The 1,153,433-nt window shown below is 33.8% G+C and overlaps 2 protein-coding genes, 2 long non-coding RNA genes and 4 pseudogenes across 11 annotated transcripts; 4 read left to right on the top strand and 4 right to left on the bottom strand.

Annotated features, from left to right (window-relative positions):
* Positions 1-129,899: 129,899 nt before the first annotated feature.
* Positions 129,900-171,447, bottom strand: LOC101721980 (citrate synthase, mitochondrial pseudogene; annotated as a pseudogene).
* A 15,409-nt stretch (positions 171,448-186,856) lies between these two features.
* On the bottom strand, positions 186,857-187,711 carry LOC101721634 (protein FAM133B pseudogene; annotated as a pseudogene).
* A 98,429-nt stretch (positions 187,712-286,140) lies between these two features.
* Positions 286,141-286,238, top strand: LOC147825323 (U6 spliceosomal RNA; annotated as a pseudogene).
* A 93,065-nt stretch (positions 286,239-379,303) lies between these two features.
* LOC147825322 (U2 spliceosomal RNA) lies at positions 379,304-379,371 on the top strand (annotated as a pseudogene).
* A 138,538-nt stretch (positions 379,372-517,909) lies between these two features.
* Positions 517,910-573,256, top strand: Bche (butyrylcholinesterase). Of its 3 annotated transcripts, XM_021253856.2 has the most exons (5): positions 517,910-518,043; positions 523,549-525,073; positions 562,400-562,566; positions 566,993-567,123; positions 570,173-573,256. In XM_021253856.2, exons 2-4 carry the CDS (start codon positions 523,557-523,559, stop codon positions 567,088-567,090), a joined length of 1,782 nt encoding a protein of 593 aa, XP_021109515.1. In that variant the 5' UTR covers positions 517,910-518,043; positions 523,549-523,556; the 3' UTR covers positions 567,091-567,123; positions 570,173-573,256. The 3 variants fall into 3 exon arrangements, with proteins under 3 accessions (XP_021109515.1, XP_004834604.1, XP_087042591.1); XM_004834547.3 differs by lacking the exon at positions 566,993-567,123; XM_087186465.1 differs by lacking the exons at positions 562,400-562,566; positions 566,993-567,123; positions 570,173-573,256 and adding an exon at positions 526,933-527,825.
* On the bottom strand, positions 518,042-1,119,758 carry LOC106009238 (uncharacterized). 4 transcript variants are annotated; one of them, XR_015440937.1, is made up of 7 exons: positions 1,119,502-1,119,758; positions 941,386-941,508; positions 940,859-940,923; positions 936,079-936,107; positions 806,886-807,118; positions 542,724-542,844; positions 518,042-518,176 (listed from the first exon to the last, which is right to left on the bottom strand). It is a non-coding gene; the product is annotated as an uncharacterized LOC106009238 (long non-coding RNA). The 4 variants fall into 4 exon arrangements; XR_015440936.1 differs by lacking the exon at positions 518,042-518,176 and adding an exon at positions 957,970-958,129 and having other exon boundaries at positions 539,057-542,844; XR_015440938.1 differs by lacking the exons at positions 518,042-518,176; positions 1,119,502-1,119,758 and adding an exon at positions 1,107,097-1,108,323 and having other exon boundaries at positions 539,055-542,844.
* LOC147825321 (uncharacterized) lies at positions 849,876-864,977 on the bottom strand. Its single transcript, XR_015440939.1, has 3 exons — positions 864,638-864,977; positions 864,023-864,113; positions 849,876-850,531 (listed from the first exon to the last, which is right to left on the bottom strand). It is a non-coding gene; the product is annotated as an uncharacterized LOC147825321 (long non-coding RNA).
* An 11,141-nt stretch (positions 1,119,759-1,130,899) lies between the features above and the next one.
* On the top strand, positions 1,130,900-1,146,780 carry Slitrk3 (SLIT and NTRK like family member 3). Of its 3 annotated transcripts, none has more exons than XM_004834546.4 (2): positions 1,130,900-1,131,190; positions 1,136,773-1,146,780. In XM_004834546.4, exon 2 carries the CDS (start codon positions 1,136,791-1,136,793, stop codon positions 1,139,731-1,139,733), a length of 2,943 nt encoding a protein of 980 aa, XP_004834603.2. In that variant the 5' UTR covers positions 1,130,900-1,131,190; positions 1,136,773-1,136,790; the 3' UTR covers positions 1,139,734-1,146,780. The 3 variants fall into 3 exon arrangements, with proteins under 3 accessions (XP_004834603.2, XP_004834602.2, XP_021109499.2); XM_004834545.4 differs by lacking the exon at positions 1,130,900-1,131,190 and adding an exon at positions 1,131,244-1,132,116; XM_021253840.2 differs by lacking the exon at positions 1,130,900-1,131,190 and adding an exon at positions 1,134,478-1,135,151.
* Positions 1,146,781-1,153,433: the final 6,653 nt, after the last annotated feature.

Here is a 1,153,433-nt window from a genome sequence, read left to right as displayed (position 1 = left end):
TTGTGTAATAGAAAGAAAAGCTCTAAAGGATCAGGGGAAGTGGGAGGGGCAGGAGAAAGAAAAAAGGGGAAAAGAAAAAATATGAGAAGAAAAATGGAAACAAAATTTTTGCAAATAGGGAAGAGTGGAGGGGGTGAAGGGAGGGCAAGGGAAGGGAAAAAAACAAGAACCAAGATACTCATGTAATGGTGCAAGATCCCAATGATGAACGTAACTGCATTTTATACCTAAAATGTACCAATAAACTTAATAGGAAAAAAATTATCTGGGGTGCCTCCTTATATAAGATAAATACATTTACATACTACACTATTTCCTTTTATCAAACTTCACAGAAATGCTTAATGTAAACATAAGTAAAATAGCCTACATTTTGATATGTTAATTTAACATTTTCTTTAATTTTACTGCAGATTTATTAGTTGTATACATTATTCAGTTTTCAGTCAATGATATTCAATTCTTTCTGTTTATTAGGAACTGCAGATATGAATTTCATTGTAATATCTATAAATTTTCTGTGGAAAATGTAGAGAGTGAAATGTCCCATAAATAAAACAATTAGCCAATGATGGTTTTAATTAGTTCCTTTTAGAGTGCTGTTATGGTTTATATATAGATTTTCCCCTCAAAACCTCATACACTCACAGGTAGAGCTTTTGGGAGGTGGCTGGATCATACGTGTGTGATAGTCATCACTAGATTTGTCCACTTCTGGGTTTGGTTTATAGCTGGGTGTGATGTTGGAAGGTGAAGCCAGGTGGGAAGAAGTGGATCAATGTGATTGTACCCTGGAGGATATGCACCAGTATCCCTCCTTTTCCCTTAAACCCGGTTTGCATGCCATAAACCGTTTCTCTTCTGCTATGTCACTCTGCCATGCTGCCCTGCCTTAGAACCACCTGACCATGGATAAAAACTTCTACAAATTGTGAGCCAAAATAAACTCTACTCCTTTAATTTGTATGAGTGTATGTGTGTGTGTGTGTGTGTGTGTCTGCTGTTTTGTCACAGCAACAAGAAAGTAACTAAGAAAACTCCAAACATAGTTTGTGTTTTGTTGTTTTGCACAAGTTAATGACAAACATTGTTAGCAATCATAAAATTAGTAATATGTGCACATTAATTAGTACCTTTAGGGTGCATCTGAATGGCTCTGACAAGCCTTGTGTAGGTGGTGAAATTGTGTCTAAACTGCCCTGTTTTTCTTGAGTGCACCTACTCCATGAGCCTTTTGGGCATTTCTAGTTCATTTCTTTGAATATAGAGTTCAGATAGTGCATTGCTATAAAGCAATATATATTTTTACATGTGCTTTCAGCAGTTACCCAAACAATGCATAAATATTATGTAGAAGTTTTATCCTGAATGAAATATATTGAGTATGTTTCTCTATAAAATCTATTTGACTTAAAGTCCTATTGAATGTATTGGTGTTCCTGCCTAAGTAGAATATAAAATTTCAGGAAAATCAATCATATTATTTATTTATCTATCTATTTATTTATTTATTTGATTATATTGGTACATTCTAGGTATACAATATAATGACATTCATAATTGGAAATTTTCACCTTTAGATAATCTCTCTTGGTTCTTATTTTCTCCCCATTCCCCTGCCCTCCCTTCAACCCCTCCATCCCTTCCTATTTACAGACTTTGTTTCCATTTTCTCATATTAATTCCATTCTTTTCTTTCCTTTCCCCTACCCTTCCCACTTACCCTTCCCCTTTGCCCCTCTTCTTCCTATTTTACATTACTTATTATAAGTTTTAGTCCTTATTAACACTTTCAGTTTCTCACACTAGACAAACTATTCAGTTTTTACACATGTGTGTCCTATTAATTTCACTTAAGATTATCGCCCCAATATGCATCCATTTAGCTATAAAGATCTCCAGTTTCTCATTTTTGATGGCTGAGTAGTACTCTATTTTATTTTAAAAAAAAACACATTTTCTTCTCCAGTTGATGAGGAATTGGTCTGTTTCCAAGTTTTATCTATTACAAATTGTGCTTTTATGAGCATGGGTGTACATGTATCACTGTGGTATGATTCTTTTAATTCTTTGGGGAAGATACCAAGCATGGGAATAGCTAGATCAAATGGGACTTCAAATTCTAGTTCTTTGAGTTATCTGCTTACTGATTTTCACAGTAGTTGCACAGTCTACACTCCCACGAACAGTGGAGCAGGGTTCCTCTTTCTCCATAACCCCTCCAGCATTTGTTATTGATTGATTTCATGATATCAGCCATTCTTTCTGCAGTGACTTGGAATCTCAGCATTGTTTTCATTTGCATCTCTCCAGTGACCAGTGATGTTAAACATTTTTTCATATGTTTATTTCCTATTTCTATTTCTTTGTCTGAGAAATGTCTGTTCATTTCAGATGCCCATTTTTGTATTGGGTCTTTAAATATGTGAGGTCTGATATTTTTTCGTTCTTTATAGATTCTAGATAGTAGAACTATGTCTGAGGAACAGGAGGTGAAAAATTTTTCCCACATTGTGGGTTGTCTCTTCACACTGCTGGTGGTTTCTCTTGCTGTGCAGAAGCTTTTTAATAAGAAGAGATCTCACTTGTTGATTGTTTGTGCTAGTTCATGGGCAACTGAGGTTTTGTTCATAAAATCTTTTCCTACACCAATGTCTTCACGAGTTCTACCTAACCTCTGTTCCAGCCAATTCAACGTTTCTGTTTTAATGTTTAGATCTTTAATCCATTTTGATGTTAGTTCAATGCATGGTGAGAGATATAGGTCTAGTTTTAATTTTTGACAAGTTGAAACCCAATTTTTCCAGCACCATTTATTAAAGAGGGTATCTTTCCTCCAGTGAGGGTGTTTGGGTCCTTTGTTGAATATGAGGTGGCTGAGTTTGTCTGCAGTTGTTTCTGCATTCTTCTAATCTGTTCCACTGGTCCTTGGGTCTATTTCTTTGCCACTATCATGCTGTTTTTGTCACAGTGGCTTTGTAGCATAATTTCAACTTAGGAGTTGTGATACCCCTTTTGATATCTCTATTGCTGAGAAATATTTCTGCTATTCTATGTCTCTTCTTGTTCCAAATGAATTTTTGGATTATTTTCTCAAGGTCTGTGAAGCAGCTGGGATTTCAATTGGGATTGCACTGAATCTATATAGCAGTTTTGGAAGTATGGACATTTTCACTATGTTGATTCTTCCTACCCAGGAGCAAGGGATGTCTTTCCATTTTCTGATATCATCTTCAATCTCTCTTTTCAGAGTGCTATAGTTTTCAGAGAAGAGGTTTTTGATTTCTTTTGTTAGTTTGATTCATAGGTATTTCAGTTGTTTCGATGCTATTGTGAAAGGAATTTTTTGGCCTATTTCTCTCTCAGTGAGTCTTTTGTTCGTGTAGCAGAAAGCTATTGATTTTTGTGTGTTGACCTTTTATCCAGCTCCTTTCCTGAATTTGATTGTTAAGTCTGGAAGACTTTTGGTGGAGTTCTTAGGGTATTCGATATAGAGTAGCATGTCATCTTCAAATAATGACAATTTGACTTCTTCATTTCCTATCTGTATTCCTTTTATTTCTTTCTCTTGTCTAACTGCCTTGTCTAATGTTTCCAAAACTATGTTGAACAGGAGTGTTGATAGTGGACATCCTTGTCTTGTTCCTGATTTTAGTGTTAAGGATTTCAGTTTCTGACCATTTAGTATGATATTGGCTGTTGGTTTTTCATAGATGGCTTTTATCAGATTGAGTTTGAGACTATGTATTCCAAATTTTTGTAGGGTTTCTATCATAAATGCATGTTGGATTTTGTTAAATGCTTTTTTTCCATCTATTGAGATGATCATATGATTTTTGTCATTGCCTTTATTGACATAGTGTATGGCATTTAATGATTTGCATATGTGGAAACATCCCTTTAATCCTAGGATGAATCCCACTTGAGCAGGGTGTATGATCTTCTTGATGATCTTCTGCATTGTATTTGCCAGCATCTTATTTAGGATATTTGCTTCTATGTTCATTAGTGAGATTGGCCTATAGCTCTTTTTTCGGTAGGGTCTTTCTCTGCTTTGGGGATCAAGATGATGCTTGCTTGCAGGAATGAATTTGGGCGTATTGCTTCCCTTTCAATTTCACTGAAGAGTTTAAACAGTAGTGGTAGTAGTTCCTCTCTAATTGTCTTGTAGAATTCAGCAGTGATCCCATCAGGACCTGGGATTTTCTTAGTTGGTAAGTTTTTGATTATATTTTCAATTTCCTTGATTGACAATGCATTGTTTAGAATTTTTAGGTTTTCTTCATTCAACTTTGGTAATCCATAAGTATCTAGGAACCTGTGCATTTAGTCTGTATTTTCAATTTTATTAGTATATAGATTCTCAAAGTAGGTATTGATGATCTTCTAGATTTCTACTCGCTCTGTTGTAATTTCATCCTTTTCATTCCTAATTGAATGGGTTTGGTCCTTTTGTTTCCTTTTTCTGATAAGGGTGCCTAAGAGTTTGCCAATTTCATTTATTCTTTCAGAGAACCAACTCTTTACCTCATTGATTTTTTTATCATTCTCTTAGTCTCCATTGCATTGATTTGTGCTCTCATCTTTATAATTTCCTCCCTTGTATAACCTTTGGGTTTGTCCTACTCTTCTTTTCCTAGAAGCTTGAGGTTCAGCATCAGTTTGTTTAATTGGGCTTTCTCTGTTTTTCTAATATGGTTATTCACTGATATGAATTTCCCTCATAAGACTGCTTTCATTGTGACACATAGATGCTGATAGGTTGTATTGTCATTGTCATTTAATTGTAGGAACTGATTTCTTCTTTAATTTCCTGTGTGACACATTTTTTATTCAAAAGTGTGTTGTTCAATTTCCATGTATTTATGAAATTCTTGAGGTTTCTTTTGCTATTGATCTCCAATTTCATCACACTATGGTTTGATAATATACAGAGGATAACTTCAGTTCCTTTGCAATTCCTTAAACATGTTCTATCAGCAAGTATGTAGTCTATTTTGGAGAACGACCCATGTGCAGATGAAAAGAATGTGTATTCTGATTAGGTGGGTGGAACACTCTGTAATTGTCTGTTAGTTCATTTCTTCAAGAGTTTGACCGAGTTCTAGTTCTAGTTCTGCTTTTGCTTTTGTTTTGTCTAGTTGATCTATTTGTGACAGTGTTTTATTAAGGTCCCCCACTACTATTTTATTAGTGCTTATATTATTTTTCATGTCTGTTTGTATTTTTTTATATAGTTGGGTGCACTAGTGTTTGGTGCATATATGTTTATGATTGTCATCTCTTCCTCTTGAATTGTTCCCTTAAAAGGAGTGTGCAGTGTCCTTCTTTGTCTCTCTTAATCAGTGCTTGTTTGAAATCCACTTGATCTGCAAAGAGGATAGCTACTCCTGCTTTTTTCGGGTTCCTGTCACATGTAGTATTGTTTTCCACCCTTTAACTTTCAGGCTATGAGTCTTTTGGAATTAAATGTGTTTCTTGTATGAATCATATTGATGGGTATTGCTTCTTGACCCATTCTGTCAGTCCATTTCTTTTGATTTGTGAATTGAGAGCATTAACATTGATGCTTATAACTGGTACATAATAACTTATCATTGCTATGACTTTTTCTTTTTGGTGGATTCTCCCCCTTTGCATCTAATTTCTTGCTGTGCCCCCTGGATTCATTGTGCTTGGCTTCCTGGGGTTTTGATCCTTATTGTATTTTCCTAGGATATTGTCTAAAATTTTGTGGAGTGCTTGTTTCATATTCATGAAGTTTCTAAAGTGCTCTTTGACATGAAAGTATTTTATTTCTCCATTGATTTTGAAAGATAGTTTTTCAGGGTACATCAATCTGGATTGGGGTTTGTTTTGCTTTAGGGCTTGAAATATTTCACTCCAGGCTCTTCTTGCTTTGAGTGTTTGTGTTGAGAAGTCTGCTGTGATTCTGATGGGCTTTCCTTTGTATGTGATTTGTTTCTTTCCTCTGATTGTTGAATTTTGTTCTTCTGTTGGGATTCTGGAATCTTAACTATTATAAATTTAAGTTTAGATATTTTTTGGTCATGGCTGGTTGGAGTCCTATATGTCTCATTTATCTGTGTGTCAAATTCTTTTCCCCTCCTTGAGAAGTTTTCTGCCATTTTTTCTGTGAACTGTTTTTTAATGTCTTTTGCACTCTTTCCTGTTTCTTCATTGACTCTGATCAGTCTTATGTAATTCTTTGCATCATCTAGCAGCTGCTGGCTTGATTTCTCATGGTCCCTTACTATTTTTAAGAAATTTTTCTTTTTCTAGTCACTAATTGCAATCTTATCTTCTATATCTGAAATTCTGTCCTCTCATTGGATCATTCTGCTGTGCAAACGTTCAATGGAGTTTTTAATCTCCTGGAAATCTGTTTGCATCTGCTTTATGGATTCCATTTGTTTCCTATGTTGGGATTGCATCATGTTCCTCAGCTCCTCTGTTTTTTAATCTGTGTCTTCTCTAGATTTATTAATCATGTCTTGCACTATGGGCACAATCTCTGTTGTTATGTGAGAAATTATTTCTGATTTCATTTTTTCCAGATACTCTTTTGTTTCCAGTTCAGGGAGTCCAGGTTATTTAGTATCAGATTGTTTCATTTCGTTTCCCTTTGGGGTTGCTTTAGGTGATCTGGAAGTCTGGTTTTGAGATTTGTTTACTTGTTTTCTCATTTCAATGGATGGCAGGGCTGTCCATGAAGCTCACTTCCTCTCCCCTGGGGGCAGTGGTATGGTGGTCTGGAAGGTTCACCTCCTCTGCCAATCAATCATATCTTTTAAATATTACATTACTATTTTAGTGGAGTTTCTTGTTGTTGAGACACAATACCCATATCTTCAAGAGGAAATCATTTTATGTAGTTTGCACTTTTCCAGGATTCAGTATATGGTCAGCTGGCTCCAATTTGAAATATGGCAGAAGGATGTAGTGAAACAAAGTTACTTGAGTTTCTGGTGTCCAAAAGCAGAGTAAGGGAGAAGTAACAGGAGCTGTCTTGTAAGCATCTACAGTACCCAAAGTCATACTTCCATGACCCATCCAGATATACCAGGTAGTATGTTTTACTAATTTTATTATCCTCTTACCTTATGTACTTAATACAAGAAATTGCCAAATCAAAATTAATGGTTACAATGGAGACTTTGTCAACTTCACCCTCAAACACATGTCCTTAATCATAATTAATCTCCAAATAAATAGTAAGTTTATGATTCTACCTAACATAATACAACTAACCTGCTTACAACTAGAAAATTAATAATCCCCCCCCAAAGTTTCAACAGTTTCAGTATTTTTTTATATGTCCAAGTTTAACTCTATTCTGAGATTTAAGGGAAGCTCTCAGAGGTGAAATTCTGCAAAAATCAAAACCAAGAAAGAAAACCCTGAAGTATAATGGCACAGGTTAAATATTCTCATTCCAAAAGGAGAAATAAGGAGATAGAAAAGAATCAGCGTAAAGACCAAAATCTAGCAGGACATATATTAAATCTGTTGTAAGCCCATGTCCAGCATCCAGGACATATGTTGATGAGATGTAAGTTCCATAGGTCCTAGGTGGCCTTACACGTATGGCCTTGTGGGTTGCAGTCCAGATAGCCTCTCCACTTGTGGTCTGCTGCTTTCCTTGGTAGACATTCCACATCCCTGGCATCTCCAACTTCCTGGGTTCTCTACTGTACCTTTGGCCTCATTTCTACAACTTCATATATTTTCCTCTTAGGTGTTTCTTGCCTTGTCTCCCAAGCCTTGCCTTGAAATCCGAGTGGAACTCTCTCTGACCCTACAACTGCTGCATTTTGCATATCAGTAAGAGCAGCATCTCACCGATGATGTTAAGGTCTGCTGTCACAGAAGCAGTAACCAAACACCCTTGAACCAGGACTGCAGGGGTCATTGAGAGCTTGGATGTCTGAGTATAGTAATAATTCCAGAGAATCAATAATGTAGGAGGCCTTTCTTCAGCAGGGGTCCCTTCAAATGAAAGCTTTATTCTTTTACACCTTTGACTGTATTTTTTAGGATGCCCTAATCTCTTCAGCCAATCTACTAAGTGTTTTCTAATCCAGTTAGGTTGACAAATTTGGGTCAATGATCCCAGTTATCAAGTAAAATCTTGTGAAAACATTGAAAAGAGTAATGCCCTGGTTTTCATCTTTCATCTACAGAAAGCAGCACAGTTCATATTTTGCTTACATATTCTAATATGTTTGATGAACATATTAGTGACCTTGACACATTTATCAACCTTTCTGTCATTCTTTCCCTTAGAGTTTAAACCCATATCATATTCATGGCATCAATTTTGTTTGGTTTCATTCTTTAACTGAAAGTTTGTAGCTCTTTTAATTTTTTTTACATTTTTCCTTAAATTGTAATTCTTAATTTTATAGACATTGAATTTATCATATCATTAGCAACTTGGAGGTAAAAATATTCTTTATTTATTTACTTACATTTTAAGAGGCTAGTATAAAGAAAGTGATCCATTTAGTATTTTTGATCTTTCACTGTAAGTTTTTGTTGGGTTAGGGAAGTTTTTCATTATTCTTTCACTCCTTAGTTTTCAAAAATATTTGCTCATTAGTTATAGTGTGTGAGCTACTACTTTTGACTTTTGCTGTGCATTTATGTATACAGAAGGAGAAGAAGATTACTTTTGTCTTTTGAGTTAGTATTCTGGAAGTTGTAGCAGAAAAACAGGCAAACATGGTGGGATGATTAATTTTGTAGGTCAATTTGAATCAAGTAAGGAGATGGTAATTGAATCAAGTAAGCAGAGAAATGGTAACACATTATTTTTGTTTATGTCTAGATTCTTCTAAAAGAGTTTCTTATTTGAGTGAGTAGATTGAAAAGAGAATATTTTCTTTACAAATGTGGCTAGGTATCATCCAATTCATTGCTCAGCAGAATAGAAGAAAAATATGAGGAAGGATGAACTTATTTTTGAGCTAGGATATCCAACTTCTGCCCTGGAACTTAGGTAGTCCTGGTTATTAAGCCATCAGACTCAGACTGAGACTTTTACTCTTGGCTTTCTGGTGCTCCAGCCTTTGGATTTGGAGTAATACCATATTAATGTCTTTTAGGAACTTCCAGTTAGCATATTGCAGATTTTGAGGATTTTTTCTGGAGAACCCTAATAGGCATGGTCAATAATTAAATTACACTGTATGTCAAGGAAGTAAGTGCTACTAAAATACTAGAGCAAAAAAAAGGAGAAAACTGAAGTACTAATTAAAGCAATTGGGGTGTTTGAATAATCCTTGAAGGAAATGAAGAATTCACCCAGGTAGAGGAAATAGTTCTTTAACTTATTTGAAATCTAGATGTACATATCTGATAAGATAAACAGAAACATTTAGAAATTAATGAACCTAGAATTTTGATAATTTACCTAACTATGAAAATTTGGTGTTTTATTTTATGGTAATTGTTCACCCTTCACTGTTATCAGCAGTAAATCCAATTTGTTAAATGGTTAGAGTAGTTAGGTGATTCTTTGCTGAAAGGCATTGACAATGCAAAGCACTAATGAGTTCCAAGCTGAGTGCAACTCATTGTGAAATTCATAAAAAAAATCTGAGTATATAGTGAAGTCAATTTGAAAGTAATCCTGCCAACAAAATTGTGCAATGTAGGCACCAAGGATTTGATTAGCTTTCAAAAATAAAGACATGCATATGATATTTCCATGGTAATGTGTTTTCCAGTATTCCACATTGCACATAGTAGCCATAGTTCTAATATATTATTCAATATCTACTTGCTGGAAAGTTATGAACACACATTAGACAAAATTTAAGAACTTTCATTAGCAAACACTGAATTGAAGAGTAATATATATATATATATATGAAATACAAATAAATGAATCTTGAATCAAATCTTGATATGTCATCACAAAATAAATATATCTGTGTAATTATTGGCTATTCAAAACATAAAATATTGGCTACACTCCAGAAACTTTTTTAAGGTACCAAATCCATTATAACTTTATAAATAATCCATTCTATTTTGAATTATGCCATTCAAATACAATTAAAATATATATTAGTTTCATTTGTTTTGGCCTTTTTTATAAGTGAAATCAAGAATTGTGTTGTCTTTGATTTCTGGCTTTTTCATCCTCTGTAATATCAATGAGTTCTATCCATGTTCATAGATGTAGTAGTGGCTTGTTGATTTTACTGTTGTATGATATGCTGTTATATGTATAATTTTATTCATGTATATTAATAGTATAAATTTATATGAATTCTACTTTTGATGAAGTGGTTTATTTCCAATTTAGAATAATTACTAATACTTTCCTGCACATTCATATACGTGTTTTTAATGCACATAAATGTATTGATGCTGCATGCAACATCCATAGAATCACTTAATCTAGTGATAAGGACATATTCTGCTGGATTATTAATGAAAATTTTTGAAGTGTATTTTTTGCCACTTTTCACCTACTATTGAAAATGTATATGATGTTACTTATTTTTAAATAATGCCTTTCTTTTTTAATCTTTTTAAAATATCTGTCTTTTAAACTTTAGTCATTCAAGAAAGTATGTAATAAAATCTCATTGTGAATTTGAAACAATTTCTAGTTGATTAGAAATCATTATTTAATTACATATGTTAATTAGAATTTTGCTATTCCCTTTTGTAAAGTATCTCATCAAGTATTTTCCCTTGTTAGGTTGCTTGTCTCTTTTTCTCTGATTAATTAGTAAGAGCTTTTTATATAATATCTTTGAGGCTATAAAGAGTCATGTATTCTGCAGTTGTCAAGTACTGTATTCCATCTAAATCAATTAGGTAAATTTTGTTATATGATTTAAATCTCATATCATTTCTGATTTTTCTCTCTGTTGGAGAAAGACGCATTTTAATTTAATTACTTTAATTATGAATAAAACTCTCTTTTTGATATATATAATCATGTAAATATAAATATTATTTTCTTATTGGATCCTTTATAGTGATTTATATATTTATCCTTAATCTTAAAGGATATTTTTCATTGTGCATTGATAATACATGGATTGAAAGATATTTGTATTCCATATTTTATAGATACCATCCCAATGTCATTTGTCTCTGTGCTGAGAAGTTGTCAGAATTATTACAACCTCTTTCAATACAACTTCTCTTTTTGTTGTTACTTTTCACATTTCTTTCCCTTTGATGGGTTTATTTTCCTTTGCATTTATTGTGTTTTTATATGTACTTCAATATGAATTTTTTGGAATAATTATACTTTCTGAATATTAATTTGTCTTTATGCTGAATCTGACTATTTTTATCACATCTACTAAATAATATCAGTTACTATAATTTTCAGTTTTAAGATCCTTTTAATGTATTTTTTATAAATTATTACTCTTTAAGAAATAGTTCTACACTTTCTTCTGCTATGTGCATATTAATCATAGTCCATTAAAGGTCATTCTAAGAATACTAATATTTGGATTACTGTTATCGAGTTCAACCATTGTCTACTCTTTGTTTTGCCTCATAGATTTCATGACATGTCTGATAATTATGTTACATTGTGATATTTTTATTAAAAATATAGGCTAATTTCCTACATAGAATTCTTTTGCTTGTTACATGCAAATTATTTGAACAGCTGACATTGGTGCATTTAGGTGTTGATATAATTTGAGGCCACATCTGGTTGTTTTTGGTGTTTTATTTGGGGAGTTTCTTTATTTTTGTTTTGTTTTGATTACTGGTACATTTTCAATTTTTCATAATCATTGAACTTGGGCATTCTGTGTCCTTAAATAAAAGTCAGAAAATTTTCAGTTTTATTCTTTTCTGACAGACTCTGAACTCCTGTTGTTGATTTCTTAATAGCCACCACTGGCCAAAATAACAAAAGAGGTTTCTTTAACACCTACTTTGAGCTTAGGTTTTCAGCCTGTAATCACCCTGCAAATGAATATTAAAAATCAGTAAATAAGTTATGGTAGAATTAAGCATATACTAATTGAATTACTTACCTGAAATTTCCTTTGTGGGAGAATCTTAAATTAATGTTTATGCAGCCTTGTTCTTGACATTTGTCAGTAAATAGTCTGTGGAGAAAAATGAACAAGAAATAGAAGATCTACCGCATTTAATTGGTTGTCATCTGCAATTTTCCACCATCAAAAATTAAGTACCCTGATTTATCTCTGATATATTCAAAATTTATTTCTGTTTCTTATGGATATTCTATATTTAATAGCAAAAAGAATGATTACTTTGATGTCAAACATCAGCTATGGGTGAATGTGATCCCTTTACATGATTTGAACACAGCCACCTTCTGCATGTACATGGTCTTAAGGTGAACATTAAAAACAGAATATTTTCACTCTAAAATATTCTGAGTATGTCATTTAACCCATAGGCTGTCAATCTTGTTCTTATAACTGATCTAGATTTTGTATCATCAAATTCACAACAGAAACAGAGGAGGAAATACATATTTTTACATTGTAGACTTATCTCCTTTAGTAGAGTGAAGGTTATAGAATCCTAAGAAGTTTAAATTCAGATATTTTTAAAATATTGCTTCACAGTTTAAATTCAAGAAAGAAAAGAATACAGAAATCAACCAGAGAGAGGGAAGGAGGGAGGGGGGAGAGAGAGAGAGATATTAAAGAAAATTATAAGGCTAGGTAATGTTTTTAGTAAAGCATATTAATTAGAGAAGAGATTCTTTTGAAGACAAAAGATGTTGAATGCTAAAATGTTTTTTTTCTAAAGCATAATACTTAAGCTATTTTATAACGGAAAATAAAATAAGGTAAAAGTAAAAGTGCAAGTATATTCCAGAGTGTCTAAGAAGACATAGAAGGGTTTTTAACATTTCAGTTTTTATATTTTTATTTTTATTACCTTTTCACAGATCAAGCGATCACATTCCTCATGTGGAGTTGGTCCATGTACATAAAACATCTTAACTTTTTCATCCCCTCCCTGACCCATCCATTTCGTCGGCCCCTTTCCTTTTGCAAAAGATCTATCTCCCTAGAAGGCTTAAGAAGGATGAATATCATGAAAGTATATCTGTATGTGGTCATATAGGTTATAATTTTTAAAAGTATAAATTATTTTCCAAAAAATAAACCTTGATACACTAATATAATGTTAAAACCTAGTCTCTGTGTTTAAAGCAACACATTTTTCTTGAATTATTGATAGACTCACAGTAAATTTTATAAGAACTGGCCTGGAAAACATTTTATTAAGATAATTTCTTGGGTTTCCTGCTTTCTTTATTTGTTTTTTTGGCTACAGTGGAAAAACTAAGTGTTAAAATATTTAAGTTTTTTATAAATATGTTCTTGTTTTAAAGACTTTTGAATGATCATTATATAACTCCAGTGAAATCTCCTTATAATATTGATTAATTATTAATTTAAGTAACATATATATTATTGATCTAAGTGTTCTAAATATTTTGCAAATTTACAAAAGTCTGATATTCTTTCCGTAATATTGATAGTCGTGTTTTCTTAAAATATTGTGTGATATAAAAAGTCTAAATATTTTATCAATCGCTGAACTCTCATTCGAATTTTAGTGACAGCTATTGTATTATTGTTATCCACAGGTTTGAGTTTTCTCTACAGTATTTACAATTATGTTCATTAAAGATTCTAACAAGTATTTTTAAATGAAATTTTCTGATAAAATTTTATCTTTGACTATCTCATAAAAATTGTTATGACTAAAAAATTATGTTTCTTCATTAAAAACTATTATGCAAACTGGATATGTTTTGTCCTTGTTTGTCTTGTTTTATATTTTCCTTTTTCAAACATTGTTCTTATTGCCTGATAAAATTTTGCAGTATATTTCCTAATAAAACATTCTGGTACAGTGTTTTCTATCAAAAAGTTGAAAATAAATTCAAAAACTGAATACAGGTAAATTTAAACTGAGGCAAACTCCTAAACTTCTTTGGTATTCAAGTGCGGAGAAAAAGTCTGACAATAACTCACAGGCAACAGCCATTCCCTTTCTAATGTGCTATCAGAGCAGACAACGAACAAGTGCAGATCCATCATGGCAACAAGAGACAATGGAAATCCAACTACATCATCGTGAATCAGTAATGTTTTCAGAAAAAAAAATCTTAAACAAAATGGGGTATTCAAAGCCTGGGGTTGTAGCTCAGTGTCAGAGCATCTGCTCAACACACCTTTAATTTGATCTCCAGCACCACAAATAGAAAGTATGTGGAGAAAAAAAACAGTAAAATTGTGAGGGTCAAAATGTGGTTGATTGTGTATCTAAAAAGTACCAAAAATTTGTAAGCCTGGGAGGTTATGAAGGAAGATATACATGACTATCTGATAGTAACTTTCACAAAGGACTACCAGAACCACAAACTTGCACAAAAGGCACAACAACCCTAATCAAAACGTAATTCTATAAGGAAATTCAACCAACAACTCTCAGTTAAAAGGCTGATACCATTTATAATGGCCAAAGATTATTGTTTGAAAATATCTAATATAATCCTCCTCATTTCTCTTTAAAAAGTTTCCCTTGTTACAATCTCTATGGATATATCCATAATTTTTTATGACTGAATATTCATGTTTCAGTGATCTGCTATTTCCACTTCAATGTCATTCCCAAATAAATATCATTATTTTGAAGAATCTTCTGTGACTGATTGTTCATTTCAGGTAAAATTATTTGCAAAAGAAATAGTTATCATTAAGAATAATGCATAAGAAACCACTCTTCATAATCTCTTGAATTTACTTATTTTTTTCATTGTTGTTATAGTTGACACAAGCAAATCTATATTCTGACAATTTTCATATTTTTTCACAATTTATTATTCATTACAGTATCAAAATAAACATATTTTAGAGAAATATTCTATGAAACATCAATCTCCTTACTCTCAAAGTGCAGTAGATTACTTCAGAAAATATCTGTCCAATATCTAGGCTTAAATGGTTTATAGATGCACCTTAGAAAAGATAAACACCATTCACTCTTTACAGAAACAAATTTAAATTTTCATTATTCTAGAAAGAACTCTGTTTTTGTACAAAGTAACAGAAAGAAAAAATAAAAAATAATGTTCTCTTTAAAGTTTCAATATAATACTTTTATGATTTATACCTTTAAAATGGGTATGTGGGAAATGTGCTTAGTATCCTTTTGTGCATATGTGTGTGTGTTAATGGGGAATTGAATGTAGGGCCATTGCACTAAGCTATAACCCTATCCCTTTTCTTTATATTATTTACATTTTTGAGACAGAGTCTCGCTAAGTCAGTAATTTGCCCAGGCTGGACTGGAATTTGCAGTCTTTCTGCTTCAGCCTGCCAGAGTGCTGAGATTTCAGGGTACCCCACGATACCTGAGTGTTCAATTTTTTTATTTTTTAAATTCATTAATTATTAAAAATATTTACATCCTTCTGTGTTTTCAATTTTTCTGTTACTCTGATAATTTTGCTCATAATTTTTTACTTTCCTCAAATTTAGATAAGTTGTAAGTTGCGACTAATATACTTCTCCCTGTTAACATACTCAGTAAGCCAATTAACTATTGTGAGAAATTTTCTTAACTATAATTTGCCTCCCAATGATTGTAGTCACTTACTGTTCAAAATGAATTATATATAGCTATGCAAACTCTAACTTTTAGAAACATATGAACATACTTTTCTGTATGAAAATGAAAAACTACAAAGAATAGATACACTTAGCACTTCATGACCAAATAAATTCCTTGCACATGTTTTCAGAGACACTGAAGAATCTTTAGCTACTGATTAACAAAATGATTTCATTAGTCAGTGATTTGATTTTAGTTTTCTCATAATTTGCTATTTATTTAGGAGATTTACTTAATGACTCTTTTCTCAAGATGAAAGTTCCATAGGAATTCATAATTATTTTATTCACCTTTATATATTAACAGATTATCCTCAATCTAACAAAGTATATTATAAATAGGGACTAATACATTTGTTAAGCTTGTAAAATATATTTATACCAATCATCCATTTTTGCCATGTACAACTCGGCTCACTTTTTCTTGACAGCCTATATAATATACGATTTATTCTTTTTTTTTTTTTTGGTACCAGGGATCGAACTCGGGTCCTTGAGCTTGCACAGCAAGCGGCAAAACCACTGAGCTAAATCCCCGGCCCCAGCGATTTATTCTTAAAGAGTTCTATATAATATTGTTTTACATGCTATGATACTTTCAAATATGTGAGGCATATTCTGTATTCTTTAAAGTAATCATAATTATGCAAATATACTAAAATACTGGTTAATGATATTTTTAACTTCATGTAACAATGAAGAAATGAAGCTAAGAAATATTAAGAACTTATCAAAGGATATATCAAAATTATTTAAGATATTTACACATAACCTGAGAAATTTTATTCCAACTACTGCTCTAAATTGCCATGCATTTAATGATTCTTGAAATCGAAATGAATGTTTAAGACATCACATTAACTAAAGAAGGCTTCTTTGCAAAATTCAGCCTTTATACCATGACTATATGACTTTTAATCTGAAGGAAAATTTTCAAATCATATTTTTCACATTTTGAGAACATTTTCTGAAGAGAAACAAGAAGTGGAAGAGGAAAAAACATCATCCAAAATCTGAAATGTCCCTGAAAATCAAATGTACTTATTGTTAAATTCGCAAACAATTTTTGCCAAAAATCTCATATAATCAGATAGCTCACTAACTTTTAAATAATTTAATGAAAATATTCAAAATTTTGATGGCATCAGAATCCAAATATCATTTTGCCTTGAACCTTAGGTCTTCTGAGAAGTAAAACCCAATCCACAAGAGTGGGGTCTATAAGTCAATTACAAACTGATTTTAATTAGAAAATCGGATTAAATTTGTATTTTTCCGAATACATTTGTTAGGTTTCCTGTTAGAATTACAAATATCACATTGATGGACACAAATTATAAATAAATATATGTAAATTTAGGCACTTTTGCTAAAATTACCTTCAATAGAATCATGTCATAATGGAATAATTTTGGAAGTGATTGTAGGAATTGAATATTTGGTAACAAATTTATAAAATATTAACATCATGCTCTCAACTATTATTTTGAGATGTTTAGAGCAGTACCTAAATACCAGGTGTAAAATCCTACCAAGTCATATTGTATTTTGAAACTGTTAATAACTGTCAGGATATATTAAGACATTATTTCCTCACTGGTTTTTCATTTTGTTTTGTTTGCACACAGGCCATACTCATGTTTGTTAAGTCAAATTCACCAACAGGAATTCTTTTCAAATCAAATTTATGAAGCAATTTCTAAGAACTAAATTCTACTATTGTGATTTCCATTTATTTTATTCAAATCATATTCTTCAGTTACATCATTTCTATGACTTTTCTTTCTTTCTTTTTTTCCCCCCCTTTGGCTAATGGATGGCAAAATGCAACACAACTGCTCAGAAATTATACACAGTTAGCTCTCAAGTGCCTATAGCTAATCACGTGTTTACTCTGGCTCCATGGTTTTCATTCAGGCTTACACAGATTTCTGCTCATACTTAGAATGAGAGCAATAAAATAGTTCTTGAAAGCAGTGAAATTCCCGACAACTCACTGAGGACATTCATCTAGCAGTGGCTTTTGAAAGTTCTCCTTTCCTCTATCATCTGTCTTGAAATGGGTGTCAGTGTAGCTACTGCTTTCATTCATTCACCTATGATTATCCCTCTCTTTGTGAGTTCAGTGTGAGCAGCTTTTCTTCCAGGGCAGGGGGCACTGTAAAAGGTTGCAGAACAAGTGAAAGACAGGAACTTAATGTAGCATTTTTAAATGTGTTTGTGTGTGTGTGTGTGTGTGTGTGTGTGTGTTTAATTTATATTACAGGTATCTTATTTAAAACAATTCTACAATTATTTGAAAAATGTGTCATTTCATCACATCTTATTTTTTTATCATGACATATTGAAATTTTAAAAAATAATTAAAATATATTGATTTGTCCATTTTTATTAATAAACTGTTCCATAACTTAATTCTGTTCTAGAATCTAAAAAAAAGGATCGTTAGAAATTTTTACATCTGTAACTATACAGATATGCTATATCAGAATCAACATATGCTATTATTTCTCAGTAACAAAATAATATGCAGTTGAAATAAATATACAAATAAAATTACTTCTTAGGTATTCAATGTTACTTCACCCTATTGAAAAAACTCACAATTCCTTATACAGAAATATTATCACTAGTTTTTTGCAAAATATTTTCATTGTATGAGAATTTTATGACCATCAAATGAACAGAATTTTTAAATGTCACTGTGAATATCAAAATAAGAAGGAAATATGATACAGTGACCAATACAAGACTTTAAAATATATAATAATTTTATTAGAATAGATACAGGAGTAAAAATAATGAGTAAAATTTGATAATGATCAAAATCAATTTGCTGTAGAATTCAGAATTTAGTGGATATGTTATAAAATGAACACCTTATTTTAAATGTAAATTTTAGAAAATGTGAGATACTAGGTGCTTCTTAAGATTTAAAACTTCAAACAAAAGTCAAGAAATCAAATAACCTAAGAACAAATCAAAGTACTTGAAAAGCAGTTTTGGGGAGAAATGAGAAAAAAATTTTAAAGATCTTCATATTAAGCCCCAAACTTATGATCTTTCTCCTAAACATAATTGTCAATTCATGTCCATCCCCATTTTTAGAACATTACTTTGGTTTCAAATTATCTCATTTGCCAGTTGATTATCAGCATCCTTAATAGGTACAACCTTTTCATCCTTGCCATAGTAAATTTTGCATATATCCCATGGTGATATGCATATTTTTTTCTTTTTTGCAACACTCTCTTTTCCAGAAGTTATCATGTGTGATTACTCTGATACATACCTGTGTTTTAACGGAGAAAATAAATTAATTCAACTGAGTAGTAAATCCTATGACTTCACATTTGTCTTCATTCTTACACACTCTAGAGGCCTTGGGAGGGTTCCATGGAAAAACTGGATTTTTATGGAATATAATTTGAAAATCATTCTTCATACTGATTTATAATCTGGTCAGCAAGAACTATACAAAGATTTTTAAAATTTGACTTCAACAATATATTCTGTTTATCTTTGCCACTGCACCACTTGATCCTATATCATAGCGTGCACATACTATTTTATTTTACAAAATATGCTGCAGTTTGGGCTTCTCTCAGACACCATATGTCCTTTTCCTCTGGCTGAAAATTCACTTTCACCCTTGTCCTTTTATCCAACATTTCTTTTGATATTTAATACAAATATTTAAATATATAATGGGTTTCCATGATATAGAGAGGTGATATACATATAGATAGATGATATAGAGATAGATTTACAGATATAGATATAAATAGATATAGATGAATTAAATACACTTTATTTTTACTTCTATCACATTTTTGCATTTACCATGCTCTTTTCATTCATCATTATCTTTCCTCCTATTCTTGGTCTCCAAAAACAGTTATGTTCTAATTACCCTTATGTCTTTAACAAGTAGCAAATTTCTAGATATTCACCTAAATCCTGTAATAATCATACAAATGTTGGTCTTTAAAGCAGAATGATATGATTTAAGACATTTTCTTCTGTTAATTTATGTAATCTTAAATAGGCTATAAAATTATTGATTTATCCAACAAAAATAAAACACAATTGACAACTTAATCTAACTCAAGCACTCTGCTTAACCTTTTATATGTACAACCACACAAAAATCTGGCCCATAACTATATTAGGTTAAATTAGTAACTATGAAGAAATCTAAAGCACATGTGGATACCTTAATTACCCAAGGACACATGGTTTTAACTTTATGTTATTGGTATTTAAGCACACCTTGCCACAAAACTCAACCTTCTTTCATCAATACTGCCTGCTCTGTTAGAATGCTGAATTAAACTTAGTTTATACACCACTTAATTCAACAACAGTTCAACACAAAATTACCAAAATACATTCACAATTATTTCAAAGATTTATTGATTTTATTCCTGTTTACATCCTATTCTAGCCAGTTTTTATCAGAAATATTAATTTTAATAAGTCTAAGAGCATTCATATGACATTGTTTCAATGTCTTGATGATGTCAGTGACAGTATCTTCCTTATTCCCTTTAAAGCATTTTTTTTCATTCCTGGTTACAAAATAATTTTCTAACTCTAGACATTAGGTCAGGGCTGCATTCAAATGAAAGAGAAAGGAGCAGTGATAGTTGTCTACTTCTTTTATCAGAAAATATATTTTCCACAGTCCTTATTAGACTCCTGATTTTTTCTTATTGACCAAAACTGGGTCACACACACATCAGTAGATCTGAGTTGAAGTAGGTTTTCTTTAACATCAACTTGTGTTTTCTATATTGTCAGTTCATGCCTTCATTATTCTGTTTTCCAAATGTACCATCCTTTTAAGTTCTTGAAACCTCCAAATGGCAAAGTTGTTCCTTAAAGTGCACTCCTGTAATACCACTGGTAATTTAAATGAGATTTTCAACTTGTCTCTGAAGATTACTTTCCATAATAGACTCTGCTTTTGCTTAGTTTCTTGCAGAGAAGAATTAACAAATATGTATATAAATAACTTGATCTTAAGATGTGATAACACAATTCTAAACATAGAGGAAAGAACTGTAAATTAAAAATATATTTTTATCATATGGCAAAGGTAACTATTCAATAAAGGTATGTATTATTTATGGTCATAAATTTGCCTTCAATATCATATTCAGAGATTCTTACTTCATGTATATACAACCTGTCATGATTTTATTTAATTTTCAAGGATGCACTATCATAGACAGAATATTGGGAAAGATTAATTAGATAAAAACAGAATTGACACATTAGCTAGAACATTGTTAATAAGTAGATGGAAAAAGAAAATAGATTCAACAATTATAGAAGTTCAAAAATGTGCATGCCAAGTTTACTGTTTTGTACTGCAAACACACAAGTGCACAAACACATTCCAGCAAAGCAGAGAAATGACAGCCATTGAATATGTTAATTTCACATTTAAAGCACTTTCCAAAAATCATATAAATATTTGACATGTTGGAAAAATTTTAACAGAAAGAGTAAATAGTAATTTGGGGCTGTAGAGGTTAACAGTCTCTAATTCAGTCCAGGGACACCACTCAGTGATAGGGAGGTGCTTAAGATGTGCAAGGTCCTAGGTTTGAGTCCCCAACCAGAAAATGAAATTCCACTATCTAAAAAGTTTTCCTTATTAAATGTGATTTTCTCTGATCATAGATCACTATGAGACTATTTTGGCTAACTTGGAATATTTCAAATACACTCAAATTAAAAAATGATGCCTAATTCCTCATTTGCTATCACTAAATAATGAATAAGACTGATATGGTAAATTGATGTCAGTTCTAAAGAGCATGCATCATTTACTTGGTAATGTAGTGGATACTGTATTTAAATTTTCTTGAAAGTAATGTATATGTTATCAAGAAAATAGTGTTCTGATATTTTAATGTGAAATATTAAATAAAGCCTATTAATTTTAATGTTAATTATTATAGTGATTTAATTAAATTTATAGTGGTGCATCATTAGAATTTAAATATGCTTATTATTAAAATAGTATTAACTTTTTTGAAATATGTTACTTTTCTTAAAAACAATGTGATTTATATAAATAAGAATATAATGGATCTATTTCAACTTCTGTGTTGTCAGAAATTTTAATTTTTATAATAGCATTGATTATTAACACTTTTGAATCATCAAAGAGAAAAAATGTCCCTGATATTCTTTTCTATATCATTACAAGAATATATTTATTTGTTACCTAAGAAGAATCTCAAATAATAAATGCTTTGTTTATGCCTGAAAAGGTCATAATGAAAACATGACATCTACCACAAAAATGGCTCTCATTTTCCCAGTAAGACATATTGTTTTTATTTTACTTTTATTATACTTTTTTAGAAAAACCTGGCTAACTGTATGCTTGCAATCTATTACTTTTACATTTAAATATCAAAGAAAAAAGTAAATAAGGCTGCCATTCTGAAACATGATAAAATATTTTAAGGATATATTTCCCTAATAATTTAGAATATCCAAAAGTCCAGGTCTTTTTAAGAACCAAATTAGAATATTGATATGATAGACTGTGTCATTATAGTTTTCTCTATTTAACAAGAGACTGAGTCATAGAGATGATATTTCTATTCTACTTAATATCTGAAAACATTATATCAGTTCCTGGGGTGGTGGGAATGTATAACTTGTTCTTATTTTCTTTTCAGCAAGATTCCTAAAACCACAATGGCAATGCTAACGTAAAAATTTAAAAAATAAGGGGCTAGGGATTTAGCTCAATAGCGCTGCTTCTGCCTCCCAAGAGCGAGGTCCAGAGATAAATCCCCGGTACCACAAAACAAAACAACAACAAAAAACAACAAATTTTTCTGCCTCACAAGCAAAAGGACTCGAGTTCGATTCCTGGTACAAAAAAAAAAAAAAAAAAAAAATATATAAAACATTCTCTATGGTTTGAAGTTGATATTGCCAATGAATTATTAACTGTCCTATATTTTCTTTATCTTCAAGAATAATCACATATTCATAAATCAATGTAATTTTAATCTCACCAAATATATTTTATTTTGAAGTATATATTTGTAAAATTTTAGAAAAATTCAAAACCCTGAAATAGCTAACCATTTCAATATCCTCATTCAAATCAAATAAAATAATGCAAAATTGATAAGGCATCTTTAATTATTGGACTGTTCTAGATTTGTCTATCCCCCCAAGAATAAGTAGAAGTTGTCTTCATTGGTTCATAATTTTTGAGCAAAATTTTATTATGAAACCATTTCAAATATCAGGCATAAAACCATATGCTTAGAAATTTATTTTGATCATGCATTGTTTTCATTTATTCACTTATGCAATACAAATTTTAGAAATTCCATGATGAAGTGACAGAAATTCTAGAGTTTTCGATGATGAACAAGAAAGGTGTAATTTTTGTCCTCACTTAGTTTTAACTTACTAACCCTACTAAAAATCAAATCGATTACTCTAGGCATTGCTTATTGCTCTTAGAAAGCATACTATTTTTCTAGATGTGTAAAACTTTTCTGGAAGTAACTTCCCTAGGATTCTCAGTGGCCTAAGTGAAATCTAAGTTTAGTGAAAAAGAATTGATTATAGACCTGGGAGTATATCTCAGTGAATAAGTGCTTGTTTTCCAAAGACAAAGCCATGGAATTAATTCCCAGAAGCAAAAATTAATTAAATATATCCAAATCTTAAAATAAATGAAATATTATGAAACCAATACCAAAGTTCTTTATGAACGTAATTATGAAAGCATGTAGCCAAGTTAAAGGAATGAGAAAAAGATGGTAAAGAATAATAACATGGTTTTGGAAGCACTGAAAGGCTGAATAGGATGTCAACCTACCACATGGTCCCCAAACTGGAAAGAATTCAGTACCTTTATCAGAGTCCAAGTAATTCTGCATCACTACCAAAAGAAGGGGTTCATAGAAGGTAAAGAAATCACAGTTTTCATTCCAGATTTAAATAATTTTTGAGGAAATAGTAGCAGAATGAAAAGGAAATAAAAGAGATATTTGTACTAAGAGATTTCCAAGGATATAGTAATAGAGAAAATTTCAACTTCCTCTGTAGTTTTAGAAATTTGAAGATTGAGGAAAACTAGTGTTAAAAGATACACAAAGACTGATGACACTCAAAAGTTTATATACCGTGAGTAGTAAGTCATAGCTGTTTGTCATCCCAAGACATTTCCAGAAACAGCATCTTATCACTAGCCATTTCTCAATCTTTCAGTGAAAAATTATTATACATTTCCAACCTATGAGAGAATAGTGGCATTCCTATGTCTTATGCAACCTGAGAATCTTTGTGATTCTTCTGTAATAAGTAGAAAATCTTTTACTCTACTTGAAAGTAGACATTCTCCCTGTTTAAACATAACCTTTACTTTTATAAAACTTTTATAAAATAAAATGTTACTATTATAAAACCCAAAGTGAAAAATTATTATTTTTCTTTTTTGGTCTGACTCTCTCCCACACATCTTTATGATTCAATTCATGAACATTAATGTGGATTTTTGCTTTCTTCCAAAACTTTCAATAGTTTCATTTTTACATCCATACTTTTCCCCTTCCTATATTTAATGTTTAAGAGTGATGCTTTAATCTCTGCAAGTATTATGTACAAAAACAAAGAATAAATAACATAGAGAAGAAAATAAAGATGATAGGAAACAGACTTGGTGGAGACAGAAAGGAGAGATCTAAGAGTTGGAAAATGAAAGGGAAGGGTGAAGAAAGGAAAATATAAAAGATCAAAATTATATATAAATATGATAGCCTACAGTTAGTGTATTCATTATGTGTCACAAACATATATTAATAAAAAATTTAAAAGAACTAAAAAAATCTAAGCTTTGGGAATGAGAAAATGCTGATTGTGAGGCTTTTTAACATCATGCTGGAAAATGTCATAATAATCATGTGTAATGGCCATGCCTTTCTTTGTGGAATTTAATGCTAGGATAATTATGGAATTGACTGAGATTCTGCCATTTTGCAACCTTATATAGTATAGGTAAATGTTTCTGTGAGCTTTAAAGTATAACAGTTTTTTTTTCTTCTGCATACCAAAAAGGACTTCAATGATTATATTCTAAGTGACCTGCTGGATATTAACTAGTTGATATATAACCTAGTCATAATTGTATCTTAACATTTCCTGTGGTTGTGTGTGTATCTGCTGTTTACATTCATTTTGGACCATATCTTGTCAATTTGCATTTTAATTATTTCCATTTCTTGGGTATTTTAATACTACTGAAACTAAAATAGGAATGTAGGTGTCTCCTTGGCACTCTAAATTCACTTCCTTTGAGACTTTATGGAGGAGTGAGATTGCTGTATCATATATTAGTTCTATTTCTTTATTTAAGAAAATAATGGGGATTTAGCTCAGTGGTTCAACCGCCTGCCTCGCAAGCTCAAGGCCCTAAGTTCGATCCCTGAAACTAAAAAGAAAAGAAAAGAATGAATTTTATATTTATATATGATATAAATGATATCATGGAATACTATTTAGCCATTAAAAATAATGAAGCCTTGTCGTTTGCAGCAACATAGAAGGAACTAGAGATCATTTTATATATATATATATACATATATATATACATATATAGATACATATATAGATACATATATATACATATATAGATACATATATATATGTATGTATCTTTGTTTCCAATTCCTCTTCTAACTCTTCATTAAACTCATTATTAAAATGAACTCATACGACCTTTCAAAGCATTGAATTAATAAAACTTGTGATTCACAAATTAAAATTCTTTTCTTGACCTCTGAATTTGTTTTCTAGGTATTTTCTTTGCTTATAACATCGTACAAAATCTTAAATATCACATGATATCCTTTATATGAAAAATATATATTTATAAAGTACAAAATAAAAGACAATAAGAAATGAGAGAGAGAGAAAGAAAGAGAAAGACAGAATTGTAATCCAGTGTGGACAATGTATCTAAAAGTGTACCTTGGTTTAGTACAATTGTCTTATGTTTTATGTGCTCTTATACATCCATTAATAAAATTTTGTTTTGTTTTGTTTTTTTGGTACCGGGGATTGAACTCGGGACCTTGTGCTTGCAAGGCAGGCACCAGAACCACTGAGCTAAATCCTAAAATATATATGTAATTTTAAAAGTATACACAATAATACATATTAACATAAGGAAAAAAGAATGTACTGAATGTTAGTAGAAGAAGCACTCTAGGATGTGGACAGGCAAGGTAAGCTTCCTGCCAGAGGGGATATTTTGACTAAAATTTAGGGAATACTCCAAGGGAGTAAGTACATCTTTAAAAAGTTGGAATTATCAAGAATTGCTATTTTTTGAATACTATCTGTTCACATGTGCCACATTTCTTCAACATTTTCATAACCAAATTTAATCTTTATAACAACCTGACGAAGTCAAAATGATTATTTTTATTTCAAAGAAAGAAAAAAAAATAAGTCTTAATGATTAGATAACTTTGCAAGACATCCCCACATATAAATGATGGCTCTAAGAATTGAACTAAGATTGACTCTGGTGATAACGCTCATTAGGATTCAGTTCAGTTTTAATACTTAAACATTAACTCAATCATCTTTTATTTCCTAACCATTGATCCATCTATTCTAAAGAAATGAAGTCAAATAAGATGAAGTCAAAAAAGATAGACTCATTGACTGAAGGGAGCTAATTAGCATGGCTCATTTTATCACTATTTTGTACCTTACCCTCATTTTAAACAGCCAAAGAACCCAATTGAATTTTATTTTTAAAAGTAGTTTATTTGGTTTTCAAAATACAAAATAAATGTACTGAATGCACTGAAAAAGATTATTAATATATATGCTTAAATATTATTTTGTGCAATTTTAATAATCATAATCTCATATTCATTAATTTCTATGTTTCATTTAAAGCATTTTATTATTTCCTCTCCTTTATTCTAAAATCCTTGGGAGATCCCATGGTATTTAGAGCCTTTATCCTTGGTACATGAATGAACATGAGAAAACATTGGTCCTGGTAATTTTAAGGTGATCTTATCATTTCTGTCAGTGACTATTTGGTTGTTTTACAGCATTTTTAAAACCCCGTGTAGATAACTATTATTTTGCTTGTCTCATGACTTCCGTACTTGATTTCCCCATTTCAAGTAGTAATATATGTCACTTGAAAGTTTTGAACTCAATTTCTTGTTTTTGTATGATTCTATATACATTTGTAGGCAAGTATTGTAGACATGGTTTGCCTTAAGGAACTGTTATAAAAAAATTTCTACCAGTGGACAATGCCAACTCTGAATATTGTGAATGCAATATATATTTGTTTTCTCCAAGGAGAAGCACATGCATTCTTTTTCTGTAATCATATTGTAGAGACATAGGTCAATATAAATTACAAAGAACCATTGGAAAATGACAAACTTCTAGCATTGCATTGAATTCTCATTCATTTTATTCTTGATGTAGACTTTCTTTCTTTTTATTTATTTATTTTCTTCATTTTATTATTAAGATTGCCTCATTATGTTCCTTAATTCAGGAAGAGTGATATTCATGTTTTTATTGCACTGTGAGCTATAGCTGTTCTTCCTTAGAGGCCCTTCATAAGCAGCTGAACTCAGAATCCAATTAAAGCAATGTTTTCAAGGATACTTTAATGATACAGCTTTGGAAACCACAGAAAATGCCTCATATTTCCTTCTTCACTTCTTTTTTTTTCTTTTAATACTGGAGAATTAAATCAGTGAGGGCCTTTGCACTGAGCTACATCTAGAACCCTTTATTTTTTCATTTTTGTGATAGGATCTCACTAAGTTGCCTAGCTGTAGCTGGAACTTGTGATCCTCCTGCCTCAGCATCCTAGAGTTCTAGGTTTACAAGCATGCACCACCACGCCCAGTTTGACAATATTTTCATTTCAGGCCACTTCATTACCAATGCCCACCTCCACTTATGAACAAATCTCAAAATAATGACACATCTATACACTAGAAAATTTTTCCAGACCCTCGATAGACACATTCTTTTCTACCTTCATTCTTCCTTTCCAATAAACCAGAATTTAAATAGCACAATCTCCATATAGATTTTGAAATATAAGAATTATCCTTGAAGATATTTTGGTTTGGAGTAACTACTCTGAGCATGGGATTGAACCTGAATGCATCTAAGATTATAACCAATATATAAGTCATTTCTACTCAGAGTATTCAAGATACTAGGCATGTGGCTGGATGGTTGAACTCCTGCTTTGCATGTGCAAGGCCCTGGGTTCAATTCCAAGCACTGCAGAAACAATAATAAGAATCATTAAATTATTTAGACCATGTAAATAGCATGTTTTCACATTTCCTTCATATTTTTGTATTTTTTTTACTGAGTTATTTAGTTAGAAATAGTTACAAATGTTCAGTTACTGCTGTACTAAGAAGTTAAGACATCATAGGAAATGAAATGACAATCTTTTCTACCCTAGTTCTTACGGTTTAGTAAATCTGAATTCACATTTTTAAAGTCTTCAAATCAATCTGATAAGCGAATTTCAGGCAAGTGAAATATTATTATTTGAAGTTTTGAAAGTTTTGAAAAACATGTTTTCATGTAATTGTATTTGATTTAAAATGTCTAAAACTTTTTGAGTTTATGTCAAACAAAAACAGAAGCATTTCAGAATCTTTTTTATTTTGCCTTTCTGTTAACTTTCTATAGTAATCACCATGGTAATTTTTTTTTTTTTTTTGTACCGGGGACCGAACTAGGCCCCTGGCTCTAAAATCACCATGGTTTTGTCAGGTTTCTGAAAGCTTTGGTTACTTCAATTAGATGACCACGTTCACAAGAATAAATTACCTCTTCGTTAAAATGGCTTGATAGTGGCCTTTTGTATAAAGATAACTACAAAGACCTTTTACTATTAGTGCTAGTGGATAAGGATGGCAAGTACAGCTTCGAAACAGAGATTTAATATCCGAATCTCATACAAGACATGAGTTTTAGCACTTTCCAACTCTATTATTTTCCACTGGCCAACATAGCTTTCTCAGTTTACTTGGCTTCCTCCTTGTAACAGACATGTATTTTAGTTTCAGTTCAATGTCAAAATTACAGTGGGAATGAATATAACTGCTGAATGAGTCTAATTTCCAATGCAGCTTTATTTAGAGATAAGACTTTTAAAAGATAATAAAATGGAGTACTACTCATCCATAAAGAACGAAAAACTACAGTCATTTATAGCTAAATGGATGCATATTGATGGCATACTCTTAAGTGAAATAAATAGGACACACGTGTAAATAACAAATAGTTTCACTAGTGTGAGAAACTGATAGTGTAAAAAAGGTTTAAAATGATTAAAATGGATAACTGATAATTTGAAATAGGAAAAACGGTCCAAAGATGAATGAGTGAAGGGAGGGGAAGGGGAAAGGAAAAGAGAGAAAGGAAAAACTATAAGAAAAGAAAAAAAATGGAAATGAAATCTATGTAAATAGGGAAGGGCAGAGGAGGTGAAGCGTGCACAGGTAATGGGGGGAAAAAAATGAAAGCCAAGATATATCATGTACAGGTACAAACACCCAATGATAAATGTAAACAAATTGTATAACTAAAGTGTACCTATAAAAGAACTAAAAAAAAAAAAAGACATGAAGACATATGGCAATAAAAACCAAAATAAAATAAAAGAAAGTAACTATTATGACATTTGTGAGTTAAAATGATAATATAATTGATTAAAAACTGATAGTACTTTTCTGGTGAGTGATGAATGCACAATGAGTTACATTATTACTATTTTCTGAAGTGGTAAATTTTATTGTGTATCACTTTTATCTCCATTAAAAATGTTAAAATATATACCCACACACACAAAAAAGATAATTAAAGATTAAATGAGTTCATAAGGGTTTGGCCCTAATGCAACAAAACTGGCATTTATATTACAAAAGGAAGAACTACTTGGGTTATGAGCACAAGAAGGGAAAAGCATATGAGGACGTACCAAGAAGATGACATGCTAGCCTATGAGCCAGGACTTAGGAGAAAGCAAACTTGCCCGCAATATGATCCTGAACTTCCAGTGTCTAGAGAGCTGAGAAAATAAAGTTTAGTCCCTTAAGCCACTCAGTCTATGGCATTTTATGGGGCCGACTGAGCACACTCCCACACTAATTTATTGTTGACATCTAGGTCTTGGCTCCGCTCTTCTGATATAAGCATGACACAGTGGTGTTCTTCTGGCTTTGACATTATTTGACACTTTGACTTGTTCTTTAGTCCTCTTTAACACCATCACTTTCAAAACATCCAGCAGGATTATGGGAGGAGGTCCCAGGAGCATGTACTGCTTGAGACCTAAATGCCAGACATTAGCTTTCAGTCAGAAATTCACCCAGACATTTACTGAAAGACATCATCTACAAATAGACATTGAGACATTTTAGAGACACTGTCTTAAACTTTGCATTAGGTCTAATCTTTGGGTAAGCATCTCAATTTATTGTCAGTAATGACATCAGTTCTCACTGTAAAATAACTGCCAAAACCTGTATTTATTTACAAGCTTATTTGTACTAAGTATAGATGATATTTTTCAATGATATTACTCTTGAACCTTTGACTTTTGTTGTTTATAAGGCAAGAATGTTTTCAAAAATTAATTTTTGAGTTATCTGTATAGTTAAATTTGGGTTCTTACAAGTATTCTGATAGGTAAATACTCAGATATTAAAATTTAGGTAGATATTTTGATGTAACCCCCCCAAATTGCTACATTAATAGATTTTAAATTATTGAAAAGCTAATTAATGTAATGTATTGGAGATTATTAAAATTAGTCATTTTGTCCCCAGTTTTACATACATCTATATTCCATATAAAGGTTACAATGACAAAAATCATAAATATCATAATATCAAGAAGAAGGCTATTTCCATGCATATAATAGAAATTTTAAACATCAGTGGTATGATTATGAAGCAGAGTGAGCATTAGCATACCAGTAAAGAGACAATGAATAATACCCTTTGAAGTCTATCAGCCTTTTTCACATTATCTGTACATCTATCCTGGAGTTATTGGTACTACACTACAATGTATTTGATAATCATTTTACTTTTATATTGTCACATTTTTTCATAAAAGATAAGCCAAATATTATGTTTTAAATGGTTTTTGCAGAGATTATTAGACTGCTTTTGACCATTAAGGTTAAATAAAGTAGATACCAAATCCCCAGACATCATTCATGGTAAATTTTAAACTGTTAATATTTGGTGATCCTTTATAATTTTTAAAAATTATATACTTATATAATAGCTATACCTATGTGTTCATTTATGCATATAGTGATGGTCTAAATCAAAATAACTTTTGTGTCCTAAATGATGTGGTAGTGAAAATAATAAAAATTTTTAAAAATTATAACAGAATGAAAGGGATACTATATATTTTTTATTTTTCAGTTTCAAACTATTTTATAAAATGAAAAAATATGACAAATAGGAGGATTTTTACTTATTTACTTAGAGTAAAAAAAAAAAAAAAAAAGAAAGAATATAAGAGGGCTCCCTTGAGACAAGCGTTCAGGCTGGAGCTGCCCTGCAGGTGTGCTCGGAGGTGGGCATCAGACTCCCAGGTGGCTATTTTAGCCTCCACAATCTGCAATGCTGTGCCCTGTTTCCTGGCAAGCAGTCAAGTCAATCACAAGTTTCAGCATTTCTTTACAGGAACATGGCCTGATCAAGAAAAGAGAAAATAAGGAAAATCCTACATCAGAGACACAAGGACTGCTGCTTTTATATAAAGGATACTTGTGATTGAGAAAAAAAAATCCTAGTTTTTAGGAACAACTGGATATTGCTGCTAGAAACAAAAAAGTAGTCAGGCTTATCAAATTCATTGCAGCAATTCACTATCACCAATTAAAGAAGGCTATTTGCCACTACAAAGATATGAGAAAGTGTAAAACTTTTAGAAACAGAGTGTCAGAAAATTTCACATGCCATTATCTGAGTTAAAATAGTTTGGGTATAAATGACCCATCTGTTGGCTACAAACTTTCATGTACTCAGGTTCAATCCCATGATCAGAGTAGTCATTCTAAAACAAAACAGCTTCAGTATATTTTCCATGTGTAGGAGAAAAGAAGTGAGATGTGCCAAGGCAATCTATATACTAAAAAGTTTAGCTAACACTCGGAATTATTTCAAATAATTATATTAATGATAAAAAGTGAGTTAAGTTCAGCAAAAGACTTTTCATATATACAGTTTGGTATTAAAATTTTAAGTGTTAATGAAGAAGGGGGCTAACAAGAGACTGGCAAAATGAACCATGACCCCTCAACACTGGCTTTGCTTGGGCTTAAGACCCATTTTCTAAGGTGTGGGTGTAATTTTCCTAACATAAAAAGAGGCTCAGGTAGTAATTTAAACAGTTTCAGTAATATGTGATGTGTATTAGAAAATGTTGAGGACTATTAGGGGCCTGTGGGATTATGAGATTTCTCAGAGTAACACTGACCTATAAGAGGAGATGGGTGTGGGAATGTTCTGGCAAAGAGACAGGCAAAGAGCTGAGCCAAAGAGGGAGTGCCAATGACAGTGAAGAGCAAATGACCAAGTCCAGGGCTCCAGAGGCAACAAAGGCCTCATTAGATTGGTAGGATTTTCTTGCCCAAAAGGAAGATAAAGAACGTATTTGCTCTATTTATACTGATTATTTTAGCAATGTAGTCATTTGGGGGGATTATAAAAACCTTAGACACACAGAGTCCCTATGGCAGTGTATTCAGGTCCCCTCCCAATTTCATTTGCTTGGGGGCTGTTTCCTTTCACTGTACAATAAATAATGCTTTTTATTTTCACTCTGTAATAAAATACTTTTGTTCAGTCCTCTTTGAACTCTCTACCTTGTAATTCTTTTTGGGTCAAGAGAAAAATCCTCCAGCCAGATGGTAACATTACTGGTCCAAGTAGGACAGAGTAAGCATCAATATGCAGTTTAAGAGACAATGAGTAATGTTCTCTGAAGTTTGTTGGAACTTTTCACATCCTATAAATCTATCATGCTTTTATTTGTAGTACACTAGGATGTGTTTGATAGTCACCATTCATTGGGCATTAATTCTCAGTTAGGATGTGAGAGGCAGTGATTGCGCTATTTAGACAGGGGAGCCAGGCAAGATGTCATGGTCAGGAAGGCAGAATTTGCCCTCCGCACTGGCCCTTTCTCAGTGGCACTTAGGTCACCACTCATGATCTTCTCTGTCTCATTTAACCTTGGCATGCTTTCCTTCTACACGTTGTATATGTGTTGTGGTGTTGGTAGTACGCTCTCTGAAACACTCCACCAATGCTTTTGTGGATGGAAGGAATCATGCATCAATGTCCAACTCGACAGCTCTCTTAGTTTGAGATTTATGAGTTCTTGGATCTACAACTGGGACAACAAACATCATATTGAAGTACTGTTGTCCAGTACTCCAAAAAATTAAGTAAATAATTCATTTATAAAAGACAGTCATTATGATATGTCCAAAAATCTTTTGAAGTTATCTTGATGCAATTAAGAAATAGGATAGTGTATCTGAAGGTAAAATGAGTCATATTGTATATATCTTATGTATCAAGTAAGCTCTTCTAGTAATAAACTATAGAGATATTAATTAAATGAGACATTGAAAAGTAAAACTTTAAATTAAAGTAATATTTTAACCAATCTACGTATAAATTCATCTTCCAACAGTGTTGGTGCCCAAGGATGACTTTGGTTTCCAATGAATTCAATTTTATTTCTTTCTGAAGTTGTTTAGTGCTACATCAAACAAACAAACAAAAAAATAAAAGAGATGAAAATTGTCTTTCCAAAAATCAAACTTGTGTATAGAAAATAAAATGAGCACCCAGGGTCCAAATTCCATAAAGCAGAAAAACTAATATAATAATCAAAATGTAAATTTAGTAGTACAAATGGTTTCAGTGGACACAAGTCACTGAATGACCAGAGCAGAAATGCCCAGAAAGTTTATAATATGCACACAAGAAATGAAGAAGAATACAATATGCTTCTGTTTTGAAGCCAACCAATTGGAATATGATATGACAGGGCATAGACTAGAAATGTACCAGTGATTTATCACTGAGCATTCCCTACTGACAGGTAGATTAAACAAACAACATGTCACAGATTGGAGTTGACCATTGAGAAAGGAAATCTGCTAACTGAATTTGAAATTAATGTTATCAGCTTGAGGCTTCCAGAGAATTGAAATTTAACTAAATGACAAATGGAGAGGCCTCTGCTGGTGAGGAATGAGATAACCATGCATTAAAATAAAGAAGGAAGTTGAATAAAGGAGGAGCCAAGGGTAATTAATGAAAAACATCAGCTTCTAGTTGTACATCTTCCCCGCAAAGCAGACAGCTTAAAAACACCAGCCACTGTCTCAAAATAAAACATAAGTCTCCCATCTTATTCATAGGCAATGACATTTTAAAATTCTTATTGAAATCTTTTATAAATACATACCAAAGAATGATACTTTACTATTTTTAGAAATAATATTTAAATTTTAAGTGAAAAATAATTCTTTTAAATATTGACCATTACAAAGGAAAAAAATCCAGATCTTTTAAAAAAGAATAATTATTAGTAGGTTCCTGATTTTTTTCCTATATCAGGCTAGTTAATTTGTGTGGGTGAATTATTGAAGGCATAACCAAAATCTAAAGCAAAATGAAGAAAGAAATGTTTGAAGAAACTGCTACAGTTCCCTCATAATGCTGACATTGTCACTTAAATTTAAAATATGAATTTATGAAAGACAATAAATCATGGTGGTCTTTATTTCCTGAAATGATAATTATAAAACATATTTAGTAAGATTAAGAAAATTAAACAGCTTAAGAAACTATAAAAATGTCTACAATCTGCTTATAAAACTAGTAGTAAACACAACTGGAGCATCATCAGTGAAAAATCTAAACCTCATGATTACTATTCTTATTTGAATATCTACAAATTAATTTTATGCTTCTGTATCAACTCTTGTAAGGATTGATAACTGCATTTTAAAATTACCTAAAAATATTGAAAAGCTATGGGTTTATACCAAGAAATGCAAAGTCAGAGTATCTGAATGCTTAAGAATTTACAACATGCTCTTTTATGAAGTTTTTCTTATAATAAATCAAGAATACTTTTGTTTTAAAAAGACATTGTGAAATATAGAAACTTTGTCAATCCTCTAATTAGTGAGGTTGTGTTTTCTGATTGTGTAATATATGTGATTGTATAATATAATATTGTATTAATATATGTGGCATTTTATTGTGAAACAGTTACTGCAGAAGGGATCATCAAGGTCAAAAAAGAAATATAGTTCTAGTAGAAGAGGTAAAGTAACTATGTAATTGTAGAATCATAATATTTATTTTTAATTGAAATAAATAGAAATGTCTGATAGTTCTAAAATTGGAGATCATAATAAAACATAATTATTTTTCAGAGTGTCTCAATGTAAAACTTGATGTTCTATTCATTGATACTACAAAGAGGACTTGGGAATTTAACTTAATATTCCAGCAAAGAATTGCTGGAATATTAACACCATTCACCAGAAAGAAAAAAAAAATCTTCTGTATAGTGTGGTACCATCATCTTTCAACAATAATGCTTAGGAAAAAATTAAGCAGTGAAAGGAAGAACTAGAGACCGAATAACACCTCAAACATCAACACAAGTTACAAGGTGAGAAGGAGACTAAGCTTGTTTTCTGTTGCTGATAGCACAATTCTTCAGAATGAGTAATTTTAAAGGAAAAGAGAATTTATTTTCTGCTTACAGTTCCAATCCACGTTTGAGGGTCAGTGTTTGATAATGGCCTCTTTACTGATAGAGTCTCAATATAGCACAAACATCACAGGACAAAGACAAACGCTTATAAAAGATCTCACAAACCTGGCTTATATAGCAAACTAACTGCCCAGATAACCTATTAATTAAATACATGGATTCATCCATTCACCAGGACAGGATTCTAATCACTGCTTAAATGTCCCACCTGGTTCCACTTCTTAATATTTCATAATAATTATTATAATTCAAATTTCAATTAGGAGTAGATACTACATTCAAACTGTAGCAGGTATTACAGCCAAGAAGAAAAAAGAAGACACAGAAAAAAAATATTCATATTAAGATCATTGACTCTATAGAAGAAAGAAAAGCAAAACATATTTACATATTTTCCCTAATCTTTGGAACAAATAGACTCCCAAACTTAGACCGATCAGTAATCCCATAGAGTAATATTCATTAGCAGAATTTAACAAATATTAAACAACCTAGTATTTTCTTTGGGGGCAAACTTTCGGGAAATTGGAGTTTTTCTTGTTTTTACTACTTCAAAACATACCAGCATTGGGGCTGGGGATTTAGCTCAGTGGTTTCGCCACCTGCTGCGCAAGCACAAGGACCCGAGTTCGATCCCCGGTACAAAAAAAACAAAAAAAAACCCACCAGGATTAAGAAAGCTACATGAAAGTTAACATAAAAATACTCTGAAGAGTTCCAAGTATTGTGCAAAGCAAAGGTACTTTTATTGAAGTGAACTCGGTGTCGCCACTCCAAAAGGCCCAGTGGCTTTTCCAGTGATTCCTTCTCTGAACAGACCAAACCTATTGAGCCTTATGCTGATGGAGCCAAAAGTCAGCATTATGCTCAAGATAATTTTCCATGTAGCAGGTTGGCTTCCAACTAAATAGGAAAATAACTATAATGAAGTAAGCACTTCTTCAAGCATATTTTACAACTGCACAGCAGTTTGAAATATTTTCCACTGCTCCATATTTGTCCCTTGGGCTTCAACTTTTAAAAAAGCAAAAAAAAGGAAAGAAAATCAGCTTTATTTAAGTGTAGTACTTTCTGTCATCAGTGGTGGGTATTAGACTGCTTTCTTTATATAAGTACCAATGAGAATCTTATGGTGTTTTTACAAAAGTATTTTTTTTTCATGGCAACACTTAATTCCTCATTCAAGCTGAGGATATAATTTAAAATTCTGGCTACAACGTCTATAATCTACAAAGTTCCAGAAGTTGACAAAGTAAAACTAAGTGATAAAAATCATTATAGGATGTTTTCAGTTTTGCTTTTTAGTTACTTTAGCAGATGCAATATTGACTTCTTTTCACAGTAAATTAGATATGCAATTACTAGAAGTAAGAAATAGATTTACATTATGTAAAAATGGTCTGCATAAGATTAATTATAAGCAGAGTACTAAAAAGCACCAACATTGAAATAGCTGTCACCATGGGAACATTCAGCTCCAAATGATTACATTAGCCTTTTGGCCAGATGATAACTACTTTCCAGTCATCAAATTAGTAAAATGAAGGAATCAAGAGTTATGATTATTCTGAAAACAAGAAGATTGATATCAGGATTTCATATCTGAATGATTCATAATTTGATTTCCTTTACCTGTTATGAATTATTATTTCCCCACTTTATTCAAATGTATTTATATAAAATTGTCATACAACAAAATGAAGAGTTTACCCAGTTTCCTGCAACCAGGCTTCATTTTTGCTAGCAGTCAAGGTTTAGACTAGTTCTATTTGGTCCAACTGAGACTAAATGAATACTTTTCTTCTGATCCATTCCACCTTTCTTATATTTCTAATTCTTTGGCCTTTTGAAAAATATTTTCTATATGTGAAACTGGAGACAATTTAAAGATTTTCATCTCCTTTTCTACTTTTCTAAATGTCGCTATCTTCAAGTCTTAATCATGACTCTTACATTCAATGTGATATCTTTAGCAAGCACACCACCTAATAAAAATATTGTCCTGTGAATTGTTACATTATATAAGAATAATAAGTATTGGGCCAGGGATTTAGCTCAGCAGTTCTACCACCTTCCTCATAAGCACAAGGTCCCGAGTTCAATCCCCAGTACCAAAATAAAAAGAATAATAAATGTTGTAATTAAAGAAATATGTTGTTATTGAATAAGTAATTCCATTGTTCTAACAGAGTTTAGGTGATATAAAGTAAGCTTACTTTTATATATTTTCACCTTTACTTTTATTCTCTACCAAAGTTTTATTGATTGTTATAGTAATAAAATTTTGAACTATCATAAAGGAATACAGTGATACATCTGTTCACGAACTCAATTCTCTCCACAATTCCAGTCCCAACTACAACTGGATAAGAACCGAATCAAATTTCCCCATAAGGTCAACATTGAACCTAATTATTGAATTTGATTCAGTTCTCATCCAACTCAGTTTGTGACCAGAATCATGGAAAGAATCAAATTCATGAACCAAGGTACCATGGTATTGCCAAATCATTGAAATTTAGAATATAATTACTTTTCAATTATGTTTTCAGAATGTAGAAAATTCTGTTTTTATTCAGTATTATTGTGTGCTTACCATGCAGCATGTGTGATAGAGACTGTTGTGGGCTGTGGATAAATGAGTAAACAAAACAGTCAAAATAATCTAAATCTTACATAATGGAGATGTAAGTGAACAAACACATAAGTAGACCATCTAGTCGATGAGATGATGAAAAGTATGAGAAAAATCAAGGGAGCGAGAAGAAAGAGGATGTTGGGTTAAGGCGTGTGAATTTCACTATCAAAAGTTGTCGGACCAAGCCTCATTTAACATTTGATCAAGTACCTAAAGGAGAGGAGACAGTGAAACATGATGGCGTCTGGAAAATCAATGTTCTGGAAAATGAGAAGCACAAGTGTTAATATCCTGAGGGAGGAATATTCTTGCTGTGGTTACTATAGGCCTACAAATATAGGTACAGACTATATAAGAAATGTGGAAATGGAAGGTAAGAATAAGCTAACAGTAAGGGAGACAGTCATCATATAAAATGACTTGGATGACTTTGGAAAGATTTTGACTTTTATTCTGAAGAACATGTGGAGTCACTAATCATTTTTGAGAACAGAAGTAATATGATTTGATTTAAGGTACCTGTGTGTAAGTCTAAGTTGAATATCCACTAATCTATATGTATATAGATGTATACATTTATATATGTGTGTATATTAAATAATTACACATGTAAATGGATTTAATTTTATTTGCTGTATAGTTTTGTAAATTTTTTTCTTTTGGTACCAGGGATCGAACTTGTGTCCTTGTGCTTGCGAGGCAGGCAGCAGAACCACTGAGCTAAATCCCCGGCCCTATTTTTGTAAATTTCAAAAGTTACAAAGTCTTATGATTGCTATCCTAAGACTTAAGGTGTTTAACAGATGATTATTCTGGCTGCTCTTCTTAAAAAAGAAACAAGAAAAAAAAGATAACCCAGTAAAAGATGATAATGGTTGGACAAAAGGAGAAACAATAGAGATATTGAGTAGTGGACAGATTCTAGTAGTTAGATGATGGTAACAATTTCCTGTATAATAAATGTGAAAAGAGAAAAATCAAAAGGAATAGGAGAAACTTTTGGACAAGCAAAGATGAGGGCAAGCCTTCAGTTTATTAACCCTGGGAGTCTGGAAAAAGCAGGTTAGTGGTATGCACTGAGAGTTCTACTTAGGGAATGGAACTTTAAAACTTGTTTTATGAATAGGACCTATAGTACAATTTTTAAAAATTGACTATATGTGCCCATAGATAAGAAGAGAGGTTCAGGCTAAAAAGTTATGAGAGTTACAGTTATATAGTTACATAGTAAACATTGGACAAAGATAGACCACGAAACAAATCCATGACCATTCCAAGCCCTAAACTTTAGGCTTGAGAATATTTAAAAATTAGATAAATAACGCATAACCAGTAAAATAGATTTACTCAAAAAAGATCCACCAGTACAGTTATACAAAATCAAGACCGCAAAATGAGGGAGTAAATTTTGTCAAATGGTAAGGACGGGTCAAATATTTACATTGATGCAATTAATTTCCTGTGAAATGCTAAGTAATTCTTCATAAAAGTCTCATAGAAAATGGTATAGGAGATAACGAGAGAAGAGAAATTAAAAGTCCAAATTATATATATTAAAAAAAATAACCCTTTCAAGCAATTTTGCTCTAAAGAAGAGTGGAGAAGAAATACAGATTTCAGGGTCATTTGTAGGACAAGAGATTTTTACAAATTGTCAGCATGATATGGCCTTACTTTAATCAATCTTTTTAGAACAGAAGGTGCAGTGAATGTCTAAAGATAAGTTTGAGGGTTGTGTTAGCCTTCTGTTGCCATATCAAAGTATCTGATGTGAATAATATATAGGAGGAAAGGTTTATTTTGGCTCATAATTTCAGAGGTTTCAATCCATGGTTGACCAGTTCCATTACTGTTAAGGCTGGGGTGAGTCAAAAACATCTTATTTCTTGAGGAGCATGGTTGAGGAAAGCTGCTAACCTCATAGTAGCCAGGAAGTAGAGAGGGCGAGAGAGCCAGAAAGGAAGGGGCCTGGGGCAATTTTTAGTATATATGCTACCAAAACAAGCATATTTTATTTTATTTTATTTTACTATTATTAATTTTTGAGACAGGGTCTCACTATATGCTTCAGGCTGACCTTGACATCACTATGTAGGACAAGCTGGCCTCAAATTTGGGATCTTTCTGCCTCCACCTCCCAAGGGCTAGATTTACAGGCCTGTGCCTGCTGAGGAGAAATAAATATAGTCCCCATAGTAACCCATGAGCTATTTGTCTCAATTAGATCCAAACTGTTAAGTTTCCTTCACTTTTCAATAATTCCATCAAATTATATATTCATGACTGTATTAATTCTCTGATGAAGTTAGACCCCATATGATCCAATAACTTTCCAAAAACTCCACCTCTGAAAATATATTTGTGGAGAAATTTTAGATATAAACCATATGAAGGAAAGAGCTCATAATTTTGAGTTTCATAGCATGTGGAGAATGGGCTATAAAAATTAGATCCAAATGGGAAATAAACCCCCAAAAGATAGATTAAAAGTTTGGTGGGGAGAGGGCAACATGGAGGATTACTGAGCAATCCTGAAAATAATACATTTTGAAATTCTTACATTTAGCAAAATTTAATCTTCAAATTTATATATCTGTTTCTCAGTTTTTTAATTGCCTTCCCCAAAAATAATAAACATGATTTATTAACAATGCTACAAAATGCTTTGGTACATTGAGCTGAATTGTGTGGGTAGAGAGGCGCTAAGAGATAGCAATTTTGCAAAAACAAAACCTGCCTTACTGCAAATTTTTCAAGTAATTGCTTATGACTGTTATGTCTTGCATTGATTCTAACTTGTTCATCATCTACATGTTTTAGGTTCATATTTTATACAGATCAGTTGAGCAGCAAGAGTTGGCATTACTAGGCAAATAAGGGGATGAGATCTAGGATTATCCAAAGGATGGGATAATACCTGAGAGTCTAGGTATTAGGGTATGGAGATGGCATACATACTTAGTGAGAGGCCTGTGGAGAATGAATGTGTGAAATTAGTAATAAGTTAACTCAAGAAGATATAAAGAAGTAAGTTTCACAGCCCAGTCATGGGTCACCAGAACACTACATGTGTAGTAAATCACCAGTAATATCTTGCAAGAATTTTGAGGTAAGGTACAGTTGAACAACAAACAGGATCAACTGATGAAAGACCAAGCCTTTTACAGAATACATCACTGATGAACAAAGCCTCTAAGTATTATCTCATCTCACACTAACTCTTCTGAAAATAATGTCTCCATTTCTTACTTCCTGACTTCTGACTTTCTGCTTAACATTCCATTTGCAGGACAATTTCTTTTGACTTTTAGGTTTTTACTATTTCTAGTCAAATAAAAAACATTTTTTTCAAATTTTCCAAATTAAATACCATATCAGTTAAAATGGCAGCTAGAGTTCTAGTTTCAAAACTTAATAAGAATTTGAGAGTAAACACAATATCAATCGATTCTGAAAAACATGAGATAGAATTTCCTCTCCTGTACTTCAAATCAACAGTAGTAGAAACAGTTCTGCATGCTTGACAAATAAGCAGGGCAGGAAAAACATCCAGAAATACATTTCAATATATGTGGCAGCTAATGCTAAAAGTGACGTTTCAATGAGGAGGGAAATGATTAGTTATTTGAAGATAAACTAAAGCTACCTTCTGCTTGCTCCTGCATCAAAATATGTACTTGAAAGATCAAAATTTTAAAATAAACATGTAAGTGTACATTATACAAAAGAAAATGTAGATATATACTGTATGTCCTAATGACTGAAGGCAATGTCTTTGTTAGCCAAGAATGATAAATTTTATTTCACAAAATGTAATTTTTATGATGAAAATGAATACATTTGACCAACAATATTTTTAAAAATCAGATCAAGGAACTAAATTTGAATAGTTTTATTGTAATAGATAAGTAATGCCTAAGCAAATCACTCTCTGACTAGAGACTGTCATACCTTTCTGTGAATTAGAACAAAGCTCTACTTCCTTTAGCAGCAATGGTGCCCTTCACACCAGAGCACACAGCTTGGGAAGCTGTGCAGTGGCTTTCAGCTCTCAGTTGTCCCCTTATCCCCGGCATCGCTGAACAGTGAATAATCATCATAGCCCTGAAGATGATGCTCAAGCTTTTTCATAAGCAAACAATGGACACTGAAACAAGAAGATATTTCTGAGCTATATTTCTCAAGACCAAGATGTTTGACAACCCTAAATATTAGGAATATTGAGAAGAGACAGACATTATTAGGTGAATAGATAGGTTGGTTGGTACAATTGAAGAGAATTGTGGTAACAATTCAAAAATCAAAATTAAGATGTATCAAAAACCTCCTATTATTTGATTCAGTTAGTTATTCCATCTTTATACATTTTCTGCAGATAGAAACCCAAGTGTTTGCAAATGAATACCGGGCAATGCAGGTTATTGCAGTACTATTCTGAAAAGCAAAATTTGAAACAAGCTATACCTCACAAGAGCCACTAGTTAAATAAATTATTTTCTACCAGTTCAGTTGAGTTCTATCGACAGGATGTATATACACACACAAATCTCTAACTTTGCACTTAATTTAATATTATTATTTCTAAAAAGTTCCCCAAGTCCTTTTTGTATTTCATTGTTGAATAAACATAACGAGCACTAAATTTGTGTAATGTAAAATCTTTGTATTCTTATTTACATTACAAAGCAATACCTCATAGTGTTATAATAGTAGAAAATAATTTAAAACCTGCTGTGGGAAGAATATGCTTTATAGTTCTAATTTTGATTTGGGAAAGCAGTATTTCAATTGTATTTCCTAATTACAAAGTCATGGTATTCTGTGATTTACATATTGCATTTCTATTGTATATTTTCAGTTTTGAGGATTAAATAGGGGCCTTGTACCTGCTAAGGAAGTCTTCTACCACTGAGAAATCCCCCAGCCCTGCACTATATTTCCATTTAGCACCTTTCTTTCTATTTCTCTGTACAAATTCTCCAAATCTAAAATTAATCCAGTAACATAACATTTCAAAATATTGAAACACTTTCTTTTCAACTGGCTATTAAAATCAGTTCTCATTTGTGGAGAAACATACATGCTGTCTACTCATTTTGATCGCATGCCAGTATTATACTCTTCCCAAAATGGCATATATGTAACCTGTATGAGGATTCTCTCTGCCTCACTGCATCCATTTGCATCCATTGCTAGAGTCCCCGTGTCCCTCCGCTGGATCCCTGTTTCATAAAACCATCCTTCTTTCAGTCTTACTCTTGCAATCCCTTCTCCAGTCTTCTAGGCCGACTTTCAAAAAATGTAATATCATTGTGTTACCCTCAACGAAAATACCTTCACCAAATGCTTAGAGCTTTCAAAATAATTCTAAAAGTCTGTTGCACTGAACTCTTGTGATCAGGAGCTGACTCTATCTCCAATATAACCATTTCTTTCTTAACTCATGTGGATCTTCCCGGTTTCCTGAACAACTGCATCTGAGGCTGGTCCTTATTCTTGGCAGAAGAGCTTTCTTCTGGGCTTGGTCAGTGCTGCTCCCTTAGCCTGGATACTAATTTGTTCTCCTTATATTGTCAGCTATCTACATTCCATAGTAATCATTACTCGTCTTTTTACATTCACCTCCATGTCACTTTTGAGACCAGCACACACCAGTCTGAGTGAAACACACTCCCATGTTTTCTCTGAGCTCCATGTTCAAATTCTATAAGGGAGCATGTATTATGTATACAGTTGTCTTTCCTGTTCTCAGGAACAGGAGCTCTTTTAATTCATGTTCTAGATACTTGTTCATGTATAACCTGTAGCATGCACACAATAAACACATGTTAAATTAATTTACAATTCCTTGACAAACAGTTCACATCCATTGCACGTGTGTACATTGTGTTTAACTGCTATGTGCTTTTCTTTTATTTCATCCCATAATATACTAAACACATGTCATAAGGGCCCAGTTTTTGCTGATTTTTACATGTTGATATCCTTAAAATTCTCTGAATTCTTTTGGGAAATCTGTTCTTTTGTTGTAACACTCTGGATTTCTCCTCGTCTTCTTCATTTTTCTCATGATTATTATTTTATTAAAATAGTATATAAAATCATCTGTTAGGGATATGAGGAATTCTATCTCAGTAAAAGTGTCTAGAGTTGGTTTGTATTAATTTACATGGATATTATTTAAGTAAAAGTCTCTGAAAAATGATCTTTTAAAAAAATCAGCTATTTCTCATATTTTGCATTGAGGAAATATCTAGCAAACATAGTATGGTATATCTTTCTGGATGCTGCAATTCTGTTTGGAAAGTGGTGAATATAAATATGGTACAAGAAAAATAGAAAGATAAGTCATCATAGAAGGCCTGCTCTCATAGAGCAAAAGACATGATTTGGACTATACACATAAGTCCTGTTAAACAGGAAAGAATGAACACATTCATATAAATTTGGGAAGAGTGGGTAGAAGAAAACAAACAAGATAAATTTGAATAGGACATGATAAGGTGGCAACAAAAAATAGAAAACATCTAGAACTCTTTTCTGTTAGAATAATATTTGTGTGATTTGCATATGCTTTGTGTCTAAGTGTCAAAACAGATTTTGTTACATGTATCAATTTACATCATGTAGGATTATCAACCCTCAGAGATACTTCAAAGAACAATGAATACATTTTAGTTTCTTGTACAGTTAGCAACAGCCATGAATTTTGAGATTGTTTTCATAAACACTATAAGAAATTTTATCTGTCAATCATTATAATATTAATATTTGTTACTACTTATAAAATTTATTTTCTTTAGTTTCTAAACTGACAGTATTTTAATGATGTTTTCTATTGTGTTATATAATGAGCATCGCGATTATATGAGCTGAAAGCACAAATTCCAAAGCTATGGGACACTAGGTAAATACATTGTTTTTCTCAATTCACAAATTTTGTTCTCAACACAGACATAAATATTTTCTGTAAATAAATTTTAAACACAGATATGTAAATTTTATGTGTAAATTTGTAAACATAGATATGGAAGCAGACATGTGCATAAATTACTCTACATGCTATAGTAGGTTATCTTTCATTAGGTTCACTTTCAAGCAAAAGGAAATAAATAATATGAACAAAAACTATGATACATTTTAATAAATGTATTTGATGATTAGATGTTCAATTGATTTAGGAATTGATTTCAGGGGTTCCCTTCCCCATGAATACCAAAATCTATATATATTCTGGTCCTTTAAATATCCTAGTTTTTCTGCTGATGTGTTAGAAAACAATAAGAGAAAAAATCTGTATATGTTCAGTATACATGACTTGTTTTCAAATGTTTTTGATCCACATGTGGTTGGATACCTTGATTCAGGACTTACAGATACAAAGGGCTGATGGCCTTATCTTTGTACAAGTCTGAAAATTTACTAAATCAGGTGTTGTAACCATCACAACAATTTTATATAACATTATAAGATTTTTTACAGGCAATGTTTAAATATACAGGGAAGTGTGTGAAAGATAATGTGAAAATTTGATAAATTAAAAAGAAAATGCTTCTCACAGAATATTCCATACTTAACATTTAGAGTAATAGCTTGAGTCTGGTATTTTAAATAAAAACAATTAACATTTGTGAATCCCTAGAAGCACAATATTTTTAAAGCTACTTGAATATTCCCAAATGTTTTCTAAAATAAATTAGAGATTATTCCAAATATATTGAACTAATAGTTTAGAATAAGATGCTAATTATGTTTAACTCTATGTTCAAACTAATGAAGCTAATTTACCATAATACAATGACTGAATGTTTCAGTGATTTTTTTTCACTTAAGTTTTCAAGATATTCTTTTTTATTATTAATTATTACAAATCTGAATGTGCCACAGCTCCCAGCACAGAGGAGGCTTCCAGGTCAATGTGCCACAGCTCCCAGGGCAGAGGAGGCTTCCAGGTTGGTGTGGCACAGCTGCCAGCACAGGGGAGGCTTCAAGGTCAACGTGCCAGAGCTCCCAGTGCAGAGTAGGAGGCTTCCAGGACAACCTGCTACTGCTGCCAACACAGAGGAGGTGAGCTGTACCAGTGCCAGCAGCAAACGCCCCCCCCCTTTGAAATGAGAAGACACTTAAACAAGTCTCAGAAACAGACTTCCAGATCACCTACAGCAACCCCAAAGAGAAATGAGATGGAACAATCTGATACTCAACCACCTGGACTCCCTGAACTAACAACTAAAGAGGATCTGGAAAAAATGAAATCAGAAATAATTTCTCACATAACAGCTGAGATTGTGTCCATAGTGCAAGACATGATTCATAAATCTAGAGAGGACACAGATAAAAAATAGGGGAGCTGAGGAGCATGATGGAATCCCAACATGGGAAACAAATGGAATCCATAAAACAGATCCAAACAGATTTCCAGGAGATTAAAAGCTCCATTGAAAGTCTACACAGCATAATGAGCCAATGTGAGCACAGAATTTCAGATATAGAAGATAAGATTGCAATTAGTGACTAGGAAAAGAAAAATTTCTTTAAAATAACAAGGGACCACAAGAAATCAATGCATCAGCTGCTAGACAATGCAAAGAAGAATAACATAAGACTGATTAGAGGCAATGAAGAAACAGGAGACAGTGCAGATGACATAAAAAAAAACTGTTTACAGAACTGATGGCAGAAACCTTCCAAGGAGAGGAAAAGAAATTGACATACAGATAAGTGAGGCATATAGGATTCCAAATAGCCTTGATAAAAAAAAGTACACATAGGCATATAATATTTAGGATTCCAGAAACACAACAGAAGAACAAAGTTCTAAAAGCAGTTAGAGAAAAGAAACAAATCACCTACAAAGGAAAGCCCATCAGAATCACGGCAGACTTCTCAACACAAAAACTCAAGGCAAGAAGAGCTTGGAGTGATGTATTTCAAGCCCTAAAGGAAAACAACCTCCAATCCAGATTGATGTACCCTCCAAAACTATCTTTCAAAATTGATGGTGAAATAAGATACTTTCATTAGAAAGAGCACCTTAGGAATTTCATGAATAGCAAACAAGCATTACAAAAATTTTTAGACAAAATCCTAGGAAAAGACAACAAGGATCCGAACCCCAGGAAGCCCCACAGAATGAATCCACTGGGCATGACAAGAAATTAAATGCAAAGGGGGAGAATCCAACAAAAAGAAAAAGTCATGAAAATGACAATTCAATACATATCAGTCATAAGAGTCAATGTTATTGGTCTCAACTCATCAATCAAAAAAAAATAGACTGGCAGAATGGGTCTAGAAGCAAGATTCAACAATATGCTGCATACAAGAAACACACTTAATTCAAAAAGAAACTCATAGACTGAAAGTTGAAGGGTGGAAAACAATATTCCATGTGACAGGAACCCCCCAAAAAGCAGTAGTAGCTATCCTCTTTGGAGACCAAGTGGATTTCAAACCGACACTGATTAAGAGAGACAAAGAAGGACACTACATCCTTGTAAAGAGAATAATCCAAGAGGAAGAGATGACAATCGTAAATATCTATGCACCAAACAGTAATGTGCCCAACTGTATAAAACAAATACAAATGGACATGAAAAGACATACAAGCACTAATGCAATAGTAGTGGGGAACCTCGATACCCTATTGTCACAAATAGATAAATCAACTAGACAAAAAACAAGAATGAAATACTAGAACTCAAACTCTTGAACAAATGAACTTATCAGATGTCTACAGAGTGTTCCATGCCACAAAATCAGATTCTTTTCAGATGTAGACGGGTTGTTCTCCAAAATATATCACATACTCACTCATAGAACATATTTAGGTAAGTACAGAGGAATTGAAGTTATCCCCTTTATATTATCAAACCATAGTGTGATGAAATTGGAGATCAATAGCAAAAGAAACCACAAAAATTTCATAAACACACAGAAATTCAACAACACACTTCTGAATAACCAGTGAGTCACAGAGGAAATTAAAGAAGAAATCAGAGGGTTCCATCAATTAAATGACAATGACAATACAACATATTGGAATCTATGGGACACAATGAAAGCAGTCTTATGAGGGAAATTCATAGCAGTGAATACTCATATTAGGAAAACAGAGCAAGCCTAATTAAACAACCTGATGCTGAACCTCAAGCTTCTAGAAAAAGAAGAACAGGACAAACCCAAAGCCCATAGAAAGGAGGAAATCATAAAAATAAGGGCAGAAATCAATGCAATGGAGACTACCAGAACGATACAAAAAAATCAATGAAGCCAAGAGTTGGTTCTTCAAAAGAATCAACAAAATTAACAAAGCCTTAGTCAACCTTAACAGAAAAAGGAAAGAAAAGGCCCAAATGTATGCAATTAGGAATGAAACGGATGAATTTGCAATGGACCCAGCAGAAATCCAGAGGATAATCAATGCCTACTTTGAGAACCTATATACCAATAAGATGGAAAACACAGAAGAAATGGACAGATTCCTAGATAGGTATTAATTACCAAAGTTGAACATAGAAGACCTAAAAATTCTAAATGACCCAATATCAATCAATGAAATTGAAAATGTAATTTAAAACTTACCAACTAAGAAAAGCCCGGGTCCTAATGGCTTCACTGTTGAATTCTACAAGACATTTAGAGAGGAACTACTGCCACTACTGTTTAAACTCTTCAATGAAATTGAAAGGGAAGCAATACTCCCAAATTCATTCCTGGAAGCAAACATCACCTCGATCCCCAAAGCAAAGAAAGACCCAACCAAAAAAAGAGAACTATAGACCAATCCCACTAATGAACATAGATGCAAAAATCCTTAATAAGATACTGACAAATAGAATGCAGAAGATCATCAAGAAAATCATATACCCCTGAGCAAGTGGGATTCATCCCAGGGATGCAGGGATGGTTCAACATATGCAAATACATCAATGTAATACACTATATCGATAGAGCCAAGGACAAAAATCATCTGCTCATCTCAATAGATGCAGAAAAAGAATTTCACAAATTTCAACATGCATTTATGATAAAAACCCTAAAAAATTTTGGAATAGATAGTCTCAAACTCAATCTGATAAAAGCCATCTATGAAAATCTAACAGCGAATATCATACTAAATGGTCAAAAACTGAAATCCTTCACACTAAAATCAGGAACAAGACAAGGATATCCACTATCACCACTCCTGTTCAATATAGTTTGGGAAACATTAGCCATGGCAATTAGAAAAGCGAAAGAAATAAAAGGAAAAAAAATGGGAAATGAAGAAATCAAATTGTCATTTGCAAATGACATGATACTCTATACTGAAGACCTCAAGAACACCACAGACGTCTTCTAGACTTAACCAAATTCAGAAGAGTAGCCGAATACAAAGTCAACACAAAAAAAACAATAGCTTTCCTCTACACGAAAAACAGACTCACTGAGAAAGAACTAGGACAAAGAATTCCCTTCACAATAGCATCCAAAAAACTGAAGTACCTAGGAATCAACCTAACAAAAGAAATCAAAGACCTCTTCTCTGAAAACTATGGCACTCTGAAAAGACAGATTGAAGACGATATCAGAAAATGGAAAGATATCCCTTGCTCCTGGGTAGGAAGAATCAACATAGTGAAAATGGCCATACTTCCAAAACTGCTATATAGATTCAAAGCAATCCCAATTGAAATCCCAGCAGCATACTTCATGGACCTTGAGAAACCTATCCAAAAATTCACTGGGAACAAAAAGACGCCCAGAATAGCAAAAGCAACTCTAGGTAATAGAGACATGGCAGGGGTATTACAACCCCCAACTTGAAACTATACTACAGAGCTACTGTGATAAAAACAGCATGGTACTGGCAAAGAAACAGACCTGAGGACCAGTGGAACAGATGAGAAGATGCAGAAACAACTCCAGACACGCTCAGCCACCTCATCTTTGACAAAAGAGCCAAACACCCTTACTGGAGGAAACATATCCTCTTTAATAAGTGGTGCTGGAGAAACTGAGTTTCAACTGGCCAAAGACTAAAATTAGACCTATATCTCTCACCATGCACTAAACTAAAATCAAAATGGATTAAATATCTAAATATTAAAACAGAAACGCTGAACCAGTTGGAACAGAAGTTAGGTAGAACTGTTGAAGACATTGGTGTAGGAAAAGATTTTATGAACAAAACCTCAGTTTCCTGTGAAGTAGCACAAACAATCAACAAGTGGGGTCTCTTCTTACTAAAAAGTTTCTGCACAGCAAGAGAAACCACAAGCAGTTTGAAGAGACAACACACAATGTGGGAAAAAATTTTCACCAGCAGTCCCTCAGACAAAGGTCTACTATCTCGAATCTATAAAGAACTTAAAAAAAAATCGACCCTCTCAAATTTAAAGACCCAATCCAAAAATGGGCATCTGAAATGAACAGAAATTTCCCACACAAAGAAGTAGAAATGGCAAATAAACATATGAAAAAATGTTCAACATCACTGGTCATTAGAAAGATGCAAATGAAAAAAATTCTAAGATTCCACCTCACTGCAGAAAAAATGGCTGCTATCAGGAAATCAATCAATAAAAATGTTGGCCGGGCTGTGGGGAAAGAGGAACACTGCTCCACTGCTGGTGGGAGTGTAGACTGGTACAACTACTGTGGAAATCAGTAAGGAGATTCCTCAAAGAACTGGGGCTGGAAATCCCATTTGGCACAGCTATTCCCCTGCTGAGTATCTTCCCCAAAGAATTAAAAGAATCATACCACAGTGATATATGTGCACCCATGTTCATAACAGCACAGTTTGTAATAGCTAAAACTTGGAAACAGCTCAAATGCTTATCAACTAGAGACTGGATAAAGAAGATATGGTTTTTTAATAAAATGGAGTACTACTCAACCATAAAAATGAGAAATTAGAGACATTTATTACTAAATGGATGCACATCAAGGAGATACTCTTAAGTGAAATAAATAGGACACACATGTGTAAATACAGAATAGTTTCTTTAGTATGAGAAACTAAATGTATAAATTAGGACTAAAAGTTATAATAGATAATGTGAAATAGGAAGAAAAGGGGCAAAGGGGAAGAAGTAGTCAAAAGCAAAGAAAGGAATGGAAGTAATATGAGAAAATGGAAAAAAGGAAACAAAGTCTCTGTAAAGAGGGAGGGATGGAGGGGTTGAAGGGAGGTCAGGGGAAGGGGGAAAAATTATTATAAAATCTAACCAAATTAAATTATAATTGGTTAATGGAGTATTAACTTAGGGTCATTTCCAGGAGTGTATAAAATCAAAACCAATAATATAATAGATATAATTTAATTGCTTATAAAAATACACTTTGGCATTCAATTTTCCTCAGAAATTATGTGCATATATATAGTTGGGAAATTAAAAAGGAGAAAAAGTATTTTTTGCTCTAAAAAATTGCTTTTTTGTTTTTATTTAACTTTTAGTAAAAAATTCACTGTATGAGTCAGTGACTTAAGTAGGTTACCATTCAAAAATTTTGAAAATTTTCTGGAGTTCTACTTATTCAGATAATGATCTTTAGTAAATGATACAAATCAACTCATAACTTGAAATAATAAAAAACGTCTTTCTAAAGTCATTGATAGGTGTCAATCAGGAGCTGATATTTTGTATAAGTACATTGATTTTAGAACCCTGCTTATTTATGCGTTTTAAGCAAATAGACTTAGTGGGAAAAATGAAGCGAAAATTCGAAGTCACAGAGATGGAACCATTTTAAAGATTAGAGGTATGTCAATGATGTACAAAGTTTGATAGGAAATGACAGCGAATGTTTCAATTTTTTAAAACGTATTATAGAAGAAACATCCCCATCAAGGCTCATCAAGGCACTCCAACCCACTTTGAGTATATTTATCCCATCATTCTTGCCACTCTCTGAAGCAGTTTTGAAAATCCTATTTCGTCTTTAGTTCCAGTGTGTGGCTGCCTCTATGTCCTTAATCTATCCAAAATATTCTCCTCCATGGTAATTTTTTAATTTGGATAAGAGCCAGAGGTCCCTTGGTGCCAAATCTGGTGAATAAGGTGAATGAGGACACACCATAATGTTTTTACAAGCCTGCTTTTCTATTGGAAGGCACTCAGAAGCACCATTTGTGTGTGTTTTATCACAATTCATGAAGACATTCACAAAAGGAGACTTACAGAACTGCTTCAGAACAATGCAAGAATGAAAAGGTAAGTGTATTTGAAGCAAGGAGAAATATTTCGAAGCAGATCAATAGTGATATGTCTTAATGTAATATTTTTGTAGTAAACATTTGATGTATATGTCTTGAGCACCCCAGTACAGCCAATTCAGATGTTAAGTACTTCTATACATTATAGCACCCTTTGATTTTAGGTGTGTGTGACCTTTTTTCTAATATTTTTAAAAATAGAGGCCAAAGTAATTAGTTGTTTTCCAGATATACTATTCTAAAAACAAAGTGAAGATGGAGAACTCCTGTGCAATGAAGTGATAAATCAGTTAATTTGAAGTGGGCAGAATGTCATTAGCATTGTTTTTATTTAATAGTAGAGAAGAGAGGGCTTCTGAAATTGATGACTGTGTAATGACCAAAGATAACTGAGTTAATACTGAATATTACATGAATTACAAATCAATGAAACCTCTAGTCAAACCTCAGAATTTATATTTCTAAATATACTATGAAATAATTTAAAATTTAAATTATATAGTGTTTTTGTCTGGGTTTTTCAGGGAAACTGAATATCATATGTGGGTATCCATAGTTTTATAATTACTGTAAATGATTGGCTCTAGTAAACATGAATAACAAGACTCCTCAAGATCAGCAGTTGGCAAGCAGGACACCAAGATGATCTTTTGCTATAGTTTTAATCCAAGTGCCCAAGAAGGAGATCTAATATGGTATAAGTTCCAGTCTACAAATCTAAAGGCCTGAGGAGATTCATGTTCCAGATTCAATCAAATCAGACAGAAAAAAAGGATTATTTTTGCTCAGTCTTTTACACTGTCCAAGTCTTCATTAGATTGTTTAAGGTCCAGTTGTATATAGAAGGGTAATTTGTGTTAATGAATCTACTGATTCAAGTGTTATTCAGAAACTCTGTTTGACATATCCTATTATTTCTGTTATTGGAGATAATGGTTCATTCAATATATTGGCAACCTGGGACTTTACCAAGTTGATACATAAAATTAACAACCAGATAGGATATAGAATTTTTATACCATTTCATGTTTTATACACTGCATATACTCACGTTTCTGAGCACACTTTGACTATGATATTTTAAGATGATATTGTACATAGATATTTTTCTTATCTTCAAAATTTTAATGGTTGTGTATCTAACTGGCAAAAATACTTTCATATGGTTCAACACTGTAACATCTTTAATGTGGTGCAAATATTTTTCATTTGATTTAACATTATAGGATGCATATATGTACAAATATATATATAATCTAATGAAAGGCATAGAAAACAGAGGAAAAGGAGCTCTTTGATATTAATTTTCAGACATTGTATTTTGAAAGCTTTCTTATCATGCTAATTATTCTAAAGTTGGAAAATATTTTTTTCTGTAGAAAAAATAATATACAAGGTAGTTGGTTTCATAACAATTACACAAAACACATGTCATGCGTGTGACAGCTGAACAGAAATACTATTACCACCAAGGATCTAGCTGTCATTCATTTCTTTTTCTATGGAAAAGGCATGTGGAATCTTGTGTTTCATTTCACAATTTCTAGTTAGGAAGTTACCCCTTGTCTACAAAGTAGAGATTCCTTTAACACTGAAAACTACATTATCTTTTTTTCTGAGTTGTTACTTTCTATATTGATTGAATGGGGAAAAAATAGATGGAATCTGAGCCATCAAGCAAATAGAGGATTTCCTGAAATTGTTTTTGGTTACTGCCTTTTGGGATATAAGTAGATGAATACCTCTGTTTTTATTGACATATTCTGTTCTAAGTAAACAAATGTGAGAACTTTGTATTCAAGACCAACTGCTGACTTGATAAATTTTATTTCCTAGGATAATTACATTTTACCTCATGAACCAAGAGAAAGTCATTGATTCACTGAAAAGTACAGCTACACTTCTAATAAGTAGGTATTAGAAAATCATAAGAAAGTGATAAAACAAAAACTTGCTTCCACAGTGCCCTACTTCTAGTGATTGTAAAAAATAAGGAAATCCATAAGTTGCTTTAAATATGTTTTCATACTCTACTAGTGTTCATGTATATAGATCAGGTGATGCTTTGAGATTTCTTTTGTTTTGTTTTGTTTTGATTTTGTCTTGCTTTTTCACCACAGTTTTATACCTCTAACTCATTTTCAGTATTATTTTGAGACATAGTCTCCCTAAATTTGTCAAGATGGCTTGAACTTTTGATCTTCTTACCATAACATCCTAAGTAGCTGAGACTACAAATATGTGTCACCACATCTTGCTAAAATTTGTTCTTGACTTCCCAATTGAACTGGTGAATTGTTGGGAACATCTGTTAACATGCATACCTTTCCTTAGTTTTACATTTTCTACCAGATGCATTATTCTTACCCAAAAAATGCTTAAAATCCCATGACTATTTTTTGGTTGGAATATAGGAAGTTCCATGCTTGTTGTGGCCCTAATGTACCTACTATTTGATTTTTTTTTTTTTTTTGTATAGGGGATTGAATTCAGGATCTTGCACTTGCAAGGCAGACAGTGGCACCACTGAGCTAAATCCCCAGCCCTTTGAATTTTGATACTAATTGTATTTTCAACCTATGTAAATGTTTTTAAAAAACTGCTATTACAAATATTCATCATGTAACTTAATATCATAAACTGATAATATTATTTTATTATTTTCCCTAGAAGAGTCAACCAGAGACAAAAACATGGGAATCTATGCTCTGATAGAACGGATTCACAGCAGAGGGCTCTGGAACTAGCAAGATGTAGGGAAATAACAGTTTCCTTAGAAGAGTGATTGTGAGCTTTCTAAAGACTGAGTGGCCAAGCTGCATCCCAAAGCCCACTTATTTAGACTAAAGTGCCAACACTGCAATTAAACCTGAATACTGAGGCTTTGGTTTAGAAAAAAAACTCCTGCATTATCATCTTTTGTCTTAAAGAAAAACATAATAACAGAGCTTTCAGTGACACAAACAGCTTTTCATTGAAAGGTAAATGTTTGCATTTGGTGTGCTTTGGCACAATTACTGTGATCTCTGTTGTTGTGTGCATGCTAATAATATGTCAAACCTTAGTTCATACTTGCTAGTTTGAGACCAACACATGCAGCACTCAGGTCATCTGTTAATCGGTTTCTTGTATCAGATTTGCTATAATTCAAAGCTAAAAACAGTTGCTCACAAGCATAAGATGATCCAAGCAAAGTAAGAAAAGCAATCCCAAGTGTTCTCCTTGACTTAAAATTACTTGGCAGAGAATTTCATACCTCAACAATTTCATTTTCAGAACCACCAACTGTGCTATCCTTTGTCATCCCTTCACACTATCTTTTCAAGTATTGCACACAGGGCATAGAATTTATTTTTTGAAATAGAGTTTTCTTGAAATTCCAATAGCTCAGTTTCCAGATTTGCAAACTCTAACCAGTATAAGCAAGAGAGATCAAGTTCAACAAATTTGGCTTTATCTGGAGAAGTAAGAAAAAACAGGGTTGTCTCCATCTTATGAAACTGTAAAAATCTGTTACTACAAATCTCCTTTATAGCTGCCACACTACTGTAAGATTCCTTGTAGATTTCCTGATGGCTTCCTGGAAATGTAGAATTTTCTAAAAGTATTTTTAGATTCAGAAAATAATTCAGCTACCCACTTTCAAAAACCTGCAGTTTTGTCTCAAATGTTTTGAGTTCACAAAACATTCTTTCTGCTGTTTTCCCTACACCTTGTATTTTTTTGTTCAGTACATTGAAGTGTGGCATTGTTAAGCCAGGCTGTGGATATTCCTGTCCTTTTTCATTCATAAATAGCTTAATTTCATTCAAGCACCTACAAATCTGTCTAGGACTTGTCCTCTGCCCAGCCACTGAATATTATTGTACATAAGTAACATATTATTCTGGGCCTGACCCTCATCAAGAAATTCTTGAAACTGTCAAAAATTAAAAGCATGAACCATGATGTAATTCCCCATTTTTGTGACATCTTTGAGAATATTGTTTAAATTTTTGCTGCTTTCTCTGGCACAAAGAGTTTCTTGATGTATAATACAATGAAACAATGTGTGGATGTTTTACTTCTTTAACAACGAACTGTGTGAAAGGAGATCTTGCCCTCACCATGCAAGGTTCCCCATCACTCATAATTGAAACCACTTTTTCTGGTCTTATGTCTTGTGACAAAAAAAGCCTCCATCACAGCATTATAGATTCTATCCCTTCTGTTTTTGCAAGAAACGACACCAGTTTCACCAGCTCTTCTCTCATGATTTCAACAACAGCCTAAGGCAAAATTACTGCTAGCCTTGCATAATTATTTATATTTGTGTTTTCATCCATGCACATGGAATAACTAGCTGCCTTAATCAGAGGCAAATTGCTGACTAACATCATTTGCCATGTGCAGGACTCCATCTTTAATGATATTTCTGCTAAGTGATATCTCATTGATGTGTTGTATAAATTTATCCTTGTTTGGGAAATCATGAAAAAGGGAATTACTCTCTGATGACGACCATTTTGATAAAATCCCATCAGCAAGGGGCTTAACATGTTTTGCTATGCACAGTGAAATTTGAAAGCTATCATCTTCAGATGATTTTAGAAAGATAGTTGGAAAAACTAAGATATTGGGTATGGTATTTCCTCAATTTTCCTTCCAGAAACTCTTTCAGTTTCATCAAGTTCAGCACTCTTGTGGTTGGTGTCATACTGCCATCTAACACTTGATGTGTGACACACAACATTTTCACTGCACAGAATCCATGATGTTTTCCCATTGCATTCAATCACTCCAAATGACTCTGTGGAAGTTGCTTGGAATGATCCTTCACTATTTGTTTTCAGGTGTTCAAGACTTGGAATCTAGAAAAGAAAAATTAAGAAAATAATGAAGTACCCAATACAAATATATTCCAAAAATATATACCAAATATATACCAAAAATAGCTAACACTGTTAGTTAACATTAAACAATTGAATATTCCCTGAATCAATAATCTATAGCAGTGATTCTCAGTTGAGGTTCCTCTTAAATTTGCTGACCACCAGCACAAGGGGTCAATGTTCCATTGACTACTAGCTTTTCACCTGGTCTGAAAAGGGAATCTGAGTGCATTACCTACTTTGGGAGGCTTCTGCTAAAATCACAGACAGTCTAAGGAAATATATAGTGTTTTCATAAATTCTTCACAAACAACTAAATATGATGCTGCAGATTCAAACATCACAAGGGGACAGCACAACATTGAAAGAATCTCTGTCTCTTAATTGAACATCACTTTGCTAAATCTTTGATCATTAAATTGCAATTTTCATAAGAAAACTAAAAGCTAAAATCTTGTGGCAATTAAAATGAATGTATTAAAAAAGCATTTAGATTTGGAAAATAATTCAAATATTTGTTTTGTCTAAGCTAATATAAATAAACATATTGGCAGTACAGTGTCTGACGAAAGCTTGGATGCAAAAGCTGGGATGAATAACTGCTAATAAGTTGTGGCTCATGATATTATCCTGCCACTGCTACTCCTTTCTGAGCACACAAATGGCCCCTGTGTGCACTGTTAACCAATACTCTGCTGATGGGGTGATGGTGGGGCTACTTGGCTTGTGTGCTGACAGGAGGGCTTCTGCATGTCCACTGTGGCACACATTCCAGAGGTTCACTACCACTGCCTTAGAATCTGTGAGGTTTAAGAAATAAGAGAACCTGGGACACTTAGGGCTGTGATGGTGTAAACATTCCAAGTCCGGTAATGAGTAATAACTTCATTTCACTGAGTAAAATGGGGTAGAATACCAAATATATATTAAGACAGCACCTGTTGTAAAACTTACCTATAAATGGTTTATTATCAAGTAATTCTAGGTTCATACATAGTTATCACTATTTTTATTCTGATGATAGTTGTCATGAGTTGCATGCTTGTTAGTGATTGAATTATCACAGCTAATTGTAAAGGAAGCAGTTACATGTGTAACAGTAAATTCAAGCTATTCTTTCATTCTATCTTTCCCTTTAAAACATGGAATACATATATCCTCAGAGATATAGTATTTGTATAAATACATAATTTATCATTATAATATGTACACTTATATAATGCATTATATGTATCACATTATATATGGACACACTCTATACCAGTTGTGGTGAACTTGTGGTACACGTGCTGCAAAGCCCATGCGAAGCCCTCTCTGTTGGCACAGGAGCCAAGTCACCCAGCATCACCCCAGCATTGGGGAATTGGATAGCAGTGTACATAGGGGCAGTGTTGGCACTTTGTGTAAATAAGTGAACTTGGGGTTGCAGTTTGGGCAGTTGATCTCTAAAAGGCTCACCATCACTGCTCTACACACACACACACACACACACACACACACACACACAATTCTCTTATGGGCATAACTTTGACTTTGTTCTCCAAAAAGTATTGCATAGTATTTAGAGGTATGTTTTTCTGGTACTGGTGATTGAATCTGGGGATTCTTGTATGCTAGGCAAGCCTTCTAATGCTGAGCTACATCCTCAACCCATTTTATTATTTTTATTTTGAGAAAGCATTACTAAGTTGCACAGGGTGGCTCCAAACTTCCAATTCTCTTGCCTGAGTCTCCCAAATATCAGAGATTAAAGGTACGCACCACTCCACTAAGCTACAGACATTTTTGATTGTCACAAACTGGTGAGGAGGTGATCCTGGCATCTAATACTAGAAAGTAAGGATGCTGCTAAACATTCTGTGACACATAGGGTAGGCTTCTACACAAAGAATTACCTTGTTTAAACTATCAGTCATGAGGCTCACAGCCAATTAATCTAATGAATGTGTACCATAAAAGAGTAAAAATGTTTTTTAAGCATTTAAAACATATTCATGTAAGTTTTTGGCAAATCTGTTCAAATTATTGCTCTATAATTAACTGCTTAGCCAGCTGATTAAAGAAAATAGAAATCTGCAACTTTTCTGATGATTTTATTACATAAAAGTAATGATAATTATATTTCCCTGAATAAATTGAAATGAAGCTTGGAAGATTATTTCAAATCTAAGATGTATACTCATTAGGATGAACTTTGCTTTATTCTAATTAAGGAAATTAAGCTGTACCACTTAAAATACATGACTATGAAGTGTGAAGCAAATTCAAATATTTATTCTGCTACATTTTACTGTGAACTGCTTGAAGAGAATAGTTTGGGTATCATGTAAAACTTATTTTAAGAGCTGTGTATTTATAACATTAATGATTCATTGATTAGAGAACATAGTGGTGGAGATAGTTAATTATAATAGTGCAAAATATACCTGTGGTTATTTAGGGATACTTCAATAAAAGGATTTATATTTGTGATTATATCCATAAAAACAAGACACAAATTATCTAAAATATCAGAATTTTTTTCTATGGCTTTTTTTCACCATCTCATATGTAAGTAAAAAAAAATCCCAAAGCAGATGTGTGATTATCTTAAAAATAACAATAAGTTGCCATGAACTTACTGGATATCACTTGTAAATCATCGCTTGCAAATACCCAGATAAGGAACACAGAGAAGATAAACAGTCCTAATACCAAGAGAGCTAAGTGAGTTGGGAAGTGAAATGTGTGGTGAAGAAGTCCTGTACCAAACTCCAGCTGTACATTTTCTCAGAAGCATGTTTTAGTTTAGATTCTCACAAAAGTAGACTCAAAGACAGACTTAGGTAAAGTTCTATAGCATACCTTAAAAGAATGGGCAAGTTGTCATGAGGAGAGAATAAAAGATCATAAGGAATGCATTAAAAAATATGTTACTGAGGCAAGAATTTGGGGGTCATTTTTCCTGAAGACTCTGAAAAACTATATCAATCATGCTTTAATTTTTTTCACCTCAAAAGAAAGGAAGTTTGAACTATTTATCCAACCAAAGGCTTTCCTCTTCTCCAGGCTGCCCTTCCTGACATGTCAGGCAAGAAAAGCTTCTCAGGCACAGAAAGAGAGAGGTATCCTTGGGCAGGGAATGTGGAAGAATTTGATATGTGCTTCAAAGTAACTAATTTATTATTTCCATCTAAAAAGTCAGAAACTGAGGCTCCATCTGTGAGGAAAATCAAGCTCAGAGGTAACTAATTCATCCTCAAATCATGTAAGTTTACAAAAAGCCATACACAAGTCTGAAATACAGATATCCAGGCTACAGTCTATACCCATGATTCTTTATGTGTCTGCACTGTGAAGTACACTGAAGAGTGTACACTAGAAAGTGTAGTACACTAAATAATGTACAAGATGGAAATATCTCTATATCAGGAAAATATTGGGCCCCAGTGTAGTGTAAAATCAAAAAGATATTAATTTAAGGAATTGGCTAAGAATGGTGAGAATAAAGGTCATATTTGATTCAAGGATAGTAGTCCAAATATGCATAGTACTTACAAATACATGTGAAGGACTAGTTATCCAAACTTTTAAGTGTTTGTTCTTTGAAATCTGCTGAGGTGAAGAGAAGATCTGGGGAACAAGATAATTCTGCAAAGCTAAGTTACTTGCTGTAAATACTCATGATATCAATTTCCCTTTCATTCCATAAAATATCCAACACTCATAACTTAGAGGAGAGGAGAATGGTTTCAGAGTATGAAGTCTACAGTTGGCTGCTCCAAGTCAGGAATGGGACGTGGAAAGGAAGAAAGAAGGCAAATTGTGCAACCCGTGGTGGTGAGAAAGAAGAGAGTGAAGGGAAGAGCCTGGGACTAGAATATACTCTTCCAGGTGATACCCTCAATAACTCACTTCTGCTCTGACCAGGACCCACCTTCTAGAAGAACAATGAGCTATTAAGTCATTGGTCATCCACCTTCGAATAGGTAAGTCCTTTGGTGTGCATTTTAGGTTCAAAGCATAACTCTACTTGACTGCAAAAAAATAAAGCAAAACACCACAAATCAGGGCCTTTCTACCTTTTGACTCACAAGAAACTAATACAACTTTTTTATGGAAGAGAAGAAAGTAAGAGAAAGATAACACTAGAAGCATAAAAGTCAGGGCCTATCCCTGAGGTTTGCACATACTGGGCCTAGGAAGCCTATACTGACACTAGGATAAATCCAGTGCCTTCATTAACAATTACACAAAGAAGCAATAATGTAATAAGCACATAACAAGAAATGAAGGACGAGGACAGTAGAATTCTTGAAGAAATGCACTAAAGCTTTGGAAACTCATTATAGCCCTTCTTTTAGAAATTTGGATTAAATTTGGCATAGCAGATTCGTGTAAAGTCAACAGAGCCAGCATGTGCTAGACAGTAAACTCAGAGGTTTCCCCTTTAAAATTTGTACACTTCTCTGACCATTGAGTGGTCAGTTTTAGAAATATTTCCTGCCTCCTGACACAATAAATAAGTAGACTATTACTTTGTCAGAGGTACTTTCTACAGGACATTCAACTGCAATGTATAAGGACCATATATGGCTGGGTTAAGTTATGGTTGGGGTGAGAAAATGATTTATGTATACTCTATTCGATTCCTCCTCAATCTTCTCTCAATTAACTTCAGGAAATTCATGATAAATCTTTATAAATGATTTGTATCTTGAGTGTTTCACACAATGATTGCCACTGTTTTCCACTGGCCTTGTTTTCTTGTGCCTTTTGAATGTATCACTCAAGCTGAATGTTTTGTTAACTGAGCTGTATCTCTAAGATATTCTTCACATTTCAAATATCCATTTTATATTCTTTCAACCAGACTCTAGCACTTGCCTTTATTTATATAACACAGGTAACCTAACATTGTGGGAAGCTTTATTTATTCCATTATCAATCAACAATAACTATGTCAGGATTCCATTACCCTGTGACCTTAAAAAGAATGTGCTAGCCAACTAAATAATTCACTAAAAGTTTTTTTAAATATCGTTAACATCTTCCTCAAACACATACATTTTATGTAAGTACTTCTGTACATTAAGTCAAAGGGTCGAATAATTTTAATTTTAAATGACACACAAATGGGTCTATAATAAAATATGTTTAGCTCTGACGTGCTTTGTAACAACTTTTCCAAATATTAGATATTATAAGCAGCCCTGGTTGACTTTGTCTTGAGTGGTCATCAAAAGCTGTCCCACTCTTTTTCCAGTGGAAAATTGAATTTCTATGTTGCAGCAACTCTGTGATGAATGAGTCAGAAAACCTCTGGGAACTTGGACAACTGAAGGGGAATTGAGTTTTCTTTTTAACTAATTTAATTAACCACATTTCTAAATCTTATGAGCTATTGTCCAATGAGCCAGTACAAAAAGTGATATCAAAAGAGCAGTATGTTCAAGGCAAATTTAAAAATCTTTCAATTGCTAATGTACATATGTAACTAAAATATGTGTACTATTATTCTTATTTTAATTGCTAGCATTGATCATTTGAGAGAGAAGTCATTTTTGACAAAACCAGTTTTTCAGACACTAAAATAACTTACATTGAAGAATGCAACCTTTTCAAATTTATTTTTAATTGTCAACATAGCATACTACATTATTTAAGACCTCAAACATAATTAAATGTCAGAAAATGTCATGTGAGTTTTTCTCCTGTAACAATTTGTTAATTATTCTACTAGGACACTTTAAAAGTTTTCAGTTATCATATTCTTTGCTTCAGTATCTTCAAATTTGAAAAGAATGAGCACTAAATAAACTTCTACTGTTTCTTTAGGGCCTTTATTTTCTGGTCACTGGAGGATAGACAAACCACTTCAGGAAGATCAAGCACTTTTAAATGGAACCAGTATATTAGGAGTACCCTAAACTTTCTGTGCAAGCTCTACTAGATAACAATTGGAAATGAATCAGTTGAAGTGAAATACGTGTGTGTATACACATATCTATATACATCTAAAAGACATCTGTTGGGGATGATGAGAATTTTAGTTTGAGTTTCTGTGGAACACCACTTCTGCTTATATTAAAGTCCCGGGCACCTGAGGACACTTAAGGACACAATTCCACTCTCAGGAACATGTGTATAACGGGCCACAGTTATCTAAGAATGACTTAACGTACTTAACCATGCATGCATAGCATCAACAAGGTCATGCAGCAGGTGTTTAGTCTCACCATGGCTCTGATAAGACATTATAACTCCTGTCAACTAAAGACCACTAACCTTTTAGTAGCTGTGTTAGCTATGCAGCTGTAACTGCTGTTTTTGCTGAAAGAATAAAGACAAGCTGCTCTTGAGGTCTGAAGTTGCAGCTCCAACTCTCATGCTCTGATACTTCCCCCATGCTGACGATTGTCTCCACATGTGTTCTTATTAGGGGATTAACTCACTGAGGACTATATGGACTAAATGGACCCTTCTCCTGGTGCCTCCTGGGGAAGCTCAGCCTTGACCTCTCATTTTATTGTTTCATTTTTGTCGATAACATTTAAATCAGCCCTCAGTGATGCCAGAGTTTGCAATGTTTTTTTATATACAATCACAGTATGCCAGGAAAAGGCACTTATGGAACTTGTATTCCTTTAATAGTGACAGATTTGATATAAGAAATATAGGATGGACTTGTTGCTTTGTGATACCTTTAATGTTTCCAGGTGATTCTAACCCACTTCCAGAGATGAGATCAATTCCCGTAGTGGTTTACAATTATTTGATGCACTGTTTACTCTAAAAGCATAAGAAAGGCATAAAATCAGCTTAGATTTATTTATTTATTTATTTATTTATTTATTTATTTTTACAATCTTTGGCTATCAGCCTTCAGCTACTCTAACACCTTCATTATACCTTAACACCCATAATCTCGCCAAGATATTTAATTATTTCATGTTTAATATATTCTTTATAAGCATGCTTATCAGAAGCCAACAAGAAACAAAAATTATTATTTCTCAGTTTTGATTTACTTGCCTCTGCTTTGTGAGATTTTGTATGTTTCTTCAGCCAGTTCTTTCACTGTAAAGCTTTAACAATAAAGTGAGGCAAAGGAAGCTAATAAACCATAACAGAGAGGCTTCTTGTCTTGGTTCAAGGGACATTTGTCCTGACTCCTTCACCTCAGTTGTCAGGAACATGAGTCAGCTCTGGCCTGCCCTTTCTATTAGTTTTCTAACACATGCAGCAGGCTGCTCCTTTATGCTAGCTGGAGCCCTCATTTTCTGGTGAATTTTATGGCCATCCATACATTGCATGTTCAATCTTTCCAAAAAGAGATTGTCATTCTGGGTTTGGGATGGAGAATAAAAAGTGGTCCTTTACCAAATTAATTTGGGTATTCTCTCTCAGTTGGAGAATTAGTAGTTCCATTTGGGCTTACTTCTTTATACTTTTTAGTTCTTTTTTTCCTCTGTTAGTCATTGTATTAGTTAACAATTCTATGTATTTCCTTTGTTCAACTGGTCAGTGTGATTTCTGTCCTGATGAGCTTCTGCTTAATGACCTCTTTATTTTGCCTACTATTTTCCTTCCCTTCCTATGTTCCTTCAACAAGATACATTTGAAAATTGATCCCAGACTCAAATATCCCCTATGATAGCATAGGATCCTGTATAGGAAAGTGGGACAATTCAAGATAATGATTAGCAGAAGGGAATAGAGAGAGTAAAATGCAGTTCTACCCAAGAAGTTAGTTACACTTGTGTTCATTTTATTCATGTTTTTAATCCTCATTTATTGTCATGATTTATGCACACATCTGCTCCCTAATTATTTGTGTAACTTCTAAACAATATGACCATGTCTTCATCTTTGTTTCTCAAAAGTCAAACATAAAGACCTAAAACATGATATACATCTATTAAATAGTTTGCAAGAAGAAAAGTATGAAAAAGCATACACTAAAGAACAACGAGTTCCTTATGTGAGCCATTTTTATCAGAGGGACATCAAAGTCAAAATTTTGTAATTTATTGTAAGAAATATTCTGAGACCCTTTGAAAAATTCAAATCCTTATTTAAGAAGTTGCTCTTCTACTATGAAAAAATTAAATGGAAATGAGTAGACTGTCATTTCTATTTATAAATTCATTTATTTTTCTCAGAAACAGGAAATGATTACTGTACATTCAGTGCATCCGATTTATAATATGTATGTATATATAGTATTTTCTGGCCCCAAATATGTAGTCCAATCTATTCTTTTTCTTCATCAAATACATCCAGTAAATTTAAATTAAACTTTTAATATGAACTTTTGATTGGTAGCTATTAATATGCCAAAGCTCTTATCAGTCAACTTGAATGCAATAAAAAACAGAAAGATCCAGTTACTTTGATTAAACTGGTTGGCAGAAGTTTTCCACCAGTAGGAATCAGTAGAGACAAAACTGAGTCATAATTCCCTTCTCCATGGCCTCTGTCCCTGTCACCTTTGAAAATTTTGTATTCTTAATCTATATAGAGGCACCCTGGCAAATTTCAAAGAATAGAATTGTCCACATCAATGTTATTGACACTACAATTACTCAGCTTCTGCCCTAAAAGAAGAAAAAATAACACAGAGGAGATGTAATATTTCCGCATGACTCTAAGAGTCTCAGGAAGCCTTAGAAAGTTATCTATTCTGCTCTCCTAATTATTAGGGAGCTATAAACACCACTGAAGATACTCTATTTTATAAAAGGATGATATTATATAGTGTAAAAGAGTGAGAAAAGAAATGACTGACAAAATGTTCTTTTGAAGTTTTAGATCAAAGAGCAAGTAAAAGGTTGACCTGCTTATTTTTTCATTATATCTGAATATATTGATCTCTTTGGGCTCAGAAATCAGATTAAGGAACTTTAAAAACATTCAATATCCAGAACACTACATTATCAAAAATCTTCAAGACATTAGCTATTCTTATATATTATATATTATATATAAGTAATATATTTATATATCATAATTATATATTATTATATAATAATATATTATCATTGTACATTATATATTATATATTTATATATTATTATATATCACCTATTCATATAATTTATTATATATTTATATATGTATTCTTATATATACTAGCTATTCTTTTAATAATAATTTTCAAAAGCACAATTTAACATACATCATAATAAGAATAAAGCATGAGAAAAAACTTAAGAAATGGCTTGTAATTGTCACATAACTTTAGATGAAAATTCAAGTTCTCAAATCTTTTGGAGTCTGTGATTGGATTTGAATTCACTCACAGAAATGCATTTATTTATAGAAAATCCTGATTAGTACTTCTCAAGGATTAGACTCTTTTAAACAGATTTCTAACCAGAAGATTTAGGAATTTTATAGTTTTACACTTCAGGTCACCCTGATTCTGTGAAGTCCTAAAAGTGTGATTTCTCATTAAAACTTCATCTTTGAGGTCAAAAGAACTATAACATTGTGTCTTACTGCTCGTTGGACATTTTATGGTTACAGCTATTCTGAGTTGCAAAAATGCTAGAAAAAAAATGTAAGCAAAAGGTTTATTTTCCTTTCTATTTCTGTGAACCATATTTTACTCTATATCTTTTCTCATCTAATTAACTCTGCATAATTTAGTTCTATTTTAGATTAGACAAATATTTTGGTCAATTTTGCATAGTTTTGAGGCACTAAAAATACATATTCCTGAACATAATTTACCATTAAGCTTTATGTTCAGACAGTACTGAATTAGCTCTGTAGAAGACGTGAGAAGAATGCAAAGTGATTTATTAAAATGACAAAAATATTCAGAATTATTCAAACTGCTTTTAATTAAGATAGGTCTAAAATTTAGGAACTATTATGTTTTAATAAACAAGTAACACAAATGTATAATATTTCTTGTTCTGCTAGCAATTCCCAAAAGGAAAAGGTGAAATTTAGGCATTCCTATAATATATTATCTCACTTAAGCATTTATTAAGTCAGTTAAGAGGAGAAAATCTGTATCAACCTGTTGCCAACTGTAAACAAAATCACCTCTACTTTTTTCCTCCCCTCACTCTCCCCATGGAAACAATAATGAGCTTGCTGTAGTAAGTGAAATAATAACTTGTGAAATATGTCTACATGCCAAGTGCTTAGGCCTGAGAAAATATGGTCATTATATGATGGGGGGAGTGTTGAGGCTGTTCATTTGCACATTGCTAATCATCTGGGTTTTTTTAAAAAAGAGATTATCCTGGATTATCCAGGTGAATCTGATGCTCCCTACAAAGGTGTTTAAAAGTACCAGAGAGCTGAAGATTAGAATCAGAGGGAGATGTCTATGAATAAATGATTAAAGATGAACATGGCTGGTTTTGAAGGTAGAAAAAAATGGACATGGACTAAAGAATGTGGATGAACTATAGAAGGTAGAGACCAATGTAAGTGGGCCTCCCATAGATCCTGCAGAAAGGAATACAACTTTCTCAATACCTTTACCTTAGCTAGTTGAAACCCATCTTGAAGTTCTAAATGGATCAAGAAAAAAACATTAAAAAAGAAATTCTATTTTATGTCATTAAGTCTGTAGTAGTTTTTCTTCAGAAGCAGCAGAAAGCTAATGCATTTTCCAAAATGAAGATGCCTGCTAGTTTCACCTCTCCATGATTGTAATTAATCCAGTGCCCAGCACATGGGACCAATGCTGTTATTATTTTTACTGCTTTCTGTAATTATAATTCTTTCTGCCAATACATATTTATTCAAAACTTGCATTGCTATTCAAAGAAGTCTGTTAAACTTTGGGAAAAGTCAAGTAGTCATACGGTCTACTGCCAGTAGAGATCAGTGTATGTAGGGTACCAAGAAAATAGAAATTCAAACCAGCACCACCTAGCATTTTGATATAGAAAGATTTTTAAAATGATATTCTAACAAACTTCTTAATTAGACTATCATGTTTAATATTAAATATATCCAACAAAGCTTACATAGAATAGCTACTCTAATGGGCAAGCATTAATTTTTCTTTCTGTATTAGTTTCTTGGGACTACTGCACCAAAACACCAGGAACTGCAGGGTTTAAACAACAAAAACTAATTTTCTCACCATTTTGGCAGCTAGAAGACTAGAATCTATATATTTTCAAATGAATATTATGGAAGTTAATCTATTCTTCTCATTTTATTTTCAGTGGTTTGCTGGCAAATATTAACATTCCTTAACTTGGCTTGCAATGGCACCATCTCAGTCTCTGAATTCTTCTTCACATGGCATTTCCCCTGTGTGTATGTATCAGTGTCCAAATATCCCTTTTTAATAAGGCCAGTCATATGACATTCTAACTATGGCTTCTTAAATAATTACAGCTGCAATGGCCCTATCCAATAAAATCACACTCTGAAGTACACAAAGACTTTAATATAAGAAATGTAGGATGAAAAATCTTAACATATAGCTCATTTTCGAAACCCATATGACCTAGGTCAGTGATAACAAGCCTTTTAGAGGTTCTCAGGCACATATGGTGAAAGACCCACTGAGGTCCCTAGAGTATGGTTGCATTTTTTTCTACATATTAATCCTGTTGTCCAATAATGTCTCCAGTTTCAACATAGGATGTTTGGGTGCAGGTTTTCAGAGGTATAAAGACAGAAGAAATAGCTTCTCATGGACATTTCTATCCACTCTATTTTGTGAGCACATTATAGTTGTCAAAAGTAATAGCTGCTCAGATTTCCCTGAGAATCTTGGATGTCCTAGTGCTTCAGTAAAGTGCTTCTTGTTGACTTTTTTCACATCCTCTTACACTTCCTTCACAACCTCTTCCCACATCCTCCGCAGTTTTTCTGACTGAACCCTGACTGATACACCTATTAAAGTGATTGCTCATTCATTAGACATGTTAAATTTTAGCTCTCACTCTATTACTTACTTGTTCTTAATGCTTGAGTTATTTTTCTTATTCTTTCTAATGTTCAGAAATATATTTGACAGATCAAATTTGTTTTGGGTTACACTGGAATTTTATTTACTATTAATTATAGGCCTATATTCACCCATCATGAGAGCGCCTAATACCTTAAGTATTCTTCTTTTCTGTATATATAGTTTCAAAGGAAACTAAATGTCAATAATATGGAATATTTATTTTATATATAAATTTCTCTAGAGTATCTACAATCTGGCATAGAGAAAAATCTCCATAATATTTGTAGAATGAACAAACTAGATGAATTATATTTTGCTAATATAAAGTTGTTCATTGAGGTATATTATGTACATTTTTATATACACCTCTCCATTTCTAGAAATAGCTAGATTTTTTTTCTGGGTAAAACTCCATCTCATCTTTTCAAACAAGTGATTTTAATAAGACCTGATATAGTCTACACTTCTGTCATAATTTTCTTATCAAAACTTGGTTTTGTGACCCAACTGGACCTCTCTTAAGTGACAGATTTGTATCAACATATTTAACTGGAAAAAAATAGCTAAATCTCTATCTTCTAGATATTATACTTTTTAATCAAAGAGAATATTTAAGTGACAGGTACCTAAAACTTAAAGGTTTTGAGCTTCCAGAGCCTCTATCCATCAAAGCTTTCAGGTTTAGTCCTAAAATATGGTGTTTAGATTTAAAAAATTATAACAGTAAAAGATACATTGCATTAAATCCCCTCAAAATAATATCCCTTGCTTCAAACATACTTATTCCATCATTCTTTTCTCTTTCTGAATGAATTCTGTAAGTTCTCTTTTGTGTCCTTAGTTGCAGGGTAGTGGCTATCTCCATGTCCTGAATCAAGGCAGAACATTTAACTTTTATAATCAGCTTGTCTTTTGGGAAAAGCATAAGTTTCATGGTAGCAGAACGAATGAACAGGGTGGATAAAGACACACGGTATTGTTTTTATTTGACAGAAATTTCTTTACCAGTTTGGATGTGTGACATAGAGGCTAGTTCTGATGCGAAATGAAACTGCTCATTTCTCAAGCCGTTTCCTGTGGATGTTGTTTCTTAGGCTTATAATCTCTTATAATATTCAGAGTTCATGATAACACTCATCATAGGGAATTTACACCTGTACAGGATATATATCAGTCTGTATATCTAAAAGATGCCAAAAAAAGTTTTGCTTCAAAAAAAGAAAATAAAAGAAAAACTGTCTAAAAATTCACTAGAGAGGAAACAAATATAGCTAGGAAAAGTGAAAAAAATATTCCTGAGTACAAGCTCAACTCCTACAATTCCATCAAGATCAAAAAACACAATCAACATCACTTTGATGTTGAATTTTGATAGACACATCTTTTTTTTTTCCACAAGAGAACTGCATGATTTCAGTAAAAACTCAAACCTTGACCCAAGGATCATAACTGTAGACCCAAGTTTATCTTTAATGATAACATTTCTGAAAAATCTGGAATTGGATTGTCCAATTCCAATGAAATTTTTAAAATCACATGCTAATAAGTTGTTTGTGATGTGTGATTTATGACATACTTTAAAATACACCTTCTCTCAACCATAGCTTACAATCAATTGATTCACCAAACAAGTTGAAACTTGTCACACACTATTACCAAGATTTTCTGTGCTACTACTCCTAGTGATGATCCCTACTTTTCTGTTGGATGGCTCACAGCAGCAGAATTCACTGTATTTGGGATGTTTCCCTGTAATATTTTTCCTTGTTCTGCCTTCCTTAATTTCAGTGCAGTTTCTATTCCTTGGAAATTAGGATAATATGGATTGCCAGATTACGTTACAATAAAAAAGGGTCACATGATTTTATTGGTATGACCTAGGCCAAATTCTCTCCAGAGAAGTTTCATTCAGATGGTAAATATAGTTTTTAGAATATTTCAGGTATTTCTCTGTGTGATCTTAATATGTTGACTCTCCTGTCACTCTGATAGCTGAAGTGACAGAATAAAGAGCTGATCTATCCTCTTAAAATACTAGCATTAAAGTGGCAGATATTACTTCTGCCTTATAGCAAATTTGTCAGATGGCTATCAAACAAAAAACAGACTCAAAATAGTAGATAAGCAAATGGAAAAATGTGTGAGCCCTTCTGTCTCTTCTTCATTATTATGTGAACTTTATTCTCATGCAAATATAGTTCATTATGACTTCCATATACTATTACATTACTCCAAGCTTCAACAATATAAGAGAAATATAGCCTCATGTCTCCCTTGTTTGAATTTTTATATAGAATTTGGTGGCTATCAACAGATTTTATGAGTCAAACACTATCATAAATAAAATCAAGGGTTATTATCTTATTTATACTAGTATATCTGGCATCTTATGAGATATTTTAAATTTAGAAAATGTTAATATTATTCGGATAGTTGTATTGCAATTAAAAAAATAACTATTTTCTTTAAAAACTTCAATGCATTGTTAACATAATATATTTTGAAAAAATATTATTTTATCTTACATTAAAGCTTATGTTAAGCTTAAACATTTTATCATGTAAATAGTATTACTGTTAAAAGGCAAATTTTGAGTAATATGATTATATACAGTCATTGAGTGTTAAGTTATTGAATGACAGAAATTTGAGTATGTACCTTTAGAAAGTGAAGATACATTATCCCAAAGTAGAAGAAATAAAACTATAGTTCCATAAAGATATCATTCTCTGAGGACCTATTCTTCCTCCTAAATCCCTAGTGCATACAAACTGCAAAGGTGGTCATTAAATTCTATTTTAGGGCTGGAGATTTAGCTCAGTGGTGCCACCGCCTGCCTTGCAAGGGCAAGGTCCTGAGTTCAATCTCTGGTACCAAAAAAAAAAAAAATGCTGTTACATTTCTCTATAAAAATAATTTATTACTTATTTAGCCATAACCTTTATTTGAATTGAAAAGAAATAAATGTTTGTTAGACTATGTATGTATGTATTTCCACATTTGTATTGTTAAAATATTTTAAAACTAATTGACCAGAATCTTCATGCTTCTTCATGCTGTGAAAAGATTCTTCATGTTCCATAAACTTTAAATCTTAAATCTCATCAGTGAGTTGAAACACCTAATTTTCACATCTTTATAAACAGCGGCTGATCATTTACGTATTTACTCACCAAATATTATTTCTCTTTCATTACTAATTTACAATCTGATCAGAAAACTTACCACATCATATCATTTTATCATATTCATTAAATGTATTATATGCATATTTTATACAAATAAAATATGAATAAATCCAAACATGACTTTTAAACCTAAAACTTTGATCAAATAGTACCTATAGACTCAGATAAGCAGTTAATCCAAGGGAAATGATACTCTTTGATTGTTTTTATTTAAAGATCAAAAGGCAAAGAATATTTAAGGCAAACATCATTTGTTTCATCTGAGATATAATGATTAAGTAACTAATACATTCCAGTACATTGGCTGTTAGGTCATAGTGAATATGAGGGGAAAAGTAATGGCATTTCAGAGTCTCCTGCTTCCAGCATCCTCAGGCATGATAATATTGACTCATTTACATTTAAGATAATCCAACAGAAAGTTCAATTTAATATGCTGCCTTTGATATTCTGTCACTGCAACTCAGTGAGTTTATCCTTAATTTTCATATTTGAATTAATCTCTCTTACTGTATCCAGATAACCTGCTATCATTGAAACTTGTCTGCTTAAATGAGATAAGCTGGAGAGAACTGATCTTCCACCTTTCAAATGTGTAAACCTTTCAGTGTCTCATGAATTCCCAGAACTAGAAGAGATATCAAGTTCTTCTGAACCTCCATGAGTAGTATGAGTGTTTTTCTGATCTGTGAGACTTGTCTACAAGTAACACAGCACAAATCATACTGTTCAAATTCATTCTTCAAAGCCTTAAAATTCCAGCTGAATAAAAGTACAAAGGGGGGAAAGACAGATGCTTTGTTCACAAAGTCATCGGTATCTGAAATGGTTTTCATCAGCACCCTTATCCTAAGATCTCCTTTAGGCAGGAAGAGAATCCAGAGCTTCATATCAGAGCTACAAAGCAGAATCTGATGTGTATTTATGGTTCTAATTTGCACAGATCACTTGGTGCTCTAACACCATGCTCTTGATCGCAGCATAAATCACACTTTAATTTTTTCCTGTGCAGTTCATCAATAGATTTAATATCAAAAATAATTCAGGACTGACACTATCGGTTTATATGTAAGTTTAACAAGAATTGGGAGGCCTCATGATGTATTAGTTGCCTTGTCAACAGAGGCATAAAGATTCATGCTTCTTAACCTATGTTTTCATCACAAACTCAGTGCCATAAATAATACAAGTAGCTAATCATGCCCAAAGAAGATATATAGCGTCATGAAAATCAGTTATTTCTACTGCTTAAGCTTTTAAAAATTCATCCAATATAAAGTAATCCAGTGAAATAACTAATAAAGGGTCTGTGCTGACTCAAAACCCAAAAGCAGTGTTTATTTTAAAATTTTATTAGTCCTATGGTGTATTATTTCTTAAATAGTAACAGCCTTTTTAATAGAATAATTTAGCCCAATTTATGTTACAATTTACATGTAGTATTGATTGTTGAAAGTTAAAATGATTTCAAAGGTAGTAATTAGTAACACCTTTTCTTTTTCCATATACGGGAGTTAATAAAAACTTTCAATAAAGAACAAAATGAAATAAAAGCTAATTCAAGCTTAAGAAATAGACTGAAAATTCTGAAGATAAGAGAGCTGAGAACATTTTCTTTGAAATTAGTTTCTAGCATCATCTTAACAAGTACCCACAAACTAGATGTCTTAAAAAACAAATTTATTATTTCACAGTTCTGAAGGCTACAAGTTTGACATCATGCTATCTAGTATTGTTGGTTCTTTTTTATTACAATGCTACCTTCCTTCAGCCTCAAGCATTCCTTGGCTTGTACATAGAGTTATCCCTGTGTCTTAACACTGTCCTTTGTAAATATCTGTCTTTGTGTTCAAATTTCCCCGTTTTGAAAATAAGAACACCAGTCATACTGGTTCAGGATTTACTCTAATGACTTTCTCTTAATTTGATTACCTCTGTAAAGACTCTAATTCTAATAAGGTTACATTATGAGGTCTTCACGATTAGAACTCAAAACTGTCTTTTCTGGTAAGGGTACAAGTCAATCCATAGGAAACTCCTAATAGACCAAAATATCCTTGAAATATTACTTTTGGAAAGAAAGTACTGTATGATTTTGGGCTGAGAGAGAATGCGAGAAAGCAATTATGGAAATAAATGGTTATGTTTCACAACAACAGAATGTACTTTTCTCTAAATTTGATTTCAAAATTTCATTTAATAATTATTATCTATGTGAGGATTTGGAGATCATATCAGTCACTAATTTTGAGAGTTCATTATTATTTAATTTGGGGTATTAATTTTGGGAGTTAGAGCTAGACTAGAGCTTGTACTCTGGACCTACCATATTCTAATCATGCACTCTGCACTCTAACTTTGAACTAAACCCTAACACCCTAACTTTTACATAATGTATATCTTAACTTGAAAATAGTTTTTTAAGAAGTAGGAAGGAAGGACCTTTGCTTCCTATTTCACATTTATCTATTATACATTTTGATTCTCATTTACACTTTCAGCTTCTCACACCAGAGAAGTCATTGGGTAATTACACATGTGTGTCCTATTTATTTCACTTAAGAGTATCACCTCAATGTACATCCATTTAGCTATAAATGATTCTAGTTTCTCATTCTTTATGGCTGAGTAGTACTCCATTTAAAAAAACACACCTTATTTGTCAAGTTTCCAGTTGATGGGCAATTGGGCTGTTTCCAAGTTTTAGCTATTGCAAACTGCTGTTATAAACATGAGTGCACATATATCACTGTGGTATGATTCTTCTAATTCTTTTGGGAAGATACCCAGCGGAGGAATAGTTGGATCAAATGGGACCTCTCATCCTAGTTTTCTGAGGTATTTCCATATTCATCACCAAAGGTCTAAAGGGGAAGAGGAAGTGGGAGGAGTAGGGGAAAGGAAAAAAAGGAAAGGAAAAAAATATGAGAAAAGGAATAAATGGAAACAAAGTCTTTGTAAATACGGATGGGTTGAGGGGTTGAAGGGAGGACAGGTAAATGGGGAAAAATAAGAACCAAGATATATCATGTAAAGATAAAAATTCCCAATTGTGAATGTCATCATATTGTATACATAAAATGTACCAATAAACTTAATAAAAAAAAAAAGAAGTAAGAAGGAGTGGAGAGAGAAACCATGTAAATCGGCCACCCTAGGCTAGTTTTTGCTGCAGACTCTATCAACTCCAAAAATTCAGTGGACCAAAGCAACATAGTTCATAAATTGTCCATGTTAATATATATAAAGTGAGTTAAATAGAATCCATTTCCACTTCACTCACTTGAGTATTCAGATTGACAGAAGCTCCCACTCATTTTTGTCTTCACCAAGAAATCATGAATCATGGGAAAATATTGAAGACAATAGTGTTCCTGTTCTATATTTTCATTTCAAAGATCACACAGTTGTTGTCACGTTTCTTTGGTCAAATAAAGTTACATACCTATGCCAAACAAGGGGGAATAGAAATGCAATCTATCCTTGTTCCTAGGAAAAGTTGATGTCTATATTCCTGTGAGGAGTAAAACTATCTACGGTATCATTTCAATGGAAATTTGACTTTTGTGGTAATATATGTATCTTTTTAATGTATTAGAAAAGTGACCAAAAATCTCATTTAGTAACAGTGTTTTCTTATAAACAATATACTAGTATACAAATTTTATGGTTTGCATCCTCCTAGACCCTCATGTATTCAGAAGAGGGCAGTAATGGGACCATGGGGTGCTATGCTTATCTGGTTCTTGGTTGAGTTTGCTTTTTGACATGGGACCTGGTCAGTCAGAGAGGCATCCCTGGTCATATGGTATGGGCTGAAAGGATGTATCACCCTTCTGCCTGTGTTTAATTCTTGGAATATTCCATTAACTATATATTTCTCAATAAACTTGGTGGTGAATATATAATTAGTAGTAGTGATATTACTAGCCATGTGAAACCAACAAATATAAATCAATTAAAGAAGAATTACCACAAACTTCAAAATTAATAACAATTTAAAGGAGAATGTTCTGAAAGTTAATTCTTAATATGTGTAGTTTCTGTAATCATATTGACACATAACTCTGTGGTACTTGACTTTCCACCTAAAATGAAGATTACTGAGTATAATTTAATAATTTTCGATTCCTGTGCCTTTATAGAAAATAAAGTCATAACTGTGAAATTTTGGCTCTATTATCAAAAGAACTTGGCAAACACTTATGAGGAGAGAAGCATTTGCTTAAAATAAAATTTGTCAAACAAATTTTTACAGCTACAGAGACATATGTTTTACTCTTAAAGTTCAGTTTCTGAAAAGTGAAAGTGTAAAACTGTTCTGTTTACCCTAACTTACTGAATCACCATTTCTGCATCTGCTGTCCTATAAGTGAATTAAATAACCACAAGCTGATCCCATTTCATAATTGAGTTTCTCTCTTTATTGACTATGTAGGAAAACACTGAAGACTTTAAAACACAGATGTGTTTATTTTACTGAAAGGTCCTTCTTCCTTGGGTCCCTTTTACAAGAAAGTACTATTTTTAATTTTCAGAATAACATAAAATAAAGCTAATTTGTATTATTTACATATATCTTCATTGATCCATCAGATCTTCACTGTCTAATATTGTAGCCCTGTAACAACATGTGATTTGAGCATGAGAAATATGAGTAATCCAGGTTCAAAGGTAATGTAACTATGAAATCATGCTAGATTTCAATTTATTACATGTTAATATTTTATTATACACATAGTACACAATTAAAATGAATTTTACTAGATGTTTTACTTTTTAGTATTACCACCAAGAAGTTTAAAATTAATTATATCTTGTATAATATTTCTATTGAATAATAATGCATTAGACTATAATGTCTTAAAAGGTAGAGTCTAATGTCTCAATCATGTTTATAATCCTTATATCTATCAGTGTAAACCTTTAATTAATATAAACACATTCCATAAATGACACATAGAAAGTAATGTCTATATTTAGTGCAATGAAATGAGAATTCATTTCCATGGCTTTGCTGAAACATGGTGATACAAAATTAAATTAGAATTTTGATTCTTAAAAAATCTTTTGAGGTTTATGAAGTGGCAAAACAAGAGAATAAAATATGCACAGTAGGAAGCTTGGCATGGTGGTACATGCCTGTAATTCCAACCATCTGGGAGCCTAAGGCAGAAGGATTCAAAATTGGAGCCCAGCTTGAGAAGTTTAGCAACTTTGAGACCTTGTCTCAAAATATAATTAAAAAGGAACTGAGGATGCCATTTAGTGTGAAGGCTCTGGGTTCAACCCTCAGTACGAAAGAAAGAAAGAAAGAAAGAGAGAGAGAGAGAGAGAGAGAGAGAGAGAAAGAAAGAAAGAAAGAAAGAAAGAAGAAAGAGAGAAAGAAAGAGAGAAAGGAAAGCAATAAAATACATACTATATATGTACTTGTCATAAAATTAAGTCATATTCATAACATAAATAGATTCTGAAAAATATTAACACTGAATTAAACACTTCTCATCATCTTCCTAACATCCTGGTGTATTTAAACAGCATACCATAAAATATGGTAGCTTTCTAGTTCTCTTATTATCTAGTTGATAATACAAATCATCTCCAATCCAAATTACGGCCTCAGCAAGGGTTCTAAATTTTATAGCCAGTGGGGTATCTCTAAAATCTGCATCCACTCACTTGAAGCTGACTTCAAATCAAGAAGCAAAGAAGAAAATAAGACTCCCCATTGTGTGTTTCCCCACCTTGCTTGGCTTCAGCTCCTGCATTCCATTCCTGGGAATGGATCCCAGAGGCCCCAAGGAGTATCTGTAGACAACACAATAAGTTGAACCATATTGGATAAAGTCAGTATGCTATTAGCTTGCTTATTGCCTGCAGAAATTGCAAGTTTTACTGATTTACATTTTAATTTGGGCTCTCTTGGTCCCAAAGCACACACACAGTTTCTGTCAAGAATTCTAATGCTGCAAAGAGATATTGCTAAAAGCTGAAGATCACAAGAGACAAAAATGGTTAAAAACTATGGTGCTGCTGATTATTATTTATGTATTCCTTGAGGGAGACTTGATGGAGCTAATATAATGCATAAATGGGGTCTTTTATTTTGTATCTGTACATAGGAATTTTACAAAAGAACTAGGTGCAATCCTATATTTTATGGCAGTAATCTTCAAGACAAATCAATGATATACACATTGTTATCTCTATTTTAGAGATAATAACACTGAGTAATAATCATGTTTTGATAAACCCTCTCTTTAATCTAAAACTCACCTATCCTCTCACATCTCTTTTTCTTTCAACAAGAGTGGCCACATCCCTCCAGGATAAGATGGTAATCATCTTCAAAATGTAAAGGGATGTATTTAACAGGTAACCATTTCTGAAATCCTGCTCTTGGTTTAGCCCATTTTCCAACTAGAGAAAACAGAATTGGCCTACAGTCACATTCAGGGAACATCAACTGATGCTCACACTTTGGCTGAATGATTTCTCACTGGGGCATTGAACACCATCCCAAAGTTCACTGTAACATTGTTGCACTTTCCATTTAATGCTTACTAAACCCAAGTGTAGCTGTCTAGCTTCTGTGATTTAGTGACAGATCAATTTTAACTGATTAGATTGGTTAATTACTATGTTAACCAAAACATAACAAATTCATCAATCAAAATTTCTTTAAAACACAATATTTAATAAAATACAAGTATTGCATATTAAATTAAATGAAACATGGTTGATTTAATAACTAATTCATTAATACTGAACAAATAAAGCTCATCACTGGATCATTGCTGGCAATGGTACTGGACAAACTACTGAATATTACAGCAGACAGATATATGCTTAAAGCTGTGCTCAAATGTTACAACACAATTCTAGATGACTGTATTAGTTACTTTTCTCTCGTTGTTGAAACAAAATACCTGACACCAAAGTTAGATGGGAAGGGGTTTATTTGGCTTACAGTTCGTAGAGGTTTCAGTCCATAATTGGCTGGCTCCAAGGCTGGGATGGCAAATCAGCATCACAGAGGAGAAACAACATGGAGCATAAAATGTACAAAAGGTAACAAGAAACCTTCACTGAATCTTCCTGCCTCTTTTATCCCATCCAGATTACTGGGATTAGGGCAGTGCCAAACTAATCACTCACATGCAGTGGTTTAGTAATCACATCCTCTTAACCCCAGCATCCCACGTGCCAGATTCAACTACCTCTGAAAAAGAAAGTCCCACCTCATCTGCATAAGGCTTTGGGGGGACATCTGTACACAAACCATAACAGTAACCTTCAATTCTTATTGCAACAGACACATATATGTTTACTTTGAACTAAAAATATTATTTTCTTCCTTTTGCATACTGTTTTCTGCTATTAAACTTTTGTGCCACTGTTATGATATGAAGCAACTTATTCGATATCTGATTATCAATTGTATTCCTTCTAAAATAGTGATAATAATAACCTATATGATGATTTGATAATTAATATAACAATGGAAATAAAAACTGCAGAACTTTGTGAATAATTTGTAGTTACACACTAAGTATATTTAGTTATACACTAGTATCAATTGCCATGCTTCTTTATTCTTACAATTCACAATTATTTCCATTCCTTCTTCAATTTAAACATAGGAATACACATGTGTGTTCAGAAGTATAGGTCCTTATCACAACAAGATATCCAAACAACCACATAAACAAAATATCTATGTATCTTTTTTGGGGGGATTGCTAATGATTGAACCCAATATCTCATGCGTGCTAGGAAGCCACCCATTTCTGATTCCCTAAAAGAAATATTTTAATGTACATATATGCTAGAAAAGGGGAATTCCTCAAAATATGAAGATCTTAATATATTTACATACAATAAGGTGTAATATTTACTTAAGCCAGAATAAAACATTATGTCCCTATCTCCAAATTGCATTAAAGTAAAATAGTCAACCCTTATATAGTTTAGGTTTCTACATGGACAAATGGTTAAAATTCTGAGGATGTTCAATTCAATTAATTTTTTTATCAAATTGATTTAATTTGAGGATAAAATAAAATGCAAATAATATGTTCAGCATACTATCTTGGACATAGTAGTAATATAGAATAATATAGGCATAGTAATATAGAATAATACAGGCATAATAATACTAGTCATGATTACAGTTAGCACAATATAATCATAGGAATGTATAAAGAGCAAAGCAACTCAGTATGAGATAAACAGTATTACGTATTTGTCTCATGGAAGCAGTCACATAACAAAGTAAAGATAAGTGGAATGGTGCTTTGCTGGACTATTTACAATTCATAATTGAGTCCATTGAACTATATGGGCTATAAACTAGAGGCTAGGACCAAATTTTATTGTATCTAATACCCATATATATTTTTTAAATTTTGAAGCATAATCACTACTCTCCACATCCAAGTCTTCAAATGTATACTATAGTCCCTTATTATAGCTAATTAAATTAAATGAGAGCATATTTAATTATATTTCTAATGCCTGAGAATAATTGAGGAGATTGTAATGCTCCCCTGTTTTTTAGTGTCAATAATATTGTCTTTGTTTTAGAATGTTTGCTACCAAACTAATAGTGAAATATACAATTTACTTGAAGAAGGAATTCTCAGAATGGCATTTAAGTTTCCTTGTAGAGGAAAGAAATCCCGTAGTTCATTAACACACCAAAAAGAGCATATCATCAGCTTCTGAGTGAATAACTCTAATAATATTAAATAATTCCCTGGCTTGTAATTCAGTAGAAGCACATGAAGCTATAATTTACATTTTAAAATCCCAAACAGCCACCTACTTATAAATAAAAGTGTCACATATACCAGTGTCATGGTTAATAAACAGCAAAGCCAGAGGTTCCCTACTGTGTTAGTATGATTAGAAGGCTCAGCATCCTGACATCTTGTTTCAAAATCAGTCCTTTACATTCATTCTTTTCTTAAGAAACTTAACATACAATGTGTAAAAATAGTTCTCACTTTCCACATGTTGCTCTGCATCAATATATCTATAGATATAAAGGTTAGGCATTATTATTAGACTGATTGATTTCTAGAAGCCAGAATATTTCTTGTGGTACATAGAAATACTTAAAACAATGATGAGAAATGTTCTATAATTTAAGGCCAAATGTACAGAATTTCTACATTGTTGGTCCTCATCTAAAAAACCATTAAACTCAATGGGAATTATGTTTCAATGTGATATTTATAAAAACATGCAATTTTTTTTACATTCTTCTAGTTTTCAAGAAACTGAACAATTCATTTTATTTCTAGAAATTCTGGAAAGTAACATGGAACAATATGGAAATAATACTAGGAAACTTGGCCCCATGATTAAGTATCACATTCTAATGTCTTTATAGTATACCAAGAGATCTAGCATTTTAACAACTGAGTTACTTTTAAAGAATTATTTTATTATTGTATTTTTCTGTTGCTACAGCAAAATACCTGACACTCTATACTTTATAAAAAAACTTTTAAATTCATAGTTTTTTAATATTAGAGAGATGACAGCCTTATATAGACAGATTCAAAGTGATGCAACGGTGCAGAACAGATCACATGGCAAGATAATCAGAGGTATTTAAGGAGCCAGGCTCACACTTTGTAACAACCCACTCTGACAGGAAGTAACCTTCCATTAGTCTCTGGCTCTTACGTATCTCACCACTTTTCAAGTTCATTAGACACACTGAAACCATATCCAATTACAGAACTCTCACAGAAACTAGAAACATTTTTCACAGACCCCTCTATTTATGTGACTCAATAAAAAGATAACACAATTAAATTTGTTTCCCATTTTCTTTCACTAGACCACTTCTTTGATGATTGACTATGATTATTCTTTGATTGGTTCTGGTCAAAATCATCTTTGCCCTGTGACAGAGTCATATTCTAGAAATTATATGCATGTGCTATAGCTTTCTAGATGTCACCTCAAAGCCCCATGCAGACACAGGTGGAGATTTTAGAGGTGGCTGGATCTAGGATGTGTGATGCTGGAATTAAGGATGTGAGGTTGGGATTGATTCTCTGTTTGATTCTAGGATTAAAGGTGTGAGTACTAGAGCCTGCATAAAATATAAGGAACAATAAGAAGACTATTGTTGTCATTGCTTTTCAATCTTCCTTGCTACTGCTTCACTACTTTGCCACTTTGCTGCCTTCTGCTCACCATGAACTATTTCTCCTCTCTGCTATGATGCCCTGCTTTAGACTCAGCCAACTAAAAACTGAAACCTCTACAAACTGCAAGCTAAAATAAAACTTTCCTCCTTTAACTTTGGGTGTTGAATATTTTGTCTCAGCAATGAGAAAGGAAACTAAAGACAGTGTTTAAAGAAAAACATAATCTACTCCCTCATGAGGATATTGTGAAGATAATTTCCCTCAGGAAGAATGTCAAAACAGATTACTCATTTAAAACAAAATAGATCTTTTTATATACTACTGACAATTTCTGAAATATTTTTAAGTCCTTGATGGTTCTACTGGAGGATATGGATCCATACCAATTTATTATATAATTTGTTCATATATATATAATACCAGCAACTGCAAACTGTTAAATGTATATTGGTAAATATTAATGGCTTTATTATCTTGTACACACAAAGAAAAAGGCTGGTAATATTGTGACTTACAGAAGTTCCTGATATACATCAATGATCATATCAGTACTATGAAAATGAGCATTATTCCAATTCAGAGTTATTTGGGGAAAATATGGAACTTTTTTTTTTTTTTTTTTGGGTACCAAGGATAGAACTCGGGTCCTTGAGCTTGCACAGCAGGCAGTGAAACCACTGAGTTAAATCCCCGGCTTTTGGAGGAAATATGAATCTCATAGTTTTCCACTTTCTTATCATTTCCCTTCTTTATGAGCAACTAGAGTTATAGCAATGATTCACAAATTTCTAATCCAGTTTTACAAACTATTAAAAAATTAAATTGAAGATAATTTAAATTGCTTATTTAGGGAAAAGAGGCATTCACATTTCATTTCTCACAATGTTTTCAGGTCTTTTAAGTAAATTTATTCCTTGAGTTATTTAATTATATATTTTAAAAATGAGAGTTACTGACATAATTATAGGAAGAAATTAAGATTATTCCTACTATTGCATCTAAAGTTTAGTAAAGGACAATGCCAATCTTTAATATCAATAAAAATGTTTTAAGTACAAAGAATATACAGATAAAAATGTCACAATTGAGTAGAAACTTTATTTTTTGTAATATTTAATATTATAATATTTAATATTATATTTAATATTCATATTTAATATAATATTATAATATTTAATATTGTAATATTTAAAATTTATATTTTATAAAAATGATGTGAGATAAATGTTATTGTCACTTTTTTCCTCAACACTGACTTACGGAAATTATCTTAACCTGATATTTCTCCAAAATGATTGGTTTTCAGTAGTTTTTTTTTTAAGAGTGAGTGAGCTTCGGTGGAGATTTAACTCCATTGTAGAGCATTTACCTGCCATGCACAAAGCCTTGGTTTTTCTCCTCAGCAACACACACACAAAGCTATCATTTCACACATTTCATATGGAGTAATGTGGGATGAACTGGTGTGTATTTTGGATACTTGTTCACTAAGTCTCCTGCATCTCATTATTTAGATGCTCCACACCTTCAGTTTGTACTTAAAAAGAAATATTGAAAGTACAGTGGGGGACATGTGCCCTTAATTTTGTCATATATATTCTTCATATAAAGATGAGGGACCAATATGTAGGCATGTTGTATATAGACTTGTTATAATTCATCGTGTGGTTAATCTGATGGTTATCAAATGCTAGGAGGTGGGCATAGGAAATGAGGAATACTTGTTCAGAGTATCTGTATATAGAGCCTCATGACCATGATATAGCTCATAAAGTTATTTTTCATCATGGAAATATTTGGGATCATGTGTACTTTGACAAATATTTCTGGGTGATTTTAAAGAGTAGCCCAACAAAATTTTTCATTGAGAACCACTGCCTTGATTATGAATTTTATAAGAAGACAGTTATTTTAAAAATCTATTAAAAGACTCAGCAGATGTTACCAGAGGCCTCGTTAAAATATAATCCCTTCATTTTAGGAAAATTGTGTGTCTGGCTACTTCCTGAGTTGCATACTATCTTTTATAGCTATATCATAAACACTTGCAAATATGACATAAGTACAGATATTTTAGGTGTGGGTTTTTGGAAAAAAAACTTTTATTTTCTTAATAAACATCTATTGATGTGGAGCATATTTATACTATTGTTCCTTTTTTATCCAATCTCTACATAAAGATCAAATGATCAGTGGTAAAACAGCCAAATTGTGACAAACTGTATAACAAAGAGAGATAGACTGAAAGAACTATCAAACCAGCACTTACACTTCCTCTTTCGCCTTGGTTTTGTTTTGTTTTTGTTTTTGGTACCCAGGATCTAACTCGGGACCTTGCACTTGCGAGGCAGGCAGAGGAACCACTGAGCTAAATCCCCGGCCCTTATCCTGGTTTTTAAGTAAGGAAAATAATTCTTTGATTTAAGACCTTATATGTCTCTGTTACTTGCATTGAAATATGTTTTTAAATAACACAGCAGTAAAAAAAAATCCTTGAAAGATCAAATAATTTTTGCTTATTTCAAAATATGGGCCAAAGACACCAGTCCTCTTATATTTCTCAATATCTTATTTTTAAATATACGTTTCTTATGCTGGCTGTTTTTATTTGTTTTTTTCCCCACATATAACTTCTTTTGATGTTTTTCTTCATGTAACAACTCTACAAAATTTTTTCTTGGGGGCAAACAAACGCATGTTGCTATTTGGGTCATGTCTGCAGCTGTATCATTAACATGAAAGTGGCCAATTAAACTAAAAAAAAAAATCCTAGATTTCTGAAGCTTTGTGTTATATTGAGCATGGAATGTGATTATTCATGTTTCTATATGATCATATGGAATTCTGAAATCACATAGTTCAGATAATTTTTGGTAGAGGAGGAAGTAGGCCAAGTAACGGCTTTACAAACATATATACATCCTACTACATATCTAGGACTTTTGAATGTATTATTTAAATGCTAAGGGAACTTTGCAAATGCAATTTGTTAAGGATTTTGAATTAGGAAGTTTGGATTATCCAAGTTGATCCAATGAAAGTGAGAAGAGATGAGATTAACATGATACAACGAGGAGGGAACCAAGAAATGCCATGCTGTCAAGGTTTTAGAAGCTGAGAAAGCAAAGAACTATTTTAGTGTGGAGCCTCCAGAAAACACAGCCCCTGCCAATACCGTGATTTAACACTTTGAGACTCATTTATTAGATATTATAATAAATTTGTGGCTTAGACCATTAATATTGTTTCAGAATCAATGCGAAATAAATAAGGGGAAAACCCAATGCAGGAAAATATGTTTTATCTGTATTTATTTGACCAATAATACTCTACATTTTTCTGTAGATATGATTTTTTAAAATACTTGTGAATAAAAAATATTTTGAACTTTAGTATTCTTCAGGTCCTTATTCATATGCCATTTAAACATTCAAATAAAACTTGTTTAAAAATATATTATCTCCCAAATGCAAGTCATTGAAATAAGTATTATATTTGAAAAATAGGAGAGTAAACTTTTCCAAGTTAAATTTTATTTTATTCTTTTATGTGTAAGTTTACCAGTTTCTTGTTTAAATTTGTAGAAATGTCAACCCTACAATATTAAAACATATGTGACAATATTTTAAGATTTTGTTGAATATTGACTATTTCCCTTTGATGGAAAGCATGGATAAGAGCAAGTAAAAGGCCTTGTTTTGGTGAATAATAAGAATCAACTTTGTGCATACAGGATTCTCAAAGCACATGGTTATGACTTTTCCAAAAAAACTGAAGTCTTTCTGAAGCTACCTGATCAGTATTGTTTTACTTCTGAGTGAAGGAAAAGAAAAATTATAAGATAATCCTCAGACAGTGCAAATGAGATCTAGTTGCTTTGTCTTAGTTTCTATGATCAAGCTGTTAGGGAAAGCTGTGAAGGATGATTGTGCCAGGCCCTTCTGCCCAGTTCCTATCCTTGAAACACTTCTATTTGAACAGCAGAATGGACATCTAGGCACCAATGGCAACTCAATGAAGAGTAGAATCAACCACTACACATAAATATGATTAAAATATACAAGGAACAAGAAAAGTATGTAGTAATAAAATGACTGAAGTTATTCAGAAAATAGTGCACAAGAATGTAATTTTGGTGAGATTTCAATGAAAATAAAGGCATTAAATGTATCAGAATATTAATGGGTTACTCTGTGTTAAAGCGAACTAAGGAACTCATGAATAAGGACAGAGAAAAAACAAAAATATTAATCAAAAATTATATTTGAGAATTTTATTATCTACTTTTGAAAAACTAAGATGTTAAGCTGTTTATTTGTTTCTTCTTTTTAATATCACCTCAGTATTTTTGGGAAATGTGGATATTTCAGACATAGATTAATGGTAAAGATTAAATATTCTGGAGCTAGATTGATGGGGTTTGTGTCTTATTTTTTTCCCTAAGTAACTGTACATCCAGTAATAATAATTTAATATCTCTGTGGTTCAGTTTTTTCATTTATTATAGAAAATTCTAATAGAGTTCATCACATAGGATTCTTATGAAGACTAGTATTATGTGTTATATTTAATATTATTAGTATTATTAGTGTTATGAAGTTAATATTTTAAAAATATTTAGAAATTTACTGACATGGAGTACTATATATATTTCTCAGATATTGTGTAGAATTTCTTTAAGAGTTCTAGTGAAAAAATTAGCTGACATTTTTATCTTAATATCATGTTTCTAAAGTTTTTATTAATCTTTGCTCCAAATTATATTTCACTCTACAATGACAAAATAAGAACCAGTAAGTATATATTACCCTAATCAAATTCTATATATCAGTCATAATAAGCATTTCTTAAAATTCTAACCATTAAAGCTTGATAAGGCAAGCTCTAATATCTTTTATTGAAGCAGCTATGTATAATATACTGTAATTAAATCAAAAGTCAATTAAAATTATAGATCTTTTCACTTTTAATAAGAAAAAAAATGCAAGTTTATGCTGTAGTGTCAACCATGTTTCTTCTCAGAATAAGCTGCAATTAATGATGTTATTTTAAAAAGCAAAGAACCAATAGCTATATAATGAAGTAGCCAGTGATCAATACCATCTTAGAATTTTGCTATTTTTGGTTAAAGTTTGGGTTCATTAACTAGAATGTGCTCATACATTTTGCTTTTACAAAGAATGACAGGTGGGAGGCCCAAATTGTTTCATTTGCATCATAGCTTGAGATGCTGAAATGAGAAGAGACATTTGGAATAAGCTTAATGCCACGACCCCTTTCAGGGTGCAATTTATGAGTCTATGACTGCATGTGCAAATAATATTGAACCAGCTGAAACACTGCCTAGAAAATTATGCCTTCCCCAGAATATGAGAAGCATTGGAAAAAAACCTAGATATCCTACTTCTTTATCTAGTTTATGCCTGAAAGGAATTTTGATCATACATAAAATGTAAGTGAAGTATAGTCAAATTTTAAAAAGCAATATGTTTGAAATGTTTTCTCAAGAACATTATTATCTCACAGTATATGTTTTACAGGGAAAGATTACAAATACATATAATAGAATAAATAAGCAAATTTCAGAAGAGTATGCAGGAATTGTTCATTTATTTTTTAAAAAGATGCATTTATATTCAAATTCTGGTTTTTGAATAGGAAAAATAAATTGAATTTGAAATTTGGTAAATCTATTAAGGGGGACTGATAAATATACAATTTAATTTTCATCTGGTCATGGGTTGATGTTATATGGTCAAAGATCAAACAGTAATTTTGACATGTTTATTTTTTTAAATTTTGAAAAATATTTAGTTAGCATATGTTTATGGTACATTTTCTAAACTTTTTTCCCTTTTCCAACCACCACCTTCCACCTTTCTTCTGATCTGCTTTTCAGTCTCCAAAAGACTGTCTTCCTATTTCCTACCATCTATCTCTCCATATTTTACTTTTAGTTATTTGTATTTTGGTCTCTTATACATTTCTGTGTCTGACATTTCATTTAACATCATGGTCTCAAGAGCTGTCCACATGAATCTTGCATGACATGAATTCATGGAAAGATAACGTAGAAGAACTCCTATCTTTAGGCACATACAAGGACTTCCTGAACCAAACTCTGATTGCACAAGAAGCAATATAAATTTTGATTTTTTGAACTATAAAGCAAATTCAAACTTTATTATATAGACATGTTTTAAAAATTGCATAATTCATACTCTTATGTATATTACAAATATTATACTTAGTATATAAAATAGTGAACTTTCACCTCTGGAAAAACAAAAATATTTCCCTATTCCTCCTGCTAAATACTACTCTTGGACGTTACAGAGAAAGCAACAGCTAGACAAGAGGCAAAAATTTTAAATAATGATCACAATTCCATGATCCACAGAGACACATCCAGAAATGTGCTCCACCAATCCCATTGTCTGTTGTGAAATTGACACTCCTTCCTAACAACCACAATTATCTCTCCTTCACTACATTCCCGTAAGTTTCTCGCACCATGTGTTTGGTGACATAGTCACTTTTGATCATGTGGATGAAGTTACCATTTTGAGTATATTTTTTGAGAACTTGTTCAAAGAAGTAAAAAAACCCTACATATGTATTAATATATCTAGAAAGTGTCACTTTCACCATTACTCTAAAATATTTTAATATTTCTCCTATAATAAAGATGTTAAATATCACTCCAAATGATGTAAGTAGAGCTTTAAATAAATAATGATAAATTATCTTTCTTTATATTCCCACCCTAAAAAGCATGCAACACAATTTTCTCACTCCCCTTTGATGTGAGATTTTACCATCATTAAAAAAACCTAAAAATTAGAATTTCGATAGAATTGAACACAAAGATTGAAAAATTATCTGATGTTTTTTCTTTCATCAGGAGATTTTAATAGGAAAAAAGGAAATCTGTTTCATCTCTCCATTACTGAAAATTCCTTAAACAATTTGATATATTTTGTGACATCATGCTATTACTATAATTCTGGCACTCGGCACAAATTAATTGTTTAAAATTTTAAAAAGTAGCATTTGAAGTAGAATAACTTCTTCAATGTATCCTTCTCAATCTTGTTCAACTTTTCACTTCTTGCTAAATACAAGAAATTACTCCTGTGATATACAATCAGCATAACAAATACTAGATGACTATGAGGAACTTTTTACATACATGAATTACTCTAGGATGTCTGAGTGCCATTTCTATGATATTTACTCATTCAAGTTAAATCAAATTTGACTCTAGGTCTCCACTTGGAAAGATGACTGAAAAATCCAATTTGTGTGTATCTTTATTGGTGTTTTTCATCTGCTGCTTTAGTTTATTCTAGTCTCCTAGGGCACATACTTTAAAAGTAAAATTTAGATGCAAAATGAGGAGGAAACTACTGTTGGTCCGTAAACATTAGCCATGTTTGACTAAGAACATACAGGCCTAGGAACATACAAACCTTTCCATGAAATTAACTGTTACTGAGCTTCTCTTATTCATTACACAGAACAAGTTTATTGGCCTCTATTATTGGCTCCTATAACACATTAAAAGTTATTTTAAAATTAATTTAATGGGGTTTTATATTAATGATCATTACAATGTTTTTTAAATCTTTTCTCTCTGTAGTTACATGCCAATGCTAAAGATAACTCTCCTGAAACTTTGCCATGGCATCATTCTTCAATTCACAACTCTTCTGACAAGAGATACTGCCAAGAGGAAAATTATTGTTAAAATTAAAGTGGTTATTATTTTCTTTGCCTATTGATAGAGGTCTAATTTTGTTATGTTTCCACATGCTTGGTATATGGGGGCAGTGTGAGAAAATAAGGTGTGAAATTCAGGGCATTAACAAAACATGAGTTGCTCATTTGTTTTTCAAAATCAATTGGTCATCTGTGTTTAGGTTTTCTTATTTGGGAAAATAATCTACTGCTGCATTTTCCATTTTTCATTAGCACAACACCAAAGTAATATTAAAGTGATCCTACGAGGATAATGGAACCATCTTCTCTTGTCATTTAATGGATTGTGTGTGAAATTTGCTCAATGTTGCCCTTGACTTTCCACACTAATTATGCTAGCTTCACAGTGATGAGATGGAGATAAAACAGCAACTAATGCCACTTTTTCAAGTTGAACAAAATTCGTTCTAAAAAAAAAATGACATCAAAGAGATTTGCCAAGGAATCATTTATAGGCTGTCCTTTCTCTTCTTGAACCAATATATCAAACATATACATTCATATGTATATACTTACATAATTGAAAAACACATGCCTTAAAATGTATTTACTCTTTCTCTTGAAAATTATTCACTTTATTTATTCTCTTTGTTGTCCATTTACCTCTTGCAGTAAGATATATGAAGTCTTGGGAGCCTACATTACTTACTCTTATTGACTTCCTTATATTACTAAGGTCTTCTATTTCTACATTGCTTAGAAATTGAGGGAAACTTGAACATAATGAGTATTTCCTTGGAGGTTCGGACTCCCTTGAATGTGATTGTCTATATAGCAACATATATTCTAGATAACAAGGAACCTTAGCCAATAAAGATACAAGGTATTTGAAAATAATCAGTCTTGTGCAGGCAGCTTTATTGGATGTTTACATTTTACTCATTTTAAAATGTGATAATCCATTTTCTATCTCCACCACACTAGGGAAATTCTGTTTCTAAGGGTATACATGACTTCACAAAACCAAGCTAAATACACCTTGTATACCACTGCCTTCAACATAATGTCCCTGACAATGTCACCACCTCCCTGAATGTCTTGGTTGCCTCTCCAGTCAATTGTGATATTTTACTTACTTATTAACTTTTCTATCACAAAAATATTCTGTCCTCACTCTCCGCTTTTCTAATAGACCTTAAAACTGTTATGTCAATCTCATGACTTCAAGTCCTTCTATGCTCTCATTACTCTCAATTTAATTACATATCCCTTTACTAGTTATTTACTAGCCACTACTTTTGCATTCTGCTTTTAATATAAGCTCCTCGTTATTTTTTCTCTTCATTGTCCCTGATTCTCTTTCTTTTCTTCTTTATTTTAAAATCTTAATTTTGATCAATTCACACTTCCATGATTGTTTTTATTTAATGTTTTATGCCTTGTATAAATAATCCTCTATGATTTTCTTTGCCTGGCTCACATCCAACTATGCTATTCCTTACCACACTGCATACATATACTCTGTTCTTTTTGAGATAAGGTCTCATTACGCAGCTCAGACTGGCCTCAAACTCTTAATCCTCTTGCCTCAGCCTTCACAGTACCAGAAATAGAGCCATGAGCCACCACACTCAACCTCCTATATGTATATTCTTAAGTTCCACTAACTCTATATTATGGAATATTCCCTAAACTGTAAGATTAAGTCTTCTATTTTCCCCTTCATTTGTTTATTCATTTATTCAAAATATATTTTAATGAATATACTTAATTGAACATCTTAAATGTTGCTGGGTATGTAACAGTGATAAAACAATGCAAATATTTGCTTTCAAAAACACTCATTGTAAGTATAGGCATGGTACACAAAAAATAAAGCTATTTTTTGTTGGATTTTATAAAATAGAAAACCTAAAGCATGGAAAGGGGAGATGGACTAGTTATGTATGGGTTACACCTTATCAGCATGATGAGGATAAGACTCACTGAAAAATAGATCCGAATAATGGCATATGAGGTGCAGGATAGGTCATGTGTTTATGTATGTAAGGAAATTTTCAGGCAGATGTAATAGTAGTACCTTCACTGTGTGTAATGTAAGGTCAGGTCTAGTGTCTCCAAGTAAAATCATTGGGTCATATGTGGCTGAATGAGTGGAAGCAGGAAGAGTAGCAATAAAATCAGATATGTAGTTACCTTGAACTGCACTTTGACAGGGAGGTAGAGTATTGCTATAGCTCCAAGATTTGCTCTGAATGGTAAGAGGAGCTGTTCAAAAACTATTACATAATCAAAATAACATACTAACAAATTCTCACTGATTACTTTTGTTTAAAATAAATTGAAATGCTATAATGAACTAAAAAGATATTTTAAAAGACTACTTCAATAATTAATAAGTTGGAATTAAGATAATATTGTTAAAGAACAAGAGAAGTGATCAGTTGCTGAGTATATTTTATGACTTCTACTCCCTACTTGCTTAAATATTCCTATCTCCTAAAACCCTCTAAATATTAATACTTTGAGTTGATATTCCAGAAATGTATTCTTTATTGTGGTATTTCTAATATTTTTCACACAGCACTCAACACCTATACTTCCTTTATATTCAATGGAGTATGTGGACTCTCATGTGACTCTTTTACTTGCCTCATGTTAAACGTTCTGTAGATATTATCAACTTTCCTAGTACTGCATATAATTGAAATATTCTTTCTCAATGAGCCCAAAAGGATTAAGATGATGAAATAATTCAAATTATGGTTCAATGTAGATACAGTGATTAACTATAAATATCATCTGAAACATATTATATTTGAAGTCAGTTCTTAAATTTCTTTGTCTTAAGAAGCTTTTATATTTAAAAATCACTGGAGACACTACAGATATTTCATTTATGAGCATTATGCTGGTGGTGTTCTGGGAAATAAGGCATTTTTTTAAACTCTTAAATTGTAACTTTATAATTTGTACAAAGTATACCTTATCATCATCTTAGATTTCAAGCTACTGATATATACTCCCTTGGAAACTGTGTTGGTATTAAGTTGCACCTCAGATGTATCAATACAAGTCAACTCCAGTCCTGATCAATATCTGTTGATATTCATACATTAAGAATGAAAATTACTTTCTTTACTGAACAAGAGAAGTTGTTAAGCAGGAAGAGAATCGTCTCTTCCTACACAAGTATAGTTATTTTTATATTTTAGTTTGGAATGTGTGAAGAAAATTTCCAGCTATCTTTGTATTTACACAGAGTGAACATTTTCAAAAACACTCAACTAATCTCAGCTGTGTTTCACTGTTTCTAATCTCATTGCTTGTCTTGGAGGAAGAGCTGAATCATATTGGAAAATTGTGTTTTTATTTATATGCATTTTTCAGAGGTTTGAATACTAAGTACCCCATTTGTTTTGAAGTTCTAGTTTAATGATAAGCATATTTTAAAATTTTGAGCCAACATTTTCCTCTTTTTTCAGATTCATCACATGTAAAGAATTGGCATTGTAGTGTTACCTAGAAAAGGAATTGTGAGCCTGGAATACTTCTCTGCATGGAGTCATCTACCCCAGATTCTTTTTCTTTTTTTTAAGTTGAAACTATTATAAATGAGCAGTGCTGTTAAATAAGTAATATGCAATACATCTACAGTAGAGTTACTGTATTTTGTTAGTCTAGGACCATCAAAATAAATATTATGCTTAGTTATCCACAAAAAAGAAGAAAAATTACTATTCATTAAAATTAATCAATATGTTGCATGTTAGTAAAATTAATATAATTTTTCATATATTAAATTCTTAAAATTAATTTTTAAATGATACATTAAAGCAAAAATTGCACAAATTAATGAACTACTATGTTGTCAGGAGAAATTCTACATAACTTTTGGGAAAAATCATTTCACAATTAAAATTACGATTAGGCCTAGTTTTCCTGCCTGCAGGCCAGCTATGGATTGTGGAGAAATAACTCCGTTTTCACCTCCAGTCACAGCTAAGACCTCAATGGTCCCAAAATGCTGTGATGCTCCAAGGCAGAATTAAATCAGCTGAAGGATATTCATCTGCACAAATTCCTAATTGTTCTAGGATTATCACCTCCACTTTCTTAGTCATCTGTTACTCCTGGTGTATCCAATAAAAGTGTGGCAAGCTTGGGAGTCTTTCCTCTTTGCTGTCTAGAGCAGCACTAATCAGGCCCAAAGCTCAGCTTCTTGTCTAAGTTTCATTTCTGTCTATATATTAATTAATTCACCTTTTGTTGTTGTGGCTCACAGGAGACTAGCACTCACTGCAGGCGTACTAGTAACTGTTCCCTACATCATGTGTTATTAAATAATTTAGACAAGCTGTGTATAATGAGGCATGCCTATAATCCCACTACTGGGGAGGCTGAGGCAGGAGGATTGCTGTGAGTTCAAGGCTAGCCTAGGTTACATGGTGAGTTCTAAGCCAGTTTGAACTACATAGCAAACTATATGTCTCAAAATAATAATAATAACAATAATAATAATAATTTAGATAAAAACATGCTTTGTTTAGTTTTCAAATCTTTTTTCATTACTTTTTGGTAAAAAAATTTAATTTTTCAAAAGATACTTTGCAAAGAGTAGAATTATTTTACTTGTTTACAAATCTATTAATGTCTTTCTTAATAAAATATAGTTCCATCTTCATCTTCTTTATTCATCCTGTACAGTATATTTCACTGTTGACATATATGAAGAAAATCTAGTCTTGCTTGGATATGTAATTAAAAATAGCAGTATTTTAATTATTATTAAATAAGAATTGATTTTCTTCTTTGACTATTTGGCAAAGCTCATCAATATCTAGATTCTTAAAACTATTTACACCATGAATTATGAAATATTATCTGAACTTTTTAAAGAAATTTTCCTTAAAATCTACTAATCAAATCTATCTGCATTTGGAATGACTCATTTAATATATTTTTTAACACTAACCACTGGATATTTTGAAATTACTATTTACTGGATTGGATATACAAATATTTCAAATATTGACATATTTTATTATATAATTACAAAATACAAAATGCTGATGAATAGTGAAAAAACAAAAATCATCTAAATATGAAATAAATCACTTTGACATGAAAATTTTTGATAAAATTTTGAAATCATACAATAGTAGAACATTCTTTTGGCAAACACAGGGCATTTTTAATCAAAGATTTTATGTTACATGAGCTGTCTTTCAAGTGTTAAGAAGTGGTATGTATAACCAATTCTCTTAGATGAATGTAATTATTATAATCAAAGACATATGCCAAAAATGTACTGGGTTAAACAAAAGTTTTAAATATTTACAAGTTATGGAATAGTTTAATTATTTGCTTCTTTTTGAAATCCATAATAATATAAATGTTATCCAATAAGAAGATGAGGGAAAATTAAAAATAGACTTATAGTAAAAATTTTAAATATTTAATTGGCTATGCAAGACTAGTACTATAGTGGAGGTTGGGGATACACCAACAGATGAGTGTTACATTTTCTAATAAAATAAAATAGTATAAGTTAAAATGGAAAACAAAATTGAAGATGTTTCCTTCAGGCTCATGGATGCTAGCTAACATAGTACATAATAAATAATATAAAACAAAACAGTTGCTCAAAGTCAGATTTAGAAGATAATGGTGCCAGAAAGCCAATGTTATTTAATTCTTTTGCTTTTTTAATGCTATTTCTGCACAACTTCTGGTAAAATCATAGAAAAAAATGTCAATAATTAACATTTGGAAAGTATCAATACTCATCACTAATTTGATAAGCAACAAGAGGAAAAAACCTTCATAAGTTACTTTGAGCCAAAATAGAACCAATAAGGGTCAGAGCTGGTATAATATTTCTATTCATTTGTATTTATAATCCATTTGACCACAGGATGTAGAAATCTTACTAGACTTCAGAGAAATGTCAGCTCTGTTTTCTGACAGCTGCCTTGTACTGTAAATAGAAGCATAATATGACACTTTTATTCTACAATGATATTATATTTTAACTCATTAATGGGCAACAATTTTAAGAAAAGTAGTACATGTACTAAATACTGTATATAGTGCCACTTTAAATCTGCATATCTGAATCTGATAAGAGATATAGGAAAGTCTACAAAAAATTTTGATTTGAATATTCCTGGGATAAGATAAGTACATACTGTGAGTGCTTCAAAATAAATGGCCCTTTGGGTTTGTCTTGGCCTTCTTTTTCTAGGAGCTTAAGCTTCACCAATAGGCTGTTTATTTGAGCTTACTCTATTTTCCTAATATGGGTATTTACTGCTATGAATTTCCCTTGTAGAACTGCTTTTATTGTGTCCCATAGATTCCTCTATGTTGTACTGGCATTATCATTTAATTGTAGAAACTGAATAATTTCTTCTTTAATTTCCTCTGTGACCTATGGGTTGTTCAGGAGGGTGTTATTCAATTTCCATGTGTTTGTGCAGTTCTTGAAGCTTCCTATGCTATTGATCTCCAGTTCAATTGCTCTATGCTCTGAAAATATACAGCAGATAACTTCAATTTCTTTGCATTTACTTAAACACGTCCTATGAGCTAGCATGTGACCTATTTTGAGAATGACCTGTGTGCAGCTGAAAAGAACATATATTCTGATTTTGTGGGGTGGAACACTCTGTAGAAAAACTGAAAGTGTAAATAAGGTTCAAATGTTGTGATTTATAATATGAAATAGGAAGAAAGGTCTAAAGGAGTAGGGGAAGTAGGAAGGGTAGGGGAGAGGAAAGAAGGGAAAAGAAAAAAATATGAGAAAAGGAAAAAATGGAAACAAAGTCTCTGTAAATAGGGAAGGGTAGAGGGGGTGAAGGGAGAGCATGGAAATGGGGAAAAAATAAGAACCAAGATACTCATGTAAAGGTACAAGATCCCAACGATGAATGTAACTGTATTATATACCTAAAATGTACCAATAAACTTAAAGAAAAAAATAAATGGCACTTGCTTTTAAGAGGAGTATAATCACAGAATTTCTCCTCACAGCTGAAGATGTGCCAGAAGTAGACAGTGTGGGATGACAGTTCTTCATAATTATTATTTTAAATGTATGTTTGTTATCTATGAGTGGATAGAGATGGTATTTAGAATTTATAGGGAAAAGTATTCACCATACTCTTAGATATCACATAGAAAACAATTAAGACATCTTTAATCAATGGCGAGGTAATAAAAGCCATACAAAAACGACAAACACAGAAGGCAAAAAAAAATTGTTTTACCAAAAAAGTAGAACATACCCAAGATACTGAAGGACTTAAAATATTTTAGTGAACTATGTAAGAACAGTACTTGGCAAAAGAATTCTATATCTTTTTCTCAGTCTGTCCAAAGTAACTCTGTGAGTGTCTAGTTAAGTTTTAACTATAGCTTATTGTTTTCCTAGTAACTCAATTTCTTTTTTCTGAACAAATAATGTATTTAGTCTCTTGCTGTTTGATTTATTCTACTAGTTATATTTGGACCAATCAAATAGTACTTTAATTGAGTTAAGCATATAGGACATTTCAATATCTCATAGGTCAATTCCCCACAAGAGTTTTTCTTTTAAAATTTTCTTTAGTTATCATGAGCCATTTATTGCTCTAGGTGATATCAGAATAATTTTACAACATTCCAATTTTTCATCAGAGTTTTAAATGAAATGAATGTAAATTTATGTGCAGTTTCTTAGGAGATTAACATCTTTACAATATTATATCATCATATTCATGAACACAGTATTTCATCCATTTCTTAACGGATCCTCTTATGTGGTTGACGACACTCAAAAGAGTGTTATGGAGAACAGAAAAATGTTTATATCTACATGACTTAACCTGTACAAAATTCTAGAGGGAAATAATCTTTAAATCCAATTTTCATGATGTTTGATACAAATATTTATTTATTTAATAGATCTAACTAGAATTGTATTTACTATAATTAATAATTGGATTGTATTCACTTTATTATTTCATTTTTTAAATATTTGATAGTATTTATAAAAACTCATTTTGGTACATTTTGTATTAAGACACTTGTCAGAAACATTAGCTTACATGAAGTACCATTGAGAAGTGCTATATGACATGATTATGGGTATTGAACTGACTTAGATAAAAATCTTCTCCATGTATTTTTCTGTGAGACCTGGGGCAAATGAATTAACTTTTGGGACATAATGAGAGAAACAGCTTAAAGCTCAGAGTGGCTGCCACTTAACAGTCAAGAATGTCTGATAGTAACTTACCTTTCCATTTAGATTAGATTAGATGTAGTATCTCTTGTCAAGAGGTTATTTGGGTGAGATTCTGAGAAAAAAAAAGGAATACTGTCCGTTCATTTTACATTTCCTTATTAGTAAGATATTCTTACATTCATTGATAAACTTTTGTTAGTTTATTATTTTTATGGTTCTGGCAATCAAGTTGTCTTATTCTTTTACCATGCTGCTGGCTTAAATGTACCAAGATTTTGGTGAGAATTTTGTGTGTTCTTCTTGTTAGATTTTGTTAGCAATTTATTCTTCCTTCACATAATATGTTTGAGATATTTAGAACAATGGAATACACACTTTAAAGTTTAAAATATTCAGGCATTTTCTAAGTTATATGAAACACTCATAGGTAGGTACATATGTCTTTGGTACTGTTCTGTTTATAGAAATATATTTTAATATTTATAATTTTTATACACTTATGTAGATTCCTTAACTCTAGTAATTTTAATACCTGATGTCTATCTATCATGAAGTCTGAATTTGATAATGGGATACTCTTCCTATTGAATCTACATTGTCTCCTTTTTCTTATTCATATATTCACTTCTTGCTTAGTGATTATTGTGCTTTTCATCATTATTAGCTGTCATGTTACTTCAGTGTACTTTGTACACCTGCTTTGCTTTGATGTTGGGCATGGACACATTATTAGTCTTGACCAGTCAGATACAAGCGAAATTGATCTGTGGGTTCCAAGAAGAGATAGTGCATAATTTGCTCCCTTTACTCCTACTGCAGTGGTTTGTTGGCATTATTTCAAATAGTCTGAAATGAAATATTTCTGTCACTCTGAGTCCTTGTGGGAAAACACTATTGAAAATCAGCAATATACAAATATATATAAAATATATTTTAATGTAAGAAATAAATTCTGACTTATGATTATTTAACATCAATAGAAAATTGAGACAAACTACAACAAAAAGTGGCAGCCCCATTCCCATAGTCCTAGGCATTGGCTTCCTAAGTACTTCTGAAAATGTACACTTTCATTTTGAGATATTCATTCATATATGAATCTTACCTTTGAAAAATCAGATTATCAAGAGATCGATATGTTCTGTCATGAAAATTTTAAAGTTATTAATGCCAATATATTATGTGATTGCATTAGAAGCATATTTAATATATATAGTTTCCAATCTTGACATATCAAGTTTACCTTAAGGGATATTTGAAGTGAATCTAAATATATAATATGCATTTGGGTTTCATAAAGATTTGAAGAGCAGTCATTCCAAAAGAGAAAGAAAGATTTTTTTTGTGGCACGAACTAGAAAGAAAGATTTTACCAAAAGAATTCTAATAATTGGATAATTTTTAAGAAAACAATAATTTGACTCATAGATAAATAAGTAGAAATCATTAGTATAATTTGTAAATATATAATGTTAAATGTAATAGATGAATGTACTAAAAGCCAGATATCATAGATAAATATTTATTTGAGTCAATGAAGCAAAAGATCTTGCTGAGCATAAGTACTTGGAAAGAAGTATAAATGAAATTTTATACATATGTATAGTTGTATACTAAAAGATCTGATAGTCCTCAAATAACACAAATGGAATACAGAGATGAAGTATTATAGTATATGTATCTTACTGAGAATTAATTTCTAAAAAATCAATTATATAAATTTTTTAAAGATTAACAAGAGGATAAATGAATTTTTGGACATTTAGAAGTTCCTTGTGACACCCAGAGGGTCAATGTCTGCTCTAGTTGACTTGGGAGGCAGAAGACTGCTGACACTGAGGAGCTGAAATGTCTTGAAGATGGGACATTTTGCCAACTTGAGCAGAGATGGACTTTACAGGAAAAAACAAAGAATTTTCCTAGGGGACAATCAGTTTAAGGTTCTTTATCAGCCAAATTGTAACCATGCCTTGCTTGCCTGTCTTGCTACTTAAGGAAAATATCTGCACTCAGCAGAACTCTATGCATTTGTTGTTCCTCAATAAATCTGGGGATTTGAGTTATTTTCATGCTTCACTGCATTCTGGTGAAGTCCTCTGGCCTCCCAACAAAGATATTCTCTGTTTCTTGTATCTTCATTCATGTCTCTAATAGAGTTTGCTGGCGTGAACCTGGCAGATATAGAACAAGAATAGAAAATATGAAAATTATAAGTATGATCAAAGAGAAAAGTGAATGTTTCTGCTGAATGCTGTCCAGTGGAAAGGCAAAGATCTTCAATATGATAAACAGCATGCCAGTCTTTAGTACCCATGTTTACGAGTTTCAACTATGGAACTATTCAAATCATTTTAACAAAAGATTTGTACATGAGGCAAGTGAGTGCAAAATTTGTTCCATACATTTTAACTGTTGAATAACAACATTTGTCAATTTCAACAGTGTTTTAAGACCACACTGCTTCAGACCTAATTTTTTAAAAAACATGTCATCACGAGTGATGAAACTGGTCTGTGATTGCTGTCCTGAGGCCAAATTTCAGACTTCTAAATAGGAATGACCCAGTTTTCCTAATGTGAAAAAGTATGTTAATCAAGATTCAATATCAAGGTGATGTTTGTTGCATTTGTTGACCATAATGAAATTATGCAAGCTTAGTTTGTACCGTGGAACACTACTATGAACTATGATATTAGAGCATAAAGAAATGATGAGCATAAAAAGCAGACTGAGAAATGGACAAATGGTTGCATCCTCCCTCCTGATATTGCTCTGTGTCAAACATCACTTCTGGTAAGGCATTTTTTATTAAAAAATTACAGTGTATCCTCATTCACTTTATTCATGGGTTATGACACATCGCTGTGATTTCTGGCTCTTCCCCAAAGTCAGAATGACCATGAAAGATAAACATTTCGAATGGATTCTGGATAGCCAGGCAGCTTTGACAAAACAACTAAAGAAGGAAAAGAACTTCCAGAACTGCTTGAGAAACTTGCAAGAACAAGCAGATAGTTGTGGTCAAAGCCAGGGTTAGTATTTTGAATCAATGTGACTTTTACTGTAAGATTTTTTTAAAAATCTAAAAATTCACCACAGTTTTTGATAATAATGGATAACACATCATCTAACATTGCTAATAGAAATGAAGAGTGAATTTTTATAATGAATAATTTTAACTATAAATTCAATGGAACACTGTTATGATTTAGTATCTCAAAAGTCTCATGTGTTCAGAGTTGAGGCTTCCTAAGGTAATTGGATTCATAGCTGGATATGATTGGATCCATAGCTGAATATGCTATTTGTAGGTGGGGATTGGTTGAGGGAGGTGGGTCACTGGAGATGACCTGGAAGAAAGTATTCCTGTCCGTGAAACTTTCTCTCTCTCTCTCTTTCTGTCTCTCACCTTACAGACTGTCATGAGGTGAATAGCTTTCTTCCAAATTTCTACCATTCCATATCTGCCTTGCAACCAGACATCTATGGATAGAATCCTAACACTACCAAAGTGTTCGACATATTTACTGCGTTCATTCACTCAGTTACAATTCTTAGGATTCTATTGTTAGTAAACAATTTGAGGTGTTTTCAAATTATAGTAATTATAATATTAAGTTGTCTAAGATGTTGATTTACATGTAATATATTCTAAGTTATTATTATTCTAAATACATATTACTAGCAGGAAAATTTTAGTTTAAGGTATAAAATCAAGTTTTAAATTTAAAGTTAATCTTTGTTGACAGACTCAGAGTTTGCTAAATCATAACATGGAACTGTTAAGAGAACATATGGGTGGCTATAGTATTTCATTGTCTGTGTTACATAAATGTTACTGAGGTGGATGTTGTAGATCCAGAAAGGAAAGCAATAGAAAATATGTGGCTAGTCACTAGTCTTTGTACAATCACAGCTTTAACATTCTCCAGTCAAGGACAATATTACTTCAGTAGAATCCCTAGAAATATAAAATGATGTGCATTCACATCAGCTATCTATACCAAGATGATCACTTGAAGTTTCCTCTTTTCAAAGAAACATCTGTGAGAACATTCAAATATTTTAAGAGAGATAAAAGCTGAGAAAGGTATCAATAGAATTATAGATCAGTGACCAGGGATGGTGAATAGACAAAGGATGGCTGTGAGTCAGGCACTCCTTACTTACTGGTATATGGAATCCATGTAGCTTTAATGTATTTATTATCCTTGGGAAGATAAAAAATGGTATATGGAAATCTGATAATGAATTAGATTAGACATGAAATCTCTTAGAAAACACAAAACTGACCAAAAATGTACAACTGACTAATTTTTACTTTTACTATCAGGGAAAATTTGAAATGTAAGATAGACTGTAAAGAAATAAAAATATATACACTGCCACCAATGTGTTCCAGAAAGTTGAAAAAAAGACACAATCTATTTAGAAAAAATACTGCTTTGGGATGACTTAAATTGCTGTTGTTTAAAGTTTTTCCTTTATTTCCCAAGCTTAACGATCTTTGTTTTCCCAAATGAAGTAGTCTTGTCATACTTGTGTAGTATGTGGAGTGCTCCATAATGTGCCCTTGTAGTTCTTGATTTAAAACTCAGGGAATGGTGCTACCTAATGGACTATATTATGCATCTAAAAATGAAAACAGAGTGTATGCTAAGGATTCCTTAATAAAAAATCCAAATACTTATTCCTTGAGAGTTCTCAAGGTTAACAGAATAAACAAATATATAGACAAGAAAGGTGGAGGCATGAACAATATAAATGTGTACATCTAATGATAGTGATATTATTTTTGGCTTAAGAATCATAAAATCCCCCCACCATAGTATTCTCAGATAATTTAAGACAAAGGATCACAGATAATGCTTATTTTCTTTTATGTTTGTTTTGTGTTATCAAATGACCTAAATTGAATGTGTTAATTTTCCAAACCCTAAATTGAATAATAAAAATTAATTTACAATATTCTGTAGCAGGTTAATTACCTCATCATTTTACTTGTTTTGATCACAAAAGTTCTTGATCAACAATTTCAAAATAAAGAATGCTCAAGAAACAAATAACTTTAATTTTTTTAGTGACATATAAACAAATGCTTATTTCTTACTCAATGTGCCCACACACATCAGCCTCATTGTGTGAAAATGAATCTTTATTCTGATATATAATCTTTATGTGGGTTCATTCAAGATCATTTTAAGTCAGAGAAAAATACATGAGAAATCATGCAATGTCTTTAAAGTGTCTGGCTAGGAGTGACATATGACATTATAACTTGCACCTAATTAGCATGGCCAACTAAACTATAAAGTCTCCAGAGGAGGGACATATAATATGGCATCAGAGAGCATTGCAACAAGAAGAAAAATTGAATATTTAGTCAAAAGTAATGAAACTATCAGAAACAAATATTTTAATTTGGTGTAAGTATACCCACTTCATATTTAAGAAATTCCAAATTCCATATATATATATATATATATATATATACATATACACATACACACATACATATATATATATATACATACACACATACATATATATATATATATATTTATTTGTGCAATTGTATATTGGCCTACTAGTTTCTGGTTAATGGTCTCAATACAAGGGATGATCAAAGTATATGGTGAATGTTTACACTTATAAAACATTCATTAATGTAAAATACATATTATCATTACTCCCCCTCAAAATACTGTCCCTCACTTTGAGCACACTTAATGCATCATTCCTGTCACTTTCTGGAGCAGTTTTCGAAGTCTGCTTTCATGAATGTCTGTCCAAAGTATGACCAAAACTATATCTTAAAAAAACGTATACCATCACCTCATTGGATATGTTAATATTATATGCAGCTGTACTTGTACTTCCAAATTTACTGCCCCGGACCCTAGCCTGGGTCAGAGAACAAAACTATTACCCAGTGTTTTGTTAAGGGTTGATATGTCACAGATTGTCCAAATAATGCCATTTGATCACTAGCCACATTGATTTATGTCAAGCAAAATCTAACACTTAAGAAGTTTCTATTATGCCCAATTTTACACATGTGAAAACACTTACCAAATGAAAAACAGAACAAAACTCTCTTCTGCAGTATTCAGTTAGTTTTCGGCTAAAAGTGAATAGGGAAGGATGTGGGACCACTGCTACCTTTTCACCATGTTACCATGCCAGTGGATTAGATCAAAAAGATGAGAAAGAATGAGACTTAGAAAGGATGAGACTTAATGACATTTTGAGGTACAAATGAGAATCTATGACTACAATTTGCCAGTCACTTTCCTCACCCCTAGGACAAAATACCTGATACCCACAAGTTAAAGGAAGAGAGGTTTATTTGGGCTCACAGTTACAGTCCACAGTCAACTAGCCGCAGGATATAAAAGGCATGGCAGAGGAGTGAGGCAGAGGAAATCCTGTTCACTTCACGCCAGCCAGGAAGCAGAGAGCAAAGGGAGGTGCCAGGGCTAGAGATGTACTCTTCCAGGTCATGCATCTGGAGCCCTGCCTCTTCTGACCCAACCTCACCTGCTAACAGCAAATCATGATACCAGTCCCACAATCATCATCCGAACACTTGAGGCTTTGAGGATGAGATGTGCACCGGAACAGATGGGAAGGATGAAAGCAGAAAGAAAAAAATCAAGGGCCAGAACCCATTTGCAGAATATTAAACCTGCGGAATTGCACAATCTATGAAATAAATGTTCTCTTCTTTCAGTAGTGAGTTAGTTGTGAGTTTTCTGGCTCTCTGCAAACAAAAGTCCCAGTTGATTACAATACTGTTTAGAGTAACACATATGCTTTCTTGGTTAGGTTTGAATGTTTATACAGATGCTAACTTGCCATAATTCCCAGGCTAGGATCTTTTTCATCTTGGCAAAGCTACAGCAGAGCCAGCCCCAGTGAAAGGAAACAAAACAATTTGTTAATGTTGATCTTGGAAGTAAGGCAAAATAAATGGGATTCCAATGCCACAAAAAAGTTCAATATCAATGTAATAGGACGCTAGAAGTTGAGAGTAGTAAGGTATTGAAATAGGTATTGTTTGAAAACTAATAGGAAATGATTTTCCAGGATGTTCTCAAGATGAAATTCTTTGGCTCTAGGAATCACAAAGAATTCAGGCAGAAATAAGTAAGTTTTCAATGAAAATTTTGTTAATATGTACTTATACTTTAATTACTACAGTATCACTTTTTTTCATAGAAAGTGGTAATGAAGACTGATGACCTCATGTCTAGACTTAAGCTTTTAACTTTGCTTTTGTTCACAGAGTTCTAATGTGTTGCAAAAAGCAATCAATCATACCCCAAAAGCTGCCTGGACAATTACCTCTGAGACTTTCTGAAATTTGAAGATATTTTTATAAGCATATTACTTCTATAAAATCATTTCATCAAGGCATAGATCTGGTTTTTGGTTGTCTCCCTTATATTTAATAATCTATAGAAAACTATTGAGAAAGTAAGCTTTTAACTTCAAAGATTTTTCAAATCTCAATCTTTAAACATATTTTCTAAAAACCTTCCGGGTATATTTTCATATCCTTTATAAAAATCCAAATCTGGAAAAAAAGATGTTAAACCAGAATCAATATAAAAAGAGTAAGCAACATTTTACTAATATAAAAAGATGTGTTATCCAGAAATTATTTTCTGTTAATCAGTGGTGAAATATTTTTGACTATTCAGTTTAACATAATTTAAAGTGGATTATGTTATCCATGTGGCAAAAAACCAGTCAAAGCAAAATGGAACAAATATTCATTTTAAAATTAACCTATAATATAGTAAAAGAATTGCTCTTTTTAACAAGGAAAATTAGAAAACTATCTGAACTCAGAATTCTAAATAAATATAATAAATGTCTGCCTATTTCCTATTCATGGTGGAATGTTGAATATAAGGTTTCATCAAGTGATACAAAGCACACTTTCTTTTTCTGATGGCCTGGGGCAAATGAAAAGGTGAGAAGATGAAATGAAAAAGAAATAACATTTTCATTATTCAAGATTAAGAATTGTTAATCTTATTAATATTAAGGAAAATGATTAAGGATAACCCAAAATATTTAATTTTAAAAATCAGACAGTCTGTTTTCTGAGACACCAGAGAAACTAAATTATACAGATGGTCACGTGGCTGTGTTATATGTAAGATCATGTGTAGACATTTCAGAGTTCCTAATGAAAAAATTAGATGATGAAACTCAGGAGTTCCCTGGTATTAAAAATTTACTTAATGCTGACTTTCATCATTAAAAGTAAAGTTGGTGAAATAATTATATTGTACCAGGAATTAAAGCTAAGTATTATTTGTATAGTTTCAAAATGTCAGCTATAATTAGGCTGCTAAATCATAAACTCAAAATTGGCTTCAGATATTTGATAAAAGAAATTTCATAAATTTTTATATTCAACATAGTCAATTTTCACTTTACTACAACAATCACCAAAATCCATTTATTCTTCAATTCAATTTGAATTTATTACTCAATTATGTTAACTGGGAAGTTTTAAAGATATAATTCTCAAATTAAGTACATCTTATTTTTAACTGATGAACTAAAATGTAAGTAGTTTTCTCTAATACAGGGCAACTAAAATGTAAACAGTTGTTCTAATACAGGGCATCTCTTATATCATGTAAGCCACTATTTTTTTTAATCTACAAGAGGGAATCATAGAAAGGAAATATACATAGCTCAAATATGAAATGAGCTCCAGTTTATTTCATTAACTTATGGGAAATTTATTTTACTATTTTTACTGTACTGTAATGTTTAAGTTGTATCCTACTTATTATCAACTAGTCCAGAAACAATCACCATACAGATCAAAGGTAAGATGAATGTTAAATATTTTTATCTTATTTTCACAAATTTTATCTTTATATATCACTGGAATCAACTGAATTCATAGAACATGGAGAATTATCATAGTGTAGCTAAGAATATTTTGTAATCTTGTTATTTGGTTGGGAGGCATAACAAGTTTATGTGGATCCATTTTTATTCATTCTTTGCTCATTAAATGCTTTATAATTTTCAGGAAAGTTACTTTATATTTCTCCATGGAACCAAGCTTTCTTACTGGCATGACAGCAAGAGCAGTTCAAGTATCAATTCAGACCATTTGAAGAGTAGTCAAGTGTACCAACAGAAAAATCAAATATGTGCGACATAACAGGAAGAGATTTGTCTAAATTCCACTTCCCAAAGGGAGATAACTACAACCCTTCAAGGATTAAAAGTAATAAACAATTAATTAAGCTTTCATGAAGTTATATCAATTATGATAGAATAATCACTATTATCTATAAAAATAGCTAGCAACATTTTAAAAAGAAATTTTAGGTCTCTAAACTTATCACTTTAAGATAAATTGCAAGTACAATTTCAATATTCTTTAAACATCAACAAAATTAGCAAATGATTACAACTGACACTTGTAACAAGTACCCGTTACGGTTGATGTATGAGATAATTACAATGCTTTGCTAGAAAATCAAATTAATCCTAGATTTGTTATTTTCTAAAATCTATTTTATACAAATTAGACACTGAATATTCCATTTATTATAACAAGAGAACTTTACAAGTTTTACTGACAGACTCAATACAAAACTGTCAGCTCATGAAAAGTAATTGTTTCTGACACCTAGTGAAAAAGTATTTTATTTTCTAAAACTGAATGATTTCACATAAAAAATGTAACAAAATCCACGATTTTTACAACAAACTGAGTTTAATAATATGAAGATAGATGTTTTGAAAAAGAACTTAAGATAGTAAGTAAATACAACATTTGAAAATACATTTAACAAAAATTGCAAATCTGATTTATTTAGTTTAATTTTTCCTGAAATTATTTAGGCCAACACCGACTTTGTTATTGTTTTTTTTCTGTTTATCTAAACATTTTGTGATTTTTTTCATTTATCTTTTACTGTAATCCAGTGTGTAGATTATTCAAGAATATATAAGATTATAAAACTTATGCTAGGTAAAATGTCTTAAAGAATTTGAGTCCAAAATAAGTCAATCATTGGGTCCAAACAAGATTGAAAACTATGCAACTATGTTTTTTATGAAATGAATTGAGTCAAACTTTTTCTCAGCATGTAACTGATATTGGCTTTACTGAGGTCATATCTTAAGGATAGTATCAAAAATACACACAAAAATTTAGATACATGAAAATTTATCTGTAAACAATTTAAGTTTCAACTTCTCAGCTGCCTTAATCTTTCCTGAAATAGTTTAAAAAGTAATTTTAATGTGTTTAAATTGAAAAAAATCATAGAATTTTTATTTTTCTGCATCATAGTATTTAAACTATTCAACATATTTGTGTGTACTTAATACATATATTTATAATACTGTCCTCCCTTATTTTCATTTAAAATTTTATTGACTCTGTCATGGTAACAAATCTCCCATTCACTGACCTCTTCTCTACTTCTCACTTTTCCTACCACAGAGTTGAAATATTATTACTTCATACTTCTATTTAACATTTTAAAGTTTATTATAGTTTTGATTCTTATATTTAAGGTAACCATTATTTTCTCCCAAATTTTTTCTGTGAATGATGAAAATTTTAATTCCTTCATTTCCATTCTTCTTTGCCCCTCCTTCTGTGTTTCACATGCTCTTTTCTTGTTGTTGTACTTATTAAGATTGATATAATTTCTTTCAAATTCTGGAATCAGGACAAAGGATATTTTAAAAATTCATTTAGAATTTGACTCTAAGTATTGAAATTAGTCAGTGTTGTAACTTTGTTAAATCAGTGAATATATTTTCACTGTCTAAATAAGTAATATAATACAAATATATTTAGTTGGATGGCTATACTTTGAAGATACTAGAATTTGTCATTCTTTACTAATTCTGAAAGTCAATTACACATTTATATGTTTCTATTTCAGAATGGGAACAATTACACAAAATTTCAATCCTATTGCTTAACTTAAATTTTTCTTCATTTGTCTTCTAAAACTGGAGTCAGATATTGTTGGATCCTATGTCTTGTTCTCATGTGTTATACTGTTTTGTTTCCTAGAAAGATTCCTCAGTAAGATTTTTGAAAGAAAGTAAAAAAGTAAAATTTTCAATTATCGAAGACCTAAAATATCTTAATATTACAGCCATACTTTGCTTTCTTTATTGAAATGCTCAGCATTTTCCTTCCCTTAATTTCTGAGAGCATTTATTGCTTCCTGTCTTTTTCCCTGATTGCTGCAGAAAAAGGTTGATCAGTGGGTACAATAGAAGAGTTGGATAGGATGAATAAGTAGCACTGGTGTTCTATAATAAAAAATGAACATAGTTAAAAATAATGCACTGCATTTCTCAAAATATTTAGAGAAGTTTTCATCCTCTCACATTTTAAAAATGTTAATGGTTTAGATATGCAAATTACCTTGAATTGATCATTACCCAGTGTGTATATGAATCAAAACATTACAGTGTACATCATAACTATATACAAATATTATTTGTAAAACAAAAATCAAAGTACTTTAAAAATGTGAAGTGATAGGACCACAGATTTTGCTCAGTTGCAAAGTGCCTGCCCCACAAGCTTAAGGTCCTGAGTTCGATCCCCTGTACCCCCCAAAAAAAAATTGTTTTGAAGTGACAACCAGAGATTTGTTGGCATTTGTATTGTAGTTTTCCTATAATCTTCAAATAATTTATATTTTCTTAGGAATGATTTATTCTGCCATCGTTTTCCTTTTTCCCTTCATTTTGTACTTTCCTTTTGTATTTTCTGATTCTTGATTATCTTGTCATAACTATAAATAAATCTCAGACACCTAATTACATTAATTGATTTTTTTGTAAATTGAAAAACTAAATATTAGGCTTGAAGATGATATATATAAAAATTGAGAGATCTGAGCTCTGGATAACTAATTCCCAAATTATTCACACAATTCAGAGATTCAATTTCATTTTACTAGAAATAAAATTCAAAATATTGCTGTACATTTATCTCATGATGCTAGTGTGTGTGTGTTCATGAGAGAGGGTTCCTATCACACATTTGTAATTGAGATTTCTGGATTATCTCTCACTTCCACAATCTGGAAGACTTACAGTTCATGAGTATCTAGGCTCCTTTGGGTTCTGGATAGCAAATTTTCTCCTTTTTACACTGATTTTGAATCCTCACATGTAATAAGAGTTTACCCATCATAATATTTTACGTGGCTTTCATCTTAAAAATAATTTTGAAATATTTAACTCATTAACTAACACTTTCTCTTTGTTCTGTTCTTGAAGTTTTTTCAATGTTTTATCAAACTGCCATTATTATAAGGGCATTTTTGCAAGGCAATGTGGCTGATCACATGTTATATTCATCATTCCAAATAAGGAATATCATAAGGTCATTGTAGTATATTTATAATTTTAACATACTACTACTGTTGAGCTAATTTCCTAGCTTTCCAACTGTTTTATTAGTTGATTAAATCTGCTTCATTCATTCACATTTTTGATTTATTAAATACCTAATAGAAGTCCTCTGCTCCAAGTATACACTTTATATTCATTCATATTGTATGTATAGAGTCCATCAATTTTGCTTCACTGTTTTCCACAGTGTCTTTCACATGAATGCTCATTCATCTCCTTTAAGCTTTCTCTGCAGTCTTGAATTACCAATCTTTGATTTGAAATGTACCTTTAAATGTACTGAATTGGTGAGTGGCAGAGTTAATCTCTCACAGAAAGGTAAAAAACAATTAAATATAAATGAAGGTGATATAAATTAGTAAACAAATTACTGAAACTTCTTCATTAGTACATGCAGATATTGTGATGATAAAAATTTCATTGCTCTATGGTCAGTGAGAAGACATCAGGAGATAACAGCAGTTGTAATAAGACTTCTGGTTTGTGTAGATATCATTGCGTAGTGTTTTGATATTTACTCATTTGAAAGTACATAATCTTCTAATGATATATAGTTTTAAAAGGCAGATGTTTTTACCACAAGATTTTATTAACAACTTCAAGTAACGTTAAATGCTAATATAAGCAAGACAGAAACCACACATTAGTACAGTACACTACCTGCTAATATAAAACATCCATAAGGAAATTTACATCTTGTGTTTTTATATGAAGTGCACATAGGTAGGGATATATCCCATCTAGTGGAAATACTGACAGACTATTCATTTTGTAAACATGTGTCGGGCTACATTTTTGTTACTAATGATGCATTGTCAAGAAAAATCATTTTCCATGTACCAAGGATAAAAAAAATTGCACAAATAATTTCAGAATGATTGATTACTTCATATGAGAACAACAAGGTGAAATTAAACATGACAGCAACCACAATGAAGCATTAATCCAAAGTTAAGTCATATTTAAAGAATTATTAAGAATTTATTATATAGCCAAATTATATATAAGTAGCATTACAGTATAGTGAGAATGGAATAGCATTCATATTTTGTTTTAGCTTTAGATACTATTTCCTTACACCTTCATTTGTGATATGAAGCTATTAACATCCTAGACATTTTTCCTAATTCTATTTCTCATTTCTACCTTACAAGTTTAGTCACTGTAAGGTTATTTTCATGTTAATTTTTTTTGCTATTCTGGAGACTGAACCTACAGGTTTCCCACTGAGCTAACATCCCTAGCCCTTCATATTTTTTTTATTGACAAAGGATTTCATTAATGGACTAAATTGCCCAGGCTGGCCTTGAACTAGTGATCTTTCTGCCTCAGCCTCCCAGAGTGCTGAGATTACAGGGATGCATCCTGTCACATTGATAATATTAACAATTTATGCATTTAGTTTTTAGGGCTGGTTCTTCTATAAAACCAAAGGTAACTGAGAATGATTTTTGATTCACTAGTTGCATGTAGACATTCACAAATATTTAGACTTTGGTCACATTAGGTACCTGAATCTGATCAGATAGGCTCAAATACTACATATTAGTCAGGAGAGAACAAACATGAAAAAAGGAAAGTTTGAGCATGGCAAAGCAGAGATTACCTAAAATGTACCAATAAAAGAATTAAAAAATCAATCAATAAATACTTGATGGGTGCATATGGTATCCTTGTCACCAGGAGTCCTTTAAAAGTGGTTAGAACCTTTGTTAGGAATGTGTGTATTATCTAGCTTTGTGTCATTACCTCTGTATGTATATAGAAGTTCATAATCTTTGCTACTTTCATCTTTTAATAAACATGCTTTCATAGACATAAATAACTCTTTTAAGTATCTTTCATTAACTTGTCACTAAATGCTTGTATAAGTAATAATTAAATTCTAAATTTTCCCATATAGAGTAATGAAAATGAAAACAATTATGTTATTATTACTAGCCAAATGTTGCTGTAGCCCCACTTTCATTATCTTGTCTTTAATCAGAAGAAGTTCCATGTAATAGGAAATAGATCTTTTCAGATTATGTCAATTATGCAGAATAATACCACATTTTAATTCTTTCATTTGATCATATTTCTTTCACCCAGTTTTCTTTTCTTCTTTCTGGCTTCTCATCTCACTTAAAATTTTTAATACTTTTTTTCATTGTAGATAGAATGTATGCTTTGGTCATTCACTCAAATTAATCTATATCATCAACTTTTTGAGGCACAAAATCCCTATTGTCACCAATATATTCTTTCTTTTGGACCTTTTTTACTTTTTTCTCCAATCTGGATTTGAGGTTACAAAGACCTTTTTAAAAAAATTGCTTATACTTGACATTGTATTTCCTACACTACTATCCGGAATTAGACTACTGATTTTCAGATGTGATATTTACATTTTTCACAGTTGCTTTTTCCATTTGCACATTTATTTAGAAAGGGAGAGTAAGCATAATCCTTTATGAATCTTCAAATACGCATATGTGTGCCTGTGTATATACTTATGTTTATGTGCTGGGGATTTACCTCAGTGGTTCCGTAGCCTGCCACACAAGTGCAAGGACCCGAGTTCGATCCCTGGTACCAAAAATAAATAAATAAAATAAAAATATACATATGTTTATGTATGTATGTGCTTTGAATGTTTGAAAACAAGATAGTAAATGTATAATTTCACAAATTATATAGTACATTGGCATCCAACGAAATTCTCACTTACAATGCTGAAAGAAAAAGAGAATAAGGAAAACAAATCTTATTGGTAATAAACTGAATAGATGAGGCACATTACATGATGAGTGTGTTCCAACTTCATTTACAGTCCAATTATTAAAATCTAGTTGTTCAGTTAGGGTTGAATAGGGTCTCTGTGAATGTAAAGTTGTAATGAGGTTTGAGGCATAATTTTCTACTAGGGATTTTCATATGAGATCGCTGGATCAAGACCATGGGTATTCCAGACCACAAGCATGGTTCCTCTCCTACATTGAGAAGGTCCGGGCTTGGCGGGTGAGTTTTTGGAGAAGAGCTGAAAGGGTACCTAGAGAATAACCCTGTTGCCACCTAAGCACTTGGTCTTTAGAGAAGCAGCTAACAGGAAACAGCCTTCTAAGAAACTAAGCTCTGTGTCTGTCATTTGTTGTGTCTATGCAAGCGTCCAAGTACAAGAATATTTTTGAAGTTTTAAAGTACAAAAGTCCAAGACAATAATTTACATATGTGATCTGACAAGGTGTGCTCTAATTGCCTGACAAAGGTTTACACTTCATGTTCTTTCTACAGGAAAATATATGTCACTCACATAGTCAGTGTTGGGAATCATTTCAAAGCACATAATGATACTTTATATGTATATATGTGTTTCATCTCACATTTCAGATATAATTTAAGTTTTCGAGTTATAGATGAAAATTATTTATCTGTGAGAAGACTGATACCAATCTGATTCTGGTTCTTTTGTAGCATATCCCCCTTTTATTTTGGTTAATTTTATTTCTGAATTTAAAAACTTTTAGAATGTGTATTCTATCTTTGGTGTTCTGCAATACCATTACATTTGTTAATTCATCTTATCCAATGGATCGTTGAAATTTTAAAACTTCTTCCTATATTTCATTATAAGTTCTCACTTTCATGTTATCTATTCTGTTTTTCTTTGCAAAGCCATTAGGTAAGTGCCTCTATGACACTTACTTTCCTCTTGTATTTGGTTGTTTTCCATATTCTAGACTTGAAGTCAATCTCCTAACAACTGTAGTTAATGCTATATATTACAAAAGGACATTCAGTATTTGCAGCAAATAATTCTTGTTCTACTTTGCTTATTCTTTCTTCAGACTATCCTTATTTAGTTAATGAGATTTATGCATTTCTTTTGTATATTATTTTCTCAGTAACTTAACTTTTCATTTTGTCTTCAATGATGTCAATATCTTTTCTGCATCTGTTGTTGCTCTTGGGACATTTATACTTAAATTTTAAATAAACTTTTTCAAATAGAATCAATCAGGAGTTTCACTTGTTTTATAGGCTGGATCCATCCCCTAATAGGTAGCTAGCTGTAAATTTACTAACCGATTGTATAGTATTTTCATTACCAGGTTTCACTTTAGCGTTTGGGGGTAGATGACCAAGGAACAAACTGAAGTCCTTCACAATATAACAGCAGGGAGAGCTTTACTCTGTCATTGTCAGACTGAACTCCATGTAACCTTGAGAGTCTGTTCAGTTGCATGAGAAACTTTTGCTGATAGATCAAAAGGAGGACTGCAGGGTTGAGGAAAGGGTGTGCTAAAGTAAACATGAAATAATTATCACCTTTCAATTAATCACACCATCTGCTGTCTCACTTCTCATCTTTTCTCTCTGCATACCCTCTCTATAAAGTTCTCCCAGATCGCTGTGAAGAGATCTTCTGAAAAGACTGCTTTTGTTTCTCTTCTCTTCCTTGTACTTTAGAAAGCAGTTGGTTGAATCCACTTGAGGATTCAAATTTGTTGTTTATGTTTCTAAAATTTGTTTTAAATGCTTTTCATACACTAATAGTATTGTAAATTTATGTGCTTATGTATTATTCAATTATTTATATGATGTTTTAAGAGAAGGTACATAAAATATTCAATTTAAAATTTTGAATTGGAATAATGTATAGAAAATAAAACTGTCAAAATAATTTTTTATCCTCCTCCTCATCCCATGAAGCAAAGATTTCTTGATATACTTGGCTCCATTTAACATTGAAATATTCTCAGTCTTGTGCCTTTAAAAAGTCTTTTTTTTTAACTCATGTGCCTTCAACAAAGATTCATTTGTTGATTGTCTAGACTGTACTGTTCTTTTGTATTACTGCTAATATTAATATCTTAACCTAATACCAAACTATTTATTGGAAAAATTCCAGGATATAGAGCCATTCTTCTAAACTCCATTCTATCTACAGTAAGAAAGGATATGACTGGAAGTAATTAAAAGGATGATGTAGTGGTTCATTCTAGTTTGAATTTAGTAAGAATAGAAGAAATAGATGGTTTCAAAATATACGTATATATAAAATTAAAAGGACCATGGATTAATAAATCATATAGATTAATTTTTCCAGTTTTTAAATTAAGTGATTATAGCAATTTTTTAATTAGTTACAGATTAGGATTAGTAAAATTCAGAAAGACACTAGAAAATCAGTTTTCATCTTTTGGAGTTTGAATTCCTGCAGTTTGAACATCTGTGAAGATGAGTATGTAGATGGTTGAATATGTGTATTGAGAATGGAAAATTTGTGGATACTATTTGAAGTAAGGATAGGAATAAGTCATCTTTGTATAAAACTTTGAAGTAAAAGAAAGTACAGACCAAGACAGGAGAGACATTTATAAATTCTACAATTTAATAGTTTATATAAACTATGAAAAGACAAAAGATGAAATTAAGTTGGAGAATAAGGAGAAGAAAAGGAAAATATAAAATATCAATTATTCAGGGATCTACATACAGAAGAAATCTTATGTAAAAATGAAAATTAGGTACTGACCACAAAGAAAAAATGTGATGTAAGGACTTAACAATTCATTTTCCAAACTATATTCTCAGCTTTGAAATAGGTCTTGGGGCTGAAATGGAATAAGTCTATGACTTCAGAAACTTTAAATTATAGGGTTAATAAACATGATCATTGCACAATTGAATAAAATTAAATACCCAAAATGAGCAAATACAATATGCTATGAGAGTATTGGCATAATTTGGGGATCATATGGTGTCTTGGGGAAAAATAATGGTAAAACTGTGATTCAGGGTTTATCAATGAATGCCACATTATCAAATATGTATAGTTTTATAATTCCATAGAATAGTGAATTAAAAAAAAGAAGAAAGCCACTTATAAGTAAGAACTGTGTAAAGAAACTAGTGTGTTTCTCTTCTGGTTTTCAAAAGGAGAAAGGAAAATTTAGCACATTTCCCCAAATGTCTCCAAAATCCACAGTCACAGCTGAATTTTCATAGATGTGCTGAAATGAAACACAGGAGGAGAAGTATGGAACCTGTCTTCATAAAGCTAGTACTAGAATATATGCACTTCTGCACTTCACCATGATTATCAGTTCCATCACAATCTTGAGCTTTTGAGTAGTATTTGAAATTATTTGTGGATCTAATATTAAAGATTTGATAACCAGATTTAAATCATATAGTTTGGTTCAATAGATAAAATTTGAAAACCTGACAGTGAATAAAAAACTGACTGCATTTGAATTTTTAAATACTAATATCAATGAAAATTTTATTCTTACAAAAACAGAGTACTAAAGTAACTCAGAAAGGGAAGCAAAAATGAAATAAATTAATCATCTTAACTAGATAATTTTCTTCATAACAGTTCTTAACATTAAGCACCTAACCTATATAGTTTTTAAAAGATTTCTGTAGTTTCCCTGACCTTTTAGTAGACAAAGTTTTCAGGGAAAATATCATCTCAGTAAGTTCCTAAAAGTCAAAAGGAAATCTGCGGCCTATTTTTGAGAGTGGAAAAGGCCAAAACACTTAAAATTTTGCAACATTGTACTTTTTTCACACTATAAAATTACCTTAAATGGCAATTTCAGAAAAAATACATTAAATTTGTTAATATTAGACAAGTTGTTTTGTTTTTAAATCTTAAATAACTGCTTTTACGTTAGTGTGTTAGAGGATGAGGAAAATAATTCATTCCGGGGCCACCTAATATGTTCAGCATTAACTATCACACACATAAACACACTATACACATGGAAATTGTCAACTTTGGGAAGTAATTTCATATCTTGTTGCTTTTTCATGACAACTAGATAACTAAATTTTTCGATTGAATTTGTGTGTGTGTGTGAGTGTGTGTGTGTATTCAGGCTGGCCTCAGATTCTTGGATTTAAGCAATTCTCTTGCCTCATCCTTCTTAGTAGCTTGAACTTTGTTCCCCTGTTTCTTGCATTAATGGAAAATTTTAAGAAAAATTTCATAAAGTTGGAGATATATTTCATATTTTGCATTAAGAAAGTAAAAATTCTGAATTTTATTGAGAAATGAATAAATTTTCTTTGAAATACATAAGTATTTTAAAAGTAAGAAATCTCACTGATTAGAACTTAAAATCATTTCCACCCAAGACTGGGATTTAATAAAATGCCAGAGGGATTACTGTAAAGGAGTGGAGAGAGAAAAGAATTTGTGATTTCAGATATTTCTTACCACTTTATCTTTAAAAATGGTTTATTTTTGTTGACATTATATTGAATCCTGAGGATTTTTAATCAAAAACAAACATCAAAGAAATTCAGTAGAAAAAGCAAATACATACACAAAATAAATATGTAAATTACATATATGTATATATATATACATATATGTATATATATACACACACACATATATGTATATATTCTAAACCTAGTCCAACTTTGTCACTACATAAAAACAAAAAATAAAGCAAATAGAAAGATTTAAAGACTAGGAGACTGGAGCAGTATCTGAGACCAATCTGAATCTCAGTGGTGATTTAAGTTCTCTTCTCATCTCTCTATATATTGTACTTTCTTTTTCAAGGACTGAGGTGATAGATAATATTGATTATTCCCAAACCAAGCTGTAAAGAGTTAACCCCACAATTGGCTTGTTTATAGAAGTGACTTTGGCTGAAGCCTACTTGCCAAAGTCAGAGTAACTCGCACCAATGTTCTGCTCCCACAACTAAAACTTTCTGATCAGAAGAACAATGCTGCAATTACAGCTATATATTTTGTCTATTCTGTTTCTAATTTGAGAAAGCTTTGTCTTGTCCTTTATGAGTCTTGTTTACATTAATTTCCAGGAAAACTGTACATTGCTTGCCTTTACCCCAATTGATAGCCAATAAAAGTCAATGCCTAGGACTGGGCAGCACCTTTGTCGATTGCACCAGCATTGTTTGTCCTGGAACCCCATTTATGTCTCTTAGTTCTGTTTCTAAGCGTATTTATTTCTCAGGCTTGCATCGTATACTCAGCAGGGTACTGGACCCTAACTGCAGGGGTCTCCAGTAGAGATGCTGCATGTTTAAAACTATGGAAGAAACAACAGGGAAAAAGAAAGAGATGTAAGGAAAAAACACGACCTAGATTGGCTAAAGGGCTGAATAAGCATTGCTTGCAAAAGGGAAATAATGAGTATCTGAGTATTTGCATGTCGATAAAAATAGATGTCTTTCATGGGAAATCTAACTATATAGAGGCTATCTTGCATCTAAGTAGCATATAGAAAATGGCCCAGAAATTGACATAAAAGTCATTCAAAACAGAAGACGCAGTGTTTATAAACTTTATCCACTGAAAAACTAGAACTATTACTTGGAAACAAAGTATAGTAAATACATGGCTTAGTATTTAATTTTGTAAATAGATTAGTTTAAAAATTATGATAACTACTATGACTGTTATATGATGATACAGTAAATGTTTAAATAAAAACATTTATTAGAGTAGAAGACCCATTATTATTAAAACATCTCAAAACATTCTCTCTTATTTTAAACATATTTATCCCATTGTTCTTGCTACTTTCTAAAGCAGTTCTGGAAATGCCCTTTCATTTCTTAATAAAAAAAAAACATTGTTTTTAATTTTATACAGAACAACCTGAAGTCTGCATAATGACTTGACAGTTACCCAGGGGTTTACATTGTGTCCATCTCAACAGCATGATTCTGGGGCTTGGGGATCCACAGAAATGCAGGCAGGAGCAATAAGGGAAGAAGGGGGCACAACAGGAGTGTATCTCAATCCTTTCTCAAAGAAAAGGTAGTAGAGCATTCTGAGTCACTGAAAATCTGTGCAAATGGGGCTTCTAAAATATACACTGTACTGTGAGCTCTTGGGGAAGGGGCAGGAAAAAGACACTGATATATAAGGGAACATTTTCTATGGCAGGGGATGAAAAGAGAGACTTACTACAATGAATGTCCCCAGCCCAAGTACCTGACATTCAATGCAGACCATATTTAATCTTGAATCATCTCTGCTCTACAGGAAATGCTTGTACCTCTGAGACCAGACCATGAAGGGGCTGGACATTCCTGAGCCCCTGTTCAATGCCCCATAGCATATTAACAGTAAAAAGGTCAGATGGTAGTGGCTTGAGTTCTGCAGAAGTAAAAAGCTTAGTTCACATTAAGTGCTGTTAAATCCCAGTGACGGGGAAAGACCACAGATCAAACAGACCTACTGAAAGAGTCCTTTAGTTGGGACAAAGAGGGGATGGTCCAGGGTATCCTCAGCTTGAGGCAGAACAGGTACAACAAGTCTGGAAAGAGGTATTAAAGTAGTGGGTAACAGAACACTTCCAGACCTTAATTTTAATGGGATAACTTTATAAAGAAAATCAAATGAAACAGTAGGTGCCAATCACAACAAATGCCATGCCTTCATGGTCAGCTGATAGCATAAAAAGAAAAACTGGCCAAGGATTTAGCTCAGCCGGGGATTTAGCTCAGTGGTTTGGGGCTGTTATGCCAAGTGGGTCAGGAAATCACCAAACACCAGGACAAAGACAGAGTTAAAACTAAAAGGAGTTTATTCAAGCGCATGGACTCCACCCTCTAGGAGGAGTGAAGCCCAGAAACAGGGGACAGCACAGCGGGTAACTCAAACAAAGAAGTTCAGGGAGAGGCCAATATGTCCTTCAGCCAGCTGCAAAATATCTTTCACAACCCAGTTCTTTTTCAACCCACCTATCTTGTCAAGATAGGACATTCTGTAGCTACAGGGTTCAGCAGTTACAGGGAGGCACGAGGCAGCATCTGTTCCCTGGGAGTGATAAAGCATGTTTATAGAAGCAGAGAGAGTGACTATCTTGTGGGGAATTCCAGCACTCTGTAAGGGTAGGGGTATGAGGGGAGTTCATTCACAGGCCAAGATGGCGTTTCTTAGGTTCACTTTGGTCTCACATTCCCCACTGGTTTTTGTACAAAATCAAACCTTTGATTTATCTCTGTCATTTTTTTCTCAGGCAAGGGTTTATATACTTGATTCAGCAACATAATAGTCAAATTTAGTAATCTATGAACTGCTGAGAGCATTCCATACAGTAAGGTAGGCATTGTATGCCACAACATGATAATAACAAACATATGATTACAATTATGACTACAAGAAAAAGCTGTTTTAACCATTGCATATTAGGCAACCATTGAGGTAACTTTTGAAACAAATCCCATCCTAATTTTTCATTATGTATTTTCTCTATCAATTCTTCTACTTGTTTTATTTTTGTCCTGAATCCCTGGGCTATTGTCAGTCATATTAAAACAACACAATTTCTTTTATTTTTTCACATCCTTGATGATGGAACAGGAGCAAGTAATCTATTGCTGCCCTGTTGTCTAGTATAGCCCATTGAAGTTCTTGTAACTCCTGATTAATTAATGCCAAGGCAGATGAGGTAGCATTTAGACCTTTGACCACCTTGCATGCTAATTTTTGTACCACCTTTTCTGCATGAATTCCTATGGTGGCCTGAGCAAGCACAGATATTGTCATAGGTATCACTTGAGCATCTGTCAAGAGACCTACACCATCATCACATCCTGGTTCAGTATAGGGTGACCAAGGTTTAATTCTTTTGGGCACTATCAAATCAGTTCAATCTGGCAATATTATGGCCAAGTGACTTAGGCAGCACCGAGTCTCAGACAAGTAGGCAGGGATATAATTAAACGTTACTCCTTCACATGTGTAAAACCATCCTGATGGTAAAGGCACATGACCATCACTGTATATTATCTTTTGTTCCTCATAACAGGTCATTTTTTCTAATCTTTTCAGTCTTAGACATATGGTATTACAATTTTTATATATAGAACATTGTGTATTGTTTAACATAATCATCTGAGGTGTATATAACTTAATAGCAATTTTTGGTTTAGAATAAGAGGGGGATCCCCCAATTGTAACTATCTTTATATGTAAGATTTTTTCCTGGGATGTCTTTAAACAGAGTATAAGGTTGTATCTGACTCAAGGGAGTGCACACTGGGGTGAGACAACTCCCTAATACATAATGTAAATTTATATCTACATTTAAACAGAACTCAGACAAATTCAGTGATTGTGCCAGCTGAATCCAAACATCACCAGTATGGTCCAATTGTTTTGGGGGTAATATTGCCAATGTTCCAGAAAATAGTAACAAGAAGGGGATGTATTTCCAACTCGTCCCAGTCTTAACTTTTTGTCTCCTGGTTGACTGATGACCCTCCATTTGTCCTCCAGGGTGTCCTCAGGAGCCGCTTTGATGTGGCAGTGATGTATCACGGTGTTTTTCCCATGACCTTTATGGCAGATGGCATCGTCAAAATCACCTGGAAAAGTCCCTCCCAATGTGGCTCCAGAGCCTTAGATGAATGTCTCTTTACCAGCACCAGATCTCCAGGCTGAAATTTTTCTGTTGTTGTTATTAAATTCTTTATTGGTACATTTTAGATATACAACACAATTACATTTCTCATTGGGAATTGTACCTTTACAGAATGCATCTTGGTTCTTATTTTTTACCCATTCCTAGCCCTCCCTTCACCCCCTCCACCCTTCCCTATTTACAAAGACTTTATTTCCATTTTTTCCATTTCTCATCATTTTTCCTTTCCTTTCTTTCCTTTCCCCTGCCCCTCCCACTACCCCTACCCCTTTGGACCTTTTCTTCCTATTTTACATTATCAATTATTCATTCTAATCATTGGTACATTTTAGGTATACAATATAATGACATTCATCATTGGAAATTTGCACCTTCACATAATCTCTCTTGGTTCTTATTTTTCACCATTGCCCAGCCCTCCCTTCAACCCCTCCATTCCTCCTCATTTACAAAGATTTTGTTCCTATTTTTCCATTTTCTCATATTAATTCCATTCCCTTCTATCCTTTCCCCTAGCCCTCTCACTTCCTTCCCCTTTGCCCTTTTTCTTCCTATTTCACATTACCTATCATACACTGAGTCCTTATTTACACTTTCAGTTTCTCACACCAGAGAAACTATTTGGTATTTATACATGTGTGTCCTATTTATTTCATTTAAGAGTATTGCCTCAATGTGCATCCACTTAGCTATAAATGTCTCTAATTTCTCATTTTTTATGGCTGAGTAGTACTCCATTTTATCTGAAAAGAACAGACATTTCTCAGACAAAGAAGTAGAAAGAGCCAATAAATTACATGAAAAAATGTTCACCATCACCGGTCATTCGAGAGATGCAAATGAAAACAACGCTGAAATTCCACCTCACTCCAGAAAGAATGGCTGCTATCATGAAATCAACCAATAACAAATGCTGGCGGGGCTTTGGGGAAAGAGGAACCCTGCTCCACTGCTGGTGGGAGTGTAGACTGGTGCAACCACTGTGGAAATCAGTATGGAGATACCTCAAAGAACTAAGACTGGAAGTCCCATTTGACCTCACTCTTCCCCTGCTGGGGATCTTCCCCAAAGAATTAAAAGAATCATACCACAGTGATAAATGTGCACCCATGTTCATAGCAGCACAGTTTGTGATAGCTAAAACTTGGAAACAGCCCAAATGCCCATCAACTGGAGTCTGGATAAAGAAAATATGGTTTGTTTATAAAATGGAATACTACTCCAGGCTGAAATTTATGGGGGGGTGACATCATGTTGAGGGGCCAGCCTGGCCTCCCAAACTTGATTCCACAGTTCCTGTTGGTTTACCTGGAGGACTTTTAAAGAATTTAACAAAAAATGGTTCTCACATTCTGATACCTTTTCCAAATTTACCCTTGGCAGTAAGGGAGGTGGTCTCCTGAACATGATTTCATAAGGAGTTAGCTTTTCTATATAAGGAGTGTACCTGGCCCGCAAGAGGGCCAGTGGGAGGAGGTCTGGCCAGCTTCTTCCAGTTTCTAAAACAAACTTAGTTGATGTTTCTTTTAAGGTTCGATCATCCTTTCCACTTGCCCTGAACTTTGTGGCCAATAGGTACAATGAAGTTTCCAATCAATGTTAAGGGCCTTGACCACCAATTGAGATAACTTAGCCATGAAGGCCGGGCCATTGTTGGACCCCAGAGTATGAGGAAGTCCAAATCAGGGGATGAGGTCCTGTAGCAACTTTTACTGACTATTATAGCTGTCTCTCCTTTAGTAGGGAAGGCTTCTACCCATCCATAGTAAGTATCTACACAAACCAACAGGTACCTATAACTGCAGCTCGGCTTGACTTCAGTAAAATCCAATTCCCAAAATTCCCCAGGATTCTAACCTTGGTGTTGGGTTCCCTTGCCTCCAGGTGTCATCTTGGCATTTACCTGGGTGCATGTCTAGCACCGAGTGCATACATCCCGGACCATGGTGGCCAGCTTAGGAGTTAAGAACCTGGAACTTATCAATTGTCTGAGTTTCTTTTCTCCTAGGGGAGTAAAGTGATGTATTTGTTGAATTAACTGTTGGCCAAGAGCCTGAGGCAAGCAGACTCAGCCATCAGGATGACTCCACCATCCATTTTTAACTTTTATAGCTCCCACCCAGGCATTTTGTTCTGCTTCCTCTGATGAATAACGTGGCTTAGTGGGCAGCTCAGAAAAACCTTTAAGGAGCAGGGTGGGGGCCATTCCCACTGGTTTTCTGGCAACCAGTTTAGCAGCTAGATCAGCCTTTTGGTTTCCTATGGCCTTCAGTGTGTCGGGACTCTGGTGTCCCTTGCAAAGTATTATAGCCACTGATTTAGGCTTCCATACAGCTTCTAGTAAAGCTAGGATCTCATGTTTATTTCTGATGTCCTTTCTTCCTGACGTGAGTAGGCCCCATTGTTTATATAATCTCTCCATGAATACCTACAGTTGCAAAGGCATACCGACTGTCCGTATGGCTATTAACAACTTTTGCCTCACTCAGGTTTAAGGCTTGAGTGGGGGCTACCAACTCTGCTCATTGGGCTGAAGTTCCATAGCCCAGGGCAGTGGCCCATCTTTTTACTCTCTGGCCATCTACCACTGCCACCCCCACATATCTGACTCCTTGTTAGATGAACCTGCTCCCATCCATGAAGAATGTCTCCTTAGGGTCCTCCAGGAGCATGTCCTGCAAATCAGGCCTGGTCATGGTTATGTCCTCGAGGGTCTCCTGGCAGTCATGTAGTGGAGTCCTTGGGTCTGAAGCTGGCAGCAGGGTTGCATGGTTTAGGGTGGTGGCTTCTGTGAACTTGATCCAGGGCTGGTCAATCAGGAGTGACTGATATTGAGTCAGTCTAGTGTTTGATATCCAATGTGGGAGCCTCCTCGTAGCATGGAGGAGACTGCATGTGGCGCACTGATCATGAGCCCCTGACCCAAGCTTAATTTGTCTGCTTCCTTTATGAGGAGAGCTGTCACCATGATGGCTCTGAGACAGGGTGGCCAGCCAGTGGCCACAGGATCAGTCTTTTGGATAAATAAGCCATGGGCCTCTTCCAGGGTCCTAAAGTTTGAGTAAGGACACCTTTTGCCACTCCATCTTTCTCAGCCACAAACAATTGGAAAGGCTTTCTGATGTCTGGGGTGGCCAAAGATGGTGCCCGAACAAGGGCTTGTTTTAAGGTCTCAAAGCCCTCTGTTCAGTCTCTGTCCATACTAATGGTGTGTTCCTTCCAGCTGTGGCTGCATATAAGGTCTTTGCAATCTCTGCAAACCCTGTAATCCAGAGTTGGCAGTAGCCAGCAGTTCCCAGGCACTCACGCACCTGTCTTTTTGTGGTGGGTATTGGGATCTGTAATTTAGCTTATTTCCATCTCTGGGACAATTGTTGAGTGTCCCAATCAATTTTGTACCCAAGACAGGTGACCTGGGAGGCACAGATCTGGGTCTTTTTGGCTGACACTCGATATCCCAGTTTCTGTAACAGTCTCAACAAGTCTTTAGTAGCTGCCACACAGGTGTCCTGATCATCAGCCACTACTAGGAGGTCATCTACATACTGGAGAAGGGTCATCTCAGGATGAGACACTCTGAATGGAGCCAGGTCCTTATTTAGAGCCTCATCAAACAGGGTTGGAGCATTTTTGAACCCTTGCAGCAGTCTTGTCCAGGTCAGTTGTCCCGAGTACCCTCCTTCAGGGTCCACCCATTGGAAAGCAAAAAGGGGCTGACTCACCTTGGCCCATGGCAGACTGAAAAAGACATCTTTGAAGTCCAGCACAGTGTAGACTTGTTCTTGCAGGGGCAGGAGGCTTAGCAGGGTATAGGGATTTGGAACAGTGGGGTGTACAGTCTCAGTTCTTTTGTTTACCTCTCAGAGGTCTTGGACAGGCCTGTAGTTGGAAGTACCAGGCTTTTGGACAGGCAGGAGTGGAGTGTTCCAAGGCGATTGGCATGGCTTTAAGATTCCAGCATCTAAGAGTCAGTTGATGTGTGTCCGAATCTTTTCTTTTGCCTCTTTCATGATGGGATACTGTTGGATATAAATGGGCTGAGCATTGGACTTTAGACTGACCACTATAGGAACTAGATGGCTTGCTAACCCAGGGGGGTTAGTTTTGGCCCACACAAGTGGAAACTCGATTTGTAGACCACCAATCAGCCCAGCTGACTTGTTCTCTGGCTCCAAGAGCATCAGGTATTCAGAAGCCAATGGGCAAGTCACCATAACTTTGACAGTCCCCTGTGGGATCCCTAGTTTTAGGTCTGCCTTTTCCTCTGTAAAGGTAATTGTTGCACCCAATTTTCTTAGCAGGTCCCTACCAAGCAAGGGGTATGGACACTCTGGAATCACCAGAAAGGAATGGGTCACTTGCCTGTGACCCAAATCTACCATTCATGCAGTTGTCCATTTATAAACCTGAGTGGCCTTGCTGGTAGCCCCCTGTACCAAAGTCTCTCATGTTGTCAATTTTCCCAAAGGTTTAGTCAGTACCAAATGGGCTGCCCCGGTATCTATCAGGAAGTTGGTTGGTGTGCCCCTGATTTTTAATTTTACCATGGGCTCATGGGGGCTCAATTTGAATGAGCCCTGACTTTCTAATTCCATATCTTCAAAGGTCAGAACCTCTTGTGTCTTTTTCTGGTTTTGTCCATCTTTTTCCTTTTTGAGGGGGCACTCATTTTTCCAATGTCCAGTCTGTTTGCCATAGGCACATTGGTCCCTTCCAAGCTTAGGCCACAGGAGTCTCTCTGGCTTAGTTCTTACAGTCTATTTACTTGTCTCATAGTTTTTGAGAGCAGCAATAGTAACTTTTCCTAGCCACTTGGCAACTGCCTCTTCCGGGGAGTCCCGGTTGTCAAAAACCTTTTGTGCTATACTCAGGAGCTCAGACCTGTTCTTTCTCTCAAATCCTTCCAATCTCTGAAGTTTCTTTCTAATATCTGGGGCCAACTAAGACACAAAAGCCAGATTTAATGTGGTTGTGTTTTCTGGAGCATCAGGATTAATAGGTGTATAGACCCAATACGCCTCTAGAAGGCACTCCAGGAAAGCCACAGGGGACTCCATTTTATCCTGTTTTACCTCACTCACCTTGGTCAAATGAGTTGGCTTCCTAGCTGCTTGGCAGAGTCCCTGTAACTGGCCAGGTCTCTCCTACCTGCATCAGTGTTGGGGTCCCAGTCCGGTCAGTGGGTTGGCACCTCAGTCTCTTCTCACTGCAGATAAGCCAGAGTGCTGGGACTGAGGACTGAGTTTTGTCCCAGAGCCACCTTAATGGCCTCTTGAAAAATCCAGTCCCACTTCTCCCTAGTGAAGATGGTGTGGAGCAGCTGCTGGCAGTCATTCCAAGTAGTCTGATGAGTATGGAAAACAGATTCTAAGAGGTGAATCAAGGCCTGGGGTTTTTCTGAAAAAGGAGGAACTTGATTTTTCCAATTATAAAGGTCACTGGTAGTAAAGGGAACGTACACGAATCCACCACATGGCTCGAACTGTTTTAGAGGAAGGACTGTGGACATTACCTGACTAGTTGTCCTTTGTGACTCATAAGCTTGTCTTGATCAGGTAAGAAGGGGAGACAGGGGGTCAGATGGTGCAGTTGGGGCAGAGGGATTAGTGGGGGTAGAATCAGAAGGGGAGTCAAGGTCTTCTTCAGGTTCTTCATCCTGGGCCTGATATGGGGGCGGACAAGGTTGGAAGTCATCTTCATCCTGAGGAGCCTGGAAAACCTTACATTTTAAAAGAGGCTTAGTAACAAACACATCCACCACCTCTCAGGAACTCTGCCAGCAGAGGAAATGACAACAGACCTTATTTTCACTAAACCTAGATGACTGAGCAACTTTTGAACAGACAAGAAAGGAGGGGAGGTCTTCTACTAGGTCCATCCAGACATCAATATAAAGGAACTGATCAGGGTGACGGGGCCCTCCCTTTCCTGTGACCAGATTCCAAACCTTTCGGATAGTCTGAATGCTAAAACTTCCCACATGACCATCCCACCCCAAACGACAGCCACTCTAATTGACACAGGGTCTGGAGTTTTCTTTTTGAGAACTTGATGACGAATTCATTTGCTTTCTGTGGGGTATAAATTTGAGAGAAGTGTTGTAAAACACATTTAAGGGGCGTGGAGGGTGTGAGGGGGTAGATTGTCTGGCTCCCATGGCTCGCTGCAGAACAAAACTGAAAGCAAAAGGCACACAGAGCAAGCTGACAGACAACAAACAACAGATACACAGGTATTTAGACAGACTATAGCCTTCTCTACCAAAGGGATAAACTGACCGACCGGGGGACTTCTCGCCATCACGGTGAAGTCTTGGGCATGGGAATTAGCACAGAATCTGACTTCCCTTTCGCCCTCTGTAGGATCCACTGACTGAGAATCATGAAATTCTTACCTGACCTCCAGAGGTTTTCCAGATAAACTCCCCTCAGGAAGGCTGGAACTACCAAAATCCTCCGCTTGAGGCCCAAGCTCCCAGGGCTCTGATCAAATGGTCAGGGTGGCCTCCCCAGGCCTATCTCAAGCTGCAGTGGCCCAAGACAGGGGCCGTCCGCCAGACAGAAGTCACCGAGTGATGGTGATCTCTCTGGGGCCTCCAAAAATGTTATGCCAAGTGAGCCAAGAAATCACCAAACACTAGGACAAAGACAGAGTTAAAACTAAAAGGAGTTTATTCATACACGTGGACTCCACCCTCTAGGAGGATTAAAGCCCAGAAACAGGAGACAGCACAGCTTTTATAGATAACTCAAACAAACAAGTTCAGGGAGAGGCCAATACATCCTTTAGCCAGCTGCGAAATATCTTTCAAAACCCAGTTCTTTTTCAACTCACCTATCTTGTCAAGATAGGACATTCTGTGGCTACAGGGTTCAGTAGTTACAGGGAGGCACCAGGCACCATCTGTTCCTGGGGAGTGATAAAGCATATTTACAGAAGCAGAGTGAGTGGCTATCTTGTGGGGAATCCCAGCACTCTGTAGGGGTAGGGGTAGGAAGGGAGTTCATTCACAGGCCAAGATGGCATTTCTTAGGTTCACTTTGGTCTCACAGGCACCTGCCTTGCAAGCGCAAGGTCCTGAGTTGGATCCCTGGTACCAAAAAACCCCCCAAAAAACAAAAAAAAACAAAAGAAAAACAAAAAAAGAAAAACTGCCAAAGTATGCCCAGCTACCCAACAGGTTTTACTAGGAGGTGTCCATGTGCATTGGAGAGGGCTAGGTAGAGCTGATAATCTCAAATGATTTCCATGGAAACAGCAGGGGTAAGGTCCTGGTTTCCTGGCCTAGAGGGCTGGGCAGAGTAGAAGCAAAAGCTCCAGAATGACTGTAGATTATCTATAATCTGCTTAACCCAGAGAAAGAGGAGCCAGATTCTTACTCCAGAGATGGTGGGGCCCAAACCTAACCCACATCACATCCATTAGTCCTGGTCATCTTACAGCTGATGGGCAACTCATCCCAGGCAGGGGAAGGGAGCTGGTTAGGAAGAAGGGACCACTTTTTTTCTGTTAAAGTCTTAATTTATATTTTAACTTCAAACTTATTTTCAGTCCCTCAGATGCAATTTAATCTTGAGACTTTAAAGGCCCCCTGAAACAAAAGTATACTATTTTTTGTTGTTATTAAGCTTCCTTATCTTCTGGTAGTCAGTTTCCCCCCAGTCTCCAAGTTTTACCCTGACTTAGAGTCCACAAACTTCATCAGACCATCTGTGCTCATGGATTTAGGCCTTGGTAGAGGGAAGCCTAAGGCTTGGCTCCAGATGAACTGTGCTAGCCTGCCCAGTGCCCATGACACTACAAACAGAACTTGTAATAATTCATCTCTGTCATGCCGTATTACTGGAGCAGCACCCCACTGTGAGGATCTATGTTGGGCCAAGGATTCTTGGCCTTGCCCTGCTCTAGGAGAATATTGGGCACAATCTCATACAGCTGAGCAACCACCTTAAACATAGGGTCATTGGGTAGGTATTTCAGAGCAAACTCTCACTGACAAGAATATAGTGGATCAGATCAGTCTTCCTTAGTACTGCGTGGCCATAGCCTGGGACAACCCATCCTGAGTTGAGTGTGTTCCAGATGTAGTCTCATAATTTCTCATCTGACACATCTTTTCCAACTTCCTTTTGTAGTTGTGTTAGCCAGACAAGTACTTCCTGATTTACTAGTCCATGTAAAGGCCCTGCCAGCCCATTCATGGCTTCTGCAAATGACAGGTAAGGGTCTGAAAGGGCACTGCCCACCAAGCGGCTTGTATGGGCACTTACATTGCCACCGTTATGGTCACTGTGGATAGTGAGGTATAAGTGCATGAGTTCTGTGAACTGAGCATCAGTATAGCCTAACAGGTTGGTGGAATTGTGGGACCAGTTCAGCTTATAGTCAATGGCCCCAATACTACTGCCCTCACAGTAAAGATTCCGGTAGATCTTTGCTGCAATACAAGGTAGCTTTGCAATCAGACCATACAGTCTTCATAAATCAACTCCCAATACTTGGTTCAGTTGATACCCTCTGCATATGCCCGGGCAAAGTTACTTTCACTGTTGAGGGCTGTAATAGTTGCACTTAGCTGAGACATAGGGTGTAGATTGGTACGAAAGTTGTCCAGCATGGTGACTACATGAGAAGGTGGAACTGCTCTCTTTGGCCACTCTTTTGAGAGCCAAGATACCTGTTCTTCTGTTGAGATCTTTCCAGTTACCAGCAGCCAGAATAAACCTTCAGGCAGGGGTTCTTCCACACCCTTAGCCTTGGGCAGCAGTTTCTGGCATTCAGGGATACTATGGCCTCTGAAGCGGATGCCCTCATTAGGATCAAGAACTGAAGTTTCATATACAAGTCCCTTCATGCCTCTCATGCCACCATACATCATGTCCACAGTGATTTGGACCACCACAGTCTTACCATGTTGCTGTCTGAAGGCCTTAATTCTGGCCTGTTCCTTAGGTATCAGGTTGGCCAATATGTCTTTCAAATTCATGGAAGAAGCACTGACATGCCAGGAAGCAAGAACAAGACAGGATTAATTCTTGGCAGCTTCTTTCTCCTGGGCGACACATCTTCTCCCACTACCTTAGACACATGGGGTGATGGTAGGGTTGGGCCTTCCCACGCCCCAGGCTGCAGGGAGATGAAGGTAACTTTCACCTCACCCCGCCCTTTAATTTCTTTGTGAAGTGTGATAAAAAATATGGAGAATAATGCTGTCAAATGCAATCCAAAGGTTCATCAAAACATCATAATGTGTCCTCATCCACATTATGCACTGTGACTAGCACCATAAGACATATGGCTTTTCCCCAAATGCAAGGCCAAATGTTTTAAATTAATTCAAGACAACAAGGCAACCATGACAGAACAACTAAAGACACTCATAAAAGAGGACTTTTCAAAGTGCTTCAAAAGTGGAAAAAAAGATGGCATAAATGTGTTTGAAACTAGAAGAAATATTGAGGGAGGTTAATATTAAAGCATCTTTTACTGTAACAAATGTTATATGTACCAATTCACTGTTTTTCATCACACTACATTTATAGTAATTATGTGGCATTCAGCATGCTGGATGCTAAAATATTACATTTGTTAAAAATTATATTTTAAGAGCTAAATAGTAAGGAAGTACATTTGTATAATAAATAAACCTTCAGAGTTTCAATCAAGATGATGGAGTGGTGAGCAGCCTAGAAACAGGATCTCCAAGATTTGGTGTCCAGACACTGGAATATACCAGTGTGTGAAGGAGACAAAAGAGGGAAGTAGGTCCTTGGGACCCAGAAAAGATCTGAAGAAAGAATTGAAGCCCACAAGGAGAGCAAAGAGAGAGACTTCAATGTAGAATGAGGAAGTGGCAACTGGCACTTTTTCCTTGAGAACTGACTCATTCAGTGGGAGGGGTACCACGAACCTGCAGACTTATAGTGACTACTAGTGACCCCAGAGGCCTTCACAGAGAAATATATCATCGGGATGAAGCAGTGGACTCAGTGGACTACATTGGCTGATGAGTTATTCAGGTTCAGATGTCCTCCAGGAGAAGGCTGCTCGCCATCTTACAGAGGACTCAACTGAGTTTGGAGCTCAAAACAACTACTAGCTCTATCTAGTGGCTCCCAGTGTCAGGATGTGGCTGTGAGTTCAAGTTGGCAGGAGGCCAAGGAGCTGAGTTCAAACTGGCAGGAGATACAGAGTGTTACAGATGGAACACATCAGGTTCCATCCTTACAACTCAAAACCAGCTTGAACTTCAGTAAAACTAAAGGGTGCAGGCTTGTTGGGATTATCTACTACCCTGCTGTAAAGCTACAGCTGGCCTGTTGGGACTAATCAACATGGATCTGGACTCTTAACACTTTGTCTACTAATGACAGCAGATACATACCTTAAAGTGAACTTTTTTTCTTGTTTTTTTTCCTTGTTCTTGCTATTATATGAGTGTGAAAATAGTTTTTACTTTTTGGTTGTCATTGTTCAATTCTGTTCTTATTTTTATTTCTTCCTTCTCTTTCCCTCCTCTTTTCTTCACCAGTTTATTAAAGTTTGCACAACCTTTTTCCAGCCTTGGAAATTTCTTCTTCTTCTTTTATTTCTCTATTTTTCCTCCTAACCTCTTTTAAATTTTCTCTCTTGAAGGTAAAATTGTCTTATTCAGCAGTTATTTACTGTATACAATTTTCTGGTTTGTTTTAGAATTTGTTGTATAAGCATAAATCCAGCTTATATGGTTAAAAGTGACAAATTAATAGCTACCATGGTTTGTCATTAGCTAGGCTGTTGCCACTTTTATAGATTATTGTACTTCTTTAGCCAAGGTGATATAATTGTTTTAATCATGTTTTCTTCCCAGTATGCCAAGACTGAGATCACCTAAGGATCATAAACAATTCTGTAGGTCAGTTCCAAAGGACTAGGAGCTAGGCCAAGTAGGCAGCAACTTCTCTTCCCCAATAAATTGAAGGGTTAGGTTCTTGCAAAAGACAAAAAAACAAACAACAACAACAACAAAACCAAACAGCTATATCTGAAAGGTATCTCTAAGAAGTAGTCATTTCCTAAGGGTTTTAAATATTAGCAACAAAGCTATTTGCCATAAGCAATATAAAAGCATCAACACGGGGATTAAATTTTTTAAAAATAGAAAATGAGAAGTCACTTAAGCAAAATGCAACTCCAGGCTTTCAGCTCACCAAAGGCAAACGTAGGGTACAATGAGGTAGAACAAATTGAAAATCCTTCACCTGAACTCTCTCAAGTGATAACACCAGAAGGAACAAAGCATATTAATGAGGTTCTAGAAAACAATCAAACCAGAAATAATTTCTCTTATAACTACAGAAATGGTGACCACAGTGAAAGACAAGCTTAGTGACTCTAGAGCAGATAGAGATAAAAAATAGAGGAGGTTAGGAAAATGATGGAAGCCATGAATGCCCAATATAAAAATGAAATGAAACAAATTCAAACAGATACCCAGGAGATTAAAAACTCCATTGAAAGTATACACAGCAGAATGATCCAATGTGAGGACAGAATATCAGAGATAGAACACAGGATTATGGTCAGTGATCAGGAAAAGAAATATTTCTTAAAAAGAGCAAAAGACCATGAAAAATCAATCCAATAACTGCTTGATGATGCAAATAAGAATAACATAAAATTTAACAGAATCAATGAAAAAGCAGAAGGTATTACAAAAGACATAAAAACTTGTCCACAGAAGTCATGACAGAAAACCTCTGAGGCAAAAAAAATAATTTTACATACAGACAAGTAAGGCATATAAAACTTCAATTAGCCATGATCAAAAGAAGTCTACACCAAAGGATATAATAGTCAAAATTTCAGAAATTCAACAAATGAATAGAATATTAGAAACTCTTAGAGAAATGATCACCTATAAAGGAAAACTCATCAGAATCACAAAAACTTGTCAACACAAACCCTCAGGTCAAGGAGAACTTGGAGTGCAGTATTTCTTGTCCTGAAATAAAAGAAGTTCCAATCCAGGTTGATGTATTCTGCAAAATTATCTTTCAAAATCAATGGAGAAATAAGACGTTTCCATGACAAAGAACAACTGAAGAAATTCATGACCACCAAACCAGCTCTACAAAGTGCTCTGAAGGATATTTTAGAAATAATGAAGACCACAGTTCCAAGAACACCAACAGAAAGAAACCATCAGGAAAGAAAATGAATTAAATAGAGGACAAAAAGGGAACCAATAATAGAAAAATAACAAGACAAGGAAATGTCAATACATATATATCAGAGATAATCCTCAATATTAATGGTCTCAATCTACTAATCAAAAGAAAAGGATTAGCAAAGTGGATCAAGAATCAAGATCCAACAATATGCTTGCATACAAGAAACACATTTAATTCAAAAAGTAATTTATAAATTGAAAGTCAAAGGATAGAAAATAATATTCCATGTGACAGGAACCCAGAAAAAAGCAGGGGTACCTACTCCATTTTCAGACAAAGTAGATTTCAAGCCAAGATTGACTAAGAGTGACAAAGAGGGTCAGTACATGCTTGTAGAGGGAGCAATCCAAGAGAAAGAGATAATAATAAGAAATATATATGCACCAAATACTTGTGCACCCAACTCTATAAAACAAATATTAACAGACATGAAAAATCAAATAAGCATTAATATGATTGTAATGGGAGACCTCAGTGCTCCACTGTAACAAATAGATCAACTAGACAAAAAGTCAACAATGAAATATGAGAACTGCACCAAACTTTTGAACAAGTGGGCTTAGTAGATGTCTACAGTATTCCACTCCACAACACCAGAATACATAGTATTCTCAGCTGCACAAGGGATGTTCTACAAAATAAAACAAAATGCTAGCTCATAGAATATGCTTCAGTAAATGCAAAGGGATTGAATTTATTGTATGCATATTACAGACCAAAGTGCATTGAAATTGGAAATAAGTGGCAAAAGAAACTTCAAGAACTTCATAAACACATGGAAATTAAATAACACTCTTCTAAACAAACAATGGGCCAGAGGTGAAATTATAGAAGAAATTAGTTTCTACAATTAAACAATAATGTCAATATAACATATCAACTCATGGGACTCAAAGAAAACAGTTCTACAGGGGAAATTTAAATTAATAAACTCTCATCAAAAAAATAGAGCAAGCTCAAATAAACAACTTAATGTTGAACATTTTTAGCAAAAGAAGAACAAGGACCAGAGATTTAGCTCAGTGGTTCTGCCCCCTGCCTTGCATGCACAAGGTCCTGCAAGAAAGAAAGAAAGAAATGAAAGAAAGAAAGAAAGAAAGAGAGAGAGAGAAAGAACAGCAAGTCAAACACAAAGCTCATATGAGGGAGGAAAATATTAAGAACAGAGCAGAAATTAATGCAATGAAGACTAAGAAAACAATACAAAATATCAATGAATTGAAGAGTTGGTTCTTTGAAATATTAAATGAAATTGACAAACCTTTAGCCAACCTTACCAGAAAAAAAGGGAAAGAAATGACTCAAATCTATACACTTAGCAATGAAAATGGTGAAATCACAACAGATCCTGCAGAAATCCAGAGGATCATCAATACCTACTTCAATGACCTATATTCTAATAAGATAGAAATCACAGAAGACATGGACAGATTTCTAGATACATATGATTTGCCAATGCTGAATCAAGAAGATATAAAAAATCTAAATAAGCCAATATCAGACAATGAAATTAAAGATGTAATCAAATACCTATCCAGAAAGACAAGCCTAGGTCCTGACAAATTCACTGGTGAATTCTACAAGAGATTTAGAGAAGACCTTATGATGCTACTTCTCAAACTCTTTAATGAACTTAAAAGGGAAATAACATTCCCAAATTCATTCCTGGAAGCAAGCATTACCCTGAGACCAAAACCAGAAAAGGACCCAACCAATAAAGAAAAGTACAGGGCAATTTCCCTAATGAATATAAACAAAGTATGCACAATAAGTTACTGGCAAACAGAATGTAGCAAATCATTAAGAAGATTATACAGTACGTTCAAGTAGGATTCATCCCAGCGATGCAGGATTGTTTCAACCTACACAAATCCATAAATATATTACTCCATAGTTAATACTGAATAGTTTTTCTAGTGTGAGAAACTGAAAGTGTAAATAAAGATTAAAATGATTAAAACAGATAATTGGTAATTTGAAATAGGAAAAGGCCCAAAGCTGTAGGGGTGGTGGGAGGGGAAGGGGAAAGGGAAGAAGGGAAAGGAAAAATTATGAGAAAAGAAAAAAAAACAGAAATGAAATCTATGTAAATAGGGAAGGGTGGAGGGGGTGAAGTGTGCACAGGTAATGGGGAAAAAAATAAGAACTAAGATATATCATGTACAGGTACAAGCACCCAATGATAAATGTAAACATATTGTATACCTAAAATGTACCAATAAAAGAATTTTAAAAAAGTACTCCATATTTAAAAAGCCAAGAACAGAAATCACATGATCATCTCAATAGATGCAGACAAAGTTCAACACCAATTTATGACAAAAACTCTGCAGAACATGGCAATAAATGGCCCTTTATCTCAATCTCATAAAAGCAATCTATGACAAACCAACAGTCAACATCATACTAAATGGACAAAAAATGAAACTTTCTCTCTAAAATCAGGAAAATTATTAAGGATGTCACTACTCTTATTAATATAGTTCTGGAAACATTAGCTAGAGGAATTAGACAAAAGAAAGGAATAAAAGGAATAAGGATAGGGAAAGAAGAAGTTAAACTATCATTATTTACAAGTGACATAATACTCTACATAGAAGGCCCAAAAACTCATCAAAAGACTTAAATTTAACAACCAAAGTCAGTAGCATATTTCAATACAAAGTCAACACACAAAAAACAATAGCATTCCTGTACACAAATAACAAACTCACTGAGAGAAAAATTAGGGAAATAACACCTTTCACAATAGCTTCCAAAAAAATGAAATACCTTGGAATCAATCTAAGGAAGGAAATAAAAGACTTTTACATTGAAAATTATAGTATTATGAAAATGGAAAGCCAAGAGGATATCAGAAAATGGAAAGCTATCCCTTTTTATTTGGTAGGAAGAACCAATATAGTGAAAGTGGTCTTAATTGTGAAATTGTTAAGCAGATTGAATACAATCCTGATCAAAATACCAATAGTATATCTCATAGAATTAGAGAAAACAATACTAAAATTCACTTGGAACCAGAAGATACATAGAAAATCAAAAACAATTCTGGGCAACAAAAGCATGGCCAGAGGCATCATAATCCCTGACTCTAAATTATACTACAAAACTATTGTGATAAAATAGCAAAATATTGGCAAAAAAAAAAAAAATAGCCCTGAGGATCAATGGAACAGATTACAAGATGTGGAAGCAACTTTAAACCTACTCACCTTCTTTCACAAATGAGCCCAACATTTTCACTGGAAGAAGGATAGCCTCTTTAATAAATGGTGCTGGAATAACTGGATTATCAATTATGCTGAAGATTAAAACTAGACTCAGAACATCTCCATGCACTAAATTAAAATCAAAATGGATCAAAAATCTAAATACTAAAAGAGAAACATGCTGGAAGATAAAAATAATTAGAATTCTTTTAAAATTAATTCTATTGGTACATTTTAGTTATACAATATAATGACATTCATCATTGGAAATTTGTGCCTTTAGGTAATGTATCTTGGTCATTATTTTTTTCCCATTCCCCTGTCCTCCTTCAACCCCTCCATTCCTCCCTATTTACAAAAGCTTTGTTTCTATTTTTTCATTTTCTCATATTCATTCCATTCCCTTCTTTCTTTTCCCCTACACCTCCCCCACTTTCCCTTTGCTCCTTTTCTTCATATTTTAAATTATCTATTGTACATTTTGATCCTTATTAATGGTTTCAGTTTCTTACACCAGAGAAATTATTCAGTACTTTCCTATGTGTGTCCTATTTATTTCACCTAAGAGTATAGCCTCAATGTGCATCCATATAGCAATAAATGTCTCTAATTTCTCATTTTTTATGGTTAAGTAGTGCTCCATTTTATACCAAACCACATTTTCTTTATCCAGTCTCCAGTTGACGGGCATTTGGGCTGTTATTAAGTTTTAGCTATTACAAACTTTGCAGCTATGAACATGGGTGCATATATATCACTGTGGTATGATTCTTTTAATTCTTTGGGGAAGACATCCAACAGGGAAATAGCTGGGTCAAATGGCACTTCCAGTCCTAGTTCTTTGAGGTATCTCCATACTGATTCCCACAGTGGTTACACCAGTCTACACTCCTAGCAGCAGTGGAGAAGAGTTCCTTTTTCCCCACAGCCCTGCCAGAATTTGTTATTGGTTGATTTCATGAGAGTAGCCATTATTTCTGGGGTGAGGTGAAATCTCAACCTTGTTTTCATTTGCATCTCTCAAAGGAGCCGTGATGTTGAACATTTTTTCATATGTTTATTTGTTCTTTGTACTTGTTTGTCTGAGAAATGTCTGTTCATTTCAGATGCCTATTTTTGGATTGGGTCTTTAAATTTGGGAAGTCTGGTTTTTTAAATTCTTTATAGATTCTAGATAGTAGAATGTCTGAGGAACAGCAGGTGAAAAATTTTTCCCACATTGTGGGTTGTCTCTTCACACTGTTGGTGGTTTTTCTTGCTGTGCAGAAGCTTTTTAGTAAGAAGAGATCCCACTTGTTGATTTTTTGGGGCTAGTTCATGTGGGATTGAGGTTTTTTTCATAAAATCTTTTCCTACACCAATGTCTTCAAGTGTTCTACCTAGTCTCTCTTCCAGCTGCTTTAGTGTTTTCATTTTAATATTTACATCTTTAATCCATTTTGATTTTAGTTTAGTGCATGGTGAGAGATAGTCATCTAGTTTTAATCTTTGGTAAGTTGAAACTCAATTTTTCCAGCACCACTTATTAAAGAGGCTATCTTTCCTCCAGTGAGGGTGTTTAACACCTTTGTCAAAGATGAGGTGGCTGAGAGTGTCTGGAGTTGTTTCTGCATCTTCTAGTCTGTTCCACTGGTCCTCAGGTCTGTTTCTTTGCCAGTACCATGCTGTTTTTATAACAGTAGCTTTGTAGGATAATTTCAAGTCGGGGGTTGTGATATCCTCTACCATGTCTTTGCTGCCTAGAATTGCTTTTGCTATTCTAGGTCTCTTCTTGTTCCAAATGAATTTTTGGATTGTTTTCTCACGGTCCATGAAGTATGCTGCTGGAATTTCAATTGGGATTGAATTGAATCTATATAGAAGTCTTGGAATTATGGCCTTTTTCACTATGTTGGTTCTTACTACCCAGGAGCAGGGGATGTCTTTCCATTTTCTGATATCATCTTCCATCTCTCTTTTCAGAGTGCTATAGTTTTCAGAGTAGAGGTCTTTGATTTCTTTCATTAGGTTGATTCCAAGGTATTTCATTTTTTGGATGCTATTGTGAAAGGACTTTTTTGGCCTATTTCTCTCTCAGGGAGTCTGTTGTTTGTGCACAGGAAAGTTATTGATTTTTGTGTGTTGACCTCATATCCAGCTACTTTAATGAATTTGGTTATTATGTCTAGAAGACTTTTGGTGGAGTTCTTGGGGTCTTCTATATACAATATCATGTCTGCAAATAGTGACAATTGAACTTCTTGGTTTCCTATCTTTATTCCTTTTATCAGAATTCTTGAATACACTGATGTAGCCAAAGACTTTATGAACAATACCTGGATCACATAGGAAATATCCCCAAAAATCAACAACTGGGATCTCATCTTATTAAAAAGCTTTTGCACAGCAAAAGAAACATACAACAAAATGAAGAGACAACCCACAGTGTAGGAAAAGTTTTTTTCCAGGTGTTTCTCAGACAAAAGAGTAGTATCTAGAATATATAAAAAACTAAAAAAAATCAGACCAACCCAATGTAAAGACTCAATTCAAAAATGAGCATCTGAAATGAATAGACACTTTTCAGAAGAAGATGAACAAATGGAAAATAAATGTATGAAAAAAATGTTCAACATCACTGATCATTCAAGAAATGCAAATTAAAACAATGCTGACATTCGACCTCACTCTATAAAAATGTCTGTTATAAAAAATATCAACCAATAATAAATGCTAGTGGCACTGTTCCTTTTTCCTAAAAGGAACCCTTCTTCACTGTTGTTGGTGGGGTGTAGACTAGTACAACAACTGTAGAAATCAGTGTGGAGAGTCCTCAAAACTGAAGGTTCCATTTGACCCACTTATTCTCCTTCTTAGTATCTTATTTAAAGAATTAACAGCATCACACCCAGTGATATATACACATCCATCTTTATAGAAGCACAGTTTGGAATAGCTAAATCTTGGAAGCAACCCAAATGTTTATTAACTGATGAATGGATAAAGAAGATGTAGAGATTTTTTGTACACTGGAGTACTAATTTGCCATAGAGCATGATAAGCTTGAGACATTTCTAACTAAATGGATGCACCTTGAGACCATATTCTTATGTGAGATAAATTGGACACACATGTTCAAATATTGCACTGTTTCTCTGGTGTGAGAAACCAAAGTGCAAATAAGGCCCAAAGTGTACAAAAATGTTGGAAAATGGGAAGAAAATGTCCAAATGAGATGAGAAACATGGGAGAAAGGAGAGGTAAGGAACAAAGGGACAAGAAAAAAAAGAATAGAAGGAAAAAATGGGAACAAAGCCTTTGTAAATAAAGAGGGGAAGAGGGGCTGAAGATAGGGGAGGGGAATGGGAAAAAAGGAAAAAGCAAGATGTATCATGTGAAGGTACAAATTCCCTATGTTAAATCCTATCATTACATATGTCTAAAATGTACCAATAAACTAAAAAAAGAAAATAAAAAAGAAAGTAGACTATAGCTTATTCTACTAAATACATGAACTTTGCATTTACTATACATTTATGAAAAGGATAATTATTTAAGAAATCTGTACATAATAGTCAATCATGATTATACACATACATATTTCCTATGAGAAAAACACAAGTGTTATTCACCTCATATTATAAGTATCATAGACACACAATTTATCTTAACTGCTTTAGTTGGTAATTTAAGAATCACTAAAGCTGGACATTGAGACATATGCTTGTAATCCTAGCACTTGGAAGGCTGAAACAGGAAGATCACCATGAGTGCCAGGCCAGACTGGCCTACATAGTGAGTTCAAGGCCATCCTGAAAGACATGGCAAGATCCTTTCAAAATAAAACCCAAGTAAATAAATAAATAAATGGCAAAAACAGTAAAATATGTTATCAAAGGGAACATCTACAGAAGTTAAACAACAAAAACTTTATTTGTAGTCACAGAAAAATGCAATTACATGTCAAAAAAAGAAAGATAAATACTGAGTGGAAAATGTTATGTGTGATTCTGCACTGACAATTAAAATCAATTTTAAAAGGTGCAAAAACAAAAAAAATCCCATTTACATTTTAAAGAATATTGACATGGTAAGTATATTACAAAGTAAATGTTAAGAAAATAGTGCAACAATAATTTCCATATATCCCCTATAAGTTAGTCATGTGTATTCATAATAAAATTTCCTGAATCTTAAAAATGGATTTAGAATATAGAGGAAAAATTAAGACCTTTAAGTTAAGCTTACCTCTACCCTTTACCTCAATGTACTTTTGAAGTCTTATGCCATGAAGTATGCACTACTCTATTTATATCTTAATTTCACAATGTTTTAATAAGTATTAGTTTCTGTACTAGTCAGCTTCTTCATCACTGAGGGAAGTCAAAGAAGGAGAGGTTTATTTGACTCAGTTTTCAGTGGGATCAGTCCAAAGTCATAGACTTCAAAACAGAAACAGCATGGAGAAAGGGCCTGGTGGAGGACAGCTGCTCACCTCAAGGCAGCCAGAAAGCAGAGAGAGAAGAAAGGATGCTGGACAAGGACACACCCTTTCAGGCCACTCCCTGAGGGATCTTTCAATCCTAACCAGGCCCCTTCTCACAATGTGAGATTTTTGGAGAATGTTTTAGATCTAAACCGTAACAGTTTCCCAAATTGAATGTAAAATTCACAGCCTTATTGCCATAACTGACATGTACATGCTGTGTCTTTTCAGGTATAATTCATTACGTATGACAAAGAAAAATGCCCTGGGATGTAAGATGAAAGAAGGCATTTATTGGGACACAAAACTGTGCTCTGAGAATGAAAATCTGTGATGTGATTTCTACTGTTATCATTAGTTTTGGGTTTTGGGGGGCTATTTTCTTTTTCCTGTAGTTTGCTCTGAATTTGAGATAGAGATACACAGAAACTCAGGGCTGGGAGATGGTATAGAGAAGCTTCTCTCTTTCCCATACTTTCTGACATTAAAATTCAAAATTTCAATTTGGAGTAAATTTCAAACTTCAGCAGTCACATACTGAAAGAAAATTTCAAACGGAACACTTCATGAACATATATATGTGATAAAGTGAGAGTGACCATAGCTATTGGAATTGTATAAGAGTTCTCAATCAAATTCTTACAAAATGCTTGAAACAAGAAAGCAATAATTTATGAACTGAATCTGCTAATAATCTGTAGCTTCAAAGGCTTTAAAACATTTTTAAAAGGAAAGTCAAGGAAGATCATAGCAAGCAATTTAATAGATTGAGTTCATATGATTGTTTTTTATGTTTTACTATGTATACACATTTTCTGTGAAAACTGGGTTTCTTCAGTTCTTATCCTTCTTGACAAGTACTGGAGATTTAGAAATGGCACTGTTTCCTGCACCTTGAGGGCACCTACCTAACAGCTGTATCCTCCAAGTTTCCAAAATGTTTCTTTCTACAAAAGAAAATAAGCATTTGATTGATTCTTCAGCACCAACTGTGTGGCATTCTGCACTCATAATTACACAAGAAGTTGTGGAGCAACTTTGCTATATAATGTTCACCCACTTGTCTGAATCCAAGGAGGCAGAATAGCTCTGCACACAACATGTAGGCAGTGAGGGACAAGAGAAGCCAAGCACTCATTGTAAGCTGGTCTCAAGGCTCAGAAAGCTGCTTGGGGTAGGTGCAGTCCCAGCTGCACTCGCACATGCTGCAAATGCTCTGCAGATGAGAGGCCCCAGACAGCAGCCCACCTTGGGGTATTATTTCTCAGGGACAGGGGGACATGTTACCAAAGGCATTGGGGACATTCTGTTCAGGGGATGTTGGAATAGATTGGGACAGAATCAGGCCCATTCTATCCAACTTCACTACATCTTGAGAATTTATATTTTCATCATATTCTACAGCTATTCTTGAGAAGCACAAGCAAGAACAAAAGAGAAATTAATTGCATCAAAACTGGTCACCAATTGTCTTGCAAAAGTAGGTAAAAAAATATGAGAAGATGGCTTAAAGGGAAGAACGCCTGTATGGTAAATAAATCTCTTCCTTTTATATTGGTGCCATTCTTTGTAAATAAACTGATGTTAAGAAACCAGTAGCTTTCTTTCTTAAAAATGGTATTCCCAAAGCGTGTGATTTTGACAACATATTTAAAGCAATTAAAGTTGTGGCAGCTACTTAAATGTAAAAAAATATTTTTCAAAAGAAAGGCATTTGCTTTATATACTATATCTGTTAATCTTATATGAACAATCAGAAATAGCATCTTCTAGAAATATATTTATTATGTTATGACATATACTTACTGTATTTTGATAAAGAAGAATTTCAAGCTATTAATAAAAATAAAAATGCAATTATAGCTATTTTATGTGACATTTCTATGAGAACCCAACATTTACTGGTCAAGTAAATGTATAAAATACTAAGTAAAAAAAACTATTGTGTTGAAACATACAAGTAAATGTTATGAAGTAAATATGTTTTATTAGATATTGTTTTGGAAAATTTATATCTTTGAAGTGAGAATTTTTTAAAATTTAATAATAAATATGTAAAGATTTACAAAGCACGTAAGTGAGTTCTTAGAAGGCAAAGAAACATGGATGTTTTATTTGAATAATATCCTTATTTTAAGGAACTGCCTCTATAATTAGCATTGTAGATTTTGATAGAGACAAAAGAGTAGCAAACTGTTTGACAGGATCAGGATGTTTAATCCCCTGATCAAAGGGAATGCTACATTAAGAGGAGGAAGTGCTTCACAATTCTTCACTTTGAAAGTAGCCTATGTATAATTTCTTGGATTACTGAAATTATTTCATGTCAAAGAAATGTACCCGAAAATGTATATCAGAATGTACTATTTGCTATGCATGGTGAGCAACCATGTTTCCTACTATTTCTATATTCCACTTCACCTTAAGGAGATAATTACAAATTCCAAATGAAAAATTACTTTATCAAATAATTAAAGGTATCTATAAATAACTTACATAATTAAGTTTTATTTTTATACTTTTTAGTTTTTTTACTTTTCACTTCTTTTACTCTAAAGTTATTTAATTCATTCACTTTTAATGCAATTAAATTACTATATTATTAAAATTGATGTAGTTAATTTCACTTATTCATCGATAATTCTGTCTTTGGACAGAACTGGTAAATGCATAAAAAGGGCAACTCTCAAAAATGTAATTTAGAAAACATTTTTTCCAATATATTTAAATTAATCAATTTTGTTATGGGTTAATCTATTTTTCAATTAGTTTTTGTTTGACTTTATTTTGCAGCACAGTTTCCAAATAGCTAATTATATCCTGTTGTACCACTAAATTGGTCAAATAGCCAGAATGTCAAATTAAATTTGGAAATTCAAAAGAATTGTACATTGACAATTATTTTACAATTACATTTATCTTATGGAAGAATTACTTTTTGGTTATAGAAATGTTTTCTTTATGAATTTAAAGTTAAGCCTTAGTAGCAATATCAAAAGTTAAACATATCATGATTTGGATTAGTTACATGGTTCATATAGAGAAGATCAGGAAGTATAATAAAGGTGAGAGAGCACATAAAAAGTCCATGTAATATATAGAATATTGGAAAACATAAAGGAAATGAGGAATGAAAATTTATATTGCTGTAGGAGCAAGACGAAGTAGTTTTTCGGATCATGGGTAAATAACATTTAGTTTTAATTAGTTCTGCTGAAATGCACATTCTCTCTGTTTATAAAACTCTTAAAAGTCCTGTTTCTTACATATCCCTTGTAAGTTTTCTATTACCATGAGCACTTGGTGAAAATAGAGAAAACATGTAAATGTAGTAAAAGAAAAACTGCATAAGATAAAGAGAATGTCTTAAGAATTTGCTAGGGTCTTGCACTGAATCCTTGAGTGTTAAATACAAAATGATCATGGGATTTTTTTCTTGAAAATTGCAGAAATTGTGGAGTCACTTTGAGTATCTCACATTCAATAAAATGTTTAAATTAAATTTAAATACCAGAGTACCAAGATAATATTTGGCTCACAATATTTTGTTGATATTGTTGTCTCTTTGGGGTAAATTTTATAAATAAAATGTCTTACAGTAACCTACATTTAAACTATAAACTATTTTATAATAACCTACTTTAAAAGATTATTCTTAATACTTTTCAGGTATGAAAATTGTATTACTCATGACTCTCCAGCCGTCTTTTGGAAATAGGGCCAAAACAAAAAATTTTTAATCTTTTTCTTGAATTATTATTTATTTAGTGTCACTTTAGGCTGATGATTTCAAGCAGAACTCTAATGACAGAAGGAAGAAATATTTGTGAAAATTTTGATTCAAAAGTCTGGTCAAATTTCATGGGCAAATTGGGAATTGGTACTTATAGAAATGAGAATAGCTACTGAGATGTATTCTCAAAGACTCATTTCATCTCTGAGAATTTTTTTTAGCCTGTTTTATTCCTAGACCTGTATTTTTATAAATTCTTTTTTGTCAGAGCTTCAAAAAGTCTTGCAGAATGCTAATTCATACTAACAAAACTCAGAAAAGACTGAAATACACAGACTATACATTGTGTTTTATATTTTTTAAGTTGAATAAAAGAGTCATAGTTACCTAAGAAATAAGCAACTAGCTTTCAGTATGCTTTAGGTCATTCTCTAAGTATATTACTTAAATGAAAAATGAAATGATGAAAGGTTCCCTTGGAGAGAAAGGATTTAGAATAAAAGTATTCATCACTTAATTATACAATAGTGCTCCATTATCTTCAGTTTTGCTTTTCATGGATGGTTCCATCTATGAGAGGTCAACCATATTGTGAAAATATAGTTATGCCAGTTAAGTAGATTATCAGAGCTGCTCAAGAGATGAGTAGAACAGATTTCTGGGTGTGTCTGTGTGGATCCTGAAGGCATGACCTTGGATACTATATATGGCCCATTGGCTTCTTCCTCTCTAATGCTGTTCCCCTCCTTTTGCTCCAACCCACCATGAATTATACACGTTTCCTTCCCCACCCACTTCTGGCATGATATTTCTACCTCTGAGCCAGTAAACTATAGACTGAATCCCCTGAAATTGTGAGCTAAACTAAACCTCTGCTCACTCAATTTTTGTGTGTCTGTTATCCTATCTCAATAACAGCAATAATAGAAAGGATGACTAATACAATATACATTACCAAAAGATATTTGAAAGAGACCACATTCACATAAATTCTATTATGGTATATTGTAATCCCCCTATTTTATTCTTATTGTTAATTTCTAATTAAACATATTATATAAATTAAACTTTAACTAGATATGTATGCAGAGGACAAATCAGTATGTGTAGAGTTTTGTAGTTATTTGTCTTTTCAGGCACTACATCTTGGAACCCATTTCCTAGGGATAAAAGAAACTAATGTATGTGGCACTGATAAATAACAGTAGTATGTATCATATTTAAAATAGAAGTAAATGTAATCTTCAGATCTTTGTAGTAATTCTTTGTTCCCTAGAAATGATTGGGAAAATAATTTTTTTCACTAGGACTCCTTTTACTACATTGTTTCTTAGAAGCAGGATGATATATTCAAATAGGTTTATGAGAAACTTCACAAAGAATTAATGGAGAAGAGAAGGAGAAGAGGAAGGAGAAAAAGGAAAAAGAAGAGGAGAAAGATAAAGCAAGGCTTCTTACAAGTTCTCTTTTGTAATGCTTGTAGGTGACAGATGAATAGAATAGACTCACAACAATATAGTACAGATGAATTATAGTACTGTAGTGCCAAAGTAGTACATACTGCCAGAAAAAAGACAGGAGTTCATCCTCTGGTCTCCCTTAATTCTAATTGTACTTTGGAAGCATCATATATTCCCAAAGCCCCACAGAATTAAGAAGGTGAAGCTGAGATCCAACCCTATGAAGAACACCTCTCTAATGGGAGGGATGTGTCTTAATCCATTTGGCTGCTGCAACAAAAGCAGCAGAGCAAAAATGACTTATAAACAAAGGAAATGTATTTCTTCTTGCTTGGAAGACCATAATTAATGTGCCAGAAATTCAGTGTCTTGCATGGTGGAAGGGATGATAAAGCTCTCCAGAATCTAATTTATGATGTCACTAGTTCCATTCACAAGAACTGCACCCTCATAATCTTATAACCTCTCAAAGTCCCCACCTTTAAATGCAGCCACTTTTTGGTATAAATTTCAGTGTTTGAGTTTGGTTAGAGGCATATAAACAGTCTTTATCAGAGAGTAATAGATTTCAGATGCTTTTTGGGGAGAAGAGCCTTCTCTCAGACTCCACAGAGAACCTGGTTGAGAGGCAAAATATCTACAACATCTACAGAGAAAAAATAAAGCAACGTGAGACAAACAATAATCCCTGCACAACACAAATAAGCGGACTATTAGTTCAGCACTTGAAATTTCAATGATCGATGTCAATAAGCCATGCAAAAATCTGAGAGAGGCATGGATGTGGAAGGCAAAGGACAAAGACAAAGTGGTAGAACTTTCTGTATGGAAACCAGGGACCCTAGCTTCTTATACTGCTATCTTATGTATTCCCTGAGTCAGCCAAAGGCCTGTTTGGTAAATGAGAAAATTCCAAGAAAAATAAACTTTTACCCAAAGGAGTATCTTAAAGAGGCTATTTAAATTAGAAAATATGGACATATCACTCTGTTTCATCTGTGGATGAAGCCCTAATTTGTAAGAGGCAATGTACTTTTAGAAATGTTATATTTTTTTAAAAAGTGCTCTAAAATTGGGGGAAAGATTAAGACCTATGAAAATGCTGTGCATTAATATACTTGAAATATGTTTTCCATCCTCTACCCTACTGTGGAGAGTATTATCATGTCACTTTTGGAGTAACTAGTAGTTTTAAGCCAAATTTAAAGGGAACATTTCAAGATAGGAACAATAAGCGAGAGACATTATCTGAGCAGGAAGTTATTACCAATTCAAACAACCTGATTTAAGAATCATTTTCATAGTTCTTTCCTTTTTTTCCTCATTTTTATTTTCTGAAATGCCCTACTTCTACTTCATATGTGTTTGTAGGCATAGTGAAATTCTATTATCACAATTTGTTCTAACGGCATGGAAAAATGGCTCTGTCAACACTGATGAGGGTTAGGATATGTTCCGTAAGTGCACTTTAATTAACACCAAAGTATTTCTAAGATAGCTTTTTGGTTTTATGATATAATTATTAATATGAGGATAGAATTGAAATGTGTGTCTAGGAGCAATTAATTGCTTCGTTATGAAGCTTTTCCTTTGAGATATGAATAAATACAATGGGAGAGTTTTCTGAGTTTATGCTTTTGTAGTGCTAAGATTATCTGCAATTAATTCTTATTTTCCTTGACTATATTTCTCTTCTTTATATTTGAAAATTACTGATGCATTTTACTTTAATATTTGTAATAGTAAGAACTATATTTGATGCTCTGAGGGCTTTTAATTTTGTTTGCTCATTTTGAGGACCTTTTCACTTTTTTTGCAAGTAGTTGGAGATGTAAGATTCCTCCTCCACTATGTTATGAAATACCTTTTCATCTAGAGTTACATTTATTTCTTGATTCATATATATTCAAATTAATTTGAAATGAATCAGTTCTAAGGTTTATCTACATTTAAACTGGTGACTTCATGTGTGAGTTTTAAAGTTCACTGAGCAAAAACATTTTAGATAATTATGGGAGGTATGGAAAGTGGGTTTTTTTTTTTCTTTTTCTTTTTTTGGTACCAGGATCGAACTCAGGTCCTTGTGCTTGTGATGCAGGCAGCAGAAACACTGAGCTAAATCCCTGGCCCAGTTTTATTTTGTTTTGGAGGAAGAATGGTTGTAACATTTATTTTATTCAGTAACTGGAAACAAAGGAGCCTAAGACTAGCTAGTAAGCATAAGACTTCCTTATACATAAGATCTATAAGACTACAGAAATGTGAAATTTCTTAAAATATTCTGAGTGACATAACTGTGTATTTAATTTCAGGTTAAGGCTTAACTCTATTTTACGTATAAAGAGAAAAGTATTTGCCCAATTTCAGCAGTAGAAAGATACATGTGCTGAGGGAATATTCTTCATTCTGTTCTGAACAGTGGTTATCTGAAATTCTACCAAGATTTCTTTATTGAACTTGCTAAACAGAATGTCTATATTCTTGTGCAACTCTTGTTATTGTGCATTCATTCCTGGACCTTTATATATGATGATAGACATTATTTTATTGTAAAGGGCCTTCCTTTGAGGCATTAGGTTGATTAATATACTTTCCATTTAGACATGAAGTTAATGAGTCATTTCTCTAATAATGCTCCGTTAGAAATGAACCATAAACTTAATAGTACAGAATCATCTGCATTAATTACTTGCTTTTGTCAACTTACTGGTTAATCAAGATTTGGATGAGTTTGGTCTAAAGTTAAAATCAGGTCTGTTTTATGCATCTCCCATCTTCATTGGACCAGAGAACTTCCAAGGCATGTTCTTTTGCTTTGAAGGCAAAAATAAAATATACATAATCTACACGAATGAACACAGTTGATCAAAGCAAGTCACATGCCTTGCCAAAAATAAAAATATGAAGAATCACACTCCACTCTTCATGAAACCAAAGCAAGTTATATGAATAAGTCCAATATTAATAATGTGGGGAAGTAAATGTGTTCTATGGATGTGTGATGAAGGGACAGTATGAATATTTGCTGGAAAGCAATCTAAACATAATGGGCACTTTACTCACTAAATTTGAATGTTAAATTGAATCATAATATTTACAATTTTCATTAAAGAGAGTAGGATACTTTAAAAATACTTAACATTGGGGGTACACATAGACTATTCAAGGTAGATCATACCTGAAGCCATAACATAAATCTTAAAATTGGAAAAAATTGAAACTATATCACACATGTTCTGTAACCACATAGGAGGCAGAACCAAGTCTCCTTAAAGATGTCCACATCTAATCCACAACACCTGTTAATATACTGCTTCCCAAGGCAAAGGGGGCTTTGCAGATGTAATGAAGTTAATTATTTGGAGATGAGAAGGTTATTCTGGATCATGTGAGTAGGGCCAATATTTTCAAAAAGATCACTGCAAGAGAAGAAAAGGAGTGATGGTATCCGAGAAGAAGTGATTATAGAATCAGTGCCAAAGTCACATTTGTGCTGTAAGAAAGACAGACACAACTAAGTGACCTCAAGGAGCATCTAGGCTGGGAATGCTATAGAAATAAATTTTCCTCAACAACTTTCACAAGGTACAGAGTTCTACCTACAACTTGAGTTTTAACTCAATGAAAGTCACTTTCTACTTCTGAACTCTAAAATGATAGGATAATAAATTTGTGATTTTTATGTGTCTAAGTTAATGTAGCTTATTAGAGCACCAATAGGATATAAATGCACACATTAGCCTATTTTGAGATTTGTGTAAAAGAATATTAACCAAAATAAATGAGATATTGGCCAAAGGAGAAAGAAGTAGATCATTGAACGAGAATAGAGTCCAGGATTAGATACAAAACTATTTGACTTTTTGAGATAAGTGGTAAACAAACTTATTGAATGGAAGAAGCTTTTGAATAAATGCTAGAGGAATAATTTATCTTCAGAAGCAAAAGAAGACTGGGAAAAAACAAACCTAGAACTAACTTGCCTTAAGTGAAAATTAATTTAAGAAATACGTTGCAGACCTAATTATAAAACAAAACTAAGGAAGTACATAAAACTTTTTGGAGAAAATATAGGAAGAAGTTTCATGAAATGGATTAGACAGAAAATTTATATACATATACCAAAAACACAGTGAATAATAGAAAAATTTACAAATTAACAGTCATAAAAGTTAAAAAGTTTGTGAAGTGAAATACTGTGTCAAAAGCAAAAAGAAGACAAGTTGTAGACAGAGAAAATATTTAAAATTTCATATCTAATAAATAACATATAAATATTACATAAAGAACTCTGAAAACTCTGCATTAAGGGAATGAACAACCCATTTATAAAATAGACAGTAGACTGAACACACTCTTCACCAAAGAGGAATGGACAATGAAAAAGAAAAAAGAAAAATAAAATTTAGCATGATTAACACAGAAATGTGAATGTTAGCTTTCAGAGCAAATGTAAACTACCAGATGCAATTACATACCTATCAGAATGACTAAAACAGCACAAAAGAAGGCAAGCCAAAACCTTTCAGTATCAAGTGTGACTAAAGATATGGAGCTACTGCAAATTTAATACATTTAATGTTGGAAAACAAAGTGATACAGCCACTCTGAAGAGTTTGAAAGTTTCTTGCAAAGTTAAATAAATTCTAAATATTTTATCAAGGATTATATTGATTTATTTATTCAAAAGAAAAGAATTGCATTTGTACAAAGACTTTGCACAAATGTTTATAACAATCTATCCACAACAGAAACTAAAAATGATCCATTCTTCAATATGTGAAGAGATTAACAAACACTGGTATGTAATTGAATATTGCACAGAAAATAAAGGAAGAAATTCTTTTTTTTTTTTGGTACGGGGATCGAACTCAGGATCTTGTGCTTGCGAGGCAGGCAGCAGAATCACTGAGCTAAATCCCCAGCCCTGGAAGAAATTCTTGATATTCAGTACTTGAGATGAATTGACAAGGATATAAGAATAAAGGAAGCAGGTATCAAAAATTATATAGTGCAATATTATAAATATATTTTGACCTTTTTAAGAGATAAACTTTCAGTAGTGGACAATAGATTAGTGGCTGCAGAGGCTAAGTTAGTGGATACATGGCACTCACAGGTAAATAGGAGGGAAATTTGAAGAGATGATGGAAACTTTTGTTGTAGTGATTACACAAGTTTATATTTGTGTTAAAAGCTAGAATTTGTTACTACCAGTCTCTAAAATGGCTCCTCCAGACAGTCACAATTTCATGTATTCCTCTCTTTCTTGAATGAAAGATGGCCTAGTGAATTGATTAAACTACCACTTTTATGATTAGACTATGTAAAATTGAGATTGGTCTTAATAGCCTACTGTTTTGCTGAATCTTGATGGAAGTTACCATGCTTATGAAGCTTATGTTGCAAGAAAATAGGAGAGGACTCTGGCCAGTAGCTAGGTAGAAACTGAGGCCCTTAGTGTAATAGACTTAGAAACTGAAATTCAGCCTGGGCCAGGGATTTAGCTCAGTGTTGCCATGCCTGCCTGGAAAGAACAAGGTCCTGTGTTTGATCCCTGGTACTGGAAAAAAAAAATTCAGCCAAGAGTAATACAAGCTTCAAAGTGAATCTTGGTTTCAGGTAAAGTTTAGCACTAACCTACCCATTTATGTCAGCCTTATGAGAACCTGAAAAAAATGTTGCACTGAAGTATTTTTATAACCTTCAGAAACTGAGAAAAAGGCTATGAAGTCATGAAGTTTATGGCCATTTGGTACACAGTAAAAGAAAACTAATAAAGAACTGGTCATGAAAAGAAAAACATCTTTAAAAATTTAAAAAATACCTATCTTTATTCCTTTTATTTCTTTCTCTTGTCTAATTGCTGTGGCTAATGTTTCCAAAACTATATTGAACAAGAGTGGTGATAGTGGACATCCTTGTCTTGTTCCTGATTTTAGTGTGAAGGATTTCAGTTTTTGGCCATTTAGTATGATATTGGCGGTTGGTTTTTCATAGATGGCTTCTATCAGTTTGAGGTAGAGACCATCTATTCCAATTTTTTGTAGGGTTTTTATCATAAATGCATGTTGGATTTTGTCAAATGCTTTTTCTGCATCTATGGAGATAATCATATGGTTTTTGTCCTTGGCTTTATTGATATCGTGCATTACATTAATTGATTTTCATATATTGAACCATCCCTGCATCCCTGGGATGAATTCCACTTGGTCAGGGTGTATGATCTTCTTGATGATCTTCTGCATTCTGTTTGCCAGTATCTTATTAAGGATTTTTGCATCTATGTTCATTAGTGAGATTGGCCTATAGTTCTCTTTTTCATTTGGGTCTTCCTCTGCTTTGGGGATCAAGGTGATGCCTGCTTCGAGGAATGAATTTGGGAGTATTGCTTCCCTTTCAATTTCATTGAAGAGTTTAAACAGTAGTGGCAGCAGTTCCTCTCTAAATGTCTTGTAGAATTCAGCAGTGAAGCCATCAGGGCCCAGGCTTTTCTTAGGTGATAAGTTTTTCGTTACATTTTCAATTTCATTGGTTGATATTGGGTTGTTCAGAATTTTTAGGTCTTCTTCGTTCAACTTTGGTAATTCATATGTATGTAGGAATCTGTCCATTTCTTCTGTGTTGTCCACCTTATTGGCGTATAGGTTCTGGAAGTAGGTATTGATGATCATTTGGATTTCTGCTGGTCTGTTGTAATTTCACCCTTTTCATTCCTAATTGCATGGGAGGGGCAGGGGAAAGGAAAGAAGGGAAAGGAAAAAATGATGAGAAATGGAAACAATGGAAATAAAGTCTTTGTAAACAGGGAAGGGTGGAGGGCGTGAAGGGAGGGCTAAGAATGGGGAAAAAATAAGAACCAAGATGCATTATATAAAAGTACAATTCCCAATGAGAAATGTAATTGTGTTGTATACCTACAATGTACCAATAAAAGAATTTAATACAAAAATAAATTTAAAAAATAAGTTATGGCATGTTTTCATGGGATTTTTAAAACATTTTTATTATATTTCTATATATACATATATATTACATATGTCTAATCATTTCAACTATTTTATGTGTAAAATTCTATGGTATAGTTGTACCACAATGTCATTTTTATAATTCTTCTTCAAAACTTTTCATCACTTCCAACAGAAACTCTGTAGTAATTAATTCATCTTTTCTTCTCCTAATCCCTTTGCAATCTGTAATCTACTTGTGTGTGCATAAATTTGCTTATTTTAGATATTTCATGTAAGCAAAATCATACAATGATTTTGTTTTTATTTATTTTATTTAACATAATGCTTTAAAATTCATCCATATTGCATCCTGTCTCAGAATTTCTTTTCTTTTCTTTTTGCTTTTTTTTGAAAACTTTCAATATTTTAGTTTTTTTTTTTTAGTTCTTTTATTGGTACATTTTAGGTATACAATTCATTTACATTTATCATTGGGTGTTTGCACCTGTACATGATATATCTTGGTTCTTATTTTTTCTCCCATTACCAGTGCACCCTTCACCCCCTCCACCCTTCCCTATTTACATAGATTTCATTTCCATTGTTTTTCTTTTCTCATAGATTTTCCTTTCCCTCTTTTCCTTTCCCCTTCCCCTCCCTTCACTCCTTCATCTTTGAACCATTTTGCCTATTTCAAATTATCAATTATTCATTTTAATCATTTTAACCCTTGTTTACACTATCAGTTTCTCACACTAGTGAAACTATTTGGTATTTACACATGTGTGTCCTATTTATTTCACTTAAGAGTATGCCCTTGGTATACATCCATTTAGCTATAAATGATTCTAGTTTTTCATTCTTTATGGCTGAGTAGTATTCCATTTATAAAAAAAAACATATTTTCTTAATTCAGTTTCCAATTGATGGCCACTTGGGCTGCTTCCAAGCATTAGCTATTACAAACTATGCTGCTATGAACATGGGTGCACATATATCACTGTGGTATGATTCTTTTAACTCTTTTGGGAAGATACCCAGCAGGGGAATAGCTGGGTCAAATGGGACTTCTAGTCCTAGTTCTTTGAGGTATCTCCATACTGACTTCCACAGTGGTTGCACCAGTCTGCACTCCCACCAGCAATGGAGAAGGGTTCCTTTCTCCCCACAACCCCGACAGCTTTTGTTATTTGTTGATTTCTTGATAGCACCCATTCTTTCTGGGGTGAAGTGGAATCTCAGTGTTGTTTTCATCAATGACAAGTGATGTTGAACATTTTTCATATATTTGTTTGCTGCTTTTACTTCCTTGTCTGAGAAATGTCTGTTCATTTCAGATGCCACTTTTTGATTTGGGTCTTTGAAATTGGGGGGGGTCTGATTTTTTTCATTTCTTTACATATTCTAGATAGTAGTCCTTTGTCTGAGGTCCAGCTGCTAAATTTTTTTTCCCATATTGTAGGTTGTCTGTTAGCTCTGTTGGTGGTTTCTTTTGCAGTGCAGAAGTTTTTTAATAAGATGAGATCCCAGTTGTTGATTCTTTCTGCTAGTTCCCATGCTGCTGAGGTTTTGTTCATGAAGTCTTTTCCTATGCCAGTGTCTTCAAGAGTTCTACCTAACATCTTCCAGCAAGTTTAGTGTTCCTGTCTTAATATTTAGATCTTTAATCCACTTCAATCTTAGTTTAGTTCATAGTGATAGGTATGGGTCTACTTTCAACCTTTGGCAGGTTGAAATCCAGTTTTTCCAACACCATTTATTAAATAGGCTATCTTTCCTCCAATGATGGTGGTTGGCTCCTTTTTCAAAGATGAGGTGGCTGAGCATGTCTGGAGTTGTTTCTACATCTTCTAATCTATTCCACTGATCCTCAGGTCTGTTCCTTTTGCCAGTACCATGCTGATTTTATCATAGTAGCTTTGTAGTATAGTTTCAAATTGGGGACTGTGATACTCCCAGCCATGTCTCTGTTGCTTAGAATTGCTTTAGCTATTCTAGGTCTCTTATGGTTCCAAATGAATTTTTGGATTGTTTTCTCTAGCTCTGTGAAGTATATTGTTGGAATTTCAATTGGGATTGCATTGAATCTATATAGTAGTTTTGGAAGTATGGCCATTTTCACTATATTGGTTCTTCCTACCCAGGAGCAAGGGATGTCTTTCCATTTTCTTGTATCCTCTTTGATCTATTTTTTCAGAGTGCTGTAGTTTTCAGTGTAGAGGTCTTTTGCTTCCTTTGTTAGATTGATTCCTATATATTTCATTTTTTTGGATGCTATTGTAAAATTAATTGTTTCCCTAATTTCTCTCTCAGTGAGTCTGTTATTTTGTACAAGAAGGCTATTGTTTTCTGAGTGTTGACCTTGTATCCAGCTACTCTACTGAATCTGTCAATTACATCTAGAAGTCTTTTGGAGGAGCTTTTTGGGTCTTCTATGTATAGTATCATTTCATCAGCAAATAATGACAGTTTAACTTCTTTTCCTATCTTTATTCCTTTTATTTCTTTCTCTTTTCTAATTGTTGTGGGTAATGTTTCCAGAACTATACTGAACAGGAGTGGTGATAGTGGGCATCCTTGTCTTGTTCCTGATTTTGGCATGAAAGTTTTCCGTTTTTGACCATTTAGTATGATGTTGGCTGTTGTTTTTTCATAGACAGCCTTAATCAGGTTAAGATAAAGACCTTCTATTCCAATTTTCTGTAGGATTTTTATCATGAATGGGTGCTGGATTTTGTCAAATGCTTTTTCTGCATCTGTTGAGATGATCATATGGTTTTTGTCCTTGACCCTGTTAATATAGTGTATTACATTTATTGATTTATGAATGTTGAACCAACCTTGCTTCCCTGGGATAAATCCAACTTGGTCCAGGGTGTATGATTTTCTTGATGACCCTCTGAATTCTGATTGCCAGTATCTTGTTGACGATTTTTGCATCTATATTCATTAGGGAGATTGGCCTGTAGTTCTCTTTTTGGATTGGGTCTTTCCTTGGTTTTAGAATCAAAGTAACACTTGCTTCCAGGAAAGAATTTGGAAGCCTTGCTTCCCTTTCAATTTCCTTGATGAGTTTAAAGAGTAATGGTGATAGGTCTTCTTTAAATGTCTTGTAAAATTCAGCAGTGAAGCCATCTGGACCTGGGCTTTTCTTTGTTGTTAAATATTTTATTACATTTTCAATTTCACTCATTGCAATTAGGGTGTTTAGAATTTCTATATCTTCTTCATTTAACTTTGGCAATTCGTATGTATCTAGGAATCTGCCCATTTCTTCTGTGTTTTCCATGTTATTGGAGTAGAGGTGCTCGAAGTAGATATTGATGATCCTCTGGATTTCTGTTGGATCTGTTGTGACTTCACCTTTTGCATTCTTAATTGCATGTATTTGTGCCTTTTCTTTCCTTTTTTTGATAAGGTTGGTTAAAGGTTTATTGATTTTATTTATTCTTTCATAAAAACAACTCTTTGATTCATTGATTTTTTGTATTGTTCTCTTTGTCTCCATTGCATTGATTTCTGCCCTAATCTTTATAATTTCCTCTTTTGTATGAGCTTTGGATTCGTTATGCTCTTCTTTTTCTAGGAGCTTGAGGTTCTGCATTAGGTTATTTATCTGAGTTTTCTCTGTTTTCCTAATATGGTCATTCACTGCTATGAATTTCCCAAGTAGAACTGCTTTCATTCTGTCCCATAGATTCCTGTATGTTGTACTGGCATTTTCATTTACTTATAGAAGCTGTTTAATTTCTTCTTTAATTACTTCTGTGACCCACTGTTTTTTCAGGAGGGTGTTATTCAATTTCCAGGTGTTTGTGGAAGTTTTGCAGTTTCTCAGGTTATTGATCTCCAATTTTATTGCACTATGGTCTGATAATATACAGGGGGTAACTTCTATTATTTTACATTTACTTAGATATGTCCTATGAGCTAGCATGTGGTCTATTCTGGAGAATGACCCATGTGGAGCCAAAAAGAATGTGTATTCTGATTTTGTGGGGTGGAACACTCTGTAAACATCTATTAAGTCCATTTGTTCAATAGCTTGGTTCAGTTCTAGAACGTCCTTGTTGACTTTTTGTCTAGATGATCTGTCTATTTGTGATAATGGGGTATTGAGGTCCCCCACTACAATTGTGTTAGTGTTTATTTGGTTTTTCATGTCTATTAATATTTGTTTTGTATAATTGGGGGCATTTGTATTTGGTGCATATATATTTAAGATTGTCATCTCTTACTCTTGGATTGTTCCCTTCACTAGGATGTAGTGACCATCTTTTTCTCTCTTAATTAGTTTTGGTTTGAAATCTACTTTGTCTGCAAATAAAATTGCTACCCCTGCTTTCTTCTAGGTTCCTGTGGTGTGCAGAACTGTTTTCCATCCTTTTACTTTTAGTCTATTAGTTTCTTTTTGAGTTAGGTGTGTTTCATGTATACAGCATATTGTTGCATTTTCCTTTTTAATCCATTCTGCCAGTCTATTTCTTTTGATTAGTGAATTGAGGCCTTTAACATTGAGAGTTATAATTGATAGATATCGATTTATCCTTGTCATGATATTTTACTTTTGTTGGCTCTTTTATTTCTTATTTTTCCCCCTTTCCCTTTAGTGTCTTACCTTGCCTGGTGGCTTCCCTCTGTTGGGCCTCATGGAGTGTGACATTCATTGCTTTTTTCTAGGATATTGCTTAGAATTGCTTGTAGTGCTGGTTTGGTTTTCATGAAATTTCTCAGGTGTTCTTTGTCATCCAATTATCTAATTTCCCCCATCGATTTTGAAAGATAATTTTGCAGGATACAACAGTCTAGGTTGAAAGTTATTTTCTTTTAGGGCTTGAAATACTTCACTCCAGGATCTCCTTGATTTGAGGGTTTGTGTTGAGAAGTCTGCTGTTAATGTGATGGACTTTCCTTTGAAGGTAATTTGTTTCTTTTCTCTAACTTCTTGTAGGATTTTGTTTTTCTGTTGGGTTTCTGGGATCTTGACTATTATATATCTAGATGCAGATTTGTTTTGATCATGGCTAGTTGGAGTTCTATATGCCTCACTTCTCTGTATGTCCAATTCTCCTCCTCTGGGAAGTTTTCCACTAATACTTCTGTGAACAGTTTTTTATGTCAGTTGTGCTTTCTCCTGTTTTCTCATGGACTCTTATCAGGCTTATGTTATTCTTCTTTGCATCATCTAGCAGTTGTTGGATTGATTTTTTGTGGTCCCTTACTATTTTTAAGAAATCTCTATTTTCATGGTCTCTAACTGTGATCCTGTCTTCTATATCTGATATTCTATCTTCAGATTCCCTTAATCTGCTGTGGATACTTTCAGTGGAGTTTTTGATCTCCTGATTATCTGTTTGAATCTGTTTCATGGATTCCATTTCTTTTTTATGTTGGGCGATCATGGTTTCCATTTCTTTCTTACACTGGGTATTCATGGCTTCCAGCATGTTTCTGAGCTCATCTATTGTTTTATCTGTTTCTGTTCTAGATCCTCTAATCATGTCTTTCACTCTGCTCACCATCTCTGTGGATATCTGGGAGATTATTTCTGCTTTGAATTTTTATAGAGCCTCATTCATCAGATTTGTTACTTCCTGTGTTATCAGTTCAGGTGGTTGGTTATGTGACTTTTCCATCTCATTTCCCCCAAGATTTACCCTTGGTAGGGTGGAAGTCTGAGTTTGTGCCTTGCTTAAATGTCTTCTCATTTTTGTTTTTGGTACTGTCCTTGGTTTAACTCCTGGGTTGATAGTTTGAAATTGCTTATTGTAGGTATCTTTGTTGCTTGTAATTAGAACCCTTATGGAATGATTGCTACTCAGAAGTATCTTCCAGATATAGCTGGTCTTTAAGTTTTGAATCTCTAATGACTCTAAGGCTATCTCATTTTCCTCATACTAGGAAGGTTCATTGACTAGATCAATACCAACACCTTAGCCCAAGTGATACAATCAGCAACAGTATTGCATAAAGTACATCTTTGAAAATGACATTTTGTTTTAGTTATTAATCTATCACTTTTAGCTGTGTGAATTAAATCAAGATCAAGGACCAACCCAACATATAGTGAATAAACTCTTCAATATAACAACTTTACCCTTTGGGATGTGGAGTTAGAAAAGGTTGGGGATGGAGGGATAGATGGAAAGAAGGATATGGGAAGGTTAACAGTGTGGTCAGAGGACACAGGTGAGATGGAAAAAGAATAATAGCAAAATAAAGAAGAACTCCTAATGAGGACCAAAACAGGGACAAAAAGGGAAAATGAACAATGTGGGAGAGCAAGAGAGTGAGTGTAAGAGAGAGAGAAAGGAAAGAGAAAAGAAAGAAGAAAAGAAAAGAAAAAAAGGAGAGAAAAATAAATATTTACAAAGAGTAGGGAAAAAATTAAAGATAAGAGAAGCAAAAGAAAAGAAAAGAGAAAAAAACCCAAATAATAAAACTAATTTGGGGAATAAAAAATAACCGTGAAGATGAAGGGCCTCTTTCAGGGTATGTCTCTCCTGTCACAATAGACAACGTGGGTTGCAGTGTGCAGATATAAGTCAATGAGTCTCAGCAAGCTAGTCACAGACCCATGAGATTCAGGCAGATTTCTGACTGCAAGTCCCAAGTTGAGCTCCCTGTCCTCCTGTAGGGTTGAACTCTGCAGAGTTGTATTGCAGGTTCCAGCTGCCCTTCCCCTGAAGATAGTCCTGATCCTGATGGGAGGTGAAGATGATTCCAACTTACCCAGTACAGTGGTCTTGTGGTCCGGTGTCCTCTGCGTCTTTGTAGTGTGGAACCAGGCGGCTGTACAGAGGAGGGGGGGGTCCAGTGGATTGCTGCAGGGGTGCGGGCTGATTCGACACATTCCGCGTGACTCGCGACATTGCCAAGGCATCCTCAGACCTGCCTGTCTGCAACATTTTATTTTTGATTCCAGCTGTTTACAGAAATAGTTGCGAGTATACAAATGTTCCAATAGAAACAAAATATCTTTTTAATATTTAACAAGTTACCACAGATAGCTAAAAACATAGATGCAAATGAAATTCCTCCAGAGAACAAACTCAAAATATTTGGTGTCAGTGCTCTGAAATCCCAACTATGAAAGCCATATACACAAAAATGTAATCTTTATACCACTGCAGGACAATAGAAGAAGGCAGTTCAGTGATCAGTGTGCTCAAAAAAAGAAAAGTAATAAAAATTAAAATGGCGGAAAGATAGCTAAACCACTTGAGAGCAGATTAATGAAATATTCATAACATACTTACTAAAAGATTAAGTAAAATATATGAATGAAACTGAGTAAAAAGTTGTCAAAAAAGTAGCAACTACTTGGAGATTATCATTCATTAGAGCAAAAGAAATGAGCAAGTTTTTTTGAATCAACCTTTTACTAGTTCGGTCATGATCACTTCAATGAAGGACAGTTCTTGTTGTTGTTTTTGTTATTTGTTTTGAGACAGGGTCTCTCTATGTAGTTTAGGCTGCCTTGAACTCACTATGTAGCCCAGGCTGGGCTCAAACTTATAAGAGCCTCCTGCCTCAACCTCCCAGTGCTGGGATTACAGGCATCATCCACCACACTTGGCAAGAACAGTTGTTTATTGGACACAGAAGTCTGATTCCAATCCCATTCTCACACATTGGAGACCTTTTAAGTGTGTGTGTGTGTGTGTGTGTGTGTGTGTGTATGCTGTCCTGAGGTGCACTAGCTAAAATAATAACAAGCAAGCAGTCTCTACAAACCAGGCAAATTATTTATAGGGGTGGGGGGAACAAATGAATGAGAGTGAGAAAGTAGCGGTAACAGGGTTAAACAAGAAAATTTTAAAGGAGGTTATTACAAATTGGGACTGAGAACAATCAGGGTAAATTTTTTTGGGTAGAGGAATACACAGTATTATGCAGTAAAGTAGGGAAAGGGAATAAGAAAGTAGGAATGTAACTAGAGCATCTCTCAATAGTTAACCTATGAATACACTAGTGCCAAAGCTTGTAGAATAAGCCACTTAAACTTCCACTTCTAGTTATTAAAGAAGGATAGCAGTGTTGATTTTTAGAAAATGATTATGCACTCACTTTTAATCTGAAAAGTGAATTTTTTCTTTCATGAGTTAATTAATTGGTAATTTGTAAATAGTGGAAGTTTAGAATACTTATGGAAGTACTGATTTAGACAAGGAAATAAAAATGAATAAATCTATTTATCTTGTGGCTAGTTTACATTTACCATGATGCTAATAACTGAGAAGGGAAAAATGCCCAAATTGTACAATGAATTATCTTGTTTAATATTTATTTTAGTAAATAACTCTTATCTGAACCATAAACTCAAAGATACTTATATCTGTACTGTAACATTCTTGTATGAAGCAAGCTACATTTGAAGAAGTTTTATCTATTCAAAGAAGAAATTGCATAAGGTGCTGAGTTAGGCTCTGATGCACACTAAAGTTTGAGAACTACTGATATAAAATATATCCAGTGAGAGCGAGAAAGTTTCTTTTCCTACTCATGGAGATAAGATTATACACTGTCATTTATGTAAAAAGTTTATACATTGTCCTTTGTGTAAATTCAGTTTAATCGGTTATCTGTAATAATTTATTGGCAATACTAATTTATTATCAGTACTGCCTAAGAAATAGATGTATTTTACATACACATACAGTTAATCTGATTATTGATAATTCGGTTAACTTTGTTTGGCTTTTCCTACCACTTATTAAAAGTTTACATTAAATGACTAATTTAAATATATACATACAATGTTCAGTCTTTCTGTTACCACATTTAAGTAGCTAAGATAATTGATGGGTGTTAACTTCTCTTGTTTATCCATAATATGGGTACATCGTAGGCAGTGTAATACAGGCTTCTTTTTCCTTTCCTCTTACTTTACTAACAGACCACAATTTTGTTGTGTCTAGGTCAACTCTCAGAACAAAATTATCATTCCTTATAATTATATTTATATTCAAGATAGGATTTCTTTTCTTTTTATAGTGAAATACATTAATATTCCATTGTTTATGTGCACAAAATTTTGTTTATCTACTTATCTATTAATTGATATTTAGTTTTTTTCTACTTTTTGAAAATTTTGAATAGTGCTGCAGTGAATGTTTACATCAAATATTTGGTTGAGCCTGTTCATTATTGTTTTGTTATATAATCTTGGTAATCACAGAATCAAATGGTAATCCTATTTAGCTGTTTTGAACTGTCAAACTGCTTTCTAAAGTCCCTGCAGTGTTTTTTATTTCCACTAGCAATGCACAAAGATTCTGATTTCTCCACATCTTTGCCAACACTTTTTTAATATATCTTTTTATGATCATTCTGATACATATATTATAATATCTCATTATGGTTTTGATTTAAACTTCCCAAATTACTGATGTTCTTGGGCAACTTTTCATGTGCACATTGTCCTTCTGTATATTATCTTCCTTTTTAAAACATTTTTCTTTAAAAAAAATTTAATTCATTGTTTATTGGTACATTTTAGGTATACAATATGATGACATTCATCACTGGGATCTTGTATCTTTAGATGATGTATCTTGGCTCTTATTTTTCCCCATTCCCTTGCCTTCCTATCACCCCCTCCACCCTTTCCTATTTACAAAGACTTTCTTTCCGTTTTTTCCTTTTCTCATAATTTTTCCTTTCTCTTCTTTCCTTTTCCCTACCCCTACCACACCCCCTTCCCCTAAGAAATGCTTATTTAATCTGTTGTCCATTCTTTATTGAAATGTTTGTCTTTTGGTTGCTAAGATATAATATTTTTAATATATTCTATACATTAAACTCCTATAAGATGTATGATTTGTAAATATTTCCTCATTCTGTAGATTTTCTTTTCCTTTATTGCCTTCTGATATCTAAAATATTTTAAATTTGATCTAGTTTAATTTATATTTTTGTTTGTCATAATTTTGTTTTATATCACAATTTTGTTTATTTCATTGTGAAATCTAGTATCACAAAGATATATCTTCATGTTTTTACCAATGAGTGGAATATTTTATCTTGTATATTTAGTCATTGATCCAATTAGATTTAAATCATATTAGTTTTGGGGGGAAGAGGTAGACTTTCTTTCTTTTCCCTCAATATCACCAGTTTTCCTATCATCATGTGTTGAAAGAAAAAATGTTATTTTCCTGTTTAATTAATTAGGTCCATGTTAAATATCAATTGGACAGAGATATATTGGTTCATTTGTGGACCATCAATTTGATTCAATCATTTTACATGTCTATGCTTACCTCAATAGCACATCATTTCTATTACTGTAAATGTGAGTTGTGAAATCTGGAAGTGTGACTCTCAAAATTTTCTTATTTTTTGACAGTTCAATTGGATGTTTTAGGCCATTGGAAATTCCATATAAATTTGAGAATCCAGTTCTGGAAAAGATTTTATAAAGACTTGGTTAACTTTGTAAGTCTACTCTTGTATTATTGACATCTTAATCTTGTCTGTTCTTCCTATCTTTGAACATGATATGTCTTTCTGTATATTAGATATTTTCTTATTTCTTGCAACAATGCTTGAAATTTTCAGTGAGCAAATATTTCACCTTTTATTTTCTTAGAAATAAAATAGCTTTTTAAATTTCCGATGTATTATTTGTTCCCAGTGTCTAGAAACATCTAATATTTGAGTATTCATCTTGTATCCTTCAGATTTGTTCAATTCTTGTATTAGTTATGATAGCGTTTATATGTATTCTTCAAGTTTTGCTTCATATAGGATTATGTCATATATATAGAACTGTCCTACTATAGAGCTATCACTTTTTTTTTTTGTATTGGAGATTGAACTTGAGCCCTTTCACTTGCAAGGCAAGTGGCGGCACCACTGAGTTAAATCTCCAGCCCTGCTGTCTATCACTTTTATCCTACCAATGTTTGCTTTACATATTTGGAGTTCTGTATGTTGGTTTATATGTCTTTCCTGTGAATTCAGCTTTTCAATATCATGTAATATTACTTATTTCTTCAGAAATTTTTACTTAAAGTGTTTTGTCTGTTACCAGAGTGACCACTCAGCTCTCATTTCACTACTGTTTGTATTATCTTTTTCTATTCCTTCAGTTTCAACGTATGTTTGTCTCTATATCTAAATAATCTTTTGGTTGAAAGCTTAAATTAGCCTTTATGAGCAAATAATTTTGAAAATCTTTTTATTTGGATGAAAAATTAAAACCACTTGTTTTTAAACTAATTGTTGATGAGAAAGAACACTTGTCTCTCATTTTATTCTTTGCTGTATATATGTGTGGTCTTTCATTTCTTCCTTTGCTACCCATTTAGATTCTTTTATAATGAACAACTTGATTCCCCTTTAATTTTCCTTCTTTATCATTACCATAGGATTTATGTTGGCATCCTAAATTATGATAATGAAATTTGATCTGATACAAACTTAACTACAATCACATGAAATCACAGTTTTATCTGCCTATCTACTTATTGTCACAAATCATCTCATTACATATTTGTTGTCCAAATATCATACTCTTAAGTTTAATTTTGGAACTCTGTTTTAAATCATGAAGGAAATTATAACGCAATTGGAAAACCAAATTGCAAAATATATATTAGCTTTTATATTTATGACTTTACTTCCTAATGTCCTTTAATTTCAATATGAAAGATACTTTTCCTATTTCCTTTATGACAAATCTCACCGTAGTGAAATCCTTAAGCTTCTGCTTATCTTGGAATGTCAATAATTTCTCCTTAATCTATAATGGATATTATTTCTAGAAAGAGAATAATTATATAATTTTTCTTTTTATTGCTTCCATTTTAAACTCCATAGCATTCTCTTTTCCATGATTTCTGATGAGAAATTGACTATTAATATTATTATGTTTTGAGTTGCTTCTGTTCTTCGGCTTTCAAGATGTTGTTTTTGTCTACTACTTTGATTGCAGATTTGGGTCTGTTTGAGTTTATTGTATCAGAAGTCTATTGTTCTTACATTTGTAGTGTCATATCTTGCATCAAACCTGGGAAATTGGAGACTTACTATATCATCAAATATTTATCCTTTCCTTTTATCTTTCTGTTTCCCATTTGGGACTCCAATAATGTATATATTGATGTGCTTGATGAATTTCATAGACCAGTTTGACTTTGGTCTTCCTCATTTTTTCTTTTGCTTTTCTTTTACCCCTATAACTCTAACATTTCCATTGCTCTCTATTCACCTTGGCTATTTCTTTCATCTGCTTTTTCAAATCTGCTGCTAAATATTTCAGCTGAAGTTTTTATTTTATTTATTAAACTTTTCTTCTCCAGGTTTGCTTATAAATTATGTCTATATATTGATATGTTTGTTTTGCTCATATATAATTTTCCTTAAATCTTTGACTTTTGTTTCTTTGGTTCTTTGAGCATACTTCAGATAATTGTTTTAGAGTCTTTGTCACAAGTATATAATGTCTGGGCTTTCTAATTAACAAAAAATTGGTAAAAAACATCTATTTTATGTGAATAAGCCATAATTCATTGATTCTCTACATGATTTATGATTGTTGTTGTTGTAGTTATTGAAAAATGGACATGTTTGAATATGATACTATAATAAGATTGGAAAGCAGATCTCCCTATCCCAAGCATTAGATTTTTTTTTTATTATTGGGAGGTTGTAGAAGCTCATTGATGTAGTGATTATTACAAACTATTTTTTCAAAGACTGAATTCCTTAAGTTGTAGTCACTGAAATGTTTGACTTTTGTTTATGCTGTTATTTTGCAGATATTTCTCTACTGAAAGATGGTAAAATATTTCAAAGCTAATGACAAAAATACAGAATAAATAAAGGAGGATTAAAACAACAATGAAGATTTCTCTCTCATTTTATATTATCTCTTTTCTGGGATACTCCTTTGATACTTAAAGAGTAGTAATGAGAATAGAAAATTAAGCCAAAGCAAAACTTTATGGAATTCACTACTCTTCTGACCATTCATCTTGTTCTGGTCAGGAGGGTGGGTGAAGGGATGGAATTGCAGATTTTTCCAAGATTCTCCCCATTCTTTTCTTTGTAGGTTTTGGGGTGGTTAATGTCTATCTTTATCCTACTCCTTTGCCCTCAGCTTAGTGATCCCTTCTGTTGTGAGTTCTAAGTTGGGCAAAACAAAATTAAACACCTTGAATCAGGTTGTTGAGTAACTTTCAAGCAAATATTTATAGAATACACAATGACTTGTACATACCTGCTAATTCCAGAATAAGAGATAAGAATTCTAGGTGAGAAACATGTTCTGTAAAATTTTCAAGGCTGCTATCATTGCTATAATTTTTTAATGATTTTCCAAAGTTCAGAGATACTTTGTTCTGAAATTTCCTGCTACTCATTTATTTTTGATATTTCTGTGAATTAAAATATTTTAGATTTCCCTAATACATCATTTTTCTCTAATGTTACTCTATGCCTAAAATTACAATGTTTTGACACACAAAATGCCTGAGGGTGAATAATTTATAAGGAAAAGAGCTTTATTTAGCTTACAGTTTGGAAGTGCCACAGAACTAGCATCAGTTTCTAGTGAGGGCCTCATAGTAGAGAACATCATATAATAGAAAGATACATGAAAAATAAAACAGAGTTTCCATGATGAGAGAGGTATCAAAAGGGAGAGTTAAGGAAACCAAACTCAGCATTTTTGGGTATTTAACACAGTCCCCTGGGACCTATTCCTTTCTAGAGATCTAACCTAATCTCTCAACATTGCCATCCATTTATGCAGAACTCAAATATCTCATAAAGTCCTCATCATCAGAATACCATTACATTGGGAAATTAAGTTTCAATATGAATTTTTATGGAGACAAACAGCATGTGTCAAACCAGAGCACTCCACAACATGTTCTTTTATAATTTTTAAGGACAAAACTGTAATCTTATACAGCATGATTAATTTACAAGATAACATTTTTATATTTTTGTGACTGCAAAGAGAGACTAACAAGGTATGATCTTTAATACAACAATAAAATATTACTTTTTCATGCATACCTGCCAATTCTCTCCACCTTTCTTTCATGTAGTGACATACAATGACTTTTACACCATTTGCACAAAGTAGCAAATTAAAGTTCATAAAAATATATAAAAGTTTATTATATCTGCACCTATAGCTACTAAATTATTTGTCCTTATGTTTAAGTATGCAATAATAGACAAATATACACCTATTCTTTTTAAGATAAGAACTTTGAGTGGTTTTCTGATAAATATAAAAGATTATTTTTAATACATAATTTTTAAATTTCTGGTAAGACTAAGTATATTAACATCAACTATATATATATTAAGAAAATATTCTTCAAAGGATGATGATTTTTTTAAATTTAATGTGAATATTTTTATGTATCTAGTCTATTGAAAATAAGTTTCATTTTTAATTCTATTTTTGAACCAAACAAAAATAAAAGCAATATGTTAAGTTCTTTTATTGAAAATCAGTTGGATCTTTACTGCTAAAAGTATTAAAAGGGCAGGTGTAGTATTATGATCTCAATAGGAAAAATAAAAATAGATCCTAAGCCTTTGTGACAGATGTCAAGCATGCTGACAACTGTTAAAAGAAAAATCATTTTGCTGATCCTGTGAGAGGAGACAGCTTGTAATATGAAAGATGTATCTCTTTATCTGTTTTTGGCAGATCATTTCCACTGAATAGGACAGGAAAGGTACTTCAGATGGAGAAAAGGACTCCAGAGATTTTCATCTTTTCAACCACACAAAAGGTATAATGAAAAATCAGAAAGTAAAGAAATATAAAAAATAAAGACAAGGGCGGGGAATTTAGGTAGTAGTTCCACTGCCTGACTCGCAAGCGCAACGTCCTGAGTTCGATCCCCAATACTAAAAAAAAAAAAGGACAAAATCCCCCTCATATGTATTTTTGTATGGTTTTAAGTCCAAATATTAGCATAAATTATATCTGGTTTAAAACTCCTTACAATTATCTAGTGGTAAACAAACCATCAAATGTTGAATGGTATATAAATAAATACTTAGTGAACACTTATTAAAGTAGTATATTAACAATAATCCACCAATGTTAGTTTATAACTATAGCTTACCTTAGTTTATCTCATCATCTGAAATGTTACTCTTCATTGGTGAGATTATTAAATTATAAATAGATGTTTTGATTAATTTTAATCAAGCAAATACTATTGTGTATGCTCATGAGTAAAATTTTAAAACATTACCATGAGAATAAATTTGATAATATATTCTAATTTTAATATGGGACTCTTTTCTCATATTTATATATTTTCCCCACTTACACAAATATTTATATCCTAACAAGAACAGTATATAATAAAATACCAGATAGTTGTTTCTCTATTATAATATTTTAAGATATAAGAATACATCTTAACAATTTTTCATAGTAATACTCAGCCACACAATCTTGCATAGTATCCCACAGTGTATTTCAATTACAGCTTATTTTCATTTCATACATGTTTTGAAATGTGTTTCTTTTTTATTATTATTACTAATAGTATCATGGAAACTCAAAGTCTGTCTTAACATCCCATAACTATAAAATTTATGTATTTTCAGAAAACTAATTAGAACATCAATAAATCATGTTCATTTCTAGTTTTCTTTCTGATATTTTCTTTTAAATAAGCTCTCTAATTCAAGAAATACCTACCAATTATGTCTTGAATACTTTTTGGTAATTTCTCCTTTTCAGTGTATTTTCTTTTCTATACAGAATTATATCATATATTTCATTTAGGCTTAATTTAAGATTTTCATCTGATCTGAAGCTGAACCATTCCCTTCATAACATGGTCCCCTATCCACAAATAACCTTTATCTAAATGTGAAAATCTTGGCTTCTCAAATATCAGACAAATATTAATCCAAAATCATCATTATAATGCTGAAATAATTTTGCTGGATAACTTTTCATAAGTTTTACTTGTACATAAAACCAGAACTTTTATAAATGAGTACAAATCAAACCACCTCCAGTAGCTAGAGCTCTCTCACCAAGACCATCTACTCACATTTTTAAAATGGTCACATAATAATTGAACATGTTTGTGGAATACAATGTTATATTTAGAAGCATGAAAACAATATGAAATGCTCAAATCAAAGTAATTAGCATATCTATCACCTAAAACATTTACACTTCTTTTCCATAAGCATTAGATCTAATTTCCAGAATGGCATGATGGGAAGAACATAAAGGAGCATGTATCAGTCAGTATTTACTAGAGAAACTGATAGAACACAAGATATAAATTAGCTTACAATAGCTACCCACAGGGTCAGGTGAGGAGGAGTCCAGAGGGTCTCTCCGCACATTCTAGAGACCAAAGGATTCAGTCAAAGTTCTGGAGTTCACTGTAGTGTCCTGTGGGGGTCTGTATCAGGAGACCAATGGATCTGCCCTGGAAGGCAAAGACTGGAGCTCCTCCAAAGGAACAGAAGAGACTATGACCTTCCTCATTTTCCTTTTAAAACAAACAGTCAGGCTAGGAGCAGCCCTAGGTGAATCCCCCACACCCTAAGGTGTGGAATTGCTGAGCCAATTTGACTAAGCTTCTCTTAGCCAAATTTCTCAAATTGAAACAATCGCTCAACCATCACAATCGATGCCTTGTCAACTTGGCAACCAGATACATTTCTTTAAACCAGTCTCTTGATACAAAGATGAGTTCACAGTTATGACTAACATGTCACAACTATCCTGCATACAAACAGAATCACACTAATTCCCTCCACAGGATGGAATGCAATTTTTTTTGCTTACTTCTAACATTTTATAACTTGAAACTTATAATGGGTTTAATAATCCTTAAGAACCAATATTAGAAGAGAAATAGTACAATTACAGTCCTCGTTTTTGTAGGTGATCACAGAGTCATAGCTGATATTTAGAACTACCTTCTACTACCCATTCTGTATTTTCTTGGTCTTCTGAAAGCACCTCAGCAGGTCTTGGTTCTTTCCTTGGTGGAATCACCCATACCTTCATTCCTGAAAGTTCTGGACCATTTATCATTTTTTTCTGGATTAGGTTGTTGTAGTTTTCCATTGACTTTAATAACAGGGCATGGTAATACTAAGAGGTGCCCTAAGGAATCTCCTGTACTTCAAGTATATTCTTCCTTTCCTCCATTGTGGAGTAAAAGTTCAATTTCACCTTGATAGTCTGGGTCAATCACCTCTGACAATACTGCGACTCCCTTTTTAGCTTGTTTCCTCAGAGGCACAAGGAGACCAAAATGACCAGGGGGAAGTCTTAGCTTCCAGTTCAATGGTATCATTGTTGTACTTCCTGGTACAAACCTTCCCTCTTCTGGAACTAAGACTTCTAAGCCAGCATAACATAAGGTCATGGGAAGAGGAAGCAAAAATTTTGCTAGTGAATCACTGGGGGTATTGGTAAGTGCCACCATTCCCATTTCCATGCCTTGATTCCTGGACCTGTGAATCCTGCCTATGGGAGACACAGTACCATATAGTGGATGCTGGTTCAAAGCATATACAGCCTTTTGAAAACCTTGCCCCAGGCCTGCAATGTATCGCCACCTAACTGGTGTTGTAACTGTGTCTTCAAAAGACCATTCCACTTCTCTATCAATCCAGCAGCTTCTGGATGGTGAGGAACATGGTAAGACCAGTGAATTCCATGAGCATGAGCCAATTTCCTCACTTCTTCAGCCATACAATATGTTCCTTGGTCTGAACCAATGCTATGTGGAATTCCATGATGGCTGATAAGGCATTCTGTGAGTCCATGGATGGTAGTTTTGGCAGAAGCATTATGTGCATGGAAGGCAAATCCATAGACAGAATATGTGTCTATGCCAGTTAGGATATAGCACAGTCCCTTACATGATGGAAATGGTCCAGTATAATCAACCTGCCACCAGGTCATAGGTTGATCACCCCGGGGAGTGGTGCCATATTGAGAACTCAGTGTTGGTCTCTGCTGCTGGCATATTGGTCATTCAGCAGTGGCTGTATCCAGATCAGCCTTGGTAAGTGGGACTCCGTGTTGCTGAGTCCACGCATAACCTCCATCCCAGCCACTATCACCACTCTGTTCATAGGCCCATTGGGCAATGACAGGGGTGGCTAAAGAAGGAAGTTGGTCACTTTCCACAGAATGAATCATCTTATCCACTTGATTGTTAAAGTCTTCTTCTGCTGAGATCACCTTTTGGTGAGCATTCTCATGGTAAACAAAATTTTTTACATCCTTTGCCCATATGGAGAGGTCTACCCAAAATATCCTTGTCACTAATTTTCCAGTTATGTTCCTTCCAAGTTCCTGCCCATCCAGCCAGACCATTGTCTACAGCCCATGAACCAGTGTACGGTCACACATCTGGCCATTTCTACTTCCAGGCAAAATGTATGACCAGGTGCACTGCCCAAAGTTCTCCCCACTGTGATGACTTCCCTTCACCACTGTCCTCAGGGATATCCCAGAAAGGGGCTGTAATGCTGCAGCTGTCCACTTGTGAGTACTGCCTGCATAATGTGCAGAGCCATCTGTAAACCAGGCCCCAGCCTTCTCTTCCTCTGACAGCTTATCATATGGTACACGCCATGAGGCCATAGGTGCATGATGGGAAACAGAAGGTAATATAGCAGGTGTAGAAGACATAGGCATCTGGGCAACTTCCTCATGTAATTTACTTGTACCCTCTGGCCCTGTTCTGGCACGATCATGTATATACTATTTCCAGTTAATGATGGACTGTTGCTGTGCACATTCAACCTTATGACTTGGTGGATCAAATAATACCCAGGTCATGATAGGAAACTCAGTTTGGATAGTGACCTGGTGTCCCATGGTCAAGCATTCAGTTTCCACTAGGGCCTAGTAGCAAGCCAAGAATTGTTTTTCAAAGAGAGAATAGTTGTCTGCAGATGATGGTAAGGCCTTGCACCAAACTCCTAATGGCCTCCACTGTGATTCACCTATGGGGGCCCACCAGAGACTCCAAACAGCATCTCTACCTGCCACTGACACTTCAAGTATTATTGGATCTGCTGAATCATATGGTCCCAGTGGAAGAGCAGCCTGAACACCAGCCTAGACCTGTTGTAAAACTTTTTCTTGTTCTGGGCCCCACTCAAAATGAGGGGCTTTCCAAGTCACTCAGTAAATGGGACAAAGTAAGATACTTAAATGAAGAATATGTTGCCTCCAAAATCTAACTAGCCCCACTAGGCATTGTACCTCTTTTTTTGGTTGTAGGAAGAGCCAGATGCAACAGCTTATCTTTCACCTTAGAAGAGATATCTCTACATGCTCAAACACCACTGTACTCCTAGAAATTTCACTGAGATACAAAGGCCTTGGATTTTTGTGGGATTTATTTTCCATCCTCTCTCTCTCAAATGTTTTACTAACAAATCCAGAGTAGTTACTACCACTTGCTCACTTGGTCCAATCAGCATAACGTCATCAATGCAGTGGACCAGAATGATACCTTGTAATAGAGAAAGGTGATCAAGATCCCTATGAAGTAGGGGCCAGGGATTTAGCTCAGTGGTTCTGGTGCCTTCTTTGAAAGCATAAGGACCCGAGTTCATCCCCTGGTACCAAAAAGGAAAAAAAAAAAAAAAAAAGATCCCTATGAAGTAAGTTGTGACACAGGGCTGGAGAGTTAATATAACCCTGAGGTAGGACAATGAAGGTGTATTGCTGGCCTTGTTAGCTAAAGGCAAATTGTTTCTGATGGTCCTCATGGATAGGTATGGAGAAGAAGGCATTTGCCAAATCAATAGCTCCATACCAAGCACCAGGAGATGTGTTAATTTGCTCAAGCAAGGAAACCACATCTTGTACCGCAGCTGCAATCAGTGTCACCACTTGATTTAGTTTACAATAATCTACTGTCATTCCCCAAGACCTGTCTGTGTTTAGCACAGGCCAAATGAGAGAATTAAATAGAGATGTGGTGGGGACCATCACCCCCACATTCTTCAAGTCCTTGATGGTGGCACTAATCTCTGCAATCCCTCCAGGAATGTGATACTACTTTTGGCTTACTATTTTACCAGGCAAAAGCAACTCTAATGGCTTCTGTTTTGCCTTCCCAAACATAATGGCCCTCACACTACAGGTTAGAGAACCAATGTGAGGATTCTGCCAAGTACTGAGTATATCTCTCAATTCTGCATTCTGAAACAGGGGAAATGATTACAGGATGGATTCGAGGACCTATCAGACCTACTATGAGTCAAACTTTTGCTAAACCGTGCTGATTACCTGACCTCCATAGGCCCCTACTCTTACTGGAGGGCTACAATGATATTTTGGATCCACTGGAATCAGTGCTAGTTCAGAACCAGTATCCAGTAGTCCTCAAAATGTTTGATCATTTCCCTTCACTCAATGTACAGTCACTCAAGCAAAAGGCCTTATTAGGTCCCTTTAGGGAAGGATAGGAGAGAGATTGACTATATGAATTTTTGGTGCATCAGGGTCCTTCCCCAAGCAGATCTGGCCTCGCTATCATTCAAGGGGTTCTGGATCCATAAACTGTCTCAAATCTTGGAATTGGGTGAGGGGTCAAGATTCCCTGTTACCATGATTTGAAGTAGGTTTCCATTCTTTTGCCCTTAGATTTTTTTGATTATATAAATCTGGTAAATATTTTGTAGGTTTCCCATCTATTTCACTTCTGGGAACACCATGGCTGATCAGCCAACACCATAGGTCTATACCTGTCAGATTATTCTGCTCATTTTTCTGCTTCTGCTTTCCAGTATAGTAAGTATGTGCATTCTACCTTTGGTGATTAAGAGTTGCCACTTGGGCTCTGCCACTCCAGGATCCAATCAAGCCTATTGCCCTTAAATTTCCTAACTGAGTAACTGTGGTCCCCACTATAAGATCAGGCATTCAGAGAAGAGCAATAACAGGGCTCTTCAGGGATGCTGGTGCACCCCTCATGAATCTGTTCCTTAAGGTGTTAGTGAAGGGTAGATTTTCTGAGTCATCCCAGTGTAGAGGATTAGTTTTAATATGGCAGATCCACTCTAGCTTTCCCAATTCCCTGAGCCTCTAGATCCCTTCATCAATAGTAAACCATGGAATATTGGGCATCTCTAACTCATTCACAGTGACCCATGTTTTGTTCCACACTTATGCCAACCAGACAAATAAACGATTAACACCTTTCTTTACTCCATGAGCTGCAACATTAAATTCAGAATCTCTGCTTAATGGACCCATATCAACAAACTCAGCCTTATCCAGGTGTATATTTTAGCCACTATTATCCCATACCCAGAAGTTCCATTCCTTCACTTGCTCATCAGGCTTCTCCTTATAAGAGTTAGAAAACTCAAGAAGTTCTTTGGGAGAATAGTTAACCTCCTCATGGGTCATACTGTGTACCTCACCCTTAGGAGCCTTCTGTGATTTGAGACTGGTTATGGGCCTAGAGGCAAAAGTGGGTGGTGAGGGGGTTCCTGAGCAGTGTTAGAGTAATCATACTTGGTCAACAGAAGATTATTTTTCTCAGATTTACTAGGAGGAGCCAACACCCATGAGGGGGGGAATGCCTCTGCCACTTCAGGTGAAGAAAGCTCTTCTGGGAAAATAATCTCACTACCATCTAGAAACTCAACATCCTCAGTTTCATCAGGATCCTCCCAAACATCTCCATCCCAGTTTATGGGATCCCACTCTTTTCTAATCAGTCCCCTCACTTTTGCTTCAGATAACGTTTGAGGCTAGGCAATAAGGTTACATTGTAGTTCACCCATTCTAATTATAAGGGCCTGTGTTTGGATTTCTGAAATTTCAGCCCTGTTAGTAAAAGAGAGGAGATTTTTCTTCAAGATACACTAAGAAGCTTTTAAATTTATTATGTGTGTCTGGAGCTTATGTGTTTCTTATGTGAATCTTTGAGCTTATTTTCCTGTGCTACTTTTTCCATAGATGCTAAGACCAACCAGTCAGCATCATTATGTTTCCCACTCTTCCAAAAATATTCACAATGTTCATATATGGTGTTGCTAAATTCCTGACATTTCACAACTGGTTTATTAGGATAATCAAATGGATCAACCTTGTATATTACTTGAAACACTTCACAGCAAGGATATCAGTATTCCCCACAGGAGTTGAAGGAGAGACCATGGTGGCCTTAAGTCTCATTAAATTGGAGAGCTGACTCCAGCAACCCCTAAAGCCATTCAAGAATTCCATTTTTACAATTTTGTTTCTATAGAGCCATTCCCAGAACCAAACTCTGTATCAGCCAGTATTTACTAGAGAAACTGATAGAACACGATATATATATGAATTTACAAGAGTAGCTTCCAATAGCTACCCACAGGGTCAGATGAGGAGTCCAGAGCGTCTGTCCGTACACTGGAGACCTAAGGATTCAGTCAAAGTTCTAGAGCTCACTGCAGTGTCCTGTGGGGTTCTGTATCAGGAGACCGATGGATCTTCACTGAAAGGCAAAGACTGGAGCTCCTCCAGAGGAACTGAAGAGACCATGACTTTCCTCATTTCGCTTTTATAATAGTCAGGCGAGGAGCAGCCCTAGGGTGAATCTCTCACTCCTTAAGGTGTGGAATTGCTGAGCCGATTTGGGATTTGGCTTAGCCAAACTTCTCAAGTTGACACAATCACTCAACCATCACAGAGCTCTTGGTAGACATCACATAAAATAAATAAGATAACTGATGTATTTTGGACAGCTCAAACTCATCAGGACTTTGGAAAAACTATAGTTATTAAATATTCTTATAAAATTTCAGAAAAAGTTAATATTTAATTTCACTACCATGAATGTCAGGGAGTATTTTAAACATCACTCTTTTTTTTAACCAATGTAAATCCACTATTTCCTGTCTAAATTCCAGTGAGCACTTAGGAAGGCCACTTTGAACTGTAATCACACTATATTTAAAAAATTATGAATTCTCCCATCCCAGTATCATTTAATACAAACCTTTATTCTTTCAAGAAACATGAATTCCCTATGTTACACTTTAAACTTTCAGAATCATATGTGTGCAGCAAAGTAAACATCATAAAATATTTCAAGAGAAGATAGCCTTTGTGAGTCGCACACTGCCATTCTAAAATTCAACTATCATGTTTGCTTTTAGCTACAGTGCCATTATGTTTTAACTTATTAAAAGTGAAATAGAAACTCCCAATACACAGTTGCTCCTCTCACCTACAAGCCCAGAAAATGATGACAAGAAAAAAACAAGTACTGTAAGAAATTGCACTAAAAAGGATATATTAAAAAGTTGGGTTTAAAAACCAATTACTACATAAATGTTAATGTTCTTCCCATTTTGTGGAAGATTCAAATACTTATTTGATCTTTGACAATGGCAATATTTATCAACACATTTTTAAAACACCAGAGGAATACACATACTTATTGGATAAGAATCACCTCATACTTGATTTTTATATGTTTTATTCTATCCTTTTTTGAGGAAAATTTACTTTACTAATGCACTTGAATCTTCAGTATTGCTGTGTCTTCCTAATTTATAAAACACCAAACTAAACTCTTTAAATTACAGCCAAAGTTTATGGACTGAATTGTGTCCTCCTCAAATTCATACATTGAACTTTTAATGTCTACTACCTCATAATATTATTACATTTGGAGCCGGAGATGTAGCTCAGCAATGCTGCACCTGTCTGGCAAGTACAAGGTCCTGAGTTTGATCCCCATAACAGAGAAAAAAAGGAAAGCATTACTACATTTGGAAGTAAACCTTTAAAAATAGATTAATTTCAAATGAAGACATCAGGGTGAACCCAAATTCAATCTAATGGGTGACATTATAGAAAAATTATATTAGGACATAAAGGAATAACCATGTAAAATACAAGATAAACACAGCCACCTGGTTGCCAGGAGTGGTGGCACACACATGTAATCCCAGTATTTAGAAGGCTGAGGCAGGAGAATTGCAATGAGTTTGAGGTCAGCTGGGCTACATAGTGAGTTCAAGGCCAGCCTGAACAACAAAGAAAGACCCTGTCTCAAAAAACAAAACAAAACAAAAAAGAGAACCACCTGGTCAAAAAAGAGTACTCAGAATGAACTAACCCTGTCAACACCTTGATATTAGTATCCTAGTCTTCAGGATCCAAAGAAAATATATTTCTGTTGTATAACCCAGTCAAATTGTAATATTTTTCATGCCAGTCCTATCCATCAAATATAGGATACAATTTAAAAATTTTGATCAAAATGAAGCATTCTACAGAGGGAACAGAATACATAGGGTGAAATAATATCATATACTAAAAGGATTTTTTAAAATGTCTTAGTTCTATGATAGTCAAAGAATTTTATCAAATATTATAATTAACAGGTACAAAACTAACAAGGATGTGACTTAATATTGGAATAGAAAAATAAAAGGTAATTAAATGCCTATAGTGAGGTTCTTAATTATATGGCTCAGACTCAGATATAGGTCATTCATATTATAGACTCAATAAGTGATACTTAAATAATGAACATGAAGATAATATGAAATTTAAGCATAATTAATAATGATAATAATCTGAATATGGTGGGATAAATTTCATACTATGTTCTTTTCTAGAGACCCTTTTTATTTTCAAATTTTAACTCTTAAAATTACTCCTTATTAAAAATTATACAGTTCTTATTTTCAGTAAAATTCTCACCATATTGACTATGAAATGTCTCAGTACATAAATAGAATGGAATGTATTAAAATAGAATTTAAACATTTTCCCATCATGGTAAATTATTGCATGTGAACACACATATTCCCTCTCCTCTCCATTTTCTGTGGGTTACTTTTGAACAATATACTAGTCATATGTATGGAATCATTCACATGAGAATATAGACACTTTGTAAATTTTTACCTTGGAAAAAACACAAACCTATAATACAAACTTCTTTTGACATCATTGTCCTTCCACATGTATTTTATTAATGCCTACAAAGATATTTCCATATGCAGAGCTTCTATTTATTTGGTTCCAACTGCATGTCACACCTATTACAATCCAGGTTTTGTTCCTACCAATACAGTATGTCATTTTTGTATTGCCTGTCCACTGTGAGCAGACATATCTATTCCTCAAACACACAGTTTTTCAGCATTCACAGCATGCAACACACATTATGGGAATGGGGGGGTGCAGCAGTGAGCTAAACAGACTAAACCTATATTCCCACAAAGAAAGAGGGGAAGTGCAGGTTGAATTATAACAACACACCTTTGTGGTAATCAATCCAATCCAATGATGGAAGGGAATCAGTTCTTGGAGAAAAACATTAAAATAATGACCTAGTCTCTGCTTAAAGTCCCCAACATGGCTCAGCACAGTTACATTTGGGCCAAGCCATAACATGAGTTTTGGTTGAGACAAGTCAGTAGTTACCTTTTTATTGTTACTAATACAAATTAGATAGCAGGAAAAATGAGAGCTATCAAACTTGCAACTGATCATATATTCTGTAGATGCCTTACATAGGAATCATTTGGAAGTGTGAGAGAAATGGATAATACCAGGCCCTATACAAAATTTCCAGGATCAAAACATGTGTATTTTTCAAACTTCCTCAATTGGTTTAAATAAACATTAAAGTTTAATAAGCACTAAATAGCAGAAAACATCTGCTTGGAAAATATATAATACATGTCAAATATGTTGAGCATCACTATTTAACAATTATTTTAATCTAATTACCTCAGTGGTATCTTTCCTTAATATTATTTCTATTGTTGGCATTAAATTCATCTGTTAGTAAACATATCACTTAGCTACAAAAATCATAAAATCAGAAGCATAGATGTATATTCATTGCCATTCCATCCACAGCTCAACACCATCACTACTATTTCTCTGATTATCTTAAATATTCACTAATGTATAGGGTGCTTTCTACCTTCAACCAGTGGAGAAGGGAAAAGGAACGCGCAGAAGCAGGGTTTCGTTTTAATGAGAGAGTGGAAGATTCCCCCGAAGCCTTGTCATCCCCAACATATCTTCTTATTTATAAGCTACAAGTGAGTAATTTGGTGGCGATGAGTTGGAAGGGAGAATAGAAAAGCAGTTATACAGCTCTCCAGGCAATATAGAGGAAAGTAATAGGAGAAGATGATTAGAAGTGTCTTTGGAGCAAAAAAACTAGCTGTGGCTGCTATAGTAGCACAGATAGGCTTTTAAACTTTCAATCAGTAATTATAGTAATTACAACCTCCAAAACTACCAACAAGGTTTTCAATATCTCCATGCTCTTTAGGAATCATTGTAATTTTTCTCTTAAAGAATCTCAGAAAATACTGAATGTCTCCTATATGCATCCAATGCTTTAGACTACTTCTGGAAGCTAAATCACATGGTATGGACACAAATAACTTGCAAACTGTATGTTCTTGATGTTTAAAGTAAAAAAGCAGGGAATGTAATCTTGGTAGAAAACCTTATCTTGCTGTTTCTGAAAAAGTATGCTCATATGTTTTGAATTGTTTATGAAATGATTCACATGACAAGAAGGACTGATAGGTGTTGCCAGCTGACAGCTAGAAAGAAGCTGAGACCCTGAGTCTGACAGAATGCCGGGCCAATGCTTGGATCCTACTCCTGCAGGAGAGCCAGGTGCACCACACCTGGAAGCCTGGAATATTGAAACAGTGAGGTCCCAAGTGTCTGCTGGTTCAAGTTGTATGCTTACACTCATTTTTCCTGTGACAACTGATAACACAGTCTGAGTTTTGAAGTATATTTTGACATATTTCATTTTGTATAATACCTGCTGAGAGTCTTAATCAAAAATAATTTGTCCATTATTTTAAAAGTAGAACAGCCCTGACTCCAAAATATCTCCACCAGAGCTCACACTGTCTTTTCTGGACAGAGTATTAATCTCCAGAAATGTTGGCTTTGGGAATGAACTCTGAGTGTTTTTGTGTTGGACACGTGAAAAAACCTTTTCTCCAAACAAAAGCTGTCATAGGAACTTTGTTTAGAAATGCATCATTCTAGTGGAATTCACTTAAATTTAAACCTAAAAATAATGGAGATTTTAAGGTGGGGAATATATGCCTGGTAGTTAAATTAGTAAGTTAAAAAGTAAATGTCGTGGGCCGGGGTTTAGCTCAGTGGTTCCGGCGCCTGCCTCACAAGCGCAAGGTCCCAAGTTCAATCCCAGGTACCAAAACCAAAACAAAACAAAACAAAAAAGTAAATGCCGATCATGATACATAGACAAAGGGTAAGTGAGCATTTGGTAGCTTCTCTCCATCTCCATAGTTGCTTTACCAAATTGCGATTAAAAGAAGATTATTCTATTATTGCCTTCAGTTGGCAAATCATTAAAATGAACTTGTCAGTTTTATTTTTATCCTCACTAGGGACAAGTTCATGTTTCTGTGTAAGCATTCATACCATCCAAATTACAAATATTGCTCTTAATTTCTAAGTCACTTGGTTGTGTAAGTCCTTACTACTATCACTATTTACATTTATCTAACAAGAAGAATAAAGGAAATATTTTTAAAGCAAAGAACTTTTATTGCCCTACTCAAGTATAAGCCATAAAAATGGTGAAAATAAAAGTCAAGAAAATTAATGCTGAAGTTGCTATAAGTATCTTTTTTAAAGGGAGTTATTTCCAGAAAACAGAAAGAAATTATCATTCTTGTTTATGGGGCATAATTTAAGGAACAGAATAGTTCTAGTTTTCCATGATTTCATTATTTTGTTCAAATCATGGTATTCAAGGAAGTCATTATGCCTTTTCACGCTAAATATCAATAAAATACATTATTAAACCATAAGTAAATCTGGATGATTAACCAGTTTGTATCATGTCTTATATGTGAAGTTAATTACTTACCAAAGCTTGAAATAATAATCCTTCTTTTAGTAGTATCTATATATACAATGTTACACTAAACATTTCTCATTAACAACATTCAATAATCTCAGAAATTCTTAGCTTGAACTTCAGTATTGAAGTTTTTCAGAGAGAAATAATCATGGCTATCATATTCAGGACTATTTCTAAACTAAGAATGTGAGTGCTCACAGACCAATAGGACACCAATGCTAAATTAGCACTTGCAAACAAAAACTTTATTGCACAAAGTATTAAATTGGTACTTCAGTTAATGATTTCTACTTTCTAGTTTCTCAAGAGAGCTTGCATATTTATGTACCATTATAAAGGAAACATTTAACAGGTTTACTCATGAATTTTGATATTCAAATATCTTTTGAACAAGTAAACAGTGTACTAAGGGAATAAATTAGGAGAGATTTGCACTATAAGCAGCAGTTCAGGGGAAATTGTCAATAGACAACAAAAAAGCAATAATAAAACTACTGAATTTCAGTTTGTAGGTTTATTTATTATAAACCAGTATTGTCAAATGTAAGCAGTATCAATGATAAAATACTCTTCCCACAAAATGTGGACAACTTCTAATTCCTTGCCTTGGTAAATCACTGAAGAAGTCATTAAGTTTGTGTCCTTGAAGAGCTCATTTATACAGTGTCATTTGTTTCACATTACTAATGAAAAGTGAGTAATACTCAGTAAGGAACAAATGTCCACAAACCAATATCACTAAACACTTTAATTTAGGAAAGACTACTATTGGGCAAACAAAAATGTGATAACCATGAGTTGAATTACCAATAAGTAGGCTCTTTGTAATGTATTTATTTCATATTTAAAAAGAAAGAAAAATTACATTATGGTATTACCCTAAGCACCAATATACTTATATTTAGCCATGTTATGTAACATATGAACTCTAATAGTGGAGAATACAGTAATACTTCAGTTCCCAAACACTTCTGATTGCCAACAATTTGGTTCAGGAACAGAAGCATTGAAGAAAATTTTGCTTCTATTGAACTCCAGATGGGGTGATGAACACAAATGAGGTCATCTTCCCCAAAATTGTGAAGGGAATTAAATTCATGAACCAAGATGCCGCTGTATTATTATAATGCACAAAATATACCCAATCTACTTGTTTTACGTCTTTTAAATTATTATTATTTTACTATTGGTGGTCAGTGCGTATTTTTTAACTTTGAAAATATTTGATTAAAAGTAACATAGTATTATGATAAAAGGAGAAAGTATGGATAAAGAAAATTCACAAAATATCTCACAGCACATTAATGCTCTTTTTTAACAATGCGAATATACACCTTTCAGATGTAATGTACTTAGACATATGTTGCAAAATATTGAAAGTATGGATATTATTTTATAAGCTGTGTTTTCAAACAAGTAACTACAGTGGTACCTTGGTCCAGGAATGTAATTTGTTCCAAGACCCTGGGGAAGATGCGGAGCTAGTGTTCATGGGTGTAAGGTGGCTATGGTTGTGTTCCTCACTGGATGCAGATTTTGAGAACAGAAGAAAATTTTGCCAACTGCTTCTGTTTAGGAACTGAATTGTTTGCAAACAGAAGTGTTTGTGAACAGAGGAATTACTGTATATGTAGTATTATTCGTCAGAGAACATTATTTTATAATTACATTGAATTGCTTCATGTTATTTTGTTATAAATGTGAACTTTTTATATGATACTCATGTTATTAAAATACTATGAACATAAATGTTTCTACATATTTGTAGAATATTTTGTTACACTCATTTGTATTCATTTTAGTCAAAATTACTTGTAATCAGATTTTCAAAACAAAGGATATGAATTCATCCATTTTTTATATCTTTCATAATCACCTTATATCAACATTGAATTTTTAAGGGCTTTGCTGGAAACTGTAAAAATGGAATTGAAGGAAAAAAATGAATTCATTAATTTTTGTAAAATAAGCAACAAAATGAAATTAATAATTATCTTAGAGATTGCACTGTGAGGTTAATAAAGTGATTACATTTGATATTGTTAAATTTTTCTTTCTAAAATAGGTGTACCTCAACCTATCTTACTTTATAGGAAATTCTAAGTAAACATAGTTGTCAAAATTGAGTCAAACATATAATTTCATTATAGAGAGGAAATCATTTAATAAGCAACATTTAAAAATTATGCAGGTGTTTGTAATAAAATATAAAAATAGTATAAAGTACATGTGTATATTTATGGAAAGATATGTGGTAATATTTTTTTTTATTTCTCTTTAAAATTAATTTTATTAACACACTTTTGATATACATGAAGATCACATTCATCATGGGAATTTGCAACTGTACATAATATATCTTGATTCTTTTTTGTTTTTGATTCCCCTCCTCTCCATTCAACCCTTCTTTCCCTCCTTATTTACAAAAGCTTTGTTTTCATTTTTTTCCTTCTAGTCTTTTATTTCTCTCCCTTCTTTCCCCTTCCCCCTCCCTCTTCCTTGTTCCCCTTTCCATTTTGAAAAAAATGTTCAAATGTTGATTGCTTTAGTATACACAATATAAATTTTAGTATGTTTAAAGCACTGTGTATTATAATCTACAAAAGTAAGATTCACCATACACTACTAACTTCTTATGGTGGCTCAGGGTATGCATATTTTAAGGCCAGTATATAAAATGCTATCAGAAGACTGTCCTGGGTGAGTATTTTAAATAATAATTTTTTGACAAACGTATCAATGGGATGGATTTTACTGCTGCATTAGCTGCAGGCCTTCTTTCTCCTCCTGGTGGAGAGTCTTCAGGAAACTTCCATGCCCTTGAGAATTTCTTTTTAAGGTAATGTACTACTGATAAGGCAGTAACACATTTTTTTCCCCTAGAGGAATGATGATAGTTATCCACTTAGAATAGTAATATTTTTATTTCTTCAATTTTAGTTGGATGAATAAAATCATATTAAATTCTGATAGCAAAAGGAACGGAGACATAATGGAGGTGCAAGAGAAACTTTAGATCATGAAGATATGTCTTTTCATGACAATTGTTTTTTTTTAACTCAGAAAAGTCAATTTATTGACCTTCAAACCTAACAAAAGTAAGAGCTCTGAGTAACTGGTTTTCAAAATCATGACCTCATAACCACTGTGATGTTCACTGAGATAAAAATATGCAATATTTCACAAATTTTCTTGTTTTCCTTATCTAGGGACCATGATAGTTTTCTTTTTTTCTTAAGTAAAATAGCAATTTATTCAGCTTCCTGTCATGCCAAAATGTTCTGTGGATATACCACTATAATTAGCAAACCCTCTGTAACAGGCAAAATTGTACATCAAATTATATTTCATATTACCTGATTATATAAAAATGTAAAATGAAAATCAATTCCTTTTAACATTCCTAATAATTCAGTAAGAAATATGAGGCACAAAATCTTAGTAAAATATGACACAAGAAGAACAGTAATACGATTCTTACTTAAATTTCACTTGTCATAATTTGATACAAATACAAAGATAACAAACTTTTAAAACATTGTATTTACTAAGAGTCTGGCAATAACTTCATCTAACAAGATACAGCATACCGGGCCTTGCCACTCAACTTGTTTTTAAGTCTCAGCTTCAATATGAAGCTGTTTAAAAACAAAAAAATCAAAACCTCCTTTTTACATGCTAAATGTCTTCGCAAGAGTGCCATTAAACATAATGAACTTGAGATAGTAAGAGTAAAGAGTTAACAAAAGCTAGACATGGCAGCATAAACAACATTCATACAAAAAAAAATAAACTATCATTAGTTACATAAAATTTTCCTGACTGGTTAAAACTCAACAGTATAAAACATGCACTTTAGAATATTTAGCTATTAAGTTCAAAAAGTACCAGTGTCTATATGAAACAATTCCTCTCCAAAGCCAAAGTATAGTAAAAAATTAATTGAAATTATATTAACATATTCTAAAGCTAAGAAGCATTCAGTTGTTATTGATGTGGAGTTAAACCCAGAGCTTTGGGGGCTTTCTCATGTGGCAAAGGGCTGTTTCTCTGCTTCACTCAGAGCAGCATATGACAAAGTCCACAGATGTCATTAAGCTCAGTAAAGGGCAAGACTGCTGGTACCCAGCTCTGACCTCCCCAGTAAGCATGGTTACTGTGTCCACGAAAGTAGGATATGTGAGGATCAAAGGCACATTATTCTGCTAGCTAAAGAGATAGCAAAGGACCCCTCCCTCCACCCAAAAAGCTCCTTCCCAAGATAAATAAAAGTGTACTGGGGGAAAAATTACACCTATCTACAGAGTAAGGAATTCAAAATAATAATGTAATCCCTACTTAAAAAAAATTTAACTAGAGTCATCTGGCCATTTCTGATTACATCTTAAAGATGTATCCAGATTCAATTTCTGTTGATTTACCACTAGATATTTCTAGTCAAAAATATTAGCTTTATCCCCAAATATCTTAACGACTAGTACAACTGCAGTGTATTATTTCCCGAGGTTATCACACACTGGAGGGGGAAAAGTAGATGGTCAAGCAGCAAGCAACAATTATGGCCTTTTCACATAGCAGCATCTGAGTGGCTATTGAATAGTCCAAGAACAATTCTAAAAACAAGAAAATTCATGCATTTTAGTAAATACATCATAATTTTCACAGTTGAAATTTCCTTTGACATTGTACTTTCTTCATAAGGGAATCCTGGTTTTTGTTAATGTTATGATGAGTCAGGACTTGAATTAGCAGCCTTCTTTCTCTTCTTCTTACTGTGTTTCTTATGCTTCTTTTTCTTTTTTGTTTTTTTCTGTTGCTTTTTCTCATTCTTCACTGCTTTTCTTCTTTTTTGCTTGTACGTCTTCAATGTAATCTGATTTGGATAAGGACTCAGATGATAAAGGATGTCTTCAGGATATGTTTTTCTTTTTTACTAAGTCCTTTAATGTCCTTTTCTATCTCAGTTGCATCCTTTGACTTCCTTTTCTTTTTTAAACTATCCTTACTGTCTGATTCAGTTTCTGACATGGAGCTTTTAGAAGATTTATGTGAACAGTTTTTCTTTTTATTTCTCCTTTTTGCTTGCTTCTTTTTCTCATCTTCAGAGTCTGAAGAACTGCTGGAAGAATCAGAGCTTGATGAAGAAGAAGATGAATACCTACCAGATTTCTTCTTTTCTTTCTTCTTTTTCTGTTTTTTTAATGAGCTCTCATTTCCACTTAATAATTTCTCCCTGTGGTTTTCTAGTTCTTTCTTCCAATTCTCATTCATTTTTTCTTCAAATTCAGGCAAAGCTTTAGCACCTTTCTTTTTCTCTTCTAGTTGCTCTTTCACTTCTTCCCAGATAGGCCCGGGTCAATTCACATAATCCTGGATTATTGGCCCTGAAGACTGGATTGTACCCTTTGATCTCGCCATTGCTATTGGATTCATGTAGGCCTCCTGATTGTCCCACTTCCCCATCATGCCGGACCAAGCTCAGAGTATTCTGTGAGCAAGAGAGCAGGCCGGAGAAACAGCCGAGGCAGGCCCACCGCAGGTCCTTCTGTCCCAGGACCATGAGAGTTTTCACTGAATTATTTCAATTTTAGTATATGAGCTGCTGAATGAAGCACTCTTCAAAAAATGTTTTAAAGAGAGAAGTACTATCAATGTAGTAAATAAGCATAATATAATTATAAAATCAACTCAAAATTAACTGGTTAATTTCCCTTTTATTAACGTCCATGTAATCCTTTATTTTTTTAAATTTAAATTTTGGTTAGACCTGAAGACCTCTGAAAGAGTCATCTTTGCAGGACTCTAATTCAGAAACAGAACTACTAAGTATCTATCCAGAGCCAGAAAGAGGGTGAATAAAATAAGAATTTCTGGGAAGGCAAATCAACTCATGTATTTTATGAATGTTGAGAAGTAGATTAAAGGAGGCATGCCAAGTAACTTTCAATTGACTCATGACTTTGCTCAACACTTTCAAGGGGACCTCCCTTCTTTCCCTGTTCCTGACTATACCTCTGACATCATGGATTACTTTTCTGCTCCCAACATTCTGGTATGTTTTTTCCATGTATGTTTTCCAATATCTTTATTGTGTATATGGAATTCAGTTATTCATCTTCCCCACATAAAGAATAGCCTTTTATCATTTTTATAAGTTGTCTCCTAACAAAAGTCTTAAATTTCTAAAATGTTATCCCTTTGTATCCAATATATACATCAGTCAAACTATCTAGGTCACAGTTTTTCAACCTTGGCTCTATCAGAAATTTTGGAACAAACAAATTTGCTTTTGAAAAAAAAAGTTCTATGCATTGAAAAATAGCTGGCAGCTTCCCCGTCTGTCACTTACCAGCTTGCTAGTAGATCCCACCAAGTTTTGGCAATTAAATGAACCCTGACTTTGGCAAAAGGCACCAGATTATCCATAGCACCCCTGGTTTATAATCACTGATTTAGACCTACTTGTCTACTGAATTTATTTGCTTAAAAGCTAATCATCCCCCCTTTAAAGTACCCCTTCTTTAAAAGCAAACCTCACCATGCCTGACTCATCTCTTTATCATCAAACCTATTTCATGATCAGATTCCTAGAACCAGTTGAGGCAAATATTCTCTAGGTATTACATTAACATAAGATGATATTGTCCTTAAATGGTGTTGGATATTGAAAGCTCACAGTTAAATTTCTCCTGAGGAATTGTGGTGACCAAGGATAGCTGCCTCCCCCAAGGTCAGCAACTTACTCAGCACCCCCTTTTGTAGGATAGAAAGCTGTGCTGGAGTTATGTGACCCTCTCATGTCGTGTAGGAGAGGTCATCCCAGTTTCTCATGTCTGGCGTTATTAGCTTACATCCGTCACAAGGGCATCACAGTTCACTGTCTTCCTCCACAAGAATCTCTCCTCTTCAATCCTCAAGGCTATGTTTTTCAAGTGCAGCCCTCATAGAACCTGTTCAGGGCATCTGTGGGGGAACCCACCTCTATGAAAAGAAAGATGAAAGAAACATTTGCCTATCTGAGCACCCAAAAATAAATATTAGAAAATGCTCCTCTAATTCTTGTATTCATAAAGATAGAAGACCCTTCTTAAAAACACAGTTTTGAAACTGAATGTAAGGTATTGAAATTTTCAATTTAGGGATGAAAATATCGGTGATTGTACTACAATTTTTGTAGGCACACAGTAAGTTAAAGTTGTTAATTGCTTAAGAACAATTATGTTTACTATATATATATATATTTTTTTCTTCTTTTTGGTACTAGGTATTGAACTCTGGATCTTGTGCTTGCGAGTCAGGCCCTGGAACCACTGAGCTAAATCCCTGGCCCTCAACGTTTACTATATTATTTATAGTACATGTATACTGTTGAGTTTTAACCAGTCAGGAAAATTTTTTCATGTGTACATATACTGAGTTCCCTTCTCATGAATATCACCACTACTCACAAGAACATCCAATCAGAAGGAATAAGCAGATAAAGGAGAAAACATATTTTCATTTAGAAACTGAAGTTACATAAATAAGTATATATTGTTTGGGTTGTTGATTACTTATGTAGGAAAGGAAAAAAGCCACATGTAAATATATTTAGGCCTTTTGGAAAGAGATGATTTCTAAGAGCTCCTCTCTTGTACAGAGAGCTCTACTTTTACTTACTCTGATTTTGATTGTCTAAAACTACTCCCACCCTTACATCTCATCATATGCCCCCAAATACACAGATACACACACAAATATACACTGAAGAGACGTATTTGCTGATGGGTGTGATCATTATCCATGACATTTCCATCAATGGAAGAAAATTCCTAATAGAGCAAAATTCTCTGTTCTCTGCAAGCATGTATAGATTTCTTCCATATTCTTTTTCTCCCCCCCCATACCCCCTTCTGTCTCACACATGTATCCTATTTAATTTGCTTTCTCATTCACTCTCCCTTTCTCCTCTCCTCTCACACAAACACCTTAATCCCTTCCACTCACTCCTTCTGGCCAGCACTCTCACTGCACATCTTTAAATACTTACTTTGCACACTTCCCTTTCTTGCTCATACCTCCTTCTTTCTCTGTTACACATCCTCTCCTATACGCTAAAGCTCATGTATCTCTCTCTTTCTTTTACTCTCTTGTCTTATCTGTCTACTCTGGTTGAATATTTCTGATAACCTCTGCTTTTCTCACTTCTACCCTTTTCTTCTTAGATCTGTTGACCCATCTTCTTTATGCTCGCACACACTGTGACTCACCATAATTGCTTACTCTCAGGCTTCTCTTTTTCCTTCTCTTGCTCTCTTTCACCCACTCCATTTCCAGTCAATAGGAAGAACACACACATACATATTGGAGCCCAAGAACCAGTTGCCTTCTCTCCTGAGGGTGAAGTATGTTTTGGTTTTCCAGCACGCTGGTGAAGACACAGGTCATGCTTTGGGGAAAAAAAGGTTTCTCTTAGGGATGGACCACTATCAATTTTACACAGTCTTCTGCAGAACATAAAAACACTGTCAAGTTAATAATATCAACAAAGTGATATTATTTGTTCCAATGTGCCTTTTTAAAAGTGTGTAAGTCTCTTGGGACCTAAAGTAAATATATCTTTATATTATGTCTATGTCCTCATCTATAAGATTATTTAATAAATGTTTACTTAATAAATGTTAAATAAATATATTACACAGATCAATCTAAATAAATATATTGAAGAAATATAAAAAATTCTTATATGTACAATTACTGCTCAGTCTTTTACATATGTTTTCCCAGGAAAATTAAAACAAAACACTTAAATTCCTATCATTTATTTCTATGATTATTACACACAATTTAAAACAGAAATTTTTCTGAGTTTTTTTGAGACAAGATCTCCCTTTGTAGTTCAGAGTGCCCTTGAACTCACTGTGAACCCCAGGCTAGACTCAAAGTTTCAGTGATCCTCCTGCCTCAGCCTCCTGAGTGCTGGGGTTATAGGCATGTGCCATCACGCCTGGCCATTTTTCTGTTTTACAACAACAAAAAAGCTTCAAAGTCACAATGCTGGGTTTTGTAGAAAGAGAAGAATAATTATCTAGGTATATATCTATGAAATTTCAATGAAAAAGCAGAAACTTAATAGAAGAGAAAGACATATGGAGCAAAAACTATAAAACATCCTTTCCTTAAGGAAAAAGGAAAATAATTTAATTTGGATATTTTATGGACTCATTTTTGCTTATTATAAAATATTGGCTGGTGCCAAAATATGCCTGTGCTCCTGATAGGCAATTGTTTCCACAGATGTACAAAATCACAATATATCATTTTCTAAAGTTAAGCTATATTTCTTGCTCTATGGCAATGATAAAAAATGTTCTTTTAGTAAGTTGTCTGTTTATCACAAATGTTTCATGAAAATATTTATTTAATTCATTGTACTTAAAAACAAAGACATAAGGAAACTTTACAGATGGTTAATCAGAGGGACAAAAGCCAAATAAATTTGACAGTGGACAGTGACAGCAATACACACGCTGTCACAGTCAATAGGAACTATTCTTTTATGGTAATTTTTATTTTCCTTCCATTATGCATATGCAGCAATTTAAGTTGATTTTCTCAGAAGTTTTAAACAGTAAATAACAAGCTTTTAAAATAGGAAAAATATATTTATTTTATTCTATTTGTTTCATAATCCAATATGGGGAATCTTTCACACAGTAAGTTTTTCATTGATTCTTGGTCATAATTTTCAATCATCTTAGTCAACATATTTCAGAAAAATAGAACTTGATAATGAATGACTACTGGACCAATTGATTGACCTTTAATCAATAGCATAACTATGCATTCATTTCCATTCATTTTGGTTCTTTCCCATATTCTGAGGTTTAATAGGAGAACAAAAAATTAAAGTGGAATGAAGTAGACTTTATATTTTAGAGTTGACAATCTACACAATTAGTTATTTACTGTTATATTTCATGAATAAAGAAGGAATTTGAAGGTATTCAGTAAAATCTCTTCTTTACTACATTTTTTCTCTATGACCTTTTGTCATAAAAATTGATTAAGATGACTAATATGAAATCATCATAAATATATTTATTTGTGTCTAGTAAAATTGTTTGTGTTGAGTAAAGAAAAATGAAAGATGTTTCAAATTTTAAAAACTCATTTTATCAAGATTCATAACTTATGATAGCTATAAAATGAAAATTTTATAATTGATCAAGGTAGTAGTTTTATAGCAGCAGTTCTAGAATTTTTTGTGAGATTCCAAAACTTCTCACAAATTCAACTAGCAATTGCTACTGATTTTGCATATAAATTTGGAAGATTTGGACATATATAATAGTTATTATGTTGGATTTTAATAATGATAACAGAGACATGTCTGAATAAGTTCTTGAGTACGTATCTAAACACAGGCATATTTGCAAATATTGGGCTCTGTCTTAACCAGTGCATAACAAAATGTAAAAGAACTCTTTCTTTCTCTCCACCCTTGTGATTGAAAAATTCTGAGAATAAAAATGATACAGAGCTGGAATAACAAAAATGAAATTTTTGTTTAAAAAATAATCTGACGTATAATACCAGAAAGAGCTCTGCATATCAACATATATACACAACTTTTAAAATACTGAAACTGTTTCTTTTTGATAACTCTAATTAGTCTAGTAAAGGATGCCGTGCTCAGACCACTTTCCAGTTAGCTGACAGCTTATTATTTATCTACCTCTCACAGCTCCAAATTTACTCTTCCCAAGTTTTTATGCCTTTGTCTCATTTTATTAATCCTATTTTTGCCTTTGTTGAATGAAATTATGTATGTATGTTCTCCATTTCTCCAGGTACACGGTTAATATCAGTTGGTCTGTGTCAACTCTGATCTTATCTCTAGCAATATCCTAACATCACGATGCCAACCTTGGCAAATTCTTGACAAAATGAATGAAGTAATATTTAATTAGAGCTGCATTAAAAGCTGAGACAGATCAAAAGACCAGCTGAGGCAGCTTGTCGATTTTCTTCATAGAAAATATCCACATTGGTGAATTTTACTTGTATCCGTTATGTGTCTAGGATTTTCTGCTATTGAGCATGGTCCAGCAATGTAGCCTGATGATGAAAAGTGTGTGACTAGAGAGGTCTCAGAGTCTCCTCCTTGTATGGTGGCTCCCCTGAGACCTATGTCTTTTATGTTTTCTGACAATTAGATGGCCAAGAACATCGTGTGTAATTAAGAATGCAATCTTGAACCTCTCTGATACTTATCCATGCTTTGTTTCTCTCCCCAAATGACTTTTACCTTTATTAAAACCTTATAAGAGGGCCGGGGATTTAGCTCAGTGGTTTCACCACCTACTGCGTAAGCGCAAGGACTCGAGTTCGATCTCCGGTACCAAAAAAACCCCCAACCTTACAAGAGTGTACCTTTTGGGATCTTTTGAGTCATATCAGTTGATTGCCTCTGTAGTAGTTACCTACAATACTTAAGTAAAATTTGCAGGATCATTGTTATATTTGAGTCATTCTTATTTTAAAAACAACTCATTTTTCTGAGTTATATTGCTGTTCACAATTTTTCCATGATAAATCCCTCACATCCATCTGAAGTCAAAACTTATTAAAGGATAATTTTCTATTCTGCAGAGTCTGTTAGCATATATAGTGATCTTCATCTCTGAATCAGGAAATTTCAAGAAAAGATTGAAAGATTTCAAGGGGCCTAATTGCTAAATAAAAAGAGAGATGAGGTTTACAAGCTCGGCTGCAGAGCATCTAACAACACCACCTAAATCTTCATCACAAGTGGTTTAACATTTCAATTTAATGTAAACCTTATCACGAGCTCAGTAAATTTCTCTTCTTTGTGCCTTACAAAATTTTGAAAGAAAATGATAAATACACAGTTGGATGGCAATTGTACAGACCAACTGTCCCATAATCAAAATTTTTTCCCAATTAGGTGTGACCTTGGCTGAGGTAACATGAAACTGCCAAAGCAACTGCTGTCCTGTCAGAGGCATGACTGAGGCTATGCTAATTTACAGTGGCCCTCTGCATTTCCCAGGCACAGACTTTTACTAGAAGATACATTTGTTTTATAAATCTGTTATAAATCTGTGACACCACAAAAAAACCTTTTGGAAATAAAAAATTATGATCTTAAGAAAGACACACATTAAACTGTTGGTGATAGAAAACTCTAGCTTAGGGCCATCTGCACAAGACACTTTTTTTTTTTTTTATGGAGAAAGACATGCTTTTCATGAAAAAGCAAAACTGAGAGAAAACAATGATTTGTCCCTATGGATAGCTGTTAGACTCTTATAAATCCTGAATGTTTCTAGCACCTCTTCCAGGGCCTATGTGACACTGTTATATTTCAGGGATCTAGCAAGTTTTTTCAGTGTCATTATTGAGTACTGAATAGGCATGAGAGGTCTTAACATTCTTGTTGGTCTCTGTTAAGAAGTGCAAAACCAGGACTAGCTGATCTAAGAGAGCTTACTTTGAAACTTTCTTTACAGTGTGTAGAAAAACATGTCATGAGCTGAAATAGCACAATAAAATCATTTTAATTCAATTATTGCAATATTACATTTTTGTGCCAGTGAATCACTCTGAACAATCCACTGACAAATCAAACAAGGTCAATTTGAGATGCAATGTGGAACTCAGAAATTTGCAGGAAAAACAGTAACAGAAGAGCATAGTTAATTTTGTCTGGTAGAATTCAATGTCAAAACATTACAAAAAATTTATACATTTAGGAAAAATCTTTCATCAATAGGTATCTTGCTCTAAAATATGAAAGTCAAAACATCCCAATGTCCCTTAAGGTTGCTATTACAGTAAATAAGTTACTGGTATACCAAAGAAACACTCCTTTTAGGTTCCAAAAAAAGACAAGCATTTCTTTTCAAAATTTATGAATTTAGATTAGTATGCTGTAATTCTCTGTTTTCCCATGAAATAATTTTCCAACATGACAGCTAGACAACTAGAGTTGCTAGTTTCACAGTATGTTTTGTTTTAAATTCAGTGTCTGACATCTGAAAGAAATATTCTATCCGATTGTTTTTCTACAATTGTCATTCAAACTTTATAATTTCACAAGTAATTGATGAAAGCTCAGCTTATTCTAAAATTGTGAATTTGTCATTAGCATAATCTTATTTTTTCTATTGCTTATCTTTCCCAGATGTGGATATAGGAAGTCTTTAATATTTTTAATTTGAGTATCAAAATTCTATTATTTGCCTGTATGATCTATACTTAGTTTTTGTTATTGTTCTCTTACACCCCAAGCAGTTCATTTCTACAAATACTTTAACCATGAAATCTCATAATGTTTAGAGTCATTAGCCACTCCAGATCCCAACTGAAGTATCTAAATTTTAATCTATTTAGGATATTAGTAATCATGTCATATCAATTACTTAATAGACCTCAGTCCTGGTTATCTTATTTCTTACGTAACTGGACAATTTTTGATATATTGAACATGTCTTGAATAAATCAATAATAAACCCATTTAAAGTAATTTCTTGACTAAAATATCATTCTCTTAATACCACCAAAACTTTCTTTGGCTATTATAATTTTTAGAAAATTTATACCATTAAATGCTCAGAGATTTCTATTGTTCTTTTAAATTCCAGAAAAATATCTAATTTTTTAAGCTTTATAGATAACTATTGTGATACATTTTCTGCCCCTTTAGAGCTCATTGTTAATAAAAGTGGACAACTACAGTTAATGCTAATAATAAAATAATATTTATAATTTAATTAATATTTATTTTAAAACACACAAAACAGTATTTTATTTTAAAGAAAATACTACTGAACATGTACAATTATGATATTTGGAAGTCATAGAGTTGCCAATTCAGTAGAGATTTGTTTGATATTTAAGAACCCTGCACTGTACCTATATTTTAATTCATAAGGTACATTATTTGAAATCTATTTCATGTCTGAATCTTTTTAAACAGTCTAAAAGAAATGAAAACTTTCAAACAGAAGTTTACCAATTACTCTTCACTATAAATGTCTAGACTAATGACTAGCAGATAGCTTATACTTAATTAATAAATGAATGAAAGAACAGTATAATTGCTTCTAGTACTCCCAGAGAAAGAATTGAGTGCTCCATTCCTGGGATTTCATTTCAAAAGATCTCGGAGTTCTCAAAAGAGAACATTCATGGAAGCTTTGAATCTAATATCAAAATATAAATATCTTGTTATTCATTCCATGATATGAAATTGTAAATTAATATATAAAATAGAAGGCATACTTATAGACAATTTCAGACCACAAAGTCCTTAAAATTATTACTAAGGATACGAATTATTCTAACACAAAACTAGAAGATTAGAAAAACTGTTTAAAAATTATGCTTTGTAATGTAAAGTTGAGTTCTTAGCTGCTTATTGCCACTAACACTTTTTAAAGAAAAAAGCAAAAGACAGTTTCAAAACTATATACATCTCAATTTGTGAAATTTCCTTCTATTCAAATAATTTTTCCTGAAACTTCAAATCTTCAAATGAAATTTCTCCCTGTGCTCAGCTGTGAAGAAATTTACACGATGGCATTATACAGCTGTGAAATTGCACCCACGAGACCTGGTTTGGCACTTTACACAAGCAAAACTACTACTGGCTCTAGGGACAGTTGTCATTTTTAGCATTTGTCATAAGAGAAGAGTAAGAATTATTTCATTTGGAAAAATTTTCTTAGAAATTATTTTATAGACACAGAAGAATCATTTAAGGTTTTAAAATATATTAAAATCAAAGCTACAGAGTAAAGTTTTTGAAATTTTAATTGCAAATATACAAAAAATATAAAATATACTTTATTTTTTATTTTGCTATACAGCAAAAATAAAAAATTAATCCCCTATAAGATGATCCAATATCTAAAATGTAAGAGAGACTATATAAAGAATCAAATAACAACAAAAGGACAGATAGAAAGCCAGTTTAAAGAATCTAAAATGAGCCATGGAAACATACACAGATGATCACATTTAAATACATTCAGGAGGAAGGGTGAAAACAAGTGAGATCTCCATTGCAAAAACTTTAAAGAGCTTTTAATAGTAATTCTGCCATTTCATATCCAAAATTTCTTCAAATTTGTAATTAATTTTTACAGTCAGAAGTCTGGCTCAATAAGTGTTTTAGTCTATTTTCTCATTGTCGGGACACAATATCCAACACCTGCAACTACAAAGAGAGGAAAAGTTTATGTTGTCTTACAGTTTCTAGAGGTTTTAGTCCACAGTTGGCTGGTTGTAAGGAAGGGTGGCATTGCAGAGGGGAATGGCAGAGGAAAAGCTGCTTACCTCATGGCAATGAGGAAGAAGAGAGCATGAAGGGAAGAGCCAGGAGGGGATACTGTTCAACATCACATCCGCAGTGACCCCCCGCCTTCTGAACAGACTCTATCTCCTAAAGGTAAGCCTGTTATCTTGTATGTCACCTCCATAATCCAATTATCTTTCAAAAGCTTCACCTATGGGCACATGATGCATTGGGGGACATTAAAGTATAAACTATAACATTCATCACCTGTCCCCCAAAGTCTCATGTACATCTCTTTATCAAAATGAATTTAGTCCAACATTAATAGTTCCTAAAGTCTTAACAGTTTCAGCATTGCTGAAAAGTTCAAGTCCAAAAATTCTTCTGAAACTTAAAGCCAACTCTTAAGTGTCATCTCCTGTAAAAATTAAAACAACTTAAACAGTGCTGAAATACAGTGGCGCAAGTGAAAATTCCCATAGCATGGGAATAGGATGAAGGAAACCAAAGGGATGAAAGCAAGACTGAAACCCAGCAGGGAAAACACTGAATCCTGTACTCTCTATGTCCAGCACTGGGGCAAGATGTGGCCAGATATAAGCTTTAAATGGCTTGGGGGTTTCCCCTATGGCCAGCAGGTTCCAGGGCAGAAAGGCATGCCACATGAGGTATGGGGGAGGAAAAGCTGGTCAATTTAGAGTGTCTGGGAAACAGAGAGTATGAAGGGAAGACCCAAGAAAGGAGATAAATGCTTTTAATTCACACTCCCAGTGACCCATTTCTTATTACCAGAATCCACCTAACAAGTCAGCCATAAGTTGCCAAAATCCAAATCCCTTCCAAAAGCTGTGCCAATGAACACATGAGGCTCTTGGTGGGGAACATTTCAATATAGATCATAACAGTAGGTTAACTGCTGACAACTGGAGAAAGATTACATGATAAAGATATCCTTAGGTAAACTCTTAATTGTGATAAATCCGGTAAACTTTTATGAAACTACAGTGTGGTGACAATGTATTAAAATCACAATGGACTGAGAGAAATTCTCTTATCAAATTCAGAAGTGTCGATATTTTTCTTCCTATTTCCTTTTTGTCCCCAAATGATACTGAGCATATCTTATTCTAAAGATTCTAAAAAGTATTCTAGAACATCTTCCCAGAATGAAGATGTACTGGCCCAGTTGGATTCCCCTTCTTTTTATGTTGTGAGGCAATGATGGAAGTATTGATGTCCTTCTTACTCTTAGCCAGCACCCCATTCAGTCAGATTTCTGGTCAAAATTCTCCACCCACAATCCTTTAGCCAGCAGGTAGACTTAGCAATCCATCCTTCCAATGAAGTAGGCAAAAATTACCTGTATCAATTAATAGAAACAACTTTTTATAATTTTAATTTGGACACAAATCCAATAACTGTCAGACATTTGAATAGAATTAGAAAAAAATCAAGATTAAAAACAAACTGTATTGTAATCCACATTCCCTCCCTTGTCAATTACCTCTTTAATGATTAAATTGACCTTGTACATTCTCAAGTTCAATCTCTCTAATCCTGACCTTTATCTAAATTCTTATGTGCACAGCAAATTTGCTTTTGGAAGTGTCTCCTCTCTCTAATAAAACATTACTTTTTTTCCTCAGTTGCATTAGTCCTTAATACAAATGTGCTAATTATGTGTCACTGCAAACAAAACAAAAACCTCCCTTGACTTTTTATCTATCTTTCATGCAAATGCTAAACTCCAATTTAGAACCATACTCCTTGAGATGTTTGCTTGCTTTCTCTTTTTGGGACACCCACTCCAATCAGCCTTTGCTAAAGGTCAGCAATTAGCTCCACATTTCCAGACCCAGAAGTTAATTTGAACGTGGAGACTGAGAACAGTATAGCTAGGTGGCAGAAAATGAACATGTTTCCCCTGACAGCCCTCATGATTTCTGGGAAAGGAGCCTCATTCTTTACACTCAAACTTAATGTATTTACTATTCAATGAACAGAAATGTATGTGTATTTGAATAGATTTTCTATGATTACAAAGATGCCGTCTACAAAAATGTCACAGCATTCTCTTGAAAAAGCCTCTGATTGATATTCTGAAAAAGAATATGATTATTTTGGAGAAGCATAAATTTTCATACTGCAAAGAAGAGAATCAGAAAAAATAATACTTGAATGACATCAGTAAAGACAGTAAGTAATGGATGAAGTAATCAAAGTCTAAGTGAACAAAAGTATTTAATTTATAAAAGACCTGGTTTAATGTACTGTATTCAGTAAAAGGAAGCTGCATGAAATTACAACAAAAGTGGTAACATTTAATATCAGCAAAACGGGGCACTCATCCAGAAAAAGCAGAAGAATAATACCGACACATGGAATTGAAGCCATGTGTCATTCAAGTTCAATGATATTAACTATTTATGGGCTCTGTATGTACATGCTTAACAATAACTCTGAGATTTGATCAAATATAGATATATTGCAGTTTCTATTTAAAGTGACTTCTGTTCTCTTTTTATTAAAAAAGTGATATACTGACTTTTGTTTTTCTCATTTCAGTTTAATCTTGCTTTCAGTCGTATGTGTATTTACTTTTATGAATATTATGGATATATGACCAATATAAAGATACTATGAACTTCATAACAACTCTTTATTGTTTTTGTTTGGTTGATTTTATAAGGCTGAATATTGCTTGGCAATGCTCATTCAAGTGGGAGATGATCTTTGCCTAACTTATGGAAAATAATAATAGCAAGTATTTTTCTAATATTCTATGTATTTGCACGTGTAGCATTTGGTTGTTCTATTTAGAGGACACAATTCTTTCATTATAAGAATCATTAGAAGAAAGATATCTACAGTCTCTTCACTCAGGTCCAAATATCAGCTATTCCCTGTACCACATTTTTGGTTTCATAATACTTCATTTCATATTTAGTTGGTTGGCATGTTCTTGTTACAGTGGCAATTGTGCCCCCACAACACCAGAAGTTTCCTTCATCATTCTAATAGTCCATTTTTATTATTGTCTTATGTTTCTTCCAGTGACTTTTAAATAAGTTATCTAGTTAACGTTTTAATGAAATAGAATTTTTTCTTGTACCTTCTTTATAATCCAAGATGTCTTTTTTCTTTCCATTTGTGGTATTTTCTACTATAAAACTTAGTAATCTTGCTAGATATGTGAAGACATTATAACTCTTTTTTTTTTTTGTACCAAGGATCGAACTCAGGACCTTGTGCTTGCAAGGCAGGCAGTGGAACCACTGAACTAAATCTCCGGCCCTAACATTATAACTCTTGATAATCTGGCCTGCTTTACAAGAATTCAGATCATTTTAAATTTCAGCAACTATGAACACCAAGGAGGCAGAAGACAAAAGAAAACTCCAGATGACTACATTGTTTCTAGCAAATGAGAGTATTAGTCATAGCACAACAACCAAAGTATAGCTTTCAAGGCAATATTAAAAATTATTGTCAGCTATCTAAAACACAGTACCAAATAGGCCAAATATTTGCATTTCTACTGAAACTAGTAGTCATGGAAGGGTTTCTTTTGCTGTCTTACTTTTTCCTCTTCCCATGTACTCATTACCTTGTTTTTCAAAAATATATCTGTTATATTTTAAACATTTACTGCTTTATTAACAAGTATCTTCTGTTTGTGTATGGACTTATACCTTTATTAGAAATACCAATTTTTACTTTGGAGTTTATATTATTATTTCAGGTTAGTTTCTAGTGTAATATTTAGCAAAATTAAAATATCAATGTATTCATTTTTCCTTCAGAATACCAAATATCTCCCTTGAATAATCACAACTTTGAGAAGAGTTGAGTCAAACTAGAGATAGTGCTGAAATTTATATCTTAACCCTTTACAACTAAAGCCCTAATCATCTGAAGGTATAGTTGCTGTTACATACTAGTTGGTTAGGACAGAGAAATCCATTTTTTCTGTATGATCTTTTGGCCATTTCTTAATTCTTCATTGTTTGGTTTTAATGATACACATGAGTTCAGCAGTCATGGGTAGAGAATAGCAGAAAGCAGCAGCTAATACTCTTTAGAGCCATGGTTTTGGGCTTATCATAATATACAAGCAGAGATATTAGCAGAGAGTCAAGGAAATTTAAAATGAATAGTGAAGGTAATGAAAGAAAAGGTCAAACATTAATGGTGGCCTCAAGATGAGCTTTCATTACAGATACTCGGGTTTGTAGAACTCATTCATTTTTCTATTAAGTTTATTGGTACAATTTAGGTATACAGTATGATGATATTCATCATTGGGAATTTGTACCTTTACATGATGTATCTTGGTTCTTATTTTTTCCCCATTCCTCTGCCCTCCCTTCAACCCCTCCCCCCTCCCTATTTACAAAGACTTTGTTTCTGTTTTTGCCTTTTTTCATATTTATTCCTTTCCCTTCTTTCCTTTCTCCCACCCCTCCCACTTCCCCTTCCCCTTCCCCTTTGGATGTTTTCTTCCTATTTCACATTATCTATTATATGTTTTGATCCTTATTTACACTTTCAGTTTCTCACACCAGAGAAGCTATTCAGTATTTACACATGTGTGTCCCATTTATTCCACTTAAGAGTGTCACCTCAATGTGCATTCATGTAGCTATAAATGTCTTCAGTTTCTCATTCTTTATGGTTGAGTAGTACTCCATTTTATAAAAAAAATCACATCTCCTTTATCCAGATGATGGGTAATTGGGCTGTTTCCAAATTTCATCTATTACAAACTGTGCTGCTACAAACATGGGCATGCATGTATTGCTGTGGTATGATTCTTTTAATTCCTTTGGGAAGATACCCATCAGGGAAATAGTTGGATCAAATGGGTCCTCTAAATTCTAGTTTTTTAAGTATCTCCATACTGAGTTCCACAGTGGTTGCAACAGTCTACACTCCCACCAACAGTGGAGAAGGGCTCCTTTTTCCCCACACCCTGCCAGCATTTATTATTAGTTGATTTCTTGATAGCAGCCATTCTTTCTGGGGTGAGGTGGGATCTCAGCGTTGTTTTCATTTGAGTCTCTCAAATGACCCATGATGCTGAAGATTTTTTCTTATGTTTATTTGCTGTTTCTACTTCTTTGTCTGAGAAATGTCTGTTCATTTCAGATGCCTAATTTTGGATTGGGTCTTTGAATTTGCTAGGTCTGATTTTTTAAGTTCTTCTATTTATTCTAGATAGTAGACCTTTGTCTGAAGAACAGCTGGTAAATATTTTTTCTCATGTTGTGGGTTGTCTCTTCATTCTGTTCGTGGTTTCACTTGCTGTGCATTAGCTTTTTAATAAGAGATCCAACTTGTTGATACTTTGTGCTAGTTCCCAGGCAACTGAGGTTTTGTTCATGAACTCTTTTCCTACTCCAATGTCTTCAACAGTTCTACCTGGCCTCTCTTCACCCCGGTTTAGTGTTTCTGTTTTAATATTTAAATCTTTGAACCATTTTGATTTTAGTTTAGTGCATGGTGAGACATATAGGGCTAGTTTTACTCTTTGGCAACTTGAAACCCAATTTTTCCAGCACCATTTATTAAAGAACCTATCTTTCCTCCAGTGAGAGTGTTGTGTCCTTTGTTGTCTCCTGAATGTGTCTGGAGTTGTTTCTGCATCTTCTAATTGGTTCCACTGATCCTCCCATCTGTGTTTTTGGGAATACCATGTTGTTTTTGTCACAGTAGCTTTGTAGTATTGTTTCAAGTTGGGGATTGTGATACCCCCTACCCTGTCTTTGTTTGCTTTTGCTATTCTAGATCTGTTCTTGTTCCAAATGAATATTTTTGGATTGTTTTCTTAAGCTCTGTGAAATATGTTGTTGGAATTTCAATTGGGATTCCATTGAATCTATATAGCAGTTCTGGAAGTATGGCCATTTTCACTATATTTGTTCTTCTACCTAGGGGCAAGGGATATCATTCCATTTTCTGATATCTTCTTCAGTCTTTTTTCAGAGTGCTGCAGTTTTCAACATAGAGGTCTTTGATTTCTTTTGTTAGGTTGATTCCTAGGTATTTCATTTATATGCAAATCAAAAAATTTAATACACTATCTTAACAGAGCCAAGGACAAAAACCATATGATCAGCTCAATAGATCCAGAAAAAATGTTTAACAAAATCAACACCCATTCATGATAAAGAACCTACAGAAAATTGGAATAGATTTTCCTTATGTCAACCTGATAAAAGCCATCTATGAAAAACCAACAGTCAACATCATACTAAATTGTCAAAAACTGAAATCCTTCATGCTAAAACCAGGAATAAGACAAGGATGTCTACTATCACCACTCCTGTTCAATATAGTTCTGGAAACATTACCCAAGGCAATTAGACAAGAGAAAGAAATAAAAGGAATAAACACAGGACATGAAGAAGTTAACTCGTCATTATGTGCAAATGAAATGATACTTTATATACAAGACCCCAAGGATTCCATCAAAAGTTTTTTAGACTTAATAAGCAAATTTAATAGAGTAGCTGGATGGATACAAGGTCAGCACACAAAAATCAATAGCCTCCTGTATATGAACAACATACTCATTGAGAGAGGATGTAGAGAAACAACTCCTTTGTACAACTAATTATGTCTTCTGAATTTCTCCCCGAAAAAAAAAAACGATCATCAAGAAATCAATTACTGCTTTCAGAACATTTTGTTTTGAAAATGTCCAGGCACTGAAGAGGTATCATTGATATTGTGATACATTCTGAGATCTCCCTTAGTAATTATCCAGAATTATTTCCCCTGATAGTACAGCTTCTAGGCTCATTGCCCTAAGCTGTTACACCACTTTTGGAATTTTCCTCAGTTGAAGAGGAATATTTCACTTTTAGGTGTATTACCTTCCTGGAGGAAGCCTATATTCAATGACTGCTTGATAGGCACAGTCAATAGGGAAAATTATCCTGTTAGACTAAATACAATTTTTCTGAGTTTATTTTAATGCATTAGAAATCTACAAGGATAAAATAAGAGTCTGAAATACAACTTATCTCTCCTCTCAGGTTATCTGTAATTTTATATAAGCTCTTCATAAAAATTAACCTGAGAATATTGAGTATAAATATCCAATGTATTGATAAATATTATTTTTAAAATATAAGTAAATTTAACCCTGTAGCTACTAGGGAGAATTCCTTCCTTCTTTCACAAGATTATTCTTCTATAACCTGCTTTAAAAGAAACACTGGACTAGAAATCAGTCTTTTACAGCTATCTTTTCTTTAATTAGTGTAATAATTAATGTAATAATTAGTGGAATTAGCATTCAATAAAAATGTACATTTATTTTATGTAGGATTATTTTACATTGAGGAAACTAAAGATTCATGTTTAAGTCTTACATCCTTATAGTCATCAATGAAGTGTGTTAGAAAGAAAGGCGGTGAAAGTCATCAGTCCAGGAAGTTGAGCAATCGCAGTGCAGGGAGAGCAAAGCATGACCTCACAATGAAGTCATCTGTCAGCTGATGAGAAGAAGATATCTGGCCTTGGCTCTCCTAGGTTAAAATGTACAAAGAAATGTTTTCTTCAAGATGTAGTAAACCTCATCAGCAGATGAAAGATAATAATTACAGATGATTGAATGTAATCCAAATTAACAAGTCAATCTATATATGATACTTCATTATTTAAACAAGTGTTATATTTTGAATAATTTCTTAAGGAGAAAAAGGATCATTTTCAATGAATTATTTTAAACAATCTTTTTTTTTTTGTACCAGGGATCGAACTCAGGACCTTGTGCTTGCAAGGGAGGTGGCAGACCACTGAGCCCCTAAATACTCTTCTTTTTAACAAAAATGCAGTACAGTACATCCTCAACCTAAAAATTTAAATATAGGAAGAATAGCTAAAGTTAAGAATAGCTCAATAAAGTAAGTATTATTTATGTCCATAAAGATGCGATTTTTTGGACTATAGTCAAGCAAAAACAATTTGAATAAAATACATTGATTTTTATACAATTTTTGTCACAGTATAATTTCATTTTACAGTAGTATGAAATAGATGTTCATATATTCCTGTGAAAATTTGTCTTTTCCTACAAAAAGAACTCATATTTAGCTATATTCCATGTTTGCAAAATTCATTAGTTTATTTAAAATTCTGTAGTCTATATAATAAAAGAGCCAAAGAAGCCTTCTAAAATGAAGAGGTATAAAAATGAAGGCAGCAGAGGATTTTGGCAAGAAATACAATATTGGATTCTAGAGCTGCGATAGCCATAATCACAGGCTATTAGAGGTGCAATGGCCCTTGGAGATAGTCTTGTACAAAGCACTCATTGTTTCTTTTAAGCCTAAAGAGTGATTTTCAAGGTTGCACAATTACTAAGTGAAAGAAGAAAACCAAAATTCTTATCTTTGCTTTCCAATCCTATCCTCTTGTCTGAAATAATTTAAAGCTCAAATTGTTCCAAGAAGTTTGTAGAAACTTCTATGAAATTTCTATGTACCTCTATCACATGAGAAGTACATGTTTCAATGCATTTTCTGTTTCAATATAACATTCCATGTGCTTTGCACTAGAAATGTAGATGGTACCCACCCACCTATTCCAAGGGCCAAGGGTAAGGTGTTTACCTTTAGCTTCATAGACATGTATTTTTGTTACTAGGCTTCTAAAGCACTGTTCTGATAATACTATCAGTACCCCTCATCTGGGCAATGCTTTTTCTCCGGAATATCATGACAATGATGCTGGAGAATTTTTTCTTAGGTATATTTCCCTGGTTTATTGAACCTTCACAAAATTGATCAAAGAGAATATTAAGGCTACTTATAAAGTCATTTACTTTATTGGAATTTTACTATAATTCTATTTATGAGATTTAAGCTTTTATCTTTTCTATTTGTAAAAATGAAACTATTAAAAATTTTTTTTTCATAATTTATGTTCCCTTGGATAGTACTTCAAATTAATTAAAACTCCTTTACTGTACAAATTTTAAGCTGACATTATATGAAAATATGTAAGAAATCCTTTATCAGATTACTCCAACCATCATGCAAAGACATAACAGCAGGGAGCTAGAAATATATAAATTAAAAGAATATTCCAATCATCATACCTTTTATTAAAGAATTAAAGAATATGTAGTATATAACTTCATTCAAAGAACCCTTAAAAGACATTTGTTTATAAATTTTGAGGGTTTATTCATATACCTAGTAATTTGATGCATTTAATAAATTATAAAATATATTTCTATGTAAGAACACTAATACATTTAGTTTTAAAAAGACTTAAAGATTAACAGTACCTATTATCAGCATATGCAGAATTTATGAAAGATTTCTTGTTATTCTCAAATATCCATTTACTTAATCCTTTTTTTTTTTTTTTTTTTTTTTTTTAGAATGACATAGTGCCTTTGAGTTGGTAATAACACCTCCCAAACTCTATATAGCTCCCTTTGGCCATGTAGTTATATTTGAGTTAAAAGAACTGAACAAAAAGACATGGGGGGGCACCCCATTGATTATGGCTGAAGCAGGCTGTGAGCAGTGCAGGCTGTAAAGAGTTAACCCCACACTTGGCTTGTTTTAAGAAGTGAGTCTGACTGAAGTTTATGTGACTCATAGGGGCATTGCGGATGGCACACAGGCCAATATCAGCCTCCCCATACACAGCCAACAGCCATGGCAGAGACCAGAAAAATGGCCTGTGAGGCTATGGGGCTTAATATGATAACACAAAGCTGAGTTCAGAGTGACTGGAATCCAAATTTTGTTCCCAAAATCGAAATCTTCTTAACTAGAGGGATGAGGTTATTTCCTAACCACAACCTATATTTTGTCTGTTCTGTTCCTAATTCAAGAATGCTTTGTCTCTTCCTTTACAAGCCTTGCTTGCATCAACAACATACCCATAGTAGCCCATTTACTCTGACCTAACTATGACGTCACCAATAAATACCAACAGTCTTGGCTGGCCAGAGTCTTTGCCGCTTAGTGCTGGCTCTCCTGGTTCCCTGTTTCTATCTCTTTAACTCTATCTCTTTAATCCTGTTTCTAAGTCTTTCTTTTGGCCTTGCCGACTAGCATCTAGCAGGAGATATGGACCACTGCAGGGTTTTCTGATAGATATGCAGCTTCAGAGTCATGTGCTTAGAAACTAAGTTGCCTCTACTTTCTCCTTCCAGATTTTGCTCTCAACAAAAGGGAGAAGATACCATAGTAAAAATCTTTTTGCACAGATTACAAAATACCTTAAGGCTGACAGATGTTCCTGTGATCAAAGCCCAGTAGGGATTAAAAGGGAAGTAGATTTTAACAGTTCTAAATTTTTTTCCAGCAAGGAATGAATCTTTACTTTTATATTTCAAGAATGTGAAGATTCTCACATTTAATTTTAGTCAAAGACAAATATTATAAATTCATATGTGTTTTATTTAAGTGGGATGTATGATTATCATTTTCAAAATGAGTGGGGGAACAAGAAAGGACTGAAACCACAGATTTGTTTACAGTATTTGGGTTTTGTCATGGATCTGTGAGCAATTCTAGTGGAAAAGGCAGGTCCACCCCACTGTCTAGAAAAAATATCTAAATGCTTGGAAAGTGATCCAAAACTTGAAATTAGAGGTGTTGTGGGAATATTGATTTATGGGGTATCTTAGTTCAAGAACTAGGCAAATGTCCTCATCGGGATCTATTTTCCAGCCTATGGAATGCAAATAGACTTACTGCTTCAAAAGACAAAGGTTCAAAAATAATCATTCAGTTGGGATCATTCAACCAAACACAGTGGAAAATATTTTGCAGTTTTCCCCATCTCACCTGTGGGAATATTGCTTCTAAGAGATAATGATGTTGTCCCAGGGAGAACTTCAAACAAAAATCTGCTAGCACTTATTTTTAGAAGGAAAGGGAATGATTTATAAGTTTCTTTTTAGTTGTGAGTCATGTCATGAATCACTGTGTATTCCAGATCTGTTCTGCTTTCCTTTGTGCCTCTCTCTTCCATAATCATTCACACAGACAGTAGCTTTAGTAGATGCGATTCCATAACTCTACCTTAAAATGTTGTTAAACCTGTTTTTTTAAACTTGACATGCCAGATTATCTGGACAGAATCTATTAGAATTATCTAGACAGAATCAGTGATTTTCTACATTTTAAATTACAATGAATTATTAATATTTGAAAAAATTTAGACTGATTTTAAATGTACTAAAGAACATTTGTCAAAAATAAATGTAACAGAAAAGAACAGATATACTGTAAAAAAGAGATAGAGTAAGAGTGGGTTTTTCATAATAAAGTCACTGTACTACTAGGTTCTATTTAAAATTGAGCAAGATAATGTACCCAGAAGACATGGTAAAATACAATTGTGAATGCTTAAATTTAAAAAATTAGAATATAAAGCAGATGACTATTAATCCCCCTCAAAATATTCCCACCTGTTTCAAACACACTTATTCTGTTGTTCTTGACTTTTTCTGAAGCAGTTCTGAAAGTCTTCTTTCATGAGTGTCTTTAGATTTGTTGTTCTGGCTGCCTTGGTATCCTGAATTGATTCAAAAGTTGACTTCTCTTGGTCATTTTGACTTTTTGGAAGAGCCAGAAACTGCATGTTGCCAGATACAATGAATAAAGTTGTTGAGGACATATTGTGCTGTTATAATCAACCTGCTGTACCATTGGATGGCACCTGGCAACTGTATCCACTATATTTTTATTATACCACATAAAGACACTCACTAAAGAAGACTTTGAGAACTGCTTCAGAAAGTAGCAAGAATGATGAAATAAGTGTACTACAAGTTCTTGGGGAGTGTTCTGAGGGGGATTAATGGTAATTTTTCTGTTACTGTAATGATTTTTAAATATAAACATTTACTGTATATTTTGATCACCCCTTGCATATCTTTTGTTTTTGAAATTTAGATGGTACCAAGACAGTGTGTTTGATAAAAGTAATGTAAATTTCAAAAGAGTATACTATAAAATTTACCTGTGATCTATTGTCCACTAGTTGTCTGTCATTCTCTGCTTTGGACTGTTTGGAGTTCGGCAAAGTAGGTCAGAGTATCTTTCCAACTCTCCCCACTCCACAACATACATTTTTCAGTGTTTTAATCATCCCCCATTTGTTCATGTCTTTTCATAAGAAACTTCCATGATGATTAGTGGTAAGACTATTCTTTGGGTTTGGTCTTTGGAAACTTGGTAATATTGACTTCTCATACTATTAATTCTTGGATGCCTTAAATTTGTCAAATTACTTTTAGTCATCCCTTATGAAATACATTTAACTGACACTTCTCAATATGTCCCGTGTTTTCTGTTAGGAGCCTGGTTGATACAATAAATGGTAGAAATATTCTACCAATTCAGAACCACAGAGATCCTCAAGGGGGATACCAGGTTTGAGAGTGAACTCTACAGTAGAAACTCTAAAGGTATACTGAAATTCTTCTTTCTTGTTGAAACTACACAGAGAGGGAATGTTGGTCATGTAGCAAGTGTGTCTTCAGTTATACAATCTCTGAGCTGGCCCTATTTTCTGCTTCCTAGACAATTAAAAAACTGCTATGGTTTTCTAAGTAGAATGAGGTTTAATGGAATTACAGTAACAAAATCTTTGTCTGAATATGTCTTCTGTGAGACTGTGAAAATAAAATATATTTTTTCTAAGTTTCAAAATATATAGTGGTGTTATATTTATGTATATTTATATTTATCTTCATGTTTATCTATATGTTAGATATCTTCATATTTATCTATATCCATATATCTATATCTCTCTATATATAATATGTGTATGAGAGAGAGCTCACTAATGTAGATAAGGCTAATTTTATGCATAGAACTAGGTGGAAATGACTCCTATCCTTCAAGCTAATAACCAGAAGCAATACAGCATACCTGAGAAAAAGGAAATGTCAGTATAACCATTAAAAACCTGAACAATGCTCAGTTGATAAACCTTATCACATCCTTAATTTACATACGCAAGTACTGCAAATATAAGATAGATCTCAGAGAGTAACTATGGATTATCAATTTCTTTAGGTAGCAAGACTATTGACAGCTATGATTCCAGATGTACTGTCATAAATATCACAATTGATACATTATCTATTTTAGCACTATTGAATTATCAGACTTTTAATTTAATTCAAGAAACATATTCTCCATGTATCAGTTTAGGTAATTGGTCTTGATTATAAGGAGAAAATGAAGGCCCATATGACTATATTTAGAACTCAGGGAATCATGTAAATTGCTTCTGTTGATTTTTGTCCCAGTACAGCATATCAAGGGAAAAGTCCCAAAATACCAAAGACTGACTGGAAATGAGAAGAAATGGATGATGGTAAAAGGACTCCACAATTATCAACTTATACTTCAAGGAAAAGTAGAGAAATTGGGATTGCACCAGTAATTATTAATATCTCTACTTTTTTCTGTTTATTTACATGAAATCCAGTTGTTGTTGTACTCTTAAATCAGCAAGATAAGAAACACTACTAGGATTGCTATATTTCAACTGTGTCATTAACTTGATTTTTTCCCCCTCCATCCCAACATAAACAGTGCTCTCTAAATCCATCTGCCATTATTCTTTCACCTGCTGCATTTCCTGGGAAGTTTCTTTCAAAAACCCTTTTTCTATCTAACGTCTGGTGGGTTTGACTAAAAAAAAGTACAAGGATGAGATTAGATTAGAAGGAGAAGGAAGGTGAAAGTAGTAACATCTCCCCCACTTCATCCCTCTCAGTGTGGGCACTCCCTTAGCAAACTCTGCTCCTCTTGCCATGGTCATGTATTCTATTGGAAAGACCTTTATCCAGTGCTGCAGATATTACTAGACCTTGTTAGAATTTAGGCTGAGGTGACAATGGCAAAAGAACTTGGACAATTCTGATGTTACAGCATCTCAGTATTCTCTATTGATTCCCTTAAATTTGACTACAGCAGGTGATCCTTGACTGCCACATCCTGACTGACATAACATGGTTTACCTGAATGGAAAACAGGATTTCATGAATTATAGTGTTCAAAGAGTCCTTTAGAAGGATCAGACAAAGAAACATATATGTGGTTGTGCAGAGATGGTATTATATTTTTGAGAACGGATCTCATTAATTTGCCTAGGACCGCATCACTTGCAATTCTTGTACTTCAGCCAAGTGGCTAGGGACTTAGAGGCATATACCAATGCATCTGATGGGAGATGGTATTTTTTAAAGATACTGTAAACACGTGAAATGATTTCTGTTCTCAAAATGTAAGAAAGGTAAATGTAAGAAAATACATTTTATAAAAATATATTTCCAATAAATTTTGTCAATAGCATCGCTGATATAATTCCAATTACTCCGATGAGACAATTTTAAATTGAAAAATTAAAAAACCTAATTTCAAGGAAGTTTAAAGGCCAATGCTTCATACAAAAATTCTAATTTTATCATTTACTACTAACCCAATTACTTTAAAAATACTTCTTAAACTTTTTGTAACCATCTCAGAAAATAAAAAAGAAAACTTCTTATAATACTCAGTACAAATGTACAAGAACCTCACAATCTGGAAAATAAAATAGAAATGAGATTTTATCCATCACCATCAAATTCAGTTTCTTCATTTTTATATTCACAAATAACATCATTTTAGTCTTGTAAGCAATGTATAATTTGATAATTTCTTTTTCTGTACAGAATACAGAGAATAATTATTCTGAAATTTGTGTGTACTCATTACTTAATGAAGCTAGGTTAAAAGGCCTGTCTCTGTAAACTTCCCCTTAAAAATCTGATTTAAATAATCCAAAAATCTGCTTTTAAAATCTGCTTTTACTTCAGTCAGCAAATGTATTACTGCTGTTAACTAATCACTAGCATACAATATTACAACTGTCTAAACAAAATTTAAGAGTAGGTAAGAAATAGATAAATAATATGCAAGAAGGGAAACACATGATACATCCAGTATACTTATTATGAAAGTTGTAGGTTTCTTCTCCTGATTGACATGCTAGATAAATATGTAAGCACGACTGTATTTACATACCATAGTGCAGTTGATTCCCTTGGTGTACACAATGTGTTATATGAAAAAGTACAATTTTCTAAAGATTTCCTAAAGCAATGCCAACACATAATCATTTTCTAAAATTATTTCCTTTAATTTTCTGTAGATTAGTGTTAACATTTTATTAAAATGTAACGGTGTTTCCTATAAAATCAAGTTATGAAAAAGCAACAACACTATCATTCTTTTTATAATATGCTCCCTTCACTGTTTAACACACACATATATATATATTTTATATATATATTTATTCCTGCTTGGTATAAAAATATGCTTATTAATCACCTGCATATATAAATAAAATAATTTAAAAATTAAGTATGTGGTTCCCACAGCCAAGCAACACTAAAAAATAACAAGACAATTTTTTAATGTATGGGACATAGAAAAATCAATATTTATTAATTTACCTTTTCTTTCCAAGTTTATAGGAATAGTATATGTTAGTTATAGGTATAAACAAATTCATGTAATTGAATTAATTCAGTAGGAATAAAAAAGAAAGTTCTTACAGACAAACAACAAAATGCACAGTAATATTACTCTGGAAATTTCTGTATACTTCTAAAATTATTTATTCTTTTGTTTTTGTCAGACTGCTCAGAATTTTTTCATCACTTTAATACATTTTGTGCACTCATAGGCAACCAGAAAAGGATAATCACTTCAAAATGTTTTATCAAATAATCACGTAATTTTTGAGATGGAATATGAAACAGATAAGAATTTACTGCTTAAACTGGATAAGCCAAAAAAAAGTGTGATTATTACCACCTCTTAACCCAAAGACAATATCAAGGAAACAGGGAATGATGATTTAGTGGGGTAAAATATGAAAATAATTGTCAAGAAGCAGACTCTAACTTAATTTGGAAAAACCAGTAAAAAAGACAACTAGAATATATCCTTAAGTTTGTCATAAGTTGTATGATCTAAACAGAAAGTAAATGAGAAATACAGAACACTTCAAAGCATGACACTATTGTAAATCACTACAAAAAGGAAGCATACGTTGCTTTCTCCTCCTTCTTTTACTCCTTATCTCAGCTAAATCTTATCTCACCTAATGTAGACTGTTCATGAGTAACAGGGACAATAAAACCACATTGTAATTGCAAATTATTTATATATCACATCTCTATGACCAACTTTTCTGCAATAGTGTCCTCAATTATATATTATTTCTATATGTTTTTATATATTATTTCTCATAATTCTGTGGGTCAATAACTCATTCATTGCTTAGCCAAGTACTTTGCCTTCACATGATTTATTCGGGGACTGCACATGAGGCTACATAAACCTGGAATTTGACCTGAGCAAGGTATCCAAAAAGCCTTCATTTATGTGACTGGTAATTGATGTTGGTTATGAAGTTTTTTTTCTCCTCTATAGTTTGTCCTCTTTTAGTCCTATATACTACTGCTCAAATGGTAGCTATCAGATCTCCTTGAAGGTAAGCTAAAACAGGTACACTGTAAAACGTACATTTTATTTTGTTTTGTTTTTTGGTACCTAGGATTGACCTCGGGACCTTGCGCTTGTGCGGCAGGCGCCGGAACCACTGAGCTAAATCCCCAGCCCCCAAAATGTGCATTTTATCTATCTATCTATCTATCTATCTATCTATCTATCTATCTATCTATCTATCTATTTATTTATTTATTTGGTACTAGGGATCGAACTCGGGACCTTGCACTTGCAAAGTAGGTGCCAGAGCCACTGAGCTAAATCCTTGGCTGTAAAATGTATATTTTAATGGTCAGATAAAGTTCAATCCAGATACAAAAAATAGCAAGAACAATTCTAGTTATTGAATGAAAATACAGCATATAAGGACCAGAAAAGTATTTGACAGCTCTCTTTGGAGAATACCAACTATATTATATTTGAAAGAGCTTGTTGTACACTTTTTATAAATTTTTCTGCACATATGAAATTATACAAATCTATTTTTTTAATTTGTCCACAATTGTGCAAACTCAAAGTTGGCCTATCAAATAATTGGAAATTGTCAATTGACTATTGTTATATGAAGAGTCAATGTTGGCTGGAAAAGCCAAATCATGTAAATTAATTTTGATCTAGTTTGCTGTTTAAATGAATCAGCATTTCTGCAATGATTTTAGCAAATATTTTTTCTGTGTTTTAATATTTCTTAGTATAGTTTGAAATTATTTTTTCACACAATGAAAAGTTTATTTACATAAAAGCATACCAGCTGAGTGCTTCAAATGCTGAAAAAAATTCAAGAGTTAGACTATGAAGCCCTTGATAATACACTATTAACAAAGCCAAACATCACCACTATTTTTAAAAATATCTTATTTTAATTGAATAAAAGCTTCAGTACATTCTAAAAATACTAATCTGCAATAGGTAAGGATTCATAAACTATGGGTATTCCTTTTTTCAACTACCTACAAAAACTACATTTATTCTTGTGGTCAATTTTACTTAAATAAACTGGAGATGTTCCTATCCTACAACTGAATATAACCAAAGGAAAACTTATGTCTTTAATCAGTTCAGCTAGTGATGACTACAAGGACATATCATTTTCAAATTTCCTAAGGTTTGCTCATTATATAAGATAAGTGAGCTGAACAACAAAAAAAATAGAAATCTATTTAAAAATGTAAAACTTCAGGAATAAATACTGGAGTAGGTCTATAATAACTAAGTTCCTCTTCTGGGTAAATTTAGCAGCAATCCAGAAACCCATATGCAATAAAAGACAGAATCAAGTGGCCAAGCAAAAGTTTTGTTTTCAGTTGTTATATTAAGATTAAACTAAAAATAACATTTCACTTTTGGAGAACAACTAAAGATAGAAGCCCTGTACAAGAGAAAATATGATCTAAAAGAATTCTCTGTTATATTTATTACTGCAAATATCAAGAGGCATAAAATTAAACTATGAAATCAACTTTCCATGAAACCAAAATAAAAGAGGAAGTAACATGCTTTCTTTTCGTCTGTTACATACAAATCAATCTACCAGTTTTCTATATGAAGAAATCTCTTGTACAACCATTTGATCAGCATACCTGACAAAGACTTTATAATCAAAAATATCAACTCATGCTATGCTAAGGAGACTAGACTTGACCTTGACTGTGATGAGAAGCCAAAGAAAACTTTCAAAGAAAAAAATGACAAATTCAAAAAGTAATGAGTAGCAGTGTGAAAAAATAAAAGTAATGAAAGTATATTCTGAATAAGTATCCATCATAAAATTTAAGGAGAAACAAGAAGAAATGCACCAAGGCAGTAAAGAGGAGATGGAAAAGAAGTAATGACATTGGGAAAGATTTGTATTGTACAATAAAAATATTTTAATAATATGTAAAATTAAATAAGGGGAGTAGAGGAGTCAAGCCTGTTAGATTTGCATGAAGATATTACTTATCAAGTTTCAAAATACAGGAGAAAGGGCTAAGGGTGAAATGAATCACCTTTTAGAAAAAATGTGTACATTGGAAAAGGAATTCTTATTGATAATCTACTTACCCATTAAAATTTAATACTTTTCTAAATAAAATCACTTCAAAATATAATATTATGATCATTATAATTTATTTGAATGTTGGTGGGTAAAATATATTTATATAATCAAACTTATTAAATGACATATTATATATTTTCACTCATTTACATCACCACCATCACATAATTAGCATGATTTCAAATGATTGTAATAAATAAAAAAGACCTATTTTCTAATTTGTTTCTACAAATCTGAAAAAGTAAATCACTAATATTAACTTATTTCTGCTTGTAATCATTGGTGTTTTGAGACAAGATATAGGTATGTAGTCCAGGCTTGGCTTGAACTCACAATCCTTCTGCCTCAGCTTCCAAGTACTGGGAATATAGGAATGCACTAACAAACAGATGTATTTCTAAACATAATAGGAATCCAATTTCCTCTATACTTGGAACTTCTATAGAAAAATAAATGTACTTAACTCTTTTGTCTTCTATTACATACAGTATAACCTTATTGAACTTGTTTTAAATAAAATAAATTTGTCAGTTTATAAAATGTTAAGAAAAATAATCATTGGTAGGAAAAAGAAAAGTATATACACAGTGTAATAGGAAACAGTAAGATGAATATGGGAAATAAATTAAATTTGCCAAAATGAAAGTGAGGAAAAACTAAAATTTTCTAATAATAGTCTAAAATAGTTTTAGAAATTTTAAAGTGTCTTAAATCAAAGACATATATAAAATATTGTCTAATATTTAATGATCTCAAAAATTTTATTACTCCAGTGATATTCTTGTCATAAAGTGGATGAAAATTAATTATATTTTCCCTTATATATATTTTATACTTTCAACAAGAAAATGTAATATAATGGAAGTCTTCAAGAAAAGAGATAGAATTCACATAAAGTTATAGTACATAAAAAGCAAAATTCTGTAAATTAGACATTCTTTTAAACTTCATTGTCCCATTCCAATAAATTCAATATCTAAATAAAGAAACAATGTTATTTATGAATTACAGTTGGCTTTTAAAGTCTCTGCAAAATGAGTTCCATGACAGGTGGAAAATTTCCAATAAATTTTAGCTGACTATTAACATCAGCTCAATGGTGAAAATTAAAGAAATGACAAATATTTCTAAAATCCTAGATTAAATAATTGTGCCAAGATTCTTTGTTTTCACAATATCGAGAAAGCATCAGTGTTAATTTCTAAGAATTACAAGGGCAGATATTAGATAACTGGGCAACTCACTACACAAGACTACCAAATTGCAATTAAATATGAATATATCAGTTATTTGCTTTTTTACTAATAAGAAATTGATTATAAAAATTACTTTAAGTAGATTGAAAGAGAAAAATTTGACTAATCAAAATACTCAAACTCATGAGTTACTTGTGTTTCAATTGATGCCTCCGACCTTAGTATCTGTTTCTGCTGCATTATTCTTCCCATACATGTTCCTCTTCAAGAAGTCTATTCGATAGTCTACAGGAGACTAATCTCTTCAAATAATCTTTTGCAGGTAACAGCTGCTCTGGCAATCCAAACATCTGTGAAAAGCATGAACAATTGTATTCAAGGTGTGGTAGTGAGAATTTACAGCCATGTTCTAGAGAATTACCACTTGCATCTTTAGGTGTCACAAGATCCTTATATTTGCTAATATCTTGTCATCACCAAACACTTTTTAAATTATTTGATCTCATTTATAAGATGTTCTACACTATGAATTCCTCTGAATTACAAGAGTTTAAAAATTATCTTATTTAAAATTATAAAGAGAAGACTTTTGTGAATTTTCTAATATTCCTTTGTCTATAAGATAGAATGTCTAAATATTACAATCAATGAGCTATTTTTTTAATGGAAAATCCTGAAGAGGAGTTTGACTCATGATATAAATACATACACAATAACTTTTTGTCCCGCTTATACTTCCAATAATTCACGTTTCATAGAAAATGTTAGACTGTAGGAACTTCTTTCATATCTTTGCACCACGCACTCACTTTCTCTTCATATAGGATTGAAAGCCTTATGCAAAAATTAACATGTCTTCCCATTTAATTTTAGTTTTTAATAATTCGAACTAAATTTAACACGTTTTGTTAATTTTAATATTTCTATTGTTTGATATTTCAAAGTCCAAAAAAAGAACACCCTTATTAACAATTTTCATTGATTTGCTGTTCTCTGAATCAAAATGCTAGCTCTTGTACTGGTCAGGCATTTACATTATATACGTGTTGTACTATATTAGTAATGATCACAAATGAGTATTATATAACATGACTTCCAAAGGCGTAAGATCACTTTGGGAAGTAGAAAGTCACATTTTGGTTCAGGTACAGTTCTCTAGGATCCTTTGCTATTGGCTCAGTTAAAGTGCATTTCAATAAAAAAAATTAATATTATATGTTTCAGATCAATTTCCAGTTGAGCATTCTATTCTGTTCTTTGTGTCAAAAGACATGAAGATGCATTTTGGATAATTAAAGATATATAGAAACCCAGTCGTGATTTGAGTGCCTCAGATTGATATTCCAGGAAAACTCACCTTTAGTTCCTGTCACTGAACATTTTTATTCAGTCAAGTTTTAGCATGGTGTAAAACAAAATTCATGTACGCTGAAAGAGGGAATGTGAGAGGGAGAAAGGAATTGGCAAGAAGCGCAACAAGAGATGAGCAATAAAGTTCTCAATAGAAGGACAGCTTGTGTATGAAAGGATAAAGAGCTTTGCCAACCTAAAAAGGAGTCTTGGTTCAGTACATATAAAATTAAGTTTACAAACATCCTCATTGGTCAGCAAAAAGTTGCACTTTGTTTATATCTCTTTTACTAATAGTGAATCTTACTGAGTTTGCAGTTTATCACTCAGTAACTAAGATTCAGTGTGTTCTGGAGGGAGCTGAGAACAAACATGAGGTGAGAAACACACAGAATTGCAGTGTTTGATAACAAAGGAGCAGTTTACAAAACAGAATAACTCAACAGTAAGCACAATTTAAGCTACTCCTATTTGTGTGCAGTCAGAATCTTCTGTTAGGGAAAGGATTCATAAACACATGAATCCAGTTTCAAATATCAAAAATTTAAATGAATTTGGGCTTTAGTTAGTGATTTAAGGTACATTTACTAATCTTTACCTGTGAAATTTATTTTTATATGAAATAAGGTAATTACTGTTGAAAATTGTAAAATTAATGAGCTATTTCCATGATTGAACACCTATAATCAGAGAACGGATCTTTAACTTTTTGTAAGAAGTACCACCATTCCCAGATTACAGATTGAGCTATACTTTTTATTAGCTAATTATCACAGAACAACATTCAGACGCTTCTGTTGATAAGCCCTTTTGCATTTTAAAAATAAAAACTCAAATTTAGCTCCTATTTTAGGCATTGTCATTACATCTTTCCAGTTATTATATCATTATCCCGCATCATTCACCAAAGAACTTAATTCTCCATGTTAAATGGAGTGATGCATTAAAATGACAAGTCTTACTCTCTACAAAAATTTTAAAAGACGTGCAGCTATATTTGGCTGAGGAAACTGTCAGAGACTCAGAATTTTTCTCCAGCTGCAATAAAGTTGTAGCCATTTCTTTCAAGCCTATCATGTATTAAAAAGAAAAGCATTTCAATTAATTCAATTACCAGGAGAAGAAGATGAAATTATAATTGCTTGAACAGGATGAAAAATGACCTTTAAAAATTCCAAAATCAAATATTCCCTCTAAGATAAGAATATTCTAATACTGTCATATGTAGAGAAAGCTTAGATCCAATTATAAGCCAAAATATTAAATGTCATAAGCATAAGAATTGGTATGCCCTAGTCCCAGTGGCAATAATATATTCAGAATTAGAAAAAAACCTATGCCATCTTTGTATTTAGAAATCAAAAATTAATCAATTTCTATATCCCTTTATAGCTTGAGTGTCATTATTCCCCTCATTCCATAGGTATATACTAAGCCCTTTCATCTGTATGTATAATCTTTTTCAAGCATGAATATTTTTAAATTCTAAATTAGATGCAAGTTTTTCTATCTATGTGTTTAAAACCAATTTAGAGACATGTGTCCTTTATTTAATGTCGGTATATCAGAATGCAGAGTAGAAGTTAGGGAACAAGAAATTAATATCACCCAAAAGAGTTGGGAAAAAAAACAGCAGGCAAAAAGCTTTCACTAGAAGTTGATGGCTAAGTGTGTAAATTTATAGAAAGAATAAAAGGCTACCATTTCAGGACAGGCAACAGGAAAAGTTAGAGTGAGCTAACTCATTAGAGTGAGCATCATATATCAAAGTAAAATGATGATTATTGCTTTTATATAGTAAGGATTATGTGCTAACTGATATTGAGAAATGAGGTAAAAAATGAAGTCTTTGGACACAAGTATAATACATAAATCCAATATTTTCTATGAAACCATAAAACATATTGAAAAAATACATTTTATATACGTACATTGTATATATATGTATATACATTTCATTTGTTAAACACTGTAAATGTTTTCAGTGTCCAATATGATTAAATAAAAAATAGTGAGATAATGTACCAAGAGCAGAAGCTCCAATTTAGTTGATTAAATTTTAACTATCTTCTAGAATTTTAAACTCAGTGGTTGTTTTCTTTATTGTTATTGTTAAGGAGCCATCAGCATGCCTTTATCTGACTTGATTTTTGAGAGTCAGTTTTTGTTGTTGTGGTTGTTGTATCCGGTATTTCAAATATGTTGATTATTTTCAATAGAAAATGAAATATCATGGTACATAAATTTGAATAGAATGATGAAACTTAGACCAAGGAAGCACTGAGATTAATTTCTAGAAATAATGTATTCTTTCATGCAAAGATGAACAGGAGAAAATAATCTCATTATATTTACAACCTTAAAAGTTACCAGAGTTTGGAGAATAGAGAAAATGGGGAGATTTTGGTGAAAGGATATAAATATTTGATTAAAAAATGTATTAGTTCTGTAGATCAAATTTATAACTAGGTGGCTATAATTAATAACAGATAATAAATACTAAACGTGCTAAGAGATTAGCTCTTTGTTTATTTTATTTTTTGTATTTTATTTTAGTACATAATTGTTTCCAATATGTAGGTGTAAGAGGCAAAAGAGATGTGTAACAAAGAGAATAAGAGACTTATGTTTTTGTTGTGACTCTATGTTGATCCTCAAGCTTCAGCCATGTGTTGACTGGTTAGTTTCTGAAGTGACCAGAGCAGGGCTGCCATTTCCTTGGGCTTCAGCCATGAATAGACTAGTCAGCTTCCAGGGTAACTAGAGAAAGGCTGTCATTTCCAGTGATGGTCCTATCTTGTCACCAGATCAGCTGATTCAGTTGATATGAATCCTACTGGTTGGTCTACCTATCTTGGGCTGCTGGTTTCAGATGACAGTGGTGGACTCAAGGTACAGTTCCGGCAATTTTAGCAGCAGTGAGAGGTGGACAAAATTACAGTATAAGACCTATCCTCTATGGGCCCCAGAGTTTTTGGATTTTATTTCTTAACCCAGACAAAGTCCCCAGGCTTGAAGGGGTGTATCAGGTCTGTTAAACTTATGGGCACTCTCTATTGTACCAAGTTATGGATGTCTTGCATGGCTATCTTTAAGCCTATATCTTCTTTCTTAAGATCAATTTACATAGTTCACAAAATTATCCTAAATTTGGCTTATAATTGGGATTGGCTGGCCAAATACAATTTTATAAGGGGAATACACATTTTGTTTAGTGGGGGTGCACCGGACTCAGAGGAGGACCATGGGCAGGACTTGGTCCCATCTCAAGTGGGTCTCTTGGAAATATTTTATTCACGGTCTGAATATCTGGTTAATGTACTCCACCTTTTTTGAGATATCTGGCTAGTAGGCCTTGTGAAGCTTCCATTTTATCTTTAACATCTGTGTGCGTTCCTAAACTATCTTGGCTATGAATGCTGGTCTGTCTGACCCTTAAGTCAAAGGCAATCCAAATCTTGGGATGAAGTCTCTTAACAGTGCCTTGATCACCTCTTGTGACTTTGCTATTTGGGTGGGGAAAACCTCAGTCTATCCTGAAAAGTTGCAGATGAGCACCATCATATGTTGGTAGGCTCCCATCCAATGTAGTTCAGTGAAGTCCACAACCAAGTTTGTGCAAGAGGTAGTAACCATTTACTGAATATCCAAGAGCTGAATGGGCTCTTGTCTCAGGTTATTTTGACCATAGGTTGAGTATTGTTCACAAACAGCTTGGATGATGGCAGTGAGCTATAGCACATAGAAATGATAGCCCAGCAACATTTCTAGTGCTGTTTTCCCCCATGTGAGACCCTGGATGGAACTGTTTTATAAACCTGGGGACATCAATTCAGGGACAGCCAGTATCCCATCAGATAATTTCCATCATCCTTCCTTGATATAATTACCATATTCTTGAGCAAACCAGGCTTTTTAAATTTGAAAAATAATGTATGGTCTGCTGGAGAGGAGGTTCTGGGATGACAGACGTGGATAGGGTTCATCTTTCAGGTTGTAGGGTCATCATAGCAGCCCATTTTGCTTCCCTGTTTTCCCTTTTTTTTTCTAGATTTCCATGTTCCAGTCTTCTGGTGCCCCCTGTAGTGTATAACAGCCACTTTCCTTGGGGCCCCTACAGCACCTAAGATTTTTATTTTATTTTACTTTATTATTTTCTGCATTCAAGAGCAATGTTTCCATATATATAGCCCATGTACATGTAATGTTGCAAAGACTTATTTGGAATGAGCATAGATATTGGCTTTTTGCCTCTTTGATAGCAAAAGAGCCCTTGTCAAGGCTATTAGTTCTGCCTTCCAAGCTGAGGTTCCAATAGGCAGAGGCCAATATCATCACTCCATATCTTGGTTACTGGACCTCTTTCAGCACAAAACTACTTTCACTATGAAATATTCAGTATCTGGATCTCCAAGATGGCAATCTGTGAGATTTCCCTGGCTTGAGAATAGTTTGTCCATGATTTCCACACAGTCCTGAAGGGGGTTTCCAGTTCAACTGGGAACAAGTAGTTGAATTAAGAGTATTCACTGTCTGTAGAGTTATGATGGGATTTTTATGTAGAAGCCCTTGATACTGAGTCATCCTTGGATTTGATAACCAATAGTGTCCTCTCTGGTCTATTAAATTATACTTGAGTGCAGTACTCACATGGTCAGTTGTTGTACCATGGATAACTTTTCAGATTCCTGCATCAGCAGGGCAGTGGCAGGAAGTGTCCTGAAGCATGGAGGCCATCCCAGGGCCACAGAGTTTGACAATTTTGAAAAGTATTCCACAGGACAATACCAGTATCCCACGACCTGGGTTAAGACTCCTGTGGCCATTCCCTTTCATTCATGGACTTAGAGAAAGATACCTTTGATTATAAGTGGCTTTCCTAAGCCTGGGGCTTGAGTCAAGGCTTTTTTGATTTGTTTAATTACTCTCTACTGGTCAGCTTCCTTTATATAGGGGCTTAAGTGAAAATGAGATCCAGATACAGCAGAATCCCATTGTCTTCTTATTTAAATTCTCTTATTTGGTGCTTGGTGGTTGGAGTTGGAAGGGCACAGATAGCTTCTTTCTACTCTACGCTTAGTTGGCGTTTTCCTTGAGCCACTACAAAGCCCAAATATCTGACCTCTTCTTGGCAAATTTGCGCCTTTTTCTTGGATACCTTACAACTAGCTATCCAAAACAAATGAAGGAGGTCTTTAGTTCCTTGATACCAGTCCTCTCAGGTTGGGACTTCTAAAAGGAGGTCATCTACATATTGCAGCAGGGTACAATTGTCCCCTGGTGTGACAAAAGCTTTAAAGTCAGTGGTCAGCAACTCTTCAACCATTGAAGAGTTTTTGAACCCTTGAGGAAGCCTAGTCCAGGTTACCTGTTCTTTTATGACCAAGTTAGGATTCTCCCATTGAAATGTAAAAATGGGCTGATAGACTGGTGTGAAGTGTAAACAGAAAAAAGCATCTTTTAAATCTAAGCAAGTAAAACAGGAAGCACTTGCTGAAATGAGTCCCATCATAATGTCAAGATTGATGTTCTAAAAGCTGCTTTAAACATCCTTGAATGTCTTGTATGGCTTTCTGGGGGAAGGGGTTTTGGCAGACTCAAACTGGAATTGTCCCTGGCTTTAGTTCCACAATCACCAGTATTTGATTTATAGTCAGCCCAAGTGGATTATCTTCAGCCTATACCCCGGGAATCTTATGTGTCAGCCCCCATAGTTCATTTGTTCCTGATTGTGGTAGCTTATCTAAATACAGTCTCCATTTCTCAGCCTGTGGGACAGTAAGGGTCAATACTGTGTCTGTATTCAGGTCTCTAGGTGAGTCAAATTTAAAGTCATCTTTTTCTGTGGCCCAAAGGCAATTTGGGCCTATACCTTGTGCAGTAAGTCTCTTCCCAGAAGGGGAACTGGGCAGTTTTGAAGACATAGAAACTCATGTTGGACCTCTTTTTCCCTATGACCAACTCTTCAACCAGAAGAATGGCTTCTTTTCTGAGACTGTAGTGGCTCTATCAATAGTCACATGATTTTTGTATAACAGCCCAATGGGCTTTATTACTGCCAAGTGTTCAGCTCCACTATCTACCAGAAAGTCCATCAATTGGCTCCCTACTCTCATTGTGACCACAGGCTCCTGGGGGCCCAAGGAAATGAAACTCAGTCTTTCCTAGTTCTTGTAACCTTAAGTTCCTGTCAGTCCAATGATGCCAGCATCTGATTCCTCCTGGGAGTGATAGTCTTTTGTAGGTGGCCTCCAACTTTTGGAATTTTTATCATCTCTGTCATCATTTTCTGGACACTCATTTTTCCAGTGCCCATACTTTTTACATTAGACACATTGATCATAAGCTAGCTTTTGTCAACTAGCAGATCCCAGCTCAGTTTGGCTCCTATTTTGCCCATATTCATGCCCCACCTCTTAGTGATCTCTCTCTTTTTTCCCATGAACATTGCTGCCAGCAGATCTGCTTTCTTATTGAGCCTTTTGTTGGCCTCCCCCTTTGCTTCTCAGTCATGGTTAATGTACACTTTGGTAGCCATCTCTAAAAGCTGGGTTGCATTCATAATGCAAACTCTCCTAAATTCTATAGTTTATGGTGATGTCTCCCTAAGGATCTCTCGCAAATGCTGCATTTACAATGTGCTGGTTTTCAGCAGTCTTGGGGTTAAAAGATATGTAGAGTTGGAACACTTTATTGAGCCTCTCATAAAATGGGTTATGACTTTGATTGGTTCCCTAGAATCTTTCTGAGATCTTTTCCATATTAATTGCTCTCTTTCTGCCTTCCTTTAGACCTTCCAAGAGGGGCTCTTGGTACCTCTGCAATAGTTGCAACTGATCTGCATTATTTGGATCCCAATGTGGATCTGTCTCATGAAAATAGTTTGGGGAATATGCTTGCATATTCATCACACCTCCATGGGCATTGTTTTCTAACCAGCAAAGGGCTGCTTAGGTTATTCTCTGGAACTGTTCAGTGTTAAACATCATCAGGAGATGCTGTTCACAATCTGGCCAGGTTGGATTATGTGTCTGAAAGATGAATTGCATCAAATCTATAAAGGCCTGGGGCTTCTCTATGTAGGAGAGAGTATGATATTTCCAATTGAGGTCAGTGAATGAGAAGGGGTAGTAGAGAGATCTGTTGTCCCCCTTGGATTTGTTCATCTATATTATAATAAAGGGGTGCCCTAGTTTCTCAGAGGGGCATTTGCAAGGCCCTTGTAGAACCTGATCGGAGATGACTCTTCTGCTCATTTAGGCCTTCCTCATTTTTCCCCTGGGGCAATGGCTCTGATTTTTTCTTGAGGGTGGAGGTGATGCCTGGGAATCCAGTTTCTGTTGTGCTGGCAAGGGGGAGGTCACTTGACTATAGGAGGGCTAATTCCTCTCCAAGCTGAAGTTTCACCAAGTGGCACCAGATGTCTCAGGACTCCCATAGCTTGGGGCCTTCCTGAGCCTGCAGGCAAAGGAGACAGCAGTTCTGTTGTATCTAGTCCCTTTGTGGTGGTCAAAAATGTTGTGGCATTTTAAGAGACAGGAGAGGTGAGTGGGAAACAGGAGGATTCTATTTTAGGTGAACACTAACTCAGTGAACTGTCAAAAGGCTGAGCCTGGAACAAAAAAAGTTTCAATTTTTATACATTTGGCCTCTATGCTCATGGAAGCTATAGAGGGAGGCTAACTTCCCCTGTCCTACCATCAGCACCCTCAATATGCCCTGGCCCATACCCATGGGGGATCATAATGGGAATTATTTGTTTTATGGGAGACTTTCTTCCTTTGTGGCTATAATAAGGGACTCTTTGCTCCCCTCACTAACTCAAGGCAGCAATGGTGTAAGCCCATTTCCCTTCAGCCCCAGTGAGTGCCTAAGAGTGAATGGAGATTATGCCTTCCAGGGCAGCCTCCTCTTGTCAAAATAAATTTTGAGAACTTTTCCATGAACAATGGAAAGACCTTTGGAAAGTATCCTGCATTGATTGAGATATGAAAATGGCTTTTCCTTGAGAAATAGAAAACTTTTTTTTTTCCCTTAAATTCTTTTTTTAGGTGTAAAATACATTTACATTTATCATTGGGTGCTTGTACCGGTATAGGATTTATCTTGGTTCTTACTTTTTCCCCCATTACCTGTGCACCCTTCACCCACCCCACCCCTCCCTATTTACATAGACTTTGTTTCCTTTTTTTTTTCTCATAATTTTTCCTTTCCTTTCTTTCCTTTTCCCTTCCCCTCCCCCCACCTCTACCCCTTTGGACTTTTTCCTATTTCAAATTATCAATTATTCATTGTAATCATTTTAATCCTTAATAGCACTTTCAATTTCTCATACTAGGGAAATTATTCAGTATTTACACGTGTGTGTCCTATTTATTTCACTTAAGAGTATGGCCTCAATATGCATCCATTTAGCTATAAATGTCTCTAGTTTCTTGTTCTTTATGGCTGAGTAGTACTCCATTTTATTGAAAAAAATCACATCTCCTTTAACCAGTTGATGGGCAATTGTGCTGTTTCCAAATTTTAGCTATTACAAACTGTGCTGCTATAAACATGACTGCACATATTTTGCTGTGGTATGATTCTTTTAATTCTTTTGGAAAGATCACGAGCAGGGGAATAGCTGGGTCAAATGGGACCTCTAGTCCTAGTTCTTTGAGGTATCTCCATACTGATTTCCACAGTGGTTGTGCCAGTCTGCACTCCCACCAACAATGGAGGAGGGATCCTTTCTCCCCACAGCCCTACCAGCACTTGTTATGGGATGATTTGAAACAGAAGACCTGTACACAGAAAACTACAGCACTCTGAAAAAGAAGATTGAGGAGGACATAGGAAACTATTTTAAGAAGCATGCTTAGCAGGTGAAGTGGCTCAGGAGGCAAAGATTAACAATTCTTATGTCAAAATCTATGTCCCCTGTACATTACAATACATTTTGACTCTGGTAAAGAAATCTTTCCTCTATGTTAGAAAAGTCTCTCTTCTTTGTCTGCATATCTTTTTAGCCCAAACCTAATAAAATGTAAGAAGCCTTTCTTTCTAAGGGAGGAGGACCTACAAATATCCTCCTAGGATTCAACTGGGCACCAGTAGCAATGGGGACTAGGAAGGCCCAGGAGATGGCCCATAATAGCAAAATCAGCCTTTCAAAATATGTTACATTGGTCCTGAGTTTATAAAATAAAATTGAAAAATAACATTTTATGAGACAAACATTGAGCTTTTTGTAAACCTTAAAGATGTACCTGGTGTTTTTAAACTCTCTCTTACATTCTTTTGGGGAGATAAAGGGAAAGACAAAAGAAAAAATTAGGTTCTTGAGGTCAGGCTGTGTGAGCTGCCCACTATATCCTGAAGTGACACTGCCTGTTTAACCCAACACATGGCACCAGAATGTCCTGCCTTTTGTGTTGACTAGCCTAGGCATCCTTGTCATTCTTACAGAGGTCTATTGCTTATATCCAGAACAAGCATCCTTGTTCCTGGCTCACAGCTATTTTAATCTTTATTAACAGATTAGGAGGCAGGAAGAAGAATTGTGCACAACATCTGGACTTTTATTAAAAAAAAAAATTGACCCTGAAGATTTTTTGACCTAGGACTTATGTAAGGAGGACATACAGGGTTTAAAAGGTCTGGAGATGTCACTTAGCAACTACCGTAAGTTACGTACCATTAGACATTCATGTAACAATTGCAAAAGGTTTTACCACCACGAAGAACTTCACTTAGGAAGTCACTAGCATGATAAGATTTTTTTTTTAGTTTTGTACGTTTGAAGGCCAGTACACTTGGGAAACACAAATACATTTAATACACTGTGAAGTTAGCAATAATTAGAATTATTGATATGCACAGAAATTTTTGCCTATATCTATTAGGTTTTAATACTTAAGGCAGAATTTAGATTTTTTTAACAGATTTATAGAGTGTAACCACCCTGACAAGAGCTAATCTTTAGAGATTTAATACATTTTGGAAATGGTGCTGTTCACCACAAACAGTATCTCATCTAAACAATAACAAAATGTTTTTTAAAAGTCCATAGATGAAGATCAAGTATTAAATGGGAGGACCAAATTGAGTGAGATGTTAAATTTTGCTCATTTCTTATGTTTAAGAACTAGATGTATATTGCATAAAAGAGGACTCCCATTAGTTAGTTTGTATGTATTAAACTTACGCAGTTTTAACTTTATAAACTTAACTTTAATGCTTAGACTTATATCTTGTGTGCATATATATACATGTATATGAATAATACTTATTTATTTTACCAATCATAACTGATTACTGAAAACATTTTGTAAGTCAATATTTTATTTAATTGTTTAATTTTAGTAATAAAAATTGAACATTGTAAAACACAAGAAAATAGGTACAACATAGAACACTTGTTTTAAAATTTACTTTTGTAAATTTAACCCAAAGCATCTCTTAATAAGAAAACTTTATTGAATTTATATATAGAAAGCTTAACTTTTCAATTTAATCAAGTATATTATAATAATTTATTCAATAAATATTGGAATGTGGCCCAATAAGACTTTGAACAAAACTGGACAAGTCACCCGTGAGTGGAGAGATGGGCCAAGTTTTGGCCCAGGCAGTTGCTTTTTCACCCGCAAAGCAGAATCTTGTCCAGCAGTGGCTCCAAGCCCCACTTGGTTTTCATAACAGTTTTTCTAGATGACTCCTGAGAACTACTAGATCATAACAGTTAACACATTATTTTTGACCAGTGAAAAACTAGTTATTGTGTACAGATAACAACAGGCATTATACTTATAAAACCAATTTTTGATATCATTTTGATTAGCTGACAACCTGGGTAGAAACATGAGATTATGTTTACTTTTACCAATTCATATAAGTTAGCCCACTGTTAAGCTATGAGAACCAAAAAATAAATATCATGAGTGTTTTAATTCTAATCCAACCTAAGTAGAATATATATTTGAAAACTGACATATGGAAATATATGCATTAGTTTAAATAATATATAACTTTTATACTCTCAAATTTAGAGCTTTTATTTGTAAGTCTCATGTGAGTTTGAAGTTTCTTAACCCTCATCCTGTTACCTTTTGAAGCAGACTTTCCAAAAATCTAGACAACCTTTGGGCGGGGGGGGGGGGGGGGCAAAGAGCCAGAAAAAAAAAAAGAAAAGAAAATTGGTATGAGCTCACAAAGTTTTAACAAAGCAGCTTTATGTACCTTAATCAGTTTAAACAAATGAACAAGAAACACAGAAACACAAACAATTACTTTTACATCGGAGTGTACTCTTAGCGGTATTGGTCAATTTGAGCAATAGCTATAATAATCTATTGTAGATTCATTATAAATTGACTAGTCAAAACAATTTTGTGGGGGATGACCAATTAATGCAGAGATTTCTTGTAAAAAGCTAAACCTAGTAAGGACAAAGAGAGAAAAACTTCTTCACATTGTGAAAGCAAAGACTGATAGTTTGTCTTAATCTTGAAATGTCCTTACAGGCTTCTCAGAGCCCTCTGTGGTTTTGATAGCCACAGCTGATAGCCAGGACTGTTCAGCCCAGATTTAGGTGTGGAAAGAGACTAGATGAGAATTTTTGGAGCTAAGTATGTATTTCAAAGAGTGGGGGAGTCAAAGGTCTATCAAGGTTTCACTCTACCCTGGTGCAGATGTCTACCCATGATAGTATTTTTTTCATTTGGTGCCCTAAGGAACTGCTTAAGTTTGACCCCATCCAGTGCCAGCAACAGCAGAATGAAGGTGTCTTAGGAAGTGACCAGCACCATCTGTGCCCCTTTCCTTTCAATCCTGTGACCCTTGGGCTCGTGCTTTGCTAACTATCTTTCTCTTTTTTACTTTTCACCTATACAAAGAACAAATGTAACTTGCTCCTCTGACGGCTGATCTCCTGTGTTAAAGTCAAACAGTTATTGGAAGCTACCTCAGCCCAACCTCCTGGAGAGAGAGGTGTTGCTACCATTAAGCTTTTGTTTAAAGAGGTAGACAGAGATCTGAAAGAGGTGGTCAAGTGGGCCAAAGAGTTCCAAAGCTAAAACCCAGTGAGTTGAAATGGAAAAACCTAGATGTTCTCTCTTAACTTAGACCTAGCAAAACTTTCTAGAGGATCACTGTGCACACCTGTTCTAGGCCCCGTAAATGTACAAATACATGTCTGAAGAGGGGCTCTATCATACTAACAGAGAGAAAAGTTCAAACCTGTAGCTCAGCTCTTAGTAGAGATTTAATAGAGAGCTCTAACAGTGTCCTCTCAGGTCGTTCTGGGACAGAGAATACCAGGAGATCACTGAGAGAGTTTTATCTCTCACCTCACAGAGGAATTCATATGGGGATGATAGATAAGTGGAAATTTCTTTTCTGGTCACCCAGTCAGTCTGTCAGGACCCAGCTGCCACTAAGGAGCCTTTGGGTGCCCACAATCGCTCTGGCTATGGCCCTTCACTTGTCCTCTCAGCTCTCACTACTTCCACACAACCAGAGCTCTGTCTCTGGAAAGGAATCCATCTGTCTAGCCAACATTCTCACTGGTTTCAGTGGGGGATTAAGCAGAAGACCCTGGGAAATATGTCCTCTGCTTTAACAAAAGCAGCTGCTCTAAGTGTGTTTAACTAGTGGGGAGAGTAACCACTGTTTCTTGTAGTTTTTTTAAGGGCTAGATAAAGATTGTGTGTGAATATGTTTCATAATTCCACCACATTTACCTCTCTGTAGAGAAGATGATGCTCTCTGTTGGGTGATATAAACAGTTCTCTCTAGGTTTTGGGTCCTTATTTTGGAACTACAAAAGTTGAAGTCAACAAAACAGCAAGCAGCAAAAGGTGGGGAATGGCCAAATATGTGTTTATTAGAAAGAATAAAAGAAAAGCGCTCTCAGCTTTTGGGGGAGTAAAAACTGTAGATGTTTAGGTCCATTGACTTTTGATACTGTTTTTGGGACCTGTATGCATAACAAAATGTAGGGATTCTCCTGGTTGCAGGTAGACCTTGAGGTCCAGGAAGCAAGCTGCTTAGTTTTCATTTCACTGCTTCCAAAATCTCTCTCATTTGTTTAGGGACCTGTTTTTTGTCCCTTGTTTTCCATTAGGCCCTGATGGTCAATTTGCTTATGTTAATTTGGGGGGCTCTTTGGGATATTAACTCACTTAAGCCCTGACTCTTAGCTTACTTTAGATTAACCACTCATGACCCTTGCCCGATCTGACTAACTTCCCCTATCTTCTGCCTTCATTACTATCAATTCAGGGCATTTGCTCAAAGTTATCCATGCTCTAACCACTCTAACCAGGCTACTACCACTAACCAAGATGAATGCCTGCTGTAAACTTGGGATGCCTATTTTAGCAAATTTACTCAACAATTAATCATCCACTGGGGAAAAAAATTTGCACCTTAGACTGATAAACCTCACTCCAGTTCTGGCTCATATACTTATAAACCTGCTAATTTTGGGCAAATTTTGTAATCCTTTTGTGCTTCATCCATAAAATTTGGGGAAAAAATGGCCCTTAATTTTAAAAAATGTTGTATAATTTAATGAGATGATGCATCATTTACTTAGTGAAACCTCATTTTTCCCAGAATCCATTTTTCCTTTTCTCAGAGTTCCCAGTTGGATATTTGAGAATCATTTCCTGGAAAAACCTAAGTCATGTATTTTGTGTTTTTAAAGATATTTTTAAATTGTTTTAGACATGTTTAGAGTCTTACATTCATGTAGTACATGTACAGAAAATGAGACAGGAAGTAAAAAAAATAAAACATGTGATTTGAAGGTAATTCACTAACCTTAGGAAGAATGGTGAGCTCTTCAGTTCATGACGACTTGTATACCTCATTTTCCTGGACATGTTACAGGTGAGTATATTATCTCTGATCTAATTTGATGAATTTTGGGATTCCTGATATGAATGTTGGGGAAAACATATTGTATATTTCATTTTAGATAAATGAAAAAAATCTAGACCATAGTATAACTGATGGTATTTCTATAATTACATACAAAGCCAGTGTTAGGATGAAATTTGCACTGTTGACAACAGGAAAACAGAAAGAAACTCACCTTCATTAAACTTTTAGCAACTGGATCTTTAAACAATTTAGCTATCTTGACTTTTCAGCCCGTGGTTTTATCCTCACTTGAGTCTTGCTCTCTGATTCTTGCCACATAAATAGTCAAAACTAGTAAAGTAGTTTATCTCTCTGGTGAGATTTTTTTGAGTCATTGAAGACAAGGAACTTGTTTACTATAAAGTCCTCACTGACCATAAAGTAGTTAATACATAAGAGGAATGCAACTGTATGAAAATTTATTACCAAGATGAGAAACTACATGTAGTTCCGCTAACTGCATATTCTATAAAATAATTATCTTTATACTCAACAATGATGGTAGCCTAGACTGGTGGTCCGCATCTGTAATTTCAGCACTCTGGGAGACTGAGACAGGAGTATCTATAGTTAGAACCTCACCCAGAAATTTAGCGATTTATAAAGACCTAATCTCAAAATTTAAAAGAAGAAGAAGGGCTGGGGATTTAGCTCAGTGGTTCTGGCACCTGCCTCGCAAACGCAAGCACAAGGTCCTGAGTTCAATTCCAGGTGCAATAATAATAATAATAATAAAATTTAAAAAGTTAAAAAATTAAAAAAGAAGAAAGGGAGGAAGTGGTTGGGGATGTAGCTGGCCTTAATCTCTAGTACCACACTCACACAAAAGTACAATTAAAAAAATAGTTTGGTTTGAAAATGCACTGTGGAAAATTTTGTATTACAAAATGCAAAAGGTATTTGGTCAAATTATTAAATATGGCATTAAGTGATATAATCTCTCTGTGTTGAAAGATTAAATTTTCCACATTGGTCAACTTCATAATAGTTTATATGTCTTCAATATTGTCTTTGAATTTAATTCATGCAGCTCTACATATGGAAGATTAAATGTAGTCCAAAATAAAGCAATTAGTTTGCTCATATGCATAGTACTAGTAGTATTGTCTTCCCTAATACCATTCCTCTTTCCATCATGCAATGTAGGAATTCTCATTTATCAAAATTTATTTTATCCTGGCTCTGTGTTATGCATTAAATTAGGATGTGCTGATATATGTATATGAACAGTGAAAGATGCTACCCTTTAAGGGCTTGGTATTATAGGATTCACTTAAAAACAAAATTTTATAAAGTTATTTTACAGTTTACACTTACTTTATTTTTTTATTTTTTTTGGTACCAGGAATCAAACTTGGGTCCTTGCATTTGTGGAGCAGGCGGTGAAACCACTGAGCTAAATCCCTGGCCCAACACTTGTGATTAACCTGTATATGATCTGAAATTAAAATTTATATTTTTTCTGAAGTCTAAGCTATCATTACCATTTTATGTTTTGAACAAGTATGTATAACATATATAGAATAACCAGAGAAAGATCCAATAAAATATAGTATCAGTTAGTTTGACTTTGGTGATTAATTCTTGAGTAAGAATATCCAGGAGGGGGAGCAAAATTATGAAATATAATTTTCATAGATCTCTAAGGCATAACATTGTTTCATAAAACTGATCTGAGCTCTTGACCACAAAGATGTTTAGATCAGAGGAATGCAATTATTTTTTAAAAATTACTTCCATAATTCTGAAGACTATTGAGGTGAAACATTTCAATTTAAAAAATTTCTCATTTTCAAAGCTTCATAACCATATGGGAGGCCGAGGATTGCAGCTTAGTGGTACAGTGCTTACCCAGCTTATGTTAAGTCCTGGGTTCCTTCCCCACCATCTCAAAACTACAACAAAAATTCATATATGAATCACAAAAAGAAATATTTTCCTGAAAATAAATTTTTTGAAACACTCATATCATTGTTATTATTTTCTTTAAATCATTATTATTATTGCAGCAATTACTTCTATTGGCTATATGCACTCTTCATATTATCCTTAGCTTGCTGAAGATTCCCTTAAGTATGCTTCTGTTTTCTTTGCCTCAGAATCAACTAGAAATATGTTAAAACAAGGGCGAATATATTCCTGGCCAAGGGCTGGTTTTGGTACAGTCTATGAGCTAAAAATGATTCTTACATGTTGGAAATTAAATTCAAATATTCAAGTATGGTGCATGTGGAAATAATATGATATTCAAACTCAGAATCTATGGTAAAATTTCATTGTATCACAACTAACTGAAGAATTTTGTATTTTTATTACTATTCTTTGCACTAAAATATACTAATTGGATAATTACAAAAATTCACCTTTACAATCTAAAATATTTTTAATCTGAGACTGTCTAAAGAAAGTTATCAAAGTTTGTTTATATCATATGTTATGCTTGAGGAGTAAAACTTACCCTACATAAATTGAGGTCTTTCATCTGACAGATGAGGATTCTTCTAATTGTCCAGAGCAAAAAATACCTAATTCCGTTCTTACAGTTCCCTTTAAAATCCAAACTAATAGTCATGTATTTAATGCCATGATAAAGCAAATTAACAAAGCCACCATAAAAGCCTATTTGCAGGTTCCTCAATAACTAAAAATCAAGTTACCTTATAATGCACCTCTACCTCTCCACTATATATTTCTGATGGACTCAACATACTATAAGGATACCTGCATACCCCTCTTCACAGTGGGACTATTCAAGGTAGCCAAGTTAGAGCATCAACCTAGATACTCATTAGCAAATAAAGCAATAAAGAAAATGTGGTGGTTTATACACACAATAGAGTATTATACAGACATAAAGAAGAATGAAATCATGTCATCTTCAGGAAAGTGGATGGAACTCGAGATCTTTACATTAAGTGAAGTAGCCTCGGAAAGAGAAGTGTTATGATTTAAGTCTGGGTAATCCCCTAAAGCTTCATGTGTTTGGGCAGTGATTGGATCATGGGAGCACTATATATTGAATGTGCTAATTGTGCAGTTAGGTGGTGGACCTGGTGGGAAGTAGGTATGAGGGTGGCATCTGGGTTTATCTCCCTCCCCAGCCCATTCCTTTTTTTTCTCTTCTTCCTGGCCACCAATATATGAACAGCTTTTCTCTACTCAGGCCTTTTTACAATGCCATTTCTACCTTATAGCCAGCTGACCAAGCACTATAACCTGATCCAAAATAAACCTCTTCTCCTTTAACCTACGGGTGTCAGCTATTGTGTAACAATGAAGAGAAAGTGATTAACAAATTTTAGTACCAGACAAAGTGGGGCCATTGCTGTGACTATACCTTACCATATGGTCTAGGAGTCTTGGGAACCATTTTGCATGAGGGTTTTGAAAAGCTTTTGCTATGCCAATTAGAGAAGCACACACATGCTGTGAATTGAACTTGGTGGGTGATTCTAGGTGAAACTCAAAAAACCTTAATGATGATATAAATGCAGAAGGTGAAGGCCAGACTTGGAGGCTTCACTTGGAACAAGGACTCCATTGACAGTTGGATTTGAAACAATGTGTGTTTTGCTGCAGCAGAAAATTTGTTTGGCACAAATCTCTAGAAAAGGTAGAAACTATTTTTGTGTTGATAGTGCAACTCTTGTTTTCTTTGTAATGGCATCTCATATGCATAAATAAGAGTTATATGTATGTAATAATTTGTTCAAAGGGTTTGAAACTAGAGAAAGAAGCAAATGATTTGTTAACTTTTCGACATTCCCTAATTTTTACTTGTTTTTACATATTTATTGAACTTAGTATAATGTGGTTTTGGATCTTAAAATTTAAAAATATAATCTAATTACTTTTATGAAATATTCCTTTAATAATGACAGTTGAACACATCCTTTAACTATTTTACGTATATTTTTCATATTTTATTACCATAAATAACTTTGTACTACACTTTTTTCACATAAACTCGAATCTTGTAATTAGATTTTATAGTTTTAGAAAGTTACATGGGTTTCAAAGTACTATGAAAACTCTTGCTTTTTAAATTTAATCTTTTCAACAGATTATAAACATGCTTAAATTCATATGGGGAAATAATTTTAAAATCATTTTGCATGTTTCCTGTCAAGCTTATTTGCAATTTAGCAAATAAATGTGAAAAATATAAATTTATCTGAGTTTGCACTATTTCCTCCAATTTACTCCTTGAAAGAAAGATACATTAAGAAGCCTATTTGTTTTATATATATGATATTATTTCCAAACTGACTTCCAAAAATGTTGAAGCAATCTAATATCTCATAAGGTGTGAAGGGGATATCTTGTTTTATAACACTTTTTCTTTTAATATCAAGGGTTGTTTACTACATGCTTGTTTATAGATGAAAGCATAGTGATTATTTTAATTCATAGTTTTATTGTAACAACTGATTTTTTGTTCTGTACCCAAGTGAAATAGGCAAGATCACATTCTTGCTGTACAGTTTTTTAGAATTAAAGAAAATAATTTGTATAGAACATTGGTCACAATTCCTGGGACAAGATAGGTGTTCAATAAATGTGAATCACCTTTTGCTTTCTTTAAAAAAATTCAGTACAAAACTTTGTGCACTTACATCACACGTGAAGATATCTATGAACAAAAAAATGCTCCTAATAATTGTGCTTGTCAAAATATGAATCAACTTTGCCTAATTTTATCTAACATAATATATTTTCCCATGTAAACTTCCTTGTACACTTAAAATCATTTTAATGAAGTTATATTTGCATTATGTCTTTTAAAGGTTGAATTTCTAAGAATAGAAAATATTTTTAATGGAAATATCTACTATTGATATTTCATTTATTTGTCAATACCAACCTAAAAGATACATGCAATATTTAAATGTCTTGTAGGTAGCCTTAAGAAAGAATGAAGTTTACAGTAATAGCCTACATTTGTAAAGTAGAAGAGTGCAGCAAATTTTATTGGTTTTTTTAAATCTTGTAGCTAATTTATGAAAGAAAAGAGTTCCTAACAAAATAACACATTTATATGCTTGGGAAGAGCCTCATTTCTTGTTAAGTTCTTTTAAAACATAGATTTTTCCTTGAACAATTCTACAGTTGCTCTGAAAATAGTTTGATATTTTCCTACATAAGTTGTTAATTGGGTAATTTGATTAGTAAATTAGTTTAGAAATAAAAATCCTATTATACTTATACTTTTCAGGCACAATGATTGACTAATTTCTTGAATGACTATTGTTTATTTCTTGCCTCACTGGATGTCAGTGATATCTCCTTTTTAGAGACTTTATTGAAAATTTCTAATTTTATTCTTTTTCTACCAGGATAGTTTAGGATAAATTAATTTAGCAGGCTTTGATTCCAGAAGGAGGAACTCTTTGAACACAAATTTCAAAATAGGGAAAATACCCTATTTTTTAATGAAACAACAAATATTAATCCTGATAAAAAGTTCTTAATATATGAGATTCACTTAAGCTTGGAATGCATTTATATGGATCTATATTAGCATCCTAAAATAATGTGCAATGCTAGTGGTCTTCCAAAAGTTTTTGGATAATTTCATTCGTAGTCACCCATTTTGTTTTTCTTATTGTCTTTAATGGCCTAATAAGTCAATATCTTGTGTGAAAGAAAACATGAAAACTTTACAGAAGTCACAAAACCCAGATCACCATGCCAAAATTATTCTGTTATATTGAAATTAAAGCAATATAGAGAGACCTCATGGCCTTCTTTCAATTCCAGTATGATTATCTCTCCTGGGCCCTAAAGGAACACAGAAAGTTTCTCATAAGATTGAAATATGTCTTTTAGAGTCATCCCCATAACAATGTAAACACCCTTTCAGGCATTTCTATCCAAAGTTATATTTATGATCCACCAGTTATGTACTGTTAATACATCAGCCCCAAATATTATCTTTGAATTATTAGGGCTAGATGTCTGCAAACAATGTTTTCTAAACTTCTTTCTTAGCTTTTCCTAGAAGGAATTAATGTGTTTGGAAGATGAGGCTATCAAATAATGAGTATGTGAAAAATTTTCTTTCCCTCTTTTTGCTTCTTGGTAGCATCTCTGCAAAGGGCTGCTTCTATATTACTCCTGCCATGGGCTTCCTCTGTGGCTTCAGCACCATCCAAAGAACACTCTGAGTAGTTTAGTATGAAGGACATTCCAGACTCTGGCATCACCTCTTCATTTTGTTTAACCCAATACAAGCTGCTGTTTACAATTACGTATCTCTATAAATAAGTCTTTATTTTTTGCTACTGTAATCCCATTCTATGTTCCTTTTGTAATTCTACCAATTTAACATATATATTACCATTTCTTACATTCATTTCTCTTTGTTTAAAGCATAATTATGTTTTTTTGTCTTTCTGACTATACCTGTTCTGATAGACCAAGAGCTATCTTGGTATCCTTGATGAAGTTCTTGACTATTTGAACATCTCTAGATACTTCACAATATCTTGCCACTATCAATTGTGTGTACCTCAAAATAGCCATTTTGAGATTATTGTTATGAACTGTTATGATTAACTTTACATTTCTCTTATGTAGGCTATTGTGACCAGTTGTTGGGTCAAACCTTTGTTGAATGGTGCTCTTATAACAATAGCAGATTCTGTTATTATTGGTAATCAGTTGACCTTTGTACTCTGTTGGTGGGAGGTCATTGCCAAAATTGCATTGATTTTGTTGATTTTACTCACCCAGTTATCTCCCACTGTTTAGACATGACACAGAGCAGGTTCAATGAGTACTTGATAAATTTATAAATGAAGGAATAGAAAGTTAACTAAATAACTAATGATAGAGCAGTGATGAAGGATATTCTCAGTAAAGGATAGAAAAGAAATTGGCATCTTTGAAGGTAAAATGGCTAATGAGTCTGGAAAACAGTAACTGAGGATCACAGTGATATGAGAAGTCCCTGGAGAATGGGCCAAGAATCAGGTATATGAAGATCCTTGAAACTGGACTAGATATACTAGATTTCATCTGAAGTAGAGGGGGAAATGATTGATTGGTTTTGAGTTTAGGAATGTTAAAGAGTATATTAAAATCTACTTTAGGTTCTAATATATTCTTTCCAACTTCTAGGTGGAAGCAAGATGTAAAGTGAGATACTACAGAATGAAAAAAGCATTGGCTTCTACTAGAGTTGATTAATTTCTGAATGCACATTTGCATGCATGCATGCGCAGGAACATACAAGTAAACAAGAAAAGAACTTGTTCTGTGAATGATGAAACCTGAATTGTTGCATTTATTAGCCATATAACCTTGCACAAGTAAATTAAACCCATCCATGAAAGGAAATACAAGAATTAGATGAACTATAAGGTCTCTTCTAGTTCTACTTTTGGAGACAATTTAATTTTTGAAGAAAGTATTATTGAGTCGAAATTTTAAAAGGTCAATCAAGCAAAGTTCTCCAGGAAAATCTACCACTAGCAGAAAGATTTTCATGGTAATGAAGAATAAAAGTCTGTTTTCAGAACATTATAAGCAGTCTAAGCATTAACACATGTAGTGGTTTTCTAATTTACAGTGTGTAGAAAAGATATTTGGAAACATGAAAGTTTAATCATAAGACTATGTGTATGGAATTTTTATAAAAGTTATCATGAGTAAATTTTATATGAAGGGATCAAAATTATTTTCAAAGAAAGAGAATATAGCATTTCACAAAAAAATATGAAATGAGCTCAGAATATAATGATATAAGACAGAATAAATTGTATTACTAATGGATACTAATTGTACAGATTAAAGGGGTTCACTGTGATATTTTCATACATGGGTATATAGTGCCTCATGAGGTCCAGTCACCCTTCTTCTACACACATATCCCTCTCCTTCCCACCTTTTCCAGTCCCAAGTAATCCTTCTTCTACCTTTTCATTTTCTTCCTTCAGGACCCATATAAAAGAGCGAATATGTACTGTCTTTCTATGTATAGCTTATTTCACTTCAATATACACAACAATTTTTAAGGGAAGAATAACATCATATTGTTCTATTGTACTTTATGCAATTAACAACAAAAATTTAACATTTGTTCATTAGTAGGGAATAACCTGCAGATTTTTTGAAACATCATTGATTGATATCTGACTTTTAACCCATTTGCTGCCAAACAGCTTTAATTAAAAGATGCTTCCTATATTTTTTTAAATTTTGAGACAGCATCTTGCTACACTATTAAATAACAAAAATGGGGTTCAAAATTGTGATCCCCAGCTTCAGGCTTCCATAGTGCTGGGATTATGGGGATATGTGCCCAGATGGATTTATGAATTTTCAATATTCTCTTAGGAATTTTGAAACACAATGCATTGTTATTTTTGACAGCTATCATTTTGTTAAATCAGTCACTAGTCTTATTCCTCCTGTCTCCCTGAAACTTTATACTATTTGATCCGCATCTCCTCTTTCCCTTTTCCCTAGCTTCTGTACCATCTACCCCATAAATATATACAATTATTATTTGTCATAAAGAAAAATTAAAAGGATTAAGGTATGTTGCAATTACACATCTACAGTCTTAATTTAAAATTTCATAGAAAATATTAATATTAGATACACCTGATAGAGTTCTTAAAAAATAATAATCACAGTTGAATGAAAATTTTTTGCTTGTAACTTCAATATCAAGAAAGACAAAAACAGCCCCTGACATCAGAGAATTTGCCTGATAATCCTAGATAGTACATGGATTTTCCTGTTAAACATAAGCAATTTTGCAGAACTCCACAACATTATTTTCAGAAGGATAAGTTTGACCATGATGAAGAAAGATTTCTATATAATCTTGTCTGAACAGAAACACAAGAACATATATAAAACATAAATATCAACAAACTGGCCAATATTGATGTCTCCTGCTTCTTTCATATAACAAATTTAGCTCTTTTTACTCTTGGTTAATATTTGGAACTATCTTTGGTTCCTGACAATTTATAATACTTAGCATACTCTCATTTCCAGGAATGCTATGGAAATTACCTAATATGAGGACAAGTCCCATAACAATTCTCCTTACTGACAGACAATATGGTTTTCCATGAAGTACAGCTTCCCTATTTTCAACAAGGCAATGAATTGAATTTTATCTGACTCTGGATTTGTCCCTGGAGATTCTAGTACATTTAAGTTAAAGACTTTACATTCACAGAACCACATGAATAACCGCAGGCACTTCTTGTCTTCCCAGCTGAGTTGGTAAACTTACACTGAAATAAACATCAGTTTTGGATTAGTTTTGTTTATTTGCTGAATATAATTCTTATGAAACTGTTTGATTCTCTGAACTTCAATATTTATAAGTTACTTTTTTTTCTAATCTTTCTACATCTGTTCCCATGGTTCATTTACTTGTTTGTTTTCTTGATTATTTTGTTATTCTTTTATTTGCTTTTTAATTTATAAAGAGAGAAGGTAAGAACACAGGTTCGTATTTGATTAACATCCCTGAACCAAACTTAGGGTTAGGGAGTCTATAAATTATCAGATCAGCATCTTTAGAAAATTTTATCTTTTGTTCACCATTTGAAACACTTAAAGGGAGTACCTTCTTAATTTATTTATTTTTTGTATCCCTGAACACTTTATGTAGTGTTTTCTAATTAGAAACAGAATGAATGTTGATTGATGTTTGTTCTAGTTCCAGAGAAACAAGTTAATGCAAGCATCATCCTTACAGACCATTACATTTCCTGTGTTGCCTTTTAATTAAACAAAAACTGTTTTACTTCCATCACAATCAGCTTCTCTCTTTTATGTTTCTCACTCTCACGTTAAATTGTGTGCTCATTTCTCATACTGATCATATAGAATAATTTTAAATTGCAGAGGTTAATTGGTAGAATTCCCCAGCCATTTTCCTTTTTCTTTTAATTTTAATTGTAATTTTAATTTATTGGAGCTAGATCTCATTAATTACCCAGGTGGGACTTGAACTAGTTATCCTCATGCTCCAGCCTGAGTGCTGAGATTACAGGGATGCATTACAACTACATGCCAGATAATAATTGGTACATTTTCTTTTTCCTCTTTTCCTTTTCCTCCCTCTCTCCCTTCTTCATCTTCCTCTTCTTCCTCTTCCTCCTCTTCCTCTTCCTACTTCTTTTTTTTTTTTAATGAAACAAAGTATCTCAGTTGCTAAATTGCCCAGGCTGGGCTCAAATTTCAAATTGGCATTCTTTCTCAGAGTATTAGCTGGTAGAACTTGTAGATGAACAGATTGTACTAAGGGAAATTATTTAACATAAACAGAGGACTCATCTGAAAGGGGAAAACCATTTAGTTTAGTACAGGAGATGTTCCATCTTGGTTTCTACTTTGGAAATTAATCAATTAATTAATGTATATGTTAATCAATGAATTAATGAAACAAGTATTGGTATAAGAATCATACAGCTGGCAGTATTTTTTAAGATTTCACATTAGTTCAACCCCAACACTGTCTCTTTTTGATTATGTGTTTACATGTCAAAATTACTTTTACTACATTTAAAATTTCTACCTTTCCTTGTCAGAAAAAATAATGTTAGATTCCATGCTTACGATTTTTATAAATGTTTGAAGTTTATTCAATTCACCTTGTTTACATTGCATTATTTTGCCTTCATTTTTCTTACTTTGGAGATATTACATTACGGTTAAAAAAAACACAAACAACTATTGTCATGTGAACACTCTAAAAATATTCAAGTTAGAAAGCCAGTCAGTATTATCAGGAAAAAAGAAAGAATAATAATAAAGATTTTAATCCTTTTGCTGCCTTTGAAAATATATTTGTATAACAGTTTTCATTAGTATAGCTACCATATGCAAAGATAAAGTTTCAAAACAGAAGAATTTTTGTCATGACTTAAATGGTACATTGTTGTTTATCATTTTAAAGTGTCAGTATAATATTTGGATTTTACAATATCTACTATGAATTATCTCATGATTTAAGATTAGACTTCTTTAATTTCCAGTATAAGTTTGCAAGCAAAGTATTAGTCAAATAAATCATCAGGTGGATGTAACATTTATATATATATATAAAATATTATATAATACACATATATACACATATACTTATGTATATGTGTGTGTTCAATACAAAGTAACATATGGGCTGGGGATTTAGCTCAGTGATTCCCGCGCCTGCCTCACAGGCTCAAGGACCTGAGTTCAATCCCTAGTACCAAAAAAAAAAAAGTAACATATACAAAGCATATCCTTTATATGATATATAATATATTAACTATAATATTTGACATATTATATATACATATGTGCTGTATATAGCAAGTTGTCTAACAAATAGCATAACAAACATATAATATATAAATATATGATGAATATATAATATATTGTACATTATATACCATAATATTTGTTGTATATTGCATATAATACATTTTACTTTTTACATAATACGTGTTATATATATATATACATACACTAAATGGAAGGGCAATTGTTGATACTTTTTAAAATTTTGAATTTACATTATCTGTAAGCATAATTTTAGGTAACAATCTTAAGTGGAAATAGGTAGAAAATCTTGACTGCTAAATTCAACTTATTTCTTTGAATAACTGAACTTAACAAAACATGGCAAATGTCTTTGGTCCTTTTTTCATTTTATTAAAAATACTAATCTTGCATATTGATATATTTTGATGTTTTAAAATTAACAAAACACTTTCTCCAGGTATTCTTCTTAACATTCATTTTATCACTTTCAGATACTATGATTGCTTGTAACTGTGCTTAATTTAATCAGTTGGGCCACCTGTCACCCACTACTTAATCATCCTGACTAAAATTTAATAGCTACTCCTTAAAATATTTCAGAAATTAAATATTTTTATATTCTAAAGTTTCTCTACTCAGCCCCAAACTACTCTTTTTTGTTTTTGGTACTGGGGATTGAACTCGGGTCCTTGCACTAAACTACTCTTGTAATTATTAAACTTGAAAATCTTATCAGCAAAATATTTGTCTTGAAGAATTACAGTCCTACTGACAAAACTAGTCAATGTGTAATGGTGAGTAATCCTGGGTTTATACTCACTATATGAGAGTCAGATTTTTCTTTTTAGTGCCCTTTTCATCTGCTTTGCCCAAGCTGCTTTTTCCTTCCTTCCTTCCTTCCTTCTTTCTTTCCTTCCTTCTTTCTCTCTCTCTCTCTCTTTCTTTCTTTCTTTTCTTTCCTTTCTGAGTTTTATTAATAAGTTTTTGCGGTATGTAATAATTACATTCACTGTAGCAGTCTGATACCTGTACATAATACATTTCAATTTCTTCTCCCCTCACTCTATCCCCTTTTTATTTTTCCAGCATGAGATTCATTTGTTATAAGACTTTATAAAGTTAATTATCAAATACACAGAGTGAAAAACAGTCTAATAGGCTAAAGAACATATGAAACATGTAACTACTTCACTCCATATAAAGTCTTGCCCACCTTACAAGATCAATAATTAATTCACTTTTGATGAGGTAAATAATATTCTGTTCCTAGTAGACTCCATGTCCTTCTTATGAGAGCATAGCTTCCAATCTGGGAGACCAATAAACCAATTTAAGCTTGATTATTTAAAGCAAGCCTTCATGGGTAAAACATAGCTCTTGATTTCTCTTTATGTAGCCAAGGGGAAAGTTATGCTATAGCAAACACTTCTTGCATGTATACAAACACTTCAAGCTACATTGAATAAATTGTAAGTAAGCTAAAAGAAGAAAAGAAAGTGATGATTGGATCTCTGGGAAGGCCATAGCTGGTTCTAAGACAAAATTTATGCCCAGATTTGATAATTTTTTTGTATTAAATTCTTTTATTGGTACAATGTAGGTATACAACACAATTACATTTCTCACTGGGAATTGTACCTTTATATAATACATCTTGGTTCTTATTTTTTACCCATTCCTAGCCCTTCCTTCATGCCCTCCACCCTTCCCTATTTACAAAGACTTTATTTCCATTTTTTCCATTTCTCATCATTTTTTCCTTTCCCTTCTTTCCTTTCCCCTGTGCCTCCCACTACCCCTACCCTTTTGGACCTTTTATTACTATTTTACATTATCGATTATTCATTCTAATCATTGGTACCTTTTAGGTATACAATATAATGACATTCATCATTGGAAATTTGCACCTTTACCTAGTCTCTCTTGGTTCTTATTTTTCACCCTTGCCCAGCCCTCCCTTCAACCCCTCCAGTCCTCTCTATTTACAAAGATTTTGTTCCTATTTTTCCATTTTCTCATATTAATCCCATTCCCTTCTATCCTTTCCCCTAGCCCTCCCACTTCCTTCCCCTTTGCCCCTTTTCTTCCTATTTCACATTACCTATTATACATTTAGTCCTTATTTACACTTTCAGTTTCTCACACCAGAGAAACTATTCAGTATTTACACATGTGTGTCCTATTTATTTCACTTAAGAGTATCACCCCAATGTGCATCCACTTAGCTATAAATGTCTCTAATTTCTCATTTTTTATGGCTGGGTAGCACTCCATTTTATAAAAAATACCCCACATTTTCTTTATCCAGTCTCCAGTTGATGGGCATTTGGGCTGTTTCCAAGTTTTAGCTATCACAAACTGTGCTGCTATGAACATGGGTGCACATATATCACTGTGGTATGATTCATTTAATTCTTTGGGGAAGATCCACAGCAGTGGAATAGCGGGGTCAAATGGGACTTCCAGTCCTAGTTCTTTGAGGTATCTCCAAACTGATTTCCACAGTGGTTGCACCAGTCTACACTCCCACCAGCAGAGGAACAGGGTTCCTCTTTCCCCACAGCCCTGCCAGCATCTGCAACTATACTACAAAGCTACTGTGATAAAGACAGCATGGTACTGGTAAAGAAACAGACTTGAGGACCAGTGGAACAGATTAGAAGATGCAGAAACAATGCCAGACACACTCAGCCATCTCATCTTTGACAAAGGAGCCAAACACCCACACTAGAGGAAAGATAGCCTCTTTAATAAATGGTGCTGGAAAAATTGGGTTTCAACTTGCCAAAGATTAAAACTAGACCTGTATCTCTCACCATGCACTAAACTAAAATCAAAATGGATTAAAGATCTAAATATTAAAATAGAAACTCTGAACCAGTTGGAACAGAGTTTAGGTAGAACCCTTGAAGACATCAGTGTAGGAAAAGATTTTATGAACAAAACCTCAGTTGCCCGTGAACTAGCACAAAAAATCAACAAATGGGATCTTTTCTTATTAAAAGGCTTCTGCACAGCAAGAGAAACCACCAGCAGTTTGAAGAGACAACCCACAATGTGGGAAAAAATCTTCACCTGCTCTTCCTCAGACAAAGGCCTACTATCTCAAATCTATAAAGAACTTAAAAAGATCAGACCTCCCAAATTTAAAGACCCAATCCAAAAATGGGCATCTGAAATGAACAGACATTTCTCAGACAAAGAAGTAGAAATAGAAAATAAATACATGAAAAAATGTTCAACATCACTGGTCATTGGAGAGATGCAAATGAAAACAACGCTGAGATTCCACTTCACTCCAGAAAGAATGGCTGCTATCATGAAATCAACCAATAACAGATTTGACAATTTAGCTCTCTGTTTTAAAGACCTACCACAAAGACTAATATCTAGCTTTTGTAGTTAGCTGTAATAGCTGAAGTACTCCATCCATTTTCTTAAATTTTAATACCATTTCAATTTTTTTTTTTTTTTTTTGGTACTTGGGATTGAACTCAGGACCTTGTGCTTGAGAAGCAGGCAGCGGCACCACTGAGCTAAATACCCACCCCACCATTTCAAATATTTAAGAATGAATGAGAGAGAAATTCTGTGCAGACTATAAACAGGCAGTGAACAGTCTCCTTATTTGCAAAATTTGAGCACTAGTGAAGATGTGAATACCAAAGATTAATATTCTAAGTTGTTATTCATCTGTTCTTAGAAAAAATCAGTGATACGAAAATAAAAAGTAACCCTGGATAGTTGGCAGCTGAATCATACAATTTGGTATTGCTATAAGTTGGTCAGATGCTCACAATGAAATACTTTTGATCATAACAAAATTTTTATAAAATAACATTGATATCGCATGGGACATAAAGTGACCATGATGAAATAGAGTAAAAGTATAATGATTTCTCAGTCATGTCTAAGCACAAACAAAAATTTAGAGTTTTCTAAGCTAAAACAGTGACTAAATATCCATTTTCTAATATATATGGTTATATGTTTATATAATATACACTTATAACTATATGCAATTTGGTAACTATTGCTTTAACTCCACTTGTTAGTCCTATCTTCTAAATAAAAATTAAAATACTTAACAAAAGATCATCAAATTTCTGAAAGCATTTAATCTAGTGTACAATCCTGCCTATTTAACCTACATTCAAATTTTTTAAAAGAAGTACAAATCTTATAACACAATTCTGGGATATCACGTTACAGAGATGCCCAATGGTTATTTATTATATTTGCTCTCACTCAACATAATGAGTCAGTACAGTCTTGTGGTGTTCTTCAACTTATGTGAAGTTGAACTGTGAAATATACCATTCCTTCCATCACTTGCATTATTTGAAAACCTATGAATGCCATATTACCATAGGAAAGGAAGTCGTGTTTGATATTTGAAATTTGTTGTTGTATTGATGTACCCTAACACAGAATATTTACTTAAAATTGTTTTGTTCTTTAAATAAACGTATTGTATAAGCACATATATATGTTTGTATTTTTACTTTTTTATATAACATTATACTATAACAAAAAAATAGAATATTTTATAGAACTTGCAATCTTTTCTACTTTAAAATGGAAGAGAGTACTGGGAGATAATTTCACTGTAGTAGGACTATGAAATTTTAATTATACTTTGCTTTCAGTTGTTTGCTATTGGTTATGTTATCTCATAAAAATACACACTCCCCAAAAAAATATTGAAAAAAAGAAACAGAGCAAACCGTCTCTTAATCAGAGTGAAACAATTTATGATGCACACTGGTGTTATGATTATTAATTTCTGTAACTGTTCAGTAACAGTTTGGTATTATCTATCAAAAGTGACAAAATGAATGAAAAAGACTTAATAAGCTTATTCCATTGGAAATATAAATGTGTGCATCTATATTATATACAATATTTATTATATATAATTATATAACAATATAATTATATATATCATACATCAAACATGCAGGCAAATGTTCATATTAAGAGTGCATTTAATTCTAAATTGGCCACTACCTACTCATTAACAGTTGATTATACAAATTATTTTTAAATTAAATACAAGATTATTTAATTTCACAATTGTCATAAGATTTTTTTGTAATTAAAATATTTTAAAAGTAATTACATACTTATTTGGTGCTCACATATTTTTACTTCATTTTTGTAAATTCCTATATCTCTATAATTTTTTTCTTCAAACAATAATTACAAGTAAATAATACACATTGGAGTGAAAAATATTCTAAGAGTCTGGTGCTCATCTACTCACGTACAGACTACTGACCCACGTGTGACTGACTAAAGCCTGGAATCCACTTTTCAAATTCTGACACACACTGCTTCACTACAGGACTCCTGTGGTCAAGTCCAACTGCCTGACTCCTTCCTTCCCTGCGGTACTCTTCTTTCCTATCATATAACTTCCCTGCTCTTTGTGTTGGAGAGAAAACTCTCTCCCTCACTTTCTAGCTCTACTGGTTTTAACTCTTTCTTTGTGGTGGACCGCCCCATTGATTACGTCAAAGCAGAGTGTAATTTAGCACCGAAGGCTGTAAACAGTTAAGCCTGCAATTGGATTATTGTAAGAAGTGAGTCTGACCAAAGCATATGAGATAACACATTGTCAGAGTGACTCACCCAAATTCTCTTCCCAGGATAACAAGAATGCTTTGTCTCTTCTTTTAAAAGCCTTGGTTGCTTCGTAGCGTATCCCTGGCAACCACACATAGCTCCTTCACCCTAATCTAACAATGATCGTGTCACCAATAAATATCAATAGTTTTGGCTGGCCAGGGCCTTTGTTTGCTCAAGCCTTCGCCTGCTCAAGCACTGGTGATCGCAGTTCCTCATCTCCGTCTTTTTAATTCTGTCTCTAAGTCTTTCTTCTCACTATGTGTCCTAGCACTGGAGCAGGCGATCAGAACCCGCTGCAAGGGTCTCCAATATTTCTCACATGTTAATAGTAACTTTGCATAAAAATCTCTGGTTCTCAAAGAAATATAACATCTGTTAAGAGTTAAGAGCCTTAAAAGAAAGTTAAGAGCCTTTTATTCGGTTAATGGCATTAATCTACTTTTATGAATACTTTATTTTACATTCCTGTGAAATTATATATTTTCCAGCATGTCTTCTTTTGATGGGCTTATTGCTTTTTAGGTTTTCAAATTGTTTTTGTGTTTTAATACTCTTTGAAAGGTAAATAGGAAATGATTATATTTGAGAAAGAACATTTGGCAAGAAGTACAATGTTTTATAAAAACAGTGAACTCATAATTTTCTTGGGAATTTCCTACTTAATTAAAAAATCATTGATTTCAAAATATACCTTGAAATTTAACATTGCTTTGTAGGCCTAGAATATTCTTTCCATATATTAGGTTTTATGTTTATTGAAATTCTATAGTCTCTAATTCAAATATCATTATCCTCAAAAGTTTGAAATTTGGGCCCACAATTAAAATTAGTAATGTCTAAAACTGAGTAAATCTAGATGTTACAATAAAAATCTGACCATTGCTCTCACTCATCATTTTGGCAATCATTTGGCAGTAAGTCCTTTATCTACTATGCCCTAACCCTCAACTATTAGACACACACATACACACACAGACACACACACACACACCCCAACTCCACAATGATCCAATGATCCTTGGTAAATTATAATATTCACTATGTGTTTTCTGAATTGATTTGATTTGTTCAGACCATCCATATTCTATAAAGAAAATACATTGAGAATGATTTACTGTAAAATGTTACTTGATATATTCTAACAAATATGATGAAATGCTTTTATAAAATTAAAACATTAATAAACATTTAAATTATTTCTATTCATTAAAGAACTTCCTTAAACTCCAAGCTTATCTAAGAGAGAAAATATATTTACTGAATTAAATCATATTCAGAATATTTCATGTTAGAATATTTCAGTTCAATTAAATATTTTATTAAAATATGATAAACAGTAAATGACTCATCACACTATGGCTTATTGGATGCACAATAATACAGTGTGTAAAATGTAATTTTTATAAAGTGAAATTAGTATAGGAGATGGTAAAAAGTGAAGGAAAATATAGAAAAAGAAAACTGTATTTGAAGTTAGGAAGGTATGGATATTTCCTTTGATCTATGTTTGTATCAGGGTAATAGTCTAATGTTATTCCTTGGTGAATTCTAAAAAAAGAAAGAAACAAACAAAAAAAAACAAAGAAAGAAAGTGTGTTGCATTCATAAAATTTAAGAAACTGTCCCCTAAATAAAATACATTTTTAACCCTAAGAAGCTTGTTTTATAATGTGCCAATAACTTATTTTGCATCCTTCCTGTTAAAATTACATGAAAAAATCATGTAATCTTTAATGTCTATATTAGTTGTTAATGAGGAACATTCAGAGATTCCTCTCACATTATTTTAAACAAATACAATTTCTTATGCCTATTTCTTATTCTCATTTGGACAATTGCTCAGTTAGTAACTTTACTATATCTTAGATCATCTGGTGATTTCAAAAGCCAATATTTTTACACATAACACGATGTTATTACATATAGGCTTTTGGAAAAAGAATGAGTTAGGAAATAATATTTTTTTTCATTCTATTAAAGTTAGAAGGTCAACTAGTTACATGTGAGTGGACTGTATTCCTATGTCAAGTCTATATCAAAAGATTATAAAAGTTCAAAAAGGAAAAGGAAGATTCTGCCCATGCAGGTTTCCAAATATTTTCCACTTGATCTCTGTTCTCTGTTTCCACGTTGACAGAAATGAGCACCACAGTCTAGTATATCATTTAATAAAAATGAGTGACCATACATATTTACATAATCTGAACTTGATTTAGTGCCAGATTCTATTGTGTTAACTTCTCCTTGTGTTTCTCAGGAACTTAGGTTTTATAGCTTTACCTTGGTCATTGAAACAATTTTCTGTGAGATACTGAAATATTTCCATGCGGGTCTGGAATTATTTTGTTTCCTATGTAAAACATTTGTTTACTAGACTACAATGAGTAAAACATTCCCTGATCATTAGATGTTACCCAATGGCAGATCTGGGTAAAAGGAGTACAGAGTAATCCCTCTATGAAATATAAGATAATGGAATGATAAAGAATAGTATATACTGAATAACAAAGAAACATATATATTCCATAATAGGAATTTGGCTTCATTTTTTATTCGATCACTCCCCAATAATAATTAGTTCAGAATAGTGTCCCCAATTTCAAATACCCTTTTAATACATACAATATTATCAACTCTTAACCTAGTTTCACCTTAACTCTTTTTCATATTTGAGATTTCCCATGCTGTGCCTGCCACTCATGCATATTAATTCACTGTTCTGAATCAGATTGTAACATTTAGTTTTCTATCGTTCCCTACTGTGTACTGTGACTAATAATTGTAGTAGGAAGAATAATTGTCACCCCCTCAGATATGTCCATGTCCCAAGCCCTGACACCTATGAACATGTGTTGTTACATGAAAAAAATAGTTGTCGATGTATTAATGATACTATTCACTTTGACGTAAAGAAGGAAATTCTCTTGAATTTTTATCACTGTGAACCAGCATATTAGGAAAGTGCATAAGTGAGACAAAAGAGGAGGTTGAGTCATGGAGAGATTTGAAGATGCTATCCTCGTACTTTTGATGATGAAGAACGGGACCATGAGGCAGCTCTAGAAATTGAAGAAGGCAGGGAAATTGATGCACACTCAGAAGAAGGAGCATGACATTGCCAACAGGATTTGTGCTCAGTGATATCCACTTCATATTTGTTGACCTTTACCATGGTAAGGTAATGATTAGTGCTGTATTGAGACATAATGTTTAAGCCATTTTGATAGCAGCAATAGAAAACTAATGTGCAGATTCAGGTCCACTTTTCAATCTGACTGGGTCAGATAACTAATATTTTGCTATTTTAAAAGGGCATTGTTTGATATAATTTATTCCAAATCTTATGTATATCCAATCCTAGAGATATCTGTTGCCTTATTGTATTACCAACTAGCCACAAATAAATACATACATTATTCTGATTCAATTTTATTATTGCTTATTTAAATATTTATTGTTATTCAGAAAGTTAAAAACTGTAGAAATATTTAAAGTCACTTTTAAATCAGATGTCAAGGCTTATATAAAAATCAGTAGAAAAATCTATTAAATTACTTCAATATAAATCTTAAATTGGCTTATGAATTTTCAATTACATATTTAATGGTATAATTAAAGAAGATAGATTCAATTTTGTCAGTATACACATTTAGTCTTCTTTTACATTTTGTAAGTAACTGTATATGTGAATCAATTTAATAACTAATATATTACAAAGTGAACACTTCCCATATGCACATAGTATTGGGAACTTTGAAGAATTTTTATGTATAGTAGCATTTTATATTAAGTCTTTTATTCAGTGTTACCAGTGTTAAAGCAAAGACATTTTACAATAAATAAATTATCCAAAGTACATTAATTTTAAGAGAGTGAATAGTACATTTTAACAAGAACTGTTAGAGAGTACCATATAAACTTTCACAGTTTGAAAATTCTATAAAACAATAATGACTGCCATGGTTGGTTCCTAAGTATGAACATTTTAGTAGCAACAAATTTAAAGAGTCTCTCTACATCTTTTTAAAAATTCTTGGCATGTTTGTTTTGAGCTGTATAGAGAATAAAATTTACAATTTTACTCTCGACCATTTTTATATATTTTTATGCATTATTTGGAAAAATTGACACTTTCATTATATTATTTGCCTAAATTGCTCTATCATTTTATTTCTAAAAGAAAGTAACTTTTGTTAGTTTTAAATTTGTTACATTGGAATTAATGATCATACCAAACTAAAATTTATCCTCTGCTCTAAACTAAACTATCAGTGTGTAAGTAAAAAATCACACAATATAGAGAATTTTAATTTTTACTTTTTCATGAAATGTAAAGAATATTCTGATATGCAGTAAATTATTGTTCTGAGATTTCACAAAAATTCCTCAATTACCATTCAAGGCAAATTCAAACTATTAAAAATATTACTAAATTACCAAACTCTCTTCCCCAATGTGTCCTACTTATCCAAATTTTCATGAAAACAGTTTAAATTATCTCAATATTGAATCATTTGAAATGTATTTATATAATGGATATCTGATGATATTATTTTAAGTGGCAACTTTTGTGTTTTGACCATTACAAATGACTAGTTGTAAGAACTTAGTTACTGAATAAGAATGAAACTACAGTATTTGGATAGATGGTTATTTTTGTTTTATTTATTTATTTATTTATTTATTTTTGTACTGAGGATTGAACTCAGGACTTTGCTCTTGCAAGGCAGACGCAGTGTCACTGAGCTAAATCCCAGGCCCAATTTTCTATATCCATGTTTAATTAACATTAATGGACAAATGCTTGGTATGCCTTATCTATCCAGAAAGGTTATTTTGACTAATTCTTTATGTATTAATGCACAGTATTCTATTAAGAATAATTTAGTTTATAATTGTATTATAGTTGGATTAATGTAAAGGTAGAGGTAGAAGGTCAAAATTTCCGATCTGGACATGAAGTGGATAAATGGAGTTTAGCATAAAGTCTTGTAAATATTTTCCTTTTTGGCTTTTGGTTCATTTGTGATCAATGTTCTACTAAGCTCAGCTAATTTTTACTTTGCTCTTTCCATTTTATGTGTAAACATTAGCAGCTGATGCCCAGACTAATTCACATGAGATTATTTGACCTATTCACAAGGAACACAGCAACATCTCAGTACAAATACAATGTTCTCTCACTGCAATTGTAAAATAGCACACAAATGCTAAAATTGGATTAAAAACACATACACACTATCAAACACTGTTTTGGAAAACTATGTGTTCTATAAAATATTCTGAAAATCTTTAACCTTTTAACTTAAAAAGAAAGATAATAATTCTACAATAGACTACCTCTTAAGAGCATTATCAGATTCTAAATATAAAAATTATCACTGAAAATTATATTTATAAATTAATAACAGAAATTGAATTTTCTGTTATTATTCATGCTTCTTGCTCTTTAAACTTATTTTCATTTATTATGAAAATTGTATACAAATCAATGGGATCATGTGATGTTTCAATACATTTATATATTGAGGAATATTTAAATCAGGTTTATAATATTTATCTTCTCAAACATTTATTATTGCTTTATCATAAAAACTTTCAAAATCCAGTTTACTAGCTTTTTGAAAATGTATACTGCATTATTGTTACCTACAACCACTTAATGCGTAATAGCACATATTTTCTACTCCTATCTAAATGTAATTTACTATCAACTAGTCAACCTTTCCCCATTTCTTTTTCTGTTTTATTCCTTAGTATCAACCACTCTAATCTCAGCTTCTATGAGACATTTCTTTTTTAAAAAGTATGCATAAGAAGATATTAAAACTTTTATTCAGTATTTAAAATTTAAAACACTGTATATTCCTGTAATTCTTTATAACAGTATTTGACTTCTGTGAGACTTAAGCAAAATTTTAAATGTAGTAAGAAACCAAATAACATATATGATAAACTGTAAGGAGCAATGTAGTTTACTTTCAAATATATTGTAAATTAAAATAATTTAGTGAACTACCAAAAACAATTATAGAGCAAGAATTATCTAGTAAATGAATTTACTATAGGAAAATAAATTCTACATTTTAATCTCTTATTTATTAGTGACTGCTACTTTGTCAGTTATAATCATCCAATTAATTTAACTTTCCTAGTGCCTAGAAATAAGCTAAAATTGTACTTATGTCTGCAATTCATCAAAAAACTGTGAACTCAATATTATTTCTAGTTCACAAATTAGAAAACTAGTATCAACAGGTCATGTATTTTTTTCAAGTTAGGAGTTTATAGTTAAATATGATGTGTAGTCTTATCTTATATGTTTTTGACCTGAAATATAAGATTCCTAGATGTAAACACATTGAATGAGAATATTACAGTCTCTACTAATTCGACAGGAGTTTAAGCTGAAGCATGGCTTGCAAAAAAAATCATTTACTATAATTATTTTTTCTAAACATTGTTCAACTTTTCAGATTATTTCTGAAAGTATAATTACTTAAAGATTAAACATGTTTGAGAGTTTCATACAATGAAAATAAAATTTAAAAAGCCTTACATATTATACATTGGCCACTTATTGTAAACTGTATTAATATTCCCAAATAATATTTTGTGGCCATCATAAATAATGTTTTAATAATTGTGCTTTAATTCTGAAAATTGTGTCTTTGGATTTTAATGTAAACTTATTAGATTTCCATTGGACTAATAATTTTTATCTTATTTTACAGGTTATCTACTGGACACTGTATATTTTATTTTAATATGAACTCATATCTAATATTTTTATAACAATATTTTTAAAAGAAGAAAAAAATGGATCAGTTAGATAATAGATACAAAAACTACATTATATACATTTCAAAAAAAACAATATGGTATCTAATAAAAGATGAACTAACAAAAGAAAACAGCAGCTTTCAAAAATACATATATAAAAATTTAAAAATAGTTTATATCTATACATTTATTTTGTTTAGTTAAATACATATTTCTTTATCACTATTCATTTATTAAGCCCAGAAAATATTAAGCCCATTTGTTCAGTAGGGCAGCCAAAATGAAACTGGGCTAAAAATTACATTAAATTCTCTATATACGGTGCATCCTAAAAGTTTTTTCATTTTACATAATCAAATCAATATTGTTGCGAAAACATGTTAGTCATCAATGGAATGAAATCTCCATTTCCTGAAAACATAGACTTAATCATACAGGCATGTTTTTAAATGATCCACATACCAGAATTGTTTGAATAAATGTGCTATTTCATTAAATTTTGTGTAAATTAAAATTGAGTGTAAAATACATGTTTAAGGATAAAATGTACTAAATGCATTCACAAGATATCTGTGGAGTACACATGAGTTTCAATAAATAATAAATTTTGTTTATCAACAAAAGTATTTTAGAAACTCAGAGTTTATAAAAGTTGTTTTTAGAATTTCATATTTTAAAGAAGCAGTAGAAGTGTATATCTTTTTTTCATTAAGTTTATTGGTACATTTTAGGTATACGATACAGTTACATTCATCATTGGGATCTTGTACCTTTACATGAGTATCTTGGTCATTTTTTTCCCATTCCCCTGCCCTCCCTTCACCCCCTCCACCCTTCCCTATTTACATACTTTTTTCTTTTCCCTTCTTTCCTTTCCCCCTACCCCTTCCACTTGCCCTACTTCTTTAGACCCTTTCTTCCTATTTCAATTCTCAATTATACATTTCAGAAGTGAATATCTTTTAATAGTGTATTTATAGTTAGAAACAATTACCTATACATGTTTTGGGATCTTGAATTACTAGTCTAAAAATACAGTACATTATTTGAGTGTCAGACACTGCTGTAAATGCATTATATTTATAATCTCATTTAAGACTCATAAAACTTTTTAAGAATTAAGTATTGTTTTTATTGAAATTTTACACTTGAAGGAATATATATCAGCCATATATAAGCCCAGCTTGGCTGGTCTCAAGGTAGAAATGTCAATGGCAGAAGGGGATCAGAGCAAAACTGCTCAACCCATGGAAAACAGGAAGCTGAGAGAGAAGGAAAAAGACAGAGAAGGAGATAAGTTCCAAACCAACACTCCAGTGGCTCGCCTCCCCCAACTCTTCCCTACCTCCTCTTAGTGTATTTAGCTAAGAGCTCATCAATGTCTTAATCCACTGATGAGTATAGAGCCTTCATGATCCAATCAACTTCCAAATGCCCCACCTAGGAACACAAAAGACTTTTGTAACATTTCAGATCTAAACTGTATCTCACATATTCTTTCATTTGGACACTTCTTGAGCAGAGAAATAATTTTAAAAACCCATCTATATAAAGAAATGCACGGAAATGTACGGCATAAAAAACTGTGTACTAAGCATGTTTTTAAATATGAAAAAAAATGTTTACCTGCAAGTGTTTTAAATATGAGAAATAATTTATTTTACCTCACTGACAGAAGAATGTGCTGCAAAATGCTTTTATAAAAATAAGAGTGAGACAAAAAAAAAAAAAAAAAGAATGAGACGGGCCGGGTGTTTAGTTCAGTGCTGCCCCCGCCTGCCCTACAAGCACAAGGTCCTGAGTTCGACACCTGGTACCAAAAAAAAAAAAAAAAAAGAAAAAGAAAAGAATGAGAAAATGAAATAATGTTTGAAGGTCAAATTTTAAATGACCTGTTTATTCAGATTTCATTATGCCATTATAAAACTGAGGTATGTGTAAGCATAAACATCACAATGTAATATCAAATATTTTCATCAGTCCCAACAATCACCAATGTCTCTTTATAGATGCTACCAACCTTTGACAACCACTTATTGTTTTCTGACCTTATTCCATTGCATTTTCCAGAATGTCATATGAGTAGAATCATATACGCTGTAACTTTTCAAGCGTAACTACTTCCAAATTAATACAATGATTTGATAGTAATTAATGCTAATGTGTGCATTATAAATGCACTCATTTTAATTTCAGTATATGGATACAATACAGTTGATTTTATCCATTCAGCATATGAAAATTACTTGGTTTGCAGATTTTGAAAATTATGACACTACAAAACAATTTTTATTTTGAATTTCACTTGCCTATATATCTACATGTGGAATTGTTAAATTAAAAAATGTGTAATGTTAAGAAATGAAGAAACTTTCAAACTGATTTACAATGTTGTTTGCCACTGTGATGAATAATTTTTCCTTTTTTATTTACTAGTTTAAATGAGTCTGTGTTGGTAAACCCTAGCAGTTATAATTTGAATTTATATGTCTTTGATAGAGTGTGTGTTTAAATAACTTGCCTGAATTTAAAATGGTTGTTCTTAACTTTGAATTACATGCTTTTTTTACATCAGGGATAAAAGTTCTGTATAAGGTGTTTAATTTGCAAGTGTTTTTCTTCTTTTTGTGGTTTGTATTAACAGTAGATTAAGTTTATTTTTGTTGTAGTCAAATTTGTCAGTCTAATCTTCTAAGATGTGCTTTTGGTTATACTTAAGTCATATTTGTCTACCCCAAGTAAAAGTGATTTTCTGGTTCAAATTTATCTAGAAATTTTATATTATATATTGCATTTAGATTAGTGTTACATGTTAATTTTTATAAATAGTATGATGCATGGAACAAGACTTCTTAAAATTTATATATTTAATCAATTTGACCTAATATTTTAAAATTTCTCAGAAAGCCATTGCATTAATTTAAACATCATTTTGAAAATTAATTACAATTTGTTAAAAATTATATAAGGCGTACCTCAGAGATGTTATAAGTTCAGTTCCAGATCACTACAGTAAGATTACTATCACAATAAAACAAATAACATAATCTTTTGGTTTTCTTTTGCTCGTAAAAGTTATGCTTACTTCTTTCTGTTGTGTATTAAGTATGTCTTTAAAAGTATTTTATCCAAAAATCAATGTGCATAGCTTAATGTAAAAAACCTTTGTTGGGGCTGGGAATGTGGTTCGGCGTTCTAGCACTTTCCTAGCATGTGCAAATCCTAGGTTCAAGGGGTAGTAGTGCAAAAAAATAAAAAATAAAGAACTTGCTAATGGTCATGTGAATGTTAAGTGAGTCACAATCTTTTTGCCTGTGAAAGTTCTTCCCTCAGTATTGGTGGGTGCTGACAAATCAGTATGGTGGTTGCTTAAAACTGGGTTCCCTGTGGCAATTTTTAAACATAAGACAAGAGTGAATTTTGTCACATCAATTGACTCCTTTCATGTAAGATTTCTCTGTGGCATGTGATTCGTTTTGGTAACATTTTATACATAATAGATCTCTCAAAATTCAAATAAGTCCTGACAAACCCTGCTGCTTCTTTATCAACTAAATTTATGTAATATTCTAAATTCTTTGTTGGCATTTCAGTAATGTGCACAGCATCTTCAGCAGTAGTATATTCCATTTCAAGAAACCACTTTCTTTCCTCATCCACAAGAAGAAAGTTTTCATTCAAGTGTTATCATGAGATTGCTGCAATTCAGTCACATCTATCTCAGGTTCCACTTCTAATTCTAAATCTCTTACTATTTCTACTACATTTGCAGTTATCTCCGCCACCTAAGTCTTGAGCCCCTCAATGTCATCTATGGTGGTTGCCGTCAACCTCTTCCAAAATCCTGTTAATAATTTATCCTTCTCCTACTATTCATGAATGTGCTTAATGACATCTGGAGTGGTACATCCTTTCCAGAAAGCTTTCAATTACTTTTCCCAAATCTTTCATAGCCTTACAAAAGATATTTTTCAAATAATAAGGCTTGAAAGTCTAAATTATGCTTTGATTCATGGTCTGTAGAATAGAGGCTGTGCTAGCAGCCTTGCAAACAACATTAATCTCACAGTGCATCTCCTTCAGAGTTCTTGGGTAGCCCGGTGCATTGTCAATGAGCTGTAGTATTTTGAAAAGAATTTTTCTTTCCTGAATTGTTATTTTGAGAACTGGCCTAAGATATTTAGCAAAAAATCTTACAAAGAGATTTGTTTCCACTCAGGCTTTGTTGTTACATTTACACAGCACGGAGTAGATGTAGTATAATTCTTAAGGGTTCTAGAAATTTTAGAATGGTAAATTAACATTGCCTTTATCTTCAAGTAACCATCTACATGAATGCCTAGCAAGACAGTCTACTTTTCCTTTGAAGCTTTGAAATCAGTCATTGACTTCTCTCTAGCTATGTAAGTCCTAGATGGCATTTTTCTTTCAAGATAAATGTAGATGTGCCATCTAAATTGAAAATTTGTTTTTTACTATAGGAATATTCACCAGTTACCTGTTAAATCTTCCAAATAACTTGCTGCAGCTTCTGCATTATCTGTTGCTGCTTGGCCTTGTGAATTTATTTTACATTTCCTTAATTAAATCTCTTGAGATAACATTTTATATTTAATCTCCCATAGCTTTCTTACCTTTTGGCCTTCATAGAATTGAGAATAGTTAGGTTTTGCTTTGGATTTTGTTTGGGCTCAAGGGAACATTTTAGTCATTTTGATCCTCAAACCCCTAAAACTTTCTCCTTATTGTCAAACATTGCTTCACTCTCTAATCATTAATGTTATCCTCACATTAGCACTTTTCCTTCAATAACTTTTTCTGTACATTCAAATCTTGAGGAGTGTTTAACACAAGGAACCTCGCTTTCAATCTAACTGCATTCAGAACAACTTCCTCACTAAACTTTATTGTTTCTAGATGTTGAATTATTCTGAGAGATATAAAACTTTTCCCTTTATTTGAGGCCATTGTAGGTCTATTTATGGCCTAATATCAATAACAGGAAGTACAGATGCCTGAGGAGAGTGAGGAGACTGGCAGATGAGTGGAATAGTCACAACATACTCAATATGTATTGATTAAGTTTTCAATCTTACAAGAGTGAAATTCATGGAGCCACAAAACTACTACAGAATTAACATCAAATGTCATTGATCATAGATTATTATAACATATACAATAATAATGAAAAATTGAAATATTGAGAGAATTACCAAAATGTAACAAAATACCATGAAGTGAGCACTTGGTGTTCCAAAACCTGATAGAATGAACTGATGTAAACCTCTCAAACACTTTCAATTTGAGAAGCAAAAATACAACAAAAACTAAGCAAAACAAAAAATGAAATCTAGTTTAAAATATTAATTCAGTTTAAAATAATATTATTTGAAATAATATTGAACTTCTCCCTATTTTCTAGCTGTCTTCTATTTCTCTCTCTCTCTCTCTCTCTCTCTCTCTCTCTCTCTCTCGTATTTATATATACATAGTCTGCCAAAGAATGCATACACACTCAGAAAAGTAAAATAGTATAATTTTTTTCAATAGATGGTGTTACCCTCATATTGGGGACCAGAGAAGATGTTGTATATTACAGGAAACCTACTACACTGCTGGCCCTTACAGAAGAAATTGAAAATGCATGAGATAGCATGAGATTGCTATCTCAATGACCAAGGTTATCCAAGCAGGAATTGGCCATATTGATAAATATCTGGAAGCTAATGGTCATCCCTTTGAGCAACTCTTGTAATTGTAGAGACTAAAGGTAACATATTAATCTCATTTCTCAAGAAATTTAGTATTAATATTTTGTGTGAGTTATTCTCTTTGTCAGGGTTTCTCATATGAGAGAAACCATGAGATATTTAACCTTGTGTGTCTGACTTGTTGCACTTACTATCATTCACAATTTGCATCCATTTGCCTGCTAATACTGCAAATCTTTTTTTATTTATGGCAAAGTAGTACTTCATTGTGTATAAATATCAGATTTTCCTCATCCAATTATCTTTTCATGGATATATAGGCTGTTTCCAAGATACACTTTAAACCTTCAAAACTGAGCTAAGTGAGCATTTTCACTTTTTAAGTCAGCTATCATGGGTATTTCATCGTAATAATGAAGAACTAAAAAGCAAAAGGGTATGTCTCCATGTTTCCTCCAGATTCAATTTCTCTTGTGTTTGCACCTCTCACTTACAGAATGCCTATTTGCTCTTCTCCTACCTCCAATAGCCTTTGGCTGAGAGTGCTGTTCTGCTGTTACTGTTCTGCACCTATCTATGTCCTGTCTTATGAAAGGGACTTTCTCAGGGACCATGCTACCTCTCCTAGTAGTAAGTGGGAGGCTCCTGATGGTCTATGGTCTTGTCCAATGGGTTCGGTCAGTGCTGAGGTTTGGTCTCCTTCGCACTGTGACTGAAGGTCTTTTTACATAAAGGAGGTGGGGAATAGGGAAAGATGAGGCTCCATGTTGTCTTGACAACAGTTATTGTGCTTCTCACTGAGACCTACTCTGGTATAGTATAGATATCACAGTGTTGTATAGAGACTATGGTATCTGCTTTTGATTCTCATCTTTTATGTGTGAACCTAGAGGGGTCTGTCATAAAAAGCCTGAGCATGATCCCCCTTGTATCTGTGGCTCATGAAACTCTACAATCTCATTCTAGCACACATCCTTATTTTTCACCCATGAAATATTTTACATGAATTTTCCTATGTGGTATTATTGATATTTGCTATAAATACCCCATGTGTACCTTCTTTTGATTAGTATAAACTTCAACTTCTCTAATTCAACTTTGTGATTTAGTAGATGAGGGCTCTGAATCTCACAATAGTAATGTGACAACTCTAAGATATAGGCCTAAAAATTGGTAGTGTGGTCTGATTTTATAATGGTTTTTTGCATATTTGATGTCCACTAAAGAAAATGTGTTCATGTTTTTTTTTTTTTTCTTTACTGGCTCGTTTTTGACCCTGGTACCTAGAAAGGTGTTATGCATATACTAGGTACTCAATATTTATTTAATCTCTGTTTATTTCTATCAATTATAATTATGTCATCATTCTATTTAATTCTTTCTAAAAAAAGCTTGGAGAATAAATTAAAACAAAAGAGAAGACAAATGCCTGGAGTAGGCATCACTGTCTGATTCATAGGCAGAGTAAGGAAATTGGCTATATGATATGATTAATTGAATTATTATTCCTCCAACTCCAAAATCATTTGCTTATACCTCTATTACATTGTTTATCTTTTTTTTCTTTCTTTAAATGTATTTCTTTAGTTATTCACATGAAAATTCCCCTTAAAGAAAAAATGAATCATCAAAACCTTGGATATACTAATTAGGTTTATTTGGTAGAGTGGAACAAAAGCAAGAGTAATTTAAGAATATTATTGGTTATTATTGACACTGGGAATTAGAGAAATGAAATATAAATATGTTTATATTAATTATGTGGGAAATGTTATTGTAATGTACACCTTTTTATGTTAAAATGATCTATGTTATTTCTATATTCATTCTATTCTTAAATATTTGGAAATGAGAAAGTCAGAATTCATAGGCTGTTCAAGAATTTTGTCCTTTTACATTACTTAGAAGTGTCTTTCTTTAGTACCCAAGATGAAAATGCAGAATAGATAATAGAGAAAGGCAATTCAAAATATTGTTCTCTTTTACTCAGGCGGGAATTTTTAGAAAACAAATAAAAAATTAGAAATAAATGAATATACCTCTGAGGTACAATCTAAGTGTGTAGATAAACACAAACACACACACACATACACACACAGGACAGAGTGAGGTTTTTTTCATTCTCTTTGGACAACGTAAAGCAGAACAGTGAAAGTTAATATTCCTTCATTATATCTTCATGATATTCGATTTTACTTTGAAAGGTAAATTTATAGTATTTGAACAAATAAGAAATCACTTTTTTTTCTTTTTTGTGGTAAGGTGGATTAAAACTATTGCCTTCCCCCTGAGCATTACTCCCAGACATTTGTATTCATTTTATTTATTTTTTTATTTTTTTGCAACAGGGTCTTGCTAAGTTTCTTAGTTGTTTAGGCTGGACTCAAACCTATGACCCTCTTGAGTGCTGAATTACAGGTGACCACCTCTATACCCAGCTCAGTGCACACTTTGAAGTGTTTATTCTTGTAGCTACAAAATAATTTAGGTTGGATTCTTATAGGTGTTAAAATGCCTATCTAACACAATTTTAAGGAAATTCTAATTATTTCCTTAGGTTAAAATGTGTATTCACAGTAAAAGAAAATAACAGAAGAATTTTTAAAGTATGTATCTGAGAGAGATAGACTATCTTTTGAATAGAGCCTTCTACATTCCTCCCATTCACATAAAGAGAGATAGAGTATTGTCGGTCTTTTTCATGCACTGTGTCTATAAATATTCTTTAATTGTCCTGTTAATCATTGTAAATGTCATCTGCTACAATATTCACACACTGTGCCTATGTCATCCACTGGTCCAATTAATTAAAAACTCTATTAATTCATAAAATAAGGAAACAGATCATATACCTCTATAAAATTAACTAAATTAAAATTTTGCATTTGAGCTATATTTCTCTTTTACTTTTCCATCCTCAAATATTTCAGAATTTTTGATGTTACTATTTCCTTTATTTTGCTTTGCTAGTCACCACTTAATTAGGAGGCCATCATGAACAAGAAAAAACTACTGTCTGCAAGAAACTGAATTTTTAGTGGCAGGAGAAAATACAAAATAAACAAGACAATATAAATTCAGCAAATAAGTAAATTATCTAGATTGTTAGAAATAATAACTCACAGAGGAAAATATAAAGTAGGGTGAGTAATTTGAATGAAATGGTCAAGAATTTCCTTTATAAGACATAGAAATGGACCATAGACTAATTGTACCTACATAGATATTTTATTGAGAAATACTCTTTTAGTTACTAAAGATTCTATTACCCTTTCCTACCATTATATGCAAAATGCTTTCTATGGATTTAGGCTTTTAGATAGGATAAATAAAAGTTTGACTTGAGATTGAGTTTAGATTGTCTCTGTTTTAAAGTTGGCCCAAAACCTCAAAAGCAAAAAAAAATGTAATCTTTTGTAACACTTTAAATTATGGAAAGAGGGCTAAACATGGGAAGAAAACACAAAATAGTATTTCAATTAATTTCTGAAAAAAATCAAAGATTTTTTTAGTAAATTACTATGACAGTAAGAAAACCACATAAAACGACAGTTACTATTTCATTTGAAAAAAACTTTTAGATTTAATATGCATTTTATATGGTTAATTATTAGACTAGGACTTATTTTGATTTCATATTTTTATTTATACTTAAAAATATATTTGTAATTTTTATTGCAACCAATAAGAAGAAATTGTGTAATTTACTAACTTTTGGAGATTTATTTTAAAAGATGTCTTGGCAGACTACTGGCCTATCTTGAAAATTAGGGCATATAATTTATAAATAAGTTGAACTTCAGCTAATTCAAAATAAATACATGCATTTTTTTTACTTTCCTATTTTTCCTTTGTACTCAAGATAATTTGCAAAGTGATATTTTATTTTCAAAACAGACTTCATAATGCCTCTTTAAATTGCATTCAAATAAGTAAAACTAATCAATTTTATGACATAAAATAATATAGTTACTACAGAGTCATCTAATTTTACCCAGCAGCCTTATATTCAGATAAATAGATGTGATAATAATAGCTGGTTACCTGTTTTTAATTTAAATTAATCCAAAGGAGAGTTTTATTTCTGAATTAAAAGAGAAATAATTGTAGTTCCATTTTCATACTAATAACTCTTTCAACAATCTGCTAGCCTTGGGATAATATGAAACCATACTGTGTAGATTTTATATTTCAGAATACAAACAGAACAGAAATTTTACTGTTTTAAATTTTGTTCAAGTAGTCTCAGACAATTTGCTTTAAAAAGATATAATCATATATCACCAATTCTCTACAATTTCTCTCAAAGTATGCTGTCTCTAAGTAAACAAAATAGACACCACCTATATACATATAATTATTTTCTTAAGAATGATGGCATGTGAATACTGAAAATCTTCTCTGAGTCTCTTACTTTCATTTATGTCTTACTGAGTATGTCAGGAATACAATGTTCAAATTATATCTTTACCTTTGCTATTTCTCAAGAGTATATTTACAGTAAGAAACTTCAACAGATAAGACATTATGGGATAAAAGATTAAGTATGATTACTACATAATATGCATAAACTAGATTCTATAGGTCTGTGCTTCTCAAATATGAAGAAATCCACTCTATCTATAATAACCAAGAGAGGGGCTTTATGTTTCCCTTAAGGTATTTGGGGAAAAAAAGTGGACAAAAGAGTCATGTGACTCTAGTTGCTTAACATACTGTAATAAAATTATTTTTGTCTGATTCAGGAGTCTTTCATCTTCTCTGGCACCATACTGAAGACTTTATATGTGATTTTAATAAGTCATAAGTAGAGTCAAACCAAAGGCAAGATTCATTAGGTAGGAATATATAAATTGTAGGAAAATGTGAAATACTAACAAAAATTTAAATAGTAATTATGGTCACTTTCTGGAATTTATTTATATCACACAACTATATTCACAAATATAAATATATTGAGGAGAGTGCAAGACAGATTATGAGACACAGACCCAAAATCTAAGCCTGGGACATGTATTTAACTTATACTTCCATGCACTACTTTACTTCTTGATAAATTTTATCAGATTTTTATTTTTTAAGAATTTAAGATAATTATTCAAAGATAAAGAATTTTATTTTATAGTATACCACTCAATACTATAATTCCAAAGCATCAGAGAAGGATACTGTTTGGCACTAAGAGCCTATGATGACTCTAAAGTAAATTTTCACTCTTAAACTTTAAAAAAAGAGTCAGTGTCCTACTTTCCAGTTCAAAAATAATTAGAATTCCAGGTCCTCACCTCCAAAATTACAAGGAAATATTGCCAAAATAAATTGAAACATTCTTTTAAGTTGGCTTTTAAAGATATATGTGATATAAATACCCAGTTAGCTAAGAAAAGAAAAATAAATGTATTGACATAAAAGATATCTGGAGCACTTATTTTTTTCTTAATATTTATTCTTTTAGCTGTTTCTTTTTGAAGATAAACTGAGCTACTTTAATTGGGAGAAAGCACACACAGGCAAGTTGCTTTCAGGTCCACATTTTTCACTCAGCTAAATTGATTTTTAGTATTCATGACCAGAGCCCATAATAATAGCCACCATGGATTGGCTTTAATATTTTGTAGTCATTGTGATATTTTCCATTTCTGTAATTATAATAAATATAATAAAATTCACTTCTAAATCTTTACTAGGGTTAGAGGGAACACTTACAGAAATAGGAAAGAATAAAAATAAATTAACAAGAATATTGTTCAAAAATTTTAATATCATGGTAATAATAATATATATTGAAGATAGAACTTATATTTTAATGAACAAAATCATAAACTCTTAAATTGTAAAACCCCAGAAATAGCAAGGATCTCTATGAAAGGAAATTTATACATTTGAATCTTGTTATCACAGCTCGAGGACAATGGTGTAAAAAAATCAACTACAGAAGAAAGTGCTTTTCCTCAATAAAGATAAAGAAAATTTTCTGGACAGTGTTCAGCCAGGAAATTTTCATACTACCCACATAAATTTGAAGAGCCCTATGAAATCATATTCTATTTGTCATTTAAGACTTAGCACTTAGGATGTTTTATGGGAATTTTCACTCCTAAATGACATACAATAGGGACAGAAATAAATTCTGGATATAAGACGGGATCACTAACTATAAGTAGCATGAGCAGAACTGAAAAGCTGAAAGGAAATTAGATGCTAAACAGAATTACTTAAAAAAATAACGTAGATCTATTGAAATTCCAAACAAATGGAAGGTTTACATATTAACATTTTAATACTCTTCAGAAAAGTGAAAGAAGCAAATAACTATTAGTATTTCAATCAGTGTGGGGAAAGCATATAGGTGATATGCATGGTAAGAAGTGTGTCTAGGAGAGAAATGGTAAGACTGGTAATAAAATAGCGGGTATGGTGAGAAGGGAGATGGGGCAATGATAGATCTGTTTGGAATGCTATGTTACAATTTTAAACAGCTACTATTTTCTTCACTTTGTAATTAGCTTATGATATTTTGATATATTTCTGATGACATTTGAAATCAGAGGTAAATTTCTAGAGTGACTTTATATTTTAGACGTTATATTTATAATACTTTGAGCATATCACAAAACCTGCCTAGAACAAAAAGATTGTTGATCTAGCATATGTAGCAAAATCCTAAATATTTCAGACTACAATTGCCTATTAACTAATTTCTACCATTACCACACCAATTAGTAAACAGGAATATTGTGTTATTTTTATCCCCTAGACAGTTGTAAGCAAATTAAATTTTCAAAATACTTTTGAAAACATACAGTCTCTCTGATTCCGTAATGAAACTGTAGCTATTATTGAAAGATTCAATAGCATTTCTTAAGTGATTGTTGAGTAATGGATTTGCATGGAGTGAAGAAACACCAGAGAAGCTTTCATGAGAGCAGAAAGAAAGATATGACTAGAGAAAGAGCATTTGGGTGCTGGACACACCAGCCCTAGTGAGATTTTAGTACCTTAGTGTGTAGGCATATTAGAATTCTCCAGAAAACTAGTTGCATTGAATTACAGCAACTCATTTCATGTCCATAGCATATATTCTTTGCCAAATTGTAATACTTTCAATCCATCTGTGCATTAGTTATTTCCACTGAAGTAAAATCTATTTTCAATTGAAACACCTATTTGAGCTTTAGGAGTAGACTTTGGTGATCTTGGAAATTTTCCTATGGGTAGTATAGTGTTAGTCATTAATAATTATTTTTTCTTTCTCTAGGATACGTGAGGCAAGGCCAAAGATATGGTAATGGCTACTACTGAGTGCCATCAAGTTGAAATGAAAGATTTTTCATTATGGAAGCAAAAAGCTCATCAAACCTTAGTAATAGTATGGAACAAGTTTTAACTTGATATAGTCATTCTATTGTGAGCTACAGTGGAAAAGTGATTTAAATTGTGTGATAAATCATGGATCATGAATAATGTATTTAATTGGAGTTGTGTGATTCCAGCTTTTTAAGTGATATCAACACAGTAGATGAAATTTGGAGTTATGGCTGTGGTTCTGAGACCAAGCTTCAGTCTTGAATGAAAATTACCCAGTTCACCTGTAAAAAAAAAGAAGTACATCAATAAAGATTCAACATGAAGGCAATGTTGAATGTGTGTGTTTGATCTTGATGGAATTGTGCAAACTGAAACACCGCAGTGAACTCTAAATATTATAAAGGCTTATGAAAATTTTGAAGAAGAATTTGTGTAGGAAATGGGTTGAAAAATGTTGGTTTCTTCCTCCATCGTGGTAACATCCATTGTCTCACATTGCTTCTGATACTAAAATTTCTGTTAAATAAAACATCATAGTGTATCCTCATCCACATAGTCAGCAGATTTGGCATGATGTAATTTCTGGCTCTTCCTGAAAGTCAAAATGACCATGAAAGATAACGTTTTGAAAGGATTCAGGATGTCAAGGTAGCCTTGACCAAACAACTAAAATCATTCATGTAAGAAAACTGCTAAAACCGGTTTAGAAAGTGACAAAAATAATAGGATAAGTGTGTTTGAAGGGAAAGGAAATATTTAGAGAGAGATTAATGGTGATATATCTTTTATTGTATTTTAATTTTTTTAAATATTTATTTTAATTTTGTTAGTTCTTGTAGATCAGTAGTAGAATATTTGCCTAATATGTATAAGGGCCTGCCTGGAGTTGATGCACAAAACCAAAACAAAGAGAAAGAAAGAAAGATTGATTTAAAGAAAGGACAGAGCAATAAGAGAAGGGGAGAGGAGAGCACAGGTGAGGACAGCAGAGGGAGAAGAAAGGAGTGGAGAAGAGAGTAGAAGAGAGAAGAGAGGAAAGGAGAGGAAGGAAGTAGAGAGAAGAGGGAGAATAAAGAAGAGAGGGCAGGGGAGGGGAAGGAAGAGAAAGGCAGGGGAGGGAAGAGGAGGAGATGGAGGAAAGGGAAAGGGATAAGGGAAGAGAAGAGAAGAGAAGAGATCATTTTTCTCAAGTGAAATCCCATAAGTTCAAATGTCTTTCTGTTATTTGAAAGTATATAAATATGTCTAATAAGTAAGAGTTTCTCATAAGGTTACATTTGGTAATTGTATGATTTAATGAGCATAAATATCTTTATAATTTATTTAAAAATTAGCAAAGAAAAAGTACATATAATTGTCATTACTTAATAATATTCTAAGAGGATATTCTGGCTGAGTTCTAAGACAGACGGTTGATCAATTTCACATATTCTGTAATCATTGCTTTACATCCTTTAATCTAAGTATAGTCAATAACTAGCAAAAGAGAAATCACACTTTTTGTGAATTTAGTTGTACAGCTATGATCTAAGAAGGTATCCAGAGCTTTATTTTTTAATTAATTCATTTTATTGGTACATTTTAGATATACATAATAACCACATTCACCATAGGAAATACCTGTAAATAATATATCTTGATTCTTCTTTTTTTCCCATTCCCCTCCACTCCCTCAACCCTCTTGCCCTCCTTATTTACAAAAGTTTTGGTTCTATTTTTTTCCTTTTTTTTCTTTTTCCTTCCATTCTATGGAAATTAGAGACCTTCAATACACTTGAGGAAAAAAATCCATCGTATTACCAAAGAAATGTATTGACAGAACTGCTGAGCTCCTCGACCCTGTCTTCCCAATATGTGCACTCTAGCTACATCTGCAAGTCTCTAGGCTACATGACCAGAAATCATATTTCAACTTTCAGGATGAAAGAACTAAATGCTAGTCTTGGACCATTATAGACTTCTAATCTTTTTAAATTGTACTATTCTAGCAAATAAGACCATCAGTTCTTCCACTCTTGACAACTAAGTAATAAAATTTAGTTTACCTAAGTAACTAGGTCCTGGTGAATCCCCAAGCATCATTCCTTGAAGGATTTATCTTCATTAGGAACTTTTTGGCTAGTCTTTATATAGTAAAGAATCCTAAACTTCTTATATAAAGTGGACCTTCAATACTCCAGTAAGTTGAAAAACTAATTCCTTCAACCTGTGAGTGTTGCCCTATATGCAAAAGTGCCTTTACAGGCAGATGCAAATTAAGGATATTGACATGGGTATATTATCTAGATGGGATTGCTGTAATCACTATGGTCTTTATAAGGAATAAGTATAAAAAGGTAATGTAAAAACAGAAACATCAGTTACAGTCCTGCAGCCAAGGAATGCAAGCAAACGCTAGAATCTGTAACTAGCAAGGAGATGATGCAATCCTGATTCTAGCTCTATGAGCTCTTTACTGTGTAACTGATCTATAGAACTATAAAAGAATATATTTGTTTGATTTAAACCACTAAGTTTGTGGTAATTTTTTACATTAGCAACTGCAAACTAAAACTATGTTTTTACTTTCATCCATCTAAAGAAAGCAAGTGGAAAAAACACAACTAAAAATAGAATGAAATATCTCAACTTTGAGAGACTAAATTTGTCACATTTTTAAGCTCAGAATTAAGATGTGCTTCAAAGCTAAAATTTCAGTTCTCACGAAGGTTCTGTCTAGGACAAAAATGTTGTTTATACTAATTTTCTAATTATGTAATCCCATATTTGCACATTTCATAGTACTTATAAAAATATGTTGGAGCAAATTTATTTTGCCTTTACCTACATATAAGCTTTTATCAAAGTCATTAATACAGAATCAGATTATACTGGATGACTAAAAATCTTCTAGAGGGATATATTATGAATTCTAGTAACTCAATTTCCTCAGATGTTAGTGCCGGAAAGATTTCTGGAAGAGGTAAAAATGGTATGACTGTGTGAAAGTTATAAGTATCTTCAAAGAAACCATACATTTGGATTATGTAATGAATTTTTGCAGTTCTCTAGTTAACTTCATAGTGGAATCAGAAGCATTTATTAAATCTTAAAAGTGAGTGTAAATGTGGGAAGAATAATGTTAAGTTTGGGAATTAAGCATGTATCACACAGGTATAATTTTTATAAAAATAAGTGTTCATTTTTTAAGGAAAATTAACATAATAGACAAAGATATTTACTTATTTTCATAATTCAATTTTTTAAAAATTAATTTTATTGTTACATTTTAGGTATACAATATAATGGCATTCATCTTTGGAAATTTGCACCTTTACATAATCTCTCTTAGTTCTTATTTTTTCCCCATTCCCCTGCCCTCCCTTTGACCACTCCATCCCTCCCTATTTACAAAGGCTTTGTTTGCAATTTTTCATTTTCTCATATTAATTCCATTCTCCTCTTCCCTTTCCCCTACCCCTCCCAATTCCCCCTCCCTTTGCCCCTTGTCTATTTCACATTATCTATTGTACCTTTTAGACCTTTACACCTTTAGTTTCTCACTCTAGAGAAACTATTTGATATTTGCACATGTGTGTCCTATTTATTTCACTTAAGTGTATAGCCTCAATGTGCATCCATTTAGCTATAAATGTCTCTAATTTCTCATTTTTTATGGCTGAGTAATACTCCATTTTATTTTTTAAAAAACGCATTTTTTTATCCAGTCTCCAGTTCATGGGCAATTGGGGTGCTTCCAAGTTTTAGTTATTAAAAATTATGCTGCTGGACCAGTGATTTAGCTCAGTGGTTTTGTCTCCTGCTGCACAAGAGCAAGGACCCGAGTTCAATCCCTGGTACCAAAAAAAAAAAAAAAAAAAAAAAAATTATGCTGCTATGAACGTGGGTGTTCACATATATCACTGTTGAATGATTCTTTTAATTCTTTGGGGAAAATACCCAGCAGGGGAATAGTTAGATCAAATAGGACTTCCAGTCCTAGTTCTTTGAGGTATCTCCATACTGATTTGCATAGTGGTTGCACCAGTCTACACTCCCACCAGCAGTGGAATAGGGTTCCTCTTTCTCCACACCCCCGCCAGCCTTTGTTATTGGTTGATTTCATGATAGCAGCCATTCTTTCAGGTGTGAGGTGGAATCTCAGCATTTTCATTTGCATCTCTCAAATGACCAGTGATGTTGAATATTTTTTCATATGTTTATTTGCTCTTTCTACTTCTTTGTCTGATAAATGTCTGTTCATTTCAGATGCCCATTTTTTGGACTGGGTCTTTAAATTTGGGAAGTCTCGTTTTTTTAAGTTCTTTATAGATTCTAGATAGTTGACCTTTGTCTGAGGAACAGCAGGTGAAAAAATTTTCCCACGTTGTGGGTTATCTCTTCACACTGTTGGTGGTTTCTCTTTCTGTGCAGAAGCTTTTTAATAAGAAGAGATCCCTATTCCTAATATTTGGTAGAGGGCTTTTTTGAATAATCACACATAAACGAATTAATTCAGTACACATAACAGTGTGCTTCCTTTCACATTAAACAATAGCTCAGATATTTCCTAGTGTCATTATAATTTTTAGGGAATCAATCTATTCTACTTAGAACTTCTTAATCAATAATAGAGTTTCAGATCTGAAATTGAATAGAAATCAGTCTTTTATTTTTTGAAGGAACTACTACTGCCATATACGTCAATTCTTCCTTAAAATATGCAATATATTAGGTTCAGGACCACCTTAAGACAATTAATAACATTTATCATAAAAGAACTATGCATAGCTGCATACACTTATTCCAGTCATATATATTTATCTGCCTTTACAATAAATATTTTTCTTCACTTCTAAAGTACAATTTTCTGGTAAACAATATCATAAATCAGATGAAGAGTAATAAATGAATAGTAAACCATTACTAAAATGAGCCAGAAGTTGAAGACTTCAGGAGAAAACAGTATTTGTAAAATCTCTTAGAAAATCTAGATTCTAGTTTTGATCCACCACTAAAGTTGTGCAACTTCTTAGATTCAAAACAGGGATCTACAGATGCTACTGGTTCCACCCAGAGTAATATTTATTAATATCTGTTTTATTGACAGACAAATCAGTTGATATATGTTAAATATAATTTAAAACTGAAAGCTATGTCAATTTTCAGAATTAAGAGAATATTTGTAAACACCATTAAATAAATATGCATCCTATGCAGTATTTATCAGGAATGATTATCTTTACACCTCACTTCTCATCAATTTTTCTATAGCACTTCTTTCTTTGCATTGGTAGCTTTCATGTGACAGGTAGAGTTTAGTGCCCATTATATGAGAAAAAAATAAATGAAAAATTGTTTGCTATAGTGTATATTGATTTCTATATTTCTTTAATAAATTAATTCAATATTTCCAACTACATAACAGTATCAAAGTTTCCATGGGTCAGAAACCCAGCCACAGTTTGACTGTATTCTGTTCTCTGATCTTGTAAGACTCTAATGCAAGTATTGTCTGGGACTGTAGTTCTCATCTGATATTCCCAGTTTTCTTTCAAGGTTAGGTAGAAGTTGGCAGAATTAATTTCCTTGCTAGTAGAGGACTGAGTGAGGTCTTTAGCACCTGAAGTCACTTCACTCAGTGGGTGATATGTAAAATAGTCATTTCTTCCTTTGATCTGTCTGGCATTCATCCTTTTCTGAAGATCTCGCCTAGTTAGTGCCAGCACTAAGGATAGTCTCTTTTTTGATGAACTCAAACAAATGATTATGGACTGTAACCCATTCTATCAAATGCCTACACGTATGTTATGTAAACTAATTAAGAGAATATTATCCATCATATTCACAGATCCCTACACTCAATGAGATTAGATTATACTCACAAGTATACCAGGAGTAAGGCAACTTGGGAGCTGCCTAAGAATTCTGGTTGTCAACATTATGCAAATGCAACAGAACTTCAACCAAAATATCCTGTAGTTTGTCTCAATAGTCACCTTGTAATCCATTTCTGCTTCCAACAAAATTGTTCTGAAATTCTGAAATTTTCCTCCCCATATAGAAATTCTGGAGCTGCAACTCTGTCACTGAGTTTACATTCCTCTATGTCAGTTTTTCTTTAAAAAAAAATACAAATAAATAAATACATATAAATATATATATATAAATATATATATATATTTATATATATATAAAAACAACTCCCATGGAGATTATTTTAGACATTTACCTTTTGTAATTACTTTCACATGAAATTTTTTATTACATATATATTTGTACAGTTGCTTGTTTACTATATGTATACTCACATAAGTGTTTTATATAAAAATAATAAGACATCCTTCCTAAGAAGTAGTTTTTCTCTTTTGGAGAGGATATAATTCCTGTTGAAAATACGTGGTCTGGGCACAAGTAATTGATTCTAGTTGTTATTCAGCTCTCAATACAGCACCAAGAGCAGTTTAATAATACATAAACCTTAGGAATAGATAAATTCACACACATTTATAAAATAAGCCCTGGACTTACTAGGAGGCCAGGTACAGAGTTTGTATGAGTTGTACTTTTCCTTTGGTATCATTTCTTCTTTTTTATACAACTTTGAATTATTTCACTCATAGGTTAGATGTATACTAAGGAATGGACAGAAGCAAGAACTGAAACTTAGTTGTTATTTTCTAGGAATATGAAAGGTAATGCTTGTTGTCATAGTAAAATGTCAGAATAGTGAACCATTTGTGAGGAATTATGGATCTTCATTTCATTTATTCATAGTCTTTCTCACTCGGATAGTGTGCATAATCATTAATTATAGATAACCGTATTATCTTCTTTATATAAAACACTGAATCAAAACAAAGCTCAAGCTTTGCTTTAAAGTTTATGACATAATTCTAGTTACCATTTGTAAATTTGCTGTGGTCTCTAAAAACTAGGCTGTGGCACAGAATTAGCTATTATAAGAATGTCACATGAAATTCTGAACAGCACTTGACCATATGTATGAGTATTCATGAAATGGATTGAGTAGAAGAGCATGATCTGGACAACAGGAAAGCACATTTTCAAACTGGTGGGAATTCTACCCTTCTAGTGTCATACTGTGCAACAGAATATAAACTCTGATATTGTACCAGATGTTACTGAAGTGAGAAATTTGAGTAAACTTCCATAATGCAATGAAGAAATTGTATAATCTGTAAAAAATATTTTATGACTTCAAATTTTTGCAAAGCTCTGAATAAATTATTGGTGCAAGAATCTGAATATATAAAAAAGGTCTGTAGTATCCTACAATAAATCCCATACTTTATTTAATGTGGGTGTTATTTTTCATGTCACAGTGATATAAGGTACAATCCATGGTATTCTTTCCTCCATATTCTATTTTTTAATGTGTATGTTATTTCAAGGTATATTATATTATGTTATAGGATACACATAAATTATAATAAACAGGTTACTATAAGGAAGACAAATAAAATATCCATCATCTCAAATGGTTACTCATGTTTTGTTTTGTTTTTGTGGTAAGAACACATAAAAATGTACTCATTTTGCATGAAGCCTATATTCAGAGTAATTTTATGCTCATGTTGTACCTAAGATACCTGGACTCATTCATCATGAATATCTGCTTTTCTTTATCTTCTAACATGTATTTCTTCTCTTTTCAACTCTGGCAAGCACTGTTTTGTTCTCTATTTCTGTGTTTTTTGTTTCTTTTAGAATCTAAATATATATGACTTCGTGTAATAGTTTTCTGTCTTTTTCATTTATTTTAATCTTCTCCAGCTTCATGCGAATGACAATATATCAGCACATTTAAGGCTAAATTATATATATTATATTAAAATAATAATAAATTATATATATAATTTTTTTCATATCTTGACTGTTGTGAACTGTGCTGTAATGAACATGGGAATGCAAATATCTTTAGAAGGCACTGATTTCATTTCCTCTAGGTAAATGCATGGAAGAGAGATCAGTGAATCATGTAATATTCTTGTTTTTAATTTCTTCGAAAACCTACATAGTGTTCAAAATAATACACATTCATACATTAATACAAAGTAATATATTTGTAATGATAAAGGTAAATCAGTATTTTTCCTTATTGAATCATTAAGTTTCCAAGGATCTATAAATTGCATCAGTACCATAGATTTTTTAATAACATACATGCAAAATTTAATATTATCTCCTTATTCATATGTTTAAAAAACCACATTTTTCACTAATATCCTCAAATATGTGGGTTTGCTTCTCCTCAGTCCAGTAGATGAAAACACAAAAGGAAGCAACATTTCTTTCACAACATGTGTTATATCTCTTTTCATTTGGATCTAATTGGGGAGGCATGACAGATGCCCACAGCACACATAATGTCATGAATCCTGTCTATATTGATATAATATTCCAAACATATCATGGTAGCAAGAAAAAAATTAGGAAAAATTAAAAATGAATTCATTATTTTTGTCTACAAAAGTTGCAAATTTTCATCCAGTAAACCAATTTAAGTTTGTGATTAATTCAGTTTTATAATTTTTAAATGCCTGCTGATCTTTGCTTGACATTCACAATAATTGTCTTTTCAAGTGTTTCACTTTATGCTGCAGGTCAAACTAATTCAAAACATCATATTTATGAATAACTCAGAAACTATTTTTATATTTTTAAGGAATGAGAAACAAAATCTGTGATTAAAGGATTTTTAGGATAGAAACTATCTGCAATCATGATTTCTGCTTTTCTAGTGAGTAGATTCTGTGATGCATTTTGATTACCTTAATGAACAGTTATCAGGTATTTCCTTAAATTTAATTAGATTTAATAAAAATGAAGCTATCATAAATTGAAATTACCACTTGGGTTCTTGGCATCACTCAAATAGTAAAATATCTGTTTCTTTCTAAATACCACACACACAAATACTCAACATACTTATAAATAATCATTGTTTCTCTGTGTTTTTTCTTTTAGTTTAAACTACTCTCTAAGTCTAAAGCTATTTGTTACTATTGTTTTGCATTTATATAACTGTAAAAAAGTCAAGGAATTTATGTGGTCCTGAACGGTGAATTTACACCTTTAAAATTCCAATATGAATACATTAAGAAATAATAACCCATTGTACAACACTTCATTCCACTTTTCATTTTGCCCCTTATAAAAGGCATAACAATTGTTCTTTCTCCATACCTATGCAAAAGGAAACTACTAACCCATGAAATGTAGCACTGAATTTAATGTAGCAAGTTTACAATTCTCAACCTCAACTGTCAAATAAATGCACTAGCTTTTCCTGATACTGTGCTTCTTTTTAATTTGTTTGGCCAAGTATTCTAATATTAACAACAAACAGGTCAATGTGTTGTTCTGAAATTATTTTATACCTAATTTCTGATTCATGTAGCAACTTGTTCTAGAACAAAGTTCTCAAACCTTAATGTGTACCCATATCACTTAAGAATTTTGTTAAAAATGCAGTGTCTGCTTCAATAGGTCAAGAATAAGGCTAAGGATTCTGCATTATTAACAGGCTTGTACATAATTCTGATGCAGTTCAGGTGATATTGTACCACTGAATTGTGGATACCTTATTAGAATTTCCTGTAGTAGTCTGTGAAAAAAATGTATTGTGGGATTTGCACATCTTAGGGAAAGAAATCTCTCTTAGATTTTATTTAAGTGACATTCTTTTTCTGTTCATGAAAAATACTTTTCTAACAATGGACATATAAAATATTCTTACATAGTTATATATACACACATACATAATCATATGTACAGTTAAACAATACCTTAAGAAGCCAACTAACTCTTTAATATTGCATAAAATTCAATGTTTATAATGTCTAGCCAACAACCTTTTTATCGCTTGTAATTATGGTCACAAACAGTGGTAATATTTAAGACAGAATTTTAAAAAAAAAACTATTGGTGGTAGTTTGCTGTCACTGATCTTATTAACTAGATTAAATGTGGAAAGTTAGTGTCATAATTATTTGAAGAAAAGAAAATTGTGTTTCTGTCTGAGAATAAGAGGCTGAAGTGAGTATAGATATAAAAAATATCTACTTGAGTTCATATTTTCCCCTTACATTCTTCTAGTTCTGATGTGTATCATCTTGAAGAAAATCTTTTATTCTTTTATTAATTCAACTGGCAAAGCAATATCTTTAGAGTGCATGCATATTAATATTGATTTTTCACTTTCTTGTGAATAAAATGACTAGAATCTATTAGAACTGCAATCAAGAATGGCATCAGTTACTGTGGGAGGTGCTGGGTTTGATCCTTAGTACTGTGAAAACAAACATTTAGAATTAAATTAGTTTCATGACATCTTTTTGACACTATTTTAAATTTATTAGGACGAGTCACTGTTTAGAATAAAGGTTTAATTGAATAGTATTCAAAGACTTTTCTTCAGTCCCTAGTTATGACCATAATATGGGGAAGGGACGCTATATATCCACACTCATAGGCAGCTCAAACTCAAAGTCAAAACTAACTGAATTAATCTTTCCTTTTTCACAATATTAAGAGTTTCTATGGCTCCTGTTAATGGCATTTTATGCATTTGCCAGTTCTAGAAACCTGAAACTTTGTGTTCTTTCATATTTAAACATCTAAGCAATCTTTGTATTTAATTATTTAAGTGGATCTAGAATAAATATCTTTGTCATGTCTACTGTGGCTCTTACTGAGGTTATCAGCATCATTCATCTGCATATTATCAGTGTTTCTCTGAGTGGTTTCTAGTTTCAAAGGTAAACAGAGTACTGAATATTTGTTTTAGATACCTCATTTGGAAATGTTTGGAGAGTAAAGGAAAACAGAAAATAAAGATGATTTTGAGGGTTGCCTTATTTATTTCTCTCCTCTGTTGATGGGGCTAATAATCATGGAGAGTGTTAAATGCTACAGAAGATAATAGGAAAATAATCTAGATTTCTAATAATCAAGAATTTATTTCTCTTGACATGCAATGTTAATATTTTATATTTAATTCAGTCCTACATAATCATGATTTTTCCTCTAAGTGTCTAGAATTCAGAGGCAATTATCTGTTAAAGACTTTAATATTAATTTTTCATAGCATGTAACATATGGCCTGGCATGATGTTTTTGGTAATCCATATTTGCTAATGCATGACTACTACAGATGTTTAAAATTCTGTGTCTCCTCATTGCATTACATAACACAAGAAAACCAATAAGGAAAACTAGGAAGGACAGTCAATACGGAAAGGTGAATATAGTGTTCTACTAATTCAAGTCAAAGTTCTGTCCAGTGGTTACTCTGGAAGTAAGGACCTATATAATTCACTTTTCAAACACAAGTCTTTGGGTGTAACTGTTGAGTTATAATATTTTACAGTAAGAATTCTCATCTGTGAAATGCTACCTGATTTCTTCCTAAGGATTCAGTATCACTGAAGTGACCAGGGGTAGATCACATGTTATTGTCTTGTATAAAGGGCATGTCCACAGCTCTATAATGCATGTTCTTCCAAATTATCTCCATGACTCAGACTACAAAGTCAGTAGGGATGTTATAAAAACTCATAATAATAAAAACCTTATATTCTTCAGTCAACTAATCCACCAATGTTTGAAAAAGTAAGCTATTTAGAGGGATATGTTGTCTTCCTATAATAAAGAGATTTGGGGTAAAAAATATCACTACTGAAAATCTTAGGTTACTCTTCTCTCATAATTCCCCCAGCAGAAGTACTTTTTCAAAGAACACTTAAATAATATCTTTAACTTTCACAGAAAAGTACATCCAAAGAAAGAAGCCCTGAGTAATTCATCAAATCCAGGTCATAGTCACCCTTAAAGTCAAAAGGAGCCCATCCTTTCCCTCAGTGGGGAATGAGGTGAGGCTTACCTGTGGACATGTGGGTGGTCAATGCTCAGTTTGCTCACAAAACCCAATTCAAGCTAATATATATATATATGAAAACCAAAGCATATTGAAGTCATATCTTCAATAAACCAAAGCTCCTGAATTATGTCCAAAAGACCACACATAACTTCATCATCATCTGAATCCCTTTTTGCATCTCATAAAAAGAAGCAAAAATATGTCTAACTGGCATCTTAAAGCACTCAACATATGACTGGAGGAAAATGAACATAAACAGTAACTACAAACAGTGAGGTAACAAGGGAAAGTACATATATAATAAAATTAGTAAGTACAGTAAACACTCCCTCAAGTCAATGCATTATATAAAAGCTTGCAGAAGTGCTTTGATTTTGCATTGTAAACTCGTGCTATTTTGTGTAAATGTTTTTATAATCCACTCGCTGTTTAAATAGCCAACCAAAGCATAATAATATACAAATGAATCAGAGGTCAGCTGCATGAAATTTGGAAAAGGCAAGAAAATCAAGGAAATCTAGAAAATATGCCAGAAACAGTACATATTATTTATTTGTAAGGAATTTTTAGAGAATCCAATTGTGTATAAATTCCAACATCCTCTAAAAGTGAAATGAAGAAAAATAAAAATTCTTCTACATGTATACAATGGTATCTGATGTAGAAATGTGAAATTAGTTCTGAACACTGATTTCATTTAATTATAATCATGTTTTCTAGACATGTCTCAAAAAAGTAACTCAAATATCTGAGTCATGGATAGATGTTTGACAGGGTTAAAAATAAAAATCAGTGGCTGACAAGTAAAATATACTCAGGTTTCCCTAGGAGGAAAAAAATAGGATCACCTGGAGAGATCCCTGACTGCTCTAAAGAAATGTTACATCACACAGTATCAAAGCAAGAACCAACATAGATGATTTATGAAACCTAAAGGAGATACAACATATACTGAAGCATAAATATATGAGCAGGCAGCAGACATGAAAACAGAGGTGAGTGAATAGGAGAATGCCCTTCATTGTGTACTACTGTTCATAATTTCATGGAAATCTAAAGCAATATTTTTGAAATTGGAACAAAGTATTTAAAATTATAACTTAAGCAAGTATGTAGAAAATAAGTACTTGTATTAGGAGACAAAAGAGTCACAACAAATTATTGCTAGTCCATAGCTTCAGATTTTAGTATATGCTCATTAGTACATAAATATCTGTAACTAAAAGAATAGACAGTTAAACCAATAGCAAGATGTAATGAAAAATTTAAAATTTTATGTTACAGTGGACCCTTGACTTATGAAATCAATTCATTTGCAAGGGCTGGTTGTAACTCAAGTTGGTCAATTGAAGCCTCGGGCTTCACTACACAGCCTTCAAGGTCTTTCTCTTGTATACAGGTAGATCTCGCTGTCCTTAGAGGGACATTGGATTGCTCAACCCTACAAAGGAAAGGATGGTATAATTTTCCTTTCAGAACTCCTTAAGGGTTAAATCTGTATCTGAGACCATCTGGAAGCACAAGTGTTCAGCATTCAAGTCATACCTAAAGACTTTTTTCATAAGTTATAACTAAAATTCCATTCATTTCCCAAGTTGTTCATATGTCAGGTTGTTCTTAACTCGAGGGTCCACTGTATATTGCCTCACTCCACATGTAGGATATTTTCCAGGGAATTATTTCATTTCTTCAATACAAATGCCCTTGTAAGTAGTGTAATATTTGATCATTTTTTAAAAATAGAAAAGCCCAGATGCTCTCAGTAAACAGCTTATGATATCATGCTTTAACTTATTTTTAGGTAGTTAAATAATTACCACTAAAAAGTACTTAAAATGATAGAAATGCCTGAGTTGGCATAAAGGGAATAAAAGGATATCAAGAAGAATCTGAGGTGTAGATTAATATAGAATGCAGCAATGACCCTTTATGCACAATTTCACTTTCCATGGTTTCAGTTACTTGAAGTTAACTGCAGTCCAAAAATACTAGATTAAAAAATCCAAACCCTGTAGAGAACAAAGACAGCACAGGTGTGATTACTACCAGTTTCTGATCAAGTAAGTCAGCCACGAGTTCTGCCTACTTGGAATCCATGCAGCCCTCAAGGAAATATTCTCCAGACTGAAGGTGATGAGAAAGCATCAAAGTAGCTTATCAGTTACCACTCACCCCACTCCAAAAAATAAAAGATAAAAAGAGGCACTTTGAAATAGCAGACCAACTTCCAGCATCCAATGTTACAAATCATGCAGATTACTAACAGAGGAAAACTCAAGGTAGTAAGATCAGTAGCAGAGAAAATGAGACCAGACTATTCGAAATTCAGAGAATTTGTGCAAGAATACATATGCATCATGGCTGAAAGTTGGGGTCTGATAAAACAAATGGACCAGCAAAGCTCACAGAATTGTGCAACCAAGCAGATGGTCTGATGCAAACACCCAGAATAAACTTGGATGTTCCAAGAAATAAAAATTAGACAAGCCAATTTTCGGGCTTAGGAATATTAACAGAATAAACAAGTCAGAGATAAGAACCAGGTCATAGAACAGATCTCTGCTCTTCCTCCTGGGGCTAAGGAATGGCTATTACAAGCATTTCTGAACTCACTAGATATAAAAGCTAACATGATGCTCAGTTTATTTTTGTGTCTGGCTTGTCCTTGCAATTCCTTTGTTCAGCTATAAAATTATATAAGTGTTCTATGTGCTGAATTGCTTAGACATATTACTTGGCTACCAGCATTATACACTTTGCTTTTGGACACTATGAAAGTTGACAAATGATACAAAGTGGTATGTACTTATAAAGACAGCTAAGAGGGTACATTTTGAATAATGTCTCATTTCTGAAAAAAAAGGAATGGTTCATGTTATGTATTGAATTTACCATTTAAAGACCTAAATCCCAGTGATTTAGAATGTTACTTTATTTGGAGATAGAAACTTTACAAAGGGAAGTTTGTTAAAATTAGACCATTAGAAGGGATTCTAGTAAAATGTGACTAGTGTCCTTTTATTATTTTTTGTCATTTTTATTATTATTACATGTTTGTAGTGCATAATGATTACAACTGCCTTGGGAAGTTGACACATACACATAATATATCTTAATTTTTTTCTTTTATTTTCATCCCCTACCTTTCCCCGCCCTCCTTGATCATTTCAACTCTTGATTCCCTTCTCATTTGAAAAAACTCTATTTTCATCATTTCTCCCTTCAATTCTTTCTTTGCCATACCTTTTCCCTACCCTCTGTCTCCCTCTATTTCTTTTCCCCTACAATATTAAGTGAAATAAGTCAGGCACACAAGCTTAAATATCACATGTTCTCTGCCATATAAATATTGGAGTCCTTTTAAAAAGAAGAAATTTGGACACAGATAAAGACTAATAGCAGACACCATATGAAGATGAAGACATAATGGTTCTTTAATCCAAAGGACATCAAAGGTTACCAGAAATCCAACAGTCGCTATGGGAATGCATGAAACGGATTCTTCTTCATAGTTTTCACATGGAACCAACCTCTTGACTTGGACTTCAAGCCTTCACAAGTATAAATCAATAAATTCCAGCTACTTATGCTATCTTCTGTGATATTTTGATGCAAATCTGTAGCACACAAGTACATTTCTTGACACAGAATTTATAGGAACTAGGTATGCCATTTTCAGATTTATGAGACCTTTTGGTCCAATGAAATGTTGATAGTAAAAGCCTCATTAAGAAAATCTCTACCATTTACACCTACAACTAGACATCACAGTAGTACTATAGCTGTGACTGGTACTTGGTAGGTAGCTGGTAGCTTTGATAATGATTCACTTCATATACTACTCTGTGAAGTAACCAAAACAAGTTTACCTCATCTAGCAAGTGGAGACTTTAATTCCTGTGTGAGACCAAAGAAGGAGAGACATATTTTGTTCAAAATTTAAATTCTGTGTGATACACCATCTGATATAATCTGTCTGGTGTTTGTTTGGACAACCTAACTCAGCTCTATTTCCATGGGACCTGGAGGAGGAGATGAGATCCTAACATTCTGTACAAGTCGGTGTAATAGGGGGTTCTGGGCATAAAACAAAAGCTATTTGCAAAGGCCTTTGAGGAGCTGGGAAGAAAAGCATGGAACTGTCTATGTTGGACCTTAACTGGTCAGTGAAGAGGCATCTTCAAAGTTCCTATGTTGTCCAGGTATAAGTTTATTTGAGTAGCAGACCTGATGAGTATTTGAGGTCAAAACCCTACCATGTTTTAAAAAAAAAAAACTTAACCATGTTAAGAAACTTATTCATTTTCTTGAAAAGACAAAAGATCTAGAAAGTTATTAAGAAATTTTGGGTTTTTTTTTTTTTTTTTGGTACCAGGGATCAAACTCAGGACCTTGCGCTTGCGAGGCAGGCGGGGGAACCACTGAGCTAAATCCCCAGCCTTAAGAAATTTTGTAAGAATGAACATTTTTGCACAAGTGCAAGGACCCGAATTTGATCCCTGGTACCAAAAACAACAACATAAGAATGCACATTTTCTCACCACCTGCCTCCCAAGAGCAAGGACCCGAGTTCAATCCCTGGTACCCCCCCCCCAAAAAATGAACATTTTCTCCTTGATTGTCCTCCTTGCTAAACAGGTAAACTGCTCTCTGAGGCCCTCAGTAAGCTTTTGGCCAGGGGGAATCTCTAGCTCTGTGTGCTGGGGGGAACCTCAGTGAAGAAAGAACATACTTGGTTTTTAGTGTAGAGAGGAACCTCATGTGGTCCAGGCCTTGCCTTCTGAGAGCCAAAATACCTTCAGAGTTTCCGATCAGAGATGGCTTTTTTTTTTCGGTACCAGGGATCAAATTAGACTCTTCTATTTCTTGCATTTGGAGTATAGTGACAAAATGTAATTATAGTGGGATGGGGTTGACGTGCAGTACCAGGTATGATAAAAAATACAGTGAATGACACCTCAGCCACACACATACTTAAAATTGGAACTGTACAGAGCAGATTAGCATGGCTCCTGTGCAAATTTGTGAGGCAGAGGTTTTTTTTTGGGGGGGTACCAAGGATTGAACTCAGGTCCTTGCACTTGTGAGGCAAGTGACAGAACACTGAGCTAAATCCCTGGCCTGACAGTCTATACATTTAAAATACAGGGAATGTCTTTTAAATTTATTATAATAAAAAATAAATTGGTATTAATACTCCCCCTTGCTTTAAACACTTATCCCATCATTCTTGGTGATGTGTCTTTTACTGTAAGTTTTAAAAATATTCATATTTTTAGATCACCCCTTGTGATGCAAAATCCCCTTCAGAAATGAAGGCCTAAAAAAAAAAAAAAAAGAAAAAGAAAAAAAATTACTGTATGTAATTTTTCTCTTCTGATCTTATCAGTGGTACAGTAAGAACAGTGGGTAATCCCATGTGCAATGTGAGCTGCTGCTATTAGTTCAAAAAATTTGTTACTGTTCTGTTTATATTTGACACAAGAGTGATGCATTTTTCTAAGCATATAAATAACCTGCTATGTCAGCTATCATTTCTTCCCACTTTCAATTCAACCCACAAAAATTTAATATACTTTGGTTTAAAAAACTTCCATATTTCATAACATCCTGTGTGTTTTCTTCTTTGTTCAATGAATTAGAAGTTTGTTACTTAATTAAAATATATAAGGTTTTCTAAATATTCCATTGTTATTATTCATAAGATTTAATCCCACTGTGATCAGAGAAATACTTCATATGACCTGAGACTTCTGAAATCAGTTGAGGTCTCAGTGGCCCAGCATATGATCACTCTTTGTTTCTTGTGTACATGAAAAAAAATGTACTTTGAATATTTGATGGAGGATGGTATAAGAGTTATTAGGATAGTTAGATTACTAGATATGAAATTCCAACCCATCATGATTTTTTGAAAAACAAAATTTTAATTTATAGCTACAGAATATCTGTAGTACCTCTTTGCTCTCTTAGCTTAGTCCTCATTTGTTTGTGTTTTTTTTAAACTCTGTGTTAAATCTATATTCATTTGAAATATTTTTGTCGCATTTTACCCCTCCCAGCCCAGAGGAAGGGGCATCTGAGCCATAGTTCCACGGCTCCCAGACCACAGGTAGGGGCTTCTGGGCCACCGTTCCACCTCTCTCAGTGCAGAGAAGGAGACCCATGCGGGCACCAATGGCACCCCCCCATCGAAATGAGAAGAGACTTAAATAAGTCTCAAAACCAGACTTCCAGATCACCTACAGCAACCTCAAAGGGAAAGAAGATGGAACACTCTTATACTCAGCCACCTGGAACCCCTGAAGTCACAAAAAAAGAGGATCTGGAAGAAATGAAATCAGAAATAATTTCTCAGATAATGGCAGAGATTGTGCCCATAATGCAAGACATGATTAATAAATCTAGAGAGAACACAGATAAACAAATAGAGGAGCTGAGGAACATGATGGAATCTCAACATAGGAAGCAAATGGACTCCATAAAACAGATACAAACAAATTTCCAAGAGATGAAAAACTCCATTGAAAGTCTACACAGCAGATTGAGCCAAATAGGACAGAATTTCAGATATAGAAGATAAGATTGCAATTAGTGACCAGGAAAAGAAAAATTGCTTCAAAATTGGAAGGGACCATGAGAAGTCAATCCAGCAGCTGCTAGACGATACAAAGAAGAATAAGATAAGACTGTTTGGAGTCAACGAAGAAACAGGAGAGAGTGCAGATGACATAAAAAAAACAAAATCTGTTCACAGAAGTGATGGCAGAAAACTTCAAAACCAGGGCAAAAGAACTTGACATGCAGATAAGTGAGGCATACAGGACCTCAAACAGGCTTGATCAAAAAAATCTACACTTAGGCATATAATTGTTAAGGTTCCAGAAACTCAACAGAAGAACAAAGTTCTACAAGCAGTTAGAGAAAAGAAACAAATCACAAACAAAGTTAAGCCCATCAGAATCACAGCAGACTTCTCAATGCAAAACCTCAAGGCAAAAAAAGCTTGGAGTGACATATTCCAAGCCCTAAAGAAAAATAGCCTCCAACCCAGATTACCCTGCAAAACCATCTTTCAAAATTAATGGAGAAATAAGATACTTTCATGATAAAGAGCACCTTAGGAACTTCATGAATACCAAACTAGCACTCCAAAAAATTTTAGATAATATCCTAAGAAAATACAATGAGGATCACAACTACAGGAAGCACAGCAGAATGAATCCATCTGGCATGACAAGAAATTAAATGTAAAGGGGAGAATCCAAAAAAAAAAAAGAAAAAGTCATGGCAATGACAAGTTAATACATATCAGTTATAACCATCAATGTTAATGGTCTCAATTCACCAATCAAAATAAATAGACTGGTAGAATGGGTTAAGAAGCAAAATTCAATGATATGCTGCATACAAGAAACACACTTCATTCAAAAGTAAACTCATAGACTGAAAGTTAAAGGGTGGAAAACAATACTCTGTGCCACAGGAACACACACAAAAAAACCAGGACTAGCTATCCTCTTTGCAGATCAAGTAGATTTCAAACCAACACTGATTAAGAGAGACAAAGAAGGACACTACATCCTTGTAAAGGGAACAATCCAACAGGAAGAGATGACAATCATAAATATCTATGCAACAAACATTACTGTGCCCAACTATATAAAACAAATACTAACGGACATGAGAAGTCATATATGTACTAATACAATTGTAGTGGGGGACCTCAATACCCCACTGTCACAAATAGATAGATCAATTAGACTAAAAATAAGTAATGAAATACTAGAACTCAATCGAACTCTTGAACAAATGAGCTTAACAGATGTTTACAGAGTCTTCCACCCCACAAAATCAGAATACACATTCTTCTCAGTTTCACACGGGTCATTCTCCAAAATGGGCCACATACTCACACATAGAACATGTTTAAGTAAGTGAAAAGGAATTGAAGTTAACCCCTGTATATTATCAGACCATAGTGCGATGAAATTGGAGATTAATAGCAAAAGAAACCTCAAGAATTACATAAACACATGGAAATGGAAAAACACACTTCTAAATAACCAATGGGTCACAGAGGAAATTAAAGAAGAAATCAGACAGTTCCTTCAATTCAATGACAATGACAATACAACATATCAGAATCTATGGGACACAATGAAAGCAGTCTTATGAGGGAAATTCATAGCAGTGAATATTCATATTAAGAAAACAGAATGAGCCCAATTAAACAACCTGATGCTGAACCTCAAGCTTCTAGAAAAAGAACAGGACAACCTCAGAGCTCATACCAGGGAGGAAATTATAAAGATCAGAGGAGAAATCAATGCAATGGAGACTAAGAGAGTGATACAAAAAATCAATGAAGCCAAGAGTTGGTTCTTCGAAACAATCAACAAAATTGACAAACCTTTAGCCAACCTTGTCAGAAAAAGGAAAGAAAAGGCCCAAATCTATGCAATTAGGAATGAAAAGGGTGAAATCACAACAGATCCTGCAGAAATCCAGAGGATCATCAATACCTATTTCCAGAACCTATACGGCAGTAAGATGGACAACACAGAAGAAATGGACAGATTCCTAGATACATATGAATTACCAAAGTTGAATGAAGAAGACCTAACAATTCTGAACAACCACATATCAACCAATGAAATTGAAAATGTAATGAAAAACTTATCAACTAAGAAAAGCCTGGGCCCTGATGGCTGCACTTCTGAATTCTGCAAGACATTTAGAGAGGAACTGCTGCCACTAGTATTTAAACTCTTCAATGAAATGGAAAGGGAAGCAATACTCCCAAATTCATTCCTGGAAGCAAGCATCATCTTGATCCTCAAAGCAGAGAAAGTCCCAACTGAAAAAGAGAACTATAGGCCAATCTCGCTAATGAATATAGATGCAAAAATCCTTAATAAGATAATGGCAAACAGAATGCAGAAGATCATCAAGAAGATCATACACCCTGATCAAGTGGGATTCATCCCAGGGATGCAGGGATGGTTCAATATACAAAAATCAATCAATGTAATACACTATATCAATAGAGCCAAGGACAAAATCCATATGATTGTCTCCATAGATGCAGAAAAAGCATTTGACAAAATCCAACATGCATTTATGATAAAAACCCTACAAAAAATTGGAATACATGGTCCCTACCTCAAACTGATAGAAGCCATCTATGAAAAACCAACAGCCAATATCATACTAAATGGTCAAAAACCAAAATCCTTCACACTAAAATCAGGAACAAGACAAGGATGTCCACTATCACCACTCTTGTTCAATATAGTTTTGGAAACATTAGCCACAGCAACTAGACAAGGGAAAGAATTAAAAGGAATAAAGATAGGAAATGAAGAAGTCAAATTGTCATTGTTTGCAGATGACATGATACTCTATATAGAAGACCCCAAGAACTCCACCAAAAGTCTTCTAGACTTAATAACCAAATTCAGTCAAGTAGCTGGTTACAAGGTCAACACACAAAAATCAATAGCTTTCCTCTACACCAAGGACAGACTCACTGAGAGAGAAATAGGGCAAATAATTCCTTTCACAATAGCATCCAAAAAACTGAAATACCTAGGAATCATCCTAATGAAAGAAATCAAAGACCTCTTCTCTGAAAACTATGGCACTCTGAAAAGAGAGATTGAAGATGATGTCAGAAAATGGACAGACTTCCCCTGCTCCTGGGTAGGAAGGATTAATGTAATGAAAATGGTCATACTTCCAAATCTGCTATATAGATTTAATGAAATTCCAATTGAGATCCCAGCACCATACTTCATAGACCTCGAGAAAACAATCCAAAAGTTCATTTGGAATAAGAGACCCAGAATAGCAAAAGCAATTCTAGGTAACAGAGACATGGCAGCGGGTATCACAATTCCCAACCTGCAACTCTACTACAAAGCTACTGTGATAAAAACAGCATGGTACTGGCAAAGAAACAGACCTGAGGACCAGTGGAACTGATTAGAAGATGCAGAAACAATGCCAGATACACTCAGCCATCTCATCTTCGATAAAGGAGCCAAACACCCTCACTGGAGGAAAGATAGCCTGTTTAATAAGTGGTGCTGGAAAAATTGGGCTTCAACTTGCCAAAGATTAAAACTAGACCTATATCTCTCACCATGCACTAAAGTAAAGTCAAAATGGATTAAAGATCTAAATATTAAAATAGAAACTCTGAACCAGTTGGAACAGAGGTTAGGTAGAACCCTTGAAGACATCAGTGTAGGAAAAGATTTTATGAACAAAACTTCAGTTGCCCATGAACTAGCACAAACAATCAACAAGTGGGATCTCTTCTTATTAAAGGGCTTCTGCACAGCAAGAGAAACCAACAGCAGTGTGAAGAGACAACTCACAATGTGGGAAAAAATCTTCACCTGCTCTTCCTCAGACAAAGGTCTACTATCTCGAATCTATAAAGAACTTAAAAAGATCAGACCTCCCAAATTTAAAGACCCAATCCAAAAATGGGCATCTGAAATGAACAGACATTTTTCAGACAAAGAAGTAGAAATAGCAAATAAATACATGAAAAAATGTTCAACATCATTGGTCATTGGAAAGATGCAAATGAAAACAATGCTGAGATTCCACTTCATTCCAGAAAGAATGGCTGCTATCATGAAATCAACCAATAACAAATGCTGGCAGGGCTGTGGGGAAAGAGGAACCCTGCTCCACTGCTGGTGGGAGTGTAGACTGGTGGAACCACTGTGGAAATCAATATGGAGATACCTCAAAGAACTAGGACTGGAAGTCCCATTTGAACCCACTATTCCACTGCTGGGGATCTTCCCCAAAGAATTAAAAGAATCATACCACAGTGATATATGTGCACACATGTTCATAGCAGCGCAGTTTGTAATAGCTAAAACTTGGAAATAGCCCAAATGCCCATCAACTGGAGACTGGATAAAGAAAACGTGGTTTTTTAAATAAAATGGAGGACTACTCAGCCATAAAAAATGAGAAATTAGAGACATTTATAGCTAAGTGGATGCACATTCAGGTGATACTCTTAAGTGAAATAAATAGGGCACACATGTGTAAATACCTAATGGTTTCTCTAGTGTGAGAAAATGAAAGTGGAAGTAAGGGTTAAAATGATTAAAATGAATAATTGATAATTTGAAATAGGAGGAAAACATTGAAAGTGGTAGGGGTGGTGGGAGGGGAAGGGGAAAGGAAAGAAGAGAAAGGAAAAATTATGATAAAGGAAAGAAAGGGAAATAAAGTCTATGTAAATAGGGAAGGGGGAGGGGCGAAGGGCACACAGTTAATGGAGAAAAAATACAAACCAAGATACATCATGTAAAGGTACAACCACCCAATGATAAATGTAAACGTATTGTATACCTAAAATGTACCAATAAAAGAATTTAACCAAAAAAGAAATTGCATTGAAATTTACCATTATCCCTTTACCAAGGATGACTGTGTATTGTTTAGTATTTTGTCCAGTTTAAATAATGAAACACCTGTTTGAGAACTCTTAATGTAATAATTATTTTAAAACATTTTCATACTATCTTAATTTCTAAAAGCTCCCACAAATGCCTCTAGAGATATCTTCATTTGTTTAACCAATGTCTTCATTGAAAATTTAACCATTACCTAGATATATTCTTATATAGTCTATGGATGTGAATGAAACAGGGCTGAATACCTCCAGAAATTTTACAGATTAAAGTCATTAGCACTCTCCATGTTCCTGTATTGAGCTATCTCAAAATTCCTTAATGGTATGAGATAAAATATGTAGAGTCCCCACGATTGGGTAGGAGAAAGCTTAGTAGTCTTGATGACAGAGGTTGATGTCTCATTAATTAGGATAATCACTCCAGACAAAATATACCTATAAAAATTACTGCCTAAAATATTAAAAATTGTGATATTACTTTAGTAGATGTCTTCGATTTAGTATTTTGAAACCATAATGGAGTTATCCCTTGTCCTAGTTAGGGGATTGGCTCCAGGACCACCATACATGCTCAAATAATGCAGGCCCAGAAGTTTACTGAATGAAATGTCATTATATTTACATATAGCTTATGTATATCCTCCTCACACATATTTCATTATTTCCAAACAATTCACAGCATCTAATACAATGTACTGTTATGTAAATAGTTGTTACAATGTATTGTAGATGGAATAATGAATGTCTAACAAAAGGTGTCGACATGTTCAGTGTACACACACTTTTTAATTTACACCAGGTAATTGTATATATTTAAGATGTAGAGTGTGATATATCAATACTTGCACACAATGTATAATTGTCATATCAATGTAATTTAAATATTTATCACCTAAGACATATTGTTCCCTTGTACTGGGAATATTCAAAAGGCTTTCATCTAAATATTTTGAAATTTCCCTTATATATTTTACTTAATATAGTGATTGGCAATTCCACCCATGTTGTTTCAAATGGCAAAATTTCACACTTAAGACAATATATAATTTCATTATATATTTGTACTATATTTTCTTTGTCCATTCATCAGTTCATTGACATTTAGTGGAGTTTTTTGTTTGTTTACTGCTACTTTGAATGAAGCTGCAATGAACATGGATGAGTAAATGTCTCTTCAGCATGCTTATTTCATTTCCTTTGGATATATACCGAGTGATAGAATTACTAAATCATACAATAATATTATTTTGAATTTTTTGAGGAATGTTCATACTGTCTCCCTCAATGGTTGTGATAATTCACATTTTCACCAACAATATGGAACATTACTTTTTCTCTATATCTTCACTGGCTTTTTTTTTTTTTTTTTTTTTTTTGGAACCGGGTATTAAACTCGAGTCCTTGTGCTTGCGCAGCAGGCAGGGAAACCACTGAGCTAAATCCCCGGCCCTCTTCACTGGCTTTTGATGTTTAGTTTCTTTTCTTTCTCTCTTTCCTTTTGCTCTTGCTTTCTTTTTCTCTTTCTCTTTCTTTCTTTCTCTTATTTTTTACAATTCTTACTAGGGACAGCAGGTATCTCATTGCAGTTTTGACTTGCTTAACTCATAATTAATGATGTTAAAGCATTTTTCATGTATCTGCTAGCCATTTGAATATTTTCTATTGAGAAATATGAATTTATATATATTGCCTGTTTTTTTCTTTTGGTGCTGGGATCAAATCCAGGGCCTAAATCACGCTACACAAACACTCTACCACTCAGCTACATCCTCAGTCTCCTATTACCTATTTTTAATTAATTGCTTATTTATATTGAGTTTTTAGAGTTCCCTTTAATTCTGGATATCAAACCACTTTCAGATGTATATATTGAAAATACTTTCTTTCATGCTGTAGGTTTCACTCTGCTATCTTGGTTGTGCAGAAACTTTTTAGATTGGTGTATTCCTACATGTATAAAATTACCTTTGCTCCTTCCACATTTTAGATAGTGTTCAAAATAACCCATGCCAACTCTAATGTTCTGGTTTATTTCACCTCTTTCTTGAAGTAATTCTAGGTCTTATAATTCAATTTTTAATTGATTTTGAGTTTATTTCTGTAACTTGTTAGAGATAAAGTTCTAATATCATTCTTCTGCATGTAGATATCTAATATTCTTAACACTATTGAAAAGACAATTGTTTCTCAGGAGCATGTTCTTATATGTTAGATAAAGTATCAGATGATTATAAATATCTTGTTTTATTCCTACGGTTTCTGATTTGTGTCATGATTCTATTAGTCTGTATGACAATACTATGCTGTTTTGATTAGTAGATCTCTATAATATGTTTGCTACTACAATTATTAAGGCATGAATAAATTTACAAACTAATAAAGTTCACTTGATCTTTTGTTAGCATTTTCAATTCTTAATATACTCTGCATATTAACTTTTTATTATATGAAAAGTTGGTAAGGCTTTTCTCACATTCTGCTGATTGTTTCTTAGCTCTGTTATTTGCTTTGATATCTAAAAGCTTTTTAAACTGATATAATCCAATTTGGCAATTCTTGCTATTACCCTGAGAAACTGAGGTCTTATTCAGGAAGGCTGCTAACTAGTTCTATATCTGGAAATGTTTCCTCTATATTTTCTTCTGATATTTTGTTTTTGTTCTCACTTGAAGGTTTTTCATCAATTTAGAATTGATTTTTGTACATAGTATGAGATAGTGAATGATGTTCAGCTGGAATCAGGCAGTGTTTTGAATGAAGTAATACTAACAATGCATTGTTCAAATATGAAGTTATTACAAATTAGCCATAACCTCATACATCCAAACTGGATATTAGTCTTCCATTAACTTTTATGCAAGGAATTTGCCAATTTTAAAGTTTAAACCAGTTTGAAAAATATTTCATGTAAATAGGTTATCTTAATTCATTAATCAATAATATTTACATAGTTGTTGTAGAAAGCAATTGGGATATTATTTTGTATAAAACATACCATAATTATATGTCCAACCAAAATATTTTAATAAATTTGCTAAAAAATTGAACTAAATACTGGAGTCAAGGAGGTAATATAGGCTTGTATGGAGATTCTAAACTGGGACATACAAATAAAATTTTCTGTGATTACATGAAAAGAGAAATGTCACTACACTTTAATATTGTCACATAGCAGAACTACGTTACTATCCAATGCCCCAAAAATTATCTAACTAATTATTTGACAACACATTCTATCTATGTTCAAGTTGGCTGAGAATCATTGATCCCAGCAACAGAATCTAGATGGCTTTGAAAGGTTGTCATGTGAAAGAAGATGACGACTTCACTTTTTGTCTAGGGGATAAAAGGATAAAGTGTTATTAGATGAATCAAGGAGATATATTTTTAATTTCATCCATACATTGAAATGCTATCTAACATTTTAATTCATTATATTAGTAGCATTCAGCCAAAGGCTACATCTTTGAGCACTTTCAATCACATGATATAAAGTAGATTTTTGGTTTAGGGAAAGATAATCTCACCAATATTTATTGTTATCAAACTATTAGCTGGGCATAGTGGCACACTCCTGTAATCCCAGCATTCCAGAGGTTAAGTCAGGAGAATTACCATGAGTTCAAGGCCAGCCTGGACTGCATAATGAGTTCTAGATCACTCTGGACTACACAGTGAGATCCAGTCTCAAAAAAATAAAAAAATCACACTATTAATGTTCATTGTAAATATTAATTTTGAAGGATTTTGATTTAATATAGAAAGTAGTTTTCTCATATATATTATCTACATTAAAGTATTTCATTAGTCAGTTAATTTTAATAGGGTTTTTGTTATATATTTAATATATTGACTTTTAATTTTTCTTTATTCCCTATTTCCTCTATATTTTATTCAGTGGGCAGCTACTGGTAGAACTCATTATTATTATTATTATTACCCAATAATATTATTACCAATATATCACTAATAATTATTACATAAAATTCACATATCAAATTACTCTATTAAATTAAAGATGGCAAGAGATCCTTCATACTCTCAAAAGTATGTATTATCCTGGATTATTACAACAGGAAAATTTTCAAATAAGGTATTTCACAAACAATGATGATAAATTACCTTTTTAATTCAGAAAGAGAAGCACATAAATTTAATATTCATGTGTTGATTCATCATTAAGCAAGAGTTGGGGCCTGGAGAAAAGCTAAATTTGAGGATCTCAGCAAGGCACGTTCAGCCATTTTGATGGTACTTATATGTATGGAGTCTCTTCTTGGGTGGGGTGTAATTAATGTTGTACATCAAGTAAAAAAGCAAGCTTAGATTGATCAAAAATTGCTAAAAATGTGCATGGGAAATAAATAAGCAATTCTCAAATGAATAAGTACAAACAGCAAATAAATATATGAAAAACATTGAACATCTTTGGTAATTTGAGAAAGGGAAATTAAAGCAACACTGACATTTCATGTCACTCCAGAAAGAATGACTATCATCAAGAAATTAACTAATAACAAAGCTTATGAGGCTGCAGGGGGAAATGCACTTTTCTTCGTTGTTGGTGGGAGTGTAAGTTGAGCCAATGACTATGAAAATCGGTATAGACATTCTTCAAAAAACTAAAACTAGAGGTTCCACTGAATGAGAATGGGTAAAAAAGAAGATGTATTATATCCATGCACAAATTCTCCATGACAAATGTAGTCACTATGTATGGCAAACATACTAATAACAAAAGAGAGGTAAATTTTTTTTCTCTAAGACCTGTTTTTAAAAAATATAAAAATATTTTTCTGTAGTGAGAACATTTATCATGGGATTTATCACCTTACTGAAAATTGACATTAACAGTACAATATAGTTAACTACACAATATTGTATAACAAATCTCTAGAATTCATTAACCCTATGTTTTTGAAATTTTTTACCCATTCAACAATGTTTCACATTTCCTCTTCACATTTCCTCTTCATTCATACCCTGAAAAATACCATTCTACCTTCTGTTAATTTGATATTTTAGATATATCGTATAAAAAGAATCATTCATATCCTTCTATGACTCGCTTAGTTTACTGAGCATAATGTCCACTGGGTTTGTCCATGTTGTTATCTTTAACATTATTTAATTTTTAAGGCTAAATAATATTTTATTTTGTGTGTATTATAACTTCTTCATGAATTCACCCACTAATTTTCACTTTGGTTGTTTCAGATAATTCATTGTCATCTTGACTCTAAATTTTTTGAAAATATAGCTGGAAGTCAAAGTGCTAGATCATATAGTAATACTATTTTTATCATTTTGAGGAGATTTTATACTGTGCTCCATTAAGCTGAACCATTTTATACTAAAGGGTTCCAAATTTCCACATAAATATATGCATAACCTATGCATATATATAGTCAAGTGACCTTTAACAATTATGCTAAGAATAATACTAGGAAAAGAATAGTCTCTTCAACAAATAATATTTGGAAAAAAATCCACAGGTGAAATGAATAAAAGTGGTCCACATATAATGTATGCTTTTATCATGCCCAAATATACAGTCAAAATAAATTTAATAATTAATTGTAACACCAGAAAATATAAAACTCCTAGAAGAAAATATGAAAGAATGCTCAATGTAATTGGACCAGGAAATGATTTCTGGACATGTAGCACAAAAGTACAACCAACAAAACTAAAAAGAAAGCTTCCTAACAGTAAACAATCAACAGAGGAAAAAGACAACCATGAAGTGGAAGGAAAGATTTGTAAATGTGTTTGATGAAGAACTAACATAAAAATCTGTAAGTAACTCTCACATCTGTATAAAAATGAAGTGCAATTAAAATGGGCTAGAAATTGTCTTCCAAAGAAGACAAAGAAATGGTAAACACATACATGACAGGATACACAAAGTCAATAATCATCAGAGAAATGTGTGTCATAACCACAAGTTATCACCTTGTCCCAGTTAGAGTGACTTTGACTTTTCTTATTATTAGGAAATTTTACCACTGCTATGTAATAGAAACTTACACTCTGGTAAGTTTTTCTTTATTATTATTGCCATTACAGTCATTTTTCTCTACACACTCCAACCTTGTATAAATATTTATGTTTTGTCCACCTCAGGTAAATTTGAAGACACTTAGAATGAAAGAGCATATGATCTTCAGCCAGTATGCTTCTAACCTGTGTTTACTAAATATAAATAACTTCTAGTACTAATATTTTTCTTAACAGCTACATAAAAAGTAATTTTAAGGTAGAGTTTATGAATATGTTCCCAATGAAGGGAGATCCCTATGAACTCTGAAAATAAGTGCAGCAAAATGAATGTTTTCAGATCACTGGGAAAAAAAATGATTCTCATGATATAAAGTATTATTGGCTTGTCATATACAAAATATAGATTAATGATAAATGTCAACATATCATCTTACTCATGGTTTTATTTTTACATGAGTTAAAAATAATTGCTGGTCCTTATAAAGCATTTTAATACCAGAAAAGCTGGTGTGAAATTTGTACACTATTTTGCGAACCTTACAACTTTCAGAGTATATATAATAAGCAACATAAGAAAACATCCATATAATATGTAATGCAACCCAATGAAAATACCATAGCCTATCTATGTTTAAATGTGGGTAAGTCATATAGAGAGTAAGTGGAGGAGCGAGAAAGAAATATTTTTATAGCCCTTGGCCCTTATTTTGAACTATACAATACATCCTTCTCTGAACAGTTGCAAGTGAAAATTAGAGCAGCATATTCCAAAGTAAGGTTTGAACATTTATTCCCCAAAATGTTCTATGAATAAAACCTTCTGTGCTTATGTATATTTAAAATCTATCAGATTTTACTTCACACACCCTTGGAAAGTCACAAAGAACTAACATAAAAAGCACTAATAAATCTTGAAGTAAAGAACTTTACATGTTGTAGGGAAGAGGGAAAGGGGACATTACTAGAACCTCTGCAGTTAAGTCCTAGTCTCCTGTGAGCTACGGCGCCACAAGGCAAAGTACAGGAAAGGTAGAAAAATGAGACTGAGAAGAAGCTGAGCTTTGGGTCTGATCAGTGCTGCTCTGGGTGGCAAAAACGAAAGCCCCCAGCTTACCATACCTTTTATTCAGTACATCGGGACAAACAAATGTAACAAATGACTTGCAGATAGTTCAGTACATCCGCGTAAACAAGATGTAACAGTCCAAGAACGATGAGGAACTGAGTAGATGTTTATTCCTCCCAAGAAGTTTCTTGCCCTGGAGAATCACAGCATCACCGGATCACTGAGGTCTCAGTTGTGACCAGAGGCCAAAATGGAATTATGTCTCGGAATTCCATAGCTGAGCTGTAGGCAGGAGAACTAGCCTAACCAAATGATTTTACCCTAAAATTATGGAGCATTGCTCCTGACAAAGTGTTTTTATACACATTTCTAAAACTTCAGTCAATTGAACATCTAGAATGACAACAACAAACTTTCTCAAAAATGTATCCCCATTCCTAAGAGTACACATTAGAATATTGTCACACAAAACTTGGGAGAATATTTTGCTGTGACATTAGAATGGCTTCCATGTAACACTGCATAGTCAGAAACATGTGTAACATGCAAAAAAAATCTCATTTAAGAGAGTTAGAATTTTGATACTTTTAGTTCACAAGTATTCTTTCCCGTTTGTAGATGAGACAATCTGAGAAAAAATCGACACAACAAAGATCCCATAGCTTGTGCACTTGCCACTTTTTCTGTTATCAAAATGGCCAGTGTATAACCTGTCCCTCTTATTTATCTAATATGAAGATTTTCTCTTTTCTTTTTTAACCAAAATTCTCTGCTACAGAATCATTAACATTTTAAAGTTGGTCTAGTTCACTCTCATTTGCTAGATCAGTGCCAATTTGTCCAATAGTCTGAGAACACACGTAGTTTCTGTAGTCAAGTTGTCTTGGAATCATTGATCCCAAGACCGACAGCTAAGTGCTCCTGATCTTCAAACCAGTGCTCAAAATGCCCTTCCTAATTATGGATGTCCTTTCCTTTTTCATTTATTTGACACAAACTTTCTTAACAGACTTGAGTCATCTGCCTAGAAGGTGTTGTCACTACTCATTAGAATTTTACATTCAAAAAGTATAAACAAGCCTCTTGGTTTCCATTGAAGAGGAAATCAAAATTACCCTAAAATTTTAATCATTTTCTACAAGTGAACTAAACACATTTTAATCTACCTTGTAAGTCATGATATAGTTTTAAGATTACGATAATTTGTGAAATAAATCTGTCATAGATTTTTAGGACTTCTAAGTGCACCATCACTGTATAATTTTCTGCAATTGTACATGATTAGATCCTGAATATTGGTGTTCTAAAATGGTATAGTTCTTTGTTCTTTGTTATTTACCTATACTTAATTACTTAATTATACATGAATATAACCAGCTAGACAACTAGGTATGTTGAAACTCAAGCTCTAAGACTGGCTTTTTAAATAATGAGCAAATATGCTTCTTGATATTAGTTCTCCTGTTCAGTAGATTATCAGCATATTATTTCTTGCCCTGGTTCCCTGGCTTTTGCCCTTCTTAATGCTTCTTCACACCACTATTAAAGGATGAACAGAAGAGATATTAAACTTAAATTAGTATTCTTGTTAGTCAGCCACTGAGTCAGCAAGGACCTGCTGGGAGTCCATTGCATACAAATTATAACTTTTCTTTTTTATAATCTCAGTCAGAAAGAAGCTCATTTTAAAAACTATACTGAACTCATAATGGTCTCAACCATGAATATTCCCTCTATCCCAGTGCATATTAGTTATTGTTAATTTTTATTTATATCACAGTTTAAATTTTCTCCTGGGAAAATGTCATCTAATGACTTTAAAATTTACTAATTTAAGTACATTATAAAAATAGTGTCTGACTAGCAATGCCCATAATAAAGTTTATGTACATAAATCTGTAATATATGTATCTGTGAAAATATTGACAAACTTGTTTTAAGTTTAAAACTTATTAGAATATAAGAAAATGTATAATTTACACAAATTTAATAAAGAATGTTCTGTAATTAATTTCTCAGATATACTCTGATTTAAAAGATGTGATTATTGACATAGGCATTCTTCACACTCACACACCGAAGCTTAGATAGCTAGGAAATGTACAGGAAGATGTCTGTTCATCGCCTTCCACTCCTGCCTTTATTCCTGCTGATCATTCCCTTCAGACATTGTCATCATTGTCAGGAAGAACCAACTCTGTACTTTGTAAGGATTCTGACCCAGCTCTCAACCATTCAGTCAAAGAAGAAGAAATGTATAGCTGCATGTATTCAAAGATAATTCAGTAAGGCTCATTGGAATGAGCAATTTCCTAATATGAAAGATAATAACCATCTGAAGAGAACATATAGGGCCGGGGATTTAGCTCAGTGGTTCCCCACCTGCCTCGCAAGCTCAAGGACCTGAGTACCATCCCCGGTACCAAAAAAAAAAAAAAAAAAAAAAAGAGGACATGTATTTCTAAGCATTGTAATTAACAATTTCCATCTAAGAGTAGCTACTGCAAAAGCTACCCTACGTGTGACCATATACCAAGCAGTAGAGACAACTCCATTTCACTATAAAAGAATTACAGTATTTAACTACAGCCTTTAGGGCAAAAAGGGCATAAGGACACCATGTGGCTCCCACCTTTCAACTTTTATTCTCAAGAGAAAAAAAACTCTCGAACTCATAAATAGTAAAAATGTGCAAGAAAAATATACAAAGTGTATTTATTTACAAATATCAAGTTTTGATGGAGTTTTCCTTGATTAAAATATTACTATATTAAAACTAAACAAACAAAGCACTGGTTAAGGAGAAAAATGTCTCTTCCTTCTTTCTATCACTGAATTTTCTATATCTATAGGTGTAAAATCTACAAGTATCTATGGAACAGAAATAATGGATTCCTCTTCTCAAGACTTAGGGGCAAAAAAATAATCCTAGCTATTAAAATAAATCTCTTTGTTATGCATTATATGAGAAACAAGATATTTCTTCTATTATCACAGAAAACAGAAAGTCTAAAGGGTAAAGTTTACAAGTTTCAGATAATTTTTTTACAAATCAGTCAATAGAATTTTTTTTTTTCGTACCAAGGATCAAATTCTGGACCTTGCACTTGCATAGCAGGCAATGGAACCACTGAGCTAAATCCTTAGCCCTATAGAATTTTGATAGCAATAAAAGTTATAGACCAGCACTCTACAAATAGGCTTTATTGTTTGTTTTTAGAGGAAGTAGCAATAAAATAAAATTATTTTAGAAGATAAATTTCACTTGTGGTTTGCAATGTTTTATTTCTTATGTCTTATGAGTATAGGAATGTTAGGTAACATTTACTAAGTGGTAAACAGTTCATTATATCAGATTCCATCCAGTTCCCTTAAAGGAGCATGCACACCTGTGTAAGCACACTATAGACTGTTTTGCATAAATCCATATGATGATTATATAAATATATATGTAGTAATGTCAATACTGGGCCAGTATTTCCACCAGGCAGCTATTTGTTTGCTCCAACTGTCAGAGTCCCTTAAATCAGTCACACACACTATGACAGAACTTCCTTGCCTTATTTATTTTCCACTGTAAGCCTAGCTTATTTGAATTTCCAGTTTGGCTCTGTTTAACAAAGCATATATTCATAACAAATGTGTATATATTAAATCTGTATTCTCTATTTTGTCTAAAACATTGTCATGAATCTTCATCAAAATAGATCAATAATTTAAATATTTATTGACTTATAAACCTCTGACTAATTTTTTAAGATACAAGGTCTGTTAGGCAAGAAGTTTTGTGAATTTGTTTTCATTTTTATAAGATTTAGTATAAAGGTAAAAATAATGCTGAAAAGAATTATATTGCCTGTTATGTATTTTTATGATGTGATCTGGCAAAGTCAAAGGTTGGTAGTAACTGTATGGTGAGTCTTAAATCCTATATTTTCCTCAGGGTGAACAATGACCTGAAAAAATTTGACTTACATTTTAACACTTAAATATTCCATAAACAGTATATATGATATTAATCACACTGTAATCTTGATGTGATCTATAATGGGTGGATGTACTTAACTGAAATTTTCTGTACTCACCAAATTTTGCAACTATATGTACATTATATAATCATATAAAAACATTATTTTAAAATTCTATCATTAAACATTGTATGCTAGAACATTTTTGCATAATTGCCTAGTCGAATATTAACATCTAAAAGGGGAGAAAAAATTAAAATGGAGTAGCCTTGCTTCATATTTAATTTTTCAAATTAGGTAATATTAAATCTAGATAATCTTGCTTGTTCATAATAGTGAAATCAATCTGACCTCTTCTATTTTTTATTATTAAAGGTCAATAGCTAAATAGAACTTTCTGAAGTATTTTAGTCTTTGTTTTTTAATCTTTCTATTAAGGACAGAAATAGAGAAAAATAATTAAGATGATTATTTTTCTATCTGTTTTGCAGCTTTTGTAATTATTAAAAGGATAAAATATATCTTTGTTAATATTGTGATTTAATATAAGCTATTTTTTTACTACTGAATTATTACTTGCAAGAGAAATATTTCATTTACTTTAATGAAATTATTCAATTGAAATTAAAATTTCATTCTAAAAATTCATTTTATTAATAATAAACAGCAATACATTTAATTGTTTAATGCTTAGGATTAATAACTAGAATTTAAGTCTCTAATTTCTGCATATGAAAAAGTGTGCATCATGGTTTTAATTGTAAATACTAGATATTTAGATATTTAATATTTGTAAGCTATACTATGCTATCAAGTTCATTATAATTATATAAGCATAAATATTTTAACATGCAATACAGATCACACAAATATAAAACTTATCAAGAAATATAAATGGCATGCGTTTTGAAGCATACTAACAGAATTTTGTTAATGTAAATCAATACTGAAAACAAACCAAAAAGTATAGAAAAAGTACTTCATAATAGACTGTCTCTTGTCTCTCTGCTGATTTAAATGTGACATTCCATGGCCTTAACTTATGTTAACATGGTGTTGTAGTCAGGGTTTTGGCAAGAAAATACATTAAATGCAGGACACATAATTTATAGGATTATTTTATAATAATTTCCCAAAAAGTCAAATGCAAAAGAGTGCAAGATATTAACCGCATGCTAGTAGCCCAAAGAATCCAGCTAAGGGCCTGCATCCCAGCAGGATGATTGACCACTAGTCAATCCACCACACATGGTAATGTGTTAGAATGAAAAGCCAGGCTAGGATGAAATAACACTTGCCCGAATAAACATGCTTACAGTGGTATCGGATGAGTTCTGTTGCTGTTCCACCTATTTGTGCTTATGTCCTCCCCTACTTCCTATAGCTCATGAGAGATCTTTCTCTTTATAGTTGTTACCATAATTAGCTTCAAATTTTATTCTTTAATAGCCAATACAGACTTTTGAGTAAAAAAATTCTTCCTAAATTCTTATAAAACTGTTCATAGTCTAAAAATTAATTGAGGTAAAAAACTTTTGGTGCTATCTACTATGCTACTGTATATTAGAAATCATAAGTAATTGAAAATGAATTTATTAATTTACATATTATAACATGTCAAAATTAGTGACCATTTATGAAAAACAAGTGTGCTTTCATAAAACAACAATTGAATTATTTTATATTTCTGGAGATTCATAATTGTGTGACTCAGTGAGTTACAGGTGTAGTCTCAGATGGTACTCTGTTTCATTCTTTGGAATCTTGCACACTTGTAATAAAATCATAATAAAAAAGTTAACAATATCTGAGTAGCATTACTGAAATAATTTTGACATTGTAAACCTCCTGATAGAGTTGGAGGTACACAAAGCACTGGCCTACACAATTTTTCTCAACCACTATGAGATCAAGATATATGTGTTATGTATAACTATACTAATTAGACTCCTAAAGTTTCAGCTCCAGAAAATATGTTAACACTGAACCATAACAATAACATGAAGAAGAGAAGGAAATGGAAGATTCTCGAATTCTTTCAGTACTTCTTAAAATAATTTTACTACCATCAAAAGTATAGGAAATCAGTCACAAGTTTTGCAAAAATATAAACAAAATGCATGAATAAATATAAAAACTACTACTAATTGTTAAATATGAAATGAGGTCTAAAGACCTCAAAATATCAACTCATTAAAAATAAGGTAACATTTTTAGAGATGATGAATATTAAAAAAATGGCAAATCTAGGATTGAACCTCAAATCTGCCTTTCTTGTGATGAATGTCTGCTATTCAGTCATTTTCCATAAGGAGCTGTCTCATATAATAATAGCAATGATCCAACTAATAAGTATTTACTTAATCCAACATAATCTACAATTTCTAGTCTTACAAAAAGAAGATATGTGATTGGACTGAGGATTCACTACAATAGATAGTAAATTAAACCAACCCCTTGAAGAGTATGCATGCTAGATTTCCAGGCTGTTAGTAGAACTGGTGAGAAAAACAGGAACTTGTTTTGAATACACAAAATTAGATAGACTGGCAAGGTGAGAACCAGGAAAAAGAAAGTAACTAGCAAAGGCCTCAGGAGGGATAATAGTAACACGTTAAAAAAAAAAAAAAAAAAGCAAATCCAGAAGCATAGGTCAGAAAAAAAGAGAGAGAAGAGATGGTCTTATAACCCCAAATCAGCTGAGAACACCACGACTTTTTGTTTTGAATAAAATAAATTTAACCTTCTACTCCACAGGTTATGAGAAACCAACTGCTTCTCTAATACTATTAAGAATTCCTGCTGACCTATAATGTGTATGATGACTTCTAGCTCTGAGATACTAAAAGAGAAAATTATTTTCCTTAAAATTTTAATTTGCATAGCTTAAAGTAACATCAGCAAGCAATTCAAAAATATCAACACAGTAAATCATGTGGTTTAGCTTTTAGTCACTATGACAAAATACTTGGGGAAGACAACTCCAAAGAGAAAATATTTATTTTATTTCTAAATTAATATTATTGTATATATATATGATATACATATCATTTTACATATTATGTATATACATACATACATAATGATAGCATTCATCATAGGAAATTTGTACCTATACATGATATATCTTAATTTTTCTTTTTTCTCCACTCCTTTCCCCTCCTTTCAACCTCTCTTTCCCTTCTGATTTGTGAAATCTTTGTTTCCATTTTTTCCTTCTATTCTCTTTTTTTCTTTTCCCTTCCTTTCCCTCTCTTCTCCCCCTTGTTCTCCTTCTTATTTGAACTTTTTCTTCTTATATCCCAATGTCTATTATATATATTGGTCTTTACTCTTGATTTCTCACACTAGAGAATGCAATATTTAAACATGTATGTCTGATTTATTTCACTTAACACTATGGATACAAGGTGCATCTATTTAACTAGAAATGTCTCAAGTCTTTATAGCAGAATAATAAGTACTCCATTGTATAAAAAACACATCTTCATTAATTGGTTGATGAGCATTTGGACTGTTTACAAATCAGCTATTACAACTGTGCTTCTATAAAGATATGTGTGCATATATTGCTGTGGTATTATGCTTTTAATTCTTTCAGGAAGATACCAAGAAAGGGAATATCTAAGTCAATTTGAATCTCTAGTTTTAATGTTTTGAGGAATCTTCACATTGATTTCCACATTGATTATACCAGTCTACACTCCCAACAACAGAGGAGAAGGGTTCCTTTTTCCCCACAGCCCAGCCAGTGTTTTTTATTGGTTGATTTCTTGATAGCAGCCATTCTTTCTAGAGTGAGGTGGAATCTCAGCGTTGTTTTCATTTGCATCACTAGGATGACCAGTGATGTTGAACATTTTTTCATGTTTATTGGCTGTTTCTACTTCTTCATCTAAGAAATGTCTCTTCATTTCAGATGTCCATTTTTGGATTGGGCCTTTAAATTTAGGCAGTCTTTTTTCTTGGTTCTTTATATATTTTAGATATCAGTCCTTCATCTGATGAATAGCTGGCAAATTTTTTCCCACACTGAGGGTTGTCTGCATTCTGTTGGTGGTTTCTTTTGCTGTGTAAAGTTTTTTTAAAATAAAATATGATTGCAGTTGTTGAATCTTTGTAGTATTTCCTATGCAATTGGGGTTTTGTTCATAAAGACTTTGCTTACACCTATTATCTTCAAGAGTTCTATCTCTTCTATCTTCCAGCAGATTTAGTATTTCTGTTTTAATATTTAGATCTTTGATTCATTTTGATTTTACTCTAGTGCATGGTGAAAGATATAGGTCTAGTTTTAAACATCAGGATGTGGAAAGCCAATTTTTCCTGCACCATTCATTAAAGAGGCTATCTTTCTTCAATGAAGAAAGTTATTTTGTATGATGGTTTCAAAGATTTCAGTCTTTGGTTAGTTGGGTGAATTTCTATTAGGCTTGTGACAAGGGAGAAACATCATCAAGGCACAGGAACACTGCTCACTTGATGGTAACCAAGAAGAGAGAGAATTAGAGCCAGTTTGGAAAGGACCAGGAAAAATATATTGTCCCTTGGGTCATGCCTCCATGACTGACTCCCTTCAACTAAGCCCTACCTACTAAGATTATGTGTTGCTCCAATAAGGACATAAAATCATGAGTCACTGATAAATTTACAGCCAATTTACAGGTGAAACAATCACCTGCCAAACCCTGCACTTCTGAACCCTGCTGATTGGAGAACAAATACCCAACATATGAGTCCCAGAGGACATGTTACATCTGAACCGCAACACAGTGAGAAATAAGCTCCATCTTCTCTGCTCTACCAGGCCTCTAGATTTTTTTCTTGTAAGCAAACATTCAACAGTTTTGGGTTACAATTGTTATAGTTTGCTTTTTCTCTTGTTACTTTTATTCTCCTGGTTCCTGCCTTGCCAGTCTGTGTAATTTCTAAACACTCAAGCCAAGTCTTTACTTTTCTCACTGTTGTGTATATCAGAAGACAGAATGGGGAAGATCCAATCTCAATGTGAGTGAGTAGCATCCAGTCAGTCAAGGGACCAAATAGAATAAAATGGGACAGGAAAGGCAAAGTCCTCTCCCTCTCTCTCTCTCTCTCTCTCTCTCTCTCTCTCTCTCTCTCTCTCTCCTTCTCTCTCTCCTTTCATTGGATACCCTTCTGCTTTTGTACATTACTACTCTAGGCTCTCTTATCTTTGGAAATTACATCACCAGGCCCTTGGGTTCTCATGTCTTGTGCTTCACATTGAGAATTATTTCAATTCTCCCAATTCTGAAGACTTTAGATTAGCATGCACATAGACTAATTTATTGAAATTTTGACCACATCAGTTTTTCATCAAAACAAAGAATATCTCTCTTCAAATTTAATACTGGACATCATACACCATAAAATATTTATGTATTCCTCAATATTACTTATTCTTTTATTTTCCTGTAAACCTGTATCCATCCACAACTTTTGGGACTCAATATTTCCCTTTCCATTGGTGAAGTGCTCTGAGATTGGCTGAAAGAAAAGCTTAGCTACTGTATTTCCTTTATCAACATAGAAAAAGTAATTCACCTAATAAATCACCTCTCATATATATAAGTTAAATAGACAGCCTGAAATTTTACTTTGTCAATTTTGTGGCTCTATGGCACATATATTTTTTCTTTATGAGAGATGGAGTGCTAGTTTTCCACTAATCCAATGCTCTGTTTCACTTCTTCCCTCTGTTTTAACTCATCTAAGTGAAGAAATGAAGAGCATTTTTTCCTACCCATCGCAAGATACATAAGGCTTGAGTTTCACTGGTGTGTGGGTTGTAGACTGACTCTTACTCTCAAAAACAAAACAAAACAGGAAGAGAAAAATGGGAAGAAGAATGAGGAAAGCAAGAAACCATCAAAGCCATACATTTTAGCATTTGCCAAATTGCATGATATAAATTCTCATCAGACCAATATTATGTTTCCAATATGATGTCACTTATGTTGAATTTGGAAAGAGATGGTGACATCTGCTGTGCTGTTCTGATTTAGGCTGACTACAAGCAAGTATGCACATAGAATAAGTTATTGAAATTTTGATCACTAAAGAGCACTTCATCAAAACAAAGCATATCACTTCAAATGTAATACTGGACATCATACACCATAAAATAATTATCCATTCCTTGGCATTGCTTATTCTTTTATTTTCTTGTAAATCTTTATCCCTTAACAAATTTTGGGACTCCATATCTCTCTTTTCATTGAGGAAGTGCTCTGAGGTTGGCTGAAAGCAAAGCTTAGCTACTCTATGTCCTTTTCATTATCAACATAGAAAAAGTAAGTAGATAATATAAAATTTCATTTTTCTTTGTTTGTACTCCCAATTTAACTCTATCTCCATTTCTGTATGAACATTTACATTTTCACTTTGCTATTTCTCTCATCACTTCACTTTGAAAATGTAAAGAAGTAGTATAGAAATGGATTTCTCCTCCAATGTAAATTGTGCCACTCCCCTTTGAAGGTAGAAATATATATTATCAATTTTGATGTTCTATAACATTTTTTTCCATCTTAGACAAAAGCTGAGGTAAAAACATTCTAGAAGCAAAAGCATATTAGAGAGTCCATAAAATTTTCTTAAAGATCTTGTTTTTTCTTACTCAACAATGTTTATTCATGGTACCATTTTATATTGTTTATAGTTTGGGAAAGCTAAAGATTAGCCTCAAATACTAGTTAGGATAACAGAAGATTGTTTTTTCTCAAAATCTGACTGTTGAAAACTATAGTTTTTATCAGACATTTTAACATAGGTCCTAGAATAAATATCCTTCTTAGAACTTTAAATATTCCTAGGTTACTCTGTTTAGAAAGGTAACTTTTTGATTTGATTTTAGAGTACTCCTTAAAAGCCTATAAAGTTAGTATGTTAGTTTGTACAACTTTTTTACAAATGAAAATATTACCTTTTGCCTTGTCTTCTCTCTTGAAACTGAATGATATTATTTTATTTTAGTTGTCAGTTTTGGAAGGAATTTGAATTACCATTGTCTTAGCAGTGAATTGCCTGAATTAAACTGAGGAATCTAGTTGGTGCTTCCACTTGTGAAACTATTAAAAATTTGTTCTCAAAGGTTTGTTCTGTTTCCCTCCACCACAGATTGGAAATTCAACAGTTCTTAAAAGGAATTGACACTTTCTTTTCCCGCATTACTTCACTCATGTTTCTGCTTGAAGGGGTAAAAAACTAATTCTTAACTTGTAGGCTTTGTTTTGATGTCTTTTCTTTATCAACTTTAAGGAATCATGGCATAATCACACGCTAATGTTAATCTTTTCATCATGCGTGATAAGTCAAGACTGAATGTGAAAGCTTATTCAAATTCATGTTTGAAACTAAAATTTCAATCTTTAGAAAAAAAAATATATCTCAACATATTACCTATTACCTCAAAATAAGTAAGTGGTATATATATATGGACAGTATAATTCTCAATTTTTAAAATGTATTTATTTATGTATTTATATTTTGTACCAGGGATCAAACTCTCAGGACCTTGTGCTTTCCAGGCAGGCGACGGCACCCCTGAGCTAAATCCCTGGCCCTTTAGACAGTATAATTCTTGAATGTTAATCATTTAAAAATCCCAAACTCAATTGTTTTAAATTCTACAAATAAATTAGAAATGATAAAGTGCTTTATCTTCACTTCTTCTTGCATTAATTTTCCTATTTAATATTAATTCTGACTATAGACATATGACAATATTCATTAAGCATATTTCTTTGAGAAAGAAGGTTTGAGGGTTAATTATATATTTGTAGTGTATTTTAATCTCTATATGAAATTCAAAATAATGATAATTTCTTTAAATTGCTGTATTTAAAAATTTAATATTTCTTGATAATATAATTGCATCTGTATTATTCTTCAGTATTTAAAAACTGGTCGTGTGTTTTATTTTATTTAACAATCTGTATAACTTTTTATGCATATATATTAAATTTTTAAATTAATATTTATAACTCTAAATCTGTCTGTTATCTGATCTTTATCCACCAATTTGTCATTCCACATCACTGATATTAAAACAGACATCTATTTCCATGTCTATTTTTTTTCAGCAAAAGTATTTTCCTAACACAAATAGTAAAAGTAATTAAATTGGTAGCAGTATTTTATCTACATAATGTAAAAATTGTGTTTCATCATTAATCTTCATGCTTGACACAAACTCTATTTTTAGATTCAAAGTTTGTTTGGAAGGAAATAATGGCATATCCGAGATTATGTTTCTAAACATTTCCAAAAATTTAGGAGGAAAATGTAAATATATAATTTATTAATTCCCATTTGAGTTTCTATATTTATTACATGGAACACTTTAATTTTCTTTCAAAATCAATAAATAAAAGCTTATTGCTTAAAAAGAGATATACTTGAAATGCAAATTTGGAAAAACACTGTGATTTAGTTGAAAAATTTAAACATAAAAATTTCACTCTTGTATAAGATAGTGATCTGTTTCACTGCTAATATAATACCAAATAAAATTAGGTAGTCATCATGGAACTATTTTTGAGTAAATTATTACAAATATTACATGCAAAACAGATTACTAGATAAAACAAGTAACCTGAAGATCATTCTTGGGGAAAAAAAGTGCAATTTACACTAAAGTAAAGAATAAGGGAATATGCAAGCCAAAAACCACCAGGAGGGAATTACTGAAATCTCAGTTGGCCATTTGTACTTCTGAGAAGTGTTTGCACATTTCATTGGCTGATTTCTCAACTGAGTCATTTATTTATTTATTTATTTGTTTGTTTGTTTGTTTGTTTGTTTTTTGTACTGAGGATCAACTCAGCTTGTGATTGAGGGGCAGGCGGTGGAACAACTGAGCTAAATCCCTGCCCTGAGTCTTTTATTTTAGATAATTGATTCCTTTAAGTTCTTTATATATTTTAGATATTAGCCTTCTGCCTGAGGAATAGCTGGTAAAATGTTTCCATTCTGTAGGTTGCCTTTTCACTCTACTAATTGATTTTTTTGCTATGCAGAAACTTTTTAATTTGTTGTAATCTCATTTTTGATTCTTGCTGTTATTTCTTGTGCAGCTGGAATTCTGTTCAGAAAAATTTTGCTTACATGCTCTTTAAATAACAAACACTATCACAGTAATAACCCAAAACCTATAACTTCAAGTGTTTTACCTATTTTACCTTCCAACAGGTGAGTTTTAATGTTTAGATCTTCCATCTACTTTAATTTTAGTTTGGTACAATAGGAGAGGTTTCGGTCCAGTTTCAGACTTCTGCCAATGCACGATATATATATAATCTTTCCTTCAAGGTAGATTTTGGGCTCCTGTATCAAGGATCAAATAGCTGCAAGTGGCCAGGAAACTTTCTATATCCTCTAGTCTGTTCCAAAGATCCATGTCCGATTTTATGCCAGTACCATGCAATTTTTATTACTGCTGCTTTGTACTATAGTTTAAAGCCAGGTAATGTAATGCCTCCTGCTTTGATATTATTGTCCATGACCGATTTTGCTATTCTGAATCTTTCCTGATTCCATATGAATTTCAGGATTGTTTTCTGTGGTTCTGTGAAGAATGCTATTATTTTTATTGAGATTGAATTAACTCTACCAGTTTTTAAAGTATGGCCATTTTGATAATAATGATTCTACCAATTCAGGAGCAGAAGACAGCTTTCCATTTTCTAATTTCCTTTTTAATATATCATTTTTGAAGAGTACTGTAGTTTTCTTTGTAGAAATCTTTCACTTCTTTGGTTAGGTTACTATCTAGGTATTTAATTTTTCTTGATCCTAATTGTTAGGACAAAAAGGAAAAAACAAGCAGTAGTATGAGCTCAGTAAGACAGATTTATTTTAGAAAAAAAAAACTGAGAGGGGCCATTCTGGCACTAGAAACCAGAACAGCTACTCTCATGTAAGCTAAAAGTTCTTTGTAGGGTCACAACCATTACAAAGAGGATTGTGGAAGGAAAAAGTCACAATGGGAAATTTGGTTTGGGAGAGTTTAGTACAGAAGAGGCATGGCTAACCACTCAGGACTGGGCTTGAGGACCTACAAAGAGTTATGTATTATTTGTTAATAACAGGGCTGAACAATGATTGGGAATTACAGACGATAGCTGTGGTTACTGGACCTTATCAACCCATGAAGATAAATCTGCAGCATGTATAAAGGCATATAAGGGGGAAGGGATTTAAAGTGGTCTTTGCTTAGACCAGGCGGTGGTCAGATTCCTTCACTAATAAGAATGGTATTGTTTTCATAATTTCTTTCTCATTGAGTTCATTATTAGTGTACACAAATGCTATTGATTTTTGTGTTTTGATTTTATATCCTGTTACATTGCTTAAATTGGTTATTGATTCTAAGAGACTTTTGGTGGAATACTTTAGGTTTTATATTAGAGTATTATTTGACATACATATAACAATTATTTTAGTTCTTCCTTTTCTATAGGTATCCTTTCTATTTCCTTCTCTTGGCTGATTGCTCTGGCAAATGTTTCAAGTATTATGTTCAATATGGGTGTGATAGAAGGCATCTTGGTCTTGTTCCTTATTTTAGAGGGAGTGGTTTTAGGTTTTCTCTATTCAATATGATGTTGTGTGGGAGACTGAAATATTCATTATGCCCCAAAGCAGGCTGTAAAGAGTTAGCCCCACAATTGGCTTGTTTATAGAAGTGAGCCTATGTGCTGAGGTCAGAGTAACTTCCACCCAAATTCCATTCCCACAACTAAAACCTTCTGACTAGAAGGGCAATGTCCTAAGGACAGCCATGTATTTTGTCTATTCTTTTCCTAATTCAAGAATGCCTTGTGCTTTATGAGTCTTATTTACATTCATTTCCACAGAAACCACACCTCACACAGGTGTGAGGTGCACATCCTCGCACATAGTACTGCCCTTACACATAGCTTATCTTTACCCTAAATGATTATCAATAAAAATTAGGGGCTTGAACTAACCAGCACCTTTGTTGATTGCACTGGCATTGATTGCCGTGGCACCACACTTTCTGTCTCTCTTAGTTCTGTCTTTTAGTGTATTTTTTTCCTCAGGTCTGCATTGTATACTGGGCAGAAAACTGGAACCTAACTGCATGGGTCTCCAGTAATATTGAGTATTGATTGGTTTGTGATAAATAGCTCATCAGTGAAAGACCTCATTAATAATAATTAATCAACACCTCTCAGTAATATCTCTCAAAGGTACAGCCTACACTCTCCAATTAAAAGACACAGTTGAGTATGCTGGATCAAAAAACAGAATCCAACAGTCTATTGCTTTAAGAAATGTATCTTATTAAAAAAGATATTCATAGATTAAAAAATCAAAGGTTGGAAAATAATATTTCATGCACCAAGATTCCCCCCAAAAGCAGGGGTAACAATTTTAATCTGCCAACATAAACTTCAAGCTAAAAGAAGAAATCTAGAACTAGATAGTTATCACTTTGGAAAATTATATTACAACAAATTGGAAAATCTTGCATAAATAGGCAGATTCCTAAACTCATAAAAATTATCAAAGATAAGCAAAGGAGACATGAAATTGCTCAACAACCCATTAACAAACAATGAGAGGAACTGATGGATTCACTGCTGAATTCTACAAAATCTTTAGGGATGTTATAATACCAATGTGCCTCAAAAATCTTCAATGAAGTTCAAAGGGATAGAGTGCTTCCAAACATACTTCTGCAAGCTAGCATCACTATGTTTCCCAAATAAGACAAAGACCCAAATAAAAAAGAAAACTACAGGCCAATCTCCTGAATGAACAGATGCAAAAATTCTCAACAAGATATTAGAAAATAAGATGCAACATATCATCAAAAAGATAATACATCATGACCAGGTAGGTTTCACCTCACAGCTTCAAGGATGGTTCAACATATATAAATCAATAAATGTAATACACCACATAAAGAGAAGCAAGGACAAAATCCACATGATCATATAAATAGAGAAAAAGCTTTTGAAAAAATACACCTCTTCATGATAACAATCCTGAAGGAAATAGGTATAGGAGGACCATACCTAAATTTGACAAAAGCCTAAAATTTTCAGAGCTAAAAAATAAATTCAAGAACATTATAAAAACTGTAATGTGAAAGTTATCAAATATGACTAGTTTATTGGTCAACCTGGAAATCTTTTCAGACCCAATTCATACTGTAGACTGTCTTTTATATTAGCAAAATAAGAATTTATCTTCAGATACACCTTTATTCATTTGAATTGGGAAACAGTACAACAGAAATCAATTTTCATAACATTCATATTTTAATAATTCAATTTATAAATTTTTATTAAATTTCTAAAATTTGCATTAATTTTAAATTGAATAAAATCTCCTGACAAATGTTCAGTGTTCTAGAAAATTGACCAGCAAAATTAGAGAAATGAAATTTATCAGGAAATACATTATTTCCTTAGTATTAATAGAGAAAAAATAGTAAAACTTTCTAATTGACATCTTCTAATATATTTATCCCAAGTGTTATTCAACTTTCAGTTAAAAATAACTCATTCTTTTTAATTTTCACAACACAATGTGTCTTCCTATATTGTGTGGCGTTTACTCTTTACTTTGCAAGAAAATATTTAAATGTAAAGCACGATATATCTTCCATCACAAAGACCTTTTCAGTTGAACCTGTAGCCCCTGAAGACACCAGGGAGGATATATCCAAATTGGCATCTTAACCTATTTGCAATTAAGAAATTAAACCTTGAGTTTAAAAATAGATATGAAAAACCTCCTGGAAATAGTGTCAGAGTAATAGTCATCACCCTGTCCTCTGAGGAATACTTATTGAATTGAGAGAAAAAGAAGAAGACAAATTTTAAGTGTTTAGACAAATATATTTGACTGTAATTTGATGAGACTTTTTTAACACTACCATATTGTAAGTAATAAAAATAGGTAACTTAAAATGTAATAGAAAAAAATGTAATAGACTTGTTGGGTTACTTGTATTTTATGCAAATAAGGTCATGTGCATTTTATTTAAATGAATATCAAAAAGGTTTTATAAATAAATGCATCTGATGCTGGAAAAATAAAAGGGGGAGGAAAGAAGGGAATTGTACTAATTCTCTACAGTGAATGCAATCTTTATGTACTGCAAACGTATTAATAAAATCAAAAATTTTTTTTCAAAGGCCCTAATTAAGTAAAAGAAACTAAGGTATTGAACTCTGAATTTGGATGCAAAGTGTCATGGCAACCAACAGAGGAGTGCATGTAGTTACTATTTGTTAGGAATAATGTAGAAAAAAAGTAATTGAGAAGGACAGGCAAATGGTAAATCTTCTTAAGTAGATAAAACTCAGAAGCCTTTGCTAAATTTCTGTATGAACTTCATGATAAAATATGGACTATATATTTCTGTTTCATTCTAGTTAGCATAAGTGATCATAGTGATATATTTCATGAACTTCTTACTTTGTCAGAAGCATTATTACTACTTGCAAGAGATTTAGTATAAATCACTGTACATTATTTTTTAATTTTATTGAAATGTGCTCTGTATGGCTAGCTCATACAACAAGATATACCATCTTACTCATACATGATTGATAATATACAACAATGTAGTATGAATAAAAAATAATTTGTCAATCTCTCCCATTTTAACAATGTGAATAAGGGGCCAGGGATTTAGCTCAGTGGTTTTGTCGCCTGCTGCGCAAGCACAAGGACCTGAAAAAAAAAAAAAAAAAAAGAACTTCCATTTATTTGTTAAAAAAAAAAACAGTGTGAATAAATTAATCTATTGATAAATAAAAAATAACAGGAATATGTTTAAAAGCATTTCTCATTTTAATGAAACTTTTGCTGATAGTTCCTGGGGCAATTTTAAATAAAATATAACATCTTAAATTTTAATAGAAACAAGATTTGTTTTTTGATGAGTCCCTCAAGAATCCAACTTTGGAGGATACTACATTTTAAAATACAATATAATAATAGCCCTACTTTATGCTAACCTCTGTGTCAGTAGGCTGAATAATGCTGCTTATGTTCTATATTCTATTCCATTAAGGAATAATTCTTTGTAACATGTAGAAATTTCCTATATTTTACATGAATATATTGACTTCTTGAAGCCATATTATATCAATGACAAATATGTCCAACCAAAACACAGAACCACTTTTTGTGACTAAGAATTATCTATGTATTATATTAACTAATGGTCAACTTATACGGCCCAGCTGAACTCAATCAGCTTGGTCTGGGTGTGGAAGACCCACCTGAGGATTGTTACCAATAGCCATAAAAAGAGAACTGAATGGCAAAATCATAGCCTATTGATTTTTCAGGAGAAGCTTGCTGAGGATAGTTTTCTTGATGACCCTCTCTCCCTTTTTCCAACTCCCTTTTTTTATTAACATCTTTCATTGGGTAGTACATTTGCTACAATAAACACATGTGGATAGATCATTATTAACTAAAGTCTTAAGCTTTTATTAATCTATGCATATGATAGCTTTTAATAAATGTATGATGATGTGTGTCCACCATCACAGTAATATACAAACTATTTTAACTGTCCTAAATATTCTCCACCTATATATCTCTTCCTCCACTGAGCTCTTAATAACTATTAATCTTTTTATTGTCTTTAGAATTTTGTTTATACCAGTCTGTGGTCTGTCATATATCTAGAATCATGTGGTACAACTTTATCAGATTGGTTTCTTTCACATATTATTATGCACTTAAAGTCTCTCAATGTATTTTTGTGAGTTAATAGCTCTCTGCTTTTTATCAATTTGTAAAGATATGATTGTACCATAGATCATTTAAACATTCATCTATTGAAGGACATCTTGATTGCTTTTATATTTTGGCAGTTATTAGTGAATCTTCTAAAAATATTCACACGCAGGTTTTTGTATGGACCTGTTTTCAACTTTTTCTGGTAAATCCTAAGTTACAAAATTGCTGGTTATTTTTGTTTAGTCTTATAAAAAACTAAACTACCTTCCAGAAAAACATACATTTTAACATTATTATTGTACTTTATCCCCTACCCCTAAATTTTGTTTACCAAAATTCTTTATTCTATTTTCTCATTAATCTTAAAGAAACACATACTTGTAAAGAGAAAACAATACTTTTCTACTGAGTTACTCTGCTTTTCCCCCACCATGGTGCTCTTACTTCTCAACATTTTTTGGCAACTTTCTCTAGTAATTATGTACAATTTGTAGCAGCTTAATAACCTTACCACACTCTATACCCTTTCAAGACGAGTGTGAAGTTCAATATTATTTTAATACAGATAAGATACCCCCACAATATTTCCACTCTAAACCCGAGTGATGCTGTGGTGATGAGAGTCCCTCAGTGCACACAGCAGAGGTCCAAGAGGACAGTTTTGTTCATTCTGCCTGGAAACTTGTAAGATATTTATGTTCTTATTTATAGTTTGAGAATTTTATCAGAATTTTCCCCCTTTATTTGTTTTCTTATTAATTTACCTGAATAATTGTGACATCTTCAAACTGTAGTTTCAGGTCTTTCTTACCAAGAGGAATTTTCTGCTATAAATATTTAAATAATGGATCCCCCTGTTATATTTTTTCTTTTCAGATCTTTAAGTTTTATTCAAGCATTTCATCATAATTATATCTCTTTAGTGTGTCACTTTGTGCTTTGAAATATTTTTACTTTTATTCCAGACTACCATGTCAAGCCTCAGAAGTGACCTACCATTCATTTTTATACCTACTTAATTTGCAATTTAAAATGTATATATTTAATTTGCAGGAAGAATTATTTTATTAAAGATGAATTTCTTTTGTATATGTGTGTATAGTCATTCATTTATTCCCAACATCAGCTGTTGAATTTCATTTAGAATTAACTCTATTTTGATAGGTAAGAAGGAAAATGTACATGAGTCCCAACTGAAGAAATGGAAAGAGAAAAGTAATTTTGCCTTTCTTTTCATCAAGTAAGTGAAAGAACTACACCATAACAAGACTCAACTGCAAATATTTTTACTTTCATTTTACTTTGGGACATTGTCACAGAAAACATATTTTTGGACTATGAGAAAAAGTCTTGGAGTTGAAAGATGTAAAACTCTTTATTCATTAAACCATAACTCAGAAATATTTAAGTATCTATCATACCAGCCTTTGTTTAGTGAAGGAGATGAAAAGAAAACCAGAAAAACAACTCTTTGATCTACCATTAGAGACAAGTTTTACTTTCCTTTATTTTTACTACTTCTCTCTCAAACCCTCCCTTTAGTTATTAATATGGAAATTTAAAATTGATTCATTTTTTTTAAACGTTAAAATAATTTAAATTAAAAAATTTAAATAAATTATACAGATAGTTATAAACTATTTCATTTTCATAATTTTTATGATTGTGTGTCAAAAATTTATATATGATAAATAATGTGAGATAAACTGAATTACAAAATCATGATACATCTTATGCAACTATGGTATTTTCTTTTATCTTCATTTTTATGTACTATCCAGGCATTTGAAGCTTGTCTATTGTTACAAAAATGTATAAACACTTAAAAATATTGGACTACTGACTAAAGGGAGAAAATATATTCTAACCATCAGAATTTTTAAAACCTCATCAATTTCCTTTCATGAATCCTGAATGTAAACTTCTTAGATATGGAGTGTTTAAAATAATTTCTTTCTCTTTGCTTAAATTCTTTTTGTTATATTTTAGGTATACAATACATTTACATTTATCATTGGGTGCTTGTACCTTATGTATCTTAGTTCTTATTTTTTCCCATTATCTGTGCACCCTTCCCCCTCTCTACCCTTCCCTATTTACATAGACTTTGTTTCCATTTTTTTCTTTTCTCATCTTTTTAAATCACTTCGAAAAAATTTAATTTTCTTAAAAATGTATGTATGTGAATTCAAGACACATACTCAACAGGTGTCAAAAGCATGTAGGCAAAATAATGCGCTAGGTTAAATATCTTATTTTTCTTCTTATATATACTAACCAAGTAACACTTCCCTTCCCTCCTGAAACTTTCTGACAAAGTCTACTATTTATTTGTCAAACTCCTTGAAGGTCGGAAGGACTCCTGAACAGATTTGATTTTTTCAAACCATGTATTAACTACATAATATTTATATTTTTAAATCAAAATTAGTATTTCCATACATACATGTAGAAATATTAAGCAAAGCAATACAATGATTCAACAAAAAGGAATTTTTATCAATTTAACAATAAAAATTGTATGTATAAGTCAGAGATGGCTTAGGAGTAAATTAGAAAAATTTGTACACCATTTCCAAATAAAATTTAGCCTAATGAATTAGAAAAATTGATATGGAAATAACTCTAATGATGCATTTATTTTTAGTGTCTTGTTATAAAAAATGGTATGTCTGATGCTAAGAATTTAAATGCAAGAAGCATAATCTTTTAAAATTAACATATCCATATTGATCTTTTGTTCAAATGTCTGGTCAGTAGTATGTATCACAAAGAAATTAACAAACTATGATCAGAAAGAGAGAAGCCTGGAGTGATAATTAAATACATAAATTAAAATATAGTAGACAATATATAAATAAAGTGGCTAAGATAAAAATGTCATGGTACTAGAACTTAAATATTACCACACTAAGGAAAAGGTAATGAATGTATATTTAGTGAAAGATTACATTTAAAATCTCTGAAATCATTGATTTTGTAAAGATATATTCTCAATAGCATGAGACATACAAAGTAATGTAAGTTAAATACATTTAATGAGATAAAACAGTATTTACCTATACAGAATTCTGCACTAGGCACTGTTAAAAAATAAAAGGAAATGAAAGAATACGAGCTTCAAGTTGCTTTCATATTACCTATTTAAGCACCAATAGTCATAATTATAGACAAATAACTGTGTAAATAGAAAATTTAATGAAAACTTGTTGATTAAATATAACTTGATCAAATACTTGAAGCCATCTGGAGTAGTGTCAGTTATTTCTTTGCTTCGTGTAGGTTTCCTGGATAGATCAATTAACAACCCCTTTGAATCTGAGTTTCCTCTATGTAATACTGACATAAAAATGTCCAAGTGGTAAGATTGTTTTAAGATTATACAATAAAACAATAAAAGATTATGCTGTGCAAGAAAATTGACACTGAAACTGTAGCAGTGATTCTATTTTATAGAGACTAATGTAAAATATTTGATAAAGAAGGTACATAGCAAACAATTTATTCATTTGAGAGCATGGCTTTGGAGAAATATGTATACATCCATAACGCAGTAAAGTCCTGACAGATACTGAATTTTTGACAGGAGGAAAATCAGCATTGGTAATGTATCATAAACCTATGCACGATAACATCAAATTATTTTCCTGGAATTGTGATAATGCATACTTGGATGTTATATAATTTTTGTCTCAATGTGATGATTGGGGAATATTTCTTTTGTTATTCTCTTATTTATGTCCTCTTTAATGATTCCACATAAGTGATATTTTAAAATTTACATTCATTTTTAATCAGTATAACTCAAATGCTGGCCTAGAAGAAGCCGTTTAATTATAACTGAAAGCCCAATGTATTATTAAGCTTTGCACTCCTGGGACAAAAAAGCTGGCATACACAAAGAAAAGTTTATTTTGGCATAATAGTTCATTGGTTTCCGTCCACGGTAAGCTCTCTCCAAGGTGAAACATCCCGGTGGAAGAACATGACAGAGGAAAGCTCTTAACCTCATGGGAGCCAGGCAGTGGATCATGAAGAAGAGAGGCATAAAGAGAAGGATTAAAATGATGAAAATGCAAGTGCAAGGACCCGAGTTCAATCCCCAGTACCAAAAAAAAAAAAAATTAAAATGAATAATTGATAATTTGATATAGGAAGGAAAGGTCCAAAGGGGTAGGGGAATTGGGAGGGGAAGGGAAAAGGAAAGAAGGGAATGGAAAAATTATAAGAAAAGAAAAAAATGGAAAAAAAGTCTTTGTAAATAGGAAAGGGTGGAGGGGGTGAAGGGTGCACAGGTAATGGGGAAAAAATAAGAATCAAGATACATCATGTACAGGTACAAGCACCCAATGATAAATGTAAACCTATTGTATACCTAAAATGTACCAGTCAAAGAATTTAACAACAAAAAAAAGTATTTGCACTTTGTTTTTTAGATTATGACTCTATGTTTATATCATATACGTAATGAAAGTTTGATTCAATTTTGGCAGTCTTGCTAACAACTCTCTGAATTTTTAGTCTAGAAAGTTTATCTACTGATCTTTGTATCCTAAGGATTTATAGGAGTCATGAAAATAACTCCATAGGCAATCTAATTAGAATATAAATTAATATTATGTTTTTGTTTTTCTCTAATAGGATATTCCCATTTAAATGTAAATTTAAATGTGTCAGTCACTTTCAAATTCTTTGTCTATTAAATCCATCTATTACCTAGGTTGTGGATGAGAAAACTTTAAATAAAACATACTATCTTTCATAGTAAGACAACTGAATTTGGACATGTAATTGCTCCCATGAAGATTTTTTCCAGCAAATTTTACACTTAGGTGTGGCCACTAAACAAAGTCCTTGGTAATACAATGAATAAATATTTTGAGCTTCATTCAGGATTGGGGCTCAAAACACTTCACAAATCTCTACTTATGTTCTTCCTTCCTTCCTTGTGGGTGAAAATGCACTAACCTGTGAACCAAGCATGCAAATTCAACACCTATATAGAAGGCATAAAGATAAGGATAAATCAAATTCCTAGAATGACCACATAACACAAAGCCATTCACTATTCAGGACTATCAACCTTAAGTGTATGACAGAATGAATCAAGAAGCAAGTTTGGAACTTCTGTTATCTAAATCTAGACTTCACAGTAACTATCGTATGTGGTTTGCCCATAAAGAAAACAAATATGAACTTCTTAGTGATTTTATAGCATGTTATATACCCATACAATGGCTCCTGGCATAATTTCGTAAAAGAAAAGGCACAATTACAGCAAAAACTGGCTTTTTATTTCTCACAATGAAGGATACATATTTAGGTTGAGTTCAGAAATAAATGAACTTTGGTTAGCTAAATATAAATTATTCACTCTAATTCTAGCATGTATATTGTAAGTTTAATTTTCTTATAGTCAATGGACCCTAAAGATTCAGTAAAAGATATTAAAACAAAAAGCCACCTAAATGAGATAAAGCTCTTTTTCATCACCTACATTGGTTCTTATGTGGCTATAAAACCATTTTACGCAACATTTGTGGATGTAAAATATGTTTTCATATTCTGACATCTTAACAAATAATATCATTTGAATAGAAAGTGGGCCAAGCTGAATAATGGCCTGTAAAATGGTTTCTGGGCCCTCATTTCTGGATTCTGTGAATGTTACCTTATATGCAAAAGGGACTTTCCAGATGTATAAAACTTAAGGCCTTGTGATAAGAAAATAATTCTGTATTAATCAGATGGGTCCTAAATACAATCACAGAAAAAAAATGGAGGTTTAATACACAAAACTGGAGAAAATAGTGTAAATACATAGCAAAGATTATAGTGTTTCAGCTGCAAGTCAAGAAATGATTCTCCTTGGAGCCTCTGGAGAGATGTGACCCAGCTCATCCTTTACTGCAACCTAGTGAAACTGATTTCAGATTTGTTGTCTGTAGTACTGTAAGGTAATAAAATATATTTACATGTTATCTGTATTTTATGCTATATGTTCAACAAAACTGACATTTAAACACTAATTGTAATTGTAAATTTAGAGATAAAATACCAGCAAATTTAGACCAGCAAAAATTTATTTTCCAAGTTAAGATATAAATATATAGTTATAGTTATATAAATATATGTATATGTTTTCTACAAGTTAAGATATCAATATATAGTCATAGGCATATAAATATATAAATATGTTCACAGTCATCCCATAACTAGGAATATTCTTCATATGAGAAATGCTAAATAAGCATCTTCTTAATTTCTTGCAAAATGTGAGGTAGTTTTATGATACTGAGACTACTGTGGACATTGTTTGATAGAATGCAGGAAAATTGCTACTTAAGGGATATAGACAGAATTGATTTGCTTAAAATAATGCACATTCAATAAAATTTAGAATAGGAGAAGTGACTAGCTTCTATTTAAACTATTTAGACTGAGGCATTTGCTTAACAAAATATACTAGAAAGTATAAAAATATCAATTGGCTTTTCCTTCCAAGTTAAACTTTCTTAGTCCTACTTTGGCACCAAAATTAACTGCCCATAGAGAACTGAGTTTGAATGCACTGCTTTGCTCCAGTGTTTATTTATTGAGAAAGTTTGTAAATAAAATACCCTGCTCCATATGAAATTCCCTTTATTGTTCTCCATATTTTAAGCAAGAAACTTATTAGCATAAAATACTTACAAAATATCTATCTGTAAGACATTTTAAAGAGATTAAAGAGAAATGATTATAAAACTGCTATTGTGAGAAATAATTATCCTGCAACATGAAGAAGCAAATATACACGTTCCTAATTTAAAGTAACACTGGGCAAGCACTCTAATGCAAGCTCTACAAAAAAGTGTGCAAAAATAATGATTGCTTGGCTGGTGGCAGAGTTGGAGCACATTCAAATCACTGGACTAGCTAGTGTATAGTGTAGGCAAAGTGTAGGCAAAGAAAGAGAAGACTCACCTAGAGAAAGACCTGAAGTATATGAAGAAGAAAAAAGTTTCAAAACAGAATATATTAAACTTTTTTAAAACAACAAAAATAGAGAAAAGAAAGGATAATCTGTAGTGAAACTTTTGTCTGTAAAAATGGAATTCAGAAGTTGAAGAAATACTGAAAACATAAAAACCCTAGTATCAGTTAAGTCTTTACAAAGACTTTACTTCCATTTTTTTCATTTATCATCATTTTTCCTTTCCCTTCTTTCCTTTCCCCTGCCCCTCCCACTACCCCTACCCCTTTGGACCTTTTCTTCCTATTTTGCACTATTGATTATTCATTCTAATCATTGGTACATTTTAAGTATACAATATAATGACATTCATCAATGGAAATTTGCAACTTTGCATAGTCTCTCTTGGTTCTTATTTTTCACCCTTGCCCAGCTCTCTCTTCAACCCCTCCATTCCTCCCTATTTACAAAGATTTTGTTCCTATTTTTCCATTTCCTCATATTAATCCCATTCCCTTCTATCCTTTCCCTTAGCCCTCCCACTTCCTTCCCCTTTGCCCCTTTTCTTCCTATTTCACATTACCTATTATACATTTAGTCCTTATTTACACTCTCAGTTTCTCACACCAGAGAAACTATTTGGTATTTATACATGTGTGTCCTATTTATTTCACTTAAGAGTATCACCCCAATGTGCATCCACTTAGCTATAAATGTCTCTAATTTCTCATTTTTTATGGCTGGGTAGCACTCCATTTTATAAAAAATACCCCACATTTTCTTTATCCAGTCTCCAGTTGATGGGCATTTGGGCTGTTTCCAAGTTTTAGCTATCACAAACTGTGCTGCTATGAATATGGGTGCACATATATCACTGTGGTATGATTCTTTTAATTCTTTGGGGAAGATCCTCAGAAGTGGAATAGCAGGGTCAAATGAGACGTACAGTCCTAGATCTTTGAGGTACCTCCATACTGATTTCCACAGTGGTTGCACCAGTCTACACTCCCACCAGCAGTGGAGCAGGGTTCCTCTTTCCCCTCAGCCCCACCAGCATTTGTTATTGGTTGATTTCATGATAGCAGCCATTCTTCCTGGAGTGAAGTGGAATCTCAGCATTGTTTTCTTTTACATCTCTTGAATGACCAGTGATGTTGAACATTTTTTCATGTATTTATTTGCTATTTCTACTTCTTTGTCTGAGAAATGTCCGTTCATTTCAGATGCCCATTTTCAGATTGGGTTTTTAAATTTGGGAGGTCTGATCTTTTTAAATTCTTTATAGACTCGAGATAGTAGACCTTTGTCTGAGGAAGAGCAGATGAAGATTTTTTCCCACATTGTGGGTTGTCTCTTCACACTGCTGGTGGTTTCTCTTGCTGTGCAGAAGCCTTTTAATAAGAAGAGATCCCACTTGTTGATTGTTTGTGCTATTTCATGGGCAACTGAGGTTTTGTTCATAAAACCTTTTCCTATACTGATGTCTTCAAGGGTTCTACCTAATCTCTGTTCCAACTGGTTCAGAGTTTCTATTTTAATATTTAGATCTTTAAACCATTTTGACTTTACTTTAGTGCATGGTGAGAGATATAGGTCTAGTTTTAATCTTTGGCAAGTTGAAGTCCAATTTTTCCAGCACCATTTATTAAAGAGGCTATCTTTCCTCCAGTGAGGGTGTTTGGCTCCTTTGTCGAAGATGAGATGGCTGAGTGTGTCTGGCATTGTTTCTGCATCTTCTAATCAGTTCCACTGGTCCTCAGGTCTGTTCCTTTGCCAGTACCATGCTGTTTTTATCACAGTAGCTTTGTAGTAGAGTTGCAGGTTGGGGATTGTGATACCCGCTGCCATGTCTCTGTTACCTAGAATTGCTTTTGCTATTCTGGGTCTCTTCTTGTTCCAAATGAATTTTTGAATTTTTTTCTCAAGGTCCATGAAGTATGGTGCTGGGATCTCAATTGGAATTGCATTAAATCTATATAGCAGTTTTGGAATTATGGCCATTTTCACTATATTAATCCTTCTTACCCAGGAGTAGGGAATGTCTGTCCATTTTCTGATATCATCTTCAATCTCTCTTTTCAGAGTGCCATAGTTTTCAGAGAAGATGTCTTTGATTTCTTTCATTAGGTTGATTCCTAGGTATTCCAGTTTTTTGGATGCTATTGTGAAAGGAATTATTTGTCCTATTTCTCTCTCAGTGAGTCTGTCCTTGGTGTAGAGGAAAGCTATTGATTTTTGTGTGTTGACCTTGTAACCAGCTACTTGACTGAATTGGTTATTATGTCTAGAAGACTTTTGGTGGATTTCTTGGGGTCTTCTATATAGAGTATCATGTCATCTCCAAATAATGACAATTTGACTTCTTCATTTCCTATCTTTATTCCTTTTATTTCTTTCTCTTGTCTCATTGCAGTGGCTAATGTTTCCAGAACTATATCAAAAGAGTGGTGATAGTGGACATCCTTGTCCTGTTCCTGATTTTAGTGTGAAGAATTTCAGTTTTCGACCATTTAGTATGATATTGGCTGTCAGTTTTTCATAGATGGGTTCTATCAGTTTGAGGTAGAGACCATCTATTCCAATTTTTTGCAGGGTTTTTATCATAAATGCATGTTGGATTTTGTCAAATGCTTTTTCTGCATCTATGGAGATAATCATATGGTTTTTGTCCTTGGCTCTATTGATATAGTGTATTACATTGATTGATTTGTGTGTTGAACCATCTCTGCATCCTGGGCATGAATCCCACTTGATCAGGATGTATGATCTTCTTGATGATCTTCTGCATTCTGTTTGCCATTATCTTATTAAGGATTTTTGCATCTATGTTCATTAGTGAGATTGGCCTATAGTTCTCTTTTTCAGTTGGGTCTTTCTCTGCTTTGAGGATCAAGATGATGCTTGCTTCCAGGAATGAATTTGGGAGTATTGCTTCCCTTTCAATAGAGTTTAAACGGTAGTGGCAGCAGTTCCTCTCTAAATGTCTTATAGAATTCAGCAGTGAAGCCAACAGGGCCCGGGCTTTTCTTAGTTGATAAGTTTTTCATTACATTTTCAATTTCATTGGTTGATATGTGGTTGTTCAGAATTGTTAGGTCTTCTTCATTCAACTTTGGTAATTCATATATATCTAGGAATCTGTCCATTTCTTCTGTGTTGTCCATCTTACTGCCGTATAGGTTCTGGAAATAGGTATTGATGATCCTCTGGATTTCTGCAGGATCTGTTGTGATTTCACCCTTTTCATTCCTAATTGCATAGATTTGGGCCTTTTCTTTCCTTTTTCTGACAAGGTTGGCTAAAGGTTTGTCAATTTTGTTGATTGTTTCGAAGAACCAACTCTTGGCTTCATTGATTTTTTGTATCACTCTCTTAGTCTCCATTGCATTGATTTCTCCTCTGATCTTTATAATTTCCTCCCTGGTATGAGCTCTGAGGTTGTCCTGTTCTTTTTCTAGAAGCTTGAGGTTCAGCATCAGGTTGTTTAATTGGGCTCATTCTGTTTTCCTAATATGCATATTCACTGCTATGAATTTCCCTCATAAGACTGCTTTCATTGTGTCCCATAGATTCTGATATGTTGTATTGTCATTGTCATTGAATTGAAGGAACTGTCTGATTTCTTCTTTAATTTCCTCTGTGACCCATTGGTTATTCAGAAGTGTGTTGTTCAATTTCCACATGTTTATGAAATTTTTTGAGTTTCTTTTGCTGTGGATCTCCAGTTTCATCACACTATGGTCTTTTAATATACAGGGGATAACTTCAATTCCTTTGCACTTACTTAAACATGTCCTATGTGTGAGTATGTAGTCTATTTTGGAGAATGACCCATGTGCAGCTGAGAACAATGTGTATTCTGATTTTGTGGGGTGGAAGACTCTGTAAACATCTGTTAAATTCATTTGTTCAAGAGTTCGATTGAGTTCTAGTATTTCATTACTTCTTTTTAGTCTAGTTGATCTATCTTTTTGTGATAGTGGGGTGTTGGGATCCCCCACTACAATTGTATTAGTGTATATATGACTTTTCATGTCTGTTAGTATTTGTTTTATATAGTTGGGTGCACTAGTGTTTGGTGCATAGATGTTTATGATTGTCATCTCTTCCTCTTGGATTCTCCCCTTTACATGGATGTAGTGTCCTTGTTCGTCTCTCTTAATCAGAGTTGGTTTGAAATCTACTTGATCTGCCAAGAGGATAGATACTCCTGCGTTTTTTCAGGTTCCTGTCACATGCAGTATTATTTTCCACCCTTTAACTTTCAATCTATGGGTTTTCTTTTGAATTAAGTGTGTTTCTTGTATGCAGCATATTGTTGGATTTTGCTTCTTGACCCATTCTGCCAGTTTATTTCTTTTGATTGGTGAAATGAGACCATTAACATTGATGGTTATAACTGAAACGTATTGACTTGTCATTGCCATGACTTTTTCTTTTTGTTATGTTCTCCCCCTTTCCATTTAATTTCTTGTCATGCCAGATGGGTTCATTCTGCTTTGCTTCCTGTGGTTGTGATCCTCCATGTCTGTTCCTAGGATATTGTGTCAAATTCTTTGGAGTGCTGGTTTGATATTCATGAAGTTCCTAAGGTGCTCTTTGTCATGAAAGTATCTTATTTCTCCATCCATTTTGAAAGATAGTTTTGCAGGGTACATCAATCTGGGTTGGAGGCTGTTTTCTTTTAGGGCTTGGAATAGGTCACTCCAAGCTCTTCTTGCCTTGATGGTTTGTGTTGAGAAGTCTGCTGTGATTCTGATGGTCTTTCCTTTGTATGTGATTTGTTTCTTTTCTCTAACTGCTTGTAGAACTTTGTTCTTCTGTTGAGTTTCTGGATTCTTAACAATTATATGCCTATGTGTAGATTTTTTTTTGATCAAGGCTATTTGGAGTCCTATATGCCTCACTTATCTGTATGTTAAGCTCTTTTCCCCTGCTTGGGAAGGTTTCTGCCATTACTTCTGCAAAGAGTTTTTTATGTCATTTGCACTCTCTCCTGTTTCTTCATTGACTCCAATCAATCTTATGTTATTCTTCTTTGCATTGTCTAGCAGCTGCTGGATTGATTTCTTTTGTTCCCTTATAATGTTGAAGCAATTTTTCTTTTCCTGGTCATTAATTGCAATCTTATCTTCTGTATCTGAAATTCTGTCCTCACATTGGCTCATTCTGCTCTGTAGACTTTCAATGGAATTTTTCATCTCTTGGAAATCTGTTTGCATCTGTTTTATGGATTCCATTTGTCTCCTATGTTGGGATTCCATCATGTTCCTCAGCTCCTCTCTAGATTTATTAATCATGTCTTGCACTAGGAGCTCAATTTCTCCTGTTATCTGAGAAATTATTTCTGATTTCCTTTTTTCCAGATCCCCTTTTGTTGCCAGTTCAGTGGGTCCAGGTGGTTGAGTATCAGAGTGTTCCATCTCATTTCCCTTTGGGGTTGCTGTAGGTGATCTGGAAGTCAGGTTTTGAGACTTATTTATGTGTTTTCTCATTTCAACTGGGTGGGAGCTGTTGGCACCTGCACAGATTACGTCCTCTGAGCTGGGAGAGGTGGGACAGGGGCTGGGAGCAGTGGTAGGGATGGTGGCCCAAAAGTCTTTTCCTGTGGGCTGGGAACAGCAGGAGGGATGGTGGCTGGGAAGCCCCTTCCTCTGGTCCAGGAGCAGTTGGATGGCGGCTCAGAAGCCCCTGCCTCTGTGCAAGGAGTGGTGGGAGGGATGGTGGCCTGGAAGTCCCTTCCTCTGGGCCAGGAGTGGCGGGACAGAAGGTGGCCCAAAAGCCCTACCCTCTGGCCTGGGAGCAGTGGGAGGGATCTGTACAATAAAAATATTAAAGCCCTTGTGAATAAAAATTATTGAAAATAATAACATAGTAAAATAAAAAAAATTAAAACTGACTAAAAAAAGTCATTTACATCAATATACAAACAAGAAATTTCAGATTAAAAGTTCTGAACAGGTTAAAGCTAAACATTATATGGTTGTGAGACATGTTCATTAAACAAATATTACCTAAATATATAGCCACATTACCAGAAAAGAAGATTTCAATGATGATGATACAGGAGTATTCTTGAAGGAGGGATTCTTATCTATGGTTCTGAGATTGTTTGTCTCATAATCAAATTTAATTTTTACATACCACAGGCAAGAATTCTAGAACTTAACCCTGCCCTTCACAATATGCTCAGTCCTTTGTTACATGTAAACATTGATTCAATTGGTTAATAAATATCACAATGTTTGTCCCCTTATGTTACCATTATTTTCTGTAATACAAAACTTTAGATCTAGCTCTCATCTTTAAGTTTATTACTTCACATTTCTTAGTACTAATTTAGCAATTTCTTTTTATATGGATTTATTTTATAGTTTTTATTGTAAAAACTTTTCTAATATTTTCAAATCAAATTCCACTATGTAGTTGTTTATGAATATCTTTATTGAAGTAAAAGAGACAAAGAAACCAAGGAAAGTAATATCTCATTCATTCCTCCATCCCTCCCTCCCTTTCTTTCTCCCTTTTTCTCTTTCTCCCTTCTTTGCAGCTCCCCTCTTTCTTTCTCTTCCCCATATTCTTTATCATTTTTTCTCTCTTTTTCCACCTCTCCTTATTATTCCTTTCTGACTCCTTCTAGTTCACAGTTGCCTACCTTCCCTCAGGCTATTATGAACATATACTTTGAAAAGACTGAAATTTTGGTGAGGAAAAATAAGGTGGGGAAATAAAATATTTGTATATTTTATGGTATTGCACTACAAAACTAAAAACATTGGACTACTCTAACATAGAAGCTTCCTACTGAAAACCATAGTCTTCTATGTTATACAGTTAAGTCCTTCTGATGCTGCCTACTGCTGGTGGGTGCTCATCCAGGGGACACTGTAAAGGAACATGTGACACATACTATGCCAATCTGGCAAAATTTTATTAGCTATAAAAGTGAACTCCATAAAAATTTAGGACTATGAAAACACACTTTTAATGTAAAAGATAAACAAACTACTCTAGAACTGAGGTTAAATAACAGGCATTAGCATTTTGATCAATGGTAATTGAGAAATAACACAGAAAATCCATCTTTGCTGGATAAAATGTATGTCAACTTTAGCAAGTCCAAAAAAAAAGTGAACTCATATCACTCAAATTCTTTTTATGCATCATTTCATTTTTCTTCCCAGGAAATTGAACTACATAAATTCTTTTCGCTTTACCTGTTTAATTAGGCAAGGAACAGAAAAAGAAGGCATTGCAGGTTAGTTTACTTCATGGATTTTACCTCAAGAAATATTATCTTAAAATAGAAGATATATCATGTAATATATATCACAAATAATGGGTGTAGTGAAATTATGAAGCATGTAGATTCAGTAATTAAAGTTTTTAAGATTTATGTTGCTCTTCATGATTTAATGTGATGTATATAAAATGTAAATGTAGTTTTTCTATAACAATGAAACCAACAATTTACCCACCACTCACTTCAAGAAATAAATTACCACCATTGCTATGGGAGTCCCACATGGGTTCCTTTCTGAAACCAAACCTATATATTTCCCAGAGGAACTATTCTGTTGATTTCAACTGTAAGCACACAATGCTGTTATCCCTAAATATATGTATTTAAAAACTATGTGTATATACTCTTTCAAGCTTTACACAAATTTAATCATCATGCATGTGTTCTTATTTAGTATTATTTGAGATTCATACATATTGCTTATAGCAATGTTTCATTTATTTTATTGCAATATTTTATTTTTTATGTACTCTGTCATAATTTATTTGTCAATAGTAGCATGTGTTTACAATTTGTATCAAATTATGGCAATAATATACTATGTATCTATTAAAATAACCATACTTGAATCCTGAAAATACTTACAAGTTGTTTTTCTGGTTATCCCTTAAGAGCAGAACTGTTGATTTGTGGAGTTCATATATCTTTGCTTTCACTGACAATGTTAAATACTTTTCTGAAGTTTTTGAATTAATTATACTCATGAGTTGTATATGAATGTAATTATGACCCCACCATTCCTATGGTTAAGATTTTCAGAATTAAATTTTCTACCAATACATAGGAATACATCTTACTGTGGTTGAACAACTTTTCTATGAAAAACTAACAGGCTTTCTAGAGCTGTCTTGGGTGCTTGGACTTATTTGAGATATGATATGCCTACTAAATTATTTCTTGCTTGCTTGTATGGTTTGTTTTTTTCCCTATTTACTATATTTTATCTTACAAATATATACATACATTATATATATCATTTTGTATATTGCCTTTCATTTTTGTTGTGATGTGGTTTGACTAATAAAATATTTAAAAATATAATTGCATTTATTTTAATGCTTATGATTTTAATGTCCGCTTTAGTCTGTTCTCTGTTGCTATAGCAGAATACTTGACTTGGGTAAATTGCAATGTACAGATGTTTATATTTATTCCCTGTTCTTCAGGCTGGAGAATCCCCAGGTTGAGTGGCTGCATCAGGTGAGGTCAAGGGCTGCTTCACATGACTGAAGTTTCAAGGGGCAGTTGGGTGAATGCAAAAGGAGCAAAACATGAGGGGCAGCCTTGCAGGAGACTGAAATACTGATTTTTCCCAAAGCAGGCATTAAGCCCTGCAGGCTGTGAAGGGTTAACCTCACAATTGGCTTGTTTTGAGGAGTCCACCTGAAGGCTACATGCTGAGGTCAGAGTAATTTTCATCCAAATTCCATTCCTACAACTAAAACCTTTTTACTAAAAGGACCATGTTCTAATTACAAACATATATTTTGTCTATTCTGTTCCTAATTTGAGAATGCTTTGTCTTATCTTTTAGGAGCCTTGCTTACATTAATTTCCATAGAAACCACACGGACCACATGTCTTTATGTGTAATGCTATTCTTGCACATAGCTCGCCTTTACCCAAATTGATGACAAATAAAAATCAGTGGCTCGGACTGGCCAGCACTTTTGTTGGTTGCACCAGCATTGGTCATCCTGGCACTCCACTTTCTGTCTCTCTTAGTTCTGTCTTTTAGTTTAGTTTGTTTTTTTTCCACCCTCAGGCCTTTGTCATACACTGGGCAGGAGTCTGGAGCCTACTGCAGAGGTTTCCAGTAACATTTCGGGAGTCCCCAGTACAGACTTATGTTAAAATAAACCTGTTTTCAATGTAGCTAATCCAGTCCTGTAAGAATGAGATCTCACTCCTACTGTGAGAGGACATCAATCCATGCATGAGAGCAAAGCCCCACAACCCTAGCCCCCCCCCCACGCTGTCACACCAGGGCCAACACCAGGGTGCTGGGCACACACTAGATCACAGCAATATCTTTGTCAGTATATCCTTTTTTTTTCTGGTACTAGGTATTCAACTCATGACCTTATACTTGTAAGGTAGGCACAGAGCCACTGAGTTAAATCCCCAGCCCTAATATACACTTTTCTGTGCTGAAATTAACATTAATATTTTATTCTAAAATTAAAGTTTTCCTTTCACATTCTTTTATCTATCTGTGTTTTTTTATTCAGTTTCATATTACTCTAGATAGACACATAATTTTCCCAATACTATTACTGTTTTAAATGACAAAAAAAGAATTTCATATATGTGTGTGTGTGTGTGTGTGTGTGTGTGTGTGTGTGTGTAATTGGGAACTTTCTGAGATATTTAATTCTTTCCAATTATCTGAATATTGTATTTTATTGATAATGCAGTCATTTTAGTTTTGCCCAACTCCTGTATAATTTATATGTAAATTACTTTTAATTTTATATACATTTACATAGGTATTCATCTCATATTAGCCAATAATAAAGGCTTCTTAAACTTTTAATTCTGATATTATTTATTGCATTTCTATTTTAGAAGTCATGTTAGCAGGCATGTTGGTATGATAACCAACATGACTAGAAAGGGTCTAGTGGGTGGATGGCATACATGACGTGTTTGCTGGACCAAAGAATGATTTATGCTCACAGTGGACAGCACAGGCAGAGTGCACAGTCTGATATTTTTATCATGCTTAAACTTAAAACTTATAAATATTTTATTTCTGAAATCTTCCATTTACTATTTTTGGATAATTGAAATTTCAGAGAATGAAAAGGGGTATTACTGTATACTTTTCTACCTTGGATAATCAAGGTGCTGTTTAAATTTCCATTCTAAAATTATGATATTCAGTACCAAATCACTGGGACAATGCTAGGTACTGCTATGTACCATGTGTTATTCTCATTACATAATACTAAGGTTAATTTTAAAATATTTGCTTAGGATTTTCACACCTTTCTTCATAATAGCATATGCCTTTCCTTTCTTAGGCTGCGTATGCTGTCAGCATTTTTCTAATCTTGTCAAATGTACCAGTATTACCTCATTATTTAATTCAAGAATTGTATTATATTATTTTTATTTGCTCTGGAAGATACTTTTTTGGCATATTTGGCTAAAATCCTCTGTGAATTCATATATTTATGTAATTGTATATGTGTAAACATTTATATTAATGTGATACATTATTGTAAGATTAGAAAATTATATATTCCTAAGAAGAATATATATATAATATACATAGAGAGAGAGAGAGAGAGAGAGAGAGAGAGAGAGAGAGAGAGAGAGATACATATGTCATGTCAGAAAGGATGGCTATCATCAAGAAATCAATCACTGCTGGTGAGGCTGTGGTGGAAAAGTAACCGTTCTTCATTATTGGTTGGAGTATAAGTTGGTAAAACCACTATGTTAGTCAGAATAGAGATTCCTCAGAAAAATAAAAATAGAAATTCTATTTTACTCATCTCTTCCCTTTCTACACCTAGAAAAGGGAATAATATTTTGCTGAAAGAGTTAAAGACATCATATTACAGTGATACATGCATATCCCATGTTTTGTGCCAGTATAATTTATAGCAGCTAAATCTTGAAAGCAGCAAATACATCCATCAATAGATGAATAAATAAAGAAAATATAGGATTAATGAACAACTTTGCCATAAAAAAGGATAAACAATTTTGTAGAAAAGTGGATGCACCTTGAGAACCTACTATAAACAAAAAAGTCAAACACACAACCTTAAATATCATGGTTTCTCTTATATGAGAAACTCAAATATAAATAAAGTATAATATTAAAGACAGATAAAAGGAAAAAAAGAGAAAAAAGTTAATCTATGATGGACAATGTATCTAAAAGTGTATCTTGATTCACTGTAGTTGTTTTATGTATTTTATATGTCTTTTGGCCTATTAATTTGGTTGTTAATCTGTTACCTTAGGACTTATAGGATAAATGTATGAATCTGATGCTGGTAAAAAAGTGAGGTGGAGGGGAAGGAGAAAAAAAGAATTGAGATGTTATATACATGAACCAGTTCCACAAAGTGAATGTAATCATTATGGACTGCAAACATGTACTAATAAAAAAGTGTGCTCAGTGGAAGTATGCCAAATTGTAAAAACAAGACTTTACATTTGCCGTTAAACACATTTTGTCAAATTACTTCAGTTAATAAAATGAAAGAATTGTTCTAATACCACAGAGGGAAGAAACCAAAATTCCAAGCTTGTCTAAAATAATTAAAATAAACAAAGGCATTTGGAACATCTTATCTGCCAAGAAAATGATATTTCTAATTTTTTTTTGATATCTTACTACTGATTGAACTTTGAAAAGAATCCTGAATGCTAATCATTCCTATGCAAAACACAGCAGGACAAATTTGGCAATACTGGTCCCCATATTGATTTTCTGCAGAATAGATATCATGAAACACCAGGCACCACAAAGAATAATGGACAAATATTGTTATACAGCTTAAATATTTTCAATATTTAGAACAAGGAATTTTCATAATTCTTATAATTTGTTCATTATCATGAATTAGTGTTTGATCTATATTTCTCTTTCTTTCCTTCTTCAAAGAAGATTTTAACTTTGTTTATCTGATGACTAATCTGCTCATTTACATCTGACATTTAGGGCAAATAACTTTTTCTTCATTCAGAACATTCTATATAAAACAAAGACCCTCACTTTTGTGAGACAAAGTAACTCATTAGAAAGAACATATCTTTGGCTTATTTGGAGAGTGATCAAGAAAGAGAAAGTGAGAGAATAAGAAAAAGTATATTTGGTAGACCAAATTGGTGAATGAATTAAGAAATTGTAAAGTCTCCTCCACTAAGCATTGACCCTTGTTGCTTTAAACAATTCATCTACAAATAAAATTGATCTATAGTAACAAAGGCAAATATTGCATTCTGCAGGCTCTGTTGCAACTAAGAATATTTTTACATTTATGTTCTGGCAAATGAAATATTATGGCCAATAAGTCTCTCTTCTTGAATCAGGCCTTAGGAAAAGAATTATGATTTCCACAAAATTTCTCCCTTCCCTGTTATATGAAATGTGGGTATGAAATCTTATGCAAACATAGCATATTTATCTTGATGCAAAGAGGTCAAAGCTACCTGTGAAAAATAGCACAATAATAATAAGGTAGCTATCTGTGTGCCTGACACAATAACAACACAATATCAGAACTGAACTGCATATGATAAAATTACTTAGGGGACAAGATTCTATAATTTTTAACCACTGTTATTTTGAGACATGGTTTTAGCAGCTGACCTCGTATAACATCTAATAGTTGCTGCTACAATGAATTCAAAATACATATACTATTTCCTCCCACACCTCATCAAGTAGAATTTTTTTTGAAAGATGCTATTATACAAAAGTTGTAGTCTTTACCTCTTAGCCATTTTCTGTATGAGTTTCCCTGCCATTTATATCAAAATAGTGGAGAATTTTCCTAAATATTTTACAAACGCTACTTTATCAAATTTCCAGAAAAGTCCCATTATGTAAGATCACTTGATCCTATTTTAGAAGTACGTAAAATGCGTAAATCACTTTCCTAAGACCTATAAGCAAAGTTAGTAAATCCTGAGAGACCTAACACTAATGTTCACATTCTGAATTAATGCATTAATATCCTGGAATGTGTTACTTATTTTCTATATAATAAATTTGAAACAACATACACTTATCAACTAATTTAGAAATAAAAGATTGGTTCTCTTGCACTTGTAAAAAGGTAAAATGGTGTATTGAAGTTGGCTTGTTTTACCAATAAACTCTCCAGTGAAATGTTGCCCTTGCAAGTGTATTTTTAGCTGTGTCTACTTACAATTCCATCTCACATACTATAGCATTTTATCTGAAGATATTGATTGTGCAAACAAAGATAGTGATAACAAAATCAATAGATTGTATATGCTATTTCAGCAGCTAGAGCAATTGAAGGAACAAATGAGCAGTTAAAATGTAGTGAGTGGCCTAACACAAGCAGATGGATAACCATCTGTCAAAACTAAGATAAGAATTCTATGACATAGTGATAATTTGGACTACATAACATCTAGGGAAGTAGTTTCATTTCTGGTCTTTACATTTCACAGTATCTGTATTAGATTAAATTCTGTGAAATCAAAGAAAATGTTAAAAACAAATTTCAGTTGATGAAATATATATGTATATTTACATATATATACATATATACATATATACATATATATGTTGAGTATATATGTTTTTGGGCATCACTCACTGCTCATGAAATTACTAAAATGCAAGAAGTTTAATATATGGGCGGTAGATAACCTTCTATACTGGGGAGCCACAACATGTTGGAAGGCTTCTTGAAATTTAGCAATTGAAAATATGAAGAAAAATGTCAGTAAAAGTTGTTTGCCATAGTGAGCAATTATTGTAAGCAGAAAACGTTTTTTATGAATTTTGTATAAGTGAATACAGAAATGAAAAGTATCAAAACTATGTAATGACACAATATGTCAAAAGCCAGGCACTTCTAATATGAATCAATGGAAATATTGTCACTAAAGCACTTTCGCTGCTACAAACACCAAATCTTTAGAATTTATTTTTACTGTGTCCTCCATATTCAAGAGAATGCATCTTGACAAAAAAATTAGAACAAGTGGTTATAAATTGCAAAGAATTTTACAAAATTGAAAAGATTTCTTTTTAATTTGATAAAGATGATTTGATTGAGTATGCATCATTCAACATAATGGAAATTAGAGAAAAATTGTAATGATTGACAAAATAATGAGGATAATAATAATTCCAAGATTATGAAACAGAAGAAAATTCCATCTATGAATAACAAAAGAGAACAAGGAAAAGCAAATAATTTATCGCTCAGTAATGAAAATTAAACTGAAGAGTTTCGTGGGTTTAGTAGAAAAACAAAAGATTCTAATATCAAATGTCATTGGATAGAAATATTTGAATTTCAAATATCAAAAATAAATTAAGCATCCAAATTATGCAGGATAGAGATAACAAGAAAATTAAGACCTCTGTTGTTCCTAGGACTCATTCTTTGATTTCTAGAGAAGAACTCAGCGAATCATACAGTGAACAAGTTGGGAAATATAATATTTATGTTTCATCTCTGGTATTAATTTCTGTAACAATAGTATTCCACAAAGTGTTGTGAAGAAATATACTTTATGGAAGCAATGTGTTTTTCTGTTGCTCGCTGCTTCCATCATATAATGAGTTGAGCAGGACTTTTTCCTCTATACCCTTACCCCATGATATTTTGGCCTTGGTACCTGCCAACCGTGGACTGAAACCTCGTAATGCATGAACCAAAATAAACCTCTTGACTTAGGTTGTAGGTGTTAATTATTTTGTCTCACTGATAAAAGGCTCACCATTACAATGTAAGAAATGAAGAAAATTTAATCTTAAAGTGACAAAACAGGAGAAAAAAAATCATTTATTAATAATGAAAATTAAACTGTTGTGTAACATGAATCTGGAAGCAAAATAAAAAGATTCTAATTTCAAATGTCATTTCAGAAAATATTAAAATTTTCAGTACTGAAAAATACTCTAGGCTTTCAAATTTTGCAGAATGGAGATGACAAAAAAAAAAAAAAAAAACAATGACAAAGCCAAACAGACCAGAAATATCCACAATCCTGTTAATGAAGTTAAACTAAAGAGACTTACAGGGGGATAAGTTATGTAGAGAGTTTTAAGAAGAAAACAAAATTCAAGAATTCTCTATTCTTTTCAAATACTTTTCATATACAATGCAAACAATATGCTAAAATACTTTTCATATACAAATACTTTTCATCCACAGTGCAAATAAATTTTTCTGACTCATAGTTGCTACTCACAAGCTATTCATTAATTTATGTTATTAAAAGAAGGGTTCAATACTTATGACACTATGTAAATGCTTGAATAACTTACCTAAATACAATCTCTCTTTGAATGAAAGATCAAATAAAACACAACCTGAAGAAAGGGAACTTGAAACAAACCAAAATATTATTGGCAAAAAAATCAGGTAAAAATTGAATCAAACCTCTATAGTTATATCAATAAAGCTGTATATTTAGTCTAAAAATAAACAGTAATCATTTAAAAATTTCTGATAAAAATAAATATAAATAAAATATTGATGTATACTGAACATTATTATCTTAGATTTAATAAACAAGTACAATGGGAATTGAGTAAAATTTATAGAACTTAAGTTTTCAGATTTTGTAAACAGAATTGATAGAAGCTTCATTCTTTGTATTTCAAAAATAATAGTTTATTATGTGTCTTTGTGTATGTTTCTTGTTTATTATGAAAACACGTCTCCTTGTTTGTAGTAGTAAATTATTTTTTGCCACTCTGAATCTATTTTGCACAGTTCATTTTTTTTATCTCCTGTCCATTGTTGAAAACCGAACAGTCTTCTTAAATTTTCTGAGTTATTTTAGGTGGTTAAATTTCTAGTTGTGTTAGTTCACAAAAAACATTTCAGATTCAAGAATTTAAATGTCTGAAAACAGTTACACTTGTGAGTAACTGGTGGGTCTCTTGGAAGTTTTAGGGGGAATGAGGTACTAAAAAAATTACAAATCAAGTAGCTGAATATGATCTAAAATTGAAACTATTCTCTTTCACATGTGCACCTCTCAAGAAAGTGGAATTAAAGCTAAGTTTCTCTCCCTTTCTTGTATATAACATTTTGTTTCCCAGTCAGAAAAACAACAGTGGTTTATGGACATTTTGAAATTGAGCTAGAGTAGAAAATATAAAGGGAATTGGAAATGATTTTATTCAAAAATAATGCTCTTCAGCAATTTTGGACCTAGCATATGATTAAATCTGATGTATTTCTTGAGAAAAGTTTTTAGCATTGAGTATTTCACATCTTTAGTTTCTTGCAGAGAAAATTCCATGTAGGGTAGTCTTTCAATTTTAGCACCATGGGATCTTTTCATCTGGGAAATCAGTTTACCCTGCTTGGGGAAATCCAAAGTACCACCTTTCTGGATAATTTTTATGAATTGTCTTCTATGACCCAGTAGAAATACCCTCATATTTTGCAAATGTGGAAATCCAAAATATCCAAAGAATCTCATTTTTTGTTTTGATAAATTACTTCAGCAATTCTCATCTTTTCTCATTTATTAATCAGAGTGTAGCTTAAGGTATCTCCTAAGGTACTTAGGTACACATTAAGAATTACATGTCATCTCTTTAGAGCTTGTTTTGTGTGCTTGCAAATGAAATACCCCTACCTCTATCTGGTATCTCTACCCTCTAAGGGACTCACAGCCCAGAATAGTCTTCAAAGACACTTCTAAATCCCTAAATCTCCATGCTTTTAGGCTCTTAATGTGAGTGGGATAAGCTAAAACAGTATTGTAATAGATATGTCACTCCTATTAAAATCATAACCTACCATGTACATTTATAAATTTGCTTAACTTGTTTCAAATAATTTTTCATTTTATATATACTATTCATGGCAGTGGACCTAATTCTGAAGTATAGGGATTGTAAGATTCAATGTTTACATGTACAGACTTTTAAAATTAAATAATTCAGTACAACAAAGAAGACATAAAAGAGAATGCAGGTCTCAGGACAAAAATTCAAATCATCATCATCATCATTGTCATCATCATCATCACATTGAATTATTGATGATAAAATAAAATCATCTACTTTTAAAAGATAAAGTGTTCTAGGAACAAGCATATCATTCACCTCTTCTTTCATTCTACTAAATTCGAGCCACACTAACCTCCTTGCTATTTCTCAGATGTATGTCACATATTAGTCCATCTTTTTAAACTGAACAAATAAATGCCGTACCTCATTCAAGACTTCCTTTGGAAGCTACTTTTTAAATTGGTTAGACAGTAATCACTCTCCAGTTCCCACCAAACTTCATCCACTGCACTCCCAGTCCCTTCCACCATGCTTTGTTCAAATTATTACCCATAATACTTCACCTTTACATCAAAGTTCATAATTTATTGAATATAATGTAAATTCTTTAATTTCATGCTAAGCGATTCCAAACGTGAAAATGTAAAAAGCAATGGACAGAGAATCTTTTTTAATTTTCTCCAAGATTTTTAAAATGTGATTAAAGAAAATATTACACCTTTATAGTAAATATTTCATTTAATTTATCTTTAGTAGAGGTAAGCCAGAAAATTAAATGGCAAGAAGTTTATGGTATCATCACCCTCATATGAATCTATGTGAAGAAGTGATATTTACTGAAAAATAGAGAACATAAGATACCTTTATTCTCCAAGCAATAATAACTGGGATCTGCACCTTTGATTCTCATTCAGTCTCTCATTCAAATATATAAAGATGTGCTCACAACACTAACATGCAGATAATACAAAATGTACCTCATTTTTCTAACTGCCTTTAGTTTTTAATTTAGTTTTGGAAATCCATGTGGATTTTTAAATAGGTTTTGTAATATACATGTAAAAAATTATTTTGAAATCCCATCTTTTTGTGAAGCTTTTTTTTCCAGTGTGACAAGTTGAATGAACACACCATACATCCAGTTACTGATGTCAGAGGTAAAGTCATAAGCTATGAACTCGATTCCTCGCACTTTTTAGCAAATGATTTACTAATTCATATCTGTTTGGGTCTTCTCTATGGCTAGAACCTTAATGCTTAGTTGTGAATCCACTGGACTAGTGTGTGTCACTTCGTTATTAACTAGAAAAGTCCCAGTTTTCCAACTAGCATTTCTTCTTTAACACATTCATATCTCTGGAGCATGAACAATCTTCAACACCCATAGTACCAATCTGTATGCATCCCTGTCATGTTTTGTTTGTCATTTCTACCTCCTTAATAATAAATAAATACAAATATCTCTGTAAAGTTGATAACACCCTACATAACTTGGCACTTTTTTACATTCTCCGACTTATTTCTGAGTACTATACGTCCTCTTACCATACATTTGGATAGTATTGAATATTTAATTTCTTACTTTTTCTTCTTTTGGGGCATTTTGCATGTGCTACTTTTACTCCATGCCCTTCCATTCATTAAAGTTTAACCTAGCTAAAAACCAGTCATCATTCATGTTTTAATGTGGAAACTATTTTCTTCCAAATGCCTTGCCTAGACTTTCTTTGTTTATCCTGGATGTTAATTAGCAATGTTTCCAGTGCTTTATATACTTGATTCTCACAAATAAAATCATGAGGTAGTGCTGCAGGTTGTGTTCATACACAAAAGAGCTGAATTTGAAGTGCAAATTAGCATATAGGAGATTCATTAGTGTTTGCTCCTATGAATAATATTTGTAACTAAAAAAGGAGAAGTTGAGTGTGACTGTACAGAGGGAGGAATCAAACTATGACACTCTTTCAGTGGTACCCTTACATCACTTTAAGAGCCCTTCTGAAAATCAGAAGCCAATGAGACCTATCTGAGTTCTGTGTCAGACAGCCAAGACTTAATCTGTTATATTAATTAGTCAGTGGATATTGAACAATTAATAGAAGGGGATATAATTTATGGTAAACCACCCATCTTAAGCTGTCTATCCCTGAAACAAATTTAAAACTGAGAACAATCTGTTCATAAGGACAGCTAAATAGGAACCTATGTATAATTTTTTACTTCAAATTTAGAGAAAAAAGTTAGTGATGCTAATTTTGAGTTTTTTACCCTTGTTAAAACACCAAAATTATTGGAAGTAGAATTCAAATCAGAGATTTTTGTCTCCTAATGTACAACATACAAAAAATCAATTCCTGATAGATTACAGATATAAATATATTGAGGAAAATAATATTTTTGTTCAATACTGTAGTACAACATTTTAGAAGAAAACTCGTTAGTTTACTCAGAATATTTTATGATTTAAAAATATGATATTAAAGTAGTAATGACAAATAAATATTTAATCTCTCAGACTTTATTAAGAAATCATCAAAAGAAACACAGGAATTGAAAAGACAAGTCACAGAGTGGAATGCAATATAAACATAAATAGTGCAACATAATCTTTAAATTCAAAATATATAAAAAACTAAGAAAAAATATATGAAACATTAAATTTCAAAATTAGACAAAAATTAAATGGATACCACACCAAAAGCAAAAATAAGTTTTCTGTAAACATTTCATAAGGTTTCCGCCTGCGTAGTTAATAATAAAATGCAAAATAGAATTAAATATGCATATAATATAAACACTAGAATAGTTTAAATGATACCATTGAAATAAAATAAAATAGAGGAGAGATAATATCCCTAAATGGTGATAAGGAAGATTTGATACAAGTTCAACTCTCATTGGTCCTACTGCTGATTGGTGTGACTCCTTGGGGAAAATGCTTAGTAGTATCTACAGATGTTTATATATTCCAATCTGAAAATTTGTTGCAGAAATGCATGTATTGTCTTCAAAAAATCCATGTGGGATTATAGTGATATATGCATACCCATGTTTACAGCAGCACAATTCATAATATCTAACTCTTGGAAGCTGCCTATATAGATGGCTATAAACTGATGAATAATAACACAAATGTAGTATTTATACACAATAAAGTAATACTCTGGTGTACAGAAGAATAAGTTTGAGTCATTTCTAAGAAAATTGATGCACCTTAAGAACATAATGTTATGTGAAATAAATTGACATGCAAGATGAAATACTGCATGATTTCTCTTATATGAGAAACCCAAAGTATAAATAAATTAAAAAGCAAAAATAAAGATAGATAATAAGAAACAAAGAGATAAATCTTTTTGCAAATGGGAAGGGGACTAAAATATGGGGGGGAGATGAAAAGAATAACGATGTGTCATGTACATGTACCAACTTCCCACACTGAAAGTTATCATTATGCACAGTAAACCTCTAGGAAGTATTTTTAAACATAGGAGGATATTTATAATGGAATTATAAATGGTAATATAAAGTTGTATAATATTTTATGAGAATGAAGGGATTATTATTATACACAATGGTATTAAATTAACAATAAAGGCTTGGCACACAAGAGTACATGTTCTACGATTTCAACATTACAAATTTGTAAAAGAGCAAAAAATTATAAGACTAGGAGTAAAGATAACAATTATTCATAAAGGTGAAAGAGTTGTTCTGGAAAATGACAGATGAAGAGCCCTGTAGATGCTAGTAAAAATATTCAAGTGCCTATGAGCATGCTGTTTACAAACATTGGTTCAGTCTATGAGAATTCATCAAGATATACCCTCAAGATTTGTGTGCTTTTCTAATTATATGCAATTGTGCATTTCACTTCAAACTAGCCTAATCCCTTGTAGTCTTGCTCCTGTGTTCACCTGGGGGATAATGCTTATTTTTACTTATACAATGCTGATATGTGAGTATTTGTAATAATCACTTTGGATCACAAAGGGAAATTAGGTAAAATTGAAAGTACTGATATTATACACAATTTTGTTCTTTATTATAGACTTAAAGAAATTTTTCTAAATATATAATAGAAAATATTTACAAGAATGTCCAGGTCTGCCTTACTTATTAAATGTGGAACAGACATGCAGAAAACATCCTGAATGTTCATCACATCAAGAAATATATAAATTGTCAAATATTTACACAATAGAATATTGTACATCACTGAACCCACAACATAAGGATTAATTTTAAATGTAAAATGTGTATTAAATAAGAAGATTCCAGAATAATCACACAAAATATAATAAAATGTTAAAATACTCCAAAACTTTAACACTGAATATAATATTATACAAGGCTGTACATAAATATGACAAAAACTGATTTTAAAATTGTGAAGACTGGGTAGACACTAATTTTGGATGGAGATGATACAGGAGTGTAATATTTAAAAGGAACACATGGTAAATAGAAAATATTAGTAGGTAAAGTTCTAGTTTGGGATTGTGAGGTGGATGTTTCATCTGAAATATTGTTTCAAACTTATATTTGTGTTACATGTATTTCTTTTTCTACATTTAATTTTACACTTAGAATATAATACAGTAAAAATAACATAGAATACCTCAAATCATTTTGGGTATATTGAGAATATTATACCCAATAGAAATTCATATAAATTAATAGAAATAGAAATTAAGAAAGCTTACCTGTATATATATTTTGTAATAGAAGAGCCAATAAGAAGTTAAACATTAACATACTTCATAAGACAGCAGGAATAATTGGTAGTGAGCATTCTGGGCATGTTAGAGTGGAACACTGAGAATCTCACTTGAACCCACATCAAGCAAACACATCAGATACCTCTTCCTCCCACAAGCAGGCTGTTCTTATTCTTTATTTTGTGAAAGCTCTGGATATAAACATCATTATAAAATATTAACAATCAAATATTTTAGCATTAAAAGTTTTATAGAAGGTTCTCTATTTATATTACAACAGTATTCTCAATATCTAGTGCCATTCTTGACGACAGTTAATTTTCTAATATGTTAAATTATCACTTTAATTGATAAATCTCAGGGAGGAACATAATATAATAATATAATGTAAAATTTATCAAATTCAGTGTTTTGAACTATGGGATAGAAAACTGGGACAAACTGTCCTTAGAAGAGTTGTTTCACCTTCCAAAGGAAAGACTTCCACTTCCATTACAATGAAAAAATACAAAACTTATGAGGATATTGAGTTAATACTGACATCTCTGAGGATGAGCATGCATACTAAAATATTATTAGATATTTGGGTAAACATAAATTGATCCTTAAAGCATAATTTTTATATTTTTGGGATAGAACATGAGTAAACTACTCAAAAATGTCAAACATAAAACATGAAAACATGGAGATCCTATGGAACTGTTTTAGTTAAGTCATTTTAAACAAAACATTTATTGTCACTGGATTCGCTTGTAAGCAATTGAGTTGTCAATTTTTGAAGAAATGATTTTTGAGAAGGTATGAGAGAAAAGAATGCATCTTTGAAAATGTTTTGAGAAGGCCATCATTGACCTGAGATTAGTAGGAGTTTTTGCGTTTTCTCTCTGAATCCAAGACTTTTTTCCTTTTAGTTGTAATTTCCAGCAGAACATTGCATGTCTGAAATGTCTGAAATGGGAATCTTTCAAATTTGCTTAGCTTCTAAATTCTAGTAATTATACATAGAATATCCACACAATAGAATATTATTTATCCCTAAATAAGAATGAAATCTGGTCTTTTATGATATCATAGATGGAAATGGAGGCCATTATGTTAATAAGCCAGACATATAGATAAAAATATCACATATTGTCACTCATACATGGAAAATAAAAAGTCACATTCATAGAAGGACAAAAATGAAAGGTGGTCACTAGGGACTGAGAAGGATAGAAAGAAGTTAAATAGGGGACCCCAAACATAGGAGGCATTTGTTCTGATTCTCTATACCACAGTATAATCATGGATGACATATTTCAAAATAACAAGGCATGACAGTTACCAACACAGAAACAATTGATGTTTGAGGAGATGGAAGTGCTTCTTAACCTGATTTGATCATTACACATTGTATACATTTATTAAATTATTATATTGTACCTATAAAAAAGAAGACGTTATGGTTTAATGGAAGCTTGAATGGAAGAGCTTGCCATTATTTTTCCACATCTAGTTATTGCTCTTAATATTCCTTTGTTGAGCCCACACCTTCATATGCTTCTTAGCAGGTAAATGCTGAACACTTCTGCTTCATGGTCAAGACAGAATCAGGGCCATCCATACAGGCAGATCATTTCTCTGTTTTCTTCTGTCTTTTCCTGTGACTCTATCTACTGCCTCATTTTGATTCATACGCAAAACCTGAAAAAGCTACAAAATGAATGTTTTGTAGTTTATCTTGAAATAACACAGAAAATATTGCTGTTAATATTAGTGAAGAAAATTTTGCATAATTTTAATCTAAATAAAATGTAAACTTTATTTAAAAATTTTAAAATGCACATTGAAGAATAATTTAATTGAAGAAAACAAAGAAATGCATTATTACTTTATTAACAAATAAAGTATAAGTTTACCAAAGAACTAAGATTTTAGTAAAAACTACATGTTTTACTGTTAAACTGTAAGTACAGTGTAAATTAACTGAAGGATTTACAGAAAAACTTTATACATATACTCAATTTCTTTACATACTGGCATCCATATATTGTGGCATTTTAAAATATTTCTATAACATTAACATGTAGAAAAATGATTGACATAAAAGAATGAAGTAATCACAACTAAATAAGTTTTTCAATTAAAAAATATATGCCAGTTACGAAATAAGATCTGGAAATCAGGCATTAAAACAAAAAATGAGGGTGGGGAATTAGCTCAGTGGTTTCACTGCCTGTTGCACAAGCACAAGGACCAAGTTCAATCCCCAGTACCAAAAAAAGAAGAATGATAACAATAAGTTCATGAAATTCTTATCAAACCATAAAGTAGGATACAATAGATTGTTTTACATTTCCTTACTCTTCTATTCTTTGAGCTTTATGATCTGTTTGAAGTTATTCAGAAAGCATTAATGACGCTAAGGATTCATGTTTATATACATTGACCATTTCTCTATTGTACTGGCTTTTTGCTATTATTTTATATATATCACTTTAACTCATGATAGTTGTAAGACACTCCGTATTTTGTCATTTTCTTTTACTCTTTAATTACATTAAACATTTTGTATTTATCAAAGATTCATTTCTCTACATGGAATTTGATTAATTTTTCCCTTTCTGTTTTGTATATGCACATCACTTATCCATGATCAGCAAGTTTATCATGAGCTCTTTTTCAAATGTTAAGAACTGAATCAAGATATCTCTGAAAATATGCAACTCAAATCCTAACAGTAATTAGATTCTTTGCTCTTTTCTTATGATAATGCACGACTAGGGATATATAATTTTTTAAAAGCTTGAAAGTTATTCAAATTCCATTTAAAGTGCAGCAACACTCTGGTACATAGTACAAGGGTGTTAGTAGATATTGTCTTGTTTTCATATTGAATTATTCAGTGGATTTTTATAAAATACAAAGCATCTCCTCCCCACTCTGGTTTATTTTTCTCTTTAAATTCTGTCCTGTGAAAACTAAAAATTCTTAACTTCAATATATTTTACATTATTTTTATTTTCCTTTTTTGCTAAATATCATTTGTGTATGGGCTAAGGAAGTTTTGTCTAATTAAAAGTCATGAAACAGTGCTCACTTCAGCAGTATATATACTAAAAAAATCATGAGACTTACTTTTTCTAAAATATTTATTTTTAAATTTAGGTATACAATTCATTTATAATTTTTGTGTAAACACATAAAAAAGTAGTAAAGATTCATGGATTTTCCAGAATTACATTTACTGTATTTAAAAATCCATCTCGTGCCAATTGCACTGTAATATTTCTTTCATCATAAATCAAGTGATAGTGCATGTATAATGTGCTTCTGAACATTCCATTCTGCTCCATGCATCTATTTTTAAAAACTCTTTTATAAAAGGAAACAGGACCGAGGGTTGGTTAAGAGGTGTTATGTAAGTGTACCAACTCCCATTATGAATGTATTCATTACGTACTGCATGATTACTATGATTTTATAGTGATCTGTATCTCCTAGTATATCTTCCATCTTCATTCTTTTTCAAGTGCCTGTGTTCTTTACTTTTAAATATCAATAGTTTTCAAATAATCACATTCATTTCCAGATACACACAGTATTACTGGTGTGACTTTAATTGAACATGAATGAAAATACAAATCAATACCAGAAAAAATTACATCTGCCTCATATTTAGACGTTTAACTCAAAACCTTGCACATAAAAATTTATCAAAACTTTTAGAAATTCCTTCACTAGTTTGTTGTAGTATCTAAACTTCTTACATGTTTTATCTAATCTTCAGTACAATTTGACTTTACTCACCTCATAATTTATGTTGCATTTTCCATTTATTATTCCACATATTTGTAAAGTCCCAAGATATTACTTTTTGTCCTCTATAATAAGTGGTGTCATATAGTCAGTGTTAACCTTTTCACTGATAGAACATTTGCAAAATTTTGAAGTTCTGCTTTCAGTAACATCAATTGATATCCTGCTATTATCCAGATTAATATTATTTAAGGGAAATTTGTATATGTGAAAATTTAAGATACTTCTGGAATTATCATTGTCATTTATCAGCATACCCCATGTACAAATAATTTTCAATTTTATCCATCTGTACTTCTACTTTTTTAATATCTTTTATTCTTTTCTGATTTTTCTATTTCTCTGGACACATTTTCCTGACTGATAAATTATTTTTATTATTTTGTTGAAGTCAGGCCAGTAAGCCAGTCTTATATTCTTAAACTGTCTTTATTTTACTTGAATTTTTTGAAATTTTTTTCACAGGGTATATAATTTCAGCATTTGTAATCTTTGTGGTTTTGGGAGTTTAAAGATGTTCTTTTGTTGAATTCTGACTTTCCTCTAATAGTGAGTAATTGATTCCCACTTCTCTTTCCCTCCTTTGATTTTTTTTGATATTGCTTTTAATATTTTTCATGTTATTTTTATTTTCAGAATAGTTTTATTGTAGTTCACACTGTTTTTTGTCTTCCATTTAATATATTCGATGCTTACCTATCATCCTAAGTGTATCAATAATGGTAGTCTTTCATAAGCACTGGAAATTGTTTTGTCATATGACTAAATATTACAGTTCCTTCTCAGTCTCCAGTCTTTCTGAAAATCAAGTTATATTATTTATACTTTTTTCTTGTTCACCTTGCGTATGTAAAGTCTGTTTAACAGATAATTTTAATGCTTTATTTGTGGTTGGGCTCTATTGCCCAAGACACCAGGTATTTTAGTTTAGAGTGTGCGTTCTCTAAAGCTCTAAATTACTTGTTGACTTCAATAGATTCGATAACAAGAAAAAGTGAGTAAGAAACAGAGTTAGTAGCAGCTGGTTTTTGTCTTAACAGCAACATTTTCTGGCTATGTAAAGCAAATATCCCCCAACTCTTATCTATTGAAAACTTGAATAGTACCCCAGTGAAAAAGTAGTTTAAAATTGATGATTTAAAATAATCTCTTATCTTTATTTTTCAAAATCTTGAACTCACTTATCCTCAAGTTTTGAACAATATTCTAATATGTTAAAATAATTAATTTGGGGTTTGATACAATATTTCTAATTATTCTTTGTGAAATAGTTGATCTAATATAATCATTGTGGCTTGTATATTTCTCCCAAATTCCATTGAAAATTAAATCTATAGATCTTTTTTTTTAAAGTAATGTTCTATACTTACTGAACATAAAGAAGATAGTAAAGTAATGGAGACCACCCTGAGTGATCTGCAAATTTACAAATTGGCTTTTCATATTAAAAATCTCTATTTGCTTATTAACCCACAATGGCTTGCCTGAAGAACCAGCAGTTGGTGTGTGGGAATGGAACAACTCCCCATTCCGCTGGCCACAGTGAATGTCTCGATCTGTGACACAGTGACGTCCTAAATGCCAAAACAATATTGCAGCTAAGGGCAACATGAATCATATACAAAATTTCTACAGAAGTGAAAATTAATCTAAGGAAAAAACAAATTTCTCAGTAATCCACGATCTGTTCCTGCTAGAATGTTTTGTTTCCTTGTTGCTAGGACCCTGCTCTCATCAGTGCCCTCCACTCCGTTTTTCCCTGCAGCACCTTTTTCTCCTCCAAGAAGCTGTGTGCTCAGTAAATAGTTGCAAGCTCCAGGAGATAGCAACTTAGCCTGATAAGAGCTTTGACCATCCTGGGCTCCCTTTATGCAGTAAAGATCTTGCATTTGTTATCTCCCACCATACCTTTAGTCAGGTGGTTGGAAGTTTCCACAGCTTCCAATAGTAAAGCTCATATGTTTATGTTTATGGGAATGATGTGTTATGTTTTCTTTTAAAAGAAATAAAATGTAGCTGATAGTATTTCTCAGTAATTAAGGCTTCCTGAGAAGTTAAACTAGCAGTAAGTTAATTTAAGGAATTTCAAGGTACTAGACAAATGTTTATAATCTTGGTCAATATACAAACTAATTCAAATTATAAACAACACACTTAAATACTTTAATTTTATGCTTTAACTTAGAAAATCGTAGCTATTGAAAATTTCACTCTTTTTCTGAAAGTAATTTTGAAAAGCCAAAAGAGACAAAACCATTAGTTTTCTATGGTTAATAAAATCCTGTCATTTTCTTCTTAATATCTTTATTTGTTTTCATGTAAGTGGTTACAATTATATAAAAATAACAACGGTTACATTTTATAAGGGTATATTAATATGAAAGTAAAACTATCAATGTTTCAGTATTCTTGAACTGTGATATCATTTTTAGAAGTTTCACAATAGGCAGAGTACATTTTGAATTACTTAGTTTTTATTTAATAGTATTTTTACAGTCTAAAATATAAGACAACATTTGTCCTCACAAATACCTATACTCTCTTTATTTAATCTGAACAAATGTTAATATGAAAATTTTTTTCTAAATGGTTTTTAAAGTGTAGATTTTTATTGAGTTCATGACATTTGAAAAATATATTTTATTGGAAAAAGGAGTTATTGAATTTTCCTCTTATACAGTTTTATGTCTCATTTTTGTAAATGAAAAGGTATCATAATTGAACCATAGTAACAAGAAGACTTCATAAACTAATTAGCCATGAGTTGATATTGCTTTATTTTGTTCTAAATTCATGTTGGCCAGCATTTTAAAACAATTACCCAACCACAAATATAGGAACAGACATTTTATGTTTTAAAGATGAAACTGTGTGCAAAGGTGAAGTTCTCTAAATTATCTCATAATATTACATTGGTTATAAAGTGCTCAAATCAGTTTCATGTCCAGAATTAGTTATCTTTCTAAACTTTATGATAGATGCCTTAATTTTGAATGTTTTAATATTTTTAAAACATTCTTAAATTTTGTTAAGCACTAACATTTTGTTGATAGAAAATCAATATTTTGAAAGGCACACTGATTTTTAAATTATTTTAAATAATAATGATTATCAATGTAAAGATTTGAAATATTTACACACCATGAAGAGAACATCTATATTGTTAAGAGAAGAAATTACTCTATTCTACTCTTCTGAGATACCAAAAAATAAGATAGAGTGATTTTCTGTATTCCTCACTGCTCAAATATTTGCTTTTCTTGGAAGGAGAGGAAGGCTACCTAGTTCTAAAGATAATTATACAGAAATTCCAATTTCAAGATGACAATTTTCACTATAAGAACATAAATGTACTATGAATATTTAAACATAAATTTAAATGCACTATGTATAAGACTGCCCTGTTGATTATGCCCAGAGCATACTGTAATCAATGCAGGGTGTAAAGAGTTAACCCTGCAATCAGCTTAAGAAGTGAGTCTGACCAGGGTCAGAGTGACTCTTATCCAAATTCTCTTCCCTGAAATGAAATCTTCTTAACTAAAAAGATGATGTTAATAGTTAACCACGACTATATCTGGTCTGTTCTGTTCCTAACATAAGAATGCTTTGTCCCTTCCCTTATAATCCTTGCTTGCATGAACAATTTACCTCTGGCAACCACAGTAGCCCCCTCATCCCAACCTAACAATGATTGTGTCATCAATAAATATAAGTGTTCTGGCTGTTTCATGGTCTTTGCTTGCCAAGCACTGATCACCAGAGTTTCTCATTTCACTTTGTTTCTCTCTCGAGTCTTTCTTCTTGTTTTGTCTTATATTATGGAGCATGAGATTGGGATCCTTGGCAGGGGTCTGTGATACTACTAGGTACATAATCAATGGGTGCATACAAGGACTTAATATCAGTCTTGATTTGTAAAACAAAAAATGTGGGAAAGATTGGTTTTTGCAAATGTGTTTATATTTATATGAGTGCCTAATTACATGACAAGAGAAATTTGCCTTGGAAAAATTGACATTTTTCATCAGTTTTTTCATTGTTGCTTTTTAAATTAGGTATAATTGGAAAATACATGCCATGTATACATAGTTTTATCAAGTATCACCAAATAAAAAAGAAGCCTAAAAAACTTTGCTCTTGGATCAAATAAATGCAGCAGCACAACTAAGTACTCACTTTACTATTTTCTATTCTGGTTCTTGTTTGTTTGTTTGTTTCTCTTAGTGCTGAGAGTCATCCCATGACTTCACATGTTCTAAGAATGAGTGTTACCACTGAGGTATACCCATAGCCCCTTTACCACTCCAAATTGTATATGCAGTGCTTTAGGTTTTGTTGTTGTTTGGTGTTTAGAGTGTTTGTAATACATAATGGTTGCATTCTTTTATGGGAACTGGTAAGTGCATATAACATATCTTGATCATTTCTATCCCTTTACCCTCACCTCTTAATTTCTACATTTTCCTAATCCACTTCCAGATCTCCACAAAGACCTGCCTTCTTGTTTCCTACCATCTTTCCTTTGTTTTATTTTATTCATTTGATTTTTTTTTAGTTTCTTATATGAGAGAAAGAATGTGACATTTATTTTCTGTATCTAATTTGTCTTATTTAGCATTAAGGTTTCAAGTTCCATCCACTCTCCTGCAAATCACATGATTCCATTCTTCTTTGTAGCTAAATAATACTCTACTGCATATACACATATATACATAATATTTTCCCCCAAGCTTGATGTCTGTATTAGACCATTTTCTATTATAACAATGAAACATCTTAAAGGGAGATCCAGGAGTGTAGCATGAGAATCTGGTTGTGTCTGGTAACAGCTACATGGTGGATGGGGTCAGAATCATGGGAGCTTACTCAAGAATGACCACTTGGCAAGACAGGAAGCAAGAGAGCAGGGAAGGTCTGTCTCACTCTTTATAGCCACATTCGCTCATGAAAACTTTATGAGAACATGTTAATTCCTTCTGGGGTCAGTGTAACCAATCACCTAATAATGTTCCAGTAGGTTCTCTCTCCCCAATGATTCTTCACCTCTTGATATTGCCACATTCAGGCCATGTTTACATCTTATAAATCTTTAAGAAACAAACTCAAACTATACATAAACCATTTCAAAACCACAGGTTAGCATCCTCTAGTAAATACCGAATATTCTTCAGGATGTAGAAAACAAATAAAGAAAGCAAGGGAGAATGAAAGCAACTGTGGTATTCCCACTTCATGTTCCTGTTGTTCTAACTCTTGACCTGGCTTTGTTTGGAAGAATTCCATTACAAATTGTTGGGAAACTCTCATTTGCTGACACCAAATTTGAATTTAGTTGGTGCCTTATATGATCACCCTACCTATAGACAAAATCTGTGTCCAAGAAATTTCTAAAATTGTTGAAAAATATATGAATAGAAATATATGGTGTGTTTTCTAGTCCATCTTTTTTCCCCAAGAGCAGATTAAAATCTATTAGAGGGATGTAAAGTTGAGTTCTTTGGCCATAACTAGATATTCTTGTCTTTATTATTATTATTTTTAAAATTCTTTTATTGGTACATTTTAGGTATACAATACATTTACATTTTCATTGGATGCTTGTACCTGTACATGATGTATCTTGGTTCTTATTTTTTTCCCCATTACCTGTGCGCCTTTCACACCCTCCACCCTTCCCTATTTACATAGATTTAGTTTCCATTTTTTTCTTTTCTAATAATTTTTCCTTTCCCTTCTTTCATTTCCCCTCCCCTCCCACCACCCCTACACCTTTGGACCTTTTCCTATTTCAAATTATCAATTATTTGTTTTAATCATTTTAATCCTTATTTAAATTTTCAGTTTCTTACACTAGAGAAATTATTTGGTATTTACACATGTGTGTCCTATTTATTTCACTTAAGAGTAAACCTGAGTTAGTATTTCCAATTATTGGACAGGTATAGTTAGTGTTCTATAATGCTTATCTGATTTGAAGACCACCATCCCTTTTTCCTTTCTTTGAAAACCAGATTAGATAAATTAAATTTAAAGTTTGATATTGATTGTCACTACTGTGAAATAATAGGTAATTATATTTTAAAATATCCTGTATATTTAAGCACATTTAATAAGTATAGAATGTAGAAATAAAAATTATCTTTCAAGAGAACATTCCTAACATACTTTTATCTGACATCTGAGTCATTTTTTAAGAATTGCTAAAGTCTAAATAATATTACCTACATTATACACTCTCTTTACTTCTTATAAACAATGAGTTGTTAATAAAAGATTATAGAGCATGATTAGACCTTTTATGTGAGTACCTTACCCAGGGGATAAAACAACTTCAGGACAATAATATCGAAAAGGGAAAAGTGTTTCTGTATTGAACACATATAGATTTTTTCCTCAGAATTTTCCCCTAATAAATATAGTATCACAGTTAAATGAATAGCACTTGAATTGTAATAGGTATTATAACTAATCTAGAGATAATTTTATATACCATGCACACTTCATAAGTTGTATGAAAATGCCACTCTATTTTATACAGCAGACTTGAGCATCTGAGGGGATGAGTATGTAGAACACATTTCCTCTGACTATTGAGGAAATGTACCATTAACCTAATCCTAGTCCTGTACCATTAACCTAGTCTCTGTTACTACAAATTTGAAAGTATATTTACCTACTATTTTTTGGACCAATTGGAAATACACTCAAAGATAGTAGCCCCATGCCCAATTCTGACTCCTTGGAAACACTATCCAAAAAAATTCTTTAATTGAGATCTCAGTATCTTTTTTCCAGGTGAATACCATATGGTAATTCTTTTTCTCTACGTAATGAGAATAAGTTGGCTTTAGGAAGATAACAATAAGTAGAAGCTGAAACATGCAGAGGTTCTCTCTATGATGTCATTTCAATATCTACTCAATCATTTTTCCATTTAGTTTCAGATCTTTAGTGATTACTTCCTATGTGTCAAGTGCCTCACTGGATTTAAGGCAATATACATACAAACATGTGAACAACAAAAATATTTTACTGTCTCTTCTATGGTGATAAGTGAACTCACAGGACTTTTACCAAATACAAGCCCCTTTATTATTAACTTGTTGAAGACCTAATTTTGAATATCTCTCTCAGCTTTGTAGTATAACATTTTTCTATTACCAGTAATCATTACGTCATTTCTCCCATGAGAAAAGAAATTCCACTTCCCCTGAGAGCGTATCCCCATTGCGTCTTCAAATATTTTTACACCATGTTCTCTTAAACTCATACTAGTCAGGCCTTCACCTAACAACTCATCAAAACCAGATCTATTAATTTAACGAAATTACCTGTGTTGATAATTCCAAGTCTCATTTTACACTAGAACTATCTTTATTATATGCATACTTTTCATTCCTCCTAAAATTAAATTAAATTAAATTAAATTAAATTAAATTAAATTTTCTTGGCTCCAGGCCACAACATTCTTTTGCTTTTATTCTTATCTTACCAGTCAATATTTTTGATTCTTGAGTTAAATTTTTTCATGTCTCCAGTCATTTATGTTAGAATCATAGGTTTAGTAATTTGCTCACTTCTTTAAAATTTCCTATCACAACACTCATATCAGTGAAAACTGTATATTCTGTTATGTTTTTAAACAATGTTTACATTCTTATGTACACCAAATTTTAATCTCTAATCCAGATTTTTTTTTCACAAACCCAAACAGAATGTTTGGAAATAACTGTATTTGTGGCTTTCAGGTAAATATGTAAACTTCGTCTCAAATTAATGTACACAATAACAAAGTTTATGACCTCTTCTTTGCAAATATCTTCTGATCTGAAGTTTACTCCTCTGTTAATGAGAATTTCAATTTTCCACTCTCAAGCCATATCCTTAATTTATATGGAGTTGTTTAGCTTTAAATTATAGAAAACTTTACTAATCCTCACTAACACCATCCTTATCAATTCATTTAAATAAACATCATGTGTAGATGGAATTACTCCATTGCTAAGTGTAGTCCATTCTTAACAAAGCTGTATGAGTTATCCCATTAAAAGTTTCTCAGATATTAACTTATTTTTCTATTTCAAAATTTCTACAGAATTCCTGTTTTAATAAAGGGAATACCAGATATTTTAAGATGGCTGTAGGGCCTGTTACCCTCTTACACATTACCCTGCCATAATATTCATCCTCCATTTCATTTCTTACTACTAGTTAACTATAGACACAATGTCTTCCTTGTCATTCCATAAATAATCCAGGGTAATTCCCACCATTAGATTTTTGCCCTAGTTGTTCCTGCAATGTACACTTTGGAAAGTACATGGTAATTCTCTAGCAGATCTCATTCCGCATGCTGTTCTGTTTGTTTTCTCTTAGTACTCACTAAATTTAACACACTAAAATATTTTATAATTATATTTATTTTTATGGACAGTCATTCCTACGAGACAACATTTTCTTGAGCAGTTTTCCTCCATCAGGCTCTTCACCGTGCTTTTCTGCCTTGGGTGCAGCTAACCATGGACTAAATCCTCTGAAAAACCAGGAACCCAAATAAAACACTTCTCTTTTAAGTTGTGGATGTTGGGTATTTTGTCCCAATGTTGAGAAAATGCTAGTGAAGAGAATACAACAAAGTGAATGTCTTAAAGGGAACATTGATAAGTGGCATATTTTTGATCATTTAGATATTTACCCAGATAAACAAAATTTTGTTCTGTGATCAGATATATTTGCCAGAGAATGGAATCATTAATCTGTAGTTTGGAACAATTTTATCAAGCAAAAAGTGAAGTCACTGATTTATACTCTAATATTCCTAAATAAAAAAAATCTGAAATGTGTGGTTAAGTCATATTGACACGCCTTAGTTTTCAGTTCTGAATATCAATCTGTATGGATATATGCTGTTTAATTCTCAGAAGTCTGTATATTGTGTGTAGCACAGTATCCCATCTCGTTAATTTTTTAAAAATATACTTGGCTGTTTGAATTGTTACCAATATTTTTTGTGACATAAAAAATATATTTTAAATGATTTAAGTTAAGAGTTTGGAATTTGATGTTCCAAGGATAAAATTCTTTCTTGAATATACATTCTAACCAAAGCATAACCATGCTCATTATTTTACATATTGTACATGGTATTACAAAAGATGAGCAGCTGTGCTAGAGACCTCATATTTCTTATGCTTAAATTATTTACTGTCTTGTACTTTAAAGAAAAAAAGTTCACCAACCCCTCTTTTAATAGATTAATATAATTTATATTATTTCATTTTGCAATGAAGATTTGTAATTGTAATGCAAAGAATGTTTTCTTTTATATAAAGTAAGATTTTGAGAAAGTTTCTTAATTTTCAATTATCGCACTAAAATACATTGTGTTATTTGCTAAAAATGTTGTATTAAACATATTAGAATATTTATTTTATTTTCACAATAATAAAAGATAATTTTTAATCTTTAAGAATAAAGATTAAGTTGTGTAGTGATCAAGATAATTCATACGATTAGAATAAACATGAATGAGAATGATAAATCCAAGATCCATAAAATTTGAAGTTATAGAATTAAGAAAAATTTCAAAAATTGATAACAATGAAAGGATTTTTCTTTGAGTGGAGAATGGGTTTTCATTAAACATTTTAACATTTGCTTTTATTTGAATGTTATTTTAAAAAGAAGAGTACTGTTGCTGTTAGGTATTCTTGTAAGAAGTATGTATTCTTTAAATTGAGTGTGTCTTGTATATAAGTCCCTTTGCCTCTGAGGCTAAAAGCCCCAACAGATGTTAAACCACCTGATTAAATGTAAACTTTCAGAAAGAACAGATCTCATGCACATTTCATATATAGAAGAAAACTGTGAAGTAATCACTTGTCCTTTCCCTGATATTTCAGGCAGCAGAAAATATAAAAGGAAAAAGCATAAAAGATGGGCCCCAAACAGCTTTTTGAAAGCACATCTGTTGAGACTGTAAGAATGCTGTGGATATTGAATCTTGCTTACATATTTATAAGCTGAATGCTTCTTGGATGGCACAAGTTACAATATTCCACATTTTATTATTCAGATATTCTGTTTTTGCAGCCTAAAGATTTCATACCTTGTAAAATAAGTCAATTTAAAAACAAAGGCAAAACATCCTGAAACATCTTCAAAATAAGCTATGAATGTATCCATGATGGAATGATCTCTGCCAATCTCAATACATATGTACTCTTGACCTCAAATTGTATTATCAAAAAAACATGCAGGAATAAAGAAAGCAACTAGTAAGAATATCAATCAATTTATTTTTCTCTTTTATGGAGGAGACAGTATTCTCTTTCAAAATAACAACATATAAGGGCTGTGCACTCAGTAAACACATGCTTAAATGAATTAAAGTTGAAATGTGTACTTGGTATAAGGTTGATGAACAAATACAATACTATGAAGAAATACTAAGAGATAATCTCTCATGGTACATGAAGTCTCATTCAGACTAGACAGATAACTGCAATATATCATAGAAGTTTTTAATTTATAACATCTTTAGAAATGCTATAACTGGTAATATTTGTGTTTGCTCAAAATTCATCTATTGCAATCTAGTAATCCATTGTGATGGGTTTGAATGTATTTGAATGTGTCCTCAAAACTTCGTGCTGTTGAAGTTTAAGTTTCAAATTAATATATTCGTTATACATGGATGTCAGACATCCATTATACATGGATGTCAGATAACTATGAGTTAGCTAAGGCCATTGTGATGGTGCCCCCACGATGGAATCAATGGATTCATAACAAAAGTTACCAAGATCTGTTTTAGTATGCTTGATCTCCCACCATGTGATCTCTATTATATCATGAAGCAGCAGCAATACTCTTTTCAAATGCTAGCGGTTTGAAATTGAACCTCTCAATCTCCAGACCTGTGGGAAATATATTTGTTTTATTTATAAATTACTCAGGCTATTGCATTCTGGCATATCAATTCAGAATAGACAAAGAAAGATGATATTTTGAGGTTCAGCCTTTGGGAGATAATTAAAATTGGAGAGTAGAGCTTTTATGAATGGAAGTACTTTCTTTATGAGAAGATGCCAGAGAGCTAGCTTGCCCACTTTATACTATGTGAAGAAACAAAATGTTTGTTATACATATGGAGGTCCTAGAGGATTCCAACCATGTTGCCATCATATCTCAGACTCTCATCACCCAGAACTGTAAGAAATTAATGCCACTTAATCTATACTATTATGTTGGAATATGCTTAACTGAAAGAAGACATAATTTTATTTCTTGAGTTGATCAATTTTGAATAAAAAGGTTTATAAACAATGACAAAAAATTAATTTGCCCCTTAAAAATAGAGTAGCGACTTAGGCTACAATAAATATGAATGATTTGCAATAATTTTTTGTTATCTCTTATTCAATATTGAAAAGTCAAATTCTATAAATTCATCCTTTTATTATTATCATTTTTATTTCTAAAATCTGCAGTGAAATTGGAGAGGTAAGAAAACACTATCTTGCACAGTTACAATTTGGTTAGGAGGAGAAAGAATTTTACGGCATAAATAGGTACTTGGTGCCAAAAGCCAAAAAGAATCATGCTCAGTGGGACTACTGCAAAAATCATTTTGAATATGATAAAAGTTAGTGAATCTTAATAGTAGAAACAACTGTAGATATTTTTCTGCAATGTTTCCCAGCCTTTTACCTCATACATTGTAAAATACAAATGTATCATTTCTTGAAGAGGTAGAAGTTGTCTGGGATGTGCAATGGTCTGGTTCTGCCTCATTGCTTTTTAGGTGTACAGTTGTGTTTGTTAATGATTTGTACTAGAAATTATCCCAAACACAGGATCTTAAAAGCAACAAAAATATTTTGTAGTTTTTGAGGTCAGAAATCTAAATGAGATTGATAAATCTACATTCTAGTTGATGCTCTGGTCATGAATCCATTTTCTTTCTTTTCTGACTGCTGGAGGACACCTATTTATTTATTTATTTATTTAGGCTGTTATTTCTGTATTACCCCAACCTTTACAACCTTTACTTCTATTGTAAGACCACGTTAGCTGATTCTAACTACTGGCTGTCTTTCATGAGGATCTTCTTTTATGATTACATTTAACCCACCTGATCAAGAGGGCTTATTTCTATAAAGTCTCTTTGATAAATAAGGTAAAATAATTATATTTGATAATGACTGGGACACAATAGTTTTGTGGGAGGCATTATTTCACCTACTATAACATTACTTATTTATGCACTCCTTAATTTGATTTAACCAACCACATTCTTATTTCCAATATTTTTACAGAGAGTAAACTATCGCAAGAGAGAGTTATCTCCTATGGTCACCCAATGAATTTTAGGAAATCATGTCAGATAAATAGTAGTGCTTACATTTATTAGGATATAATGCCTTGTTTGAAACTAAATTTTAATGGTTTAATATGCCAAAATATTATTTCTTACTTATGCCAACAGATCCTATGGTTGTCAATGTACTTCCCTTATCTAGACAGTAACTTTTAGCTTCAACAGCTAAAGTCTTTGGATCTATTCTATTTCTGAACCAATGAGAATGGGTCTTGAATGATTTTGAAGAATATTTTCAAGAACTTAGTAGTTTTCATTTTCTTTCATGTTTGATTGTCTGGAAGAAGCTACAATGCCCTGATTATTTGTGAGGAAGGCTCGAAGTATATTCTATTAGCACATAAAACACATGATAACACAAGTAGCATACTCTGCAAATATTTGTTGAATATTTGATATAATAAGGACAGAGAAGCATAAAGAAAATTAGCAATAATGCCATGAAGAACATTTCTTCCCTTAGTAGTAAAATTCCAAATGCATAAGTGAACAACTTGTCTATCCAACAGAAACTTTAGGGAGGTTGGATGTCTAAGATAACATTTCTTTGATATTACAAGTTTTTCAGTGAAAATGCATTAGTTTTCTTGAGTTCTATTCCATAATTTATTGATATCAGGGCTCAGTATAAAAGCATGGCTCTTTTTATTCAAATTCCCAGGAAATATAGTTTATTCCTTCGTATGAGTCCTTAGCCTACGGAGTACAACTATAAAATCAAGAGGAAAAATGAGTAAGTAAGTAATCAACATGGGCACTGAATTTCCAGTCAAAATTCAAAAGTGGTACATAATTTATTTTCTAGAATGAGTTTTATTTAGCTTAAATTCACCAGAGGGACATTTTTTTTATATGCTTGATTTTTTTGTGTAGACTACAGCCCCAAGGCATCCCATCATTCAATCCTGTTGATCTTTCTTTTCACATGGACTTGTTGATTTCTATTCTCTTAATAGTCTTTAATAAATAAATGTAAAGTCCATAGTTCTTTCTTTCCCTCTTTGTTGCAAATGCCCATTTACTTTTTCCAAAATGAAAGGACTTTTGAGGCGATATAAAGTACTGATTCTTGTCCTAGAAAGTGCTGAGTATTATTACCATTAGTAGCAAATAAATTTTTCGATGTCATATGTAAGAATAATACAATTAGAATGAAAACTCAAATGAATAATTCCCGTGCCATATCTCTTTTTGTTAAGCCAGACTTAATTTCTGCAGTCTCTCAATTTAGTCTATACATATATATTTGTTATTGCTTTTCTGTTGTTCATTCTCTGATTCTGTGATAAAAGTTTAAAGTAGAATGTATGCTTAATTCACATTAGTCCCACATTTTTCATAAGTGCATTCCCTTTATAATTTCTAGGATGGTCTTAGCTCTTCTCTACTTTTCATCCCCAAACTATTTTCTGTTATCTATATTCACTGAATACTTCTAAATCAAATTTTCTAGGGGCAACATGTTCCTTCTTTCATCTCCTCTGTTATCTCTCAACATAATAAGGTAAAGTGGTACTGAAGAGATAATGGCTGCTGATGCAGCATGGCTAAGATGAAATTTGGCATGTAACCTGTCTTACAAAAGACAGAAAACTGGTTCTCAATTTCGAATGAGAAAATAAATATTTGACATAATGTGTGTTTTGACTATGAAATGATTGTCACCACAGATAGAACTCTTGTATTTCATGAAATAAATAAAGCAACTATTCATGTTAATTCATAAATTTCAAGATACATATGAATTTAAAAAACTGAACCATGTAGACATAAAAACCCTGACTAACTCAATAAGAGGAAATAAAATTGAAGCCCAACAAAGAAGAAAAGAAAAAAAAATACCAACTAAGAAAAGCACAGGACAAAATGAATTCACCAATGAATTCTATAAGAAATTCAGAAAATATCTGATGACAATATTCCTCAAACTCTTGAATAAAATTGAAAGGAAGGAAATATTTCCAACATTATTCTGGAAAACTACCATTATTTTGAATCTCAAGGTAAGAAGTTAACTGAAAAAAGAAAACCACAGCCCAATCTTCTTATAGCCAACAGAACATAACCAAACATCAAAAAGACCATAAATCATGACCAAGTCAGCTTCATTCCAGGGATGCAAGGTTGGCTCAACATACATAAATCAATGGGTGTAATACATCACATAAACAGAAGCAAGGGAAAAAACTATATGATCTCAAAAAATGCCAAATAGGAAAAAAAATCCATTTTCCATTCAGTTAAAAACCCTGAAGAAAATAGGTATAGAAGGACCTTATCTCAATCTGATAAAAATGATTTATGAAAAACCTACTGGGAATATTTTAAATGAGGAAAATGTGAAAGCTTTCCTGTTGAAATCAGGATGTTGACTGTCTCCACTCCTATTTAATATAGTACTTAAAACATTTCATCCATCAGGCAAGAGAAAGAAATAAGAACAAAATGTTCCTAGGCAAAGAAGAAGAGTAAAATTGTCATTTGCAGATGATACAATCCTTTGCTTAGAAGACCCAAAAGTTCCACTAAAAATGCCTAAAATTATTAACCAAATTTGGCAATATATCAGGATACAAAATTAACACAAAAATCAATAGCATTCCTGTACACCAATAGTGGACTGACTGAGAAAGAAATCAAGGAAACAATATTATTATCAAGAGCATCAAAAATATCATATACCTTGGAATTAACCTAACCAATAAATGAAACACCTCTAGAATGAAAACTACATATTTTGAAAAAGCACTTCAAAAAGAACATCAGAGAATGGAAAGATATCCCCTGCTCCTGGATAGGTAGAACCACATTTGATTATCACCAATTTTTTTGCTTTTTTTCAGTTCTGGGCATTGAACCCAGGACCTCCAAAATCAAGGGAAGTGTGCAGCAACCAAGCTATAAACCCAGCCCTCAGATATTTTTAAATGATTTTAATGATTTGTCTTAAAAAGAATATTTTTAGAAAGTAAAATTTCTCCCAAATACAACATCATTAAAAGACAAAAGAATATTATTAATCCTATGATTTTGGCATAATTGCTACATATATGACAGAAAGATCCTAGAAAGAGAAATCACTTAAGTACTCTATTAGGAAAATAAACTATGGAGGACTATATTTTCTCTCAACAGATATGATCAGTTTCAAAAGTCAGATGAACAAGAAACAACATGGTAAAGTGACCTAGAATAAATGAATGGATGAAAAATAAATCAATGATAGTCTTTCTTCTGAGTTGTAAGAACTGTGGTAAAATTTGTCCATGTAGACAATGCAGGAAAAAAATCAAATACTGAACGCCAATTGGCAACAGAGGCAAATTTCAATCTTAGACATAATGAACTTAAATGATAGTGAAGTATCCAATAGCAAGTCCTGAAAAAGAGACTCTAAATGTGAACCTGGACTTTAAGAATAGATTTGATGCAGAGAGATGAGAATTTTTTATTTAGAAGAATAATTTTAAGCATTCACGGTAGACAAATTTTCTGAAAGAATGTGCGTACATAGATGCAGAACAGACATCTATGGACTAAGTCTCATTGAATATCCAAGTTTATGGGTGAATCACAGAATATTCACTGAAGTAAGAAACTAAGAATGATAATAATCAGAAGTCAGGAGAGGAAATTTAATGATAAAAGAACCTTTCAAGGACTTCTGAGATCTCAGTGGAGCCAGGAAAAACAGCTAGCAATTTAGCTAATTGTTCAACTGTATTAAAGACAAAAAATTCTAAAATATGAAATGGGAGTATCGAAGAAACCCATGTAATTTTACGTTTAACATTATTTACCTTGAATTATTCATAATGTGGCTAATGATGTGTTACTATAGCAATGATTAACCAATAAAGCAATTTTTAATGATTCTTTTTGGCATTTCTTACAGAACTATCAAATGCTTCTACCTTTCTAGTAAGGACTTATATTAATAACTAACTGACTTTTGGTAATCATTGGAACAGAGGTATGTACCTTGCATATTCCCTAAAGATACATATTACTTTGTTACATGTTATATTGTAAAAGGATTATTAAAACTGGGCCTAACACCTGCCTCCAGAAGGTTTTGAAATAATTTCTCATACTTGAGTAGAGTAGATGAAAAAATTATTGCAGCTATAGCAAACCTATTTTACTGTTGAAAGGAAATCTAAACATGGATCATCACAATAAAGTTTTGATGAATGTCTGAGTTTTTAAAAAATTTTATGAGTTAAATTACTTAACATTTGGAAATACAGTATTTCAATCCCTCAAACATGCCCAACTCATTTCTAGTCACTTGATCAGCAAATGAAGTAAAGTATCCTTTCTGTTCAGATCTTCACAGGTTCACTTCTGGTCTTTCACCTCTTAGTTCCAATGTGGACTCCTGAGAGATCCCTTCCATAGAGCATGACCAAGCCCAACCTTCCTGCAGCAACTTGATGGGGTTTTGTTTGTTTGTTTGTTTGTTTGTTTAAAATTAACTTTATTGATACATTTTAGGCATACATTATGATCACATTCATCATTGGGAATTTGTACTTTTACATGATATATCTTAGTTCTTGTTTTTTTTTCCCATTCCCTTTCCCTCCCTTCCACCTCCCACCCCTCCCTATTTATAAAAGCTTAGTTTCTATTTTCTCCTTCTTTTCTCTTATTTTTCTTTCCCATCTTCCTTTTTCTCCACACCCCCTTCCCCTTCCCCTTTGAAACTTTTCTTTCTATTTAGCTCCATAACATCTATTAGGATCTGAAATTACCTTCTTTAGCGCACATCTTCAGTATGAACTCCATGAGGGCACAGAGTTCACTGCTGTACAAAAGTGCAGCACTTAGAACAATTTCCAGGGTATGGTAGGTATTCAACAAACATCTGTGAATGAATGAGTGAACCAAGAAAACTTACCTATGAGCTTCACTTTAATAATATAGATCACTTAATATTGATTCAATCTATTAAATTCTCATGCCATATAAATATAGCCAGAATGGGAATTTTAGGAAATACTAGATTGGTTCACACTATCCAAAAGTATGTTTAATACTGATAAAATAAGATGAAATTATCCCAAAAAACAGATAAGGCTGCTTAATTCATAGACCAATGTTCCTAAAATTCTGCTGAAAGTTTTTAAATTTATTTTACCATTCATTTTAGGCTTAACAATATTTTCTCTCTTTCCATTTCCCTTCCCCTTCTTAATCTCTTAAGGATAAGACCAGAAAAACCAAAATAATCTTTCAAAGTTTTCCTCTGTATTTTGTCCAACACTTCTGTTCATTCTACTGCAGCTCACCTTGTCTCTTAAAAATACTCTGAAAAATTTGTAAAACAATCTCTTCTTTGCTCTGAAATCATGTGGTAAGTAATGTCTCTTCACAAATGAGGTCTGCACATACTTTAAAATTATTCTAATAATAAAAGGTATTTCAAAGTAAATCTAATTAAAATGTTCCTAATTCGTAGTCTTGGCCCTGTGTGGTTCTGTTGTCTATTCACCAGAAAGTACATAATATAGATATCCAGAGTACCACCATCAGAAACAAGTTATAAATCAAAAAACCGTACTTTGCACCTATGTCTCAATCACTTTAGAGTATTTATGACATTATATGCTTAATTCAATGAGCGGTAATGACATACTACTGTTATATGTTTCAAATTTCAAAAAAATTTTCTTCAGTTGGTTCATACATGTGAATTGTATGACATAATCTCTCTAGTTGAAAAAAAATTCAATAAAAATGCAATATACAAGGTTTTGTTTTAGGAATAATTACTAATCAAAAAGTTCTATATAGCCAAACAGAGGAAATAGAATTAGTAGCAGCTGAATTAAATTGACAATGAGTTTTTATATTTGCTATACATATCTGCTAACTGTAGTATTAATTTTTGATATAATTTGAATAATGTACTTTTGGGGTTTATGTTTTTATTTAAGTTAAATATTCCTTAAAGTGAAGATGCAAAATAGAAATTATTTTAACCATTGTTGATTGAAAGATACCCTAAGACACTTAGGCTAAGTAAATTGATCACCTATGATACTAGTGCTGCAGATAATGTTCTTTGAAAGTGGAGGAAAAGTAAAACAGCAACAACAACAACAACAAAAAATACATACTTCTATCACTGTTGGAGAATATACTCAGTTATATTAAATTTATACCCAAATTACTTTATCTTTACATAGTCTAAAAAGACTAGTAATATTTAAAACAACAGTATAGATGTGCATTTATTATTTAGGCCAAATGACTTATTTGTTCTCTCAACATATTTGCACATATATACTTTTGTCAGTAGTAAAATGATTTTTCCTTATGTAAAACCATAAGAAAATATTTTAATATTTTGTTTTCTAGCTTTTACTTAGAAATCAGTAGTTTTTTACGGTTTCCAGTTTTCCTGAAACTTGAATCACATGAAAGAAAATAAATTTGGGCTCCAACAATTTTTATTGCCAATAATCTGCTCTTTAGAATGGCATAAGTAGTAATTCTTGACATTTCAGTAGAGATTTGCAGTTTACTAAATGCCTATAGAGAGAAATGAGAAATGTTGCAAGACATTATGGAAAATTAATATGATAAGAGAAACTGAGTACCTGATAACGATAAGAATGTAAAATTTAAAGAAAATTTTGGGTTTTTTTTGCTTGAGGTGTGTGTCTTCACATGGCAGCATAATCATCAAAGAAAGTAATCCAGAGCAAAAATTTAGAAAATTTGCCTGTATTATGTTATGCTTATAATGAAGGCTTCACATTGCTCCACCGACCCAATCAAACCAATGACCTGATGGAGAAAAAGAACATTTCAAAAGCTAAGTATATGTTACATGAAATAATTGGAGAATTAGGGTAAATATTAAATTTTCTATAATAGCAGCTATGTAGTTCATTTTACTTTTGTTAATTAGAATTATGTAATAAAGTTAACAGATCTCAATGTACATATTTAGAAAATCTTAATTTTAATGAAGAAATTAGAATGTATTTACCAAGTATTGCTTTAAAGGTCCAACTATAGTTGTTTAAAATAGGCAAATTATTATAGTAATTTAAATTAATATCTTAACACCATTAATTTTAATTGAAGATACATTTACTATGAAGAAATGAATTTTTATTAGATATTTTTATTTTTGCTGCATATAATAGTTTATAGAGAAGTTGAATTATACTTATGTTCAATTCATTTCCTACATTTGTTCTTATAGTTTGTTATATAATCTATATCAAGAAATTACATATTTTATTAGATTAAGTTGAAACATCTGTCTTACAAATTTAATAACGAGATATCATTAAATCTCACTATTGCAAAAATGTGTTAAAATTTAATTCAATATGTGTAGTTTAATATTGTGTTGAAATCTAATATACACGACAGATACCAAGAATTACATATGGTAAGCTGAAATAAAAATCAAAGATAATAGTTTTAATGGACAGCTTTAGGAAAAAAGTTCATCTCCCAAGAGAATGCCATAGAAATACAAAGCATTTATTCGATCAAAAGATCAAGCGCTTCTAGTTACCTGTCATTTTTCTGAATTGTGCTAAATTTTGAGATAAATACCCTCATTGGTTAAGCTACTGTTTTTACTACAAAGATTAATACATCACATAGTTTTTATATTTCTAGACATTTATTTTTTCATTTAGTTTATTGGTACATTTTAGGTATACAATATGATTACATTCATCATTGGGAATTTGTACCTTTACATAATACATCTTGGTTCTTATTTTTTTTCCCCCATTCCCCTGACCACCCGTCAACCCTCGTACCCCTGCTCCCTATTTACAAAAACTTTGTTTCCATTTTTTCCTTTTCTCATTTATTTCTTCCCCTTCTTTCCTTTCCCCTACCTTTAAACTTCCCCTTCCTCTTTGAACATTTTCTTCCTATTTCACATTATCTATTATAAATTTTTTTTTACTAGAGAAGCATTTAATGCAAGATATACAAATATATAAGAATTTACAAGATTGCCTTACAATGGCCACCCACAGAGTCAGGAGCAGAACAGTCTGTCTGTGCACTGAGGAGCTAAAGGATCCAGGTGAAGCTCACTGCAGTGTCCTATGCGAGTCTGTATCCGGAGGCCAAAGGCTCTGCACCAGCAGCTGAAGAATCTGTGCTGGAGTCTGGGAAGCCTGTGCTGGAATCCAGAAGACAATGTACAAGGTGAAGGTGAAGACTCCTCTGAAGAAACAAATGTCTCTATTATAAATTTTGATCCTTATTTACACTTTCAGTTTTTCACATGACAGAAATTATTCAATATTTACATGTGTGTCTTATTTATTTCACTTAAGAGTATGACCTCCATATGCACCCATTTAGCTTATAAATGTCTCTAGTTTCACATTATTTATGGCTGGGTAGTACTCCATTTTAAACACACACACACACACACACACACACACACACACACATCTTCTTTATCCAGTCTCCAGTTGATGGGCAATTGGGTTGTATCTATGTTTTACCTATTACAAAGTGCTGTTATAAACATGAGTGCATGTATATCACTGCAGATTAATTCTTTTCTTTTGGGAAAATACCCAGCAGGGGAATATCTGGGTCAAATGGGACCTCTAATCCTAGTTTTTTGAGGTATCTTCCTACTGATTTCCACAGTGGTTGCACCAGTCTACACTACCACCAGCAGTGGAGCAGGGTTCCTCTTTCACCACAGCCCTGTCAGCATTTGTTATTGGTTGATTTTATGATAGCGGCCATTCTTTCTGGGGTTAAGTGGAATCGCAGCATTGTTTTCATCTGCATCTCTCGAATCATCAGTGATGTTGAACATTTTTTCATAGGTTTACTTGATGTTTCAAATTCTTTCTCTGAGAAATATCTGTTCATTTCAGATGCCCATGTTTGGATTGGGTTTTTAAATTTGAGAGGTCTAATTTTTTTAAGTTCTTTATAGAAAACAATCCAAAAATTCATTTGGAACAAGAAGAGACCTAGAATAGCAAAAAACAATGCAAGCCAAAAAAGACAAGGTAGGGATATCACAATCTCCAACTTGAAACTATACTACAAATCTACTGTGATAAAAATAGCATAGTACTGGCAAAGAAACAGACCTGAGGATCAGTGAAACTGATTAGAAGATACAGAAACAACTCCAGACATACTCAGCCACCTCATCATTGACAAGGAGCCAAACACCCTCACTGGAGGAAAGATAGCCTCTTTAATAAATGGTGCTGGAAAAGTTGGGTTTCAACTTGGCAAAAATTAAAACTAGACCTATATCTCTCACCATGCACTAACCTAAAATTGAAATGGATTAAAGATCTAAATATTAAAACAGAAACACTAAATACTAAACTAGCTTGAAAACATTGGTGTAGGAAAAAATTTCATAAACAAAACCTCAGTCACATGTAAACTAGCACAAACAATCAACAACTGGGATCTCATCTTATTAAAAAGCTTCTGTACAAGGCCAAGGATTTAGCTCAGTAGTTCCATGGCCTGCCAGACAAGTGCAAGGTCCCATTTGATCTCTGATACAAAAAAAAAAAAAAAGAAAAAAAGCTTCTGTACAGCAAGAGAAACTACCAACAGAATGAAGAGACAACCCACAATGTGGGAAAATTTTATCTGTTCCTCAGACAAAGGACTATTATTTTCTAGATATTTAAAGGTGAATGAGTCTAAAACAGGCTGAATAACTGTTAGTAGTCAAACGACTTCAGGGAACAACTAGAAAAGCAGGCTACTATAAAAAGCAATTTGAGGAGCCAAAATTTTGCAAAACAGGGAGGATACTGAAGATAAATCAGTACCAAGGCGATCACTTTGACCTTTGCTTATTATAAAGCAACATAGCCTGGCTGCCGGTCACAAAACTGTTACTGAATTTTCATTGACTTGAAGTATTATCAAATTTACTTGAGAGCTCTTATGTGATATATGGTGTGGTTGTTGGGAAACATATTGCTTTATTTCAATATAGTATATATTTATATATTGATGTAGCTATCCATGTATATATTTTCATAATTATATATGTATGTATGTATATATATTCATATATATACATATGTGTGTGTGTATGAATTTAGTTTCCAATGCAGGTATTGTTATATTTTTCCATCAGTTTCCTTCTAGTTTGAGGTCATACTCCATATGATTTAATTCATTTTAAGTGCATTGAGAATTTTCTCGTGATCCCTCATACTGTCTATCATGGTGAGTGTGCAAACTGAAAAAAATATTTCCTGAAGTTGTCCTCTAAAGTATCTACTATGTCAAAGTAGTTGATAACATTATTCAGAAGATCCAAAGTGACTAATTCTGTTCTCTAATTTGTATGTTTCTGAGACATGCATTAAAACTTAATGTTGACATTTTTGTTTCTCCAATAATTCTATATCTAACATAAATTAATGCAGGAAGGTAAAACACCATAGGTTCAAGGAAGAGAAATCAATAAGATTCTGAGAAATAATCTAATTGTAAAAATCTTTTTGCTATATGTTTCATATTGAGTAGCTACTTCAAGTAATAATGTAATTATTATTCTTTTATAATCTGAGTATGAAAATTTGTATTTTTTTCATAAAATAAAAAGTAACATATAACAGTGATCATGCTTTGATCTCGAAAAGTGAAAGAAATGCCAAAGGCCTACATAATCACAACAACTTAAAAAAATCATATTTTATGTAAGAGGAAATAATAACATTTTAGGAGGTATTACATTTTAGGAGATACTTTAAAAGGTTGCATATTTTGTAGAGCTTCAGTGTTGTTTTTTCTCACTTGCCCTGAGGGAAAAAACTAGGGAAAAAGAGGAAGTTTATTGCTTAATCATGTGTATTGATTCAAAGTTTTGGAGAACTCACCTTTGACACATATATTTTTCTTAAATCATGAAAAACTCAGCTATATGATGAAGTATATTTTTGCTTGAAGTATATTTTTGCCAAAAATCTCAGTTATTTTCATCAGCTTTACTATCATTCCTCACAGTGTTCAGAACTAACAAAATAAACCTTTTAAAATAAGTATTTCCTAGGATTTCTTATAACTCATCATTAAGAAATCAGCAATTGATATAGCTCATTCTAAGAGAATTTGAGGAGCTGAGTGTATATTGTAACTAGAAGAATCTTGGACTATAGATGCTATGCTATATTAGACTCTAAACTGGCAAATGATAATATAACTTTTGTTGGGCCACTGGATGCTTTACATTTTTGGAAATGAAAATAAGTTGTCATGCATATGTATTTCTTCTATTTAATTATTACCTGATGATGATACCTTTCCTTCCTATGAAACTGCTACTTCCTGTTAAGCTTTCATTTACTGGGAGCAAACTCTTCCCAGTAGTGCTTTGTGCACACATGAGGATCTACTGATTAAATATTTTTATAGTGAAAAACTGTATATTTATATTTATATTTATGATGGACTCAGTTTAGATAATCCTGATTTTCTTGGCAAAGTTCAGAACATCAAATAATTAACCAATTGAGCATATCCCTTCTTCTCTCCATTGAGCCTGATCAGTTATTGATCTTGGTTATAACAAAGTCATAGACTTTCTTCACAGACTATTTGATCTGGAGCTTGTTGACCCTGACATCCACAATGAGTTGTTGTCTTCCAATTTTAAGGATGACTCTAGCCTAGGACACTGGATAACTACATAATGGTCAAGCTTGTTTCTCTGAGGGACTCTCTTCTAAAGATATGTGGGCTGCCTCCAGAGCCATGTCTTATGCTACTGGGAAGTGGGTGATGTGTGTATCTATTTATCGGTCTTTGGCCATCATTCAGCACTGCCTTCTTCAAATTTGAAGCCTTTGCTTTGACATTAGCTTTGTAAAAGGCAGGATCTTCCTTTTTCCATTATTATGTTTGTGAAGTTTTTTAACATAAGACTATTAAAATTATACAACTTATTATAGTAAGAACATTGATTGACTTCAAACATAGAAGATAATCCTACCAATACTTAAAATATTTACTGGGAAATGCGGGAGACATGAACTACTACTATTCACAATATATTCTTTCAAGAAATCATCTCACCCACATTTTGTGAAGTTTGAAGAACTCTATTTAAGATTAACTCTCTTATATTGGAGTCTTACTACAGAAGTTAAACATTTTGCAATCAATATCATGTATGTTTCATCACAGCCCTGCTTTGTAATAAATCCTGAACTGTTCTTGGAAGCTAAAATAATGTAGAAGCTCATAGGCTAAGAGCAAAACACAGTGGATTTGAAGTCATTTCTAGATCCTTTGTAGAAAAGAGTAATAACAAAATATATCTACTTTTATTCACTTTTCTTTTAACACATTATTTTGGGCCTGATGATTCCAACTGCTAACTGGAATACCATTTTCAAAATTACCTTCTATTTTTAGCTTATTTCTACCAACATTTTTATAGTAATCTGCCTGCCTATCCTTTTGTAATAATGTCTTAACATCTTAAATAGCAAAGGACATTTGATATGAATGCTCATAATGAGAAGCTGCTCAAGAAGATGAGTGACTTACCTCACTACTGTCATTGAGAGCAGTAAGGCAGCCTCTATAATAGTTTTTCATTGAAATCCTCCCCAGATATTTCTTTAAATAGAGATTTCTCCAGAATGGGGAACATCTCAAAAACATAAGATACTAAGATCAGTTTTAATTATATTTATTTTTAACTGGTACATGAAACATAAACAGTATACTTAGTGATAGGATAATATGTAATGTTTCAGTTCATATATATGGTGTGGAATATTTAACTAAGGTTAAACATATTCATCTCCTCAGCTATCATATTTTGTGATGAAAACTTTCAAAATCTTCTAGCTTTTCTAAATGTATAGTACAATATTGTTATCTACAGTCAGTCTCATGTTCAATAGGACAACAGAATGTCTTGCTCCTGTCTAACTGTGATGTTGTAAATACTAATCAACCTTAACCACTGCCTCTTTTAGGCACCAATTTTTAGATTCCACTTATGCTTGAAATCATGTGGCACTTTCTGTACTTGGCTTATTTCACTTATAGTGAGTTCTAGTTCCGTCCACACTGTCATAAAGAATAGAATTTCATTTGTTTTTATAACAGTAAATTTGTTATTCATTTATTGGATATTGGAACTTATGTTGCAATAAATTTGCAGATGTCACTTCTATATACTGATTTCACGTACTGAGAAATCAGAAGTAGGGGTTTTTCATCATTCAATAGTACTACTTTTAAGTTCAAGCCCATTTACTGTTTTCTTGGGTGCCTGTAGAGTCTTAACTTGATTGGAAACTCATCACATTTGGCACTAGATGTGTTTTGATGGGAAAATTTTGTCCCTGCAATTATCACTTATTTGTTACTTGATGAGGAACCTAGGACTTGTTGATATTGATTGTCTTATCACCTGCTACCCTTTCCAGCCAAAATGAATTATTTGGTATTTGTTTTTGATACTCATCAAGTCTCCAGGAACCAGTTAATTATGTAAACCTAGGTTACTGCTATACTAATTTACATTTCCACTAACAATATGCAATGATTCTCTTTTGTCTACATCCTCACTAGTGCTTAACATTTTTTATAATAACCATACTTACAGATGTAAAGTGATATCTCATCATGGTTTTGATTCATATTTCCCTAATTATTAGAAATATTGAGCCTTTTTATGTACCCACTGACCATTTATATTTCTTCTTCTGACAATTATGTATTTAGGTCAATGATTCATTTTCCTTTTTTTTTCCTTTAAAGGTAAATTTTATTGATCTTATAGTGTAATTTAAATGCAACATATAATAAAAATAGAAAATTTTCAAAGTATGGAAAAGAAAAAAATCTGCCATTATCCTACTATCTCCTAATGGAGACAAATCACGATTAGCATTTAATGTTATCTCCTTCCATTTTTTTTTGTATTAAATTCTTTTATTGGTACAATGTAGGTATACAACACAATTACATTTCTCATTGGGAATTGTACCTTTATATAATGCATCTTGGTTCTTATTTTTTCCCCATTCCTAGCCTTCCCTTCACGCCCTCCACCCTTCCCTATTTACAAAGATTTTATTTCCATTTTTTCCATTTCTCATCATTTTTTCCTTTCCCTTCTTTCCTTTCCCCTGTGCCTCCCACTACCCCTACCCCTTTGAACCTCTTTTTTCCTATTTTACATTATCGATTATTCATTCTAATCATTGGTACATTTTAGGTATACAATATAATGACATTCATCATTGGAAATTTGCACCTTTACATAATCTCTCTTGGTTCTTATTTTTCACCCTTGCCCAGCCCTCCCTTCAACCCCTCCAGCCCTCCCTAATTACAAAAATTTTGTTCCTATTTTTCCATTTTCTCCTATTAATCCCATTCCCTTCTATCCTTTCCCCTAGCCCTCCCACTTCCTCCCCTTTGCCCCTTTTCTTCCTATTTCACATTACCTATTATACATTTAGTCCTTATTTACACTTTCAGTTTCTCACACCAGAGGAATCATACCACAGTGATATATGTGCACCCATGTTCATAGCAGCGCAGTTTGTAATAGCTAAAACTTGGAAACAGCCCAAATGCCCATCAACTGGAGACTGGATAAAGAAAATGTGTTTTTTTTATAAAATGGAGTACTACTCAGCCATAAAAAATGAGAAATTAGAGACATTTATAGCTAAGTGCATGCACATTGAGGCAATAGTCTTAAGTGAAATAAATAGGACACAGATGTGTCAATACCGAATAGTTTCTCTGGCAATGATTCATTTTCTAATCAAGTTACTTGGTTGTTTTTTATCATTGAGATATTAGAGTTTTTCCTATGTTCTGCATATCAACCCCTTGTCAAATGAATAGTTTTCAAATATTTTTTCCCTCTCTAGGTTGTCTTTTCATTCTGTTTCATTTGCTGTGTACAAGTTTTATTTTAGTTTGACATAATCACATTTGGCTCTCTTTTGTGCTTTATGCCTTTAAGGTCTTCTTTGAGAAATTCTTGCCCATTCCAGTGTCCTGAATTGTTTTTCTTTTATGTTTTATTCTAATATTTTATTAGCTTCATGTCTTACATGTAAGTCTTTAATTTATTATGAATTGGTTTTGGGAACTGGTGAGTGATAGGGGGTTGGTTACATTCTTGTGGAAAAGGATATCCAGCCCCATATTTTGAGATTATTATTCTTTTTCCAGTGTGTGTTTTCAAAAATTAGTTGCCTGTAGATTTGTGGGTTTACTTCTATGCTCTCGCCTCTGTTACATTGATCTATGCATCGGCATTTATGCCAATACCACTCTGTTTTGATCAGATATGCAGTATATTTTGATATCAGGTGATGTAATTTCACTTGCTTTGTTTGTTTTTCTAAGATGACTTTGGCTAATTTAGGGATTTTGTGATTCTGTAAAAATTATAAGTTATTTTATTCAGTTCTTTGAAAACTAGTACTGGTATTTTGATAAGAGTTGTTTTGAAACTCTGTATTGCTATGGGCAGTATTTTCCAGTCCATTAATACAGAATGTCTTTCCATATTTCGTGTTCTCTTCAATTTTTTTCATAAGTGTTTTATAGATTTTGTTATGGAAACTTTTTAAAATGTCATTTTAATATAGGCAAATCATGTTATTATTTTTGTCACTGGAGAATTAAACTAGGATCATGGCTAAGAAATTGCTGTAAAGTAGATTTAGTTCTAAATACACATAAATTACTGGCAGTTAATCAATAACTAATGTGGGAATTAATCATAATATGTCAACTTTAATGGATTAAAGAATACCTAGCATAGTAGTAAAGCACTTTTTCAGGTATGTCTGTGTAGATTATGGATACCTGACCTTGGGTATGACACATGATCCCTGGCTCCCTCCTCTCTGGCACTGTTCCCTTGCTCTGCTTCCCAGGATGAGAATGTGCAGATTTGCTCCATCATTCCTCTGTCCAATGTCTCTTTCTAGGAGCCTGCTGGCAACAAAATAAATCCCCTGAAACTGTGAACCAAATTAAACCTCTCCTAAAAATGAACTGACCAAGACCAGTTATCTTTGTGTGACTAAAGATACCATATTCCTTTACTGCCTTTTCATGGAATATTCTACTTCTTCTATCTGCCATCAGTAGGTAGCATTATCTCTATAGGAGCCTAAGGTTCTAAAAAGGTTCTGCTTTCTATTTACATCAGTAATGTTATTATCTCTTCTCAGCCTTTTGGCTAAGATCAAGTGTAGTACATCAGTAATGTTATTTTGGTTGACTTATATGAAGACACAATCCAAAGGTTTTGAGGAAAATAATACTGTTCAGGCAATGATTTCATTGGCTAGGCCATTAACTCTTTAGAAGATCCAGAATCTAGCTCAACAAAATACTTTTTTAAATGAGTATTGAAACCATAACCTTTACACAGAGCTACATCCCCAGCCCTGGTTATACAATTTTTTAAAAACAAAATCTCAGTAAGTGACCCAGGCAGGCCTTGAACTCATGATACTCCTGCCTCACCCTTCCAGAGTTCTGGAATTAAAGGTAAATGCCACCATGGTCATTAACAATTCACCACGCTAAGCTTGTCTTGGAACATAGTCCTGTGGACATTCTAGTGAGAAGCTGTTTCTACACCTGGAAGAGCTGTTGAAGATATTACATCTGAGTATTAATGAAGATTATATGCAAAACTCCATATCTGAGTGAAGCTCCAAACACAGATATGCATAGGAAGGCATGCAATGTTCAGTTAAATAATCACTGTACTTAAAGTTTTTCAATTCTTTTTAACCGCAGATCTCAGAAACAGTCATCCATGCCAACTAAAGCCTATAAAAGAGACTGCACTAGTATTCACTTGCCAATTGGGTTCTTAACCACAGAATCCTCAGAATTGCTTAGCTATGCATGCATCACTGACTCAGGAATACTCCCTCCTATCTGTACTTCAGGCCCCAATGGAACAAGGATAAGTGTACCACTTCTTCAGTACAAAGTGGGACATATGCAGCCACACTGTCCCATGATGGCTATACAATGGATCCACTAGCTATGTGAGTTCTGTACAATGCAAAGGCTTACATTTTATGTATTCATCCTCTCTTCATTGTGTATAAATGCTGTACCACCCAAACCTAGTGTGAAGCTTGTCTTTTTTCAGTAACCTTCAATCATTTACTAGTCTCTCAGCTGGGTGTTACATATGAAGCCCTCCTGTATAGGACACTAATGAACTGCTAACTTGGCTCTTAGAAGCTTATACCAAAGGACAGCCACACTAAGTGAAAAATAAGCATTTTAACTTATATAGTAAACTGGGTGAAATGATTAAAGCAATCAAAATATTCAGTATAGTAAGGTGGACATAGTACATAAAACAGAAAACTCTATTCCAAAGGATGACATGGATAGCATTCTATAAGTAAGGTGGTCAAAAATGCACTATAAAAATCAAAATGTAGTGAGACTATTAGTGAAGGAAATTCTCTGTGTACCAGGGCTGATGATAGTCCATGAAAGGGACTATTATTATAAAAGTGAATTTTCTGAAAGTAATGAAAATGTATAAGCCAAAAAGAATGGCTACCAGGTGATAGTTTTTATCTTTAATTATAATCACCTGCAAGGTGTAAGTAGTAATTAGAAAGTCCTAGTTAACTCACAGAGAACTATTAAAACAAGTAAAGACACTGTGTTCCTGAGAACAAGACACATAGCTATCAAGTTTGTTAATTAATTTGTATAACCAAAAGAAATTAAGAGCAAGTGATTATGTGGCATGATCTCAAGGTAAATTGTCCAAATTCTGATTGAGACAACTTTTACAGATAAACCATTAATTGAAGCAGACTGAGTTCCTCTGAGAAAGTGATTCTCAAAATACTGTATCAATTGTATATTATAATGATTTCCCAGGTTGCTTCGCAATGTGACTATTGACTATGTTATCAGCTGACTCTAATGAGAAAATGAAGAATATGGGAGCATTTTAAAGACTATTGAAAACATGGTTAACTTTGAGATTGATACAAAAGAGACCTGAAGTGTCATCATAATCCACTGATTATAACGGGGATGTTTTCAAGCAGGATAATTAATGAGGTCTGAATTACAGCAGCCTCCACACATGTAGATGATATTTTTCAGGATTCTGAATATATGCAGGGAATGGGTATATTGGTAGTTGGTAGAACATTAGTTCATTGGCCCTTAGGATAAGAGAAATCATAGTAGAGCAGAACAAACAAAATTCTATGAAATTGTCTCCTTATTTTAGGTAACACGGTAAATTGTTAAATGCCATGTATGAAGAAAACAACAGAAATTATTGCCTATATTAAGGCTAAGAATGCAAAATTGATTCTTCTCCCCTGTTGTCTCTTTCAATGATTCTTAGTGGGTGAGAGTGGACTATTTACATCAAGTAATAGTCTCAAACATAATGCTATATCTGAAGAAATATATTCTCTAGTAAAGAATAATGTAGCCTTAGATATCTGGCATGATTTAGGATGTGCATTCTTCTTTGAAAAAAATAAAAGCAGCTTGCCTTTAAATGAAATGGATAACAGTGTATATTGTGTTATCACCTAAGACTATGTAAATTATCTTGTTACTTACTATGTTTTTAACAATATTTTCTTAAGAGTAAATGAGCATGTGGTTTTTTTATAAAATGGAGTACTACTCAGCCATAAAAAATGAGAAATTAGAGACATTTATAGCTAAGTGGATGCACATTGAGGCAATACTCTAAAGTGAAATAAATAGGACACACATGTGTAAATACTGAATAGTTTCTCTGGTGTGAGAAACTGAAAGTGTAAGTAAGGACTAAATGTATAATAGGTAATGTGAACTAGGAAGAAAAGGGGCAAAGGGGAGGAAGTGGGGGGACTAGGGGAAAGGATAGAAGGGAATGGGATTAATATGAGAAAATGGAAAAATAGGAACAAAATCTTTGTAAATAGGGAGGAATGGAGGGGTTGAAGGGGGGGCTGGGCAAGGGTGAAAAATAAGAACCAAGAGAGATTATGTAAAGGTGCAAATTTCCAATGATGAATGTCATTATATTGTATACCTAAAATGTACCAATGTTTAGAATGAAAAATCGATAATGTAAAATAGGAAGAAAAGGTTCACAGGGGTAGGGGTAGTGGGAGGGGCAGGAGAAAGGAAAGAAGGGAAATGAAAAATGATGAGAAATGGAAAAAATGGAAATAAAATCTTTGTAAATAGGGAAGGGTGGAGGGCGTGAAGGGAAGGCTAGGAATGGGGCAAAAATAAGAACAAAGATGCATTATATAAAGGTACAATTCCCAATGAGAAATGTAATTGTGTTGCATACCTACATTGTACCAATAAAAGAATTTAATACAAAAAAAGTGAGCAAATTTGCCAAATATAATGAACACCAACTTAAGTCTCAATACTTTAGAAGTTCAGAAATAAAACCTATAATCACTCAGGATCCATCACAGCAATAAATATTTTAGATATCTCATGGTCCAGGAATACTGTGTATCACTTGTCAAGTATAAAACAAACTACTTTCTCTTGTACTACCTAACATGAAGAAGGAATCATAATGCTTGATGGACTTCTTTTTAGATTCAAAGGTTGGACACCCCATACATGGAAAAGTATTTCAACTCATTATTTTCAGTGACAGAAAATGCTATTTTTAAATGATACAGAAAGATGAAAACGTTCTAGGGGCCTGGGATATAACTCAGTGGCACCATGACTCCTGGCAAGTGCTAGGTCTTGAGTTCAATCCCCTGAACCAGAAAAAAAAGAGTTCTTTGCAGAAAATTCAGTGTGGTATAAATCAGCCTTACCACATGTGACATATAACTCAGCAGGCTCTATATCACTAAAGATATCCATAAGAAAAAAATTGCACTGTGTTATTTTCTTCAAGAGGAAAAATCCTCCCAGGAAAATCTATACCCTTCCAGGTTTGATCAAGATCATTTCACTAGCATACCTCAAAAATAGAGACAGTGCACTCCTGATACAGAGCTCCTGGTATGCTACCAGGCTACAAGAAATTAGGTGGCCAAGAAAAGGGGTATTTTTCTATCACAACCTGTGTAGGGAGGAGTCTGACTCTACTTTTATTTATATCTGCTATCAGTTTATAAGCCTCATCTCTCCCATTTCTCCATATATCCTAGTTCTTGACAGGTTGATAGGAAACCAAATTGTTCCATCTTTTAATACTGTTAGAAACTCTGTCCTGTTCACAACTTTAACCAAAATAAAAATTCCAAGGTGTTCCTCTTTGCATCTCAAGGCAGTTTTAAACCTTCTTAGGATCTTCTCTGATCTTCAAAGTAAGCCATATTATGGGATTAATAAATGATTCATATTCTCTTGATATATATATACCATTATTAGTATGGATGGTACAACTAAATTTTGGGTGTGAGTTCATCCATTCCTGAAGAATTTCCACAAGAAACATTCTGTAACTTCTGCAAGACTTTTCCATCATATTATATGGTCATCTGAGGTGGCAGGAGTATATAGTAAAATGGAAGGATCACTTTAGACAGGCAAAATCAAGAACAAAGAGTAGAGTCCAATCTCATCCACTACTGCTATGTGGGTGTTTCAACCTCAATTCACAGCTAGGATTACATGGTGCTACCTTTATGAAAAGCTGATAGAGATGCTGAGTCTGTTTTATGGGTTAGTTGATTTGGTGTGTAGGTGCATGTTTTAAAAAAATGGTTTGTCATTATGGCTGTGGGTGATGAGATGATATTCTCCCAAAGATGTATGTATTCATCCTCAGGTGAGAAGCCAGATCATTTTCTTTGTTTTTCTTTATTTTTGTATGACAAGAATTTAATTTGAGATAATGTCAAGTAAATTTTATTTTATCAGTAGCCTAGAAATGTAGAAACAATTGAAGCTGGAAGTCTTCAGAATATGAATGTAAATGGGTGTATATGAGTGGTTGCTAGGTGAGAAAAGCTTTGTTTGGCATGTCGGTGCCCCACTGAGACCAGCAACAATGTTTTCTTCACTCAGCACCCAAGTATCATTGAAAAGAAAGATTTATGTTATTATCTGTTTGTTTCTTTTTTGCAAGATTCACTTTGGTTTATGTTTTGTACTCTAAGTAACTACTTTGATGATAACTATGCACACAGCATAATAAGTATTGTTATTCTTTTATTATTTGATTATGAAATTGTCTTTTATTTTCTCATAAACTAAAACAAATTTTAAAAACTAAAGAATGGTTGAGTTAATCAACAAAAATTAACCATTGTTATAAGCTATGACAGTGCTACCACAGGGGGTGGAAAGGACACATTCCATCCCTCTTGTTAGAGCTGCTTTAAGTCCGACCTATCTGCTATAGAAACCTATGCTTACACCCCAAAACAGCGCTGTCCATCATGGGGACCAGTTATCCATATAGTGAGACGGTGAACACCCAATCATCTTGGGAGGCTCTTGATCTCAGTTAATACATATATATAATGGGTACGGTTATGCTTTTTCTATAGTGTACTTTGTTCAGCATCACTATCTGAAGATATATGTTATACAGCCAGAGATTCCATGTAACATTATATCACATCAGGTAAAACACTTTACCACAAAGATAAGGCTGTGTCTGGTCATGGAATCCACACCCCTATCATATTCTAGAGTACCAAGAACCTGCTGATCTCTTAAAGCCATGGAATTTTTTGTTTGTTTGTTTGATTTCAGCACTTGGGAGTGAAAACAGGAACTTCGCATGGAGCTACAACCTTCATCTTTTTTTGTTTGTTTGTTTTGTATTAAATTCTTGTATTGGTACATTGTAGGTATACAACACAATTACATTTCTCATGGGGAATTGTACCTTTATATAATGCATCTTGGTTCTTATTTTCTCCCATTCCTAGCCCTCCCTTCACACCCTCCACCCTTCCCTATTTACAAAGACTTTATTTCCATTTTTTCAATTACTCATCATTTTTTCCTTTCCCTTCTTTCCTTTCCCCTGTGCCTCCCACTACCCCTACCCCTTTGAACCTTTTCTTCCTATTTTACATTATCGATTATTCATTCTAATCATTGGTACATTTTAGGTATACAATATAATGACATTCATCATTGGAAATTTGCACCTTTACATAATCTCTCTTGGTTCTTATTTTTCACCCTTGCCCAGCCCCCCCTTCAACCCCTCCATTCCTCCCTATTTACAAAGATTTGTTCCTATTTTTCCATTTTCTCATATTAATCCCATTCCCTTCTATCCTTTCCCCTAGTCCCCCCACTTCCTTCCCCTTTGCCCCTTTTCTTCCTAGTTCACATTACCTATTTTACATTTAACCCTTATTTACACTTTCAGTTTCTCACACCAGAGAAACTATTAAGTATTTACACATGTGTGTCCTATTTATTTCACTTAAGAGTATTGCCTCAATGTGCATCCACTCAGCAATAAATGTCTCTAATTTCTCATTTTTTATGGCTGAGTAGTACTCCATTCTATAAAAAAACCACATTTTCTTTATCCAGTCTCCAGTTGATGGGCATTTGGGCTGTTTCCAAGTTTTAACTATTACAAAGTGTGCTGCTATGAACGTGGGTGCACATATATCACTGTGGTATGAACTCTTGAACAAATGAACTTAACAGATGTTTACAGAGTCTTCCACCCCAGAAAATCAGAATACACATTCTTCTCAGCTGCACATGGGTCATTCTCAAAAATAGACCACATACTCACACATAGAACATGTTTAAGTAAGTGCAAAGGAATTGAAGTTATCCCCTGTATATTACCAGAACATAGTGCAATGAAGTTGGAGATCCATAGCAAAAGAAACTCGAAAAATTTCATAAACATGTGGAAATTGAACAACATACTTCTGAATAACCAATGAGTCATAGAGGAAATTAAAGAAGAAATCAGACATTTTCTTCAATTAAATGACAATGACAATACAACATATCAGAATCTATGGGACACAATGAAAGCAGTCTTATGAGGGAAATTCATAGCAGTAAATACGCATATTAGGAAAACAGAATGAGCCCAATTAAACAACCTCATGCTGAACCTCAAACTTCTAGAAAAAGAAGAGCAGGACAACTTCAAAGCTCATACAAGGGAGGAAATTATAAAGATCAGAGGAGAAATAAATGCAATGGACACTAAGACAATGATACAAAGAATCAATGAAGCCAAGAGTTGGTTCTTCAAAAGAATCAACAAAATTGACAAACCCTTACCCAACCTTATCAGAAAAAGGAAAGAAAATGGCTAAATCCATGCAATTAGGAATGAAAAGGGTGAAATTACAACAGACCCAGAAGAAATCCAGAGGATCATCAATACCTACTTCCAGAACATATATGCCAATAAGATGGACAACACAGAAGAAATGGACAGATTCCTAGATACATATGAATTACCGAAGTTGAATGAAGAAGACCTAAAAATTCTAAACAACTCAATACCAACCAGTGAAATTGAAAACGTTATTAAATCTTAACAAAAGAAAAGCCCGGGCCCTGATGGCTTCCCTGCTGAATTCTACAAGACATTTAGAGAGGAACTGCTGCCACTACTGTTTAAACTCTTCAATGAAATTGAAAGGGAAGCAATACTCCCAAATTCATTCCTGGAAGCAAACATCACCTTGATCCCCAAAGCAGAGAAAGACCCAATCGAAAAGCAGAACTATAGGCCAATCTCACTAATGAACATAGATGCAAAAATCCTTCATAAGATACTGGCAAATAGAATGCAGAAGATCATCAAGAAGATCATACATCCTGATCAAGTGGGATTCATCCCAGGGATGGAGGGATGGCTCAACATACCCAAACCAATCAATGTAATACACTATATCAATAGAGCCAAGGACAAAAATCATATGATTTTCTCCATAGATGCAGAAAAAGCATTTGACAAAATCCAACATGCATTTATCATAAAAAATACTACAAAAAATTGGAATACATGGTCTCTACCTCAAACTGATAGAAGCCATCTATGAAAACCCAACAGCCAATATCATACTAAATGGTCAAAAACTGAAATCCTTCACACTAAAATCAGGAACAAAACAAAGATGTCTACTATCACCACTCTTGTTTAATATAGTTTTGGAAACATTAGCCATGGCAATTAGACAAGAGAAAGAAATAAAAGGAATAAAGATAGGAAATGAAGAAGTCAAATTGTCATTATTTGCAGATGACATGATACTCTATATAGAAGACCCCAAGAACTCCACCAAAAGTCTTCTAGACTTAATAACCAAATTCAGTCAAGTAGCTGGTTAGAAGATGAACACACAAAAATCAATGGCTTTCCTCTACACGAATGACAGACTCACTGAGAGAGAGATAGGGCAAACAATTCCTTTCACAATAGCATCCAAGAAACTGAAATACCTAGGAATCAACCTAACAAAAGAAATCAAAGACCTCTTCTCTGAAAACTATGGCACTCTGAAAAGAGAGATTGAAGATGATATCAGAAAATGGACAGACATCCCCTGTTCCTGGGTAGGAAGGATTAATATAGTGAAAATGGCCATATTTCCAAAACTGCTATATAGATTCAATGCAATTCCAATTGAGATCCCAACAGCACACTTCATGGACCTTGAGAAAACAATCCACAAATTCATTTGGAACAAGAAGAGATCCAGAATAGCAAAAGCAATTCTAGGTAACAGAGACATGGCAGGGGGTATCACAATCCCCAACCTGCAACTACACTACAAAGATACTGTGATAAAAACAGCATGGTACTAGCAAAGAAACAGACCTGAGGACCAGTGGAACAGATTAGAAGATGCAGAAACAATTCCAGACACACTCAGCCATCTTATCTTTGATAAAGGAGCCAAACACCCTCACTGGAGAAAGATAACCTCTTTAATAAATGGTGCTGGAAATATTGGCTTTCAACTTGCTAAACATTAAAACTAGACCTTTATCTCTCACCAAAAATCGAAATGGATTAAAGATTTAAATATTAAAATAGAAACTCTGAACCAGCTGGAACAGAGGTTAGGTAGAACTCTTGAAGACATCGGTGTAGGAACAGATTTTATGAATAAAACCTCAGTTGCCCATAAACTAGCACAAACAATCAACAAGTGGGATCTCTTCTTATTAAAAAACTTCTGCACAGCAAGAGAAACCACCAGCAGTGTGAAGAGACAACCCACAATGTGGGAAAAAAAATCTTCACCTGCTTTTCCTCAGAGAAAGGTCTAGTATCTCAAATCTATAAAGATCTTAAAAAGATCAGACCTCCCAAATTTAAAGACCCAATCTGAAAATGGGCATCTGAAATGAACAGACATTTCTCAGACAAGGAAGTAGAAATAGCAAATAAATACATGAAAAAATGTTCACCATCACTGGTCATTTGAGAGAGGCAAATGAAAACAATGCTGAGATTCCACCTCACACCAGAAAGAATGGCTGCTGTCATGAAGAGGAACCCTTCTCCACTGCTGGTGCGAGTGTAGAATGGTGCAACCATTGTGGACACCAACATGGATATACCTCAAAGAAATAGGACTGGAAGTCTCATTTTACCCAGCTATATCCCTACTGGGTATCTCCCCCAAAGAATTAAAAGAATCATACCACAGCGATACATGTGCACCCATGTTCATAGCAGCACAATTCATGATAGCTAAATCTTGGAAGCAACCCAATTGCCAATCAACCGGATTTTGGATATAGAAAATGTGTTATTTTTTTATAAAATGGAGTATTAGCCATAAAGAATAAGAAACTAGTGATTTTATAGCTAAATGGATGCATATTGAGGCAATACTCTTAAGTGAAATAAATAGAACCCACATGTGTAAATACTGAATAGTTTCTCTAGTGTGTGAAACTGAAAATGTAAATAAGGACTAAAAGATACAATGGATAATGTGAAATAGGAAAAAAAAAAAGGTGCAAAGGTGTGGGGGAATTTAGAGGGTAGGGGAAAAGAAAGAAGGGAATGGAATTAATATGAGAAAGGGAAAAAATGGAAACAAAGTCTTTATAGATAGGGAAAGATGGAGGGGTTGAAGGGAGTTCAGCAGAATGGGGGAAAAAATAAGAGCTAAGATGGATTTTGCAAAGGTGCAAATTTCCAATGATAAATGTCATATTGTATTCCTTAAATGTACCAATAATATTAATTTTAAAAATACTATATTTCCCTAAGATAGAGTTCTTTTTTAGTTATGTTACAAAATGCATAAAAAGCAATTTCTTATAAAAATAATAAGCATTCTAGATGCTGATTTTTCAAGAAATAACTCCTCACAGAGTTAAAATTTGTATGAAATAAGTGTTGGTGCCTTAATTTACTGAATAATTCAAGATGATAAATATTAAGTAAAGTTACACAGTTGTTTCTCTAGGTAAGATTTGTAAATGAGTATTGCAATTGCAAGCACAGTGCTTTTTCTCTGTTGCTGTGCTGAGTTCCTTTGTTTACTTGTTCATGTTAAAATTTTCTCTTTTCTTTTTTGGTACCGGGACTTTGGAACTCAGGACTTTGTGCTTGTGAGGCAGGTGCTGGAACCATTGAGCTAAATCCCTGGGCCCCATGTTAAAATTCTTAACCCTGATCTTATCCATATTTTTCTCTGAATCCTCACTGGTAAGACATGACTATCTATTAAAGAGTCATACATTCATAATGACACCACTTAGTACCTTTAAGTCTTATCTTTATTTAAATGAATAAATACTACAAGAACATAAGTTAATACAAAGGGATGGAATTCATAAAGTTGTTAAAAGTATTATTCTTCTGTTGAAAAATTACATGGGTTTTATTTGTAGTCTTAGTATTATTTGCATTTGGAATGCCTGGAAATACTGTAGTACATAAAATAAGACTAAGGCATTTCTACATTGAATTAAAGCACAAAGTAAAAAACAGATAATAGGAAGTAGAGAGATAGACATTTTTCAAATGGGAAGGGAATCCATAGATAGAGGGAGGAGGGAGGGAAGAGAGGGTTGGGGGATGAAAAAGGAATCAAGATACATTATGTAAATGTACTAAGTCCCCACAGTAAATGTAATCATTAAGTAATCCAAATGTGTGCAGATAAATAAGAACAAAAAACATGAAACTTTAGCAGGAAAACAGACTCAATTGGAAAAGTCAGTATTAATATTTTAAAATAATTTTCAGGGTAAATTTAGTTAGAGAAATACCTTCAACAGATGAAGTCAGTGATGAAAACAAAAGCAATGACAGATGTTCTTACAGATTAAAAATAAAAACTATACACAGTTAACATTGCCAGTAACGTCCAATAGATTAATCTAATATAATCAAGAGCTCACATTGAAAAGGGTAGAAGTGAAATGAATGCCTATCAATTTTTAAAAAGCTGTATCCTGATTGTGTGAATTGAAAGGTATTTCAATTTTATACACAGTCAAAATTTGCTTTTGCATAGTTAAAAATTTTATTTTAATCATTTGAAATTTAGAAAAAATCTTGTTAGAAAAAAATGTTAGAAGAACACATTATTTTATAAACTTGTGTAACATGCTTAAAATCACTATTATAATACCTATAAGAAATTCTTCCACATATTTCCTCCTATATACATTACATTATGTTCCACATCCTTTAAATTTCTCAGTACATTTCTGTTACTTATTGACATTTTTACAAAATACCAGCATGTTAAAAGGAATACATTTTTTTTTTACACATTGTGTTATGCCATTCCCTGGTAAAATTTATATATACAACCACCATAGAGGGAAAAAAAGAAATGACAACATAATGCCAACTCATCTTTCTATTTAAAGGCACAATTAGTTGACATCCAACAAGTTTTAATCAGTTTATCATTTTTATGACCAACCACTCTTTACTTTTGTATCACCATCTTTCCAAAAGTGAGAAGGCTTATCTAAAGTTTTTTTGAATTTACAGTCTTTATTAAATAAAAAATGTGTTGAGAAACATAAAGTATGGATGGATCATTTCCAGTACATATGAAAAAATAGAGCTCTGGCTCACAAACTATAGCAGTCATCTTAGGAAACCAGATTGTTATCTACAGTAACCTGCCCAGGGAACCAGCAAGCTACATGTATCTCATAGGAAATCAGATTTCTATCTCTAACAACTAAGCTAGAGAGCAAAACAATATTCGATGTAACAACTGGTGCCAAGTGGCCAATATTTGATTAACTGCTTTCCTAAATTTATTCCCTGCTTCAAATTCAGTACCAATCAGAGAAAGGAAAACATGCACCCCTAACTGTCACATGCAATGTCCAAATTCTAATTAGCCCACTTGCAGCTTCCCTACATTGATAGCCTCCAGTGTAAGCATATTTAAAGCTTTCCATTTTTCCACTATAAAATTCAACCATTCTTTTGCTTGTCTTTGAGTCTCTGCCAAAATTGAATTCATGGTGGCTGACTCCTTTACTACATCAAGCTTTTAATAAATGGCCTTTGGTTGTCCTCATTTATTGATCTTTCTTCATTTCCACATAACATATACAAACACGTACAATATTATACTTTTCTACTGAACCAAAAAACCCTATTATTTTAATTAGACCATACAAGGGGCAGAAATTACATTCTGCAGGAATAGCTATAACCACTTCCCAATTAACATGGAATATGAGAGAAACTGAGTGGATGAATAATCCTTAATTGAATAAAGCTCTGTGAGGATGAAAAAAAATTTGTATGTCATGACATCTTTCTCTTTTGAAAAAGGAAGAACTTTAAAGAGAGAATATTAAAAAAAAATTCTAACCAATACATATTGAATGCTAACATGTTAAGCAATGTTTGTTTTTTGTCTCTCTCTCTTTTTTTACTTCCCTTAGTACATGTTTCCAGTACATAATTACATACACTGTAGGGGATTGGTATATGTGCAAAACATATTTCAGTTCCATTCTTCTTCCTTCTCCTCTACCTTCCTTTTATTTTTCCAACATCAGATTTATTTATCTCATAAGACTTTATAAGGTTAATTATCACATAAACAGATTGAAAAAGAGACCATTAGGCCAAAGAACACACAAAACATGTAAGACAATTGTGCTAGGTCAAGGTATACTTTTAGATGCATTGTCCACACTGAATTACAAGATTTTTTTCTTTACCTTTCATTCCCATAATGTGTCTTTTAAATATATATATATAAAATTTGGCTTTTATCATAAATGAATGTTGGATCTTGTCAAATGCTATTGCTGAGTCTATTGAGATGATTGTATGATTTTTGTTCTTGCTTCTGTCTATGTTGTGAATTACTTTAATGATTTGCATATGTTGAACCACCCCTGAATACCTGGACTGCATCCTACTTGTTCATGACATATTACTTTGGTGATTTGCTGCTTTCTGTTTGCCCCTATCTTATTGAGGATTTTTGCATCTATGTTCACAAAGAGACTGGCCTGTAGTTCTCTTTTTTCATTGTGTTCTCTTCTGGTTTTTGAATCAGAGTAATGCTTGCTTCCCAGAATGACTTTGGGAATATGGCTTGCCTTTACATTTCATTAGAGTTTGAAAAGTGCTGGTGAGGAAATGTATCAAGATCTTTGTATATTATCTCATAATCCTTATAGGAACATAAAAAGTTAAATATTTTTATATGTGTAAAATCTAAGATTCAGAACAATTATATTTTTCCAAAGTCACATGCTAGAATATGTATGACTTAAAGAACAGACATCTGTTTTATCTCAAACTCATGCTGCTAGTGACATTCCACAGTGAAGCCAGGAGCTCAGTGTGACCGCATGCCATCCACTAAGAGGTCACTGACTTGTTGAAAGCTGAGAGAATGTAAAATACGGAGCCAAAATCCAAAATTAAATTTACTAGTGCTTCCTGCCAATAAATAAAAATATTCAAAAGTGTGCTCAGATCCCAGTGAGAAGCTGGCAGGGGCTAGAGTGGCATGGTTGTGCACAAGTCCTAGCCAGGGCACCACCACAACCTCAGCAGCTCAGACTCACAGGCTCAGCCAAAGGCCTGCCTGGAAAAGAGGTGCATAGGCTCACAAGCAACAGCCAGAGGCCTGCCCCGATACCATTGGTAAGTGTATGCAGACCTCAGCCAGAAGTCTGCTCAGACACCAGCAACTGGGGTGCACAGCCCCCAACCAAAGGCCTCCCAGACAGCTACACAGGGAACCAGGCCACAGCCATATACATGCTCAGATACCATGCCAACTGTGCAGAGGCCCCAGCCAGAACCCACCTGGACAACAGGTCAGTGGAGGGCTCCCAAAGGCCATCATTTTGAACCCAGTAAGGGGCACAGGGGTGAGAAGCAGAGAAAAGGGCTCTTGGTGGCTTGCTGAGAATTGAAAACCACTAGGTGACCAAAAAGTCACCTCAACAAAGGTGCAGCATACTGACTCTCTTGAAATGAAAAGGCAGGTAAACAAGTCTCAAAACCAGATTTCCAGATTACTTAAGGCAACTGCAAAGGGTAACAAAATAAAACAATCCAATACTTAAACAACTGGACTCCTTGACCTGGCCAAAAAGGAGAATCTGGAAAAAATAATATCAGAAATAATTTCTCAGATAACAACAGAGATTGTGTCCATAGTGAAACACATGATTAATAACTCTAGAGCAGACACATAAAAAAATAGAGGCGCTGAGAAGCATGATGGAATCCTAACATAGGAAACAAATGGAATCCATAAATCAGATGCAAACATATTTCTAGGAGATTAAAAACTCCACTGAAAGTCTATGCAGCAGAATGAGCCAATGTGAGGACAGAATTTCAGATATAGAAGATAAAATTGCAATTAATGACCAGGAAAAGAAAAATTACTTCAAAATTATAAGGGAACATGAGAAATCAATTGAGCAGCTGCTAGACTATGCAAAGAAGAATAATACAAGACTGATCCAACTCAATGAAAAAACAGGAGAGAGTGAAGATGATGTAAAAAAAAAACTGTTCACAGAAATAATGGTTGAAAACTTCCCAAATGGGGAAAAGAACTTGACATGGAGATAAGCAAGGCATATAGGACTACAACTAGCCATGATCAAAAAAAAAAAAAAAAATCTACAGAGTTTGGCCTTACAGTCAGATGGGGGTAGCTGTGCCCTGGTCCATCCAGCTTGCCAGCTCACTTGCATCCAGGAGACCATGAGGACATCCCCCCCCCGCCCCCCCGCCTTCAGGCCCACAGGCCACAGGCTTGGCTGCACAGACCTGTATCAACAGCCTCCACTCCCTGCCTCTGGCCTCTTGTCTGTGCAGCTACACGGTTCCACACTACAGAGGCACAGGAGCACATAAAGGCCATTGTCTTGAGCTGCAGAGGTAAACAGCAGAGAGAGGGCTTTTTTTAGGCTCCTTGATGAAAACTGAAGTCCACTGGAAAAGCGAAGATAATCTCTGCAATATAGGCACACCAGACCATCATACTTGGTAAGTTGGAGAGATCATCACCTCCCATTTGATCCTAGACTCTTGCCGGGGAAAGACAGCTGGAACCTGTAGTAGAGCCTTGCAGAGTTTGGCCCTGCTGGAGGGCAGGGAGCTCAATTTGGGCCTTGCAACCAGAAGTCTGTCTGAATCTTACAGGTCTGTGACTGGCTTACTGGGACTCATTGACTTATAACGGACAGTACCAAAATCAAAAATGAAAAGACATTTAAGCAAGTCATAAACCCAGGCTTGCATCCTACAAAAGGAAATTTCTGAGGAAAATGAGGTGGAAAAGTCTGATAATCAACCACCTGGACACCCTGAACTGATAGGAAGTAACAAAAGAGATGAATGAGGCTCCAGGAAAATCCAAAGCAGAAATAATGTCCCAGATAACTACAGAGATGGTGAGGAGAGTGAAAGTCATAATTAGAGGCTTTAGAACAGAAAGAGATAAAAAAAATAGATGAGCTCAGAAATATGCTGGAATCCATGAATGCCCAGCATAAGAAATAAATAGAAAACATGATCGCCCAACATAAGAAAGAAATGGAATCCATGAAACAGATTCAAACAGATTTTCAGGAGATTAAAAACTCCACTGTAAGCATGCATAGTAGATTGAGGGAATCTGAAGACAGAATATCAGATATAGAAGACAGGATTGCAGTTAAGGACCATGAAAACAGAGATGTCTTAAAAATAGTAAGGGACCACGAGAAATCAACACAGCAGCTGCTGGATGATGCAAGGAAGAATAACATAGGACTGATAGGAGTCCACGAAAAAACATGAGAAAATACAATTGACATTAAAAAAAAACTGTTCACAGAAGTAATAGTAGAAAACTTCCCAGACAGAAGTGGAGGATTGAACATCCTGACAAGTGAGGCACATAGAATTCCAATTAGCCATGATCAAAAAAAAAAAAATCAATGCTTAGACACATAATAATTAAGATCCCAGAAACCCAACAGAAGAACAAAATTCTACAAGCAGTTAGCAAAAAGAAACAAATCACCTATAAAGGAAAGCCTAAAAAAATTACAGCAGATTTTTAAACACAAACCCTCAAGTCAAGGAAAGCCTGGAGTCAAGCATTTCAAGCCCTAAAAGAAAATAATTTCCAACCTAGACTGTTGTATCCTGCAAAATTATCTTTCAAATTCAATAGGGAAATTAGATATTTTCATGACAGATAACACCTGAAAAATTTCATGAATACCAAACCAGCACTCCAAATAATCCTAACCAATATCATGGAAAAAGACCATGACAATCACAACTCCATGAGCCCCAACAGAGGGAAGACACCAGGCAAGGTAAGAAACTAAAGCAAAAGGAAAATAAAAAAAAAAAAAAAAAAAAACAAGAAATAAAAGAAATGCCAAAAAGTAAAACATCATGACAAGGATGAGTCAATATCACTCAATTATAACTATGAATGTTAATGATCTCAATTCACCAATCAAAAGAAATAGACTGACAGAATGGATTAAGAAGCAAAATTCAACAATATGCTGTATACAATAAACACACCTAACTCAAAAAGAAATACATAGACTGAAAGTAAAAGGATGGAAAACAGTTTTCCATGCCAGAGGAACCCAGAAAAAAGCAGGGGTAGCAGTTCTATTTGCAGACAAACTAGATTTCAAACCAAAATTAATTAAGAGAGACAAAGATAGTCACTACATCCTTGTGAAGGAAACAGTCCAAGATGAAGAGATGACAATCATAAATATATATGCACCAAATATGAATGCCCCCCACTATACAAAACAAATATTAAAGGACATGAAAAACTGAATAAGCTCTTAGTGGGGGATCTCAAAACCCCTTTATCACAATTAGACAGATAAGCTAGACAAAAAATTAACAACAAAATTGTACAATTGATCCAACCTACTGAACAAATGGACTTAATAGATGTTTACGGAGTGTTCTACAATACAAAATCAGAATACATATTATTTTTGGTTGCACATGGGTCATTCTCTAAAATAGACCACGTACTAGCCCATAGGACATGTCTAAGTAAATATAAAAGAATTGAAGTTACTCCCCATATAGTATCAGGCCATAGTGCAATAAAATTGGAGATCAATGATATAAGAAACTGCAGAACTCCCACAAACACATAGAAATTAAATAACACCATCCTGAACAACCAATGGGTGACAGAGAAAATGAAAGATAAAATTAGGCAATTTCTACAAGTAAATGATAATGCCAGTACAACATACAGGCATCTATGGGACACAATGAAAGTAATTCTACATAGGAAATTCATAGCAGTGAATGCCCATATTAGGAAAACAAAGAGAACTCAGATAAATAACCTAATGCAGAACCTCAAGCTCCTAGAAAAAGAAGAGCATAACAAACCAAAAGCTTGTACAAGAGAGGAAATTATAAATATCAGAGCAGAAATCAATGTAATGGAGACTAAGAGAATGATATAAAAAATTAATGAATCAAAGAGTTGGTTTTTCAAAAGACTAAATAAAACAGATAAACCCATAGCCAACCTTATCAAAAACAAGAAAGAAAAGGCTCAAATCCATGCAATCAAGAATGAAAGAGGTGAAGTCACAACAGATCCAGGAGAAATTCAAAGCATCATCAATTCTTACTTCAAGAAGCTGTACTCTAATAAAATGGAAACCACAGAAGAAATGGACAGATTCCTGGATACATAAGAATTGTCAAATTCAAATGAAGAAGATATAGAAATTCTAAACTCTCCAATTCCAATGAGTGAAATTGAATATGTAATAAAAAATTTACCAACAAAGACAAGCCCAGGCCCTGATGGCTTCACTGCTGAATTCTACAAGACATTTAAAGAACTATTGCTATTACTCTTTAAACTCATCAAGGAAATTGAAAGGGAAGCAAGGCTTCCAAATTCATTCCTGGAAGCAAGTGTTACTTTGATTGCAAAGCCAGGGAAAGACCCAACTTAAAAAGAGAACTACAGACCATTCTTCCTAATGAACATAGTTGCAAAAATCATCAACGAGATACTGGCAAACAGAATGCAGAGGGTCATCAAGAAGATCATACACCCTGACCAAGTCGGATTTATCCCTGAGATTCAAGGATGGTTCAACATTCATAAATCAATAAACAAAATACACTATATTAACAGAGTCAAGGACAAAAACCATATGATCATCTCAATAGATGCAGAATAGGCATTTGACAAAATCCAACACCCATTCATGATAAAAACCCTACAGAAAATTGGAACAGAAGGTCTTTATCTCAACTTGATTAAGGCTATCTATGAAAAACCCACAGCCAACATGATATTAAAAGGTCAAAACCTGAAAACTTTCACACTAAAATCAGGAACAAGACAAGGATGCCTGCTATCACCACTCCTGTTTAATATTGTTCTTGAAACATTAGCCACGCCAATTAGAAAAGAGAAAGAAATAAAAGGAATAAAAATAGGAAAGGAAGAAGTTAAACTGTCATTGTTTGCTGATGATACTTTACATAGAAGACCCAATATACTCTGCCAAAAGACTTCTAGACTTAATTGACAGATTCAGTATGGTAGCTGGATATAAGGTCAACACTCAAAAAACAGTAGCCTTTTTATATACAAATAATAGACTCACTGAGTGAGAAATTAGTGAAAAATTCCTTTTACAATAGCATCCAAAAAAATGAAGTATCTAGGAGTCAATCTAACAAAGGAAGCAAAAGAGCCTTACATTGAAAACCATAGCACTTTGAAAAAAGAGATTGAGAAGGATATAAGAAAATGGAAAGACATCCCTTGTTCCTGGATAGGAAGAACAAATATAGTGAAAATGGCCATACTTCCAAAACTATTATATAGGTTTAATGCAATCTTGATTGAAATTCCAACAATATATTTCACAGAACTAGAGAAAAATAACCAAAAATTTATTTAGAAACAGAAGAGAGCTAGAATAGCAAAACAAATTCTAGGCAACAGAGATATGGCTGAGGGTATTACAATCCCCAAGTTGAAACTACTACAAAGCTACTGTGATAAAAACAGCATGGTATTGGCAAAGAAACAGACCCAAGGGTCAGTGAAATAGATTAGAAGATGCAGAAACAACTACAGATATGCTCAGCCACCTCATATTTGACAAAGGAGCCAACCATCCTCATTGGAGGAAAGATAACCTACTTAATAAATGGTGTTGGAAAAACTGGATTTCAACCTGCCAAAGATTAAAACTTGACCCATGTCTATCACCATGCACTATATTAAGATTGAAGTGGATTAAAGATTTAAATATTAAAACAGAAACACCAAATTTGCTGGAAGGTAAGTTAGGTAGAATTCTTGAAGATATTGGTAAAGGAAAAGATTTTATGAAAAAAACCTCAGTGGCATGGGAACTTGCACAAAGAATCAACAACTGGGATCTTATCTTATTAAAAGCTTCTGCACTCCAAGAGAAACCACCAACAGAGCTAAGAGACAACCTACAATGTGGGAAAAAATTTTCAGCAACTGTACCTTAGACAAAGGACTACTATCTAGCATATATAAAGAACTGAAAAAAATCAGACCCCCCCAAATTCAAAGACCCAATTCAAAAATGGGCATCTGAAATGAACAGACATTTCTCAGACAAAGAAGTAGAAGCAGCAAATAAATATACGAAAAAATGTTCAAGATCACTGGTTATTTGAGAGATGCAGATGCAAACAACACTGAGATTCCACCTCACCCCAGAAAGAATGGCTGCTATTAAGAAATCATGTAATAACAAATGCTGGTGGGGGTGTGGGGAGAAAGGAACCCTTCTCCATTGTTGGTGGGAGTGCAGATTGGTGCAACCACTGGGGAAATCAGTATGGAGATATCTCAATGAATTAGGCTTAGAGGTCCCATTCGACCCAGCTATCCCTCTGCTGGGTATCTTCACAAAAGAAATGAAAGCATCTTATCACAGCAGTATATGTGCACCCATTTTTATAGCTGCACAGTTGATAATAGCGAAAGCTTGGAAACAGTCCAAGTGCCCATCAACCAGAGACTGAATAAAGAAGATGTGATTTTTAATAAAATGGAGTACTACTCAGCCATAAAGTATGACAAACTAGGGACATTTATAGCTAAATGGATACATATTGTGGCCATCCTCTTAAGTGAAATGAACAGGACACATATGTGTAAATACTGAATAGTTTCTGCAGTGTGAGAAACTGAAAGTGTAATTAAGGATACACACGGATGAAATGGCCTAATAACATATATCTCAGATTGTGTTTCCATCGCGTGTCTTATGACTGTATCGAAATTTAAATTAGGGAGAAGTTTGGCTTATGTGTAGTCTGCCAACTAACTGGAGTTTTTTCCAGATCATTATTGGTTCAATATTGGTTTTGGGGACCTTTCTGAAACAAATCACATCCTCTGGTGTCTTGTTGGTGCTTGAGATACTTTTTTAAGTTATATGGAAAAATATTTAAGTGCTTTTCAGTTTTTTTTTGGTTGAGTTCTACTCTATTTGAATATTACTGTATTTTTCCCCTTGCATTGTTCTTCTTTGAATGGTTTTAATTTTTTTGTATGTGTGTGTCTGATAATAAAGTTATTTTTAAAAAATCTACAAGTAGACATATAATAGGATTCCAGAAACCCATAAGAAAAAAAGATTCTACAAGCAGTTAATGAAACAAATCACATACAAAGGAAAGCCCATCAGAATCATAGCAGACTGCTCAACACAAACACTCAAGGGAAGAGCCTGGCGTGAAATATTTCAAGCCCTAAAGCAAAACAAACTCCAACCCAGATTGATGTACCCTGCAAAAATATCTTCCAAAGTTGATGCAGAAATAGGATACTTCCATAACAAAGAGTACCTGAAGAACTTCTTGAAAACCAAACTGGCACTCCAAAACATTTTAAACAATATCTTAGGAAAAGACAATGAGGTTCACAAATCCAGGAAGCCCAGAAGAATGAATCCACTGGGCACAAAAAGAAATTAAATGCAAAGCGGGAGAATCCAACAAAAATAAGATCATGACAATGATAAGTCAATACATATCAGTTATAACCATCAATGTTAATGGTCTTAATTCACCAATCAAAAGAAATAGACTGGCAGAATGGTTCAAGAAGCAAGATCCAACAATATCCTGCATACAAGATATGCACTTAATTCAAAAAAACCTCATAGACTGAAAGTTAAAGGTAAAAAAACAATACTCCATGAGACAGTAGCACCCCCCAAAAAAGCAGGAATAGCTACCCTCTTTGCAGACCAAGTGGATTTCAAACCAGCACTGATTAAGAGACACAAAGAAGGATACTGCATACTTGTAAAGGGAACAATCCAAGAGGAAGAGATGACAATCATTAATATATATGCACCAAACACTAGTGAGCTCAACTAATAAAACAAATACTAACAGACATGAAAAATCATATAAGCACTAATACAATAGTAGTGGGGGACATTAATTCTCCATTGTCACAATAGATAGATCAACTAGCCAAAAAATAAACAATGAAATACTAGAACGCAAACTCTTGAACAAATGAATGTAACAGATATTTCCAGAGTGTTCCACCCCACATAATCAGAATACACATTCTTTTCAGCTGCACATGGGTAATTCTCTAAAATAAATCACATACTTGCAGATAGAACATGTTTAAGTAAGTACAAAGAAAGTTGTTATCCCTTGTATATTATCAGAACATAGTGCGATGAAATTGGAGATCAATAGCAAAAGAAACCACAAGAATTTAATAAACATGGAAATTGAACAACACACTTCTGAATAACCAATAGGTCACAGAGAAAATTAAGATATCAGACAGCTTCTACAATTAAATGACAATTTCGATACAAATTATCAGAATTTATGAGCCACAGTGAAAGCAGTCCTATGAGTGAAATTCATAGCAATGAATACTCATATTAGGAAAACATAATGAGCTCAATTACACAACCTGATGCTGAGCCTCAAGCTTCTAGAAAAAGAAGAACAGGACCAACCCAAAGCTCATAAAAGGAAGGACATGATAAAGATCAGAGCAGAAATCTATGCAATCAATGCAATGGAGAATAAGAGAATGATAGAAAAAAATCATGAAGGAAAGAGTTGGTTCTTCAAAAGTATAAACAAAATTCACAAACCCTTTTACAACCTTATCAAAAAAAGGAAAGAAAAGGCCCAAATCCATGCAATTAGGAATGAAGAGGGTGAAATTACAACAGACCCAGCAGATATCCAGAGGATCCTTAATACCTACTTCAAGAACCAATATGCCAAAAAGATGGACAACACAGAAGAAATGGACAGATTCCTAGATACATATGAATTACCAAAGTTGAACGAAAAAGACCTAAAAATTCTAAATGACTCAATTTCAATCAATGAAATTGAAAATGTAATTAAAAACTTACTAAGAAAAGCCAAGGCCCTGATGGTTTCATTGCTGAATTCTACAAGACATTTAGAGCAGAACTGTTGCCACTACAGTTTAAACTCTTCAATGAAATTGAAAGGGAAGCAATACTCCCAAATTCATTCCTGGAAGCAAGCATCACCTTGTTCCCAAAAGCAGAGAGAGACCCAACTGAAAAAAGAGAACTATATAATGAACATAGATGCAAAAATCCTTAATAAGATACTAACAAATAGAATGCAGAAATTATCAAGAAGATCATACACCCAGACCAAGTGGGATTCATCCAAGTGATTCAGAGATAGTTCAGCACATACAAATCAATAAATCTAGTACACTATATTAATAAACAAAGGACAATTTGATCATCTCAATAGATGCAGAAAAAGTGTTCAACAAAATCCAACATCCATTCATGATACACACTCTAAAATAAATTGGAATAGACAGATTCTACCTCAATCTGATGAAAGCCCTGTATGAAAAACCAACAGCCAATATCATACTAAAGAGTCAATAATTGATATTCTTCATGCTAAAATCAGTAACAAGACACAGATGTCCACTATCAGCACTCCTGTTCAATATTGTTTTGGAAACATTAGCCACAGCAATTATACAAGAAATAGAAATTAAAGGAAGAGAGATTGGAAATGAAGAAGTAAAATTGCTATTATTTGCTGATGACATGATGTTCTATGTAGAAAACTCCAAGAATCCATGAGAAGTCATCTAGACTTAATAAGCAAATTCATGAGAATAACTGGATACAAAGTCAACACACAAAAATCAATAGCTTTCCTGTACACAACAACAGACTCACTAAAAAAGGAATTGGAGAAACAACTTCCTTCACAATAGCATCTAAAAAAAAGAAATACCTAGAAATACCTAGAAATCATCCTAATAAAAGAAATCAAAGACCTCTACTCTGAAAACTATAGCACTCTGAAAAAGGAGATCAAAGAAGATATCAGAAAATGAAAAGACATTCATTGCGCCTGGGTAGGAAGAACCAATATAGTGTAAATAGCCATACTCCCAAAAGTTCTATATAGATTCCGTGCAATCCCAATTGTAATTCCAGCAGCATACTTCACAGAATTTAAGAAAATAATCAAAAAAATCATCTGGAAAAAGAAGAGGCCTAAAATAGCAAAAGCAATTCTAGGCCACAAAGACAAGGTAGGGAGTATCACAATCCCCAACTTGAAACTATATGTGATTAAAAACTGCATGGTACTGGCAAAGAAACAGACCCGAGGACCAGTGGAACAGATTAGAAGATGCAGAAACAACTCCAGACACCCTCAGCCACCTCATCTTCAAAAAAGAAGCCAAACACCCTCACTGGAGGAAAGACAGCCTCTTTAATACATGGTTCCAGAAAAATTGGGTTTCAACTTGGCAAGGATTAAAACTAGACCTATATCTCTCACCGTGCACTAAAATCAAAGTGGATTAAAGATCTAAATATTAAAACAAAAACAGTAAACCACCTGGAAGAGAAGTAGGTAGAATTATTTAAGACATTGGTTTAAAAAAGATTTCCTGAACCAAACTTCAGTTGCCTTTGAACTAGCACAAACAATCAACAAGTGAGATCTCTTTTTATTAAAAAGCTTCTGCACAGCAAGAGAAACCACCAGCAGTGTGAAGAGACAACTGACAATGTGGGAAAAAATTTTTACCAGCTGTTCCTCAGACAAAGATCTACTGTTTAGAATCTATAAAGAACCTAAACAAATCAGACCTCCCAAATTTAAAGACCCAATCCAAAAATGGGCATCGGAGATGAACAGACAATTCTCAGACAAATAAGTAGAAATAGTGCCACAGATTTAGCTCAATGGTTCTGCTGCCTGCCTTGCAAGCTCAAGGTCCCGAGTTCGATCCCTGGTACCATTAAAAAAAAAAAAAAGAAAGAAATAAAAAGAAGTAGAAGTAGCAAATAAACATATCAAAAAGTGTTCAACATCACTGATCATTTGAGAGATGCAAATGAAAACAACGCTAAGATTCTACCTCACCCTGGAAAGAATGGCTGGTATCATGAATTCAACTGATAACAAATGCTGGCAGGGTTGTGAGGAAAAAGGAACCCTTCTCCACTGTTGGTGGGAGTGTAGACTGGTGCAACCACTGTGGAAATCAGGACGGAGATTCCTCAGAGAATTAGGACTAGAGGTCCTTGTTGACACAGCTTTTCCCCTGCTGGGTATCTTTCCAAATAATCAAAGGAATCATAGCATAGTGATATATGTGCACCCATGTTCATAGCAGCACAGTTTGTAATAGCTAAAACTTGGAAACAACACAATTACACATCAACTGGAGAATAGATAAAGATAATGTGTTTTTTTTCTAAAATGGAGTACTACTCAGGCATAAAGAATAAGAAATTAGAGGCACTTATAGCTAAATGGATGCACATTGAGGCCATACTCTTAAATGAAATAAATAGGACACACGTGTAAATACTGAATAGTTTCTCTGGTGTGATAAATTGAAAGTATAAATAAGAATCAAAATGTACAATAGATAATGTGAACTAGGAAGAAAAGGGGCAAAGGGGAAAGGGAAGAGGTAGAGGGAAGGGAAAGGAAAAAAGGGAATGGAATTAATATGAGAAAATGAAAAAATGGAACAAAGTCTTTGGAAATAGGGACGGGTGGAGGGGTTGAAGGGAGGACAGGGGAATGGGGAAAAATAAGAACCAAGAGAGATTATGTAAAGGTCCAAATCTCCAATGATGAATGTCACTATACTGTATACCTAAAATGTACCAATAAAATTAATATAAAAATTCACTCACCTGAGTTAATTTTTAGGAACTATATACATTCTTGCAGGTGATACACATAGAGTTGCAAAAAATACCTAGTGAAAACAATTAGAATAAAATGATGGAATAAATAATCCTAATTTAATGTTTTAAAAGGTGTGCCCCAGCTTAGTATTATTGACAATATCTGGTAATTAATAATAAAAAAGTCTTAGACACTTAAGCCTAGTGACTCAAAATTTGGTGATGAATTATAGTGATGTCTGCTTTATTGAAATGTGTACATTAAAACATGAGAATTACTGGGCAAAGATATTAACACTGGGAGAAAGAACTCAAAGTAATCATGTCTTAAATTTTGAAAGTCTTTTGCTATTTATTATTTAACATTAATGTTACACTTAAACTTCTAAAAAACTTCTGTTGTATGTTTTCTTTTTCTTTCATTTGTGAATTTATTAAGCAAATATTTATTGAATAACTGGCAACATTTATGATCCATACTTGTCAAAAGTTTATAATAGAGTAAGATTCATAAGTCAAAATTACTTTAAATTGAGTGAACTCAGTGTTTTATTTCATTTGCTTCTCTCACAACTCTCTTGGGAAACATTAATTGCATTTCATCACCTACAAGTAAACACTGAAAACTTTCCTGAGACAAGCAAAGCCCATGATTGCCTCCTTTTACTATCTTATGTAAGCCCCCAATTTAGTCTCTATTCTCATACCCATTTGGAAAATCCTTTTCTCTATTCCTTTCAGCTTTTCCCCTAGAATTGGTCCCTGCATACTTTCTGTGGAGTTCATTCTTAGTAATCAAAGTAGATCCATGACAAATGCAAAAATATCTCCTTCTCCTGTTTTCCAATGTCTGTTTCATTTTTCAATCTTATCTCTTTCCTCCATTATACTTTATCTAAAGCCTCAATTATTGCTTTTTGAAGTTCAGAATGTTCACATTATGCTCATGGCCAAGACTGATATCTTTCCTAAAACGACTAATAAACAGCACACTCAATTTTCAAGAAAAATGACAGATAATCTTGTCTACAAAGCCTCCTTATCAAAGGAAAATCTGCTGAAAAGTTATTCCAGGCTGTGTGGCCTGTACTACATATATGAAAATATGCTATAATATTCCAGTAAAATCATCCATATACTAGGTTTAGAATTTGTGGTACACTTACATACAGGATTCATCTCCTTTATCAAATAATAAAACCCTGGAAAGCCAACTTGAGTTTTATTTATCTTTAATTTTTTTCCACCACCTACCATCATTTTTTACAATATGAATAGTTAGGAAGAGGGAGGGAGAGAAGAGGAAAGGTACATAAAAAGAATTAAGATGTGTTATGTACATGTACCAACTCCCCATTTTGTATTGTGAACTAGTAAAATTAAAGTTAAAAACATCTTCTATAATTACTTATGTTATTTTTTGAAATAGTTATATTTTTCTCTTGACTCTTTTTGAGAGAGTAATACAATTTCTGATTACAAAAGAAGAATATGTATAGTGAATACAACAAATAATAAAAATAAAACCATCACAAGAAATTTCACAAAACAATATGAAAATAATTTGAAGAAAGCTTAATTATATTAAGGCTTAATTGCATTGATTTATTTTCAATGGTTTATCAAAGACTTTGAAAAAATAAATAAAATCAAATTTATTGTTAGAGGTATAGGGCACCATTTTGGGGACTTTTTAAATATGTACTTCACATATTATTAAATGTATGCATATACAGTATTAATTTAATTTATTTATAGTACAACCCATCGCTACAGTCTAAACTTAGAACATTTTCATCATCACCAATAAGTAACAAAATCAATTCTCATATCTCTTCTATTCATCATGGATAACTAGTTATCTATCTTTTGCCTGTATGTATTACCCTATTGTGATATTTTATAGCCATGAAATGTTAATATATATTTTCTTTTCTGCTTGGCTTTTTAGTAATAGTGTTATGTTTTTGCTATTCATCCATGTGATACCATGCCTTAGTACTCCATTTTATAGGCATAAATGCTGTTGTATTGGGTAGGTATACTACATTGTACTTATTCATCAGTTGATGAACAAGAAAGATATTTCTATACTTAATTTTAATCCTTCTTTTGGTCACATCTGTTTAGGGTTCTAAATGCATCCTTCACCTGGGTATATATCTTTTCTCCAGATTTAAAAAGTTTTCTTCAATAATTTAATTGAATAGATTGCATGCCATTATTCTGTACTTTATCACCTTCTATATACCAGTGATTTTTAACTTTGTCCTTTTTCATTGCCTAGGAGCTTTTGGATAACCCTTCAATTATTTCAGATTCTCTATTATTACTGAATGGATATTCAAATATATTCACCCTGCCTTCAAGTTTTGATACCCTTTCTTCTGATTCATCTTGCCTACTTATGAACCATTCATTTGAGTTTTTTACTTGACCTACTAAGGTTTTCATTTCCAACATTTCTGTTTGGTTCTTTTGTAAATCCTGTATCTGTTTATTGGTCTTTCGTATCCTGCATGGTATTCCTTATTTTTTCATCTGCTTATTTCCATATTCTTTGATCTCATTGTCCACTTTAAGTATAAATTTTTAATATTATTTGTCTAGTATTTCATCTATTTCATTAATTCTGAGATTATCTTTGGGGGAATTATGTTTTTCAGAGGCAATTGTTAACATGTTTTCTCATATTTCTTGCATTTTTGTGTTGAAGTTTTCAGATCAATTGGAGTAGAAATTTATACCATTCTTGTGAACATCTTTTTATTAAATAGCTTTCTTTCCTGTGATGTGCCCTTGGATTTGTTGTGACTCACTGTGAAAGCATCTATGCTGCCTATTCAAAGTACTGGATTTAGTCCACACTCCTTTGCAAGTAGAAAACAACTGCCTATACTATCAATATCTCAACAATCAGTTGCATATCAAGATATAATTTAAAACATGTTCAAAAACTACTATTTCACTAATTCATTAAAATAAATAATAATATAATAGGGTAGAGAAAAAAGACAAAAAGAAAAATATTATGTAAAAAGAAAAGAGAAACATGAAAATATGTTCAATGATTTTGTTTATATACCAGGCATGAAAGAGAAAGGGAAGGAGGTAGGTAGGTTTTGTAGTGACAAAAGAAGAAAGAAAAAGAAAAAGAAAGAAAGAAAGAAGAAAGAAAGAGAGAGAGAGAGAGAGAGAGATTTTGAAGGAAAGACATATCAATGGAAAGTGAAAGAAGATATAGGGAGATTGAATCCAACTAATAAACTAGTAGAAGCACAAAGTTGAAGGACCCAAGAACAACTCTTGGTGAGAGAAAAGAAAATAAAACAAGGTAAAATATTAAGCAAAAATGGTATCTAATACTCATGAGTAATTACCTGCATACATTTATATGCTTCTACACACAGGATAAAAAAGAAAGTAAGAGATTATAAATTTTAATAATATTTATATATGAGGAAACATAGAGAGAAGGGAAGTTTGAGTGGATGTGAAGGGGAAGGAAATAAAGAATGATCAGGCTATATGAATAAAAAGTGAGAGAAGATACAGTGGTATTGAATCTAAGTAATGAAGTAAGAGAAACACAAATTTAGTAATCCTATGAAACAAACCTTTAAAATATAATGTAACATGGTAAGACTATAGAACCCAAAGGAAAAACTAGCACTTATAAACACGCACTTATAAACACTGGTGTACACACATATACCCAACTCCCCTGACATATACAAAACACACACACACACACACACACACACACACACACACACAGGCCTGATATTCCTCCTTATAGTCTTATTTATACTGGATTAAAACCTTGGTTGCTTCCTGATTGCCAGACAAAAAAAGGTGAAAATTGTAGCAAACATTTTTATGATTTAGCCTAGAATTCTCTTCTACCTTAGTTCAAGTAGGAGAGGTCATTTAGCACAGGTAGGAGGCTGAGTTCCACCCTTCTGTGGTTGTGGATGACTAGAGTAAGACCCCAACTTATAAATATTAGAGTTGTGATCTTTCACACATATACTGCATACGATTAAAAGGTGTATTGTGAAAGACTGACTTAGTTAGATTTTGAACAAATTTGATTTATGAATGTTCTCCTGGAACACAAGTTGGTGACTTAGTGTACTCTGATAGGTTGGCCAGTGGGGGATGGATCACACTTATCTACTTAATTTATTCTGCACCTGGAAATAAGGATGCTTGAAAACCAGGCTGTCTGCTGAATCTGTTACTCCTGTAGTCTGTGGGCAGGTCCAGAAGGTACATCAAAGCTCTGCAAATTTCCAGACTGTACATTTGGGGGCATGGCTGGCCGGCGTCTGCATGCTGCTGTATTTATTCTGAAAACCCATAAACAGGAGGGAGGATGGGCATGCAGAGTCTGTGTTTGTAATAGGTGCAGTTCTTGCCCAGCCTTCTGCTGATCTCAGCAACCCCCCTCCTCAGACTCAGATCCCCTCCTACCATAAAATCTCATGTGATTGAACTCATTCATTGCCTGCTTCTATATTTAAACTGCAGCTGCTTCCTGCTGTCTGTTCACCCTGCCAAGATTCTCCCAGCTTGGAGTTCTACAACCCTAGGCCTGATGTCTTTCTTCTGATCCTATTATTTTAGTTTTATCATGTCCTGATCATTTTTTTCCTGGCCCCAGTTATGTGGTACTGTTATGGAAAATACATGGATTTTTCTTGCACCCAGGAAGAGGCAGTTACTCAAATTACTTTCTAGTCACTGGAATACAGTGCCAAATACCAACAAATAAAGGAGGAGAGGTTTATTTTGGCTCACAATTTGTAGAGGTTTCAGTCCATAATTTTACTGGCTCCAAGGCAGGGCAGCATGGCAGAAGGAGAAGAGCTCTTGGGATGGTGCTGAGAAGCAGATAGGAGGCTCAAGAGAGGTGAAGGGGAAATAGACCCTTCAGGCCATATTCATGGTGACCCACCTCTCCCAACCAGTCTGGACATGTACCTCTCAATATTACATTTAGGTATAAACTAATCAATGGACTAGTCTACTGATAATTTTCATGCTCCCAAGATACAATCACATCCTAAAAGCCCCACCCATGAGCACATGAGACTTTAGAGGGCATCCAGATATAAACCATAACAGCAAAAAATCCCCAATTCTACTGCATGTTTTGTGGAGGTAAAAGGTGTGGAGGCGTCTAAGATGGCTGCTCAATCTAACCCTGCCAAAATCTGGAGAAAAATAAGATGTAAATTATCACTCCTGTCCCTGTTCACTTCACTAGATTCAGATTTTTCTATCTGTTCAGACTGTATCTTGTTTAGTAGAAGAGTCAGTGCTCACAAAAATGCACCTAGTCTGCCTTTTCATCATTGCACAAAGGGGGAAGATCCCCCTCCTCACAGAGCAGCTGTTTGTGCAGTGTTGATGTGCATTAATTTATCTTCCTAGATATCAATGTTTCAGGGGTTTGCCTGGTTGCTATCTCTCTGAATATATTGTGATTTTCTATGGTGCCCCCATGTTCTCACAGAGCTGCATATTATTGTTTTGGATGAATATTCAGGAGCAACTTGTCAGTACAGGATGCCTCCTCCCTGCCGTCTTCTTCAAAAAAGTGGAATATTAAATGAGATCTTTCAGTTTTCATTTGGAAAATTGTGCTGTTTGAGATACAGGTAACTGTGAGGTGGCGGGCTGCCAGCACGAGTTTCCAAACTTCTGCTTCACCTTCACTGTGGGCTCAGAGCTCTGGCACCCCTGGCCCTGCCGCATGTGAGCACAGTGTGAAGGCTGAGATTTCATTTTGTTGATGTTCACTAGTACGTAAAGGAGCTTAACAGACATGTTCAAGTTTTTCTTTTCCACAGTTTAGATGATCGTTTTAATCTATTTTCTTTCAAAAATCACAGATTTTGTAACACTGTGACGCTTTTCAGTGGCACAGGAAGGCCTCATTGCTTATGAGAGACACTCACTTACATTCTGAGGGAACTTTCTGGTGGCGATAGGAAGTCAGACCCTTTGTCAGACCCTGCATGTTGGTTGTGAGTAAAGAGGTTGGCCCTTGGCAGCTCCCACACATCTGCCACTACCGAAGGAAAGCCACCCCTACAGCTGAGGAGTCCACAGCACGGGGGCCCAGAAACCTTATTTTAAAAACACTTCACATTCTTACCTGGCAATCCCCTATTAAATCATTGGAATATTCTGCTCAAAATATAAAATGCTACACCTACTTTCCAAGGGAGAAAAAACTTCACAGACTCTATTTGATCTATGTATTTTAATTATTGGAAAGAAATTATTTTTAAATGAGAAGAGGAAAGAGAGATACTATTATAGATCGACTCTTAGAAAGCTTAAAAGAAGTGATAGATACCCAACTAACTCTGCCAACATATCACGAGGAAAATTACCAAGATTTGTTCCTTCACCCAGCAGATGTGGTTCTTATCTAAAAACAAAGATAATTTATTTTACTCATTGAAAATTATTATATAAACAAAAATGTAGTTAGAATAAAAAGATGTACTTTACATACACACATAACCCTTTAAAAATAACATTTGTGGTGTTTGGGATTATAATCACCTAAAAATAGAACTTACACCATTAAAGGGAAAATCATTTAAATAGGGACAATCTATAACTACCAAAACCACAGACACTGTGCAATGTGATTAAAAGAACTATCTAGGACTTAGAAAGATTTAAGTGCTTAAAAAAAAGAAAAACTTTACTTAATCTTGGATAGACTGTACTTTCTGAAAGCTGAGGCTGTTATGGAAGAGATCTTCATTTCCTAATATGACAGACATGTTATTAAGGAGAAATGAGTGAATGCATTGTGTAAGGCTTGGGAGTTCCTCTAAAAATAGTCTTCGTACATTTAAGGAATTATATTTAGAAGCATTATGAATGTTCTATGACGAAGAGGAATGCCTACTTTTTCCCTGACATCTTCATTTTGAACTATGTTCTGAACAAAACAATCTATATAGAAAGAGTAGAGCTAGACTATGTAAGTGTGGAAGCACATGTGTAAATACTGTAATAAATGTAAACTTTCAATAGTTAACCCATCACTGGTGCTGACACTCCATGAGCACAAATTCTCTGAGTTTGGGGACCTATAGCTCTCAGTTCCACAAGAAAAACCTGAATATGAGGAACAATTATAGGAAGTGAGATTATATAGTTCATGACAAAAGCCAATAAGAAGAAAGTCTTTCATCAGACATATACAGGCTCAGAGATGATAACTATATGATAAACCCATAGTATCTCATTAAGCTTGTCAATGTTGGCATGATTCATAGCTTAAAGAACAAGTTCTAAGTGATGTTGATAATTTGACTAAGAACTAGGATAAAATTAATAGTATTAATCTTACAATTACAAATTGAATTTCAGCAATTAATTTACTAAGAATGCAATGTAGCTGACTTTGACATAGGTATAACCACAGAGAAACACATGTATGAACTTAGGTAGCAAAGCTCAATCCTAATCATTATACTGAAAATAGTGAAAAAAGCTCTGATTATTTTTTATTTGAATTTACTAATTTAAAAAGAAGCTCATCACTTGTAGTTAATGTAATTTCACTATAAAAATGTAGATACAGAGTGAAGGATTAAAATATAAATACACACTCATAGACACACACACACACACACACACTCACACTTTCCCTGATCCTAGTGCCCAAGGTAGGAATAGCAAATAAGAAAAAAATTGATAGATATATCCCATAAATCATCCTTAAGTTATTTAACTTTGTGAACAGCATTACTATAATGATTTTAATGATTGCTTCCATTTGTTCTTAACTTCAACACAAATCTTCATGATTCTTTGTTTTCTTTTCTTTTTCTATTTCCAGTTTTCTTTCTTTCTCCTTCTTTTCTCTTTTTTTTATAGAAACAAAGTGATTATATTTAATTCTAAAAAGACTTGATAGGTTAAAGAAATGGAATTGAGTACGCATCACATATTTTGAAAACCATTTTACTAAAATCCAAAACTGTTTAATAACTTATATTACATCTCTAAAATTTTCACAAAAATTTAAATAAGCTCACTTCAGGTAAAGCATGCCAAAAAAGGTGTTTATAATTTGCTGAGCAGCACTACATTTAGATATATCTAATAGTCTCTATTTGACAATTTATGCTACAATAGCTACAGGATAAATATTGCTTTTGTATTCAACTTAAAAACATGAATGTTCTTCCTTTTACCCTAGAGCTTAAAGACAATTTACAGAAGTAGGCCAGTATGAAGTATTGCCACAATAAACTGTTGTTTTACTTCTCTTGTAGCAAAAATTAGGAAAACACTGCAATGCTGTTGAATCATAAAATATGCTACCAATAAAATAAATACAAGCTATCAAGTTTATTTCATTTCTACTGTTACTATCATTACTGAGAGACTTCTTTAAAATCTTTCACGTAGTTGAAAGTAATTTTTTTAAAAACCTCAAAAGTCAAATAACACTGTTCTTTTCAAAATGTTCTATTCTAGACAACACTATCCCACACAAAACAAAATGTTAGAAAGTTCATTCACTTGCTTCAAGAAGAAAATATAAATTGCAAATATTTTATTTTGAAAAATATAAGTTTCTACAGAGATTCTGTGTGTGCCAATGTTCTTGATATCTGTTTCTAAGCAACAACTTTTTTTATTGGTAACATTCAATTATGATCAGTTGCATGAGATCATTCTATGCTAAGTAACTAAGTAATCTGAAACATAATAATCATACACTGGTTTCCATTCAAAATGCACAGTTGTTGAAATACCAAAATCAAAAAAGTTGCTCAATACTATGTTATTTTAATTAAAAATATTTTAGTTATTTTAAATAATTAATATTTGTAATAAAATATATTATAAACTTAATTTTTATTGATCTCATTTATTTATTTATTTATTTATTTATGGTACCAGGGATTGAACTCGGGTCCTTGCTCTTGAGAGGCAGTCGGCAGAACCACTGAGCTAAATCTCCAGCCCCTGATTGACCTCATTTAAAAGAATAACAATTAGTAAAAATTACACCAAAAAAGTAAACAACAAATATAAAGACAACTTCATATAAATTTAGAAAAATATTTTAATATTATTAAGATATTATTCAAATCATTTCACAAAACGCAAATTAATAATAGTCAAAAGTCAGATTGAGAAAGTAATTTTTTGCTTCAAATATTTAGATTACATTATTTAATATATTTTGATGAGAGGAGGTTAAAAATTAAGGCAAATGGGACAAATATTTTAAAAATGTAAAATTGATTATAAAGTATACAGGCATTTTGTCCCATTTGCCTTAATTTTTAACCTCCTCTTTCTCTAACTACTTACCTATCACTCTCTCTTCATATACACACACATGCCGACTTCATTTAGCATAGATTTATATTCATGAATTTCAGTTACAATGATTTAGTGAAATAACATTAATTTTCCAAAGCAGACTTCACTTATCAGTTACCATGGCATATTAACTCTGAATAGCAAAGTATAAAAATTGCTATGAGAGCTAAATATCAAAATCACTGTGTAAATAACAAATGATTGTCATAATAATGACCAATCATATCACTTCCTTCAAAGTCTTTTGTTGGTTAGTCACTGTACATCTGACATTAAGTTTATTCACAGTTGTGTTGCCTAACTACCCACAGGTGTTAAAACCATTAGAGGTTGTCATAAATAAATAATGGAGGAAATGTTCAATAAAATTAAAGTTCAAAAATAAATAAAGAGCAAAAATAGTGAATATAAAATCAAATGTGATTAAATGTAGCTTCCTGTGGGAATATTAACAATGCTACTTTTTGAGGTACTCAATGTGCAGCTACAGGAACTTAATGAAGGCAAACTTTTTAACATGCATGAAATATTTGGCTGTGTTGGAAGGATGTAAATGTCCTTGCACAAGTGACACCACATAAAAGTAACTCTTGGAAACATTTCACAACACTGAAACTACAAGTAATGTATTTGGGAAACGATACAAATTTAGAAAGGAAAAAAAACTAGGAGTATGAAAATTCCTCAATCATGAAAAGTCCTCATGCCTTAGTACAAAATATAAGATGAGAAGATAGGAAGTACAGTTCAACTATTCTGATACTTTTTTAAAAAATAAGACACTGAGTTATTATACTTTTAAATTTTTCTAATGCTTAAATGATAGCATAAGTGAACTATTTTTTAAATGTTTTGACAAAAAATGAAGGTCCAGAAAGAATGTGATTTTTCCACTTAAGATTAAGTATGCCTAGTTACAGCTCCCAGTACATTTCATAATCAAATGATATAGTGCAAAGTGACAGTTGTATATATACATATATATATATGTGTGTGTGCGTGTGTATTTGTGTATATATATATATATATATATGTGTGTGTGTGTGTATGTATATTCCTGCTATTTCAGACTCTCATTTATATATGCTTATTACACTTATATATGTTTGTTACTAACAGCCTTGGAAATGAATGATACTGTATTCCTCCATGTAAACAGAAAGCATATTTACTACCTATTATAAATTATTTGGATTCTCTAAATTCTGTGTTTTCCTCCTGCAACCATACATATTGCATGTCCAAGCGTCATCTGCTGTCTTGGCTTTGCCTTGTGAGAATTATGTCTCAGGGAACTGATGGAAACATATTCTTCTCTACTACTATTTCTCTTTGCCATTGCTATGAGAAACTGTATTTCTCTCATCTCTAAGCCAAGAAATTTGATTCTCATCAGAATTTATAAAACTTAAAACAAACTAACTGAAGTGCTTGCTAGTAGGGAAAAATCTAAGATCCTACACATTTTTTGATAATTTTATTGATGAGGATGGGAGATGTAAGTGTAACTTTTTATGAAAGAAAGGATGCAGGGCTCATAGCAAGATTTAAGATTAGTGTATCTACTCAACGGTGAAAATGATGACTAATCTCTATGGTTGTCTGAGCAATGTTTTTTTCTTTATTGTTTGTTAATGAGGAAGTAATTTTAGGTTGTATACCAGCATTTGTTCAGATTAGTTGCCATGATTGTTGCTGATCCTCTTTTACACAGGGACTACTTCTCTAATCTGGCCATTTGCCTTGGGTCTGCTCCATTTCAAGATATTTCTTGGATGGTAGGACGTTCTCATCTTTTACAGAGAACAGAGATATAGACCTAGACTGCAAAGAAAAGGAGAGTAATTCACAACTGTTATAGATAGAAACTAGAAGAATCACTCAAACACTGACAGGTCTACATGAGGAATGCTTCTAGATCAAAGAATGGATGGAATTGACAGTCTTATTGTTCAGAGTTTCTTAGGTTCCATCATGCTTACAATAGTTTGCTTTGGACGTGATTGTGAAAAGTTATTAGTAATATTATTATGTTCTTCTTATTATTACTTTTGCACCATTTCCTGTCTGCTATAAGGAAGTTTTGGTCCTTTTCAGAACAGTTCCCTTATAAACTTTTGCAAACTTTTGTAAATCAAGCAAAGCATTTACTACAATTAATTTTGATTTTCCAATTTCTTTTTGTAATGTTGATAAGTATAGAAACTAACACAGAAATTATACAAATATTTAGTCAGTTCAACGCCCTGAAAAATTCTCTTGTCCTTTAATTTAAAACCAGGCTAAAAAGCAGCAGATGTATAGGATTAATGTAAAGCCCTCAAAGCATTTTGGTGCTGTGCAACACTATTATGAGCCAAAGAGAAGAGTAAGCCCCCATGGACCCAACCAAAAAGTAAAGTGACTGTAGCTATGGATCTGAGTGACTACCCAAGCTGAAATAGGTTGTATCAGACACACAAACTCTCTGATCAGCTGATGCCCTTGCTATTCTTTAAAATTCTCATTTGTCTAGTTTTTTTTCACAATCATGAACCTTTTATAGAAAAGAACATTAAACAAAGGGGTAATAGTCTAGAGAGTTTATGAAATTTCCACAATAGGTCTTGCATCACTAAGCATTAGAACAACCTACTTTAAAGTCAGTTCTCAAGGTTCATGTCACTGGTTTTCTCAGCTACTTTAGACGAGCCAAGTAAGGTCATAGGATTCCTGAGTGCATTCAGTACCAGAAAATGACCACTCTTCTGATATACTTTCTAGGTGATGAATAGGACAAAAAGGCTGAAAGGAATTTGGGGGGTAGGGTATCATATTTCTTTTTTCCCCTAAAAGGAACCTTAATTAGCCAATCTTATTGGTGCAACCTCAGGGTGTCAGGACAACCAAAAGAAATTTAGGGTGTTTTACCAGTTTCTATCACTACTGTAACAAATCACAACAAATTTAATGACATAAAACAACACAAATTTATTATTTCATAGATCAGAAAGTCAGAAGTATGAGTTGGACCTCACTATACTAAAATTAAAGTTTTGTCAAGGATATGGATTTCTTAGAATTTTTGACCTTTATAGCTTCTGCATATGGCCTATCTTCTTTCGTCATGTCTTTCACTATCTTCAGTCAACAGTGGATTATCCACAAATCTGCCTCCTACTCTGACTCCCCTAGCTCTTTCTTTCATTTCTAAGGAGTATTTTTGGATACAGAGGATCCATTTTCATCATGTATTATAATGTCTAGATCTTAAAATCCTTAACCTGCAAAGTCATTTTCCTCCTTCTGCCATGTAAAACAACATCTCGCAGGTTCTGGTAACTAGAATGTAAACTACTTGGAGGAGATTGAGGGTATTATTCTGGCTACCACAAGGATTAAGGCAATTCAGGTTTAGCCAACTGTAATCTTTTGTTGGATTTACGAAATCCTAGATTCAATGTTAGAAAAACTTTTATGCAAAGTGTCTGATAGTATTAGAAATATTTACAAAATAAATACAAAATTTAAAAGTAGAAAAAAAATCACAGTACCTTTGCATAAAATAAAAAATTAATACATAGATAAGTATGCTCAAATTTTCAGCTTTTATATTTTTCATTGTCTTTTCTTGATGGACATTTCAGATATTAAATTTATATGGCTGGCAATAAGTCCATGTATTTTAATGTTTTCAAAATAATATTCTCATAACTAATATGTTATTATGTATTGCTTATAGATAAAATTAAAATATTAATTGTCTAACAAATTTGTAAAGAATGACAGTGGGGAATGTTTACCATATATACATAATTTCAAAAAAAATATTATCTAGTGTAATTTATAAAAAGAATACAATGTTGATTATTACCATGCATACAATTTTCAGAAAAGTTTTCAGAGAAAAAAGTAATTTTAGAAAATGCTAGCAATGAATTTCTGCATGAAAGAAGAGCTTATTTTAGTTATTTTTCTGCATCTACACATTTTTCCAAAATTACTATAAAGATTTCATAGCGGAGGTGTAGTTCAGTGATAGAACTTTTTTAGCATGTGCAAGGGCTAGACTTCAAGATGATAATAATTATAGTGCTAATAAAAATATAATAATAATATAATATATAATTTTATAATATAATAATATAGTGATAATAATAATGTGTATTAACTAAACATATTCTTTCTCATAGTTTACTATCTGTATTTTCTATTTGGTGAAATTAAATTTATCATTTTTGCATGGGAAATAAATACTGCTTTGGTGCTATATTTTTAGTAAGTGATTATATACAAAGACATCTTTATCTCTAATTACACTGATATATGTAAACAGATGCTATTTTAGCCTCATTTTTGCTTCAACTACTTTCTTTTCTGAGTAATCTTTCTATCACTTTAATCTGGATTTGATATCAGAAGTCATCATGTGATATGAATGCAGTTGATCTGACTCATAAGGAAAAAGAGCTATAATTTCAGTGAAAGAAGAAACCAGGATGTACATAAAGAACTCATCACCCTGTGTGGGGAATGTCTAGGGTTGAGGAAGGCAGCTAATTTAGCACTATCATACTCAATAGCACAGTTTTTCAGAATGAGATATAATCTGAAGCAAAAGCATTTTTGAAATATATCTAGTTCCATCCATTTTTCTCATCCTACTATTTCTTGCCAGGCTAAATCATGACCGAGTTTCCATTGGCTACTACCTAGTTGTGCTGTAACAATTCATAATGTAGTCTTCACAAAGCTGCCAAATAACATTTTTAAACCTAAATAATAGTGTATCCCTTACCTCATCCTACTTAACACATTTTTCTATAATTTCTCATTAAAAATATAAATGTTCATACCTTTTGAAATATTTCAAAATACATTTTCTGTGTATATTTGATTGTCACAGTACATTTGTGACTTATCTCAGTAAAATGTTATTATTACTATTACTTTTAACTTAAAGATTGAAGAGGAAAGAAGTTTCTTAAACTTGTTCAAAGTAACACAAAAATAAGACTAATAGTGTTAAGATTTTAAGGTTATTCATTGCACCTTTCCAAAATTCAAATCCCAACTCCCTGATTAAAATCTGTGTTATCAGGCCTAATTCTGTATCCCCAAATTGAAAATAATATTTAAATAGTTTCATATTTTTAATTGTGTCTCAAAATAACCTTTATCAATGTTTCTTAATATTGGGTTTTCATTAGAGAAATTGAGAGATCATTTAAAGACAATGATACTTGGGTCACAACCTCAAATATATTCATTTATTATATATGAAACCAGACTCGAGCATTAACATTTACAGTAGCTCTCCAGGAAATTCTCTTGTGTGCCATGAGGAAGAAGTTCTACCATGTGTACTTTCTGCTGGTTACTTCTTCATTCCCATGTCAGGGAAGGCTCTTTTTCTTTACTTTTTTCCCATCATAATGGCGTTCTCTGTTTTTCACATGCCTCCAGTAATGATACTTGCTGTTCCTTCTGCTTCACTAACATTATTGTTACACCTGAGTGGGCAAAAAATAGTCCAGTTTATTGTGTAGAACAAAGAAAGAATTGCCAAGTATACACCTCATAACATGTCATAAATTGTTAAATATCATGGGTCATCATCAGGAACAGTGAGAAGGGCAAAGCAGGCAAAAAAGGGCTTTTGTAACTCAGGCTTCCAGTTTTTATAGGGTCAGTCATCCACTGGTCCTAGGTGCCTCCCACTATCTCTCTTTACTGATGAGAGCAATCTTCATGACCTCCTAAACTTAAGCCTGAATTATCACTAGAGTACTGTTGTTTTTATAGTTGAATGAAGGAAAGAGAGTGACTCAGTCCTTTGTTTCTAACTGTACTACTCCTCCCTGGTCCCAAAAATCTTTCAGGGGAGTTGAAGGAGGAAGTTCTGTCTTCTGTACAACTTCTTTCTGGTAGGGGCATTGGCCTACTCAGAGACCAAGGAACTCTCATCTTGAATTTTCTAGGTTTTCAAGGGAGTTGAGTCCATCTTCTGAAGATTTCTTGTTGGAATGAGTGTGGAAGTGGCTCTGACCTTGAATTGTGGTCACCACTGGTAGTTTGATGGCTGTCAAACAAGAAGAAACAAATTTGAATAAAAGATTATGTAAGATCTAATAGTAAGACCATGAGAAGTGGCAATATAGGCCATGCTCAGGACAATATCTAAAATCCCCAATTCCAGATTTTTGATGAGGTCATCCATGATTCAAATAGTTTTCTATGGATCTTTGATTCACAGCCATCTAATTTTTATGCCACATCTCTTGCTATTTTAGATCTATTGAGAAGGGATGTACATTGTTCATTTAGAGACAAACATAACCCCTTTGTTTAAGCTATTAGAAGATCTAGTGTCCTCTAATGTTGTATAGTCACTGCTGCTTGTGAGTCTGTCTGGTCTTAGAGGAAGGCAATACTCTTGGCAAGATCATGTAGGCTATCTGTTGAGTTCTTAGGTGGTATGAATTTCATCTGTATGGTCACTTGGGGTTTGGCAGTCTCTAGGGAAGAAAAAACAAACTTGACCAAGAGATTATGGCACAAAGAATGAGTCCTAAAATGGAACGGGAAATTGGAGCCACATCACAGACTATCTAGGTTGCCAGACAATGAAAATGATGTCAACACTGGTTTTACAAATGCCTATTGTTGTCTGTATACAATAACTTGGAAGTTTTTCATTGGTCAAAAATAATGTGCCAATTGTTATGATCCAGTTTTCATAGGCCATCTAAAAGCAGAAAATATTCTGTTAAAATAACTAAATGGGGACCCTTTGGGTTTGAGAATACTGCTGGACAAGATATTGGTGAATAAAGGAACAACTGCCTGGAAACATTTATTCCAGTCTTTATTCACTAATGCTACCCCCCAATATTTTCCATAGTTTTTTGTTTTTATACAATTTTGAGAACCATATCATAACAATTAACACATTATTCATCTGCCTTAGGAGAAGCTAACCTTCTCTAGACTCAGACTGTATTTATGGAGGGCCACTTGAAAGCTGAAAAGTGACTGGGTTTTCATTAGAGCCCTGACTAACATACCTGAGTTTTTTGTACTTCATAGGTTTGACCCTCTTTTGTCACATACCATCTAAAATGGCCATGATCTATGACCCTCACTTAGTTTCTCTGTCCCTTGTGTCATAATTCCATTCAGGCCCTTCCTGAGACCCAAATAATACCATAGTCACCTGATTATCAAAGGGTAAAGCTTTAACAGCTTCATCATCAGCCTGCTTTGGAGGCTTTTAAGCCTTTTCCTTTCTATTTCTGTGCAACAAGCAATGGAAATGAATTGAATATCTCACCAGATCATATCAAAAGCCATTCTTAGGATATGGAAACTGTAAGCAAACTTTTCAGGATCCTTAGAGGATCTATCCAATTTTTCTTTCCACTGCTAAATATTCATAACTGAAATAGGAACTACCACATGGACTGTAACATAGATGCCTGCCACTTTTAGAAGGGGTAGAGCCGTGGTGGGCTCAGATGTAGGGTTTCCTAAGGCCTTATGGTAAGTAGACCCAGACCTAGTATGAGCCAGACTCTAGAGATGGACTTTATCTCCTGGGGGTATTGACTAAACAAGTTGTTGAGGAGTTAGTCTACAGGAAGGAGGAGTTGACAGGAGGAGTTGTCAGGAACCAACAACATCAGTTCCTGAGGGACCATGACTACTAGGGTACAGATCAGGCCTCAGATACATAGCCATAAAGGCTTGAACATAGCTCACCTCCAACGATGTTTCCTTGATCCTAACAGTAAAGATATCATTAAAATATGCCATTATATTTTAGGCTGCCAAGGAATGACCATCTCTCATTTTTTTCCAAGTGGATACATAGGCCACTTTTTATTACATAGAAGTATAAGATGAACTATTTGATGTGTTTTAGTGTGGAGCTTGTTCCAATAATTAAGAAGACATCTGAGTGGGGACTCAGAAGGAATAGATGAGGTTGTACCCTCTATACACACAAGGAGTAAAATCTATGATCTAGGATTTTAGCAGTAATACTAAGCTTTTAGTTCCCTTAACAGGAGTTTAACCTGAATAAGCTGAATTCTTTTTAAAATTTCCAGAGGTCATTACCAAGCTAAGCTGAATTGCTTTGGACTGAACATCTCCAGCTTTAAGTGAGTGCCAGTGCTACTTCCTTGGACCCATTATATTTCCCCTATAAACACAATTCATCTTCTGGTTGAAGAGCCCATATGTGGGATGCCTTATTACCTGCATGTCCCTTAGCCAATTAAGAATGTAAAAAGAGGCTGGGGATTTAGTTCAGTGGCACTGCATATGTCTTGCTAGAGCAAAGTCTTGAGTTTGATCTCTGGTACCAAAAAAAAAAAAAAAAAAAAAAAAAAGAATGACCCATCCCTAGAGAAGCTCAATTCATTAGCTTAGGTCATAAAACATACACATTTGGTCACAGGATCTCAAAATGAAAGTCAGAAATTATGGCCTTTTAGACAACAGTATAAATTTAAAACCATAGTTATCACAATAAAAGCAAAATTGAGTAAAAAGGAAAGCAAAGCAATATCAGCAAACTACCACAGGAAGCAATGGCTCCAGACATGGGTTCTAGAACCCAGATTAGATAACCCAGCTACAGTTGTCTCCACAATTCACTGGCTCATGGGGAAGCAATGTCACATGGTTTAAATAGACTAGGTCCTCTCTTCTCTTGTTGGAAATCATTGTAACTCTTATTCCTGTTTTAAGTTATCTAGAACAAAGAACTAAACAAAAGGAACACTTTAATCACTTCTCTGGCCTGTTGGCTAATATCAAGTGCAAAAGGAACATTTTGATATGGGAAAGCTTGAGGGAAAATGGGATAATCAGAAGAGGAGAAGGAAAATTATTACAACTTATGGAAAGAAAACTTTCTATGTGAGTCTGTGACCCATGGGGAGGCATGAAAACCCTTGGCACTAAAACAAAGGGCTGTCCAAGTTCAGGACAAGCTAACAAGAACACCACAGAGAAAAATGACAGTTTGGGCTTGCCAGGTCCTTATCTTCTGGTCCTTTGCTGTGGGCAGTTATGCTTAAGCATTTGTCTATTGGAGGGCTTCTCCTCTGGCCCAGTAGCCTTTTCTCCTACTATGCTCAGGTCACACCCATCCAGAATGAGTCATGCACCATGGTCTCCAAGGTAGACTTTCCACATTGTGTGAGCCAGCAACAGAATGTAGACCCAACTAATCCGCAGGTCCCCTCCTGTCCCCCATATTAACTGAAGCCTTTTGTCCCACAATCTAGTCTTCTCCACATGGTAATTGGTCCAACTCTACTTGCAAAATCCATTTTATCACCCAGAAATGGAAAGAGAGAGAATCTCCTAATGGAGTGAGGAGTTAACTTCCTTTTCAGCTGGGTTGACTGGTTGTCTGCTTCTGCCAGGTCTCTGAAAGTCTCTGGGTTGCTACCACATCTGGTGTGTGGGGAGGTCTCTTAAGGTTTGGTAGAGTCTTCCTGGCTGTATCACTATATATTACAGCTGAGTAGGTAAAAAATAGTCTAGGTTCTTGTGTATGCCAAGGAATGAGTTGCCAAGCATACACCTTGTAGAATGTCATAAGTTTTTGAAGATCATGGGGCAGCATCATGAAGAGGGAGGAGGGAAAAGGAGGCCAATAAAGCAAAAAAAGCCTTTGTAACTTAGGCTTCTAGTATTTATGTCTGACATCCACTGGTCCTAGGTGCCTCCCACTGTCTTTCTTTACTGATGTCAGCAATCTGCATGAACTCCTAAGCTTAAGCCGGAATTGTCATTAGGTGATGTTACATCTATGATTGAATGAAGGGAAGAGAGTGAGAGTGACTTGGCTCCCTTGTTTCTAACTGTGCTATTATCTACTTGCCAACTAGATATTAATTCAAATACCACATCTTCAAAAAGGGGTGCCAAAATCAATATAAGTGCCAATCAATATCAGCTTCTCACTTCTATCTGTGATGTGAATCATTTTTGTCATAATATAGGACATTTTATAAAAATAGCAACATAACAGAGATTCTCTTCCACGTTTAGTTCTGTAGTCAGTTATTGCATCAGTGTCCCAAACATAATTGGTGTTCAGTAAATATCTGTTTAAAAGGTGAATGAAAGAATGATATCCACAAAAATGATAACAGTGCTAGAATTTAATTGAAGTTGATGGCAAACAATCTATAAAAAGGCACAGTGAAGATCTAAAGCAAAGCAAACCTATTCAGCACTCTTTTTTTTTCTTTGTACAAATAATTTATAGTTCTGAAGTGGTTTATTTTATAACATTAAAATATAAAGACATATTTCAATTGAATTAGCAACAACACACACAGGACAATGGCTTATAGGTTAGTCATTCAATACTTGAAATTTTGAATCTAAATTTAGATGAACTCCCATTATTTTTCAATGATCTTTAATTGTTGTTGTTGCTCATAGTGATGGTGTTTGCGTTGGGGATAAAATGGAGAATGATATAAGAAACTCAGGGGTCCTCTAAAGGTTTTCCCCCCTCAAGAAATTAAGCCAAGGCACAAAATTTAGCTTTGTATCTATCATTAATATTTATACATTTCATATGTGCATGTAAAAACCTTCTAAAACACATGTAAAACTATAAGTACCTGTAATAATGCATTCTGAATAACAAAAGAAAAATTTCCCAGGCAAAGCTAACTGGGCAGGAAGACTGTTGGAATGGAGAGAGAGATTGAAGTCAGTGCTGTGAAACACAGGGCTGGAAGAACTGCTGGGTTGCAAGGATTGCAAGGAATAATCCTGTCTATTTTGATTGACCTTATCCAAGGGAAACAAATAAAATTTTTAATCATATATTTATGTCAGGATACATTTTTATGAGTTGAAGCAAGGTCCCTACCAAACTTGATTTCCTATCTTCCCATATAGACAAGAAAGTAGAAGTGCCATTTTCCATAACTACATTACAAAGAATGTCTCCAAGGTTTTTTGGAAAGTTTAAGTCCTACAAGTGAGAGGAGATTTTTGGAGAGATTACTATACATTTCAAAGGAAATAGAGAAAGAATTGGTCATTGTAAGTTTTATAAAGTGAATAATCTACATAAAGGGAGGTCTCGACTACAGTCCAGAAATTATCTATCTGAAGTTTAATGAAGCAGAGGGAAAATTATAGCCATTTTGATTTGCAATATTTATTAACAATCTTTGAAATAGAAAGTGTCAGTCATTCTTTTATTTTTTGTAAGTTTTTTTGTGTGTTTATATATTATAAGTATGAAATGAGAAAGCCATAAGGAGGGTAATTCATTGAACTAGAGTGTTTGCAGCTGTAACTAGGCTGGCTTGGTTTTAATTAAAGACCATCTGTATTTGGAATACAAGTCCATTGGAAACTTAACTACTGTAAAAATGATACAGATTCCCTGAAAGATTTGAATCCTTTAAGAGCAATTAAATGCCATATTTTTTGGTCAGTGAGCTGAAGAATTAGAATACAAAAATTTTAAAGCCTTTTTTTATGTACTTGAAAGTATATTTAATGCCAATTCATAATGACAATGTTTTTTTTTTCTCTCTTTTTTTTGTTTTTGGCTGTAAAAATTAATGCCACGGGCCCTCTAGAATCTTTCCTACTACTGAAGACAGCTAAGTTAATTAGATACTTTGTAGCCAGTTAGACAGGGCCAGCTTTCCAGAAGTCAATATGAAAGACAATCAGGCACATTCACTAAGGGTCAGTATTATAAAAAAAAGAAAAAGTACTCTTTTATCTATTTTCCCTAGAGATGAATAGCAGTGATTGATATTCTAAATAGGCATCAATTGCCTTAAATGGGGACCAAAAAGCTCCCTAGCCCATTTCCTTTCTGGAAATTCCTTGTTCATTCTATGTATGTTTACTATATCACTCACTTTCCCATTTGAACCCCATTTAATCAATATTACCTAGGTGACTGTACTTGTAATCTTATTAGTTGATTATGGATTTCTCCCACTTTATGCCCACCTTGTATATTTCCATTGGATCTTATTAGTTGACTATAGTTTTCTACCACTTTTTACCTGCCTAACCTCATGGCTTTGCTCCATAAAAACCTGCTGGGAAACAGGGTCCTAGGGAACTCACTTTCCAGGTGTCCTGTCCTGTCCCTCTCAGGCAGGAGCTCTTTCCCTCAGTAAATATTCCTTACTCTTAAACTCTGTTGTTCCTAGAATTCATTCTTCGACTTTAGAGAACACAAACTCGTGTTTAGATATCTAGTGGGTTGCATGTTGTATTTCTTGTTTTGATTATTTTTGCTTATTTAGATTACTTGGTGCCCTGTATCACTATTATTTTTGTGTACTAAGCATAAAGAATTTCTTCACATTGATTATTTAGGACTATTATCTACTGGTCTCATGAGAGGACAAGAGACAAGTTATCAATTTAATCTCTAATAAACTCTTTAGTAGACATAAACAAATTTTTTAGGCTAATTGTACTCTTTGTTCTATCAATTAGCTGATAAATGCTTAATGTGGGAGAAAAGTACAAAAATAGACAATTTAACATACCTATATTTTAAAATTTGAATTTTGTAAATAAAGAATAATTAATAAAAGGCTCTAGTTTTCTTTAAATTCATGAATCTTCTATCACTCAGAATATTAGGAAAAAAAGTAAAATTATTTATAAATTTTCATTTCATCCATCTACTCAATTTCTAATGTATCCCAGAATCTTCTATTACCTACCTGTAAAGATTTAATTCATCTTTGACATCAACTAAGATTAAATGCTCTTTAAAGTAATTTTCAGATAATTGTTTCATTGGTTTACCTTCATTTTTTTTTTTTTTTTGGTACCAGGGATCGAACTTGGGTCCTTGTGCTTGCAAGGCAAGAGACAGAACCAGTGAGCTAAAGCCCCAGCCCTGGTTTACCTTCATTTTGTGATTAGATGTTTATGTCTGTTCCTGTGTTCTGGGGAGCTGGAGTCTCCTCTTAGAGGTAATTTCTAGTTCCTTTCTTTCCCTGACAAAGAATTGCATGAAGTAAGCATAAAATGGTGGCAAGCTTCACATTTATAAAGTTAAGAAAAAAATCAGAAGGGTAGGGGAAAAACAGGTTCTCAGAGCAAGTTTGGACCAAGTAAATATGGAGGAAAAAGTAAAAACAAAAATTCACCCTATAGTGTAGGATGGGATATCATGAAAAGGCACCATGGTGAGTGCTTAATGACAACTGCCTCTTTTCATATTTCCCACACTGGAGTCATGTCCAGGTCATTCTATCAAAATCTGCTCTAGTTCTCATGAGAAGTCCACATAAGAACTGTTCTGCACATGTGTTCCAGGATATTGTCATGCCTCCTTTCCCAGCCAGTTTTAGCCATATTATTTTTTTGCCTCATGTTCACCCTACAAAATGTTCTAATTTCATAGTCTACACACTATCCTTTGGAATATTAATATATCAGTTACATTGGTAATTGGAATATTCAACAAGATACATTGACAGAACTAATTTTTTAACTTTTTAAAGGACAAGAGATTGCAAAGGACAAATTCAGTATAATTGCCAGCACAACACTTACCCTTTGTGTGGCCTTTATATGCTTTAATTTTGTTGAGAAACTCAATTTCTTCCATTGTGAAATGGTAAAGATATTAGTAACTATTAAATGAAGATGTCATAAAGTTTATGATTAATAATGACAAGTAGATTCTTTATAACTCCAAAATGTTGTAAAGAATCTACTTATTAACATAAAACAAGCTCTTTGTTGTGAGAAAAAGAAAAGCTTATTCCAGTAAACAGGGACTAGAAACAGAGATGATGGTCATGGGATTGTAACAGCTAGCGATGGGAGGGAGAGAGAGAGAGATAATGGGCCTTAACTGGGAAAGGAATTGGGCTTATATAGGTATTGAAGGGGTTAAGGAATCTGGGGTCACATATTTATGACTTAGCTGCCCAAGAATGGTCTAAATGGTCTACTCAGAAAAATATACAATTACTAGGCTGTTCAGCTCCAAAAGGTGATAAACTATATTTTTTAGTCCATTTGTTTCACTAAAAACTGCTAATATTTGTTAAAAACTGTCTCTTTATTTTTCCTGCTGATTTAGAGCAAGCCTAACGAATAATGCATACGAAATGTTTAAAATCTTTTAGTTAATTCTAAGAAATTTACTATTATAACTGAAAAGATTTATAGAACTTAAAATAGAGCAGGTTGATTTTAACTTATTTCTAAATTATTTTATAAAATTGTGCCATTCTGTTGAACTTTCTGTGTTTATTGTTCAAAAAGATATTTTCCTTGTAGAAATTACAAGTCTTTATAAAAGTTAGATATTTTGTGAAATCACAAATAACAAATCTCCTTATTTGTCACATTTGTTCAAATTTTCAATTTCCTTGTCTCAGTAGTTTTAATGTTTGCAGGAATAGTGCAGGCCAAACATCCCCAGGAGGTACCTGGAGAGGGATCCATTTTGACCAAATAGTCCTTCATGAGTGAGTAAATTAAATCTGCAATAAGAACAAGACACACAGAGTCAATCATCAGCATCAGGGTAGCATCAGAGCATGAGAGTTGGAGCTGCAGCTTCAGAGCTAAAGCGTTGCATGTTTCTATTCCTTTAGCAAAAACAGCAGATACAGCAACAAAGAAAATACATCAAATACAGCTACTAAAAGGGTACAGTGTTCTTTATTTTATTTTTTTCCTCATTAAGTTTATTGGTACATTTTCGGTTTAAAATGCAGTTACATACATCATTCGGGTCTTGTACCATTACATGAGTCTCTTGGTTCTTATTTTTTTCCCCTTCCCTTGCCCCCCCACCCCCCCTTCCCTGTTTGCAAAGACTTTGTTTCCATTATTTTTCCTCTTCTCATATTTTTTCTTTCCCTTTTTTCCCTTCCCTTACCCCTCCCAATTCCCCTGCTCTTTTAGACCTTTTTTCCTGTTACACAACATCAGTTATACATTTTTTTAAATTACAATATTAAGATCTAGGAGACATTACCACAGATTTTACAGAATTTAAAAGGATATAGAAAGCATATTACAAAAATCTTTTCTGAAATACATTTGATAACTTCTAAGAAGTACCTTGGAAAACAAATTAATGAAACTAACTCTGGAGGACACATAAAATTTGAATAGCACCTATTAAAGAAAGTATATTCCTAGCTTGAAAACCTACCTATATGACAACAGCAGGCTCATAAACATTTTAACTGATAAATTATATCAAATAATTAAAGCAGAAAAAAGAAGGAACACTTCTCCCCTCACTTTAGGAAATCAACATTGTGCTAATCCTAAAACTGGATAAAGATAATAGAAGAAAAAAGTATGAACATAGATAGAAATTTGTTTAATAAAAAAAACTATTGGAAGTCAGATCTGGCAGAATGCAGAACATGGTTTTGTTATAGGGATGGCAGTGTTGGTTCAGCATTGGAAGATCCACCCCCAAAAGTCATCATTTTAACAGAGGAAAGGAAAAAGCCATATGATCCTGTCACTAGTTGGAGAAAAGGTATTGGACTAAATTCTACAGTTGTTCACGGTAAAAGCTATCAGGAGACTAGAAATAGAACAGAAACTTCTCAACAGATTAAAGCCATGTACTCCATACTTCCAGTGAGAACACCTTATATGAATGGAGAAGATACAATGCTTTCTCCTTAAGGTGGGGAACAAGGGCAGATATGCTTACTCTTTATCTGTCCATTAAACTTTGAAACCTAGGCCCCACCAAAATAGTCTGGCAATAAAATGACACAACTAGGATAGGATTGGCACGGCAGAAGCAAAATCTTTATATGTAGATGAAATGATCATCTACAGAGAAAATACTAAGAAATCTCTAGGAGCCCCTAGAACTTGTACTTGAATTTAGTAGGATTAGAAAACACAAGGTATATATAAAAATTCAGGTCTGTGTATAGTTGCTATAAATGAAGAATTGGATATTGAAATTTAAAAGTTATGTATGAGTACAAAGGACCTAGAAAAGTTAAAAACAGAAACAAAAACAAAAACGGTGTTGAAAGATGTTTAGTACCTAATTTTAAGACTTCTTCTAAAGCTACAGTAATCAAGGCAGTGTTGGTGTAAGGAAAGACATATAGATCATTGGAATAAAACAGAGAATCTAGAAATAAAACCATACATATATGGTCCACTTAGTTTTGAAAGATTATTTAACATTAGCATTTTATAGAATATAAACTCTATTCAAGAGCTGAGGAAGAGATAGTGTTTTCAGTAAATGGCACTAGAATACCTGGTATCCATATATAAAAAATTAACCTCAACCCTTTTTTTCCATACATGAAAATAATTTGAAGGGATCTGTGAACCTAAATTAAAAAGCCTAAAAGTATAAAACTTTAAGAAGAAATTATAAGGGAAGATGTTTATGAATTCAGGGTAGGCAAGAACTACCTAGGAGGCAAAAAACATGATGTATAAAAGAAAAAAATTGATAAATGAAATTCCATCAAAATTTAGAACTTTAAATGACATCATTAAAATGAAAAGTAGTCCTTAAACAGACCATATTTACAATACATATAACCTATGACCAGAATATATAAAGAATTCTTAGAGCTCATTAATAGACAACCCAATTAAAATGTAGACATGAGAAGATGATAAATAGCCAGTATAGCACAAGGAATTGTGTGGAACTCTAGAATCAGAAAAATACTAATCAGTACAATAATAAGATTGAATTATACACTCATTAGGGAGATGAAGTTCAAAGTTTTAAAAGCCTTGTAATGACTTTTTCTTTTTGTTGGTTTCTCCCCCTTTGCATTTAATTTGTAATGCCCAATGGATTCATTCTGCTGGGTTTCCTGGGGTTGTGATCCTCATTGTCTTTTCCTAGGGTATTGTCTAAAATTTTTTGGAGGGCCAGTTTGGTATTTATGAAGTTCCTGAGGTGCTCTTTATCATGAAAGTATCTTATTTCTCCATCCATTTTGAAAGATAGTTTTGCAGGGTACATCAATCTGGGTTGGAGGCTGTTTTCCCTTTAGGGTTTGAAATACATCACTCCAAGCTCTTCTTGCCTTGAGGGTTTACATTGAGAAGTCTGCTGTGATTCTGATGGGCTTTCCTTTGTATGTGATTTGTTTCTTTTCTCTCACTTCTTGTAGAATTTTGTTCTTCCTTTGGATTTTTGGAATCCTAACTATTATATGCCTATGTGTAGATTTTTTTTGATGAAGCCTAGCTGGAGTCCTATATGCCTCACTTATGTGTATGTCAAGTTTTTTTCCCCTCCTTTGGAAATTTTCTGCCATCACTTCTGTGAACAGTTTTTTTTATGTCATCTGCACTCTCTCCTATTTCTTCATTGACTCCAATCAGTCTTATGTTATTCTTCTTTGCATCATCTAGCAGCTGCTGGATTGATTTCTCATGTTCCCTTACAATTTTAAAGTAATTTTTCTTTCCCTCCTCACTAATTGCAATCTTATCTTCTATATGTGAAATTCGATCCTCACATTGGTTCATTCTGCTGTGCAGACTTTCAATGGAGTTTTTAATCTCTTGGAAATCTGTTTGCATCTGTTTTATGGATTCCATTTGTTTCCTATGTTGGGATTCCATCATGTTCCTCAGATTCTCTATTTTTTTATCTGTGTCCTCTCTAGATTTATTAATCATGTCTTGCACCATGAGCAAAATCTTTGCTGTTATCTGAGTAATTATTTCTGATTTCATTTTTCCCAGATTCTCTTTTGTTGCCAGTTCAGAGAGTCCAGATGGCTGAGTATCAGATTGTTCCATCTCGTTTCCCTTTGGGGTTGTTGTAGGTGATCTGGAACTCTGTTTTTGAGACTTGTTTATGTGTCTTCTCATTTCCATGGGGGCAGGGCGGGATTTGCTTCTGGCACCCATGCGGCTCACCTTCTCTGCCCTAGGAGCTTGGGATGGCAGCAGGGGAGCTTCCTTCCAGGTTCTGGGACGGGCTCAGCTTCTCTGCCCTAGGAACTTGGGATGGTGGTGGGGAAGCTTCCTTCTGGGTGCTGGGACCAGCTCACCTTCTCTGCCCTAGGAGCCTGGAATGGAGGCGGGGAGCTTCCTTCTGGGTGCTGGGACCGGCTGAGCTTCTCTACAGTGTTCTTTAATTCACAGGAGTTATAGTGTTGTATCAGGTTGTTGAAACATAGTGAGACTAAACATCTGCTGCATTACCTTGTCCATACTGCACATGCATGTTTGAGTATGTTAAGTCATTCTTAGATAACTGTGGCACATTATGCAACATATCCCTGAGAGGAGAGTCACGTCTTTAAGTGTCCTCAGATACCCTCAAATGCCTGGGCTTTGAGTATAGGCAGAAGTGGTTCCCCACAGAAATTTATCCATTTCTTCTAAGTTACTCAATTTGAGGCCTGTACCTCTTCCTAATAGCATCTTATGATCTTTTATATTTTGGGGGCATAGTTGTGTCTCCTATTGTATTCCTGGTTTTATTTATTTACTTTGTATTTTCGTAATAAGTCTAGATCATGCCTTGCCATTTTCATTTTTTTTTAAATCTACCTTTTTCTTTAATTGAATTTTTTCTATTTTTTTCTGTATTTTGTTTGTGTCTACTACAATCTTTATTTCCTTCTTTCTGGTAGTTTTGGAATTGGTAGTCCTTTTCTTAGTTCTTGGACCTTAGGTTGTTTATATGAGTATTTCCTGTTATTTCATGAAGGTGATAATCACTATAAACTTTTACTGATGCTTTTGATGCATACCATATATATTGCTATATTGTGTTTCTACTTTTTTTGGTTTGTCCTCTGGTGCTTTCTAATTTTTATTTGATTTTTTCTTTGACAAAATGATTGTTTGAGATTATGATGTTTAACTTCCACATAACTTTAAATTTTCTTGTTTTCCTTCCATAAAGATTTTCCATTACATTCCATTTTAGTCAATAAAAAATACTTGCTATAGTTTCAGTCTTAAATTTAGGATCCTTTTTTGTTATTCTCATTTATATATGGGAGCATTCTAGGTGTTCTTAATAAGATTTTTCAATCTGTTATTCTTCTGTGAAATATTCTGTATATATCTATCAAGTACATTTCATTTACATTCAAGTCCACTATTTCCTTGTCATTTTTTTAGATGTTCTATTCCTTGTTAAAGATAGGTTTTGAACCCTTTCCTTATTATTATATTGCAACAAAATATTGGATATGCTAGACAAAAAATAGGAATAAAAGGCATATAAATCAGAGAGGAAGAAGTAAAATTATCTTTGTTTACACATGCCATGACCTCATGTGTAGAAAACTTGACATCGAGAAAAATTATTAAAAATAATAAGTGAAGAATATAATATCAACATAATCTCAATTACAGTGAAATAAAAGAAAATCAAGAATGAACTTAATGAAGAGAAAAGACTCAAGCACTAAAACATAAAATATTAATATAAGAAATTATTTACAGGCCAGGGATTTTGCTCAGTGTTTTCACCTCCTGCTGTGCAAGCACAAGGACCCGAGTTCGATCCCTGGTACCCCCCCAAAAAAAAATCAGATAAATAAATGAAAAATCATTGCATATTAATAAGTTGAAAGACTTAATATTCCTGAAATGTATATACTATCCAAAAAGATTTACAGATTCAGTAATACTTTGATGAAAATCACAATATTTTTATAAAAATAGAAAAAACTATTTTAAAATTAATAAAGAACCACTAAAGACAGACTAACCAAAGAAATCCTTAGACAGACTAATCAAGATAGAGGCAACATGATTCCTGATTTCAAATTGTATTACAAAGCTACGGTAATAAAAGCACCATCATATTGCCATAAATTCCATAAGACTAGACAATGACTCTACCACTGAGTTACACCCTGGCTGTGCACAGTAATTTAAGTGAGATAAAATATGAATAGATGGATATATAGAGATAGAGATAGATATCAGAATATTATTTTATGGGAAAGTTTCCAGAAATTTAAAAAACACAGAATAGGTATGCTATTCAAAATGTGTTAGAATAAAGAACAAAAATAAAATTAACAAAGCCAAAAGGATGATAAATATAGTAAAAACACACAAAACTTCACAAGTAAAGTACAGTGGTACCTTGGTTCACATACTTAAACTGTTTCATCATTCTGGGGAACATGGCCATGGTCATGTTCATCATCAGATGTGGAGTTTGTGAATGGAAACAAAATTTTACTGAACACTTCTGTTTGTGAAACAAATTGTTCACAAACAGAGCATTCATGAGCCAAGGTATTACTATATTGCTTAATTTGAATTATTAAATCTATATAAGAATAATAATATTTCATAATCAAGTAAGATTTCCACTGGGAATACAAAGATATTCCACACATTTTATTTAACAAATTAGTAAATCTAATAAGTCTTTGGGAGAGCAAGTTTATAATCTATATAATAAAATACAGGACTGGGGATTTAGCTCAGTGCTTTTGTCACCTGCTGCGCAAGCGCAAGGACCCAAGTTCGATCCTTGGTACCAAAAAATAATGATAATTATAATAAAATATAAAATGATATGTAAATTTAAATGCTGTTTTAGATATATTCCTAAATATCAAAGAAAATAAGCAATATGTTTATTATGATTTCATTTATAGCTACTTATAAATTGGAATTAGTAACCAGCATTCTGCTCAATAAGGAAATACTGGTTATGTTCACAATAAAAAAGGAAAACATTAGAATGTCACATAATCTATATTATTTAATGTGGTTCTTGATGTTTCAACAAAATTTTTGAGGAGAATGAAATAGAAGGGTTAAAAACAACAACAACAAAAAATAGAAATATTCATTAAAAGTACTAGCTCTGTCTAAAGGAGTAGGGGAAATGGGAGGGGTAGGGGAAAGGAAAGAAGGGAAAAGAAAAAATATGAGAAATGGAAAAACATGGAAACAAAGTCTTTTTAAGTAGGAAAGGGTGGAGGGGGTGAAGAGAGGGCAGGGGAATCGGGAAAAATAAGAACCAAGATACATCATGTAAAGGTACAAGATCCCAATGAGAATGTATTCTATTGTATACCTAAAATAACTGCACTGTATACCTAAAATGTACCAATAAACTAAATGGAAAAAAAAGTACTAGCTCTGCAGTCGTGTTGTTTATATTAGAGCCCTAACTTCTGCTTTATGTCATCTAATGCTAGTTGAAAACATGTTATATTTAAATTTTGAAACATACATAAATATTTGCACATTCAGAAAAAAGTAAATTGGAGGATAAAAAAAAAAAAAGATGTGAAGCTAGTGTCTCAGTTTATCTGGAGAATGCCTTCTGCAGTTTTCCCCAATCTGTCTTGGAGAAATCTTTCCCAGATTGATTATTCACAAAGCATTAGTAATCCATGTGCCTGATATAAACATAGGGTAACCAACTGACATATGTCTTCAAATATTTTATATGGACATCTGTCAATTTAAAATTTTGAACATACATTTTAATAAACGTAAATACACTCATTGAGAATTACAGCCATTACAACTGTATTAACATATTTGTACTTTAATAAACTTTACACAATAGCAAAACATTTACAAAGAAGAAAACAAGATTAAAAATGTGATATAGTTTAACATTTCACATGGCAGGGATTTAATGATTTTTTTCCTGTATTTGTGTAGTTCAGTATCAATTAGCATAACTGAAGAAAGCAACTCACAAACAAACATACACAGTGATAAATTAAGGTCACCATTGATTGTTCTTTTAAAAATATTTTTCTTCAATCTTGTCTACCAACTTTAACTAAATTTTAGAGAGATTTTTTATAGTTGTAAGATGAAAATATGAAAAGAAGAATCACTAACTGGGATTATTGCTGTAAGAATGGATAACAGATAAGAAGAAGAAAACAGCAGATACAAGATAGTATTAAAAGAAAAACTTCAAGAAGTCCCTTTGTTGTCTTTTATCATTTATACAGTCCTTTCAAATTAATGTTCAGTCTCCCAATAACCATGCAATTCTCTGCCTTTCTTCCAAAAGATTACTGAGGTAAGTTGTATACAAATAAGTTGGCAAGAGATGGAGCACTCATTGGTGGTTTATCTATTGAATGTTCTGGTACCTACCAGCTTACATGTCTGCTTTCATTTGTTCTTTTTCATCTCAGAATCATCTTACCATTCCCTAAAATCACTTTGCTTCGTTCACAGAGAAGCAAAACTTACCGTCTCAAGAAGGGAGCTGAAAAGATATTTTTTCTGTTACATTATGGGTAGGAGTCAATGTTGTGACTAGGCTGGGAATTCTAATGATGATGATACACTATTAGTATATACTTCTTACAAAGCACTGTATCTCAGACATCATTCTAAAGACTTTTCAATTTTTAAAACATATAATTAAATTAAATCCTGGCCTCATACACAATTTATTCATTCTATGAAAAAAATGTTTTAGTATTCTTTGGCAGATATGTTTATTACAAATAAAGGTGATAATACTGAAATTAGAAAGGTCAAAGTGAGTACCACTCTAATAATTTCTTCAGAGTTTCTTTTATTTCTCCTTCTTTGTAGACATAAAACTACATAATAAATGTAATTATGAAAGTCAATAGATATTAATAATAGGTACTGAATAAATGTGTAAATAAACTGTACTTTGCCTTGTCCTCTTCTCCTAAGTGAAAAACATGGCCTCAGGGAGAGAGAGGAGAAAGGAGAGAGGAGAGAGGAGAGAGATGGAGGAGAGAAGGTAGAAGAGAAAAGGGAGAAGGGAAAAGAGAGCAGGGAGCCAAAAGGCTGATAGGCAAAAGTAGAAAGACACAAGAACAGCACAACAGTGATATAAATAAATATACCATGTCAAAGCAGAATTGCAGGATTACTTTGTACCCTTCAGCATTATCTCCTTAATGTGCAATATAAATCAGTCTATTCTCTTGTCCTGCAACACAGAGAAAGTATTTTTAAGGGAAAAAAAGCAAAGATGGAAAATTGATGTGTTGCTGGTCTAGAGTATATAAGAAGGAAATTTACCTTAAATGTTTTTTCTGAGTTACCATGCATTATATTAGAGACTTAAAGAATTGTGAGTATAACCTTGATTGACTTAAAGTTATTTTAATAGGAAATAACACAATATTATGAAAATATTAAAAAATAAAGAAAAAGGTAACAACACATTTACAGCTGATTATAGCTTCTGGTAGTAGTTGATCTTCAGTATGTCACTGTTCCTTTGGGCTTAATTTTTCTCTTAAAGATTCTCACATCTAAATTTTTATCATAATCTCATAATCTCTTTTAAAATACATTTCTCTTTCTGACCCCAGACCTATGAAATAAGGGTATCTAGAAATTTTACATTCTTAGGATTTCAATAATGACCCACTTGGAAAACACTGAACGAGACAATATCTTCATTCTATATTTGTTTTAAAATTTTGAAGCTGAAAGTGGCATCTCATGTCTGTAGTCCCAGCTACTCCAGAGGCTGAAGGAGAGAGTCCACAGGTTCAAGGACAGCCTGGGCCACTTAGCAAGACCTTGTTTAAAAAGGGGCTGACTGAACTGTAACCCAAGGACAGAGCTCTTGCCTACCACATGCAAGCCCCTGGGTTCAATCTTCAGGACTTCAAACAAACTGCAGCAATAGAAGAGCTTCAGAAAAACAATTCTTAATTTAATTTGTAAAAGAAAATGTATAAGGGCCAGGAATTTAGCTTAGCAGCACAGTTCCTGCCTGGCAAGCACAAGGTCCTGAGTTAGATCCTCAGTACAAAAAAAAAAAGAAAGAAAAGTAAATATGTAACATATATTGTAAAATTCTCTATTAAGTGTACAAGTCAGTGAATTTTAGTATATGGACAAGGTTATAGTCTTTATCACTAATTCTAGAAAATTTCTATCCCTCTAGAGAGAAATGTCCTCCCATTACCAGTCCTCCTATTAACCTCAAAACTCTTGGCAACTACTAATCTCCATTGTCTCCAGTACTGGCTATTCTGGACTTCGTCTCAAAATGTAATGTTAGGATATGTGCTTTTATTTTATGAGCCCTCTAAATTTAGTATCTGGTTGCAAATTTCAACTATGTTTCAGAATATAAACTTCTATGACAATGTAGAAATATGAGATATAAATGTCAAAATATCACATTCTTTTACCAATTTTAATCCAAATTGATATTTAGGTTGTTCCTATGTTTTGATTATTAGGAAAAATATCACCCTTTTATGTAGAAATATTTTCAATTCTTTTGAGAGTACAACTAGTAGAATTGAGTGGCATATGATAACCTCTGTGTTTAACTCTGTGAGGAAGTGCCATATTGATTTTTGCAACAGTTGTGACAATTTATCTTCACATCTGAAAAAAGAAAAAAGTGAGGTGGGTTTTTTTTATAATTTTTGTATATGTAAGAAATGAAGGGGAGGGCAGAGAGACCTGTGAAGGTGTGAAAAGTGAGGTGAGAAAAGAAAAATGGACAGTGAAAGAGGATATAAAGAGATTGGGTCCATTTAATGATGTAACAGAAACACTAATTTTACCAACCCCATGAAACAACAGTTGGTGGGAGGGAAACTAATGTGAGATGTTAAGACACTACAGTATTTATATTAATCTTAATAATTTATGTGTACTTTAACTTAATAATTTATTTAAATTTCATATTTTAAGAAGAGAGAGGGGAAAATAAAAAGAGAAAAATAAAAATTATAAGAGGACACAGAGATAAGAGAAGGTATAATGATGAAAATAATAAAAATAAGGAAAAGTTGAGATTTTAACCAAGAAGTAAAGGAAAAGACAAGATTGTATCCAACTGTTGAAGTTACAGTCAAGTAATATTAGATGACACCAAGAAACAACTTTTGAAGAGGATATATGTGACAATGTATAGACTATTTTCCAAACAACAGTAGAAAATTTGTACATATAGCTATAACACATAAGAGAGAGAGAGAGAGAGAGAGAGAGAGAGAGAGAGAGAGAGAGAGAGAGCAGACAGGAAAACCACCCAAAACATGCAAAGCGTGCCTCTGGTATACTCAGAATGGTGGAGGGTCACCAGCACCCCTACAAACAGAGAGCAAACTTGGGTTTCTGGTTGAGTTTCTGCCACAAGCTCTGCTCTTTGTTCCATTTAGTCATCTCTCTCAGCCTCTGAAGCTCTCCGTTCATAGATATGTCCCAGTTCCACACAGTATTTCTTCAGCTGGAAACTTCAATTGACCCCTGTGGCAAGGGAGGAAGCGGTGTCCCCAAACTGTGTGGCATTCTGATGACTGTCTTTTGCCACCTTCCCAATGACACCCTTCCACTTGCTGAGTTTCAATCTGACCTAGGATTTTACTGGTCACTGGGTGCCTGAGAAAACAGCTTCTACTGACCCTTATCTGGACTGTCTCCTCCACTCCCAGTAATCCCATACCCCATTTGTTCAGCTTCACAAAGCGTCTCTTTCCAACCTATGACTTCAGTGACATTTAGGGATTAGTAGAAGAGAGGCTTTTTTCATGGAATCCAGTAGTATCAGGGGGCATAGTGTCCACACAGGTTCAGACCTTGGTGGCATTTGGTAGGCCGTTGGATAGATCCCCTCTCAAATTGCTCCAGTGTCTTTTCTCCACCCTAGATCCAAAGAGTCACAGCCACTGCAAGCCCTTGTGATACACACAATCCTTATATGCTTGTTTCTTGTTTCTAGGTCTCTAATCAGGACTGAGCCCTTTGCTCCTCTTTCTGTAGGACTCATCATTCCTAACTCAAGCATTGCCCTCTGAACGATTCTCTGATCTGTGCTTTCCTTAATACCCTGATCTGACAAGGCTCTCTCTTGTGAATATCTTACTCACTGGGTTCCATCTTCCAATGGATGGACAGCTTGACTAAGTGGACACCGGGTGGTGACTAAACTGGGTCCCTAACAGAAGCCTGACAGCCACTGCACTTGGGTTCTTCCCTCAGGGGATTTGAACTTTGCCGAGATGGCACAGTTGCTGTACCAAGGCTATAAGCAGTGCTAGGATCAGGAAGCAGCCCTTCTTATTCTGAAGAACTCCTTCCTGGATTTCATCTGATGGGCTCTACTTCAAGTTACCTTCTTGTGGTTGTGTTTTTGTTCACTCGTCATATCCAATACCCGGGGACCTTGGTAAGTCACTTCTGAGTGTCATGTGAGTATTGTTTCCTTTAGCCTGCTACTATGATTTCTGCATTAAGTGACTTAAAAAACATGTATTTTGAAATACATCCCTGATAGGACATAATCCATGTATATAAACTATTGTGAAAAAATTCAAATTTTGTCTGTAGATAATTATTAGTAAGGTTTTGATTTATGAAACAATTTATTTTTAGGATCAAAAATATATTTTATTTTTCTTAAGGGCCAAGATTCTTAATGTAAAAAAAGTAGCTACAAATATAAAAATAAAGAATAAATACATTTTGATATATTCATATTCTAAAATAAGTATTTTTATTTTTGTTTATTGAAAATTCATAAAAATCATAGCAATTTAGTAGAAGTGAGCACTATCAGCCTTGTAGATAACGAGTGCTGGCAAAGATGTAGAGAAAAAGGAAAACAACATACTGTTGGTGGGAATGTAAATTAGTATAACCATTGTGGAAATCAGTGTGACAGTTTCTTAAAATATTACAAATAGAAAAATCGTAAGATGTAGCAATCCTTCTTCTGGGTATATATAAAAAGGAAATAAAATTAGTGTATTAAAGAGACATTTGCACTTTCATGTTCATATTCAATAAATTGTCAAAACATGAAAGGAACCTAAATGTCCAATGATTGATGAATGGATGGAGAAAATATGGTGCAAATATACAATATGTGTGCTGCTGAAGCGAGCACTGGTACAAATATACAATAAATATTACTTGACCTTAAAAAAAGAAATCCTGTTAATTGGAACAACATAAATAAAACTAGAGATCATTATGTCAAGTGGTGTAATCCTGACACAGAAATACAAGAACCTCATTATTTCACTCACTGGAAGTATGTGAAATTGTTAATCTCTTAGACATTAAAAGTATAATATTGGTTAAAAGAGGTGGGGTGAAGTCTAGGGAAGAAGGAATGGAGAAAGATGAGGAACTGTTGATCAATGCTTAGTAAGTAAATTTAAATGGGAGTAAAAATTTTTTATGTGGAAATTCACAGTATGATGGTTATGTAAGATAATTCACTCTACATTTCAAAAACTAGAAGAAGAAATTTTGAATGTTTTTACCAAAAAGAAATGTAAATGTTTTTAGAGACAAGTACATTTACCCTGATTTAAACATTACATAATATTACATGTACTAAAACATTGTTATCTCCTTAATAAGTATATTTATGGTTTTATGTATTAATTAAAAAATAAATTGAATTGAAACAATGCACTGAAGTACCTAATATCTTCTACTAAAAACATGACTGTTACAGAAATGATCAACTCCCTCATGGAAGAAAAGACCACCTGATGACAACTTAGAATCCTAGAAATCAAAGCCTATCTGTAGTTATGACAAAATTACACAGAAAAAATTATAGTTGAAGAGCTTTAGTTGCTAAAAATGAAAAATTGAATACTGTGTGCATCAACATGAGAGTCACATTAAATTTGCTAAAATAAATATGTCTATAATGATACAGGTTATCTTTGAGTTTATCTTGTGGTTACATCCTGATAAACCCATTATAGTTTGAAAATATTCTAAGGAAAAAGTATATTTTATAAATGTAATCTATCAAACATAGGTTATCAACACAATACAGTATAGAGTATCTGTTGTTTACCTTCATTACTCCAGGGCCAACTGTAACTAGCACATATCAAGTACTGTACCATGTATCAATACCCAAGGAAAAGGTTAAAATTAAAAACTGAAAACATAATTTCTACTAAGAGTATATGACTTTTGTGCAATCCTGAAGTAAAGATATCACATATCAAATCATAAGAAATCAGGGACCATCTCTCAATGAACAAATCAAACAAATTAATGAATAAATTTGAAGGTAAAAATCTAAATTATTAACCTAGAAATGTATATTAGGTGAAGCAATCATTTAGCCCATTTTCCCTGTATATACTATATCTCAGTAAGAAAATATCCAACTTTGATTCCAAAAGAATGATAAAATTAGAAAGCATATTTCTGTAATGCCTAATAAAATAAGTTAAGTTAATACTGATAAGCCTTGTAAGTAAAAGATTAAGAAATAATTAGAACTAGACCTATATCTCTCACCATGCACTAAACTAAAATCGAAATGGATTAAAGATCTAAATATTAAAATAGAAACTCTGAATTGGCTGGAACAGAGGTTAGGTAGAACTCCTGAAGACATTGGTGTAGGAAAAGATTTTATAAACAAAACCTCAGTTGCCCATGAACTAGCACAAACAATCAACAAGTGGGAACTCTTCTTATTAAAAAGCTTCTGCACAGCAAGAGAAACCACCAACAGTGTGAAGAGACAATCCACAATGTGGGAAAAAATCTTCACCTGCTTTTCCTCAGATAAAGGTCTACTATTTAGAATCTATAAAGAACTTAAAAAGATCAGACCTCCCAAATTTAAAGACCCAATCCCAAAATGGGCATCTGACATGAACAGACATTTCTCAGACAAAGAAGTAGAAATAGCAAATAAATACATGAAAAAATGCTCAAAATCACTGTCATTTGAGAGATGCAAATGCAAACAATGCTGAGATTCCACCTCACCCCAGAAAGAATGGCTGCTATCATGAAGTCAACCAATAACAAATGCTGGTGGGGCTGTGGGGAAAGAGAAACTCTTCTCCACTGCTGGTGGGAGTACAGACTGGTACAACCACTGTGGAAATCAGTATGGAGATACCTCAAAGAACTAGGACTAGAAGTCCCATTTGACCCAGCTATTCCCCTGCTGGGCATCTTCCCCAAAGAATTAAAAGAATCATACCACAATGATATATGTGCACCCATGTTCATAGCAGCACAATTTGTGATAGCTGAAACTTGGAACCAGCCCAATTGCCCATAAACTGGAGACTGGTTAAAGAAATTGTGGGGTTTTTTTTTTATATAAAATGGAGTACTACTCAGCCATAAAAAATGAGAAATTAGAGACATTTATAGCTAAATGGATGCACTTTAACATGATACTCTTAAGTGAAATAAATAGGACACACATGTGTAATTACCAAATAGTTTCTCTGGTGTGAGAAACTGAAAGTGTAAATAAGGACTAAAAGTTATAATAGATAATGTGAAACAGGAATAAAAGGGGCAAAGGGGAAGGGGTAGTGGGAAGGGTAGGGAAAAGGAAAGCAGGGTATGGAATTAATATGAGAAAATGAGTAAATGGAACTAAAGTCTTAGTAAATAGGGAAGGATGGAGGGGTTGAAGAGAGGACAGGGGAAGGATGAGAAATAAGAACCAAGAGAGATTATGTAAAGGTGCAAATTTCCAATGATGAATACTATTATATTGTATACCTAAAATGTACCAATAAAATAATATTTTAAAAAATCAATGGACCATAAAAATAAAAAAATATTTTATTAGGTGATGGAATGTGAAACATGAACTTACTGATCATTTTCAAAACCATAGCAAAATACATTCAGATATTTTGTGCTCCTTTTTATGCTGAAAGTATAGAGGATCATCTACAAATCATTGTTTAAAATATATGAACCAAAATCTGATCAAGTTTAAGGTTTTAATATACTATATCACACAAGTAAAAAATTCAAAATGTAACCAGTACAGAGTATTTCTTGAATACATACACTTAAAAAAAAAAAACCCTTGGAGAGTTGAGAGACATAACCTAAATACAATGTGTAAAATCTGTCGAATCTGATTCAAAGCACTGTTAAATTTTAAAATTTCTTGGAATATTTACACATTTTTATTTCTTTGAGGATATATATTTAAGCATTGCATATTAAACGTTTTCATGTTTAATGTGTGCTTGAAACAATCTATTGTGGAAACAAGGAGAAGGTGTATATTTGAAACTGTATTGGACATATATTGATAATTGTTAAAGCTGTCGGTAGGTTCATATATATTCATCACGTTATTCTGTCAACTTTAACTATGTTTGACAGTTTATACAACACAACATTACAACCAGTAAAAGTCTTCTGTATCATTACATATCATAGCAAAGTATTACTCTTGAGTCTTTTATTATTTTAGTCTGTATGCATCTTTGTATTACTGGGAGATGAATCATTTTTCATCACTATGCAGTGCTATAAAACTAAAAATGCTCTCATGTGTGTCTAGCTCCCACTTTTTATTAATGAAGCTTCTTTTGAGATCTTTAAAAGTTATCTACACCTTTTACATGGTGATATTTTATTAAGCAAAATATTGAGAATAAGTTAGTCCTCTAAAATAAAACACTTCTGAAGAGCTTAGTTTGTCTATACACAAGGGAAATTAAAAAATATGAGAAAAGAAAAAAATGGAAACCAAGTCTCTGTAAATAGGGAGGGATGGAGGGGTTAAAGGAAGGACAGGGGAATGGGAAAAAAATAAGAACTAAGATACATCATGTAAAGGTACAAGTTCCCAATGATGAATGTAACTGTATTATGTGCCTAACATGTACCAATAAGATTAATGGAAAAAATTAAATAAAAAATAAAATGTGGATGCTAAAAAAAAGAAAGAAGAGGGAGCATATAATTTCCCCTTCTGTATTATACTCACTAGCAATAAAACCTAATTAACATCATTCATGTGACGTCAAGAAAAATGTCTTCCCAGTTGTCTCTTAATTCTGGTGCTGCAAGTGTTCTACCCATATTGCTATTCAAAAACTCTGACCATATTGTGATCTGCATAGAAATCTGTGGAACCAAGTTGAATTACTGAGTCTCTGGAAGCTAAATTTCTAAATAAAATCTTTTCCAGTAAAGTAAGTTGAAACATTTAAAATCTGACAAATGTTCATTTTTATGTTTCAAAAGTATGGAAATATTGGGGGGGGGGCAGAACCAATACATCCAGTTAAAGAGAGATACTGTAAAAATCAGAGAGTCCTTGTAAACTTTGAGTGTCTGTTTCTAGTAGTTACTATGGTATAGACAGATTTTTGTCTGTTTTTTAAAAATTGCTTTTATGTAGCTCAATGGTGCCCCTGCCTACCTCACAAGTGCAAGGTCCTGAGTTCAATCTCTGGTACCAAAATAAATAAATAAATAAATAATCACATTTTAATGAAGTACAGTGTAATCTCATACATATATAGAATGTGTAATGATCACATCAGTAATAAGAACTTCCTTTCTTTCAAACATTAATCATTTCTGTATTTTGGGAACTTTCAGACCTTTGTACTCATTTTGAAATATAACATAGATTGCTGTAGACTTTTGTAATTTGATTATTTAAATAATTTTTGGATTCAATAATCCCAAAATTCCTATTTATGTTAAATGATTTTCATTTGTTTCGTTTAGTTGAAAGCAAACAGATAGACTTGCCTGATGTTCTGAATATTATCAACATTATTATAACAGGAAATTAGCATTTTTAAATAATTTTAGTCAATTAATGAGAAAATGCTATCAAGCTTCATATGCATAAAATAATGAAGGTTTTCCTAGGGGTACCATTGATACTTTTGGTTAAATTTTTGATTGATATTGTTATTGAAAGAAAATCAAATAATTATTTGCAAGACAGAGCTCAATGAATACTCAGAAGATTTTTTTATGTTACAATAGGGTAAATAAATCTTCAATTAAACACTATAATGATTGCTACTGAAAGCTGAACCTTTTAAAGGTCATAGTGGCATAAGAACTGTAGATTAGAGGGAGGCAACTATAAAAATTTCTCAGTGCTGGAGGAATTGATTTTCTTGGTTGTAGTAAAAATTTATAAACTTTGTTTCCTTTAGTACAGTCCCAAATTAACTAACCTAGCAACTTTTAATATTTGTTTTGAATCATACATTTTTAAAGCTGGCTTTATAGTGAAATCTGGTTCATTTTTGACAACATATAATTCATAATTTAGCCTGAATCACATGTAATCTAATGTTATTAATTGGAAGAAAAAAATCATTAAGGTATTGATTGTCCCTATGGGTACTTTCAATGACAGATCTCATTATTCATCACAAAACTAAAAAAATCAATGTTCACTAAATGTAAAAATCACTTTTGAGTTGCCATGTAAAAGATTACTTGCAACTCCAATTTCTTAGGCAATCCAAACTACAATTACAGAAATTCACTTCTGTAGTGTACTAGAATTTACTTCTAGTTATATGGAAAATTATTTTACTCATTTTGATTTTGTAAAATCTATTTATATATGAAAGATGAAACAGAGAGATATGATTCATTGTCAGGGTTGTTTTTTCTATTCTATATGAGGAAAATAAATCTTCGATGACATAAATTTTATAGAAAATTTGGATAAATAAAATTATGTTCATTTTTTTGGTAAAGAAAATACTACTTTACAATTTAATTACTCAATATGATTTAAGACCAATTATATATTAAATACTACTGATTTGACTAAAACTCATATGGAGCCAGAAGAGACCCAGAATAGCAAAGGCAATTTGGGGCAACAAGAGCAAAGAAAGAGGCATAGAGGTACCTGACTTCAAGCTATTCTACAAAGCAATAATGATAAAAGTGGCACAGTACTGGAACAAAAACAGATATGTGGGTCAATGGAACAGGATCTGGATCTGAGGATCCAGAAACTTCCCCAAGCAGCCAGCTATTTAATCTTTGAAAAGAGGTCAAAACCATATTTTAGAGGAAAAGTTCAACAACTGATGCTGGGAAAACTGGGCCTCTGTGAACGTAGATTAAAAAGGGATACTTGTCTCTCCCCATATAGTAAATTAAAATAAAAATGGATCAGAGGTCTAAAAAATAAGCAGAAACATTAGATTTACTGAAAGATAAACTAGGTGGAACATTTGAAGATATAGTTTGAAGATATAAGTATAGGAAAAGGATTTGCAATCTTAATTGCAAAGAAATAACAGCAAGAATCAACAAATGGGAATATATCTCACTAAAAAGCTGCTGTGTAGCAAAAGAATCAATCAGTACAGTGAAGAGATAACATACAGAAAGGGAACAATTTTTTGCCAGCTACTTCTCAGAAGACTAATATCTAGAACATACAAAGAACTAAAAATAAAAACAAAGAATCACCTAAAATTAAAGACCCAGTCAAGAATGGGCAAGAGGAATAAACAGGCCCTTCACAGAGGAAGAAATACAAGTGATCAAAAAATACAGGAAAAATGTTCAGCATCTTTGGCCAATAGAGAAATGCAAACTAAAGCAATGCTAATATTCCATCTTATTATGGAAAGAGTGACAAGGGAATCAAACAGTAACAAATGTTGCATGGCTCTGGTGATAGGGATGTATGTGATGATTATAAATTATATGAACTGTAAACATGTACTAATAAAAAAAAAATTAGAAAACAATAAAAATAAATACCAATGTTTGAAATATATAGAAATATATGTATTTGAAGGTTTTCTGTTCTCTTGAGAAATGTGAATTGAATTAATGTTACTCACAGTGAAATTAGTATGATTCAATAATTTTCTGGCTCATAAAAAGAACATAATGGTCATCATTTTAAAAGATTAAGCCCAAAATATGGTTGTTGGAAGCCATTCTACATAACTTTTGGGGAAAAATCATTTCATAATTAAAGTATGACTATAGCTAAGACCCAATGTCACCTTGCCTGCAAGCCTATGGAATGTGGAAACACAAGTTGAGGCTTCAGTGGTCCCATGATATTGTGACACTCAAGGTCAAGGGTACATCATCTGAAGACATCCTGGTTCTTGGAGAACTGAGTAGTAAAAGAGAAAGTTTCCACCTGGGGGAAGGACAAGTTTTGTATTAGTCTGCTATCTCATCCCACCTACTATTGTAAGAATGTTCTCCTTACTGCACTCATCAACATAAGATCCTTACCAACATGAGATTACTGCCACCCCCGAAGTTGCCTGGTACTGCCTCTAATTATTGTGTGTACCCAATAAATAATAGCTAGCTCAGAGTGTCTTTGTCTTTGCCTACTCTGAGGTACTGACCTCCTGGCCCCCCGTATTCTTTGAAATTATGCAAATCTCTATTGTCTTTTTTTCTAGCCCTTGCCATCCCCTTTTCTAGGCAGTCATAGGACTGATCACCCACTGATATATTATATTGAAAATAAACTTAGGGTATGTATTTATATAAGGGAGATAAGATTTGCATTTTGTAAGAAAATTAAAAAGGATTCTGAGGAATTGCTGTAGTCTGAATAATTAAAGACATACTTATAAATGGATAATTTTAGGGATTATTTAGAATTAAAAAAGGTAGGTGATCATAATATACTAATACAAGAATGCTTATGCCACAGAGAGAAGGAAAGGAATTAACAGAAAAAAACAAATAAAATATATAAATTTAATATTCAATAGCATACTTAGGGAATGGCTGACAACATTTATTTTTCCTGTATTTTGTGACTTTATCTTGCTCTTTTTTGGTATTCCAAATTATGACAGAATGTCTTCAGAAACCTCTTAAGTGATTCTTCAAAAACAACTGTTTAAGTTTATTTTGATTTAAGAATATTAAAAATCTGAGTCACCTGAATCTAAAGCAGTAAATAAATACAGTTAAAGTAACATTATAAAATTTGCATTCATTTTGTAAATGAACAGATCGGTACTCTGAAATTATTAGCCTTAATTATAGTTTTGTTTCCCTATATTTCATTACTAAATTTGTGTCCACTGGGAAATACATGCAAAAGTAGAGTTCATAGTGTCATATGTATTTTCGAGGAAATGACAATGAAAGACAAAGGGGGAAAGCAACAGTAGAAGAATAGAGTGATGATGCAGATTTGATATCTATGAGAGGAGATAAAAAAGGTAGGTAGTGTAGGAAAGGTCTTTAGTTGTGATGTAGCTCTAAAAAAGAGTTGGCTAGTCCAAAGAGAAAATCTGGCACAAAGACTGACAAAGAGATGAATTTTCTTCAAGGCACAGATAATTAAAACTGATCAACAAGAGGATATAAAGCTTCTGCTACATAATTAGGGCAGAAGTATTGTAGGATTCAAGGGATTCACTGGGTTGTGTCTTGGTATTCTAGATGCAGCAAACATATTTACTTTGAGACAAGTATTGTACAAAGATCTCACATTGTTCAGAAATGAGGGTTGGATCATCTTCTCTTTCAGAGGTTATAAAAAGGGTAAGGGCTATTTAGAATTGATGACAGGGAAGGAAAGGTTGAGTAGAAATCATGGTCTAGAAACAAGAAGACTGTTATATCATTGAGCTTTCTATTCTGATTCCCTTCCTGAGAAGGGGGCTCCTAAGAACCACAAATGAATGCTTTTCAGAGAAAAAGAAAAAGATTTCATTGACATAAGCAATAGAGTCTGGCAAACATAATGTTGCACAAAGACTTCTGTTCAAAAAGGATCTTGCCACAAGGTGTGAAGTTAGTTAGTGGTCTCCAGTAGCAGAGCCATATGATTTCACTATAGACAGCATCTGAGGTGATGTGGTCCTGTCCACAAGGAATAGGCCAATGAATGAATATAGCACATGTAGTAAGATCTGAGAGCTTTTTTCCCAATTTGGAATCTACTAGGAGAATTCTCTGCATCAGAATTTCCAATTTTACTTGCCAAGACTTCTCAAAGGTGTATCAGATATTCCCCCCTCCTTTTAAAGGTGCCATATTTACATCACAATTCAATATCTCTGTCTACTTATATTTGTTTCTTGTACTGTATACCTTTTATAAGAGTTTTCCCCAGTCAATACCTGAAATATATAAAAATATGTTGATATATGCCTCTCAAAGGTCCTGAATGACCACAATCTTGTCAATTGTCTTAGGTAGCTCAATAAATATGGTCATGTTTCCTTAAAATAAAACATATCTTATAGCTTGACTTTCTTTAAATGACCTGAGATTATTCCTGGAGTAAGTGGACTTCTGAATGAAGATTAAATCTTTAATGAATTCTAAATTATATATTGTTAGTGGTACTGCCCTCTATTTTCCCATGGATTCTGAGCACATAAATAAGCAAGTTTTTGATAGACAGTATTTGAAAGGTCATCACATATATCTATTTTTTCACAAAGCAATCTCGTTATCTTTTTAAAATCTCATCAATTCTGAATAAAAATAGTTACTTAAAATTCACCAATAAGAAAATAAACACAATCACCTAAGGGACAAAAGGATCTGTTCACCAAAGTAGACATACACATATTAAAAAAAGGTATTAATGATGTTCAAAATCATGTATCATTAGTAAATTCAAACTTCAAACAATAAAGTATCTTTACAAAACTATATAAATGACAAAAATTCAAAGCTCTGACAATGCCATATGTTGACAAAGATGTGAATCACAAAGAACTCTCTGGTATTATGGGTGAGAATGCAAAATGGCATAAGTACTTTGGAAGATAGATCAGCAGTTTCTTAGAAATATGAACACATTATTTCAATATGATCCCATTATTGCAGTCTGGTATTTAGCCAAATGAGTTGAAAAATAATCTACACACCAAGATTTGTACATAGTTATTGTTATGGCTTGTGTCTAGGTATTCCCTCTCCACAGTCTCATGTCATCATATATAGGGCTATTTGGAGGTGGCTGCATATAGAGTATGTGATGCTGGGACCAAAGTTGTGGATTAGTAAATTAGTGCACTGTTTGGTTTGGCATAATTTTGTGTGTAGATAATGGGAGAAGAGAAAAGTCACTTGCTGCTACTTTGTTACTTTGCTGCCTTCTTCCCACCAGGAATTGTTTCTCCTCTGTGATTCTCCTCTGCATTTCTAACCTGCTTTGGAGCCAGCCAACTATGAAGTGAATTCCACACAAATTTTCGGCTACAATAAACCTTTCCTCTTTTATCTTATGTGTTTAGTATTTTGATTCAGCCATGAAAAAGTGAATAAGGTAGATTTTGGTACCAAGGAAGTGGAGTTGTTTCTGTGACTATGCTTGAGTATGTTGTACAGGAGCTTCTGAAATTGACTTTTGGAAGAGTTTAGAATGACTTGAAGATGCTGGCTGAAGAATCAACCCTGGAACACCTTAAGCCATACTTGATGAAAGATTCTGGGCAGAGCTCAGAAGAACAGAATGTTGAGAAAAATTCTGCCACTAAAGACCAGGCTCAGCTGGAGTGAAGTATTTCAAGACCTGAAAGAAAATAACTTCCAACCTAGACTGTTGTATCCTGCAAAATTATTTTTCAAAATTGATGGGGGAATTAGATACTTCCACAACAAAGAACACCTTAGAAATTTCATGAACACAAAAGCAGCACTCCAAACAATTCTAAACAACATCCTAGAAAAAGACAATGAAGGTCACAACACCATGAGTAAAAACAGAGGGAAACCACCAGGCAAGGCAAGAAACTAAAGCGAAAAGGGGAAAAATAGAAAATAAAAGTGCTAACAGGAGTAAAACATCATGACAAGAATGAGTCAATATCTATCAATTATAATCATCAATGGTAATGGCCTCAATTCACCAATCAAAAGAAATAGACTAGCAGAATGGATTAAGAAGCAAAATCCAACAATATGTTGTATACAAGAAACCCACCTAACTCAAAATGAAATTCATAGACTGAAAGTAAAAGGATGGAAAACAGTTCTCCATGTGACAGGAACCCGGAAAAAATCAGGAGTAGCAGTCTTATTTGCAGACAAAGTAAATTTCAAACCAAAACTAATTAAGAGAGAAAAATGGTGACTACATCCTTGTGAAGAGAACCATCCAAGAGGAAGGGATGACAATCATAAATATATATGCACCAAATACAATTGCCACCAACTATGCAAAACAAATATTGATGGACATGAAAAACCAAATAAGCACTAACACAATTGTAGTGGGGGATCTCAATAACCCAGTATCACAAAGATACAGATCATCTAGACAAAAAATTAACAATGAAATTCTAGAACTGAACCAAGCTATTGAACAAATGGACTTAATAGATGTTTATGGAGTTTTTGGAAACACAAAATTAGAATACATATTATTTTCAGCTGCATACAGATCATTCTCCAAAATAGATCACATGCTAGCTCATAGGACATGTCTAAGTAAATGTAAAAGAACTGAAGTTACCCCCTGTATATTATCAGACCACAGAGCAGTAAAATTGGAGATCAATAACATAAGAAACCACAAAATCCCCACAAACACATGGAAATCAAATAACACTCTTCTGAAAAACCAATGGGTTGCCAAGGAAATTAAAGGAGAAATTAGATAGTTTCTACAAGTAAATGAATGCCAGTACAACATACAGAAATCTATGGGACACAATAAAAGCAGTTCTAAGAGGGAAATTCATAGCAGTGAATCCCCATATTAGGACAACAGAAAGAAATCAAATAAATAACCTAATGCAGAGCCTCAAGCTCCTAGAAAAAGAAGAACATAACAAACTCAAAGCACGTACAAGAGAGGAAATTATAAAGATCAGAGTGGAAATCAATACAATGGACATTAAGAGAATGGTACAAAACATGGATGAACAAAAGAGTTAGTTTTTTGAAAGAATAAATAAAATAGATAAATCTTTAGGCAACCTTATCAAAAAAGGAAAGCAAAGGCTCAAATCCATCCAATTAAGAATGAAAAAGGTGAAGTCTCATTAGATCCAGCAGAAATCCAGAGGATCATCAATACCTACTTCGAGAACCTGTACTCTAATAAAATGGAAAACACAGAAGAAATGGACAGATTCCTTAATACATATGAATTACCAAAGTTGAATGAAGAAGATATACAAATTCTAAACACCCCAATTACAATGAGTGAAATTGAACACGTAATAAAAAATTTACCAACAAAGACAAACCCAGGCCCTGATGGTGTCACTGCTGAATTCTACAAGACATTTAAAGAAGAACTATTGCTATTACTATTAAACTCATCAAGGAAATTGAAAGAGAAGCAAGGCTTCCAAATTCATTCCTGGAAGAAAGTGTTACTTTGATTCCAAAACCAGGGAAAGACCCAACCACAAAAAAGAACTACAGGCCAATCTCTCTAATGAACATAGTTGCAAAACTTCTCAATAAGATACTGGCAAACAGAATACAGAGGGTCATCAAGAAGATCATATACCCTGACCAGGTCAGATTTATCCCAGGGGTGCAAGGATGATTCAGCATATGTAAATCAATAAATGTAACATACTATGTTAACAGAGTTAAGGACAAAAAACATATGATCATCTCAATAGATGCAGAAAAATCATTTGAAAAAATTCAACACTCATTTATGATAAAAATCCTATGGAAAAATGTAATGGAAGGTCTTTATCTCAACCTGATTATGTCTATCTATTATAAACTAACAGCCAACATCATACTAAATGATCATAAACATAAAACTTTCATGCTAAAATCAAGAACAAGACAAGGATGCCCACTATCACCACTCCTGTTCAATATAGTTCTGGGAAAATTAGCCACAGCAATTAGAAAAGAGAAAGAAAAAAAAGGAATAAAGATAGGAAAGGAAGAAGTTAAACTGTCATTATTTGCTGATGATATGATACTTTACATAGAAGACCAAAAAAACTCTGCCAAAAGACATCTAGACTTAATTGACAGATTCAGTAGGGTAGCTGGATACAAGGAAAGCACTCAATAAACAATAACTTTCTTATACACAAATAATAGACTCACTGAGAATTTACACAAACAATTCCTTTTACAATAGCATCCAAAAAAAATGAACTATCTAAAAATCCATCTAACAAAGGAAGCAAAAGACCTCTACACTGAAAACTACAGCACTCTGAAAACAAGAGATCAAAGAGGATGTAAGAAAATGGAAAGACATCCCTTGTTCCTGGGTAGGAAGAACCAATATAGTGAAAATGACCATACTTCCAAAACTGCTTTATAGATTTAATGCAATGACAATAGAAATCCCAACAATATATTTCACAGAACTTGAGAAAACAATTCAAAAATTCATTTGGAACCAGGAAAGCACTAGAATAGTAAAAGCAATTCTAGGCAACAGAGACATACCATAGCTGGGGGTATCATAATCCCCAACTTGAAACTATATTACAAAGCTAATGTGATAAAACAGCATGGTACAGGCAAAGAAAGAGACCTGAGGAACACCGAAATAGTTGAGAAGATGCAGAAACAACTCTAGACATACTCAGCCACCTAACCTTTGACAAAGGAGCCAACCACCATCATTGGAGGAAAGATAGCCTACTTAATAAATGGTGCTGGAAAAACCAGATTTCAACCTGCCAAAGATTAAAAGTAGACCCATATCTTTTTCCATGCACTAAAATCAAAGTGGATTAAAGATCTAAATATTAAAACAGAAACACTAAACTTGCTGGAGGATAAGTTAGGTAGATTTCTTGAAGACATTAGCATAGGAAAAGACTTTGTGAACAAAACCTCAGTAGCATGGGAGCTAACAGAAAGAATCAACAACTGGGATCTCATCTTATTAGAAAGTTTCTGCACTGCAAGAGAAACCACCAACAGAGCTAAAAGAAAATGTGGGAAAAAATTTTTAGCAGCTGCATCTCAGACAAAGGACTACTATCTAGAATATATAAAGAACTGAAAAAAAATCACACCCTGCAAATTCAAAGACCCCATTCAAAAATGGGCATCTGAAATGAACAGACATTTCTCAGACAAAGAAGTAAAAGCAGCAAAGAAATATATGAAAAAATGTTCAACATCACTGGTCATTGGAGAGATGCAACTGAAAACAACACTGAGATTCTACCTCACTGCAGAAAGAATGGCTGCTGTCAAGAAATCAACCAATAGACCTTCCTCCCCACCCTGTGCTCTTCTGTAAAGACACCTGGTTCCACACTACATAGATGCAAAGGACACCGGACCACCAGACCATGGTACTGGGTCTTGCCTCTCTGGGCACAGAGGTAGGGGCTTCTGAGCCAACATCCCACTGCTCCTGGTACAGAGGAAAGGACTTCCTGGCCACCATCCCTCCCACTGCTCCCAGCCCACAGGAAGGGGCTTCTGGGCCACCATCACTTCCACCGCTAACAGCCCAGAGGTAGGGGCTTCTGAGCTGCCATTCTACTGCTGCTGGTCCAGAAGAAGGGGCTTCCTGGCCAGCATCACACCCATTGCCCCTAGCCCAGAGGAAAGGGCTTTGGGCCACCTTCTGTCACACCACTCCCAGCCCAGAGGAATGGGCTTCTGGGCCACCATCACTACCACCACTCCTGGCCCCTGTCCCACCTCTCCCAGCTCAGAGGAGGTGATCCTCCTGGGTGCCAACAACCCCACCCCCCAGCCGAAATGAGAAAACACATAAATAAGTCTCAAAACCAGACTTCCAGATCACCTACAGCAACCCCGAAGAGAAATGAGATAGAACACTCTGATACTCAACCATCTGGACCCACTGAATTGGAAACAAAAGGGGATATGGAAAAAATGAAATCAGAAATAATTTCTCAGATAACAGGAGAAATTGAGCTCCTAGTGCAAGACGTGATTAATAAATCTAGAGAGGAGCTGAGGAACATGATGGAATCCCAACATAGGAAACAAATGGAATCCGTAAAACAGATGCAAACAGATTTCCAAGAGATGAAAAATTCCATTGAAAGTCTACAGAGCAGAATGAGCCAATGTGAGGACAGAATTTCAGATACAGAAGATAAGATTGCAATTAATGACCAGGAAAACGAAAATTGCTTCAACATTATAAGGGAACAAAAGAAATCAATCCAGCAGCTGCTAGACAATGCAAAGAAGAATAACATAAGATTGATTGGAGTCAATGAAGGAAAAGGAGAGAGTGCAGATGACATAAAAAACTCTTTGCAGAAGTAATGGCAGAAACCTTCCCAAGCAGGGGAAAAGAGCTTAACATACAGATAAGTGAGGCATATAGGACTCCAAATAGCATTGATCAAAAAAAAATGTACACATAGGCATATAATTGTTAAGATTCCAGAAACTCAACAGAAGAACAAAGTTCTACAAGCAGTTAGAGAAAAGAAACAAATCACATACAAAGGAAAGACTATCAGAATCACAGCAGACTTCTCAACACAAACCATCAAGGCAAGAAGAGCTTGGAGTGACATATTCCAAGCCCTAAAAGAAAACAGCCTCCAACCCAGATTGATGTACCCTGCAAAACTATCTTTCAAAATGGATGGAGAAATAAGATACTTTCATGACAAAGAGCACATTAGGAACTTCATGAATATCAAACCAGCACTCTGAATAATTTTACACAATATCCTAGGAACAGACATGGAGGATCACAACCCGAGGAAGCAAAGCAGAATGAAGCCATCTGACATGACAAGAAATTAAATGTAAAGGGGGAGAACTCAACAAAAAGAAAAAATCATGGCAATGATAAGTCAGTATGTTTCAGTTATAACCATCAATGTTAATGGTCTCAATTCACCAATCAAAAGAAACAGACTGGCAGAATGGGTCAAGAAGCAAAATCCAACAGTATGCTGCACACAAGAAACACACTTAATTCAAAAGGAAACTCATAGACTGAAAGTTAAAGGGTGGAAAACAATACTCCATGCGACAGGAACCAAAAACAAAGCAGGAATAGCTATCCTCCTTGCAGATCAAGTAGATTTCAAACCAACACTGATTAAGAGAGATGAAGAAGGAACTACATCCTTGTAAAGGGAACAATCCAAGAGAAAGAGATGACAATCATAAATACCTATGCACCAAACACTAGTGTGCCCAACTATATAAAACAAATACTAATGGACATGAAAAGTCTTATATGCACTAATACAATTGTAGTGGGGGACCTCAACACCCCACTGTCACAAATAGATAGATCAACTAGACTAAAAATAAGGAATGAAATACTAGAATTCAATCGAACTCTTGAACAAATGAACTTAACAGATGTTTACAGAGTCTTCCACCCCACAAAATCAGAATACACATTCTTCTCAGCTGCACATGGGTCATTCTCCAAAATAGACCACATACTCACACATAGAACATGTTTAAGTAAGTGCAAAGGAATTGAAGTTATCCCTTGCATATTATCAGACCATAGTGTGATGATATTGGAGATCCATAGCAAAAGAAACTGGAAAAATTTCATAAACATGTGGAAATTGAACAACATGCTTCTGAATAACCAATGGGTCACAGAGGAAATTAAAGAAGAAATCAGACAGTTCCTTCAATTAAATGACAATGACAATACAACATATCGGAATCTATGGGACACAATGAAAGCAGTCTTATGAGGGAAATTCATAGCAGTGAATACACATATTAGGAAAACAGAACGAGCCCAATTAAACATCCTGATGCTGAACCTCAAGCTTCTAGAAAAAGAAGAGGAGGACAACCCCAGAGCTCATACAAGTGAGGAAATTATAAAGATCAGAGGAGAAATCAATGCAATGGAGACTAAGAGAGTGATACAAAAAATCAATGAAGCCAAGAGTTGGTTCTTTGAAAGAATCAACAAAATTGACAAACCTTCAGCCAACCTTGTCAGAAAAAGGAAAGAAAAGGCCCAAATCCATACAATTAGGAATGAAAAGGGTGAAATTACAACAGACCCACCAGAAATCCAGAGGATCATCAATACCTACTTCCAGAACCTATACACCAATAAGATGGACAACACAGAAGAAATGGACAGATTCCTAGATACATAGGAATTACCAAAGTTGAACGAAGAAGACCTAAAAATTCTGAACAACCCAATATCAACCAATGAAATTGAAAATGTAATGAATAACTTATCAACTAAGAAAAGCCCAGGCCCTGATGGCTTCACTGCTGAATTCTACAAGACATTTAGTAAGGAACTGCTGCCACTACTGTTTAAACTCTTCAGTGAAATTGAAAGGGAAGCAATACTCCCAAATTCATTCATGGAAGCAAATATCACCTTGATCCCCAAAGCAGAGAAAGACCCAATCGAAAAGAGAACTATAGACCAATCTCACTAATGAACATAGATGCAAAAATCCTTAATAAGATACTGACAAATGGAATGCAGAAGATAATCAAGAAGATCATACATCCTGATCAAGTGAGATTTATCCCAGGGATGCAGGGATGGTTCAACACATGCAAATCAATCAATGTAATACACTATATCAATAGGGCCAAGGACAAAAAACATGTGATTATCTCCATAGACCCAGAAAAAGCATTTGACAAAATCCAACATGCATTTATGATAAAAACTCTACAAAAAATTGGAATAGATGATCTCTACCTCAAACTGATAAAAGCCATCTATGAAAAACCAACAGCCAATATCATTCTAAGTGGTCAAAAACTGAAATCCTTCACACTAAAATCAGGAACAAGACAAGGATGTCCACTATCACCACTCTTGTTTAATATAGTTTTGGAAACATTAGCCATGGCAATTAGACAAGAGAAAGAAATAAAAGGAATAAAGATAGAAAATGAAGAATTCAAATTGTCACTATTTGCAGATGACATGATACTCTATATAGAAGACCCCAAGAACTCCACCAAAAGTCTTCTAGACTTAATAACCAAATTCAGTCAAGTAGCTGGTTACAAGGTCAACACACAAAAATCAATAGCTTTCCTCTACACCAAGGACAGACTCACTGAGAGAGAAATAGGGCAAACAATTCCTTTCAAAATAGCATCCAAGAAACTGAAATACCTAGGAATCAACCTAACGAAAGAAATCAAAGACCTCTTCTCTGAAAACTATGGCACTCTGAAAAGAGAGATTGAAGATGATATTAGAAAATGGACAGACATCCCCTGCTCCTGGGTAGAAAGGATTAATATAGTGAAAATGGCCATACTTCCAAAACTGCTATATAGACTCAATGCAATTCCAATTGAGATTCCAGCAGCATACTTCATGGACCTTGAGAAAACAGTCCACAAATTGATTTGGAACAAGAAGAGACCCATAATAGCCAAAGCAATTCCAGGTAACAAGAGACATGTCAGGGGGTATCACAACCCCCAACCTGCGACTCTACTACAAAGCTACTGTGATAAAAACAGTAGTACTAGCAAAAAAACAGACCTGAGGGCCAATGGAACAGATTAGAAGATGCAGAAACAACACCAGACACACTCAGCTATCTCATCTTCAATAACGGAGCCAAATACCCTCACTGGAGGAAAGATAGCCTCTTTAATAAATGGGGCTGGAAAAATTGGGTTTCAACTTGCCAAAGATTATAACTAGACCTATATCTCTCTCCATGCACTAAACTGAAATTGAAATGGATTAAAGATCTAAATATTAAAATAGAAACTCTGAAGCAAGTGGAACAGAGGTTAGGTAGAACTCTTGAAGACATCGGTGTAGGAAAAGATTTTATGAACAAAACCTCAGTTGCCCATGAACTAGCACAAACAATCAACAAGTGGGATCTCTTCTTATTAAAAAGCTTCTGCACAGCAAGATAAACCACCAGCAGTGTGAAGAGACAACCCACAATGTGGGAAAACATCTTCACCTGCTTTTCCTCAGACAAAGGCCTACTATCTTGAATCTATAAAGTACTTAAAAAAATCAGAGCTCCCAGATTTAAAAATGGGCATGTGAAAATGAACAGAAAATGGGCATCTGATATGAACAGACATTTCTCAGACAAAGAAGTAGAAATAGCTAATAAATACATGAAAAAATGTTCAACATTACTGGTCATTTGAAAAATTCAAATGAAAACAATGCTGAGATTCTACCTCACTCCAGAAAGAATGGCTGCTATCATGAAATCAACCAATAACAAATGCTGGTGGGGCTTTGGGGAAAGAGAAACACTGCTCCATTACTGGTGGGAGTGTAGACTGATGGAACCACTGTGGAAATCAATATGAAGATACCTCAAAGAACTAGGACTGGAAATCCCATCTGACCCTGCTATTCCACTGCTGGGGATCTTCCCCAAAGAATTAAAAGAATCATACCACAGTGACATATGTGTGCCCATGTTCATAGCAGCACTGTTTGTGATAGCTAAAACTTGGAAACAGCACAAATGCCCATCAACTGGAGACTGGATAAAGAAAATGTGTTTTTTCTTTATAAAATGGAGTACTACTCAGCCATAAAAGATGAGAAATTAGAGACATTTATAGCTAAATGAATGCACATTGAGATGATACTCTTAAGTGAAATAAATAGGACACACATGTATAAATACTGAATAGTTTCTCTGGTGTGAGAAACTGAAAGTGTAAATAAGGACTAAATGTATAATAGGTAATGTGAAATAGGAAGAAAAGTGGCAAAGGGGAAGGAAGTGGGACGGTTAAGGGAAAGGATAGAAGGGAATGGAATTAATATGAGAAAATGGAAAAATAGGAACAAAATCTTTGTAAATAGGGAGGAATGGAGGGGTTGAATGGAGGGCTGGGCAAGGGTGAAAAATAAGAACCAAGAGAGATTATGTAAAGGTGCAAATTTCCAATGATGAATGTCATTATATTGTATACCTAAAATGTACCAATGATTAGAATGAATAATCAATAATGCAAAATAGGAGGTAAAGGTCCAAAGGGGTAGAGGTAGTGGGAGGGGCAGGGAAAGGATAAAAGGGAAAGGAAAAATGCTGAGAAATGGAAAAAATGGAAATAAAGTCTTTGTAAATAGGGAAGGGTGGAGGGGCTGAAGGGAGGACTAGCAATGGGGAAAAAATAAGAACCAAGATGAATTATGTAAAGGTACAATTCCCAATGAGAAATGTAATTGTGTTGTATACCTAAAATGTACCAATGAAAGAATTTAAGAAGATAAAAAAAAAAAGAAATCATCCAATAACAAATGCTCTCCTTGTGTGGGGAGAAAGGAACCCTTCTCCATTGTTGGTGAAAGTGCAGACTGGTGCAACTACTGTAGAAATCGGTATGGAGATACCTCAAAGAACTAGGACTACAGGTCCCATTTGACCCAGCTATTCCCCTGCTAGGTATCTTCCCAAAAGAATTAAAAGAATCGTATCATAGTTATATATGTGGCTATATTTATACCAGCACAGTTTGTAATAGCTAAAGCTTGGAAACAGCCCATGTGCCCGTCAACTGGAAACTGGATAAAGAAGATGTGTTTTTTTAATAAAATAGAGTACTACTCAGCCATAAAGAATGAGAAATTAGAGTCATTTATAGCTAAATGAATGCATATTGAGGCCATCCTCTTAAGTGAAATAAATAGGACATGCATGTGTAAATACCGAATAGTTTCTCTAGTGTGAGAAACTGAAAGTGTAAATAAGGATTCAAATGATTAAAATGAATAATTGATAATTTGAAATAGTAAGAAAAGGTACAAAAGGGTAGGGGAAATGGGAGGAAAAGGGGAAAGGAACCAAGGGAAAGGAAAAATCATGAGAAAAGGAAAAAATGGGAACAAAGTGCTTGTCAATTGGGAAAGGTGGAGGGGGTGAAGGGAGCACAGGGAATGGGGCAAAAATAAGAAGCAAGATACATCATGTACAGGCACAAGTACCTAATGATGAATTTAAATGTATTGTATACCTAAAATACACCAATGAAAGAATTTAAGCAAAGAATAAAAAATAGAAAAGACCAGGTTTGGGAGGTTTCTACTGGGAAGGACTGAATTGGCTGTTGGACTCCAGATGATGTATGCTATACATTGGGAGAAAATTCGTCTGCATTTTGCTCTTTTCCAGAGACTTTGCTTGGGACTGAAATTAAGGACACCAGACTAATTAATCTTGCAGGAAATATTTCAAGTGTTCTATCAAGCTTTGTGAAGACATAAAAAACATTAAAAGTACATTACTAATTGAAAATGCCAACATGATAAGTTTACTGTTGTATAATTTTGACTAGTATACAGCAAAACTGAAGACATAAAAATATCAATGGCTTTGTTTGGGGGAGGAATGGAATAAATAGAAGATAGAGAATGTTTATAGTATTGAAAATATTCTGTATGACAATATACTGGTAGATAAATGTGACTGTATATTTGTCTAAATCCATAGATTGCACAATTTGAACACTTAATTTTAATATAAACTAGATACTGTGTGTAATAAGGATTTATTAATATATATTCATGGATTGTGACCAAGTTACCATTCTGGTATGGGATGTTGATGTTATGGGAGACTACAAAAGTATAGGAGATAGGAACCATCTCTATTCTAATTTGTTTAATTGTGAAACAAGACCTAACATAATAAAATTTGTGTTAAAAATTGTTACAAATATCAGTATAGGCAGATAGCTTTAGTAAGTATAGTACATTATGGCATCTCTAAGACCAGACCATCAAATATCTTTTGGCTATAATAATGGGCTGAGTAGGGTTGTATCATGAAATGTCAAGAATTCCTCTAAAGTACCTACTAAACCTCTGAATACCTCGTCATAGTGTTTCTCCTCAAAATAAAAATCATTTTAGACAAATGCAGATAGAATCTTATTTCATTTTGTTTAGTGCAATCCCAACACTAATGTTACCTTAATATTGTGTTAGTGGAATGGCTAATGATACTTTCAAATTGAATTTACGGGGCCAAGAGTGGATGGTTGTTAGAATAAGTTTTATGTCTTATTTTTTTGTTAAAATTATTTTATGCCAATCCCAGTCCACCTACATCCAGCAGAAACCTACCAAAATCAAATTTCAAGTTTCATTCATTAATTCAGTCCAATATTTACAAATGCATATTCTGCCAAGGCTCAATTAAAACCACTTTTTCTCCATCTAACTAGCAATTGTCTTAAATCTCAGAGAAAAAGAATTTAAAAACATACATTATTTTATTGTACTATACAGTGCCCTGTTTTACTATTTTCTATTTTGTTTTTTCTCACTCATATTACTTGTCTATTTTCTTTTTCAATTTTATAGGTTACTATTTAAATACATTAAACATTTAACTTTTTGTCATATTTATTGTTAAAAATAATTTTGCATATATTTTATGAAATTTGCATTATTTTCATAGCTTTTTGTTTTTCCTAGTACTTTTATTAAGCTCCTTAAGATACATGTACATTCAATTATAATACTGTACTCATATCTTGAATGCATGTACCATATTTTACTTATGCACCCTCTTATAGTTGAATATCAGATTGGCTATAAATGCCTTATACTACAAAAAATGCTAAAGTGAAAATTCTGCTTCGTGTATTTAATAAACTATATGGCCAGGAGAGTGGTTGTATTATACTATAGTATATGAACATGTTTAATTTGAGATGCACTAGTCTGCTTTCTCATTTAACTTCACCAGTCCCTAGACTGTCTACTAGGTAATATAAAGCCTTATATTAACAACAGTCTTTAGCATTATTCAACCTCTTAAATTTTCCCAGTAAAATAGACCTAAAATAGTATGTTATCTTCATATAATATTAACTTTTTCCAATAATTATTATTGACCTTGTCTTTATAAGCTTGCTGGATTTAATTATTTTCTCCACTGCAAAGTATCCATTCATGGTTTACTTTTAATTTAGGATCATTCTTAATAATTTTTAGAGTCCTTATATACGTGAAATATCTTCTTTTTTTGGGAACATTTTTAAATAAATCATCTTGTTCTGTTGACTGTTCATTTTTTATATATTTTTCCACTGCACATATATAATACAATCAGATCACAAAATTTTGCAGTTTTGTGCATTTAAAGAACTACAGAAAGATCTTTCCTGTTTTTTAGATTATTAAAAAATATATTTTCCTCTAATATGTATATTGCACTATCTTTTAAATTTAGATTTCTAATACAGATAGAGCTCACATTTGTACATGGTTTGAAGATATAATTAAGTTTTCCACCTTATGTTAAAACAGGGAAAGCTATAAATAAATTACTTTAATTGTGTGTTAAGTAGCCAGCAAAAATCCTAAGCAACACAAAATATCTCACTTGGGAAATGGATAATCAAACTTTGGTACATCCATACAATAGGATATTCAGTAATAAAGAGAACTATTGATATAAGATGCAACATGTGTATGATGTAATTTAACTATAGGTAAAAAGTGATATTATAATCTTACATACTTCATGATTCTATTTATACAACAATTTAGAAAATACAAAATAATACAGGCAGAAAATACATCCCTAGTTGCTATAGATTGGGAATGGGGAAAGTTTGACAACAAATGAACACAAGAGACTTTGGAGGGTGATGGAACTGCTCTGTACCTTGATTGTGATGGAAATTTGTCAAAACATGCATAATTTCAAACTAGGGAGGGCACTTTACAATATATATGTCATATCTGAATTTTTTTTAATGAGCATGGGATTCAAGTCAAAGGCTCATTTTAAAGAACATAAATCCAAAGAAATAAGAAATGTAACAATAAAGGTAACAGCAGAAATCAAAGAAATATTGAATGAGGTACATGGTACAGAATATCCAATAAATAAAAATGACAGAAAGATAATTAAATTGAAGTTAGATCTTTGAAAAGATAAAAAGTTAAATAAACATTTTGTCAAAATGAACTCAAAAAATTACAAAAAAACAAAAACATTGTAAAGAAAATATCGACTGCAAAGGAGAGAGATGCCTGTTTCAAGAAAAAAAAGTCACAGTGCACAATGTTCTAAAGTAAAATGCAATAACATGTGTAAAAACTTATATAAATGTGCCTTGCAACTAACCCATGTCTTCAGTGACCTTTCCTTGAAGTTGACCGGCAGCACCCCATGAAGTACAGCACTAGCATGTATCCTTGCGCTCCTTCTCTTCCCAACTGAGTGTTGCTCCTCTGGCTTCTGGGATCACCTAGCCTGACAACCTTCTTGCCTTAAACAGCATTTTCAATAATGCTTATGATTGAAGAGTTATGATACCAGTGTTATCGTTTTTTATGCATACAATGCTCTGAAGGTTAGGAAGCACTATCTCCAAGCATCTTTTCAAGATAGTAAAAAAATTGTTGAGACAGCATATACACTTTCTTTATTCTTTTTATTCTTAGCTATGCAATTACCTTTTTCCTCCAAAACCTGTGCTAGAAATCATCAATTTACTCATAAACACTTTAGGGGATTCTAAATTAAAGATATATGATGATGATTTGTCAAGAAGCCCATTCAGAGTACCATGAGCTATCCATAGCCATGTCATCACTGATATTTTAATAGACCTCCACGATGTGGATTTACAGGGTGTCTTTCTGGAACGGAGGGGCTATGAGGTTTCTAAGCATGTTTTCTACATTCTAATAAATTCTTGGTTTAAACAGGTGTACTATTTTCCTAAAAGTTCAATTATCTTGTGTCAGGAGCAATGCTACATAATTTTAGGGTAAAATCATTTGGTTAGCCTAGTTCTCCTGCCTACAGCCCAGCTATGGAATTCCGAGACATAATTGCATTTTGGCCTCTGGTCACAACTGAGACCTCAGTGATCCGTGATGCTGTGATTCTCCAGGACAAGAAACATCCTGGGAGCTGAAAACATCCTGGGAGGAACAAACATCTACTTAGTTCCTCATTGTTCTTGGACTGTTACCATCTTGTTTACCCAGGATGTACTGAACTCTCTGCAAGTCATTTGTTACATTTGTTTCTCCCAATATACTGAGTACTGAATAAAAGGTGCAGTAAGCTGGGGGCTTTCATCTTTGCTGCCCAGAGTAGCACTGATCAGACCCAAAGCTCAGCTTCTCAGTCTCATTTTTCTCTTTCCTGTAATTTGCCATGTGCTGCCGTGGCTCGCAGGAGACCAGGACTCACTGCAGAGGTTCTGGTAAGGTCCCCTTCCCCTGTTCCCTATAACCTTGTAACCTTATTTTATATCATTTCTTCTGAACATAACATAAGATATGACAAAGACTACCTTGACCTCTTCCTTTCAAGTGTCTGAGAAATAATTGATTTTTTGATTATGTCCAGTAAGGGACTTGACTTTGTACAAACCTAGGAGAAAGCAAAAATGTTGTCATTTTTCTTTGTTTCACTTTTTCTTTTTGACAGGCTTCCATCCACAGAAAGTGGATGTGTATTATGATTCTATATCCATATGCTGCCTAAAGTACTGAAATAATATTTCATAAAGATTGGAGCATGCCCTAATCATTTCTAACACTTTGCAATGCTTGTTATGGGCATTATAATCCCAAAAGATTTCTCTTTTCAGAGCTACCATGTATTCTAGAAGATGAGAATAGGATTCAATATTTGATCTTCATAGGAAAATCCAGTATGTTACTAGAAAGCTTTTTGTGATTTGAGCATGTGGTTCTCTGCCACCCACTCTTTACTAACACAAGACTCCTAGGGTCCACATGTGTACGACCTTTCGCTGCTTTCTTCCCACTCTAGGAGAAGAGAAGCTCTGAGCCAAATTGGGTAGTTGTCTACTCTATGGAGGCCCAGGAACAGCATATTTCTTGGAGCTCTCTAACATTTGTGACATATTCTTGGCACATCCTCTAAGATCCCCAAATTGTAATAGTTTCTGTGCAATATCAGAAGTATTTGCATCTGAGTCAGAAGACAAAAGCATGGTTTTTAAAAATACAAGCATTGTTGATATGGAAGGCTAGGACCTAAACAAAGATGCTCACAAGTGGTTATAGAACAATGCCAGCACTCCCTCCATTTTACTTAAATGAAGCTTTCAATTGTTACTAATCTCATGTTGTGTTACAGGTTACAAACTATGACATTTCAAAGATATTTCAAATGAACCACTAGCAAAAAAGCAAGTCTATTTCCCATATGCCTCATGAAAAATAGATAAACTATAAATATTATCTGAAGGAAACCATTTCACTCCATAAATTTTTAGGACACTATTTTCTTGACTTTTCATCATTTGTTTGTCTATTTGCAGTTCATGAGTCTCTGGCTCCCAGACAACTGTGACTGCCGGAACTGCTGGTGTTCAGATTTCCCCCATAAACATTTGAATACTTTTTTTAGATGATATCTGGAAGCTGAAACTCTTTCACACCTCTTTATTACAGAAACAACATCACAAAACTTCACATTTCTGTCTGTATGCTTCACTCATCTATTTGTCCAAAGAAGCCACAATTCTGAGCACTGAATGCTGAAAGTTTATTGGAGTTGGGGAAAAGCAGTGAACCAGTGTTTGTTGAGGTGAAGTCCAAAATTTTCAGCATAGGATGTTGATTCTACACATAGCTATAATGTGAAATGTAAGTGAACATGGATAATAAATGATTAAGCACTATAGTATCACTGTGGTATGGTCAATGGCAATAAATGACATGTTCCATGCATTGTCTCTTATTTCCAATGCACAATGTTATCCATTTTGTAAAAGTTCAATAAATTTGGTACACTAACATATTTTCTTCAATTCCTGAATTTTCTCAGATGATTTGTATTTGTGGTTTTCACTAAATAAATCTGTACATTTATTGGATCACAGAACGAATCTGATATGTAAATAAAAAGTATAATATTTGTGTGCTTAGGCTTTATGACTAAACTATTCTATAAATCATTTATAGATGAAAACCCATTTTAAATGCTGGGGTACAGTTGGGAATAATAAAATATACATAGTGACTTTCCTGCTGGAGTAGATTCTCTAGACTAGATACACATCAGAGGATTTTAACCTAGTGCAAAGATTTAGAGATGACTCTGATAAAATGGCATTAAATTCAGATTACAATGAAAAGTAGGTATTATTAAAGTGAAGTTAGAGAATTGTATGAATTAGGTCCACGTAAACTTAGCATATGACATATGGAAAGCACTGGACAAGAGCAAGAATATGACATGTTTAAGGCACTATAAAAAGCCCAGAAAATTTGGATGCAGAATGGATTGAGGAAATTAATACTTCATGTGGATACCCTTTTGAGCTGTATTAAATGTTTAGGATTCTATCATTTGAACAGTGGAAATTTGTTGGAAAATACCTGGAAGTGGGAAAGATAGAAGCAGTGAGGCTAGAAAAGAATGTTGTCTAAAAGCTACAGTACAGTGAATCAGAATACACGTTAGACACTGTACAGTTAGTTGTTTTTGAATGAGATTTTACTCTATATTTGACATAAATCTGTTTATTGTTCAGTTCTCAAATAAAGCCTTATGAAAATCATCACTTACTAATATAAATTGATTAACTAAATGCAAAAGAAAATGTATGCTTGTGTCATAATATCCCTTGGACTAATTAATGTATACATCAACATTTATAGAACAATTTTTAATATAATGATAAAGAAATAGATGTCAGCACACAAGTGCAAGTTTTCCTCTTATTGTGAAACACACTTTTATACAACAATAAGAGGAAAACATAAATGACAATGAAAATGAACACATATGGAAAGTTTGATCTCATAATGTCAACTGGTGAAAACCATGGATAAGGTGACGTCACTGCAATTTTTAAAATATAGAAAATCTGAAATTATAAAGAAGGATCATGTGGGTTTAGAATATCATATCAAATAAACTGCCAAAGAGCCTTGGGGAACACAGAGAGTTTCAGTCTGAACACCTGTGAGGTTGTCTCAATTCTAGAGTACAATTGTGGATCAGAAGGTTGGGTGAATTCCATTTAAGGAATTTTATTTCTCCATGGTAGTTTGACAGAAGTGGAGAAGAAAACTTATCTATTGACTTGCAGTTTTCCTCAGGGTCCCTTACCCAGACAGAATTTCATGAAATGATTACTTCAAGTATGCTTTAAACTCATATTTTAAAAAAGAAAACCAAGTTCTGTTTCAAAAATTCAACCCCCTTAATTCCTATTTTATGTGAATCAAGACAAAACCAAATAGATAAGGATAAATCTTTACTAACATCATGTATGACTCATAAGATTTATTATTTACTGAACATTGGCGGTAGAAATATTTACTTTCCAGCTTCAATTCTTCCTTTTTTTAAAGAAAGTGTATTCTGTTTTGGTTTCTTAGATATTAGGTAGAAATTCTGAACTTGAAACAAAATTTGGTCAATCATACATCACCAATCAAAGTGTGTGAACACTGAGAACTAGTAAATTCCCAAACACAAGCCAAAACTTTAGAGACAATGGCCTTTGAGGGGATTCATGCTGCACTTCAATGCTTTAAGTATTTCTATAGAGTTGTTTTACAAAGGTTAGTTAAAAACAGCAATGCTAATAATTAATTTGTAACCCCCCAAATAAATAGATATTCTTTGGAAGAAACTAGTCCAAGAACAGGTGCATCTTTTTTAGATTTGTCTTTCTATTAGACATGATTTTAACAGGATAAAAACTACACTTTATGAAGCTTAGAAGGAAAATATAAAAATATAAGACCACGTTTGAAAACAACCCAGACATAACCATTCAATTATTGTAAATAATGACAACAAAGGAAAAATTTCTTGTACTGTTCCTTCCTTCAGGTCTCTCACCACTTAACAAATGGCCAATCAGATGCAATGTTTTCAGCATAGGCCTTTCAAAATGTATAGTATAGAATTATTTTCATCTATGGTTACAACTAGACAAATATAGACATATATGTATGTGCATGTGTGTGTGTAAATGATGTTGCTTTCTATAACTTTTCTAGGAAAATGATTGAATCCATGTGTTTTCATCATGTGGCCCTAGATATTGTTTTGTGTGTGTTTTTTCCCATATAGTAAGAACCTTTAATATCCTAGAAATGCTTCACGTGTCTATTATCCATTGAAGAATTTGTTCTTATCCTACAGTTTACTATAAGAAAGATAAAAGTTGCAGCACGGCTAAGCTTTGAGGACCATAATTCCTCCCTGTTTTTAAAAATATTCTTATAGCAACAGACATAATAGATATAAATGCAAAGTGATACTTTAAAAATATAGATCATTAATCTCCATGACAGATGAATTACATTGAACTTTCATGGTAGAGGGGTCTAGGTATTAGTCATTTTTTAAAAAATACTGTAGATGATTCAAAGGTATAGCCAAGAATGAGAACCATTGATTTAAATCAATCTACTGATAGGCATACATACTGGTTAGTTTTTGATGTTGTTACTGTTAGTTTAATTTTGTTGTTGTTTTCACATTTTAGATTGACTGGTGTAGTGCTTAAGAGTAGAATTGCGACTTGATTGGTCTTGGTATCTACCTACAGAATTGGTGGTGCACACTTCTCAGGGAGTCTGTGTGGGTCATGGAGGGGTGACAACTGGGTCTATGTCTGGATCCTCAACACTTAGTCTCTTGAGTTGTTCTCCTGCCCTGCTTCCTAGCTGCCATGCACTAAGTATCTTTGCCCTGTGAGGGCTTTCCACCATGATATTTTTGCAAACTATGAGTTGAATCTCCTGAAACTGTAAGTCAAATTAAATTTCTTCCTTTAAGTTGCAAGTGTTGGGTATTTTGTTCAGCAATGAGAAGGTTACCTAATACAAGAATCAGGTGGCGAATCATTGATTCCTGCTATAGTTCCACAAACTGTAGAAACCAAAAGCATTCATTGGATGTTCAGATTTAAAATCTAGCCAGTTAGATCAAAATTCTGACAAATATGTATCAGCCCAACTTCTCAAACAGTGACTAAGAATTGTGCCTTACTTCTTGCATTTGTTTACCCATTCTTGAGTTAGGTTATAGAATTACAAACAAATGTCATAAAATTATCCTTTATTATAATTTTGTTAGTAGACAGGTAACTAGGAGATATGTTTTCAGCCCACCTAAACTAACATTTGTATGATATGGAAACTGGAATTGACTTTGGTGAGCACTAAATTGGAAAAAGGAAAAGATTTTTTAATATAAAGACTTTCAGCAGCCAAATAACAAGAATACAAATGTTACATTGACTTTCTTGACCCCAACTACCAATTTTTAGTAATTCAACCAAGACACTTAATCACTCTAAATCTTTGGATCCTTACATTAGAGTGTCATATTATTTTGCAAGTTAAATGATGTAAAGTATTTGTCACATAGTAAATACTATTCTCTGAACCATTTCCATCATTTCCCCCCCCATCCTTTTGTATAGTGAGTATCTTATCATCTATTGTGTAATTTCAAATAAAGCATAATTCAAGATAAATTTTATTTTCACTATTATTTTCTTCTTTGGGAGATCAAGTGTCTTTGGTTGACATGGACAAATCACTTCTACATTAGTAGTATAGAGATTGCTCCAAAAGATGGCTTTGTAAACCAAACAGAGTTGTATATTTCTTTCTGTCTCAAATTTATGATGACATGACACATTGGTATTACCAACTGATTCAGGTTATACAGTTTGGGAAGATGAATCTATCAATACTAAGCCAAAAAGAACAACAAAGCCTTCAAAGTGGTGTCAAAATGTTAGAGCACTACAATTCTCTCCTTACTTAGTAGTACTTCAGTTTTTATTTTGAAATTCAACAGCTATGATTTCTCTGTATCAGTCTTTACTTTTAAAATAATTGAGGTATATTGGCAAAAAAATTATAAAATGTATTTTATTACATCTATGTATAGTCATTAAATATAATAAGCTGTCCTCCATCTAATGATGGGAATATTCTGATGCTACTATCTGACACAAATCCTTCTTTATTTCCTTTTTACTGTATGTTTGCATTAAATTAGTGTTATATTTGTTTTGAGGAATTGGCATGTGTGTATAATATATCTTCATGATTTTTAGTTCCTTTATCTCCCTCTCCCTTATCTCTCCTCACCCTTCATCCACTTCTCCAACTCTGAAAATGTTTGTCTTCTTGTTTCCTACTATCTGTCCTTTATTTTACTCATTTATTTATTTATATTTTCATTTCTTATATATAGAAGAAACCATGCAATATTTTAACTTTCTGTGTTTGATTTAGAATATTCAGCCACAAAATTTCCCCTCTTTTAAATCTTTTTCTTCCACATCCACATTCATGGTGTATTCTTCTTTACATGCACCTTTTGAATTAAACATCCTTCAAAATTCTACCCCACTTTTCTTCTCTAATGACTTCTCTGCTAATAATTTTTCATATCAGAGTCTTGTGACAATCCATATATTAATAGTTATTTGAAGTTTCACTATGTGAGGTGTCATAGGCAGAAAAATTAACTTGTGAGGATGTCAACCCCTGTGATAGTTGATTGATTATGTCAGTTTGAGTAAGAAACAACCAACTAAATTGGCTCAGTATAGTTCTGGGTGTGGAAGATCTAGCCTTGGGAGGATTATCGCCAGAATGCTATAAAAGGAAAACAAAGAAGGAAAGATTGCTTCTGTCTTCTTCAGATGAGCTCTAGTCTTCATTTTCACCTGGCTACAGATGCAGACTCTTCAGCCCCCTGTTGCAGACTTGAACAGGACACTTCATGGAGCTCCAGGTCTTCTCCTGGATTCTTCAGATCTCCGATGTGCAGACGGATCTTTTGCATGCTCTACACCTGTCTTAGTGGGTGGCCATAGTAATTCAATTTGTAAATTCTTACATATTGTATATCTTGCATTATATCTGTTTCTCTACTAAACACTGAGTGATACAACCTCCCAATCATTGAAACCTGTAAATACTTTACTGAACACAACAAAAGAGACCAAGGTATAAATAGTTGCCTTAAGACAGCCAGACACTGTGGGATCCATGTAGATCCAACATAATCATATGAATCTTTAAATGGGGGAGTGAGTCACATTCAGACAGAGAGAGACCCTGAAAAACGAGGGCTGAAATGCCGAGAAAATAAATTTTCCACAGTCCCTTCCTTTTAGAAAGAATGCAGCCTGGCCAACAACTTACTTTATCTTTTAAAACCAAAAGATACAAATTGGTGTTTGGTTTGGGGTGTGTTTGTGTGCATGCGAGCATGTGTGTGTGTGTGTGTGTGTGTGTGTGTGTGTAGTGTTTTAGTTCCAGAGATCCACCCCAGGCCCTCACATGCTAGGCAAGTTCTCTACCATTGAGATACATCCCTAGCCTGTAAATTTGTGTTTTCAGCCACTAAAATTGTAATAATTTGTTATAGCAGTTACAAGAAACTAATGTATGAGGTAACCTCAGGTAACAGTGAGATTGGTAAAGTAATACACAGAAATAGAAAGGACAGGCGTGCTGGCCACACAACCTCCTCTAATATTACTGTATTCGGAATAAAATATGGCCAATGAAGAAGCTCGAATTAAGCCTATCTCATGGCTTTTTGAATACATTTCAAGCATTTCAAAGTCAGTGGGAAAATGCCATATTTCATCATCAAAATTAAATCAAGTTTTTTGGTTGTCAATATGCTTCCAGTGGTTACTATTAATTTTCTTTCCCTTTTTATATTTTTTTCTACTGCAAGGCTATTACTTTATTTTCACTTTGGTTTATGCTTGGCTTGTTTCCATCCCTTTTGGTTTCACTGTGTACTTGTATGTGCACTGACATTTCTGTGTATCTTTTACTTCTGCTTCTAAATCTTATTACCTTCATGAGTCCAGTTCAATTTATAGAGAAAACAACCAAAAATAGCCCAGGCTAGTAATCCGGTGCTTCTATTTGGATTGAGTTCCTACATAGGCATCTTTATATGTCATAGCCCAGCCAATATTTTTATTGGCTTGGCCTCCTCTAGGATAAAACTGACAAGTTTCATTGTACTTATGGTTATGTTTGGTTTACACAACATGATTATAAGGATTTGATGTCTAGGGATGAAACACTGTACTATATTGAATCCACCACCACATGCTATGAGCCCCAGATTATCTAGATGTGAACTATTTGTCCGTGGAATAATGAAATGATAATCCATCCTACTAACAAACAAGAAAATGAAAAATTGTATTTCTTTCAAATCTACTACATTTTAAAACAAGGTAGATATATATCATGTTTAATAATTATTTAATAGATTCATTATTTTTCAAGAGTCTGTGGGTATATGTACATTTGTACTTATATTTATACATTTTCTATATTTTATTTTCAGCATTTTCTATATTTTATTTGCAGTGTTTCAAGTTAGACAAATATTTTTATTCTCAATAAGTTACTAGTAAAATATTAATCATTTATTGTTTCATTAAGAATTGTAATTAAAACTATACAAGTTATTAAAACACACTTTCCTTTAGAATGCAGGTTTATACATTATCTTATGGTCATATTTATTTTAAATTAATGACAGTATATTGAAACAATGTAAGAAACTATGTAACATGCTAATATTTATAAATATTTATATTATTTTTGTTAGCTTTTATACTTTCTCACGTTCTGTAAAGTCCCATTATATAATATAATAATTTCAATTTCATTATAAAAAATGATTTCATTTATTGACAGTGAATATATTGTCTAGCTCTATTTACATTTTAATGTATAAACTTTAAGAAAAGAAATGCAGACTGAAAGATAAAGATCTGCACATTTATCATAAGAAACAATACGAAATATATTAGAAAATATATCAGGCCATGCAACAGACATATATCCATTCATGTGTAACAAAACTTAGATTGTCTACCAAATCACAATTTTTCCATTAAAGAAACAATAATTCACATAAAACACTTGAGATAACAGGATTTTCTTATTTCAAGTTTTAAAAGATCATGTATTGGGCCAGGAATTTAGCACAAGGTCCAGAGTTCAATCCCCCATACCCCCCCAAAAAAGATCATGCATTTCCATTATTATTTAGTAAGAATATCTTTCCTCTTGAAAAGCTCAAAGACCTACACAGAAATGCTTATTTTATAATTTTATACATTCAGTTCAATTCTTTCTTGTCAGGAAATTATTCTTTAAAGGAATGCAGATACATTGTTATGCACGTATCCCATTTTAGGTATTATAGTAACTTCATAAATAATTGATTAACTACAATATAGAGCACAACTTATCTTACGTTTAAGTGCATGGGGACTGGAGCTATTTCACCATGTTTTAAATTAACCAGATAAGAAAATGCTATCTACAATGCCTCTTTCCAGTTAGTAAGTAGTACAGAAAGGAAAATAGCATTTTAAAAAAATAGCATTCTTATTACTGGTAACAGAGCATTTTGTTTAAAAAATGTTTTTGATTCCTTATCATGAGCCACCTTTTAACTATTGCTTAAGTAGTAAGAATAAAATACCTTCACAAAAGAAAATAGGAGAACAAGAAAGAATCTGAAAATAAGATACAGTGAGTTGCTTTATAGTAAGTTATTTCCTCCAAGTGCCTTTCTACTGCCTTTCAGATACCAGGATAAAAGACCCAAATTGGAAAAATGCAAATAAGTTTTAAAGGAATATTTGTTGCAATATACTATTGATTACACCTGTCTGCACCAGTCTTTGTGGAGGCTAACAGCTTCCTGGCACTGTACACTGTCTGGAAGTACGTATGCGTCACAAGCTATGTCAAGTTCCAAGGCTAACACAGCCTATTGGGAATCTTTCCTTAAAGCCCGCTATTTTCCTTCCTTATCAGTCACCTACAAACCAAATCTTAAGGCTCAAAGTTTACATACAGGGTCTAGATTTACACCAGTACTAAAGCAACTTTAATAATAATCCTTAAAAGCTGGGGATTTAGCTCAGTGCTTACACCACCGCCTGTCTTGAAAGTGTAAGGATCTGAGTTCAATCCCCGGTACCAAAAAAAAAAAATCCTTAAAACTTGGTGTCTTAGAAAAGGAAATGCATTTTGTAAATTGTAATGGGATTGAATTAACTTATGATGACAACTACAAATAGAACAGAAAACGACAAATATTTGTCTGTGGGAATGACACATTTTATCTCTATTGAAAAACCAAACATAATCAGCAATAATATTAATAGCTGATAATATTTAATCATGACTTATTAAGAATCACAATAGGAAACATTTATAGGATTAGTATAATTACTTAATTTTATGAGATAGACCAGGGGAATTAATGCTTAGAAAATTTGTGTAACCATTGTGGCTTTATTGTAACTGGAGCTGTGTGAGCAAAGAGAAAGGATAGTATATGAGGTAGAGATGAGGCTGCACAACTGCCTACTGCAGAAAAACAGACTGAGACCAACAAGTACAGAGTAGAGAGGTGACCAAGAAGGCAACTCTAGAAACCTAACTAAAAAACAGTAGTTACAACACATGATAAAAGTGAGCATGTGTTGGAAATATTTTGTATATGTCTCCTACGAGGATCACTCTCAGCTTATATTTGGACTATCAGATGGAATTCTTGACTTTGGACTGGAAAACAGTCCAAAGTACCAAGTTTTGAGCTGCCAATGTTTGCCCCTGGAGGAGAAAGTTGTCTGAAAATGAAACCAACACAGGACAGCAAGAGTTTGAGTTGGCCAGAGAAAAGTCTTCATTAGCTTTCACAAAATCACAAATTAGCTTTCACAAAATCACAAATTAGTTTTCATGGATTTCATCCTTATTTGCTAGGTTCCAGTCACACTGCATTTTTTTTCCTATAAGTAAGTCTCTTTCTTCCTTTATGGCTTCCGCACTCTCTGTTCTACATACCCCTAATGCTAACCCAATTTCTTGGACTACCTTTGCACACCCTTCAGATACAAGCATGAATACTAACCTCCTAGAACTCTAGTTTAGGTCTTTGATTATCCAGTGTAAAGTGGAACACTCTATTACCTGTTACCATCACCCCCTTTGCCTTTATCATACACATTCACAAGTTATGTTTTAATGTGTATTATGTATTCATAATATTTATGTGTTTAAATACGTGCTTCTTTTATATAGTTTTATTATTTGTTTGCATAATAATTCCATTTTACTTTAGGAATCATTTTTTAAAACACGGGCATAAGATTTACTGTTATATTCTCAAAAATTAGAACAGCCCTTGAAACATAGAAAATGTTAATATATAAATTTGCCTGAGTGATTTTTTGTTTTGTGTTTAGCATCTACTTTGTACTCCATTCTGTCCAAAAATTTAATCCAGTGACACAGACCTTGAAACCACCTTCCCTTTAAGATGACTCAGCATAACTTTGGTTCAATTTACTGTATTTAGATCTACCATTTATCTCAGAAAATAATAATATTTGCAATATCCGGAATATTAAAAACAATGCCAATTGTTGGGAAAGGGGACATCTTTTTTTGGGGGGGATGGTGGTACTGGGGATTCGAACTCCAGACCTTCTGCTTTTGAAGAAGGTGGCAGAACCACTGAGCTAAATCCCTGGCCCCAGGGACTTCTTAATGTAGTTCAATTTTATCTTTGAATTATAAATCAGCCTTTTTTTATTATGACTAGAAGCTTCAACACATTTTTCTCATGGTGACACACTGGCTTCCTCTTTGCTGAAGCACTGGGGTAAATGCGTACATCCACATTGCTAAAATTTAAAATAGTGTAAGGCATGACAAAAACTTTATTGGTAAATTGTCTAATTCAAAAGAAGGACTATAGTGGCTTTTTTTTCTAATATACCCCTGATGATTAATCAAAGATTGAAAGAATTTAGGAGGCTCTGTTCAGTTGATTATAAGGTTCTGCCTCAGAATTAAGATAAAATACTACCATAAGAAGCCAGGGTCTGGGGAAAATAATACAGAGATTTCTGCAGAAGGACTGGGATAATACACATTTTCCACAGGGGATTGAATTGATGTATGGAAATATTTCCTACATCAACCAGTTTACAACTCTGGACGTATAGACTGGTTTTCTACAATTCAGTTTAGTTATGGTGTTATCTACCTGGGTCAGCACAAACCTCACTGGTTAAGAGGATATTGCTAAGTTGCCTAGGCAGGCTTTGAACTTGATTCTTCTGCCTCAGCCTCTTGAGTAGAGTCTGGGACTACAGGTATGCATCACTGTGTCCAGATGACAATGAAATTCAAGAAGAAAACTTAAACGAACTGAAGACAATGCCTGAAGTTTAAAAAGCTGTCATTAACCAAGTGGTCAAGATTAACATCACTAGTGATAAGGGATGTTAAGAGAATATACCACCTACTACTATGCAATGAGAAGGTCACTTCACCTCTAGGGTATACTTTAAAATATCTGAAAACAAGGCTGCTCATAAGAACCCACCACATAAACCCAAATTTTGGGATAATGTGCAAAATTTCTGATCAGTCCTTTTTAAAAATTTCAAATTATGGGGAAGAAAGGAGAAAAATTGAAAACCTATCACAGAATAGAGAAGACTAAAGAGCTATGACACTAAATGGGCTAAATATTGGAATAAAAGACAAGACATTAGTAAAACAAAAAACAAAACAAAAACCTGGAGAAATCTTGATTGAATCTGTAGCTTAATTCTAATATTTTACCAATGTTATTTTATCAATTTAGACAGATGTATCAAATCTATAGAAGATGTTAATGTTATAGAAAACAAAGTGAATTAAGATAAACAGGGACTCTATTGTATTTATAATCTCATAAATATAAAATTATTCCAAGATAAAAAGTTTATATAAATAATTAAAAGAGTTGTAAAGATCTGTCACAAAAAATGGGCAGCATGCTCATGTGATTTTTATCTGCCTGCTGCACTTTTGAGTGTAGTTTACTAACAAGGAACAAATAGTATGTAGGTTTGTATGAAGGGGTGACTTAGACTACTGTGCTTATTGAAACTTCTATGTCTCCACCTTCAACCCTAATGTAAATGTGTTTGTTGTATATTAGAAAATCACTAAATTGAATTTGCTAGAATTGTATGTAAAAAATGACAATGTCTAATAACAGTGAAAAATGGTTCTATGAGAAAAAATGAAATACCTTTTAATAAAGATTTATATCTTTAAAAAAGATGCAATTTTATGATCAAGCATTTTATTCTTAATTCTTTGAAAATTAAGGATCATTTCAGATGATAATATTAAATTCACAAGAGCATTATTTTCTTTATCTTCATCCTTGCCTCCATGCTTCCAAACAGTAATAATTTTCTCAATTAATTATACCAATTGTATGGTATTTTATGAGCTTAAAATAAGCTATGTAAAAAATAGGAAGAGAAGAGAGACAAATTCTTAAGCCTGAAAGTAAAGGGAAACTATAATAACAACTTAGCTGAGTAAAAGGCAGAAAGTATTAAAGTGCTGTATAAGTTAAAAGGGGCATAGGGCACAAAGATAAATTTTAGTTAAGAAAGCTTCAAAATTTTAAATATTAGGAAATTTCAACAATTAAAAAATTGGATTTAGAAACTCCATAGTATCTTTTTTCTTGCATTCAGAGAGAAGAGAGATGATAACTTGGGGAAATCCCCCAGTAAAAATGTGGTTAGCACATGCCTGTTAACCTACTTCTGAATGCTGACTTCTTTAGTTATTAGATGTTGAATAAAATCTATGAATGCTGAAAAGTTGACATATATTTTCCTTTGCTGTTGCTTTTCATAGAGTAAGCGGTGAATAAACACATTTAATTCTCACAATGTATTGGAAAGAAGACACTTGAAAAACCATAATGCAGCTGTATCCCCACAAGAAAATACTTTAAAAATTTTTGGTTTTGAGAGAAATGTTTATGTTATGTAACTACAAATAGCCTAGTTGTGTAATGACAGCTTGTAGAAACCACAGGCCCTGACTCTCTTCTGATTTAAACCATAGAAATGGGATATTGGTTTCATAAACTCTCCATTCAGGTCATTTATATGAAAAACAGAATTGAGAACATAAATTTTTTTTTTCCCCACTGAAAATCTCTCACTAAAAAGACATGAACACCATGGCCCTTCCTTCAAAGAGCTTTTAGTTCAGTAGGAATGATAAAAGATGCACATAGAGAAACACAATACAGACAAGATTTCAAGAGGCACTGTACTGTATAAAATCTACAAAAAAAATGAAGGTTTTGAACACACCAGTGTGACAATCTGGAGGCATGTGGTGATATAAAACCACGATTGTGGGGAGATGTGTATATAATATTGGTTTGGAATAAGTTATTTTTGATTCAAAATATGGTGGAAATTTAATGACAAAAAGTTGTTTTTATATCACATTCTACAGATCCAGCAAAAGGAGAATAGTTATATGTCAATGATGCATTCATGGCCATAGAAAACTCAGATTTCAAAGTAATGACTCAGACTTCACAATTATGACTTTTTAACATATGGATCATTACTGATTTCATCTTACTTCATATGACTATTCCTTTTACATTCTGTAGTAACATTTAGTTTTGTAGTTTTATTCAGAATGAATAACTCAGATAGCTGACATCTTAATTCGGGGACATCTGTCATTCCCAGCTAGAAGTAATCATTAAGTTTTCAGCGTTGTAATATTTAGAAAATAGAACACTGGAATATAAAATAATCTCTGAGCTAATTTAACGATTTTATATAATTATGTATTTATTTCAAAAGTAACATTTGTCAGCGTGGACAACATATTTTTAAATCTCTTTTTCGTATAAACATTGAGCAAAGGGTAAGATCCACTATTTATAGATTTGTATTAAAAATATATATATTTTCCCATCATTGATTTCAAACAGTTTTTTTGTCCCTTAATTGTGAAATAATGTAAAATGAATTCTTCTATGGCTAATTTTTGAACACTTTTTGATTCTGTTATAATGTATGGATATTTGATCCAAAAATTAAATATTTCATAAGTATCCCCAGTAATATATTCTGTAAATTTTCCCCAAGTTTCAAAGTGGTAGCACATTACTGAAATTGACAATAATAGTGACTGATAAAATCTGCATCAAAATTCTCTACTAAACCAGGGATTAAGAATCTTTTAATTAGGAGGCCGGGGATTTAGCTTAGTGGTTCTGCCGCCTGCCTCGCAAGCGGAAGGACACGAGTTTGATCCCCGGTACCAAAAAAAAAAAAAAAAAGAAAGAAAGTTAAGAATCTTTTAATTAACTATCATGCACACTCCTTTTTCCTTCCCTGTTTTAGATCACTGCTTTAGTCTGCCTCTCTTCCTGACAGGAATACATATTATTTCTTATTTGTGTGACTGGTATGCAAATGATTGAGAATTGTTGCATTATAATTCAGTAAAAAGAATTTCATATTTAATAAAAATAAATCATTCTCTTTTGATGCTATATATTTAGACAATTTTCATAAGCAAAAAGAGTAGACACAAACTTTTTCTGTTTCTTTCCAAAAACTCTTTATATAGACAGAATTGTTCTTTTTCTCCATTCTTTACTTTTGCAAATATGCTTGCTTATATTAGCAAAACACACATATTGGAATTGTGTTTTAAGAATGACTGAGAGCTTTGCCAGTTGCAATTATTAGCATTGAACATACGTGTAGAAGGGTTGGTATGAGAACCAGTCTGTGTTTTCCTCTGACACTGGTTGATATAAACATTTCATGGCCCATATTTAGAGAAATGCTTGACTTATACCCTTTGATTTTGAACTCTAGGTCTGCCATGTTTTCAGCTGAGACACCTCAGGCGATATTATTTGTAGGTAAGTCCTAGTTAACCTAACTACATGCCTGAAATAATAAGGTTGCATTTGTTATATTTGTAGTGAAGAAATAATGAGGCTACATGTGGAAAACATTTAGCCCAGAGGCTGAAACAAGAGAGCTATTAAATTCTACTGCCATCATCATCATCATCATCATCATCATCAACATCGTGGATATGCAGTGTACAACTCCACACTGAAAGTACTTTTAAAAAGCTTCTCTTAACACTTATTGTTTTCTTTGATAATATAATAAAAGTGCAAATGTACTATGTGAAATTGCATTTAAATTTTGATAAGATTATTTAAAATTCAATTTTTTCTCATTTTTATTAATTATATTGGTACATTTAAGGTATACAATATAATGACATTCATCATTGGAAATTTGCACCTGTACATAATCCATTTTGGTTCTTATTTTTCCTCCCTTCCCCTGCCCTCCCTTCAACCCCTCCACTCCTCCCTATCTACAAAGACTTTGTTTCCGTTTTTTCTTTTCCTCATATTAAATCCATTCTCTTCTTTCTTTTCCCCTACCCCTCCCATTTCCTCTTCTCTTTTGCCCCTTTTCTTCCTATTTCACATTATCTATTATACTTTTTAGTCCTTATTTACACTTTTAGTTTCTCATACTAGAGAAACTATTCGGTATTTACAAGTGTCCTATTTATTTCACTTTAGGGTATTGCCTCAATGTACATCCATTTATCTGTAAATGTCTGTAGTTTCTCTTTCTTTATGGCTGAGTAATACTCCATTTTATTAAAAAAACATTTTCTTTATACAGTTTCCAGTTGTTTTTATGTTTGAAGCTTTTTAGTTTTTCCTGACATAAAATCTTTAGTTATTTTCCTAAAACAGTTTTATTTTTGTAAATATTGCATATTGCTAAACTATTTTAGAGGAGCAAAAATAAAACATTAAGTTTTATATATCTGGAAAAATCCAGCTGAAATCTGTAAGGTTAGTAATTTCATCTTTAGGGAGTAAATTTATATTTCCAACACATACACGGGGACCATCAAACATTTCAAGAGACTGGAGTGGTACTCTGACCACTTTGCATATTTATATAGTTTGATCTACAAATAAGGCAAAAGCTACCTGAAGCATGAAACTTAAGATTAGTTGTCAGAAATAATCTTTGTCTTCAACAACAACTGACTGAGTACGCAAGATTAATGTTTCAGTGACATACAGCGAAAGACAAATCCTGAAGTAGTTGTCATATTGCTTCTAGTGATTTATTCATCAACAGCTGTTCTAAGTTTTTCACTCATTTTTCCCATTCTTGGAGCATTCACTTGTCCAATACCTTCTTGTATTTATGTCACTAGTGGCAATGGTATTGTATGCATCTGCTTTCCAACAGGATTTGTTAGGAGGGATCTATGTCTGACTATCCTTGTGTTTTTCTATTTAGGGTGTTTCCCACATATCCCAACCTTATCATCTTGAAAATTGTATTCTTTAAAAGTCAGTTGAAATCCTGAGGAAATAAAAATGTTCTCTTTCTTGGTTAGTTTTATAATATTTGAATTGGTCAAAATTCATTTAACTATACAGTTAAGATCATGGATGAAAGCTCTGTACACAAAATTTTTATCAATTAAAAAGAGACTGACCTATGGTGATTTTATTTGCATTTTAAGGGAGAATTTTATTCTTTTTATGTATTGAATCTAGCTCAATCAAAAGGGATAAACTTGGTCTTGAATATGTGAAACCTTGTCACCTAGTAGCAATAGGCTACTGCTACACAAATAAGATATACGGGAAACATTCCAGCACAAATATGAAAAATTGAAAGTCATGATTTCACAGTGATACGTAATGCTTTCATGTTCATAGTTTATTATGTCTTGTATTCTTGAGACCAATGTCTGATTTAATCTATGAAGAATATCTGATGCTTGATAAGGTCTTATAAGCATTTCTCATGACTCTCAACATACCTAAAAATGAGTTAAAAGATAAAAGTGGCTAACATTTGGTTTTATAAGTCTTTATAAATATAATGTGAGAGCTAAATGGACATACTGTGGCCTCTAGTCCATGCCTGCCAGAGCCTACTGAAGAAGGTCTTAAATTTATATACCAAATTTTCTCCTTCTGCACAAGGTCTCATACTGAGATGGAGATGGACAAAGACAAAGACATTAAATCCTGGATGCTTTTGTCTTTTGTTAGGTTACCTCTGTCAAATAGAAAAATGCATACCAATTGCTTTTGGCCTGCAAGAAGGTAAATGTTTACACCTGTAAAAATATAAGGAAAGGGTAGGTGAAGAGGAAAGGAGTGATTATGGAATATTGAAATCCAATGTATGGAGGTAGGTTATACCCCATATTACAAGTAATAAAATATCCTGAAAACATATGAAAATAGGATATGGTTTACGGTAACCACTCTCCTGACTCAGCCCTGAACTTGATGTAATACAGATCACTATCATTAGGTTTTGAACATCTAAAGAGTCCTTCACAGACTTAAAGTTTTTTAAATGTTCCCACACTACTAAAATATCAGCATGAAAAATTAATAAAATTATAAAATCCATCTATCATGCTTGGATAAAAGAAAATATTTCATCAATTCTGTATATTAATTTTTAGGGTGTGTTAAAAGAACTCACAGGGATATCTGCTGCTGGATTTAAAGGCAAATAAGAGGGCAAAAGAATTGTGTAATTTTTTAAAATTTTTATTTTTATTATTACGTGTTTACAGTACCTATTGTTTACATTTTTATATAGGCAATCGATGCATGTACATAACACATCTCAATTCTTTTTTCATCCCCTTTCTCTCCCCACTCAGCCCCTTCCTTCCATCTCATGATCCCCTCCTTGTTTGAAAAAGATCTATTTCCCTACTTTCTGTAATATATTTTTATTTTCTACTTTATTTATAATTTGGGTTTCTCATATGAGCGAAATCATGTAATATTTAAACTTGTTTGTCTGACTTGCTTCACTCAATATTAGTCTCAAGGTACATCCATTTTCCTACAAATTACTCAAGTTTACCTTACTTAATAGCAGAGTAGTACTTCATTGTTATAAATATCATATTTTTTGTCCTTTTACCTGTTGATGAATATATAGGTCACTTCCAAGTTTTAGTTATTTTGCATTGTGCTCCTATAAACATAAGTATGCCTATATTACCTGTAATATGATATCAAGTTATCAGGAAAATATTTAGAAAGAGAATAGCTGTGTCAAATGAAATTTCTAGCTTAGCTTTTTGAAGAAACTACACACTGATTTCTACAATGGTCACACTAGTTTGTAGTCCCACCAACAATGTAGAAGAGCTTCCTTTAACCTGCAGCATCACTAACATTTACTATTGGTTGATTTCTTGATGATAGCCGTTCTTTCTGGAGTAAGATGAAATATCAGTGTTGTTTTAATTCCCATTTTTAATGGCCAGGGATGCTGAGCATTTGTTCAAGTATTTATTGAAATCTGTACTTCTAATTCCATGAAGTGTCTGTTCATTTAGGATTACTATTACTTGGAGATAGGAAAGAATACAGAAGGAGTCCTAGGAAAGGACACTGAAGGTTGGGTTTAAGCACAGCATATTACGAATGCAATTCTTAGGCTTTGTGTTACCTGTCTAAACTCACCAGTGGCTTCTTCTTTCGTTCCAAGTAAAGCCAAAGCTCTATTATTAGTCTACAAGATCCCACAAAGTAAGGCACCCCCTTATCTTTCTGTGCTCACCTACGAATATCTATCTCCTTACTCAATTTCCCTCAGACACCCTTGCCTCCTTCCTCTTCCTTAGAGGCCACAGACATGATTCCACTTCAGAACTTTCTCTAGCTGGTACCTTAAATTCCTATGAAAATATCTCTAAATGTCAATGTCTCAGTGAAGACTATCTAATAATAAACTCAACAATTACGGGTTTCTTTGCTCTGTGAATTGTTTTCCCTGCTCTAACAACTATCACTATACAATGTACATAAGTATTATGTTAGAGTTTGATTTCCCCAACTAGATATAATCTCTAAGACAAGTACTTTTCTTCTTTTTTTTCACTGCTACATCTCATGAATGAATGAGCAGTTTCATGTAGCATAACTAAAGCAAAGGGCACTGAGGAGTCTTTGTTGCAGTTTAATACATATGATATGTCACATTCTATTATAATCCAGACATATGTGGCCAGCTCATGCATCAGCAAGGATCATCTTCAAACGTAAGCACCTTCTTAAGCATTTTTCCAGATTAGAACTCCAAAGCCCTTATTGTTTAGCTGTCTCCCTGATGCTTAACTTAATATCTAAGGGCTGTGCCTAGATTTCCAGTCACTTATGTGTATGATTGATTTAGGCTATTTTGGACTTCTTATTCTTTCCTAAAAATCTCTATATTCTATCCATTTGGAATCACCGCTGCCAAGGCAGGAGGAATGGACAGCAGCCTGTTGCACTTTTGCTTCCTTAAAGTATGCAGCCCTTAAGGTAGTAATTTTCTACCTACAATTTTATACTTATAACCATTTCTGCGATACTTTCTTAAATCCCAGTTATAACATGTAGGACACAAGGATGAGAGGATTGGCCAAAAAGGTGTAGTGGTAAGCAATGAGTGGGGGCCAGGGCTGAACTGGATCAAGTTGCTGAACTGCGCAACTGAAGTCAAAGAGCCAAGAAAAAAAGCCACAGGGGCCGGGGATTTAGCTCAGGGGTTCTGGCACCTGCCTCTCAAGCGTAAGGTTCTGAGTTCGATCCCGGTACCAAAAAAAGAAAAAAGAAAAAAGCCAAATATACACTTTTCATCATAGTGAGATTTTAATTCTTGGAACAAGAAAGATTTATTTTTAATTTATAGTGTCATGATTTGCTCGTGATGTTAAGACCTGAGAGACAATTTTACTTCTGGGGTTTTCACTGCGGACTGACACAGCCTGTCTGCTGAATACAGCTGACAAGCTCCAGGGTCCTCCAACAATGTGCCTTGATTCTGATCTCCTTAAATCCATATCTTTCTGTAATATGCCCTCCTTGATCATGGAGAGGAGCAGAGACTTGCTTCTTTCTAATCAATAGAATTTAGCAAACAAATATAATGGGATGTCACTCCTATGCTTATCCTTATAAGACTCCACCTTGCTTGCAGACTTGCTCTACAGATACTCCTTGCTGGCATGATGAAGTAAACACATGTGCAGGGAAAGGCAATACGACTAGGAATGCAGCAGCCTGCAGGAAGTGGGGATCTTCTAGCAGATGAGGATCACCTCCCACCTCTAGCCAGCCAGAAGATGGGTTACTCAGTACAACAGTTGGAAGGAAATGAACTCTTCCAAAACTCTGAGTAATCTTCAAAGGAAATTCTTCCTCAGTCAGCCCTCCAGATGAGAATATAACCCCAACTGACCTTCACGGTAACTTTATGAAACCGTTAGCAAATTGCACATCTAACCTGCATTTAAGTTCCTGGCTCATAGACACTTTGATATTTTTTTAAAAATGTGTTTTGTGCTATTTTAAATCAAGTATCTATACCAACATTGGGGTAGATATCACCCTTTACACTCAATAAAGAAAAGGGACATTAACAAGTATCTACATGCTAGTTATCATAGTGAAAATCACTAGAAAATTGAATTCTAATTCATTTAATGCAATTACCAAAGATCAATCCCAAAAGATTTTTAAAAATTCTTCTGAGATCTAGAAACTTTTGTCTTAGAACTTTGAGCACATAAATATTTGTTTTAGTGAGAATTTTGTTGTAGAACACATAGATTCACTTAAACTTTCAGGCTATGTTGCAGGAGATTGGCAAAACAGAGTTAAATGCTACAGTGGGACCACAGAAGTGAGCCATCAAAAACAATTAGAAAAGTGGGTGATGATTAAGTTTGTTTTTTGAGACTGAACATGACTTGAAAAAATCAAGAGATTAACAGTCACAAGGATATAGAATTGAAAAATAATGGAATATGAAGGACCAACAAGTACCTGTATTGAAATATTTTATCATCATGTAAATTTGATAATATTACCTTCAATATTTGTGATGCAATATCTTTAGTAATTAGTTTCATTCTGATAAATTCATGTCCTTTTTTTCTTTCAAGATAAAATGAGAGTTAAACCTTATTTAAATTTAATAAAAAGTATATGCCAAATAGTTTCCCTGGTGTGAGAAACTGAAAGTGTAAATAAGGATTAAAATGATTAAAATGAATAATTGATAATTTTAAATAGGAAAAGGTCCAAATGGGTAGAAGAAGTGGGAAGGAAGGGGAAAGGAAAGAAGAGAAAGGAAAAATTATGAGGAAAAAATGAAAACAAAGTCTTTGTAAATAGGGAAGGATGGAGGGGGTGAAGGTGAAGGGAGGACAGGGAATGGGGAAAAAATAACAACCAAGATACATCATGTACAGGTACAAGTACCTAGTGATAAATGTAAACATATGGTGTACCTAAAATGCACCAATAAAAGAATTTAAGCCCCAAAAAGTATAAAAGCTCTAGACAAAGGTATTACTTACCGTGTGTGTAACATCCAAATACAGTACTGGTTATTTTATTCCCAATAGCCATATTAGTCAAGTTCATAGAGAAGTCATGTAATTATTACATTTTAGAAACACACACCAATCCCTCTATATCAGTGAGTACTGTGTCTGAGGATTCAACCAACCAAAAATATAAAATGTTTGGAAAAAAATTATATTTGTTTTTGTACTGCTCATATAAAGACATTATTCTTATTATTTTCGGAATTATACAGTATAATAACTCTTTTAAAGAATTTGCATTGCTTTAGCCATGGGTGGCATCACACACTGTTATCCCAGCACTAGGGCGGCTGAGGCAAGAGGATTGCTGCAAGTTTGAGGTCTTCCTGGGCTATATAGTGAGTTCAAGGCCAGCCTGTACTACAAAGTGAGGCTTTGTCTCAAAAAAAAAAAAAAAAGAAAAAGAAAAAAGAGAAACATTTGCATTGCTTAAGTCTTATGAGTCTCTAGAGATGATTTAAATTATATGAGAGGATGTGTGTAGATTATTGCAAATTTTACTAAGCTATCTTATATAAGGCACATAAGCATCCTTAGATTTTAATATCCACTAGAGGTCTAAGAACCAACCCCCACAGATACAAAGGACCACTGTGATTGGTGGTAGCTATTTTATATTGAATTTCCATAGGAATAATGGTGTGCAAGAAATACTTCAAAAAATGCAAATACCTAAAAATCTCCAAGTACTCTTAATAGAAAATAGAAGGAACAGCATAAATAATAATGTGATACCTAATTTTTTTTAACACAACAGAAGACTTAAGGTTTTTCTTTTTCCTTTTTGGACATGCTTTGAAGGAAGTGGTAGAAAATGACAAATGGGCTACATTGTGTAATTCAGTGTTTTCAAAGCTCTTCCACAATTTCTAGCAATACTGTGATAAGAATCAAATTTTTTTCAAGCATCATTTTTTAATTAATTAAGATTACTGGTAGATTTTAAATATATATAATGATCACATTCACCATTGAGAATGTGTACCTGTATATAATATATCTTGGTTCTTTTTTTTTTTTTCCCATTCCGTTTCCCTGCCTTCAACCCCTTTTCATCTCCTTATTTACAAAAATTTTGTTTCCTTTTTTCTTCTTTTCTCATTTTTTTTCTTTTCTCTTCCTTTCTTTCCCCCTCTCCTCTGCCTAGTACCCCTTCCCATTTAAACATTTTTCTTCCTATGTAGCATTTTTTGTTTCAATTTGTCCAGATTCATGCTATAGCACTACTCTGGATGTAGCTCTGAAGATTTTTAGGTGAAATTACATTTCAATTGTTGGACTGAGGAAAGCACATTGCCCTCATAATGTGGGTAGGACTCATCTAACCAGTTGGAGGCTTAAAGCAGTCAAAGGCAGAATTCTGGTGGCAGACTGTCTGAGTACTTGGTCTGCAATCATTTCTTGTGTTTCCAGGCTGCTGGTCAACCTTGTATCTGAACTCATAATAACTTGGAATAAATCTCTTTCTCCCTCAACTCTCTTCCTGTCTAAATATTCTGTATTATTAACAATTGAAGACAGAGGCATATGAAAAGGACTTTCTGAACAGAACCCCAATGGCACAAGAAATAGTACCAAGAATCAACTAATGGGATCATACCAAATTAGAAAGATTTTGCACAGCAAGGGAAACAAACAAAAGATTAAAGAGATAACCTACAGAATGAGAAAAATTGTGAACAGCTATTGCTCAGACTGTGGGCTATATCAAGGATATGTAAAGAACTAAAAAAATATTAGAACCCCTAAAATAAAAAGATGCTAAAAAATGAGCAAATGAAATCAATAGACACTTCTCAGAAGAAGTACCAAGGGCGAAAATATACATGGAAAAATGTTCAACAACACTGGCCATTAGAAAAATGCAAATTAAAGCAACACTGAGATTTCATCTTGGTCCAGAAAGAATAGCTATCATCAACAAATCAAATAACAATAAAAATGTTGGAAAGGCTGTCAGATAAACAAAACTCTTCTACCTTAGTGATGAGGATATAAAGTAGTACAATGATTATGGAAATCAGAATGAAGATTTCTAAAGCTAGAAATTTCATTTGACCAACCTATTCAACTTCTAGGTATGTTTCCCAAAGAGCAAAAGAGATCATATTACAGTGATACATGCATACCCTTGGTTATAGGAGCATAATTCATAACAGCTAACCCTTGAATGTGACCTACGTGCTCGTTAACAGATAAATGGATAAAGAAAATGTGGTATTTATGCACAATGGAGCATTACTCTGCCATAAAAAAGATAAATGCATATACCTTGAGGCCGTAATTTTAAGTGAACTCAATCAGATACACAAGTGTATATATTGCAAGATTTCTCTTAAATGAGAAACCCAAAATATACATAAAGAGTTAAAAATGGGCTAGAGATTTAGCTCAGTGGTGCTGCCACCTGCCTTGCAACCATAAGGTCCTGAGTTTGATCCCTGGTACCAAAAAAAAAAAAAGATACAAAATACAAGATAAAGAGATAGACCTTTTTCAAATGGAAGAGGGTCAAGAGATGGAGGGATGGCGTGGAGTGGGGAGGGAAAGAAAGTCAAAAAGTTATTGAGATGTGTTATGAGCATGTATCAATTCTCCACAATGAATGTAATTATTATTTACTGCCAATATGGTAGTAAAAACAAAATAAGTAAATATAATATATTACTATTCACTCCCATGAACTGGTGGTTCTATTTCCTGAAGACCTTTGAATAATACATTTAGTTGTGTCAGAGTGAACAATTAACCACTCCGATTAATAATTTTTGATCCATAAAGCAAAAGTGTTGGATTAGGTATTTTCAAAATCCTTTCGAGTCAGATTTCCTGTGAACTTCAGCTGAAGGCTAATTTTTCAAGGATCTGTTAGATAGAAAACTTGGATTATCTTCACTCAGCTTTCATTTGTTATCACTTACACTATAATCTTTCATCAGTACTAAAAGAAAATATTATGACTACATATAAATTGAAAGAGGAAAATTTACATAAAAATTAAATGAGCATATGTAGATATTATATATATAAGGAAATAAATTAATACTTATGTTATGCAAATGTATGCTGTTAAAAACAGAAGAAAATTCTTGATAAGTAGTCTGTCCCCCAAAGAATTTACCATGGTTATATTTTTCATACATTCTTATATCATAAACTGACCAGAACAACTGATACTTGGTTATCATTTGGTTAAGAGTTATTATTTTGACTGACATTATATTTATCTTCAATGGCTATTCCATCTTTATAACATTATTTGGCTTTTAAAAACTAATGACATATAAAGAATTTTATGAATATTTCATCAAAAGCATTTAAACAAATACACAAAATAATTTATTTTCCTAATAATCCATCCATGTTGGCAACTATGTTTTAGAAGCAGATGGCACTATGATAAATTATCCAATATGTAGGAATCATAGCATGAATCTAGAAACTTTTCACAGATGCTTATAATGAGATGTTCATGATCACACACCACTTGTACATTCGGAGAATGACAGAGCCTTCTGTTATGAAAGACATTTATATGGTGGGGATTCTTTTAGTGACGTTTAGTCATGTTGCTTTGTTTCAGTGGTGATGTACTTCCTAGTAAATATATTTATTATACTTAGTGGCTCTTATACTCAAGGCAAAATATTACTCAACAAAAATTTTGGTGAAACAGATCAATTGAGAACTTACTCATTTTGATAACAGAATCTGAAAACCTCTCAGTTTAAAGGTATTTACAAGCCTTGGTTTTCAGGACAAAATCCAATTTTAATTTTCAACTGCAGAGCTCTCCAGGCTATCAGGATAAAAACTTCATTTTCTTATATGGAGAAAATATTGTTTCAAGTGAAAAATAAATGTTGATATCAAGATTTATGAATTGTTGTGCTATATCAATTCTCCTTGAAATACAGGTTACAGAATAACAGATAAAATGGACCATTCAGAAGAAAAAGCATTTTTTCAAAGGTACAAGGCTAATCAAACTTGAGTTGTAAAGGACTTTTAAGATAATATAAACAGGGAGCTAGGAATGTTGGGTGATGATTTCCAAGGAAGGCAGATAAATCACTTGACATAATATGAATACAAATAACCAGCAGAAGCACAGCCCATGACAGTGTATTTCCTGGTTGTTCAATGCTAAAATATTTAAAACTTTAATACTCGAATATCTGAATCTCATATCTGAGCACAAATATTGAATTTCTTTAATTTATTATGATAAAAATATATAAATTCTACCACATTCTAAACTCTATTTATATTTACTCTGTTGTTTGTGTGTCTCATACCACCATCCATTCACACACTTTCTAAAAATTCAGTGAAAGTATTTCCCACATCCTTTTCAACATGTATAAATATTACTGAATATTTTAACTTTACTTTAGACTTTTTATTTCTATATTCCAAATGAGAAATTCTCATCTATATATATGCTAATTATATTGGCCATTATTAAACTTTAGTCTATAAACTAATGCTGATGAATTACATGACAAAGTATATATCACCTGTCTTTTATATTTCTATACTGAATTATAAACACTTCTTAGCTAGGCACATTTGAGGCTAACTTTATCGAGGTGTAAATTTATTTGGTTTACAATAATTTTTCTGTCTTGATTATAAAAATGCTTACATAATCAGGATTTTTTATTGACATGGAATATGTCACTAGTGAAATTGGAATTTTCACATTCCACAATATTTTGATTCTTCTTTTGGGGTCATAAATTATGCCCTTTCTATAAGAATAATATAGTAATACTATTTTGAATCAATACAAAATGATAGAGGCTCTGGTTTTCACTCTTCAATTTATATTTTAAAGTAAATGCAATTATTTAAGAAAAAATAAAATATCCAGAAAAATTTATGAAGGTATAAATTAAGTAGAGGTGGAGAGAAGCAATCATTTTTCACTGTATTTTTCTCTATTTCTATTTCTTCACTGTTCACTCTTACGTATTTTTCTTATGCTGAGGTTTGTGTTTAATGGCTCTAACAAAACAACAAAACTATCAATAACTGAGCTAAAAATTTTAAAAAGAGGTCCTATAATCCTTCATTTTTCCTGACACATTTTCAGCAGTTTTATAAGGAGTGACTCTTTCCACATCACTAAGGCCTTCTTTGTCTTTCATATTCACTATCTCCTGAGTAGACTGGAGTTCTCAGAAGCCACTAGACATGTGACATCAAAACAAACTAAACTTGGAGACAGGAAAATGTAGCTGACTTCTCTTCATACAGATGTTGAAAACGGTTTTCAAAATGTAAAACAATGCTAATCTCCTGGCTGAATTGTTTTCTGATCTGAAAAACATAGTTATTTCACGTTAAGGTTAACATCTGAGTGTATAGCTGTATTTAAAATGAATTAACAAGTAAAAATATTTTAAATTTATCTGTTTTAAGTTCTCATATTGCTAATATTAGTAGTACTGCTCATGTAAAAGAAAATTTGTAATGCTCAATAGCTTTTAAATATATTGCCAGAAGTTCCAAAACTTTGAAAACTTTTACCCAATTAATCACCAATACTCAAGCATATTGTCATTTTCTGTGAGTAAAAATTCAAAGTGAGCAAGCTTCCCCAGAGTATATATTTCCTTCTGCTGTTAACCCATTTAATGAAAATATAGTAGCTGCTTTAATATACAAATTATTGTTCTAATTATTGGTACTAAAATTTTTCACTTAAGCTCATGTCTATCTAAGAAGGAAATATTGTCTTGAAACTATCTATTCTTCTAACCACCATGAGGGTCTTATTTTCCATGATATTATTCTGACATGGAACATTGTTTGATAAATACTGTTTTTTATATTTTTAGGTCACTTATTATGCATTAACTGATCTTTATCTGGAATTACGGCAATGAATCAAAGTGACTGCCTTTCTACCTCTAAGGTCCTAGTCCTGCACTATGTATACTCCCTCAAGAAATTTTTTGCTTATTATAGGAGAAACAGAATAAGAAAAAAAATTTATATGTATGCTTTTTAGGATATATATTAAAATCAAAACTTCTGATTTATAAAAGTTGATCTTTGTTAAGAGAATGACATATTCTTGAAAAGCAAAAGGTAAGTGATGTAATTTAACAGGACATAAATTTGTATCCCAAGAAGAAATGGAGAAGTGATAAAGGAAGATGTGTGACTTAGCTCCAGGAAAACATTACTGATAGCTAATCTGGCCTGAAAAATGGGTTAGAAGAAGATAAAGAAACTGCAAAAAGGGCTGAAACTTATGGAGGCCACATATAGAGATGTAAATCGAGTACCATAAGCTTTGCTAGCACAGACAACTGAACGTCCATGAGGCTGCAGAGGATGGACAATAAGGCTTGAAATTATTTAAGTTATGCTTCTTGTTGTTGCCTGGCCAGAGCCTTCGTGAACAATTTCCTATATTCCTAGGGTATATATGCATCATAACACAGAAATGATTCTCACCTATGTTGCACAACTTTTCAAATGTCCTTTGAAAATTGCTAATGTGGACACTTCAATATTTACCTACAGAGTTCATGTGAGCCTTCTGAGTCACACCAGAGATTCATGAAGTTAAATTGTCATGTGCAGGAAAGACCTTCACGACTGTCGTGGAGTCCAATCCCAGACCTGTTATATGTGAGGGTTTACATCTGTGCCATAGAGGCACTGTCAATTCTAGTATGAACTCTAGTCATTAGAACCCAAGGCCATGGCCTTTCAGGAAAATACTCTCACACTTACACAAACACATACACACATCAGAAGGGTGAGGGCAGAATATTCAGGAAAAATATAAGAAAGAAAAAGAGGAAAGACTTAGCAAACAACTTTTAAATCTGCTTTATTGGACTCTGAACTTGAGTCTGAACAGCAGAATCTCAGGCTGTGCCCTGTACAACCTTTGAAAAGTCTAGAATTTGTAGAAAAATATTGGATTCAGTAACTAAGCAAGAAAAATTTTGCAGCTGTGAGAATGTAGACACTAAGTCACTTTTCAAACAGCAAGTCAGAGAAGCATATCACACTGAATCTTGCCATTATTTAGGACTAGGACACTTGCATCACTCTTGAATCAGGTACAATTATAACTCACAGTGCCACGATGCACAATGCTCAAATAAAGCTTTGACTGGGACAGTAGCAAAGCTGTTTGTCAAGGAAAAGTAAATTCTTGTGCTCACCCCTGACCTACTTACTGAATCTGACAGTTTGAGGAAGGAATCCATAAATCTGCTTTAATATGTCTTTCAGGTAATTCTGATGCACAATCACTTTGAAAACGACTGTTCTAGGGTACGACATAGTGCCCTCTACTGGTTACATGTGCAAATAACAGCTCTTGCTCCCAAATTTTACCTAGTCAAATTTGGGAGAGATGACTAGCAAGGGAAGGAAAAAAAGCTAGGATAAAATGCATCTCTTCCATGTAAGTAATGTTTTACTGAATTAGGATGAAACTGTGATAATAATGTGCAAATTAAATTAATAGAACTCTACTACTAGTACTCGCATTTGTATCATACTGGATACATATATATCAGAGGAAAGTTAAATACAGCCCAAATAAGGCATTTTTGTTTACTCTTGAGTTTCATATTGAACATTTGTAATCTATAGAAATATAATAAGCACAATGGTTACCTTTCCTACAATTTAGAAGCTACTTTTCAAATATCAAAACAAACCTTAGCGGGCCGGAGATTTAGCTCAGTGGTTCCCTCGCCTGCCTTGCAAGCACAAGGTTCCGAGTTCGATTCCCAGTACAAAAAAAAAAAACAAAAAACCTTAGAGGTCTGACCATATCCTTATGCCAAAATCAAAATATAGAGAGGAAGTAGTATATAAATAGTATCAGAATACTTTTACTGTGACTTAGAAAATAGATGTTTGATCAGTAACAAGAATACAAATATACAGAATAGAATCTTATTAAGGTATTGAAGAAGTATTTGATAATTGGCTCAAGGCACTGGTTGGTGTTGGGGAAAAGACAATTCCAAGATTAAGCTGAAATAGAAGAAAAATCTTGTTCTCTTGGTGCATGTTAACACAGAAAGCTAGAAATTGAAGCTTCAAGTGTATGGGCAGAGAGAAGAAGATGTGTACCACAAGGACCTCAGAGTTTGCTTTACCTTCAAACAACATGTAGGTCAACTTTCCACCACTGCAACAAAATACTTAAGAGAAATGACCTAAAAGGAAGAAAGGTTTATTTTAGCTTACAGTTTTAGAAGTGTTAATACACAACCATTGGTCCAGTTGCTTATAGTCCTGTAGGAAGGCAGTATTTCATACCAGGTGAACATGGTGGAGGAAAGCTTCTTATCTCATAGCATCCAGAAATCAAAGAGAAAGAGTTTGCTTTTATAACACAGTCCTTCCCTCAAAACCTATTAAACTATGAAACCATAAATGGACTCATCCATTCACAAAGTCAGTGTCCTTATGATCCAATCAAATCCCAAAAGCCCCATCTTGGAACCCCATTCTACTGAGGGCCAAGTCTTTAATATATGAGCTTGTGGTGGATGTTTAAGATCCAAACCATAAGAAAATGTGCTAACTCTGAAAAATCTTATCAGGAAGAGATTCTTTGAAGAAAAAAAAAATGGTCCTACTAGTAGGTTAACTTTGTATTTACAGAATACTTAAATGGAAACAACTATCATAACAGAGGAAGTCAAATTACATTTCATAAGCAAATTTAAGCTCACTCCTCTGTTTTACCATGGACAAGAATGTGTACTCCAAGAGAGAGTGAGGTCAGTTATAGACAACAGGGTTATATTGTCAGAAGTAAAATATAAAACACAAAAGGAATCCAGTCCATGGACCTGTCTTTTCCAATAATATTCTCAGATCTTCTAAGTAGAGTCCTTCTTGTAGCATGTGAGGCACTTTAGTAACAGCTCAGATGAGTACATAGATTTTCGATCCAAGTCAATTTTATATTTTCACCTAAGTAAATGTTTTTTACCAGAAACAATGGATACGGGAAATTCATATACTGCATCAAAGCAGCAATAAACTATATTTGTTGAAATAGAAATTTTATTGTCATACCAGAATCTCTTTGAATATATTTGAACATAAGCTACAACAAGATGTTTCTCCATAAATTTTTTTAAAGAACAATAGAACCTGTTTATCAAAGCTAAGCTGAGTAATGTGGCATGTGTGGTTTGCAGAGACTGGCACTCATTCTGGGGCATCAAAAACAACATACAGGCGTGGTTTGAGAGCAAGCCATCGAAGATGTGCTGCATAAAATGATGGCACATGTGATAATAAATGCCTTCCATAAAAATAAGACTTCCTCATAAAACACATTCTTTCTGGACAGATAACTCAAGCTGATGGCTTGTGGATTCCAGAATTCTTCAGGGAGATTTTCTACTGCCTTTCTCTCTGGACGAAGTTTATAATGTTAACTGATCATCATAGGAAGTTGGTTAAGGATGTATTTTAAAAGCAGAATTTGGAAAATTTTGCATTCAAAATGGCACTGAACAAGGAAAATATTATATTACTTTTCTACATCTGTACACAAGAAATCTACCTATTAAAAGATTCTAGTAAAACATGCATGGTTACAAAATTAAGTTTGCAGCTTTATCCTTAGGTAAAAGTTTCTAAGCCATGCACATTTTAAAAACACACTCATAGATCTAGTTAAAGGGCTTCTTTATGCAGGCTTATGAACATAGCGTTGTCACTGTCAATTTGTCGGTAGTCTGTGCTGGTAGGTGACATTGTTTTTGAGTAGTAATCAATTGATGTCTTCGTGCCATCTGGCATTCTGTTGCTAAGTGCAGCTGAAACACTGTAAGGTGATCTATACATGGAAGGAAGCAGAGTTTATGTTCATCACTCTGTAAGAGTTCAGGCAGCACAGTCAATAAATCCTTTCTATGCCAGGGTGTTACCACAATCTGCTTTATTCTAATCGGTGATGAAATGCTTTGGCAATTCATTTTAGAAACTATGGTGGGAAGTAATCATTCCAATGAAATGTTTTAAGATCTTACTGTGCTTACAGAATAGTCTATTTTTCTCTCACATTTTTTATTAGTACATATTGGCTATACCTACTAATGGGTTTCATTTTGGCAGATTTAGATTTGCATATACTATGATTCAGTCATTTCCTCCCCGTTACTTTTCACCCCCCCCTTTAGATTCACATGTTTTAGGAGGAGATCAATGTGGATAATGTATTTGATCACATTCACATCCCATAGGAAAAATTCCATTTTTCTTTAGTATTGAATATAAAGAATTCACGAATATGTATATCACTGCAATAAAATATTACTGAAGACTTTGAGTTCTTACTTGTTCTGTATCACTTAAAAATACATTAAAATATTTCATATTGACTCATTTTCACCCATTAGCAGGGGCTGATATAATTTATCACTAAATTGCTTAGTGTAAAAGCCCATATTATTAATACTTCTTCAAAAAAAATAGACATATAACAGGAGTGTTATAAACAAATACAGGTATTTCTAAGAATTGAGTTACTTTAAATACAAAATTCAAGTAAAACTGAAGACTATTATTATTAATTGTTTACTTTCAAAACATCATAAATAATGGCCATTAAGCTTGTGTATGGTAAAATTTTACATGAACTTCCTCAAAGTAGGAATGGAAAGGTGTAGGTTATAGCTGCAATTACTAATGCACAAGTCCACCAGTACATATCTCTGTGTCATTGTACTTCATGATTAACACAATCAGCATAACTCACCTTGGGGTTATAGTTGACTAAAGAACATTTTCCTGAAATTGATATTCCTAATATTCTATTGCTTTCCTTAGACAAAAGAAACATGTCTTAACTTTCAAATAAATGGCTTCTCTGAACATATCTGGCTAGAGTAAAAGTGGTTCAGAAAAAACCTTGGGAACAAATCTCTAGAGTGGATGACCACGTATAACAGACGAATGGCTTTGAAAGATGAGATGAGAAGTGTTAAAAAGATGTATTTTCTCTTCATAACAGTGAAGCTTTTAAACAAACAAGCATGCTGTACATTTAAGGCAATTGAAGGAAAAAAAGATCTATATGTTTTTTGCGCTAGTTACTGTAGCCGAGTAACTACCAAATTTTTCTTGTGTGTATCTACAATGTACTGAGGCACTTTCAAGGAGCTGTGAATACAAAAATAAAATGAAGTCCCTTCTTTAAACTCAAATAGAAGTTTGACACAGAACATTAACCCCTAATGGTATTTACTCAAAAATATCTCTTCTCTTTTTTTCTCAAATACTACCTCACCCTTCTTGCGTATTTAACTGACATGAGCACTGAGTATGATTTTCACTTAAAATGTTCATTTTTATAGATAAGCAGAATAAAAGGAGAAACAATAGAAATAAGATTAATTATAAATTTATCTACTGTATTTTCATATTTTTGCTTCAAAAGTAATGTATCTTTCCTCAGCATCATGATTAACCTTAAATCTTCCCAAGTTTACCCTTACATTTGAGATGGCTGCTTTTGAAAACCCTTTATTTATGTAGTTTAAAACAGAAACAGAAGCCCTTCTCCTTGATTCATTTAGTCCTGAGACAAAGGAGAGAAAAAAACTCCTGATTATTATAGACACCACAATTTATGCTTTGGGAAACAGAAATGAACAACAATGGTAGCCGAATATTTTTCAATCTTCTGTATTTATAAACTACTGCCGACTAGTGAGAAGTTAACTGAATACACATAAGGTATGTAGGCTACAGGAGCCATATTTAAAGTATATCGCTATCAGATTATGGTGAAAACATTCAAAATCCTATCTTTTTCATTTTGATATCATTAGTATGCAATTGCTTTCTATTGATCTCCTGTGTTGTGGTTTGGGTCTTTAAAGTCCCACGAAAGGCCAGTTGCTGACAAACCAAGACAATCAGGTTGCAATACAATTGGGAGTTGCTTCACCTTTAGGAGGTGGAGACTAATGGAAGGAAGTGAGGCTCCTGAGGGCTTGCCTTTAAGTGCAAATGGGGACATGGCCCCTTCCTTGCTTTGCTTCCAGAATGGCATGAGATTAGTAGCGTTTCTCTACAATGTGCATCTGCCATGATGTATTGCCTTGCCAATGACCCAAAAGTAATAGAGCTAAATATCTTTCCACTGAAATATTTGAAAATATGAGTGCTTGTTATTTGTCTGTTCGGATTTTCCATTTTATTCATCATCCCAAAGCAAAACAGAACAATTCTTCATTTCATTGATCTTGGTCTGTATTTCTTTTATTTCTGCTCTAATCTTTATTACTTCTTTCCTTCTATTAATTATATTTTTAGTTTGTTATGTGCCTAGCTTCCTGAAATATAGTATTAAGTTTATGTTTTGAAAAAGGTATGATTTTCAGTGTGGATATTAATTGATCTAAACATTCCATTTAACTCATTTTGCTTTTAGCTGCTTTTGCTGCATCCCATAGGTTCTTAGTTGTCAATGATACAGGCAAAAACTTGAGTCTATCCCAATGGAGAACAAGTTTCTTCCTGGCATCAGGGCAGTTCTAGAGACCCAGCTGTAAGACAGGCTGGTGATAGTTGTCAGAGGTTGGGGAACGTGTGACGAAAATAATTTCTGGACCATTAAAACCAATGCTTAGATGGGTCAAACTTGAGTCATATAAATTTGCATGGTCTTGGGAAGAGAAGGTCTGTAACCAAGACTTTTCCTAAAGCTAGGCCCAATGCAGGGCCAAATGTGTCTGTTCCATTAGCACACAGTTCTCTCCCTAATGCTAGTGTCATTATAGTATCTATTTGAGAGTATCTGGCTTGGATACAATAATTTTATTCCTACTGGGTACAAGATCTCACTATCACCAGCCTGGCACTGAGCTCTAAAGGAAAATCCTCTGCTGATGTTTTAGTTCTGCTACCAAGCAAGTGTAGTCTTGCTCTCCACGCTGATGCCCAAGGTTGGAGGTGGGGTGATAGAGGCAATTAGCTACCTGAATGAAAACAGTTCCATGGGCAGTCTGTGTATATTGTCATGGCAATAGGATAGTGACTCTTTGCCCAGTAGGTAACCTTGGTACTGGTACTAGTTCTTAAAGTCTAAGGTCTGGATTTTATCTTTCCTTCCTCCAAATGGATGGGGTCTCACTGTGCACTGGGCTTCTCAAAATTGATGGAGCTATGTCACAGGCTACTCTTAGTCCTACCTTATTCACTATGCCTTTTTGTTTTGTTACACTAAAGTAGGCTCTATGTTCCCTTACTTGATTCCCTTAGCATTTGTGAAGTTCGTTTGGTGTGTGAATAGATGTTCAACTTGCTTGCCTGTGGGGAGACAGTAACAGGATGAACTTACCCATCATCTTTTTCCACAGCCCTGTGTTTCCTTCTAGTATCAATTCAGTTTCAATTTACAAAGACTGGAACTATGGAGTTATCATCGCACATTAAATAATATGAATCCTTTTTTATACAGGAATAGTTTACAGGTAGTTTTGAAATCTCCATCCTCACAGAGTAATTATTTTGTTATTGATTTCCAATTAAATTAAATTATCATCAGAAATCTTGCCCTGTCCTAGCAACTATATGTATTTGATGTATCTTTTTTTGTGATATAATAGGAACACAATTGTAGGTGATCCCCCCGTGTTTCTCTAGCTTGGAACTCAGAGTTTATGTGTTTCTATTATAATCAACTTGTTTACTATAGAATTTCAAAAATCTACATTCCTTTTTTTATGTGCTTAATATCCCATTGAGTAATAGTGTGTGCTCTTTATTTTTACAACATATGTGAACTGGGCTATAGATTCTGAGTATAGTCAGATCAGATGAAATTAATGTTTCTATCTTTATATAATTTTCTACCTTTACCCTAGTTCTGTTTTTTCCTTATATTATTTATTACATACCTCTATATAAATTGATAATTGTCTAGTAGAAATTTTGCCATTTTGTATGTTTAAAATGATTGCATTATTATTTGAGGGGAGTGTTGTTTTTTTTTTTTTTTAACCAGTCGCCAAACCCTCCAGCCAATGCTAGGGGGAGGCTCCAACAGTGGCAGGTCCAAGTGATCCTGGATTTTCTTTTTTTTTTAAATTAATTTTATTGATACATTTTAGGTATACAATATAATGACATTCATGTTTGGAAATTTGCACCTTTACATAATATCTCTGGGTTCTTATTTTTTCCCCATTCCCCTGCCCTCCCTTTAACTGCTCCATCCCTACCTATTTACAAAGACTTTGTTTCCATTTTTTCATTTTCTCATATTAATTCCATTCCCTTCTTTCCTTTCCCCTACCCCTCCCATTTCCCCTTCCCCTTTATTCCTTTTCTTCCTATTTCACAGTATCTATTATATCTTTCAGTCCTTAAACTTTCAGTTTCTCACACTAGAGACACTATTCTGTATTTACAAGTGTCCTATTTATTTCACTTAAGAGTATCACCTCAATGTGCATCCATTTAGCTATAAATGTCTCATTTCTCATTTTTTATGTCTGAGTAGTACTCCATTTTGTAAAAAAAAAAACAACCAAAAAAACACATTTTCTTGATCCAGTCTCCAGTTGATGGGAAATTGTGCTACTTCCAAATTTTAGTTATTACAAATTGTGCTGCTATGAATATGGGTGCACATATATTACTGTGGTATGATACTTTCAATTCTTTGGGGAAGATACCCAGCAGGGGAATAGCTGGGTCAAATGGGACTTCCAGTCCTAGCTCTTTGAGTTTTCTCCATACTGATTTCCACAGTGGTTGCACCAGTCTACACTCCCACCAGCAGTGGAGCAGGGTTCCTCTTTCCCCAAAGCCCCGCCAGCATTTGCTATTGGTTGATTTCATGATAGCAGGCATTCTTTCTGGGGTGAGGTGGAATCTCAGCATTGTTTTCATTTGCATCTCTCGAATGACCAGTGATGTTGAACATTTTTTCATGTGTTTATTTGCTATTTCTACTTCTTTGTCTGAGAAATGTTTGTCCATTTCAGATGCTCATTTTTAGATTGGGTCTTTAAATTTGGGAGGTCTGATTTTTTTTAAGTTCTTTATAGATTCAAGATAGTAGACCTTTGTCTGAGGAACAGCAGGTGAAAATGTTTTTCCCACATTGTGGGTTGTCTCTTCACACATTGGTGGTTTCTCTCACTGTGCAGAAACTTTTTAATAAGAAGAGATCCCACTTGTTGATTGTGCTAGTTCACAGGCAACTGAGGTTTTGTTCATAAAATATTTTCCTACACCAGTGTCTTCAAGAGTTCTACCTAACCTCTCTCCCAGGCAGTTTAGTGTTTCTGTTTTGATATTTAGATCCTTAATCCATTTCTATTTTAGTTTAGTGCACAGTGAGAGATATAGGTCTAGTTTTAATCTTTGGCAAGTTGAAACCCAATTTTTCCAACACCGTTTATTAAAGAGACTATCTTTCCTTCAGTGACGGTGTTTGGCTCCTTTGTCAAAGATGAGGAGGCTGAGTGTGTCTGGAGTTGTTTCTGCATCTTCTAATCTGTTCCACCTATTGAGGGGAGTGTTTCTAAACAAAAAAGTACTGTAATTATTTTGACACATTTAATTCAAATAGAACAAATCAACATCGACCCCTTAATTTGTTTCAATTACTTTTGGATCGAGTTTTGGTCAGTGCATTTGAGATTTTTGTTGTTGTAGTTGTAATTGTTTTTGGTACTGGTATTTGAACTACCTACCCAGGTATTTTTATTTTTAATTTTGAGACAAAGTCTAAGTCATTGTACTGTCTGGACTGACTCGAACTTGCAATTTTTGTGACTCAGCCTCCCAAAGTGCTGAGATTACAGATGTATGCCCTCATTTCAGGCTGTAGTATTTTTTTTTTCTTTTACTATGTTCTCTGTGCTTTCTTTTTAAAATTTTTCCATTTGATTTATTGAGCTTTCTTTTTTTATTTTACTGGCTACATATTCATTTAGAATTTTCCATTTTTGTCCCTCTAAAATTGATAAAGTCTAAAATTAATTAATATTGCTACACTTTTCCAGAGCAATGCAGATTTTTTTTTTCTACTTTAACTATGACCAGCCTCTCAGATCCACTTATGGCTCTTTAGCAGTTAAATTCTGTATTATTTTAATCTTGTGAAATTAACATATGTTACTATTGGCTTATTATGTTTTGTAGTCTGTTTTGGGGGGGGGGTTGGTACTGGGGATCGAACTTGGGACCTTGCCCTTGGGGAAACAGGCAGGAGAACCGCTGAGCTAAATCCATGGCTCTAGTCTGTTATTATTGTAGATGCCAGTTGCATTGTTTCATAATTTTCTTACTTTCTTGAGCTTTTTATATCTTACTATTTGCTTTCAACTTATCATCCTATTTCCAATGTGCATAGTTAATAATTCTTTTAGCCATGATCTGTAAGATGTAAAATAGTTTCTGCCTTAAAAGAGGTCTGTATCATGTTATGGTATTAAAGTTTGTATAAACTTTCTCTTCAAAAACAAGAAAATATGTATAAGAGCAAAAATAATGTCACTTTAGTAATGCAGTTAGCTTTAATACCTTAATCAGTGACAGTGTGGAACAAAATTACAACTCAGGGGCTGGGAATTTAGCTCAGTGGTACTGTGCTTGCATCACAAATGCAAGGTCCTGACTTCATTTCCCGGTACCCCTCCATCCCCCAAAAATGTACAACTCAGAAGAAAACAATAAAACAAGACACAGATTTATATTTTTCCAAAAAAGACGTACAAATGCTCACCAGTTGTATAAAAAGCTGAACTGTAACATTGATTATCAAGGAAATTGACACCAAAATCACAGTGTATTGTCATCTCTCATTCTTTTGTCTGTTACAATGGCAAATATTTATGGCTTGTATCTAGGTGTCCTACCAAAGCCGCATGCAGTGTGAGGGTTTGGAGAGGTTGCTGGATCATGTATCTGTGATGACGGATTATGGGTGTATAATACCCATCAGAACACTGGTGATTATCATGGTTCTTGGTGTGGCTAAATGGATTTCCTGAAGACCAAAGCCACACCCTGAGTGTGCGGCACTACTTGACTTATAACCTGGTTGGAATATAAAAGGAGACTTGCTGCTGCTGCTGCTGCTTCCTACATGCCCTTCCATTGACTATTTCTCTTCTGCCATGCTCTTCCACCTTGCTGCCATGCCTTGGAGCCAGCCAACCATGGAGTGAAACCTCTACAGACTGTGAACTAAAATAAACTTTTCCTCCTTTAATGTGTGAGTGTCGAGTATTTTGTCCTAGCAAGGAGAACATAACTAAGATACATATATCTAAGATATACATATATATTGAATGCATATCATGGAATAACAAATATTATGTGATTTCCTTTCCATAATGGCTTAGCCTATTTGTGCTGCTATAAGAGAATACCAAAGAATGAGTATTTCATAAATAACAGAACTTTTTCTTCACCATTCTGAGGACTAATTATAGCATGAAGGCACTGATGTCCACTAAAAGGTGCTCTCTGCTTCCCAGGAGGCATTTTGCACATTGCTTGCTCCAGAGAATCAGAATTCTATGTTTTTACATGGTTTTCATGTGGCAGTATGAGGAAGAGCAGTAAGATAAAAACTCTATCTGTTAAGTCTATTTGTAAATGTATTAATCCACTAATAAAACCAAAATTCTAATGACAGAATATCTCCAACCACTGTGGCATCTGTGTTTCAGTTTTCAACACTAGAATACTGGGGGACACATTCAGGCCATAGCATATGATGCAAAAAATTGAGTGGTAGCTGATTGGAACTCCAAGAGGGGTAAATGGTGAAATGAAATATATAGATATATATTCTCTTGTGCAAGATGAATAAGATGTAGAGATCTGATGTACGAAATAGTACCTATGATTAACAACAGAGCATTGTGCACTTTATAGTATATGTAAACGATGGGACTCATTGTAAGTGTTCTTGAGCAAAGGAAAAACAAACAAAAGAACACCAGGAAATTATGGATGTGATGAATGTAGTCAGTTCTTTAGTTATGGTGATACTATGACAGATATGTGCATATATCCTAACTCATAAATTAAATGCATGCATTAAGTGTTTCCAATGTTTTTGGATTTCAATTACACCAAAGATTAAGAAATAAAAATATGTGAACATATGATTATTGAGTTTAAATCCCTTCTCTTCTTCTTACCAACTAAATGACATTTAATAAACTTTATTCTGCCTCTGTATCCCAATCTGTAAAATAAATATAATAGTGAGAGAAATAATTGATGACCTAGACATTTTATACATTTTGCAATTTATATCCTACAACTATCCTTTTCATTGTGTGCTATTTTCTCTTTGATTATTGAGTTTGACTATTATTGTTTACAAAAAATTAACTGTTGGAATTCTCTTTTGTATTTTCCTATCTCTTGATATCAAATTTTCTGAAATTTATCATTATGTGTCAAAAATAGAAACTTACGGGGCGGGTACTTAGCTCAGTGTTTCTGGTGCTTGCCTTGCAAGCACAAGGACTTGAGTTCGATCTTTGGTACCAAAAAAAAAAAAAAAAAAAAATAGAAACTTGTCTAATAGTAAAATGTGTTTTAGAAAATTGTGAAAATTATAAAATTTTCACAGTTGAGGAGAGTGATAGGTAATAAATGGTTCATCCAATCTCATACATAACTAAAACTAAATTTACAATAAATATATACTCATAATAAGTCAGTAAATAATGATTGGTGTAATTATTATTCTCCAATCCAAATTGAAGAATTTTGTTCTCAAAAAAATATGAATGTTCTACAGGAACTTTGAATGCCTGCAATGGCTAATTTTCTTTTTCAATCTCCCAGAGTAGTTGATTACCAGCTTAAAAAATAGTTATTTGGACTAAATAAATTTTTAATTAATATCATTCCAGAATATCATTCTTAAAGAAAACTTTGAGTGAGTATAGAAATCGAGACCATATGGTTGATAGTTGGAATACATGATTAGCTTGTCTTTTTTTAAAGCCCACTGTCATTCTAACTACTTTTTGTTTGTACATAATTTCATTTGTACTTTTCATTATGGGCTTAAAAGGCTGGGGATTTAGCTCAGTAGTTCTGCTGCCTGCCTCCCAAGCACAAGGTCCTGAGTTCAAACCCTGGTACCAAAAATATAAATAAATAAATAAATAAATCTCACATTATGGGCTTAAAATTGTTCTCTTTTCCCAATAAGAACGAATTTATTTTCACTGATGCTGTAAAATTTACCATTCTTCTGGTTTCTTTCTGAGATTTATGTCATGATTTTGATTTATAGCTTCAATGTGTTTAATCATTTTCAAATATTCCATTTTTCAACTCTCTTTAATATATTTACATTTAACGTTCACTTTCTACTTTAAAGTAGAAAATTAGAGTCTTGTAGTTCACTAATTCTCTTTGCGTTCAGTCTGCTTTTTTCGTTACTGCTAGTGTTTTTATTTTAAGAATTTCTTTTGGATGGACATTACCTCGAGTCTTAAAAACCTACATTTTTTTCTATGTCTATTGGTTGTATTTCTTTACAATTCTCTTTTTATTCATTTGTGTAGTATTTAAATTCTCAGAATGCTTTAAAATATCAATTTCTCAGTTGGAAATCTAATCCTGTTCTCTTGTTTTTGCTGATTCTCCACCATATTTTCACAACAAACGTGGTCTTTCATCTTCAGCAACCTTTTTGTTTCAGCTGTTGGTATTTTATAATGAATAATTTCTCTGTGAACTGGATTAAAAGACTATCCTATCAGAGAAATTTAAAAATTTTCATTTGTTTCTCTTAGGCATGTCCAGTATTTTATTAGTTAGGAACTAAATGATTCTGTCACATACTAAAAATAAATTCAAATTTTTCATATTAGCAGCACACTTTGTCTGCTTCCTTTTGTGGGAGATATATTATTTCAGCTGTCAGAGTTTGAGATTAAGTTGCTAATTTTTAAAATCAGTGCATGTAGTTTATTCTGGGAATTTTCTACTGAAGACATTCATTTCAATTCCCAACTTTATTTAAATCTTATTTTAGCTCCTAATCTCATGTTAATCAAAGATAAATTTTCTTCTAAATCAAAGGTGTTAAAATATCATTCCTCCACTGTAATAATGTCAAATCAATAAATTTAAAATCTTCCCATTTGTTTAAACCATTGCAGGAACAATTTTAATATCTAACCTAATATGGTAATACAAGAATCCTGGGCTGGATACAGATCAAATGACTTGATTTTAAAACCTATTTTTACCATCTCTTAACAAGTTATAACATATTCCTGATAGGATTAAAGTATTTATAAATAACAAAGGAGGCCCTATATATTTTCTTATAAAAAACAGTTAATATTACAATATAATATTAAATAAAAATTTCCTTGCATTACTTCAGGTGATTTTTTTTTTCCCAACATGAAATGAAACCGATAAGACATCAATGGATATTATCTTTTGGGAATTTGTAGTAGTCAAGGTTCTCTACAGAAATAGAAGCAACAGAATGCACAGATATTTAAGAAGAAATTTATCATGGAAATCAGCCCATATGGTTATGGAAAAGTCCTATGCCAGTGGTGGTGAGTCTGTCAGAAACTGAGTGCCCAAACTCAACCCAAAACCCACTTATCTATTGCAAAGTGGCAACCCTGCCCCCGTATGTGCTGTTATCTGATGCTTGGCTGCTGGGCAATGCTGAGGCAACTTAGCTCCCAGATCAATAGAGAGGGCTCTATCAGCACACATGCCATAGGTTCGCCATCACTGTGCTCTGTTCTGCCATTTGCAAGTTGGAGAGCTAGGAAAGCTAGTTGTATACTTCATACTGGCCTAAGTTCCAGGAGAGCAGAACAGTGGTGTAATTTCCAGGACAGTGCTGAAGGTATAAAACCTGGATGGGAGATAGTGTAAATATCAGAGTCAAGAATCAGGGGCTTTGGTGTCCAAGGGCAGAAGATGAAAGTCTCATTTATTTTTTTTTCCTAGCCTTCCCTTCATCCCCTCCATCCTTCCCTATTTACAAAGACTTTATTTCCATTTTTTCCATTTCTCATCATTTTTCCTTTCCCTTCTTTCCTTTCCCCTGCCCCTCCCACTACTCCTACCCCTTTGGACCTTTTCTTCCTATTTTGCATTATCGATTATCCATTCTAATCATTGGTACCTTTTAGGTATACAATATAATGACATTCATCATTGGAAATATGCACTTTTACATAATCTCTCTTGGTTCTTATTTTTCCCCATTCCCCAGCCCTCCCTTCAACACCTCCATCCCTCCCTATTTACAAAGATTTTGTTCCTGTTTTTCCATTTTCTCATATTAATCCCATTCCCTTCTATCCTTTTCCCTAGCCCTCCCACTTCCTTCCCCTTTGCCCCTTTTCTTCCTATTTCACATTACCTATTATATGTTTTAGTCCTTATTTACACTTTCAGTTTCTCACACCAGAGAAACTATTCAGTATTTATACATGTGTGTCCTATTTATTTCACTTAAGAGTATCCCCTCAATGTGCATCCATTTAGCTATAAATGTCTCTAATTTTTAATTTTTTATGGCTGAGTAGTACTCCATTTTATTTAAAAAAACACATTTTCTTTATCCAGTCAAAAGTCTTATTTTAAGAAGAGAGAATGAATTCATTCTTTCTTTGTCTTTTGTGCTCTAGTTTAGCAGGGCCTCAAAGAGCTGGAAGCCTCCTGGCTGTCCACAGGATTGAGGACAGATCTTTGCTCTGCCTAATAGGCTGCTAATACTAATCTCTTCTGGAAACACCCTCATAGGCATGTCTGAAAAACCTTCTTATCAGTTATTAAGGCTTCCCTTAGCACACTAAAGTAAACACAAAAACCTAACCATTCAAGTATTTTCTTTTTACTGATACGGATTTACAAAGAGTAATATGGCCATAATGTTAAGAATATATGAATAAAAATAAATTAAATATATATGTCTCTTTGTAGAAAAATTCTAAGACCTACAAATAGGTCAACCCTTCAAGTCATATTTCTTGGGATTCATTGTACAAATTTTTATGTTTCATGTTATATTGATCATTTAAATACAGTCAAATATCTAACTGACTAATGATACAAAAAGTTGTTAAAGTATCATCTGATATGTTTAGGGAAGAACTCAAAATTAAAAACATTACTTGGAGGCAGCAAGTTATTGTATTCTTTCCCCATGGTAAGCAAAATAAGTCTTTATGTAATTAAGACTATAACTCTGAGTCAATCTCATTTGCATGATGAAAGCATGCTGTGAATGTGGTAGTCACCAAAGGTGAACAGACTGAAAAAACAATGTTAAGGTACAGATTGTACCTTAACTCTAAAACAGAGCAAGATAAATTATTATGTGCCTGCTTATATTTAGTAACTGCAGTAATTCACTAACAAGCCAGTGCTCAGCTAAATATCAGGCTATTATATTACTAACCCATTTCTCAAACAAAGATGAATCTCTGAAATTTACATTTTCTGCTTTGTGACTTTTGAATCTTCCTCCTTATTCCTGCAGAAAACAAGATTTAAATTTTAGCATCTGCAAAGTCATTCTTAGGTAATAAAATAAGGTTTCAAAGAAGCAGCAAAGTGACATGTATCTGGAAATAACTGCAAAGAGTATAAAGAGAAACAGGACAAGACGGAAAGATTGTCACAGAAAAAAAAATTGAAGAAGACAGGGACAGATTATCCTGGTTTGAAGGAAAGACCTTGCAGTGGAAAATGCTAATTTTTGCTGTGCTTTAACTGTTTTCTCTAGTCACTGCATACATCCAAAATGTGCTTTCATGAGGATCAAATTTATTTATGAGAAATTTACTTTTTATTTAAATATATTATCTGCAAATTAAGAAATTTTTCAAATTACAGAAATCAAGATTGCAAAATATTAAAATTACCTACCTTACAAATACACAAGGGTAAACATTTCATTTTATACCAAGTTCAGTTCTGCTCTTTCCCCCATTTCCTTTTTTCAGACTTTTTTTTAGTTGTACGTGTTTGTAGTACATAATGAACACATTCCTCATGGAGAGCTGATATGTATGTGTGTGTATATACATATATATATATTCATAATTAATTATTTTTATCCCCTATCACTTCCCCTTTTCCCACCTTCTCCTACATTTCTTGGTTCCCTTTTCTTTTGCAAAAGATCTACCTTCCTTTTTATTATGTACAATTAAGGACTACTCTGCCATAAAGGATAAACTGGTGGCATTTGTAGAAAAATGGATGCACCTTGAGACCATAATGTTAAATGAAACAAATGAGATGCACAAGCTTAAATATTGCATGGTTTCTCTTCAAGAGAAATGCCCACTGTGTTAAGCTTAGCTGTGCAGTTTTGTAGCATTGTCTCCATAGCTTGTGAACACCCATAATCAGAGATACATGCAGTCACAGGCAGTCATATTTGTCCGAGAGACATTTAAAAATAATTTTAGTCTCTAATAACAAATTTGAGGAATTTCAGGGAGGGTTTACACCTCTTCACAAATACCTTGGTGAAACTTCTAGAAGTATTTGCCATGCATCTAGCTTCCCAACACCTGTCATTTTTAGGGATAATCCACAAATCACTTCCTTTCTTTAACTTCTGTCTGCTTCTCACTTTGTTTACCTCCTTCACCGTAAAACCTCCGCCCCTAGTTCTTCAAATTGACATTTATTCTTACTTTCTTTCCTGTTCTCCTTAACTTGTTTTACCATGAAGTTTATTTTGTTCTGATCATGTGAATTAGGCAGCTTTATTTTTCCTGATTCTTTAAAACATAATTCAGTATGCCAATTGTTTCTAAAAAATTGTAATAAAACTCTCTTTATAGATCATTTGAGTATAAAATGCAAGACATTTCGTTTTATTGTTTTAATTTAAGGATGAATTTAATTTGGAAATATATAAATAATGGTTACAGAAGCAGTACCTCTGCAATTCAGAAACTTAGAGATTAGGAGAATGAAATAATTTTGAAGTAAATTATTTTATACACTCACTATACAGCAATAACTATTATTAACTGAATGCATATCCTCCCTCCCAAAACTGTGTGTGAGTGTGTGTGTGTATGTGTGTGTGTATACCACAGTGGAATCAGTTTTAATAGTGTTCTAAACCTATTTCTTTTAATCAAGGATTTTTAACTTCACTTATTCTTTTTTGAGCTAATTTCTAAAATTTATCAGGATTTCCAGAATTGACCCCAAAAATGTCATTTCTGGTAGCCACACCCATTACTTACATTGTCTGATTGTGTTCCTAAGATTCATAGTACCACTTTTTTTTTACTGGTTTTTGTAAAGCCCAAGCTAGAAAGCCCCACATTTAGGAGTCTAATTACTTTACCTATAATGTATGGGCCTTTTTTTTCATTATTTTCTTAATCTTATGTACAGTAGAAGTCATATTTTAAAACTCCATGATGGAATATTTAAGCAAAATTTTTAGATAAAGTATGCGATGTTGTATACCTTGTACTCTGTGGATTCCAGTGTTCATGATACTAAAATTTACCCTTTATAAAATTCCACATATAATCTGTGTGTTTTCTCATAATATCCCAATACGCAGATCTCCATCAATTATGCATCTACTGATTTTAAAATTGTTAGTTGTTGACTTAGTCTATTTTAACCAAGGATTGTGAAATCTTTGTTTCTAAAATATTCTGTCATTTAAAAAATTATAGTTTTCTATTTATTTATTCTATTTTCCAAATTGTTGATTTAATTGACTTATACCCACAGCCAGAGAATGGGTGGAATTCCTGGATCTTACTGGAGTGTATAGAGATAAAGGAGTATAGTATTGCAAATAACTTTGACATAATTCAGAAAAGGTAATATGCATGTGTGTACATACATAATCAGACATCACTATGTGGGCCCTCTGTAATTCAGGTTTTTCATCTGCTGATTCAACCAACTGCAATTTTTTAAAATTGCATTTGTACTATATATGTAGAGACTTTTTTCCCCTATCATAATAACTTATATAATAGAGTATAACAACTATTTACATGGCATTTACATTGTATTAGGTACTATGGGTAATCTACATATGATTGAAAGTATGTGGAAGTTTGTGCATAGGCCAAATGTGTATACCCTACCAGTTTACATAGAAGACTTTAGCATCTGCAGATTTTCATATCCATGAGACACTTAGGACCAGTGAATGTCAAGGGACAATTGTATATATAGTGAGTGTGTAAAAAATATATATTTAATTGGTATATACAAGTATACAGAAAAGAATGCTACTGAAAATGACTCCAAAATTACCATTTGGTGAATACAGGTAGAATGCACAAGAGTTCTTTACACTGATTTAAAACTTTTCTGTATATTTAAAATTATATAAAAATAAAAACCTACATTATAGGAAGTAACAAACACATTAAAACATGAGTTAATCGTAATAGTATACAAATTAAATACACAGTCATATTTTTGTGAAAAGAAATGGAAATGAAAAAATTAACATTGTCATTTGAGCATAAGAAAGACATTTTTTAGACAGTTAGAGTACAAATTGCCAATATCTCATGAAGGTCATTGGTCATACGGTCATACACACCTTTTGAACATTTCTGATGTGACTAGTCAATAAAAACAATGAGACATAGGGCCAGGGATTTAGCTAAGGGGTTCTGGCGTCTGCCTCACAAGCTCAAGATCTTGAGTTCTATCCCTGGTACCAAAAAAAAAACAAAGAACAAACAAACAAGCAAACAATGAGACATGTTTTAAAATGTACAATTGTGTCCATTTTATATTGCTATTTTCAGTAGAAATTTCAATCTTCATTTTCTGTAAAAGTAGATTAGATTAATTATAGTATATCCATAATACAATCAAATGAGATTGAAGAAAATTGTTTGATAACATCATTTTGCAAAATCTTAAAATGGGCCATATGAAAGTAGACCACAGAAGATTATATATAATAGATCTTCAAATTAGTTTTAAATAAAAGAGTTAGCTGTACATAAGGAAAAGGAGGAATAAAGATTAATGATATAGTGGGAAGGACAATTTCCTTAGAAGGGAGGCTCCAGGACATATCTTATAATGGGTAGTCTGGAACCTTCCTCATCAATCTCAATTAAGAGGCCAGTTTAAAAGATTCCTTCTAGATCCACTGAACCCCAAGTTTAGGGATGTCACTTTAGAATCTGCATTTCTGAATATCACTCTGAATGATTTGATGAGTTGCAAATATACACTTTTTCTGAGAGTAGAACTCCAAAACTCACCCAAGTTTTGACAAGTGTTGATTTGAGCCAATTAAGTAAATTAGGTTATAAACAAATAAATTTGGTCCTTCTATCTCTTTTTTTTTTAGCTTGTCTCTAAAATCTTCTAAAGTCAAGTTTCAGAGTTTATCTGCTTTTATTCTTCTGCACTTGCCCTTCAGTGAGAGTCTTCTTGGTACCTTATTTCCTTATCTTCTGTGGAGTCTTGGTATTGATTATCTTTTGGAATCCAGTGTTCCTCATTCTTTCCAGATTCTTAGTATCTGTAAATCTGTTTCTCGACCGAAAATATTTGTAAACATATAAAAAGAACAAATTTCACATTACTTACTCTCTCTTATTTTCTAAAATTTCCTGTTATATCCTGTACTGATGGCACTGCCTATAGAGACCTCCATATTAAGCTGCCACCATATTCTCAAAGCATTTTATTATTTTATTATTTAAACAGCTGGGCTCATTTTGAATGTCTCTGCTGACAAATTTATCTTCAAATACCTGCAATGCCTGAGAATATATTTCTAGTTCCTTGACTCTAAGGGATGTTGTGATTTATCCTGATTAAGAGCAATTTTCCTACCTTCCAGAACAGTTAGAAACATTCTACTCAAACAGTCTGTGGAGGATTTCAGAAAATTAAAATTTTACTGTGCACTAATTGCATTTATTTATTTCATGTTGGAGAAATAAACTAGGAAAAGAAACAAAAGATGTATTCAAATATCCATATAAAAAACACATTTTATGGTTATTGATTTTAACAAATGTTAGAAAATTACTTTAATACATTTATGATTTGAAGCAAATTACTTAAACCTTTTATGCCTAAATTTTTCTCAACTACAAAATAGGGACTTTTATTAATACTTTTATTAGCAACATATAAATTACAAACAAATAAGCTATAGTAAAGACATATCAATCATTGATATATAATATAATGAAATCAAAACCAGAAAAATTATAGTTAACCATTTGACCTCTGCTATATAACTGTGTAACTGTAACAATGTACATCGATTTAAAAAGTTTAAATGGATTAGACCAAAGTTACCTTTTCCTGCATTGTGATATGTAAAATATAGAAATATAATTTTCCGTGTAATCTATGCTTTTTCAGAAAAGGCACTGCTCTTGATAAAAAAGATATTGTTTTTTAAAAAGATTAGGATATTTTTACATCATCGCTATGCCTAGAAACAAAAAATGTCCAATATATGGTTAATGTTACACACAGTTTCAAGTCTTCTTGAGAGCTATTATCAAGACAACAGTCAACTCTGTGCTGAATTACAATAAACTTAAAAACTAAAATTTAAGTTAGTTTCCAGCTAATTGAAAATATTCCTAGGCCAAGATCATAATGGTTATCCAGCTCCAAACTTTGGAATGCAAGTTTACAAAATCTATGTAGTGTTAATGCTGTGTCAAGTGTCCTGCAGCATTTCATCAATGTCACTTACAAGGTATACTCAAGGCTTAACAGCAGGGTCATTAACCACCAAGGCTGTCAGTACCTGAATAGCTCTTGCCTCCTAACCCTGAAAGAAGCTCACTGTGTGACCTATATCTTCCCGCTGGATGTGTGAAAAAATGACACCACAGGAGCAAAGCAGCTGCTGCATGTTGAACCACAAAGGAAGAATTTTAAGCACACAGGGAGAAGAAAGGATTTAGGAATGAGCTGAAGTAATGCATCTAACAATGTGGCATAGCTAGGAAATAATGATATAAGATGAATTAAAGGAGAAAGAGCTAAAGGTGGTTCACTGAAGTAAAAATAGATGGTAAAAGAAAATTTGTCAGGTTTTACAATTAGTTTATGTTACTGGTGAGTTGATTTAAAAATGTATTAAATATACCTGTAATCAATTTTTTAGCATTTTTTTAAGCATTTGACATGAAATGTCATAAACAAATCTACCTTAAATTCTGATTCTATTAGTGGTAGAATACAGTGGACCTTTGACTTATGAACTCAATTCTTTCCCGAAGGCTGGTTGTACCTCAAGCTGGTCATTTGCCTTTAAAGTCTCTGCTGTATAGTTTTAGGCCACATTTTCATCCAAATCTCAGAGTCCTTAGAGACCATTCCCCCAGGATTTCTCAATCAACCTCACATAGGAAAGGATGTTGGAATGTTCCTTCCAGAACTCTTTAAGGGTTAAATCTGTTTCTGAGATCATCTGGAAGCACAAGTAACCAACATTCAGGTTGTAACTCAAGACTTTGGTTTTAAGTTAAAACTAAAATTCCAGTCATAACCCAAGTTGGCTGTATGTCTGGCCAGTCATAACTTGAGGGTCTGATGTATATAATAAGTATCTCACTTTTATAAGCTTTAGCTTCCTCATCTGAAAATTTAGTAAATAATATTAATAAAATAATATGACATGTATAGTTTATAAATATTATTGTGAGGAAATATGTTTATATAAAATGTAAATATATTATATTGTTGGAATAATTAAGACATTTCATGTGAATTTTAGTTATAAAGACCAGCACAAGATAGAATCACAACAAATGCCAGTTTTCATATTTGAATGTTTGAAATTTTAGCAAACTATTAAATACTTAAAATGAAACTTTCTTTGTACAAATATGTGCCTAAAGAGCCCAAAGGTGAGAAATTTAAAAACAAAGTTATCTATAAGAGATTAGGAATAAAACTGACTTGAGAAGTCAGGCATCAAGAGTTTATTAAGTTTTTATTTAATTTTCCTAAATATGTATTTCAAGAAAGATAATCCTGAAAGATGTAAATATATTCTTCACAGAACACATACTATCATGTGACAAAATGTCTTTACTACAGAATTTAAAAATATTTAACTTCAATTTACTTGTCTTGGCCAGAAAACGGTAGCTTTTTATTATATATGCCTGCCTGTAAGACCCCCTGAAGAGTAAATTATCAAAACAGTGAGTTTTGTATGACTTTAAAACCTATTGAAGTGTGGGGCTTGACAGGAGTTACATATCTGAGACATTTACCTGGTTAATAACTAAGTAACTAATATGATAGTTAACTAATAGTTAGCTAACTAATAAGATAGATATCTTTTTACTTGCATAGCTTCTATTTAGCAAGATTTTGTTTCCTCTTTTCTCTTTTGTGGTACTTTACACAATTTTCACACACTGACATTATAACAGATTTCAGTAATAGAATTTCTTTAGCACAATGTGTACATCTTTCCATCTTAAGATAAGCATAAGAAAACTAGAAAAATCTTGGAACTTCTGGTACTATTAAAACCCGTTCATGTTCTGTTAAGGAAGCTTCTATTTCTTTTTTTTTTGTTTTTTCTTCAGCCAAAAGAGAGTGAGAGTGTCTGTGGTTATAAAGAAAGATCCAGTAATACTTTTGTAAATGAATCACTACTGCATTTACACCACTAACCTCTGAACAGATGTCAGAAAGTAAAGATTGGTTGCCTCTAGATCAAGTTGCTGCTGCCAACTCTCGCGAGCTTTGTCCGTAACAGTTGATTGTAAAGTCAGTGAAGTCCAATTTACAGGCTGGAGCAGCAGCTGTATCCTGCATTCCCCTGAAGTATTACATGATTTCCACTCTTTGCAAACTTTGTCATCTTTTTAGACAGAAAATCGGGTAAGTTGCTCTGAATTCATCTCTTTGTGTAGAACTGCCAGTTATTGTGAGTCTCATTCTGTGGGAGGGGTGTGATGTCTTCACGTGTTTTGTTGTGTCCCTTTGGTGCTTTGTGGGGAACAGTCACTGAAAGCTGGAAAACAGGACAGATGAAGCAGAAGAGCAGGCACCTGCATCAGATCACTCTATTTCTCAGGGAACACAGATTCAGTGCTTGTAACCGCAGAGGAAATGAGTCACTTAGTTTACTTTGTATAAAGGGTTATAGTCCTTATGGAATCCCTGATCCACTAGAATATATGTTCTTTATAGCACTCTAAGGAAAAATATTTTATGTTTTTTACCCTTAAATGAACTGATTGGTGAATTTCTTCTTAAAAGAGTAACAAAAGTAGTCTTTGACTAGGCTTGATCTATTTCTCTCTCGCTCTTTTTAGGTACCTTAAAATTAGTAGCTCTCTAATTGATTATTTAAAAGGATACTTTTCTCAATCAATTTTTTTTTTAATCTGAAACTTTCACAATGTCGACTGGCGAATGAAAGGTAATAGTTTCCTTTAAATAAAAGGAAAATCTTCCTGATTTGATTTACAAACTTTTCTCTTTTGCTGTTTGTCCTCTGTATTATTAGATGTTTTTAAATTGTAGCAAAATATCTCATATTTACTTTTATTTTTATTATTATCAAGTTTATAAGAAAATATAGACGTTGTGCTTTTCCTAAGATCTTGTAAACCTACCATTATTTTTGACATTAGTTCCAGTCTAACCATGGGGTTAATCATTAAAAGTACATTTTGTAAGATTGAAAATTGAACAAAATTATTTTCTTGCTTAGATTTCTATTTGTAATATGGTTTTCACACTTTTATGTCTACATTTATATTGAGTTTTCATCAATAGTAGGTAACGCCTAGTCAGTCTAAACTAGTACTTAAAATAAGTGCAACTATATTTTATTTATGTAAATATTACATAAGAACAAGAATTATCTTTTTAAAGTATGGTTTAATGCTTGGTAGTGTGGTCTTTAAAATTCGCTACAGGTAAGAAATAGCTTGGCATTTAGAACTTAAATGTAATTTTTATTTGGATTTTCAAAGTTCTGTTCTATCTCTAAGGTTTTGTATTTTTACTAATTTGCATTGTCTCACTTCATATAATATTTTTAAAAACTCTAATAGAAGAATATAACATTTTTTGTAAAATATAAGCTAATCATATTTTAACAAATCACGTTTCATTTACAAATTTAGTTCCTAATCTATGTATTGGTAATAATAATACATTTAAATTATATATTACCTTTGTTTTGAAGATTTTGTTAAAATTTGCTCATTTTTACTAAATCTTTACTGTTATAGAGAAATATAGTTGAACATATAAAAACCCGAGAACAGGCTCATGTTCCAAAGAAGACTAAATCTAGTAATTAAATGTTCAAGTTATTTCTACAATAAAATTTTGTGAATTTTTCTCCTAATTGAGGACAGATACAGATCTCATGGTTCTCATAACTAATATAACATCTTTTATAAGAACACAACCTCCTACCGCCTAAAGGATATCTGAAGGATCCCTGAAAGAGAGCATCACAGTCTATTTATAAACAGACTTCCCCAACTGCTCACTTCACTTAGCCTACAACAAAACAAGCTTTTGAGGTTTAGTATAAAGACTTACTTGTTTATATTTAATCATACGCATTTTAGTGGTGCTTGATGTAGATCATATTAATGTAATCTATCTGGCTCTTTCCCAAGTATTTTAAGAAGTTTTATTTTCTAATTAAAAATATGTATTTTAATTGTAACTTTTTCAAATATAAGAAAATTACCCTAAACCCAGGGAACATTTTTATGAATATTTTATATGGTCACTGGCTAGCCCATTATTTTGTATATTTGGTTAATATTCAGTTATGGCAAATATATCATAAATAGTGCTTTATCCAATCATTTTATCACATTCATACCTCATAGTATTAACTTATATATTGTTAGATTTGGCTGGGGAATTTTGACATGTTTAACTTTGGGGGGGGGGCTGGAAGAGGAAGAGTACTGGGGATTGAACCCAGAGCCTTTACACTCAGCTACATCACCAAACCCTTTTAATATTTTTTCTTTTTGTCTTTGTTTGTTTTTGTTTTTTTGAGATGGGTGTTTATTAAGTCTCTAAGTGGCCCATGCTGGGCTTGAACTTGGGATCCTCCTGTTTCACATCTCAGAGTGCTATGACTATAGGAAGGCTAGACTTTCAAACTGTGCTGAAAATACAAAAATAAGGATACATTTTCTCATTTTGGTCTTAAAAGTTGTATTTTTAAAACTTTACAAATTCCCAAATATTATTAAATTTTGATATCCTGGAACCTTTGATGCACTTGAAATTGATTGTCCTTCAGGGCTTTTCCAGAGTCTCACATCATTAATTTACTTTGGCATTCCAAACAAAACTTACATCTTATTTTTCAAATATTAACTACTACTTCAGTAAGTTAATTGATTTCATTCAGATATTTAGTTGAACATGGTGAGAATATTTGCCCCATTCTTTATGATAAATAAATTATGTACTCACAGAATTTAATGGTTTAATGGCAGTAGCCAGTTGTACCAGAATTCATAGGAGAAACAGTAAAAGTTTTATTGAATATTTTAATCATTATTAAAAGATATATAAACTAATGCCATTTTTATTTCTTTTTAAAATTTTTATTATTTCTTCTATATAGGTATCATGAACTTTGAGAAAAATAAAACGATGCTTTTTAAATAAAGTGCTACTGCCAGATGTAAAAATCTTAGGGTACACTGAGCATGTGTATATACTCATAACTTTCATATCAAGTACAGATTTATTAATATGGTATATAAGGTTCTTCAACAGGAAGCACGTGAATTAGAACTACTTTGTCATCTTTTCAATACATACATACTTACTACAATTTTTTGTAATGCTATTAATTACATCATTTACAAGGAAAATCTCATGAATATTACTATTGAAAAAACAATGACTTTAAATCATAGAAATAGTACTGTATAAAATCTTGACCTGCTTGGCACAAAGTAAACAAAAACAAACAAAATATTTATGTAAATAAAATTGAGTAACACGAGAATGATTGTACAAAGTTTTAGATGCTATAGCAGCTTTTTTAAGCAATAAGAAATAAAGCAAACATATTTTTTAGAAATTATAGTTGGTTTGCAGTAGAATTGTTAAACTTCTTATAGAACAAAAGTTAAAATTTTTCAGAGTCTGAAAGTTATCGGCATTTTGTGTTAAAATGTTTAAGTAAAACCAAGCAGAAAAAAACCAGATGATGATTCTGTTGGCCTCACAAGGACACTGACTGAGCCAGGTAGAAGTGAGGAAAGAGGTCAAGGAGGACTGCTGCAGTGAGTTTATTATAACGCAGCTTAGAGAAAACCAGCTTTGTGTCATATTCTGCTTGACAAAGTAAGTTTTCAGAAAAGATAACAACAATCCCTCATAGTACTTTGTGCTTCTCTAAATGTTCACATGATTTATTTAGTATGTTTAGTAACTTTAAGGAAAAAAAAGAATAAAAAGACTGTAGTAGCGGTGCCTCTAACTCCTGTCAAAAATATTAAATTTCTTTAGTAAGTTTTAGGTGACCAGAACCTTTAGATTATTAATATTACAGATTATTTTCTTCTTAATATTTACAATACAATAAATTACAATGATCAGTTATATTACTTAAATGTCATACACGTACAAAATGTCAGAATATTGCATTTTTGAATAGTATATTTTACTGATGTTAACACACATCCAATTATACCAAAGCAGAGCAAATAAAAATAATCTGTGAGCTGACTCAAAAACAGAATTTGTTATAACAATCATTTTATGTATTGTTATATTTACATATGCATATTCATATTGCTAAAATGATATATAGCTTTAAATATAGTCATTATACATTAAGGTCTAAACCAAGTGCTATACCCCATATTTAATTTATTCAGATTTTTGTTGAAATCAAAAAAATACTTGTTGACAGCTGTCTCATGAACAGTAGTGAATGAGGCTGATTTAGAATACAAATATTCTTCATCAAGGAAAATAGTTATCAGGCTAGCTTCTTATTCTCTGAAATCTAAAACAAGCAAAGAACAAGTTAATTCAAATACACAATTCTGATAGGATTAGTTTCTTGGTCACATAGGTTGGATTTGCAATTACAGCATCAGAAAAAGTAAAGGAATTATTTTGTACCTTATGGACCTTTTGTTATTGTTATATGGATGCAAACACAGTACTTGTAATTGAATATTTTAATTGGGTTTATTGCAGTTATATAAAGATATTAGTTCTGTAAAATGATATTTGCAATACATTTATAATCCCTCTATCACATGGAATTTCAGAATATGATATTTAACTTTTTATTGAAAACAAACTCACATTTGCATTATGAATTTTTGATAAAACTTTGATCTCTCCAAATAATCCCTATATCATTAAACAAATATTACTTAACAAAATATCACATATGTATAATTTCATAAGGTGCCAATATTACTTTAGTTTTTCTAAATGTCATAGTATACTCCCAGCTGAGAGCTGATCTTAGTCATTTTTTCCACCATCAAAATGGAAGTAACACATGTGACCAATGGCATATCCTTTAGTCGATTAACAAATTAACACTTGTCTATTGAATAGAATGGCTTCTGAGCCAGTATCTTCTTCCATATATTACAATATGGCCATTGTGACTATAATTCAGGGAGAGAAGCCCTTCATTCTTTTCAAGTTTCAGAGAAATTTCCTAGTATATATCTTCAGCCCTTGTCAATTTTAGGTCTCTTAACATAGGCTTTTTTTTATGGAAACAAGTTTGTGAGGTTTTTACAATTTGTAAAATTCATTGCCAATACAATATTTTTGCTGCCTAACATCCTATGAATAAATTCTCTAAATTCTCTTTTGTGGATTGACTAAGATTGTACAGAGGAAGAAATCACTAGGCAAAGCAACCATGAACAGGACCATGGAACAGAAAAGGACAGAGAGAATTCTATGCACAAGCGACACAATTCTATGGACTGCAAACTACCCAGGCCTGATATTTCAGAAAATATATGCATTTGTGTTTTCTCTGCTGACCAAGGAAGAAATCATATCTAACATAAGTAATGCCACATTTGATGTGGCTCAGTATGGTACAGAATTAATATATATGCTTGGGTCAAGCTTCATCATTATGATGTAAAATCTTTTTTAAAAAGATTTGATAATGAATATTTCCAAAAAGAAATAACTTTTATTTTCCATTCTATTAATTTTTCTTCTAAATCAAAATCTGAAATAGCTTCATTATATTTTCTTAACCTGCATAGGCCTTCTGAGTAGTAGCAGATGTATATAGGATTAATATCTACTATGTTTTACTAAATTGTCAGCAACAATTTATAATGCTATATGCATGAGGCTGATACAACTTTCTACCCACCTTTCTTTTAGAGATCAATATGCAAAGTAAGCACACAATCACAAGTGTCTCATGTATTTTGTGGTTTCTTCTGTTCTGCGCGCTTGTTGGGAAGTCCTACACTGAAGAAGACATCTTAGTTACAACTAGGAGTGGAAAAGTCAGAGGGATGAACTTGTCGGTTCTCGGTGGCACAGTCACTGCCTTTCTTGGAATTCCCTATGCACAGCCACCTGTTGGTAGACTTAGATTCAAAAAGCCACAACCTCTGAACAAGTGGTCTGAAATTTGGAATGCCACAAAATATGCAAATTCTTGCCATCAAAACATAGATCAACGTTTCCCAGGATTCCAAGGATCAGAGATGTGGAATCCAAACACAGAGCTCAGTGAAGACTGTTTATATCTTAATGTGTGGATTCCAGCGCTGAAGCCAAAAAATGCTACTGTAATGATATGGATCTATGGTGGTGGCTTTCAAACTGGGACATCCTCTTTACATGTTTATGATGGAAAGTTTCTGGCTCGAGTTGAAAGAGTTATTATAGTTTCAATGAACTATAGGGTGGGTGCCCTAGGATTCTTAGCTTTACCTGGAAATCCTGAGGCTCCAGGAAACTTGGGTTTATTTGACCAACAACTGGCACTTCAATGGGTCCAAAACAATATTGCAGCCTTTGGTGGGAATCCTAGAAGTGTAACTCTCTTTGGAGAAAGCGCAGGAGCAGCTTCAGTTGGGCTTCATTTGCTTTCTTCCAAAAGCCACCCTCTATTCACTAGAGCTATTCTGCAAAGTGGGTCCCCTAGTGCACCTTGGGCAGTAATATCTCCTTATGAAGTTAGGAACAGAACCTTGACGTTGGCTAAATTTATTGGCTGTTTCAAAGACAATGAGACTGAGATAATAAAATGCCTTCAAAACAAAGATCCTCAGGAAATTCTCCTGAATGAAGTGTTTGTCCTCCCTCACAATAATCTCCTGTCAGTAAATTTTGGTCCAACTGTCGATGGTGATTTTCTGACTGACATGCCGGAGACTTTGCTCCAACTTGGACAATTTAAAAAAACCCAGATCTTGGTGGGTGTGAATAAAGATGAAGGGACAGCTTTTCTAGTATATGGTGCTCCTGGTTTTAGCAAAGATAACAACAGTATTATAACTAGAAGAGAATTTCAAGAAGGTTTAAAAATATGCTTTCCAGGAGTGAGTGAATTTGGAAGGGAATCCATCCTTTTCCATTATGCAGACTGGCTAGATGACCAGAGGCCTGAAAACTACCGTGAGGCTTTGGATGATGTCACTGGGGATTACAATATCATATGCCCTGCCCTGCAGTTTACCAAAATCTTCTCAGATTTGGGAAATCATGCCTTTTTCTACTCTTTTGAACACCGATCCTCCAAACTTCCTTGGCCTGAATGGATGGGAGTGATGCATGGCTATGAAATTGAATTTGTCTTTGGTTTACCTCTGGAAAGAAGAAATAATTACACAAAAGCTGAAGAAATTTTGAGTAGATCCATAATGAAACAATGGACAAATTTTGCGAAATATGGGTAAGTGCCAATTTTTGTAATTTTTCTCTAGTTTGTTTGTTTTGCTTAGCTTTGCATTATCTCTGGTGCAGACTTCATTAAAGCTATAAAAATTCTTTATTCTTTTTGTATCTGAGCTTTTTTATATTATGTAGTGAATTTCAATTAATAGAAATCATCAGCATTTTTTTGAAAAATATTTTCTGATTTTATTCTCAATACATTTCAGAGTACATTGGTGATGTTAGTCAAATACGTATAGAAATAGATGGTTGCCTTGAGAACTAAATAATTGTGACAGTGCTTTTTGACCTGCACATTTACTGTGTTCATGGATTTAGGGAAGAATAGGAATATGTTTTCTCATCCTCATCAACCTGGTTTAACGTTACCTAATGCATGGAAAACTACATCTCTGCTCAAGAAAGTGAAGGGTAAAGATAGTCATGGAAGTTGCCCCAGATTACCCAAAATGTGCAGTATTGACCACTTTGTCAAATTTTCTCCCAAATAGATTTGTTAAGGACTCTTGGGTAACCTGTGTTTGACAAGACCTATCAATCAATGTCTTCTCTTTTAACTAAGCTGTTCTCACTTGAGGAATCTCTTGGCTAGCATTAGATGATCATAGTTTTTATAAAACAACATATTTCCAGGGCCAGGAATTTAGCTCAGTGGCACCATGCCAGCCTTGAAGTGCAAGGTCCTAAATTCTATCCCTGGTACCAGAAAAAAAAACTTTAAAAAATGTATTTCCCTTGGTATGTTATAAATATTGTGATATTATATCCTCAAGAGTCAGAAGAAACTAGGGAAGTTCCTAACTTACAGAGGTTTTACTATTGCTTTTTCAATTCTACAATGGTGCAAAACTGACACCATTCAATAGAAACTGTTCTTTGGATTTTTGATTTTGATCTTTTCCTGGGCTACCAATGTGATACTCTCTCAGGATACTGGCCAGTGGGAGAAGGCCACAGCTTCCAGCAAGACACATGATGACAAGGGTAAAAACTGGATAGTCTGTAGCATACTGTATTGCTAAACTATACTTTATAGTAGTGTACAGAGAATTGAATACATTTTCAATACATGATAATTTAAACACATAAAGAGCTTATCAGGATGTAACCCTCTGATAAATCAAAATGCATTTGAAATAGGCTTTTAAATGTGTGTCCATGTGTATAAAAATAAAATCTATTTTCACTGGATTTATATTCCCAATTGAATTTTATACATTGGAGTAGTTTGTGTAAGTGTGAATAATAAAAAATAGAAAATCCAGAATCTTTTTTTTTTAGTACCAAGGATTGAACTCGGGTCCTTGTGCTTGCGAGGCAGGGGACAGAACCCCTGAGCTAAATCCCCGGCCCCAGAATCTATGTTTAAAAAGCATCTGTACCATTCATAAATGGATATATTGACTAATCCGATTGTGATATTTTCCTTAATAATCAGAATAGTTTCATTCAGAAATCCTTATACTCTTCTATGTTTCAGCATCATTTTATAATATCAGTTCCATGATATTATTATTGTCAACTAGAGATATTTATCCACTGAGTATTCTCAACTCTGGATATTTATCCACTGAGTATCTCAGTGTAACTAGAGATAAATATCTACAGAGTATTTATCTACTCAGGTGGAATTCTTCCACTGGATATTAAGGGGCTTCTACAACCCTGCTTCAACACGTTACCAACTTCACCTGGCTACATGATAGGCTAGGTATCTCAGCAGCCCAAAGACTCAAGCTGAACTCTAACTTAGAACTCTTTTCTTACTGTGTGCTCCGTTTGAAATAATTACTCCCTACTTTTCTTCCCTTTTTCATATGCTCCTGTTCAAAATCATAATCTCAACTGAACATCAAGAAAAACAAAGTTGGTAAGTGACAGTTTTTTGAATCCATCCACAGCTGTCTTACCACAGATACGTTGCTCCAATTCTTCAGTTCTCAAGTGTGGAAATTTATTCCCAATCCCCACCCCAGTTTCAGGAAATTAAACAGTATTTGGAGGTCATATTCGGTGTTACAACTAGGGGTGGGATCATACTAGCTGGGTAAAGGACAGGAATGCTGCTACATATCATTTAATGGATAGGACGAGGCCCCCACCCCACAGCAAATAATAACTCACTCTTAAATGTCAATAAAACCAAGATTGAGAAGTTGTGCTACACAATACTTCCTCATAATCTTCAATGAAAGTAAAAAGTAGAATTTGGAGCTCCAATTTTTGTTTCAAGGAAGTGTGATTTCAAGTTCATGTTTCATGTTAATGTTCTAATTGATTCTTCTTAAACAGTATCACTATGGTTAGTAATTATGAACTTCATTGGAGTATAAGCTATCTATAGTAAAATACTCATGTACTAGGCACACGGTTCAATAAGCTTTGATCAATTCATATAAAATGTAATTTCTCAGTTTCAGAAAAATTCCCCCATAGAAAATTCTCTTTTACTCCTCATACTCATTTTGACAATATTCCTAGGTTATAGATTTATTTTGCCTTTTCTGAACATACATACATATCATTGTATCATACACTGTATGATCCTGTATCTCATATCTTGGCTCAGTATGATATATTTGCAATTTGTCAGTATTATATCACTAGTTTATAACAAATCCACTCACAGTCAGTTGCTGTTTGCTGTGGGAGATTATATCATAGTTTGTTTAGTTGTTCACATAAAGTTTGTTTCCTGTTTGGAAATATTATGGCTGACATTTCTACGAATAAAAGTTTCTATGAATCAAGTTTGTATAAAACTTTTGTTGATAGATGCTTTTTCTATTTTGAAGGGTTAAAGAAGTAGGAAAGGGATTGCATTGTTGGAACACATAGTTCTCATACACGCTTATCTATTTAAGAGAGTCCAACTTGTTTCTTAGTTGAGAATTTCACACACTCAAGCAATTTGCTCCATATCTACAGTAGCGCTTTGAGTGTCTTTTTAATTTGAGCTGTTCAACCGGCTTCATAGTGGCATCTCACTAGAGTTTCACATTATATTTCCCTGACCATAATGTAAACTATGCTTTCATATCACGTCCTTACTAGTCACTTGTATAGGTTCTATTTTTGAATGTCTAATTTTCTTGCCTGTTTAAAAACTCGGTCTTACTTATCACAGTGTTGTAAGGATTCTTATATATTCAGAATGCAAATATGTGCATTTTGAATATTTTCTCCTAATTTGCATCTTGGTTTTGAATTTTTTCAGTGGCTTTCTTAATGTTTTGAGTAGTGGAAATTTTAATTAATTATTTTCCATATATATGGAATATATGTATATATTCCATTACTATTTATTGAGAAGACATTTCATTACCTACGTAGCTACCTTGGAAATTTTATGAAAATTTAGTTAACCACACGTGTAAGACTATGACTAAGGATACTTCATTGTGTTCTGATAAGTGATCTATTGTCTATTTTTAAGGCAGTATTAGTGACTTTAATAGCATACATACACAGTATGTTTCAAAATATGATAATTTAAGAGTATACTTTGTTATAAAAACCAAAACATGGATTAGAAAAAAGTTCTATTTTAGTTTATATTTCTGAAACAGCCTTTCATTTTCTATAAAAGCTGAGATGGAATGTTATTCATCAGTCAATTTGAAAAGGTTCATTTTAACATTATTGCTTTCAAATCCATGAATATGGGATATCACTGCTTTTATTTTGTTCTTTAACTTGTAACATGATTGCAAATTTTATATATGGAGGTCTTGTGGATAATTTAATCCAACTTATTCATGAATTTTAAAATTTGATTATTCAAATTAATTTTCTGGTATTAAAATATATCCAAAAAATTAAATATAATAAAAATATAACTGAATTTAATCCTGAACTTATACCATACAACTTTTCTAGTTTCATATTCTAATTTTACTTATTTTATGGATGGATTAAGAATTGCTATATTGGTGAAAAATATCTATATATTGAGAATCGTGGTAGACAGTTGGGTTCTTTTTCAGGTTTTATTTTTTTTCCTGTTGCTGACTTGCTATTTTGTTTTCTAGGGTTTTTTAGGACAATATCAGTAGCAGAATTGACAGCATTCTCTCATGTTTCAAATCTTACAGAGCACATGCTCATTGTTTCTCTATAGCTGTTCTCCCTTGCCCACAGTTTTACTTTCTAAGGTTTGAGTTAATCAGTCAACCTCAGTCTAAAAATATTAATAGAAAATTCCTGAAATAAAAAATTCTAAGTTTTAAAGTGTCGTTTTGAATAACACAATGAAATGTCACTCTCCCTTGCTCTATCCCACCTGGGATGTGAATCTCCCTTTTTTCCCCACATGTTGTATATTACCTGCCCTGTGGCAGCTGGCAGAGGGAGACCACAGTCACATAACCTTTACTACAGTGAATTCATTAGGCTATTATTAGTTTCTTACCATGTAATTTATAAATTAAACTTTTTTGCAGGTATTTATGCATAGCATAAACATGTTATGTGCAGGATGTGGTGCTCTCTGTGGTTTCAGTCATCTACTGGTATTCTTAAAATATCTCCGTGGATAAGCACAGAAGGAAAACACAATTTTTTGTGTTAACAATAGTTTTCCTTCCATGAAATTGAAAATGTCCTATGTTTTCTTGGGAGCCTTTAAGAATATAAAATTGTGGCAAAATTTTCTGGTTCTTTTTTTTGAAAAATTGTAGTAGTTTTGTTTTCTCATCAATTCTGTTAATGTGATGGGTTAACATATTATTTGACTATTAAAACACTTTTATTCCTAGAGTAAAAAACTGCTGTGTCATATTAACTTTTTGTATATTTCTAGATTAGAAATATATTAATATTATATAATATTAAATATTAAGATAAATTATTAAATTTATTATCATAATAATATATATAATTTTCTGATAAATTTTCTACATATGCATGATCAATATCAACATGTAATGTTCTTTGCTTTTTTGTAAACTGTAATTATCTGAATAATGCTTTTTCAGCTTCCAATTTGGGGTTTTGCATTGCATTGGCATTATTTGGCCCTTAAATATTTAATATACTTCACAAGTAAAGTCATTTGGCTTTGGTAGTTTCCTTGTGAGATAGTTTTTGTATTGTAAATGTAATACTTCTTTCAATATAGTACTATGTAACTATGCTACACATTTTGAATCACTTTGGGTAGGTTATATTTTTCAATAATATTCTTCCAATTAATTGAAGCTATCAAATCACTTGGCATAAAATTGTTCAAAATGTTCCTATATTATATTATATTATATTAATAGTGCCTGTGACTATCTTATCATTCTTTGAATTGTTGATTTATTTTGTTTTTTTCCCCTTGATTATTTTTGCTTGGATTTTATTAATATTTTTGTCTTATCAAAGAATTATCTTTTGCCTCTGATAATTTTGTTTTCAACTTTATTGCTATACACTGAGATCATTTTCTGGTTGATATTTTGTAGATATTTGAGAATATACGGGTATTTCCTCAACTATGCTTTCTACTCTGCTCTTATTCTGATCTCATTCTAAAACTCCAATTATATGAAAGCTGTTTAATATTATTCTCAAAGTTCTGTTCCCTTTACTTCAATTTTATTTACCTTTTTAAATTTCTCTAGAAAATTACTGACTCTTTTCTCTATCTTCTCCAATCTGTACCAGGACCTATACAATCAATTTTTAATTTTATTTAGTGTAGTTTTCAATATATGTATTGGTTTTGGTACTGACCAATCAACTCAAGGCCTTCAAATTGAGCTACATCTGTAGTCCTTTTCTCCTTCTTCATTTTGAGCTAGTGTTTTGGTAAGTCGCTGAAGTGTCCAGGCTGGGCTCAAATTTGAAATACTTCTGCATAACAACCCCACCCCTACCCCACACCATCCTCCGCGCGGCATGTTGGGATTACAGGCTTGAGCCTTTTTGTCCAGATTTTTTTTTTTTTTTTACTAATTTCATTTCATTGGTAAAGGCCTTTTCCTATTTACCATGATTTTTATTATTTGAGACAGTTTCTCACTATGTGGTTCAAAGTGGTCTAGAACTCAATTGTAACTAAGTCTGGTCTTCAACTCATACCAATCCTCCTGCCCCAGCCTCCTGAGTGCTGAGATTTGAAGCATGCTCCACCATGCTTGGCTTTCTGCTTGCTATTTACTGATGTATTTTAATTAAATTCTTGAACATTAAAAAAAATCTGCTTTGTAATTTTTGTTTTTCTTTCAATACCAGAGTCATCGTGGGTTTAGTTTTATTTTACTAGTGAGTTTTGTGTGAAAATAATATTCAGATTTAAGCTTTACTTTGTGGATGATATGCAGGAAAATATTATGATGCTTTATCTTCCTTTGAAGACTACATGATTCCAATGAAGAATATTTGTTCATTACTTTAGCAGACAGTATAAATAATTGTATGGCTTATATCTAGGTGTACACCAAAAGCCTCCTGTGCTCATTGGATCAGGGGACTGGTCCACTGATGAGTTTATAGCTAAATGTCATGTTCGAAGGGAAATCTTGGTTAGAGGAGGTGGACCACTCAGAGTGTAGCTTGGAACAGTAAAAATAAATAAACAAATATATAAATAAATTCATTAAAAACACATAAATCCTTTTAAATTTTATTTTTTGATAAAAATAAAGAAAAAGTTATTCTGTGAAATACTAAGAATTATTCAAATTTTGTATCTTTAGTTGCATACCCATGTTGATTCCTTAAAAAACAGAAGCTACAACTTGATTTAGACCTTTGCTGATTAGAATTAGTACTATTTATACTTCACTTGCTCCTTTTCTTATTCTGACACTGTCTGTAAAAATGACTTGAAAACTTTTCTCAAATGGCACGTATGTCCATGCACACAGGTATGTTACTTTAAATATCCTTTATGTGTTATCCTTTAAATGTTAAAATATCAATATTTGTCCATCAAGCATTCATCTAAGCAATGTTTTGGTGACCTCCAAAAATTAGCAGCATTTAGTGATATTGTTAGCACTATCCCAGTAATGTAAGGAATTGGTGCAATCAGACTTGATTTATCATAGACAACAGAACAATAAAGAAAGAAAATAAGACAAAATAAAATTTGTAGCATTATATAAAATAGAGCAAATCATGATTCCAGTAGCCTTATATTTCTTAGTATACCTATAGATAATATTTTTTATTTACTATTTAATCACTGGGTGCTATATTCAGAGCTTCTTTCATGGGCAGTGGGAGCCAATCACATTGCAGTTACACAGTCTTTCAGATCCTGTCCTATGACCACCTTGATTTGCATAGTGTTAATCTTTCTACAGAGCCTTTGTATATGTAACCTTAGAAGTGTTACATAAAATTCTCTGCTCTCTTATCTATAAAATGGGTATATAAATATACTTACCTTACTGACATATTGAAAATTACTTTATCATTGACAGGAAATTGCACTTGTTCTCTGCATTAAAAAAAAAAATCAATTTTTCCCCTACCAGGTGTAAAATACTTAAATTTATTTTTACCAAAGATTAAACATAACTTCCTCCCCCAAAGTGTACAAGTATTTACTATCCTAGCTCAAAACTAATTAATTAACATGTTAAAATTTCAAATTAAAGTACGCCTCAAAATTGAGAAAATTATCTTATTTCTGCAGTTTTAGTAATAATTCATTTATTCAGAGCACCTTTGTACTGCATAAAATTTCCTAACTTTTTGTCAGAGTATAAGCTAAGACACACTATTTTTAATTTTTTCTTATTTTGATATCATGAAACCAAAAATATACTTAAAATAATTTATAAGTAACATCACAACATATCCATTCCTTTTCTCATAGCACAACGTTTTCTTTTTTTTATAGCAAAACATTCACTGGTGCATTTTAGGCATACCTGATGATAGCACTCATAGGGAATTTGCACGTGTAAATGATACATCCCATCTCTTTTTAACTTTTTTACCTTCCCTTCAAGCTCCATCCCCTACCTATGTACAAAAGCTTTGTTTCCATTTTTCCTTCTATTTTAACTTTTTTTCTCCTTTCCTTCTTCCTCCCTTATTCCCCTTCCCATTTGAACATTTTCTTCCCATTTCCCAATATTTATTATACATTTTAGTCCTTATTTCCACTTTCAGTTTCTCAAACCAGAGAAACTAGGTGATGTTTAAATGTGTGTGTGTGTGTGTGTGTGTGTGTGTGTATTTCCTTAACAGTATGAGCCTTGAGAGCATTTTCTCAATTATTATGTATTCCTTCCCACCGTAAGGAAGTTTGTCAAAAAAGTGACAATTTATTAAATGGAAATAAAAATGTTACATTTTTCACTATTATAGTTACCTGATTTGGAGAAAATAATAGTTTACAACTTTTGTAATGGGGAGTAGATGAGATTAAATGTAGTACTAAACCATATTATATTAGTGTACATGATCCTTTTAAATAATTAGGACAATTCAAAAATAGACATACATCTGTGTACTAAGCTGACATTGTAATAATGAGAAACTATAGATTCTACAGATTTCTAAACCATTAAGATTTGTTTCTGATTTGAAATCTAGATGCACACATAAACAAAGAAGGCTTCATACACATATGTATCAATCATTCATTATAGCAGGGGATTTAGCTCAGTGGCACTGCTCCTGCCTCGCACACACAAGGTCCTGAGTTCAATCCTCTCCCCGGTACCAAAAATAAATAAATAAATAAATAATAATAATTCATTATTGTGCTAGGAATACACTGTAATAATGTATTTTGATACCTATATGTTAAAATAATTTAATACTAATTATAATTTAAGATATACAGTTCTATGTTGTTTACTTATGAGTCACAAGAAACAAGGCAATTTAAATAGTATTATTTTGACTCCACTTATTTTCAAAATTTTCTCGACACTTCTCTTTTTTTGTAAATGGAATGTATTCTATGTTTCCAAAAGGCAACAGAGAAACTGAGGAAAAGTGAAAATACTGAGTAGAAAGTTATTTTCCATTCAGAATCACTATACATGCATTTACTCTGTATCTGTACACATTAAATATCATTAGTACAAATTCCTTCACCAGAAAAATTAATTTTAAGGTTACATTTAAATTTTGTTTCTTCTACTGTTTGTTTGCTTGTTTGTTTTGAGAGAGGATTTTGCTTTGTAGTTCAGGCTGGGCTTTAACTCACTATGCAGCCCAGGCTGGCCTCAAACTCACAGCAACCCTCCTACCTCAGCCTCCCAAGTGCCAGGACTACAGGTGTGTGCCGCCATGCCAGGCCAACATATTTATTTTAAATAGCTGACATCTTTTAATACATCAGAAGCATATCAGTTAAAGATACTTTTAACATAAGTGATATGATTTCTATGACAAGGTATGAAATATATGGATTCCATTATTAGAATGAAAAAATGCTGAAATGATAAGACTAGCTAACATTTTTCAGATGAGAAAATTGTGGTCCATAGAAGAAAAGTGAACTGTAGATAATAAATGACAGAACAAAGATTAACTGTGACTTAAAACTATTAACATTTATTTTCTTATACAGTCACCAGGCGGGCTTCACCATGAATTATTAACAGCAATAATTAAGTGTGCTTAGAAAGTGCATTTTGTTGCAAACTAGTAATTTTCACGTGTTAGTGTGGTGATACCTTCTTAGTTAATGTTTCATAGGTGAGGACAAAGAACAGACTAAAATTAGACATTGTGAGACACAAAGACAAGTTTAAGTTTGTGAATGACTGTCACATGGTCATCAAGTCCAATTATTATCAAACTTATAATTAGATTTTCTGACAGATAATAGTTCATGTGGTTTTTAGAGTGAGGAAAAATACCTTACCCTGTGATTCTATAATTATTTGTGGTACATTATCATAATTAACTCCACTGGAACATTTTGATGACTTTGCAAAAGGATCAGGGGTTAAATCTTCTCAGGTTTATTTTATTGCTATCATGACAACATCAATGTTCTATCACTTCAAATCTCTTTTCCTGTTAGGAATTAGGTGAGCAATTACTCAGAAATGAATAAAAAATAAATAAATGCTAACTGCAGCATTCCTGTAACTTACTTTAACAGATAGAATACAAATATATATTAAAAAACTGATACATCAGTATAACTCACTTGAAAAGAAAGAATTATATTATGGGACAATCTAAAGTATACATAAAATCACTTTCAAAATAATTTGAGAATGCAGTAGTGTTTTACCATCAATGACAGTAGTATGAGATAAAAAATCAGACATCCACCAATGGCCCATAACTATGAAGAGAGCAATAAAATAAAATATATCTGAACAAGTATTTTGTAATTCTCTATCTCAGGGCAGTAGGGGAAATCAATGGTTTCTTAGTAGAGAAAGGAACATTAAAACATGGAAAATTTCATTTATTTAATCCATTTGCTTGGAAATAATGTGATTTGTTTTTGTTTCCCCAAATCTCTTCTATATTTGTAAGAATTATAATATTTAGCTCACTTGTGCATCTTTTCAGCCTAATATGAGAATTAATCAATTTTTCAGAAATCAAAGTAATAATTTCAGGGATATGCACATAAATGTAGTACTTCAGAAGACCTGTCAGATACAGACTAATAGCTTACAAAGTAACAAAATGCAGTAATTAAATGTAATTTTAAATATTTCACATTTATTTTTGCAATATCACAATGCTTGTGTTCAAGTAACCCTTACATACTAGCCTAATCTTGTGTTGCAGTGTTGATCTCATTCACCTCACTTCTCATCAGGTAGGCAGTGTACCATGTCACATTATCACAAGAATAATAAGAACAGTACAATAAGATTTTAAAAGAGAGACCACATACATGTAACTTACCCTAAAATGTATTATTATAATACTATTATTTTAGTATTAGTTGTTAATCTCTTACTATGGTTTATTTAATTTATTTGTCTATTATGGTGCACAGGATCAGACCCAGAGCCTCACAAACGCTAGGTAAGAGTTATACCACAGAGCTACATCTCCAGCCCTAGTGTGCCTGATTCATATATTAAACTTTAATATAGAGATACAACAATAGGAAAAACTCATATATAGATTTCACGGTTAGGTGGATTGTCAACTTGATTGGTTTGGAATCTTTTCAGGGGATTAATGAAGCACACTTCTGTGTGTGTCTGGGTAGCTTATAGAGGAGTAATTCTGGAGTCTATATCTAGGAACTTCTTACCCGCCTCAAAATATTCAGCTTTACTTCATCATGCCCTTCCTCCATGATGCCTCTACCTTAGAGCCAGCTGACCATGAACTGAATTCCCTGAAACTATGAATGAAATAAACCTCTCCTCCATTAAATATGGGTGTCAGATATTTTGTCCAGCGGTGGGAAAGGTGACTTCTACAATAGCGTTCAGTACTATCTTTGATTCCAAGTATTCACTGAGGATCTTGGCTGTAAACCCATGGATAAGAGGGAGATTAATGTAATATGTCTCACTGCGATGAGACGTCTGAAAAAAAATTAGATTCAACATAGTCGGACTCAGAGATGGATGTAAATGAAGGGTAATCATTTAGAAGGTGATCACAAAAAAGGTCTGACAAAGTTATATAGAACACAGTGATAGAGTAAATTATGTGTATATATGGGGGAAACTTTTTCTAAGCAGAAAGAGATTCAAATAACAGAACTAATATTAAAATGTTTAGGATGTTGCAGGAACAACAAAGTTTGTGTGGCTATAAGAGTTATGTAAAGGAAAAGTAGTAAGGAGGTAAGTTAGAGGACCAAGTTACATAGGCCTTTCAACCTGGGTAAATGTTTGTATCTAGTCTGAATTAGAAGTTAATCCAGAAGAGTTGAGTAAAATAATTTAACTCAAACTTTATAAAACATCTCTGTCTGGTAGAGAAAAGAGTTAAAGCATCTGTCTTAACAGTCCAATTGAGAAATGATGGTATTTTGGACGAGGTATAAGTGGAAAGAAATAGTCAGATTTAAGATAGATTTTTAAGGAAGAGCTAACAGGATTTGCTGATTGACTGGATGTATGATATGAAAGATTAAATAAAGAACAAGATGTTTTAAAGTTTCTGAACTGGTCCACTGTAGGAGCAGAGTTGAGCTGTTTTTATTAGAGACCAACATGGAAGGATGTGATTGAAAGAGTGTAAAGGTGTTATTTTACATATTTTAAATGATATATTTGCAGACATGAGACATTAAAATCATTCTGATAGAACTCTATAATTTAAAAAAGTAAGAGCTGCATATAAATTTGGTATCTAATAGCAAGGAAATGGTCCTCAAAGTCATGACACAGGATGGTATCATTTGCTGAAGTTGTGGATAGAGCAAGTGTGTGAGCATTTCAAAGTTAGAGGGCAGAAGAAAGAAAAATGAAGCATCAAATAAATAAATAAATAAATAAATAAATAAATAAATAAATAAAGTAGCCAAATAAGTTGGAAGAGAACCTAGGGAGTCAAAGTATCCCTTTGCAATGGTTTGATATGGCTGGTCTAACAAGGGTTCACTTGTTTATGGCCTAGTCTTCACTATGGGAATATGAGAGGTAGCAGAATCTTTAAGAAATGGGGTCTAGTGGGCTGGGGATTTATCTCAGTGGTTTCGTTCCCTACTGCACAAGTGCGAGGACCTGAGTTTGATCCCCGGTACCAAAAAAAAAGAAGGAAAGAAATGGGGCCTGGTGAAATACACTTGGATCAGTAGAGCCCCTGCCCTCAGAAGACATTAAAGTAGTTCTCACCAGAGCAAGTATGTATAGGAATGAGCCTGGCTCTCAATCATTCTCTGACTATGTGTACCATGATGTGATCAAGCTCTTGGACACATTCCTGCCATCTGCCATTAAGTTCCTTACCAGAACCAACCTGTTGCCAGCTCTATCCCCTTGAACCTCCAAAACTATTACCTAAATAATCTGATTTTACTTATAAGGTTAACCATGTTATGGTTTTTTTTTTTAGAGTAATAAAAATGGACTAATAAACCCCTCAAAACAAAAAAGAAGCTATTTCAAGGATTAAATATCTGCATCAAATGTAATGGCTACACCAGAAGCTGCATGAAACTATATATAATTGTGAGTTTGGAAATGTGAACATTATTGGTAAAAAAAGACCTGTGAAGACCTGAAAGCCATTTGATTAGAATGTAGGATATCAGTAGCTTAGACTAGCAGAACACAAGAGGAATCAGGAGGCAGGAAGCAAAGGACAAACCAATGAAATAATCAGTCAAGTATTTTAAACATCAAAAATAGCTATTAGGCAGTATTTCTTTTGATATTTATTCTAAAAAAATTATAGTGGAATGTATGGGTGTGTAAGATGCTATAAACTTTAAAGGAAGTTTATCGTTTGTAATGAGATCTCACATTTTGCTCAGACTGATCCTGAATTTGTGAACTCAAGTATTACCCCCACTTCTCCCAGCAGCAGAGAAAATAGAGTAAGGACTAAATTGGAAGAGAATATAGGAAATAAAGATATCAGCCTGCTGTGGCTTGATTTCTTAGCTAACACTATAGGTATGAAAAACCATGCTCAGCTCTTCTTCTTTTAAAAGATGAGTAAAAAGTAAGAATTAATAGTATTCCAAGAAGATTTAGGCATGAGGCAAACAACTTTACAGTAGAACTGAGAGGTCTCAAATTAACAGCGAGATAAGAAATAGTACAAGGAAGAATTGACTTCTCTTATTTGTGCTGATCTAGGCAGTGACAAAATATTGACCTTGAGACCACAAAACCTGCAATGTCTTCTATGTCTCAATGAAAATTCAGAGAAGTATTATGTAATGTTTATTAGAGAAATAATATAGAAATACTAATATAGAAGTACTATCCTATTATAGAAGTACTAATAGAAGTATTATAGAATAATAGTATTATATTATAATAGAGGTATTATAATTCTATTATATGATAATAGAACTATTATAGAAGTACTATTCTATTATAGAAGTACTAATAGAGAAGTAATATTTCAAAATAAAATTATTACATTTATAATTTCAGGAAAGGTAGGCTCTTATCTTCCCTTCTCCATCAATTTAGGGTTCATATTCTGTTAGTCACTTGGGTTTATAATAAACTAACATCAAGTTAAGACAGAGTTTTTAATTTTTTTACCTTAAATCTATATTGGTTGTTTGCAATGTTTCTTACTTACATTGCTTTTTCTACCTTTAGTAAATTAGAGTTCATTTATATATTAAGAATAGGAAATACTAAGGTAAGAAAAATTTTGACTTTTACATATAAAAATAAGCTTCACATTTTTCACAGGCCTTTCTTATGTTGGAAATTATTATGGACTAGGGGAGATTTTTATATAAATAAATGAAATCAAATAGTAACACAAGTTCAGTAAACACAATATAATTTCAGCCAACTTTTCAATATTATTAAGTTAGTAACTATTATTGTCTAAATTACTACTGTCTACAAAATATTAATATACCATATAAAAGTTTTCCATTGTGAACCTACTGTAGATATAAACATATAATCAGGTATCTATAAAGGAAAAATAGTAAGTTGGTGGCGAAACAAAATTTATCTTCATTCTTTACTGATTTAAAAACTGGAAATTATTTATTTAAAGAGAAACAACAGAAAAGAAAGTAAAAGACATGATTACAGTAAAATGGTAAGTATAATTGACTATTTAATAGCAAAAACATCCAAAAAGTAGTTTAGTATCAGAAAAATTTCAGCTTATGTCTTTAAATTTTTCATAGGCTTCTTAAAGAGCATATTTTAGAGAATTGATTTATTATGATTTTGAAACTTATGCTGTTTAATCTCCTCTGGTCTCTTTTTAACATATTAATTATCCAGGAAAAATGTTTTGAACCATAATGCTGAGCAAAACAATATATATCTGAGACTATCCATGGAGTAGTTAAGAGTAAAAGTAAAGATCAAGATGAAGCAATTAGCATATTGAGGGGCTCTTATTACCGTATGAAGGGTATCATTTCAAACTGATGGATAACAGATTAAAGAGTATAGAAAGAAGTGGAAAAAATAATGCTAAAGTACAATTCTCTGGTACATATTCCTTTAATGACTAGACTATAATATATATGTATTATATATATATAGAAGGAACACATAGTCAAAGCATATACACACCAGTAGTAGTATACTCTTATACTGTACATGATAGGTTAAATATTTTGCATTAAAGGAAATTACTACATTTGAAAATATTTATACTATTGAAAAATGTCAAAATTATGGAAAATTTTTATGTAAAGTATTTATTTTTTTTGTTTCTCTGACATCCTGAAGCAGCTGAGATCTGAATATAAACAAGAAATTAATTTTAAAGTGAAATAAAAGTATTATAATTATGAAATCCATTATTACAAATTGAACTATGTTTTTCAAAGTACACTATAATTGTTTTATAATTTCTGTATGTGTAAAATTTGTAAAAATGGCTTTATTATCAGGTAAGAATAGATAATGCCTTACACTTAAACAGGGTTTAAATGGTGATAAGCATTTTTCTGTCTTTTGTTTTTAATAAAGAAGACTACCAAAAATATCAAGAAATATCTATTTTAGGTCCAATATAGTGTAGTTTTTTTATTATTTCCAAGCTTTTCAACTATTCATAAAATTGCATATTATCAGCATGGTACAAAAGTGTTGAGAATGAATAAAAACTAGTTTATATACATTGTTATTTTTTCCTAATAGAATTAAGATTATCCTTAATCTCTGTTCTTAAAAGTCAGTATTCACAGTGTTTAGGATCCACCACATATTCTGAGCTATTGAACTGATCCATACTAAAAGGATTATGGAGAGATCGAAAAATAGAAAGGATAGGATGGAAAAAAAAGGAGGAAATGAGGTAATATAAATTTACCAAATTTCTGGCATTTGACTAGGTGGTCTCACATAATAAACTTTTAGTGTTCAGAATTCATTTGCTCAGAAAATATTGTCTCTATTACATGAATAAATGGTGTCATTTAAATTGGTTAAGGTCAAGTTGCTGGACATGGTTTGAAATGAGTATCTGACACAATTCTTTCCACTAGATCAATATATCCCCTTACCACTATAGACTTCAACATTTTTATTTTATTTTAATCTCCACTGTGTTTAACTTTTATTCATCTTTTTCCTTTAACAAAACTGTAATTCTACTACATTAAGAAATGTAAGGGAGGGCAGGGGAAATGGGGAAAAAAATAAAAACCAAGATATATCCCCAGTGATGAATGTCATCATATTGTGTACATAAACTGTACCAATAAACTTAGTGAATAAAAAAAAAATATAAAACATGGTGATCCATATACCCCTCCATCTTGCTGCAATAGTAGGCCTAACCTATCAGATTAAATTCTTCTGTATTTCAAATTTATGAATTAAAAATTTGAAATTAAAAAAAATACAAAGGTATAATTCCTGAAAAGCATATCAAGGATTTTATAGGGGTTTTGTCAATTAAATTGTGTGTGTGTGTGGAGATAATTCAGTTATTGCTGGAGCATTGCTAGTGTCTGTTAATGCAAGATTTTCCTTGTATTTAAATATTTAATTGTTTTACTGTATTTCTTTTATCCCACATTCTTGCATTCGACAGACCCACACTTGTACTGCACAGCGTTTAGCTCAGTGACGAGCTTATAACTGTTATTCTATAAATATTTGTTAAATTAATGAAATTATAAAGGATTACACAAATGTGAAGGAAATTTTAATGTAAAAGCTTCATTTTTTAAATTTTCATTTGCATACATGTTGGATAAAACAAAAGAGGATTAGAACCAGATGCCCAAATAATGATATAATTACATCTTTATGATAATAATTACACAGTTTATTTTAATATGCTGTAATAATGGTTAAAGAGGATGAAATATTATAGTGATTGTTTTAATTACCAACTTGGGTCTTTTGTGGTAGTATTGATTGATTATGCAAAACTAAGTTGTTAAATTAGGGAGAGAAAAATAACATGACTAGAACTCTAATTTTAGAGAAACAACTACAAATAACAATGTCATGTCTCTGGGAGGATATGTTAATAGAATCAAAACCTTTACTTTTAAAACTATGATTTATCATATTTTCCTAAAGAATTGATTATTTTTTTTCCTCATTTATCTTTGGTTGGCGGAGTGGAGAATGAAGCTTAAATAGTTCATAATTTTCCTTCCTATTTATTTTTTACTTAAAAGATTACAGACCATAATAAAATATGTTTCATTGGGTTTTTCACATTAATTATAAATTCCCAACTTCCAGTAGTTTTTGCAAGCTCAGAACAAAATCTTGTATATGGAGATATACGATACTGACATTATGTTTATCTAAATTTGACATCATACAAGATACATTTTTTTCCAATGTTTGATGATAAAGGTCGTTTTTCAAGTGAAGTAAATTTTCACCATTAATGTAAAAATGAACTCTGTAAATAATAGTATCTGTGTATTTAAGGAAAGAAACCTTAGAACCGCTTGGCTTTGCGTCTTGATGATAACCGCCATCTTGGCCACCAGGTGACTTTGGCTTGCGTTCCGAACCCTGCCCCGTAAAGTCCTGAAGAGTCAGCTGAGCATCTGATGCCTGGACTGTTTCTTAACTGACTTCTGATGTGTTAATAGTCTTGGTCAAAGCCCACATACATACCTTTGTCTTGTGTAGTATACAAGCCTCTTCCTCTTATCTCAGAGTCTAGGAATCCTGTGTTGCTACTGGGCGAGATAGGCTTTTATCCCTTCTGTCCATTAAGTTCTTAATAAATTGCATTCTGTGTTAAAAAAAGATTTCATAGTGTCATAGTGACCAGCAGTTAAATTCATATTAACAAATGATATGATCATTTCTCAATAATTTAAGTAAAGCTACCATCAGAGTTTGATACCTATATATACTCTACCCTCACTGATACATCTTCAGATAAGTCACAGAAATCCAGAAATCTCTAGATATTCTCTCTGACCTTTGGAGACTTGCTGTTTTTGTCTCCTTTGGTATTTCTTCCCTTCCTCTCATCTCTAAATATTATAATGTCTAAGCCCATTCTCTGGATGTCGTCTCTTTTCCATGCATATTTATTCCAAAGGGAATACAATTCAGCTTTTCTCCTTTAACTACTATACAAACACGTATGACTTCCAAAGTTATATAGCTTATATTTCTCCTTGAAACCCTGGGCCTTATGCACATAAACATTTATATATTTAATAAATATTGCAAACTTTATATATCTATAATTTACTTTTAATATTCTCTTTATAGGCCTACCCATCTCAGTTAAAAACAATTCCATTCTTCCATCTGTTTGTGCAAAAAAGCTCAGAAAGAACATTGCTGCTTCCAGTTTCAATAATTTCCCACAGCCAATTTATCAATAAGTTCTGTCAATTTTACCTTTAAAAATAACCAACCCAAAATTCTTTTCAAGAAAATATAGATTGGTTATATTTTTTTGCTCATTGCTTATCTTGTGGAATAGCCTGGACATTACATAACATTCAGAGATTGTTATTAAATTTATTAGATGTGACAATTTTATAGTTTTGGTTAAGTAGAAAAATATTATTTTTTTTAAATGCATACTTAATTGCTAAACCATACCACGTGATGGTTTCTCATTGCTACATAAACAAACAAATAAACAGAATGAGTTACAAACTCATTGAAACTTTCCACACACTTAACGTTTCCCTTTGCTTCTTCTTTTTATCCTTTTAGCATATATTTTTTAACTGAGGTCTCTGTTCATTGTCATTGCTCTCTTTCACCAAAATATCAGTTCCAGGACAGATTTTTTAATTTTTTTTGCCTACAAGTGTATTTCCCAAACGTACAAAAATTTTGGATACAAACTACAGTCAAAGAATAAATAAATAAATACATTCTTCTCCCCTCCCACACCTCTGAATTTCCCCAGAGCTTCATTCTTAGATATCTTTACTTCTCCTTACCTATACACTTTCCCAAGTCATTTCATCCATTGCCATGACAACCTTGTACACTCATGAAATCTGATCATATCTCTGTAGAAGCCTCTTTCATTTAACTCTTGTTAAATACCAAATATTTGCTATTTTTAATTCCTTCTCCATTCCATATTGGTATACTTTATCAGCTCAGCCTTCAAAATATATATCAAAACAATTTAACTTTCATTCCCTTCAGAGCTACAAGCCTAATCTAAGCCATCAAGTTTTCTATTCTGGTTTACTATAATAGCCATTTTAACTGGCCCCACCTTTGTCTTTCTATAATTTATTCTCCTCACTGTGGTTGGAGTGATATTTCCTACATGCAAAATAGTCACTGACTATCTGTAACGCTCCAGTGGTACCAAATTTCATGTAAAATAAAATTCATATTTCTTATTATTATCTAAAAGGGCCTATATGAAATACTATTTGTCAGTCTCTGCTGAGAGTCTTTCCCTTTTGACTGTATTCCTGCCAACTTGTTCTCTTGAATCAAATTATTAAAAATTCATGGTTTAAACAGAGTCTAGCAAAGTAGTTTAGTAATCCCAGTTATTTGGAAAGGTGCAGCAGAAGGACTGCAAGTTCAAAGCCAGACAAGATCTTGTCTTAAAATAAAAAAAGTCTTAGGAAGTAGCTCAACCTTCACTAGGTTCAGTCTCAATATTGCCCCCCTCCAAAAAAAGAAGATAAACAGGCTCTGAGAAGTTAAACAATTTCATGAACTTCAATAGCTTTTAAGTAGCAGTCTTTTGCAAATCTTGTGATTCTAAACCAGCATCCTAGCCCTATGACAGCAAGAACAGGTATTCAGAACAAGAATTGGAAAACAAAAAGGCTTGCTTCTATGGATAGAGGATGAACTGATGAGTATTAATGCAGTATAATAGTGCAGAACTGAAGAGGAATGTACCTGAATAAAAATGTATATGTAAGAGGTAGAATAACTAGGACCAAGTAAAATGCTTTAGAGGAAAGATACATGAGATACCACATACAAGAATAATTAAAAACCAAGAGTGAATAATTTTTTCAAAATAGTAGGTAGATGCAGAAAGGAAATTTGGAGGAAGATTTGAGTACCCAGGCTAGTTCAATTACTCTTTATTTACTACTGAATTTAATTATCAAGATCTTAATTGCTTCTGGAATACTGGGTCATAATGAAAGTGACTATAGGATGCATGTCTTTTTTGAAATCTCCCATTGGGCATGCACAGTTTAAAAGTCCTGCAATAGCTTGAGTTCATTCTACATTGCTGCAAAATAAGTTAATCCATTCATTCATTCATTTTAAAATAAAATCCTACAACTAAGTCGGGTACAATTAGGCTACTTAAATTTATCTACATATTATAACCCCTCTTTGTGTTCTCATCTCTCTTCCCATCAAGGATCCCTAAGTAGGCAAAGTGAATTTACACTTGATCTTAGCCAAAAGGCTGAGAAGCGATGGCAAAGTGTATTTAACAGATTTTGTTTAAACTAAGAAAATTTCATGAATTGCTTAACACCAGAAGAGGTTCAGAGAGCTCTGTAAGATATGTGAGCAGACAGACTTCATTTTGGGGTACGTATAGGGTTAATGAAGATTGACCCAGGACTTTTGCACTAAGTTACAACCCTTGTTTATTTTTCATTTTTGAGACAAGTTTTCATTAAGTCACCAAATTGCCCAGAATGGGAATGAACTTGTCATCCTATTGCCTTCGTCTCCCAGAGTGCTGGGATTACAGGTGTGCACCTCCAAGTCCAGCTCAACCAACTGTCATAAACCAGCAAGAAAAGACAGTAGATTCGACTGGTTACAGCCAGACATCCACCTTATTTGGACATGCCATGATGATCCACTTTCTTTACCTGGGCAAAGTCTGATTAGTTGGTTACCTGTGATTGAAATTTAACTGTTTTTTGTTACAAAAATATAATCCTAATTTAGGCATCAGTTTGTTTACATACGAAATTAGATGGTTTTGTTCTCTAAGAACTCAAAAGTATAGAGATAGCCTCAGACAACCTTCTGCTCATTTAGTTTCACAACACAGTAAGAAGCAAAAACATGTCTAAAATATGTAGTGTTAACTTCAGAAAGCAAAATAGAAAGTTAACAACATACAACAAAATAGTGGTAATAGTAAAAAGGAGACAATATAAAAATAAACAAACATTTCAATTAAAATCTTTGTTGTGAGCACTCAACCCTCTACAGAACACATAAATAATATGAATTACTGGTGGAAGCATATCTAAAGGAATATACATCCTAATATATAACTGAGATGATTATTTTTAAATTATAAACATTTTAGCAGATATAGTAATTGCATTTTAATGACTTTTAATCCAAAAAAAATTGAAATAATTCACACTAGATGGTGGCCATCTAAGCCTTTATTTAAGTATGAATTTCTGGATTTTGTTTTTTACCGTCACAAAAAAAGCCTTTTCCTTTTGGGGGGATGTGGGTCAGCAGAGTGCAGGGGAGAACTGAGAATCTCAAAACTGAACTCAGGGCCTTCATGAAGATCTTCGTCGCCAGCCCCTTTTATCTTTTATTTTGAGACAGGATATCACCAAACTGTTCAGTTTAACCTTGGGCTTGTGATGCTCCTGCCTCAGTCTCCTAGAGTGCTGAGATTACAGGGGTGCACATCACATTCAGTTTAAAAGCCTTGCTTTTTAACTATATTTTCAACATATCAGGATGTATCAAAAAGAGCTGAGTAGGGCCAGGGATTTAGCTCAGTGGCACCACACCTGCCTTGCTGTAGTGCAAGGTCCTGAGTTTGATCCTCAGTAACAAAAAAAAAAAAAAAAAAAGAAAGAGCTGAAACAAGACATAGTAGATTTTGAAGCCCAGGTTTAAAACATAGCTGTTTTCAACTTTATTTTTCCTTCTCTATGTCTTTTTGCCTAATAAAGTCTATTGTGAGAGGTTTGTTGTGAGAACTGGTCCAGTGGGTAACTCATACACCACTGTGGGTGCATTTAGTTATGGATATGTGTATGGAAAAACCTACAAGCAATCTCTGGATATGCTGTAGTAGTTAAAGGGATATTTTTTACTGTCTTCAAAATTGTCCTTGTCTACCTTTCTTTCCTCTTCTTCTTCTTCATCATTATATTTTTGATTCATTAAATATTTTTAAGAAGTGCTCGAAAAATTCAGATTAGAGATTGCATATGTTCTTTGCAACCAATAAAGAAAATCTTTAACATCTTCGTTTTATAAATAATACCACTGATGAATTTAAGTAAATTTCCCAAATGTACACAGCTAATATAACTAACACATACATCTTAAACCTGTTTCTTGATTTTAAAATTTTTATAAACTATGAAATCTAAAATAACATAGCAGAACACCTTTTACCAGAAAAAAAGTCATAATATAAGATAAATATATTTTGGGCAGGAATACTTCTCCTTTTCCTTATAAACTGTCCATCCTCTATGTCCTAAATAAACTTTTTACCATCCCTCAGGTTGAATATATTTCAAACTTTTTCCAAAAACATGTTTATTTTATATATTATGTTTCACAAATTATTCCATGCTTATCCACAAGTTATTTCATCATTAGATATTCATATAAAATATTAAGAAATATAGAAAGTTTTAGAGCTTTAAACCTAAAAACGTATAAAACTTAACAAGAAATATTCTTTTGATTCTTTAGTATGTCTTCATATAAATATTTTTGAATAAAATTCGTAAGATTGTCTCCAAGGTATATTACCTTTAAATTCCTGTTATTAGGAATTTTTCTATGTAAATTAATTATCTTTGCAGTTTTCATTACGGTCCATCTGCTTTCGGCATGGAAAGTAAAATCCGGTGACAGACATAGCTGCAATTAACAAGTCATTCAAAATCACATTCATCACTGTCAGTAAAGAAGAGCCTGAGAGGCATTGCCTGAGCTGAATTTAGCATCTATGAGAACTGCGAAGTCCATCCTTCTCACATTTCTGTCTCACAGTAAAAGCCAGAAAGCTGCATGCAGCCAAGAAGAGGAGGGAGGAAGGTTTGCTTTCAATCCTTCTTCAGTGCAGCTCACAAATCCTGTTGATAACTCAGTGGCCAATTCCAAATTATCACATACTCTTTTAAACATATTTGATTATCTTGCTTGTCTTTTGATCACAGACAATATTGTTCTCAATATCTAGAAAATCTATCAATTTGCTTACTTATTGTCTGTTTTCACTCATTAAATTGATAGATCTCTGAGATCAGACATCTTAACTGTTCTGTTCACTTTGAATATCTAGCACCTGTAGATACATGACTGGTTCAGCATAAGTAATAAAATTCAGTTAATGAATGACAAATGACTTTCTGAAATCAATCAGTTCAGTATTTTATTGTGGATTTTTGAAAAAAACAAGCAAATACTATCAAGTTATACATCACAGGAAAAGAGTAAGATTGTTTTCTCACAAGTGAAGGGATAACTTTTAATCTGGAGAACAGAAAAAGTCTCTTTAGGGAAATGAGAGTGAATGTATCTGGTTTTCAATACAACTAAATTTGCATCATAAAAAGAACTTTAGATACATTCTTCAAGGGTAAAAAATCAGAGATCCATTGGCTAAGCTTTAAAAGGAGGCAGTTTTTAGCTTAGTATATGAAAAGATATATTTCTATTTGAGAAAAGTTTAATCATAGCACTGATGCATTGAATTCTAGTAGGGCCTGAGTTCAAATTTTTTATCAATGAGATTTAGTAATGAATGTAATTGTCAAGGATTGGAATCCCTTTGTCCATTCTGTTACACACATCCCATTATGGAAAGTGAGCAAACAGAAGTTAAGACTAGCATTATGCTGATAACATAGAGAAAATAGGAGACTGAGTGGGGAATTAGGCATTACTTTAAGAAAATCACTACTTTATTAAAAGGCATAATGTTTACTCTTCAGTAAAAAATAAAATTATTAAAAAATAGAGAAAACTAAGAAGATGTCCAGAAAAATATTAATTGAAAGAGTTTAATAATAGAAAAGGCTTTAGTTTAAAAATTCTTCTTATTATGCACTAATAAAAAGATGCTTCCATGAGAAATAATTTAATGCTGAAATAAAAAACTTTATATAATGGAAAATAAAGATATAATAATTGTAATTGAATAATTATTAATCAAAGAATTGAATAGAAGAATTATTGGAAAACAACATGACATTTTATGTTGTAGATATCAATATATATGTTGAGATAATATATAAATAGGTATAGATAATACATAAAGATTTATATATTATTGAGTTAAAGAGTTTCACCAGTTAGTAATTTAAATTGACTATTTAAATAAAAGAAGATATTTTATTTGCATCATAAATTTAATAATTAGATATTTAATTTGCTTAAATCTCACTTTGGAAAATTCACTAAGCATAAATTGGTTTCTGTTCTTTACATAGATATACTGCAATAAAACTGACTTAAAATGTTTGTTGTATTGAAAGTTTCTTCTACAAAACAGTGGCATTGTTATTTGTTCATCTTACCATGTTAAATTTGGTTGTTTCACATCTTATCCTAATCATTAAAATGGAATACTTTCATACCTGGTTTGTATTACTGAATGCAGCTATATAACCTAGTTTCAGAAGCTATGTAATAAGTCTACTTTTTGTTAGGACAGAATAATATGAAATTTTTAATGTGCAAAATGAGATATTTAGCTGAAATCACGATAACTCCAAATTTATGCTTTGGGATTATGGGCTTTAAGATAACTGAATTCAACTTTCTGAGAGTGAAGCCTTAGAAATTCCAGTTATGCAGTCTTGGACAAGTTAATCTGTACATCTCAGCTTCCTCATCTATAAAATCTGAAAAGCAGTGTTATCCCCTTCAAAGAATTGCTTTAAAGATTGAGTTATTGCATCAAAAGTAGATAAAGCAAGTATTGAATAGACATAAAATCCGCCCCCCTCAAAAAACTTTGCTGGAATAATATTCCATTTATTCACACACCTCTGAGACCAATCTCAAATAACCTCAAAATATTTTAGTTACCATACCCACCAGTTGTTTAAGAGATTAAAAAAAAGTCTTCTCTCATTTAGAAAGGCAAGTTGTAATTTATAACACTATGTTGTATAATTCAAATCACTTTAAAGTTTCATTCAAAGATAGTCTAATTGTTTACATTCTTAAATCCTCTGGTAGGGAACCATTACAGAGTGACTTTTATGGAACATTGACTGTTCTGGGCTAGAGTGGTGAAGAAAACAGATATATCTGTTCTCATAGACCTTTGCAATCTAATGGATGTGATTAATCAAATATAATGTTCTCTTGTGAAGTGATGTAAAAACAATTTGAATTTAAGAAAAATTTATGCTCTAATCACCCATTTAAGAACAAAATTATTATTAAGGTTTGGAATAATTTTCTAGAGCATTTGATTTTCCAAGTCTTTTCTAATGTAAAAATATTCCCTTAAAATCTAGCTATTCTAAGATTTATATATGCTACACAGGACTAAGTTTCCAGGACTTTTTCTTGGCAATCCTCAGGCTAATTCCTGAAACAGTGGGCTTACTGCCAAAGCCTTTATGGAACAGCCTAGAGCAAACAGACATGAATAAGAGCAAACCTGATAGGACTTGGAAGGCTCAAAAAAGAAACCAATTTGTTTCAAATTTGGAAGAATTTTCTTATTCATATTTAATGTGAAGTCTTCCTGCTTATTAAAAGAAGTGCTCTACTGCCATTATGCAAAGTACATTTGAACTTTCTGCAGATCATTGGGTTGTAAGTCCTCTAGGATTCCCTATTGCATCCAAATGGTAGCATTTGCCTTACTATCCCTAGAAAGTAAAAATAGACACAAACATAATGCATCTTTACATTTAAAAATTGGGTAAGACTTCTGGATGCACTTGCCAAACTAAACAGAAATAAAAAGGAGGGAGGAAAAGAGAAGAGAGAATGAGGAAGGAAGGGAGGGAGGGAGGGAGAAAGGAAGGAAGGAAGGAAGGAAGGAAGGAAGGAAGGAAGGAAGGAAGGAAGGAAGGAAATTGAGGGTAAGGGGAAGAGTTCCTGCTTCCGTTTAAATTGTCTTAGTATTCAGCCCAGTATATTATTTTCTGCAGAGCTGGAGGAGGCTAAAACTTACCTGATATTCCTCTTTAATCCTCCGGCTAATTATTCAAACCTTTAAGTACAAACAATGCAGAGGAAAAAAGGAAGAATAATCTTTTAGAGTGCAAGCTTTGTTCATCCACCATCCCAGTAGCATACTCAACATTTGGAAATCCTTTGTCTGGCAACACTCTTCCTTTTTCTCTGATGAAATCTGAAAATGTGTAGTGCAACTTAATTACTAAAGGACAATTGAGAAGCCCAACAGGTCTATTTGTTTTTAGGACCCTATCCAACTACTTTAGTGAAATATTTAGGATATAGGTTTTGTTACAGCAATGTGCAATAGCCAGGTGTTACAGCTGTGTTTTACAGCCAAGTGTTATGAGTATCTGAAGGTCTCTGGTGGAGAAGAAGTTGAGCAGCACTCAGAGAAATGGAGGTATTCTTTATTATGCTGGCGGACTCACCGGAGTCCTGAATAGCAATGCAAGCAGCCTTATATAGAGATTTTGTGGGGTAGGAGGGTGGCCCAATGACTGTAAGAGCATGCTCATTAAGGCAGATGGGCAGAGTTAACAGAGCATTCTTGAAACCTTAGATACAAACATCCTGCAGCACAGTTACTTTGCTTGAACAGAACATACTATGGCAAAACATGGGGGGAGGGGTGGCAACAGACAAAGACCTGTCCTATTGTGCATTATTTCCTTATCAGGTTAAGAAATACACACTTCTTTTAAAAGGCAAAAGATTTATATGATCTGAAGAGAAAAACAGTATAAACTTCTTTTAAATACTAATTAAGAACTATATTGCCAGGAATTTTTCCTCAAAACAATATAAAAAGTATGCTTTAAAAAAGGACAGCTGATTCCCAGTTATAAATTACAAGGGAAAGCTATTTTGGAAAATATTTAATTTGGATTGCAAAGAGAGATGTTTGTTTTGCTTGAGGTATTTTTTACACTTGTTTTCATAAGTGTAACTCAGTTAAACAACACTGATTAGGAAACTGTGTGAGGCTCTTTGGTAGGTTCTAGTACAAAGCTAAATAGATTTTAATAAGATAATGTACCTCACATCAGAAATGATTCAAGAAGTCTCATTATTATTATCCTTCTTTTTTTAATTTATAAGTCATTTTCATAGCACATATCTAACAATATTATATCATAATTTGCTTGGCTATTGCTTATGCTAAAACTTCTTCCAACATTCTGCATGCCTTTAGTTACAACAGGTATTAATTCTTAAGTCATAAGATGATATGCAGCCAAATTCAGTGTTTATTTAACTCAAATGCATTATGTTCCTTTTTACTAAACCTTAGTAAAAATACATCTTTTTCTTATGAAGTTTAACACAGTGATATGTTTTACTGTTTCACTAAATTTGGTGTCAGAATATACAAGGCATATATTTCCTTAGGCTCTCTTGTTCCCTTCCCTTCTCTTGCCTTCCCTTCCCTTCCCTTTCCTTTCTTCATTGTTCTTTTCCTTTCTTTTCCTTTCCTTTCCCTTCATTTCCTTTCTTTTCCTTTCTCTTCCTTCTCTTTCCTTCCTGTCGTATCTCTCTCCCATAAAACATATTTGTGTTTCTCTGTGAAGTTGAAAATTTAACTCAATACATTAATTAATCCATTAAAACAGTAAAATTTTAATAATCGACTTGACCATGAACTATATTCACACAATATATTTTAATCAAAAAAAGTCATTATTAGTGAATTTTTAAGTAATTGCAAACCACTAAAGGGTGCTATTAAAATATTGTCCTTTTGGGTACCTCAACTCCTGGCTAGAAGAAAAAAACCTTAATGATTAACAAAGAAGAAAACCTAACAAACTAATAAATCTATGGAATTGTTCATCATAATTATATCTCTTGTTTGCAGTAGAAATATAAGAAGATGTGAAAAAAGAACTAATAAATATGAACTAGATTTAGATATTTGTATTAAATATATTTTAAATTGCAAATAGGCCAACTGTAAAAATTCTCTATGCACAATTGCATTATTATACAGGCCGTATTGTTTTAGTAACTAATCCTTTTGCTCTTATTATATCCAGAAGGAAAAGTGCACCACCATTAAAAAAACTTGCTAATAAGCAATAGTGAGAAAAGATGGCTAATATAAGTGGGCTGTATTGACTCTTATCAACTAATGTAGGACTCTGAAATCAAAGGCAGTACTACTTCAGAGCTCTTAAAGAATCAATGTAATTTTTTCAGTTAATCTTAGAACAATTATATTTATGACTCTATATTCCCAACTTAAAGCATGCTGATAAAGGCACTTTTTCTTCTAACACTGAAAATTTATATTTAGTAATTGATACTGAATTGATACAGAATGTTATTCACTCAGTTCTCATTTCAAGAAGCATTTTTTGAGCATATATTTTCTGCCCTTCCTTATGATAGGTGTTGCACACGCAAAAATAAGTATGATTTGTTTTTTTCTGAAGATTAAAATACAATTTTTATTTATAAAATTTAGCACTGTTACAATGTGCTACATTAATATGACACTATAGTCATTAAATTGTTATATAAATTACATTTGTTTTTGATATCTTCAGTATTCGTGTTGCAGAACACACAGACAGACACAAAGGTATATGCTTGTGTATGTTTGTGATGTTTGTGATTTGTGTTCTATATATTCATGTAAATACAATTTGCTCCCTCCTAAAACTCATATGTTGAAGCCTTAACTCTGAATCCAAAGATACTAAGAGGAAGAGCCTTTTGGAGGTGTTAAGTAAGGTCATAAGGGCTCTCACAAATAGATTGATGCCCTATTATCAGAGACTCAGAAGAGCTCCATTCCCCTATCATTGGTGGACAAAGTAAGAAGATGATTGTAAACAAGAAAGTAGGGTTTCAGCAAACACCAAATCTCCTAGCTCTTTGATATTGGACTTCACATCCTACAAAACTATGAGAAATAAGTTCTGTTATTTATAAGTCATTCAGTGTGTGGCTTTGTGCTATAGCAACCCAAACAGACTAAGACACTGTGTGTATATGTATATGTATTTGAATTATTCAACTTGTTTTTAAAGATTCATCTTGGAAACTTGTGGAAAAGCATGAAGTCCAGTGTATTAAATTACATAAAATTAATCAGTCAACCTAGGACATTGCTAGTGAATTAAAATGGGGAAAGTATGACTGAGTTATGGGTAATGGAATCATAAATTAAACTAAATTGCTTTAATATAATTTAGCAGTATTATAATCACTATAATTGGTTATGTAATTAGAATAAGTGTTACAATTGATTTCTTTTTAAAAGCTTTGCTCAGATTTTAGAACACTTAATTAAATGAAATTAATAATTAAACAGTAAAATTTATGAATATACTAGTCATTGAAAATTCCTCTGGAAATAAGAAACTATTCTGAAATTTATTTGATACCCATATTTCACCTTTGAAGCTTCCTGTGTTCAACATGAAGCAGAGAAAATGACATTGGAATAAAAAGAATTTTATTAATCTTTTTCTATTTATTCAGCCTCAATATTTTACCTGTGTGTCCATATTTTCCTGAAGCAGATTACTCTGTGATTTCATGTTCATATTATGCTTAGATATCAAGAATAAATTTTTTACCATGTCAATATTAGTCTGTCCTTTATATAAATATGTCAAAGTAGTAGAAAATAAAGCCCAGTGTGGTTTTACACCCACATAATATCAATGCTTAGGAGGCTTAGGCAGGAAGTATTAGGCTAGCCTTAACTACATAGAAAGACCCAGTCTCAAAAAAAAAGAAAGAGACAGAGAAAGAGCAAGGAAGGAATTAATAAAGGGAGAGAGAGAGAGAGAGAGAGAGAGAAAGATGGAAATTGTGAACATTTTCACTTGCTGGCACCACTACAATTCATAATGACTGAATGTCTCATTACTTTCTTTGTCATTAATTTTGCTAAATTTGCTCCTAATTTTTTTAATGTGGTAAATCTCCGTATCTTTTTAAATGGAGTATTTTTGGCAAAGATAATATTCTATGTTATCAGTTATTTTTACTTAAGTGCTAAATTGTCATGGTAAAAAAAACAGTAAGCATATAAGGCACATTTTATAATTATCCCAGGGTGTATGATTGCCCCAGTAAAAAGTAATATGCAACAGAATACTGCAGGTTGGATTAGGACATAAATTTTCTTAAAAATAGAGAAATTATCATCTGTGAAATAAATTTTTCTTTGTGGTAGTAGTTTTCAAATTGAAAGTTTATTACTTTTTATTAGAGGACAAAGGGGTAACTTTCATATTTATATCCTAGTCCTACTTCTTGCCTACATGTTATGAGTTAGGCACAATTTCAGGTTGCAAATGCAGCAAAAAATCATTTGCCTGGGATTTACTCTCCAATGAGAATATATAGAAGGGAACCCTAGCAAGAATAAAACAATATAAGAAGAAAAAGACCAGCAGCTTCAACTGGCTTGCTAAGAAAGGCCTCTGCAAAGAGATGGTAAGATGAAACAAAAGGTGGGGCAGTGATGGCAAGAGCCAGTTATGGTATATACTATAAATCAATGCATCGCAATACATATATTTTAAAAATCACATCTATGTTGAAATGTGTAAATTGAGCCACATTTTTAATGTCCCTGTGAGAACAGTGCATTAAAGAGCTTGAGAATCTTTTTGCAATGCAGAGTCCATCAATAAAATAAACATTAACTATTAAATTCCCACTACATACACATGCATCTCTATTTGAATCTAAAATATAACTTATGAATTAACATGTGAACAAGTGAGCCTAACTTGTGAATTTTTTCAGTTAATTATTATGGTACATATTATGGGACAGGATGTGGTAACTCAATACATGTAAATAATGTGTAATAATCAAATCAAGGAAACTAGAACTTCCATCTCTTTAAATTTTATTTATTAAAATAACACATTAATAATATATATATTTTTAAAGTTCAGTGTGATATTTTGATACATGTATACAGCATGTGATAAAGTAAGTAAATGAGAGATGGAGTGGGAAACTGGCAGCAGGCCCTTAGATGAAAACCTGTGAAAAGACAGTGGTTGAGATTTTCTGTTTGTGGTCCTCAGAATTCCTGAGGTGGGCACACTGAGCATCCCCAACACCCCTGCCAGGTCCTCCTCCTGCCTACTCTTACACTTTTTTATCACACTCAGACACACCTAGGGAAACTAATTTCTTGGTGATCTATGGTGATCTGTCTGTCCCAATTAGGCCTCATTTACATGCATTTGCATTGTAGTTTGACCTCCCCATCCCCAGTGGATTTTGGCTGCCATGCTTGTTTCAACTAAGACCAAAAACTCTCCCTCCCAACATGAGGGTGGAGATTCACAGTTGATTGGAAAGAAACCTCATTCACTACCATCCTCAGCCATTCTGCCAAGATCCAGGAAAAACACAAGAGAAACTAACCCTAAGCTTGCTCCAGTTGCCATATCTGGAGGCTGTCCATCTTCCATTCTTGGTACACTATCATTACTGGCAGGTGCCACCTCCGCCTCTGTCCACTTGAAATTCCCCCAGTAAGTACTATATTTACTTATAAAAGAGAACCTTGTTTAGAGTTCACTGTGTGTATGCCCCAGTAATCATACTTTCAGGAAACTATTTTCTGACTGTTGAATTCCATTCTGTGGAACTCCTCACAGATTTTCTAAGGGAGGATCCAAGATTTGAGTTAGTCAATATAGATCATCACCCAGACCAGGATGACCCTAAATTTCCAGTAAAATATATTCTGAAAAAATCAGGGAAATTAACATTTGTATCTACTTATTACCTTGTTTTGGGAATCTTCCAGTGTCCTCTTTTAGGTCTTTGTAAAATATGTGGAGAAATTGTCATAAACTATAATCATCCCACAGCTCTGTAAGTATGCTAGAACTTATCACTTCTATGTCACTGTGTCATGGTACTTGTTATCTAACATTTCTCCATTCTCACTTTCCAACCTACTCATCCCATCCTCTATAATCACTATTCCACATTCACATTAATTTTTTATCATTCATATAACAAAATATACACATTTGTATTTTTGTGTATGATTAATTTCACTGGACATAAAATCCTCCAAATGATATCATACTTTTTTATAGCTGAATAAGATTTCACTGTCTAAATACACCAGAATTTGTATCCATTCATCTGTTTATGATCATTTAGGTTGATTGTGTGTCTTAACTATTGAAAACTGTATAGTAACAAACTTCACATTATTAAAGTGCAAATATCACTTTAATAGGACCATATCATTTCCTTTGGCTATTCACTCAGGAATAGCCCATGACATTACAACCTAGGATTCTCCTTCACAGGCACAAAAAACACACATTTGAGGAAGCACAGCCTCTTCAGTAAATGGTGCTGGGAAAACTGAGAATTTATATGCAAAATATTTAATTTTTTTCTTTTTTTCCAACCCTATATAAAAAACCAAAATGGATCAAAGATTTAAATATAAGATCTGAAACTACAAAACTACCAGATGAAAACATAGTTGACACACTCCAAGACAACAATATAGGTAACATTTTGGATAAAAATGTAGAGGCACAGGAAAGACAATTGAAACTATTCAAATGGGATTATATCAAATGAAGATCCTTCTACACATAAAGGAAACAACACAGTGAAGAGAAAATGTACAGAATAGGAAAAATCTTTAGTAAACCACTCATCTGACAAACCATTGAAATCTAGAATACACAAGGAACTAAGAAAAATTTTATAGCAAAATAATCCAATTTAAAATAGAAAAATAATATGACTAGATGCTTTTCAAAAGAAATCCACGTGACCTACAAATTTATGAGAAATGCTCAGAATCCTTAGCTATTAGGGAAATACAAATCAAAATCACAATGAGACATCATGTCACCTCTGTTACAATAGCTATTATCGAAGTGACAAAGAATAACAAACATATCCTGGTGAAAATGTGGATGAAAGGAACTCATACACTATCGATGAGAAAGTAAATTAGTATGGCCATTATGGAAAATGATGTGAATCTTTCTCAAAAAATTAAAAATAGAAATACAATATAATCCTGAAACCCCATTGCTAAGCATATATCTAAGGGAAGTACACTAAAGTGACATCTGAATTTCCATGTTTATTGCTGTACTATTACCAACAGCTAAAAACTAGAAATAACCTAAGTGTCCATGAACAGATGAATGGATTAAGACAATGCAATATATTTATATAAAATGGGATACTCTTCATCCATAAAAATAATGAAAACTCGTCTTTTGTGGCAACATGGGTAGAATTGGAGGTCATTATGTTAAATGAAATAAGCCAAGTTCTATAATAAATGTACCACATAATCTCACTCATATTGATTCTGAAAAAGTTGATCCAATTCTCTTACAATTCCTCTCTTCTTTAATGTAGAATTTTATTATGCGAATTACAACATATGAATCCATTAAGTTTGGCATATTTAAGCTATTGTTCAATATAAACCCACCCCTGTCAGCCTTTTTCTGACAGAAAAATATTTTGACTGGGTTTTAAATTTTCAACAACTACTAATTACATTTTCATAAATAATTTTAAAGCAAATTTAAATTTATGAAATTTAATTAAAAATGTGTTATAAATTATGTTTCTAAATTCATAAGAAAAAACTTATTTCCTATATAAGGATTGGATAGAAAGATTGGGAATCAATAAACTGAAGTAAATTACTTATGAAATTAAATAATATGTCATCATATAAGGATATCCTAAGTTAATTCATGTGTTTTTCTTTAATCTATTCATGAAATTAGTTGTTAAATATGTGCTCAAATATTGATGATTGACAGGTAATTTTCTGTGACTCAGATGTTAAGAATACACTTTCTGCCATTTTGGGTTATATAGACTTTGTGTTACAAGTTTTCAAATCTAAGAGGCAAATTGCAATAGGTGATCATTAACCATTCTGGTATATTGCAAAGTAGATAAAGAATCTTATGGAAAAATAAAGTATGCTTTGAGTAACTAGTATATAACATGTTTATATATTTCTTTAAAAAGTGGTATAATTGGGCTGGGGTCTAGCTCAGTGGCATCATGCCTGCCTCACAAGTGCAAGGTCCTGAGTTTGATCCCCTGCACCAAAAAAAAAAAAAAAAAAAAAAAAAAGTTATAATCATTTTGATGCTTTATTGTTACAAGAGCAAGGTTTTTGAAAAATAGAAATTTAAATTTACCTTCTAATTTTGAGATCAATCAAAATTGAGTATCTGGGAAATAAGCTACATTTTACAGCTTTTTAATTTATACATACAGGAAGAGAATTGTATGTCTTGTTAAATTTCAAATTCTTAGGAGATTTCTTAAAATATAGAGTAAAACAGTCCATCAGTTCAATAGCTACTTCAATCATTTTTTGAAAACTATATCTGCATCCATAGCAAAGGAATTTTATTATCTTTGAATTACAAGGTGTAATGTCATGAATTGCTGCATAGAAAAAAGTTTGTTAAGTGAGCACTGGCAGTGAGTGCCCTTAGTGCTTTGCTCTTAAACTCAAGTACAAGTCAGCTCTGCTTAAGTCACCATTTGCAGAAGCCAGAAGTGAATGTACAGTTAAAATGGTGCCATAAGTTAATTAGAGTGGAATTAGAAGGAAAGTGGGCAATTTAGGAACATAAGAATTGCTGTACTGAATCAGACCAATGGTTCTCCTGGTTTAATATCCAGCCTCCAGCAGCTGTACTTGTTAGTTTCCACAGTTTTAAAAGAAAAGAAAAAGACTACATGATTCTCCTAGACAAGTGTGCCATCTGTGACATGGAGAAATTTTCTTCTTGACCTCTCTCAAATAACACCCTAAAGCAGGGGCTTTCAACCCTAGCATGATATTAGTTTAGCTTGGATAGCTCTGGTTATTAATAATCCTTATTAAATCATCCAATTCCCACATAAAATCAACTTGTCCATCAGGAAGCTATTTATCTCTAAAGCTCCTGAATCCTAAATTCATGGTTGAGTATGCCTGATTCTAGGAGAAAATATGAATTCATGATGCTTATTTGATAGAAGTTCTTGATGACAAAATTGCCTGCAGATAACCACATTGCATAAATTTCTGGTTTTGTTTCCAAAGTCATCTGTGTTGAGAGACTTTTGCCAACCCGTCTCCAACCCCCTAATCCTCTCAAAATCTCTAACTCTCAAATTTCTATTTATTAGTAATAAATTTCTATTTATTAGTAACATATAGATGCTATATGAATGAAGAATTTTGTGTGCCAAACTTTTAGAAAAGTTCAACTGGAATTTTTAAGGTGGAATGAAACTAAGATATGGATTAGTAATCTTTATTATTTCAATCTTCTGTCTATGATAGAAGTACCTGCAACTAACTATAGGCTTTTAAATTTATTCTAAATATTACTTCAGCTCAATATTTCTAGAATAGTGCATTCACACACACACACACACACAGACACACACACACACACACACAAAATCCCTTATGAATAGTAAATTCATCCAAGATAAAGTTTTAGTCATTTTTCTGATTTGTCATATTTTAATGTAATCACACTTGTATCCTAAACTTTTAACTCTAATAATATTTCCTTCTGGCTTAGAGTGAAAAATACTAGGTTTTTCATCATTTAAGCCAAGCAGATTTTCTTCAACTGTTTGCTTGCTTCCTTGCTTGCTTGTTTTCTAAGACAGGGTCTCACTCTCTCTTCCAGGCTGGCATTGAACTCACTTTATAATCTGGCTGGCCTCTGGAACTACAGATAATCCTGCTTCTGCCCTTCAAATGCCAGGATTACAAAACTGACCCATCATGCTTTGAATTCCTTATTTAATTATAGGTTAATTTTGTTCCCTTTTCCAAGCCTTCTTCATTTGACTTTCTGAATAAGTTTCTACTTTCTTCTCCTTACTTCTACCAGAATCCTATTCCTCTATGTAATTTCATTTCAAGCATGCAATGATTGCTACCTCTTCTGAAAATGTGTTTCCCTTTGTTTAGAATTGGTTTAGGATACCTTGCATCATTAGTTCTTTCTTTCCATAGGTGTTTTTGCTTATAAATTAGCTGAGAAAAATTATATCTTTGACATTGATAGCCTAGATTAATATCAAACTCACAGCAAAAATAACAAAGATATATTAATGAGCAATCTATAAATCTGCAAGTGATTAACTACTTAGAGCCACTTTAAAAAATCTTGGGGTTTCCATTTATGTGACTTTAATAATGGTATTTATTGAGAGCTACACAGATGTAATAAACATGAAAATGCAAATATCTAAAAATAGAGTCAGGGCTGAGGATTTAGCTTAGTGGTTTTGCTGCCTGCTGTGCAAGCACAAGGACCCGAGTTAGATCCCCGGTACCAAAAAATAAAAAAAATAAAAATAAAAAGAGTCAACTCTTATTTACTAAACATCACAAGTATAAATATGGCAAATACTAGTAAAAAGATCATGTAAATTTTTTGAACCAGTTTGGACCTATGAGATTGTGAAATAAAGGAATTCCAAGCAAAAATAATAATTGAAACAAAGGCAAGGAAGTGAAATAGAGGTGGAATTACACAGAATAGATCCTAATTTTTACTGGGTGTTTTATGAAGAGAATGCTTGAAAATAAATTCATAAGGGTGGCATACATTATCTCATTTAATAATCTGAATCCAAGTGAAAATCATTTAAAGAAGTTTTGATTAGTGATATCTAAGAAAATATAAGATGATATTATCAGGGTGGTACAGCAATAATGAGGTCATTACATAAGGAAATGGGGGGAGTCAGTCTCAATCTGAGGCAATATTGCTAAGAAGGAATGGGAAAAAAGATATCAGGCATGTTGACTAGATAGTGTAAATATTTATTGTGAAAATGTTGAGTCTGTTATAAGGAAGAGTGGGAACAAATTAACACTGGCCTTTTCAGTATGCTTAGTTGTAAATCATGGAATATTTACTGAAATTAAAAAATATTTTATCTCCTTGTATGTTACACAGAAATGCATGCAATAATTTTGTCTTTAAATTTTAATTCCTACAATTTTGTTTTTACCAACAGGGTGCTTCAAGGTACTAAAATAGTCAATCCAGTTCATTTGACTGACATCATCAAAATAGATCCACATATTTTTCTGATTGCTTAAAATTTCTTGCTAATAATTTTAGAGAACAATATTCTTTTATATAACAATGATTTCAAATCAGTGATAATCTTTCTATTCAATTATTCAGACACCCAAATGGTACCCAGAGAAATAGCACAGGATGGCCGGTCTTCAAAAGCACTGAACAAAAATACCTGACCTTGAACACAGGATCATCCAGTATACACGCTAAACTACGTGCTCAACAGTGCCAATTTTGGACACTATTTTTCCCCAGAGTCTTGGAAATGACAGGTGTGTGTGTGGTTATTTTGGGTTGTTTTTTTTTTAACATTTAAAACAATAGATTATGGAAGATAGAAAAGAGAAAAAGGCAGACTATTCAAGACATTATCTGAGTGATGTTAAAATACATATTTGTTGACATTACATTACTTGATTCTAAAGAGTACATTATTTTTATTTCATTTTATTTTTATTAGTACATGTTCGCAGTTCACCTTCATTGTGTGGAGTTGGTATATGTATATAACACATCTTAATTCCTTTTTTATCCCTTTTCCCTCCTCTTCCTCCTTCCTCCTTCCATCTTCTGATCTCCTCCCCTTTTGAGAAAAATCTATCCCCCTACTTCCTATCATCTTTATTACACTATTTTAACAACTTTCTTCCAGCAAGTTTAGATATGTTGTTAATATAGGAGTGGTACTTTAGCAGCTAAATTTTAAAAAATGAAATATACACTTTATCCAGGAGGAAAAGAAATCTATATGGTACCCTACTTATTATTCAGCTAATCTTTGTGGAGTTAATGGATAAATGAATAAATATATGAAATAATACATAAAACTATGGAATAAGTATTCAAAAATAAGTAAAAAGAAACAGTCATAACTAGCAAAATTCTTGGTCTGTATGGAAAGAGGAGCTCCATAATGTATATATTTAAAAATACAATATAAATATTTCTAAGTACTCTGAGTTTGGAGACATTTAACTAAGAACATACAGATATTGGGCGGGGTTTTAGCTCAGTGACATCGAGATTGCCTTGCAAATGCAAGGTCGTGAGTTCTATCCCCAGTACCAAAACAAAACAAAACAAAACAGGTATTTATGAAATACATAGCATACATAAAATTTAGTTAGATAATATTCAAATGTGATTTTTTAAAATTATATGAGGAGACAATGGAAAATTGGTTCAGATTATCATATAATTTCAATATTCACAACTTTCATCAACTTTAGTATTCAAACATGTATCAACGTACATCATATTACTTTGCTGTTCTCTGAGAAAAGTAACATATATATCAACTCAATGCCTAATTTTAAAATAGCCAGTTATTTATTCTGGTTCCTCGTGTCTATTTTCAACTTTTCTTTTTCAAATAAATATAATTGACTCAACCGTCAGGCTTATTGCTGGCCAGTTCTGCCATTTTTACCATCACAGCATTCTGTGATTTTCTGACTACATATTAGATAACACAACATAACGTAGGTTTTTGATTTCTTGTTTACAGAATATGGGTATTACTTTCAGATAAATACAAGGGTCTTGGAGATGCATTACATTATTCAATATGCCCTTTGTTATCAGAAATTACTCACCAAACATATAATTGTGTACTCCATTTGTTTGGGAGCTGCTTCTGGTATACCAGTGCTCTATGTATTGCCAAATGTTCTGTGACATAATATATATCTAGAAATGGGTCTCTGCTTCCTTTGGCAGAGCAACAGTGCAGTCTTTGTATTTTCTGAGTGTGAATAACAATGAGCTAACTCACTTAATCTGGCAAGATGCCCAAAGAGATGCCATTTAACATATCCCAGACTGCATATTCTTAGTCTGTATTTAAAATATTTTTAAGTAGGAAGGTCCTAATTTGAAGGAAGATAAATAAAGGACGAGAAAACTGATTGTTTTTAACGACTTACTCATTTTAAGCCAAACAGCCCTTTTGATTCTAACACAAATTATCTATGGCAATTTATTTCTCAATAAAATTGAATTTGAATATTAAAATTGTGGAATGCAGGTTTCAAAAATCTCTACCATCAAAACTTATCTGACATAAACAGGTTGATCAAATAAACTGCAAAGTTTTGGGCCAGCTGCTGCTATTTCAGATAATGCTTCACTACTTTCTAATATTTCTGAATATTGAGCTCTACAGAAAAACCACAACTTGCTCTGCTCTAAGACTATGAATGCCAAGGTTAGTTCTGATGTGGCTTGAAAACATTATTTTGTATTGGAGTGCTATTTCTCTTTCAAATAATTCCCACTCCAAAAGGTTTTCATAGTAAATATATTTTATATATTTTTAAATAAATGCAAGGTAAGATTATTGTAAACATGCATTCATTAACAAAATACTGTTAAAATTTAAACAAACTAGTCTGAATTTATGTGTTTATACATAAGATTGGGTGGCAAAATAGATTAAGAACATATTGTGCTATACATTATATTTCTCACATCACAAACTTTTTACTATTTTAATCTTTAAAGTTTTAAAAACTGGTGGTACTCAGATGACTTGGGGTAAAATTTGTAAGATTTTTGTTTTTAAGGTGGCTCTACAAATGAAGGAAAGTTTCAAAAATTACTCCTAACTGACTTTTTAAAAATTGAAATGTTTATTTTACTTAAGATAGAACCACAATAAACTGCAATAAGTACTACTTAAGCATAGTTTACTTTGGGGAAATAAAAGTTTTAAAATATAATGTTTCTTAAGACTAATTTAAACAGATCAATTCCACACCTTCACTTCTGATCTATTCTTTAGGCTCATGTTCATGCTGTTGTTGCATGCACCTACAATAAATAAAATGGAAAGTACTTATTTAAAACATTATAATGTTGAGATTTCCACAAGAATGTCTCAACATACTTCTTTGAAAAAGAAAGAGAAGTAGATAAATGACTCATTAATTGTCATCAATGATCTCAACTTTTTTCACTAAAAATGAAAGAGAACTGGGTGTAGTGACACAAGCCTGTAATCCTAGCACTTGAGAGGCTGAGGCAGGAGGACTGCTGGGAGTTTGAGCCCAGCCTGGGGTACATAGTCAGTGCAAGGTCATCCTGAACTACATAGTGAGAACTTACATAAAAAATAAAACAAAAAATCGAGAAAAAAATGAAAAAGTACATTCATTTAAAGAAATTATTTGACTTTCATATAGTCCCAAGAAAGAAAAACATTAAATACAGTGGTTCCTCCACTGATCTTTAAATAAATAACACAACATTATAGCTTACCAAAACTGAAGAAAACCAAGTATAAATTTAAGAACTCAGGTACTCTTTGAGTTGACCACTTTGTAGAATAATTTGCTATTATTTCACAATTTATTAACAACAGTGAGTATTAAAGATGAGAAAGTAGAAAGATGATTTGGAAAAAATGAAATTAATTTTATTATCTTAATATCTCTGTATTTTATATCCATCATTAAAAGAAAAACAAAACAAACAGAAAGCTTTGGGTAACCTGATTATTAAATCAAATCAACAATTTATTTTACTTTAACAGTAGATGAAGTTTTCACAATGCTGAGCCTGAGTTTAAAGTAATTCCCTCTACCATCTCACTCTCCACTCAAATTATAACAGGAAAATTAATAAGATTATGATCTACCACATAAAGAATTATGCTTTCCCTGATCATTTTTGTAACTGATTGTATTAGTTCCTTTCTTGTCACTGGGACAAAATACCAGACACTAACAATTTAAAGTAGAAGAGCTTTATTTTGGCTTCAGGTTTCAGAGAGTTCAGTCAATGGTTAACTGGCTCCAAGGAAGAAATGGCATCGCGAAAGACCTGGCAGAGGAAAGCTCTTAATACCTGACAGCCAGAAAGCAGAGATCAAAGGACAAGGTCAAAAGTTACACTCTTGGTCCACCTTCTTCATCCCATCCTCCTAATAGCACATTCAATTATAAGTTCACCAATGATGAGTTCATGGCCTGGTAATCCAATCTCCCTCGAAAAACTACATTTCTGAACACATGAGACTTTTGGAGAAAGTTTTAAATCTAAACCATAAAACTGGTCAGTGACAGGAAAATTGGCATGTGATGGGAGACAGAACAGATAGTGTCCACAGAGACATGAATTATGGTGAATTATGGTGTTTTTAAATTCTGATGCTTTGGATAATTAAATATCAGTTTCATCTAATCATTCTTAACTTTACCTCCATTAGCAATTTTAGTCCTGTTCAACTTACTGTTTTCTTTCCTATGGCCCTCTTAAAATTCATATATTGAAATCCTAACTCCCAAAGTAATGATATTAGGATATTGTTAAAGCCAACAGAGAAAGATTTTTTTAGGGGAGAGAGGTGACTTGTGGGAGGAAAGCATTGCTTTTGAAATCAATCTTTCAAACGACATTAACTAATTCAAAAACACATAAATGGTTATTTAATGAAATAAAAAAGAAATTATCCTAATATCATTACCCATGAAACTATAAAACTAAAAAGAAAATAATTTCTAAACAATTAATATTTGTGGTGGGTTTAACTGAATTATTTGTCCTCAGCCATTAACAGTTATCTAATTTCTCAAGATGTTTTAGGACATATTATCACATGTATAACAAGATACTTGATAGAAATATGATTTCTCTTTCATTTTCTAATCAATGAATTGGATAAGTCTTTATAGAGCTTATCCTCTTCTGTTCTTCTAGGAACTGCTTTACCAGCTAGAGCTACACAAATAAAATTGAGTGTGCTCACTCACAGAGAGGTGGTGTGGTCAGGGTCCAGGATCATGGAAAGCTTTTAAGAAAAGGAAACTGCACTGACTCTTAATGAGAAGGCAAGTGGAAAGAAATCAGATAAGCAGATCCCAGAGATAAAGTGTCTCATGTGTTATACTAAGGAATTTAAATTCTCTCTTAAGCGAAGCCATTTGGTAATTTTAAATGAGTCTGACATGTTCTAGTTATTGATTCGTGAATGTAATAGCTTTCACTGCACAAAAGAGTTTTTATGTCTAGTTGCCTTAGAGTTTGTGGAAATATTCTATGGCATGGAAAAAATAATTTCCCTTGTGAAGTAATATCTTTCATTGAAATAGTTACTTTTGCTTCCTAGTTTGTATCAAGAATATGCTAGCTTCTCATTTTCATTTTATTTGTATTTTACATTTTATATATATTTTATTTGTTATTTAAAAAGATTCCTCAAAGGCTTTTTAGGGTTAGGGTTAGGGTTTTTATCATTTAATAGTATTGAGCAGTATTTTACCTTTAAATTTAGGGTTAACCCTTCATTTTCCTTTTATATATTCTGCATATTTCTTTGTTTCTCTCTGAGTCATTCAAACCATTATTACTTTTTGTCTCTCACAAGAAATATTTCCACATATGGAATAATGAGTGATGTTGCTATCATTAATTATACTTGCGGACTTTTAGATGCCACTAAGCATGAAAAGAAACATTTTAGAGTGGGCTATTCTTCCTTGATGACTGAATTCATACAAAATTTAATCTGATGCCATTAGCAATTAGAACTTTGAGTTAAGATTACAATTTAGAAAAACAGGGACTGACAAAATTTGGATTTGTGATAAGAATGCAACCTATGAAAATTCACATTTTTTGAGCATTATGACTTTCTTCTAGGATATAATTAATCAACTATAGGGCAAACACATTGCCTAGTTTAATGGTCTCCCTTTCCTCAAATGTTAATTAAATTAAATATTTCTAATCAAATTTAATACTGTTTGTAATGTGTCACTCTATTTTATTAAGTTAGATGGTTTTATCACTGATTGCTGATATAGATAGTAAGGGAAACACTGTCTCCAGACTAAATAAGCTAATATAAATGGAAAAGAAAGAAAATAGGAGAAGGAGAAAAAGAAAGGCAAGCAAAAATCTAAATTTGGTTTTGAGTCATTTCAGACTTCTCAAAACTTTGTTATCATTTACTCATTTCTTCTGGATTTTATTAGAAAATAAATAAATGTCTCACATTTTATTGTATCAATCAGTACCTACTGCTTTTTTTTTTTTGGTACCGGAGATTGAACTCAGGACCTTGCACTTGCAAGGCAGATGCAGTGCCACTGAACTAAATCCCCAGCCAAGTACTTACTACTTTTTAAAGGAAAGTGTTCAGATTTTACAGAGCATTTGTGTGCTAAAAAGTTTTTCAAAAGAATAAATTATACAGATATTTGATTATCTATAAAATAAATTTGCATTTGTATGAATCAGTAGATTTGGCACTATTCTGTGAACAAGAAAAGCAAATCAGATATAAAATACATTCTATAAATATTAAAATTCATGGTCCAAATGCTAAATTACCAATAACATATTTGTTCTATCAAAAATTTTATTATTATTTAACTTTAGAGTCCTTATTTTGTGTGAAATTTAAAACAGCACTTAATTATCACTTAAAAAGAGCACAAAGGTAATAATTTGTTATATTTAACATCTTTATTCCTCAGTGCTTTTAGAAAGTTGTATTATTCATAAAAAGTTACAGTCCTTGACCTTTTAAAGGCCATTTTACATGAAAATAGGATGTTTAATATAAATTATCAAGTATTTGTCCAAAGTGCAAGCATTATAAACATTTCAAGCCTAAATATATCTTGAATTATAAGGAATACTTTAATAGTTATAGAAGTGTTTTAAACAATTTGATATTCATATAATTTAAATTGGATCACTACATCATCTTTTTCAAATTAATCTCCTACAATTATCTCTTAGTTTTAAAAATTCTTAACTAAAAAGTATATAACTCAAACTTTTGCCACCTCCTATTTTCAGGCAGATGCTGCACTGTTAAGCTGCTTTCCTGGCTTCCAGCTGCTATTTTCAAAATTCTTGAAAAATTAAATTTTGTTTTTAGTTTAATGATGATAACTCAGTGCCTTAAATAATTGAAAGGTAAAAGAGTTATAAATGTATGAAATGCTCATAGATTTAAATGATTTGAATCATGTAATCTCATATCTGCTTATATAAGAAACTTAAGTATGTGATTTAAATTCATAATTTTAGGGTTTCTAATGTTGACTTTAATATACTTTCAAATATATGATTTCAAAGTTCTTGAAGTACATCAAACTCTCTTTTAGGTCACTGCCTCACAATTTTTCTTGCTAAAAATTACTTTCCGCTAATGCATACATATTTGCAAATTACTTGACAGTACAGAAGATCTGACTCATCTTTCTCTTTTATACAGCAATTATTAAACTGCTTCCAAATGATAGGCAGCTGAAACAACTAAAACATTGTTTATAATTAACATGTGCTATGAGTCCAGGATATATGGAATTTTTGTGTATTAAAATATACACATATAACCATTTTATGAAAATAGTACTATGCTATATAATTACATATATATTAATTATGTACACACATGCACATGTGCACACACACACACATACAAACACAAATGACATGCAACACAAAAGATTTTTTGTTTTGTTGAAATGAGTCAGGAGTTTGAGTGCACCCTGAATTGTGAGCCCAATAGGAATAAGTCTCTAAATACCAAAAAGAAAAGAGTCAGTTAATGAGAGTAATATCTATATATATTTGTGAGAACTAAAGAAAATAAACATAATATAATATAATCCATAAAGTCATTTTTTCATTTAATGTATTTTAATATTCACATACAGTTCATACATATCTTTTTTGGATTTGGATATAATGTTTAGAAATTTATTGAGGTTTTCAGGTAGAAATCAAAGATGATAAATTAATAAAGAATAAAAATTGCTGTGCAGTGTACTTGGAGAAAATGGCATCAGTAAACAAAATTATTTTCAATTAATGTAAACAGATTAAAGTTTAGATTAATGCAGCTTATTCCATGTTTTATAGGAAATATTGATGAAGTCGAACAAGAGTGGAAAGCAGGATTCTATCGCTGGAACAATTACATGATGGACTGGAAAAATCAATTTAACGATTACACTAGCAAGAAAGAAAGCTGTATGGGTCTCTAATTAATAGATTTGCCCTTTATATAGGATGTTCATTTTCTTGTAGATGAAGTTAAAAATATTAGTAACTCTCTATACACCTTCAAAGAAAGCTATTATATAGCTGTAACAAAAATGCCAGAAGGTTAATGTTGATTCCACAAATTTTTCATTTAATATTTTACCTAACATTTCAAAACCCAAACAGCTAGAACATGTTTAATTAAATTTCACAATATAAAGTTTGACAATTAATTATATGCATACTAAAATGATGTGTTGCTTCTATCTCTTTCTTGAATACTTTTAACTTTTTTCGCTAAAATGTATATATTCTCTTCTTAGTTACATATGTATTTTGATTACTAGTCATATAAAAGTATCTTTTTAAAATGAACTAAATCTTGAAACACTGGATCCTATACTCTACAATATTATTTCTTCTAATTAACATCAATTTAACATCAATATGTGATATTAAAATACACACAAGAATAATAATCCATTTTGTTTTTATGTAAAGGCAAGAGAGAATATTAAAATAAGAGGCTCAGTCTCCAGGAAATATCTTATAATGGAAACTGCTGCTAACAGACACAATCAAGGAATTTCTGTATAAATTCAAAAACAAATTTACTGGTTTTCCAAGGTGGGAAAATTAGTTCAAAAGATCATTGTGTATAAGTAGGGCTTGTCACATGAAATGGGATACAGGTGTTTTACACACATTAGTTATGTTTTCTTAATTATTGATCTCACAAAGTATATTTTCAAGGATCTTTAATGCTATTGAAAAGACATAGCCCTGTGTCATATAGCAGAGGATCCTGTATCAAAACAAGACTAAAGTTATTCAGATAAACATATTGTAACCCCGAAAAGATGGCCTTTGACACCTTGACTGTAACGTAAAATGAAAAGCTTGAGAATTTGTTCACCCTTTGTGTGTTTGTTCCTTGTTAGAAGAGGAAAGAACTATAAAGCAAAAATGCCCATTTATGAGTAGCACTTATCAAAACTGACTTGGCTTTTATCACAACTATCTCTAAAGTACCATGAACTCTCAGAGACTCTGAGTGATGATCATTTGAAAGGATGTTTAGATATAGGAGTCTAACTCAGGGACCTCAATGCCAAGAGAAAAATGTGTACGAAGAAACAGAAATCAGTGTATCAGACTTCTTATAAATTTCCACTTCAATGGGCTCATAAGTGAAAAAAAAATTTTGTCAGTTAAAATATTGACAATGTGCAAATATTAAAATCTCAGAACAGCATAAGGTCTTCAGAGGGCAGAGTATGGAGAGATAGAATTATGGCCTAAATATGAAAAGCCATGTGAGCTATTATTTAATTTTGATAAAATGTTTTAGTACATGTCTCAAAGCTATAACAGGTAATTGTGTCCAAAGTTCGAACAAAATGAGTACAATAAATCCAAGTACTGTGAGGAAATTAGCTCCATCAATTTTTAACATAGTGAAAAATAGTTATATTTGAAGGTTTATTATTGAAAATATGAGTTAAATTAACAAATCATTTACCTTAAAAATACCATTATAAGTAGTTTTAATTTTTCCTAAACTTGGCTGCTGAATATTATAAGCACAAAGAACAAAATTTTTAACATAAAACAATTTTTAGCTAATGTGAAACAAAATTTCATAAGTATCTTCACATAATTTCAGCTATGACCAGTTCAGCACAATGTGCTAATAAAGAACTCTGTACATTGACAAAGAAACTGATTGGTGGAGTTGCCTGTTTCACTGTATTCATAGTGAAGTCAACAAAAATGTCTCTTAATGAAAAGTTTGTTTTAAAATGAAGATATTTATCAGGAAGAAATTTAAATTTTTTGATTAAATTTATATAAGATAATTATAAACTCAAAGTACCATTTCTCAGTGTCTGTCAAAAAACAAAGATCATTGGGTTTAGAAATATTTACACAAATACATGTGTACTTACATATGTTTATACATGCAGGAGTCTATTAATGTCTAGGCTGGGGTGATACTAAATAAATTCACTAAGTACCTCCATGAAGAAGAAAAATCAGAGTAAAAGAAAAGGAGAATATATGACAGTCATACAATAATTTAATCTAATTATGTATTCAAAATAATGTGAAAGTATAAAATATATTTTATAAATATGGCACAGATTTATTATACAGTGGTATCTCAGTACATGAACTTAATTCAGTCCACTATTCTGGTCATGAACCAAATCAAATTTCCCCATAACATTCAATATCACCTGATGCAGAGTTCTTGAACTGAAACAAAATTATGCCAAAGGCTTCTGTTTGCTAACTGAATTGTTCACTAACAGAAGTGTTTGTTAGCCAAGGTGCCACTGTAATTATAAAAATACATAATTAATTCATAATGTATATTATAAGGGTCAGTTGTGATAAAACACAACAGTCATTTTGGATATTAATATGTGCTGTTATAGCCAGGAAAGAAAGTATAGGTCTTTGATCAGTAGTTCCCAAACATTGTTACATATTAGACTCACCTCAGAAGATATTAAAAATTGCAATCTGCTTTCCACTTCCTATATTAATTAAATCACAAGGTGAAAGTAGGAGCTAAGTATCAGTATTTCTTAATGATCCCTAGTTACTTCCAATGTGCAACAAAGTTTGTGAACTAATGGCCCACTTTAAATAGTTAAAGAACCTAGGGAATGCTCACATTGGTTTAATACTGGAAAGCAGAAAACTATGAAACCTGAAATGTTATGTGATAAAGAAACTTGTTACTGATATCAGGAAAGTAACTTTTTTCTCTGAACAAGGAACTGTAAGAGAAAGTGCTTGATATTTAGAAGAAATTTGGGGCAGGCACACATTTTTCTGTGACCACTGCACTAGAAAATTATATTTTCATATTATCGTTTTTACCAATATTTATATGCTTTGGTTAGAGGTATGTCTGGAAAATAAAATATTAAATAAAATACATATAAAATATTTTGTGGTGTTTTACGTGATACTTATTATAGAAGATAATGCTTTCCTTTGAACTACATTGGAATTTACTCACTTCACTATAACTAATAGTAATAATTAAGGAATTATAATTTTAATTTCTATTTTCCAGTGAGCTTTCTTTTAAAGTGTCAGCTGTCCTCTGAACTCTCAAAAATACGCACAATTCTTCTTGACAAACTCACATAAGAGATGTTGATACGATTAATTACCTAATGATTATTAATTGCCTGATGTTTATTAGTAAGTTCTAAGAATGTTTTTCATTTCTGAAATGTTACGCTTTTTTTTGCTTAAGGCAATTATTGTATTGCCTTGTTATTTGAAGACAAAATTTCCAAAATCCTTTCTTTGTCTTTGACTTATTTCACCAGTTCAGGTAGAAAACAAGCAAGCAAGATAAAACTTATCAAAAATACTTTGAGAATAAGCTGTGCACATGTATTTAAGAATATTAAGTGTTCTAAAATCATTAAAAATAAGTATGTAATGAGCATCTATCTATCAATCTATCAATCATCTATTCAGGATAGCTATTCCTAAATTTAGCCAAAGGGAGAACATACAGAGGAACATTATTCATCTATCTGAACCAGTCTTTAACATAAACATAGTTATTTGCTGTGACCTCTAAGTTTCCCCACCATTTTACTAAACTTTACATAGGTTTTTCTAATTACAAACTCTTGACTTCCCTTAGAGCAGTAATGTTAGAAAACTCACAATTATAAATAGTGATTCCTTTGACAATTTGATGGAGCACCAGGACTTGAGTTTTAAGAATTACTGAATACCTAATTTTTAGCAGATAAGTTGCAAGTCTGTGTTAGCCAAATTATTGTCATTTTTCATTTTTACTACTTCATAAAATTTTCAGATTTTTTCTTTGTCTTTCTATATCAAATTTACATTTTTAGGGTTACCCTAAAAATATACAGTTTTCTTATTAGAATGGCTCTAAACAAATTGATTTTTCACATTGTTTTCTTTTTCTTTCTTCTGTCTCTACACACACACACACACACACACACACACACACACACACAGGCACACACACACAGAGAGAGAGAGAGAGAGAGAGAGAGATAAATACAAAGCAGTAGCTAAAGGTCCTTGGGTGGAAGTCTAGGAAACACTGGCGATTTACAAAATTACATTTATGTCTGTAATGCACATTTTCATTACAGTTTCCAGTTTCTAGAAAATAACATTATTCAATAGAAAGACTTACCATGTAGACTATATGGTTTCAACTTCATAGATCCTCACCTTTTTTGTCACCCTCTCATGACTGAGACACAATACCTAACACCCACAATTTAAATGAGGAGAGATTTATTTTGGATTTCCTTGGCAGATGTTTCATGTTTCTGGTTTAGGAGTCTCCACTGCCCTTTTGGCTTCACTCTCACTATTCCATGCACTACCCTATCAGGAGCACACTTCTTGGCCTCCCAGACCTTCTTCAGAAATGAATGTGAAAGTGCCTGCTACCTCATAACTCTTGCATTCTGTGTGCCTATAAAACCAGCACCATATGGATGATGCCACAGTCTGCTGCCAGTTTGAGCAGTAGCCAGGCCCCCTTGGGTCATGCATACTGAAGCCTCTGGGTGCTTACATGTCTCAGCACTGTGCACTGAATCCTGAGGAACAAATCCCCTATATGTCCCTTCTTGAGCTTGGCACCCTGGGCCTTTCTATTTAAAGCAAAGTCTTTCCAAGCAGTTTACTTTTACCTTTTTATACATCTGAATCTGTGAAAGGCTGGTTTCTGGAGATTCCTGCCTGATACGCTCTCAAGACATATTTTCTTATTGTCCTGAAGCTAAGTTCTTGGCTTCTGTTTCATGCTAAACTTTTCGGCAGCCAAGCTCTCCAAAATCCTCATTTCTCAAAGTGCTTACTTTTTGATGAAACTGCAGATATTTTAAATCATTTAACCCTGATATTTGCTCCTGATTCTCACTGTAGACCTTGAAGAAAACGCAAGCAGAATGCATGCTATCCCTGTACTGTGGACTATCTTTCTAATTTCTTCTGTTGGATTAATTAGTTCATGGTCCTTAGTCTCAGTCTCAGGAAAAATCAGGACACAGGCAAAATGTAGACAAATTTTCTGCCAGTACATAACACACATAGCCTCGAATCCAAATACCAATGTATTCTTTTTGTTTTCCTAATGGAAACCCGAGCCTGGCCTTTACTGTCTGCGATTGAATGAGTATTCTGTCCTTCTGAGCTGTGACTAGAATCTTCCAGCGAGCTTAGGTTATGGCATTCTAGAGCTTCTCTAGGTAGCATTTTCATACCATTCAAAACTCCTCAATACCCATCACTTAAAGAAGAAGAGGTTTCTTTTAGTTCACATTTTCAGTACATGGTCTGCTGGCTCCAAGGCAATAACAGGACATGGGAAGGAACTGCCATAGGAAGAACCTGCCACAGAAGAAAGCTGCCCATGTCATGGTGGTCAGGAAACAGAGAGAAAAGGGAAGCTCCAAACCAGGACCCATTTCCTAACAAGAAAACAGCTATGAAATCATCAGTGAACTAACCCAATGATAAGTACAGTGTCTTCATGATCCAATCACCTTCTCAACACATGAGGATTTAGAGGCTCACCCCAGATCTAGAGCATAACATTCACAAAGACCATTTTAGCATTGAATATAATTTTGTGTTTGTAATTTTACATTATTTCTCTTAAAGATGCTTCCCCAAATGATATTAGTTACAATGTATACAAAACTTGGTTTCGCTACTTTTTACTACATCACCACATCTATAGCTATAGACACAAAACAACATTTTTCGTTTCAGAAGATGCTTCCTTTTTCGGTGCTCTTAAAGATGTCTCCCTGGTTTTCCTTAACTGAATTTTACTGTCTTTGTTTTATAACATTATAATATAATAATTTGGAACTTACTATCTTTGTGTAAGGAAATAAATGAATGAAACCTCAAATGCTAACATCTACAGTGGCATTTCAATTTTAAACTAAATATGCATAATATTTTCTTCTGTAAGTGAATTATCATTTTCATATAACCATGAAAGATAAAATTTTCATAATCTCCCTTGGAGATTTCTTTTTGAAGCCATGTACAAAATATTAAGTGAGAATTCTAACGGAAGTATTCTTCTGTCTTCAGATTTTTAAAGATTTCAAAAACAGGAAGTAAGTATAATGCCATTGCCATCAGTTTATCTGGTGTAATATCCAGTTAGAAAGGCATCATTAACTTATCTTAATGTAGATTGAAGACTGATACCACAAAAGCCTCAAATTCCAAAGTACCTAAATTTCTTGATCACTGCCTGGCACAGATACGTGAAATTCCATCTTCATGGGCATTTTTCAGCCCCTGTGACATAATTTAACTTTATCTGAGACCTCTTTAAACTGTTTTTTCTAACCTATTTTCAACTGTCACTATCTGTTAGAAGAACAAACATTTCAACTATTATACACTAAAGTTCTAAGGAACAGAATTTGATTTATCACATTACTACTCACACTCCAATACAAAGGGTGCTAATTCCACTGAAATGAGTGCAGTGTGGCCCTTTGCTAAATAAATTAAAGGGTAGAATTTTTGAAACATTTTCTCATTTCAGGTATAACTACTACACAGATTTTAAAAGCTGCCTCAGAGGAGGACTCCTTTGCACCATAGAAGAGGAGCGGTACTGCCAAGCATAGTAGCATACACCTATAATTCCAGCACTCTGAGAGGCTGAGGCAAGAGAATTTCAAGTTCCAGTCAAGCCTGGGCAACTTAGTGAGACCCTGTCTCAGGAAGAAAAATTTTTAAAAGGTTGAATTTGTAGCTCAGAGCATAGACCATGGCTTCATAATAACTTTATAAATTCAACCAAGTTTCACTTATTTGTGAAGGATATTATTATTAAAATATTTTCCCTCAAGTTTATAGAACTCTCCACAGACTAAAAGTGTGACAGCAAGCAGACTTCTGTGACCTTACAATAATTCTTATTTTTGTTTGGATACTTAAATGATGTATACACACATGTATAGATTCTATATATTGTGAAGGCTGAATAATGCCTATCAGAAAATACTCACTTCATAATCCCTGCAACTTGTGAATGTTATAGTGTTAAACAGTATTTTACTGAAGTGATTAAAGATTGAGGTAGCAAGATTCTTCGAGACTAAATAAATATATATTTTTCACCAAAATATATCTAAATATTATTCAAGTAAAATAATTTGCCTAGGTTTTCAAAGGTATCTTCTACTTGTAGATCTGAATGTATTTTCATCTGGTGAAAGTTTTAAGATATATTACTTTGTTATTTTTGCTTTGTCTACTGTCTTCATCGTCTTTAATCCTTTTACAACTGAGTCAGATTATTTAAATCTGTCCCACTTTAGCCTTACTTTAATTTCTCTATATTCCATTTTCAGAAATATCTACCTTTGAAAAAATTTCTTTCCAGAGTTCACTGTTCTCAAATTTGTCTTCAATATCTAACCCATTATTATTATAATCTTTTTTAATTTTATAATTTGTGGTTTACATTCTACCTAGATTTTTATTTCAATTGATTCTCACTTCATCTCTATTTCAACTTCATAGAAGCAAAGGAAGTCCTTAATCTTTGAAAATAAATTATTATTATGTATGCACAAGTATTCTAAAAATACCTTGTGTTTTGCACAATAAGAATTTCAGAAATGGGGTATCTTCATATATAGTAATTTCTTTTATACAAATTATGTTCTCATAGTCACATGCTAACACATGGTTATATTTTATAAATGTTAGAGTAAATTTTGGTAAAAATTAGTGAGGATTCCTGGTTGAAATTTTTGGATTCTGAATAGTAAAGAAAAAAAAGACCAATTTTATTTAATATAAGTAACATAGCAATGTGGAACTCTAGCATTTTGCAGGATCTAAGGGGACTTTCTCAAGTAGGGCTATGCCATAAAAGACGTGCTTATCTGACTTCCACACAGTTCCTTCTCCAAGATATACATCATGGAAAATTGCATGAGGAATGCTCCATTTCAGTTTAGTTTTCATTGCGTTTTTTTGTTTCATTCCATTTTACTTCAGCTTAACATAGCCCTGGTAACCAGGATTGACCTTTATGGGTTGCTTGGCATTTTACTGGGATCAGTTTTCGGTGCCAGAGATATGATTAGATGGAAAAGTATAAATGCTATTGATCTGAAGTGGACTAGAATTGCAAAGCACTAAAACTATAACACAGTGATTATAAGTAACTCCAGTGTAGAAGTTCCTATTCTGAAAAAAGAAAAATAATTGTATATTTTCAAAAACTGTAGGTAAATCAGTATATCAGAAATATTTTATCAGAACGGCAAAGTGGCTTAATCCATGTGAAGAAGTATGTACCTTAGCTATAATGATATCAACTAATGATCACAATATTGGTCTCAGTTTTTCTGAGAAATGACACTCACAACTTTATGTTAGCATGATCAGAATATAGTCACAACAAAGCTACAATTATTTTACTGATTATATCATGAAACTTTGCAGTTTAACTACCTTTCTGAGGATTTTACTTCTTTGTAATAGACTCAGGAACTGTATATGTTTTATTATAGTTTCCATATGTTGTGGAGCATTTGAAGACTCTGATATTCATTGATGTGGGGTTTTTTGCTTTGTTTTGTTTTATCTTCTCTTTTTAGTTAAGAGTCAAGAGGCATGGCATTAACCTTCAATTAGAATAAATGTATTCATGGTGCTCAGAAATGTTCCATTTACACCATGCCTCCTCTTTTCATTATTTTAAGATAATGATGGTTGATGATAAAGATGAACAAGAGGAGAATTCTAAGAGATTTTAAATGTTATAACTAAATCTAAGAAATACTTTAAATAATTTGTTTCAATATTAAAAGAAATAATATTCTAACTCAGCAATGTCGTTAGAAAAATTTCTGCCTCTCACAATATTTTTGTACATTATTCATCCCAGAATTCAACTCAAATTAATAAACCAGCAATGAATTTACAGGAAACTGCTAGAATAAAAAATGATGAAAATAAGATGATAAAGATGGATGCAAAAACATTTGCTAAAAAAGATAACTGATTTAAGGAAACATAAAGCTTGCAACCAATTATATTGCCATTCAATAAGAAAATCTTACTAACAAATCAAGACATGGCATAAATCAGTACTTTAATGCAGAGATATGAGAATTCAGGAAAGTTATGACAGATAACAGAACAACACACCAGTTAGCAGAGCACAGTATACAAATAGAAGGAAAAAATAAACTTGCTCTTATGAAGCCCACATTAGGATCAACACAAATGAGATCATGGATTAAACGCAATGAAAACATAACAAGATTGAAAAAAATAAAAGGAAAAGAAGTATTTTAAAAATAATATAAATAATATTATAAAATAAATATTGATATATAAAAGGAGATCTAATCCAATCAGTTAATTAAATCTGAAAACTAAAATAGCAAGACCAAAAAACAAAAAATGAAGAAAGAAATTACAAATGTAATTTGAGACAAAATATGTTAAACCTTTTTTCTGTTAATTGAAAAGATAACATTACTTCTTAGAGAAAAAAGTGATAGAGTAGTTCATATATCCTGAGAATGCTACCAGACTTCACAAAATGGCTATTAGAAAGATTAGAAAGTAACATAAGTGCCTATTAATAGGAAATAAAGTATAATCTGACTCATTCACAAGATGGAGGATCATACAGCACTTAGGTGAGGTAAATATGTACTGATATAGAGAAATCCTCAAATTTTTTAATTAGAAGAAATCAATATGCATAATATTAATGACATATTATGACTATATAGAAACAATATGCATGGTTTATATGTTGAAAATGTGTAGATTAACTGTGAAGGAACATAATTAAAAAGTTTACAGTGAATGCCTCTGGGAAGAGAACTGAATGGCAGGGATGCAAATAAGGGACTGACAATAATTTTTTCTATACTATTTTTTAGTTCCTTTTATACATTGTAGTAGGTCCATGTATTATCTACTGAAAATAAATAATAAAATTTAATTTTTAAAAGGCAACCAAAAATGTTGTTGAATGATTTGGGGGCAAAAATTTGCAACAACACCGGATACCTATTCTACTGTTCTATGAGATAATAGCGAGTATTATAGTAGGTAATGATGAATAACTCTACCCAATATTCTAACATCTTCAATTACATGGAGCAGCATTTTGGTGCTACCTGATCACAGATGGCCCACAAATGCAGACCTACTAATAATTACACATTTGGAAAGAATTCTTACTAAAGTTCTCAAATTTAAGCTTAGTTTAGTTTAACCAATAACATCTGCCCTTAACATTCTTGGACCAAAATGGTTCTTCCATGGTCTGTGGTGCCAATCTCTGGGATCTCAACTAAGTAACCTATTCTTTTATAGGAAAATAAAATAGGCAATAGGAGTTTTTAATTGAAAACACAACTTAAATGCCCTTATTTCCATAATGGTATATTAAAATAGTCTCCTTCAGTTTGTTTTAATCCACATCTATCATATCTATATCCTAATGGGTATGAAGACATGCCTAAAATTCATGACATTTCCCTGACTCATAAAATAAAAAGAAACACCAGAATTTTAGTGTAATCACTCCCAGAGGGAGTGCCTTTAACCTTCATGTTACTTATTCCTACTCCCTCTCTTTTCTATTAATAAGACATAAGGGGAATTGCTAAGTACAAAAGGGCAAAAATTGAATAACATGCTCATATAGATTGTTTAACAGGTTATCAGATCTTTTGTCTAATCAAGACAGACACTATATTGTGCCAGGAATTTAGCTCAGTGGTTCTGTCTCCTGCCTTGCAAGCAAAAGGACCCAAGTTTGATCCCCAGTACCAACAAAAAAAGAAGATAGGCACTATATTTACAATGTTTGCTAAGTACAAAGTACAAGAAAAATGGGAAACCTCTCTTCTGCAGTCGACTTTTTTTTTTTTAATTTTGCCATGAGCAATCAGTATTTTAAGAAAGCCTTGTTCTAGATTCTGGCTTTATTTCTGTGCGTGGCATTATGGTTGTAGAATAAAATCTTGCTTCTTACACAAACATTTCCTGTTATAATAAAATTTCTGGAACCAGGACATATTTAAATATTTTACTCCAAATATATACATGTTGAAAGTACTGCCAGAATATATGATCTATTCACAACAAAAACAACTCTTAGAGAATTGCAAAGTGATGCCATCCAAGAAATCAGAAATCACACATATGTTGCCAATACTTTTTAAAATCATCTGTTATTTCTTTTGGCCTATTTTGGGATAAGAAAAGACACCAAACAAAATTAAATTGTTTTAGTTTAAGAATTTAAATAATGAAAAGAAACAAGATATATCTTGCACAGATACAAACTTCCTATGTTGAATATCATCATTATGTATATTTAAATGTACCAATAAAATAAAAATAATAAAAAAGAATGTAAATAATGTGTCATAACTACTTAATTCTAAACTTTTAGAACTCAGTTTATACCTATGATTAATATATAGCCTTCTTCGTAGATTTCCAAATATATGACCAAGTGATATTTACATGTTTATATTTGTATTCCAGACAAACTATAAATGCCATACACATGTAGAAGAGGTACACTCATCAAGAATACAGGCACACAGATACATACAAAACAAAAGATGTTAAAAGCAAAACAAGCATCGGACTTAGCTCAGTGAGGCCATACCTGCCTCACAAGTGCAAGGTCCTGAGTTTGGACCCTGAAACCAAAAAAAAAAAAAAATGAAAAACAAAAGATGTTTTCCTAAAACTGCCTATGGCCTGTATATTAAATGAGTCACCCTTATAGAAATTAATGGATTTAATGTGATGCTTAATAATCTTAAATTTTATTGTTCAAAGCGTTTTTCTCCAAATTCTTGACCTATATTTGATGAGATTGTACTTGGCTAAAGTCTTCATTTCTGGAACTCTAGAATAGTTTCTCTCTTAAAGGATCTGATATCTCTTGATAGTATATCACAACCTTGTTTTTGATTTATCAATCATTTGTGAAACACACTCAATAAACCCAAATACATTACATTTTATAGATTTGAAGAAGCCAAGTACTCAAATTTATACTTACTAAATGATTTTGGTGTATTAGCTACAAATAACAGATGTTTTACTTATACCACATATATTTATAGCCATTTATATTGTTCATATTTACCCAGTTCTTAGCTGTCTTTCTCTCTTTCTTTCTTTCTTTCTTTCTTTCTTTCTTTCTTTCTTTCTTTCTTTCTTTCTTTCTTTCTTTCTTTCTTTCTTCTTTCTTTTTCTTTTTCTTTCTTTCCTTTCTTTTTCTTTCTTTCTTTCTCTCTCTCTCTTTCTTTCTTTTTCTTTTTCTTCCTTCCTTCCTTCTTGCTTTCTCCTCCTCTTCCTCTTCCTCCACTTTTCTTCTCCTCCTGCTTCTTCTTCTGTCTGTCTGTCTGTCTGTCTCTCTCTCTCTCTCTCTCTCTCTCTCTCTCTCTCTCTCTCTCCTATCTCTCTCTTTTCTTTTACACTGGAAATTGAATACAGAGCCTCATGCATAGGCAAGTGTTCTAGGACTAAGCTAGACCCCCAGGCTTTTCATTTTATCTTTTTGAGACAGGTTCTTGCTAAATTCCACAGACTGGCTTCAAACTTTTTATCCTCCTTGCTCAGTCTCACAAGTAGCTGGGTGTTCAACTATGCCTGGGTATAGAATTTATTTCAAAAATATGCTTTAAAAATCTGGAACATTAGATGAAGGTGATCCATTTTTTTTCCATTAAGTTTATTGGTACATTTTAGGTATACAATACAGTTGTATTCACCTTTACATGATGTATCTTGGTTCTTATTTTTTCCCCTTCCCCTGCCCTCCCTTTACCCCCTCCACTCCTCCCTATGTACAAAGACTTTGTTTCCATTTTTTTCCTTTTCTCATATTTTTTCTTTTCCCTTCTTTCCTTTCTCCTACCCCCTCCCACTTTCCCTACTCCTTTAGACCTTTTCTTCCTTTTTCTCAATATCAATTATACATTTTTGATCCTTATTTACACTTTTAGTTTTTCACACCAGAGAAACTATTTGGTATTTACACATGTGTGTCCTATTTATTACACTTAAGTGTATGGCCTCAATGTGTATTCACTTAGCTATAAAAGTCTCTAGTTTATTGTTCTTTATGGCTGAGTAGTACTCCATTTCATAAAAAATAACCCACATCTTCTTTATCCAGTCTCCAAATGGGCAATTGGACTGTTTCCAAGCTTTTACTATTACAAACTGTGCCGCTATAAACATGAGTGGCATATATCACTGTGGTAGGGTAATCCATTTCTTAAATTAATTCTTTTGTCAAGGGGGAGGCGAAATATTGCTACTTAAGACATAGAAAGCAATTGGCATTGCATCTCAAACACCTAAAATAAAAATCCTGATTCACTAGAATACAGGTAAAATGTATGTATCAATTTTGAAGACACATTTATCTTATTAAGAAATTTAAAATAATTTATGTGTCAAATATGTTCTTTAATTATATGAACTAAAAGGCATGTTTTAAAAAAATTAAAGGCCATTTATTTATTTCTAGACAAATTTTGTACCAAGTTCACAATTTACAATCATTAGGACATATGTAGATATAAAATAAATACACATTCCACACATAAAAGATTATGTAGAATTCATTTAGTTTTATCATTTAGCAGTTTACAAAAAGCTAAGCTATAGACATGAGTTTCTTTTTCACAGACTTAGGCAAACTGTAATCATAAACTTGTATTTCCAGATATATGATTCTTAGTTGAAACAAGGTAGAAAATTAACATCTCAAAACCACATAACATTTTTTGTGGCCATGTAACCTGAGAAAGTCAGCCTTCAGCTTTCTGAGGCTTTCCTTTCCTTCTTTTCTTGGATTTTCATCAGTTTAGAAAGAGATGGTCTAAAATTTAAAACATTCCTATTGCATCAAAATTTGCACATAACCTGTCAGAAGTTTATATACACTATTTCCTATTTTTACCTTGTCCAAGGCCTCTGATTTAATGCAGAAAAAATTAGAAAGAGCAAATATTTCCTCTTGAGAGAAACGTAAAGACAAATTATAATATAATATAAACTTAAACAGTTGTGGCAATTTTTCTGAAACAGTAAGAGGATATTCCAATACAATAACAAGTTAAGAATTCAGAAAAAAAAGGACTGTCAGCTAAATTAAAGAGTGTTCTGAGCCACAGAAAGTACTCATGAATATCTACCCAAGGAAGTGGCATAGTTGATTACCAGAAAGGGTCCATGGTATCTGGTGCTGATCAGAGAGACTACTCCAGTGAAAGTAGGTTATTTTTCCAGTAAAACAACAAGTATGTATTTTAAGCATACAGAACATGAGTGATGTCACCAATAAAAGACAAAATAAAATGAAAAACATGGGCTCAAATGGCCAAAAATAAAGCAGCAGTGGATATGCCAGAAAAAGTTGCCCCTAGAAATTTTGAGGATTTTGCATTAAATCAGAGAGCACTTTCAGCTACATAAGCCATATGGTGCCACAATAAAATTGTCTAAGGCATAGGTAACCAAACTTCTCTTAGGGAGCTCTAAGACAGAATTATCCTTTTTAATCTGATGCAATTCACAACAGAGTTTTCCCAAAACATTCTACTTTGTCTAAGCATTTTATACTTCTTTCATTATCAAACTGGTGAAACATAAATCCAGAATTTTCTTGTCAGAGAAACTGACCAAGACTTTTGAATTCCTAATTGGTGTACAAGAAGCCTTAAATTGTCTCATAATCCAAAATTTGTTCACAAGCCCCTAAATGGCTCACAAGAAACTCCAAAAGCAAGGAAAAGGTAGGACAAGGTCAGGCATGTACTGTCAATGAGACTGTACCCAAGGTCAAATCTAAGCCATACATTTCTAAAAAAAAATTCTCCATTTTATTAAAAGTAGGAAGGACAGTGGATGTCGGTTTAAACAACTTGACTGTTTCAGCTTGATTGGGTTAGGAGTCACCCAGGGCATTTATGGAGCAGAGTTCTGAGCATATCTGAGTGGAGGTGTGACCTTGGGTACTATGTCTGATCCCTCACTCCTTCCTTTTGGGTGCTGCTTTCCTACTGTGCTTACTACCAGCCATGAACTAAGCAGCTTTGCTGTACTAAACCCTTCTGCCATGATGTTTCTGCCCTGGAGTCAACAAACTATGGACTGAATCCTCAGAAACTGAGCTAAATTCAATTTCTCCTTCTCTTTTAGTTTTGTTTTTTCTTTTCTTTTTTATTTGTTTGTTTGTTTTGAGACAGGGTCTCACTATGTAGTTCAGGCTGGCCTTGAACTGACTATGTAGCCCAGGTTGGTCTCAAACTCATGGCAATCCTCCTGTCTCAGCCTCCTGAGTTCTGGGACTACAGGTGTTCACCACCACACCTAGCTTAAACTTCTCCTTCTTTAAGTGGTAGGTGTTGGGAATTACATCCTAGAAACAGGAAAGCAGACTAATATGTACAAACATAAAAAGAGGAGAATTCTGAAACAAGCAGGAATCCTCATTTCTTTCTTCTAGGGCTAAGTGATTACAGATGGACCTCCTGAAAGCATCACATTCAAATGACTGTCAGAGGGCGCTATTCCCACCTGAAGGTGCCAGATTCTGTAGTTGTTGAAGTAAAACTCTGGGCCCCAACTATCTGGAGTTATTAAGTTGCCTATCATAAGAAAAGGAAAATGTCTAAAACTGGAAAAATAAATTTATTCACAATTTGACCAAACTGGGAGGGCAGCTATTGCCTTTCCCACCATGCACAGAAGCACTTTAACTTACAGAAAGTGTAAAACAAAAGCCAGAGAATATACATATGTAGATTCAGATAGCCTTTGGCCCATCAGTAGGCCCAGAGAAATGTTGAAAATCTAGTTCCCTTAACAATTCCTTGGTGCCAGGGTTTAGGAATGTCAGTTTTAGTCTCAGCATAAAGAATCTGGAAAAATAGCTTTTTTAAAAATCCTCATTTTTAAAGCTCCATTTCAACTTCTTGGTTACATAATCAACCATGTACAAAGGACAAATGTATTGCTGAAAAACTATAGGTATGATTTGAAAACTAATAAAAATATGGCTTTTAATACAAATAAAACTTTTAAAATGTATTTTTATTGTAGAAAACTCTCTTTTGAAGTGATGTATAAGTACTGGTTTCAAGTTTTGTTTTCCCAATTCCCACTTTGTTGGTAGAAGACATTGGACAAAGGAATACATTATTTTCTTACTAACTTTAAACATTTATAATTAAGCCTAATGGCTTCCTCTCAAGTTGCAGATATAGGTCAAGACTCTGACAGTGATGCAGGGACTAAGAAGCAATGATAGCAGTGGGTCTGGCTCAACTGCAGGAACTACAGCAGAGAGGAATGCATGCCAGCCAAGTGAGTATGTGGTCTCTCTCAATTTCTTTTTAAAACTATGAGGTCTGCCAGAAATCTGTATATTGCTGGCAGGCAGGCAAAGCCGATCCAAGCACCTGTGTTGCAAAACTCAGCAACTGTGTGATGGTCATTACTGATCCATCTGTGACACCAACACTTGCCACATGTCAGCTGACTCACATAAAGCAACTTGGAAGGGAGATTCCCTCGGGGAAGGAGGACACTGGAATTAAGGTATCATTTGTTCTTTGTGATTTAAAAAGATACAGCAAACATTGATAGAAATCAATAATTATATAAATGAACAGAAAGATTAATAGTGACTGTTATATGAGAAAAAGAAAAATATTTAATTTAAAAAACCCAAATTATTTTGTATAATTTGAGGAACAAAGCCTTTATTTTCTTGAATGATTAGCAATACATAATGGAAGTACAAGAGTTATTAGTCCAGAAAAGAGATAAGGCAATGTTATGCTGCAAAAACAAAAAACAAAAAACAATACATTAGGTAAGGTTCATTGTCTTACATAATTTAAGTAACAAAAATTGCATTAAGTGAGACTCAGAAAACTCTTCTCAATGTCAGAACTATTAGAAGATTTAACTCTATTGTCAATGAGAGGCCTTAATAAATATTTTTTGCTGCAGGTAGGGAGTACTGGGGATTGAGGCCTCCACAATGAGCCACATTTCTAGATTTTCTTTTTTTATAGATTTTCTTTTTTTAAATTTGAGATGAGATCTCATTAATTCACTAAATTGCCCAGGCTGATTTGACTCAAAATTGTGATTCTCCTGCCTCAGCCTTCTAAAGTGCTGGCATTACAGACATGTGCCACCATGCAGAGTAATGAAAATATTTTTTAATGTTAAAACCTATTTGTGGGAAGATGTTCAAATATATTTTGAAGAAAAAAAAGTGTTCTATACATCATCATCTGTCACTATTTTAACAATGTGGAAATCAGGAATAATATACTACCATAAGTTACCACTTAGATTTGCTCTCTATGTGCCATGCATTGATGAGGTGCTATAAGTATTTTATTTTAATTCTTTTTTTTTTTTTTGGTATCGGGGATTGAACTCGGGTCCTCAGCTTGCGAGGCAGGCGCCAGAACCACTGACCTAAATCCCTGGCCCTTTATTTTAATTCTTAAAAGCTACTAAGGTTAGAAAACTGAGGCTCAAAGAAGTTACTTATAACTTTGATGTGAATGAAAGTGCACAGAAAGAGAATGGCAATATAGAAAGTTCAGATAAAAAACGTAATACTTGGAGGTGAAATCATTAGAGCTTTTTAATGTATTGAATACAAAATATGAAGGAAAACATATTTAAAATATCTTAAAGGAGTTTTATTTCCTTTATATCATTTATATGGCCCTCTTCATAATGGTGATTATTAGGCAGTACCTGATAAACATCTCAGTCCCCAAGCTATTGACACAGTACAATCCAATAATATTGTATTATGAAGTGCATCAACAATATTGTACAAGCTGAGAAAATCAATAGAACATAAAATATCCATGGAATAGGTCAATGAGAAGTGTGAAGAATAAATACAAATATTTGTCATGATAAAGTTCAGTTGGGAAATGATAAATTTGGATTTTAAGAAGCAAGAATTCTGGCCCACTCAATTAAATGACAAATATAAGGTATGTTTCCCATATATTTGCTTTAGTCTCCTCAACTTGTGAGTAAAACAATTCTAGAAGAAAGTACAAAAGGATGACTACAAAAGGGGTAATCAAAATATACAGTGAATATTTTTAAAATTTTAAATTTATTACATTAAAAACTCATTGCCATTACCCCTCTCAAAATATTCCCACTTACTTCAACACACTTATCCTGTCACTCTTGACATTTTCTGAAGCAACTCCAGAAGTCCTCTTTCATGAGTATCTTGAGGAGATGTGATCAAATATCCAGTAAATGCTTTTGCTAGGTACCATCCAACAAAAAGGCAGACCTCTAAAACCATTACTGTGCGTTCTCATCTACATTATTCATTAGATGGCTCAGTCCCAAAGTCAAAATAGTCATAAAAAATAAACGTTTTGAATCAGTTCAGAACATTGAGGTAGCCACAACAGGGCAGCTAAAGACACTCAGGAAAGAGGACTTCAGAACTGCTTCAGGAAATGGCAAAAATAATGGGACAAGTGTGTTTGGAGCACAAGGGTATATGCTGAAAAAAGAATTAATCATAATGTGTCTTTTACTATAATAAAATTTTTAAAATTTAAACATTCCCTATATTTCTCAATTATACCTTATAGAAAAAAATAATATACTCTACATTTCAAAAAATTAGAAGAAAAGATTTTGAATATTTTCACTATAAAGATATTCCCGATGTTTGAGGAGATAATTATGTTTAACCTAATTTTAAAACACCATTCAATGTATGTACAAATTAAAACATTAACTCCACAATAAGAGACACGATTTTTATGTTTTTATGTATTAGTTAAAAATGAATATGGGCCAGGGATTTAGCTCTGTGACACCACACCTGCCTGGCAGGTGCAAGGTCCTGAGTTCAAACCATGGTACCAAAAAAAAAAATGAATGTAACAAAAAAGGAGGTGATTAGATCGTTAGAGGCATTAATGCTTTTGTTGTATGAATGGATTGTCATTAGGCAAGGTGGTCATTCCTCTCTCTCTCTCTCTCTCTTTCTCTGTTTCATTTGTTTCATAACATATGGCCACTTTCACACATGCATTATCACCATGTGATACTATCTACCCTTACAACCTCTCCTGAAGCTGATGTGAGTGCCATGATTTTGAACCTCCAAGAATTTCAGGAAAAAAAATCATTTTTCTTTATAAAGTAAGCAGGCTCAGGTATTTTGCTATAGCTACACACAAGCTAAGGCAATGCATTTTTCTTATTATTTTAAACAAGTCAAGTTAAACATTCTTCTTTGATAAATTTAGGAATTTTTCAGACAACTAATACTTGTAAACTTCTTAAACTTTGTATTGATTCCTGGTTTAACTACTGAGTTTTTGTCAGAGTAAGACAGTCAGATTTCCCCCTCCAAATACAGTAGCAGAGCCACAGAACCTGCTGTGGTTAGGAACAGCACACATGTGGCACCATCTTGTCCAAATACTGTAGCTCCTAAGAAAGGATGCTAAACAATTGAGCCCTATTATATACCTCTCTACAACAGAAGAGTCTAAAGTAGGGATCCAAAGGCAGACTTTTTTAGCTAAAGGAAATTTTTCAGCAGTGTAGTGAACAAGGAACCAGGCCAAGTGATAAACAAAGAGAAAGCCCTGACAGCCCACACATTAGTGGTCCCAGTTACTTTCCTGCTTTTGGTCCACAGGAGATCCTTGAACTGTGAATAACTCCTATATTCTATACCAGTAATAAATTTTCTCTTGTGATTAAGTAATTCCTTATGAGTTGATTATTTGCCACTAAGACACTTAAACCATTGTATTAACTATAGCTAGATAATGTTACTCTTATGCCTGCTTTTACCCTAAATTGCAGCACTATCTCAAAATATCCTGTGTAGACTTTACCATTCTCTAACTGTAATCTTCTTGCTTAATAAATAAAGCCATAGAATAATGAGTTTCTTTTAAAGTAAGGAAAGTCTGTTTGCATTCTTAAAAGCAGATATGACACTAAAAAGGGATCAAGAAGAAATGAAGAACAATGTCACCTTCCTTTAAGTTATTATCCATTTTATCTTCTCCACCCTGTTTCTATAAAACATTAATAAGGGTGTAAGTCTAAGCTCTTATGTCATTGTAACTGTTCATAGCTTTTCGGCTCTACAAGAGATTGACTCCAAATATGGCATTTTCTGCTACGAGTAATGTGCATATGAGAGGCAATAACTCATCTCTGCAAGCTCTAATTCTGTAATAATTTATTCCAGGGCTTTGGCAGCTAATGTTTCAAGTGCTATTAATAGAAAACTGTGTAAGTAGTGTAGGTGGTACTTTCAGTTTAGTGATGGTGTAGTTAATTTCTTTAATTTATAAAGTATTTATAAATCTCATCTTTGCCATTCTGCTGAAACAGTGTAGGCAGAAACCAGTTATCTCCTTATCCCACAGGCTCTCAAATTATATCCACTTTAGTGGCCTCACTAATCAGTTACACTCTTCTTACTAATTCTGTTTTATGACCCCCATCTGTTAGTTTCCATCTTATGAAGTAGCTGATTATTTGTATGGTCCATGATTAGGAATACTTTTTGTTATTCCAATTACTTTACAACAGGTTTTGTGAGAGAGAGCTTGAGAGCTTCATACCATTCACATTTCTGGGCTCTACTTTACCTTTGTCAGGAGCACTTTCAAATTTTAGCTTTTTTGAATTTTCCTTATTTATCTAATACTGATATTATTATATTAGCTTCATTATGCTCATTGTTGGCAAAGGTTATCTTTTTACTTTTTAAAATTTTCAACTATTCTGTGTTCAAATAAAATTTATGGCATTCTATACCTGCATTTTTTTTTCATACAGCCTTTTTTTCTTTTGTTTCCCAATCAGTTAAATGCACCTGGGCATGGTAGTGCACAACTTTAATCCCAAAAATGGAAGAGGCTACAGCAAAACAATCACAAATCTAAGATCAGCCTGAATAGCTCATTAAGACCCTATCTCAAAAAAATAAAAAGGGTTGGTGATGTAGCTCAATGGTTGGTGAGGGAGTCAGTGGTAGGGAACTTGCCTAGCATGTTCAATCCCAAGTACCAAAAATAATAACAGAAACAATGAACAATAAAATGTAAAGAAAAAAATGTTGTGAGCCATATTAAAACAACCAGTGTGCTAAGTTTAGCCTATGCGTCACAGTTTGGCAACCCCTGCTCAGCAGCATCAATACCTACAGCTTATTTTACTTGCTTAACTGACATTTATTATTTATCTAATTTGGCCAAAATATTGCAGAATTGCAAAGGTAAATAAGTAACTTAATCGATACACTAAAATTCCAAAAGGGAATAATTCATACAAATGTATAGATAATCAAATATTAAATATGGTAAACAACTGTGATAGTTAATTGTTATGTCACATTGAATAAGACACACCTACCAGGTTGCTTTATCACAGCTCTGGGTGAATTTGGATGACTGACTCACTAAAGGGGAAAGCCCAACCCTAGGTGTGGTTGGCACCAACCAATAGGCTTGTACCCACAATGGTATAAAAAGGGAAAGAAGAAGGAAGCGTGGCTTTTGCTTTTTCAGAGGAGCTCCAGTCTATGCCATCACTTTGGACACCCATCTCCAAGCTTTCAGCACTGACTCTTCAGCCTTCCTGCACAGATTCTTCAGCCTTTTATTGCATACCCTTCCAATTCTTGATATAGACTCTCACAGGAATCTGCAGTGAGCTCTAGGACTTCGGCTTTTGACTGAATTGACTGAATCCTCCAGCTCTCCAGCATGCAGATGGCCCTTTTGCATTCTCCCACACCTGACTCTGCAGGAGCCCATTTTTAGCCTACCTATTAAAGGTATTCCTCTAGTGAACATAACTGATAAAATGACAAAAAGGTATTGTGTAGAATATTGAGTATTGCTTTGAGGTATTGTTGAATTTACATGAGATAAAATGCCCAAATTTAAGTGTACAGCCTGAGAAGTTTAAAAATTTGTACACTTATGAAGCCATCACTCCAATCAAGACAAAAAATATTTTCATCATCCTAAGAAGATAATATTTGTTCCTTTTCTGTTAGGCCACCACCAGTTAGGACCACTGTTAAGACTTCACTCAGGTTGATGAATAGGTCTGAAGTTACAGTTAAAAAGTCGTAAACTATTCTGACATACTATGGCACAGTATTATAATGGCAGATAACAATAGCATGGTGTATATTTCAAAAAGCTACAAGAAATTTTTATTTGTTTGTTTGTTTTTGGTACCGGGGATCGAAGTTGGGACCTTGTGCTGGAGAGGCAGGCGGTGGAACCACTGAGCTAAATCCCTGGCCCGAAACATTTTTAAATGCTTTACAATAAAGATATCATAAATGTTTGAGGAATTAGACATTTTACTTTATTCTAAACATTACATAATGCATGCACATATCAAAACATCACCCAATACTTTGTAAATATGTATAATCTTATGTTTTTGTATCAGTTAAAATAAATTTAATTTAATAGAAAAAATTTCCTTCAGATTAGATTTATATTTGATGTTTGGGAATGTATGTAAATAAAACTGTTCAATATGCTCCAACACTAATTATGAATTTCTTTACTTTTTTGGCGCTTGAAGTTATTGCTTTATATTATGACACAGTTCTTTTTTTTTGATATATACAAGTGCAGTTCTTTTAGATCCTCTTATTAAATTGATTCCTATTGTTAAGATTGTTTTAAATTCCTCGTCATACTCCATTTTAGAAGTCTACTTAATCATGCATTAGTATGGCTATCACACTTTTATTATAATCAGTGTTTACATCTTTTTAATATTCCTACTTTGAATTTTACTGTTTTTATGTTTAGTATGCATCCCTTGTAAACTGAATACAAATCCATCTGCCTTAATTATCCAATTTGACAATCACTGACTTTTAATTAGTTTATGTCCACCTGTGTTTAACATTATTATTGATATGTTGAGCTTAATTAGACCTTCTTGTTGTTTATCTTCTGTGTTTCAATACTGTTGTCCTAATGTTCCTTCATCCTGCATTTAAAAAAAAAAAAAGACTACTTTTAGCATTCTGATACATTTGCTATATTTAGTTTTATTAATTTTGAACTAGTTTGATATTGTTTTAGGGCTTATAATATGGTTCCCTAACATTTCATCTATGATAAATTAATATCACAGCACTTAAAATATGTAAAAACTTTAATTGAAATGGTTTTCAATCTTATTTTCTTCAACAAGATTCACTTCCTATAGTGACTTTTATTGCACTGGTCAGTTGATGATTTTGTAGATTTTTGTTTACTTTAAATTTCTTTTGTTTTTTTCTTCATTTTTGAGAATATTTTCACAGAATATAAAATTCTAAGCAAGTGGAGTTTTTTTTAATAAGCACTTTCTCAGATGCTATTCTAGTGCTTTCTATATTCCATTTCTCTTGCTGAGTATCAGCTAAGTTGATTGTTTCTCCATTTTATTCATACCCTTTCCCTTTTTTATTTGTTTCATTTAAGGTATTCTCTTTATATCAGATTTTTATTAGTTTGACACAATGCTGTAAACTGGTGGGTTTCCTATTTTATTTATCCAATTTGGGTTTTTCTTTCTTCTTAGATGTGTGGGTTAATGTTTTCAGAAAATTGGATAATTTTAGCCAACATTACTATCCCCCCATTTTCTTTTCTTTTTCTGGGACAGTATGAATTTAGGCTTATTATTATTATCATTTAAATTCTCAAGATGTTGTTCCTTCCTTTAAAAATTTTTCTGTTATGTTTGTTAGGGATCTCAAGGGAGATAGATCAATATAATAGGATAAATAGATAAATGGATGGACAGATACACTAGGACAGATAAGTGGAAGGATAGATAGATAATGATAGGTAGATGGATGGATGGATAGATAGATAGATAGATAGATAGATAGATAGATAGATAGATAGATAGACAGATGAGAGTAGGAAAGTTGTCTCACATAATTAAGGATGCTATGAATTCCCACAACAGGCCATCTGCAGTCTGGGATACAGGATTCTGGTGGCATGGTTCACTACACATCCAAAAGATTCAGAGCCAAGAAAAGTAATTTGGTGACTCTTTGGATAAGAGGTCAAAGGCTTGGAAACCCAGGTTTCCACCAGTGCTAGTCTATGAGTCGAAATAACAAAAATTTTGAAGTTCTGATGTCCAAGAGCAGGGAAGAAGGATATTCCAGCTTTAGGAGAAAGTATTAATTTGCCTTTCTTCTGTCTTTTTGGTCTGACTGGGTCCCCAGTAAATTGGATGCTTCCAGCTCACATTGATTATAGATCTTCCCCTCTCAGTCAACCAATTTATGTTCCAGTCTCTTCTAGATACACCCTCAGACACATACACACAGAATCAATGCCTTACTTGCTATCTGTACTTATACTTTAACCAAGTCAACTTGATAGCTAAAATTAACCATCAGAATGTGTTTCAAATTAGTTTCAATTAACTGATCTTCAAGTAAACTATTTCCTCTGTGTTGTTCTATGTGTTTTCAATACCATACAATAAATTTACTTCAAATACTGTACCTATTCTAAAGTTTATTTGACATTTTTAAAGATGATCTCATACATTGCCTAAATTTTCTATCTCTTCATTATATTAATTTTTCTGAGAATTTTCAAACACTATTACCATGATTATTTTGAAGTAAGTCTACTAATTTCAACAAATGTGCCACCTAGTTATTTTTTTTCTATTGCTTTATTTTCTTCTTTGATACAGATCACATTTTTTGTTTCCTCATATAACAATGCATTTTAATTATATGCTGAATTTATAGATGATATGACGTAAAGAGTCTTGATTTTACCTTTATCTGACATGTGTTAAAATATTGTGCACAAAAGTTAAATTATTAATGGTTCTTCTTTGTGGTATGAAAGTTTTAGAATTTGTTAGCATGAGTTCAAATGGCTGGTAAATCCATATCCTACATTGCAGCTCTATATCTTGAGACGGGTTGTAATTCCTTAAACACCAACTTCGTTGTATTTCACTGGAATATCTGAAGTATTTGCAAAGATGTGCTACTTGCACAGAATTTACATTTCAAACTCTGATTCTATAAGCCTGGGAAGCCAGTAACACCTCTGATCGAGTATCGTACCAATCCTGCTGCTGTTTTCCAATTGGTCACTTGAATTTAAATTTTATTTTATTTTATTTTGGTACGGGGATCAAACTCAGGTCCTTGTGCTTGTGAAGCAGGCTGTGGAACCACTGAGCTAAATACTCGGCCCATTTGAAGTTAAATTGTTGAAGCTTAAAGGTTGATTAGGATGGTTTTACCACATTTCTCATTTTATAATAGATTTGATTTCTGTTCTGTAATTATTTATTCGTGTCTTTATGCTCTGTCTCCAAATTTCAGTATTTTTAAATCTATTGACATTTCTTACCTGGAGAATTACAATTATAACAAAAGTGATTGCAAATTAGTAATATTATACTTTTATAACTCCTTGTCTATTTTATTCAGGCATTTTTTCAGTTAGAGAAATGATAACTTCACAATTTAATGGGTATTTACAGTCTCAAATATTTTTTCCAATACAATATAAAACTTTATTATTTTCTTTTTCTTTCTCAAATTCTTCTCTTGTTGTCTGCATGAGAGCTGTTCAGCTACCTGTTTAATTTCAATATACTTCCATCAATATTTTAACATATATTTATTTTCTGGTGAAACAAGAATTTCCAGCCTTGTATTTTCTCTGTCTCATTTCTCTAATCAGTTATTACTCTAAGGAGTTTGAGATTATTTCAATGTTTAACAGTATCTGAAAATAAAAATCTAGATACTAGGTATCCTTTTGTCTATGATATACTATTTTTGTACCCATTTAGTGGAAAGTAATAAGAAATGTATTGTTTTTTAAAATAACCTTGAGTATTACCACTTGTATCTGAAATATATGGCTATGAAATGGTCTTATTACTATTAACAACTAGAAACCAGATTAAAAAGTGAGTACAGGCTTTAGACATTGGATAATAGTCAACACAGGACTTTAGTCCCTGAAAAAAATGAAAACAAATATGGTAATTGTTATTTCTGGATATGGCCCTCATGTGCCATCAAAGAGTTCATGTGTGAAGTTTAATCCCCACTGTGAAGTAGTAACAGAGTGGAAATTTAATCTGACTATGATGCACAGATGTGGGGCCTTTTAGAAATTAATAGCTTTATCTGTGACTGTAAAAGTAGAACTGCCATGTTGGAATATTGGTGGCTATACAAAACAGAGAAAAAAGCAAGATGATATATAGACACATATTTACAATGCCTATCTCTTCCTGATTCTTTGTGCTGCCTCAGACCTTTGCCAGCAAGAAGACTATTACCAAACAGGACACCGTGGTGCCCTCCTTAAACCCAGCACCGAGAAAGGCCGAAGCAGGAAGATGACAAATTTGAGTTTTGCCTGTGCAACTTAGCGATACTCAGTCTCAAAACAAACATACAAAGTACTGAGGATGTAGTTCTGTGATATAGCACTCTGGTTTCAATCCCCTTTTGAAACAGCTGACTCAGTACAAACCATGCAAAAACATTTCATTGTCTCTCAAAGTTAAAGAAGATGTTGTGGACAAAAAAGAAGTAAGTTTATTGGAGGTACAGCAATTGGAGGTATAACAAAGTTCTCCATTGTCAGGGGGTCCCAAAGGGTCATGGGAGGTGGGGAGCTCTTTGCCTAGAATCTTCTGTGGAGACTCAGAGCCTGGAAATCTGCCTAGTGCCCACTAGTGCCTATTACAGGTGGCTCTGTGAGTTTAAAATAACCAGTTAGGCTCAGCCTTTTTAATGAAGAGCTTAAAAGTCAGTTACTCAGTATTCCAGAAACCAGTGCCCATTCTGTATGTATGAAGGGATTGTTTGCTTTGTACATTCGATATGTCTAAACAACTGCTTTCCCGGTCAGAGTCCTAACTCCTATAATTTTCCTGTGTTTGCTTTTATATTCCTGAGCCCTAGCAGTCTATATACCTTGAGTTAACTCTTAACCCTGTATAAGTGCTATTTTCTTTGTAAGGCTCTCCAGTCCACCTCCATCTTAGGCCCTTTCCCTTGTTAGCTGCCTGTTTATAAACTATGTAGCTAAACTGTCTTTTACACTACTACACACAGAAAAGGCTATCACCAGTTGGAATTCCTTGACTTTGAAACAGAACTGTGAACCAAACTAAAACATCATTTATTAAGCAACTTACCCAATCTGTAGTATTGTGCTATTAGCAATAGAAAATAGACTGAAACAGAAAGTTTGTACTGAGGAGTGAGGCTGTTGTTGAAAACAAATACCTGAAAGTGTGAAAGAGATTTTGGAATAAGATTACAGGGAATACTTGGATGAGGTTTATAAAACAGCCTAGAAAAAAATCCTAGACTGGTGTAAGTAAGTTGTTACATATTATTTTGGTAGGGACACAGAAGACAAAGACTGGGGGGGAGGGGGTTCCAGTTTAAGATGGAAATGAGGATTCCATTGGAAATTGGATTAAAGTCTATCTTCTTACACCATAACCAAGGACTTATCTGTATTGTATCCATGATCAAAGACTTTGTAAAAGACTTGAAGCAGAAGGCAGAAAGGAGTAATTCCTGGAAAGAAGGGTCTTGAAGGCTAGAGAGAAAAAGAGGAAGCTGGCTCTGCCAAAACTGCAGATTCCCCAGTTCTACAGGTAAACCACAACCTGGAAAATCAAGAGGGCATGTATCCTGTAGGATTCAGGTGGGCCCAAGATGAGCAGTCTAGAAACCACAAAGATCACTCACCTCTGATGATTAAGCCATGTCTGAGGGCTCAAGCACTATAAAATATAAAATATCCTAAACAAATGAAAGTGCCCCAACTTAATTATAATTAGTTATAACTCCATTTACATTATTGTTTTGACTCTCTCCATGTAAGAGAGTCAGTTCCTCACAGACCCATATTTTTTTGCAAAAACTTCCAGTTTCAACAGAAAAGATGATACAGTACTTGTCCCTGATGGGAGGGAATTGCCATGCCAGTTCTAAGAGCTTTCTTTGTAAAACTCACATGTAGAGTCTGACACCTGGTTTTTTGAGGTTGTGAGTTCTTTTCACTGGCCCACTCCCACTCTGAGGAGTGTATCCTGGCTAATAAATCTATGCTTCTCCTTCTTTTGCTATGTGTCCTGCTCAATTCTTTATTTTAGATACCCAGGAGTTAGGATAGTCCAAATGCCCCGACAACAGACCAAACTGAAAGGAGGTAGATGAGTTTATTTGGAAGACATTTATAAACAAAAAGCACTCAGGCTATGCAATGGGTCTCTTTTTAGCCATTTAAGTGAGACTCAGCAGCAAAAAGAGAAAGGAAAGATTTCTAAATTTTATTGCATGACCAGAGAAGCAGTGAGTTACAAAAGCATACGAAGGTGTGGCCAGGGACCACTTGCTAAAGAGATTAGCGAGGATAAAAAGGTGTGTAAAGCAACAATTGGCAAAGATATGAAGACATTTTAGAAATCTTCCTGGCTGTCCCTCCCACCAAAATATAAGAGAACTTCCAAGACAGAACTGCTTCAAAAAAGATACCCAGGGCACATACTAACCCCTATAGCAAGCTCTCTAAGTTCTTCTTACCTAGAGCTACCTAGGGGCTTATTTACCTGTTTTTAGACAGTGAAACATTTTACTGCTGTAGTTATGGTTCACATAGTCCTGAACAGGATTATAGCACCAGTAGACCTTGGAATCCACATTATGCTGAATGTCCAGGCTTGCATATGCAAAATGTATAGGGTCCTGGAAGCTTCCTTCAAAGTTTGAAAGGAAAGCTAGGGAAGCCAAGCAGGCCACTACACCACACTGCCTAATGGAGCTTTGAGAATGGAGATTCAGCAGAGACCAAAGAAAGTTACCAGCAATAGGCAATGCCTACTGTGAAAAGCTAGCCCTCAAGAGGAACCATTTCGCCAGTAAAATCAAGGGTTGGAGATGCCAAAACTCTCATTGAGTGTGTACAAGTTGAGCATGTGGAGTTGTAGGATTTAAGATCAGTCCTTTTGGGTTTGGGATATGATTTGGGTGAGTTACCCTTTTCCGTTTTCCTACTCCTTTCCTTTTACAATAGAAATGTATATCCTGTGCTTGTTCCATCATTGCATGTTGGAAGTAGATAACTTGTTTAAATTTTATAGTCTCACAGCTGAAAGAGTTTGCCTTGAATCTCAGATGAGACCTTGGATATTTCCATTAATGCTAGGAGGAGTAATGATTTTGGGCCCTTTGGGGATGAAATAATTGCATTTTGCATTAAAAGAATGACATGAACCTTGTGGGCTAAGGCAGAATTCTTTGCATTGGATATGGTTTGAGTGTTTTCTTCAAGGATTCATGTGTTGAGATGCAATACCTATTGTGAGGCATTAAAAAGACAGGAACTAAATCCAACTATGGTGTTTAGAAGTGAGGCCTTTAGAACATGATTATAACTTTATAAAGCCATCAAGGTAGAGTCTCCATTATTGAACTACTCCATTATTTTATATATATATATATATATATATATATATATATATATATATAAAATAAACCTCTTCCCCTAAAACATTACTGGCCTATACTATTGTGCTTTTTGCAAAGAAAATTGTCCCTGAGACTTATGATCGCCATAGATTATTTTTAGAAGATATTTTCTTTTTTTTTAAATTTTATTTTATTGGTACATTTTAGGTGTACAATACAATGACATTCATCATTGGAAATTTGCACCTTTACATAATCTATCTTGGTTCTTAGTTTTTCTATGTTGTAGTAGAGGAATTGAGTGATTAAACAAAGCTAGGGAGTCCCAAGCCAGATTTCAGCATTAAAGGAAGTAAAAAAAAGCTAATATTTACTGTGAAGAGTACTGAAGTGCAGTCAATGGCACTGAGAGATGGAGAGAGCTTCAGAGTACAATGGAGATTTACTTGAATATTTACTTAGTATTGGTCTGTGCATAAACAGCTGAAGTCTCATGAAGTAGTATGTGTTATAATTACTCTAAACAAATTTTAAAATTCAAAAAATAATAGAATATCTCAGGGACCTCATACATGAATGTCACTTTAGAAGTGGACCAAATTGGCTGTAGATTAGAGGCTTTTCTGAATTGTCCCTACAGCATTTAACAGTAGTCACGAAATGATAAAATTCACAAGTAACTTAAATACCAGAGTAAAGTCCAAAACTCTTTAAAAAAATAAACAAAATCTAGCACTCAAAAATATAAACTTCAAGTTTCTCTGGTGTGAAAAGCTAAAAGTGTAAATGAGGATCAAAATGTATAATCAATATTGTGAAATAGGAAGAAAAGGTCTAAAGGAATAGGGAAAATAGGAGGGATAAGGGAAAGGAAAGAAGGGAAAAGAAAAAATATGATAAAAGGAAAAAAATGGAAACAAATTATTTGTAGGTAGGGAAGGGTAGAGGGGGTGAAAGGAGGGCCAGGGAAGGGGGAAAAATAAGAACCAAGATACATCATATAAAGGTACAAGATCCCAATGATGAATGTAACTATATTATATACGTAAAATGTACCAATAAATAAAAAATATATAAATAATAACTAGCAGAAAAGTCACGTGAATAAAAGAAATGTAGAAGTGATAGAGATGAGAGAACTAGTCGTAAGTGCCTTAAAGTAGCTACCACATATATGCTCCAAATACTAAAGAAATTTTTAAAAAGAAATTGTGTGTGATGAAGCAAGAACTAGAGGACATCAACAACAGTGCCAAAATAGAACTCCAGAGTGCAAAAATAATGTCTGGCTAGATGATTCTGCTGCATGGTACTCATAGAAGATTAGCTACTGAAAAATAAAAGATCAATGTGTGTAAAACAAAGAAAGAAAATAAGCACAAAAAGTAAGTAGTGAAAGAGCAAAGAAAAAATATTTGCAGAAATAACAGCAAAGGAGTATTCTGATTTGATCAAAACCATGAATCCCCAAATATATAAAATTCAGTAAACCCAATAACAATAAATGTAAAGAAAATTACTACTGTGAGCATGACAGTCAATTTTTTGAAAATATTAAAAATTTTAAACCAAAGACATTTACATAAAAATATAGATGACTAGATTTCTCATTAAAAAGTATTCAATTACAAAACAAATAATAAAAATCTAAAAAAAAAAGACAATAACCTTCAACATAGAAATTTTTATTTAATAAAAATATCTCTCGAAGTGAAGGCCAATAAAGATATTAACTTGTGCTGTTAAAAGAAAATGGGCTGGAAGACGCTGAATCACCTCGCTGCAGACAGGCAGGTCTGCCCACACCCTACTGAGGTCCCCAGTCCCTTGTAACACTCGGAATCAGCCCTCTGCAGTCAGGCAGGTCTGTGCACACCCTACCGAGGTCCTGAGTCCCTCGGAAGACGCCTAATCACCCCGCTGCAGACAGGCAGATAAGCCCACACCTTACCGAAGTCCCCAGTCCCTTGGAACACGCCGAATCAGCCCTCTGCAGACAGGCAGGTGTGTGCACACCCTACCGAGGTCCTGAGTCACATGGAAGACTCCTAATCACCCTGTTGTAGACAGGCAGGTCTGACCATGCCCTACCGAGGTCCTGAGTCATGCGGAAGACACCGAATCACCCTGCTACAGACAGGTAGCCACCTGATTTAACACTACAAAGACACAGAGGACACCAGACCAAGGTACTGAGTCTCACTGTTCCCGGCCCAGAGGTAGGGGCTTCTGAGCCACCATCCCAATGCTCCTGGTCCAGAGGAAGGGGTTTTCCAGCCACCATCACTCCGGCTGCTCCCAGCCCACAGGAAAGGGCTTTTGGGTCACCATCCCTACTGCTGCTCCCGGCCCCTGTCCCACCTCTCCCAGCTCAGAGGAGGTAATCCCTGCAGACGCTAACAGCCCCCCGCCCCAGTCAAAATGAGAAAACACGTAGATAAGTCTCAAAACCAGACTTCCAGATCACCTACAGCAACCCCAAAGGGAAATGAGATGGAACACTCTGATACTCAACCACCTGGGCCCACTGAACTGGCAACAAAAGGGGATTTGGAAAAAATGAAACCAGAAATAATTTCTCAGATAACAGGAGAAATTGTGCCCCTAGTGCCAGAAATGATTAATAAATCTAGAGAGGAGCTCAGGAACATGATGGAATCCCAACATAAGAAACAAACGGAATCCATAAAACAGATGCAAATAGATTTCCAGGACATGAAAAACTCCATTGAAAGTCTACACAGCAGAATGAGCCAATGTGAGGACAGAATTTCAGATATAGAAGATAAGATTGTAATTAGTGACCAAGAAAAGAAAAATTGCTTCAAAATTATAAGGGAACATAAGAAACCAATCCAGCAGTTGCTAGATGATGCAAAGAAGAATAACATAAGACTGACTGGGCTCAATGAAGAAACAGGAGAGAGGGGAGATGACATAAAAAACCTCTTCACAGAAATAATGGCAGAAAACTTCCCAAGCAGGGGAAAAGAGCTTAACATACAGATAAGTGAGGCATATAGGACTCCTAATAGCCTTGATCAAAAAAAATCTACACATAGGCATAGAATTGTTAAGATTCCAGAAACACAACAGAAGAACAAAGTTCTCCAAGCAGTCAGAGAAAAGAAACAAATCACATACAAAGGAAAGCCCATCAGAATCACAGCAGACTTCTCAACACAAACAATCAAGCCAAGAAGAGCTTGGAGTGACATATTCCAAGCCCTAAAAGAAAACAACCTCCAACCCAGATTGATGTACCCTGCAAAACTATCTTTCAAAATGGATGGAGAAATAAGATACTTTCATGACAAAGAGCACCTTAGGAACTTTGTGAATACCAAACCAGCACTCCAAAGAATTTGACACAATAGCCTAGGAACAGACATTGAGGATCACAACCCCAGGAAGCAAAGCAGAATGAACCCATCTGGCATGACAAGAAATTAAATGTAAAGGGGGAGAACCCAACAAAAAGAAAGAGTCATGGCAATGACAAGTCAACATGTTTCAGTTGTAAACATCAACGTTAATGGTCTCAATTCACCAATCAAAAGAAACAGACAGCAGAATGGGTCAAGAAGCAAAATCCAACAATATGCTGCATATAAGAAACACACTTAATTCAAAAGGAAACTCATAGACTGAAAGTTAAAGGGTACAAAACAATACTCCATGGGACAGGAAGCCGAAAAAAAGCAGGAGTAGCTATCCTCTTGGCAGATCAAGTAGATTTCAAACCAACACTGATTAAGAGAGATGAAGAAGGACAATACATCCTAGTAAAGGGAAGAATCCAAGAGAAAGAGATGACAATCATAAATATCTATGCACTAAACACTAGTGCACCCAACTATATAAAACAAATACTAATGGACATGAAAAGTCATATATGCACTAATACAATTGTAGTGGGGGACCTCAACACCCCACTGTCACAAATAGATAGATCAACTAGACTAAAAATAAGTAATGAAATACTAGAACTCAATCGAACTCTTGAACAAATGAACTTAACAGATGTTTACAGAGTCTTCCACCCCACAAAATCAGAATACACATTCTTCTCAGCTACACATGGGCCATTCTCCAAAATAGACCACATACTCACACATAGAACATGTTTAAGTAAGTGCAAAGAAATTGAAGTTATCCCCTGTACATTATCAGACCATAGTGCGATGAAATTGGAGATCCATAGCAAAAGAAACTGAAAAAATTTCATAAACATGTGGAAATTGAACAACACACTTCTGAACAACCAATGGGTCACAGAGGAAATGAAAGAAGAAATCAGACAGTTCCTTCAAATAAATGACAATGACAATGAAACATATCGGAATCTATGAGCCACAATGAAAGCTGTCTTACGAGGGAAATTCATAGCAGTGAATACACATATTAGGAAAACAGAATGAGCCCAATTAAACAACCTGATGCTGAACCTCAAGCTTCTAGAAAAAGAAGAGCAGGACAACCCCAAAGCTCATACAAGGGAGGAAATTATAAAGATCAGAGGAGAAATCAATGCAATGGAGACTAATAGAGTGATACAAAAAATCAATGAAGCCAAGAGTTGGTTCTTTGAAAGAATCAACAAAATTGACAAACCTTCAGCCAACCTTGTCAGAAAAAGGAAAGAAAAGGCCCAAATCCATGCAATTAGGAATGAAAAGGGTGAAATTACAACAGACCCACCAGAAATCCAGAGTATCATCAATACCTACTTCCAGAACCTATACACCAATAAGATGGACAACACAGAAGAAATGGACAGATTCCTAGATACATATGAATTACTAAAGTTGAACGAAGAAGACCTAAAAATTCTGAACAACCCAATATCAACTAATGAAATTGAAAAAGTAATTAAAAACTTATCAACTAAGAAAAGCCTGGGTCCTGATGGCTTCACTGCTGAATTCTACAAGACATTTAGAGAGGAACTGCTGCCACTACTGTTTAAACTCTTCAATGAAATTGAAAGGAAAACAATACTCCCAAATTCATTCCTGGAAGCAAGCATCAACTTGATCCCCAGATCAGAGAAAGACACAACTGAAAAAGAGAACTAAGAGAACGATAGGCCAATCTCACTAATGAACATAGATGCAAAAATCCTTAATAAGTTACTGGCAAACAGAATGCAGAAGATCATTAAGAAGATCATACACCCTGATCAATTGGGATTCATCCCAGGGATGCAGGGATGGTTCAATATACGAAAATCAATTAATGCAATACACTATATTCATAGAGCCAAGGACAAAAACGATATGATTATCTCCATAGACCCACAAAAAGCATTTGACAAAATCCAACATGAATTTATGATAAAAACCCTACAAAAAATTGGAATAGATGGTCTCTACCTCAAACTGATAGAAGCCATCTATGAAAAACCAACAGCCAATATCATATTAAATGGTCAAAAACTGAAATCCTTCACACTAAAATCAGGAACAAGACAAGGATGTCCACTATCACCACTCTTGTTCAATTTAGTTTTGGAAACATTAGCCACACCAATTAGACAAGAGAAAGAAATAAAAGGAATAAAGATGGGAAATGAAGAAGTCAAATTGTCATTATTTGCAGATGACATGATACTCTATAAAGAAGACCCCAAGAACTCCACCAAAAGTCTTCTAGACTTAATAACCAAATTCAGTCAAGTAGCTGGTTACAAGGTCAACACACAAAAATCAATAGCTTTCCTCTACACCAATGACAGACTCACTGAGAGAGAAATAGGGCAAATAATTCCTTTCACAATAGCATCCAAAAAACTGAAATACCTAGGAATCAACCTAATGAAAGAAATCAAAGACCTCTTCTTTGAAAACTATGGCACTCTGAAAAGAGAGATTGAAGATGATATCAGAAAATGGACAGACATCCCCTGCTTTTGGTTAGGAAGGATTAATATAGTGAAAATGGCCATAATTCCAAAACTTCTATATAGATTTAATGCAATTCCAATTGAGATCCCAGCAGCATACTTCATAGACCTCGAGAAAACAATCCAAAAATTCATTTGGAACAAGAAGAGACCCAGAATAGCAAAAGCAATTCTAGGTAACAGAGACATGGCAGGGGGTATCACAATCCCCAACCTGCAACTCTACTGCAAAGCTACTGTGATAAAAACAGCATGGTACTGGCAAAGAAACAGACCTGAGGACCAGTGGAACAGATTAGAAGATGCAGAAACAATGCCAGACACACTCAACCATCTCATCTTCGACAAAGGAGCCAAACACCCTCACTGGAAGAAAGATAGCCTCTTTAATAATGATGCTGGAAAAATTGGGCTTCAATTTGCCAAAGATTAAAACTAGACCTGTATCTCTCATAATGCAATAAACTAAAATCAAAATGGATTAAAGATCTAAATATTAAAATAGAAACTCTGAACCAGCTGGAACAGAGGTTAAGTAGAACCCGTGAAGACATCGGTCTAGGAAAAGATTTTATGAACAAAACCTCAGTTTCCCATCAACTAGCACAAACAATCAACAAGTGGGATCTCTTCTTATTAAAAAGCTTCTGCACAGCAAGAGAAACCACCAGCAGTGTGAAGAGACAACCCACAATGTGGGAAAAAAATCTTCACCTGCTCTTCCTCAGACAAAGGTCTACTATCTCAAATCTATAAAGAACTTAAAAAGATCAGACCTCTCAAATTTAAAGACCCAATCCAAAAATGGGCATCTGAAATGAACAGACATTTCTCAGACAAAGAAGTAGAAATAGAAAATAAATACATGAAAAAATGATCAACATCACTGGTCATTCGAGAGATGCAAATGAAAACAACACTGAGATTCCACTTCACTCCAGAAAGAATGGCTGCTATCATGAAATCAACCAATAACAAATGCTGGCAGGGCTGTGGGGAAAGAGGAACCCTGCTCCACTGGTGGTGGGAGTGTAGACTGGTGCAACCACTGTGGAAATCAGTATGGAGATACCTCAAAGAACTAGGATTGGAAGTCCCATTTGACCCAGCTATTCCACTGCTCGGGATCTTCCCCAAAGAACTGAAAGAATCATACCACAGTGATATATGTGCACTCATGTTCATAGCAGCACAGTTTGTGATAGCTAAAACTTGGAAACAGCCCAAATGCCCATCAACTGGAGACTTGATCAAGAAAATGTGGGGTTTTTTATAAAATGGAGTACTACTCAGCTGTAAAAAATGAGAAATTAGAGACATTTATAGCTAAGTGGATGCACATTGAGGGAATACTCTTAAGTGAAATAAATAGGACACACATGTGTAATTACCAAATAGTTTCTCTGGTGTGAGAAACTGAAAGTGTAAATATGGACTAAATGTATAATAGGTCATGTGAAACAGGAAGAAAAGGGGCAAAGGGGAAGGAAGTGGGAGGGCTAGGGGAAAGGATAGAAGGGAATGAGTTTAATATGAGAAAATGGAAAAATAGGAACAAAATCTTTGTAAATAGGGAGGACTAGAGGGGTTGAAGGGAGGGCTGGGCAAGGGTGAAAAATAAGAACCAAGAGAGACTATGTAAAGGTGCAAATTTCCAATGATGAATGTCATTATGTTGTATACCTAAAATGTACCAATGATTAGAATGAATAATCGATAATGTAAAATAGGAATAAAAGGTCCAAAGGGGTAAGGGTAGTGGGAGGGGCAGGGGAAAGGAAAGAAGGGAACGGAAAAAATGATGAGAAATGGAAAAAATGGAAATAAAGTCTTTGTAAATAGGGAAGGGTGGAGGGCATGAAGGGAGGGCTAGGAATGGGGAAACAATAAGAACCAAGATGCATTATGTAAAGGTCCAATTCCCAATGAGAAATGTAATTGTGTTGTATACCTACAATGTACCAATAAAATAATTTAATACAAAAAATAAAAAAAGAAAAAAAAGAAAAAAAGAAAAAAAAGAAAATGGACTGACATTGAGTCTTATGACTGACAAGGAGCCTCATGATTGATAAGGTACTTTCAGAAGGCAATTTCCAGGCTGTGGTACAGGGGAAGAGTAATCAAATAAAGGTGAGCTTTTTAGAATTAACACAAATTGTAAATGAATGTCTACAATGGTAGAGCTGCTCTAAAAGAACATTAGTAGAAGTTTTTCAGGAACAAGTGAAATAACAGAAGATGAAAGTTTGAATTTATTGAAGATATCAAGTACATAGAAAATGGCAAATATATGTGCAATATAAAAACTAGTATCTATATGAGTAACATTTTTCCTCATGTTTTAATGACTTGAACTGACTTTAAGCAAAAGTAGGAACAGTGAATTGTCTTGTTTAAAAACATTTTGAAATAAAATGTGTGACAACAAATAAACATCTAGGATAAATGATGACAGAAGAAATAGAAGCAAGTACTGTAGTGACATTCTTATAGTAGAGCTTAGTGGTTCCCAGTCCTTTGGCACTCAGGACTAATTTCATGGAAGCCAGGTTTTCCATGGACTCTGGTGGGGGAGGAGTTGTGGATGATTCATGTAAAATTATATTTATTGTGCACTTTATTTTTATTATTATGTTGTACTATAAAATAAAATAATAATGCAGTTCCTCATAATACAGAATAAGTGGGATCATTAAACTTGTTTTCCTGCAACGAGATGGTCACATCTGGGACTGATGGGAGACTGTGTGTTGCTTATGTCCAGTTCTTTCCATAATCTTGTTTTGGTTGCTGTTACTGCAGAAAACTGCCACACAATGTTAGGGAGGTGGAAACGGAAGCCAGCATTTGAATGCTTTTGTGGTAATCTCAGGATATTCTTCCTTGACTTAAACTCAAATGTATGGATATTTGATGTCTCAAATATAATTTGAAGGCTGCCATCATTTGTGACCTCAAGCAGTTGATCTTCCACCATGAACAAAGTAGATTCATCTGATTCACTCACAGGTGGGTCACATATCCATGTCTTACCAATTTGGGGTCATTTGTGATTGGAAAGTAATGGTCAAACTCTGCTGAAAGCTGAGATAGTTGATTATACACAAGCTTGCAGAAAGAAGTCCCTTGCTCAGTCTCTTTCAAAAATCTCTGCTAATGTTTGAAATGTCAAAAATCCCAGCATTCACTCATCACCCTCCATTATTCCACTTTGGCTTTGAATCCAACCACTTAATCTGCTGACTTGAACATAGTTGTTATTTTCCCCTGAAGTGACTGACAGTTTGAGTTTGTTGAGCAGGCTAAATTTCTCACACGAATAAGCAAGTACTGAGATCCATTTTTTGTCATTGAAATATGCTGCCAGTAGTGATTTTTTTTTCTAAAAGAAATCTCTGGAGTCACTTTCAAAACTCAAAAATGCTGGCCACTGATCGACCTTTAGAAAGCCATCTCATTGCTATGTGCAAGAGAAATGTGTGTGGTGCATGCAACTCCTCACAGAGCTGTGTGAAAATGGACATTCATATTTTAATGTGGTTGATAATTCTAATCACATCCTGCACAGCATTCTTAAGTTCAGGTGACAGTTTTTGGCTAGCCAACATTTCTCTCTGGATGACACAGTGCATAGACTCATATTCAGAAGCAACTTCCTTAACTCAAGTAGGGAAATCACGAAGCTGTCCAGGCATAGTTACTACTCTGTCTTTACAAATACTGACAAAAAGGACAACTTAGTTTTCCTGATATGTCATTATTCAAAGGCTTGAATTGTTCTGAGCTGTGGTATTGGTTGCAAAAAAGTTCTCAGAACATATCGTCATGCACATCCTTCTGAAAAAGTATTTTTCTCATCATCCTGGATTGCTTATTGCAGTGACTCATTAATTCTCTCTTACAATTGTGCCTCAGTTATTTCATCAATTTATCTAATTCTGCAGATACCTGGAAGAGGAAATATGGCACCCTTTAACAGCAGCCTCCCTTAAAAGTTCACCCAAAAAATCTCCACAGCAGCAGGAATGATCAACTCTTTATGAACAATAACAGGATTCTTAGATTTAGCAATACATTTAACTATTAGGAATAATGGTTTCAGTGTAGACTACTGATACAACTGTGTGTGATGAAGTTGTGCCTTCAATAATTGCTTCTGTTCTTTAAGCTCACAAATATTTTCATTTTTAAAAAAGCCCTCTAAAATCTTGTCTTTTAGTTCAAGGTGTTTGCTCTCCATGTAGTAAAGCAGTTTTAATGGATTCTTGTCTTTGTTGGATAGCTAGTCACCACATATCATAAAAAGCGGGCTTGGCGAATGTGAATCATCTGTTATTAAGCCTGTAATTTAAATAGGACTCTGGGTATTTTATTTTTTTCTCAGTACCGGGGATCAAACTCAACACCTTGCACTTGTGAGGCAGAGACAGCATCACTAAGCTAAATCCCTGGCCCTTGGGTATTTTCTTTTAAATGCAACTTTCTTTTTATTGGCAGTTTCACAGTTTTCTGCTATTGCATCCTTGCATCTTTCCCTCTTTTTCAAACAAACTTCAGTGATATTTGTTTTTTATTTATTTTGGCTTACTTATTTTATCTTATGAGCTCACCAGAGCTCCCTGAGACCAGCACTCAGTACAGATGGAAATGGTAAATAAAATAATGGATGGGCTGTGCATAAACTAAAATAAGTGTTCAATTGTGACATACAATTTGCTACAGTATGCAGCTGTATAACTGAAGTACATAAACTCTTGGCACCGTAAGGCCTGCCACCAGATGCAGCTTAATTGTCACTTGCCACACCCTGATAGGATTTTGATTAAAAGTCTGCTAGCAATTGACTTACTATAGTCTCTGTGTAGTTAAACCTCTCTGCTGAAGTAAATTTGTACAGTGGACCCTTGACTTATGAACTCTATTGGATCCCAAGGGTTTGTTGTAACTCAAGTTAGTTGTAAGTCAATACAGCTGAGATCTGGATGTTTACCTGGGTACACAGTATAGATAACAAGTGGCAGATGAACCCTCCATTAACCTAAGTTGTTCATTGTCAGGAGGATCATAACTAGAGTGTCCACTGTATTTGCAGCTGATCCCCAGCACTAGCATTGCTGCCTGTGTTAGTCAGTGTTTACCAGAGTCAGATGTACAAGAGTGCAAAATGTGTATCTGTGCACTAGAGACTCGAAGGATCCAGTTGAGTGCTTGGAGTTCACAGCAATGTCCCAGGTAAGTCTGTATCCCGAGGCCGAATGAACTGAGATGAGAGCTGAAGGATCTGCCCCGGAAAGGCCCAAGGCCCAGGGCTGGAAGCTGCAGTGTCTTCGCCAAAAGGCTGAAGTATCTGAGGCAGAAAGCTGAGGGATCTGCAGTGGAAGCTGGGAAAAAATTCCCAGTACAAAGTTGGGGATTGAAGCTCCCCTGAAGAAAGAAAACAACCAAAGGTCTTTCGAAGAAAAATCACAGAAACTCCTGCTCCAAAGAAAAGCAGTTGCAAAGAAGATCCTCCAGGGAAAACCAGCTGAAGTCCTTCCCTGCCTTCTCCTTTTCTACTGTCCTGAGGGCTACCCTCCTTAAAGTGGGCCTTCCACAACCAAAACCATGCCGACTCAATTCAGATAGGCATTCCCCACTCAACTTGACAATTAATCAATGAACCACTACACGGCCTCAGCTGTGCCTCAGACCTTCAGGCATTCAATTCTCATAAGGAGCAAGCAACCTAGATGCTGCACACGCTCAGTTCAAGGCAGGCTGGCTTCCTACGAAAATCTAATGCTGCTAACTGACAGGAGGCAGAACTCAGACAGTACCTGTTTATGGCCTGGGTGTTGGAGACCTAGGATAAGTGAAGTGGCATAAAACTATTTAAGATAAATTGTGATATGGGAAGGAGACCAAGAGAAGAAGAGAGGAGAGAGGAAAGGGAAGTAAAAAGAACTAAGATTTGTTATGTGTATATTCCAATTCCTCACAATGAATAAAACCTTCATACTGCAAATAAAATAAAATGAAATTTTTAAAAACCAAAAAGAAAAAAAATTGAAGTAACCACTAAGTAAATAACAAAAAAAAATGTAGACCCAAAGTGTTAATAATGGTGATGAATGAGAATTATTTTTTTAAAATACCCCCATTCACTCCCAACATAGGTGAGAATAAGAGGAAACAGGAACAAGAAACGTTTACAAATAGAAAGTATGTAAAAAATATAGTTGATTTAAATCTAAATATATCATTAATTAGTTTAAATGTAAAAGTTCAATGATATCAAATAGAGGACAAATGTGATCTATAAGAACACACTCAATGTAGAAACATAGATACGTTTAAAACAGTTATGAAAAAAGATTTACCATATGAACATTATCAAATAAAGTTTTGTCTATGTAATAATAAATAAAGAGTTCAGGAAGAAGTATGCTACTAAAGATATTGACATTTTAATGATGATTAAAGGTTGAATTCATTAATAGAACATAGCAATCTTAAATTTATATGAATCTGTTTCCATGAGAGAAAGCAGACTTCAAAATGAATGAAGAAAAATAGATGGAAAACTCCATAATGAGAATGGAGGAGTTTTCTTTCTTTTAATAATGAGTAGAGTTTGTACAAATGGATAGTAAATAATATAAAAGACTTGACTAACATGATTAACTAACTTGATGTAATTGGCATTTATCCAACACTTTACTCAACAACAACAAAATTTTTCAAGAACATGCAAAACATTTATAGACTACCTCATGTTAATTCTTTTTTCTCTACCTGGGTATTTCTGTGTTTCAATTTTAGGCTATTGATATGAAGATATGAAGAAATAATATAATATTTTAGATATTGCTTATATTCTAATTCCTATGTGTATTATGGCAAAATTTTCTTTCTAGAGCTGTCTCTAGGAAACTGAGTTACCAAGATTAGGGTTATGATTCTTTCTGTCCTTAGTATCTGCACAGTTTGTGGCATGTAAGAGATGTTCAATAATTTTTAAATAAATGTATACATACACTTATATATCATATAAAATTATATATGTATATATACATCATATATATGTTATAAACAAATAAAGTATAAAATAATAGAAGCAACTGTTAGAAGATTTTAAGTCAAAGTTCTTGGGCTGAATTGACCTTCCAAACATACTATTTCTTAAATCCTAGAGCATGTCATCTAATTTTCTACACCTAAATTGTCTCCTAAGGTGAAGATGATAATTTACATCTTGACATCATTATACAAAGATTAAATGTGTCAACATATTTAAGTCCTTAAAATACTAGTTTAAAGACTAAGCACTTTATAATAAGTGTTAGTGTTTTCTGTATTATTATTAAAAGAAGGGATTTCACTATTAATACAGAAAGACCTATAAAAAACCTGTAAGTGTAGATTGGATTGAATAATTGCTAGACCACTTTCTTGCCATAGAATAACAAAAGATTCCAGGATGTAAAAAGAAAATTACCAGATCAAAGAGGCAAAGTGGTAAAATAAAGCAGTGGTAATATAGACAGCTAATAAAGAGTTATTGACCAATAAGTGTACTGCCTAAGGCAATATCTATTTTTCTTACCTTATAGTTTTTATTAATGAGCTTTTTAATGACTTCATTTTCTCCTAGTGAGCTTAGACTTGTGATTACCTAGACCTTAGCACACTATGTGTAACTATGACTTCATGACATACTATTTTTAGCAAATCTTGAAGGTGCGAAGAAAGTTAATAGTGCCACATGGTTGATATAAAGAGGCTGGTCACTTTGAATTTGCTGCTTAAGCAACTTTGCCCTAAAAAAGTGTATAAATTACACCATGCTTTTAATGAGTCGAGACACTGATATTAACCCTGTAATATCATTTATACAGAAAACTTTAAATACATTTTACATTAGTCTTAAATACAGTTCTTTTTTAATAAAATTATAGGTCCATATATTTTTAAGTACCTATTCGTCCATCAACTCATTTACTATTTTTGAGAAAGGTTTATCTAATTATGAAACCTAGTTAGTGCAGAATTGATGGTTACAGCATTCTGTTTGTTTCTTTGTTTGTTTGAAACAATATCACTATTTAGTCCAGGAAGACACTAAATTTTATATATAACTCAAGCTGGCCTTGAACTTACAGAAATATGCCACCAGAAATAATTCTTACTTAAAAAAAATAAAGATTAATTTTTAGCGGCAGTCTAATAATCACAAATTATATATTATAATTACATTATTTTATACTCTACAAAGTGCATTTACATACATTGCTTCATGAGAATTTCACCATCTTATAAGAGAGAGCAGTAATATGGCCCCCAGTGTGAACAATAAAAGCATGGAGAGAAAAACAGAAATTTATTCTCGTGTCACAGAACTAGCATTGACCTTGATGTCAGCTATTTTTATTGCTTTTCCAATTTTCTTTCTGACACCAAATCTCTATCAAAACAGACAAATTTGGACTGTGCATACATTTATTATACTTTCTCTTAACAGTAAATGTATCATTATTATAACTCCCTAATTAACATACAATGAAATTTATTTATTTTATTTTATTTTTTTGGTACCGGGGATGGAACTCGGGACGTTGCATTTGCAAAGAAGACAGTGGAAACACTGAACAAAATCCCTGGCCCAAATTAATGTTTTTACATGTGATTACAAATTCCTAACATTGAAATGTTTTCGCAGAATTAAATCCATAGTAACAATGAGCACTCATTGCGATAGTGTGATAGTTTTTATTGCTGCAAACAAGTTATGATAAACAGATGCTTAAACATTTTTTCATTTATTACCTCCAAATTTAGGCAGATCAGAGGTCTGGTATGGCATGGATAGATCTTCCACTCAGCATATCCTGAGGACTACATCAGAGTGTCAGTGGAGCTGTAGTTAAGTCTAAGCCTCAGTCCTTTTCCAAGATCACTATTTAATGGAAGAATTCATTATCTTCTTTGTCCACTCATTTTAGTTTATCTTCAAACTAGCAATATCAGATGAAGTCCTGATGCCTCAAATTCCTCTGATTTGTCTTTTTCCTACATCTCTCTTCCTCTTCTGCTTTTAAGGCCTCATATGAATGCATTGTAACTTACAATAGTTCAACTCAAAAAATTTCTAATTTATGATGGTGCAAAAATGTTAGATATTCTGTAAATCTACACTTTGAGCTTTGAATGATCTTTTCTGAGGCCACCAGTATGTGATACACAGTGTGATCTGACGTTTGGAAATGTCAGTGAGAAGCAGCTCCCAGACACCCACTCAATAAGAAGGGTAAATAGACCATATTCTGCAGCATACTATGTTACCAAGCTAGATTTTCATTAGGTTAAGTGTAGTATTAAATTTCAAGTTATGATAATTTAAAATTATGATGGCTTTATAAGGAGTGAACTCTTAACAAGTTAAGGAGTATCTATACTTGCATAATCTATTTTAAAGTAAACTGATTAGTAAATTAATCATGTCTACAAAGTCCTTTTATTATGGAATATAACATTTATTGATGTAACACCAAGGACAAAGGTCATGGGGAAAGTTCTTTTCAGCACAGATAAAGAAATAAGCTACAAAACATATTGAGTTAAGAAAAACCTAGCAAATATATTTTGTCTGGAAATAAATTTGTACATACTAAAAATTAGTTTTAAATTTGAAAAAATGAATTGTGATTAAAATTTATTTTAAAAATATTTATTTGGGGCAAAAAAATAAACAGTGAAGAAATACATATTTAGTACTTTATTATGGAATAGTGTTATTAGAATTAAGACAAGCAGTCAAGAAATATTCATTTAGCATTTACTACATACTGGTATTATTACAATCAAAACAAGACCCTATCTCAATATTTTTGACCCCAGTTAGTAGCATAGTATCCAAAAATATATGAGATACCAATTTCATAGTCACAGGATAAAAAGAATTATTGTTTTTACCCTAATATATAAAAAAATAATTGGCATATAAATTCAATGAAAGAGAAAAAGTAGTTTTTCTGTTAATTGAAGTTATGGTATATAAGTGGTAAAGGAGAAGTTGTGGCTAGAAGAGTAAGCAAAAACCAAATCATTAAAAAGAAAGGTTTAGACAACTTACTAACAAAATGGCCTCAATGTAAACATTTAAAGACTTTTATAGTAATTTGCTTTTGAATGTAAATTACAAACAACATCATTGCTTCTCCTAAGTTATATTAGGAATGAGTAGAAAAAATGGAAGAATAAGAACATTTCATTAATATTACTGTCCATTAAGATATTTAAGTATTAATAAATGAAATAGTGCACTTTGAGTAAATAGTGTCTATTTGTCTGTGAAATTATGTAGTGCAGACTATCATCTATTCTATCTATATGTAACTGAAATTTTGTGATCCATTAGCAGACTCATCTTTAGGAGCAAGTATGTATTTTTTCTATAACACATGGTTAAACATCAAGGACTTTCTTTAAGATTGCAAAATTGTTGAAAGTATAATAAACATTACACAAGAGAACAAACCTGTTCGCCTCTCTCCACCATTCAAAGCTCTTCAATGTTATCTTACTGCATTTAAATTAATGATGACCTCTTTGAGAAGGTAAAATGCTTTGCATTTTCTACCTCCTACCTACTTCTTCTACCTGTTTTCATATCAGCTACCAACTCTTATTGTGATTGTTACATTAAAACTTTCACTGTTAAAGGTATATACCCTATAAGATATTCTTTCATTCACTTTAGAGTCTTTTAAAATTATATTCCTTCATATACACTTTAACCCAACTAATCCACAATAATTGTCAATATTATTGCAAAATAATGTTTTATTTTTAAAAATAATTATAATTATGTGATTTTTTTTCTTTAAAACTATTTCAGAAATTTACCTCTTTTTTCTTCATTGTAGAACATTTTAAATAGTATTATAATGTTCTCATCTTAAAATTCTAACGAAATTCTCATCCTTTTGTCCTGGGATGTGGGGAGGTGGAAAATTATTACTGTGTTATCCACACAAAAAGGAATTCTTTTCTATGATCTTTGTATTCCATTATGGAAAACTTAGTAGTTGGAAATTGGATTTCCTGGGTCAATGCATCAAATTTCCTAGCTTTCTGTTTTCTATCTTTCTTTGTTGTTATTATTCTAATTTGCAAAAGGTTTGATCGAATTATCTACCACATATTTTACTGAATTTTGTATTTCTACCATAATACTTTTTTTGAGGGGCGGGTACTGGAGCTTGAACTCAGGAACTTGAGCTTGCGAGGCAGGTGAGGTGCCACTGAGCTAAATCCCTGGCCCACTACCATAATATTTTAAAATTCAAAGATATCTTTTTCTCTAAAGATCCACTTTTTGTATTATTCTGTTTGTGCATAAGAAAGTGAATTACAATTTTGGAAAATTTGTCTTTTCCCTCATTTTTACTGCCATACTTGACTATTACTTTTACATGTCTTTTGAAGTTTCAAGAGTGAGTAAAGGGCTATGTAAAATTTTATTTTATAAGTTTAACTAACATCTGAAAAATTACTACTGGTGTCCATAGTTAAGTGTAATATTATTTGTATTTGTTAAAACTTAAACTCAAGTGTAAGAAGTGATAAGCCTCCAAATCAATTAGGCTGCTTAAGTTTAGTTATATTTTTATAAATGCAAATTTAAATCTTGAATTCTAAATCTTGAAATAATATGATGTCTACAATGGACTTTCTAAGTTGTGTGACTCTTACATTTTATGTAAAGAAAACATATTCTGGATTTAAAATGCCAGAATAAAAGCTGACAACAAATTATAGCCTCTCTTGCACTAGGAATCAAGATATTTTGAAAACAACTTGATAAAGAAAAAAATAGAGCTCTAAGAATCAACACAAAGTTAACTGGAAAACTAGAAATCACAGAGAAACTGGAAAAACTGAAAACAGTAATACATGCATACCCATGTTTATAGCAGCACAATTGATAATAACTAAATCTTGGAAGAACTCCTATATGTCCATGAAAAGATGACAAAGAAAATGTGGTATTTATGTACAATGGAGTATTATTCTGCCATAAAGAAAGATAAACTTGAGTTGTTTGTGGGAAAAAGGATGCCTTTTGAGACCATAATATTAAAGGAAGTCAATCAGACACACAAGCTTAAATACTGCATGGTCTCTCTTACATGAGAAATCCAAAATATAAATAAAGTCCCAAATGAAAGATAGACAACGGGAATCAGCAAGTTGGATCTTTAGCATAGGGGAAGAGAACCAAGAGACAGGGGACAAGAGAGTGAGGAGAGGGAAATGAAATAAAAAGGTCATGGGGAGAATGGTGAAGAAGTTTGGAATGCTAGTCTCAGCTCCTGTGGAAGAATACCTGTCTCAGCAAACACAAGGTAAATCAGGACAAGTTTGGCAGCCCCAGGCAGAAACACTGGACTGGCAACACTAACTCTCCCAAAAGCCCACATTTATCGTCAGCAGCAAATACAACGTGGAGTTCTACTCTGAGAGTGATTTTCTCCATATGGCAAGGCAGAGTTGGAGAAAAAAATTCCTTGTGCTGTCTGCCATATTTGGAAAGGAGCCATTTGGGGAAGGAGTTTATTATTTAAGACTGAACTACTCTAGGAATCAAAAGTCACAGAACAAATTTACTTAAAGCTTTTCGGGGTCACCTTATTGTAGTAATTAGGTGGGACACAGCCACACGAACCAGTCACAGAGAGGGTGCAGCCCAGTCACAACCCTCTTGAGAAGTTCATGCAGCAGTTAGTGCAGGCTGTAAAGGACATGGCAGCCCCACCCTCTGTGGTGAGAAGTCAGGCAAGCATCACGTGATTTTCAGAGGGAGCTGGGTCTGAAAGTGCTGAGATTAAGTCTAGCAGACTGCTTGGGCCCCTCACTGCCTATTTCCAGCGCCAAGCTCAGGGGTCTATTTGCTTTCTTCAGCTGTCAAGGTGATCAGAGCTATGTCTCAGCTTGAGTGATTGCCACACTCCAGGGAATATGAATAGAGTGGCCTCCAGAGCAAGGGGTACATGTCAGGAACCCACAAGAGGTAGAGCTAATTGGAGATAGCAGTGATAGGGTCCACAGAAGAGGACACAAACAGTACGAAGTGCTGAAGTGAATATTGCCCAAAGACAGACAATGATTGACATTTCCCAGAACACAAAATGGGGCAGCATTCAGCATTCACACAGCAAAAAATGGTTTTGCAAACCAAATAGGCCCTAGTTGTGATTCTCCATCCCTTACCCAAAGCTGGTGGATTCCAGTAGCATAGGCCTGCAAAAAAAACCACTTACCTAAACAGGAGAAATTTTTTTTGGACTCATTTCTCATTTTTTGTGTGTTTTGTGTTTTTAAATTTCTGTTGTTGTTTTTGCTATTTGTTTCTTTATTTCTATATTTTGATTTTTGTTTTATTCTTATTATCTTTCTTTTCTTTTTCTTATTCTTTTACTTTTACCTAATTCTATTTATGTTCCCTTATTCTTTAATTGGATTTTATCTTACCCTTGTCCTCTTTCTCATCTTCTTTCTTTTTTGTATTTTATTTCTTACATTTGTCCCTTTCCCGATCACATGAATAATAAAATTATTATTAAATTAAAATTATTATTAATTTTTAGCTATTTAGTTGACTCGTTATTGCTAAATTCTTATCTGTTTTTTGATGATGGTATAGTTTTGCCTTTTGTATTTGCTGTATATCAATATTTGGTTTGTCTTTGTGTCTACCTTTTTATTGCAGATCTCTTCTGTATTGTTAAGAGTGATAGAGTTATAGCATTTACCGGTTTGTATAACATGTTAATATTTAGTTTGTTTTTTACACATCTTATTATTGCTGATTTTTTTTCTATTGTTAAAGGTGGCACAGTTGTTGCATATAAATAGATTTTACTGTATGCCAATATCTGGCATATCTTTGTGTCATCAACATTACCACAGTTTGTTTTCTGTTCTTTGAGCAGTGCTGGAGATCAAGACCCTAGAAGAAGGCTGGACATTAAGAAGACCCTCAAATATTATGTTGAGTAATTTGCAGAGGGGTATAAACAGCAAAATATAAACAAACCTAAGAATGTATCTGAAGGAGATAGAAGCTAACTAAAGAGATTTTCACAGCAGTAAATTCCTCTACCCTAAATGATCTTCAACCCACAGCTCAAAAACAACAGAAACAAGAGAAAGCTAGACAATAAAATCCCTCCAAAAATGTGTAACTCCCCAAAAGATGATCTCATGGATACTGAAGTGAAGAAGCTACAAGCAAAGAACTCAAAAAGAAAATGGTTGATGTGTTTGAAGAGAAAAAGGAAGAGACATATAAGCAAATACATAGGATGTTTTTTGAACATTTAAGTAAACAGATAAAAACATTTAGCAATAAAATATTTGATTAGTTTAGAAAAGAAACAATAATAAGTTAATTGAGCAATACGTTAATACAAGACATGAATGATCACTTTGGCAAATTAGAAGCATGAAAAGAAAGTGACAGAAATACAATATACTGAAAATTCAATGTAGCAGCACCTGCCTGGCAAGCATGAGGCCCTGAGTTCAATTTCCAGTACAAAAAAAGAAAGGAAAAAAATTAAATGTAAATCATGGGTAGCAGATTTAACCAATGTGAGGATTGACCATTAGAAATAGAAGACAAGGCCTGGGGTTGTAGCAAAGTGACACCACGCCTGCCTGGCAAGTGCAAGGTCCTTAATTTTATCCTTGGTACCAGAAAAAAGAAAATAGAAGACAAGATAGATGTAGTAGACCATACATTCAATGATACCCTAAAAATGACAAGATAGTATGCCAACTGGATCCAGTAGCTGCTAGATGTTTCAAAAAACAACATCAGAATTATAAGAATAAAGGAAAAACTAGAAGATGACTCAAAATGTATAAAAATTTGTTCACTAAAATCATAGCAGGCAGATGAACCTTCCTCCTAAAGTCAAGATGAGAGTATCATTGAGTGATCTGTAGGAAAATGGATGCACTTTGAGACTACAATACTAAGTGAAATAAATCAGACACAGAAAGTTAAATATTATAGACTGTGTGGAGTTGGGAACGGAATTTGGCAATTGGGAGATATGAGAGAGATGATAGGGGAAGTGGAGGCAAAAAATATCAAACTGTAATTTGTATGTGTACCAATTCCCCATGATGAATTTATTTCTAAAGTATTGCAAAAATACATTAGTAATCAAAAGGGAAAAGAAAATATATTCCACAGGAAATCAGTTTTATTATCTTGATTAACAAAGTAATAGGAAAGAAATACCAAACCAAAGGCCAGAAGCATCCAATCTGCATATTGAAATTTTGGCCCTTACTAATACAGCCTCAAACCTTCAAACTTGCCTTGGTTACATAGTGTTCACAGTGTCCTCTCTGACATTTGACTTTGGCCTTGAACAAGCAACCATTCTGGCTATCAGAATACAGATGGAATTAACAGTATGTTTAAGGCTTTGAAAATACTCAAATGTTCCTTTTTTAAAATTTGTTCTTATCTTCCTGCCATTACTTTGAGAAAAGATCCTGAGATTCCTCTGGATTCTTGAGGAAACAAAGAAATTGTGTGTGTGTGTGTGTGTGTGTGTGTGTGTGTGTGTGTGTCTGTAAGATAGCTATCTATCTATCTATCTGCAGGAGGTAAGGGTGATTTACCTTAAGACATTGACTCACATGTTTATGGAGACTGACAAGTTCTAAGATTTCCACTGAGGTGATCTGATTTAATTGGTCAAATATTATTTACTCAAAACACCCTCAGCAGACACACCTAGAATAATGTTTGAGCAAATATCTGAGACTCTATGTCCCAATCACATTCACACTTCAAATTAATCATCACATCTGAATGGCTGCTACCTCCACATCCACGTCCCCAGAATGAACTAAAGTAGAGCTGACTCTGTTAAGGTCAAGTAGACACACAGCTTGACCCAAAGCCCCCCAGCCAAGGATGGTCTCTGTGGGCCTCCACAGATACATGAGAATAAGTTAATTTTATGTTGGGCAGTGAGTAGGGTGTTTGCAGTAATAGTTACCTTATACATCTAGTACTTACTTATTAGACAACTGAATAGACAAAGATCTTTGTCAGGTGACCAAGCAAAGTCACATTCATATATTTAATTTGAAGATCTCTGGTGATATTTAAACCTGCTTCTTAATTTTGAGCCATAACATATTTGTTACATTAGAAATTACCAATGCATGCTTTGGGTAGGAAACTAGGATGAAGAAAAATGTCAGTTTATATCCACATATGCCTGAAAGTAATGTCTTAAAATGCTAACCAAATTAAGTTACTGATGAAATTTTTTCCTTTTGAATGTGGAATGTCTGTGCAAGCATTTATTCTCTGTACTTGGTTTTCTAATACAGTTTCCCCCATAATTTATGCTAAGCTAACCAATTTTCTGTTCCCATACTTGTCATCACTTAATGCCTTTCCGATAAGTGTGTTATGACAACCACTTTTTAATCTTCAGGAATCTGATCTGTCACAAGTGCACTTCCAAAAATATCATTTGCAACTTCCCTAATTTCTGCTGCAGTCACTGTGAAGTCTAAGGATGTGATGCCATGTGTTTCCAACACAGAGCATTTATTTCCCTGAAGAACATCTGATACTATGTGAGTGCTACTTGAAAATCTTTCACAAAATAAAATTCACTTGTTGAAACTATACATAAACTCCACTAAAGACACATTAAGTTATTCTTGAAATAAAGATAAATCTCATGACAAGTGAAATGCTGAAAGCACACTAGACACTTGGATTTGAATACTGTGCCCTTTCTTATTCCCCACATGATACTGGAGAACCACTGTGTATCCTCAACCATTTCTTTCCTCAGTTTAATACCAAGCTTATAGATTTTTTACGATGATTAAATATAAAAATACATGTGGCAGAATGCTTAGATTTGACAAGCTGTAAACATGGTATAACTTCTATTTTACTTACAGAAGTAACTTGTATTTGTTAGAGTCCCTTGGAAAACAATCAATTATATAACATAATTATATAATTTTTATAATACATATAATTATTCTAGGGGATTTATCATTTATAAGGACAGACCTATAAGAACAGAAGTGGGATGGTCTACAATAGCCATCTGCATGCTGGAGAGCCAGAGAATCCAGAAACTCCTCGGTCCAAGAAGCTGGAAGCCACAGAATGAGAGTGATCAAAGATGTAGTGCCAATCTGAAACTGGAAAGTCCCTGATAGGAGTCCTCATTGAAAGGCTGAAGAAACTGGAGCCTTACGTCCATGGCAATGGCAACAGCAAAAGATGCACCTGCTCGAGCCATATGGAGCTTTTAAACATAGGCTTATGCCCTTGAATGGTGCCACCCATTATCAGGGCACGACTCCTCCACTCAATTTCCTGGTCAACATGCCAGTCATTTCTGGAAACACTCCACAGGCACACTCAGCACCTGAACTCACATACCTGCTAGGCATTTCTTAATCCAGTCAAGTCAATGATCACACTTAATAGTCACAACTCTTCATGTATTGAGAAGCTACTTAATGTTAGTTTACTTATACAGTGATACCTCAGTTGTCACAGTTCCAAACTCAAACTTTTCACTACTCAAACAGCAAAGTTCAGAAAACAAAAATATCTGTTCAGTGTTCATAACTTTGCTTGATAGTGGAACCAAAACTCCAACTTGGAAAAATGTGTGTGGGCTGAGACTGAGTCGAATTACATGGTATGTCTTGTGCCCACAAAGGGAAGACCCTGCAATCTAATTCCACTATAGCAAGACAGCACACAGTGCTTTTAGTGCCTTGAAACATTCATGATTGTGATTTTTTTTGTGTGCTTTACTTCTGTAAAATATAGTAATGATGGCTTCAAAGAAAGCTACAAATACGATAAGTAAAGCTAAGAGGAAAACTGTGAGTACCAAGATGGAGTGAAAGAAAGAAATCATTGAGAAATTCATTAAAGTCCTGGAAAAAAATAAACTTATAATTATAATGTTTGGGCCTTAGAACCAGTTATTTTGTTTTCCATTATTTCTTATGGAAAAAAATGTGTACAGTTCTCAAACTTTCTGGGTTTTGATCCTGAATTTGGAAGGAATTGATTTCGACAACAGAAATATCACTGTACCCAAAGTAAGTTTTTAGTATTGGAAATGTCAACGACTTCTAATGCACAATAATAATTATAATGAAAACAAAAGAAGATATTAGCAGGTATAAGAAGAAATTCTGTATTCCAAATCATTACTAATATCCCATTGGCTTCCTTTTTGAGAATCACTACTACCCTTAGTTTAGGAGAAAGAAATGCTTCATAATTCAGAGAAAATTAAAATTTTACCTTACACATCTAAAATGATGTGTAGTAAACCCAACTGTTTTAAAGTAGTACTTACCTATGAATAGTATTAACACATTCACTCTCTCAAGGCAGAATGCTAAAATAAGGATGGGGATGTAGGTCAGTGGCAAGCACCTGCCTGGCAAGCGTGAGGCCCTAAGTTCAATTCCCACTACCACCCCAAAGAAAAAGAAAAGAAAGAAAAGAATGCTAAAATCATTACTGATAATTCATAACTCAATTTTTGTATCTATCATCCATTCTCATGTTCTCCCTTTTTATGAATCTCCAGAATCTATCCCCTTTTACCTTTTCTCTACATTGTTCTCCTTACAGCAAGTTATCATAATTTACTTTCTGGGAAATTGAAACACAATTGTATGAACTTGTTCCTCTGCTCCCACTTTTCTCTAATCTCTACCAAGGCAACCAGTTCACAGAGCAAGTCTAACAAGGTCAAGATACATTTTAGTTTCACTTTTTTACTAATAATTTTAATAAAACTGGATATTATGTTATACCACTATCAATTGCTATGTTCTCTACCACCTCAGCTTTCTTTCAACTGGATAAATAAAACTTGATATATACCACTGGGCTTTGAATGTTCCATTCTCTGCCTTAAATCATTTTTCTTCTTCATTTATTTATTTTCTATTTATTTATATCAAAGTCTAATTTTCTCAGAGAATAGTTCCCAGATCCCTGGTACAGATCTTTCCCCTGATCTCATGGTACTATGTGACCTGTCTTGATAGATCTTATTTTGTTGTACTTGTACTGTTAAATGTTTGTGATCATTTTTAGGAATTTCATTGAAGACCTATAAGTTCCACAATAAAAAAAATATATTGTGTGTTTTCCTTTGATAATGAACCCCTTGTAATATCTATTGATAAGTAGATTGATTGATATTGGTGGTAGAGGAGTCCTTCATTCTACCCAAAGTTAAATTTCTTCTTTCCACACAAGTCCTTTAGAATCTATAGTGTAATATGTCTTCACCAACTTCACTTTTGACTTAGGCTTTTTTCTTTCCAATTTTCTCCAATAGCCCACTTTCCTTTAATGAGTTAATATGCTTAACAGTACCCATCTCCCTTAAACACCATCTTCAATCCTTACTGAACTCTACCTTATCACTCTTCCTCCTTCAGTGAAGAGCTTATCAGCAGAGAAAATGTGTGCATATGAAATATGTACCTATAACATAATGTAGAGTGCTAGAATTTAGAGATGAATATTTTGTTGACTAGATAAATAATCCATATGGGTAATTTGAATGTCAAGGAAAATCATAGAGGGAAAAAATGGTTAATTTAATTTACTGGAGAGAGCTTACTTTGTGTGAAAACTTATCCAAAAATGTAAATATATGGGAAGATGAACAGTAACAGTCCATAAATATTTTTGACCTCAAGGTTATGACCTCTGCATTACTTTTAAATTACAAATGGAAACCATTTAACAGCATTTTATTGGGGGGAATTACAATCTGGTTTTAATTGGTATGATGGATTTTTAAGGTTTAAAGCAAAGAAAGATTAAATATTTAGTTTATATCACATCAATGGACACGAGTATAATTAGTATCAACAAAGTCATACTAACAATGTCCAGAAATGGGAGATAGGAAGAAAGGAGAATGAGTTGACAGAGACGGCAGATTACTTCTTTGGGTGGCAAGTATTCTTTGAGAACTGACTCTGACAGTCTTTGATAAAGTTATGTATTCTTTGGAAATAAAGAGGCCTTAATTAAGGAACCAAAGGTACTGAAATTAAAGGAAAAAACATGGTGATATTTTACTTTTAATAACAAAGCCTGTTAAAGTATGAAAAATTCAATCAAATATGTAATAGAAAACCAAAAAGAATAGCTCAAATTAACCTCCTTAAGATCCAATGGGAAAAATATTTAAAACATTTATAAATAACATAAAATGGACACTGGACAAAAATAATAGACACAAGATAGTTATCCAATTGAAGCCTATTCACCCTTTATCAGACCTGAATACCACTGCATTCTTTTCATTATATCTCAATTTACTTTTACTTATTTAGAAATGTTCAGAATAAATTCAGAGTTTGTTCTTTGAAGAATTAAATTTTTAGCACTCTGTGTCTTCTTTATTTAGCCCATTATTGTATTTCTACCCGAAGCCAGCTATTTAGTCACCTACTTAGATTTTGAATTTTCAGCAGTTTTTAATAATGCTGACTTTTCAGAGTTTTTACTGTAATTTAAATTGCAATTTTCACCAATATATCTTTTTTGCATTGTAATGTGCTTAGTGATATTAAGAAGTATAATTGCTCTTGGCTGAAAGTGCATGGTTCAATAAACATGAAGATAGTTTTTCTCTGCCCTCTTGAAAATAGCTTTGAACTGAAGCACACATATATAGTATAGGTATTTTCTAAATATTTTATGTATAATAAAATTGTATGTAGTTTCTGTGTATTTTTTGACACCTTTCCTGTAGGCCATGTCTTATTTTTCTGTTTGCAGATAGCAATTGTATGGATTTCTCCATTTTATTTCTTCTGTTTCCTCAAGAGAACAAAGGCTTTTGGAATGAGTGATCTATGCCATAGACTTGAGCTTTTATCAAAATGTAAGCTTTTGAGTGAAATAGTAATTGAGTAAAATAAAAATGTAAACTCAACTATATAAAATTTTAATAATGCCCTCTGCCAACTAACCCCTTTAAATATGCTATATAGGTATACTTATCCTTCTTATTCAAACATTCAAAAGGTATTTAGTGAGCACTGGTATTTATCGAGCTGATTGTTTTTATACAGACAGAAGAGACAAAGCTTCTACTGTCATGTCACCCAATAAGGGAGGACAATAAACGAATGAACCAATATACATTCAGATTAGGAGACGATGTTAACTGTAACCAGGAGAAAGGGATCTTTAAGGTAAGATGTATTAGTGACTCTCCAGGAAGATATCTAATCACCTGTCTCTCCTGTTACACCCTTGCATAATGCCCTGGAGAGCTGTATTAATCTTACACTGTCTATAACTCATAAACATAATTGAATATAATATATAGTAAATTATTAGCAAGAGCATGTAGAAGACATGTGGAATAACACTTCCAAGATTAGGCTATAAGTCCCCAGCTTCTGCTTAAGTGTGTTCTTTCTTCAGGATCTCTTGCTTTAAAAAACAAAACCAGCTGACATTACATACACATACAATGGAAGCCTGCAGAGAAGCTCAGGTGGTGAGAAATTAAAGTCTTCAGCCTACAGACAATGGGGAACTTGAGACTTTCAGCAGCCACAGGAGTGAACGTGGAAGCAGATTGGCTCCCAGTTGAACTTTTAAATGAGACCTCAGGCCCAGCTCATGGCTTTTCTCCCACCCAGAACTATTCAGCTAAACTGCTCTTAGATTCCAGACACACAGAAACTAATAGGTAAGAAATATTATTTAAGTTACTATGTTGGGGGTAATTTTTATGCGGTTATTAGAAAATGTATATAGAGTAAAATTCTGGGACAAAGAAATGTTTAATTTGGTCAAACTTTAATGAAGTTATTTGACTTTGATTTGTTGTTGCTGTTGTTGTTGTTGTTGTTGTTGTTGTTTTGAGACAGGGTCTCTCTATATAGTTCAGGCTTGCCTCGAACTCATGACAATCCTCCTGTCTCAGCCTCCCAAGAGCTAGAATTACAGGTTTGCACCACCACGCCCAATAGTTATTTGGCTTTGAGTTAAAGATTTTACTCAAAGTTTGTACCTCAAAAAGAATAAGCACATTATTTATTTACATAATTTTCCCCAGTCAATTAGTTGTCTGTTTAAATATAACTTAACTGGGTTTTCTGATTAAAAACCAATATACATTTTCATATAAAGTACAAATTTAACAGAATGTCTTAAGAGGGTTCATTTGGATACATACAGCTTGGTGACTATTTTACTAAACTCTTCCACTATTCATCTATTAACATATGTCATGCATTAATTTATTTGATCTCCTAATATAATTGAATGTTATAATTGCAGTTGTCAAACTTCCTGTTTTACATATATCTTGAATTGCTCATATAGACATAACTCATTATTTCCAAATATCCTATTTACTCAGATCTATAGAAAAAACATGATATGATATAAAAATTGCTCTCCTAATGGACATTAGAGTTAATTCCACTTATTTTTCTATCACAGCAAATATTTTAGAAGTTTTACGAGTACGTATTTAACAGAACATAAATTATATTATGTTTTAGTTACTTTTTTTTTTGCTTTGTGTCTTTTTATTACTCTTTATTTATTGGTCCTACCAACAAGATTCTTTACCCAGGCCCACTGTTCCTATGTGTGCTGGCCTTGTAGACATTCATGCAACGTGTTTGTGTCTTGAGAGTCTCAATTATTTTTCTTTCCTATTCCTTTTCCATGCTCTGCCTCATTTTCTCAGAAATTGGAGGCATTTGCTTATTATTACATTTTTTGTTTTTGTTTTTTGTTTGGGTCTGTGTAAAGGTTCCTTGGCAGGAGAACATGCATATGACTTTTAAAATAAAGACCAACATTCTGACAATAAGGTAATGCACAAAAAAAATACAGTACATAGACATTGCAAATAAATACCCCATACAGATGAAGTTATCTCAAATGTAGCAATATTTTTTATGAATCAACACTGTAACAGAAGGTCAAAACAGGAGTCCCAACAATTAGGAATAAGAAATGCTCATTCCAGGAAACAGAATTCAATTCTTGTAATTTATATTATTATAATTTGTCCTTTTTTTGGAGGACGGAGGACAGCTTTTCTTCCTCCACTAGTACCAATTTGACCACACCCATGAACCTCACTCAGCAAACAGAACAGGATGCAGACCTAGTTTGCTGAAGAGCTTTAATGAGTTCTGTTTCCTGAAATTAACAGTGATTAGTTACACCAAGCAAGAGAAGATGTAATATCTTGTTTTCACATTTGCAAAGAATACTATGGCTAACCCTCACCCCCCACTCACATGTCAACCAACTGAGCCGGCTCTGACACCCCTGGCTCTTCACAAACGTGGTGTTCGTACAGCTTACTTAGTTTGTCCTAGTAAGTCCATTTGGTTCCCAAAGCACACTCAGTTAAGGGAGGTGTCCCAGCAAAGTCATTTCACTAAAATGAGCAGTGAAGAGCTAGTTGGGAATGTTGAAGGCCAGTGTGGACCAACAGGTGGAAGTGCATTTGCCTCACACCTGTACCTGGGCATCTTCATTGAGGGAAAGAAAACAGTAATTGTTAAAAATTCTGTTAGTCAGTGATTCTTTACTTGAAAATTCAGGGGCTTAGAAAACAAACACAAAACCTTGAGTGTGCTTTGGGAACCAAATGGACTTACTAGGACAAACTAAGTAAGCTGTACCTTTTCTTAGCTAAGACACAATACTCAACACCCACAACTTAAAGAAGGAGATGTTCTCTTTGTGTTTTTAGAGGTTTTAGTCCATAGTCAGGTGGCTCCAAAGCATAGTGGCATGGCAAGGGGCATGGCGGGATCAAGCATGCTCATAACATGCCTGTGGGAGGAAGAGAGGAAGCAAAGGGAGGACTGGGGAAGAGATAAACCCTTCCGGGCCATGCTCCCCTCCTGATAACCTGCTTCCTCTGACCAGATCCCACTTCCTAAGAACAAGTCAGCTATAAACTCATCAGTAGATGAGGCCACTGGTGATTGTCACACCCCCAGGATCCAATCACCTCCCAAAAATTTCACCTTTGAACATATGAGACTTTGGGGCAACAAGTACATATAAACCACAACATATTATTTATAAAATAGTGCACTTATACACCATATCTTGAAAACACTAAAAACAAGAATTTAACTGACCAATTTCTTTGAAGTTTTAAGAGTTAATTTTCTAAACATTCAATTAACACACTCAATTAAAATGATACTGTCATTAGAAATATTATGTTCTGAACTCTACTTTTCTGCAATAAAATAGTAGTTGATTGACAGTTTAATTAAATAATAACCATTTAATTTATAATTAACTTTTTACAAATCTGTCCCTCATCCATCCAGTTCGAATATAAAATCAACATAAAATGAATACAGTTAGATATGTTACATAGCTTTAAAAAGAGACTAGTTACCAAATCAATTGATAGTAAGGAAAACTGTTTAAATGTAAACATATTAAAGGGATGATAATCAAAGATGGGATCATCAGATATTAAATTAAAGAAAAAGTAAAATTTCAAAATAAAATGTAAACTATGTCTGAAGAGCTTTTCTGAAGAGGGAGAATTACCCACACCCCCACCCCTTCTTAAAACTCTTCTGGTCACTGACAATTTCCACACAGCCTTTAGAATTGGTGCAGAAGTCTATCTTAACATATGTCTTTAAAAATCAAATGACCTAAGCAGGGTAAAATCAACTCCAATCACCAAATAGATGAAAGTATTTACACATTTCTCAACCCTCTCCAGTTAGGAAATGCCAAATGACTGGCTACGTCCATTGGCTTGAAAAAAAGTGGTGGGCATCATTTTCTGGTTGCATATTTAAGAGCTGATATATTTCCCAAGAGAAAAATTAATTCTTGTTATGTTGAGCTATTGAGATTTTTAGGATCCAATATGTTATAACAGTGTAAATGATCTTCCTAATGCACTAATCCACTTTATTATAATTTTACTATATTGATAGTGGTTTTGCTTTGTATCTAGCTTCAATTGTGTAGAAGGTGTCACCAAGCCAATGCAAAAGTTTCGGTGTATGCTAGATGTCATTGTCAATTAACACATCCATAGTAGAATTGTATGCATCAGTCTTTCTTGCTTAATTTTTGTTGGTCAAAAAAATGGCTACTTCCCCTAAACACAAAATAAAGTTGTAGAGCCTAAAATATTGAGGCCCTGTCACTGAACTACAGTAGTTCCTCCATGAATAGTACCCTATCCTTTTGTACACGAACACTCATGAACATCTCTATAAAATCTTCAGATACATTTTCATTCTGCTCCTGCTGAATTGTTTTTCCTTTAACCACAACACACATTTGGAGAAACATTTATTAAAATTGTAGAACAGTTTGTATAGATAAAAATAAATAGTACATCTTCTCTTTATCCAAGTAGCACTAAATATAATTCAACATGCTTAGGGGTTTAGGCTGTTGCTCTCAAGATGCTACACAAGCATCAACTTCAGAGATCATTCAAGTGTATTATAATAATATAGTTCATCTTTATGCTTAACCTTTTCTCTTGATACAGTTTAAGTATATTTTTATATATTCCTATTCTGGTTCAAACAGAATTTTGAGAAACTCATTCCTCAGAATTTTCTTTTATAAACCTACGATCATTTTAGTCTTTATATATCCTATTTTCCAGATCATTTAGTATTATCATCACTCACTGCTGTACTTTCTGGATTCTTCACAGATTGTTTTCATCTTTAAAATTTATAACATAAAAGCCTCAGAATAGTATAAACTCAATACAAATGGAAATATCTTCACATGTACAAATATACTTGATAGACAACAGCTCATCAATATTTTTCCAATTAAAAATAAGGCTTGAAAGACAATCATTTGACAAATAAGTTGTCTTGCTTTAAAAAACAATAGTGTTGATAATGTGGTGCTGAAAGCACAGAATAAAGTTGCATTTGAATACATTTCTGTTTCCCATTGGAGACAGGGTGAAGCCTAAATACACTGACTCTAGTCAATGATGTTGGTCAGTGATTATTTTTGATATATGTCTATGGATGTGATTAGTAAATGTAAAATATAATTTTAAATATTTTATTCTACATAACTAGAATATTATTTTTAATATAATCTTTTTTTTTTTTTTTTTTTGGTACCGGGGATCGATCTCGGGTCCTTGCGCTTGCGCAGCAGGCGGTGAAACCACTGAGCTAAATCCCCGGCCCCAAATTTTAATATAATCTTAAACCTTATTACTTTAGCTATATTAGTTTACTTAATTTATATTAAAATAAGTACTGCAAGCACATTAATATGTATAACCAATAAAACAGTAAAACAAAAAACAAAGTACTTTATTTATATGAATTATTGGGTTTAGTTGATATGTAAGCTATAATTACTTAAAGGAATCTCTTTTAATTTAGTTTTTCTTTTTTGTACCTGGGAGCTAACTCCAGTCCTGGCACTTTCAAGGCAGGCAACAGAACTACTAAGCAAAATTCCCGGCCCAGGAAGTTCTTTTATTAACATTTTTGTTTTTGTATTATTTATTTTTATTCAGACATAGTATTTGTACTTCTTCTTAAGGTACAGTACAGTAATTCTATACATGTATACAATGTGTAATAATCAAACTAGTGTAATTTTTCATGTTTTATATTTCTTTTCTAAAGTTTCTCTAAAATTTACAGAATATTTATTGTGCTTTGATTTTCAACACATTCTTAGTTATGTGTTTCTATTTATCAGGTGATAAGTAGGACACAAGGTAAAGCCCGGACTTCAAGCTGTGTCTTAATCTTAGAGTAAGTGGCCGTTCACACTTGAAATTCAATAATAGGGCTACATACTCATATTTTCGTAAGTGTCTTAGCACACAGTAGTCCTATCACTCAGTCTCTTATTTTTTTTAAATTCTATTCCTGGATTCTAACATAGTGTTTCCCGAAGTTTTCTTGCACATCATTAGTTCCTGACTGTTTTATCAGAAATAGGCTCTAAGGTCAATTAAGTTTGGGAAACAGGGCATGCAGAATATCACTTAAGAGATTTAAAATGTCCATTAGTATATTCAAGACTTTAAGACCTACTTAAGTAAATAAACCTGTTTAATTTTTAGCAGCCAATTGAACCACTTAGCTGTATATATGTGTGTATATATACACATATATATATACATATATATGTGTGTATATATATATATACACAAAATCTATTAATATTCCAGAAGATTTTTGCACGTTATTGAAAAGCCATTCATAATGTGTTCTCCTAGATTAATATTTTTAATTTTTTTTGGTAGTACACGTTTATAACACATAATGTTGACATTCCTGTGGGGAACTGTACACGAACACACAGCTTAATTCCTTCTTTGTCCCCTTTACCTCCTCTCCCTCCACCTTTTGATCCTTTTCCCCTTTGACAAAAATCTATCTCCCTACTTCCTATTATCTATCTTTTATTTTGCTTTTTAGTTTTTCTTTGGGTTTCTGATAATAGAAAAACCATGTAATATTTAAGCTTGTGTATATGATTCATGTCACTTAATATTATAATCTTAAGATCCACTCATTTGCCTATAAATGATTCAAATTTACCTTTCATTATGGTAGAACACTACTCTGTTGTGAGTGAATACCGTATTTTCTTTATTCATCCATCTGTTGATGTACATACAGGCTACTTACAAGATTTAGCTTATACGTATTTACTGTACCATTGCCCTTTTGAGATAGAGAATCCACTGGTGTGAGGTGGAGCCTCTTTGGGGCACTATGGGATGTTTTCCAACATCCTGATTTCTGCCTGCAAGATAGCAGAAGGAGTCAAAAATGCTTTCAAACATCACTAAAGCAAAATTGTTTTTAGCTGTGAACTTCTGCACAGGAAAATCTCTTTTAAATCTCTTTGCAAAAACTGCAAAGAATCTTTCACTCAAGTTTGGACTTTCTAAAGTGAGTTAAGAATATTACAAGGTGCACTTGAGAAATATGGTAGGAAGATGGAGGGTGTTAAATGCTCACTTGTTGGCTGGTGTCTGAGGCTCAGAGGACGGAAGTGTAGGATTCAGCCTATTGTCAGTGTTAATACAGTTTGCCAGTAAGAAATAATTTTACTTTATACCCAAAGAATGTAAAATCCTTTTAAATCTCTTCAGCTTTATATTTTGTGTTCCATCACAAATATTTAAGGATTTCTGATGTCATTTGTATAATTTACCTAGATAATCTTTAGTATTGTGGCCGCAGATGGTAACACTGTGATTGATACATTTACATTACTACATCACCATTCATGATTTTTAAAAAGATCTCCTTCTGACATAAAGGCACAAATTTCCAATGGTGAATGTCATTATATTGTATACCTAAAATGTACCGATAAAATTAATTAAAAAAGAAAAAAAATCTCCTTCTGAATCCCAAATTTTAAATTCTACATTTTCCTCCCTAAAGCCTGTTTTTCATGTTTCACTTATTGAAGCACCACCTTCTGTCTACGTCATTTTTTCATCCCTGTGACAAAACACCTGACCTGACAGCTCCAATTTAAAGGAGAGGTTTCTTTTGGTTCACATTTCACCCATAACTCATTGGCTTGAAGGCAGGACATCATGGCAGAAAGGGACAGTGGAGGAAAAGCTTCTATCTTGTGGTAGCCCAGAAGCAGAGAGAGGGAAAGGTAGACCCAGGGAGCAAGGTAGACTCTTCCAGGTCACCCCCAGTGACCCACCTATTCTGACCAGGCTCCACTTCCTGACACCACATGAGCTATAAACTAATTACTGATAAGATTAGCACTTCCATGATTTAGTCACCTCCCCACTCTGCCTATGATCTCATGAGGTTTCAGGGGACATCTTGATATAAACCATAGCTTCTTCTTCCTGACCACCTGACAGAAATCTCTCATCTTAATTCTTCCTTCTTTTCATCATGTTCTTCTCTGTGTAGATGTCAAATCATCTTTCTTTGTTTTCTTTGTTTTTCATCTCTTATATCTCTCTTTTTGCTTTTCCCCTCCCTAGTTCAGGTTTATCAACCTTAATTGTCTTTGTCTTGTCTTTTGTTTAATTCTTAGTTCATAGGGCTCTCAAAGCTCTTTGTCTAAAAAAGTAATTATCTATTCATTTTTTATTAATTCATGTAGAGAAAAATATTTTTGGACATACACTATGTATCAAGTTATTATTGTAACAAACATTGGAGATGAAGTGATAAAGAGGATGTGGATATAACTCTGTATGTAGCGAGAGAAACAGGGAAACAACAAGTAAGCAATAAATTAATTAAAAATATAAATAATGATTAAGTCTTTTTTTTTTTTTTGGTACTGGGGTTCAAACTTGGGACCTTGAGCTTCAAGGCAAGCAGCAGAACCACTGAGTTAAATTCCCAGCCCAAACAATGATTAAGTCTTATAATCAAATAAAACAAGATACTGAGACTCTAACTAGAGGAGTAAAGTGGGACACATTCTAGACAATGCTGTCTGGAAATCCTTTGAGGAAGGTTATCTAAGTTGAATCCTAAAGCATGAAGAGAAACTAGACCAGGGGTGGTGAACCTATGGCACATGTGCCACAGTGGGCTGTTTGTATACGTGAAAACTCTGAAAGATTAGAGATCACTGAAGTAGACCAAGTGATTGTACAATCTCATATGGGTTATGTAGGTGACAAGTTGTCATTTTCTTGAATTTCTGTTTCTCTCTACAGTAAGTTCAAGTTTCTTGACTTTGTATCTTAGCTGTCAAAGAATCCTAGGTTACAGCACTCTGGCAGTGGTTTTAACCTGAGAGTTTATATTTTAATCACTTGGAGAAATGTTAACAAAACCATTCTGGAACCACACTGCCAGAAATTATATTTTGCTCTGGTCTGAGCTAAGTTCCAGGTACCTATTGAACTAGGATAACAGGGACAGAAACACATCAGGATTATACTTTTTACTTAAATATTTTCTTATAAAATAGTCGTTCTTTTTATGAGTCTTGAAAAATTAAAAGATAAGATAGTGAGATAAGATACAATTAGAGATAAACTACTCAGTGCTTTTACATAACATGCTAATTTTGCTAGCTACTTGCTTGTTAACATTGAACAAAATCTAGGTGACCACTACAATTTGATTTGATTTACTGTGAAGTTCTGAAAAATGTAGCTTTTTCAACATCTTCCATTCACATCTGCCACTTTCTTGCAAGGAAAATAAAATAGCACTGAATAAATACTGAAGATAGGTACAGAAAAATAAAGAATTGTATTTTACTCTCTATTGGACTCTTCAGATAAGCTTGACATTTAAATGGAAAAACTCTGTAGTAACAAATTATTTTTCCTACATACCCACATTAACTTATAGACTAGAGGTTGCTGAAAATTAAATATTTAGAAATTAGAAGATTTTTTAATGAGAAAGATATAGTTAATTTTCATTTTTCAGCGATGTTTTTAGTTTGTGCAAGAACTATTTGCCTCCATCATTTTCTACCCCTTATGTGCTATAAGTAGTTAAGACTCCAAATGATTCAATGTGACATTACTAAGAAATAGTAGATTTGGTTAACTTAATTAATTTCATAACAGATACTTAGGTGTTCAGTATAAGTGTGTAGATGCATGAAACACATCGAACTGGCAGCACAGAAACAATGATGCCATAAGACAAATGTCTCCCTAATCAGGCTGCTTCCCTGTCATTTTATTATGTGCTTTGGCTGAGTCATTTCTTACTTCTTAAAGACTCAGATTCTTCATCTATAAAATGGTAATAATAATAATACCTGGTAGACTTATGGTCAGTGCTGAAGATAATATGAATTGCTATATGTTATAGTTTGACAGTGTCCTCCTTACAAACATGTATTGGAAATTTAATCATCAATATGACGATCTTTGTAGGTATGACCTAATGTGTAAGGTTAAGGTGGCTACAAGTTCATTCTCTTGTTCCCTCTAGTGTACATACTCTCATTCTGGTATTTTCTGTGAAGTTACAATGCAGGGAAAAGACCCTCACCAGATTAAATCTCTCAGTCTTAGACTTCTCAGCCTCCAGAACTGTGAGCCAAATGAACTTCTACAATTTATGAATTATATAGTCTGTGTTATTCCACTATAACAGCACGAAACATACAAAGACACTGTGTGGAGCCCTTAGAAAAATATTGGATAATACACAATTTGCTTCTTTATATACATATAATATATTACATGTGTTTTATGTGGATGCATATATTTATAATCTTCAGTGTAGAACTTATTGAAGGGTGTATATTAATAATTTTTAAATTACAGATAGCATTATGACTGGCACAGCTGAGGTATATTAGCCCACTCAAGGGAGGGAATAGAAAGCGGCAAGTATTAAACTTATTTATTCATTGTATCACTGAGTGATTTTTAAGGTCTCATATAGAACTGAACAGAGAATAAGATTCTCACAATTGGCATGTAGCAAGATAGCATTTCAATTATTATACTGTTTGAAAAAGGTTATGGTATCAAAAAGGTAATTTTTATTCAGCATTATTACAGGGTTTGCAATTGATTCCATTCATTTCAGTACAGGGAATCAAAATCATAGATGATGAATCTCTTTTTAAAGAAAAACATTTTTAGCTTTGAAAAGTAATTTAGGAGGCTACATTCATGTCATGAACATAATAAAGAATGGCAAGAATAGTAGCACGGCCCCACTATTTACCAAAGGTCCTCTCTTCTTTGGGAGCTATTAGTCTAAGAAGTGGTGTTTATTGGTCTTTATTTTTCTCTTTCATGTGAGAACAATTGCCGTGCTCGTCTGCACAAGGTTACATCGCTCTTCATATTCCCCCTCCTGTTTCTTCTGCTGCCATAAATTATACACTCACCACTGAACCTCAGCCAGGAACAAAGATCAAGATAACTGCTTTGACTAGGAATTATATTTATCACCATTGTTTTATTTTAGAAGATATTATATAGTTAGCAAACAGAATCTTTATCTCTGAAGCCCCTAGTTGTGCCAATGGGACCATAGACTCATGAAAGTTTTAGTGTCAAAATAGATTTGAAAATTTACCTATCAAAGTTGCCTCATTTTACAGAAGAGAAAATAAAAATTCAGAGAAGTAACACAGAGCTGAGTTGAAGCCACTTTCTGCCTTAATAAACACACTATCATGGTTTCTATAATAAAAATCACATCACGGTTGCCCAAATGTTTAGAGGTTTGATCTCCAACCCACTTTGCTACTAGGTAGTTTTGAAAACTTGAACAAATATGGCTCATTGGAAGGTCCTCAAATTACGGGAGGCATGAAATCAGTGTGACTATCTGGAAACCAATCCCTTTCTGTTTTAGTCTTTAGTTTCCTGGCCAAAAAATGAGCAATTTTTCTCTACCATGTTCTCCCAGGATGATGCATCTCTCAGGCCTCAAGAAATGGGCCTGATTGTGGACTGATACCCCTAAAACTGTGGGGCAACAGCAGCAACAACCACAACAAACACCCTTTTTTTCCTAATGAGTTTATTACCTCAGGTATTTGTTACATAGTGGTAGAAAACTAACCCAATGGTCAAAGTAAATCATTATAATCATAATTAGAAAATACTGACAATTTATCCAAAGAAGCCAAGAACATACTTATATTAAGAAATAGAGAATTGTAGCAGGGAATTTGAAAAACATGTGAATAATAAAGAAAAATGTTGGGAACAATGAAGTAGCATATTTTTTTTTAATTTTGGGAGGACGGGCTATATAGTTCAGGCTGACCTTGAACTCACTATGTAGCCCAGGCTGGCCTCAAACTTGCCCATGGCAACCTTTCTGCTTCAGCTTCCTAAGTGCTGGGATTACCATGCCCAGCCTGTAATTTAGATATTTTGTGTAGAATAAAGCCATAAAAACTATTACCACATATTTCAAGGTGTTACTAAGAGTTTTAAATCCATCCATGCAACTAGATTAAATACTACTAGTGTCTGCTTATCTTCTCCAAATTGTCAGAGATATAGAAATATCATTGGAGATACAGATGAAGTTCTGGATGCTTGGTCTATAAAAGATAGGAATACTGTGAACACAATAGTGATATATAAAGTTTTGAAGGGCTGTTTAAGGAGAAAATTACTAAATAATTTATACAATTACAGAGAAAACTAAGAGAAATAAATGTGAAATACATTTTTCTAATCCTAAAAGAGGAAGAAAGTTTTAGAAAGTACACCTTCTATACAATAAATAGTGGGAAGTTCAGTCAGAGAACATCTGTGACTTTTTCACTAAGACTGTGATTCCTGACCCAAAACAAAGAATGTACACAGCGCATTCAGTAGGTGGCCAGTCAAAACAGCCAATTCAAAGTAAAAAGACAATTAAAAGTATCAAATGAGTCTGTTTCTCCCCTTGTATTTAAATAATAACACTATTAAAATTTCTTCTAGAGCTATTCAATATTTTCACTTCCACATGACCTGCAATTATCTTAGTATCATTTTCAGAAATGTGAAATATCTTTTATGGTCTTAACTTTCTCATCTGTGAACTTTTACCAAACACATTACCAGTCACATTCAACTTGTCCTAACGGTTTATCACATTCTGCCTCATCTCACTCATAATACTTATTACATTTTATTTTAATTAGTTATCTGCATGCCTGTCTCCTACATAGGACTGGGAGATCCTTGAAAGCAAAACCATTGTTATACTATTATTGTATCCTTAGATATAACAGTATGGGATACAATAACCTTGCATATTATATAGTGAAGGTGCTCAGCAAATTTGTGTAGATTAATCTAATTAATCCATATACAAATGAATAAATAAATAATAGTATCTTTTTAATAAAAGTATCTTATCTGGGGACTTACAGTGCTAATTCTAAAGTTTGACATCATGTCTTATATCCCATATTACCCTGTAGGGCTTATAAATACATTCATGCAACAGAGACCAAGTATTACTACATGTTATAATTTAATTGTTAGGCCACAGTGTTTGATGCACCACAATGTGTATGCTACATTGTGTTTTGATTTACATGTTTTACAGATACACATACTCCTATGCAAATTGAATTAAATTCATAATTTTTCAATTAGAAGAGTACTATTACTTATAGTCTTTCCTAGTCTTGAAAGTCTTTTCTCTTCTAGGTTTCCATGTAAGGAACTCAAAATATACTTCTGTAAAACAAAGAATTGAGTAGAAAATCTTACTAAAAACAGAAAACACAAACATACTTTCATGATATCACTTGGTCAGTCACTCAACAAACATTACGTATTCACCCTACAAAATTTTTAAACAGCTTCTAAGGCTAGGGAGATAAAATTTTAACTTTTGCTTTTTCTTGTGTAAACATAGCAGTAGTAAGAAGCAATACTTATTTAGTATTTTCCCAGCCATTGTGCTAAGTTCCAAATATAAATCCTTTCACAAAATGTTCACAGCAATAGAATGAAGAAAACAATCTCCGTGTTTCACATGAAAAAAGGAGGCTCAGAGAAATAATGCCACCTGTCCAACATCCTACACTGAGGGAAGGCTGTAGATTTGGCTCAAACTTAAAGAGGCTGGCTCTGCACCTGGCATTCTAGGAGTTCTTTCTACACTACGGCTCACCTTCTTTCACTAGGAATCACTGTGTCCTTTGAACTACTTGCAGAAGTAAGCATTCTTTAAATGAACTTCATCCCATGTATTTATTAGATAAAATATCTAAAGCTTTACTTTTAGAATCAGGAAAAATGCTACAAGCTTGTGTTTTAACAAGGACACTCATTACCCCTTTTCTTCCCCAACCTGAACAACCCTTCAGTCCTTCCCAAGGCATTCACTTTACTTGGAGTCTTTGGAAAGCACTGGGAATGGAGAAAGATGGTATGTGCAAAATCTCACTCTGTCCATTGATAGTTTTTTAAATAAAACAAATACTATGAGTGGCTAGCACAGGAAATATCTAGTGAAAGTAAATAGCATCAGCCTCATTAAGGGGATCTGGTAACAGTGTTGTGTAGCAACATAAGCTCTAGGTCTTGGGAAGTCTCGCTGAAGATACCTTCATTCAGGCAGGGCTGATGTTCAGCCAGCATGCCATGGTAAGCCAATATTGGTGATTAAAATATCAAGCATGTTTCCTGTGTAATAAATAGCTATTGCTCTAAGTCCCAAGTGCTTCTCTGCTTCGAGGCTGTTGTTTTCACCTCCTTCTCTTGATCTGTTAGACATCCCTAGGGTCCAGAATATAAAAAGCAATGTCTGGCCCAGCAGGACTCTTCCAGATCCCTTCTCCTGATCCACAGCTTACATCTTTTCTAACTAAGCAACCTCTTCCTATACTGCTGGTAAAAGCACTTTTTAAAAGTCTCTTGCTTTTAACAAATACTTCTTGAGCATACTAAGTGCTTTTCAGAATGAGACATGCATGGCCCTGTCAGAGAATTCAAAGTCTCTGCATAACCTTTTGGAAAAAGAGTACCAGTTTCAAAGAAATGAGGAGTCCTGCTGGCGGCTGTTTCAGAATATGATTATAGTCTGACATTAGAAACAGCTGAGAAAAATCAGTATGCTACACGCTATTCTTAACTACTTATATTGTTCTATCTACTATCCAAATGGCTTATGCTTAAGCGAATGGGAGATTCAAACATTCCGTTTTATTCTCAACTGTAAGGTATAAATAGTTTGTGTGCTATTAAATAGTTTATAAACTTACATGAAGGCTTGGCACCTAGGTTGTTATTGACATTGGATTCTTGACAAATACTACATGTGCTGCAAAGCTACTTATTAACTTGCAGCAAGTATTTCCTTACTTTTGTCATTAATGACTCATTACTAATCCATTATGGTCCAGTTATTCAACTTCTTTATAGAATAAGCTGGTATTTCATTTTTAAAAATCTGTGCTTTCAATTTAAATTAGAGGAGCCATTGATATACAGATCCAGAATAGTTTGAATGAGCTTTCATACAGGAACTATTTCTCTGTGACATCAAACTTGTTTCATTAAAGTGAATATGTTGACACCGAGAAATCAACTGACCAGAATCTTAGTCATTATCAGATTATGATAGCAAGTATAAATATACAAGAGGTAACCATTTGAGTTAAAGATATTGTGAGTAGAGAAACTTCTGATATTAATAGTAAAATTTATTTTATATTTCATACAATATTTACCTAACAGACTGTAAATTACACATTGGGAAATGAAGTCTATTGGGAACACTGTGCTGGGAAGAGAAACTTCCTTTATGTTCCTAAGTTTGTAAGTAGGTTTCTGAAATAAACTAAAAAATAGACTGATTAATAGGAGAAAAGGCACACTAATTTATTAATTAATATTGTATATGCAGGGATGTCACTGGAAAAATAAATGAAGAGTCAAAATCAATGAGTTTGAGAGCTTATATAGCATTTTAATAGGGCAAAGGGAAGACTATGTAGGCACTTAGGGGAGAGTAAAGTTTGAAGAAAGATGATTGGGCCCTTCTAGGAATAGATGGAAGACAGGGTAGGTAGTGACAAGGTTTGTCTGAGTGTGGTGTTGACTTTTAGTTTCCTTTTCTCTGGTAAGAATCAGTCCTCCCTGGCTGATGATATCCCTGGGGAAAGGATTTAAGGCAACTGAATTCCTTTTGGAAGATCTGTCCTTAGACAGATAAAGAAGCTCAGGTAAAGTGCCCCCTCCAAACACATTTGTTTTCTTCCAAGCGCCTTCAGCCCAAAGTAATCAGTACAACAAAGTGGTATAATTTGGGGTGGCCTGTCCTGTTATGTTTTGTATTGATATATTCTGGTCTCCAGAAACTGGTATCAGGTACTAGAAACTAGATATTGACTCTGCCATTTAAACATGGATCCACAGAGAACGGGAATGTCGATGCACTTGTCATTATTGATTAGTTTGCTGTAATCTCATAAAAAATTTGTAAAGGCAAGTTATCCCCAATCCATGTTCTCTGAAACTCAAAAAGTTTCCAATTCTAATTATCTTCACAAGATTTTATGCATTAAAATAGTTTACTCTATAAAATGTTGTAGTTACTTCAAATAATCATGAATCTTAAGTAGGAATTTAACTGCAGCACAATATGCAAGTAGATTAATTTCTGTGTATTACTTCAGAGGACACTAAAGTTGGAATAAGTAGACTTTGTTGATGCAAATTAAATGTAAAAAAGTTTAAAGATGATGCCAGTCATTACTCTTCCCTAAATATGCATTGACTTTTTCCTGAAACTTTTCAGTGAAAAAAATACAAAATTGAAAAAAATCTCTGTTATATTATGAATGTGACAATAACAATTTAATGGTATCTCAATATCTGGTAGTCAAAAAGAAGGACTGTTTTTGTGAGAGCTTCCTTCCTGAAGTGTCATGTAAAATATTAGAGATTTAAAGATTGCTTTATTTCCCTATTTTGACCATTTTATAGACATTCTTTCCTTTCAGTAAGTTTGCTTTTTTATTTACATTACTAAAGAATATTTAAAATGTGATTTAATGTATCCAAGTATTGTTACTGGAAAAGATCATTCAGTGCAACCAAATTTAGAGAAATGTAGGAAGAAAATATATTATAGAAGATAGAAAAGAAATTTCAATTAATTGTTTAATAAATCAATCCTAATTGCATTCACAATACTTATGCATTGAAATCTTTTTCTCAAACAAGCACTAAGTTCTTTTTCTACCATACAGTGTACAGTGTTTATTCCTTTAACATGTATTTGTGTTGACAGGATGAATTAAACCATATTTATTGACTACTCTGTGTAGAGTAGTCACTGGTCATCTTAAAAGCAATCTGCTGAAATCAAATTATATGAATGGCTTTTGAGATCCTTAAAATACAACTGACATAAATTAATAAATAGTAATCATTCAAATTCTATAATTGATTTTGTGGTATGAACTTCATGATATTATAGGTTTCATGAAAAGGAAGAACTTAAATTAGGAGGAAGTATTAAAGCAAAAGAAAAACCAAACTAAAGAAATGGGAAATAACAGTCATAGTAAGTGGAGTATAATTTGCTGGAATTAAGTACTGGTAATGAGCATAATGTTGGCAAGTAGTAGGAATATGGGAAGAATCTCAAGGCTAGTTCATTCTAAAATATGAAAGTACAGGGCTGAGGTTGTAGCTGCATGGTAGACCACTTGTCTCTAGCAAGTACTTGGGCTCTGTTCCCAGCACCACAATAAAATTTAAAAATAAAAAATTGAAAAAAGAAGTGGAAAAAAATACAGAGTTAACAATAAATAGGGTTTATATATAAGATATAAGATAAAAGCCAAAAGACATGTAGCATCTTGTAAGTGGGAGCTGATTAAGGAGATAGGTTTTGATGTCTGCTTCAACATTAGTCAGCTAGGCACTGAAAACAAAAAAAGACTGTTGGAATGTACTAAGAAACTCTTGTGCTTCAGAGACTGGATAGTTAAATGCATAGCATTGGAAAAGACAAAGCAAGTTCAGACACTACTTTGAAAGTGTTCCTGTGGCACTAAAGAGAAGAAAATGTGTCAATTTAACATGTGACAGAAAGTAGCAGAGGATCTCACATAGCATGGTACCTTTAAAACAAACACTTAAAATATGCATGATCCCATGTAGCTACTCATTCATGACCAGATTTCAACCACTGTGAAAAGGAAGACCTGCTCCACCTTCAAAAAGAAACATCTAGAATGAACCCAGTACTAATGCCTTAGTACTGACATTCTTCAGTTTCTGCAGTTTACTGAAATAGTAAGAAAAATGAAAGTATGCACCTAGGTAAGTGGCAGAGAACATGGAGAGAAAGGATAAGGGCAAAGAAATAGGTATTGAAGAGATACACATGCTTTATATATAAATGTTTCATTTATGCTACTTAGTCTTTTAAGCAAATACAGAATGCATTCTCGACATTTAAAAATTAGAATACTTAATATTAGGGGGGGAACCTCTAGAATTTAGGTTGCTTTCCAAAACCCAATTGGAAAATTGGGATCACATTCCTGAATGCATACAGTAGGCTTATAGTATATAGGCTTCTACCAGGAGACTCCCTCTAAATTCACCGGAGTCCCCATTTCATCTTGTTAATACAGTTTTGTTACCTGTGTGACTCCTAAATATACTGAATTTTGGATCTGTTGTTTGAAATAGCACACGACTCATAGGTCTCCCAAACATATTCCCAGTATACATGGAAATGCAGAGTTTTAAGAGAATGAAATTTCAATTCTTAAATACAGATAGGTTTTCTGAAATGTGTCTGCCTAAGAAGGCATTTAGTGGAGGAAACCAGCCTGTTGTCCTTTGCAGTCTTTCTAAGTGTCCATACCCTCCTCTCAGGAATTTAAAAATCTTTCTATGTAACATTGTTCCAGGATGTCAGAACCTCTAAGGCAACAGACTAAAAGGAAAATTGGCATCAACAATGTTGAGTATAAACTAAGAAAAACAATAAATTGGGCTTCATAAATTTGCTAATCTTGAACATAAAACCTGGCTTTAGAAATGGTACATTTTGACCAGTGTTGGAATTTTCTGAATTTAAATGCTTTGTAGAGTGGAACCTACGGAACAGGAAAATTTTCATTTCTCTGTTTTTTTCTCCCTACTTCACATTACCTTTGTCTAAATACTATTGAAAATAAAGTTTTGTGGAGTTTCATGAGATCAAACAAGCACTGGTAAGAAATACTGATTAAACACATTGTCTCTTTTCATTCAAGCTAGAAATTTATAGGAAAGTTACATGACTTCATTGAGCTAGCCATTCATTTATCCATTTTAGAAATAAAATTCAGAAGTCAAATGATTACCTCACAAATTTATTTGTACTGAAAACGGAAGTCTCATTTTTCTTGGCAAAAATTTAAGTCTGATTTACCAGGCTGTTGGTCAAGGAGGAATGCTTTTGGCAGTTACGTTATAAAACAGATATTGTTTGGCAGTGTGAATCAAATCTGAAGTTACAGTGTTTTAATAAAATATACTTAAAATGTGTTAAAATAAAAATATTTTATTCAAAATACTGTACTCAATATCCTCATGAAATTCCTATTTTTCCCATTATTTTGTATAATTTAACCACAGTATATATGAGCTAATCTGAAAAGACTCAATAAAGCAATTTGATTACTTATAAATAATTTTTAAAATGGGCTAGGTAGATCAGTATTTTGCAAGTTTAGTAGATTTGAAGTCTTTTGTTTAAAAAAATCAAGAGAAATTAAATGAGCCATGTATTCATAGACTGATAAAAATATTTTCTAATGATACATGACACTATTATTTTTGGCATGTCACTCAAAAGGAGTTATTCAAAACAAAGGATTTGTAACATTGGTGTGTGAAAATATCTATTTCTTTCGACTCATTCATTTTTTAAGATTTTTTCCTAAAACTTGTTTGTATAAGAAAAGCAGAAGCTGACCTATGTCTCATTGTTCTGATAAAAGTCATCTATTGAGACTTAATCTAATTGAAAGATAAGCCATACTCATTCATATTTAAAATGTGCTCTTCTCTAACTTTGCATTATCTTTAATAAGTATATACATAAACATTACATACATTTATATTGCTATTATAAAAGCACTAGTAATTATAGTAAAAATAAAATCCAAATATTTAACACTTAAGTATAAAGTTAAATGTTTAAAATAAATTGAGACAGGCATGCATATTTTTGATATAAAAAAGTGGGCTAAGATGATCCATAAGGTCCTTTCAAGTATAAATATATAATATAGTAAATTCTGGTTGTAGGAAATAGAACAGAAATGAGAGTTTAAGAAAAAGGGAAGAAAGCATATTCATATTCTTATTTATTTATGTTTTTGAACAGATGATTGGTATCAGATTGATACAGTATTTTAATTCAAATAAATATATGCAAGAATGACCTAATGGTTTCTTTTTGAAATAGTAATATTTATATAATGTAGCAAATCACATACCTTCATGTTATTTAAAATTGCAATGAAAAAGTTCTAGATTATTATTCATAAATATGTGAGGATATGTATAATTTTCAAAAAATATTTGGAGATATTCAAGAAACAGTACTGGCAGACACTTGCAAAATTACCTTGGCCACCAGATTTCCCGTCTCCCCCCTCCTCTCTCCTCCCCTCCCTCCCTTCCCCACTCCACTCTTTGTTTCCCTCTCCTCCTCTTCCCTCTCTCTCTTCTCTCCCCATCTGTGTGTGTGTGTGTGTGTGCATGTGTGTGTGCACACTTGACCTTCTCACAAGGAATCCTGTGGTATTGAGGCATGGTACTTCCTAATTCAGTCATAAATGGTTAGGAAATTAAACAGAATTAAATAGTTTGTCACTGGGTATGGAAAACAGGCTAACAGGAGAAGCAGAAAATAACAACGTGTAACTTTTAAAAGTTTGATAATTAAACAGTTTAGATTAATTATAAATAAAATGAAAGTACAATTCCACTATGAATTCTTTAATAGCACATTGTGAATTCGTGTTCCATTTCTATTTAATTAATAATTATTCGCTGATAAAAAATAGTGACCTCTATTTACATTTATTGAGTTTTCTATAACAGTACATATAAGGAATAAAAATTCCAAGGTAATTATTTATGTGGGATTTTCCCCTGTTGTAAGTTCAGTGGGTGCTATGTGAATCTAGAGCATATTATTTGCCATTTCACACAGTTGACATTTCCCACAGTTGTTAAACGCTCAGTGAGAGCATTCAGTGTACAGTCTTGTTAACTTTAAACTATTGGACTCCAGGTGCCGCTTGTAGGAATTTGTGTTTTCAGTAGAATGTCCTCCAACATGAACAGCTGTGTTTTGTCAGGAAGTCTCAAATCCAAAACCTTTAGTTCCTTCCCCCCTTGTCACGTTTTCTGTACACACATTCAGATGTCAAAATACACATCTGAGGAAGAAAAGGTGCAGCGAGGGAGTGAAGAGAGAGCCAGAACGCGGAGAATGGAAAGGAGGGGCAGAGGGAAAAAGAATGCACGCAGTAGTCGACTCTGACCATTTTCTCTCGAGCTTTTTGTAACCATGTGTAGACAAGAAAACTAACTGCTGTGGCTATTTTTATCTTTGAGCTACTTCTAGTGTTTTATAAATTATTGTAACATTTGGAAATTGTTAAATTATGAGGGGATTTTCCTTGTTTAAATTAGAATAGTTCATACCACCTAGGACCAATTTAATGAAATGATTAAATATTTGTATTAAAACACAAATAACATAACATCCTAAAGAATTTTATTTATCTTACCATGGTCACTGCTAGCCTAAGCCACATAATCCTCATTGTCAAAATGATAAAACATATTTTCATAGCATTAAGCAGGCTTTCTTTTCTCTTCCTCTTATTATCTTGGCTGTCAGCACAGATTTAAAATTTTCTCTTTTTTAATTTGGTGTACATTTTAAGGTTAACAGTAATAAATTATGTGTGGTAGCACAGCACTCTGGGAGGCTGAGGTAGAAGGATCACAAGGGTGAGTCCAGCCTGGGCACCTTAGTGACTTAGCAAGACCTTGTCTAAAATAAAAATACTAGTTATAAAAAGGGCTAGCGGTATAGCTCAATGTGAAGGCCCTGGGTTCAATCTCCAGTACTTTCTGAAAAAAGGATAACAGTGATAATAAAATTTGAAACTTTGAAAAAATAAACAGTAATAGTTTTTTTGTCAAAAAATTAAAAAGAGGTCTTCCAGTTAAGGAAGATAGAATAAAGTTGTATATCTATATACCATTTTAAAATAAGAGTAAAACTAAGGCTTAAATCTTTTCCTTAAAGTTAGAAAGCATTTAAAGTGGCACTGAGAACAAAGCAGGAGCTGGACACGTAATTTTAGGAGCTGGAAAACTGTCATATGAATGATAACCGAAATAACATACCCAAGGAGGCCCATCCTGGAGCTCAGTCCTAAAGCCACACTATTACAGGAAAGCAAACCAGGTTATACCACAGAGATGCAAGGCTCAGGCATTGTTTAACACCCAGTGTCTCTCCAAAAGAGTGAGTAAAAGCAAGGCTAAACTAAATTGGGATAGTTAGAAAGTTTAAGAAATATTTGAAACTCTGAATGCCATCTCAGCTGTGTGCATCCAGGCAGTTTCTCTTCCTACCTGCTATCAGAGTCTAGAGTTTTATTCTCTACAGAGAATAAAGTGGAGATATTAAGCACAATTGAAGTCCTGAGTATATGTTTGGAAAAAGGAAAATCAGACACAATTTGTTGGAATACCTAATATTAATACCCAAACTCTCCTCTTGTATTCTTTCCAGTTGATTTCGAGAAGACTAACAAATAACTCCTGATTTCCATGTGTGAGACTGGAAGCATCTTCTAAATGAGAAACATTATCATCCTAGAATTCAAGCCTAATGCAAAGATTTCCCAGTGAACTTGCTCAGCCAATACATCTGAATGTGAAATTCAATTACCAAGTACTATCTTGAAGCATTGGTCTCTACTCAATTTTCATACCTAATATTAAGTATGAACACTCAGACAAATATTGTCAGACAAAGATGATGCAAATGATAAAAAATAACAATAAAATACAACTTGAAGGACATGGAATCCATCATAGGAGAAGTAAAATGAAATAAATATTAAAATTTTTATCAATAAAAGGAAATAATATATGTGTAACAAAATGATAACGTACATAAAAAGAAATATATCTGTAAGAAAATAAGATATATAAAGTAACATAAATACAAAAAAGCTTTGAAAAATTAAAAAGATAGCATGAATAAAGGAAAGAAAGTTAAAGTTGAATAATTTTTAGAAATCAAGCACAGAAAATTGAAAACTAGGAAAGTAAAGACAATTTTAGTATATGTGCTGCCGAAGTGGGCACAAAAGACAAAATTATCAAAGAATCATTTGTGATGTTTCAGTGCAAACAGCAGGAATCTGAGAAAGATAAACTAAAATGTAAGTGAAAACATACGAAATAATTTCAAAGTATCTTAAGATCTAAGAGACATGAATTTCCAGATTATAATCACTGATTGCTCTGAGCAATCATTAGAAAAAAGAAAACCCAACATAAATACTTATCTTGAAATTTTAGAGCACAGACAATAAACTATTGTAAAATCTTTCAAAGAGAAATAAGAAACATTATACAAAACGACAAGAAATTTATCAGTAGCTACACTGAAATATAAAAACAACAAAGCAAAGCCTTCAAAATTCTGAAGAAATTAACTTCCATCTAGAATTATATATCCAATCAAATTATCTACTAGTCTGAAAGAAGACTATAAACACTGTCAGTGTGCAAATCCCCTCCGAAAAAAATAACTGTCAATTTTCTCAGGCTCTGAGAAAACATTGTGAGGGTAAAGTATTTAGGTTTAAGTTTTGTTTACCAAAAAACTCTCCTAAAACCACATAGAAAATAAAGTCACTTACTTATAAACAAGATGTGCCTTTATCTACATTTTAACTAGCACTCAAATATCATAGGTTTCAGAATTATCATTAAATAAAGGGAAAAGCTGACCACATTTAAAGAAAACGATAGCCATGAAGGAGACAAAATAGAAACACTGAAAAGAATATTAACAACAAAATTGTGAGAATTTTCCTTGAAATTAAGGAATAATTGGATTTCCTGAGATTGAAAGGGCCCACAATAATTTAGGGAAAAACTGATTCAAAATCATCTGTGCTGGGCCGGGGATTTAGCTCAGTGGCATCGCACCTGCCTCGCAAGCGCAAAGTCCTGAGTTTGATCCCTGCTATCAAAAAAAAAAAAAAAAATCATCTATGCTATGACAAGTAATTGAATTTCAAGAATGAAGAATTTTTCAAACATTTAGAGGAAGAAATAGGGAAATAATACTTCCATTTTTTTTTGTATCAAATTCTTTGCAGAGAATGATAATCTATAGTCACTTCCTAGAAACAATGGGGCAAAGAATATAATGTTCTGAAAGTTCAAGAAAGGTGTAAATAGCTTTTAATTTGCATTTATTATACTCTTTGTAGTATTGGAAGGTTTTGTGCCTCAACTTTTTTTGGTATCGGGCATCGAACTTGGGACCTTGTGTTTGCGAGGCAGGCGCCGGAACCACTGAGCTAAATCCCCGGCCCAATATTGGAATTTTTTGAGAATATGCAATTGTAGAAGATTAAAAACTGTACGTATCTATTTATTGGTAAAGAATTGTGGGCCTGTATTTGTCAGCATTGGTTTCAGTTACATATAACAAGACAAAATTACAGTACAACTAAAGTGAACAAAATACTGGATAAAGATGTTCGTTCTTGGGCCAGGGATTTAGCTTAATGGCACTGTGCCTGCCTCCCAAGCACAAGGTCCTGAGTTCGAGCCCTGGTACAAAAAAAAAAAAAAGTTAGTTCTTACTTTGTTTTCTGATCCTTTCAGTCATTTTAATCTAGGCTTTCTCTTTCTGAACATAGGTTCAAGCTAAATTAATATTCCACAAAGATTTTTCTCAAAATAGCCCTTAATATCTAAATCTAAATGAACGAAGAATAAATAAGAGAATGATCACTCGTTTTGAAAGATGTGTCCAGAAAAAAATGTAAAGAAGTTCATACCTCTTACTAACAGAACTAGATATGTGTGTGTGCGTATGTGTGTGTGTGCATGTGTGTGTGTGCATGCAGCTGTGTGTGCTAGTGTGTGTGTGTTTGGGTCAGCAAAAGTTGAAAAAAGAAAGGACAAATTTTATATTTGGAATTTTATAAGTTATTGAATAAGTGTTTAAAGGGAATTAATAAGTGTTCATTAACTCATTTGCAGTACCGAAGTTCTTCAAGTGAAACAAAGAAAGAATATTGCATACTAAACACTATATCTAATTTTGTTCTTTCCAGTTTTGCACTGTACTTGTTAGCAGTTGCTATGTTAGTAGGAGGTTAGAGGCATTGTTCAAATCGTTTTAGCTTTTAAAAGATTGTTTGTAAACTATTTATTTAGTAATATCAGTAAACAAGAGACTTTTCTAACTACATAGACCAAATGTATTTTTCCTTTTCTACTGGTCTAGAAAGAAACTTATGATTTCATGGCCCCCAGGATCTGCCTTCCCCTTTATATAAATACAAAAACTTTACTACTGTTTACCATTACCTGAATTCCCCTCACCTTCCAGGCCAGGTAAGATATACTCCCTCTTTCTTGAGGGGAGATTTGCCCATATGACTAAAATTCTGACTGGTGATCTTTAGGTAGAATCCAAGCACCTCACTTTCTGATTGGAAAATTTAATTACCAAGCATAAAATTCTCACTTTCTCTGCTGTGCTGATTATAAAAGTCTCATCACACATGACTCTGATGAGCAAATCCCATAAGAGTGATTTTGGATATACTGTATGTACTCAGTGAGAAATAAAATCTGTATTTTATTCACCCACTGAAGATAGGGGATATTTACTGCCTATGGTAAAGACCAAACTATCCTGGAATAAAAGCCTTAATATATAAGTTAACAAATACTCAAAATGGAAGTTTTAATAGTCTAAGTGGATTATACTTTTCTAGCTATTAAATCTCAAATTATTTACAAAAATGTCAAATCAGAGTTCTTCAGCTTTTTCTTCTCCCAAAGGAAAAAACTCACAAGTAAATTTAAAATAAACATATGAAATTGGTGTTCACAATCTTTAATTTTATTTTCCTTAAAATCCACTTATTATTTTTTATGGCACAGAATCTTATCATAAAATAAATTTTAAATATTAATTTACAAATAAAATTTGGTTTTTAAAATCATAGTTTCCATAGATGTTTAAATTTTCACAACACAGAGTTAGAATATTCAGTTCCAACTTTAAACAATTTCTATTTATGTATTTATGATTTATGACTGCGTATTTATATATAATTTAGGTTTAATTAACATAGTAAACAATACATCAGGTTTTAAACTTATTATGTTCTGACAATTGTAAAACTGAGTATTATCCAAAGCAAGAAAACAAACATTTTTATCACTCCAGAATATGCTTTTTTGTCTTTTTCTAGTAAATCTCCCTCCCTTACTCTCCAGGAGATTACTTTCCAATTTCTACTTGATAGATTTTTTTTCTTTTCATCGATTTTATATATAGGAAAACACAGGATTGAATTTTTCTGTTACTGACTTCTTTTGCTTAATATAATGCCTTTTGAAATGATTCGTGTTATTGTGTTTGATTCTTTTACTTTAATTTCTAAGTAATATTCCATTTTAGAGATATTTCATAGTTGATTAAATCTTGCTTTTGATAGATAATTGACATTATTTCTAGTTCTCACTCATTAAGAATGAGACTAAAGATATTTTTGTACAAGTGTTATGGGCAAAATATGATTTCATATCTTGAGGAAGTCTGAAATCATTGGATCCTAGTACAGAGATATTTTTAATTGCAAACTAATATATAAAAAATTTATTGTCTTGTACTTACCGGTGATGGTAAGATTGTATACCCCTCAAATTCACTGTTGAGACATAACCCTTAGTACTTCAGAATATGAATGTTTTAGAAAAAGAATTAGTGCAGATATAATTAGTAGAGGTATAATTATTACATTGACTATAATTCAATTGGACTGGTATTTTCCTACATAGAGGAAATTTGGACACAGACATATAAAAGTATATCTACAACTAGGGATAATTTGATCTCTTTTTTTCCTACATCAACTTCTTTGTTTGGTCCTCTTGCTTTGACACTTTGGCTAACACTTCCAATAGTACATTGAAAACAAAAATTGCAAACAATGAATATTCTTGTTGTTTTCTTGATTTTTAGAAAGAAAGTTTTGATTGCTTTTTTTGCTTTTTTTGTTAACCAGACTATTCCTGAACTATCCCTGATATTAGCTGTCTTTCCTGCTACCCAGATTGTCTTGAGAGTTGCCCAGTGTATGAGCTGTTTTTCTAGACTTCTGTTAATACTGTGAACTTAAACATAGCCTTCAAATTCCTTTTCTGCTAGAATTATTTTTTAAAAGTGCTTGGAACTGTTGAAATCAGTGTTCTGCTTAAATGATATGAATGATCACCTGAAATGTAGTTCTGTGTCAAGACTGATGACCCCAAACGCATACCAAGAAGATAAGAGTTTATTACTCACATTAGGAAACTTGCTGAAAGACCAGTGCTGTCACAAGCCACAGGTCACTGACTGTAGAGAGTGCAGAAAGGAAACTGGCTCACCTTTATGGTGGCTCAGGGCACAGCTAGGTGAAGCTTCCGATGTGCAGTGACCTAAGTTGCATATTGTGACCTTTTCACAAGTCCAAAGGAAGTAGGCAACTGTGCTTTACATCATCTTGCTCAAAACTAGGGCAAAGGGGCAAGTGATTGGTGGAGCTTAAAGGTTATTAGGAATAAAAAATAAAAACATGGAGTTAAACTTTTTATTAGAGTAATAATTAAAAGTATAAGTTATTCCATACGAAATCAAGCAAATGTACCAAATTTATAATGACTATCATCTAAGGAAGTAAAGAAAGATTGCACACATTTGTCTAAAACGTCAGTAGAAAATTCAGGAGTTTTGTGTAAATAGTAGATTCAGTGTATGAATTAAATGTTGGTCCTTCCCATATTAAATCATTTGGTAATAGTTATTTAATTTCTTTTTGCTTTGGTTCAATTGTTTATAGAAAAGTATTTATTAGTCTTGATGGGGTCATAGGAGAACATCTTGTTCTCAGTTCAGGCAAATGATACCAATAAACAATCACATCGGCATTGGCCAAAAATGAAGAATGCCATCCTAGGAGTAAAAAAGGTCATCATTAAAATCTCTATTCTATCATTTATCAGTGGAATCATCTTGAGCAAATGATTTAACCTCTTAGATAATCCATTTCTTCATCTAAAGTGGAAATAATGATAATACTGTTAAGAAATATTGGACTATAAATGTAATAACATATTTAGTTTGGAATAAGCATTCATTAAATCTCAATTGTTAGTATTCTATTCAATAAATAAATCCAACTCCACTTGGAATTGCAAAATTTACTGAAGATAACTCATGTGGCATTAGATTTCATTGTACAGATCACATACAAAAAACAATTAAATTGCTTGTTTCTTGTCTTTCAGCCACAGATAACAGAATCATCCCATGAATTATTATAAATTAATTCTTATTGTTTACTCCAATGTGCTAATAACCAGTAAAATCCAGATGTCATCATTGCAATGAAAATTTATTATCTTCCAATATGTTCAGGGGAGAGGTCTCATTTGCTACCACGTGAAAAGTGACTTACCTTATTATTAACTCTACAAAACATCTCTCCTTTTAGAAGAGTACAAGTCTCAGTAATGAATATGCATAAGTAGTACTATGTAGGAATTATGCATATTTTGAGTTTGTGAAGAGAATTAATGTGTATAATTTCTGTAAAGAACCTACATAAATAACATACTCAGGTGAAAAATTCATATTAGTATTTGGTATTAGTTACTCCCTTTTGTGCTGTAAGAATCTACTTCATATTTTTCCTGGGTAGTATTTAATCTTATAATAGATCTGAAATTTTAAAATTCTATTAGTTAAAAGTATTTCTTAGGCCAGGGATGTAGCTCAGAGGCACAGCACCTGTCTGGCAAGTGCAAGGCCCTGAGGTCGATTCCAGTACAAAAAAAAAATTATCCAAAAAATATTTCTCATTTGTGATGCTAATTTATTTACTAAACTTCAAATGCCAATTAAAATTTTATGCAACTCAAGGTATAGTGAAAAAATTTATTTAAATTTATTAAAAATTTATAGTGATATGGTATATTATTCTGGGCTCTAAAATCTTCATTAGTGTTTCAATTTTTCTTTTTTTCTTTAATACTTATAAAAAATAACTTAGAAAAGAGTGAAATAACTGCTTTTATCTAGAAAAGAGTGAATATCTGCTTTTATACCATGGGAAATATCCTGAAATTATAAAATATTTATTTCTAGATTCAATGTACTATATATTTTTTATGCTTTCTAAAACCTCTGAGTTTATGCTTCAAGCAGTATCTTTAACTTGTTAAGCTTTAAACGCTTTGAAGTCTTCCTTAATTATTTATTGTTTTGCAATAAACTGAAAAATTTCAGGAATACTGTGACTGAATTCTTAAAAATTATAACCACTTAACTATAAGAAAACAGAGAAAAGCTAAACTTGCACATTCATTTCTGAAAGTTTAAATTATCTGCTGTTAGTGAGGCTGAAACTCTAGATGCTTAAATAAAATCATATAGTCCTTTTTTTTCTACTTAAAAAAGAAAAATAAGCATAGGCTAAGTACTTGGAGGAAAAAGGGCAGCAAAAAGAATTATTCTTACATTAATAATATTCAAAAATGCACTTTTTATATTATCCAACTTACAATGGGAAGAAAAGACTGGGATGCTTTTTGAAGAAAAAACCATTGATTTGACATAAAAGCCTCTTGGGTCAAGGTAGGGGTGAACATGCAGGGAGGCTAAACTGATGGCACGAGATGGCAGGGGACAAATGTTTGGGGGCAGTTTTCACCAGAAAATGCAGCCTTTATTGAACATGCAAGCAGTCACTGTCTCTACATTTCTGTGCATCCAGAAGGATTGCTGCATTTTTGTCAGAGAACGAGTACTCTGCCAAAGACACTGGTGAAAAAGAAAAGTGTTTCCTTAGTGGGATTAAATGTAGGTTGAAAGATAGAAACTTATAAACAGGGAAACACACATACACACACGCACAATAAAAGACATAGAAACTATTTACTGAGCAAACAGTCCACAGAGTAACATATAATTGCATCAAGGCACTACAGTGCCTCATTTCTTTGAGCAACAACACTCAGATCTTGAGTGTGTCCTATATCTAATCTCTAATAAATCCTTCTTGTGTCTCTTTAAAACAATAAATTAAAAAATGGAAACAAAGTCTATGTAAATAGGGAAGGATGGTGGGGGTGAAGGGCATACAGGTAATTGGGAAAAAATAAGAACTAAGATACATCATGTTCAGGTACAAACACTCAATGATAAGTATAAATGTATTGTATACCTAAAATGTACCAATTAATATATTAAAAAGTAAATAAGTAAAGCAATAAATAAATACATAAATAAATAAGTTAATTAATTAATCAAGGCACTACAAACAGAGTATGTAAATCATGACCATGTGCTAAAGCAATATGTTTTAGAGACTCAGAAGCTACTCAGTAAACATTTGTTTATTTTAAATATGGATATCTTCCTAAATTACTCTGATCCTAATTTGGAAAATTAGATATATTTCTCTACAAAAAGGAAAGGGAAACAACTCTTTGGAATAGTTACCATGACCCAGAGTAGTTGATGGTTTTTAAAGATGTTTGACCAAAAAGACCTTAATGGAATCTAGGTCAAATGTGAAGCTAGTTGATAGGAGAAAGTCTTCTCTAAATTCTAGGATGGCTTCAAGGCTTCAAAGACTTTGTGAGAAACATAAAATATCATCTTTAGCCAAAAAATGATATTGGATTTACAACAGAATCAGGGGCTGTGTACCTCAACCAAGGAGTGCCTATTTCATACTATAAAGACCTCTTGTGCTTACTTTTAGAAAGTCATTCCAACCTCCATTTCAGACATTCTACATTGGAAAGATGAAATTTTAGAAATTAAGTCTTGTTCTATACAGTTTTACGAATTGATTATTCATCTTGTCTGCATTTAATTTATATTTATATTGGTTTAAACTACACTCAGCCACTAAAAGGTATAGAGATTTCTGCCAGTAGAGTTGAAGTTTCTCTTCTGAGATCTATAGGACATGTTACCTAAGTTGTTACAAGTAGCCAGCCTACAGTCATACAGAGAGGTACCCAATGCTAAAGCCAGCACAAGGAGAAGGGTAATCTCAAAAGAATCCTAGAGAAATGTACACAGAGCTATAATTATGTGGCCCACTGTGATTGTTACTTAGATCAGTTTGAGAGGAGTTTCTGCTCTTAACAGGAAAAAGCATTCTCATGTGAAAGTTTTGAGACACTCTACGTCTGCCTGCCTTTGAGAGACCAGTGTGCACAAACTTACAGAAAGCTGGGCAGTACTTAGAAAAGCTAAGTACCAGAGTTTCATTTGTTTCCTTTAAGACTTGAGCCAGTCATTTCACCTTCTGATCTTGGAATTTATAATATTAAACAGATATAAGTTTTCTTGGTTAGGCAAGGATAAACTGGCAGCTTTCATACATTGACTTTCCCCCACCTAAGTCCACTTGTTTCATGACTATTGAATGAGCCTCTTTGCCATCTCTGCAATCAGCAAAGCATCCCTGAACTTGAAAATAAGCGAGATGACAATCTCTAGGGTAGAAAAAATAAAGTGGGTAGTAGGTAGAAGAAAACGTAGCTTGAAAAACAACACAGAATGTTTTCAAAATTAACTTTCTATTCTGTAACACTTATCAAAAAATAAATCCCAGGTATTTCTCTTTTTCTGAAAAAATTCTTAATACCATGCTACTTTGAATTTACAAGTTTCCTGCCTTTATTCCCCAGAATTGTTCTCCATATATCAGATGGAAACTCATAGATTGATGTTGTTATATCACTTCATGTGGACGACTTACATCACTACATAGCAGAGCAAGAGCTCTTCCACTGGAGTTTTGCTTTTCTATTTACCTGTGAATTACCACATTTCAAGGAAATCTGTAGATTAGTTTTTCAGATTTGGCTGTGGACAAAGTCTACCAAACAAATAAATATTTGGAGATTTAGTTTATCAATCCACAACTCTGTCAGGAGGATTTCTAAAATCGGTGCCACAAGAGTAATCTCAGCACTCGGGAGGCTGAGGCAGAAGGATCACTGTGAGTTCAAGGCCAGTACTGGGTACATAGTGAGTTCAAGGACAGCCTGAACTACATAGTGAGACCCTGTCACACACAAAAAAGGAATTTCCAAGATCTTTCTCCCATTTTGCTCTGTATATATCTTTATGCAATGTAATTTTCAAAGTGCATAGTTTTCCAGTGAAACTGTTAAGTAACTCTGTCATTTTGGAGATGACTCACAAAAGATTAAACAAAACAACATCACAATATAAAGGATATAGATCAAAATATAAATGAAAATAAATGTTCAGGTCTCCACCTGAGGAAAGATAGATATCACCCTGACAATAGTCTATCATGTTACTGGAACATCCTGGAGTTCAATGTAGGGTTTTTCATAGCATAGTGTACTATAGCTTAGTATATTTTAATTTTCTTCATACTTTATTCTTAGATTATTTTGAGTTATGCTAAAATTTGAAATGAATTTCAATTATTTGAATTTAAAACAGGATTGATTTAAACAGAATATACGTTTAATTAAGAAAAATTAGTTTTCCCCAATTACTACTTTAAATATGTAGACACAAGTGTAATCCTTGATAGAATCATATTTTCATACATTTTATACAATTTAAAGAAGCCTGAAATGAATAACTGTACCTAATTACATAGCCTTTATCTTAGGACAAAAACATAATTGAAGGACAGATGCTATTTTAACAATTAAAGATTTCTATATCAAATATACTATATTCCCCAAAATCATTTTGTAGTGTATTCTGAATAGTATCATGTGACTATATATGCACTAGGCTATAAGAAAAATTAAAACTAATGCTTTTGATTTTATGGAATGAGGGATATCTATCACTGCTATTAAAGAGGTTAGATTAAAAGCCAGTAGATTAGGGCCAGGGATTTACCTCAGTCGTGGTGTGCCTTGCAAGTGTAAGGTCCAGAGTTCGATCCCCAATACTGGGGGGGGGGGAAGTCAGTAGATTATAAAAGGTGACATCTGAATTAGTGTGTGGAAACTTTGAAAAAGGTCACTTCATTGTTTGACAAAATATATATTATACCTAATCTATGGAAAGAGGCTATCACTTGAAAATATTTGAAGCATTCAAATGTATTTATACAATGTATGGGATTAGCAATTTCAGCAGTACAGCTGAACAGATACATGAATTATTATTGTTACTGAAAATATCTGATATAATTGAAATATATAAGTATATCTAGAAGTATTGATCTATGTGCATGTAATTTTTAAGTTAATTTCTGAACATTTATAACCAAAATATATATAATGGAATATATATATTCCATAGAGCTCAAAACAAAAAGTAGAAGCCAGAAGGCCTCTAGATACCAAAACCAGCTGGGGATATAGCTCAGTGGTGACACTGCCTGCATTGCAAGCGCAAAGTCCTGAGTTCAATCCCCAATACCAAAAAAAAGGAAAGAAAGAAACCAAAACTATATTTATACCCAAACCTGAAAGCCTTATGTGACTAATTTGAAGTCTATAGGCTATTGAGAACATGATCTAGAAACTATATCTACTTAGTAGTAGAAACTTAATAAAAGACAATAATATAAAAAAGCTTGAAAAAAATCTAAAAGCGTTCATAAATTTTTATCCTTGAAGAATTGCAGTCTTAGTGAAAGGACAAATGAAAGTAAATCTTACTTTGAATGATAATCATTTGTCATTAAGTTGATATTGAATCGATGCTAGAGGATATTTTCTAAGAATGTGCAACCACAAAATTATCCTTTTGAAAGATTTTCATCCAAATTCACACTACATACATGTTCTGAAAAACATTAAACAAATATTTTTATTTAAAATGCCACTTATTTGATAACAAGGAATGAAAGCAAATACTCTGTAAAGAAACTATACTTCTGTCTCCTCTTTAGATTTCTCTTCAACACAATGAATATGTTATGTTCAATATTTCCCAAATAGTCCATGAAACAATACTTCATGTGTCAAATTTGACTGATAAGGGGAGAAAGATTCACAGTACCATATGAAAATCAGATATAAAATTTATCAGCATATGATATAAAGTAACATGTGTAATGTTTCAAGAAAATAAAGCATGGAGCAAAAATAAGAAATCATATTTGTGAAATAACAAAATGGAAATTTTGAATTAAATAAAATATTAATTTAACTTAAAAGTTTCCATAAGAATTTAAAAACAAATTAATTACAGAAAAAGAGAGTAAATAAAAGAAATAGAGCAAAATAAATTATGTAGAATGCAATTCAAAAATGAAAAATTTAAGAGAAATATGAAAGGCATAACAGAAAATATCAAGATAGGGTTTGCACTAACATGTGTTTCTTGGGTGGCCAAAAGGCACTAAAAGAGAGTGAACCTAAGATAACAAATGAAAGAATTAATTGAGAGGATAATTGTTTGAAATTTTCTACAATTATAAGAAATGACAAAGAAAACAAATCAAATCCCAACAAAATCAAAGCTACACAGAATGAAGACAGATCAATATTCTGTTTTTTTTTGGTACCGGGGATCAAACTCGGGACCTTGCACTTGCGAGGCAGGTGGCAGAACCACTGAGCTAAATTCCCAGCCCTGACAGATCAATATTCTATGAAATTCTGTAGATGTAATTTTTATTATCATAAAACAGAAGGCGGGGATCTAAAATGAAATGTGACTATGAAAGAAAACCTTTCAAAATCAGATATCATGCTTCAAAACCAAAGCTATTAGCACATACAGTATTTCACTAAATACAAATATACTCTGTAAAGATTTTTTCCATCACCCACATCCTGAACTAGTAAGAAATGCAATAAAATAGCTTAATTTCTACCCTCTCTATTTGGCAAAGACAACCATGGTACAAATTCCATCCCATTCTCCCTCTATATAGAGAGAAACCCTATGCGGAATCCTTTTGCATCTCCGTATCTGTCATGTCAATGCAATGTGGGACTTAGAAGGATGAAAATCTGGTCATGCAAGATTTGGAACCAGAGAAACATGAATGAAGAGTCTCCGATTAATTTTTTGCTTCAAAATGGAAGAATGGAGGAAGCAGATACTCTTGAGAACTCCCATCCCCTGAAAATTTTTCACTAGGTGAATACAGAATGTATCAGAAAAATAACCAAGTACTTTGTACTGGATAGTATCCCTCCAAGTATGTAACTTGAAGTCCTAACCCTCATGGAAGTGTAATTATAATAGAGCATTTAAGTGAATGGTTAAGTTTAAATGAGAACATGAGGTGTAGCCCTGACCAGATGAAATTAGTATTCTTATAAGAGGAAAAGACAACAAGGATCTCATTTTTTCCATGTAAGGACACAGTGAGAAAGCATTAGTTTACAAGTGAGGAAGTGTTGCCATAAGAGAAAGGGAATCAGCTAGCACCTCAATCGTGAACTCAGACTTCAGAAAGAGAAATAAACATTTGTTGTTTAAGCCAACCAGCATAGTGTATTACCTTGCTATGGAAACCCAAGCCAACTAATACATGTGAGTAGAAATTGAAGATCTGTGTCCGTAAAAATCAGGTGAAATTCCTTGGAATTCAGGGAGCTGTTGCAAGTTGATTTAATTTTGGCAGAGGTATTTCCCTGAGCCAAAGCCGCTTTCAAAGGAGATATGTGTGTTGTTGCTGGGAGACATTTTGGTGCTGCCTCATGTGTGACACTGCCAGTTTAAAAATGCTCTGCACTTCTTTGGAAACTTTTCTTAGATTATTTACTTTATTGTCATGTTAGATTAAATTAGTTATTTAAAATTTTAAAGTGTAGATAAAAATTTAAAGCACAACTTTTGGAGATGTGCAAACATTCTGTTACTATCAAATAAAAACCAAACATCTTGGTGCTGAGCAGTAAATTGTACACTGATAATTCTGAGGTGAATAAGACTCCTTATGATTCAGGCTTAGCTTTTCAAGGTTGAGAATAAATCCAAGGATAAAACTGACTAGGAAGTGAATGTCAGAAAGAAATGGTCCCAAGAATTAGTGAGTGCAGAAAGGATGCTTACATAAGGAACTCTAGAAAACCAGAAGTGTTTTCTAAATCTTCATAAAAAACATTACAAGGAATATTTCACAAGCTTTATGAGTATGAATTGAAGTGAAAACAAAGTCTAAATAATGAGGAGCATATGTGGTGTTAGTTGATGAAGATAGAATCAAAGAGAGATCAGGCAGCATTCTGAGTTAAAGTGAAAAATAATCTGCTTTCAGTGTGATAATGCTCAACATCCCCCTGGGGACAGCATGGTGGATTAAAGGAGTAGTTCAGCTGTTAACTCTATTTGAAATACCATCAAGTATTTTGAAATTTCTTATGTATTTGTTGAACACAAATATTAGGGCATTTTTTCTGGTTGTAAAACCAGGTAAGGCATAAAATGAGAGGCTATCCCTTAAGATGCATTTACTTGGGTTGAAAAGAGATTTTCTATTTTACAATGGAAATAAATAATAGATAAACAAAGGGATTTTTTTTTTTACTAATTCAGAACCAGAAAGTATAAACCATGAATACATAGTCATCTTAAAGATAGCCCCTAAATAAGCCTTATTTATTTTGGAGACTAGGCTTACAGATTGAATAAAATCAACAACTTGCTAGATGGAGTTGGGGAAGAAAATGAGGCTTTTTTAAAATCAGTAAAGCAGAAGTCTTGACTCTCATTTAACATTGTTTCTCTCAGAATTGAAAAATGAAAAAGATTTCAGATTATTTGTGGATAACAAGATCACAGAATGGGGCATTTCTAAGGTGAGGCAGGCCCTTTACGGAGATAGACAGAGAAGTTCTTATGGTGCATGGTTAACAAGGTTTGTAGCCCTAAAAGGCGAGGAAAGGTTACCACCAGGAGCTGAACTTGACAAAGGGCAGTAGGGAAGTAAGTGTAACTCACTGGGTAAGACTGAAATTCTGGAATTAAATCCACATCAGCAACTATCTTATACCCCTTACCACAATGTACTCCAGCTTCTCTACATTTTCACAAATATCAGACATCCCTTCCTTGTATGTCTGCACAATATTCCACTGTATTATATCCACCATATTTTCTCCATCTATTTATCTGTCAATAGACATTTATGCTGTTTCCATATATTGGTCTTGTATGTTACAATAAACATAGGACTGCAGATGTCCTTTGAGATTCTGAATTCAATAATTTTGGATATCTACCAAATTCAAGATTGCTCGATCATGTGGCAATTCTCTTTTGAACTTTTAAGGGGCTTTCATATCGGTTCCATAGTGATTATACCACTGTAATTTCCCACTAGCAGTGTAAAAGTGTTCCAATTTCTCCATATCTCTTGCCAACATGTAACTTTTTATCTTAGCCATCCTAATAGGTATATTATAAATACCTGTGAGAAGATATTATAATACTAATTTCAAATTGTTTGATTATTAGTGATTTTGAATATCTTCCTGTACCCATTGGTCGCTTTTAAATTCTCTTAGAAGAAATGTCTATTCAGAAGATTTCCCATTTTTAATTTGGTTATTTATAACAAAAAATACAAATACTGCATGATTCCACTTATATATGACCTATCTAAAAATTACAAATTCATGGAAGAAAAGAATAGAATGGTGGGTGGCAGGGACTGGGAGGAAGAAAAACTAGGGAATTGCTACTCAATGGATATAAAGTTATAAATGTAGGAGATTAGTAGGAGTTCTTATCACAATAACACCAAACAAAACAAAAAACATTTCTGATGGAACACCAACATCAGATTTTTTCAATAACAGCATTGCGTGACTTCAGCGAGAATTGAAGATACAGTGGTCACATTCGGTGCTTCCTACTGTCTCCAAAGAGGCCCTAGAGGCCCTCTTATACAGATCTAAAAAAAGCCAAAGTAGCAAATATACTGTTTTTCTTTTCTTTTTGAAGACAGGTGTTCAAGTTGGATATATTATAGTTTCAAACTAGAACTTCTCAACTGAGTTTTTCTGATATAATTATCTTAATGTCCTATATATTGATTTTATAGTAAATTAAATAGTCTTTTATTGATCTAAAATTATACCAAATACAGACCTCCCATGGAATGATTAAAAAATAGTGTTGCTAAATTTTCTCAGCATTGTGCTGAAAAGGAGTATACTAGAGTTTTAAATAAATGCAATACATGTTACAATTTAAGTGTTATACCACAATTCATATATGTAGTATATCTTCAAAATGGGAAAATGGTGAATATTAGAGAGAGTGAATATCAGAAGCATGAGTTCTTTCATCTGATTACATCATATGATGAAACCAGTGAAAGACATTCAAGACTTTCACAGTGGATGAAAACAGTTGACCGCCATCCATTAGGTAGTAATTAGGAGTAATTGAAAATTCACTGTGACCTGCTATTTTCTCTTTTTGGCAGATTTATACATGCCCTCTCACAAACTCTGCTATATAGGAACAGAAAAGTCAATTATGTGAGTGTTCTAACTTTGAAAAAATCCCCTTTTTGTCTTAATAAGGTATTACAGAGGCTAATACAACTGGACACAATACCTTGCACTAAAGTTGTTAGAATCCAAAATCATTTATTTAAGCTTCCTGAGTTAAATACTGCACTAATTTTCTGCATATGACTAATTTTCTATTCAGTCACTTCAAGCAGGTGATACAGTCATCAGTGAATGCAACTGTGGACTTGAGCTGACTTCACTTATATTGATTATTTGCCCATACATTACTTTTGGGAAAATGACGTGGGCATAACAGCCTTTCTCTATTTCACCCAGAATAAGAAGGTAATTGATAGTATCAGAATTCAATTTTAGGAGACTGCTTTGAAGAAGACTAGAGAAAAGATAACACAGATAAGAGTTGAGAAGCAGTTATATTCCAATCTGGGAGATAAATGCTGGAATTTAAAACATTTTAAATGATGCCAATGATTTTTTCATGAGGAATTTATAATCAAGGATATAAATATATCTGCATGCCAATTAATAAATGAAATGTTTTAAATGTAGCATCACACATATTTGAAAATCATCCAACAGCAAAAGTATAATTTCTCTGAGTAAAAGAAATAAAAATACATTTAAATGGTCTAAAAGTCTAAATTATTCTCATTCTTTGTTTCTCTGGAATCCAGTACACAAAACTCCATTCCCATTTTAGGTATTATGGCTAAATTGATGAATATATAGGATGTAATTATTTTCCTTTGTGAGGAAATATATGAATCCTTTATATTCTTTGCCTTTTGTTCCACTTTCTTCCAGAAAGTGTTTTTCACTACTAAATCAACAGTCAATGTTACTAGTTCTAGTCAAACTGATATGGATAGAGAAATTTGTATGAATAGGAAAACGGGTTGCCTTCACTGTTTCTTACATTCCTTGAATCAATCTTTATTAAGTTAGGGATAGAGCCAGAAATTTGCAAGTTTTCCATGTGCTATGAGAACTCTAAGGTCACAGCACCAATATATTCTGGATGACATTAGATGTCACAGCACTCTACCACACTGAGACTTTCCATTTGTATATTAATTCGCTACCTGAAGGCAGTACTGATAGTGAATTTCCTCACCAAGAATCTAATGTGATTTTTAAAAATATGTAAGGAGCTTCAAACCTATTAGAAATGACTATAGAAAGCTTTCTAATTTGATCTATTTTAAAAGAGTAGATTAAAATCTCTCCATCTTAATATGAATTTATAAATTAAATGGGAAATATGATGTAGAACTAAAATGCTTTTGTAAACAACTTCATACGTAGCTAACTAAATATATTTTCATATGTCCCCAAAGGAAAAGAAGTGAATGGATCTAAGGCATTTAATTCAAAACAAAGATAACTTCAGACAAAGATGTTTTACTTCAGTCATCCATTATTTCCTTTATGCTAGTGAAGATTAAGAATTCCATTGTGTTATAATTTTATTCTGAAATCCTGGAAAACTGTATTAACTATCAAGTTACTGCTTGTTCAGTGGAAAGCTAAAAACTAGATTAAAGAAAGCTGGACAGGCACAGTTTAACATCCCGTCGTCAGAATGAGCCTTGTGCTTTTCATTCATAGCCCCTGAACATAAATAGCTACAGAATGCTGTCCAGTTCCTTGGAAAATTTTACAAACATGATAATACTCTACAAAGTCTCTAAAGCAACTATCACCATATATCTCAGAAGCGCAGGAGGTGGGTCACCTTTAGTAAGTCATAGCATTGTTTCTCTTGTTATTTTTCCCATAACTCACAAGCTCCATCACAAGTACAAGAAACAGAAGAAAACCTGAGCTCTTTAGTTAATTTTCATAAGAATGTCTAATAAGTTCAATCGGGTGATATTTCACTTCAGCAGTATAACACTAATATCCACCAAGAGAATTCAACCCTAAATAAAATTTGCATTAATTTTACAATGCAAACACATACTCTACTTGTTAAGTACACACTGATTAGCTTACTAGAAAGTAAAATATTCAGTCCAGTCAATATTTTATATGAGAATCTAGCAGGGTTCAGACATAATCATCAATAATTTCCCAAGGTCATACTCTCATATATTCACCATACATTAGCTAAGAATAAATATGTAGCTCACAATTTTAATTATTTTTCCTCATTATTTGAGCTTGTAGACAATTAGTCTAAATGACATGTGTTTCATGTAGATAGTGTGATAGTTATACAGAACCAAACTTATACCTAGATATTGTTAAATCGAAATCAGTAGAAATAACACATCATTATTATTTTTATACATATTGTAGTCACTTTCTTGCTGCCAGGAAAAAATACCTGGCACTCACAACTTAAGGAAGAGTTTATTTTGGCTCACTTTTCAGTCCATAGTCAGCCAGCTCCGAGGCAGGAAGGGCATTGTAGAAGGAGCCAGCAGAGGAGAGCTGTTCACCTCATGGCATCCAGGAAGAAAAGAAAAGGGAGGAGCTCAAGAGGAAGATGCATTCTCCCATGTCACACTGTCAGTGACCCACCTCTTCTGACTGAGCCTCGCTTTCCAACAGCACACTGGGGGCTGAACTCATCAGTGGATGAATCCACCAAAGAGTACAGTGTCCCATGATCCAACCACCCTCCCAAAGCCCTGCCTCTGAGCACAGGAGAGTTTTGGGGGATATTCCAGATGAAAACCACAACATAATGTTCAAAACTATGCATTTCATTGACATCAAACTATGCATTTCATAGAATACAAGTGGTAGTCCAATTATAGAAAATACTGTCTTTTAAAGGTGCTTTTTGAATAAGCATATTATAACACATTTTATAATTATTTTAATATAACAAAAAATAATTTATAAGGATAACATAAACACAAAAACAAACATTTTAATTTTTAACCAAGAAGCCATGAATAAGCATTTAATTGACTTGTTTGTAGCATAATTATAGGAAATTAATTATTTTATATCTATAAATATATTTTGAAAAAAGAAAACCTTTTTATTTGGAAATTTAGTAAAGCTACATGGCTTTACATTTTCATTTGATGCTCAAGCGCCTGAGGTGGAACCACTGCAAATTCAAGGCCAGCCTTGTCTATACGTAGCAAGACTTTGTCTTAAAAAAACACTAAAAAGAAAAATTCAGACAAGAAGCACATTATTGAGGTAATTTATATAGCCACTTATAACCTAATTATATATAATGTTTAATTAATATTTTAAGATTTATATCTAGTAACAATGTGGCAGAACTATTCCCTGAAAATAGTCAAGTCATACATTCTTTCAAGCTTCTCATCCCAGCTACCTGTCAGTGTGGACGTGAACTGTGTGCCCTTTGTAACTTTCAATATATTGAAAAATTATCAAGGCAGAACTTTACACTTTAAATTATATTAAAAGATTCTGTAAGGAACAATGTATTTTTGTATATATATATATATATATATATATTCCAACAATTAAAGATATTGCTGTCAGTATATTATATAATAACTCCTCTGACAAACTATGGAAATTAATTCTCTACATACTACCAGGGAAAGTTGAATTTTTCTCAAACAACTGATTTATGTTAATCTTACATATACTAAGTGTTTCTCAACTAGTTACTTTCATCTCTTCCCTTTAGTTTGCATCATCTTGAGAAATATACAAGGCTTTATGGATTAGATTTTTCATCTTTAACCTTATCTTTAGCTTCACCATAAAATGATGTATGTTACTCATTCCTGGAAGCAAATGTTACTTTGATTCCAAAACCAGGGAAAAACCCAACCCAAAAGAGAACTACAGGCCAATCTCCCTAATGAGCATAGATGAAAAAATCCTCAACAAGATATTGGCAAACAGAATACAGAGGGTCATCAAGAAGATCATACACCCTGTCCAAGTTGGATTTACCCCAGGGATGCAAGGATGGTTCAACATTCATAAATCAATACATGTAATATAATATATTAACAGAGTCAAGGACAAAAAATCATATGATCATCACAATAGATGCAGAAAAGGCATTTGACAAAATCCAAAACCCATTCATGATAAAAACACTACAGAAAATTGGAATAGAAGGTCTTTATCTCAACCTGATTAAGGCTATCAATGAAAAACCAATAGCCAACATCATACTAAATGGTCAAAAACTGAAAACTTTCATGCTAAAATCAGGAACAAGACAAGGATGCCCACTATCACCACTCCTATTGAATATGGTTTGGGAAACATTAGCCACAACAATTAGAAAAGAGAAAGAAATAAAGACAGGAAAGGAAGAAGTTAAACTGTCATTATTTGCTGATGATATGATACTTTACATAGAAGACTCAAAAACTCTACCAAAAGACATCTAGACTTAATTGACAGATTCAAAAGAGTAGCTGGATATAAGGTCAACACTCAAAAAACAATAACCTTCTTAAACACAAATCGTAGACTCACTGAGAGAGAATTTAGGGAAACAATTCCTTTTACAATACCATTTTAACAAATGAAATATCTAGAAATCAATCTAACAAACAAAGCAAAAGACCTCTACACTGAAAATTACAGAACCCTGAAAAAAGGAGATCCAGGAGGATATAAGAAAAGGGAAAGACATCCCTTGTTCCTGGGTAGGAAGAACAAATATAGTGAAAATGGCGATACTTCAAAACTGCTATATAGATTTAATGCAATGCCAAGTGAAATTCCAACAATATATTTCACAGAACTAGAACAAACAATCCAAAAATTCATTTAGAACCAGAAGAGAACTAGAATAGCAAAAGCAATTCTGGGCAACAGAGACATGGCTGGGGGTATCACAATACCCAACTTGAAACTATACTACAAAGCCACTGTGATAAAGACAACATGGTACTAGCAAAGAAACACACTTGAAGATCAGTGGAATAGATTAGAAGATGCAGAAACAACTTCAGACATACTCAGCCACCTCATCTTTGACAAAGGAGCCAAGGACCCTCATTGGAGGAAAAGTAGCCTATTTAATAAATGGTGTTGGAAAAACTGGATTTCAATCTGCCAAAGATTAAAACTAGACCCATACCTATCACCATGCACTAAACTAAGATCGAAGTGGATTAAAGATCTAAATACTGAGACAGAAACACTAAACTTGCTGGAAGATAAGTTAGGTAGAACTCTTGAAGATATTGGCATAGGAAAAGACTTTATGAACTAAACCTCAGTAGCACGGGAACTAGCAGAAAGTATCAACAACTGGGATTTCATCTTATTAAAAAGCTTCTGCACTGCAAGAGAAACCACCAACAGAGCTAACAGACAACCTATAATATGGGGAAAAATTTTTAGCAGCTGTAACTAGGACAAAGACCTACTATCTAGAATATATAAAGAACTAAAAAAAATCAGACCCCCCAAATTCAAAGACCCAATTCAAAAATGGGCAATTGAAATAAACAGACATTTCTCAGACAAAGAAGTAAAAGTAGCAAAGAAGTATATGAAAAAATGTTCAATATCACTGGTCATTGGAGAGATGCAGATGAAAACAACACTGAGATTCCACCTCACCCCAGAAAGAGTGGCTGCTATGAAGAAATCAAGCAATAACAAATGCTGGGAAGGGGCTTCTGAACTGCCATCCCACTGCTCCTGGTCCAGAGGAAGGGGCTTCCCGTACACCATCCCTCCCTCCACTCCAAGCCCAGAAGAAAGGGCTTTTTGGGCCACCTTCTGTCCCACCACTCCCAGCCCAGAGGAAGGGGCTTCCAGGTCACCATCCCTCCCACCACTCTCAGCCCAGAGGAAGGGGCTTCCAGGCCACCATCCCTCCCACCACTCCCAGCCTAAAGGTAGGGGCTTCTGAGCCAACATCCTACTGTTCCTGGTCCATAGGAAGGGCTTTTGGGCCACCATCCCTCTGGCTGCTCCCAGCCTAGAGGAAGGGGCTTCCAGGCCACCATCCCTACCATTGCTCCTGGCCCCTGCCCTGCCTCTGCCAGCTCAGAGGAGGTGAGCGAACCACTTGGGAGCCAACAGCAGCCCCCCAACCCCCAGTCAAAATGAGAAAACACTTAAATAAGTCTCAAAACCACACTTCCAGATCACCTACAGGAACCCCAAAGGGAAATGAGATGGAACACCCTGATACTTAACCACCTGGACCCACTGAGCTGGTAACAAAAGGGGATCTGGAAAAAATGAAATCAGAAATAATTTCTCAGATAACAGGAAAAATTCTGAACCTAGTGCAAGACATGATTAATAAATCTAGAGAGGAGCTGAGGAACATGATGGAATCCCAAAACAGGAAATAAATGGAATCCATAAAACAGATGCAAATAGATTTTCAGGAGATGAAAAACTCCATTGAAACTCTACACAGCAGAATGAGCCAATGTGAGGACAGAATTTCAGATAGAGAAGATAAGATTGCAAATAATGACCAGGAAAAGAAAAATTGCTTCAAAATTATAAGTGGACATGAGAAATCAATCCATCAGCTGCTAGATGATGTGAAGAAGAATAACATAAGATGGATTGGAGTCAAGGAAGAAGCAGGAGAGAGTGCAGATCACACACACACAAAAAAAACTCTTCACAGAAGTAATGGCAGAAAACTTCCCAAGCAGGGGAAAAGAACTTGACATACAGATAAGTGAGGCATATAGGACTCCAAATAACCTTGATCAAAAAAAATCTACACACAGGCATATAATTGTTAAGATTCCAGAAACTCAACAGAAGAACAAAGTCCTACAAGCAGTTAGAGAAAAGAAACAAATTGCATACAAAGGAAAGACCATCAGAATCACAGCAGACTTCTCAACACAAACCATCAAGCCAAGAAGAGCTTGGAGTGACATATTCCAAGCCCTAAAAGAAAACAGCCTCCAACACAGATTGATATACCCTGCAAAACTATCTTTCAGAAATGATGGAGAAATAAGATACTTTCCTGACAAAGAGCACCTTAGGAACTTCATGAATACCAAACCAGCACTCCAAAGAATTTGACACAATATCCTAGGAACAGACATTGAGGATCACAACCCCATGAAGCAAAGCAGAATGAAGCCATCTTGCACAACAAGAAATTAAATGTAAAGGGGGAGAATGCAACAAAAAGAAAAAGTCATGGCAATGACAAGTCAATATGTTCCAGTTATAACCATCAACGTTAATGGTCTCAATTCACCAATCAAAAGAAATAGGCTGGCAGAATGGGTCAAGAAGCAAAATCCAACAATATGCTGCATACAAGAAACACACTTAATTCAAAAGGAAACTCATAGACTGAAAGTTAAAGGGTGGAAAACAATACTCTATGCGACAGGGAACCCCAAAAAGAGCAGGGATAGTTATCCTCTTTGCAGATTAAGTAGATTTCAAACCAACACTGATTAAGAGAGAAAAAGAAGGACACTACATCCTTGTAAAGGGAACAATCCCACAGGAAGAGATGAGAATCATAAATATCTATACCCCAAACACTAGTGTGCCCAACTATATAAAACTAATACTAAAGGACATGAAAAGTCACATATGCACTAATACAATTGTAGTGGGGGACCTCAACACCCCACTGTCACAAATAGATAGATCAACTAGACAAAAAATAAGTAATGAAATACTAGAACTTAATCAAACTCTTGAACAAATGATCTTAACAGATGTTTACATAGTCTTCCAACCCACAAAATCAAAATACACATTCTTCTCAGCTGCACATGGGTCATTCTCCAAAATAGACCACATACTCACACATAGAACATGTTTAAGTAAGTGCAAAGGAACTGAAGTTATCCCCTGTATATTACCAGAACATAGTGCGATGATATTGGACATCCACAGCAAAAGAAACTCAAAAAATTTCATACACATGTGGAAATTGAACAACACACTTCTGAATAACCAATGGGTCACAGAGGAAATTAAAGAAGAAATAAGACAGTTCCTTTAATTAAATGACAATGACAATACAACATATCAGAATCTATGGGACACAATGAAAGCAGTCTTATGAGGGAAATTCATAGCAGTGAATATGCATATTAGGAAAACAGAATGAGCCCAATTAAACAACCTAATGCTGAACCTCAAGCTTCTAGAAAAAGAAGAGCAGGACAACCCCAAAGCTCATACAAGGGAGGAAATTATAAAGATCAGAGGAGAAATCAATTCAATGGAAACTAAGAGAACGATACAAAAAAATCAATGAAGCCAAGAGTTGGTTCTTTGAAAGAATCAACAAAATTGACAAACCCTTAGCCAACTTTACCAGAAAAAGGAAAGAAACGGCCCAAATCCATGCAATTAGGAATGAAAAGGGTGAAATTACAACAGACCCAGCAGAAATCCAGAGGATCATCAATACCTACTTCCAGAACCTATACACCAATAAGATGGAAAACACAGAAGTGGACAGATTCCTAGACACATATGAATTATCAAAGTTGAACGAAGAAGACCTAAAAATTCTAAACAACCCAATATTAACCAATGAAATTAAAAACGTGATAAAAAACTAATCAACTAAGAAAAGCCCAGGCCCTGATGGCTTCACTGCTGAATTCTACACGACATTTAGAGAGGAACTACTGCCACTACTGTTTAAACTCTTCAATGAAATTGAAAAGGAAGCAATACTCCCAAATTCATTCCTGGAAGCAACCATCACCTTGATCCCCAAAACAGAGAGAGACCCAACCAAAAAGGATAACTATAGGCCAATCTTACTAATGAACGTAGATGCAAAAATCCTTAATAAGATAATGGCAAATAGAATGCAGAAGATCATCAAGAAGATCATACACCCTGATCAAGTGGGATTCATCCCAGGGATGCAGGAATGGATCAACATATGCAAATCAATCAATGCAATACACTATATCAATAGAGCCAAGGACAAAAACCATATGATTATCTCCAAAGATGCAGAAAAAGCATTTGACAACATCCAACATGGATTTATGATAAAAACCCTATAAAAAATTGGAATAGATTGTCTCTACCTCAAACTGATAGAAGTCATCTATGAAAAACCAACAGCCAATATCATGCTAAATGGTCAAAAACTGAAATACTTCACACTAAAATCAAGAACAAGACAAGGATGCCCACTATCACCACTCTTGTTCAATATAGTTTTGGAAACATTAGCCATGGCAATTAGACAAGAGAAAGAAATAAAATGGAATAAAGATAGGAAATGAAGAAGTCAAATTGTCATTATTTGCAGATGACATGATACTGTATATAGAAGACTACAAGAACTCCACCAAAAGTCTTTTAGACTTAATAACCAAGTTCAGTCAAGTAGCTGGTTACAAGGTCAACACACAAAAATCAATAGCTTTCCTCTACACGAATGACAAACTCAGTGAGAAAGAAATAGGGCAAATAATTCCTCTCACAATAGCAACCAAAAAGTTGAAATACCTAGGAATCAACCTAAGGAAAGAAATCAAAGACCTCTTCTCTGAAAACTATGGCACTCTGAAAAGAGAGATTGAAGATGATATCAGAAAATGTACAGACATCCCTTGCTCCTGGGTAGGAAGGATTAATATAGTGAAAATGGCCATACTTCCAAAACTGCTATATAGATTCAATGCAATTCCAATTGAGATGCCAGCAGCATATTTCACAGACCTTGAGAAAACAATACAAAAATTCATTTGGAACAAGAAGAGATCTAGAATAGCAAAAGCAATTCTAGGTAACAGAGACATGACAGGGGGGTATCACAATCCCCAACCTGCAACTCTACTACAAAGCTACTGTGATAAAAACAGCATGGTACTGGCAAAGAAACAGACCTGAGGACCAGTGGAACAGATTAGAAGATGCATAAACAATGCCAGACACACTCAGCCATCTCATCTTCAATAAAGGAGTCAAACACTCTCACTGGAGGAGAGATAGCCTCTTTAATAAATGGTGCTGGAAAAATTGGGCTTCAACTTGCCAAAGATTAAAACTAGACCTATATTTCCTGACATGCACTAAATTAAAATCGAAATGCATTAAAGATCTAAATGTTAAAATAGAAACTCTGTACCAGTTGGAACAGAGGTTAGGTAGAACTCTTGAAGACATCGGTGTAAGGAAAGATTTTTATGAACAAAACCTCAGTTGCCCATGAACTAGCACAAATAATCAACAAGTGGGATCTCTTCTTATTAAAAAGCTTCTGCACAGCAAGAAAAACCACCAGCAGTGTGAAGAGACAACCCACAATGTGGGAAAAAATCTTCACCGGTTTTTCCTCAGACAAAGGTCTACTATCTCAAATCTATAAAGAACTTAAAAAGATCAGACCTCTCAAATTTAAAGACCCAATCCGAAAATGGGCATCTGAAATGAACAGACATTTCTCACACAAAGAAGTAGAAATAGCAAATAAATACATGAAAAAATGTTCAACATCACTGGTCATTCAAGAGATGCAAATGAAAACAGCACAGATTCCACCTCACCCCAGAAAGGATGGCTGCTATCATGAAATTAACCAATAAAAAATGCTGGCAGGGCTGTGGGGAAAGAGGAACCCTGCTCCACTGCTGGTGGGAGTGTAGACTGGTGCAACCACTGTGGAAATCAGTATGGAGGTACCTCAAAGAACTAGAACTGGAAGTCCCATTTGACCCCACTATTCCACTGCTGGCAATCTTCCCCAAAGAATTAAAAGAATCCTACCACAGTGATATATGTGCACCCATGTTCATAGCCACACAATTTGTAATAGCTAAAACTTGGAAACAGCCCAAATGCCCATCAACTTGAAACTGGATAAAGAAGATGGGTTTTTTTTAATATATAAAATGGAGTACTACTCAGCCATAAAGAATGAGAAACTAGAGTCATTTATAGCTAAATGGATGCATATTGAGGCCATACTCTTAAGTGAAATAAATAAGACACATGTGTAAATACCAAATAGTTTCTCTAGTGTGAGAAACTGAGAGTGTAAATTAGGATTCAAAAGATTAATAACTAATAATTGATACTTTGAAATAGGAAAAGGTCCAAAGGGGTAGGGGTGGTGGGATGAGATCGGGAAAGGAAAGAATGGAGAGGAAAAATTATGAGAAGAGAAAAAAAATGGAAACAAGGTCTATGTAAATAGGGAACAGTAGAGGGGTGAAGGGCGCACAGTTAATGGGGAAAAAATAAGAACCAAGATACATCATGTACAGGTACAAGCACCTAATGATAAATGTATACGTATTGTATACCTAAAATGTACCAATAAAAGAATTTAAGCAACAAAAAAGATGTATGTTAGTTTTTCCTAATTCCATCAAATTGTCATGTTTGCATTTCTTAATGAAACAGAAGTGTATGGTCATTCTGAAAATGATTCCAAATCCAATGAATATAATCCAAAATATTTTTAAATTTCTGACCAGCTTTGTTAACATAAAATTCATGCTCATAGCTAAAGTATACAGTTTGATAGATTTTTACTTCCACATACATCTACAAAACTGTGCCCACAATTTACACAGTGAACATGTATGTCTCCTCCCCGATTTTCTTCATGTTTTTTGTCATCTTGCCTTCTAATCTGACCTAAACTTGCAACATACTTATGCAACCACTTATACACTCTCTGCCATTGTGCATTTTTCTAAAATTTCATATAATATCCCACAGTATATCCTCCATTTTTCATCATATCTTTCATTCAACATGATTGAGATTCAACTTCATCGCTAACAACATGAAACATTGCTTCATCTTATTGGTATATAGTACTGTTTTATTAGTCATTTGCCTCTTGGTGATCATTTAGATTGTTTTTTCCAATTTTGGACTAGGACAAATAAAGCTGATATAAATATTCATACACAGGTCTGTGTACAGATATATGTATATATTTATTCCTCTTGGGTGATGAGTTTAGAGTGGAATGGCTAGAACATATGGTAGTTTCAGTTTGGAAGAGTTGAGAAAGTGTGAAACTTGTTTTCAAGTGTAACCTTACCATTTTGTATTCACACCAAAAAGTATGAGAATTGTAGTTCTTCACATCCTTGCCACAGTTGGTATGGTCAGGTTCTTTCTTGTTTAATATAAAGTGAGTAGTGATAAGGAGTCATGATTTAATTAGTATTCTGCTGCTGACTAGTGATGTTCAGCATCTCTTCATGTACATATTTTTCACCCATATATATTTTCTTATAAAATGTCTTTTCAAATCTTCTCCTTTCTTAAATTTGTTTCTTATCTTATTTCAGAGTTGTGAGAACTTCAAAAGTACCGTGAATACTATTCCTTTATACACTCATTGAAAGAGATTCTCCCTGCATATTTCTTATCTTTTCATTCTCTTAAGGTTTTTGCAATAGTATGTCTTTTTTAAAAATTAATGTTAAGTTTGGTGTATCCATTTTTACCTCATTAATTATATTTCTGATGTCATATTTAAGAAATCTTTGTATAAACCAAGGTCGCAAATATTTTCTCTTATGTTTATTCCCAGAAATTTTATAGTTTGGATTTTTATATTTTGGTTTATGATTTGGTTTACCTTTTGAAGTAATGTTTGAATACCATTGAAACATGGATTTAAATTTATATTTTCCATATGAATATCTAATTGTTGTAGCATTATATTTTTGAAAGATTGTCTTTTTGCTACAGAATTTTCTATTCACCTTGGTTAAAATCAGTAGTCCATACATGCTATAGATGGAATGTTTTTGCTCTCCAAAAATTTATATGTTTAAAATAAGATTCTTGCTTTTAACCATAATAAGCCCAATAAAGTATCAGAAAGCCAACACCTTATTGAAATTTACAATGTCTTATGCAAATACATGATAAAAAACAAAAACATATCACCTCATTCACGTTTTTATTTTTAAAATATAAAATCATTTTGTTTATGGATTGATATAACTCAACCACTTCATATTTAATCTCATTTCTAGTTATATGTTTGTTTCTTTGAGCTAGTGTTGAATCTCATTCCTTTGGTTGTTAACCTTATTTCATATGTATGTTCCTGTTTAATCCATTTTATACTAGATTTGTGTAGTAACTCCAAGAAAATTTCTAGTCATCCTTTTCATTTTCTTTTGTGTTGTATCTTCTGGGCCTGCTTCTGTCCTTACAGAATAAACTAAAGAACCTAACTAAAGACAAATCTAAATAATGTACCCCTTACATTTTTACATTGGTTAATTGACCTTTATAAATTAGTTATTTTAGCAATAATCTTTCTGCATTCAGCTGAATAACTATCAACCAGAAAATGAAGATGAATTTAAATCAGTACTATTGCCTTGTAGCTTAGCAGACTGATTCCTTTAACTACATGAATGTTTTCTTTCTCACTATTATTTAGTGTTATTTTTCTGAAAATACATTGTCAAAATTTCCAGATAGAAAATATTTATTTTTTTCAGTCATTCTTGTGAGCTAGCAGCAGAATTAAACAAAAATAACTCTTAAAGAACAAGAAATGTGCTGAGCGTGAGAGAGAAGGCCGTATTCCAGATTGAGACTCTGAAAATAACCCATTCCTGCCTCTGTTGCTAGCCTTGCACTGTGCAATGGAGAATTCTCAGTTGTGATTTTTCAAAATCTAGGTTTGCATTCTTGGAGCAGCTGAATTGCTATTGCTCAGCACTCTATTTTCCAGCACTGGAGATTTGAAGGCTTCTGATCCTCAACAAGTTCTTTTTGTCCTCATGGCTTCCAATCAAAGGAGTTGATCCTGGGAGGGTTCAAGCTCCTCACAGGATGCACGCTTCTCTCACATCCTGCAAAATGTGCTCCTAAATGCCAAGTTATGTAAGTTGGTATCATTTCTGCTCCACAAGTATCAAAAGAAGGAGCAGAACACCATGAAAGAAATGCTTTATGTTCTGCCCCATGATTACCATAACAACTTCCCTCTGAACTTTTGGGAACTCTGTGAGTCCATATATCTGGGCTTTGGCATTAAAATCAGGAAAGTGAATTACTCTGGCAATACATATGAGCTAGTCCCCATTTTGGGTCTTACATACATTGGGATACTAGATGGCAATGATGAAAGAATCATTCTCAAAATCGACATCATTATATGCTTCCGGTCTCTAATCTTCATAGAGGGCAATCATATCAGTGAGGAGGACCTAACCCAAAAAGTGAAAAAATGGGACATGTTAGCTCAGTCTGAGCATATTCATTTTAAGGAAGCCTGGAAATTCATCACTGAGGATTTAGTACAGGAAGAGTACCTGATGTACCGGCAGATTTCTAATAGTGATTCTGCTCGTTATGAGTCCCTGTGGGGTCCAAGGGTCCATGGTGAAACCAGCAAGATGAAACTCCTAGTTCACATGGCCCATCTTAATTGAATAGATCCCAAGTCTTACCCAGAACTATATGAAGAGGCTTTGGAAGCAGAACTACGTATAGAGCCACAGTTCCTGAGAAACAGGGGATATTGCTCAAAGATGTGAGTGAATTTGTTCTCCCCCAAGAAGAAATGAGGCCCATTTTCAGTCTCTGTGGAGAGCAGGCAGTTTTCTTAGCAAAGGGTGAGGAGAGGGGTAAAATAGCACATATAGCATCTTGCTGTCTCTTCTACTTGGGTTACTTGGAAATGGACAGGGTTTTCTTTATGGTTTTTGAAGTATTGGTCCTTTTGGGGGGAAACAGAAATAGCTTGCATATTTATTGAATGGTATTGATCTCCTGTGCATTTTTAGTTTGGTGATGTTGATGTTTGTGTTTTCTGATGGGAATGAGATTTTGTGTGACATTGATCCCAAATGGAGTGCCTTTTCCATTCAAATGTAATAGTCTTTCCTGTTTTTTCATACCAACAGAAAAACTATTCAATTTATTCATGATAAAGTGGGAGTGGAATAGGAATTTCCTTGAAAATTGTAAGTTTACATCAAGTGAGAGGGGCCCTAGAAAAAGTGATAAGGATGAAAATCAAATATTGGCTGCTGATTATTTCTTTTCCCCCATTGATCTATACTATTAAACATATTTATTGCATACCTGAAAAAAAAAGAAATGTGACAGGATAATAAATGAAAGACCTACAAAAGTACAAAAGTACATGAGAGGGCATCTAGAGAGATAGAAAAAAAATTAAGCATATATAACCTAAGTATACAATACCAAATTCATAAAAAAGATAAATCCAGGTATAGATGTAAATGTGTAAAGAATCAAAATGATAGTCATACAACAGTTGAAGGTTAAGCTTTGGGACATTAACAGGCTTTATGAAAAATATTAATGCAATTGTTTTGAAATTAAATATTTCTTTGATAAAAGTTATATATAAGATATATTGATGCAATTCAAGATTATTAGTGTTATGTCTCCTAACCAAACAGTCTTTTGGGAGGGTCGTCTGTACTTGGATTGATGAAAATCACTATGTGAAATTTCTGCTTCTGAACAAAATGGACAATAAGGACTGAATTTGGGTTCCTGCCATACCAAAAAAAAAAAAGAAAAAGACAAAATATATGAAGCAATGTTTCTCAGGACTGGGAGTGGGATATCAAAGGACCATTGAAATAGAGAACAAAAAATAGGGGGCCAAAAATTGCACCATCTGACTTTGGAATAGTTTGTAGAGTGCAGGTAAGGATTATTCAGGCAGAGTTTGGTAGTCTTCTTAAATTGAAAAAATGCAGCTAAGAGCCCAAGAAGGTGGTTACAAGTTGTAAGAAAGAGTACTAGCATGTAAAAAGCTGCCCAAAGAGAGCTTAAGCCATCTTTAAGACCCGTTCTGATGTTCGACTGAATGTGGTGCATGAGTTGAGGAAACTCTTTAGAGTCAATGGGTGGTAGAGATGTGGGAAACCATGAAAGGCTTAGTGAGAATTATCCTGAGGTTTACAAAGATCTGGAAATCTTTCACCATGGACCACTGAGTGTTAGGCGGGAACTTTGTTCCCACACTAGGTTGTTCTTTCATCTTTTTCACCTTACCCAAAATTAGCCCACATTTTAAACTCCCTTGAGCGTCTAGGGTATCAGTCAGGACTTTTGCTAATTTGGAATTGCAGGGCCCTTTGGTTGTCCTGATTAATTGCTGCTTTGTCCCATTTGTTGGTTTGGAGTGGTGTTGTCTCTTTTCATAAAATGTGCCCATTTTTTCCCATCCTCTTGATCTCTTTATTGAGTTTGGAACCTAGGAAGTGGGATGTGATGGATGGGAGCTTTTGCAAATCAGAAATTGGGAGCTGTCCCAGTTAGTTGTTGATTTGTCTTGGTTATTGGTTTGGAGAGGCATTAGCTCTTTTCTTAAAAACCCTCGACTGGTAATATATCTTTTGTTGGGCAGGGATACAAATTTCTCAAATTTTCTATTACTTCTGTCTTATGCTGTGGGTAACTACTGTTTGTGCTCCATTTCTATATGCGCATCTCTTGAATGGGCCACTCCCCTCCTGATGATTTATAACTTTTGTCCCATTTATGTCCTGTGCCACTATCTGTGAAGCACGGATCCTTAGGTTTGGTGAAAATCTGCTGTTCCTATTCTTTTTCATTTGGAGTCAGTGGAAGTCAACCCCCACTCCTTCAGATTGGAAATCTGACTTCTCAGTTTCTCAGATTTAAATGGGCAGGTTACTTTCACGTGAGCCTGAGCTTTGGGGAACTTCTATGCATGACACCTCTCAGCTGCACACCATCTGTCAGTACCCCAAAGACAAATCTTGAGCCTCCCTGTGCTTCCTAGATTGACCATGCTGAGTAAAGCTTCTCTCTTGCCCTTCACCACTGCTTGTCTCCTTGATTAGCTTATAGGGTGGGTGGATGCACCTGGCCTGTTGGGACCTCTGGATCTGGGGCATTTGTCTAAAAGCTCTGGTGACAACTCTGGCAATTTGTACAAGAGAAAAGCTTGTCTGTGGTCATTGGCCACTTGCAGCTAGTGGACCACAGACAAGGAAAGAGAATTAAATGGTCCTATGCAGCTGCTAAAATTACTTTTACTTTCTTTTTGAAAATGCTGGCTTTTATTTTGTTTAGTTTTTATGTTAATTATTGCATGTTTACTGTACATAATCATTAGATTTATCTTGAGGAGTTGGTACATATACATGACACATTTAATTCTTCCTCCCCCATCACTAGTTCTTTCCCATTTGCAGAGAATCTGTTTCCTTATATTATAATATCTATTTTTTATATTGCTCTGTAATTAAATTATTTTTATTTCAGAATTTTTTGTTTTTTCATCTTTTCCAGCATTGGTTTTATTCTACCATTATTTGGTGAAGCAGGGAAACAGCCATGGAATTCGATAGGCCTTCAGATATAGACACTTGGCAAGTTTCTTTCTGACATTTGACCTTGCTCTCTCTTGTTTCTTTGTTGTTTGAGCTCTTTGGGGCTCCTGGGCTTAGGCCATTCAGTTCTGACCAGGGAATCGACTGTCATTTAGAACAGTGTATTGCTTTCACACAGACACTAGCAGAGTGAGTGAGTGGGAGCCAGATAGACTTCGGTTGATTATCCAGGTAATCAAGGCAGACTGATTGCACAACTCTAGCCCTCCAGGAAGAACACCACAGCTTTGTTTGGCATGTGTGCTTTGTGAAAAAGAACATTAAGAAAGCAGGGTGAGTGGAAAATCTCTGTTGAAAATCATGTCTGTACCATCAGGAAGCCCACTGGGGAAAATTCTAACTAATCTATTTATAGTTATAGACACAGACCTAAGAGAAAAGGGATTATTATAATCCAGCATGGAATACATCTAAAAGTGCACTCTGTTTTAATGTAATTGTTTTATATGTTTTATATGTTTCATTGTTTATCTGTTAATCTATGTTGTTGAGAACTTCTTAGTTTAATGTAATTATCTTGTGTTCCTTTGTATTTATACTAATTGACTTGATACAGGCTAAAAAGTTGATGGCTATAATAACCCATTAAAACTTATCTGCGTGAGGATCTCTGGACTCTAAAGAAATAAATATTCCCTCCAGTGCATTGTGGGTGGCCCTAAGTGACTAGGGTCTCACCAGAAATGTCAGGGATGACTGACCCCAGGACATGCTGTGGTCTCATAGGTAGCCATCTTAAAAAAAAAGATATCCTGTTCCTGGGTTAGATGAAACTCTAATATCTCAACTGGAAGATACAGTTAAAGGAGTGGCCACCCCATACCTGAAGTTAACCCAAAGCCACTGATGTTTGGGGCTTTTGGAAACACAAAAAAAGTGAATAACCCTATATGGTGGCACTGTGTGAAGGAAACCTTTCAATCAGCTCATTCTGACCCAAAACCTTTCCTAGCATGGACTTGCTCCAGCTAACAGACAAGCCTGGAGCAAACTGAGCTCTTAAAACAATACTGGGCAAAATGCAACTTGAAACTCAGCCAGGTAATCTGCCCCAATATTCCTAAAGTAAGCACGGATAGCTGTTTCATTTTTACATTTTGTAGCTCAACTTATTACTTTCCCATTTTGTTTCTTTTATTTCTTCACACAAGCTCTTTATCTGATTTATTTCTGTGCTTGCAGGTTATTCTAACCAGTTCTAACTGAAAATGCAGGGTTAAAATTTGAGACTAAAGAAAAGCCTATTTAAAACCCAGCTAGGGCAGGGGATTGAGCTCAGTGGTGCCACCACCTGCCTTACAAGCACAAGGTCCAGAGTCTGGTCCCCCTACCAAAAAACAACAACAACAAAAACAACCCATCCATTGCTGCATACACAGCTGGGCTCAATATCACATAAAATTTGAAAATAAGAACATTAAAAATTGATAACAAAAAGGTTATAATATGATCTTGATTATTGTATGCACATATGTGCCATCATTGTGACTATATTATAATATGTCTACATGACAAAAACCTAAAAGTTCTATTTATATTGGCTTGGAAATAAATACTCATAATTCCCTCATGCCTTTTGTTCTCCTGACATAGGTGTATCTTTAAAAAAACAGTTACTTTAAAGTTTTGTTAATATAAAAATAAAAATGTCTTTTGTTGAGTCTGGTGGATCTGGGGTCTAGGGGTTCCCAGACTCACTCCTGCTGGGCTTGTCTCCCCAACTTAGAAAGAGGAAGGAGTTAGAAGACTAGTCCAAAATGAAAGTAACTTGACTGCAAATATTGCAAGAGGAAGCAGTATGAAAGCTACCCAGGAGGAGTGGGGGCCCAGGGCTGGGACACCACCAAATCTAGGGACATGGTCCTATTTTATGGGGTAAGGACTCTGTCTTCACCCTCCCTGAAGGTCAACACTTGATTGATTGGATATTGGACTTATTGCTAGGGGTTTGGATTTTGTGGGGTAATAGGGGAACTTGGTTAGGCATGGTAACTTCCACAGAAGGGATAAAGTTACCTGCAGAGAGGAGGGTGTTAAACCACAGCCTACCAGCTTCAGAAAAAGGCCCAGAAGACTGCCTGGAAAACTGCCTGTCTTTTTCTTTTCTTTTTTTTTGGTACCAGGGATTGAATTTGGGACCTTGCACTTGCAAGGCAGGCGGTGGCACCACTGAGTTAAATCCCTGGCCCCTGCCTATCTTTTATAGCCACAAAGAGCTGCTTTTTCTACTCTGTAAAATACCCTGGGTTTTTTAACCCTCTCCAGGGGTTCCTTCTGCTGTCTCTACACTTTAAAGCTGATAAGATGCTTGGCCTAGGTTGTTAGCCAATCAAGATAATTATATATATGTAAACATTATATATAGCATAATAATGTATATTATATGATATTAATGATATAAATATTATCTATCATTATATATAATACACATTATAATACAATATTAATGATATTATATAATATATATTATTATACTATATAATTATATAGTATATATAATTGTATTGATTGGCTAACAACCTAGGCCCAGCATCTTACCAGCTTAAATTGAAATACATATATATAAATTTAAGTTACAATGTTCCTTCATTTTTACATTTCAAGCACAGTAATTTGTAGGTTTTCCTTTTGTAAAACAAACAAACCCTAATATGTTAGCTATGTATATGTAACATCTTGATTTTTATAGGTATATTAACTGAAAGTGGGATGAATATTTATTTTTAAGAGATTTTCACTATATATAACATTACTGAGTTAAAATTCTAAGGCATCATTCTGTATGCAAAGAAAAAGGAATAATTTATCAAAACTCAGAAATTTTATAAATATTGTTTGAAAAGTTAATTTAAAGAAAGATAGTAAGATGAAAAGAAATCATGAAGATAGAGAAAGCTATGATGAAAAATATGGATATGAGGTTATTCTTGGTAAAGAAGGATAAAGGAAGAGATACTCTTTTAAATAAGAAAGGATTGTATACGGGGACCTTTAAGGACTCAATATGTATATACAATTGAGAATTAAATATGCTGTATAAATATACAAAATTTGTGAAACTAAAGATGCTTAAGTTTGAATCATGCACAGTAACTAGCAAGTTCTATCTTTGTACAACATCCATTGCATCTCTGGACCTTTCATATACAAAAAATTCAGAAAAACTTTTAGCATTTTTGCCATTTATATTCAATACCATTCAGTTACAGAAATCCCACCTTTTGAACAATTCCTCCACTTAAACTTGTTCTACACCAACTGTCTTTAACCAAATAAGTGTTTTGTTATTTTATAAATGAGATGTACTTATACATGGGGTAATAAGTGTGTTTGTGGTCATTACACAGTTTCCTAAACTTGCAAAAGATCTAAAGCTATTCTTTTATTGTTTAGTCAATGCTGTTAAACTTTGTAGACCTGTTAAACACAAAAATCATTATTATAGCTATAATTTATACCTACTGTGCCATAGATTCTAAATTTTGCCTCAAAACTGAGATGCTAAGTTGCTATGTAAAGGACTTCCACGTAGCTAAAGTACTACTTATTGATGGCTTCATTTTATGTTAAATGCATTTATATCCCTCAGGTATATAAACATTCTAAAATACAGAGCTTAAGAAGAACAGCTTACCATACGGGTACCCACTCCCAAACCAAAATTGTTTGTAATGATAAACTTTCTAGGTTCATAAGTTCCCAATTTTATTATAATAATTAGATGTGCCTAGGCACTGCATTCAGGCAAAGTTACTTCCATAACTAAAGGATTAAGCATTAGTCACCTAAAAGTTATACCTGTAAATAAGTACATTCTACATAAAAAGACTCTAATTCAGACAAACTAGACTTATTAATTATTCCTTTTAGACCATTATGCTAACTGGTTTGTTTTGCTCTTACTATTTTCATTTTTCATCTTCCTTGTTACAGCTTATGTCAAGATGTTCCCCCAAAGCCTCATGCAGTCAGAGATGGGGCTTTTCAGAGGTGGCAGGATCTAGTGTGTGATGCTGGGATCAAGGGTATGTGATTACTAAATTAATCCACTGATTGTTTTGGCATAGTCCTGGGTAGAATGCATGGTGCCCCACCCTGGGTGTGAGTGCTACCTGCCCTAAAAGCGGGGAGCTGGGATAAAATATGACACAGAAAGAGGGTTACTAGCGTCACTTGGTTGCTACTTGCTGCCTTCACCCTGCCCTGCTTTGCCATGGACTGTTGTCCTCTGCCATGCCCCTTTGCTATGCCATTCTGCCTTGAAGCCAGCCAACTATGGATTGGAACCTCTAAGAACTATAAGCCAAAGAAATCTTTCTTCCTTTAACTTTGGGGGTTGAGTAGTTTGTCTCAACAATGACACAAGTAACTAAGATGCTTGTGAAACTATTATGTGTTAAAGTTCTTTATGAGTATGATTTCTGACAGGCAATGTGAGAAGTGTTTCAAGATGATAGGCCATAATGTAGAAGACAGATAGGATGTGACAATGACTTCTAGGATCCAGAGATAATTACAATAGTGAGGATTAAGATCAATTCCAACCACTTCAAGACTGGTGTAACTGATCTTGGTAATCTACAGTGGAGACTTAGAGACTAAAGCTAAAGAACACAAAAGGTCTGAAATGAAAGCAAATGTTTTAGCCCTTGCCCTCTGAAGTTGAAGCCCTTCTAAAAAGATCTCCACAATTCCAGTGAGTGACACAAACTTTGTAGGGAGATTGACCACAAAAGACAGGAGTCAACCAATGTTCATTCTGCAAAAAAGATGGTCATTAAAGAGGAGAATGTCACCATAATTCCAAAAGAAGCCACATGGTTACATAAGATCTTACCCATCTGGGGATATGACAAAACTGGTGAATGAAAGAAAGAAACTGAGGGAGAACAAAATGCTTTACATGGCCACAAAAGTAACCCCTGAGGAACCTTCACTAACTTTAATAGTAAAATGGAATTTAAATTTGATTACTCACTTGGTCTTAAATATCAAACAGGAAGGTATAACCAAGAAGTGAAATAGTTAACAAAAACACAAAAAGTAGAGATCTTTATCTATTTCTTCTTAAGATTAAGGAACATAAAATCTCTCAGGGGGAAATGACATGAAGACAGTATAGGTACGGGGGACAGGCAGATACCTGGTTTTTAGCCTATTCCTCATTAAAAACAGGATTTGTGTTTTCTTCTAAGGCAGTCAGATGTTTAAGAGAAGAGTTTGCTAAAAACAAACCCTACTTGGGTCTGCAGATGCCCAATAGGTAACTAAAAGCAGAAAAAAACATGACCTTCATTTTGTTTCTTTTTTCACCTTAAGAGTTTGGGTCAAATCTTTTCCCTGTTCCTCATACTGGTAGATTAATCATTTATGGGGCATCTATCTAAAACTGGAAAAACAAGGTTGATTAGTCCCAAATTTGCATAATTTCATCTCCCTTCAAGATTGAGGAGAGGAGATGAAATCTCCAAAGTAGGAGATTTACAGAAACATTCAACTATACCCAGAAATCTCCAGCCATTGTCCTAAGTCTATGGTCACTAGGTAATGCAAATGGAGGAGGTCTGGGGGGTGAAATAAGCACAGAGACAATGATTTATGGCACCCTTAAGTCATGAAGATTTCAGAGCTAAGAAACCAAAATTTAGATAATGATCCACACAACCCCAGCCCACCAGCTCATCCTTAAAAGGTGACCTCCTGCCTTTTTTGTGTTTCATCCAATCTGATCTCTTTCATCACAGTGTACCCCTTCCAGCTGCTCAAGCTGGAGTCCATTCCTTTTGTTCTTATTCTCTTTTGTCAAATGCCTACCTGATATTTTCAGCTTCTCAAGCTAAAGTCTCTTACCATTTAGCCTTAGTTTTTTCTGAAAAAAGAAAAACAAACAATCCAATTAAATATGGGCACAAGATATCTGCAAAAACACTTCAAAAATAAAATTTTTAAATATAATATATACACTTAAAGAGACATTAAGCTTGGTTATGAAAGTGCAGATTAAGATCACAGTGGGTTCACTCGGAATACCTATTACGATGTATAAAATTTAAAAGCATAATTATTCCAAATTTTAATAGGATGTGCAAGAACTAGACATGTTATTTGAGCAGGTACTTCAAAAACAAAAAATTATGGTTGGGAAATAAGAATATGGAAAGCTGGTGAATCATTAGGGAAGTTCAAACTAAATACAAAAATATTTACCAGTACTTATTAGAACAGCTAACTTAAAAAAAAAAAAAAAAAAAAAAAAAGAACTGGTGATTCTATTTTCTGTTTCCATAACACAGTGGCACAGACGAGGTATTTTTTAAAGAGGATTCTAGAAGTCCAAGATTGAAAGGTCACATGTGTTAATGGTTACCTTGCTGGAAGAGCCTCGGGTGGTACAGAATCTCACACAGCAAGAGACTCAGAGCACACATGCATGTGTGTCTCTTAATAGCTCTCTTCTCATAAAACCACTAGGATTCAGTTATGGGGGCTCTACTCCAATGATCTTATCTAATTGGAATCATCTCCTAGGAACACCACTTCTAGATACCATAGTGAAATTAGATTTTCACCCTTTTAATATAGTCAGTAGGGATTTGACCTCAAAATAGTGTTTTGGAGGATCCAAATCATATTTAAATTATAGCACACATATTGTCAAAAAGGTGTAGAAACTGAAATTTTCATAAGCTGCTAATAAGTTTCTAAAATATAACAGCCATTTTGGAAAACAATTTTGCCATTCTGATGTAGTTAAACATTACCTATCATCTGATGGAGTTATCCTTATTCTAGGCCTGTTAGAAATATAAAAAGAAATGCCCATGCCTAGACTTGGATATTTTTAAAATCTTTGCTTTTAACAGATAAAAATTGGAGACAAGCCAAATGCCCATTCATAGGAAATGATAAATAAATCATGATTATGATGGATATTGCTATTCAATAAAAAATGAAGTATGTACAAAAATATAGGTGAATCTTAATTATGTTGAGTGAAATAAATCAGACAAAAGATATTAGTCATTTTATTTAAATAAAGTTTTTTTAGAAAAACAAATTAATTTATACTTGTAGAAAGCAGCTAGCTAAGTTGTCTGTAGGAGAGAATGGGCATAAATACATAGGAAAATTTAAGGATAAGGATGATGAATTTGTGTGCAGTCTTGGTGTGGTAATAGTTTCACAGGCTAAGGTTAATCATAACTTATCAAGCTGTAGACTTGTTTTATTTATGTATAGTTTAATTAAGTCTATGAATGATACCTCAATAACACTATTTTTAAAAAGTACCAGAATCTTAGTATTCAAAAATTTACAAAGGTAATTGTTTGAAAATTGCTTTCTAACCTGAAGCAATTTTTCTTTATCTGGAGAAAACTCTGATAAATGTTAAGAAGAGAACTGTTATCTAGGCATGGTGGCACACACCTGTATTTCCAATAATCAGGAGGCTGAGGTTGGAGAATTGCCTCACATTCCAGGCCATTCTGAGCCACATAGTAAGTTCAAGACCAGCCTGAACTACATAGCAAGATCATGTCTCAAAAGAAGAAAAGAGAAAGAAAGACAAAAGGCAGAAATATTTATCTAAAGAAAGGATAAAGTGAGTACAACAATCAAGAAATGATCAAGTCCTTTGATTTTAATATTAATTAAATTAATATTGATCAAAATTCCAAAATAGAGATGTGAGGCATGAGCACTTCACAGAAAACAGAGCAAAGAGTAGGAATTAAACTTTGCAGGAATTAATTGAGCTTTGCAGTCAAATTGCCTCAGGGGAAATTCTGGCTTGACTACACATTGTCTGAGGACTCACTGACATTGAGAAAATTACTCAACATGTAGTTGCCTCAGTTTCATTTTAAAATGTGAATGGCATAAGCAGCTACCTGAAAGGATTAATATGAGGATTTCACACCCCTAATACACTCAGAACGTGTCTAGTACATAAGGCAGACTGTCTATAATATATCCAAATAATGCTAACTTTTATTCTTAGAATTTTTATTAAAATATTATTTTCACATGTTTTTCAACATTTTTTCACTATTATTTTCATTTTACATGGTAAGGATTATGTTTAATATTATGAGAAGAAAATAGGTAATAAAGATTTAACTATCCCAAAATGCACTTCAAAAGTTGTTATTTTAATATAAGATAAATGATGATAATAATCCAGAAGGCAATCCAAAAAGGTTTTATTTCTAGAGAGGAGACAGACCTTGACAAGAAGAGAAGGAATTTCAAACAAGCTTGACAAGTGAGTCAGAATAAAAGAAGTAAAATATGCAAAATAAAGATAGAAACATGAAGACCAGGATTTGGTTTCTATTTTCTGTGTGTATATACGTCTGCATGTTTTATTTTTCTATTGGACTATAAACATACTTGGGAAAATCATTTTATTGCTGTAAAAAGATAATGAATAATATAATTACAAAATCTTTAGTGAAGACATATAAAAGAATACATAAATAGACTTATGAATTACTTATTATATGATTGAAGAAACCTAAAAGGTTGTAATATTATTAAGAAAAATAGAAAATAAATAGACCGAACATACTTATGATTTCTTACTCCTTATTTCCTATTAAAAGAGAAATATGTTTCAAAATATAATACATTAAGAGCACTGAAAATTTCCTGAATTCTTTTACAAAGAGAAATAGAATCAAATGAAACCCTTATATTAGAGAGTAAATATCTTCTCTGACACTGTTCTATGTAATTTCTGTCCTCTTTTTTTTTTTTTTGGGTATCGAGGATTGAACTCAGGTCCTTGCACTTGCAACGCAGGTGGCAGAACCACTGAGATAAATCCCCAGCCCTATTCTTATTCTTTTTTAGAGGGTTTTCTGTAGGGCTCCATTTTAATAATATATTAGGTAAGACTGGCAAAATTAGTAAACCTTTTTGTCCATTACAACTAATGGTACTAATTCTACAGCTACCTTATACATTTAAAAGAATGGAAAAAAAGGTCTTCACAAGTATTGTTCAGTTCTGTGCATTTTAAATATGTAATAATATGTATTTTAAATATACCTAGTATTTGTGAAGAATACTTTTTTTATATTTTATTTTATTTTTTTCCCATTAAGTTTATTGGTACATTTTAGGTATAAAATACAGTTACATTCATTATTGGGATCTTGTACCATTACATGAGTATCTTGGTTCTTATTTTTTTTCCCCTTCCCTTTCACTCCCTTCACCCACTCCACCCTTCCATTTTGCAAAGATTTGTTTCCATTTTTTTCCTTTTTTCATATTTTTTTCTTTTCCCTTTTTCCTTTCCCCTACCCCTCCCACTTCCCCTGCTCCTCTAGACCTTTTCTTCCCATTACACAATATCAATTATACATTTTTTAAATTACAATATCAAGATCTAGGAGACATTACCACAGATTTTACAGAATTTAAAAGGATATAGAAAGCATATTACAAAAATCTTTTTAAAAATAAATTTGACAACTTCTAAGAAGTACCTTGGAAGACAAATTAATGAAACTAACTCTGGAGGAAATATAAAATTTGAATAGCACCTATTAAAGAAAGTATATTCCTAGCTTGAAAACCTACCTATATGACAACAGCAGGCTCATATACATTTTAAATGATAAATTATATCAAACAATTAAAGCAGAAAAAAGAAGGAACACTTCTCCCCTCACTTTAGGAACTCAACATTGTGCTAATCCTAAAACTGGATAAAGATAACAGAAGAAAAAAGTATGAACATAGATAGAAATTTGTTTAATAAAACAAACTCTTAGAAGTCAGATCTGGCAGTATGTAGAAAGTGGTTTTGTTATAGGGATGGCAGTGTTGGTTCAGCATTGGAAGATCCACCCCCAAAAGTCATCATTTTAACAGAGGAAAGGAAAAAGCCATATGATCCTGTCACTAGTTGGAGAAAAAGTATTGGACTAAATTCTACAGCTGTTCATGGTAAAAGCTATCAGGAGACCAGAAGAAGAACAGAACATTCTTAACAAATTAAAGACATGTACTCCATACTTCCAGCGAGAACGCCTTATATGAATGGAGAAGATACAATGCTTTCTCCTTAAGGTGGGAAACAAGGGCAGATATGCTTACTCTTTATCTGTCCATTAAACTCTGAAACCTAGGCCCCACCAAAATAGTCTGGCAATAAAATGACACAATTAGGATAGGATTGGCAAGTTAGAAGCAAAATCTTTATATGTAGATGAAATGATCATCTACAGACAAATTACTAAGAAATCTCTAGGAGCCCCTAAAACTTGTATTTGAATTTAGCAGGATTAGAAAACACAAGGTATATATAAAAATTCAGGCCTGTGTATACTTGCTATAAATGAAGAATTGGATATTGAAATTTAAAAGTTATGTAGGAGTAAAATGGCCTAGAAAATTAAAAAAAAAAAAAAACAGTGTTGGAAGACGTTTAGTATCTAATTTTAAGGCTTCTTCTAAAGCTACAGTAATCAAAGCAGTGTCATTGTAAGGAAGGACATATAGATCATTTGAATAAAACAGAGAATGTAGAAATAGAACCACACATATATACGGTCCACTGAGTTTTGAAAGATTATTTAACATTAGCATTTTTTTTTAAGCTAGAAAAAATTTTATTGCATGTGAACTACATATATAGAGAAAAAGTGTTCCAGGAGATTAGTTCCATTTTTGCAAAATCCGTGTGGGATTTTCTTTTTCTTTTTTTTTTTGTATTAAATTTTTATTGGTACATTGTAGGTATACAACACAATTACATTTCTCATTGGGAATTGTACCTTTATATAATGCATCTTGGTTCTTATTTTTTCCCCATTCCTAGCCCTCCCTTCACGCCCTCCACCCTTCCCTATTTACAAAGACTTTATTTCCATTTTTTTCCATTTTTCATCATTTTTTCCTTTCCCTTCTTTCCTTTCCCCTGTGCCTCCCACTACCCCTACCCCTTCGGACCTTTTATTCCTATTTTACATTATCAATTATTCATTCTAATAATTGGTACATTTTAGGTATACAATATAATGACATTCATCATTGGAAATTTGCACCTTTACATAGTCTCTCAGTTCTTATTTTTCACCCTTGCCCAGCCCTCCCTTCAACCCCTCCAGCCCTCCCTATTTACAAAAATTTTGTTCCTATTTTTCCATTTTCTCATATTAATCCCATTCCCTTCTATGCTTTCCCTTAGCCCTCCCACTTCCTTCCCCTTTGCCCCTTTTCTTCCTATTTCACATGACCTATTATAAATTTAGTCCTTATTTACACTTTCAGTTTCTCACACCAGAGAAACTATTCGGTATTTACATATCTGTGTCCTATTTATTTCACTTAAGAGTATTGCCTCAATGTGCATCCACTTAGCTATAACATTAGCATTTTATAGAATATAAACTCAATTCAAGAGCCGAGGAAGAGATAGTGTTTTCAGCAAACGGCACAAGAACAACTGATATCTGTATATAAAAAATTAACCTCAAACTTTTTTTCCATACATGAAAATAACTTGAAGGGATTATGAACCTAAATATGAAAGCTTAAAGGTATAAAACTTAAAGAAGAGGTCTGTGCACTCCCTACCAAGGTCCTGAGTCACGTGGAAGATGCCAAATCACCCCGCTGCAGACAGGCAGGTCTCCCCATGCCCTACCGAAAACCTGAGTCCAACAGAACACGCTGAATCAGCCTGCTGCAGACAGGCAGGTTTGCCCACGCTCTACCAAGGTCCCCAGTCACGTGGAATATGCCCAATCAGCCCGCTGGAAACAGAAAGGTCTGTGCACGCCCTACCAAGGTCCTGAGTCACGTGGAAAACAGCACAGAAAACACTGAATCACCCCGCTGCAGACAGGCAGCCACCTGGTTCCACACTACAAAGACACAGAGGATACCAGACCACCAGACCAAGGTACTGAGTCCTGCTGTTCCCGGCCCAGAGGTAGGGGCTTCTGAGCCATCATCCCACTGCTCCTGGGCCAGAGGAAGGGGCTTCCTGGCCAGCATCTCTCCCACTGCTCCCAGCCCACAGGAAGGGGCTTTTGGGTCACCATCCCTACCACTGCTCGCGGCCCCTGTCCCACCTCACCCAGCTCAGAGGAGGTAATCCGTGCAGGTGCTAACACCCCCCCCCACACACACAGCAGTCGAAATGAGAAAACACATAAATAAGTCTCAAAACCAGACTTCCAGATCACCTACAGCAACCCCAAAAGGAAATGAGATGGAACACTCTGATACTCAACCACCTGGACCCACTGAACTGGCAACAAAAGGGGATTTGGAAAAAATGAAATCAGAAATAATTTCTCAGATAACAGGAGAAACTGTGCCCCTAGTGCCAGAAATGATTAATAAATCTAGAGAGGAGCTCAGGAACTTGATGGAATCACAACACAAGAAACAAATGGAATCCATAAAACAGATGCAAATAGATTCCCAGGACATGAAAAACTCCATTGAAAGTCTACACAGCAGAATGAGCCAATGTGAGGACAGAATTTCAGATATAGAAGATAAATTTGCAATTAGTGACCAGGAAAAGAAAAATTGCTTCAAAACTATAAGGGAACAGGAGAAATCAATCCAGCAACTGCTACATGATGCAAAGAAGAATAACATAAGACTTACTGGGTTCAATGAAGAAACAGGAGAGAGTGGAGATGACATACAAAATCTCTTCACAGAAATAATGGCAGAAAACTTTCCAAGCAGGGGAAAAGAGCTTGACATACAGGTAAGTGAGGCATATAGGACTCCTAATAGCCTGGACCAAAAAAAATCTACACATAGGCATATAATTGTTAAGATTCCAGAAACTCAACAGAAGAACAAAGTTCTACAAGCAGTTAGAGAAAAGAAACAAATCACATACAAAGGAAAGACCATCAGAATCACAGCAGACTTCTCAACACAAACCATCAAGCCAAGAAGAGCTTGGAGTGACATATTCCAAGCCCTAAAAGAAAACAGCCTCCAACCCAGATTGATGTACCCAGCAAAACTATCTTTCAAAATGGATGGAGAAATAAGATACTTTCATGACAAAGAGCACCTTAGGAACTTCATGAATACCAAACCAGCACTCCAAAGAATTTGACACAATATCCTAGGAACAGACATTGAGGATCACAACACCATGAAGCAAAGCAGAATGAACCCATCTGGCATGACAAGAAATTAAATGTAAAGGGGGAGAACCCAACAAAAAGAAAAAGTCATGGCAATGACAAGTCAATACGTTTCAGTTATAACCATCAATGTTAATGGTCTCAATTCACCAATCAAAAGAAATAGACTGGCAGAATGGGTCAAGAAGCAAAATCCAACAATAGGTTCCATAAAAGAAACACACTTAATTCAAAAGGAAACTCATAGACTGAAAGTTAAAGGGTGGAAAACAATACTCCATGTGACAGGAACCCGAAAAAAACAGGAGTAGCTATCCTCTTTGCAGATCAAGTAGATTTCAAACCAACACTGATTAAGAGAGATGAAGAAGGACAATACATCTTTGTAAAGGGAAGAATCCAAGAGGAAGAGATGACAATCATAAATATCTATGCATCAAACACTAGTGTACCTAACTATTTAAAACAAATACTAATGGACATGAAAAGTCATATATGCACTAATACAATTGCAGTGGGAGACCTCAAAACCCCACTGTCACAAATAGATAGATCAACTAGACTAAAAATAAGTAATGAAATACTAGAACTCAATCAAACTCTTGAACAAATGAATTTAACAGATGTTTACAGAGTCTTCCAGCCCACAAAATCAGAATACACATTCTTCTCAGCTGCACATGGGTAATTCTCCAAAATAGACTACATAATCACACATAGAACATGTTTAAGCAAGTGCAAAGAAATTGAAGTTATCCCCTGTATATTATCAGACCATAGTGTGATGAAATTGGAGATCCATAGCAAAAGAAACTCAAAAAATTTCATAAACGTGGAAATTGAAAAACACACGTCTGAATAACCAATGGGTCACAGAGGAAATTAAAGGAGAAATCAGACAGTTCCTTCAATTAAATGACAATGACAATACAACATATCAGAATCTATGAGACACAATGAAAGCTGTCTTACGAGGGAAATTCATAGCAGTGAATACACATATTAGGAAACCAGAATGAGCCCAATTAAACAACCTCATGCTGAACCTCAAGCTTCTAGAAAAAGAAGAGCAGGACAACCCCAAAGCTCATACAAGGGAAGAAATTACAAAGATCAGAGGACAAATCAATGCAATGGAGACTAAGAGAGTGATAAAAAAAATCAATGAAGCCAAGAGTTGGTTCTTTGAAAGAATCAACAAAATTGACAAACCTTCAGCCAACCTTGTCAGAAAAAGGAAAGAAAAGGCCCAAATCCATACAATTAGGAATGAAAAGGGTGAAATTACAACAGACCCACCAGAAATCCAGAGGATCATCAATACCTACTTCCAGAACCTATACACCAATAAGATGGACAACACAGAAGAAATGGACAGATTCCTAGATACATAGGAATTACCAAAGTTGAACGAAGAAGACCTAAAAATTCTGAACAACCCAATATCAACCAATGAAATTGAAAATATAATTAAAAACTTATCAACTAAGAAAAGCCCAGGCCCTGATGGCTTCACTGCCGAATTCTACAAGACATTTAGAGAGGAACTACTGCCACTACTGTTTAAACTCTTCAATGAAATTGAAAGGGAAACAATACTCCCAAATTCATTCCTGGAAGCAAGCATCACCTTGATCCCCAAAGCAGAGAAAGACCCAAGTGAAAAAAGGAACTATAGGCCAATCTCACTAATGAACATAGATGCAAAAATCCTTAATAAGATAATGGCAAACAGAATGCAGAAGAACATCAAGAAGATCATACACCCTGATCAAGTGGGATTCATCCCAGGGATGCAGGGATGGTTCAATATATGAAAATCAATCAGTGTAATACACTATATCAATAGAGCCAAGGACAAAAACCATATGATTATCTCCAAAGATGCAGAAAAAGCATTTGACAAAATCCAACATGCATGTACGATAAAAACCCTACAAAAAGTTGGAATAGATGGTTTCTACCTCAAACTGATAAAAGCCATCTATGAAAAACCAACAGCCAATATCATACTAAATGGTCAAAAACTGAAATCCTTCACACTAAAATCAGGAACAAGACATGAATGTTCACTCTCACCACTCTTGTTCAATATAGTTGTGGAAACATTAGCCATGGCAACTAGACAAGAGAAAGAAATAAAACAATAAAGATAGGAAATGAAGAAGTCAAATTGTCATTATTTGCAGATGACATGATACTCTGTATGGAAGACCCCAAGAACTCCACCAAAAGTCTTCTAGACTTAATAACAAAATTCAGTCAAGTAGCTGGTTACAAGGTCAATACAAAAAAATCAATAGCTTTCCTCTGCACCAATGACAGACTCACTGAGAGAGAAATAGGGCTTGTAATTCCTTTCACAATAGTATCCAAAAAACTGAAATACCTAGGAATCATCCTAACGAAAGAAATCAAAGACCTCTTCTCTGAAAACTATAGCACTCTGAAAAGAGAGATTGAAGATGATATCAGAAAATGGACAGACATCTCCTGCTCCTGGGTAGGAAGGATTAATATAGTGAAAATGGCCATACTTCCAAAACTGCTATATAGATTTAATGCAATTCCAATTGAGATCCCAGCAGCATACTTCATAGACCTCGAGAACACAATCCAAAAATTCATTTGGAATAAGAGGAGACCCAGAATAGCAAAAGCAATTCTAGGTAACAGAGACATGGCAGGGGGTATCACAATCCCCAGATTTCAACTGTACTACAAAGCTGCTATGATAAAAACATCATGGTACTGCCAAAGAAACAGACTTGAGGACCAGTGGAACAGATTAGAAGATGCAGGAACAACGTCAGACACACTCAGCCATCTCATCTTTGACAAAGTACCCAAACACGCTCACTGGAGGAAAGATAGTCTCTTTAATAAATGGTGCTGGAAAAATTGGGCTTCAACTTGCCAAAGATTAAAACTAGACCTGTATCTCTCACCATGCACTAAACTAAAATCAAAATGGATTAAAGATCTAAATATTAAAATAGAAACTCTGAACTGGTTGGAACAGAGGTTAGGTTGAAGTCTTGAAGACATTCGTGTAGGAAAAGATTTTATGAACAAAGCCTCAGTTGCCCATGAACTAGCACAAACAATCAACAAATGGGATCTCTTCTTATTAAAAGGCTTCTGCACAGCAAGAGAAGCCACCAGCAGTGTGAAGAGACAACCCACAATGTGGGAAAAAATCTTCACCTGCTCTTCCTCAGACAAAGGTGTACTATCTCGAATCTATAAAGAACTTAAAAAGATCAGACCTCTCAAATTTAAAGACCCAATCCGAAAATGGGCATCTGAAATGAACAGACATTTCTCAGACAGAGAAGTAGAAATAGCAAATAAATACATGAAAAAATGCTCAACATCTCTGGTCATTCAAGAGATGCAAATGAAAACAAGGCTGAGATTCCACTTCACTCCAGAAAGAATGGCTGCTATCATGAAATCAACCAATAACAAATGCTGGCAGGGCTGTGGGGAAAGAGGAACCCTGCTCCACTGCTGGTGGGAGTGTAGACTGGTGCAATCACTGTGGAAATCAGTATGGAGATACCAGAAAGAACTAGGATTGTAAGTCCCATTTGACCCCACTATTCCACTGCTGGGGATCTTCCCCAAAGAATTAAAAGAATCATACCACAGTGATATATGTGCACTCATGTTCATAGAAGCACAGTTTGTGATAGCTAAAACTTGGAAACAGCCCAAATGCCCATCAACTGGAGACTGGATCAAGAAAATGTTTTTGTTTTTTTTTTTTATAAAATGGAGTACTACCCAGCCATAAAAAATGAGAAATTAGAGACATTTATAGCTAAGTGGATGCACATCGAGGTGATACTCTTAAGTGAAATAAATAGGACACACATGTGTAAATACCAAATAGTTTCTCTGGTGTGAGAAACTGAAAATGTAAATAAGGGCTAAATGTATAATAGGAAATGTGAAATAGGAAGAAAAGGGGCAAAGGGGAAGGAAGTGGGAGGGCTAGGGGAAAGGATAGAAGGGAATGGGATTAATATGAGAAAATGGAAAAATAGGAACAAAATCTTTGTAAATAGGGAAGACTGGAGGGGTTGAAGGGAGGGCTGGGCAAGGGTGAAAAATAAGACCCAAGAGAGACTATGTAAAGGCGCAAATTTCCAATGATGAATGTCATTATATTGTATACCTAAAATGTACCAATGATTAGAATGAATAATCGATAATGTAAAATAGGAATAAAAGGTCCAAAGGGGTAAGGGTAGTGGGAGGGGCAGGGGAAAGGAAAGAAGGGAAAGGAAAAAATGATGAAAAATGGAAAAAATGGAAATAAAGTCTTTTTAAATAGGGAAGGGTGGAGGACGTGAAGGGAGGGCTAGGAATGGGGAGAAAATAAGAACCAAGATGCATTATGTATATGTACAATTCTCAATGAGAAATGTAATTGTGTTGTATACCTACAATGTACCAATAAAAGAATTTAAAACAAAAGAAAAAAAACTTTAGGAAGAAATTATAAAGGAAAATGTTTATGAATTCAGGGTAGGCAAGAAATATCAAGGATACAAAAGACATGATGTATAAAAGAAAAATTTGATAAATGAGATTTCATCAAACTTTAGAACTTTAAATGACATCATTAAAATGAAAAGTAGTCCTTAAACAGACCATATTTACAGTGCATATAACTTATGGCCAGAATATATCAAAAACTCTTACAGCTCACTGATAGACAATCCAATTAAAAAGTAGACATAAGAAGGTGATAAAAAGCCAGTATAGCACAAGGAAAGGTGTGCAACTCTAGAATCAGAAAAAATACTAATCAGTACAATATAAGATTGAATTATACACTCATTAGCGAGATGAAGTTCAAAGTTTTAAAAGCCTTATGACTTTTTCTTTTTGTTGGATTCTCCCCCTTTGCATTTAATTTGTCACACACAATGAATTCATTCTGCTGGATTTCCTGGGGTTGTGATCCTCATTGTCTTTTCCTAGGATGTTGTCTAAAAATTTTTGGAGTGCCTTTTTGATATTTATGAAGTTCCTGAGGTGCTCTTTATCATGAAAGTATCTTATTTCTCCATCAATTTTGAAAGATAGTTTTGCAGGGCACATCAATCTGGGTTGGAGGCTGTTTTCCTTTAGGGCTTGAAATAGATCACTCCAAGCTCTTCTTGCCTTGAGTGTTTGCATTGAGAAGTCTGCTGTGATTCTGGTGGGCTTTCCTTTGTATGTGATTTGTTTCTTTTCTCTCACTTTTTGTAGAATTTTGTTCTTCTTTTGGATTTCTGGAATCCTAACTATTATATGCCTATGTGTAGATTTTTTTGATCAAGGCTAGCTGGAGTCCTATATGCCTCACTTATCTGTAGGTCAAGTTCTTTTACTCTGCTTGGGAAGTTTTCTGCCATCACTTCTGTGAACAGTTTTTTTATGTCATCTGCACTCTCTCCTGTTTCTTCATTGACTCCAGTCAGTCTTGTGTTATTCTTTGCATCATCTAGTAGCTGCTGGATTGATTTCTCGTGTTCCTTTAAAATTTTAAAGCAATTTTTCTTTTCCTGGTCACTAATTGCAATCTTATCTTCTATATGTGAAATTCTATCCTCACATTGGTTCATTCTGCTGCACAAACTTTCAATGGAGTTTTTAATCTCTTGGAAATCTGTTCACATCTGTTTTATGGATTCCATTTGTTTCCTATGTTGGGATTCCATCATGCTCCTCAGATCCTCTATTTTTTTAATCTGTGTCCTCTCTAGATTTATTAGTCATGTCTTCCACCATGAGCACAATCTTTGCTATTATCTGAGTAATTATTTCTGATTTCATTTTTCCCAGATCCTCTGTTGCCAGTTCAGAGAGTCCAGGTGGTTGAGTATCAAATTGTTCCATCTCATTTCCCTTTGCAGTTGCTGTAAGTGATCTGGAAGTCTGTTTTTGAGGCTTGTTTATGTGTCTTTTCATTTCCACGGGAGGTAGGGGGGGGTGCTTCTGGCGCCCATGGGGCTCAGCTTCTCCACCCTAGGATCTTGGGATGGTGGTGGAGGAGCGTCCTTCTGGGTTCTGGGACCGGCTCAGCTTCTCTGCCTTAGGAGCATAGGATGGCAATGGGGGAGCTTCCTTCTGGGTGCTGAGACCAGCTCACCTTGTCTGCCCTAGGAGCGTGGGATTGTGCAGAACATTTTAATCAGAAAATATTATTTTATTTTTACTTTCAATATATTATTAGATGTTTAGAATTATAAGTTTTGAATTCTGAATTGTAAGTATGTATAGATATTAAACAACTTTATATATACAGATATAAGTTTGAGGTATAAATTTGCCTTTTTACCTAAGTAGTTACTGCTTTTGCAGCATTTGCATTTCTCTTAGAAAAATACTATTTTTTTTTTAGAAATACTATTTTTTAAACTTTCAAAATAGTAAGAATAAATATAAACTTTTACCACTCATCACAGAATGCAATTAAAAACAAAGACTACATATTCTGTTTATAAAAAGTGCTAAACTTTGAGTGATTCTAGCCTGGTTACTTGACCTTTTAAAAATTACCATTATTAAGATGATTCATTTTTTTCTCTTGTTTGATTTTCTGAGAACTTACTAACATAGCAGACCCCCAAATGTTTCAAGATAAAGTCTTAATTAACTCAGCAATTGCACATAAAATCTCTCAAAAACTGCTTCTTCTTGAGTTTAGCCCTGAAAATAGCAATCACAGAAGCAGGAATTTTTGTTGACTTTATTTTTCTCTTTACTCTTAAGTATTTAAGATTTTATTGACAACTCCATCTGATTTTATTCCTTTTGTTTCATTGTTACTGCTATCCTAAGGCTCTACCCTAACAGTTCACATTATGAAATGTGACTAGTTGTGTACTTATGAAGCCCTGTTTTTTGTTTGTTTGTTTGTTTGTTTTGGTGCAGGGGATCAAACTCAGGACCCTGCACTTGCGAGGCAGGGGAAGGCACCACTGAGCTAAATCCTTGGCCCTATGAAGCCCTGTTTTAATATTGCAAATCTTTGATGATGTTTCTATATTGATATGCATCTTTATTTAGTAGGTTCCTCAGTTTAGCAATGACCTATCTTTTCAGTGTTAATTCTCACTGTTCCCTTGAGAAGATCCATATATCCAGATAAAAATGTTCATATCCACAGACACACATGTAGGAAAGATGTAGCTATAGACACATTGTGACAGTTAACCGTGATTGTCAACTGGATTGGATTAAGACATATCTAGAAAATTTGTAAAGCACATTTTTGGGTATATCTTCAAAGTATCTCCAGAGTTGCATCTAGTCCAGCAAGCTGAGGGAGCAAAACTGGTCCTGGCTGTGGGTAAAAAGATCCAGTAGGCTTGCTGCCCAGATGGAATGAAAAGCAGAAAAAGAAAGGAAGTGACTTGCATTTTGACAAGCTCCATTCTGCTTAAGTGTTTGTTTGTTGTTGTTTTTTTTTTTTGGTACTGTCATCACCTGTGGACATCAGGCTCCAGCCTCATTTGCCATTTAATATGGACTCACAGCAGCAATTCTCTAGGGAGGTTCCAGGCCTTCAATCTGAATGGTCGGCATCCTTGATCACTGTTGATCTGCAAATTCCAGCTTTTTGGACTGAGCAATTACTGGATCCTCTCATTCTCCAGCATACAGATAGCCATTTCGGACTACCTCACTTCTTATCTTGCAAGTCTATGCATAACTTTAGATATTATGCATATTTTTTTCTATTGTCTGTAACTCTAGAGAACCCTAACCAATACGTCCAGCAAACATAGTCAATAAACTTTCTTTTCCCTCTTGTTGCCAATATTTCTCAGAGGCAGTATACATAGGTATAATCTGAAAATTTGGTCATTACCCATTATATTTTTCCATAACATTTTTAGGTGGCTTTGTATGTTCAAGTTATAAGTAGTTGCTCCAGACCATGCACTGCACAATTAAAAACATAATTCTAACAAAATAAGAGCTCTTTATCTTTATTGGAGGCAAACAGAAAAAGTAAGTCTATATCTTTACCTCAGGTTTACCTTTTTTTCTACCTTGTCTTACCCTAAAATAATGATTGAAGATAGTATGAGAAATGCTGGATGGGTCAAAATTTCTTTAAATCCTAGCACAGACTAATGTGTTGGAAGCAACCAAGCCAAGTACACTTTCATAGAAAATATTTAAATAACCTATATCACTTATTATTCTTCATAAAAACAAGTTGAATATTCTATTGTAATTAATATTCTGGATGTTTCATAATTTTCTTCTTTTACTTAATAAGAAAAATTATTTGGTCATGATGCTTTTTATATGATTTTATTATTTCATTAGAATAGATTTTTGAAATGAAATTAATAAGTAAGAAATGTAAATAATTTTAGCATAGATCAGCCTATAGAATGTCCCTACAAGTACCATACTGACTTGAGAAATAATTGGTCTTTTTTGGAAAATTTGCACTGGTCATGTTGGCAAATCATTCTAATATAATTATGTGTAAATTTTCTGTCTGTTTCTCTGAGGAAACAGATAAGCCTCTTTCTCTAACTACTTCCTTGATAGTCCTTTTTCCTGCCAGAGACTATTACACAGAGGATAGAGGACAGGCCAGTCCAGTCCATGAGATAAAGATGTAATCATAATCATTAGCAGTTTCACCAGTGATTTAAAAAAAAAAAAAAGCCTCAATTCTAGAACATTATAAACAAAAGCCACATTTCCTGAGACAGATTTTCAAGTTTTATCATTCTATATATATCATTTAAGCATATTACAATAACACAAGTATAGTCAGGCATAAATATTATAGCTCTGAATTTAAAAAAAATTATTTGAGTAAAGGAAAATAACAATTTTGTTGGATATAAATTGCATAGCTACAACATTCAGTAACTACTATACCACAAAACCAATAAAATAGTATATTAATATTTAGTATTAAATTTCATGTGGAAAAAAAGAAGTCTGGTAGTTAAGCTAAAAGGTAACTATTATTTTGAAGTGATTACCTGAAATATAAAATCTAGAATACTGTGGATTATTCTATTTGGAACCAGGATTCAGTGGGGTATAGATGGTAGTCAAAACCCATCATGAGAAGAGTGGAACAAAGCAAAATATAGAGTTACAGAAGAAGCAGGCAATGAATAAGAACCTAGGGAATAATACTATACAAGGGAGATTAGCAATATAATAACAGCAATAAAAACCAAAGATTTATCTTAGGGAGAAAACACAGATAGTATTAAGAGGTAGTTGAGAGGTAGTTGGTTGTCTACACAGAATTCAGTTCTCTTTTGAGGCAGAATTGTGCCTTTTGTCATAATTATCATCTTCCCTCTACAGGAAGCCCTGTGTTTCAGGGGAACTGACTTCAGACACAATCTTCAGGGCTAATTCTTGATGCTAACCAGTTATCTTCCTCTTTATATTACACTGAATCATTTGAAAATACAAAACAAAGAAAAACAAAAATAACAATGCCTAGGGCCTATCAGTGAGATTATGTTATAATGGGTAAGCAACACCATAAGGTATCTGTATTTTTCATTTCTCTTCCCCTAGAAGCTCTTAAAAATACCAATTTGGAAAGGAATGAAGAGAGGAAGGGGCTGAGGAGGGCAGAAATAAGATGAGTTATGTACATGTATCAACTCTCCATGAGAAATGTAATCATTGTGTACTGCAAGCATGTACTGATAAAAATTAAAAAAAAAAAAAAAACAGTTTAAGACACCACCCACCATGTCTGTGAGAATCTCTGAATTTGAGAATGGAACAAATTGCTTTTTAAAACTGTACAGGGAAAATTTAGAATAACTACAAAAGTGGAATTCCATCTCCTTTATAGAGATCATCTAGAAAAGAATATATGACCCAAATAGTACCCCCTCCCCCAAAAAAGACAAAGGGAAATTTTTCCTGGTTAGATAAAGAGAAAAGAAAAATAAACATTCCTCCTAGGAAAACTATCTTCTGGAATCAGGCTGCCCAATATAGTAGCCTCTGGTTATATGTATTTATGGAGTACTTGGAATATGGAGAAACAAACTAGGAAATGGAATTTTCAGTTTTGTTTCATTTTAACTAATTGTAACTTAAATTCAAAAACTGATATTTAATTTTAATATTTTTAAGATTTTAAATATATTTGAAAAAATACTGAAATGTGAATTACTAACTACATTTTGTGAAATATGCTATTATATAGCATTATAAAAGGAAATATAAAATATCTCAATAGTTTATGTATAATAAATGCTAAAATAGAAACATTTTATATAGTGAATGAAATACAATGCATTATTAAAATTAATGACATTTGGTTGTACTTACCTCTTGAACACAGTGTCTAGACGATTTTAAATTACGGAAGTTGCCGTTGTATTTCTTCTAAACAACACTTGCTAGATATCTATGAGGCATCCAGTTGTGACAGCCATCTTGTTTGCAACACGTAGATAAAACCACAGAGTACAGGAAAGCCAAGCCAAGGACAGAAACATAAAACAAAAGCTCCGGTAGAAAACTGCAGATTTTTACTAGGCTGCCAGGTATTTCCAGACATTATCCATCCTTCCAGTATTAGTTATCTACTGTTGCTTAATGAATTACCCTGAAAATCTGTGATCTCAAACAATAGACATCCATTACTTTAGCATTCCTATCCAGCAGAAATCTAGATGCATCCTGTGCAATACATCTGCTTCAGGATCTCTGACAAGGCTGCCCCTCTGGGGTCAACTGGGTCTATGGTTTCATGTGATGGCTCAACTTGAGGGTGATCTAATTACAAGTGCTTTCACGTGGTGGCTATCAGGATTCACCTCCTCACAAGTTGTTCCTCACTAGCTTAGAGCCAGAGGCCTCCCTCTGTTATATGCCATATGTTCCTCCCCACAGGAAGGCTCACAACATTGCAGCTGGTTTCCTTAAAGCAAGCAAACAAGAGAGCAAGACAGTGAATGGATGATGGAAGCAACTCATCTCATAACAAAATCCCTGAAATGGTAGGCCATTATTTTTGCCACATTCAAATCATTTTACAGGAATCATTGAATCTAGTCTATACTTAAGGAGACTGATGCATAGGAGCATGGATATTTTAAGGCTAGAATCCTCAGAACCATTTCAGAAACTACCATTCATGCATCCTATCTCCAACTTCAGAAGTAATCACTTGAAGTGAAAAATAATATTTGAAGCCTACATTTGACACTTTTACTTCAAATTAAAGATATGAAAACATACATTAGGGATGTTTTCCCTCTTCATCATTGTATGTTTAAGTTATATCCATGTTGAATATTTCACGGAAAGGATAAGCCACAGTTCACTTATTCAGCCCATTGAAAATATGCCATCCCCCACATTTACTTTTTTACAAACAGTGCTGCGAAAGACACCATTGTGAATAGTTTCTGTGCAACTATAACAGAGTCCCTCTTGACTAAGGATTCGTGATATTGGAAGAACATACAATTTCAAATTTATTAGATATTGAAAATTGCTTTCCAAAAAGTTATAAATTTTATCTCATCTGTAAAGTTACAATTCCTTTTTCATAGTCTTTGAATATGTTTTATTCATACTCTTTGAATGTTAGATTTAACATTTTGATAGGTTTAAAATCACATTTTACTATAGCTTTAATTTGCATTTTTCTAATTACTCATGATGTTATGCATATTCAGCTCATTTTTATATGTAAGCTTTGGCATTCAGAATTCCTTCTCTGAGACTTTTGTGTTTACATAATTATCTTTTTTCTCATTACTTCATTTTTATTTGATCAGCAGAGCTTTCTATTTATTCTTTTTTTTTTTTCAGTATTGTGGATTGAACTCAGGACCTTGTGCTTGCAAGGCAGGTACAGTGCCACTGAACTAAATCCCTGACCTCTATTCTTTTGATGAACACTTTATTCAATGTATGAGTGATAAATATTTCCTTATATTATATATGATTTATATTCATTTTTATGTTTCAATCCAATGTGTTTATTTTTATAGCATACTTTTTACATATTGTATTATCCAAAATTCATAAAAGTATTATGAATTTTGCTTTTCTATCTACTTTTCATTTAATTTCATTGAAGTTTGTTGTTATTGGTGTGTTCTGTTGTTGTTTTGCTATTTGTTTCAGCATTTCTAGTCATTTGGTAGCAGGAGAGTTTTCGTATTTACATAAGTCTTTTTGCCTTAACCAGAGAATTCCACTTTAATTTTTAAACCATTGTTTGATTTTTTTTTCATTTCTAAAAATCAATAGAATTCTTTACAAAACAAGACACAAAACAGCACATAATTCAATAATGGATAAAGTCTTAGTGATTTAAAGTCCTCAAGAAAGCTCGGCAAACAAAGCTAAAATGTGAGTAGTGAGTATGGTGATGAGATTCATAGAGTACTTCGGATGGAAACCAGAAGCTGGTCCAGTTCTCTATTGCCGACCCCCAGTCCCCAAGGGTCACAGTAGGATTGTATTTCTTCATCTGCTGTGGCCAGATGAGGCCATGTAACTAGTGTTGACCACTGAGTTGTGACAGTAAGTCACATATCTCGTATCCAGAATGAATGATTTATTCCCTCTGGAGCTTTTTCCATCTGCCAGAGCCACAGCAAATAGTACAGTGTGCTCTTTCATCTCACAGAGTTCAGGAGTGAGGAGAAGTCACAAGCAAAAAAATGAAACTGCCCATTACAAGCCATTGAGATTTTAAAATTTATCACAGCATAATATAATTCCATGATACAATATAAATTGATGCAGATGGGTGTGAATTCAAGTCTATAGGATAAATGTGAACAAGATGATGCTATAGTAACAATCTGATATCTTTGCACCTTAAAAAAAACAAAAACATTGCACTTTTGTTTTATGATACATATATGGCTTAACTATAAGCTCTGCTTTGCATTTTCATTATGGCTTGCCCTAGGCCAATAAAGCAGTCACTATCTGGAATATTGACAGTTGTCAGCATAAAGGAAAAAAAAAATAGATGGTAAAACACACAAGAGCTGAGCTAGTTAGGTCCCATTATGACATATATCAATTCCACACATGCATTTGCTTTAAATTTTGATTCCCCAGAAGTAGTGTTAAACTGACAGCTCATGTAAAAGTGATATTATTTGTTAGTACTCACAGCTAAAACCAGGAGAGTAGAGAATTGCGATTAAATAGAAAGGAAGCCAGTTAAAATTACAATACTAAACAATGTGCCTCCAGGTCAAATATGGCTTCATTTTAGGGCAGCTCTGGAGCCTAGGTAAAGTCATCCTGGTAAGGAAGCATAGAACCCACATGACTATATCCCATTATATGTCTGTCACTTTTTCAGAATTTCCAATCTAGTGATGTAAATTTTTAAGATTTTAGGCTCTGGCAGCCCAAAAAGAAGTCCCAAGCCAGAAGTTTGGAGGTAGAAACATGTAAATCTTTATGTAATAAAGTAGCAGAATGATGCTAGAGGCAAAGAGGCAGGTAAAATGACAGCTCTGATGCACATTTCAATGACAGGACACCACAAACTTAAGTTGAGAAGGCAAGCAAATGAAATTCTACCATAACAGAAGAAGAAAGAACTTTAGTGAATGGCATTAATGACAACCACAGTGAAATGGAGTTAAACTACTGAGACTTATAATTCAAGTTTTCTGAGAGAAACATTATAGGATAACTAGAAGCTTCCAAGGGAGGAGTGGAAAGAAGGGAAGAATAGGAAGGGATAGAAGGAAAAGAAGAAATAATGATGAGAGGCAAGAAATACCATGTTGAAGGAAGGTTTTTTAATATAAAATTTATTGAGAATATGTAAATGTGAATGATAGGCTTTCTAAAAGCCCTGGAAGGTGAGTTTGAGGGTGTAAGTCAGAAGAGATAGTACACAAAACAATGTTTCCCAGAAAATATACCACAACAAAATAATGTATGTAGGTAAAAATTTTGTTTTTAGTTAGTTGCAGAGAAAAGATTTACTTAAGAAAAGTGAATAACAATAAGATTAATTGGGCATGTAAATTATCCTGAGGCCAGCAAAGTAAGAAAGAACTCAAATGTTGACCTCTCCTTTCCCTCTGAAATATAAAATCACCATGTAATGTCTTGAAAGAGTGGAAACAGGGAGTACAAGCAACTTTGTTGTACACATTGGGGAACACCAACAAGATAACCTAAGGTTTGTGATGACAATTGTGTGAGATTAAGGGCCAAATGAGAACCCAAATCATGAGTTTGGAGTCAAATCCACCCACAAAGCTTCCACACATTGAGCAGTTCTGGTGCTGGGGTGGAGAAGGATGATTGTGAGGCAGGTACACAACACTGTAAGAGGGGAAGTGGACTCACATTTTGGGCTAAACATAAGTAAAGTATGTTATTGTGCAGCATATAGTCTTGTAGGAAAATGAAGGAAGACAGCAGAGGGGTGTAAGGGAGAGTAGACTTTCAGGATTTGTTGTGGACAAGTCTCATCCACAGTAGAATGAAGGGGCTGGGGATTTAGCTCAGTGGTGCCACCTTCTGCCTCACAAGTGCAAGGTCCCAAATTCGATCCCTGGTACCATATGCACAAACAAAAAAACAAAAACAAAACACAGTAGAACTAATGGAACTTTGTACAGCAAGAAATAATATACATGCATAGTACTGAATTTTTGAGTTTTAAGGTTTCTGTCATTTGAAATAATAAGATTTAGTGTATGGAATTACATTACAGTCAAAGAATTATGATATTATGCAATGGTATTCTATACTTTAAAAAAATGTAGAAATTGTTTTATATGGTAAGATGATCAGAAGATCACACAGAATGTTATAATTTTGGACCATAACATTCTATAGTTCAATACACACAAATAGTTGTTGGAAGAACCCAGTTAGATTCTGATCCCTAGAGCTAAATGTGTAAAACAGAATTCTAATGCATAATACTTGTTCTGCCTACTTAGCTAGTTGGTGTAATTAATGATTCTCTCTATCTTGAGAAGTAAATATCATAATGAATGTGATGTCTCATTTAATACACAAAATAGTGGACAAATATGTTGCTGAATTAGATTACACACTTAAAAACTAACATAATGGCAAGTATATTACAGCATGTTGGAGCTGTCTAATGTGTGGTAAATTGAATTGAGCCAATATTTGAAAATGCCAGATATCTTTGCTCTTCCTCAAATGCAACATGATTAGAGAAAAAAAAGGTAGCTGGCCTCAGATCATATGGTATTGATCAATGCTTTCCTTAGATAAACAAGTATAATTTGATGTAAGTTACTATCTGTCTTTGTCTAGGAAACACAATTGAATAGTCAGCAGGAAAACCAAATTGCAACTCCACTTAAGTAATAAGACACAGCAGGGTATGGTATCATTACATTAAACACCCTGAAGTGAGCTAATGTGATTATAATGTAGTTTCTTTAAACAAACCAATTATAGAATGAACAGGTTATAAATTATTATCAGTATTAATATGGGAGGCTAAATCTTGCATTTGCTATTTCTCCATATATGAAGACTTAAAATACATATCTTTAAAATGTGAACACTCTTATTTAACTGATTTTATAATTTACTCAGCCAGAGATGTTTTACTTTTCATTGAGTTATTAATTTTTATTAATGTATTTACTATTTGATTATTTTATATAAAACTATCAATTATGGTTATATGTGGACTATAAATATGAAATATGTGGGTGCTGTAACTGTTTTGGTAAAATAAATCCTTTATAACCATATTAACTTACTGGAAGGGTAGGAGGAGGGATTCTAATATGACAGTAGCAGAGCCTACTATCTCTTAATATTTAAAAGGCGATGCCCTCAAGGCATATATAATCTGATAGGGGAAAAACATATTCAGAACAATAACTCAAATGTCACGAAGAATGTTCCAACCTCCACAGAGATATAAAGCTGGAGTGTACACATGGAGATTCAGAAGAGGGAGAAATAGTATTTGTATGAGGAAAAATTTCCTAAAGAAGATATTAAATTAAATGAACCATGAAGGGTAAGCAAAATTTCTACAACCAGAAATGAGAACAGTTTTTGAGAAGGGAAGAATATATGCTTAAAACAGATCTAAATAAATTTAGAAATAATAGGCATTCCCCTTTTATTTTTAATTAAAAATAAATTCAAATATTATTATTTAATCTTTCTATAGATGAATACACACATAATTTTCAATCAGTTGTTCAAGAAATATTTTCTCTGAATTGACTCTGGACCACATACAATTCAGAGAGCTGAGGATGATTTCAGCTAGTATATTAGTGGTAAAAAAGAGGGAAGAAACAGGTTTATAATCTATGTAGATATAAAACTGCCAGGTCTGCTGATGGACTTTCAGAGTTTAGTGAAAAGAGAAGTTAAGAATAACTATAACTCTGACCTCACCAACTGATTGGATGATACAGCCACTTACCGAGGACATACAGATCAAGAAATTGTAGGCTTGATAGTCCAAGATGCCTGACTCATTTCTTACATAAAATGGTATAATGAACGTCTATCTTCATAAAATTATTTCCACATTCAGGAAGCTATGGACTTGAATAGCTGCATCTTTTTGCCTCTCACAATCTAGAAATTGAAATGGGCTACTCTTTTCCCTTCTCTAACAATTCTAACAATCCATCTCCATCTAATCTGTCATTCATTCATTAGTGATGAGACAGATCAGCACACACCCTTTCTTAGCTTATATTGAACTATGTGGAAGATATTGGCTAACCTTCTTGAAAAACCCTTCTTTAGACTTGATTAGTGAGGTTAGCCTTGTTCTCCCTTTCTTTACAGTTCTATTAGGAGTGAGATCCTCCTTCATGACGTTTTCTTGACCAAAGTAATTTCTTTTATTTACTCAATTATCAAATTGGTTTGTCACTGTTATACATCAAGAGAAATTGGTACTCTTACTTTGAGAAATTAGTCTTGGAAAAGTTAATAGTTTTATTTGATCTTTTGGTGATGCTTTTTTATATTGTAATTGCTGCATTATTCAGCAATGTATGAATTAGAAAATAAACAGTGAAATGTTGCTTACAGTTTGCACCTGGGCTTATTCCTGTGCTATCAGGAAAAGCTGGCATATTTAAAAAGATTTCTCTTTCAAATTTTGCATCATCAACTATTATTTACTGGATGATTGAAATACATTCATAAGGAACTTATTACATACTCCTCCATTAACAGTCTCTATAATTCACTGTTGCAATCATTGCTGTGGTTTTAGCCTTCAATTCTATCTTTACACTTAAAATTGATTATCATTCTTGGCCTAGTCTTTTCTGATGTGCTCAACAACACAACATCCCTATCCTCATGGCACACACATATCAAAAGAACAAAACAACAAGAACCTATAACAAGTGTGAATGAAGTATGTCAATCTGCTGAGATTTTTTTTAGTAACTGCTATCAAGTGTGCTCTTTGTGATTGGCCTGTCATATGGGTTGTGATTTCATTCTAACAATATATCAATTTTAGTTTTATCAATTTTCAACCAGGAGCAATGGCATGTACCTATAATCCTAGCTACTCAGGAGCCTAAGGCAGAAGAATCACAAGTTTGAGGCTAGCCAGGACAACTTAGCAAGACTGTCTTAAAATAAAATTTTAAAAGAGCTGGAGACATAGTTAAGTAATTTGTTACTTGCCTCGCATGTGCAAGGCCCTGAATTTGAACACTAGTAATGTAAAAAACAAACAAAAAAAGTCAGTTACAATAAGAATTTTGTGTTGACCCTTAATAATAATGAAAATTTATTAGTGAGTATTAAGCTAAGAAATAACATAACATATTTAGAATGTTGGGGAAATTACTGTGAGTCAATGTAATGAAAGAACAGACCTGGAGAAATGAGCAAATATCTGTTAAGAGACCTTTAAAGTTATTGAAGGCAAAGAATGTTACCTGATTTGATGCTATGGCAGGAGGAGAAAAAGTGGACGTTTTAATGAGGAAGGAAAATAAAGGGAATTTGTAGACCCATTGTGTGAAGTGAGGGAAAGGGAGATGTCAGGTTCAGATTTTATAATTGAATAGGATGTAACAGCAGGAAAAGCAAGGGGAAGCTGATGTCATGCTGGCCCAGAGGTAAATGCAATGTTTACTATTCAGTTGGACATGTGAGTTTGCAGCTCATTAAAATAGTAGTATTTGGTTATCTCTGTGAAGGAATCATTAGAATTAATGGGGATAAAGTCATGAGAGGATGTGTAAAAACCCTGTTAGATATGAAAGAGAGAAAAAAATATTCTATAAGAAATAATAAAATTTAGAAAGATAGAAAAACAGTGTGTGGTGATGTGGAGTCTGGTAAAGAGAATGTCAAGAAGAAAGGATATAAGTGGTCAGCAGTGGCTGTGGAGTGGGGCATGAGGAGGAAAGGGGAATTGTTAGTCAACGGGTATCACACTCTAGTGAAACAGAAGAAATAACTATGTTAAATATAGATGACGATAATGTACTGTATGTTTCAAAAAATCTGAAAGGATTTTGAATGTTTTCATCACCAAAGGATAAAAAAATGTCTGAAAAGACAGGTATGCTTACTCTGATTAGAATATTGCATAATGCCTACAAATATTAAAGTATCATGTGAAATACCATAAATATGTATAATTTCATGTTGATTTAAAAACAAAATATATACCTATACATGGACATATATATATATATATACACACACATATACATACATACATACATACATACATACATACATACATACATAAATTGGGAGGACTCTGTCCCTGCTACAGTCTGGAATAATTCAAATAAATATAAGTATTATCTGTTCTACTGAACTGAACTCTAAAACCATTTAAGGCTAGTTCTTTTTTTAAAAAACTCTCATTTTTGATTTTTGGGTCCATTTCAGAAGTCAGCATTTTTAAAAAAAATTTTGTTAAGTTTATTGGTACATTTAAGGTATACAGTATGATAACATTCATCATTGGGAATTTGTTCCTTTACATGACATATCTTGGTTTCTATTTTTTTTCCCATTCCCCTGCCCTCCCTTCAACCCCTCCACCCCTCCCTATTTACAAAGACTTAGCATAAGTATTTTCCTTTTCTCATATTTATTCCTTCCCCTTCTTTCCTTTTACCTACCCCTCCCATTTTCCCTTCCCCCTTGGACCTTTTCTTCCTATTTCACATTAACTATTATGCATTTTGATTCTTATTTACACTTTCAGTTTCTCACAGCAGAGAAACTATTCGGTATTTACATATATGTGTCCTATTTATTTCACTTAATAGTATGGCCTCCATTTAGCTGTAAATGAGGAGACAGAAATGATTGTCTTCAATATTGTCCTCTCTTATCTGCAATATTCCTCATGTGATGAGTCATACTATTCATTTTGACACCAACATTCATCCTTCATAGTGTCCTATGATTCAAAATAGGATTGTATAAGCATTAGTTGTTAGAATTCCTTATTTTAGGTAAGTCATTTTTTAATAAGTGTTATTTTAATAAGTGTTTAATAAGTGTTATTTAATAAGTGTTATTTTAGCTAAGTCATTTTTTAATAAGTGTTGATTTTTTAAACACATCCAAGAGTATGGACATGTTACAAGCGTTATTTAATCAAAGGTAAGTCAAATATAGTCAACATGGTCTTCCAGAAACTATATCTACCCCTGACTGTAGATGCTTTCCCTGGATCCATTATCTCTCTCTCCCTCTTTTTCTTTTTTTTGGTACCAGGGATCAAACTCCGGATCTTGTGAGACAGGCAGCAGAACCACTGAGCCAAATCCCCGGCCCCCATTATCTCTTAACCACAGTAGATTTACCCTAGGATTCACATATTTCCTAAATATTTTACTTTGTGTCATGTTTTCCATTTTTTCTTCCATCAGATGAATTTCTATTTTAACAAACATAAAGGAAACCAATATGAATAGAATGGAATGATTATCCAGAAAAGTAACTCATATAATATAGAAATTATGTAGATACAAAATTATTCAGGTTCCTATCATGTAGAATAGAGAGTCGTCTTTAATGTTTATGTTAAAAGGAAGCTGTTAGTAGAGATTTCTAATTTTACAAATTGGAGAATAGCAAGAATTACAGTAAGAAGACCATTTTTGGAGTTGGAATCTAGTTCACACATGTGATGGTGGTCAGAGGAAGCATACTGACTTAAAGATAATATTGAGAATAAATTGATTTAAGAATTAATAAAGATGGGCTGGGGATTTAGCTCAACAGCACCATGCCTGGCAAGTGCAAGGTCCTTAGTTTGATATCCGGCACCAAAAAAACAAAAAAACCCAAAAAAACAATTGATAAAGAGACAAACCAGACTGGAATTTGCTTTAGGTTGGATATATAATGTAAGAAAAGGAGAAGACAGAAGTTATTCCAAAATTTCTAATTATGTTAGGCAGTAAATGGTCTTTGTAACCAAAAATATTGGAGGAGAAGCAGATTTTAAGTCTGAGGAGAGAGTTTTTTCTCATGACTTTGATATATGATTTATTTTCCTTAATGTTTATTCTACAATCTCCTAGTATTATCACAGTTGCTCTGTGAAGGCATTAAGACATTGACTCAAACCTTCCTACTGGCATTATTAAGTTAAAAAAATTATTCTCAACATATTATTTTCTCAAAAGAACATAAAAATTCCGTAGCAAAAATACTACATCTATGAAGATGGTAGATATAAGTAGCAACATATATTATATTATATGTCTGATAATGTACTCTAGTATTTAAGATATAATATGGAATATATAAATATGTATGTGTAATTTTGTGTCTTATGTATTTATGTGTAGACAGTATTTCAATTAAGAAAAATCTTATTTTGTGGTTATTCTATGGAGAGCTAGATCAACTCTCCTCCACCTAGAAATTGGTTTTGATGTCCACAATGATGTCAAACAATCCTCAATTCTGTGCAAAAATTTGTACAGACAAAAAGTTTTATTACTCACATAAAAATGTTTCCTGGCAAAGGAAAGAAAAGAACCAAAAACAGTTTATTTGGCTTGAGCAGAGACAGAAAGTTGGGCCAGTGCCTTGGGAAAAAACTAGTGGAGAAAAATTTTTTTTTTTTTTTTTAAGTCAGGTTGGCCAAATGTAGAAGAAGGAGAAAGAAGAAAGTTATCAGTGGTCAAACATCAAAATTTACAAATCTCATTGCTTAGTTTTCAATATCCCTTAAGATAGTGAAATTTCAATCTGTATATCATTTTATAAATAAGAAAAAATGTTTAACTTATACAATTTTTTTTATATTAAAATATGGTACTTCGTCCAGGGGCTTTGAAAATAAAAGGAGTACAAGGAAAAATATAAATTATATACAAACTTACCCGAAAAACAATCTGTTAGCATCTTTTCTTTCTGTTACTGTTTCAATTGTATACCAATCCCTGTATTTGAGTCTATATACTTGTATATCTACATCTATATATCATATGCATTAATTTTCCAAGCTTGACAATAATCACATTTTAATCTAACAATGTATCAGGGGCTATTAGCTATGCAAATATATCCTTCAAAATCATTCCATTGCATGGATATTCCAAATACATTTAAGCATTATTATTTTTATATAACATATTATTTTATAGCAAATAAATGCATGAAAAAATGTTCAACATCTCTGGTCATTCGAGAGATGCAAATGAAAACAACGCTGAGATTCTACTTCACTCCAGAAAGAATGGCTACTATCATGAAATCAACCAATAACAAATGCTGGCAGGGCTGTGGGGAAAGAGGAACTCTGATCCACTGCTGGTGGGAGTGTAGACTGGTGCAAGCACTGTGGAAATCAGTATGGAGGTACCTCAAAGAACTAGGACTGGAAGTCCCATTTGACCCCACTATTCCACTGCTGGGGATCTTCCCCAAAGAATTAAAAGAATCATACCACAGTGATATATGTGCACCCACGTTCATAGCAGCACAGTTTGTGATAGCTAAAACTTGGAAACAGCCCAAATGCCCATCAACTGGAGACTGGATCAAGAAAAATTTTTTTTTATAATATGGAGTACTACTCAACCATAAAAAATGAGAAATTAGAGACATTTATAGCTAAGTGGATGCACATCGAGGTGATACTCTTAAGTGAAATAAATAGGATACACATGTATAAATACCAAATAGTTTCTCTGGTGTGAGAAACTGAAAGTGTAAATAAGGACTAAAATGTATAATAGGTAATGTGAAATAGGAAGAAAAGGGGAAAAGGGGAAGGAAGTAGAAGGAGTAGAGGAAAGGATAGAAGGGAATGGGATTAATATGAGAAAATGGAAAAATAGGAACAAAATCTTTGTAAATAGGGAGGAATGGAGGGGTTGAAGGGAGACCTGGGCAACGGTGGAAAATAAGAACCAAGAGAGACTATGTAAAGGTGCAAATTTCCAATGATGAATGTCATTATATTGTATACCTAAAATGTACCAATGATTAGAATGAATAATCGATAATTTAAAATAGGAAGAAAGGTCCAAAGGGGTAGGGGTAGTGGGAGGGGCAGGGAAAAGGAAAGAAGGGAAAGGAAAAATGATGAGAAATGGAAAAAATGGAAATAAAGTCTTTGTAAATAGGGAAGGGTGGAGGGTGTGAAGGGAGGGCTAGGAACGGGGAAAAAATAAGAACCAAGATGCATTCTGTAAAGGTACAATTCCCAATGAGAAATGTAATTGTGTTGTATACCTGCAATGTATCAATAAAAGAATTTAATAAAGAAAAAAATAACATTATTTTAAATTTTCAAGTAAAAAATAGAAAGTCCAGCCTGTTCTTTAATATTTTGAATATCAGTCTATATTTTTTAGCTTCAATTCCTGTAAGTGGGTGTATTGGGTAAAATGGTGTGAATCATATTAATATTTATTTACATGTGAAATCTACTTTCAAAAGAATTTTAGTCATTTCAAAATCTAGCATAGTATAAATCTCAACAAAAATCAGTAGCGTGTGTGCCTGTGTATATGTATGCATGTGTATCTCAGCATACATATTCATTCTTATTCTTTGATGACAAAATGATTGAAAATATCATAGTTGTTTAATCTGTACTTCATTTATATGGAGAAACAATTCTCCATTAAACATCATGGTTACCATAAATCTAGATATTACAGAGGACTAGAACGATCCTCAAAAATGTTTTTATAAGCATTCTGAAAAGATAGAGACAGAAACCCTCTCTGGAACCTTTCCATATAATAAAGATAAAGCTCCTGATTCCCTCTGGAATGATTTAAAATGCTCTTCTCAGGAGACATTCCAAGTTAATAATTGTAGAGGTACCTCTTCCTCAAGAGGGGTTTGCTTACACTCCAAGATAATAAAAATAATGTCCATTGCAACAGGGAAGGACAGACAGGTTGCCAGTGATGCTTTTTAGAGATTAGAGTCCCTTAAACACAGGATTGCTCTCCCATAGCAAACCCTCATGATGTGCCCATGTAGCACCTGGTTCTTGTCATGTTGCCCTGTGGAACTACATGCAGCAGTGGAGAATTGACCCAAGAAATTACTGTGGATGAGCCTTTTGTTGTGAATAAGAAACTTTGTCTCTCATCAGAAGGCTGACATCTTTCCAGCAATGTGAAACTGAAATTATGACTATCAACATGCTAGTTTACCAGTACAGTGAAATCTCAGATTTTTCAGTTTCTGATTTGATGGCCATATTCCAGGTTATTTGTGGGGGGTGAAAACACTCTTGTATATTAACAATTTCTATTTTATATTATACTTTTTAAGTTATCTTTTACAGGTTTTCTCCCATTTCTAAAATGGTGTTTTGATTATTAATTAATGTATCTATATATATGAAAAATATAACTTTTGTTGCATTTGTTCTTTTGGTCATTGATTTTTGTTTATTGATTTCTTTCTAAACTACTTTTCAATTTGTAGCAAATATATCATAGTTCAACTTTTTATTAATTTTTAGAAAATATCTTTCTGTTCCAAAACCCCTTTTATTTCCCTATACTGAACTTCAATTATCTCATAATGCAAGAGGTTATCATAGGTTTTTAGTGAGTTATTTTTTAAATTTTAAGCTTTAACAAATTTAGAATGTATTTTAAGATGTGAATATCATCAGAATTTAATTAAAAGTAGCCACTTTTGCCAAAATTATTTGTTGAAAAATTCCTACCTTATTAGCTTTGGATGTTTTCTTATATATCCCTTTCTTATGTAACTTATCATAAATATTAAAATATTGTGTTCAAAAATATGCTATAAGCTATTTCATCAAACATGGAAGATTACATTTCAATATACAATTTAAATATTTTGAAACTAATATGGAAATACTTAGAAGAAACAACTATAATTTATTCATTTAATAAATACTTTTTAAATATAACAGACCTTTTGCATTTCACCATTGATTCTACTTCAGTCATCCAGATATGTTAAATTCCAACCACAAGTATATTTTCAGTCCCTGCATAAGAATCTTCATTGTGTAAGGTTTAAAAACCCATGTTATATGTATTTCAAAGTTAATGAAACTTGACTTATAGATCTATTTAACATAAAGGAAGAAAATAAATTGTTATGTCAAAGCATAATTGCCTCATAAAAATAAAGTATCTTTAAAATACAGCTGAAAGTCTGGTCTTTTTTTTGCTAATAGGAGAGATAGCCTTTCTTTTTGATATATAAAGACACATCCTGAGCTGAGTTTGATAGTAGTAATTAGAGAGAGCTAAATCATTGCAGAACAAAGTGAAGAGAATTTTTATGTTTTATAATGACCAAGAACAAGACCAGCAGAGTCTAAAATGGCTGTTACCATTGACGACTATTTGCCAAAGGGTTTTAATAGGAGGAATATCTAATCTAAATAACATTTTAATATTTTAACTGAAGATTACAGAAATTAAAAAAGCATAGAAATGAGTATGAAATTGCATAACTAAAAGAATTTTCACAAGGAAAATATAACCAACACTTATACTGGTTACAACACTACCATTACAAATGGCCCATTTCCTGCTTCTTCTGATCATTTCCCATCAAAGATAACCAGTAAGCTGATTCCTAACATTGTAATGGGTTTAATTAATCTGCTTCTGAAGCTTACATAAATATATTTCTTATAGCACTATTTTCTGCGTGTCTTGCTTCTTTCATTCACATGGTTATATATAGTTTACTTCGTACTTTTATAGCAAGGTTTCAGAATCTTCCATTCTTCATATTTTGTACTCCATACTTCTTTCTTATGGGGTCTACTCTCTGCATGACAAGATATTTAGCAGCATCTCTGACATCTGTTTAATAGAAACCAATAACACTGCCCTGGCTTTGACAACCAAAACTATCTACAGACAGGTCTTAAGAATCAACAAATTTGGTAAGTACATGCATATACCCATCCCTATGACATCTCCTGGAGCAGAGCATATGGTCAACACTGGGACACGTGCATGTTTTAAACTTAATTTTAGTCTCAAGATCCTCTTTTAAAATTTCTTTCTGAGTGTTTTCCATTAGTTCCTGTACTTCTTTCTCTTAATATAAATCACATCTTAGAACTTCTAAAGCAAGCAAGCAAAGAAACAAAAAAAAATAGCTGCAAACCATTTAATAAATGTAAAATCAATCTTTTTCTTGGTGACTTAACTGCATCACAGAAGAAAAAGCCCAGTATTGCTTAGGAAACACAAAATATCCAGAATCCAATAAAAAATCTAATAAAATAAAAGTGACCATTAATTCTAATTTGCCAACTTCGCTGAATTAAGAAACACCTAATAAATTAGTAGCATGTATGCTCCTGGTAGGAAGCATGGCAGTATGTCATTTCTAGCCTGTTCTTCTCTGGGACTGTTCCCCTGCTCTGCTCCTGGCCTTCATGAACTAAGCAATTTTACTCTGCCATGCTGTTCCACCATGTATTTTATGCCTTGGAGACTGCTTAATATATACTGAATCTTCTGAAGCTGTGAGCTAAACTTTTCCTCCTTTAAGTTGTGTGTATTGGGTACTATCTCTCAGCAACAGGAAAACTGAAAAATATGTGAATTTTGGTGGCCTCCTATCTAAAATTTTGTGGTTGTCATGAAATTCACACCAATGTACAGGGTGCAAGGTCATTGCTTCCCATTATATAGAACACCTGATCCAAGCAATGTCTTACCTGACTCAGTGTTCCACATCAGTGTTATTCACTGCAAACAGAAAAAAACATATAACACTATTTAAGGTAAACAAAGTATCTTAAATGGAACACATTATTTGAATATAGGAATTGCTTGAACCCCTAAGTCAATATACAGATTCTCACATGTGGTGCCAGTACTCTCACATATTTGAAGCTCTGTAAGGATTTTATGAAAGAGATTTTAGAACTTCAGCCACTCTGGGAAACTACAGTATAAACTACTCATCTGCATAATGCCTTAGAATTGAAAGATGCGAAACTTCTAAATCATCATCATGAACAATTTTTGATTGATATTAAATGGCCTCTATAATAGAAAAATGCTAAAACTGCTTACCTCAAGGGGACATTAGGAATATTAATAAATATAAAATTATAATTAATAGTTTTTCACATAAGAATTGTATAAACCTATGAAAAAAAGACATGCCCAGTCTAGTCTAGACAAAGAAATTCATTACTATTTAAGACAAAAGCTAATGGAAAACAAACAGCTTTATTTTAGCAGGAAAGAGGCTCTAATCACAGTTCTCTTATCTGCCTGCAATTTTGATTAACAAAGAAGGGAGGAAAAATCCCATGCAAATGCAAAACTGGAATATTCTATTTCTTGTTTATTCCCTTGGTTGTGCTTTGTACTGTAAACTATTCCACTATTCCATGATTTCTTTTACAAAATAACAGAGGTCTCATTAGTAGGAATTCCAAGGACATACAGATTAAATGTTTTGATGGTACCAGCCATTTAACAGTGGTACCAACATGGTACCAGCATAGCACTCTGCTTTCATATCATACACATTAGTGACTGTTGCAGGTTTCAATTTTTTTCCCAGTATTGTTTTGTAATATAGACACTTGTTAGCCAAACAGAGTGATTGAATGGGAGGAAGGCTTCAAAGAGAGCATGTTTAAAACAAGATTTCAAGTTCTGGAAGTTACCAGGCACCATTTCCAGAGCTAAGATGGGGCAGGGTACTTGGCCATGGCAGTAGGTGATCAAGGCTGGCTCCCGGCATATCCTGCACCAAGTGTGCTTTCTTCAGAAGATTGTAACCCATGTGGCTCTCTTATGCACAAAATAATTGAAAGACTTCATGGACAAAATTGAGAAGCATCTGATTCTTCACCATCAAAGCTTATAGTCTTTGACAGTGATGTCAAATGTTTGTTCTTTAAATTATTTTAATATTCTGCTTCTCTTTTTCAAAATGACAGATTTCAGGAAATATGGAGTAGACATAGTAAAACATTTGGGAGTAGTAAATTTCAATCTCTTTCATGTAATTCAACCAATAAAAAAAGGGTTTGGGTAGGAAAAAAAGATTACATATCTCCCTGTCTCTCTGGAATTGATCGATATATTTTTGCATTATAACATCAGATAACCTCTTTGTGGCAATCCAAGAAGGAAATAAATCCTTTAATACTTTATGACAATATATATTGATTACTCATTCTGATGCTTTTACTATGGGCTTTGTTTTTAAAAAAACTTTTGTTTTTCAATATGGGGTATTGAAACCAGTAACTGTGGGATTGAAACCAGTAATTGTTGAACTACCCCCTTGATCTATTTATTTTATTTTCAGACAGTTTCTCACTAAGTTTCTCAGGCTGGCCTGAAAATGCAATCCTGATTCAGTTTCTCATGTAGCTGCTATTACAGGTGCTCCACACCAGTTACCAGTTAGCCAGTTACCACTAGCCACTTGGCTAAAGGTAGTTCTTATCTGGAACATATAAAATAAGCTGACCCCCCCCCCCCCCGCAAAGTCCTCTGTTCATTTATGTCATTTCTGAGTCTAGCACATATTTATTAATGAAAGAAAATACTGAAGGCCCATTATATCACATACCTCCAGAAGTAACTCAAAATCCCTGACATTAGTCTTTGTTATAAACCTTCTCTCCAACCAAAAAAGAAATGAATGTGAAAAATAAATGTACTATCCAATGCTTCCTCAATCCCAGGACAGCTAATTTTACAGTTGTTAATATATATTCAGCATTTTTAAATATACCTTTCCACTCAATCTCATAATGCCTTTTTATTTTTATTTAGGGACAAAAACAATACATGTGAAAGTTAAATTCTACTAATTTTCAGAAATATCCTGTTTTTATAAATACTCATCCAGAACTACACAATTATATATGGATTGTTTTCTTTTCTCCTTATTGAAAGGTTTACATAATTGATTTCTTCCTGTTGCTGACTAAGCTTTAAGGATAAATTCCAATTTAGTTTCATACAAATGTATTTTCTAGGCAAGGACAACATAAAATGATAACTCTTGTTCTCTCAAAAATCAAGTCATTTATAATTTTTCCTGACCATTGGAAGACTTGGAAATGGTCTCAGTCCTATAGGATATAATTCATAGGATTTCTTATATTATGGAACAAAATATAATCTTTATATAATCTACTGAAAGCTGAAATATCTTGATCTTTGGCTTGGAGAGACTTACAAGAGATTGTCTTTAGTAGCATTAAGCATTTTTTCAAAAACCCTTTACCTTGAATACCTAATAGGCACAAAGCTTTAGTTTTATTTAAATATAAAAAACTGAGAAAATACTAGGGATTCTAATTCAATGAGATAATAGATATTAGAAATCCATTGCTTATTATAACTTTCTCCTTAACCCCATAGCAAAAGATTCCCCTCTTGTTTAGGCATAGCGGCAGTAGTTGTATATTTCATTCTATTCCATAAATATCTCTACCAGGTCTTATGACAACTTAAGTACCAAACATTTAGTTCTGAAAACAAACTAAAAAAAATCCACAATGAGAAAGGTGAAATTGTTCATTCCATCCAAATAGTCCATGGTAGCACCAAGACAACTTGGTGGACTGTCCTGAACATGGAGTTGGATTCTGCAAAAAGCTAAACCCACTGGCCTTTGGTCCTGAGGGTTCCTTGGTATGTAACTGATGGTATTAGGAGGTGATGCAAACTTTAAAGGTTAGGGCCTGGTCAGAGGTCTTTGTAAATAGTGGTATGCGTTTGAAGAGAACTATAAACTCATCTGTTTCTCCTTTATTTTGCTTCTGGGCATTGAAGTAAGCAATTTTGCTCTACCACATACTCCCACCATGATGTGCTGCCAGAGGTGCAAAACAGTGGGGCCAAATGACAAGGGGCTGAAACCTCTAAAACTATTAGCCAAACTAAACCTTATGTCATCATAAGTTGATTATCTCAGGCATCAGTTAGAGTAACAGTAAGGAAACATACAGTGGTACCTTGGTTCACAAATTCAATTGTCCCCATGATTCAGATCTCAAACAAAACTGAATGAGAACCGAATCAAATTTCCCCATAATGTCAACATTGAACCTAACCATTGAATTTTATTTGGTTCTCATCCATTTCTGTTTGCAACCAAAATTGTGGAAAGAAGTTTGTGAACCAAGGTACCACTGTATGTCTGATGTATATTCCATTTGTGAAACATATAAACATGGGAAAACTAGAAAATGAGTTTCGAACATGCGCCAACATCTTTGTCTCCTTCAAACATCTATAAATGAACTTAATTAAATCTCACATTGTTATAAACACAAGTATATCTTCTTAATATTTTCTGATTAGCTGAATCCTTTCCTTGTTGCAAAGCATGTGCTTTCATAATAGAAAAGCAACTGTGGGGCTTTGTCTTTTCCCATTGTGAAAATTCCCCTATATGTGTAATGCTGGACATGTCCATTTCATTAGAAAAATAATTAGAGTCCTAATTTGTCTTTACTTAGAACCTTCAGTTTCACTGTCCTTGAAGAAGTAAGAATGAATGAGTGGTACACTAAAAGTGAACCTTATGAAACTATTTTAAAACTTTAGTGGCTGTGGCTAAAAGCTATGCCCTTACCTAAGTTCTTGCCTCTCATTGCCAGTGGTTCACATGAGCTTCTTACTGGATGCTATGTGCACCTGGTGATTCCATACTTATCTTGACTGTATTCTCTTACATCAGTCTGACATAAACAAATTCTGTAAAGCCTTAATTCAAGGTTATTATCAACAGATTCAAGTATCTTTCGTAAGAATAAAGTAAAGGACTTCCTACATGATTTTCAGCCCAGCAATTCTAATTTAATATTGTTCTTAAATTTCATAGTAAGGAAACTTATGAGATACTATTAAATATAAACACCAGTAGAAACATTAAAAAATCATCTCACTCTCGTCTTTCCTAGTTAGAGACATTGTACATCATGTCCTGAACTTCCACAAATTCCAAAGTTTCTTATGAAACCTGGATCAAAATCAAACTGAGAGACATATCTTCTATCTAGATCCCTAAGATCAGGACAACAAAATATAGAGTCTCAAACTGCTGCAACTATCTTTGTCTCCTGCTCTAAAACATAATGGCTTTCTTCTCTCTTTCTCTCTCTCTCTCTCTCTCTCTCTCTCTCTCTCTCTCTCTCTCTCTCTCTCTCTCTCTCTGTCACTGTTTAGGGCTTTTATTACTAAAATGGGCTTTCACAAATTGCTTCCTCACTCTCATTTGTTTGATACTTTGGCATTTAAATGGAAATTAGCATCAATAACCCCACTCTCCAGCTGAAGAGTTCAATTATCAGCTCGATCTTCACCATTTTCCTAGGAACAGATTTAGAGGTTTCAGCCCATGGTCATTTGGCCCCAGTGTTTTCCATCTCTGGTAGCACATCGTGGTGGGAGCATGTGGTAGAGCAAAGTTGCTTACTTCAATGCTCAGAAGTAAAATAAAGAAGGAGAAACAGATGAATCCATAGTTCTCTTTAAGCACACACTACAATGACCATTTTCAAAAAACAGATTATTTCTTTCTTTTCATTATTTACTATTAGATACTTTAGGATGATAATATCCAAAAAATCAAAAGATAAACAGCCCACATTGTTGTTTTCCGCCCAACTGTTGTATGTTTCAATATTTACGGTGCCTGAAAGTAGCTTTTCTAGACACCATAAAGTGTTCTCTCCTTGCCTCTAGTTCCAAACTCATATTTACTGTTTTCTGGAATATATAAACTGTGTTCTTATTTGCTGTATGTTTAGCTTCACTGCCATTCTTACAAAACGTTATATGACTCTTTCAAGTTTAGGAGACATTCTAGATGCAAGCCTACAACTTCATTCTCCTCAGTCTTCCTGCTTTTCGTAATATTTCTTTACTATTATGTTCATCATATAACATGTTTCACACATTCCTTCAACAAACTGTTATAATTTTCATGTTTCCAGCTTTCTCAAAATTTTGTAATGATGTTATATAAATGAAATTAATTTTTATTTAAAAACCTTTGTTCCTGAATATTAGTGAGGAATTCAAACAAAGCTATCTATTACTTTTTCCTACCCAAGTTTAGACTCTAGTTAACATTATTTGAATATTTTTGGATCTTTGGGACCTAATGTTAGTAAAGAATTTCTACTAATTCACAGACATTAGAAACTATTAACTTCTGCCAATTTTCTGCTTTTTGAATAATCTTACTCATTTCCCTCTTGTCATGAAAAAGCCTTACTCCGTTTCTTGTAAATACAGATAACGTAAATAATTGTGAAGTCTACACAGAACAAATTGATAATAAATTTCTAGAAGGATGTTCATTGGAGTTTGAAGAATAAGTTTACTTCTGTGGATCCTGTGCTCTCCTCGGCGAGACCAACAAGTGCAAGCGGGGGAGCCAAGCAGATTGAAGTACCCGGCTCCATCCTGGGCCCCGCCCACACCACGGTGAGGTCCCAGGTGCAGCTTGGAGCCCTGGCCCCATCCAGTGCTCCACTTAGCTGGGGCACCTGCAAGGTCCAGTCCCACCCCCCACCGCAGCCCCTGCCTCTGGCCTCCTGGCTCTTCTGCTACCTGGTTCCACACTACAGAAGCACAGGGGATTATAAAGGCCCTTGTACTGAGCGCCACAATATAGAGCAGAAGTTAGTAACAGAAAGAGGGCTTCCCAGGCCCCTGGATGAAAACTGAAGCTCAGTGGAAAAGTAAAGAAAATCTCTACAATAAAGTCACCCCAGACCACTGTACTTGGTAAGTTGGAGGGATCATCACCTGGGATCATCACTTCCCATCAAAATCTGCACTATCTTCAGGGGAAGGGCAACTGGAACCTGCAGTAGAACTTTTCAGAGTTCAACCCTTCAGGAGGACAGGGAGCTCACCTTGGGACTAGCAGTCAGAAATCTGCCTGAATCTCACAGGTCTGTTGCTGGCTTGCTGAGACTCATTGACTTGTATATGCACATGGATGCCTACATGGCCTACTGTGACAGCAGAGACATACCCTGAAGGAGGCCCATCATTTTTATTTTTTGCTATTTGAAAAAAAGAAAAAAGAATTTTTCTCTTATTTTTAATTCTTAATTTTTACCTTTTTCTACTATTTTCAAATTTTTCCTTTCTTTCTTTTCTTTCTTTTATCTTTTCTTTCCCCCCCTTTCTCTCATTCTCTCACTTTCCCACATTGCTCTTCATCTCCCTATTTGTTCCTTTCTGCACTGAATTCTGATTTCTCCTTTATTTTTCTTTTCTTCTCTTTTTCCTTCTCTTGATTATCATTAGTTTTAAAGAAAAGTAAAAACAGTATCTTGCCTCCCCGTTGCTGTTAGGTGATTCTGTTCACATCTTTGTTCTTTCATTCTGCCTTTTCCTCTTGCCTTTAACAATTTCTTAGAGTTTGTGTGATCTTCCTGTGTCTTCTGACCTCACCACTAATCTTTCCTGATCTTTCTACCTGTCCCTCCCTCCCCAATTCCTTCTAACTCCCCACCCTGAAGGGGAAAGATGCTATATTGAAAAGTTTATTCATTATAAACATATTTTGGGTTGGTCCTCAGTTTTTATTTAATTCACATAGTTAAATGTGATAGAATAATAACTACCACAAATAGTCACTTTCTAAGCTGCACTTGATGCTATGGTATTGATGATTGTATCATTCGGGCTAACATGTTATGATTGATCTAATCAGTTTTCCTTCCTGGTATAATGAAAATAAAATAGTCTCAGAGTCATTAGAGTCTCAAGAACCTAAACACCAGCTATATCTGGAAGACACCTCTGAAAAGCAATCATTCCACAAGGGTTTTAAACACAAGCAACAAAGATACCTACATTAAGCAATTTTGAAATATCAACCCAGGAATTAAACCAAGGATGGTACCAAAAACAAAAATGAGAAGACATTCAAGCAAGGCACAAACACAGGCTTCCATTCCACAAAATGGAAACTCTGGGGGAAATGAGGTGGAAAAGTCTGAAAATCAACCACCTGGACACCCTGAACTAATAGCACAGGAAGTAACAAAGCAGATGCATGAGGCTCTAGAACAATTTAAGCAGAAATAATCTCCCAGATATATACAGACATGGTGAGCAGAGTGAAAGACATGATTAGAGGCCCTAGAGCAGAAGCAGATAAGAAAATAGATGAGATCAGAAACATGCTGGAAGCCATGAATGCCCAGCATAAGAAAGAAATGGAAACCATGATCACCCAACATAAGAAAGAAATGGAATTCATGAAACAGATTCTAACAGATATTCAGAAGATTAAAAACTCCATTGAAAATATGCAGAGCAGACTAAGAGAATATGAAGACAGAATATCAGATATAAAAGACAGGATTACAGTTAAGGACCATGAAAACAGAGATTTCTTAAAGATAGTAAGGGACCATGAGAAATCAATCCAACAGCTGCTAGATGATGCAAAGAAGAATAACATAAGACTCATAGGAGCCATGAAAAGAGCAAGAGAAAGTATAATTGACATAAAAAAAACTTTTCACAGAAGTAATAGTAGGAAACTTCCCAGAAAGAGGTAGAGAATTGGACGTACAGATAAGTGAGGAATATAGAACTCCAACTAGCCATGACCAGAAAAAAAATCTACACCTAGACATATAATAGTCAAGATCCTAGAAACCCAACAGAAGAACAAAATCCTACAGGCAGTTAGAGAAAAGAAACAAATCACCTACAAAGGAAAGCCCATCAGAATCATGGCAGATTTCTCAACACAAACCCTCAAATCAAAGAGAGCCTGGAGTGAAGCATTTCAAGCCCTAAAAGAAAATAACTTCCAACCTAGACTGTTATATCCAGCAAAATTATCTTTCAAAATCAATGGGGAAATTAGATACTTTCACGACAAAGAACACCTGAGAAATTTCATGAACACCAGACCAGCACTCCAAATAATTGTAAGCAATATCCTAGAAAAAGACAATGAAGGTCACAACTCCATGAGGCCCAACAGAGTGAAGACACCATGCAAGGTAAGACACTAAAGGGAAAGGGGGGAAAATAAGAAATAAAAGAGCCAATAACAGTAAAACATCATGACAAGGATGAGTCAATATCTCTCAATTATAACTATCAATGTTAATGGCCTCAATTTACCAATCAAAAGAAATAGACTGACAGAATGAAGAAGCAAAACCCAGCAATATGCTGTATACAAGAAACGCATCTAACTCAAAAGGAAATTCATAGACTGAAAGTAAAAAGATGGAAAACAGTTCTCCACATGGCAAGAACCCAGAAAAAAAGCAGGCATAGCAATCTTATTTGCAGACAAAGTAGATTTCAAACCAAAACTATTTAAGAGAGACAAAGATGGTCACTACATCCTTATAAAGGGAACAATCCAAGAGGAAGAGATGACAATCCTAAATATATATGCACCAAATACAAATGCCCCCAACTATACAAATCAAATATTAATGGACATGAAAAACCAAATAAGCACTAATACAATTGTAGTGGGGGACCTCAACACACCTCTATCACAAATAGACAGATCATCTAGACAAAAAATTAACAATGAAATTCTAGAGCTGAACCAAGCTTTTGAACAAATGGACTTAATAGAGGTTTACAGAGTGTTCCACCCCACACAATCAGAATACACTTTCTTTTCAGCTGCACACGGGTCATTCTCCAAAATAGATCACATGCTAGCTCATAGGACATGTCTAAGTAAATGTGAAAGAACTGAACTTATCCCCTGTATATTATCAGATCATAGTGCAATAAAAATTGGAGGTCAGTAACATAAGAAACTGCAAAAGTCCCACAAACACATGGAAATTGAATAACACCCTCCTGAAAAACCAATGGGTGACAGAGGAAATTAAAGAAGAAATTAGACAGTTTCTACAAGTAAATGATAATGCCAGTACAACATACAGGAATCTATGGAACAGAATGAAAGCAGTTAGATGAGGGAAGTTCATAGCAGTGAATGCCCATATTAGGAAAACAGAGAGAACTCAGTTAAATAACCTAACGCAGAACCTCAAGCTCCTAGAAAAAGAAGGGCAAAACAAACCCAAAGCTCATACAAGAAAGGAAACTATAAAGATCTGAGCAGAAATCGATGCAATGGAGACTAAGAGAATGATACAAAAAATTAATGAATCAAAGAGTTGATTTTTTGAAAGAATAAATAAAATCGATAAACCTTTAGCCAACCTTATCAAAAAAGGAAAGAAAAGGCTCAAATCCATAAAATTAAGAATGAAAAAGGTGAAGCCACAACAGATCCAGCAGAAATCCAGAGTATCATCAATACCTATTTTGAGAACCTCTACTCTAATAAAATGGAAAACACAGAAGAACTGGACAGATTCCTACATACATACAAATTGCCAAAATTAAATGAAGAAGATATAGAAATTCTAAACACCCCAATAACAATGAGTGAAATTGAAAATGTAATAAAAATTTTACCAACAAAGAAAAGCTCAGGTCCTGATGGCTTCACTGCTGAATTCTACAAGACATTTAAAGAAGAACTATCACCATTACTCTTTAAACTCATCAAGGAAATTGAAAGGGAAGCAATACTTCCAAATTCATTCCTGGAAGCAAGTGTTACTTTGATTCCAAAACCAGGTAAAGACCCAACCCAAAAAGAGAACTATAGGCCAATCTCCCTAATGAACATAGATGCAAAAATCCTCAACAAGATACTGGCAAACAGAATGCAGAGTGTCATCAAGAAGATCATACACCCTGACCAAGTCAGATTTATCTGAGGGGTGCAAAGATGGTTCAGCATTCATAAATCAATAAATGTAATACACTATATTAACAGAGTCAAGGACAAAAATCATATGATCATCTCAATAGATGCAGAAAAGGCATTTGACAAAATCCAACACCTATTCATGATAAAAATGCTACAGAAAATTGGAGTAAAAGGTCTTTATCTCAACCTGATTAAGGCTATCTATGAAAAACCAACAGCCAACATCATACTAAATGGTCAAAAACTGAAAACTTTCATGCTAAAATCAGGAACAAGACAAAGATGCCCACTGTTACCACTCCTGTTCAATATCATTCTGGAAACATTAGCCACAGCAATTAGACAAGAGAAAGAAATAAAAGGAATAAAAATAGGAAAGGAAGAAGTGAAACTGTCATTATTTGCTGAAGATATGATACTTTACATAGGAGACCCAAATAACTCAGTCAAAAGTCTTTTAGACCTAATTGACAGATTCAGTAGAGTAGCTGGATACAAGGTCAACACTCAAAAAACAATAACCTTCTTATATGCAAATAGCAGACTCTTTGAGAGAGAAATTGGGGAAATAATTCCTGTTACAATAGCATCTAAAAAAATGAAATATCTAGGAATCAACCTAAAAAAGGAATCAAAAGACCTCTACTCTGAAAACTACAGCACTCTGAAGAAGGAGATCGAAGAGGATATAAGAAAATGAAAAGATAGCCCTTGTTCCTGGGTAGGAAGAACCAATATAATGAAAATGGCCATACTTCCAAAACTGCTATATAGATTTAATGCAATGCCAATTGAAATTCCAACAATATACTTCACAGAACTAGAGAAAAGAGTCCAAAAATTCATTTGGAATCAGAAGAAACCTAGAATAGCAAAAGCAATCCTAGGCAACAGAGACATGGCTGGGGATATCACAATCCCCAACTTGAAACTATACTACAAAGCTACTGTGAGAAAAACAGCATGGTCCTGGCAAAGAAACAGGCTTGAGGACCAGTGGAACAGATTAGAAGATACAGAAACAACGCCAGACATACTCATCCACCTCATCTTTGACAAAGGAGCCAACCACCATCATTGGAGGAAAGATAGCCTATTTAATAAACGGTATTGGAAAAACTGGATTTCAATCTGCCAAAGATTAAAACTAGACCCATACTTATCACCATGCACTAAATTAAGATTGAAGTGAATTAAAGATCTAAATATTAAGACAGAAACACTAAACTTGCTGGAAGATAAGTTAGGTAGAACTCTTGAAGATATTGGCATAGGAAAAGACTTTATGAACAAATCCTCAGTAGCAGGGGAGCTAGCACAAAGAATCAACAACTGGGATCTCATTGTATTAAAAAGCTTCTGCACAGCAAGAGAAATGACCAACAGAGCTAAGAGACAACTTACAATGTGGGAAGAAATTTTTAGCAGCTGTACCCAAGACAAAGGTCTACTATTGAGAATATATAAAGAATTGAAAAAATCAGACCCCCCCAAATTCAAAGACCAAATTCAAAAATGGGTATCTGAAATGAATAGAAATTTCTCAGAAAAAGAAGTAAAAACAGCAAGTAAATATATGAAAAAATGTTCAACATCACTGGTCATTCGAGAGATGCAGATGAAAACAACACTGAGATTCCACCTCACCCCACAAAGAATGGCTGCTATCAAGAAATCAACCAATAACAAATGCTGGTGGGGGTGTGAAGAGAAAGGAACCCTTCTCCATTGTTGGTGTGAGTGCAGACTGGTGCAACCATTGTGGAAATCGGTATGGAGATACCTCAAAGAACTAGGACTACAGGTCCCATTTTACCCAGCTATTCCCCTACTGGGTATCTTCCCCAAAGAATTAAAAGAATCATACCACAGTGATATATGTACACCTATGTATATAGCAGCACAGTTTGTAATAGCTAAAGATTGGAAACAGTCCAAGTGCCCATTAACTGGAAACTGGATAAAGAAGATATGGGTTTTTTTTTATAGAATGGAGTACTACTCAGCCATAAAGAATGAGAAACTAGAGACATTTATAGCTAAATGGATGCCTATTGAGGCCATAGTCTTAAAGGAAATAAATAGGACACACACATGAAAATACCTAATAGTTTCTCTAGTGTGAGAAACTGAAAGCATAAATAAGGATGAAAATGATTAAAATGAATAATTGATAATTTGAAATAGGAAAAGGTCCAAAAGTGTAGGGGTGGCAGGAGGGGAAAGGGAAAGGGAAGAAGGGAAAGGAAAAATTATGAGAAAAGAAAAAAAAATGGAAACAAAATCTATGTAAATAGGGAAGGGTGGAGGGGGTGAAGGGTGCACAGGTAATGGGGGAAAATTAAGAACTAAGATACATCATGTTCAGGTGCAAGCACTCAATGATAAATGTAAACATATTGTATACCTAAAATGTACCAATAAATACATTTTTAAAAAGTTTACTTCTAGTGAAAGAAATAACATACTGTCTACCATTGAATTCTGGATTGTTGTTTTCTTTGCTTGTATATAGCTTTGATAGCCATGCAAAATCTCAGAAACAATATTCATATGCCACCATAAAAAAACACTATCAAATTAGCCAATCTAAGTGAGATTTGAAGAATTGGTACAAATTCAATAGTTTTTGATACAATAAAGAACTTAAATATACTCAGCTTACAGGTCTCTACGTGTGCTGACTTAATGAAAGAAGGAAGCAATTATCTACTAAGAGACTTACTGGATATTTTTCAACACAAACAAGAAGACTAGGAAACTAATAAGAAATTAAGAAATAAATGTACAAATTTATTAATATAAAATCTCTCTTCTTTGTAGATTCAGAGTAGGAATGGTATATGTTCTCTGGTTTAGTCAAGGGTACTGGATGTAGGAGATTTTGCAAGGCATTCTAATATTTATAATGAAACATTCATTTTCTGCAGGATTCATGATTCTATACTTTCCAGAATCTCAAATGCTTTTACATAGCAACTCATCTATCAAATGATCTAAATTCAAATACAAAGGCGAAAGTCACAAGAAATGTTAATGGCATGCATCACTAATTATTCTGAGACCACAATATAAGTGGTATCAAACTAGAATTCTGAACATGTGGTCACAGTTAGAAAAGTGAGTGTCCAAAAATTTTGAAGCCTTAAAAATGCTCCATTTTGAGACTATAACATTAACACATATTTTTATCTGCCTCTATTTCTTCTTCATAATTTTGTGACTTAATGCCCACCTGGCTGAATATACATTGCTTGAAACAACTGGTGCTAATTCACAATTGTAAATATCCTCCCTTCTAGTAACTACTTTGAGCCAGTTTATTGCCCAAACTAAATTTTCAGCCTTTCCCTTTTGCTTAAGCTTTAACTTTCATCTGTTTCTCCAATTCAGAACTCTGTAAATACTACAGGATTTTAAAAGATGACTTAGGGTGATCACCTTTTATTTTCTTCTACAGATATAATTGATGTTTAAAGAATATTGATCTTGCCAATCAATCATCAGGAATATTCTTTTTTATTAGGGTCCACAATTTAAATTAGAAAATTTACCATGGGTCAGAAACTAGAAAACATTGCAAAAAGAATTAGAATAGTTCCTCTGTTTACAATAACTGGAGCCCAGAAATTTCCTATACATACTAGAAAGTCCTGAAAGCAAACATCCCTCATTTGTCCTCAATGGCTGCAAACAATGCCAATTCTAGACTAAGAACATCTTGATTTGAATTGTTTGAGCTTTTAATTCATTGAGACTTAAAATGATTACTTTGAGTTTAATTCATAGAGCTGCAGCATCTCTTTGAGGTGTTTGACTTTAATGCATATAGACTTAAAAAGTATATAAAACTTTGACAATTTTCTCTTTCTTCTACTCCTGATATCTCTGTCTCAAAGTGATTTTAAAATGTTGAAAAAAATGTCAAATCCAGAAAATGAAAGCATTCTTACTATGAAGAGATGATAAAACTCATGAAAATTTGACAATTGTTAGATTAATATATTTAGACAACCTCAAGCTAGAGAAGGATTGCCTAAATCTTGATGCAATTGTTCCCAGATAAATATTCACTTACCAATTCATAATTTTTAAAAATATAAACTGTGAAAACCTAGAATGATCATTTTGGAAATGACCTATAAAAGCAAGAAGCACATTCCTCTTATTTTTGAACTGGAAAATATCAAAAACAACAGCAAATATGTGACCAGAATTTTAAAAGATTTAGTTAAATTTACAGAACAAATTATAGGTACCCTGTGCGTGAATCCTGGTTCGCTAACAAGTTATGTTCTTTAAGATGTCTAAAATTTCACCTATAATTATATATATGGATATTGTAGAGTTTCTTTAAAATATGATTATTTTTAACTTAAAGGAGTATAATGATTCTAAAGCCTCACAATAAGCCTACAATGTGAATCATTGTTTGTGTCGTAGCAAGTCATCCTACAAAAAATTAGGTCACTCCCTATAAACATTCTAAAAGATTATTTTTCTAAAATGTTATTACAACAAAACATGCTAATCTCTTCAAAAGAAAAAGAAACAAACATTATCACATATGTTGGTCTTGAAGATATTTTAAAAATAAATAGAAAAAAAATCTAAAGAGTAGAATGAATAGTCCATAAGTTTAACTGACAAGGCAAGATCTATTCCAAATAGTTTTTTTTCTAAACACACACACTCACACACACATACAAATAAAAATAAAGAAATTAATTTACTGCTCAGAATTGAAAATTAGCTATCAATGATTTTTATTTAAGAGTTTTCAAAAGAATCTCTTTTTACATTTTTTGTCTTCCCTGACCTCCTGAAGTCATATATATATATATATATATATATATATATATATATATATATATATATATATATATATATTTAAAAGTGAAAACAAGCAAATATAAAACCTGATTACTTCAGACTGTTTCAGGAACTGGAAGATGATAGCTGGAGATAGCGTGCACTCACAAGTCACTTCAGAATATTCATCCAAATCAAAATATGGTGTCAGAACAAAAACACACATCTAGACCAACAGAATAGAAGACATAGGGAAAAAAACCAAACCTATGCACTTAGAGCTGTCTGATTTTTGAAAGTGTCCAAAGATATTTTGGAGAAAAGATAGCCTCATTAACAAATTGTTCTGGGAACTGGATTTCCATTTGCAGAAGACTGAAACTAAATCTCCATTCCTCAGTCTCTACTAAAATCAAATAAAAATAGATCAAAGAACTATTGTTAAAACAGAAACTTAGAAACTGCTGGACTGTAATAGAAGAGAAATACTCGAAGCCACTGACACAGGCAAAAACTTCCTCCAGTAGCATAAGAAATATAACAAGAATCAACAAATTTGGATTATATCAAATTGTAAAGCTTCTGGACAGCAAAGAAAATAATCAACAGCGTGAAAGACCCACCCACAGAGTGAGAGAGAATTTTGTTGTTGTTGTTGTTAAATTCTTTTATTGGTACATTTTAGGTATACAACACAATTACATTTCTCATTGGGAATTGTACCTTTACATGATGCATCTTGGTTCTTATTTTTTTCCCCATTCCTAGCCCTCCCTTCAGCCCCTCCACCCTTCCCTATTTACAAAGACTTTATTTCCATTTTTTCCATTTCTCATCATTTTTCCTTTCCCTTCTTTCCTTCCCCCTGACCCTCCCATTACCCTTACCCCTTTGGACCTTTTCTTCCTATTTTGCATTATTGATTATTCATTCTAATCATTGGTACATTTTAGGTATACAATATAATGACATTCATCATTGGTAATTTGCACTTTTACATAATCATGAGAGAGAATTTTTGCTAGCTACTTTTTTCACATAAGATGAATACGTAGAATACATAAAGAACTCCAAAAATTGACCCCCTGAAAATGATTAACCCAAGAAAAACTGAACAGATAAACTGAACTTCTTAAAAGAGGAAGTAGAAACGGCCAATAAGTATGGGAAAATTTCAACATCTTTAACCATTAGGAAAATGTAAATCAAAACAATTTAAAGATTCCATTTTACCACAGTCAGGATGATTTCTATTAAGAACACAAGACACAATGAATGGTAGCTAGGATGTGTGGAAAGAGAAACCCTCTACCATTGTTAGTGGGAATGTCAACTAGTACAACCATCCAACCACATTTTTTCATGTATTTATTGGCCATTTGTACTTCTTTTGAGAAGCATCTATTCATTTCAATTGCCTATTTTTGTTGAGTCTTTTATTTTAGAGGGATCTAATATTTTGAATTTGAGAAGCAACTGACAATTAGTTTTCCCATTCTATAAGTTGTCACTTCACTGTGTTGGTTCTTTCTTTTGCTGTGGAGTAGTTTTTAAATTTGATATAATCATAGATAGATAGACACCTCAGTGGTCAAACTCAATGTGTTCCAAATTTGTGTTTGAAGCCTGAAATGTTCAAGAACTAAACATATTTTTCCCATAAGAAATAATGAAACACCAAATAATTAGTTCTGAGGCCCAATAATCATACTTATAAATTCATTTTTCCAGGACTTTGACAGATTTCTCAATGATTTTCTTTCACTCTATTCTGGTTCTCACAGTTTTCTTCTCGGTTTTACAGCTGGTATGACTAACTTTCTTTGGAGCCATGATTACAATATTTTATGCAAATAAAGCATACACACACACACGCACACACACAAACACACACACACACACACACAGCACTATGACTAATGTTTTTATGCACTAACATAAGCACTATATGTTGCCTGGGCCAGAGTGGCACTTACACAGAAGTGTCAACTTTTTTGTGTCTGTGGCAAGGTGCAACACAGGACTCATTTGCCCTGTACAGGTTTTTTCAAGTTAGATTTTTGCTTTAACTATTGAGCAAAGTTACAAACACCGAGCAGAATATTTTTTCAAACTTTGCTATTTGAGTAGTGGGAAGTTTGAGCTTGAAGCCATTCGACACCCAAGGTGTCATTGTTTACGTGAAAACCAATGCAGTAAGAGATGGATAAGAACATAAAAGACGAAAATATGAATCTGCAGCTTTTGTTTGCACTTAGTTAAAAACAACGCTATGTGATCATTTCATTAACCAGAACATCTAATGCTTCCCAACAGATTGCTGCTCAATTATGTCAAAAGGGCACTGAGTGTTCACTGTGAAATGAGTGACTATTATGAGAGACATGGGAGCAGCATGAGGAAGTGGACACAAGAGCAAACAAAACAAGAAATCTGTATTTTTCTTTATATGTAGAAGGAAAACATGTTTAAGGATTACTTTCTTTGTGCTAATAAAATTCAGTGCTAAATATTTAGTTTATAGTACAAAGGGAGTATTAGATGTACTTTACCATAGAAGTTAAAGATACCATGTTAGACTTCATAAAACAGAAACTTTGTCCCTCTATCATAAATCACAGTTTCTTTAGAATTATGTACTTATAAATCATCCCCAGCGCCCTTTCCACACAGCATTACGTTCCATGCTCTTTGATTTATCCTTTCTATAAAAATTAGAATAAAACAGCTTTGATATCCAATTTAATCTATTGGAAAATTAGTAATCCTGAAAGAAGGAAAACCAGAGATAAAATATTTTTAAATGAAACAAAATATTTCATTAAGATTTATTGGTATATTAATAATCTGTTATTAAAGTTTATAAATTGTTATTTTACTTTTAAGACATCCTCAAGATTTCAGAAAATATTAGAGTTGCTTATAGTTATTTGTTCACTTATAATTTATATACTTGATGATTATTGTTGTCGGTGTTTATGCTTTTTTGTGGTCTTGAGGTATTTCTAAGATAGACTTCTGGTTATGCTTCTATTGAAATATTCTACTAATATTAATTAAGTAAGAAAATTCATAGAATGTGCAAAAGTTTCTTAAAAAGCTGAATGCCAATTTTTTTTAACTTTGTCTTGTTATATAATTCACAATATGTATATTTCTGTCCCGCTATGAAACTATAATTGTTCACATTTTTATACAATTTCAGCATCAGAAAAGACTCCTGTTCAATTTTATCATTTTATCCTTTTTTTACTTAAACTTTATATTACTACTTCATTATCCATTGACCTCATGTCTTACATTTATAATTTTTTTTATCTAGAATACATTTCAAAGTTCCAGTACTTCTTTATTATTTCATAATCTAATAGTACTTTGGTTTCTAAAACGTTTTTTCTTCCATACATTAGCCCAGACAAAATGTTTCTGATTTGTTATTATTTTGATTTTCATCTTTGAAGTTGAATTGAACTAATATTAAAGTAAAACATAAACCGTTTTATAAAAAACATGCAAATACAATGATAGTATGGAAGAAAATATTCTTTATGTCTTTTTCACTTCCTTTGTATTAATAAAGTATCTTCAGCTTTTGTGTGTCAAATCCTCTGCTACACATTGTTTACAAAACATATGTGAAAACAAAACTTACACCCTATTCAAGCAAACTGCTTGAATACAATGACAAATAGAAATAAAACATTTTTATTATTTTATAAGCATTAAAGCAGAGTATGATATGCATTACTGGCAACCTGCCAAGAGATTCAAAAAGGATTCTGACTTTATTTTATCAATGAGCAGAAACAACCCATTTAAATAATATCAAGATAAATATCTGTTCTCAAAAAAATGACGACAATATTGTCACAGTAGTTCTTCATGGATTCATTTGGTAACTGGGAAGATTATTTGAGTTAGCTAATTGGTTTTAGCCGAAGAAAAAACAAACATATCTTTATAACAGGAAATGGTTTAGGTAAATGTTAGGTTCCTACCCTCCCACAGTAAGTAAGAAATAGAACTGTTTTCTTTCTTACTGATCACATTTCAGAGTCAGCTCCCATGGGCTACAGAAAGACATTCTTGGTTTGGAAAGCTGGCAAGAGACTGATTTCATTTCCTAAGAGATTTATATATCTCAAAGGGACAGAGACATAATTTATAATTGCAAGTATTTTTAATAAAATACTCTGAAAAATAAGGGCAAGAGAGATGTGCCCCTCACTTTTATGGGAAGTTTTTTTTTTTTAATCATTTCTGGTTTGTATTTACCCTTATAACACTCTTGGGCTACATGTGATTATATCAACAAAATTTTACAATGAGCTTAAGAAGCTATAAAAATATATGAAATAAGTTACTGTATGAAGTAGAAGGAAGAATATTCTTTTTTCATCTTTTATACTTCCCTTCATGTGGGTTAGAACTCCACGGCAGAAAGAGATTTTTATTGCATCTATCACATATGTATTCCACATTTGCAGGAGAATACGTTGATGAACTTATGACAATGACTTTAATGGGATTTTCACACACATACACAAAACTAGTCTCTATTCAGTGTTGGTATGCTGAGGTCTCAATTTTGACATTTTAAAACATCTTTCAGATGGGTTTATTCTAAGGAAAGACATAGTAACATTCTTGGCCACTAGTCATATATACATATTTTATAGTAGATATTTCTTAATTTTTGCTTAACTTCTATTTGATATAGGAGAAATATAACTCCTGACCTGTTAGATGTCAAATATGCCCAGTTTGTGGTCCCACAACATTGAGGAATAAAGCTTCCATCCAAAGGAAAAAGATAGGGAAAAGATGAGAGAGTTTTATTGGATAGAAGTAGAAAAACAGCTCCTGAATTTCCAGGAAGGTTCTTGAATGGGTGGTCACTGAGGCCCTTTGTCAGAGGTGATTGTCAGTGTTAAAGTTAAAATATGGGCACAATATGGATCAAACTACAATCAACCTATGAGATTACAAGTACAGTTATTTAGATAATATTGATCCAATAGGGAAACGAGTCACTTAGCAAAGGTACATGGAAACAACAAAGGTATATTTGGGAAGGGATGGTCCAGATGCTCTGGTCACCCACCTGGGTGATTGATGCCTATCTGGACTTCCTAGATCAGGTGGTGCTAATTACAGAATAATTTCAAGTTATTATTTAGCCTTTGGGGAGATATAGAGACTTGTCCATTGCATCTTCATCTTCTTCCTCCAGCCATAACTCTACCTTTATTTTTTGTGCTGATTTCCTTGAGGGCCCAGTTCCTCTCTAACTGTATATTAATTTCTATCTAACTCAGCTACCTGTAATATATTCAACAACTAATAAGTAGAACACTTCTTTGTTCAAAGTATTTTTTTAGATTATATGAACATGATAGGCTGCCATTGTTAAGCATCACATATTATTCTGAAGTTTGAAACAGAGATCCATTTTAAAAAATCACACATGCATAAACATTATATTTTTATGTTATAAAACAAATCAAAGAGTCATTCAAAATATCCATGGATGATTCTTACAATCACTGTACAAGAGTTAATTTCCCCATTCTGAGAGGAGTTGCACTTTTGTCTTACTCAATTTTCTTTTCTTTTACTGCAATTATACTTTTCAGTTTCAAGAGTCAATGCCACAGCTACATCCATATAAATTTAGGCCATTTGATATAAATCATTCACTAAAAAAAAATTTTGTTTCTGACAATGAGTGAATTTTAAGCCCTTAACTTTCTCTCTCAAATCTTGCCAGGCAGCAACAATTCATATGACATTAACTTAAGTGTATTTATTAAGATCTTTTGGCTATAGTTTGAGGGTAATTTTCTTGAGAAATAGATTGATTTATATCATTCATATTCTTTCTTTCTTCCTTCTTTCTTTCTTTCTTTCTTTCTTTCTTTCTTTCTTTCTTTCTTTCTTTCTTTCTTTCTTTCTTTCATTTGGTACTGGGGATCAAACTCAGGACCTCGTGCTTGCGAGGCAGGTGGCAGCACCAGTGAGCTAAATCCCCAGCCCTCTATCATTCATATTCTCTGCTTGAACATATTATATTAAACAACTAGGTATAAAGCTTAATTCTATGCAACCTCCTCTTTCTCATCCTCATTTTCTTCTTGTCTGTCACTGATGCTTCTGCTCTAACAATTAAAATGTCTAGGGCTGGGGATTTAGCTCAGTTGTTTGGGACCCTGCCTGGCAAGCACAAGGTGCTGAGTTCGATCCCTGGTACCAAAATAAATAAATAAATAAATAAATAATAAAATGTCTAAAGATAGACCAAAACCTCAGTGTAGCAAGGGCAACCATCTGTTTTTCATGAGCTATTTAAGAGTAGGGTTAAGAGTGTTCTAGAGCCGATTATTTTTTTATTCTCTTACCACAGTTTGGACTTGTATCGCTACTTAATTCTAAGATTTAAATGGATGCTATATTCACTGTATGATCATCTTTTTTTTTTATTACTTAACATTAGTTGTATTTGTTTATTGTACTATGGAGTGCTATAGTCCTGATCTGAAATGTCTTCCAAAAACCCATTTGTTAAAGGCTATTGAGAAGTGATAGAACCTTTGGGAGGTTGAAACTAGTAGAAGGAAGTTGGATTTGGTGGGAAATGGTTTTAAAGTGACTTTTGGGATGCTATCCACTTCTTTTCTCCCTCTGTGCTTCCTGGTTAGAAGGTGCAGTGTTGGGCTGCGGATTTAGCTCATTGGTTTCGCTGCGTGCTGCACAAGCTAAAGGACCGGAGTTCGATCCCTGGTACCAAAAAAAAAAAAAAAAGGTGAGGGGCTTTGCTCCACTTCAAACTCCACACCAGGAACTTTTGCCTCACCACAGGCTCAAAACCAGTGGAGTCAACTGAACCTAGAGTGAAACCAGGAAAAGGTGAGCCAAATGAGCCATTCTTCATTCAAGCTGATCATTTTCAGTGTGACAGAGTAATGGAAAACTGACTAACGTGAGTGAAATTGTTACTTAACATTGTTTATTTTACTAATAGAGAAATGCTGTTGAGTAGGATTATTATTATTGAGATAGCAGTGGAATACATTAAAATAATTATTTCTCTAATAAAAAGTAGCATTGAAAATTTTAAGAAACGTATAATGCCTTGATATTGAAAGATAGTAACATAAAATTTTCAAGTAATTTATAAAAGTATCCAGTAATTAATGAAATTAATGTGTTAAAGCATAATTTTGGAAAATAACAGAGCAAGTCTCAAATCAGATTTGATTTCTCTATAGATAATTTTTAAATGCTTTGCCTAGAGTTAGATGTTTTATTCTTCTAAAACAAATTACTAACACGTCTAAAAAAAACGCAGAATAAACCTACCACCTTATGTAACTTCTACATTCTTCAGGCAGTATTTTCCAGGGATATTATAGGTGTTTTTTTGTTTGTTTTTTTGGTACCTGGGATTGAACTTGGGACCTTGCGTTTGCGAGGCTGGTGGAGGCACTGAGCTAAATCCTCTGCCCACAGGTTTTTAAAGTTAAATATAATGTCTTAGTCATCTCTTCACTGGAACGAACTGTGCAACACCAAGAACTTAAAGGACAGAGGTTTATTTTGGAAAATTTTCCTTTTTTCCCATGTCAGCTTCCTCCAAGGCAGAAACAGCATGGTAGAAGGCCCTAGATGGAGGATAGCTACTTGTTCCTTGCCAGATAGGAAGTAGAGAGAGAAGAGCAGATCAAGGGACAAGAATATCACCTTTCAAATCAGGCCCCTGTGACCTGCCCTGCAAATAGGTCCTAATTTCTAACAGCAAATTAGCTATAATGTCCCCTATATACGATCCAGTCACATTCCAAAAGCCCTGACTCCTAACACATAAGGGTTTTGGGGAATGTTCTAGGTCTGAACCATAACATGCAGCAATCACCTATCAGAGGGAATTAGCCATTATTAACATGGGTTTTTAATCAAGTATTTTTTTCCTCCACTATTCTCCAGAGGTTCTCATTCTGTAGGTCTTGGGGAGAGGAGGCAGTAATTTGCATTTCTGAGAAAGTATGAGGTAATAATATTGGTCTGTAAACAGCTCTTTGAAAATCATTCTCTCAGAAAGTAGGTAACTTATCTTGAAGTGTCATTTGCATAACAATCTCACTGCGATTAATTAGAAGGTAAGGTGTTTATAAAGATTATTTCTTTCATATTTTACATTGATGGAGAAAAAGACCAATTTTACTTTGGATGGACCTTTAGGGAAACATAGAACTAAGGGGGAAACAAAACTCACCTTTTGAATAACCATTATATTTTACATATGTATACTGTACATATTAGGGTATTATATGGTGTTAAATTTTGTAGAAATGTTTATTTGATAGAGTTGATGGGAGTAGTATTAAAGAAAACATCAATATAGAGGTTAGTAAACAAAGCAGTTCACAATAATATAAAGCACATAACCTACAAAACAAAAAACCCATTCTTCAACTTTGCCTCTATTATGATTCATTTTTCCTTTTTTCTGCTCCTGAGAAAGGAAAGAATAGATACTGAGCTTGATGGGACCTCTGTGGTACAGAAACAAAACTCACTGAGAAATCTATTTTTATTGTTCCAAGGAAATAGTTGTCAATAGGAAATCACAATTTGTTGTTTTGTGACAATAGAAAGGTTGCATAGCTAGAACTAACAGTAAAAGGAACAACTAGGTTAAAGAAATTGGTTTCATTCCTTTATCATAGGGTATGGCTTTGTAATTATTCCAGATATCCTACTTAGATTGTAGATTCATAAATTAGTAATAATTTGTAAGGACCACAAAAGCCTTAGAAAAGACCAATTATGATCTCATTCCCCCCCTTACACTGTAGTTTCTGTATTTTTTATTATCACTTTAATCTCAAAAGTTGTTGAATGATCATTTGAGAATTACATAGAAATCTATGAATTTATAAGATACCTAATCTTATTTATTATATATATGACATATGAAAAATCATGAGATCCCCTATGATTAACTTGTGACAATATTAACAGATTATTTTTTTTCTAAAGAGCCCTGTATGTGTTACTAGAATCTTTTAGTCTCTTGTTCAAAAAAATAAAAAGATAACATTTTTGTCTGTGTGTTTGCAAAAACACATGCTCTCAAGTATGCATTTATTTAATTGGTGTCCTGATTAGATAACTTAATACTTTCAAAATCCTCCAAAATATATTCACTCTTTGTAAATATTTACCTGTTTTGTTTTGAGTCAAAAGTTGGAGAAATCTAAATACGTGAAAATAAGAGCTCCCAGATTTCAAAAAAATAATTGCAAAAGTTAAATCTTACTAGAATAAAAAATAACCACATTTGGAAGTACTGTCTGGTTGAATATCTACTACATATATTATCTCCTCAACATTCTTTCATTCATTTAAAATATTTGTTAAGTACTTGGTGTTTTGGAGGATACTGTTCCATATATTGTGGCCATAAACATAACTAACATTTAGTTTCTATTTTCCACAAATTTAAAAAAATCTGGAAGAGTCAAATACATAAATCATTGTGATATTAAGTGTAAAACTTATGAAGCAAAGAGAAAAAAAATTGTGTGGCTGGACACAGTTTTTTCCCCTCATATTTTTTCTAGAAAACTATACTTTCATCATTTCATATTGGAGAATTTTAATCCCAAAGATTTTGTAAGGGAATGACTTTACTTGATTTATCTCAGTCAAGATAATCTGATTTCCTTTGACCACTGATGGCTATATGCAATCCAGTTACAAGCAGAGTTCTAAACAGGGATCTCATATTAAAAAGCTTTTGCACAGCAAGAGAAACCACAAACAGAGTGAAGAAACAACCCACAGTGTGGGAAAAAATATTTGCCAGTTGTTCCTCAGACAAAGGACTAATAGCTAAAATACATAAAGAACTCAAAAACATCAGACCCACTAAATTTAAAGACCTAATCCAAAAATGAGTATCTGTAATAAATAGACACTTCTCAGATGAAAAAGTGGAAACAGTAAATAAATATATGAAAAAATGTTCAATATCACTGATCATTCAAGCAATGCAAATTAAAATAATGCTGAAATTCTATCTCACTCCAGAAAGAATGGCTGCTTTCAAGAAATCAACCAATAACAAATGCTGATGGGGCTGTGGGGAAAAAGAAACCCTTCTCCACTGTTGACAAGAGTGTAGAGTGGCGCAACTACTATGGAAATCAGTGTGGAGATTCCAGAAAGAACTAAAATTAGAGGTTACAGTTGACCCAGCTATTTCCCTTCTTGGTATCTTGCTGGAAAAATTAAAAACATCATACCATAGTGATATATACTCTCTGATCTTTATAGCAGCACAATGTGTAATAGGTAAATATTGGAAACAGCCTAAATGTCCATCAACCAATGAATGGATAAAGATGTGGGGGTTTTATATAATGGAGTTCTACTCTGCCATAAAGAAGGAAGAGCTTGAGACATTTATAGCTAAATGGATGCACCTTGATACCATACTCTTAAGTGAAATAAATCAAACAGACATATTTAAATACCACATTGTTTCTCTAGTGTGAGAAACCGAAAGTTGAAATAAGGACTAAAATGTAAAATAGACATGGAGAAATGGGAAGAAAATGTTCAAATGAGAAGAAGAACAAGGGAGGGGCAAGGGGGAAGGAAAGAAGGGACAAGGAAAGAAAAGAGAAAATAGAAGGAAAATACGGAAACAACACTTTAGTATATAAGGGGTGGGGGGGGGATGAAAAACAAAGAAGCAAGATATGCCCTGGTACAAATTCCCTATGATGAATATTATCATTATGTACATCTAAAATGTACCAATAAATGTTTTGCTAAAAAATTAAAAATTAAAAAAGAAATCTCTATCCAACCCCCTCAAAAAAGAAATAAAGCAGATGTAAAACAAATGGAACTTCTGGCAGAATTTTTGGTTTTCTGATAGAAAGAGAAATAATGAATGGGCATTGCCCTTTTGTTTTTGGTCATCAATCTATTTCTTCTCTGAAATGTTGTTAGAACTATTTCAGGTAAAATAACTTTGTTCTAACAATGAGGAAATAAAGAAAATATCTAAGAGATAATGGAAATACACATTGCTCATGTAATAATCTTCCCAGCTGGATATCTTTGAATTTAGTATCATAGAACAGAGTGTCTACATGATTAAACTAATATTAATCGAATTTTCTGTTAATTAAAGTCAAATTTAGTCTTAATTCATGAAGGAAAACAAATCTCACACAAGTCATCCTATAACCTCTGCATGAAGATTTTCAGTATTTGAAAAAGTTAAATATACTAATCTACTGTTCTTATAAGAATTTTTATGTCATTAAGATTGAATGAAATCTGATTTCTTGAAATTCCATTCAAAATAGCACACTTTAAATGCATGGTTTGGAATAAAGTGACAATGGTTTAAAAAATTTTAAGGATGAATACACACTCAAAATTATGATTCACACATAGATATCAAAGGTTTCAAAGCTACGGAGTTTTACATTTAGATTCAAGTAGCACTGATCCTGATTCCGTCAAATCTTTGCAATGTTTGATGACATAATCACTTGGGTTTCAGTGGAATACAAAAATAATAAAAAGAAAGAGAAAGAAGGAAGGAAGGAAAGAAAAACAGAGAAGGTATTAGGAACACTGAGAACATTTACATACTTTCTGTGTACACACGTGTAGGGCTTCTTTAGATTATGTACTAAAAGTAGAATTTACGAGTCATAGAGGATGCTTATTTTCAACAAATTTACACATTGTCAGTAGCTTTCCAAAGTTGTAATGATTTATACTACTGTAAATAGTACTAAAGACTGCCTACCTCTTTATATAGTTACAAATAATTCATATTATTGTATTATTAATTATTTTACCCTTCTAGCTGGATTAAAATTATGTCACTGTGCTAGGGAGTTAGCTCAGTGGAGCCGCAGCTGGCTGGCAAGCCCAAGATCCTGAGTTTGATCCCTAGTACCAAGAAAAAAATAAGGTCATATGTTACTATTTTAACTTGCATCTGTGTTATTACTAGTGGGAGAAGCAACTCTTCAAGTGCATGAAAAGATGTATCTTATTTTTTTTGAACTATCAATCCATATTCTTGTCCAAGTCCTTACTTTTTATTATTATTGTTTTGTAAATTTTATGTATTATTTACACTAATATTTTCTCTATACATACATTGAAAATGTCTTCCTCAAGTTTTCCATTTCATTGACTTTGGATATGTGGTATGTTTATTGTAAAAAGTATAATTTTAATATAGTCAAACATATAAATCTTTATTTTTTATTTACATTTTGTGTTTCAACAGAGATCAATCTTTATTTGCACCCACACACAAATACATTTAAAGAGGTGTGTTCATTTTAGATATTTATCCCAAATGGAATTATTTTATACCTAATAAAGAGGAGGGAATCTAGCTTTTTTCCTCTGAAAGGCCATTTTTTCAAAGCATTTCACTGTATTTTTTTTTTCTTGCTTGGTACCAGGGATCGAACTCAGGACTTTGCACTTGCAAGGCAGGCGCCGTGTCACTGAGCTAATTCTCTGGCCCCATATTTTTTTTCTTTATTGAAATTTTTTTCTTTTATCAAGGAAATACTGGCAATATTTAACAAGGTAAAACATAATATCAAATAATTCTCTTTCAATTTTTCATTTTCCAAAATTATCTTGAGAAATTTTACCTGTACTTGCATACTTTTGTAAGAATTTTAGAACTAATTATTTAAGATTTCCCTTCCCAAAACACTGTTAGGATAATAAGGGTAATTGTATTACCTTAATATTTTAATTTGGAAGAACTGAACGTTTTCAATACTGAGCCTCAGTATTGCTAAACAGACCTTTTTCATTAATTAAAATCTTTGTTGACAGTTTTTAGCAATAAAATACAGGTATCTCTCTAGAGTTCTCATGCTTCATTACATATTTATAACTGATTATTATGCCACTTATCCATTCATTTTCTATATATGAGATTAATGTTATATAAAGTATTTTGACATATTAATGAAATATTTAGTGACTCTTAATGAGGCATACAATACTTCTTTGTAGAGTTACTATATACTTTGTACCTCTAGCCTCAGGGATAATTTTAACATGCTCTCAGTGTTTGATTGTCACTTTGACAATTTTTCTTCATAAATAGCTTGGACTCAGAGCAGATTACCTAGAACCAAAGTCTTGCTTCACCATTTTCCTAGCTGTTTGATCTTGAGAAATTAGTAATTATTTCTTTGTTTCAATGCCTTTATCTATAAAATCAAAATACAAAATACTTAACATATTGTGAGAATGAGTTAATATTTATAAAGTACACAGAAAGTAGGTTTTGAAATATTAAATAATTTTATTTTTCACATATTTTATTGCTATAATATCTAGTAGAGGAACTTAATCTGAATCTTTTCATACCTATCATTGATTTCATAAAAATATAAAATCTCAAATATTTTAAGGTTTTTTAAAAAATAAAACTATTTCACCTTATTTTTCTACATGAAAATTCTAGTGATTTGGGCCAGGGATTTAGCTCAGTGGTTCCGGTGCCTGCCTCGCAAGCACAAGCTCCCAAGCTCTATCCCTAGTGCCAAAAAACAAAACAAACAAAACAAAACAAAAATTCTAGTGATTTATTTGAGATATTTTCTTGTGTCATAATTTCAGTTTGTTTACATTGATGTGATTGCAAACCTATCCTCTTTATATTTAAATCATATTTTGATACTGAATCACATCTAAATTGTATAAATATCATATAAATAATCAAAATACTGATTGCTTTTAGCTAGGTAGGCTTAGAAAAAATTCATAAAATAATAATTGAAAGTAGATAGCTACCAGTTTTTAATATATAAAATCAAAAGGATGTGAATAAATACATAGATCATAGTATGAAGAAAGGTGTAATTTCTCTCTCTTTAGTCCATAGATAGAAAAAGATCTATTTTGTAATACAGACTTAGGTGTAATTTACTAAAGATGAATGCTTCATGGCACAAATGTATTAATAGGTAATGGGATAGAATCTCTTCCTATAGGAACTGTGGCATGTTGAAAATTTTTCAGTCTCATCAGAGTCTCTATAGCAGAATATAGATAAAATCCAATGAAAGTATAATTCTAGCTCTACAAATCATATCTAAAGATTAATTATTCATTCTATATTGGAAAAATCAAGTATATTAAAATAAGTAGTGTGCTCTACAGTTTTCTAAAATTCTTCTTCTTGAATTTCGTAATAAAGACAGGATAGACATCCAAACCATTATAACAGAATTAAGACATTTGTACAACTTTTCTCAATTCCTCATACAAGAACTCTATGCTTACAACAATCCTAAATTGACACTGATTCCTTGAAAATTCCAAAAATGATAAAAAATTAATTTGTACTAATGTGATGTTTTATCTTTTTTCTAAGTCCATGGTTAATATAAAAGCAAAAACTCAAGATTCAAAATATCCTGTAGGCTGCTTTTTCACTGACTACTTCAATTAAAAAGTACTGTGTCCAACATTACAATAAGAATATTAACTTTCAAATCATGGTAACTTTTAAATAAGAAAGTATAGTCTGCAGACACCTAAGGGTCTTCAAAACTATGTCAGGACGACAAAAGTAAGGTGATTTTTCTAATAATACTAACACACTATTAGCCTTTGGCATTGTGATGACATTGCAGTAATAATTCAAAAGCAATGCTTTACAAAGTTCTAGGCATGTAAGCACAAATTAAAGTAGTGACACCTAGTTGTGCTAATAAAAATTGAATTCTTCACTGCAACAAACTTAAAGTAAAAAATAATCCAGTTTTATTTGAGAGCATCACTCATGAATCATGAGGAAATATATATTTTAAGTATCAAATATATGACATAATTTTTTCAATATTTTATGTGATAAAATAGTAAGTACTCATAAAACTCTTCTATTCACAGATGAATTACTATGTCTTCTTTCCTTTCCCCTTCCCCTGGAAAGAAGGGAAAGGAAAAATTGTGAGAAAAGAAAAAAAATGGAAACAAAGGCTATGTAAGTAGGGAAGAGTGGAGGGGGTGAAGGGCGCACAGTTAATGGGAAAAAAATAAGAACCAAGATACACCATGTACAGATACAAGCACCAAATGATAAATGTAAACGTATTGTATACATAAAATGTACCAATAAAAGAATTTAAGCAAAAAAACCTTTAAAATAAATAAAAAGATGAATTACTATGATTTCCTAGGGAAAAGGATTGTGTAGTTGTTGGAGTTATGAATGGAGTAAGGCATTTGTCTTTATGAAATATATTTGGATGAACCATGAAAAGAGAAACTATAATTGGTGAGTTTTAGGTACTGGCCACACATTTCTTCAGTATATGTTACATAATTGTTCTTTTTAGAAGGGTGATATGTTTATTTGTAATTAATGATAAAATATATGATATCAAGTAAAAGATTGCAACATTTAAAAATACATAATTATTGTCATGACCTTGATAGTTTTCCAAAAGTTAGAGACTTGAATGATGAAATCAGTAGTGATAAAAATAAATGAAATTTATATTGAAGTTGTTTACAGTGAAACATATAAAAAATTGGGAATTCTACAAAATTCAAAGAAATAACATTTTCCAAAAGACCAATAATGCATGAGAATATATCCAAAATATAAGATGTGCCAATTTATTTTAATGTAATCAAGTATAAAAAGCTCAGTACTATTGTTTCAGAATCCCCATATCAACTAGACTTTACAAAAGTACTTCTTGTTTAGTTTTGTTATATATAGTAACAAAAATATTTTTAATTATTTAAAAATACTGTAAAATATTCCTCACTGTTAATCATTTTTAATTATTTGAGATATTTAAAATATGTGTTTGAGACTGAGCTTTCTTCTTATTCAAGCCAAAGTAAAACACTTCAAAACAGAGCAGATATTAGAATCTAATGTCCATCTGTTAGTGGAGGCATTAAGTAGAGTTGCAAAAGACTAAAATAAAGCTAATCTTCTTAACATTTTTCAGTTTTAAAAACTGAAAGTTATTTTTTATTTAAAAATAAATCTCTTCATCTGAAGTTGAGATTTTAACTCACTGAGAAGGCATTTTCTTAGCATGTTTGAGGACGAGATGAGGACTGTATTCAATTCTCAACACAGCAAATGAAACAAAACCAAACCAAACAAGAAAACCACTTATGTTATGCTAACATATAGTACATTTTATTAAGTTAAATAATAAGATTTTAAAATTTCTTTGAGTATTAATAACCATATTTGAGACCAAAATGGTTGAATAATGCTAGTTGCAATGATTGCCATTTTCTGTCACTTTCTGAGCCTGAACATCTGTTGTTTTCATTTTTTCCTGGAGACGGACATTTTACATTTTTTTTTTTTTGCAACAAATTCAGAGAAGACAACTTCCTTTTGAATCTGCTGCATGTGATTATAAACATTTTTTTTTCTTAAATTCTTTTATTGGTACATTTTAGGTATACAGCACATTTACATTTCTTATTGGGAACTTGTACCTTGATTTGATGAATCTTGGTTCTTATTTTTTCCCCATTCCTAGCCCTCCCTTCACCCCCTCCACCCTTCCCTATTTATAAAGACTTTATTTCCATTTTTTCCATTTCTCATCATTTTTCCTTTCCCTTGTTTCCTTTGCCCTGCCCCTCCCACTTCCCCTTCCCCTTTGCCCTTTTTCTTCCAATTTCACATTACCTATTATACGTTTTAGTCCTTATTTACACTTTCAGTTTCTCACACCAGACAAAGTATTCGGTATTTATACATGTGTGTCCTATTTATTTCACTTGAGTATCGCCTCAATGTGCATCTATTTAGCTATGAATGTTTCTACTTTCTCATTTTTGATGGCTGAGTAGTAATCCATTTTATTAAGAAACCACATTTTCTTGATCCAGTCTCCAGTTGATGGGCATTTGGGCTGTTTCCAAGTTTTAGCTATTACAAACTGTGCTGCTATGAACATGGGTGGAATCAAGGTGGAATCTCAATGATGTTTTCATTTGCAACACTCTAATGACCAGTGAAGTTGAACATTTTTTCATGTATTTATTTGCTATTTCTACTTCTTTGTCTGAGAAATGTCTGTTCATTTCAGATGCCCATTTTCAGATTGGGCCTTTAAATTTGGGAGGTCTGATCTTTTAAAATTCTTTATATATTTGAGATAGTAGACCTTTGAGGAAAAGCAGGTGAAGATTTTTTCCCACATTGTGGGTTGTCTCTTCACACTGTTGGTGGTTTCTCTTGCTGTGCAGAACCTTTTTAATAAGAAGAGATCCCACTTGTTGATTGTTTGTGCTAGTTCACAGGCAACTGAGGTTTTGTTCATAGAATCTTTTCCTACACCGATATCTTCAAGAGTTCTACCTAACCTCTGTTCCAAATGGTTCAGTGTTTCTATTTTAATATTTAGATCTTTAATCCATTTTGATTTTAGTTTAGTGCATGGTGAGAGATATAGGTCTAGTTCTAATCTTTGGCAAGCTAAAACCCAATTTTTCCAGCACCATTTATTAAAGTGGCTATCTTTCCTCCAGTGAGGGTGTTTGGCTCCTTTGTCAAAGATGAGATGGTTGAGTGCATCTGGAATTGTTTCTGTATCTTCTAATCTTTTCCACTGCTCCTCAGGTCTGTTTCTTTGCCAGTACCATGCTGTTTTTATCACAGTAGCTTTGTAGTATAGTTTCAAAATGGGGATTGTGATACCCCCTGCCATGTCTCTGTTACCCAGAATTACTTTTGTAATTCTAGGTCTGTTCTTGTCAGAAATGAATTTTTGGAATGTTTTCTCAAGGTCCATGAAATATGCTGCTGGGATATCAATTGGAATTGCATTGAATCTATATAGAAGTTTTGAAAGTATGACCATTTTCACTATATTATTCTTTCCTACCCAAGAGCAGGGGATATCTGTTCATTTTCACATATCATCTTCAATCTCTCTTTTCAGAGTGCTATAGCTTTCAGAGAAGAGGTCTTTGATTTCTTTTGTTAGGTTGATTCCTAGGTATTTCAGATTTCTGGATGCTATTGTGAAAGGAATTATTTGCCCTATTTCTCTCTCAGTGAGTCTGTTGTTTGTGTAGAGGAAAGCTATTGATTTTTGTGTGTTGACCTTGTATCCAGCTACTTTACTGAATTTGGTTATTAAGTCTAGAAGACTTTTGGTGGAGTTCTTGGGGTCTTTGATATAGAGTATCATGTCATCTGCAAATAATGACAATTTGACTTCTTCATTTCCTATCTTTATTCCTTTTATTTCTTTCTCTTGCCTAATTTCTGTGGCTAATGTTTCCAAAACTATATTGAACAAGAGTGGTGATAGTGGACATCCTTGTCTTGTTCCTGATTTTAGTGCGAAGGACCTCAGTTTTTGACCATTTAGTATGATATTGGCTGTTCGTTTTTCATAGATGGTTTTTATCAGTTTGAGGTAGAGATCATCTATTCCAATTTTTTGTAGGGCTTTTACCATAAATGAATGTTGGATTTTGTCAAATGCTTTTTCTGCCTCTATGGAGATAATCTTATTGATTTGTCCTAGGCCCTATTGATATAGTGTATTACATTGATTGATTTTCGTATATTGAACCATCCCTGCATCCCTGGGATGAATCCCACTTGATCAAGGTGTATGATCTTCTTGATGATCTTCTGCATTCTATTTGCCAGTATCTTATGAAGGAATTTGCATCTATGTTCATTAGTGAGATTGGCCTATAGTTCTCTTTTTCATTTGAGTCTTTCTCTGCTTTGGGGTTCAAGGTGATGCTTGCTTCCAGGAATGAATTTGGGAGTATTGTTTCCCTTTCAATTTCATTGAAGAGTTTAAACAGTAGTGGCAGCAGTTCCTCTCTAAATGTCTTGTAGAATTCAGCACTGAAGCCATGAGGGTCTAAGCTTTTCTTAGTTGGTAAGATTTTTTTTTACATTTTCAATTTCATTGGTTGATATTGGGTTGTTTAGAATTTTTAGGTCTTCTTCGTTCAACTTTGGTAATTTACATGTGTCTAGGAACCTGTCCATTTCTTCTGTGTTGTCCATCTTATTGGTGTATAGGTTCTGAAAGTAGGTATTGATGATCCTCTGGATTTCTGCTGGGTCTGTTGTAATTTCACCCTTTTCATTCCTAATTGCATGGATTTGGGCCTTTTTTTTCCTTTTTCTGACAAGGTTGGCTAAAGGTTTGTCAATTTTATTGATTCTTTTGAAGAACCAACTCTTGCCTTCATTGATTTTTTTGAATTGTTCTCTTAGTCTCCATTGCATTGATTTCTCCTCTGATCTTTATAATTTCCTCCCTTGTATGAGCTTTGGGGTTGTCCTGCTCCTCTTTTCCTAGAAACTTGAGGTTCAGCATCAGGTCGTTTAATTGGGCTCGTTCTGTTTTCCTAATATGCATATTCACTGCTATGAATTTCCCTCATAAGTCTGCTTTCATTGTGTCCCATAGATTCCAATATGTTGTATTGTCATTGTCATTTAATTGAAAGAAGTGTCTGATTTCTTCTTCAATTTCCTCTGTGACCCACTGCTTACTCAGAAGTGTGTTGTTCAATTTCCACATGTTTATGAAATTTTTGCAGTTTCTTTTGCTATGGATCTCCAATATCATCACACCATGGTCTGATAATATACAGAGGATAACTTCAATTCCTTTGAACTTACTTAAACTTGTTCTATGTGTGAGTATGTGGTCTATTTTGGAGAATGACCCACGTGTATCTGAGAAGAATGTGTATTCTGATTTTGTGGGGTGGAAGACTCTGTAAACATCTGTTAAGTTCATTTGTTGAAGAGTTTGATTGAGTTCCAGTATTTCATTACTTATTTTTTGTCTAGTTGATCTATCTATTTGTGACAGTGGGGTATTGAGGTCCCCCACTACAATTATATTAGTGTATATATGACTTTTCATGTCCATTAGTATTTGTTTTGTATAGTTGGGTACACTAGTGTTTGGCACATAGATATTTATGATTGTCATCTCTTCCTGTTAGTTTGTTCCCTTTACAAGGATGTAGTGTCCTTCTTTGTGTCTCTTAATCAGTGTTGGTTTGAAACCTACTTGATCTGCAAAGAGGATAGCTACTCCTGCTTTTTTCCGGGTTTCCTGTCACATGGAGTATTGTTTTCCACCCTTTAACTTTCAGTTCATGAGTTTCATTTTGAATTAAGTGTGTTTCTTGTATGCAGCATATTGTTGGATTTTGCTTCTTGACCAATTCTTCCCAGTCTATTTATTTTGACTGGTGAATTGAGATCATTAACGTTGATGGTTATAACTGAAACACATTGACTTATCATTGCCATGACTTTTTCTTTTTGTTGGGTTCTCCCCCTTTACATTTAATTTCTTGTCATGCCAGATGGCTTCATTCTGCTTTGCTTCCTGGGGTTGTGATCCTCAATGTCTTTTCCTAGGATATTTTGTAAAATTCTTTGGAGTGCTGGTTTGATATTCACAAAGTTCCTAAGGTGCTCTTTGTCATGAAAGTATCTTATTTCTCCATCAATTTTGAAAGAGTTTTGCAGGGTGCATCAATCTGGGTTGGAGGTTGTTTTCTTTTAGGGCTTGGAATAAGTCACTCCAAGCTCTTCTTGCCTTGATGGTTTGTGTTGAGAAGTCTGCTGTGATTCTGATGGGCTTTCCTTTGTATGTGATTTGTTTCTTTTCTCTGACTGCTTGTAGAATTTTGTTCTTCTGTTGAGTTTCTGGAATCTTAACAATTATATGCCTATGTGTAGATTTTTTTTTGATCAAGGTTATTTGGAGTCCTATATGCCTCACTTATCTGTATGTCAAGTTCTTTTCCCCTGCTTGGGAAGTTTTCTGACATTACTTCTGTGAAGAGTTTTTTATGTCATCTGCACTCTCATGTTTCTTCATTGACTCCAATCAGTCTTATGTTTTTCTTCTTTGCATTGTCTTGCAGCTGCTGGATTGATTTCTTATGTTCCCTTATAATTTTGAAGCAATTTTTCTTTTCCTGGTCATTAATTGGAATCTTATCTTCTATATCTGAAATTCTGTCCTCACATTGGCTCATTCTACTGTGTAGACTTTCAATGGAGTTTTTCATGTCCTGGAAATCTATTTGCATCTGTTTTATGGATTCCATTTGTTTCCTATGTTGGGATTCCATCATGTTCCTGAGCTCCTCTCTAGATTTATTAATCATGTCTTGCACTAGGAGCACAATTTCTTCTGTTATCTGAGAAATTATTTCTGATTTCATTTTTTCCATATCCCCTTTTGTTGCCAGTTCAGTGGGTCCAGGTGATTGAGTATCAGAGTGTTCCATCTCATTTCCCTTTGGGGTTGCTGTAGGTGATCTGGAAGTCTGGTTTTGAGACTTATTTATGTGTCTTCTCATTTCGATGGGGGGGGTGCTGTTGGTGCCCACAAGGCTCTGAGCTGGGAGAGGTGGGACAGGGGTGGGAGTGGTGGGAGGGATGGTGGCCCATAAGCCCCTCCTCTGGGCTGGAAGCAGAGGGATGGATGGTGGCCCAAAAGCCCTTTCCTCTGGACCAAGAGTGATGGAACAGATGGTGTCTAGAAAGCCCCTTCCTCAGGACCAGAAACAGTTGGACTGAGGCTCAGAAGCCCCTACCTCTGGGCCAGGAGTGGCAGGATGGATGGCCACCCAAAAGCCCCTTCCACTGGGCTGTAAGTGGGGGGGATAGATAGGGGTCCAAAATCCCTTTCCTCTGGGCTGGGAGTGGCAGGATGGATGGCGTCTGGGAAGCCCCTGATTATAAACAATTCTTATACTTTCCACCAGAGGTGGTTCTCAATGCCTGATTTATAGTTCAAGATATAATTTCTTACAGGTTTTTTCCTTTTTATTTTCACACCAATGCAAAATATTATACATTTTCCCTTTTTTCTATCAAATTTCCTTTAATAAAGTTGCTAAGCATCTGTTATTTTTTATGCATTTTTCTTAAAATCCACTTCATTTTCTTCACTAAATAACTATTTGAAACTGGATTTTCTACTGTAACTTTTTTCTTTTTGTAGTGCTAGGAGTTGAATCCAGGTCCCCATATGTGCTAGGCCAAATACATTACAGGCCTCTATTGTAATATTAATCCCTGTCAGCTCTCTATAATCTGAAAAAGACTGATTATGGATTTATAAAGTTTATTAGTAAAAGCACTTCTAGGAGCATTGATAAAAACAAATATTTTGTTATTCTCTGGAGATTTTTTTTATAGATCATCAGTGATATTAGTATATTTTAATTTGCAGCAGAATCAACAATATTCTCACAGTCCATCATCTTACTAGAGGAAAAATAAAGAAATGGACAAGACAGAGGAGAAAAGGAAGAGAAGAAGGGGAAAAGACTCTACCTTACATTATATTTTTCTGAGATCAAGATACCACATGTGACTTGCCAGTCTGAAAGGGAAATCAGTGGGTTTGCTCTGACTGCTCTTTAGTGAACCATGATGAATCTCAGTGATAACTATACTATGATACTTGAGCTTTTATAACATTTTAAGAAGCATTAATGTCAATTTTATTTTGTTGTTTCCAGGAAACTTTATATTCTCTGACTACTTTAAAAAATGGAACATTTCATGTCCTACTTTTCAAACAATCTATTTTTATATTTATTTTTCAAAGATTGTCCAAAAGTGCTGGGTGTAGTGGCACACACCTGTTACCAGCACGAGGCAGCTGAAGCAGGTTGACTGCCACAAATTTGTGGGGAATCTGGGCTAATGGTTCAAATCCAGCCTGAACCATAAAGTGAGACCCCATATAAAAAAAAAATGGCAATAACAACAATAACACACACACAGAAGATTCCTAAAGTATTTCTAATTCTCTTCTGTAAACTTTTCAGATAGCTTAGATACCATATTTAAAGGTGGTTATAATTTCTTCCTTCTTATGTTGACCTACTCAAACATTCAAAATTTCTTGGTATGATTTTTAATGATATTGTTCCAAGTTTCACCTAAGGATGCACTAGGGGAAGCAGCTTGTAAAATGGGCCATAATGGACCACGCCCCTTAGTAGCCCTGCCCTTGCTTAATTCCTTTGCCTTGTGTGTGAGCTTGACTTACTGACTCATGTCTACTGAATAGGATCTGGTAGAAGTGATAAAATATCACTTCTAATATTAGATTATAAAGACTGTGGTTTCTGTCTTGGGGATATACTGTCTCATACTTTCTCCTAGACTGCCCACCCTGGGGGAAAGCAGCTACCAGTTTAATATTTGTGTCCTACTAATATAGGGCACCAAGTAATCCAAAAATGGTGCCCAAATAAGCAAAAAAAAAAAAATGTCAGAAGAGAAATATAACTCTCAGCCTGCTAGATAACTGAAAAGTGACTCAATGTTCTCTAAAATTGAAGGATGAATTCTAGGAACAACAGAACCTAAGAGTAGGAAAAAAAATTACTGAGAGAAAGATAGCTTCTAAGAGAGATAGAAAGGGAACCAGAAAGTGGGTTACCCACCCACTCCACTTTTCATAGGTGTTTTATAAGGCAAAACCATGAGGTGAGGCAGGTACAAAGTGGGACAAAACTACTAGCAGCTGTGTAATTAAGGTCAGAGGTAGAGCTCCTTTCCATCACTTCCTAAATGGATCTTTCAGAGGAAAAAAGTCATAGCAGACAGCTTGAGAAAACAAATTTTGGATATACCTGGAGCCAGTGCTTCTTGGCTAAGCCAAATCATCTAGACTTACAGAAACTGTAGGATAGTAAACTTTTGTTGTATTAAACTGAAAAGTTTTGGGCAATTTTTTGCATATTTTCAATACAGGCACTAGTGTGAATTTTCTTAGTGTAGGATCTAAATTTTATATTGTTTTCATCACAGGTTTTTAAAAGTTGTATCAATAACTTAGGAGCTAGCTGAAGAAAGATATAGAAAATCAAGCTGAAAATTCTAAATTCTCTAAGCAGTAACTACAGCATTAATAATGTTGAAGTCAAGTCTTAATATCATAAAGAAATGACTACGGTATAAAGGGTATTAATCTTTGAAGTACATACAAATCTTATAGTTTGTTTGTTTGTTTACAGTTTTGTAGCTACCATTTTTAAAACAAATTATTTATTGGATTCTGGTCCTGATGAATATACCATAAGAACACAAAATAGAATTAAAGTTAACATTATTTATAAAGACTGTTTTGATAAGACAACAATGTATATTCTTTAGAGTTCTTATTCTTTTAGTAATAAGAAAAATGATTCCTGAGGAAATAATTATCTATATCATTGCTTTTGGGTTTAACTCATCATTTGTGGCAATAATGAAACTCACACACTACTACTCTTTTACTCTCCACTCAAGTAATTTTTTAGGTAGTTGTGGCCACGTTTTAAATGCAGACATTGAAACCCAGAGTTGTAATAGCTTTTGTGGCAATGTCTCAGTTAATAAGTAATAAGCTGAAGAGCAGACCAATATGGTAGATTTCAAATCTCATTTAAATAATAAATATTGTAAACTGTATTTTAGATTTAATGAGTCATTTATATAATTTATTTCACAAAGTGTTTCAGAGAACATGAGATTTGTGTGATATTAAAATGTGTTATATTGAAGTAAATGATAGATAAATGTGATCTCTTGTCAAAAGACTGAAAAATATCAGTTCATGTACATTTAAACAAATTTTAGTTTTCTGATATTTAAGAGCTGTCACAAAATCTACATTGCAAATCATTTCCTATATAAACTTTTAAAAGTATAACATACCTGAAAAACTATATTGATAATAAATACACAGCATTTTGAAAGCTTTCACAAAATGTAATACCCATGTCACACCACACAGTTCAAGAAATAAAAACTTCTGAGCAATCCAGAAATGTGTATCACACCACTGTCATTCCTCATACTCCAAGCTCACAGCTAAACCACCATACTGACTACAAGTGTTTTCTTATCATTTTATAAATGCAACCATATGGATGGAATCTTTAGTTCAACATTATATCTGTGAATTCATGAATTGTTATAGTGTACTTGTAGTTTAGTTGTGCCAGTTTCTGTATAATATTTTAGTCCTATATATAAGTTATAAGTTCTAATATTGTAACAGAAATTTGAATGTTTCTACATGGAGACTAACAGGAAACTACAACTTATGTGTATATCTCTTTTCATTGCAATTTATTTGTTTATTTATGTATCTTTTGTTCACTATATACATGGGTGACTTCTGATTAGAATTCTAAGGTGATTGGTTATTGGTATGGAATCAATGTTAATATTCCATTAAACTTTATATATTGAAACTTATACTTTGATGTGATGGAATGAGTCAGGGCTCATGGGAGGTACTGAGGTAATGAGAGCAGAGCCCCTGTGAATGGGACTAGTGTCCTCATAAAACAGCATTCCTTCCTATGCCTGCACATATAAGGCATGATCTAGAAACCAGAATGGAACACTAACCAGGCACCAAATCTGCCAGCCCCTTTATCCTAGAATCCCAGTATTCAGGATAGTAAGAAGTACATTTCTTTAGGTTGTAAGCTCCCTTGTGTATAGTATTTTATTATAGAAGCCTAAGCAGACTAAGATACTTATGTTAAGTATTTGTAGAAAGTGCCCAAATGTTTTCTAAGCTGGCTAGACTAATTTACATTCCAGTAGCAGTATATGAAGTTTCCCTTAGATACATTTATTTGCCAAATTTTTTGTCTGTTTCTCTTTTCTATTTTTACTATTCTTGTGGTATTAGACCATGGTTTAATTTGCTGTTAGATGATGAGTAAGGCTGCAGTTCTCTTTAGTTTGTTATTGGCGTCTTGATAACTTATTATAGTTATCTTTTGATGAACATATATTCTTCTTTGAAATGTAGCATAATTTACTAAATTTTCCTTTATAATACTCTGGTACTTGAGCATATTGTATCTGAGCACTCTGTGTCCTATTCAACTAAACCTTGTTTACTGAAATATCATAAATATAGCCTCATCAATTTTCTTCTACAAATATTACCACTCAGGTCTAAATCTACAGTCTTTGTGAAATTGCATTCTCTGTGCTGAGAGAGAGTTCCCAGAAAAACGTTATTTCCATGTGGATGTATAATTTAGCCAGGAGCTATTATTTACATAAATAAGTAAATAAATAAATAAATCATATACCACTGCACACAGTTACTCTTGTCATTAATGGGGCAAATTTATGTGAAAATCTGCTCCTGGAGCCTATATTACTGATCTGTGTGTATAGCCTTGTTCTCTTAATGTATGTATTGTTTTATTTCCTGTAAATATTTTTATAAGTAAGTCTTAATGTCTGTTAGAGTAGTCCACCAATTATGTTTATCTTTAATATTTTTTGTCTTACCTAGTCAAGGTGCTTTGCATGCCTATATTAATTTAATAAAACATCAATTTTCAGAGAAAATGTACCTCATGAAATTTTGATTAAAGTTGAACTTAATATATAAATCAGTTTAAGAGAATTTATATGCTAACAATATTGGGTTCTATAATTAATGACCACTTTTCATCATATTATTTAATTGTTTGATGTTTTTCAGTAATATTTCAGTTTCTAAAATATAGGTATCATACAAGTTTTGTTAAATTAGTTACCTGACATGATGTTTTAATGCTTTTGTAAATGGCATCCTTTAAAAATTGTATTATTTATTACTTGGATATAAAAGTACAATTACTTTTACATATGAATCTTGTAGTGAGCATACTTTTCTATTTCCTTGTCAATTCTGATAGTATGCATGAATATACAATTCAATTTTCTACAAAAATAAAAATGTCTTCTGAAAATAATCACAATTTTATTTTAATTCTGAAGTTCACGTATTTTTATTAAATTTGATAATTTTACCTTCAATATAAATTTAAATAAAAATGGCAATTGGGTCATTTTTATCTCATCATAAATCTCAATTCTTAATAATTTACTATGAGGTAGAATGCATGCTCCAGTTTTATTGTCATTATTTATTTTCAAAAGAATTTCTCTGTTTCTAGATTGCTAAGACTTATACCACGATTTTGATGGTGAATTTTATTAAAAAATTTCTGTAACTACAGAAGTTCTTGTATTTTTATATTTTCTCTCATTTAATTTATAAATGAGTTCTATTTCATCGTGATTTAAATATAAACTTCCCTCACATTCCTAAAATAACACTCTTTAATAATATTTATATGTGTATTATAGGTTTGTATTTGCCAATTTCTTTCTAGAATTATTTATATAGGAAATAAATTGGGACATCATTTTTTTCTACAACTGTTGTTTTTTTGGTTGTTTGTTTTGGTACCGGGGATTGAACTTGGGACCTTGTGCTTGCGAGGCAGTCAGCGTCTACTACTGTTGTTGAACAGTTTTTGGTGTAAAAGTTGTTCAAGCCTCCTAAATGGATTGGAAAGTTGTTCCAATTTTTCATTCTCCAAAAGATAGTGTTTAAGATGGAGAAAATAAATTCTTTAGACATTTTTAAAATCGTATATTGTAGACAACTAATCATTCTGCCTGGGATGGTTGAAATATAGATATTTGGACTAGATACAAGAATAGTCAGTGTTACTACTTCTTTTTTTTTAGTCTATTAACTAAAGTTTGTGACTTTTCCATTTCATCTAAATAGATTAACTCTTTTTTTAAAAAAATCTGTTTTATGCTCCGATTCTCCAACTTTATGTTATTCATAAAACCCTTAATTGTACTTTTCAGGTTGTGGGATCTATTATTGATATTATTGATAATGTACATTATCTTTTTTTTCTCACTTCATCTTGCTAATTTTTAAAAGTATAAATTGCAATATTTTTGATGAAAAATGTTTTTACCTCACTAATTTTCTTTATAAATTGTTAACTACTTTGTTTTTTTCTTTATCTAAATCATTTCATTATTTGTACTTATTTTGGTTGCAATTTACCTTCTGTTTTCTGATTTTTGCAAAGTTTTTTTAGAGGAATTATATTTTTAAGAAGTTTCTAGGCTTAAGCCCAAACTATTGTTTTGGTTTTAGTAAATAAGGTAACATGTTTCAATGCATTATAATTCAATCCAAATCACTTTTTCTGATTTGTTTTACATTTGCTTTGGAAAAAAATACTACAATGCAATTACATATTTTTAAATTAAACCAGTTGATTGTGATAAAATAAAGTCAAAAAACAAAAATAAAATTAATTTTATGTTACAGTTTAGATGTTTTTATTCTTTTGGGTATTCAGGATCACTGGCTATTTCTTCTCTAATGTATTATCTCCCATTAATTTCATGCAGCAAAATTTTCAATTCAAAATTTGTACTTTTCATTCTATAATTTTCATGTGAGTCTTTTCCAAACCTGATTTTATCTGATTCTATGCCCCATTCTTTTTTTTTTTTTTTTTTTTTTTTGGTACTGGGGATCAAATTCAGGATCTTATGCTTGTGAAGCAGGCGGTGAAACCACTGAGTGAAATCCCCAGCCCTACCCCAGTTTTTTGAATGATTGTTCTCTTACTGGCCTTTTGACCTTAATCTTTGTCCTAATTTTTCACTTCCAGCAGTGTTGGTGGCATGTTGAACATTTTGGAAAATGTGTCCTAACACTCTGAATTGTTTTATTAGCTTAAAATGTTAATTTTTCTTATAGATGGAAGTAAAATTATTGTCTAAAGGCCTTGAATTTGTATAAACTTGAACTTAACGCTAAAAGAACAGGTTTGTTTTGTTTTTGTACATTTTCTTAGCAAATCCTGTATACTTAGAACATAGTCTTTACACCTAAAACATGGTTGTTTGGGAAGCTTTTGGGGAAACTTGCTATTTTCAAAGATCTCTTGAATCTTTTAAAGATTTAATCTTGAAACTATGTCTATTAAGTGTGGATAGAAATAAAAATCTACCTTTGTTTTGTTAGCTTGTTATCGCTTTTCATTTGGCCTTTTTGAAGTCTCCCTTGCACAGGTAAAGTTAAAATGCCAAACATGGATTTAAGAACACATTTCCTCAGATTCCTGAACTTCCTTTTCTGTAGCTCATTTCTAGGACACTTAATTTTCAAACCTGTTAGTTTCTTTTTACATTTCCTTCTGTTCTTACCAGCTTGAACTCAGTGGTCTGATACCCTAACTAGAAAGACGACAAATTTCTACAAGAATTGTGGCTATGACAAACTGTATGGGCAAAGAAGTAATTTCAGAAGAAATGTTGTATTAGTGTGGGCCTTCTTTCTCTGCATGGATGTCTTCTTTCAGAAGTCAAAACTCTCCACTTTTGGCTTGCCTTTTTTCTCTCTATTGTGCCTACTAATTTTCTTTTTAAATTTACTTTGCCTTCAATTTATAATTGTCTGGTGATGGTTTATTCATGTATCAATTATTCTACCATTACTAAAAGTGAAAGTCTTAATGGCCTATTTTTTCTTTAATTAGCAGATTTTATTTATTAGAAAAATTTTCACCTTTGAAAAAATTGAACAAATTGTACAGAATACCCTTACATTTGATTTGTCCTCTGCTCCCAGTTTTTCTTATCAACATCTTGCATTAATGTAAGATATTTCTTATAATTAATGATCAAGTACCAATACATTATTGTTATGCAAACTGCATAATTTACACTAGGGTTCACTCTCTGTGTTTATAATTCTAAAATTTCTGAGAAATGCAAAATGTCATGTATGTGCCTTTACAATATCATACAGAATACTTTCACTGACTTAAAATTCCTTAACTCCAACTATTTATCTTTCATTCCCTTCCCTTAGACCTGTGGAACCACTAATCTAACATTCCTACATTTTAGCCTTTTTTGGAATTTTATATAGTTGAATCATACAGTGAGGAGCTTTTCAGACTGAGTTCTTTCACTTAACAAAGTTTATTTAAGGTACTTCTATGTCTTTTCATTCTGTTATTGCTTAATTCTTTTTGTCTTTTTACAATATTTCATTATGTCAGTTTGGTTATCCATTCATTTTTTTTCCCCAGTACTGGGGATTGAGCTAAGGACCTTGCACTTGCAAGGCAAGTGTAGTGCCACTGAGCTACATCTCTGGCCCCATTCATATTTGAATGATACCATTTTTGCTTCTAGTTTGGGACAAATGTGAATTAAATTGCTGTAAAAGTAATGTGCTTGTTTTTGTGTGAATATAAGTTGTCAACACATTTAGATAAATATTACATAGCTTAACTGCTAGACTGAAAGATAAGACTATAATTAGGCTTGTAAAAAAAAATTGCCTAAGTGCCTTTCATATGACCATTTTGTATTCCAAACTTCAATGAATAAAATTTTCTTTTACTCTACATTCTCACCAGTACTTGGTGTTGTCACTATAGTAGATTTAAGCCATTCTGTAAAAATGTTCTTGTTTCTCATCATTGTTTTAATTTACTACCCCCTACTGGGCTAATATGTTGAGCAATTTTTAATATCCCTATATACAATGGTATATTTCCTTTGGTAAAAAGTTTGTTCACATCTTTTGCTCATTTTAAAAATAAAACAGTTGTATGTTTTCATCTTTTTTGAACTATCTAATCTGAAGAAAACAAGAACAGAAAATATAATGAACAAAATTTCAGTGAGTGTGAGACAATACTAACATATAAAAATGTGTTCTCATTCTGTGTCCCAGATGGATAAAGAGATTACAGAGTGTAAAAGTGTTCACACAAATAATCTTGAAGCAACAAGATTTAGTGAAAAATTTCAATTTCTTGGTCCAAATAATATCACTTGGAAACCTTTCCTGTTGTTCTAGAATTTAAATAGGAAATGTCCCATTCCCAGCCCTTCAAATCATGCCACTAGTACTTATATTTTTATACACTTGCAATATTAAATTATAACAATAGTTTGAAGTGTTTCAGTCTCTACAAATTTATACATGTTGTGAAAGAAGGAAAATGCTTTATCTGCTTTGTGTCTAGAACAAAAATATTATAACAAGTGCAAACCAAATCAATAATTATTGAATCAATTGTCCTTGGTAACTACTAGTTTCAATGAACTAATTTAAAAACAAATTAACAACATTTTAACATTAAATTATTATTTGTCATGTTGAAATCAGCCTGAACAATTTTTTGGTTTTTTCTACATTACCTTATGTTTCAACTTTCACACCAAATTATACCCACAGCTATATATGTTATTATAAATTTCAAGAGAAAATTATACCAAAAACATGATTTGTAATGACACCTGTGCATGGTTTTTATCTAAAAGAAAATAAGAAAAGAAACTTGAAATGTTTTGTCCTATATATATATCAATCACAAAAATATCATTTTTCTTTTTCAAATGTATAATTTATAAGTACAAAGAAAAATCATTCAGTCAATTCTATGTAGGAGAAAAAAGTATGGATATAAAACAAGGAACTCTGATTCATTTGTAAATGTAAAAGAAATGATAGACTATTTTCAATGAAACTGACAATGTGAAAAATGTTTAGAGGAACTTTGAAAATAATCTGCATTGAGACAAGAAAGTCACTTTTATGATGGCTTGTTTTCATCATTGATTTGTTAAGTCAATATTTCAAAAAGAGTGATGTCTTGGGTCATTAAAGAATTTTGATACATCAATTTTTATTAGTAAAAAGAAACTACTGAAGCTAATTTTTTTTTAAAAGTAACATTCATATAATTAAAAGTGTGAAACATAAAAATGATGTGGTATGTCAGAAAAATTTCCCCTGTAGACTCATATAACAAGATCCATTCTAGAAAAGCAATACAATTTAAGAGTTTTCCTGTATGCAGTTCTCCCAGGGTCTGAGAAACATATGTATTCACTCAGGGTCTGTTTTTCAAGGAAAACTAGTCAAACAGAGGTCTTTCACATCAGTCGTCAGATTTAATTTTAACTGTTTTTAACACTAATCTAAATAATATATTTTTGAAATTGTTGTAGGTCTAGGCAAGTTGGAACTATAGAGATGCACCACACTCTGAATTAAATGGAGTCCTTTATTATAAGCTGGCTGATTCAGAATGGCTCATGCCAAAAAGACACTGGACAAAGGAAAGGCAGTTTTCAGGATCTTTTTAAGGGCTCTTCTATTTAGGGAGGGTTCAGGAAAAGGGGGAGCACAAATGGAGTTTCACAGTGGCAGAATATTGCTAAACTAGTGGGGTCCAGGAAGTTTCACACAGTTGAGTTAAAACAAAGTATCACAAAGGTGTGAGAGTCTTCTGTTTACAAGGTAGTAAAGATAACACAGTTGCAGATTGCTCTACCAAAAGGTTACAAAGATAATATACAGTTTCAGACTCACACAGGATGCGGTGGTCTGTTATGTACTATCTGAGGGGACTCCTGAGGGGAAAGGGGAAGGCCACCACCTGGAATCATTGGACTTTACACAGATAGAGTCAAGTATACAAACGGAGTCAGGTTGGCTATCACAAAATTAAACCACATGCCGGCATTTGTATGGCTGATGTGTTAGACTCGATATTATAATTGAATACCTTAGATTGAACATCTTAGACAAAAGAAAGTTATTTTCTCATAGTTCGAGAGACTGGCAGCCTAAGATCATATTGACTGGCAGGTTCTCCTGACGTCTTTCCTTAGTTTGCGGATGGCCACTTTTCTTCCTGTGTCCTCCCATAGTCCCTACTTTGTGCTAGTGAGTCCCTGGTATCTGTTCCTCTTTTTATAAAGACTCCCCTTATGATGGATCAGAGCCCTGACTTACCTCTGTAAAGGACTCATTGCCAAACACAGTTATTTTGGAGGTTAAACTTCTAATATAGGAACTTGAGTGGGCATTGAATTCAGTCTATAACACTGACATAGAAATCCAATCTTTTATTTTTTTCCAACCTTTTATTAACTGAGAATTAAACAAACATGAAAGTTAATTTTTCTAATCATTTATCTGTGCTTTTCTCCCCAATGTAAGTAATTTGTCATCATAAATAGTTATTCCATTCCTTTAACTTATTTCTTTGCTTTATTGCACATTATAATTATTCCCTTAACATAATCATAAGGCCAATAGCATGTAGCCTTGTCTTGCTCCCCATTTCAAATAAAGGTCTCAACATTTCATATTAAGATTAATGTAAAAAAATATTATTGTAGATATATTGTATCAGAATAAGAAATTTTTATTATTTTTTTTGCTAAGCCTTATCTTCAGTGAGTATTGAATGATTTACCTAAATAAGTACATGTAATATTATTTTTCTCCCTATATTTAGTTAACATGAAGAATAACTTTAGTCAATCTTTAAATATTCAAATAAATCTGTTTCTGTAATAAATACCATTACAAATTCTTTATTTTATATTACACTACCTTTAATTTGCTAATATTTTCCCTAGGTCATATATCAACTTCCATGAATAAGGTGGGAACTGATCTTATTAGGTTTTTTTAGCAAGGTTATTTTAATATTATAACAGAATGAAAGTATTTCCTTATTATTTTTTCTTGAAGTATTTTACAACATTTATGAAATATCTTGCTTTAATTACTTACAGAAAATACCAATGAAGCTATCTGGGCCTGAGACTCTATCATTAATAAGATGTTTTTATTATAAATATGATAAAATATGATGCATTTAATAAACATAGGACTATTCATATTGCTTTTTTGTCATTTTGATCAATACATTTTAAAATGCATCATGTGGATAAATTTGTAAAAATATGTTTAATAAATGTATTGATTTGAATGTGTTCACAATATCCTTCACTTTCTTCTTAGTTTCTTCAAGTTCTTTAATGTAAAGTAAAAATAAACCTGGACTTAGTTCAGAAGAGTGAAAGAAACTTGCAATGAAAACTAAGAGACTTACAAAAGAAAGAACAATCCAAACATCAGTTCTGCGTCTGAAACATTAAGCAGCAAAGTATTCTTTTACAGGAAGTATTAAACAAGGCTAAAAGAATCAAATTTGGGAAATTGAGATAAAGAGTGGCCTGATTTGACAGTGAATATTTTACTCTTAGATGAGTCCATTTATTAGACAGACTATTAAGAAAGGCTTAATTACATGTTGGCTCATGAGGATTGGCAAACTTTAGGGAACTAGTGAAGGAGAAAATCTCTGCAAAACCTTAGTCAACAAATACTTTTTTCAGATTTATCATGAGGGACAAAGTTCAGCTAATCATTTATAAGAAAAATGTTGAAATTTGGATCATCTGTACCAGGTTTTGTCATAGATAAATAAATAGTTCATCATGAGAATTACCTAAGGAAAATGTTGCTTCTTTGCAGTAATATATTTGGGGACAAAAAAGGCAGGGGAATATAAAAATTAGTTTTCAGGATCATAGGACTCAGGTAAAATTCACATTATCAGGATTGAGGTTGCTTTTTTTTATTGCTGAAAATGATTATGTCTTTCCAAATTCTTGAATAGTTATAAAATTTGTTGATCCTATTCAATCTTGTTCACTTAACATTATGGTCTCAAGGTGTAATCATTCTCCTACAAATGACTCAAGTTCATCTTTTACTATTACAGAGTAGTAAATGTCATAGATATCACTGTTTGGTGACTTCTTGGAAAAGAACAAAGTGAATAATTTCCAAAACATTGATATTTTAATTATATACAATATCTTTTATAAAACAACAAATTTTCAATAGTTTATTTATATGAAAATGTCAATAAAGTAATAAATAAAACAATCATCATAGAATTGTTACATACTTGAAACTAACTTGAATTGTCCATATATAGTTACATTCTTTAAAAAAGGATAACTATGTTTATATACTTGGGTAAATATTATTCCTGTTGTTAAAGGACCTGAAAATATCACTTCCAGTTCAGAATATTTAGGACACTATAATTTACCACATTAAAATTCTGGCTTGTCCAGGTTGAGTTCTCTAAGTCAGTGTTCTCTTTTGATTAATTAATTTTGATTATATTAGTATTTAGTAAGGTATATATTTATGTTAAAATGTTAAGCTTCCTCACGTTTCTTAAAATCTTAGTTGCAGTGAAAAATTATCTATCCTTTTCATGAATTATAGCATGTAATGTTCTCAATTCTAAAGAAATTTTAATATTAAGCTTTCCCTTTTAATGAATGAAAAATTGATTTTAGATTCATCTGTGTTTCCAAATTTTGATTTAATAGGCCAGAAATGTCTTGCCAAATGAGAAGTAGAAAATATATTTTTTAGAAGAGATAAGATATTTGATACCTCTGATAAAAGGCATAATTTTTTTAAAAGGAATAGTTTTTTTCCTAGGAAAGAAGTAGGTCAGCAGTTTGAGGAGAGATCTATTGAGACCCATTTTCGGGCCAGGTACTTTATCCCAGTGAAATTTGATACCAGTAGTATTTATACCCTACAAGAGCTCAGTGAGTGGGAAATTCCAGGGACCTCCTTAGAATAAGCTCTGCCCAAAGACTTCTCAGCCTTTCCTAAAGAGAATGTTTCATGTCTTACCCAAAAGATTACTATTGTTGTTTACAAGTAGTCATCAGCAGGATCTATGGAAGAAAGAGTTCTCTTATACCATAATTTCCAAGTAAATAACACTTCCCTCCTAATCAAATACATTTTAAAGGTAAAAAATAAACTATGATTTAGGGAACTTTCAAGGTTATTGCCTGGAGATCATAGATCATGGATAAAGGCCAATCATTCAGCACAGTTTTACTTTCTTTAAGAATGATTAAGCTCTTGCTTATTTTCTATAATAAAACTGATAGTGAAGTACTGATAGTGAATTAGGACTCAAGAATCAGAGCCCCAAGTTAGCTTTCTTCCCATAGTCACCAGATATTCACTGTAAAAAAAGTCACTTAATTTCAATATGCATTGAGAGCTGGATTGTAGTTCTATTGTTTTTATGTGTATAACACCAAATTCCTCTTACTGTAGTAAGAGAAATGATTTTCTTTTGGAAAAGTAGTTTGTTTTCTAGAATGTTGTTCAAGTGGAGACATGTCCTTTCCACTGACTAAAGAGATGGAGCTATATCTATGTCAGTGATTTAGTCCGGAGATGACAAATAAATCAATATGACTAGTATCAGTCTTGCTTGAAACATTTATGAAGGTGTAGACAAGAAATATGCCTTCCCATTGGGTAACCAAGGTAGTAGAATACAAGCCAGGAGAAGTTTATAAACCCTAGCATGAGCTGCTTACTAACAAATAAGGCCAGTGAAAAGAAAAACAGAAAAGATACTAATAAAGGCAGGGAATTCTTCATTCAACATGAGTTCTATATTCAGCCATATTTTCCCAAGACTTTGTTAAAGTTAATTTGAGTGAGGCTTCTGTCATTTGCAAAAAGACAAGTCATGACCTTTATATTATCTTCCATTATAATATCATAAAAGTAAAAAAATTACTTCTAAATTTAAATGATTGCAATGGCAATATTAAGAGCAAATAAATATAGAGTCTAATTTTGTCAAGTGGAAGAATTTTTTTCTCCCTACTGCTGATTTATCAGCATCAAAAAATAGTACCTGAGGCATAGTAAATGCCCAATAAGTCTTCATTAAATGAATAGATGGATTTTCAACTTAAGATGGGGATGTTATTTTCTAATTTTCCTCTTTATTTAGCACCAGCAGAAAAAGTACTATAACATTTATTTGTAATTAAGTGTGGTACTAAATTAGATGATGTCTTTAATTGACTATCAAACTTGCATAAGCAGTTTGGGAGCATGGGAGTCTTGTCTTTATGAAATTTCAAAACACAGAAAAACACTATTGTTCTTACTGGTATAGAAAACCATGAATAAAGTTATTATATCCATGAATATCTAAAACATGTATTTTATCTACTATAATTATATCTTTGGATAGATACATACTTTTCACATGATTATAGTACATATGAATAATTAATTCTATGGTTATCAAATGTTTACTGAACATTTATGTACTAAAGTTGATACTATTGAAATCTCATATAGAAATGGCAAAATGACAATTCAATTTGATTATCTATTATGTATGAACAATATAATTTTTACCTAATAGTATTTTTGAGATATATATATATATATCTAGATATATATCTATATCTAGATAAATATATCTAGATATAGATAGATATATAGATAGATAGATATAGATATATATCTAGATAGATAGATAGATATAGATATATATCTAGATAGATAGATAGATAGAGATATATAATTTGATATGTGAAAATATTTTGTAAACTAAAAAATAATGTGCATGGGCTTCTTTAAGCCCATGCACATTAACCATTTAAAATGAGTCATATTTCATGGACATGAGCAGTTGTGTTTGTGCAGGAACATTTCTGCTGAATATGGTATGAAGAGCTCTTCCCTGAAATTCAACTCCAAAAGGCATCACTCACAGAAATGATGCAAAGTTGTTATCTTAGTTCTCATGAGCAATAATGGCTCATTTATCTCAATTGTCTTTCACTTTGCTGTCACTGAAATTTAAGTCTCTCTTAAAGTACAGCAAATCATATGTCTATTGCCAAAGGCTGCTTTATATATACTCATGAGCTGATGGACTCTACCCACTGTCAGGTCCAGACTCAGCTTCCCATAAAGATGTCTTCCTTCAGGACTGTTCTATTGCAAAACTAAGGCAAAGTCTGCAACTTACACACCGTCCCCTGTGGCTGAATTGTTTCCACCAACACGGGTATCATTTTTGTTAATCTTTACTGCTGCCACTGGCCTTGCCACTTTTTCTGAGAGTTTTCACTTCCTCCTGCTCTGGCAGACACTTTTATCCCTGATGAAATAAACCCTTCAGTAAACCAATATGGCTCTTGTGGAAGAAGAAAGCATAAAAGCTTTTAGCTAAAACCTTGATTGAAATGTGGAAACATATGAACTGCTAACAATTGTTTTGTGAAGAGCAAGAAGCTTAAAGAGTTTAACAGAAAATTTGGGGATGGCCAGGAAAAGTTCAGTTTCTTCAGTTTATTTTCTTTGTTTAAACTCTAGAAAGATAAGAGGAAATTCAACTTGTGTTATTCATTGGACACATTGTAGGAAGAGCATAACTGAGTCCACATTTTAGCAACTATGGATCAAATGGATTGCAGAGCAGGTATGAGGGGAAACAGTTGGGAGTGAGTTCTTGATGGTATCACTGGAAATTTTCAGAGTATCTTGAACATCTGAATCTGGTGGGTTCTCCATCGACACTGTCCAAAGCAGGAATGAAGAACGTATCCTCTCATGTGCTGTCATGTTTTAACACAGGTTACAATAAAGCTTCTTAGTCTATATTCGTCAATTCCTCTAGAGGAGTAGATATTAATTTATGGATATCTAGGCTATGAACTACCTTTAAATAGGCACATAATATGCAAGATATGGTCATAAAATATAGTGAATGTTTACATTTTAAAAAATTATTATAGTAAAAGACACATCACCATTAATCCCCCTCAAAATACTCCCCATCACCTTGAACACACTCATCTTATCATTCTTGCCACTTTCTGAAGTAGTTCTGGAAGTTCTCTTTATGGACTGTCTTTAATTGAGCAGTCATGGTTACGTTGATGTCCTGAATTGATTCATAACATTTACCTTTGAGGTCATTTTGACCTGGGGAAAGAGCCAGAAGTTACATGGTTCCAGATCTGGTGAATAAGATGAATGAGGATACACAAGTAAAGCTTTTAGAAGAGTGCCTTCCCATTGGTGGCATTTGGAAACAGCATTCATAATATTTTTGATGGTCATGAAAGAAGGCTTCTAGAACTGCTTCAGAAAGTTGTAAGAACCATAAGTACATTCAAAATCAGGGATAGCATTTTGAGAGAGATTAATTGCAAAATGACTTTTATTATAAAATACACTTAAAAATACACTCCCAATATTTTGATCAAATCTTATGCTTAAAATTGTTCCTGCTCTTATAAGCTTACTTTTGTCAAGATGTATGTCAAAGTCCTAATCCCCAGTACCTCAGATATACTATTTTTGGAAATAGAGTTTTTAAAAATGTAATTAAATTAAAATAACTCCACTAGAGTGGACCCAATTCAATATGATGTATGCCCTTACAAGAAGAGAAAATGTAGATACAAACATCTATAAAAGGAACATCATCTGGATATCTTGATCTTACTTTCATCCTCAAGAACTGTGACAAAATACATTTGTGTAGTTAAACCACCTAGTATATGTATTTTATTTGAGAGGCAAAGCAACCTAATGCACATCCCTTCTGAGATTTAAAGTTTTCTTAAAAGGAGAAGACTGCCATCATGTCCTCTCCATCCCATAAAATATATTTGCTTCCAAAAGGCTCTCCAGTCCTCTGCCACAGGTTCCCACACATTCCCAACCCCTCACACAAACAGTAGGTCTGAATTTCTGTGTTAAATGTTGCTGAGGCTACATCCTTTCTCTTCACTAATCAAACCCTTTTATTATATATATAATGAAATGCCACATCACTTTTGCTGGTCCCTTCATTCTAGAACATGCTTCAATTAAACAGTAAGAATTCAGGCTGGGAATGTAACTCAGTGCTTAAGCCCTTGCATAGCAAGCAAGAGGCTCGGCTTCAATATGCAATATCATAAAAAAAGATTTTTTATATTATAAATCAACCTATCAAGGTTCATAAGTACAAACTACTACAGGGTAAAGGGCAAATTCTAATTAAAACACGAAGCAATGCATTTGTCCACCTGTTTCCACTTTGTAATAGCATCTTTATAACTTCTCTGTTGGCCTTCTGTTTGCAGGTTTTGGTCAATACCTGAACTAATACTCTTGTCATTAAGCTCGCTTAAACACAAAAGCTTTGAGATGTCAAAGAGAATGTGCACTGAAAAAGAAATTGACTATATGGCACACTTGAATGTGCTTGTACTTCTGAATGAGTTTGTAAGCTCATCCTGATTGATGATACATGGGCAACATCTTTCAGGACTGGAGAAGAAATTAAATACAAACAGATTGCTCACTGATAAAGGGTGAATGCTCTTTCTATGCTTATTGTGATTTTGACTTTGGTTGTATGTTAAAATAATTCATGTTTTCTCATAAATTAATAGATGAACAATGAATGCTGTAGTTAAACATAAAATATGGACACTCCTACTTAATATTGTAGAATGCTGCCCTATTTGTTCACAAAAAAATAATTTGCAAGCTAGAGATAATATCAATTCTATACTAGTTATAATTATTATTAATACATAGTGGTGGTAAGTTTTGTTAATATTTAATAAATGTTAGTTGCTTTCTACAATATTAGTCTGGCAGAGGCAAAATGTTGACATTATAATAAAATTCAACTGAATATAAAATGTGCTGTTATATTTTTTCTTTAAGGAGACATATTTCTTTCCTAAAGCTAGCAAAACAGAATACCACAAAGGAGGTGGCTAAAACACAGTTCAGGAGAGTAAAAGTCTGAAATTAGGAATGTTACCAACTCTGTTTCTTTCTAGAGACTGCAAATGAAGTTTCTCATGTCTCTTTCTTTGCTTCTAATGGTTACATGAATTTTTTTGTGTTCCTTGGTTTCTACCACTCTAATCTCTGCCTCTACCCTCATATGGCTTTCTTTCTTGAATATCTTCACATGACCTTTTTATACAAGCATTATTTATTTTCTTTAGTCCTCACTTCATTCCTGATCTCATCCTATCTGAACTAATTACATCTCCAAAGGTCCTATTTCCAAATAAGTTCATTCTTAAATTCCAGACAGATGTGAAATTTGGAAAGACACTCTTTAAACCCAATGCAATCCATCCTGTCTTTGAAATTTACATTTATGGAAGACAGAGTGCCCCCATCCCAACATCCCTAACATTGTTAAATTATTTCAGCATCCAAAACATATAATTTAAGAGTGGTTGTGACTCTAAGTGTTATCCACCCAACACAAAATTCCTGTGGCTGCATATAACTAGAAAGCAAGTTGTCTGATTCCAAAATATAACAGTAGGACTTCACACAATGTACGTTTTTGTTCTGAAAGGGATAACATGGAAGGAATAAATGGTACACTGCCCTAAATTGAAGTCCTACTGCACTTCACTATAAGCAGCAAGGATGACCTATGCCAAACCTTCCGTATTTTACTTAGAAAGGTTTTCAGCTAAATATCCAAATTTGTTACTTATAAGTTCTCCTTTCTGCTTAGCAGCAGAAAGCAATTCAGGTAAATGCTCTGCCTCTTTACAAGAATCACTTTTCCTTAGTGTTCAATGTTTCTCATTTCCTTTTTAGATCTCACTTGAAGCTTCTAAAGAATTTGCATTTCCTCCAATGTTTTTTCACATGGTCTGTGTATTCTCTAAGATGACAGACGCTCTCGCTTACCATTTTTTCACTTGCATCAAATCCTTCAGTTGAATCATTTTAATGCCCATGTATCTCTCAAACTTTTCTTCAAAGCTCTATAGAATATTTTTTACCAAGTACCTCCTCCTCCCATTACCAAAATCCAATGTCACTTCCATTTAGATGTTAGAATTTAGATGCTGGTTACAGCAGCATTCCAATCCTCAGTACCAAAATCTGTATTAATTTTATAGAGCTTCCATAGCAAATCATACACTCAGTGGATTAAAATAGCAAAAGGCAGGATGTAACATGTACAGGTACAAATCCCTATGATGAGCATTATCCTTAAGTATGCCTAAAATGTACCAATAAATGTTTTGCTATTTGAAAAATAAATAAATAAATAAATAAATAAATAAATAAATAGCAGTTTTCTCCCATTCTCTCACATTTCTGGAAGCTAGAATTTTGAATTCGAGGTGTCAGTGGTTTGTTTCTTCTGGAGGATCTGAATGAGCAGCTGTCTAGTGACTTCCCTACTCTCCTGTCTTCTCATGATTGGTAGCAGTCCTTGGTGTTCCTCAGTTTGTAAATAAATCACTCCAGTTTACTTTTATCTTCACATAGCTTTCCTGCCTATATGTGTACACATCACTTTCTTATAAGGACACAGTGACTGGATACAGGGGCCATTCTGATCTAATATGACCTCATTTTAACTAATTATACCTCCAAAATTATTTTTAAATCAGGTTGCACTCTGAAGTTCTAAGAGGCCATGATCTTGGTGGGACACTATTGAACCTTAATTTCAAACCAACGAATGGACATAGGAGCTAATTTAATGTCTATAATTAATGGAGAAAATAAAGCATTAATTAGGACAAAATGCATCAATAAGAAGCATTATTCTCTTCCTTTCACTTCCTGAATAAAAGCATACTTGCAATACAATATATTTTGATAGAAAAATTTGGTTTGGGCTCAAAATACTTACACATTTGCGCAGAAAACTGGAGTTTACAAACAAAAATATGTATTGTGCAAATACAAAGCAACAATAAATTAAATGCAATTTCCTGCCCTTGTCTTCAAGAGTAATGAAGGCAATAAATGCTAAAGAAATGTTAAAAATCAAAATTAAATATAGTCCCAAATCATCATTCTATCATCCAATTCTTTATGTTATGCTTTAACTGTAATGTACTGTTTATAAGATAGGAAATTAGTTTGAAGATATTTATTGTTTGATGTTCCAAATTAATATTAATTCTCCCAGATGTGAGTGATTTAAACCCTGGCATTATGAATACTTGAGGTGGAAAAAGAAGGTGAAGGCAGAGGAGGACTGTGCTGTGGTGCTAGGTGTCTTTGAACAGAGGCTTCCAGCTGCCAGGCTTGGTCTTCAGTGCACAGCAGGACTGGGAAGCAGAGGCTGGGTGACTCCTGCCAATACTCCGTATGGCCGCTGAGGGGAAAGTGACTTTGAGCAAGGACTGAGAAGAATAGCGTGACCACAGCAAGATGTCCTTTGCCGGACTGGAACAGTGAAGATGAAAGTCAAATGAAGCTGAATAAGCAGGCAGGAGTGGGGGCACTGATGAAATATTTAAATGTCACCTGTCTTCTATCTCTCCCACTACCAGCTACTCCTTGTTTGGTGAAGGAAAGTTGTTCGAACATACTACTTTGAATTTCCATCCTGAGCATTTCGGTTAAAAGCAAGAATGTCCTTAAATTGATCCGGTGCTTCTTTTGATTGTAGCTATGACATTTTTTATTAGTTATATTAAAATCCATTAAAATTTGAGGATTTTGCCTCAAGCACTAACTGCTAGGTAATTCTGATATATGTTTTCTTTGGTTACAAGTTGTAATTTGTTCCTTTCTATGTCCATGCTGTTACCCTGTCTCTCAGCACACCACTGAGTTTCACAAGCATTAATACTGCATCCAAATTTGCTTTTGCAGAACCTCCAGTTTTCTGCCAAATCTTCCCAAATTTCAGGGGCTTCCCAGAGGTAGGACTGCAGAAGAATGTCATTGTGCTCATCGTCAGATATTAAAGGCCTCAAGGTGAGTACATTTTGTCATTTTCATGCCCCCAGGGTTCTTTACTGCCTGCATGAGGCTTCCTCGCCAGTGCTTTCAGCGACACTAGTCCCTTACACTCCATATGGGGACATGGCTGATCCAGCAGGGCGCAGACACCCGGTGCAAATGCACTGGATTGAAAGACCCTCTATTCTCTACAATTTCAGTGTGCTGTAGTCAGCAAAAGGAAGTGGAAAAAGAGACGTCTTATTCCCCTTTATATTTATTATATTTCATTATTTCTGAAACTGTGCCCAATATTTCAAAACCTTATAGTGTTTTCATTAAAATGAGCTTCTATTTTCAATTTCAATAAAATGAAATGAGGAGTAATATTCGATGAATGTGCATTTTTTGGAAAAAGAGTTCAAAAAGATTTTCAGTAAAAAACATTTCTCTCCCAAAAGTATATTGTTAATTTCAGTGGCAACAATTTTTACAGTTCTTTAGAATGATATTTATACATTTTCAAACTGAAATCAAAGTGTGAAAGCCACATTCTTGTGTGATCATTTTTAATGGGCTTTTGGACATTTGTACAAATAGAGCTATCATTACTTATAATTGCTGCATCTGATCTGTTACTTTTATTGTACCATGATAATGGATGCTTTTAAAGTTTTAATTCTTTGGTATTTCAAGAAATAGTTAAAATGAATAATCAAATATGTTGTGGTAATCTATCAGAAGATTAATTCCTAAAATGTAGACTTTCTTGAGAAAAAAATCCACCTGTGTTTAAAATTATTGTAAATATTGCCATATCATGCTCCATAGAAAGTGTACCCACATAAACTCTATGATAATATGTGGTTTCCCTACACAGTTTTTTAAAATTTTTGACAAACTGATAGATAAAAAACAGAATTTTCTTATAATTATAATATGTGGATGACCTTAATGTCATGTATTTTAAAGCAGTTTTATTTCATTTGGTCTGAACTTTTTCTGTTTGTGTAATCTCTTAAATATTTTTCCTCATCAATGTGCTAAGGCTGTGAAATATTAATAAAATAGCAAAATGATTAAGATAAATATTGAAAATACTTTTTCCACTTTATCTTTTTTCTTTTCATTTTATATATTGCTTTCCAAGTCAACTTTTAAAGTGGCTCTGGATCATTGAAAGAAAAAATATGTTCATCAAACAAAACTGAATTTAATAAACAGAATACCAAGGATAACACTACCTTGAGAGACTCTCACTAGTTTATATCTATACCCAAGTGGTTTGGTTTAAATTCTCAAGGTGGAGAACTGATTGGAATTGGGAAAAGTTTATGGCAATGTTGTAGGATTGTTGGACACATAGAAGTAAAAGAATTGAAGCAATTCTTCATGAGCAAATGGTTGTCCTGATAAGTGAACTGTTTATCCAAGTGAACAAATTATTTTTCCCAGATGAATTGATTTGCAAGAATTTCCTACAGCAAACAGTGAAGTTATTTATTGGTTATCAGTCTTATATTCCTGCGAAAAAATTTTCTTGAGCAACCCATCAAATTATGTTGACACAGGTGGTATCAGTTCCCAACTCTAACCATTAATAATATTGATTCAGATGGTCTTAGTTTTTATAGTTTTAATATTTATACAAGTCTCTAGTTCCAAATAATTTTCAGAAATGTAAAAATAAAAAAACTGTTTACTTCTAATAATATTAGAGTCTTATGTTTTTCTTCTTTCTCTTCCCTAATTTATTATACGACTGGAATTATAAGAAATACATTAAATAGTATAAATTTATTTTTAGGTGACTAACCAATTACCCCAATGCTATTTATCAATTAGTCTGCATTTTCTCCACTGATATAAAATAATATTTATCATGTACTACATTTTATTTATATTCAAGTATATCTCTGGACCTTTTCTTTATCATTATTCAGTACTATAGTATATTAATTAGTAAAATTTATAATATTTTATATCATTTCATAATATACTAGAATATCTTCAATTTATTCAAATCTACATGATTGTTCTTACTTTATAAAAGTTTCTTAACTAATTTTAAGCCTTTATTTATGTAAAATTCTATAATCAGTTTTTCCTGTGTTAATGAAACATATCCTGTTGGTAGATTGTATGGATCATAATTTTCACATTGAATTAGGATTACATCAGACATTTTGGGGGTACCAGGGATTGAACCCAAGGCCTTTACAGTGAGCTATCTGTATCCTCAGCCCATTATCTACTTTTCATTTAGAGACAGGTTCTCAGAAGCTCACTAGGTTGCCCAGGCTAAGCTTGAACTTGTGATCCATTCTTCTGCCTCATTCTCTCCAGGGGCAGGAATTACAGGAGTTCACTACCATGCCAGGCTTAATATTAAGTTTTTCTATCCAAAAATAGTGTATTACTTTTTAAAATTTTGAGTTTCATTCTAGGTACCTTATCAATTAGGGTTCACTAGAGGAACATATTTAATGTAAGATATGTATCATAAGTTATATGTGATATGCAAATGTTTTATAAGGCAGGCTTGTGGTGGGCACCTTCAGAATCAGGTGTGGAAGAATGCAAAACAGCTGTATGTAGGCTGGAGAGTCAAAGGATCCCATCAAAACTGGAAGGCCTAAGCTTTCCGTAGAGTCCCACGCAAGTCCATGTGAGGAAGCCAAAGGGTCTGTGCTGAAAGGCTGAAGAGTATGTACTGAGAGACTGGAGACACATGTCCAAACATGATGGTAAAGATAGGAGCACTTCCAAAGAAGCAGAAACAAGAGTTCTTTATTTCCTTTTTTATCCCAGCCTGGCTACAATCCTATTGGTTTGTGCCACACACCCAGGCTGGGTCTTCCTCTTCAGTAAGTCAATCATCTGGACTCACCCAGTGATGTGCTAAACCAATCAGCAAGCCATGTCTTATTCAAATGGGTACCACATTAACTATCCTTAGTGACATTGTTAAGTTCTCTTCATTAAAACTGCTACAATTTATTATTTCAATTACTTGAAGATATAATATGTTTTTAGTTATTATAAAAATACTATGTTCTTCTGTCTTTTCTAACAGTTACTTTCGGTGGGGCATATACAAAAGCTGTTGATTTGGGTGTATTGATTTTGTACCAACAACCTAATTGAAATCTCTTACTCTTTCTGACAGTTTTTTAGATTTTTTTTGGGGGGGGGGTGTAGCTATTCTACCATATCATTATAAATATGTTTAACTTTTTTGATCCTTTTCACTGTTCATGCTTTCTTATGAAAATTCACTAAATAGTACTTTCAAAAATGTCAAATATAAGTGATAACAATCAATTTCTTTATTTTTCTCTAAAATTTAAGACTATACATCTTATTTTTCTTATAAATAATATATAATGAACTTATAGATATATTTATATAGTACATTTATATCTTTGTATATATGTAAAATGTATACACAGAGAGAGGAGTAAACTTTACATAATATGTTAAGGAAGTTTGTTGGCTTTTGTCACTATAACAAAATACCCAAGACAAGGTTTATATTGGCTCATAGCTTTGGAGATTCCAGTCCAAGATTTGGAGGTACTTTAGGTCTTTCATTGGGGTGCAAGATAACTATGGTTTGTTATGCTTGGTGAAGCCAACTACTCACCTCATGGCCTGGAAGCAAAAAGGGGAAAGAGAAAGAAGCAATATTCTCTCAATCAATTGTGAAGGAAAAGCTTTCAGTGACCTATCGACCTCTGACAGGGACTCTCTTAAAACTTCCATCCTCTCCCAGTCCTAGCCTTGGGACCAAGCATGACCATGAAATTTTGGATGATATTCAAGATTCCAACTGTAGGAAGAAGCATATACCTTAATAGTCTTACCTAGTATGAATATAACTCAGCAAAAAATCTTTAATATCAACAGATAAATATTTTCACAATAATTCTAGTAATTTCTGGTATTGAAACATTCTTGAACTGCTGATATAAACACAAATTGGTTGTTTTGTGTTATCCCTTATTTATTTGGAGTTATATTACAAAGTATATAATTGTATAATTTTCAAGAAGATATGTTGATGGAATTCCTTAAAAGACCCCCCAAAAGGAAGCAATTTACCTTAACATGGGTAGCTATATGAGTAATGTTTTCTGTTGTGGGAGCAAATTGTAAACACTACTATGTTCTTGAAGTGGGGACACTGCCAGATACCTCAAAATAATACTCCTACCTCCAGTTATAAAATCAAACTTTATATTTTCCTAATTCTTGAATGTTCTAGAGACAGTGGATTGAATACACCTGCTTTAAAGTTCTAATGAAGGGCATTCCACAGACAATTTCTCTGGGTATTTACTGAACAACTTGAATAATGAAACCTCAATCTTTTAAGAAAAATTATACTCTAAAAAGTCCTGAGGTGTGTTTCTGAATATATATATATATATGTATGTGTGTGTGTGTATATATATATATATATATGTATATGTATACATATATATATGATTTTGGAATTCTATAGCTTTGCTTTTGGACTGTTTGAAATACCACTTGCAAAAGAGATCCATTAGTTAAAATATTCTAGTCCTGAAATATTACTGAACATGTCCTTTTTTTAATCTCATGACTTCTATTGCTGTTTTTTCATACATTGTTTTATATAACTGTAAAATGTTCATATAGTTGTATGTCTGTGATGCTTTTGCTTTGATATCAACCTTACTAGATGATACCAAGATCATGTCTTCTGACCTTTAGTGTTGCTCTATTATCCCATAACTTTGTCCATTTATTTCTGATATCTCTACATTGTATTATTTTTTATTTTTTTAAATTGAAGTTCATTGTTACATGTACATATTACATAATGTTTACATTTCTTGTGAGAAGTTGGTACATGCACATAACAAATCTTAATTCCTTGTCCATCTTTTCAAATTCTACTTTTTCAATTTTTGAAACATACCAATTTATATAGAATCACATTATTTTTCTTTATCATCCAGTTACAATTTTCTAGGTATCAATTTGCTCTTAAAAATTACTTTTCAGGGTGTGATGGTGCATACCTGACATCTCAGTACTTTGAGACCCAAGAGGATTTCAAGTTCAAGCCCACCTTGGGGTATGCAGTAACTTAGTAAGACCCTGTCTCAAAATAATAAAAAAGGGCTGGGTATATAGCACAGTGTGAAGACCCATGGGTTCGAATGTCAAAAACAGAAAAAAATTATACATCCATCGCTTGTTTAAAAATAATTTTGACTGAGCACCCGGAAGGAAGCTCCCTGCCTCCATCTCAGGCTCCCAGGGCAGTGAAGCTCAGCTGGACCCAGCACCCAGAAGGAAGTTCCCCCACTGCCATCCCAAGCTCCTAGGGCAGAGAAGGTGAGCTGCGTGGGCACCAGAAGCACCCCCCCCCCGTGGAAATGAGAAGACACATAAACAAGACTCAAAAATAGACTTCCAGATCACCTCCAGCAACCCCAAAGGGAAATGAGATGGAACAATCTGATACTCAATCACCTGGACTCTCTGAACTGGCAATAAAAGAGAATGGGAAAAATGAAATCAGAAATAATTACTCAGATAACAGCAAAGATTTTGCTCATGGTGCAAGACATGATTAATAAATCTAGAGAGGACACAGAAAAAAAAATAGAGGATCTGAGGAACATGATGGAATCCCAACATAGGAAACAAATGGAATCCATAAAACAGATACAAACAGATTTCCAAGAGATTAAAAACTCCATTGAAAGCCTTCATCAAAAAATATCTACACATAGGCATATTATAGTTAGGACTCCAGAAATCCAACAGAAGAACAAAATTCTACAAGCAGCGAGAGAAAAGAAACAAATCACATACAAAGGAAAGCCCATCAGAATCATAGCAGATTTCTCAATGCAAACCCTCAAGGCAAGAAGAGCTTGGAGTGACCTATTTCAAGCCCTAAAGGAAAACAGCCTCTAACCCAGATTGATGCACCCTGCAAAACTATCTTTCAAAATTGATGGAAAAATAAGATGCTTTCATGATAAAGAGCACCTCGGGAACATCATGAATACCAAACCGGCACTCCAAAAAATTTTAGACAATACCCTAGGAAAAGACAATGAGGATCACAACCCCAGGAAACCCAGCAGAATGAATCCATTGGGTGTGACAAATTAAATGCAAAGGGGGAGAATCCAACAAAAAGAAAAAGTCATGACAAGGCTTTTAAAACTTTTGACTTCATCTCCCTAATGAGTGTATAATTCAATCTTATTATTGTACTGATTAGTATTTTTCTGATTCTAGAGTTGCACACCTTTCCTTGTGCTATACTGGCTATTTATCATCTTATGTCTACATTTTAATTGGGTTGTCTATTAATGAGCTCTAATAATTCTTTATATATTCTGCTTATAGGTTATATGCATTGTAAATATGGTCAGTTTAAGGACAACTTTTCATTTTAATAAGATCATTTAAAGTTCTAAATTTTGATGGAATCTCATTTATCAATTTTTTTTTCTTTTATACATCATGTTTTTTGTATCCTAGGTAGTTCTTGCCTACCCTGAATTCATAAATATTTTCCCTTATAATTTCTTCTTAAAGTTTTATACTTTTAGGCTTTCTTATTTAGGTTTATAGATCCCTTAAAGTTATTTTCATGTATGGAAAAAAAGGGTTGAGGTTAATTTTTTATATACAGATACCAGGTGTTCTAGTGCCATTTGCTGAAGACACTATCTCTTCCTCGGCTCTTGAATTGAGTTTATATTCTATAAAATGCTAATGTTAAATAATCTTTCAAAACTCAGTGGACCATATATGTGTGGTTCTATTTCTAGATTCTCTGGTTTATTCCAATGATCTATATGTCTTTCCTTACACCAACACTGCCTTGATTACTGTAGCTTTAGAAGAAGTCTTAAAATAGGCTGCTAAATGTCTTCCAACACTGTTTTTGTTTTTGTTTCTGGCTTTTCTGGGTCCTTTGTACTCCTACATAACTTTTAAAGTTCAATATCCAGTTCTTCATTTATAGCAAGTATACACAGACCTGAATTTTTATATATACCTTGTGTTTTCTAATCCTGCTAAATTTAAGTACAAGTTCTAGGGGTTCCTAGAGATTTCTTAGTATTTTCTCTGTAGATGACCATTTCATCTACATATAAAGATTTTGCTTCTGCCATGCCAATCCTATCCTAGTTGTGTCATTTTATTGACAGACTATTTTGGTTTAGACCTATGTTTCAAAGTCTAATGGACAGATGAAGAGTAGGCATGTATACCCTTGTTCCCCACTTTAGGGAGAAAGCACTGTATCGTCTCCATTCTTAGAAGGAGTTTTTGTTGGAAGTATGGAGTACATGTCTTTGATCTGTTGAGAAGGTTCTGTTCTACTTCTAGTCTCCTGGTAGCTTTTACCATGAACAGCTGTAGAATTTAGTCCAATACTCTTTCTCCAACTAGTGACAGAATCATATGGCTTTCTCCTTTCCTGTGTTAAAATGATTACTTTTGGGAGTGGATCTTCCAATGCTGAACCAACACTGCCATCCCTATAACAAAACCACTTTCTACATACTGCCAAAAAAAAAAAATTAATAATAATTTTGACTTACACATATAGCACATGAGGAAATCTTAGTTATAATTCTTTTCACTTCTTTCTCACTTATCTTTTATTTTTCTAGTAGGGATTGAACTCAGGGTCTTGCTTATAGTAAGCACATGCTAAGCCATGGAGCTATATTCCCTAAGCCTAGATCTCAAGCCCCAACATATTCTCTTAACTTTGATAATAGTGTTGATTTGGTTCCTTACTGAGATAGTTTATTATATTTATATTTTGTGAGTATTATTTTCCAGAATGGTTTAAATTTAGCTCTTCTGTTAAGCAGACACAATTATTTTGATCTTTTGCTGTAGTGTCTGTTTTTACTACCAATTGGCCAATTTATTTTTTAGTTTATTTCTTCCAGAGGAGTCATTAGAATATATTTCTTGTGATATGGTTTGAAATTGTGCATGAGAAATAAAATATTAAAGGCAGTGAATGTAGATCAGTGGCACAGTGCTTCCTTAATATGGGCCCTGGGTTCAATTCCAGTACCTCAAGAAAACACTAAGTAAGCATAAATTACTCAGGGGTTTTTTTGCTTAAGAAATTGAAAAGAAATGGATACATGTGAGGTCCTATGTCCTTTATCCACTACAGGCATCTTTATCATTTTTTCTGACTGATTATATTTTTATCTTTCAACTCCAGGAAGTATAATAAACATTATTGGAGTTTTATCTATAGTCTGCCCACTTAGTCAATATATGGAAACTTTTATAACAATCTATATATTCAAGTTTTTGATAGTCTAAATATTTAAAAATTAACCAAATTCTGAAAATTTTTGCCATGTACTTTGTCTGAGTTACCTTTCTCACATTGCTGAGACAAAATACCCAACACCCAAAGTTAAAGGGGGAAAAGTTTGTTTAGTTCACAGTTTGTAGAGATTTCAAACCATAATCAGCTGGCTCCAAGGCAGGGTGATGTGGCAGACAGGTCTTACAGAGGAGAAACAGTTCATTATTTGTTTTGGTGTTTTTGAGGGTTCACTATGTGATCCAAGTTGGCATCGAACTTAGTCTCTTTGTCTCAGCCTCCAGATGGCTGATATTGCACGCATGAGTCACCATGCCTAGCTTCTTAGGTTTGTTTTTTGTTTGTTTCTTTTGTTTTTAATCACATAATTATTATCGTTGGATTTAATGGCCTTTTAGGTTTCCAGGTAGTTTTTAGCTTCTTCGTCAAAGACAAAGCTTTGTTTCTCATGGCTTTCTTGCAATTTTCATTGTTTAGGAATGATTTCAGAGAAAAGAAGTAAAGGCAATAAACATATTGTTATGCTAATATGAACCAGCAATAAATACTTAAAATTTTATTTTGTTGTTTTTTTTTTTTTGTCCATTGTCAACTGTGTATTTAGTCATTAACCCACCGAGAATGAGTTATAGGAAATTGAACAACATTATCACTGGTGTCAAGCTTTCACACAAACCTGATGCATTGCTCATGGGTCTGTTAAGTGTCTTCAGGATATGTGGATTATGTTTTCATAGGAAAACTCCTGACAACCTGGATACAGTATGACATTAGTCTGCCAAGATGGGGCTCATGGCTTCAGTTCATGATGAGAATATTCCTACCCTAACAATATAGACACATTAAAGGGAAAATGCTGGAAAAAGAAAAAAAATCTAGAAGAGGAGAATGAGGCATAGGGAAACAAACTAAGTAGAGCTAAAAGAAATTTTTTTTAGAAGAAAGATTATAAAAGGAGGCACTGAGTGAACTAGATCTTAAAGGATAGCTAAAAGCCTACTTGGGAAGATAAAGAGTGAAATTAGATGAGCAACAAGTAAAAGCCAAGGAGAATTAAGAAACCATGGTGTATGGATGTTCTGCTTAACACCCTCTCACAAACTTTGCAGCTTGAAAACAATATTTAAATTATCTTATAATTATATAGATAAAAAATCTAGATATAGCTCAGCTCAGTTTTCTGCCCAAAGTTTCACAGTCTTCATTCAGAATATCAGCCTGGCTGGATTCTTTTGTGGAGTTTAGATTCTGCATCCAAGATTTTGGGCAAAGTCAGTAGCCATTATATTACTGAAGTCTTCTGTAGTTTTGAGTAACCCTGACTTCTTCCAACTCTGATTTCTAAATGTTTTTATTATAAGGGCCCACCTACCCATGCAGAATGAAGCTATACCCTAAGATCTCACAAGGTACAAAGATAAATTGAAATGTTTTAAAGACTTAAATGCAAATCTTTAAACTACTAGAACATATAAAACAAATGGTTCAGTACACTGGAATGGGCAAAGGTTTTTGGACAAGATCCCCCAAAGCACAACAAACAAAACCAAACATAGATAAGTAGGATCACAGCAAAAGAAACAATCTGCTCAGTGAAAAAACCGCCTACAAAATTGAATATATTTGCAAAGTATACATCAACAAAGGATTTATAACTAAAATGTACATATGGAATTCCAAAAGCTCAATAGAAAATAATAATAATAATCACCTAGTTTCAAAATATACAATAGCTCAAAATAGACATGTTTTGAAGAAAACAGGCAAGTGACCAACAAGTACAAGAAAAAATTCCCTTATCATTAATTATTAAAGAAATACAAACCAAAACCATATAAGATAGCACCTCACTATAGTAAGACTTTTTATTACTAAAAAGACTAAAAATAACAATTGCTAGTAAAGATGAAAAGCAAAGGTAAAATTTGCAGTTTGTGGAGGTGTAAATTAGTATAGCCACTATGGAAAGCAGTATAGAACTTCTTCAAAATATTAAAAATAAAATGGTCATGTAATACCACAATTCCATTCTTGGTTATATATCCAAAGGAATTGAAATCACTATGTCAAAACAACATCTGCACTCCTATGTTTATTACTACAACATTCACAATACTAAAAAATGGAAAATGTCCGTCACCTGAAGAACGGATAAAGTAATGTGGTACATACATACAATATAATACTATTCAACTATTAAAAAAGAGTGGAATTCTGCCATTTTCAAGAACATGGATGAAAATGTGGATTACTATGTTAAGTGAAATAAATCAAGCACAGAAAGACAAGTACCGTGTGATCTCAGTCATTCATAATGTATTACAAAGTTGGTCTCAAGAAGTTCATAAAATGGTGGTTACCAGAGGTAAGAGAGAAAAAGAGGACAGGAGAATTTTGATCAGTATATATTAAGCAACTGATAAAAAAAAAGAAGCTGTAGGTATTATTGCACAGTGTAATGACTGTAGGTAACAATACCATAATATAAATTTCAAAACACTTGAAAGAATTTTGAAAATTTTCACCATAAAAAGGTACTAATTGAGGAAACACCTGAAATTATGCAGTGTATCCTTATATAAAACATTACATGATACCTCATCAGACAACTCACATTCATGGAAAAGGGATTATATATGGGATGCACACCAAGAAGTAGGAATCTAGTAAGCCAATTTGGAATTCTACCTACTTCTATGTATTGGAAGAAATTCAAGACTTTAGGTTTGACTAACATAAAGAATATAAAAAGATAAGCTAGCTAAATAGGTAGATGGTTACCATCTTAATTTAGGCTAGCATATAGAATGGAAAAGATAAGCTGGTTAAATAGGTAGATACTTACCATCCTGATTTCATAGGCAATAGGTCACTGGACAGATTTTAAAGTAGGTAAGATCTTTGCTGCACTAGAAGCAGTATGGAAAGTGAACTGTTAAAGTATGAACATGTATAAAGAAATATTTTGACAGATACTATTAACATTACTGGTAACAGCTAATAAATTAAAGCTTTGATTGTAAATTGAACGCAGAAAAGCTTACCTTTACATAATAAACAGATAAATTTATTAAGATGTATTCACCACCCATTCACCATCTACTATGTACCAAACACCATCCTAGCCACTGGGTCAGAAATAAGTAAAAAAACAAATCTTCTTTTTATGTAAAAGCAGAGAATAGATTAAAAACAAATAAACACATAAATAACCAAGGTAATTTTATATTTATTACTTGCATGATGAAAACTGGAAAGCATAATAAGCCAAAAAACCCGTGTTAAACTACTTTGGTATGAAATTAAATGAAATCCATATTTAAGTAACTTACATAAAAATGAGATTAGTCATTACATAAAAGTGAGATTTATCATCATATATAGAAATAAGATGAAAGTTCATGAAGTGCAAGTATAAGCTACTGTAAAGTGTAATTTAAATTCTGGTTCTCTCTTTTATTTCTGCCAACCTGAGAATGTTGTATGTTATCTTCAGGTTTTTACTCTTCTGGACACAAGGTGACCGCAGAACATCTTTGTAAAACAGTATTCAGTTGATTGTGAAAAAACTCAGACATCTTTGACACCCCTAAACCTTTTAAAACAAAGAATATTTCTCAGAATCCCATCAGAAAACTTTCTTTCATATGTCATTTACCAAATAGCAACAAATACACATTCCTCTATCAAATTACTCAAAGCTTGTTCAAAATATCATATCTGGTTTAGACAAATGTTTCTAAATTTCAAGCCAGTGATATTAGAATCTCTGTGAGCAAGGCTCTCGCATTGGTGGAAAATTGTGCAATTACACTAATAAAGATTGAAACATCATATTTAGATGAATAAGGCTGGAGCTCATATTCCCTGAACCACCTACATAGTCAAGGAAGCATACAAACTCGAAGTACTTATAGAAGTGAATAATAGTCAGAGTTGCCTCTTATGGAGAATGATGTTAGAATATTTTAGATAAGAAGATTAGGACTGGTATTTCCCAAGAAATGATGTATGAGCTGAAACCTAACGCTAACAAGGCAGCATGCCGGACCTGAGCAAAGCAGAGGAAACTGAAAAGCCCTAGGTTGAAAATGATCTTGCCATACTAGAAGATAGAAAAAAATTAATGTTAGGGAAGACGTGGAGTTCCTATAGTTATTGAAGGTCATGGTAAGTCTCTTAGCTTGGATTAAGGGCTATGGCATGCTGTCTCAAAGTATAAAGTATGGCTATAACATGATAGGACTTACATTTTCTTCTTATCACCAGCATGTCAAAGAATAAATCCCATAGAAGAATGAAACAAGGGAAATCTGTTAGCGACTTATTCAGTATAACCAATGATAGCACTGGAGAAAAATAACAACAAAACTACATTTCAAAAACAAACTTACAGATTTTACTGGTGAATTAGTTATAAGAGGTGAAAAAAGAAAGACATAAAAAGAAAGCATTCCACCTTTATTTAAGGCACTGAAAAATTGTGTAAATAGGATAGTGTGATTGGCTAGTGAAAAGCTAAATATAGATTTTTGTAAAAATAAAAATACAGAGAAAGACCTCAACAGTTATTGAAAGAAATAAGCACAACTAATGGCTATAAATATATAAGCATGAAAAGATAACACAAGATTCTAAGCTATTACAAAATCTAAAATATATGTTTTACATATATACAAATATGACAATATAAGTGCATACATGTAATGATATATGTGATATGTAGCATACATATTATATATATATATATATATATATATATATATATATATGTTTTAGATATGGAGGTCTCACTATCTTGCCCAAGCTGCCTTTGAATTCCTAGGCTCAAATGACCCTCCTGCCTCAGCTCCCTAAATAACTAAGATGACAGCGATAGCCACTGTGTCTAGCTGAATTATTATTTTTTATAAGTCCAAATAATAAACCTTGATGAATATCAAAGATAACAACAGTACATTTTATTTATTTATTTATTTTTCTTAAATTCTTTTATTGATATACTTTAGGTATACAACATTTACATCTCTCATTGATACCTCGTAGCTTTACGTGATGCATCTTGGTTCTTATTTTTTCCCCATTCCTAGCCCTCCCTTCACGCCCTCCACCCTTCCCTATTTACAAAGACTTTATTTCCATTTTTTCCATTTCTCATCATTTTTCCTTTCCCTTCTTTCCTTTCCCCTGCCCCTCCCACTACCCCTACCCCTTTGGACCTTTTCTTCCTATTTTGCATTATCAATTATTCATTCTAATCATTGGTACATTTTAGGTATACAATATAATGACATTCATCATTGGAAATTTGCACCTTTACATAGTCTCTCTTGGTTCTTATTTCTCACCCTTGCCCAGCCCTCCTGTCAACCCCTCCATTCCTCCTTATTTACAAAGATTTTGTTCGTATTTTTCCATTTTCAAATATTAATTCCATTCCCTTCTTTGCTTTCCCCTACTCCTCCCATTTTCTCTTCCCCTTTGCCCCTTTTCTTACTATTTCACATTACCGATTATACATTTTAGTCCTTATTTACACTTTCTCTGGTGTGAGAAACTATTTGATATTTATACATGTGTGTCCTATTTATTTCACTTAAGAGTATCTCCTCAATGTGCATCCATTTAGCTATAAATGTCTCTAATTTCTCATTTTTTATGGCTGAGTAGTACTCCATTTTATTAAAAAACCACATTTTCTTGATCCAGTCTCCAGTTGATGGGCATTTGGGCTGTTTCCAAGTTTTAGCTATCACAAACTGTGCTGCTATGAACATGAGTGCACATATATCATTGTGGTATGATTCTTTAAATTCTTTGGGGGAAGATACCCAGCTGTGGAATAGCAGGGTCAAATGGGACTTCCAGTTCTTTGAGGTATCTCCATACTGATTTCCACAGTGGTTGCACCAGTCTACACTCCCATCACCAGTGGAGCAGCGTTCCTCTTTCTCCACAGCCACACCAGCATTTGTTATTGCTTGATTTCATGATAGCAGCCATTCTTTCTGGAGTGAGGTGGAATCTCAGCATTGTTTTCATTTGCATCTCTCGAATGACTAGTGATGTTGAACATTTTTTCATGTATTTATTTGCTATTTCTACTTCTTTGTCTGAGAAATGTCTGTTCACTTCAGATGCCCATTTTCAGATTGGGCCTTTAAATTTAGGAGGTCTGATCTTTTTAAGTTCTTTATAGATTCAAGATAGTAGGCCTTTGTCTGAGGAAAAGAAGGTGAAGATTTTTTTCCCACATTGTGGGCTGTCTCTTAACACTGTTGGTGGTTTCTCTTGCTGTACAGAAGCTTTTTAATAAGAAGAGATCCCACTTGTTGATTGTGCTAGTTCACAGGCAACTGAGGTTTTGTTCATAAAGTATTTTCCTACACCAATATCTTCAAGAGTTCTACCTAACCTCTTTTCCAACTAGTTCAGAGTTTCTATTTTAATATTTAGATCTTTAATCCATTTCTATTTTAGTTTAGTGCATGGTGAGAGATACAGGTCTAGTTTTAATCTTTGGCAAGTTGAAGCTCAATTTTTCCAGCACCATTTATTAAAGAGGCTATCTTTCCTCCAGTGAGGGTGTTTGGCTCCTTCATTGAAGATGAGATGGCTGAGTGTGTCTGGCATTGTTTGTGCATCTTCTAATCTGTTCTACTTGTCCTCAGGTCTGTTTCTTTGGCAGTGCCATGCTGTTTTTATCACAGTAGCTTTGTAGTAGAGTTGCAGGTTGGGGATTGTGATACCCCCTGCCATGTCTCTGTTACCTAGAATTGCTTTTGCTATTTTGGGTCTCTTCTTGCTCCATATGAATTTTTGGATTGTTTTCTCGAGGTCTATGAAGTATTCTGCTGGGATATCAATTGGAATTGCATTAAATCTATATAGCAGTTTTGGAAGTATGACCACTTTCACTATATTAATCCTTCCTACCCAGGAGCAGGAGATGTCTGTCCATTTTCTGATATCATCTTCAATCTCTCTTTTCAGAGTGCCATAGTTTTCAGAGTAGAGGTCTTTGATTTCTTTCTTTAGGATGATTCCTAGGTATTTCAGTTTTTTGGATGCTATTGTGAAAGGAATTATTTGCCCTATTTCTCTCTCAGTGAGTCTGTCATTTGTGTAGAGGAAAGCTATTGATTTTTGTGTGTTGACCTTGTAACCAGCTACTTGACTGAATTTGGTTATTAAGTCTAGAAGACTTTTGGTGGAGTTCTTGGGGATCTTCTATATAAAATATCATGTCACCTGCAAATAATGACAATTTGACTTCTTCATTTGCTATCTTTATTCCTTTTATTTCTTTCTCTTGTCTAATTGCCATGGCTAATGTTTCTAGAACTATATTGAACAAGAGTGGTGAGAGTGGACATCCTTGTCTTGTTCCTGATTTTAGTGTGAAAGATTTTTCTTTTTGACCATTTGGTATGATATTGGCTAAAAGCAGTACATTTCGATGGAAGCTTCAAATCTAAAAAATATCTGGAAATTATCAAGAATTTTACCTGTTATCTGATAGAGAAAGCCATTTGTGAGGGAAATATTTATGAAAAACACTTCCTGAAGAGAAAATTACAGATGTATTCAGGTCCATTGAATCCATCATCTTCCTTTACAAGCACACTATAAAATATATATTATGCTTAACATCATGAAAATTAACAATGAAAAGCAAATCAGACTATACTTTGTATTCTTGACAGATTAACTAAACTCTGCAGTATAAGTTAACTACTACTAATGGAGACCACCTTGAGCAAGCTACAAATTCATAAATTGGCTTTTCATATGAAAAGTCTGAGTCTGCCTATTGGCCCACAATGGTTGCCCGAAGAGCCAGCAGTTCTTGTGGGAAAGTAACAACTCCCTACACCACTGGTCACAACAGAGGTCTCAGTGATCTGTGACACTATGACATCTTGGATGGCAAGACAATAGTGCATCTAAAGGAAACATAACTTATACAGGAAATCCCTATAGAGGCAAAAATTAATCCATGGGAAGAAACAAATTTCCCATTAATCAGTGATCTGGTCCTACTAGAATATCTTGTTCCTTGTTGCTAGGACCTTGCTCGCGTCAGTGCTCGTACCGTTCCCTGCACCACCTCTTACCCCTTCTAGAAGCTACATGTTCAATAAATAGTGGCAAGCTCCAATAAACAGTATCTTGGCCAGATAAGAGCTTTGACCATACTAGGCCCACCATTTGTGCATTAAGATCTTGTCATGTCTTTTTAAACCTGCCGCTATACCCTTGGTCAAGTGATTGGGGGTCTGATCAGCCTCCAGTATACTACCTTTAAGAAACTGTTAGGTGAAAGAAGAAAAATTTGCCAAAAGCTTGTTTCTCTGTCAGTAGATAACTTGGAAAAATTGTCTAATCACACAGTGGAAAGTACACATTTAAGCTACTGATACTGTTATAATATCTATGAATTATTAAGATGTAGTGAAAGAATATCTGTGAAATAACTACAATTGAACATCTAAAATGTACATGTCATGCTGATAGAGATATATAATAAATTTTCATAACATTGAAACAACAAATATATTCCAGAACCTTCTCTTCATAATATGTTTTATTTTAAGGAATAAAATGCCTACTACTTCATTCATTTATTGAGACTATTTATTAAATAACAATGTGTGTCACATATTGAACAAAGAATTTATGATCCAGTGAGGGAGAAACAAAAAATAAGCAAATCCACACACACAAAAAATAAGTCCTCAAATTGCAGAAAATATATTCCCATTATTTGAGGAAGTCACTTTTTTTTCTAGGTACATTGAGATGCAAACAATTTCTTACTTGAAGATTATATCATCTAGGGTTCCTAGAGTAGATATTATCCTCACTATACAGGATTACATTGTAAAGCAACGTTCAAAACTTGTTCATATAGCATGCCACAAAGCAGAGAAAAGCAAAAGCTATTCTGTAGGCAGATAAAAGCTTGTGATCCAAATATACCTAAACATTGCTTCCCAATCTTTCCCTACTACGATAACATTCATATTCATGAGGCAGTCCTATAAGTCAAATCTCTTAAGATTCTCAACTGGGAGAAAGATAAGTATGATATTGATGTGTAAAGGGTTGGAAATGGGATATTATCAAGATATCCAGTGAAGTTAACAGAGAAAAATCATTTTCTGTTTTTTCATATATTACTGTCTTGCAGTTAAAAGTCAGTGATATAAAATAAGTACTGTATCAATTTATCTCAATACTTCAGTGTCAACCTTAAAATTATATGAGCAGCAATGATAGTTACTATGCATCAAGCCCTACTTTGAGTGGCTAAATATATAATTCAATTATTCATGAAATCAACACATGAGAAAGCTGAGGTACAGGGAAGGTAAGTAGCATTTTATAAGTCACATAAAGAGTGTAATTTTAAAAACTGTAAACAGAAAAACAAAAACATAACTACAGTTTAAATATATTATTATTCAATTATTCCTTTATGAAAACTTTCATATGTAGTCCAGTTTCTTGCTCCAGCAGAAATTTAGTGATTCTTGTGATTATGCCCAAAAGAGATGGATAAAATGTGAATTCAATAAATCTCTAAAGGGCCGGGGTTTTAACTCAGTGGCATTGTGCCTGCCTTGAAAGTGCAAGATCCTGAGTTCAAGCCCTGGTATAAAAAAAAAAGAAAGAAAGACAGACAGACAGACAGACAGAAAGACAGACAGACAGACAGACAGACAGAAAGAAAGAAAGAAAGAAAGAAAGAAAGAAAGAAAGAAAGAAAGAAAGAAAGGAAGAAAAAAAATCCCTAAAACTACTATTTCTGATTAGTAGCAGTGAGCTAAGCCAATCTTTATGGGTTTACTGAAATATTTCAAATTGTGTCTTATACTTGAAGCACAAACATGATTTGTCCATTACAGCAACTGTACTGGTATTCTGATCAAGATATCAGCTACATCTTAAAAATATAAATGGTAGAGTTGTGCGGAAGACGCCAAATCACCCCGCGGCAGACAGGCAGGTCTGCCAATGCCCTACCGAGGTCCTGAGTCACACAGAACACCTCGAATCAGCTCTCTGCAGACAGGCAGGTCTGTGCACACCCTACAGAGGTCCTGAGTCACATGGAAGATGCCTAATCGGGCCGCTACAGACAGGCAGATCTGCCCACGCCCTACCGAGGTCCCCAGTCACACAGAATATACCGAATCAGCCCGCTGCACACAGGGAGGTCTGCGCATGCCCTAAGGAGGTCCTGAGTCACACAGAAGACACCGAATCACCCTGCTGCAGACAGGCAGCCACCTGGTTCCACACTACAAAGACACAGAGGACACCAGATCATCAGACCAAGGTACTGAGTCACCCTGTTCCCAGCCCAGAGGTAGGGGCTTCTGAGCCTTTGTCCCATTGCTCCTGGTCCAGAGGAAGGAGCTTCCTGGTCACCATCCCTCCCGCTGCTCCCAGCCCAGAGGAAAGGGCTTTTGGGCCACCTTCTGTCCCACTGCTCCTGGCACAGAGGAAGGGGTTTCCTGGCCAAAGTCCCTCCCACTGCTCCCAGCCCACAGGAAAGGGCTTTTGGGTCACCATCCCTACCACTGCTCCCGGCCACTGTCCCATCTCACCCAGCTCAGAGGAAGTAATCCATGCAGGCACTAACAGCCCCCTGGCCCAAGTCAAAATGAGAAAACACATAAATAAGTCTCAAAACCAGACTTCCAGATCACCTACAGCAACCCCAAAGGGAAATGAGATGGAACACTCTGATACTCAACCACTTGGACCCACTGAATTGGCAACAAAAGGGGATCTGGAAAAAATGAAATCAGAAATAATTTCTCAGATAACAGGAGAAATTGTGCCCCTAGTGCAAGACATGATTAATAAATCTAGAGAGGAACTCAGGACACAATATCCTAGGAACAGACATTGAGGATCACAGCACCAGGAAGCAAAGCAGAATGAAGCCATCCAGCATGAAAAGAAATTAAATGTAAAGGGGGAGAACCCAACAAAAAGAAAAACTCATGGCAATGACAAGTCAATACGTTTCAGTTATAACCATCAACGTTAATGGTCTCAATTCACCAATCAAAAGAAATAGACTGGTAGAATGGGTCAAGAAGCAAAATCCAACAATATGCTGCATACAAGAAACATGCTTAATTCAAAAGGAAACTCATAGACTGAAAGTTAAATGGTGGAAAACAATACTCCATGCTACAGGGAACCCCCCAAAAAGCAGGAGAAGCTATCCTCTTGGCCGATCAAGTAGATTTCAAACTAACACTGATTAAGAGAGACAGAAAAGGACACTACATCCTTGTAAAGGGAAGAATCCAACAGGAAGAGATAACAATCATAAATATCTATGCACCAAACACTATTGTGCCCAACTATATAAAACAAATATTAACTGACATGAAAAGTCATATATGCACTAATGTAATTGTAGTGGGGGACCTCAACACCCCACTGTCACAAATAGATAGATCAACTAGACAAAAAATAAGTAATGAAATACTAGAACTCAATCAAACTCTTGAACAAATGAACTTAACAGATGTTTACAGAGCCTTCCACCCCACAAAATCAGAATACACATTCTTCTCAGCTGCACATGGGTCTTTCTCCAAAACAGACCACATACTCACACATAGAACATGTTTAAGTAAGTGCAAAGGAATTGAAATTATCCCCTGTATATTATCAGACCATAGTGCTATGAAATTGGAGATCCATAGCAAAAGAAACTCAAAAAATTTCATAAACACATGGAAATTGAACAACACACTTCTGAAAAACCAGTGGATCACAGAGAAAATGAAAGAAGAAATCTGACAGTTCCTTCAATTAAATGACAATGACAATACAACATATAGGAATCTATGGGACACAATGAAAGCAGTCTTACAAGGGAAATTCATAGCAGTAAATATGCATATTAGGAAAACTGAATGAGCCCAATTAAACGACCTGATGCTGAACCTCAAGCTTCTAGAAAAAGAAGAGCAGGACAACCCCAAAGCTCATACAAGGGAGGAAATTATAAAGATCAGAGGAGAAATCAATGCAATGGAGACTAAGAGAACAATTCAAAAAAAATCAATGAAGCCAAGATGTGGTTCTTCGAAAGAATCATTAAAATTGACAAACCTTTAGCCAACCTTGTCAGAAAAAGAAAAAAAAGGCCCAAATCCATGCAATTAGGAATGAAAAGGGTGAAATTACAACAGACCCACCAGAAATCCAGAGGATCATCAATACCTACTTCCAGAACCTATACACCAATAAGATGGACAACACAGAAGAAATGGACAGATTCCTAGATACATATGAATTACTAAAGTTGAACGAAGAAGACCTAAAAATTCTGAACAACCCAATATCAACCAATGAAATTGAAAAAGTAATTAAAAACTTATCAACGAAGAAAAGCCTGGGTCCTGATGGCTTCACTGCTGAATTCTACAAGACATTTAGAGAGGAACTGCTGCCACTACTGTTTAAACTCTTCAGTGAAATTGAAAGGGAAGCAATACTCCCAAATTCATTCCTGGAAGCAAGCATCACCTTGATCCCCAAAGCAGAAAAAGACCCAACTGAAAAAGAGAACTATAGGCTAATCTCACTAATGAACATAGATGCAAAAATCCTTAATAAGATAATGGCAAACAGAATGCAGAAGATCATCAAGAAGATCATACATCCTGATCAAGTGGGATTCATCCCAGGGATGCAGAGATGGTTCAATATACGAAAATCAATCAATGTAATACACTATATCAATAGAGCCAAGGACAAAAACCATATGATTATCTCCATAGATGCAGAAAAAGCATTTGACAAAATCCAACATGCATTTATGATAAAAACCCTACAAAAAATTGGAATAGATTGTCTCTACCTCAAACTGATAGAAGCCATCTATGAAAAACCAACAGCTAATATCATACTAAATGGTCAAAAACTGAAATCCTTCACACTAAAATCAGGAACAAGACAAGGATGTCCACTCTCACCACTCTTGTTCAATATAGTTCTAGAAACATTAGCCACAACAATTAGACAATAGAAAGAAATAAAAGGAATAAAGATAGGTAATGAAGAAGTCAAATTGTCATTATTTGCAAATGACATGATATTCTATAGAGAAGACCCCCAAGAATTCCACCAAAATTCTTCTGGACTTAATAACCAAATTCAGTCAAGTAGCTGGTTACAAAGTCAACACACAAAAATCAGTAGCTTTCCTCTACACAAATGACAGACTCACTGAGAGAGAAATAGGGCAAATAATTCCTTTCACAATAGCATCCAAAAAACTGAAGTACCTAGGAATCATCCCAACAAAATATATTAAAGACCTCTTTCCTGAAAACTATGGCACTCTGAAAAGAGAGATTGAAGATGATATCAGAAAATGGACAGACATCTCCTGCTCCTGGGTAGGAAGGATTAATATAATGAAAATGGTCATACTTCCAAAACTGCTGTATAGATTTAATGCAATTCCAATTGAGATCCCAGCAGCATACTTCATAGACCTCAAGAAAACAATCCAAAAATTCATTTGGAGAAAGAAGAGACCCAGAATAGAAAAACAATTCTTGGTAACAGAGAAGTGGCAGGGGTATCTCGATCCCCAACCTGCAACTCTACTACAAAGCTACTGTGATAAAAACAGCATGGTACTGGCAAACAAACAGACTTGAGGACCAGTGGAACAGATTAGGAGATGTAGAAACAATGCCAGATGCACTCAGCCATCTCATCTTCGACAAAGGACCCAAACACCCTCACTGGAGGAAAGATAGCCTCTTTAATAAATGGTGCTGGAAAAATTGAGCTTCAACTTGCCAAAGATTAAAACTAGACCTGTATCTCTCACCATGCACTAAACTAAAATCAAAATGGATTAATGATCTAAATATTAAAATAGAAACTCTGAACCAGTTAAACAGAAGTTAGGTAGAACCTTTGAAGACATAGATGTAGGAAAAGATTTTATGAATAAAACCTCAGTTGCCCGTGAATGAGCACAAACAATCAACAAATGGGATCTCTTCTTATAACAAGGCTTTTGCATAGCAAGAGAAGCCACCAGCAGTGTGAAGAGACAACCCACAATGTGGGAAAAAATCTTCACCTGCTCTTCCTCAGACAAAGGTCTACTATCTCGAATCTATAAAGAACTTAAAAAGATCAGACCTCCCAAATTTAAAGACCCAATCCAAAAATGGGCATCTGAAATGAACAGACATTTCTCAGACAAAGAAGTAGAAATAGCAAATAAATACATGAAAAAATGTTCAACATCATTGGTCATTCGAGAGATGCAAATGAAAACAGAGCTGAGATTCCACTTCACTCCAGAAAGAATGGCTGCTATCATGAAATCAAGCAATAACAAATGCTGGCGGGGCTGTGGGGAAAGAGGAACCCTGCTCCACTGCTGGTGGGAGTGTAGACTGGTGCAACCACTGTGGAAATCAGTATGGAGATACCTCAAAGAACTAGGACTGGAAGTCCCATATGACCCTGCTATTCCACTGCTGGGGAGCTTCCCCAATGAATTAAAAGAATCATACCACAGTGATATATGTGCACCCATGTTCATAGCAGCACAGTTTGTAATAGCTAAAACTGGAAAACAGCCCAAATGCCCATCAACTGGAGACTGGATGAAGAAAATGTGTGTGTTTTTTTATAAAATGGAGTACTACTCAGCCATAAAAAATGAGAAATTAGAGACATTTATAGCTATGTGGATGCACATTGAGGCAATACTGTTAAGTGAAATAAATAAGACACACATGTGTAAATACTGAATAGTTTCTCTGGTGTGAGAAAGTGAAAGTGTCAATTAGGACTAAATGTATAATAGGTAATGTGAAATAGGAAGAAAAGGGCCAAAGGGGAAGGAAGTGGGAGGTCTAGGGGAAAGGATAGAAGGGAATGGGATTAATATGAGAAAATGGAAAAATAGGAACAAAATCTTTGTAACTAGGCAGGACTGGAGGGGTTGAAGGGAGGGCTGGGCAAGGGTGAAAAAGAAGAACCAAGAGAGACTATGTAAAGGTGCAAATTTCCAATGATGAATGTCATTATATTGTATACCTAAAATGTACCGATGATTAGAATGAATAATTGATAAAATAGGAAGAAAGGGTCCAAAGGGGTAAGGGTAGTGGGAGGGTCAGGGGAAAGGAAAGAAGGGAAAGGAAAAAATGATGAGAAATGGAAAAAATGGAAATAAAGTCTTTGTAAATAGGGAAGGGTGGAGGACGTGAAGGGAGGGCTAGGAATGGGGAAACAATAAGAACCAAGATGCATTATGTAAAGGTCCAATTGCCAATGAAAAATGTAATTGTGTTGTATACCTACAATGTACCAATAAAAGAATTTAAAACAAAAAATTATATAAATGCTAAAAAAAAGAAAAAGAAAAAAATATATATATAAATGCTAACAAAAAGGAAAATAAAAGGAATCCAAAAATAAAGCAAAGTATTAGAAGTCTCACTCACATCCTACTTTATTTCTTATGTATCTAGGAACCTCTCCATTTCTTCTGTGTTTTCCATTTTATTAGAGTACAGGTTGTTGAAGTAGGTATGATGATCCTCTGGATTTCTGCTGCATCTGTTGTGACTTTACTTTTTTCATTCCTTATTGCATGAACATGAGTCTTTTCTCTCCTTTTTTGATAAAGTTGGCTAAGGGTTTATCAGTTTTATTTATTCTCTCAAAAAACCAACTCTTTGATTCATTAATTTTTTGTATTGTTCTTTTAGTCTCCATTTCACTGATTTCTGCTCAGATCTTTATAATTTCCTCCCTTGTATGAGCTTTGGGTTTGTCTTACTCTTCTTTTTCTAGGAGCTTAAGGTTCAGCATTAGGGTTTTTTTGAGCTCACTCTGTTTTCCTAATATGAGTATTTATTGCTATGAATTTCCCTCATAGAACTGCTTTCATTGTGTTCCATAGATTCCTGTATGTTGTATTGGCATTATCTTTTAATTGTAGAAACTGTCTAATTTCATCTTTAATTTCCTCTGTGACTCATTTGTTGTTCAGGAGGATGTTACTCAATTTCCATGTGCTTGTGCAGTTCTTGCAGTTTCTTATGCTATTGATCTCCAGTTTAATTACACTATGATCTGATAATATACATGGAATAACTTCTACTCCTTTGCATTTACTTAAACATGTTCTATGAGGTAGCATGTCATCTATTTTGGAGAATGACCTGTGTGCAGGTGAAAAGAATGTATATTCTGATTTTGTGGGGTGGAACACTCTGTGGACATCTATTAACTTCATTTCTTCAAAAGCTTGGTTCAGTTCTATTATTTCATTGTTGATATTTTATCTAAATGATCTGTCTATTTGTGACAGCAGGGTATGGAGGTCCCCCACTACAATTGTATTAGTGCTTTTTTGGTTTTTCATGTCCATTAATATTTGTTTTGTATATTTGGGGGATTAGTATTTAGTGCATATATATTTATGATTGTCATCTCTTCCCCTTGGATTGTTCCCTTTACAAGGATGTAGTGTCCTTCTTTGTCTCTCTTAATTAGTTTTGGTTTCAAATCTATTTTTCTGCAAATAAGATAGCTACCCCCACTTTTTTCTGGGGTACTGTCATGTGGAGAACTGTTTTCCATCCTTTTACATTCAGTCCATGAATTTTTTTGTGAACTAAATGGGTTTTTTGTATACAGCATGTTGTTAGATTTTGTTTCTTAATCCATTCTGCCAGTCAATTTCTTTTGATTGGTGAGTTGAGGTCATTAACATTGATGGTTATAACTGATATGTATTGGCTTTTCCTTGTCATGATATTTTCCTGTTGTTGGCCCTTTTATTTCTTATTTTCTCCCCCTCTCCCTTTAATTTCTTGCCTTGCCTGGTGGATTTGCTTTGTTAGGCCTAATGGAGTTGTGACCTTCATTTTCTTTTTCTAGGATTTTGAATTTAGAATTGTTTGGAGTGTTTCTTTGGTATTGATGAAAATTCTCGGTGTTCTTTGTCGTGGAAGTATCTTATTTCCCCATCAATTTTGAAAGATAATTTTGCAGGATACATCAGTCTAGGTTGGAGGTTGTGTTCTTTTAGGGCTTGAAATACCTCACTCCAGGCTCTCCTGGACATGAGGGTTTGTGTTGAAAGGTCTTCTGTGATTCTGATGGGCTTCCCCTTGTGTGTGATTTGTTTCTTTTCTCTAACTGCTTATAGTATTTTGTTCTTCTGTTGGGTTTCAGGGATCTTTATTATATGTCTAGGTGTAGAATTTTTTTTTTTTATCATGGCTAGTTGGTGTCCTATATGCCTCACTGATCTGTATGTCAAATTCTTTCACTCTGTTATGGAAGTTTTCTGTCATTAATTCTATGAACAGGTTTTTTTATGTCATTTGTACTTTCTCCTGATTTTTCATGGATTCCTATCAGTCTTATGTTACTCTTTGCATCATCTAGGACCTGCTGGATCAATTTCTCATGGTCCCTTACTATTTTTAAAAGCCTACTTTGTTTCTTAACTTGAATCAGACGTATCTGGGACTCGTAGTGCTTAAATTCATAGACCCATCAGGAGCATTGCCATCTCTGGGGTGGTTATCATATCTATAGAAACCATTCAGAAGTATGTTGAGAAATAAATTATACAACATGAATATATAAACATTTGTGAATGAATCTGGCATACATAAATGCTCAAGAAGCAATATTCATCTATTTTATTAATCTAAATGTTAATCAGAAATAGATTATTGTTTTCTGGAGGTTTTTGTTGTTTTTGCTAAGCAATTTGAGGTATTCCTTAAAAGAGTATTGAGGTATTCCTTAAAAGAAAATGTAAATTGTAATTGAGTAGTCTACAAGTTTTTAACTTTAAACTTTTTCTATATTATTTATGGATATAAAAACTTACATAACATACCAGTACATTGACACATACACACACCCATATATGCACACACATTCACACATACCTACACATGGAGAAATGCTTCAGGCATATCTGGGGTTTTTTTCCCCATAGGCATATCTGTTTTAATGTATCTTGCCTTTTTATGCTCCTTCCAAACTCTGAAATATTGATAAATTGTATTCTGCCTATTGCAGTTTGACTGTACTTGATTACATTCTTTCAAAACAAAACTTTAAAAAGATTATTACTGGACAAATCTGATGAGAATGTTCTGCTAGTAGTTTGATGGCAGGGTATCACAACACCTATTTGTGATTTCATATGATACATACCATTTCCAAAGAATATACAGCAGAGGTCTCTCAGCCTTTTTGACATCAGGGACCAGTTTTGTTGAAGGTAATTTTTCCAAGGACTGGATGTAGACTGATTTGGGGATGATTTAAGCAAGTCACATTCATTTCACACTTTATTTCTATTATTATTGAATTGTGGTATATAATAAAATAACTATGCAACTCACCATAATCCATGATAAGTGGGAGTTCTGAGCTTGGCTTTCCTGAAACCAGGTCCTAGAGGTGATGGGCAACAGTAACATCCAAAGTGTGTTTCTTATGGCCAATTATTCTATAATCATGTTCTGGCTGCTTTCAATGCAGAACACCTTGCTTCATCAAGACAGGATGCTGGCAACGGAAGCAAGCTCTTCTGTGCTTTCATAGCACTCTCAGGATATTCCAACTTGACTTTAATCTGGAACATAGAAAGATTTTAAGTTGTCTCAAACATATTTTTAAGGCAACCATCATTTGTGATTTCAAGAAGTTCATCCTCTTCTAGCACAGTCAAAGTTGGTACACCTGGCTTATTCACAAATGAGTTGTGAATCCATTCCTTATGAGTTTGAGGTTCTTTGTGGCTACAAATAAATGTTAAAGTCTTCTGAAAGCTGAGATAGGTGATCGTGCACCAGCAGGGAGAAAGAAAACCCTTGCTCAGTCTTTTTTAAAATCTGTTACTTTGCTAATTTATAAAACATATCAGAAATGCCAATGTTCATGTATTGCTTTCCTAAATTCAGTTTGGCTTTGAATGCTTCCACTTTATCTATCAACTTGAACACAGTTGCATTCTCTCTTGAAATGACAGATTGAGTTGATTGAGATGATTGTGCCACACAAGTAAGCACATTTTCAATCCATTCTGAGTCATTGAAATGTGCTGTCAATGAAGACTTTTTCTAAATGAAATCTTGGAGTAACTCTCAAAACACAAAAACTTTGGCCAGTGATCTACCTTTAGAAAGCCATCTCACTTCTGTGTACATCTTAGAGAAAACAGGCATGCTTTGGATCAATCTCCTCATAGAATTGCCCAGACAGATGAGAATTAAGACCATGTACAGTACTTTAATGATATTGATAATTTTAGTCACATCTGGCAAAATGTTTTAAGGTCAGGTGATATATTTTAGCTAGCTAGTGTTTCTCTATGTGTATACCACATTCAGATATGCCCTCTTTGACCCAAGTAGTAAAGTCAGAAAGATGTCTAGTCATGGCATATACTCCATCCAGGCATATACCAACATAAAACGACCAATTCTATTTCCTTATATGCAATCATTCAAACATCTGAATACTTCTGTAGATGTGGTGTTGATTTAAGTGCACATAACAGATCTTAATCCACATACATATAAAAAACGTATCACATAAAAAAAGCATTGTTTGTTGACACAGTTAGACTTGTAACTTGGAGTGCATACCATTATTTCTTATTAGTGCACTCTAAAAATTGTGCCTCAGTATCCTTTGTTATTTCATAAGTTCATCTAGTATGGTGCTAACCAAAATAAAAACACATGCCATCTTTTGAAGTGCAGCCTTTCATAAAATCTCATGGCAAAAAATTTTAGCAACCTGTAGGATCAATTATTCACCAGTACCCAGAGTTTCTTAACTTTAGCAGTGTGGTTAGCCACTAATCTTGATGGTCTCAGTAATGATATCTGATGAATTTGAGGTCCTTTAATAATTGCTTCTGTTCTCCCTGTTTATAATTTTTCCTCTGGAAACTTTCAAAGTCTTTCCTTTTAATGCAGAGTGCTTGTTCCCCATATAAGGAAGCAATTTTGAAGGATCCATGGCTTTGTTGAACAAGTAGTCATTGCTTATTATACAAACCAGACCTAAAGAATGTGAATTACTTATTGCAATAAAGATAATTTAAGCAGAACTCAATGTTTTCTTTTAAGTTCCACTTTCTCTTTGTTGTCAATCATAAAGACTTCTGCTCTCTCACCATTTGGGTCTTTCCCCTTATTCCAATTGCATTGATTTCTTTTAATTATTCATTTTGTCTATGGTTAGCTTTTGGGCTTAACAGAACTGTGACTGACTGCAAGTGTGCAATATAGGAAACAGGTACGGACAGAAGTGGTAGTAGGTGAGCCATATATGGACAAAAATAAATGCTTATGACTTAAAGCCTACCACCAGATGGACCTGTACAACTGAAGTACAGCAAGATACCTGCCACCATAAAATCTGCCATCAAATGAAGTTTGTTACTTGCCACTTATGAATAAGGTTTTGATAAGAGTCTGCAAGCAATTGATTTATTATGGTCTCTTTGCAGTCAAACTTCTCTGCTAATGTTAATCTGCATTTCCAGCTAATCCCCAGTGATAGCATCCCTGCCTCAGCTGCACCTCAGGCCATCAGGCCTTAGGTTCTCATAAGGAGCTCATGACCCAGATCCTTCACATGCACAGTTCACAATAGGGTTGGCTTTCCTATGAGACTCTTAAAATGAAACTGCTTTTGACAGGAAGCAGCTCTCAGGTGGTAATGTGACTGATTTGGAGCCACTAAATATAAATGAGGTTTCACTTACTGACCTGCCACTCACCTCCTGCTGGGTCACCCAGGTCCGAACAGGCCTCAGACCAATATAAGTAGATGGACCCCAAACCAGACCATTACTAGTATATGAACTAGTATGTTCTCACCACTTCCTAGAGACAATGATTCCATGTCTGTTGTGCTTTCCAAGAGCTCTTCCAATGGTGAGAACTTAAAGCCCATTAAGAGAAAATAACAAGATAGAAAGAAAAGGATAATTCAAAGAAGTTGTTTCCAGGGATCTTCCAATATCTTCTTCAGCATTTCTTTTAGTTCAACAATAATAATTTTACAATTCAATAAAATTATTTCATACATTTCATGCATTATCAGTAACTGATTTTTGATGTTTAAGTTTACAATGACAACGCTGTTTCTAATCACAAAAGTCAATCATAGCAATCATTTATAATACACTCAATAAAATACCCATTCTTTGAAAATATTATGTGAATGCTGCATATATAAGGCATCTATAATTTACTCTGTGCTCTAGACTACAATGTAGGTAAGGAGTTCACAGTCCAATTAAGAAAACAAAAGCAAAATAAATTTGATTTCTATGGGCACATAATAAATTATATGACTCACATTACCAAAACTTCTGTTAGTAATAGCTTAAATTTGACATATTCAATTCCCACTATATATAATGTAAAAGATAATTTTTTTCAGTGCTCTACATTTCTGCTTTGTGTTCACTCAAAATATCATGCCTCATTGTTGCCTGTTTCTTACACTGACTTGGCCCTCAAACCAACATACAAATTCTACTTCTTTTATTCTGATTTCCATTTAAGTGTTCTTTGTATTTTCAACTGAATCTCAAAAATTCACAGGTTCTTCTTCATTGCAAGACAATTTTCTGCATTAGTCTTTTGTATCAGATACAAAATGATGCAATCAAAGAAATAAAAGTAGAACTGGTTGATACAAAGGGAAAAATAAGTGCTATATTTAGTGCTCTTTGTTGTTATGGTTGATGTTTTTCAGATTCAAATGACTTACAGGTCATCATACCAGTAAGTTTGCTATTGACAACAAATTAAGTGTTGCCACTTGAAGTTTGAGGACCCAATTTGAAAGATTTCAGTAAACCTAGGAGTGTGGGCTTAGCTCATTAGTAAAATTGTGTTTCTACAATAAAACTGTGATTAAAAACAAAGAGATCAACAGGCAGCATTCCTTTCAGCACCTATATATATATTTTAATGACAGTTAAGTTGTAATTAAGAGTCAACAATTTTTGTTAGTGGAACCTGATCAGAAAATTAAATATTTATCATCAATTGCCCAAAATTCATCCAAATTATTAAGGATAGATATGTTGGTTTCTTATGAATTATTCCTAAAATAGTATTGTGTTGCTAATATCTGACTAAATGATATGAAATATAAATATGTTCAAGAATATGGACATGAATAAAATGAGTCACAGCCACAAGAATAAAAATGATTCAGTGGATAACCAAGTAGTACACTAGTACTCACAGGTTTTCTGATGGTCATGAAGCAACAGTCATATGTCACACTTCAATGAAAATGATTGCAATCAGAATAACACGCAATTCAGTTCTCTCTGATCAAATGATGACAATGAGTGGCAAATTATAACAGATTTCAGTGTGTAGCTTTAGACAATGCCTGTCTCCACTCCTGTTCTTGCATGTAACTACATTCACATTTTGAAATATTTTCCTTTTATGGCTATTTATCTTACAAATGATATTTTAATAGAGGACTGTTACATTAGTAAACAGACTGGTCTTGCTGACACATCTTTCCTTCTAAAATGTACTTCAGCTGAATTCTAACAAAACCATTTTGAATGCAAAAGGGATGCTTCTCAAGCCAGATGGTTTATCTAATAGGAATGTTTTCTGATTAGAGAAACAGCAGTAGACTCATGATCACACCAGGTGCCAAACTGGTTCTGTAGTTTACATGAATTTGCAACTGAACAAGTCATGAACTAAAGGGAATCTATTTTGCAATGTGCCACAGTCTATTCTGGGAGAAAGTGAATGTCAAAGATGCTACCATATCAGATGGACTTTCTTTGTAGTTTCTTGATATAATGTCTGGTCATCATTGCACTTGTGGTAATAGAATTTATTTGTATCTTACATTTGCTGAGTATATTGTAGAAAAGATTAACAAAGTTTCTCAATCATAAAACTTTACAGACCATATTATGATGGGAAAATAATCTGAAGTATTTTGTTTTTATCACAATAGTTAGGAATGATTTTACTGAACAGTGGATCATTATTTTTCATTATTCATCTTTATTCCTTGCACCTGCATTGTCTCTTTGTTTCAGATAATAATTTTCACATATATTGATAATAAAAGAAGCAGAATACTTTGTAGAATTAGCCCAGCCATTTGTAAATGTGCATAAAGGGGAACCCCATAGGTCCTGCAGTGATGGTGTGGGGATGCAGGTCACTGAGTATAAAGTTGTTGCCTTTTGTGACAGTGTGTGTTGCTTGTGTGCTGACTTGAGTACTGGGAAAATGGAAACATAGTGAATCCACATACTCTGTGATTTAGCAGCCCAGGCTCTGCCAAAACTACTAAACTTCAATTAACTTTGGTGAGATGTTAAGAGTAAAATGTATAATTAAGGGGAAAGACAGGTAAACCTTAAGCATTTTCTTAACTCATTTGCACTACCCATCTCCTTTCTTATCTGATTTACATCAGACTTCCCTGATTATTTCCTGCTTTAGAAGCAAATAAAAGCCAAAGTAACCTAGAATTGAGTCCAAGTCATTATTCTTACTCATCCTCACTCCAAGAAAATTCCATGGTTTGTTCTAAAACAGTTTGTTAAATAGTAGAGACTTTTGGTAACTAGAATATGTTTAAATCAGAGATGCTTTATCCAGTGTAATCATATTCCTATATTTTTAGTAATTCAAAACATAAATAAACTTATTTGTCTATAGTGACAATATAATTATCTGAATAAATCCTCCCTAAAGATGTTCAGTTGGCACGTATCTAAATAAAACCAAAGTAAAACTTAAGATACCAGTTTTTACAGAAATATAATGATTTGGCCAATTTACTTCTTGTACAGGTTTATCACAATAGTAATCAGAATTTTCTATGGTTCATTATTATAGGGATTTTTACTAAGCAAATTCCTTTACCAAATTTATTTCCTTTAATTGATCAAGGTTATTTATAATTTTTAAAATGTTGATTTTACTGCTTATGTTTACAGTCATACACAGACTTGGACCTTTAACACCTAATTATTTGATGTACTATGTCCTTTTCTTTAAGATTAACTATAATCATTTATAGTGCAGGGAACATATATCTTCTCTATCCTTTTCAATTCTTTCATCATTCTATAATATGTGATATAAACTATTAATGTCACTATTTCATTAAAATTATTAGATTCTTTATAGAACAGAGAATTCTATTATAATAAGTAGATCTGTTTTTGACTCTCTGCTCATGTTTTAAGAGTCTGTAGCCAGGTGTGGTGGTGCACACTTGTTATCCTAGCACTTGGGAAGATGAGGCAGGAGGATCGCCACACATTTAAGGCAGCCTGGGCTGCTACATAGTGAGTTCAAGGTCAGCCTGCACTATATAGTAAGAGGAAGGAGAAGGAGAAAGAGAAGGAGAAGGAGAAGGAGACGGAGAAGGAGAAGGAGAAGGGAAAGGGGAAGGGGAAGGGGAAGAGGAAGAAGAAGAGAAAGAAGAAGAAGAAGAAAAGGTGGAGGATAAAAAACCCCACATGAACAAATAAGTAAAGAGTCTACAATAAAAGTTTTTCCAGGGGCTGAGGATTTAGCTCAGTGACACCGTGCCTGCCTCACAAGCACAAGGTTATGGTTTGATTCCTGGTACAAAAAAAAAGTTGTTCCAGCATTAAGCAATGTTATCTTTTCAATCTTGCCTTTCCTAATAAACTAGGTAAGCGATCTTTTTCCTGTACTGTTTATTTTTTAAAAAGTTACTGCCTTTGCTGTGAATGAGTGTTCTATAAACAAAATAGGCATATGAAAATGTATGCATATCGCCAACTTCTCAATGAGCTTAACTTTCTCTCCATTTCAGTGGCATTCTAATACATACATATATTCCTGTCAGTAATAACAATATAACTTGCATAATTATAAACAAAGACTTCCACAAAACTCAAGTCACTACATTGTATATCAGCTTGGAAATTAATTGGTTCATAAAGGACTATCTTACTGGTCCTATGAAAATGAGAAAAATGCAGAGATAATTTTAGAACTTCAAATTATATGATATCTTTATTTGTAATATGCTCACTTAAAAAGTAAAACCCAAGTGATTTTGACATTTTTCACTCGAAAGAAGATTTCATGATAGGAATGAAGAAAAGTGGAACAAATACATCACCACATGGAGTGCAGTACAGTCTATATGCCAAATTCAAAAGAACCTATGTCATGTAAAGAATTTCTGTTTTTTTGTTTCTAGTAGTTATTTAGTTCATGCAAAATAACATCATCATTAAATCATTTGATATCCATCTGTTTTCATAACTCTTTAAATGTGTTAAAAGGAATTAAATTTATAAGAACAGAAAATATTTACTCAGATATATGCTTATTCAGATTTACTTTACTATAGCAATTGAGTAGGTTAGAAGAATCAATTACAGCAGTTTAATTCAGGAATTAGCAAATTTTTTCTGTAAAAAGCCAGATACTAAATATTTTAGGCTGTGGGGATTACAGATTCTCTGTTGCAACTACATTACTTACCTGTTCTTCTAGAAAAAAATGCAACCAGAGACAATACATAAATGAGTTGGTTATATTTATTTAGCAAAACAAGAAGTGAGCTAGACTGTATCCATGAACAATAGTTTTCTGACTACTAAACTAAGTGGACTATCATGAGATACACTAATAAAATATTTCGTGTAAACCACCTATGTCCTCAGTTTCCAAAAGGGAATCTTACTGCTACTAGCATAGTTCTTCCAAGAAAATAATAACATCATATAAAATTTTCCAATTGTTGATTAATTTAGAAATGGCTTATTATTTAGAAAAGCTGAATTAAATCTACCTGAAAAATTTAAAAGTTAAGACTTTACAAACCAAAAATTGATAAAATAATAAATTTTCTGCCTCAGTAAATACTGCAAAGAAAAGATCATCACTCTTAAGCCATCATTTCAATTTTATCTCTTAAATATAAATTTTTGTGTAGTTTCAGGGTTATGTTTTTTTGATGTGACTATTTTTCTTGAAAGAAATAACAAGGCAAGGAACTGCATGTAGTTAAAAATGCAAGGTAGCTTTCTAACATCAGCATGGTTATGACTAAGGCATTATAAGCACTCTGAATATGGAAACACGTTTTGCATCTTTCAAACAATGATTGTCTTTAGAAGAAATAAATTTAACACATCAGTAACTTCTCTTTATTGCCCACTCAAAAAAAGGAGTTGAAGAGCCATAAGTAACCAAAGGTAGTACATAATTTTTCATAACAAGTTTTCATACTAAATATAATTAATCCAGATAAGGTATTAAAATACATAAATAAATTATTTTAGCAAAATAGCATTACTTCTATTCATGATACATTTGTGTAAATATAAGAAAAAAAATACTCTGATTATTTGCTTTTAATTTTTTTGTATATCTGTCATAAAATTTTGCATTGTGATTACCACGAAGCTTACAAGGAACATGCTATATGAAAGTGATAGCACTATAATTTTGATTGTCAAAAACAGGAAAAGAAAGAACAAAATAAAGAGAAAAACACCAATAAAAAGCTGTACTATTATATTCCACTTCTCACATATTAAGCTTTTTATGTCCAATATACATGTTATATTGCCTGTCTCTTAACATCAATAGTATTGTTTGAATTATTTTTATCTTGATACTAGAGAGATAAATGGTTTATGCACCATGCTTTTAATATTTCAGCATTCTGAATTTTTCTGTATAGTTGCTGTTACCAGTGGATTTTATAACTTCCACAGTCTCCTTCTTAATACCACCTCTTTCTTTTGGCTTGAAAAACTCCCAGTAGCATTTCTTGTAGGACAAGGTTGGTAGTGATAAATTCTCTCAGATTTATTTACTTATTTATTTTTTGCCTGGGAATGTCTTTATCTGTGGTTCATTGCTAAAGGTTGGCTTTGTTGAGTATAGTATTCTTGGTTGGCAGGTTTTTCCCCACCTTTATCACCGTTAAAATCTCATTCCAAAACCTCATGGCCTGTAAGTTTTCTCCTAACAGTTTGCTGTCTAGCATGTTGGAACACATTATATATGTACTTTTTTCCTCTGGCTGCTTTGAGAATCTTATTTTTGTCTTTAATCTTTGAGAGTTTGAGTATGGTATATATTGGGATAGACTTGGTTGAATTGAACTTGACTGGTGACCTTTGACTTTCCTGTACCTGGATATTTTTCTCTATTTCTAGGTTGGGGAAGTTGTTTGTTATTATCTTTTTGAACAAGCTTTCTACCTTGTTGGTAGTCTAAAGTCCATTTTAAGCCTTCTTGAACTCCAGTAATCCAAATATTTACTCTTCTAATGCTGCCTGAATGTTTCCATAAACTTCATTTCTCACCATATTTTTAGCCTATTTGCACTCTGTTATTTTCAAGTACCTTGTCTTTGGGCTTAGTGATTCTTTCTTCTGCTTCATCTATGATCCCATTGGTGATTTCTAACACATTTTTCATTTTGTTTAGCTTTCTCTTTAGCTCTAGCATTTATTTGACTTTTTAAAAATTATTTCATTTTCTCTTTATTTTTCTGATAGAGGGCTAAGCTGTTTCTGTGTACCTTCTTGAAAAGTTTAATGAATTTTTTAAGACAAACATTGAAAATTCTCTATTTGAATGTATATTGGTTGTTTTTGGTGTATTCCTAGAGGGTTTTTTTGTATATTAGGTGAGTTCATAGGTCTATGAAATTTATTGATGATTTTTGCCATATGATGATGATATCTGTTCATTGAAGGATTATTTATTCCAATCTTTATAATTTGATTTTGTCTTTGGAGAAATTCTAAGCAGGTTACTCATTTTCTCAGAGCCTGTATTATCCCTTTAGCATTAGATGGTGCTCTCCATCCATGTTTGCTATAAATCTGTGTTTGTTGTGGTGACACTACTACAGCATTAGAAGATACTCAAGTTCAAGTTTGTTCCAGTTCTTCAGTTTGTATGCCCATTAGCATGGACAGAGAGGAGGAAAGGTGTGACTAAAAAGGCTAGACTATCCTATAAGACTTTACTGGGGCCAGGACAAGCCCAGACACATTTTCCATGGATACCAGCCTATGATCAGATGCCACAGAATTTTTCCCATTGGCCTTACTATGAAAGAACTGGTGCTAGGCTCCTATGCAATTAATTGGTGCCTACCTACATCCTTCTTCCCCAAATTGGACAGTAACTCTCCATGTTGCTGCCTGGTGCTTGGGCAGGTATGATTAGGCCAATCCCATAGTTGCCAATGCTATTATGCTGGGTCACACTGACATAAGAGAAATATAACTCAAGCTGCTAGGTGTCAAATGTGTCAACTTTATGTCCCACGAAATTGAATAATAAATTCCAAAAAACAACAGAGGTTAAGAGTAGGAAATATTTACTGGGAGATTGTTCCTGCGAGAAAAGAGGGGTCCCAAAAGTGGGTTGCCAAACAGGTCATTTCTCCAGGGATATTTAAAAGAGCAAAATCATGAGGTAGGTTCAAGATCATAAGGTGGGTACAATGTGAGTCAAACTGTAATCAATCAATAAGATTACAAGTATAGCTGCTTAGCTAATATTGATCCAGTAGGAAAGCAAGGCACATAACAAGGTTATGTGGCTGACATCATTTACCATCACTTATCTATGATTCTAAAACAGGAATATTTTAGGGAATGGATGGGTCCAGGCTTTCCAGTCACCTATCTGGGTGTCAGATGTATATCTGGACTTAATGGACTATGTAGTACCAATTACAGTATAATCTCAAATTACTATTGGTCTCTTAGAGGAGTATACAAAGTTTGGCCATTGTGAGTTTAATCTCAAGTCCTTCCCTTCTTCATAGGCACTTCCAGCCACAGTTTTGATGTATTTTCATCATCTGCACTGAGTCCCTCAAGAGCCTAGCCTTGTCTGACTGCCTATCAATTTCTATCTAATTTAGCTGCCTATAACACCAATCTTACAGTGCATCGAGACCAAGGCAGGACCTAGGCCTACACTGTTATGATGAGCCTGTTGCTATGGTGTACTTCTGGCCCAACATCGCTGCAACCAGCCAAGGATGATGCAGATCAAAATAAAAATTTATTGAAACTTTGTCATTTGCAGGAAAATGGACAGAATTGGAGTTTATCATGTTAAACAAAATAAGCAAAACTCAGAAGGACAGGCATTGAATGTTTTCCCTGATATTTGAAAGTCAAAGAAATAAAAAGATCCCATTTAAGTAGTAGAAGGGAAACTATTATTATATTAGATAACAGTAAGGGAATAGGGGAGGAAGAGGTATAAGCTAGGGTATATGAGGGATGAATGTGATCAAAACATATATGCATACATGAAATACCACATTTAAACCCAATATTTTATAAAATTAATAGACACTAATATTTATTAAAAATAATAATATAAGTTTACATCACCAGGGCTGTGGGTCTTCATCTGGCAAAAATTAGTTCTAAAGCTGAATCCATTGGGATTAGTCTAGGGATGGAGGCATTGGGATCTATGGGTTAAAGTTTAACCATCCTGGCACTGAATTCCAAGGCAAAGTTCTGTGCCACTTCCATGTTCTACTCTATTCCCAGGAGATGGAGTTTTGTTCCACAATATGTTGCCTAAGGATGGAAAAAGGGTGGTGGAGCCAGTCCCCTGGCTCCCACACTCTGAGTACAAAGGCTTTATGTAGGGTCTCTGTCTTAGTGCCGAGCAGTGGGGCTGTGCCCAATATAAGGTTGATCTATTAGATTTTAGTGCCTAGACTGGGTGATTTTAAAGAAAGTCTTTTTCCCAGGAGAAAACTGGGATTTGGCAGGATCCAGTAAATAGTTTTGGATTGATAGGTCTCTCTAAAGCCATAGTGTTAGAGTGAGAATTGATGAATAAGTTGTTAATCTTGATTAAAAAGCTATTTTAGTTGGTTCACAGTCTTATCTTCCAAGAGCAAGTAATTACCTTATTTCTGCTTACTCCTAGTACTGTTAATAGAATAAGAAAAAAAATATGCTTGGTCCTACTTTACTTAACAAGATGACCAGAAAATATACTGATTTTGATTCTCAATTTTTGTGTCATTTTGCAAGCTTCTTGAGGTGAGTGCAAATTTCACTTATCATGCCTTAAAATGTATTTAGTTTTGTAATAATTTCTTCACATGATGATTTTGATATCATATGATTAGATGTATAACAAAGTTCATATTGAAGTGATCTATAGTTTTAGCTTTAATTTTATTAACAAAAATAACAAATTATTTTAGTTTTAAATGATTTAGTCATTTTTGCTTTTAATTTTGTTTTATTCTATCCATTAATAAAACATATATTAATTGTTTATATTTTTTCAATTATTTTACTAATAATGTCATACTTATTTTGTAAACATTTTGAAAAAAATATGTCCTGATTATGAAGGTGTACTTCACTATATTCATACTTCCAATGGCTACCACTTCCTGGTCGTTGTACTTTTTTTTTTTTCATTCTAACTATTCCTTCTCTCCAGTTCCACACTTTGTCTCTGCCACCTAGATCACCAAAGGGTACAAATCCTTCAGGGTTTTAGAAGAAAGTTTTCCATTTGGCTTCCAGTTTTCTATCAAGAAGTACTAAAGTCTCTACAGGACAAGCTGTATGTAGTTTTTCTAGAATAATCAAGACCTATCCCATTAACAGACCTCCCTCAACCCCCAGAAAAAGAAACAGAAGAGATCAGTCTGCAGAGATGTTCCAGAGACCACTTCCCATGATATGAAGCATTTTTGCTTCTTCTTGTGAAGAGTTTGAAATATTATGATATTAGAGTCTGCTTTTTATTGACCTACTTATATCTCTCATTTATGATTCTTCTAGGATAAAATAATGTGTCCTAAAGGTGTATCTATTATTTCTATTTTGAAAGAAACCCCTGCCATTACTTTTGAACAAGAGCTGCTGCAAGTTCTACTCTCTCTTTTAAGACTTAATCTAGTGAATCCATCACAGTTAAGTTTCAAAACAACCAGCTTCATAACCCAGAAGAATGTAAGAAAGAAGCTTTTCTAATGTTCTCCAAGATCATAGAAGAAATTTAATGTAGTACTTAAAGTCAGCCATTATAGCAGGTGGCATATAATTGTCTTTATTGTTTTGCCACTTAGGTGAAAATTTTAATTTTTTGCAATAACTGAAAAATGGGAATAATACTAGCTCTTGCCTTATACCAGTGTGGCCAGGATTAAATGAGATAAGATATAAAATGTATTTCATATAAGATCTTGGCACAGAGTGAGGACTTCATGCATGATAGCTGTTTTTAGTCATAGAAAGCTGAATCTTGAAATGATAAATATATGCCTGGCTCGTATTTTGTGTTCCAGGGATCATCACTGTTTTTCTGGGCAGAGATTACTCTTATACCTACAAATGAGGGCCAAAGAGCCTTCAGTATCTGGAAAAGCACATGAGGTAACAGAAGACAGGGTACAGGAAGCAGGTGCTGAATAATCCACTTAATTCTGATGGATGGCATGTGTCTGGCATAGGGCTATTTTTAACATGCCCATTAAAACTGTAGCTGATCATAGTCTGTACCCTCTTAAAGGCACTGCTAGTACCTGCCAGGCTGCAGGACCAATGGGAACTGTGTGCAGTTGTATGTTATCCATTACTGGCCAAAGTTTTGCTTTAATTATACTTGAAATTTCTTGACACATTTTTATAATATGTTTCTAGCTCATTATAAATCTATCAGTTATAATGCAATCAGTGAAAACGTATGTCTAGTACTAGATATTTGCTTTCTCTTTATAGTCTTTACATTTCAGAGTCAACTACTTCCTCATACAAACAAGTTGAGTCAGCAATGTGATTACACATGCACAAGGCAAAAGTATTTCATGCTGTGTGTTATCCTAAAAATGGAAAAAAATATAACTGGAGTTCAACTCTGTCTCTCAAATTTGACATGAAATATGTCTTAGATCCCTTCTGGAACTATTTAAGGAAAATAATTTTGGAAAACATAATCCAAGATTAGGTCAATTTTCCCAGTATAGCCCATACTAATCTCTAACTGGGTATGTGCAAAGCACCTCAAACTCAATAGTTCCAAAAATAATTTCTTGATTTATTCTACATTTTGCACTCAAATTATCTTGTCTTCCAGTGTTTCCTATAAGAAAAACTATGCCATTGCTTATTTCATTGCACAGTGTATTAGTTTTCTCATTGTTCTGATAAAATACCTGATACTCAGAGTTAAAGGAAGAACAATATTTAGCTCACAGTTTGTAGAGATTTCAGTCCATAATCAGCTGGCTCCAAGGCCAGGTGAATGACAGACAAGCATTACAGAGGAGAAACAGTTTATGGAGGGCAGAAGGTAGCAAAACAAGAAAGAAAAAAACCACAGCTCTTTCTATCCCTTGTATCTTATCCAAGCTTTTGAAGGGGGTTAACACTCACACCCTTAATCCTAGTTATACCATGAATTAATCACACAGTCTAGATTCAAGCACCTATGAAAAAGGCCCACATATGTCTGCATGGGGCTTTGGAGGCACATCTAGACACAAGCCATAACATTCTGACCCTGGGCCTCCAAAGACTCGTGCACATCCCTTTATGCAAAAGCCATTTAGTCCATCTCTAAGAGTTGCCAAAGTCTTAATAGCTTCAGGATTGCTGAAAAGTCCAAGTCCAAAGTCTCCTCTGAAATTTAAGGCAATCTCTTACCTTAAAGTTACTGAACAAATGAAAAGAAACTTAAACACTTCCAACATTCATTGGCACAAGATAGATATTTCCATTCCAAAAGTTACAAATGGGAATACAAATGTATGGGAACAAGGTAAGACCAAAATCCTACAGGGAAAATGTTAAATCCCATAATTCCACTTCCAAGATCCCTGGCAATCTATGCCAAGTTGTGAATTTCAAAGGGCTTGGGTTGCTCTACAGTTATGACACTGCCAGTAGTTGTAGCTCCCATGACTTGTCTATTGAGCTGGCTCTGCTCCACCCTTGCAGTTTTCTTCAGATTATCTACCTTCCTGGCTTCTCCAAACTTCTGGGCTCTGCATTGAACCTTTGACTTCACACTCACAGCTTCATACAATGCCCTCTCAGAGGCACACAGTCTGGCTTCCCAGACCTTCCTCTAAAACCTGGGTGGAAGCATTCCTAACCCCACAACTCTTACATTCTGCATATACCTAAAGCTAGCACCATGTGGATAATGCCAATGTCTGCCACCAGCTGAAGCAGTAGCGAGGCTTCCTTCTCTTTTGGTTGTAGGGATTGAGCTCCTATGAACCAAATCCCAAGGAACAATTTCCCCAAGCCACCACCATTCTGGAACATGGTGCTCTGGGGCTTCTCAAAGCAAAGTCTTTCACCTTTCCAACCCAAAGCCTGCAGAGTCTGGAGTCTTGTGGATTCTTGTGATGTCTTCAGGCCATCTTTTCTTTGTCTTCTGAAATATTTGGCATTTTCATGGTAGTCTTTTTCAGCATCCAAGTTCTCCTCTGTGCCATCTTTGCAGGATGAAGGTTTGTTGGAGCTTCCATTCTGTCCAAACTCACAATGTTTTGAATCATTCTTCTGGGCTCTGTTCTCTTAATTCTCAATTTAAATGTGGTTAAAGCATTCAGCAGTAGCCATACCACTGCTTCAACATTAGACTGTGTTGAAATTTCTTCTTCAAGATTAATTAGTCCATAATCTTTAATCTTAGGCTCAGGAAAATTCTCTGAAATGAGCAAAATCTATACAACCTTTTTGCTAAGGTATAACATACATTGCCTGGAGTCCAACAGCCAATGCAGTCTTTCCCAGTAAAAAACTCTCAAGCCTGGTATTTACTGGTGGGATTTCCATCAGCCTTCTGATCTTCTGAGCTCTAACCAGAATCTCTCTTCAAGTACAATTTAAGGCATTCCAGTTCTACTTTTTCAGCTGGCATCTCCAAACCTTTCCAAAGTCTTCCCACAAGTCAGCTCCAAAGACTTCTAAACCACATGGTCAGATACAGTCACAGCTACTGCCCCACTCCTGGTACCAAATTCTGTCTAGTTACTTTTCTCATTGCTGTGATAAAATACCTGATATCAAAGTTAAAGGCAGAACAATTTAATTAGCTCATAGTTTGTAGAGGTTTCAGTCCATAATAGGCTGGCTCCAAGGCAGGGTGGATGACAGGCAGGCATTGCAGAGGAGAAACAGTTCATGGTGGACAGAAGGTAACAAAGCAAGCAAGGGACAACCACAGCTCTTTCTATCCCTTATATCTTATCAAAAATACTTAGGGGAGGTAGCACTCACACCCTTAATCCTAGTAGTGCACCTTGAAGCAATCAAACACAATAGAATCAGCCACCTCTGAAAAGGCCCCACCTATGAGTGCTTGAGGCCTTGGAGGGACATTTAGACACAAGCCATGACACACATACTAGTAACTTGCCATCATATTTCATCTCTCTTTCTCATAAACCTCATATCTAATCACACAGTGAACAATAGCAGAAGCAACCAGAGCTACACCTTGAGCATATATTCTTATTTTAACTCTTCTTAGAGTCATCATCAACCGAAATCACTCCTGTTGAAGTACCCGTCTTGTCTAATAGACAATTTCTTTCACATCATTACTTGCCTCAATATTTACCTCTCACATCACTCATTCTATTCTCCAGACAACAGGAAGAATTACAAAATTTATTGACTTATAAATAGTAAAGCAGTAAATATCACTCCTGCCCAAAACCTTTCCATGATTTCTAACTACACATAGAACAAATTCCTAAGTTCTAGTTTGGGGTTTGTTTTTTTTTTTGATATCCTTTCATTGGTACATTTTAGGTGTACAATATAATGACATTCATAATTGGAGATATGCACCTTTACATACTATCTTGGTTCTTATTTTTCCCCCTTCCCCTGCCCTCCCTTCAATCTCCCCATCCCTCCTTATCTACAAGACTTTGTTTCCTTTTTTTATTTTCTCATATTAACTCCATTCTCTTCTTTATTTTCACCTACCCCTCCCACTTCCCATTCCCCTTTGCTCCTTTTCTTCCTATTTCACATTATTTATTATACTTTTTAGTCCTTATTTAGACTTTCAGTTTCTCACACTAGAGAAACTATTTTGTATTTACACATGCATGTCCTATTTGTTTCACTTAAGAGTATCACCTCAATGTGCATCCATTTAGCTATAAATGTTTCTACTTCTTGTTCTTTATGGCTGAGTAATATTCCATTTTATTAAAAAAAAAACACATTTTCTTTATCCAGTCTCAAGGTGATGGGTAATTGGGGTGCCATCAAGTTTTAGCTATTAGAAATGATGCTGCTATGAACATGGGTGCACATATTTCACTGTGGTATGATTCGTTTAATTCTTTGGGGAAGATACCCAGCAGGGGAACAGCTGGGTCAAAAGGGAATACCAGTACTAGTTCTTTGAGGTATCTTCATACTGATTTCCACAGTGGTTATAACAGTCTACACTCCCACCAACAGTGGAGCAGTGTTCCTCTTTCCCCACAGCCCCACCAGCATTTGTTATTGGTTAATTTCATGATAGCAGCCATTCTTTCTGGATTGAGGTGGAATTTCAGCATTGTTTTCATTTGCATCTCTCAAATGACCAGTGATGTTGAACATTTTTTGTATGATTATTTGACATTTCCACTTCTATGTGTGAGAAATGTCTGTTCATTTCAGATGCCCATTTTTGGATTGGGTCTTCAAATTTGGGAGATCTGATTTTTTTAAGTTCTTTATAGATTCAAGACAGTACACTTTTGTCTGAGGGACCACTGGTGAAAATATTTTCCCGCTTTGTGTGTTGTCTCTTCACACTGATAGTAGCTTCTCTTGGTGTGCAGAAGCTTTTTATTATGAAAAGATCCCACTTGTTGATTGTTTGTGCTAGTTCACAGGCAATTGAGGTTTGTTCACAAAGTCTTTTCCTACACTAATGTGTTCAAGAGTTCTACCTAACCTCTGTTCCAGCTGGTTCAGCATTTCTGTTTTAATACTTAGATCTTTAATCCATTTAGATTTTAGTTGAGTGCATGGTGAGAGCTATAGATCTACATTTAGTCTTTGGCAAGTTGAAACCCAATTTTTCCAGCACCATTTATTAAAGAGGTTATCTTTCTTCGAGTGAGGCTGTTAGGCTCCTCTGTCAAAGATGAGGTGGTTCAGTGTGTCTGGAGTTGTTTCTGCATCTTCAAGTCTTTCCTACTGGTCCTCAGGTCTGTTTATTTGCCAGTACCATGCTGTTTTTCTAGTAGTAACTTTGTAGCATAGTTTCAAATTGGGGGTTGTAATACACCCTGCCATGTCTCTGTTCCCTACAATTGCTTTTGCTATTCTGGGTCTCTTATTCCAAATGAATTTTTGGATTGTTTTCTCAAGTTCCATGAAGTATACTCTGGGGATTTCAATGGGGATTGCATTGAATCTATATAGCAATTTTTGAAGTATGGCCGTTTTCACTGTTCATCCTTCCTACCCAGGAGCAGGGGATGTCTGTCCATTTTCAGATATCCTCTTCAATCACTTTTTTCATAGTGCTATAGTTTTCAGAGAAGAAGTCTTTGATTTCTTTTGTTAGGGTGATACCTAGGTATTTCAGTTTTTTGGATGCTATTGTGAAAGGAATTGTTTGTCCTATTTCTCTCTCAGTGAGTCTGTTGCACGTGTAGAGGAAAGCTATTGACTTTTGTGTGTTGACCTTGTATCCAGCTACTTTACTGAATTTGGTTATTCAGTCTAGAAGACATTTGGTGGAGTTCTTAGGGTTTTCTATACGGAGTATCATGTCATCTGCAAATAATGACAATTTGACCTCCTCCTTTCCTGTCTTTACTCCTTTTATTTCTTTCTCTTGTCTAATTGCCATGGCTAATGTTTCCAAAACTATATTGAAAAGAGTGTTGGTAGTGGACAAACTTGTCTTGTTGCTGATTTTAGTTTGAAGGATTTCAGCTTTTGACCATTTAGTATGATATTGGCTGTTGGTTTTTCATAGATGTCTTATATCAGATTGAGGTAGAAAGTGTCTATTCTGATTTTTTGTAGGGTTTTTATCATAAATGCATGTTGGACTTTGTCAAATGCTTTTTCTGCATCTATTGAGATGATCATATGTTTTTTGTCCTTGGCTCTACTGAATAGTGTATTACATTGATTGATTTGCATATGTTGAACCATCCTTGCATCCCTGGGATGAATCCCACTTGGTCAGGGTGTGTGATCTTCTTGATGGTCATCTGCATTCTATTTACTGGTATCTTATTAAGGATTTTTGCAACTCTATTCTTTAGTGAGATTGGCCTATAGTTCTCTTTTCTGGTTGGGTGTTTCTCTGCTTTGGGGATCAAGGTGATGCTTGCTTCCAGGAATAAATTCAGGAGTATTGCTTCCTTTTCAATTTCATTGAAGAGTTTAAACAATAGTGGCAGCAGTTCCTCTCTAAATGTTTTTTAGAATTCAGGAGTGAAGCCATCAGTACCCGGGCTTTTATTAGTTGGTAAATGTTTAATTACATTTTTTATTTCATTGATTGATATTGAGTTGTTTAGAATTGTTAAATCTTCTTCTTTCAACTTTGGTAATTCATATGTTTCTAGGAATCTGTCCATTTCTTCTGTGTTTTCCATCATATAGGCATACAGTTTCTCTAAGTAGGTATTGAGGATCCTCTGGATTTCTGCAGGGCCTGTTGTCATTTCTCTCTTTGCATTTCTAATTGCATGAATTTGGGCCTTTTCTTTCCCTTTCCTGATAAGGTTTTCTAAGGGTTCATCAATTTTGTTTATTCTTTCAAATAACCAACTCTTGGCTTCATTGATTTTTTGTATCGTTCTCTTACTGTCCATTGCATTGATTTCTCTTCTGATCTTTATAATTTCCTCCCATGTATGAGCTTTGAATTTGTCCTGCTCTTCTTTTTCTAGAAGCTTGAAGTTCAGTATCAGGTTGTTTAATTGGGCTTACTCTGTTTTCCTAATGTGAATATACACTGCTATGAATTTCCCTCATAAGGGTGCTTTCATTGTGTCCTATAGATTCTAATATGTTGTTTTGTCATTGTCATTTAATTGAAGGAACTGTCTGATTTCATCTTTAATTTCCTCTGTGGCCCATTGGTTATTCAGAAGTGTGTTGTTCAATTTCCATGTGTTTATGATGTTTTTGTATTTTCTTTTGCTATTGATCTCCAATTTCATTGCACCATGGTCTGATAATATACAGGAGATATCTTCCGTTCCTTTGCACTTACCTAAATATATTCTATGAGTGACTATGTGGTCTATTTTTGAGAACAACCCATGAGCAGCTGAAAAGAATGTGGATTTTGATTTTTTGGGTGAAACACTCTGTAAACACCTGTTAAGTTCATTTGTTCAAGAGTTTGATTTAGTTCTAGCATTTCATTGCTTGGTTTTTGTCTAGTTTATCAATCTATTTGTGACAATGGGGTATTGAGCTCCCCCATTACTATTCTATTAGTGCTTATATGGTTTTTCATATCCGTTAGTATTTGTTTTATGTAGTTGGGTGCACTAGTTTTTGGTGTATAGATATTTATGATTGTCATCTCTTCCTGTTGGATTGTTCCCTTTACAAGGATGTAGTGTCCTTCTTTGTCTCTCTTAATCAGTGTGGGTTTGAAATCCGCTTGGTCTGCAAAGAGGATAGCTATTCTGTCTTTTTTCGGGTTCCTATCACATGGAATATTCTTTTCCACCCTTTAACAATCTGTCAATGAGTGTCTTTCTGAATTAAATGTGTTTCTTGTATGCTGCATATTGTTGGATCTTGCTTCTTGACCCATTCTGCCAGTCTATTTCTTTTGATTGGTGAGTTGAGACAATTGACATTGATGGTTATAACTGATATGTATGGAGTTACCATTGTCACTTTTTCTTTTTGTTTGATTCTCCCCCTTTGTTTTTAATTTCTTGTCATTCCTAGTGGATTTATTTTGCTGGGCTTCCTGGGGTTGTGATACTCCTTGTCTTTTCCAAAGATTTTGTCTAAAAAGTTTTGGAGTGCTGGTTTGGTATTCATGAAGTTCCTAAAATTCTCTTTGTCATGAAAGTATCTTATTTCACCATCAATTTTGAAAGATAGTTTTGCAGGGTACATCAATCTGGGTTGGATGCTGTTTTCCTCCAGGGCTTGAAATACATCACTCCAAGCTCTTCTTACCTTGAGAGTTTGCATTGAGAAGTCTGCTGTGATTCTGATGGGTTTTCCTTCATATGTGATTTGTTTCTTTTCTCTAACTGCTTGTAGAATTTTGTTCTGTTCGGTTTCTGGAATCTTAACAATTATATGCCTATTTGTACTTTTTTTTTGATCAAGGATATTTGGAGTCCTATATAACTTGCTTATCTGTATGTCAAGTTCTTTTTCCCTGCTTGAGAAGTTTTCTGCCATCACTTCTCTGAACAGTTTTTTTTTGTGTCATTTGTACTCTCTCCTGTTTCTTCCTTGACTCCAATCAGTCTTATATTATTCTTCTTTGCATCATTGAGCAGCGGCTGGATTGATTTTTTGTGGTCCCTTACAATTTTAAAGAAATTTTTTTCCTTGTCACTAATTGCAATCTTATCTTCTATATCTGAAATTCTGTCTTCACATTGGCTCATTCTGCTGCATAGACCTTCAGTGGAGTTTTTAACCTCCTGGAAATCTGTTTGCATCTGTTTTATGGATTCCATTTGTTTCCTATGTTGGGATTCCATCATGTTCCTCAGCTCCTCTATTTTTTTTATCTGTATCCTCTCTAGATTTATTTTTCATGTCTTGCACTGTGGGCACAATCTCTGCTGTTATGTGAGAAATTATTTCTGATTTCATTTTGTCCACATCCTCTTTTGTTGCTAGGTCAGGGAGTCCAAGTTGTTTAGTGTCAGAGTGTTCCATCTCATATCTCTTTGTGGCTCCTGCAGTTGATCTGGAAGTCTTGTACTGAGGCTTGTTCACATGTCTTCTCATTTCTACAGTGGGGGAAGGGGGTGCTGCTGGTGCTCACATGGCTCACCTCCTCTGTGCTGGGAGCTGTTTCATGCCTACCCAGAAGTCTCCCCCATGCTAGAAGCCATGGCTCACCTACCTGGAAGCCTTCTGAGGGCTGGGAGCTGTGGCATGCAGACCCAGAAGCCTCTTCTGTGCTCCTTTTTTGGCTTTTGGCTGTCTTGGCTCTAGTTTCCTCTGCCTTCATTATCTATCCTTATATGTTGTGGTTGCTCACTTCATCCTGTCCATGATGGGCCCCTTGTTATTCCTTAAACACTCTGAACATGCTCTTATTTTGGGGCATTTGGAGTTGATATTCTGCTATCCTGAAATTTTACTCATTCAGACATTTGCAGACAGTCACAAATATTCACTTTATCCAGATTTCCATTCATATATCCTCTAACAAGAATATATTTTCTGTTTTTCAAATTTTTATTTATTTATTTTTGGGGTTTTTTTGAGAGAGTATCTCACTCTCAAAAAAGTGAGTTCAGGCTGTGCTTGAACCCACCATGTAGCCAAGGATGGCCTCAAACTCATAGAAATCCTCCTCTGTTAGCCTCCCTAATGTTGGGATTACAGGTTCTGCTTTTTAAAAATATTTTTATTTTTACATGTTTGCAGCACATAATGGTTACATTCACTATGGGGAGTTGGTTACAAGTGCATAACATATCTTAATTCTTTTTATTTCCTACTCCACCCCCCCCATCTTCTGGTAAGTTTCTCATTTACAAATGTATTTTCTGCCTATCTATTCATGAGGATTTTTTTTATTAATATAGGATATATATGTTTGCATCCCATTATCTTGTTTTATTTTATTTCATAACATTTATCACTGTCAAACATCTTGTTTTACCTTATTTTATTTGATTATTATTTTTTGTTTTGTTCTGTTTTGTTTGGTACTGGGGATTGAACTCATGTCCTTGTGCTTGCAGGGCAGACAGTGGAACCACTGAACTAAATCCCTGGCTTTTATTTGATTATTATCTGTTCCTTCTTATATTAGAATGTAAGATCCATGAGAAAGAGGCTGGTTCTTTACTATTCACTTTTGGGTGCCCAACACTTATGACACAACCAGCCTCATTGAAGACCCTCACCCAAGGAATCTTCCCTTTGTTATTTGGTCTAGGTTTATTTTCTTTTGTAGCAGTTGGAGTATGACTCTTTGAGGAAAATTTTCCTATTACAGAGCTAATGCAGCATTATTAGACATATTCTGGAGCTTGGGCACTTCAGAATACCAGAGGCAACCCTTGGATTTCCATCCTATACAAACCCCAGCTATGTACATTGACCTTGTGAATAAGAAAAAAGAAAGGAGTGTACAGAAACCCTAGCTTGATGCTAATAAAGAGGACTAGGAGAACTTAATAAGTGAAGAGAAGATGAAGCCAACAGTATTCTTCATCTACTATTGAGGATATTATTATTCAGTTGATAATATTAGAGGCTATGGTCTTATTTGAGATCTTTTCTCATAGAGAGCCAATAAATACCTAATTGTAGACTTAAAAATGCTTATGTTTATAATTTAATAAGGAGAATGTGCCTGCAGAAAGATAGGTAGATAAGGATAAGAAATATCAGAAATTGAACTTAAGAGATGTACTTGGTAGCATGACATCATTTGTCAATAACTGATATAAAACTACATGTTTTCATAGTTTTGAAGTTTTCGATTTTGGAATGCTTCAGGAAGAGATAGATGCTCTATATATGTTTTCCTTCTTCTATTCCCGTTTCATTTTTCTTTCCTACTGTCCCCCAAGTCATTCTATGCCTTCAGCCATTTAACTCCTCTTTCTTAGGTACCATCGCTCATCCCAACTCTTTCTATGTTCTGTATTTCACCTATTCTTTCTTCTCATTAACCTATAATAAGGCCCATAAATCATAGACTCAAATAAATAATCTATCTTCTATATTTCAATTTTATTATCAATAAAACAAAAATACTATCAATCCTTTATGGATTTTCCAGGTATAGCACTACAACAAGCAAATATTATACATGGAGAATAATAGTAGATGTTAGGAGAATATCAGAATGTGGAGAGTGAAGAAAGTTAGATTACCAAGGAGGAATCACTAACAGAAGAAGATAGAAGAAGGCCAAGCAGTGGTTAAAAATATAGTAGTGGTTAAAAAAAAAGTTAAGGAGCTGATAATGGGATCAGGTGATAGGTAAAGGAACTACATACAATAGCATAAGGGAATAGAATGGAAATTAGTGGGACATCTTTTGAAACTGCAAGATAAGTGCAAGTAATATAACGTTTTACTCAGCAAGGAGATTAAGGCTCTGTGATAAACTAAATGTGTTATTATTTATGGGCTGGGAATGTAGCTCATGGCACCGTGCCTGCCTGGCAAGAACAGGTCCTGAGTTCAATTCAATCTACCAAAAAAAAAAAAAAAAAAAACCACACTATTATTTCTGTGCATTGGCAATTGGTTAGTAAAGTATGCTCTGGCTTACATAGAGTGAATTATAAATTAGAGTTAAGGGCCGAGGATTTAGCTCAGTGGTTTTGCCACCTGCTGGGCAAACACAAGGACCCGAGTTTGATCCCTGGTACCAAAAAACCAAAAAAAAAAAACAAAAAAAAAAAGAAATTAGAACTAAGTAATGATTGTTATTGTTCTGGCAGTGCTCTAGTGAGATTGCATTTTTATTATGTTAATAGAATAAGATATGAATGGAAAGACTATTGAAGGCTCAGGCTCTCACCCTTATCTGAAGAGAAAGAGAATGAACAAAAAGTCACAAGTAAATAGAGTCTACCAACTATTTATCCCACCAGGCTTTTCAGTAAGAGCCAACTGCAGAGATTGTTCAGAAGAGACTTAGGAAGACTCAGAATACAACATTATCTCTTGGTCTAGAGCTGTGACTTTATTTACATCTCTGGAATCAGATATATTTTGTGTACCACTCTTAAGTAGGATATATGTGAGAAATCGCTAGAAAAATCACAGAAACATCAATTTATTTTTCTAAACCTCCTTGTACTATTAAATTTTATCCTAGAAGTAAAAAAGAAAAAAATAGAAAGAAATCTGTAAATGCTGGGTCATAACATAGATTCCATGATTCAGAATTAGATGGCAATGAGATTGCAATCTATATTGTTCTGCTTCAGAAAAAAAAAAATTCAGCAATTCCTCCAATTTATTTGCAACTATGAACAGGTAGCTAATTCATAATAAGAAAGATTATTCACACTAGATTTGTTTACTAACTTTGGTACCCAGCCTTGAGATGCAAAGAAATAACTTCTAAGGAACTAAATATGAGCTGAGAAAGGGGGCAGGTATTCATAATCCCAACTTCATGGGAGGTTGGAATAGGAGGATCAAGTTTGAACCTAGGCTGGCTAGCATAGAAGGCCCTATCTGAAATTGAAAAAAATAAATCAAAATAAGAAAAAATACTAAAATCAATTTTCTAATTCACACATTGATTTGATAAAAAAAGACAAATATGTCTACTATGCCATATATTTGTATTTCAAATTCCTGGAAATTGAAGTCTTTTCTTCTATTGACTATTGCCAACATTTTTCTAATCTGGGAAATAAATTTTAAATAATTTAATCCTAAATTCAAAACTTGTCATTAAACAGTGAAAACTATATTTTTATCTGTCTTGCATGAAGTAAAAGATTCATACAAATAGAAAATAACTCAAATAACTAATACTGTTATGTGAAGAGTTTTTTGTTTTGGTTTATTTTTGTGGGATTGGAGACAACCCAGGGCCTTCACATTGAGCTCTGTCCCCCCCCACCACCTTTTTTAGACAGGGTCTACAGGCATATGGCACCTCTTCACACTGTTGAGATTTGTCTGAAAATATTATTTTATGCTCTTAGTTAATCTGGCAGAAATTACATAGACAATATAAGTATAGGAGTCAGTTTCTTTTTCTAAAGATAACAAAGTTGTGAATATTTAAAATTATCTTTCTGTCAATTTACTACATTCAATAAAAATTATATATATATATATATATATATGTAGTTAAACATTGGGTTTATATTTTGTTTTGTAGTACAAACCAATAAATATTCATTTCCATTGATTGATTCATTCAGCATACTGGGGAATACCTGCTATGACAGACACTTTACTTAGTAATAAGGATAGAGGAGAAAACAGAATGATCAATGTTTCTATTTTCACAGAACTTTTGTACTTGTGGTGGTAGGCATGCAAGAAAGGTAGAAAGACAGGCAGACAGACAGATGAAAGGTAGGTAGATGATAGATGAATAGATATATTTGTACATGATAAAACATAGGGCGACTGACTGGCAAAATTGGTGGGTTACTTTAAGTTGAATTGTTAAAGACCCTGTTTCTGAGAAGGAAATCTATACAGTTCAACCTGAAAACAAGGCTTGGCTAAGTAATATTCTTAACAGTCAGTGACTATGACAAATTATTAAGACAAGAACTAACTAGATTTTAATTCATGTAGTAACTGCTGAAGTGATTCAACCCAGTGCTTACTCATGTGACTGCCATGTTGGTATTGGCTATCAGATGAGAGATAATGAACTGTAAGTCTTCTTCATATGGGTCACTCTACAACAGATCTCTTGAGCTTACACAAGCATAGAGACTAGGTATTAAAATAAAAATCCTAAGTGCAGTAGGAAGATGTATCACATATCATGATCTACTCTCAAAAGTCATATAGTTTTAAAAGATATGATCTTGACCAGATTCAAGGAAAAGAAATACCTCTTGTCAGAAAAGATATCAAAGTCACATTGTAAGGGAAAAGAATGAGATAAAAGGTATTATTTCAGCCATTTTAGAAAACCACAATCTACCACATTCTATATTCAGACCATAACAATTTATATCTCTGTTAAATGCAAAAGTCGTGTTCCAAAATTATAATAACTCAACTTTCAGACACTTATCAACTAATCAGATGTAGATATAGATAATATTCTTTGTATAAAGTTGCTCAAGTACAACTTATTGAGCACTCTTGAAATATGATGATGTGTGACATGTATAAGCAAAAATACAATTTTTCTTGTTCTCCAAATACTCAAACATAAAATAGTAGGGCAGATGTTGGATTACTTTTGTAGCTACTCTATTCAAAATGGTGGGGAAAGGGACAGAATATAGAATTTGATGGCCCACACCTATTCTGAAATACCACGCACATGCTGCTAGTTTTTTTCCATACACTGGATTTTTTTATTAATTATATTGGTACATTTACAGTATACAGTATAATGACTTCATCATTGGGAATTTGCACCTTTATATAATCTATCTTCATTCTTATTTTTTCCCCATTCCCCTGCCCTCTCTTCAACCCCTCCATTCCTCCCTGTCTACAAAAACTTTGTTTCCATTTTTTCATTTTCTCATGTTAATTCCATTTCCTCCTTTCTTTTCCCCTACCTCTCCAATTTCCCCTTCCTCTTTGCCCCTTTTCTTCCTATTTCACATTATCAATTACACCTTTTAGTCCTTATTTACACTTTCGGTGTCTCACACTAGAGAAACTATTCAGTATTTGTACATGTGTGTCCTATTTATTGCACTTAAGAGTGTCAACTCAATGTGCATCCATTTAGCTATAAATGTCTCTAATTTCTCATTTTTTATGGCAGAGTAGTACTCCATTTTATTTAAAAAGCACATTTTCTTTATCCAGTCTCCAATTGGTGGGCAATTGAGGTGCTTCCAAGTTTTAGCTATTACAAATGGTGCTGCTATGAACATGGGTGCACAAATATCACTGTAGTATGATTCTTTTAATTGTTTGGGGAAGATGCCCAGCAGGGGAATAACTGGGTCAAATGGGACTTCCAGTCCTTGTTCTTTGAGGTATCTCCATACTGATTTCCACAGTGGTTGCACCAGTCTACACTCCCACCAGCAGTGGAGCAGGGTTCCTCTTTCCACACAGGCCCTCCAGCATTTGTTATTGTTTGATTTCATGATAGCAGCCATTCTTTCTGGAGTGAAGTGGAATCTCAGCATTGTTTTCATTTGCATCTCTCAAATGACCAGTGATGTTGAACATTTTTTCATATGTTTATTTGCTATTTCTACTTCTTTGTCTAAGAAATGTCTGTTTATTTCAGATGCCTATTTTTGGTTTGGGTCTTTAAACTGGGGAGGTCTGATTTTTTTTAAGTTTTTTATACATTCTAGATAGTAGACCTTTGTCTGAGGGTCAGCTGGTGAAAACTTTTTCCCACATTGTAGTTTTTTGACTGGAGTTAAATTCTCTTCCCTGGAGGTTGGTTTCTGTGGGCTTTTGCCAGACTCAAAAAGTTCTGTGTTCTGCCTTCCTGGCTCACCTTTCTTTTTTGAAGTCCTCTTAAGCCTATTTACTGCTCATAAACATTTAAAACCACAAGATGTCATCTTGTTTTGGTCTCTTAATCCTCTCCTCTTTTATTCACATTTATTTTATTTTGTTGATAGAATGTTGTTGTTTGCAAGCATCTGGCATATTAATCTGTAATTCAGTCCATCAGATAAAACTATAACCACCAATCTTATCAAGATAATCCATTCTCTTCCTCAACCTTATCATGAGCTTGCTGTGGGACAATATCCTTAATATCCCTACAAGCCTTGGTGTATAGAGGAGAAGATATTTAAAGCATACTATTATGATCCTTAGAAGGGAATTTATCTTAAAAGTTTCATAAGGGATCATCTGAGATCTCTCTGAAGTCTTTACAATGTTTAACAGTTCAATTGATCTTCTTTCTTAAGCCAATCCTTAATTTAAACATCATTTATCAACGAGAGACATTAGAAAAAAGAAAAAATTTGTTTTCATACTAAGAAAGTTTTCCCATATGATTCGTTTATATACAAGTTTATTTTTTCTTCATTCCTCTCTTTTCATATCTTATCAAAGTCAGTGAAAAGATCTGCCTGAAAATTCCCTTAGCTTGATCCATAAATTCATCAGTATATTTCATAACCTCTCTGTTACAGCAGGTAATAATATTGTCAAAATTCCTACCACTACAAAAAACTCTTCTAATCACATTGTTCTTATTTTCCTTTGAGCTGTCAGAGACAGCTTTTTCAAGATTCTTTAGGTTTCTGGCAATAGTTTGCCAAGGGTTTTTTGGCCTCTTTATGTATTCTGCCTCACAGCCAATGATACAGGGTTTTGGGTCTTTACACCAATACCCTACTTTCAGGTACAAAATCTGTGTTGGTTATCTATTACTGCATAAATAAAAACTATAGTAAAACTTCCTGAGTTAGAACAAGCAAAATTTACTTTGCTTGCAGTTCTGTCATTTAGGCAGGACATGATGAGGATAACCCATCCCTGTTCCAGCTGTCAAGATGGCTCATTTCCCTGGCTAGGAAATTAACACTGCCTATTGGCTGGGAACTTGGCTGGTGCTGGGTGGCCCAGATTCTCTCCATATGGACCCCACCACAGGCTACATGACTTACTCAGACATGGGGATTAGGTTCAAAAGCAATGTTCCAAGAAAGCCATACATTTTTTTAAAACCTGATTTTATCAACTATAATTTCATTTCCATTGGAATCATAGGGACACAGACTCCCAGCTGTTAGTGATAGAAATACCAATTTGTATTAAAAGGGAATCACATGAGATAAGACACTGTTGCTATCATCTTTGGGAAATAAGTTTGCCCAAGTGAAAAGAAACTGAATGGCCTTGAGCTAGATTACTAACATGATCTAATTTTTGTTGAAAAAGAATCCTCTGGCTCTCTATGGATGAGAGACATGTATTAAGTAATTGACAAAGTTTAGGAAATAAGTAATGACAGGAAGAAACAAATGGTGAAAGGAATGAACAGATTATAGAGGTATAATCAATGGAAATAGATAAGATGTAATCATTGAGGAAAATGAGAAGACTCAAAAATTGCTTCTAAATCTTATTTTGGAAAACTTGTTATGAATTATAATTCTACTTACTGAGTTGAGGAAAACTAGAGGAACAACAGATTTTATTCTGTTTTTCAGAGAAAAATTCAGAACTCAGCTTTGTATGTGACAAATTTGAGTTACTTATTAAATATTAAAGTGGAGATGTTACAAAGACTATACATATACATGCCTAGAACTGAGAGGATCCAAAGGAAATACTATGCAAATAAATGCTGTGCAGTAATGTAGAGGGTGTCTTCCATGTGTAAAATCCATGGATAGTAATGAAATAAGGGAATTTAATTAATATATAGAGAAAAATGTATAGGCAGTCCATGATCCTACAACACTCAGTTATTAGGATGATGGACACAAAAGTAAGAACAAACAGAAGAAAATTAGAACAATTTGTAGAAGTTGAGAAAATCCAAAAGGTCTATTATTGTAGAAAGCAAGATTATGATTCAGATACAATGATTGTGTAAAAAAACACACCAAAATTTAGCTAGTTAAAAAGTTTATTTTTAGTATGAAGCAGTAAACCCAAGAGGGCTCTACTTTTTTCTTTACATTTCACTTGGGACAGTTTGAGGGTAATTAACTGAAATCAAGTAAAGTTTTCTTCCTCTGGTTCTTCTACTGTAAAGATTCACCTGTGAGCTAGAACACAATGAGTTGCTATTGATCAATGCAATTTCAAAGACCCACAGGAGACAAGAGGTAGATAGAGACAACCTATTATTTTAATTGAAGAAACATAAAGGCCAGGGATTTAGCTCAGTGGCACTATGCCTGCCTCACAAGCACAAGGTCCTGAGTTAGATCCCCGGTACTGCAAAAAAAAAAAAAAAAAAAAAAAGGACCCCATCTTTCAATTTTGAAAAAGTATATGAAATACACTAGTGCAGTCATCTTTGGAAAATATAATCTCCAATAAGAAGTAAGGTATATCAAGTCAGATTAGTAATGTTTTCCTTAAGATCAGTTTATGAAAGAGATCCTCAGATTTGCAAACTGTTAGATTTCACAGATAAACCTTAGCACAAGAAACTTTAAAAGAGGTAAAGCCATAAAAATCAAATTGAGGAACCAACATAGTTTGGATTTGGAATAATCCCAAAGGACCATGTGTCAAAACTTTGGTCCTAGATTGGCACTATAGGAAGGGTATGGAAACTTTGAGAGGTAGGCAGCCTAGTGTGAAGTATTAAGCCACTGGGAGAAAATCCTCAAAGAGGATTATGGGTTGCTGGGCTCATTCTCTCTTTCCATCATGGCTTCCATGAAGTGAGGAGCTTTCTCTGCCAAATGTTCCTGCCGTGATGTACCACTTCACCAAATTAATGGGGCCAATCAACCATGGATTGAAACTCCCTAAACTGTGAGTCAAAGTAAACCTGTCCTCCCTACAAGCTGATTACCTAGGTACTTTTCACAGTAGTGAAAAACTAACACATGAAGGATCAAAAGGAATAAGTAAAGAGAACATGCAAATGGCTAATACAGATGACCTTATGAGAAGACTTGCTATTGAAGGGAGTAAAGAAATGTAGAGCAAAAGCTAAAAAGATACACAAACTAAAGGAAAGTTATTTTTTTAAAAATAGGACATATTGTCCCAGCATCAAGGAGCAGAGTGCTCCCAGCATGGAAGACATGAACTTTCTGGGCTGCTGTACCACTGCACCAAAGAGCAAGGAGCAGCAGCACAGAGGAAGTGAATGGGCCACTGTACCAGTGCCGAGGAAGTGAGCCCCATGGGGACCATCAGCATACATCCCTCCCCCAACCTCCGGATAAAATGAGAAAACACTTAAACAAGTCTCAAAACCAGATTCCCAAATCACCTAAAGGGTGATCTAAAGGGAAACTAGATGGAAAAATCTAATACTCAACCACCTGGACTCCCTGAACTTGCAACAAAAGAGAATCTAGAAAAAATGAAATCAGAAATAATTTCTCAGATAACAGCAGAGATTGTGCCCATAGTGCAAGACATGATTAATAAATCTAGAGAGGACATAGGCGAAAAAATAGAGGAGCTGAGGAACATGATGGAATCCCAACATAAGAAACAAATGGAATCTATAAAAGAGATGCAAATAGATTTCCAGGAGATTAAAAACTCCATTGAAAGTTTGTGCAGCAGAATGAGTCAATGTGAGGAGAGAATTTCAGATATAGAAAATAAGATTGCAATTAGTGACTAAGAAAACTAAAATTTCCTTAAAATAGTAAAGGAACATTAGAAACCAATCCAGCAGCTGCTAGACAATGCAAAGAAGAGTAACATAAGACTGATCTAACTCAATGAAACAATAGGAGAGAGTGCAGACATTATAAAAAAACTGTTCACAGAAGTTATGGCACAAAACTTCCCAAATAGGGAAAAAGAACTTTACATAGACATAAACAAGGCATATAGGACTCCAACTAGCCATGATCAAAAAAATCTACACCTAGGCATATAATAGTTAAGATTCCAGAAACTCAACAGAAGAACAAAATTCTACAAGCAGTTGGAGAAAAGAAACAATTCACATACAAGGGGAAGCCCATCAGAATCACAGCAGACTTCTCAACACAAAACTTCAAGGGAAGAAGAGCTTGGGAGTGACATATTTCAAGCCCTAAAAGAAAACAGCCTCCAACCCAGATTGATGTACCCTGCAAAGCTATCTTTCAAAATTGATGGAGAAATAAGATACTTTCACGACAAAGAGAACCTTAGAAACTTCATGAATACCAAACCAGCACTCCAAAAAATTTTAAACAGTATCCTAGGAAAAGACAATGAAGATCAAAAACCCAGGAAGCCCTGCAGAATGAATCCATTAGGCACAACAAGAAATTGAACACAAAGGGGGAGAATCCAACAAAAAGAAAAAGTCATGACAATGATAAGTCAATACATATCACTTATAACAATCAATATTAATGGTCTCAATACACCAATCAAAGAAATAGACTGGCATAAGAGGTCAAGAAGCAAGATCTAACAATATGGTGCACACCAGAAACACACTTAACTCAAAAAGAAACTCACAGATTGAAAGTTAAAGGGGGGAATACAATATGCCAGGCAACAGGAAAACCCACAAAAAGCAGGAGTAGCTATCTTTTTGCAGATCAAGTGAATTTCAAACCAACACTGATTGAGAGACACAAAGAAGAACACTACAACCTTGCAGAGGGAACAATCCAAGAGGACGAGAAGACAATCATTAGTATATATGCACCAAACAATAGTGAGACCAACTACATAAAACAAATACTAACAGACATGAAAAATCAATTAAGCACTAATACAATAGTAGTAGGTGATCCCAATACCCGGATGTCACAAATAGATAGATCAACTAGATGAAAAATAAGTAATGAAATACTAAAACTTAATCAAACTCTTGAACAAAAGAACTTAAAAGATGTTTACAGCGTGTTCCACTCCACAAAATCAGAATACACATTCTTTTCAGCTGCACATGGGTCGTTCTCCAAAATAGAACACATATTTGCTCATAAAACATGTTTAAGCAAGTGGAAAGGAATTGAAGCTATCCTCTATATATTATCAGACCAGAGTGAGATGAAATTGGAAATCAATAACAAATGAAACTGCAAGAATTTAATAAACATGTGGAAATTGAACTACACACTTCTGGACCACCAATGGGTCACAGAGGAAATTAAAGAAGAAATCAGACAGTTCCTGCAATTAAATGACAATGTCAATACAACATCTCAGAATCTATGGGACACAATGAAAGCAGCCTTATGAGGGAAATTCATAGTAGTGAATATTCATATTAGGAAAACAGAGCAAGCCCAATTAAACAGCCTGATGCTGTACCTCAGGCTTCTAGAAAAAGAAGAACAGGACAAATCCAAAGCTCATACAAAGGAGGAAATTATAAAGATCAGATCAGAAAGCAATGCAATGGAGACTAAGAGAACAATGCAAGAAAATCAATGAAGCCAAGAGTTGGTTCTTCGAAAGAATCAACAAAATTGAAAAACCCTTAGCCAACCTTATCAGAAAAAGGAAAGAAACTGCCCAAATCCATGCAATTAGGAATGAAACAGATGAAATTACAATGGATCCAGAGGATCATCAACAGGTACTTTGAGAACCTATACGCCAATAATATGGAAAACACAGAAGAAATGGACAGATTCCTAGATATACATGAATTACCAAAGTTGAAAGAAAAAGACCTAAAAATTCTAAACAACCCAATATCAATCAATGAAATTGAAAATGTAATTAAAAACTTACCAACTAAGAAAAGCCCAGGTGCTGATGGTTTCGCTGCTGAATTCCACAAGACATTTAGAGAGGAACTGCTGCCGCTACTGTTTAAAATCTTCAATGAAATTGAAAGGGAACCAATACTCCTGAATTCATTCCTGCAAGCAAGCATCACCTTGATCCCCAAAGGAGAGAAAGACACAACCAAAAAAGAGAACTGTAGGCCAATCTCACTAATAAACATAGATGCAAAAATCCTTCATAAAATACTGGCAAATAGAATGCAGAAGATCATCAAGAAGATCATACACCCTGACCAAGTGGGATTTTTCCCAGTGATGCAGGGGTTCAGCATACATAAACCAATGACTGTAATACACTATATCAATAGAGCCAAGGACAAAAACCATATGATTATCTCAATAGATGCAGAAAAAACATCCAACATGCATTTATGATAAAAACCCTACAAAAAATTAGAATGGATGGTCTCTACCTCAATCTGATAAAACCCATCTATGAAAAAACAACAGCCAATATCATACTAAATAGTCAAAAAATGAAATCCTTTGCACTAATCTCAGGAACAAGACATGGATTTCCACTATCAACACTCCTGTTCAATACAGTTTTGGAAACATTAGCCGTGGCAATTAGACAAAAGAAAGAAATAAAAGGAATAAAGATAAGAAAGGAAGAAGTCAAATTGTCATTATGTGCAGATGACATGATACTCTATATAGAAGACCCCAAGAACTCCACCAAAAGTCTTCTAGACTTAATAACCAAATTCAGTAAAGTAACTAGAAACAAGGTCAACACACAAAAGCAATAGCTTTTCTGTATACAAACAACAGACTCACTGAAATAGAAATAGGGCAAACAATTCCTTTCACAATAGCAACCAAAAAACTGAAATACCTAGGAATCAATCTAGCAAAAGAAATCAAAGACCTCTACTCTGAAAACTATAGCATTCTGAAAAGAGAGATTGAAGACAATATCAGAAAATGGAAAGACATCCCCTCCTCCTGGTTAGGAAGAATCAACACAGTGAAAATGGCCATACTTCCAAAACTACTACATAGATTCAATGCAATCCCAGTTGAAATCCCACCAGAATACTTCACAGACCTTGAGAAAACAATCCAAAAATTCATTTGGAGCAAGAAGAAATCAGAATATCAAAAGCAATTCTAGGCAACAGAGATATGGCAGCAGGTATCACAATCCCCAACCTGCAACTATACTACAAAGCTCCTGTGATTAAAACACCATGGTACTGACAAAGAAACAGACCTGAGAACCACTGGAACAGACTAGAAGATGTAGAAACAACTCCAGACACACTCAGCCACCTCATCATCACCAAAGTAGCCAAACACCCTCACTGGAGGAAAGGTAGCCTCTTTAACAAATGGTGCTTGAAAAATTGGGTTTCAACTTGCCAAAGATTAAAGCTAAACCTATGTCTCCCACTGTGCACTAAACTAAAATTGAAATGGTTTAGACATCTAAATATTAAAACAGAAATGCTGAACCAGCTGAAACAGAGGTTAGGAAGAACTCTTGAAGATATTGGTGTAGGAAAATATTTTATGAACAAAACCTCAGTTGCCCATGAACTAGAACAAACAATCAACAAGTGGGATCTCTTCTTATTAAAAAGCTTCTGCACAGCAAGAGAAACCACCAGCAGTGTGAAGAGACAACACACAATGTGGGAAAAAAGTCTTCCAGAAAGAATGGCTGCTATCATGAAATCAACCAATAACAAATGCTGGTGGGGCTGTGGGGAAAGAGGAACACTGCTCCACTGCTGGTGGGAGTGTAGATTGGTGCAACCGCTGTGGAAATCAGTATGGAGATACCTCAAAGAACTAGGACTAGAAGTCCCATTTGACTCAGTTATTCCACTGCTGGGTATCTTCCCCAAACAATTAAAAGAATCATACCACAGTGATATATGTGCGTCCATGTTCATAGCACCACAACTTGTAATAGCTAAAACCTGGAAGGAGCCCAGTTGCCCATCAACTGGAGACTGGATGAAGAAAATGTTTTTTTTTTAATAAAATGGGGTAGTACTCAGCCATTAAAAATGAGAAATTAGAGACATTTATAATTAAATGGATGCACATTAAGTTTATATCCTTAAGTGAAATAAATAGAACACACGTGTGTAAATACCAAATATTTTCTCTAGTGTGAGAAACTGAAAGTGTAAATAAGGACTAAAAGGTATAATCAATAATGTGAAATAGGAAGAAAAGGCGTAAAGGGGAAGGGGAAGTGGAAGGGGTAGGGGAAAGAAAAGATGGAAATATAATTAATAACAGAAAAAGAAAAAATGGAAACAAAGTCTGTAAATAGGGAGGGATGGAGGGTTTGAAGAGAGGGCACAGGAATGAGGAAAAAATAAGAACCAAGAGAGATTATATAAAGGTGCAAATTTCCAATGATGAATGTCATTATATTGTGTATATAAAATGTACCAATAAAATTAAGTTAAATACAAATAAATACATAAATAAATAAAATAAAAATAGTTCACATTGCATGGTAGTGGAAACATGAGAGATTGATGATAAAAAGAAAAAACAAAGGAAATGTGGTAGGCACATTGCTGAGAAGAAAATTTAGTCTTAGTACCTTTGAAGTAATTGGACATTTTGGATATAGCCTTCTGAGCAAAGCTAGAATGGGAGTGAAGAGACAACTATTTGCTATTAAGTGGAGAAAAAGAAAAAGATGTGGTTTTCTGAGTATAAAAGTAAAATCCAGCCCAAGGAATTAGCATCATTTTTGATTTAGATATTTTTAAATTTAAAATTATTAATTAATACCCATCACAGGTAAGACAATACCATTATTCCTTCATCTTAATCATATCTCCCTCTCTAATGATCTGAAACGAAACTCATCTCTTCTCTAATTTAATTTATGTTCACTCTGCTTACTCTTTTAACCTGCATTTCTAAAAAATTGAGCTGTAAGAATACTAATTGGGAGTCAGCCAAATTAGATTTTGGTATTTGACCTCCTCCCAGCTTACTATTGACAACTTAATTCTTTTGGTTTTCAGTTTCTTCCTTTTTTTGGAATGAGGCTTTTGTAGTACATGATCATGGTGATAATATCTTGCTTTTATACAAATCCTGAAGAATTTAACATTATATATACATCCTCTTTTGCTCTAAATTGTTAAGCTCAAAGAGATATGGCAAAATTAAGAAAAGAGAAATACTAAATCACATTTAACAATACTTTATATTTTAATCACACATGCATATATTTCTTATCACATTACTTATAATTAATCCTGAATTTTATGGTGGGTATTTAAATTTCAACATTAGTAAGTCTCATAAAACTAGAAATCTTGCCTCTTTTATCTTCCCCCTTCTGGGTCCTAATAGCACATGTCAGAATCAAGACACACACTTAGTCATGGTACTAAAGGTAATTGATACAGAGTTTTTTAATATTGATAATATAATAATTAAATCAAATTTTAAGCCACTTTTTGCGTAAAAGTTATTTTTTATTAAGAATCAAACAACTTAGTTCTGGTTACCTAATTCAAAATCAGGCAGGTTACCACATGCTTATGTGCATTCAGGTAAAATTAGGAAGGACTTTCAAACTAATTTACTATAAATTTGCTGTGGTTGATTGACGTGCACAGTTTAACATTCCAAAAAACCCCAAATTCTAAACTTGAGAGATTTAGCATAAAAATTCTGATCTGTTCCCCTGGGAAAAGGGGATGATCTTATTCTACTGGTTCTATATTCACCCCAGGAATTAATGGCTGAGGAGATTATTGACCTCTGTCCACGGATAAGTCAGATGCCTTTATCTTTACCTGTCTCAAGTAGGTCCATTTCCTTAGATTCTGTTTTACTAATTCATGTTATATATTTAGATTACATAATCATTTTGTGAGACTATCATCTGTAATATATTCATGATTTTATAGATAAAAATTGAGTGCTAGAAATATCAATATCACTGGTTATTACAGCTAATATTTACATAATTTTACTCTATCTCAAGTACCATTTGAAGACATTCATATATACAAATTAAAATGACCCTTTACCCAATATATTAGTCTTCTTTCTCTGTCTATAATAAAATATCTAAGGCAGATTAACTTTGTAAAGAAAAGAGGTTTATTTAGTCCACTGATTTGGAGATTTAAGGGCTTGGCAACAGCATCTGCTCAGCTCTGTTGAGGATCTGAGAGGGGACAAGAGGAAAATGGGGCAGAGGGAGAGATGACACAAGACATGGTTGAGGGGGCACAGATACATTGGCTTTCCAGAGAAGCATACTGCTTCTGACAGGGAGCCTCCAAAGCACCTAAGAACCTCCCTGTTGGATCCACCTTTTAAAACTTTCACACCATTTCTCAAACTACACCCTTGAGAACCAAGTCTTGAACACAGGAGCATGTGGATACAAATGACACCCACATCTTAGCCAGTAGTATCTTTAATGTCCCTATGTTAACTGTGAGAAAATTAAGTCAGAAGTCCAAGGTCATGCTGTTTTTCTGGTGAACTGGACTCAAGTTTTATAATTCTCATGTTGAGATTCTAGTGACCAAGTGCAGGGGCTAGAGTACTATAATTTTGAGTCTAGTGGTTTTCCAGCAGCATCTTAGATGTATACTTCTGATCACTGGTTTAGACTCCAGGAGATAATTGGAATATTATACCCAGCCACTGAGGTGAGAGAAAACGAAACCTAGAGGATAAGTTATTCAATAATGCAATTTAAAAATAAGAATCATCCCAGGGAAAGCAAAATTGCAGTGGTTTTTATTTGTCCAGAAATTGTCTCCTCTCCTTTTCTAACACCAACCCTGTCTTTTCCTGTTACCACAGGGTATGCACCTGACACAGGCTTTTTAGATTTAGTGAAAGTTCCATTATGAGCACATGACCCAGGAGCAGCAATTGTTTATTCTGATTGATTCTTAGCTGCTGGCAGAGAGCAACTTCCTGTTTTTCCCTAGGAAATTTCAGCAAATTCAGAGTCCTATTTTGATGCTGGTAGAACTCACTTTCTGACAAAGTAGAGAAAGCCACCTAAGGAATATAAAAACAAAAAAGAAAATATAGAGAAAACAGACTCGGAAGGTGGGAATCATGGTTTAGGGTGGGAGCTCCAGTTGTGGAAACCATTTCTTCTTTAATTTTATTTACACTCATTTATTTTGGAATTTTCCATTTGACATTGCCAGGTTCTGATAAAAATAGAAAATCTGACAAGTTGAGAAACCTGAAAAGTAACTGATAGTCCAAAAGTTAAACGAGCCTGAATAAAAATGAAAAACATGACAGGATCCTAAAAAGATCTACTTCATGCGATAGAGAACTGAGGCACAGATACAGAAATTCAGAGTCATATAAATTCTGAATTCTGGGCACAATGGCTAGAAGTGGCTGCAACCCCATGGTACTAACAAATATATTCCTGGACCTTGAAATCATAGTTAGCACTGCCCTATTCGCTATGAGGTTAAAAGGGAAAGTTTACAGATTTTTAGAATCAGAGAAAGAAATGGTTGTTATTATAACCATCCAGCAATATCACAGCAAGTCAATCTTAAGAGGACAGGATGGATCTGGAATTATAAAAACTACAGGACAGGATGGATCTGGAACTAAAAAATCTGCTGCAGCTCAACTGACTGTGAAGAAGCAGAAACTGTTAATAAATACCTGTGTGTACTTCCAAGTTATAGTTGAAGCAGGTAATGGCATGTTATATATTAACATACCAATGATCATATATCATTTAAAAAGGAAAAACTTCAACTTATGGACTAATTTAAAAATACTCTCAAGAGTATTATGGAATTAAGTTGAAAATGAACATTGAATGACATAGAGCTGTCTTATTACAGCAAGTTTATTGATTGTGGGTGTGTCGTTAAAAGTATTTCACCTGTCAGTAAACCTACAGAGTGCTTCCAAACTTACTTCATTTCATGGATTGTAATCCTTCCCACATTTAGGCCTCCTACATGCCTGCATTTTCCTTTTAGTTCCCTTTTCTTAACTTGGCCTATTTGGATATTATGGCTAGTGTTTATTTCAATTTCTTTCCACATGGGTAATAAATGTCAACCCTCCACCACATTCCTTCCATTGGAATATCTGTAGTTTTGACTCCTTACCAATTCCAGAGAGGAAGGTAATCAAATATATATGAATATAGCTTTATCAAAAACTTCAAATATAATACAAAAACTGGAACTAAAGATATGCAAATAAGATAATTTTTACTTTCAGACAATAGCTAGAAAATCTGAGAAAAAAAAAAGCACACAAATGAGACTATGCATTGAGGACAACCATAGAGACAATTCATGCTGTGTTTTTGTTTCAAAGTAAGCAATGTGAATAGAAATTCCAGCTGAGCATCATTCATTTAAATTTAGGATTTTTTAGAATTGATAAAACCATCAATTCATTCTTACAAATGGCTCAAAATGCTTCCTGTGGCATTTTGAAATGTGTTCTGTGTTCACTTTCAATACCTCTTGGAGGTTACTGGGAAAAACAATGTGTTTACAAGGTTTTAATAGAACAAAGAGTGTATCTGTCAGCTCTACCACAAATTTAGGCATTGGTGCCTCTGATCATCAATTTGCTTAGCTTTGCTCCTGACTCACAAGAATGTTAAGTACTCAAGGGATTAAATTCTTCTCCTTTGGGGTTCTGTGCACAAATAGGCTGATTTGGTCTAGTAATCAAATGAGATTTGCTTTATAAGACGATATGAGGACAATTACTAAAACTAAACGCAAATAGAAAGAGGAGCTGGCTCTCCAGCCAAAGGGATTGCTAGTGTTTCAGAGGTGGGAGATAAAGACTATTTATAATAGCCAATCCACTCTAAATGAGAAAAATACCTGCACAATTCTCAGAGAAAGTCCTAGGCTAAAATCTTCCCATGAAATACTAGACATATTATGAAGTGAAGTAATACAAGCGTATTTGAAGTCCTGTCTTTTATGTCCTACAAACATAGCTATGGATTAACAATATAGAATATCAACAATATAGAATTCCCAAGAACTTTTTACAAGTAAAAGAATATTACACCCCAAAATGGGAAGAATATGTGAAAAATGTAAACATTTCTTATTTTCATTCTAATATCTTATATTTTTCTACTTTATATCCACATCCAGAAAAATGTTGGGTATGGAGGTAAAACTTTATTTAATTACATTACTCATGACTCTTAACAGAAGCTGCATAATGTAATGTTAACTCATTACATGTGTTAGGCAGTGCCATGTATACTGAAGGGCTAATAAAATAATATACAGTTTTATAATAGCATAGTTTATAGATGCAAAAATAACATAAATAGTAATGAAATGTTAACGGACTAGGAATGTTTAAATTCTACATATTTTTAGCAAAATATATATTCAGAAGTATCATGTTATATACATGATAATGACTTTAAAGTGAAAACTAAAGTTCCAGAGATGTTTCTTCTTCATTTTTCCTTGACATTCTTCTAAAAATTTCTATGACTTTTTATACACCAAAAATATGTTTTAGAGGTTTAGAAGGAAACTTTAAAGAACTGAAATGCTAGTGCTTGCTTTGGCAGAACATATACTAAAATAAGAACTGAAATGCTATTTTCAAAATCTTTTTTTTTTCATTAAGTTTATTGGTACATTTTAGGCATACAATATGATGACACTCATCATTGGGATCTTGTACCTTTACATGATATATCTTGGTTCTTATTTTTTCCACATTTCCCTGCCCTCTCTTCAACCCTTCCAGTCCTTCCTATTTACAAAGACTTTGTTTCCATTTTTTTCTTTTCTCATATTTTTTCCTTTCCCTTCTTTACTAAATCTTAAATAATAATTATACAAATATCTATGGAAATTTGGCTTGAAAATTATCATTCTTGTTAATTTTTATTAGTTATTTTGGCACACTAATGAGTTTAATAGTCTAAAGAATTTTTCTTAAAATATTTTGAAAAAGCAAAAAAATCCACAAAAATTTTTTGATAGTCTTAAAACAATTTTAGAAAATCTAGAATGTTAAGGTTTGATTGTTTTCAAGTAGATATATATATGTGTGTGTGTGTGTGTGTGTGTGTATCTCTCTCTCTATATATATAAATATAGATATCTATAGACAGATAGATAGATAGATAGATAGATTTTTTTTTTTTTGGTACTGGGAATCAAATTCAGGGCCTTGTGATTGCCTTGTGATTGCCTTATGATTGCCAGACAGGTTCTATATCACTGAGCTACATTCCTGGCCCTGGTGTGTATTTTTATAGGTGTCAAGTGTACAGTTCTTTAAATAAATCAAGTAACAAAATTTTCCCAATTTCCTCTGGGACACAGATGCAGGAGTATCGCAAGTTCAAGCTGAGCCTGGGAAATTTAGCAGAAAATTAAAAAGTAAAAGAAGGGCTGAGGGGCCGGGGATTTAGCTTAGTGGTTCTGCTTCCTGCTCTGTAAGCACAAAGACCCAAGTTTGATCCCTGGTACCAAAAAAAGAAAAAAAAAAAAAAAATCTCAATTTGTTCTATACGCTAAAACTTTTTTTCCAACAAGCACTTACCTTTGCACTCATTATTAAAACTTTATTTTTATTTTGAAGGGATAGATTGTGTTTATTTTTGGTAAATATTTTCTAGTTATTGTACAACAAAATAGTTTTCACTATAATGACAACAGAATTGTTAAAGTACTGTCATTTATCAACAGTTCATCTTAAAACTCAAGTGTTTTGATACTTTTACTAGCAAACATCTGCATAAATCAATTACCAGCAAACCTTTGTATTAAAATGACTGTCATAATCTCCATCTGACTACTAAGTACTCTAAGAGAATAAAATCTATGAATCTATTTAATATTCAAAATCTGATGAAAGCAAATCAACTCTTTCTGATTGTGGAATATCCCTCAGGCTACCTACTGTATTTGCCTAGGGCTGTGGTGTTTGACCATCTGATAAACTGTCCAAGAAAGAGCACTGTTTATATCTTAATATTATATATTTTAATTTTAAATATGTTCCTTATTTTTAGAAAAAAATAGAAATACTTAACAAATATTTTCTTCTTTGGAGATCATGGAATGGAGGGATTCTAAATCAATAAAAAGAATATTAGATATTAGAGAAGAAACAAGTTTAAAGAAGTATGGACTGAGGAGAAAGAAAGGAAAATAAATCCTTAATAAAGGTGACATTTTGTGGTATGAGATTCAATGCATCTTTCAACTCCAGAGTTTAAAAAAAATTGGTACATAGTGTTGGAATGAAGTTTACAGGAAAAAGAAAAGGCAGAGATAATCACAGTTAAAGGAAAAAAACTGAAACAAAGAAATAGTTTGATAATAGGTAACAGGGTTGACTATTTGCCTATGTAAGGTCAAATACTCAGCTTAATTTTGTCCAGCAAGTTTTCTTTAATATGATGCTTTGGGGATTTATCTGTATTATTGTGTACATTAGAATTTTATGGATAATGTAACAAAATTGTTGAATTAAAATAACATATGTTTATTCGTTATAGCTCTGGAGGTCTAAAATCCAAAATATTTTAAGGATCTAGAAGCAAATTGTCCTCAGGAGGGAAGTTTCTTCTGGAGGTTCCAGGACATAATCAATTTCTTGTTACTTCCAGATTTCAAAGGCTGACCACATTTCTTTGCTCTCAATTTTATCCTTCCAATCTTTGCTTCTGTCATACTTTCTTCCTTTCTGATCGTCTGCCTCCTTCTAATAAGGTCCACTATGATTACAACAAATACACACAGTTAAGACAGGATAATGCTTCCCGTTTCATGATCCTTAGTTAAATCACATTCACGGAGTTCCTTTTAACAGTTTAAGTAACATCCTCAGGTTTGGGGGATTAAGACATCGAGATCTTTAGGGTTAATTAATTTTTATTGCTGAATAGTATTTTATTGCATGGATTTATCTCAGATTGTTTGTTCATTCACCTGTAGTTGGATGTTTACATCAGTTCCTGTTTTAGGTTATTTTGAATAAGCTACTGTGAAAATTATTGAATAAGTCATAACATGGAAACAGTTGTCATTTTTATGGTGTGAATATCTAGGAGTGACATACCTGGGTTATAAAATAAGTATATAAAAAATAAATAAAATAAAATAAGTATATGTTTGATTTTATATACAACATTCAAACTGATTTCCAAATTGTCTGTACCATTTTCTGTTGTCCTCAGAAATGTATGAACATTCTGCTTGCTCAGCATTCTTGTCAGAAATTCAAATTCTCAAGGGTCTTTCCATTAGACTTCCTTTCCTTTCCTTTCCTTTCCTGTCCTGTCCTTTCCTGTCCTTTCCTGTCCTTTCCTGTCCTGTCCTGTCCTGACTTTTCTGTCCTTCCCCTTCCCTTTCCCTTCCCTTCTCTTTCCTTTCTCTCTATTGTTTTTCTAGTATGTGAGATGGTATTCTCATTAGGTTTTTAATTTCATTTCTCTAATGAAGCTCTCTGCACTTCATCAGGTAGGGTGATGTGCAAAGGAGGGCTGTATGGTGAAAGCAGACTCAGTAAAGATGAGCTGTAGAGATAATAATCTCTGAGGGTCCTCTAGACATCTCAACATGGACACACACGCTTCAACTTCTGAGGTCCATCAACTTCTGGTCTTAATTTTTATAAAATTCTGTGCTTCTTTTCCATTAAAAAACACTATTATATAAATTGATTTAGACAGGCTAGTGGATTTGCCCAGGGTGTACCTATGAGTGATTTCAAAGTCTATTCTTTCTCAAGTTCTCTAAGCTACTACTGATGTACTTTTCTGAGAATATTAACATTAGCCAATTTTTAATGTAGTATCTTTTTTTAAAATGGCACTGCTCATAATCTTTTTTTAAAAGAAGAATTCTCCTGCTAGGAAAGGTAATACTTGTATTAAAAACAGTATTTTTTTTAACCAAGCAAATTTTGAAATAAAAATTCAGGTTATGTCCAAAAGAGAGGATGGTAGATTGGGGATTATCCATGATGTTGAGATGAACTTGCAAATGGGAAGGGAACCAAGAGGTGGAGGAAGTGGATGGAGAGGGAGGGGAAGGGGACATAAAAAGAATTAAGATGTGCTATGTACATGTACAAATTCCCAAGATAAATATAACCATCATATATTACAAATATGTACTAACAAAGATTTTAAAAATAATTTACAAAACCAGGGCCAGGAATTTAGCTCAGTGGTGCTGGTGCCTGTGTGGCAAGCACAGGGTCCCGAGTTTGATCACTGGTACTGAAAAAAACATACAAAACCATTAACAAAGTAAAAATATGCACTGTGGTGTCATAATAGAGTAACAAGGGAGATACTTTTTAAAGATTTCCATAGCAGGATTACTTTCCTAATCTTTTAATGCCTCTTCCCTTTTATCCAGCATAAACTCAATGTGAGGCCTCACCTTAATAATCTAATCATGAAGAGATATCTCACTTGAAGAGGTAATTTGTTAATTATTTACAACTAGACAAAAGAGTTTGAAATAACACACATGTCCTTGCTGACCCACACCTTGCTCAGCCTATAGTGTCACTACCTTCTTCTTTCCCATAAAATCGAGCCTAGAGGAGTTACTCCATGTCAGTCTTCAAGGTCAGCCTGAAGAATTGTCTCTAAAGAACAGTGCAGTTGAATATTAACACCTGTAATTTTGAGCACCTGGCTTTGCAGCTTTGATTTTGGGGACTCATATTTCAAATTGATTTTTTTCTCTATGATTTCTTTGTTGTTAAATTGAAGTATGGCTTTTAGTATGATGTACACACCAGAAATGAATGTTAAATAATTTGTTTATCATATGTCTTTATTAACCATCCACATTTGCAGCTTTTCAGTAGGTTTCTAGTCAACAATATAATGTCACTCCTGAGAGAATGGCTGTGTCATTTTAATGCATATTCTGTCTCTCTAAGATATCAAAACATTATTTTACTTTCTCATGTTTAGTTGCTCAGGTGAATGACTGCCTTTTGAGGCACTGTCAGACTCTTCTAATGAATCTTGTGTATTTCATATAGCACATATTTAATTCACACCATTTCAAATATATTCACTAATTTGAAGACAATTTAAGTTCGTTTTTCAACAGTTTTAGAATGTAATTCTCTTTATTTTAAAGGGTATCACTTAGCTCCTAAAGCAAAATTGGAAGATGCAAACAGCCAGACTGAAACACAATCCATCCCAACAATCCATAGATAGTAGATTTCTGATTAGGTGGTAATAGATAAACAGGCTGAAAATTACAGACACTATTTATAGCAGTTAATTATAACTATACCATCTATAAAATAGAAGTCAGTTTTCAAAAATTAACAATTAACAGTGTCAAAGATGATGATGAGATAAAAAGATTTAAAACAAATGGAAAAGCTTATATGTAACTTAATAATGATTTCATATTTGTGAAACATTATTAATAGAAGATGAGAAAAGGTTATTCTTTACCTTCATTCAAACAAGAGCCAAAATAATAATAATTATAATAATCATAAACTGAAACATGAATATTTTAGGTTAGTAATAAGCATTCTTCACAGAGAAAAGTGTTAAATATACTGAACCATTTTCTCTGGAGGTATATAAAAACATAAAATGTATCATATTTTTAAATTATAGTACTTTCTGGACACTGAATAATGACCTCTAGATATCCTTTTTATTCTGGTATACTTCAATGTGCTTTTAATGTCATATATTAAAATACGTATGTTAAATTAAAAAGAAAGTTTGTCTTCAACAACTTAATGTTAAAAAATCAACTTACATAATATTGAATTTCTTTATCATTTCAAAATTCAAATCATAGATTATTTATATGAAACTATGAAGAATCACAATTGGAAAGATCAAAGATTCAGATTTTGCAAAATAATTGAGACACCTTTAAATAACGTAAACTTGAAACCAAGTAATTCTTCAAAGAACTATGTGCCCTACAAAATTTAAGTGAAATTTAACATGCTATTCTTGGGAAAATTATATGTGAGAGATACTATGTTTTGCTATACGAAGAAGTTTTACATAAAATGCTTTAGGACTCAGTCATATTAAGAGATCGTAACCACTGATGATATGAGTCATTTCCCACAATTTTTTGCAGATGGGTCAAAATGTTAACAGAATATTTTAATTTTTCCTTTTCCAACAGAACTATAGTCATACAATTCAAGTATATGAAATTATTACTATTCCTCAGGTGCTATTTTGCAGTAAATATTACTGTTAGGTTAATTATGATAATTAATTTTAGGTGTTGATTTGAGTAGATTAAGAAATGCCTAGAGACTAAGGCATTATTTTTGGTATTTCTATGAAAGTATTTCCAATAAAAATTGTCATTGAGGGGTCAGGGATTTAGCTCAGTGACACTGTGACTACCTTGCAAGTGCAAGGTCCTGAGTTCAATCCCTGGTACCCAAAAGAAAAAAAAATTGGCACTGAGTCTGAGCAAATTAAATACAGAAGATACCCTTCTATGTGAGTAAGCACTATCCAAACAGTTTGCGGCCCAATGAACAAAAACACAGGAAATACAGATAAGTCTGTCTCTCCTCCCCTAGAGCTTGGGATACAGTCTCCTCCTCTGCCCTTGACCATCAGAATTCCAAGATCTCTGGTCTTTGGACACCAGAATTCAGACCAATGCCCTCCTAGTCCCATCCTGAGTCTGTTTCTTAGAACATTGTACTTAGAAAGAGCCATGCTACCAAAATCTCAAGGACTCTAGCTTACCAATAGCTTATTGTGGAACCTCTTAGCCTTTGTAATAATGTGAGCTAATTTCCCTAATAAGTTTCCTCTCATAAGTGTATTTATCTGTCTATCAATCTATCTATCCATGTCATATTATTTCTATATCTGAAAAACCCTAACACACTGCATTACACCTTTTTATTTAGATCTTATAATATTTGTTTCTATTTATACATAGGTATTTCTCTACTTTCTATGTTAAAAAAAGAGGAAGTACCAAAAATACTTCTGACAACTGAAGTTCTTAATATAATATTATAATGGGATATATGATAATAAAATAATGAAGGCAAAACAAAAGATGATAATACACCTTTTACTTATGGAATAACAAAGCATTTAATAGATCCTCAGTTTGTTACTGATTGACAATAGTGATTAAAATACGAAGGAAGAATGATCCAGTCATTTCTGTTTATAAACTCTCTTATAAAAATACTTTATCTGGACAGAGTGGCTCACATTTATAATCCTTGCAACCTGGGAGGCTAAGGCAAAAAAGATGGCAAGTTCAATCCCAGCCTAGGGAAAACTGAGTGACTTAGTGAGATCTTGACTCAAAATAAAAAATTATAAAGGCTGAGTATATAGCTTATTGTGAAGACTGTGAGTTCAAATATAAACACCACACACAAAAATGAAAAGAAAAGGAAAAAAACCCCAAAGCTACTTATGTCTGATAAGCCAATATTTCCAAAACAAATGCATCATCCTTGGAACTGATTTGACAGAGAACACAACAGAAACCTTAAAATCTAAAGCAGAAAAAGTTGCCAGTTTGAGGTTATACTGATTTAATAGATGAAATATTCTAATGTAAGAAGTAACTTGTGATTATTTGGATATTCATTAGTTAAATATTTTTAGCAATAGGATAAAACTATTATTAGGATATAAAAATAGTGAAAGTCACAATCATTACTTTGGTTGTAACAATAAATTAGTAAATCTCCATGGAAACAAGTTATGAAGAAAGAAATGAAGTCAATGAAAAAGTGTAAGAAAGATACATGAAGATAATATGTTAAAACTTTCAAGAAAATTTATTGTACAGGTTTATTCCTACATTAAAAGATACTGTATAGCTGCTATCACCAGATCTGAGAATAACATCAAGGTGTACTGAATCCAACAGAAAAAACAAACAAATATGGTAGTTTGCATCATGGATTAGTTTGGTGGGATTGGGAAATGCCAACCTGATAAGAAATTATAACCTTACACAGGTACCCATACCCCCAGTAAAATGAATGTTAGTTACTATATAACCAAATACATAAACCAATGTACACATTTCACAGTAAAAATGGTCTGATGGGTACAGATCTGTGGTAGAGTATTTCCATAGCATGGTAAAGGTACTGGATTTGATCCAAACACTGAAAAAAATTAAATATTAAAAATAAAATTGCACACAGTAAATAATTATAAAATTGTTCATTAAAAATTAAAATACTTGAATATTTTCACTACAGGTAAGATAATTCTTTACAATTTTCACCAAAAAAATTATATTTGATAATTTACAAGTATTTTGGTTACTTTCTTGTTTCTGGGACAAAATACTTGACACCCATAAGTTAGAAAGAAAGGCAAGCAGGAAGCAGCAGCATTCTTTCTTCTTTCCCCTTTTAGTCCATCCAGGCTACAAGTGTATTGATTGGTGCCACCTACAGCCAAGGTAAATCCATCATCCACACTCAGAAATATGCTAAACCAATCAGCATCACACACCCATGATCCAATCACTCCCAAGCTCCACCTATGAGTGCATGAAGCTTTGGAGGGACATCTGGATATAAACCGTAACAATAAGAATCAGCCCTTTGGGTTTCCAGTGAAAAGCTTATAAACAAATATTAATATCAAAATTCTGTTAGCCCTGACACCACCAATGTCACTCCACCAATCTCACAATCCTCTTTGAATTGATCCAAGATATGAAAGTCTCTAAGATTGCATAATATAATGTTATTTCTGTGCTAAAGATGAATATCATAGACAGGTCTACATTAATATGAGCACAACTTTCCTATTATGTTCATTTAGTCTTTGGTTCATTCTATCTTTTTTGTAGTTGTAATAGAAGTTTTCATACTTTCAAATTGTTCAAAATAAACTTTTAAATCTACAAATACATTTGCTACAGGGACTTTTATTCTTATACTAAATCCTGTCTAAAAACTACAAATGTAAAAATTACTTAGACTCTACTGAATTAGCCAAAGAATAAAATTATCTTCTGGAAATGGGAAATTTAAATGATTTTTTTCTCATCATGTTCTTAAAGGACTTTAAAAATTGTTAGATATATAATATGATCAATATTTTTATAAAATCAAATTCACATTTCAAGTCTTACTAACATAAGCTAAATCATAAAATCTTAGTTCATAATTGAATGCTCTTGAAATGTATACATATCAATATATTCAAAAAACTAACTTTTCAAAAAGTAATCTTGGTAAAGGGCAAGCTATTTATTTTCACATATAAAATAATAAGATTTATATGAATATTTGAAACCCAGTTTATATTTCTCAATTGTTCTGACTGGAAATCAACACACCTATAATTACTCTTGATCCTATGAAAATGTCTCTTTGTGGGTCAGAATTGTGTATTATTAGATTCCTAAAATAGCCAACCTAGTTTCTTCTGTGTGATAGTGCACTAATGTTTATGCCATATCTGATAAATGTTTGTTTCTTCTTCATGTACCTGATAAACATGTCTTTTCTTCTGAAAAGAAAAATATCTTATGTATGTGGCAATTTAATTATGATTGAAGCTCAATCCCCAGTCTCCTTGTTTTCTTTCACACTTAGAACTAAGCCAGTAGCTGAGGAAACATGACCTGAACGGTATATTTTTAAAAGCCATGGCAGGTAAGAAGTGTTAGAAATAAGGAAACATGTAGAATTAAGTAAAATAGACACAGTGTTTCTTCAAGAATTTTCTATCATGTGGTCCTATTTTAATCCTGAGATTTTGATATCCTCCAACAATTGTGATTTCCCATGACAGAAAATTTCCCACTAGCAAACCTACCCAAGTCCACCTCACAGAAGGTGCCTGTCATTGTATACATTGTCTATTATTATGAAAGCAACTTCCAAAATGATCATGATTTCAAACCAAAAAAATTTGGGGGGGTACCAGGGATCAAACTCAGGAATTTGTGCATGCAGGGCAGGCATGGCACCACTGAGCTAAAACCTCGGCCTCAAACAAAATATTTTTTATCTCATGGTTCATTTAGTTCAGGAATCTGTTTAGCTCAGAGGTTTTAGTTCAATGTGTTTTAAGAAACAGGAAATTGCACTTTAATGTTGTAATCACATTAAAGATTAACTAGCGAAAGTGTCCTAAATTCATTCATGTGCTGTTGCCAAGCTCCATGTCCTCCTTGGTTTTTGCCTGATGCCTGAGTCACCTCCCATTGCTGGACACAATACCCAACATTCATAACTTTAAAAAGGAGACATTTAATATGGTTCATGTTTTCAGTCCCTGGTTAACTGTGTCTAGGGCATAAAGGGCATAATAGAAAGTTCTGGGAGTGGAAAGCTGTTCATATTATGGTAGCCATAAAGCCGAGTGAGAAGGGAGGTTGGGTAGGAGATATACCCTTCTAGCTAATGCCCCCAGTGACTCACCTACAACCAGACATCCCCTCCTAACAATGCAATTAGCTTTGAACTGATCCATGGATTAATCCACTAGTGACTCTGCTGCCCCCATAATTCAATCACCTACTAATTATCTCACCTCTGCATACATGAGACCTTTGAGGACACACCAGATATAAACCATACCATTTCCCCTATGTGCCACCCTCAAAAAAATTTATATCATGTCTTTATTCAGTCATCTAGTCCATGTCTAAGAGTTGCAAAAGTCTTAGTTCCTGCAGTGCAGAAATATCCAAGTCAAAAATTTCCTCTGAAACTCAAGACATACTCTCAGCTTCGAGCACTTGAAAAACACCAAAGAGAAACTTAAGCATTGCCAAGATACAATGGCACAGGTTAAACATTACCATTCCAAAAGGGAGGAAGAGGGGGATAGAAAGGTATGAGACCAAAGCAAGCCCTAAACTCAGCTGGGCAAACATTAAATTCAGTAGCTCTGTGTCCAGCTCTTGGGTCAAGTTGTGGTGAAATGTGAACTCTAGGGAGCATGGATGGCCCTGCCTCTACAGGATCACCAGTTGTACTCTCATAGCCTCTCTTGGAGTGGCTTTGCTCACTGCTAGTGACTTTCCTCAGCAGATATTCCATGTTCCTGGCATCTCCAACTTCCTGGGGTCTCCACTGTACTTTTGTCTTCACAGGGACATACTTCTTATCTCTTAAATCTCTGGCTTGGCTTATCTCTGAAATCTGAGTGAAAGCCTCCTGACTCAGCAACTCTTGTATTCTATTTGCCTATAAAACTAACACTTTGTGGATAATGCCAAGGTCTGCTGTCAGCTCTAGCAGTAGTCTAGCTCCCTTGAGTCATGGTTACAGTGGTCTGTGAGTGCCTAAATGGCTTAATTCTTAATATTTCCCTCAGAATGAGCTTGAGCATCCTGGGGGTTTCTTTTTTCTTTTTTTAAATTTAATTTTATTGGTACATTTTAGGTATACAATATAATGGTTCTGCACAGCAAGAGAAACCACCAACAGAGTGAAGAAACAACCCACAATGTGGGAAAAAAATTTCACCTGCTGCTCCTCAGGCAAAGGTCTACTATCTAGAATCTATAAAGAACTTAAAAAATCAGACCTCCCAAATTTAAAGATCAAATCCAAAAATGGGCATCTGGAGTGAACAGACATTTCTCAGACAAAGAAGTAGAAATATCAACTAAACATATGAAAAAATGTTCAACATCAGTGGTCATTCAAGAGATGCAAATGAAAACAATGTTGAGATTCCACCTCATCCCAGAAAGAATGGGTGCTATCTTTTAAGTAAAAACTTTATAAATTTCTATTTGCAGATTCCTAAAATGCCCTTAAGCTGTCTTTTCTATGGTCGTGATGCAAAGCACTTGGCTTCTTTTAATTTATTTTTTTAATTTTTGGTTTTTTTGAGACAGAGCCTTGCTACAATATTTGCCTAAAAATAAGACAAGCCTGGAAAACAAGTTCTAGCATGATTTTAGTTGAGACATTCTCTATTACTTTCTTTCCAGGTTGGTCTTATTTTCAAGGAAACAGGATATGTAATCCAAGCTGGTCTTGAACTCATTATATAGCCCAGACTAGTCTTGAGCTCACAGAAAAAGTCTTGCCTCCACCTTCTGAGTGCTGGGAATACAGCAGTGTGCCACTACACTTGGAGAGATTTTTAAATGTTACTCTTTTCAGCAATTACATCTCCCCTTTGCTACAACTTTTCAGATGTTTCTTTTTCTTGCAAGACTGAAAAGTCTTAAATATACTTTATTCTTCTCTTTTTCAGTGTAGAACTCACTAAAAGTAGCAAAGTTCTCATGCTACAGCCTAAATATGGGTCTGACTTAAAATTTGTCTTTACCAGATTAGTTGGTCTACTGCCCTTAATTTCAGTCCCCCCACAAAGTCTCAGGACTTGGGCAAGATGTGGACAAATTGCCTACGAAAACATATGAGACTCAAGTATAACTGCCAATAGAGTCCTTGTTCCCAACTGAAACCTCCTGAGCCTTGCCTTTACCATCTGCATTTCTATTAGTAATCTGGTCTTCTGAGCTTCAACAAAAATTTCTACCTTTTCTCTGCTTATAGCATTCTCCAGTTTCTCTAGTTAATATCTTCAAACCTTTCCAAACTCTTCTAACAAACAAGCTCCAAAGGTTTCTGAACCACATGTCACAGTAATGATCCAACTTCTCTAGTATCAAAATCTGTCTTAATCAGTTTCTGTTCATTGGATACAATACCTAACACCCACAATTTAAAAGAGGAGAGGTTTTTTTTTTTTTTTTTAGGTTTGTATTTTTAGTCTAAAGTTCTCTAAAGCAGAAATGGCATGGTGTAAGGGTCCGGAAGAGAAAAGCTGCTTACATCATGTTAGCCAGGAGCAGAATGGGAAGGGAGGAGCCAGGAAGGGAGACATACCCTTCCAGAAAGCCTTCAGTGCCCCACCTCCAACCAAGACACACCTCCTAACTATATATACCTCTGAGCTCATCCATGGATTAATCCACTGTTAAGTACAGCAACCCCATGATCCAGTCATCTTCCGCTTCTCTGTCGCTGAACACTGAGACCTTTGGGGGACGCCCATGATCTAAACCATAACAGCTGAGAAATCAATTCTTCACCATCTGAACCACTCAGATATGGCAGCTCTGCTTTGATTTCCTCAAAGCACATGAGTGAGAATGTAACAGACACCCAAAACTGTCAACAGTTCTTTGGTAAGCTACTGTCAGAAATAATCATATATTGTTGCAGCATGGTAGCACATGCCTGGAATCCCAGTACTTGGAAGGCTGAGGCAGGAGGATTACTGTGAGCTCAAGGCCAGCTTAGACTGCGCAGTGAGTTCAAGGCCAGGTTGAATTATATAATGAGACCCTGTCTCAAAAACAAAACAAAAAAAATCAAAATATAAATAGCAAAACATATTTTTGCTATATTTTATTCATTAGAAGCAAGTCAATAAATCAGTCATACATAAAGTGAGAGAATGACATACGTGTGCAAATATAAAAGAGGTAGGAATTATTATGGACTGCTTCTGAGGCAGGTGATTACAACCATGTTCCAAAAAAAAAAAGTGTGTCTTCATTTTATCTCTTACTTAAATATTGAAAGGGAAAATTAGCCTAAATTGTTGAATGTGTTTATGTCCTATATTTAGGCTCTAGGAAAAATCAGAAGACAACAAAGTAAGTACCATAAAGACAAACATTTCAAAAGTGATAGAATAAAGTGACAATTTGCTGACTGCATGAGGGATTAATCATTTTAAGTTGTCAAAGATTTATTTGAGATCTGAGGAAATACATTTGAGATGAGAACTGAATGGTACAGATTTTTGCATAATTGATCAAAATTAAGACTCAAATATAAGTTTGTAGGAAACCAGTTCAAATAAATAGACGTATATAGATTAAAAATAAAGAGTTGGAGAAAAATGTACTAACACTGATTGAAAGGGTGGAAGTAATTATATAATTTCAAAGACAGTAGAATTCAAGGGAAGGAAATTATTAAGGATGAATAGGACCATTACATAATGACAAAATAATCACTACTTCACAAAGGCATAACAATCTTTAATATGTATGTTCATAAAAAGAAAGCATCAAAATACGATTGAAAAACCTGATAAAAATGCTAATTGCCTGGATTTGATTGGTACATATTGTACACATGTATTGAAATATAAAATTATACCCCATAAATGTGTCTAATATTACATGTTACATAAAATGGGGGGGGCTTGCTACAACTGCAAGGAAAAGTTGATGAATCCACTATTAAAGCTGTGGAGTTAAACATCCCTCCATCAGAAATAACCAGTAGACAATCACTAATGCTACATTTGAAAACAAATTGCTGAAAATTAAAAGTCAACATCACTATCAATAATGGAGTCTAAAGACTACTTCATTCAATGATGGTAGACAACTACACGTTCTTCTCTTTTTTTTTTTTTTTGGTGCCAGGGATCGAACTCGGGTCCTTGTGGCTTGCAAGGCAGGCACCAGAACCACTGAGCTAAATCCCCAGCCCTACACATTCTTCTTAAGCTCTAATGGAACATACAACAAGATAGACCACATGTGGTGCATAAAATGCACCTTAACAAATTTAAATGTTTGCAAATCGTATGATATCTATCCTCAGCTCCTTTTGGTTATTACTGTAGCTTTTGCAAAGTTAGGTACTATTTCCTTTTCTCCATTCAGTGTCTAGGGCACCTTCTACCTAGTATACCTCCATCCTTCTCTCTTCCATATGTGAGTCCATTCTTATCTACTCTGAGGCTGTTGTGTAAGCCTATTTTTAGTCTTTCTGCCATATACTGGTATGTGAGTATTTGTTCCACCTTTATCACAAGAAAGTTGAACAGAAAAAAAGTGGTCTTGAAAAATAATGTGAAGATGTAAGGAATATGTACAGGAATGATGCAGATTAATATTTAGAGATACAATTGTATTATGTATCTTATATGATTTATGTAACTCAAAGACTGAAAAGAGGAAAAAATAGCCTTTGGTTTATGTTGGCTATGTTCTACACAGCATGGAGACAGTGTTCACATTAAAAAGAACTACAATCCTTCAAGACAGATGTTTATAAATGAGGAAACTAAACTTCAAATTAGTTAAGAGATTTGTCAAGTATTACATAATAAGAAAAATAGAATTAAAGCCAAGATTCTGTTGGCTTCTAAAGTAGCCCCACAGTTTTCTATATTTTATTTATATTTCTATAGAAGTTAAAAAAATCTATTTGTCTAAATTTATTTATTTTCTTATTTTAGATTTTTGTATGTGACTAGAAGAAAGTCATTTTTTACTGGAGTTAATATTTTAAATGAAAAATTTCATGGGCAATGAATTAATCTATATTAAAACTCAATAAATATTAGATTTTACAAGTAAGACAAGATAGAACTCTTTTTTATCTTATGCCATTCCCTCTACTACAGAAGACCAAAAAAAAGTTAATATTTTAATATTATTCATGATCCACTGTAGTTACCATTTCAAATGATTAGATGAATCATAGTTTCCAAGTTAGTATGTAGATGTTACTGAGTTGAGATCATTGGAAAATCAGGAAGAGAAAAGATTGTGGAGAGGAATAGATAATAAAAGGTAATATTCATTGCATTTACTTTTTATAAGCATCTATCATTGGCATGTTACAGAAAGCTTTGCATGTATTATCTAACTCATAATATTATGAGCCATTATGTTTTCAAATTCATTCTGTGAATTAGATATTGTAATGGTCCAGTTTTATAAATGATGAAACAAAACAGAGAATGCTTAATAAAATTTTTTTCTTTTCCTTTCTTTTTTCCTTCCTTCCTTCCTTCCTTCCTTTCTTCCTTCTTTCCTTTCTGTTGGTTGGTTTGTTGGTTTTGCAGTACTGGTGTTCAAACTCAGGAGTGCTGTACCATTGAGCTACATCCCCAGACCTTTTTGTAAAAAAATTCAATTTTGAGATGAAGTCCTGCTAAATTGTCAAGGCTAGGCTCAAACTTGTGGTCTTGCCTCAGCCTCCTGATTAGCTGGAATTACAGGCCTGTGCCACTTTGCCTAGTTCTAATGCACTTTAAATATAGTAACAATTCTAATTTAAAATTTTGATTTGGTTACTTTACTAATGTTTGTTTGTGCTTCAGATCAGGGCATCAAAAATATTAAGCTGCCTATAAAGCAGGTGGGGATCTTATGAAAATGCAGATTCTGACTTAGTAAATATCAGATTGAGTCTGAGATTATACATTCAAACAAGCTCTTACATTTCATGCTTTGAAGAATAAGGCTTCATAACTTTGTAGTTTAGTAGTGGAGCACTTTCTAGATGTGAGACCATTGTTTCAATTTCCAATACTGAAAAGTAAAGAAAGAAAAGGAAAAGAAGACTTTAGATGGAAGGCGTTGACTTTTTCTATCAAGAAGAGTCATACAATTAGTGGGCCTTTCTATTGATTTTATGGGAACTGAAAATAAAATAGATGTTAATGCTTATGTTTATTAAATAATTTTCTTAACCAATAACAGCTAACTGAAGACTGTATAAGAAACAGATCATTGCAATTCCATCAGTAAGTCAGATCCCAGGGAGGGACCCGCTGTGTGGCACAGACCAGTGCAGCTACAGGCAGATCCTAGCCAGGGTGCTGCCTTGACCCAAGAGGCTCGGCACACCCACCCAAGCCAAAGATCTACCCAGAAAAGAGCTACACAGGCACAAAAGCAACAGCCAGGAGCTTGACTAATACCATTGATAAGTGCATGGAGACCCGAGCCAGAAGTCTGCGCAGACAACAGGAACTGGGGGGCACAGGTCCCACTCAAAGGTCCTCCCAGACAACAGCTACATAGGGCCCCCAGTCAGAGGTACACCTACATACCATTCCAAGGGTGCACAGGCCCCAGCCAGAAGCCTGCGAAGACAACAGGTCAACTCAGGGATCCAGAAGGCCACCACTCTGCACCCAGGTATATGTGTACTGGTGAGCAGCAGGCTAATCAGTCACTTGCTGAGAATTGAAGACCACTGGGTGAGCAAAAAGTTGCCTCAACTAAAGCACAGTAGGCTGTATCTGTTGAAATGAGAAGATGGGTAAACAAGTCTCAAAACCAGACCTCGATCACCTAAGTAAACTCCAAAGGGCAACTAGATGGAACAGTCTGATACTCAAAAACGTGGACTCCCTGATCTGGGAATGAAAGAGGACCTGGAAAAAATGAAATCAGAAATAACTTCTCAGATAACAGCAGAGATTGTGCCCATAGTACAAGACATGATTAATAAATGTAGAGTGGGCACAGATAAAAGAAAATAGAGGAGCTGAGGAACATGATGGAATCCCAACACAAGAAACAAATGGAATTGATAAAACAGATACAGATTTCCAGGAGATTAAAAACTCCCTTTAAGGCTAGGACTACAGCTCAGTGGTTCCACCACCTGCCTCACAAGCACAAGGTCTTAAGTTCAATACACAGTACCAAAAACAAAAAATTTCATTGAAAATGTATGCAGCAGAATGAGCCAATGCAAGGATAGAATTTCAGATATAGAAGAGAGGACTGCAATTAGTGACCAGGAAAAGAAAAATTTCTTAAAAATAGGGGAAAAAATATTCAGGGAGCACAAGAAATCAATTCAGCAACTGCTAGACGATGCAAAGAAGAATAACTTAAGACCGAGCTGACTCAATAAAGAAACAAGAGAGAGTGCAGATGACATAAAAAAAAAACTGTTCACAGAAGTAATGGCAGAAAACTTCCCAAATAGGGGTAAAGAACTTGATATAGAGATAAGCAAGGCATATTGGACTCCAACTAGCCATGATCAAGAAAAATCTACACATAGGCATAAAATAGGATTCCAGAAACCCAACAGAACAAAATGCTACAAGAAGTTAAAGAAAAAAATCACATACAAAGGAAAGCCCATCACAATCACAGCAGACTTGTCAACACAAACACTCAAGGCAAGAAGAGCTTGGAGTGACGTATTAAGCCCTAAAGGAAAAGAACCTCCAACCCAGACTGATGTACCCTGCAAAACTGTCTTTAAACATTGATGGAGAAAAAAGATACTTTCATAGCAAAGAGCACCTTAAGAACTTCATGAATACCAAAGCAGCACTCCAAAAAATTTTCAACAATGTCTTGGGAAAACACACCGAATCACAACACAGGAAGTCTAGCAGAATGAATCCATTGGGCATGACAAGAAATTAAACAAAATGGGGGAGAATCCAACAAAAAGAAAAGGGCATGAGAACGATAAGTCAACAAGTATGTTATAACCATCAATGTTAATGGTCTCAATTCATCAATCAAAAGAAACAAGACTGGCAGAATAGGTCAAGAAGCAAGATCCAGCAATATGAGGCATAAAAGAAACACACTTAATTCAAAAAGAAACTCATAGCCTGGAAGGTAAAGGGTGGAAAACAATACTCCATGGGACAGAAATGCCCCCAAAAAGCAGGAGTAGCTACCCTGTTTGCAGATCAAGTGGATTTCAAACCAACACTGATTAAGAGACAAAGAAGGACACTACATCCTGGTAAAGGGAACAATCCAAGAGGATGAGATGACAATCATTAATATATATTCACCAAATACTGGTGTGCCCAACCATATAAAACAATTACTAACAGACATGAAAAATCATACAGGCACTAATACAATAGCAGTGGGGGACCTCAACACCCCACTGTCACAAATATATAGATCAACTAGACAAAATATAAACAATGAAATACTAGAACTCAATCAAACTCTTGAAGAAATGAACATAAAAGATGTTTACAGAGTGTTCCACACCACAAAATCAGGATACACATTCTTCTCATCTGCACATGGGTCATTCTCCAAAAGAGACCACATACTCACTCACATAACATGTTTAAGTAAGTGCAAAGGAATTGAAATTATGGCCTATATATTACCAAACCATTATGTGATGAAATTTGGGATTAAAAGCAAAAGAAACCGCAAGAATTTCATAAACATGTGGAAACTGAACAATACAGTGCTGAATAACCAATGGGTTACAGAGGAAATTAAGGAAGACATCAGACAGTTCCTTCAATTAAATGACGATACAGCATATTGGAATCTATGGGACACAATGAAAGCAGTCTTACAAGGGAAATTCATAGCAGTGAATACACATATGAGGAAAACAGAACGAGTCCAATTAAACAACCTGATGCTGCACCTCAAGCTTCTAGAAAAAGAAGAGCAGAACAAACTCAAACCTCATACAAGGGAGGAAATTATACAGACCAGGGCAGAAATCAATTCAATGGAGACTGAGAGAACAATACAAAAAAAATCAATGAAGGCAAGAGTTGGTTCTTCAAAATAATGAATAAAATTGACAAACCCTTAGTCAAACTTACCAGAAAAAGGAAAGAAAAGGCCTAAATTCATGCCATTAGGAATGAAAAGGGTGCAATTACAATGGACCCAGCATAAATCCAGAGGATCATCAACACCTACTTCAAGAACATATCCATCAGGGCCGAGAATTTAGCTCAGTGGTTTCCCCACCTGCTGTGCAAGGGCAATGACCTGAGTTCATTCCCCAGTAACAAAAAATAAGGTATGCATTACAAAGAACCTATACATCAATAAGATGGAGGGCCGGGGATTTAGCTCAACAGTTTCACCGCCTGCTGCGCAAGAGCAAGGACCCAAGTTCGATGCCCGGTACCAAAAAAAAAAAAAAAAAAAGATGGAAAATACAGAAGAAATAGACAGAATCCTAGATAGGTGTGAGTTACAAAAGTTGAGCAAAGATGACCTAAAAATTCTAAATGACCCAATATTGACCAATGAAATTCAAAATGTAATTAAAAATTTACTAGCTAAGAAAAACCTGGGTCCTGATGGCTTCACTGCTGAATTCTACAAGATATTTAGAGAGGAACTACTGCCACTACTGTTTAAACTCTTCAATGAAATTGAAAGGGAAGCAACACTCCCGAATTCATTCCTTCAAGCAAGCATAACCTTAATCCCCAAAGCAGAGAAAGACACAACCAAAAAAGGTAACTATAGGCCAATCTCACTAATGAACATAGATGCAAAAATCCTTAATAAGATACTGGCAAATAGAATGCAGAAGATCATCAAGAAGATCATACACCCTGAACAAGTGGGATTTATCCCAGTGATGCAGGGTTAGTTCAACATATGCAAATCAATCAATGTAATACACTATATCAATGGAGCCAAGGACAAAAACCATATGATCATCTCAACAGATTCAGAAAAAGCATTTGACAAAATCCAACATGCATTTATGATAAGAAAATTGGGATAGATGGTCTCTACCTTAATCTGATAAAATGCCATCTATGAAAAACAAACAGCCAATACCATACTAAATGGTGAGAAAATGAAATACTTCACACTAATATCAGGAACAAGACAAGGATGTCCACTATCACCACTCCTGTTCAATATAGTTTTGGAAACATTAGCCATGGCAATTAGACAAAAGAAAGAAATAAAAGGAATAAAGATAGGAAATGAAGAATTCAAATTCTCATTATTTGCAGATGACATGATACTCTATATAGAAGACCCCAAGAACTCCACCAAAAGTCTTCTAGACTTAATAACCAAATTCAGTCAAGTAGCTGGATACAAGGTCAACACACAAAAGCAATAGCTTTTCTGTATACAAACAACAGACTCCCTGAGAGAGAAATAGGGCAAATAATTCCTTTCACAATAGCATCCAAAAAACTGAAATACCTAGGAATCAACCTAACAAAAGAAATCAAAGACCTCTACTCTGAAAACTATAGCACTCTGTAACAAGAGATTGAAGACAATATCAGAAAATGGAAAAATGTCCCCTCCTCCTGGGTAGGAAGAAACAGCATAGTGAAAATGGCCATACTTCGAAAACTGCTATATAGATTCAAAGCAATCCCAATTGAAATCCCAGCAGCATACTTCACAGACCTTGAGAAAACAATCCAAAAATTCATTTGGAACAAGAAGAGACCTAGAATAGCAAAAGCAATTCTAGGCAACAAAGACATGGCAGGGGGTATCACAACCCCCAACTTGAAACTATACTACAAAGCTACTGTGATAAAAAACAGCATGGTACTGGCAAACAGACCTGAAGACCAGTGGAACAGACTAGAAGACACAGAAGCAACTCCAGTCACACACAACCACCTCATCTTTGACAAAGGAGCCAAACACCCTCACTGGAAGAAAGATAGCCTCTTTAAGAAATGGTGTTAGAAAAATTGGGTTTCAACTTGCCAAACATTAAAACTAGACCTGTATCTCTCACTATCCAGTAAACTAAAATTGAAATGGATTAAAGATCTAATTATTAAAACAAAAATGTTGAACTGGCTGGAACAGAGGTTAGGTAGAACTCTTGAAGACATTGGTATAGGAAAAGATTTTATGAACAAAACCTCAGTTGCCCGTGAACTAGCACAAACAATCAACAAATGGGATCTCTTCTTATTAAAAAGCTTCTGCACAGCAAGAGAAACCACCAACAGTGTGAAGAGACAATCTACAATGTGAGAAAATATTTTCACCTGCTGTTCCTCAGACAAAGGTCTACTATCTAGAGTCTATAAAGAATTTTAAAAAAATCAGACCTCCCAAATTTAAAGACCCAATCTGAAAATGGGCATCTGAACTGAACAGACATTTCTCTGACATAGTAGAAATGGCAAGTAAACATATGAAAAAATGTTCAAAATCACTGGTCATTCAAGAGATGCAAAAGAAAATAACACTCAGATCACATCTCACCCCAGAAAGAATGGCTGCTGTCAAGAAATCAACCAGTAACAAATGCTGGTGCAACCACAGTGGAAACCAGTATGGAGATACCCCAAAGAACTAGGACTGGAAGTCCCATTTGACCCAGCTATTCCCCTGCTGGGTATCTTCTCCAAAGAATTAAAAGAATCATACCACAGTGATATATGTGCACCCATGTTCATAGAAGCACAATTTGTAATAGATAAAACTTGGAACCAGCCCAGTTGCCCCTCAACTGGAAACTGGATCAAAAAATGTGTTTTGTTTTTTTAATGTAAAATGGAATATTACTCAACCATAAAGAATGAGAAACTAGAGACATTTATAGCTAAATGCATGCACATTCAGGTGATACTCTTAAGTGAAATAAATAGGACACACATATGTAAATACCAAGTAGTTTGTCTAGTGTGAAAAACTGAAAGTGTAAATAAGGACCAAAGATATAATGGATAATGTGAAATAGGAAGAAAAGGTGCAAAGGGGAGGGGGAATTGGGAGCGGTAGGGCAAAAGAAAGAAGGAAATGGAATTAATATGAGAAAAAGAAAAAATGGAAACAAAGTCTTTGTCAACAGGGACGGGTAGAGGGGTTGAAGGGAGGACAGGGGAATGGGGAAAAATAAGAACCCAGATGGATTATGTAAAGGTGCAAATTTCCATTATGAATGTCATTATATTGTATACCTTAAATGTACCAATAAAATTAATTTTAAAATAAATAAATAAAAAAGAAACAGATCACTGCAACTTTTCACTTTGTGACAATGAACCTGGCTCTATGTCCTGTCAATGTCTCCCGAAATTGGATCATGATTCCTGGTTTTCTATAAATTCTGGGCAGTATTCTCATTGAGACTTTCTAAATGAACTAGTAAATTTATTCTTGCCTTCATATTTTTTTTGACACTCCAAGTAGAGTGACTTTGGGACTGCCAATGAGCTCTGTGGATGGTTCTGTTTTCTTGCTCATTCAGATTAATGGGAAAATTCAGTTGGTAGAAACAAGGCCTCTCTTTCTTTCATTGTCAGCTGAGCAAGGTTACTAGTTCTGAAGATCATGGTCATTTCTTAGCCCATGGCTCTCTTGTCTATCTTCAAATCTATCAATAGCTGATAAAATCTTTATCATGCTTAAAAACTTCCCTACATCTTCTATCACATCTGTCTGACACTCTCATTGGCCTGTGCCAGAAAAAATTTTCTACTTTTTTTTTCAGAATAAACACACCTGGATAATCCAGAATAACCTCTTCATGTCAGGGTCTGTAATCTCAATCACAATTGCAAAATCTCTTTTTATCATGCATGTTCATATATTAAAATTCTGAGAAGGAAGGTGTGGATAATTTTGAAAGACTATTTTTCTTAAAGAAGCTTGTATGGGATGGGCTTATTTTAGTCATGTTTACTAGGCATAGTGAGAGAAAAACTAAGTGAAACAGAAAAGGAATTTACTGAAGAAAATAACCTAATCCTAAGAAGTTTCAGGAAGACCTGAAAACAGTGTCAAGAGATTATCCAGTCATAAATAACACCCAGGCCACACCACTAAACTTCTCACAGGCTTGATCCCATTGCAGTCATCATAAAATGAATGTGGGATTCAAATGTTAGCCATTTTGTTACAGTTGCTTCTCAGCCTCATTTTCCATGCCTCTGTCATATTTACCAAATATGAATTTCTCAAAAAGCCACTTTCCTCTCCTCTTTCTTGCTAAGTTAAAATATGGAAAAGTGCATTTCACTAGAGGAAATGTAATCAAATATTTGTATTTTAGCAATTAAAAAGAATGGAAAACTTAACCTGGGAATATTCTTTGGTATGCATTTTGCCAAATATAGAGAAAAAAATTTTTAATAAATGTTGAGTTACATGTATGTCTCTACATCCCATATGACCTTCCTTCTCAGATCAATGAGTAAGAAGCTCAGTACTAGCCTGTTTCATCCTCAGCTCCAAACTAGAATGAGAATGGTTACCCAGGCCTCTCAAAATATCCACCGTAGTTCCACCTACACTTGCTGGTTAATATATAATAGCCACAGTTGTATTTTGAAAAGATTATGTTATTTAAAGAAGCAGTAATTCACAAAATCATAAAAGTTAAATCTCAAATATTTCTTAAGGGTTCTTATAATTACATATGTCAACGAAGTTTAGATGTTTTGAATATTTGTAGAATTTTATATGAACTCAAGAGATTTTTCCCCAGTTGTAGTGTTCTGAACACTTAAATTTTATTCATAGTGGCCTATACTGTACACATTATTTTGAGAATATAAATCACATAAATCACAGTAATTTTTACTCGTGTTTTATATTCAGTGTATATTTTGAAATGCACAATTGTATCTTTATTTCACTGTGGAATGTTTAATTTGGGAATTAAATATTTAATTTGGGAAGACCTATGTTTAATTTTCTCTCCCGTCTTCTTTGCTTTGTTTAACTGTGGAATACTCACTTAGATTAAGTATTTAATTTGGGGAGACCTGGGTTTAAATTTCTTCCCTGTCATATTTGCTTTATCCTTCAAAAGTGTTAATCTATATCCTGAAATTGTTTTCAAAATTAAAAGGGATAAAATGTACAACATTTGAATGTTATTAATGCAATATACATTCAGGACCAAAAGAAAATTTAGGAATACTTAAAATATTTTTTACAGTGTTCAGATTGCTCAACCAATGATTCAGGGATTAAAATATAAAAAGCTGATATCTGTTTATACTTGATCCACAACTTTTCCTTTAGAATACAACAGACATTTTAATGTACAGTTGAGTTTACAAACTTTTGAAAATGTAAATTATGAAATATCAATTTTTTTCCTCTGAGAATTGAATAATTGGCCCATTTCTTGAATTTCCTTAAGATCATTATATACAGTATAAAGTATAAAATATTTCCATATGTAAGATACCATGAAATCACACAACAAAAAAACCAAATGATTTGGAAAAGATACTCACAATGCACATGCTTTATTCAATAATAATAGTAATTGAGTTCACTGTGAAATTTACCCTTGAATTTGATTATTGTACTATATCACTTACAAATTCTAATTAGTTTCTGAGCATTGAGAAAGTACCTTGTCTTGAATTCCCTTCCCTCTCACTCACTAGCTATGGGCCAAAGCATTCATTCAATTAATCAACAAGTTCTTATTGAGCAATTGCCTGTCATATAGGGTCAAAAGTTATGTTCTGAGGCAAATGTTATGTTATGTTATGAAATGTTATGTTCACAAAGCAAATATCATCCCAGTACTCATAGAATTTATAATCTTAGGTGTAGCAGTTGCTTAATAACAGTCATTAAACAACCAAATACACAATTATTTCATTAAATTTTGAATGTGAGTTACCAAAATAAAATAATCTACTATCTACAATATCTATTCCTAACTATAATCCAAATAAAAATTATTTCACCAAAAGCAAATTGTGTCCTATACTACTTATAAAAAGGATAAAGGAGAAACTATATTAAGTTTAAAGGTATTTAAATTATCCTAAATAAAGGTAAGAGAATAATTTCTAACATTTCAGTAGTGAATTTTTTTCTTAAATATCACTTGTACTTTGAATGTTGCTTTGAATTTCATATGATTTGACAGAATTCATTCCAAACTTCACCACCTTGTAATTTTAAACAATAGCTTCATTGACAACGTGCAATAAGGATTGCTATCTGGTTATCAGGGGTGATCCATTATAATAGTTGGGCTGATAGTGCTAATGCTGGTCTTTCATTTAAAATGAGTACATCAACTAATATATTCTAAAAGAGTACAAACCAATTAAACCTTCAGAAAATTCTATTCTATTTTGGTTCCTCTGAATATTATTATATGTTAATTTCTCAATTTTAATAAGTATAACCTTGTCTTGCTTATCTGCCTATCCTCAAACAGCACTGTAATGTGAAATGCTAGAATTTAGTACTTTACATTAATAAGTTTTCAAGATGACCATCTTGATAGTGAATATTAAATGTTTTTGAAAAATTAAAAATGACTGTTTAACTCCGCCTGGAATATTTTCATTAGCACAAAACTTTTATTGCCTATAAAAACACTCACTATACCATAAAATGATTTTTCTATTTAAAACAAATTACTGAAAATGTTTTGGCATGTTTTTTTCTCTACCTCTATTGAGAAATTTTAGTTAAATCACTGAAAAAAGAAAACCTCTTTCAAACTTAAGTTCATCTAAAATTGAATCATTCATGTTATCATTTGTAGTGATTCTAAACATTAAAACTATAGATTTCTGGCACTCACACTAAAAAGCATATTCTTGTCTTTAACAACACATTGTCTCCATTCCATATGACTACAAGTGGCTTAGTTTATATAGTACATTTTCATTAAAACATCTCATTTAGAATAAATCATAATGATTCAGCTTATGTCTGCAAAAGATAGTCAATGAACATTACTATTATCTCAATACACAGTGTTTCCCTCAATGTGTTAATATCACTTTACTGTCAAAAATATTTATGTTAAAGAAAAATGTAATATTGTAACAAGTATTTTACATAAACCACAATATTAATCATATCTTCATTTTAAAAGATATATGTCATTTGGCTTTTCTGATGTTCCTGACAATTCAAGATGAAATGTTCATGACTAGAGAAAGAAATAGTTCTACCACTTCTACTTGACAGCATAGCCATATTTGAAAAATGATTCAGATTCAGCTGGGTACAAGAAAGCAGGATAAGCTTTAAAAGGACATGTGAGGAAAGTATTTTTCCATCATGGTATTGCATAAAACTAATACGTGTACTCATTTAATTACTGCAATTGACATTAGAGAAAAGACAGTTAAAGCAACTGTCACAGTATTTATTGATGATGAAATTATTATCTACTTAGTGATGGGCTTCTGTCCAATTACTTTGTGTGGCTCTCAAGGTCTGCATAAATTTGAAAAATTTTGCTTGTTTCCATTGTGAATTTTTTGTGGCTCTTTTTCCTGGGCAAACCTCCAGATTGGCAAGCTCAAGCAGATTTTAAAATATTCTTTCCATCTATCACCCACATGTATCCTGCTTGGGGATGGATTGACATCTGAGTTCAGACAGTTGTAACTAAGCAGCTTTTCTCTGCAAAAAAGTTCATTTTGATTCCCCTGTTGCAGATATCTCCCTTAACTTCTCAAGTTCTGTGTTTTCCAAGTGTTGCAGACTGCTTGCAGCTATTTAAGCACACCATTCAAGGATCACAGTAAATGAATACCAAGTGAGGGTATCTTTTCCAGAGGGTAGGAACAAAGTCATTCTTCTCTCTTGCACATTATAAAAATTTTCTAGATGGATAAAGTGAGATAATGTGTTTTGTTTGTCTTTCTAGTTCAGGCAGAGCATACTTGATAGACTGGTTTGTTTAGACATTCAATTAATTAAGCATCTTTAATCCTGATAATTTAGCTTTCTAAATAATCTATAAATTCTAAAATTATCTCTATCCAATCCATGCACCTTTGTTCTGTTCTAAAAGAAAAGTTTTCTGAAAGGGCATAGAGAAAGAAAACAATCACAATTCCAACAGTCCCTATCACATATGAAGAGAAATCCAATATGTTTAATTTGGGTGTAATTTTGACCATTAACACGGTAGTAATGAGATTGAGGTCATAGAATTGTGGAATGTTGTAACAGACCTAGAAGGAATCTTCAAGTTGACCTGGATCAAAACTCGAAATTTCTCAATTTAGAGATGAAGAAAATGATTCTCAAAAAGTTACATGTGTGGCTAAAACCCAATGGCTACTTACAAAGCAGAAATTAAGCCCTCAGCCCTCTGACTTTTGTGCCATTTCACTTTCTCATAAGAATGATGATGAAAGTCTATGTAGACCTTCACTTATGCAAAATCAGCTCCACGAATAAGCCTTCTGACAATGGATCAGATCATCATCTTATTAAATAGCAAGCTGTATTTTTCAAAAACTGATCAAGACATGCACTAAAACCCATAGTTTCCATTTGATCACTAGGCTATCCTACTCATTGGCCACTATTTTACATTCATATGCAAAACAAGAAAAGTAATGAAATAGTATTCATTTTTTCTATTTAACTATCATATCATATAAACTGCTGAAAAAAGTATATGAAAAATGTTTAAATGGATACCTAACTGTTCCAAAGAGCAGTTAGTACTTCAAGTGCTTAGAATATGTTTTTTCTTTTCACATTTTTTCACTATGTAGTTCAGATTATCCTTAAACTCACTATGTAGCCCAGACTGGCCTTGAACTCATGGCAATCCTCCTCTCTCAGCCTCCTGAATGCTGGGAACACAGGCATATGCCACTACATCTGGGCAAGTATGTTTGTTCTGCAGCAGAATATAGTGGTTGAGATGGCAATTTCGCAAGTCAGAGTGACTGAGTTCAGATTCCAGTTTTCTCATATATAAGTAGAATATTGAAATACTGACTTTATAGAATTTTTTGTAGATTAATATGCCTATGATTTTTATGTTGCTGCTGTCACTATCATTATTTTTAAGGTTGTGTAATGATAAACTATTTTAAAAATCATATACTTTGTTCACAATAATCTGCTCTCTATAAAGGACACATTTCTTTTAATAAAACATTTACTACAAAATTGCATCTAAGGTATTTTCTGAGTTGAATTTAAAGCCATGAGCAATAAGATTTCAACATTAAAAATGTATGGTATATAAATGATTTTATACTAAGCTCAAACTAAAAATAATTGCTGATCATAGTGTTAAAACTTTAAAATGTAAAGTAAGAAGTTTTATCACATATCCTCTGTTCATCAGCTGGTTTTAAATTCTCCCTCAGTATAAAGTACATTGCATACAATTTCTAGAGGAAACTTTCAGTCCAAGAGCCTTCATGTTAAAAATAAGCCGCTTCACTTTCAGAAATTAGTAACAAAGTGTTCCAAACTTTGTTGTAGCTTCAGGTAATAGATTGATCATTGTTTGCTCTTTTTATATCTTTGTAAATGATTTTTCTTCAAACAGAACACTATAGTAGTTTAACAGAAATATCTTTGCTGAAAATAAAAGTAAGAAATGTGTATAAAAATTTAGTGAATTTAGAATCTTTGAAAATTATCTTAGAGTAAATACTGATGTAAATATGTTTTAAATTAATAGGAAATAGTTTAAGAAGTCTCGAGAGAATCATCATTAGTGTAACTGCAAGGAGACCAAGTGTTGTAGGGGAGAGAGAGGGAGGAAGAGGAAGAAGACACAAAAAGAATTAAGATGTGTTATGTACATTTAACAACACCTCACAATGAATGTAATTATAATGTACTGCAAATATGCAGTAACAAAAATTAAAATTTGAAAAAAAGATTATTGTAAACGTATATTCAGAATTACAACCTAAACAATGATTGGATAGAGACACGGCTGAGGGGAAAATATGGATAAGGTCTGGCTGTTACTTCCTGTAAAATTCAGGTTCTGTTTAGAAAATACTTTCCTACCTATAGCTATGTATGGCTTCAAGTCTTTTATCTATTTTTTATTCCAGTAGGTGTAATGTGTGGGAAATGGTAGAATTCAGCTATCTACTTGTAAGAATAGATCACAAGAAGTTTGTTAACTAAGAAAATTAAGTCGTTTCCGGGAAATTCCACAAGTCTGTTTGTTAAAAGAATGCCAGAAACTTTAAGAGACATTGTAAAAGTCTCACAGGAGAAAAACAGGTTTTCCTAGTTTTCTTATTTACCATTTTCTGGGATCAGAGGACTGCGACCTAATGATTGTATGGGTGGTAAGAGAGATAGGACTCACTTTGCACATCTGTTATGTTTGTGGTGGGCTGGTGGGCTTGATTTTGGCTAAAGTCATCCTGCTCTCTTGATACTATCTGATAAGAAGAGGGCTGTGGTGTGCTCTTTGATGTACGGGATTGGTGAACGGAAACAGGGGACTTGTGAATTCTCCTGTAGCTTTTATGAGTCACTTAAAGTCATTTGTCACCTGAGGTTAAAATCAGAAAGACAATAGCCAGAATAACTAAGGTCCTTTCCTACATGTATAAAAGCCTTCCTTCTTTCTTTTGTGATTGTCAAACAGTGTCAAAGGAGTAAACTGCTGTTCGTTCCCCAGGCTGTCTCCTTTTCTTTCTTTAAGTCAGTGCTTTCCGGGGTTCCAGGTCTCCCTCTAGAGAGACCAACAGTAATGTTTCTTTTTTAATGTTCATAGTTTTGATCCAGTTTTATTTGGTTTTAGTACACTGAGAGATATGGGTCCAGTTTCAGTCTTCTACTGTTGTGCCCAGATTGCGAAGTCCCAAAGACCACCAGGAGGCAGTTTCCGATGTAAGCACATGAGGGTCGTTTATTCAAGCTCAAGCAGGGACTCTCAATTGTCACCGACACAGCGGATCAAGATAGAGAGCCCCGAGTTCCAAATTAGCAGGGTTTTTATTGAGAATACAACAAGCTTTGGTCATTAGCAGCCATATGATTGGTTAACATTTAGCAAGTATGAAGTGTAGAATTTTGATTGGCTAGGCTCATTGGGGGTTGAAGGGGATTACGTATAGATTTTTACAAGAAGAATGGGGACAAGGGTTAGTGGTCTACTGTCACTTACTGATGGTCAGCAGACATCCTGACTAATGGTCACGACCACCCTGTGTGGACAGTCAGCACGTTAACAGATTGTCCTATAGATAGTAGGCCCAGGACATTTGTTTCTAGGGCAAACAGATGGCTGAGTAATAAACTCAGGAATCCCGAGTTGTGGATTATGTCCTTTGCCCCAGTTCGAGCACAAATTTGAGAGAACAAAGGAGACTGCTCCAAAACGGAGTCATTCTGGTCCCACACTACAGATAAACATATAGTTTTTCCCAAAAGCACTTGTTGAATAGGCTATCTTTCCTTCAGTGTATGCTTTTGGCCAAAGATCAAATAGCTGATTATATCTGGGGATGTTGCTGTATCCTCTCTTCTGTTCCACTGATTCATGTATATATCTGTTTTTGTTTTTGTTTTTTTCCAATACCATGCTATTTTTGTCACTATTGCTTTGTAGTATAGCTTGAAGTCAGATAAAATCTCTTGCCTTCTTCTTTGCTCTTTTTTTTTTTTTTTTGGTACCAGTGATTGAACTTGGGGCCTTGCACTTGCAAGGTAGGCTGCTGAATGACTGAGCTAAATCCCTGGCCCCTCCTTTGCTGTTATTGCCTAAAACTGCTTTTGCTATTCAGAGTCTCTCCTGGTTCAATACGAAATTTAGGATTGTTTTCTCTACTTTTGTAAAGCATGCTGTTGGTAATTTGATTGAATATGTATAGTAGTTTTGGAAGTATGGCCATTTTGACATTTTTTTTTCCCTATCCAGGAGCATGGGGCATCTTTCTATTTTCTGATATATTCATCAGACTTCTTTACACAACACTGTAATTTTCTTTGTAGAGGTCCTTCACTTCCTTGGTTAGGTTAATTCCTGGGTATTTTATTTCTCTTGAAGCTACTATGAATGGTATTGTTTTTATGACTTCTTTCTCATCAAGTTCATTAATACTCATCAAGTTCACAAATACTAATGATTTTTGTATGTTGATCTTGTATTCTGCTATGTTGCTGAATTTGACTATTAATTATGAGTTTTTTGGTGGCGTTCTTTGGGTGTTCTATGTAGAGCATCATGTCATCTGCAAATAACAATAATTTGAGTTCTTTCTTTTCTGAATGTATCTCTTTTATTTATTTCAATTGCCTGATTTGTCTGGCTCAGGTTTCAAGAACTGTGTTGAAGTCATGATAGTAGTCATTCTCATTTTGTTCCTGAATTTAGGGAGGAATGTCCCCACCCCATTTAATATGATGCTAGTTGTTGGTTTGTCATAAATAGCTTTTATTAAATTCAGGTATGATCCCTCTATATCTTTTTTTTTCAAGGTTTTTATCATTAAGGAGTATTAGATTTTGTTGAAAGTCTTTTCTACATCTATTGAAACAGAACCTCAACTGAACAACAACAACAACAACATAACAAGAATCCACAAATTGGATTATATCAGACTAAAAAGATTTTGTACAGCAAAGTAATCAATTTGTGGCTCGAAGAGATAATCAACATAAAAATTTTTTGCCAACTACTCCTCAGACATAGAACTAATATCTACACTTAATCTTACCCAAAAGGCTGAGAAGCAATAGAACTAATATCTAAAATACATAAAGAACTCAAAAAAATTACAAGTAAAATTAAACACCCAGTCAAAAAATGGGCAGTGAAATGAAAAGACATGTTATAGAGGAAGAAGTATAATGGTCAAAAACTACATGAAAAAATGTTTAAAATTTCTGGCCATTAGAGAAATGAAAATTAAAACAATGCTAGGAGGAGGCTTCCAGATAGGTGTGCCATGGCTCCCAAACCAGAGGAGACTTACAGGTCACTGTCCCATAGCTCCCAGCCAAGAGGAGGGTTCCAGGTAGGTGTGCCATGGCTCCCAGCATGGATGAGGCTTCTGGGTAGGCATGCCACAGCTCCCAGACTGGAGGAGGCTCCTGGGTGGAAATGCCACAGCTCCTGACAAAGAAGAGGTGAGACATGTGGGTGCCAGCAGCACCCCCATCCCCCACTGTAGAAATGAGAAGACATGTAAACAAGCCTCAGAACCAGACTTCCAGATCACCTACAGGAGCCTCAAAGGGAAACAAGATGGAACACTCTGACATTCAACCACCTGGACTCCCTGACCTAGCAACAAAAGAGGATGTGGACAAAATGAAATCAGAAATAATTTCTCAGATAACATCAGAGATTGTGCCCATAGTGCAAGACATGATTAATAAATCTAGCGAGGACACAGATAAAAAAATAGAGGAGCTGAGGAATATGATGGAATCCCAACATAGGAAACAAATGGAATCCATAAAACAGATGCAAATAGATTTCCAGGAAATTAAAAACTGCACTGAAGGTGTATGTAGCAGAATGAGCCAATGTGAAGACAGAATTTCAGATACAGAAGATAAGATTGCAATTAGTGACAAGGAGAAAACAATTTCTTTAAAATTGTAAGGGACCACAAAAAATCAATCCAGCAGCTGCTAGATAATACAAAGAAGAATAACATAAGACTGATTGGAGTCAAGGAAGAAACAGGAGAGAGTGCAGATGGCATAAAAAAAAACTGTTCACAGAAGTGATGGCAGAAACCTTCTCAAGCAGGGAAAAAGAACTTGACATACAGATAAGTGAGCCATATATAGGACTCCAAATTGCCTTGATCAAAAAAAAAAAATCTACACATATGCATATAATTGTTAAGATTCCAGAAACTCAACAGAAGAACAAAATTCTACAAGCAGTTAGAGAAACGAAACAAATCACATACAAAGGAAAGTCCATCAGAATCACAGCAGACTTCTCAATGCAAACCCTAAAGGAAAGAAGAGCTTGGAGTGATATATTACAACCCCTAAAGAAAAACCTCCAACCTCGATGTACCCTGAAAAATTATCTTTCAAAATTGATGGTGAAATAAGATACTTTCATGACAAAGAGCACCTTAGGAACTTCATGAATACCAAACCAGCACTCCAAAAATTTCAGACAAAATCCTAGGAAAAGACAACAGGGACCACGACCCCAGGAAGCCCAGCAAAATGAATCCACCAGGCATGACAAGAAATTAAAAGCAAAGGGAAAGAATCAAACAAAATGAAAAAGTCATGACAATGATAACTCAATATGTATCAGTTATAACCATCAATGTTAATAGTCTCAATTCACCAATCAAAAGAAATAGACCAGCAGAATGGGTCAAGAAGCAAGATCCAACAATATGCTGCATACAAGGAACACACTTAATTCAAAAAGAAACTCATAGCCTGAAAGTTAAAGGGTGGAAAACAATACTCCATGCAATGGGAACCCAAAAAAAAAGACAGAGTAGCTATCCTCCTTGCAAACCAAGTGAATTTCAAACCCACACTGACAAAGAGAGACAAAGAAGTACACTACATCCTTGTAAAGGGAACAATCTAACAGGAAGAGATGACAATCATAAATATCTATGAACCAAACAGGAGTGAACCCAACTATATAAAACAAATACCAATGGACATGAAAAACAATATAAGCACTAATACAATACTAGTGGGGGACCTCAATACCCCACTGTCACAAATAGATCAACTAGACAAAAAACAAGCAATGAAATATTAGAACTCAATCAACCTCTTGAACAAATGAACTTAATAGATGTTTACAGATTATTTCACCCCACAAAATCAGAATACACATTCCTTTCAGCTGCACACAGGGAGTTCTCCAAAATAGATCACATACTCATTCATAGAACATATTTAGGTACTTGCAAAGGAACTGAAGTTATCCCCTGTATATTATCAGACCATAGTGTGATGAAATTGGAGATCAATAGCAAAAGAAAATGCAAAAAATTCATAAACACATGGAAATTGAACAACACATTTCTGAATAACCAATGGGTCACAGAGGAAATTAAAGAAGAAATCAGAAAATTCCTTCAAATAAATGACAATGACAACACAATATATCAAAATGTATGGGACAAAATGAAAGCAGTCTTATGAGGGAAGTTCATAGCAGTGACTACTCATGTTAGGAAAACAGAGTGAGCCCAATTAAACAGCCTGATGCTGAACCTCAAGCTTCTAGAAAGAGAAGAGCAGGACAAACCCAAAGCTCATACAAGGGAGGAAATTGTAAAGATCAGGGCAAAATCAATGCAATGGAGACTAAGAGAACAATACAAAAAAAATCAATGAAGCCAAGAGTTGGTTCTTGAAAAGAATAAACGAAATTTAAAAACCCTTAGCCAACCTTATCAGAAAAAGGAAAGAAAAGGCCCAAATCCATGCAATTAGAAATGAAAAGGTGAAATTACAACAGACCCATCAGAAATCCAGAGGATCATTGATACCTACTTCGAGAACATATAAACCAATAAGATAGAAAACCCAGAAGAAATGGACAGATTCCTAGAGATGTATGATTTAACAAAGTTGAATGAAGATGACCTAAAAATTCTAAAAAACCCAATATCAACCAATGAAATTAAAAATGTAATTAAAAACTTATCGACTAAGAAAAGCCTGGGTCTGATGGCTTCACCACTGAATTCTACAAGACATTTAGAGAGCAACTACTGACACTATTGTTTAAACTCTTCAATGAAATTGAAAGGGAAGTAAGACTCTCAAATTCATTCCTGGAAGCAAGCATCACCTTGATCCCCAAAGCAGAGAAAGACCCAACCAAAAAAGAGAACTAAAGGCCAATCTCACTAATAAACATAGATGCAAAAATCCTTAATAGATACTGGCAAATAGAATGAAGAAGATCATCAAGAAGATCATGCACACTGACCAAGTGGGATTCATCCCAGGGATGCAGGGATGGTACAACATATGCAAATCAATCAATGTAATACACTATATCAATAAAGCCAAGGGCAAAGGCCATATGATTATCTCAATAGATGCAGAAAAAGCATTTGCCAAAATCCGCATTTATGATGAAAACTCTACAAAAACTTGGAATAGACAGCCTCTACCTCAATCTGATAAAAGCCATCTATGAAAAACCAACAGCCAATATCATACTAAATGGTCAAAAACTGAAATCTTTAGGGCCGGGGATTTAGCTCAGTGATTTCAGCACCTGCCTTGCAAGCGCAAGGTCCCGAGTTCAATCCCTGGTACCCCCCCCCCCAAAAAAATCTGAAATCCTTCATAATAAAATCAGGAACAAAACAAAGATTTCCACTCTTCCCACTCATGTTCAATGAAGTTTTGGAAACATTAGCCATGGCAATTAGACAAGATAAAGAAATAAGAGGAATAAAGATAGGAAATGAAGAAGTCAAATTGCCATTATTTGCAGATGACATGATACTCTATATCAAAGACCCCAAGAACTCCACCAAAAGTCTTCTAGACTTAATAACCAAATTCAGTAAAGCAGCTGGATACAAGGTCAACACACAAAAATCAATAGCTTTCCTCTACACAAACAACAGACTCACTGAGAGGGAAATAGGACAAACAATTCCTTTCACAATAGCATCCAAAAAACTGAAATACCTAGGAATCAACCTAACAAAAGAAATCAAAGACCTCTACTCTGAAAACTATAGCACTTTGAAAAAAGAGATTAAAGGGGATATCAGAAAATGGAAAGCTATCCCCTCCTCCTGGGTAGGAAGGATTAACATAGTGAAAATGACCATACTTCCAAAATTACTATATAGATTTGAAGCAATTCTAATTGAAATCCCAGCAGCATACTCCACAGACCTTGAGAAAACAAACCAAAAATTCATTTGGAACAAGAAGAGACCCAGAATTTCAATAGCAATTCTAGGTAACAGAGACATGGCAGGGCTATTACAACCCCCAACTTAAAACTATACTACAAAGCTACTGTGATAAAAACAGCATGGTACTGGCAAAGAAACAGACCAGAGTACCAGTGGAATAGATTAGAAGATGCAGAAACAACTCCAGACACACTCAGCCACCTCATCTTTGACAAAGGAGCCAAACACCCTCACTGGAGGAAAGACAGCCTCTTTAATAAACGGTGCTGGAAAAATTGGGTTTCAATTTTCCAGAGACTAAAACCAGACCTATATCTCTCATCATGCACTCAATTAAAATTGAAATGGATTAAAGATCTAAATATAAAAACAGAAACATTGAACCAGCTGGAACAGAGGTTAGGTAGAACTCTTGAAGACATTGGTGTAGGAAAAAACTTTATGAACAAAACCTCAGTTGCCCATGAACTAGCACAAATAATCAACAAGTGGGATCTCTTCTTAATAAAAAGCTTCTGCACAGCAAGAGAAACCACCAGCAGTGTGAAGAGACAACTCACAATGTGGGAAAAAATTTCACCAGCAGTCCCTCAGGCAAAGGTCTAAAATCTCGAATCTATAAAGAATTTTAAAAAAATCAGACCTCCCAAATTTAAAGACCCAATCCAATAATGGACATCTGAAATGAACAGACATTTATCACAAAAAGAAGTAGAAATAGCAAATAAACATATGAAAAAATGTTCAACATCACTGGTCATTTGAGAGATGCAAATTAAAACAACACTGAGATTCCACCTCAAACCAGAAAGAATGGCTGCTCTCATGAAATCAACCAATAACAAATGCTGGCTGGGCTGTGGGGAAAGAGGAACACTGCTCCACCGCTGGTGGGAGTGTAGACTGGTGCAACTACTGTGGGAATCAGTATGAAGATACCTCAAAGAACTAGGACTGGAAGTCCCATTTGACCCAGCTATTCCCCTGATGGGTATCTTCCCCAAAGAATTAAAAGAATCATACCACCTTGATATATGTGCACCTATGTTCATAGCAGCACAGTTTGTAATAGCTAAAACTTGGAAATAGCCCAAATGCTCATGAACTGGAGACTGGATCAAGAAAATATGTTTTTTTAAAAATAAAATGGAGTACTACTCTGGCATCAAAAATGAGAAATTAGAGTCATCTATTGCTAAATGGATGCACATTGAGGTGATACTCTTAAGTGAAATAAATGGGACATGCATGTGTAAATACAGAATAGTTTCTCTAGTGTAAGAAACTGAAAGTCTAAATAAGGACTAAAAAGTATAATAAATAATGTGAAATAGGAAGAAAAGTATAATAGATAATGTGAAATAAGAAGAAAAGGGGCAAAGAGAAAGGGGAAGTAGGAGGGGTAGGGGAAAGAAAGAAGGGAATGGAATTAATATGAGAAAATGAAAAAAAGGAAATGAAGTCTTTGTAAATAGGGAGGGATGGAGGGGTTGAAGGGAGGGGAGGAGAAGGGGGGAAAAATAAGAACCAAGAGAATATGTAAAGGTGCATATCTCCAATGATGAATGTCATTATATTGTACACCTAAAATGTACCAATAAAAGGATATACAAAAAATAAAATTAAAACAATGCTAATATTCCATCTAACTCCAGAATGAATGCCAATCATCAAGGATAATGGCAAATGGTCATGTGGCTATAGTGGAAAAGGAACCCTTCTATATTGTTGATGAGAATCTGACCTACTACAACCATTATAGACATCAATATGGAGATTTTTCAAAGAGCTAAAATTAGAAATTCCATATGACCCAGTTATCCTTGTAGATATCTTCTCCAAAGAGCTTAAGACACCATACTATAAATATATGTGCATACCAATGTTAATAGCAACACAATTCATTACACCTAAATCCTGGAAACAGTGTGGATATCCATCAACATACAAATGGATAAAGAAAATATGGTATCTATACCTGTTGGAATACTACTTAGCTACAAAGAAGGACAAATATGAGATATTTGTCAGAAAATGGATGCACCTGGAAAATATAAAGTTCAGTGAAATAAACCAGATAAACAAGCTTAAGTACTATATGGTATTACTCACTTGAATAAGGCAAAGTCCAAGCAAAGAGAATAAGAAAGGAAGGATCGAAGAAGATGAGATGACCTCTTTAAGTGGGAAAGAGTCCAAGGGACCAAGGACTGAAGGTGATGGGGGAGAGGATGAGGAAATTAGTAGATTAACAATAAGCCAGATACAGGATCCTAATAACCACAATGAATATAAATATTATATACCATAAACATAAACTAAGTTTAATAAGATCAACACGAATGAAAATGGAGAAAGAGAAATTAGAGGAGTGAGGGAGGTAGAGGGAAGGGGAAGGAGGTTAAAAAAATAAACAAGGAAAGGGAATTAATTAAGCTTGAAGTCCAGTCCCAGACCCATGATAGTGAAAGCCCATGCTACATGCAGGTATGAGCCCTACTCTCAAGTCAGGTGTGCCCAACCCCAGGAAGATGCTTAGGTGGGTGAAGTACCCTTTTTAGGTATTCCTCCAATTCATGGGGAACCAAAAACTAACTAGATTTGGGAGAAACCTGGGCTTGGATTACCCTCTAGTGCTGAAACAATGAAAATGCACCAAAGCAAATTCAGTAATCCTGGACTTAGGGTTTTATGCAGTGCTGAAATAGTGCAAGCCACTTCAGGCTCAGAGAAAATAATCAGAGTGCTTAGGATTTCTTGGAAGCCAGGTAAAAGCTAGATTAGTGAGAACATAGCAAACATTTAATCCTTTAATACCTTAGGGGCTACAGCAAAATCACAAAAAGCTTTCAGGAAACTAAGACTTCACCTAATACTGAAAATAATGCTCAAAGGGTTGGGGATGTGCTTGCAGTGTCAGATTTAACTCAACCAGTCTTGTAATTATGCTATCAAAGGTGAAAGGTAAAAAGAAAGTAATCAAAACATCAAGAGAAAAGAAACAACATAAATGTGTTTCCCAGTATGCCTGACAGAAGACTTCTCACCAGAAGCCTTACAGGATAGGAGCAAGTGGCATGAGATTTTCACAGTATTGAAGAAAATTGAAACAAGGAAAACACTTCCAGCTGAGAATACTGTAACAACCAAGCTATGAATGACAGACAAAGACTTCTCAGACAAATATAAATAAACTTAGAGAATACACCATTACTAGATCTGTCCTAAAAGAAATGCTAAATGAATTTCTTCAAACTGAAAGAGACAATACAGAGAAAATATTGAAAGGTATAAAACTCATGGCTAAGAGTTACTATGCAGACAAATTCAGGATGCTCTAACATTAAAACATGGTGTATAAAATTTATATTTTTAGTATTAAGACTAAAAATAAGAACAATATTAATTTCCTTTATGGGATAAGAGATTGGCAATAGAAAACGATGGAAAATGGAACCTAAAAATTCATAATTCAAGGATGAATGGACTATAATATAGAGTTTTCTTATTGATATTGATATATGTATTTTTTTTAAATACCAGGAATCAAACTCAGAACCTTACACTTGCTAGGCAGGCATGGCACCACTGGGCTAAATCCCAGGCCCTGATATATTTATTTTACTGATTCTCTTCTCATCTTGTTTCATTCTCCTCTCATCACTTCAAAAGGTATTTTTATAACTAAAAATGTATTTGTAAGCTTCATAGTAATACTAAAGCAAAAATACAATGGTAAGTATTAAAAATAGTAAGAAAGGAATCAAAGCAAAACACTAGAATAATTCACTTAACCACAGAGAAATACTGTAAGAGTGAAAAGAAAAAAAGGAACTATAATAAAATTAGAAGACAAATTACAAGCTGGCTGTGTTGACAGAAATTACCTTTAATGTAAATGGATTAAATTCTTCAATTAAGACATAGACTTAATTGATTTTAAAAATATCTTAATATATGTTGCTTATAAGGAATTCATATCACTCTTAAGGACATAGATAGATTGGCAGTGAAGCAATGGAATAAGGCATTCTAAGCAAACAGAATCAATAAAAAAGCAAGAGATGACATAGTTATATCAGATAGCATAGATTATAAGTTAAAAGCAGAAAAAAGAAGAAAGAAAGGAAACTCATTACTTACTGATAAAAGCATCAATGCAGCAAAAGTAAATAAGTCTAACTACATATGAACCCAATATTGAAGGACTCAAATATGTACATAATGAATTGACATAAAGGAGGAACAGATTACAGTAAAATAATAGATGATATATTAGCCACTTTCCTATCACTGGGACAAAATATCCAACACTCACAACTTAAAAGGCTAGAGGTTCATTTTGTCTCATTTTTACAACAGTTCAGTCCATAGCTGGCTACAAGACAAAAGTGGCATAGTGGAAGGGCATGGCAGATGGGCTTGCCAGAGAACTTGGCAGGAGAAAGCTGCTGAATCTATCACAGCCAAGAAGCAAAGAAATAAGGGGGGATCCAGGGACAAGAATGCACCCTTCCAGATTATACCCCCAGTGACCCACCTCTGCCAGCCAGGCTCTACCTCTGATCACATGAAACTTTAAGGGGACAATTTTAGATCTAAACTTTATCAGATGGTTATTTAACAGCAATAGAAAATCAATTCAGAAACAAGAGTAAAATTGTTCATGAAATTAAATGGACCTAGGACACTTCTATGGAACATTTCATCTAATAACACTGTATGCGTATTCTTCTCATCAGCATGTGGAATATTTTCCAGCAGATGTCCTGTGGTAGACATAAAATAAGCCTCAGCAACAACAACAAAACATTTTGAGTAGTTTTTCTCACCATGATACTATAAAAATATATACAAATATCAAGAAACACTTTGAAAACTATATAGAAATTTAAAGTTAGAAGAACACAATTTCTATCAAATAGATCAAGAAAGAAATCAAGAAGGAAATTTAAAAATTTCTTGAAACAAACGAGAATAGAAACACAACATATCAAAAGTTGTAATATATGATGGTGCAAAAGCAGAACTAAGAGGGACGTTTATAGGAATCAATGGCTATATAAAAAAAAGCATGACGACAAATAACTAATCTGTTGTTCCATTCAACAAACTAGCAAAACAAGAGTATAGTCCAAAATTGATAGAAGAGAAAATAATTATCAACATCAAAATAAATTAAATAGACTTAAAAACATGCAAAAGGTTAGGAAATGAGCTGGTTCTTTGAAAAGATGAATGAAAGCAGACAAAATCATAGCTAGGCTAACTAAGAAAAATAGAATCCTCACATTAATGAAAGTAGATGAAAAAAGAGGCATTATAACACTAAAGAATTCCAAAGGCTCATTAATGACTAAACATAATACATAACAAGTTTATGCCAACAAATTTGATAACCTAGAAGAAATAGACAAACTCCTGGAAACATCTTACTAAGATTGAGCCATGAAGAAATAGAAAACTTAGAAGGACCAGTAATTAGTACCAGTATTGAATCAATAATACAATGTCTCCAATCACGGAATAGTTCAGATCTGGACACGGTGGTTCACATTTGTAATCTCAGCACTAAGAAGGCCAAGGCAGAACCATTCCAGCAAGTTTAAGGCCAGTCTGAGCTACATAGTAAGTTCAAGGAAAACCCAAAATACATAGTGAGACCTGTCTTTAAAAAAACTATTAAAAAAAACAAAATAGCTTGGGACCAGAGAGTTTCACTACTGAGATCTGTGAAACATTTAAAAAAATAACTAATGAATGTCTCTAACTTCTCATTTTTTATGGCTGAGTAGTACTCTATTTTATTAAAAAAAAACACATTCATAGCTAAATGATGCAGTTGAGGTTATACTCTTCAGTGAAATAAATAGGACAAATGTGTAAATACTGAATAATTTCTCTAGTGTAAGAAACTGAAAGTGTAAATAAGGACTAAAGTATAATAGATAATGTGAAATAGGAAGAAAAGGGGCAAAGGGGAAGGGGAATATGGAGGAGTAGGGGAAAGGAAAGAAGGGAATGGAATTAATATGAGAAAATGAAAAAATGGAAACAAAGTCTTTGTAAATAAAGAGAGATGGAGGGGTTGAAAGGAGAGCTGGGGAAGGGGAAAAATAAGAACCAAGAGAGACTGTGTAAAGGTGCAAATTTCCAATGATGAATGTCTTTATATTGTATACCTAAAATGTACCAATGATTAAAATGAAAAATTGATAATGTGAAATAGGAAGAAAAGGTCCAAATGGATAGGGAAATTGGGAGGGGTAGGGGAAAGGCAAGAAGGGAGAGGAAAAATTATGAGAAATGGAAAAAATGGAAATAAAATCTTTGTAAATAGGAAAGGGTGGAGGGGTGAAGGGAGTGCAGGGAATGGGGAAAAAATAAGAACCAAGATATATCATGTAAAGGTACAAATTCCCAATGAGAAATGTGAATGTATTGTATACCTAACATGTACCAATAAAATAATTTTTTTAAAAAAGCAAAATCACTTAAAAAAATAACTAATGACAATTCTGTTAAAATTATACTAAAAAAGAAGAGGGAATTCTTCCACATGCATGATAAGAATTATCTACCATTATCCAAATATAAAAATAAGGCAAAGAGGGGCTGGGGATTTAGCTCAGTGGTTTAGGTGCCTGCTGCACAAGGGCAAGAACCCGAGTTCAATCCCTGGTACCAAAAAAATAAATAAATAAGGCAAAGATACAATTTTTGAAAATGAAAGAAAAAAATTATAATTAATTTTGGTACATAACTGTAATCTGAGTTACTTGGAATACTGAGCCAGGAGGATTGAAAGTTCAAGGACAGCCTGAGCAAGTTAATGAAACTTTGTCTCAATAATAAAAAAAAAAAGAAATAAAAAGGAATGAAGATTTGGTTTAGCAGTCAATCACTTGTGTGGCATGAGCAAGTGTTTGAATTCCCAGTGCTGGAAAACGAAACAGGACAGCACAAAAATAAAAAATAATAAAATAATAGTTCCCCTTAATGGACTAAGGTGGAAAAACTCTTCACAAAACACTAGGTAACCAAAATCAGCTATACAGTAAAAGGATTATTAGCCATGATCAAATGGGAATCACTCCCGGAATATAAGGATGGTTCAACATAGAGAAATTGATAAATGTGCTTATACTACATTAACAAATTGAAACACCAAAACCAAATAACTATCTCAACAGACGCAGAATGGCATTTGATACATTAAATATTTTATGATTAAAAACAGTGAACAAATTAAATATTGAAGGAATGAACTTCAACATAGTAAAGGTTATTTGTAATAGCTACCATTGTGCTGAATGGGGAAAAGCTGAAAGTTTGCTCTCTGAGGTGTGGAATAAGACAAACATGCATACTTCTAGTACTTTTGTGAAACACAATACTGGAAGACTTAGCCATACCAATCAATCAAGAGAAAGAAGTACAGGGCATCAAAGGAGAAACAAGTAAGGCAAATTGTCACTGTTTGCAGATGATATGATGTGATATATAGAAAACCCCCAAATTCCACCTAATATCTATTAGAGCTAACAAACAAATTTAACAAAATTGTTGGATACCAAAGCAATATACCAAAAAAAGTGATATTTGCTATATACAATAACAAATTATCTGAAACAGAAATTAAGAAGCAATATCAGTTATAATTGCTAAAAAGCAAAGAAACAATCTCACAGAAAACAAACAATAAACTTAACCAAAAAAGTAAATTGTCTCTACAATTAAAACTGTAAAACATTGATGAAAGTAATTGAAGGGAATAAAAAAGTGGAAGGGCATCTTATGTTCATGGAGTGGGAAAAAAATCAATGTTAAAATGTGCATACTACCAAAATTAATCTATAAATTCAATGCACACCTAATCAAAATACCAATGACATTATTCACAAAACTAGAAAAAATATCTTAAAATTTATGTGGAATGAAAAAATCTGTGAATAATCAAAGCCACCTTGTGTAAGCAAAAATTTATGAAGACATATTATTTAAGTTCAAGACATTACTATAAAACTTTAACCATCAAAACATACTCTATGGGCATAAAAACAGATATGTAGACCAATGGAATAGAACTGAAGGCCTAGAAATAAAACCGTACATATACAGCTGCTAAGAATATACATTGAGGAAAGGACAATTTTCTCAAGAAATTTTGCTGAAAAAGTTGGGCATCCACATGCAAAACAATGAAACTAGATTCCTATTTCTCACCAGATTCAAAATTAATTCATAATGGATTAAAAATTTAAATACAAGACTTGAATCTATGCAACTAGCAGAAGAAAATATAGGAAGTAATTTGGGACAATTGCATAAGCAAGGATGTTTATGGGCTCCCTAGGAGTCCATAAAGGAAAGCAAAGAAAGACAATGGAATTACATCAAATTAAAAGGTTTCAGAATAATAGAAGAAACAACCACCAGAGTGAAGAAACCAACTATAGAATGAAAGAAATTTTTTGCAAAATATACATTGGAAAGGCTTACCATTCAGAATATATAAGGAACTCAAAAAACTTAACAAAAAGTCCCCTGGGCAGGGGATTTAGCTCAGTGGCACTGCACCTGCCGAGCAACACCAAGGTCCTGAGTTTGATCGCTGGAATCAAAAACAAAAACAACAATTCCCTCATTAACCCAATTAAAAACTGGGAAGTAAACTGCAATATACAATTCTAAAAAGAAAATATACACATAGCCAACAGTTCTATGTAAAAATGTTCAGCATCAGTAATCAAAACCGCAATGTGATATGATTTCCATAAAATTATTACTAAAAAAAAAGGAAGAGGGCCGGGGATTTAGCTCAGTGGTTCCAGCACCTGCCTCACAAGAGCAAGGTCAAGAGTTCAATTCCTGGTACCACAAAAAAAAAAAAAAAAGAAAGAAAGAAAAAAAAGAAAAAATAGTAAGTGCTGGTAAAGATGTAGAGAGAAAAGAGAAACCTTCCAAAGGGTGGTGACAAATGTTAATTAGTACAGTGTATTATGGGAAACAGTAGGGAGGACTCTCAAAATATTAAAAATTAAAATTACATATGACCCACCTCTCAGAATACTGCCTATATCAAGAAAAGGAAATCAAGGGCTGGGGATTTAGCTCAGTTGTTCCACCGCTTGCCTCACAAGTGTAAGGTCCCAAGTTCGATCCTTGGTACCAAAAAAAAAAAAAATAAAATAAAAGAAGATAATTTATTTGAAGATGAGGAAGGAGGAAAAGAGAGATAACAGACAGCTACTCTGGAAGAGTGGAGAGAATTAAAAAGGGACTTGCTCATGGAGCTCTTCTCTGCAGCTCCTTGGATTGAGATCCTTGTCCCACGCAGTTTTCTGGGATATGATTGGGTCCCTGGCTTGTATTTCATCCTAACCTTGGATTTCCTCTGGTCATGAGACCTTTCTCTGTCCTTTAGTGGAGGGCAAGATTATGGGTGAGGGGCTATATGAATAATTTAGGCTCAAGGATCAAGTAAAGAGGAAGTTTCAACTCTGATGTTCATCATTCTACTTGGAAACTTTCAGGGCTTGAGTTTTTTGCCTGTCTCCTAATTGCTTGAGTCTAGCTGCCTTTGTCTAATTGCTGGATTCTGACTGCAGAGGACAAAGCTGCCTTATTATATTTTTTGCATCAAAATATGTCTTTTATTAGAGCATATTAATTTTACAAAACACTAAGTTTCAATACGATGTTTTCATATATGCACGTAACATATCTGATCATATCCAACCTTCCTATTACTTTCTCCTAAATCTTCTTCCCACTTCCCCCTTATTCTCTTCCTCTTATTTAACATTAGTGTCCCTTTTCACATCATGTTAACTTTTATTCCACATAATAGATAAAACAAGCAATACTTGTCATTCTGAGTCTGGTTTACTTTTCTTAATATGATGATAATCAGTTCCATCCATTTTCCTGCAAGTGACATAATTTCATTCTTCTTTGAGATTGAATAGTACTCCATTTTGTATGTAAATACCACATTGCCTTTATCCACTTATCTGTTGATAGGCACCTAGGCCTGATTCCATACTTTTAGCATAGTGCATTGTGCATCAATAAACGTAGGTATGCAGACAACTCTATAATATGCTGCCTTCAGTATATTAAAGGATATTCCAAGGGGATATTCCAAGGAATGGAATAGCTGGAACAAATGGTAGATCTAATTTTAGGTTTTGTGAGTAATCTCCATATTTTTTTTCATTTTTAAATTTAATTTTATTGGTACATTTTAGGTATATAATATAATGACATTCATCATTGGAAATTTACCACTTTACATAATCTCTCTTGGTACTTATTTCTTTCCCCTTCCCCTACCATTCTTTCAACCTCTCCATCCCTCTTTGTTTACAAACACTTTGTTTTCATTTTTTTCATTTTCTCATATGAATTCCATTCCCTTCTTTCCTTTCCCATACTCCTCCCAATTCCTCCTTCCCTTTGTCCCTTTTCCTCCTATTTCACATTAGCTATTATACCTTTTAGTCCTTATTTACACTTTCAGTTTCTTACACTAGAGATACTATTCAGTATTTACACATTTGTCCAATTTATTTCACTTAAGAGTATAACCTCAACTGCATCCATTTAGCTATAAATGTCTCTAATTTCTCATTTTTCATGGCAGAGTAGTACTCCATTTTATTTTAAAAACCACATATTCTTTATCCAGTCTCCACTTGATGGGAATTTGGGCTGCTTCCAAGTTTTAGCTATTACAAACTGTGCTGCTATGAACATGGGTGCACATATATCACTGTGGTATGATTCTTTTAATTCTTTGGGAAAGATGCCCAGCAAGGGAATAACTGGGTCAAATGGGACTTCCAGTCCTAGTTCTTTGAGGTATCTCTATACTGATTTCCACAGTGGTTACACCAGTCTATACTCCCATGAGCAGTGGAGCAGGGTTCTTCTTTCCTCACAACCCCACCAGCATTTGCTATTTGTTGAATTCATGGTGGCAGCCATTCTTTCTGGGGTGAGGAAGAATCACAGTGTTGTTTTCTTTTGCATGTCTCCAATGACCAGTGATGTTGAACATGTTTTCATATGTTTATTTGCTTTTTCTACTTTGCCTGAGAAGTGTCTGTTCATTTCAGATGACTGTTTTATGATTGGATCTTTAAATTTGGGGGATCCGATTTTTAAAATTTTTTTTATAGATTCTAGATAGTAGACCTTTGTCTGAGGAACAGCAGATGAAAATTTTTCCCACATTGTGGGTTGTTTCTTCACACTGTTGGTGGTTTCTCTTGCTGTGCAAAGGTTTTTAATAAGAAAGATCACACTTGCTGATTTTTTTTTGCTAGTTCATGGGCAACTGAAGTTTTGTTCATAAAATCTTTTCCTACACCGATGTCTTCAATAGTTCTATATAACCTCTGTTCCAGCTGATTCAACATTTCTGTTTTAATGTTTAGATCTTTAATCAATTTTGATGTTACTTTAGTGCATGGTGAGAGATGTAGGTCTAGTTTTAATCTTTGGCAAGTTGAAACCCAATTTTTCCAGCACTATTTATTAAAGAGGCTGTCTTTCCTCCAGTGAGAGTGTTTGGCTCCTTTGTCAAAGATGAGATGGCTGAGTGTGTCTGGAGTTGTTTCTGCATCTTCTAATCTGCTCCACTGCTCCTCAGGTCTATTTCTTTGCCAGTACCATGCTGTTTTTAATCACAGTAGCTTTGTAGTATAGTTGCAGGTTGGGGATTGTGATACCCTCTGCCATGTCTCTGTTGCCTAGAATTGCTTTTGCTATTCTAGGTCTCTTCTTGTTCCAAATGAATTTTTGGTTTGTTTTCTCAAGGTCTGTGAAGTATGCTGCTGGAATTTCAATTGGGATTGCATTGAATTTATATAGCAGCTTTGGAAGTATGGCCATTTTCACTATGTTTATTCTTCCTACCCAAGAGCAAGTGATGTCTTTCCATTTTCTGATATCCTATTTGATCTCTTTTTTCAGAGTGCTATAATTTTGAGAGTAGAGGATTTGATTTCTTTTGTTAGGATGATTGCAAGGTATTTCAGTTTTTGAGATTCTATTGTGAAAGGAATTGATTGCCCTATTTCACTCTCAGTGAGTCTGTCATTAGTGTAGAGGAAAGCTATTGATTTTTGTGTGTTAAACTTTTATCTGGCTACTTTACTGAATTTGGTAATTAAGTCTAGAAGATTTTTGGTGGAGTTCTTGGGGTCTTTGATATAGAGTATCATGTCATCTGCAAATAATGACAATTTGACTTCTTTGTTTCCTATCTTTATTCCTTTTATTTCTTTCTCTTGTCTAATTGCCATGGCTGATGTTTCCAAAACTTCATTGAACATGAGTGGTAATAGTGGAAATCCTTGTCTTGTTCCTGACTTTATTATGAGGGATTTCAATTTTTGACCATTTAGTATGAAATTGGCTGTTGGTTTTTCATAGATGGCTTTTATCAGATTGAGGTAGACACTGTCTATTCCAATTTTTTGTAGAGTTTTCATCATAAATGCGGATTTTGGCAAATGCTTTTTCTGCAACTATTGAGATGATCATATGGCTTTTGCCCTTGGCTCTATTGATATAGTGTATTACATTGATTGATTTGCATATGTTGTACCATCCCTGCTTCCCTTGGATGAATCCCACTTGGTCAGTGTGTATGGTCTTCTTGATGATCTTCTTCATTCTATTTGCCAGTATCTATTAAGGATTTTTGCATCTATGTTCATTAGTGAGATTGGCCTTTAGTTCTCTTTTTTGGTTGGGTCTTTCTCTGCTTTGGGGATCAAGGTGATGCTTGCTTCCAGGAATGAATTTGGGAGTCTTGCTTCCCTTTCAATTTCATTGAAGAGTTTAAACAGTAGTGGCAGCGGTTCCTCTCTAAATGTCTTGTAGAATTCTGCAGTGAAGCAGTCAGGACCTAGGCTTTTATTAGTTCGTAAGTTTTTTAATTATGTTTTCAATTTCATTGATTGTTATTGGGTTGTTTAGAATTTTTAGGTCTTCTTCATTCAACTTTGGTAATTCGTATGTATCTAGGAATCTGTCCATTTCTCCTGTGTTTTCCATGTTATTGGCATATAGGTTCTCAAAGTAAGTGTTGATCCTCTGGATTTCTTCTGGGTCTGTTGTAATTTCTCCCTTTTTCATTTCTAATTGCATGGACTTGGGCCTTTTCTTTCCTTTGGGTTTTCTTTTTCTAGAAGCTTGAGGTTCAGCATCAGGTCATATAATTAGGCTTGCTCTGTTTTCCTAATATGAGTATTCACTGCTATGAATTTGTAAGACTGCTTTCATTGTGTCCCATAGATTCTGATATGTTGTATTGTCATTGTCATTTAATTGAAGGAACTGTCTGATTTCTTTTTAATATCCTCTGTGACCCATTGTTTTTCAGAAGTGTGTTGTTCAATTTCCATGTGTTTATGAAATTTTTGTGGTTTCTTTTAATATTGATCTATTATCATTATGGTCTGATAATGTACAGGTGATAACTTCACTTCCTTTGCACTTACTTAAATATGTTCTATGAGTGAGTATGTGGTCTATTTTGGATTACAACCCATGTGCAGGTGAAAAGAATTTGTATTCTGATTTTGTAGAGCGGAACACTCTAAACATCTGCTAAATTCATATGTTCACGAGTTTGATTGAGTTCTAGTATTTTGTTGTTTATTTTTTGGCTACTTGATCTATCTATTTGTGAAAGTGGGGTATTGAGATCCCCCACTACTATTGTATTAGTGCTTATATGATTTTTCATGTCTGTTAGTAATTGTTTTATATAGTTAGGTGCATTAATGTTTGGTGAATATATATTAATGATTGTCATCTCTTCCTGTTGGATTGTTCCCTTCACAAGGATGTAGTGTCCTTCTTTGTCTCTCTTAATTAGCGTTTGTTTGAAATCCACTCGATCTACAAAGAGGATAGCTTCTCTTGATTTTTTCTGGTTCCTGTTGCATGGAGTATTGTTTTCTACCCTTTAACTTTCAGGCTATGGGTATCTTTTTGAATTAAGTGTGTTTCTTGTATGTATCCTATTATTGGATCTTGCTTCTTGACCCATTCTGCCAGTCTGTTTCATTTGATTGGTGAATTGAGACCATTAACACTGATGGTTATAACTGATATGTATTGACTTATCATTGTCATAACTTTTTCTTTTTGTGAGATTCTCCCCCTTCGCATTTAATTTCTTGTTGCACCTGATGGATTCTTTCTGCTGGGCTTCCTGGGCATGTGATTCTCATTGTCTTTTCCTAGGATATTTTTGAAAATTCTTTGGAGTGCTGGTTTGGTATTCATGAAGTTCCTAAGGTGCTCTTTGTCATGAATGTATCTTAATTTTCCATCAATTTTGAAAGATAGTTTTGCAGGGTACATCAATCTGGGTTGGAGGCTGTTTTCCTTTAGTGCTTAAAATATGTTACTCCAAGCCCTTCTTACCTTGAGGGTTTGCATTGAGAAGTCTGCTGTGATTCTGATGGCCTTTCCTTTGTATGTGATTTGTTTCTTTTCTCTAACTGCTTGTAGAATTTTGTTCTTCTGTTGGGTTTCTTGAATCTTTTTTTTTTTTTTTTTTTTTTGGTACTGGGCATTGAACTCGGGAACTTGCACTTGCGAGGCAGGCGCCAGAACCACTGAGCTAAATCCCTGGCCCTTGAATCTTAACAATTATATGCCTAGGTGTAGATTTTTTTCATCAAGGGTGGTTGGAGTCCTACATGCCTCATTATCTGTATGTCAGGTTTTTTCCCTGCTTAGAAAGTTTTCTGCCATCACTTCTGTGAACAGTTTTTTTATGTTGTCTGCACTCTCTCCTGTTTCTTCATTGACTCCAATCAGTCTTATGTTATTCTTCTTTGCATTGTCTAGCAGCTGCTGGTTTGATTTCTCATGGTTCCTTACTATTTTAAGGAAAATTTTCTTGTCCTTGTCACTAATTACAATCTTATCTTCCATATCTGAAATTCTCTCCTCACATTGACTCATTCTGTTGTGTAGACTTTCAATGTAGCTTTTAATCTCCTGGAAATCTTTTTTGCATCTCTTTTATGGATTCCATTTGTTTCCCATATTGGGATTCCATCATGTTCCTCAGCTCCTCTATTTTTTTTTTATCTGTCCCCTCTTTAGATTTATTAATCATGTCTTGCACTATGGGCACAATCTCTGCTGTTATCTGAGAAATTATTTCTGATTTCATTTTTTCCAGTTCCTCTTTTTTCTGGCAGTTCAAGGAGTCCAGGTTGTTGAGTATCAGGGTGTTTCATCTCATTTCCCTTTAGGGTTGCTGTACATGATCTGGAAGTTGGCTTTTGAGGCTTGTTTAAGTGTCTTCTCATTTCGACAGGGGCTGTGGGGGTGGGGGGTGCTTCTGGTGCTCATGCAGCTTACCTCCTTTGTGCTGGGAGTGGTGCTCCAGTGGCCCACAAGCTTCCTCCTTTGTACTGGGAATGGTGGTACTGAGGCCTGGAAGCTTCCTCCTGTCTGCCTTATTAATTTTTAATAAAGCTTAATGAGGTCCTCATCCTGTCTTTTCCCTTCCTATAGTTTCTCTGGTCCCTGCAATTCCTCCTTCTGAGGCAACCATCCAATTGCCATTGGGGAAATAGTTGATGACTGATCTGGCTTCTTTGAGTTGAGTGGGGTCATGGTTGAGAAGCAGCATATGGAAATCTTCAACAGGGAGTATCATCTGATGGACCTTAGCAGAAGAAGTCTGGCAGTTTTACAGTGGGTTTTGTCTGCATGATCACTTGGAGTTTGTCCACTTCTAGGCCAGAATAATCTATACTGCTGATGTAACTGATTTTCTCTTGCTGGATGTTCAACAACTGAGGTTTGGGAGACGAAAACAAAAACATAACCAGACTAAGAGCATAGCCAATATCTTGGCCCTCACCCTCTAAGTCAACAAGGACCCAGGACATGAGGGAAACTTTCCATAGAATTCTACAACCTTGGTGAGCCACCCAACCACCAGAGCAAGGAGATTTTTAGATCCCAGAGGACAGGAATCAACCATTGTGCATCATGTTGGAAGAAGGGTCACTAAAGGAAAGAATGTTCTCATCCTTCCAAGGAGAGCACAGACCATAACCCATCCTGGCAGATGACATATCTGACAGAGAAAGAACTGAAAAAGCTAAGAAGCTTTGACCATGGATCCAAAAGGAATCCCTGAGGAGACTTAACTGACCTTGGTATATCAGGAAGTAAATTATGATTGATAAAGCTTTCATTTTAAATTGGTTTTGAACACCCTACAACAGGACATAGCCAGAGATTTGCATAAGTAGTAATGATATAGGCTAGACCCATGGGGAAGGGGACTCCAATCTCTGAACATGGCTGGCATTTCTAAGGGCCAGCTGGTTACAATTTTTATTTCAACCTTTTAAAAACAGTGTCTGATGTGGTTTCTTCCTCAGTTTGCCTTTCTATTCTATTATTCTTGCTTTGGTCATATGTGCTTTAATGTCTTAGAAAAGCTTCTTTATTCACACTTTTAAAAAATTAAATCAGAAGAAAATCTAATATCTGGACATATCCTTGATTATTGATATGAAAATAACGTAAAACTTTTAAAATACAGGGCAATTTTCAATGTTGTTCACCTATACCTGTGTGCTAAAACTATAGTATTTCTATTCTTGAGTTTGAAGCATACTTATCCAACAGACTGCACTGACTACTTAAGGTTGGAACAAATTTTACCAGTAAGGTCTGAATCCTCCTAAAGCATGTTCTCACTTTCACTACAGGTTTATTGATTCCCAACCCATTCACCTTTCTTACAACCTGGCTAAACTTTTAAGGTTTCCCCTATGCCCTCTGTTTAATAACTCATTAAAACAACTCAGAAACCAAAAGTACTATAATTATTATTACAGTTCTACTGTGGCAAAAGGATAGAAATCAGAATCAATCAACACAAGGCAAGACATGGGAGGGTCCAAAATGAGGACCTTCTGCTGCCTCTCCTGATGGAGTCAGAAAGTGTCATCCTCCTAGATTACCTATGAGTACACAATATCTAGATTATTGCTGATCAGGGAAGCTTACCTGAATTTTGTGCCCAGACTTTTTGTTGAAGTTTCATTACATAGGTATGATTGATTCAGTAATTTACTACAAGGCTGAACTCAAACTCCAGCCCCTGTCCTCTATCCAAAGTTTGGGATGATGTCATATGAGACAAACCACTTAAATCTCTAGTCATAAGGTTGATTTCTTTTTCTGGCATAGGTAGCCCCTATTCTGGATAATTTCATTAGCACAAACTAAGAGGCTACCATAAATTTGCTTTCTTAGCATTGTTATCATCAAGACCCACTGTAAAGACAACAAGTAGGACATAGAAAATTTCTTAGACAAATTTCTGCCAAATTCATTATTATACAAGAATTCATTTTGAAAATTTTCTTCAATTAATATACTTTAAATCATATTAGTTACTACTTCATACTATCTTAATTAATATTATTCTTAGCCAAGTATTGAGCAAATAAGAAATAGCCACTTCTACAAAGGTTGTTGTAGTAGAAAAGTTCTGGGTAGAAAGTTCATGGCATCATGTTTTTGCTTCAAGGTGGTATAAATGAAAGAGCACTGTGTTTTAGAGGTCATAGATTTGGACCTAATTTTACTATATACTAATGATGATTTTGATCAATCATAGTCTAGGTCTCAATTAACTACTGAGATAAAGTTAATAATAACTCCTATTCTGTTAGAGTGACAAGTTGGTTGTGAACTGTATATGAAATTATATGAAAATAAAATCTAAACTCATTATAGATGTTAAGTACCTGCATTACCACTCTTTTTCATGGTCTAGTCTGATGTAACCTATAAGGAAGAAAGTAATGTGTTCACTTACATTTATCTAATCTTTAAAAAAAAAAAACTTGACAAAAATGTGATTATTTTTATATTTACTGCTAAGGAAAGTGAATTCAAAATGATTGCCTGAGTTCACATAAGGAAAGGTTGCCAGAGTCTATTTGGATTATGCTCTGTAATAAAATTTACAAAAATGATGGAGTTGAATTACCTACTCCCTAAAATCCCTTCCAGCTCTGCAAGCCCATGATATTATTTAATCATTGAAGAATTACAGACACGTGATCAAAACATAGGTAGGTGTGGCCATTTGGCTTCAGCATAGTAAGTAACTAAGGTGCTGGAGGAGTTGGTACCTGAGAACAACTCAGAAACTAAATAATGCCATTATTTTTCACCAGCAGCTGATGACCTAAGAATGTTATTGACCTGAGTCACACTAGATTATGTTATAGTAATATATTACATTGAAATAACTTATTACAAAAATAGATTTCTAACTGACATCATATAAAGAACAGTAGGGCTTCCATTTATATTAGCTACTCAATCTCCAGGTTATATAGCTTAACTTTGAATCAAAATTTCATTGAAAAGAAAGATGGCAAATCATGACCAGACAGACTAAAAAAGTATCTGCTTTTATGCTCTGAAAAAGGAAAGCTGGAAATAACTTAGAAAACACTTGTAATGACCACAATTGTCATCAAACTATTATTTGTAAAATATTCTGTAAGTTAAAAGTCACTGTTTTAATTACTTCATTGATAATGAGGATAAGAAGCTACACTAGTGATAAATCAGAAATAAGCAAATATCCTATACATAATTTTAGTATGCATTTACTGCCTTGACTTAAGTAAACTAATCATGTAACAAGTTTTGCATCAGTTGTTTTCAACCAAAGTAATATTTTGTGGAAAAAAAATCTTATATTCATATAGAAAAAAAATCATTTAGTTCAGAGTTTTTGAGCCATTTATTTCCAGAATCAGAAAAGATATGAAAATAGTAACCCAAGCATTCCTCTATTGTATCTTCTCTCTCACATATATAATTACATAACCCTTGTGAAGTACAAGTAGAAAAACTATTCAATTTATTGCCCAAACTAAGACACTTTGGGGAGTGAATCCAGATATTATTAATAGTTAGAGTAGGGCAAGTAGTATAAAGCAGGATGATTTTGCATACTCTGGCATGTATTATTATTCTATGAGATTTCAAAGGGAAACTGTAAAATTAAAAATCAGTTTATCTTTTCATATATGTATATGATATATATATATATATATATATATATATATATATATTCAGTTGAGAAAGAATGTATTCATTCACTTCCTTATTTAACAAATATTTGTATGCATACTTCATGAAAAGTTTTATTCTACCACTGGGAAGAAAAGTATAAATTGGCTTTAGATGTAAATTACTGAATGAAAGTACAGGTTGATAAAAATTTGTTAGTTAAGAACCATACTGCTGATGTGTTTTGTGATGCTAAAAGATAAGATTTTTTCTTAAGTAATTTTTGTAGGAAACTCTAAAAAACATCCAAATCTTAAGTTATTTGTGTCAGTTTAAAAATCTAAACTATTTTCAGTATAAATTTGAAGTTATGCATGTACATCCATTCATATAAACATGTGTGCTAAGCACTAAAATAAATATGAAAATTTAAACTTTTATATGTAATTTTGATTAATTATCAAAGTGTTATTAAGTACCTTTAAGATGTCTAAATATATCAAACTTAAAATCAAGAGCCATGTGATGGATACAATTTCACTAGATAACTGAGTAATAGTGGAACATTTAATACTTTCATTTGAAAAATAATGATATAAAGATTTTTAATGCAGACTTTTCTCTAATATTTTTGACAAATCACCTTCAACTCCAGAGTTGATAAAAAGTATTTTAAAATAAAAACATTAAGAGACCAGAACATGAGTTCCCAAAATATGAAGGATTTTTGACCTGAAGGCAATTAAGAAATGGATACAGGAGAGCTGCTGCCTTCTCTCACTGCCTAAGTAAGAAATAGATTGACAAAGACAAAAGGTATCATGTCATCAGGCTGGATCTGGGGATCCCCAAGGCTGAAATAGCCATTTTTACTCACCTTTTTTGTACAATAAGCTTGTGAGTTCACTGATTCTCATTGTAGAAAAAGAATTTTCAGAACATATTAGTAAGAGAAAGGAGAAGTGTTTACTAGACAGAGATATAGGATGCACAGAAGAACAGACTGCTATTGCTCAGAGAAAGAGACACACTACAGTTGGGAACTGGGAAACTATATATTTTGGGTGGTGGAAATCTATGGAATTTGATAAGTGAGAATCTTAGTCACATTTAGTGGATGGGAGAGAGTGGCTCTCCCATAGTGAGATAATGATCCATTTGTGTTATTATAGACAACTGAGCTAAGTAGAATTATTATAGGTAGTCAGATAGGGTTAGGCCCTTGAGAGAGTCAGGACAAAGGTGAAACACAACTCAATGGCAGCCAAAGAGACCTCTGTTAAAGACCAGGCCTCAAGATAAAGATAAGATGAGCAGATCTGTATTTTTCCTCAAAGGACAAACACCGAGCCTAATGAAGTTAAGACATTAGCCACCCAGGTGGGTTACCAGCGACCTCAGGACCCCCCATTTACTAGGAGAGATCTTTATTCTTCCCATTCATGCTTATGGTGTGACTTGTTTCCTAAATGGACTAATATTACCTAAGTGACTGTACTTGTAACCTTATTGGTTGATCATGTTGCACCCATGTAGGTTTTGCTCTATAAAACTCTTCTATGGACTGGGGTCCCCAGCTACCCATTTGGGACCCTCTCCTGCCTCTCAGGAGTTATCCTATCAATAAATATCTTTGTACTCTTAACCTCCATTGTTCCTACCATTAATTGTTTGAATTTTAGAGCTTGGTGTATCAGATAGCTAAGAGGTTGGGAGCTATAATATTTCATATTTCACCTCCAGTATTATTTTCTGTATCAATATGGAAAATCCTAATATACAGGTGAAAAAGGTTGCCTTTTCACAGGTGAAAGAGGATCATTTAAAAGGGAATAGCCAAACCCATTTGTAGATGAAAGGGATTTGCCCAGGGTTACTATGTTCCAGGGGGAGAGAAAGAGAAAAAATATATATATATATATATATATATATATACACACACACACACACACACACATATATTGTGTCCTGAAGCTCCTGTTTCTTTTGTCCTGAATCTCCTGGAGCTTTCAACCTGAAGCTCTTCTTTTTTTCTTAAAAGTACAATTTTGGGCCAGGGATTTAGCTCAGTGGTTTTGCGGCCTGCTGCGCAAGTGCAAGGACCCAAGTTCAATCTCCGGTATCAAAAAAAAAAAAGTACAATTTTAACCACTGCCTGCCTTGCAAGCACAAGGTCTCAAGTTCAATCTTTGGGTACCCAAAAAAAGAAAAGCACAATTTTAAAAATCTTCACTTTCTTATCTTTTTCTACCTAATTTTTATTGCATCTATTGTATCTTAATGTCACCATCTCTATCAAGAAGATAAAAAGGATACTCTGTAGAAACATGTTTTTCTTTGTTGAGGATCTTATAGAAGCTAGAATTAAGACCCCCACTAGCACAGAGGAGGTGAGCTGCACAGGTGCCAGCAGCACACCCTCACCACGTGGAAATGAGAAGACATGTAAACAAATTTCAAAACCAGACTTCCAGATCACCTAAAGCAACCCCAAAGGGAAACAAGATGGAAAACTGTGATACTCAACTACCTGGACTTCTTAAACTGGCATCAAAAGAGGATCTGGAAAAAATGAAATCAGAAATAATTTCTCAGAGAACATCAGAGATTGTGCCCATAGTGCAAGACATGATTAATAAATTGAGAGAGGACACAGATAAAAAAAAAATAGAGGAGCTGAGGAACATGATGGAATCCCAACATAGGAAACAAGTGGAATCCATAAAACAGATTTCCAGGAGATTAAAAACTCCATACAATGTCTATGCAGGAGAATGAACCAACATGAGGACAGAATTTCAGATATAGAAGATAAGATTGCAATTAGCGACAAGGAAAAGAAAAATTTCTATAAAATTGTAAGGGACCACAAGAAATAAATCCAGCAGCTGCTAGATGATGCAAAGAATAACATAAGACTGATTGGAGTCAATGAAGAAACAGGAGAGAGTACAGATGACATAAAAAAAAAAAAACTGTTCATAGAAGTGATGGTAGAAAACTCAAGCAGAGGAAAAGAACTTGACATACAGATAAGTGACGCATATAGGACTCCAAGTAGCTGGGATCAAAAAAAATGTACACATAGGCATATAACAATTAAGATTCCAGAGACCCAACAGAAGAACAAAATTCTACAAGTAGTTAGAGAAAAGAAACAAATCACATACAAAGGAAAGCTCTTCAGAATCACAGTGGACTTCACAATGCAAACCCTTAAAGCAAGAAGACCTTGAGATGACATATTTCAAGCCCTAAAAAAAACCAGCCTCCAACCCAGATTGATGTACCCTGCAAAATTATCTTTCAAAATTGATGGAGAAATAAGATACTTTCATGACAAAGGGCACTTGAGGAACTTCATGAACACCGAACCAGCACTCCAAAAAATTTTAGAAAATATCCTAGGAAAAGATGAAGATCACACCTCCAGGAAGCCCAGCAGAATGAATCCTTCAGCTGCAACAAGAAACTAAATGCAAAGGGGGAGAATCCAACAAACAGAAAAAATCATGACAATGATAAGTCAATATGTATGCATTATAACCTCAGTGTTAATGGTCTCAATTCACCAATCAAAAGAAACAGACTGGGGAGGGGGATTTAGCTCAGTGGTTCTGCTGCCTGCCTCGAAAGCAGAAGGACCCGAGTTCGATCCCCGGTAGCAAAAAGATAAAAGACACAGACTGGCAGAATGGGTCAAGAAGCAAGATCCAACAATATGCTGCATACAAGAAACACATTTAATTCAAAAAGAAACTCATAGTCTGAAAGTTGAAGGGTGGAAAACAATACTCCATGTGACAGAAACTCGAAAATAAAAAGCAGGAGTAGCTATCCTCCTTGCAGATCAAGTGAATTTCAAATGAAAATCTGAAACACTCTTATCCCAAGCATTTCAGATAAGGGATACTCAACTTGTGTGTAATAATCTATTGTGAACATGTGTTTTCATTCTTCTCAAGTAAAAACTTAAGAACAGGACTGTATTGTTTTCCAAAATGATTTTATCATTTTACATTCACAATAGCAGCATTAGAAAGTTCTAACTGCTTCATACCTAAGCTGACATTTGTTCTTTTAAAACTTTTAACTTCATCTCCCTAATGAGTGTATAATTCAAACTTGTTATTGTACTGATTAGTATTTTTCTGATTCTAGAGTTGTACACCTTTCCTTGTGCTGGACTGGCTATCATCTTCTTGTGTCGACTTTTTAATTGGGTTGTCTATTAATAAGCTCTAAGAGTTCTTTATATATTCTGGTCATAGGTTATGTACATTATAAATATGGTCTGTTTAAGGACTATTTTTCATTTTCTTAATGATGTCATTTAACGTTCTAAATTTTAGTGGAATCTCATTGATTAATTTTTTTCTTTTATACATCATGTTTTTTATATCCTAGGAAATTCTTGCCTACCCTAAATTCATAAACATTTTCCCTTATAATTTCTTCTTAAAGTTTTATAGTTTTAGTCTTTCATATTTAGGTTCATAGCTCCTTTCAAGTTATTTTTATGTATGGAAATAAAGGGTTGCAGTTAATTTTTTATATATGGACACCAGGGGTTCTAGTGCCATTTGCTAAAAACACTATCTTTTCTTCTGCACTTGAATTGAGTTTATGTTCTATAAAATGTTAATGTTAAATAATCTTTCAAAACTCAGTGGACCATATATGTGTGGTTCTATTTCTAGATTCTCTGTTTTATTCCAATGATCTATATGTCTTTCCTTACACCAACACTGCCTTGAGTACTGTATCTTTAGAGGAAGTCTTAAAATTAGGTACTAAATGTCTTCCAGCACTGTTTTTTTCTGTTTACTTTTGTAGGTCCTTCATACTCCTACATAACTTTTAAATTTCAATATCCAATTTTTCATTTATAGAAAGTATACATAGACCTGAATTTTTATATATACCTTTTGTTTTCTAATCCTAAATTAATATGCAAGTTCTAGGGGCTCCTAGAGATTTCTTAGTATTTTCTCTGTAGATGATCATTTCATCTACATATAAAGATTTTACTTCTACCTTGTCAATCCTATCCTAATTGTGTCATTTTATTGCCAGACTATTTTGGTTTGGGCCTAGGTTTCAAAGTTTAATGGACAGATGAAGAGGAGGCATATCTGCCCTTGTTCCCCACCTTAGGGAGAAAGCATTGTATCTTTTCCATTCATATAAGGCATTTTTGCTGGAAGTATGGAGTACATGTCTTTTATCTATTGAGAAGGTTCTATTCTACTTCTAATCTCCTGATAGCTTTTACCATGAACAGCTGTAGAATTTAGTCCAATACTTTTTCTCCAATTAGTGACAGGATCATATGGCTTTTTCCTTTCCTCTGTTAAAATGATGACTTTTGGGGGTGGATCTTCCAATGCTGAACCAACACTGCCATCCCTATAATAAAACCACTTTCTATATATTACCAGATCTGACTTCTAATAGTTTGTTTTGTTAAACAAATTTCTATCTATGTTCACACTTTTCTTCTAGTATCATTATCCAGTTTTAGCATTAGCACAATGTTGATTTCCTGAAATGAAGGAAGTGTTCCTTTTTTTCTCTGCTTCAAATGTTTGATATAATTTATCAGTTAAAATGTATATGAGCCTGTTGCTGTCATATAGGTAGGTTTTCAAGCTAAGAATATACTTTCTTTAATAGGTGCTATTCAAATTTTATATTTCTTCCAAAGTCAGTTTCATTCATTTGTCTCCCAAGGTACTTCTTAGAATTTGTCAAATTTATTTCAAAAAAGATTTTTGTAATATGCTTTCTATATTCTTTTAAATTCTGTAAAATTAGTGGTAATGTCTTCTAGATCTTGATATTGTAATTTTAAAAATGTATAATTGATATCATGTAATAGGAAGAAAAGGTCTAAAGGAGTAGGGGAAGTGGTAGGGGTAAGGGGAAAGAAAGAAGGGAAAAGAAAAAATATGAGAAAAGGAAAAGAACGGAAACAAAGTCTTTGCAAATAAGGAAGGGTGGAGGGGGTGAAGGGAGGGCAGGGGAAGGGGGAAAAAATAAGAACCAAGATACTCATGTAAAGATACAAGATCCCAATGATGAATGTAACTGTATTTTATACCAAAAATGTACCAATAAACTTAATGGGGGGGGAAGGTGGAATTAAATGCTACTTGTTTGAAAATTACTCACTATCTGGGTATCTTCTTCATATATATAAAATATAGATGTAAATGTATTTCAGTCTCTTTAAACTCTCTTTTGAAACAGGAGTCTATTACAGCTATGAACTTAGGAGGGTCATTATTTTTCTCCTACATATGTAAGCTAGAAAATGTAGAAGCAATATTATCTGAACTTCTCTTATTTGACTAAGGATAAGCTCCCAAACATAGCTGTAGCATCCAGAAGTGTGCACTGCACTTCTGCTCTGCTGGAATTGATATACAAAATGATATCAGACCTCCAAATGATTTAAGAGAATATTATAACTCCCAACCTGTTAGATGTCTGATACCCTGAGTTCATGTTCTCCAAAATCAAAGAATGAATTCTAAGAACAATGAAGGTTAAGAGTAGGAAATATGTTTTTCCATTAACTTTATTGGTACATTTTAAGTATACAGTATAGTTGCATTTATCATTGGGATCTTGTACCTTTACATGATGCATCTTGGTTCTTATTTTTTCCCCATTCCCCTGCCCTCCCTTCACCCTCCACACTTCCCTATTTACAAAGACTTTGTTTCCATTTTGTTCCTTTTCTCCTATTTTTTCTTTTTCCTTTCTTTTCTTTCCCCTACCCCTCCTACTTATCCTACTCCTTTAGATCTTTTCTTCCTATTTTGCAATATCAATTATAGGAAATATTTATTGAGAGGAGGGATTTTAGCTCCTGAGAGGCAGCAAGGGTCCCAAGTTGGTAGCCGAGAACTCCACTTGTCAGAGGAAGTTTTATAAAGCACAACTACATGGGTACAATGTGGGTTAAAGTTATGATCAACCAATAAGGTTACAAGCATAGCCACTTAGGTAATAGTGATCCAGTGGGGATACAAGTCATGTAGCAAGTGTACATGGAAAAAACAAAGTACTTCTCTGGCAGGTGATAGGTCTGAGGGTGTTTGTCACCCACTGAGGCTACGGCTGTCTATCTAGACATCATTAGACAAGGTATTATCATTTATCTCATCTCTTGGGGAAGTATGTAAGCCTGGTCATTTGTCTCTATCTTGAGGCCTGGGCTCAAATATGTGGTCACAGTTATAATGTGTTTTTATCTTTTGCACTGACTCTCTTGAGAGCCTAGCCCTGTCTGATTGCCTATAATATTTCTATCTAACTTAGCTATCTATAATAGAATGAACAGACAACCAGGATTATTCACTCAGCACCCTCAGCAAATTAAAGGGAAGAAGTTTAAAAGGGAAGACATTTTATTTGTAAGGAGGAAAAAGCAAAAGATAGAAAGCTGCAGTGTGAGGTGAGCAGAGGGTGTCCAGATATGAATGCTCCTTGGCCTTTGTACCCAGCTTCCTTCAGTTGATAAAGACTTTCTCTTCTAGGTCAGTACCTAGAACTTGTGGCAATCTCCAGACTCTCCTAGATGGATCCCATGTCACAGGACACAAATCTGGGTATCACTATCTATGTGCACATTCCTAGGTAGGCTTTGCTCATTTTTCTCTGCCTGCTTCTCCTTGCCAAGGCCTTACCTCTGGGATTTATATGGGAAGGTTAGGAGGAGCCTTATGTACAAGGTTGATTGGAGTTAATGATTAAGGGGACATGTGTGTATCCAATGCAATAATATTGTAACCCTAGAAAGAATATATATATATAACATTATACCAAGAGTATATATTATTTTATATTTATATAAGTTATATAATATATAAAATATATACATAGCATATATGAGTTTTCTTTAAGTGACCACCCTTTGCCTCTTTTGCATTTTATTGGAGGTGGGTGAGGGGCAACTATCTTTGTTTGGAGCACTTGGGTCCTTTTTAGCTCTATCTGTCAGTTCTCAGTTTTTAGATGTAAGCTTCTTTTAATGTAAGCTTCTTTTAATTGCTCCCAAAGGAATTTCTCCAGTAAACTTTTAAATCTCTAAGTCAGGATTTGCCAGAAAGCCTAATGAGACCCTTATTTTATTCTTTCCCTGTTTACAGACCCCTTTCTCTTACATAGAAGCCTTTAGACCACCTTTTAAAGACTGTTCCTATGAAATCTGCTGCCAAGAAAACAGACTGAAAAAAAATTAATAATAAAAATGGAAGACATCTGTCTATTAACAGTATCAAAAAAGCAATAAAATCTCCTATAGACTCCTAATGAAGCCCTAAAACATTTAAATATATATGACTTTTTCCATTACTATGAGTCCCTATCTATATATGTAAGTCAACATTGTTTTTTCTTCCATAAATCTATTTATTATCAGTTAATTTGCAGATCCCAATCCCTGGACCCAAATTGAAGGAGGAGAATTTTGCCTCCAAATATATTCTTGCAACTGTGATTTAGTTTCATTTTATCAGAATTTTCTTTTGAATATGCAATATCCTTCTTAAATTATTTCAAGACATATTAATAATCTATGCTGTGTTCTTTGTGTTAGGAAAAAAAATTAAAGATGGGTAGAAAGGAGAAAAGTAAAATCATAACTTCAGCTTTGGGGCAGGAGCCCAGTTCAATTTTTTTCTTTCTTTTCTCACACAACACAATAAACCTGGGAAATTCCCTTTCACCTACAAATAGATTGGATCATTTCCTTTCATCTGCCAATTGGTTCAAACATTCCCTTTTTTACTCACATATAGGTCTCTTTCATATGTGAATAGGGCATCTCTTTTCACTTGTAAAATATACCTTTCTCCCAGAATAAACCATTGTCTTTCTATGGGTCAGGCATCCTTTTCCCTAGACCCAAAAGGAAACTTCCTATACATTCACAAATTCCAAATTTCCATCAGCAAAAACACATTAATATTCCCAACTTTGAATTGTAGCATGGCTTTCTGTCTTGAGAATCTATACTCTACCTCTGAGTGGAGACTTTTCAATTTCTGCCTAATAAATTCCTCTGTGCCTCTTCCTGAAGCATCCTGAAAATTCTTTTTCCATGATAGGAGTCAGCAAACCTGCAATAACTCCACAGATAGGTGGGGATCATCATTTGTAAACCTCCTAGGACCCTGTCCAGTTACATTTCATGCCTCTTCAACATTCACAAATCGAAACTTAATCACTAATGTGACAGTGTTATAGCTGTCCCAGCAAAAAAGACCACACCAGGAAAATGTCCACATTAAAATTCCTTTAATTACCCAGTGACAAAGGAGGAGGTTAAGCTCACATTTTCTTCATACCAATCAAGCAGTAAACCCAGTTTTTAAAGGGAAAAATCACACAATGAAATGTCACTATCTCCTCTTTGAGCAAGCACAGGGGTACAGAAGCAGGTTGCAGGTTAGATTAAAATTCAATTTGGGGGATCTGGCAGGAAATTTCTATCTCTATGATTATGGCTAAGTATAACATGTCCTGTCCTTTGTTCTTAACCACAAGACAAGTTAGGTGCTGGTTAATTAACCACTTTGAACAATCTGGAGAGGAAAAGGGGTAAAGTTCAGGCACAGGCTATTTGGAGGGGGGTTTCTTGTTAACTTACTAACTTCATTCCCCACTTTCTTTGGAAATCGAGTGAAACTGTTGACTCTTCATCAGTTTCAAGGAGGTTATAAGAAGACCTTAACACGATTAACTTTACAGAGGAGATACAATCTTGTACAAACTCAACTAAGCGGTTGATTATATATAAGGGTATCATGAGCCCAAGCAGGATAAGAACAAGAGGGCCTGCAATAAAAGAAATCAATGCTGTGAGCCATGGGGACCAATTAAACATTTTTTTTTTTTAAAACCATTCTCCTTAGAAGACAGAAGGAGGGCCAGGGATTTAGCTCAGTGGTACCTTCACCTGCTTCACAAGCACAACATCCTGAGTTTGATCCCCGGTACAAAAAAAAAAAGAAGACAGAAGGAACTTAAACCCATGGCCTGAGCCTAGGCAAATGTCCAAACAGTAACAAGGGCAAATCAAGAACAGAAGGAGGAGAATCATTTTAGTCTTTTAAGTCTTAAGTGGCTGAGGTTCTATCTCAAGAGTCCACAGTTCTGGAGAGGCCGTCACTCAGGTGTGATGAATCCAGCTGGGGATCCCAGCCACCTTGACAGAAGAGGGCATTGTAAGGACAATGAGATGTGACCCCTTCCACTGTGGATTTAGTCCTTCCTTGGTAAAGCTCTTTATCAGCACTAAATCTGCAGGCTGGAATGTGTGGGCTGGCCTCAAGCTGGGGAGCAGTAAGACCTCGTGCAAGTTGCAATGGACATTTTTCTGGACCTGTTGAAGTGCCTGTAAATACTTCAATGGGGATTCATTAGATAATTCTGCCAAAAATGGGGTCCTTCATTCGAGGAAGTAAGGGGGAGGTCTGCCAATAATAATAATCTCAAAAGGAGTATACCCAGCCTTGTAAGGAGTACAATGCACCCAAAGAAGGGACAAAGGAAGGAGGTTGAGCCAGTTCTCACCAGTCTCCAAAATCAATTTGGATAGAGTAGTTTTAAGTGGCCAATTCATCCACTCTACCTGTCCTGAACTCTGCACAATGGAGCTTCCATTCTGTCCCTAAGGCTCTATCTATTGCCTGTGTTATAGCTGCCACAAAAGCAGGTCCACTGTCTGATCCTATACTAATCAGAAGCCCATACCTGGGACAATCTCCTGCAACAGCTTCTTGGCTACTACTTGTGCAGTTTCCCTCCTTGTTCCCCATGCTTCTACCCACCCCAAGAATGTATTTATCATCACTAGTAAGCACCTGTACCCTGCTGCAGGCAGCTTTAGTTTGGAGAAGTCCACTTCCCAATGCTCTCCTGGGCTTAACCCATGTAACCTGACCCCCGCCTCCCTCTTCCTACCTTGCATGGCATTCACTTAAGCACACTCTGGACACTGCATGGTCACTGAGAAAATTGCATGATGGAGACCAGAAATGAAAAACTGGGAAGACAAGAGATCAGTCAGTTTTGTTTTTCCTGGGTGGGAAATGGAGTGGAGCTGACTACCTAGTTCTCTTCCCAAGGTGGCTGTCATGATGATCTCCCATCCTCCCTTTCCCACCATCCTTGAGAATTGAGGTGGCCCCACTTTCTTTTGCTTGATTTTCTTCCAAAGTGTAAGTGGGGTCTTTGAGCAAAACTGGTAGTGAATATGATAATACAGCCATGGCATGAACATGAATGGTGGCAAACGCATACCTGCAGTCTGTGTAGATGTTGATCCTTTTTCTTCATCCCCATTGCAAGGCTTGAATGAGGGATATCAGTTCTGTCTTTTTTTGTTTTTTGGTACCGGGGATTGAGCTAGGGTCCTTGCACTTCTGCAGCAGGGGGCAATCAGTTCTGTCTTTTGAGCAGAGGTGCCCACAGGGAGGGCTTGGGGACAGATGACCTCCTGTTGGGTAGTGACTGCTCCTCCAACCTTATGGAGCCCTTGCTCCAGAAAGCTTCTCCCATTTGAAAACAAAGTCATTTTGGCTACAACCAGGGGAGTGTCCCAAAGATCAGGCCAGCAGGCTTGGGTGAGACCAAGGAAGTCTTGCCAGTCATGGATCTCTTCTTCTGGGCTGTCATCTGGTAACAGGGTGGCCAAATTTATGGCCTGAGTGGGGCAGAAGGAGAGTCTGGGCTAATCAAGAAGGAGGCTTTGGTACTGGGTGATATGGGCATTTGATATCCAATGACCTATGGCCCCTTGGAGCAAGGGCTCCACAGTGTGTGCAGCAGTTATTTGTAGCTCCTGGCCCAGTGTCAACTTATCAGCTTCCTGCACCAAGATTGCTATGGCAACCACTGCCCTTAAACAGGAGGGCCACACAGAGGCCACAAGGTTCAGTCTTTTTGACAAATAGGCCAATGGCCTTTTCCAGGGGCTAAAGTCTTGGGTTAGCACCCCCTTTGCCATCCCCCTGGACTGATGTATGAAGAGTCTGAATGGGTTAGTTACATCTGGTAAAGCCAAGGCTGGAGTTGACATAAGGATCTCTTTTAAAGCTTGGAATGCCTGTTCTTCTTTCTCAGTCCATTTTAATGGTTCAGTGGCAAAGTACAAGGGTCAGGCAATCTTTGTGAATCCCGGTATCCACAGCTGACAATATCCTGCAGCCCCCAGGAACTCATGTACCTGTGTCTTGATAGTTGGAACAAGTACCTGCAGAATGGCTTGTTTCCATGCCAAGGAGAGGATGCACTTACCTTGGTGTAATTTATGCTCTATTTAGGCCACTTCCTCCTAGCATAACTGGGCCTTTTTTGACGAGACTCAGTACCCCAATCACTGCAGTGTCCCAAGCAGGTCTCTTGTCCCAGTCCTGCAGTCCGGGGGGGGGGGGCAAGGGAGGACCTTGGCTAAATCATCAACAGATTGAAGAATAGAACTCAGAATGGTTCATTCAGAACTCAGTCAAGTCCTGTTGGAGTGACTCCAAAAATAGGGGGAGAGTTTTTGAAGCCCTGCAGTAGATGGGTCCATGTGAGTTGGCCAGTCTCCCCTGTCAGGGGGTCTGTCCATTCAAAGGCAAAGATTGGCTGACTCACGGTGGCCAGTAGGATGCTGAAGAAAGCATCCTTCAGGTCCAGTACAGTGTAGACGTGGTGCTCTGGAGGCAACAAACTCAAAAGAGTATAAGATTTGGCACCATAAGATGAATAGTTTCTACCCGCTTATTTACTTCTCTCAAGTCTTGCATTGGCCAGTAATTCTGGGTCCCGGGTTTCTGGACCAGCAAGAACAGAATGTTTCATGGGTACCTGCAGGAAGTCAATATATCTGCCTCCAAGAGTCTCTGCACGTGAGGAGCAATTCCGAGTCTGACCTTCTGGCTCATGGGGCATTGCTGCACTCTGATCAGGTGGCTGTTCCCAGAAGAGTTATCTCCACTGGAGGGTGATGAGCCACCATTGGGGGGGGGGTTCAGCTCAGACACCAGATAGTCATTCAGATTGTAATTGCTGTAGAAGAGAACTAGGAGGGGGTAACTCCTCTGTGTCAGGAAACATCAGGTATTCTTCAGCCAAGGCAGTGGTCAATACCAACTTTGGGTTGGAGGCTAGGGTCAATTAAGGTCCAGTCGGGGTGAAGGAAATTATAGCCCTTAACTTCTGGAGCAGATCACTCCTTAGCAAGGGGAAGGGGCACTCAGAAATACCAGGAAGGAATGTATAACCTGTTTGTGTCCCAAGTCCACAGTTCTTTCAAGTCATTGGATATTTCTTGTACTCCCCCATAGCCCCTTGGATAGTGAAAGCCTGGCCTGAGAGAGGCCCTGATGAATCTTTTAAAACTGAAACTTCAGCTCCTGTATCTATTAGGAACCTAGTTGAGTGGCCCCCTACTGTTGCAGTGACCATGGGCTCCCGGGGACCAAGGTCAAAGGAGCCCTGGCCCCATCCATCTTCTCCTTTTCCCTCAGCAGTGAGAACTAGTACTCTTTTATTTTCTTTTCTTCTCACTGTACATTCACTCTTCCAATGTCCAAACTGTTTGCACCTAGCACATCGATCCCTTCCTAATCAGGACTGCCTCTTCTCAGCCCATTCGTGGTTGTCTTGGCCTGCTGGTGGACCCCTCATGACTGCAGCTAAAATCCTTGCCTGCCTTCTGGGTGCTGTTGGGAGCAATGCTACATAATTCTAGGGAAAAATCATTTGAGTAGGCCTAGTTCTCCTGCCTACAGGCCAGCTATAACATTCTAAAACATAATTCCATTTTGGCCTCGGGTCACAACTGAGATCTCAATGATCTGGTGATGCTGTAATGCTCCAGGACAAGACCACACCTGTGGGAGACACCCTGGGAGGAACCAAATCTTCATCTGTGTAGTTCCTGGGAGGAACCAAATCTTCCAAATCTTCATCTGCATTGTTCTGAGATCCCCCCCCATCTTTTGTTACACCTCTTTTATCCCAATGTGAAGTACTGAAATCTACATATTCATTTGTTACATTTGTTTCTCCTGATGTACTAAATAAAGGGTTCTGCAAGCTAGGGGTTCTTGTCTTTGCCGCCCAGAGCAGCACTGATCAGACCCAAAGCTCAGCTTCTTCTCAGTCTCATTTGTCTACCTTTCCTGTAATTCACTGTGTGCTGCCATGGCTCGCAGAAGACTAGGATTTACTGCAGAGGTTCTGGTAATGTCCCCTTCCCCTGTTCCCTACAGGGTGCTACCTTGGCTTGTTTCTGTTTTTCTGAGTCTAGATTATCATAAACCTTCTGGGCTATTTCCAGCAACTGGGAAGTATTCATTCCTGCAAACCCTTCTAATTTCTGTAACTTTCTCCTGATGTCAGGAGAGGACTGTCCAAAAAAAGCCAAATTTACAACCCGGGTATTTTCAGAGGCCAATGGGTCCAAAGGAGTATACAGCTGGAGAGCCTCCAGGAGTCACTCAAGGAATGCTCCTAGAGTCTCATTTGGCCCCTGAACTACCTCAGTGGTTTCAGACAAGTTAATAGGCTTCCAAGCCGCCATTCAGAGCCCATCCATTAGAGTCTGGTGATACTTTTTCAAAGCCTCCCTTCCCTCATCTGTACTTACTTGCCCTCCATTCGGGTCCAGTGTAAGGAAAAGCCTGGTTAATTCCCACCCAGTGGGTCTCCTCCAGTTCCCTGTGGGAACCAGAGACTTCCAAGTGGCTACTCTGATCTGTTCCCTGTCTTTCCCAGTAAATAGCATTGCCAGTAATTGCCAACAGTCATCCCAGTTAGGTTGGTGGGTCTGGAGGACAGAGTCCATGAGATCCAATGACACCTGAGGCTTCTCAGAAAAAGGAGGATTTTGGAACTTCCAATTATGCAAATTGGAAAAAGAGAAGTGGACATATACTAGGAAAGGACAGTCAGAGTTTCCCAAGGGAGGTACCTCCTTCAAGGGAAGGAGGGTGGTAGGTTGTTTTTCTGGGGCCATGGAGCTTCCCCAAGCAGCCTGATCCTGAGAACTCAGATGAGAACTTGGGGGATGGGAAAAACCTCCCTGGGGACTGAGGGTCCTGAAGAAGAGACTTCAGGGGTAGCCAGAGTCTAGGGGGTTATTATGGGAGAGGCAATTCAGCATTCTCATCATCTGACAGTGACAGAACCCAGGGGAGTCCTTGAGTTTCAGGCACTGCAGGAGTGGAGCAGTTGACTAGGGCCAATTCATGGCACCAGCTCAAAGCCAAGGCAGAGGATGAAGGGTTAGTGACAATCATGAGTCAATTTAAGGGCACTGATTAGATGGCCTGGTTTCTGGGTCACTACATCCCATACACCTCAGACTACCTAAGGATCAAGAGACCCTACATCTGGTCAGCCTACAATAAAGGTGGGCCACTCTACTTCACACAGGGAGCACAGTGATCTCTTTTTCATAGTCATACTGTATTGGTCAGAAAAACCCACAGAGAAGTGAGACAACATACATTGGAGGGGAGTTTGGGACTTAACCTGAGAAGCTTCCATATTAAAAGAAAAAAAACACAATCAGACAAGCAGTCAAGAAAAGGAACAAAAGGAATCTTGAATTCAAGAGGAGTCCTGGTCTGAGGAATGGTGAGATAGTAGGTGAATCGGTAATGTCCTGGATGTCCAAAAAGTTGACCTGTAGTCCAAAAATGGGCCATTAAGGGTTAATGAGAGCCCAAGGATGGAGCAAAAGGGGGTTTCCAAGGGAAGTGCCAGAGGTACCAACAGCCCCAGAGACACAGGACTGACACAGGAGAAAAAGGCCTCCCTTATAAGTGGCAAGGGCAACAGTCAACCTCTCCTTACAAAGGAGGCACCGGGACAAGCTGGGGAATGGAGTAGGTTGAAAACCCAAACCTTGATATTCCTTTAGGTGACCACAGCGATGGTGATGACACCACTCCTCAAAACAAAAGAATTCCCCAAAAGCCTTATCCCTTAACGGTCCTAGGAGGGCTGGAAGACAGAGTTCCTCTAAGGAGGGGAACCCCTCATGGTGAAACTGAAGGAAGGCAGAAATCAAATGAAGGCCAGGCACCAGTGTCTGAAACCTATTGGATTTGAGTGCCCAATGTAACTGCAGCTAGAGATAATAAGAAAACAAATGTGAAGCTTTTGGAGAGGTCCTCTCACAAATCTTCATGGTATGAGATGAAGGAGGGTGTTTTTCCAAGAGATAAAACAGGCAAATGACAGAAGAGATGAATTAGGAGAACTTCATCACTCCCTGAGACACAGATGCTACAGGAGGAATTGACCTTGTGACATGCAAGACCAAGAGAAGAGGTTAGACATGGAGGAGGCACCAAACATATAAAACCAAGACTAAAGGGACAATTCTTTTGACCAAAACCAAGCCTCTGAATCAACTCTATCTTATCCCTTCATAGTTTCCTCTCACTAAGAGTGGAAAAGAATTCAGGTCCAAGATGACGTGGACACAAGACACGACCAGATATGAAACAAAAACCTTCAGCCAGCACTTGGCTGCCTGTGATCACCACTACTGGTCACTGACGGTCACCTGCCAACCTCTCATCTCCAGTCTTCAATCACCCCAGGGACTTCCCTGGGCAGAGTCCCGACTTTTACATGGAACAGTCCAGAAGGGCCTAGTCAGGGTGGTCCTTCTCCCAAAACCCAAAAGAAACCACAGACAACAAGAAACACTTACCTTCAAGTGGAGGATTCCTGAGGACTCCAAAATTTTTGTCTTGATTGGTGGTCCTTCCATGTCCCTCCCACCAGCATCTGGGATGTGGGGCCCTGGAACTTCTCAGGGGGCACCTCCCCTACACCCTGCTGCTCACACCAGGAGACATAGTGGGACACCAACCCACGGTGGTGGAGAGGTCTCATCCGGGCCTCCAAAAGTGTTCTGTCCCAGCAAAGAAGCCTACACCATGAAAATATCCAAATTAAAAGAGTTCTTTAATTAGCCAGTGACCAAGGATGAACTCATGCTCCCATTTTCCTTGGTACCAATCAAGCAAAGAAACCCAGTTTTTATGTGTGTGTGTGTGGGGGGGGTTGGTACCAGGGGGATTGAACTCGAGGTCTTGCACTTATGAGTCAGGCACCAGAACCACTGAGCTAAATCTCTACCCCAAAACCCAGTTTTAAAGGGAAAAACCACACAATGAAATGTCATGATCTCATCTTTGAATAAGCATAGGGGTACAGAAGCAGACTGCAGGTTAGATTAAAATCCAATTTGGGGGATCTGGCAGGAAATTCCTATCTCTATGATTATGGCTAATTATAACATGTCCTATCCTTTGTTCTTAACCACAAGACAAGTTAGGTGCTAGTTAAATTACCACTTTGAACAAACAATCTGGGGAGGAAAAGGGGTAATGTTCAGGCACAGGCTATTGGCAGGTTTTGGTTAACTTGCTTAGTTCAAAAGTATTAGGGATGTTTGGGAAGTGTTTAAATCATGAAGGCATATACCTTAGTGTCATTCTAATGGTATTAATGCCCTTATTAGAAGTGCCCAAGAGCTGTCCCTTGTCCCTTTACTAGGTGAGACTGTTGTGAGGAAGTGCCACCTATGAAACAGAAAATAAGCCCTCACCAGATACAAATCTGCCAGCTGATGATCTTAGGCTTTTGAGCCCACAGACCTCAGAGAAATGAATTTCTGTTGTTTAAAACTAACACTGTCTATGGTATTTTTTTAAAAAAACAGCCAGAATGGATTAAAACAAGCTAGCTTTATTTGAGGTAATGAATTTTAAAGAGGTATATGTTACTCTTTTAAAAAATATTATGATGAACTTTAAGAATTTAGGTATGAGATTAAGATAATTACATGATTTTTAAAACAGCATAGGAAGTTGGAATATATAGAGTTTAATGTAAATTGTTTGTTTTTTTTGGTTTTCTGTTTTGTTTTATTATGTTTTCAGTACTAGGGTTTGAAACCAGAGCCATAACACTGATCTACATTTCTATAGTTTTGTAGTTTTGTGTTTTGAAACAGAGTCACACTGAGTTGCCTAGGCTGGGCTCCAACTTCTGATTCTCCTGCCTAAGCACTCATTGTGTTATCAGGGTATTTGTGGTGTTGGGGACTCCCTCTAGAGACAGTTTCTAGGTTCTTGCTGTGCAAAACAAAGAATTTGTCAAGAAAATGCAAAAGATAGCAAGATTTTATGTTTTTTAAAGGTAGAAAAATAAATATATTTTGCAGAGCGTTGGCCAATTAAAAGCAGGAAAAGAAAAATCTTCTACAGAGTAAGAGTGGGCCATTAGGGAAGTGGGAAAAGACAAAGGCCAAGAGCTAAATGGCAGCTGACTTATTTATCTCCCATTTCTCTGACTGATTTCAGATCTAGGCCATGCTTGTGAGAAGAGTTGATGATAGCACGTTCTAATTGTTTCCAGGTGCAGGACTTGGGCACATGTCTCCTGGACCACTGTAATTGACAGTTTACACCAATTTTCTCAGCGAGCTGACCATGTTCTAATCTCCTCCCTCAAGAATGCTGGAATTTATAAGTATTCACCACCATGCCTGTCTAATATAAATGTTTTGATTAGTGAAATATTTTAATCACACTTCCAGTTTTAGTTGTGAAGAAGAAACTTAAAATCTATAAATTAAAACATAATCACCATAGAGATTCCAATAAAAAAATGAAATATTTAGAAGCTAATCTAGAATAGCAGCCACAACTTGACTACACATCCAAAACTTGAAACTAAGTTGCTCACAAATTAAACACAAACAACTGATTCACAAGTTTCTCACAAATAGTTTATGATTAGAAGCTAAATATAACATAGCATATGAGGAGAAAAAAACACCTCATGAGGATTAGCAGAGGAAAGAGTCAATTTTATCTTTTATCTGAAAGTTAGTTTTGAACATTTTATTGAGACATTTAAAAATATTGACAAACAATTACAAGGTGAATGAAATAGAAAAGATAAGAAATTCCAAGAGAGTATTTCCTCTACCAATGGAACATTACAAGAACAACAGCAAGAGAGACATTTGGAAACCCAAAGCATCTGTTACACACAATTATATAAAATATCAGACTAAGTAAAGGTCAGTGGAACAAAGAAGGCAAAAAAAAAAAAAAAAAAAAAAAAGAGGGTAAAGAAATTTTGTTCAACTACATTCCAAAGAGAAAGCAAAAGGAAGCTTTAGATTTAGACTATGAGTTAGAAAGAAAGCATATCAAAAGATCTGATAAAAAGACAAGAGAATATTTGTCAATGATGACAAAGGCTGCCTCTGAAAGTTCTAATGACAAGAGAGAATGAATGGGAGAGTGATAAGGATAGATCTATCTTTACAAATACAGGACATAAGTAAAGCACAGAGAATACCCTTGAAGATGAACATAAAGAGGGTCACCATATTTGTTTTATCTTTAAATTTCCTTTAGATTACATCAAACTATCAAATATTTGCTATATATTCCACTTTCACTTGCCTTTGAGTAAAATGAACATTTTACTTTCCCTGGCAACAGTCTGTCTTCTTCGTACTTCTCCTTTCTTTTTCCTTTCCACTGATCTCTTAAAGAAAATCAATGGCAGTCAGTATAGTACTTTAAAGCAACAGACTTTCAGTTTTATCCATACTAGTTCTGGGGAAAAAATGTAAATTGAAGTCCAATATATTAACAAGAATAGTCCACATTTTGACATTAATGCAAAAACAAGCTCAAATATAGCATTCCAATTGGATCTTTTCTTTTCCTTTCCTTTTTTTTCTTAGTTTTTTATTTTGAGACAGGATCTCTTAAAGGGTCGCCAAAGAAGGGGCACACATGAATGTTCAAGCAGCAAGCCTTTACTGGGGCGGCAGTCTGCAGCCTGCTGGGCTGACTCACAAAATGGAGACCAGCAGCAGCATGAGCTGAGCTGGAGGCTTATATGGGGTTTTGCAGGTGGGAGAGCACTAGTCCGTTGGTGGGGGTGGGTGATTGGAGCTGGGGTATGTAGCAAGAGGTTTCAGTTGGGGGGGATGGAGTAACCATTTTCGGGAAGCCCCTATCTTACTGGAACATCTGACCATGAAATCGGCAGGGCAGAAAGTCTCTAACTAGGCAGAGAGTCACTAACAAAGGGAGGTCATGCCTTAGTTATATGGAAGTTCCCTGCTCTCTGTGGCCAGAGTAGGGCAGGGGGAAAGGGGGAGGAGGGGGCTTGCTTTGTGGAGGCTCTGAAATACCTAACAGTCTCCATAAATTTCTCAGATGCCCAGGCTGGGTTCAAACATGACATTGTCTTATCTCAGCCTCTCAGACTGCTGAAATCACAGGCACAGACCACTATACCCAGCTTCCAATTGTATCTTTGTAAAGACAAGTTATGACTATTTTTCTCTGTGATAGCAATAAAACTAAGCTGAAACAAAGGGGCTTAACTATTGTTTATATTACTTATGGTGGCCTTTCTTGTATAGTATTTATTTATTTATTCTTTTTTTTTTTTTTTTTTTGAGACAGGATCTTAATATGTAGTTCAGCCTGGACTTGAACTCACTATGTAGCGCAGATTGGCCTCAAACTTGCAGCAATCCTCCTGCCTCAGCCTCCATAGTGCTGGGATTACAGATATGTGCCGTCATGCCTGGCCCTTGTATATTTAAAAGGACATTTTGAAATACTTGCTTGGCTCTTACATTTAAACTCATGGAAAATAATGAAAAATTTTAGTATATGTGCTGCTGAAGCAAGAGCAATAATGAAAAATTTTAGCAAAGCATAATTAAAGAATCAGATTACCAAAAACCAGTACAGTATCAGGAAATTGTTTCCTTATATACAAAAAACATCCAACATTAAAGAATACATGTATCTCACTATTTGTAAATTTCTTATTTTTCAAAGTATAGATTTCTCATTATAATAATAACAAAATTAATGTCAAGAAAGCTATCTAGATATTCAGACAAATGTCAATTCATTATAGAACATAAATAGAAAGAGTTGAACTAAATATTTTTTCATGATCACCTTATAAATCATTGTTTAAAATTCTGTATTTAAAACAATTTAACACTAACATATTACTATCTTTATGATAGTGATGTGTGATAGGTCTCCCACTACCTCAGCAGCTATTATGTATAGTAGCTGCCCTCTTCCTATGATGCCTTGCCCCCTCCCCTGTGTGACATCATGCCAAGATGGTTGCTCCCACCAAAGAACAAACCCTTCTTCCCAACATGCCCCTGGTCCCACCTAGAGAGTAACCTAATACTCACTCACCTCCTACCATCTAGTGATGTCACCGGCTCCTCCATTCCCTGATCACTACCTCACTCAACCTCACCTCAGCCCCTACAAGCCCCACCCCATCTCTATAAAAGACTCTCCTTGCCCTGGCCATGTTACTTTTGTCTCTCCTTTGTTCAGAGACAGCTCAGCAGATCTATTCTCCTAATAAAGGCTCATTGTGGCCTGGTCTGGTCTTGGTCTTCGGTCCTTTTACCTTACATTTCTGGTACTGTGACTTGGAGGCTAGATGGTCCATTAATGGATGATCCCCCTCAGGATGGGGTTGATTGGCCTTTTTGGCCATCTCCATTGGACCAACCCTATCTGCAGTTGCCAGGACCTGCAGGGGCTTTCTACCTTTGCCATTGCTGACACTACACATCCACACAGGTCACCAATCTCTGGGTGAGTAGGCAGCTCAGCCTCCCTCTCATCGGGTTCTCTGTCTCGTTCTCTCTCCCTCTGGGGACTTCTCAGAAATCCAAGCACTTGGTCAGAGAAACCCCCACAGCTGCTGGGCCCAGGACTGTGCCCCTGAGAGATGTCCCATTGGCCCAGCTCCTCTCATTCTCTTGCTCTGGGAGACTAACTCAGAGATTGTCAAAGGAGACAAGGACACTTCTCCTCTTTGTCCCTCTCCCAGGGGGCTTCCTCCTCCTCACCCATCCTGACATGGGAGCCCAACAATCCAAACCCCTTCCCTCAATGCCTCTGGGCCACCTCCTGGCACAACTTAAACCCCTCAGATTTTTGGGACCAGACTTTAAGCCAAAAAGACTTGTTTTCTATTGTAATAAGGTTTGGCCTCAGTATAAATTAGATAATGGGTTTCAATGGCCTGAAAATGGCACTTTTGATTTTAATATACTGTATAATTTACACAACTTCTGTCAGCACAATGACAAATGGTCAGAAATCCCCTACATACAAGCCTTTTTCTACCTACACTCTTGACCCTCCCTCTGTCAATCCTGATCTCCTTCTCAAGTACTCCTAGCCCAAGCATCACAGTCCATCCTTCCCGATTCTACTCTTTCTGATTCTGACTCATTTGATCCAGCTGATCACTCACCACTAGCGCTTCCCCCACCTTATAACTCCCCAAATTCTTCTGCCTCGTCCCATGCTTCTTCTCCTCCACCATCTTGTACCTCTCCTTTGTCTCCTTCCACCTCACCACATGGCCCTTCTCCCCTGCCATCTTGTGACTCTCCTCCTCCCCCATCTTGTACCTCTCCTTTGTCTCCTTCCTCTCCCCCGCCATCTTGTGAGCCTCCTCCACCATCTTGTGACCCTCCTTTACCTCCTCCTACCACATCCCCTCCACCTCACATCTCCCCGCCCCACACCCGTTCTCGCTATCTCACCCTTCCACCATCAGCCCTAGCCACACAGATGCCCCTCCGAGAGGTAGCCGGGACTGAGGGCATTGTTAGAGTACATGTTTCCTTCTCTTTCTCTGACCTTTCTCAAATTGAAAAATGCCTAGGCTCCTTTTTCTCTGATCCCAATGTTTATATCAAAGAATTTTGCTAACTTACTCAGTCTTATGATATGACCTGGTGAGATATTTATACAATTCTTTCAACTACTCTCTCCCCAGAGGAATGCCAGAGGGTCCGGAGGGCAGCCCAGGCAGCAGCAGATGATTTTCATGCCACAGATCCAACTAGACTAATGGGTACCTAGGCAGTGCCAGATACTCAACCTGATTGGACTTACCAGGATGGAGACCCAGGCAGAGATCTCCGAGACTGCATGATTGTTTGTCTCTGAGAAGGGTTAAAGAGAATTTCACAAAAGACAGTTAATTTCGATAAAATTAGGGAAATAACTCAGGGACCCCAAGAAAATCCAGCACAGTTTCTTTCTAGGTTGGCTGATGCTCTTCAAAAATATACCAAAATTGATCCCACCTCTCAGGCAGGCATGATTGTTATTAACACCCATTTTATTTCACAGTCTGCCCCTGACATCAGGAGAAAACTAAAAAAGGTTGAGGAGGGCCCCCAAGCCACACAAACTGAGCTCCTCAGTGTTGCTTTTAAGGTGTTCAATCACTGTGAGGAACAAGCAAAACAACAAAAAGTGGCCAATTACCAGATGCTGGCAGCAGCCCTACAGGGTAAACCACCATCCTGCAAAAGGACGTTTACTCATGATGGGCCTCCTCAGGCCTGTTTTAAGTGTAATTAGACTGGACACTGGGCTAAAGAATGTCCCAATCCCAAGCCACCGCCTGGCCCTTGTCCCGACTGCAAGCAGCCGGGTCACTCTAGGGTTGACTGTCTCCTTTACCAAAGACGTAAGAGGCCATCCCCTCCTCAAACCCAGTCAGCAGGTGTGGAGACATCTCTGTCAGAGCTCATCAGCCTGGTGACAGAGGATTGATGGTGCCCAGGGTCATCTACAGCCCCCACGGCCATCACTCTCAATAAGCCCAGGGTAAATGTCAGTATCTCAGGTAGGCCTATTTCATTTTTACTTGATACGAGGGCTACCTATTTGGCCTTACCACAGTACTCAGGCCATACACATCCCTCCATGGTAACTATCGTGGGAGTTCAGGGAATACCTTCAAGCCCACTAAGTACTCCACTCCTAGCTTGTTCTCTGCTGGGCAGTACATTTTCACATAGTTTCTTGGTTATTCCTAGCTGCCCTACCCCCATCTTGGGGAGAGATATTTTAACTAAATTTAGGGCTTCACTCACCCTTCACTCAGCCAATTCAGACTCTACCAGTATTCTGCTGCTCCTGGCTGCCCCCCTGACAGATTCAACTCCAAATCTAACTTCACCCTCTCTTAAGGAGCTTTATATTAACCCCTCAGTCTGGGACACCTTCACCCCTTCTGTGGCTAAACATCACCCTCCCATTCAGATCTCTCTCAAAGATATCACTCAATTTCCAAATGTTCCCCAATACCCTTTAGCCTTAAAACATTTAAAAGGATTAAAGTCTGTAATTACCAGTCTACTCAACAAGGGATTTCTCAGACCAACTCACTCCCCCCTACAACACTCCTATCCTTCCAGTTTTAAAAACAAATGGTTCCTACAGATTAGTACAAGGCTTAAGAGCCATCAATTCTGCTGTACTTCCTTTACACCCTGTTGTTCCTAACCCCTACATGTTATTGACCCATATCCCCTCCTCTTCACGTTATTTCATGGTTCTAGACCTCAAAGATGCCTTTTTCACCATCCCCCTACACCCCAACTCACAAAATCTTTTTGCTTTCACATGGACTGACCCTGATATGGGACACTCTCAACAACTTACTTGGACAGTTCTTCCACAGGGTTTCCGGGATAGTCCACATCTCTTTGGACAGGCCTTGGCTACTGACCTCTTAAAATTAAACCTGTCTCCCTCTAAGCTGCTCCAATATGTAGATGACTTACTTTTGTGCAGCCCCACCTTCACACTCTCTCAGCAACACATGGCTTCATTACTTAATTTCTTATATAAAAAGGGGTATTGAGTCTCCAGGGACAAGGCCCAACTCTCCCAACTCACAGTACAATACCTTGGGGTTAAGATCTCATATCAGCAATGAGAGATCACCTTGGACCACAAACAACTTATTCGGGACCTCCCCATCCCCTTCTCCAAGGCTGAGATCCTGTCTTTCCTGGGGCTCACAGGCTTTCTCCACTTATGGACAGCAAACTTCAGTCTACTTGCTAAACCCCTGTATGATGCTTCCAAGGGAGACACAAATGAACCTATAAATAATACTTCTATCAAGGGACCATTTCTCAGGCTTCAGGCTGCTATCCTCTCTGCCCCAGCACTGGCTCTCCCAGATCTTCAAAAGCCATTCATTCTGTATGTCACTGAATGAACAGGATTGGCTTTGGGAGTTCTGGGACAAAACATAGGATCACACTTTGTTCCAATTGGCTACCTGTCTAAACAGCTTGATTACACAGTCTGAGGCTGGCCTACATGTTTATGCGCTCTGGCAGCTGCTTCTCTCTTAGCCCAAGAAAGTTCCAAACTTACCTTTGGCCAACCAATGACAGTAAAGTCACACCATCACTTACAGGACTTACTCACTCATTATAGCCTCTCACACCTGTCCCCCTCTAGGCTACAGCTCTTCCATACCACTTTTATAGAAAACCTGTCTTTCTCTCTTCAGTCCTACCCCTCCCTTAACCCATCCACTCTCCTTCCTGAGGCCGTTCAGACACTCTCCAACTTATGCACAGAAACAACTGAAAACCTTCTTCCCTCCCTCCCTAATGTCTCCTCAGAGGCTATCTCAGATCCAGAATTCACATGGTTTATTGATGGCAGCTCAATTTCCACCCATGTGCCTGGCCAGAAGGGGACAGGATATGCAATAGTTTCTTTCACACAGACCATTGAGGCTAACACACTCCCATACAACACTACCTCTCAACAAGCAGAATTAATTGCACTCATCTGACCTCTTACTTTAGCTCACAACAGGTAAGGCAATATTTATACTGATTCCAAATATGCATACCACATCCTACACTCTCATAACTCCACTTGGAGAGAAAGAGGCCTTATGACCACAAAAGGGACACCCATTATTAATGGATGTCTAATACATGCCCTTCTCCAACTAGCCACCCTCCCAACACAAGTGGGGGTCATTCATTGTAAAGGACATCAATCATCTTCCTCTCCTATAGCTCAGGGAAACAACAGAGCAGATCAAACTGCCCACAACATGGCACAACAATGTGTTCCCCAAAGCCAAAACCAGTTGTTAATCATTCCACCCTTAAAACCTAACTATTCTCCTCAGGAAAAGTCCAAATACATGGAAAAGGGTGCTACACAAAGAAATGATTGGCTTCTATATCGGGGATGCCATGTCATACCTGATGATCAAATAATTCCTCTCCTCACTGACATACATAACTCACTCCACATAGGAACCCAACCCCTCCTGCACCTTCTCAGGCCTTTTCTATTCCACCCATCCTTAACGACATACACACAGACAATAACACAGGCCTGTCCCTTTTGCTCAACCACCAGTCCCCAAGGTGGCTTTCAAACACACACAAAGACTCACCAGTCCAGGGGACAACTACCAGAGGAAGATTGGCAAATTGATTTCACACATATGCCACCTGTAAAAAAGGTTAAATATCTTCTAACCTTGGTAGATACTTTCACGGGGTGGATAGAGGCCTTTCCCTGCAGGTCAGAAGGAGCAGCTGCTGTAGTTCATGTGCTCCTAACAGAAATCGTTCCTCTATTTGGCCTTCCATATTCCATTCAATCAGACAACGGAATTGCCTTCATCTCTCAGATCACCCGACAGGTAACAGAGACACTCAATATACAGTGGAAACTACACATCCCACATTGACCTCAATCATCAGGCGAGGTAGAACGAGCCAATGGGTTAATTAAAACTCAACTAACTAAACTCTCAATAGACCTCAAACAAAATTGGATTGCCTTCCTTCCTTTAGCTCTCATGCAGCTTCGCTCAACACCACAAAAGCCATTAAATTTAACTCCCTTTGAGTTGATGTATGGACGACCCCTCCTGTTTTCTAACTTACCAGACCCATCACCAGCACTTGCTGATTATATCCCAACACTTAATTATGCCCATCATCTCCTTCAAACCCTGGCTAACCAAACCCTCCCCTTTCCAGACTCATCAGGTATTCTACATCCTCCTCCTCTTTCTCCAGGTGACCAGGTATATCTCAAGACCCTGTCCCCAAGACCCCTCCAGCCACTTTGGGAGGGACCTTTCACTGTTTCATTAATAACTTCTACTATGGTAAAACTCCAGGAAAGAGTCCCCTGGTTCCATCTTTCCAGGATAAAAAAGGCCCCTCCAGATTCCCAGATGAAACAGCCTGAACAAAAATCTAACACTGCCAGATACTCCTCCATTCTCACAGGACCTACTAAACTCAGATTATTCCATACTCTCACACAGATTCCAGAGGAAAGTTAATGTCTCTCTCTCTCTCTCTCTCATTGACATCTCTAACCTTATCAGCTCAAAATCCAATTGACTTTCCTGGGTAGTACTGATGTACATCCTCTTACAGCAGCAGTTTTAGGTCTTCCTCAAGTGTGCTCTGGAAAATGTCGCTTGGTGCTGCCCACAGGACAACATCCCTGAGACAATCCTCCAGTGGGTAACAGACCCCTGGTTACAGGGAGCACTAGCTGATTTTTCATGTTTTGAGATAGAGCTCTTTTCTTTTCTCCTCATTTGGTGTTTGTACACACACCTTCATCTGCCTCAAGACATTTCCCTTTGTTAAGGGACCCATGGGATATTGTGATTCCATATACACAGGGTTACCTACAGATATCCTCAGCCTTCTCTTATTAATTATTTCAGGCCTTCTGTTTGGGATCGGGCTCACTGCCACTGCCCCAAGAGACTGGAAAACCATAGACAAATGTATTCTGGCAGCAATATACTACCTCATCATTACCCTCATTAGTATTATTGGTTGTCTACAGTAATTTATAAAGGGTGACTAACAGCTGTCATTAGGGCTCCCTCACAAGGTTTTTTCTCATGGTAACCTATTACCTAATTATCACCCTTACTGGTATTCTTATTTGTCTTCACAAATACACAAAAATGTTTCTTCACTCTTCTCTTCTTCCATTTGACAAGACTCTTCACCATTCCATCATACACTATGGGGTCCACATCACAATTCTCCCAAGTGCCCTCATCTCCATCTTCCTCTTTCCTCTACATGCAGTTTCCATGGCCCCACCCTTACCCGTCAACCCTACACACATATACAATGACCTCCAATTGACTCACTCCTCACTTCCACACTATCTAGATAACATGCTCCAGCTAACCCACTCCCTATTAAATCAATTCAACCCATCACTAGCCAGTAACTGTTGGCTCTGTATGTCCCTATCCACTGCTTCTTATACAGCCATCCCGGTACCTACAAAAGTCTGGGCTACAACCAATCTTACTTACCATCCTCAGTATAAGATGGGAGGCCCTTTGCAGTTATTTAATAAACAGTCCCTCACTGACTTTCACATCACTGATATGACAAGAAAAACACAAACAGGTTGTGCACCCCAACTCCTTCAATCTTACATGGCTAACCTGTCTCTATATGAGAGTAAGGAAAAGCCTATACTCGGACCTATAGCTGATAACATCATCTTGAGCTTTCAGGCCCCACTTTGCTTTCAGCGTAACTTGTTCATGGGCTCCATGTTGGGACATCTTCCCTCTTGGAAGTGTAATTACATGTCACAATTACAGGCCTTGTCAGGTCATACTAATTACAAGGTCACCCAAGATGCCCCCTTTGTTCAGCCTGTCCACTTCACTGGGGCTCCAAAAATTATGACACAGGGTCTTCTCAACAAAAATTCTGGGTTTTGCAATGGTCGCCATATGCCTTGCATGACTATACATCCCTGGACTCCTTGCAACACAGCCCCCTCAGTCTCAGAATGCCCCCTTATTCCAACATTTAACCATTTTCCAGAATGGCTTCTGGTTGATACCAGGAGATTCTTCCTCCAATGGGAAAATAGGACAAACAATTCCCAACAAATCTCATGCCAAAGACCTTTTCAACCCTTAACAGGTGCTGTTGGCAGGAACACTAGGAATATGGGAAATGGAGAATAACAAACTCACACATCTTTTCAACATACACAACCAATTCTGTTTACCCAGTCAAGGGATCTTCTTCCTTTGTGGAACTTCAGCCCACCTGTGCCTGCCAACTAACTGGACAGGGACTTGCACTCTAGTTTACCTCAGCCCTAACACTGATATAGCTCCAAACAATCAAACTTATCAGTGCCAACAAAAACAAGGGTCAGACATAGATGAGCTATCCAATTAATACCCTTACTTGTAGGACTAGGCATCACTGCTGCTTTAGGGACAGGAGTAGGGGGCCTAGCTACCTCACTAACTCAATTCCAAAGTCTCTCTAAAGAGCTAAGTGACAGCCTAAAAGAAATAGCTAGATCAATCACAACTTTACAAAACCAGATTCCTTAGTGGCTGTCACTCTCCAAAATAGAAGGGGGCTAGATCTCCTTACAGCAGAGAAGGGCAGTATATGTCTTTTCCTAGGAGAGGAATGTTGTTTTTATACAAATCAATCGGGTATACTCCTAGATGCAGCAAAAAGGCTCACTGAAAGGGCCTCAAACATTGATCAATGCATGAACAATTGGGTAAATGAAAATCTCTTTTCCCTACAGAGTTGGCTGCCCTGGCTCCTTCCTCTGATAGGACCATTGGTCACCATCTGCCTTATCTTACTCTTCGGACCCTGTCTGGTTTGCTGTTTTCAAAATTTCTTGCAGGAACGAATGAGGGTATTCACCAGCCAGACAGTCATGGAATTCATCATGGCAGGGTACCAGCCAGCATGACAAATAGAAGAGGTCCCCACTTGCTACAGGCCTCATCAGATCCAGGTCTAGCCCCAATCTTCACCCCTGGTCAGCAGGAAGCAGTTCCAGAAGAAGAGACCTTTGCCCAACTGTCATAAAACAAAAGCCTGGAATGATAGGTCTCCCACTACCTCAGCAGCTATTATGTATAGTAGCTGCCCTCTTCCTATGGTGCCTTGCCCCCTCTCCTGTGTGACATCATGCCAAGATGGTTGCTCCCACCAAAGAACAAACCCTTCTTCCCAACATGCCCCTGGTCCCACCTAGAGAGTAACCTAATACTCACTCACCTCCTACCATCTAGTGATGTCACCGGCTCCTCCACTCCCTGATCACTACCTCACTCAACCCCACCTCAGCCCCTACAAGCCCCACCACTGCCTCTATAAAAGACTCTCCTAGCCCTGGCCATGTTGCTTTTGTCTCTCCTTTGTTCAGAGACAGCCCGGCAGATCTATTCCCCTAATAAAGGCTTGTTGTGGCCTGGTCTGGTCTGGTCTTGGTCTTCGGCCCTTTTACCTTACAATGTATTTTAGGAGATGCTTTTTAAACTATGGCATCTTGGTATATGAACATCTTAAAGTGAAAGAATTTCAGAAAAATATAAAGCAGGAAGGGCTCTTTAACCATTCTACTTCCCTTTTTCCCTGAAATAGGCTGTAAAGTCCTCAGGTGAGATGTGCTCTCTTTATTACTGAAGGGAAGAAGAAAGGGTCATAGTGAAGAGTCAGAACAAATAGGCCTTGCTATGTTTCCCCAAGGTAAGGTTTCCATCGTATCTTTTCCCCATGGTATCCTTCTTCATTGCTCTTAATTCTTCATTAAAATTACTACTTAATAAAGCACTTATGTATAACTGTTTCTTATGTCTTTATTTTCTTATGAAGCTTTTGTCATTTAAAAATTAAACTTCTATACTTTTCATTTCTTAATTTGTCTGTTATTAGAGGGATAGTTCTTAAATTTTACAGAAAATAAGAAGAGTAAGTTTATTATTCCATAAGCATACCAGACATCACATTTTAAATTATTTTTGCAGAAACTGTTAGATTAGAATTGCTTTAAAAATCCAAGCTCACATGATCAAAATAAATCTTTGGATAAATCAGGCTGCTTTAATACTTTACCTTTAAAATATGAAATAGATCTCTATACTTTTGACTTGTTTATCAGCATGGCTTTAATGTTTTATGTTTATACATACATTTAAAAATATTTAAATTTATATTTTCATGAAAAGGGTAATTAATCCAAACTTTCTAAATGCTTATACTGATTTACTGGATAAATTAGCTAATATTACTTTTATATAATTAAAATTATAAAAACCTGGTAAATTTGTATAAAAAAAGGAAAACAAAATTATGACAAACCTAAAACAATACCAATTATATCTCATAGGAAGTCAGTTTGGACATAGCTTTCAAAATTCTTAGGTAAACTTAAGCTGTGGATTAATATTGGCTTCATAAAAAGATAATCATTGTAATCTTTAAGAGACTAATGATTAAATACTGAAGCAAAGACAACATTTCAAGTTTATGTAGTTTTTCTTATGTTTAGATCATTTATGTTTGGGTTATGTTAATGAATGAGTTCATGTTCACAAATTAAAATGACATCACATTGACTTTTATGGTTTCAGTAACTAAAGTTGCTAGTCTATTAAGTTATTTATAAATCACAAAACTGAGTAATCTCCTTTTTTTTTTTTTTTGAGACAAGGCCTTCCTGTGTAGTTCAGGCTGGCCTTGAACTCACAATGTACCTCAGGCTGGCCTTGAACTCCTGCTATCCTCCTGCCTCAACTTCTCTAGCGCTGGGATTACAGATTACAAGCATACACCACCAAGCCCAGCAGTAATCTACTTCTTAGTTTGCCATTTGAAAAAGAAGTTAGTTACTTTAGTCAAAAGTTATAATTAATACAAGTGTTTGACACTATATGGTGAATGTTTAAATTTTTAAAAAAATTACAGTAAAAGATACATTGTCATTAATCCCCTTCAAAACATCTTCAGGCTTGTGCTTGCTTCAGCAGCACATATACTAAAATATCTTCAGGCTCATATATCTTCAATCATAAATTCTATCAAATGTATTATAAGAAAATAATACTAATGTTTAATAAATTCTTTCTATATTAATAGAAGGACCATTTCCCAATTTATTTAATGTGACCAGAATACACAAGCTCAGATACCAAAACCTGGAAAGGACAATTCCTATTTGGGAAACTGGACTATACTATGCCCAAGTATGCTTTTATGACTTAAGGATTTTTTTCAGCTGAACACAGTTAAGAAGCTGATGAGGAAAGCTTTCTGCCCTCCTTCTTTATGCTTAAAAGTAATTTACAAAGACAAAATGCATTCCTCCTCTCCTGTGTACTAGCTATCAGAAAGGTTAACCACTAAAGACAATTTTAGACTCTTATCAGCCTGGAAGGAGCAGCATGTAGTCTACATTCAATCACCATCAAGTAGCCTTTTACTGCTGTTTAAGTGCTTTCCCACAACTTTCCATACCTAGAACTGCACATTCTCTTTCCTTTGTCTTATCACTTTACTAAAAATGTATTATTCTTTGTAAAGATGCTTTATGAGCTGGCAATCAAGGCCACCTTTGAGGATTGTTTATTCCAGTGATGGCTTCCTTGAATTAGGAAATGTACATTAATATATTTCTATTCATTTTCTGTTCTTAATTTGTCATTTCTTATAGGGGTCTATTCAAACTAAGAATTCATGAGAGTTGAGAAATAAATATTTTTCCTCCTTTACAGCATGATGAGACATTATATAAGAACAGGTTTCATAAACATACAAAACTTCTCAACACAATGCACAATGCAGTATCTGTAAACCAATTCCAATTGTATATATATATATATATATATATGTATATATAATATATATACAATAGTACAACATAAAAATCAAAAGCTTAATGGAAGAGTGGAAGATTGATAAAGAACTTGAAATCAAAAATATGAGAAAAGAAAAAAAATGGAAACAAAGTCTTTGTAAATAGGGAAGGGTCAGTTGAGGGGGTGAAGGGAGGGCAAGGGAATGGGGAAAAAATAAGAACCAAGATACATCATGTAAAGGTACAAGATCCCAATGGTGAATGTAATGGTATTCTATACCTAAAATGCACCAATAAGGTAAATGGAAAAAAAAATAAATAAAAAGCAAATAAGGAATAGAGGGAAACACTATAAAAGAAGAGAAGACGGGTCTGACAAAAAATTACAGCTAATGTTACATTTACTGGTAAAACATTTTGAATTTCCTCTAATAATTAATAACAAGACAAAATACTAATGCTTACCTCTTTTGTTCAACATTCTGCTAGAGTTCCTAGTCAGTGCAATAAGGAAAAAAAGAGGAGGAACATTGTTTAATTTAAAGGTGATACTATATATAGAGAGAATGCCAAGGTATTTAAAACAACTAGGTGAATTAAGAAGTCTCAGAAAACATTCTTAATATGTAAACATAATTTGTATTTTATATATTAACACAAAATGGTATATAAATATTATATTTCTTTTCTTTTTTGGGGGGGTACTGGGGATCAAACTTGGGTCCTTGTGCTTGCGCAGCAGGCAGCGAAACCACTGAGCTACATTCCCGGCCCTATAAATATTATAAAATAACTGTTATTACCATCAATACCATAAAAAGAAACAAATTAATGGAATGAAAATTGAGCAAGGCTTCAACAATAAAAACTGTAAGAGATCGTAAGATCAGTATTGTAAAGGTGCTAATTCTCCTTGAGCCAATTCACAGATTCAATACAATTCCACTCTACTAATTCCCCCCATTAATTTTGTTTAGTTTTATTCTTTGATTTTGTTTTGTTTCTTGATTAAAGCTCTCAAATGTATTCTAAAATTTATATGGAAATGCAAAGTATCTAATTTTGGAAAAGCAGAGAAAATTGGAGTAGTTACACTATCCAACAACTACATTAAATAGCAAAGAAGATACTTTGGTACTGGTGTGAAGAGAAGCACATTGAAAAATCGATCGGAAAAGTAAAATACAGTCACTTATATAACAGTAGGCAATTGACAAATGCACAAAGAGAAATCCTTATTGAAAGAAAAATATTTTCGACAAATGTAGATTTTTTTATAAGCCTTGTTATCTATATAAAAAATGAACATTGACACAAGAGTATTTATAAAAAATAAATGTGAAGACTGGGATGTAGCTCAGTGGTGAAATGCTTGCTGGTTTTAATTTTATAGACAATAATATCCTTGCAACTTTGAACTAGGCCAAACAAGTAAACAAATAAGACAGAAAGCACAAAATAACAAATTGATAAATTAAAAATCAGTAAGTATTTTTAAAATTAATCATGAAAAGGCACCATTAAGCCAAAACTTGCAGAGTGCACAACATTAAAATGATAATCTCAAATAGTAGTACAAATTTCCCAAATAAAATCCAGAAGCACACTATAAATTTTATTATCTCAACTGGTTGCTTAGTCTTATATGTATGAGCTTACTTCTAGAAATATTTTCCTTTTCCCTTGATTAATTTATTTTATCCCCATATCAATTTCAGAATACATTTTCGAGGAAGCAAGCTACCCAGAAATTTGGAGACAAAGGTGAACACAGAGAATCATAGTTGAGGTTAACCTACACGGAGAAGCCAGAACTGGCACTATAAAGTATTAGGATAGTTTAATAATAATATTGGCAAATTGTTAGATGCTGACTACGGATTATCATGAATGTGAGAAATTTCTGAGGGTCACAATTTTAGGAATATTATTTTTCCGTGGTTTTACTTCAAGAATCACACCATCTTCTTAAAGATAAATTAAAAGAATTTCTCTAACATCTCTGGCAAGACATAGGGGAAACTATTTTGTTTTCCACTTTTTTGTGTGTGTGTGTGCTGGGGATTGAACTTGGGAGCTTGCGCTTGTGAGGCAGGCGGCAGCACCACTGAGCTAAATCTCCGGCGGGGAAACCATTTTGAAATACGTCTTGCATGTTCTTCCCAAAAAAGACAGTTCAAGAGTAAAACTTCACTGGAATCTCATCCCAAAGAAAAAACAATACTTGTAACACCTTCAGCTTTTTTATCTCACCCAGAGATGAAAGGAGCTAAACATTTGTGAAGTCACAGCCCAAAGACATAGGCTCAGGGAAAGACAAATTAAATGATTTTAGAATGTTTCCTCTCTTCACTCTTTATACCACTTGAACAATAGATTATGCTTAAAGATCAGCAAGGTATAGATTCCATCTAAGGGAAAGTTCTATGGGAAACCCCAGGCAATATGATAATCAAACACAAGGATATCAGAGCATTTTGAAACATCTGATACCTATCATGCCAAGAAACATGACAATCCAACTCTTAGGCATAGTGACATAAACTCTAATAGTAAAGGTCTATTTACTTCCTCTTACTCAATGTGTCATGTCTGGTTTTCAAGAAAATTTTACAAAAAATGTGAAAATAGAAAGGAAAATAAAAACAACTAAAAAAACCAAAAGAAGTCAGATGTGACTTAGATTTTGAAAATATCAGGGAATTTAAAGTAGTTATGATTAGTATGTTAAGGACACCATAAAAAGTAGTAGACAGCAGATGAGCAGAAATGCAAGGTCTAAGAAAGAATCAAACTTAATTGATCAATTCACTATTATTGAACTTCTGATAATAGTAAATCTAAATATAAGAAGCAAAACAATAAAATTTCTAACAAAATAGGTGCCCTTGGGTTCAGTGATGAGCTTTTAACTATACAAAAAGCATAATCCATACAAATAAAATTAGGTAAGTTGCTCTTCGATGATATTAAAAACTTCTCCTGTGAAAACAGAATAAAAATTAAAAAAAACAGACTTAGAGAAGACATCTACAAGACACATACAAACCAGTATCCAAAATATTCAAAGTATTTTTTGGGGGTGGGGGCAGAGTTGATGTGGGATCTTGCATATATTTCAGGCTGGCCTTAAACTCACTATGCAGCCCATGCTGGCCTGGAGTTTTCAGTGATCCTCCTGCTTCAGCCTTCCAGCTGCTGGGATAATAGGCCTGAGCCACCATGCCAGGCTTAAATATTCAAACAATTCTTAAATAATGAGTACAAACAATGTGAATTTTTAAAAAATGGAGAAAAGCTCATAACAAGATACCTCACCAAAGACATACCAATGGCAAACAAAGAAAGCTGGGTGGGGTGGTACACATTTGTAATTCCACCACTCTAGGAAACTGAAACAGAACTTAAAGTTTCTGTCCTGCCTGAGGCAGGAAACTAGGGCAAGGCAAAGTGGCTGGGGCAATTGGCTGTGACCTGTCAGTTGCAGAGACCTGTTAATCAGGGAAAATGGTCTCTTCCTTTTTTCTGGGATGGGGTCTTCACAAGACCAAGCTGAGCCAGCCCTGTAATTAATACCAATTTTATGGCAGTAGATCAAATGGGTTTTCAATGGGGTGGCTTAGATCTGATGTCAGAAGGAGGATATAAAATATGATGGTCATTAAACTCCTGGCTACTGTGAGTCTTCTCAGCCTGCCCTGATGCACTCTGCAAGGCATACTTCTTTTCCTACTTTAACTGGCCACACTCACTCTGCAGAGCACTTCTTTTCAGAACACTTTTTCTTCTTGAACACTTCATTTACACTTCTTTTTCTTCTTCTTTTGCCTTAAAGTTAATATTTCACTTTTATTGATTGTTCTGCCCAAGTCTTTGAATGGGACATTAAGTGCCTGAAAAAGACCAACTGGTCACTAAAACACCTCGTAATGTGCCTGGAAAACTGAGTAACTTAGTGAGACTGTGAAAATAAAAAAGGACTGGGGATCTAGCTCAATGAAAAGACCCTGAGTTCAATTCTCAGTACATACAGTCACACACAGACACACACACAGACACACACACACACACACAAAATAAAGAAAAGAAAAAAGAAAGATATTTATTTTTGTCCTTAATTCTGTTAAGTAATTTACTTTACAATGTTGATTACTGGTCAGAATAAAGTTCTCTCAAGCTTTAGAGCACATCACCATGATAGCCTCCCAACCCCACATTCCTGCCAAAAAAGAAAAAGAAAAAGAAAAGATTTTTAACAACATTGTCTTGCTTAAAAAATAATAGTGAGATTCACTACACATTTAGTAGAACGGGTAAAATCCAAAATATTGAGGGAAGGTTGTAGCTCAGTAAGAACTCCCATTATTGTTGCCAGTTGTTTATAATCGCTTTACTCATAATCACCTAAAACTGGAATCAAGCAAGATAGCTTTCAAAAGTTGCATAATTAGTGGGCGGAGATTTAGTTCAGTGGCCCCGCGCCTGCCTGGCAAGTGCAAGGTCCCGAGTTCAATCCCAGGTTCTGAGAGAGAGAGAGAGAGAGAGAGAGAGAGAGAGAGAGAGAGAGAGAGAAATTGTATTTGCCGGGGATTTAGCTCAGTGGTGCCACGCCATGCAAGTGCAAGGTGGTGAGTTTGATCCCCGTAACAAAAAACAAAATGAAACAAAACAAAAAATGCATAATTAAATAAACTATGGTATATTTATGTGAGGGGATATCAGTAAAATTAAAATGAGCTATCAAGTCACAGAAAAACAGACATGGAATCTAAATATATATTTCTAAGTAAAAGTACCTTCTCTGGAAAAGATAATCTGAATCTAATTCCAGTATATATCAGAAACTACAAAACTACAGAGAGTGAAGATCAGTGTTTCCCTGAAATTTGGATGGAGAAAAGTTTGAATATGTCAAGTGAGGAAGTTTTAGGACTTTGAAAATGTCCTATGTACTATTATGTATTCACCAAATCCCATGAAACTTTGAACCTCAGCTATCTTGCTTGATTCCAGTTTTAGGTGATTATGAATAAAGTCATTATAAATGCTTGGCAACAATAATGGGAGTTCTTATTGTGCTACAACCTTCCCTCGATATTTTGGATTTTAGCCATTCTACTAAATATATACAAATTTAAAAAAAAGAAGAAGAAGAAAGTTGGTAAAAAGGAGGTTGGGAGATCCTAGGAAAGTAGATTGTAACAAGAAAATATAATTGCATTAGGAATGTAAGAAACAAACTCACCAGATGAAGTAGGGCTAGGTGAGTTACTGATGTAAATACCCTGGAAATGAGTGGAGCTTTCAAACCTAAACACAAAAGAAGGGGCACATTAGGGTTATACTTCAGCTTTTGTGAAGGTATGAGTTAATGGTTCTCTCCCTGGCATTCATGTTCATTGTACTCATGTTTAATTAGTATGGATACAGATGGTTGCAAATAAAATTATACACTCACACCTACACAAAAGTGGTATACTCCCTTAATATATATCAGCTGAGAGACCTAAAATCTATAAGACTTCAATAGAAACAAGCACACATAACATCCACATTTCACCTCCTAGTGGAGTATCATTCTCCAATAAAACAAAAACAATAAACAAGAATATTTGAGGACCTTCTGCCAGTCTATTTCTTTTGATTGGTGAATTGAGGCCATTGATATTGATGGTTATAATTGATAGATATTCACTCATCCTTGTCATGATGTTTTACTGTTGTTGGCTCTTTTATTTCTTATTTTTTCCCCTTGTCCCTTTAGTTTCTTACCTTGCCTGGTGGCTTCCCTCTGTTGGGCCTCATGGAGTTGTGACTTTCATTGTCTTTTTCTAGGATTATTGCTTAAAATTGTTTGGAGTGCTGGTTTGGTGTTCATGAAATTTCTCAGACGTTCTGTGTTGTGGAAGGTCCAAAGGGGTAGGGGTGGTGAGAGGGGAAGGGGAAAGAAAAGAAGGGAAAGGAAAAATTGTGAGAAAGGAAAAAAAAGGAAACAGAGTCTATGTAAATAGGGAAGGGTGGAGGGGGTGAAGGGTGCACAGGTAATGGGGAAAAAAAAAGAACCAAGATACATCATGTACAGGTGCAAGCACCCAATGACAAATGTAAACATATTGTATACCTAAAATGTACCAATAAAAGAATTTAAGGGAAAAAAAAAAGAATACTTGAGGAAAAGGTGATTCAAGGAAGGGTAGGCTGATTTAATGAAATGCAAAAAATTAGACTGACCCTCTTTTAGGACTACAGAGTTAGAAATTACTCAGACAACAAAGCAAACACAGAGGTTTTGTGAAAGTAGCAGAGAAAGCAAATGAAAGATCTCCTAATGGCCAAACTGGGAACAATTTGAGCCACAAAATAAAGTTTATTGGATTATAACTCAAAGTATTTTTAAAAGACTATGACTAACTTCTGATTTACATTAATGAATAAATATATAACCTCCAGTAATAGATATCCCATGCAGAACAATTCAAATAATTTATGTAGATAGATATCTGTCAAGTGTGAGGGCTATATATAGTGCTTTCTTCCAAAGAATGTAGTCTAGAAAGGAGGGGAGTAACTTCATAGTCAAGAAATCTACAAATACTTCCCTGGGCAGGTGATCAAGATCTCCATCCTGTGATGATAATGTTTCCAACATACACCTTTGATATGATCAGATGAAAATAAGTCTCTATTTCTTAGGCCTTCCTCCCAAAGACCCAGAGCCAAAAGTAATCGTGTTTTAAAAAAATCAGTAAATTCCAATAGAGGGACATCCTAAATAATCCCTGAATGGTACTCATGAAAATTGTAAAGGTCATCACAAACAAGGAAAATTTGACAGACTTTCATAACAGAGAGGAACCTAAGGAGACCTGATGACTAAATGTATTCAGTAACTGGAATGGGGACCAGAACAGAAAAAAAGAAATACGTAAAAGGCAAGGAAATCTGTAAATATGGGCTTTACTGAATAATAGTGTCCTAATATTTGTTCATTAATTTTAGCAATATACTAATGTACGATAATAATAAGGGATAATAGTAATACTAACTGGGTACAGAATATACAGAATTATCTGTACTCTCTGCTTGAATTTTCTGCAAATGTAAAACAGTCTACTTTAAAGAAATATAAACCTTAAAAATGTTAATCATATATTTAAAAATACAGAAAACTAATTCCTAAATATTTCAAGAAAAGGCCTACAGACCAATTTCTAAAAATTGGCAAAGATATGAAGAGAAAAACAAATACTATTAGTATATTACTTTGAAAGAATACTCATTCTCATTCATAATAAGAAAAACTGACATGAGAGCTAAATTGTGATAACAGTTTTTTTCCTATTGAGAAACAAATTCTTAATGATAACACATTGTGTTAGAAAGACTATGGGGAAATAAAGACAAAGTCACTGTTTTTGGAAATACAAATTAAAAATCACTAATGATGTAACTTGGTAATATCTATCAAAATTACAAGAGAATCTACATTTTGACTCAGGAATTGAATTCTAAGAATTTATTCAACAGATATATATGCACATAATGTTTTTCTGTTCAAGATTATTTACTTCAGGGCTGATTGCACTGAAATGAAAATTAAGAAATAACCTTGTTTCAGTAGAGTACTGACTAAATAAATTGTTCATCTATAGAATGTGGTATTTTGAAACTGAAATACACTATCTGTTAGATTTAAGAGCAAAAGTTGTAGTGATTCTGACAGACTAAAATGACAACTCATCCCATATAATGTGTGAGATGTGAGACAATACATAGACATAGCTTTGTCATCTTTAAGGGAAATGAAATAAATACAGATTTCCTGGAATGGTTTCAAAAAATATGCTAAAATATGTTTCTAATGTATGTGAAATAGTTAAAATAACATATTGTGCCTGTTGACTACCATAAAATCGCTATTATGATACTGCCATAAAAAATGAAGGATATCATTGTGTGTATTTGATGTTTATGTCACCTGCAATTTTTGTTATAATGTTAAAATAATTTATTAAATTTAATATTATGTAAAAGCAAAAAAAGATATGAAATAGCAATTGACCATCCTTAATGTATGCAGGGGGAAACATATAAATTATATTTGCTAATATTAAAAATAATCTAGAAGCAAATGCATACACACAATTAAATTTAAGTATTAATAATGGGAGTGAACATATAGGAACTGGGATGGAGGATTTTTAATTGTAATGTTTCATATTTCTTTGATTTTTAAAGTACTTGAAGCATTACTTATTGAAAATAAAGTTAAATTCTAAGAAACATAGCTATAATTTATTGAGTAAACTGGATATATAAAGTCATTAAAACAGGTTTTAGTAAGATAATACAAATCAGTGTATTTGTATGACAATAAAAAAAAAGAGAACTTTGAAATTATACTCATTTGCTTATATGCCCAAAAGTACAGGCCACCATATCTGAGCCACCTTAGATAGTACTCATAATATTACATTATTATGCAATAAATACTTTTTTAATGTGTTCTTTTACTGCTATTCTAATAATAACTGACATAACCAGCATTTGCTGGATGTCAAGAACTCTGTCAGATATTTGATATTTGACATTTCTTTTAATTGTGCTAACCCAATGATGTTTTCTCCTAATATATTGCATAAATGTAACTCAGGGAAGTAGGTAAGTGTTCTAAAGTTAAAAAGATGAATTAATAGCATTGAAGGCCAGATTGCTCTGACTTCAAAGTCCATGCTCTTAACTACTGTCCTTTTTCTGACTGAGAGGCACATGCAGAGCAAGTGAGAACAATTCCTAAAGTGACAGAAAAGGCGTTTGGGAGGGAAGTGTGGGTTCTGGCTCTGCTATATCTGAGCTGATCCTTTTTTATCAATAGAGAGATAGTTTTGGATTCCAAGATTCTTAAACTTTAAAACTGTAATATTTTCTAAGTCCGTATCTTTTTTTTTTTTGGTACTAGTGATCAAATTCAAGACCTTGCACTTGTGAGGCAGGCGCAGCGCCACTGGCTAAATCCCCAGCCCTTCAAACTGTAATATTTTCTAAACTATTTTTTTAATAAATAATTTCCTTGCTTCAGATCTTATGTAGATAAGATTAAATTCCAATGCATTTTGGAATAGTGTTATTGTAATGTTAAATATTATTAACTATTAAAATATTATATCAAAATCACACACACTTAACTTTTTAGTTTTTTATTACCATTAAATATACATAATGTGCATTTTAATTAATGTATTATACAAATATTAATTAAATATTAAATATAGTTCTAAATAATGCAGAAAATATTTTTAAAATTTAATATTTCAAATCAATTTAAGTATATAGTTTAGCTTAATATCAATTGTAAATTATCTACTATAAATGAATGCAACATTGATTCTAAATTATAACTATAGGATTAAGGTAAAATTTTGATGGAATGCAGTAGCATTCATTTGGGAGTGATTTTTAAAAATGTGGATTCTGGATCCTAAGTATGGAAGATTTGTGGTTAGTAGGTAAAGGCACAGGATGTAGTTTTGTTTATCGTTTTTGTTTTGTTTGTAACAAGTGATCGATATATCTAGTAATTGGAATAGGCTTTGAGAAACATGATCATGACTTGTCTTGAAGAAAAAAGCAAAATATCACCCTCAAGCCCAGTACATGATGTACTTTCATTTCCATGTATGGTACCAGAGGAAAATTTATCAGTGTATGGTATAAGGCATTTTTATTAATATTAAAGTGTCTAGCTAAAAATAAAATATTAATATTGAACTAGACACTGTCTTCTATCACCTTACAGTGTGGAGTGCGATTTTCCCTTGCCAGCTGACATTTGTCAAAAGAAAAGATTTTCCAATCTTGTGTAAGAGGGAAGACTATAACTGACCCTTTTTTAAACAGTTTTTTAAAAATTAATTTAATTTGTACATTTTAGATATACATTATGATCACATTCATCATTGGGAATTTGTACCTGTACATGATATACCTTGGTTCTTGTTTTTTCCCATTCCCTTTAACGCCTTTCCACCCTCCACCCCTCCCTATTTACAAAGGCTTTCTTTCCATTTTTTTCATCTTTTCTCATATTTTTTCTTTCCCTTCTTTTCTTTCCTTTCCCACACCCCTTGTACTTCCTCTTCCCCCTTGAACCTTTGCTTCCTATTTCACATAAACTATTATACATTTTGGTCCTTATTTACACTTTCAGTTTCTCATACCAGAGAGACAATTCAGTATTTACACATACATGTCCTTTTTATTTCACTTAAGAGTATGACCTCAATATGTATTCATTTAGCTATAAATGTCTCTGATTTTCCATTCTTTATGGCTGAGTTGTACTCCATTTTATAAAAAACCACATCTTCTTTATCCAGTCACCAATTGACGGGCATTTGGGTTGTTTCCAAGATTTAGCTATTAGAAACCATGCCGCTATAAACATGGGTGTGCATATATTGCTGTGGTATGACTCTTTTAATTCTTTTGGGAAGATATCCAGCAGGGGTATAGCTAGGAAAATGGGACTTCTAATCCTAGTTTTTTGAGGTATCTCCATACTGATTTCCACAGTGATTGTACCAGTCTACACTCACACCAACAGTAGAGAAGGGTTCCTTTTTCTCCACAGCCCCACCAGCATTTGTTATTGGTTGATTTCTTGACAGCAGCCATTCTTTGGCAGCAAAGACAAGGCAGGGCTAATCACAATCCTCAACTTGAAACTATACTACAAAGCTACTGTGATAAAAACAGCATGATACTGGCAAAAAAACAACAACAAACAGATCTGAGGACCAATGGAACAGATTAGAAGATGCTGAAACAACTCTAGACACACTCAGCCACCTCATCTTTGACAAAGGAGCCAAACATCCTCACTGGAGAAAAGATAGCCTCTTTAATAAATGGCATTGGAAGAACTGGGTTTCAATTTACCAAAGATTAAAAGTAGACCCATAGTTCTCACCATGCACTAAACCAAAATAAAAATGAATCAAAGATCTAAATATTAAAAAACAAACATTAAACCTGCTAGAAGATAGGTTAGGTAGAACTCTTTACTATTTTTTAACAGACATTGATTTTTCTTTTGTTATTCTAAATCTGAAAGACAGGTAAAGAATCGTATTGGACTGTATGCAATTTTTCAACACAACATTGTTATATATAAATTGATAAGATAAGGATTTCTAAGTCACTCCCATAGATGTACAAGACTGGGAATTAAAAAATTATAGTGTATGGTATCAAATATAATCCACAAGGAATAGTAATCTCATTCATATATTTTATATTTTTTTATTTTGATGTAGTGGATAGTAAAATTACTCTAATAATGATATCAACTACTGAGAAATTAAAAAGAAAACTTTGTTAAATTGAAGTATAAGTAAATTTATAACTGGTTTTTTACTTTAAGATCTGAATCTTAGTCTTTTCTGAGACCAAGAGGTTCTTATATTTCATTACAATTGGCAGTGATTGACTTTAATCAGCTAACAAAGGGAACACTTGGGATATTTGAATATAACTAATTTGCTACTCTATTCTGCATATGAAATTCTGGTTTGAATATTTAAAAAGAAAGAAATGAAATATTTTTTCTTTACCGTGTATTTTCCATAAGTGTATCTTACTTCACTGAGTTAATAAAATCGCTCTATCTAGGTTTACTAATATTCTAAGTTTTTTCCATAATCAACTTAAACCTCAAAGGTAGATTAAAGAACAATCCCAGGTATTATAGGGCACTAGAAAAGTTAGCACTATGGGATTTTAGCACGTTTAATTTCTCCTCGCATGTAGTAATTTACAAATTAATAGAGGTCATGGTACTGGTGATGAGCACTACAAAAGCAACAAAAAAATTAGGTAACCGAAATGTAATTGAAAACTTTAGTGCAATTTTCCAAGAAAACCCTAATAAATTTATTTTAAAATGTAAAATAATACTTCAAAGACCTCTTTGTCTTTATTTTTCATACCATCACCACTTCTGATAAGCTGGACAGAGTCTCATCAAAATTTTCTCTTTTCTAAAATTAACTTTAAAATAACACATTCCCAATCCACCTTGTTCAGACTTCTGTCTTTTTAACTCCTTTTTCCTTTCTCAAGCATCCATACCCTAATGTACCTCTTTTCTTTCTCTTTTTGTACAGTTAGGTATGATTCCTTTCTGACAGCCCTGGAAATCATAAACAGTACTCTCCCTGGTCAAATATGTCCTTCAGGAACTCTTCTGAATAATCTAGTCAATTCCCAGAAAACAGGACTGGAAAGCTAGGATTTAATAAGTATAAATTATTAGTGGCCATGCAGAAAGCAAAATGGCTAGAAGGGGAGGCTGGAATAATCTTATTTTATCTTATTGTCCTATGAATTGAACTCAAGATTTCCTGCTTTGTAGGCAACTCTTGACCTCTGAGTTAAATCCCCAACCCATTAAGTCCTGCTCATAATGTGTTAATTCAATCACATCACTACCCTTAGTACAACTGAGTTTACCCCAGAATGATCATGATAACACGAGATTCTCAGTTTGCCCTATTCCTTCTGGTGAGCAGTGTGTATTTGTGTGATTAATCATAAAGCAATCTAATGTAAACAGTAGACTGGTTTCAAACTAGATTCATAAAAAATCAATTAACTGAATTGTGTCCAGCATATTTTTAATATTGTTAAATAAAGGGAACTATCCCTATACTATTATATATTCTTTATTGTCTTTTAAAAATAGACTCTTGAAGGGCCAGAGATTTAGCTCAGTGGTTTTGCCCCCTGTCTCACAAGCACAAGGACCCAAGTTTGATCCCTGGTACAGACACAAAAAAAAAACCTCTCGAAATTATCTTGTGTACACGTTTTAAAAGTATGTTACCTAAAATATTTGTGACAGCAGAAATTGAACAAATTATAAATTCAAAATGTATTATAGACTAAAGAGGCATTTTTTGGTTTGGATTTTAACCTATTTTTGTTTTTACTTGACAATTTTTATTTTTTGATAATTTTTAATTATAGTATCCAATAGTTTTTATTTTGTGAATAAAATAATTATATTCATAATGAATTAACTCTAGTGAAGCTTATCTCAAACTTATTACAATTGTTGCAAGTGACTTAGTCATGTATAATCTGCATTCAATCATATTTTAACATACTAATAAGGCTATTATTTACAAAATATAATTAATGATTCTTTAAGCATATTTGAATAGAACAATACAGCATTTGAAATGACTTCATAAAATGGTAATAGTATGTCAGAATATTAATTCAGTTATGTATTCATATTTAAATGTGATTTTTGTAAATATATTTTAAATGTTAAATTGATGAATGAACAATAGTCACTGAATATTTATGAGCAATCTTTTAAATATGATTTCTATAATCATTAATATAGAGGATATAAATTTAGAGTACATTTTGTTACTGAAATGTGTTTTCTTCCATAGTTGCTTAAGATAATAATAAAAAAGGAACTTTAAGCGATATGTAATGAAATTGTTTTCATTTTCCATGAAACTAGTTTTTTTTAGCAGTGATCGGGGGAAGTAAATCTCAGACTTGAAATATATTATCTTAACTAAACTGCTTCCACATTTTAGCTGGCCCAAGTGTAACTATTTATCTATAGGGAAATAAAAACTCTAATTCATTTTATATATTCTTAAGAAAAATAAAGTTTACTACTTGCCAGCCCAAAAGAGAGTTTTACCTTACAGTACACAAGAAACACAACAAGAAGTTCTATATATGTAGCATAGTTAAGTGCAGCTTCTGTGAATCATTGAAATGTTAACTCTAGAAGGTCAAACTTAAACTTAGAATGTGGAATATTTTAACGTGTATCTTCTAAGATTTATCTTCTGGATTTCAATTCCTTACCCAGTAATTGATTTTATAACCCAGATAAGAATAGGAGCCATTATAACAGCTAAGAACAAAGGAGAATGAAAAATTTTAAAAATCTAGTTTAAATGTTTGTATAGTGGTTCTTTTGCTTTTTAAAAATAATTTAAAATAATCAGTGTTAACACCCACCTTGAGTATAATTTAGCATTCTTTGTACAATCTCAGAGAGCTAAAAAGTTAAGACCAACTTCAGTATATCAAGAATTACCTAGGATCCTTGCTACTTTTCCCTAATTTGTCAGCTGAACTATATAACATTTTGTTATAACATCTCAGATTTTTAAATTTTCTCTAGAGTGAGTCTTTGTGAATCTATAAAACTGATCATGGAAGGTGTGAATCATGGAAAAAGGAGATTCTATTCTATTTAATAATACAATATGATACAATGAGAATAATTTACTGTAAATGTTAAAAATGATTGAGAAATCAACTAATAATGATCAATAGTGGAAAGTATGTTTGAAAAATGTTAATATGATTTCATGGTAGTTAATGACATGATAATTAAACTAAATATATTTTGTTAAAGAATCTTAAAACAGGTTATGGATGTAGCTCAGTGGTGCAGTATTTGTCTAGCAAGTATGAGGTCCTGGGCTCAACTCCATGTTCCAAAATAGAAAAAAGAAATAAATAAAATAGATAAATGACATATCTTAAATAAGTGAACTGAAATAAGAAAACAATCATAAAACACTAAAAGGAATAAATACAATTTAAAAAGAAGAGGACTTCTTTGTGAATTTCATGTTCTTACACATTTCCCAGGGTTTGAATTTGTACCTCACATTTGATTTATTGCAAACATAATCCTATGTTAATGATATGTGGAGATAGCATCTTTGGGAAGTTGTTAGGATTAGCTATGGTTTTGAGGGTTAGGACTCTATGATGCAAGTAGTGGCTTTGAGAGAGGAGGAAAAGAGACTCCAGCTACAAAGCATGTGAGTGTGTGTGTGTGTGTGTGTGTGTGTGATATGTGTGTGTGTGTGTGTGTGTGTGTGTGTGAGGGCTTCTACCAGGTCATGACCCAGCACTAATGTTATCACCAGATACTGAGCAGATGACACCACTCTGCTCTTGGACTTCCTAGCTCCCTGAAGCATGAGCTAAATGAACTTTTATTTTCTTTTAAGTTTATTAATGCATGTTAATAATATATGATTTTGGAATTTTGGTACATACATTTAACAAATTTTAACTGTTTTTTTCTTTACAAATTATTCACTCTGTGATATTCATTTATAGCAACAGAAAACAGATTAAAGCAGTGTTTACAAAGCAATTTCAAAAATATGTATTTATGCAAAAAAGTACAATGCCCTGTAAATCAAATTTTATTTCTTTTCTTTTCTTCATTCCTTTCTTCTTTCTTTCCTTGGTTTCTTTTTTCCCTCTTTCTTTCTTTTCTTTTCTTTCTTTCTTTCTTTCTTTCTTTCTTTCTTTCTTTCTTTCTTTCTTTCCCCCTTTCGTTTTTACCCACCATCTCACCATGCTGCCCAAGCTGGTCTCAAACTCCTAGGGTCAGGTCATCCTCTCAAATTAGCCTTGGGAATAGTTGGGATTAAAGGCATCCACCACTATGCCTGACTCTAGGTTTCTATATTTAGCTTCCATATTGTGTTACAACAGGTAATAAATGTACCAAGTAGTTTTTCTACTTAAAATATTTACTTTGTAGCACATAAGAAAATTACAAACTCTGCTTAGGAATTGTACATTGTTAGTCCAATATTCACAGTTTACAAATAAAGAAACTGAAGTCCTAAAATCAATAATTTTCAGAGAAATAGACTATTGTGTTTAAGAAGGTACAGTCTTTAGTCAAGTAGTCTGGATATAAATCTCAGATCTCATTTTATGACCTGGGAGAATATTGTAAATTTTTTCTAATTTTATAAGTTTATATTCTCATTGGTAAAAATAATATATATTTTCTACACTGAGAATGAAATAAAATTATTAAAACAAAGTGTTTAGCATAATGCTTTCCAGGGTTCAGCAAATATTAGCTAATATATTAGTAGTACCAGTATTACTATTAGTAATTATATAGTAATTAGTATTACTATTATTGTGATTTACCTATATTATTGTTATTAGGGCAAAAGCCAGGTTCTCTTAACAACAAACTCATTATAACTGGTATTTTAGTCTTAACTTTGCAACTAGCTTCAGTGGATATTACCCATATAATATATCTCTCTTCATATGTTAAAAAAAATCACTAAATATTTGTTCTTGTTTTCTAATTTGGGTAAATTGCTTATTTCCAGGACTTATATTTTAAGTCCTGGTTTCTCAATATTGGCTTCTCAATGAACTGTTGATGGAGTTAGCACTGGCTAAAAAAAAAAAAATCTATTTTTATTTGACAGACTAAATTGTTGTAATTAAATAGTCTATGTAATAATAATTCATAAACTTATCCAGGAGGACCTATGAAGTCCTTGAAACAAGGTGAATATGGTTTTACAGGTATATGTGATTTAAGCAAATACTTTTTTTCCTTAAGAAAAGAATAAACCCAATACAGATAGGTAAAAGGTGGCTAGGTAGGGATAGGTAAATCTACAGGTAGAGGACAGGTATGTAGAAGATAAATATTTATGGAGAGATAGAAATTTATCTATCCCAATTATACTTTATACATGTTTATAATGACAAGCTACAACTCAAATTGATTACTAGTTTTCCTGCCTTCATTATGGCACCTAAGAAAATATAAATCCTAAAGATGATTGTATAGAAGCAACCATTAGTATAAACAATGGAATGGAGGAAAAATTTACTTTTAGGCAAATAATAAAATAAATCAGTTTGAATTTTCACCTTTTTTTTTTTTTTTCAGTACTGTGGATTGAGGCAGGCACAGTGTCACTGAGCTAAATGCCTGGCCTGCACTACTGTGGATTGAACCTAAGACTGTCACACTAAACTACATTCCTGTCCTTTTTATTTTTTTTTAAGTTTTATCTTGAGACATGGTTTCTCCAAGTTGCAAAATTAGACCACCTGGGCTCAAATTTGTGCTCCTCTTACCTCTGTTACCTAGAGTACTAGATTATAGGCAGGCACTACCATGACTCATGTATATTCACTTCTTTACAAACAAAAGAAAATAAGATTTTAGTCAGTCAAAAACTTTTTTAAAGGGCTAGGGATTTAGCTCAGTGGTTTCGCTGCCTGCTGTGCAAGCGCAAGGACCCGAGTTCGATCTCTGGTACTAAAAAAAAAAAAAACATTTTTAAAGTCCAAAATCTATAAGAATTCTAGAATCTTCACTTTATTATTTAATTTTAGATTGATGTATTCTTAACCTTTGAATGTTAATGTTTGCCTTTGTACAAAATTGCTTTGAACATTAAGCCATGCTATTAATTTATTATTTTCAAATAAATTAAGCCATTATTTAAAGTTATGTTAATGTTTTTATTATCCATGATAAATTTCTACAATTAAATAAGAATTGAGAAAATTAACTTCACAAAGTAATAATTAACATATATCCTAGATGACATAATTTTCTATTTCACAGGTTAAAAATTTCTCTTGAGATATTTTATTATCAAAATTTGGCACTTTGAACTCACAAACTGTTAAAATAATATGTTTATGAAATAATTAAAATGTATAATAAAAGTTCTGAAAATATATTTAAGTGTATATGATATTATGTATGTAGCATGCTATTTGCACAATTTAAATAACGAATAATGTTAATTATAAAGCCTCATTTATAATAATCAATAAGGAAATTCATTAATAGAAATGGTAGTTATACTGGATTCTAAATATTCAATGATAAATTTGTATCCAATTTTAATTAATAATTTTAGTTTTTTCCTGAAGCTTTTCCTACACACAGACACACAGATACACACAGACACATAGATACACACACACACACTAATAATTACTGATTGTCATTAGAAAATATGATGCTTTCCATCTCAATGTACAATACTTAAATACATTTTCACAATTATAAAATATACTAATTGAGTGGTAAGAATGCATTTATATAAGTAAACAAACAGTTTGTTTGTAAATACTAGTTTGTACATAAAATAGAATTTACTACAGAAAGAAAAAGTTCTATAGGAGGTAGAGCAGGTGGAAACAAAGATGTAAAGATTCATTTTTAGAAGATGATGGAGAGTTGGATGATCGACCTCCTAGCAGGCATTTAATATCAGAGTCAGATGTGCTTGGTGATAGAACTATGACATTATTAGTTTCTTATACATTTTTGTGAAAAATGTGTTCCGAGTTAAATTTTCAGTTCTAGGCATCCTGCTAATAGACATTACAGAAAACCAATAGAAAATACAATTCTAAATAATCACACAGGCAAACATCTGTCAGGCATCTAAATACTACATTCACAAGCATTATTGTAAATGTGGTTTGACAATATGCCAGTTATACTCTTTGTTTTGTTTCCCCTAATGTGATGGGAAGAGTAGAATAAGCTTGATTGTGAATTCAATGTCATTTTTCCCAAGTTAAGATTATGGGTGTAGGGGTAGTTAGACAAGAACTTTTGAAACAAAACAAAAACATTCATAGCTTCAGGAACTTTTTGATTCAGTACAGATGTCACTTGGGCATTGGTTCATCCACTGTTTTGCAAAAATATTTACCATAGTTTTAAAGTTGATCATTATACAATTCTTAAAACTTCATGTTGTTGTTTTTGTAGTATCAATGCAAAGAAGTAAAAAATTTAAATAAGTAGTAATTTAGTATAAAAGTGAAGGATAAATTTTATGTTTAATTGTGACTAAAGACAAATAGGTTTTAGGTATTTGACATCTTTTCCTTGGTCTTACCAGTGTGCATAATGAGATGGTTATCTATGGTATTATAAAAGGTCTAGAAGAGATAAAGAATCTGCTATAGGAATGAAACTCAGTTTTTTACAAATAATGCCTTCTAATGGCCCACATACAAAAAGTAGATGAACAATGCATAAAAGAAGAACAAAGTTACATATTCAAGGTTATGTAACTTATCAAAGGACATGGTGGATCTGAAGTTAAAATCAAAGTTTCTATCAACAGCTTCCTTCTTCAAAACAAAGTGTACTATATATGAAGTATGATCAAAGTTTATGATGAATATTAAAAAATTTTACAATCAAAAATGCATTCCTATTTATTCCTTGAATTTTGACTGTTTTTGTCTCCATTCCCTGCATCTATGCATCTGCTTCAGGAGGTGGGGTTTTGTTTATTTGTTTTGAGGGATTTGGGTTTTTTGTGTGTATGTTTTAGTTTTAGTTTCTGGAACTGAACCCAGAAGATTGTGCATTCTAAGCATGTGATCTGCCACTGAGCCAAACCTCAGATCTGGAAGTTTTAAATTATAAACTCAACCTACATCCTCTCAGAAAGTTTGACATCTTGACTATACAGAAAACTACTTTACAACAATAAGAAAAGGAATACCAGAGCATGTGTCTGTTTTTCTTTCATCATTATTCTTAAAAACAAGTAAACATACACTATATATTAACTATGGAATAGCATTCATTGGCAATTGTAATCTGCTTAATTATTTCCTATTTGGAGTCTCTAAATCTGTGAGTTTTGCTAAAACTCACACTACTGAAAAAGATTGTCATAAAATTATATCTATATTTTAAATAAAATTATATGTATATATATTTAGTAAGTAATAAGCCAAGCTACATTTTCTTTTGCATTTTTACTGCAGGTAATACAATGAAGTTCAAAGTCAGCAGCTTTGTAAGAGTGAAGACTGTCATGTTTGAGAATTCATATATCCAGCCCTATAGAAAAGCTCATGAAGATAACAAATCCTGTGGACTGAAGGTGGGTGAGTATCCAACATGGCCAGAAAGAAGAAAAGTAACCAGATAAATACATATCCTTTCAAATAAAGCATCTGAACTGTAGATGAGAACAGAGAAGATTATGCCAACATCATTTAGAGCTGAATTGAAAGAAAAGGAATACAGTGGTAAGGAATGAAAGCAAATGCATGACATATGAGTTGGTTTGGCTTAAAGCATAGTTTAAGGAAGACCCTAGAATGCATTATATAAATTGGAAAATTACCATGACTTTTACTTAATGTAATAACCCAATTTTGTAACCTCATTCACCGAACATTTATTGAAAGACAACTATGTGTTATACACAGTAATAAATAATCCATCAATAATTATACTATGTGCTGATGATACAACCATGATATGATTCCATACTATGCCCATCATCTAATAAAACAGCAACACTGTCAAACTGATTTGATTAGGGAAAATTTTACCTTCAAATTAATGACATGGAGTGTGAACAAGATGGACAAATCAAAGGTGATTTCAGGACTGCTATTTTGAGGACTTAAGATAGTTTTGTAATATTATGAGGAGTAAAGTAACTGCACAGGAACTCAATATCTTATAGTAGTAAATAAAAATGAAATACATATCTTAAAATGAAATATAGAAAGTAAATGGCATTCTATGGTTAAACATTTAAAAATGAAACAGTGATCAAATGTGATACATTATACTTTTTTAAAGTCGAATTCTTAGACATTATTAAGAGACAACAAATTGAAAAATATTAGTCACAAGTATTAAATTCTCAAAAATATCTCTCACAGATATATAATTTTAACTCAATAACTAGCTAAAGAATTGCATAATTTTACTAATTTATCAATTAAAATAAGAGTTGAAACTCCTCAAGACAATTCATGGGTAAGAAATAAATGAGGTAAACATCTTAATATTTAATTATTTCATTGAAGACCAATGTTAAGAACAATAATATATTGCTTCTTATTATATTCTCCCAAAATATGAAGAAAGTTAACCACAATTAGAAAAACAGTCAATGAGAAAAGAGAAATTAAAGATAATAGAAGAAAAGTAATGACAATTGTATTTTTAAAAAACAAAAATTTGAAGCATTTAAAGATACTAATTGTTGGGCTGGGGATTTAGCTCAGTAGTGTGGAGCCTGCCTCGCAAGCACAAGGTTCTGAGTTGGATCCCCGGTATGGGGGTGGGGGGAGATATTCATTGTTAAATAGTTTTTGCTCAGAATTCAAAGAACAAAGAAAAGCCTATATTAGAGACCCTGATTCACTGAAATGAAGAGATGAAATGAGAAAGCCTATGCCAAATGTGTTGATTTTAGCTAAATGAATGGCAAGGATATTGAGAAATCAGGATAGGAAAAACACAGATCAATTAATGAAAAGAGGCTTCCAAAAAGCAAAAAATAAAAGTTAAGTTTGAATATTTTGGGGGAGTAAGGGAGTTTTTAAATTTTTCTTTCTCTACTTCCACCCCAATCTCCTACCACCAGCTACTTTATCATTTACTTACAGAATGGAAAGGTAAGTGATTAAAAACTGAGTGTGCCAGGGAAAGTGCACACCAGTTTTTAATCAACAAAATAATCCAGAGCCCAAGATGGAGAAATCCACTGAAGTGAGAGGATGTTAGTGTTCATGGCAGAGATATTGAGCCCTTGAACATACTAGGTGAAAGGAAGAAAAAATTATTTCCAAAGAGAATCACAAACATGGAAAAGTACAGAATTGGGAAATATGAGAGTAAGGTGACATGAAGGTATCATAATTTTACACATAAATGTACTAAAACTTTAACCAAAGTCTTTTCATTATATTCTCATCAGATTAGTGAAAGACTGATTTAAATATATTTATTTTTTTGAGGGGGTCGTACATATGATATTAGAGAACTGGTTAAGTACAAAACCTCGACTATTTACAAGAGTAACCAATATGCCATTTATTCGGAGACCTTTCAGTATGATGGTGTTTCCAGTTTTCAAGAATGGCTTCAAGTTTAAGCATTTCACTAGCCTGTCCCCTTCCTTCTCCCACCCATATCACGTATAGACTCCTGCCATTCAAATTGCCAAAATTTTCTACTTACTTGAATCAAGCTTTAACACTAAAAGGATTTGTAATCATGAATCAATGAATCCTAATTTTGCCTTTGACACCTAATAGTCATATGACCCTCAGCAAATTATTTCACTTATCTGCACCTTATTTTTTTCTGATCTGAAAAAAGAAATATGTTAATAAGCATTCAGATATCTTACATCATACTTGTTACACAGAACAGACTTAAATATTACTGTCCTTTCACTTTTCTCCTTGAGAAGACCTTCACTGCTCAAATTCTTACACATTTTCTTTCCTGGCCACCCCTCCCCACTCAGGCCTATTACAGATCTCTTTGTAATCTCACACCTGCTTTATTGGCAGACTCATCCTTTCCCACAAGTTCCACTCAGATCCTTCCCTATCAGTAACTTTCTCTCTTATTTCTTTGCCATACTCTAACCTTTGTTGAACAAAAATGCCAAACTCCTCCCAATTATGTTATTTCCTGAATTTTAAAAGGTTGTCACTCACCCTGACAGATCGCCTCTGTGAACCACCAGGGCTAAGAGAGCAGTAGCCTGTGGATGCTTATGGTTCTCTATAGCTCTCAAGTCCCTAGAATTAGGACTTAATGGAGACTGAAAAAACACATCTTGGTTAAGAATTCACTGGAAGTCCTGCTGATTTGTTACTGTGAAATGAAGAAAAGCAGCAGTAAGTAGTTTGAATGAATATGGATTATAACAATGCAGTACAGCCATAGAATAAATGTAATTGAGCATTTAATTAACTTGATGTGTGACTTTCAGGAATTTATTTATTTGTAAGACAGTTATTTCTCTGTAAGATGAAAATATTTGAATTCTTCATATTCGTACTTTCCAAGATAAAAAAATTTGCACTCACATATTCTAGGCAAGTGCTATATACAGTAATAGAAATATAATGTGAATATTATATGCAAATTTAATTTTTCTAGTTGCCATATTGAAAAAAGTAACCTCAGTAATATATTTCAGTTAGTACAATATATCCAAAATGTCATTTAAACTTATAATAAATAAAAAGATGAGATATTTTACATTAGTATTTTTCTTCTATCAAGTTTTCTAAATACAATATGGATTTCATAGTAACAGAACATCTCAATTCAGACTAATTATATTTCAACTGCTCCATTACTCCATGTAGCTAGGGGCTACTGCACTGGACAGAACAGTTTTATTAAATTAGATAATTACACCTCTTATATTGCTGTAGATACCTGAATTTCAGAGATGATGATAGAAATAACATGAAAAATCTACATAATGATGTTGATGAGTAAATAAAAAGGTATGATTTTAGGAAAATAAAATGATAAATGTTTGTGGATCATAAAGTTTTGGTAGAGGAGTGAGAAATGCATGAAGCATAAATATTTGAAATTGCCTATGTGCACATTATCATAATATTGGACCAAACAATCTATATTACTAACACTGTATCAAGCTATACTAAATACTAAAGCTTCTATACACACAAAGAGATATATACCTTAAAATAAAGCTGTATACATTTCCTTTCTTTGTGGCCCATGGTCACATAAATTGTAGAAATATTTTAGATTTTATTGAACAGTTTTTTATACCATTGTAATTGTAGACATTACTATTTTTTTCTAACACTTTTGGTTGAAAATCTGATGAAATTGCCAAAAATGTCAACATTGAGATTTTTGAAAAAGTGAAATTGCTAAAATGAAAAATTAGAAATAGAAAGAATAAAATTTTCCTTACACATATAGACTGAAGTTTTGTCTTGCTCCCAAATTTGTAGGTGGAAATCCTAACTCCTAATGGGATGGTACTGACGTGAGGACAGTTAGAAGTGGTTAGATCATGAATGTAGAGCCTTTATGAATACAAGTAGTGACACTTATAAAAGGGAGCATTTTTTCCTTATAAAAGAGAAAAGCATTTTTTCTACCACATGAAGACACAAAGATTTGACATTCTGAAACTACTCAACAACCTACCCTTACAAGCTCTCTGATTCCAGACTTCTAGCTTCCAGAGCTGTCAGCATTATTTCTGTTGTTGTTAAGCACCACAGTCTGTGGGCTTTTGTTCTACCAGACCAAATTAAGACATCCACAAAACAAACTGAAGAGAACATAGAAAATACGATGATAGAGCTCATGTATATAATGAGCTTTTGAAAATCTAGAATCTGCAGACTAAGTTATCTTCTGAGAAAATATTTTGAAGGTGATCCTCTTTTTAAAAATTGACTAAGTTGATATTTTATACCAAAATAGAATAAAATTGAGATGTTTTGTTTTTTGGCAACATCTAAATTTGCCAATGCATGTAAAAGAGTAACAGAATCACCTTAGTTGATTAGTTCAAGTTGAGTAAAAATATTTTTGATGAAGTTTACATGAAAACAAAATTAAAACAGTTCCAATCAAAACGTTAAAATTATAATTTTTGCAAGTTTCAATAAAAAATAGAATGAAGAATCCCACTCATTTACATGAATTATTTCTAAGCTTACAGCTATTTTAGGAAATATACAGAAAACTTTCTCAATTAAAAATATTTTTGGCCTATGGAAAGTTAAAAATAAAAACAGTCAACAATTTCAAGTTTATTAACCATAAAATGCAATCTAGAAGGAAATTGTAAGCATTTTTAAAAAATTTTCATAAATGTGTCTGAACAAATTTAAAAGAGATATTTTTCAGTAACATGGTTTTAGAAGTCATTATGGCTAAGAAACTGAATAAAATACATGAATATGAATCAAAGATTTTCATTGTATTTGTGTAATTTTGGTTTTCTTTTTGTACTGGGAATCAAACTCAGGACCTTGTGCTTGCAAGGCAGGGGGTGGCACCACTGAGCTAAATAACTTGTGTAATTTTTAATACTTTGTTTTACTTTGATATACACAGGTACATAGTTTTACTTGTATAAATATTTTTAATTGTTTTAAATAAATGGATTTCATGTATTACCAGTATTAAAAAACCTCGACACATTTATAACAAAATAAATTTGAACTTTACAAAATTTTGACTTTACAATTTCCTTTCATTTTCAGAAGTTTTCTGATTTGAATTTAAAAATTATACAGTCCTTTCATTCAAACAAGAAGTCACAATCACCTGGGCTTTTTGTCTCTATTTCTCTCTCCTGACCACATGCAACTGATTATTGTATCCTATTAATTTTTAAACAATAGCTTCTTTTTTATCTTTATTTCACTGGCTTAATTTGTTTCCTCAACATATCTTAATAAAATATGTAGTAACTGCTAGTTCATATCCTGCACCTATTCTATGTAATTTATTAGATCTACTGTTGTCATATAAATTTTCAAAAATAAAAATCAGATTTTCTCATTTGAATGCATTAAAAATTTTTATTCAAGGGGAAGAGGAAAGGAAAGAAGGGAAAGGAAAAATTATGAGAAAAGAAAAAAATGGAAACAAAATTGATGTAAACAGGGAAGGGTGGAGGGGGTGAAGGGCGCACAGATAATGGGGAAAAAATAAGAACCAAGATACATCATGTACAGGTACAAGCACCCAATGATAAATGTAAATGTATTGTATACCTAAAAGGTACCAATAAAATAATTTAAGGGAAAAAAATTATTCAAAATGCTTTATTAGCCATTCTCTAAGCACCAAATTCCTTCAGTGAAACTGTGAATTATCCCATGTTTTGGTCTCTGCCTGTATCTTTAACCATATATCTTGTTTTAATTTACTCAACCTTAGTTCATATGATCTTCCTCTTTGCCTTTGCACATAATTTTTTTCTACCTCCTGGATTGCACAACTTTGTTTTAAGTGGAAATTCTATTCTTAGATTTCAAAACCTAATTCAAATGATTTATTTTTTGTACAGGTATCGAACTCAGGACCTTGCACTTGCGAGGCAAGTGCTGCACCACTGAGCCCACTTTTCTTTATCCTATACCATATATGGGGTGTGTGCACATGTATGTGTGTAGTGGTACTTACCATACTAAATTTTAATTGTTACTTTTAAATTCTTCTTAAGACATCAAGAGATGACATTTAGACACCAGCTGAAAACAGATACTGAGAAAATGTTTTTCTTTGGTTACCGGGGATCAAGCTCAGGACCTTGTGTTTGGGAGGCAGGTGGTGGCACCACTGAACTAAATCCCCGACCCAAGAAAGTTTTCATTTCCTCAACATTGGTAGAAAGAATGAATGACTTGTACACAGACTATTGAAACGTATTTGTAAGTTTTTATGATGTCATTTTTATAAACTTATGTTTCATTTATGTTGCCATATTATGTATTTCTTATGGATATAAAAAGACACAAAACCAATGCACCTCACACAATGTAAACAATGCAAAAACTGAACAGTGAACAATTGAGATAACTCACTACCTTTGGACCAGCCACAAAAGCTGAACTGATAGAAAATTTTAAAGAATTTACATTGTTTTATTTGGTAGATGTCGATGCTTTTTTTTGTTTGGCTACTCAGATTTGGAAATTTGCCTTCCATAAAGGTGTTCATTGAAATTACCAAAAATACTTGAATTTGTATACTTAGAACATACCTGAATTATTTAATAATTTCATTTTAGTGTAGATTGTCATTATCTATTACAAATTGCATACACTATACTACATATCAAAGCTATTTTGCATGTTTATTTTATATCAGTATTATAACAACTAACAATTTTATTTCTTATCAGATTCTATAACTGACATAGCTGTATTATTTTTAATGTTTTGGGGAATTAAATTTTAATATAAAATCTTCCTCCAATTTTTTCTGTGCTTTTGATTTGTTATGGAATAGCTTAGAACTCAATACTATAATTTATATTGTCTAATCAAACATGTCATTTTCCTAATCTAGCTTTTTGTATCTTCTATTTGTTCAAGACAGGTCTTTAGAAGTTTTGGCAGGTACAAATAGAAATTTAAAGGCATCAAAATTATATTTGATAATTGCTAGTCTTTTCATTCTGATTTCTGTCTTCTAACTTCACAAATGGTAGGCTTTGTGAGTGCAGAAGTCTTGCAGTCTTCCTTGTCTGCATAAATATTGATGATAATAATAACAATAGTAATGGAAATTGGCAACGATGAAGACAACAATGATGATTCTAGTAATAATTCTTGGCTTTTTTAATCAACAGCACTATCCATTGATAGGTGTTAGATTCACAGTATTGATCAAGGAACGAAATTTAAGAGAAATTATTTGATCAGGCAGTCTTTTCCAAAAAAAAAAACCCAAAACAATAATTATGATATTAGTAGTAGAATGAAAAGTTAAAATTGAAAATTCTTCAGTAATATTAAAACAAGGTCTGTTTTTACCAGAAAGTGAAATATATAAAATAATTCAGAATAGGAACACTTTTGAATAGTAAAAACCTGTAGCCAAAATTATCCCTTACATTTATATTCTTCTATTTCTTTTTCCAAGTGAGTAACAATATAACTTACTGAAAGCTGTTTTCTTTTTCTTTTTCAAAAAATTTGTTTGAGAAACACTGTTCTGTTAAGGTACAATCTCCAACCAGCTACTCGTTACATAAAAGCAGAGCTACTCTGCCTAAATCATGAGTTTCATTTTCATAAGTTTCATGAGTTTAATTTCACTCATTTCTCATTTGTTGACATACACAATAATTTTTCAGTGGAGAAACTAGTAATGATTATACATTTTAATAATATTTACCTACCTTCCATGTTAACATGATTTTTTACATTCTTTGCATACACCAATAGTTTGGCTAAATACTCTATCTACTGCTGCCATGTCATTCCCAGTGGTACTCTTTGGCTTTCTGAACTGATCTGACATTTGCAATGCTTCCAGGAGTGAGATTTAAAAATATAACAGTGATTCAGTGAGTAGGTATATAAAAACCTGCAATTTAAATATACATTTTTTATTTGAGTTATAATAAATTCTTTATGACAAACTCTTTAATATGTACATGCTTGCCTTTCATATTAGTTTTACATTAAATTATAAGTATATGACAAAAGACTATAAAACACTACATTTGCATTTGCAAATTCTTATATAGCTAAAAAATTAGATTTTAAAAAAACTGCTTTTAGGAACTATTCCTTCATTTTGTTGTTAAATATACATCTTTGAATTATTGCTCACAATATAATCTTGTTAATTTCCCCCTTGCTTTAACTTTGAATTTCTAGCTTAATATCATTTTTAGTAAACTATATCACTAACCATAACCAAGATATTCATGTTTATGTTATTCTTGTCTTTATAGACTTTCTCACAAAAATTTATATAATGATCATTTTTTCTGAATGCATTATTCTCTGTTTATATTTTTCCAATGTTATTTTTCTAAATCTGAAACTACTAGAAAGTATCCATCTTCTCTTTTAAAAGATTTGGTATTTTTATTGTTTTATGGATTTGATTATACTTAGTGATGTATCTGTTAGCACCAAATTTTTTCCATAGAGTATTTTTTGTCAACATAATTATTTCTAATTTCCTGTAATATTCTAAAAAATAAATATATATTCTCTTATTCATTGAGGTTTTGTCTTTAATAATTTTTTTTTTTTTGGACCTGGAATTGAACTCGGGTCCTTGTGCTTGCACGGCAGGCAGCAGAACCACTGTGTCTTTAATAATATTGAAAGAAAATTATGGTCTATGTTTATCTCTTTTTACTTTGTTTTCTAAGTAGGATGTTGTATTGAGACCAATATTTCCATGGGTCAATATATGTTAAAAAGAGAAAATATTTTTCAAGGCAAACTAAGTTTTGCATTCATTTGATTAAATATTATTAAATAGGTAATGTTTACTGCCAAATATTTACTAGAATAATGAACTCTATAAAGTTCTAAAAGAATCTGCCAAACATTTCCCCAAAGACTCTATGCAAAATAAATGCCAGTTGTATCAGTAAATTTTATGTTCACTCTCTCTCCCCTCTTCTCCCCTCCCTCTCCCTCTTAGTCTGTGTGTTTATGTGTGTGTGCTCTCCCCTACATACATACTATCTTCTTTTAGTGGATAAAGATAGGGTGATGAAAGAGCAGAAAAAAATCATTGTTAAAAATAAAGTTGACATTTTAGAGGAACAATGTAGAAATGATATAAATTCAAGGGATTAACACTACGGAGAAAAAAAGGTATAGAAAATAGACGAAATAGAGAAAACCAAATGCAATTTCCAGATTCATTGTCAGGATAGTTCTCTCTGAGAAGATGGCATTTGGTCTGTGACTTAAATGAATAAATGACACCAGACATGTAACAGAGGCCACAGAGTTCTAAGAAAAGCTAATAATAGTTGCAAACCTTGAAGGGTGGCAATAAGATTTTTATTTTTGAGGAACTTAATGTGATTAAACCAAAATGTCTGAAGGAAAAGAGGTGGGTAAGAAAACCAGAGAGTGAGGCAGTGACCATATCATGTAAAGACTTTATAAGCTTAGATTTTATTCTAAGTGCAGTGAGAGGCCACTGGAGGGTTTTGAGCAGAAGGGTATCATGAGTTTTAAAAGATTACACTGTCTGCTGTGGGGAGAATGGCTAATTAGAGAGCAAAAGTAGAAAGTGACAAACCATTAAACAGACTATTTATTTGGCCCAGATGAGTTGAAAATTTCTTAAACCGGGGTAGTAGCAAAGCAAATGAGATGTGTTTTAAAAACAGCATACTTTGCTGGTGAATAAGGTATAGGAGCTGCCTGAAAGATAATGATAATTCCTAGTAAAGATTAAACAGCAGAGGAGATAGGATATTATTTATTGAGGAAAACTGAGATGGAGGATAGGAAGACAACAGGAAGATGAGAGCATAATTGTGTTTTCAAAGCTAACTAGACACATCACATAGATATTTGTATATATATATATATATATACACACACACACATATATATATATTTGAAGCTGAGAAAAGACTTTAAATGATATTAAAGTGTTATAGGACTGCATAGGTCAACTAGAAGGATGGATTTGATGGGAAGAAAGGAATGACCCAGGGTTAAGTCCTGGAAGCTACATACATTTTGAAATTTTCAAAATAATAAGTTAGAAGTTATAAATTACTGAATGACTGGAGCAGTGGGCATATTAAGGAGATTTATTAACCTGCAAGAATTTACAGATCACACTTCTGAGGAAATCAAAGAACAAAGATAACAGATCAGACCAAAACCAGATACTAGACTCATATCCTCAATCAGAAGAGATAACCCTGTGAAGGCAAAACCGGAGCCAAATTATTCAGAAACAGTAAAATTGGTAAAATTTTCTACTCACTTCTTACTTTCTTCAAAAAATTATCATTTAACTTCTGATATATTATAGCATAATACCATTGATAGTCATGAGAAGATAACTGAAACATAATCAATGATGATTCAGATAAGGAAACTTCAAAGTCATTTAAGTTATGCACTAGGCAAGACTTTAACATTAAGAGTTCTAAGAGAATAGAGACTTCAGGGCCACAGAGAATGCAGGGACATCTTTTAAAATGATGTTACTATTGCAAAACATGTAATAGTGGATAAATTCTAACCTGGTAATCCATTTTAGCAGTTAAGACGACTGAATAGAAATCAAGTAGTTTCACAGTAATAAAACTCATTTGCTTAGAAAAATCTGTAAGTCATTCACCCATCACCAAGTATCTATACCCATATATTATGCCTAACTAATTAGCAATTTATATTGTCCCCCAAGTGATTTTTAAATAGCTTAAATATTTAAAAATATTTTATTCTTCATTTTTAGGAGGAAATATCTTTCCAGTGTTACATTTTTTCCACAACAACTGAGGAATAAGCATGATGAAGTGATTTCATTTAGCTATCTGCTAAATTAGGATGGCTTTTGAGAATAAGATTGTGTCAAAAGAAACAAAAACCATAAATATTTAGTGAGTCATTAAGAAATTAGTTAGTAGATACATAATAGTACATATTATGGTTTTTAATGTATTATACCAGCATATTTTCACCAGGAAGTAAATAACGGGTTAAGTTGGGAGTGGTTCCTATTTTATAAAATATGTCTAATCACATTCTGGCTTTAGAACACTACTGATAATGACAGATTGTATATCTGTAGTTGTGCAGACTTACAAAGGAAAGCTGGATTTCTGGAACCAGGGAATACTGTCAAATTTCAGCAGCCTGTAATTTCCAATCTAAGTTTGAATTAGATTAGATCATACCAGTTGTGACTATTGCTTGAAGAATGACCCAATACATTGGTGGTAAAAAGTAGTGTGTATTATCTGTTTTCTTGATGCTGGGGCGCAGTGCCCCACACTCACAAAAGCTGGAAAGTTTTAATTTGGCTCACAGTTCTGGGGATTCATTCACAGGTCATCTGGCTCCAACAGGAAAATATCGTAGGGATAGAGACCCCCTCCCCTGAAGGAGTTTAGATGGGTGGCAGAACAGGCTTAACCACCAGAAAAGATCTGACAGCCAGCAGCTGCACTTCCTCTTCATCCTCTACCCTGCAAAGGTTGGTTTGCCAAAATCAAAAGAAAAAAAAGAAAAAAGGAAATGACCCTAAGGTGTGAAAAGCCCCCAAGGACCTTTCCCTAGTAATGAGCCAAGTCAACCAATTAACCAATCAAGTAGGGGCGCCCTCAGTCCAGTGACAGGACTCCACCACTATAAAATCAATACTTTGAGGCCCCCTTCAATGGTGGCTCCACTTCAGGCACCCCTGCGGGACTCTCAAACTTTGCTTCTATGCTTTTGGTCTCTATCTGATTCTTCCACAACCTTCTGCATCGTCAGGAGAGTCAGGCCCGGGATTGCGGGGACTCTCCACTGTCTCTGCCAGTGACAATATCATGGCAGAAGCAAGTAGAGGGCAAAGTTACTCAATTCATGGCAGCCCAGAAGCAGAGAAGGGAAACAGTGCTAGAAAGGAATTGGCTGGGGACTAAATAGAGTACCAAGTTCATGCTTCTATGACCTACACAGAGGTGTGCTTTAGGAATTTGCTAGACATTTCTTCAGCCAACGAAGTTGACAAAACAGAATTAACATTCATGGTAGGAAATGGAGAAAAATGATAATAAAATTGAGACAGAAAAGAAGAGATTAGAATCATTGCAGTAGTATGATAGCATACAGTTTCACCAACAGTTGGTCGAACTTGACCTGAACACATGGTTCACTTGAAATCCAGGGCTATAATTTTCTACAAAGAGAGTTGTGAAGAAATATAAGATACTTTAAAATTTTTATTTAAATTTTCAAATCAACTCTACATAATTTTAACCTTTCTACTTTTTGTCTTTTTAATGAAATATATAATTATTCATTATTTTAAAATTAATGCTGTGGATATAAAAAGTGCTTAAAACTGTATTCCATTTAAACTAAACAAAATTTTAATTTTTGTACCTATATTTTAAAAACTCTACTTATATATTTTCATGTTCAAAAATAAAATCAGATTAACATATTTTGAAGACTATTAGGCATAGTATCCTCCGACCACTATTTCTGATTGTGAGGAATAATTAAAAAAACAATGACAACAAGCACCTTAAAACTTGGTATAGAAAACAGATTAAAATTATTTAGAAATGTAATTAAAACAGAATACATATATTGTTTTCAAATGACTATTTTAAAAGGTGATCAACAAATACCAATACTACAAATCATAAAAGACACAAATCTTTATGCTTCCCTCATGCAAAAGGATTTATTTAGACAATGAATATATGAAAAAAGCCTGTGGTTGCCTCCTCAGCAGTCAAAAGTTTTAATACTTTTATTACTCATATTTCTAGCCTTGTTTCCTAGTGATACATCACAGTGAAATTGATGGAAAAAAAAAATCCTACCAAGAAAATGATTTCATCAAATCTATCTCCAACTTAATTAATAAAAGCTTCAAATTAATTACATTCAACACTTAACATTTTGAGTCTACTGTGTACAAGGTACAGTGCTAGAAATTTTTTTCATAGTGTTCTGAATACTTTTGCTTCCTTATTAACTTATTGGATCAAGCAAATATAGATTATTGGAACTGTGAAAAATGATAGGCTGCCAGACCAACTTAATCCAGAAAGGTCATGTATTTGTTACTCTCTATGAAAATGTTCAGGCTACTTTGCATATCAAATAGCTTGAATTGAGAAGACTTATTAATTCCATAGCAACAGGGTCAAACTGTGCACATAATACAAATTGAAGCTCAGCATCATTTTTATGAAGTCATATTGTTACTCTATTTTACAAATTAGGTGCTTACTTATTTGAAGGTGTAAGTGTTTTATTAAAAAATAAAAAGTAAAAAAAATAAAATAAAATAAAAAATAAAAAGTATAAAAATATTTATATTTGCACAATATCCATAGTCACATTCTCTTAATCATTTTAATATTTTGAACACTATACCAAAGAAGCATTTTTTTAATAATTAAAATAATGTTTATGCTGAGAATATTCTTATTTCTCATGAATGTTTTCTATAATCTGCCTTCTTCAAACTGGTTGCAGCTTGCCTCACATAGCTATTGAGATCAGAAAAGCAGTTTTTGCAAATTGAACTTTGCTTTAAATATAAAACATGGGTGGTATTCCAAAGACTTAATGCAAATCAAACAATGAGAAATCTCTCACTGATATCTTTTAGAGTTCATTACAAGATAAAAGAGTAATAATCTTGATATGTTGGTAAACACATTGCTAAAATTAATTCTACATTTTTCTTTTCATTTTAAAATTTGACCGATAGAAAATTTATAAACTTTAAAATTATATTTCATTTATAAAAATAATAAATTACATATGTTTCACATTATACTTTATTTCCACAGTGCTAGGCCATATATTATTAATGTTTTACTTTTAATAATGAAATATTATTCCTATATGTTTATTTGTGACAGCATGATTTCTTGAATAATTCTAGTTTTGGTCATCCTGACTACTTTCATTAAATTTTTCCAATTCTAGATAATGTTATAATGAAAGATTAATGCTTACAGTTTTTTATTTCTACTGAATTATTTAATAACAATAAAGTGTTAAATATGTACGGAGATGAAGGTTTTACATATATGCTTATGCATTTCATGAAAGAGTTATATACAATTATAGTGCCTATAGTAAAAAGAATATCCGGTATATATTAGTATATCAGGTCCATCATTCCACAGTGAATTGTTAGGTTTTAAAAATTGCTTTTTTATAGTTATAGATTATTGTAAATTATATTTGTAGTTTCTATAGGTGAATATTAGATCTTTGTATTAATCTATCTTCTGAAAAATTCTCTTCTTATACTTTACCTGTTGATTTGAATTTTTATGTTTTTTAATCTGAAGAAAAAAATGTGTCCACTTCAGTGAAATAAGTGAGGATATGGATTGGATATGATAAATAATTAATGCCTATTCTATCTGAAGTATGGCTAGTAACTTTAAATATATACCCTATTTTTATATTCACCTTTAATAAATTTTATTAATTTCATTCAAATAACTGAAATAAAAAAATTGTAATAAGTTAATTGAGAATCATAAATCTATTGAGGAAAGGCCTACATTCTACTACATAGCTTTGTCCTACATAGTAGTTATTTTCATCTATTACATTTGTTATACATATTTTCACTTCCATTTAAATATCTATTTATTATTTAAAATGATACATATGGTCAAACAAAAACTTTTTCCTTACTTTTGACAATATTTTCTGAAACTTATTGATGTGATAAATGTTTTCAGAGAAATTGTTGACAAATCAGGGAAATAAAGATTAAAAAACTAAATAAAGATCTAAAAAACTAGATTTGAGAAAACACTGAAATTTACACATAAATCTGGACAAAAGTTTTTAATATAGACTTTTGTAGAAATATTATACCGCATTTTTATTAAATGGTAATGGATACATAAATAATCTAGAGGCATTTATTTATGGTCCCATTTATAAAATGGATATTCTTTACATCAAAGAAAGAAACAGCTAGTTTCAACTCGCACACAACTACTTGTAATTAAATACTTTCATCAGCTGGCAAAGCCAAGTTTGTCTAACTGAAGGGTCACATACTTTATTGTTTTGCTAGGTTTATGAGGGGGACATATTTGGGGTACTAATTTCATTTCATTAAAATTTATTTTAAGAAGAGAAATCTAATTAATGATGCTCCTTATTACTTGAAAATGTGAATAGTTAGGAGCCAGTTAGAAGGCTGCAGGAGCTCTGACAAGAGACATTGGAAATCCTAACCAAGGAAATGAAAAGCATTTGTCAAAATGGAAAGAAAGATTTCAAATCTACATGAAAGGTAGACTAAATAATATTTGGAGATTTCTAACATTTAGGCAATGAAGGAGAAAGAGACTAAGGAATAGTGACTACAATTTTCTAGCTTGGAAAATTGATTACAATTATGCTATTAATAAGAGAAGAGAAATAGAAAAAAAATGAATGAGAAAGAAAGAAAATTCAGCTATTTGTTTTTGAACTTCTGGAGCCTAGGGAATATAAAGTTGGACGAATAGAGGAAATCAGTAAAAAATATAGGTATAACACTAAAATGAGACTTTGGGGTGAATTTGTACCTTTTAGTTATTGGTTTGATGTCATCTGAAAGAGAGAGTTTCAAGCTTCTGAAAGATAGGGGTTCAAGCACTCAAAATGTGACCACAGTAAAGAGATGACAGAAGAGAAGACCATAGAAGTAGCAGCAAAGTCTCCAGTGGACAGGAGTGTGAAGAGGGTCTAGGAGACCAAGAAGCTATAGTAGATGTGGTGGTTGTGCAGGAAGAGAACATGTCAAGGAAAGAAGCAACACCAAAAAGCCATTACAGAAAAGTAAAAAGAACTAAAGAGAAGTCAAATACCACAGAAAAAACAAGCAGACTGATGATGAAGAAAAGCTATGAAATTTAATTATGATGTCACTGATCTTACATCATCATACCTGACTAGTACATGTCTCTTCTGATGAGCACCAATGGTTCAGACAATGAGGGAGATGCTCATCCACAGCAGTGTGAACCTCACATTTAGCCTTTGTGTTTAAATAAATCCTGGACTTGCCATGAACATATAGTGTGAGGCTGTGATCTTTATTCCCTCATCTGATTCAAAAGATAATTATCCCCTTCCTTGAAGGTGGCTATGAGAATTCAGTACGAAAGCAAATGAATATGAGGACCATGATTGCAGGGATCACTATACAAATGTCTCCCCTTAATCTCAGTAAGAGAAATTCTGCATGTTTATATTTAAAATACAACAAGGTGTTAGTAACAGTTATTTTGAATATACTAAACAATAGAAAAAAACCCTGCCAATCACTGGGATTTTTTTGCAATAAATCAAGGGAATGAGGCTGTATTTACAATTTTTTAAAATGTTCTTTGTTCTAGTGTCTTTAATAGTCCTATATGCAACCAGTTACTATTAATTATTTTATAATCTAATTATTTTACAAACTTAAATCTTAGGTTTTATAATTTTTCTCCAAAATCAGTAACTAATGCTACAACAGTATTTAACAATGTTTTTGAAAAACTTGAATTTGGAAAGCTCTTAATATTTTTTGCCCTAAAATAGAAAGTACAAACACATACTTCCAGGAAACTTGTAAACACTTTCCTATGATGAAGATGATAACATTTTCATTTCTAATATCTAATGTATAACTCATCACCCATGAGACAATTACTTTATAGAAATAGTTAACATTTTTAGCAATAAGATTGCCTAATATAAAAGAGGGACTTAAAATTGGGGATTATATGCTCATCTTTGCTGCCAGGTAGCTTTAGTACTTCTGAGAAACCAACAATCTTTTTTTGTGGGGGAGGGTACCAGGGATTGAACTCAGGTCCTTGTGCTTGAGCAGCAGGCGGTGAACCCACTGAGCTAAATCCCCAGCTAACAATCTTTCTTTCAAATGTCATCTCATCTTAAAATAATTGCTAAATGTTATTAAATGTCGTTTTCTAGGCATACTAATTTCTGTGTTTTAAGTAATTTAGTCCTCTCCTGAATCATATGAAAAACTTTTTTGAGTGGGAAAAATGAGGTATATGGAAGATTTGTTTAATTTACACTATAAATAAATGCTGAGCCTTTATTAAAAACCAAGAAGTTTTGACACCAGAGTTTATGTCTTTGACCACTGTTTTCCTTCCCCCTAGAATGACTGAAGTCATAGTATTCTGGAGACAGAAAAGCACCTGGAGAACATATCAGCTGCTCTCATTTTACACACAAGAGTAAGCCATTGAGAGGTTATGCAGTGTGTCAGATTAGATCACAGTTAGTTCTGGACCTGCACCACAACTTCTACAATTTTCTAATACCTTTTTATTACATTGTTTTAATCTTTTCTGAGTATCAAGTCATGATTTTATAAAACCAGTTTAGAAGTTGATAAATAGCATGCCTGCTAAATAGTATGGCTGCTAAATAGCAATGGAAGACTCAATTATTATTGTGTACATTGACATACACAATAAAGTGCTATCAGATGAGTCATATATTTTCTGGCTCAAAATTATTCCACATACTTCAAATTATGAAAGTTTTGTGGGAAACTCCAGAAGATGGGAATTAAGAGTATAATCTCAGAACTCCTGAGAAGTACTCTATAATAGGAAAAAGTCTGGTCAAAAAGCATCTATTATTAGACTATGAATAGTGAATTTAATAATTATTTGCCCCTCAGCCAAACTTCTGATCTTCCCCTAATCTGGACTCCATGACACATGGTTTATACTGGAATGGTTTATTTTGGTTTATACCAAAGTTTATGAAGGGAATTTTTATGTGGGTCTGTGTGAATAGTATTAATTTCTCCTTTTTATCTCAAAATCACATAAATTTATTCATATTTTAAATTGAGAGATAGTTCTAAGGAAAAAGATTACTCTGTTATATTTTAATCATATCAATGCATAATTAATGAGATCTAATCTATAGATGAAAACCATCTTAAACAATCAAAATGAATTGGAAGTTGCAAGATCTGATTCTAACTTGATTGCAAATATTAAAATAGCTAGAGAAAGCATATGTCTTTGAGAAGGAAAATTAGTCAGATGTTAAATGAATTTAGTCATTAGGCACTTACTATATATTCTAGGTAATATCCTAGGGTCTTTGAAGTATCTTTCATTTAATCTTCATACAAATACTGTAATACCAATATGCTTATGAAAAATGAGATAGAACAAAAAGGACTTGCCAAAAGACACATAGTTGACTTGCTGAAACCATGTTATAAAAAGAGTTATAGAGTAAAACCTGTTGAGGTTTCATCCTAGCAAAGTTCAAAGTAAATTTATTCTTATCCAATGCACTTAGAGTATTTTATTCCATAATCAGAAGTATATTTTAGTCTTTCAATCCCTAAACACAATTTTATTATGAGTAAAATCATCAGATAAATTACAGTGGGGAACAGCATATTTTATATGACTGGCCAATACTTCTCAAAGCCTTCAAGATCTTCAGTCAAGAAAAGTCTGAGGCTGGGTATTTAGCTCAGTGGCAGCATGCCTGCCTCGAAAGTGCAAGGTCCTGAGTTTGATAAAAGTCTGAGAAGCTGCCACAGCCCAGGGGGCCTTAAGAGAGAAGATGCCTGCATGGAACCTGGTGCCCTGAGTGGGGTCCTGAAATGAGAAAAAGACATTGTAAACAAAGTAAGGAATTCTAGATAAACTATGGAATTTAGTTAATAAGAAGGCATCACCATTGGTTTATTAATTATAACAAATGTACCATACTGATACTTTACAATAAGAGATACTAGATGTTGGGTTAGGGAAATGGAATTCCCTTTTTAATTTTCCTGTAATTCTGAAACTGTTATTAAAATGAAATCTACTAAAAAAACTATATTGTGGTGATGGTTGAACAGTAATATAAGTACATTATCATTTGATATTCTGTTATTTTAATAAAAAACATTGTGTTAATTATTTTTCTCTCATTGCTGAGACAAAATACCTGACACTCAAAGTTTAAGGGGAAAGGGTTTAATTGGCTTACTGTTTGTAATCAGCCAACTCCAAGGCAGGGATGACAAAAAGGAGTGGCAGAGCAGGAACAACATGGCACACACAAGGCAGCAAAGGTAACAAGAGAGTTTAACAGTGTCTTTCTACCTCTTTTATCCCATCCAGACTACCAGGAGTAGGGCGGTGTTAAACCAGTTACTTACCAAGTGGTTTAGTAATTGCATGCCCTTACTCCCAGCATCACACAATCCAGATTCAGCTACCTCTGACCAAATGAAGCTTTGGGGGAACATCCAGACCCAAACCATAACAAACATATTCATCAAGAAGTTTACATATTAGTTTTCCTATTTACAGAAACATAAAATCAACATGTTGAAATCAACATTCTGATAAATTTGATAGTTAAGGTTCTCCTTATAAATTTACAATGTGCCATTTTTGGATTTACATACCAGTGTTTATACAGGCATGTTTTCATCTAAAAGAAACATAAGAACAAAGACTAGCTTCATCATAAATATTCATTTTTCTATCATATAGTGAAGATAGCCAACTGTTCATGTTGATTTACAGCTTGCAATGGGAGGCCTGAGAGACCTAAATTAGCTTAAGAGACTCCATTTTGTCTGAACTGCCCCAGTCCTGATGGGAAACTGTCCTCTGTGTGAACTCTGAAGGGGAGGGGGTCTTATCTCATGTTTGTACTCCTGTGTGATGTCTCAACACACCAGATGTTCTTATCTCATGCCTATACTCCTGCTTTTGATTGATGTTTAAGGGTTTAGACAAACAACCACAAGAGCACATGTGGAACTCACCCATCATAAGTAACAGGATGTGTGTTTACATTTTATAAGGACTGGTTTTACAATATGTATCTGGTAACCCAGAGGTGCTAACCACACATTCTTTCTCGCTTCTGTAGATAGGCTTACTGCAGGGCTAGGGAGTGGGGAGGAGGAAAGGGTTTTCTTTATACAAACTGACCAAAAGTTCAGTCTGGGGCCAGTCTCCTTGCAGGGGATTTGGTCCCAGCTGGAAATAAAGTTCTCTGTGGACTTCACATTGTGTCATGACTAGGGTGATTATCATTGTCAGGGACTTAGCCCCTACAGGACCATAATATCTGAGATTAATTTAGCACTCAGGGCCACAAAATGGCTACTTTAGTTGTAGATACCATGTCAATATCCCAGGTAAAAACCAAGAGGAAGGGTCTATATTCTTACATCTTGATATTTTATCAGGAAAGAGAAGATTTTCCCATAAATCCTTCAACATTCAGTGGCTAGAATTATGTAACATAGTGACTATACATAAAAAATTGAAAAAAATATTTGTATTTTCCTACTTATATAGTAGGGAAAAATAAAGAGAAGAAAGTTAGGAAAGTGATTGTGCCAAACATCCTAGAGTGACACCCATGAAAAAGACACCAGCATGTGGGCTATCTACACACAGATTCTGTGCATCTAGGTATACTAGCCAGACTTTGCTCATGATAGATGCACCAAGGTGAAGAAAAATACTCACGATAAACAGCAAAGTTAGATTCCTCTACCATCACCTTCACAATAACATGTCAGGAGCCATTTTACATAATTTTTGGTGAAAAATTATTTCTTAATTAAATTATGACTATAGCTGTCTAAGGCCCAATGTCACCTAGTGAGCTGGCTATGGTATGTGGAAACATAACTCCATGTACCTGTGGTCACAAGTTCAGGCTTCAATGGTCCTGTGATACTGTGACACTCAATGGCAAGAGTATATCAACTGAAGACATGTTGGTTCTTTAACTGAGTGGTAATAAAAAAATAAAGAGGAATCTTTCACCTGGGGGGAGATTCCTTATTAACCTGATATCTCATCCCACCTACTATTGTAAGAGCTTTGCCCATCTCACCATCATTGTCATCATAAGATTTTTGTCAGCATAAAATCCTCAGTGACCTATGATCCTCATCAACATAGGATTACTACAGTCCTCTAAGTCACCAAATACTCCCTCCAAGTATTGTGTGCACCCAAAAAACAGTGGGTAGATTGGAGTGTCTTTGTCTTTGCCCACTCTGAGTCACTGACCTCCCAGTCCCCCAAGTATTATGAAATTATGCATGTCTCTATTGTCTTTCTTTCTTTAGCCATTGGCAACCCTCTTCCTATGCAAATAAGAGGGTTGATCAGCCTCCAATAATAACATTTGGAATTTGTAAATCTCAAAATTTTAATTGAAAATTCCAAGTGACTAGTTGTTGGCAAAGTAGAAACTTTTGTCTTGTAAATATTATAAAATTTTATTAAATTTCTTTCTCTATATCCAGGTACTATGTTTCTCAGTGAATTCCAAAATGATTGGCAAATCCAAGTCTGGTGTGCACTCACCAGAATTTTATTTATAACCAACCAGAATTTTATTTATATGATCAGCTTATGAGTCCAAGGGAAGGAATCATTTTGACTAATGAAACATATCATCAAAAATTCCAGAAAACCAGTTATTTATAATCACTATAGCACCAAAAGAAATGAATTCACCTAAGGTAGAGTCCAATTTCCTGGTCTGAAGATTCTTTCTAGTGAATACTAGAGAGATGAATTAATTTGGAAAACAGAAGTAGGCAGTCACAAAATTTTTGGTCAGATTCTTCTCAGGAGCCTATACACCAGGGAATTGTGATCCATTTAAAAAATTGATGAGGGCTGGGGATTTAGCTCAGTGGTGTTGCCACCTGCTGTGGAAGCGCAAGGACCAGAGTTCGATCCCTGGTACCAAAAAAAAAAGAAAAAAAAAATTGATGCAATCAGGACCATACTACTCTTCATTCTATCACAAATCCAGGTTTTCAAGTTGCTTGTAAAGAGCAGTTAATGAATATTTGATTGAATAAAAAAAAACAAATGAATATTACTAGAAGCATTGTTGAATTGAAAGTACAAAAATTTAAAATATAGCTCAATTGAAAGGTTTATGAATGAATATGGGGTGATTCTCTTTCTTCTGTCCTAAGGTATGCTCCATAGAGGATATTGAAAAGTCAGATGTAGTACTGCCTGCCAAAAGGAGCAACAGCTAAACTTGGAGGCTTTCAGTTTAATGGATAGGTTTCCAGACCTGCAAAGTAAAGGAAGGGAAAGGATTTGTAGCATAGTGTTCAGGAAAACAGACCTTGTATATGTACCAATTCCCCCAGTTTGGATGAATGTATTTACTGTAAATTTCAAACATATGCTAATAAAGACAATGGAAATGAGCGTAATTAGTTTAAATGTAGGTTCCAGGGCTATGTGATCTTGGTCCAGCCACCTTGTGATAGGCTCTGGCCAGATCCCTCTTCAAGGAATGTCTTGTTTCCTAGCTATTGAAAATACTGTTTGTAGAAAACCTGTAAGGAATTCTTTGAGCTTCAGGCCTTCCTCTCTCAAAACCTTCATAGTAACCACATTCACTTACTGCCTAAGACTGGGGTATAAAAGTTGAATCCTTTCAATTTTAGCCCAATCCAGGACCATTCTGAAGAGTCCATTTTGGCTTTAGAGCACCATCTGGAGCAAGGGTGTGCAGCCCATATCAAAGCTGGAGCTCTCCCTCTTTCTCACCTTCCTTTTCCTGTCATTGAAAGGGTACTTTCTAATAAACATCTTCCTCCCAAGGTATATCTCAGAAATCTGCTTCCTGTTTACACAAACTATAGTAATCTTAGGAAAAGGACTTAGATATTCCTATTTGAAAAATGATTAAAAAATATAATTTTGGATAGAGGAATTTATAGTTTGTTAACAAGACTAAGCATAAAATATTGTGCTGATATCATTTTTTCTCATGTTTTTCTATTGCTTCTCCATGCTGGTTAGGTCTGAGAGCATGTGGATAAATAAGTTACACAAAAGGGACCAGGATTTAGCTCAGTGGTTTTGCCACCTGCTACGCAAGCGCAAAGACCCGAGTTCGATCCCCAGTACCAAAAAAAAATAATAATCAGTTACACAAAAAATTTGTCTAATAGCACATAAATTACTCAGTGTTACATTAGTATCATAGGCATGTTTATTTTGCTTTAATAATTTTAGTGAATATTAGCAACTCTTTTTTTTATTTAGCTTACCATTTGTAACCAAGAATTTTGTCAAGATTACACTATAATGATGTCAGCTAATATTATTTTTCCTGAAATATTATGTATTTTTGTTAAGGCATAACACTGGTTTACAACAACCCACCCCATACTTTTCTATTGTAAATGTATACTTCAGCATAATAACAGCCTGCTGTGTGTCTTAGTAGATGCACCTGGGGGATATAAGAAGAAATCTTTGTGTTTACCCACTTGGTATGATGCAGTGTATGTGCACATGTGCAAAAGTGTCAAACCAGGATTTGTACCCAATAATGGTCCATCTAACAGAATTTATGTAAGTTTACCTGAGCATTACAGAGAGAAAAAAATACTCACATTACTCTTTTCCTATATAAACATGTATTTTTCCATAATAGAATGTGGGTTGACTCAGTAGCTGTACTTGGGGAAAGTAAAAACCCATCTGTGCAGTTATTCTCTTGGCAGATGATCAGTAAGTTGAGTACAGGAGCTCCAAAGCAGCAACAGGTACATTCTACCCATAAAATCCTCATTGTTAAATATCTGTGCATTTAAGATTTATTTTTTTAAAGTTTTCTTTTCATTTTTCTGGTAGAAGTGGCCCAATTCAGTACAATGGCACATGAAAACCCAGATTTGCAAGGTTTGGAGGAGGTCTAAAGTGAATCATCAGATTACTCATGCATGGATGATGAAGATGATAATGATTTTGATATTGACCATGTGAGTCAAAGTTCCTGTGACAAGAAATGGAGCAAGAATCTACCAATAGAAACACAGGGAATGCAGACCCCCTGATTCAGATGATGAAGAAAACAGCAATGTGAGTACATATTTGACTAGTCAAAATGATACAAAATGGTCACACAACCAAGTGGAATGATTCAATGTTAGAAATAGGTCAAAAATATAGTGAGGAACTTGGCAGGGGTAAAACCGATTGGACAGAATGCCAGCCCTGCCATTCAATGCTGGAAATTGTAACAGACAAAATGCTACAAAATGTGAAATACACAAATGCTGAAATACAAGCAAAATGTTCTGTATGTACCACTTACCATATTCAAAATGTATTATTCGGACATCTCACTAGTTGAACTGAAAGTATTCATAGGTCTACTGCACTTAGCAGGGCTTTCTCATGGTAATCACATGAATGTAAATGACTTATGGAAAAGTGATTGGTATGGGTTTGAGGTTTGTAGAATAATAATGACACTGAGGATATTTGATGTCTTCAAAATTGTCTGAGGTTTGATGATAAAATCACCCTCCAAGAAAGAAAACAAACTGATAATCTGGCTGCTATCTGCTCATGGTGTGAGATATTTGTGAGTAATTGTCAAACAATTTACAAACCATCTGAATACATGGCTATTGTGAGCATTTTGCAACATTTCATGGTCTCTATAGCTTCAGGCAGTATATGCCCCCCCAAACAAAACCCATTAAAATATAAAAATTTATGTCCTTGTTGATGTGAAGAGCTATTATGCTTTCAATTTAGAAATTTATCCTGGAATTTGGCCACCAGGTCTTTATTCATATAGTAAAAAACTGAATGATGTTGTGAAAAGACTTCATGCTTCCATCTCCCAAACCAATTGGAATGTGACATTCAACAATTGGTTTATCAGTTTCCATTTGATGTTACATTTGCTAACAGAGCACAAGTTGATTAGCATAGGGACTGCAAGTAAGAACGAAGCAGAAATCCTAAATGAAATATTGCAATTTCAAAACAGAAAACTGTATAGTACAATCCTTAGATTTCAGAAAGATATAACATTGGCCTTGTATATGGCAAAGAAAAACAAACTGGTCCCTCTGATTGTGGGACCGCATAACTCTGTAATCACAAAACCTCCTAGCCCCAACTGTGATTGAATATGAGTTAATGGATAAAGATGCTTGTTAGTTTTGGGACACTAGATAAAATCTGTAAGAGATCTAAAGTCCCAAAGTAAACTACTCAACTCCTGGTTTGCCCGGAACTGATGTTCTGGACACCACAATCTATAGAATAATCTGAAAATGTCTGCTGACCATCAATACATGACAGTCGACCACTAACCTTTGTCCCTTTTCTTTAATTCTATAAGTTAATTTCCCCCTCAACCCCCTATAAGAACAGCCTCGGACTCTGAGCCAGTTGCCTCTCTGAGCTACTTTGCTTTGGGAGTGCCATCTGGCCAGACTACTAAAGGTCTGTTTTACTTTCCAACTTATCTGGTGTGTTCCTTCCCAGGTGTTATTCACTGCAGTAGCTCCTCAGAGCATTTGGCAAGGCCCTCGGTCTTACATTTTGGAGGCCCCAGAGAGATCCCTGGGCAGGACCCCAGTTCAGCCAAGACTCTGTAGCAGGATCCAGCAGGAGACTCTCAGGCACAGACCTCAGAAAACCTCCAGAGGTAAGTTTTTGTGGCTGGTTGCAACCATTTGTTACATCAGGAGTGAGGTGGCTGATGAGCTGGGGAGCCTCCCCTAACCCCAAGGTTCCTGATGAGGAACAAGGGAAGATTTAGGTTCACTTTTGTTGTGGTGCCTGTTCATCTTGTCATTCATTCCTTAGTGTCCTGTCCGTTGTGTGTTTAACCTTGTATTTCTTTCCAAACCATCAAGGGCAGAGATGGGAGGATCCTGCTCCAAGGCTACCCCATTGGACTGTTTTCTTATTAATTTTAAATTGGCTTTTTCCCCTGAACGGGAGGATGAATATGGGGTTAAATTCTCTCACAGAAAACTCTGCTCCCTGTGTCAATTGGAATGGCCAGCTTTCAGAGTTGGATGGCCAGCTGAGGGATTTTTAGACCCAAGGCTCTGTAGGGCTGTATGGAAAAGGGTCACCAGTCACCCTAGTCATCCTGGTCAGTTCCAATATATAAATATCTGGGTTCAGGCTTATCAAGAGCCTCCAGCTTGGTTGCAGCATTGTTCCTTTAGAACAAACACTCACATTCTGGTTATGGCTCCAAGGGAACCCCGAGGGTCCAAAACCTGGCCTCCCAGGCTGGTGCTCTCACAAGATCCTGATCCCTTAGATCCCTTCATAAGACCTCCACCCTATGAGGAACCTGCCTCCTCCTCTGATAAAGCTAGCCCCAGATCTCGAAACCCTTTCTACCCTCCTCTTCCTGAAGAAGAAAAATCTCCAGATCCTGTAACCTCTCCCTCCCACATGTGAACAGGGGCAGCTTATGGTCCCAGCAGGGCTCCCACTGAAAGGGCTGGGTCTATACCTCTTTTGCCTCTTTGGGAAATACAGCAAGGTCATTATGTCTATATCCCTTTCTCTACCAGTCATTTGTATAATTGGAAACATCAAAATCCCCCTTTTTCAGAAAAACCCTAGGCTTTGATCTCCCTCCTAGAATCTGTTTTTCATACCCATGACCCTACCTGGGATGATTGTCAACAACTCCTCCAAGCCCTCTTCACCTCTGAGGAAAGAGAAAGGATCCAAGGGCAAGACATCAAGCCACTGTTGGGAGGAACAGAGGGCCCACTTGATGAGCAACAACAGGCCCATATCGAGCCACAACTTCTGGCCACCCATCCCCTGTGGCAAGCTAATTCCTCGGGAGGGAGAGAAGCTCTCCAAAACTACCATCAGCATCTCCTAGCTGGCTTGAGGAGAGCCACTCGAAAGCCTACCAATTTGAGCAAGGTAAGTGAGGTCCTTCAAGGACCTGAGGAATCCCCTTGTGCCTTTCTGGAGCATCTGTTGGAAGCATACCATATGTATACTCCAATTGACCCAGATACCCCTGCAAATCGACCAGCAATTAATTTGGCATTTGTTACTCAGTCAGCCCCAGATATTAGAAAGAAATTACAGTGGATGGAGGGATTTGAGGGAGAAAATAGGGAAAAATTGATGAGCATGGCAATGAAGGTGTTTAATAACAGGGATCCTTTTGATGACAGAATGGCTAAAAAGATAGGAAAGGTGAACATTGCAGCCTTGGCAGATGGAGGTTTTATCCAAAAGGAATACAGAGGGAATAAAAAAGAGAAAAAAAGTAAAGTATGGCCCTTGTTAGAGAAGGATCAATGTGCATATTGCAAAGAGAAGGGCCATTATAAAAGGAATTGTGAAAAGTTGAAAAGAAAGAGAGAGAAGGAGAATAAGAAAGAAAGAGATGGAGTTCTTCTGGTAGATGAAGAAGATTGACGAGGCCAAGGCTCATGGCCACTTGACCCTAATGGTCCTATGGTGACTTTGGAAATAGGGGGAACAGATGTCCAATTCCTTGTGGACACTGGTGCAGCCCACTCTGTCCTGAAGAACCCCCTTGGAACCCTTTCTTCCCTAAAGTCCTCCATTACCAGAGCCACAGGAAAGTCGGCTTCTTATCCTTGGACCACTAAACGAACTGTAAATCTGGGAAAAGGCACTGTTACTCATTCCTTCTTAGTCATCCCAGAGTGCCCATACCCATTGTTGGGAAGAGACTTACTATGAAAATTGGGGGCTGTTATTTCCTTTGAGCCTGAAGGAGGGGCTTTTGAACTCGAGCCACCCTCTGCCATTATGGTAATGGTTCCCCTAGAAGATGAATTTAAATTTCTAAAGGAGGGCGCAGAGCCCCCCAAACAGAAATGGGACTACCTTCAGGAAAAGTTTCCCAGGGTAAGGGCTGAAACCAATCCACCTGGGCTGGGAAAACATCATGCCCCGGTGGTGGTTCAATTGTTGGCCTCTGCCACACCCGCCCATGTGTGGCAGTACCCCCTTTGGCTGGAGGCCAAGGTAGGGATATCCAAGCACATCCACTGACTCCAGGAAGCCGGCATCCTGATCCCTTGCCAGTCAGCCTGGAATACATCCCTGATTCCTGTAAGGAAGCCTGGCACCTCAGACTTCAGACTGGTACAGGATTTGCGGGAGGTAAACAGCCGGGTGGAGACTGTTCACCCAACAGTACCAAACCTCTATACTCTGTTGAGTCTCATCCCTCCCGGTCATGTGTGGTACTCAGTATTAGACCTCAAAGATGCATTTTTCAGCCTGCATCTAGCACCTGTGAGCCAGCCCCTCTTTGCCTTCGAATGGACTGACCCAGACACCAGAACTACTGGACAACTGACATGGACCTGGCTGCCACAAGGATTTAAAAACTCCCCCACTCTGTTCAGGGAAGCTCTTAGCAAGGATTTACAAGAGGTAAGAAAAGTGTTTCCCCAGGCGGCTATTCTTCAGTATGTAGGTGACCTCCTGGTGGCAACATCGACTGATAAAGAATGCATTGCAGCCACCGAGGGCCTCATGAAAGTCCTCCAAGACCTGGGATATCAGGTGTCTTGGAAGACAGCTCAGCTCTGTCGGACCAAGGTAACCTACTTGGGCTATATTCTTGACAAGAGAAAGAGGAGGCTGGCAGAATCGAGGGTATCCAAAATTCTCCAGATCCCAGAGCAGAGCTCAAAGAAACAGGTGTGAGAATTCCTAGGGGCAGTTGGGTATTGCAGAATTTGGATTCCTGGCTTTGTTGAAATTGCCAAACCCCTGCATGAAACCACTGCAGGAGGAAATATGCCCCTTGAATGGACTAAGGCTTGCCAGCAGGCATTTCAATTGCTTAAGACTGCACTTGCATCGGCACCAGCCCTGGCATTGCCAGACTTAAACAAGCCCTTCACTCTGTATGTGGCAGAGAAAAATGGGGTAGCTAAGGGAGTGATTACTTGGCTTTTGGGGCCATGAAAGTATCTCTCAAAGAAGCTCAACCCAGTAGCCCGAGGGTGACCTACTTGCCTGAGGACAGTAGCAGCAGCAGCTGTTTTAACCCGAGAGGCTGACAAATTGACCTTTGGACAGGATTTGACTTTGATCACTCCCCATGCCATTGAGCCCTTGTTGAATAGCTCACCTAGCAAATGGCTGTCTAATGCCAGGCTGTTACAATATCAAGGACTCCTATTAGAACAGCCACGCATTAAGTTTGCCATTACCACTAGTCTCAATCCAGCTACTCTACTCCGGGAATTTGACAAACAAATGCCCATCCATGATTGCCTCGAGACTCTTGAAAACTTGAGGGGAGGATGTCTGGACATGAGGGACTAGGCCCTCCCCCACGCAGAGATAACATTCTATACTGATGGGTGCAGTTTTGTTGGTGATGGTGTATGGTATGCTGGAGCGGTGGTGGTCAACCAGGACCAACAGGTGAAATGGGAGCAGGGGCTACCTCAAGGGACATCAGCAGAGAGGGCTGAGCTGATTGCTTTAACTAAGGCTCTGGAATTGGGAAAAGGAAAAAGGATAAATATATTCACTGATAGCCATTATGCTTTTGCCACCACCCATGTACATGGGGAGATTTATCAAAATAGAGGGCTGCTGACCTCCGAAGGAAAGGAAATTAAAAACAAGGCTGAGATATTGGCCCTGCTGCAAGCTATCTGGTTGCCTCGAGAGGTTGCCTTCATCCATTGCCACGGGCACTGGAAGGGGCTTAGCCCCAAGATGATTGGTAATAATGCTGCTGATCAGGCAGCAAAACAAGCCACCCAAAAATCCGTGGGGAAGCAGATGGTTCTGCTTCCCATGCTGGTACTCCCAAAAAAACCTGAATACACAGATAAAGAAGTAGTGGAAATGAACAGGAGATGCTGGACTCGAGGAAAACATGGATGGTGGATGACTAATGATGGAAAGGTGGTGCTCCCAGCCACTGTAGCAGATACATTGCTGAGAGAACTACATGAGTCCACCCACCTCAGTGAGAAAAGGACGATGGCTGCCCTGCGACCTCATTTCATCAGCGAGGGATTGACCCAAAAGGCCCAGGACATGGTGAGCCGATGCCCCACCTGCCTCAAGGTAAATGCTAATTGGGTAATCACGGCCCCTGGGGTCTGACACAGAGGACTAACTCCAGGAGAACATTGAGAGTTGGACTTTACTGAAATGAAGCCTAGCATGTATGGGTATAAATACTAACTAGTTTTTGTGGACACTTTTTCAGGATGAGGAGACGCATATCCCACTAAGAGGGAGATAGCTGAAGTAACAGTCAAAAAGCTCTTGAAAGAAATAGGCCCCCATTTTGGTTTGCCTTTAGCTCTGGGGTCCGACAATGGTCCAGCCTTTATGGCTAAGATATCTAAATTAATTAGTAATATCCTTGGAATAAAATGGAATCTACACTGTGCCTATAGGCCTCAAAGCTCAGGACAGGTAGAAAGAACAAATCAAACTTTAAAGGAGATTCTGACTAAATTGTGCTTGGAGACTGAACTAGGTTGGGTAGAGCTTCTCCCTTTTGCCCTCCTCCAAATGAGGTGTACTCCCAAACCTCCTCTGAGTCTGTCCTCCTTCCAGATTGTTTATGGATGATTTCCCCCAATCATCCCTCTAGTAGATGTAGAATTGAAAGAAAAGTTCTCCCACCTTCGACTCCTTAAGTCCTTAAAAGCAGTTCATCAGCTTCAGTCAGAGCTACATGAGACATTATGAGAGAAAATAACTAGTCCCAATGAAAATCCTTTACAACCTTTACCCTATAAGCTGGGAGATTTGGTTTTTATTCACAGGTTTGATTCCAAGACCCTGGAAGCTCGTTGGAAGGGACCAGTTCCTGTTGTCCTGTCAACTCCCTTGGCAATGAAGGTGGCTGGACATTCTGCCTGGATACATCACAATCATCTGAAAGTAGGACCCCCCCACAGACATCAAAAAGGATAAGTGGAAGGTTATCAGCCAACCAGGTGACCAAAAGCTAAGATTGGAGCAGGTTGGAGATGTTTCGCCTTCATGATAATATTCTCTGGGACATTGGCAGCATTGCCCCCAAGAGGACTAGATCATACCAAAAATTCAATTGACAAACTCAACTTAATTTGTCTGATGTCTGTCTAAATGTTGATGTAAATTTCCATTATGTATTGGGAAGCTGTCTCATTCCGGTGTGCACCCCTTTAGAATTAATACAACCCTATACCCTGTTTAAAGACATCCCAGGAAAAAAATCTCACTTATATAGATAGTTATAATTGGGGACCTGTCTCATGTCATAAACCTAAAAATGCTGTCAAATTAGATACACCCAGGATAATTATGTCAAATAATACTGAATGTGCTATATATGAAAATTGTACAACCAAGTGTCTGAGAATAAAACGGTCAGAAGGGATGCCTTGCCATATAAAACAGAAAAATGTATATAGCAATTGCCATATCTCCCTACCAACAGGATGGTTTTATACCTGTGAAGATATAACTTTCAATTATATTCCAGCCAATTTAACCAAGACCCATTACTGCTTGAGTCGTTTGGCTGTAGTTTTACCAGATAGAACTGATTTGATTATGCCAAATAGGACTAAACATTGGTCACCTTATACTGCACCAGGATGTGATGATGATGTAGGCCTATTATCAGATGCTGAAGTGATCACAATGATAGCATCTTTTGTTGCTTTGCCTTCCATAGGAGTCCATGCTGAAAAGGCAGTACGGAAATTAGCATGAAAGGTGGTCAAAGGGCTAAATGCTACCTCATCAGCCTTGTCCTTAATTAACCAACAGTTGCAGGAACAGAGACAGGCAATCTTAGACAACAGAGCAGCAATAGACTATTTGTTGCTATTCCACCACGAACGTTGTGAAAGAATAAAAAATATGTGTTGTTTCAATCTTACCGATAATGGTCCAAAAATTAAAGAAAAGGTAAAACAATTAGAAGATCTGGCTCAAAGAGTACATGATGAAGATGGCGGGGACTTGTTCAAATGGTTAACTAAATGGTTGCCCAACCTACAATGGTTAAAACAACTTTTTCTTATCATTATTATTGTGTGTGTATATGCTTACTATTGTCATGCTGTTGTATACAATGGATGCCTGCATTTATACGTAGGATTACTTAAGCTATAAAATCAGTGGGGGATGTGGGACTGCATAACTCTGTAATCATAAAACCTCCTAGCCCCAACTGTGATTAAATGTGAGTTAATGGATAAAGATGCTTGCTGGTTTTGGGACACTAGATAAAATCTGTAACAGACCTAAAGTCCCAAAGTAAACTACTCAACTCCTGGTTTGCCCGGAACTGATGTTCTGGACACCACAATCTATAGAATAATCTGAAAATGTCTGCTGACCATCAATACATGACAGTCGACCACTAACCTTTGTCCCTTTTCTTTAATTCTGTATGTTAACTTCCCCCTCAACCCCCTATAAGAACAGCCTCAGACTCTGAGCCAGTTGCCTCTCTAAGCTACTTTGCTTTGGGAGTGCCATCTGGCCAGACTACTAAAGGTCTGTTTTACTTTCCAACTTGTCTGGTGTGTTCCTTCCCAGGTGTTCTTCACTGCAGTCAGCTCCTCAGAGCATTTGGCAAGGCCCTCGGTCTTACATGATGTTAACATTGCACCATGATGAAAGTATTGATAGGGAAACCTTGACAAAACAGAAGCCTGAGACGGTAACTTTCTACAACAAAACCAAAGATGAAGTAGATGTTGATGAATTATGCAGCAACTATGACATCACTACAAATGCAAAGCCGTGGCCAATGGTTGTATTGTACTGGATGCTAAACGTGGGAGGCATAAATAGTTTGATAGTTTACAAAGAAAATAACAAGTTCAAAATACCCTGGAGAAATTTTCTTACAGGATTGGGACTAGAACTCATAAGAGATCATTTCCAGCAGAGGAAAAACAAAATGTTTCTTCCTGGGAAAAATGCAAAAAAGTTGTGGAGCACAGTGGTGATCTGACAGCATCACAAAGACCTACCAACAGTAGGAAAACAAAAAAAAGTCAACTGTACCCTACAAAGAAGGACAAGAAAACAAAACATATGTGCTATCAGTATATGATAGTTGTGTATTGAATATGCAGTCTCCAAGTGTCAAGACTGCCTTGGATGTGACAGTTGAAGCAAAGATTATTTCTGTGGTTGACTTGTGTTTGTATTTTATTTCTGATGTTATATTTTAGGTTTTGTAAGCAAGTAAACAGCTGATATGAAAATCCTGATGTGTATTCTAAGCCCTAATTACATATATGATATTTTAATTTTATTAATATCTTATTTTTCTGCAAAGTGCTACATTGTACCATATAGTAGGAAGCTTCTGACAAAATAGGAAGGGCAGTGACAAGAACAGCTGCCACAAAGGAAAGGAAAATGAGGACAAGTGCTGTCAGTGTAAGCCAGATGTGTGCATGGAGCATGCATTTGTCATGTGTGAAGAATGCCTTGGGTATGACAATCAAAGCAAAGATTATATCTGAGGTAGACTTTTATTTGTATTTACATTGTTGTTAATGTGCGTATTTATTTCTGATGTTATCCTTTAGGTTTTATAAACAAGTAAATAGCTGATGTGAAAATGTTGATATTTATTCTAAACACACAATACATGTTAATAATTTAATAATTTATTTTATTGATATTTTATGTTCTTGTTAACTACACATTGTGTAATATAATAAGAACCTCCTACAAAACAGCCAGACCAGGGAGATATCAACTATGTCCTACCAAAGCACACATGGTGTCAGTTTAAGCAATATGTGTGTGTGTCAAACGTGCTGTTGTCATGTGTAAAAACTGCCTTAGGGGTGATAATTGAAGTTAAAATTATTTTTCTCATATAACTCCATTGGTATTTTCATTGTAGTTCATATAGGAATTTATTTCTGTTGTTGTTTTTAAGACTTTGTACACCAAAAAGCAGTTCATGTTGAAAATTTTGATGCGTTTTATATTTTGTTTTGTTTTGTTTTGTTTTGTTTGGTACTGGAGATCGAACTTGGGACCTTGTGCTTTCAAGGCCAGTGGTAGAACCACTGAGCTAAATCCCTGGCCCTTGATGCTTCTTATAAGCACTCAATAAATATTAAAAATTCAATACTTTACTTTTTGATATTTTTTCTTGTTAACTACTCATTGTTTGATATAATAAAACTCATAAAATTAAGAATTAAACAATAGAAATATTCTAAAAAACAAATAGGGCCATTATACACCCACAACAATGCCCCTTTATGACAAAGTTGACATTATGCCCCACAGGCTTTAAAAGTTTTTTCCTTCCTTCTTCTCCCTTCCTTCTTCTTCCATCCCTCCCTTTGCTCCTTCCTCCTCCTCCTCCTTCTTCTTTTCCTTCTTTTCCTTCTCCTTCTCCTTCTCCTTTTTCTTCTTCTTCTTCTTCTTCTTCTTCTTCTTCTTCTTCTTCTTCTTCTTCTTCTTCTTCTTCTTCTTCTTCTTCTCTCTCTCTCTCTCTCTCTCTCTCTCTCTCTCTCTCTCTCTCTCTCTCTCTCTCTCTCTCTCTCTCTCTCCCCACCCCCCCATAATGTAAACTGAACCTGGAAAGTGCTGAGCTACAATTCGTTTTTTTAATGTTGAGATAAGTTATTGCTAAATTGTGCAAGTTGGCCTCAAACATAGGATTCCCCATTCTCAGCCCCTGAGTAGCTGGAATTACAGGTATGTGCCACCATGCCTGGCTAAAAGGGCTTCTTTGTTGTAATATTTTCAAGTGATCACTTTAATAGTAAAAACACTATTTGCAATCAACTGTAATTAATGCTTACTTTTAACTTTTTAAATATAATGTTACAGGAAATAATACTGGAGATGAAATATGAAATATCATACTTCCCAACCTGTTAACTATATGACACCCCGAGTTCTTGTTCTCTAGAAATCAAAGAATGAGTCCTAGGAACAATGGTGGTGAAGAGTAGAAAGATGTTTATTGATAGGAAAGCTCCTGAGGGGCAGGCTGGAACCTGAGTGTGTGTAGCCCAGGAACCCCATTTTACAGAAGAATTTTACTGGATGAAACCCATGTGAGCACAACATTTGCCACAGCCATGAACATCCAATAAGGTTACAAGTATAGTCACTTAGGTAATAGTGGTCCAATTGGGAAAGGAGTCATGTAACAAGTGTGGATGGAAAGAACAAAGATTCTACTAGTAAGTGGTGGGTTCAGAGGTTTCTGGTCACCCATTGGGGTGATTGATGTCTATATATACTTTATTAGGCTCAGTGTTTGTTTTTTTGAGGAAGTATGTAAGTCTGGTCATCGTGTCTTTATCTTGAGGCCTGGTTTTCAGACAGTGTGTCTGTAGTGAATGGTGCAGCTGTGGTGTGTTCTGCCTTCATCTTAATCCTCTCTTGAGGACTTAGCCCCATCTGACTGCCTATGATATTTCTACCTAGCTCGTCTATCTATGCTAATATTGTTAAATGAAAGTTCTTTGTCTTAAATTATTTATAAAACACATTCTTCCTTTTTAAACATTCTACACAATAATTTTAGATATTGCACAGTATATATATTCTCATCCTGCTCCCACCTCTTTTCAATATTAATGTCGCTAGTAATAAAAAGGCATGGCTTCTGAAATATATGGATTGCACTGTTACAAAAATCTCTTACTGAGTTTAATTGATTCTATTTTTATTTCTTTTCTATTTATTATTTCCAAATTAATCTTCTGCAAACAATGAAATATTACTTTGGTTACTTCCTTGACAGCATATCATTTTCCAAGTAGTCTGAATTCATTATTCTGACACAAACACTCTTGAATTGACTGATTATATTTTTAAAATTTTACACAATTCCTAAAATGGGCTTTATAGTCCACCCCAAACAGGAGGGTGCATACAATTCTGCAATGAATATTTGGAGTGGTACCTGTTGAGTGCATTTTTTATGTCAGAAGGTATGTCCTATTTTGTGATTCCAGCCTCTAAGTCTGCATCTGCCAGGACACAAGAAATGTAAATTAAGGTTCTGATCAGATACACTCACTTGAAATATCAGGAGAGCAAAGGTAAGAAAAAAAATCACTTGTTGAAATAGATTCAAGTGATGGCATTAAGATAATCACCATTCAAAAGTAAAAATATAAACTTTTTCCTACAAAACTCTCAATTTTGTATTCCATACCAACTAGTTTTATTTTATTATGTCCTATTCCACTTGTTAATCTTTTCAATTTGGCTTATGTATCCACAGTATATGAACATGCATTTTAAGTTTCCAATTACTTTCTATTGGCTGATCAAATGTGCTCTTCTAGGATTTAGTTCTTGCAAATTTTACAATAAAATTTTATCACCATTTCTAATTTTTCACTCTTAAAAATAATCTTCTGGTTTGATAACAGCATGCTCTTAATTTTTTATCCTAACCTGTCATTCCCTCTTTAATCTTCTACTACACATTTTTCTAGTCACAAAACACTCAAATGTGGATATTTTCACAAGTTTAAAGAATTGATAATATTTTTGTATGTTTTTTCTCTTGTTGACTTAATTAGCATTTATAATTATACATTGATGGTGCTAAAATATATTTTCTCTGACTTTTCTTCTAAGTTTTTGCAATATATCTCAAAAATATTTAGATATAATTATTAAGAGTCTCATTGTATTTCTAAATTTTCTCCATGTTGAAAAACACATTTCCATCCCAGCTTTCTTTTTCTATAATATTACTTTTAGCCTTCCTGTAGCCCTGTCCTGAAGTGTCTGTCCTCAGACATTTCTGGCTAAGACAATCATAAGCAAATAAAAATATTAATTTCATGAAAAAGTCACATAATTAGTTTCCAAAGAACTGAATAAGAAGTTAATAAGCACTAAAGATTTTCTCCTAAATTAGGCAGAGAGAATATTTGCTGTTTTAACCATACACGATGTATATGTATATGAAAACATCACATGATACATTTATATATGTATAACTTTTATTTTATGTCAATTAAAAAAGAAACTGCATAAAAGAATCTCTCTTCAATCAAAATTGCAAGGAGCTTAGGATAGAACATCTTAAGTGGAAATGCAATAATTATATCCAGGTTTAAATGAGAGAGAGAGAGAAAAAATGTTTCCATGTTAACTTACAGATTCCATATTTGTATAAAAATAACTTTTTATATTATGAAATGCAAGTAAAGTAAAGCTGCAAATAATAAGATGTATGGCCCTTTTATAAAATTGCTGGACATAGCTAAGGCACATAGTCCTTGTACTTTGACTTCTCTGATGCTCACAGTATAAAATTCATGATTTATTTTAAAATTGCTTTCAGTAAGAGAAAATAGATGAATTCAATGATAGCTTTGTTCATTTTATGCTTGTAAAAACTTTATGAAATACTTTGATTTGGAGTTTCTGCTATTGTATAGGATAAACTGTATTATATAAAAAATATCTACTCCCAGCTTGTGTTGCTGACATTCAAAATTCAACATAAGAGCAGGCAGAGAAGATAAGGAATAAGGGAAGGGCTTCTTTCCTTATTGTTTGGAGAGGACATAAAACCTATTGGGAGCTATCTGGAGGATGTTTGGCATTTAATGAGAAAGACAGAGATTGAGGAATGCTCCGAGGAGTGTTGAAAGTCTAAGTAAAGCACTAGTTTGGAAGGAAGAAGACACAAACAAATGTAGTAATAAAGGATTAAGGATAAATTGCTACTGCCATTATAGAAGAAAATAATTTCAGCATTAAATCTCAAATGATTTTTCATAGACTACATTTTGGAATATATATGAAGATCTTTTATTTAGGAGGAGACGATTGACTCACAATCTTAAAGAGAATCATAAATTATGTTCACAATGGGCCACTTAAAATCAAGGCAATGTAGATGATTACTCATTTTAGATAGATGTCTGTCAAAGTGATCAGCATAAACACATGGTGGCATGTAAATTTCTGATGCTATAACACATGTGGTGTCCAGAGATACAGATATTTCTAAAACAAGGAAAATACAGTGTGCTCTGACAACCTATAGCTAGGGCTCTCGTCCAGGTTGAGAAGTCAAGGAAGAATGTACCACTGAGGGATATTGGTATGTGAAGTAAAATCAAAAGGAAGAGAAAGAATGAACCTGGTACAAAAGCAAGAAAGCAAATTAGCATTAATTCTCAACCCAACTCATTCTGTACATTAATGCTAAGGCAGTAAGAATAAGAGCCATGCTAGAAATCAGAGGGCACTGAGGGGACAAATTAGTTCCCAGGACTTTACTCCAACTAAAATTGGAAACCATTGCAGACAGAAAAGCATAAAGGAGGTATATTTATGCTTTTTTTTTTAAAAAAATGATTAATCTGCCTAAAATAGGAAGATTTCATTAGGCAAGACAAAAGAAGTAGGAGAAAGACCAAATATAAGGCCATCTGGACCACCCCTTAGCTTATGTCATAGCTCTTCAGTGCTTATCTTGGTAAATTTCCCCATATACAAAGCTTTTAGGACTCAGAAGACAGATCCCTGCAGGTGAGCTACCTGTCTGCCAACTTACACATTCAGATATTGCCTATTTCTGGATTTCCCATCCACTTGCCCATTAAACCTTCCTATTTCCAATTTGCTGACATTGTGTGAGTGCTTTGATTACTGTATTTTTTCCTTCTCTTATTCTTCAAGTTTTAAAAGCTACTTGCTAATTTATTTTACGCTGCTTCATTATTTAGATAATAAGGCCAATTTCCAAATACATATCTTGAGTCACTACAAATTAGGACTAAAGAAAAATGTACATTAAGACTTTGTTAAAGTTAGACCAGATATGTGTAGGTCAATTGGTTGGAAAGTTGTTTAACATAAAAAGAGCTGTAATTTTCTATATGCTGTAATATGGTGGCAAAAACAAAAAGTGAAATAAAGTGTGTTGCACAACTCACATTGCCAATGCAAACAAATTATTTGATAAAAGAGATAGATTTGTTCACACTTAGGAATGACACATCTTTTAAAAAGTGAGACTCTAAATAATATAGTGATGCATCCTTGCAACATCTTTGAAATAAATATAATATTGAGTTTTACATAATTGTTTCTTAAGGTGTCTGTTAATACCTAAGTATGGGGAGGTATTACAGAATTATTATAAAAATAATTCTGAATGTCATCCAAGGATATGATTTGATCCTGAAATAAGTCATAGAATATAAAAACTTGCATTAAATAAAGAATAAAAGATATATATATATATATATATATATATATATATATATGTTTCCATGGGAAGAAACTGATATGAGGTAATAAACTTTTAACTATATTTAATATTCACCCCCAGAGAAGCTGAAGTACCCATAAAATGTAGTGTCTACTTAGGTTATGCTACAAAGGAGAAAAAAGTGAGGGCCAGGGATTTAGCTCAGTGATTCTGCTGCCTGCCTCACAAGCATAAGGACCCAAGTTTGATCCCCAGTACCAAAAAGAAAAAGAAAAAAGAAAAAAAAGAAAAAAATGAGAACCATGGCTGTTGAGACAGGAGTATAGGCCATGTTCTTCAAATACCATCCTCTTTCTCCTGCCTCTGCCCCACCACATACACTCGCAGTTTTGATAAAAATTAGGTGACAGTTAAAGGTCATATCATATGCATGAATCAACATTAGTGATGTGATTAACAATAAAGATAATGGACGAAGTTTTTGTAGATTTAAGTTTTGGCAAGTTACCAAATATCCGTATAACCCAAATCCCTAATCATTTCTTACTTAATAGGAAAAACCTTCTGTATTAGTGTCAGGGTTCTCCAGAGAAACAAAATCAGTGGAATGTATGCATGTGCATGCATATATATGTGATAGCCTCACACAATCACAGAGGCTGAGAAGTTCCGAAAGAGGCCATCTGCAAACTGTGAATCTAGAGAAGCCAGTGTTTTGGCTGTCTCTATATAATGAAATATTACTTGGCTATCAAGAATGACAAATTTGAGACATTTGTAGGAAATGGATGCACCTGGAAAATATAATATTGAGTGAAATAAATCAGACACACAAGCTTAAATACCAGATGGTAGCTCTCGTCTGAGGGAGCATAGTAAAAAAAAAGAAAATTATATAGGGCTGATAGAAAGGGACAAGGCAATTGATCTCTAGCAATAGGGAAGTGGTCCAAGAGAACTAGGACAAGGGGTGAGGAGGAGAGGAAGGGGAAATGAGAGAAATAAAGATGTGACATGTACACGAACCTAATAGCCCCAATTAATGTAAACATTATACGCTATAACATGAGGTAAGACAAATAATATCAACAAGTATAAAAAAAGGATAGAGGAATGGCTGGGGGAGGTGAGAGGAGCAAAGGAAGGGGAAAAAAACCTGTAATATGTATGTGTAAGCACTCCCAAGATGATTGTAAACATCATGGGTTGCAAACTTGCATTACTAAAATTGAAGAAGAAAAAAAATGCCAAAAGGCTCAGAAACAGGCAGGCTGATGGTGTAGCCCCGAGAGGACCTGAGAGGCCCTGCATGGCCTCTGGTCTAAGTCCAGGATCTGAAAGCCTGGACAAGTTTCAGTCTGATGTCCAAGGGCAATGGCAGGAGAAGGCACATGCTATTCTGAAGGAAAAAAACCAATTGGAGTTTCTGTCTTCTACTTTCTTGTTCTGGTAGGGCCCTCATTGAAGGAGGACCTTCCTTACTGAGATTGTCTGTCTTCTCTGGAAACACAGCCACACCCAGAAGAAAGGTGGCAGCAATTCCCTAGACATCAAAATGGACACCAAAAATTATCCATAACATCCTCTATGAGGGTTTGGAGGACCACCTTCTGTATTCTTAGTTTTTTGGCCCAACACATATTTTTACATTATCTACTGAGTCAAATCCCATAGCAGGGTACATTAAGATAATTTGTGAAAATCTGGAGCTATTCAGCTGCCAAAGCTCTCAGATGTGTTGATAATGGAACTATTTAAGCTTTAACTACAAGAACTAATTTTCTTTCTTTCTTTCTGTTCTTTCTTTCTTTCTTTCTTTCTTTCTTTCTTTCTTTCTTTCTTTCTTTCTTTCTTTCTTTTTCTTTCTTTTTCTTTCTTCTTTCTCTCTCTCTCTTCTTTCTTTCTTTCTTTCTTTTTCTTTCTTTTCCTTTCCCTTTCTTCTTTTCTATCCTGTATTTATTTTTAAGTATTTTTCTCAAAACTGCTTTAATACTGCACCAAAGACATATTTTAGAAAAGGCTGTCTAGTCATATTTCTTGAGTATACAGGCTTTACAGATTTTTTTTCCAGTACTAGGGACTTGCACTATGTTACATCCCCAGCCCTTAATTTTAACTTTAATTTTTTTAGTTTTCAAACAGGATCTCTTACTAAGTTGTTAAATTGCCCAGACTAGGTTTAAATTTGTGATCTTCCTCTCCAAGCCTCCCAGTGTCCTGAGATTACAGGTGAGTGTCACCATGCCCAGGACTTTATAAATTATTTGAGAGGTCATAATGCCTGACTTTTGTGAGTATAAATTGAGGAGAAAACATCTAAGAGAACATTTTCATTTTACAACAGCATTTTTAAGGGGCTGCAGGCATATATTTAATCCTAGAGTATATCACTATAATTTTTCAGTCTTCAAGAAAGCTTTGCTCTATGCTACAGTCTACCCACCATGGAACAGGATAACATACAACCACTGGTAGCTCCAGAGGATCCAAAGCCTACATATGTTCCTGTTACTTTTCAATGTGACCAAAACTGATGCTCCCTTTCCAGGGACACAATTATATATATTTAAGTATGCAAAGTTAGAAATCAAAGAATGTATGTAAATTTTTTGTACTAACATGAATTTACTTTGGTTTCTTGAATTAAATTATATGTCCTTGGATATACATGTATACTTTATATCCTGAGAGCATACCAGGAAGTTTAACTTTAAATATTTTATTTGCATTTCTTGACAGAAGAGCCATTTGTGATCTAAATTTTCTTCCAAATTATTTGAGACATGGTTTTGTCCACGAAAGAAGTGAAAGTTCAAAGATATTCTAAGAATAAATGATATCATTATGTTTCTTAATGGAAAACATTCATTTTCTTGTCAGCATTAAATTATTAATGCTTTATAGGAAAATACTCTTACATGCTAAACATGAAAAAATTTTGGATAATTATACAATCTTTTTATAGAGTTTGAAGGAAATAATTATTCAGCTTCCCAAAGGCCAGTTTTCAAGAACTTAAAATTGAATTTTTTACATTTGTACTATTTAGATTCATAGTGAGCTTACCATTTACAAGAAAAATAAAAATTCCTAAATGATATATTCTCTGATACAGAACTTAGTAAAAAATGCTTAGAAGGTCACATTACTTCTAATTTGGCTGGTCCTAAAGTATTTACGGAAATATTTTCTTGAATATGTTAAATTTAAGAAAATCTTTTGAAATATGTATTTCAATATTTTAAAGTACTTAAATATATTTGAAGATTTCAATTTTATTTATATCTCTAATACCAATATTAAGGATACATAGTAGCTATGTGTTTAAAGCAGCAGTCATATGATAATAATAGCAAACAGAATTTGTGGATAGATTCAGAAGTTAGAATTTTTAAAGACAAATTTTATATTAGAAACTTATTAATTTGCCAAATGAGGAACCATCTAAGCAGTTAGCATTGAGACAAGGTAGTTGTTACAGGACTCTGTTACCTCAATTTTTAGCCAAGTTGAATAATTTGCACCTGCCTAGACTTAAAAGGCTCAATAGATCTTTTGGTTGGCTGACTAAATAATGAGCAAACTTTTCTAAGACTAAGATTCCTCATTTGCAAAGTATTCAATAAAATAGGTATACATGAATATGCATGCAATGATGATTTTCAACTTATTTAACTATTAACTACTATTGTATTGATATTATTAGGACGATAGCTTCCAATTAATATTTGATACCAGTAACTATTACCAGGTCATCTAGTTGGTTAAGCAACATTGATATTCACTTATCAAAAATATCTCCTTATCATTGCCACAGCAAGGCACTTATAGTACATTTTTAAAGCAAATAAAATAACAAAGATAAAATTACAACTCTTCTTTGAAAGTCAAAATAACTTATTTGTTCAAATTCTTAAAGAATATCTTACCAATGAAATTATATTATTGCTTATATAAAATTAAATAGTGTCCACATTTACAGTATTTCTAGACAAATTTTAATACATCATTTTTTTGTGTGGGGTCTCACATATGCTGTGTGTCCTCTATCACTGAACCACACTACCCTCACCACAATTTATTATTATTATTATTTTTGTTTTGTATTAAATTCTTTTATTGGTACATTGTTTTTAAATAATTACTTTAAATAACAAAAATAATCCTGGATAAATCCATTTTAAAAATAAAATTGACTTTAAAAAATTGAAATTATAAATTTTATTTTTAGCTTTTTATAAGTCTTTTTGGAGACAGAGTCTCACTATGTAGCCCAGGCTGGCCTTAAACTTGCATCAATTCTCCTGCCTGAGCCTCCCCAGTGCTAGGATTACAGGCATGTGCCACATGCTTTTCACCAGAAATTAAGATTTCTAATGCTTTTAATTATGGTGTACATGTGATTTTCCCCAGAATTACATTTTAAAATTAAACTAAATTTACTTATACATTTTATTTATAAAAGTATACTAACAGTCAAATGCCAAAAAAAACTAAAAGTTAATCTAAATGCTTTAATCTAAAGTATTATAGGTAAAAATATGGATAATAGGAAAGATGTTAATCTAATTGTCACACATATAAATGGAACAATAAATGCCATATGCCCAACAGATGAAATGACACAATGACAACTGGTGTTGAAATAATGCATTGATTAAAAAATTATTTCATCTTTAATCTTATGATGCAGATCAGGGAATGACAAACTACCACCTATGAGACAAAGCTGGTTCAGCAGCTCATCTTGTTAAAAAAAATTTATTGGAGCAAATTCACACTTTTCTTTACACACGACTTTGGACTGTGCCACAGTAGCAGAGTTAGGTAGTCATGATAGAAATGATATGGTCTGCAAAACTTAAAATACTAGCTCTTCACAGAAAAAAACTTGCTGTCCTCCTATACAGATAAACATCATAATTAATCTATTGTTATTGACAAGATGGTTTAAAATTTGAAGTATTTTATTATTGTTGTTATTATTTATTCATTTTTTTGAAGTCTGGAGAATTGATCCAAAAGTTTTGCATGCACTGGGAAAATTCTCTACCACTCTGCCACATCTGAGCTCTCAGATCTTTGTTGATTTCAAAGAATATTTGCAGAAAAATATATTAAATTATTATTGTCAAATGTTTTCCAAAGCTTCATATTTCCAGCAAGGAAGAAAAAATTTCTATTTCATAATGTTCATTGATGATTTTAAACTTCTAAACTAAAATTGGTTTTAATATCATTATAATGAAGCATGAAGTTTAATTAATTTACCTGAATTACCCCAAGGGAATTCAAATTCTACAAATGTTATTTGTAAAATGAACTTGGCACAGCCATGAACATATTTAATAATAGTTTATTCTATATTACTACTTAGATTTATGTGTTCTGCTTGTTTAAAATTTTTAAAAATGTATATTAGAAAGTATTCTTTTTGTATGTATGAAATTACCTGTGTTTCTATATTTGTTTAAATAGATGTACACTGATAATGTATTTTTGATCAAATCAAAGAAATATTATGATATGAATAAGTATATGGTTTTATAAATCCTTTCAGTAAACCTCAAATTGTTTTTCTGATTTTCTAATTTAGCAGTTTACTTTAGAAATCCGTAAACTGTTTTCATTTCTATAATATCACTTTCTGCTCTGCTACCAAGGTATCTCTGCAAAGAGTTTAATTTCTGATGATGTGGAGATTAATGCACGTTTGAGAGTCACTCAAGTAGTTATTCAATTTCAATCTAACTTCTGCATAATTGCATCCTAATGTAGCTTCCATTCAATTGCTTAATATTCTTTATATAAAGTAATCTCAGGGTAATCGCTAACCTAAGAGCAACCTCTGCTGGCAAACAGAGGCCGAGCTGCCAGCATTTTTGCTGTAGTTTCACAATGTCACCTGACCAAGCTGGATTAACAAGTACATTTTGGTAAAGGTTTTAATGTTCCAATGTATGCAACTTCAGTGGGAAAAACCATGCACTTTAATATGAAATGAAGCCAACAATGATAATTTTGTGACTGCAAAAATGTCAGAAATTCTAGATTAAATGCTCTTTATTCAGTTCTCAGTTTTGTGGTCTCAGTGACATGTAGAAAGTTCAATTAAATAGGAATAAGGGCTCAGATTTCACAGAATTCTTCAGCATAGTGAAAGAGAATATTAGGTATCCAAAAATTTATTGTAAAATACAAAGAACTATATAAATAAGTTCTTGTTTATATTTTAAAGATGGTTCCAATATAATGAACATAATGGATATGATTACATTAATAAATTTTACTTTCTTGATTGTAAATGAAAAGTCATATATTTTTATTTGGAAACCGTATAAAAGAAACAGTACCTAATTACAACTTTCAAAAAATTGCCTCTATGTAGTACACATTCACTTTTTGGGGGTTTATGTTACTAAAGCATACACAAAGTTTGACTATAAGAGATGACTTACATACTAGTCAATAATTGTTTAGTCCTTTGAGCTAGGAAAGATAGAGAAGATTTAATATGTAAAGGTATACCCACATATTATGATAAAACTGGATACATAAAAGTAACACATTTAAACAATAGTAGGCAGGTCCTGGGATTTAGCTCAGTGGTTCCACCTCCTGCCTTGCAAGTAGAAGGTCCCGAGTTCAATCCCTGGTACCAAAATAAATAAATAAATAAATAATAAACAATAGTAGGCAACTCAACTTCACAAGCACTATGCAAATTTATTTAGCTTTTCAGCTTACAGTCATTTGCTCTGCTTATTTGAGATAGAATTACCACTCTAGTATAAACTCTCGTATTAACACATTTAAACTCAGATCCTTGTCTCAGTCACTTTCTTTATTGCTGCCACAAAATACCCAGCACTCACAATTTAAAGGAGGAGAGGTTAATTTTCACTCATGAGAGGACTCAGTCCATAATCTGCTGGCCCCAAGACGGGATGGGCATGGTAGAAAGATCTCGCAGAGGAAATCTGCTCACTTCCTGGTAGCCAAGAAGGACAGGGAAAAAGGGAGGCGTTTGAGACAAGAATAGTCCTCTGTGACCCAGGTCCACAGGCCCCACAGCCTAAAAGCAAGTCAGCTACAGCACCCTCAGGATCCAATCACGAAAGCCCTACCTGTGAATACATGATACTTGGGGGGGCATTTATATCTAAGCCATAATATTCTTTTTTTTTTTTTTTTTGGTACCAGGGATCAAATTCAGGTCCTTGCGCTTGGAGGCAGGCTGCGGAACCACTGAACTAAATCCCAGCCCCTAGCCGTAACATTCTTGTTTTGTTTACTTGTTTGTTTTGTGGTATTGAGAATTGTAGCCAAAGCCCTCACACTGAGCTATTTCCTCAGCCCTTTTAGAAGAAAAAAAATTTTTTCACTAACTTGTTAAATTGTTTAGGCTAGCCCTGAACTTGCAATTCTCTTGTCTCAGGGTCTCTGAGTCCTGGGATTACAGGCACGGAACACCACACCCAACTATTTTGTTTGTTTTTTCAATACAGAGTGCCTTAAACAACAGAACTTTCTACAATAGGACCTTTACTTTTCTATGTATATTTTCCATATGATTCCACCAGTAATGTTTATCTAGTCTACTAATTCTTTGCACAGACCTTGGTATTTCCTTCTTGATAATAATCACTGCTGACATGAAGCACTAGTTCAAGGGTTCTCAACAGGTGGTAAAGGATTTGATAGATCCCAAGTCACTTTTATGAAGTACATGGGTTGAAACATTTTTACACTAAATACTGTTTGTCTTTTTCACTGTGTTGATATTTTCATTAGAAGCACAAAGACAATAGTAGGGAAAATTGCTGTGCCTGGGCATAAAGAAAGGCAGTGGTACTAAACTTTACTATTAGTCACTACCTTCTTCTTCACCACATAATGAATTTAGTACCCATGATAATCTGATTGTCTCTCTCACTTGTTTATCCATATAGCATCTTGTAAACACTTGCTATTTTGGCTCTATATTCAAGAACCACATAGATCTAAGAAGGCAGCTCACTGGTAGAACATTTGCCCAGCAAATAGGAGACACTGGTTTGACTCCTAGCATCAAAAACAAACAAAAAACACCACTCATTTGTTACACTGTGAAATATTTGAGTGTATGGTTATAATTTTCAGATAATCCTTATGGTTTTCTAGTAATGATGAATTATTTATGATTCTTATTGTTCTCTAGTAATGATGAGTCATTTTCCAAATAGTTAAAAAATTTGTAATGTATTCAACATACTCATTTTTTTCTTCTTCACATATTTTTGTCATGTCTTAACTCCTACCTCTTTCACTGAAACATTTAATTGTCCATCTTTAGTTCACTGATGCAAAGAGGCGCTATTTTTGACAAAATATCAGCTCATTAACTGTATCAAAGTAAAATTATTGTTGAGTAATTTAATGACATAGTTCTTCTCTTTTATGAGCTCTGAGTATATTTCATTAACTGTTTCACAAATTACCATAATAACTTATGGTGTGATGCTCATTAATTCTCATTTATGAATAAATTGTGTTGATAAACCTAATGAAATATTACAGGGAATTCCCAGCCTCTGATATGGGTCATGTAACATTATAAACTATAGAAGGGGGATTATTTGAGACCAAATACATCAATATAAAAGTAGAATATTAGGTAACATCAGATTTTGAGCTAAAAATGTCCTTGTCAGTGTACAGTGTTCAGGTTATAACATGGAGATGCTCTTGCTTCACACACATCAGGATCACAGTGATCTACACCATCTGTCAAATGGTTCAGGAGGATAAGCAATCCTGTAAGGTTGAAATTTCCTACCTTTACAATATCATTTTGTGATTTATTTTTGCTTGTTGTCATAGACCAACCTCAGTGACTATTTCTATAAATTAAAAAAGAACAAAATTATTTTGAGTAGCTTCAAATGAATTTTATAGAAAATAACATTAATGTTGCTACGAAGTGGCAAAAAGTTATACTTCAATCTTTGGGGATTTTCAAGAAGTCATTTTAATAATTTAGGCAAATAAAGCATATTGTATACCTAAAATCTACCAATAAACTTAATGAATAAAAATTAAAAAATAAATATAAATTGGAATATATGTAAATATCTATGCAGGTGATATTAACTAAACATTGTACAAATATTAATGAAAAACTATAGTTTCTATAATTTATGAGATATGGCCTAATACATGTTGGATATATCCAAAAAAAGATTTATATTCATAAATCTCACAATTTTTCAACATCTTTAATGTATCTTTTTCTTTATTAAACCTTTCATTCTCTTTTATAATATTTTTAGAATTGCACTAGTGTACTATGCAGAGCTAGCCTGTCCATAATAATATTCTTTATTTTTTATAGATTCAAACATTTTATATAGTTATGATGTCAAAATCATAGTAGTTCCTGACTCCTTACCTGTGGTGGTTGCGTTCCAAGATTTCTTATTGATGCCAAAATGGCAGATTGTACCAACCCCTAAATATACTATGTTCTTTTCCTATATATACATATCTATGATAAAGTTTAACTCATAAATAGGCACAATAATAGAGAGCAAAATAGAGTAAGAACACCAAGCTATCATCAACTAACAGAAACATCAATTTAAACAACTTATGAACAAAACAATCTTCACAAGAGCCAAGAAAACTAGGTGAGGGATCAGTGTCTGGTTTTACTAGCATCATCCTAAAAGACATATTGAATAAGGCAGGAAGGACTTGCATACAAATCCAAACAGCTTATCAGGAAGAAAGAGAAGGAATAAAGAACCAGTACCAGGACCAGCAGAGTGAAGCTCAGTAGTGGGAAGATGTCCATGTCCTTGGCAGTGCCTATGGAAACAACCTTTAAATCACATGAACCACGCAACCTAGGCACTGCTTCCATCACAGGCAGCACAAAGCAAAGAAAGGCGCCATCCACTAAAGGGCAGATCTTCCAAGTAAACACAGAATTTCCGGACCACTCATGATAAAATGCAATACCAAGAAGAACCCAATGTCTACTGTCCTCAGGCCAATCCCTTTGCACAGAGACTCTGAACCCACCTCGGTGCTAGATGGAGGTGGGCTTGCATTTTAACCAGCATCACCTTGGGCTGAAACATCCATCCTCAAACCACAGCATCAGGAAGGTCACAGAAAAGTGGAACACATTAATGCTCCTGTGCTTCCTTGGTCCTGGCAACCTGTGGGCTCTGGGTGAAGCCCAGCACTATGGTGTAGATGCCCATGGATTTTGCACTCCAACCCAAGGCAGAACAACACAGAGAGCCTTTGCTTGGCCATAGTGGGGAGGGGAGTAGACACAAGTCATTGATTTTGAACCCAGGACTGCACCCTTAATGCCAGGTCAAGTGATGATTAGAAATCTTTAGCATCTCATAGGAGCAGCAATTGTGGATAAGGGATTTGGACTCAATCTCATCCCAAGAAGAGAATTCCAGAGACAGAATATCTTTTTAAGTATTCCTCTAGTGTGTGTTGAGAAACTCCATGGCTACTGATTTGGGCAAACTGTGGGCTTGGGGCACAGTCTAGTGCAGGAACAATGACAAGATACCAGCTGCAGACTTGCATAAAACATGGATATAGGGTGCCAACTTGTGTTGAAACAGCAGCAGTATTCACAGGCCCAGTGAAAATAATTAAGAGTCTGGTTAGAATTTTTGAAAGGTTGGGGGAAAAGATAGCCATTATGTATGATCTGTTTGATGATTCCCTGTTCCCCTGAAAATAGTATCTAGATGGAAAATAATCAGTCCTGAAAACTAGTGATAAAAAATGCCAACCCCAATCAGCCTAACCTTGCTTTACCTGCCATCACTATTCTCATGCTCAGTGGGTGCTCTGTAAAACAAGAAAAGAGGGGTTGTTGCTGTCTGTTTGCCAGTATCTTGTTGAGGAGTTTTGCAACTATATTCATTAAAGGGATTAGCCTATAGTTATTTTTTTTGGTTGGATCCTTGTCTGGTTGTAGAATTCAGGTAATACTCAAATCTTGGAAGCAGTTTATATGTCCATCAACATGCCAATGGATAAAGAAAATATGGTATGCTCTGACATAAAGAAGGATAAACAAGTCATTTGTAGGAAAATTGATGACTCTTGAGACTGTGATGTTAAGTGAAATAAATCAGACACAAAAGCTTAAATATCACATGGTTTCCCTTTATGAGAAACCTAAAATATAAAGAGTAAAATAAAAGATATATAATAAGAAGCAGAGAGATAGATCTTTTTCTTTTTCTTTCTTTTTGTTTTTTGTTTTTTTTGGTACCAGGGATCGAACTTGGGTCTTCACACTTGTGAGGCAAGTGGCAGAACCACTAAGCCAAATCCCCGGCCCCAGATAGATCTTTTTCAAAAGGGAAGGGAACAAGCAAGTAATGGAGGGAGGGGGAAGGGAAAGGAAGAGGATGAAACATAATTAAGATTGTTAATGTACATGTACCAACTCCCCACAAGGAATGTAAACATTATGTATTACAAACATGTCATAACAAACAGCCAAATAATGAAGGCTAGAATAAATAGCTATAGGAATGAGAAAAATCAGAAATCCTTCAGCTAAATATAAGAAAAATTAAAATGAAACAGAATACATTATTAGTACAGATGAAACAAGAAAAAAATAACAACTAACTTGAGGACGTCATTATAAAAACAGAAGAGAACAAAGTAAAAAGAATGACTAGTAATGAAGGCAGTTTATATGAAATATATGACAGCATTATACAATCAATCACTTCTTTTTTTGTTCAATAAGTTTATTGGTACATTTTAGGTATACAATATGATGACATTTATCATTGAGAATTTGTACCTTGACATGATATATCTTGGTTCTTATTTTTAACCAATTCTCCTGCCCTCCCTTCAACCCCTCCATCCCTCCCTACTCACAAAGACTGTGTTTCCATTTTTTCCTTTTCTCATATTTATTTCTTTTCTTTCTTTCTTTTTCCCTACCCCTCTCATTTCCCTTTCCCCTTTGGACCTTTTCTTCCTATTTCACATCATCTAATATACATTTTGATTCTTATTTACACTTCCAGTGTAAATAAGAAATGTTGTATCCAGAAAAAGTCACATAGAAATGAAGGAAAAAGCAATGAATTCCCAGAAAAACAAATGTTGAGATCATTTAATACTACAAAATTTGTTGTATAAGAAATACTCAAAAGACTGTAAACAGAAAAGAGATTGCAATGAGTGAGAAAAAACATTTAAAGGTACAAAACTCACTGGTAAGGATAAAAGAAATACAAATTTAGAATTGCTATTATGAAGAATAAATTAAGCCATTAAGAATTTAGACCAAAATACAAAACTATTAATAATAAGAAGAACATTAATAGATTAAGAAGTAATGTAATGAGATGAAAAATGGGACATCAAAAATTTTGGATGTGGAAAATAAAAAAAGTAATAGCATTATTTTGAATTAGTATATCTTGGGATTATTTTTGTGTCTTTGTGATCCTATTATGTTGTTATTTCAAATGATCTCGTTATAATCAAAAATCTTTTTGTGCAAGTCTCAATGTGATCACAAAGCAAAATCTGTAATGGGCATAACAAAAATAGTAAGCAAGGAATCAAGACACATTACTTGAGAAAATCATTTTATCATAGATAAAAACTGTAAGAAAGACAGAAATGAAGAAAGTAACTACAATTAAACTGGGAAATAAGTAACAAAACTGCAGTAGAAAAACTTTGCATACTGGCAATTGCATGTAAATGGTTTAAAATTCCCAACTTAATGAATGACACAAAATGATTAAGTTGTTTTTTTAAAGTATCCAGCTAAATGTTACGTACAAAAAATCTCATCAAGAGAAACCACCAACAGAGCTAAGAGACACGCTACAATGTGAGAAAAAATTTTTACCAGCTGTTTCTCAGACAAAGGTCTACTATCTAGAATATATAAAGAACTGAAAAAAATCAGAGCTCCCAAATATAAAGACCGAATTCAAAAATGGGCATCTGAAATGAACAGACATTCCTCAGACAAAGAAGTAAAAGCAGCAAATAAACATATGAAAAAATGTTCAACATCACTGGTCATTTGAAAGATGCAGATGAAAACAACACTGAGATTCCACCTCATCCCAGAAAGAATGGCTGCTATCAAGGAATGAACCGATAACAAATGCTGATGGGGTTGTGGGGAGAAAGGAACCCTTCTTCATTGTTGGTGGGAGAGCAGACTGGTGCAACCACTGTGGAAATCAATATGGAGATACCTCAAAGAATTAGGATTAGAAGTCCCGTTTGACCCAGCTATTCCTCTGCTACGTATTTTTCCAAAAGAATTAAAAGAATCATACCACAGTGATATATGCTCACTCATGTTTATAGCAGCACAGTTTATAATAGCTAAAACTTGGAAACAGCCCAAGTATCCATCAACTGGAGACTGGAATGAGATACTAAAGACATTTATAGCTAACTGGATACACATTGAGGCCATAATCTTAAGTGAAATAAATAGAGTACACGTGTAAATACCAAGTCGTTTCTCTGGTGTGAAAAACTAAAAGTGTAAATAAGGATCAAAATATATAATAGATGATTTGAAATAGGAAGAAAAGGTCTGAAGGAGTAGGGGAAGTGGGAGGGGCAGGGGAAAGGAAAGAAGGGAGAAGAAAATATATGAGAAAAGAAAAAAAAATGGAAAAAAAGTCTTTGTAAATAGGGAAGGTTTGAGGGGGTGAAGGAAGGGCAAGGGAACGGGGAAAAATAAGAACCAAGATACTCATGTAAAGGTACAAGATCCCAATGATGAATGTAATTGTATTGTATACCTAAAATGTACCAATAAACTTAATGGAAAAAAATCTCATCTCACCTCTAAGAAGACATATAGACAACAGGAATGAAAAAGATATTTCATGATAATGGAATCCAAAAGAGAGCAAGAGTAGTTGAATTTATAGCAGGTAAAACAGATTTTAAATCAAAAGCAATAAAAAAATACAAGAAAGGGCAATATAATGATGAAGGAATCAGTTCAGCAAGAGGAAATACCAATTCTAAATATATATGTCTCCAATATTGGAGCACCTGAATAAAAAAAAGTGTTGGCAGAACTAAAGTGAGAGATGGACTCCTTTACTACTACTAGGTTACTTTATTATCTCACTTTCAGCAATAGATATATCATCCAAATCAATGAACAAAGAACAAAACTTACACTTTAGACCAAATGGACCTAAGAGATATATAAAAATCATTTTATACATCAGCTGTAAAATAAACATTCTTCTCAACAGTACATGGAATATTCTCCAGAATAAACCATATATAGGCCCAAAAGTAAGACTCAATGAATTTAAAAAAATCATATCAATAATTTTTCTGTTAGTTTCAATGGTAGTTTTCAATAATAACAATTTTTGAAAGTAGAAACATAGAATTAACAATACACTCCTGAACAACCAATGGCTCAATGAAAAAATTCAGTAGAGAATTGAAAAATAATAATATAAAGGGGGACGGGGAAGTAAAACTTGCTGCTGCTGCTCCTGCTGTTTGATGTTTTCTGCCTGCCCTGCCACACAATGGACTGTTTCTCCTCTGTGATGCCCCTTGTCATGCTGCCCTGCCTTGAAGTAAGACAACTATGGACTGAAACCTCTAAAAATTGCGAGCTGAGATAAATCGGTCCTCCTTTAACTTGTGAGTGTGTATATTTTGTCCCAGCAATAAGAAAAGTAACTAAAATATATTTTGCTACTGAGAGTGGGGTCTTAACTGTGATTATATTTGATCAAGTGGTTTAGGTTTAGGATCCTTTGGAACTGGTTTGTGAAAAGAGTTTGGCAAAGTTTAGAGATGCCACTGAAGAAGCAGCCCTGAAATGCTGTAAGCTGAACTTGATGAGGGATTCTGATTAGAGCTCAGAAGACAAGAATGCTGATAGAAATGCATCTGGTAAAGCCCAGGCTCAGAAGATTTTAATTAGGAACAAGAACTGCATTGGCATTAGACTCCATACCATGTATGTTTTGCTTTGACAGGAAATTTGTTTGCATTTTACTCATGTCCAGAGACTTTTCCTGAGATTGAGATTAAAGGCAGTGGACTAATAATCTGGTGGAAGAAATTTGAAGGCAGTCTAACATTTGAGGTGGTAGCATGGCTACTGTTGAAAGGCTTTAGCAAGATCTATGTTAAGAATCAAGAGCAAAACGTCCAGTAGAATGATTTAAAATGTTTTGAATTGGCCAAAAGGAAGTTTAGGTAAAGTTGAAGCCTGCAAAGATGGAACAGAGGAGAACTTGCTTGCTGAAAAGGAATAGGATAATAGAAGAGATGGTCTAAAGACAGACAAGAAGCAGCAGGACTCCACCCTTCACAACCTCAAAATTTCAAAGGAAAAAGATTTTGCTTTGAGAAGATAACCCCAGAGCACCAACTCCAGAATGTTGGCAGCCTGGAGAATTTGTTCCTCCAGATTTGGTTCATAGTGCTCAGCAATCCAGAAACTCAACCTTTGCATCCATGAGAAAAGGAAGCCTGGCTACTGCTTCAGCTTGCTGCAGACCCTGATGTCATCAACATGGTGCTGGTTTTAGTGGATTCAGAATACAAAATTTGAGGGCTCAAGAAGGCTTCTACCCAGATTTCACAAAAAGGTCTCTGAGGCCAGGCAGTGTCCCCTAGATAGGGCAGTGTGTGAAGCTGTGAATGTGAAGCTGAAGGTACAGTGGAGAAGCGTGGAAGATGGACAGTCTGAAAAAAAGTGCAAGGAGTGAGAAAAGGGAACCTAAGACAGAAACTGTTAGAGCTACAACCACCGATAGTGCTACTGGGTCAGAGCCACCCAAGACTTTTGGCCTTCGTATCTTGCCATAAATTTCCCCAGATGCTAGAAATAGAACTGTGGGACTTAATGTTTGCTCTGCTGGATTTTGTACTTACTTGCGGTCCATTCCTTCCTATCTCCCTACTTGCGCCTTTTGGAATACAAATGCATATTTTGTGCCATTGTATGTTGGAAGTGTCTAACTTTCTTTTCATTTTCACAGTGGGCTCACAACTAAGAGTTTTCCTTAAATCTCAGAAGAGACTTTGGATTTGGACTTTTCAGCAGCGCTGAAACTGTTAGGACTTTGACAACTGTTAGAGATGAACTAAATCCCTTTTGCACAAAGGGATGAGTATGAGTCTTTTGGAGGCCATGTGGATGTTCCCTCAGAACCACATGCAGTCATAGGTAGGGAGGTTTGAAGGTGGCTGGATTAGGGTGTGTGAATGTGGATTAATGGTGTGATGTTGGGATTAAAGGTGTGGATACCCCACCTTGAGTGGGAATGTTGCTAATCAACAGGTTTACATCCTGAATATAAATGGAAGGAAGGTAAACTTGCTGCAGTTAATTCTGCCACTGCTGCTGCTGTTGCTACCTTTTCTGCCTTCTGCATTCCACTTCATGTATTGTTGATTCTTCTCTGAGGTCCCCTTCTGCCATGCCACCCTGTCTTGGAGCCAGTGTGAATTGAAACCTCTACAAACTGTGAGCTGAAATAAACCTTTCCTCCTTTATCTTGTGGGTATTGGGTATTTTGTCCCAGCAATGAGAAAAATAACTAAGACACATAGGTAATACAATTCTTGACTACTTTTCTCATCTTATCTCTGCCTGTGTTTTTCCACCTTTGCATATTCTGGAAATACTGTTCCTCTTTATATTTTAGGTTCACTCCTACTGTTTAGGTCTCAGCATATTCTGTGACACAACAGTAGATTTCTATTCTCCTGTATCTTCATAGTTAATGCTTTCTCATCAGACAGTTCCCATTTTAACTGTCACATCTTCAGATATTTTTTCTGAACATTTTCCTTCATGTATACTAAACTTGGAATTGAGTTTTACTACATTATTATATTTTGTTCTCCATCAAACCTGGACTTAGCTTTCTTATTTGTCCATTTATTTTGTTTTTGTTTTCTCCTCCAAAAAGGAAATAAAAAAAGAAAGAATGAAAGCAACATGAAAATATGACCATTCTAATCGATAATGCAAAATAGGAAGAAAAGGTCCAAAGGGGTAAGGGTAGTGGGAGGGGCAGGGGAAAGGAAAGAAGGCAAAGGAAAAATGATGAGAAATGGAACAAATGGAAACAAAGTCTTTGTAAATAGGGAAGGGTGGAGGGGGTGAAGGGAGGGCTAGGAATGGGGAAAAAATAAGAACCAAGATGCATTATGTAAAGGTACAATTCCCTATGAGAAATGTAAATGTGTTGTATACCTAAAATGTACCAATAAAAGAATTTAAGTAATAAAAAATAATAGAAAATATGGCCATTCTTTCACCAAGGTTACATCACACAAAATAGTACTTGTCCTTACATAGGTCTTCATAAAATATTTATTCAATGAATAAAGTGATTGAATAAATGATTACTCTGTCCTTGTATTTCAATGCATGTTTTCTAATATCAAAGGGCAGATTATAGAACTAAAGCGTTAATAATATTAATAAATGTTAAATGTTATAACTTTTTTAAATTGTCGGAGGAATATGGAGAAGGAAGCAACATTCTGCAGATAGGAACAAAGAAGCTTCACAAATGCATTAAATACATAACTTATCTTAACAAGGCTTACTTAAAAGCAGAAGAAGGGCAACAGACATAAGGTATAAAATAATTAGTTTTTGGTGAAGATATGAAGGAGGTCAGAGAAACTGAAAAGGGGGATATTTTGGTGTATTATCAAGTCAAATTATAATTGGTATGCTAAACAATGTAGATATTATCCTAGAGGTAATTAATTCTAATAAAAGCACACAAACTTCAACATGATAGTTGTGTATTAAAGGTGGAATTTAAACGTTTAATATGTTTACAAAATTTCCCTGAGTTCTCATAACCAGGTTTGACAGTAAAAAGAATGTAACTGGGTAGAAAAGTAGGGGAAAAGTTGAGGAAAAAGCTAGAAAGAAATGCTAGTGAGGACAGTCTTCTGTAGAACAAAACTGACTGCATAGTTCCTGTATCTTCTCCTGTTCATGTACACCCATGTCTCCAGAATGTGTGCAAAGACAACAGGGTTAAGGGGAAGACCTAAAATTTCTGCAGGATGTGGATAAGGGGAGAAAAGATTGAAAAAAAGAAAGCTTTGATGTTCAAATAAAAAGAATTACACTAAAGACATTCTTGAAAGAAAAATTAAAAATATATATTCCAATGCAAGAGAGAGAGAGGTTACATAGAATGCCAGATTTCTCTACTTGTTTTAGAACTTCTAATAGCAGATAAACTCATTGCATGCACTACCAACTAAGCACTCAATATATTTTTTACAGAACAATCAATGTACATATTTAATCAATGCACATTTTTAAATTTATATATATTTCATTTATATAGCTGTAAGGCAGGCGGAGAAACCACTGAGCTAAATCCCCGGATAGTTGTATATTTAAGTATAAATACATACATAAAATTTGGTGGCTTTTTCCAATATGGAAAAAAATGCCAAAAACAAAAGTGAATTTTCTACATCTTTAATTGAATCAACAAAACAAGTGCAAATCTGACATCTGACTGTGGCTTGGTGAGTTTTGTAAACTATTTAAACATCTCTTCATTTAGTTGGAATTGGTGAATGAAAAGCAATTAGCAAAGTAGATTTTCATGTGAAGATTAAGGATAACTAAGTCAGATAAAGATACTTTAGAAAGACCAGATAGGAACATTAATTAGCTTGGGAGGCAATACTACTATTTTTCATAAATTTAAAGAATACTAGACTTGGTAGGCTGCATGTAAAGTCTTCCATTTTTCCTCTGTTGAGATGGAAAGCTACTCTGTTCTCAAAGACAGCTTTTTTCAATAATGGCTTTACTAGTGGACATGAAGAATAATTCATCTAATTGAAACTTAAAATATTATAGCTAGATAGAAAGTAATTACCTATTGTTATGGTTTGTCTTTAGATGTCCCCCCAAAGCCTCATGTGGCCATAGGCTTGATCTACAGTGTGTGAAGCTGGAACTGATTCATGATGTATTTCTAGGCTCAAGGGCACTAGGATTAAGGGCTTAAGTGCTACCTGCCCTAAGTAAGTCTGAATAAGATAAAAGGGACAGACACTGTTAACTTCTCTTGTTATCTTTGCTGCCAAGTGTGTTCCATGTTGTTTCTGCTCTGCCATGCCTATTCGTCATCCCTGCCTTGGAGTTGGCTGATTATGGACTGAAACTTCTATGAACTGTAAGCCAAATAAACCCCTTACCCTTTAACTTTGAGTGTCTGGTATTTTGTCTCAGCAATGAGAGAAAAGTAACTAACACACCTATGATACAAACTAGCCAGGTTCCTTAGAATAACATCCATATCATTACAGAAAGTGCTATGAAATTATTAAAGACCGTGATCATCAAGACAACTATTTACATTTTATGTGTACTCTCAGAGTTTGATAGGGTGCATAAATAGGAGTAAATAAGAACAGAAAGGTAATACTCCTATTATATACAACATTGGCGAGATCCTACTGTGTCTCTTCTGACACCCCAGAATTTAAGAAGGATAAAGTGAGCTAAAGATAAGGGAAAATACATAACTGAATGGTTAGAAAATGAAAATTCTAAGAAAGGTTAAAAGGACCTATATTAGGCCAGAGACCAACTGGTTAAAGGTTTGCTATTAATAGGCATTTCAATTTAGAGGTATTTCACAGATTGTGGTAGCCAGCTGTTTCCCATTTTTTGTTTAAAGCATAATAGAGAAAAATGAATTTTAATAACAAAACAAGGGGAGAAAGAAAGAAGCTTTTGATAATGGAAAAGACTATTCAACATTAAATGGGCTCCAAAGGGACTTCAGAACATTGGAATTGTGGAAATCTTTTAAAAATAGAATTTCAAATATATAAGGCTGGGAGGTCAAGGAAAGGACAAGATGACCTTTTAAAATTATTTCCATGACTGTAATTCAAAGACAGTGCTACAAAGGAGGACAGTATGTCCATTATGCACTGAAAGGGAGGGTGTATAAAAGGGAAGTTAAAAAATAAGCAGAAAATCCGTACATATGTAGCATCATTTCTTGAAATTATTCACCTAATTTGATTGTACAAATATGTTCTTCATATGAAGGGGACAGAATCCATTTGTTTGTTTTTTATGCTGGGGATTGAACCCAGGTCCTTATATATAGTAAACATAGGCTCTAACATTGAGCTAAAAACCCAGCTGTAGTTAATTTTTTTCTTCCTATTTTACATACATATGTACAGGCATAAACATGTGCATACTCTTCATTTAAAAAGAAGAGAAAATCATTACTTCCAAGAGGGAAAATTATTTCTGATTCACATGAGATGGAATGTCTCAGATTATATAGAAGGAATGAACAAGTGAAAACTTTATACAACTACAGCTACTGACTCAACTCACCTCTGACAATGTGGAAAAGCTTTGGACTGAAAAATATAATTCTCAATCTTAGTTTGCATAAACATTTTGAAAAGATTTGTTAAAAATGCAAATCTATGGGTTGAGCTCTGAGAGATTTTGATTCAGTTGATCTGAGGTGGACCCCAGAATCTGTAATTTCCTGAAGATTTCAAGTGATTATAAAGCAAGTTGTCAGAAACAAAGATCTAGAAACTTTGGCTCAGGCTAATGTATATATTTATTCAATTTTTTTGTAATAAGTATATGTAATTAAATCATCTCCTCTATCAATATTAAGTTGTAAAGTCATTAGAGAAAAATCATATATAATAAAAATAATTATTGATCTGCTTTAAATTACCCACAAAGTACAATTTGATCTTGTGGGGTAGAAAAATTTGTACAATATGATAAATATTGTGTAATTTAACAAATATTTAGATGTACCAAGGCAAATATATCTAAAAGCAGTTTTGTCTTCAAAATATTGGTACTCTAGGATACTTAAAAAAAAAACTAAACAGCTTTTGTACTTCAAAGGAAACAAAACACATGAAAAAGCAACTGTTAGAATGGAAGAAAATATTTGGAAACCATACATCGAATATGGGGTTTGCTATGGGTTCAATATTTGTGTACTCTCAAAATTCATATGCTGAACCTTAATCCCCAATGTGATGATATTAAAAGGTGAGACCTTTGGAAGATGAATCCTTTAAGAGATGAGTAGGCCACATGGACTCTACCTTCATATGGGATATTATTGCCCTTATAAAAGACACTTGAGGGAGCCTGATACCCGCTTTGGCCAACTACCATGTGAAGACACAGCTAGAAGTTGCTATCTATGGAGGCATAAATCCTCATCAGACATTCAATGGGCTAGTGCATTGATCTCAGATTTTCCAGGCTCAAGAAATATTAGAAATAAATTTTTGTTATTGATAAATTTCCCAGACTATGATATTTTGTCATGGAACCTGAAACTGACTAAAATAAGTTTAATATTCAACTTGTATGAGGAATTTAAAAACTTAACAGCAAAAACCAAACAACCTGATTAAAAATGGGAAAGTCTCAAATATACCTTTTTCACAAGAAGACATGCAAATAGCCAACTAGTATAAAATGTTCTATATCACTAGTCATCAGGGATATGGAAATCAAAGCCATACTGAGATTTTACTTCAGTGAAGGAGGAATGTCTGTTATCAAAAATACAAAAATAATAAGTGCTGGTGAGCAAATAGAAAAAAGAAAATCCTTACATACTGTTGATAAGAATGTAAATTAGTGCAGCCATTCTGGAAAACAATGAGGAGTTTCCTCAAAACATTAAAAAGTAGGTCCAGGGATTATCTCAGCGGTTTCGTGGCCTGCTGCGCAAGCGCAAGGACCGGAGTTTGATTCCTGGTAACAAAAAAAACCCCAAAAAAACAAACCATTAAAAAGTACCACTATGATATGAACTAACAATCTTACTAGAAAGGTATATACAAAATCAATATGTCAAAGACTTGTAGTTGTATTCATCAATATGCACTACAAGTTTATTGCAGCACTATTCACAATAGCCAAGACATGGAAACAACCTAGATATCCATTAATTGATGAATCGATAAACAAAATGTAATGCATATACATAGTGGAATGCTATTCAGCTATAAAAATTATCAAATTTTGTCATTTTTGACAATATACATGGAACTAGAGATTATTAATGAAATAAACCAGACACAGACAAATACCACATAATCCCATTCATATATGAAATCTAAAATAGTTGATCTCATAGAATTTGACACAAAATGTGGTTACTTAAGCCTGGAGTCTGTTTTTAGGAAGGGAGAGATGGAGAAAGGTTTATTAAGGGGGGATAGGTTATAATAAGATAGGGGTAACAATTTCTAGAGTGCTATGGTACAGTAGGGTGATTATAGATAGTGATAACGTAGTGTTTATTTCAAAGACTAGAGAAAATGAGTTTAAATTTCTCACCTCAAAGAAATGATGATAAATATTTGAAGAGATAAATATGTTTATTTTGAATTAAATATTACACAATATATACACTTGTCAAAATATCACATGGTTCCTCATAGATATGTACAATTTTTATGTGTCGGTTAAAAAACAAATTTATTGGCAGAAGGCAAATACATTTATCAGATATTTTCTAACTATCTTAAGGTTGGACTCTATAAGGATTCTATTAACTAATGAACCCATTCTGAGCTACTCACTAACACGTCTTTCTGTTTGGAGATGAAGATAACTTCTCAGTCTGAGTATGAAAGAGAAATGGAAGTCAATCACTACATCACTAAGGAGAATAAAGAGCAGGTAGCCAACTCTGCTTTAACAATGCGAGTGGTGAATGGTGCTTTGAGGCGGTGTATATTACTGTAGCTGTTGTTAAGTACTGTGTGCACCAGCTCAAGGAACTGAACAGCAAGAACCTGGTTGAGTTTCCAAGGAAGACCTGGAGCTGCCTGAGGATGAGGAAAACAGGTTGGAGATCAAGTAAAGTATGAGCACCTCTGCAAACAAAGAAAACAAATCTTATGAAAGAAGGTTGAGAAGGTGAAAATCTCACATTGTCTTGTGTCTTTGCTCTGCTGGATTGTAACTGGCCCCTATGATTGGGCAGCCAGTGTAAAGCAGATCCTGAAAGTTCAGCCACTTCCAAACAGTACAGTATCTTCATTGTTGCCCCAAAGAACCTGGAGGTCAATCCCAACCACCTCCTTGAGCAGACATTATGTAGAAGGCCAAATGGAAATGACAAGGCTGACCAGGACCTCGTGCTGTCTGAAATTGTGTTGCTCTCTTCTGGCTTACCTCTTAAGGATCTCCTGACCCACTTCAACTGCATCTGCCACATGATCTAGCTTGTTCTAAGCACTGCTGATGATAAAGTGACAGCAGAGAAGCCAAGTGTTGCTGCTTCTGATGAGATGCCCCCTTTGGAGGGTGATGAGGATAGATCTTGCATGGAATTAGATTAGGAGTTTCTACTTGGAAAATGTGCCTCATTGTATCAGCACCTCACATTGTTCTCACAGCAGCCTTGAGTGGCACTGTCTTTCCTGGCTTCCTCAGCTGATATCTACTATCCTGTGTCAAAGGCAAGAAAGATGGCCCATCTCCTCCCTAATTTGATATCAGGGTTGGTTTTTGTGTATTTTGTTTTCTGTTATTATTGCTTATTTTGTTCTGAAATTAAAATATGCAAAGTAAAGAAGATGAAGTTTTTTTGTTTTTGTTTTTGTTTTCTTTTTGGTACCTGGGATCCAACTCAGGACTTTGAGCTTGCGAGGAAGGCGTGGCATCACTGAGCTAAATCCCCGGCCCAAAGAAAATGAAGTTTTATACCAAAAGTCATTTTAAAAACTGAAAGTGTAATTGAAATATTATCCAGAAATTTCACTGTTAGATATTTAGACCAAAGAAGTTTAATCAGTATATGAAAGAGTTATCTACACTCCCATGTTTATTGCAGTACTATTCACAATAGCCAAGGTATGGAAACATCCATGTTGATGATGGATGAATAAAGAACCCTTTGCATATACAGACAAAATGCACACACACACTGGACTATTACCCTGCAAATTATCCTAAGTGAAATAAGATGCACATAGACAAATACTGTATGCTCTCACTTTATGTGAAATCTAAAAAGTTCAACTGGTTGGCAAGGGCTGGAAGTTGCAACAAAAGGGATGATGATGTTGGTCAAAGAGAACAAAGTTTCAGTTTTATAAGATGAATAAGCTCTGGAGACCTAAAGTACTGCATGGTAAGTGTAGGAAAGAACAATACATTGTATATGTGAAATATACTAAAGTTAAATTAAGTGTTCTCAACAAGAGGTATGAGGTAACAGATATGTTAATTAACTGGATTGTGGTATGCTTTTCTATATATACATATATATATATTTGCATCTTGTCAACATTCACAATTTTTGTCAAATACACATCAATAAAGAGTGGTGAAGAAAGGATTAGCTATACTATACTGACATTAAGCTAATTATTACATTTCTAACTGTGGATATTAAATTGGTGGATAATCCAGAAATGAATATGCTTGACAACAGTGTTCCATATTAATCTTTTGTAACTGTACTTGTTAATAGTCGTAAATGTGTTGTGGATATTAAGTAAGATAATGAATGTGGAAATACCAAAAATAGGTGCTGCTACATTGAGAACACTCAGTAAGTGTTTTTTCTGAACTTAAAATTAAATTCTACCTATTTATAATGTCAACTGGCTTTCTTTTTCTTTGAAAGCCTATGTAAAATGTAATTACTAGTTTCTCAATTCTTCAATATCCTTCTCACAATAATCTTCTGTCTGTAACATCTCTTTAACACAGTGAGAGAGGCATCTTATGACATATGCTCACACCATAAGTTAGATTATAAAACCAATGGATAATTAAATGGTCATCTGATGTCCCTTTTCTATTTGAGTATTTTTTTTTATTTAGAGGTTTTGGGTCATACAAATTTGATTTTTTCTTTCAACTTTAAATTTCCACGTTTCTAAACAATTTTTATATTCTTATTTATGCCATTCATCTCAAGTTACAAATACCAGCTGATCAATTATCATGCCTTTTCAAGTAATTAACTTTCTCATTATGAACCAGACATCAAAAGAGAGTATGGAAAAGTGGTTAAGGTCATAGTATTGAAATAGTTTATACCTAGATTTGAAACTTTGTGACTATATTTAATAACTTAGTTTCTGTGGAGCATTTTATTAAATCTTCTCAAAGTTATATTTCTCAATTTAAATGAGTAAGTTATTACCCTTAACAAGATTTGAAAAAAACAAATACTAAAAATAAATTACTTATGACTGAATATTAGTTTAATTTGATATGCATTCTAAATCACCATTCCTAAATCACCTCTCCTAAATACCTTCCTAAATCACCTTCTCTGCTCCTAAATCACCTTCTTCACACATTTTTATTTACAGAAGAATCAAAAACACATAATGAAAAAATATTTGCAAACTTGGCATGTCAGCTGTTCATTATTAGGACCCTGTTTACACTTGTTATCATCAAACATTAATAGATTTGGTTATTGACATTAATAATGACAGAAGTATTATTTTTAATCTCAATGTTATTTCTAAAGTAATTTCTAACTAAAGCACAACTTAATCCCATCTCTAGGGGTAGGTTAATATATATTTAAACCTCACTAATAATTTTAAATAGGAACCTCTGCTTAGTGGGCTCCTAGAAAACACTTTCTAACTTTACTTTCTCATTCTTTCCTAGCTCTCATTCTTTCGTGAGTTCTAAACTCAAACTTTTCGCCTTCTTTGGAAAACAAATCTCAAATCCCTGCCATTCCCTCTTCAACATATCCATCAGGTTCTCATCTAGGTATCCTATTGTAAACACATGAAGGAGTTCCTCAATTTTAAACAAATTGAGAGAAAGGAGAAAATATTTTCAATTTTCTCTGTTTTTCACTGTTTCATGATTTTCTTTCAGTGATAAAACCCTTCAGGACATCATGTATTCATTAATTATCTTCCTAATACAAAAAAATTTTATTCTTCTTATCAGCTTAATCTTCCCAAAACAGTGCTATTGCTTCCTGTTAAATGATCTACTGTAGTATCCTGTTACTCACTACATCATGTCCAAATTTTATACTTAGTTTACAAGACTTCCTGATCTGGTTTAATCTATTCCATTCAAGGCAAAATAAGTAGCACATTAGCATTCCACAATTATAGCCAAGTCAGCATTTTCATCATTCCTTCTGCACATGTTTCATTCTTACACAGTCACCTTCTTAACTTTTACTATTTCCAAGCTTGGCCCATGCATCATCATTTTCAAGGTTGTCATCATTTACCTAGTTTCTACTTGCATTTTATTCTCTTTAATGAATTCACCATCCAGTTGCTTTCTAAATTTGTTTAATTTATGACAATAAAATCCTCCTAAATACATTTACACAAGTAAAAAAATGTAGAGATAATGGTGTTTATCCTTCCTTTCATCTTTTAAGCTACAATAACACAAGTGTCATATTGTAGGAGAGACAGTTTTGTAACTTCCACTGATGATATACACTAGAAGCATCATTCATTTGGACAAAAATGTCAATGTAGTCTCCCTATACTTTCGATCATAACAGATTTCTTCAAATTTCTCTCTCCTTTCTCTGTCTTTCTCTCTGTCTCTCTCTCTCTTTCTGTCAGTTTTGTTTTTGTTTTTTGTTTTTTTTTTGAGATGAGGTCTCACTGTGTAGTTTAGGCTGGCTTTGAATTTGCAGACATCCTTCTGCCTCAGTCTCCTGAGTGCTGGGATTCATGTGCCATCACACCCAGCTATTCAAATACATTTTTCTTGTGAAAACAAAATAATAAGTAACTATATTTGAATCAAAGTCCAATTATTGATAAAAATATGGCTATGAAATTTTAATATTCAAATATTAAAAAGCATTTTATACATAGATCTGTGTTTTGCTCCTGTTCTAATGTCTGTGAATCCACTATTTAGAAATAGAAATCTTAAAAACAATAAATCTCAAAAACTTGTAAAGTTTGAGTTTAAGTCAGCAGCTACTGAGATCTTCTGCCCCCCAACCTAAAATCATTCATACTACTATATACAGAAGGCTTTAAAGAAAGATTATCCTAAAATTCCTTCTCTGATGAATACAATGATTTTCAATAGGAAAGAACATAGAGGATCCTCAACTCACTCTTTCCTCAACTCCTTAGCTCTGATAAAAAATGTCAACATGAGCATTTTTCCATAATCAGTGAATTAGAAGTTATCAAAAATAAGTCACAACTTTGGTAGCCTTTCACTATAAGATGGTCTAGTGGTTGAGGAAGATTGATGGTTTCCTAGGTGTGTAATTTCCTGCCAAGAAACTCAAACATAGAAGTAAATAAATTCCTTTGTTTAGTATAATAAATTATGTACATAATTCAAACACATTTATTTCTTTTTCAAAATATAAATGCTCTTTCTCTATTTGTACCAGCTATTTGGAAATATATACTACAAGTATCCCTGGCTTTAGGTAGATTTCTTAAAACAGATTTTGGTATCTTTCATTCATTTTCAAATAAAATAATGTGAATTTGAATCAGCATTTACAGCTCTAAGAACATGAATACATTTTGATAGCTCTATTAGAATCCAGATATAAAAATAATGCTGTCATAAATTAATCATAAGGATAATTTTCCAACATTTGAGTGCATTTTATTTGATATATAAATTTGAATTCAGTGAAATACATGAGTATGCAAGGATTATATCAGAATCTTTGGTATATGTTTGTTCTAGTGAATAAGTTTTGTCTAAGACTTTATTTGGTGCTTACAGTTCTGATAACATATTAACATTTCAAATAAAGAACATATTGTGACACTGTGGAACTCAGCCTATTTTTTTTCCCAGGGAAAATTAGGAACAAGTAAAATTTTCAATTTTTCCTCAATGCTGAAAATATCAAGTATGAAACAGGGTCCTTACTGTCCTAGGAGAGGAAATTCTAGTCCTGAGAGGGTATTGTTCAGGGATAACAAGGCATTCTTGTCCTAGAAGGCAGGCTGTTCTCTGTCAGAGAGAGAAGAAAATGATTAAAGGGACAAAAAATTGACTGTCATGAGGCTAAAGTAATGCTTCAAACCTCTGGCTGCATTTATGCTCTTGGCTTGAATAGCCTTGACTAGTGTCCCTTAGGAAGTAGGATAGTTAATCTAAGAAAAACATGAATGTGAGAAAGTCTCATAGCAGAAAAGTTAAAAATTGTTCTGCCTTCTGTACATGAAAAAAAGTAAATTACATTATTTAAATTAATATAGTCTACAGTCTTTTCTATAGCAAGTTTTTCTGTTTTCTTTTTTTCCCCATTCATAAGCTTTTATTCATAAGCTTCTATTCATGTATACTTTTCCCTTTTGGCAATTTGTGGCTTCTTCATCATTTTGTAAAGAAGATAAACAATAAAAATAAAAACAAGCTAGGCATTCATGTACCATTTATCCCTTCAAAATAAATAGCATCACCTTAGTACATCCCTTCTTATGAATTCACAATTTAGTCTACATTTCTATTGGAAATTACTGCATGTCAACTGTGAAAAATACCCTTTACTTACAAAGTAAATTGTTTATGTTACAAACAGACTCAGAAAGGGCAGCAATTCCATAACTTCAAATTCAATGAAAGGAGAAATCCCATTATATTTTGGTAGCTTGGAAGCAAATTCTAACCAATTTTGCAGAATATTTATGCTCAAATCTAGTAATAGTAGAGTGGCAGACCCTACCTTTAGGCCAGCTTCAATGTAGCAATTATTAATAATACTAAAAACCTCAATGGTTTGAACAAATAGAATGCATTTTCTTTCTAGGATCTCAAAGTGCTTCTTCTAAATCATCTCATTTGTTCTCATGACATATTTTCATAGCGAAAAGAAAGCAGATATTGTGTGTAATTCTAATCTATACTTTACAAAACAGCCTTGAGAGAGTCTGGTGACATTCAGGCACTGAAACTTGTAGCTTATAGCCAATTGGGTGTGTGCCTGTTAGGCCAGCAGCTGGGCTCTCTAATGAATAAGAGCTGAGAGAAGAGTTGCCTTTATAGTAGGATTGAGTAAGTGAGGGATGCCTGAGGGATGCCACAGTGCATTTGAGGGATGCCTGAAATACATTATACTATATGATACATTAGCATATATTCTGTTTTGCTAAAGTTATTTCATAGTTAGGATTAACATGCAACATCCATAGCAACATTTATATTATTAGAATTAATGTATAAAACCACTCCCTAACAAAGTATTTTAGAAAAAGGTTATTGTTAATATTATTAATGATATTACATGAAACTATTCCCTACTGAAGCATACTATACGCTAATACATAAAATTTTACTATTACTTGTAGTTTAAACAAAACCATCCTGCAAATATAACTAGAGTTATACTGCAAATAGTATGGCTACTGCTCTGACAAACTGTTTCAGCAAAATTTTCATTAATTAGTATATAATGAAAGAGAAACAGTTAAGATTTTGATAAGACTTTCATTACTAAGCTGCCACTTATGATCCTAACATTAGAATAGGCCTGATGGAGAAAAAATAAACAGAGCCAAGGATTGTGGGCATATGTAGGGCTCCAAAATTGTAGAGAAATGGCAGTAGGAATAGGAAGGAGCATGTAAAGAAAAAAAATTATCAAAATGAAAGATGATGAAAATAAACAATGATATTTTTCAGAATTTTGTGTATCATTTAAGCCAGAAAAGAGATGTCTATAATTCTGGGTTTCATTGATTGTTCCATGTTGTATTCTTCACTACTAAATTATGTTGTAGAGTTATTACAAGAATTTGCTGTCTGATGAACATATGAACCAAAAACATAAGTCAATAGTGTCTCCTTCTAGGTAAATGGATGCACCTTGAGAACATACTCTTAAGTGAAATAAATTGAATATGCATGTGTAAATACCACATTTCTCTCTGGTGAGAGAAACTGAAAGTGAAAATAAGAACCAAAAAGAATAATAAATACTGTGAAATGGGAAGAAATTATTCAAAATTATACAGAATGTGAGGCACTTTGACAATACATAACATGTTTTATGCAAAAACAAAAGATATTAGTACTGTTAGGAAATGAGCTGAGAGATATATTAGTAAATGAAAACATATTATTTTAAGATCATAATACAAACTGTATTACCATGATTATTTTCTAATAATTCTTATTTTTTCATATAATGGTTTTTATATTTTCTTTATTAATAGCTACTTGTATTACACTAAAATAAAAAATTAAAAAGTAGTGTCTAAGTAATCTTGGCTGGCTTTCTGTTCTGTAACAATGTCTATATATTTTGGAAGTTTGGCAGAACAGAGTGCTATCCTTGGAAAATATAGTCTATGATAGATACCATCCAATAAGAACTAGTTATGAAAGCTAAGTCTTCTTTCATTGGGGGTATACCAACTATAAAAGATCATGTTAAGTATAACAAAAAGGATATCCAATTGGCTGTTTTAGTTTTATTTAAACTACAGGTCTTCTCATAGTAATTCCATTCCTTTCTTTCCTTTCCCCAATCCCTCCCACTTCCCCTTCCCCTTTGGACATTTTCTTCCTATTTCACAGTATCAGTTATGCCTTTGATCTTTATTTACACTTTCACTTTCTCACACCAGAGAAACTATTTGGTATTTGCACGTGTGTGTACTACTTATTTCACTTAAGAGTCTCACCTCAATGTGCATACATTTAGCTATAAATGTCTCCAGATTCTCATTCTTTATGGCTGATTAGTACTCCATTTTATTAATAACCCCCCCCCACACACACACATTTTCTTTATCCAGTCTCCAGTTTATGGGCAATTGGGCTGTTTATAAGTTTTAGCTATTACAAATTGTGCTGTTATGAACAAGGGTGCACATATATCACTTTTAATTCTTTTGGGAAGATATCCAGCAGAGGAATAGCCTGGGTGAAATGGGACCTCTAATCCTAGTTCTTTGAGGTATCTCCACACCATTTTCCACAGTGGTTGCACCAGTCTACACTCCCACCAACAGTAGAGACCAAGGAATCTCATTAGGTTGACTATCCAGAAAAAAATTAGATTTCCACCTCAAGTGTTCAGCAGAATCATAAACTTTTATTCTCAATATAATTTTACTCCTGATCCCAAAATAATATTGTAATTTTTTATTTAGTCCTAGACTTACATTGTAGCTTATTGCTCTACTAGTAATGTCACACAGAGGAAACCATTAAGGTTGTCTAAGTTAATACAGCAACTGAAATGGAGAAATTATGTCTACCGAGGGTTCTGAGAATCAGCTATCAAAAATGAAAATATGTAGCATAGTGAAACACAGTAGGTAAAAGTGGACGGTGGCTCTCTTTTTCTTTGCTTTAGTTGGAAGGAAACCTAGCATACACTAGCTTTGAAAGGTCAAGGTGATACGACAAATAAACTTTAAAATTAAATGAGACCAAACTGAGGTACTAACTCCATCATTTGGGAGTTCTGTCCTCAGCCTAGTTACTTAAAACCTATGAACTTCAGATCACTCCTATGTAAACGTAGATCATGTCTTACATATTTTAATTAGGAGACTTGTAATAAATAGGATAGGCACATCAAATCAAATACATAGTTTCATTATTGTTGGCCTGTCATGAACTACTTAATTTTCTAAGAATTTACAAAGTTACAAATAGAAGAATAGCGAATGGGACTTTATCCTGAAGGCTCTTATCAGGAAGACTACAAAAAAGAAATTTATTTGTGATAAAAAGAGTAAATAATACAATGAAGTTAAATTGAGAATGGTAAAAAATTTATCAACTCTTGATCTCCAGGCAATATTCAGCTAGGATTATCTATAAAACTTATAAAGTACATTAAATCCACAAAATTACAAGTCCCTGTAGTCTTTGAAAATGATTCTCATAGCATACTATATCTGTTATCTATGTATCTATGTATCTATGTGTCTGTCATATATCTATCCTATATAAAAGCTTCATTTCCTAAGCTACATAGAAATCTAGAAAGTATCTTTCTCATTTTGATATCTAGCTATTGTTTTCTGAGACTCAGTTTTTTGTAACACTCTCTGAGACCATCAGTGATTACTACATTTCCAGATCCTTAGCATTTATCATTCTAAATATCTCTCAAGGCCATCACCTGCACATCTTTTCAACTGCATTGTTTAAAATGGCCCAAACATTTATTAGGAGGCAAAGCAGAGATGGTGACATTCTGTAGACATGATGATGTCACCATCCATCTAAGCATCTGAGCTGAAATGTTGCCATAGGGTCTTACATTGATTATTAGCTGGGATAAATCCAAAAATACCACATTCCCCAAAGAAACCAGAAAATGGATTGGATTCCAGAGTAGATGAAATTGCAGAAGTATTAAAAATTATAATTCTTTTGCAGAATGATTGCATTTGTTTCTGTAATGAAGAACATTCTTACTCTTTTTTCTGTTCTTTTTTCTTTTTCACTGTGAATCTTCATCAAAGATAAAGCCTAAGATCATTTGTTTCCATAGCTTAAATAATATTCTAATTTCAACAGAGATATCTCCTGACTTGTATTACTATCATATAGATTATATTACAATGAATAGGTATATAAGTTTTTAATATTTTAATATGCTTACTTTCAGTTGCATGGCAAATTATCTGTTAAGTTTTCTGAAAGGTATTTATCCACTGTAATTACATTACAGAATACTTTAACATTTAAACTTACAACACTTAAAAGATTATCTGGATCATTCAGGTGATAGGAAAGTGAAGTTTATGATGAAGTAAACTATACTTTCAGTTAGTAAAATTTTGCTTTTAAATTTTCTGTCAATATTGCATTTGCTGTAAAATATTGCCTGAGGGCCAGGGACATATTGTTTTTTATCATTTTCAAGGATATTAGCTCTTCTCCCTATTCTTCACTCTCTTATCATTCCAATAAAGAAAATAATATTTTTGTTACATATGAAATATATGCTTGATATATGGTAATTATTAAATATTGATTTTAGTAGAACTCTTCATGGAGTCCCTATTTTCCTATATTTAAAATCTTTGATGAATCTGAGTAAATCCAAAGATAATAGCCAATTATATAACTAGCCTGAAGTAAATACTAAAATAATGAGTGAATAAATTAATTACATGCCAGGATTCGTTATAGTTTGGGTAAACGTAAAAGGACAGCATTGAGATGGCTGATTAGTTTTTCTTCTTACCAAAACTTCTAGTCTAGCTGAGCTTCTATCCTCAAGAATAAATAACTTTCTTTTTCACTTGTGGCTTATCTTTAGCAGGCTTAGAACTATTGATTTACATACATTTCCATGCAAAACATATAAATTATTTTATGATTATTATTTTTCTCTTTCTACTTGCATTTTATCTCACTTCGAAACTGATATAAGTCTGACTATGTTTTATTGAAAGTAACTGCCACCTAACTAACTCAGAGACTAACAGCCTAAAGCAAAAAAAAAAAAATAGAAATAACAAAATTGGGAGGAAATATTTCTAATATATTTCTATATCTTGCTTCCCTTCACAATTCCATAATTTTTCACAAACTTTGGCCTTCTTATACACAAAATTGTATGCACAATTTATTGTCCATGTCTAGGAAAGATTAATTTTTAAACTTTCTTTTTGAAATGCTAAATTAAAAAAGAATATTCTTCATCTGATCATATAAATTTACAGTCATGAGAACTTAGATGAGGCAAAATCTAAGGACTTCAAAGCATCTCTCAGAGCAGATGGAACATGTAGTACTAATGTGACCCAGTAAGTCTAAATAGGTATAAGTCAGGTGGACTAACAAAATGAAAGCTGTTCTATCTGTTTCATATTATTAGCTCTCTTATATAAAGAGTATTTAATTTAACCTGTGTTAGTACAGCTGGATGTAAATATACCTGATAACTTCTAAAGATTTGGATTCAAATTATTTCCTTTGTTGAGGTTCAAAATTATCTTTTCAGATCTCTAATTTAGGTGAATTTGATATATTTCAATACAAAATTCTGCTAATAGACTTGTAAACATCTGAAAAGAAATTGGGAAATCGTGAAGGAATGATTCTCTTTACTAGAGTTAATCAATTAAAGGTACTCCTAATGTTCATCTCCATTTCCTAGCAATTTCAGGTCTATGATTAGCAGAGATATGTCACAGCAAAATTGTACCCCCGAGGCACATAGTAAAAAGAGAAAACCTACCACTTCTTGGTACATTAATATGGTGCTCCTATTTTAAGATAGGGCTACCATCACTTTTATTTCATTAGCAGTGGATTTTCTGCTTTGGAGACCCTGCTGGGGAAGAAATCTAGGTATAATAGTAGTGAAGATAAATGTAAAAAAATTGGAATATTTTCTTTTTCCTAAAACATAATTTTTAATACAAAAATACAAAACATTTCTTTTGATTCCCTAAAAACAACTGTCCCTAAAAAAAAGCAGTACTTGCATTAAATTCATTGAAATAAGTCACATCTTTTTATGGTGCTTCAGTATTGCATATTCTTTTTAAATTTAATTTTTATTAGTATATGTTTGCAATACATAATGGTTACTTCATCATGGGGGAGTTGCTACATGTATATAATATGTCTCATTTGTTTTTTTTATACACTCCCATGCCCTCCATCTCTTGGTCCCATTCCCTTTCACAAAAGATCTCTCTTCCTATTTCCTGTTATCTATCTTTAATTTTGTTTGATATTTTATGCATATATTTTCTTTCTTATATAAGAGAAATTATGCAATAATTAAGCTTGTGTCTCTGATTTATTTCAGTTAACACTGTGGTTTCAAGGTATATCCATTTTCTTACAAATGACTCAAGTTTTTCTTTATATCCAAGTAATACTTCATTGTGGATAAATATCACATTTTCTTTATCCATCAACTGTTGGTTTCCTTAAAATTATATTCAGACATTCTTTTTTTTTTTTTTTTTTTTTTTGGTACCAGGGCTTAAACTCGGGTCCTTATGCTTAGATATTCTTGTAAAACACACTATAAAAGGCCATTTTATGATATCCCAATATCAGATTCTGTGAGTTAATCAGGCACACATTTAACACAGGAGAAATTTGAGGCTGCTAAACAGAACCTTCATAAATGAACAGCATAGTCTCCCAAATATGATACAAAAATTTCATCTTTTATAATAGGAAATGTGATTTATTAGGAAATATACATGTGAAAGCCATAGTCTTCAATGTGCTCTTAATTTAAAATAGAGAAATATGTGTACAGAAAACAATTTGTTTTCTCAAGTGTTCCAAAGGCACAGAATCCTACAAGTCAACAACCCTACCCTTGCTTTCATCTGCCAACTCCATTCATAACTCAAAGTTCTGATGTAAATTGAAAGCAAATATCAGAGACACATAAACGAATATTCTTTCCTTCATTTTTCTGTCACAACATATTATGGGGTTTTGACCGCCACACAGATTGTACTACGTAGCAAGTATAATAACAAGGTACCTGAGAAGTAAAAGTATAGCAGAGACAAAGACTATTGAAACATTTGTGGTGGTGACAATTGCTTTTAGCAGGACTACCCTAAGATTACATTTTGATGACATAACATAAACAGAATGACTTGTTGTAATTTTTCTTGTCTTTATAGCATCATAATACTGCATGTTACATTCATTTTTATATTCTTATATTGTAGATTATATATAAATTATATATTGTTATATTGTACAGGAAAAGAAAAACTTTCATAAATATTTTCATACTAAATTTATTGAGACTTCATGAGATTAAGACAAGTTAACTCTGGCCTCTACAATTAGAAGTGCTCAAAGTGGTGGCCACTAGTTTCCAGATGTTTATTCATATGGCAAATTGCTGAAGTGTGTATACATTTTTTTGGCAAACTCTGTATACATTTGTATCAAAATCTCCATTATGTTTTCTTGATTATAGTATTCCTTATTTTATGAAGGTTATGTCCAAGCAATATCTAAAAATGTCACTATTACTGAATATTTTAAAGCTTCCGGGATTCTAAAAATGTTCCAACAGTTAAAATATGTCCTATTAATAATGATTGTTACACAATTAAATTGATTTGTGAATTTTGAAACATCCAAATAATCATATACACAACTTAATCATCACCATCATTAAAGCACACATTCTAGTATTTCACTAATTGAAAAGAATAGCTACATATACAAAAGCTTACTTTATTATTTTCCTATTCCTCAAGAGATGAATTCATATCTGTAAATTATACCTACTAACCAAAATTAAAATCCTCTAAAGTAACAAATCCTGTGTGAATGTATATATCAATTTTAGGAAATAAATCTATGAAATCAAACCTAATCAACACCCCCAGAGTATTAGAGTTTAGAATACAATTCTTAATTGAGGAACTACGCATTTTGCAGAATATTTTTTAGAGGACAATCTGAAATAACACCAGGTCCCAATGGACATACAAAATTTTCAGGATTTTTTTTTTGGTCATGCTTTAGATTCAACCAGAAAATTACTTAGGCCGTCAGTGTAAGACTCAAGTAGGGAATAATAGGTACCATATGGGTTCTGTGTAGATCAGTTAAAAGTATGATAATGATAATGATGATGCTTTAATTTAAATAAAATACTGTAATATCATGTACAGACTTGATTCTATAATTCTATTTCTGGTAAATAACAAGATATAATTTTTTTTAAAAGGAACTGATAAGGGTATCTATCCATCAGTCTACTCTAGAAAATCTAAATTTGTATGCAGAATGGCTTTCTTCTGCCTACTCTAAAAATATTGTTTGTATCTATGATTTTCATTTCAGTTCTTTGCTTTCATTGATCTATGTAATCTCATTTGACAACCAATTAATCCACATTTATTTTACATCCATCCACTTAGCTTTTCTTAGATACCAATTCTGGAAGAATCTTTTAGCAGCAGTTACTTCAGCATAAACTAAATTCTTGGTGAACTAATGCCTCTTTGCCAAAATATCCCCTAAACTCTTAAGTGGAATTCAGTGTTTCTACATAAAGTTATGAAAATGCTAAAACCAGTAAATACTAAATTCTTTTATCCTCTTATATCTCTAGAAATTCACTCTCCCCATGTGCTTACTATAAGATTTTTATTTTAACAATTTATTATGTAATTTGGTTTAAATTCCTTCATATTGAAGCCATCATATCCAAAAGAATTCTTTCAATGTATCTAGAAAATTCAGTTTCCTTGTTTTTTGAGGGGATGGCCTTTCAACATAATTTATTCATCTGACAAAAGTTTGATGAGAATAAACAAATAACCAAGGTTTATAAAGATAAAGTAGTTTCCAATGAATATCAGTGAGTTTTCAGACTAGTGGGGGATAATTGGTCCATAGACAGATAAGATATCATATAAGTTAAACTGTGACTGAGATATAAATTTACCTTTTCAAAGTGCTCAACTCTGTATAAGGGTCAGAAGAAGCCTCCCAGGAGATAGAGAATTTAAAACAATACTAGAAAGTTAAATGTGCCAAGTGATGAAGGAGGTGATTCTGAAAAGAAATATACAATTATAAAAAGCACTATGTGAGAGAAACAGATTTACTGTGTTTGTAAATGGCTGAAAAATGTGTTAATAGCATAAAGTTTATATGTGAGAAGGTAAGGGGTATCACAGGAATAAATGAGATGAAGAGAAAGAAAGACCAACCAGAGAGGAAAGGACCTATTTGACTAAGGAATCCTTGAAAGGAAAGGTAATCTAATTGGGAGTCTAGATTATTTCTTTCAGACAGTAAATAAGATGGCAGAAAACCAATGGAGTCAGAGGCATAGGCAGGAAAATGAATTAAACCAATGGGAAAGAAATTGTAAAAGCTATAGTGAAAAACTGTAAGAGATAGCTCTTGCCCATGGCACTGCAGAAGCCAAGCCCAAGAGACTGTTCTGGGGTTCAAGCTTAGTCTAGGCAGGATGAGCACTGTGTTATCTTTAATGCATTCTTACAATTGAAACCTTATGAGATTTACATGGTGTGTCCAAGATAAGTTTACAAAACACTGTTATTCAAACAACACACAATTTTCACTTACCTTTACTGCCCACTACTATTATTTTCATTTCTGCACTTTTTTGCTGGATACTGCACACAACTAGTGTTCATACAGCTGATTTATTTCCCATTTATTATTTTATTCTTTTAATTATTTCATTTTATTTATCAACTTATTAAATTTTATCTTATTATTACATGATGAATGTAATCTCTCATTTTGGAGAATCCAAAGCTAATTGTGAAATTGTCTCTCTTAAGTATGTCATTTAGAGAAACTGTGGGGGTACTCTTCTTCCTCTTCAGTGAGTACTCTGCTAAGTCCTGTTATATAATTTTTTCTGCCAAAAGCCAATGCTGATTAAAAGTAAAAATTCCTAATTTCAGGCATTTTTAAATTAATAGAGTGTTGTTCAACAGGAATTCTAACTTGCATGTAAATATTTAGCAAAGAGCTTTCCACCACACCCAGCCCAGAGGAAGGGGCTTCTGGGCCACCATTTCACAGCTCCCAGCATAGAGGAGGTCAGCAGCGCAGGTGCCAATAGCACTCTGTACCCTGTTGAAATGAGAAGACACATAAACAAGTCTCAAAACCAGATTTCCAGATCACCTACAGCAACCCTAAGGGAAATAAGATGATACTCAACCACCTGGACTTCCTGAACTGGCAACAAAAGAGGATCTGGAAAAAATGAAATCAGAAATAATTTCTCAGATAGCAGCAGAGATTGTGCCCATAGTGCAAGACATGATTAATAAATCTAGAGAGGATGCAGATAAAAAAAAAATAGAGGAGCTGAGGAACATGATGGAATCCCAACATAAGAAACAAATGGAATCCATAAAACAGATGGAAACAGATTTCCAGGAGTTTATAAACTCCACTGAAAGTCTATGCAGCAGAGTGAGCCAATGTGAGGACAGAATTTCAGATATGGAAGATAAGATTGCAATTAGTAACCAGGGAAAGAAAAATTGCTTCAAAATTGTAAGGGAACATGAGAAATCAATCCAGCACCTGCTAGACAATGCAAAGAAGAATAACATAAGACTGATTGGAGTCAATAAAGAAACAGGAGAGAGTGCAGGTGACATAAAAAATCTGTTCACAGAAATAATGGCAGAAAACTTCCCAAGCAGGGGGAAAGAACTTGACATACAGATAAGTGAGGCATATAGGACTCCAAATAGCCTTGATCAAAAAAACCCTACACATAGGCATACAATTATTAAGATTCCAGAAACACAACAGAAAAACAAAGTTCTACACACAGAGAAAAGAAAAAAATCACATACAAAGGAAAGCCCATCAGAATCACAGCAGACTTCTCAACACAAACCATCAAGGCAAGAAGAGCTTGGAGTGACATATTCCAAGCCCTCAAAGAAAACAGCCTCCAACCCAGATTGATGTACCCTGCAAAACTATCTTTCAAAATGGATGGAGAAATAAGATACTTTCATGACAAAGAGCACCTTAGGAACTTCGTGAATACCAAACCAGCACTCCAAAGAATTTGACACAATATCCTAGGAACAGACATTGAGGATCACAACCCCAGGAAGCAAAGCAGAATGAACCCATCTGGCATGACAAGAAATTAAATGTAAAGGGGGAGAACCCAACAAAAAGAAAAAGTCATGGCAATGACAAGTCAACACGTTTCAGTTATAGCCATCAATGTTAATGGTCTCAGTTCACCAATCAAAAGAAATAGACTGGCAAAATGGGTCAAGAAGCAAAATCCAACAATATGCTGCATACAAGAAACACATTTAATTCCAAAAGAAATTCCTAGATTGAAAGTTGAAGGGTGGAAAACAATACTCCATGCCACAGAAACTCCAAAAGAAAGCAGGAGTAGCTATCCTCTTTGCAGATCAAGTGGATTTCAAGCCAACACTGATTAAGAGAGACAAAGAAAGACACTACATCCTTGTAAAAGGAACAATCCATCAGGAAGAGATGACAATCATAAATATCTATGCATTAAACACTAGTGCACCCAACTATATAAAATAAATACTAACAGACATGAAAAGTCATATATCCACTAATACAATAGTAGTGGGGGATCTCAATACCCCACTGTCACAAATAAATACATCAACTAGACTAAAAATAAGTAATGAAATACTAGAACTCAATTGAACTCTTGAATAAATGAACTCAACAGATGTTTACCAAGTGTTCCATCCGATAAAATCAGAATACACATTCTTTTCAGCTGCACACAGGTCCTTTTCCAAAATAGACCACATACTCCCTCAGAGAACATGTTTAATTAAGTGCAAAGGAACTGAAGTTATCTTCTGTATATTATCAGACCATAGTGGGATGAAATTGGAGATCAATAGCAAAAGAAACCACAAGAATTTCATAAACACGTGAAAATTGAAGAACACTTCTGAATAACCAATGGGTTACAGAGGAAATTAAAGAAGAAATCAAACAGTTCTTTCAAATAAATGACAATGACAATACAACATATCAGAATCTATGGGACACAATGAAAGCTCTCTTATGAGGGAAATTCATAACAGTGAATACACATATTAGGAAAATAGAGTAATCCCAATTAAACAACCTGATGCTGAACCTCAAGCTTCTACAAAAAGAAGAGCAGGACAAATCCAAAGCTCATACAAGGGAGGAAATTATAAAGATCAGACCAGAAATCAATTCAATGGAGACTAAGAGAACAATACAAAAAATATAGTAAAAATATAGTGAAAATGGCCATACTTCCAAAACTGCTATATAGATTCAATGCAATCCCAGTTGAAATCCCAGGAGCATACTTCACGGACCTTGAGAAAAACAATCCAAAATTTCATTTGGAAGAAGAGACCCAGAATAGCAAAAGCAATTCTAGGTAACAGAGACATGGCAGGGGGTATCACAATCCCCAACCTGAAACTATACAAAGCTACTGTGATAAAAACAGCATGATACTGGCGAAGAAACAGTTCTGAGGACCAGTGGGACAGATTAGAAGATGCAGAAACAACTCCAGACATACTCAGCCATCTCATCTTCCATAGAGGGGCCAAACACCCTCACTGGAGGAAAGATAGCCTCTTTAATAAACGGTGCTGGAAAAATTGGGTTTCAACTTGCCAAAGATTAAAACTACAACTATATCTCTCACCATGCATTAAACTAAGATTGAAATGGATTAACGATCTAAATACTAAAATAGAAATGCTGAATTGACTGGAACAGAGGTTAGGTTGAACTCTTGAAGACATCGGTGTTGGAAAAGATTTTATGAACAAAACCTCAATTGTCCGTGAACTAGCACAAACAGTCAACAAGTGGGATCTCTTCTTATTAAAAAGCTTCTGCACAGAAAGAGAAACCACCAGGAGTGTGAAGGGACAACCCACAAGGTGGGAAAAAATCTTCACCTGTTCTTCCTCAGACAAAGGTCTACTATCTAGAATCTATAAAGAACATAAAAAGATCAGACCTCCCAAATTTAAAGACCCAATCCAAAAATGGGCATCTGAAATGAACAGACATTTCTCAGACAAAGAAGTAGAAATAGCAAATAAATACATGAAAAAATGTTCAACATCACTGGTCATTCGAGAGATGCAAATGAAGACAACACTGAGATTCCACTTCACTCCAGAAAGAATGGCTGCTATCATGAAATGCACCAATAACAAATGCTGGTGGGGCTGTGGGGAAAGAGGAACCCTGCTCCACTGCTGGTGGGAGTGTAGACTGGTGCAACCACTGTGGAGATCAGTACGGAGATACCTCAAAGAACTAGGACTGGAAGTCGCATTTGACCCAGCTAATCCCCTGCTGGGTATCTTCCCCAAAGAATTAAAAGAATGATACCACAGTGCTATATGTGTACCCATGTTCATAGCAGTACAATTTGTAATAGCTAAAACTTGGAAGCTGTCCAAATGCCCATCAACTGGAGACTGGATTAAAAAAACTGTGGTTTTTTTATAAAATGGAGTACTACTCAGCAATTAAAAATGATAAATCAGAGAAATTTATAGTTAAATGAATGCACATTGAGGTGATACTCTTAAGTGAAATAAACAGGACACACATGTAAATACCAAATAGTTTCTCTAGTGTGAGAAACTGAAAGTGTAAAGAAGGACTAAAACGTATAATAGATACTGTGAAATAGGAAGCAAAGGAGCAAAGAGGAAGGGGAAGTGGGAAAGGGAAGGGAAAGGAAAGAAGGGAATGGAATTAATATGAGTAAATGATAAAATGGAAACAAAGTCTTTGAAAATAGGGAGGGATGAAGGGGTTGAAGGGAGGGCAGGGGAAGGGGGAAAAATAAGAACCAAGAGAGATTGTGCAAAGGTGCAAATTTCCAGTGATGAATGTCACTCTGTTGTATACGGAAAATGTACCAATAAAATAATATTTTTTTTAAAAATCAATTTTTTCCAAAGAAATATCTGTCAAATGATTTTTAGACAACTAGTTTTTTATCAGTTCCAGAATCGCAGTTAAAATTGCCAGTAATATTGCACACTCAATAAAATAATTAATCTAGCAAATGTATATTCTGATTTTGATGAGGTCAGTTGTCACTAAAAATGCACTATGAAGTTGATGATCCATGTGAGTTTATGACAAATTTGGTACACCGACTTGATAGATGTATCAGACTAGGAAATTAATTTCAAATCACTTTCTTTTGTCTAGTAAGTTAGAAATAAATCCATGCAGAAGTGTATCCATTCTATCAGCACATTTTAACTGAGTTCTTATCTTCATACTCCCCAGACTACACATTTGAACAAGGGAGACATGGTTCTTACCTAATCTAGATATTACATTCTATCAGAGGTGACACACAAAAAATAAGCAAATCAACAAATAAAATTCTTACAACTTGTAAAAATGTCTGCATAAGAAAATAGAAAGATCCAATAGTTCACATTGCTTTATAAAGGATACAAGGTAGAGGAGTCAGACCACACAGATTGTACTCTATTGGAAAATCCATCTCTTGTGTGATATTAACCTCAGTCAGAAGAAAGCTAAGCTTATTTATTCATTCTACAAATAATTATTGAATGCTTATTAATTGCTAAGTTCTGAAAAATTGGAAAAACTAACACATATCAATCTTTTATACCAAACAGGCTGTCTAACTTGTGTGCTAATTCTTCCTCTTAATACAATCTCTCTCATCATGAATATGAAACATTAAAACTTTTGGTTTGTCATTTCTTTTCCTTATTGTTGTCAGAAGAAGAAAAACAAAGAAAGAAAGAATATCTCTTATGCTTCTTAATTTCATGTGTTAACTTGACTAGACTAAAAAATGCTCAGATGGTTGGTAAAACATTATTTCTAGGTGCATCTGTGGAGATGCTCCTGGACAGACTAACATTTGAATCATTAGACTGAGTACAAAGGGCTGTCTTCATCAATGTGGGCAGGCATCACTTAATCTGGTATGGGCCCAGTGAGAAAAAAAAAGGTGGAAGAAGGGCAAATTTGCTCTCTCTGCCAGAATTAAGACATCCACATTCTTTTGCTCTTGGACCCTGATGTTTTTGTTTTGGGCCTTCAAATTCAGTCTAGGCCTTGCACCATCACCTCCCCCAGGTCATTGGGCTTTTGGATTCTGAACAGCTCCTGTGGTTCTCAGAGCATCAGACTCAGACTTTGGATTAAAGCACACCACAAGCTTTCCTGGAATTTCAGATTGCAGATCAGCAGGCTTCTCAGGTTTCATAATTATCTGAGGCAATGTTCATAATAAATCTACCCAGCTATCTCTTCTACTCATTCTGTTTCTTTGGAGAATCCTCACTGATACTCTCACTAAAGTGCCATGTCACCAGTGAATATATAATTTGAGAGAAAACTGAACAAGGGAACATCCAAAATAGCTCATTGCTGCTGCCTTAGAAGGAAGTAAATGAATTCATTAGTATAAACATAGCCTAACATACCAAAAATGGGAAAATCTCTTATTTAATATATTAAAATTTTAGTAACACTGAAAATAAAATTTCAATGCAAAACTAAGGCAAGATTTTTTTTAAATATAGTACTAAATAATTTTAAAATATCACAGGTGTAAAACTTTTAGTGTTATATGAAGGGGATGCACGTGGTTAATGTTAAAAATCAAGTTTACACATCACATTATTTCCTTTACACAGGAAACCCAAAATATCAATAAAGAGCAAAATAAAAGACAGCTACAGTAACAAGAATTAGCAAGCTAGATCTATTGCGAATGGGAAGGGAACCGAGAAATGGCAAGAGCAAGGAGGGAGGGAATGATAAAAAAATACTGAGATGTAGTGGAGGAATGTAATAATAATTTATGCACATGTACTAATAAAAATAAAAAGTTGGAAAAAGAATCAAAGGTGAAGAAGAATCTACAAGAAAAAAAAATATTACAGAGGAGCCCATTTATATTGCCACTTTTTGAAATGCAGAATTTTACTAATTCACTGAAACAATAGAGCCAACCTCTTTTTGATACGTATTGTTAATTCAAACTTCTCCTATTTTTTCTAGCAAGTATATATTTTCCTGCAATAAATCACTGCTCTATTTTTTTCTATAAGGTAAGAGCAGTGGAGTGTGAAAATTTTTGTTAAACACTTCATTTTTCAATTTACATAGTTTCCCACCTACTCTGAGTCCTTTAAATTATCGAAGTGATAACTATAAATTTCTACTAAAGTGAAAATTAAAAGGCCAGAGCTTAAATTAAATGTACCAAGATCGAAGTGTTTCATGAATATTTTAAAGATGTAATTATTAAAAACAAAATAACTAATTCTAAGAAAAGTGTGGAATATATATTTTGAGCACATACACAAAAGGCAGGGAAGAGAAAGAATTAACTTGATCTCTCAATCTGTTTAATCAAAAATTAGTTAAGAGAAAAAAAAGCAAGTGCTAAATAACACAAATTTTTAAATGGATTTAGCTTCTGTTACAAGGAACAGTAAATGCCAAAAGAAAGAAGGAAGGAAGGAGAGAGGGAGGGGAGGGAGGGAAGAAGAAAGAAGAGAAATTTAAAAATTGAACACTATATATCAAACTATTATCAATAGTCATTTAATCAAATGAGAATTATGATAATTTTTCACTTATTGACTATATTTTTTGACCTATGACACATGCACTCTATAGACAAGAATAAAAGAAAATTATGTTAGCTATCTGTATATAAAGAGATTCTGAATGAATTTGTGGTGAGTAATTATTTTGTTATTCATAAAAATAAAAAATTGAGAATCTAGAGGTAGTCAAAATGTTGACAAAGGGTGAAATATCTGAAACTGACTAAGGAAGCATAAACCATACTCAGAAAATCACAAGCCAACAGCGTTTTGTTCTTTTTGAAAACAAGGATGACTTTAGACCATAATTTCCACAGTGTAAAAGGCAAATGTAGGGAAATGATACTCTGGTATTTGGATTTACATTTCAAACTATAGTATTTAAAACCTTTATAATTAATTTTTGCCAACCCATTTAAATTCTGTCCATCACTTCATAATCTGTAGGCAAAGCTAACAATACATTTACCGAGTTTTATGAGAATAAATGTGACAATATAAAGTATTAAAACAATGTAATAAATGTTACCACTCAATAAATATTAGCTATATCTTTTTAATGTACAGTGTCAGCTTTGTATAATGAGTACTGAAAAATATCACTTTACTTCTACAGTATATTAATAATTATACTCGGATAAAGAAAGAAACAACAGCTTATGACAAGGATGTGTTGTTTTAAAGTAAAAGGATTGATAAGAAAGCCAAGGGAGGCTCCAGTGACAAGAGCCACACATGCCAATATATTTATCACAAGCTTCAAATTGGGCTGTGAGCTTGCCAAAGAATAACAAGTATCATATTAGCAGCAATACTAACAAATGCCTTGATTACTGCTCTGATAGATAATACTTCATTAATAGTGCTATGGAATAGTGGAATGTTTATAGTAAGCAGAATGATTGTCATGATATATTGTAGAAGGTAGTTGAATTTAGAGTGCTGGTAATGTAAATAAAGAAGTGATCTCAAAATATTGTGTAGGATTTTGCACATGTACATATGTGTGTGTGCAAAAACAAACAGTATTTTTTTAATACTTCAACAACTTACACCTTGATTTCCATGGTAACAATAAAGCTATCACTATGGGGAGATGTGTTACCAAAGTCCAAATACTAGTGTCAAGTTCCACCCGAGTCACAAATTTCCCACAAATCAGGCTTCACAAACTTTCAGATGAATGTCAGATTACCATCTTGACCATCAGTACCTAGGTCTTATGAAAAATAATCTGGTCCTTAGTAATCTTTAGAAGAAATTCCTAGATTTTAGGATATTCAGCTTCCAGTGGGTGACATCAAAGCCCACTATAGACATGTTCTATGAATAATTGGGAGAAATCCCAACTTGGACTGAGTAGATGAAAGAAAGTCACAAATTTATAGGGCAAAATTGCCAGCTATGTAAACTTTAATAAAGTTTAAAATCCTGTGTGTTTCCCATGATAGGAAGGAAAAAAATGAGTCATGTTGGTAAACTTATTTGTCTGAGGGCTTTTTATCTTAAGGATACCAATAAGTTATCTATTGTATGTTTTGCATTTTAATACTGTGCTTTATAATTCTTAACATTTGTAGTGATTGTAGAGTCTTTTGCCAATAAAGTTCAAACTTGATTAACTCAAGTTTATATTCATGATCTTTAAAGTTTTAATATAACTATGCTTTTGAAGTATTCTCTATAAAATTATTTATTTTATAGTTGTTTGAAATTCTTACATTTTTAAGACATCTACCATTGCATTTGTGATATGATTTAAGGAAGCAATGAAAAGTTCTTACCCAAAAGTATAGCCATTTTCCCCAAGCATCTTAATTAAATATCATCTTTTTCACATCAGCTCAAAGTTCAGCAATACACATAGATAAGATTTTGAATTTGTTCATTAATTAGTCTACACTGGTGTTATCTGTTTAGGGTATAATCATTTTCAAGACTTTTATATTTGGTTTCAAGTACTACTCCTATTTTCTAACCCCTGAAAATTTTAAATTAACATAAAAATCATCTAAATAAATAATCATTGAGCCAGGCACTTGGTGTAAGCCTGTAATCCCCACCTTTAGGAGGCTGATATAGGAGGATTGCCACAAGTTCATGGCCAGCATGGGCGACATAGCAAGACCCTTTCTCAGAGAAAGAAAAAAAAGCAAAATGGAGAGAGAGAGAGAAGAGAAAGAAAAAATTCAATGCAAAGAAACTTTGAGACTAACATATAAACTCATCCAAACCAATCCCTTCTGAAATTTTAATAAACAGTATATTATAATTACACAAGAAGTTCAGGTGCTGTAAAGCCACTGATGACTTCAGCTAACTCCTTTGAAAGTTCTAACATTAGAATGGCCAACTGGTGTTGCCAAAGTTGGGATGAAAAGGCCCAAACACTCAACAATCAACACAGCCATGTACGGGCAAATTTCTTTAGGTGAGATAATTTCTAAATGGTGTCAGCTGAAGGTTGGCTGTCCCATACACACCTCAAGTTATAGCACTAATTCTGTCACTGCAGAATTATAGTGGTACATCACAATTTTCTATCACTACAACTTCATAAAATTTATTTTTTTCAAGAGGTTGATCTCCATTTACTCTGCTGTTTGTAAAGATTAACAGTAAGGAATTACAGTTTTTTCAAATAAGTCCCACATATTTGGATATAATTTAAAAATTTTACAGTTTCTATTGCTACGTAAAATTATTTTTTCAAGAAATCCATTGTATTTTTATTAGATATTCTGTTGAATTTTGCATATTAATCTAACAACCTTCTTTAATTTCATTTATTCATCTTATCTCTTTTTGTTTTTTTGTCATTGTTAAATCCTTGGTTAACATACTTCTATTCTCTTCCTTTATATTTACTATTTTAAAACATTACAACTGTTTATATTCTCATAGTGGTTTTTTTTTTTTTTTTTTTGGTACCAGGGATCGAACTCAGGTCTTTGTGCTTGCGTAGCAGGCGGCGAAACCCCTGCACTAAATCCCCTGCCCCTCTCATAGTGTTTTTATTACATATTTTCTGTAATTTCAACTATAATTTTGTTTAACCTAGGCTAATTTGTAGGAGATTTAAAATTTCTCAAGTGGTTTAATAATTCTATATTATATATATGAATTGAATTTTGTTGAAGAGTATGTCATATGAATTCTAATTTTGCAAAACTTTTTAAGTAACATCATTTTCTTTCTTATTAACATCTCTTTTATTTCTTTCTTTTGATTACTTGCTTGAGCTAAAACTTCAAGTACTACATTGAACAAGTACTGAGTTGAAGAGTGGACATCCTTGTCCTGTTCTTTATTTTCGAGGATGTTTTCATTTTTCTCCCTATTAAATACCATGTTTGCTGTGGGTACATTACATTGCTTCAAATATAGAAAGGTAAAATCATTCTATGCCTAATTTCTTTGAGGTATTTAATATGAAGGGATGTTATGTGGCAAAGGTTTTTGTGCATTTATGGAGATAATCATATGAGTTTTAGTATTGATTTTATGTAGGTGGGATATTACATTGATTATTGTATGTTGAACCCTTGCATCAGTGAAATTAAACCAACTTAATCTTTTTAATATGTTATTAGATTATATTTGTGAGAAACTTACTGAGGATTTTTTCATGTGTGTTTCTCAAGGATATTGATTTTGTATTTTGTGAGTATACAGTTTCGGTTTCAAGGAGATACTGCTTCACAGAATGAATTTGGAAGCTTTTCTTTCTATTTCATGAAGTAGTTTTAGGAGCATTGGTAAGTCTGGTAAAAGTTTGCAGTAAATCTCTTTTTTTCTTTATTGTTTACTATTGATATCTATGTGGTTTTTGTCCACTGGTTCAATTTTGGTAGGTTGTACATGTCTATGAATATATCCATTTCTTCTATATTTTTCATATTGGAATAAAAGTTTTTCAAGATAGTTCCTAAGAGTCTCCTGAATTTAAATAGTCTTTTGTAAGATCACTTTTTCTGCCTGTAATTTTATCAGTTTTGATATTCTCTGCCTTTCCTTTGGTTAATTTGTCTAGACATTTATCAAATTTATTTGCTCTCAGAGAACCAACTCTTTAATTCCTTGATGCTTCATATTGTTCTCATCTCCATTTAATTAATTTTAGCTATTTTCCTATTGCTACTTTCTTTCTAGTTACATTGGGCTTTATTTTTTCTAAGACCTTGAAATGTGCTACTAGGTTATATATTGAGATTTGTGAGATTTTTTTTAGTGTTGGACTTATGGCTATAATCTTTCTTCTTAGGAACGCCTGCATAGTATCCCACAAATTCTGGCATGTTGTATTTACAATGTCATTTGATTCTAGGAAGTTTTAAATTTCCCTCCAGATTTCTTTAATGACCAACTGATTGCTTAAAGTGCATTACTTGATCTCCATGTATTCATGTATTTCCTGTGGTTTTTGTTGATTTCTACTTTCATTCCATTGTAATTGATAGGGTGCAAGAGACTATTCATCTATTTATTTATTTTGTACTTTCTTTCTGATTTAAAATACATACTATTCTGGAAAAAGTTTAATAAACTATTGAAACAATGAGCATTGCTGTTGGATGGAACACTCTGTGCATGTCTATTAAATTCATTGATTTGCATTGTAGTATAACTCTGATGTTTGTTGATGTGTTGTTGCCTGGATGACATATCAATTTGTCAAAGTGGGGTAATGAAGTCAATCACTATAATCATATTGAGATCTATTTGTCCTTTTATTTTGTGTGTTTGCTTTATGAAATGAAGCACACCAATATTCTGTGTATTTATGTTAGCAATACGTTATAATAATATTGTTATATGTTTTTGGTTGATTATATTGTTTAGAAATGTGAAATGATCAACTTGATCTCTTTCAAACACTTGACTTCAAGTCTGCTTTATTGGATATGAATATGATTATTCCTACTTATTTTCTGATTCTATTTACATGCTGTATTATTTTCAATCCTTCTAATTTCAATCAACGATATCTTTGTATGTAAAGTTGCTTACAGGCAACCTGTAATTACCATTTAAAAATCTCAGTTTTCTTGGTTTTCTTAATCCAGTGTACCATTTTTTTCTTTTATTTGAAGAATCAGGCCTATTTGCACTCAGCATTACTGTTGAAAGGAATGTACTAATTCCTGCCATTTAAAAATTTTTGTAATGTTTGATTCTTTTCTAACTTGTCTTCATTAATCTCTTCCTCTTCTATGGGTAATGTTCTTTTAAGTATCTTCTATAATGCTAGCTTAGTGGTCATGAATTCCTTTAGCTTTCGTTTGTCTTAGAACATCTCTATTTCTCATCCAATTCTAAAGGATAGCTTTGCTGGATGTAGTAATCTAGTTTGGTAGTTATTTTCTTTTCAGAGTTTTAAATACCTTATTTCATGAATTGGCCGTCAGAGTTTCTGCTGAGAATCATGTTGTTATTCATATGGCCATGTACATGATTTGGCATTTATCTCTTGCAATTTTCAATATCATTTTTTGCTCTTTACAGTTGACATTTTAATTATAATATGATGTGGGGAAGTTTTTTTCCAGTCATGTATGTTTGTGTTTCTGGTTCCCTATACTATAATGCTCACATCTTTGTCAAATTTTGGGAAAGTTTCTGCTATAATTTTCACTGAATAGTTTTTCTATATTAGTCTACATCTCAAGCCTATCTTGCATTCCAAAGAGACTTAAATTTGCTTTAAAATCACATTTCAGAAGCCTTTCATATTTTTTCAAATATATTTTCTTTATTTCTCTCTAAATGTAACAATTCATCAACTTTATGTTCAAGCACTAGATTCTGTCTTCTGCTTAAGCCTGCTTGTGAGACTCTCCACTAAAATTTTTATTTGGCTTCTTGAGCTTTCCATTCCTATAATTTCTGATTTTATATTTTTCAAAATCTCGAGTTCTTTATCATAGTAATCTTGCATATCTTACATTGTCTTCTTATTTCATTGTGGTGCTTACTTGCATCCTTTTTTATTTCATTGGTCATTTTTATAATCACTCTTTGGAATTCTTTGATTTGATGTCATTATAATCTGTTTCTATGGAAGTATTAACTATTAAAGGTGTCATATTGCCTTTTTTATTTTTTTTAGTTCTATATTGAGATTCACATATTCATTGGATTAGATTTCCCCACTTTTATGTCAGGCCTTTTAGGGAACAAATTTCATTTCTAGATGTGTCTCGTATATCAGTTTGTTGTGCACTGTTCCTTTTATTTCCAGGTATATTTCACTATATAATTTCCTTGAGACTTCTTTGGTCATGGTTTGTATATTTTGTCATTGTGTACATTTTTCATAGGCTGAGGGTCCCATTTCATAAATTTTACAAAGGTGAATCTTCATTGTCAGGAAATTGTGTTTCAGAACATGGAGTAGAGAGTGTACACTTATTCAGTCTTATTAAAAATGTCTACTCTTAACAAGCATGAGGATGTCCTATACTGAGGTCACTCACAGGTGCACTGTTCATAATCTTAGTGTTATTTCTTTCTACAGTTATTATATGTGTATGTATCCAGAAACAAGTCTTTAGACCTCTTTAGCCATGGGTACCGTGCACCTTGTGCTCTTTTGAAGATTCTATTACTCATATTCTTGAGTTTACCCACTCAATGAAGTTTGAATGGGGTTGAGTTGTGCACGGAGTAAGGCCCACTGTCTCATATCTGTGCTGGGATTGTAACTCAAATCTGATTGAGTGGCTGATTTTATCAGTTATTTTTATTACAAATATGACTTTAAGACATTGAATAGTTAAAAGTTTGTATTCTATTCCCCTTATTTACAATTTTAAAATATGACCTTATTTCTTTATTAACTTTGGAGCATTTCTTGCTTTGAGTCCTTAATCGAGAAAAGACATGAGAAAAAAAAGTGAGAAAGGAGAATAAAACATGAAAGGAAAATATAAAGTACAGAAATGACTATGTTTTTATAAAATACCTTTCCTGGACAAAACAAATGGAGTAATATTCAGAGCAGCATTCTACATGCTTTTATTTTCCCATCATTATTACTATATAAAACTAGGAATGTAGCACAGCAGAGCAGTGTCTGCCTGGCAAGCATGAGTCCCTGAATTTGATTCCTGGTACCAAAAAAAAAAAAAAAAAAACACAAATTAATTAATTAATTAAAAGTTGTAATTATTACCATATAGATTCAGTTAATTAGGATTGTAGTTGTAATACTGGCTATTTTAGATCAGAACACTTTTATAATATTCTGTGTTTGGGATAGGACAGGTTTCTATCCATTAACTAGGAATATTTGGTATCTGTAAATAATAGGTTCTTCATAACTATATTGCTTATGTTTACTTAAAGCTGGCATCAGAGATCATAAAGACCCAGATATTCTTTATTTAAAAATGTCTAAAGGGGTTTGCTATGACCTCTGGGTTGGTGTTTTCATGTAAACAACTTCATTCTTTTTCCCATACCAAAATCAGAAATGTGGTATATATGATATATGTGCTATGGGAAAATCTGTTATGTTTCAGTGTAAAGGACATGAGTCTTTTCCAAAAAGGAAAAAGTGCCTGATTAGGAAGTCAAAAGTTGAAAGTGTGGTGACATTTTCTGGATATCTCCTAAGAAAAATAAAAATGTATAAATACATATTAAATTCTTAGGCTACCAAGTTGTGTGTGATTTAAAAAAAGGAAGACCAGAGCAAAAATAAAACATCATGATCACTAAAGCAGATACTATTTATATATGAATTACAAGATTCCAACAGTAAAGTACAGTGCTAAACTGTTAATCTTAAGTAATATTTTTAAATTTTATATTTATGAATAGGAAAAATGTGGTGTTTAAAATATAATATGAACTTTAAATTGTTTTGATGGCTAACAGATGTATTTAGCAGTCTTCATCACCACCAGAAAAGGTATAAAAATATAAGCCTTTATTTCATCTCTAAAAGGTTGAATAATTGTGTCTTATTTTGGTATGTTATATTTTGTATTTTAAAATATTTCTGTTTTTAAATGATAATTAATAATTAAAAGCAATTTGAATATACTAGCACTTTAATAAAAGTGTTATGCTATATGCTGGAAAATGAGGAGATAGAGCTGAATAGGATTCTGATAGAATCACAGCCATACATCTTTTATGGGTCCTATATGCTGTCTCCTACTCATATATATTTTTACATCCTCTACTGGACTCTAAACTCTTGCAGCTAGACACCATATTGTTGTGGCTATTACTATTTTTACCATCTTACATTCCATCTAATCTTGTATATAGTGGATATTTGGTAAGCATTTATAAGTGAATACATACATATATAAATGAATGAACATGCAATTAATACATTTAAATAGTTCCACATAATATATACTGTAGAATGTATTTTCTCTGATGAAAAGATGACTAAAAACTTATAAAGTTTGTTATTCATAGGAGAAAAAGAATTATAATTACTATTAAATTATTTAATAATAAATATATATAAATTTATCAAATTTATACAAGAATATATTTAAAGTATTTTGCATATGATTACTTAATACAAGACATATTTACTACCCACAAGATATCCAGGGCAAAGAGCACAAGAACCTGAGAACAATCTAATAAATCAACATTTTTGAAATAGGTGACATTTGCTATACTCTGCATATTGTAACTCAGTTAGGGAGAAATAATTAATGTACAGGGCCTGATCAAACAGGCTATCATAACTGTAAAAGTAAAGGGCTCCAGGATTATTACTCAGGAAAATGGATCATAGTGTAGTGAGAGATCATTATTCAGGATTATCTTATCACAGTGAGCATTAACTTTCAAGAACCAGGTAGGAATGACAATGAATACATCTAGAAAGAATACTGTTTCCACCAAATGAGTTTGGAAATAAGGGAAAGTGTGGTTTATTCATTCTTTAATCACTAGATAGGTACACAATAAATGTCTACTACCTGCCAATCCATGTGCTGTATGGTGCATTTTCCATCATGATCCTTGTTTGTGTAGAACTTACAATTTAGTTATTCAAACAATGATAAATAAGTGAAACAAAATGACTATAAAATCATTTCATTGCTAAGTGATAGAGAAATTGAAATGAAAATGTAAGCTGACCAAAAACTAGCCAATTTATAACTACTATGACTAAATAGCAGTTTATATAAAAGATAAGTCTGGGAGTTAAGATGAAAAATAATATAAATTTATACTTTTTAAAAAATGAAGAGCATAATATTTCTGTATGAAGGGATGTAAGTTTTTAATACAATAGTTTATATAATTAACTCAAAGTGCTTTCACTATTTATTGTACTATGGAATTTGCCAGATAATAAGAAAATGTTAATGGTAAACCATGCTTATATTAGATGTGACCTTATTACAATTACTATTTTATATTTTAATTATGGCATGAGAATCTGCCTCACTTTTTTAATACCCAGGAATTGGTATTTGAAGGCATCATTAGTAGAATTTTTAAACCCTCAGAAAATATTACATTATATAATTAAATTATGTAGGGACATCCTTTTTAGGGGTATTACCAAAAAGTAAACACAGATAAAAATTTAAAAACTAAAATTTCATGATATTATGGTTTGTAAATGAAATGTCCAAAAAACTCAAGTGTTAAAGACAGGTCAACAATGCAAGAGTGTTGAGTGATAAGACCTTCAAGGATTGTATTATGAGGGCTCTAAACTTGTCAATGCATTAATCCATTGTATGTTCATAGTTTAATGAGCTAATGAGAGGCCAAGGAATCTTTAGGAAGTAGGGGCTAGCAGGAGGAAGTAGGTCACCCAGGAACTGCATTTGAAACTTATTTTTGACCCCCTCTCACCACTTCCAATTGTTTCCCTCTTTCCCTACCCTCCTTTTTTTCTCTCTCCTCTTTGTCCCTTCATCCCTCTCCTCCTACTTGACCTCTATAAAATAAGCAAATCTGCTCCATCCAACATTACGCATTATGATTTTCTCATTCACCACAGCCCCATAAACAGTATAGCCAAATGATCATGGACCTAAACTTCTAAAATCATGAGCCTGTTTATCTCAGCTGTTTTGCCACAGTGACATAAAGTTGACTAACAGGTTACTAACAGTAAACTGGTGCTGAGAAATGGTGTCATTGCTATGACTATACCTGACTATATAGTTCAGAAGACTTCAGAACTAGTTTATAAGAGGAGTTTGGAAATTTTGAAGAAGCAGACTAGAGAAAGCCTAGACTGCTATAAGTAGAGCTCAGTGAGTAACCCTGGTGGGAGTTGAAAAGGCCAGAATGATAATAGGAATGTGGGCTGTAAATGCCAGGCTCAGGAGGTTTCAGATAGAAATGAGGATTCTGCTGGAAACTAGACTAGAGGCCATTCATGTTAAATTTTAACAAAGGATTTGTCTACATTTTGTCCATGCCTTAGGAGATTGTGTGAAGTTTAGTTTCAAGATGACAGATCAAATTATCTGGTGGAGCAAATTTCAAGGAAACACAGTTTTCAGGCTGTGGTGTGGGCTGCTTTTAGCTACATTTGACATGAGGATCAGAAAAGAAAAGTAAAGAGATTTTAAAAACTTGGTTTGGCAAGAAATGCATGTAAAGTTGCAATCAAGGTGACTGTGGTTTATACAGAGATTAACATCACCAAAAAGAGGCCGAACACTTTGCACTGGAAAAATAGGACAGATGGCTTTAAAAATCTCAGAAATCAACAAAACTCCACTGCTTGCAGTCTCAAAAATGTAAAACTGTAAACTTTTCATTTGAAAAGAGAGTGCTTGGGCATCCTTTTATCACAGGCTGGCTATGAAACTGTTTCCCACAGGATTTGTTTCATCATGTACAGCTGCACAGGCACTCAGAGGATGCTATAGCCATCCATGGTCCAAGCAGGCCCTGCTAATGCTTCTACTGGTGGAGACCTTGGAATTATCAGTATGGTGCTGGTTTTGCTCGCATGCAGAATGAAAGAGTTTTGAGGTCATGAAACATTCCTCCAAGATTTCAAAAGAAAATCTGAGAGAGCAGGCAAGATGGGCAAGGTCAAAGTCTCTGAGGGCAGACTCTGAGAGGGTGATGCATGAAATTGTGAGAGTGAATTTGAAGTTACACAGGAGAGCCTAATAAACTAGAAATCCCACTTGCCAAAGAAAGCCACAGAAGTGAGCAAAGACACCCTGAGAGTGTCTGTGTGGACTGCAGCCAACAAAATGATAGGGGAGGAGCTGCCCAGGTCCTTTGGAGCTTGAATCACACCACTCTGTACCATGGATGCTGAACGTAGAGCCACATACCTGCTCTGCCAGGCTTCAGTTTTGTTCTGGTCAGGTTTTTCCTTGCCTGTCTCTCATTTCTTTCCTTTGTTTTTGTGTTGTTTTTTTTTTTTTGGTTCCAGGGATCAAAATCAGATCCTTGCACTTGCAAGGCAGGCGGTGGAATTGCTGAGCTAAATCCCCGGCTACTTTCCTTTGTAATGAGAATGTTTACCTTGTCTCTGCCCTGCCGTTACATGTTGGAATTATGTAGCCTGTTTTTCCTTCCTCCTCCCTCCCTCTTTCCTTTCCTCCCTTTATTCCTTCCTTTCTTTTTCTCTTTAATAGAGGCTCACCACAGTTTATTCTGAGTCTCAGTGGAAACAATGGACTTGAATTTTGAGCAACGCTGAAACTTTTCACTTTTGTAACTCATGGAAATGGATGAAATACATTTTGCGTTATGAAAAGGAAATGAGCCATAGAGGCCCAGGGTTGAGATATTATGGTTTGGAAATGAAATGTCCCCCAAAGACTTATGTTGAAACCTTGGTACCCAACGCAGTAGTGTTTGGGGGTAGAGACTTTTAGGAATGATGTGGAGCATGGGAGTTTTAGCCTCATTCATGGATTGATCCATTGATGTATTTATAGCTTCGTAGGATATTGAGAGGTAGTGGAAAAAGTAGGGCACTGAGGCTATGTCCTTCAAAGGTATATTTTTTTCTCCAGATTCTCTCCCCTATTCTTTCGACACAATACAAAGTATAAAAAAGTATAAGAATTACAGTAAATCTTCTTGTAATACATCATGCTTAATTACCCTATTGCCATCACTTTCCCTGTAGCTATCATTTAAGAATTACAAACCTGTAGTGGCTGTGCTCTACCATGGGCCTACAAATACCAAGTTTTTAAAAATGGTTTTTAAATCACAAAACAAACACCATCAAAAGTGATGGTCTTATAATTTAAAAATATTCTACTCACTAAATAATATAAATGCATTATATTGAAACAAGATCTTAACCACCTTTAGCTGTCTTTGTAAATAAATAGATAGTTTTACTTAAGAAGAAAATAGGAAACACACTTCAAAAACACTATAAAGTTTATTTATAATTTGTTACAATAAAATGAGCTGGTTTTATAAAAATTAATTTTTTAGGCAGTTGAAATATATGTAGTTAGGGGCTATGGCTTATAGATAAAACCTAAATCTATGAAAATAGTAGAAGAAAACAGGGTGAAAAATTTATAAAAGTGATCTAGGCAAGGAGTTTTGGGATAACACCTCAAAAACACAGGCAATGAAGACAAAAATAGGCAAAGGAGCTACCTGAAACTAAAAAGCCTTTGGATGTAGATGGAAAAAATCAACAAAGTAAACAATCTATAGAATGAGAGGATATATATGCAAAGGACACATCAGATAATGGGTTAATAGACAAAATATATAAGAACGCTGAAAACTCAAAAGTAACAAAAATAGAAACCTCAAATAACTCAATTTAAAAATGGATAAAGCCAGACCCTAGATATTTATTAAAAGAAGGCACATATAGGGAAGGGAAGGGGCTTGAGGGGGCAATGGGATAAAATAAAATAAAATTTATTTTAAAAATAAATAAATAAAAGAAGACAAGCAAGTGGCCAATAGGTATATGAAAAAAAATTTTGTTTGGTACCAAGGATCAAACTCGGGACCTTCTACTTGTGAGGCAGGCGGAGGCACCACTGAGCTAAATCCCCAGCCCATGAAAAAATATTCAACAGCAAGAATCACTAGGGAAACACAAGCTATAACCACAATGAGATACTACCTCATTACAGTTAGAATAGCTATATCGAAATGACCAAAGACAAGAGGAGCTGTCTACTATGTGAAAAAAGGGAACTCAACATCTGGTGGGAATGTAAATTAGTACAGTCATTGTGGAAAACAGTTATGGAGGTCCTCAAAAAATTAAAAATAAGACTACTATATGCTCCAGCAACTCCACTTCTGGATGCATATTTCAATGGAAATGAAATCATTCTGCCAAAGACGGATCTGCTTTCTTATGTTTGATGAAACACTATTCACAACAGTCAGAAAATGACTGTAACCAAAGTATCCATCAATTGATAAAGAAAATGTGATACATATACACAGTTAAAATTATTTGGCCCCCAAAATGATAAAACTGTGTCATTTGGGAAGCACGGAGGGAATTTGAGATCAATATGTTAAATGAAATAAGCCAAACACACAAAGACCAACACTATGTAATCTCACTCATGTGTGGAATTTTAAAAATTCAGTCTCACAGAAGTTAAGAAGATTGGTAATTACTAAAAGCTGGAGTAGGTGGAGGAGAGGGAGGATGAAGAAAGATTGGTCAATGGTACAGTGTAACAGTTAGGTTGGAAGAATATATTCTGGGATTCTATTGTATGTTGAAGTGACTATTGTTACCAATGCATTGTATAGTTCAAGAGCTAGATAAGAGGATCTTGAATGCTCCACCATAACTTGATTTTATCATAATATATGCATGTATAAAAATATCATACAGTACCTCACAAATATGTAGTTTTTGGAAGGAAAAGTAAAAAAGAAAATAAGACACAGGAAAAAGGTATATCTATCAAAGAGCTAAAACTATTTCTTCATTAATCTTTGTTGAAGCATTTTAGAAAATATTCTAACCTTTACTAGTCTCTTAAATAAACGGGATCTTTGAGAGCTTCAGTTTTCATATGTAGACAACATAAAGATTCTTCTTAGCATTAAGATAGATATTTAAGAATAATTTTCTTTCACTGAATGGCTTCAGGTCACTAACCTTTTAAGTATTGCGTTTGTGCTATATGGTTACCTCCCCTTTCTTTCCTATCAGCCTTTCATTTTTGTTCATATTTTCATCTTTTTTTATTACAAAAGAACTTCCCCTACTTATTTCTCTCCTTCCCCCACAAATTCTTCACTTCTAAATTATAATATGAGACACATTTTGGATTGTAGGTCATTTCGTCAAAGCACATACATATTAAGATTTACATATAATATATATTGTCATGCACATTGTGATAAGGATTTCAAATGGCAATTTATCACATTTGAAGGGAGTGGGGTTAGGTTAGAATTTAGAAAGCTGAATCAGCTAGAAATTGAGCCTTCTGATGTGTAAAATGTGAACTCAATTAACTAGTATATCAAATCCCACCTAATTCATGCAACATGAAACATGGACAAGAAAAAGAATGAAAGAGTTTCATATGCTATGAGATATAAAAATAATAATGAAATAAAATTTTCGATGCTTTTAGTATTGTTTATATTTTAAACCTAATTCCATAAATATAAGCAAAATTTTGTATTCCCTAAATGTGCAATTTAATCTAATGCTAAAGCTGAAATACTGAAAGCTTTGACCACACAATTTGACTCTATTATTTTAGTATCATTATTTGAATTCATATTCAGTTCTACTTTATTTGCTTTTGTTATTCTGAAAAATAAAGTAAGCCATAAGCCAGCTATAGTTTCCCTTGCTCTGCTCATTAATAGAGTTTCTCATATTTTGTATCAACAAATCTCTTTGGCCTGATTCAGTGGAACATTATCCTTCATTAGGGAGTCAGATTTCATGCTATCACAAAACAGTGTGGTAGGAAGAGACATTAGAAACCATTGGTCCATTTCCTTTATTTTAGAGATTAGAAGGGATTTTGAAAGGATACAGCCTTTTGAAAAAATCTCTTGTGTTCTGATTAAAGTTTATCCTTTTTTGGACCATTTAAGTTTCTTATGTCTTCTTTAAACAAACAATTTCACTCTTATATAAAGTAAACTAACTGCTATTGTACTTAAAGCAGGCATTATCATACTGTGGAAAGAAAATAACAAGGTTAATTTGTTTTAAATTTTACACATAGTAAAAAGGTCTCTCTGTTCCATTACGTGCTCTCTATTATTGGGACAGCACAGCATATTCTGGGGAAATGCTATTTTAGTCGTATTTCTAAAAAATACAGGGCTTTTACAGCATATTTTTCAAATCGCAAGAGTAATGAAGGGATGGTAGATTTAAAAATATAAATATAATAATTAATTATTTCATTATCCAGAAGTTGAATATTTTAAGATATTTTTACTTTGCTTTTCTCCTGTGCTTTGAGTTTGTAAACATGGATACAGAGATACATATTTTAGTTGCAAGCTTGGTTACTATCTCAAAAAAGAGTTTAAAAGGTTTGTTGTTGTTGTTGTTGTTAGTTCTGAAATAACACCAAGGACAGGCATTTAGATTCTTTCTCAAAATAGTGTCCTTCAATGTCCACCATTAAGATTTAGTGCAATTTGGGAAGAAGAATATGACTTAGAAAAAGTAAAAATTCACCATATTGTAAGCCAGGAATATTGTAGAAAGGATGAAAAATCCTTTGTTGCCAAAGAACATCTGTAGTAAAATAATCTTTCCTAACTACCTACTTCAGACCCTGGCCAAAGACTATTTTGTGTAGTATCTCACGTAGAGAAAAACATAATCAAGAAAGAAGAAACTTTGAAATTTAGGTTTACAAGATGATTTTACGTCTTGTATAAATTTGAAATAAATTGAGAGTTGGAGAACTCCTTGTGTCAGTCAGTTTTTGTGGCTGTGACAAAATACCTGTGATAACAACTCAAAAGGAAGAAAGACTTTTGAGGTTTTAGTCCTTGCTCTCTTGGATCTCTTGTTTCTGGATGCATGACGAGGCAGGACATCATACCAAGCGAGGACACATTTGGGCAAAACAGCTCACCTGATGGCAGACAGAAGGCAGGGGGAGAGAGAGCAGGGTCCAGGGACAAAATACACCCTTCCAGGGCACACCCCAGTGGCCTACTGCCTCAAAGTAGACCACTCTTCTTAATATGCTTACCACCTTCCGATAATGTCAGCAAATTATGACTCTATCAATAGGTTAATTTATTGATTAATCAGAATTTTCATGTTCCAATCACTTCCCCAAAGCCTCACCTTTAAACATTTTCCCACTGGTCACCAATCCTTTGATACATGAGATTTTAGGGGATATTCCCCATCCAAACTTTAACACTGTTCATATGTGATGATAGACCACAGGCTGAGTGGTAGCAGTGGACAGCTGCAGAAAGATGAAGGGAAACTTGTTATCACTAGGAAGATGCTTGAGAGTCCCTCAGTAACCATACCAAAAGAAAAGAAAGTGAATTCAACCATTTTGTGCTATACATAAAATTATTGCTCCAAATACTAGTAGATGCCTACTTTTATACAAACAAAGACCAGCATGTATCTCTTGTTCCCAAATTCACAATGCCAAAAAAAAAGCCCAAACCCCATCCTCTTATGATGATGATTTTAAGGATGAAGGGATTATTTGAGAAATTGAATTTTTACCCCTAAATAAATAATCTTTGATAGAAGAATTAAGGTAATTTCCTCCACTCCAAGAAGTCACATAGTTCAAAGATTGAAATTCAGGAAGAAAAATTCACAAATGTGATAACGCAAAAATTAAAGTAGTCATTTATCTCTCTGTCTCCACCTTATATAATGAGTTGAATTTCAAAATTCACTTAATATTCATTTGCTTTCCTTAAATTTCTCTAGGTAATATTTGCTTTAGGATGCCACACATTAAATTTGTTAGGATATTGTATTACTGTTAATGAAATAAGAGATACTACTCCAATTTTAATGAATTTCCCATTTGTCTACTTAGATCTGAATTGCGCCTAAAGTCTATCAAGCCAAAGTATGTCACTATCCAAAATCCAATAGAAAGTCTGAGAATAGATTACTTTTGTCCTACCTTTGTGAGAAATTAGACAGAGGTTTTTGTGGGGTTTTTTGGGGATAAGAAGTCTAGAAAAAAATGGTGTTTTTATATGAATATTTTAAAATAATAGTGAAGGCACAAAGTTATTGTTATAGCTTATGTTTTATTTTAAAATATGAATTCTTCTGTTGCACTTAAAGAATAGCTATAATAAAGAAGATAAAAAATGGCAATGGATCTTTGTCTCCATCAAAAATAAAATATTTCAATGTTCCATGTTCTTTTTAATAGAGGAATTTTCCTGAATTATATATTTAAAAGTCTTGATTTTGAATACTGCCTATTTTCCAATAATGTAAACTGCAATTAGTTGTTCAGTTTGATAACCTACATTCCCCCTCTCTTTGAAGAGGTTCAGATAAGTTCAAATAATTGAAGCTAATCACAACTGCTTGACCTGTAAAAATATGATGCCTGGAAAAAAAGTAAAAAGAAAATCTTTAAATATATGAAAAACTGTCTTATTCTTTTATTCATCAGACCTGTATATTGTAACTTTGGTCATTTATGAGTTGCCCTATAATTAAGAAGATCATCTGCACTACAAATATTATTTTCTTTAATATATTTTATTTAGACACATAGTTTTATTAGACAAATCATTTTTTCTAACTCTAAATCCAAACCTAGAAAATGAAGATTCATGAAATAAAGCAAAGCCATTATTAGGCACAGAAAAAGTAGAAAATTTAACAGGACAAATATATAGTCATTTACAAAATGCTTTCAAAGTTTGAAAAAAGGAAACACAAATATCTTGAATCTTAATAATAAAGATTATATATATATATTTCATGTTTAATTGGCATCATTATAATACTCTATAAATAGAAGGCTTAGCTTACTTAGTTTACTTACTGTAAGTTATACAGTTGGTAAATGTTAAAGTTAGGATGCAAACTTGGGGCTTAGGGTGGATGATAACGTCTTAAATAGAGCTTGAAACTGAAAAACTATTTTACATGTGTTTGTTAATTCATTTTAAAATAAAAACTCAGTTCATGTTTATATAAAAACTATTAATAAAACCAAAATAAAAGTATACTTTTCTATAACAAAAATACTACTGACAAGCATGGTATTACATTACATTTTCACAACTCTATCTTCAGTTATAAAAGAATGGGACTTTCACATTTTCAGCATTCATTCAGAGAGCCTTTGGAGAACTCCACTGCATCTTCATATGAAAATGAAAGAAAAAAGAAATTTCTTAATATTATTAAGAAAGTAGTTTTGACCTTGCAGTAACTCCAGAAAAATCTCAAGGGTACCCAGATTTTTACATACCCCTGGAGTGGAAGATCACTACAGTTCTGTTTCTTTTTTTGCAAGCCTATAATCCAATAATTGGTGATTTACATATCTGCACTAGGCTTTTCTCTGCGGGTTTTTCAGAGTTTTTCAAGGCATCTTGAATCAGAATCAAAGAAGGGAGCCAGGGGAAGGCAAGCAGAATTCAAAAAACTACCATTATAAAAATATACAACAGAATAACAGGATTGCAGAGTAGAATAGATTCAAAGCCAATCTAAATAGAATCAGATCTATGCTTGAAGCTGAACTGAATACAAATGGCATAAATGTATGATTGGATATTGATTAGCTCAAAGTCACCAACTAGAAGCTGACAGATGATTAAATATTTGCCCAGGTAAGTCCAGTCCTATGACACAGAGCTAACTGAGGATATTTGCCTATGCATTTCTGTTAGAAATCTCTACCTAGTTTTCTTAGAATACATGTTAAACAGTCAGAAATTAAGCAATGCAAATACTCTAAAAATAATACACTTGCCAAACATCCCACAGACAGGATGAGATAATGGGCTTAGTTCACCAGTCCTTGAATGGGAACAAAAGTTCCATATCTCCTAAATACTCATGAAGTTGTGGAAAATAGATTAGTCTTTCTAGACCTCAGTGACACTAATTGATGTCAGGATGATATCTAACATGTTTGAACTTGTAATTCACAATGTAATGATAGTACAAAATGTAGGATATATATAAAATGTGTATTACTAAAAGAAAATAACAAAACGTATTTGCTACCTTCATTTTGTTGGAAGAGATTCTGACTATTTTATCCCAATTTTTGGTGTAGTGTTATGATCTTTTCAAAATAGACATTGAAGAATGATGAAATTATTTAAGAATATTAAATTAATGCTAATAATGATATGAATCTTGATTTTCCTTTGATAAACAGAGAATGAGAGGAAAGTAACTAGTTTAGAAATTCACCATTGAGAATTAAGGCAGTACGAAATGGGACATATGTCTTAGGAAAGGGAACAATTATAAAATTGTCTTACGGAGTCAAAATTAATTTATGTAGTCATGCAGCAGGCATACACAACCAAAGAAAAAAGGGGATTCTATGTGGTATGGAGAAGTTAGATCACAGAAAAACTGTCATTCTCTGTGACTAGAGAACAACTCATTTCCATATGTCCATCATTTATATGCAATAAATGGGAAGGTTCTATTTTACACAAAACTATCAGTGTCAGCTGTCATTTAAAAACTCCCTATCTTTAGGGCTGGGGATTTAGCTCAGTAGTTCTGCCACCTGCCCTGCAAGTGCAAGGATCGGAGTTCAATGCCTAGTACCAAAAAACAAAAAAACAAAAAAACTCTATCTTGGGCATTTTAAATACAAGCTGTAAATGTTAAATAAAATCCTATCCTGCATATTGATATTTTTGCCTTATACTTCAATGAATATATGAGAATCATTCTCAAGCTTAGTTTTATTAGATAGTGCTATTTTCCATTAGGATCAATCCCATACTTATTAATTATACCTTACTTCAATTACTTAATTGAAAACAAGACACGTTATGACCAGTTATAGAGAAAATATGTCAGAGAAATAAAACCAGAAGTCTGAAAGTATTTAGAACAGTAGATTAACAGTGTTTGTTACTTTTGAATTCTGCTTTTACATGCCCTTTTCTCTTTAACTGAAATGTGAATTTCATTCCATTTAACTAACAGATTCCTATGTGTTCTTTAAAACAATTCTCAGATATTTTACAAAGCTTTCATTTGGAGTGAATGAGTTCTGTAATATAAAAAGAATGGACAGTTCAACATTTCTATTACATTTGAGAATTCTCATAATGAATATCAAATAAATGCTGATGGTATGAATCTTTGTGGATTGTTGTAAAAATTTCATAGGAGAGCAAACACAAAGTCCTTGGCACAAAACAAGCATCAAAGTAAGTTAATTTTCTTTCATTAATCCCCACTCACAAGACAAAACCCAATCCTTTCTCACCATTTTATTCTTTCAGTAAATATTCACTGACCATACACACACACACACACACACACACACACACACACACACACACACACATATATATATACATGATGAAAAAAGAATAGACATAAAAGACTGAAAAAAGACGAAAAGATTAAAAAACAATTAAAAAAAACCCTGCCCTCGTAAATGAACATTTTAGTGGGAAAGAGCAGATAAGTAAAACATGTAAAAATAGAGCAAGAAATAGAAAGCATGGAAGTGAGAAAAGATGTTAAGATTTGAGACAGGTAGTCCAGGGAAGACCTCATTTGAGTAGATGAGATCTGAATTGAGATCTGGAGAGAGCTATAGAAAGAGCTGAAGGCTGGCAGCATTCCTGCCACAGACAGAACAAGTACTCTTCCCCAGTGTACCACCGCAGTGCTACTGTAATTATTTTTAAGTGTTTCTGCCTCCTTTCTGAGATTATTCAATTCCTAGTGGTAGAAAATGTATCTTATTCATCTTTTCCTACTACCAAGAGAAAGTAAGGAGGATTACCACTGATGTCAACTAAGCAATAGGTAGAAAATTTCAGTTTAGTTCTTTTAAGCATGTGAAAGCCGTTGTAAATATTGTGACATTTAATTAGAAACTATATACTCCGATTCAATTTTTCAATCTATATTTCTAGAAATAAATCTTTATTTCCTAAAACATTTATTGGGTAAATAACTTCTCTACTTTGTATTTAGAATGACACTAATTGCGAGCCATTTCTTTCACTCTTGGGAAAATACAAAAAAAATCATTCAAATGATTGTGTTCTGTGGCTCAAAAAGTACTAGATTCAGAAAGGATAACATCTGGACAAGCCAAGGACTTAGCACACTTTTTAGAGAAGAGGGCAAGGTTATCAGCCCTGTTAGTAGAGGTAATTCAGATAGGGAAAGTCTCATTTGAGGGTAATTAAATAGACAACCAAAGAAACACCCAAAACAACAGTTTATATTACAAGAATACATATATATATATATATATATATATATATATATATATATATATATATATAATTGTAATATAGTTCTGTCTGGGCAAAAGCAGAAAATGTGTTTGAAAATGTTTTCCTCTAGACATTAGAAGAATATTAAAAGTATTGCGGTGCAAATAGATTTTTTAAGAGGGATGAAAGGAGGGAAGAATAACATAGAAAATTAAGAGAAAAATTGAGGTGAAAAATCAATCAAAGAAAAGAGAAAGGAATATGAATGATAAAACCTAAAAGTATAGAATTGGGTCTGCTCTTGGAAAAATACAGGAAAAAATTGGAAAAGATAAAACCTAGATGAGAGAGGTGGTAGCTCTTCCTATATACTGAAGAGAAAAGCAAATATAAAAAGAAAGTAAAGAAGCTAATAATAAATATTAATAAAATAATGGAAAATAATATAATTATAGAGGTTTCCAAATATTTTTAGATTACAGAAAACAGATACACATTATTACTACATTTAAAGAAAAAAATGAAAGGAGACTGATACTATGTAGTCTAACAAATTTTGATATATAAAGTTAAATTTAAAAATCCAAAAGGCAGAAGATAGAAAAAGAAATAGTTTTGTTTCAGACTGGTGCTATGAGAAAGTCAATGGTTTTATGTGACAAAATTTTACAAGAAAATGTTAACAATTATGAATTCTATACCATCAGTTTCTTCTTCATTCATTGACAGAATTGAAATACATCCTAATGTATGCATGGAATCAGAAATAATGGTCCTCATGAATCTTAAATTAAAATTAATATATTTTGACTATATAGCCCAAAGCAATAATGAATAATTTTAAAATATTGTTATAAGAATGGATTAATAACTTTTCATTCCATAAGAATAAATAATCAATTCTATAGAAAAATCATTCTCTGATCAATTCTACAGCTTAAAACGTGAAGTTTAAATCTTGTCATGTTACCTTTAGCTGTTTCTTTTCAAGGAAATAACAAGGAAATAACTCTTGAGTACATATTCTTCATCAAGATTGCACATGGAATCTTTTTCCTAATTTGGTAGAAGCTTAAAGCATGAAATAGTACTTTTAACTTCAAACACTTTCAAATAATAACTAAACTATGTAGTTATGCTATTAGGTTCAATGGATTATTAAACTACAGTTTTGTTTTATTTGCCTCTTGAAAAGTTATTCCTAGCTACAAACAATATGAACAACTTTTAATAGTGAACAAATTTAACTCATGCTTTTCTCAATAATCAAAATTTACTTGACCCATTGCACTGCCTTGATCTTAACTGTGAAATAACAATAAATCACTTAAATGTGAAATTACATCTTTTCATCTCTTCTTGAATATCAAGATATGACATTCAATAAATGACTATGACATTAAATATGCAGATGTATAAGCATACAGAAGTCCAGTATGTTTTAAAAGCATACCAAAAATATTGAGTTTATATATATAGTATATAAAATTATAGATGATTTTAATATGCACATTTTTTGAAGTTAAAATTTGGTCTCATAAATAGAAAAAAAAGACTAGGAGGTCAATATATTAAAAGTGTGCACAGAGAATATAATCACATCTAAAAAAGATTGAAAACCTGCACATAAAATAATAGGAGTAATTTTCTCAAGGTATTAGGCTTATGGGTATTTTCTATTTTAAAAGTTTATACATTCTTATATTTGTCAAACTTTCCACGAGGAATACTGTATTCATTTTTATAATGTAACAGAAACAGAAAAAGTATACTGTTTTATAATTTTAGTCTACTTTTTCACTGGAGACCAGGCCCAGTGGCATTTTGGAAGTTACCATTAGAGCAATCCACAGAAATTTGATTGCATCAGTTCTGCACATCTTTCTGCTCAACTGAATTGCAATCCTCTAAAATAGTAAATCTGGCCAGGCCTTGCCATTGGCAAGACTCAGCACATGAGCACAAATGCAGGTCCAAGATTTATATGACTTAGTAGTTAAAAACTATATAAACACTATATAACTATAGTAGTTAAAACTATTTAAAGAACCAAAATAATATATGTTGCATCCTATTACCTTAGCAAATATACCTTCCCATTGATGATGCTTTAAAAATACATGTCAGAACATCATTTCCATAAGATTGAAATAAGGATATATTCAAAACAGATGTAGTAAATCATTGCATATGCCCAATTGCTGTGTGGATTAGATACTAATGTTAGAATTCAGAAATATACATATACACACATGGACACTAAAGATATACAACAAATTATTACATATTTATTTTGAAAGAGCATTTTTCTTGCATTCATTTCAGTTAAATTACTATGTGGAATAATACAATCAAGATTTTCATATAATCCAAAGAAACAAGTGTAATTGTAATAAAAGTATATGAAAACAATACATTTGTATAAAAACTATAAGTGAAAATAACTGTAGAAAGTTTTAACTTCAAAATGTTTTCATATGCATTTACATTGTTCTAAAATGTTAAAAACTCTCACTAAAGTGCAAAGAAAATACAGAACATCAAATTTTTGAAATTTGTATAAAGATTATTTTTTAAATTTATGGCATTTTTGTTTAAAATCACTATTTTTATAAAAACTGGACTATTCACAAGTTTATCACTCAATGTCTACCCAGTTACCTATCTAATAACTGGTATCATGCTTTATGTACTAAACTTTCTTACATTCAAATTTAAGAGTAATATGAATGGTTGAATATTGAAAAGTCTTCCCCAGGCAGTATGTGCAACATTTGCAAAAAAGGCTCTTATTTCTGAATACTTTAGGTTCACATATGTGAACACAGAAAGCCTGTCTTAGTTACTTTTCCCATTGCTGAGACAAAATACCTGACACCTAAAGTTAAAAGAGGAAAGGGTTGTTTAGGTCACAGTGTATAGAGGTTTTTGTCCATAATCAACTGGCTTCAAGGCAAGGTGGCATGGCAGAGGGATATCACAGAAGAGATACTGCTATTGGCAGGCAGAAGGCAGCAAGCAGCAAGTGATGACCCTCTTTCTGTCCATTATATTATATCCAGGCTACCTGCCTTTATGGTGGGTAGCACTCAAACCCAGAGTGAGGCAGTCTAAATCCTACCCAGAACTATGCCAAGCCAATCAGTGGACTAATTTAGTAATCGCACACCTTTGATCTCAGCGTCCCATACTCCCGATCTACCCTCCTATGAAAAAAGCACCACCTGTGACTGCATGAGGCTTTGGGGAGACATCTAGATATAAACTGTAAGAAAGACACAAGTAATGGATGTTCAATATTCCTGGGAAACAGTACTTTATGTAGCATCTAATAATGCACTCCTGTTAACTAAGAAAAAGGATTTTAAAAATTAACTCATTTTATTTCCAGGTGTTTCTTCCTTTCAAATTTTCTTTCTGCTCTGAAGCATTGTATTAGTCCCTGTCAATGATAATGTTGCAACCTACATATTTTCAAATGATTTGTCTGTTTCTCTTCTGTTTCAGTAATATATGCCAAAATATGTAATGAAGTTTTCTTTATAGTATCTGAATTTTGTTAGTCATGAAAGCAAATGTTTAAAATGATTTGCTATGTTGAGAAGCATCTGTGTGTTATTGATAAAATTTATTATTTGTAATCAAGTCTGCAGCATTCACCTATGCATAGTGTCAGAAGAAACCATGCCTTTCCACCTTGCCGCATAATTTCTAATAAACATTTTATAGAACACTAAATGGTTAATAACTGTAAGATTTGTTGTATTAATTTGAAACCCATGAATATAGTAATAAAGAAATTGTTGGAGAAAATAACAAATGGGAAAGTTTCTTGAATATATAGCATATACCTTTGGAAACCACCAGATAATTGAATATTCTGAGTTAAGAATTATAACTAAGGTTTTAAGATTGAGTAAAACAGGGCCAGGGATTTAGCTTAGTGGTTCTGCTGCCTGCCTCTCAAGCGCAAGGTCCTGAGTTCAATCTCTGGTACAAAAAAAAAAAAAAATGATTGAGTAAAACACTAAAGCAGATGAGGAGCAGAGCTGATAACTTCCTGCAATATTTTCTCTATTGTTTAGATTATATACCAGCTATCTAATATTCCTAGTATTAAAAATGATAAAAATATGCCATTATATCTTGCATCACAACTGGGCATTGTGGCACAACCTGTAATTCCAGCATTCTGGAGGCTGAGGCAAAAGCATCTCTCTGAGGTCAAAGCCAGACTGGGATATATAGTGAGTTCAAGTACGGCCTGAACTGCATAGCAAGACCCTGTCTCAAAACAAAACAGAACAACAACAACAAAAACCTTATACCACAAAAACGACAAATTCAAGGGCCGGGGATTTAGCTCAGTGGTGCCGCCCCCTGACTCTCAAGCACAAGATCCTGAGTTCGATTGCCAATACCAAAAAAAAAGGACAAATTAAATACCAGTAGCCCTTCTTTAAAAGCAAGTCTAATTTTACTTCTGAAAGGAAATCAGTTTACACTAATGTGGAAAGCAGGTATCCTTTTGTGACTCTGAAACTTGAATCATTCTTACACTAGAAATATCTTGATTTTTATGTTTGTACCATTGCTCAACATAATTGTATTTCTAAGAGCATTCTGAAATTTAGTAGAGTAGCTTCTGAGTAAGAGAATGGATTGTCAATCTGTTGAAAAAGAGTATCAGGTAATGTTACTGTACTGTGGTCATAGCTCAGCATGTCACTATTTTTACTCCAAAATGAGACACGATCTGTAAACTATATGTGCATCTCAAAATGATTTCCCTGAAGCTAGTGTAGGGTTTCAATAAGGTAATTAAATTCCTCAGAGAATCTTCCAAATATAATTCTGAAACTGGACAGTATTTTATATTCTCTTTAAAACAATACCTGACAGAAATAAAATGAGAAAGGATTTCCTCCTCCATCCGCAATGACATGCAAGGAACTGATTCTATCTCTGCCTGAGTCAACAAAAGATATTAATGGAAATAACTCAGTTTAGGATACTCTATTTTGCTAAAGTGATAAAAATAGTCTTAGGGTAGAAAAAGGAAACAAGTTAGAAAAGTTTAAATTTTAGGAGCTCATTGTAAACCTTAAGAATTATAGTCATTCTGTATTTAGATAATACTTTGAGATATATATATTACATGAGGCAGTCTCAGCATCCTTGTTTTATCATTCTATTTTAAATGATTCTAGAACAACTTTCTTTACAAAAATGTTTTATTTTTACTCAAACTTTTAGTGCCACCTGATAAAAAACTTTTTTCCTTAAGTGAAATTCCAATCAATTGATTTCTAAAATTCAATCCTTTGGATTTTTATACCTTGTAATGAAACAGTCATTACAATGACTTCCACAATGAGTATTTTCTACAAAGTAGATTAGTCATATATCACTGTTAAATAGATGAATGATGTCAATATGATATTAAAATTTCATTGGTTCATATACAATATTCTCTTATGGGTTGGTCCCCTCAAGTGGGGACCATAAGTAAGTGGTGGATAATAACATGGTATTATTTATGGTGCATATTGACTCCACAATGTACCTGTTGGTACAAGTTGGATAGCCCATCTGACTTGGAGGTGATTATTATATAGTTTGTTGCCATCTTTCTATCCTGGGTATAATGGTGGCTCCAAAAACATGTGTCTACATCTACATTCCCAGAAACCGAATATTGTCTTATTAGAAATAGTGGTATTGATAGATTAAGTTAAGTATCATGAAGGACTGAAGGAGATCTAAGACAGATAGAAGAGGAAAAGATACCCAGAAAAGTCCTTGTGAAAGTGACCTGGGAGATCAGAGTGATTCACCCAGCAATCAAGTAATCCTGCTAGCTACTAGAAGCTGAGAGGCTAAGAATAGCTTTTCCTCGGACCTCTTAGGGAAACATTACCTGGATGACCTGAAATATTTATTTTAGACATATTGCTAAACTAAGATCTAAGTGGATTAAAGATCTAAATATTAAGACAGAAACACTAAACTTGCTGGAAGATGTTAGGTAGAACTCTTGAAGACATTAGCATAGGAAAAGACTTTATGAACTAAACGTCAGTAGCACGGGAACTAGCACAAAGAATCAACAACTGGGATCTCATCCTATTAAAAAGCTTCTGCACCACAAGAGAAACCACCAACAGAGCGAAGAGACAACCTACAATTTGGGAAACATTTTTCAGCAGCTGTACCTTAGACAAAGGACTACTATCTAGAATATATAAAGAACTGAAAAAAATCAGATCCCCAAATTCAAAGACCCAATTCAAAAATGGGCATCTGAAATGAGCAGACATTTCTCAGACAAAGAAGTAAAAGCAGCAAATAAACATATGAAAAAATGTTCAACATCGCTGGTTATTCGAGAGATGCAGATGAAAACAACACTGAGATTCCACCTCACCCCACAAAGAATGGCTGTTTTCAAGAAATCATCCAATAACAAATGCTGGCAGGGGGGTGGGGAGAAAGGAACCCTTCTCCATTGTTGGTGGGAGTGCAGACTGGTACAACCATTATGGAAATCAGTATGGAGATACCTCAAAGAACTAGGGTTAGAAGTTCCATTTGACCCAGCTATTCTCCTGCTGGTATCGTCCCAAAAGAATTAAAAGAATCACACCACAGAAATATATGTGCACCCATGTTTAGGGTGGCACAGTTTGTAATAGCTAAAGCTTGGAAACAGCCCAAGTGCCCATCAACTGGAAACTGGATAAAGAAGATGTGTTTTGTTTTGTTTTTTAATAAAATGGAGTATTACTCAGACATAAAGAATGAGAAACTAGAGACATTTATAGCTAAATGGATGCATATTGAGGCCATCCCCTTAAATGAAATAAATAGGACACATGTGTGTAAATACCGAATAGTATCTCTAGTGTGAGAAACTGAAAATATAAATAAGAATTAAAATGATTAAAATGAATAATTGATCATTTGAAATAGGAAGAAAATTTCCAAAGTGGTAGGGGAAGTGGGAGGGGAAGGGGAAAGGAAAGAAGGGAAAGGAAAAATTATGAAAAAGGAAAAAATGGAAACAAGTCTATGTAAATACGGAAGGGTGGAGGGGGTGAAGGGCTCACAGGTAATGGGGAAAAATAATAACCAAGATACCTTATGTACAGGTACAAGCACCCAATGATAAATGTAAACATATTGTATACCTAAAATGTACCAGTAAAAGAATTTAAGCAAAAAAAAAAAAAGTGTTCATCCTGGCATTTACTTTTTTATTTCTAAATTATATGCAAATTTTACCAGCTCTGAATGTATCAGTTAATAGATTATCTATTGTATGCTCGTTTTAGCCCTTATGTCCACTTGCCTTAGAATACCAATACAGTTATGTCTCATTAATGTTAAAAATCCGTACCTAGGGCTGGGAATTTAGCTCAGTGGTTTTGCCACCTGCTGTGCAAGCGCAAGGACCCAAGTTTGGTTCCTGGTACCAAAAATAAAATCAGTACCTAGTGCTTTCATTAGTAATAGTAGTTAAATTTCATTAGACTTGGATCAGTTAGTGTCTTCTAATTAAGTTTTTGTTTTGTTTTGTTTTTTATGCAGTTACTTTGTTTTTTGTTGAATTTGTAATTACTACATTTTTCACATTTTTGAGTTTATTTTGTCCTTTCTAGTGTGTGTTTTCGCATCATCCAAAAGCCCGTAACTTAAATTTTTCTCTTTTTAGAAATTGATTTCACAAAAGCAGAATAGTGCTTTCAATTACCCATAGGGTCAAACATCATATATCCTCTCACTTTCTCCCTCTGTCTGCAAAGGACTTGGAGAGTATATGGACTTCACAGACTCCTGCTTTGCTGTGACCTGAAACATCTCATAATAAAAACTCTGAGAATTTCCTTCCTGTTGCTGCATAAGAAAATGTTGCACATTGTAGGACTTCCAACTATAGATTTTGAAGCCAGTTCTAACTCAGTTAAATCCTATATTCACAGGTATTATAATATATAAATGAGTTACTATGCGCATGTGTTTAGAGAAGTTGACTTAAAAGTTAAATGACATACAGCTTTTTTTAAATAAAGCTTTTCTCCCTGGATTGGATTTGTGTTGACCTTCTTCTTGGATTATTGTTCTGGAAGAAGAGAATGTTTATGATAGTTTATGATGGTTCAGAAGCTTCTTGAAGGGTGGGAGATAAATTGTTAAGACGTTGTATATTCAAAATATACTTCTTCTACCCTTATACTTGTTCAAAAATAAAATTCAATTACATGATTAAATTTTTTACTTTGCAACCAATAATGTGATTAATAAATTAATTGAGCAATCAATCAACAAGCTTTAAAAATCACAGAGAAACACAGCAAGGATTCCTCACATCACAAAGTAGCAAATTCTGCTGGAGAAGATTGTCAGGAATTAATGATACCAGAGCAGTAAGACAGCAGCCCCAAGAAATAAACTGCACTACAGCAGGGCATGTGAAACTTACCATGTAGAAAATCAGTTATTTGTGCTCTTCAAACAAGCCTGCCTGGGACTTAACCATTCTTCAATTCCTAAATCATGTCTGCAGGAATGGTGATTGGGGATTCTTCCTCATCATGAGTTTGTAGACTATACACATGAAAGGCAGCTACATTGTAAATAAAGTCTTTGACTCTCAATTTGCTTAGAAAATACATATCAGCTACCAGCTACTCATATGGATCAAATTAAAGCATTATCCTTATACAAGAGAAGAAAAATCTTGAGATATGAAACATTTCAGGAAAAACTAAAACTTCAAACAGTGAAAACAATCACCCCAAATAATAGGCAGAACTTAGCCAGAGTCCAAGGAAATAAAGCTAATAGATGATATTAAGCCAGTGGAAGTAAAATATTAAAATAAGTAAATAAAGAATAAATTCAAAGTAAATAAAATAAATGTTAAAATATTAAAATAAGTAATTTATATTTAATTTGTATGATAAAATACTAAAATAAAAAAGTAAACTTTAAAGTAAAGAAAATAAATAAGTAAAAATACTAAATAATTAAAACTTTATTATAAAGAGAAATGACACAATACCCCCACCACAAAGTAACAAAGAATGGCTTACTTTTTAAAATTTTATTTTCTGGACACAGAATCACACTGCACCCTCCCACACACAAAACAAAACTAAACAATAATAAAAACAAAAGATTTCTTAAATACACAATCAAGGGCAATTCGAATAGAATTATGCATAAGATTAACAGACTGGAAGAGTAACCAAAATTATTATTCAAAAATAGCAATGAAATACTATAACGTATGGCATATATATCCGTGTCTCTAGAGCATCCTTTGATTAGGGTATTGTAGTACATAAGAATGGATATGATGGAGGAGGGAAATGAAATAACAGTGAAAAAAATCTATCAACTAAAAAAAGATTAGTCACTAGACTGAAAAGTATGACCAAATAAAAAAGAAAATTTAAAAATTACCTATAAAAACACATATTCCCATGAAAATGTTGAATGCTGAATAAAAAAGGAAAATTGCAAATTTTCAGAAAAATATACACAGAGATGATGATCATACTAATGTTCAATTCTTTCTTTTCAATCTTGACCCAAAATGAGCTAGTCTAGACTTTGCCTCATGCTTTTAACATCAATCTTTGCAAGCTGTCTCTTTACTTTTTGCTTCACTTGAAAGGACATTCCCAGTAACCTGACTTTTCTTTCTGCCTTCCATTCCCAATCCATACCTGTTCATTCCCCACTCCATAAATTTTCACTTTCTGAAAGCACTGTGGCTTCCTAATCTCATTACTTGCTTTTTATCACTTTTATCCCATCAGAAAGAAAATAAAGACAGAGAATGTATTTTTGTTAATATTATTTGAAGGTAGAGACTATAAAAATGTATGAGATAATAATCATGAAGTTTAATATATTACCAAATATGTTTTATATGTTTATGATTACAAAATGAAAAGTATATACACAAATCAATTTTTATAAATAAATTAAATGAGTCAGATATTATATGGTGTCTTCGGGGCAAAAGCATAATTTTTAAAATTGAATGCTAAAATAAACAATCCCTTTTTCTTGGTATCAGGGATCAAACTCAGGACCTTGCACTTGCCAGACAGGCACAGTGCTGCTGAGCTACATCCGTGGCCCTAAAATAAACAATCTTGCTATATGAAAACACAAATTTTTATACAGATACATTTTTTTAAGTAGTCATACTAATTTTACAAAAAAGTTATAATATTTTAAATTTCAATGATAATTTCATAGTATTCTTCATAGAAAAAAACTAGAAATTGCATGAGGAATATTATTAGACCAAAAGTAAAATGCAACTCAAATTTAATAAAATTAATTTAATAGAAATTAACAAAAAGTATCCCAAAACAACAAATTTGGAAAATTTTAGAATAGTATACTCTTAATGGCTTAAAAGTAAATTAAAACAAATTATAGAAAATCTAAAAATAAAAGACATTAAAACACAACTGAAAATTTTGTTTCAGAAGAAAGATACTCAAATGATAAATATTAGTCTTAAATATTTGTCATAAAAGTAGAAATTGAAAATAAATGAAATAATATCTCAAGAAATCATGGGGAAATAAAAAACTAAAGAACCAAAATAAATGAAATATTATAGATGGGAGAAATAATAGTAGTCATAATTAGGGAACAATAATAGACTCAAAACAAAATCAAATGTAAATTTTATAAAGTATCAACAAAATAGAGAAAAAATTTTAAGATTGTTTTAAAAAACGCCAATAAGCTACACTAGAAATACAGAAAATTATATAGCTATAAGGATACTTTAAAAAGTTATAAAAAGTAGATTAAAGTGCAGCCTATTAATATGGAAATTTTACTTTAATGGATAATTTCTTATAATGTCTTAATTACCAAATTTTAAGTATTGTTTTCCACCCTTTCACTTTGTCTATGAGTTTCTTTTTGAATTAAATGCATTTTTTGCATGCAGCATATTGTTAGATCTTGCTTCTTGACCCATTCTGCCAGTCTATTTCTTTTGATTGGTGAATTGAGACCATTAACATTGATGGTTATACCAGACATGTATTGACCTTTTCTTTTTGTTGGAGTCTCCCCCTTTGCATTTAATTTCTTGTCATGCCTGATGGATTCATTCTACTGGGATTCCTGGGGTTGTGATCCCCATTGTCTTTTTCTAGGATATTGTTTAAAATTTTTTGGAGTGCTGATTTGGTATTCATGAAGTTCCTAAGGTGCTCTTTCTCTTGGAAGTATTTTATTACTCCATCAATATTGAAAGATAGCTTTGCAGGGTACATATATCTGTGTTGGAGATTGTTTTCCTTTAGGGCCTGAAATACATCACTCCAAGCTCTTCTTGCCTTGACAGTTTGTGTTGATAAGTCTGCTGTGATTCTGATGGGCTTTCCTTTGTATGTGATTTGTTTCTTTTCTCAAACTGCTGGTAGAATTTTGTTCTTCTGTTGAGTTTCTGGAATCTTAACAATTATATGCGTATGTGTAGATTTCTTTTTTTGATCAAGGCTATTTGGAGTCCTATATGCCTCACTTATCTGTATGTCAAGTTCTTTTCCCCTACTTAAGAAGTTTTCTGTCATTACTTCCATGAACATCTTTTTTTATGTTGTCTGCACTCTCTTCTGTTTAAATACCAAATTTGCTAAGATAAAAATAATAGGGCAAAGTTTAAATCAAATTAAAAGAATAGTTAGAAACCTTCAACTTCTAATTAAATACTTGTTTAAATTCAACACCTATTCCTAATATAATATATTACATTTTCCTATTATATTACCAAAAATAATCACCTAGAAATAATGTGAGAGTCTAGAATAATGATTATATTTAAACATACATCATCCAGCATATTGACAATATTTTTTGAAAGTTGAGATTCTAGAGAAATGGTATTATCCCATAGCATAAATTTTAGTATATACTTTATTAAGGACAATTGTAAATGCACATCATCTTGGTCTTAGAAAATTCTAGTATTATTCATAAAAATGAAAAACTGAAAAATATTAAATGTCTATAAATGATTAATACTAAATAAAGTATGGTAGTTTATTTTAGAAAATACTTTGAAGATTCCAAAAAGTATGATTCAATTTAAATAAAATTTAAGAATTGAATATTTATTAATTTATAAATTTATGATGTTTATTTGAATTCTAATTCTTTGAATCATGGTACCTTACTTTTCTTTCATTAATACAAATAAGTCTGATATGAAACATCTAGAAAAAAAGTAGAGAACACAAACCAGACTATTAATGCCAGGAATGGTTAGAGAGGCACAAAAGAAGTATAATTGGTCTTTATCCAGGGTTGCTAGTGCAGAGCTTTAAAAATCTTGGGATTTCCTCATATGAATGTCTGTATGTCTTTTGTTATTCCTGATGTGCCCCTTATTAAAAAATAAAAACAAAACCCTGGACTTCACGCTAGTGAGATGAATTATATTAGGATACCTAGACAGCCACAGGATTGGGCTGATCACTGAGAAGACCAAGTCATCAGAGTTTTACTATTAATCCCTACTCATTGACCAACTGGAGATTGAGCTCTATAAAATTCTCCAGCCATTGGATTTGATGAGCTTACAGAGATGAAGACATCAAGGCACTGGGAGGCTGTTATACCCAGGAGATTGCTGCTGGTCTAAGCACATTAGCATCCCCACACTAAGCTGCAATACCCCTTGTCTTTAGCTGTTTATGAGTTGTGTCTTTTTGTAGGAAGCTAATAAATGTAAGTAAACTCTCTTCATGAATTTTGTGAGGCTTCCTGTCAAATTATAAAAATTTAAGAGAAGGTTGTAGGAATCAAATTATAGTCTAAGGAGTCAGTTTGAAGTATGGGTAGCCCAAGACAAGTGATTGGGGTTTGAAGTTAGGGCAGTCTTGTGGGACTGAATCTCTTAAATTGCCTACACTAATTCCTATTTCTGTCAGAAATGAATTGGACTGTTGAAAACTCAGTTCAAGTCTGGAGTGTCAGATAAATGGTTATTTGTTTTGGAAAACACCTCAAATAAAGATATAAAAAACTGACATACATTTTACTCTAGGATCCTTGTGTGTATATTTTCATTTATTTATTTTTCAATATCCAAGTTGTATTTGATTTCTATTTTATTCTTAAATATTTTTATTGTGTTAAGAAATATGGTGAATGTAGTTTCTAAATTCTTATCATCTTTGATGTGTTTCCTTTTAGTAGTATTATTATCCTGTTTTAGTGCCTATTAGTGGCTGTAGTGCCAATTACTAGATAAAATGAAATGAAATAAAATTCAGTAGTGGTTAATAAAATGATGCAAAAAGTTTAGGAGAAGTGATGAAATGAGCAAATATCTCTAAGCATGTCAACATTCACTAAGTGCTCCACAAAAGAAAGCGAACAAACAAGACTTCATTACACAGTTGACTAATCACTCATCTGATGGGCAATCCTCATTGCCTTATGACATTCAGCTCTCATTAGTGATTTCAGGCCAGCTGAGGAGACAATAAAATTGAACGCATGCTGCCTGTGTGAAATATGAGGAACTATGATTCTGAAATTATTATTAAGAATCCATAAGATTAATACATACTAAACAAGTTTTAAAATGCATATACACCAGAAGTTAGGAGACTGTAGTCTTAAATTCAGAAATCTTAATATATTATTTTAAAGTTCTCAAGTATATCTAGCACATTTTTAGAGATTCCTTAGTATTAAAGTTAATGATAATGAATGAATAGTGCTTATACCCATAATTATTCTTTTTTTGTAGATATAATTTTAAGGAAATCACATTAAGGCTTCCTAGAGATGAGATATGTAAGCAAGAACACTTTTACCTTACATAAAATAAAAATTTTGGTAATATTTCTGATTGCTTGAAATGCAAATCAAAATTCAAATTTGTATACAATAATCTTTCCGTGGGCATGAAACGCAAATCATGTCTGGTACCTGATATTTTAGTAGGAAGACAGAGTCTTGAAAAACTAACTAGTCTGCCCTCCAATGGCTTCCAAACTTAACTTTATTTTTCATCATCACAGAGAACTGCCAGACATCAGTAGAAAATCCTAACCAAAGTATTCGTAGAGCTTAATCTACTTAATTAAAATGCAAAGCAGCTCATAGGCTCTCTTAGTCTAAATAAGAGTAGTATAGTAATATTCTACGGACAGTAGGATTTCTAAAATCTGGTTGTCAGCTTTCTGAGTCAGTATATTTACAACTTTCTGAAAGATAACATTTATCAGTAAAGAATATATAATATAGTTCTTTAACATTGCCTTCTTATATGAAGTTGACTGAGTTTTCCCTGTTCCTTTTTTTTTTTTTGAAACAGGGTCTCACTGTATAGTTCCAGTTGGTCTTGAACTCATTATGTAGCACAGGCTAGCCTTGAACTCACAGTGATCCTCCTGCCTCAGCCTTCTTTGAACCTTTCTTAAGATTTCAACCAAGACACCTTTTTTTCTTAGCATTATTATAGTTTTGAATATTTAAGAATTATAAGTGTACATTATGTGATAATAATAATAATAGTAGTAGTTTAACAGCTAAACAAAATAAATTGGTAAACATTACATGACTATTCTCAAATAATTAATGGTCAAAACTTCTAAGAAAAAATATATGAATTTCTTAATCACATAACATGAAACTTGGAATCTTTTTCACATATAAATCTGGTAACTATGACAAAAATTCACATGGCTGGAAAATTAGAAACAAATTATTGAATATCTTGACATTAAGTTTTGATTATTATTGTTATTCATATAAATGTTCAGTGAATATAACATTTATGCATTATAAATTTACCAGATATTCTGAATTATCATGAGCCATATCTAGTACAGAAGAACCTAAATATGGTTGACACACAGGAGAACTTTAAAATTTCTTATCCTAAAAGGTAAATTTTATTCTATGTAAGCTTTACCTTCCAAATTTTTATGAACCATCATTAAATACTCTTTTCTACTCTCACACCTGAGATTTTCAGATTAGTGGCATTATTCATTAGTCCTAAAATTTGACACTCTATATTTAATCTACCTAAATCCACCCATTTTATTAAAATAAATAATCATTAATTCTGGAACTCCAAAGAAAATATGACTTGAAAGATAAATATACACTGAAGCAGAAGTACTTTTTATGTCTTTTTATTTTTTTAGCTATGACATGTTTATTTAATTTTTTATTTTAATGTAATATAAGTAGATATTAATAAAGAAAATATAAAAACAGTTCTATAAAAATAACACTTCTATAAAATTTCTTTACAAAATAGAAAGTAACAATGGTAAATACACTGTGTATCATGATCTTAAAAGAACTTATTTTCAATTAGTAATCTATATCTCAACTTATCTCCTAAGAAAACTATACCTTTTTTCATGAAACATTTTTATTATTAACAAGATATCTGACATTTAGCATTATTTTGAACAATTTCTTCCTATTTCACAGCATCTATTATATATTTTGGTCTTTATTTAGACTTTCAGTTTCTCAAACCAGAAAGACAATGCCATATTTACATATGTGGGCTCGATTTATTTCACTTAAAGATATGGTCTCGAGGTGCATCCATTTACCTAGAAACGTCTCAAGTTTATCCTTCTTTGTGGCTGAGTAACACTCAATTATACACACACACACACACACACACACACACACACACATATATATACCACATCTCTTTTATCCATTTCTTGGTTGATGAGCATTAGGGCTGTTTCCAAATTTTAGCTATTAACAAACTGTGCTGCTACGAACATGGGTGTGCATATATTGCTGTGGTATGATTCTTTTAATTCTTTTGGGAAGATATCCAGAAGAAGAATAGCTGGGTCAAATGGGACTTCCAATTCTAGTTTTTTGAGGAATCTCCACAATGATTTCCACAGTGGTTGCATCGGTCTAAAGTCCCACCAACAGTGGAGAAGTGTTCCTTTTTCTCCACAGCCCTGCCAGCATTTGTTGTTGGTTGAGTTTTTGATAATAGCCATTCTTTCTAGAGTGAGATGGAATCTCAGAGTTGTTTTAATTTGCATCTCTTGATTGACCAGTGATGTTGAACATTTTTTCATATATTTATTTGCTATTTGTACTTCTTCATTTGAGAAGTGTGTATTCATTTCAGATACCCATTTTTGGATTGGGTCTTTAAATTTGGGGAGTCCAATTTTTTTCAGTTCTTTATATGTTCTCAATATTTGTCTGAGTCCTTTGTCTAAGTCCTCTAGTCCTTTATTTAAGGAACAACTGGCTAAAATTTTTCCCACTCTGTAGGTTGCCTTTTCACTCTATTGATGGTTTCTTTTGCTGTGCAAAAGCTTTTCAATAGGATGAGATTTCAGTTGTTGATTCTTTGTATATTTCCCATGCAATCAAAATTGAGGTTTTCGTTCATGAAGAATTTGCCTTCACTTATGTCCTCTAGAGTTCTCCCTATTCTCTCTTCCAGTGGATTTAGTGTCTCTGTTTCAGTATTTAGATCTTTGATCCATTTTGATTTTCTTAGTGCTCGGTGAGAGACAACCCCCCCCCCCCCGCCCCGAGTTTGAGAGTAATCAGTGGTGTGGAACAGAGGAGGCCATGCAAGTTCTGGGAGGGGTCAACTGTACACCAACCTTGGAGCAGCATCCAGCTGTCTCCATGTGAAGGTGCCACAGCAGCTGAGAGAGAGGTGTGGAGACAGTGGGCAAGCAGCCCAAGGGACATATGGAAAGTTTCTGGCTAAAGAATGGCCACAGCCCACGCATCCAGAGGCCAAAAACAGCCCCATGGCCAGCAGTAATCTGACTGAAGACTTGGACCTACACAGCAGCCAGCTCTGTCTCAGATGCTAACACTAACACAGAACTGTGGACACCAGAGAAATTTTATTATTTTTCTTTTTCTTTATTTGCTTGATTCATTTTCCTTTTTCTGTCTGGTTCGTTTTTGTTGTTGTTGTTCTTTAGGTTTTTTGCCTTCGTTTTTGTTCTGTTCTATTGGTCTTCTTCCTCTCTTTCTTCAACTATCTCTCTTGACTTTATGATATTTCTACATAAATGAATAGTGTCTGTTGTCTTTCTAGTTCACTGCAATATTCTTTTGCTTTCTCCTTCATTCTTTCTCCAGTTTCCCAAAGCCTGGGTATTCATCCTTTGCCCTCTAGCCTCCTACTATATTTCTTTTCATTTATCTCTCTTTTGTGTCCTCTATCCCTCTTAAATTCCTCCCCTCTCATACAAACACACACAGTAAGAATCACTCTATTAATGCAAAACTCATTGCATTCAAGTTTCTGGTTTATGTTGGATTTTATTATGTAACTGTAGAACTTGCTTATTATGATTAAGAATACCAAACTAATAGTCACCACAGCTTGTCAATTGCTAGGTTTTGCTTGATGCTACTGTTACTGCCAATTATACTACTGCAGCCAGGGTGTCATACCTGTTGTAATTATTTGTTCTCCCTTGTATGACGACACAGTGATTGTCTGGGGTCACAACCATCACCGTAGTCCAGTACCAAAAGACTGAGTCCTGAGCTAAAAACTTAGCAACCTCTCATCCTTAATAAATTGGGAAGGTAGGATCTTGGGATAGACACAAAAGCCAAGAACCACCTACACCTAGAAGACATTGGTGAGGAATAAACATTTCCTAGAGAAGCCTCAATACTAGTGATAAAGCTATCTACCATAAGAAATCTACAAGCAACAACTCAGAAAACAAAATCAAATTTAAAAATAGAAAATGACAAGACATAGAAGCAAAATGCAACCCAAGACCTCCAGTCCATCCAGGACAAGTCCAGGGGACAATGAGATAGAGGAAATTGAAAGCCACCCATTTGTACTTTTCTTATAAAAGATAATTTATTTCTTATGTGTTAAGACTTGTATTATTTACTAATAAAAACATATCATTCAGTCTTCGTCCTATCCTTGCTTCTAACTCCCATTTCTTACCAACCTTACACTTAGTACCAAAAAGCCTTTGTAGGTTCTTTGAAGCTGTTCTTTGAGGTAATTTTATAAGGCAAATTTCTTTCCAAGTTCAAAGCAAAATAAGCATTTCAGCTCAATGAAAATGCTGACTCACAGCAGTAAATGCTTTATCATTAGATTCTTCACCAGCAATGAAAAGTATGCTCCTGTTACCAAAAAGGTCAGTGATTCCCAGGTAAACAGCTCCCTCCACTGGTTCAACCACCATTATACTGTATGTTCTAACATCTAAATTTTGCTAAATCGGAATGTAGAAACCTCTCAGAATTTTAAACTATGAGTCATCTGTCAGCTAAGAGGGATTAACCTCTGTAGATTACTAAAACCTCAATGAAAATGAAATGAGACAAAGAAGTACATATTAATCCATATAAATACTCAAATTCCTTTCAGGGAGTACAAGATCAGAGGTTGGGAAACACTTTGAAAATTGTCTTGCAGATCTCAGGGAATATGATAAGATTCCAAAGGGAGAAACAAGATCTCTAAACTGCCATCAAAGTAGTTACTGTAATTACTACACTTTTCTTTTGCTGTTTAGTTAGTAAAATGTAGAGATTGAATTGTTTAGTCATACTAGATAACCAAATACTTCTTTGCCCCCTTTTTAAATAAAACTCTCATCCATTCCTAAAATATGAGTATTTTCAATTTGAAAGAATACTCATTGTTAGTGTAAGATGCCTATATTTCTTTGTCATAGCCATTATCCAGTCTTCTATGCTTTAAAGGTGTCTCTCTGCAAAGTTCATATGTTGAAAATTTACTCTCTACAGATGGAATGTTGCTGCTTTTTGCAGATGGGCTTCCTGGTTGGTGGTTAGGGTTAGAGGAGATTATAAGAGTAGTTTCTTCATGATAGTAAGGGAGGTGGGAGAGAGAGGCGGGACAGGGGCTGAAAAAAGGGATTAAGATGTCTTAGTACATGTACCAACTCCACACAAGGAATGAAAACAGTATGTACTGCAAACGTGAACCAAAAAGGGGGGTGGTATAAAGAAATGGATCAAGAGACAGATAAGAGAGGAAGGGGCAGGGGATGAAAAAAGGAGTTAGGATGAGTTATGTACCTGTACCAACTCCACACAAGGAATGGAAACAGTATGTACTGTAAACATGTACTAATAAAGAAATGATCTGCAAAAAATAAGAGGAAGAGAAACCTGAGCTCTGCACATTTGCTCTTTCTGTGTGCTGTCTCCTTTCATTCATGTCACCACACAGTAGGAAGGTCCACGTCAGAACCCAGCACCTTGTGACTGGACCTCCCAGCCTTCAGAGCTATGAGAAATTAATCTCTTCTTTTTGTAATTTTTTCAGCCTGTGGTGTTTTGTTTTAACTACAGAAAATGAGCTAAGGTAAATCCAACCTCTATTTACTGGTGAGGTGGTTCACAAAGATAAAATAGTTTACTAAAAAATTCCTCACATCAGCACAGATCAGATCAACTGACAACTATTCTGGTATTCTTAGTGTTCCCTATAAATTTGATGTCTGTATCAGAGGCATCAACAGCACCAGGCATTTGCTGCAAAAGCAAATTCTTGGCCCTTACCCTAGACACATCAATTCAGAAACTGGAGAATGGGGCGGGAGGCAATCTGGTTTTAACTCCCAAGATGATAGTTACATACTCTAAAACTTGAGAACTTCATTCTGACAAATGTAATTAAAATTCTAATGGCAAATTATTTAATAGAATTCATGACAAAAATACTTTTTTGTGTGTGATACCGGGGATTGAGCCAAGGAAATTCATTCTGAGCTACATCCAAACCTCTTTTTTATTTCGAGACAGGTTTGCCCAGGCTGGGCTGGAACTTGTGATCCTCCTGCCTCACCCTCCCAAAGTGCTGAGATTACAGTCATGTGCCATCACACCTGGCTACAAGTAAAGTTTTATACTTCTATATGTACTAAATTTGGTGAGTATAATCAACTTGTGAGCCCTCTTCCATCTTCAAGCAATCAAAGAGGACAAATTGTTCTCACCAATGTTAACTGTATCTCTCATAGAGCTCCATCTTACCTTAACCAAATTGCCTATTCATTTTTAAATTTCCTTCAAGGAAACTTTCTGTGTGAATTTTTTCTCCTACACTTGAGTTAAAATCCACAGCAGCTTACCATTTCTTTATTATTACAGACATATTTCTACAAAGCAATCTTAACATTTTGTTTATTCCTTCAAAATAACTGACTATAATGAATAGATTTCCAAATATTTGAGGCTCCAAACATAAAAAAGCATTTTATTCATTTTTGCATCTTGGCTCTCAAAGCAAAGCACCCAGCACAAGTAAACATTTAATATATATTTGTGAAAGAAATGACCATGGGAATGAAATATATTTCACCCTTATGTTTTGTGTTTGTTTGCTTGTTGTTTGTGTTTCATACTGGGAATTGAACTCAGGGCCTGACACATACTAAGTACATACTCTACCACTGGCCTGTACCATGAGGATTTAAATTTCTATAACTTTCATCCTAAATGGAGAATTCTAGTCAGCATCATTTAAAAATATTTCTCTGCCTTAGCACACTGAAGAAAACCAACCAAAGAGCTTAAAAAATGATAATGAAGCCCTACCATATGTCACTAAAATACTCTGATTTTGTTATGAAATCTAGCTAGGGCATTAGAAATTTTTTTAATTACTCCGGTAATTCTAGTATCAAATCAAACTAGAGATCAACTAACCAAGAACTATCTCCAAATTCACATCAAGAAGTATATTTTTTAAAAAGAATAACTCATATGACCAAGTCTACAAGAAACTTGCTTTATAAATATATCTGGATTGGGTCTACTAAATTGTCTTATTGGGTTATAATCTTCATGTGAAAAGAAAAAAAGATATTGAAAAGATTAGGAAATTTAGTCATGAAAGGCAAATATTTCTATTACTGAGAACATAAACTGCCTCAAAAATCACACCAAAGTTCTTCCCCAAATTCAAAGCTGACATGTGAAAACTCAACTTCTATAAATATCTAAGAAGGTTCCACCTTAGTCAACAGTGGTATTTGAGAATTCCAGGCAAGATGTATTTGCTTAGCTAGACAGTTTCTTAGAGTCACATTCTGGTTCTTTAACGAAAATGCTAATCCTAGCATAGAAAACATCATGCCAGCTATTGGAATAGATTTATAATAGAATATTCATATATTCTTACTTAATACACTTTTGGTCATTCAAGCATGAAGATTCAAACCAGTTTTCTCATATTTGTATGATGTACTATATTCAAAAAGGTAACAGAAAAATTAAAGGTAGACAAAGAAAGAGAAAATACATTTTAAATTGGTAGATTTCACTTAGAATACAACTTTCAGACATATTAGAAATATTTATATATAATATTTAGCAATAGTGGGCAGGAACCCCTTGTATCACACAACAATGAAAGTCAAAAACTATTTCTCCCATATACATCCCTCCTAGTGCTCATGCTTTCAAATTTGCCACATTCCTTATGAAGTCTGCTCAGTCATTTATTAACTGGCTAGTTTATGTCACTGACTGCAGGTATCTGACATACTACTGATTTTATTTACTTTGGATATACAACCAGTAGTGTGATAGTGGATCATATCCTACTTTTAATTTTTTTGAGGAGATCCATAATGTTTTCCATAATGGGTATACTAGTTTAGATTCTCATCAAGAGTGTACATGTTCCATTTCTCTGTGTCATCATCAGTGTTTGTTTCTCTTATTAGATAATAACATTCTAAGGTGAGATAGTGTATGAAATCTGGATATTCATGTACTGAAAAATAAAACTAAATTTTTATCTCTCACCATACACAAAAAATCAATTTAATATGGATCAAAATTGTAAAAGGACCTAAAATGAAACTACTAGAAAATATAGAGGAAACATATCAAGATGATTTTTAAGGGAGTGCTTTTTCTTCTTCTTTTTTTTGGGGGGGATAAGAGTTCAAAAACACAGGGAACACAATCAAATACAGACAAATGGGGTTATACAGAGCTGAAAAGTTTTTGCATGTCCCCCAAACAAATAAATAACAGTGATGAGAAAATATTCAGAATTTGAGAAAATATTTGCAAATTATTTATTAGGCAAGAGATTAATATCCAGAGATAAGGAAGTAAAAACAAAAACAGAAATTTTTAAAAATGCAACTAATCCAATTAAAGATAGGAAAATTACTTGAATGGATATCTTCAAAAGAACACATAAAAATAATCAACACGTACAGGAAGAAAAATGCTCTTCATACTCATCAGAGAAATGTGAATCTAAACTAGAATGAGATATCATCTCACCCAAGAGTTTTCATATTTTCTTTTTTCATCCCCCAATCCCTGGTTCCTTTTTTGATATGGACTTTCTCTGTGTTACAAACCTGATCTCAAGCTTGTGGGCTCAAGGGTCCTCCCCTGACCCCAGCTTCCCCAGGAATTTTAACAAGCTCATGGGTGGTAGAGCTAATGCCACAAGTCTGCTGAATACATCTTGAGCAGTAAAGTTGTAGATAACAGCCTAATTAAGGTATATCTATGTTAAGAAGAGATGCAGAAAGATTTAGACAACTTAAAACAAAACTGAAGGCTGCATGACTGGTTTCAAGCATTCCCTATTGCTATTTTGAAAGGTCAGGCATAAAAGCATGGGCAAACTTGATTCTTATTTATTCAGGCTACAAGTTAATAAGGGTAAATTTTATAATGATTGTATTGCTATCGACTTTTCTTACAGCTGTTATGATTTTTATGTCTGAAAGTTTTAAAAGAGACAAAGAATCTCCAGAATACTTTGATAACCTACTGGTCACTCAGTTTCCTTATGCTCCTCATTATCTTGTTTGATAATACAATTTTACTAATGGTATTTCTTTTCTAACTTGGTCAAAGACACTTCAATCATAATCTTGTATGCTGCAGTGGGGATTCTTTAAATTCAACATCATTTAGTCTTTTTTTAAAGTTATTATTTTTAGTTTATCAAAACATTCATAGGGTTGAGAAAATACTCTGAGATGAATAAAAGACATTTTTATTGTTACTAAAATCTTGTCTGCTTCATATATATTTCACGTATTTTTGAAAAGAGAATGGTGATAAAACAAATCTAATAAGGGATTAAAGATTTATATGTTGACATTACAATTTAGTCATTTGGAAATACATCACGACTTCTCAAGAGTAAAGTATAGGGGCCGAGGATTTGGTTCAGTGGTTCTGTCACCTGCCTTGAAAGTGCAAGGTCCCGAGTTCAATCCCCGGTACCACACACACACAAAAAGAGTAAAGTATTGATAATCATTGCTATAGTTTAAATTGTTAATGTTCCCCAAAGGTCCATGGCTTTTGGAGTAGCACTTTTGGGAACGGGTAGAACCTATAAGACTTGAGGACTAGGGGAGGTCCTTATGGGACTGTGGAATTCTAGACTCTTCTATTTGTGTTTTGACTCTTGGCCATGCACTCTCACCATGACATGCTGCCTTCTCACAGGTCCAAAACTGTGGTTCTGCCTAATTATGGACTGAAACCATTAAAACTGGGCTAGAATAAACCATTTTTGTTTCAAATTAATTATAGCAGAAATTTTGTTGTGATGGAAACCTAACAGAGACAGGTTAAAAAAATGAGTCAAGTTAAATTTTTACATTTACTTTCTGTTAATTGAAGATCATTGCTATGAGAAATGGTTTCAAATTTTCTACTATAGTGTTTGGAGCTTCAGAATATACATTTCAAAGATGATGCTAAACCACTGTTATGTTTTTATGTATGACTAACATACTTTCATGCTACACATATTTGCGATATTTTAAACATTACATATGGCTAGCTTTCTCTGAATAAAAATTAAAAAAAATAATACATTGGAGACATAGAGAGTAACATATTTTCTATGTTTATCCAGAACATTAAGATAAGAATGAAGTTAAGCATAATAAGTCCTTATTTTTAGTGTTACTTGGCCACACAAGTATGCTGTAGTAGAGATCACAATTAAGAACAACTTGATACCTATACAATAATGCTTTGGATACATAAAACACTTATAAATGCACGGTATAATTTCTTTTTCTTTAAAAGATTAATACACAATATTAATGTCTTGTAGTTCACCCATTTATTTAATCTTCATTTGAATTTATAAGAACACAAAACATTAAAACCTTACCTCATGTCTGGTCAAATTATAATTTGTTGAACTTGATTAAAACTTTCTATTTGTTACTATTTTTTTCTAACATACTTCCAAACTTTAAAAATTCTTCCCATTTTGAGAATTTGGAATTGTGATGGATGTCATAATGTATTGTCTGGTATTCCCTGCAGTTAGTGGGAGAGCTATTCTTAGCTATTAGCCATCTTTGCAGGTAACTTTCTCCTAAGGGCAGTAAGTGCGATCAAAGACTGATTAACATGAGGACATAACAGAATAGACCTCTCATCTCAAGTCAAGTGAATTCTAAAGAGTCACTCAGCTTCCCAGTTTAACTTCTCCCTCAGCCCTACCTCTGTAACTGTTCATCTTTAGAATACTCAGGGTTTTTTTAACACAATTTTTTTTCAGAATCTACTTTTGGGGGAAGACAGTGCATGACATTACAGTTATTTAAATCAAATATGAAGGAATTTATATCAATGTGATCTTTCAGTTGATTACAAATCAAAATTTTAAAAATAAACCTAAATACTATTGTTATATCTTATATATTAAAGAAAGATTGTGAGACAAAATAATATGTCACAAAATTTGTAATTAAAATCAAAGGGGCAAGCTTAACTCTAATTTTCATGAAGTTGCTTAGTGTAAAATAAAATCTTTTAAAGTGTTTTCCATTTTACTATACACATAGAATAATACTTTAGTATGTGTATTCCTTTCCTCATACTAACTTACAATGATGATAGTAAGAGATACTGATTGTCTTTCTGAATCTTATTGTTGTAGATAAATTGTTGTATGGGAATAACATGCACATAAACATTTTATATGTTTTATTAAATTTTTAAATTATTTTCCTTATAACACATGCCAAAAACAATGATAAGATTACAACACAAATTGAATTTATGTGTAACATTATTAGTTAGGTCAGCTATAAAAAATACAGTAAACTTTTGAATGCAAAGATACTTTCTGACCCACTACCAGGAAAACATAGACTTTAAATTTCTTTTAAAGTTATAATAATGGATTTGCAGCAATGATCTACATGCTCTCATAGAGTCTTTCTTCCAAGTAGAGAAGCATCAGGGTCAATACATGCATCAATTAAAGGAAGAGAAAGCTGGCAGGATGAAATATCCACTATTGACCTAACTAGAATGTTTCACTGAAATGAACCATTAGCCTCAGAAATTATATTAGCATTTTAATATCAGTGGTAGAAGTAATATTATTTTTGTTTTCACTGCCCATGCAGATATTTTCTAATTCCATTGTTCAGAAAATGCATTTAATAAGTCTTTAATATTATACTAAGCTTAGTGAGAAAAATAAAATGTCTAAAAAATAAAAAAGAAAAAGAAAAAGAAAATGTCTAGACCATTTTCTCTACAAGCTTATAGTTCTAATACGAAGCATTATATGCAAACAAATAATTTCAAATAATATTTAAAGAATAGTAATTACTTTTTAAATTATGTTTGTGAATGTCAAGTCCATTAATCTATTTGCCTTGACTACAACAGAATAAGGCCCTCAATACTTAAGTGGCAAAAATTACAAAACAGGTACATCAAATTACTTGCTAAAAACTTTTTCATCATACTGTTCCATAGCTTTACGCCTTTCCTGGGTCAAAATTTACTTACTTGCAGAATTACTTCATATATTTCAAATTTTGTTCACATATGGCCTCCATTGTAAAATGACTCCCAAATCCTCTAAGAAAAACTAATTAAAATCTAAGCCTTGACTCAAAAACACCAGAGGTGTCATAGTGAAAAAGAAAAAGCATAGGCTTTGTTATTGGATTGCTCCTGTTGATTCTATCTCTGCTACTTTGTTATGCAGCCTTAGACAGATCATTTATCTGCATGCACCTCAGCTTCCTCTTAAAATAGAACTAATGATATCTATGTCACAGTATTGACTGGACTGATATAAATGTACACAGTGCCTGATATATGACAAAGTACACAAAAATATCATTAGATATCTGTTAAGTATATAAAACACAGTAGGGGCTTGGTAATACTATTTTATATAACAAAAATAAATACTATGTAGTCTTCTTTTTTTCTTTATTGGCTTGTGATATAATTAAATACCATAACTTGAACTCTTTCTCCCTTAATATATTTCCTTCACTCAGACAGGTTTTTTAAAATAGATCTTCAGTGAATGTTTGTGACCCAATAATTAGCTAATACAGAAAGATTATGTTGAAAAGCAGTGGTTAAGGAATATGATGAGTAAGGTTGAAATAATGTCATTTGATTATGAAGACCTGAGAAATCAAGCAGCATAGGGAGATAATACTATTTTCTTTTGTGAGACAACAGTGGTTAGACTATTTTCCTTATTAATTATTTTGGTGATTATGTCTATTTTTTGGCCAGTATCATGCTGTTTTAATTACTATGATATTGCAGTATAGTTTAAAATCAGGTCGCATGATATGTGTGACTTTATTTGTTTCTTTTTTATGATTGTTCTGGCTCTTCTGGGTATTTTGTGGCTCCATGAAAAATTTTAAATTTCCACTTCTTATTTCTATAAAAATTTATGAGAAATTTTCATCAGGGTCATATTGAATTTGTGAATCACCTTAGAAAGTATAGACATTTTAACAATATTATGTTTTTTAATCATGCACATGAAATAAATATTATCTTCTTCAATTTCTTTCACAAAAGTTTTATAGTTTTCAATGTACAAGTCTTTTACCTCCTTGTTTGAATTTATTCGTAAGGGTATTTTGGTGACTATTGTAAATGTGATTGTTCTCTGGATTTTTTTTTTCAGATATTTTGCTGTTAGTGTATACAAATACCATAAATTTTTTTTGTGTTGGTTTTCTACACTAAAAATTTACTGTGATCACTTATGGGAAAAGGATGGTCTTCAAAAAATAGTGTTGCAAAAAATGAATTCAGAAGAATGAAATCGGATTCTTTTCCCAAACCATATGCTAAAACCAATTTAAAATGGATTAAAGATGTTCCTACTAAGAATAGAAGCAGTAAAAATATTAACAGAGAACACAGGGGAAACACTACATGACATCAGTCTGGACACTGAGTTTTTGGATTTGACTCCAACAGCACAGACAACAAAAATAAAAGGGATTTCATTAAACTAAAAGGTTTCCACGTAGAAACATAATTATTTACTAGTTTACAGACAACCTACAATTGAGTAGAAAATATTTGCAAGCCATACATCACATAAAAGGTTAACATTCAAGATATATAATGTGACTCCCTGAACCTAGTGGCACATGCCTGTAATTCCAGCACTTGGGAGGCTGATATAGGAGGATTGTTCAGCGTTTGAGACCAGCCTAGGCTACATAGTGATTACAAGGGTAGCCTGAACCACATAGTGAAACCCTGTCTCAAAAAACAAATACAAACAACAAAAAAAGATGTGGCTCAAACGAATCAATAGCAAAAAAAAAAAAAAAAAAAAAAAAAATGGATTAAAAAATAGGCAAAGGACTTGTATAGATATTTCTCAAAAAAAGACACACAAATAGCCAAAACCTACCCCCAAAAATGTTCAACATACCTAATAAACGTACCTAAAGAAAAGTAAATTAAGAACATAATTAGGTATCATCTCACAACATTAGAAAGGATATGATCAAAAATTTAAAGGGCTGGGGATTTAGCTCAGTGGTTCTGCTGCCTGCCTCACAAGCACAGCGTTCTGAGTTCGATCCCTGGTACAAACAAACAAAGAAACAAACAAACACATATTGGAAAGGATATGGTAATAAGGGAATCCTTGTACATTGTTAATGGGACTATAAATTACTAGTTATTATGGAAACCTGCATGGAGTGTCTTCAAAAAAACTAACAATAGAATTATCATATAATACATCAATTCTATTTCTGGGTATTTCCCTCAAAAGATTTGAAATAATTTTTTGAACAGATTGAACTTATATGTTCACTGCATCACTAGGCACAATACCCATATTATGGAATAAACCTAAGTGTCCAAGCATAGATAAATACGTAAAGAAAATGTGGCATATAAACATAATTGAAAGTATAAAAAAGTTGTCTTTTCCAACAACATGAATAGAATTGGTGAACATTGAAGTAAGTGCAATAAGTCAGGCACAAAGAGACAAACATGGCAAGATCTCACTTTATCTGTGGAATCTCAAACAATCAAACACCTAGAAACAGAGGAGAAAGATGATTTCAATGGCTTGGGGGTTGCAGGAATGGAAAGATAATGTTCAAAGTGTATAAAAATCACAGTTATACAGAGATGAGTATCAATTTTGGTTTGTTCTAGCTCTACTTCACAGAGTGGTGAATATAGTTAAGAAACAGAGTATTGTACATTTCAAACTTGCTGAGAGTACATTTTAAATGCTCTCTCCACAAAAAGTGTTAATTATTTGTAGTAATGGGGTTGTCGAGGAACTTCATTTAATAATTCCACATTGTACATTGTACTCACAAATCATAACTTCATTTTGTGACCTATAAATATTCACAATTACAAATTGCTAATTTACAATAAAAATTTTAAATACACTGTGTCTTGCTAATTGGCTCTTTTTATCTAGAGACTTCAAATCCTAACTGTCTATGAAAAAGTAAGTGGCCTTGTTGGAAGGGCTAGCAGCTGAAGGCAGACCCAAGGTGACAGTCAGCAAGAAACTGACACACTCAGTCCTATAATGGCAAAGAAATGAAAAGGCAGAAACACTCCTGAGGCTAGAGTACACACAGCTGGTCCTTGCTGGAAACACCTACAGAGATCCAATGAAAATGATGTTGCATTTCTTACTCCCATTCCTTCCCACTTCTAACCTGATAAAGGACTCCATATCCTGTCAACAAATGGTAGTCTTTATCTAAGAGGATACTGTGTAAGTTTCAGGTTCTTGTTTACATGGTCTCTGTAAGTTTATGACTATTTGATTTGAGGCAAGTTGTTATCTATTTCATTTTCTCCACTTGAAAAAAGGGAATAAGTAGTTGACATACAGTAAGCTTTCAAATATTACTTTTATCATACTTACTAAATAGTCATTCATATGTAGGGAAAAGATATTATTTTATTTCCACCTCTAGAACTAGAAAGTTTGTCTTTAATCATATGACTAGACCAAATTAGAAATCAAGGCTCAGGAGTTCTGAATTTGCCTCAGTCACTAACTCATTAAGGGGCTTTATTAGGTCACATAGTCTCTCTGGGCTTGGTCTTCTTCACCTGAAAAAATAAATGCTGTACTAGAATGGTCTATAAAGTCCCTTCTCATACCAAGAGTTTATAACCCGGTGGACTGGTAAGGGCTAGCAATATAGAAAAACTGTCAATCCTGTCTAAGCAAGGGGCTGAACTTTCATGAGGGCAATGATCAGTAAAGAAGTGGGAGAGAAATGAGAATTCATGACATTAAGAAAAGGAAGCCAGGAAATGGAAGTAGAAAGCATCAACAAACCTGACCATTAATAGTAAAGTATAAAGACTTACCAGAAAGGGACACCACGACAAGCTAAAAAAAATATGGGGTAAAGCATACATACATGTTTGAAGACAGAAGGATGGCTTCAATAGAAAGAGATTAAAATGTATAATTTTCATATGTTAATTTTCTAACATTAGTCTCACATGTTTTCTATCACTTTCATCAATTAAGAATTTTTTTCATCATCTCTAGTGGTCACTCTTGAGAATTTATCATTTTGTTTTATTGTTTCAGAAAGTCTGATCAACAAAGTCTTAATTTTGTGGGTATTTTAATAAAATTAACATTAAAACCACTGAATGAATTTAAGGTTATCTTCGGTGCCATTTCTTTTGTTCCACAGGACCATAGTATAACCTGAATTTTTACCAAACAAAATAAAAACAACCCATGATCTTCCAGCTAGCTCTGTGGTGCTTTGCACTTTAAACATAATGATATGCTTGCTCACTTTAGCTGAACTAAGGATGCTGTAATTACTGAAGCTTAAGATAAGAAAAGAAAATAGAGAATGAGTCAAAGGAAGGAAAATGGAGGTAACATTTTTAAAATGATGATTCCTATGTACCATGCTCCAGCTGAAAGACATAAGTACATTAAGAGAATAGAAGAAATTTTAAAAGATTGGTAATATTTATGGAATCCAATGACTTGCTGTTATAGGTAGGTACAGAATCTCTAACAAAACAAATACTGGATATATAGTAACACTTTTTAAGACAATTCAAAATCATAAAAGGATGTTTCAATTATATTAAAATATATTTTCCCAAATAACATCATATATAGTTTGATGACAATAACATTACAGATACTAAAATTCATATATGACCTTACAAACTAAAATACTTCCATGAATTATCACAGGTCAAGAGGCAGATGATAGACAAACAGGTTCACATAGATATGACTATGTGCTAGGCACTTCCTTAAGTAATTTAATAAATCATTTATTCTTCATAATAAATCTACAAAGTAAAATACAAAGTAATTTTCAGACTCTAAAACTAAGACTCAGAAAGATCAAACCACTTTCTAAAGTTGCAAACTAGGAGCACAGTTGAGATTTAAATCCAGTTATGTCACTTTATAAAAAATTATATTCCAGAAGATAACAAGAGAAAACCCACTAGAAAATAATAATTGTTCTATGAACAAGGTATTGTTATTTTAAGAGATAAACAATTTTCAGGAATTAAAAACTTTTAAAATACTTTTGTAAAAATTAAAAAAAACTGCCCATGCCCTACCTAGGTCATGAGTCACACAGAACACGCCTAATCAGCCTGCTGCAGACAGGCAGGTCTGTGCATGCCCTACCAAAGTCCTGAGTCACGCTGAAGACACTGAATCACCCCACTGCAGACAGGCAGCCACCTGATTCCACACTACAAAGACGCAGAGGACACCAGACCACCAGACCAAGGTACTGAGTCCCACTGTTCCCAGCCCAGAGGTAGGGGCTTCTGAGCTGTCGTCCCACTGCTCCTGGTCCAGAGGAAGGGGCTTCCCGGTCACCATTCCTCCTGCTGCTCCCAGCCCAGAGGAAAGGGCCTTTGGGCCACCTTCTGTCCTGCTGCTCCTGGCCCAGAGGAAGGGGCTTCTGGGCCACCATCACTCCCACCACTCCCAGCCCAGAGGGAGGGGCTTCTGAGCCACCATCCCAGTGCTCCTGGTCCAGAGGAAGGGGTTTCCTGGCCACCATCCCTCCGGCTGCTCCTAGCCCACAGGAAAGGGCTTTTGGGTCACCATCCCTACCACTGCTCCCGGCCCCTGTCCCACCTCACCCAGCTCAGAGGAGGTAATCTATGCAGGCGCTAACAGCCCCCTGCCCCAGTCGAAATGAGAAAACACATAAATAAGTCTCAAAACCAGACTTCCAGATCACCTACAGCAACCCCAAAGGGAAATGAGATGGAACACTCTGATACTCAACTCAACCACCCGATACTCTGATACTCAACCACTTGGACCCACTGAACTGGCAACAAAGGGGGATCTGGAAAAAAGGAAATCAGAAATAATTTCTCAGATAACAGGAGAAATTGTGCCCCTAGTGCAAGATGTGATTAATAAATCTAGAGAGGAGCTCAGGAACATGATGGAATTCCAACATAAGAAACAAATGGAATCCATAAAACAGATGCAAATAGATTTCCAGGACATGAAAAACTCCACTGAAAGTCTACACAGCAGAATGAGCCAATGTGAGGATAGAATTTCAGATATAGCAGATAAGATTGCAATTAGTGACCAGGAAAAGAAAAATTGCTTCAAAATTATAAGGGAACATGAGAAATCAATTCACCAGCTGCTAGATGATGCAAAGAAGAATAACATAAGACTCATTGGGCTCAATGAAGAAACAGGAGAGAGTGGAGATGACATAAAAAATCTCTTCACAGAAATAATGGCAGAAAACTTCCCAAGCAGGGGAAAAGAGCTTGACATACAGATAAGTGAGGCATATAGGACTCCAAATAGGCTTGATCAAAAAAAATCTACACATAGGCATAGAATTGTTAAGATTCCAGAAACCCAACAGAAGAACAAAATTCTCTAAGCAGTCAGAGAAAAGAAACAAATCACATACAAAGGAAAGCCCATCAGAATCACAGCAGACTTCTCAACACAAACCATCAAGGCAAGAAGAGCTTGGAGTGATGTAGTCCAAGCCCTAAAAGAAAACAGCCTCCAACCCAGATTGATGTACCCTGCAAAACTATCTTTCAAAATGGATGGAGAAATAAGATACTTTCATGACAAAGAGCACCTTAGGAACTTTGTGAATACCAAACCAGCACTCCAAAGAATTTGACACAATAGCCTAGGAACAGACATTGAGGATCACAACCCCAGCAAGCAAAGCAGAATGAACCCATCTGGCATGACAAGAAATTAAATGTAAAGGGGGAGAACCCAACAAAAAGAAAAAGTCATGGCAATGACAAGTCAATACGTTTCAGTTAGAACCATCAATGTTAATGGTCTCAATTCACCAATCAAAAGAAATAGATTGGCAAAATGGGTCAAGAAGCAAAATCCAACAATATGCTGCACACAAGAAACACACTTAATTCAAAAGGAAACACATAGGCTGAAAGTTAAAGGGTGGAAAACAACACTGCATGTGACAGGAACCTGAAAAAAAGCAGGAGTAGCTCTCCTCTTGGCAGATCAAGTAGATTTCAAACCAACACTGATTAAGGAGAGACAAAGAAGGACACTACATCCTCATAAAGGGAAGAATCCAAGAGGAAGAGATGACAATCATAAATATCTATGCACCAAACACTAGTGCACCCAACTATATAAAACAAATACTAACAGACATGAAAAGTCATATATGCACTAATACAATTGTAGTGGGGGACCTCAACACCCCACTGTCACAAATAGATAGATCAACTAGACTAAAAATAAGTAATGAAATACTAGAACTCAATCGAATTCTTGAACAAATGAACTTAACAGATGTTTACAGAGTCTTCCACCCCACAAAATCAGAATACACATTCTTCTCACCAGCACATGGGTCATTCTCCAAAATAGACCACATATTCACACATAGAACATGTTTAAGTAAGTGCAAAGGAATTGAAGTTATCCCCTGTATATTATCAGACCATAGTGTGATGAAATTGGAGATCCATAGCAAAAGAAACTCAAAAAATTTCAGAAATACATGGAAATTGAACAACACACTTCTGAATAACCAATGGATCACAGAGGAAATTAAAGAAGAAATCAGACAGTTCCTTCAATTAAATGACAATGACAATACAACATATAGGAATCTATGGGACACAATGCAAGCAGTCTTACAAGGGAAATTCATAGCAGTGAATACGCATATTAGGAAAAAAGAACAAGCCCAATTAAACAACCTGATGCTGAACCTCAAGCTTCCAGAAAAAGAAGAGCAGGACAACCCCAAAGCTCATACAAGGGAGGAAATTATAAAGATCACAGGAGAAATCAATGCAATGGAGACTAAGAGAACGATACAAAAAATCAATGAAGCCAAGAGTTGGTTCTTTGAAAGAATCAACAAAATTGACAAACCTTTAGCCAACCTTGTCAGAAAAAGGAAAGAAAAGGCCCAAATCCATGCAATTAGGAATGAAAAGGATGAAATTACAACAGACCCAGCAGAAATCCAGAGGATCATCAATACCTACTTCCAGAACCTATATGCCAATAAGATGGAAAACACAGAAGAAATGGACAGATTCCTAGATACATATGAATTACCAGAGTTGAATGAAGAAGACCTAAAAATTCGGAACAACCCAATATCAATGAATGAAATTGAAAATGTAATTCAAAACTTATCAACTAAGAAAAGCCCAGGCCCTGATGGCTTCACTGCTGAATTCTACAAGACATTTAGAGAGGAACTGCTGCCACTACTGTTTAAACTCTTCAATGAAATTGAAAGGGAAGCAATACTCCCAAATCCATTCCTGGAAGCAAGCATCACCTGGATCCCCAAAGCAGAGAAAGACCCAACTGAAAAAGAGAAATATAGGCCAATCTCACTAATGAACATAGATGCAAAAATCCTTAATAAGATACTGGCAAACAGAATGCAGAAGACCATCAAGAAGGTCGATCAAGTGGGATTCATCCCAGGGATGCAGGGATGGTTGAATATACGAAAATTAATCAATGTAATACACTATATCAATAGAGCCAAGGACAAAAACCATATGATTATCTCCATAGATGCAGCAAGAGCATTTGCCAAATTCCAACATGCATTTATTATAAAAACCCTACAAAAAATTGGAATAGATGGTCTCTACCTCAAATTGATAGAAGCCATCTATGAAAAACCAACAGCCAATATCATACTAAATGGTCAAAAATTGAAATCCTTCACACTAAAATCAGGAACAAGACAAGGATGTCCACTATCACCACTCTTGTTCAAAATAGTTCTGGAAACATTAGCCATGACAATTAGACAAGAGAAGGAAATAAAAGGAATAAAGATAGATAATGAAGAAGTCAAATTGTTATTATTTGCAGATGACATGATACTCTATATAGAAGACCACAGGAACTCCACCAAAAGTCTTCTAGACATAATAACCAAATTCAGTCAAGTAGCTGGTTACAAGGTCAACACACAAAAATCAATAGCTTTCCTCTACATGAATGACAGACTCACTAAGAGAGAAATAGGGCAAATAATTCCTTTCACAATAGCATCCAGAAATCTGAAATACCTAGGAATCATCCTAATGAAAGAAATCAGAGACTTCTTCTCTGAAAACTATGGCACTCTGAAAAGAGAGATTGAAGATGATATCAGAAAATGGACAGACATCCCCTGCTCCTGGGTAGGAAGGATTAATATAGTGAAAATGGCCATACTTCCCAAACTGCTATATAGATTTAATGCAATTCCAATTGAGATCCCAGCAGCATACTTCATAGACCTCGAGAAAACAATCCAAAAATTCATTTGGAGCAAGAAGAGACACAGAATAACAAAAGCAATTCTAGGTAACAGAGACATGGCAGGGAGTATCACAATCCCCAACCTGCAACTATACTACAAAGCTACTGTGATAAAAAGAACATGGTACTGGCAAAGAAACAGACTTGAGGACTAGTGGAACAGATTAGAAGATGCAGAAACAAAGCCAGACACACTCAGCCATCTCATCTTCGACAAAAGAGCCAAACACCCTCACTGGAGGAAAGATAGTCTCTTTAATAAATGGTGCTGGAAAAATGGGGCTTCAACTTGCCAAAGATTAAAACTAGACCTATATCTCTCACCATGTACTAAACTAAAATCAAAATGGATTAAAGATCTAAATATTAAAATAGAAACTCTGAACCAGTTGGAACAGAGGTTAGGTAGAACCCTTGAAGACATCAGTGTAGGAAAAGATTTTATGAACAAAACCTCAGTTGCCCATGAACTAGCACAAACAATCAACAAGTGGGATCTCTTCTTATTAAAAAGCTTCTGCACAGCAAGAGAAATCATCAGCAGTGTGAAGAGATAACCCACAATGTGGGAAAAAATCTTCACCTGCTCTTCCTCAGACAAAGGTCTACTATCTCAAATCTATAAATCTATAAATCTATAAAGAACTTAAAAAGATCAGACCTCCCAAATTTAAAGACCCAATCCAAAAATGGGCATCTGAAATGAACAGACATTTCTCAGACAAAGAAGTAGAAATAGCAAATAAATACATGAAAAAATGTTCAACATCACTGGTCATTTGAGAGGTGCAAGTGAAAACAATGCTGAGATTCCACTTCACTCCAGAAAGAATGGCTGCTATCATGAAATCAACCAATAACAAATGCTGACGGGGCTGTGGGGAAAGAGGAACCCTGCTCCACTGCTGGTGGGAGTGTAGACTGGTGCAGCCACTGTGAAAATCAGTATGGAGACACCTCAAAGAACTAGGACTGGAAGTCCCATTTGACCCAGCTATTCCACTGCTGGGGATCTTCCCCAATGAATTAAAAGAATCATACCACAGTGATATATGTGAAGCCATGTTCATAGCAGCACAGTTTGTGATAGCTAAAACTTGGAAACAGCCCAAATGCCCATCAACTGGAGACTGGATAAAAAAATGTGGATTTTTATAAAATGGAGTACTACTCAGCCATAAAAAATGAGAAATTAGAGACATTTATAGCTAAGGGGATGCACATTGAGGCAATACTCTTAAGTGAAATAAATAGGACACACATGTGTAAATACCAAATAGTTTCTCTGGTGTGAGAAACTGAAAATGTAAATAAGGGCTAAATGTATAATAGGTAATGTGAAATAGGAAGAAAAGGGGCAAAGGGGAAGGAAGTGGGAGGGCTAGGGGAAAGGATAGAAGGGAATGGGATTAATATGAGAAAATGGAAAAATAGGAACAAAATCTTTGTAAAGAGGGAGGACTGGAGGGGTTGAAGGGAGGCCTGGGCAAGGGTGAAAAATAAGAACCAAGAGAGACTACGTAAAGGTGCAAATTTCCAATGATGAATCTCATTATATTGTATACCTAAAATGTACCGATGATTAGAATGAATAATCGATAATGTAAAATAGGAAGCAAAGGTCCAAAGGGGTAGGGGTAGTGGGAGGGGCAGGGGAAAGGAAAGAAGGGAAAGGAAAAAATGATGAGAAATGAAAAAAATGGAAATAAAGTCTTTGTAAATAGGGAAGGGTGGAGGACGTGAAGAGAGGGCTAGGAATGGGGAAAAAAGAAGAACCAAGATGCATTATGTAAAGGTCCAATTCCCAATGAGAAATGTAATTGTGTTGTATACCTACAATGTACCAATAAAAGAATCTAATCCAAAAAATAAAAATAAGAAAAAAAACATTTCAGCTGTTAATCCCAATATGGCCAATATGTCGATCCCATGGGATTACGAAAGGTCTAGCAGAGCACTAGGTCCCGAGGATTATGTTTCCCGGTACCAAAAAAAAAAAGAAAGGTCTAGCAGATTAGTAGAGTGCAGGTGGGCGTGTCTAGTGGGTCATGGAGGTGTAACCTTGGACACTATATAGGGTCCCTGGCCCATTCTTCTCTGGAACAGTCCCAGTCCGTGCTTCTCAGTTGCCAAGAGCTAAGCAGCTTTGCTTCACTTGGCCATGCTGCTTCTGCCTCGGAGGCAGCTAGGGTTGGACTGACTGACTCCCTTTCACACATGAGCGAAGTTAAACCTCTCCTTTAAGTTGTGGCGTCAAGTGCTGTGTCTAGCGCTGAGAGAGTTGGCTAACACTCATACCATAACCAATGTGATTTAAAGAACTCATAAGAAGAGATAGAAAACCCACCAAGAAATTTTCAAACAAAAGAAATTTAGAAGAAAAACATCATACTGTTTTAAATCAAAGTCCTATTATTTCATTTATATCCACTGCCAGGATCTGATGCAATAAACAAGTAGTTCCCAAATTACATCAGATTCACCAGGAAAGCTTGTTAAAAGTGATGGCTGGACTTCTAAAGAGGTTCAGATTTAGGATGTTCAGAGGTGGGGGACTGAGGATTTGCATTGCAAATCACTTCCTAGGTGATACTCATGTTGCAAGCCTAGGGAGCCCACTTTGAGAAGCACTCTATAAGCAATTTAACTTTGATGTCCAGGTAAAGTAGGGTACTTGAAAGCTCTATAAAATCATTTAAACCACTAGTAACTTTGCAAAACAAAACATTCAAAAGACAAATTCAGAAAGAACAAAAATACATAGAATTTTTAACAAAATTAATGAAAAGCCCTGAAACCTATTGTTTAGTCCATTCAGTATTTCTCAGAAAGCCATTATTATAATTCATTTTTAAACTTAAAATATTCATAGAATAAAGAATGTGGCATAGTATACAGAATTTTTTTTCAATGCAACTTCCTTAAGGACAGTGGGCTCTGGCATTCAGGAGAAATGGTGTTCACTGATTATAGGGCTAGAGGAAAAATCATTAACATGAGAAAATAGAAATCATTCATCAGGGGAATGCCACTGTCACTCACTGAAGTAGTGTAGCAGTATGCCTTTATATACAAAATTAGATCATACTGCTTGAAATATCTTCATATAATCATGTAAATTACAAAATTCCTGGTTTAGTTCATGCTTATTCAAGACCAGCATTGGAAGGAAAGAAAAGGAAAAAGAAGAGGAAAAGGGAGGATGGGAAAGGAAAGGAAGAAAAGGAGGTGAAGCTGTGTAATATCATTTTCAGCAATGGGCTAGCCAACTTTAGTGGTTCCTACTGAGGGAATCCCTGGTATCTGGACAAAACATTATTTTCACCTGACTACCCCTGCTCTGCACCGTATCCCTTCATTTTAAACTTGTCAGTGTACAGGGTAATTCATGGCCTCTACTATAAAAATCTGACTTTTTTCTAGTATTTTCTCTGCACATTTCAGGGATATTTAAACAAACCAAAATTCATGAATTATAAAAAAAAGTCACATTTTTTGCTTCAGGTTAACTTTATTTATTTATTTATTTATTTTATTTTTTGGTACCGGAGATCAAACTCAGATCCTTGTGCTTGCGCAGCAGGTGGCAAAACCACTGAGCTAAATCCCCGGCCCACTTCAGGCTAACTTTAATTCACAGAATTTCATAAGCAGGCTTTGGCACAACTAAGGCAACTGAATCATTGAGGCTTTTCAGAAAATGGAGGGAGTTCTTTGGGTTAGAGCTTCATCATGGGGGTCAAAAAACACTTTCCTTATGCAATCTGTATGTAGCTTCATTTCCTATTTTTCTTTTTCCTTTCTTGTTTCAAGCCAGAGACTGAAGAAATAAAGTGAGGCAGATTGACAGCTCATTTTCTAAGTAAAGGTGAAGTATTCGTTGGAGTTCTTTTAATTTAATATACATAGTCTTCTTTTAAATACGCAGATTATATATTGAAAGGCTCACAGCTAAACCATTCTCTGTTCATATTTTGTCAATGATAAGTTCTTGAAGAGCAGAGAAGTACAGTGAAAGACTAAATGACAGTGGAGAAAAAAAGAGCAATCATGTTAAAACACTAATTCTAGAGATACTTCCATATAACTTAATTCAAAAGAGGAGACTTAATTCAAAAGACGAAGATGAGACCAAGGCACATGACTGCTGCAGTGTTAGAGCAAAACCTTTTGGTTCTCAGAATCTGCTTTACCACTAAGTGAAACAAAACTCAGAAAAATCCCAGTGGCAACCCCGAAATGTCATGTGCAAAATCATCTTCCACAGACATATCTGATTTGGATAAACATTATAAACAACTTTTCATTTAGAACAATAATTTTAATTTCTTTTTAAGTCAAGGAAGGCAGAAAGAAGGTAAAACAAGTGATAAGGCAGAAAAAAGTGGCTTTTTTAGTAATCATCCTGAATAGGACCATGGACAGCTTATCCAAGACTTAGCCATTTGGTACCATTCAAAATATTACCTGATACTTTCTGGGAAGTGAAGTCACTTTGTTTTCACTCTATACAAATCTGTATAGCTCTTACATTCTAGCAGAAAGACACTGGTTGTTGTCAAGCTTTTGAGATACTAATCCAAATTCCGTCCTATAAACATCTTCTTTCTTCTTGCAGTGGGTATAATACTGAGAAGTATTATAGGGGAAAGAACATCAAACATCTGTTTTACATGGAATCTCAGAGTTATGAACAAGTTCAGAACACTTGAAGAACTAACTTATTTCCACAAGTCTATTCCTTTCAAATGATATTCATGAGGCCTTAGCAATATAAAATTATTACGTAAAGGAATGTTCATCGAAATAATTTAAACTGAAAAACAATTTAAAACAATATTTATTTTGATCTGACATCTAAAAAAGAAAATTGTAATGGTCAAGTGAATAATCATGATGACTTGAAATATGACCTTAGAACTAATATGAAAACAGAAACAATGAATTTACTGGAAGATAAAATAAGTAAAATATTTGAAGTCATAAGTGTAGACAAGGAATTTCTGAACTCTGGTTGCACAATAAATAACAGCAAGAATCAACAAATAGGATTATATAAAACTAAAAAGTTTCTGCACAGCAAAAGAAACAAATAGTAGAGTGAAGAGACAAAATGGGAAAAATCTTTGCCAGCAGCTCCTTAGAGGACTAATATTTAGAATATATAAATAACTCAAAAAATTACACCACCCCAAATAAAAGACCCAATTAAGAAATGGGAAAGTAAAACTGAGTATAGACAATTCTCAGAAGTACAAATAATCAATAAACATATGAAATAATCAATAAACATATGAAACAGTGTTCAATATCACTGGCCACTAGAGAAATGCAGATTAAAACAATGCTCAGATTTCATCTTATACCAGAGAGAATGGCAGTCACCAAGAAATAACAGAATAATAAGTGCTTTCATGGCTGCCATGAAAAATGAATCCTCTTACATTCTTGTTGGGAATGTAAATCAGTACAATCACTATGAAAATCAGTGTGGAGATTTCTCAAAGAACTAAAATTAGAAATTCCATTTGACTCAGCTTTTCTCCTTCTAGGTATCATTCCAGAAAAGCTAAAGACATACATTTTAGCAATGTATGCATTATCAACGTTTGTAGCAACACAATTCATAATAGCTAAATCCTGAAAGCAGCTTGTATGCTCATCAACAGATGAATGGATAAAGAAACTGTGGGATCTATAAATTATGATCATGGAATACTATTGACTATAATGAAGGATAAATCTAAGACATTTGTAAAAAAATAGATACACCTAGAAAATATAATGTTAACTGAAATAACTCAGATACCCAAGCTTAAACACTACATAGTATCTCTCAATTCAGTAAGGCAAACTATATATAAAGAGCAAAATAAAGAACTGCTGGAAGGAAACAGGCACACAGTAGATCTTCTGCCAATGAGGAGGGGTCCTGGATAACAGGGACAATGATCAGGGGGGAAAGGAGAAGTAAAAATATTTAAGACATGTCATTATATGTACCAAATACAATAGATGTAAACATTTTGTGTCATAAACATAACCTAAAAATAATAATACTAATAACAATAAGAATGAAAGTGGGGCAGAGGAGGTTCAGAGAAGGAAGGAGTTGAGTGGGAAGGGGAAGGGGATTACAAAAGAATTGAGCTGTGCATGTACACCCACCTACTTCCTAAGATAACCCTTAACTTCATGTACTCCAAACATGCACTAATAAAATAAGTCAAAAAAGGAACACAGAACAAGTAACAAGGAAAATAGATTATAGTGATATAATCTGAAATGTAAACTGAAAGTTTAAATATGGATCAAAATGTATAATAGATACTGTGAAATAGGAAGAAAAGGTCCATAGGTGAAGGGGAAGTGGGAGGGGTGGGGGAAAAAAAAGAAGGGAAAGGGATAAATCCTAGAAAAGAAAAAAAATGGAAACAAAGTCTTTATAAATAGGGAGGGGTCGAGGGATTGAAGGGGGCGCAGGGGAATGGGACAAAAATAAGAACCAAGATACATCATGTAAAGGTACAAATTCCCAATGATGAATGGCATCATATTGTACACCTAAAATGTAGCAATAAAATTAATGAATAATAAAAAAAAATAGTATCACACACACAAAAAGATTTGAATGTTTTTACTCTGATGGAAATAATAAATGGGAAAAGGGGCCTACTGAAAGGAAGGGTTCTAGCATGGATGACCAGGAAAGATCAGTGCCCCTAAGAAAAGACACTGAAAAGAATGGAGTATGTCACATATATATTTCGAAAAGTGGATGTTAAGGGCATGAATTTGGATCACAGGCTAGGTCTTATACAGGTTAAATTTGAGTAGATATGAAGAGATCTAGCAAAGATGTTCATTAATAATTCATTCATATAGAGCTGGGAAAAGTTGAGACTAAGTTAAGTCATCAAAACATAGAAGTTACTTGAGATCTCATAAATAGCACCACAAAAGGTATAGATAATTGTACATATCATTTTATGTCAAGTATATAAAATCTTAGAGTGACCAAAATTAGGAAACTGAAAAAGAAGTGAAATGATATTTATTACTCAGTAGTAATATCAGTGGATCATCTACTATGCCAAGATAACATGATAACAGTCTCCATAATTAATTTATGATAACATATATGATAACATTATTATTTCATTTTGCTCATGTTAAAAATGATTACTATTTTGAAAATAATTCCAGCTATATGATTTATCTTCTGTCCACACATAAGATAATTATTCCTAGGTACAAGGTTAGGTGTTAGGTGTTTGACAGTATAAATTTCATAAGACATGGCCCTGCCTTTGTGGAATTTATTCTACACAGTGGTCAAACATTCTGCTACTCTGTATCTTTATGAAGTACAATATTCTTTCAAAATAATTATGCCAGAAATTCCTTTTCATCAATAACTTAATACTGAATAATCCTTTTACCATTGTTGTACATAATATTTCACATTTACCTTCTCATTTTATCTTTACAACACCTTGTTGAAACAAGCATGTTTCCACATCTGGCAGCTTCTGACTTGTCGAGCCACATTTGTCATCTCCTGAAGAGATCTGCCAGTGAGTGAGGCAGGAAGTTGTGACAAGAAAATCTGAAGCAACCCTTGCTCTCCTTCTTCTAGAGAGCATTAAAAAATCTGTGTCCCCCTTAGAAAAGTTTCTCCTATAGATAGAGGTCACTTTTTTTCCTAAAACCTGGTCATCAGAAGCCTACATAATTTTAACCAGATTCTGATTTTAATTTTGTTAATTCAAAATTATATAATAGAGTCTGGATATTTAGCTTGGCGTTAGAACACTTGCTTGTCATGTGAGACCCTAGGTTCAAGTCCATATCTATTTAAAATATATAGATATATATTTATTTACATATATTTAAATTTATTTTTTACTTATAAAAGTAACAAACTTTTTATATGACATTTCAAGACTACAAAATGCAATACAGAAAGGCAACAATCTTGACTTTAGAGACAACTATCATTAATCTTCTGGTGCTCTTTACACACATTCATACACACACACATATATTACCATGTAATTTTGTAGTGAAATATAGTCTGCTTTTATCACTTACAATCATTTTTCTCTCTGACATTACTCCTTCCTATAAATGGAACATAATTCTATAGTAGGATTATTTTTCAAATATTTGGCTGGGAAAGGTGAAACATAATGCTTATCCACATGAATCTCATTTACATAGCACTCTATGAAAATAAAAAGATACTTAAGTAAAAAAAATAGCTGGAGATGCACTAAAGCGAAAATTTATAGCACTTATGTAATCCCATTATCTTTGAATCTAACCAGCTCATGTTTTTATTAATAACTTGGATAAATGTGTCTGTAGCAATACTGATCTACTGTGTAGATAGCAAGAAACTGGTAGAAATAACAAACATGTTGGATGATGAATTCATAACTCAAAAGATCAATCAGGTTGAAATTGTGAACTAACCAGAAGTACATTCTTAAAAAACTGACTGTAAATTTCCTTATTTGAGTTAAAAATCATAATATATGATATGGAATATCATTGAAAATCAAGTTCATATAAAATAAAAAGGTATAATATGTCTAACAAAAACTCCAATGCAATTTTGAGGTATTTCAATCAAAATACTATGACTAAAATGTGGAAGATGAAGGCTCACTTTCCTCCAAACTGGACAGGTCGGTCATTGAGTTTGTTTAGTTCTCTGCTCTATCACTTAAGAAGGATATTTCAAATGGTTGCTATTTGGTAGAAAGTACTCATTGTGTAAGTCTCAAAATATAACATATAAAGGAAAGTTAAAAATATTAAAGACATTTAGCCAGAAGACAAAGATACTGAATTGCAAAAATTAATTTGATTGCTTCTGGAGGAATTTAAAAGAAATTTAACTTGTCTTAATAAACTTGTTTTGTGTCTTATGAAAAGAAAGTTAGGACTCATTAACAGTAGTTGTAGAAAGATTAATTTTAGACCAATACAAAAAATTGCCTCATTTTAACAGTATATATCAATAAGAAAAATATAAAACCTTTGAAAATATCCAAAAATATAATGGATTGCCTCAATCTCTCATAAATTTAGAAATTTTCATTCTCTGGAGCTGTTCAAGCAAAAATTAGATAATATAATCATCTACATTCCTCTCTGCACAATCTCATATTCACATTACCAGTACTTATGATATTAAATATTGGTTTTAGCCATAAATGCACTGTCATAACACCTCCTTTGTTGTCTGTATTTTAGTGGGCCTCAGCTGGGGGCAATTCTGTCCCTGCCTCAGGGACCCCTTGCAGAATTCTGAAGACATTTTGGTTGGTACAACTCGGTGGGGTGCTAATGACATCTAGTGGGTAGAGCCCCAACAGATGTTGCTAAACCCCCGGCAATGTACAACTTTGTACAGAGCACAACAATGTACAATAATTTTTGTTTCTACGTACAACAAAGAGTATTTTGTCTGAGTGTCAAAAACCCAAGGTTGAGAAATATTGCTCTGCTTGTATGTTCATTAGGTAACAAGCTCAGCACGACCATTCCAAAGTCATTATCTCCACTCTTCTATACTATTTTAAGATATTAGGGTTTTTTGGGAGGTACGGGGGATTGCACTCAGGTCCTTGAGCTTGCAAGGCAAGCGGCAGAACCACTGAGCTAAATCCCCGGCCCCCTGTTCTTTTATACTGTTTCTGCCTCGTTTCCAATCTCCCTCTTGAAAAAGCTTAGTTACTATTCCTTATTGTAATTAATGTCATCATTAGCTACCCAATTACATGAACTGCAATTCTCAGAGTTATCCTTAACTTCTCTCTTTCCCTCATTCCTCAATTCAAAGTTCTATGGATCTACCTTTAAAATGCCTTTCTAAATACTTCCCCTCCTTTCCACCACTGACACTCTCAGATCAGTCCCACATTTTTCAAGCAATATTTTTTTCCTAATTCACCCTTTTCATTGTTGCAAAGATTATCTTTCTAAAACACAAATGGAATCATCCCATTATCCCATAGAGAAATCGCAGAAAAACTTCCACTGTCAAATGAATAAAAGTTCAAATTTAAATTGCCCCAGAAGATACTAACTAGTTTGACCCCAAGTTTCCTCAGCAAAGCCATTCCATACCTCTACTTCCTCTTCTTGGTGCTAGATTACAATACCTTTAATTTTCTTTGAAGTACTGAATTTTCATTGCTGTAAGATGTTTAACTCATAATGAGATAGCAGTTTTCATATTAAATATATTCCATTATATCACTGTCTTCATATTAATATATTTTCTTGTTTTTTTATTGGTGTTAATATTTAATAGGCATTCCTGGAGATAATATATCGAGAAAAAAACTTTAAAAGTCTTTTTCTTACCATAGTGAATAAAATTTTTATATAGTGTTTGTTAACTGAGAGATAAACACTAGCAGCTATTTAGTAGTTTGCTTGGTGATATTTTTAAATACTTACTTTTACAAGTAAATATCTGCAAAGATCAGGAATCCAAATGCCAGTTCATGTTATAATCTCCCAGTGGTGGAGGGGAGGATCACTTTGCATATGTTACATTTTCTTTTTATGAAGTGTGAAGACATTTAACATAACAGTTGTTTGAGGGTAGCACTGAAAGGAAACCAAATATTTGTCTATCTAATGCATGTATCTGGGTGAAATAAATGGACAGACATATGTTTGAAATGTAAATATGAATTTAAAGACCTCACGACATGTATGTGAACATGTACTGCACTGAAACATATTAAGGATGCACAAATCATTACATTGCTCTTAATAAGCAGAAAAGAGGCATATGCACAGGACAGTGCGCCCAAACTACTTACATACGCCTTTGGAGTCTGCACGATTTACACATTCTGTCTCCTCCTCTGTATCTAAGCTGAACTCTTCCTAAGGAGGCTGTGCTGTCAGCAGCCAGGAACAAAGTTAGGTGTTCCAGGGAAGCAAGTCTGGGGTGACAGCCAAGTCTCCACACTACTCAGAGTTCTCTCAATAATGAGTTGACTGTGATGGCAAAAGTCTTCTTGCAGGTGCAGATTCATATACTGTGGAATACAAATAAACTCTTTCAGATGCTTCCCCAATCCTATCACCACCTCCTCATTTTTATACAGTGTTGTAATCCTACCGGAGTTCTTCACTCAGAGATCTCTACGCCAACCTAGTGCATGCACGGGATGGAGAAAGAAAACGGAAAAGGCATTGATAGAAATAAAAATAAAATAACAAAATAAAAATTGAGGGAAGGTAAGAATAACTGTCCTCCTGTTATATAAAACACCCTTTATTTTTACCATTAGCAGTATGATTTGATGAATTCAATCCAGATTAATCTCTGAAAATTAGCCTTCATGAATACACTGCTGTCATTTTGGATAGGAAAAAAAAAAAAGAAACCCTTCAAATGAAGCCCAGATGTCAATTAAGAATCTGTGTCATCATTGCACTTAAAAAAAAATCCTGAACTTTTACTGGCTGAAATTTGTAAATTTCCATCAATCTGCTATGTTGACATTTATCTTTGTAATAAATTAGATTTGATGTAATTTAATTTCTTATCAGATACTAAGAAACCATTGAACTCTAACAATTTTGAAACATTTCATTCCCTCCCTGCCATTCAGGAAATTTCCCCCACAACAGTTTTTTTATGATGAAATCCAAATTAGCAATTGATCTGTTTAGTGTTTTAGGCAATTTCTCAAGCTGCATGGTATGCTTATCAGCAACAAATGAAAGTTAGAAATATAGCAGAGTAATTTGCACAGCATCATATTCTGATATCTAGACTATAATACAAATCTACACTTTTTTCTTTCCAATGCCATGAAGATCATTAAAACAGGTATATATACTAATCCTAGGAATGAAGTTTTTAATGTATTATAAATTCAATATATATATATTTTCCTTTATGTTGCCCAATCTTAGATTATAAACATAAGGGTCAGTCTTCACTGTTTTTTATCTCTGAGAAATATTTGAACACAAAATAAGGAAACTATTAGAAAATATATCTACAAAACCTCAAAAGATGTGTTTTTAAATGTAATGGCAAGTGTGAAAAGTGTCTCTGAAATTAGCATATAAAATTATAAATACATTTCAAAATAATTTATAATGAATAGTAGTTTTTTGTTTTAAATGTATAACTTTATTATCAAACACACAGATATACAAAAATTAAAATTATTCAAAGAAAAACAATGCAAGAAAAAAACTATAATATTCAAATATAGTAGAACTCAAACAAAGCAAAACTGAGAAGTACTTAAACATTTTTCCATATAATTCAAAAAAACATCTCAAGCATTAACAACACATCAGAAGATGTGATTTGTTTTAGAAAGATTTTCAAAACTAATATTGAAAAAATAGTGGCCTCTGCTGGAGATCTTCCCCAAAGAATTAAAAGAATCATACCACAGTGATATATGTGCACCCATGTTCATAGCAGCACAGTTTGTAATAGCTAAAACTTGGAAACAGCCCAAATGCCCATCAACTGGAGACTGGATAAAGAAAATGTGGTTTTGTTATAAAATGGAGTACTACTCAGCCATAAAAAATGAGAAATTAGAGACATTTATAGCTAAGGGGATGCACATTGAAGCAATACTCTTAAGTGAAATAAATAGGACACACATGTGTAAATACCGAACAGTTTCTCTGGTGTGAGAAACTGAAAGTGTAAATAAGGACTAAATGTATAAAAGGTAATGTGAAAAAGGAAGAAAAGGGGTAAAGGGGAAGGAAGTGGGAGGGCTAGGGGAAAGGATAGAAGGGAATGGGATTAATATGAGAAAATGGAAAAATAGGAACAAAATCTTTGTAAATAGGGAGGACTGGAGGGGTTGAAGGGAGGGCTGGGCAAGGTTGAAAAATAAGAACCAAGAGAGACTATGTAAGGTGCAAATTTCCAATGATGAATCTCATTATATTGTATACCTAAAATGTACCGATGATTAGAATGAATAATCGATAATGTAAAATAGGAAGAAAAGGTCCAAAGGAGTAGGGGTAGTGGGAGGGGCAGGGGAAAGGAAAGAAGGGAAAGGAAAAAAAGGTTAAAAATGGAAAAAATGGAAATAAAGTCTTTGTAAATAGGGAAGGGTGGAGGGCGTGAAGGGAGGGCTAGGAATGGGGAAAAATTAAGAACCAAGATGCATTATGTAAAGGTCCAATTCCCAATGAGAAATGTAATTGTGTTGTATACCTACAATGTACCAATAAAAGAATTTAATACAAAAAAAGAAAAAAGAAAAAATAGTGGTCTGGAAAAAAATTCTAATTAGCTAGTAGACTCCGCATAGGTCAAATTTTTTTTAATTTAAATTTTAATACAATCATATGACACATGATGGAAATATAATCTGAGAAATATGTTATTAGGCAATTTCATTCACGTGTATAGCAAAATACCACACAATGTGCCAACTTCTAAGTGCAAACTGAAAAGGTATACGTCAATCATCTGTGATGGCCCCTTGATATTATCCAAATATGCAGTTAAACACGACTTACATGAGGCTACCACTGGCATAGCAGTACACTGTTTTACAGTAAACTCTTTTATATAAGCAGGATTATACTCTAAAGGATGAAAAGCACAGCAAGTTATGATAAGTAAATAAAACAGTAACAGTTGTTTTTCACACTATCCAGTACTGTGTACTGTACATAGTTGTATGGGCTTCTTCTGGAAACACACCCTTCTCTCCTTTGATCTCAGTGACTCTTTCTTCCCAATCCACTGATGAGCTCCAGCCTAGTCTCTATCTACATCTCTTCTTATAGTTTTAAACACAATCTATATATGGATCCTTTCCAGATTCCAGCCTGTAACTCTGATCTCTCCCCTTCCTCTCCTGCCACCCCTACCCCTTTGAGACTTTTCTTTATATTTTAAATTAACAATTACTCATTTTAATCATTTTAATCCTTAATTACAGTACTCAGTTTTAATGAGTGGAGATTATAAAAGTTCATAAAAGTGTATAGTGAATCTAATTTGATCTAATCTAATGTGAATTCACTATAACCAGTTTACAATGAATCAGATTTCCTGCATGTAAGATCCATAGAGTAAGATCACTTTGACATTGGTTAGAAAATTCTGTACAGAAAATGTCAATCAACCCAGGCACAGTGGTACACATTAGTAATTCCAGCACTATAGGAGGCTGAAGCAGGAGGATCCAAGCCCAGCCTGGGAAATTTAGAGATTTAGCAAGAACTTGTCTCAAAATACAAAGGTCTGGGAATGTTGCTTAGTCAGAAAGTCCTGAGTTCCATCCCCATAATGGGGGGGGGGGGGACAAAAGAGAAAAACAAAGAAACTCTAGAAAACATGTCATTTGAAAAATCAAAAAATGTATCAGAATAGAAGGTGAGTCACAAAATGAGAAGGAGGAAAGAAACAATGAAATCTTGGTAAACAGGAAATAAATAATGCAAAACCATAGTGAAATGAATGAAAGTGATATAGATTAAAAGAACAGAGATGTTAAGTTAAATTTCTGAACTAAAAGAAGAAGTCACTACCTTGAGAAAATGTCATTTATTCAGGAATCCAGTGAAGGGGTTATCTGCTCAGAAATGTGTTTGTAAAATTTCAGTGTATGCATTCCAGTGTACACATCAGGATTGTATCAGGATTTAATACACAGCAAGTAGGAGGTAACTTTTTTGTTATTGTTATGTACAAGTTAGGGATCCCTTAAAGGCAAAAGTTACTCTTTTCTATTATTTATAAACCTACTCAAAGTTGGGTACAAATCTGAGTTTGAACAATATGTGCCTAAATAAAAATGATAAATTCCTATGAATTTTTCATATGAAGTCATGTACATATAAAATCATGTTGCAAAAGTGCTTCTTTAGGATACAACTGCCGCTATTTTGTTGTTGTTTCTGAGTGAAGTTGATCAAAGTTGGAAGGTGGAAAGGCTGTTGGAGAAATTCAAGAAGATAGCTTAAAAATTACCAATTTAGATACATGGCAAAACCATGGGAAATGGCTTGAAAAGCTAGCAGTAAACTGACAAGAAGAGCTGAAAAGCCCCTCTTGGAGCTTTTACTTAGAATGACAAGTACTCAGCACCCTGATTCACCTAAGGAAATAGTAAAGAGAGCATGAGCTATACACATAACTTTTCTGCAATATTTATTGTGGAAGTTTCCAAAAACGACCTCATAATATCTAAATGGCATGTATTAAAAGCACAATGGCTAGCTTTTCTCAGTCTCTGCTGAGATCAAGCACAAAGAGGCAGGCTTACATAGCAGCAGGGAGAATTTATAAAGGGGCTTAACTAAGAATTTCACAATATAGGTAACAGCACATGGGGATGGATTAGCAAGGGAAATCGTGGCATAGCTTCTTTAAAAGTGCTTTGAAAGTATCCTGAAAAATCTCATCCTGAAAAACCACTATTCGAGCACTTTTTAAGCTAAGATTTTAAGATTATATATTAAGGACCAATTCAGAAATACTACTATAGAGAATTTAAAGGTTTTATTTAACTACGACATGCTTCTGTTAATAAGCCAAGAATATCACTTTCCATTTAGTCAAAATGTCTAGCGTCCATTGCTTTCATTACTCAGTAAGAGATCCACAAAATTATTTTGCATAATTTGAAATGCTTTTTAAGCTGTAGGTACACCAAGGAATTTAGTACCTTCAATTCTAAAGATATTCATAATTCTAAAGATGTTCATATCAAGAATCCTACAAATTCCTAATAAATAACACCTTTTTAGAGAACATCAGTCTTAGATATTAGAAATGTTTTCTTCAATGCATGTGATTCTCTAGTCACATCAAATATCCACAATGTGCCAAAACAAAATAAATGCCCTTAAATCTTTCACATTGTTCAAGCAGTAGCAGAGAATGTTTCCACAGAAAACTTTTTTAAAGTTATAAAATATTTCTTAAAAATAAAAAGTGATGGATTGAAAAGTAATTGACTGAAAACCATTTTTGCATACCATCTTTGACCCTTGTCCTCAAGAAGCACCTCACCTAGTATGTAAGATTAATTTCATCAGCTGCTATCCAGTAAGAAAGCCTAGAAGATTCTTATAGAAAAGCAGAGAAGGGAGGAACTAATCTTCAAATATCTGATTTTTACAAGCCAAGGTGATCTTAGGGGATAGGTCAGTGATAGAGTGTTTGCCTAACATGCAAGTGAGGTCCTGGGTTCAATCCCCAGCCCTGGGGAAAATTAAAATTAAAATTTCAAGTCAGATTTCTTAGTTTAGGTAATAATATGTAAATATGAAAACAACTGTCAAACACCAATGCATAATCAACCTCCTTTAAAACACATTTTACCTTAGTAAAACCTTAGTGTCTGCCATTTCTGCTCAGTCATTTTAGTATCACATTGCTTTTTTTTTTTTTTTTTGGTATTGGGATTGAACTCAGGACCTTGTGTTTTCAAGGCAGGCATGGTGCCACTGAGCTAAATCCCTGGCCCACTATCATATTGCTTTTGATTTCAAAAGCCTTTCCTATATTTCAAAGTTTAAATGAATTGGGAAGATGAATCCTCCAAGTCTTGAAAGTTTTTATACCCTGACGTCCAGTCATGCTCTTCCACAGGTAGTTCTGTCTACTTCCCACCCGTATCTGTCTGATGATTGTCACGTTTCCATGTCTCTTCTTAAACCTTTCAACTTCCTTTCAGCCTCATTTTTCTAGTTGCCTATGTCTGTGGCTGTCATCAAAATCACCAAGGGAACTTGTTAAAAACAAAGATAGAGATCTGCCTCAGATTCTGAAGCTAAATCTTCTAGATTCGCATCTAAGGATTTTAACTGTTAACAAGCCCCTCAAATCCCAGGAGAACCTTGAACTTAGTTTGGGAAAGTGCTAAAACTAAGATAAATTTGTGATCCTTTTGGGTGTCAATCTCCATCTATTATTAAAATTCATCATCATAAAAATCCTTTGCAGTGAACATCATTGTTTCTATTTCACACTTGAAGAACCTGAAACTGAAAGAAACTCCATATCATTTAGAGCTATGAGCCCTGCTGGTATGCTGTCCAGACCATGCTGTGGGGTGAAACAGATAAAGTGTCTAGAAGTGAGACTTATATTTGAATTCTAGCAGCATCACTATAGCGGCCTGATTTTGTCATTCATCCTCTTTGAGACCCAGTTAATCACAGCAAAATGCGGATTACAGTGATGATCTTTGGAGGTCACACCACATCATGGTCACTCTTGAAATATTAGTCCATTCTTATCTGCAATTCTATGTTGACTCTGTTGTTTCCTTAAATATAGATACCATTTTAAAAATGGCCCATTTATTTCTGAGTAAAAATGAATTCCCAGCTTTAACAACCTTATTATTATATGTTAATTAGTCATCTAAAAAGATCATTTAGGAGGTACCTTTGTTACATAAAGCAACACACTATGCCTCATCAAATGTTTTTGTTAAAAGCAGAAACAATAAAGGAATTTCCAAAATTAGAATATTAAACAAAAGTGAAATGATAAAATAAAATTATGATATAGCTACATATTGCAACATTATTGAGTTGTAAAAATATAATTTTTTAAAATGTGATAAAATGATAAGTATGGAAATTCTATCCATAATACAATTTTCTATTAAAATATGTGTGTACTAATACATATATGTTTATAAACAGAAATGCGTGTAATTTTGTCAAAAGGAAAGAAAAATGTCACAGTATTAACACTAGTTATATCTTGATTGAATATTGATGATTTTCCCCTTCTCTGCAATTCATCTGTTTTTTTTTATGTTTTCTACAAAAGGCATTTTACAGTAAGAAAAAAATGAATATTGTATAAGGTAAATCAAATATATAAATAAAAGAAAAGAAAGCTGCAAAATACTAAAATGGCCCATGCTATCATTTGCTTCTTTTTTATCCTGAGATCCAAAACAAGAACATGTTCCTTATAAGGCTTTCTTTAATTTCTAAATGCCCAATATTGTAAAATGTTCCGTGAAATACAAAGTTCCTCTCAGATTTCATACTTTATAAGTTATTCTCTTACCATATTTGGCTTCCCTGGAAATTCTACAAATATTTGCAACAGAAGGCTCTGAAATCAGGGAACAAACTGTTCTTAACTGTGTGGCGGTAATTTCCCATTTATATGGGAAACTGTCTTCCCCAAATAAAACTACAATAGCCCCCATTCTTGTACTTTGCATATGTCCACTGAATACTGTTCTAGGTTTCCCTTCCAGTATTCTTTGCTCTATGACCTAGGACAAATTACTTATCCATGACTCTAATATGAGGCAGGATGATAATACCACCCACTTGATATTTTTTTATTAATTCAGTAATTCATAGAAATTCCATAAGCAAATCCTCATAGTATTATAAGAATAATACTTATCAGATATATGGCACTAAGAAACAAATGCCATTGTTACTGATGCAAAAACCTGTAAAGTTATAAAACCACCATACAACAGATAATATTCATAAATATTTACAAATTTACAGTTTGCAAGACACAAACAAGAGCAATGTTGGGTGAGATTCAGCTCCTGCCTTTAGTCTACTGAGAAGGGCTCACAGGGCTTCAAGTACTAAGTATGACAGAAGGCTGAGGTTATGAGGGTACAGCAGTGGCAAGAAAGATGTTAAATATGTTGTAGAAAGGTTGAGCAAAGCTACCTGGAGGAAGCAACACTTCGGCAGAGATCTAAGGAATGAGTAGGAGTTAGCCAGCAAGCTGATGAGGAACAACAATCAGTTGGCATTTGCTCCCTGGTGTTCTGTGCGGGAACTCAGGAGCTGCCAACATTAACTTCATGCCAGGTGACAAATGATCTGAGTGTCCACAGCTGCAGCTGCCGCTTTATCCACTCTCCCTCCTACTTCCATCGTTAATGAGCCCGAGACCGGGAAAAATACATCTTAGTAACCAAATACTCTTCCGTTAGCCTTTGGTCCAGAGATATTAGAGAAGCTTCTAAACTCCTGTTAAGAATACAGCCACAGATCTTTTGCTATTTTCCTCTGGCTCTTGCTACAATAGAAATTTGCTGCTACTAAAGCATTTTTGCATTTTTGTACATCTTGTGGTATGCTCATAAATATGCTCATTATAAAAAAAATATGTGGTTTTTCCCCAGGAACAGCTCTAAAGTATGTCAGTGCTTCAAAGTTATCTTTAGATTAATTCCTATTGCTGGGGATGCTTCTCATTTGCCCTAATTTTTAGCACTTCTGACTTTGGACTATCATACTTACTGTTACACAAAATTCTAGAGACAAGTATGCTAGAAGATATTTACTCTAGATGTAATTGGCTTTACTGAGTCAAGGCAAATTTTACGCTTTATAGATATATCTACTTTTCAAGTATTATTTTAAGGAAATGCTTCATTTCAAATGGTTAATTAAAAGGAAGAAAATTTATCACTGTGCTGTGGTATGTCAGGCATAACATTCCAGATAGTAAACACACTAGAAAGTCCTCCATTTTGTCCCTTAGAGGTCACTGCTAATGATAATATCTGCTTATTTTAATTTGAGTGTGCGGAAAAATAAGAATAAAATCTTTATTCAATTGTCAAAAAGAAAAAAATTGTTGTGGTTAGTATTGTGTTTAACATACTAGGAATTAATATAATAAAAATTAAAGAAAGTATGGAATTTGCTTCCTGATTTTAAGGAGTTTACAGTATAGTTGGAAAAGCTATAGAAAAACCAAGTTAAACTGATTCATTGGCCCTGACTATATAAAATAGTGACATCATGAAAAATAGAGAGAGAAGAAAGTCTTTTCTATATATAAAGAGGAGCACAGTATGGGATCTACTAATGTAAACACTTTCACTATTCATATATATTTTGTATGTGTGTATTTTTTAATGTCCAGCCACCCCAAAAGTAAAGGAAAACTCTCAGTTTGTTTCTCAGGATATGGTATGTTTATTCTCAAATAATAATTTAAAGACAATCATATTTCCAAAAGACTTTGGAAATAAGTTTTTAAAAACTAAGAGAAACTTGACCGAGCCAGTTTCATTTTTTATATATATATATAAAACAAAAAACTTTCTATTGTTTTCAGAAAGATAACAGTTTTAAAAAATCAACCACTAGGGGGGAAAGCCTGCCGTATACACTGCAGTATATTTCTCCAAAACTAAATACTGTATCCAGCAATAGTTGAAAACATACGCTTCCCTAATCCATTAGTCTCCAGGCCAAACCATGCCCCAGGCCTTAAAATAAGGTGAATGTCTTAGGCTGACATTATGTCTTACTACCTCCTCTCATAGGGCTAAAAATAAAAGCATTAACATTGGGTGGAGCAGAATGGAGAGCCAGACTGGTGTGGAAAACTGTCATACTGACATTGATGGGGGAAAAAAAACCAACCTGCCTCTCTGCAGATTAGCTGAAAGTGAAACTGAGATTTTGCATCCTCAGTTTCTTTGACACCTTTAAACCTTATCAACATTTATTTTTCAACTGAGAAGTTCCATCCTTGTATATTTTCATGAGTCACATGAAAGTAAATGAAGATATATAAATCAACATCACAGATGAAAGATCTCTCTTTTGCAACAGGGAAACTTTCAGGTGTTTCTTTTTTAAAGTTCTTGATTCAGTGACTTTGTTTATTTGGCTTTTTTATTTAAAAGATTCTGTGTATTCATTTATAATGTACTTGAGTGAACCAAGTTAGCAAATTCACTTAAATGTCTTCTTCTTTTCGTTTAATTTTATTTCAAAAGACAAAAATATTTTTCTTCACTAGTTTCTTCACATATAAGAAGAATACGTCCTGATACGTCCACAAAAGTTATAGGTATTAGTACTTGAGGACAGAGAAAGGATGACAACTATGCTTGTGGTCTGTGGCCCTAAACAAGATATTTTGTTCTCCCTAAACACCAAAGATGTCTCAAATGATCACTTTTCATCTCCAGAATTACAGAAATGTTCTAGAGAGTTTGACCTAAACTAAGTTGTAGATAACCAAACGTTGGAATTGTTCTTTTAAAGAAGTAAATATATGTAAAGTCGTAAACATATGTTATGGAGTGCCAAATCTTCCCCAAAGTTTAAAGCTGTTTCTCTCAATTTATTTCTTTAACACCTGTTATGGACCCATTACGTCTTTTGTAGTGATGTGAAGATGAAGTGGTGAATTCTGCCTAATCACACAGTTTGTAATAACCTTAATAACCCTTTAAAAATGTGAAGACTAGACTATTCATGTAAAAAGTTAAGAATAGACTAAGATTAAACATCAGTAGTGGTGTCCAGGGAACTTTCCTGGTGTTACCTGAGCCATAAATGGAATCTACTAGAACACTAAATACTTGGTAAATTCTGAGGATGTTTGCCATGTACGAGTATGAAGAAAGTTGAAAGTAAATGATACAAAATCCAGGGCTTATCCTCATTTTACCATTTATCCATTCAGGAGAGAAATATTTGTCAAGCAATTTCTAGGCCCTGAGAATATAATATTAGAAAAGAGATCTATGTCTTGGAACTTATATTCTGATATGGCATATAGGAAATAAATAAATACTAGAATTATCCTAAAACTTCATGCTGAAGTTTCTCACTGTTACCTTTCATCTTTAGTATTCCTAAGAGTACTGAATACCTACATTGTTGGTGGTACTGGGGATGAACTAATGAGGCAATGCAAATTTTGAACCTGGTACTCAAAGCCATCTCCAACAGTTCTCTACCTACTTGTGTAATATCATCTCTTACTGCTCACCTCTGAGACTAATGAGGGTGTCCAACACAATTTCTCTCAGACCTTATCACACTTAGCAAAATAGTTATTTCAGTCTATTCCTTGAGAAGTGGTCTTCTGATCCAAAGCCCTTACTCATTCCCCTAAGTCAGATACGTTCTTCCATTTTCATGTTATCCACCATGTGCGTGGCTCTTTGCTGGCTTTTGGTTTGTATTTTACTGTATACTTACATTCATGAACTTGCTCAATTTAGTCAATTGATTGGTAATTCTTTGAGGATAGAGACTCAAAAGTTTCTAAATTTTCATGTTTATTTAGAATACTGACTTACGTAATTAGCTCTCAATTCACATTTCTTATGTTGAGTTGTGTAATCTTTGGGTGAAATTACACAACACAAAATTCAGGTGTTACTTCATGTACAACATCTGTTACAAAGGAAAATGTATACTTTTAGAAATGATTTACTGTAAGTTTTAGAGTAATAATAATCATAACAATAAAACCTCAGACTCACCACCCATTTAGTTCTGAACCTTGAAATCTTACCACTTTTTGACTTGTTTCTAAAATAAGCTCCCCGTCAGAACTGTCAAGTTTTTGGAACTATTGAAGACTCCACATATAACTTCAAATGCAAAGAAATTATTTTTCTAGGTATCATATTCCCATAAAAATACCTCAGCCAAAATTTTATGATCAAAATATAAAAACAAACCTTTTCTCAGAATGGAAAAGCCTAGGAAACTAAGGTCATAGCTGAATGAAAGTCAGGATATTTAAGATATAATAATGAAATAAGTACATTTATTAAATTCATATTTAACTCTGTTAATAGATGATCTGCCTAAGTTATCTAGATGGAAATACTGTATGTAAAGGTACAAAATTTTATCCAAATGCAGCACATTCATATTTGTAACTATAGAATAATAATTCTACATCTAGGTCACACACGTTACTGTGTAAAAATACACAACACGTATTCACACAGCATATTAGAGGATACAAATTGTAGATACACAGGATATATATTTTTCATAATGAGTGTTTATACATCTGCACAATCTTATTTGAAACAAAGATGTGAAAGGTATGTTTAGGTTGACAACCACACTAAAAGTGTTTTTGATTATCTTTTAAAAGATGTGGTAAAATTATACAGCAATAAAATTTAGGTTTCTTCTTTCTTTTTCTCTAACAAAGACATGTTTAAGAAAAGTATTTTGATATCATTACCATGTGTTTTTTAGAACAAAACTTGGGTCACATTTCTATCAATGAAGCTTTCATTATATCACGCTGGGAAAAATGAAAGATTGTGACACCCCCCACCCCCCGATCCCATGAGCTTGGTGAAGATGAAATGGGTGCATACATACAGGCACAATCCCAGACACAGAACATTTGGTACACAAAGGATGATCACACGGGTTCCTACCCAGCACATTTTCCAGTGAGTAGTTTCTATTGCACATACCAGCTCGGCTGCCCACGATCCGTGCTGCTTTTAAACACTACAAAGCAATTTACACTCCAAGTGCCGCCCGCTTAAGTTCTTCGCTTTGCTCTCAGAAATGAAAATACTTATACTGTGCAGTGAGTGGTGCCTTGTTGCAGCTGTCTCCCCGAATCCTCCAGAAACCCACCTCAGAGCTGTGCCGGGTTAAGCCCTGGCGCTCCGAGCTCTTTCAGCCCAGCAGCTGGCAACCGGCGGGTCTCTGAGCTGAGAATGGGCACTAGGTCGCCATCTGGAGGCAACTAGAGGCAGCTGCAGCGATTTTAGAGCAACTGTGGGTGGAACAAAAATGTCAGCAAATTCTTTGTTAAATAAGCGTATCGGTTTTATTTACACATTCCTGTGCATGGAAAAAGAAAAAGAAAAACGAGAAAAAACACGTAAGAAGGCCCCCTTCTGGTGCCTATGAATTTTCTGTTCTTTTCGTATTTCACAATAAAGTAAAAGTGTAATCTCATTTACGTTCTAACTTGAGATTGCAAATTAATTTTTTACTTCTTGTTAATTCATCTCAAAGGAAAATAATTAACACCAACTGCTTTCAGAAGTTTCCAGGATTCTGGTATTTAACTCAAAGGCAGCTTTCCGTAAGAGAAATGTATGACTGAACAGACACAAGGCAAACGTGTTAAGCATACTCTGCTAGTTTAAAAAAAAAAATTACAAACCTGCTTAGTGCGCCCCTTATCAGTGCATTATACCGATGTGGGTATGATAACAAGGAAATATAGTTTCAGTTGTAGTGCATGCCATTGGGTGTACATGTAAGTTTTATACAACAACGAAATCTCCTTGAATTAATTTCCCTCTAAATAGCTACACCTTCTGTTAAAGAGGCTAATTTGTATGTGTAGATGGAGGATAAGTTTAGTTGAGTGAATACTATACTTCAAAGCTTACCTATATGATAACCCATTTGGAAATATGATATGATTACTGAATTTTTAATTCCCAACAGAGCAGAGTGAACATGAATTCTTTAAAAATTAATTTTATTGCTATATTTTAGGTATACAATGATACAACATGAATTTTAATTGCCCTTCACCACACCCCATTTCACAGTGTATCAAAATATTCAGTTTTGTTTTTAACTTAAAATTAATATTCCACGTTGAAACTATTTAATCAGAGCCTCAATTAAAACGATTGTGTATTTTTCAAGGAAATTTTGGACCAGAGTTTGATTCTCTACCCTGTGCTATCCCTTTGGAAAATAGAAATTCTTAATCACTTCAATTAGAAATCAGCATTTGAGAATTTATAGCAGGATAAACAAAGAAGAAACTTGCTTTATCAATATTTCATCTGATTTGTTTATTTTCATGTGTGTGAGAAATGAACATATTGTTCTTTCAAAAAAATACTATTAAATATGTTCTAAAGAAAACTGGCAATTTTTTTTTAGGTACAGACAGCATGTGCTATATATTTAAACCATATTTTTTGTGAGTGTTAAAGATGCTTAAAAAGTAAATGTTTTGGTGGTCTTAAAAGGAAAGTTAACTGTTCATGTCTCTAAACCTTTAGGTCCCAGCACTGTGGAAAATGGAGACATATTTGTTAATTATCTGACTCCAAATTTGTATGGCCTATTTCATGGCTTATCTGTTGCAGGATTGTTAATGTTGTACAGAACTTCTTAGAATATCAAGACACTCAAATATACAGTTTAGGATTGCAAGCAGAACAAATAGCATTTGGAAATATAATAAAGAAATAAACAGTGACCAAACAAAGAACTGTCCAACATTTACCAAAAAACATTTACATGACTATTTAAATAGAATCTGCAGGTGTATTAAGGAATCAATTTCATCACATAAATGTTTTGGCCTTGGCTTAGCTATTTTTTCTCATTACTGAGACAAAATACTCAACACCCAAAGTTAAAGGAGGAAAGGAAAGGTTTATTTAGCTGTCCGTTTGTAGAGGTTTCAGTTCTTAATTGGCTGGCTCCCAGGCCAGGTGGAATGGCAGACAGGCATTGCAAAGGAGAAACAGTTCATGGGAGGCAGAAGCGAGAAGGCAGAAGGCACCAAGCTACAAGTGACTAACTACCAGGAATTACAAGCCTGTTACTGTCCCTTATATTGTATCCAGGCTACCTCCCCTTAGGGTAGATAGCACTCAGACCCTCAATCCTAGCACTATTAATCCAGCATTGCACCATTTATCAGTCACACACTCTATTTCTTGCCACCTCTGGAAAAGCCTCACCTATGATTGCCTGAGGCTTTAGGGAGACATCTACACACAGGCCATAATAGGCCTTAATTATTGCTTAAATAAATAGTTCTCCAAATTGAAAAGAAATTATTGAAAAAATAAAGTAGATTACATATTTACATGTATAAAGAGAAAAAAAAGGATATTAATGATAGGAGTAGACATAGACTCTCAGAGCTAAAGAAATGTGTCTATGTTTATCATAATCCAAAACTGAAAATAATAGAAGTTGTTAGATACAGAAGAGAGGAGCATGTGGCTAAGGGAGAAAGAAAAGTAGTAGGATTCTGTATTGTTTCTTGAAAGAAGTCCTAAATTTGAAAGAAGGCCTAAGAGTAGAGAAAATACAGTGAAAGAGCAATTCCTTAAATAATAAGATATTTAGGAAGCAGAGAGAATTATTTCCATTTTCATAAATTGGCATGTAAAACTCCAAGAAAGGGTAAAGGAACAAGTCAAAGAAAAATGTGAGACTAAAGAATCAAACTAATAAGGGGACTCAAATGACTGTTGTGGAATTAACTCTGATAAAGGTCTGTATTAGATTGCTACTGCTATATAACAAATTACCAAGAATTTAATGAGTTAAAACAAAGAACATCTACTATCTCTCAGTTTCTATAGGCCAGCAGTCCAGACTGGACTCAGAGAAGCCCTCTGCCCAGGATCTCTCAAGGCTATAATCGAGGTGTCAGTTGAGCTCTTATCTAGAGGCTCAACAAAGGAAGAATCTGTTTCTAAATTCAATCAAGTTGTTACAAATTCATTTCCTTGGGGCTATAAAACTCATGAAGTCTTGCTTCTTCAAGGCCACCAGGAAAACATGCTTTCATTTCAGGAAGGGGGACTACCGTAGTCTTTCTTTTAAGGACATTGACCTGATTAAGTCAGGCCCATACTGAACATTCTTCCTTCCATTTAACTTAAAAACCAAAAGATTTGGGAATTTAATTACATCTGAAAAAATCTCTGCACCTTTGCCATATATGCTTGTGTATAAACAAATAATAGGTTTCACTAACACAAAAGAAAAAGTATTTATGATTCATCGACAATCAGCTTTGAGTGTCAACAACAAGATCTATATAAAGAGACAATGAGATTTCCTACTATTCAAAAGCTATGTGAAAGAGTTTGACAGAAGGGGCATATTATTGTCATCAGGTTAAGGCATAGACCTGGCTCTATCCAAAAAGGTGTTGTTAATGCATAGATATATTGAACAAAGTATAAAGAGACTAAAGAAATCATTTGGTCAGGAAGAGGCAAGCATGTGGTAGGTGAACACATTGATTTGAGGGGTGATGTCAGGCTAATGAACACAATTTGGGGTGCTGGTGAGCATTGGTTCAGATGTAGCAGCAATGACTGTATGTAACAGGTACATTTATGTTGTGTGGCCACCTACCCCAAATTTCTCACACCTATTCAGACATGTTCTCAGGTGGCTCAACCTAATTAGACTAAGAACACAAAATATACCCAGAGGTTATCCAGAAATCTATGATTTTTTACTGGCAATAAATAAATAAATAAATAAATAAATAAAATAAGCCTGTCCAATTAGAGTCTTTAGGAATTTGAACTAATTTACAAAAGAGAAATTGCCAGTTGGTGGAGAATTCTGCAGCTGAAAGGCCACGTAGCAATTACCAGCTGTGTGCGGGCTGACCCAAAGCAAGCTTATTAGCAGGGGAAAATGGCGCAGACCTAAATGGATGTAGAGATTTGAGATAACATTCATTCATTTAATTCCTTCAATACACTCATATGGATTTCCTATTATTTACTGGGCACTCATTGAAGATTCAGAAATACCACAATAAATTAAACCAACTCCTTGATCTTATGAAATTTATTCTTGTAGTTGAAGATAGGGTGAACATAAGAACAGGCAAAAACGTATATTATTAGGTATGAAAAGCTGTGGAAATAAAAGTAAAGCAAGTAATAGAGTTCAAGATTGATGGTGGAATTGCTGCTTGAGATAACATGATCCAAGATACCTATTTGATCAGACGTCTTTTCTACAGAAACTTGAATACAGTGAAAGGGTTAGCCATGGTGATATTTATGGAAGGCAAAGGCCCTCAGATAAATGTGCTCTGTGTGAGTCAAAGGGTAAACAGGGTTCAGAGATGGTATAATGGGAGTCAGAGGCCAAATGATAGGAGGCACAATCAGATGTCCAGCAACCCTCAAGATCATATGGGTTGCGGACCTGTGTAAAGCTGGCTTTTACCTAGAGACAAGAAGTTGCTAGACAACTTCTAAAAGATTGTATCATATTTTAAGTGTCATTGCTGCTGCAACAGAGAACAGATGGGAAGTGAGGGAGGTGACAAGGAGGCCACGTGGAACCTGAGATGGGCAAAGTACGGCCTGATTTCCAGTTTCTCATAAACTAGGGTTGTTCTTACTTCAGCCTTTGATTCTCATGAGATGATACTTTAAATTCTTTTTTAAAATGCCCTTTTCTTAAATTAGCTTACTCAACTTTAAAAGTTGCATTGTAATAGAATTGATTCCAACTTGATGAACAGCAGATACTACATTTTCTACATTTTGTTTGGCTAATCCCGTCTTTTTTGAGTTGTATATAATAGGTCGCTGAAAGGCTTAATATTTACCTAAAACTCCAAAGAATGTCAGAAATACTCAGTGCTAGGATATTCTGAATTCTTATTCATTTTAGTATGAAAGCTTAAAGAATAATTTTAAAAACATGTTATCTTTAATCAATGATAAAAAATGCTTGCACACAGGAAGTTAATTTCAGCAGCCTATTATATTGTTGAACAGAGTTATTTTTACAGGGTATTGGTGCAAGTCCATAGGAAAAAAGGTAAGTTTAGAAAAATTATCTGATCCTTTCTGACATGATTTCCTTTTCAGCTCAGTGAAAATGATCATCCAATATCAAAAAGTGTATTTAAGATTTATAGTTTTCACATTTTGTGGATATTGTTCATTTTAAATTTTCAGAGTCTTTTAAACTAGGTTTGATACCTCATTTTATAGCCAAAACAAGTTGCACAAATATTTTATTTACACACTAATTTTGGAATTTCCATCCTATCATACATACAAAAAGAGACATATAAATGTATCATGTGTATATATGTAGAAGTATTTGGACAGTTTTAATGGCATTTCAAATTAAATATTACAAAAATCAATAGGAGGGAGATAACAAACACTTCACATTCTTAATAACATCAGATTTTTTTACTGGTACCAGAGATAGAACTCAGAACCTTGTGCTTGAAAGACAGGTGTTGAGCCACTGAGCTAAATTCCTGGCTCCATCAGACTTTTCACTACTACTCATTGAGTAAAAATATCCAGCTGAAGCAAAAAGTAATAAAATTCCTTTTAGGTCAGATTATCATATGAAAATATTAAGAGGGCAACATGAAAATACACACTCAAATATACAAGTACTCTTTATCTTCTCTTTATAATTTTAGTGAAGCTTTCTAGGAGATGTTTTATGATTCTGGGTGACAAAAATTGATAGCATTATTTCCACATTATCTCACCAAAACTAGTGAATGGTGTCTTATTCAGGATACATATATTTATAAATGTTTGCTTGTTAATATTATTCAAACTATTTATTAAATTACATTTTGTTATAAACATTTTTTCCTCTTCTCACTAATTTAAAAAAGGACTACCATATTGAAGACATAAAATTCAGGACATTCTTTACTGAAGAGTATTGTATCCAATATGATACAAAAAAAATGGCACCCATATGGAATCATATATTTACCATCAGATGCCTACATATGGAAAATATCAATTTCGTTGATCAATATACATACTTACAGATAATAGAATAACTAAATATTAGCTGTTAAACAACATAGAAATATAAAAGGTGATTAAAATATACTATAGAAGCTAAAAGATACTATACAGTGTTTAAGCTTGTATGACTGATTTATTTCACTCGAAATGAGATAAGATTAATAATATCAACAACAGTGAAAATGGGGAAAGAGGATTTAAAGGAGGAGGGAGGGAGGCAGGAGGGAAAGAAATTTAATAAATCAAGCTGTATGTATATATACCCACTTCCCAAAATGCTTGAAAACTGCGTGTACTGAATACACGTACTAATAAAAAAATACACTAGATAAATAAAGGTAGCTAAAAGAAGCTATATGTTGAAACATCAGTAGAGTGATAGAAAAGATAAGGAAAGGATACTCCAGGGTGTTTTCAATTTAAATAAGTCACTTTAGAATTGCTGAAATTATGAAATATGTTCAGTGTTTCACAATATTCTTCTTCTATACTTAAAATGAAAGATTTCCATTATTTGTGAATCCCAATACATGTCATATTAAAAACTCTTGCTATTGTTCTTGTTGATGGGGAAGGAAATTTTCATCAGATTATTTTTATTGAAATAAATCTCATTTTAAAATAGTCATTTCACATCTATATTTCCAAACTTTCAAAGACCATCTAGAAGTGGTGGCTCTCACCTATAATTCTAGCTCTTGGAAGTTGAATGAAGAGGCCAGGTTGGGCTTCAGAACAAGACCCTGTCTCAAAAAATCAAAATAAAATAAAATAATATAAAAAGATCTGGGAGTGTTGTTCATTGGTAATGCACCCCTAGGTTTGATCTCCAGTAAAACAACAACAACAAAAAATTAAAAATTTAGATTTATGTCAGTACTATTCCTTTATGACTTTATAGCTGGCTTTAAAATTAGTAGCTTAAAAGAATGCATATAGAACTTTAAATGTGCTTTCAAAGGAATTTCAGTGAAAATTAAAACATTTTGGAAATTCAGAAATAACTTTTAAATACTATAGGGTTCTGTAATATTTTTTCACTCTAATAGTTACCAGAATTCCATAGTTTCATGGCTTCAGTTATCGTATCAGTTGATTCACTTTTCTATTCCTGTCCATGATGGCGAACCTTTTAGAGCTTTCAGTGATATACACAGCCCACAGTAGCATGCGTGTCATAAGTTCACCACCACTGTATTTCAACCTGCTCAGTCTTTTTGTAAATATAGCCTATATATTCTATATACTGTATATATTATGATATATCTTTAACTTGAATAAGTAGAAAATTCCTTAGCTTAGATTTTTTAGAAATCCCCAAAGGTTAAAACTAAGACAAATTAATGAAAAGCAAAGATTTTGTTTAAAAATATTTACTGTCAGTTAAACTTGTCAAAAAAAAGTGGAGTGCCCTGAGGTGCAGTAAGCTCCACATGAGAGGCAGTATTATGACACAGCCTGGATAAGTTCTTGTCAGGGGAGAATGAAGAGATCCCACTATCACGTAATTATTGGCCAGGCTAGGTCACTTTTCAAGTCCCTCTTAAACTAGAGATTCTGTGATTCTACAAAAGTATTCCCATTCTTGTCTCTCATAATATTATAAAGATGTATTTATTTTAGAATAAAAAATCTTCCTTTATCACTATACCTTAAATCCTTCACATCATTTCAACACATATATCCCATTCCATATTACACCTATTTATTTCCTTATGCATGAAGCAGCAATCAATATGCTTCAACAAGTGCATTTGATTTATGTCTCCTCATCTTGTCCTTTTAAGAATTATTGTCTCTTCTTTGTAATTTTAATTTTAGCATATACAATTTATGAATGCCAAATAATTTTGGTAAGTCACTTTAAAAAGCCATAATAACTTTCTATGATTAATCTAGCCTACAAAAAAATTGAGAAACATTGTACTAATAAATTTTATCTTAAAGTAGTTCAATTAACCTTTGAGATTAAAGCTCCTGTGTACCTCAAAATTAAGCCAAGCTTTCATTTAGTGAATGTCTATAAAATGCTCTGAAATCTTTTGGTCAAACCATATATGGAAGGTGAATATCTAGTTGAATATCTTATAACTCCTTTCCCATATTTGTAGCGTGTTAGTTAAAATGATAATACAACTATCACCCAAAATTGTGTGCTGATTCAATAAAGTTAATAAGATGCTTCTGAGGAAAAATATTATCAATTGTTTTATACTTTTTCTACATGACAAAATATTTCAAAAATGTTTCATCTAAGCTGGTTGTAATGGCAAACACTTGTAATCCCAGCATTCTGAGAGGCTAACACAGGAGGATCAAGATTTCCAGCCCCAGTCTGGGCAATTTAGTGACTTAGTAAGATCCTGTCTCAAAATAAAAAATAAAACCGAGGGCTGGGGATGTAGCTCAGTTCAAAGGCCTTAGGTTCAATCCCCAGTGCTGGAAAAAAAATTTGTCACTGGAGGTACAAGAGGACAAATACAAGTAACTATTTATGTAATTATGCAGTCCTCAGCCTGAATTGTTCAATTATGTGAATTATTTCTCTAAATACTAACAGTCTCCAAACAGAAAATTTGAAATATGTTTTTCATATTTTATTTCACTTAATTTTATAGGTTGTATTTTCATTTTCAAAATTAATATGACTATATTTTCACTTGTTTCAGTAATATTATATAAAAGTTAATTGAGGATGCAATTATCTTTTGCTGCTAATCAAATATCTAATTTCTTGGTCTAAAAATTATTTAGGTTGGAAAAAGAAAAAAAAAATAACAGATTTAATGAATGTATATAAGCTACTTAAAAACAGATACAGTATGTAGAATACTTAGATATGTTTCACATAATCATTGATGACCTCATTTTGAGCTTGAAAATTCCTTGGGTCACTATTCAACTTTAAAACAAACAGTTCTCTAGTTTTACTTCATTTTGTATAAAACATTTTAACAGATTTATTTTATTCAAGGAGTGATATGTGTGTATACATATATATATATATGGTAGACAAGGAAAACATGCAAATTGCATTTATCTTAATACCATTGTTCCACCCTGGTAAATGACAGAACAGCTAAAAGGAGAAACTATTTGAAATATTTTAATCTCTTTGTAATTTAAAAATAAATGCCAATCAGTAATATAGACCATTTCTTGACTAAACTGAAAGTTATAATATATGTGATTTTATATTTTCCATCACAGATTATATATCATCAATAAGAACATTTGTTTAAATCAATGTTCTTTTTTTGACCTTGTGAGCAATATTTGATTAAATAAAACCATAGACATAAATAAATGACTTTGCAGAGAACACTAGAAAGTCAAAACATAGAATAAAAGATCCATCAAAATCAATTATCCCACAACTTTTTTTGTTTGAAATGTTTGTGTTTGAAGTACTCATTTTCAACCTTAGAAACACATTCTAGTTATGCAATCTTCCATAGCTTTCCAATACCTTTAAGTAGTATACCAACATCTATTCTGACTGAATATATATTAATATATTCAGAGTTCTTTCATCAACAAATAACCTTGAAAAGCAAATGAAGTGAAAACAGTTCCAAAAAGTGAAAAATATTCAACTATTTTGGGGTGGTGTTGCCCGATTTCTTTCAGGGTTACTGTAATCCCCCTGAGCCTCGAGGCTAAAGGGGCGTGTGTGTGATTTCACACTTGCCCACACAGAATATGGTGTACCCAGGAAGGACTTGTCTAAAATTGAGCAACCACCTGAAAAGGCCAGAAACATGTCTGTGACTCATCAGCCTACTGGTACTGATTGGTTTTTTTCTAAACCTGATCAATTTGTTATGAGGATAAACTCCTTTGGCAACCTTTACTGAACCTAACTTTTAAACCCTATTTTGGAGATCTAGTGAGTGAAACACTATGATAGGTGTTCTTTCCAAATCTATGCCTTCTCATATGTAAAATTCACATTGAAAATATTATTCATCCAGAAAATACTGAAGAAAGGGTTGGAAGTCATGGCAGTTGAGCTGTACTATTTTTTAAAAGAATAGATTTTGATGTCATGGTGCCTTTATCACTCTCTCGGTCCCTGTAGATAATTTAGTAATCTTAATAATCTTAAAGAACATTGAATGTTTTGAAGAACAAATTGAAACGTTGTAATAATGCTATTCTAAATCCATACTTCATGCATATAACCAACAAGTTGCCATGCTGAATTTCCCGAGCGCACGCGTGTATGTGTGTGTGTGTGTGTGTGTGCATTTCAAAAAAGTCCACAGGCCCTGCTTCTGTCCATGACCAACCCCACCCTCACCTCTTTTAATGAGGGTAATACGCAGAGTAGACTATGGTATATGTCTATAATATAGACTAGTGGCATAAAGTATATAGAAAACAGAAAAATTAAGGAAAAAAGGTTCTACCTCCAGGCCTGTTTCTCAAAGGTTACATATAAATTAAATGAGAGAATTATTTCTTTGCAAGAGGTGAGGAGGAGTTCTTTTGAAAGCTTTTAAAAATAGAGTCCAGTTCATTTTAGATTTGCAATTGTATATACATACATAACTTCATTTGTCTTGGACAATTTAGTGCATTCACGTCAGGAAGGAACAAGAGATACAGAGCTGCTCTCCCCCAGACGACAGACATCCTGTTCAGTTTGGGAGTTAGAGGAAAATTGCCTTTTCTCCAACACAGTTGCTGATGAAAGGGATCTGTTAAAAAGAACTGCGTTGGTTTACACCGCAGATTGAACAGAGCATTAAAGTGACTGCATTAATATGACTGCAGTGGGGGTAGTAGTCGCCTCTGTAATGTAACAGTACTTGCACATAGGTGCAATACTTGCTCCGATGTCCTTATTTAATTTGTCACGAAGAAGTGGTATCGGGTGTCCCTCAAGTAAACGCCCCACCTCCTCTGATGGTAGTTTACCCCCTCCGCAAGTGTAAACAGATGAGGGAATGTGTGTACTTTCAAACTGTCACCCATGCCTCCTGAAGGTTGGGATTACTGCACAGCATTGGAAGGGCTCCTCCGAGGGCTGAGCGATATCGCCCACCGATACAGCTCAGAGCATCCTAATTTGATCACATCCCTCATCCCCTCCTCCACCCCTGCCAGTGTGGGGCTGTAATTTTCCAAACAACCACGTCTCATTTGCAAAAGTTAAAATCAATCCACAGCAACAGAATGCTGACTTCCTGACAGGGCTTCTCTTTGTAGAGGTGCTAAATTGTGACTGATAAAGAGAAGAGGAGAGAGAGAGAGAGAGAGAGAGAGAGAGAGAGAGAGAGAGAGAGAGAGAGAGAGAGAGAGAGAGAGAGAGAGAGAGAGAGAGCACTTGCTTCCTGCTCCTAAGCAGGGATTTGCCTGCGACGCGCGGCGCGAGGACTGCGGCTGCTGATTTACACAGTTGGCGCGGAGGAGGGGCCGGGTGCGGGGGGCCGAGCTGGCGGAGGCTCCGCGATGGGCTGATCTGGGGGCTCCCGAGCGCCGCTCCCTCGGTGCGCGATTTGGGGGCGGTTGATGATTTGCATTCGGGTTCCAGCCTCGCGTTTTCCTGTATTGCTTCCTAATACCAGACCTGGCGCTCCCGGTTTAGGAGCACACGTTGGTAAGTAAGGCGTAATCCGATTTTAGTTATTTCCTAGGCCATTAAAGAGGCACTTTTAAAGCAGGTCAGTAAGATGCCTTCCCCGCCGCCGCGATAGTCTCCTTGGCCTGGAAGCCTCGGCGGTCCCGCCTGCGCCCACCGCCCCTCCTGCTCCTGCTGGAAGTGAGGGTGCCGACCGATCACTTCACCTTCGTGCTGTCCCCGAGATTTCCCAAGCCCAGAGGAACCTGGTGTGTGCAGCCATACTGTGCATCCGCGCCCCCTTTCTCCCTGTCTGGCCAATGCTGGGCTCGGAGCCCAGCCGCCCCCTTCCTGCCTCCTCCCTGCCTCTCCCTAGCCCTTTCTCTCGCGTCTGCACTCCAGCACCTCCACTCCCACCCAGGCAAAGGGCAAAGAGCAAAGACGCTCCGGAAAGGCTAGGGCCACTTCCATCTCCTCGGACTGGAGGAGGCCTCGGGCAGGGGCTGCGCTGCGAGCGACGATCTTTGGGGGAAGAGCGCAGCGCGAGAGAGCGATCCGGGGAACCAGCCCGCCACGGCGAAGCTCGCCACCAAGTCGGGAACGCCGAGGGTTTCAGTCGAACGATCCCAGTCCTGGGACGATCCCGGAGCCTGCCTGCCATCGAAGGCGTCTGGAGGGAGCAGTGATCCCGAGCCACATCCCCGACATCGTCACGCGAGGTGCGCGCCCGGCTCCGGGTTTGATATGCAACGACCAATCTCCCTGCAAGTCTCCAAGGTGGAAATACTTGAAAGGATTACAAGCGGGATTTGGTAGCCCTTCTGAAAGTTGGTAACCGGAAGAGAAGAAGATAAGGCTACAGGATGAAGGATGCCACTGAAGCTGCCCGAGAGTTTGCCCCTCCCGCTGGGCAGCGCCTCGCCGCAAACCTCGGAGATCCGATCCTGAGCGCTCGGCACTGATAGGTACTCCTGCCCTCCTTTCCCGCTTTGCCTAATTGAAATCAGTATTTCTCGCGTGTAGGATGCGCACAGTAGAGCGCACAGACTTTGGCCTCGGTGTCTTCGGTACGTTCACAGGTGCTAGGGGTTGGTTGCATCTTTACTGGATCAGTTAGTTCTAAGGAACATGGTGGAAGGAGGGGTACTGGAGACTAACAGAGGCGCGGACCCCTTCTCAGGGAGGACGTGGTAACTCCCAGCAAATAGGCCAGGTGGCGGAGCGGAGGACCCCTCCCCCAGCGGATCGCTCTGTTGTGTCGCAAGAGATCGGAGGAAAACGGCTCGAGCTCTAAACATTTTTTCATTGCTAAACGGACCCATTGTGTCCTTTGCTTGGCGACAGCAGATTAGAAAGGATCTTTAGGAGGCTCAACGCTCTTCAGAAAATGAATGATGCAGCAGTTTAATTATTTGTTTTAGGGGAGATGGTTTTGCTTCCGTATTGGAATATTTAATCTTAGATCTGTAGAGATTAGTGAGCTCCAGTACCCGGCAGTGAGGAGGGGGAAGTGGAAGGGGGCGCTCTGGGGAGAAAGGGCTTCTTGTCCTCTCCCTGGACAAATAAAATGGTGTGGGCGCTCTCGGCCAGGCGCAGAGGAAACTGGGGCCCGGGGCCCTCCGTTCCCGTTCCCTAACTTTTGGAGCCCTCCCGAAATTCTCTGAATATGCTATCCCGAGAAAAAGAAAGGAAAACCGGTAAAATAACCTTTAGGACATGGTCGATGTCCAGAATTCAGGGGGATGGTAGTTCAAGCAAGAACAGAGACTTTATTTCAGAGGGAACCATTTACTGCCACTCGAAAGCTCAGGGCGGCCCCCGGGTTACCTATTCATTCCATCAAAGCTTGGGTTCGCACTGCATCTGCACGTTGGGCACTGAAGGTGCTAGGGTGGGGGTGGGGAGGCAGCTGTGCGTGTGTGTGTGTGTGTGTGTGTGTGTGTGTGGTGTAGAATTCTGGTTCTGAGCTCAGGCGCCTGGTGTGGACTTGCTTCTGAGCTGAGACCTATCGGTCAACAGAGTGGGTGCGGACGATTAAGGGTGGAAGGTTAGGGAATCCTGCCAGCCACATACACAGTCCTGATCTCTGTGTTCAGTCTTGACTGCTGTGGGGCAGTGGAGACGTGAGGTCATTTTACGTATAAAATAGCCTGGGAACCTCCTATGAATGACTTTTTAAAAATGTTTTGTTGAGTTGGGTGACTTCTATATTTTAGAGTGGTGAGAAATTTACACATAAACCTTGCTTCTCCTTAACGTTTGGTTTTGTTAAAAGTGCTCTAAGGGAAAGCCATCTCTGCTTACTAACTTTGCGCCCTTAGGCGACTGAGGTTGAGTTTGCTCCTCAGACCTGAAAGTCTCTCCCTTCCACCACTGTGTTAGTGACAGGACTGATGTGTGTGCTGGGGAGTGGCGAGGACTCATCTCCCACACCAGCCCCTGCTCACTAGGCTCCTGGGCTCTCCCCAGTTTGGCCACTAAGCTTCGTTTCCTTCCAGCAGGTAGAAGGTAGGACTGCCAGCTGAGCCTTTAAAAACTCCCTTTAGAGGGTTCTTGGGAACTACTCTACACTGCAGCATCTTTGTTCAATTACCCTTAACACAAGGAACAAAGAAAAAAAGGGAAAAAAATAAGAAGAAATAAAAAAGAAGGAAAAGAAGCCTTGAAATCCTGTCCACTATTCCTAGGAGGCTTTTCCGGGTGGAAGAATGGGAAATGTACTCGATTTGGTACTCAAGTGGTCTGTCTCTCTTTCCAGAGCATTTGCTTGTCCGTATTTTTTTTTTAAAGTGTGGAAGAAAACCATGATTGTTGAATTCAGGGGAAATCGAAGGTTTTGAGCTGCAGTCCAACAAAAGGATTCCTGGTGCAAAGAGATCGAAGCAAAATACAGGAGAAACTCAGTCCAAGTCGCACAGGATGCCTGAGCTCTTATTTGGGACACCTAGGCCGATTCGGCTTTTCTCCTTTGGGGACCTGAATTTCTCCCTTATTTCAGTTTTTCAACGACTTTCTATGCTGTGGAAGGGCAATTCCAAAGGATAGTTTGCACTTTGCAGAACGTCAGCACTAGAGAGAGCAGCTTCGGGAAGTAGACAAACGTGGAGAGGGAGGGAGGGAGGAAGGAAAGGAGGGAGGGGGAGAGAGAGAGAGAGAGAGAGAGAGAGAGAGAGAGAGAGAGAGAGAGAGAGAGTCCTCTTTCCCCACCAAAGGAATGCTAGAATGTTTCCAGCACTCTCTCTTCTCCCTCTTTTTGTTGGCTATTTTTCTAATGTGTCATCTTTTTGCCACTTCTTCCCCTTCCTTCTCTCTCTCTCTCTCTCTCTCTCTCTCTCTCTCTCTCTCTCTCTCTCTCTCTCTCTCTCTCTCTCTCTCTCTCTCTCTCTCTCTCCCCCCTCTCCACACTCACACACGCGCACACGCACAACTATACAGTCAGGGCTTCCTAGTGCTCGCTCCCGACCCCATGCTAAGCGCGTTCCCCTCCTTGGAGCTCATTTTCGTGACGTGGAAAGCCGGATCCAGGGTTACAGCACATATTTAAAAAAAAAAAAAGGGCAGCGAGAGAGAAGTCCGAGATCCTGCACTGTGATCAAGGCTTCTTCCTCCCAGCCTTCCTCCCGCCCTTCCTCCTGGTGCCCAATGGTGTGCAGCCGGTACCCCCGGAGAGCAGCTTCTGCGGCGGCGGCAGCGGCGGCGGCGGCAGCAAAGGCATCGGCCGCGGACCTGGAAGCTTGCTGCAGCCCCTTCTCCTCCCTCCTCTATTGACTGTGCCTAGCGGCAGCTCTGCATCCTAAAGAAGCCCATTGAAGAGCCCGTTGCATTCCCTGCACGTCTCAAGCTTGCTTTTTCCCCCCCAGACCCCCCTTCCCTGCCCCCATCCCCTTTTGCTTCAGCTTCAGCAAGAGGAAGGGAGGGACAAGGAACAAGAGAGAACCCTTAAACTCCAGCCCGCCCCCCACCCCCAATGTCTAGTGCTTTAAAAAAATCTGCAAAATAGGTAAGTCAAAGACATCTGGAGCTTATCTGGCCTAAACTGCAGGGATGTGAAAAACAGGAAAAATATTTCAGAAAAGAATGGTGAGGAAGAAAGAACTTAAATAGATTTTAATATTTTATAAGGCAACGGGGAAGACTGATACTGCAATGTAGCCTCATCTGCCTTCTCTCTCTCTTTTTTTTTCATTTAATTGTTTCTAAAAATTGAGTATTGCACGCCTAAGGCAGATTTCTCTTTGCTTTCTCACGGTTTCTCTTTTCCTTACAGCTGTGTTCATTACATGCAAGTTCACTACAAAGATAATTTTTTTCACTTTCCCTATAAATGTATCATTATGTTTCAAGTTAAGAAATATATCCTTGATGTGTATATATATGTGTGGGGAGAAAGTACATGTTGGAAACTCCGATTTATTTTCATTGATTAAAATCAGTCATTCAATTTTGATTGATACTCTAATGACTGAGGAAAAGCAATGTAATAAAGCTGTATTATAGTTTATTTATGGACAGATTGTCACGTACTGATGATATTAGGTGAAGGAAGAGAGCCATAGAGAAAAGCTCTGTGTGGTTTTTAGAATTGTGCACTGCATTCATGATTTCTGATTGGAAAAGAATAATTTTTTGAACTACATTTCATGTAGTAGATCATTTATCAGCAGGTAAGAATTGAGGTTTCCACCCTCTCTGGCCTTTCACCATGATCTGTAACCAGCCATGAGCATGTCTAGCTTTTTAAAGTACCTCAGTTGATCTTGAAGGCAAAAGAAAAAAATACATTCCAAACTAAGCTCAGACACTTCCGGGCTTAGACACCTTTAGTTGTCACTATATTTAGCTCTGAGGACTGCATGGACATATTCTTTGGAAAGGCTAATCCTTCCTTAACACTTTAAATAGCCAAAACGTAAAACATCGAAGTTCTTTATTTAAGTAAAGGAGATGTTAATAATCAGTGCTTGTGCAAAAAGGGTCTGGGGTACGGGAGGTTACTGGCCATATGCTGTAATGAAGCATGTTTGATAGTTTCTTCAAAGAAATCTCAAGTTTTCCTGAGATGCTAGTCATTTTACACATCTCATCATAAGATACTGGGCAATGGGTTCATACTTTATCATGCTGTTTAATAACTTTAGGGTATGTCATGTTTATTTTAATAGCAGAAATGCATAATGGGAAGAACACTTTTTTCTATCAGAGAATAAGATTCACAGTGGGCATGGTTAAAGCCAATATGGGTTTTAACAGCTAAACAAGTGGAATGGCTAAATTATCACCATTATTAGTTAATCTGGCTATGCTTAAAGGGCTGTACAGTATTCCCATTCTGTTGTTTTCTGTGAGAGCGATGCAAGCTGCTTTTGTTCATGTGATATGCCGTTTACCAAGTATGGCTTGGTTCAGGAAGCTGTCACTGCATGTTTCAATATTTCAGAGTCTCCTAAGATTAAAATATAGGGCACACTCTAAACGTTAAGCATGTTGCTTGCTCATTTTGATTGTCAGTTTGGATAATTGCTGAAGTCTTTTTATCGCTCTTAAATACCCCCACATGTAGGAGTCAATTAAAATAGTACATGACTAAAAGCTAAAAATCTGCATCTTTATTTCTGTTGCAGTTTTGTAATCAACTACGAATGATGAAACCTTCCATAGCTGAGATGCTTCACAGAGGGAGGATGTTGTGGATAATTCTTCTAAGCACAATTGCTCTAGGATGGACTACCCCCATTCCCCTGATAGAGGACTCAGAGGAAATAGATGAGCCCTGTTTTGATCCATGCTACTGTGAAGTTAAAGAAAGCCTCTTTCATATACATTGTGACAGTAAAGGATTTACAAATATTAGTCAGATTACTGAATTTTGGTCAAGACCTTTTAAACTGTATCTGCAGAGGAATTCAATGAGGAAATTATACACCAACAGTTTTCTTCATTTGAATAATGCTGTGTCCATTAACCTTGGGAACAATGCTTTGCAGGACATTCAAATGGGAGCTTTTAATGGTCTTAAGATCTTAAAGAGGCTATACCTACATGAGAATAAACTAGATGTCTTCAGAAATGACACCTTCCTTGGCTTGGAAAGTCTAGAATATCTGCAGGCAGATTACAATGTCATTAAACGTATTGAGAGTGGAGCATTTCGGAACCTAAGTAAATTGAGGGTTCTGATTTTAAATGATAATCTCATCCCCATGCTTCCCACCAATTTATTTAAGGCTGTTTCTTTAACCCATTTGGACTTACGTGGAAACAGGTTAAAGGTTCTTTTTTACCGAGGAATGCTAGATCACATTGGCAGAAGCCTAATGGAGCTCCAACTAGAAGAAAATCCCTGGAACTGTACCTGTGAAATTGTGCAGCTGAAGAGCTGGCTGGAACGCATTCCTTACACTGCCCTGGTGGGAGACATCACCTGTGAGACACCTTTCCATTTCCATGGAAAGGACCTACGAGAAATCAGGAAGACAGAACTCTGCCCCTTGTTGTCTGACTCTGAGGTGGAAGCTAGTTTGGGGATACCTCATTTGTCATCAAGCAAGGAGAATGCATGGCCAACTAAACCTTCCTCCATGCTGTCCTCTGTCCATTTTACTGCTTCTTCTGTTGAATACAAGTCCTCAAATAAACAGCCCAAGCCCACCAAACAGCCCCGAACACCAAGACCACCCTCTACATCCCAAGCTTTATATCCTGGTCCAAATCAACCTCCTATTGCTCCTTACCAGACCAGACCACCAATTCCTATCATATGCCCTACTGGGTGTACTTGTAATTTGCATATCAATGACCTTGGCTTGACTGTCAATTGCAAAGAGCGAGGATTTAATAACATTTCTGAACTTCTTCCAAGGCCACTGAATGCCAAAAAACTGTACCTGAGTAGCAATCTGATTCAGAAAATATACCGCTCAGATTTTTGGAATTTTTCTTCTTTGGATCTCTTACATCTGGGGAACAACCGCATTTCTTATGTCCAGGATGGGGCCTTCATCAACCTGCCTAACTTAAAAAGTCTGTTTCTCAATGGCAATGATATAGAGAAGCTGACACCTGGCATGTTCCGAGGGCTACAGAGTTTGCACTACTTGTACTTTGAGTTCAACGTCATCCGGGAAATTCAGCCTGCAGCTTTTAGCCTCATGCCCAACTTGAAGCTGCTATTCCTCAACAATAACTTGCTGAGGACTCTGCCGACAGACGCCTTTGCAGGCACATCCCTGGCTCGGCTCAACTTGAGAAAGAACTATTTCCTCTATCTTCCTGTGGCTGGTGTGCTGGAACACTTGAATGCCATTGTGCAGATAGACCTCAACGAGAATCCCTGGGACTGCACTTGTGACCTGGTCCCCTTTAAGCAGTGGATCGAAACCATCAGCTCAGTCAGTGTGGTAGGAGATGTGCTTTGTAGGAGCCCTGAGAACCTCACACACCGTGATGTCCGCACCATCGAACTGGAAGTGTTATGTCCAGAGATGCTGCATATTGCACCCACTGGCGCATCCCCAGCCCACCCTGGAGATTCTCACTTTGTTGGGAGCCCAACGAGTGTATCACCTTATGAGTTATCTCCTCCCGGGGGCCCTGTGCCACTTTCTGTGTTGATCCTCAGCCTGCTGGTTCTGTTCTTTTCTGCAGTCTTTGTTGCTGCAGGCCTCTTTGCCTACGTGCTCCGACGGCGTCGGAAGAAGCTGCCCTTTCGAAGTAAGCGGCAAGAAGGTGTAGACCTCACCGGCATCCAGATGCAGTGCCACCGGCTGTTTGAGGATGGTGGAGGTGGTGGTGGTGGAAGCGCGGGTGGAGGCCGACCAACTCTTTCTTCCCCTGAGAAGGCTCCTCCTGTGGGTCACGTGTACGAGTACATCCCCCACCCGGTTACCCAGATGTGCAACAACCCCATCTACAAGCCTCGTGAGGAGGAAGAAGTGGTTGCTTCAGCAGGGCAGGACACAGGAAGTGCAGAACGTGGGGGTCCTGGGACACAGGCGCCGGGAATGGGCGAGGTTCTCCTAGGAAGTGAGCAGTTTGCGGAGACACCGAAGGAGACCCACAGCAACTACCGGACTTTGCTGGAGAAAGAGAAGGAGTGGGCCCTGGCGGTTTCCAGCTCCCAGCTCAACACCATAGTGACGGTGAATCACCACCACCCTCACCCACACCACTCTGCAGTTGGTGGGGTTCCAGGGGTCGTTGGGGGAGCTGGGGGAGACTTGTCTGGGTTCCGCCACCATGAGAAGAATGGTGGGGTGGTGCTGTTCCCCCCCGGGGGAGGCTGTGGTGGTGGCAGTATGCTACTTGACCGGGAGAGACCACAGCCGGGCCCCTGCGCAGTCGGCTTCGTGGACTGTCTCTACGGCACAGTGCCCAAATTAAAGGAACTACATGTCCACCCCCCTGGCATGCAATACCCAGACTTACAGCAGGATGCCAGGCTCAAAGAAACCCTTCTCTTCTCAGCTGGAAAGGGCTTCACAGACCACCAAACCCAAAAAAGTGATTACCTCGAGTTAAGGGCCAAACTTCAAACAAAGCCGGATTACCTCGAAGTCCTGGAAAAAACATCGTATAGGTTCTAACAGAAAGAAGGAAATAAATTAGTGCTTTTTTTTTTTCCAAAAGAAAAGGAAAATAAAAGAAATATATCCCTTGCTCCTTTTACACTTGTCCCAATATCTCCATCCTCACAATCTTCCCTGCCCTGAACAGAATTGAAAGCGCATGATAACTAGAGAATTCAGATGTTTGCTCTCCTCTCTCAGATGTGATTCGGAGGAAGGGCCATACTCAGATCATTAATCAATGAAGTGCCTTCGCAGACTTTTGCCAGCAAATGTTATCGTTATTTTTTATACTGAAACTTGAGACTTTGACTGTGCCATGTATAAGGTATATGAGGATCGTTGTATTGATCCTAATTAAGTAAAATTCAATGTGTCTTTTATTTTCAGTAACTTTTTTTCTTTAATTGGAGCTTTGTTTGAAAAGGAGGGGGGGAAATTGACATTTGTTACTCTCTTCCCTCTTCCCATCATGGCACAGTTTCTGTACATGTATTAACAATGCAGTTTGCTGCATGCCTGAAAACTGCAAGACGGGGAGGGAGGGGCGGGTCTTGCTCGAATGTTCTCACTCAATCTTTTGTCTCCCTCACACACTCTTATATGCAAACAACAAATCCCTGCAGACGATTAGGTTCCTAAACTTGCAGTTGTTGCACACACACACACACACATACACACACACACACACACACACACACGCCGCTCCCTTCTAACCCAATCTGCTTAGTTCAGGTTTGATCCATCTCTCTCCTCTCCATGTCTTCACCTGCCGTTCATTCCTAGTGTACAGCTAAGATCTTCTCTCCTAGGACCCTGGGAAAAGTCACACTCCAGGCTGGATCCTACCGAAGTGAAGGCCTGGTGGTTTAACCACTGGAAACACACCTAGGGATAAGCACCCTCTTCGTGACACATCATCCTGATGCCAAGATTTTTTGGAGAACATCTGCACTTTCTTATAAATATATATATATATAATATTAAAAATAAAAAAGCAACTGAATATATATCACTAACAGCTTTGTAGGAAGCACTTTTAATGTTTTCTCTCTCACACACAAAGATTCAAAAGAAATGTGCATATATTTATTCTGTAATTTCAGTGATTATAAATTGTAAAGGTAATGTTTAATCATTGTATAGTGATTATGCGTCTGGTATAGCTTCCTAATAAAAAGATTTTGAAAATCATAATACATTATATATAGAGGATACAAAGCTTGAAACTTAAAGCTTCAGCTATGCCATGCCTTTTGTGCTCCCATTTAAAAGTAATTATTTCTTTTACTTGTTATACAGAAAGCTAATTTATTAACAAGTTTGATGCACTGTGATATTGATAAATCTTAAAACCCATCTCCTCTACTCCATACCACAATGCATTTGGGACTTAACAATGTCTGAATTATATGTCATTTCTTTTTCTTGGACTGTGAATTTCAAACATAGTACCCCAACAAGGCACTGTTTCTTAGGCATGATGCAATTGGGAGAAAATAAAGTAACTAGATTGCTAAGAAGTATAGGATTATTCAGATGAAGGCAATCAAGGATCCTTGCATCTTAAAATAGTAAATGACATAAAGAAAATAGAAAGTGAAATTGCTATCTTTTAACAATATGCACTAAAATTATATCCACACCAACACTCAACCCCCACATATGTAACACAATCAAAATCAAAGGCCTTGAAGCCAATTTGACTGTCAGCATACTATTGTATTTGAAAGTTGTCACTGTAATATTTAGCCACTGTTTCTTCTAACCACTGACCACAAAGGACCCCAGTAATGTTTGAACTTAAAACACTGAATGCTGAATGACTGTTACTTCCTGTATGACATTGAAATGATTTGGAAAAATTAGCTTGACAATAATCCAAGTTATGTTCCATTTACCTGTGCATGAAACCAAAGAAAATTGGGTTTTAGGATGCCAGTATCTTGATAAAAAGAAATCTGAATTTTGAGCCAGGCACATGTCTTGCTAGGCCAGTAGAGGGCAGAAGAGCTCCAGCGATCCACAGACTCAGTAGCTACAGGATTGTGAAGTGAGGCCAGTGTTTTCTGCCAGTGTTTCCTCAAGCTGCTCTTAGAAATTATCATTACGTGTTGAATGTAATTCATCATAAGTCACTGATGCCTTACATCACGTTTTTCCCACAAAAAAGAATAAGACGAGCAATTTTTAAAGCTGGGTGGTAGATAAAGCATTAAGGCACTGTATTAAAGAAAAGCCCTAAGGATATCTAGAATCCAAGTGGTCCTTGATTAATTATATATAATTATCATCATAGGAATGCATAAAAATTAAATATACAAGTATAACAACACAAGTGCAACTTTTCAGGGCTACGTTGAGTCTGATATGCTGTACCTATAACTTTTACCCTCAATTATTTGACATATATTTTAGAATTACTTTAGGGAAAAAAAAAAACAGGGAGATAATTTACCATAACTTTATGGAAAATACTAAATGGAGCTATTCTTGTTCAAGACAGTCAGGCCCACTATTAAATATGTTATTTTTCTTCTTTCGCTCTTTTCTGTTTTTGCTTTTTGAGACAGGGTTTCACTATGTAGTTCAAGCTGGCCTTGAACTCACTGTGTAACTGAAGCTGGCCATGATCCCCCTGTCTCTGAGATTACAAGCATGAGCCAACAAGCTCAGCTTATGTTCTACTTTTAATTTTCCCATAGGTCATCTATTTTTCTAGTGATCTCACTTTCCTCCTTTCTAATTATTTCTCTTCTTCACTGATTTTTTTTTAAGGCACAGAAAGCCTTAAGTTTTAAAACTCTCTAAACTAGAGATTTATCATATTTCCATTCCTCTTAATCAAATATTTTGGTGAACAGTAGAAAGTACATTAAATCTCAAAGTGCAAATCTAAATATTTCTGATATTGATAATCACTTGTTTAATAATACTCACATTTGAAACATTGCATATTATACAAATCAGGTTGAAGTACAATCTCTAATGACCCTGGTGCTTTTGACATTTGGAAAATAAGTCTCCATAAACCATATCAAATTATAATATCACTGGTAATAATAATGTTTATTCTTTGTTTATCAAATACAGAAAGTAAGACTGTCTTGTCTTAGATACAGATAGTAATTTCACTCTTGAATGAGGAATACATTTATTCCCCTTGTGAAAGTAAATTTGTATGAGAATGGAATTTTGTATTGAAGATGACAATTTTTTGCTTCCATGGATTTGTCTACATCCTGGCTAAGCCACTAATTTTAAATTTGCATTAAAATTACTTCAGTTAGATTTAATTTGTAATACCAATATGTTTTCTGGTATCATGGATATTAATATAGCTACAGATTAGAATCTGTTTTAAATTTTTTCTGGGATAAAATACTTATTTTTTTAAAAAAATTGATAATTCATTTCATAGCAATGGTCAGCTACTGAAGCAGACCAAGACCTGACAGATATTTGCTATTATCCACTCTTATTTTTACTACTAATTATAGTAATAAAATTTGGAAATAACAAACATTGTAATATCCCATAAGCTATGATATTATTAGCAGAAAATAATTGCAAATGAACTATTAGTTTAATTCAGTAATAGTTTAAACATGTTTAATATCATTTTATGGTATATTTATGTGGGTGTTTTTATATTTTTATTTAGGAATATATATATTATTTCTTCTAATTGCAAAATACTTTTAAAATAAGTATGATGAATATCATATTTTAATAAAAATTCAGAGAGGGAAAGTTTAATGATTGAATCAGAAAAGTTTTTTTTTTTTTCTTTTTTTTCTCTTTTCTCCCTCCTTATCTGGGAGTTTTAGGTCTAAGCTCTTGCTATGTGAAAAGAATAATATTTGTATTTCGGGTTATGAAAACTTATAATGAAATCTTAGAATAGAAAGACCTTAAATAACATTATAGCACATTATTTGATTCATTTATTTAAAATTCATTATTTGTATAGCCCTGTCCTTTGGAAAATTATTGTTTAACCCAATACATGTTGCACTTTTGTCAAATAGCTAGGACAAAGGAAACATTAATGAAATATTTCACAAAATATGAGATGTATGGTTATAACAAGTCAAGATTATGGAGAGAAAATGGTAGTTAAAGGAACCCCATCTTCAGTGATTTGATCTAATTTATTTTGAACTCAGACATTTATTACATATATTTAGCTCAAAATTCTCACCTATGAAAATTCAGGTGAACAGAACACAAATACCATTAACTCACCCTGTAAGTGTTCTGTTCAACATATTATAGGTCTTTTAAAAATAATAGGAGCAATAACACATGTGTAATTGGGCAATCATGTGTGTGTATGTATATATACATAGCACTATTATATATGTATATACCTTGTATATACATGTATATAGTTTATATATGCTGAATGATATGTAAATTATGCTTTTTTCTTATATGTATAACAATTTTAGTTTTATGCACTTATTTTTCTTGCATCTGTCTAGCCACCATCCAAGTGAAGCTGGATGTGATCATAAGTCTTCATTTTGGGAATATTCACATGTAAAAGTAAAACTGTAATTAATATTTCTGAACTTAAAAGGTCTTTCATCTTCCATTTTGTTTCATTTTGTTATTTAAGTCCTAGGGGACAAATCTCAGTCAAGTTGTGATTTATCTTAAGTTAAATCTTTACAGTAAAGGAACTAATTTCTTACAAGTATGCAACATAAGTCAAATGAAAAACAAATGCTTCTTTTTTTTGAGTTTTCTATTTCTAGAATAAATTTTACAGGTGAAAACAATTTTAGTACCTTTATTAATTAGACAATATCTTTGTAATTTACCTAGGTATGCAGGAAAAGTGATATTTTGAAGGTTGAATGTAAGAGAAGTAAAGTCTGTTTAAGGCATTCATCATCACAGTTCACTTCTTTTAACATGAATCCTTAATAATAGGAGTCACAGTAATAGAGAGATGACCATTTTTAGTATGCTAATATGGAATCAGAATTGAAGAACAAGATTATCATTATCAAGAAATAAAGTGTACATCAGGGTTGCTAGTTGTGAAGAGGCAATTCTTTTGCCAGATTAATTTTGATAAATATGTATGTTTGAGGAAATGTATCATTTCCTTTCTATTGCATTGATATTTTCCAAGTGATTTTAAAATTCTAGTCCAAACTAATTCTTGTGGTATTCTTCACAGATAAATGGTGAATAATGCTTGTGGTATTCTTCACAGTAAATTTATGATTTGATACAACACCAGTATGTCTTTAAACATTAAAAGATAATTACAAAAAGGAGGGCTTTCCTCATTACCCCTTAGTAATAGTAAGACCCAGCATGCATACCTTAATATTTTTTAAAAAATACTTTGGCTACTTACATAAGAGTAGTTTTCAATATAATAAGTTGTATCAAAACAAAACAAGTTTCATAAAAACCAATGTGATAATGACCAGATTAAAACAAATTTGCATATTTTGTTTCAGTAAAATTCTAATTCTTTTGATGGTGAAAGGCACATTACCTACCCTATGACACTCTATTATATAGAAAGAAAAAATTTTGCTCTTCTGACACATTTTAGTTTTGCAATTTATTAGAATGAAGGAACACTATAATGATTCTTGGTGACTTTAAAATCAGAACAATACTTCCCTAACCTGGGTGGGGAAGGCAAAATTATTTACTGAAACAAAGATGCTGCCTGACTGATCATCCTTGCCGGGGAAGGGAAGGAAGTGCTCATCTCTCTTCAGGCCTGTTCCTGTCCCTGTTCCTGACAGGCATGCTTCTCCTTCTGTTTGTGTGCCAGGGCCAGGATGTTCCTGTGATTAATGGCACATTTGGTGAGCTCCCAGTCAGTGCCAAGGCAAGGCCAGGGATTGGTACGAGTCCTCACATTCAATGAAAGAATCTCCAATTCACTTATCTCTGTAGCTAAGCTGAGAAAACAATTCAGTGTATTTCCTCTAGTTTTGAAACCATTTGTAAATCTGGGGAAAAACCAGAATTTAATAATAAAACAAGAATCACTTGTGGAAATCAAAAAAGAATCAGCAAATATCTTAAAAACATGGAACCTACCTTTAAAATCTCACCATTTTGCATTTCTACCTCTGAAATGCCCTTTATCTTTGTTATAGCATATAAAATATTAGTTAACTAAAATTAAAATATCCAAGTCCTTTTCTCAGAATCTATACACTTTTTCCTTTTTTGGATTATTCACATGTTACATTATCACTTAGAATTCTGGTGAAAGGATTTATTTTGAAAGCCCAACTTTTTGTCTGTGACAATTAATTTTATAATAAAAACAAGTTAGTCAGATATGTAAACTATTAACCATACTCTGTAATGGGGCAGAAAATCATATGCTCTATCAAAATTGAAGATTTTATATGGAGTAAACAGAGGCATCGCTTTTTTCCCCTACCTGTGCTCTTCTTTATCAGTTTTGGATTCCAACCTTAAATGTGCCTATATTTCAAATTGACAGTTCTTTGTTGTTTTACTTTTCTAGGTAGCAATAAAAGGAAAGTGGAAATAGAAAATAATATTTCCAGGTATCATGTAATTGGTCCATGGAAAAACCAGGCCTATGAACTTCTACTTTCTCTTCAGAAAACCTTAAAAAGAAAGAGAGTGGAAGGAGGAGGGGAAAGAATGAAACTGTCCTTCCTTTTTGAAGATCATTTGTTAAAGGGTTAATGAAAAAAGTCTGAACTAGGTTTCCATATTAACCTTTTGATGTCCTATATTTGGAAGAGCTTAAGTCCCACAGTAGATTCACTGGATCTTTCAACAAGGCTCTAAGCCATTTCAATTCTCATATGTTATACTCAATGGGTAGCACATAAAACCTTGAAAGTAACTAAGCCAACTAGAATGAAAAAAATTCTAATGCAAGAATAAATCACTAGGGATAATTTGAGCTACCAATGTAAGATATTTACCATGGCTTATAGTAACCAACAGTCTGACAGTCTGTAAAATGACTTTTCTTTTCTTTTTTTAGTTCTTAAATTAGTTTCTTTTCTGTACAAACAATAAATCTTTAATTAATTTTTGGGTCATTTTAACATAACTTTGTCATTAGTTCCATACCAGTATTCATTAAAGGAACACAACTAAATTATTAATGTTTACTTAAAAACAAAATATTTATTTCAAATGACTGTAATTTATCATGTAACATATTCTGGAGCTATGATATTCCAGAGCCAAATATATACATGTAGTTTTCAAGATTTTATTAGCTTCAAAAATTATTCTCTCCTACTTGTATCTATGACAAGAATATTAATAGTACAAATTATATTGAAATTGATTATTATTTTGGATCACAAAGTCTTTTCTCTTTATAAATGTGGATAAGTGATGGTTGAACATTGCTCATAAGTATTATGTATATAATTTATATATATGGATATCATTTACTAGTCTTTATCAAATGAGTATAATTTAAATAATGCATAATTGCATGGGCACATTTTTTAAGTTTTAAATGTAAGGTACAAAGATTATAAGGATCGATTGTGGAATCATGAACAGACACAGAATCTAGATGCCAATGGTTTGTTTGTTAAATGACCACGGTTTGAGATGGACATTATCGCTCGTTAATTTAAAAACAGTTACACGGTTCTGAAATACTCCATTCACTATTCCCACTTCATTAAAAAAAAATTACTCTTTCTAGACATCACTGTATTCCAATTCAGAAAAGAGAGGTCAGAGAGGAATTCCGAGGAACTGTTTAGCAAACTCTACTCTGCCTAAACTCATTGCAGCATGTACACCTTCATCCTTATTTCCACTGCAAAGGGCCTCACAGAGGAGCGGCGAGAAACGTTGCACACAGAAAGTGGAGAGAAAAACATCACGTATAGTCATCTGGAAAAAGTAATTGTGGTAATTCTGATAATGCCCATATCAGCTGCCACTTTTGAGAACTGCTGCTTTTTAGTGTTTTTAGCCACAATTAAGCAAATACTTCATCTTTCAGAATATATAATTTGTTCATGCCCATTGTTCGATACAGTACTGTGGTATTATTTTCTGAAAACAGACATCACTAATAAGCATCAGAATTCAATTTCAAATTCCCCTCATCCAGTGCACCTTTACTGACACAGTAACTAAAATCTGATTATTTTCTCAAATACGAATACGCACTATTTATACTGATTTGGGTGTGTGGGCATATTTTACCCTAAGTGTACCTTTTTTCATTTTACCTATTTGTGCCCAAAAGCCTGGCTTTTGAGAGCAGATTGTCTTCAAGGTCTTTGTAGCTCAGTTTCTATGACTATTTTACACAGGTATGGGCAAAGGATTTCTGATCAAACTTTTAAATTTCATGGATCCTATCTTGATCCTGGAAGAGACACATTACTACCTGTCTTTTTATTAAAAGAAATTGAGCCTTGATAACAACAGATATTAGACAAATTCTTGTGGAATAAATGAATGAGCAGTTTTAAAATGTGTGTTCTGCAAGTTCTTAAAAGAGATTCTTTTAGTATGTAATCCAGAAAAAAGACGTAATCCAGAAAAAAGATGATGAAAAATGGAGATTGGTGTGCAGAAGAGGTGGAAATGTTGTGACAGAACAGGAAATGTGATAATTGCTTTTACTTTTCTTGAGTTTCCTTTTTAGTAACATACACAATAGACTCAAGTAAATAAGATTGAGGAAATTGTGTACCATTAGAGTGCCTTTGGGGAGAACTGGAAAGAAAACCAAAAGAAAATGAGGAGCTAAAAACATGTAGTTAGGTCTTCTTCAGTAGCAAAGAAAGTATAGGGAGAAACATAGCCAGTAAAATTCAGCTGTGGTGTTGGCGAAACTTTTGTTCCATTGTTTAAATGCTTACAAATAAGAATAGTAGATTCTGTTGATGTCTGCTTTGTTATGACTCCTTAACTTCCTTAACAGATTCTACTACCTCACTGAAAATTCTTCTAGAATGTGAATGGAGACAACAGAAAACAAAATGAAGTATATATATATATATATATATATATATAATTATTATTTAATATAAACATAATATATAATGTATTGTAAAATAATTATAATTATATAATATATAATATATATGATGCTACCTTCCAGTAGAGAGATGAGAAATTTCAGGAGATTTTTATCTGGCCTATACTACCCCAAAACATGCAAGAATTCACATTTGGAGTGACAAGATACAACAAGCTCTTTTCCTTTATGTCAGTTTCTGACCCTGTTATGGGAAAAGGTAAAGTATAATTAGATTGTGATAAAAGAATTACATGACTAATCATACAAGTGAATAGATAAAACCTATTTCTCACTTGCAGGATCCAAATTTTAACATATAGGTAATCATATTTTTACTAAGTAATGTGAATCCTCAAAAGAAGAAAAAACAATGTGTTTTTCATTAAAATTTGAATCTTGAAATGCTGTTATCATTAAATTTCCCTATATTTTATTAAAGAATATAATAAATGAGAATTTAAATGATGATCCTTTTCCCCATCAAGAAAATTTAAGGAAGATGCAAAATCAAAGACAAACCATTTAAAAAATAAACCACAGCTATTTATTTTTAGAAAAGCTATAGATATTCATATGAAATTTCAGAATGTTGTTTGCATTTCTGGAAGCTTGGCACTGTGGCCTACACTTTAGTTGTCTTTGGGGCTTAAATTTATGTAAAAATTGTTGTTGGTATTACGTTGTCCTTGAGATATGCAAGTATTTAAACTCTAATCCTATTAGGAAAAAATGATCCTAAGCTGTACACTTATATTTTTGAGTATAATTTAATTATTTTAGAATCTGTTATGCAAAAGTGGATTGCAGAATTTCAAGCTATTGTCAAAGCAGTGAATGGCAGGTAGTCCAATCATACAAAAAGTAACATAAGGTATATCTTGTTAGTTAATAGAATTAGGAATGTATGGAGATACATCCTTTATATATAAAGTAGGCTTCTATCAAATAGGACTCTTTTAGGATGAATTAATATATCAAGACTTTAAAGGATCTCAAAATAGAAGTTATAATATATGTCTCAAAATATTGCCTTTTTGTTACTTTCCAATTAATACAAATGTGAGATTATATTAAAAGGTTAATATAAAATTTACAAAGGCTTAGAACATTAGACTTTAGATAAGTTTTTATTTTAACCCAGTATAAAAATTAATAAACATTTGGGGGTTTTTTGGTACTAAGGATCGAACTCAGGGCCTTGCATTTGTGAAGCAGGCGGTGGCATCACTGAGTTAAATCCATGGCTCTAAAAATTAAGAAACATTTCAACTTGAACTTTTCTTAACAAACTATGCATGATAATAGTACTGAGAGCAGATATGGTGATAAAGAATAGGTGCCATGAAAATATTTTCTATGCTTTAAAATTCCTCACAAAAATGTAAGCTGTATTTGAGCATTAGAGAGTGTTGATATCTAAGAAACATAAACAACCACTTGCATTGCATACTGAAACATTTTTTGATTGTGTATGCTTCTAAAATTGCAGGTGATCATAATTGTTTAAAATAGTTGAGTATCTTCTGTCAATACAGTATGCAGAGTCTGTTCAGCTCAGAGTCAATATTATGCCATATGGTTATGGTCTTGTCTTAACAAACCAAAGAGACAAAAACTAATGTAGAATATAAAAAACAAAACTCAGTAACTATAACTTTGTAAGTGGCCATTATAGGGATTTAGATTTCCTCTGTCTATTGCTGTTAGCAGGTAAAGAAAGGAATAGTTAGAAAAGAGACTACTGTAGCCATAAGTCTCATCCTTTTGTCTATGTTTCTCCACTAAAGCTCCTGCAGTTTAACAAAAAGTGAAGTCAAAAGAATATCCTATAGATTACCACAGATAATTGCTTCTACAGGTAATCACAGATAATAGTTCTTACTGCTAAATACCAATTCCCTATGAAAAACAGGATTTAAGACACTGGAGTACGACCTTGAAGCTCCTCCTTATCCTGATACTATTTTCTTTTTCAGTGGTGGAGAGAGAACCCAGGGCCTCACACATACTAGCAAGTGCTCCAGCACTGAGCTACATACTAAGCCTTGTATTAATACTAAAACAGGTACAGCTAGGATAATACATTTTGAAAATCCTCAAAGATTTAAAAATAATAGTTTTTGTTCTCTTAATAGCTGGATTATTGAATGGGATTCAACTTTAGAAGGATGTTTTCATGATCCAACTATTGCTTCCTAAGAAAGGAAGCAAAGAAGCTCCACAGTGAGAAAGTGGGCACTCTGCTAAAGACTATTGATAATGTTCTCTGTTTGATATCCAATTCTGTAAGGCATTACAGAGAAAGCCATTGTGACCATCACAATTACTTTGCAGAAAGACCTTTTTTCTGACTGATAAAATCTCAAACACTATAATATCTTCAACGATTCTGAGTGGATTGTGGCCAAAGACATAAAAGGCCCCTAATAGATCCTCCCAGTCTATTAGTTTAGTTGGTATTTGTTTATTTATTTATTTATTTATTTTTATTTTTTGGTACCGAGGATCGAACTCGGGTCTTTGTACTTGGGCAGCAGGCGGCGAAACCACTGAGCTAAATCCCTGCCCAAGTTGGTTTTTAAAGAGATTTATGAATTAAATAGATCCCTAACTAAACCTAATTAAAACAACTGAGCAGGGCATGATGGCACACCCCTGTGTTACCAGCACTGAGGAGGCTGAGGCAGGAGAGTCATTGTGAGTTCACAGCCAGGCTAGGCTACATAGTGAGTACAAGGCCAGTCTGAAATACTACATAGTAAGAGCCTGTCTCAAAAAAAAAAAAAAAAAGAAAACAAATTAAAAGCCCTAAATACAGTATAACAAATATCAAACATAGAAAATTGTTGATTTCTCTCTGCCCATATGTTAGCTAGTGACAGTAGGATCTATCTGTGTGGCATTTTATTTTAAAAGAATAGGTAGTGGGGAAGAATTTATGGGAAAAGGGTGTTCAACAGTCTTGATGAATATGAGCAGGCATGACATGCTTCTTTTCTCTCAAAGTTTTTATCTCCCCATGCATCTGTATTTCTTCAAAATAAGACATCATGTGTTTTATTGCCTATTTTAAATATGTTTTACTTTCAAATTAATTGTACATGAAAATCATTTCAGTGTGATCATGAATGATGATATTTGCTATATGTAGGCCTGCGGAGTGCCCTCGACTCTCTCTAATATATCTGGATGAAAAAAATGTAAAACTAAGTCATTGGAAGTTAGCTGTATTTGAATACTAAATACTAAATTTTCTTCTAGAATTTTACATTGTTAGAAATAGACATAGACACTGAATAATTTAGTAACTAAATTAGATCATTGATTTTCTCCATATATTCATGAATCTACTAAAACAACTTTAAAGACAGTTCTAAGTATCAATACTTAAAATGAATTAGGTTCTTTTTTCTTTTTTTAAGTGTCAAAGGAAGAGTTTCAACTGAATTGTAATTTAAATTATTACAGCTGTGTGTGTAAATATAGGGGATCTTTGTGTATAAAATTTTCCAAACAGTTTTTATTAAAATAACTGCTAAATATTTGAGCAAAAGTAATGACATGTTTCACATGTACCCAGGCTCATATTTATGTCATGAATTTCTTCAAGTTTGGAGTCAGACCAAATGGAAATGCCAATACCAAATGCAAACCATGGCGAGGAGACATTGGCTTATTTCTGATCAGTGTTGAATTCATCAAATAAGGACCTAGAAGTGTAATGCTTGAAATATCCTGAATCTCATAAGATCTGGGTGGGACTCTCCATTCAGCCATTAATATCTACATTATTTCAGATACATTGTCTTAATTTTTCTGATAAGTTAAACCCATAAGTTACACAGTCAGATTTATGTTATTAAAAGATTACTTCGCTATCTATGGAGAATGGACTGAAGGGGACTAACATGGCAGCTAAGAAAACAAAAATGTTGTGTTAATTTTTGATCATAATAATTTAGATGTATAGCACAGTGGGAAATACAGTGAAGAGTTGCCTATATATTCTTCACCCAGGCTTCCATAATATTAACAATTTATATAAAAGTGATACTGTTGTGCCCAGATTTCGAGGTCCCCAAAGACCACCAAGGAGCCGATTCTGATGTAAACACACGAGGGTCATTTATTCAAGCTCGAGCAGGGACTCCCAACCATCACTGCCGCAGCGGGTCAAGATTGAGAGCCCTGACTCCAAATCAGCAGGGGTTTTTATAGTAGTTACAGCAAGGTTCTAGATTGGCAATTAAACCTGATTGGTTGTGCCTTGCATATCCAAGCTGTAAACGGTTACACCTGGGATATTGGGGTAGCTGTTGCCAGGAGACGGCTGAATACTTATCACAAGCAGGTGGGCAAAGTACATCTTGTGGTTTTAGATCTCACATTGCCCCCTTCACATGTAACTCTAGAGGCCCAATCATGGGTCTTGGGGGGTTAAATCTACTGGGACCTAAGCACCATTAATTGTACAGAGCTAACATGTTCTCCAAGGGTTAAGCAAGGGGCCCAGAAGAGAAGAGATAAACAACACTCTTTACCGAGGGCAGCACAAAGTCTTTTCATAATTATGACCGTCGACGACGCAGTCTGAGCTTGAGAGGATTGTCACGGTTTTTGGACACCTGCCATGAGGGGATGTAATCCTCTAGAATGGCATGTGGATCTGCAGGGCAGACGT

The sequence above is a fragment of the Heterocephalus glaber genome, unplaced genomic scaffold, assembly GCF_053883595.1.
Source record: "Heterocephalus glaber isolate CG9 unplaced genomic scaffold, H.glaber_assembly_v1.0 deba00001504, whole genome shotgun sequence".
In the NCBI taxonomy this organism is placed as follows: domain Eukaryota; kingdom Metazoa; phylum Chordata; class Mammalia; order Rodentia; family Bathyergidae; genus Heterocephalus; species Heterocephalus glaber.
The sequence above is the reverse complement of the archived record's forward strand: the minus strand, read 5'-3'. Positions and strand labels throughout refer to the sequence as shown.

What these genes read in the sequence shown, in the direction of transcription:
- Slitrk3 (XM_004834546.4), top strand. Translation starts at nt 1,136,791, where the DNA reads ATGATGAAACCTTCCATAGCTGAGATGCTTCACAGAGGGAGGATGTTG.
- Bche (XM_004834547.3), top strand. Translation starts at nt 523,557, where the DNA reads ATGCAAAGTAAGCACACAATCACAAGTGTCTCATGTATTTTGTGGTTT. An exon ending in ACAAATTTTGCGAAATATGG is followed by an intron (nt 525,074 to 562,399) that starts GTAAGTGCCAAT and finishes TCAATTATTCAG; the next exon opens with ACACCCAAATGGTACCCAGA. An exon ending in CAGAGTCTTGGAAATGACAG is followed by an intron (nt 562,567 to 570,172) that starts GTGTGTGTGTGG and finishes CATGTTTTATAG; the next exon opens with GAAATATTGATGAAGTCGAA.